The following is a 1,104,234-nucleotide window of genomic DNA, read 5'->3' as shown; positions in this document are numbered from 1 at the left end:
CCTCTACAATTGTACTAACCAACCAACCATTCCTAAGGAAGGATAGATAACTCTCAACATGTACATGTGGCAACTGGGCAAACCTCAAGCCCTACTGGTTTAGATTCAGTGTTGGTGACCAAGTGATTCAGCCGCTCCCAGAGTCTTTAGGGATGACTCATCAAAACATTCAAATAAGGTGCAATGTTTAACTTAAGTGCCAAGAGGTCTGCCACTCCTAATGCCAAGACTTAATCAACATGCGAGATAAATGATCTTGGTGCGCAGTCACTCTTTGGCTGGGAGACTTGATTGCTGTGAATGTGGAAAAAACTTAATGAAAACTTAGAAAGCTGCCTTATACTGAGTCAAACCATTGATCCATCTAGATCAGTATTATCTGAACTGACTGGTAGTGACTCTAAGGCTGTGAGCACACTAGCCGCCTACAGCAAAGCGTTTCCATTGGCCACACCTTGAGTGGGAACAGGTTGATCTGCCGATCAGTTGTGAAATCTCTTCGAAGCTGAATTTTTAAAAAATGCACTCAAGCTGATCCCACCAGGTTTTACTGTAAAAAGGGGTGGGGTTTGACTAGAGTCGTTTGCCCCTCTGTTCAGAAGAGAGGTGGAGATGCAGTGGAACCAGCAGAACAGTGAATGTGTCTCTACCCTAAGTTTCAGGCAGGATTTTCCAGCTGAAACTGGGACTTTTTGTGTGAAAAGCAGGTGCTCTGCCTCTCAGTGACAGCCCTTTCTCAGCTGACAAGTGCAGCCCTCTCAGTGGAACAAAGCTTTGGCATCTATCAGATATTCCTCGACAGATTCAACATTTTTGGTTAATTCAGCAAAAGACATTAATCATACTGATCTCGTGTCACGGTTTTTGGTGTTAGGAACAATCTGATGATTGATGTTAAGAGATGTGGTCCATTCAGAGAAACCCTGTTTTTGAATGCGGAGCTCTCCTGTAAATTCTTCTCTGCTATGTTGGAATTCTTGATGTGGCAGTTCTTTTGAAAGAGCATGTTTGTTTAAACTTTACAAGAAGAACTAAGCCCTGGATGTATGTACTTTTGTACTCTGATGAAAAAGGAACTTGTGGTGAAGTTTCTGAGAAACTCTGCAGTCTCATTTTATGTATTTTAGTTTTGCTTTCACTCAGCTCTCTGGAAGACATTTATCAAGGCCCAAATCACATGAAATATTGCATGGAAAGCTATATTTCCATACAGGTCAGACTAGCAGTCTATCTTGCCCAGCATTTTCTACTCCAGCTGACAGTTACACTCAAAGCTTCCAGGCAGAAGAAAAAGTGTTTCCCATAACCTGATTCTCTTAATTTGTGATGGCCCTTTGTTAAGTAATACATATTTTGTTTCCTTAACTGGAGATGCCAGGGATTGAATGTGGGACCTTTCATACGCAAAAAAGTATGTGGTCTGCCTCTCAGTTATACCTCCTCCCTGTGTACGTTTATATAACTTCATCATACTATTATATAGCTTAGTGTTTCTGTTGGCAGCATTGGAAGTGGAATGAGGAACCCAAGTAGAATTATAGCCCTTTACTGAGAAAAGAATAGCTGTGCATGAAGTGGTTGTTTCTTCCTACCAAAGTGACTTCCAGGTGGTCCATTGGAACTCATCAGGGTTTTGTGTGAGAGACTCCAAATGGAGATAAGGCAATGTTATCCATGGTTTTAGGACGTTTGTACTTGGGGGTCTGGGCTTGAAATCTGACCAGTTAGTCCTACCTAAAATTCTTTTGGTAAAGATAGCTACCCTTTCTTGAGGACAGAGTTTGCCTTCAACATCTCCATTGCTCAGTGTCATTGTGGACTGCACACATATTAGGTGGCCTGTATGGCAGTGATGGGGCTGTCTGAGCAGAATCAGGAATCTCTGGTACCTCTCTGATTTTCATAGGCATGCAGGTTGAGAGTTGCAACATAACAGGGACACACGTTGGTTGGATAATTACACACTTCATTTTTCTTTTTTCCCTTTTTTATATGTTATCAAGAAGGCATGTGAGCCATAGCATTTCTAAGTTTGCTCCCCATCTGAGCAAGCTTAATGTCCTGGGGTCTTTGCTTTGGCTTTTCCTGATGGCAGCAGCAATAAAAGGAGTAGGGAACAAGATGTTCACAGGACAGCACTACAATTAAAACATATTTGAAAGTGTGAAATATCCAAGGTCATGTTCTAGAATGCAGCCCTCCCATTCTAACCTGCCTTATATGGAGTCAGACCACTGCTTCATCTAGCTTTGAGCTGTTTTCACTGTTTGACAATGGGCACTCTCTGAACTCAAGCAGAGATCTTTGCCAGCCCTATTGCAGGAGGTCCTTTTCACTAGAACTGCAAGGGATTGAACGGGAGATCTTATACAGGCATAGCAAGTTCTCTACCAATGGCAGTATGTGTATACTTCATAGGTGTGTTAGGAGACATAGACCTTTTACTTTAGAGTTCCCCTCAGTACCATCCTTTAAGGCATATTTTGGGTTGAGACTGAAGATACCTAGTCAGCAACCTCCACATTTTTGGTTCATTTCTGCCCATTGAGTTTCCAGAAGTGAAGTGAAAGAGGAAAAGAAAAAAGCAACACACAAAATACCTCATACTCCTACATCAGCCTTTCCCAACTAGTGGGCCACCAGGTGTTGCTGGACCACAACTCCCATCAGCCTTAGCCAGGATTGCCAATGGTCAGGAAAGATGGGAATTGTGGTCCAACAACATCTGATGGCCCACTAGTTGGGAAAGGCTGTCCTATATATATTTATGTTGACTCCACCTTCAATCTACTGGAAAATTCCTTTGCTATACTTTTCTAGCTGAAGTTGTGCCTTCAGTTAGGTAACTGTTGGAATGACCATGGCCAAAGAATTTGCATCTGTAGAGATTTAATGTCTGTCTTCTGGGCTCAGATAAGAACACCAAAAGTACAATTTTGCAATATGTTTTCAGGTAAATTAGCTCCAGAATGTAGACAGAGTGCAAGTCTAAACTCTGTAAACAAAAACGGGGGGGGGGGGAATCTGCAGCTACATGTGGAGTGAGATACATTTTACTGCAGAAGTCAAGAATCATGTGCAGCTAAAACAATTTTCTTGAATGTGTTAAAAATTTCAAGACAAATGACTTACCTACATAAGAATCCATAGATATTACAGTACATGAATTCCTGCCAGACTTGGCTAATGAACGTTTTGGTCACCAGGGGAAAAATAAAGCAACTTTTAAATAAATACAGTGTATGCCTACATTTGGGCATGTGAATATTAAGATAAATTACAGACTATATCAAGACTTGTTTTCAGTTTCCAGTTACTGCATCCAGCTCGCTTACCATGCATAGAGGAAATCAAGGCAGCCTCTTCCAATGCAGAAGAGAGAGTTCTGCTGCTTCCTTGGATTCATCTTGCTTACCATCAGTTTAGGAGTCGTCTGCAAGACCTTTCTAGGATTCTTGCTGTGTACCCTGATGTGTTCATTGTTCTCAGAGAACATACAGAGAAAGCAGACTGCTCCTTGGGTCACCAAATGGTAGGAATAATATTGGATAGGCTGTAACATTTTAGTCTTACTAGAAAAAGCACAGCTTCTAAAAAATGCATGTTCTCTATGTGCCTTTTTAAAGTATTAGGAAAAATGCTAATTTCTTTAACAGCAGGTACTAAAAGCCACACAGGGTTTTAACATGTCTGTGTCTGCTGTGCTCCTTACAATATATCTGCCTTACTATGAGAACACAGAGAGAATTTCCCACGCCATTGTATATCATTGATACTACAAACATTAATCTCTTGTGTAAATACATACAGTGGCATAAACCAGTCTTCTAACAAGTGTGGGAATTAGATTGGCAAAGTTTACAAATAAAGTAGGATTACAATGAAAATTCCTTCCTGATTAGGCTGAAAAAATAAGGTGAAAAGTTGAAGTTAGTTTTTAATGTAAAGTTAGCAAGTGGAAGAAAATGCAGATCTTAAATAGAGGCTGAAGGAATGTGTCTATTTGTCAAGAGAACAGAAACAAGATGGGGTGTGAGAAAACCTTTTTCCCTCCCCCAAATTTGTTATTGGTATAATCGGAAAGGAAGTCAGCTTCGATCATTGAGGCTGATGCAGAAGAGTCATGATCTGCTTATTGAACTAGGAATGGGAATAGTCAGACTGCAGCTTAAGATCCCACATTTTCAAGAGTGACAATTCAAGATTTGTTCTGTTTAACAAAAGGAGGAAGAGTTTTGAATGAAGTGAATGTTATTTTTTTTTACTACCATGTCAGTAGTAAAGCCCTGGTAATGCCTGATTACTTAGGTACTGGGTGTGCTTGCTGCAGTGGCCTGCACTGAGATGTTGAAAGAAAAACTGATGAACTGCAGATCTCAGACATGGCTTCAGCAGGTGAAGAAGGTTCAAATGCCGATCGAACTTCTGTGTACAACAAACTAGATACAAAGCAGTGGAACCCAATGTGACCAATTGCTCCGGGAACTCAGGTAGGTCATATGGGCCAAGTAAGAAATTTTAAAGTATAGAAATGCTACCTTACACCCTTTGACATTAATAGTGCATGGAAGTGTTGTATTGTTAGGTAGATCAGTCATACCTCTGACCTACTACCACAATGTGTTAGTCATTTTTATCACAAACTGGCTGTTCCCAATGCCATTGGTACGCTCTACTCTGGTGTACATGTTTTCTATACTGTGCGTGTTATTTTTTATTCAGAACTGACATCATCATCTGAGGCCTTACCCGCTGAAGTCTGCCCTAAGTCCCCATTGTAAAAATTGTATAAAATGATTTCAGGGTTTTTTTTACCTTTCCCTCCCCCCACCCCCAGTGCTCTGATGCTAGTAACTTCTGGTTACGATCTTGGACTCTCTCCTCAATGCCCCATAAGCTGAGGCATTCTGAGGCAGTGTGGGAGGAAAACAAATGGGTGCCACTACACACAAAAATACCCAGTTCAACAAAGCATGATGACCCTTAGTAGCTTAACTTCAGCAAAATGGTGGCTGGAGATCCAGAAAAAAAGTTAAAAGTAATGTCTATATTAATGATAGTTAACTCCATACAAACGTAGCAGTGAATATATCCAGCAGTGCAGAGTAACTGCTGGAGATGCAATACATCTTGAGCAGACTTTATGCATATATTCTGGCACTGCCAAATAATATAGATTTATCAAAGCACAATCTGTAATCTTACTATAGAAATAATGGGATACTGATTACCGAACAATCTCAAAATATTATTATTAAATTATTTGAAAGACATGGTATTAAAGGAAGATGTTGAAATAACATTAAGCCTACTTTCTGCTGCAAAAATATGCATGACTAAAGCATGGGGTGCGTGTGTGGGGGGGAAGGACAGCATCTCTAATTTTAGAAAAATTGGGACATTGTGACACTGACTAAACTCACTTGCTATAGAAGAGCAACTAATATTCAAACAAAAAGATTCTTTCCCCGTTATTTATTATGTTCTGGAACAACAAATTCCAGAATATTATACATCCATATAACATTTTTCCTCTATTACATTATTGCAGTATATGTTGTGCTATAGCTATACATCTATGTAAATAAATGTTTTTTAATAAAAAACAATTCTTAGGGCAGTTCAAAACAACATTAAAAAATTCATAAATTAAAAACAGCAATTAGAGGCAGAGTTAAAAAAAAAACCCCAAAACAGTGGTGACAAAACAGCAGCTATTCCCAAACAGGTGCCACCAACCTCTACCAGTCCAGAAGGATACCATGGTGCATTAAATTCTGCTGTGAGATCCAGGAAAATCAAGTACTGTATGATGCATTCCCCTGCTGTTCACTTGGTATAGGTCATCAAGGTAAACAATGCTATTTTAGTCCCAAACTGGGTGTTGAGCCCCAGCTCCCCCAGATAGACCAGGGGGAGGTGTCGGAGGAGGACGAGGCTTTCGAGGGCGTAGAGGGAGGGGGAAATGCTGACAGCCTGCAAGTTCCCATGGACAGCCTTCCTGTCGATGTGGATCCCACTCTGTCTGCAAACGCTCCAGCAGAGCCTTTGGGAAGTGATCTTGTGCACATGCCAACTCCACCCCCCCGGGATTCCCCACCTGGCATGTTCCTTGCCCAATGTGAACTATACATACACGTACATCAAGCTGACTTGAAGGTGGCGTTCATCATCAGTCTTCTGGAAAGGTAGGCCACCAAATGGGCCACCCTGTATTTGATCAGAAATGACCCTGTCCTGGGTCAGTATGCCGCTTTTGTCGCCACCATGAACAAAATGTTCTGTGATCCTCAATGGAAGGAGACGATCACCCGCCATTAGTCAAAATTATCATTTTTCTCTTGCTCCACTTCACAAAGGCCTTCCATGTGGCCTTGTCAATTCATATGAGAAAGAGCTTTTAGAAATAGAAAGCATGGTGTCCGTGCGTCATCACATTTTCTAAACTCATAGTTTAGTTTAGATGTAATGGTGAACTGTATTTAAAAGTGGAAATGGATGTTCTGAACTTTTTGTGCCTGCGTTAGAGAAGGGAAGTGTGTGAGCTAGAGATTCACAGCATCTCAAGCACAGAACACTAAACTCTGGTTTAGTGTTATGTCCAAAAAGGACCAAAGAGAGCAGGACACAGCAACTTGCTACGTCTCTCTGTGAAAACCTGTGCAAATCCTGGCATTAACAAAGTGTCAGATAAAAAGACACTTCCTCAGATTCTTCACAAATGTTTTGAGGTAGTTTCCAGGAGTGGACATCAAAGCAACTGGTAGACAACAATTAATGTGCTTGATTTGCATAATTAGCAAATAATATGTATAGTGTACAAATTAGGTTGCTCTGATTTGAGGAACTGGAATATGACAAGGTTAGAGACACACTTTTTGCCATATGTAGTGTGTGCACCGTTTCAAGCTCTTTTTAATAGCAAAAGCCAAAAATGAAAATAATATGGTTCTTTCAATAGCAAATGCCAAAAGACAGTGCAAAAACTCTTCCCCTAATTAGCAAAACTAGTTAAAGATGGGTAAGAGAAGAGAAGCCATGTCTCAGAGAGAATCAAAAAGTCACAGCAGTTTCAAAAGCCTCTGGAAGTTCTGCCTCCTGAAGTGGTTGACAGAAGTCTCTGATATTATCCTTTCAAGACTGAGGAAACCCACCCACCCCAGCTATGCAGGTACACACAGTAATAAGAACATAAGAAGAGCCTGCTGGATCAGGCCAGTGGCCCATCTAGTCCAGCATCCTGATCTCACAGTGGCCAACTAGGTGCCTGGGGGAAGCCCACAAGCAGAACCCGAGTGCAAGAACACTCTCCCCTCCTGAGGCTTCTGGCAACTGGTTTTCAGAAGCATACTGCCTCTGACTAGGGTGGCAGAGCACAGCCCTCACGGCTAGTAGCCATTGATAGCCCTGTCCTCCATGAATTTGTCTAATCTTCTTTTAAAACCATTCAAGCTGGTGGCCATTACTGCATCTTGTGGGAGCAAATTCCATATTTTAACTATGCGCTGAGTAAAGAAGTACTTCCTTTTGTCTGTCCTGAATCTTCCAACATTCAGCTTCTTTGAATGTCCACGAGTTCTAGTATGAGAGAGAGAGAAGAACTTTTCTCTATCCACTTTCTCAATGCCATGCATAATTTTATACACTTCTATCATGTCTCCTCTGACCCGCCTTTTCTCTAAACTAAAAAGCCCCAAATGCTGCAACCTTTCCTCATAAGGGAGTCGCTCCATCCCCTTGATCATTCTGGTTGCCCTCTTCTGAACCTTTTCCAACTCTATAATATCCTTTTTGAGATGAGGCGACCAGAACTGTACACAGTATTCCAAATGCGGCCACACCATAGATTTATACAACGGCATTATGATATCGGCTGTTTTATTTTCAATACCTTTCCTAATTATCCCTAGCATGGAATTTGCCTTTTTCACAGCTGCCGCACACTGGGTCGACATTTTCATCGTGCTGTCCACTACTACCCCGAGGTCTCTCTCCTGGTCGGACACCGCCAGTTCAGACCCCATGAGCGTATATGTGAAATTAAGATTTTTTGCGCCAATATGCATAATTTTACACTTGTTTATATTGAATTGCATTTGCCATTTTTCCGCCCATTCATTCAGTTTGGAGAGGTCTTTTTGGAGCTCTTCGCAATCCCTTTTTGTTTTAACAACCCTGAACAATTTAGTGTTGTCGGCAAACTTGGCCACTTCACTGCTCAATCCTAATTCTAGGTCATTAATGAACAAGTTGAAAAGTACAGGTCCCAATACCGATCCTTGAGGGACTCCACTTCCTACAGCCCTCCATTGGGAGAACTGTCCGTTTATTCCTACTCTCTGCTTTCTGCTTCTTAAACAATTCCTTATCCACAAGAGGACCTCTCCTCTTATTCTATGACTGCTGAGCTTCCTCAGAAGTCTTTGGTGAGGTACCTTGTCATAAGCTTTTTGAAAGTCTAAGTACACTATGTCCACTGGATCACCTCTATCTATATGCTTGTTGACACTCTCAAAGAATTCTAATAGGTTACTGAGACAGGACTTTCCCTTGCAGAAGCCATGCTGGCTCTGCTTCAGCAAGGCTTGTTCTTTTATGTGCTTAGTTAATCTAGCTTTAATAATACTTTCTACCAGTTTTCCAGGGATAGAAGTTAAGCTAACTGGCCTGTAATTTCCAGGATCCCCTCTGGATCCCTTTTTGAATATTGGCGTTACATTTGCCACTTTCCAGTCCTCAGGCATGGAGGAGGACCTGAGGGACAAGTTACATATTTTAGTTAGCAGATCAGCAATTTCACATTTGAGTTCTTTGAGAACTCTCGGGTGGATGCCATCCAGGCCTGGTGATTTGTCAGTCTTTATATTGTCCATTAAGCCTAGAACTTCCTCTCTTGTTACCACTGTTTGTCTCAGTTCCTCAGAATCCCTTCCTGCAAATGTTAGTTCAGGTTCAGGGATCTGCCCTATATCTTCCACTGTGAAGACAGATGCAAAGAATTCATTTAGCTTCTCTGCATTCTCCTTATCGTTCTTTAGTACACCTTTGATTCCCTTATCATCCAAGGGTCCAATTACCTCCCTAGATGGTCTCCTGCTTTGAATGTATTTATATAATTTTTTGTTGTTGGTTTTTATATTCTTAGCAAAGTGCTCCTCAAATTCTTTTTTAGCATCCCTTATTGTCTTCTTGCATTTCTTTTGTCAGAGTTTGTGTTCTTTTTTATTTTCTTCATTCGGACAAGACTTCCATTTTCTGAAAGAAGACTTTTTGCCTCTAAGAGCTTCTTTGATTTTGCTCGTTAACCATGCTGGCATCTTCTTGGCCCTGGCGGTACCTTTTCTGATCTGCGGTATGCACTCCAGTTGAGCTTCTAATATAGTGTTTTTAAACAACTTCCAAGCATTTTTGAGTGATGTGACCCTCTGGACTTTGTTTTTCAGCTTTCTTTTTACCAATCCCTTCATTTTTGTGAAGTTTCCTCTTTTGAAGTCAAATGTGACTGTGTTGGATTTTCTTGGCAATTGGCCATTTACATGTATGTTTAATTTAATAGCACTATGGTCACTGCTCCCAATCGATTCAACAACACTTACATCCCGCACAAGGTCCCGGTCCCCACTGAGGATTAAGTCCAGGGTTGCCATCCCTCTGGTCGGTTCCATGACCAACTGGTCTAGGGAATAGTCATTTAGAATATCTAGAAATTTTGTTTCTTTGTCATGACTGGAACACATATGCGGCCAGTCTATGTCTGGGTAGTTGAAGTCACCCATTACTACCACATTTCCTAGTTTGGATGCTTCCTCAATTTCATATCTCATCTCAAGGTCTCCCTGAGCATTTTGATCAGGGGGACGATAGATCGTCCCCAGAATTAAATCCCTCCTGGGGCATGGTATCACCACCCACAACGATTCTGTGGAGGAGTCCACCTCTTTTGGGGTTTCGAGCTTGCTGGATTCAATGCCTTCTTTCAGGTATAGAGCAACTCCGCCACCAATACGTCCTTCCCTGTCCTATAGGTTATACCCAGGGATAACCGTATCCCACTGGTTTTCTCCATTCCACCAGGTCTCCGTTATGCTCACTATATCAATGCTCTCCTCTAAGACCAAGCACTCCAGTTCTCCCATCTTGGTTCGGAGGCTCCTAGCATTAGCGTACAGGCACTTGTAAGCAGTGTCTCTCTTCAAGTGTCTTTGGCACTTGTGGTTTGGCCTGTGGTAATTTTGCTCTTCTGAATTTATATCCTGTGCCCCTGCTCTCACAATGCCTACTTCTAGGCCTACCCCTTTTAAAATTTCATCATTTCTTTGGGCTTTATCACAGGGGGGAGGTTTATTCTCAACCGGACCTTCCTCAGCTCCTGTCGGGTTTCCCCCCTCAGTCAGTTTAAAAGCTGCTCTGCTACCTTTTTAATTTTAAGTGCCAGCAGTCTGGTTCCATTCTGGTTCAAGTGGAGCCCATCCCTTTTGTACAGGCCCGGCTCATCCCAATATGTTCCCCAGTGCCTAACAAATTCAAACCCTTCCATCCGACACCATCGTCTCATCGACGCATTGAGACTGCAAAGCTGTGCCTGTCTGGCTGGTCCTGCACATGGAACCGGTAGCATTTCAGAGAAAGTCACCTTGGAGGTCCTGGCTTTCAGCATCCTACCTAGCAACCTAAATTTTGCTTCCAGGACCTCACGGCTGCATTTCCCCATGTCGTTGGTGCCAACGTGCACCATGACCACTGACTCCTCCCCAGCACTGTCTACCAAACTATCTATACGACGGGTGATATCCGCAACCTTCGCACCAGGCAGGCAAAACACCTTGCGGTCTACATGCCCATCACACACCCCACTGTCTATGTTCCTAATGATCGAATCACCCACTACAAGGATCCCTCCACCCCCTGGAGATATATCCTCGGCACGAGAGGAATGGGTCCCTTCTAAGGGATCGTTTCCCTCTTCCTCGGCTGGATGCTCTCCTTCCCTGAGACCATCGTTCTCCATGATAGCAGAAGAGCTATCATCCTTGGAGTGGGACACAGCTATAACGTCCCTGAAGGCCTCCTCCACACACCTCTCTGCCTCTCTCAGCTTTTCCATGTCCGCCACCTTGGCCTCAAGGAAATGAAGTCGTTCCCGGAGAGCCAGGAGCTCATTGCACCGAAAGCACACCCACGACTTGTGTCCAACAGGCAGATAGTTGTACATGATGCAGGCGGTGCAAAACACTGGAAAGCCCCCACACACCTGCTGGCTTCTTACCTGCATAGTTTTGTTTAAGGTTTATTACGTCAATGGGTTAGAAACTGTGGTTTAGTTGAGGTCAGGGAATAGACGGGCAGAGTGGGGGCCCTGGCCTCCTCGCCCTGCTGCTGAACTCGCCTTGACGCTTTGTCAGCTGGGGCCTTGACGCAAAGACTGAGCTGATTCTCTCCCTGTATGTATTGGTGGAGTTTCCTTTTCCCCCTTCTCTCCGACTGGAATTTAGCTTTGTTTACAGTGTCCCCTGAAGCTTTCCTGTAGGGTGGTGTTGAAGACTAGCTTTCTATAGGCTTCCTTCTCCTAGGATCTGTCTCCTAAGATATAGGTTCTTTCAGGATTTGGCTCCTAGCTCAGGGTGACCTTAGGCTGCCCTTATTACTTATTGCCAGAGCTTGGAAAAGTTACTTTTTTGAACTACAACTCCCATCAGCCCAATCCAGTGTTCATGCTGGCTGGGGCTGATGGGAGTTGTAGTTCAAAAAAAGTAACTTTTCCAAGTTCTGCTTATTGCTCTGAGCTGTTTTAATTCAATTTAATAATGGAATAAAAGGGAGCTACTTACCCTCTCTTTGCTCTGCTGCTTAACTCGCCTTGATGCTTTGTCAGCTGGGGCCTTGATGCTTCATCAGCTGGGGCTCCCAACAAAAGTTGGTATGGGAAGAAACTGTGGTAGGAATTGGAAAACATGATTTTCTTTTTCAGGAATCTGTGTGAGAAATCTGGAGCCTTCTCTGAGGAAAGCAAGGCAAATCGTCTGAAAGAAGATGGGCGCTTCCTGGCACAGTGGAGCAGGAGCCACCATGAAGCCTTTCAAGAAGCCACCATTGAGTACTTGCAGGGAGTGGCCCATATCTGTCTGTGCATGGATAGGGCTGCAGAGCTGCTCTTTGAACTTCATGGAACTTCAGGTAAGTAGGATTATGCTAACCAAATGAGAATGCAAAGGTACCAAAGAAATGGTGTATGAAAGAGTTCCTGCTGATAAATGAATTACAGGATGGGTTTGTCCTGTCCATCTACATTTAACAGAAAAATGAAACTGCTTTGTACTTCTGTAGTCTTTTTTTCTTGCCAGTAGAGCGTTCTCTTTCACATGCAAACGTTTGCAAGACCTTTGCTCTTCTTAGTGCTTCTAAAAGTGTTAGATATAATTAGCTTAACATACTTAGGAAGCAATATCTCCTTTCCCTTCCCTCTCCAGATGGTAGTAAAGAAAGAAGGAACACTACCTGCAAATAGTGAAGCAGTTCTGTGATCAGAGTCAAAACGACTGGTACAGAGTTTACCTTGTCCGAACATTTACTAACCTATATGGGACGGAACTCACACAGAGGCTTTCCAATAAACCGACGTTTAACTGGATATTTCCAGCAGAAATAATTCAACAGGTAGTACAGTTCAGTCTCTAGCACTTATCAACTTGTTGATAATTGGGCAGTAGTTTGGAAAAAGTAGAGAAGGTCAAATAGCATGGATGTTAAGAGGGATTTCTTTTTTTAAAGGAATGTGTTTTGCTTAGGTTGAGATTCGATACCCTAAGTAGGATGTGATATCTTGCCCAGAGAACTGTGATAAAATGGAATCAAGAAATGACCAGGCAGGCAACTTTCAATGATGCTTTAAGTACAAAGAATCCTACCTTGAACCAGGGAATTTATATTGAATAACCCATGTATCTTATATAGCAATATGATATTCATATAATTTGCTTTCATATTTGCAAATAGTTTTTTAGAAAAATGGACTTTTCGGTGCTTTGTTCCTCAGAGATATCAGCACAGATTGATTAATTCCTGGTGCAAGGCAAAAACTACAGAGCAGTATGTGATGCTTTGGTAAAAGCAATGATAAAATGCCAGGCAGATGGCATTGCAGCAGCCTTGAAGGTACAGCCATTTATTCTAACCAGCACAGCTTTTCCATGTTGCCTAAAGAGTATCATCTATTGATTTTGTAGCATTTAGAACTTCATATATTCCTGGTGATTTCCCCTCCCTCCCTTCATTTGTATATCTGGGCTGGCTTGCTTACTGTTGATGCTTTTTAAGTTGTCCAAGGCCCAGACAAACATCTAGCTGTGTTCTCCTATTTTTCTCTTAGGGCTTATCAAATGACAAACCATTCTCTCATTGACTGGAATGTCAAGGATAGCAAAGTAGGATCTGACCTTAAATGCACTGCATGTCATATTAGAAACATTGGTTCTACATATCAGTGATTTATTTGTTTACTTCCCTGTACCATTCTGTAGTGTCCTTCACATGCTATCTAGATTGGGGTGGGACTGCTGCCTATTTGAGAAATTTGGCAAGTGGGGAAATGCCATTTTCCAAAATCTATTGGTGACAGCTCATGGATCTTACTGACTACCAAACTGAAACAGTGTCAAGGAACCTATTCATTTTAAGCCACAAATATATCTTATGTATGGATGTATGGATGGATGTTTGGACTGGTGCGCTAGTGTCCTGCCCAGAGTGCGAGTCATGAGATGAAGACAAGGATGAAATTAATTTTTGTTTTATTAGAGTAATTGAGACATCAAAGGCAGCACATTTCATAGACCTTGCTACGCTAACTCACTACTATCCCTAACTAAGCTACCTAAGCATACTCTGCAGAGTGTGAAGAAAGGTGACTCAGCACCCAGGTCGGGGGCACTGCCTTAAGTAGGAAAGGTCTTTACCCGTAGTCTCTGACTCCTTCGAAGACTCTCCCTCTGGCCAAGGCGCTTCTCATGATGTCTCGCATGGGGCAAAAGGGGGAGCATCTCCGCCGGCTCATCTGACAATACAGACTCGATAGGTGCTGGCTTGGCTTCAGGAGGCAGGACTACATTTGAAGTTTCAGGAGGGGAGCTCAGGAGAGTTGAAGTTGGCGAGCATGCACCAGGACATACTCCAAAGGTTCTGTTGAGGCGTCTAGAGGTGGCATGAAGTCTTCTTCAGCGGGAGAACTGTCCATTGGAACTGGCACAGAGTCAACCACACCCCCTCCCCCATGGACCTTGAAAGTGTCTACACCCCGATTCTTCCCCTTGCTGTAGCTGAGGGATCTGCATCTCATCCGGCCCCCCTCCTTGATTCCCCTGAGGGAGCTGGGGCTCGACAGTTAGTAAGAACCTTTGTGATCTAGTACCTAGTTTTTTTCTGTATTAATATTCATGACTGTTACTAGCCATAGATGGAAGTTTCACTATTGGTAATCTCTCTTTTGTCTTCTTCCCCTCTGCTGCCCCCTTCTTGGTAATCTGTAAGCCCTGCCTGATTGCCTTAAAACTGAATTGGAGGGAGAGAGAGAAATTAAAAACACAATCCTCTGTGTCTGCTCAAAAGTCCCACTGACTTATAGCACAATCCTAACCATATCTACCCAAAAGTAAGTCCTATTGAATTCAATGGGGTGATGAGACACTACAAATAAAAAAACAACAAAGCTGGGAAAGCAGACATTTCCACCCCACCTCACATGTTTGATTGCTACATTACACTCCTGATGTTTTACAACTAACAAGTCTCTTTGCAAAGTGTTAAGTTTGCATTTGCCTTTTCTTTTTGTGGGGGTGGGGGAATTCTTTAGAACCCACTCACATTTACTGTGTTGTCTAATCTTCAGAAAATATCTTTAGGGAATACCTGATGATCAAATGCCACTAGCCAGAGAGAAGAAAACAGCAGATTTTGATTCGCTGGTGCCCAATCATCAGTCACAGCTTTGACTTCACTTATTGGCTAAACGTGGTGTGCTGAAGCCGGCTCACATGGGCTCACGAGAGCCGATTGTTAAAGTTTCGAGAATTTTGCGAGCCGTTTGTTAACAGAGTGAGCAGGGGAAGTCTTCTGCTCCTCTGATTGGTGGATGAAAGGCATGAGCCAGAAGCATGGGCTTCTGGGCAGAACTTAGAAAAGTTACTTGTTTGAACTGCAACTCCCATCAGCCCAATCCAGTGGCCATGCTGGCTGGGGCTGATGGGAGTTGTAGTTAGGGTTGCCATATTGCCCGGTTAGCCAGGTTTTACCTGGATTCTTTGCATGCCACCGGTGCCCGTTTAGCCCCTTAGGTGGCCCGGATTCTCAGCTTTAATTAAAAAAAAAATTAAGTTTCTAGGTGGTCCGGTTCTTGACATATACATAAAAACGTCAGCCACCCCCCGACTGTTAAATCTTTTTTTTAAACAAATCTGTCCTGTATAGTACTTCGTAGCTCAGTCTAACCCTGCCCGTTCAGGACTGCAGCCAATCAGTGTGAAGCCAGTTTGGTTGACCTGGGCAGTGTCTAGAAAACCTCATTGCAATGCCAGAAAATGGTGATCCCCCCCCCCCGTTTATCTGAAAATCTCATAAATTGGGTAAGTATATACATTTCCGTTTTTTCCCCTCTTGTGTGCAGGAGTCAGATCCTGGGCAGTGTTTTCAAAACCTTCCCAATACTTGCTTTTCTGGGGGTAAAAGCATGCTAATCCCATATGCCCAGAGTAAATCCCATTGAATTCAATAGGACATACTTTTGAGTAGACATGGTTATGAATGTGCTGTAAATTAATGGGACTTTTGCGTGAATGTAAAAAAGAATTGTGTTTGTGTTCCAACTCTTTCTGTTCCTCTCCAGTCCTATTTTAAAGCAAGTAGGCAGGTATTACAGTTTTTATTCTGTTGGAAACTAATACTGATTTTTCTGCAATGACCAACTGGTTTGACAATAAACTATTATATGGGCTGTATGTATTTATACATCTGCAGTGTGTGTGTGTGTGTGTGTGTGTGTGTGTGTGTGTGTATGGAGTCTTTCCAACAACCCTGTGAGGTAGGGTTGGGAAACCAAGGCAACTCACAATAAGAAACAAATCCCTTTAAAATCCAATAACCATAAAGCAAGAATAAACAGTTGGAAAACAGCCTAAAGAGACATGATTCTGAATTTTGGGTTGGGTGAATGAAGTTTATTTATTATTTGATTTATATTCCGCCCTTCCTCCCAGTAGGAGCCCAGGGCGGCAAACAAAAGCACTAAAAGCACTTTAAAACATCATAAAAACAGACTTTAAAATATATTAAAACATCTTTGAAAATATTTTTTAAAAGCTTTTAAAAAATCTTTTTTCAAAAAAAGAAAAGGCTTAAAAACATATTAAAAAGCAATTCCAACACAGACTCAGACTGGGATAAGGTCTCAACTTAAAAGAACAAGTTGAAAGAACAAGTTCCTTATCACTTGAGGCTGTAGTTCTCTGCACGCTTCCCAGTTTGAGTAAGCCCCATTGAATGCATTGGGACTTGCTTCTGAGTAAACAAACATCGGATTGCACTATAAATATGTTTACAGATCGTGTAATTCATAAACATATTTGAGAGTCATGTTTATATAAATATTTCTTCATACTGTGTCCCAATAAGTATTTGATTTCACACTATGGTTGTAGATGATTTTTTCCTCTACATTTTAAGTGTGCCCTTCTTCCTGGGGGTGGTCATGGTTCTCCGTTGTTTTCATCCTGAGGGGAGGATGGGCTGAGAGATGGTGAGTAGCACATTTAAGGTCTTTTCACCCCCCCTTTTTTATTTGTATTTATTTTATATTTCTCCAATATCTTCCCCTGGCTGTTTTTATGTATTTTAAATATTTTTACATTAAATAAATAGGAAATCATAATTGTGAACCTCCCTAAAAGCAATTTACCTATCCTTATGTTTTGGCAAAGTGATGGTGTGAAGGCATGCTGGTAGAACAAGAGACCATGTTTGTGGCATGTTATAAGGTGTTTGAGGACTTTGTCACACATTACTTTTTGAGACCTGTAGATTCATGTTGGAAAGAACACATGCACGTATTGAATGGTGGCTTGGGTGCTGTTTTTTCAGTCTACGCTGCATGCGTAGGGAAGGTGATACATCATCTGGCAGCTAGCTTCATAACGTGAGAATGAAAAACATTTGGATCACCATTCACTTGTTTACTTTTCTCACTATTGAGACCACTTCCTATATTACTTTTTCATACACAGAAATTTAATCTTTGTATAGGAAAAAGTATTTTGTAAAATATGAAGGACAGTGGCTGCCCAGTCAGTATAACCACTGTACAAGGTCTGCTCAGCCACTGTAATTACCTTTTTGTTTTGAGTGCCCTGTTGTCTGGGTCTTGGTTCAGGTGTGTATCCAACTTTGATGTGCTTATGGAAGGGGTGTGCAAGTAGTGCCCCCCCCCCCAAGTGTGGAGGCTCGGACAAACATTGTGTTATGGAAAACCAAAGTCTGTGTGAAAGTACATATTTGGGAATGCCATCAGTGTAATCCTAAACACACTTAATAAATAATATCGAACTTGCACGTCACAAAATATTTTACGGTCATGTCCATAAGCACCAGCTGGGTAGTCGCCCAGGGGGTCTTAGTCCCTCTGCTTTTTTGGGAGCAGGGTCCCTATGTCTCCAAGCATCCTACAATGAGCATGAAAAGGGAGTGTGTTAGTCACTGAGAAGAGTCTTCTAATATGCTTCCTTGCCTTTCCTGCTGACTGGAGCCAATCAGAGTGAAAGGAGGTGAGTCAGCCACTGAGAAGACTCTTCTCAGTTGCTAACGCTCTCCACTTACATGCTGATTGGCTCCTAGAGATGTTTGTTGTTGTGAGAGAATGCATTAACAAAGATCTCATTTTTAATCCAGGAGCAAAAAAAGGTGTATGTGGCTGCAACTATCATGAAGGGACTCTGCACTTCTGAATTTTCTACTAAACAACTGATAAATACCTATGTAACTTTGTGTCTGGAGACTTATTATTAAGAATCACTTTCCATAATTGTAAGGAGGTATGTCCACACGCATGGCACCTAAATGAGGGGTGAGAGCAGCATAGGGACATAAGCAGATGTCTTATACTAGGGGTTCCCAAACCTTTCTTCTACATAGACCACTTGAAAATTGCTGAGGGTCTGAAAGTATCTGAAAATTTACCATGGGCATATGCAAGATAATTAACTCCCATTAGTGATAAGAGCAAGAATTTATAATTATTATTTTAATTAAAACAAGAAGCTTATCAGTACTTTGAAGAGGTTGTTCTTGTTGTTGTTATGTGCCTCCAAGTCGACTATGACTTATGTCGACCCTATGAATCAGCGACCTCCAAGAGCATCTGTCATGTACCACCCTGTTCAGATCTTGTAAGTTCAGGTCTGTGGCTTCCTTTATGGAATCAATCCATCTCTTGTTTGGCCTTCCTCTTTTTCTACTCCCTTCTGTTTTTCCCAGCATTATTGTCTTTTCTAGTGAATCATGTCTTCTCATGATGTGTCCAAAGCATGACAACCTCAGTTTCATCATTTTAGCTTCTAGTGACAGCTCTGGTTTAATTTGTTCTAACACCCAATTATTTTTTTGCCTATTAGTGAATTTCTCTACTTTTTAAACTGGGAGGTAAGAAATGGGATCCTGTGCAAGCTTGCTGAGAATAGATTGATCATTTGCATGTTTATTGAGTTCAGTGGGATTTACTCCCCTACAATCATGCTTAGGATAGGTGAAACTGACCACAGGGGATGGGGAGGAGGAGGGAGGGGAGGAAACACAGAGGGTAGGATTGGGATGGGAGCAGGAAGGAGGGGGAGGAGGAGAGGTTTGATCATTTGCATGTTTATTGAATTCAGTGCAATTTACTCCCATGCAATCATGCTTAGGATAGATAAAACTGACCGGGGGGGAGGGAGGGAGGGCTGGAGTGGGCAGGAGAGGAGGAAGAAGGAAGAGGGGAGGGAAGGAGGAAGGGAGAGGAGAGGGGAAGGAGGAGAAAAGCAGGTCTGATCATTTTCATGCTTATTGAGTTCAGTGGGATTTACTCCTATGCAATCATGTTTAGGATAGGAAAAACTGACCAGGGGGGAGGGGGAAGGGGAAGGGAGCGTATTGGGGGGAGGCAAAGGAAGGGGGAGCAGAGGGCAGGTTTGATCATTTGCATGCTTATAGAGTTCAATGGTATTTACTTCCGTGCAATCATGCTTAAGATAGGTAAAACTGAAGATGGGAAGGGGATGGGGATAGGGAGGGATGGGCAAAGGAAGGGGGAGGGAAGGGGCAAGAGGGAGGGGATAGGTGGGAGGAGAAGGGAGGGTGGGTTTGATCATTTGCATACTTTTTGAGTTCAGTGGGATTTATTTCAGTTCAATCATGTTTGAAAATGGAAATGGACTGCCTTCAAGTCGATCCTGACTTATGGCGACCCTATGAATAGGATTTTCATGGCAAATGATATTCAGAGCTTGTTTTCCATTGCCTTCCTCTGAGGCTGAGAGGCAGTGACTGGCCCAAAGTCACCAAGTGAGCTTCATGGCTTGTGTGGAGATTTGAACCCTAGTCTCCCAGGTCGTAGTCCAACACTGACCTGGGGGAGGGGGGGAAGGGGAGAAGATTGGGTGGGTGGGCACTGGGCGGAAGGGAAGCCCCTTTCCAAAAGGAAAACATTGTGAACAGTATCATTGCTTTTTAGCATTTCCCCCACCTTTTCATCTACAGCAGGCACATGTAGCCTCCCACTCAAATTTACACCGAAGCTGTCTCTGGCCACATCCACACCAGGCCTTTACTTCACTTTGGACAATCATGGCTTCTCTCAAAGAATCCTGGGAAGTGTAGTTAGTGAAGGGTGCTGAGAATTGCTGGGAGATGCTCTGTTCCCCTCACAGACCTTCAATCAGAGTGGCTGACTGTTAAACCAGTCTGGCCACTGGAGCTCTCTCAGTGGAACAGGAGTCTCCTCTCAGCACCCTTCACAAACTACCAGGATTCTCTGAGGGAAGCCATGACTGTCTCATGTGAAATCAAAGTCTGGTGTGGGTGTGGCCCCCTGATTAGGCAAGCCAAGCAGCTGTGAGTCTGGCTTTTAGAACTCTGACAGTTGGTTCTTACTGAGCATGCCCAACATTATCATTGGGTGCCAGCCAAAATTTCTTAAATTAATTAAAAATCAGCCAGATATTTTTTTAACTTTTAAACTGCAGAAGATGAAGGTCAGAGTATGGGGCAAGGTCAGTATTAGGATTACAGGTACTCTGTGAACATAGCTGATTTTTAATGAATTTCAACAGATCATGAGAACTCTGACAGAAAAAAGTCCAAAAGGGCTCTGCGTTTTTTCCCTCTCTTTTTACTCTTTGAACTCTCTATTCTCTCTGTTTTGTGTATCGCCATGAAAATTGAGAGTGTTGTTAAGCAAGCATTTTTGAGTTCAGGACTATAAGTTTTATAAGGTTTTGTGTTGAAATGAGCTTATGGGAAGCATCAGAATGGCATGGGGGCAGGGCTGGAGCTGGTGTGTTCGGTGCCCCCCTGCTAATTATAAATTGGCGCCCTTACCTTTTATAATTTTTTTGGTTCATTTTTCAATTCAAATGTTATAAAAAATGTAACAAGGCAAATAAGGACAAATGAGAAAATCATTATGGAGTAGGAAAATGTTTTGTGTGAATACTAAAATAAAGTAAAAAGAAAACAACCTTTTTGTATTGCCTTTATTTAGCAAAAAGATACATAGTTACACAAATTTAGCCATATGTGCTTTCATGTTTGTGAACTTATGAATTAGTTCACTAATGTTTAATTGGGAACACACATTATGCCTGGGCAGCCATTTGTGTCCCCTGCCCGGCCCTCAAGCAGCACTGACCAAGCCATCCCTCTGGCTTCTATTCTTAGTCACAGCTGGCCAGTCAGAGATCCCTCCCTTCAGTCCAAGCAGGAGGCAGCTTCCTTCCAGCTGCCACTGGAGGAACATGAGGGTGGATATGCCTCCCTCCCCCCAGCTTTGGACACTCAGAACAAAGGCATATGCGATAGACCTCTTGACTTGGAGAAGAGAACTGCTAGCAGTGGTTGTGTGTGGGTCGCTAAATGCTGTGTGTGTGTGTGTGTGTGTGTGTGTGTGTGTGTGTGTGTGTGTGTGTGTGTGTGTGAGAGAGAGAGAGAGAGAGAGAGAGAGAGGGAGGGAGAGGGAGGGAGGGAGGGAGGGAGGGGGGGTGGACGGGCAGTACATGCAAAACTTTAACATGTGCATGTAAAACATTAAGCTGCCAGGCAGAAAAAGTCAGCTGAGCCTTCATCCTGATAGGCTAGTTTTTAACATGCAGGATTCCTCTCGCCCCGTTGTTAATAATTCCATGCAGGGATGGCCTTCCAGATATGGTGTCAGACTCTAACCTCCATCATCCCTGACCATTGGCCATGGTGTCTGGAGCTGATGGCCGCTAGAGTCCAAGAACATTAGGAAGGCCACAGGTGTAACACACACACACACACACACACACACCGGTTGAACACATGCTGCCACCTGGAGAGTTGGAGTCCAGGAAAAAGATTTCCCCTATGGTTGGCTTAGTTACCAGAAGCCACAACAGAAGCATATTAACCTACCTTATAGGGTCATCAAGGCTAGTACTGCCAACACTGACTGGCAGTGGTTATCCAGAGCTTCAGGCAGAGAATCTTTTCCAGGCCTTGCTACCGATGCAGGGGATTCGCCCTGCAACCCTCTGCTGCTCTGCTGCTGGTAAAGAAGGCCCCAGCCTGTAGTGTCCCCCCAATAAAACTGGGAGTGGGGGAACCTATGGCCCTTCCTGGGCTCCAAAGCAGGTCCCTTGGTGGGGGAGGGTAACTGTCTTTCTCCCCCCTAATTCCCCATCCCCCCCCCAATAAATAATTAAATTTACTACAGAAAAAAAAGACCTGAACTTACAAGATCTGAACAGGGTGGTTTATAACAGATGCTCTTGGAGGTCACTGATTCATAGGGGCGCCATAAGTCGTAATCGACTTGAAAGCACATAACAACCAGGCCAAGTGGTGGTTTTACCATTGCCTTCCTCTGAGGCTGAGAGGCAGTGACTGGCCCAAGGTCACCCAGTAAGCTTCATGGCTGTGTGGGGATTCGAACTCTGGTCTCCCAGGTCTTAGTCCAACACCTTTAGGGAACATTTAATCTAGCTTACTTGCTTCTGGCAAGAAGGGTTTACGTGCCCTCAGGCCAGGCCAATTACCAGAAGGCCATTGTAGGAAGAAAGGAGTCTAGTGTTGCAGAGATGTTAGATGGAAGCACAGATGGATGCCCCTGAAGGCAGCAATTCTAAACATGCTTATTAAGGAACTAAGTCCCATAGAACTTTAGAACCTACTTCTGAGTAGATATGGCTGCAGCCGTGTTAAGGACAAGGGAGGGCATTCTAGGCATGCAGTTGGCAACTGCCTGTTAGCATTGTGCTGTTGCTGAGACTTGACTGGGGAACTTCCACAAAGTTATCCATAGGCCACTGCAACTATGTGTTGGCTACTGTTCTGTCAGTCTCTATTCAAAGAAATTGAACAATCACAATTACACAATTACCTCTAGGATTAAGGTAAAGGTAAAAAAGTGAGGAGAGAGAAATAAAACCAATAGCATCAGGTTAGAAACAAACTTAATGCCAGATCAGTCACAGTCTTCAGAAGGCTATTGCTGATGGCAACATTTACTATAGTATTATACCACTTTAAACAGTCATTGTTGTTGTTAAGTGCCTTCAAGTTGATTATGACTTATGGTGACCCTATGAATCAGCGACCTCCAAAAGCATCTGTTGTGAACCACCCTGTTCAGATCTTGTAAGTTCAGGTCTGTGGCTTCTTTATGGAATCAATCCATCTCTTGTTTGGCCTTCCTCTTTTTCTACTCCCTTCTGTTTTTCCCAGCATTATTGTCCTTTCTAGTGAATCATGAATCAATATATCTATATATCTATAATTAGTAAGAAAGCTGAATGATGTATGTAAAGCATTTTTTCTCTTTCCCTTTTCTTATTTATTATTATTTTAGTACTACTTTGTAATTTCCTTATCCTTAATAAACATTATTTTAAAAAATATTATTAATAATAATGATCATTAATTAACTCTGCACAAGTCTCTATGCACTTTCACAAAATTGCTTATGGGGGAGCATGGATGGTTTGAAATGTGTTTACTTTGGAAGGAACTATTTGGAACAAATGTCCCTGGCCAGCCAAGGGAGGAGGGGAGGAAGACAGAGGCCACCACTCAGCTGCTTTGCGTGCCATGGAGGGAAACAGGTTCTTCTCCCACTCAGTGCAAGCACGCACCCCCCTCTCAGCTAGCAACCATCGAGGAGAGTATCACCAAGCACAAACGGGGCAAGTAGCCACGAAGGGCGGGGGAAACAGGTTCTTCTCCCGCTCAGTGCAAGCACGTACCACCACCCCTCAGCTAGCAACCATCGAGGCTCACCAAGTACAGCAGATGGATCAAGTAGCCACGAAGGGCGGGGGAAGCAGCTTCTTCGCCCGCTCACTGCAAGCACGCACACACACCCTCTCAGAGCGAGCTGCCCAGAAACCCATGCTTCTAACACATGTCTTTCTCCCACCAATCAGAGCAGCAGAAGACTTCCCCTGCTCCTCTGTTAACAACCGACTTGCAAAATTCCCAAAAATGTAACAATCAGCTCTTGCGACCCGGCTCCAGCACACCACTGCCTCCCACCCCCCAGATCCCCTTGGACCCAGCCAGCATAGCCAAGTGGCCAGCCAGGGATGACGGGGTTGTCCTCCAACAACTCCTGGAGGGTACTGCACGTGCCCTGCTGGTGAACATCCTCCTCAACGGTAGCGTCCTCTTGCAGTGGGGCTGGCCTCCCTTGCTAGCCGAGGAGCACCTCCGGCGCCCCTCAATCATTGCGCCCTCCTGGACTTCCGGGAAGGGTGACTTCACTTGTGCCTGCTTTTGAGACGGGCTCCCGCCTCAGAAGAAGCTTTTTCAGATATAAATCAGTCAGAACATTTTTTTTTTGACTGATGAAATTTCTCCCAGGCAGGGAGAAACGTAGAGATCAACCTCAAAAGCCTGTTTTTGTTGGGAGGACTGGATTTCATTAATTTATGAGAAAAGGTCCAGCCAGCAATGCCGGACGGACTTCCGAACAAGCTCTATTTGATTAATGCGACACGTTTATCTTTTCTTCAAAGAGAAAACGGACTAACAGGCAAGCACCCTTCTTTCTATCTTTTTTTTTTACTTGGTTTAAATTGTTGCAGCAAAAAGAGATTGGTCAAATGAATCAGCTTTAAAGAACTTCTGGGTGAGCTATAACTCTTCTCTGTTATTCACGAAATTAACAGCTTATCTCTGCTTCTATTGCAAAAAGCTGTCCTGGAAGTGCATTCTAAAGATATAAACAGAAGAGGGATTTCTATTCCGAGGAGAAAAAAAATAAAAAATATGAACTTTGGAACATTATATTGTCTGGGACTATTCTCTTTCTGGTCTATTTTATTTTGACGAATCTGCTTCTTCACGACGCCACTAACTGTTTTGATGCTGGGAACTAAATTTGTTTTGTATTCTTGAACATAGAGAGATAAGGCAGGCTGCTCTGTTTATACTGTGATGTCATCAAGCCTGGAATATTAACCCAATTGTTGCTGAAATAAGAAGTGGTTCTTCTTTATTTTTGTTTTGTTTTGTTTTCGTGGTTTTAAAAATGGCAATCAAGAAAGTGGCTGAGAATCTGGAAGTAATTATGTTTCAGAAAATAATGGATGAGATTGAGATAACGAAACAAACCCTGCGACAGGGCAGTAAGGAGCTGAAAATTGAACTGAGCAAAATGACGCAGGAGCTTAAAGAAATAGGGGATCCTGTGAGAGAGGAGAATGAGATCAGAGATGAGAAAAGAAAAAATAAAGGGAAGATACAAGCCCTGGAGATTGGAACAAATGTGGAATTGGAAAAAGATCTGGAGTTTATGGATATTAGAAATAAAATCTACTGTTTGGAATTTAACGTTATCTCTGAAGAAATTAATGAAGATATTAGAGATAAAGTTATCAATGGCTTGGATAATTTTCTGGACTGGAATGACGTGATGGAGCTTGATATAGAGAAAATCTATGGAATTAACTGCAGCCATGTGACAATGGAAAAACTCTCAAGAGATGAGCCAGTGCATTTTGTAAAAAAGAAGAACAGAGATATGACTTTACAACAATATTTCAGCAACTTATTCAGAATTGATGGCAAGAAAATATTTGGGATAGAGGAAATTCCCATCAGACTCTTATATGACTATGGCTATGACAGCAAGATTATTATGGAATACTGATAATGGAAGATTGGACACTGAAATTACTGGACTTAACAGGACTATTGAAGATGGAAGATGGAATTAATATGGATAATGGAATAATGGCTATTGAAATTATTGGACCTAACAGATTTTGATGAGATGGATTAATCAATATGTTTATTTGGACTATGGTTATGACAATAAGATTATTATTATTAACGAGATGGGTTAATCGATATGTTTATTTGGAGAAAAATTGATAGATATATTTCTTAAAGAATTGAAACCTCTCTTTGACTTTTTGTGGAAAGAATAAAGTAATGTTTATGAGATTTGATGATTAATTAAGATAACTACTGGAGGAAAGTGATTTTATAATATAATTTAAGAGACAGGATTGTTATATATTGTAGACCTATAACTGATCTGCGACAAATGGGAAGTCAACATTTTATTTTTTTTGTTTAATCATTTTTGTTTTGTTTTGTTTTTTGTCTTTGAATGTTTTATGATTTTGTTTTGTTTGTTTTATGAAAATTTGAATAAAAATTATTGTAAAAAAAAAAATCATTGCGCCCTCCTGCTGTGCTTACCTTGCTTACCGTGTTACGCTGGCCTTGTTAGAAATGCACAACACTTTCTATTTGAAAGGTGCTATTCTGTTTCCTCCTGAAGGGCTAGACTGTCATAAACATTTCCTTTGTTTGAAAGGAGCGCCTATTCTTACTGGGTGACATTCCCCAAATTTCCATAGGAGTCAGGAAGTCTATACCTTCAGGTTTGCAAGATATGTACTCAGAGGTCACAGAGGGCTGTCTCCCAGGAATCCTTGCTGTTGCCAGATTTCCAAACTCTGGTTCACTGAGATGAATCAAAGATTAAAAATCCTCAATATTTGATTCCTCATTACACCATACTACTAGCAGAAACCACTAATGATTTAAAATGAATGCTGATGAAAGTTAAAGAGGAAAGCACAAAAGCAGGACTACAGCTGAACGTCAAAAAGACTAAAGTACTGACAACAGAAGATTTATTTAACTTTAAAGATGACAATGAGGACATTGAACTTGTCAAGGATTATCAATACCTTGGCACAGTCATTAATGAAAATGGAGACAATAGTCAAGAAATCAGAAGAAGGCTGGGACTGGGGAGGGCAGCTATGACAGAACTAGAAAAGGTCCTCAAATGCAAAGATGTTTCACTGAACACTAAAGTCAGGATCATTCAGACCATGGTATTCCCGATCTCTATGTATGGATATGAAAGTTGGACAGTGAAAAAAGTGGATAAGAGAAAAATCAACTCATTTGAAAAATGGTGTTGGAGGAGAGCTTTGCACATACCATGGACTGCGAAAAAGACAAATAATTGGGTGTTAGAACAAATTAAACCAGAACTATCCCTAGAAGCTAAAATGATGAAACTGAGGTTATCATACTTTGGACACATCATGAGAAGACATGATTCACTAGAAAAGACAATAATGCTGGGGAAAACAGAAGGGAGTAGAAAAAGAGGAAGGCCAAACAAGAGATGGATTGACTCCATAAAGGAAGCCACAGACCTGAACTTACAAGATCTGAACAGGGTGGTTCATGACAGATGCTGTTGGAGGTCACTGGTTCATAGGGTCGCCATAAGTCGTAATCGACTTGAAGGCACATAACAACCACAAAATCTCAATTTCTGTTAAAATCACCATGTCAAGCACAAGAACGGGCTGGATTAAATCCAGATTAATCCAGATTAAATACTAATTGTATCCTAGGAATTCATTCCTAGCCATCTCCATTCCTCTGTGTGTGTGTGTGTGTGTGTGTGTGCATGCGAATGCACAAGCACATAAAAGTACATTTAAAGAGTACCAAGGGATAATTAGAATTCTGAGTAATTTTAAATATATACTTACAGGTTTGGGGTTGAGATGGATGATTTCTGTGGTTACCCTTCCAGCCTCTGATTTGGAACCCTGCCCCTGGAGGTGGGCTCTGCAGCTGAGAGGCCTGCTCTGTTGGTCAGATGAGTCTCTGTTAGTCTAATAGAGTGGCCAGGTGGGCTAATGGGTCTATCAAGTGCCTATTAACTGGAAATGGGCCAGGGAGATCCTATTGTTATTGAAACTCTTAAGGAGAGCCCCCCCCCAGGGCTTAAGAGAGGCTTGTGCAAGATCTATTGAACTACTGATGTTTTGAACCCCTCCATCTTAAGCTCAGGTTGGAATGTGTGTAAATAAACAAACCATATTTCATAAAGACACCACAGCCTCCGTTGACCTGCTTTCCAAGGAAACCAAACCTTGGGCAAATGCAGGGAGCCCTGGAGATCTCTCACCACTTGGAGATTGGGGTGGCGTAAAACTATATAACCCTATCCATGAGAACATCTGCATGAAGATCCAACCTAAACTCCTAACATATTTGAACATTTGAAGATTTTTTAAAATTTGCTTCCTGTTCTAGTAGGCCTGTCTTTGAAAATCATGCCTCCCAGGCCACATGTAGACTTTTTCTTAAACCAAAACTTCCTCTGACAACTTGCACCTCTTTCTTAATCAGATTTATTATTCATTCTAGATCTGCAGTGTTACAATTCAAATCTGTCAGCTCTTTTATTTTCTCATTTGTTAACTGCATTTAAAAAACACATTTGCTAGGGCCATCCAGTGCATACAAGCAATAAATTAGGATGGCCAGATTGCAACCTGAAGTTTCCACATTATACAACAGGATTCAGATAATCCCTCCCCCTTTGCCATTTTTCTAAGGTCCCAAATTGTTTCACCTATAGTGTCTCAGTTTTCATGTGATTAGATGTAGAGGGTGATAATCAACCAAATAATTGTGTGAGCACATGGATTAGCTCTAGTGCGATAGGACTTCCACATACACCCCCGTACACACCCCACACCATTCCTAAATTTGCTATGGAACATTCATCTTAGCACTATGTTGAATACAACCCAAAGGAATTAAGAAGCCACAGCTATTAGAATAAGATGGAAAGTTGAAGATGTACAGTAGTGATATGCTGTGAGGAAAATGGATGCCATCTATGGGATTTCTAACAATGCTACAGGGAACACCAAACACACTGATGAATGTCCATTTAAACGAGCCATTCTAAATACACTTATTAGAATGCAAATGCCATTAGATGGAAAGGTGAGGGTGTCCTCAATGGGATGCCAGTGATTCCCATCTGTCCCAGAGCTTCTGCTGGGCAAAGGGCACAGATGAGGGCATCTACGCACAACCAAAATAGACAAAAACACACAGGAAAAAATAAGTAACTGGAGGTGCCCACCGCACATTCTGCTCTGGGCCAGGACAAATCATACACCCCAGGAAAGGGGAGCGTGTTTTCTATGAGGTGCCAGTGCGTCCTGCCTGGCCCAGATGTCTTGCTGCTCAGAGGCCATGGATGAGGGCATCTATGCACAACCAGAATGGATAAAAAGATGCAGAAAAAAATAACTGGGGGTGCCTACCCCACAATCTGCTTTGGGCTAGGACAAATCATACACCCCAGGAAAGGGGAGGGTGTCCTCTATGAGATGCCACTGTTTTCTGCCTGGCCCAGAGCATCTGCTGTGCACAGGGTATGGATGAGGGCATCTACACAAAACCAAAATAGAAAAAAAAACCCAGAAAAAAATAAGTAACTGGGGGTACCCACCCCATAATCTGCTCTGGGCCAGGACAAATCATACACCCCAAGAAAGGGGAGGGTATCCTCTATGAGATTCCACTGCTTTCCACCTGGTCCAGAGCTTTTGCTGGGTGCAGGGCATGGATAAGAGCATCTATGATCAATATAAATATGCAAAAATAAGTAGACAAAAGAAGTAACTGAAGGTCCCCACCCCAAAATGTGCTCTGGGCCAGGACAAATCATACACCCCAGGAAAGGGGAGGATGTCTTCTACAAGATGTCACTGCTTTCCACCTGGCCCAGAGGTTCTGTTGGGTGCAAGGCACATATAAAGGCATCTATGCACAACCAAAAGAGACAAAAAGCGAAGAAAAATGTATCTGTTGGTGTTCACCACAAAATCTTCTCTGGGCCAAGACAAAACACCCCAGAAAATGATAGGATGTCCTCTATGATACCCCAGTGGTTACAGCCAGTGCTTATGATCTATGTGGAATTTTTAATGTTTAATTTTTGTATTGGTCTTCCCTGTTACTTACCTTGTTGTAGCTCTATTATTATTTTAAAAAGCCATTGATGTTGGTAACAGAAGGACCGGTGGCAGGGTCAGCAGTGATTACTTGAAGAAGATGTAATTTCATAGATGACACTCTAAAGTATGCATGGATGGCATCTCATAGAGCACACTCTCCCAGATGCATGGAAGTATTATTTGTGTTGCCCCAAATTATCTTTTAGGATGGGCATCCCAGTTCCTTATTTTCTTTCCTCTTCATATTCACTATTTTTCAAATACATATATGCCCTTGTCTGTACAATACATACAAAAGAAGCTCTGAATTGGGTGGGAACTCCCTCCCACATGCATGGATGCATGACTTGTAGTTCCCAAAGCATGTTTTGGGGTGGGAACCCATGGTTCCTTATACATGTTCTACATTGCTTGTTGTGCATAGATGCACATATCCATTTATTGTTTCCACAAGAAAATCCATGCCAGGCAGCATGCGGTGGCATCTCGTTGAGGACACTCTCCCCTTTTCTCAGGTGAATGATGTTTAATGGCCCACAGCAGATTTTGGACTGGTCACTGTCATGCGACCACCCGCCTCTCAAGGCGCGAGGACCATCCTTCAGACCCAATTCCCTCCCTTAGGATAATTGTTCTGGAACCCAAATACCAAATTCCCCCTTGCCAAGGCTGTGCAAACTAACACCAACCTTGCAAGGTAGAAAGTAGGCTGCCACCACCCCTGTCACTGGTTCAGCTCAGAGCTAGGGGAACTCTGAGCCCAGAAAATAGGTAAACCAAGGTCCTATAAGACAAGAGCCAAATTTACACTCCTTGTCAAGAAACCTCTGGTAAAACCGCACAAATTAGAATTAAGCTTTTACTCCTTTTCTCTTTTGGTAGTTGTATAGCGGAATGGTCGAGGTGCTGGATTCAGAACCACCCTTACCCCAAATGAACACACCGGGTTAAATAGAAGGAGCTTTATTCAAAAAATATAAGTGCACATTAAAATGTAGCAGCAAACAGTTCTTTAAGACCATACACCCAAACAGGGGTTTAGGTATACATAAAAGAATTTCATTCACACAACAAGAAAATAACAACCTAGCTAACCTATCTACTTACATAAGAGGTAGTTGGTTGGAGTCTCGTCTCTTCTTAGAGAGAGTAGCATCAGTTGCAAAGCAATGGAACCCTGCCTAGGTAACCTCTCCTAGGCACCAGTCAGAAGGAACCTTTCGGGACCTTCCTCAGGGAACAAAAGCTATGGGTCTCAAGCCCTATACTTAAGGAAAAAGAAACCCAACGGTCCAAGATTAATTAACCAATCAGGAGTTTTCTGATGTAATCCTTTTCTAGATGTTTCTCCACTTTTGCGCGCCTTCCAGGCCCCCCTCCCAACGGTGTTTCAATCTTCACAGGCTAGGATGGCCTTGAGTGCCAGGCTCCTACTGATTAGCACAGATAACCAGGTGCTTCTGTTTAGGCCTCCCTTAACTGTCTTCAGCTGGAAACCGAAACTTAACATTTTTACCCTTTCAGAGGCCTGTTTTTCCAACAAGAAGGAACTCCCAGAGTTCTTTGCACTGAGCCATGATGTTACATATAATTTTAACATTTCATAAAAATATACAAGTTCATGACAGTCACCACAAATTACATATTTTTCTCTACTTACTCTGCATTATTTTAGTTCTGCATAGATGCCCGTATGAGTACCCTGCACCAAGCAGAAACAATTGGCCAGGTGGGAAGTACTGGCATCTTGTAGAGGACACCCTTCCCCTTCCTGGGATGTATGAATTGTCCTGGCCCAGTGCAGATTTTGGAGTGGGCACCCCCAGTTACTTTTTTTCTGCATGTTTTTGTCTATTTTGGTTGTTGCAATATGCCATTATTCATGCCCTGCGCCCAGAAGCTCTGGGCCAGACCAGAAGCAGTGGCATCTCATATACACCCTCTTTTTCCTGGGGTGTATGATTTCTTCTGGCCCAGAGAAGATTGTGGGGTGGGCACCCCCAGTTACTTATTTTTTTCTGTATGTATTCCTCTATTTTGGTTGTGCATAGATGCCTTCATCAGTGCCCTGAGACCAGCAAAAGCTCTGGCCCAGATGGGAAGCACTGGCATCTAGTAGAGGACACGCTCCCCTTTCCTGGGGTGTATGATTTGTCCTGGCCTGGAGCAGACTGTGGGGTGGGCACCCCATGTTACTTGTTTTGCTTGTTTGTGTCCATTTTGGCTGTGTGTAGATACCCTCATCTGTGCCCTGCGTCCAGCAGAAGCTCTGGGCCAGGCGGGAAGCACTGGCATCTTGTATAGGACACCCTTTCCTGGGGTGTATGATTTGTCCTGGCTGAGAGCAGATTGTGGGGTGGGCACCCCCAGTTCCTTATTTTTTTCTGCCTCTTTCTGTCCATTTTGGTTGTGTGTACATGATATTATTTGTGCCCTGTGCCCAGCAGAAGCTCTGGGCCAGGCGGGACACACTGGCATGTTATAGAGGACACCCTCCCCTTTCCTGGGGTGTATGATTTGTCCTGGCCCGGAGCAGATTGTGGGGTGGGCCCCCCAGTTACCTATTTTTTATTGCTTTTTTCTCTTTTGGTTTTGTGTAGATGCCCTTATCTGTGCCTGGCGCCCACAGCAGCTTTGGGCCAGACGGGAAGCAGTGGCATCTTGTCGAGGACACCCTCCCCTTTCCTGGGGTGTATGGTTTGTCCTGGCCCAGAGCAGATTTTGGTGTGGGCACCCTCAGTTACTTGCTTTTTATGATTTTATGACATCATTATGCATTTATGACCATTTCAGAAGCCTGATGATTTTGACTGAATAAATTTATTGTTATTCCTAATGGGGAGAGTCCCCCAATCATAGCAATATATCATACGGGTACCCCAACATCTATTTTGGGGATCAGAGACATGTTAACTTTGGCTTGAAGCTGTCAACTTTTCTTCTTTTTCAGTTTTGAACTTTCAAGCAAATAAGGAACTGAGAACCAGGAACCAACTTCAGCGTCGTGTCTTTTCTTATGTCCTCAGGCAGCCCTGAGCTGCGCCAAAATTAGTTTGCAAACGGAGATATGGGGAAATTTGTCAATAGATCATCTGACCCATCGTCTTTCCCGCCCGTTTGGAACCAAATCCGATCCTGCCCTTGAAAGTCTTGTGGCCGCTGGGAATTCCCCCCTTTCCAGCTACAGTCATGAGACCATAGCAGCCTTACAGGAAAGAGAAACGGGGGAAGGACAAACAGAGCAATAAGGGGGAGCGGGGAAGGGAGGGGTGGGTTGGCGCTGGGAAACGAAACCATGCACATCCTCCAATAAGAAGCCGAGAGAAAGCGAAACTTTGCCGGCTTCCCTAGCCTCTATTTGGAGTGTGTTTATGCGCCAGTGCCGAGCGGGCTTTGGAGAAGGGAGGCTTTAGTTAACGTGTGGGGGTAGTAGCCATTGCAGAGGTAAACTGAGGTGAGTAACGCACACCTTTTAGGGTGGCAGGCGCGTTTACGGAGGCAACCTGCCTGGCTTTATAGGATGACTTGTTAAAACCTTTTGCAGGAGAAAGCTGTAAGAAGATGTTGATCTGTGGGGGTGGGGTCTTGTTCGCGCCATCGCGGAAAAACGCGGCTAAATATTTTGTAAGGTCTATGGTGGCGGGACACTTTATTTGTTATCTTCTTCCTTTTGGGGGGATGGGGTAGGACAACATCATGGCTATTAAAAGGAGGGGGGCTGCAAGAGCAGGGAGCACGATTTATAATATAGCTTATGTATGAGATAGTTTCCAAAATTGGGGGAAGCTTTCCCGGCTCTCCAGCATTGCCCTCGCTATTGTGTGGTCTTGATCTGTAGTGATGGGAGGATAGTTCCCATCTTTCTCATGCTTTCGTGAACTAACCCAAAACGACATACCCGCCTAGATCCGCTTTGTTGATTTTAACTTGTGAAATCACGTGTCGCTCGTCACCTTCCTGGTTCACTGTTGTCATCAGACGTCGCTTCAAACGCTAGGCATCTTAAAAATTATTGTTTTAAAGGAAGTGACCTTTCTGCACAACCTTACTCAAGATAATCTGGTGAGGAGTAATGAATACGTGTGAAGAGTGAGTTCTGTGGTAGGAAGTTAATTTCTCATTGTATGAGAAGAAGATTTTTAAAATATAGCAGCAAACTATAATAGCAAACTAGGTTTCTGGACAGTAGCGTAACCAGTAGATTATTGCTAGAAACAAGCACAATGAATTCTGGGGTTTGTAGTGCAGGACCGCATGTTTTTGCATACAGCACATTCTCTGCTTTCTTACTGGTCAGACCAGCCGTATCTACCGGTTGTAGGTGGGATGGAGAGACAGACAAATATGATCACCCTTTATTTGCATAGCGGACGCTGATTGGACCATTGCCCCTGCCGGCCCTTAGCCTGAAGCTCCAGAGTCCACTCTATGGGCTGTGTGTGTGGCAGTGAAACTTTTTAAGCTACCCTAGTCAGTGGCTGTTGATTAGAGTTGTGGCATGCTGTATTCGATACATATGGGGAAGGGCTAAGGCACATCTTATATATATATTTTTATATGTATAAAAATTACACTGATTTACTTTTTAAAATGTTTATTGTATTGGATTGATGATTGTATTTTAGTATTATTTTGTTATTCATTGTATTTTTATGCTATTTTATGTTCACCGCCCAGAGAGCTATTGCTAGTCGGGCGGTATATAAATTTAATAAATAAATAAATAAATAATATATCTGTTTTTTTATTTCTGTTAGTGGTGTCCAAGCTCTTTTAAGTTCATGCTGACAAGAGATTTTTTTGCCTGAGTATTCTAGTTTAAAATGGCAGCTACTCCAGATGAGCATACCAAGTGTCCAGTGGGAGTGTAGACTTTATAACTTGTCACCCTTTGGTGTGTTTTCCAGACCGGTTATCCTTTTAATAGTTACATGTCAGAGGCAGAAATTCCATGGATGAAGTGCTGCTTTTTTTTTTTGCTAGGGAATCATAGTTTGTTAGCCACACAAACGGTCAAAACGCAGGAGACTTGAGGTGTGTGAGACTTATACGACATAGGTTGTGGGGCACCCATCCAAATATAATAAATAAAATATTTGAGGCACAACTGTGAGGACTTAGCAGATGAGATCTGAATTGATCCAGATCTTTTAGTAAGACTGAGTTAGTCCACAACTGACTTAGATGGGTATTTCCTAGAGATGTGTTGAGGTGGTGAGATCCTTCTCTCTTTAGCAAAAGGCATGTGGTCTCAAGTGGAGCTTTCTGAGGAAAATTCTCACTAGTTGGCTGTGGAACCAACTTTGTCTTGTCCCTTCACCTGAGTATGTAGAAACACCAGGCAGTAATTTGTGCTTGGTCTTTCTCATGCTCCCTTCCCAGAATATATATATATATTCACCTGTTATAGAATTGTAAGCCAAATAACTTTAATACATATAAGTTCTGCATATAAGCCACATGGTTTTTAGGAAAATATCAGGTGGTAAAAGATAAAACTGATGGCACAGCAGTTGCACTTAAATTAGGCCTAGATGTTGTTATTGAGGATCCTGCTGACTTTATGAGACCATGGTGGGGTGGTAGTTCTACACAAAAGGACCCTCCTGATCGGTGATGAATGTTGGAAGCATAAGTAGCCCTGTAACCCAGTTGGTTTAAGCAATAAGACACCAGATATACTGCCACAGCTTTGGTTAAGGAGAAGCTTTACTTGCGATGCACGAATAAAGTTCTCTGGATACACAGGATCATAAACAAACACAATAGCACCTTCCTCACACAACTCCTTCATCCCCCACACTTTGCTGCAGCCACCCTCTTTCTTTTATGGGCCTTTTCTTAATTGCTCTGAATTCCTGCAGCTGTTAAACTGATGCAACCGGAGCCTTGTTAACTATTGCTGTTAACTCTTTCCTTCCCTGTACAACCTGCCATCTATAGGGATCACAATAAAATGCAAGTCATGATGACTGTAACAATGAATGTCATGGGTATGGAGTTCTGACATAAAGTGAGTCACTAGTACAGTGTATAAGCTTGAAACTTTCCTAATACCCTTTGATTGTGTTCTCTCACAATGTTTGTGAGGTGGGTAGGAGAAATGGTGCTCAAACTTTTAAAGATAGATGGCAGGGTTCAGAATTGTATGGAAACCCTGCTCTGGAAGGCCATCCTGCTTTTTCTGCAAGTTAAGACAGGCTGCAGTTTCTCCTTGGTTAGTTAGTTATAGGTGAGGGGAAAGGACATTTTGTATATGGTCAGAGGTCCTTTTTTCTTAACCATATTTTGAATGTAAACAATTATGACCAGATACGGGAGGGGTGATGCTAAATGGGTACAGTGAAAAGAGTAGGGATGGGCCTACAAGAAGATAGTATCTGCAAGAGAAACTTTTAAACTTCTGCTCCTGATGCATCTGATTTGAGGATCAGGCAGCAAGCGTGAGAAGGCTGCTTACTAGCATTAGTTAGTTACCCGCTTTGTAGTATCAAAGTGCAGGTAAAAAGAAAAGAGATGTTGGGGGGGGGATGGTAGAAATCCCCCCCACACACACACACACTGGGACAGCATGCATATACTACACTAGTAACCTGAGTTAACAAAGAAAATCAGTGATTAATGTCATGAGTATGGAGCTCAAATACAGATGTGGTTGGACACCAAACAACCAACTTATTAGAAGGGCCTGTTTTGTGTGACAGGATGGAAACAGTGTGACTTAAGTGTATACCCTTTCTTGATTACTTTTAGATGGGTGCATTAGGCTAAGTTAACGATAGAAGTAGTATTGTAGCTATTATGTTTGCATGCTGTTTTTCAGCCAAGGTTTTCTTCCAAATCAGTTTACAATAATTACAATTCATTAGAAAAATACAAAGATATAACTTAAAGTTTTGGATTCTGATGTAAGGCTTTATTTATGACATTTTAAAAACAATTTGTATGCATTCTTTTCTGTGTGAATGTGAGGTGGGTTCCTGTGATTATAAAACATACTTTTAAAATACAGAACTAGTGTTTTTATCCAGAACTGATGAATCATTAACCAGAACTACATTTATTCATTCTCTTGTATGAATATATGAAATGTTAAAATGTTCTTCCTCCAGTTTCAGTTTCTTTTCACAGAAAGTGAAACAATAAGCATATAAGTTGTATGACTAATGTCCCCCACCCTGTTTGCTATGCCTTCTTGCTTTTCAACAGGCTGAAAAAAACCTTCACCCTGGGTCCGCGATTGCGCAAAAAGGGCTTTAAATGCCCTAAATGTGACCTTGCCCAAAATGCATCTCACAATTTCTGCAGTAACTGTGGGAAGAGGTTGCCTGAGGCTCCTACCAGCGCACAAAGTAAGTGATTTACGGCTTAACAATGAATCACTAAATAGGATACTGCTACTTTCCATTAAGAATTAGGGATACAATGAAAAATGTAAATTAGGGAAGTGGGTAGTTCTAGAATAATTGGTGTCTTATATCCCTTCATGAACGCAAGACTCTTATTTCATATTGTAGAGTTGTTGCTGGTTAGTCAGTGCTCTTGCCTCAACTATCATTTTTCTCTTTTTTGTGTTCCTGTACACTATATTGTAGAGTAAGAATGGATAAACTGATAATTCAAGTGATAGTCATTTAATCAATAATAGCTTGAGAGATATGTAAGTTCCTACTTGTGTATGTTGTCGTTCCATCTCTCTCTTCACTCTTTTTCTGTTCCCCCTTCCAATGTTTTCATTCTCTTTTAGAGAAAATATTTGTTTTTATGTTTTAATTGTTGTAAACTGCCCAGAGAGCTTCGGCTATGGGGCGGCATATAAATAAATAAATAAATAAATAAATAAATACTTTGTTTATAAAACCACTAAACTTTGCACACCCTCCCTCCCTTCTGAACCTTCACTGGGTAAACTTACCAGTACTTCCCCCCCCCCCAGCTGTTTGCTGTTCACCTGCCCAGTTTCTGCACACTCCTAACACTTTCCCCACCTTGTGATTCCTTTTGCACATCTGCTGCCCCTGTACCACTTTTGCAATGAAGTGAGGAACACCACAGCTGTTTGTGATCTACGCCGACAAAGCATGGCTACAAAAAATTGCGTTTCTGCCCCTTAACTGAGAGACGCTATCTTAAAGATATGATGATGTTAACAAGACTTGACGCTTTCTCCCTACCTTGCTATCTGCAGAGGATAAAAAATTGACAAGCAGAATTATTGCCTTCCAAAACATGCTAGAATAATACCACCAGAAAACCAACTGTTAAAAGCCTTGTTATGTAGCCTATTTATTTATTAAAACATTCTGCCTTTCCCAGATAAATGCCCAAGAAATGAAATAAAACAAAAAAACATTAAAAGGCATATAGCAGCAGATAAAAAAACCCACATACCAAAACAGCAATGGTGCAGTAGCCACAGAGAGAGAGTAGTTTATTTTGTGATTTGCACATTAATTAAATTACTTTTTGTAGTATGATGGCTGGGAAGTGCTGATAAAATGAAATGCGGATTATAGAGAGAGCATCTGAGAAAGATGTGCTGTTACAGCATCTGAGAGTATTGGAAGACTGTTGAGAGAGGCAAGCATATGCACTTCAGTTTCTGCATTGAATGATAGGTGTATCCTGGGGTGCAGGCCTGAGAATGTAATAATGAAATAATGCTTTTGGTGGCCTTGACAGAACATTTTACTGGCCTCAATATCTTAAAATGACAGTTCCTGGTCACCACTAAGACTGACAACCCTACCTTTGAACCAAAGTCAGATTTCTCTTTAGATGACTTTGTGGAATATGTCTGTTTCAGTTGCAGAATATAGAGATGCAGAAGTGATGTCAGTGCTGGAGATGGAGCCTGGGGGAGAACTGAGAATGGAAAGCACCCCTTCCTTGGGATCCTCTGTTGGTGGGCAGCCACCCTCTGGGGAAGCACTTGGGGAGCCAGAAGAATCTCTGTCAAAGAGCCTTGGGAGCCAGGTTTCTCTTACACAGAAAAAAGTGAGTACAGGTTGGGCATGGTGCAGAGATTTCAGAAGTACTTCTCATTCCCTGAAGCAAGAGAATAGCATTGACTGAGATCTCTCTTCCTGGTGACTGTTACCTTGGAGCTGTTAACTGTGTTTTTATTTATTTATTTTTATTTATTATTTGATTTATATCCTGCCCTTCCAGCAGGAGCCCAGGGTGGCAAACAAAAAACACTTTAAAACATCATGTTTTACTCCGTGTATTCACTGACTCTACTTGCACTAACAGATTGGGTTATAATTGCTGCATTAATAGCCAAGCAATTACATTTTGCTTCCAAATGCTAAGTTCTCTGAAAGCAAAGCTATTTTTCAACAGGCAGTAAAAGTTGGGAGTGATGTTGACTGGAATGAGTTGGATGAGGATCATAACCCAGAAAGAGGAAAAGGGAGAAACCAGACTTATATGAGGGCAGCAGACCATGCTCAAGCCCACAGCAGGTAGTTTTTCCCATATGTAGTATAGCCTAAGCAAGTGCATAGTACTGAAGCAACAGTTACCAATCAAAGTGTGCTGTGAACTGCTGATTGGGAAAAAGGCTTATATGTGCTGAGGATAAATCTATATGCTGCCATATATGCTGCCAGGCTTTGTGGGGTTGCAATATTAATAGAGTTGCTGAGTTGTCACAAATGTAGCTCAAGGCTTAAAAATGGAACTGCATACATGGATGCACAGAAAAGTTGTGAGTTCAGAATATTTACTTGAAACAAAGAAAGTGGCTTCTAGTCAGGATCTGTAGAAAAGAAAAAGCTGAACAATCCATGAGTGGGTGAGGAGGATTTCCAAGCAGATATCAGGTGAGCAGAACTCCATGAAGTCCTTTACTATAGATGCCTAGTCCTTATTCTTTCAAACTGTGTTTGTTGTGGAACTGAGGATACAGACAATCCAAGCCCAGCTGGTAAGCAGAAGGCTCAGGTGGCAGGCAAAACTCCTGGGTTTGGTATGCGAGTAGGAGAACATGTCTGCCCAACAGCCAGTCATCAAGACCTTCAGAATCTTTTACCAGTAGTCTTCCCAGCCGTCTTTGAGGACATCGGAAGAGATATCTTCAGGATTCTCCCTTAGCAATCTAGAAAGTTGACCTGCTCTGTGTTAAACTGGTCTGTGTTATATTTTCATATTGGATAGAATATTAAAAATTGAGATTCTGTTTCAACATATCTAAAATGTAAGCAACTAATCAGTGAAAATAGACAGTTGTATTGTCAGGATCTGTGTCTAGTTATTACAAATTATTTTGCAAAAATTCTCAGTAATTCTGGTCTCTGTTTAAGGTTTCCAGTGCATTTTGATTTTTCCCCCCTTGTGGTCTGTCTTTCTACTTAGCACTTCTCTGCCATTTCTGCATGTAAAGGTTGGCTCTCATGTGGCATTTTGTATTTGAATGTCAGTACTGAGGTACAAAATACATGCATATGCCATCAAATGTGACAGGCTGTGGGTGCATACATTGTCATGTTTCTTTAACAAATACATGTAATCAGCGGACCAGGAATTTCCCACTCTCTGTTCGTATGCTTTTTAAAAGGCAAATGCATGTGATTTATATATGTGTGGCTTTTAAGTGTGGGTTTCATATGTGTTGCCATTTTGCTAATTATATCTGTATTTCATTATTGGCCATTGGCAAGTATGTACAAAAGGTTGCATGAGAAGCCGCTCTCAAATTCCTAACAGCTACCTGAGTGGTCTCAGAATATCTGTACATTTGATTAAGTGGCATAGCACTTGATTCACTGTATTTAGTAAGCTCAGTGGTTGGAGTTGGAGTTCAAACAGCCAGTTTAAGAAGCTTAGAATTGTTTGGAATTCAGGAAAAGTTCATTTCTTCAAACAAAATTAATGACCTGAATTTGGTAAACCTGCTTTGCTTTGCTTTGCTTATGCTGCTTGTATAGCAACATGATCAGTGTGTGATTTAGCAATACGAACTTGCATGTTAACTTGCAGCTAGCGATAAAGGTACCTGAGTCTATATGCGCTTTCAGTTGCAGTTTTTACCTTATTTCGTTTTTTAGAAAACAGACACCAAATCATTGCAAACTATTACCAATTCACAGAATAGACTCCGGTAGCCCTTCGTTTAGTGTCTTTGTATCGTTTTTTTCCTGGTACCTACCAGGGCAGAGACATAAATTATGAGTATCCTGTCCACCAGTACCCATGGAAATTGCCAGCCCTGGCCACATTATTCACCAGCTGCAGCTTCTGGACCAGTCTCAAGGGAAGCCCCATAGTGGTATTGCAGTAGTGCAATAATGAGGTTATCAATGCATGAGTCACAGTGGCCAAGTTATCCCTGTCCAGGGAAGAAGTTGGTAGTAAGTGCTCCTTGCCATAGAGGTGCTTGGGTCTCTTCCAGCTCTGTTATAGTTCAGGGTGAGAGCATAACTAATCATATACTGGGATGGGTATGCACAGGTTTCAAACTAGGGAGGGCTTAGGGCAGATGACCTATTGTTGCTTTACTTGAAAAGCTGTAAACAGGGTTTCTCCATTTTTAACAGTTTTTTGTTGTCTGTCATACAGAAGAAGAAGAAGAAGAAGAAGAAGAAGAAGAAAAACAGGAATCTTTCAGACTCTGAACGACACGACTCCTCAACAACATCCTTTAATTCAGCACCATCCAGTCTTGCTTGTTTTAACCCTGAAGTGATGGATTCAAAAAACATACCTAAAGAGAGTCAAAACCCAAAAGCTATATTGACCAGGCCTGGCATGGAGTCCACTGGGGACAATGAAGGTCAAATTAAAAACAGCCCCTTGAACATAGATCAAAGTCTGCCAGTCACTGCAAAAAATCATGTTGGTGGTATTGATTCCAAGGCTCAGCCACAGCAGGATAGTCAGAGTGGTGCAGTAGGTCAACATGCTGGTGCTGCAGTCACCGAGGAGAAGATTGAGGAGGAAAGCTCCAAAAAAGATGACATAATTGATGAACTTATGGGTTCTGGTAAAGAACAAAGTCACACAACTGACCAGTCTCTGGGAAATCTATCAAATACTCAAACTTTGGTTGTCACACCACATGTTTCTGAGGAAGGTGCAGAGAACATATCTTCAGACCTTCACTTTACTGCTGAATCTTCTGAAGATAAAGGTGCAAAATCAAGTGAAGAAGATGAAAATCGAGAAATTAAGAGAACTTTGTCTGAATCTGAAGAGAGACAGGGACATAAGACAAAAATTGAAGACGAGGCTAAGCAACAGAGGAGTAATTCTGTTTCAGAGGTGAATTGCCCAAGAGTCCTATTGGCTGCTTTGCTGTGTAGCAGTATGACTACGTCCATGGCTTCCTTGGATTGAGATGGAGAGCTGGACATTCATGTTATCTGCCGATTGATGAAAGCAGACTTTCTAGAATGTCTAGAAGACCTCTCCTATGGTTTCATGTAGCTGTTGAGCAGCCTAGAGGGTAATATCATGCCCTGTAGGCAATAATGTGATGTGGCTGCATTGCCCATCTGACCTCCCAACAGCTGAGTCACTGCTGCTTACTGGGATGGAGGGGTGAGGCAGCAGGGGGGTTGGTGCAGTGTAAATGCACTGGCAGAGCCAATCCGGCGCTTCTACTGGTGCATTTACACTGCGCAGACCTCCCTGCCACCTTGCCCCACTCCTTCCCAGTATACAGCAGCGACACACCTGTTGGGAGGTAAAGTGAGTGGCATCACCCCACCACACTGTCCTCTACTGCCTATAGGACACCAAAATGAAAGATATATTGAGTATTAACCCCTTAGCACCCCTATGGTAGAACGTATGTCTGTCTATGTTTTTAAATGCAAGTTACTTGGAGACCATTTGTCTGTGTGTTATTACATTTATATCCTACCTTTCCTCCAAGGAGCTAAAGGGGATTAAAATGTGAATATATGGCAAGGTGGGCTAGCTCATTTTTAAAAACATTCCTTTATCACGTATGCCTGAGTTACAGAAAGCCAAGTTGGAAGAAGAGACTAAACCAACAAAAGTAACTGAAAAACCAGAAGAAACAACAACTCTAGTAGAAGAATCTGATGAGAAGGGAAAGGCTTCTGGTGCTACAAATCAGGAGAAGCAACAGACAAATCAAAAGTCTAAGAAGCAACAGTCAAACCAGGAAGTCAAGCAGAGGTATGTTTTTTTATTTTTGTTTATTTCTGAAGTGGTATGAAATACAAATTGCCCAGTAGCAGTTGTTGCACAACTCTGGTTTGAATTATGTTGTGAAAAGAAAGAATCTAGATCTGAAACTTATAAAAAATTGCTCATTTTAACATGGTTCACTTTGTAGTGTTCTGAGCTCCAGCGCCAACAAAATTTCAACAGAACAAATTCTGACATAAAATTATTTATGCAAAGAGTTGTTTTTTTTTTAAACTGCATTGGATAAGCGTCAGCATTCAGTTAATTTTTGTATCAATCAAGAGTTCGTTTGCCCTTTTTTGTGTTTTGGCCAGCAGTAAATTTTATTTTCAAAAAAGAAGTAAGAAGCTAATAAACATTTCACCTTTTAGCATACTTGCTTGTTTTCCCTTTTGACATAAGCCATTATTAAAATTGGTGGGAACAACAGCTTCTGTTGAGGTTGTACCATGGCAGCCCAGCTTAGCTTCAGCCTTGCTGATGTAATGTTTTTGCATCTTGTTTTGGCAGAAGTCTGCTTATGTACTGCTGCACGTTTGCTATATCTTTTCCCAAACTGAATGGATATAATATTGTCTTGGCATAGATTGTGCCAAAGCTTCGGAGACTGAGCTGCACTGGAAGATGTAACAGTTTCTGCTCTTGGCAGAAACAATATTCATTCAGCTCGGAACTGAAGTTGAGAGGTGGAGGCTTTTTAATGGCTCTGTGCTTATACCCAGAGCCAAAACACATCTCAAGGCTTCAAGGCTGGGCACAGCTTTGGAGGAAATGTGGAATTTATTTCACTTGCTAGATTCTGGTTCCCTCCTCACCTTGGCAAATGGGATGACTGAGATTATTGAACATGTTGCTTTTTGTTCCCAGCAGTTTTGCGTTTGGATTCTTAATTTGTCTGCATTTTCTGACTATATACGATCTTTTGTAAAATAAGCAGCATATTTTGTTTGAACTGAGTTGTGAACCTGGATCATACTGTTTGGTATAATACTAGTTTTAAAACTTTGGTTTTGATATCTGTGAAATTTCAACTAGTAATCTGTTTCTTGAAGCTTCTGAAACAGTTCTCTAATTTTCTTCATACAGTGATCATTTATACATTGTTGTGTCTCTTCTTGGAAGTGTTTTCTCCCTTACCCTCTTTCCCTTTTGTCTAATATGAAGAGTTCTTGGATGGACTCTTGAATATTAAGAAACTATTGTCTATTCCACTAAATTATAATACAGTCTGCGTCTGTGTTGGGATTGCTTTTTAATATGTTTTTTAAACAATGTTTTTTTTAACCCTTTTTAAAGATGTCTAAAGGTTTTTTAAAAAATGTTTTTAAAGTTGTTTTAATGCATTTTAAGGTCTGTTTTTATGATGTGTTAAAGTGTTTTTAGTGCTTTCGTTTGCCACCCTGGGCTCCTGCTGGGACAAAGGGTGGAATATAAATCAAATAATAAATAATTAATAAATATATAAATTATGGTGTCCTTCTCCATGAATTCAGCAAAACATGTTATGCTGATCTTTTTCTTCCTTGCTATTGCAGCTATGTGCACTCCGCTGATGGTGTCACAGTATATTTTCATGCTGTACTGTCCAAGGACTTCAAATTGGATCCTGGGAAGCATAGAGTTTTTATCAGGACCCAAGGCATTTCTGGTTATAAGAACTGGAAGGACAACATTTGTGATCTGACTTGCTCAAAGTAAGTGCAATTTTGTGCATTCATGCTTACTTTTGAATGAATTCATGGGCCAGAAAGTATATTGCTACATGTTGCTGCTGCTGTAGTAGTAGTGGTAGCAGCAGCAGCATTCTTACTTCATCTTCCTCTAACTATGGAGTTGCTAATTTTTTTCCTAGTTCAGATAGGACAGTGTTCATTAACCAAAATATGACTGGGCCAAGCTGATTCAGGATTTATACCTACTATTAAACATGCCTCCAATTAACATGCTGACCAGAGGAGAAAGATATTATAGAAAAAACAAAACTAAGTTTTATTTTTGGAGTCTAACCACATATTACAAATGTGTGTAATGAAAGCTTGATAGACCACTTTTCTGCTGTGAAGCAGTGTGGATAGGGGACAACTTGGAGTGAAAAAGTAGTGTGATGCTTCTGTAATCCATATGACTCACTTGCATACCTTTCTTCTGCTGCACAGATTTCCAGTCATAGGATGCCGCCCTCCCAACATTCCATCGCATTAATGTGACCAGTACACATAACCCAGAATGGGGCTATGCAGAAAGGAACCTGTTTGGTTCCTAATGGCTGGGAACAGGCTCCAAATGTTGACCCAGAGAGCACCTTTTTACTTTCCGCTTTAGAAGTGAACAAGTATATTTATTCTTGTGAGGAAAAATAAAGACCTGGAAAGACAATGTGCTCACCATCCCTGATGCTGGATGATCCAGCTACCATTGAGAGGAATATCAGAGGTGGGAAGCACAACTCCTTCCCCCCCCCCCCGAAACACAGCACCAGGGTCATGAAAAAAGGACCAATATGTATACGATGCTTCCTCCCTGGCAAGAAGCAACAGCCCAGAAGATGGGTTCAGCAGTGGGGAGGTGAAGTAAGAAGGCATTGCAGAACATTAGCTCTTCTGTCCACCCACAATTCTGAATGCAAATTCTAGGTGGGGGAAAGGGGGACCATTTCTTACCTGTTTCTCAGGGCCTGAAGATCATGGTGGTTTTCAGATAATAAGTAGTTGAGATAGGTTTGGAAAAGCAGGCCTGGGCAGATGGTGGAGGAATTCTACATCCTCACTATCCTGTATCATTGAGGCAGTTGTTGGTCTGATGCTCTTTGGTTGGAAGGTTAGGGGTGAGTTGTTTGGGGTAGAAAGGACTATTTTTTCCCCATCTCCAAGCTCTCAGGAGTCTGTCACTCACTTTCATAACTAGGAAGGGAATGTATTGATGGCTGTATGTAGTGCTCCAGCTGAGTTCTGTTGAGACTAAAGAAGCTTGTTATAATACAGGATACATTGACAGGAGGCAAAACCTGCCACTTGCTCTGGACACTAGGCTTCCTAAAGGCAGTGGGTTAAGGCTAAGCCCCACTTCAATGTTACTCCAGACTGCCCCATTTAACTTTCTCCCACATAACTGAAATGGCTGCTGTGTTCTCTCATGGGCAAAAAAAAAAAAAGTGTTTCATTTGGACACAGTGCTGTGAGGGAGGCAAACTCTGTAAGACAGGGTGACTTGGTCAACGCCTGACCATCTATAAGAGGGAATAATGTGTCTGTGTGCACACTGTCACACATGCCTCCTCTAGGAATCCCTGAATTCATATAGGTACACTTCCTTTCCTTCCCTCCTCCTCTGAGCTTTTCTACTTCCAAAGTCATCTGGAGTTGGTAGCTAAGCCAAAAACTGTCGTAGTTAAGCCCCTGCCCCTCCTTTTGCTGGTTTATCTGCTGCATGGCTAAGGAAGTCCTCCACTTCCCTTTCCTGCAAAAATAGGGGAGGGGGGTGTCAGTTTGGGGCTGAGTTGTTCTAGGTGCCTCAGCAATGCAATTCCTTTCAAGGTTTGTAGGAAGGTGGAGTTCACCACACTCATCAGATGCTGGTGGCACACTTGATATGGTGAGCAAATGTGAAAGCCTGTCTGTACTAGAGGGAGAACAGCAAGATATCCACATTTTCAGACCACTCTGAATTACTCCATATGGTAAAGTCTCTGGGCCACAGAATGGCAGATAACATTCAGTGCAAGGAAGAGCAGGGTGATGCAAATATATTTATTATTTATTTATTGGATTTATATCCCACCCTTCCTCCCAGTAGGATCCCAGTTACAGAGACATAACATAACATAGAAGTTCACAGGCATGCTGATGGTTTATGACAGAAATAAAGCAAAAATATATATTACTGACAAACAAGAAGAGAGTATCAGCATACAGGAAGGAACTTCCCTCAGATGAGGACTGAAAATGCTTCATTGCCATGGAATTTTGGGTGTTAGTTGGAAATGAAAAATGGCAGGTGGGATGGAGTGGAATGGAATGTCCTGGATTAGAGCCTGACTGGCTAGCTGAAACTCTGAGCAGGATCACTCCTATTGGGTGAGGATAAATTGCAACATTTTATTGCCGATTCCACTATGAGCCTTTTGAAAGTAGAAATAAAACTAATTTATTTTCAAGAGGCTTATAGTGGAATTAGCAACAAAATGTTGCAATTTATCCTCACCCAATAGGGAAAATTAATACTTAAAATAATATATTATCTGGGGAAAATATGACAAGCAGTGAGGTGTGTGTGCCTACTTAAGTTGGTATGCATTTAAATCTTCTCTAGAAACATTATTTACGCCAGTCCGTTATGCTTTAAGGCATTTAGTGAGATTTTAAATGGAGAATATTTGTAGACCTCTGCTTTTCATAAAAGTTTTTGTTGCAAAAAGTTTTGTTGGCAAGCAGCAGATGACCTATTCTCATTGTCCTTCTTTGCTACTAAGACATAGATACATTCTTTTGTTTTTTAAAATAACAGGGACCTTGGTGAGCATGGTCACCTAATTGAAGGCTGTGTAACAATTCCTAAGGACAACATGAACAAACCAATTGCCTATAAATATTATGTTACATGTGGGAAGGTTGGAGAGTGGGAATTCATTTACAAACCTACAGAAAGCGTCGTGAATCGTTTTTTGTATATACCATCAGATCAGCTATGCGGTACAGGTAAGGAATTATCCCTGGTGTAGGATTGTGTGCTTAATTTTGATAATACATTAGAAACTGAGAATGGGTAGACTCAAGAAAACAGTCCAGGATATAAGACCATTCGCGTTTGGAACAGCTTGGAGAGCCTGAACAGGTCCCAAACACTGCACAGTGAGGGCATGCGAGATAAATAGTTTATACTTTAAGGGTCAGTATTGGAAGGTCTTGTGAATGCTTTTTTATTTCCCTACATCAAGGGCGGGGAGCCTTTTTCAACTTGAGAACTGCATTCTCTCATGGGCACCCTTCCGGGGGCCGCATGTCAGTGGTAGGCAGGATTAGAGGCAAAAGTAGGTGGAACAATGAATGTTAATTTTACCTTTGTGCAATAGATTAGTTTCTGTATAGATTTTTTTTTATTGATACAGTTAAGAACAACTCAGATCATACATTCACTGAAAGTGAGAGGGGTACATCATATGTAAAACAGATTTTCCTGCATTTAAACATGCAAATAAATAATCTATTATTATTATTTGGTCAGTAGGTTATTTTCTACATACACTTACACACCCCTCTCTGTGCCATCCAGACAAACAAAAGGCATTATTAGAGTTCAAGGACACATTCCAGCCAATCAAAAACAGTAAATGATAGTGTGGAGCAGAGACTTTGAGAAGGGGATGTGTCCTGGGGAGAGTCCTGAGGGCTAAATAAGAGAGGATTGGAGTATCTATCCAGGACCTGGGTAGCATGCCATCACCAAGAAGGTTAATAGGAACCTTCCCCAACTGTGGCCTCCAGATACTGTTGGACTCCCAACTCCCATCAGCCCCAGCCAGCTTGGCCAATGGTTGAGGATGATGGGAGCTGTAATCCAAAACATCCAGAGAGCACCAAGTTAGGGAAGGATGCTGTATCAGGATCTTGCCCTCCAATTATTTATTTATTTATTTATTGTACTTGTATACCGCCCCATAGCTGAAGCTCTCTGGGCGGTTTACAGCAACTAAAAACATTAAAACAAATATACAATTTAAAACACATATTTTAAAAACAATTTAAAACATTTAAAACCATTTAAAACACATGCTAAAATGCCTGGGAGAAGAGGAAAGTCTTCACCTGGCGCCGAAAAGATAACAGTGTTGGTGCCAGGCGCACCTTGTCAGGGAGATCATTCCATAATTTGGGGGCCACCGCTGAGAAGGCCCTCTCCCTTGTTGCCACCCTCCGAGCTTCCCTCGCGGTAGGCACCCGGAGGAGGGCCTTGGATGTTGAGCGTAGTGTACGGGTGGGTTCGTATCGGGAGAGGCGTTCCATCAGGTATTGTGGTCCCAAGCCATGTAAGGCTTTATAGGTCAAAACCAGCACCTTGAATCGAGCTTGGAAACATACAGGCAGCCAATGCAATTTGGCAGTGTGCATCATCTCTCTGTATGTAGGTGGGGTTTCCTGCTAAACTGAGGTATAGAAATCCTAGTATGCTAGGAGCAGAACCTTCCAGTGAATATGACTGTATAATTTAAATGCACATGGGAGGGCTGGAGTCCAGAAAGCACATCTATAGAGGTAATTCACTAAGCATATACATACTTGGTTCACATTTTTGAGATCTGAAGGTATTGTAAGTTCAGCAGTTGAGTTGCTGAAAACATGATCTGAAGACAATAACCTTGGCATCGAATTTGAAGAACTTGACAGCAGAAAATAGCTTTTTAGGCTGCATCATGTGAGTCATGCAGAAAGATGGAAGGATTGTGTCTTGTGCATAATCTAGTGGTCCCCAAACTTTTTCCCCTCATGGACCACTTGAAAATTGCCGAAGGTCTTGGCAGATCACACAATAATTTTTCTGCCTGTTGCAGTAATTGTAATGTGCTGTGCTAGGTGTTGTGTGATTTTTAATTATATTATTACAGACAGCCCATGGACCACTTGAATGAAGGTCTGTGGACCATATTTTTGGGAACCCCTGGCATAGTCCACAAATACTGCTAGTTTGGATGTCTTGATAAGCCTGGGTTTATCATGATGGAAGTGAGTAGCAAGAAGCTTTAAGTTTATGTGCTGCCCCTCATCCTTATTCAGTGAAGTCACAATGAGGAGTTTGGGAGCCTTTACTTCCAGTTTTGATTAACCACTATTTACTGTTATGTACAAATCCTAAACTGGAGATCACCAACCATGGTTCCTTGGGGTTGGCAACCCATATATGACAAAACAGTGCAGAGCAGTTCCTGGAGTTGGAAATGCCCACACTCTTGCATCCTGGTTAATCTGGAAGGATGACTTCTGGAGGGCGGGAGGGAGAAGTGGCAGGGATGGCTTCCTTGCTCACCTAGTGGCCCATCTTGTTTGCTAGTGTGTTGCACACTGGCCATGTAGAGCTGGCGGCAGGCACTTGCTTCACTCTGTGAAGGGACTCTGTGTGTGTGATAGAGATACAGTTGGGTAGAGAGAAGGAGAGATGTATGTGGTGGTTATGGGAGGGATGAATGTGTGGCCTGTGTGTATGTGTGCTCTGAGAAAGGGAGAGATAAATATGTGGCGCGTGTGTGTGTGTGTGAAATTAGTGTTGATGAGAGAGATGCATGTGTGTCTGTGGTCAGTACGTGTGCTGTGTGTGTGGGGAGAGTGGTGTGACTAGCTTCTTGGTACTAGGGAATGCTCGATGTTAGACAAAAACAGCACCATGGCGTGGGTATGGTTGTGTTGGATCACTGTTGTGTGATCTCATAGCTGACCCACAGTATGCATGTGGCTGTCTGCAGATGGTACGTGGCAGCCATGACAGTATTCTAATATTGCATTATGCCATGCCCCCATTGAAGCCATTTTGTGACTGGCACCCACAGCATTTTCTCAAAATTTAAAATGTGCTCACTGGTCCAAAAATGTTGGCAACACCTGTTTTAGGCTCACTGAAATTTTTGTCCATCATGACATCCAAATCAGCTTTTTGCGGTTAGGTTTAGTAACCAGCTGTGAGGTGCAATCCTAGCATAATATATTCAAAATTGGGTGCAAAGACACATTCCTGTTAATGAGATATTTAACAGAGAGGAGAACGGAATGGGGGTTATATTCAGATCAGAAGCTGGCTGTTCTGATTATTCAGCAATGAGAAGGCACTCTGTACATACTCAGTATAAAGAAATAAATCTGCAAAAATCAATAGCTTCATCACAATTTGATCAATTCATAGTTTCACCATTTCTTCAATAATCCAGAAAGCTGTTATGCTTCCCCTTTCATCTTATCCCCCTTACTGTGTTTGGTATCTGAACAGTGTGATCTTACGCATGTTTACTCAGAAGTAAGTACTGTAGCAGCGGTGGGAAACAGCCTGTGGGACAAATTATGCTCAGCAGGGGTCCTAATTTGGCTTATGAGGCCGTTTTCTCCAAACCATGCCCCCCTCACTGTCAGGTAAAGCCATGGCTGCAAAGGAACAATTGAAAAGTGTGCTACCAGTTGTTCCTTGGCAAGAGGGGCTTACTATAAGCGCCAGGCAGCTGATTGATGCTTACAGCAAGTCCCACAGGGATTGACTTTGAAATTGGGTCATGGTAATGTTGGGTGATTTTGACAGGTGGGCAGACCAGTCAAGGAGAATCCTATGTCTTTATGTCCAAATATCACAGGGGATGATGGAGGACGACAGATGCATGGGTGCATAAATGAAGAGGAAGATGCACAGTCCTGTCGCTCCTTCCTTTGCTCCAACCTGAGAGGGAAAACTCAACTACTTTCCTTCAAAAGTTTGTCCATGGAGGAAAGATGCTGTGGTTTTTCTCTTTCAAACTGGGCTTTTGCAGGCAACACCAGCAGCAGTGAAGGAGATTTCTGTATGGGTTAGGGGAAAGGGTGGGGCATTTGCCTTGTGTTAATAATCTAAAGGGATTTCTAATACAAATTAACAGATTGGCATCAGTACGATGATATAGTATGTGTTAAACCACCTGACACTACGTGGAACAACATTAAGAACCATATTCCATGGTTGAAAAATCCAGAGAAAGATGTTGTGAAAGGAAAACGAATAGCAGCAAAAGTGATGCTGGAAAGTCTCTTCAGTATACTGAACACGTGGACTCCAATCAATATCAACAACTTCTTCCAGCAGTTCCAGCAGTTTTATTTGGTGAATAGGAAAGCAATGATACATGAGGTGTCCCCTGTGGAATGGACAGATTTACAGTTTGGAGAAAAACAGGTATTGTAATTCTCTTTATCAGTAGCTTTCTAAATACTTTCTCTAAATTTTGAAATGCATTTTTTCTCTCCCTTGCAACATGGGAGGGGACACACAAAGGGGACTAACAAGTAAATTAACAAGTGAACAGCCTCGCCCCTGTCGTATTTGGGCCATGATATTGATCCTGATAAGGATCTGGCCCATGAAGCAAAAAGATTCCTCACCCCTGCGTTAATTCATACACCTGCCTCAATTTGCTGCTTCTAGCTAGCTCAGATGGGGAATGTTTTTGGCTCCATAGGCCATCTTTGACAGTTGGGTGGAACAATCCACCTGTCAGTCACATGCTGTCACTACATCATATGACTGACAGCTGGGTTGGCCACCCAACTGTCAGAATCCCTTGCACTTGAAAAGCTCGCCCTGCAATGATCCTTTCCAAGCCTCTCTGTGCTCCTCCTTTCAAGCTCTGCAATCAGAGCTTGAAAGGACAGTGCACAGGGAAGCTTTTAAAGCCTGTCCCGCACTGATCTCTTCAACTTTTGAAAAGGATTAGCGTGGGACAAGCTTTCAAAAAACTCTGGATCTGCTTGTTTTCGCTGTGTGAGCAGTGAAACAAGCAGACCCTTTTTTTTCTTCATTGCTGCATGACACTGTTTTTCATGGGTTGAAGAGATCAGCGCAGGGTGGGCTTTACAAGAAGCCCCGCTTATCAGCTGGGTGTGGTTTGGGGAAAATACTCTGAGGGGCCAAATTGGACCCCCTAAAGGGCCATGATTGGCCCAGAAGTTAGAGGTTCCCCACCTCTGATTTTTAATACAAGTCTTCCAAAAACTGAAAATAATTTGATGAGAGTCTGTTTAAAGACAAGTTAAGTTAAAATACTCTTATGAGTTCACAATTATGAAAATAAATATATAATATTTCAAGAGATAAAATATTCACCACAGACAGATATTAAGAATGCACTCCAATGTTTTGTTTATATGTCAAATGCCAATTAAAAATGAATGCTCCTTAGATGAATTGGCCAGACGTGTTAGAATCATAAAATTGTAGAGTTGGAAAGGGCCTATAAGGCCATCAAGTCCAACCCTCTGCTCAGTGCAGGAACCCAAATTAAAGCGTTTCAACATACGGTCCTAATAAGTGGCCAAACATTTATAATCCATAAGTTTCAGTATAAAAACTTCATAACTGGAGCAGGTATAACACCTGTCCAAATGCATGCTATTTTAATCCTGTCCAGGAACCTGTTAGTTTCTAGTTCCAGCACAGACATCCGAATGAGGATGATAATTATTTTCAAAAATCATTAAGAAGCTGTAGGGTCCCTGTTGAGTATTGAGTATTTTACTTTAACTCTTGTCTGTTTGAAGTTGTATTCTATTAAGAAAAGTGAAACTTTGTTTCTGTTTTTGAAAGTTGGAGCCCAGAGAAATTTGCTGAAAGTTGTCTGTTTATTAGACATACTAGAGTGTATACTAACAATTGCATTGCAGTAACTTTCTCAGCATCCATCAGCATATCTTTCCGATTTTGGACATTCACAAAATTTATCCAAGATTATCCACCTTCACAGTAACTATCAGCGTGTGCCAACTATTGGACATTAGCTGTAATGTATACGTGCTACTTTTTCATAGCTGTCACTGCTTTGCTTTTTTCCTCAAAATAATTAATCTTATGGGTGCACAACATGTGGCCCAACAATAAATTCTGTGCAGCCTGCAGAGGGCTGGCAGTACAAGTTGGTACTCTTGGGTAGCTGGTGACCCTGCCCTGTACTGCTTGCTGCTGCTTCCCTTGGAGTGCGATTGCAGAGAAGGGATACTGCTAGCACCCCAGTAAGCCTCCCCATCGCACCTGGAGATTGCACACGTGTATAGAGGACAGTAATTCTAATCGATTGTTGTATTGGACATGCAGGGGTTGCACTGACACATCACATTGGCCATAGACCATAGTTAATCAGATCACTTACATGTTAGGACATACAGTATGAACCATCCTTGCTGCTCCCTTTCTAGTATGGCATTAACCCATGGTTTGTGGCCAGCATTTTGTATGAACTTGACCATTGAATGATGATCTGAATAAGCCCTTCAGATTCAGGAGCAGAATGCCTTCTAAAGAAAATAGGTGACCTGTGGAGTTGGTTTTTATTACTCTCCCCCCTCTTTTATCTAGATCAAAGAGCTTATTCTGGATTATATAAGAGAAGTAGCCAATTCTCTTCTTAACCAGAACAGTGCAAACTGTCCATCTTGGAATGTGGCAAAGAGAAATAAACTGAGCCTGGCACTGATCATTCTTCAACTTGAAGAACGCTATCTCCTTCCAATACGAAAAGATGAACTGATACAGTTATGCAGCCTTCTTTGTTCGGAGAAGCCACCAGCAGATGAAGTAAAGTCTCTCAAAGAGATGTTTGCGGGGAATCCATGGTATGTAGTTTGGGATTTGAAAATGAAGGGTTAGTGTTTTGAATACAGTAGGGCTCTGCTTTTCGATGTTCCTCTGATACGGCACCAGCCCCATCCTCCGCCCCCTTCTCCTCCTCTGGACCGATCAGGAAGCGCTCAGGGAGCTCCAGCTGCCGCACTCCAGGTGACAGCGCTTGGCCCCTGAAGCTCCTCGCGCTACAGCTGATCGCGCCGAAGGAGAAGATCAGCTGTAGCGCGGGGAGTTTCAGGGGCCAAGCGCTGTCAGCTTGAGTGCGGCGGCTGGAGCTCCCCGTGCTACAACTGATTTCCTCCGTGATCAGTGGGTTAGGTTCCAGACCCCCAAGCTACAGCTGACAGAGGAGGAGAAGATCAGCTGTAGCAGCAGGTTAGGTTCCAGACACCCGTGCTACAGCTGATTTGCTTTTCGGCGGGGGTCTGGAACCTCACCCGCCATATGAGTGGGTCCCTACTGTAGATGGGTTAAACAACTAATGTTTCAAGTTTGTGACTTTTTTTAGTAGCTCGATGATATGCAAACTTTCAACAGGTTCATACTTCTCACTTTAACTCCATATAGATGAACATGTTGAATTGTTGCCTACCATAATCTTCTAGAGGCATACATTTCTGTCAGAGAAAAAATAATTTGACTCTTTTGGTTCCATTTTAAATATTGGCTTGGATCCTCAGTTATCTTGCAGTGGTGGAAGCAGGGAAGGTGACTTTTGCTGGTTCCCCTTCCAAGACGCCTCCCTGTGAAAATCTGCTGTGGAGATTGGGGTGGTGATTTAGTTTGTCAAAAATGGCTCCCCCTTCTGCCAATGGGTACCTCCACTGCTTCCACTCCTGCCTCCACTCCTTTAAAATCAAGAACTCTAATATATAGCGTGGTCACTTTCCCCCAGAGTTTGCGTAACTGCCACTTCCTCTACCAAGTCATCTCTGTTGGTTAGAATCAAGTCAAGAATAGCTGATCCTCTAGTTGCTTCCTCCACTTTCTGTAGGAGAAAGTTATCTCCAACTCAAGACAGAAATTTCTTGGAGGGGCCGTGTTTGGCAGAATTTGTCTCCCAACAGATATTGGGGTAATTGAAGTCCCCTATTACTTCTACATCATGCCCCCTCAAAACATTGGCAGTTTGCTTTGCAAAAGTTTAATCCTCATCATCTCTTTGATTTTGATACAATATTTTATCTTTTGCAGTTTGGAGCAATGTTTAAAGGGTTTATGCAATAGCTGTATTGTACATGATATTCACCAGTGGCTGTGGACAATCCCAGTTCTTCATCTGTTTACTGCTTCTGTTGATCCTGAATACGTTCAAGTGAATACTCAGCTTGAATCTGAAGAGAGATGGGCAGGGCTGGAAGGACTTCAATTTATTGATTGCAGGGATAAACAGGAACATAAGAAGTAAGTTTTAATGTATTGGTTACTTTATTTAGTTCTGAAGTTATCACTGACCACATTCGCATATCACACTAAACAGTGGTTTAGCATAATGTGAATGAATCTAGTGTCTCACCTGGCTTGTGTTCTCCTTCATGCTCTCCCTAGGAGACTTTTAGAATCTTTTATTATGGCAAGAAGTAGAGTAGGAATGCTTCATACAATAAAGGAAGCCATCTAAGATTAGGATTTTCTTGTACTGGTAGATCTAAACGGTGGCCAACTTGGCAGCAGAGTGCACCTGTCAATACTGCCAATAGTACCTGTGAAAGGTCCCTCAAAAATCCACAATGCATGAAAGGCTGATTGCTCTTCTTACTCAGTTCCTGTTTATGCTAGCTCAGCCTCTCCTACATTGTGCAATAGGACTTCCTCTCCCTGTGCCCCCTCAATCTGTTCTGTAGTTTCCCCCAACCCCTGGAGCAGATTTGGGGGATCAGAGGAGAGGAGGTTCCATTGTGTAAAAAGAAGTCCTTGTGCTAATATAATGGCTTCGTTGGCTATAACCCAAAGATTCCAGCAGCCTACATTGCATTGCTAGTAGGAGAAGGTGAATCATGTTGCTTAACTGGGAAAAGAAAAGGCAAACTCTCTGCCTTTGTTCAAGTCAGATCTCTGCACCTTCTTGTGCTTAAGATTCTGTATTTGGTCTCTGTGTCTTGATTTCTGAATTTCTTTTTGTTACTTCTATCTCATCTGTGTCTTTCCCTTGCTTGTTTAAAGAACAAACCATTTTTTCTCAGCCTTTTTTCTGTTTTTGACAGTTTCCCTTGCTCCCATACACACTCTGTTTGCCTGCCTAAGCCTTCCCACTTGTTTCTGTTCAGCAGCTATCATTTCTCCAATCCTTGGCTTTTGTCCTTAGCACCTGCCCACCCACTGTTCGTCTGCCCATCACCTTTACCTCCTTGTTTTTGGTGTGTCTGTGGGGTTTTTTCTCCTCCTGGTCATGCTGCCTGGCACATGGGGCTTGTTTTTTCTTTCACTTAATCCCCAGACAGTGGCTTGCTATTGCTTTCACTGGCTGTCCATTTTCCCTATCTCCCACCATCTTCTCCTTCCCTTGTGCTTGGCTTTGAGCTGCTTACAGTTCTCTCTGCCAGCTGCTATTTTGGTTGCACATTTCCCATCTTTTCTTTCATGGCCTCCATTTTTTTTGTGACCTTCCCCCCTCCCCCACTTTGTTTTGCTTATTTCCAACTGCTTCTGTATCACTTTCAGTATCTCCTCTCCCTACCTCCATCTCAGATAGTGGGTGGAGGACAAATTTATTCAAACATATGATGCTTTATTGGCTGGCGTCTCTGCTTCCTTCTTGGCTGTCTCACTGAGTCTTTGCATTTCTTATGTGTGTGTGTGTGTGCCTATTTATCCACCACACCCCTCTTCTGTATCCATGTGTTGACTGTCCAGTTATGTCAGCTGATGAACATGTAGTTGTGGCTAGAGGGTAATATCTTTGCAGGCCAAAAAGAATCCCCTGGTGGGCCCAGAATGGCCTGCAGGTTGGAGTCCCCCTACCCCCCGTTTAAGCTGTGCTTTAAAAGCAGGACATGAAATGAGGATCACATCCTGATTTCAGTCATATTTTTCCTTTTGATCTTCCTAACTATGGAGACTTAAGAGTGTAGTTACTCTATAGCTGTGGTTTCCTAAACATTTTTTCCACTTGAAAATTGCTGAGGGGCTTGTTGGATCAGTTCATGATTTCTCTGCCTGTTGCAGCAATTGTAATATGCTGTGAGTTATGAATTCCATAGAATTCAAGTTTGCAATATAGTAAAATACAATATAATTTATTTATTTATTTAATTCAATTTTTATACCGCCCATAGCAAAGCTCTCTGGGCGGTGTACATCAAGTAAACACTTTACATTCAATTTAAAACCACCTGGTCATCAAATCAACAATTTAAACATACAACAAAAACTAAGATTAACATAATTAAACCCATTAAATACAAATCAAAAAGTAATTAGAAAAAGATGAACATATAACTATCTTTACAACATTAAATACAAAATACTAAAATATTAAAATACTAAAAATACTAAAACGCCTGGGTAAAGAGGAAGGTTTTCACCTGGCGCCGAAAAGATAGGAATGTAGGCGCCAGGCGTACCTCGTCAGGAAGGGTGTTCCATAGTTCGGGGGCCGCTACCGAGAAGGCCCTCTTTCTTGTAATCGCCTTCTTTTTTATATAAGAAATAAAAGAAGCAATAACGATACAGTTAAAAATCATCATGAGTATTTAATGTGATGGATGTGGTGTCTCCCATCTTCAACAACAAATCCACAGACATACAGCTGACCACCTGAATGAAGCTCGCAGACCACAATTTGAGAACCCCTGCTCTGTAGTATATTTTTGCTCAGTATTTCTGTGTACTTCCCATTCTTCTCTATTACAGTTCTTTTTTATCTGTTGTTTTTTTCAGAGTCTTACTTCCACTCATGAAAGAAAAAAAATACTTGATGAAAGGAGACAGAGCACTTTTCAGGTCGTGGTTCACCTTGCTGCCTTTGAGGGACTTGACAGAATTTATTTCTGATTCTTCTGCTAATCTGTTGGACTGTCTTCTAGGGACCTTTCATCGACTGAAGAGTATGACAATAGAGTATTGTAACTATGAGGTGCGTTTTCTTTTTTATGTATAAAACAGTGTCATCTTTAGCAGAAGTTAAAGTACCTTGGCTACTTGCAATGACCCATCTATCAATCATAAGATTTCATCATTTTTTAAATAAAGAGCCTCGTTGAAACTGCCTGAATGGGCGGTTCCCCATAGATGCATGAGGGTCGAGGGTTCCTATGAACTCCCCTTTGCCCATTAACTTTTTAGAGTCCTTGTATGTCAGACGTTGTGTTCACCTAAGCTTACAGAGTTTCTGACAGCAGTTGTTTGAAAAGGCAGGCTAATAGTCAGAGATCCAATCCAAGACTTTTTGGGGCAGAGGATATATCAGGAAAAATGAATGGGAGTTATAAATAGGAGTTCAACAGCGGAATATCTTAACAAGTATTATGCTGTTTTTTTCTTATTCATAGTTGAAATGTCTTCAAACTCTCTTTTTTGTGAATGCACTGAAGGTTCTTGCGTACTCCCCTTAGTCTATATCTACACAGACAACTTACATAGCAAATGTTGTGTTCACCTCAGCTACCATGGGCTTTGCCAGCAGTTAGGTCTGTCTAGGTAAACTTAACGGTCAGAGGTCCCACCAAAGAATATCTAAGGTTTAGAGATATATCAGGAATGATGGGAGTTCAACAGCGGATTGTCTTTATAAAACTTAAAATGGATTTGTCTCACCCTTGATGTGTGGATCTGTGGAAAACAGCAGTCCTTGCCCAGGCGTAAAGCACTGGTAAAATGCATTGGGCTTTTTGCCTCTTTTATAGCCCTTCCTTATCAAAAGATTCCAGCTGTAGATCTCAGGGGGATTGTGTGTATTTCTATGGGCTACTCTATGCAAACCTCAATGAGATATTTTTCTGGACTCCCTAAGGGATAGCAGGAATTAACTAGCTCAAGGTGACCAAGCTGTTGACATATGTGCACCTGTCCTGATACTCTTGTTGTCTGGAATAGGCTGCAAACCTTGGTGCTGCTGTAGACATGGCTGCAGGACAAGGGCAGGTCTCCTGAACAGCTACACTAATATTTGGCATGTTTCTCAGCTTCTTTGTCTTATGTTTACTTTGACAGCGGGCACGCTGGCTGACTTCCCAGAAATGGAGAAAGGGGTAGAAAGAAAAGTTTTTTCTTTATAAAGGAGCTTGTACTCTTCACCACAGATTATCATATATATTATGTTACACCAGAGAGCTTGCAAGGGCTAATAAAGTGAGGTCCCTAAAATGGGGGCAGCCCAGAACATCATGTTCTTTATCCTGATAATTTTACAAAAAGCTATAAAATTGTTACGCTTGAAGGGACTTGGAGATCTCTTGATTAGAATATTAAATCTAATGGAGACATGATATTTATGGCAGATGACGCTTTGTAATTCAGATCTATAGTGTGCCATTAAATACACAGAAATTTTATGGATATCCTAATAAGAAATTGTAGGTTTAGTAGAGTCCAATATCCTAATTGTGGTTAGAAGAGATCAGGAATGTGCCATGAATATGCACTACCACATCCTTTTTTTCTTTAGAGTTATTGCTGTTTGGTGCACCAGTTTTAAAACTAGCAGTGGTTAGCTCAAACCATATAATTTCCAAACCTAATTCTTACCATGGTGGTTGTTAATGTCAGTGCATCTGGAGAAAAATTGAAAACCCCATGGTCTTTTTATCACCTAACAACATTGGGAGATCAGAAATGTTGAGCTTTATACTGTTAAACTTTATACATCTGAATATAATGTATGTTTGTTGTTATATGCCTTCAAGTCGATTACGACTTATGGCGACCCTATGAACCAGTGACCTCCAAGAGCATCTGTCATAAACCACCCTGTTCAGATCTTGTAAGTGCAGGTCTGTGGCTTCCTTTATGGAATCAATCCATCTCTTATTTGGCCTTCCTCTTTTTCTACTCCCTTCTGTTTTTCCCAGCATTATTGTCTTTTCTAGTGAATCATGTCTTCTCATGATGTGTCCAAAGTATGATAACCTCAGTTTCATCATTTTAGCTTCTAGTGACAGTTTTGGTTTAATTTGTTCTAACACCCAATTATTTGCCTTTTTCGCAGAGCTCTCCTCCAGCACCACATTTCAAATGAGTTGATTTTTCTCTTATCCGCTTTTTTCACTGTCCAACTTTCACATCCATACATAGAGATCGGGAATACCATGGTCTGAATGATCCTGATTTTAGTGTTCAGTGAAACATCTTTGCATTTGAGGACCTTTCCTAGTTCTCTCACAGCTGCCCTCCCTAGACCTAGCCTTCTGATTTCTTGACTATGGTCTCCATTTTGGTTAATGACTGTGCCGAAGTATTGATAATCCTTGACAAGTTCAAATATGTTAATTTATTCAACTCTTACTTGAATACAGAGAGGTTGTTTGTGCTCTCTTGCAGGGAAACAATTCCCTGGTAATGACCCCATTCCTAGATGTTTTAAATGAAACAGAATACCTAGAATGTTTCTGGTTTCACAATTGGTTTTGGGACAGAGACTTTCTTGGTAGGCAACTCACACTGGTACCTAGATGGGGGAATGTATCCCTCTTTGTTTGCTGGTCCAATCAGCAGCTTTTGATGCCATTGAACCCGTTATCTTTCTGGTCTGTGTGTTTTGATGCCATTGAACCCGTTATCTTTCTGGTCTGTGTGTTTTGATGCCATTGAACCTGTTATTCTTCTGGCCTGTGTGTTTTGGTCTGTGTTTTTTTTCCTGTCTGGAGGAAGGTTGTAGAAGGTAGTGCTGTGATACTATTATTTGTCTCCTTGTTCTGCCCTGTGCTCCCTGCAATTTGAGGATTTTATTTATTGCTGAATCAAAGGGCATCATGTTGTGTTGGTAGTTTTGTTTGTTCTTGCTTAACTTGCAGTCCCAGTGATTGTGGCACTATCCTCAGTGCTAGTTCCTATTGTATATTGCTTTGCAGTTGTGGAGGACTCCCACAGCACTTGGCATGTGCATCTATAGTGCTCCTGTGAGATCAGATCGCTTTATTTGTTATTGTCCCTAGCTGTAAAGTTGGGGCAAAGGAGCAGCCAAGACATTTGGGTAAAGGCCATAAGTTTGTGCCACAATAATTTTGTTAGTGTTTTAAGGTGCCGTAAGACTCTGTTGTTTTTGATTGAATTAACAAATTTTGAAAAATGTCTACATCCTTTTGGGAACTTTTGAGGGTACAAATTCTTCTGTCTTTCTTATTGCTATATACAAGCTTATAAAAAACTCCTCACAAAAATAATCTAAAGAAAACATTATAATCTATGCCTTTCAAAAAGTCTGTGCACATTGTTTATAAACATTTACAATCCACTTAAATAGTAAAAAAAAAATCTAAGCAATATGCAAACATCAATCACTGCATCATTATAATAGATAAAATATAAGTCAAAGTGGCCAGTAGGGGGTCTAGTTTTATCAACCAAATCAGTAAATAAATAGGTCTAATCACTCTTACTTATTTTAATGCATTAATCAGTTCAGTTCAGTTCAGTAAATATTGTAAGGTGTTACAGCAGTACTTTTTTCTGTTGTTGTTAGCAGAATAACTGAGGTTGCAGTCCTGTACCTCAGGGATGGGGACTCTTTTCAGCCCGAGGGCCATATTCCCTCATAGGCCACCTTCCAGAAACCACATGCCAGTGGTGGGTGGTGCCAGAGAAAAAGTAGGTGGAGCAACAGAATATGTACCAACTCTGACTTTTGAACAGTAATTTGCATTCTAGCCATGTAGAAGTCAGAAGAGTTTTCTGCGCCCATCCACACATCTGTCCATCCTCCCAACTAGGCAAGCAAGAGGCATTATGGCAGTTCAAGGATACTTTCTTAAAACAATTAGTAAAAAAAAAGCCTACGTCAGAGATACCATCATGAATACTAATTATACAACTTCTAATCATATTCTGTGAATATGTTAACAGCAGTTTATGGAGATAACCTGATCAGTCCTATTCTGCAGATGATGTACATGAAATGTGCTCTCTCTCTCTCTCGTTCTCTCTGCCTTGCCTCTCTAAGTGCAAAGATAGAGGAATTCAGTGAGTAGAGAATTTGGGGAGATGGGAGTAGATATAAACAAGGAAGAGACCACTGAAGTGGAAATCCTGCTCTTAACAGCAGTAGCCTCTTCTGCAGGTGTAAAGAGATTTTTTCTTCCTTTGGACTAATTCATTCTAAATTGAGAAATAAACTGAAAAGGCAGGAAAGCTTGGATTTCTTTTCCAGACAATGAACAAGGAAGACAAAGGCAGAGAAGACTGAGTTAACTACACCACCCAATATTTTAAGTTTCTCATTTTACCTTGGTTGAAATTGCCTAAATTTTATTTTTTAAAGAACTTCATATTTCTCTAAAAACTGAAATAGTTAACCATTCAAAAATCCATGTGCATCTTTTGTTAATGTTGTTTGTTGAAGAAAATTAACAAGAAGAATAAACAATCCTATTAGTACAATTTAAGTACTAATTAGTATGCTGTTTAGTGGTGGTGATTCTGGCACATCATGACAAAAATATCATGATTAATTGAACAGTTGGAGCTGGTTCATCTCCTGAATAACTTCATTCTGCTTTAGTACTAAGATCACCAAATTATCATCTCATTTCTAATGAAAATTAATCTGAAAACAATTCAGAATAATTGCTTGGTGTGTACCTACCTTCTAATGAAACCTACATCTCTGAATATGTATTAAGATTATATTAAACAATAATGTACTTCTACTAAAAATGATGATTAAATCAGTGATTCACTAGTGATTTAAACTGTGATTTAAATAATTAAAACAGTCCTTCAGAGAAGTGATTTAAATCAGTTTTGATTTAAATCAGATGAACCAGGAAGAAAGTCTTATTTAAATCCATGGGACTCAGTTCTTAGTCATGTGTATAAGAATACACTGTTAATATAGCTGTTCCTTTCCAATTAAAAGTATTTGCAAGTCTTGTTCCCATGTGGTATTTTTGAGGATGCTGGATATACGTTTGGACTACAGCAGCTTGGTGTATGGAGAATGAGACCCCTCTGGAGTAGGCCAACTGGAGATAATTCCACTGTACCAGGCTACCACTGTCTTAACTACCTTTTGGATCTCTATACCTACCATAGCTCTGTTTTACCATTGTCTCTTGTTGGCTGCCCCTCTGCTGCCCCACCAGACCCAGTGGGCACTAGCCATCACCGAACGAAAGCAAACCTAAGTAAGAGCTTTCAAACAGGAGAGGTCATAAGTAAAGAACCTTGTCAAAATTAATTGGGTAGATCAAGCTCATTGTTGCATGATTGAAAGGAGCTTTGTACTACGTGATAGTAGGGATGATTCTGGTTCTCTAACTTAAGTTTTGTTGCTTTCCTAGGAGGTGGAAAAGCTTCTGGAGATGGTGTTGCATATTCTCTGTAATACACAAAATGAGTAAGTAAAAGTTGTACATACCTTCCTTAAAAATGCTTACTTAACTGGAAAAAGGTTCTCAATGTGAAAAACATACTTTTTGTGGATATAGTTTGCAGTACAGTTCTAGAAGGATTATAAAATATATAGTTGTATTTAAACAATCATTTTAGTATTTATATTTTTATACAATTATTACCAGAAGTGTTATCTAGAAAGTTGTTATAAGGCATATTTTTACTATAATCATACCAATAATTTATTCCAGTTTTCAAAAAAAGTGCTCATTATCTTTCTCTCTTCCTGGAATCTTAATTAGATGTGTTAACACACTGAAATACAAATTACAGTGTTTCTATGACCTTCATTTAAGAATAGAAGGGTTTAAAGGACCTCTGGTCTTGCCTTTGTAACAGGGCTGTGGAGTCGGTACGCCAAACCTTCAACTCCCGACTCCGACTCCTCTATTTTTCTACTGTCCGACTTCGACTCCACCCAAAATTGCTTCCGACTCCACAGCCCTGGAAAGCACTGTAAATGTCTTTTTAAATTGGAAGCTGTCATAGGAGCATTTTTATTGCTGCCTGAATATGTGCTGATCTTGGCATCACAGCATTTGTCTTCATCTGGGTCCTGTGGCATACACTGACACACAAAATGTTTTCCATCTTGAGTTATGGTGAAATGCTCAACTACAGCTGACTTCATGGGAAGCTTCTTTGACATTTTGAATTTATATTTTAAAAAAATTGTCAGTCAAAATTTATTTTGAAGTTGAAGTCGGTACATTTCTACCGACTCTGACTCCAACTCCACCCAAAATTGCTTCCAACTCCACAACTCCGACTCCACAGCCCTGCTTTGTAATCCAGTGTCAATCTACTGCAAAGAGATAGGAGGTACACTGCAGGGAATGTGCTCAGAGGGAGAACCCATTCACCAGAAGAAAATTATTTGGGGGTGGGATTTTTTTGAAGGCAAGATTTGTTGGCTCACTTCTAACCTGCCTGTGATGAGGAGGAAGATGGCTGTAAACTTAAGATGTGCTCCTGGACTTACCCTGGGAGAAACTGTCCAATGAACAGAGCTCTAATGTATATATTTCACTTGTGATACTATTTAGTAGGTTTTGTTATCCCTGTAACAGGGATAAGAATTATGTAAACAGCCTAGATTAAGGTTGTTTGGGGGAATGTCTTCCCTCTAAGGTAATCACTGGAGGCCGTGCTCTAAATTCTGTCTACAGTTAAAGATAGGAGAGATGGTCAAAGGCGTCCTGTTCTACAGGAGTTCAAAGCTCACAGGAGAAGCCAGGCAGTGTCTGTCAAGAGACAAAAATAGGAGTTCAAGGCATCCAGACAGTCTGCAGGACCCTGGAGCACCCCCAGAATCCTGCTAAGGTAGCTTTGCAAGCTGCTGGCTCTGCAAACACCTAGCTCTAACTGAAAGCTTATATGTGTGGGCTGTAGTGCTCAGTGCAGCAATCCCTACCTCCCAAGAGGAGTTGGCTGGCTAAGGGCCATCACCTTGTTGTGCAGCATCTGGCTTCTACTGGGTAGAAGAGACTACTTCTCTGAATCAGAGGGTGGCAGTAAGGCTGTGTCCTCTGATTAGGAGGGTGATGAAATTTATTTATTTATTATTTATTTATTTGTTGAATTTCTATACCGCCCGACTAGCATAGCTCTCTGGGCGGTGTACAACAGAAAAATATAAATAAATACAATAAAATCCTATAATTCAGTGCGAGGAACATGTAAGTAGAGATCCACAGATCTAAAATCAATTAAAACATACTTAAAAGACTAAAATGCCTGAGAAAAGAGGAAGGTTTGAACTTGGCGCCGAAAAGATAACAACGCCGGCGCCAAGCGCACCTCATCGGGAAGACTATTCCACAGTTCGGGGGCCACCACTGAGAAGGCCCTAGTTCTTGTTACCATCCTCCGAGCTTCTAGCCATTTTTTCCCAAAGAATGGAGTAGGAACCTCATCTTCTTCCAAGTCCATTACATGGTGCATGGTCTCTGAGTGATGACAAAAAGGTCAACAATGCTCCATTTGAGTTCTTTAAGAACTCATAGATGAATGCTACCTGGGTTTGGTGACGTGTTACTTCTATAAATTTAATAAGATTGTTCTAACACTTTTTTGTCATCTCTGTTTGACGAAGCTTTTTAGGTATATTCCACGAAAAAAGAAATGGGAGAGATAGCTCTGTGTTCTCCATAAGTTGGCAGTATTTTCATTCACACAGTACAATGGATACATTACATTTTGCTTCTTACAGATTTGGAATGGATGACATAATTACTGCATTTTAAAGAATCTCACAGATAAAGGCTGTATTGAAATCGCTGCTATGATCCTCTAGGCTTATCTGTTATGTTACGTGCACACATTTTTTTATCCACATAAACCAGTTTCCTTATATTGCAAAAGTAATTAAAGTCTTTCATAATTTAGCAAGCTACAGCAGGACACTTGGAACTCATATGTGACTATCTGTGTAAGACTTCATCAAATGATATGCAGCAAAGTTCAAATGGTAATGCGATACAAGATACCAGCTACATCTGCTGGTATTGTTTCAAGGCTTCTTGGACTTGCACCTATAGAGGTGAGAATCTCTCTTTATGATGTTACACATTTTTGAGTCTATCTGCACCTCTGTCTATGTTCTCCTGGACCACTTCAGCAGGTCATGTGGAAGAGGTTCTGTAAGGAAGCGCAGAGGGAGTGAAAAATAATAGAATTGATTATAGTTCCCTGTGACTAACCACATCAGTACTTTCTTGTGATTACTAGCCAATACAACAGTTCCATCCCTGTTGCACAGTAGGTTCAGGCAAAAAATGTAAAAGTTTCTCCATACAATGTTATTTGTTATTATTTATTAATGTATCCCCCACCTTTCTACAGAAGTACACAAGGTAGCTTGCACAAAATTGACAACTACAAAATAACATAAAAGTACAACCTAAAACCAACAGCAGTTTAAAACAAACAAGTACCAATTTAAAAGCAGATCACACAATAGAAGCTTGGGAGCCGTGGGGCTGCACTCACCTCCCTGGGTCAACCTTTCTTTTGCCAGACTTAAACCAGGTTCTCTCTTAAGCAATATTGACCATGAAATTTGCTACAAACTATGAAGATGTCCATGAGCTTAGATGACTTTTTAAAAAGATTGGTTAGAGATCTGTCAATGTCTGTTACAAGAATAGTTTAAATGGAGTTTTTCTGTTCAGAGAGATACCATGCCTCTGACGGCCAGATGCTGGGGACAGAGATGAAGATGGCCATTGCCTTCATGCCTTGTGAGTTCCAGAGGCATATGGTTAGCTGGTATTGGAAACAAAATGCAGGACTAGTTGGGCTTTGATCTGAAACGTCTAGGCGGTTATGTGTTAATGTTAATGTTGAAGCCCTATGAGGAAAGACTGAAAGAACTGGACATGATTAGCCTTGAGAAGAGAAGATTGAAGGAAGATACGATAGCACTGTTCAAGTACTTGAAAGGTTGTCATACAGAGGAGGGCCAGAATCTCTTCTCAATCATTCTAGAGAGCAAGACATGGAATAATGGGCTCATGTTACAGGCAACCAGATTTCGGCTGAACATCAGGAAAAATTTCCTAACTGTTAGAGCAGTATGACAGTGGAGCTAATTACCTAGGGAGGTGGTAGGCTCTCCAACACTGGACGCATTCAAGAGTTAGCTGGACAGAAACCTGTCAGGTATGAGTAGGGGGGTTAGGCTCACTGAGGCCCCTTCCAACTCTGCTTTTCTATGATCCTTTTGCATCCCCTGCCACAAACTGGCAAGCACCTTCCTTGGACTTCGTGCCCCTAAGTCGAAAGTTTGTCTAGCAACACACTGAAGCCAAAGCACAATTGCACAACAGTCCGGGAGTCACTTCCTTTAAAGTACTGACATTAACTTTTGTTAAGCTAGGAAGGACTGAGAAAGAAGTAATGATTGCTATGGATAGGAGGCGTGGAATGTTTTAGGAAAATAGTCATAGCAGTGGAAGAAATATGGTTAGAGTCCCATGTGGTTTCCTAATCTGACCCTGATTTGCCTTTGTTATGGCTTGGTTGCTTGTGCTGACTTGTGAGGAAGAAGGGAGAGTAGTGTGAGTGCAGCTGAGCCATTTGTGGATTGCATTCATAGAAGATGCTTACTTAAAATTAGTTGTTTCTGTTTCACTGTACTTTAATTAATTTAAGTTTCTCTGCTCCAGTCTTTTTAGTTTATGGTAAGGTTTTATTTGTATTTAATGTATTGTGATTTGGCTGTATGTTTAACAATTTATGCACAGCTTTGGGAACTGTCACTGAAAGGCAATATATAAGTACCATTGCTTGGCATATTTGGCTTTTTTATTATTATTGGGTAAAAATAGCTTGGTTTTCTTCTGTTTCATGGTTGGAGAAAATTACAGATTGCTATTCATAACGGTAGTAAGATCTTGTAACATTGGCTCCCTGAAAATTATTTCTTGTAAATCCCACATCAACCTCTGGGATACACCCTCCCTTCCCTTCTCTTTGGAGCAAATGTTGCCCCTACTTTCCTTTGGATTACCCATGGTTTAGAGCAGGGGTAGTCAATGTGATGTCTTCCACATGGTTTGGACTATTGACCATGCTGACAATGGCTGACGGGAGTTGAAGTCCAAAGAACCTGAGGGCATCATGTTGGCTTACTTGTTTTAGATTTATTTGCGAACCAACCATAGCCATAGTCTCTTCTGTCCACCCCCCACCCCAGCCAGAATTTGAATCTAAAGTTTGAAGTGGTTTTGCACATGAACTGTGGTTAACACCAACAAGGAAAGGGGAGATAGGCTGAGTACACACCATACATTTAAAGTCCACCCCCAAAGAATCCTAAGAATTGTAGTTTTACAGGGTGCTTGGAATTACAGCTCTTTTAAGGGGTAAACTACAATTTCCAGGGTTCTTCGGGGGGTGCTTTTAATTACGGCTTGTATGCTGTCGTAGTTGCTCAGGAGAACGGAACATGTATCCCTGAGACTGGCTCTCAATTTGCAAACCATGTTTTGTAGCAGTGATGATGGAAAAAAATCCATTTCTAAAAATGTATTTTGCATAAAATTAGTTAATAAACATAATGGATACAACAACAAATTGGCTAGTTTTGATATAATTTTTTCAGGTTACTGTCCCTAGGAAGTATGCATGCATGTGTAATACAGATGCATAGTTCTTGAAGCATGCTAAAATAAATGTTAACAGTCTCCAAAGCCTTAGTTTTCTTTTTTTAAAAAAAAACCTGTACAACATAAGGAAATGTGCCTTAAAATACTTATAAGTATTCCAATACAAGTAATTTCCAAATAAAACTTTGTATTTCGTTGAATTTTACATTTACTAGCACAATCCTATACTTACCTGCTAGGAAGTAAACCCCACTGAGTTCAGTGGGTCTCACTCCAGGTACGTGTGTATAGCAAGGGTGGGGAACCTTTTTTTCTGTGAAGAGCTACATGCTGGCAGTACTAAAGGTTAATGTGGCAGCTCTTTGCTATCTCTTGCTGCCACGCATTCCCCTCCTTGCCACCTTCATGAAATTAGACTGAGGGCCACATGAAATTTAGCTGAGGGTCACACATTGCCCACCCTGTTGCATAGACTTGCAGCCTAAGCCACGTTAAGGCTACAGTTCTGTACACTTGTGCTTATTTGATTAGGAAATACAGTACATACTTCTACATTTTATTTGCTAAATATAAGCCAAACATGCTAAATCAGGTCATTGTCAATTTATTTAGGGTACTGGAAAGCTTTCAGAAATGTTACCTGATTTGCTGGGAACCAAATATTATGATTAATTGCATGTTAAGCTAAACAACAGTTTGGGGCCTTAGGCTTGTGCGCTTCCCCCTCCTGTCTCCTCATCTGCCACATGGGCAAGGAGACATTCAGAAGCATTTTGTTTCCATTTTCAATTAACTGCAAACAGACAAACTGTGTGTATTGTTTACCATAGTATATTGAAACAAGCCAAATGCAAATTGCAATTAATTATCTTGGCTTGTGATAAACCAAACTTTTTGGACTAGGGGACATATTTTTAATTTTGAGAGAACGCTGTGGGCACCAGTCACAAAAGGGAGGTTGTAGGGGATGTGACATAACACAACATGGTTGTTACTGGGATTTCCATGGCATAATGCAAAATTAGAGTACAGTAATGGCTGCTTTTCTTCCCCACCCCTGGACAACCTCATGTTGTTGGTCCTAATTAAGGAGATACAACTGTTAAAGGCACAAGAACCTATTTTACCCAGTTCCAATCCTAAACCAAATCCTAGGTTGCCATCCTGTACCCACTTACCTGGTAGTAAGCCCCATTAAACACAAAGAGACTTAATTCTGAAATAGATATGCATACTATCGTATTGTCAATTAACTATGTGTTGTACAGTGAGTTCTTAATGTGTGCATGGACATCAGCTCCTGCACAGCAGGAGACATGCCTAAGCCTCTTTGCAAAATTTTCATATTTTGAATTTGCCATTTGGGGAGGAGATTCTTTAACATCTACCCACGCTTACTGTGTAGTAGTATTTGCAGAAAATAACTTCCAGGAAGTACCTGATCTCAGTCAAAACCAACAACAGGAAAGATCCATCCTGGTTGCTAGGGAAAAAAGGAAGAGCAAACTATGGAGATTCCAAGGACTACTAGAAAAAGAAAGAAGCAGGAAAAGTGTGCTAAAGGGGAGGAGAAAACAGAAGCTCTTTAGGACCCCAGGGATTCCTATTGCCTGGTGTCCAAATAACTCACTTATCAGTCACAGCTCTAACTTCACACATTGGCTAAGAACACTGACAAGTGACAGTCTGGCTCATTTCACAGAAATAGCTTAGAAGGATACTTGCACATTTTGCTCCATAACTTACTTTCTAGGAGGGCTAAAACCTATAAAAAGTAAGCTCAGAGTTTGGGCCCTTTGCCTAAAGTTGCCAATGAGGCCATTATGTAGTGCTGGGTTGGCATTCCCCCCAATAAACAGTAATTTACACTAATATGTTCCTGATTCAGTCATAACAACAGAGATTTGCTGAAAATGGGAATGGATGGAGGAGGGGAGCACAGAAGTCCAAGGGTTGTGCACAAACTATGGTTTAAACATGTGCTTAAACTGCACTGGCATGAGAAGAGAGATTCTTCTTACTTTTCCATCCTACAATTCCTAAATTAATAGTTTTTGAATTGATCTTTTAAAAATATTCTTATTAAACTTAATAGCAGGTAGGAGTGCTAAATCCTAACCAAAACGTGGGATGGATTCTTGGAACTGTGTTTGAAGTTACACCTGATGCCCAGTAACATGGAAGGTACATATGAGCAGAAAGGCGGACGTCTTTTTCCTTTCTTTTGTCAGTATTTCTCTTTCTCTTACAACTTAAGTTGACTCTTTTTGAATATATAGATTATTGTATTTTATTTTAATCTTTTTATCATACCAGAATGTGCCTACTTGGTTATACTTGAAGGAGGGAGGGGTAAATAATACTGAATTGTTTGGAGAACTGTGCTGTAAAACCAAAATGTAAAAATCTCAAACTATAGTGGTAGGTTGGTCTTCTGTTCAACAGTTTGTAACTCTTTCCCTTCTGCATAATAGGCTTTAAAAGTATTCCGAAGGCTTTGTGATGATACCAAGAACTGGTTTCAGACAGTCCTGCCAAAACCTTTGCTAAAAGATCATTCAGATTGGGTTATATTTACATTTTCAACAGAACTTACGGTTTGTATATTGCAGCTGCTACTGCTTTTAAGATACTGTCTAAACCTTTGTCTATAAACAGTGTTTTCTTTTAGCTTCATTGTTTTTAGCAGCTGTCCTTGCTTCCTTCATGTAAACATGTACCTGTTGTTGCTTCTGAGATGATGACCAATTTTGGCACATCTGTAGAATGATGCAGGGCTTACCTCTCCAAAGATTGCTCCAGAGAAGTCTCCCTAGAGTCACTGTTGCCCAGATCATCAAAGCCAGGCAGAGAGAGAGGGAGAAGCATCACTCCCAGTTTGTGTAAATTTTGAAGTGAGTGTGGTGGCTCCTCTACATCGACAAGAGGGACTATCGGGCTTCACTTCAGTCCAGCACTAGAACCCAGCAATTGTGTTGGATTATAAGAGACAGAGAGAGCCTTCATAATGATCAAGAACCCATGCTGCTGCCACAAACACCATGGGGAGAGGGTACGGTAGCTGCCAGCCCCACACCTCATGTGTACACACACGCTTGCCAACTTAGCTGAGAGCAGCCCATTATGGCACCATTGCTGCAAGGTAAGCCTGTTTGCAAGTCAGCAAGCATCATGGAGAGGTTTAGACCTCCATTTCATATATTACTGTAATGTGGCACTACCAGGAAAGCTAGTCAGAGGGTGAGGCTGGCAGCTGCAGGAATGCCATTGCCAGGACCCCAGGTGGTGGTGGGTGCTGTGGGTAAGGCCTGATAAGTTGTCAGCACTGGTGGACCCTGCTGGGTGGGCCCCAGGAAATGCTCCTCTCTTAGGGCTGATGCCATGTCTCCTAACATGACATAGGAAGATTTGTTGAAGCAACTGCAGATCCTTTACTGGCTAGCTGTGCTATTTTTTCCCCTTGCACACTGGCACTCTTTTCCTGTGCTAGTGTAGGCTCTTTTGAACTCTGTGGAAACTCATTCTAATAATTGCTTTGGACATAATAAGTAAAGTTATTGCCTTCCATGATTACAGAGAGAGGCTTGGAAACATGGGCAGAGACTAGAGAGCCTCTGGTATATTTTCACTAGCATTTCAGTTTGTTTCTCATTGTTTTGTATGCTTCTACTGCTCTTCATATGTTTCCTTCCCATATATGGTTCTTCACCTTGATGACATAATGGCCTCAGTGTGGGAGCTTGAAAGCAAAAGGTGATTTGGGGGCTATTTGTTTTTTGTTCTTGCTTTTTATCTTGTAGCCTTGTTTAATGATAGCTATATATCTAATTCCCACATGGAGGTGCTAGTTCATTCAATTGGTGCCTCTATGCAATCCCAGGCAGGCCATGAGTCTGCCAGTGGCCCTGCATGCTCCCAGAAATAGTGATGTAGGGACTGTAGGTTGCAAAAAAAATGATCTCATAGTAATTGATTAGGTAAAATCTTTTTAAGCAAAGGAGAACTGCACTGATAGCAGGAAACAAATCAGCAGGCAAAGTCAATGAGATGCAGCTGTAATTTTATTTATTTAAAATCTTTCTATCCCGACCTTCTACCCTATAATAGGGCACTCAGGGCGGCTTACAAAAATAAAATCAAACATGTACATAATAAAATTGTAAATGGTAAAATCACAAAAACATTAAAATACATAAAATACAATTAAAATACATAAAATACAATACACACACACACACACACACATATATAAAATCAGTGTCAGGCTCTACCTTAAGTCCCTCCCAAAGTCTCTCCGGAACAAGATTGTTTTCAGAAGTCTCCAGAAAACCAACAGGGAGGGAGCAGAGCGAACTTCTTGGGGTAGAGTATTCCAAAGCTTGTGGGCCACAGCTGAAAAAGCTCTCTCCTGTACTTCCTGTGTGTTTGCCAGGGTAAATGGTAACATATATAAACTTAATAGTCATCTTATACAGCCACGAGAGGGGCTGTATACTATAGCCAGCGTGGATTTTTCACATTCTTCAATGTTAAATTGAAAATACCCCCCATGCCATTCTGATGCTTCCCATAAGCTCATTTCAAAACAAAACCTTACAAACCTTGTAGTCCTGAACTCAGAAACACTTGCTTAACAACCCTGTCACTTTTCATGACTATACACAAAACAGAGAGAATAGAGAGTTCAACGTCTAAACGGAGAGAAATAAACCAAGAGTCCTTTTGGACTTTTTTCTGTCAGAGTTCTCATAATCTGTTGAAATTCATTAAAAATCAGCTATGTTCACAGAGTACCTGTAATCCTACTGTTGACCTTGCCCATACTCTGACCTTCATCTTCTGCAGTTTAAAAGTTAAAAAAATGCCTGGCTGATTTTTAATTAATTTAAGAAATTTTGGCTGGCACCCAATGATAATTCAGGGCATGCTCAGTAACAACCAACTCTCAGTGTTCTAAAAGCCAGACTCACAGCTGTGCTTGGCTTGCCTAATCAGGGGGCCACACCCACACCAGACTTTGATTTCACTTGAGACATTCATGGCTTCCCTCTGAGAATCTTGGGAAGTATAGTTTCTGAAGGGTGCTGAGAGGAGACTCCTGTTCCACTGAGAGAGCTTCAGTGGTTTAACTGGTTTAACAGTCAGCCACTCTGATTGAAGGTCTGTGAGGGGAACAGGGCGTCTCCTAGCAACTCTCAGCACCCTTCACTAACTACACTTCCCAGGATTCTTTGAGAGAAGCCATGACTGCCCAAAGTGAAGTTAAGGCCTGGTGTGGATGTGGCCAGAGACAGCTTCGGTGTAAATTTGTGTGGGAGGCTACATGTGCCTGCTGTAGAATGAAAAGGTGGGGGAAATGCTGAACAGCAATTATACTGCTCACAATGTTTTCCTTTTGGAAAGGAAAGGGGCTTCCCCTCTACCCAGTGCTCACCCACCCAATCTCCTCCCCTCCCCATCCTCCATCACTCCCTGCCCCTCCCCTGGGTCAGTGTTGGACTATGACCTGAAAGACCAGGATTTGAATCCCTACACAGCCATGAAGCTGACTGAGTGACCTTGGGCCAGTCACTGCCTCTCAGCCTCAGAGGAAGGCAATGGTAAAACCACCTCTGAATACCATTTACCATGAAAACCCTATTCAAAGGGTCACCATAAGTCCGGTCGACTTGAAGGCAGTCCATTTCCATTTTCAAACACGATTGCACAGAAATAAATCCCATTAAACTCAAAAAGTATGCAAATGATCAAACCCACCCTTTCTTCTCCTCCCTCTTATCCCTTCCCTCTTGCCCCTTCCCTCCCCCTTCCTTTGCTCCTCCCTCTCCATCCCCATCCCTTCCCTTCCTCCTCCCCGGTAAGTTTTACCTATCTTAAGTATGATTGCATGGAAGTAAATATCATGCATGCAAATGTTCAAACCTGCCCTCCCTCCTCCTTTTTTTGCTCCCCTCCAGTACGCTCCTTCCTCCTCCTCCTGGTCATTTTTTCCTATTCTAAGCATGATTACATAGGAGTAAATCCCATTGAACTCAATAAGCATGCAAATGATCAGATCCGCTTTCGTCCTCCTCCTCTCCTCTCCCTTCGTCCTCCATTCCCCTCTTCCTTCTTCCTCCTCCCCTGCCCACTCCAGTCCTCCCTCCCTCTCCCCCGGTCAGTTTTACCTATCCTAAGCATGATTGCACAGGAGTAAATTACACTGAACTCAATAAACATGCAAATGATCAAACCTGTCCTCCTCCCCTCCCCCTCCTGCCTGCTCCCATCCCAGTCCTCCCCTCTGTTTCCTCTCCTCCTCCCCATCTCCTGTGGTCAGTTTCACCTATCCTAAGCATGATTGCAGGGGAGTAAATCCCACTGAACTCAGTAAGCATGCAAATGATCAATCCATTCTCAGCAAACTTGCACAGGATCCCATTTCTTACCTCCCAGATTAAAAAACAGTTAAATTCACTAATAGGCAAAAAACCTTGTGGTTTTAGAACATACCTATAGCCAACAGATATTTCTATCAAACTATAAAAAGCAGGGAAATTGGGCAGCTATAGTGAATGCACCAGGGGAGCAGGAGACCTGACCTCCCCTCTGAGATACTGGACTGCCCTACAAATTTGTCAAAATGCAAACACAATTTGGGTTGGTCTTTCACAGTCCAATCCACTTGCTGTGTAGCTTGGAAGAATTTGGTAATGTGCCTCTGAGCATATGGTGAGTGGTGGCAAAACCTGCAATCAGCCCAAATAATAGAAAGAAGACATGTGCTATGCTGAGCTTGTTTTAGCAGGGAGGAAGCAACTATATTAAAGATAGAGTTCAGATGTCCACTTTAAGTATGTCTGATTTCATTTGCAATTTTAGTGAAGTTTCCTATAGTAAATCATTTTCTTTTGTTTCTATTTCTGTGAATGTGTAAAGTACAGCAACACTTGTCAAAATTTACACTAAAAAACTCCAAACATAATTGTGGAATAATGGCACTGACTATTCTACAGAATAATCTCTAGTGGACCTCAGGAGTGTCTCAATTTGCACAAGATAAAACAGTGGGAGGTGAAATATATTCTAGCAAAATTCTAGGTGTGCTCTTTGTTTTTAATTGACCATGGCCACCTTGCCTTAAATGAAGTGGTTTAAACATAGCAGGCTGAAAACATGCATCCTCTTTTTTCCAACAAATAGAGTCATTGCTGAAGTAGCAACATATTGTAATCAGTCTGATTTTACATCAAACTGCAGTTTCAGATTCAACTGTTAATGCACCCAAAATAGAAATAGAACATAACCTCCAATTTGAAACTCAAAAGGCTATCTTCACCATCACATGACATTGACCAATAAAAAGGCTTTGAAAGTAATAAAAATAAATTTGACACAGATTTCTAGGATGAGTAATGAGGGAAATAAATTTTTCTACAGGTAGCCTGCTATCAAGTGGGTTATTGTGCCACCTAGCGTCCGGAGGCAAGAATGTTCTGAAGTCAGGACCGGGGGCATCAGGCCCCTCCCACTCTCCAGTTTCATTCTTGCCTTCGTCCGAGGCTGTTGGATATTATTAGCGTAGCATAGAGTTTCTCGCTAAGTTACTGTGTCTGTGTTTTGTGTGTATTGTGTGTGAGGCTTGATTGGTGTTTTTTCCTCTCGTTTCCTTCCATCTTCTCCGTTGGATAGAGTGTGTGGGACTGATTGCGTTCCCCTTCCTTTGCATTGTTTTCCCTGACTGGAAGTTTTTTTGGGTTCTTTTGGCCTATTGGTATTCCTCTCCCCACCTTTTTACCTTTGCTGAGGGTTGTGGCGGCTGCCCTTCCCTTGGCTGTGAGCCCACGGCTGTGGCTCCCCCTTCCAATTAGAATGGGGATTTTCAGACGGCGGAGGCTTGTACGTTCGCACAAAGAGTCTCAGCTGTGGCTCCCACTGTGACGATCGTAACACCGCCTTGCTTGTTCTTGCTGCCTGCTTCTGCTGCGGTTTGGATATTTAGCGGCCAGGAACCTACGGCTGTGGTTTCCTCCTGTTTCAAATAGGCTGTGGCGACCTTGTTTTGAGCTGTTGGGCTGTTCCCTCCCATTCAGGCTTGCTACTGCCACCGTTTTTATAATCCTCTGCGGCTTTTCCTAGCTTTATAGCGGCCGTACCAAGTAAGTGGAGGACGTTTTTTGCTCCAGAAGGCAGCAGTTTCTCCTTGCTCGCCTCTGTAAGGTCGCACGTACTTCTCCCTGGCCGCCATTGCCTTTCTCCCTGACCAACCGTCATTTTGCTGTTTAGTTTTCCCCGCTCTTTTTAGTGGGGCCATTTTGTTTGTGTTTCCCCCTGCTCTTTCTGTCTAGCTCTGCTGGTTCCTCATAGCATAAGAGTTATTAAGACCTGAGTCTCTCACCTTAATTTTTATTTGAAAGCACAGATAATCCTGCACAAGACCATTCTACATAGCAACTGTACTGCACTTCACCTCCTGCAGTTTATTTGTGTACTAAGACATTTGGAACTGTACATTCTCCCCCATCCATGGGCATGTACTGAGGCTGTTTGGAACTGTGCATTATATTATATTATATTAAGGCTATTTGGGACTGTACATTCTCCCCCATCCGTGGGCGTGTACTAAAATTCCTCTCCACACGGTACATTCTCCCCCATCCATGGGCGTGTACTGACACCATATGATGGCGGATCAACAACCTGTAGCAGCTCAAGTGACAAAGGCAAAACAATCATGTAAAGCCTCTTCGCATCATAAGTCGGCTAAGCACAAGCAACCCACAATACATGCTCAGGCGGTTGCCTAAACTAAGCATCTGTCTAGCCATAGCGCTGCCAAGTGAGCATGTTACGTGTCTGTTACAGCTTAAGAACAAAAGAACATAAGAAGAGCCTGCTGGATCAGGCCAGTGGCCCATCTAGTCCAGCATCCTGTTCTCACAGTGGCCAACCAGGTGCCTGGGGGAAGCCCACAAGCAGGACCCGAGTGCAAGAACACTCTCCCCTCCTGAGGCTTCCGGCAACTGGTTTTCAGAAGCATGCTGCCTCTGACTAGGGTGGCAGAGCACAGCCATCACAGCTAGTAGCCATTGATAGCCCTGTCCTCCATGAATTTGTCTAATCTTCTTTTAAAGCCATCCAAGCTGGTGGCCATTACTGCATCTTGTAGGAGCAAATTCCATAGTTTAACTATGCGCTGAGTAAAGAAGTACTTCCTTTTGTCTGTCCTGAATCTTCCAACATTCAGCTTCTTTGAATGTCCACGAGTTCTAGTATTATGAGAGAGGGAGAAGAACTGTTCTCTATCCACTTTCTCAATGCCATGCATAATTTTATACACTTCTATCATGTCTCCTCTGACCCGCCTTTTCTCTAAACTAAAAAGCCCCAAATGCTGCAACCTTTCCTCGTAAGGGAGTCGCTCCATCCCCTTGATCATTCTGGTTGCCCTCTTCTGAACCTTTTCCAACTCTATAATATCCTTTTTGAGATGAGGCGACCAGAACTGTACACGGTATTCCAAATGTGGCCGCACCATAGATTTATACAACGGCATTATGATATCGGCTGTTTTATTTTCAATACCTTTCCTAATTATCGCTAGCATGGAATTTGCCTTTTTCACAGCTGCCGCACACTGGGTCGACATTTTCATCGTGCTGTCCACTACAACCCCGAGGTCTCTCTCCTGGTCGGACACCGCCAGTTCAGACCCCATGAGCGTATATGTGAAATTAAGATTTTTTGCTCCAATATGCATAATTTTACACTTGTTTATATTGAATTGCATTTGCCATTTTTCTGCCCATTCACTCAGTTTGGAGAGGTCTTTTTGGAGCTCTTCGCAATCCCTTTTTGTTTTAACAACCCTGAACAATTTAGCTTCTGAAGATGTAGGCCAGGAGAACTTAACAGCACTTTTTCATTCTCCTGCCAGGTTGTCTGGGGACGACTTTGAAGGGTTCCCTGCCCAGCCATCTGTGAGCTGTCCGCCTCCACCCATATTGCCCCCCAGGGTTCATTCATCTCTCCAGCCCGATGAGCCCTCTGTAACTGTGCCTCAACAAGTGCAACCTTTATTACACCAAGAGCAGCCAGGCCAGTCAGGTCATCCTCCCTCACTGGGATTGCAGGTGTCCCCTGAATTTATCTCACAGTTACAGGATATGCTTTTTCTTTTCTCAAGCACAGTCACGGCCACAGGTCGATGTCCTTCCTCAGTGGACTGTGTAAAGACAATCTGGCGCTATAGAACAGGGTGGATGCACTGATGCAAATCCACCATTCTCACCAAATCCATTTGAAGTTGCCAGGGGCAGGATTGGCAATGAGTTTAACGGCTTGGAGGATCCCTCGTATTCTCTTCAAGCCGAAGGGGATGAGTGGAGTGATCAGTCAGAAGAGGAGGAGGATGCGTCTTATCACCTGTTTGATGCAGCCGATTATCATCCACTTGCTCATAGAGTTTTGGACACCTTAGGCCTCTGACCTCTACAACCTGCACCTGCCACTCCCCCTGTTAAAGGGGCCAGAGTCTTGATATCTCCCAAATCCACAGAAAACTACCTCCTTGTGCCAGATCCTATCGACAAACTGGCCAAGGAAGAATGGTCTCGCCCACTGCAAACTCACCGGTTTATAGCCCTTGCTGACAGGTTCTACACTTTAGCCCCGGAGTTTTCAAATCGGCTAGCTGTCCCTGGTGTAGATGAGCCGATTTCTAGTTTAGTTTCTCAATCCCTCCTGCTGAGGGAAGGGGACTCACTGCTGAAGGATGCCTCTGAGCGGCGGCTAGACTTTGCCTTGCACAAAAACCACGAGGCTACCGCTGTTGCTATGCAGGCCTCCGCCTCCATTTTCTCAAGAGTGTCAATGATGTGGCTGGATGATCTTTTAGATGCCCCCAATACAGATCCGGTTTCTTTAAGAAGGGCCCTGGTGGAACTCTGCAAGACGGCAGCATTTGTAGCTGGCACCACCTTGGATGCAACCCAGATGGGAGCAAGAGCCATGGCTGCTCAGGTAGTGGCTCGGCGAACTCTCTGGCTCTGACACTGGGATGCGGATTCCACTGCCAGGGTCAACTTGTCAAGGGCACCTTTCATTGGCTCATTACTTTTCGGGGAGGAAGCGCTAAAAGCGGTATTAGTGGACCCCAAGGTCGCTCGGAAGCCGGTCTTGGTTACTGCCAGGAATGATCGCAGACCATTCAAACGTTTCACCCCATACAGCGCGTTCCAGCCCTTTCATGGCATGAGGCCAGGGAGACGAGGCTGTGATTTTCGAGCAACTGACTTCCATTCCTCTAGGGGATTTTGGCACGGACAACGTTACCCAGGCAGAGGTCAGTACCAAGGACGTCGAGGTGCCTCAACATCTTCATATCGTGGAGGGGCTCACCAGTGCAGACAGTACTGACGCGATCCCGGTCGGGGGCAGATTACTTCTGTTTGCAAACCACTGGCTGCGTCTGATTCAGGTTGCTTGGATCAGAGATCTTTTTTGTCATGGCTATGCACTAGAGTGTTGGGCAACCCCTCCGGACAGATTTCATCCCTCTCCTTTCCCCAGGGCTCCATGCAGACACTGCATCATGCAGGAAGCAATAGATCACCTCTTGGACATAGCTGCAATAGAGCCAGTCCCCACAGCAGAAAGGTTCGAGGTGGTTTACTCTCTCCTTTTTGCAGTTCCCAAACGAGATCTGTCATGGAGGGCGGTGTTGGACCTCAAGTTCATCAACCGTTTCGTAAAGTATCGCAGATTCAAAATGGAATTCCTCCACTGCATTATAGAAAGCTTTCACAAAGGAGACTTCCTGGTTTCTGTCGACCTAAAGGAAGCGTACCTCCACATGCCTATTTGCATAGCTCACAGAAAGTTTATCCGATTTGCCTTCGGCCCCCAGCATTTTCAATATCGAGCAATGCCTTTCAGTCTCTCATCCGCCCCAAAGGTCTTCCCAGGGTGTTACTCACCTTAGTGGCTCATCTCCACCTGCACGGGGTGCATATCTACCCCTACTTAGACTATCTGTTGATACGGGCGAGTTCCAGGGAGCAGGCTCATCTCCATCTGAACCTCACACTCCATGTCCTAGTCAACCTCAACAAAAGTCATCTCCAGCCAACCCGGCAACTACAACATTTAGGGGCAATGCTAGACACCTCACAGGCGACAGTCTTTTTGTCCCCAGACTGCATTGTAGCCATCAGAGACATGGCATTTCGTTTGATGCATCATTCAACCGCGGATGTGATGCTTCTAGCAAGGGCTCTGGGAATGTTGGTGTCCACCATCAACATTGTACCGTGGGCTCGATTTCACACTTGCCGACTTCAGTGGGCCTTATTACCATTCCAGCAGGACATTGCCAGATCCAACCACCGAACAATCCACTTGGATCCTGCACTGCGTTTTTCCTTCCGCTGGTGGGCGATAGTCCAAAATCTCAACAAACGCACTCCATTCAGAGAACCACACAGGACTGTCATAACCACAGACGCCAGCTTCTCTGGCTGGGCCCCCCACTACAACTCCCGGTTTGTTCAGGGGATTTGGTCCAACGTCGAGCAGAATCAGAACATCAATTGGCTGGAACTGAGAGCTGTACACTTAGCTCTTCTTCATTTTCAGCCTCTATTCCCCTTGGACCATGTCCTCATCCGAACTGACAATACATGCACGAAATCACATTTAAACAGACAAGGGGGAACCAGTTCTCGTTCCCTTCAGAATCTAGCCTACCAAATATTCGAGTGGGCAGAAAAACATCTGAAATCTTTGAAAGCAGAACATCTCAAAGGAGTCTTGAATATGAGAGCCGACTGGCTCAGCAGACAACAGGTCTTTCCAGGAGAATGGAAACTTCATCTGACGATATTCCATTTTCTCCAACATCGATTCGGCGTTCTCTTAGTGGACCTGTTTGCCTCCCATCTCAATTTCCAGTTGCCCAGGTACTTTGCATGGTACCTGGATGCAACAGCGGAAGCAGTGGATGCACTATTGATACCATTGTTGGACGGCCTGCTGTACGCATTTCCTCCAATACGACTTCTGGCCAGAACTCTAAGGAAAGTTTGATATGAAAGGGCCAGGCTGGTTCTAATTGCCCCGTATTGGCCTTGTCGACCGTGGTTTTCAGACCTCGCCATGTCAGTGATGGACCCTTGGACACTCCCAGTCAGGCCAGATATCTTATCGCAGGGTCCAATATGGCATCAGGACCCCAACTGGTTCAACCTAACAATTTGGCTTTTGAATGGGGACAATTGATACGTGCAGGCCTATCTAAGGAGGCCATCGACATTATACTGGTTGCTAGACGACCGTCAACCGCTCATATATATCAGAATACTTGGGTGTCATTCTCCAATTGGTGTGAATCCCAGAAATTCCATCCTTCTCAAGCCACAATACAACAGGTATTGCAATTCCTTCATAAAGGCCTAAGGATGGGGCTTAAACCCAATACCTTGCGTCGACACACCTCCACTTTATCATCCATTCTATCAGTTTCATCCACTGGTAGTCCTATGGCCTCTTACCCTTTTATTAAATGTTTTCTGAGGGGAGCTGCTCTGCTATCACCGACTGTATCCCATCGTTTTCCTTCGTGGAGTCTATCAAAGGTTCTGCAAGCTCTACAACATCCTCCGTTTGAGCCCCTTAGGACAGTGCCCTTACGTCTGTTGTCTTTCAAAGTCCTTTTCCTGGTAGCGATCACCTCCGCAAGAAGAGTCTCGGAGTCGGGTGCACTGTCTTCTGCTGCCATCTTTGTGTTTTTCATAAGGACTCAGTTGTACTGCGAACAGATCCTTCCTTTTGCCCCAAGGTCAATTCATCCTTTCATTGCAACCAGGACATTGTTCTTCCTTCCTTTTGCCCGAATCCTAACCATCCCCTGGAGAAGGGTTGGCATTTGTTAGATGTCCGAAGGGCTCTCAAGACCTACTTGTCTCGCACCCAGGATATAAGACTGAGTCCTTGTTTGTATCCTTTCATCCAGGGTCTATGGGGAAGAAAGTATCTAATTCCACATTGTCTTGCTGGTTCCGCACATGTATTGCCCTGGCTTATGAGTCTCTTAAGCTTCTGGTACCTTCTAAAATAACAGCACATTCACTAGATCAGCAGCCACTACAGCTGCTTTTGCAGCAAATGCACCTCTTACAGACATTTGCAGATCAGCTGTTTGGTCTACCCCAGATTCGTTTATAAGACATTACAAAATAGACTGTTATGCCTCTGCCGTTGCCTCTCTTGGTAGGCGGGTGTTGCAACAGGTTCTCAATGATGATTAGGATGTGGGTGGTCCCTCCCTGTTAAGGGCTGCTTTGGTACATCCCACTTGATGGCAGGCCACCTGTGGAAAATAGACCATTGGTCACACCTGAAGGGTGATTTTCACAGGTAGACTGCCATCACGACCCTCCCTTTTGGAGGACATTTAGGTATTTACATCTGTTTCAATTTATTACTATTCACACTGTAATGTTTATGTTCTGTGTAGTTAAGTCAAGACCTTTCTAAATCTGTTACATTATGAATTTACTATTGTGTTATTATGGTATGGCAGTGTCTATATTTTCCTTGCTGGCAGGCCCATTGGCCTATTTTATACATTTGTATAAAAATTCGTCACGAATGAAACTGGAGAATGGGAGGGGCCTGATGCCCCTGGTCTTGACTTCAGAACACTCTTGCCCTCGGACGCTAGGTGGCGCAATAACCCACTTGATGACAGTCTACCTGTGAAAATCCCCCTTCAGGTGAGACCACTGGTCCATTTTCTAGTTTAGATTCTCTGTAGAAACATTAGTAACACAGGAAAGAAGCAAAGTAAGAAGAACAACAAACATACAAAAATATAATTCTCTGTCTTTGGAGATGGCAGGTGTTGCCACCACTCACGATATGCTCAGAGGCACATGTTACTCTTCCAAGCTACACAGGAAGTGGATTGGACTGTGAAAGACCAACCCAAATTGTTTTTGCATTTTGACCAATTTGTAGGGCAGTCCAATATCTCAGAGAAGAGGTCAGGTCTCCTGCTCCCCTGGTGCATTCACTATAGCTGCCCAATTTCCCTGCTTTTTAAAGTTTGATAGAAATATCTGTTGGCTATAGGTATGTTCTTAAACCGCAAGGTTTTTTGCCTATTAGTTTAATTTATTAAAAGACGCTAACATCAAAGATAAAAGCTTAAAATACAGATTGTACACTATTAACTAATAGTTGCTATCTAATAACTATTATGGTGTGTTCCTATTAGTTTTTTAAGAAAACTTAAACCAATTTAGCAAGGATGTTTTTCTGAATTATAAAAATGAGAAAAACCTATAAGCAGCGATGGGGAACCTGGTGCCCTCTAAATGTTGTTTGACTCCAACACCCTCCAGTCAGCCCCAGCCAGCAGGAACAAAGCTCAGGGATGACGGGAGCTGTAGGCCAACATCATCTGGAAGCCCACTGGTTCCCCACTGCTGTTATAACGCTTAGACTCAGCAAATTTATTATTGTATTGTATTGTATTATTATTTTAACAAGAAATCCATTGTTGTTTTTACTTATGTACAAAAATCATAGGATTAATCAACTGTGATTTCTTGAATCCTGTGACAGCTTTTCTGCCAGAGATTATTATAAAGAAGATTGCATTACACACCTATGTTGTTTGATGGGGAGCTTATCCCTTACTCTTTGCATGCATGACATAAGCTGAGAAATGGGCAAACTGTTTTCTTAAACAACAGGCATTATCCCTACCTTTTTCTTTATTTTTTTTAAATTTCTCGCCTTTTGGCTATATTGGGAAAGGGCAGAAGGGTTGTCTCATGGTACTCCTTTTTTTTTTCCTTGCCAGAAAGAAAAGAGGGAGAACAAGGAGCTATAATGGTGATTCCTTATTTAGGGTTTTTTACTTGGAAAGGGGAGAATGGTACCCACAACAACCAGAGGGGAGAGGGAGAGAGAATGAGAGTGTGTGTGTAAAAGAGAGAGGGATGCATGACCTTACTTGCCAATGCAAGGAAACCTTTTAGGCACCTGAGGAAGACAGATATTCATCTGGCTCTTTTGAAAGCATAGGGCTTGCACATCTCTTGTTTCATAAGGGAGATGTATGGTAGTAATGGCAGAACATCTATTCCCTTAATAGCCATGTTATCCTTCCTAAGGATACTTGGGATGAAGGGAATGCAGAAAGAAATGCAGTGAGAGGAGACAGCATTTGTTTGCAATTCTACCCTCTCTTTATGTTTATCACTGTGTCCTTTCAGAAAGTGTGGGAAATGGGGAGAAAATAGAGAACAAAGGTGAATAAAAAATGAAGTACTTTGCTCAAGAATGCTGCCAAGTGATATAGACACGAATTCCCTTGCCCTTGAGGCAGAAGGAGTTGTAATCCAGGAGCCCTAAGAGGGCTGTAGTCAAACAGTGGCTTCCTTCTGTCTATTAGACTGTTCAACATTAGTCCCCAATTCTCTTTTCCGTCTAGTATGTTTGTTACTTGTTTCAGCAAGTAAACTTGTGTTTATATCCCGAAGACATGTCTTTTCTCTGAATAGATGATGATGTGTAGGGAAATATTGGTGTATCAAATAAGTGTCCCGTTCCCTCCCATCCACACACTTAATTTTAGTTGATTTTAATTTAATACTTTTTTATTCCTTAGGCATGGGATCATTTTTTGAAAATAAACTTTTCTAATATGAAATTCACAGAGGAGTGGAAGAAAACTCTAATTACAGATATGGAAGGCAGGATCAAGCAGGTACCAAGATGAATGGAAATATCTGATTTCAAATGCAAGATATCACATTTAATCTAACCCAAGGGTGAGGAACCTTCCCCCCGCCCCAGGCTGTTGGGGGCCGCATGCCAGTGATGTGCAGTGCCAAATGTGGCCATGACCATCACACACTCTGTTACATACACACAAACACCAGCTGTCAATTCACACATGCACACAAGCACATCCCATTCATGAAGCATTCATTTATTCATATATACATAGAGAGAGAGAGACTGCAGTATTTATTATCAAAAAAGGATTCTTTTGTTACATTAGATCTTTTTGGGGAAATGTAACTGCAGGCCAAAGCCGGATTGGGATCATTGCAGGGAGCAAAGGGGTAAAACCCCTCTGCTCTCAACACTAGGATCTTGATCTAGATGAGGCCCCTAGCACCTGCAGTTTGCTGCTTTTTGCTTCTCTCCTCTGCAACCAGCATTGACATTGAGGTGTTGAAGGAGGCAAGGCATGGGAGATGGATGGGAAGCATCTGAGGGATGTGTCTGGGTCAGAGGTTCCCTATCCTTGAATTAAATATTTAATATGAATCCATGTGAATGTGCACTGTTAAAAGTGTCTGTTGCTACTGCCCACATTTGCATGTTGTACTAAATCATAGATCAGAGGTCACCAATGCAGTACCCATGAGTGCCAGTATGTTAACCAGTACCTTCTATAGCACCTCTGATAGTTCTCAATAAGCATGCACTTAAAAATCCGCAATACATGAGAGAATATTTGCTCTTCCTGCTCAGTTCCTGTTGTAACTTGCTCAGCCTTTCCTACATTGAACACATTCCCTTAAACATGGTCACATTTCATTGGATGCCAGGACTGGGAACCCTCCCTCCCTTCCATTCTGTACAGAAACAAGGTGCAAAAAGCTTCTCTGTGTGGGAGCACAGTGGTGACTTGATATAGGTCACTGTCAGTGATTCAGTGTGGTTACGTAGCATTTTTTTGTGAATCTTTTCCTTGTGTGCTTTCATGCCATTTTTCACCAGACTTAGAATTAATCTAATGGTCTTTCTTTGTATAGAAACAATTAAATTTTTCCAGGTTTTATGCATATGGTCTTGGATATAGACTGAATATTTGGCTTGAAAATATTTAGTATCTTGTGTTGGTGCCTCTCATTAAAAAGAGAGAAAGACCTCAGTGGATGACTGAAGAAACTCTTAAAATGGTTAAAGAGAGAAGGAAAGCAAAAGCAAAACGAAATAGAAACACGGTCAGAACCCTAAATGCAACAATACAGCAACTAGGACGTAGAGACAAAGAAAACTATTACAATAGTTACTGCATAGAAATAGAAGAGGACAACAAAAAGAGTAGAACAAGAGCCCTGTTCCAAAAGATTAGAGAAATGAAAGGGAAATTTAAACCAAGAGTAGGGATGTTGAATAATCAACAGGGGAACACGCTGACTGACCGAGATGAAATAAAAGGAAGATGGAAGCAATACACTGAAGAACTCTATAAAAGAGATGCCAGGATGACAGATTCATTCGCGGAGGAACCGTATGATGAAGAACCAGAAATTTTAGAATGTGAGGTAAAAGCTGCTCTTAAAAGACTTGGAAGAAACAAATCACCAGGAATAGATGGCATACCAATAGAGTTGCTACAAGCTACTGAGACTGAATCTGTCCAAATTTTGACAAAAATTTGTCAAGAAATATGAAAAACTAAACAATGGCCCACAGACTGGAAGCATTCAATATCCCAATTCCAAAGAAAGGGGATCCCAGGGAATGCAGTAATTTTTGAACTATTGCCTTAATATCCCATGCAAGTAAAGTAATGCTCAAGATTCTACAACAAAAGCTCTTACTATATATGGAGCGAGAAGTGCCAGATGTCCAAGCTGCATTTAGAAAGGGAAGAGGCACCAGAGATCATATCGCAAACATACGTTGGATAATGGAATGGACCAAGGAATTTCAGAAGAAAATCACCCTGTGCTTTATAGATTAAAGCAAAGCCTTTGACTGTGTAGATCATGGAAAAGAAATGGGGGTGCCACAGAATCTGATTGTCCTGATGCGCAACCTATACTCTGCACAAGAGATTACTGTAAGGACAGAATATGGAGAAACCGATTGGTTCCCAATTGGAAAGGGTGTGAGACACCCTATTTGTTTACAGAACATATCATACAGAAAGCACGATTGGATCAAGATGAAGGAGGTATGAAAACTGGAGGAAGAAATATCAATAATTTAAGATATGCAGATGATACCATACTATTAGCAGAAGCCAGTAATGATTTGAAAAGAATGCTCATGAAAGTTAGAGGAAAGCACAAAAGCAGGACTACAGCTGAACATCAAAAAGACTAAAGTAATGACAACAGAAGACTAATGTGATTTTAAAGTTGACAATGAAGACATTGAACTTGTCAAGCATTATCAATACCTCGGCACAGTCATTAACCAAAATGGAGACCATAGTCAAGAAATCAGAAGAAGGCTAGGACTGGGGAGGGAAGCTATGAGAGAACTAGAAAAGGTCCTCAAATGCAAAGGTGTATCACTGAACACTAAAGTCAGGATCATTCAGACCATGGTATTCCCGATTTCTATGTATGGATGTGAAAGTTGGACCATGGAAAAGCGGATAAGAGAAAAATCAACTGATTTGAAATGTGGTGTTGGAGGAGAGCTTTGTGCATACCATGGACTGCAAAAAAGACCAATAATTGGGTGTTAGAACAAATTAAACCAGAATTGTCACTAGAAGCTAAAATGATGAAACTGAGATTATCATACTTTGGACACGTAATGAGAAGATCTGATTCACTGGAAAATACCATAATGCTTGGAAAAACAGAAGGGAGTAGAAAAAGAGGAAGGCCAAACAAGAGATGGATTGACTCCATAAAGGAAGCCACAGACCTGAACTTACAAGATCTGAGCAGTGTGGTTCATGACAGATGCTCTTGGAGTTCACTGATTCATAGGGTTGCTATAAGTCGTAATCAACTTGAAGGCACATAATAACAACATTGGTGCTTGAAGATAAGAGAGATCTGTTTCTTGGCCTCACTCAGCCAAGTTGAGAGAGAACACAAGCAACAATCTATATACTACACAGTTTACAATCTAAAGGGGCAGAAATGAAATTGCTTGCAATAATGTAACAAAAATTATCCTTGCTTTTAGTTTATTGCCCTAAATTACTTCCCTTTCATGTTTTCCTTATGTGATCATCATAAATGTCTGTAACCAGAGAAAGTGCTTTATTTTTCTTTTACTCTTCCCACAGGAAACTGCTGTTAAACAGATTAAAGCCTATTGCTGTTGCTGTGAGGAAATTGAACAACTTGACCCTATGATTAGCAAAGTTTTTGAAAACTGTGCCACTGAAGCTATCAAATTAGCATACCAGGTAGTGTATCTGAAATCCTCTGATTTTCCAAGCACTGTTGGTTTGTTGAGACTGTCCCACGTGTGCTTGCTTGGGAGTAAATGTAATGGGGGTGTGATTCAATAAGTCACAGGTAACAAACTTTACTCCCTGGATTGCCATCAGAGCGTAACCATTCTTTGTGAATATTCCCTACTCAGTGACAATACTAGGAAATATGGATTACAAAGTCATTATCAACTGTCTTCCTGTCCAGATCTCACTTGTTTGAGGTGTTTATCAAATGTAAATGAACTTCTTTTGCCAAATAATTTACCCTTTGGGAAAGGAGGACAAATTATTTGACAAATCTTACTGAGCAGTTCTGTGAAAGCAAGTCCCTTTTGAATCTGTTGGGCTGGGCTGCATGGTGAACTGAATAGTAAACCTTTAAGGATTTAAATGATTTAGCAAATTTGTGAAATTGATTTGTATGAACTCATTGCTGTTGAATGCTGCACATATTCTTGTGTCTAATGTAGGAACAGATTAATCTCCTTGACCTGATATCTTCTTACAACCTGAGCAAGCTGGGTAAACTTGTTTCTGCAGCTATCACAAAATCATGGCCGACTGATGAAGCAGGGAAGCCTATAACAGATCTGGGATGTGTGCTGAATCATCTGCTTGTTTGGCCAGACATAAAGCATCTTTTCATCTTCAATGGTAAGTATAGCTAGTGTTTTAACTGGTAAAGTTGTGAAGGCAGGGGGAAATACCTAATAGAGCACAGGAGATTATTTACTATTACAGGACTTATGCTGAAACATACGGCTTGCATGTATTGGAAAAGTATGTTGTTACAGACCATTAGAATTCTTTTATGTTGTATTTCTTTTTGGGGGTAGGGGAGGAGTGGGTCACGATTTTTGCAACTAGAGTGGCAAACTTCCAGACGGTGTAGGTGGGAGAGAGAAGTGGGGAAACCCAAAGTGATCACCTTACATGCAATTGCTTCTATTTTGCTTGGTGGATGAAGAACTTTTAAACCCTAAAAACAAAAGGCTGTTTTTTTTAATACTTGATTGATCTGACAGGTGTGGGTGGCAACATTCTGGACCAACTTACCAGTGAAGCCCAAGAGCTAATGGCCAGCGCTGATTCTGTATATACAAATGTTTCTGATGAGCTCATGACAGGCCATATCCTAGTCAAACATTTGGAGCTAATTTTAAAGCACAAGAAACAATTCCTATCCATTTGGGAATTAAGTAAGTGTTATTTATTCTATATATATAAACGGAGATTGGTAAAATGTAGGACTGAAATCCAATTAAAGAAATGTTAAGTGAATGTTAATCAGCTAAAACTTATATGATCAGCTTAACATAAATTTAAATTTTATTATGGTTTAAAACAGTATTTCTGAAGCAAACATACTTGCTTTGTTTTTGGTTGATATACACATGTAGCAGTCATTGATCTCATTTGCATGTCATGATAAGCCAAACTATGGCTGACTGGGACCATGTGGACCTGTGGGCTCCTGGAGAGAAGCTTGCAGCCCCTTTGCTTCTCCCTGATATTTTTTACTCCCATGTCATGCTAAGGTAAGCCAGGGTTTGGTTTAGTGATTTATCTGAACCTAGGGTCATGGTTAAGTTCTTTCCTCATTAACCATGAGCTATAGCTAATGTTTCCCCTCTCCAGGACCACAAATGTTTGCACAGTCCTGGTCAGCCATAGTTTGGCGTACCATGACATTCAAACTAGGCCGTTGTGTTAGGAGAAGCATTCCTTCTGTGTGTGAAAGATGGGAGAATGCATATTTTAAAATAGTGCTTGCTATATGTAGCGTTTTATAAGCATTGTATTCTTTAAAAGTTACAAAAAAATTAGGACATATTTTGCTCTTTCTTAAAAAAATAGTCTATCCAATTTATTGATTTTTGCAGCCTAGTGAGATAGAATAATGGACTGATTCCTGGTGTAGCTCATGCTCTTCAGTGGCTTGCACTGGGGGTTGCATGGGGACAGTAGCAGCACTACTCTAGAAGAGAGAGACTGACAACTTGCCTGGTTGTGAGCAGGGCATCAGGTTATGGTGCCAACTGAGATATGCTCAGTTGCAGCCATCAGCTATAACTGGAAGCAATACATTAATCTGGTTGAAACTGTACAGATGGAAGACAAGTATGTTTTATGGGATCTTGGGAAGAAGGAGCAGTATTTATAGGAGCAGGGGTGGCTGGCCAGAGAGGATTGTCTGCATGACTCCTAGGGATAGAGTCAAGCAGAACAAAGAGGAGGAGAGAGACGGTGTGTAGTGGCAGTCCCTTCCCTTACATCTGAGGCTTCAGCCAGAACACTGGGACAAACACAATATAGGGCTGGTTCACACTTAATCAGCTTCATGACCTGTGGTTTGAAGTTAGTGTGTTTTGCAGTTGACCAGAGTTTATTTTAAATGACAATTCATATATAAGGATAAGTTAGGAATTATGGAAAATGAAAGTGAATAATGGTTTATTTCTCCTGAGCATGGGAGGGGAGGAGTGGGAAGCACTCAAGCCTGAAGCTTCTCAGTCAGTGGAGGAGTGGAGCAGACAGGAATGGGTTAACTCCTCTTCTTGCAGGCAGAGACAGCACTATAAAAAAGTTGGTGGCTGGTTGGAAGGGGGAGGAAACCTTCTTCCATTGTCCAGTTTTGGTCTCTGCCTTCAGCGAGCGACAGAGTCAGCCTATTCCTCCTGGGTCCCCATAAGGAGCCAGTTTAGTTATTTTATCTACTCTTCTCAGAGAATTTATCATCAACAGCAGTTGCAGCACACGGACTTCTGCCTCTCTCTTCTTTCACTTCCCGCCCTAAGTGAATAGCCAGATTTGAGGGAGGAAGAGAGGGACTGCTTTTCTGAAGAGGTGCAGGAAGCGCCAGGGCACGGCGGAGGGCGGGATCTCGGTGGAGGGCGGGATCTGTCTCGTGCCTTCCCGTGCTGTCCATTATTGGAACGCTCTTCCGCAGTTCTAAGGAGATGGAAGCTTTCAGGAGTGTTGCCGCTTAAGAGCCTGGGAGTAGCAGGGATTGATCCCTCGCTATCCAAGGCTTTTTGTTGATTCAGAAACCCCCTGGGGCAACTGGCCTCCGTGACACGCAGTTTGCCTCCTTGCCGTCTTGTTTTCAGGTAAAGCCACTAAGCTTTTCTTACCGAGGAGGGCAGCTCCAGCCCCAGCCTCTTCCCTTTTCAGCTGGGATTTTAACTATGCCGGGGGGTAAGGAGACAGCCCATTTCATGCATCAGCTAAGGAAGATGGGTCCCTGAATAGGGGGAATCTGCTTCTCAGTTAAGCAATCCCCTAGTCATCCTCGCCTCAGCGGTGGGTAGCATGCCTGACTCCCTGCCTGAAATAGTTTCATTTTGTCAGCTCCCTTCTACTCAGCCGGGAGGAGGAGAAGATGCACACGTGACTCCTGCAGGAAAAAAGCGCACCAAATCTCACCATTTTGATAAGCCCTCTACCTCTTTGGCCATACTGGTCTGGCTTAACAAGGCCATGATGAGGGAGGCAGAGCTACCTTAGCCAAGTGTTGGGCCCGTGCATGTAGGAAAAAAGGCTCCAAGCACTCCATGATTACTTCTCATTTTCCTTCTCCTCTTTGGATGCCAGCCCAGATAGAGGAAGGGGGAAGAGCAAAAGAAGGGTCTCTTTACAGAAGCCTAAACCCCACAAAGATAAACTCAAGAGACGCTCCAGTTCTGGGTTCCCGCCTGACTGCCTTTCCCTTAGCCCACGCTTCTGGGGGGAGGGTGCCCCCATCATCTGCTGCATCAGACTCAGAAAAGAAAGAGGGGGAACTCTCGGGGAGGATTCCCTCATGCCATCCCTGGTGCATAAGAGACTGTATTCTCCTGACTCTGATCCTGTTTTTATTTCTAAGGTATGGCCTGCCTTCAGCTAGACCCTTCTAAGGAAACTCCTCAGGAGGGGAACTAGAGGAAGGGGAACAGGGAGCTTCAGATGTCTTCCCCAGATAAGGGGATCAGAAGGTGGTCATTCCCTTTCCCAAGTTCTTCAAGGACATAGTTAAGGAAGAATGGGATCATCCAGCCAAATCCAAAGCTCTTCATGCCCTGTCCAAAAAGCTATATACGTTACCTGCCATGGACAGTTTTGATAGTCGCCATGGACATGAGGTCCAACATCGCAAAGGGGAAGTGGTCAGTGCAGGAGCAATGCCAGTAAATCAACTGGTTGGCGCTCAGAGCAATCCGACTAACACTCCAGGAGTTCCTTCCTCTTATTTATCAGACTCATGTGCTAGTATGCACTGACAAAATCATGCCCAAATTACATGTCTGCAAACAAGGGGCACGAAATCAGGCCCTCTTCAGGAGGAGATTAACCTGCTCTTCCATTGGGTGGAAAGACAGCTGGCTTCCCTTTCAGCCATACATGTGCAGGGGATCCTGGACACACAAGCTGATTGGCTGAGCCAGGAACAAGTCCACCAGGGAGAGTGGGCCCTTCACCGAGACATGTACCTAGAGATCACTCGTAATTGGGGGCTTCTATGCAGGGACCTGTTTGTCTCATCGGTGAATGCTCCACTGAACCACTTCATGGCACAAGGCTAGGATCTAGATGCCCTGTCAGCCCCCTGGCCTCGGGTACTCCTCTATGCCTTCCCGTCTCTACCTATTCTGTCCAGACTGCTGTGCAAAATCAAGAGTTTTCCAGGCCCAGGTGATGGTGGCTTCAAACTGGCAGAGTCCAAAACTGGAGAACAGGAGGTTTCCTCCCCCTTCCAGCTGGCTACCAACTAAACTTTTTTTATAGTGCTGACTCTGCCTCCAGTAGCAGGGGTTAACACATTCCTGTCTGCTCCATTCTCCGCTGACCAGAAGGACACTTCACAATAAGTCCAACTTTCCATTCTCTTGAGTTCCAAGAGGTTTGTGCATGTAGTGCTAAATCATAGTTTAATGTTATTTGCAAAACTGGCCATTGACAAGCAGGAAAGCTCTGGAATTTTAAGAGCTTATTTTGGAAGATGGTGGGTCTAAGTTCCAGATATAAGTTTGAAAAAGACAAGAAAGGGATATTGTGCAGATGATTGTAATTAGCAATTTCCATTCCAGAGTGCAAGCGTCTTTCACTGTTGGAAGAAAAAGAACACCAATCAAAATTAGAAGGGGTGCTTGCGATGAGACTGCAAGAAGTACTGTCTGTCAAGAAGGAGCAAACATGGTTGGGATCCCTCTTGGACATGTGCAGGAAGGTGCAAGATTATATAAAAGGTATTTTTAATATATATATATAATTTAAAAACTACAGCATCGACAATTTCCACTTGTAATTCCTGTTAAATCTGTACCTAAAGCTTGGGAGTGGAAATAGAGCAAAAAGGGAAATGAGAAGGCAGCAGAAGTCTCCAATGTCAGAAAAGCAGGATGATCTGGGTAGAAAGATAGCGCAAATGCAAACTGTTATTTTCTTAACCAAACTTCACAGATTGGTGTTTGATGCTGTAATGTGAACTATTATACAGAAAGATAAAAGGCGAAACCAGTGGAAAAATAGTTTATATACCAAATTATGAGCTTCTCTTTGCTTTTCAGTGGATATTGCTGAAATGGAGCAGAAGCACAGTGAAAACCTGGCCTCAAAAGCATTGGATGATGTTGTGAATGTGAGACGTTCAGTTTCCCAGAGTGCTGATAAAATAGAAACATATTACCACCTGAGTCCAGCCCTAAAGAAGATATCTGAAATTGTGCATAATTCTAAAGATAGCCATGTCTTCCAATACTGCTGGGAGTGGGCAGCCAAAAAGCTAGTCAACAGTACTGAGGACTGTATCGATGAGGAGGACATTGTTGCTATGAATCTTGAGGAAGTGCCTTCCTCCTTATTTCAGCCTTGTCACAATGAATTCTGTAGGCTTTATAATAGTCTGAAATCTGGAGAGCTTACGTTTGCCGAGGTAGACACACTGTTCAGGGATTTTACTAACCATTATGAGGATCTGAAAAACGATTGTCAGATTATGTGCGATCTGCAGCATCAAGGTGGTAGAGAATGGATAGCTGAACGGATTCAACAAATCCAGCAATATCATGAGTTGCATTTGGCTATGGACTCTGCTAAGGTTATTGACAAGGTCAAGGAAGGTTTGAATCTCTCAGGTGACTTCAGAATCCTCCTGCATTTATTGAACTTTGTAAGTATATTGATTTAAAACTACCATTAAAGGGCATATCCAGTACACTAAGTTTTCGAAACTATATGACTCCATTCTGTTCAAAAGCTGTTAAGAGTGCAGTTTTCAATGGAAGCTATACATTATCACAGGCATAGTTAATGTGGAATACACATAAAGTTTAGTGCTTTGGGTTTGTCTGCATTGAAGACAAGGTCTTTTTAGTCGTTGCACCCCATTTGTGGAATGGTTTCTCCAGGGATGCCTAACTGTTAGTAACTATCTTTTCAGTAAATAGATTCATCACGGATACCGTCAGTTATTTAATTTAGGGAATAATTGTAGAGTAATATTGGAAAGGGCAACAGTATATTTCCATCCCATACTGCAGAACCATCTAAATACAGTTTGCCACAGACGGCAGTTATACTACGGAAATGCACTTACTGAATTAGATAAATCATGTACAGATAAATCATGGCTTGGTTCAGCTCACATATGGTGTTACTGGGGAAAGCATAATAAAAAACAACCGTCTAAGGACATTAGCTACTTTGACTGGCAGAAAAGGTATCTCCATGCTGCCCGACATTCTGTCTCTAGTTTTGGCAGTTCCTGATGCCCCAGAGTTAGGTAGGAGGAGGGCTAGTTCCGATACAGTGGGAACCCTAAGAACTAACTGAACTATAAGGGCAGTATTCAACTAAGTTTTGCGTTAGGACAAGGATTAGTACTAGCACAAGGGAATTTCACCTCTCCAGTGTGTGTCCTCTTGTGTCATCCCCAGATCTGTTTGGGAGGGTTGGGGGAACTCCCACTGGGGGTCACGGGGGGAATGCCCCATTGCAAGGAAAAATCCTTTTCCAGATGGAACATTTACCATTGCACTTGGTTGAATACAACCCTAAATCTTTCATGAAAGCTTAGTGAGTCTTCTTTCACCTTGTGTGTCTGCATTGCCTTGACCTCGTATGTCAGAGGTGTGCCAATGAATATCTGTCCCAGTGGTATCTACTGCTTAGTGGCACAGATGTGTAGCAACCTGTACAATCAGGATTTCGAAGGGCAGGTGCAACTAGCTGCTTTCCTCATGGTGATAGGTCATGAATTTAACTGCATGTGCATTCATTAGTTGTGTCTTGCCATGTGGTCAAGATTACCTCACTGTATTCCTACAGCAAGTCAGAAGTAGTAAGGATGTAATGATATTTACATCATTGCCACCCTGGGCTCCTTTGGGAGGAAGGGTGCGATATACATGACATGGTAGCTTCCTGTAATCTACTGTAGAATACATGCAAGCCATGTGGGCAGATGATAGTCTATAGCACCCAGGCACATGTGCACGGGTGCTATAGGCTATCATCTGCCCACATGGCTTGCATGTATTCTGCAATAGATTACAGGAAGCTACCATGTCATGTAGCCACCCAGTGCCTATATTGTGAGTAATGTCTCCAAAATGTTTCATCATGGGATAGTATTAGCACTACTGATTTGTAACCATAGATGCTTACCTTGTAGTGATAAGGGGATTCCACTTTCCTTAGTTCCGGGGTTTTTCCTTTCCCTACATGCAGTATCTACAGTAGGTGGAGCAAGCAACAAAATTTCCTCTATAATGTAGGATAATTCCTTGTTGAGAAAAGATCATTCCCAAAGGGAAAATATATATTAATAAATGTTACCCTGCTGCATGGATGCCATGGTAATCTCAGATTCAATTTCTGATGAGTATCACAGTTCCCCTTGTTTGAACAACTGAACTCTCCTTCTGTCTGATTTTATTCATTCTACTTTCTATCAAACAAACAAAAGTGACTCTTGTGTGCAGAGTCTTGAGACTTAAGAATGGGGATCTGCATTCTTCTGAAAGTAATGGATAGTTACCAGATTTGGGAAAGTAACTGGATGCCTGATTTATGTCTGCAGCTCCTAAAAGGAAGGATATCTGAAACATCCATGAATTTCCTGTAGATATCCTAGATTGCGGGGCTGAGAAATGGGACAATTCAGTGGAAACAAAGCCACATTGTTTGCACATCCCTAATGTGCAGTACTTCTTTTCAATCATATACTTTTCAGGTAGATAAATTCCAGTCCTTTCAACAAGAAAAGCTCTCCTCTATGAGTCCTGCATTGATGCGTGTAAAGAAACTGTTGCAAGGCATCACTGAACCACGTCGTAGGTGCCTTGAGGAGCTTGCACTCCAAAAGGACTTTGTCTGCTGGGTCAAAGAGGCTCTGGAAGGTAAAACAAATGGACATCTGCTGAAAAAGTAACTGGGAAATGATACGCTTTTGAAATGTTTAAAATGTCCTTTTGTACGTCCATGCATAATATATTTACTCATTTTGTTTTGCGTATAAGCTGGGACTTACAAGAAATCTTGGTGCAGGGAGGACCCAAAAAGTGAGATGTTTGTCTTGTTCATTTGTCAACCTTCTCCTTTCTTATTCCTCCATCTCATGCTTCCTGTTTTTTCTCAATCACTTTAATTTTTTCCATTTCCTCGCACAATGAGGCACAAATACCTCTACATGCATATATATTTCTCATGCTTTTCCTCATTTAGACATGCATGCATGTATGCAGGGCTTCCCTGAAGCCAGGGGAATGGGGAATGGGACCACCTCCCCAGAGCTGTGCCTCCCCTGGATTTTTTTGGAGGGGGAATTGTCTTTTTAACTTGTGACACGAGAAACAGTGGCTATCTCCATTTAAAGAATGACAACCCATTTTAAGATCAAGAGCAGTTTAAGAATAAGACCCTCTGAAAAATTCAGTGAATAAGGTAGGGCAAATTCACAGCAAAAGCCTCATCTGAAAGAGTCCCCAAAAGTCTGCTCACTCAAGATTTTCACTGACTGAGGGTAGATTTTTCATTATCACAATCGCCTATAATTACTTAAGTGATCCAGGAAAAAAACCCGCCTGTATAATAACATGACACTTGAAAAGTTAAATATTCGAGCTTTGTATTATAGGCTAAAGTTAGACTCTACCCCTCGGACTTTTCTTTGCTCTGCTTTTCAGTATCAGTTGTGTACTGCTGGCTGGGCAGAAATAAGAAGCATGTTGGTTTGCCTGCAGTAAGAAGTAAGAGTTAGTTGATTCTATCGTTATTATAATGTGTAGAGCAGGACTAGGTGCTTATTGCTAAAGGGTGAAATGAAGGTAACTATTAAGTTATCCTATACTCTTTAAAGCACTCATTAAAATTACAATCCTAGTGGCTTTTTTCCTTTTTCTTGAGTACTTGATGGCAAAGGATAAAAACAGCCCTAGAGGAATAGAAATATGGCTTTGTATGCTACAGTTGGCTGGCTGGCTGGCCACCTTAGCTGTATCTCCAGCTTAATTTCTGGTTTTCCCAATATGTGCAGTTCAGCATGAAGCCTTTTCTTGATTTCTGGACAGAAAAATCAACCCAACAAACTCATAACAGATAGCAAAGACCCAGCAACTAGTAAAAAATAAAAATTCCAGTTGCTTTTCACAATTAGTTTCCAAATACTTAGTTCTTTATACGGCAGCCAGTTAAAAAGTTTTCACTTGATTGTCTAACAGAAAGGAAAATCTAAAGGTCAGGAACAAGACTAGAAGGAGGAGTTAACAAACATACTCTAAAGTATTTATTTTCTCTCTGCCCTTCCCTTAACTTATGGTTCTGGTGAAATCTAAAACTGAGGTACCTAATGCAGCATCAAAGCCAAGTTCAGGAACTTGCTGTCATTACCAAAGTAATTTAGTTCATGAAGAAACAAAACACAGGGACAGACCACAGATGAAAGAGGACGGTAGCTATAGGCAAAGTCAAGCTTTTGAGTCTGGTATTACTGGGGATCTCTCAAGAGTGAGACAGTTCAACAGATTAAACTTCATTCATGCAAGTTAACACACTGTGGACAGAGGAGTGAGGAAGAATGTAACTAGCCTTTCCCTTCCACAGGCATGGCCCTCACATCCTCTCCACCAGTGGGAGGGGTGGGATTGGCTGGTGCTATATGCCTCCCCCCCCCCAAAATGCCCCATCTAGAAATATGGCTGTCCCGACTAGAAATGTGGCTGCCCCACCTAACAAGGAAGGCTGGCTACAGGGCTGATGCACAGTCTTGAAAAACTGCATATGTCTACACTGATCATGCATCATCAAACACCGTCATGTTTACATTCTCACAAACAATCCTATGTATGTAAATTTGTGGGCAGGGCAGAAGATAGGAAACAGGATCTATTTAGACTCCGACTCCATGTTTCCATCTTATTCATATGTGCACCGAGATCTGGCACAAAATGGGACTTGAGGTTTTTTTGGAGGGGAAGGGAGCAGAGGATGAAGGAGAATGACAGTCTTTGCATTTGTCCTTCCACTTACTTAGCCAGTGGTAATGATCTGTAAGCTTAATAGATCAGACTGGGAGTTCATGCACATACAGGCTAGGCAAAAAAGCAGGGGGTGGGGGACTCCTGGTGCTACAAAATGTGTTTGTAGTAAGACCAATGGATTTTGGAAAAATTCCTTTATCAAAGGCACTTTTTATATGTACAAAGAAATGATATAATTGGGACAAAATAAAAATGGAAATGGACTGCCTTCAAGTGAATTTTGAGTTACGGCAACTCTATGAATAGGGTTTTCATGGTAAGCGGTATTCAGAGGGGGTTTATCATTGCCTTCCTCTGAGGCTGAGAGGCAGTGACTGGCCCAAGGTCACCCAGTGAGCTTCATGGCTGTGTGGGGATTCGAACCCTGGTCTCCCATGTCGTAGTCCAACACCTTAAGCTCTACACCATACTGGCTCTCTAGGGACAAAATAAAATAAGAGTGAAATATCTAATATCTAATAATACGTCAGCAGGCAAGTGAGACAAGGGGGTGAGAGAAGCAAATTTGGCAAGTGGGTGGGCAGAGCATGGGGCAGGCAAGTGGCAGTAACAATGCAGGAAGCCGATGTCAAGGGCGGGTGGCAGTAGCAGCCTGGGCAAGCAGGAGGCCGGTAAGATGCCTAAATGGGGCAGTGGTAAATATCTGGGGACTGTTTTGGGAGTTGCCCAGGGGGGACATTTTGGTATTTATGTGTGTTTGAGAGTCTGTATGTGTACGCGTGTGTTGGTACAGAAAGCATGCAGAGGCAAAGCCTATAGTATTCTTATAATTTTAATGCTTTAACAAGAGTTTTTCAAGTTCGTTGTATAAAGTATACTATACAAGTTTAAAATGCATGTCTATCAAAATATGTCTATAAATTATACTACAAAATTGTGAAATATATTTTCCCCAGGTAGCATACCATCACGTGGGTTATGGCACCTCCTAGCGTCCAAAGGCAAGAATGCACAAGAGTCAAAACGGGCTGCTCCTTACGATCCCACTCCAGTTCATTCTTGCCTTTGTCTGAGGCTGTTCTCTTTATCCTTGCCTACTCTTTTCTGTAGTGAGCTTTGGTCTGTGAGACTAGGATTGTCTGTGGAGAGTGCGTGGTGTGTGGAGTTGTGAGAGAGTGTTTGCTTTTGTTTTCCGGGGGTGATTTCTCTTCCCATTGAGCCCTGCTGAAGCCCAGGCAGTTCCCCAGCCTCAGCAGTGAACCTCCAGCCCTTTCTACCCCCTTCGCAGGGCTCATGACTGTGGCCCTGCAGATCTCTCTGTTTGTCCCTAGCCGGCTCAATTATCTTGTGCGGCTTGCGGCTGCAGTCCCACACGTCTCCTGGCCTAACTCCCCCTAGCTTCATTACTTCATAGACTTGGCGGCTACAACCCTGGAGATCCTTTGTACCATCCCCTCTCCTTGAATTGTGGCTCCAGCCAGCCACTGGGGGCAGTGGCACTTACTTGCACCTCTTCTTTTTGCCGCAGTGGCAGCGGATGTCTCATGTTTTGTCCCCACCCCTTGGCTACGTTTTTGCCTGGGGCAGAGGCGATATTCTTGGACCTTGTGACTACAGCTCAGACCAGTTGGGTCTTTCCTGCCCTTTTCTCTCGGCCACCATTTTGCTGATCTTTGTCTCTTCTGTCCACCATTTTGTTTTCACTTTCCCGCCCTTTTTGTTATTCATTCAGTTTTGATAGCTCCTTTTCCTGTTAACTCCGTTATCCTGTCTGTCTCCTGCCCTCCCCCTTCTTCGGACCAAAGGTAGGGAGGGTATAGGTTTAAAATAAAAGAGAGAGAACCACAACAACTGTATTTGACCCACAGTTGGGCTGTAGTGCACCTCTCTACCATGTGTGATTGCCTGGGGCCTCAAATCGCCATACTTCTACCATGTGCGTGTGTCTCAGTGTTGGATTCACCTCACCCTTCTAGTGTGTGTGTTGGAATTTAGGTACTGTACCTCTCTACCGTGTGCATATATACCATGGCAGACCCAGCGCCAATTGCAGATTCTGTTGATCAGCTTCTGATGTGGAGCAGCATTGTGTTTTCACCACAACATCTCAATCTGCTATGAGGTCCAGGGCACCAAAGCGCAAGGCTTCCCAGCACCATTTCTCCAAGACCCGTTCTAAGGCTGTCGACAAGACCAAGCACTCCTCTGCTTAGCTGACTGGCAGGTGGTCACAATGTGTGTCTCTTCCAAGCTCTCTGGAAGCATCTTCTACTATGACTGCTATTGCTGTGGAGGAGGCTCATTTGGAGGCCCCTGTTGTAGGCCAACAGAGGTTGGCAGCCCTGTTTCACTCTCCTGTTGCATCATTGGGTGAGGACTTTGATGGGTTTCCAGTGAAGCCCTCCTTGGTTCACCACCTCCAGTGCCTGCACTTACGGTTCGACAGTTGCTGGTCTTTGCCCTCCACTGCCAGTAAGTCAATACCCACCTCATCTCCTACTCAGTTTAACCCTGCTGCCAGGTCACTACCTCAACAAGTACATCGCGTGACTACAAATCCAGAACATGGCCCTCTGCCAACCACACAAGTACCTTTGCTTGGGTTGCAATTGACTTCTGAATTTGTCTCTCAGTTGAAAGATGCGTTGCTGGGCTCCCTGTCGCAACCTCAATTGCCAGTATAGCCACAGGGTCTGGCCTTGACAAGTTCTTGACTCCTGCTTCGTGCATAACTTAACGCCAGGACCACTACCTCTCACTGCCATTCTGATGAAGGTCGAGCAGTGTCTCCATACCTCTTTCATGTTGCGAGAGGCAGAGCTACAGGTGATGTGGCAGACCCAATGGAGGATGAAGGGGATGATTGGAGTGGTGAATCAGAGGTGGAGGAGGATACCTCTCACCTTTTCTTTGACTCTGCTGATTTTTTACCACTTTTTCACAGGACACTGGAAGCCTTGGGCAATCTGCTTCGTCTGAACCTACACCTCCTCCAGTTAAGGGAGCCAAAATTCCGAGAACTCCAAAGTCTACAGTGCATTCTCTTCCTATTCCAGATCCTCTCGATAAATTGGCAAAGGAGGAATAGGCTCACCCTCTGCATGTCAGATGGGTTTCAGCTTAGCTAATAAACATTACTCCTTGGTGACAGACTTTATGCATCTTGTAAAGATTCTGGCAGTGGATGAGCCAGTTTCAAGTTTGGTTACCAAGTCTCTCCCTCCAAAAGAAGGGGACTCCCAATTCAAGGAGCTGTCTGAATGGCGACTGGATTTTGCACTTTGTAAGAACCGTGATGCAACAGCCTATTTGCTCCGTGCTTCCTGAGCAGCGTCCATTTTCACTAGAGCTTCCATGATGTGGTTGGATGAGCTCCTGGACAACCCTAATCCCAATCCTGCCAAGATCAGAAGGACTCTGGTGAAGCTCCACAAGTTGGAAGCTTTTGTGTCCGATGCCAGCTTGGATGTGTCAGCAGGTATGGTAGCACAGAAGACTCTGGCACTGGGATGCCAATGCTATGGCTCGAGTCAACTTCTCTACAACGTCTTACATGGGCACAGTGGTGTTTGGAGAAGAGGCACTCAAATCCATATTGGTGGATCCTAAGGATAGGTGGAAGTCAGTCATAGCCACAAATAAAAATGAGGACTGGAGACAGTTTAGAAGATTTGCCCCATAGTGTTTCTTTCAGCCATTTTGAGGAATGCAACCTGGTGGGAGGGGCCATGATTTTTCATCTTCCAAAGGCTCCTGGTCCAAGCAGTGATTCCAGGGTCATTTTCAGCTCCAGGGCAAGGCAGGTCCCTCTTCCTCCGCTTCTGGAAGGGGAGGTTGGCAACAGATGCAATACTGTAGGAGGCAGATTATTTCACTTTGCAGAATTTTGGCAACATGTTACTATGGAATCTTTGGTAAGAAACCCCATATCTTATGGCTATGAAATAGTTTTGGCTACTTCTAACAAACAGATTCCTCTCCTGCCTCCCGTCCCACTTTCTGGCGAGGCAAAGGGTAATGGAGGAAGCCATACAGCACCTTCAGGACATAGTAGCCATAGAACCAGTGCTGCCAGGCGAATGCTGTGCAGGTATCTACTCCATTCTGTTTGCAGTCCCCAAGAGAGATCTCTTGTGGAGGGCTATCCTAGATCTCAAGTTTGTGAACAGGTTTGTGAGATATCATCACTTCAAAATGGAATCCCTAGGCTCAATCATAGAGGCCATACAGGAGGGGGACTTCCTGGCATCCATCGATCTGAAGGAGGCGTATTTCCATGTTCCAATTTGCCCTGCCTACAGATGCTTCCTGAGGTTTGCTTTTGGCCAGCACCACTTCCAGTATCGGGCCCTACTGTTACGTCTCTTGTCAGTTCTGAGAGTGTTCACAAAGGTGATGGCCACTCTGGTTGCCCACCTTCGCCTCCAGGGTGTCCACATTTATCCTATCTGGATGACCTACTGGTCCAGGTAGAATCCTTGGATCAGGCCTTAATTCATATTCGTTGCACTCTGGACCCACAGGTTTTTAGTCACCCTCAAAAAAAGTCATTTGTCCTCTAACAAGTTCAGCACTTAGGAGCCATTCTAGATACAGCTCAAGCCATGGCCTTCCTATTGCTGGAGCAGATCTCAGTGATCCAGGACATGGCACGGCTCCTGATGCACTGCTTGGTGGCTGATGTTATGTTACTGGTGCAAGCAGTGGGCGTGTTCGTATCAACCATTCATATTATTCCTTGGGCTCGACATCATACTCTCTACTCCAATGGGTTTTATTGCTGTTTTAGTCAGACATTGCCAATTTCATGCACCTGGAGCTTTGTCTTTCCCCCTCACTGCGGTCTTCCTTCTGGTGGTGGTCTTCTATGTGGAATCTCCAGAAGGGGTCTCCAGTCTGAGAGCTGGTCAGGACTGTATGTATGTATGTATGTATGTATTTAATTAATTAATTATGCTTGTATACCGCCCCATAGCCAAAGCTCTCTGGGCGGTTTACAGTAACTGTAATTACAATGGGTACCAGTTTGATCAGATGGGGGCCCCACTGCAACTCCCATTTCACGCAAGGCACTCGGTCAGCGTTAGAGAGGGGTTGCAGCATAAACTAGCTGGAATTGAGGTGGTCCATCTGGCCCTTTTTCACTTCCGCCCAATGCTTCATCTGACATGTCCTGATCTGTACAGTCAACGCCTGCCTGAAATTGCACTTGAACCAGCAAGGGGGCACCAGGTCTCAGACTTGTAAGGTGGAGGCAACTCTTATATTCAATTGGGCCAAGACGCTTGCTGTCTCTGAGGGCAGAACATCTCAGCGGGGTTCTGAATGTGACTTCAGAGTGGCTCAGCAGGCAGCAAGTGATTCCGAGGCAGTGGAGGCTACATCTCGCAGTGTTTCTCCTTCTCCAATGATGCTTCAGTGCTCTGTCTGTGGCTCTGTTTGCCTTGAGCCACAACACTCAGCTTCCCTGGTTCTTCTCAAGATATCTAGATAGATCTAAAGGCCAAGTCCATAGACACTGTCCTGACCCCTTGGCTGGACAGCCACCTACATGCGTCTCTCTCTGTTCCCCTGCTGGGCAGAACACTGAGGAAGCTTCAGCATGAATGGGCTCAGTTGGTTCTGTCAGCTCCGTACTTTCCACACCACCCGTGGTTCTCAGATCTTCTCTCCGTATCAGTTGAAGATCCTTGGAGGTTGTCAATGAGGCCGAATCTTCTCTTGCACAGACCGATCTGGCATCCAGATCCTGACTGGCTGAGGCTGATGGCTTGGTGTTTGAGCAGACACAGTTGATTCTCACAGGTCTCTTGTGGGAGGTTCTTGATACCATTTTGGCCTCTAGACGTCTGTCAACTAATCAAATTTTCCAGAGCATGCGGTCTGCATTTTCCAGCTGGTTGTCCTCCTGTGGTCCCCAACCTTCTAAAGCCACTGTCCAACAGTTCTTATAGTTCCTTCACAAAGGTTTGAAGATGGATGAAGCCCAACACCTTGCATCGCCAAGCCTCTACTATTTCTTCAGTTTTATCTGTTAACTCATTGAGTATTCCGATGGGCTCTCATCCTCTGGTCAATTGCTTTCAAAAGGGAGCTGCTTGGCTCTCCCTGGCTGTGTGTCATCATTTTCCATCCTGGAGCTTTTAGAAGGTGCTGCAAGCACTGCAGCATCCCGCCATTTGAGCCTCTCAGAACTGTGTCAGAGAATTGTCCCCCTGGGGTCCCTTGCCCTCAGCACCCCAAGGGGGATTCCTTGCTTCTGAGAACAGTCCCAACTCCTTTGGGTCTCTGCTTCCCAGGCAAAAATCTCCCTCCTGCAGGAGTAATTTCACAGTAGTACTGCCACCACCCCTTCTGTTCCTGGTTTCTTTCTCTGAGGAAGGGCATCTCAGAGAGCTACATGAATTCTAACGGGATTAACCCTCATTAACCAACGGTAATCAGTAGCGTTCAGCAGTCAAAGACTAGATTTAGAATCACTAGTTTCTGTTGAAGTAAACAAATATTGCATGGTCACTTTAAGGGATATTTGGGAAATATCCCATGTACCTGTTTACCATTATGTAACTTCCTAATGGGTGGGGTTTAGTTACCTGACTTCCTCCTTCTTTGTCGTGGGGGATTTTTGAATATTCTCCATTGCTGATCTATCCACCATTGAGAGAGGCCGCATGGCACAGATGCTCTCTCTGAGAGCATCCATACCAAAGACTAAGATGGACTGAGACTGTTTTTCTTTCATCTAAGCTAGAACCTATGCTTCTGAACATATGAAGAATTTGTGAGTAATTGTTCTTTATCTTTTACCTAAGAAGATTGTGTCTGTTGTTATTTATATAGAGAAAGGTGGGCTAGTTTATATTCTCATTCTGCTGCTTGTATTTTTACAACTCTGCTAAGAAATAAGACCAACCAAATTAGTTCCTATTTCGGTGTGTATTTTTTATAACACTGAACAGTTTCAAGCCAATACCCACCATTTATAAAACGATAGTTTATTTAAAAGAATTAGAACAGTATATACAAAAGAGAGCAGCAGTTTTATTCCCTAAAGCTAATCACCCTCAGCCGGGCTACACGAGGTATATTGGCATAACAAAGGTGAAAGGTTCAGTACAGACAAAGAAAACAACCAAGAGCTTTCTAAGCTAAGATCCTATACTTACAGTAGAACAGCCTGGTTCCCAAACGGCTTTTCTCTGTCAAACTTTAGGCGAGTCGAGGTAGATGGAAATAGGGAACAAAGACTGAAGGAGCATCTTTCATTTTTATGGAGTTTATTGGTCAACAAGGAGGGGGGAGGCAAATAGCCATATTCCCTTCCTGCCGTGATCCACTCCTTTGAAGCCTTTGAAGATAAGGGGGCTAGACAGCCTCACCCAGGGGTCCTGATCTACAACACCCCCTCTTCCTGACTTTTGATCTCAGGAAGCCGATAAGGGATAACAGCTAAGGTTCAGTTGCATCTTCTTGCAAGGTTGCAAATTGTCTGGCACTGAGATGCGGATCTCCCCCAGTAGGGAGTCCTAGGGAACCACAGGCTCCCAGAATTCTCTCTGGTTGACCCATTTCAGCTTGACCAAAGTTAGCTATTCTTGCCGAGAGCTTTCTTTCAGGGTCCTTATTCTAGTGGCTGTCACTTCGGCTAGATGGGTGTCAGAGTTGGGAGCACTGTCATCGACGTGCCATCTCTGTATACTTCATAAGGACTCAGTTGTTTTATGTCCTGATCCATCCTTCTGACCCAAAGTAAGCTCTGTGTTTCACTGTAACCAGGATATTGTACTTCCATCCTTCTGTACTAATCCTGTTTATCCACTCAAAAAGGCCTGGTGTTCTCTGGATGTCCACAAGGTCTACCTTTACCATATGCAAAACATATGACTAACTGAATCCTTGTTTGTATTCTTTTACCCAAGAACCCTGGGGGGGAAGCGGCAAAATCCACTGTCTTCTTGGTTACATGCCTGCATTGCCCTGGCCTACAAGTCTCCCAAACTTCAGGTGCTTGCAGTATCACTGTGCATTCTACTAGGTCTACAGCCACCATGGCTGCATTAGCAACTAATCCACCTCTTATAGATATTTGCAGGGAGGCGGTATGGTCTATTCCACACTCATTCATCAGGCACTGTAAAATAAACCAGTATGCCTCTGCTGACGCTTATTTTGGGAGGTGTGTTCTGCCCCCAAGCTTTGGAACACCCTACCCCAAGAAGTTCGCTCTGCTCCCTCCCTGTTGGCTTTCCGGAGACTTCTGAAAACGATCTTGTTCCAGAGAGCCTTTGGGAGGGACTGAAGGTAGAGCCTGACACTGATTTTATGCCTTTTACGTTAAATTTTACCTTTGTAGTCCCTTTAGTACCAATTCCTATATATGTATATATATATGTGTGTGTGTGTGTGTGTGTGTGTGTGTATTGTATTTTATGTATTTTAATTGTATTTTATGTATTGTATTTTAATGTTTTTGTGATTTTACTGTTTACAATTTTATTATGTACATGGTTGATTTTATTTTTGTAAGCCACCCTGAGTGCCCTATTATAGGGTAGAAGAGTGGGATAGAAATATTTTAAATAAATAAAAAATAATAAATAAATCAACAGGTTGTTTCTCATGTTTAGGCAGCGAGTAGCCCATCTTTACTATGGCTACTTTGGTACATCCCATGTGATGGCATGCTGCCTGGAGAACACTGAAAGGTCTTTTTCCCAGGTATCATGCCATCATGGCCCTCCCTGATGGAGGCTGCCTGGGTGTATTATTTTGTATCATTTTTTCATAACTGTATTTAGGGGTAAGGCCTTTGTGTATGTGTTCTGGCTATTGCTGCTCCTTTGTTTGTGCAGTTGCCCTTTTCCTTGCTGTTCTGCCTGTTCTCTCATGGATGACAGAGGGTCTCCACGTGGGTACTATAGCTCCCCCTACAACTCGAAGACAAGAAATGCTTCAGGAAATGTTTTTTGCTCCTCCCTTCCTGCTGAGGCTCAGTTTTCTTTCCTGTCTCAGCTCGGAGCACACCCTTTCTGGCTGTCTTCCTTTCTGGCCTAGCTTTTCTCCTCCCTTTTTCCTATATTCCAGGTTTTTTCGGCCTATCTTCCAGCTATCTATTTTTCTACTTGTTTATATATATATATATATATTACTTACCTTTAGTTCTCTGTCCTTCTTGTTTCACTTTCATTTCTTCTGCCTTCCGCTCCCTGCAAGTGTGGATAAGACGGCATCTTACTCTTCGAAGAAGAAAAATATTCAAAAAAGGCAGGGCAGTGCTTAGCCTCAGCTGCAGTCTGCTCCCACCCGCCCCAGATTCCTGCCAATGTTCAGGGGCAGCTGCTTATTGGCGGAGACGACCCTCTTGAGGGAATCTCTTCTCAGATGGACTCCATCACTCCCCGCAAGCTTGCCAGAGTCAGTGAGTCCCCTCCACTTACCTCCTTACCACAGGGGCTTTTAGTGGAGCCGTTTTCGGCCGCTCGCGATGCGGTGCCTGCCATTTTGTCCGACAAACATGAGGCGGCCGCTATTTTGGATCGGCACTTGCCCGCCGCTTTTCAGGCCACTCCTGCTCTACAACAAAAAAGGGCACTTATTGAAGCAGATGCTTCTCATGGCTTGCCTTTACTCCTGCCTGAGAATAGTGCTGCGGTCCTCTCGGCGACATGGCCTCCATGCTCCCCAGAACCCCCCCGCCTCGTTCCTGTCGGGCCTAGGGAACTGGAGTGTCTTTCATCTGAAGATGAGGAGCAAAGGAGATAACGTTTCCCAGTGCATGCAGGTTACCCCCCCATCCCACCCTGGTTCTAATGCAATGCCTCAACAAATGCAGTTGTCCCTATCTGACCTGCTATCCCCTGCTGTATTGCAACAGCTTAAGGAAGCCATGATTGGGGAGCTTGTTACAGAATTAGCAAGTGGCAGGGCATCCAAAAGGCGTTCTCTGTCCATACGGGATAATGTAGACGTAACACCCCCAGCCTCCAAAAGATCCTCAACTGCACATCCACACCTTAATAGGGTACCTTCACCCTCCCCACATTCTGTTGCTAGAGGCCACAGCACTCAGCAAGGCCTCTCTTTAGATGAAGGCCAGTCTGATGACGACAGAGATCCTGATATTGAAGAAGGGGAATGGAGCGAAGGCTCAGATATGGATGACACTGAGTCTGCTAGATTATTTGTAGAGGCTCATTTGCCCCTCTTTTCCGTAAAGTAGTGGTAGCTCTGGACTTAAATGTGACCCAGAAACAACAGGAGCCCTTATCTAAGAGCTCTCTAGTGCTCCCCATCCCTAAGCCTTCCACTAGATGCATGCCTTTGTCCACCTCTTTTAAAAATATTATGAAGTTAGAATGGGACTTGCCTCTCCAATGCAGGAAAGGTACTAACTATGCCAATAAGTTCTATGTCCTAGATGCTGACGTTATGAACCAGCTTCGCATTCCAGCTGTGGACAGGCCCATTTCTGCTCTCCCATGCCCTCTTGCCGTGGGTTGGAGATGCTCAGTTAAAGGACCCCATTGAGCACAAATCTTACGCAGCTCTGAAGCGCTCTTACGAAGCTAATGCGCTCTCAATAAGAGCCTCTACTTCGGCTTCTGTATTTGCTAGAGCAGCGCTGTTATGGACTGAAGATCTGCTTGACAATGTTAACAGAGACCCAGCTAGACTCAGAAAGACTCTACTCAAGATATCTAGATCCCTGGCATTCATAGCAGACACCACTATGGACTCTGCCCAATTTTCCTGCACAGCAATGGCAGCAACAGTTGTAGCTAGAAGACATCTCTGGCTTAACCACTGGGATGTGGATGCAGCTTCATGTGCCAACCTAGCCTCTGTCCCCTTCTCAGGTACCAAGCTCTTCGGTGATGAGAAACTCAAAGAAGTCCTCGTAGAGACCAGAGATAAAAAGAAAGTGATGCCATCCCAAAAGTGAGAGGATAGGTGCACTTTTAAGCGTCCTGCCTCTTCCTCTTACCCTTTCCAGTCCTTTCATGGCTCCAGGCTCACCACCAGAGCACGTGACTTCAAAAGCGGGCGCTCCTACTGGACCAGGCAGAGATATCCACAGAAGTCTCAGACCCTTTCTTACAGGCCCTCCTCCAACCAAACTAGACAAGGACGTCAGAACCAACAATTGCTTCCGACTCACTGCCAACACCACAAGTAGGAGGTCGTCTAACTCACTTTGCTTCCCGTTGGCAACACATGACCCAGGACAAGTGGGTACTCACCATCGTCAAGGAGGGGTACCGGATAGAACTTACAGAGTACCTGCCCATCAGATTCCTTCCCTCACACTTAGCCACTTCCATCAAAAAGCACCAAGCAATATTAGGCGAGATTCATCACCTGTTGGATATCTCCGCCATAGAAGTACCATCAGGAGAGGTTTCCTCAGGTCTTTACTCCATCTTCTTCTTGGTCGGGAAAAAGGACAGATCCTGGCGCGGGGTACTTGACCTCAAATTCTTAAATCAATTTGTGACACAGAGAACCTTCAGGATGGAGACCCTTGCGTCCATCAGAGAAGCTCTTCTTCCACGGGACTTTCCGGCTTCAGTAGATTTAAAAGAGGCCTACCTGCACATCCCCATATTCCCATCTCACAGGCGATTACTCCACTTCTATTACAACAGCCGCCACTTTCAATACAGGGCCTTCCCTTTGGTCTGGCTTCGGCTCCACGACTATTCACCAAGGTCTTGGTGATGTTAGTAGCGGGTCTTCGGATGCAAGGATTGCACATATGCCCATATTTAGATGACCTCATCCGGTCCAATTCCTTCCATCAAGCCCAACAGGATGTCCACGTTTCACTAGACTTCTTGCAAGGTCACGGCTTTCTCATAAATTCCCCAAAGAGCCATCTATGCCCTTCTCAGCAGCTGCTCCACCTTGGGGCAACTATAGACATGGCTCAACAGCTCATTTCTCTGTTGCCACAGAGGGTCCAGAACATTGCCTCACTAGCAACTACTTTGTCCCAACTTCAATCCCCAGACGTGATGTTTCTTGTCAAACTACTGGGCGTGATGGCATCAGCAATAGGAATCACTCCCTGGGCGCGCCTGCACTTCCGCCCACTTCAAACTTTTTTACTTCAGTTCCAGTCAGACATTGCACTACGCAACCATCGTCATGTTCTCCTTCCATCGCCGGTCAAACACTCCCTCACCTGGTGGGCGGAAATACAGAACCTATTGAAAGGAGTCCCACTACAGGATCCTCCCCGAACAGTCATCACCACTGACGCCAGCCTCCACGGTTGGGTAGTGCACTGCCAGGGGCAATATGTTCAAGAACACTGGTCGACAGCAGAGGTGACCAAAAACATCAACTGGTTAGAGTTAAGGGCAGCACACCTAGCTCTTCGGCACTTCGCGCCAATCCTCATTCGCACTGACAACACGTTGACGCGTGCTTACCTGATCAAACAAAGAGGTACTCGCTCAAGGACTCTGAAGCTAGAGGCTACCTCAATGCTACTGTGGGCAGAAAGACACCTGTCCTCAATTTCAGCAGAGTACATCCAGGGTTGCCTGAACATAACGGCAGATTGGCTCAGCAGACAGCAGCTCTTCCCAGGCGAGTAGGCTCTGAATGTGGAAGTATTCCAGTCTCTCCAAGCGAAGTTTGGCAACTTCCAAGTAGACCTATTCGCTTCGGATGACAATCACCAGACAAAGAGATCCTTCTCCTGATTCAGGAGTCGCAGAGTAGAAGGACAAGATGCTCTGGCAGTAAGTTGGCCAAAAGGCCTCCTCTATGCCTTCCCACCGGCTCCGTTACTGTCCAGAGTACTGAAGAAAATCAGAACAGAAGCAGCTCATGTGGTCCTCGTGGCCCCCTATTGGCTGAAACACCCCTGGTTCTCGGACATAGTTCACCTGGCACAAGGCCCGCCGCTTATCTACCGGCACAACATGACGTGCTTCATCAGGGTCCTCTCCTACACCCGGACCCACAATGGCTCAAACTAACCACATGGAGATTGAGCACAATAGGCTGTTAGTGTTAGGATTCTCCTCTGAAGTGATGAATACCATCCTGTCAGCGAGACGCCCTTCCACCATTAAAAGCTATCAATCTACATGGAAAGCTTTCTCCTCCTGGTGCGCCACACAAGCAGTCTCTCCAGAGTCAGCAGTGGTTGCTCAAATTCTGCAATTCTTACAAGATGGTCTGAAAAAGGATATGCGGCCAAATACTTTAAAACGACAAACATCGGCTCTCTCGTCCATCCTGCTACCTACCAGCAATACTTCTCTGGCTGCACATCCTCTTCTCAAAAAGTTCCTGCGAGGAGCTGTTGCCTTAAGTCCTCCAGTACTGCATAGATTTCCATCATGGAGCCTGCATACCGTCCTCAGCGCTCTTCAGAAACCTCTCTTCGAGCCGCTTGCATCCGTTCCTCTCAGGGTCCTGTCCTTCAGATTGATATTCCTCGTAGCTGTCACCTCAGCTCACAGAGTATCTGAACTGCAAGCCCTCTCAATACAAAAACATCTGTGTACATTCCATAAAGATAAAGTGGTGCTACGAACTAACCCAGCCTTTGTTTCTAAAGTGAACTCACCATTCCATAGGCAGCAGGAAATAATCCTACCTTCCTTTTGTCCTAATCCCTCTCATCCCAGAGAAAAAGCGTGGCACTCCTTAGACGTTAGATGTGCTCTAAAAGTCTACCTTTCTAGAACTGAGTCCTTTTGTAAATGTGATTCCTTGTTTGTATCATTCCATCCGCCTACCTTAGGAAACAAGGTCTCACGAAATACCTTGGCGAGGTGGATTAGAGCGTGTATATCTCTATCATACGAAGCTCTGCACTGGCCTCCTCCATTGAACCTTACGGCTCATTCCACCAGATCAGCTGCTACTTTGGCGGCCTTCTCCACTAATGCCTCCATAGAAGAAATTTGTAGGGCAGCCACCTGGTCATCCCCGTCTACCTTTACTCAGCGTTACAAAATTGATCTTTATGCATCAGCGGAGGCTTCATTTGGTCACAGAGTTCTCCAACAGGTCCTGCCTCCATCTGACCCACCCTAGGTCATAGCTTTAGTACGTCCCACGTGGAGACCTCTGTCATCCATGAGAGAAAGTACAGTTTGTACTTACTGTAAATGTTGTTTCTTCATGGATGACAAGAGGTCTCCACGGCCCTCCCTAACCTGGCTGGCTATATGGAACAATATTATAAGGTGCCATGACTACGCACATGTCTGGGACTCTCCCAGACTGGTTAACTGTTTCCATGTTCTTACACCTATTGTGTTTTTTCAGTGTGTTATATATTCTATGATGAGCTGAGGCTGTTGGCAGAGCTTTACAGGAATGAAAACTGAGCCTCAGCGGGAGGAGCAAAAAACATTTCCTGAAGCATTTCCTGTCTTCGAGCTGTAGGGGGAGCTATAGTACCCACGTCATCCTTGAAGAAACACCGTTAATGGTAAGAACAAACTACCTTCTGTTTGTGACTGCTGTCTAGATGTCTCACTTCGGCCTTGCCTTGAATGAACTGGAGTGGGACTGGGGGAGGAGCAGCCCGGGTCTTGACTTGTGCATTCTTGCTTTCGGACACTAGGACGCACTATAACCCGCGTGATGTCATGATGCCTAGGAAAATCACCTTTCAGGTGAGACCAATGGTCCGATCTACATGTGTAATAAAATCAAGTTAAAAGCACATTTCTAAAAATGAAACAACCTGCAAAACAATTTTAAAAAGTATTTCTCTAAATGGAATCCAAAATAAGTAAGAAATTTTAATTAAAAAAATGACTACTTTTCTTTGGTTGCTACTTCTGGAGAAGACCTACTGTGTAGCTTAGGGGTGGTCAACATATTGCCCTCCAAATGTTATGGTATACAGCTCCTATCAACTTGAGCTATCCTGGCCAATGTTCAGGAATTATGGGAGTTGGGGTCCACAACTTCTGAAGGGCACCACATTGATTAACCTGGTGTAATTGACCTCTATAGTAGAAACCAACAGGTGAGTTAATGTGGCAGGATATTAGATAAATGTGAGACAGTGCTTCATAAAAATGCAGAGCAGCCACCCATGTGTTTTCATCACCCACTATTCTTTTGTACGATGAAAAAAATAGTTCTGACAACGCTGGTCTCCTGTTGCTTTATTTAGATCCCTTTATTTTGTTTTCTTCTTTGTGAATTACTCACTAGGGAATTGTCCACACAACATGAAGGAAGCAAGGGTGAGTAATAAAGGCATTGTGTCAATCACTCAGTCAAGATGGAACAAGCAGGTAGTTCTAGAAGAAAGATATGATGTACTCCAAGGAAGGAACATGTAGACTGTAAACTTCATGGTATCTTTCACTTTATTCATGTGCCTTAGATATAAATGAACTGAAGGTGTTTGTGGACTTGGCTTCTATCTCTGCGGGAGAGAATGACATGGATGTGGATCGTGTGGCTTGTTTCCATGATGCTGTGCTTGGCTTCTCGTCCCTGTTGTATGAGTTGAAGCGGGAAGCGGGGTTTGAGGAGTTCATGATGTGTTTGGAAAAACTGTGGAAAGCCCTGGAAAGTGACAACAACCTCCCTAAAAAACTGGTAATTCCTACAGTGGTACTTTAGTCCATCTGTATGTATCTGCTCTTATGAAGCTGTGTATTTGATAAAGATGCTGTGCTCAGTGTGAGTTTTACTATTGAGGTATCAAACATCAGGAAATTATTGGTGTCAATATTGAGATTTTGTAGGGATGGCATCTATCCTGTAGGTAGTTAAACCTAAAATCTAAAAACTTCAGAGTAGTGTGTGCTGTCTACATGAAGGGAATTGGGGTGGGTGTTCCATTCTACTCCCATAGAATAGGGGTAGAAACAACTGAGGCTTTTGCATCATATCAGTTCATGAGTTCATTTGTTTGTTACCTGAACTTCATGAAATAGCTCTGCTTGACCACACAGATTATAGTGGAATAGATTTTTTCAAATTAAAAAGAAGTGCTTGAGTGAGAATTATAATTTGTCAGAACATCACACCCCGTTGCCACCTGTAGATATGCTGTTGTTTAGCCTAGTGCAGCCTTTCTCAACTAGTGGGCCACAAGGTGTTGTTGGACCACAACTCCCATCAGCCTCAGCCAGCATTGCCAGTGGTCAGGAAAGATGGGAATTGTGGTCCAACAACATCTGGTGGCCCACTAGTTGGGAAAGGCTGGCCTAGTGTGTCAGTGTGGGATTTGATCTGGGAAAAAGGCATGGGACTAATCCAGATTACATTTCCCCCCTAAAACCTACAGTGTGATTCTGCAAGATACTTGGAATGGCTAAAAACGATAAAAGAGAGCCATGGTTCTGTGGAACTGTCATCTATATCACTGGCAACTACAATCAACAGCAAAGGGATCTACCGAATTAGGGCACCTGCAGAAGGCCAGAAGGTGAGACTGTGCTTGACATACGCTGTCCCAGTTTTTGTAACTTTTCTGCTCATCTTTAAGTAGCTGTTTTCTTTTCTGTATGCCACACTGAACATCCTGCTATAAAGTAAAGGCGTTATAAAGTACAGGACACATGGAAACCCTGCCCCCTTCAATATTCCAAACTATATTAATGATGTAAGCCTTTTTGCAGTACATCTCTTGCTAAAATTGTTTCTCTGTCAGTTCCTGGTATCCCTCTGTAGTAATACTAAAACAGTATTTCTAATATGGACAATTTTTATTTGTAAAGGTTAGCATTAAGCAGACCAGTGATTTTCTTCCATACTGTTCACATGACGGTGAACTTGAGAATTGAGTATCCCATGGCTGTCTTTTGTCGGTAGTGTTTGCCACAACATTTTGCTGGTACCTTTGCAAAGCAGTTGTTTCTCCCTCCTAATTTGGCACAATCCTCTCTCAGCACTTTGAACAGACCTGTTTGAGCTACTGACAATTGCTATCTCTAGGCATGGTAGAGGGGAAAACTTACACAGCTGCATAAGTAATTAAAACAAAAGTCAAATTTATTTGTAGGTTTCTCTGGACGCTGTCTTGTGTCTGACCATCCCAGAAAGCCATGGTGACCAAGAAGAGGTACGGAATTACTCGCTGGAAGAGCTCAGAGAACTGATGAACAAGCTGATGCTGATGTCAGGAAAGGTAGAACAAAGTGCAGAAGTGGAAAAGTTTTCTGAGGTCAGTTTTCAGTTGTACTTCTCTGCTTATATTTTAAAATTCTTACTGCCGTGTTGAGGGGTATATGATGGAGAGAAGAGAATGATGAGGTTCCTCTTCCGGCTGCGTTGCATTCTACACCATATATTGAGATTAAAAGGAGATAGTGATTTCAGAGATCTAAAATACAATTTGAAGCTGTTAAAAGATTTCTGTTTATTATTGATTTGACTGGGTAATACATGCTTGTCATTGCACTATTCAGATTCACTGTGCAATCACCTGCTGTGTTTCTTTTGCACCTAGGTATTTTCTAGTGTCCAGAGGCTTGCATTGGCCTTCATAGACCTTTATTCTGCTGGAAACATGCTCTTCCGATCTTGGCTCGCTGAAGTATATTGCTCACCCGAAAATGAGTTCTGTCTTAGCATGGACTTCAATTTGAATCTTGGCTGTGCCTTTTTTGGAAATGGAGACATCACAGAAGTTCTGCCAGCCATTTGCCGAAAGATGGAAAGTTTTCTGGAGAAGTGGAACCAGTTCATGTCTGAGAAGAGATCCCAGTACTTTTATTTGAATTATTACACGGCTGAGCAGCTTGTATACTTGTGCAGGGAGCTTGGCTCAAAGTGCCCCAGTGAGGCTGCCTTAATGATGCTGTCATTTATAAAGCACAATTGCAGCAACCAAGATGTTCAGGAGGTCTCCAACCGAGTGCTATCTAAAAAGCCAAAGAGGAATTTTGCTGATCCGTTTAGGCTGGTGGCAAGGGAGAGAGAGTTGACCACACAGCTGGAGCATATCTGGGAGTCGTACATGGGCAGCATGGGCTTATTCCTTCCAGGCTACTTGGACATTGAAACCCTTGGAATTTGCTTGGGCACCCTGGCAGAGCTGGAGAAGAGGAGTGTTATGCGAATACTGCCCCAAGGTCTTCATCCTGGCAGGCCCAACCTCATTCTCTGTCCTCGCTCTGAAGTGTTAGCTTCAGCACTGGCCATCTACATGAACAGTCCAGGGGAGATGCTACCTTCTTACGATGAGGTTCTGTTGTGTACACCACAAACTAGCTATGAGGAAGTGGCACTGTTTTTGAAGCGGTGCCTCACTCCAGGCTGTAAAGAGAAGAAGATTTACACTTTGCTGTTTGCAGATGAGTTGAGCTATGATGTTGGCTACAGGTCTGAGGCACTCTTCCAGAGCCTTCACTTAAAGCATCAGGATGATTATAGCCTAGTGATTCTCTGCAACTGTGAGAGAGAGCACTGTTACGTTCCCTCTGTCTTCAGTCAGTTCAAAGTTCACATGATCCCTCAACAGCCCCTGAAGGGCATTCAGTGCTACCTTGGGAATCATTACAAAGCTGCACAGCATACAAGTTCCTCAGCTTCTGTCTTCAAGGACCAAATGTGTGTTGGTATTGTATCTTCCAAAAGAGCCGGAGTAGGTGAGCAAACTAAGTTCAAAGAGTTTTCCATCTAAGTTTCAGAATACTTAGACTAAAATTTGCTGGTTGAGAGTTTAATACAGTGTACAGTGATCTGTAGGTCTCTGACTTACAGCTAGTTAGATGATACCCACTCAGAGATTACGCTTGTATTTTATTTCAAATGCTCTCCTTTCATCCCATGCAATATAAAAATTTACTTCAATTAGAGGGTTGTAGTAATGATATACTTATAATGCATGGAATAGTTGCCTAACAGCTGTGTGACTAATGTTTCCAACATATTTCTTCCAGAATACATGAACTGGATTAGGAGAGAGATGGATGGGTCTAGTTCAGTTGTCATATCTCTTTTTCTTTGTCCATTCCACCTGGGAAAGTTCAACACTTTCTTTATATTCCCTTGGTTGAATCTAATCCAAGTTCTAGAATGGTTGCTGGGATGCTTTGTTGCAGAAGACATTCTGGCTGTTTCCTGACTCTGAGCCCCATTTTCAGTGCATACTTAAGAAGCTTTAATATTTTGAGGAAAATCGAAGAGGTTTTTCTTTAGACCATAAGGAACCTGCAAGAGGGAGAAACCATAAGGCTATTCACTAGCATTGATTGCCTTCAGTGCAGTGCTACATAGCCCAGAAGAATCTCTAATCAGAGGTCTCATTACAACACTCCTGAAAAAAAGATAAGGGCATTGGGGCCCCTCTCTTTCCGTAGCTTTAATATATTACAAGAGCACCTTGGTTTCATTTCTGCTGGTTTTCAGTTGTCTAGTGTTTCTTTCCCTTTCTGTGCTGCTCTTTGAGTGCATGACTGCAAAGATTAGCACAGAAATAATGAGGGACTTCTGCTTGATTTCTATCTAAAAGAAGATTTACTTGAACAGTATTTCATCTTGCTGGTTTGTTTGTTTGTCCCAAGCTTGGACAAATAGTTAGTTCCTCTTTAACAGAAGTGCTTCCATGACAAAATCCAGAAATCCTATTGCAGATGGCATTAGCTGTGACTGGTAGATTCAGGAAAAAACAGCTGGTACAGACCTAGCTGAAGTCCGCATTCAAGTGTAAATTTGACATTTCTTTCCCCCACCTAAATTATTCCTACTTGTTGCTAATGAAGCCCAGACCTTAAAATGTGTTTTTTACTATTAACAGGAAAATCTCTCTACATAAAGAGACTGCAAGAGAAAATGGAAGCAAAACTGCATGGCTGTGAAGTGCCATTAAAAACCATTAGGTTGATAGACCCCCATGTGGATGAAGGCAAAGTGCTAAAGTCTCTCCTCCCATTCCTGGACCATCAGTACCAGACACAGCCTGTGATATTTCACTTTGATATCACTTCTTCAGTGAGTATACTGCAGTTTTGACAGAAGTTTTTCTCCTTACCCCACTCTTCACTCTCAGAAAATTATGTTCGTTGACATTTTCATAAATGGTAGACTAATGAGGAGGAGGGGTATTTTTCCTTTTTTTTAATCCATCAAAGTTCTGTATTTTCCTAGGTCCAGCTTGGAATTCCAGAATTTTTGTTCAAGCTGTTAGTTTTACAGTACTTGGCAGATAAAGATGGGAAACTCTGGCTGCGGAAACAGTGTCATTTGTATGTTGTAGAAATTCTTCAAGCATCTCCATCACCAAAAAAACAAACAAGATCTGTAAGTACTTATGGTTATCTAACTTGCACATTCATAATTGCTAGTACACCACTCTCAAACCCTATTGCAAAATCCCCATTTTTAAAATGAATTTAAATTGTAACATAATTGTTCCTAGAATATTTTGATATTAAAATTGTATAGTGTGCTAAAACACATGCTTTTCTCCCCAATCCAGGAAAATTCGAACATTTTTAAAATGTTTGCAATTTTCAGTGATAAAAACCATAATGATCTCAAACAGGAGGCTGTCTGATGCCTAGAAATAATGTTTTTTGCCGCTGATTACTAATTTGTTAATTGTATTTGTAAGAAAAGATACTAGGTAAATGTGTTTTTAATTTCTAAACTGTAAAAGCATGAGTCTTTGACTTCATCAAACTAAAATATATGCTGTATCAGAGGTTAATATAGGTGCTTTTTCAGACATTGAAGGGACTCAGAAAACTTAAATAGGCAAATTAACTTAATAAGCAAATGCTACCTTTCATTGTTGAAAAGTAAAGCCATTGTCTAACACGTTCCTTTTCACACTCTATTACGTTAAAATTCTAGAACCAAAAATAGCTTCAAGATGTAAATGTGTGCCCTTAACTTTCACTCCCACCAATTAACATTTAACCATCATGGTTAAGCAACTGATCCTTTAATTGACTGCAGTTCTGTGTAAGTTCGCCTCTGGAAAAGTTGGGAACAGTACCCAAGATTTTGTCAAGCTCCAATGTGACCACAAAACAATTTGGCAGTACCCCCTTCCCTCTCAGCCCCTCCCCCAAATCCTGAATATAGTTGTGGTTGGGGGCAGGGAGCATTCCTTAACTCCTTCTCAGAGCCTGGAGACCGTGGCTGGTTCAGATAACAAGGCAAGGGCAGGACTGGATAAGGATAAGCAATGGCCTCAGTGACAGATGGAGCCCTGATTGAGGCCATGGCAAATGCAGCAGTTGTAGCAAGAGATGGGGTCAGGCTAGCTTCCATCTTGGGGAAAAGAATGTGAGCAGGCTTGAGTTAAAGGTCTGGACGTTTGTATCTCTCCCCTTGTCTGATAAATGTGATTGGCTTTTAGTCAGTCATTTTGCAAATGTAACTTTACTTACGCCTTTCTATTCAGACATTAGAGCAGACATAGCACATGGTAAAGAGGTGTTTTTTTAACTGAATATCATTTTTTTCACGCAATTTTAACACCTTTTAGATGTTTGTAGCAAGGAATTGGGTAAGAATATTTACAGGAGTTGGATTTGAAAGTATGTCTGATATACCTGAAATGAATAGATGAGCAGCAAAGAGCTAATTCTGTTCATGCTAGTTATTTAAATCTGCAGTATTGAATTGTCAGTTTTGCCACCAATACAAAATTTAAGTCCTGTAGAGAAATGATCAAAGCCTGTGAGAAAGGGATAAATAAATTGCACGAGTGAGCAAGTTCTGTGATCTTTGGATAACTTCCTCCCTTCTCCCTCTTTTTTCCCCCAAGACCATTCCAGGATTGAAGTACAACTTCATTGATGTGTTCCCCAAAATAACCTGCAGAACTCCCAAGGAAGTATTGGAAATGGACACACAGAGGAATCTGTTTTATGGTTCTGCAGACCCAGGAATAGATCAGGAAGTGTTCTGTAGTGAAGCCTTTCAGAGACCATTCCAGTACTTGAGAAGATCCAGCAGAGGTGACAACCTTGACACATTCCAGTACGAAAAAGACTCAGTCGAAGGGACACCAGCAGAATGCCTCCAGCTGCTTCTGATACATTGTGGAGTGATAGATCCTTCTTGGTCAGAACTGAGGAACTTTGCTTGGTTTCTGAACCTTCAGCTAAGAAATTGTGAAACATCCGTGTTCTGTAACGCTGCTTTTATACATGACGCTTTGCAGGGCTTCAAAAATTTTGTGGTAACATTTATGATTTTAATGGCAAAGGATTTTGCAACACCTTCTCTTAACATTTCTGATGAGAGCCCCGGGATGCAATTTGTTGACATGGAAGGGGTCACAGAAGAAGATCTTGCTCCATTTCGTATTCGGAAGAAGTGGGAGTCCGAACCACACCCATATATATTCTTCAATGAGGACTCTGTATCAATGACCTTCATTGGCTTTCATCTTCAGCCCAATGCAAATGGTGGTATTGATGCCATCAATCCCTTAAATGGGACTGTCATCAAGAGAAGTGTTATGACAACTCAGTTGTACCAGGGATTATGCCTTCAGAGAGTTCCATTCAATATTAATTTTGATTCACTGCCGAGACATGAGAAAATTGAGAAACTTTGCATGGTTTTAGGAATACAGTGGGCAATTGATCCTGATGAAACATATGAGCTCACAACAGACAATATATTAAAGATCCTTGCCATTGAAATGCGATTCAGATGTGGGATCCCTGTTGTCCTCATGGGAGAAACTGGCTGTGGAAAAACTAGGCTTATAAAATTCCTGTGTGAACTGCGTAGGAGTGGTGCCAGTGCTGATAACATGAAGCTTGTCAAAGTCCATGGAGGCACCACAGCAGAAGCAATCCATGCCAAAGTCAGGGAAGCAGAAAACATTGCTGTTTACAATAAGCAACATTACCAATTTGACACCATTTTATTTTTTGATGAGGCCAACACCACTGAAGCTATCAGCAGCATCAAGGAAGTCCTGTGTGATCGCACAGTCGAAGGGCAGCCTTTGGTCCACAACTCAGGGTTGGAAATCATAGCTGCATGCAATCCTTATCGCAAGCATACAGAGAGAATGATTCAGCGCTTGGAATTGGCTGGCTTAGGCTATCGTGTCAAAGCAGAGGCGACGAAGGATAGGCTTGGCTCCGTTCCTCTTAGGCAGCTTGTATACCGTGTCCATGCACTCCCTCCTAGCATGATCCCTCTAGTGTGGGATTTTGGGCAGTTGAACAACATTACTGAAAAATTATATATACAGCAGATTGTACAAAGACTTACTAGGTCAATACAAATGTCTGTTGTTGAAATCCAGACAATAACAGATGTGCTTTTTGAGTCTCAGACGTATATGAGGCAAAGGAATGACGAGTGCAGCTTTATCAGCCTGAGAGATGTGGAACGCTGCGTGGAAATCTTCAAGTGGTTCCACAGCCACAGTGAACAACTAATGAGACATCTGGAGAAACATGTTGCAGAGAGGAAGGCCACTAAGGGTTTTGTCCAGAGAGACAAAGTCATTTGGTCTTTGGTTCTTTCAGTGGGCGTTTGCTATCATGCCTCCTTGGAACGGAAAGGGGCATACCGAAGAGTCATCAGCAAAATCCTTCCAAAGCCATATCATGATGAAAAGGGAATTCTTGAAGAGATTGGCTTAGTTCAGGATCTTTTCTTGAGTGGTGCTCCTTTGAGGGAAACGATAGCAAGGAACTTGGCACTGAAGGAAAATGTCTTTATGATGGTTATCTGCATTGAACTTAAAATCCCTTTGTTTCTTATTGGAAAGCCTGGCAGCTCCAAATCTCTTGCCAAAACTATTGTGGCTGATGCCATGCAAGGCCAAGCAGCCTATTCTGAGCTTTATAAGGAACTGAAGCAAATCCATTTGGTGTCCTTTCAGTGTAGCCCACACTCTACCCCTGAGGGAATCATAAACACTTTCAAGCATTGTGCTCGCTTCCAGGAAGGAAAGAACCTGAAAGAGTATGTCTCTGTAGTAGTGTTAGATGAAATTGGCTTGGCTGAAGACTCCTCCCAAATGCCTCTAAAGACCCTTCACCCACTCTTGGAAGATGGATGTGTTGATGATGATCCACTCCCTCATAAAAAAGTTGGCTTCATTGGGATATCTAACTGGGCTCTGGATCCAGCTAAGATGAATCGAGGCATCTTTGTGTCCCGCGGAGACCCAAACAAGAAGGAACTCATAGAAAGCGCAAAGGGCATTTGCTCCTCAGAACGTGTCATCCTGCAGAAAGTTGAGCGTTTCTTTCCCATATTTGCGGATGCGTACGAAGAGATTTGCAAGTCCCAAGGAAAGGAGTTCTTTGGGTTGCGTGACTATTACAGCCTCATAAAAATGGCATTTGCCTTGACAAAAAAATTGAAGAGAGAGCCAGCTCCCCGTGACATAGCAGAGGTGATTCTCCGCAATTTCAGTGGAAAAGAAAGTGTTGAAGCCTTGGACATTTTTATGTCTAAGGTACCAGAGAAAGGAGAAGTCGTCTGTGAGGATATTAGTACAATTGATCTAGTCAAGCAAAACATTTACAGTGACTATCAGGATGGTGAATGCCGCTACCTGCTGGTGTTAACAGAAAATTATGCAGCCCTTCAGATCCTCCAGCAAGCTTTTTTCAAAGGTACACAGCAGCCAGAAATTATTTTTGGTTCCAGCTTTCCCAAAGACCAGGAATACACCCAGATCTGCAGAAACATCAACCGAGTAAAGATCTGCATGGAGACTGGGCAGATGGTTATTCTTCTCAACCTGCAGAATCTGTATGAAAGCCTTTATGATGCCCTGAACCAGTATTACGTTCAACTTGCTGGCCAAAAATATGTTGACTTGGGCTTAGGGACCCATCGAGTGAAATGCAGAGTGCATCCCAAGTTCCGTTTGATTGTCATTGAGGAGAAGGAGGTGGTATACAAACACTTCCCCATCCCTTTGATCAACAGGCTTGAGAAACACTACCTGGATATCAATACTGTGCTGGAGAAGTGGCAAAGGGACATTGTAGAAGAATTGAAGAAATGGGTGAAAAACTTCACAGCAGTTGAAACGGAAAAACATTTTATGGGACAGCAGAAGTATACTCCTTCCGATGTTTTTGTTGGCTACCATTCTGACACCTGTGCCTCAGTTGTCCTGCAGGTGACAGAAAAGCTGAAAACTGATGTTTCTCCTCGGGAACTAATGCGAAAAGTACAAGAAGAGGCCAAGTTGATACTGTTAAACTGTGCAACGCCAGATTCTGTAGTCCGTCTTGCTGATTCACAGCTGGGTTCCTTTCTGGCAGGTGACTTGGCTAGGATATATTTTCAGCGACAACAGCACACGTCTCTTGCGGATTTCCTTCGTGCTTGCCTTTGCACAGAGTCGAGGGGTTGTACAATCTTTACTGAGGTTAGTATTTCTAATTTGTTCTTTTATACAAATTAAAATTCTATACTCCTTGAGGGCAGCATGGGAGCATATGCATGGAAAACATTTTTCTGTAATGGTGTTCTAAAATGAAGTAGTAATTTCAGTGATCCCTTTAGATCGGGGTGACTAATCTATTTGTCTCCAGATGATGCTGAACTATCATCATCCAGGACTATTGTCCATGCTTGCAGGAACTGATACGAATTTTGGCTCTCCAGATTTTGCTGAATTACAAGTTAGCCACTTCTACTTTACATCAGCAGTGAAAAATTATTCTCCTTGGTATTATTCTATTCACTATTGTTAGAAAGTGTTAACTTAAAATGTAATCTGAAGCATATGTTATACAAACAGTTAAGACCTTCAGTATGTGTAAGAGGGAGCTGTTGCAAGACCTAATTTCTGCTAAATTCATTGACTTGTTCATCAGGTGCTCTTAACTGGGCCACTGTCTACCTTGCTGTAAACATGCAATGGCAAAGTATGGTTTGTTATGAGAATGAACCATAGGAAGCTTTGGGCTTGTGTGTGAAGGAGGGGGAAGTAGAGAGAAATGCTTATTGTGGATATTTCTCATAACGGTAAACCATGGTTTGTCATTATATCTGATCTGAAACAGTGAGATTCTCTACATGAATACCATGTTATTCCTTGAGCAATGGGCATACCACGCCTGAGGAATATTTGAAATTAAATGTTCATGCAGCAAACCCATGTGGTAAGAAACATAATTAATTTGCTTTTTTTGTAGGCCATCCAAGTGTCAGCATTCTTGGTGTCTCTAATATGGGGTCAGGAATCTAGAAAATCTGTGTGTTCTGTGTTACTGAAATACAGTTCTAGAACTTCCTTTGGCAATGGAAAAACTGGCTAAGCAATCCGGCTATTTCCTCTTCAGCACAAGAAATTAGCAACGTCTAGATTGTTCAAGTCAGTGCAGTATCTTCTTTGAGGAAGAAGGAAAGTATCTAAATACTATCATTGAGTATTAGAACTAAGGGACTAGACATTTCCCTTCACATGAAGTTACATTTACTTTTTTTCCCTTCTCTCTTTCAATTCAGTTTCATTCCCTTCATAGGATGTTGGAATTTTTGTTGTCAAATAGGGGTTGTGGTCAGGTTTTTGGTATTTGTTCTGGCAGTTTGGGCTCTGATTGTTGAAAGCATCATTTGCAGCCAGAGTGCAACTTTAAACCTGTTCCAGGTACCTTACCACTAACCTTAATCTCCCTGAAATGATAGCCCATCAGATGGCTAGATACTGCTATCTACTATCCACAGATAGGAAATGCAACAGAGTTGAGGAAGTAGGTTGCCTTGCTCAGTATGAGGTCCCCAGTCCATTTTCTGTCTCCTCGTCCAGACAATTGGGTCTCATCTTTGTTTGTTCTTAGCCCTGCTGTTTCATCCTTTGTGTTCCTTGCTGACCCTTTGTATTCATATGTACTCTCTTTTGTCAGTTTTTGAGACTTTTTTGTCATTTGATGATGTTTATCTCTGTCCTGCTCCCCTTTCTAGTCTGGTGGGGAGGCATTTGCTAGCCTTCCACTTTTTCCTTTGTGTTTTTTCTGATTTTTTGGGTAAATTTCCCTCTTAGGCCCTAGCTTGGTGTTTGGCTTTTAGAGTTTTCCATTTGTTTCCCTTGGTGCTTTTTCCAACTGTCCAGCTGATGCTTAGCTATTCTTCCTCAGTGGTCCTTCCGTATAATCAGTGAGTCTTCAGCTATTCCTTGTATTGTGTGTGTGCTCTCAGTTTTATTCCCCTTGGTGCCTCTCTCCTTCTCTGCTTGTGTCAAAACAAAACAAGCCCCTTGTGTTTTTTCTGCTTTTCTACCTCCCCTCCTCCTCCTCTCTGAAGTCAGAGCAAGTGGACCATGTTTTTGTGGGCCAAATTAGAGTCTGGTTTTAACACTGCTTGGTGCTGTGCTTTGTTTTTGAGCTCTTGAGAGTGGCTTGTTCTGTCCTCTGCACCCAGTAGTGTGTTGCATGAATTGACTCAAAGTGCTGGCTGCATCTTTTTCTAACACTGACAGTCAGGACCAAATGGCATCAACCTCTTCCTCAATTGTTGCCTCAGCAGTAGCCTTAGGCTCCGAAAGTACAGCACACCTTCATGTGCAGCCATTGCCCCCAGCAAATGCTGGCAGCATCTATGAAGGAGCTTCAACAGAAAAAAACCACAAAAGTTGCCTCTCCCACCAAAGTCTGTGAGTGTGCCTAACTCTACTCAGAATGGCACCAGCACACACCTCCAGGCAAGCACATTATGGGAGCTGTCTCAGTGAAGCATTCCATGGTTTTACACAGGCTCTCTCATTCTGCAAGCGATAGGAGGCATTCTGATGAGCTTTTTTCTGAGGATGAAGCAGGGGTAAGATGTAATTTGACTACCTTGTTTGATTCTACTTACCTGTCCTCTAATAATAGTAAATAATAATAAATTTAATTTATGTGTCGCCTATCTGGCCAATGGCCACTCTAGGCGACGTACATACAATAAATATAGCAGAATACAGTACAAATTACAGTGAAATAATATAAATTATAAAAGCAAGCAGTACATAATAGGAGGCATTTAAAACAGAAGAATATTAAGCCTCCCCAAAAGTCCTGAAAGTCTGCTGAAAAAGCCAGGTCTTTAAGGCCTTGCGGAACATATTCAGGGAAGAGATGTGCCGAAGATCTTGTGGGAGGGAGTTCCAGAGGGTGGGGGCCGCCACTGAAAAGGCCCTTTCTCTAGTGCCCGTCAACCTAGCTGCTTTGGTTGGCGGGACTGAGAGAAGGCCTTGTGTGGCCGATCTTGTCAGGCGGCATGATTGGTGGCGTTGTAGGCGCTCCTTTAGATAAACTGGGCCGAGACCGTGTAGGGATTTAAAGGTTAATACCAACACCTTGAATTGGGCCCGGAAAACAACTGGAAGCCAGTGTAGATCGAACAACACTGGCGTGATGTGGTCCCGGCGACGACTGTTTGTGAGTAATCGAGCCGCCGCATTCTGAATAAGTTGTAGTTTCCGGACCGTTTTCAAGGGTAACCCCACGTAGAGCGCATTACAGTAATCTAATCGAGAGGTGACCCGGGCATGTACTACCAGTGGGAGCTGATGAACAGGAAGGTAGGGTTGCAGCCTACGTATAAGGTGTAGTTGGTACCAAGCTGCCCGGCTCACAGCCGAAATCTGAGCCTCCATGGACAGCTTGGAATCAAGTACAACCCCGAGGCTGCAGACCTGGTCCTTTAGGGGTAAACTCACCCCATTGAACTTCAGGTCAGCGGTTCCCAACCTTCTCTTGTCCCCCACAAGCAGTACCTCGGTCTTGTCAGGGTTCAGTTTCAGCCTATTCCTTCCCATCCATCCACTCACGGACTCCAGGCACTTGGACAAGGTCTCCACAGCCAACTCTGGTGAAGATTTAAATGAGAGATAGAGCTGAGTGTCATCCGCATATTGGTGACACTGCAGCCCAAATCTCCTGATGATTGCCCCCAGCGGCTTCATATAGATGTTAAATAGCATGGGAGAGAGGATAGAGCCCTGTGGCACACCACAATTGAGAGGCCAAGGGTCTGAAACCTCCTCCCCCAATGCCACCTGTTGGTACCTATCAGAGAGAAAGGAGCGGAACCACCGTAATACAGTGCCTCCTATTCCCAATCCCTCTAGGCGATATAAAAGGATACTGTGGTCGACAGTATCAAAAGCCGCTGAGAGATCGAGGAGGACAAGGAAGGTAAATTCTCCCCTATCTAATGCCCTCCTCATATCATCTACCAGAGCGACCAAGGCTGGTAATGAGTACCAGGGCTTTGGAGTTGGTACGCCAGACCTTCGACTTCGACTCCTCTATTTTTCTACTCTCCGACTCTGACTCCGACTCCTTCATAAATAGCAAATGTATATTAACTAGTAATAACAAATTTACTGTAGTAAAATGGTAGCACAAGGCATTTTATCACCACCACGTGAATCCAGAGCTTGGAAAAGTTATTTTTTAAAATTACAACTCCCATCAGCCCCAGGGATTGGGCTCGTGGGAGTTGTAGTTAAAAAAGTAACTTTTCCAAGCTCTGGATTCACGTGGTGGTGATGAAATGCTACGGTAAATTTGTTATTACTAGTTAATATACATTTGCCATTTATGAAGGAATCGGAGTCGGTACATTTCTACCGACTCCGACTCCACCCAAAATTGCTTCCGACTCCACAGGCCTGGTTGCCAGTGCACATTGTAGCGGATGGCGGATTATTTCAGTCAGTGCCCCGTAAGGCTGTCAAGAAATCAAAGCACTTAGCAGGGACACTAGCAAAGGGTCCAAATGTCACCACCGTCCTGTCAGTTCCCACCAAAAAGAGAGCTGCTGCGATTTTGGAAGCAGTTCCCTCAGCAGCCCCTCTAAAAAGAAAGCGAGGACTGCCACCGCCGCTCCCTCAGAGAAGGCTGTTTCCTCAAACAAGCCAGTGCCTTCTCTGCCCTCAGTGGGGCTAAGGACTATTACGAAGCCCAGTTCTAAGCCAGCGCTCAGCATTAGCAGCTGCAATCAGTGCACTGTAAACTCTCAGCTCCATTACAGAGCCTCTGTTTTTCCCACCAAGAGCCTCCACAACACTGTAGCTAGGCATGCTGAGGAGTCACTTTCGGAGGATGAATTTGCTGCTGACGCCAGCCTCATAGCATCTTAGCTTACAGACCTGACAGATCAAATTCTGCTAGGCAACAGTTTATGCACGATGATTCAGTTGTTGCTCTGGAGAAGGAACCAGATGAATGAAGTGATAGTTCACAACCTCATGAGCAGATCAAAATAACATTGCGCAAATGTGGTTAATGAGCAGCAAGGGCAACAGAGAACATGTGACAGCGCTTCACCAGACCCACATGAGGTGTTGAGAGGTAGAGCACTGAGCCTGATGGTACAGAGGTTTGGCACACAACCCAATGAGATGCAACAGAATGTATATGATGATTCAGTTGTCTCCTTGCAGAAGGATATAGATGGTTCACAGGTGGAAGAGCAGTCCACCTTGATACCTTTACAAAAAGAATGGCAGAGTCAATTCCTGATGTCTGGAATTGTAAATTAACTGTTTGGTCTGAATAATCTTGCTGTGTTCCCTCAATAGTCTTAGGTAGTCCTATGGCAATGATTGGGCAGCAACTAATGGCCATTACAAGGGCAACTGAATGGCTGGAGAGCAGGAAGACACGCTATATGAGGGAAGCGTGGCCTGGATTCCCTGGTCAGTTGAAGTGCATTAATTCAGCTTGGCAAACGGCAATCCAGCATGCAGATGAACTCCTGTCAAATGCACAGTGCCCACCTCAAAAGCAAGTACTAGGGGCTGCTTCATGTGTGTTATCTGCATCAAGTGATGAATTTGTGGGCACAAGTAACAGCGCCACAAAGAAAAAAGGCTATGTGTGCTTATTTGCCTACATTCAGATCATCTGAGCAGGACACTTAGTCCATGCGGTTATCTGATCTGCATCTGTTTTGGCAGCAAATGCAACAAGCTGGAAGATGTTAAATCTCTCATTTGCTGAGATACAGTGGCTCAAGTGCACTCAACAGGGCCATATCAACAGGGCACACTGTGTGTGCTGCAGTTGTCGAGTCGCAGTGTGTAGTGCCTCAGACAGCCACAGACAGGTTGATCAGCCTGATTATCCACAAATTGTTGCTGCCAAGTCATGCATAAACAATGATGAAGATTATTAAAAATGAATAAATAAAATAAATTAGTTGGATGCACAGTCAGATTACGAGAAAGCCATATAATGGGCGCACTTCCTCTTCAGACGAGGAGGGTGTTCCCAGACCTGCATGCAATTCCAGCAGGTCATGGGCCAAAGTTCAGAGTGACATCACAGATGGCTAGACAGCTAGATGCTGCTAGGAACACTGATTCCCTTGATCCTCAGGTGACACCAGATACTGAGAAGTGGAAGTAATTTCCTGGTACAGATTGAAGAGAAAGTATTTCACACTCTGTTAAGGATGAACATTTTATTCATTTTTTTTGGTAGAATGTTAGCAGCATTGGATCATCCTGACAAACCAACTGATCCAAAGCACAGAGGTTCCAAAAGAACCTGGTACTAACCACAAGGTGTTTCGGTTCAGCTCCTAAGTAAAAGACTTAGATTGAAGGGGTAACACTTCTTCAGACTAAAAGACTAATAGTTTTGGCAAATAGATACTATTCTACAGACCCAGACTTTATGTATAAACTCTATTAGCAATTAATCTGCCAGTACTTATTTTAGTGGCCAAAGCTAATCTACTAAAAGAGATAGCACTTCCATTAGACACGACTGTTAGAAGAATAGCTTGGATCCATGAAGTGCATCCTACTGCTCGGTAACAGTATTCAATTCTGTTTTGAGCCTCACGCTATTCCATAGCAACATCTTACTACTCACTATTCCACTGTATGGTCACAGTTGCCAAATACTGTATATGGGGCCAATCTGGGCACTTCCACATCAGGAGGTGAAGAGTTATTGGGTTTCAGCTTCCACATTCAGTAAACAGAGGCTTCAGTCAGCTTTTCAAAGGAAGAGAGCTGTCACTGCACACTATTGTAATGTGAGTAGTAGTTTTCCATAATGTCCCATACTGGATAGTCCATTTCTTTATTATCAGAGCAGCATTTGCTGGCTCAGTAAAACATTAGATCAGTTGGGGTTAGATATGGTATGTTCTGAATGTAGAAAGAATGCAGAAAAGTGGCAAAATGGTCTCTAATAAATCATGGCCCACACCATGGCCTCGAACACAGTGCACCAGGTGTGAAGTCTATCCCTTCTACTTCTCAGGGGTGTTTGCTGCTCCTGATGCAAGTCTTGAGGATGGCCTATTTTCCATAGGAGGACTGCCATCAAGTGGGTAACATAGCTCCACCTATCTTCCGAAGGCAAGAATGTTCTGAAGTCAAGACTAGGGGCGTCAGGCCCCTCCCACTCTCCAGTTCATTCTTGCCTTCGTACCGAACAAGTTTGATATTCTTGATAGTGTAGCTTCTAGCTAAGTCTTTTGTGTTTTTGTGTGACAGGGTGGGAGTTTTGTGTTTGTAGTACTGTACGTTTCCTTCCCTGTCTTGTCTTGTTTGATTATTCCTGGGGAATTTCTTTGGGGGGTTCCCCATTGCCTGTGTTTTCCCCAGCACCTAGCCTGACGGCGCCTTAGAGAGACCGCAGCGGCGGCTCCCTCTCCTTCTGGCGGCGGACGCAGCTTTTAACCAGGAGTTTGCGGCTGCAGCTCCCTGCTCTGCTCCGCCGCTTTTCTCGTGCCTTTACGGCCTCTCGCATACTCCAGGAGTCTGCGGCTGCGGCTCTATTTTCAGTACCCTTATTGCCGCCTTCCCGGTTACTACCTCAGAATTTTCTGAGGCAGTTCCTTCAAATCTCCCCCTCTACGAGCCTGCGGCTGCGGCTCTCCTTCCTACCTTTTCAGCGATTCTCATTTGCTGGGCTGCTCTGCCTTCCCCGACTCCCAGCTTTTAAAATCTCGCCGCAATGGTTTCAAGGGGTCCGCGGCTGCGGCTTATTTACAGTTTCCCTGTTACTGCCTCAACGGCTACGGGGATTTCGATGACCATCCTGTCCCTTGGGCAGCGTTTTCTCCTGCCTGAACTTACAGCCGCTATTGCGTCTATCGGCCCAGCGGCTGTAGAACGTATTTCAGGCCGTTTCTCCCAGCTCCTCAGTGTACGCCATTTTTGATTGCTTTTTTCTCCCGTCATTTTCATGGGTGCCATTTTGTTTGTCTCCTTTTCCCGCTCTTTTTGTTTAGCCCATTCAGTACTGTTAGGAGGATCTAGCGTACTAGGACTGTGGATAGCAGAGCCAAAGGCTTCAAGTCTGCTTCCACAGCGCAATCTCCTTTGGTGTGTGTGCTGCAGATAGGACCCTGTAGTCCCACACAAGTGAATCTACTAACTCTGCTGCTGCTGCTCATCTCTTATTGATGCTGCCTACTGCAACTGTACTCTCTCGGCTGTGACTGTCTCTGACTGTACATTCTGCCCCATCCGTGGCCGTGTACCAGGCTGTTTGAACTGTACATTCTGCCCCATCCGTCGCTGTGTACTAAGGCTGTGCCTACTGTATAAGAGCTGTCTGAACTGTAGTGGTCGAGTACCAAGGCTGTTAATTCTGTACGTTCTGCCCCATCCGTGGCCGTGTACCAATGCTGCTGACTCTGTACATTCTGCCCCATCCGTGACCGTGTACCAAGGTTGTTAATTCTGTACATTCTGCCCCATCCGTGGCCGTGTACCAATGCTGCTAAATCCGTACATTCTGCCCCATCCTTGGCCGTGTACGTCGACATCTGAGCCAGTGCATTCTGCCCCACCTGTGGCCGTGTACTGAACCCCTCTGGGTCTGTACATTCTGCCCCACCCGTGGCCGTGTACTGAACCCCTCTGGAATATATGATGGCGGAACAGCCAGTAACAGCTCAGGCAACCAAGCCTAAACAGTCTAAGGCAACCAAGCACAAGCACATCAAAGCAGTTGCCAAAACGAAGCATATTTCCAGCCACAGCTCAACCAAGCGGGCACGCTACATTTCTGTACCAGTTTCTGAGGAGGCTGGCCAGGAACCACTAACAACTCTATTTAATTCTCCGAATGCATCCTCCGAAGAGGACTTTCCAGGGTTTCCTGACCAGCCAGCAGCCAGCTATCCTCCTCCCATATTACCTCCAAGGGCTCATTCCTCTTCTCAGCCTGCTGAACCTTCCACTTCTTTGCCGTTGCAAGCACAACCAACCTCAGCACTGGGACTGCAGCTGTCTCATGAGTTCATATCGCAACTACAAGACATGCTGTCGTTCTTCTCCCAAACACAGACACAGGCACAAGTCACTGCCGTGCCTCAGCAAAGGGTTAGTAGACAACCCAATGATCTGGGTTACTATGGTCACAATGAGGCAGGACCATCATGTTCCCCAAATCCTTTTGACATTGGCAGAGGCAGATTTGTCGATGACGTCTCTTGTGGGGAGGACCCACCATATGCTATACAAGCCGAAGGTGACGACTGGAGTGACCAGTCGGAACTAGCGGAGGATAACTCATATCGTCTGTTTGATACCTCTGATTATCAGCCCCTTGCTCGCAGAGTACTGAGCACCTTTGGTCTACCATCTGCACAACCTGCAGCTGCCACACCCGCAATTAAAGGGGCCAGAGTCCTGAAATCTCCCACACCAGCGGAGCACTACCTTCCGGTGCCAGACCCTATTGCTAAGCTGACCTATGAAGAATGGTCTCACCCATTGCAAACATGCCATTTTAACGCCCTTGCGGACAAGCTTTACTCCTTGGCTCCGGAATTTACTAGCAAACTGGCCGTCCCTGGCATTGAGGGGCCCATCTCTAGTCTAGTTTCTAGATCCCTTTTGCTGAGGGAAGAAGAGTCACACTTAAAGGACGCCACGGAGCGGAGGCTGGACTTTGCTTTACGCAAAAACCATGAGGCCACCGCCTTCGCCATGCGAGCTTCTGCATCTGCTTCCATCTTTTCCAGGGCGGCGATGATGTGGTTGGATGACCTCTTAGACGATCCTAATCCCGATCCTGTCTCTCTAAGGAGGTCACTGGTGAAATTACGCAAGACGGCTGCGTTTGTGGCTGATGCCACCCTGGACGCTAATCAGTTGGGAGCAAGAGCCATGGCAGCTCAGGTAGTCGCTCGGCGGACCCTTTGGCTTTGTCACTGGCAAGCGGACTCTACAGCCAGAGTCAATTTATCAAGGGCACCTTATTCCAGCTCATTACTCTTTAGTGAGGAAGCCCTAAAAGCTGTGCTTGTTGATCCCAAGGATGTACGAAAGCCTGTCTTGGCCACGGTCAGGAACGTTGATCGCAGGCCTTTCAGATGTTTTACCTCATACGTCCCTCCAGGGGCACCTGGAACAGACGTTTCCCAGGCAGAGGTCAGTACCAAGGGCGCAGAGGTACCTCAACGTCCTCATATAGGGGAGGATCTTGCCAGCACAGACAGTACTGACACAATACCGGTTGGGGGTAGACTTCTTCTATTTGGAGACCTTTGGCTGCGTCTGACTCAGGTGGCCTGGATCAGAGATCTTTTTTGTTATGGCTATGCAATTGAGTTTTGGGCAACCCCACCAGACAATTTTTATCCCTCCCCTTGTCCCAGGGCACCAGACAAGCACGGCATCATGCAGACAGCTATACATCACCTCTTGGACATGGCGGCGATAGAGCCAGTCCCTTCCACAGAGAGGTCGGAAGGGGTGTACTCCCTCCTATTTGCTGTGCCCAAACGAGACCTGTCATGGAGGGCGGTGTTGAACCTCAAGTTCATCAACCGTTTCGTAAAGTATCGCAGGTTCAAAATGGAATTCCTCCACTCCATTACAGAAAGCCTTCATGAAGGAGACTTCCTGGCTTCTATCGACCTTAAGGAAGCGTATCTCCATGTGCCTATTTGCATAGCCCACAGAAAATTCCTTCGGTTTGCTTTCAGCTCCCAGCATTTTCAATATCGAGTGATGCTGTTCGGCCTCTCGTCTGCTCCGAGAGTATTTACCAAGGTGCTACTCATACTAGTGGCTTACCATAGGCTTCAAGGGGTCCATATCTACCCCTACTTGGACGATCTGTTAATACAGGCGAGTTCCAAGACCCTGGCTCATCGCCATCTAACGCTCACGCTCCATGTCTTGCAGGCCTTTGGCTGGCTAGTCAATTTTGACAAAAGCCATCTTCAACCAACCCAACGCCTACAACATCTGGGGGCGATGTTGGACACCCTACAGGCGATGGTCTTTCTGTCCCCAGACCGCATAACTGCTATCACAGACATTGCACGGTCTCTGATGCACCAAGCAACCGCAGATGTCATGCTTCTGGCCAGGGCTCTTGGAATGTTGGTGTCCACCTTTCATATTGTGCCATGGGCTCGAGCTCATACCTGCCCGCTCCAGTGGGCTTTGTTGCCATTTCAGCAGGACATTGCCAGCTCAAATCATCGCACAATTCTCCTGAGCCCCGCACTGCGTCTTTCATTTCGCTGGTGGACGAGAGTCCAACATCTCACCCAGGGCACTCCGTTCAGAGAACCCCGCAGGACTGTTATCACCACAGATGCCAGTCTCCTCGGCTGGGGAGCCCACTGCAACTCCTAGCTCGTTCAGGGGGTTTGGACCACAGCAGAGCAGACTCAGAGCATCAATTGGCTAGAACTGAAGGCTGTCCACTTAGCTCTGCTCCATTTTCAGTCTCTGTTCCACTTGGACCATGTTCTCATTCGAATGGACAACACGTGTGCCAAATCTCATTTAAACAGACAAGGGGGGACCAGGTCCCGTCCTCTACAGACCCTAGCTTACCTCATCTTCGACTGGGCAGAGTAGCATCTACAATCCTTAAAAGCAGAACATCTCAGAGGAATTTGGAATGTGACAGCAGACTGGCTCAGCAGACAACAGGTCTTTCCAGGAGAATGGAAACTTCATCCGACCATTTTCCATCTTCTCCAGTGTCGGTTCGCCGTCTTCTCAGTCAATCTATTTGCCTCCAGTCGCAATTGCCAGCTACCCAGGTACTTCGCTCGATACCTGGACACAACAGCGGAAGCAGTGGATGCCCTATCGCTACCGTGGCCGGAGGGCCTCTTGTACGCTTTTCCTCCAATTCCTCCGTTGGCCAGAACATTGCGGAAGGCGCGACGCGAGAGGGCCAAACTGGTTCTGATAGCTACATATTGCCCCCGTCGACCATGGTTCTCGGATCTCCTTGCGATGTCGGTTGGCCCCGTCGACCATGGTTCTCGGATCTCCTTGTGATGTCAGTGATGGACGCTTGGACACTCCCAGTCAGGCCAGATCTCCTATCCCAGGGTCCAGACTGGCATCAGGACCCCAATTGGCTCAACCTAACAGCGTGGCATTTGAACGGGGATATTTGAGGTCGGCTGGCCTGTCTGAAGCGGTTATTGACATTATCTTGGCATCGAGACAACCATCCACCAACCGTATATATCAACATACTTGGGTGGCATTCTCCAGGTGGTGTCAGTCCCAGCACCTAGATCCTTCCCAGGCCACAATACAACAGGTGCTACAATATCTTCATAGGGGCCTCATGATGGGGCTTAGACCCAACACCATACGTCGACATGCGTCCACTCTATCATCCATTCTCTCAGTGTCCTCCACTGGTGCTCCTATTGCCTCGCACCCGTTCATCAAACGTTTTCTGAGGGGAACCGCTCTACGCTCACTGGCTGTAGTTCACCGTTTTCCTTCATGGAGTTTGTCGAAGGTCCTGCAGGCTTTACAACGCCCTCCGTTCGAACCCCTTCGGATTGTGCCTTTACGTCTGTTGTCGTTCAAGGTCTTGTCCCTGATTGCGATCACCTCTGCAAGACGAGTTTCGGAACTGGGCGCATTGTCTTCTGCCCGCCATCTCTGTGTTTTCTATAAGGACTCTGTTGTACTGAGGACTGATCCTTCCTTTCGTCCCAAGGTCGATTCAGTTTTCCATTGCAACCAGGACATTGTTTTGCCATTTTGTCTGAATCCTAACCATCCCCTCGAGAAGGGTTGGCATTCGTTGGATGTTCGGAGGGCTCTCAAGACCTACCTGTCTAGGACCCAGGATATACGATTATCCGAGTCTCTATTTTTATCCTTTCATCCACGTTCTATGGGGCATAAAGTAGCTAATTCCACATTATACCGCTGGTTGCGCGCATGTGTTGCCTTAGCTTATGAGTCCCTTAAGCTTCCAGTTCCAGCTAGTATAACAGCTCATTCCACTAGGTCAGCGGCCACTACGGCTGCTTTTGCTACCAATGCTCTTGTTGCTGATATCTGCAGAGCGGCTGTTTGGTCTACCCCACACTCGTTTATAAGGCATTACAAAATAAATCGTTATGCCTCTGCCGATGCTTCTTTTGGCAGACGAGTGTTGCAACAGGTTCTTAATGATGATTAGGATGTGGGTGGTCCCTCCCTGTTATGGGCTGCTTTGGTACATCCCGCTTGATGGCAGTCCTCCTATGGAAAATGGACCATTGGTCTCACCTGAAGGGTGATTTTCATAGGAGGACTGCCATCACGACCCTCCCAGTTGGAGGATACCTAGATATTTTTGGGGTTTTTTCATATATTACTGTTACGCTATTATATTTTGATTTACTAGTGAAGTCAAGACTGCTATTACTGTTATCTCGCTATGTTAGAGTCATATTATTATGAATATTGCTATTGTGTTATGTTCTTGCTGGTAGGCCCGTTGGCCTTTTTCCCTGCATTTTTAGATATCTCTCCTTGGACTCGCTGCGAATGAACTGAAGAGTGGGAGGGGCCTGACGCCCCTAGTCTTGACTTCAGAACATTCTTGCTTTCGGACGATAGGTGGAGCTATGTTACCCGCTTGATGGCAGTCCTCCTATGAAAATCACCCTTCAGGTGAGACCAATGGTCCATTTCTGTTCCACCTCCATCTCAGAAACTGATCAGATCACAGTGGCAAGATGCTAATGCATTTTTTCTTGTGTGGCAGACTGCCTTGATGGCCATTATTAGCTCCAAGAAGATTGAGTCCCCCAACGAGAGGAAAATAAAACAAAAATGATAGCGATTATATTGAGGATTATAACAACATATAATAAGGGGATACTGCTCAGTAAGAGGTTGTCACATTGGTTATTCAAGAGTGTTGCATAAGATCCAACTACAAGGGTCAACATTTCTTTTAGTTCTGAAAGTCAATTCATGGTTATTTGGACCCAAGAATGCTCATACTGTGTTGAAGAGTTATAAGACATATCTGTAGAGACTGTTTGGTTTTTCACCTCACCACACCAGAACATTTGCTCCTTGGGAAGAGTCTGCTTTTTCCTCTAGAGCGCCAGAGGCATATACGTAAGTAAATATCAGTTACCTCATGAGCGTCATGAGTAGGTGAAGGTTATTTCTAGCAATAGCCCTGGAAAAATTTTGTTTGGGTGTTTTCCAAGAGTAGCAGCACATAGCACAAGTTTGCCCTTCTGGAGAGCTGCAGTCCTTAACATTTGAAGGAATGGATAATTATATGTATCTTACCGATTCTTGAGGAGTTCAAGGGTCCCCTATAGGATGACCTTAACAACGATTAAATAGCAACAAATAAATAGAATATAGATTGCTTTGTTTCACAAGTTTCCCAGGAGGCTTCAGCCATATCCTCTGCAACAACAATATTCAGTATTATCTTCTGAAACGACATACTATTATTTTACTAGGGGATTCAGTTCATTAGCTAAGGATCTGTTGGAATGGAACTGATGTTCAATTTATTGCCTGCCCTTCACCACCTGGTCCCAGGGCAGCATAAAACAGTTTATAGATTAATTTTATACAGTTTTTTGAGCATGTGGGCAACAGATTGAAGACAAACACATGCTTGTTATTCAATCCTTAATGCACTGGAAATTAAGGCTACCAAGTCTTCTGTTGAGGCCAACCTGTAGAGTGTGCTTGGCATTCATTAGATGTAGGGAGAGCCCTTAAAGTCTATATAAATAGGACAAGGCCAATAAGGCACACCGACTCGTTGTTTGTTTCTTACCACCCAACTACTTTGGGTAAGGTTTTCTCTTCTACTTTAGCAAGATGGATTAAGGTGTGCATTGCTTTAGCTTACAGTTCTTTAAATATACCATTGCCACCATGTATAGTTGCTAATTCAACAAGAGCAGCAGCTGCTATTGCAGCTTATTCGACATATTCACCTCTCCAAGAGATTTGTCGGGCAGTCACCTGGACAACCCCTAATACTTTTACTAAACATTGTAGGATAGACATTTATGCATCGGCTGAGACAGCCTTCAGGAGGCGGGTTGTTCAGCAGGTGCTAAAGGATAATTGAAAATTTATGTACCCATCCAAGCAATAGGTCAGCTCTGGAACATTCCGAAAACTATAACGGCACGCTCGACGCATTCAGCCTCAACTTCTGTGGCTTTTTCGGTCAATGCTCCTCTATTAGAGATTTGCTGGGCGGCCACTTGGTTCTCCTGCCAATACTTTTGCTTCCCATTATAAAATGGACTCTCATGCCTCGGCTGAGGCTATCTTTGGCAGATGTTGTCTACAGTATACTCATAAGGTCTGAGTCACGGTAGTTGCCAGCATGTTCATTATTATTATTATTATTTATTTATTATTATTTGATTTATATCCTGCCCTTCCTCCTAGCAGGAGTCCAGGGCGGCTTTATGTTCATAAAGGCTGAGCCACATTACCCTACTTATTCTTGGTAGGACTGCTTTAGTATATCCCACTTAATGGACTATCATCCAGGGAGAAGAGGACTTTGGTCCTTACCTGAAATAAAATTCTCCTGGATAATAGTCCATCAAGGCCCACCTGTATGTGGCTCTCTGAATGTTTTTCCTCAGGTCAGTTAGACAACGATAGCCTTCGCATCGCCTTGTACTTTCGTTTAAATAAATTAAATAAATAAATACAACAGAAAGGGAGATGGTTTGAAATAAGCTAACTAGCATTTTTTCGTTTGCTTCTCAATACTGCTGATTTGTGACAATACCTTGGCTATGTTACTGTACCACTTTCCCAGGCCTTTGGCACTGGATGTGGGGGTCATGGCTATGGATAACCTCTTCTAGTGGGCCAGGACCTGTATACTTGCCCTTTATTGGTATTGGTTGTTGTTTTTCAGCAATACAGTTTATTCTTGTTTCTCAGTTGTGTGGTGTTGTTTTCCATATGCCATTTTTTACATTCTGCAAGGGAGTAGGTTGTCAACTTTTGGAGCTGCCACGCAGCTAGGACCACAGTGTTAGTCTCATCATGAAAAGACTGGGGAGGTCACGTGTGTGAGCTGACCTACTCCCAGCAGTTCAGCTTTTTTTCCTGCCTATGGACACTAGGTGGAGCCCATAACCCACTTGATGGACTATTATCCAGGAGAAATTTATTTCAGGCAAGGACCAAAGTCTTCTTTCCACTGTTAGATCCAGGCTGGATGCCACCAAAGATACTTCCCAAACTGGCTCAAGCAAAATGAGGAAAGCCTCTGGGCCTTTCTCAGCCCTTCCATTAACAAACCCAAATGTTTCTAGAAGCACTTTCTCCCTGCCTTCTTTATTAATTTCCTCAATACTGACAGCCTTCTCCCCAAGACCTATACCCACTCTTCAGCTTCCAACTCTCACCAAAGGGTTTCCTTGGGGCCCATGACAGCAGCAGGACCACAACTATCATCCCAATTGGCAGTAAAGGTGTACATTTTGCTTGCATGGCAAACCAAGAAATCAGTACAGGCCTAAATTAGCTGCTTCTTTTTCTGGACGCACTTGGGACACACATCAGCAACAACAGCTGCAATATTGACACCAGTCTTCCTCTAGAGGGGGAAAGGCTCCAGCTCCTGATGTTCTTAGTGGCCCGACAGCTTCTTGCCTGTGGTTACTACATTCAAGAGTCTGTTGAATTTGGCTACAAGATAGAACTGTTGGCCCTTTCCCCATTGCCATATTTGTTCCCTCTCCAGTGTCCATTTGTCCCTTGAACCATCATGTTTTACAGTAGCTTATTCACCATCTATTACAGATTCTCTACTAAGGAAATCCTTCAGTCCTTGGATTTCTTCAGCTAAATAGATCTGAAGGAGGATTATCCCCAGCACAGAAAGTACATCTGTCTTGCCTATAGACCACATCATTTCCAGTACTGAGCCTTGTCTTTTGGCCTCTCGTCTGCTTGAGAGCGCTCATGAAGATTATGGTTACCCTGGTGGTTCATCTGCACCTCCAGGATATCTATATCTGTTTGTTTTTAGACAATCTGCTGGTGTGGTTGGAGAGTACAGGACATCCAAACAACTCTCTTATCTCAACAGGACCACAGCTTCCTCATCAACAAAGCAAAGAGTCACCTACCTTTAACCCAGCATCTCCAGCATTTAGGACAGTCCTGAACACTCGCTAGGCTTTGATTTCCTTGTCGCTTTAAAGGATAACATCTGCTGCTTCAACTCTTCTGTCCCTTATGTCAAAAGATGTGATGGTCCTGACCAAAGTTCTAGGCTATAGGTTATTCAGCTCTCCAGATCACCCCGTGGGCAAGTCATCACATGTAACCCTTGCAATGGAACCTGCTGCCTTACCAACTGGACATTGTCACCAGCAGGCACCCCCTGGTCCCTCTATCCCTGATATTAAGTGTTGTTCAGATGGTTGATCTCTGTGGCCAACCTCCAAAAAGAGATTCCTTTCTGGGATTCATGTTGAACATTAATTACTGTATATGCGAGCTTGTTGGGATGGGGAGCCCATTGCAATGGAATGTACATACAAGCCCAAGAGGCCCCAACAGCATCAACTTGCTGGAGTTGAGTGTGGCCAGACTGGCATCCAGTACTTCACGCTGGTGTTCGATCTCCACCAGGTTCTCATAAGAACATAAGAAGAGCCTGCTGGATCAGGCCAGTGGCCCATCTAGTCCAGCATCCTGTTCTCACAGTGGCCAACCAGGTGCCTGGGGGAAGCCCGCAAGCAGGACCCGAGTACAAGAACACTCTCCCCTCCTGAGGCTTCCGGCAACTGGTTTTCAGAAACATACTGCCTCTGACTAGGGTGGCAGAGCACAGCCATCATGGCTAGTAGCCATTGATAGCTCTGCCCTCCATGAATTTGTCTAATCTTCTTTTAAAGCCATCCAAGCTGGTGGCCATTACTGCATCTTGTAGGAGCAAATTCCATAGTTTAACTATGCGCTGAGTAAAGAAGTACTTCCTTTTGTGTTGTCCTGAATCTCCCAACATTCAGCTTCTTTGAATGTCCATGAGTTCTAGTATTATGGGAGAGGAAGAAAAACTTATCTCTATCCACTTTCTCACTGCCATGCATAATTATATACACTTCTATCATGTCTCCTCTGACCCTCCTTTTCTCTAAACTAAAAAGCCCCAAATGCTGCAACCTTTCCTCACTCCATCCTCTTGATCATTCAGGTCTCTTTTGAACAAACAATGCAACAGTTAAGGCCCACATCATATGGCAAGGGGGGATTCGTTCAAGGAGTCTGTGACGTCCTTCCCTGGTTCTCCCTGTCAGGTTCCCACCTGCTTGTGGCTACTGCCTTTCACTGGGCACCACCAGGGACAACACCAGTCAGGACCTTCCTTTATATGGTTTCTCCATTCTGCTCTAGCACAGATCTCACTAGATCCCACTGCTAGGCAACACCACCAGTCACATCCTGTAACCAGTACTCTCAGAGACTTTGCCTAAGTCCCTCTATAGCTTGTTACTTTGTGACTGTGTGCCTATGCTGTTCCCAACCCCCTTGTATCTTTATTATATATAAAGCATACAACTCTGGGTTGCTCTGGATACTTGACTTGTTACAGTATCTCCCTTCACCACTGTCACCATTAGATACAGTTTCTGTTCAGCCTTGGTAATTACCTTGCCCTCCCTTCTAGTCTGTATATTCCCTAGCCAAGGATCAGGCCTTTGGTAAACCAAATAAGTGTCTATTTACTAACAACCGGAAATAACAAGATTACTTTAGGAATGTTTCACAAGCGTATGGTTTCATATATGGTCACTCTTTATGTTTGTGTTCATATATATGCTCTTTAAATATCAGCCAAATACAATCCAAACTTCCCTCAGAACTCTGCCAACCAACCCTCACCAAACAACCTCACTCCAACCAACTCAACAACTTCTTGCCCCCCCACTCACAAACCTCCATTTATACCTTCAGCCAGCCAGCCACTCAGCCAATCATCATCCAGCATACTTCAGCTTCTCACCCATGTACTCCCCCGTTTTTTGTCTGTCATTTACCATACATCACCTAATAGACCCGCACTTACCATATTTACAGATGCTTAACCTACAGGAACATCACAGAGTCTCCCAACTTGAGGTGACTTTTTCTTCAATTGTGCCAAGATTCGTCTCCTTTCCATACAGAGAGAACATCTCAGTGGCGCACTGAATATGACAATAGACTGTCACAGCCATCAAAAAGTTTTTCTGGGAGAGTGGAGATTGCATTCCTCTGTCTTCACTGTGATCTAGAATACTGACCGTTTCACTCAAGAATCAGCAAGTTCCTTGCTTCTTTGCATGTTATCAGACTATGTAGGTGGAAGCAGTGGACATGTTGTCAGTGCCAAGGCCAGCAGAAGTTTTTTATGCCTTTCCTCTGAATTCTCTTCTTGAACAGACCCTGAGATAGCTTCAGGAAACGGGGTCAGAGCTGATCCTGTTGGCATTGCCTGCCATCCTTGGTTTTCCAAGATCTGATCTCTGTCAACATCTGCCCTGTGGAATCTGCCTCTTTGATTGGAATTTATTTTTGCCGGGTATGTCATGCAGATCCAGGCTGGCTTAAATTGATTGTTTGGCACTTGAGCTGCACTATCTGAGAAAGTCTGGCTTGTTGCAGCAATGACATATACCATCTTGTCTTCACACTGATCCTCCACATAAAAAATTTATCGGCATAGTTGGAAACACTTCGTAGGGTGGTGCTCTTGAAGTGCCTGTGCCTGTCCAAGGCCAAGATACACTAGGATTACTGCAAGATGGACTTCATATGGGCCTCAAAGTGAACACTTTGCACCAGCAGGTGTTACCTCTCTTTTCTGTATTGTCTGTTTGGTCTTCTGAACCTGTGGAATCACATCCCCTGCTGATCCAGTTCCTTAGGGGTGCTTCTGCATTCTGCCCACCAGTGGTCTGTCCCTACCCTTCATGGAACCTCCACAGAGTGTTGTTGGCTCTTCAGTGTCTGCCTTTTGGACCATTAAAATCCATGCCACTTCCCATGCTGTATTTAAGAGGAGTTTAAGGTAGCCATTACATATCTCATGAGTTGAATGGTTTGTCAGCGGTGAAACACCTGTGTATATTTCATAAGGACTGGCTAGATTTGTGCACAGGCCTTGCTTTTGTGCTTAAGGTCAACTCTGCCATCCACCATCAACAACAGCTGATTCTTCCTACTTTCTGCCCCAACTCGGCGCATCCTAAGGAGAAGGCGTAGTGTTCTCTCGACATCTTGCAGGCATTAAAGGTGTATATACACTGGACTAAAGACATTAAACAAACAATCCTTGTTTGTATCTTTCCATTCTAGGTCTTTGTTTAAAAAGATATTTTGTGCCACTTTGGTCTGTTGACTTACAGCCTGTATCAGTATAGTTTATGAATCCCTGAACTTACCTGTTCCCCAACATGTCATTGCTCATTCTACTAGGTTGGTGGTGATCACAGTGGCTTTCTTGGTGAATGCTCCCTTGTTGGAGATTTGCAGGGAAGCTGTGCAATCATCTCCCAACATGCTTACCCTTCATTACAAAATGAATGTTTACACCTTGGCTGAAATTGTGTTTGGCAGACCCATGCTTCAGCATGTTGCAGTACAGCCCTAGACAGCCGGACCCTTTTTCCCTTCTCTTGTTGTTGCTGCTTTGATACATCTTACCTGAGAGACTATCACTCAGAGAGAAGGGACTATTGGTCCTATTTGAGTGAAATTTCTCCTGGATGATAATCCATCAGGGCCCACACTGTTTTCTGTGTGGACAGGACAGCTGTCTCTGTGGTTATTATAATGTGATGACTCATGTTTTCACTGGGGATTGCATTTTGTTTTTGTTTCCTGTCATGCTATTTTCTCATATTTTAAGATGTATTTTGAAGAAGTAAAATTTTTGTTTGGTTTTTTTTGTTTGTTTTCTGTGTCTTTGTTGTCCACTTCACTGTGGTCTTGTAGTGAGCAACCTTCTGGACTCATTGTGAAATGGATTAGGGGCATGGCATAGAACAAGTCACCTACTTTCTCAACTCTGTTGTATTTCCTGTATGTTGATGATAGAAGGTAGTATCTACACCACCTCCTGGACTATTATTCAGGAGAAATTTCATTTAGATTGGACCAACCGTCCGTTTTTGATTGGACATTAGACTACATATCATATTACTACCTCTTGTTTCAAAAGGGGATTGCTATGTGGAGTTGTACAAAAGTCTTAAAAGGTTTTGTTCATTTTTGATAAGAGAAACCTGCATATTTTTTTTGCCATTTTAGATTACTACTTTCTCTAGACTCCTGACTGCAGCAGATACAGAGACTTTGAAGGCAGAAGTATGGGGCAATATAGACCCTCCAAAAGTTCTATTCTTGCAACAGTTTGACACAGAACACTCATTTTTGAAAGAAATTCGGTGAGTAGCTGCTTTTCTCAGTCCAAAGGGCTTATAGACCAAATTGAATATGACAGTTAGAGAATATTAAAGTGAAATGAATTAGTAGAGAGTAAACATGGGATTATGGTATTTAGGGTTTTGTTATGGTTTCAGACTGCTGGGATTTATGGAAGGTGATATTGTACTGTTCTCTGTTGTGTGTGTGTGTTCAAATATGTGGAGGGGTGATCCACTCTTGGTGCCAAATAAAAACTATCTAACCATTTTTGTGCCATCTGTTGGTGTTTTCTCCCAGGAATTCTCTTGATGTCACACCTGGAAATAAAATACTAATTATTCAGACTGACTTTGAAAATGGATCCCTCAGTGCCCAGCTTGTTGCATCAGCCAAGTAAGTTGCATGGACAGTAGTTATATATCAACGGTGTCTAACTTCATAGGTTGAGTAAGATTTATAGCGATGCTCAGGATAGGTGCTGAGATGTAATAGGCCCTAATGTTGATCTTTTGCATATACTCTGAAATTGTTCAAAGATTCAGGTATAGTGGAACTCGATTTGTGACATAATCTAGGATATGTTGGATTATTCAGTACCAGAGTATCCTAAAATACTGCTTTTAATTCATTTAAGAGCTATTATAGGATTTGGGATATTGTAACTTTAAGCTGTCCTATTATAAGAAAGAGAAGTACTAGCAAGCAAAACAGTTTTTGGAACACTGGACTATCTTTTTGATGGATTAACAGATTTCAAGATAACATGCATCCGTATAATTTTACTTTATTGTAAGGAGTATTTTATATATGTAATTATCTATTAAGTTTTCCTGAGTGGTAATTTTATTTACCATTTAAATAAAAAAGTAAAACGAAAAGAACTGTGTGTTAGGATGAGGTGAGGTTGAAAAATGGAAATGGACTGCCTTCAAGTCGATCCCTTCTTATGGCTACCGTATGAATAGGGTTTTCATGGTAAGCGGTATTCAGAGGGGGGTTACCATTGCCTCCCTCTGAGGCTAGTCCTCCCCAGCTGGCTAGGGCCTGCTCAGCTTGCCACAGCTGCACAAGCCAGCCTCTTCCTTGTCCGCAACTGCCAGCTGGGTGGCAACTGGGCTCCTTGGGATTGTGCAGCTTGCCCACGGCTGCACAAGTGGCAGGGCATGTAACCCCTGAGCCACTCACTGTGGGGGTGATCTTTAGCTGGCCCTTGACACCCAGGAGACACAAGCAGGGATTTGAACTCACAGACTCTGGAGTCCCAGCCAGGCTCTCCTCCCCACTGTGCTATACCAGCTGTCTGGGGTGAGGTTATTAGCCTTATAAAAGTTGAAATAATGAAATATGTATGGTCAGTAGGAGAGGCAGCAAGGGTCTTCCCCACTACTGCTTAAAATTGCTGGCAACTGTTTTCCTTGCCTTGCAGATACTCAGCTGTTAATGAAATCAACAAAACAAATCTGTGTGAAGCATCAGTGTTTGTGTTCTTCATCACTAAGTTGTCTCGAGTTGAAGGAGGAAGTTCCTATGTGGGATTTCATGGAGGTAAGGCTGCCTTTGTAAAAGGATGTAGAATGCAGAGAAATCCAGCAATAGTACAATAGAGGTTAATTGGAACTGTCTTTGCACATTGATCATTAACCATAGAATATAATGTGTTTCTTTCTAAAGCATTCCATAGTGACAACTCAGTATTGTCAGTAAATGATTTTTGTTTGCAGCTTCTTTTGGAGGATAAAAAAAATCAATTTTCTGTAATCCTTTAAAAAAAAAATAGAGCCACACTTTCTACTTCAATACAGAAAAAATCCATTTTTTTTAACGCAGGGCCCCATAAGATAAGATGAATTTCCTACATGGGTAGCATTTCTGGGGAGGAAAAGACTTGCAAATTTTGTATAGATTATCATATGCATCAATTACACATGTATCTGTTGCACTGTCCATATATGTGCTAGGAAGATGTAGCTGGCAGTAGCTTTCCAGCCTGTGTACACTATGTAAGCACTTGGAAGTATGGAGTTTTGTTCATTGGTTGCATTTGTATTTTTCCCTTACTCCAAGTAGCTCCAAATTCTATTTTAGACTTAAAATACTATGGTGTAGATTAAGTTGGGGGAAAAAGCCTTGTCCCTCAGGACATTCACTGATGCTAATAGCTGATCAGAATCTTTAACATGAGTTTTCCACATCCAAACCCAACATAGCTTTAAACGGTGGTACAATACTGTCACTTAGAGCCTGGAGCATATCAGCATGGCACATAATTAAGGAAGGGCTCACTAAATAATGGAAACACCATGGGTGTTGTCTGTGCAATAAATACTTGGTATATGTAGGAATTATATGTCTTACCAATTTATTAAAAAACAGTGTACCATCTTGTTCTGTGGTAGGTTGGTGGTCATGGAACTGAAATCATGGAAGATGAAAATGAAATCATAGTGAACAAAGTCAAAAGAAATTGCACAGTTTATCCCTAATACTTGAACTCTCAAATAGTAAGCAATATATGAAATGTATAAAACCCAGTAAGAAGCAATTTATATATAAAACTGAAATAAAATACTTCCTTCTGTACAAATATAATTGGACAGGTGTAAGAGAAAATGTATAAAGCATTTATTAATTTAATAAAAACCCTTCAAATTTAGAGACAGGTTCTTGCATTTAGTATCATTATAAATAGCAGAAGTATGTATCAGATTCAGATGAATCTTGAATTCCAAGGCACAAAGTGGGAGGCCTTGGCGGGATTTTTGATTTGTTGGGTGTAGTCAAATCTGTATGAGATAGCGTGACTCAAAGCAAGGACTCTGCACGGCTTGTAGTACCTTGGTGATCCAGATGTCAAAAAGTGCATTGCCTAAAAGTGATATTATATATCTCTGGTTACGAAAACATTAGGTTGATGGGGGAAGGGAGAGCAAACAGGGTAGCAAGAGAGCTTTGTTGTGACTTGACAGGTTAAGTTTGTAATCAGAGGGAATTATTTTACCCAGAAACTGGATTCATTTTAGCCTCCCCCCCCCCCAAAAAAAAATCAGATTTCAAGGCAGTTAGCATGAAATCCCCTGGACTGATTTGCCTATAATTTTGCAGGTTTCTTACCTAGGGCATCTCTTTCATATCTGAAATTTCCATATCAATTGTCCACAATATTGAGCACAAAAGCTGGACATACTTGCTTACAGTTTGGTGGGCTTTATTTTATTAGATTAGATTTCTTACCTGCCTTTACCTTATTGTCCCAGGGTGTGCTACAACAATAAAATCACAATTATAACAATTATAAAACAAAATACTTACAACCATAAAGCAGTTCCATATAAAAAACAGTTTAAAAGAATGCTATACAGTAGGACCCTGCTTTCCGGCACTTTGCTTCTTGGTGCTTCACTAATGCGGCTGTTTTGAATTGTATCCATGTTCCATATGTTCAGCTCTTGTTCCGTTATTGTGGCGATTTTGTAGCATGATGCAAAGAGCTTAGAAAAGAGAGGCGCTGAGTGCACAAATAGATGGCGCCCAACCCCCTGAGCACGTCGTCAGAGCTTGGAAACGTTCCTTTTTTAAACTACAGTTGGGCTGAAGGGAATTGTAGTTGAAACAAGGAATGTTTCCAGGCTCTGATGACGCAGAGGCGTCGGGTGCAATTTTGTTGTCAATGAGCTAGCGAGCGAGCAAATGGGGGGAGCGGGGGGGATGAGCGAGGGAGCCGGCAGGGGGAGGGCGAGCGGGCAAGGGTGAGGATGAGCCAGGGAGCTGGCGGGAGCAAGTGAGCGAACAAGCAGGGGGGCAAATGGGCAAGGGGGAGACGAGCCAGGGAGGTGATGGAGGGCGAGTGGGCAAGTGAACAGGCAGAGGGGACGGCGAGCGGGCAATGGGGGATGAACGAAGGTGACGGAGGGCGAGTGGGCAATGGGGGATGAGCGAGGGAGGCAGTGCAGGGCGAGCGAACAGGCAAGGGGAGGGTGAGCAGGCAAACGGGGGACAAGTGAGGGAGGCTGCGGAGGGCAAGTGAGCTGGTATGGGCAGGTGGGCAGCTCCTTCCCTGCGATCCGTGGCAGGAAGTCTGCCGCAGAAAGGGAGCACTACTCCCCCCCCATAACAAGGGCAAGTGAGTGAGCGAGCGGGGGGGGAGGGCAACGCACAGAAAAGCGGGACATGGATCAGCTGTTGTGCAAGGAGCTTCAGGGCCAAGCGCTGTCTGCTGGAGCTCCCCGCGCTACAGCTGATCGACGTTCCGCTTTTCAGCAGGGGTCTGGTCCCTAACCTGGCGTATAAGTGGGGCCCTATTGTATATAAAAGACAATACAAATATTTAAAACAATTCTGCATTTAAAAATAGTTCCAATATGCACACAGACTGGGATAAACCTACTCTGGAGGGACTAATATGGCTGCAAATTTCATAGCCGTTGGTCAAAAAGGAAAAAAAAGTTGTGGATATTTTTTTTAAAAACTCAGTAGGGAGGAAGGAAAATAGTCTTGGACCCTCAAGCCAAATTGGGCAACCTATTGCTTTGTCCGAGCTGAACTGGGCTGTTCTCCCTGGATGATAGTCCATCAAGTGGGCTGTGGTTCCACCTAATAACCATAGGCAGGAAAATACAGAGGAATTGCTGGGAGTAGGTCGGCTCACACACGTGACCTCCCCAGTCCTTTCCTGCCTCCTCGACCTAGGCGGTAGAACTTCTCTCCGTTGTTTCACTGTCTTTCTTACCTTTTGCTCTTCCCTTTTTCGTTTAGTTCCTTCCACTTCGCAGTGAGTGTTGTTCTTCTTCTTAGTCTGTTGTTTAAAAAAAGTCAGTGTCCAAATCCTCTTTATCTCATCCCTTGTTCTCCCGTTACCCCCCCCCCCCACTTCTCCTATTCTCCGCTTGGGCCCTTCGGGATAGGAAAGAGGGACCTGCCTCACCTGGGAGTCAGAGTCTAATCTGGCCGAATTAGAGCCACCGTGTTCACACCTCCCACACCCTAGAAAGGTGTGTGTGCATGAGAGGTGCCCCATAGAATATGCCTCCTCCACACCCCAGAAAGGCATGTATGCATGAGAGAGAGCAATGGCCACTATTGATGAATCCCCTCAGCGTAAGCTGTCTGAACCTTCTGCACGCATCCCGCCCACGTCCGCTCCTTCCGTGGATATCGTGCTGCTGGCGAATACGCCCCTCAGCGCCATAGTAGAGGCTAATCCAGCACCTTGCAAGGCACTCAAGAAATTGAAATATTGAGCAGGAATCAAGGCAGGGGCTTCAGCAGGTGGTGTGGTGGCGCTAGTTTCCCTTGCCTCAGCAGCACCATCTGTTCCCACCAAAAAGAGAACGGCTGCCGTTTTGGACCTTCCCTCATTAGTGGCTTCTGCTAAAAAGCGATCTATGGCAGCTGCTTCCTCAGGGACAACTGTTAGCTCAGGGTACATAGGCATTGCATCTGTGCCTTATCAGTCCTCGGGACTCAGGGAGAGCCTCAGTGGCCACTACCAAACTGGCATACAGTCCTAAAAGACCCCCCTAGCCAGTGGTGTGCTGGTAAATGTTTAAAAACGGGCTCTCCAGAAAAAAATGTATGCATATATATACGTACATAAGTTTATTATAAATTTTACTGATATAAAGGATGTGTAGCACACAATTTACAAATAGCACAACACAAAACCCTTTTATTTTATGGACTATTTAGCGTTCTCCCTGCAATGCTGGATTTTTATATGCAGGGGTGTCTTTCTGCTTTCCTGTCCCAGCTAGCATTCAGCTGCGCAACCAGACCCCCGCTCCAGCTGATCATGCAGGAGGAGGGGAAGATCAGCTGGAGCGCATTACAGCTGATATTCTCCTCCTGTGGCACGATCAGCGGGTTATGTTCCAGACCCCCGCGCTACAGCTGATCCGCTTTTCGGTGGGTTTTGCTGTTTGCCAGGGGTCTGGAACCTAACCTGCCGTATGAGTGGGGCCCTACTGTCATTCATTCATTCATTCACCTACACTTATATACTGCCTTTTTGCCATGGAACCCAAGGCAGTTTACAATTTTAAGATAATAAAACAAGTAAGTAGAATAAAATATAGAGCAACAGAGACTTCTCAGGCCAACTGATGGTCTCTTCAGCAGCTGATGGCATGCTGCCTGGACTGGGCTTCCTCGCTTCTGCCTTCCCTCAGCACACACAGCCCTGAAACAGCCACAGGGAGGATGAGGGAGGGGCTTGCCCAACAGTTCACTCAGGCCACTGATGGAGCTGGTGGCATGTGCTCCCTGGCCGGGGCTTCCTTGATTCATACAGAAGTGTGGTGTTTTGAAAAGAAGAGACTTAATGACCCCTAAAGCTGGAGTTCTCTTTCAGATAGGTAGCCACCTCCTGAAGAGAAAGACCTTTCTTGATAGAGTTGTTGCATTCATGATCACCTGCTATTTGTGCCAGTTTATCATGAACTTTATATAAGCTACTCATTAGAGTTGTTTCATTTGCGTTTATATTAAGCTTCCCAGTGAACAGATTTTTATTGTCAACTCCTACATCCTCAGTTATTCGTTTCTCCTGGCATTCTTCTTTGAAATTTTGATTCTTTTTTCTATGTAAATGTCCATTTCCTTACATTTTGTTGTTGCATAGTTAATGGCCTTCTCCACAAATAAATGAACGAATAAGAACTGCCTGGCACATCACTATTCCTACTGGCAGCAGCTTCAGGACAGAAAAAAGGAAGTAATTCATTTGTGGAACTCATTTGCCACAAGATGTAGTGATGGCCAGTAGCTTAGAAGGCTAATGCTCTAAAAGGGGAACAAGGCAAATTTGCTAATGGCTACTAGTTATGCTAACTATATGGAACCTCCAGCTCTTATCTGTTTTGCTTCTGAATACCCGTTGCTGTGGGAGCAATAACAAAAGAAGACTATGCCTGCATGCCTGGCCATAGGCTTCCCAAAAGCATCCAGCTGGCTGCTGCTGTGGGGAAACAAGATACTGGACTAGATGGAACTTGGGTTTGGTTGCTCTGGGTTCTTCTTATGCGCACACCATACATTTAAACCACATCTCCCCCAGGAATCCTGGGAACTGTAGTTCTGTGAGGGATAAACTACAGTTCCCAGGATTCTTGGAGGATGCTTTAAATGTATGGTGTGTAAGTAACCTAGGAAACACTCAGGTATGAACGGATGCCAGTCCAGGAACAGCTATTGCACTTGAGGAAAACACATCCTGACCAGATTTTGGGGATGGGGGTGGGAGGAGATATACAAGAGGCAGTCCTGTTTCTGCAAACTCAGTCTTTCACCACCCCACCACCCACCTTTTTAATTCATTCCCTCGGGCCGGCCATCTACCTAGCTTAGAGAGCAAGGGTGGACATGCACCAGACGAAGAGGATTGTGCAGATTAAGCCGAGCTGCTGCAAGAGCATCTCCCACCTCTTGCGAACTTTCCTCAGCTTGAAGAGAGGAGGCTTTGGGGGACGCTCGGCAGCACTTCCAGCCCCATCACGATCCGGGGCTTGCTGGGCAGGATCTAGAGGTCCTGCGGTGAAGAGTAGGCAGCCTCGTCCCCTCCGTGTCTTTGCCGGGAGGCTTACTTCGAAGGGAACCCTGTGGAGAGCTTCATTCTCATGGCCAAGGGCGAGACACGCATCAAAAGGGAACCAGCAGCCCTCGGAGTCGCAGGAGAGGAAAGAGGGAGAATACACACACACACATGGGTAGATGAGCAAAGGGGAGCCGGTGGGGCACCAATGAGCCGCCTTTGCAGAGGTGGCGATTCGCAGTGCCCCTAATCTCTGCTCAGGCGCCCATCGCACCCAATCAGCTCAAGGAAGATTCCCCTCTGCAGACCTGGCGCCGGAGGCAAAGGGGAGGGGGAAGCCAGGAAAGAAATCACCGCCAGTGATGGCGAAGCAGCTGCAATAGCAGCATCCAGAAGCTATCCTCCACACACACGAGGGGAGGGGAGGGGGGAGAGAAAGTGCCCTTGAAAATCCCAAGCAAAGCACCACTTCAGGACAGAGCATGAGGGAGTGAGAGCTGGAGGCAATCAGGACAAGAGCTGCAGCTGCTCAGCTTGGCACAGCATCCCACTTGAAAGTTTGAAATCACCCCCTTATTGCCTACACTGTCCTTGGTATGCCACTGCCTGTTACTACCCAAAGAATGGGTCATTTTGCTACTGTCCAAGTCAGTGAGCAGTGGGGGAAGAAACAGCTGGTGGGCTTTTTTAGCAGAGCTGCTGCGGTATCTGGGGATAAGTGGACTTGAGTCAACATATTCACCACTTTTTGTCACAGCTGCTTCCTCCTCCTCCCCCTGTCACTGTTCCCAGCAGCAGGGGCCGCCACCCTGACATTCACTGAAGGGCCACTAGCAGCAGCAACACTTTGCCCCTGGCAGGTCTCCATCAAGCCATCACCGGCTGCAGGGCATGCATAGGCCAAGAATGGGGTAACAGATTTGGCGCCTCTGTAGGAAACGAACCTATTCCCGTTCACTGCCCGGTTCTTACAGAGTTCCTGCTGCAGCTCTTCCTCCTCCTCCTCCTCCTCCTCTTCACCACCATCCCCAAACTCTCTTCCGCCCTCAGTCTGCTCCCCAGCTCCAGCTGCAACCATTGCCTGTCTAGCAGTTGCCCCCCACCAGGCATTAAGCTTCCTCCGAGCAGGCACCTCCGCCAAGGTGCTGTTATTGAGGCAGGCAGCATCCAAGATGGCTGCAGGCCTTGCGTCTCGGCATGTTGTTTCCTCTGGCTGCTAGCAGCCCCAGCATGGCCCCTGGGACTGGCCTCCACATCCGATTCGTCAGAGTTAAAGCCCAGTAGGACTTTGCCGCCACCGCCTCCACTGAGGGGAGCTCCGCAAACCGGCCGCTCCCGCCGCCAGCCGCCTCAGACAGGGAGAAAAGGTCGGCGTTGGCCAGCCTAGTCCCCAAACCACCACCTCCTTCTCCTCCACCTGCCCCCGGGTTGTTATTACTGTTCTGGGTCTTGTTGGCGGCACGGGCCCTGCCAACTCGTTCTTCCTCTCGGAGCTTCTTGAGCTTCTTCAGGTAGACTGGTTGAATGCTCTCCGTCACCGGCCCTGGGGAGAAGCTGAATTGCCTCAGCTTGGAGAAAAGCTCCTCATCAATGAGCTGCGCAGCAGCCACCACCATTTCCCTCCCTTTAATTTCTAATAATGGCTGTGTTTAACAACCGGCTCACAAAATCCCCCAAAATGTACCAATCGGCTCTTGCGAGCCGGTACGAGCCGGCTCCAGCACACCACTGCCCCTAGCGTTCTGAGAGCTCTCGGTGCTGTCACAAGGCTGCTCTTAAGAGCCACTGCAACTCAGCAGCTGGGCACACTCAGAACTCACTTTCAGAAGATGAGCCTGCTGCAGACACATCTTTCATATGCCTCTTCAGGCAGCGACGTGGAAAATTTCAGATAGCAGAAATTCTCAGCCATCTGCTCAGTCTTTCCATAATGCAGGACTGGAGGCTGTCCTACTGTTCCAGCTCACACCTGGGGCCCTGGCCCAAATCAGGGAAACCCTTATTGGAATCCTGTCAACAGAACTCTTGGCTCCCACTTCGACTCAATCCATGGCTGCCAGAGCTGCTCCCTCATGGCACGGCACCAATGAGGGGGAATATAATATAGACTTACTAAGCAAGTACTGCCCAGGGAGTTCATGGGACATTCCTTGGAGGAAGAGTAGGCTTCTTCTCCTGAACCTTTCACAGCATCCAGGGCCCGTGCCACTGTCAGGCCACCCAGAGAACCTTTGGAGCCATTCATGGAACCTGAGTGTGAGGATGAGGAGTGGAGTGAGGGTTCAGGGACGGAGGATACCCCATCTTCAGCAACATCCACATCTCACAGACTATTCCTGGCTGACCACTTATTGCTTCTTCTGTGCAAGTCTTTAGTGGACTTGGATATTAACTCTTCATTGCCAGACCTGCCTCCGGCTCTTTCCAGAACAGCTTCTGTTCTGAAAGCTCCCAAACCTAAGGTAGTGGCTGTTCCTGACACTTTTAAGGCAGTAGCCCAGGCTGAGTGGCAGGCTCCTCTTCAGACCTGGCATCCTCCTTCTCTGGCAGCACATTTTTACTCTTTGGAACCGGCCTTCATGGATTTGCTGAAAGTTCCTGGCATTGACGGTCCAATTTCTGCCCTCATTTCTCAGTCCCTGTTGCCTAAAGGAACCGAGGCTCAATTCAAGGACATGTCAGAGTGTCGTCTCAACTTTTCCCTCCATAAGACCCATTAGGCAGTGACTCTGGCGGACAGGGGTTTCTGTGCAGTTTGGATTTTCTCTCGCACCGCACTGGTCTGGCTGAATGATCTTCTGGATCCAGCTTCACCGGATGTTAACAATGACCCTAGCAGGCTCCGTAAGACCTTTCTAAAGCTTCACAGGGCTGTAGCTTTTGTTGCAGATGCCACGCTGGACACAGTTCAATTCTCCGTGACAGCCATAGCTACTCAGTTTTGTGGCACGGCTCACTTTATGGTTACCTCATTGCGACGCTGACCCAGGGGCTTGGGTTATCCTGTCAACAGTTCCATATGTGGGTCTAAAGTTATTCAGTGAACAGGCCCTCCAGGAGGTTCTAGTGGACCCTAAAGAAAAACAGAAACTGTTTTTGGCCACCTTGCGCCAGGACGAGCACAAACCTTTTAGCTATTGTTCCTCTTACCAGCCATCTCACCAATCATTCCAGCCATTCTTCCAGTCCTTTCAGCCCTTTTGGTCTAATCGCTCATCAGGAAGTGGTCGAGAGTACCGATCAGGTCAGCATAACTGGGCTAGAGGTTGCTTTTCCAGAAAAACCGATTCACAAGTTGGCAACAGATTTAACCCAGCATCCTCTAGACCCAAGAGCAGTAGGCCTCAACATTCCTCTTGGAAGTTCTCATGCAGAAGTGTCTCCAGTGGGGGCTGGGCTTCTTGAGTTTTCCTGAAACCGGGACCATTTAACTTTGGATCTATGGATTTGACAAGCTATTCAGGAGGGCTACGCTACAGAGCTAGAAAGCCTTTCTCCAAATCGTTTTCTGCCTTTGCCTGTCTGCAGTTGTCCCCAGAAGCGCCAGGCACTATTGGACACCGTTTTCCATCTTCAAATTCATGCAATAGAGGAGGTGCCCGTCACATAATGGTTCTCAGGAGTCTACTCTATTTTCTTCGTCTTGCCGAAAAGCGACAAGACAACCTGGAGAGCAATTCTGGACTTGTAGTTCCTGAACCAATTTGTCCGATACCGGAGGCTCAGGATGGAGTCTTTTTCATTCATCAGGGAGGCTCTTCATTGAAACGATTATCTGGCATCAATAGATCTCCAGGAGGCCTACCTACATGTCCCTATTCACCCCCAGCACAGACTCTTATGACTACAATTGCTACCAATACCGCACAATGCCATTTCGTCTCTCTTCTGCTCCCTGGGTTTTCATAAAGATTATGGTAGCCTACCTTCGTTGCCAGGGTGTTCATCTTTATTCTTACCTCCACAATCTGTTAATCTGGGCAGAGACTTTCCTTCAAGTGGAATGGGGTATTCGTCTCACTCTACAGGTCCTGATGTCCCGTGGGTTTCTTATTAATTACGTCAAGAGTCAACTGGTGCCCACATGCCACTTTCAGCACTTGGGGGCGATTCTAGATACCCAGGAGGCCACGATCCAACTGTCCCAAGAACAGGTGGACAACTTGCAGTAATCAGCAAGGATACTACTCGTTTCAACTTCCATAGATCTCATAATTCTTGCCAAGGCTCTCGTCTTTTGACATTCATGATTCAAATAGTGCTGTGGGCGCAGCATCACTCCTGCCCCCTGCAGTGGTTCCTGCTTCAGTATCAGCAGGACATCATGACATGCAAACATCACCAGCTGCACCTTCCAACTCATCTCCGTGATTTGTTCGTGTGGTGGATGGCCTCTTCAACCTCCAGAGAGGCATTCCCTTCCAGGATCAGTCACGGGTGGCAATTACGACAGATTCCATTTTCTCTGTGTGGGGTGCACATTGTCGCTCCCTCTGTATCCAGGGACAGCGGTCAACAGAGGAGACTCAACACAGCATCAATTGGCTGGAACTCAGGGAGGCTCGATTAGCCATCCAGCACGTCGCCCCAAGACTCAACCTCTGCCACATCCTGTTTCCACCGACAATGTCTATATGATGGCCCACATCAACGAGCAAGGAGGGATGCGGTCGCGGAGTCTCCAGCAACAAGCTGCCATGTCTCCTCTCGTGGGCGGATCTATATGTGGAGTCTGTCCAACCAGTGCTTTGGTCTGGGGTTTCTGCAGGAGGGTCTCAATAAGGGCCTGAAGGTCAACACCCTGAGGCGTCAGGTTTCTGCCCTATCATTGGTGGTGTTCCTCTGCCCTTCCAGAGTTACTGTTTCCCTTCCTCTAGTAAGATGCTTTCTCAGAGGAGCTACAGCCCTCTGCCCACCTATAGTCCATAGATACTTTTCTTGGAGTCTTCAAACGGTCCTCAAGGTGCTGCAGAAGCCACCCTTTGAACCGCTTAACACCGTTCTCACCTTGACCAGATGCATTTTAGAGCTCAATGTGATGTCCGTAGCTAAGCATATTTATATATTTTGCAAGGACTGCCTTGTTTTGAGACTAGATCCCTCCTTTGTGCCTAAGGTGAACTCGCTTTTCCATTGCCAACAAGAGATCGTCCTTCCTTCGTTTTATCCGAATCCAATTCTGCCACAGGAAAAGTCCTGGCATTCTCTAGATGTACGGAGGGCATTGAAGGTATATCTTAATCGGACTAAAGAATTTAGATTGTCTGATTCGCTGTTTGTGTCTTTTCACCCCACCTGCTTGGGAAAAAGAGTCTCTACTTCTACCTTGTCATGCTGGCTATGTGCCTGTATTAAGTTAGTGTATGAAGTGCAAAAAGTGCCAGTTCCTAACAATATAAAGGCACACTCTAGCCACTCGATCTCCACTTCAGCGGCCTTTTCCTTTAATGTTCCACTAGTGGAGATCTGTGCGGCCTCTTGGTCTTCCACTAATACGTTTGCATCTCATTATACAATAGATCTTCATGGTTCGGCCGAGGCTACGTGTGGCCGTCACGTCCTGCAACATGTTCTAAAGCTCTGAGCCACATTACCCTCTCTATACTAGGTGGCAACTGCTCTGGTATATCCCACTTGATGGACTATCATTCAGGAAGAAGACGACTTTGGTCCTTTCCTGAAATAAGTTTATCCTGGGTGATAGTCCATCAAGGCCCACCTCTGTGTGACTCTATAAATTGTTTTTTGGGTGTTGTTATTCTATGGGAGTTTTTTGTGCCTTGCTTTGGCATATTTACAGCTAGAACAAAACACAAACAAGGTTAAGAGGAATTAAATAATTGACAGCAGTACATGTTAGTTCAGTTTTTCTTTTTAAAGTGAGTAGGTAGTCATCGGTTACAGCTATCATTCAGCTGGGACCATGGTGTTCGACTTGTCATGAAAGGACTGGGGAGGTCACATGTGTGAGCCAACCTACTCCCAGCAATTCTTCTGTGTTTTCCTGCCTAGGTGGAGCCACAGCCCACTTGATGGACTATCATCAAGGAGAAACTTATTTCAAGTAAAGACCAAAGTCCTCTTTTATGAAGTACTAAATTGAGGTTCAAATTGAATCTTCTGGTCAGGATGTATCCCTTATAAATACTGTATTTATTACTTCCTGGTTTTTTTTTTTTTAAAAAGAGGACAGAAGGGATGGATTCCCACAAGTGGTGGAATATTAAGGAGCTGCTTGGCTAACCCATCCATCACACTTGGTCCGTGGGGGATGGGGGGATAATAATCCATCCCTCTTGCCAGATCCAGTTTCCCATCCATGTTATAAACAAAGCTCTTCTGTTGGAAGTGAAATGAGGAAAGAGGAATGAAATCAGTGATACTGAGTCTCTGTGTAGTTAGACTCAGCCCTATCTGTCTTGTGCTGGACTTAAAAAAACCCAGATAATTTAACGGGAATGCAAGTTGTAGTCCTGAAATATCTTGCTTTGTGTTGCTAGGAATGTGGCAGTCTGTGCACATTGATGATCTAAGGAGATCCAAGGATATTGTTTCTGATATAACTGCCCTGAGAAACATCACCATCAGCCAGCTGTTTTCTGATGACATGGGAAAGTCTGCAGAGAAATGTGAATGTAAGAATTCCAGTAAATCATGTAGCATCAAATTCCAACAGACTGTAGTAATTCCTAGTGTCCTTAAGAGTACCAGTAAGTGAACTGCTCTCCTATGTGAAACCTTCTCTATTATTGCAGCTGTGATGATGAAGAAGGGAGTAGAAGATCAGGAGGACGAGATGGAAACAGAAACATTGGCTGTAAGCTTCATTGTGTCTCTAATTATTGTTTGACTCTGTGAAAAGACAGACTGCTTTTGTTTCATATTAAGACAAATCATAAAAATCCCAAGGATATGATTTTTCTTGTTTTTCCTCTGTTGAAGCCATTAACTTGCCATTCGTCTGCCTAGCTTTTTTCTTCCCAACTCCCCCCGTTTACTAATTACTTTATCTTTCTCCCCCTGAATTTAGAAATGCTCTCTTCACCTTTTCTCTGCTCCTTTTTGTCTCTACTTCTACCTTTTTTCACCTGCATACTCTATGGCTCTTCTGAACGAACCGTTGATGTCTGTAATGAAAAAGACAGCCCATGTTATATCTGAATATAAATAAAAGTATTCTGAGCCCCCATCTACATCTCAGGCTCTCTGCAACCTCGGAGGTCACAATCTCTACTTTGCAATCTTGCAGTTTTCTGATAGATAGAAAAGCCATCTCAATTTAAATGCCACATTTATGGGTCATAAGCAAAGGGGCAGCATTTATAACTCTCTGTAAAGAGAATCCACAACATCACTTGACATGCAAAAGTGCCCTCTCCTATCTCACAGAGTAGGGGGTCCCTTGTCACTTGCATGTTTAGGCATGTTCTCATGTCTAGGGATCTTACCTTGAACTTACTTCCATACAAGGTGACTGCTTCTACCCCACCAAGCAGATGAGCCCTAGAAAGCCTCATGCTCCTACCCCAGCTCAAGCATTCCTTATAGTGTCAGCTGATCCTGGCCCACTTCTTCAGAGGCACTCCCATATACAAGCCTCCCAGAGTGGTTCTGACCATGGACGCAAGCTTAAGGGGTCTGGCCCCAGCAGGAAGCAACACAAAAGCATAAATTGGCTAGATCTGAGGACCATCCACACCTTCTATCACCAACTATCCCAACAGCACATCGTAGTCAGGACAGACAGTGTTTCACTCACCTGAACAGGCAGGAAGTCACCCTGTCCAAATCTCCACATCTAGAAGCAGAGTCTGTTCTTCTCTGGGCTAAGTCAACTTTCCTGTCAGTGTTGCCCATCAAATTCATGGAGTCCTCATCACGAGTGCAGTCTTCCTATGCCACCAGAATGTGGACTAGGTGGAATGGGAACTGGCCCCTGGAGTGTTCCAGGCCCTCCAACAGCAGTTTGCCAACTCCTGCTGGATTTCTTTGCATCTTCCCAAAATGCCAAGAACCCTTGATTTTTCTTGAGATGTCTACACCCTCCTACAGAGGGCCTGGATGCTTTCCATGCAACATAACCTCCACATCTCCTGTACTTGTTCTCTGCTTTCTCCTCCTAGTCCTCAAGATAGTGAGGGAGAAACAAACTATAGTCCTCCTAGTATCTCCCCATTGGCCCAGGAGTCTGTGTTTCTTGATGATTCTCCATCTGGCCATAGGGGGGCCATGGTTCCTCTCCTGCCACTGGGATCTCCTCTTCCAGAGGTCCATCCTTATCCCTAATTCAGAGTTGCTGTGCCTAGTCACTTGACTCCTGAAAGGCTAGCTGTCTGCTCAATTTGTATTTATTGGTTGTATTTTTAAAATTTATATACTGCTTGATTGTAAGCGGTTTAGAGATCTCTTAAGTGGTTGTACAAATGTCACTGCAGCCACCCTAATCTCCAGAAAACCTTCCACAGAAATGAGATCTGGAAGACCTTTATCATGTGAAATAAAACAACCAAACAACATCAGTGTAACATCTTATATTTTCTCCAAGTTGGATTGGACCCAGGCCTCAAGCTGAACACAATTCATCACTAGGCTTCAGTCCTCACTTCAATTTTACCACTAAAAAGCCTATAGCCACAGGATTTCATCCTCACCTATATTGTTTTCTCGGAGGAGCCACTCTCCTCGCGCTCCAGTAGTCTACAGAATTCCATCCTTCTTCTTGGTGATCACTCATGACTGAGTAAGATTGTCTTCCAAAATAAAGTCTTTAACAATGGATCCATCTGAATCTATCCACCACCAATGTGCCAGTCTATGACTAGGGTCTTCTGGATTTCACAGTCCTGCCCCCGTCACCGTTCACCCATCGCCACGGGACTTTTTTTATGGAAGGGCTCCATAGCAGCTTGATTGGAAGGGGTGTGGCCTGATAGCTATTGCCTGAAGGGTTTGCCTGAGAACTGCTGAGGGCAACAAATAGCAGCTGTTTGTGCTGGGACTCTCATTCTGCTTCCTGACTCCTAACAGAGCAGAGCAGAGGGAGCTGTCTCGGTCTACAGGTGAGGACATATAAGCAAGCCAGCTTTTAGAGAGTGAGCGAACAGGGAGAGCAAACAGGAGTTTGACAAAGGAGTTCAACGGGTGATCAAGGGGAGGTCCCTAAAAAATCCCCAACCCAAACAAATTACTAATCTCCTTGTACAGTGCACCGCATACCAGTGGGACTCTAAAGTTTATCCTGAAGTAGGACAGGACAAAGCACAGGTCACTCCAAAACAAGTAGTCAGAAATAAAAAGTAGAAGAGAGTATGAATGCGAAGGATACTCCAGTGGTTGTGACCTCCAAGGTGTGTGCCATGTTTGTTTTCTTGCCTGAGTACAACATGGCGTACACGTGCAACAAGTTCAAGCTCGTGGTACTGTTGGAAGAAAAAGTGAGAGGCTTGGAACGGCGGGTGGCCACACTGAGGACTATAACAGAAGATGAAGAGTTCTTAGACAGAATGCTGGAACAACACCAGCAAACAGAAGTGGAGGTGGACGAGCAACAGCATGTGGTAGCAGAAGAGGAGACTGCTTTGGAGAGGAACAATTAAGTGGAGGAAACTCCATGGGAAAGGGTGACAGGAGCAGAAGAGCTAGAAGACACCCTTCACCAGTGGAACTATGGAACCGCTTTCAGCCACTCATGGATGAGACCGGAGGACAACCTGTGGTGGAAGAATTAGAGGAGACCCCGTGTGACAACGAGCAAAAGACTGAAGCACAATCAGGCAGGGACAATGAAACCATGCCCCAGAACAAGAAGAGACTAATAGTGGGAGACTCACTACTGCGTGGATCGAAACCCAAGTATGCCGAGAAGATCTGTGGACTCGCCAGGTATACTGTCTTCCAGGAGGACGGATTAGAGATGTGATGGAAGGGTTGCCATGACTCATCAAGCCCACCGACAGGTATCCCTTTCTCCTCATCCATGTGGGAACAAATGATACTGCCAAATGAAGCTATGAAGAAATCCCATCAGACTTTGAAGCTCTGGGAAGGAAACTCCAGGACTTTGGGGCCCAGATAGTTTTTTCATCCATCCTTCCAGTACTTAGAAGAGGAGTAGAAAGGGAAAGAAAAATACTCTGTGTGAATGAATGGCTATGAAGGTGGTGCCAACATGAGAGATTTGGATTCTGGGACCATGGGCTATGGTTCCTGGAAGATGGACTGCTGGCAAGTGATGGGTTTCATCTCACAAGGACTGGGAAGAATGTGTTTGGCCACAGCATGGAGAAGTTCATCAGGAGGGCTTTAACCTGAATCCTAAGCGGAAGGGAGACGTAAACTTTGTAGTAACGACTGATGAAAGCTTCTGTACGGTAACAGGAACAGAGAGATGGGCTCTAATAGGGCCCAGTAACAGCCCTGAGAAAAATGTAGTAAGGAAGCCAAGTCATAATTCACATGGTCTTGGAACTAATGCACAGAGCTTGGGAAACAAGCAGGACGAACTTGAACTCTTAATACAGGAGGGCAATTACGACTTGATAGGTATAACTGAAACTTGGTGGGATGACTCCCATGACTGGAATACAGCAATTGAAGGATACAACTTGTTCAAAAAGAACAGAAGGAATAAAAAGGGAGGCGGAGTTGCGCTATATGTTAAAACTATATACCCCTGCACAGAAATACAGGAAGTTGAGCTTAGTATCTCCACCAAGAGTATCTGGATTAAAATTAATGGGGCAAGTAATAAAAGGAATGTAGTGCTTGGAGTTTACTACCGACCACCCAATCAAGGAGAAAATGAAAATGTAACTTTTGAAAAGCAAATTGCCAATGTTTCGAGGAGGCATGATGTAGTAGTAATGGGGAATTTCAATTATCCCTATATCTGTTGGGAGACAAATTCTGCCAAACACGGCCCCTCCAAGAAATTTCTGACTTGTGTTGGAGATAACTTTCCCCTACAGAAAGTGGAGGAAGCAACCAGAGGATCGCCTATCCTGGACTTGATTCTAACCAATAGAGATGATTTGGTGGATGAAGTGGCAGTTACGGGAACTCTGGGGGAAAGTGACCACACCCTACTTGAATTCTTGATTTTAACAAAAGCAAAAGCTGAGAGTAGCCATACACACACCCTGGATTTCAGGAAAGCTGATTTCAATAAACTCAAAACAATTATAAGTACGGTTCCATGGCAAGTGACCCTAATGAGAAAGGGAGTCCAAGATGGGTCGGAGTTTCTAAAAAAGGAAATTCTAAAAGCTCAATGGCAAGCAATTCCAACAAGGAAAAAAGGGGGGAAACAGCAGAAGAAGCCAATGTGGCTTCACAAAAAGCTTAGAGATGACCTGAAAACAAAAAAGGACACGTACAGGAAGTGGAAAGAGGCCACCCCACAAAGGAAGAGTACAGGGAGGTATCCCGGAATTGCAGGGATGGTGTCAGGAAGGCTAAAGCTGAGAATGAGCTGAGGCTAGCGAGGCATGCTAAAAGCAACAAAAAAACTTTGTTCAGGTACGTCCATAGTAACAGACAGAGAAAAGAAATGGTGGCACAGCTACTCAATGAGGATGGCAAAATGATAACAGATGACAAAGAAAAGGCAGAAGTCCTCAATTCCTACATTGACTCAGTCTTCTCCCAAAAAGGGTCTATGACCCTTCTGGGAAACATGAAGTAAAAGGGGCAAGATTGGAGCTTGAGCTTGACAGACAAACAGGCAAGGAATACCTAATCACTTTGAATGAGTTCAAATCTCCAGGGCCCGATAAACTGCATCCTAGAGCATTGAAGGAACTGGCTGAACAACTCTCAGAACCGCTGTCTATTACCTTTGCAAAATCATGGAGGACTGGTAAAGTGCCGGATGACTTGAGGAGAGCCCTATCTTCAAAAAGGGCAAGAAGGAGGAACTGGGGAACTACAGACCAGTCAGCCTAACATCAATCCCTGGAAAAACTCTGGAGCAGATTATAAAGCAGTCAGTCTGTAAGCACCTTGAAAGCAATGCAGTGATTACTAGGAGCCATCATGGATTTATGAAGAACAAATCCTGCCAAACTAATCTTATCTAATTTTTTAATCGGATAACCTCCCTTGTAGCCTGGGAATGCTGTGGACATTATATCTTGACTTCAGCAATGCTTTTGACAAAGTGCCCCATGATATTCTGATTAGCAAGCTAGCTAAATGTGGGCTGGATGGAACAACTATCAGGTGGATCCACAGTTGGCTCCAGAATCGTACTCAAAGAGTGCTTATCAATGGTTCCTTCTCAAACTGGACAGAAGTAACGAGGGGTACCACAGGGCTTGGTCCTGGGCCCAGTGCTCTTTCACATTTTTATTATTAACTTGAATGAGGAGGTACAGAGCATGCTTATCAAATTTGCAGATGATACAAAATTGGGGGGCATAGCTAATACCGTGGAGGACAGAAAGAAAATTCAAAGGGACTTTGATAGGCTGGAGCATTGAGCTGAAAACAACAGAATGAAATTCAACAGGGATAAATGCAAAGTTCTACACTTAGGAAAAAGAAACCAAATGAACAGTTATAAGATGGGGGATACTTGGCTCAGCAATATGACATGTGAGAAGGATCTTGGAATTGTCATTGATCACAAGCTGAATATGAGCCAACAGTGTGATGTGGCTGCAAAAAAGGCAAATGCTATATTAGGCTGCATTAACAGAAGTACAGTTTCCAAATTGCGTGAAGTGCTAGTTCCCCTCTATTCAGCACTGGTTAGGCCTCATCTTGAAAACTGTGTCTAGTTCTGGTCTCTGCACTTCAAGAAGGATGCAGACAAACTGGAACAGGTTCAGAGGAGGGCAACAAGGATGATCAGGGGACTGGAAACAAAGTCCTATGAGGAGAGACTGAAAGAACTGGGCATGTTCAGCTTGGAGAAGAGAAGACTGAGGGGAGATATAGCACTCTTCAAGTATATGAAAGGTTGCCACACAGGAGGGCTGGGATCTCTTCTCGATCATTCCAGAGTACAGGACATGGAATAATGGGCTCAAGCTGCAGGAAGCCAGATTTTGACTGGACATCAGGAAAAACTTCCTAATTGTTAGAGCCATACAACAATGGAACCAATTACCTAGAGAGGTAGTGGGCTCTCCGACACTGGAGACATTCAAGAGGCAGCTGGTCAACCATCTGTCGGGAATGCTTTAATTGGATTGCTGCATTGAGCAGGGGGTTGGACTTGATGGCCTTATAGGTCCCTTCCAACTCTACTATTCTATGATTCTATGAAGACGCCTGTGCGTGAATTTGTTTTATGTGGGGTGATTGGCGCACAACAATCAACACAATCTTGACAGAAAAAGGCTTTGATCCAATGGCATGGGTACCACAATGATTGGAAGTCCTTTATCTGCTGTAGCCTTCATCCACCTTCACAGTCATTGTAACATACACATGTTTATCCTTTGCCTGTTCTGCCGTTGAGGACATTCTTGGATCGTTCTTTGTCTCGTTCCTCTCCCTTGATCTTACCGCCATGGGTGACCCTGCTGGGAGTACATGACTCCTGATGGCATTGCTCATAGGGTTCATTGGAACACGCAAGCCCACTCACCACTACAAGGTGATGATCCAGCGAGAGACATCCATCCATCCTCTATCTGGTCCTCAGTGCCCTCACATTCCCTCTCTTCAAAACTCTGAAAGACATTTCCCTGAGACTCCCATTTTGGAAGATCATTTTCTTGGATGCCATCACCTTGGCATGGAGAATTTCACAAGTAAGAGCCCTTTCCATCTATGATAACCACTGTATCTTCAATAAAGACACAGTCAAACTCAGACAGATCTAGCTTTTATTCCAATAATCAATTATGCCATCCACCAAGAGCAAGAAATCATTATTCCCTGCTTTCCTCTCCACCCATGGGAGAGGATGTGGCACAAGCTGGATGTCTGTTGGTCACTGAAAGTCTATATTAAATGCACCCAGCTGTTTAGTAGGTTGTTTTTTCATCTCTTTAATTGCAAGAACTCTAGAGAAGAAAGCCTCTATCCTCAATGTTGCTAGGTGGCTCAGGGCCTGTATTTTATTTGCATATGAGTTCCCAACATGTTTCAAAACCCAGATATGTTGCCCTTTCAACCAGAGTAGCTTTCCCCTTAGAAGCTTCCTTTACAAATGCTCCACACAAAGAGGTCTGTAGGGCAGCCACCTGCAAGACCTCTCAACCGTCTGCTTTAAAAGGCTTTGGGAGGTATGATGGGTTACTCAAGGGTCTCCCACTGGATCTCTCCACTGCATGTTTCTGTGTCTTTGTGACTAGCTTATCTTCAGGTTTATGTTGCTGTTTACACAGGCTGCCGGTCTAGATCCACCCATATAATGAGCCCAGGTGGAATCTGTTTTAAGGTAGCTGGCTGCCTTTTCTCCAGTGCAGATACCAGTGGCTGCCATGCCCCAAGGTTCCCAGCTGCCTTAGATTCTGTGTATATTGGCTAAGGGAATTTCCTAGCCAAGTGGAACATCCTCAACAACAGCTTTAAAGTTTCCTTTTATTCCAAAGGATCCTGGCTCCAGAGCATGTCCTTAAATGGCAGCAGAGGAGTGAATGGGGCAGGAGGAGTCCAACTCTAAAAGCCATCAAGAACTACATAAAGGAGGGCTGGATTCTGCCTCTTTAGACTTGACATCATTTGGGAGTGGGGATAGAACTGCTGTGGAAAAAATGCTTAGTCCTTGCTAGCCTTTTGGCTTTGTGAAGGACCAGCATAGGGACATGAAAGCAGTGAACAAATTTGTGGCAGAAACATGGATGACTAATGGTTCCCTGTGACTGGAGTCTAGGCAGCAATAGCCAGAGATCCATGAGCTCGCCCATCTTGCTGCTTTTACTTTCCCTAACCTTGCCCTGTGCTTGCACAGCCATTGCCACTCACCTTCATGTTTCATTTTTTTAACAAAAAATTATACTGCTTGATTGTAACAAAACTTCTAAGTTGTTTACAGGAAATGTTAAAATTATCAAAAACAAGTAATTAAAACATTTGAAAGATAAATCAGTAGTAATTAAAAAGAGGTTACAATACATCAACATCTACATGCCTGGATAGGTTTGCCTAAATGAAAATGTTTTAAGCAGGCCCTGAAAAGAATACAGGGAAGGCTCCTTTTAATCGGCAAGGAGTTGCAAAGTGAAGGTGCTGCCACAATTTTTTTGCAATTGTGGAATAAGCATTGTGGCACCTGTAACAGTTTCAGTTCTGTAGATTGAAGCAGGACTGGGCACATACAGGGTAAAGTGATCACGCAACTAAATTGGTCCTTCACTAAACCTTCATTGTTTGTTAATCTGTTTGAACAAGTACCTACCTCTTTTGGCTAATAGAATAACACTGTGCTGTGTTTTTTTCTTGTTGTTGCTATAGCTGTAGCTGCTCTTCTCCAGATAGATAAATTAACTGATTCTTGCCTACAAGAGAGATTTTGCACTGTTACCTCATGTTGGCTGCCAAGCAAGTGAGCTTTTACAGACAGAAAGTCCTTGATTATATCATTTCCCTCTTTCAGAGAGAAATGTACACCAGCTTAGTTTATGTTACTTCAGGATACTAACAGGGTTTCCCCCTTCCCCCACTGTTTCTGAAAAGACCAAAATCTTGGACACCACTATCCTGCTGAGGAGCTGTGTGCAAAGTGCTGTGGGAATGCTAAGAGACGGAAATGAGGGTGCCAGCCGTAGCACTAAGAGGATTGAAATTCTCCTTAGCCTCCTATCAGAGGAAGATTATTTGAAAGGTATGAATTATAAAAAGCATTTAGTTTTGTAAAATGGAGAACATTTTAGCTCAAGCTCCTCCCAGAACATATTCATATGAGGTCACAAGATTATCATGTACTATCGAACACAGAAAGACTTCTCTCTATCCACATTTTCTACATTGTATATCATTTTATGTACCTCTACCATATCTAAATGGAAATGGACTGCCTTAAAGTCGATCCTAACTTATAATGACCCTATGAGTAGAGTTTTCATGGTAACCGGTATTCAGAGATGATTTACCATTGCCTTCTTCTGAGGCTGAGATGCAGTGACTGGCCCAAGGTCACCCAGTGAGCTTCATGGCTGTGTGGGGATTCGAACCCTGGTCTCCCAGGTCATAGTCCAACACTCTAACCACTACACCACACTGGCTCTCATCTTTTTTCTAAACTAAAAAGCCTCAGCATTGTAACCTATAGAGGAGTTGCCATATCTGTCTGATAATTTGGGTTGTCCTTTTCTGTACCTTTTTGAGCTCACAATGTTGTTTAGATTGGCAAGCAAAATTGTACACAGTATTCCAAGTACAGTTGAACTGTAGATTTGTATAATAGTATTATGATACTAGCACAATCCCTTTCTTAATGATCCTTAGCAAAGAAGTCACTTTTTTCACAGCTGATGCACTTTGGGTCAAAGTTTCATTGAGCTAACAACCACAATTCCAAGATTTAGTTTGTGGTCAATAACCATCAGTTTAGCCCCTATATGGTCAGGATTTTTCTCCCAAAGTGCATCACTTTGCACTTATATTGAACTGTGTTTGCCATTTTATAGCCCATTCACCATGTTTGGAGATTCTTTTGGAGCTCTTAGTAATCCCATTTTATTTTACTACCCTGAAAAATGTGTCATTTACAAACTTGACCTCCTCACTCGTAACTCCAGATTATTTATGAACACATTGTGAGAACTGTCTGTTCTCCAGTGGGCACCAGCACACCCCCAAGTGGGTGTTGTCTTCCTCTCCTGTTGTTTGAGGCAGGGAAGAGAACACTCCTAAGGACTCTCATCTCAGCCCCTCTCACGGAGGGTTAGTTCATTTTCCTGCCTCGCTTGAAGAATACTGATTTTCACCTTGCTTTAGCTAGCTTACATCTTTATTTAAATTCAAAAATCTTTCTTCACTGTTTTGAATCTTCTGTGTATGAATGTCTTTCTGAATGGTTTACACATGAATGTAGTTTACAGATTTTTTCTAATGAGTTTGTATGTGTCTGAATGACAGTTGAGTGTCCATTGCTCAATTAATTTTATTGTTAAATTAATTACCCTAAACATTTGATTTCCCAAATTAATTACCTTGTTAATTAGCTGAGGTGTTGAAATTAATTCTGTTACAGTTAATGAATATACTGGGTTGATTCCTCCGGTTACGGAAAAGTATGTTTAAAAAAACTTTTTTTAAAAAAAACAATCCCTCCCTCCCTTCCTCCTAACAGCGAAATGCCTAAGGATCACACTAAAGGTTCTTCTGAGCACTCTAAGAAATTAAAATCAGTTCACAAAGCAGCAGGAGTGATTGGCACAGTAGCACCTGCACCCTGCTCAGAGAATAAAATGTTGGTTAAAAAAACCAGCTATGGCAGCGCACACATAGGCAGCCACCATTTGGGGCAACAGAAAACAGCCTCAATGTGTGGCCTGATTACTCTCGCGGTAGCAGAGAGAGAGGCTAGTAACATGCAAAAAAGTACTACAAAATCCACAGGCGATGCAGTAGCAGAGCAATCGGGAGGGAAAATGTCACCAAAAATGAGAAAAGTAAGAATGCAGTTCTACCAACTACATTATTAGAGTGCAAACGTGCAGTTTACATGGGAGAGCAAAGCCAATAGTGTCTGGCAGCAAATGATGAAATGCTCTCTGAGGATGAAAGGGCTCCACTGGTTTTTTTTGTTCAGAATCAGATGAGGAAGAATTCACTGGGTTTAATACATAGCAGCTTGATCTTTCACAGACCAGTTTAGATACTGTGCTTTTGTGTAATGCTGACACCTCAGGTCAAAACGAACAGCAACAGCTTACAGATTCAGCATACACATATAAACAGCAGCAACAGCACAATGGTTCAGTAGACAGTTAATGTGGTCTCTGCTGCGACCTCCTGTTCCAATCAGGAATTTTAGCAAGTGAAACCTGTTGCATTCAATCATATTATAAGAGCTCTGATGGATGACATTTCTGCAGAACTAGCTGCATTTCGCCAGTCTTTTTAAGTACCTCCGGCACAAACACAATCACACCGTGCAACAATGAATAATCAATTACCTTCCAATACATTTCAGTGCAGTGATCATTTGAGTCAAGTAGATGCTGATAATGAACAATAGGACCTACAGAGAACATATGCAAATGACTTACCAGATCCACATGATGTGGGCCAGAGGTAGAACATGGAGGTTGATGTCACACAGGTCTGGCAGGAAAACCACTGATGTGCAACAGTTTGTGTATAATTCAGTTGTGTCTCTGGAGAAGGATACAGAGGAATGGAGTGATGATTCACAGGTGAGTGAGCAGCCATCCGCTAGACTTTTCCATAATGCTCACTACATGCCTGTACTCTGCAAGGCTATGGCAGCATTAGATTTAAAGGATTTAACTACTGAGCTGGCATCTTCTACATCCAGGGGAGCCGCTGTACTTTCAGAAACAAAGCCTAATGACAAGGTGGTCAAAGTACCATCACTTCTCAAGAAATTAGTGAAATCAGAATGGGATTCACCAATACAGTCCAAAAGATCAGTGTCATATGCTAATAAGTCGTACCTTCTAGAACCAGAGTTTATGGAGAAGCTGAAAACTCCAGCAATTGATGCTCCAATTTCTGACTTAGTTTCCAGAAGATTCCTGACAAGGGATGATGATGCTCTGTTGAACAATTTCACAGAAAGGAAGTTAGATATGGCACTAAAGAAAGTACATGAGGCTATAACATTGATTGTACGTGCTTCATGTGCAGCATCTGTGTTCTCATGGGCAGCACTATTGTGGTTAGATGTGTTTTGGACAATCCAAATCAGGATCCAGAGAGACTTGGGAAAACGATTCTGAAGCTTTCACGAGCAGACACATTTATTCTGGATGCAACAATGGATGTGACACAATTCGCAGCCAGAGCCATGGCAGTCGAAGTGATAGCTTGGTGCAGTGTGTGGCTTCGCCGTTGGGAGGCAGATGCTACTTCCCGTGCGGTGCTTGCAATAGAACCGTATACGGGCAAGAAATTGCTTGGTGAGAATGTTTTGAAGGATGTTTTAATGGAGACAGAGGAAAAGAAAAAGGCAATGCCAGTAACCAAAGAAGAGATAACCAGCGCACCTTTTGTCACTACCAGACGTATCATCCATTGGGATTTAGTTGAAGAGGGCGAGATTGCCGTTCCAATAGGTAGACCTGGGGTCAATTTAGATTCCAGTCATGCAACCAGCAGCAAACAAGAGCATGAGTTTCAAGTTCAGCCACCACCAATGGGTGGAAGGCACCAAAGACAGTTCTGACTTATACTCCATTGGGAGGTAGGCTGCTAAGATTTGCTCAGCAGTGGGAGGTAACAACATCTGACCGTTAGGTCTAGGATGCAGTGCATCATGGGTATCAAATAGTTTCAGGCCCCACCTCCAAGCAGATTTGTTCCATCACCAATTTCTTTGGATCCAGAGAAGTGCAGACTAGTTCAAGTGGCAATAGATCATCTGCTGCAGATAGTGGCTATAGAACCAGTTCAACAGGACCAGAAGTTCTGTGGTGTTTACTCTCTGCTCTTTATCGTGCCAAAGAAAGGGGGCACTTGGAGGGCAGTATTAGACCTAAAAATTCTGAACAGGTTCATGAAGTACTGAAAATTTCACATGGAAAGTTTGGTTTCCATAAGAGGAGCTCTTCAACTACAAGACTTCTTAGCCTCCATAAATCTGAGTAAAGGCTTACCTCCATGTGCCAATCCATCCACAGCACTGCAAGTACCTTTGCTTTGCTTATGGCAACCAATACTACCAGTACAGGGCAATGCCTTTTGGCTTGGCATCAGCCCCAAATGTCTTCACAAAGATAATGGTGACACTTGTCAAGGCTCATCTATGTCAAGAGAGTGTGCATCTGTACCTGTACTTGGATGACATTTAGATTCCGTCACAGCCAATGCAGTCAGTGTATCAGGACATTCATGTCACCTTAGCAGCTCTCAAGGATTGTGGATTCTTAGCAAAAAATTGTGAAGAGCCACTTGATCCCAGTGCAATATCTGCAGCATCTGGGGCAATGATAGATATGGAACGGGAGATATCTCTTTCAGAGGAAAGAGTTGGAAAGGTAAAGTTGGCTGTACAACCATTGCTGCAGAAGACCCCGAAGGACTTCATGGCTTTAACAGAGGTTTTAGGGATTCTAGTATCTGCCATCCAAGTTATACCATGGAACAGATTTCACGCTTGGCCTTTGCAGTGGGCATTGTTACCTTACCAATTGCAGATAGCAAATTCCAAACATTTCCAGGTTCCACTAACAGGCCGGTTGCAGGACTGCAGCTGGACAAAGGACTGCAACTTATACGGAGGTGTCCCTCTGAAGGACCCGCCATGAGAAGTGGTTATGTTGCGCTGCAGCCAACTCAGAAGGGACAGGAAGGGGGGAGGCATGAGTTTCAGGCGCCTCCGCAGCCAGAAGAAGCAGAGTTGGGGATTGTTGTGTCTGAGCAGGATCGTGAGGGAGGGGGGCAGCCTGCTCTCCAGCCAGTTCCCACGAGTAACGCCCTTTCCGAGGAGCCGAGCGTACCGCCCCCAGTTGATGCAGAGGACTTGTGGGGGGAAGCTTCAGAGACAGTGCCAGCTCCTCCTTTGCCAAGCAGTTCCCAGGAGGATTCCAGTGTGGCACCGCCCCCTGACCTCGAGCCCGTTGCTCGGGAGCAGATGTCTTCAGATGAGCCGTTGGATGCGCGTCCCCTGTCTCCTCGTTCCCGTCGCCGCGAGAAACGGACAGGGCAAAGACAGGAATTACAAAGGAGTCAGAGATTACGTTCGAAAACATTTCCTATATAAGCCTGCCGCTTCCAGTGGGGGGTCGTTGAGTCAACTTCCTTCACACGCTGCAGAGCATGTCTAGAATATAGTTAGGGACTCTAGTGAGTTAGCGTAGGGTTTCCTATGAAGCGCAATGCCTTTGATGTATCCATTACTCTAATAAAACGAGATTTACTTGCACACACACTCCAGCCTCATTCTTTCGGCTCTGGACGGGACAGGTTACAACAAATGCAAGTCTATGTGGTTGGAGCAGTCAGTGCAGGGGTGAGCTTGTACAAGAAGCATGGCCACCTCAGGAAGCAAAACAAAGCCATCACCTTACTGGAGTTAAGGGCTGCATGACTGGCACTGCAACATTTTGTGCTGCTATTTTGCCTCAAGGAAGTGATGTTGATTCTGGGAAGGCATTCATCAATCGTCAAGGAGGAACGAAATCACAGATACTCCATCTGGAGGCATCAAGACTACTACTACTCTGACAGCAGAGTACATCCAGGGAGTTGACAACGTGCAAGCAGATTGACTAAGCAGACAGGATGTGTTGCTGGGAGAGTGACAACTTCACAAAGAGGTATTCAAGCAGCTTCACAGCTGGTTTAGAAGAATGGATGTGGATCTTTTTTCATCTGATGTCAATCATCAGCTACGAAGGTACTACACTCGGTACCCATCGTTGGTAGCAGAAGGAGTAGACACATTGAATTCTCCATGGCCAACAGGAATACTTTACATCTTTCCACCATTCCTTTGCTGGCTGGAGTGCTGAAGAAAATGAAGCTAGAGAGGGCCAATGTCATTCTACTTGTAACAGATTGGCCGAGGAGGCCATGGTTCTCAGAACTGATCAACTTATCTGTGGAGCTCTCATGGCCTTTCCCTTTGTCCAGATTTACTGTTACAGGGGCCTCTGTGACATCCTGATCTACAGTGGTTGAGCTTAACTGTGTGGAAGTTGAGTGGAGAAAGCTGCTGATAGCAGGGTTGTCATCAGAGATAGTAACCACAATATTTGCATCTCTAAGACCTTCCACAATAAGAAACTACCAGTATACCCGGGCTGCATTTTTATGATGGCGCAGCAACCATGTGTGTACACAAAAGGTGGGAATTGTTGAGCTGTTTTACACAATGGTTTGAAGCAGGGTTTGAGGCCCAACATGTTGTGAAGACAAGCATCAGCACTGACAACAGTACTTTCCAAGTTTTCCTCTGAGTCATTGGATGCTCATCCATATCTGAAATAGTTCTTAAGGGGGGTGTCCCTGATTATCAACGCCTGTTCAGGATCATTTTCCAACCTGTTGTCAGCTCTCCAAAAACTAGCTTTTGAACCCCTGAAAACCTCAGCTCTACAAATAATGACTTTCAAGATGTTATTCCTGGTAGCTATAACATCAGCTCGATGAATTGAACTGCGAGTGCTGTCAGTAGCAAAACGTCTCTCTATTTTCCACAAGGACAGAGTCATACTTAGAACGGATTCTGCTTTTCTTCCAAAAGTAAATACAGCTTTTCGCTGTCAGCAGGAATTATTTTTGCCAACATTTTGCCCTTCACTAAAGCACACTCTAGAGCAAGCTTGGCGCTCCTTAGCTGTGTGGAGAGCACAAAAGGTCTACAGTAATAGGACAAGATTGATACAACAAACAGATTCATTGTTCCATACTGTCTAGCTACTTTGGGTAAGAAAATTTCAACTTTCACCCTGGCAGGATGGATTAAAAGGGTGTATTGCTTTAGCATACAGTACCTTACACCTGCCACTGCCACCAGGTGTCAGGGTGCATTCAACAAGAGTAGCAGTTGGTACTGCAACATTACAAGATAAACAATTGCACATCTGAAGAAGCAGCCTTTGGGAGGCGAGTTCTTCAGCAGGTGCTGCCAAATCATTAAAGGACCATGTACCCACCCACACAGAAGGTCAGTTTTGGAACATCCCACTTTGGGGGCATCCTGGTGCCCATTGGAGAAGGAACCATTTTACTCACCAGAAAGCTGTTTCTCTGGGTGCATTAGGACATCGCCAAGACAACCATGGGATGTAACATGGTAAAACATAACGGAAGAACAATGAATGGAGGCTAAAGGGTCAGGAAACCGAGCAATAGTTTGTATGCTTATGTTTTCTGTTAGTTATAGTGGATTCACTGTTATGTTCAGTCATTACATTATTCGTGTTTTTTCTCTGTTATAAGTGTTTTACTTTCAAGCTTGGCCAGATGGTGAACTGGCACTCCATAGGAGGGGCTGAGGTGAGAGTCCCTTTGGAGTGTTAACTCTTTCCTGCCTCAAGCAACAGGAGAGGAAGACAATACTAATTTTGCAGTGTCTTGGTGCCCCCAGAGAAGCAGCTTTCTGGTGAGTACAATGGTTGCTTCTCCCTCATAATACTAGGGCCTAGGGCCATCCAAACTATATTTGTAAGTCCATAGTTAACAGTAAAGTAGTGCAGAAGATCAGGAAATCTTAAATGGTATTGATGATAAAATCCGACTAAATTAGCTGTCAATCTTGTAGATATTTTTCGTTTTGTCTTCAGCACTCAAACTTTAGCCACAAGGTTTTCTGCTGTTTTCAGCCTCCTTCCTGAAGATAACAAAGAATCGCCTCTTAAACCTTTTGAGGGAACAAGAGGAGAATTCTTACACCATGAAAGAGTGGGTGCTCCGGGAGGCATCAGACCTCAGTGCCCTCCAAGAAGCAGGAACTTTCAGGTACGCACAGTTGGTTTAAACTAGTCAAATTGCAGCTATCTTTACGTCAAGAGTCCCTTCTACATCTCTGTGATAGTTCCATGCACTCAGAGGGATTGCCAGTTTCTTCCAGCTGTAGCCCCAGAAGCTACCCTGAATGCTGCTCCTTGAGCTTCAAAGGGGTTTAAGGACTGCAGTATCAAGGAGGAGAGCCTGAAAAGACTTCCAGTACTGCAGTTACTTAAATATTCCTGCCCTGTTGATTTCAGTGCATTTAAATGTTTTTAGATGGTGCAAGATGGGAACCCACACTCTTAATAAAACTATCTTTCTGTCATAATATGCCTGTGGGCTATCTTTCAAGGCATGTGTGTCTTTTTGAGCTGATAACATTTATTCTGGAAAAGGTATATGTTTACCTTGCTTCAAAGGCATAGTCCACAGTTTGAAAGGTGCTGTCAAGAGAAGAAAGATGCATACACACAAGTTCAGAATTAGTTGAGCCAAAAATGCAGAATTGGGTTGCTTTTTCTTCACACCATTCTCTCTTGAGAAGTTCAGTCAAATTGCTCCTGAGAGAGTGCTTGTGCAAAATTTCTTTCTAATATTGGTTATTTCCTTTTTGTGTGCTTTCCTTCTCTTGACACTTGCAGACACACCTTATGGAAACGAGTCCAGAATGTGGTGACTCCGTTTCTGGCATATATGGTGTCTGTCCTAGACAGAGATTGCAACCTGGACATCTTGGTCAGACCAACAACAGAAACATGTGTGGAAGCTCTGTGGATGTTCATTTTCAATGATCTGAAGCTTCTGAACATCCCTTATGTCATGGGTCAGAGCAGGTAAGTGGAAAAAACAAGACAAGGATGATTACAAATGAACTGATTTGTTGTTAAATGTGAATGGCAAATGTGATTTTGACTCCATGTGAAGGGCCATCTTGAAAGTTATTTGTTCAGTTGGCAAACATATAAGCTAGTAGTAAGCCATGATGGTTTTTCTGCCCATTTCTCAGCGGGTATAGTTTATGTGAGAGATCTAAAAGTTATTTACCTGTTGGCAGTGCAGAACATTCTTCATAAGGATGACGTCTCCTACTGGATTGCCAGGCAGGGTCCAGAATTCTTTGTCTCTTCTTCCAGGGAGAGGAGTCGTCCTGCCCCTCCAGTTCGACCCGCCTGCGGTCGTGAACAGTAGGGTCTTACAGTCGTCTAAACTTCATTAGACTTTCTTTGCCTGTTGTGAGTTTGTTTCCTTCTTCTCTTTTCCCCTTGCTTGTGTGTGTGTGTGTGTGTGTTTATGTGTTATGTTTGGTATTTTATTTTTGATCTACTGGTAGTGCCTGAGGCAGATATCTGCCTATCCGCCGCCTGCATTCAGGGGTGATTGGGCAAACTGCCTTGGTAACTGGAGCTCCTGGCTTCATAGAACACTTGCTCTGGCGGTTGTGGCTGCTTTTAGATAGTCTTTCCTCAGGCTTCGTATGCGGAACACAACACAAAGGCTTCCAGTAGAGCACTCGCTCTGGCAGTTGCGGCCGCTTTTAGATAGCTTTCCTCAGACTTTCTAATGTGAACGCTAAAAGAGGCTTCAGTTAGAGCACTTGCTCTGGCGGCTGCGGCCGCTTATAGTTAGCTTTCTGACTGGCAGCTTCATACCTCACTTCGTTTGAGCATTCTGAGGAAAAGGTGGGGACGCCATTTTGTTTTGGCGGGAACGCACGCTAGAGATGTTCTAGTGGTGGCGGCCGCCCTCTCTCAGTCTGGCTAACTCATAGAGGGCACAGATTTTTCCGCACCTGACGGGAACTCAGCAGATTCATCTCTTTGCCCCTCAGCCTAGTATATTCATAGCAGAGACAGATTTTTTGCACCCTTCGGAACCCAGCAAATTCTTCTGTTTGTTTAGTAATCAAAGTGCTAGGTCAGACTCCCTCATTTTTCCTGAGTAGAGCATGCTCATTTCCCCCCAATCCTACAATTATCAATCTGTGATTGGTCACTGGGAAAACTGGGACCTGTACCATGTGTTTTCCAGTCAGTTCTGCTATGTGCCAGCAATGTGGCCATAGGGAGGGGGAAATTTCTGGTTCTAGCATATCCCTCTCTAGTGTAGTGAATCAGCGCTCTGCGATTTTTCCCCATTCAGTGGACTTAGTGAGGCAGCCTGTGCTTCTCCCCCACACTCGCCACCACCTGCCCTTTCTGCTGAGAGGGATTTCCCTAGGTTTCTATCCTGGATGCGCTCCTGCATATCCTCTGAGATCCGGGGCTCCTTGAGGGCAGCTGGCATTTCTGAATACCAAAGACGTGCAGACAAAGAGAGGCACAGGTCCAAACACAGACATAAAACCTGCTCTAAGCATCACAAGAGAAGGAGATTCCACAGAGCTGCTTCTTCTACCAATTCTGTGAGATCTCCTTCCCCTTCACACAGTCCATCCTCTGGGGCCCCTTCACCCAAAAGGTATAGACAGGAAGGGGCAACACTGACCAGTTCACAGACAAATAACTATGTACCAGCTTCTACATCAGCTACTGAAGCAGCAGTGGTAGCTCATTCTCAGCGAGACAGAGTGGACACCCCTCCTGCACAACACACAGCTGCTGAGGAAGGGGTTTCCAATCCTGAGGGTGATAATCATACAACCATCCAGGAGGAGGGATAGCTATCAGAGGAAGAATTGGAGATAGCCTCCAATCAGCCTAGACTGTTTAATTCAGAAGTCTTCCAGACACTGTTGGTTAAGGCCTGTAGGGTCCTACAAGACAGGAGACAGTGGATACTAACTTGGTGGGAGCTAGGAAAGCTTTTCCTTCGACTCAGGCCAAACCGATTTTTGTTCCCTTTCCACGTTCCTTTGATGCATCGTGGAAAGCGGAATGGGTACACCCTAATAAGGGGGATATTACTTCTAAGATCATAAAGAAGCATTATACCTTTGGTGATAAGGTGATGCAATAGTTACGAGTCCCAACAGTGGACCCTCCTGTTGCTGCTCTGGCATCGTCCGGGGTCCTCTCTTCTGAAGGGGAAGGAGGACTCAAGGACACTTGTGATAAGAGAGTAGAGACCTCTTTGAGGGGGGTGTGGTGGCCTTTAGGGCCTCTGCCATGGCATCCTTGTTTTCTAGAGCTGTGTTTATGTGGACAGAGGAGTTGGGATCACGTGAGGATGTTCCTAAGCCAGTTAAGGATATACTTAAAAAGATATCTCACGCTTCTGCCCTGGCAGCAGATGCCGCACAGTATGCTCTCCAGTTTGATGCCCTCTCCATGGCGGCTACCATGGTGGCTAGGTGTAATATCTGGCTCCACCAGTGGGAGGTAGATCCTGCCTCACAACTGAAACTTGTGAGTATGCTTTTTTTGGGTGACCAACTGTTCGGTGAGCCCTTGCAAGCACATTTGGTTGAGACAAGGGACAAGAGAAAGGCCCTACCGTCTGTTAAGAAAGATGAGCGTAAGGGTCGCCAGACACAGTTTTTTCATCTCTATCGCCAATTTTCCCAACCTAGGGGATTTTCTTCACTCATGCCACGTTGGGGCCAACAAGGAAGGGGAGGCAACCGTCTTCCAGCCAGAGGAGGAGGATCCTCTTCCTTCTCTACAAATTTTCCCAAATCAGCCAAGAAGGCTCCTTCGGCATGACTCTCTGGGCTCCCCAGTGGGGGCTCGCCTGTTACAATTCTCCCATCTATGGAGGGAGGTGACCTTGGACAGGTGGGTTGTGGACGGGTACGCCATAGAGTTTACCAACAGGCCACACAACCTCTTTGTCCCCACTCCATGCTCTCAGGACCCTGGCAAGCACAACAATTACATTTAGGCCATAAAACATTTGATCGACATTCAAGCCATGGAGGAGGTCCCTCCTTTGGAGAGAAGATATGGAGTCTATTCCATTGTTTTCTTGAAGAAAAATTGCAGTATCAGGGCTATCGTAGACCTCAAATGGCTAAATTTCTGGGTGGCCAAAAAGCAATTCAGGATGAAGACTCTGAGGTCAATCGTGGCAGCACTAAACAGGGGAAACTGGATGTCCTCTATCGACCTGTCTGAGGCTTACCTTCACATACCCATACAAAGGTCCCATCGTCAGTTCCCCAGGTTCTGCTATGACGGGCAACATTTTCAATACTGGGCATTACCCTTTGGTCTATCCTCAGCACCGAGGGTTTTCACAGAAGTATTAGTGGCCCTGGTGGCCTTTCTCCCGCGAGGAGGAGTCCACCTTCACCCTTATCTAGATGGCATTCTGGTGCAAAGTCTGTCCCAGAATGCCTGCAAAAGGGATACCGGGACCACCCTGTCCTGCCTTCAAGAGTCTGGGTTCATTGTGAACAGGGAAAACACCTCTCTGAACCCGACCCAAAGTATTGTTCATCTGGGGGTCCAGATCGATACCAACGCATTCTGGATCTCTCTCTACAGAGAGGGTCAAGAAGATTATCACAGCAGTGATTCAGATAAGGTCTTTGGCATGGATGGATTTGATGTTCTTGGCAAGACTACAGGGTCTCCTTATCTCAGCCTTCAACCTTGTCCGCTAGGCTCAATTCCACTCCCACAGCCTTCTATATCTTCTGTTGCCCTTTCAGGACCAGATAATGGTCCATCGACATGTACTCTTGGAGGTTTCAGAACGCCTGAAACAAGAGTTGAAGTGGTGGTTAGCACCTCAGAGACTAACAGAACGGGTGAGGTTCGAGGAGCCTCAATGCCTGGTGCTCACCACGGACTCAAGTCTTTACAGCTGGGGAGGCCATCTGGGTTGAAGTGTGGTGCAGGGAACATGGTCAGAGGTGGAGTCTCAGCTCAGCATCAATGTTCTAGAGCTAAGGGCAATACGTCTAACGTTGAGGGCCTTGGCATCGGAGGTCAGGGGCACCCACCTTTTAGTCCGCACTGACAATGTGTGTGCCAAAGCATATGTGAACAAACAAGGAGGAACCAGGTCAGCAATCCTGATCTCCGAGGCCGACAGCGTCCTTTGCTATGTGGAGTAGAACTTAAAATTTTTGAGGGCTGAACATCTGTCGGGCCTGGAGAACAGGGCTGTGGAGTCGGTACATCAAATCTTCGACTCCGACTCCTCTATTTTTTGACTCTCTGACTCCCAACTCCGACTCCTTCATAAATGGCAAATGTATATTTATTTATTTATTTATTTTATTATTTGATTTATATCCTGCCCTTCCTCCCAACGGGAGCCCAGGGCGGCAAACAGAAACGCTAAAAACACATTAAGACATCATAAAAAGACCTTAAAATACATTAAAACAAAACATTTAAATTATTAATTTTATTTTGCAGTCTGAGTCAGTACATTTCTTCCGACTCCACCCAAAATTGCTTCCGACTCCATGACTCCGACTTCACAGCCCTGCTGGAGAACATTACAGCAGATTGGTTGAGTCAGACGGCCATAAGGGAGGCAGAGTGGCAGTTGAACCCGAGGGTGTTCAAGATGATTGGGGAACGTTTTGGCACACCGAAAGTGGACTTGTTCGCCTCATCTGCCAGTGCTCATTTACCAGTGTTTCTGTCTCACCTCCCCTGTCTGGCCGCCTGGGACACGAATGCACTCGAGTCTCCCTGGCCACCAGGCCTTCTTTATGCATTTCCTCCCTTCGGGTTTATACAACAAACTCTGCAGAGGGTCGTCCAGAACAGGGCAACTGTGGTCCTAATAGCTCCTTACTGGCCACAGAGACCATGGTTTCCCGACCTCCATCTGGTGGACAGGGAACCATGGTCCTGCCAACCTTTCCAGATCTGTTAGTTTAGGGACCCGTGGTACAACCCAACCCAGGGCTCTTCTGGCTGACAGCCTGGCTGCTGAAAGGCTCTGGTTAACCCAGCTAGGGTTCTCAGGCAAAGTCTCGGACACGTTACTCTCATCCAAACGGGCATCCACAAATAGGGTGTATTGTTCTATGCGGGGAGGCTTTTTGGCATGGTGCTCTAAGGAACAAGTTGATCCCTTGTCACAGGAGGTTTCCAACCTTCTAGCCTTCTTGCAAGTCGGGGTTGACAAGGGCCTCAGCGAGAGTACCATCAAGAGACAGGCGGCTGCACTGAGTAGTATCTTCTCGAGTCTGGGTGGGAATACTTTGTCTTCTCACCTGCTTTATAAAAGATTCATCAAAGGGGTGGTACTTATTTTCCCTCAGGTAGTACATTGTTTTCCAACGTGGAACCTAAACTGGGTCGACAGCTCTCACAGGGGCCCCCTTTGAATCTATGGCTCCTTGCTCCTTGAACACCCTTACTTACAAGACGGTCTTTCTGGTGGCTGTCACCTCTGCTAGGCAGGTTTCGGAACTGGGGGCTTCGTCAGCTGATCCACAATTGTGTATATTTCACCAAGATAAGGTGGTTCTACATCCGGATCCATCTTTCTTGCCCAAGGTTAATTCGGCTTTCCACAGATCACAGGAAGTAATCCTTCCCTTCTTTTGTCCAAATCCTTCCTGTTCTCAAGAGAGACAGTGGCATTCATTGGACGTAAAACGTGCCCTGAGATTCTATTTGTACTGCATCTTTGAATTTTGCCATTCTGAATCTCTGCTTGTGGCCTTTTCGGGACCCTCTAAGGGAAAGAAGGTGTCTTAATCTTCCATTTCTCGCTGGCTGCGTTCAGCAATTTCACCAAGCGTATTCTGCATTGGGCAAGGAATCCCTTGGTGGTCTCACAGCGCACTCAGGGGGGCGGCAGCTTCTGCTGCATGTAAGGGCAATTTCCCTATTTTAGACATTTCCAAACTGCCAACATCAAGCAGAAGTTTACGGTAAGAAAAAACTTCCATTTTTCTGTCTTAAATCATCCCTAGTATAATTATGACAAACTCCTTTGAGAGAAGCCTATGGATTAACTCTTTCCCTAAACACTAAATCTCCCTGAATTTGAGGGACTGCATTCTCTCACAACATTTGAACATCTTTGCTTCATAGAAGATTCTGATTTGAAGGGGGCAGTGTATATGTTATGCATATGGTTAATTAGAAAATCTATGGGTGACATCTTTGTACTAAAAGAGACTTGGGAGAGAGACTTGGGTGTTCCTATACAAGATACCAAATCGGAAAAGGTTTGGACTAGGCCTCTGCTTAAAATGATCTCAGCCAGGATTCAGGAGGTAACATTAAAACTCCTATTTAGATAGCATTGAATTCTTCTCTGCTTATATCATATAAATAAGTTGCATTCTCCTAAATGCTGGAGAGGCTGTGAATGAATGAATGAATGAATGAATCTTTATTTTTACCCCACCCTTTTTCCAAAACTGGAACTCAGGGCGGCTTACAAATAAAAACTACACATAGGTAAAAAACATACAAAAATATACAGTTAAAATAGAATTAAACTATTCATAACATTAAAACCATGAAACATACACTTAAGATACTAAGACAATTTAAAACATTAAGAATAGGACCATAGAACAATACAACAGACCTTATGAGGCCCTATCTTAACCATCTTCTAGTCCAAAAGCCTGTCGGAATAAAAAAGTCTTTGCCTGCCAACGGAAGGATAGCAAGGAAGGGGCCATTCGTGCTTTCCTAGGAAGAGAGTTCCAGAACCTGGGGCAGCCACCGAGAAGGCCCTATCTCGCATCCCCACCAATCGCGCTTGCGAAGGTGTTGGGACTGAGAGAAGGGCCTCTCCTGAGGATCTCAATGCCCAGGCAGGCTCATATGGGGAGATACAGTCTGACAAATAGCCTGGACCTAGGCCGTATAGAGCTTTATAGGTCAAAACCAGCACTTTGAATTGTGACCGGAAACAAACTGGCAGCCAGTGGAGCTGTCGTAACAAGTGGGTTGTATGGTCCCTGTAACCAGCCCCAGTTAGCACTCTGGCTGCAGCTCTTTGTACCAGTTTAAGTTTCCAAACAGTCTTCAAAGGCAGCCCCACATAGAGCACGTTAAACGGGATGTAACTAAGGCATGCATCACTGTAGTCAAATCAGGCATTTCCAGGAACGGGCGCAGCTGGCGCACCAGTCTTAACTGGGCAAAAGCACTCCTGGCCACTGCAGAGACCTGGGCCTCCAAGTTCAAAGCTGAGTCCAGGAGCACACCCAAACTGCGAACCTGTGTCTTCATGGGGAGTGTAACCCCATCCAGCACAGGCTGAATCCCTATTCCCTGATTTGCCTTTCGACTAACCAGGAGCACCTCTGTCTTGTCTGGATTTAATTTCAATTTGTTCGCCCTCATCCAGTCCATCACTGGTGCCAGGCACCGGTTCAGGACCAGGACAGCTTCCTTGGCTTTAGGTGGAAAGGAAAAATAGAGTTGGGTGTCATCCGCATACTGATGACACCGAACCCCAAACCCCCGGACAACCTCACCCAGCGGTTTCAAGTAGATGTTAAATAACATGGGGGACAAAACTGAGACCTGAGGGACCCCATATGTCAATGGCCAAGGAGTCGAACAGGAATCCCCCAGCACCACCTTCTGGGTTCGTCCCTCCAGCAAGGAGCCGAGCCACCGCAACACAGTGCCCCCAAGTCCCATCCCGGGAAAGCAGCCGCTGAGAGGTCCAGTAGAACCAACAGGGACACACTCCCCCTGTCCAGCTCTCTGCGTAGGTCATCCACCAAGGTGACCAAAGCCGTCTCTGTCCCGTAGCCGGGCCTGAAACCAGACTGAAATGGGTCAAGATAATCCATTTCATCCAAGAATCTCTGGAGCTGGGCAGCCACCTTACCCAGAAATGGAATGTTGGAGGCTGTGATGCTTTAGGGTCATATAAATATATGTGGTAGGATTGTGATGACATCCACATTTCTGGAAAACTGGATTTGAAGTAATTTCCAAGATTGTAAGTCAGTCAGTGGTACCTGACTCGGAGCTGTTTTTGTTATTGCTGGAAAATGATCACAATCCTAACATGGTCCTCAAAGAACTGGTTGGATTTTTATTATCAACAGCCTGACGGGAAATTTAAGACAAATGGAAGACAGGTGTAAATCTATCGGTAACTGGATGTCCAAGATTTGGGAGTTTGTGCTTCCGGGGCATCTTACACAACTTAGTAGGGTAGCACATGGACAATCCAAAACGGATAATTTTGATGCAGTCTGCTTCCCTTTTTTGAGCTACATTAATTGTTATATAAATGTTGTGCTACCTTTAGTAACACATATCTCCCTATGGGGAGGTTATGTTTGTTCTTAAGGGGATGTTTCTGTATGAAAAAAATTACTTGCATCTATATTTACTCCCCCCTTTCCCCCTTTTTTTTCTAGGCAAAGTATTGGCCGATGAAATAAGTATGCTGTCCGTAGTGTGATGTATGATGTGATATAATGTATTTCTGTAATGATAATGTTAGTTCATTGACCCTTTAGTCAAAGAGGTTTACAGGGTAATACTGTTATAGTGAAAGATAAAATCTTATTGGAAAAAAAACCTCTCCCTGAATCTAAATGCTGTAGTGGCTGTTCTGCCTGAAATGAAACGTAAGCTTCCTGCTTTCCAAAAAGGTTGTCATATTCTTGCTAGCAGTATCAACACTAGAAATAATGAAAGGTTGGAAAGACTCTGAGCAACTCCCCAAACTTTGGTATCCAACAATTTGTCTCATAGCCCTGTCAGAAAAGTTAACACATCAATCCAGAACCAGAAAAGAACAGACTGGAGCAGATTCATCTTATGCCATGTAGTAGGGGTAGGAAACCCTTTTCAGTCTGAAGGTCTCATTTCCCTTCTGGGCAACCTTCCAAAGGCCGCATGCCAGAGGTGATGTGAATTTTACCTTTGTACAGTAGGCTACACACAGACACACCTGTGTATCCTCCATCCTGGCAAGCAGGATGCATTATCAAGAGTTCAAAGTCACCTCCAGCCAGACAAAAACATTCCAGGAAGGTGTAAAACAGGGCTGGTGAGGGTGCAAAACAGGGTTGGTGAGGGTGCATGGTCTTGGGAGAGTCCTGAGGGCCAGATAGAGAGGTCTCTGGACCTGAGGTTCCCCATCCCTGTTATATGGTATCCTATTATTCAGTAAGTCAATTATGGTGTCGCTGAAGTGTACCCATCATGCATTTATCTGTTCTTCTGGAATTAGTTATTGAGAGTCTCTATTTGTCTCCTACATTCAGGTCATCCTAAGATCACTGCTTCTCTTTCTGAATAAACAGATTGTACTTTACCTGTACCTTGATTTAAGACTATAATTGTGGGTTGTTTTATTTTTCATTTGTATTTGTTATATTAATTTAAAAATATTATAACAGAAGGTTCCTGCTTGGTAACAGTATTCTACTATCTTTTTGATTTTTTAAATTTACTTTTCATATTTCTTACCCAGCTCCCAAACTGAGACAATTCTGGTGCAGAATAACTTTCAGATATTTACAAATTCTGGCAACCAAATGCCCTTCAGTTGGAGGATAAAGGATTACTTGGAAGATCTTTGGGTTCAAGCTCCATATGTCACTGGCAATGAAGGTGAGAATGTAGGGAATACAGTGTAACTGGTGTCGCTTATAGGAAAGCCTAGATAAATCAATGAGTACATCTTGAATTGATCTGATGGCAGTAATGAGACAGCATCCCTTTTGGGTGTTTGTTCTAGTGTTCAGCTGCCATCCTGTCTTGTGTTCATTCTCATGTCTTGTCTGGTACCACTTTACAAATATCTGGGGGGGGGAATTAACTGTTCCTATAAAACTACTTGCCTGTAATAAATATTCCACTTTACTCAGCTAAGCTGCAAGCTAGTTACTTCTAAAATAAGTTTTCCTCTATAGCTGAGCAACTGCACATGTGAACAGAGTTGATACTGTTTGTATGGAAGTGTTAGTCCCTGTGAATACAAGACACACTAGTTTTTGTCTTCTGTTTCTAAATGCTTATATATACACCTAGCTTGTTTATAGATAAAAGGACCTGCTCAAAATTTATTGCATGTGCAAGAATGTCCTGGATTGAAGTCAATGACAGTACTAGCTAGCTGCTAAAAACATTGCTTTGTAAGACCAAAACAAGAAAGACTTTTGCCCACAAAACAAAGGGTCATCATGCTTTACCTTTTAAAACAGTGTAGTGGCATTGCTTCACTGTACTTCTGGAAGAGCTGCTATGGCATTTTAAATTCCCATCTAACCTTGATTTTCCCACTATACTCTTATACTGCAGGCCATGCAGTAAAGTTTGTAGAACTCTTTCAGAAGACACCACTGGGGCAATATATCGCTGATCTCTCTGTTGAAGAGAGGGACAAACTTTTCCACTGTTATATTGGAGATTTCATCTGTCTGACAGTGGGTGTGGCCTCTCATGAGGAACTAAATGTGAGTATTGCAAAAAGAGATGTACAGGTGTTTGGAATAAAGCATGTATCAATTACTGCGTTCAAGATTTGTGTGCTGTAGTGTCTACCAGAACCAGGCTGTGGCTGGCAGCTGCTGTTCCTTAAGTTAGATAAAAATCTGCCTTGTCAAGGTACTTGAAATGTAAACAACCAGAATTAGCTATTGAAAAGGTTTTCCTGTGTGTACTAAGATGTTTAAGATAAAAGCCTAATCTATATAAGAGACTATAGCTATTATAGCACTGAGACTGCTGTCATGCTTATCTAATAAACATTTAATTATTAAGAAAAAAATGAAAGTAACTTTTAGATTTTTTAAAAATTTAAATTATTTCAATTGGGAGTGTGATTATTATTGGAATTACAGACCGTTTATAAAGACTTGTTTTCTAATTTCCAGTTGCTGCAAATGGCTCTCTTGTCATGCATAGAGGAAATGAAGGCAGCATCTTCCAGTGCAGAAGAGAGGGTGCTGCCCCTTCCCTGGATCCATCTTGGTTACTATCAGTTTAGAAGTCGTCTGCAAAACTTCGCCAGGATTCTTGCTGTGTACCCTGATGTGTTTAGTGTTCTCACTGAACATGCAAAGAAAGGATGCAACCCCTTGCATCACCAAATGGTAGGAATGATAGTGAGGTGGGCTGTAACATTTTCATCCTGCTAAAAGAAGTACAGCCTCTGGAAAAAATGTGTATACTCTGTATGGTCCTTCTAAAATATTAGGGAAAAATACTAATTTTTTAAGGGGAGATGCTAAAAGTTATACAGAGGTTTAACATGTTTGTATGTGCTGCACTCCTCACAACACAGCTAGCCAATGTACCTTCCAGATGTTGTTGGACTCCAACCCATCAGCCCCAACCAGTGTGATCAATGGTCAGGGATTATGGGAATTGTAGTTCAATAATTGGGTGCCATGTCCTTGTAAACCAAATTACTGAAGTGTCAAACAGCAGGGCAATATCTTGTGGCTGGGTATATGTATGCCACAATTCCTCCTGAGTTAGGTGAAAGTTAAGTTTAAATGAAGCATGGGGTGATAGATTACAAATATTCCAAGAGATAATTACAATGAAAATTGCTTTCTATGTGACCACACTGGCCTGAAAACAATAAGGTGAAATTTAGTAATGACAAGTGTAAATATCTATGCAAGGAAGAAAATTCAGGTTTTAAAGGGAAGCTGAAAGGATGTACCCTATTTACCCAAGGGAACAAAGCGAACGGAAAGGAAACAAACTATGAACATCGAGGCTGATATTGGAAGTGTCAAGACATGTTTATGAAAGATGAAACATCGTTGTAGTAGTAGTTCTGTTTCAAAAAATTAACAATACACAATAAAAAGTCAGGTTCATTAAAAAATACATGTTTACGAAACTCGAAAAGGATGGTCTGAGTTCTCCTCAAGATCCAATTCCAACTTGTTAAAGGGAGAGGAATTCCAGGTCCAATATATTTGTTTTCTATGGATTGTTTTTGCTTTGTTAAAGGGGACATAAACCAAACTCTTAAATTTTCAATCCTAATTATGGAATGAAATGAATGTATTTTTTGTACAATCCATGTCTATAGTAAAGCAAATTGAAGCCCTGTTAATGTGTGATTGCTTAGGTACTGGATCTGCTTGCTGCAGTGGCCTGCACGGAGATGTTGGAAGAAAAACTGTTGAAATGCAGATCTCAAACATGGCTCCGTCAGGTTAAGAAGCTTCAAATGCCAATTGAACTTGTGTGCACATCAAACTACATACAAAGCAATGGGAGCCTATGTGACCAGCTGCTCCAGGAAGTCAAGTAGGTCATACGGGCCAAGCATGAATTTAAAAGTGTAGTAATGCTACTTGTATCTTATTCCCCCTAAGATTAATGATATATGGCAGTACTCTTCAATTATATTGTTGTTTTACCAAACTCATTTCTAAGCTGCTGTGGCAGTCATCTGCCTGCAAAATTGTTGCTACTACTTCCCTCTAATACCCTCAAATCCCAGCTAACTTGTTTCCTATACACAAACGTAAAATGACAAGGTCCTGTAAAAGGCTATTATGAAAATTACAAAGGAATATGGAATGAGTAATCATTATAGTAGAGTAGTTCTGTGAATCTCTTGCTTTTCCCCAGGTAGCATGCCATTGCGTGGGTTATATCTAGCGTCCAAAGGCAAGAATGCACAGGAGTCAAGACCTGGGCTGCTACTTCCGGTCCCAAACTCGGTTCATTCTTGCCTTCGTCCAAGGCTGTACCTTTTTCTTATTCAGTGTCATGAGTTGTGTGCTCTGTGTGTTCGTTCTTTCTGTTTTTGGGGGATTGTGTGTGGCATGTCTAGTTTGTTTTCTTGTTTCAGGAGGTTTTTTCCACACACACACGAAATTATTTTTTCCCTCCTCATATAGGTTGTAGGCCTCCCCAATGCGGTCTGCTCACATTTTTGGCCCTCAGGTCTTACCTGGACCACCTCGTCTCCACCCACCCAGCGGGGCTCACGGCTGCAGCCCCGCAGCCCCCCCTTTTTGGCCAGGGGAGCTTGTGGCAACGGCTCCAACCGGCAGCTTGACCACAGCTTGCGGTCTGTCCCTTTTTACTTGTGGGCTTGCAGCTGCGGACTCGAAAGCTCTTCAGGCTTCGCCCCTTTCAGAGCAGCTTCAGTTTGGCTGTGGGGGTGGCAGCGCTTGCTAATGCGTTCCATCTCTTCCCACCCTCAGGAGCTCACATCTGCTGCTCTGTTTTGGCCCTGCAGTCCCCCCCCCTTTGGCCTTTGGAGCTTGCAGTGGTGGCTCTAGCTGGCGACTTTCACTGCAGCTCGCTGTCTGTTTATAGGCATTCCCCCTACAGAGCAGCTCTGGTTTGGCTTGGGGGACGGCAGCGCTTACCAGCACGTCCCATCTCTTATCCGCTTCAGGAGCTCACATCTATGGCTCCGTTTTGGCCACGGAGGCAATGGCGCTTAAGGCTGAGGTGAGGAGCTCACGCAGGCAGCGGCACTGGGCATTGGCGCTTCCCGGCCTTTTCTCTCGCCCACCATTTTGGCAGAGTTTTGCCTCCTTTAAGGCTGAGATGAGCCCTTGGAGTCCCTTGGAGCTCATGCAGGTGGCAGCGCTGGGCAGTTGGTGCTTCCCACCCTTTTCTGTTGCCCAACATTTTGGCAGTGTTTTGCCTCCTTTAGCCCTTCTGCCCGCTATTTTGTTTTCAAGTTTTCTCACTTTTTTTCTTGAAGGATTTTTTAGTCTTCCTCAGTTTCTTAGCCCTCCTTGATCCCTTCTCTCAATGTCTGCTAGGTTGAGGGCAGTTATCATTTATGGGGCATATATAGATTTATTATTTTTTAAGAAAAAGAAAAGCCTATCACCTGCTGTTGGGGCTGTGCTGCACCCCCATACCATGCATGTGGCCTGAGCCCTTAATTCTACGCATCCCTCTAAAAGGTTTTAAGTATGACATCTCCACAGCCTTTTACTGTATGTGGGCGTCTGGGTGTGAAGTCACATGTGTGTCCAAGTGCTAATTCACTGCACCCCTCTTCCATGTGTGTGTGTCTAAAGGTTATTTCACCACACCTCTCTTCCGTGTGCATCTGTGTTTAGACGTGTCTAAAGATTGTGTTCCGGCCACAACATCTCAATCTGTCATGATGTCCAAAGTATCAAATGCATGGCCTCTAAGCACCAGTCCTCCAGGAACCACTCTATGGCTGCTGCCAAGATGTAGCACCTTCTCAGCTGGCTGCCAAATGTGCACAGTTTGTGTCTCATCCAAGCTCACCGGAAGTGTCCTCATTCCCAGTCATTATTTCTGTGGAGCAGACTGCACTGCTGGTGTGCTACTCAAGGGTTTTGTCATACATTGCCAGTGAATCCATCATAGAGGCTGGGGCTCAGGCTCCTGTCACTGCTGCGTTGGGGCCCTTCTCAGCTCCTACACGCCAGTTTGATGCACTAAAGGCACATCTAGTGACTATGGATCCAAAACTTGACTCTCTGCAACCCAAGTACCTTTGCTTGGGCTCAGGTCGACTATGTTCAGATATTTTTGCCCTTGGCTGCATTTCTTTGCTGCAATTAGAGCTCAAATCGCTCCCTTCTGCTGTGTGCAGTTAATTTTGCCCTTGGCAACATTTGTTGGCTGCATTAGAGCTCAAACTGCTCCCCTCTACTGTGTGCTGTTATTTTTGCTATTGGCTGCATCTCCTGGCTGCATTTAGCACTCAAACCGCTCCCTTCTACTGTGTGCGATTATTTTTGCCCTTGATTGAATTCAGAGCTCTTTAGAGGTCAGACCACTCCCCTCTACTGTGTGTGGTTATTTTTGGCCTCGCTAATCACCACTACCCTCTGCTGTGTGCAGTTAACTTTTACCTGTGACTGCATTTAGAGCTCATTAGAGGTCAGACCACTCCCCTCCACTGTGTTTGGACATTTTTGGTCTCGCTAATCTACCATGCCCCTCTACCTATGCTTGTGTTGATTATATTGCCTGGTACCACTCCTCTCTACCATGTGCATGTTACCATGGCCAGATCACCCTGTGCTGTTCTTTACGGATATTGCTATTGATGCGCAGCGGAGTAACCATTTCGGCAGCCATCAGAGCAGTCCCATTTATATCTGTGTTGAGGCACAGCGCGGTGATATGCGGCAGCAGCCATTGCAGCAGCCATCAGTTCCATTTTTCTCATAGCCTGTGTCAGAAAGAATTCCACCGGGAGGTATGTTGAATACATTTTGGGCTTCACCATGTGTGCACTGTTTTTCCTGTGGCCGATACCACAGTCACTTCACACCATATGGTAAGCAAGGCTGCCCTAAGGTAACTAAAGCACCTAAATTTGGGCCTTCCAGGTATTCCCCTTCAGGAATTGCACCTCAGCAGCAATATTTGGTGTCAGTGCTGCTTGTGGATAGAAATGGGCAGCACTCTGTCTGTCCAGTGGCTGCAGAAAGGGCTTAGCTTTTCGGTCAGAACCGTGGGGAAAGGTCCTAGTTTACTACCCAGAAACCTGATGCAGAAAAACGGTGTAGTCCTCTACTGAGGAATATCCCACCATTTTTATGGTATCTCGCTTCCTACTTGGTCCTAGTTTGTCTAGGGACTGTGATAAGGGGCCTAGCCGTTTCATTCAGAACCTTTGGGTAGAGATATGGCATAGCCCTCGGCTGAGATGTACGTCCATCCCTTTTTATTAGAAGCACTAGCTCTGCAGCTTCAGTATTTCTAGAGGCCTGAGCAGCGCTAGAGACCTGATTCCCTTTTTCCCTAGGCCTGAGCCTCAGCAGGCCATTTCCAGTGGCAACAGCAGAATAATGTTGTGGCTCCTCTAGGGGGCCTCAGTGTACTGCACTGCCTCACGAGCTTCAGCTCAAAGCTTCAGTCTGTCCCTGGGAACAGTTGCAGTCCTTCATACCTGTTGGTGTAAAATTTGCAGCTTTTTATAACGGTCTGTGCGAGCTTTTGCAGTTTTTCATTGCCCAATGACTCTTCTAGGGGGGCCTAGCATAGTGAAGGTATACAAATTGCATCATGAGATTTAGCTCAAGGCTCCAGCCTGTTACTCAGAACAGTTGCAGCCCTTCATAACTGTCTGCGTAAGTCTTTGCAGCCCTTCATAACTGACTGTGTAGATTTTGGGGAGTCCTCATGGCTGTTGTGTAAACCTTTGAATTTATCCTGTGACTTCCATACAGAGGAGGACCTTGTATTCATCCCGGTGGGGAAAAGGTTAATAAGCAGTATAGTTTGTTTATTACATTTATTTATTTATATTTATTTATTTGTTTGATTTATATCCTTCCCTTCCTCCCTGCAGGAGCCCAGGGTGGCAAACAGAAGCGCTAAAAACACTTTAGAACATCATAAAAGCAGACCTTAAAATACATTAAAACAACGTTAAAAACATTTTTTTTAAAAAGCTTTAAAACATCTTTTAAAAAAGGGTTAGAAATATTATTTAAAAAAACATTTTAACAAGCAATTCTAACACAGATGCAGACTGGGATAGATCTCAACTTAAGACTTGTTGAAAGAGGAAAGTTCAAAAGGCGCCAAAAAGATAGCAGAGATGGCGCCTGCCTAATATTCAAGGGGATGGAATTCCATAGAGTAGGTGCCGCCACACTAAATGTCCGTTTCCTATATTGTGCAGAACGAACCTCCTGATAAGATGGTATCTACAGGAGGCCCTCACCTGCAGAGTCCAGTGATCTGGGTATATAAGGGGTAAGACGGTCTTTCAGGTATCCTGGTCCCGAGCTGTAAAGGGCTTTGTACACCAGAACTAGAACCTTGAACTTGGCCCTACGGTAGCAAATGGGCAGCCAGTGCAATTCTTTCAGCAGCGGGGTGACATGTTGGCAATACCCTGCCCCAGTGAGCAGTCTCACTGCCACATGTTGCACCAGCTGCAGCTTCTGGACCAACCTCAAGGGCAGCCCCACATAGAGCGCATTACCGTAATCCAGCCTGGAGGTTACCAGTGCATGGACAACAATGGTCAGGCTATCCCGTTCCAGAAACGGCTGCAGCTGTCTTACCAGCCGAAGCTGGTAAAAGGCACTCCTAGCCACGGAGGTCACCTGGGCCTCTAGCAACAAAGATTGATCCAGGAGCACCTCCAGACTATGGACCTGCTCTTTCAGAAGGAATACGACCCCATCCAAAGCAGGCAACTGGCTAATTTATCCGAACTCGGGAACCACCAATTCACAGTGCCTCCATCTTGCTAGGATTCAGACTCAGTTTATTGGCCCTCATCCAGCCCACCAACAAGTCCAGGCAGCGGTCCAGGGCTTGCATGGCCTCTCCTGATTCAGATGTTACGGAGAAATAGAGCTGGGTATCATCAGCATACTGCTGACACCTCGCCCCAAAGCTCCTTATGACTGCTCCCAAGGGCTTCATATAGATGTTAAACAGCATGGGGGATAAGATGGTACCCTGCGGCACCCCACAGCACAGCTGCCAGGGGGCCAAAAGACAGTCACCCAATGCTATTCTCTGAGAGCGACCCTGGAGATAGGAAACAGTGTCTCCAATACCTATCTCACCAAGTTGGCTTAGAAGGATACCATGGTCAGTGGTATCAAAATCCACTGAGAGATCAAGTAAGATTAACAGGGTCACACTCGCCCTGTCCTTCTCCCAATAAAGGTCATCCATTAGGATGACCAAGGCTGATTCATTCCCATAACCAGGCCTGAACCCAGACTGGGATGGGTCAAGATGATCCGTTTCATCCAAGAGGACTTGCAATTGCTGCTCCACAACCCTCTCAATCACCTTCCCTAAAAAGGGGATATTTGCAACCAGTCAGTAGTTGTCACCAATGGGTCCAGGGTGGGCTTTTTCAGGAATGGTTAGATCACCGTCTCTTTCAAGGCGGCTGGAACCACTCACTCCCACAATGATGCATTGCTACTCCCTAAATCCACTCAGTCACACCCCTCGGTAAGCTTTAATAAGCCAAGAAGGGCAAGGGTCGAGAGGACACGTTGCTGGCTGCATCATTGCAGGCACCTTGTCCACATCATCAACTGAAACTGTTCCTGAGAAATTGCAGCAGACATTGCACTGGACACCTCATTGGGGACTACAGTAGATGTGGATGGGGCATCAAACTGCTACGGAGGCAAGCAACTTCACCCTCAAAGTGCCTTGCAAACAATTCACAGTGGGCCTCCGAAGAATCTAAAACACCATTTCCTAGAGTTGATGTCAACAGACCCCTGACAATATGGAAAAGTTCCAATGAACAGTTACTTGAGAATGTGATGGAGGCAGAGAAGTGGGCCTTCTTCGCCGCCCTCACTGCCACACAGTAGGCACGGTTATGATGTTTTACTCGTGCCTGATCAGCCTCACAGCACTTCATTTGGTACTTGCGCCCTACCCGTCATCCAGCCTGTTTCATTGCTGTTAGCTCACTGGTGTACCAAGGTGCAAGCCGGGCTCCACAATGCCAGAGAGGGCGCTCAGACGCAACCATGCCAAGAGCCCGACACGCCTCACTATTCCACAGCGTGACAAGGGTTTCAACTGTGTCACCTGCTCTATCTACTGGGAACTCCCCTAGGGCATTCAGAAATCCTGTGGATTCCATTAGACTCCGGGGGCGGACCATCTTAATCTGTCCACCACCCCTGCATGGAAGGATTGGAGCCATAAATCTAAACTTCACCAGGAAGTGATCTGACCATGACAATGGGGTGACATCCGCCCCCTATCTCCAGACCACCCCTTCCTCTATCTGGAGCAAAAACCAAGTCGAGGGTGTGCCCTGCCCTATGTGTTGGGCCAGTAACAACTTGAGACAGCCCTATGGTCGTTATGGAGGCCATGAAGTCCTGAGCCGGGACACTTGAGGCAGCCTCAGCATGGACATTGAAAGCACCCAGCACTATTATTCTGGGCTCCTCCAACGCCACAGCTGAGATGGCCTCCTCCAGCTCAGTCAGAAAAGCTGCCGGGCAGCAGGGTGGACGATACACCAGCAGCAACCCTAGTTTACTGTCTCCTCGTCCCGACACCAGGTGCAGGCCCTCACATCCAGTTACAAGACAGAGTAGTTTCCTGGTGATGGAAGTTCTGTAGACCACAGCAACTCCTCTCCCCCCCCCCCCGTCCCTGCAGCCTGTGCTAGTGTTGCACCGAGTATCCAGGTGGGCAAAGTTGGGTCAGATCAACTCATCCAAGCTCACCCACCCAGATCTCGGTAATGCACACCAAATTGGCACCTTCATCCACAATCAAAACATGGATGAGAGTGGTCTTATTGTGTGCTGATCTGGTGTTAAACAGCAACACACTCAGGCCAGTGGGCACAGCAGATGAGCAATGAGAAGCCCATCCATGAGAGGAGTGGCAGCAAGGAACAAGGCACAGATAGCTTTGCCCTCGTCTTCTATGGTAATTCACCACATCCCCATGGCTATATTTCCCTGTGCCTGTAATCACTGAAATTGGGGTGGCATCACCCATGTTCCTCTGTACTAAGACTTCTCCTAAACACCTGATACGGACCCAACGCGAGCCTACCAACAAAACCTGCTGGAGCAAATTATCCCAGTAGGCCTCTGTGAGGATTGGGATACCTATTCAGACTTTTTCACACAGGGCCCATCTACTCCCCCTCCTGTCTCACACCCAGGGAGGGCCAGCCTTCTGCCAGGTACAGACTCTCACTCTGAAGGCATCTGGCAACTATCTCCTATCATTCAGTGCACTGCACAGGCTCCCACCCTGTGCAGGAACTACACATGCACCACACGCCCTCCCCACCACCAATCTCCTCTAGATTGGTTTAACAGAAAACAAATTAAAAAAAGAAAAGGTAATAGAAGGGGGCTAGCACCCTCACCCTCGAGACTCCCTAAGGGACTCTCCAAGGGGCAACCCCCTTCGGTGGCAACCCCGCTGGCGGCAGATCCACCACCCAAGGGCAGCTGGGCTTTTATGCCTCCTGACCCAACCAGCAGCTGATGCAAGAGGCTGCAAGATTAACTGCAGCCTTTCCCTGGAGCCAGGGTCAGGCAGGTGGTGCCAGTCCTTGCAGCACTTACCAGGGGCTTCAGCTGTCTTGAGAGACAGCAACCCAAAGGAGCAAGCAGCAAGCACCCAGATGCTCAGATACTCACTCCCAGGGCAGGTCTTCAGACCCCTAGTGCTGCAGCTTTTCCCCATGTAACATGAGGTTACACTTTGTCTGTTACATGAGGTTTCTGCCCTAACTATTCTAGGATGTCAATGCAAATCTCCAGTTGGCTACTTGGAGCAGTTGCAGCCCTTTTTAACTATCTGAGAAAATCTTTGGATTTATCCAGGGACTTCCTTAAAGGTTCTAATGATCCTGCAGCTATCCCATAGCTGGGTAAACATTGTTTAGCATAAATTAAGCTGATTGCTTGGTTATGCCTTCACCAGCAGATCCCTGGGTGACTTAAGACAATAAATCAAGCTGACTGCTTGGCTAAGTCTTCACCAGCGGTCCCTGGGTGATTTAAGACAATTCCAAGTTCCGAGTAGCCTTAGTAAGGCTCATTTCTCTGTTTCATTTTGTGTAACTAGACTTAGGGTTACAGTAGGGCTCTGCTTTATGGCGATTCGCAGTGGCGGCAGCTCGCTCTCCGGGGCTGGCAGCGGCGGTGGCTCCTTTTCTTTCACTCCTGGTGGCAGTGTCTGTGGGGGTGGTTGTCTGTTGCCACTGCCCCCCAGCTGGATTTGGTTTGGTGGCTGCTTTTTCCAGCTGCTTGGCACTACTCCCCCACCATAAGGAGGGCAACCCAGTGGGGGGGGGATGCACAGAAAAGCGGAACATCGATCAACTGTTGCATGCGGAGCTTCAGGGGCCAAGCGCTGTCAGCTGGAGCTCCCCTCACTACAGCTGATCAATGTTCTGCTTTTCGGCAGGGGTCTGGTCCCTAACCTGCCGTTTAAGCGGGGGGCCCTACTGTACTCATATAGCCATACATGTGCTGAGGTGCAGTCCTCCTGGAAGGTGGTGATTGTCCAGTCAAGTCCTGACCTTCATCAGGAGTTCCCTGGGCGACTTAACAGTTTAAAATTCCATGTTAAATTTATCAAAACATTAAGCCTTTGAGAAGGCTTACTTCACTGCTCAATTTATGAAACGAGTACAGAGCAGAATACCTGTGTGAAGTACTTCACTGCTCAATTTGTGAAACTGGTGTTGAGGCACATTTGTAAGGATATTCGGCTTCCCTTCCTTCAATTAAGCACTACAGTGGTTAAAGTGAGGAAATAAATCTTTTATGATTTTACTGTTTGTTTTGTCAGGTAATCCTCCGGACAGGTTACTGCACAAATATTTAGTCAGAGCATGTCCCTGGGCATTCTCTTCCTGTGGCTGATTCTCCAGCAGCCCCATATGTCCAGGGGAGGCTTGCAGGCAGGACATGAGTACAGCAGTGGGCGCCTGCAGTTTCGGGTGACTAGGGGTTCAAGCATTTGGCCCCTGTTTTTGCAGTTAGAGCATGTTCATCATGTCTGGTGATCACTGCTACCCTTGCCTTCCATATATTGGCCTATTTTCTTGGACCTAGCCAGCTGCTGGCTTCCTCCCTGCATAACTACAGGGTAGCCATAAGACAATAGTAAGACTACTCAACCTATAGTCTATCTCTGTGTAACTACCAGGTGGCCTTAAGACAATGGTAAAGGTAGGAAGCAACTCATGGATCCTATGAAGTGCAATGTTCTTGTTCTTTTTCCTTAGGAATTCTGTTCGGTTTGTGGGGGCAATAGTCTCTCAGATCTTTCATTTTGAAATTCAGCCAGTTGTTTAATCTTGCAACTGGTTTCTTCTTGAAATAATATGGATTCTACTAGGGGACTGTATGAGATAGTGCTAGGGGACTGTATGAGATAGTGCTAGTCGGACATCTTGGCCTGTCGGCCAGGTTTGCTGGATGTTTTCTCCATCATGGCATCTCCCATGCGGAAATAGCCCAACAGGAATTACTGTTCCTTTATAAAGGTTGAAGATGGGATTGAAGCTCAATACCTTGCATTGTCAGGCTTCTATTATCTCTCCAGTTGTGGCTGTTAATTCGGCAAGCTTCCCCATGGGCTCTCACCCTCTGGTTAAACATTTTTTGTAGGGACCCGCTCCACTCGCCCCAGCAGGATGTTACCACTTTCCACCCTGGAGGGGACAGACGATGTTGCAAACACGGCAGCACCCTCCACTTGAGCCCTTGCGGGTGCTGTCTTTCAAAGTGCTCTCTCTAGTAGCCGTCTCTTCGGCTAGACAGGTGTCAGAGTTGGGAGGTCTTTCATCAACCCGCCATCTCTGCACTTTTCATAAGATTTTAGTAGTTTTACATCTAGACCAATCTTTCCAACACAAAGTAAGCTCTGTGTGTCACAGTAACCAGGACATAGTATTCCCATCCTTTTGCCCTAATCCTGCTCACCTGCTCGAGAAAGCCGGGCAGAGCCCTCAAGGTTTACCTTTGCTGTAACCAAGTCATATGGCTAACTCTGGGACAGAAAGCGGTGAGATCTACCTTATTTTGCTGGTTGTGCACCTGCATTGCTCTGGTCCACGAGTCACTCGAGCTTCCAGTGCCTTGCAATATCATGGTGCATTCTACCAGGTTGGCAGCTACCACAGCTGTGTTCGCAACAATTGCACCTCTTTCAGATATTTACAGGCTGGTGATACGGTCTACTCCAGACTCATTCATCAGGCACTATAGTATGGACCACTATGCCTCTGCTGATGTTTCGTTCGGGAGGCGTGTTCTGCAACAGGTTATTTCTCATGTTTAGGCAGCAGGTAGTCCCTCCCTACTAGGGCTGCTTTGGTACATCCCATGTGATGGCATGCTAAATGGGGAAAACGGACCGTTGGTCTCACCTTAAAGGTGGTTTTCCCAGGTATCATGCCATCATGGCCCTCCCTGATGGAGGCTGCCTGGCTGGATTATACTGTATCATCTTTTCATGTACGTTTTTAGTGGTAATGTTACTTCAATTTCAATAAGTTTAAATGTGTTAATGAGTCAAGACCTTTGAGTATGTGTTCTGGCTGTTGCTACCCCTTCGTTGGACAGTTACTCTTTTATTTATTTATTTATTTATTTATTTATTTAAGCTTATATACCGCCCGACTAGCAACAGCTCTCTGGGCAGTGAACATTAAAAATACAATAAAAATAACACAAAACTGTACACAAAACTGTACAGTTTTTTCTTGGCTGTTTTGCCTGTTCCGTTTATGACTGTTCAGATGTCTCACTTTGGCCTCATCACAAATGAACTGGGGTGGGACCGGAAGTAGCAGCCCAGGTCTTGGCTCCAGTGCATTCTTACCTTTGGACAGTAGATGGCACTAAAACCCACGTGATGGCATGATACCTGGGAAAACCACCTTTGCGGTGAGACCAACGGTCTGTTCTCTCCCCATTAGAGAGGCTCATTGGGACAGATGTGGCTGTTGAGCTACCTCTTGAATAAAATAAGTGTGAATAGAGATGCTGTGCATCTGTGCTGCTGCATTCACTTAGCACTGGCCTCCTTGGCTGCAGTTTACTGGTGGGTTGGGTCAGTTGTGCTGGTTCTTCCCAAATAATATCTTCACTTCCATCTTGGATTGAATTTTGTAAAGAAAAAAAGGTTAGTTTGTTTCTGCCGAAGGCAGTGATGATCTTTTAATTTTATTATATAGCAAGAGTCCTCCCTCAATCTGGTACTTCCTTCCTACATATATGCCATAACTCGTGTGTGTGTGCGTGCGCACATGCCATAATTCAGATTTTTCTTTGAAACAGGAACCGATGGAATCGGATTTTCTCAGTGTCGCTCTTTATGGAACATGTCCTGCTTGGAGCAGAAACAAAGATCCCAGAGGTGCAGGAGGTGGTAAAGGGGTACACCTCAAGGCTTGGAAATGTAAGATCCCTTTTCTCATTTGGTTGGAAATGTCAATTTAAGCAGCATCCTTTCCTTACTTGGCTGGTCATTGACATAAACAAGTTAAAATATATATCTATCCCATTTCAGCACTCAGAACTTGCTTTTGTCAACAGGTAGAGCACTTAGAATTTATCTTTTCGCCTCTTCCTTGTATTAGTTTTTTAAAAAAACCTCTTCATACTTCGCTTAGAATTTTCCATTTTCTCAGCTTCACTTCCATAGAGTTCCCCACATATCCACAGAGAACTTACTAGATTGTATTTTATTTTACTTCTAAAATTTATAGGCCACCCTTCAGCACTTCAAAGTGATTCCAGGGTGGTTTCCAACATACATAAAATCCATCAAATACATAACGATGATTAAAACAATCAATTAATTAAACTTATCAATAAGAACAACAGCATGAGAATACTAAAACCAATGGGGGTGTTACTAATTTACTTCAAATGCCAGAGAGAATAAGACTATTTATATTTGTGGGTGGAATGACATCAGAGTTTCCACTATCTGTACTTCCAGGGGATGGGCATTCTACAGTTGGACTGCCACAGTAGAGAAGATTTTGTCTTGCAGTTTTACAGCCAATGGGATGACGAGAAGAGCCCCCTTGCCAACTGCAGGCCCTGGCACTGAGGAGATGGGAAATGTTGAGTTGTGTCCGTGAACCATTGAACTGGAACTGATCTGCTCGTTTGAGAAAGTGTCCACTCTTCTTAAGTTCTTTATAGCTATTGCAATCCTATCCACGAATTTCTGCTTTAGATGTTGGGAAGTGCATCCTGTTGTTCATTCTTGTACTGCATTCCTAAACACACCTACTGGGGTATAAATCCCATTGTACTTAGTGCACTTAAGTAAGTTTAAGGTTACAATGTTGGCCTTAAGATCAGAGTTATGTGTATACTAGACAAAGTAACTCATATTTTGCAACAAAAGATTTCACTTTTTTTTGTTCATTATAAGCTATATAAACATATTTGCTAATTACCAAAGGTATGGAGATTGAGAAAAGATAGTGGTGGAAGAGGGACAAGAACTATGTGGAGCCCTGGAGATCTGTTCAGTGGGCCCTGGCCCCAGTTTCTTAAGAGTATTGCATACATTTTCAAGTTCTTATCCCAATTATAAGAGCTAAAAATCTAATTTTAAAAGCAAATGGTTGCTGAGACTCCATGAAGCTGTCAAATGCAGACTTGGGAGTTGCACAGTAGTCCAGCAGTTGTTTAATTGAGGGGGAGAATGTCAAAGAAGCTGAGAGCAATGCCATCAGGAGTCTAGACCAAGAGGCTAGACCCCTAGCAGGGGCACCCAAGGTGGAATGGTGAAAGCTGAGACACCAGACTAAGATGCATCCAAACTCAGAGGAAGGCAGTGGTAAACAACCTCTGAATACCTCTTACCACGAAACTCCTATGAACAGAGTATCCAAAATGCAACATGAGATGAGAATGCAAAAATGAGAATGCAAAATGCTGGAAGATGAGACCCCCAGGTCAGAGCTACTGGGGAAGAACAAAGGACAAGTATGAGTAGCGCTGTGACTAATGACACAGCTGGGTCAAAGCCGAAAGGAAGCCCAGAGGCTGATGCGCACAGATGCTAAAGGAGAGTCCGGAGTTGTACAATGCACACAATAGGAACATGGAATGTGAGAAGCATGAACCAGGGAAAGCTAGAAATTGTCAATCTGAACAGGGTGGTTCACGACAGATGCTATTGGAGGTTGCTGATTCATAGGGTCTTCATAAGTCGTAATCGACTTGAAGGCACATAACAAATTGGAACTCGAAGGAAGTGGGGCAGAGCCATGCTGCAGGAAAATGTGGAGATGCCCAATCAGCAAGTAAATAGAATATAGCATGCAGAGCAGCAGCTAGAGAAGGTCCTTGGAAGATTAAGCAAGGAAAGGAAACAGAAGAACTTGAGATGAAGTCAGAAGGGAATGTAAGGGAAGCTGAGCATTTCCAGAGAGAAAGGCAGACAGCTGGGAAGGAAAGGGGGTTCAAGGCAACAGAGTAGATGTAAATCAGGGATGGAGAACCTCCAACCTACAGGCTAATCTTGGACAGCCGGAAGGGCCAATTTGACCCACAAATAATTCCCACATCTCAATTGCCCACAGGTGACGTCAGCTGGTTGCAGAAGGGCGGGGTTCATTCTGCATTTGCTGCAGGAGGGAATAGGTGCCTGTAGCCAACGCAGCAGAATTTAACCCCCACTCATCAGCTGATGAGGGGGAATTAAATTCTGCTCTAATCTCAAGATTCTTCATTTACTGGTGGGCATTGAGATAAGGATTGGGATGGCATTGGGCACTGCAGTGGATGGAACATCCAGCAGTCCACCTGCCTGAGTTAGTGGAGGTGTCTTGAGCGTGGGGGTGGTGTTTCCCAAATTGACTCTCTTGGAGGACTTCAACATCCACACTGAGACCCACTTGCCTGCTGTGGCTCAGGATTTCATGGCCTCCTTGACACTGTGGATCTGTCTCAGTTACTGTTTGCTTCCCCTGTCCCCATGTTGCAGAACACCATCTGGATTTAGCATTTGCTGCCCAGGAAATAGTGGAAATTTGAGGTAAAGGAGTTTGAAAATTATAACAGACAGATCATTTCCTGACTGGGCTTAAGCGTACTGGGATTCCTGTAGTGGTCATGAACCAAATGGTTTCCTGATGGCTCTAGGGCAGAGGTGGCTAACTCTTTTGCGGCCAAGGGGCTAATATTGACCCATATTTTGTGTAGCCACAAAAACTTCTTAGTAGTACAGAATTCTAGCAGAAGACCCGTGAGAGAGGTCAGTTTAAAAAACAACAACTAGGGTGTTTTTTTTAAAAAGCAAAATGGACAAATCTGTGGGGCTCTGAAGGGCCACAAAAAACCTTTTGATATTATACTGGGGTAGTTAGTACAGAAAGTTTAGACACTGTATCTAAAAAATTGAACATGAAAATTTGTTTGGAGGAGCCTTAGAGAGCACAAAAAAACCCACCTTTTGGGATCACGGGGGGGGGACCCATAGGAAAAAATCAATTTTTAAAAAACAATCCTGAAAATTTTTTCAGAAATGTTTTTAAATGACAAATGGGGGGATCACATAGAGGCATTGGGCTGCAGGTTACTCTAGTGTATTTTCCTATTTCCTTGTTTGACTTTGCTAAAACTCTGGTCAACCTCTACAACTGGAAAATGCCCCAGACAATTGATACAGTCACTTCTAAGCAGTACCTCTCTTCAGCCACGGCCCAAGCTCCTTGGTTTTCCAAGGAGCTGAGGCAGTGAAATAACCTGGGCAGCTGGTTAGGTCAATGGTGGAGGCAGACCTGGGATGAGATAAATTGAATACAAGTTAAGAGTGTTTTAGAGCCTACTCTGTGGATGTTACACCAGTAAAGAAAATCTCACTTTGCTGCTGATTACTTTGGCTCAGTTTTGACCAGCAGAGCTGTCTCAAGTTGTGAAGAGTCTGTTACATCTGAATCCCAAGGGTGAAGAGGAGGAGCCCTTGATGGTCCACTGTGACTGATTTGCTAAACAGTTAATGAAATGAAATGAATCTTTATTGCTCAGCCATAGGCTACCACAATTAAACACATGTGAAAGGAAAATACAAAATACATATTAAAATACAAGTCATATTACAACAAAACACAGTTCAACAACATACAGTAAAAGAACAACAATACATTTCAAATAAATTTTCCTCTCCTGAGCGAAAGATACCCTGATCCACCCCATGTCTTAGTGTATACTTCAGTAATAATAGCGCTGGGGCACATGTCTGGATAAGGATAGAGGCACACTTCCTGTTCTGCCGGTTCCAGTTCATCTCTACCTCTCTCTTCTGAAAACGGGCACAGGACACTTAGTTAATAAAACCATTCACATCTGCTCCGGCTGGATTCCGCATTTAGAGCATGATCCAGGAATGTGCTCATGGAATGTGCTTATCTTATTTTGATGGATATCCTTCAGCTTATTCAGTCAGATAATATGGGCTAGTTGCTTGGAGACTTGTGCTCGCCCACATATTTACTTGACAGTTGTCCATTCTCATTTTCCTAGGACTTCTACCTGTTTTTCTTCAACTTGAATTTCAGGAAAAAGTTCAGACACACTGGAGCCAATAAAAGACATTTGCCTGGTTTGCTAGTCATAGTAAGGCACAGTCTAAAGAAACTGTGTCTTAATATGAACAAGAAAGCATGCTTGTGTTCACTGCTCAAATCACACCAGCTCCACTCCTCCCTTTCCCAAGCCAGGAAGAATCAGATCATGAGCACTGGCTTAGTGTTATATGCAGACCAGCACTCATGGTTTGTTTCTCTCCAAATAAATCATCGGAACAGGGTGGTTCACGACAGATGCTGTTGGAGATTGCTGATTCATAGGGTCGCCATAAGTCGTAGTCAACTTGAAGGCACCTAACAACAACAAAAAAAACAAGGATCTATCTTGTCATGCATGCTGTTTAACATCTACATGAAACAACTGGATCTGGAGTTGGATGCCGCCACATGTGTAGATGATACCCAGCTCTCTTTCATCTCCTCTTAAAACACCAAGGAAGCCATTGAGGGATCATGAACAGTTGCCTAAGGGCAGCGATGGGCTGTGTATTGGCTAATAAGTTGAATTTTTATCCAGAACAAAATCAAAGTGCTTTTGGTCAGGAAGGTGATGTAGGCTTAGAAGTGCAACTTGTGCTTTATGGCATTGCATTCTGCTTGATGGATCAGATCCACAGTTGAGGGGTTGCTCCTGGGGGCCAAGTTGGCAGCTGTGGCCAGGAATGCTTTTGCACAGCTTCAGCTATGTGTCAGCTGCATCCTTTTCCTGGATTAATGCCAAATTGCCCACTGCCCCATATACCCTGGTTACATCTAGATTGGACTACTACAGCGTGCTCTATGTGGGGTTGCTGTTGAAGAAAGCTTGGAAAATGCAACAGCCAGAGTTCTGCTCCTTAGTTTAGGAACATGTTGTATCAGTTCTTTTTCATTGCACAGGATTCTAATTTGTTTCTGGACACAATTCAAAATGCTGATTATTACCTTTGTTATATGCAAGTCAATTATGACTTACAGCGACCCTATGAATCTTTTTTTATACATATATTCATAGGGTTTTCATGGTAAGAGGTATTGAGAGGTGATTTACTATAACACTCTAAATGGCGTGGGATCAGATTATCTGAAGGACCACCTCTTTCCCACCCCAGTGAATCTGCTCATGCATTGCATTTAACATCTGAACCCCTGCTTGGAGATAACCTTGATGGGGACGTGAAAGTGGGCCTTCCTGGTAATAACACTCAGACTGTGAAATTCCATCTGAAAAAGGTTCCCTCTCTTGAGGGTGGCACACTTTTTATACTGATTAAAATATATCTCCTGCTGAGGCAATGCATTTTTAAACAGACCCAATTATATGCTCCTCTTGTGGAGCTGTTTTTTAATGCTTTAATTGATATATTGTACTTGTCTTGATCTCAGTTTTTCATGGGTGTTCATTAATTGGGGGAGGGGGCTTCCAGATAAAATTAACAGCCATTAGCCTGCTCATGGAACCAACACAGCAGAGAACATAAGCCTGATGCAGTGAAGTACTCTAAGCCCAAACAGTTTAGATGCAGTTGCTGGTGCATCTGTTGAACAATGCCGGCAGCAGCAGCAGACTTCTCTTTGCAAGAAGTACACGTATAGGGCAAAATAACGGGGAGTGCAAGTGTTGCAGCAAGGAACTTCATGTGACACTCCTCACTAACCACTGGGGAATGGGGCTTACTGTTTTCTCCCAGAAGCCAGAACTGATAGAGGGAAACAATTACACGCATCCCCATTAAGAGGGGAAAACATCAATTTGTGCCACGGTCTGCCATCTAAGCAAATTTTTTAAGGCTTTAACTGGCAGTGGGTTTTTATTTTGCTCTATCTGAGGAGACCCACACTGGAAAATATGGAGAACTTTTTTTTGTATATTATTATTAATGTGCTACTAGCCTTTCCCAACAGTTAAAACAAGGCAAAACAATAATTAAAATAAAACATTACAGCTATAGTCCTAAATACAAAGGGGGTACATTTTAACCTGGCACTGAAAGGATGTTAATGTCAGTGCCAGGCAAGCCTTGCTGGGGAGAGCATTCTATAAATTGGGGGGGGGGAGGTCCTTCAGCCAGTGGTTGCCAAGCAGATCTAGGCATACCTGGGAGTCTTAGTGAACTTGGACCTACTGAGAAGACATGTGTAGGGTGGCTATGCATCGCTGCTATAATAAAAATACAAGAAAGCCAGTTGGAACAGCAGATTGGCTAGCTTGTGAAAGCCAATCTGAATAAATGCATGTTCTGCTATTGAACTGTTATGTGTTATCGTAGTGATGAATGTGCAGAACCTTATGATAACAACAGAACTGGATTGTTTTTCTACGTTTAAGGTTTTTTCCCCATTCACTTTTACTTCACACATGGAATATGACAGCATTGTTTTATTCTTTTCAGTGCTTTCAATGGAATTCTGACATCAAAACTCATAACACATTCACTGCAGTGATGAAAGTGCTGTGCCAGTGCAAGGAGGAAATCAGTTTATCATTTTGCAGGTAAACTTTTTGGAATGATTTGATACTCCCTTTGACCAGGGGTTCTTAACTTATGGGACCATGGGTGGGCTTTAGGGGCTCTGTGAATCAGGTGCAAAAATCAATTTCCAATGCAATAAGATAAAATGTGTGCAAAAAAAATTTGTTGTGTGTTTATGTGCATTTTTCTGGAGAGCGGTCCATAGCTTTCATCAAATTGTCAAAGGGGTCTTTGACCTAAAAAAGGTTAAGAACCACTGCCATAGACAGAATCCATCCCAAAATAAGAGCTTATTTCAGTGTTTCCTAATAGATCAGTACCACTTCCCCCATGATAAAATATATGACATAATTTATTTCACATTTTTATACTTTGGTGTTCAAAGCTGCTTACCGCTAAAACAGTAAAAATAAACATCATACGCCAATCCACTATCAAGAAATAAAACCAAGGCATGGTTTCAATACACCCTAACTTTTTCTTCACCTCTAAAGGCAGAGAGGCTTTGAAGAAGGGGTTCTGTTAATGAAGATGGGCTGGTTAAAATGGGAAAAGGCAGTCCTTCAGAAACAATAATAAAAATATTTGAACTGCTGTTTCTTTTGAAGGGAAATGGGAGACTACTATGCTAATGCGTATATTGTCCTATTTCCTGTGATAGTCACATGGGTCTAGGCTGACATTTCTCAAGATGTGGGAACCAAGGACCATCAAGTGGGACTCTGCCCACTTTCAGGTGGGCCTCAGCACTGCTGCTCACCCTGGCCTTTTGGTTGGACTGATGCCAGCAGCAGCAGCAGCTCCCTGCATGTGCAGTGAAAAGCCATGAGTTGGGTAGAGAGTGAGGCTGTGGCATTGAACAGCAGAGGGGAGGAAAAAGAAGTGAAGAAAGGGAAATGCAGGACAGAAGGACAGACAAAGTGTCTGAGTGTGAGAGAAGAAAGAGAAACAATGGGAAGGAGGAAGAAGAAAAGGAGAACTGCTCAAAACTGTTGCTGTGCATTCTGGTCCCTCTGCTGCACATCTCCACTCACCCACTCCCACTTCAGTCGTCCTCTGAGGTGAAAGGATCTTTGAAGAGAATGAGAAACAGTTGAAAGGTTAATACTTTAAAAATAACAAATTGGGACTAGAGAAACAGAGCAGATAAGAGATAGAAACTGTTAAAGGAGGAATAGGGATGGGAGAAGGGAGAAGGGATAGAAGAAATGAGTAGTTTGTGGGGAATGAATTGGGCACATGTTAAATGTGGAAGAAGGAGAGAAGAGATTGCAGGGGATGAGTTGAAGTCTTTTGCGAGGCCTGTGGGAAGGAAAATATAAAATAAAAAAGCCGTCTCCATTTAGAGCCTCTGGATCAGCACATTTTGCCTAAAATGGGGTGGCTGACTCATAATACCTCCAGAGCCAGTGTCTATACTTGGTTTGATGAAAGCTGAACAATAGAGCTCCCTGCCACAAGGAAAGTGCTATGTCGAAGAATCTAATGATTTCCAAAGAGGGATTAGATACTGGTAGAAAATTATGTCAGCAATTGTCAGCTGATTATACCAAACTCCAAGTCCGTTTTGTGATGGGCTCAGCCCCTGCACTACTATTTTGAACTGTGTGTGTGTGTGTGTGTGTGTGTGTGTGTGTGTGTGAGAGAGAGAGAGAGAGAGAGAGAGAGAGAGTAATTTTTAGTCCTCTCAAGTGGACCTTGAGGGATAGAAAGTTTGCGAACCCATGATATAGACAGTGCACTCACTAATTAAAAATATGTTCACATTTACTGTGGTTGTTGAATTCACAGGTATGGTTTGAGGCCGTGTCCAATTTGTTTGGGAGATCCAGGGGATCCAGTCAACCTTCCTTGTGATCATGTGTTTTGTCACAGTTGTATCAAACAATGGCTGGTGCCAGGACAGATGTCCTGTCCACTCTGTCACGTTGAACTACCAGATGGCTATTCTCCTGAAGTATCCAAAGAACTCAGGTAATGCCTTTGTTACCCTCATCAGCAATTGATAATTCTGGCAATGATTTTAAGCCTCTGGCCTTTAATTTCAGAGGACTTAATATCACCCTGTTGGCCAAGCATTTCTTAGGATTACTCATGCGTTTTGTGATGCAAGTTCTGCAGTTGACCAGAAAGGTAATTGCTCACGTTTTCCCCCCGCAGCATTGGCATAGAAAAAAACGCCCAGTTTCGTAAGTTTTGCAACAGTTTCTTCATAGACCTGGTTTCTACTATGTGTTTCAAAGACAATGAGCCCCCAGAAAAAGCTGTGATCCAGGATCTGCTGAACCTCCTCTTTCTTCATGAGGTGCCTTTGAGAGGTATGTGCATATGATCTTTATCATTTGCTGTACCTTGAACAATTTGACTTTTTCATGCCTTTATACCAAGTTTCATTATTTCTTTAGGTTCAGGAAACTGCAGGGTGCATACAAAATCTCTGTCTCCTTTTAATGATGTGGTGGATAAAAACCCCATAATCCGTTCTGTGGTGCTGAAGTTGCTTCTAAAATACAGGTAAGGACTTTCAGCTGGGATTTGTGAGCTGGGGCAATATGCCCTACTTCTCCTTCAGTGTTTACCCAACCAATGCAAGCTCTAATTTCATTGAAGTCCTTGTAGTTCTTTGCCGTGCTTGCTGGCCTGTGCATGCTGTTGTTTAATGCCAGATCGGTACACAATAAGACCACACTTATCCATGATTTGATCGTGGATGAGGGTGTAGATCTGGTGTGTATTACCAAAACCTGGGTGGATGAGCTGGGAGGAATTGATCTGACTCAGCTTTGCCCACTTGGATAGTCAGTGCAATACCAACACAGGCTACAGGGATGGGGGAAGGGGTGCTGTGGTCCACAGAGTTTCCATCTCTGTAGCCAGGAAACCAATCTATCATGGAGCTGGCTGTGAGGGCCTTCCCTGGTGTTGGGCCAAGAAAACAGTAAACTAGGGCTGCTGCTGGTGTACCATTACCCTGCTTCCCAGCAGCTTCTCTGACCCAGCTGGAAGAGGCCATCTTGGCTGTGGTGTTGGAGGAGCCCAGAATGATAGTTCTGGGTATTTTCAATATCTATGCTGAGGCTGCCTCTAGTGTTCTAGTTCAGGACTTTATGGTCTCGATGACAACCATGGGGCTGTCTCAAGTTGTCACTGGTGAATCCACTGCTCCAGATGGAGGAAGGGGTGGCCTAGAGATTTGGGGGGGTGGATGTCACCCTGTTGTCATGGTCAGATCACTTCCTGGTGTTTGGACTTAAGGCTCCAATCCTCCCTTGCAACTGTGGTGCACAGATTAAGATGGTCCCCAGAGACTAATGGAATTCACTGGATTACTGATTGCCCTTGGGGAGTTTCCAGTAGATAGAGCAGGTGATCCTGTTGAAGCTCTTGTCATGCTGTGAAACAAGACATGTTCATCTGTTGACATGGTTGCCCCTGGGCTCCCTCTCTGGCATTGTGGAGTCCGGTTTGCACCGTGGTACACTAATGAACTACGGGCAATGAAACATGCTAGACAATGGCTAGAGTGCAAATGGTGAAAGACATGCTGTGAGGCTGACCTGGCACGAGAAAAACAGTATAACTGTGCTTACTGTGTGGCAGTGAGGGCAGCAGAGAAGGCCCATTTCTCTGCCTCCATCGCATTCTCAAGTAGCTGTCCAGTGGAGATTTTTTATATTGTCCAGAGTCCATTAACATCAACTCCAGGAAATGGAGTTTTAGAGCCTTCGGAAGCCCACTGTGAATTGTTTGCAAGGCACTTCGAGGGTAAAGTTGCTCGCCTGTGTAGCAATCTTGATGCCTCATCCACATATACTGTAGTCCCCAGTGAGGTGTCTAGTGCAGCGTCTGCTGGAATCTCTTGGGATCAATTTCAGTTGATGCAGTCAGATGATGTTGACAAGGTGCTTGCAACAATGCAGCCAGTAACATGTCCTCTCAACCCTTGCCCTTCTTGGCTTATTAAAGCTTGCCAAGGGAGCATGATTGAGTGGATCCAGGGTGTGGTCAACATGTCTTTGTGAAAGGGAATGGTCCCAGCTCCCCTGAAAAAGGCGGTGATCCAACTGCTTCTGAAAAAGCTCATCCTAGACCCATTTGGTTTGTGACAACTACCGCCTGGTCGCAAATACCCCCTTTTTAGGAAAGGTGGTCAAGAGGATTCTGGCACAGCAGTCGCAGGTGCTGTTGGATGAAGCAGATTACCTTGACCCATTCCAGCCTGGGTTCAGGACTGGTTATGGGGCTGTCCTACCCAGACTGCGAATCACGAGACAGACGAGGATGAAATTAATTCTTGTTTTATTAGAGTAATGGAGACATCAAAGGCAGCGTGCTTCATAGACTTAACTATGCTAAGTCACTACTGTCCCTAACTAAGCTACTTAAGCATACTCTGCAGTGTATGAAGACAGTTGACACAGCACCCAGGTCAGGGGGGCACTGCCTTAAGTAGGAAAGGTCTTCGCCCGTAATTTCTGACTCCTTTGAAGACCCTCCCTCTGACCGAAGCGCTTCTCACAGCATCTCGCACGGAGCAAGAGGGGGCGCGCCTCCGCCGGCTCATCTGACAGTACGGGCTCAATAGGTGCCGGCTCGGCTTCAGGAGGCGGGGAGTGTCAGGAGGGGAGCTCAGGGGGTGGAGTTGGCGCACATGCCAGGACATTCCCCAACGGCTCTCTTGGGGTGTCTGGAGGTGGTGCAAAGTCTTCTTTGGCGGGAGAACTGTCCGTGGGAACTGGCACAGTGTCAACCACACCCCCTCCCTCATTGTCCTCGAAAGTCTCAACACTCTCTGATTCTCTCATGGATGACAGAGGTCTCCAAGTGGGTAATATAGCTCCTCCTACAGCCCAGAGACAGGAAACGCTTCAGCGAATTTTTGCTCCTCCCCTGTTGCTGAGGCTCAGTTTTAGTTTCCTGTCTCAGCCCGGAGCACATCCTCTTGGATTCTCTCCTTATTTAGAGATAGTCTATTCCTAGCTAAAACTTTCCAGCATTTTCTCCTTCCCTTACTGTGTATGTTTACTTTGACTAACCTGTTTGTCTTCCAATCTGCTTCTCACTTTCTGTCAGTTTCACCTCACGTCCTCTGTATCTCCCCAGCTTCTGTCAGAGTATTCTCTTGTCAGTTTCACTCCCCCCCCCTTTTTTTCCCTCTCGATCTGAGCTATGGAAAAAGGAAAAAGATCCAAGTCAGGGGAGGAAAAGAGCTATGTTTCCAGAAAGAAGCATCTTAAGAAAATCGGGCAATACCCAGCTGCGGCTTCGGTCAGTTCCCGATCACTGCGCTTTCCCGCCACTGTTCAGCAACGGCTGCTTACTGGCGAGGATGACCCAAAGGAAGGGTCTTCTTCAGGAATCTTTTTGCGCAGCTCACCAGCCTCGCACCCGGCTCTGCTAGGCAGCGGGGTAAGTCGATATGGGGATGGGCTCATTCCCCCGGCAGGGCTGCAGGAGGAGATAGCGCTGAAGCGTGATAAGGCGGTTGCGGCCACCATTTTGGATCCGAACACAGCAGTGTCCGCCATTTCGGAAGGCGCTTCTGCATTAGCACCGGTCATGACTGAACGGAGCACTTCTGTACTGCTTGATATCTCGACGGCTGCTGCTGCTGAGGGAGGCATCCAGGCCACGTTAAGGGCACGCAAACAGCGTTCTCATGCAGCCCCTCCCCATTCTCCCGATCCTCCCTGCCTCATTCCTAATATGTTGAGGCAACTGGACTCGCTGTCTTCTGAGGACGAAGGCATCACCAGGTCAGCCCAGCATGAAACACCTTCCCAAGCCCCGGCTAGGGAGCCCCTCCAGGAGCCTTACCCAATAATTCAGCAGCAATTACTGTCTGACCTCTTCTCTCCTGCTGTGCTGCGTCAACTTAGAGAGGCCATCCTAGGGGATTTACCCACGCAAGGGGGACAGGGAGCCCGAGGGTCCTTTTCCCAGCAAGGCAATACAATCAATCGCCCTTCCCTAAGGGGGCAGTTACAGCAACAGGAGCCAGACATAGCCCACTCTCCTGGTCCCCGTTCTGCTGCTAAAGGGCAAGACAGACGGAGGGAACTTATAGTTAATGAAAGTCACTCTGATGATGGGGGAGATGACGTTTTGGATGAAGGGGATGGGGAATGGAGTGATGGGTCCGAGCTGGAGGACTTTGGCTCTGCTAGACTTTTTCTGGAGGTCCATTTCCCTCCTCTGTTTCACAAAGTGTTGACTGCTTTAGACCTGAACTTAACACAGCAGCACCAGCAACAGGAGCCAGTATCTAAAAGCGCTTTGGTCCTGCCTGTCCCAAGACTGTCCACCAGGTGCATTCCTTTCCCTGCTCCTTTTAAGTCAGTAATGAAGTTGGAGTGGGACTCTCCACTTCTATGTAGGAAGGGTACTAACTATGCTAACAGATTTTATATTCTAGAACCTGAGATCATGGAACAGCTGCGAATCCCGGCAGTGGACGGTCCAGTCTCTGCTTTACTGTCTAGGGCTTTTCTCCCTCTGGATGGGGATGCTCAGATGAGAGATCCCAATGAGCAAAAGATGGAGGTAGCCCTAAAAAAGAATCATGAGGCGGCTGCCCTTTCAGTAAGGGCTTCAGTTTCGGCCTCAGTGTTTGCCAGAGCAGCACTCCTTTGGGTAGAGGATCTTTTGGACGATATGTCCCTAGATCCCGTGCGAATGAGAAAATCTTTATTGAAAGTTTCTAGATCACTTACCTTTATAGCGGATGCAACTATGGACGCTTCCCAATTTTCGTATAGAGCTATAGTGGATGCAGTGGTTGCTCGCAGACACCTTTGGCTTAATCATTGGGATGTAGATGCCCCCCTAGGGCTAATCTGGCATCTGTGCCCTTTTTGGGTTCCAAATTATTTGGGGACACGGCATTACAGGACATCTTAATAGAGTCTAGAGACAAAAAGAGAATTATGCCATCTCAGAAGAAAGATGATCGCCGTTCCTTCAGGCGTCCCTTTCAATCATCCCAGCCCTACCAGTCCTTTCGCAGGAATAGATTCGGAGGCAGGAGTCGTGATTTTAGATCAGGCCATCCCTCCTGGAACAGACAATGGTTCCAACAGAGAAGCCAGCAACCATTCTCCTACAAGGGTCCTTCAACTCAGTCACGCCAAGGGCGTCAGAACCAACAGCGCTTCTGACTCACCCACCGGGTTGCCAGTAGGGGGCAGGCTAGGCCAGTTCTCCCAACAGTGGCAGCAATCTACCCAGGACAAGTGGGTATTAAGAATAGTCATGCAAGGGTACAAAATAGAATGAGAGAGTATCCGCCAGCCAGGTTCCTTCCTTCTCCTGTCTCCAAGTCTGGGGTAAAACAACAGGCAGTTTCCAACGAAATTCACCGCCTAGCATTTCGGCCATAGAGGAGGTTCCTTTCAGAGAGTTCTTCTCAGGACTTTATCCTGTTTTTGGTCAAGAAGAAGGAGGGGTCCTGGCGCGCGGTACTCGACCTCAAATTTCTGAACCAATTTGTGATCACTCGAAAATTCCGGATGGAGACTCTATCCTCCATAAAAGAAGCACTTCAGCCCCACGACTTTCTAGCATCGGTAGACCTGAAAGATGCTTACCTGCATATACCTATCTGCCCTGCACACAGACGCCTGCTACGTTTTTACTACAACGGCAACCACTTTCAATTCAAAGCCCTGCCCTTTGGTCTAGCCTCTGCCCCACGAGTCTTCACCAAGGTAATGGTGACTCTGATAGCCGTCCTTCAACTGCAGGGACTACACATATATCCCTACTTGGACAATCTCTTAATCCGGGCTGGCTCTCTTCCCCGAGCTCAAGAAGTTGTCCAGATCACTTTGGCTCATCTGAAGGATCATGGGTTTTTAATCAATTCTCAGAAGAGTCATCTCATCCCATTGCAGACCCTAGTACATCTGGGAGCATTTTTGGACAACTCAATCCATGTCCCTCTCTTTGGAACGAATTCGAAAGATCACAGGGTTGGCCGGCATGGGGACTCGGTCCCGTTCAATCAATCTCATGACACTGGCGAAGCTGCTCGGCATGATGGCTTCGGCCATAGGCATTACTCCCTGGGCTCGACTACACTCACGACCACTTCAATGGATGCTTCTCCGTTTCCAGAAGGAAATTGCACTACATTCCCACCGCTATGTTCTTCTCTCACAGCAGACCAGACAATCTCTTCTATGGTGGGTGGATCTACACAAACTCACAAAGGGAGTTCCTCTCCAGGAACCTCCACGATCCGTCATCAACACTGACGCGAGTCTATCAGGATGGGGAGCTCATTACCAGGGGCAGTATATCCAGGGCCGTTGGTCCTTCCAAGAGTCTAGGAAAAGCATCAACTGGTTGGAGCTCAGGGCGGCACACCTAGCCCTGCGTCACTTTGTGAGCAAGATCGATTTACCAGACATCTTGATTCGCACGGACACTACCACGACTCGGGCTCATTTGAACAAGCAAGGAGGGACCCAGTCATGAAGCCTGCATCTGGAAGCAGTGACAATGCTATCGTGGGCGGAACACCATGTCACGTCAATCAAGTCAGAATACATCCAGGGCCATCTGAATGTGACAGCCGATTGGCTGAGCCGCCAGCAGTTGTTTCCCAGGGAATGGTCCCTCAACCGAGCAGTCTTTCTCTCTCTTCAATCCCAGTTCGGCGAATTAAAAGTAGACCTGTTTGCATCCGAGTTGAACCACCAGACTCGTTACTTCTTTTCCCGCTACCTCAGCCATGGGGCAGAGCAACAGGATGCTCTAGTGGCAACGTGGCCGACAGGGCTACTCTATGCATTCCCTCCAACTCCGCTGCTCTCCAGAGTATTAAAAAAGATAAGATCAGAAAGGGCTCGCGTCGTGTTGGTGGCACCATATTGGCTAAGACGTCCGTGGTTTTCAGACATCATTCAACTGTCTCAGACGCCACTCATTTGACTTGTTTCATATCCCAATCTGCTCCATCAAGGTCCTCTTCTCCATCCAGACCCACAATGGCTTCAATTGACCGCCTGGGAATTGAACGCAGCAGATTGTTAGCATCAGGCATATCCCCAGCAGTTGTGTGTACCATACTGGCATCTAGGAGGCCTTCCACCATTCGTAGCTACCAAGGTACCTGGAAGGCATTCTCAACTTGGTGCTCTAAGTCGAACATTAATCCAGAAAGAGCAGAGGTACCCGACATGCTACGCTTTCTGCAAGATGGACTTCAAATGGGCATACGTCCCAATACATTGAAAAGACAAGCATCAGCCTTATCTTCTGTTTTACAAGTCCAGGGAGCTCCCTCCTTAGCCTCTCACGAACTTGTGAAGAGGTTTCTCCGTGGAGCTACGACTCTTAGTCCACCAGTCAAACATCGTTTTCCGATGTGGAACTTGCACACAGTGCTCTCGGCATTACAAAAACCACCATTTGAGCCTCTAAGTTCTTCATCGTTAAGAATACTTTCATTCAAAATAATTTTTCTAATTGTTATAACAACAGCGCGCAGAATTTCAGAGTTGCAGGCACTCTGTCGACAAGCACTTGTGTTTTTTCCATAAAGATAGGGTTGTTCTACGTACTAACCCAACCTTTATACCCAAAGTTAACTCTCCTTTCCATTCTCAACAGGACATTATACTACCTTCTTTCTGTCCTCACCCTACTCATCCTCGAGAGAGGGCGTGGCACTCCCTTGATGTCAGAAGGGCACTAAAATATATATATAAATAGAACTAGGCCCTTCAGGAGGTCTGACTCTTTGTTCATTTCCTTCCATCCGGCCACATTGGGACAAAAGGTGTCTGTGGCGACTTTGGCACGATGGATTAAGGCTTGTATATCCTTGGCCTACGAAACACTTCATTTGACCTCTCCTTTACACATCACTGCACATTCCACCAGATCGGCGGCTACATCGGCGGCATTTTCCACAAATGCTCCAATAGCCGATATTTGTAGAGCGGCCACCTGGTCCTCTCCTACCACGTTCACAAGGCACTACAAGATAGACCTATATGCCTCAGCTGAGGCTTCATTTGGACGCAGGGTCCTGCAACAGGTCCTGCCTTCGTCTATCCCACCCTAGGTCTTAAGCTTTGTTACGTCCCACTTGGAGACCTCTGTCATCCATGAGAGAAGGAACAGTTTGTTCTTACCGTAAATGGTGTTTCTTCATGGATGACATGAGGTCTCCAAGGCCCACCCACTCTATAATTAAGGGTTGGGACTGCGTCAAGGAGTGCCATGAGTTCTGTATCCTTTAGTTCGCACCAGCTAACATTGTTTGGTTCGTTTAACTAATTCTGAGCACGTTGCTTACATTCTGTCTGTTATACTGTTCATTTTTATTTATTCGCTGAGGCTGATGTCAAAGCTAGCCAAGAAAAGAAAACTGAGCCTCAGCAACAGGGGAGGAGCAAAAATTCGCTGAAGCGTTTCCTGTCTCTGGGCTGTAGGAGGAGCTATATTACCCACTTGGAGACCTCATGTCATCCATGAAGAAACACCGTTTACGGTAAGAACAAACTGTTCCTTCTTCCCCTTGCCTTGGCTGAGAGAGCTGAAGCTCATCCAGCCCCCCTCCTTGATCCCCCTAAGGGAGCTGGGGCTTGACAGGGACGGAATCATCCTTGGTTGCTCTGATAGATTATCTTTATTGGGAGAAGGACAGGAGTGCAATCATGTTATTCTTACATGATCTCTCAGCAGGTTTTGATACCATTGACCATGGTATCCTTCTGAGCTGACTGAGATGAGTGTCAGAGGCACTGTTTTACGGTGGTTCCAATCCTATCTCTGGGTTGGGTTTCAGCGAACAGCATTAAATGATTGTCTTTTGGCCCCCTGGCAGTTGTGCTGTGTGGTGCCACAGGGTACCTCTTGTCCCCAATACTGTTTAACATCTATATGAAGCTGTTTGCAGTCGTCATCAGGAGATCTGGGGCAAGGTGTCAGCAGTTCGCTGATGATACCCAGCTCTATTTCTTGGTACTATCTGACTCTGGAGAGGCCATGCAAGGCCTGCTGGGCTGGATGAGGGCCAGTAAACTGACTCTAAATCCTAAAAGATGGAGATGCTGTGGGTAGGTGGTTCCCGAGTTCAGATAACTGGTCAGTTGCCTGCTTTGGATGGGGTTGTACTCCTTCTGAAATAGTAGGTTCATGGTCTGGGAGTGCTCCTGGATCTGTCTTTGTCACTAGAGGCCCAGGTGACCTCAGTGGCTAGGAGTGCTTTTTACCAGCTTTGGCTGGTAAGATAGCTTTAGCTGTTTCTGGACCAGGATAGCCTGACCACTGTTATTTATTGATAGAATTAGTGCAAAATTTGATATATATTTCATTAAGTAAGACAGCTGCTGCCGTTTCTGGACCGGGATAGCCTGACCACTGTTATCCACACACTGGTAACCTCCTTGAGGTTGGTCCAGAAGCTGCAGCTGGTGCAAAATGTGGCGGCATGACTGCTCACTGGGGCAGGATATCACAAACATGTTCCCCTACTCTGAAAGAATTTCACTGGCAGTGCATTAGTTCCCAGGCTAAGCTCAGGGTGCTGGTTTTGGTGTACAAAGCCCTATGCAGCTTGGGATGAGTATACCTGAAAAATCGTCTTACTCTTATATACCCAGTCAATAACTGCACTCTGCGCACAACATAGGAAATGGACCTTTAGTGTTGTGGCACCTATCCTTTGGAATTCCCTCCCCTTTAATATCAGACAGGCACTATCTCTATTATTTTTTTGCCCCAAGTTGAAAACCTCCTCCTTTCAACAAGCCTTTTAAATAGAGACCTTATCCCACTCTGCATCTGTGATGGAATTGCTTTTTAAGATGTTTTTAAAGTTTTTTTTAATGTTTTAAGTGTTTTATTTTGTCCCTTGTTTGTTGCCCTGGGTTCATTTGAGGTGGAAGGGATAGAAATTTCAATAATAATAATAAATGGGTTCAGCTATCATTTTGAAGAAACTCTGCCAGCTCTTCCCTCAACCCTGTTATACAGCTATCTAAAATGCATACTACTGACAATGAAGGTTGCCTTTCATGTGTAGAATATAGAAGAACATGTTTTTTCATTAATAAATAGAGGTTTCTCTGTTTCTGTAGCTTCAGTGATGTGAAAGTCTACGTACAAAAATACTTATCAGAAGCAGAATCAAGTTGCATCATAGACAAAGATGATAAAACAAAACTGTATGTGCTGTTTGTCAACTGCCTTGAAGTAAGTATACATTATTTTTCCATCTCCTTGTTTACTTTGGAGGGGGTGACCTGGCCCTGTGGTAAAATTCCAGAATTAACTTTTCAGAGACATGGGAAGAGGTATTCTAGAGCTCTAATTGCTTGCTGCACATGTGTATTGGAAGGAAATAGACCAGATCAGAAACTGCTTATAATTTGATTTAGTCATTTCCACTAATTAGTTGACTTCTGTGGAACAAGAACAAGTGAAGTAAGAAAAATAATAGATATCATCTAAGCTTACCCCACCCATTTTGTTTATAAATTTGCCAAGCTGTCAACTGCTGGATCAGGTAGACAGGAAGTAAGTTCCTTACTCTATAAAGCCTGTACACAGTCTTTGCATAAGCATCAGCTTAAATAGTTTTGTGTATTTTGCTAGTTCACTGCAAATACATATTTTAGTAATAATTTTCCACGGTTTTCATTGTTTTAAACAGCAGCAAGTTGCAAGCCATAATGGTGATCATGACTTCTTCTGGAAACATATGGAAATGTGTGGTTTGCATTTGTGTATTGAACATTCCGTCTGAGCAGTGTTTCACTTAGAAAAAAGCTGCAATCCTAATCCCCCTTATCTGCCTGGAGGACAAACTAAAACAGCCCCATTGAATTCAGTAGTACTTAATATCTGAGTAGACATGGTTAGGATTGCACTACAACTCAAGCTTTGCCCAAAAATTCCAGATTTTTTTCTGGGGGGAAAAAAACCATTAGGAAGCAAAAAAAAGTCAAAGTACGAACTATAGATGCAAACTAAAAGTATAAACATGTACGGTGTGAAATCCCTTAGATGTAATTGGAAAACAACACTTCCCTTTTTCTTTTCTTCCCCAGGATTCTATGTGTGAGAAATCTGGAGCCTCCTCTGAGGAGAGCAAGGCAAACTGTCTGAAAGAAGATGGGCGCTTCCTGGCAAACTACTTAGAGTGGTGCAGGAGCCGCCATGAGGCCTCTCAAAAAGCCACCATTGAGTACTTGCAGGGAGTGGCCCATATCCGTCTGTGCATGGATAGGGCTGCAGAGCTGCTCTTTGAACTTCATGGAACTTCAGGCAAGTGAGGTTATGTTAACCAAACAGGAATGCACAGGTACCACAGAACTGTTGTATGAAAGAGTTCCTGTTGATAAACGAATTACAGGATGGGTTTGTCCTTTCCATCCACATATTTGTACTTTTGTAGTCTTCTGGAACTGCCACTAGAGTGTGATGTTCTTTCATGTGCAAAGCTTTGCAGGATATTTGACTTCAATTTTTTCTAAAATTGCCACCTATGAATAGGTTAGCATCATTAGGAAATAACCTTATTTCCCTTCTCTCTGTAGACGGTAGTAAACAACCAGAAGAGAAGCAGCTCTACCTGCAAAGAGTGAGCCAGTTTTGCTGTCAGACTAAAAATGACTGGTATAGAGTTTACCTTGTCAGAAAGCTTACTAACCAGTATGGGATGGAGTTCACACAGAGGCTTTCCAATGAACATCAGTGTCACTGGATTTTTCCATCGGAAATAATTCAACAGCGACAGGTAGGAAGCATCTGTCTCTGTCATTAGCAAATTCTAGATGTTGATTTCTGGGCAGTAGCTTCGTTACATGAGGAGTGGGTGTTAGGAGGGAATTTGTAAAAATAAAATAAAATCTGTAAAAATAAATTTTTTTTTTACATTGAGACTCTAAGCAAAATATGTTTCCTCGCCTAGAGAACCTAGTGATGAAGTAGAATGATTGGGCAGACATCTGTTACCCTCCAGAAGGTTGAAGTTCAGTTGCAAGATATCCCTTGTATTGGGCAGATCGCATTCTTTAGAATTTGCTTTTGTATTTTTACTTTTTTAAAAATGGGAATTTGTATTTTGTGGGCCTCAGACAAATCAGCACAGTCAGATTGATCGGTTCCTGGTATGTGGCAAAAACTACAGAGTGGTGCGTGATGCTTTGGGGAAAGCAATGTTAGAATGCCAGGCAGATGGCATTGCAGCAGCCTTGAAGGTAAAGCCATTTAGTCTGACTTCATATACTTCTGTCGATTTTTCCTTCCTTCCGTAGTTTGTATATCTGGGGTATATTAAATAGGCTGTCTTGCTTACTGTTGATGCCTTTTAAGTTGTCCAACTTATTTTCTCTTGGGGCTTATCAAATGACAAGCTGTTCTACCATTGATTGGAATGTCAAGGGTAGTAAAATAGGATCTGACCTTCACTGCACTGCATCTGTCATATTAGAAACACTGGATCTTATTATCAGTGATTGATTTTCTTCAATCAATTGATTGGGGTGGGACTACTACCTACAGGAGAAACTTGGCAGATGGGGAAATCCCATTTGTTACAGTTCATGAGATCTTACTGACTAACAAACTGGGAACCTTTTGTTTCATTTTGAGCCACAAATATATCTAATATAGATGGTTTAGACTGGTGCGCTAGTAAAAATTTTTGTGACTTAGTATCTTTTCATTCTTCATTCTGCATTAACATCTATGACTGCAACTAGCCAAAGATGGAAGTTTCACTATTGGTAATCTTTCTTTCTCCCCACCTCCCAGTCTTGGTAACTTGTGTCTTTCATTTCAGGCATGCAACGGCTCCAAGTCTGCCCAGGCTGTTCATTTTCTCTTGGCTGTTTTCAGAGAGCTCACATCTCTCTATGGATGCAGGGACCAGATTTTTCACCCTAAGCAAGAGGTAAATGCCTTGCCCTAGTGCCAGATAGCATGCTGTCTTGTACACAAGTGCTGCTGTTTGAGGAGAGCAGGAGCTTTAGGCTATAAACTATAGGACTGAGCAAATATCGGTTGTAATTTTCCCCAGCAGCTCTCATTTGTAAATCCATTGAAAGGCTCTGACCTATATGTGTTTTAATCATCATCTTCCAGATATATGACGCCCATAGTTAACCATATGAAAAATGAAGGGGGCTGGCTGACAAATCTTAACTTTACTTTTTGTAAAAAATATTTTTTTTCTTATTTCAGCAATGTGATGTCCTTAAAGGGTTCTTCCAAAGCTCCAAAGTTCTTCCTTCTCCAGAACTGGAGACATTTGCAGAATCTCTGGTGGACAACAGGCTCTCCTCACTGACACTGAGCCCCCAGGATTCCAGTCACAAGAGGGTAGTGACTGAAATAGCAGTTCACACTGCTGCTGTCTTACTGTCTTGCCAGAGTCGAACCCTTGAACCTCTAAGGAATCTGGCATTCTTGCCTCATACCATGCAGGTAAAGAAGTATATATTCACCTTTCCTTTAGCATTACTATAAGTTCCCTCAGTCATTATTGCTTTGCATTTCCTTTTCTACTATTTCCCTTGCATTTTGGAGTAATTGATGGTATACCCTGGTCCAGAGGTAGCCAACATGGTGCCCTCCAGATGTTGTTGGACTACAACTCCCATCAGCCTCAGCCAGCATGGCCATTGGGCAGGGATAATTGGAGTTGCACTCCAACACCATCTGGAGAGCATCACATTGGCTACCCCTGCTGTAATCTCTCCGTTTCCTTCTCCTTGGTTAGCTGGGGGGGGGAAGAGTTTACTGTATCTGGGGTTTATCAAGTTCTTTGGGTCAATCAGATCAGAGCAGTGAGAGAAGATACTATTTTTTATTTTATTTATTTAAAATATGTCTAAACTGTAAAGGAACCGAGAGCAGCATACAATAATAATATATAAAAAAGCAAAATATTAAACCATCATTAAAACAAACCAGCTAAAAACCAAATGTGGCCCCTTTAAAATGCCCAGAAAAAGTCTTCACCTGGCACTGCAAAGGCTGTATTAATACCATTGTAATGTATTCCACAGTCAGGCTATCACCACAGAAAAGTCCTCTCCTGTGTGTAAGCATAACACGCATGTCCGCATGCCATTACTTGCTGAAGGCCCTCAGTTGAAAATCTTAATGCACAGGTGGGACATGGTGGTTATTCTAGTACCATTTCAATATTCTGTCTTTCCAGAATGCTTTTCTGCCAACAATGCCGGAAGACTTACTGGCTCAGGCTGTGAACTGGGAGGCAACAGCAGGACTTCACTGGTATAGTAAGTACCATATCCAACCTTGGGAGTAAACTAGAGAGAGTCATTTTTCCAGTGGTGTTTTTCAGAAAGTGGAAATGTTCCAAGGTACGGGGAAATTTTGATTTTGTTGCTTCCAGATACTATTCTTCAGTCAAATTACTTTGTAGTATCAATTTAGGCTAATAGGAATGTGGTAATGTTGGTGTGTCCTTTTAAAAAGAATCCAGTAGTAGTGCCACCAGAAGTATTTGTGAACATGTTTACAATACACTTTGTACAAGTGAAAGAGGGAAACTTCCACAGATACTTCGGTGTGTTGCATGGAATCAACTAGCAGATTGGTAATAATCTGTGGAAACATCCTATTTATCTCTGAAATCATCCAGAAATGTTTTGAAATCGAGTTCTGTAATGAAAATGTGTTAGTAGAGTTGGTTGTTAGAAGGGCAGAATTTTGTTCACTATGAACAGAATATTGTTCTGCTGAGACACTGAGCTCCCAGGAGCTTACCTTATCATGTCGGTGCGTGCGTATAGATACCGAACAAGTAAGCAATTCTGGTGCTGAATAGATCCAGTAAATAAGCCAGGCCAGGCAAGTATCTTGTAAGAGTCTTTACTGACAAAATACATTAAACACAGTTCTCTCTCTAAACGACTTTCCCCCACACACGAGCTTCTGTGAGTTCCCTTCTTATCTACCCGGTTGCCCTTGCCAACCAGCTGCTGACCTTGACAAACCTGGCACTCTGTTCTGCTCTGCTTAACTCTTTTGTTTCAGGTTTCCTTCTCTCTACTAAAAACCCTGTCTGTGAGTCTCATAACTTGCTTTACTGAACAACAGCCCCCACCTGAGACTCACAGATTACAAAACTATATGTTCCGTTTTCATTTATACAATATTAACTTTCCATTTCAATACACATGGGTACATGGTTTTTGTTTCATTACAGTATCTATTTACATTTCCATTTCTGTTCCTTTGTTTCTTTATTCACACAGTTTATTCATACAGCATGTCTGTTGACTTTATTTGATTTCGTTTACATTTTCATTCTTCGATACAGAATTTCCACATTAAACCCATAGTTTCTTTATCTATTGATCCTTCTTTTTCCCATTCTACAGGATATTCAAACGTCTCATCATTCTTTTGTGTAACGTTAAATGTGAATCTATGAGGTGGTTTTCCTTTCGTTTTTCTCTCTGACCGTCTAACACTATCTATTTCCATTTCTTCATCACTCTCAATTTTACTTGGTCCTGAACCTGAGTCTGCACTTGTTCCTGCACTAGTACCTGGCACTTCTTTATCTTGCATTGCTATGTCTTCACTCCTCAGTCTTTTCACAGTACGTTTGCCACTCTGAATTAAGTCAGTCAATGCGGCTCTTAATGGTATTTGATGCCCAAAAGGAGCATCTGCTGCTTCCTGCTTGCTTGCATCATCAAGTACTACTGTTTGACTATCTTTCCAAGGTTTGTCTACTACTTTTATGCTTCTACTTAACACTAATTGTTGTTTCTCAGGCAACCAAATTCTATAATATGAATTCTGAAATCCCAAAATACGACCTGCTTGAGCTCTTGGGGCCAATTTACCATGTCTTTTCTGCTTCGAAACATGCACCCAGCATTTTGCTCCAAAACGCTCTATGTGTTTTACCCTGGGTTTTCTTCCTGTCAATTTCTCATAGGGAGACATGCCTATTATTCTGTGCACAAGGCGGTTCTGTATGTAAGCAGTGTACAGAATGAATTTTCCCCAATAGGTGTTATTCATGTCTGCATCAGCCAGCATGGCTCTCATTGAATCTTGCAGCGACCGGTTCCTCCTCTCTGCAGTTCCGTTAGAAAATGGGCTGAAGGGAGCAGTGAGACTTTGGATTATTCCCTTCTTTTCTAAATATGTTTTAAATGAATTACTGGTAAATTCTCCTCCTTGATCTGATTTGATATTTGTGATAACAATCCCATATTGTGTCTCTGTCCTCTGTATAAATGCCTTTAATTTATCTTCTGCTTCACTTTTCTTTTTCAACAAGAATACATGTGTAAATCTGGAAAAATAATCTACAATCACTAAATAAAATCTTGCCCCACCTTTTGAACACTGGAAAGGTCCAGCCAAATCCACATGTATAAGCTGATAAGGTTTCGTGGTAGTACTTTCAACGCTCTGATTAATTGGAGCCACTGTCATTTTTGTTTTTATAGCATACTTCGCATTCATCCACATGCTCACAATGTGTTAGTTCCAAATCTTGACTATGCTTTGGGGTATTTTTCACTTTCTCAAAATGTGCGTGCCCTAATTTTCTGTGCCATTCATGTATACAGTTCTCATGTATGTTTTTATTTACTCCTATCCAGGCACACGTGGGTTCATCAAGCTTATTCTCTACTATATACATTAAGTTCTGCAATTTCCCTTGCATACAGATTTCACCATCTTTTCGCACAAAACATCTATTCCCTTCAAATGTAATTTTACAACCTATTTGAGTTAGTTTTCTCACTGATAGAATGTTATATTTTAAACCAGAAACCAATAACACATCTGTCAATATAGTTCCCAAATTACTTAACCTGATCGTGCCTCTTGCAATTGCATCCTGAGTCGAGCCATCAGCTAGGTAAATCTTCTCTTGCACTGGCTTTGATGTGTAAAACAAGCTTGAGTCATTAATCAAAGTGTTTGATGCTCCGCTGTCTAACAGCCATTTAGAGTTAATTAGTTTATTATCCTCCTCAGCAATAAAGTTCACACTTGGTTTCCGATGTCCAAAGTCCCTGTTACTTCTCTTCTTACTTAAACAATGTCTCTGTATATGTCCCCGGGACCCACAAAAATAACATATTTTATTCTCTTGCCTGTTTCTTTGATATTGTTGTTGTTGAACAGCCTCAGTCTCTTTTAACTCAGTCCTCTTACTTTCTTGTCTCCTGTTCCATTCTTGTTGAAGTTTCTGCTCTACAAAGTCCAGAGTTAAAGTTCCGTCTGGTAAAGTTTCCAAACTAGAGACCAGTACATCCCATTTTCGATCAAATGAAGATAACAGTATATAGACCATCTGAATGTCACTATGATTTACTCCTCTATCCTGAAGCTCAGCAAATAATCTACGAAATTCAGCCAGATGCTCTGTCATAGTCACTTCATCTGTAAAACGCATCTGATAAAGCTTCCGCGCTAAACACAGCCGGCTCCCTGCGGTTTGCTGCACATGAGCGGCTCTTAGCTTCTCCCACATTTGATTAGCTGTCGGCTCATTACTCACCAGCAACAGTTGAGAATCAGACAGCCCCAGAGTAATAAAAGCCTTTGCTTTCTCATCTTTCGTCGTCCACGCTGCTGAAGGAGCTGCCGGAGGGGGGTTTTCCACTACGTCATTCAAATCTTCTTTAATCAGAACTGCTCTCATTCTCCATTTCCAGCTGGAGTAGTTTACAGCATTCAGTCTCTCCATCGGCATCCCGGATGACAGGTTTACAGCCATGTTGTCCACTCTTTACTTGCCTCTTTCTTGCACTTTCTTTCCTCTGCGACAACGTCACGTAAACGACACCTGAACCCCTTACTGGGCCCATAACCTCTGTCGGTGCGTGCGTATAGATACCGAACAAGTAAGCAATTCTGGTGCTGAATAGATCCAGTAAATAAGCCAGGCCAGGCAAGTATCTTGTTAGAGTCTTTACTGACAAAATACATTAAACACAGTTCTCTCTCTAAACGACTTTCCCCCACACACGAGCTTCTGTGAGTTCCCTTCTTATCTACCCGGTTGCCCTTGCCAACCAGCTGCTGACCTTGACAAACCTGGCACTCTGTTCTGCTCTGCTTAACTCTTTTGTTTCAGGTTTCCTTCTCTCTACTAAAAACCCTGTCTGTGAGTCTCATAACTTGCTTTACTGAACAACATATCATGGGACACAAGTTTTGCTAGAAGTAGAAAGAAAACATGGGGAATGATTGGTGTTTTTAGTCATGCTGGTATGTTGTTCCACATGCTGTTATACCCATCTGATGCAGGAACGCAACAAATGGAGGGGTGTGCCCCTCTTTCTTTTGTAAGAAATGAGTGTTAAAAACTGAATAGCCCATGGATTTCTGTATAATCTATAGCTGGTGAACAGACAGATTACTTGTTTCCTTTTTGTACTGTATGGTGTAGCTATTTAGGAAGACTCGAAGGCCAAACAAACCATTACTGTAAATGTTTGGCTGCTACCAATGTACTTCTTCCCTGGAACTGCCTAGTTAAAGATGTGTGATGACATGGTCATTGCACATCATGTTTCTCTGCTCCCTGTTCCACTTCATGGCTGCTGCAAGTCCAGCCTACTATAGGACAAGGGATGCGTTCTTGAGAATAGGTTGGAATTCTTTTTTCCATTCATAGTACCGTTGTGCTGATTTCCTTTCCTTTCCTTTTTTTCAAATCAGCATGTCCAAATGGTCATCCCTGCACCATTGGAGAGGTAAGTGTTTTCACTAATGTTTGTATTCTAGCTTATTTTTTTAAAAGGACTCTGATATATTTTGAGTAGCAATTCATTCTTCTTCAGCAGTCTGACTTGTTTAGAACTTCCTGGAGGACAAAGTAAAACAGAACTTTGCCTTGTTTTTTTATAATTGCTTAGCAGTTTGAGAGAGACCTGAACTTTAGCATAAGCAGAACCAAGCAGGGCTACTGGTTGTAATCTTTTTTTCCCCTCTCCTTTCAGTGCGGTCAACCTATGCAACGTGGTCGTTGTGTTGATTGTAATGCTCTAATAGGAGGCGACAACCACAGGGCAGTGTCAAACTTTCAGAAAGCTCAGTATGTTTTTACTTCATGCTCTTCGAATGCTGAATGGCATCTTTTGTTTGTTTGTTTGTTTGTTTGTTTGTTTGTTTGTTTGTTTGTTTGTTTGTTTGTTTGTTTGAGTGAGTGAGTGAGTGAGTGAGTGAGTGAGTGAGTGAGTGAGTGAGTGAGTGAGTGAGTGAGTGAGTGATCCCAAAAGCTTGGGAGGTGGGACCCATGTTGGATGTCCCAAGTGAATCTGTTCTAGAGCAGGGCCCTGAATCATCAGTTATAAAACCTTTTAGAGGTAGAAAAAACTAACTTATCTTCCAAGGATACTGTCTTGATTTCCAGTTCACCTGTTCCAATGGCCATGCTCAGAACAACATGCAACTTTTCAAAAACTGTTATTTATAAAGCTGAGGCTCTCTCCTCTCCTCTCCCATCATGTACTATTTTTGTCACAAAGATCCTGGCTTGTGTTAAGCCTGAGTTCCCTGTTGTGTCCAAATCAGAGAATTCTGCCTTAGGCTGCAATTCTATACACAACTATCTAAGAGTTATTCCCATTGAACTCAATTGAGCTTATTTCTGAGTAGGCATGTATAGGATTGCACTGATATCAATAAACAAAGCAGAAAAAAGCCAGGATCACAGGAACTCAAAAAATGTTCCTTAATCAACAGTGAGTCACAGTTTCCCATTTTTATTCATTTATTTAAAATAATTCTATACTATCCTTTTTAAGGCATCTCAAAGTGGTTTACAGGATAAAAACTTCATTAAAAATACAACAGCAATAAAAATAAAGCCATGTATACAAGTCAAAGGGGGATTATAACGAAACAAATATAATAGCAAATGATATTTTAACATTTTACATAAAAACATTGTGTATGTAATTTCTGTTGTGGGTTTAGTGAGATGGCAATTATTGATTGATTGATTAGATTTATATCTTGTCCTTTCTCCCAGTATTTAAATCTTTTAAAAGTTATGTTTTGTAGCAAGTGTGTACATTCACTACGTATTATTCCATGCAGGACTAATCAAGACAGGACACAAACTGGCCATGTGCTTGGAGACCCTGGAAAAAGAGAAGCTGTGGTAGCATCTGAGAGGGAGATGACTCCAGGTGCCTTAATTCTGATTCGCTTGCTCACTCATTTGGCACTGCTTTTAGGAGCCACAAAAGATCACCAGGTATTTTCTTTTTAAATAAAACTAGAACCACATACTTCTCTCTGAAAAGCACTGCTGTGTGGAAACTAAAGAGTACTTATCTAAAACGGAGCTGTTTGAAAAATCAAGTCCCATATCAATACCATGTAAAGGAGATAATAGCATACACATCATTGTAGAAGTTGCATCTTGGCTAGTAATAATGGCACAATTTACTTTACTAGTGTTTTACAGTCACAGTCCTGTTCCCTGTGTGCACGGAGAATAGGTTGCAGAGAAGCTGCCATACTTTCCTCCTGTCTTAAGGTGGCACTGCTCACTACCTACTGTTTCAGGTGTGCTCCAAAATGGCCAGGTAGTCAAGTGAAGACCATCCTCTGGCTCATCTAATTGGGTCCAGCAGTTTACTGTTCCCCAGAGTGTTCCCAAGATGCATGGGTCGCACTCCTTCTGCTACTTCAAAGAGTATCCTGCATCCAGGAACCTAGGGTAGACGAAGCTGCATGATGGCTTTGCTTAGGGTGAATTGCTTTGTAAGACAGAAAGGTTATAACATTGCTCTCTTGAGCCGTTGTTTGACCTGCTCTCATTCATGGAGTGCAGTGTTGTGGCCTAAGTATTTTTTAAAATGTGGTTAACTATCCATGCAGAAATATTTGTTACATTTCAATAATACATTTATACTCCAGAACTGAAGGGGAAAGTAAGACTGTTAGCACGCTGCATAGATGTGTTGATGTTTGCTAGAAGCTGAAAAGGTCCTCAGTTTACTCTACAATAGTGGACACTTATGGTCGAGAATTTGCTTGGAGTTCTGGCTTCCCAAAGATAAGATCACTTAATGGACTTGTGTGAAGACCCAGCTTATGATTGACTATTATGTTGCATGCCTTGCAATAGAACTGCATGTTGGTCACTCTGAATCTCACATTCTGTTGTTGTTTAAGTCGCTACTGCAGATCATAAAGCCAGAGGTCCAGGATCCAGTGAGCTTTCTCCTGCAGCATATTTATAAGGACTTGGAGCAACTGATGAATACTTTTGGGAAGAGCGCTGACGAAACCACTAATGTCATCCATCTCATTTTGTGTAGCCTTCTCAAGGAGCCTCACCAGCAGACAGGTCAATGTAAGGAGTGTTTGTCAAATCTTGTTGTTCACATAAAGCAGTCATAAAACCCACCACATAGACTTTGGCATTATATTTCAAGGCTGGTGGAGGAAGCAGTAGCTAAGGAGTGATCAAGGATAGCTATATTGTATCTATGTCTAAAAATCAGCAACTTTGGTCTATGAGTGGCATGTCTGTGTCTTAGCCTGATTTGATATTGTTTTCGTTATTTAACTCTCCACTTTCTAAACTGGTCCTGCTTGCATTACTGGTGGTTCTGTGTAAGTCCCTGGCTGGGGTAGGTAATATTGGATTACTCATACAGCGAAGAACACACATACAGCATCTTGTTTTTAAATATCATAAAATGTTGCAATGCTCATTTACATGTAAGAGTGCTGCTCTCATTGAATAGGTTTGACTCCTTGTGTAACTTTGGGCAAGTCAGTCAATGTATTTTGCCCTTGTGGCTTGACTACAAACAATGGCTCAGTGCACCACCCTGGAACACAGGGGAATACACACAAAATTCTTTGACCTGTTCTAGCACTTTAGAGTTTATCCCCTTAATGGCCTGGTTTGCACAACGTGGTAACCTATGGCTTAGTATAGGGATGGAGAACCTTTTTTGCTCCACGGGCCAGATCCTTATCAGATCTAACCTTGCGGTCAAATTTAACAGGTGGACAGGCTGCCAATCTGTCAGTCATCTGTTGTCACAATAACATCAGATGATTGGACACTATGAAGCCCTGAAGTGTTTTGACTTGCTTGCAAAAAGCACTGCCCAGTGCTTTAAAGCACTCAAGGCTTTGTTCTCACACCCATCAGCTGACAGATTATAGAGGCAAAGCTTGCTTTCTGCAGGCATCAGCTCCACATGCAAATTCCCCATGAAGAACTTCAGCTCAGCTGATCCAGAAGGTTTCAGTTCTCCTGTCCATCAGCCAAAGCCTATTTCCCTTGCCAATACACTGTTAATAATGTACTTTAAGGCTTATTATTTATTTATTATTTGATTTATATCCTGCCCTTCCTCCCAGCAGGAATTATTGTGCATTGGCAGCCACGTCTCTACCGACCCCACACCTGGTGCCACATAAGATGTCAGATATGGGGCACATGGGCATGGTTTTGAGGAAAACTGCTTCATGGGCCAAATTTGAACCACTGGCAGGCCAAGTTTGGGCTGCAGGTTCTAAACCCCTGGCTAGGTGTTATTTATAATCCCTGCCCAATGCCTTAACTGTGGCTTGTTTTCTGCCAAACCATAATCTGAAGCCATGGTTTGTTGTTGTCTTACAACTGTGGCTTTGCATTATGTGAGAACCCAGCACCCTTCCTTAGCCATGGTTGGTTTGACCATCCCACCCCAGACACTCGGCAAGCTACAAAGGCACAAGGCAAGAGCACCTGCAAAAAAACAAACTTTTGAGAAATCAGCTGTGGTTTGTTTGATCATCTGTGGGGCAGCTCCTGGATAACTTGTGGTTTGTTAAATAAACCATGGCTTGATGTTGTGTGCAAACCAGGCCAATGAGCGGATGTGTAGAAGGATGTTTATTGTGACCTGTATCAGGAGTCAGAGGAAGGAACTGAATTTCCTTCTTTTGGAGGCTAATATAGGCAGAAGAGACTAGGAATTGATATCAGTGTTCTCCATCCCTTTAACAAAAACAAATGCTGTGAATTATCAATAGTTGCTGCTACTGCCACTTCTCTCATGGATGACAGAGGTCTCCACGTGGGTAGTGTAGCTCCCTCTACAGCTCAGAGACAGGAAACGCCTCAGGAAATGTTTTTTGCTCCTCCCTTGTTGTTGAGGCTCAGTTTTATTTCCTGTCTCAGCTCGGAGCACATCCTGTTTGGCTGTCTTCTATTCTAGACTAGCTTATTTCCTCTCCGTGGTGTCTTGTCACCCCTTCCACTCCTTTCGTGGCTCCAGAATCACTACTAGGGCCCATGACTTCAGGTATGGCCGCTCCTACTGGAATAGGCAGAGATTTCCACAGAAGTCCCAGGCCCCTTCCACCAGGTCCTCCTCCATTCAAGCAAGGCAAGGACGCCAGAACCAATAACATTTCTGACTCACTGCCAGGTCAGCAGGTGGGAGGCCGTCTGACCCAATTTGCTTCCAGATCGCAAGATACTACCCAAGACAAGTGGGTGCTAAGCATTGTCAGGGAAGGGTACAGGATAGAACTCTTCGAGTAACCACCCGCAAGGTTCCTTCCTTCCCCCATAGCCAAATACAAGGAAAAACACCAGACAATGCTGAACGAAAACCAGACAATGCTGAACGAAATTCACCACCTGTTAGATATCTCTGCCATACAGGAAGTGCCCTCAGGAGAGCTTTTCTCAGGTCTTTACTCCATCTTCTTGGTCGGGAAGAGAAACGGATCCTGGCGTGCTGTACTTGACCTCAAATTCTTAAATCAGTTTGTGATCCAGAGAAGGTTCAGGATGGAGACCCTTACGTGTATACGAGAGGTTCTGCTGCCACAGGACTTTCTGGCATCAATAGACTTAAAAGAAGCATACCTCCACATTCCTATATCCCCATCACACCAGCAGTTACTCCGTTTTTGCTACAACAGACTCCATTTCCAATACAAGGCTCTACCATTTGGCCTAGTGTCGGCTCCACGAGTCTTCACCAAGGTCATGGTGATGTTAGTGGTGGGTCTACGCATACAAGGGATATATATTTACCCATATTTAGACTTCCTCCTCATCTGCTCCACTTCTCTCCTTCAGGCTCCACAAGACGTGCAGGTCGCATTGAGCTATCTCAAGGATCATGGCTTCTTGGTAAATTCCCAAAAGAGTAATTTAAATCTCTCTCAGCAGCTTCTTCACCTGGGGGCGACGCTAGACACAGCATGTCAGTACATTTCCCTGTTGCCAGAGAGGATCCCAAAGACTGCCACTTTAGCATCTTCGATCAGCAGATGTAACGTTGCTTGCCAAGCTGCTAGGGATGATGGCATCAGCAATAGGGATTACTCCATGGGTGCGCTTGCATTCCCGCCCACTCCAAAGTTTCCTCCTTCGCTTTCAATCCAACATCGCATTGCGCTCCCACCGTCGTGTTCTCCTCCCAACAATAGTCAAGCGCTCGCTTACCTGTTGGACGGAGACAAAGAACCTAACAAAAGGAGTTCCACTGCAAGATCCTCCTTGATCAGTCATTACCACCGATGCAAGCCTCCAGGGTTGGGGAGTGCATTGCCAAGGCCGTTGGACGCCAACAGAGGCAACCAAGAGCATCAACTGGTTGGAGCTAAGGGCAACACATCTGCCCCTTTGTCACTTTGCTCCCATACTTACACTTCCAGACGTCCTTATACGCACCGACAACATGTCGACTCGTGCTCATCTGCTCAAGCAGGGAGGTACTCGCTCGAATACTCTGAACCTCAAGTCAACCTCAATGCTGCTATGGGCAGAGAGACACCTGTCATCAATTTCAGTGGAGTATATTCAAGGTCACCTGAACATTGCGGCAGATTGGTTGAGCCGACAACAGCTCTTTCCGGGCGAGTGGGCCCTGAACACGGAAGTGTTCCAGTTCCTCCAAGCGAAATTTGGCAGGTTCCACATAGACCTATTTGTGTCAGATGACAATCACCAGACAAAGAGATTCTTCTCCCGCTTTTGGAGTCGCAGAGCAGAGAAGCAAGATGCATTGGTGGTAAGTTGGCCATCAGGCCTACTTTACGCCTTTCCACCGACTCCTCTGTTGTCCAGAGTACTGAAGAAAATCAGAGCAGAAGCAGCTCAAGTGGTCCTGATAGCCCCCTATTGGCCAAGGCATCCCTGGTTCTTGGACATAGTCCAAATGGCACAGGGACCTCCGTTCCATCTTCCGGTGCGACAGGACTTACTTCATCAAGGCCCCCTGATACATCCAAACCCACAATGGCTCAAGTTAACCGCATGGAGATTGAGCGCAACAGACTATTAGCACTAGGTATTTCGCCTGCAGTAGTGAATACCATCTTGTCCGCAAGATGCCCTTCCTTTATTCGAAGCTATCAGTCAACATGGAAGGCTTTCTCCTCCTGGTGCGCTAAACACAACGCCCCTCCTGAGTCGGCGGTAGTTACACAAGTCCTACAGTTCTTGCAAGAAGGCCTACAAATGGGCATGCGACCAAACACCTTAAAACTGCAAGTGTCAGCTCTGTCATCTATCCTGCTTCCCAGCACTGACACATTTCTGGCTGCACATCCTCTTGTCAAAAGGTTCCTTTGAGGAGCCACTGCCTTAAGCCCTCCGGTAATACATAGATTTCCATCATGGAGCCTACATACTGTCCTTAGTGCTCTCCAAAAACCACCCTTCGAGCTGCTTGGGTCAGTTCCTCTCAGAGTCCTCTCATTTAAATTGATATTCCTGGTGGCTATCACCTTGGCACGCAGGGTGTCAGAGCTACAGGCCCTCTCAATACAGAAACATTTGTGTATGTTCCACAAGGACAAGGTAGTACTGCGAACTGACCCAGCCTTTGTTTCTAAAGTCAGCTCTGCCTTCCATAGGCAGCAGGAACTCATCTTACCTTCCTTTTGTCCGAATCCATCTCACCCTAGAGAGAGGACGTGGCACTCCTTAGACGTGAGACGTGCTCTAAACGTTTATATTGCTAGGACTAAATCCTTTAGTAAATGTAATTCCTTATTTGTCTCATTCCATCCCCCTACAATGGGCAAGAAGGTGTCACGAAATACTTTGGCAAGGTGGATCAGAGCCTGCATCTCTATGGCATATGAAGCCTTACACCAGCCTACTCCGTTGAATCTTACTGCTCATTCCACCAGGTCAGCTGCTACCTCGGCGGCTTTTTCCACTAATGCCTCCATAGAAGAAATATGTAAGGCAGCCGCATGGTCGTCTCCTTCTACCTTTACACGCCATTACAGAATGGACCTCTACGCATCAACAGAAGCTTCCTTTGGTCGCAGGGTCCTGCAACAGGCCCTGCCTCCATTTGACCCACCCTAGGTCGTAGCTTTGGTACGTCCCATGTGGAGACCTCTGTCATCCATGAGAGAAGGAACAGTCTGTTCTTACCATAAACGGTATTTCTTCATGGATGACAAGAGGTCTCCATGGCCCTCCCTACCTTGGATGGCTTATGGGACAGTATCACTGAGTGCCATGGCTGCTCAGCCACCTGGGCCTTTCTATACTTGTTTCCTGTTCATATCGTTCTCAACGGCTGTTCTGTTTCTTTATGTGTTCTGTTTCTCTGATAAGTTGAGGTTGTTATAGGAGCTTTACAAGAATGAAAACTGAGCCTCAACAACAAGGGAGGAGCAAAAAATATTTCCTGAGGCGTTTCCTGTCTCTGAGCTGTAGAGGGAGCTACACTACCCACGTGAAGACCTCTTGTCATCCATGAAGAAATACCGTTTATGGTAAGAACAAACTGTTCCTTCCCATAACTGCCCCTCCTATAATAACTGCATGCTGGGAAGTGGAGAGAATGAGATGGAATAACTTTTTTTTGCAGGGCCAGTGCGATTTGATGGTCAGCTCTCCACAAAACAGCAAAGAAACAGCTGGGAAGAAATTGTTGCACGCACTATTATTCTTCCTGAACTGGAGGTAACAAAAATACACCAAAAAACCCTATATTTCCCAAACAGTACACTGACCAGCCCATGGATCACATGGTGAAACGCTGTACATGCATCTTTACCTATTTATGCATTGTCTGTCCAAGAATGCAGGTAAAAAAAATGTATGAGTGCCTAGCGTGATACAGTCTCTTTTGAGATGCAGGTTCCCCAGTGGTTCCTGGAGAGCATTCAGATTCTTGGGATGGTGCCTCCACACACAAACCCAGCGCGACAGGCAGGGTCCTATCTTCTAATTACCTCACCCAGGGGGAGGAGCCATCCTATCCCCCAGACCGGCCCTGCCTTTTGCAGTGGACAGTCAGGGTCTGGCTGAGCTCCTTAAGAGCCAGCCTGTCTTTTTTTGTTACATTCCTCACCTTTCTTTCCTCTTCTTTGTCTTGGCTAATCCTCTTATCCTTTCTCTTAGATGTTTCCTCCTCCCTCCCCCTTCCCTCACCAAACTCTTTAGATAAGGAAGGGGAGTGTGAGAACAGAGGGCCTAGGAGCCCTAGCTGGCAGCACGGGTTGCACCTTCTCGCCTGATAGAAGAGGTATGGAGGCGGCAGCAGCAGCTGGTCTTTGGCGACTTGCAGCCTCTCATTAAATCTAAGGGAGGTGCGATTGCACGTGGGAGGGCAGTGGTGAGAGGATGCGCACTCTGGCTTTGCTGCGAAGAGTAGCAGGAAAGGCAGGAAAAGCCACACTAAGCCCCTAAACCAGTTCAGGTCTCTCCTATCCCCACCATAGGATAGGAGGGCCTGGTAAAGTTCACCCGTGATGGCTAGCAGCCCCCTGGAAGGGCGTGAACATGTGCAAAATAGTGAGATGGAGGAAGAGTGGTCACCATCTCTCTCCCACCACTCGGGGCAGGCCTTGTGAGCATGGGAGCACTGGAGGGAGGAGGCAAGTAGCGCTTTGCTCCCCCTCCATTCCAGGGCAGGAAGATTTCCCAAAGTTTCTCAGTTGGGTCAAAGGAGTGGTGGCAAAAAAAGTTAGGCGGACTGGGACTGCTCGGTCAGGAACCAGCCCCAGGCCCTGCACTTCCCAGTTGCCCACTCAAAAGAGAATGCATCACCCCCACAAGAGGCACAAAAAGAGGAGGCAGACAAAGTTGCCCTCCCCCACACTTTCCTCCTCATCTCTCTCCTCAATATCCATTTCATCTGCCTTTTCTTTCTCACCAGTTTATAGGAGGAACCAGCAGGGCAGGCATAGGTGTAAGAGGGCCCATTCTTCCCACAGTTAGAAAGGGAGACACAGGGCCAAAAGGAGATTCAGTAATAAGGCTGCCACTGCCTTGGGGCTTCTATCAGGTTTGGGGCACTCCTCATCCTCATCAGACAGGGAGGAAGGGGAACTATCTGAGGAGGAATTGGAAGCCCCTCCCCCAAGGGGGAGACTCTTCCCAGCAGAGGTTTTTCCTGCAATTCTTGCCAAAACTAGGCGGATCCTGGAATTACCTGAAGAGCAACCTAAGGAAGCTGATCCAGCTGCTTCTACTTCCTTCAAGGGGTCTAAAGCAGCCTTCCCAGAAGACCACCCCAGAATAGCTACTCTCCCTTTCCCAGTCTCTTTCCAGGAGCTGTGGTCAGCAGAGTGGGCGACTCCAGGTAAACATAAACCACTGCACAAGCTGGTTAGCAAGCATTACTCCTTTGCCCCCGTGGTGATGGAACAGCTTAGAACGCCAGCAGTGGACCAGCCAGTGGTTGCTCTCTCTTCCTCTGTGGTTCTTCCAACAGAGGAAGTAGGAGGGCCTAAGGATGCTTGTGAAAAGAGGGTCAAAGTGGCACTGCACAGAGGCTTCAAGGTGCAAGGAGCTGCTTTCAGAGCCTCAGCAGCTGTGTCAGTGTTCACCAGAGCAAACATGAGATGTGGGCAGATGAGCTGGCCAGCAGAGAGGATGTTCCCAAGAGTGTCATGGCCCCGTCAGAGGACTCCTCAGATGAGGACGACTCGGGAGTAACAGCAGCAGACCCAGGAGCAGCAGGAGACACGGAGGAGCCTCCTGAGAATCCAGCTCCTTCTGCCCCTCAGCTGCAGAGCACCCCAGGGACAGCAGAGTCCCTGCAGCCAGACACAGACAGTGAACAGGATACTCCCCCCTCACCTGCAGAACGTAGACAGCAGAAGGTCAGGCAGAAGAGAGGCAGGCCTGTCTCCTTAAGGCCCAAACGCTGAGGGCTCACACCTGCTGTCCATCCTGCTCTTTATAAGGCACACCTTGGCTGCAGCTTGTTGCTGACTGCAACGTCAGGCGTGGCTTTGTGTAGACCTAGTTTCCCTGCAGCATCTCTTTGACTGACCTCCTTGGCAATTGATCCCGGACCTCCACTGACCTCGCTTCTGGACTTCTCGCTCGGCAAGTACGCTTCGGATAGGCCTGGCAGATTTACAACCCGACTGCTGGCTAAGGACTTTCCTTCCCTGCCAAAGACCCAGGAATTTCCAGCCCCCCCTGACACTGCTGATGCAGTGTAGAGCTGACAAAGAGCATCAAAGATGGTCTGAAGAAGATTTCCCTGGCAGCAGCCTTCCAAGTGGATGCCACACGGGATGCTGTGATGTTTAATGCCAGGGCAATGGCCTCCAGCACAGTGGCAAGATGTAACCTGTGGCTCTGTCATTGGGACGTGGACCCAGGACCCCAGGGGCATCTGGCCAACTCTCCCTTTGGGGGGGGCAAGCTTTTTGGGGAACCACTGGAAAAGGTCCTTGTTGAAACTAGGGACAAGCAGAAGGCGCTGCCAGGGGCAAAGAAGGATGAACATAAGTCTAAACAGATTCAGTCCTTTCGGAGCTCAAAGCCTTTCCATCGCCAAAGCACATCATCAGGATACGAGGCCCAGTGGGGGAAACAAGATAGATACACAAGTTCCAACCAGTCAAGATCCCATCCACCTCCTCATCCCTCCCAATCTAAGTTCCAGAAGGGAGCAAAGAAGGGACAGTCATCCTGACGCCAAGTCGTTGGCTCCCCAGGGAGCCATAGGGGAACGCCTTCTCAACTTCAAGACAGTCTGGACCGCAACAACATCTGATCACTGGGTCTTGGCAACAGTTTCTTCTGGGTACTCCTTGGAATTTTCAAGGCGTCCCAGAGAGAAATTCATCAGAATCCCCAAGTCGACCAAGTCAGACAAACACAGGGCCTTCCTCATGACCATACAACATCTATTGAACGTCAACGCAGTGGAACCAGTACCAGCTCGGGAAAGGAACAGGGGAGTCTACTCAGTTTCTTTCTCGTCTTGAAAAAAGAATGGACAGACAAGGGCTTTTTAGATCTCAGATGGCTCAACCGGAGAATGGCCTACAAGAAATTCAAAATGGAAACCTTGAAATCCATCCCAGAGGCCATCAACCAAGGTGATTGGATGGCCTCCACAGACCTGTCAGAGGCATACCTCCATGTTCCAATACGACAGGAGCACAGAAAATTCCTTCGTTATGCCAACAAGCATTACTAATACAGGGCTCTTCCATTCGGGCTGACTTCCGCCCCAAGGGTTTTCACCATGGTCCTAGTGGCACTGATGGCTTATTTGAGGACCCTGGAGGTGCGAGTTCATGCATACCTTGATGATATTATTGTCTGGGCCCCTTTGAGGGACCAGTGCAAGAGGGACGTTCAGACCACTCTGTCCTGTCCTACCAGCCATGGCTTTGTGGTGAACTATGAAAAGAGCACCCTGGAGCCCACGCAGAACATTACCCATCTGGGGGTGCAAACAGACTCAGTCCAATACTGCATGAGGCTCATTCAGGAGCTGGTGGCCAAGATCCAGGAGCTCACATTAAAGGTGGCCTCGTCCAGGGCGGTAGAGCTGATAGAACTGGCAAAACTCCAGGGGATGCTGGTGTCCTGTCAGGACCTAGTGAGCTGGGCCCGTTTTCATTCTCAACCCCTGCTGCAAGCACTCATACCCTTCAAGGACCAAATTGCTCAATCCTGCAGGACCCAGGTTCCAATCAGTTCGTCTCTGCACCAAGAACTGAAGTGGTGGTGGTCTTCTCAGAGGCTGCTCAGGGCAGTGAGCCTGGAGACGCCAGCAAGGAAGATACTCACGACAGATGCCAGCTTTTATGGCTGGGGGGCGCACCTGGAGACACACATTTTTTTTTTTATTTAATTACATTTCTAGACCGCCCTATAGCAGAAAGCTCTCAGGGCGGTGTACAACAAATAAAATCACAATTAAAATATGAGCAAGTGTGGAAAATATATATATATATAGTACAATTATAAAACATTAATAAAATTGCCATTGAGATTTATAAATTAAGATCATATTAAGTTTAGAATGTTAAATTTAAAATATTTAAAAATTTACAAAATTTAAAAAGCCTGGGCGAAAAGGTAAGTTTTTACCTGGCGCCGAAAAGATAACAGAGAAGGCGCCAGGCGTATCTCGTCTGGGAGGGCATTCCATAGTTCGGGGGCCACCACCGAGAAGGCCCTAGATCTAGTTGTTGATCTCCGGGCCTCTTTATGGGTTGGGACCCGGAGAAGGGCCTTCGACGTCGAGCGTAGTGAACGGGTAGGTACATAGCGAGAGAGGCGCTCCATCAGGTATTGCGGTCCGATGCCGTTTAGGGCTTTATAGGTAAGAACCAACACTTTGAATCTGGCCCGGAAACATATCGGTAGCCAGTGCAGCTGCGCCAGGACAGGTGTTATATGGTCAAATTTCTTTGTCCCAGTGAGAACTCTGGCCGCAGCATTTTGCACATGGCACAGAGTGTGTGAAAGTCCAGGAGACTGGATCAGAGCATCAACTGGCTGGAGCTCCGAGTAGTGAGACTGGCACTGCTGAAATTTGCTCTACACGTCATAGGGGGCCATGTCCTGGTGCGGACCGACGACGTAGCAATGAAGGCATACATCAACCATCAAGGAAGAATGAAATCGAGGGCCCTGATGAAGGAAGCTCACTTTCAGTTCCAATGGGCAGAGTCTCACCTTGGGTCAACACATAGCTGGAATACAAAACATGACAAGAGACTGGCTGAGCAGGGCATCACTCCTGGAGGCGGAGTGGCAACTTCACCCCCAAGTATTCCCAGACCATCAGACGTTTTGGGGTCCCACAAGTGGATCTTTTTGCAACATACCAGAACTCCCAACTCATAAAGTTCTTCTCACGTTTTCAGCATTCAGAGGCACAGGGATGGGATGCTGTGACAACAGTTTGGCTGAGGGAGTTACTTTATGCCTTTCTTCCTTTTCCTCTACTGTTAGACTGTAAGACGCATCCAACAGTTGAAGGCTGAGGTGATCTTAGTAGCTCCGTACTGGCCAAGGAGACCCTGGTTTCTGAAGCTTCTCCACCTGTCTGTTCAGGAACTATGGCGTCTTCCTATCAGACCGGACCTGCTGAGGCAGGGACCATTTCTTCATCTGCGTCCAGAGCTCTTTTGCTTAACTGCGTGGAGGCTGAGCGGAGTTGGCTAGAGGAGTTGGGGCTTTCAGGGGCGGTTCTAGATACTATTCTGGCCTCGCCCAGGAGCGAAGAGGTTCTGCTGATCCACAGGAAGGGGCTATACCCCCAGATATGTTTCAAAAAATAATGGAAGGGATTAATGATATAAAACAGGAAATGAAAACTGAACTGACAGATATAAAAGACTATATTAAAACACAAGTGGATGAGATCAAAGGGACAATTGGGCAAATAAAGGAGGATGCAAAAAACACTAAAGAAAAGGTACAAATCTTGGAGAATAGAACAGATATATTAAATCTGGAATTAGAAAAAAACCTGGATTATATGGCTGTGACTGAAATGAGAAATAAAGAACATTGTTTGAGATTCCGTGCAATTCCTGAGGAAACAGGTGAAGACATCAGAGATAAAATTGTTAATGCTCTAGTAAAATTTCTGGATTTGAATGAAGATCGGATGGAATTTGAAATAGACAAAGTGTATAGAATTAATTCCAGATATGCAACAATGAATAAAATTCCAAGAGATGTGCTTGTTCATTTTATAAAGAAGACGACCAGAGATATGGTATTACAGCAACACTTTAAAAATACCTTTAAAATTGATGGTAAGGAAATACTGGTGATGAAAGAAATTCCTATTAGACTTTTACGTAAGAGAAAAGAATATGCTTTCCTTACAGATAAACTTAAGCAACGCAAAATTCAATTTAGATGGGATGTTCCAGAAGGAGTGATCTTTACATTCAGACAACAGAAATATAGATTGAATACTGTTCAAAAAGCAAGGGACTTCTTGAGAAAAGCTTCAAAAGACATGGATGAAGATAAACTCAAAGATATGGATATAATTCCTGGGAAACAAAGTCAACAAAGATATGCAGAGGAAGGGAAGGAAGATGATGGATTAAAAGGAGCATCAGGCACATTTTAAAATACACGCTTAAAGATGGATTACAAATATCTAACTTGGAATATAAATGGAGCCAATACGGCGCAGAAGAGAAAGAAAGTGTTTCATTATTTGAAAAAATTAAAATTGGATATAATTTGTTTACAAGAAACTCATATTAAGAAGAAAGATTCCAAATATTTGATTTGTAAAAATTTGGGTGAAGAATTTATTTCGGCTGGACCAAAAAAAAAAAATGGAGTTGTTCTCTACATTAACCCACAATTGCTTCCTAAATTGGTATTACTGGATGATAGTGGTAGATTTGTGGGGGTTGAAATTACTCTACAGGGTACAAACATTTTGATAGTGGGTATCTATGCCCCCAATGAAGATAAAACAAGGTTTTACACAGGACTTATGGAAAAATTGTCAGAGTTTTCATATGACCATTGGTGTGTTATGGGTGATTGGAATGGGGTAATCTCACCAAAAATTGATAGGCTTTCTGAAAAAAATATCAAAGAGACACAGGGTAAATTACCGAAGATTTGCTTTGAACTGATGGAAAATTTAGAATTGGTGGATACCTGGAGATATATAAATGATAATGCAAAGGAATTTACTTATTTCTCAGAAAGACACAAAACATTCTCGAGGATTGATATGATTTGGATGTCTAAAATTTTAGCGAAGGATACTTTTAAAATGGATATATTACCAAAAACTTTTTCGGATCATAACCCTGTGATATTAACTTTAAAAAAGAAAAATCTTGGATTTAGATGGAGACTAAATGAATCTTTATTACAGAATGACAAAGTAGTACAAGAATGTAAGAAGAAATTAAAAGAGTTTTTTGAACATAATTTACATAAAGGAACAAGTGAAAATATCGTTTGGGATACAAGTAAGGCATTTATGAGGGGATATTTTATTAAATGTAACTCTGAATTAAAAAAAAAGAAACAACAGAAAATGCAATTAATTTTGGAAGAAATAAAACAAAAAGAGGAAGAATTGAAAAAGAATCCAACTAAAGTTTCTATTGTAAATCAAATTAAAATGTTACAGAAGCAAGTATCAATGCTGACAGTTAGAGAAATTGAAAGAAAACTAAATTTTGCTAAACAAAGGACTTTTGAATTTGCAAATAAACCTGGGAAATGGTTAGCATATAAATTAAGAAAAGAACATCAAAAAATATTATTTTAAAGATACAAGAAGGAGATGAGACGTTGACAGATAATGTAAAAATTAAAAAGATTTTTCATCAATATTATTCAACATTGTACAAATGTCAGGAAATTCCATCTGAAAAAATAGAAGAGTATATATCTAAACAGAATTTGCCTAAAATTACAGACTTTCAGAGACAAGCTATTAATGGCCCTATTACGTCAAGAGAGATATCTGAAGCTATAAACAAAATTAAATTAGGAAAGGCACCAGGACCAGATGGGTTATCTGCAATGTATTATAAATGTTTGGAGGAAGAACTCTTACTACCTTTACAGTCTACAATGAATCTTATTCTGCAAGAGGGAAAGATACCGGATAGTTGGAAAAATGCTAATATAACATTAATACCTAAAGAGGAGCAAGATTTAACTAAAACAAAAAATTATCGACCAATATCTCTATTGAATAATGACTATAAAATTTTTACAATGATCTTGGCAGAAAGATTGAAAATAATATTGCAACAATTTATTCAGGAAGATCAATCAGGGTTTTTACCTAAAAGACAATTACGTGACAACGTCAGGAATGTCTTGAATGTTTTGGAATATTTAGAACAACGAAATGATAAACAAGCAGCTTTGATTTTTTTAGATGCTGAAAAAGCATTTGATAATTTGAATTGGAAATTTATGTTTCAGGTTTTGGAGCAAATGGATTTTGGAGACAATTTTATAAAATGGATTAGATCGATTTATACATCTCAGAAGGCTCAGATAATTGTTAACGGAGATTTAACGGATTCATGTGAAATACAAAAGGGTACAAGACAGGGATGTCCTTTATCTCCCCTTTTATTTATTCTGGTCTTAGAAGTGCTGCTTAGAGATATAAGGCAAGATAAAAGAATTTCGGGATTAAAGATAAAAAAAGAAGAATATAAATTGAGAGCATTTGCTGATGATTTGATAATTGTACTAGAAAATCCTTTGGAAGGAATTAATGTATTGATGGACAAATTAAAAGAATTTGGACCGTTAGCAGGATTTAAGATTAACAATCAAAAAACAAAGATGTTGGTGAAAAATTTAACTTTAAGGGAACAGAAAGTGTTAATGGACAAGACAGATTTTACAATAGAGAAAAAGTTGAAATATTTAGGTATCATTATGACAAATAAAAATTCAAAGTTGTTTCATAATAATTATGAAAAATTATGGACAGAGATTAAGAAAGACTTGCTAAAATGGGATAAACTACAACTGTCATTAATGGGTAGAATATCTGTGATAAAAATGAATGTATTACTGAGAATGATGTTTTTGTTTCAAACAATACCTGTAATATCCTCTGATTTACCTTTTAAACAATGGCAAAAAGATACCTCTAAATTTGTATGGCAAGGAAAAAAACCAAGAGTTAAATTTAAACTACTACAAGATGCCAAAGAAAGAGGAGGACTGGGATTACCAAATCTGAGACTTTATTTTGCTGCCTGCTGTCTAGTCTGGATAAAGGAATGGATCTTATTGAGGAATAAAAGACTATTGGATTTGGAGGGTCATAATTTGAAGTGGGGATGGCATGGATATCTATGGTATGACAAAGTAAAAGTAAATGTAGACTTTAACAATCATTTCATAAGACGTCCTCTGTTGAAAATATGGAATAGATATAAACCAAGGTTTTATTCGAAAATACCATTATGTGTCTCAAGCCAAGAAGCGTTTTATAGAAGAGAAATGGCTGGAAAAGAGAAATGGTTAACTTATCAAGAACTATTAGAAAATGTACATGGAGAATATATAATGAAAGAGAGAGAACAACTGACAAAGGAAGGATATAGTTTTCAATGGTTCGCCTATTTACAATTGTTAGAAAGATATAAAATGGACAAGAAAATGTATGGGTTTGAAATAAGTAAATCTGATTTTGAAATAGGATTGTGTACAAATGATGAAAATATAATTGCGAAAATGTATAAACTCTTATTGAAAATGGATATGGAGGAAGAACAAGTAAAAGAGTGTATGGTAAAGTGGGCAAAAAATTTTGGTTATAACATACAAATGGATCAATGGGAAAATATGTGGAAAAAAGGTTTGAAATTTACACTATGTTATAATCTTAAAGAAAATTTTTATAAAATGATGTACCGTTGGTACATGACTCCAGAAAAGTTGTCAAAAATGTATAGTAATGTTTCTAATGTTTGTTGGAAATGTAAACAACAAGAAGGATCATTTTATCATATGTGGTGGTTGTGTAAAAAGGCAAAATCATTTTGGGCACAGATAGGTAGGAAGATGCAAAAAATTCTAAAGATAAATATTCAGTCAAAACCAGAATTTTTTTTATTGGGTTTTATGGATAAACAAATAGAAAAGAAATATGGAAGAATAATATTGTATATGATTACGGCAGCAAGCTTATTATATGCACAAAAGTGGAAAATGGAATCAACACCAACAATGGAAGAATGGCTATTGAAATTAATGGACTTAGTAGAAATGGATAAATTGACATGTTTACTTAGAGAAAAATCGACAGATACATTTCTTAAGGAATGGAAGCCTCTCTTAGACTTTTTGTTGAAAGATCAAAATAAAATGATGATACTGGGATTTGACGATTAATTAAGACAGCTTATGGAGAAAAGGGATTCTGTATGTATACATTAAGGGACAGGTTTGATGTATATTATATACTTATAGCTGATCTGCGACAAATCGGAAGTCAACTATTTTATTTTTATTTTTTGTTGTTGTATTGTTATGTCTTTTTGACTTTGTTTTGTTTGTTTTTGGAAAAATTTGAATAAAAATTATTTAAAAAAAAATAGATACTATTCTGGCCTCTAGGAAGGCTTCCACCTATAAAACTTATGGCTCCACATGGAAAAAGTTTGTGGAGTGGTGTGGAGCCAATGCAAGGGACCTAGCCTCTAGGAAAGTGGTGGACGTCTTGGGTTTCTTATAGGCGGGGTTGGACAAAGAGCTCAGCTCCAATACTTTGAAACGGCAAGCGGTTGCCATTAACAGTATCTTGGGTTGCAAGGGGGATCGTCCCTTATCCACACATCCCTTGTGTCGACGTTTCCTCAGAGGTGCGGGGCAGAGGAATCCTCCAGTGATTCATAGACTTCCTACATGGAATCTGAACTGGGCACTCTCCGCCTTGATGAGACACCCTTTTGAGCCACTGACTACATGTGAGAAGTCCCTGACACTCAAGACAGTTTTTCTAATTGTTATCATTTCAGAGCGCAGGGTCTCAGAACTGGGAGCCTTGTCGTCCGATCCACAGCTATGTATTTTTCATCAGGACAAGGTTGTCCTGAGGCCAGATCCATCCTTTATTCCTAAAGTTAACTCTGTTTTTCATAGGGTTCAGGAGGTGGTTCTCCCATCATTGTGTCCTAATCCCACTTCTTCCAAGGAAAGGGCCTGGCATTTGCTGGATGTGTGCAGAGCCCTCCGTTTTTACTTGGATAGGACTTCTGGGTTCAGGAAAACAGAGGCTCTGTTAGTTTCCTTTGGCAGGTTACCAGGGGAAGGAAGGTTTCATCTTCTTCCATCTCCAGATGGCTTAAGGAGGCAATCGTTCAGGCCTACCAGACTCTGGGGAAGTCACCACCAGGAGGACTCACAGCCCATTCATTGAGGGGGGCATCCACTTCCACTGCCTTTAAGGGGAGTTTCCTAATTGAGGGCATATGTTGAGCAGCCAATGGGCCTCACTGCATACGTTCTCCAAACACTATACAATCGATTCCTGGGCTTCAGCAGACTGAGCCTTCAGGAGGAGGGTGTTGCAAAGGGTAGTTCATGCATGACTTCTTGGCACTCAGAATCCCGCCCAGGAGCTCATTGGGCTCTGGTACATCCCAAGAATCTGAATGCCCTCCAGGAACCACTGGGGAACAAATGGAAATTCTTACCATGAATTTCTCTTCCCAGGGGTTCCTGGAGGGCATTCCCCCACCTCTTCATTCCAGTACCATTAGTCTACTCATGCTAGTTCATAGTGGATTCTGCGAGCGCCCCACATGTGGGAGAGGTAGTTAGGACCTCCCTGGGGATTTCATGGCATTATCTAATCTATATTTTTACTAACGTTCTGTCATTTTTCTCTGCCTAGTTCCATGATGTTTTTTCTTTTAATGAGTTTGGATACACAGAGTTTTTCCACTGAGGGTCGAGGGGGCCGTCCTTGCTCTTCCAGTTGGTCTGGAGGACAGGATGGCTCCTCCTCCTGGGTGAGGTAATTAGAAGATAGGATCCTGCCTGTTGCGCCAGGGGAGAGGCGCCATCCAGGCACCCCTGGGAAGAGAAATTCACTGTAAGAATTTCCATTTATTCCAAACCATTACATTAAGCCAATGAAGAATAAATACATATTCTAACCTAGAAGTCCATAGCTACCTTTTACTTATATAAATGGAAAAGTAAAGATCTGCACATTGAGGCAAGGTTACCACAGAGGTTAAAACTAGCCTACCATCACTAACAGTGGGTGCTCTCAACTTTTGTTGACTGGGACTCCATAATAGGTTTAATACATTATTTCTTCAGACTCTTATCACACCCACTTCATTAAGCAGAACAAGTTTCTTGTTCACAAATGCTTTCAGTTACTTGGCTCCCATAGCGATTATGAAATCTGTAAGAGAGGCTTGTGAGCCTAGGACCATTGTGCCAGGGCATTTTAGATCTCCAGTCGTGTATAAAGGAAGCATTATATTCCCTACCTTTACCCATATCCATGCTTTTATTGGTGCACAAGAGAAAGTTGATCTAAAAATATGATTCTCATGCTGCAACATGCTGGTAAATTTGTTCCAAAGATGGTGGATAAAGTAAAGGCATGTACTTGGGAACAACACTGGATGGGCCTAAACCTGCCCTTGGCAATCCTAGTGTCTGGCGTGAGGGCCAGAACGTGTCCAGAGTTGTATTCCAGATAACTGCATAGACTTGAATGGGAGCTGCTGGAAACAGTTGTCCTCTGCAAAGCCTCACTTGGCATTCAGTTTCTTGGTGGGATGCTACAGTAGGACTGTGGAAACTGGCTTTTAGGTATATTTATGGTAACTGTTATTCCAAATTAACTCCTATCTGACAAACAAAATACCACTTCAGAAATAGCACTCCTTGATATCACACACATATGAAGACCTGCCCATATTTATTAAATTAAAATTTAATCAATAATATTCTAGCAATTTTCACCATAGCTCTAAGGAAGTGAGCATTTTACTTTTTCAAAGATATTCAAAACCTTCAAGGGAAATATCAGATTCAGTTATTCAAGAAAGTTTCAACCACACCAATTTCTTGATCAGCATTAATACCCCAGTATCCAGTTTGTCTTAAAGTGTGTGTGGTTTGAGAGAGACTGCATTTTTATGGTAATAATCCTGACCCACCCAACTTTCCCATGCAGCTTCTGGATAAAAAACTTCAGGATTTGAATCGACAAATCAGTGAGGATGAGAGAATCTCTTCCAACCCAATAGTGAAAATTATATATGGGGACCCTGCAATCTTCCTCTCTGAATTGCCCAACAGTGCTGTGCACAGTTCTAGGATGTGGAGCTGCAGGAAGAGGATGTCAGTTGAGTACCTGGGGCATGTTGTTAGGCAGAAAGGTGCCAAGGACATGGTGCCCATCTTGTGGAAATTTCTGCAAAAGGTAAGCATGCCCAGATCTTTGCCAGTGGCCCTGTTATGGGATATATGAGTCAGAAACTGCAGTGGAAGGACCCGTGTAAGCTGCTCTTTATAATTAATAAAGGGAATAATCCAACACATAGCCTCCCATCTTCCTTTCTCTTTTCCTTTGTTTTATGAATGTGATGACTTTGATCTCATGAGCAGAAACTCTCCTGTCAGCTACTCGTCAAAAGCTGAAATACATCAGTGAGCATCAGATGATGCAGGTGTTTTGAAATATTAAAATCATAGCTACAGCGCAAGGGAACTTTGTGTTTGTATCTGTGAGGTGTTGCCTTCCAGAGGCCCAAATCTACTCTGTCTCCCAAAGTACTATCAGAATTGGATTAAATGAGCTGTTGTTCATACTTACGTAGCTGAAATTGAGAGGAACTGAAGGAAAAGGGTCAAATTCTATTGTTAGCAGTGCTTGGGTGATCTACAATCTAGCTGCTTAACCCTTTCATGTACACGCACTAGCTGCCTTTCCACCGGGGGGGGGGATGTGGAGAAACTGAGTCACCATGGCTTTTTCTCCTGTGGGTAAGATGAGCAGTAGGGGGTGTTCACTTTTGATTGAGGGGGGAAATTGACACAAAACTGAATTATTTCCACTGTACCAGAGTTTGTATCTTCTTCAGCAAGCAGTTCTGGTATCTGCTTGCCTCTATCAAGGCAGAGGAAGTGCTTGAGAGGTTAGTCCTTGGCTTTAGGAAGCACCTGAAGTCCTATGACTATTTTTGGTTTATATTTATAGCAAAATGAAACAGGTTAGAATGGCATTCAGTTTATTTTGTCCTAAACAGTTACAAAAATACTATGTGAGGTCTTGTATAGCGAAGGGAGCTTTACATGAGTACATTTGCACCAAGCAAACCTGTGCTCAGAATAAATTATTAGCTTAAATAGTCTTCATATATAACTCTATTCTGATGGAAGTATTTCCAGAATTCATAATAGTTTTGCAACTACTGTGGGGTTAGAAATAGGTGCAGTAGAGGCAAAGGAATGTAGACTAAAAGCCAAGGGAGATGAATAAAATTGTGCAGAGCTGTGATTAGTAGAGAGACTGCCCAGGATTCCTGCTTATTTCCAAGCTTGCAGGACTTTTGGCCTTCCTGAATTTGCTTTGTAATGAAATCAGACCTATAGGAAGCCATTTGTGATATACCTATAAATACTGGATATGAAGAACTCTGCATATGTTAATTGCCTCTTATTGACAATCATTAGTGCTGACTCTTCTACACAGGGGTATCTTGCCCTGGTGGGGCAAAGCCTCAGCAATTGCCTCCTGGCAGTAGCATCACTGCCATTTTCCAGCAGGGACAAGTGAGGTGAAGGCACCACGAGAGCCAGTCGGATACTTCCACCAGTGCACAACTCTTCCTTCACTATTGCTTTGTTCTTCTCTCTCCTGCTAAGCAGCAGTGACGCCATAATCAGGAGACAATTGCTGCACCTCCACCCCAAAGGGCAAGCTGCTCCTGATTCTGCAGTCTCTCAGCTTCTCTGAACTGATTTGCCTTACTCTGCTTCATTTCTAGGAAGCTGAACTGAGGCTGGTGAAGTTTTTGCCACAAATTCTGGCCCTGCAGAAGGACTTGGTGAAAAGATTCCAGAACATATCAGAGCTGGAATACCAAACAATTGAAGATTTCCTCAACAACATTCCCTCAGGTAAGACTCTGTGATGCCATAGGTCCAGGTTAGCACACCATTCAGCAAGTGGTTAACACAAAGCTGCACACTTTTAAAAGTCAGCCCCAGCGACTGGACAGCTTGTGAACTTATGGAAAGTGCATGCTTTTATAGTCATTGCAAACTGAAAAGGATGAAGTCGAATGGATTCCTGGGAGAAATTGTTCCCTCTTAATTATCTTTTCATTGTGACACTGCAGCCTTAGGGCAAGTGCAACCATGATTTATGTAGACATAATGGACACAATCCAACTTAAATTAAGCATTTTGAAGTCCCTCTGTTTTCAGTGGAAGCATTAAATCTCTGCCATTGAAATCTGTGAGATCTAGAAGTGTTTAATGCAAGCTGGATCAAGTGATAAGCACACTCTTACATGATCTGTTTTAGCTGTGGAAACAGTCTGAATCCAGCATCCAGCATCTCACCAGCAGGTAGACTTGCTTATGTTTGTATAAGTTCTTCATCTCAATCAACTTATAAGATTCACTGCAACAACATGTGGTGGTGGCCACTGGCTTTAGATGGCTTTGAATGAGACATTCATAGTCATAGATAGATCTATCTTCTATTAGGCATGCTAGTGAAATGGGACCTTCTGACCCAGAAGCTAGAGATGTACAGCAGTAAAGGGCTGTTACCTTTGTGCCCTGCCTGAGGGCTTCTCAGAGACATCTGATTGGCCACTGTGTATGTTGAGTTATTTGGACCATCAGGGATTCTCTGGCATTCTAATTTCCTGAACCAGAACTTAGTGAGTTAAGGGTTCTCTTTGAAAGAAATGCCGAACTTTGCAATCTTGAATCTGTCACATACGTTTGTTTCTTGCATTCTCTAGGAGGCAAGAAGAACCTCATGAGAAAAACAGTAAAAACATTTCTGGCTGTGTGGAACAAGCTGAGATCATCCTTGGAAACCAGTGGTGAGTGACTCTTTGACACCATTACTCAGCCAGAATAGTAGGATTGAGAGGTCAGCTGAGGCCACCCAATGGAAGCTTAGGTGTTTGTATTTATTGTTGGTAGGCCAGACGTCTTCCCTCTTCCCTTTTCTTAAATGCTGGAAGAAACACTCTAGTCTTGTCTTTTGAGGTCTAAAAAAGTTGTTCCATCTCTCCCTTTGCAGCACTTGTTCCACGTTAATACTCATAAGACAACACAAGCCATTTGTGTTTAGATAGAAGGCTCTATCTTTAGATAGAAGTCTTGGCTAAACACAGTGACTGGGTGGGACTGGCGCTGGAGTTAAATCAAAGTGGTGAGATAGGAAGGACTTAATGTCTGTGAGAGAGAAAAAGAGGAACCAAACTGCAGATATTCCCTATTCTCTCATGGATGACAGAGGTCTCCAAGCGGGTAGTGTAGCTCCCCCTACAGCTCAGAGACAGGAAATGCTTCAGCAAATACTTTTGCTCCTCCCCACTTGTTGAGGCTCAGTTTGTTTCCTGTCTCAGCTCGGAGTACATCCTCTTTGATTTCTCTGTCCTCACTGAGACTATCTGTTTTTCTCCTCACTGAGGGTTATCTATTTTTCTATTTTATATGTTTCTCTTTCCTCCCTTCATACTTACCTCTATTTGTCGTTCTAAAAAAAAAAAGAAACCCTGTCAGATTCCCTTTGCTCACCTTATGTCAGCTCTCCTTTATTCCTGCTTTGACATGGATAAAACAAAGGGGCAATCAGTGAAGAAGAAACATTTTAAAGAGCCTTGGACAGCACTCGGCGATAGCCGTGATGAGCACCCAGCCGCAAGCAGCCTTCAGAGAATAGGCATTTTAAGAGTCTTGGGCAGTGCTCAGCGGGACCGTGCTCAGCACCTAGCTGCTATAGATTCACACCATTCTGCAGCAGGCACCAAAACTGGATGCTGATGATCCCACTGAGGGGACTTCATCAAGGGGCTCTGCGCTATCCCCGGTTGGTAAGTCCACAGAGGTGGCACTAAGATCTTTGTGGTTAAGGAAAGCACCAGTGCTCACCTCTACAGGAAGGAGCGGAGCGGCAGCACCCATCTGTTCGGAGCAGCCCGCCATTTCTGAGGCAGTGCCCACCATTTCTGAGCACAGCAGAGCGGCAGCACCCACCATTTTGGAGCACAGTGAAGCTGCTACACCTGACGAACTGCATTTTCCAGACACCCCCATATTTAATGCCAAGTGTGTATAGGGAGCAAGAACCCTCATCCTCTGGAGGTGGTAGTAATGGGGAATGGCCAATCCAGCCATGCTTCAGTTGTAGAACAGCAGCCACAGATCCGGCCAGTTGCAACAGGTTCCTAACCCCCCCCAGCAACAGCCCAACAGGTCTTGCTGCCCAACTTTTTTCGCATGAGGTGTGGTGATTTTTGCTCCTGGCTGCTTTTAGAGCTCAAACCTCTCTCCTCTACTGTGTGCGATGATTTTTGTTCTTGCTTTTTTTGCCCTTGGCTGCATTTAGAGGTCAAACTGCTCCCCTCTACTGTATGCAGTTGTTTTTGGCTTAGCTAATCCACCACACCCTTCTACCTGTATGTGTGTTGATTAATCAGGAATCTATCCATATAATGCCTGATGCCGCTCCCCTTCACTGTATGCCTGTAACCATGGCTGAGCCATCCTGGGCTGTTTTTATGGATATCATTGAGGCACAGCACAGTGATACACAGCTGCAGCTATCTCAGTGGCCATCTGTTCCATATATTTCACAGCCCGTGTCAAAGAATTCCACTAGGAGGAATGTTGACCTGCAGTTTGGGCTTCACCTTGTGTGCACAGTAGTTGGTCACCACAGGCCCTAAGGTAAGCAAGGCAGCCAAACTTGGGCCTTCCAAGTATTCCTTCTCAGAAATTGCACCAGAGCAGCAATGTCTGGTGTGGACACTGCTTGTGGTGAGAGAAACGGGCAGCTCTTTATCACTCTCCGCTGCATTTTTGGTCCTAGCCTGTCCCATGACTGTGGAAAGGGCTTTGCTTTTCCACTCAGAACCCTGAGGAAAGGGCCTAGCTTTGCTACTCAGAATCCTTGGGCAGAGATACGGTGTAGGCCTCTGCTGAGGTTTTCTGCCATTTTTATGGTCCTAGTCTGTCCAGTGATGGTGGAAAGGCCCTAGCTTTCCATTCAGAGCCCTTGGGCAAGGATATGGCATGGTCCTTTGCTAAGGAGTTTTTTTCCGCCTTTTTATGGTACCTCTGTTCCCACTTGATCCTAGTATGTCTAGCGACTGTGGGAAGGGCCTAGCTTTCCATTCAAAACCGTTGGGCAGAGATGTCATAGTCCTCAGCTGGAAAAGCTTTTCTACCTCTCTTTATGAGAGGCACTAGAACAGCAGGTTCAATATTTCTAAGAAGACCTGATTCCCTTTTTCCCTAGGCCTGAACAGCAGCAGGCCGTTTTCAGGGCAACAGTAGAATAATGTGGCAACTCCTCTAGGGGGCCTCAGTGTAGTGAAGGCATACGGATTGCCTCATGAGCATCAGCTCAAAGCTCCAGTTCTCCCTAGGCCTGAACAGCAGCAGGCCATTTCTAAAGGCAACAGAGCAACTTGGTGGCTCCTCTAGGGGACCTCACGGTAGTAAAGGCATATGGATTGCCTCATGACCCTCAGCTCAAAGCTCCAGTTCTCCCAAGGCCTGAACAGCAGCAGGCTATCTTCAGAGGCAATAGTAGAATAACCTGGTGGCTCCTCTAGGGGCCTGTGTAGTGAAGGTATATGAATTGCATCATGCGCTGCAGTTTGAAGCCCCAGTCTGTTCCTGTGAACAGTTGCAGCCCTTCATAAACGTATGTGTAAATTTTTGCAGCCCTTCATAACTGTCTGTGTGAATTTTGGATTTATTCAGTGACTTCCTTGGAAGTGCTAAGGGTTCCCTTATCATCCTAGGTAAACGTAAATTAAGCTGACTGCTCGGTTAAGTCTTCCCTTCACCAGCAGGCTCCTGGACGACTTAAGACAGTTTAAAATTCCATCTAGCATTTGGTGAGGCTTACTTGGTTTCATTTTGTGTAACTAGACTCAAGGTTACTCACATTGGCATATATGTGCTGAGGTGCAGTTCTCCTGAAAGGTGGTGGTCAGTCAACTCCTGACTTTCATTTGCAGGTCCCTGGGTGACTTATAACAGTTTAAATATTAAATTTATCAAAACAATTTAGCCTTTGGCAAGACCTACTTCACTGTTCAGTTTGTGTAATTTGACTCAAAGTTACACACGTTGGCATATTCGTATGGATATTCAGCTTTCTTACCTGCAATTAAGCATTTCGGTGGTTAAATAAATCTTTTTTGATTTTACTGTTTTTCTTTTGACAGGTAGTTCTCTGGACTGGTTACTGCACAGGTACTTAGTCAGAATAGGTCCCTGGGTATTTATTTCCTGTGGCTGACTCTCCAGTATTTACTTCCTGTGCCTGACTCTCCAGCAGCCCCATATGTCCAGGGGAGGCTCACAGACAGGACATAAGTACAGCAGCGGGCTCCTGCTGTTTCGTGTGGCTAGAGGTTCAAAGCATTTTGTCCCTGTTTAGGCAGTCAGAACATGTTCATTGTCTTCATCGTGACTGGTGACCATTGCTGGCCTTATCTTCTATGTATTTGCCTATTTTTTTCGACGCAGCCAAGCTGCTGGCTTCCTCCCTGCATAACTACAGGGTAGCCGTAAGACAATAGTAAGGCTACCCAAGCTGTTGGCTCTCTCTCTGTGTAACTACAGGGTGGCCCTAAGATAATGGTAAGGTTATGAAGCAACTTATGGATTCCATGAGGGTGCAAGATTCTTCTTTTTCTGCCAAACAACTCCTCCTGATTGGTTTCTGGGAGCAATAGTCTCTGAGATATTTCTTTCATTTTGCAATTAAGCAGGTTGTTTAATCTTGCAACTGGTTTCCTCTACAAATAGGAATTTCAATTCTACTAGGTGACTGTATGAGGTGGTGCTAGTCAGACATCTTGGCCTGTCAGCCATGTTTGCTGGAAACAATAAGCATCTCCAGTGCATCTAGCCATGCTGTTTTCATGGTCCTTTTGTCCCAATTCATTTCATTCCAATCTAGCTCATCCTGTGGAGAAGACTGGGCATTTATTAGTTGTGTGAGGGGCTCTCTATGTTTACCTCGGCCGTACTCGAGTCATTGGCTGGCCTGAGTCTCCATACGTCCCTCTGGCCTAAGAGTTACCAAGGCCTCATTACCTCATTGTTTCTTTCCATCACACAGGAAAGCAGGAGGCACAGGTCAGATCTGGCCCTCAAATGTTATCACAATGCTAACCTCCTTTGAATCTTTGGGGTCAGTCCCTATAAGAATTCTTTCCTTCAATACAGTTCTAGTGGCTATTATGACAGCACATAGGGTGTCTGAGCTTCAGGCCCTATCTGTTGAAAAGCACCTATGTATTTTCCACAAAGACAGGGTGGTGCTACGCACTAACCCAGCCTTTGTCACCACAGTAAACACAGCCTTCCACAGGCAACAGGAAATAATTATGCCTTCTTTCTGTCCTAACCCTTCCCACACCAAAGAGAAGGCGTGCCACTCATTAGACGTTAGATGTCACTGAAGGTGTATATTAATAGAACCAAACCATTTAGGTGATCCAAGTCCCTATTTGTGTCCTTCCATCCTGCCACTATGGGGAAAAAAATTATCAATTCAACCCTAGCTTGTTGGATCAAAGCTTGCATTTCCTTAGCATATGAATCCCTACACTTGCAATTACCACTGCACATTACAGCACACTCCACTAGGTCTGCCGTTACATCAGCAGTTCTTTCCACAAAAGCTCTGATACTAGGTATCTGTAAAGCAGTGACTTGGTCCACTCCCAGTACCTTCACCAGGCACTACAGAATTGATCTATACACCTTGGTAGAGGCATCATTTGGCCACAGAGTTCTGCAACAGGTCTTACCCTCCTCTGGGCCTACCATTGTCCCACCCTAGGTTTGCAGCTTCAGTACATCCCGCTTGGAAACCTCTCATCCATGAGAGAAGGAACAGTTCGTTCTTACTGTAAACGTGTTTCTTCATGGATGACAAGAGGTCTCCAAGGCCCACCCTTACAGTAATTTGTGAGTCTCTGTATTTTTTTTCTGGTGGCTGGGACTGAATTAGGGAGTGCCATGACTCCTTTCTCCTTTCTACTCTATCAATGGTCAGTTGACCTTATTCCTAACATGTTTGGCTCCATGGATGAGTGTTCTCTTTTTCACGAACTATGTTTGATCCTTGAGTTTTTCTGTTGAGGCTGCTCTCTAAAGCTTTTCCAAGAAACGAACTGAGCCTCAACCAGAGGGGAGGAACAAAAGTATTTGCTGAAGCATTTCCTGTCTCTGAGCTGCAGGGGGAGCTACACTACCCGCTTGGAGACCTCTTGTCATCCATGAAGAAGATAAGAACAAACTGTTCCTTCCAGGACAGGAGGAGGGAGAGAGACTCTCCAGAGGGATGTAATAATCAGGAGTTTTCTTTGACCTTCAGACACAGAGGTGGTAGCAGTTGTTGGTGCTATCCCTTATGATTTCTTGAAAGTCGGACATCCTGGCTTTTAACGTTAAAAGTTGCCTTATTGTCATCAAACCAGGAAGAAGGCAATCTATGGGAGACTGAAGGCAGGCTGAGGCCTTATAGATCATCTTGGGCCCCTTATGGCATGTGTTCCTCTCTTGGAGCCCTAAAAAACCACATTTATATAAAATTAATTAAAACTGCGATAAGGGAGAGAACACTGGAGGAAGGAGGTGAGGTCAAACTAACTAGAGGAATGACCTGGATTGATCACAACTAAAAGGCCAGGCTTGTGCAGATTAAGATTGTACACTGAAGGCTTAGTAGAAAGCTCTTATAGGTTTGCTCATCTAAGGGACAGATTTTCCTAAATCAAAGAGAAGCAGCTGCATCTACATTAAAGGTTTTCCCACCATACCTGGCAAGTTCCAAAAGAGAGAGAGACAGTGTGGATAGAGCTTGAGAGACTCTTGTGTAACTTTGGGTGGAGAATCCTATCCTTGATTAATGCTAGTTGATGTTGGTGGCTGACTCTAATGTGTTTACCAGATGTTTCATGCCTCAAGCACCAGTAAACCATCTTCCGTCAGGGCTCTAAAATGGCCAAATAGTGGACACGGCTTAGATGGCTTGCTTGACTTAGAGACAGGGCAGAGAGGAACGTTTTTCATTTTCAGTTCTCGTGCCTCTCTGCATCATTGTCAAGAGTCAGTCAGTGAACGGACTGAAGATTATCTTTGTCCACATTCCCAAAGCTTTGCTTGGCTTACCATTTTCCAGGACAAAATGGAGTTTTGAAGTCAATGTGCTGAGGCATACAATGTAGCAGCAAGGCTTACCTCCTTGGTGACAAACAAGTGATCATGAGAAATTGGGTCCTGCTGCTCACTAATGTTTCCTTTTCCCACTGCAGGTGAAATTAAACTCCCCAAAGGTTATTGTGATACAGACCTCACCTTGCAGAGTGACTTTGAGATCCTTCTGCCTCGCCGGCGGGGTCTAGGCCTATGTTCCACTGCCTTGGCCAGTTACCTCATTGGATTGCACAATGACTTTGTGTACAGCACAGAAAAATATACAACAGATGCCAACAGGTGTGTGTCTGACTAGTATCCCCACTACTTCCTGCAGTTGCCAAGTGACCTTATTTGTTGCCAGATCAGCAGTGGGGTAGGATTTCTCATTTTTGGTCTCTCCCTTTTCTTCTCAACAGATACTCTGTGAGCCCTGCAGAAGTGACAGATCTGCATGTGATCATTTACGAGGTGGAGAGGGATTTGATCCCACTAATTCTGTCAAACTGCCAATATAGCATGGAGAAAGGAGGGGAGACTCACCAGGAATTTGACCTGGAAAAAATCGAACAGCAGGTCACAAACAGATTCCTACAAGGGAAGCCTTTCATCACATTGACGGTGTGTATCATACAAGCACAATGCTCGATGCTGCTACTTAGTTTTCCTGGTGCCTGTGAGATCAATCTCTTAACCCAGAGAGGATTATTGCAAAGGTCCACTCACTGGCGCGTGTGTGCTCTCTTCCCTAACAGGGCATACCCACTCTGATGTACAGGCATGACCAAAATTATGAGCATATCTTCGGTGATATCAAGAGCAAGCTGAGCCAGGTAAGCGTCTAAGATGGGGAGAAAGAGAATACAAAGAAGTCACTGGATGCATCCCAGAAAAGTTCTGTTATAATTTTACATTCCAGTAAAATTTTACAGTAAAAAAAATTACATTCCAGTAAAACTTTGTTATAATTGAAAATGGAAATGGACTGCCTTCAAGTCGATTCCGACTTATGGCGACCCTACGAATAGGGTTTTCATGGTAAGCGGTATTCAGAGGGGGTTTACCATTGCCTTCCTCTGAGGCTCAGAGGCAGTGACTGGCCCAAGGTCACCAAGGGAGCTTCATGGCTGTGTGGGGATTTGAACCCTGGTCTCCCAGGTCGTAGTCCAGCACCTTAACCACTACACCACACTGGCTCTTTGTTATAATTAGTTAATCCTAATTTAAAATTAGGATTAGCTCCTTGCTGCACACTGCCTGATTTTGTGCTTGTTGGTAGCCCTTTGAAGTTCAGCAGGATTCTTCCTTGTATGTGTGTGCCTAGGTGGCTGTCTAAGTTACTGTACTTGCCCAGAGGAGTTTAGGCCTGGCAAACAGCTTCTATCATTCTTCGTTATTGTAAAGGAGTGGGATATAGACACCGGACACAATGTTTACCACAGTCTGCATTGAATGTGTATGGTTTTGTTTTGTTTTGTTTTGTTTTGCTATCCTGAAGGAATACCTGCCAGGCACGCTTGTCTTTTCTTTACAGCAAAGGGCAGCAACAGTGATGAATGCTGATTAGTTTTTATCTCCTTGAATTACAGAGCTCCCTTCCAAATGCCACAGTTAGCATGATCAGTGGGGAGTTGCTGTCTTACAGTGACATCTGTGAAGCTCTGTCTGTCACCGAAATAACCTTAGGATTCCTGGCCATGGCTGGAGGAAGCCCAGAGATGACTTTGACCAATTATGTTGAAAATATTCTGCAAATGGGTAGTCAGACAAGTGGTCATGTGCTGAAGGTGAGTGCAGGGGATTGGGACCCCACCTCATCTCTAGAGGGTGAAAGAGTAGAACAGGCTAGGCTAAAAGTGATGACTGCTTTGCGTTCCCCAGGCCAAATGAGGTATCATCCCCCCCCATTTTCTCCAGAGGTCCACAGTTCCACTCAGGACAGCAAATTTGGTCCAAGACATTCTATTGCTCCAAAAGATGCTGTGCCATCCTTGAAATGTCATAGATGGGAATGTTGGGTTTTTTACTTGGCATAGATAAAATCAGTTATGCTACACACAAAATTTAAATAAAAATACAAAACATTAAACTAATGGGCATTTTTGTTTTCAGTGAAAACGAACGTAAAGCTAAAGCTTTTTAAAGAAAATTGTACACATTGCCACTTATTGTCTCTAGAGAATATTCATGTAAATAAATGCTTATATTTACATTTCTTCTAAACAAATATTTAGCTATTTTGTCTGATTTTTACTGCTGTTGTAAACCTGGTTCTGAACTAAAATAATCTTTTTAAAATGGTTAAATGTTTGTATGTTTCTTACAGGCACTAAGCCGATGCAACCTAGAGCACATCATTGCACTGTGGCAACTCCTTTCAAGCCATAAATCTGAACAGCTGCTGCATCTGAAAAGGGTAGGAAGGATGAAGCGGGGAAGGGGTGGGATAACTTGATGTTTTGTGTCACTCTACTTCCTTCATCCTCTAATAATGCTACTGTGTCTCCCTTCCTTGCCATGTACCTTCCAGGATCCCTTTGCAGAGGTCAGCACATCCTATAAAGATGAGCTCACTGCAGGGAACACAAAACTCCTCAATGCTTTCCTCATGCAGGCTGGGCTGGAGTCCTTCCTCCAAGAGTTGCATGAAATGATCGTCCTGAAGCTGAAACATGCTAAAGCTGTGGAAGAGTTCAAACCTATATGGAGGTAAGAGCCTGTCAAATCCAGTCTAAGTCCTTTGTGCATTGGTGTATTTTGTTCATCACTTGAATTTAGCTCTCTTGTGCTGGTGAAAAATGCCATAGGCTGCAATCCAATGCACACTTAACTGGAAGTAAGTCCTATTGAACCCAATGGAGCTTACTTCTGAGTAAACATGGATTGCATCCATATACAGCAGAGTAGCTGATCATACTTGTTCTCACTGTTTCTCTTTTCCAGCCTTAAACATACATTTATTTCATACCTCGAAAGGAAAGGGAGCAACATGCCAGAGGAGCTAGAGGATGCATTTCCAGAAGAAATCCAGCTCTCCCAGTGTATTGCTGCCTGGAAAGTTGCTGCCATTCTTAAACGAGATCGAAGACTCGGTTAATGCAGCACCATCATTGTCAGACTCTGTGCTTCCTCACCTCTCCCCCATCCCATTAAAAACAAATAACTGAAGAGCAAAGCTCTGGATTTAGGTTTGCTTTTCTTGCACTGAGCAACATAAATTATGGGACCAAAAAGCTTTCATAGCTCAAGGAGATCCTAAATGAAAGTTTCCTTGCACTATATTAAGAATAAACTATACAGGAGGGCCCCACTTATATGGCAGGTTCTGTACCGGACCCCCACCGTAAAGCGGAAATCGCCGTAAAGCAGAACCCCATTGAGTATAATGGGGCGCATCGCGCCAAAATGCCACAAAAGCACAAAAGTCAGCTTTAAAATGGGGAATGAAAGCCGCCGCATTAGCAGAACACCGGGAAGCGAAGCGCCGGGAAGCGGGGACCTACTGTAATGCACAAATCGAAAGGAATTTCTGCCTTAGAAGCTAAAAAAATAATTAATGATATTCCCCACCACTTCCACCATGGTAAAACTCAAGTTAAAGATGCAAACCACATTGAGAGGAAGGTGTAGAAAAGGCAAAAAAGACCTTTTCAGCAGCCAATCTAAAGGCTTAGTGTCACACATCCTTGAAAGAACCAGGGCATAAACCATGGGTATGGTTAATAAAGCAGGAGGTTTGCGTCACCTTACTATGACGGGTCTCTTCCCTTTGAGTCATTTAGGTGGGCAAGAGATAAAGAACTAATCCTCTTTCCCTCAGTTTGCTAACAAAGCTGCCTTCCTCTAGTATCAGGGACATCATTTGTAACTTTATTTTGCCATGGGGTGTCTGTTTCTCTGTGGATCAGATCACCCAAACAAAGAATGTCAAAGCTCAGTCGAGGAACTTGTTCAGGTGGCTGCCGTGAAACAATGGGGTAGGCATGAGCTACCTCGATATCACCACCAACACAAGAAGCAAGTAATTAAGGTTCCTAGCCTTTTTGGCCCTTGTGAAATCAGTTGTTATATTCAAAATGCAAACATCGCTAATATCAGCTAGTATATCTAAGTTACGAAGGTCAAATAAAGACAAAGGAGTTCATGCATACAATGTTCCAGCTACACAATAGTTGATTTTGAGACTCGTGAATGAGAAGAAGGCTGCCTCAGTGGGTGAATATACTTTTCACTGATGTTGGTAAATTTGTAACTGTGATTATGATTCAGTATACCTAACTTCTCTTTGGGCTGAAAAACAGCTCAGACACATCTCTTTAAGAAGGAAACAGTAAAATGTGTTAGATCTATTGACCCAATTGCTGTCTCTTTGAATGCTTCCAAAAATAAAATGACCTTTTTTATTTCATTTATATTAATTATGTTAGACTTTCAGCTGAATACTGCACATTCAATAGCGTGAAATGATGCCCCTAGTTGAAACAAAAGGAGTGAATAAGATTGTTTCAAGAAGGAAGAAAATGCTACTTACACTTTTATGACTTGTGCACTATTAATAATTTGAAGGAACTTTTTATTTCTGTTGGTGAACTATGTAGATATTGATATTTTTAAACACCTTACCCATAATACTTTTTCCATAACTTCTCTCAGGGTGAAAGCAAAGTAGAATCTGCAAGTATAGGCATTGCTCTAAATGATACTTTCCATGTTTTGCTGGTGCTCTAAATTGTATATGCTTTAAAAGTAACAAGATTCTTAATAGGAAGTCATGCCTAATGCACATACACTTCCTTCAGTTCACTGAACTTTTTCTTAAAGGGCTAGCAAATTCACTTTTTTCACTGTTTAAATAACAAAATCTCACTTCACATTTCTGGGTACTGGTATTTCTGGCTATCTGCGTAACTTCTCTAAGCCTAACCTGTTCAGCATTGATAATCTACTGACAATCTATATTGGCTACCAAATAAAGTTTATGTGTCTTTGTTATAATAACTAATTTTTAGCTTCTTTCAGCAGTTACCTTATTTCTAGAATGTTGAAAGCTGATGCCGTGTTGCTTACACTTGCTCTGTCTCCGAACAAGAAGAATGCAAGGGACAGAATACAGTGAAGGAACTACATGATTCTCCTTGAATAATGTGTGGATTATGATTTAACTGCGACAGTATTAGCAGTATGTAGCTTACTGTGCTGGCAAAAACAGTAAGCTGTGGATCAGTCTACCCATATGCTGGACTAGGGAGAGAATGGCCAATTTTACAAATGTGTAAAAATTATTTTGTAGGTTTTTTCATTTTTAATAAAAATATTTGCTGCCAAAGACTTATCTTGTGGTTAACTGTCCTTAAATTAAGCTAGTATAATGAATTCAGTCTGGGAAGTTGTCCGTACTTCTCACTGTTATTTATAGCAAATTTGTACGTCTGCCAACCTTCCCTGGGCTGCAAGGGTGAAGTTTTGCCTAAAATGTAACTCAAAGCAAATCAGCAGGTGCCTTTCCCAATTATTAATTATACAGCCACAAGAGTTATATTATAGGCAGCGTGGGTTTTTTGCATTCCACAATGTTAAATTGAAAATATTCCCCATGCCACTCTGATGCTTCCCATAAGCTCATTTCAAAACAAAACCTTACAAAACTTATAGTCCTGAACTCAGAACCGCTTGCTTAACAACCCTCTAAATTTTCATGGCAATACACAAAACAGTCGAGAGAATTGAGAGTTCAAAGTGTAAAAAGGAAAAAAAAACCAGACCCGTTTTGGACTAAATCCCATTGAACTCAATTTGGTAACGTGCCTCTGAGCATATGGGGAGTGGTGGCAACACCTGCAGTCAGCCCAGATAATAGAAATAAGACATGTGCTATGCTGATCTTGTTTTAGCAGAAAGGAAGCAACAATATTAAGGTACAGTTGATAATAGTTCAGATAGTCACTTAAATATGCTTGATTTCTTTTGCAATTTTAGTTTCCTATAGTAAATCATTTTCTTTTCCTTCTGCTTTTGTGAATATGTGAAGCACAGCAACATTTTGCAAAATATACACCAAAAAACTCCAAAAAATGTGGAATATTAGCTCTGACTATTCTGCAGAATAGTCTCTAGCGGACATGAGGAGCTTCTCAGTTTGCTCAAGATAAAACAATGGGAGGTGAAATATATTCTAGCAAATTTCTAGGTGTGCACTATGTTTTTAATTGACCATGCCCACCTTTCCTTAAATGAAGTAGTTTAAATATAGCAGGCTGAAAACATGCATCTTGGGCAGGCGTTTGTTTTTTTCCAACTGCTGGAGTCATTGCTTAAGTAGCAACATATTGTAATCAGTCTGATTTTACATCAAACTGCAGTTTCAGATTCAACTGTTAATGCACCCAAAATAGATATAGAACATAACCTCCAATTTGAAAGACAAAAGGCTATCTTCACCATCATATGACATTGACTAATAAAAAGGCTTTAAAATTAATAAAAATAAATTTGACAACAGTTTTCTAGGATGAATAATGAGGGAAATAAAAAATTTCTAGATTAGATTCTCTGTAGAAAAAATAGTAACACAGGAAAGAAGCAAAGTAAGAACAAACAAAAAATGTAATTCTCCATCTTTGGAGATGACAGGTGTTGCCACCACTCTCCATATGCTCAGAGGCATATGTTACCGAATTCTTCCAAGCTCCAAAGGAAGTGGATTGGACTGAAAGACCAACCCAAATTGTGTTTGCATTTTGACAAATTTATAGGGCAGTACAATATGTCTGAGGAGGACAGGGCTCCTGCTCCCCTGGTGCATTCACTATAGCTGCCCAATTTCCCTGTTTTTTAAAGTTTGATAGAAATATCTGTTGGCTATAGGTATGTTCTTAAACCACAAGGGTTTTTGCCTATTAGTGAATCAGTACTATAGGTCTGAGATGCTTTTCTACAGAGAAGAGGGGTATTTCTTCACTACATTTTCAATGATGATCTGCCTCAATGTTAAAACTATGAATTCCATCCATGAGCTGTAGGTTCATTTATTTTGGAGCTGGGTTTGAAAGGAGAGATAAGAATATGCTTGCAGGACTAGTTCCAGGTTTCTGAGGGCCCTCGGGTATTGAGCCCCTCACCAACATTAGTGCCAGGCCTGCTCACCACCTCCCACTGCTCATCTTGGCGGCGGCAGCTGGTGCTGGTGGTGCTACTGCTGCTGCCGCCTGAGCACCTTGCTCATCCCTTCAGCAGCTGGAAGGGTGGTTTGCCATGAGCTTTCCCCAGCCGCTACCGCCAGAACCACATTGGGCCTCTATGACATGGGAAACTTCGCCCCATGGACACTGTAGCCGCAGACACTGCAAGGTGAAGTTTCCTGTGGCATGGAAGCTGCTTCTGAGGGCATGAGGCCCGATGTGCCGGCAGCAGTGGCTGTGGAAGGGCTAACAGTGGAGCACCTGGAGTCTCTAGCCAATGAAGGAGTGGCAAGACACTGAGGAAGTGGTGGTAGCAGTGGCAACGGGCCCCTGCAGGAATGAAGGTGGGAGGAGGTGACCAGTCCTGGTGGTGGGCTCCTGTGAGCTCCTAGATCCTTGGCCAGGGCCACACTTGGCTGCTCACTGGCACCAGGCCTAGGTGCTTGTCGCCTTTCCTTGAAAATGCAGTGCCAATGTTTGTCACTGTTGTCTTTTTCCGTGCAATTGGTTTTTACAAGGGTGCCCAACCATATTTTAGACCAGTTTCATACTACTATGTCTAGCATAGGAATGGGGAACCTGTGGCACTCATTCGACTCCCAGCTCCCATCAGCCCCAGTCAACATGGCTATTCAGGAACGATGGGAGTCGTAGTCCAGCAACTTCTGAAGGATCACGGGTTTCCCAAACTAGTTTTAAGCCTTCATGCGAAATACTTCCTAAAGCTGAAAAACTCAGGAAAATATTCTTGTACTCAATCAATACAGAGTAATTAAAATCTTTATTCTCGGGTGGGTGGGGGGAAATAGAATGAAACCTGAACACTACGCTCTTGCAGGTAATAAATATTTTAAAATGCAAACTAATATTAAATTAGAAGCCTTAATTGAGTAAGCCATTTCCCTTTGGAATGAGGAATACATTACGAGCCAAACCACTGCAGAGGGAGTCCAACCACAAACAAGAATAAAATAGGCTTAGGGAGGAAAGGAAGAAAACAGGATCAAACAGTGATTGAAAAAGCTTACAGAAGGGTCATATTAAATAATATCGAAGCTTAATGCAGCCGTCTATAATGCAAAAAAAGTGGAGGGGATGTTGCCAGTTCTACAAGATTTAGTTGCAAAATAATATCCCCTTCCTCATATGCAGAGCTTGGAAAAGGTACTTTTTTGAACTACAACTCCCATCAGCCCAATCCAGTGGCCATGCTGGCTGGGGCTGATGGGAGTTGTAGTTCAAAAAAGTACCTTTTCCAAGCTCTGCTCTTATGGCTGTAACATATGCCTTTCCCTATCCTATGCTGTGTATGTATCAACCGTCGCTTCCAAACGGCGAAAACGCTTCAATGATCGGGCACGAACAGAAAATGTCCACCTGTCTCGTCTTCCGGAACCGTCGTTCTTAGCCTGTGCTTCTTTGGGGGCGTGATGACAACGGGAGCAGCCCAGGAAGTAGTAAGGGAAAGGGTGGAATGGCGAACAGAACACAAACGCAGCCGCCAGTGGCGGCGGAGACATTACGTTGCTGGGAGCGGTAAGATATAGCGGGTGAGGAGGCGGGTGGGTGAGAGATAAAGAGAAACAGGGCTATTTTGCAGTCTCTTCCTGTCGCTGAGCACTCTGGGATTTGTATTTTGGGGGAGACCACTGAAGCTTGCAGTTCGCTTCTGCGCCACCTGCTGGGTTACAGCTTCATAAGCTTTCTCACTGCAAATACTTCCGCAATCCATTCCTCTTAGGACAGCGGTGCCCAACAGTTTTTTTAAACTTGCCAAAATTGTGGCGAATATGTCAACATTTTCGCCACGTGACAAAAAAAAATCAACTGTGTTGTTTTAGGATAGAAAAACACAATGCGTTGAATTATTTATTGATAGAATTAGTGCGAAATTTGATATATATTTGCGGCCTGTTGCTGAAATAAAACACAGACACCATTGCTTGGGTAAATAATGGGCCACTTTATTTAAACAGAATCAATTGAATAATGAACCTGCAGAAGGGAGATTAAGGGCGGGAGCATTCTGGTGATCCAGGCAAAGCCTGTTAGCAGCTATCGGGCGACCATGCCCTGCCTGAGCCTGGGGCTGCCCTGTGCCAGCCCCCCAGCTCCAGCCACACCCTGAAGATGTGTAGGGGGTCCAACCCGCATCACCGCCCCTCGGAGCCCTGAAACGCCGAGCGGATGAGGCACGTTGGCCCCAAAGGCGGCCCGTACCCTGTCCCCGGGCCGTGTAGCCCTGAGCTGCAGGCCTCCGGACCACCTGTCACCCCCAAAGGTGCCTAAAGGTGTCACCTAGCTGCCCTTTCCCTTTAACCTTTCCCCGCACTTCTTCGCTTGCACTCCAAAAGTGACCGTTAACAATTCAAACTAAACAGCCCAATCAGCCTATTGACCCCAGGGGCACCCGTGCTAACCCTTGACCCCTCCCCCCAACCACAGTGTGGAGTAGGCAAAAGAAACCTGCCAGCAAAGCGAGGCAGGCAGGCCAAAAATTCCTAGTCGGCCCCGTAGCGACCAAATGGATCACACTGCAGCAGAGGGAGGGTCGGGCGGGTGCCGCCGAAATTTGAACTGGATGGCGGGAAGCAGGCGGGGCGGCCTTAAATAGCCTTCAGCCGCCCCGCCTCCCTGCTGCGTCGCACGACGGCGCGCCAGCGCGCCGTGTGTGCACGCATCCCCCAAGATGGCGGCCTGGACATCGACAGCGGCCGCAAGCTCGTCCCTCTGCCCGGTAGGTCCCGGGCACGGAACGGGATTCATTAAGTAAGACAGCTGCTGCCGTTTCTGGACGGGGATAGCCTGACCACTGTTATCCACGCACTGGTAACCTCCAGACTGGATTACTGTAATGTGCTCTATGTGGGGCTGCTCTTGAGGTTGGTCTGGAAACTGCAGCTGGTGCAAAATGCAGTAGCAAGACTGCTCACTGTGGCAGGGTATCGCCATGTCACCCTGCTGCTGAAAGAATTGCACTGGCTGCCCATTTGCTACCGGGCCAAGTTCAAGGTTCTAGTTTTGGCTTACAGAGCCCTATACAGTTTGGGACCAAGATACCTGAAAGACTGTCTTACCCCTTATATACCCAGTCAATCACTGCACTCTGCAAGTGAGGGCCTCCTGCAGATACCATCTTATCAGGAGGTCCATTCTGCACAACATAGGAAACGGACCTTTAGTGTAGTGGCACCTACCCTGTGAAATTCCCTCCCCTTAAGTATTAGTCAGGTGCCATCTCTGTTATCTTTTTGGCGCCTATTGAAGACTTTCCTCTTTCAACAAGCTTTTTACTTTAAGACCTATCCCAGTCTGCATCTGTGTTGGAATTGCTTTTAATATGTTTTTTAAAAACCTTTTTTCCCCTAAACAATATCTTTTTTAACCTTTTTTATTAAATATGTTTTTAAAGCTTTTTTAAATAAAGTTTTTAAAGTTGTTTTGTTTTAATGTATTTTAAGGTCTGTTTTTATGATGTTTTAAAGTGTTTTTACTGCTTTTGTTTGCTGCCCTGGGCTGCTGCTGGGAGAAAGGGTGGGATATAAATTAAATAATAAATAAAATAATAATAAATAAGTAGTTCAGGAAAATTCATAAAATCAGTTAGACTACATCTCAACAGCACCTCCAAATTTTTGTCCAATATCTGTAACCTGTATTTTGATTCCACCATTTTTACTGCATTAAAAGTTGATTTACAGAACCATGTTGAACCAAAAAATTGAAAACCATTTTGAAATAACTATTTGGAACACATTTTGATTTAAAGTACAAGTCCACATCATAACAACTGAATCATTTTTCAAATGTTGAGTGTCTTGAAGTAAAATTAGATCTATCTTGAAAAGGTGCCTTGCCAAAGAAAAAAGCCTCCCAAGCTCTTGGGATAGTTGAGAACTATAGATGTTGAAGTGCATTTTGCAGCATATAGGACCCAAGGATGGATCTGTGATAGTTAAGGAGAAAAGGGTACACGCATTTTTGAACTGGTACATGTGTAAAAGAATTTTATTTAAAAATATATTTTTTAAATGGGTGGTAAAAGTAAAGCACCAGTTTACTATAGGTTAATAGCCATTTCATCATATGTGGCACTTGACTACTGAGTTGGATACCAGGGTATTAGGACAAACACAACATGTAGTCTGCTTAACCACACATTATTTAGCTCTCTTTTCCTGTATGCCCACCCTTTAGTATGGTAACATGCACACACTATTAACAGTATTGTTTTCTGCAGTACTTTTTCAGTGTTTTGAGGAACTGTTGGAATATTGGGAGTCAGGATTCAATCAAGTTTGTCACATAGTAAGAGCAAAGCCTAACAGTGTGATGTTCAACCCGTTTACTCAGCTGTCAATCCCACTGAGTCCTAGTAAGGGTGCTTGGGATTTGAGCCATAAACAGTGCAATCCTATACATGTCTCCTCAGAAGTAAGTTCCACACTTCCATGGCCTGCAGAAGTCTCATGTGTATTACAGTAGTCCGCAGACAGAAGAGAGGTTAATTTTTTTTTAAAGAGTTAAATTTTATGGTGGAAACATTGTTGCTTCTGGTGCGTATCTATCTTGTTCCACTGCCATCTCCAGTTAAACAGATTTTGCAGGGTTTAATAACCAGAGGCAATCAAGAGATAAGCATACACACTGTGGGCAGTGATGCATCTATCATATTACTGCTAACACACTGAAAATTGTCTGTCCCCAACCTGTTATGGCACTGGAAACAAACAGATTCTACCCAGTTCTTTTGTTTTCCTTAGTGATCAAGCCCAGTTGAAGGCAGATGTGATTGACCAAGACACCCAGGAGTGGCAGAGCAATCCCTCCTTTGCTGGGCTGGAGAGAGTTGGTGGAGTGGACCTGTCTTATGTCAAAGAAGATGACACAAGTGCCTGTGCTTCTCTGGTGGTGCTCAGCTACCCAGACCTTGAGGTAAAACAGTCATACAGCTAGAGCACATTCTCCGGGAAAATGATGAGAATGAAATGCGGAATCTTGAAGCTCTGGTGGGGTAATATACAAAGGAGAAAAAAAGCCAAATGTTCCTATATTCATACTTGCTGCCAGGATAACTTTTAATTTAGTAGCCATCTTCAGCTGCCAAGTTGTTTGTTCTGATAGAAAGGGTGAGGATAAGATTGTGGCAGCAATGTAGGAGTAAATCAGTAAGAACATGGTGAATTTGGGGACTTGTGCCGGATTATGTATGTTATGGCTATAGATTCTTATGATGAGCCCTATTAAGATGGTAATGTGTATTATGTCACTTGCTTCAAAATATGTTAAGCCACCTCTGCTACATTTGGGGTCCCTTCCTGCTCATTCTTCTAAGTGGGGCCCCGGGCTTCTACTTCAAAGTCCTGCCCCTGATGGCACCACTGGTTCTGCTTATCATTTTAGAAGCTGTACTTTCCTATCCCTTGAAATCCTTCACCACTAAGCCAACATTTCCCAAGTCAAAACCACATGCACTATTTTAAAATGGTTTATAAGGCTGCAATCCTAGCCCAGTTGACCTGAGAGTAAGCCCCATTGAATTCAATAGGACTTATTTTTGAGTAGACATGGTTAAGATTGTGCTGTAAAGTCTCTTTATCAGTTTCATCTGTCTCTCAGTTTATAAAAAACCAAGACAAAGAGTTATAATTTTGTTTCACCGTTTATAATGAATTCTGAATTCATTACACTTTTGGACTAGCAGCAATTTTATTTCTGAGTGTTTTTTCTTAAAAGATCATGTTAAAAAATTGGGTATGTATACACTTTGGAGAAAGTTTATGAGAAACTACAAGAACATAGTAATAATAATCTCCACTATTTCTAAAGCTAAACTTCTTGCATCACAGCCCCAAATACGTTTTGCCATTGAACTTCTGGTTCGTTTCCAAACATAATGACCTGACAAGTTTTATTATATATATATTTTTTCGATTTCACACATTTCTTTTTATTTAATATTTTGCAAGTGAATGGAGCTTCTGTTTGGCTTTTATTGTTTTCAGCAATCAAAGCTGAAACATTTTGGATTTTTGAAGAATGTGCACTTTTTGTATCACTTTTTGCAGTTGCAAGAAAACAAAAAAATGTGATCCATTTGTCTCTCTGCTAAATTAAGGCAGTCAGAACATGGCTGGCCTTGGGTATTTGCTGCCAAAAGACTGTTCACAGATTGATAGGGATGATGGGACAAGCCTGAGTCTTGAACTGGTGGGAGATACTTCTCAGCTTAGAGACTTTAGTGGGTGCTTGGCAGAGAAGTAAGTAAGTGCTGAAGCTTCCTCAGTCATAGCCATGAGGAAATAATTGACTCTGCATTCTCCCTCCATCTTCTCAGGTCCTGTACGAAGATTGCTGCATGGTGGCTGTGAGCGCTCCATATGTGGCAGGTTTCCTGGCCTTCCGAGAAGTCCCTTTTCTTGTGGAGGCAGTGCAGCGATTAGAGGAAAAAGAGCCTGGCCTCAGGCCTCAGGTGTGATAATTTCCCTTTACCTAAGAACAAAATAAGAGCCCTGTTGAATCAGACCAAGAGCTTGTCTAGTCCTGCATCCTTTTTCCCACAGTGACCAACCAGCTGCCTCCAATGAGCTCACAAGCAGGGTTTGAAGGCAACAACCCTCTCCTGCTGTTGCTTCCCAGCAAGTGGTGTGTGTGTGTGTGTGTGTGTGCGTGCGTGTGCGTGCGTGCGTGTGTGTGTGCGTGTGTGTGTGTTGGCCGTCCCTTCTCTTAATGGGAAATTACCACTAACAATGTCTGCCTGCCCTTTCTGGATAGTTTATGCCCATAACCGACATCTGCTCCACAATAGAGCTAGGCAAGCTACCAGCCCAACACAGCATCTGTGGGGAAAAAGAGGGATGCCACATATAACCACAGCCTGACAGCATGTATAAGGATTCGCTGCTGTTGTTTTAATCTGTTGCTTTTAGTTTGATTTCATGTGTGTATGTTTTATTCCAGTGATGCCCAAATTCTTTTTTCTCCACGGGCCACTTGAGAATTACTGATGGTCTTGGTGGACCACTGAATGATTTTTCTGCCTTTTATAGCAATTGTAATGTCCTGTGCCAGACACTGTATGATTTTTATTTGTATTTGTTTTGCTTCTTTCATTTCTTATATTGTATTTTATTGTATTGCAATTTGATTGCAAGCTTCAATACAATAAAGTACAGTATAACAAATAAAAAAAATACAATTAAAAATCAACATGAATGAATGAAGCTTCTGGACTACAATTTAGGAACCCCTGTTTTAATATTTAGTTATTATTCTTATATTGCTAAATTGTTATGTTCTTTAAAAAAACAATTGTTGCTGTAAGCCACATTAAGTACTTTTATAGAAAGGCAGGGTAGAAATTATTATTGTTGTTGTTGTTGTTATTATTATTATAGAATAGCAGAGTTGTGTAAGGCCATCGAGTCCAACCCCCTGCTCAGTGCAGGAATCCAAGTTAAAACATACCCAACAGGTGGCTGTCCAGCTGCTTCTTGAATGCCTCCAATTCTTTCTCTTAATATAAATATTAAAAACTAGGGGTTCCTTCCCTGCTCGCTTCACTCACAAACCCCACCTACTGTTGCCAGTGCACCCCCTCACCCCCACGGGTTGCCAGTGTTCCCCCTCCCCTCATGGGTCACCAGCGCTTCTCCTCCCTCCCCCCCACAGGTCACTAGTACTCTCACCTCCCTCCCTGCACACAGGTCACCAGCTCTCCCCCTTCCCCCCCCACAGGTCACCAGCCAGTCCTTCCTCCCTCCCATGGGTCACTGCCACCACGCAACTTGTGCCCCAAGCAAGCAGCAGCACCATCACCACCACCACCTCGCCTCACAGCATCACACTACACATGAATACTTCTGCACAGGCTTGCCCCTGCACAGAATTATGTAGTGTGACACTTATGAAAATATTATAAAGGAAGATAAATAGCTTGGTTCCAGACTTATCATGCTTAGAGTAGACCTAGTGAAACCAGTGGAATTTAAGTTAGCTTTGCTGGATCTGAATGATCCAGCAGTAGCCAACTAGGTGCCATGGTCACCCACATCAGCCTGTTCACTTACTCAGTGTATTTCTGTAGGTACAGTTTCCATTGATATGTGCAGCAAAACAAAGAGCTGCCTCATCTCTGAGCACATGCTGAAGGGTTCAAAGTGATCTCAAAGGCAGCACATCTGGAGTCATCCACAAGTGCTATGGAAATTCCCTCACAAAAGAAGAAAGATTGAAGAGGGATATTTCTAAACCAGAAGGATGGCTAGGTCTGAGGAACAGGAACTGTGACACATTCCCCTTTCTACAGCTCTGATCTTGAGAAGGGGAGTGTAAGCTGCTCACTTCCTGTTAGTAGAGCTCAATGCCAACAGTGAGTCATTTTTGGGTATGGTTCTGTGATTGTGTCACGATTCTTTCTGCAGCGGGGAAGATTGCTTTTCAACTCATGTATGCATTCTCTCTCACAACATGCACACACACATTCTATTATCATTAAAGTTTCCTACCATGTATTACCTCTCACTTATGTCCCTCTTTGTGGCTTTTTTAGGTTCTCCTTGTAGATGGAAACGGTATACTTCATCATAGAGGTAAGGCTACTGAACAATCATTTTAATCTAGCAACTATTCAGATTTTCTTTCCATATTTGATTGCTCTGTAATCATGCCTGGGAGCAATAGAGATGCCAGTATGGGGAGTTTCTCATCAGTGCTGGCTCCAGCGTTTACAGGGCTCTTGGGCATGATGCCCTCCATTTACACTCCTCCCACCAAAGTAGGTGCACCTCTTCCTTGCCACTGCTCATTAATTTGCTCTTTCCTTCAGGCCCAATCCCCACACTTGCAAGGCATCACCTCACTCTTATCGCTGCTTGCATGCAAGAAGATGGCAGGTGAAGTGGCAGCAGCAGAAAGGAGGAGGAACAACCAGGGTCATCAGCAGGCCCCTCAAAAGGATGTGGGGCCTTGACAAGTGCCCTATGATGCTGACCCCTTGCCTCTTCCACCATATGTCACCCTCCTTTTGGATCTCATAGCCTCACAAAGAGGCCCACAGGAAACTGGAAACCTCTCTCACTGGCTTTTTTTCTTCATTGTGTGCTCTTTCCACTTTTCCTCTGTCAGGGTTTGGCATTGCCTGCCATCTTGGTGTGCTCACAGGTCTTCCCTGTATTGGTGTAGCGAAAAATCTCCTGCAGGTTGATGGTCTGGCTAATGATGAGCTGCACAAGGAACAAGTAAGTCCCGCATAGTAATTCTGAGCTCGCTTTCTGAACAGCAGATAGGGAAAGGCTGTAGCTCAGTGGCAGAGCATCTGCTTTGCATGCTAAAGGACCCAGATTGAGTCCCCAACCCCTCCAGGTTGGGCTAGGAGAGAGTCCTGCCTGAACCCCTGGAGAGCTGCTACAATAGTGTTGAAGACAACAGTGAGCTAGATGGACTAAGGCTGTTGACTCAGGTTAAGGAAGCTGCCTACAAATCCTACATCCCAGGAACTGTTGCTTATTGTACTCTTGGCAGGGAATCCTGCAGGAATGGTAGACGTTTTTGCTGGTCTGCCTGCACTGCAGTTGCAATTCCAATATTCTTCCATTAATATGAATCTGTTTGAAATGCAATAATGGTGCTATGTCAGTGGCTGATTCACACATAATGCCGTGACTAACGTGCATTGCCCACCTTGTGTCAGGGAACCATAGCCGACCTTGGCTTCCGAGCATGTGTGTGTATACGCATGCATTTGTTGCATGCACATTAGTTTTTACATATGCATGTTAAAAACATGTGAAATGCCCCCAAATGGGAAGCCGCTCCCTCCTGCATGTAGTGATACCTGCAAGCCTGGAAGAGAGAATTTCATCGAAGCTACTCTTGTCCCAGACTCTTTTAAGGACTTGCTGTACAGAGCAACAGGACTGAACTGACACTCACAAAGAAAATGGCTGACTAGTGTGAACCCAACCTCTTCCAGCAGCAGAGGGAATTCTAGGAAGTCACCTCAGATCGATCCAGTTCATCCACCTTGACTCATCTTGGTTGCAACAAATCCCTTTCCTTGTATTCCAGATCCAAGATCTTCAGGCAGGAGGAGACACATTCCCCTTATTGAATACTTCAGGGAGAATCTTGGGTATGGTAAGTGCTGGCAGAGAGGGACTACTGGGAAGTGGGCAGAGTAGGAAGCACTGAGCTACTGCCAAGGTTGTCTTCACACTTGTCAGCACACTTGGATGAAACGGATTATCTGGATCCATACCAATCGGGTTTCAGGACTGGACATGGAACTGAAACAGCCTTGGTCGCTCTGGTGGATGATATGAGGAGGGCATTAGATAGGGGAGAATTCACCTTTCTTGTCCTCCTAGATCTTTCAGCGGCTTTTGATACCGTTGACCACGGTATCCTGATGGATCGCCTGGAAGGACTGGGAATTGGAGGCACTGTTTTACAGTGGTTCCGTTCCTTTCTCTCTGACAGGCACCAACAGGTAGCATTGGGAGATGAGGTTTCAGACCCTTGGCCCCTCACTTGTGGAGTGCCACAGGGTTCTATCCTCTCTCCCATGCTATTTAACATCTATATGAAGCCGCTGGGATCTACCATCAGGAGATTTGGGCTGCGGTGTCACCAATATGCGGATGACACACAGCTCTATCTCTCATTTAAGTCTTCACCAGAGTTGGCTGTGGAGACCGTGTCCAAGTGCCTGGAATCCGTGAGTGAATGGATGGGAAGGAACAGGCTGAAGCTAAATCCTGACAAGACCGAGGTACTGCTTGTGGGAGACAGGGGTAGGCTGGGTCCTGTTGACCTGAGGTTTAATGGGGTACAATTGCCCCTGAAGGACCAGGTCCGCAGCCTGGGGGTTGTTCTTGATTCCAGGCTGTCCATGGAGGCTCAGATTTCGGCAGTGAGCCGGGCAGCCTGGTACCAACTACACCTCATACGCAGGCTGCAACCGTACCTCCCTGTTCATCAGCTCCCACTGGTAGTGGGAGTGGTCACCTCTCAATTAGACTACTGCAATGCGTTCTACGTGGGGTTACCCTTGAAAACGGTCCGGAAACTTCAACTGGTACAGAATGCGGCGGCTCGTTTACTTACAAACAGCCGTCGCCGTGATCATATCAGAGCTTAGAAAAGTTACTTTTTTGAACTACAATTCCCATCAGCCCAATCCAGTGGCCATGCTGGCTGGGGCTGATGGGAGTTGTAGTTTAAAAAAGTAACTTTTCAAAGCTCTGGATCATATTACACCAGTATTATTTAATCTACACTGGCTTCCAGTAGTTTTCCGGGCCCAATTCAAGGTGTTGGTGTTAACCTTTAAATCCCTATATGGTTCCGGCCTGGTTTATCTGAAGGAGCACCTCCAGCGTCACCAACTATGCCGCCCGACAAGATCTGCCACGCAGGGCCTTCTCTCAATCCCACCAACAAAAGTAGCTAGGTTGGTGGGGACTAGAGAGAGGGCTTTTTCGGTGGCGGCCCCCACTCTCTGGAATTCCCTCCCGTTCGATCTTCGACATGCCCCTTCCCTGGATACCTTCCGCCGAGCATTAAAAACTTGGCTGTTTGGTCAGGCCTTTGGGACTATCGGGATGGGCTAATTATATACTCAATGCCCGTTGCTATGTATTACAATTGCTGCTATTCTGTCACTGTTGATTATTTGTATTTTATTGTATTTATTGTATTTATTGTATTTACTGTATTTTGTATTTTATTGAATTTAATATGTACGCCGCCTAGAGTGGCTTCGGCCAGATAGGCGGCCTAAAAATTAAATTATTATTATTATTATTATTCAGACCAACAGGGAGTAGACTGATTGATCCTCTGTTGTACTTTTTGCTCCATCTGGCAACAATGAGACCTGCATTGGGTCCAAGCTCTTTGGAGTTTCCACTATACTTGTGCCACTTATACTATCTGTATGTTTTGTTTTTAAATCTGCCCAGGCCTTGCGCAGCTATGCCAAGAGCACCAAACCTGTGTACATCTCTGTGGGACACAAGATGAGTCTCCAGTCAGCCGTGCACCTGGTCCATTCCTGCTGCAGGTATCGGGTTCCTGAGCCCATCCGGCAGGTGCGAGCAGGATCTGCAGTTAGAATGGTGACACTGTCAGCCTCAAGCTAGGGGACCAGGTGATCTGACAATAAGTTCTGACTTGCTTGGTCAGTTGTAGCCTCACCTAGGCCAGCATAATGTTTCCATTTGTGGTTTACCAGATGCCTCTGGAATGCTGCAAACAGGATGATGCCAGCATCCCGTTGTGTGTCTCCAGCATTTTATAGTCTGAGGTTATACATCCTCTATAGGTGGAGGTTTCAGTTTAGGTATCTTGCCCACCAGTCACTGAAGATCTGTTCTCCATGACAGAAATGGGCAACCTGCAGCTTTTGGCCTAAATTTCAAAAGCCCTTTGCAAGCAGTTAGTTTGGCAAGAGCAATTTGTCTCTTTTCCGGCAGTTTGCCTGGCGTAATTTTGAGATCAGCTGATGCACAGTTGGGCAGCTCCACCCACCTGTCAGATTTGACCTTCTGGTGTGGTGAGGTAGGGGAGATAAGGATTTGGCCCACTGGTGGGATCCAGTTCCCCACCCCCGCCCAAGGGAATACAACTCTTGACAAAAAAATGGTCCGTACCACAGCTCCATTAATTTGTCTAATCCCTTTTTATAAAAAAAGCTCTCTCTTAGCCCTCACCCCACCTAGTGGTGGTGAGTTACAGAAGGGAATGATGTGGTGGGTTGAAGAGGTACGTTGTTTTTTACTGACTTGAACCTATTATCTCAAGTCCAGCCTCTGATGCATTTCCCAGTATGCACCCTTGTAGTCTGAGAGACTGCATAGCTCTGGAAGGAGCGCTAGAAGGACAGGATGAAATTACAGGACACAAAGGCCTATTACAAAACAACTTCTAAGGGGCTCTTAGATTCCTCCTATGGGAGGAATATCCTGTGCATATGTGATATTTCGTTCCTTCTCCATCCAGTTTTTTTTCTTGGCACTGCCTATGCAGTTCTCTTTCCCTATCACACTGGCATTTCTTCCACAGAGTTTTTTGTGGGGAGACATGTTGGGCCTTCTCCATTTTATCCTCACAACATCTCTGTCATGCTGCTGCAACCCTCATGAGTTGAGTGGTGATTTGAAGCCAGGGCTTCCTGGTCCAAATCTAACACTCCGGACATTACATCACACCGGCGATCCCTCCTTTCCAAGCACTGCATGCATGGCTGTTCTTTCAGCAGAGTGTTTTTTTTCTTTCTGAACTTTCTTTGCTATGAATTGCTCTGGTTGCTTCCATCCAAGTTCTATTAGCCACTTTTTCATAACTGGTTGAGAAAACGTGAAACTAACTTCCCAGGAGATGTTCCCTTTTTCTGAGAGAACTGGATATTTAAGATTTTTGCAAGGATCCCAGCCAGTGACTTTTCCTTCTATCATCCCTTGATCCATCTCACTGCTGCATCAAGGGAAGCAATCATTTTTACTGAGCAAACTATATGTTGCCCATCCTCTATCAGTGTATGAAGACCTCCATCCAAATGTTGTGCCTGGGTGGTCCACCTCTGTGTTCCCAGAGTGCCTACGGGATATGACTGCACACAATGCAGGTGAAGTCTGCCCCCTGAATAACCGTGGAAAGCATGCACATCAGAAGCCTGAAATGGTAGGCATGTGGCTCAAAGGGGTACATTAAATTGCCCACCCCTGCCTGACTGAGCCCCCTCCTTTATTTGGCATAGAAATTACTTGCCAGTTAGAGTTCCATTGAGAGTCTGGTTGCTGGCTGGTTAAATGACTCCTTAGCGGAATGGCTGACTGCAGTGCTGACTCTTTCTCAGGGCTCTGCAAGACACTGCAGAAGCTGCCAGTCGAGAATGCAGCCAGTAAGTGGCAGCACTAGACCATCTGAATTTACCCGGAAGCAGGATTTGAGCAGTGGGAGATTCTGGCATGGTGTGGGTGCATCAGGCATGCCATTAGTCAGCCTGTGCCTTTGTTAACTGCATGCCGAGAAGAGGTTTAGAAGGAGGAGCTTCTCCCTTCCCTGCACCATGATAGGAGATGCTGCAGCTAGTGCCCAACTACCAAAGCTGCAGGAAACAGTTTTGAGTTGAGAGAAGGTCCACTGATACTCCCCAGTATTTTGCCTGCCAGCATCACCCTTCAGGATGGACTGAGGACAGGAGTCTGCTTTGACACCCCTGTAGGTTCACAGTGCCAAATAGCTGTAGGGAACAGGATGCAGCACTTTGGCACTCTCATATCCCTTTTGGGTCAGATCTTTGATATGTGAGGGAAGCTTCACTTGAGGTGGGACGCACTTTAAATGTAGAAGCATTGAGCCACCCAGTGTCAGAAGAAAGGCAGACCTCCTCTGACGTGTACTTAGAACTGGGTCTTTAGCAGCCAATTAGTTCACAACAATGCATACTTTGAGTGTTAACTACTGATTGCCTTATTACCAATTATTACCAACGCATTCTCACGCCTGATGGTGTGCCCCCCCCTCCTCTATGAGAATCACTGATCTAAATAACGCAACACCGAAATGATGGTTTGTGCTCTGTGCATGCGAGGGTTTGCACACATGTATAACTGGGAGTCCCTCATGATTTATGGCTGGTTCATCCACACGTGCACGTTCCTTATTCGCTACAGCATTGGCCAATAAGCCTTAACAATTCAAGCATCAGAAAGAGGGGAAATGTTAATTGCCCCACATTGCCACAAGTACAGTGTTTTCAGTGGAAACAGTTTGTGCATCCAGCTGCATGTCATCAGTTCAATAACCTGGGATTGTTTGTGCACTTGTAAACTAACCCTTGGTGAAGTTTAAGAGTTTAAGATGAGAAGAATTCCTCCAGTGAAACAAGCTAAGAACTCTGTGCTCCACTGTTGCTCTTTCTGGTTGATTATTGCAGTGTGCTCTGTATTTCATAACCTTTTAGTACTTTTAGTACTGTTTCCACTACCACCACTCTCACTGTTACCCAGGAGAAAATTCCCCTGTCCCCCAAAAAGTGAGAGGGAAGCTGGTTGTGTACTCTTGGGTCCCTGTATCTGTGCTTCCTAGCACTGGAATGAAAAAAGGCTGCAAGCTCTTCCCTGTGCTGTGGCAATGGAACCTCAGAGCCCCACAATCCCAGCCTACCTCCCCAACCATGCCCAGCCTGATGTGCCCAAATCTCATCCCAAAATACTCCCAGCATAACCTCCAGCCCCTAATGCTGCTGCTAGTCCACCCCAACAATAGGTGTGATCTGGTGGGCTTATTAAGGCAACATGATCCATATTATTGATTAGCTTCTTGGTTTAATAAGCTGGGTCAAGCTGTCTCTTAGCACAGTATTAGGAGTGAAGACTTGCAAGACTTTTTGCAGTCTAAGAGGACACTTAACGATGCATCAGAACAACTTGTTTCAGGGGTGTCTCCAAACCCCACACACCCCAAAATGAAATGAATGTATCTCATGATGCTGCAGATAGTGTAATCCTTGATAAACTAGATATGAAATGTCCCAGGTTTTAATTCATTTTATTTTTATTTGTTATTGTATTTATACCCATCTTTCCTCCAAGGAGTTCAGAGGGGTATACATGGTTCCTCCCTTCATCTCCCCTCTCCATTTTATCCTCTCAACAACCCCATGAGGTAGGTTAAGCCAAGAGGCAGCGACTGGGCCAAGGTCACCCAATGAGTTTCATGGCTGAGTGGGGATATGAACCCTGATCTCCCAGGTCCAGGTCCAACACTCTAGCTACTGTACCACAATGAAGTGTACAGGAATGTGTTCAAATTCCCTGGTTATGAATTCAGTTGAGCAACAAGAGACTGAAATTCCTGGGTCGTGAGATTCATTTCAGCAGAGTAGATGAGAAAAATGCCTCCAGTGAAACAATCCCACCTGAAGCCATTTCCCCCCCCCATTTTAACCCAGAATTGATGGGTTTATTTTGGGAAAAGGGGTGGCTTTTAGCTGCTGCAGTAGCATATAACACTGGTTCCCAAACCTTTTCCCCCATGGACCACTTGAAAATTGCTGAGGTTCCTGGCAGACCACTTAATATATATATTTTTTGCCTGTTATAGTAGTTGTAACACACTGTGCTAGATGCTGTATGATTTTTTAAAATTGTATTTTAATTGTTTCTTTTATTTATCATATTTTATTGTATTGCAATTTAGATTCCATAGAATTCAAATTGTAATGCAATTGAATACAATATGAGAAATAAAAGAAGCAATTAAAACAATTAAAATCAATATGAATATTTAATGTGGACATGCCACCGACCACCTGAGCAAAGCTCATGGACCACAGTTTGGGAACCCCTGGCATATTACACAGCTTACCTGCTTGAGCCGTCTAGACTCCATTAAACATAGCCCTTGCCCTGAAGGGTTTCCTGGTATGGAGCTGAATGATGGAAACTAATTTTTTTAGAAGAATGTAGGACAAGTAGGAATGTAACTCTCTGCTTATTGACATTAGGCAGGCAGCTGCTGAAATATTTTTCATTTTAGAAAGCCTACCTAGGCATGTAATTTAGTTGTGTATATTTATTTTAAAGTGTTGCTGATTTTATCTCTGTTTTATTGGTGATCATTTTATTATGTACATCACTTAAGAGATTTTTCTGGTTAAGCAGTCTATAATTTTTTCCTAACTAAATAAACAAACAAACCCAGCCAGAGTTTTGGCTTGTTCTAGAATTTGGAAGTAATTCTACTAGGATGCCTATTGAAAGATACTTCCCAAAAAAATATGACAACCCACGATGCTTAGTTTGACCCACTGGCCCTCTACTATTTCACTCAACTCAGCAATTTTGGTGGCACACACCTGCTCACATCACTTTGTTCTGCTCACCTGTAAATTGGCACGCTTGCTGTTTCAGTCAGCCAGTCAATCAAAATCTCTCTCACACACACAAACACAGAGCTAGGAGAGGTGAGGCAAAATCTCATTCTTCTCTTGCTTCTCCTTAGGGAAATCTCTCACACCCTTAAAAAGTCATAGGGATAGAAGATGGGATCGCAACGTTAATCAGGATGCACTTCCCCTTGAATCAAGAAATGAATTAAGAAGGGATCATAGCTCAGCAAGAGAGTGCATGCTTTGCATGCATATGGTCCAGTCCCCATCATGTTCACTTTAAAAAGGGTCAGGTCAGAGCAGCCCTGTAGCGAGACTTCCTTGTTAGGTTGTGCAGTCATATTTCTAGGTGGGGCACTGGGGGGAGAGAGGCACATAACACTAGCCAATCCCCTCCCCCACTAGTGGAGAGGATGTGAGGGCCAGGCCAGGGAAACGAAAGGCAGTGACCTTCCCCATCACCCCTCCGTCCAGACAGTGTGTTAACTTACATGAATGAAGTTTAATCTGTTGAATTGCCTCACTCTTTTTTGAGAGATTCCCAGGAATACCAGGCTCCAAAGCTTGATTTTGCCTATAGTGACAGTCCCCTTTCATGTGTGGTCTGCCCCTGTGTCCTGATTCTTCATGAACTGAACTATTTTGGTAAACACAGTGAGCCTCCTGAGCTTGGTTTTGATGCTGCATCAGGTATCCCAGTTTTAGATTCCACCTGGAAAAAAACTTGTCCATTCAATAAGTTTAGGGAAGGGCAGAGAAAAAATAAATACTATAGGGTGTGTTTGTTAACTGTCGGAAGTTATCTCTATTGAGATGCGTAGCAAAGTTGCGTAGCGCTGAGGAACAGAGAGTATTGAGCGAGCTTAGTGTGTGTGTGTGAATCTTTGCTAAGATTCTACCTTCCCTGCAAATTAGTCAGACAGAGACTAAGCTTTAAAATAAGAAACAACTACATTATTCTGGAAGTACATGCTTGATAGGAAAGAGTTCTATATCTAGCTAACTGGCTATGCTGGAGCAACGAGCACTGGTCCCAGTACTCGCCCTCATTCTGGTTGAGAGGGAGAGACAAAGAGAAGATGACTGCTCCCCTCTCGAGAGAAAGAGAACACTGAGAAAGATGGGAAGGAACTGGGATCAAACATCCTGTTGCTTATCAGTCTAGCAGGAAGGGAAGAGACGGCAGGATCAAAGGGATAGGTATAGCCTCAACCAGCAAGAGGTCTAGCTCTCTAGCTACTCTTATTAACCCCATGCAGTCTCAACCCACCAGGTTGGAGTTGAACCTCATACATTCCAACATTAACTGCTCCTTGAGAACCCCTCCTTCTTGTCTTGTTCCTGGCCTTTAGATTTTCCTTCCTGTTAGACAATCAAGGGAAAACTTTTTAACTGGCTGCTATATAAAGGACGAACAAAGCAATTGGAAGCTAATTGTGGAAAGCAATTAGATTTTTTTTTACTGGTTTCTGGGTTGATTTTTCTGTCCAGAAACCCTAGAAAGGCATACTGAGCTGCACAAATTGGGAAAATCAGAAATTAGGCCTGAGTTACAGTTTAGTTGTCCAGCCAGCCAGCCAGCTAGCTAACTGTAGTGTACACAGCAATATTTCTATTCCTGTAGGGTGTTTTTTATCCTTTGCCATAAAGTCATCAAGAAAAAGGAGAAAAAATAGCCACTATGATTGTGAGTATAGTCAGTGCTTTCAAATAGTAAAAAGTAGCCATATTTTCAGATCACTTTAAGTTATATCTGTATTTCACCCTTTAGCAATAAGCACCCAGTCCTATTCTACTAATTAGAAAAACTGCAGAATAAACAAACTCTGACTTCTTACTACAGGAAAACAAACATGCTTCTTTGTTGCTGGCTGGGTAGATAGCACAACTGAAACTGAAACTGAAAAGCAGAGCAAAGAAAAGTCCAAGTGGTGGAGTCTAACTCTACCCCATAATACAAAGTTCTAGTATGTAACTCTTCAGGGTATACAGGTTTTTTTTTTCTGGATCACTTAAGTAATTATAAGTGATTGCGATCATGAGAATCCACCCTCAGTCAGGGAAAATCTTGAGTGAACAGGCTTTTGGGAGCTCTTCCAGATGAGGCTTTTCTTGTGCACTTGCCTTGCCTTATTCACTGAATTTTTCAGAGGGTCCAGTTCTTAAATTGTGCTTGTTTTTCAAATAAGCTATTATTGAGGTTGCCATTGTCTGTCATGTCACAAATTAAAAAGACAATTTCCCCCAAAAATCCAAAGGGGGGAAGCACTGCTATGGGGGGGGAAGCACCCCCACCCCTACTACAGGCCTGGGTCAGAGGTGATGGATGAGAAAGATTTCCAACTGAGATCCTGGAGAACTGCTTGCATGTCAGAGTAGACATTCATTGTAGGCTAAGTGGGCATAGAGCCTGACCTTATACAAGCCAGCTTCCTGTGAATTTGTTCCTTGACTTGGTGTCAGCTCTCCATTCTGTAAAAATGCAGTCCATGGCAGTAGGTAGATGTCAAAGATGTGGTTTGCTGCCTAAATGCTTAGAGCCAGCTTGGAGCACAGTCCAGAGACATTGTATGAACTAGTGGGTGACAGCCACCCATTTCCTGGTTGATCCAGAAAATGGCAATGAGATGCTTGGTCTCAGTGTGGGCGGGGCTGGGATTTGGGCCTTGTTTCTTCCATTTCCGTTAGATGATGTCAGAGCACAGTGGTTTTATCCCCCATTCACTACCTGCCCAAGCTCCCGAGAAATAACCACAGGCATCAGCCAGCCCAAGCACCCTGTCTACCTGATTTTGTCTTCTGACCTAATTCCAGGCAGACATAAGATCCAGAGAATACATCCGGAAACATTTGGAGGCCATTTCTGCACTGCCTCAGCCTGAGAGGTAGGTGTGTGTGTGTGTGGGGGGGCTGAATGGCCACATGATCCCTTCAAGCAATCTGCTTTTTTAATGCTCTTTAGTAATGGCATTAAAGGGACAGCCCGGGTAACGTGGCAGGATGAAAAGACTGCAGAGCCCCAGAGAGCGGCTATTTCCAGTAGAGCACCTTATTGTGCCATGTGCTCTCTGGAAAATCATGTGGGTTTCCCCCCTGACATGGCAGAAACATTTGACTTGCATTTGCCTTGAGAAGGTCACAAAGGATTTGCTCTTTTTTATCAAATGCACCAGAAGCTGTTTTGGCAATGCAGAAATAACAAGCACTAAAATGTATGAGGTGTTCTAGATAGGGTTGCCAGGTCAGAAGCATCCCAAAACCTAGCCTAAAAAGGGAAACAGAGTCCTCTTCACCCTGATACAGGTGCTTACTCTGCCCCAGAGGTGCAAACTGTTTTGATGCCTTGTATTTCTGCTTGCCCTGATCATACGCTTTCAGCAAGACTCCTGGTGCAGTGGCATAGCTGAGGAGCTGCCATTTCCTCAAGACTGGGCAGCAGTATACTTTTGCCATGGAAATCCTCTTCCAACCATGGAATACCCCTTGTCATCTCTGGTTAGACCTTTATTGCTGTAATGTCAGGGAGTGAGCATGCTGTTTCAGGGTTTCTGTTCTGCACAGTTCTGGTGTGCAGGAGACATCCATCACCACCGCCACTAAAACATCCACATAATGGAGGAGAATGTGCATGCTCTAGTGCAGGAGTGGCTAACGTTTTTGGGGGCCGAGGTCAACATCAACTCATGGCCTAGCCTCCTGGGGCCACATGTCAAAGTGGGCATGGTTGAAATGTAAAAGAGCATGTTGAGAACTGTAGTTCTCAAGGCTGCTATCCAAAAGGCATGGCCATCAGCTATTCTACACTATTTTAAACCATACCTCATCATTCATTATTGATTATTCAGTTTAGTAAAAAATAAATTAATTTTAAGGGCAAATTGTGGAGGGATGTCTTTGGAGGTCACAAAATTCTTTTTGCATCACAGTGTCACAGTAGAGGACCAGTACGAAGAATGCTTTTATTTTTTTTTAAAAAAATAAAAAAATGAAAATCTTGGTGGGGGAGTTGTGCAGTCCACAAAAAAACCTTGGTATCACAGCAGGGGCCCCCACAAGAGCAATTAGAAAAAAAATGCTTCTTTTTTAAATTAAAACAGGGTGGGAAACCTTTTTCAGCCAGAGGAACACATTCCCTTCTGGGCAACCTTCCAAGAGCCACATGCCAATAGTGGGACATGAAAGTGGGCGGAGCAATAAATGTAAATATTACCGCCATATGGTAGGGGGGAGGGTTGCATACGCACTCACACGCACCTCGCTACCCTCCATTCCAGACAAGGTAGAGGCATTATCATAGTTTAGGGATGTATTCTAGCCAGGCAACAACAAGAGGGGTGGCCTGAGGGGTTCTGAGGGCTAGAGAGGCCTGGAGGGCCAAATTTGGGCCCAGCCCTGAGGTTCCCCACCCCTGTTTTAAAAGAGGGGACCTTTGGGGACTTTTGACATAATGGCATCACAGTGGAGAACCCATGGAAGCATTCAGATTGTTTTGAAGAGAACAACTATTTTTCCCATTTTTTGAAAAAAAAAATACAACTGGAGTGGAGTTGGGCCACAAAAAAACTTTTTTTGGGGGGGTGGGCATATGGTCTGCAGGGCATGGCTTAGCCACTTCTTATCCAGCATGAGCTATGCAAGTTATAAGGCCGGCTTCCCCTCTGTGCAAAGGGTGATGTATATGACACTTTTTCAATGCAAGCCTGTACATTTTACTGAGAAGTAAGTCCCATTGACTTAGCGGCACTTACTAGAAAGTACGTAAGTGTGCCAAGGACTGCAGTGTCTCTTTCTCTAGGTATTACAACATCCACTTACAAATGCAGAAACCTGCCATAGAAACTGTTACTGTCAATAAATAATCTCCAAAGAATGCCTGTTTTGAGATACTGAAAATGTTACTCAAATAGGCTAATTAATTGGCTAACAGCAAGACTGTTGATGAGCTTTTTTTTCACTCTAATTTGTTTGGCAGCCCTAGAAGTTTTCTTGCTCTTTTTTTCCTCCTCTTTCCTAGGATGAGTGAAGACAAACACTCTGAACATTAACTGCAATATCAAGGACGTTTTTCACAATCTCTTCATCCAAACAAGTGGCAGAACAACCTTCTGGCTGGCTTACTACTACAACTACTGAATTCTACTACTGCTGCTGATTTCTTTGTGCAGAACTACAACAGAGGACACAAGTTATGTGCAAATCTCCATCCCAGGGCTGCTCCCCACATTTTGCAGCAGGAAAATCTGTGTTTGTCTCCTAGAGGAAGTTTAACTCTTTTGGTCCCTGCCACAGGCCCATCTCTTTTCTGATATTACTGTTTACTACTGTTTACAGTTCAGAGGAAGCACCAATGGAAATGCAAATAGTAGTTTTGGAGAAGTAATTTTTCTTGGGAGCACCCCGGAGGGGGGAGTTAAATCCCCCAAAAAACATACAGGCTACTTGCATTTATGCAACTAAAGTCACCTCTAGTTTGGGCTTCAGTTGGGAAACTGCACCCTCTCCAAGTGTCTTAGAAAACATACACGTCTAACAACCGGTATATGGCAGGTTACTATATTATATTTTTATATTTACACATTTGGTGAGCCCATCTTAAATATATAATGTGTGAAGAAGCCACAAGTCCTACTGAAAGGACTACAAGTGAAGGAGTGGTAAGGGAGAGTAAGACCTGCGCATGTGAACTTCTGTTCCTAACTCTTTTGCTGACGCAGACACCTACAGCTTAAGAAGAACTAATTGCTTCTGTTTGCAAGATTTAATATTTTAGATCTTTGATTTATAAGTGAAGTGCTGAAAAGAAACCTTTGCTGGTCATCCTTATGAATGATTGTATTTATGCCCCTTTGTGCAGTTTGCCAACATCCTAGAACCTGTCCTTGATTCTACAATAACAAACCAGAGACTGTAAGATAATAGGGAAATAAGGCAAAAGATTGGGATTTCAAGGGAGGGATTTTTTTATTAAGAGTTGCAAGTTTAGCAAAGCAACATGGCTCTTGTCATTTGGCCAGTGTTACTGCCTGTTGAGCTTTTTTTAGAGATAAAGAAGGCTCAGCCTCCTGGCTTGCCTCCCCCCCCCACTCTGTCTGCATGATCGTTGATGCCACTTTCACACCTCCCTTGGTGACAGATTCTGAATCCCCAACTCCTGATGATCCCAGCAGATGGATGGTGAGAGGACTTTGTGTTATCGTGTGGGTGTGTAGCTTGCGGAAGCCAACAATCTGCTGCCTTGTTTTGTAGGAGACTGGGTCTACATTCAGGCTGCAGAGTAGCTTATATCTTGCCTGGCGCATCATTTAGGCCACCCTTAGCCTGCAGGATTAACAGTGTTTTGCCTCTGACCGTTGATGTTGCAATGGCCAGCATGGTCTTGTGGCAGTTGTGAGTAGCTCACAGGAACTGCAGAGAGGAGGGTGTAGGAGGTGTGTTGGGTGCATGCCTTGTCCTGGCATCCTACTGGCAGAAGTCTGTCCATGAATACCCATGGAACACACCACACCCCTCATCATGTGGGACTACAGAACCAGCCAATGCGTGGGCTCCTCGTCCTCTGCTCATTTCACCCCTGAGATCTATGCCAGAGCATTTCTGACAATAGCACTTAGTTGTGACCTATGACTGCATCTGTAGCAGTAATCTCTTTCTCCTCCCCTCCCCCACCCCGCCATCAGAATTGCTAATTCTCTTCACTCCCATCCCACAGTCCACCTGTTAGGCAAGGCCTGAGTGTCTTCCTTGCATGTTGCATTCAGCCTGTGACTCTTCGTTTTGATCTGCAGCCCCCACTTCATCTCCAGCTACGTAGCCCGGTCCTCAGCATCCTTTCCTTCAATCCCATTCCACAGTCCATCTGTTATCCTGAGCTTTGGGTCTCCCCCTCTTTTTCCATTTATCATGATCTTCCATTCCAGCTTCACTATCGCTGCCACCTTCTTAACTCCAGTCTGCAGCTCCCTCCTCTTCCAACATCTTGACTCCCCCCCCATCTCTATGCTGCTGCTGCTGACACTCAAATCCTGATGCTAGGCTGAGCTCCCTGTCCCAATGAATATCCTGGCTGGCCCGACAGTATCCAAGATGCCTGGGTACCCAATGGAGCATTGCCTTTGCCAGCCTTCCCCATAAGGTTGCCAGGTCAGAAGCCTCAGTGGCATCTCGTAGAGGACACCCTCCCCTTTCCTGGGGTATATGATTTGTGCTGTCCCAGAGCAGATTTCGGGGTGGGTACCCCCAGTTACTTATTTTTTTCTATGTGTTTTTGTCCATTTTGATTTTGCATTGATGCACCCGTGCGTGCCCAGTGCCCAGCAGAAGCTCTGGGCCGGACAGGATGCACTGGCATCTCGTAGAGGACACCCTCCCCTTTCCTGGGGTATATGATTTGTGCTGTCCCAGAGCAGATTTTGGGGTGGGCACCCCCAATTACTTATTTTTTCCTGTATGTTTTGGTCTGCTTTGATTTTGCATAGATGCCCTCCTCCGTGCCCTGGGCCCAGCAGAAGCTCTGGGCCAGGCGGTATGCAGTGGCTTCTCGTAGAGGACACCCTCCCCTTTCCTGGGGTATATGATTCATCCTGGCCCAGAGCAGATATTGGGGTGGGCACCCCCAGTTACTTATTTTTTATGATTTTATGACATCATTATGTATTTATGATAATATCAGAAGCCTGATGATTTTGATTGCATAAATGTATTGTTATTCTTGATGGGGAGAGTCCCCCGATCACAGTGATATATCATACAGGGTACCCCAACATATATTTTGGGGTTCAGAGACATGTTAAGTTTGGTTTGAAGTTGCTGTAGTTGTCAACTCTTCTTTTTTAGTGTTTTGAACTTTCAAGCAAATAAGGAACTGGGAACTAGGAACCAACTTCAGCGTTGTGTCAGTTAAATAGATTAAACAGTCGTGGGGGGTGGCGGCTGACATTTTGGTGTATATCTCGGGAACCAGACCACCTAGAAACTTAAATATTTTTTTAATTGAAGCTGAGAGTCTGGAGATTAAGGGGTGCTAGCCAGAGAGCCGGAGGGGCCCCCCTAAAACTGGAGACTCCGGCCGAAAACCGGAGACCTGGTAGCTCTACTTCCCCAGCAGCTCCCTCTTCACTCAGTGCGAGGCACAAAGGCCCAGCGCTGTCAAGGAGCCAGCAGGAGCAAAAAGTCCTTGCAGCTGACATTTTCTTTTGACTGCAGCCACAATCTCAGCTCTCAGGGGTGGGGAGCTCAGCTGTGTCTCAAAGCTGGGGTGGAAGGAAAAGGGCTAGAGAGGGGAGGGACTTTAACCACTTCTGCCACTTAACCGTTTTGTGATGGGGAAGGATCTGCAAAGTCTAATTAACGAGCTCTGCCTGCAAAAGCAAATTCCATCTGGCCAAATGAGATGGTGCCATCTGTGCACAGCTGTTGAGGTGGAAGTGCCTGAGCCCCCTCCCTCCCCGGCCATCCACCAGATGGGTCCATCCATCATTCCATGACTCCACCTGCTTGCTCACACTGGTGTTCGTTGCTTTGGAACTGGAAGGTCTCTTGCCATGGTATATAGCAAGGCCATTTGGAAGGAAGTCCACAAGCTATCAGGAAAGGGTGGGAAGGGAGAGAAAAGAGAAAGGGATCCCCTACTTAGCCTGCTTTCTTAGTGCAAAAGACCAACTTTAGCAAGGGGTTGAAGAGCAACAGGGCGTGGCAAGGGGCCTGTGGACTGAACTGATGCCACTTCCTCCATGGCTTCGAGACACCTTCCTCCACCACCCAACGTTCTTCATGGCTTCTGTGCCTTTGAGTGTTGTGGACTCAGGAAGGAGCCTCCTGGAGCTTTAGATGAGACAGGAAGGAACCACTTGCAGCTTGTGTCAGCTAGATGCTTTTTTTTTTGCCCCCTTCCCTTCCTCCACAGTCAGCAGGAGGATGGGAGGGAAATGCCTTCCTCCTTGGATCTCTTCTGCCTGCCACAAAAAGAAACAGAATGTTTATTTTTCAAAGCTCGTTTCTGACTCCAGAATTCTCCCTTCTGTCTCCCACTTTGGGTTGATCTTCCCTTTTTCACTTTAGTTATTTAGTATGTGAGGGATCAAAATCCTCATTTTCTTTTTATCGTGTTTCGTTTTCTTCTCTTCACCCATGGCTCAGTGGATCACCTTCAAGAAGTGTGAGGACAAAGTCCCTTCAATGGATGGCTGCTCTGCAATCTGATCCAGCCGGGGGGGTGGGGAGGTGCAGAATGTTGAGGACTGCACACACACAAAAAACAACTCTCCACCTTTGGCTGCTGTCCCAAAGTAGTAGCTATTGAGTTCCATCTAAGTCAAGGCATAGTAGGTGCAGTTTTCTTCCACAAGCCAAAATACAAGAAGGAGCAAACCTTCCATACCCTTGACATCTATAAAGCTTCTCCTTCATTTGGAGAGGATCTCTTTTGCTTATAATATCAGCGTGGGAGGTGCAGAGACATTACAAGTAGTTTGTGTGTATCATGTCCTTTTCAACATTTTTATTAATGACTTGGATGAGGAGATACCGAGAGTGCTTATCAAATTTGCAGATAATACAAAATTGGGAGGGATAGCTAATACCTTGGAAGACAGAAACAAAATTCAAAGGGATCTTGATAGGCTGGAGTATTGGGCTCAAAACAATAGAATGAAATTTGATAGGGACAAGTGGAAAGTTCTACATGTAGGAAAAAGAAACCAAATCCACAGTTATAAGATGGGGGATTCTTGGCTCAGCAATACTACATGCAAGAAGAAACTTGGGATTGTTGTTGATCACAAGCTGAATATGAACCAACAGTGTGATATGGCTGCAAATAAGGCAAGTTTTATTTTAGGCTGCATTAACAGAAGTACTGTATAGTTTCCAAATCACATGAAGTATTGCTTCTCCTCTATTTGGTACTGATTAGGCCTCATCTTGAGTACTGCGTCCAGTTCTGGACACCACAATTTAATAAGGATGCAGACAAACTGGGACAGGCTCAAAGGAGGGCAACAAGGATGGTCAAGGGACTGGAGACAAAGGCCTATGAGGAGAGATTGAAAAAAATGGACCTGTTTAGCCTTGAGAAGAGGAGACTGAGGGGAGATATGATTGCACTCTTCAGTACTGCAGTACTTGAAAGGTTGTCACACAGAGGTTCTACTCGATCTTCTCTTCTTGATCGTCCCAGGGTGCAGGACACGGAATAATGGGCTCATGTTACAAGCCAGATTTCAAGTGAATATCAGGGAAAACCTCCTGTTAGAACGGTACAACAATGGAACCAATGACCTTTTTTTCTTTTCTTTTGGGTGCCATTGGTTTTAGCTATGGGTGGGTTCGGTTTCGTTTTATATTATAGTTCTTGGGTTTTTATGTAGTTCGTATGTTGTATTTTACTTTATCTTGTACGCCGCCTAGAGTGGCCGCTTGTGCGGCCAGATAGGCGGCCTAGAAATAAAATTTATTATTTATTATTATTTATTATTATTTATTATTATTTATTATAGGGAGGTGGTGGGCTCTCCAACACCAAAGGCATTCAAGAGGCAGCTGGATAGCCATGTTTCGGGTATGCTTTAAGTTGGATCCCTGCATTGAGCAGGGGGTTGGACTCGGCAGCTTTATAGGCCCCTTCCAACTCTATCGTTCTATGATTCCAGCACCAGACCTCAGCAGGACCCTGCACACACACACCGTGTGCTTAAATACACCCAGGTGCACCAGTGCATCAGCATGCCTGCCTGCCATCACTCAAGATTCTTTTTTGAGTGATGGTCCTCTGTGCAGTAACATATTACACCTGTCTTCCTTGATGAATAACATAAGAAGAGTCTGCTGGATGAGGCCAGTGGCTCATCAAGTCCAGCATCCTGTTCTCACAGTGGCCCACCAGCTGCCCATGGATCTGAATGCAAAACCACTCTCCCCTCCTGCTGTTTCCAGCAAGTGGTATTCAGAAGCATACTACTTCCGACCATGGAGACAGAGTATAGCCATAGTAGCCACTGATAGCCTTATCCTGCATGAATTTGTCTAATTCTCTTAAAAGCCATCCAAGTTGGTGGCTTTACACAAGAGATTACATCACTGGACTCTTGGGCATTCATGAGGGAACTGTGGGAAGGTTACCTGATTTCTTGCATCTGGGTATGAGACAAAAAGCATCTGGTCAAGTGAATGGGGTGCGTCGCCACACCTGATCACACCATGCCACACCTGTCCTTTCCAGTTCATGTTCCATATTTTGGCCACTCTGTGGGTGAAGATTATGCCCATCTCATGACAAAACTATCAATGAGCCAATGTAGTGTAGTGGTTAGTTAAAAGGTCAGACCTGGACTAGGGAGACCCAGGTTCAAAGTGTAAATGCACCAGCAGGAGCACTGGCTTGACTTGGCTTGTGCTTTGCATCATGCTGAACTTGCCACTACCTCCCCCCTCCACCTCTCCTCCTGGTGAGCAGCAGTGACTTACCTGCCAGGAGATCTGGTAAGTGCCTCCACCTCAACACACCATCCACAACTGAGTACAACACCTCTCATCCTTGGCCATGCTGGCTGACAGCTGAAATCCAAAAACGTCTTCTAGACCACACGTTTCTTATCCCTGGCCTACGAAAGTCTTTACGGCTGCCAATTACCATGTATGTGGCACAATTATTATCTAGCTCCAAACACAAAGCTCTGTAGGTGTAGCAGAATCTAGGGGACTTCTCTTAACTCCTATTTTAAAATATAAGCTTTAAAGTCATCTAGTTGCGGAGAAAAAGTGAGGACAGCTTCTGCAAAGCTTAGGAGAACTGAGGATTGGGGGGGGGGGGCGGCTGAATTTTCAACAGCCAAGGCATCCATTGGATGTACTATTCCTTCCCCTTATCCCCGTCTCCTGCATACTTACAGACCTGTTGCCTCCCTTAACATGCTCCAGAATTACTTACTCAAAACTTCTCCCACTTCCTAATAGAACAGTTTCCAAATTGTGCATGAAAATACTTCCTTGGTCAGAAATAAATTAAAAATAAAGATCCATGCATTGGTAACCTAATAACTAGATTATTGCTATGCACTCTAGGTGGGTCTGCCTGTGGGGTTTGTTTGGAAGCTGCAGCTAGGCTGTTAAGTGGGACAGCCTGCCAAAAATATATCACACCAGTTCTGAATAAGCTGCACTGGTTGTCAGTTTGCTACCAAGCCAAGTTCAAGGTGTCTGTTCTGATACACATAGCCCTATAAAATTTAGGACCCAGATCAGGGATGGGAAAACCTGTGGCCCACCAAATGTTACTGGACTACAGTTCACATCACCCCCAGCATGGCCAGTGGTGAGAAGATGATGGGAGCTGTAGTCCAGCAACAGCTACAGGGCCACAGATTTCCCCTTCCCTAACCCAGTTTCTTCATGGATCCCTTATACCCATATACATCTGCCTACATGTTACGATTTTACAGGGACATTGTCTTGATTGTGCCACATCAGCCAAATATCCGCTATATGGCAACATGTGAGATGGCGTTCTTATATTGGCACCCCCATTATGGAATGCCCTCCCCTCTCAAGTTCAACTGGCACCAACCTTGATTAGCTTTCAGTGCCAATTTGAAAAGCATTTATTCATCCAGGGTTTTGGTTAAACTGGCAGAGATGGGCAAGTTTGTCCTTGCTGGACTTGTTGACTTGTTTCCATTTGCTATTTTAAGGTTATATTGATTTTAATTGTGGTTTTATCTGTATTATGTTTATTGTATTGTACCCCACTTCTGTGGTGATAACTAATGTAGAGTGGACTAGAAATGGGTTAAATAAATAAATGCCTTGCAACAAAACAAGTTGAAGCAGCTATGTGTAACCCAACTGAGTTAAACACACACGGCCTTCTCAGTACTGTACAGAAATCTAATTGTTCAGTGTCCATCCCTGGCTCTGTGGACACAATGGAGGATTAGCCAGGTCCTTATCTAACTGGTTTAGAAGCAAGGAACAGGAAAATCTCATTTGATATTGATATACATGAAATCCCAGCTTTAATGGAAACACACAGGTTTGGGTCTTTCCCCCTCCTCTGAGACCCTTTAAACTTCTATTACTGGATGCTTTCCCTAGCCAAGTTTTATTTTATTATGTCTGCTGATTGTTAGCAGTAAGCCTGTCTCTCTAACAGCGAGTGTGCACCTCTGAATACCTGTGTGGCAGGTTCTCTTTCATTACATTAAATAGATGAAATGGCATTTATAGCTGCAATCCTAACTCCACTTGCCTTGGACTAAGCCCCTTTGAATCCAGTGGGACTGACTTCTGAGCAGCCATGGTGAGGATTGCATGGGAAGGAGGTAGGGTTGCCAGGTTCAGGGCCTGAGACTGATCCTGTATCTTTAGGAGAAGAGAAAGTCAGCCAAGTGCAGGCGTTCTTGCAACACTATAATAGGAAAAACCACAAGGTGGAATTCTCCCTTCCCCAGCGGCATCACTAGGCACGTACGGGGGTGTGGAACACACCGGGTGACACCATGGGAGGGGGGTGACACCCAGAGCCGCCCTAGGCACCAGGAAGCGGGGCAGAAAGGATAAGCGATGCCTTGGGCAGAAGAGGCTCGGAGCCGAGTGCTGACAGGCAGCTTTTCGGAGCGGCGCACCCTACAGTGGCTTTCTTTGCCAGCTTGCCTTCCGCAGGGCCCGGACAGCCAAAGCAGCGCCTCCCCAGAAGGTTTGTTGTCTGATTTTATTGTTGATATTTTGTATTTTAACTTTTTTGTACACCGCCCAGAGAGCCACTCGCTATGGGCGGTCTATAAATGAAACAAACAAACAAACAAATAAATAAATAAATAAAAAGAAAGGCGGCAGTGGCTGGGGGTGGGAAGGCAATCCCAGCCCCGCCCCACCCTGCCACCCCGGACACGGTGGGAAGCGCCGGCCGGCTGCAGCCAGGATGTGGCCACAGCCAGTGGGCATTGGTGGGGTGGATTTGCCCACCCTGCCTTGCTTGTGAGGCGTGCGATACGGGCAAGGAGGACCAGCCTGTGGTGTTCCTGGGCAGGCGCTTACCTGTTCCCTCCTCTCGCCCCATGAGACCACCAGCCAGCTCGGCAACGTGCCAGAGGCCCGAGGCATTCCGCTTCCCGAGAGCGGGTAGAGAGCTGGTCCCAGGCACGGTGCCATGGGGCACCTCCTGCGGGCCTGACAGCCGCCTCCACGCCGGCCCTGTTTGGCCCAGGCCTGCTCCTTCTCAGAGAAGGGTCCAGGAGGCCCGGCAGAGAGGCGATCCCTCTGGCATCACCCCAGGGCCTCTCCACCTGCTTGCAGTGGGTGGGTGGATGCGTGCTCTTCCGCAGCGCTGATGCCCTCCCAGCCCCTTCGGGTCTCACCTCGCCATGTTTTTCTCTATGTAACCCTTTGTGTGTGTGTGACTGCAAGGCCTAAGTCTCTCATTGCAGTAAAGATCCACTGCTACAATATGGGAAGGGGGCCTGCAAGTGGGATTACAGGGGAATTAAAGGATCTACAAACAAGTAAGCAAAAGGCAGTGGCAGCTGAGAGGAAAGGACTGCTGAACCAGTATAATGGCTGGATCATCTTGCTTCCGAAGAGGAAAGAATATAACTGCTCAGTACATTCCAGGCACCCCCACCCAGCAACCAGCTGGCCCACCAGTAGTGTAGTTGCAAATTCAGAAGTGCAGGGTCTCTTCTTGATAGTTATGGTACAGCTCCTCATAGCCACACCCCCAGGATTCACATTCTCTGTAATTACAGAGTTATAGAACCAGAATAAAACTGCTGTGTGCATAGCCCCCCTCCAAATTCTCCCCTCTCTCTCTAGGGGCTAAATGCTGCCAGAAATCTTCTGATTTTAAGAATACTGACATGAAGTCGTGTGAGATTACAATTTGGGAGACCAAGGTACTTTGCCATGAAGTTCACTTCTCGCCCTAGGAGCCAATCAGCATGAAAGGGGAAGCATGTGTTAGCTACTTGGAAGAAACTTCTCAGTGACTGACTCGTCTCCTTTCATTCTGGTTGGCTCCAATAAGCATGAAAGGACTAGGAAACATGTTGTTACCCAAGTGAGAAGACTCTTTTCTGTGGCTAACAAGCTGCCCTTTCATGCTGATTGGCTTGTACAAAGAGACCGTGCTGGGACCCTACTCCCAAAGACATAAGGGGTCTACAACTCTAGATGACTACACCCTTGCAGCCCACCAAAACAAAATCCAGAGGGCAAGTATGAAGAATAAACCCAAGTTTTGGGAGGAGATGAGTTCAGGGAAGGGCACCAGAAGAGGAAGACTCAGCAAGGCCACATTCACACTGTACATTTATTCCACCATTATTCCACTTTAAACATTCATGGTTTCCTCCAAAGAATCCTGGGAAATGTAGTTTGTGAAGAGTGCTGGGAGTTGTTAGGAAAACCATATTCCCATTACCTGCAGTTCCCAGAGTTCTCTGGGAAAAGGGACAGACTGCTAAACCACTCAGGGAACTGCAGCTCTGTGAGAATAGGGGTCTCTATTGTTTTCTTACCGAATTTTCACTTTAACCACATGAAACTATGTATAAATGTAAATACATTTAGGCTGTGCGTATGATATTGTAATTTAAAGGTGTAATTTTAATTTTGCTAGTTATGTCACTACTATTGCCATTACATTCAGTGATATACGGGAATTACGATTTACGAGTAACATTAGTACAAAAAACATTACTAAGGATTCTGTATGGTCTGGTACGGGAGGAGGTCCATGGGGGTGACACCATGAGTTACCGCACTGGGTGACACCAACCCTAGTGACGCCACTGCCCTTCCCCCTGCACAACTTTTAAAGATACAGAAGACCTCTTGGTTGCCAGGTCCGACCTCCAAGAGGTCTTCTGTATCTTTAAAAGTTGTGCAGGGGGAAGGGGAATTCCACCTTGTGGTTTCAATGTTGCAAGCACACCTGCACTTGGCTGACTTTCTCTTCTCCTAAAGATACAGAATCAGTCTCAGGCCATCAACCTGGCAACCCTAGTCATGTCCCAACCCAGGAAATCATCCTGTCTCCCTAACATCCCCAGATCCCAACAGGAAAAATTAACTAGTTTATCTCAGAACACTAATGATCTTGCTTGGTTAGAGTCCATTGTCTTAAAAAAAAACAGTTTATTCTTAAGGAGAACAGACTCCCATTTTGCATTTTGCATTTGTCCTCCAGTCCAACCAAAAGGCTGCTGGCTGGAGACCCTACAACTGTGAAGATAAATCAATGTTCCCCCTGTAGCTGAAAGCATAGCTCCATTTGTCTGGATAAAGGCACTAGGAGAAGCAACTGGGACTCTCTTTGGAATCCTCATCATTTCCACTCAGCTGCCTGTTCCTGGAATGAATCAAACCAACCTGGCCTGTCCCCACTCTGCCTCGCATGCATATTGTGCACTTCTGAGCAGGCTTCATGCTGCTCTCTTCACCAGCATATTCATAAGATGCTCATGTGGCCTTCCTGAACCACAGCTGTGTGGAGTACAGCCTCCTTCTTCTGGAAAACTGGTAATTAAAGTGATCTGCTGGATGGGAGGAGAGAGAGCCCAGGCATCTGGGTAGCATCATGCTCTCAATTACAAGATTGGCTATACAAACAAGACCTTTTAAGCCTGGTTATCCAGCTTGAATCTTACAGAATGAAATCATGGGCATATTTCAGGCACTATAGATACAATCTGGTTCTTGGCAGTGCTCCTTTGGCTTTATTAGTGTTAATATTATTATAGCAGCAATAATATGGCATCATAAATTGTGCTTTATAAGCATATAAGGGCATGTGCCTGCGCTGAGGAGTTTGCAGTCTAAAATTTGACACAGAGGAGGCAATAAAAAGGAAAGGAAACTGGGCTGTGTGACAGGCAAAAACTCAATCAATTGCCATTTTCCCTATGTCTATATCTTCATGCCAGGAGAACAATTGATCCATGATAGAGCCCCTGCTTTGTGTCCCAAAGGTCCTAGGTTTAATCCCTGCCATTTCCAAGTAGGGCTAGGAGAGACTGCAGTTTGAAACCCTGGATAGCACTGCCAGTCAGTATGGGATAGCCAATGTGGCATCCTTTACATCTTGGTGGACTACAGCTCCCATCATGCTTGACCATTGGCCATGCTAGATAGGGCTGATGGGAGTTGGAGTCCAACAACTTCTGAAGGGCCCACAATAGCTACCCATGGAAGGCAATACCGTTTTGGGTGGTTCAATATTCTGGCTCAATATAAGGTAGTTTCATATGTTCAAGACAAGCTCCATCTGCTGACTTTCTGCCTGTTATGCAGCTCTTAAAGGCACAAGACTCTTCTAGAAGGGAAAAGGATACACTGTTAAGCAAAAGAAAATCCTGCTCTGTGTCCCCTTATCCCAGAAGATCATAGCACAGCCATGCTATTCTCCTAGAGCTCCTTTCATAGAATTGCCTTGATCCATCTAATCTAGTACTTTGTGTTCATCAATGGACAACAGGTGTTTTGGGGGGAAAACAAAACAAGAGCATTATGGGGATAGCTGAACATGAGATTCCATTTTGCTGTCATGCTCAATAGACTTCCCATAGACATGAATATCAGTTGTCAATTTTAAAGCCATCTGAGGCCTTGTCTACACATAACAACAGCAGCAGCTGATAGCAGACAGAGCAGACTGTACCTTTTCAGACTACAAGTGGGGAAAATGAGTTTTTTGGTGACCAGATTAAATAAAAAGAGACGACAGAGCTCCTGCACTTTTAAAAGTTGTGTAGAAGAGGGGATTTCAACAGGTGTAGCTTGCAGCTTGCCACCTACATTCTTCTTGTGTGAAAAGCTTCCTGCAAACAGAAAACACAGCAAGGGATGGGATTGGCTAGAATCTTTCTCTCTAATGTGCTTGGTAGGTCTTTATTTACACAAGATTTCAAGCAACACAAGCATGGGGGAGGTATTCAAAAATGGCAAGCCTACTTACAGTCTGAATGGGCACAGTGTCATTGCACATTATTCTGCACATGTACACCAGGCTTCAGCTAATGGCCACCACATCAAGGGCTGCAACATTTTCAGCTGGCAGCTGTTTCAGCTAGCACCTTGAACGGCTGCTGTGCAGACATTAACAGGTGATAATGTTTATTTCCATGCTGTAAAAAAACTCCACTTTCTGATTTCTACAAATCAAGCTACTGTTAAAAGACACAAGAGCAGGCTAGACAACTTTTTCCTGCTCAGCTCACAATCCTATAGTAATACTAAGGGCTCTGCTGCTGTTCATGTTGCTCGCCAACCCTGCTTGCAACCCCACCCTCCAACCTTCCCACTATTCACCAATCGTTCTACCCTTAACCTTGCCAATCCCCTCCCCCCAACTAACTCATTAAACTAGGAGCGAACAACCTTCTTTGCTCTCACTCTGTGGGCCAACTTTGACAGATGGGCAGGGCAACCCCCATGTCAATCACATGACATACCTGTGATGTCAGATGACTGACATGAGGGTTGCCCTACCCACCTGTCAAAGTTAGCCCAAAGGTTCCTCACCACTGGTCTAATGAGTTAGTGTGGGGTTTTTAGGCCTGGCTAAGCCTTTCCCTTCTCCCCTTTAGACCTGGCTGAGCTCCCCTCCCTTTCCTTCCCCCTTTAGACCAGCTGCTGCTTCCTCTCTCCTCCGCTGCTGTGATGAGCTGGGGAAACTTCTCTGGTGCTGGTGGGAGGCAGGTTACATGAGTGTTTCAGACAGGCACTCCAGCACCACATGGCCTGGAGGGAGGCCTCATGGCCGTGATGCCAAAGTAGGGTTGACATATTCCAGTTCCACAAATGCAGGCAGGCTAATTTGCATATTATGCAATTATGTAAATTAAGTATATTAACAGTTGCATTGTCCAGTTGTTTTTTTGTGTCTAGTAATTACCACCAAAAACTGGGGAAGGATATGTGGAATCTTTTTTTAAAAAAACAACTTACATTTTAGCCTTAAATGCCTAGACTTAAGTTTCCAATACTATGGAATATTTATTTATATCCTGCCCTTCCACTGTTAAGAACAAGTCAAAATTCAGATAATAATTTTAGAAATACTCTAAGTTCTAGATCTAAACCCATTGTCCTACTGGTCCAACTTTGTAAATATTATTTCCCTGCTGATTTTGCTCCTTATAGTGCTTTAACATCTGTTGTAGCTTACTAATTCTGTATTCCAATACTGTGATGTTGGTCTGTACAGAAGACTGTAAAATATATGAAATATCGCTCACAGACTTGTGAAACTTTACACTGAACATCTATGCTTAATGAGGCAGGCAGAATAGCCTTAACTGGGAACAATAACAATATATTCCAGGGCTCTGAGAAATTCTGATCATATCCTCAGTATGAGGTAGTGAAAGAAAATGAACAATATCTATTTTAATTACTCCACATATCTCTTTTAAAAAAAATACATAGAAAATCTAACAAACATAAAAAAAATTAAGGCTGCAGTCCAATACACACTTACCTGAGAGTAAATCTCACTGAACCTGATGGGCGAGATTTCAATGGCTATCTCGCTGTGCCACCTTCCCCAGGTAAGACACGAGCTGCAATTGGACCCTGAATCGAGTGAGCAAGGAAAACATGATCCAAACATAATAGAACTTTGATCAAAGGTTCTAACTGTCCCAAAGAAGCTTCTCAGTCCAACCGAGAGTACAACCTTGGTCAGAATAACGTTCCTGTAAGGGGCGTAATTTGCCTTCACCCTATTTAAGGAAGACGCGGGAAGGTTCTCGAAAGTAAGGCAGGGCACCACGTGAGATCGATCATCCAATGGTAAGGGCGCAGGAGCAGCAGTTATAAAGCTGCTCCTTCCCCCAAGCGCGTGCCTTTTTTGCCTTGCGGCATCTGCGACTTGTCCTCGCTTACCGTGGCTCCGTTGACGTGTTGAGTGACCGTTCTCAGTACTCTCCCTTCTAAGACCGGGTTCCCACTCCCACCCTACCCACCCTGTTTTCGTTTTATTACCTTTTGTTGCTTTTCCAGATTCCCTTTCATCAGTTGGGTGGTGGGCGTCCGCCCACGCGCACAGCGGATTTTTGCCGGCAGCGTTTTATTTTTTTTTACTGCGTCCCTGCAGTCTTCCAAGCCTTTGCTTCTCCCCGCCGCTCAGCTGGGCTTCGGGGGTCTGCTCAGGTGCTCAGCTGCGGCTTGCCGGCTCGTCTGCTGTTCATTTCCTTACTGTGCCCCGTTTGCGGTTTAAAGCCCTTGCCTTTTTGTTGTGCATTTGAAGATTTCTTTTGAGGGTTGGAGTTAGTGGGTTCCCTGTTCCTTTGTTAATTTTGGAAATTATTGTTGTTAATTGTTCTCTTTCATTTGGTATCGTTAATCAGCCGCTACTTAAACCACCCCCCCTATTTTTCCTTAGGCGTAATTTAAGTTGGTTATTTGATTCGGTTTTGTCTGTTTAAATCACCCCCCCCACTAATACTTTCAACCTTCCCACCCACCCCTCCTTTATTGCATAATTATAGTTTGCTAGTGTTTCAGTGTTAGCTGTTTGTTATTTATTTCATTCATACCTAGATTTTTACGTGGAATAAGTTTAGTTTTTGCTTACTGTGCTTTAATTGTTAAGGTGTTATATTGATTATATAAGTAAAATACGGTTGGTTACTTTTAAATTTAATTGATTAGATATAACATCAACCCCCCCAACCCTTCCCATTTTCTTACCCCCCCTTTTTATATATATAAAAAAATAAACAATAAAAATAAAAATAAATAAAATTAAAAATAACGATCTGAATATAGTTAGTACTGCTCATAGTTCATAGTTGTTATATTCTGGGTGATTATTATTACTGGAGAATTTATAGTAGTTGCTTATTCAAATTGAGATTGATTCTGACTTCATTTGCTAACTGTTTATTGGTGTTTATATTTATCTGAACATGCCGCCCAAGAAGGTCCAGCAGAAAAAAGGGGTTCGGGCGGTGAAGCAAGCTGCCAAGCGCCCTCCATTGCAGCACATTTCATCTTCTGATGAAGAGGAAGATATGGGGACTATCCGTGCTTTGGTGGCCAGAGTTGAGGCGTTGGAAAAAGAACGCAGGCAGCCATTGGATGTAGAGGCGGGCTCTAGTTCGGCCCCTGCAGGTAAGAAATCTGCTCGTTTGGCGGCCAGAGTCCCTAAATCTAGTATTCTTGCTGATTTGGTTTCCAGGATTGGAGTTTTAGAAGCTGCTGCACCCTTTGAGGAGCCGGTAGTTGCTGCGCCTCCAGCTGGTTTGCCTGTGGTTACAGCTTCCATTTCTTCTCCCGTGGGTCCAGTCTTACCTGCAGTTGGCTCCCTTCAAGCACAACTGCCGTCTCAGCCACCAGCGACCATGGCTATGCCTGCTGGAGCTTCGGGATTAGTGGCACCCCCAGTGGTTGCCTCTCCAGCTGCGTATGCGGGTGAGCAATTCGCACATTCACCAGCTCTGAACACACAGGTTCAAGATACCAGTGCTCCTCTTCGGGACACTACAATGGCGGGTTCTCAGTTGTCTGGTGATACTACCCACCCGGTGGTATTTATGGGTGGTGTGTTGGTTCCACAGCAACCCCAGTTACCTTGGCCGACGGCTGCCGTGACTCCTTGGCAGCCGCCTGCGGCTTCCCATGCTCACCCTCCTGCTTATTTGCCTCTCCCTCAAGGAGTTTATCCACATGGTGATATCTCCCTCCCGCTGGGTGACCATTTACTGTTAGCTACTAAAGAAAAAATTTGGCGTGGAGAGTATATTGACCTGTTCACTCTCCTGTTTCGTGAAAATGAGATAAAGCCCAAGGAAGGTCAGGATATAAGGGAGCGTGAGGCAGCCATGAAAAAGAAGGTGGATCGTGTTTGGCCTAATTGGTTGAGCGCCTATACTATATATATGGGCGTTATGACTCAAGCTTACCCGTCTAGGGCTTTGTCCATGATTAAATATCAGGACATTGTTCATCGTGCCTTCCGTGAATTTTCTGGGACTGCTTGGTTGCTTTACGATGAAAATTTTAGGCAGAGGGCGGCGTTGGACCCCACCCTTCGCTGGGATATTGAGTACCCGGGCCTATGGCTCCGCTCTATGACTCCCGCCAGGCCCACTTCAGGTGATAGAGCTGATAGTGGACACATATTAGCACGCGCGCAGACTTCTGGCTCTGGCCAAGGCGGGCGGTGGGTTCAATCCCAGCATGTCTGCTGGACATTTAATAGCACGGGCCGTTGCCTTAGAAGGCCATGTAAGTTCAGACACGTCTGTGGTTCATGTGGAGGCAACCACCCCAGCTCATCCTGCCAGCGAGCGCGTACAGCTCGACAGGGTACAGGTGAACATCAACAGCTCAAATGAGGCTCTGGCAATAGCGGTGGTACGTCGCAAGGCCAGTAGCCCAATCAAGTTACTTCCTTTGGCTGGGTGGCTGAGGTTTTACCCCAATAGGCAAGCTGCTAGTTTTTTGCTTCATGGTTTTACGGATGGATTCCGTATTCCATTTGAGGGTCCTAGGATTGCTACTTCCTCAGCAAATCCGCCCTCTCTTAGCAGCATGGATTCGGTAGTGTTAGCGAAACTCAATAAGGAGATAATTGCGGACTGGATATCTGGTCCATTTTCTGTTCCTCCCTTAAAAAATTTGAGGATCTCTCCTATTGGTATTATTCCCAAGAAACAGCCTGGGGAATATCGTTTAATCCATAATTTGTCATTCCCAACAGGCGCCTCTGTTAACGATGGGATTGCTCAGTTACATGCATCAGTCAGATATACGTCCTTTGATGAGGCAGTGAGAGTAGTTCGCAAGGCCGGTAGGGGCGCTTTAATGGCTAAGTGTGACATAAAATCCGCTTGTGGGTCATTTAGTATTTGCATCAAAGGTTATTTCCCCTGGGCGAGCATTCCTTAGGCGTCTTTGTGACGCCATGAAGGGAGTTCGCTCTCGCTTCCATCTTGTCAGAATTACTTCCGGTATGAGATCTGATTTATATTTGTGGCTTGCGTTTCTGACAGAATTTAACGGCCTCTCTTTTTGGCGTGAGGAATTATTATGGGAAGCTGTATTACAGGTGCATTCTGATGCTGCTGGAGGCCATGGATTCGGAGTAATTTTCAGATCCCAGTGGTGCACTGCAAGATGGCCATCCAAGTGGCAGGCCTCCGGGACTACTTCTGATTTGACATTTTTGGAATTTTTTCCAATAGTGGTGGCGGTTTATATCTGGCCGTTGGTATTTCAAAATCACACAGTGCGTTTCTGGTGTGACAATTTAGCCACTGTCAGCGTTATCAATGCTCAGACTTCCAAGTCTCCTCGCGTTATGCGCTTGGTGCGAGCCTTTGTCTTGCAATGCTTGCGTTTTAATATTTTATTCCTAGCCAGGCATGTTCCAGGTTTACAGAATTGCGTTGCTGATGCTCTTTCCCGCTTACAGATGGCGCACTTTCAGGAGCTTGCACCTGGAGCGGCACTGGATCCAATCCCAGTCCCACCGTTCCTGTGGAACCTTGGCAATTAGAAGTCGGGGCCGCTATTGCAGCCGCCCTTGCTCCCAGTACTCAAAAAGCGTATGAGCGTTCTTTTGCGAAGTTCCAGCATTTTCGCACCATTTCTGAATTGCCTATGGTGTGGCCTATTCCTGTTTCGCATTTATTGCAATTTATGATATTTTTAAAAGGGCATAATAATTCTGTTTCTACTATCGCTGGGCATCTTTCAGCGCTGGCCTTTATCTCTAAGGCGCGGGGACTGCCGGATCATTCTGTAGATTTTAGGGTCAGAAAGGTCCTTGAGGGTTGGTCACGTTCCGCTCCCAGGCCCGCTGACCGGAAGAGGCCAATCACGCCCGATGTCCTCCTCCAGATCCTGGCATTGTTTCATTGTTTATGCTCATCTCAGTAAGAGTCGCACCTGTTCGCCGCAGTAGCTCTGACGATGTTCTATGGTGCTTTTCGCCCTAGTGAAGTATTGGTCCCCTCTAAGCGCGATGTAGCCTATAGAGCCTTATGCTTTTGCGATTGCACGCTAGGTGCCGATATTGTGAGGTTTTCCCTACGAGTCTCTAAGACTGATCAAAAGGGCCGTGGCAGTACTGTGTCTTTGAGCACTTGCCAGGTCCCTGAATTATGCCCTGCCTCTGCAATGCGGCAATTCTTATCTATTCAGCCAGCGGGCCAGCGTTATCTGTTCATACATGCAGATGGTACAGCCCTGACTCAATTTCAATTTTGGGCCGTTGTTCGGCGGGCCTTGTTGGCCAGTGGTTGCGATGCGGGAGTCTATGGGCTGCATTCATTTCGGATTGGTGCGGCTACGGCCGCGGCCCTCGGGGGCTTGAGCGTTAGCGATATCCAAGCGATTGGCAGGTGGCGCTCCGATGCATTTAAGTCTTATGTCAGGTTTTAATTATAATGCATTGTGTTTTTGTTTCCGTTAGGTGTATTGAGCCTCCCAGTTCCAGTGCGGATCGTCTTGTGTGGCCACTCAATCTTGTTTTGGGCGCACCGGCGTGCCTCCTCATCGATACCTGGAACACAGCTGCAGCTTTCGGCCGTAGCTATAATTCGATGGGAAGCCTGTAGGGGCATGCTATGGGATGCGCTGTTGCTTTCAGTTTGCCGGATTATGTCTTCGGCGGATCGGCCTCATGTCTTGTTGATTCATTTGGGGGGAAATGACTTGGTGCAGCGTCCAGGGATGGACCTGCTTCTCAAGATCATTTGTGATCTCACGTGGCTTAGTCGTTCATTTCCCAACCTCTTACTGGTGTGGTCGGATATGCTAGTTAGGAGAGTGTGGAGGGGCGCGTTTCATCCTAACAGGATCGACAGATCCAGGAAATGGGTGAATAGGAAAGTCAGGGCGCTGGTCTTATCTCTTGGAGGGGCATATATTCCTCATGATAGGATCAGGTTCCATACCCCGCAATTGTTTCGGGATGATGGGGTTCATCTTTCAGAGCAGGGGTGTGGGGGTTTTTTTAGAGGATTTGATGTTGGGATTAAGGGGTTTGTTAATTTCTTTGGGTTGAGTGGACCAAGCTTTAGCTGATCCCCTCTTGTGGCATAGAATTCGGGCAGGTGAGGTATTTGGGGGTTAAATTGAGGTGATTACGGCAGTCTGGAAAAGGGACACACCCTAAGGAACCATCAGGGCTTCAGGTCTGGTGGGGATCTGGGTAGTGTCCTTGTGGGACCGGCTTGCGCATCATGGTGAACGCCTATACGGCGGGGCCATGGTGTGGAGGTTGGAACCACATAACTGGCTCTAAGAGCAAGGAGGGAGGAATTCACCCACGTCCTTGACTCTGGAGTTACAGATTGAGGAGAATTGTTGCCTTTAGATGGCGAGGGTGTAATCCCTCATAGTTAGGCTTAGCCTCACCTGCCCGAAGTATTTTGAGATGAATAATTGGCTGTATTCCATTTGATTTAGTATGTTATATTTAATAAATATAACATTATTCCAGTTTTGTGTCACAAGTCTTCCTTGGTGTGGGGGCAAAGACAACTTTATTCAGGAAACAGCAACAATTTATAGATCAATATGGCATGGCAAGCAGTAAATATTGTAAAAGACAGAGTCATCAAACGAGGATGTAAACAGACGTAATATAGAGAACATACGTATTCACAAGAAACAGAAGGTGAAGTCTCATCCTTTCTGTCTTCCTGTTCTTGTTAGATCTTACCCTTCTGTGATCAGTGGTTAAATGCATCATTGAAATCGTCTCTAAACGTAACATGACTCTGTCTTTGTTCTAGATAAAGTAAGGCAGTTACAACAGATTATAGATGTCATTGCTTTGCCAAGAATTAACACATACTTAGCACTAGCCTAAAAGGTTAAGGAGAGATACATTTTTTATAACAGACATAAACCTCAGAAGAGGGAGAATTTTCCACGCCAACAAACCCAATGGAGCTTACTTGAGTAGACATGTATTGGATTGCACTGTAAATTATACAAGTTTACTAGTCTCAAAAAGCACATCTAAAGTACATTTAAAAGTACATCTAAAGAGACAATCTGATCATATATTCTTCTACAGTAATCACCACATTCATTCTGTTTCTCTAAAAAGATATATTTTGTCCCACCACATTTAATATTTACTCCTCATCTTTTTAACTCCGTTTAAAAAAAACTATAGGATAACACAGGGGCAGAATGGCTATAATATGTGATTAATGCAGTTTGTAGCAGAGTACTACTACACAGGAGAATGTTATTATAAACAACAAATCAAAGTCTATGTAGAACATTGGTGTGATATTAGAGTTACCCATGATAAAAGGTTTTGAATCTTTTACAGAAATTATGAAAGGAATTTAGACTTGATTTGTAGACTAGACAAGAGATTAGCAGGACCTCCTCCACGACTAAAGTATGATCTTACATTGATCCCTTTGGGTTGAACATTGCCTGAGACTTAGGAGCCGCCAGTCTTCCTCCCCCCAAGGACCCACGGCACAACTTGGCTCATGCACAAGAAACACCATCCCCTGGACTCACCATAGCAACCTGACCAAGCAAAGGGCAGCTGTGGTAACAACAAAAAATTACTCGCGGTCAGCACATGCGCCCGCCAAAGCTCAAAAAGAAAAAGCAAGGAAGTGATGTAGGCTTATGGGCTTTATGGATGGAGACTATCGTCACTCTAAAGCCCTGGTCATCTCTATGGTGAACACTCTAAATACTTTGCATTGGAAGTCTGGGCAAAATAGGCAGAAAACTGCCTCCATATTTGGCCTTCTATTTCTGGATCCACAAGGGCTAGAGACTAGCTTAAAAAAAAATGAAACTGAGAATCCAGGCCACCTAATGGACTAAGAAGGCACCAGGTGGCATGGATAGAATCCTGGTAAAACCCAGCTAGCCGGGCAATATGGCAACCCTATGCCAAGGCCTCCCAGGAACCAGCTCCTCAGCTTGCCCAGGCTGCTGTTATCGCTGCCCACTTGCTCACCCTCTCGCCCACTCATTTGCTCGCCCTCTCGCCCACTCATTTGCTCATTCTCCTGCCTTCCTGCCCCCTACCACTACCACATGGCCAGGAGGAAAGGGAGGCCTTGCAGTAGTGACACCGAGGCCTCCCACCTGCCTGCTTTCCTACCCTCCACCCTGGCCTGGAGAAAAGGGAGGCCTCATGGAGCTGCCCAACTTGTTGTTCTGTGGGTCACCCAGGCCACTGACCACTTGCAATCTCATTCTCTGCCACAGGAGACCAGGTCAACATGCTGCAATTTGCCCACTACCAATAAATTGTGTTGTATTATAGAGAGGCTACAGCCATACTACCCTGAACATGCCCAATCGCGTCTGATCTTGGAAGCTAAGCAGAGTCAGGCCTGGTTAGTACTTGGATGGGAGACTGTGTGGGAATACCAGGTGCCATAGGCATAGAGGAAAGCAATAGTAAACCACCTCTGAATACCTCTTACCATGCAAACCCTATGAATATATCCAAAAAAGATTCATAGGGTTACCATAAGTTGTAATCAACTTGAAGGCATATAACAACAACAATTATAGAGAGGGAGATAGAACAGGAATGGGGAACCTTTCTCAATGTAAGGGCCACATTCCCTTCTGGACAATCTTCCAGGGGCCAATTTTACCTTTGTGGAGTAGACTATTACACGTACTCACACACCCCTCTCTATCCTCCATCCAGTCAAGCAAGAGGCATTAAAGGACACATTCCAGCCAGGCAAAAACACTCAAAGTGGTGTCGATTGAAAGGAGGTGTAGCCTAGGGAGAAACGCATGGGCCAGATAGGCCTGGGGGGCTACATTTGGCCCCCAGGCCTCAGGTTCCCTACCCCTGAGACAGAGAAATAACTCACTCTTTACCATTCATACCTCTATTAGGTCCTTTCCTCACCTGTCTAAACTACAAAAACAGCTAAAGTTTGAAGTCTTTCTTCAAAGGGAAGATGTTCCAATAAGTGAATTCTCATACTTTCTGCTCAGGTGCTCCAGCTTCTGGTAAACATCTGTACTATCTATGAATACATCCATTTCAGAGTAAAGGCAAACCTTCAATGAAGCTTGTTATGCAGCTTTATGAAATGTACTGACCCTCAACTCTGAACATTTGCTTGATAATAATGAATCACTATCAGATTATTATGAAGCAACAGAGAAGAATTAAATGGCAGAGAGTTGCAGCTTAGCTTCAGGGGTGACGTGAGATACCAAAGATCTGGCTTTGGTGCCATGGCTCAGTAACTTGCAACCATGTTGTTCCTTGTCAGAGCCATTTTATGTGAGCAAAGCTGTGGTATTTGGAGAGAGCAGAGGTGTGAGGTTTGAGCAATCAAATAAGAAATCTGCTTTTGGAGGGGGAAGTTTGTCCTGCCTTGCATGGGTGGGCATCAAGATTATCTATTCTTTCTAAACCATTCACTGAGTCAGTTCTCATCTAGCAATTGGCAACTCTGAATTTCTTATGGTACTTTGGGGGAACCCACAGGAAATGGAATTAAACATTGTTATACCCTTGCTTTCAACAGGGCTCATGTTCCATAGCATTGTATCTCCACAGAGCATAATGATGTCCTTAATTTTAAAGTGAAAGGTGACCTGTTGTTCAGATACACCTGCTCCAGCTTACCCTTGATTATTTGGATATCACGACTCTAGAGCTGGAGGATAGCGGACGATGATGACCCACAGATCAAAGCAAAGAACTGGCTCAAAAGCCTCCTTTGCTGCCCATATTTTTATGGGCAAGTAGACACCACTGGCGCAAAGGCTGGCACTTTCATCTCACTTAAGTTTCAGTTCAAATGCAAACAAGGCTCAGATGTTAGGGCTTTAATTGGATTCCTGCACAACTGGTTGGTGGCAGCAATGCTAGGGGAAAATCAGATTCTGGTTTCCTCTGGTCTTTATGAGCCAGTTGCTGCCTTGAGGCTGCTGCTGCTTCCCATCATCCCATTGAGATCTCTTTTAGGGATCCACTATTGAAGACATGAGTTTCAAACTGCAATTAGTGCAGGTGGAAGTATTCCCTCTCAAAAATTCTCACCTCATCTCCCATTAACAGGTCTTGGATGGCCCTGCCTACTGGTTGCAACTAGGGCATAACACAATTATAAAAAAAATTAAACTTCTTAGAATGTTATGTGGACCAATTATTGCAAGACGATAGTTAACTATGCACTACTATTGGGCTACATATGGAAGCAGAATGGCCTAATTTGCCTGGCTGATAGCTGCACTTCCAGATTTGGAGCTCTTGCAGGGCACTGTGCTGTTATATGTGCAAGGTATATTTATAGGAGGGTTGGGGGAAAGAGAGAAAGAATAAACTTGTAATGTGGTGGAAAACTCCACTCTGATTCCTCTGTCAGTGGCCCAGTCTTTTGAACTATCATGGGTTTTTGAGCTATGGAGATAAAGGAATGACTTTCTCAAATGCAATTGGTGTGCATTAATCCTAACTGGGATTGACTGTTCAATGAGCATTTATTTGTATATTGTTCTATCCCATGGGCTCAAAGCAGCTTGCAGCAGTGTTTCCTAAATGTCATTCGTCCTGTCACCTAGGATCTCACATTCTGAGGATGGGGCAGGCTAGTCAACTGGAGGCTTGCTTTTTAGACTATCCTCTAAAGCAGGGAAAGCCAATGTGGTATCTCCAGATGTTGTGGACAAAAACTCCCATCAGCCCCAGCCAGCATGGCTCATGGGGATGACGCAAGTTATTAGCTGTAGCCTCCAAATGTTTTGGACTAAAGCTGCTGCCTCCTGAAATTATTTCTTTGGTGCAACTATAGAAAGTGCAAGGAGCCTGCCACTTTTGCTTCCGGTCACTCTAAGACTGGGGCTGATTCCCATTAGATGCTCCACCTCATCCTTCAATGAACAGCTCATCTGGCTGCAAACCCCTATACTGGTGGTGGCAACCATCCAATTTCTGGAAAATCCAGTGCTTTTGGTTGCCTCGCGGGAAAAGCCTTGCCCTTGGATAGTAGCTATAAAATTCAGCTGCTGAAGTTATGGCATGCTCTCTCTCCCTCCCCCTCCCCCTCCCCCTCCCTCTCCCTCTCTCTCTCTCTCTCTCTCTCTCTCTCTCTCTCTCACACACACACACACACACACACACGCGATCTAGCTATCACATTGCCTGTCCATTTTCAACACAGCTCCAGCAAGTGGGTAAAATCTTCCAAACCAATTCCTAAAATCACTTCCCAAGGGCTTTGTGTGTTCCATTGCTAATGGCCTTGGCTCTGTTTGATGCCTGTTTGTAAAAAAATGTAATGGGCTGGAAGGGGCTGGAATGAGCACCTGGGGACTTGTGCCATTTCCTCATTGTTCTAACCTTTTCTCCTTTTTTATCATCACAGCCACTGGAATTAAAGCATGTGCTCACATCATTCTCTTGGCTGATACCAGCCAAGTTCTCTGTAGGGCTGTGTCTCTTTTCAAGTTTGCAGATGAAGCCCCGGAGTTTTATTTTAAGGGCATATTAATTAAAGACAAATGCGATGCATGTCTTTGACATCCAAATAAATAGTGAATGAGGTAATTATGAGAGGTGTCATTAGTGTGATGGAAGAGTCTGCACTGGCCTAGCCTAGTGGAGATTAGAAAAACTGACAAGATTGACTTCATATAAGGAGGGAGGAGGATGGTGCCACTGTTGAAGCAACATCAGTTCTTCCTTTAAATATTAAAGTCTGCTGCATGCTGAAGACTGTTTAATAAAAATATAAAAATGTATTAAATAGGCAATTAAATACAACTAAAAGAAATAATCCAATACGCTCAATTTTTACCAGCTTAACTCCCCTCCCCCATATATAACAGGTATGGAGAAGCTGTGGCTGTCTGGATGTTGTTGGACTCCCAGCTCCCATCAGCCCCAGACAGCACAGCCAATGGTCAGGGATGATGGGAGCTATAGTCCAGCAACATATGGAGGGCCACAGGTTTTCCCCACCCCTGATGTAGAAGATCTTGCAATACTTATTAGACTTTGGCATATTCTAGAGCAGTGGCTCCCAACCTTTATGAGCACAGGACCCCCTTTATAAGCTGAAATTCTTTTGTGACCCCCCTCCCCCCAGGGAGGCAGGCTGGCTGAAAGCAGCCATTCTTTGCAGACTTGCTTCTTTTTGCTTCACAAGAAGCCCTCTCCTCTCATTCTAAGTAAGGGCGTTGCCAGTAGCGGCAGTGCAAGGAGACAGGAATCAGTGATAGTAATCCCCTCTTCTTCCTGGTAGCTCCACCCTCAGCCTCCTTTGGCATCTGCCATGTATTTTATAGGCAGATGCCTGCCCTTAGTGCGCCTGAAAGACGCTCTGGTGCTTCAGCAAAAGGCCTCCCCTCTTGTTTTGAGCAAGGGGGAGGTGTCATCTGCAGTGGCAGTGGAAAGCAGACAGTGTAGAAGGAGTGAAGACTTCTTTAAAAAATTAATAAATAATTCATTTCTTTACTGTTCACGGCCCCCTCTGGATTACTTCGCGGCGCCCAGGTTGGGAACCACTGCTCTAGAGGGAAGGAGTTCCATAGTTGTGGGGGACCAAAATGCTTTTCTGTATGTCACCGCTCCCCTGACTTGGTAAACTGATACAGATAGTATAGTATTGCTAAAATGGCACCGTTAAGGAGTGTGATGGTAAATAAAGTGATATCTGAGGCATAATTGGCTAAGCTCCCTGGGGCTCTATGCACACTGGAACATCCTGATACTTCCCTATTCATATATAGGGTTGACAACTGACCAGGAAAAAACAACAACCCAGCCTGCTCTGCTTCTGTGCCTTTAACAGAGATTTGATATGCAGAATTTGAGAAGGTGAAGCTTTATCAGCAGGGAACTAAACATTATCACCTAGGGTTGTCAGGTCTCCAGTTTTCACCTGGAGACTCTGGATTTTGGGGGTCCTCTCTGGGTCTCTGAGTGAGTCAGATCAATCTCTAGACTTTCAGCTTTCATTTTTAAAAAATTAAGTTTCTACATGGTCTGGTTCATGAAATAAGCACCAAAACATCAGCCGTCTCCCCAGCAACGTCTGTTAAATGAGCTTGTGACTGGCTGCTTTAACCTCACCCTTTCAGATTTGTAGCCAATAAGTGAAGTCAGGTTTGTTGGTTTGTTTGTTTATTATTTGATTTATATCCCGCCCTTCCTCCCAGCAGGAGCCCAGGGCAGCAAACAGAAACACTAAAAACACTTTAAAACATCATGGAAAGACCTTAAAATACATGAAAACAAAACATCTTTAAAAATATTTTTAAAAAAACCTTTAAAAACATCTTTTAAAAAAAAAAAGGTTAAAAACATTATTAAAGAAAACATATTAAAAACAATTCTAACACAGATGGAGACTGGGATAGGTCTCAACTTAAAAGGCTTGTTGAAAGAGGAAAGTCTTCAAAAGGCACCGAAAAGATAACAGAGATGGCGTCTGCCTAATATTCAAAGGGAGGGAATTTCACAGGGTAGGTGCCGCCACACTAAAGGTCCGTTTCCTATAATGTGCAGAACGAACCTCCTGATAAGATGGTATCTGCAGGAGGCCCTCACCAGCAGAGTGCAGTGATCAACTGGGTATATAAGGGGTAAGACGGTCTTTCAGGTATCCTGGTCTCGAGCTGTATAGGGCTTTGTAAACGAAAATTAGAACCTTGAACGTGGCCCAGTAGCAAATGGACAGCCAGTGCAATTCTTTCAGCAGCGGGGTAACATGTTGGCGATACCCTGCCCCAGTGGGCAGTCTTGCCGCTGCATTTTGCACCAGTTGCAGCTTCCGGACTAACCTCAAGGGCAACCCCACATAGAACATATTACAGTAATCCAGTCTGGAGGTTACCAGTGCATGGACAACAGTGGTCAGGCTATCCTGGTCCAGAAACGTCCACAGCTGTCTTATCAGCCGCAGTTGGTAAAAGGCACTCCTAGCCATGGAGGTCACCTGAGCCTCTAGCGACAAAGATGGATCCAGGAGCACCTCCAGGCTACCAACCTGCTCTTTCAGAAGGTGTACGACCCCATCCAAAACAGGCAACTGACCAATTATCCAAACTCGGGAACCACCAACCCACAACGCCTCCGTCTTGCTAGGATTCAGACTCAGTTCATTGGCCCTCATCCAGCCCACCACCGAGGCCAGGCAGTGGTCCAGGGCTTGCACAGCCTCTCCCAATTCAGAAGTTACGGAGAAATAGAGCTGGATATCATCAGCATACTGCTGACACCTCACCCCAAAGCTCCTTATGACTGCTCCCAAGGGCTTCATATAGATGTTAAACAGCATGGGGGACAAGACGGTACCCTGTGGCACCCCACAGCAGAACTGCCAGGGGGCCGAAAGACAGTCACCCAATGCGACCTGAGAGCGACCTTGGAGATAGGATCGGAACCACTTTAAAACAGTTCCTCCAATACCCAATACCCATCTCACCAAGTTGGTCCAGAAGGATATCATGGTATCAAAAGCCACTGAGAGATCAAGTAAGAATAACAGGGTCTCAATCCTCCTGTCCTTCTCCCGATAAAGGTCATCCATCAGGGCAACCAAGGCCAATTCAGTCGCATAACCAGGCCTGAACCCAGACTGGGATGGGTCAAGATAATCTGTTTCATCCAAGAGTACTTGCAATTGCTGCACCACAACCCTCTCAATCACCTTCCCTAAAAAGGGGGTATTTGCAACCAGTCGGTTGTTGTCACAAACCAATGGGTCCAGGGTGGGCTTTTTCAGGAGTGGTCGGATCACTGCCTCTTTCAAGGCACCTGGAACCACTCCCTCCTGCAATGATGTGTTGACCACATTCTGGATCCACTCTGTCAAACTCCCTCAACAAACTTTAATAAGCCAAGAAGGGCAAGGGTCGAGAGGACACGTTGCTGGCCGCATCATCGCAAGCACCTTGTCTACGTCATCAAGCCGCATCAACTGAAACTGTTCCCAAGAAGTTACAGCAGACGTTGCACTGGACACCTCATTGGGGACTACAGTAGATGTGAAGGGGGCATCAAGACTGCTACGGAGGTGAGCAACTTTACCCTCAAAGTGCCTTGCAAACAATTCACAGTGGGTCTTCGAAGGGTCTAAAACTCCATTTCCTGGAGTTGATGTCAACAGACCCCAGACAATACGGAAAATCTCCACTGGATGGCTACTTGAGGATGCGATGGAGGCAGAGAAGTGGGCCTTCTTTACCACCCTCACCGCCACACAGTAGGCATGGTTATGATGTTTTACTTGTGCCCGATCAGCCTCACAGCACATCTTTCACTACTTGCGCTCTAGCCATCGTCCAGCCTGTTTGTGATTGACAAGAGGTTTGTTGACCTCCAGGCAATAGCTAAAACCCATTGCAGGTCCAGAAAATTGTTGTTTCCTGTTTGTCTGAAAATCTCATAAACTGAGTAAGTTTATCACTTTCAGCACTAGCAAAAGTCTCTTTCTCTCTCTTGTGCAAGAGATCTACATGCCATTACAATGTTATGCTTTTCTAATTATGAGGAGTCAAACAACTTTACATTCTCCTGGGCTGTTGAAGAGGGCACTGTTTTGAAAACCTTCCCAATATGAAGATTTAATCCTATACTCACGTTTCTGGGAGTAAAGCTGCAGTGCTAATCCCATATACCTGCAATAAACCCCACTGAATTCAATAAGACTTACTTTTGAGTAGACATGGTTAGGATTGTGCTGCAAATTAATGGGACTTTTCAGTGAACATAGCAAAGGATTGTGTTTGTGTTGTAAATCTTTCTCTCCTTGTCCAATCCTATTTTAAAGCAATTAGGCAGGGCTTACTTAGGTGTTATTGCTTTTATTATGTAGGAAACTATTTTTTAAAAAATGTTCTGCAGTGGCCAACTGGTTTTGACAGTAAACTATTATATAGGATGTGTGTATTTTATATCTCCAGTGTGTGTGAATATGGAGTCTTTCCAATATCCCTGTGAGGTAGGGTTACAGACTGGGAACCAAGACACCTCGCAACAAGAACATTACTTTAAAATCCAATTACTCTAAAAACAAGTAGAAACAGTTGCAAAACAGCTTAAAATGGCATGATTCTGAATTTTGGGTTGGGTGAGTGAAGTTCCCTATCACTGGAGATTGCAGTTTTGTGCACACTTCCCTGTTTGAGTAAGTCCCATTGAATACATTGGGATCTGCTTCTGAGTAAACATGCATAGGATTGCACTATAAATATCTTTTCAGGTTGTGTAAATAATAAACATCTTTGACAGTCATGCTTGTATAAATATTTCTTCAGACTATAATCTGGTTTCACTCTATGGTTGTACATTATTATTTCCTCTACATTTTAAGTGTGCTCTTGTTCCTTGGGATGGTCATGGTTCTCCTCTGTTTTTTTCACCCTGAGGAGCAGTTTAGGCTGAGAGATGGTGAGTAGCCCATGCTCACCCAATAAACTGCATAGCTCATTTCCATTTTTAAAAATGAATTAAAACAATTTACATGCAGGCAGTGTTTATGAAGTAGATCCACACAGTTCATTTAAAGCACATCTAACTCACATTTAAAGCACATTACTTCCCCCACAGAATCCTGGGAAGTTTAGTTTCCCCCTTACAGTTATAGTTCTCACCAACCTTAACAAACTACAGTTCCCATGATTCTGTGGTGGGATTCATGTGCTTCAGATGTGTGTCGAATGTGCTTTAAGTGAATGGTATGGATCTGCCTTACATATGCTGTGCATTCATTAATGAATTGAAAAGAACAATTTTAAAATATATTTTTTTAAACAGGGGAAGGGCGGAAACTCAGTATGCAAAGATCCAAAATTCAATCTCTGGAAAATTACCTTGAATCCTGGAAAGCCAATGCTAGTCCATGTCATCAGTACTGACCTAGATGGTACCAAATGGCCTGAGTCAGTACTAGACAGGTTCCTTTGTTCCTAAAAGTGGAAAGAGACCCAACGGCCAATTTATTTATGTATTTTATTTACAACATTTATATATCGCTTTATTGTAAAAAAAAAACACACCTCAAAGCAGTTTACAGAAGGAATTAGAACAATAAAAATATTGGCAAAAACAGTTAAAGACAGGTATTTAAAAATATTCAAAATAATAAAACCAACAGTGAGTTAAAAACCAATAAGAAACATAATAGCTTCTACATGCCTGGGTAGGCTTGCCTAAACAAAAATATTTTTAATATTTTAAAATATTAGGTGCCAAAAAGAGTATAATGAAGGTGTCTGCCTAATGTCAATAATCAGGGAGTTCCAAAGCGTAGATGCTGCCACACTAATGGACTGATTTCTTACAAGAGCAGAACAAGTACTATGTGGAACCCGTAACATGGAAAGCACACCTTGAACACCTGGTAGCAGATCAGCAGTCATTACAGATTTCAGAGCAGAGGTATTATGTGCTGATAGGGTCTCACTCATGCCAGCAATTGTGCCACAGCATTCTGCACTAACTGCAGCCTCTGGGTCAGGTTGTACTGCATGGAGATTTCTATGACCTTGGCTGACTGGCTGCTAGGATTTTTTTAGTTTTGGTTTTTGGTTAGGAATTTTAACTGGTTGTGGGATACTGAGTTTTCTGCTTTACTCATAGGAATCTTGTTGTGGTTGGTATGATATTGCATTTAGGAAATCATCACTATTTTTTGTCTTTTTCTATTTGCATTTAATGTACCTTTAAACTCACTTCCTTACATCCACAGAAGTAACAATCCTGGTTCTCTGTGCTCAGCTCAACCCCCTGAAGCCCACTGATGCACCTTGTTGGTTGCATGACGGTTTGTTTCTTGCCCAATAGTGGTAAAACAGAATTCATATACTGGGAAGTGCAGCTTCAATTGCTATTGTTCCCAAGCTGCTCCTGTGAAGGTAGACCAACCATGGGTGTTTTCTCTGTCAAATATTATTCCCTGGAATTGGGTTGGCTGTCAAAGTGAGTTTATAGCAGCCCCCAGGGTAGACAGAAAAGGGTAGAGAATCTTCTTACTCTTACCCATTTCTCAAACCTCTTTCTGAAGTGAAGGGTCAAGTCTATAAAGACGTTTAGAGCAGCGATATTAAAAGGTAGGTCAGGGCATTCCAGGCAGGGGGTTGCTAAACCTGCTTGTATATGGATATCTTTGCAGAGGATCCCTAGTCAAGCTTTATCAACAGCACAATCCAAACCAAAGAACGGCCTTCTCTTGACTGGCCTGAGGGCACTTATACCCTTCTTGCCAGAGGCAAGTAGCCTAGGTTAAATGTTCCCTACCCAGGCTTCCTAAGCAGGTGAGAAGGAATGATCCTGTCACTTCAGAAAAGATGGAACACCATCTTTTAGAGAAGATTTCTATCTTAATTTCCAATGAGAGAAATGTTTTTGTTTGAATTGTATGCTTCAAGCAACTGTGGTTGATGCTTCATGTATCATGCTTAATGACATCACTAGGACCTGCCCCTGAAATCTCAGGGTTTGGGATGCTTCTGATCTGGCAACCCTATTATCACCTGTTAACTGGTGCAGATTAGATGGGGGAGGCAACATAGCTGAGTGGCAGCGTATGTGCATTGCATGCAAAAGGCTGCAGCTTCTATCTCTAGCATGCTGGGAAAAAACCCTATCTGAAACCCTGTAGAGTTGTTGCCAGTCAGAGGAGACAGTAGCAAGGGAGATCCCTGAGTAGTGGTCATGCTGAATGGCGCTGCTGGGAGATGGAGCCCAACACCATCTGGAGAGCCATAGATTCCCATCCTCAATCTTGACCAACCCATATGAAACTACTTTTTGGATGGAACAAAATCAACACAGATTTATCTCTACAACTGAAGGGAAGACAAATACTTAGCAAGAGTTGCCAGGTTACAACCCAGAAATTTGCCTTGTACCTTTACCGAGCCCAAAAAAGCCCTACCTGTACATACAGGTAAGAGTGCAAATGAAGGGGGGACTGTACAGGTAGAAGCTGGACCACAAATGTATAGGGAAAGGGAAATCTCTGGGTTACAGCTTGTCAATCCTTATATTATGCAATCCCAAATCACTTTGCCTGTTGATAAATTTACTACAGCTGCTCAGTCAGCTCTGGGCAACCACTCTAAGAAAGACTGGAAGGATTGCCTAGGGTCAGTCAAGATGTTGCTGCATGTTTATAAAGGAGCAAATGTTTTAGGTGGTGAGCAAGAACATAACCCTGTCTGCAAATCAATATGTGGCTCATTTATAGCTATCTTGATAAACAGGCAACAGCTGCTTTTCTGGCTCTAGGCAATCATTCCACATTTTCCAGGAGAGCTGGAAATAGTAGCCTTAGCTCACCTTGCAGGAATAAAAGCTGAACTACATTAAATATTGTGCAGACTGGTGGGAACATGGGATATATGGGAAATGATTGGATAGAAAAAAGAGAGTTACCTAATAGATAGGGCAAGGTTTTTATAGCTTTCTCTTCTGAATCTCTAAGAGAGGGAGGCTTTCTGGTTCAGTATTTTAGCATTTGGTGTAAGCATCGGATGTCACCTCATTTTGTTTTGCAAAGGGTTTACAGTTGAGGGAAAGAAATGTGCTTAAAGTGGCCTTCACCAGCCTGGTTCCCCCCAGAAGTTTTGGACCGCAGTTCTCATCAGCCCCAGCTAGCATGGGGGTGATGGTAGTTGTAGTCCAAACATCTGGAGGACACCACCAGGTTGATGAAGGCTGGCTTAAAGAATGAGCGGTGCTGTTTTTTCACTGCCTTTCAACTGTTTATGGCAGCCTTTCCCAACCAGTGTACCTCCAGATGTTGTTGGACCACAACTCCCATCAGCCTCAGCCAGCATTGCCAATGGTCAGGAAGATGGGAGTTGTGGTCCAACAACATCTGGAGGCACACTGGTTGGGAAAGGCTGGTCTATGGGATAAAAAGCGAAGTGACGTCTTGCTTTCCCTTATTTTATTTGATTTTAGCAGGCAGTGACTTGAACAACTGATGTTAGGAAGCTTTTAGGGGAATCTGTTGTCCAGATTCTTAAGGGCCAACCTCTTCATCCTCAGAATCCTCTCTTAGAACAGAGGCTGAGCCTTTATATAAGATCTGCCCCCTAGTCAAGCCACCCATCTCAGAGGCAGGATGCATCTGAACACCAGTTGCTGGGAATCATAAGTGGGAAGAGTGCTCTCGCACTCAAGTCCTGCTTTTGGGTTTCTCATGGGCATCTGGATGGCCAGTGTGAGTACAAGATGGTGGACTAGATGGACCACTGGCCTGATCCAGCAGGCTCTTCTTATGTTCTTAGCATTTCTGTCCGAAAGAGCCTGGAAGAATCCAGCTTTTCTAGCGTTATTTCCAATTCAAGAGCAAAAATTCCTGTCTTAAAAGAAAAATGATTAGAAGATAATGGAGTTCTTGAAGTGTTCCACTAACCACATGGGATATACTTTTTCATGAGCACCGCTGGGCTGATATTGAAACACCCCAACTAAGTAAGTTAAGTGTGTCTGTCTCGCCTACTGTACTGGCATGCATGCACATAATGTCCAGGCAAGGTGCTAGTTCTATAGCTGGGCTCTGCATGATTGGCCTCTGCCAATGTGGTTGGGGCATTTTAAAAAAGTGGCTCACTAATAGCTAGAGCAACATGCAAAGCAGGAGTGCCTAACCCAGCCTTTCCCAACTAGTGGGCCACCAGATGTTGTTGGACCACAATTCCCATCTTTCCTGACCATTGGCAATGCTGGCTGAGGCTGATAGGAGTTGTGGTCCAACAACATCTGGTGGCCCACTTGGGAAAGGCTGGCCTAACCTGTGGCTATCCAGATGTTCTTGGACTACAACACCTGTCTATGCTGGCTGAGGCTGATGGGAGTTGGAGTCTGTGATGTTCCTATATTAATGTATATATGGTAAGTGTTGTTGTTTTAGAAGATACATGGTAAGTGGAGTGAAAGAGGAAGGGGAGTGAATGGGCAGTAGAATGCGAGATGATTGGCTGAGTGTTTAAAATGGCTGAATGTATAAAAGGAAGAGTGAGAGTGGAATCTGGGGGGGAGAAGAGAACTGAGTGGATTGCTTGGTGGGGTTTAGAAAGTTGTTTGACAGGAGAGAGTGGAGAAGGAGGGAGGTGGAGTTCAGATTAGTATTGAGTAAAACCATATGCTTATGTGCCTTAAGAAGAAATCTTGTTAATCTTGTTAGCTTTGTTATCTGTAATAAATACTTAATTTGGTTTACCAAAGGCCTGATCCTTGGCTGGGGTTTCATAGACCAGAAGGGAGGGTAAGGTAATGACCAAGGCTGAAGGGGAACTGTAACAAATGGTGGCAGCGGTGAAGAGAATAACAATACCAGTATTCAGAGTCTCTGGGAATACTAGTATTGGGACGTTACTGGTGGTTGCCTAGCAGGGGGATCTGTTGAGATCTGTGCTAGAGCGGATAGGTAAACCATAAGAGAGTGCGGTCCGGACTGGTGGAGTCCCTGGTGGTGCCTAGAGACAGGCAGTAACCACGAGCAGGTAGGAACCTGACAGGGAGAGCCAGGGAAGGAAGCATCACATGTGGTGTCAGTAGCGGTGGGATACGAACAACAGAGAATCCAGATACGAATACTAGAGAATCCAGAACAGTGGTGTGGCAAACAGAAATAACAAAACAAGATTTCTTGTGAGAGTGACTGGCAAAGAGTGTGTGGCAAAGAGTGAGTGAACTCAAACACCATGGCTGAATATATAAAAATGAAAAGAGAGGAGCTGGTGGAGAAGTGCGTAACATTCAATTTACCTCACGAGGGTAAAGGGGTAGATGAATTGAGGGTAGCACTAATAGGATTTGCAACTGCCCAGCAAAAACAACCTGTCAGAGAAGAGACCCCAGAAGGATACTCAACCAATCCCGCTTATATAGAGTATTTGAGAGAGAAGTTAAGATGGGAGCATGAGTTGGAAACTGAAAGATTGAGGAGGGAGGCTGATGAGAAAGAAAAGCAGCGGGTCTTTGAGGCTGAGGAAAAAGATAAACAGCGAGAGTTGGAAGCTGAGAGATTGAAGATGGAAACTGAGAGAATGAGAATGGGGTTTGAGGAGAGGGAGAAGCAACGAGCAGTGGATGCCGAATTACAAGTAGAAAAGTTAAAATTTGAAAGAGAGAAGTTTCATACTGATGAAACAAGAAAGGACAGAGATGGAGCAAAAATAAAAATTACTCCAAAGGACTTTGCTGTCTATGAGCCTGGTCAAGATCCTCAAATTTACCTCAGCACCTTTGAAAAAGCAGTATATATCAAACCTGATTAAAGGGGAATTGGCTGAGGTATACCAATATTTCCCCTCAGACAGGCCCGTCACCTATACTGAATTCAAAGAAGCAGTGTTTAAAAGATTCAGACTGGGGCCTGATTATTTTAGAAAGCTTTTCAGAAATTGCCAGATACAGACAGGGAGGTCTTTTGTGGAACTGGGAGCAAAGTTGATGGATATATTTGGAAAGTGGATGAGTAGTGCCAAAGCTCAGTCAGTGGAAGAGGTGAAAAGCCTCATGATACTGGATCAATTATACCATCAGTTACCACCAGAAATAAGGCTCCTGGTCAAAGACCGTTCCCCTACATCTGTGCAGGAGGCCGCAGAGTTGGCGGATCACTTCGCCTCCAATAGAACTGGGTGGGTGGGGAAAACATCAAGAGAGTTTAAACCCAGACCATATAGTGCTGGCAGAAGGGATGTGGTACCACAGCGAGTGAGTCCTCCAGTAAAATCTGAAGGGCACAGGACACCCCAGAGTGGATCTGTGTACCCCAAAAGTGAGGAGAAATTATGCTACAAATGTGGTAGACCAGGGCACCTACGTTTTCAATGTGAGGTTGCCAACCCCATTAGTAATCCTGCTCAGACAAGGGCAGTGAAAACAGAGCCCAAGGCTTTAGAAACAGCGAAAAAGGTTCAGTTTTGCCAGATAAACTGGACAGAAGTAACAGACCTTGATTCAAGTCTGAGAGAGGAAGTGAGTGTACAAGGGGCAAATTATTGGGCATTGCTTGATACTGGTGCCGCTCAGACATTACTGAGGCCAGATTTAATAAAATCTGAGGTAATATTACCTCAGGAAACTGTAACTATCCAAGGAGTGAGGGGTCAACCAGAAAGTTTGCCTGTGGCCCTGGTGGATATGACTTGGAGAGGCCGAGAGGGCCGATATAAAGTAGGCATTAATGCCCAGCAACAAGAACCAGTAATACTGGGAAGGGATGTAATGGGTGCCCAAGGAAAGATCTATGTAGTGACCAGACAGCAAATTGGCAGAGAAAAAGAAGCCATATTAAGGGGGGCTGAAACAAACAGGGTGGAATCTGTTAACCAGCCTCAGGTCACCATAGCAACCACTAGCAGGCCTGCTGAAGGAGACAAAATGTATCAAGTGGTCTCTGGGGAAGAAGCAGAGCAATTCAGGGAAGAGCTGCATAAAGATATAAGTTTGAAGCAGATAAAGGAACAAGCCCTGACCCAACAGATTCCTTTCACTGACAAACTGAGGAATCAAGTTGTGTGTGAGAATGGGATTTTATATAGACTGTGGATGCCTGCTGAGAGAAAGGATGAATGTGAACCAGAGAAGCAATTGATAGTACCTAGCAAATACAGAACCAGATTTAATGGAGTTTTGAAGGGCATGATGGGATGCTTCTTATTTGCATACAGAGAAGTCCCTCAGGAGTCAACAGGCTTCTCACCCTTTGAACTAATGTTTACTAGAAAAGTGAGGGGACCTTTGGAACTGCTAAACAATTCATGGGAAGGAACTCTGGGATAGTACAAAACTTCTGTAGTAGATTTTGTATTGGAATTCCGCAATAAATTAACATCAATGATGGAAGTAGTGAAAGAGAATTTGAGTCATGCACAGGAGAAGCAAAGTTACTGGTATGACAGAACAGCCAGAGAACGTGTGTATGATGTGGGAGATATGGTTATGGCATTCATACCCAGGAAACATGACAAATTACAGGCTAACTGGGAAGGACCATATACCATCAGAGAAAGGCTTGACACAGTGACGTATGTAATTACCACAGACCAATTAAACAAAAGCAAAGTGGTTCATGTAAATATGTTGAAGCCTTACCATACCAGGGATGCACAGGTGTTGCAAGTTACCTTATTCCCTGAGGGAAGTGGGCCTGAACTTCCAGATTTGGTACAGGAAAGCAAAGACAAAGGAGGGGTAGATCAATTGGAATGGTCAGAGGAGGTGAAGGAGGAAGTAAAAGAAGAGATTCTGAGAGTTTTGAAAACCTATAGGAATCTCTTTAGCAACAAACCTGGCCGAACCAGTATAGTTATACATTCCATTGATACTGGAGATCATGCCCCAATCAGATCTGTTCCGTACCGTGTGAATGGGAAAGTTTTGAATGAGATCAAAAAGGAGGTGGAAGATATGCTAGAATTAGGAGTGATCAGGGAATCCATCAGTCCCTGGGCCTCAAGTATTGTCCTGGTTCCGAAAAAAGATGGAACGACCAGGTTTTGCATTGATTATCGGATAATCAATAAAATTACTGTCCCAGATGCGTATCCTATGCCTAGGGTAGACGCAATGTTAGAGTTATTGGGGGTAGCAATCATTATCTCTACACTAGATCTCTGTAAAGGATTTTGGCAAATGGAACTAGACGAGCAATCCAGAGCCAAAACTGCCTTCAGTACACCAGATGGGTTATATGAGTTTGTGACCTTACCCATGGGACTAAGGAACTCACCAAGTTCATTTCAGAGGCTAATCAATACTGTGTTGCGAGGCATGTCAGATTTTGCAGTGGCCTATATCGATGACGTGGCCACTTTTAGCAAGTCGGTGCCTGAGCATGTCCAACACCTGACAACAGTATTGGAGGCCTTAAGAAAAGCAGGCCTCACAATAAAAGCTAAGAAATGCCAGTTTGGACTAAAGGAAGTAATCTATTTAGGACATAAGGTGGGGAGTGGGAAAATCACCCCCTTATGGAGCAAGGTGGAGGCAATACAAGCGTGGCCGATCCCCTTAACCAAAAAACAAGTAAGGGCATTTCTGGGTGTGGCTGGATTTTATAGGAAGTTTGTGAGAAATTTTGGGGAAATAGCAACCCCCTTGCATGAATTAACAAAGAAGAAGTGTTCTGAGCGTGTGGTATGGACGGATGAATGTCAGAAGGCTTTTGATCTACTGAAGCAAGCCTTGTGCCAAGGACCCTTATTAATAGCACCAGACTATGAGAAACCATTCATCGCGGCTACAGATGCGTCGGACCTGGCGCTGGGAGTCGTCTTGCTACAGGAGAGAGAAGGCACCAGACATCCAGTGGCGTACCTGAGTTGCAAGCTGACGCCAAGGGAGAAAAACTATTCGTCGGTCCAGAAGGAGTGCCTAGCGGTCGTGTGGGGACTGAACAAGTTGCGCCCATACGTGTGGGGACGAAGATTCACAGTGACTACGGATCATCGGGCCTTGTTATGGTTGCAGACTATGAAAAACCATAACACTATGCTGCAGAGGTGGTCCTGGGCCTTACAGGACTATCAAGTGGACTTCCAGTTCATAAAAGGCAAGGACAATGTACTGGCCGATGGACTTTCCAGGCAAGTGGCTGGGACTGCAGTGACGTGACCAGACAGAGGAACAAAGAAAGACATTTTCCCCATAGAGACTTTTATTTGTTAACGCGACGTATAAATCCTGGAACAGGAATAATACTCTGCTGTTGTTTAAGGGGGGGGGGAAATGTGATGTTCCTATATTAATGTATATATGGTAAGTGTTGTTGTTTTAGAAGATACATGGTAAGTGGAGTGAAAGAGGAAGGGGAGTGAATGGGCAGTAGAATGCGAGATGATTGGCTGAGTGTTTAAAATGGCTGAATGTATAAAAGGAAGAGTGAGAGTGGAATCTGGGGGGGAGAAGAGAACTGAGTGGATTGCTTGGTGGGGTTTAGAGAGTTGTTTGACAGGAGAGAGTGGAGAAGGAGGGAGGTGGAGTTCAGATTAGTATTGAGTAAAACCATATGCTTATGTGCCTTAAGAAGAAATTTTGTTAATCTTGTTAGCTTTGTTATCTGTAATAAATACTTAATTTGGTTTACCAAAGGCCTGATCCTTGGCTGGGGTTTCACAGACCAGAAGGGAGGGTAAGGTAATGACCAAGGCTGAAGGGGAACTGTAACAAATGGTGGCAGCGGTGAAGAGAATAACAATACCAGTATTCAGAGTCTCTGGGAATACTAGTATTGGGACGTTACTGGTGGTTGCCTAGCAGGGGGATCTGTTGAGATCTGTGCTAGAGCGGATAGGTAAACCATAAGAGAGTGCGGTCCGGACTGGTGGAGTCCCTGGTGGTGCCTAGAGACAGGCAGTAACCACGAGCAGGTAGGAACCTGACAGGGAGAGCCAGGGAAGGAAGCATCACAGAGTCTAACAACTTCAGGAGGGCCATAGGTTAGCTACCCCTGCTTCGAAGTGCCCCATAACTTCTTGCTTTTCATAGTTTTCAAGTAGTAGTTTTCATGAGAAATGTTGGGATGCTCAAAAGGACCACTTTATGCCTTACAGCTTTCATGTGAAGATTTTAGTCCTTTTTTAAAAAAAGAAAAAAGAAATTGTGCTACTTGGCAGCTGTTATTGATTGATGATGAGATGCTAATATACAAGGGCTCATTGGATGTTTTTTATTGTGTTACTGCAAGCATTTCCTTATGCTTGTAACAGCTTGGGGGGGATTTCCCAATTCATGTGGTAAACTACTGCACACAAACTTGAAAGTGTTTGCCACAGAGGAGCCATAATGTGTAAATCAGCTATCATTACCTTTTTACTGCATGGTTTGGGGAATCTTTGGCCCTCCAGATGTAGTTGGACCCCAACTCCCATCAGACCTAGCCAACGTGGCCAATGTTCAGGGATGACAGGAGCTGTATTCCAGCATCTGAAGGGCCATAGGTTCTACTGAAAGAAGAACAAACCAGTAGAGGCTAGGCAAGACCCATCTTGTTTTATTATATGAAGTTGTAATTTTGTCAATGAATTAAATTTAATATATTGTGTTTATTGCTAATCTTGGCATTTTGGAAATGCTATACTAAATACAGGTACTAGAAAACAAGTTCCATTGAACTCAGTGGAGTTTACTCCAGAGTAAAGATGCTATGGGCTTAAATACATTTTAAATTGAATGTTTGCATTGTCCCAAGGGAGACAGAAACTGCTCAAATGCCTGACTCCTTCGGTAGGCAGTTCCTTTAAAGATATCCTTATCTGACTTACAATGAAAGCAAGGGTTCCTTTTAATAAATCCCTCAAGAGAGAGAGTGAGGCTGAGAAAGCATCTAGTTTTATAACCAGCCTAGCTGCTGGTCATTGTTGTCCACCCAGGGCAATAGAAGTGTATCCACCTCATAGTGTTCAGAAACTCCCAGATTTATTTATTTTTTAATGACATTTGTGCCTTATCTTAGCCTGTGCTGCAGCAGCTGGGCTTCTGCGATAGAAGGGAAATGGGGGCAGGCTATGTCCCTCTCAGGCTGGTGCTGTGGCCAGTCTACATCTCTGCATTGTCCCTTATCTTTGTTCAGAGCCAACGTGGTAGACAAGACAAGAAGGTGCATTGGGATAGATATGGTATGTGACCTGTGGTCTCCCAGCACCATGAAGTTGGCTGATGTAAGAGATGGAAGGTAGATGGATTCTTTAATTTCTGACATCACCAACCCATTCAGTCCCAAAGTTTGGAATTGGAAAGCTGTGATAGGTCTCATGTGGAGTATGATGATGCATCTTCCTTCCTTCCCCAGGCTATGTATTAGGAGTATAATGAATGGTGAAAAACCAGGAAATCTGGGATGCAATCATGGGAGGAGACTTTCTAGGTTACACATTTCCCTCATTGTCCCTTTCCCGCCCCCTCTCTCCACATATGTAAGCATCAAACAGCACTTCACACAAGCTTACTCTGGATCCCTTTTAGGATTCGATGGATCACTAAAATGATGTACGTTACAGTGATTAACAAAACAGATTTTATTTATGAGGCAATGTTAATCACAGTAACTATATATATATATATATATATATATATATATATTCCCAATTTCTCCCCTACCTGCCCCCCAAGAAAATCTTCCAAATATTTCCAGAATTCAGGGAGCCAAGGGATGCCTAGGATAGAGAGCAGGAGTAGCAGCCCATCAATTGTTCAAAGTTTAATTGAGAGCTGTGGCCACATAGTGGTTCTTTCTTATTTATTTATTTATTTATTTATAGCATTTGTATACCTCCCCATAGCTGAAGCTCTCTGGGCGGTTTACAACAATTAAAAACAAATATACAAATTTAAAAGCACACTTTAAAAAAAACAAAACACAATATTCTTCTCAAAGTGCTTGTAAAGGAGCCTTTCCCACTCCATTCATAGCCCTTTTAGATGGATAATAGCAACTGGGTCTAGAAATAACTTGAAGGAAAGAAGGCTCTTGTTTTACAGTACATGTGGTCCCTTTATTTATATTTTATTTATTTATTTATTAAATTTATATACCGCCCGACTAGCGATAGCTCTCTGGGCGGTGAACATAAAATAGTATAAAAATACAATGAATAACAAAATAATATTAAAATACAATCAACAATACAATAAACATTATTAAAATTAGATCAATGTAACTTAAAATGCTTCAGAGAATAGGAAGGTTTTGACCTGGCGCCGGAAGGAGAGCAGAGTCGGCGCCAGGCGTACTTCCTCAGGGAGACTGTTCCATAGTTCGGGGGCCACCACTGAGAAGGCCCTAGATCTTGTCATCACCCTCCGGGCCTCCCTGTGAGTTGGAACCCGGAGGAGGGCCTTCGTAGCAGAACGTAGTGCACGGGCCGGTTCATATCGGAAGAGGCGTTCCGCAAGGTATCGTGGTCCCGCACCGTATAAGGCTTTATAGGTTAATACCAACACTTTGAATCTAGCCCGGAAACATATTGGCGACCAGTGCAAGCTGGCCAGAACAGGTGTTATATGCTCGGACCGCTTGGTCCTTGTCAGCAATCTGGCCGCCGCATTTTGCACTAGTTGTAGCTTCCGAACTGTCTTCAAAGGTAGCCCTACGTAAAGCGCATTACAGTAATCCAAACGTGAGGTTACCAGAGCATGTACCACTGATGTAAGGTCCTCTTTACTCAAATAGGGACGTAGCTGGGCTACCAACCGAAGTTGGTAAAACGCATTCCTAACCACCGAGGCTACTTGAGCCTCAAGTGAGAGGGAAGAGTCTAAAAAGACTCCCAGACTACGAACCTGGTCCTTTAGGGGGAGTGTAACCCCGTCCAGGACAGGGTATATATCCACCATCCGATCAGAGAACCCGTCCACCAACAGCATCTCAGTCTTGTCTGGATTGAGCTTCAGTTTGTTAACTCTCATCCAGTCCATTGTCGAGGCCAGGCAACGGTTCAGCAAATCGACAGCCTCACCTGAAGAAGATGAAAAGGAGAAGTAGAGCTGCGTGTCATCAGCATACTGATGACAACGCACTCCAAAACTCCTGATGACCTCTCCCAACGGCTTCATGTAGATATTAAAAAGCAGGGGGGACAAAACTGACCCCTGCGGGACCCCATATTGGAGAGCCCGCGGTGTCGAGCAATGTTCCCCAAGCACTACCTTCTGGAGACGACCCGCCAAGTAGGAGCGGAACCACTGCCAAGCAGTACCTCCAACTCCCAACTCCGCGAGCCTCTCCAGAAGGATACCATGGTCGATGGTATCAAAAGCCGCTGAGAGATCAAGGAGAATCAACAGAGTTACACTCCCTCTGTCTCTTTCCCGACATAGGTCATCGTACAGGGCGACCAAGGCTGTCTCAGTGCCAAAACCGGGCCTAAAACCCGATTGAAATGGATCTAGATAATCAGTTTCATCCAATAGCGCCTGGAGCTGGCCAGCAACCACCCGTTCCAAGACCTTGCCCAGGAATGGAACATTCGCCACTGGCCTGTAGCTGTTAAAATTGTCTGGGTCCAAGGAAGGCTTTTTCAGGAGTGGTCTCACCACTGCCTCTTTCAGACAGCCCGGGACCACTCCCTCTCGTAAAGAGGCATTTATCACTTCCTTGGCCCAGCTACCTGTTCCATTCCTGCTAGTTTTTATCAGCCAGGAGGGGCAAGGATCCAGTACCGAAGTGGTTGCACGTACCTGTCCAAGCACCTTGTCCACGTCCTCGAGTTGAACCAACTGAAGCTCATCCAACAAAACAGGACAAGACTGTGCTCCGGACACCTCACTAGGATCTACTGCTATAACTTGAGAGTCTAGGTCCCGGCGGATACATGAGATCTTATTCTGGAAGTGATCGGCAAACTGATTACAGCGGGCCTCTGATGATTCCACCCTGTCCGGAGGGTTTGAATGGAGAAGCCCCCGGACAACTCGAAAGAGCTCCGCTGGGCGGCAAAGAGATGATTTAATAGTGGCAGCAAAATGATGTTTTTTAGCTGCCTTCACTGCTCCTACATAGAGCTTAGTCGAAGCACTAACCAGCGCATAATTGTATCCGTCGGGAGTTCGTCTCCATTTCCGCTCAAGCCTCCTCCTATCTTGCTTCATCGCTCTCAGCTCCGGAGTATACCATGGAGCTGTATGAGCTCTACACAGGAGAGGGCGTGCAGGAGCGATCGTGTTTACAGCCCGGGTCATCTCCGTATTCCACAGAGCGACCAGGGCTTCAGCAGGAGCGCCAGTCCTATCAGCCGGAAAATCCCCCAGAGCCCTTTGAAAACCTTCAGGATCCATTAGTCTCCGGGGGCGGACCATTTTAATAAGTCCCCCACCCTTGCAGAGGGAAGAGGTTACTGAAAGTCTAAACTTCAGCAAGCAGTGGTCTGTCCATGACAAAGGGAGTGTTGTAAAACTCCCCACATCCAGATCACTTTCCCCATGCTCAGTAGCAAAAACAAGGTCTAGAGTGTGCCCCGATACATGTGTTGGACCACTAACATATTGAGACAGCCCCATGGCTGTCATGGAAGCCATGAAGTCCTGAGCCGCACCAGACAAAGTGGTCTCGGCATGAATGTTGAAATCCCCCAGTACTATTAGTCTGGGGGACCTCAACAATATATCCAAACTGCTAAACTTTCAGCTCCTTTTCCAGAACATGTTTCCACCAGCTAATGAAATATCAAAGCAATTCTTAAGGGAACAGTGGGAATTGGAAAGTCTTTGAGAAAATGCCTAGCTTTGTAATTCCCTCCAAACAGCAGTGCAAAGCAATGTGATTAAAGCTCACTGATTAACACAGTGAGTAGGAAGTGGGTGCACTGGGGGGGGGATCCACTTGGCAACTTGCAAGACTGCCGTGACAAATTGCCCATATATCAATTAGTATTAGGTAAATGTCACCTGATAGCTTGTTGTTTGCAAAAGTCTGAGATCCAATTAACTTGACATTGTCACCGGTGGCTGCTGGAAGCACCCCTGCCCAGAAATTTCCTGTGTGGAATGCATCAGCAAAGCTCCAGCTACCAAGGGACTCCAGGAGGTGTCATTTATGCCAGCCCTCATATGTGTCTATGTATATGTGTGTGCACGGGCATACCTGCACACGTGTGCACCAAAGTTCTCAAAAACATCCAATAGATCTACAAAAAATTTCCTATATCCTATTCAAATGACAGGAACCTCAGCACCTTGGTCAGATGAACCTACACACAGGTGAAAGATTTAAGCTAAAATTTCATAATGCCCAGCTGCCCTCAGCAGTCTGCCCAGCAGATGCAAGGTTCACTGATAACAGCTGTGAGGCTGATACTGGCATTGTGTCAGAAGTGATGCTTTTGCAGGCCTGCCCTGAAGCACTTTGGGTGCTTCCACACTGTCAGTATTTTGAGGGAAGGATTCAAGCAGATAAGAGAACTTTAGAGTTGCATTTAATTTCAATTAATTTAATACTTTTAAAATATTTAATATTTTAGTATTGAGTTTTACAGTTGTTTATGTGCTTAATTATGTTTAGGTCTTTTGGTGTAATTGTTTTTTAAATTGTTCACATATGTTTTAATTGTATATTGGATGTTTATCTGTTGTGAACCACCCAGAGAGCTTCTGCTATGGGGCGGTATAGAAATTTAATTAATAAATAAATAAAATAAATTTATGCAATGGATTAAAGGATGCACAAGAACATAAGAAGAGCCTGCTGGATCAGGCCAGTGGCCCATCTAGTCCAGTATTTCCTTCTCACAGTGGCCAACCACTTGCCCATGGGAAACCTGCAAGCAGGACCTGAGCACAAAGAGCATTCTCCTGCAGTTCCCAGCAACTGAAGAGACTCTGTCCCCACAAGAAATTCATTTAAAGTAACAACAAACACACAGTTAGGGCCAGCGCCAAAAGGCGGCCAGGTCAGGCCTTGGCTGAGGGCCCCTGAGGGGCCCCTCTTAAGGGTGGGAGAGTAGCGCTCCCCTTCCATGATCAGCGGCAGGGTCCCTGCCGCAGATCACAGGGAGGGACCTTCCAGGCCGCCCACCCTCTCAACCTACCCTCTCCTGTCTTCTGCTGCTGCATATGCTTCATGAGCAGGGCTGCCATCAACCAAAATGGCGGTGGAGGCTTCTTTAAGGGGCTAAAGTCCCTATCACCATCTTGGTTGATGGCAGGCATGTGCGAGCACGTAGCATACTGCACATGTGTGCCATCAACAAAGATGGTGACAGGGGCATCAGCCCCTTAGAGAAGCCTCCACTGCTATCTTGGTTGATGGCAGCCCTGCACACACAGTGTGCGCAGCAGCAGAAGACAGGAGAGAGGTAGGTGGAACAGGCAGGAGCTACTCTCCTGGTGCAGGCTGGTGTCCAAGGGCCCAGTCATGCCTGGCACCGGCCCTGCACAGTTTTTTTGCAGTTTGGAATGTGTTGGGGAAATGTGGGGTGAATGAATGATTAACAGGAAGACATGTCAACACTCTGCAGCAAATCAGGATGAATGCAGGACAAATGTGCATTGTTGTATAACCTCCCCATAAACAAAGAAGGATGAATGTTCAATAAAGATGGACATAGTCTAGTCTCCACATAAACTTTGTGCAATCAAATCAGGATGATGCTCAATAACCAGGTCATCTTGAGGAGCCCTTTGTTCCTTTTTAAGCGGGAGCAGAGGTGTCGTCGTCCAGGGTCTCAGGGGGTCTAAGACCCCCTCATCTTTTGGGGAGCAGGGTCCCAGCAGGATCCCTGTGCCTCCAGCACCCCATGAGCCAAGGAGCATGAAAGTGGAGTGTGTTCTCCACTGAGTCTTCTAACATGCTTCCTTGTCCTTTCCTGCTGATTGGAGCCAATTAGAGTGGAAGGATGTGAGTCAACCACTGAGAAGACTCTCTTCAGTAGCTAACACTGTCTGATTTTATGCTGATTGGCTCCTAGAGATATCTGTTGTTGTAGGAGAAGGCATGCACAAGGATTTCATTCTCAACCCAGCAACAAAAAAGAGTGGTGGTGGCTGTGACTAACATGAAGGGACCCTGCACTTCAGAATTTACCACTGCACTACTGAGCGAGAGCATCCTGAAGGCGAACAGTTAATCTTGCAACAGTACTGCTGGCATAATCATAAGTAGGAATCTGACTGGCAGGGAGGGCTTCTCTTTTCCTGATCAGGCTCAGCTTCTCCTTACCAGGACGTAGAAAGGAGCTTGTGTATCAATCTGTGTATGTTCCCACATTGATCTCTAGTACTTGCTGCATCCACAGTAGCTTTCCATTAATGCTACCCACAATTCCATCAGACATCACTGTGGTTTTCCTTGACTAGATAAAGCCCCGGGTTTAGTCCTACTATTTGCAGCACTAGCTGCAAGAAACCCTGTGTTGGGGGGGACTAGATGATTTATCTTCAAAAGGAGGTATATGCCCTTATTTGGGTGGCAAATATAATTACTCAATGAAGGGACTTCTGCCCCAAAAACTTAAAGGGTAGCTGTTTAGACTTCTTCAGGGAGCTGGTGTATTTCCCTGGAGGCTGACATTACTAAGCATTTCCAGCTCTGCTTATTTTGGAACCCTGGAGTAACGTTCTCCTTCAATGGGAGGCAACAGTGGGGGGGGTTGTGTGTGTGTGTGTTCCAGATCCCACATTCCAGAAGCAGCAAATATTAGTGCTCTCTCCAGAGCACATGGAAGTGGGGAATTTGTTCTCTGGAAACCACATTGCCAATGTGATATTAGTCAGTGGGTGCTGCCGAAGGGCACACACAATATACTTGCATATATATGCATACTTGCATTTATGCACAAATGTGCAGGCATGCACACAGGCACACAAATGCTCTCTGATGAATTGCTGCTAGCTCTTTCCCCAACAGATGTTTCCAGGACTTTGACAATCTTCCAACAGCGTGCCATAGAAGTAAATGAGGACTATGGTTGCATTTATATAAGTAAATAATGTGGACGGCCAGAAGTGAGAGAGAGATACCAATGGAATAGCTGTGTGCAGGACCATCTCTACCATTAGGCAGAGTGAAGAGGCAGCCACCTCAGGCAGCAAGTGTGTGTGTGGGGAGGGGAGGCACAGCTATATGTGGCACATGGCTGCCCTGTGACCTAACTGAGCCTCCTTGGTCGTCCAGTTCAGCTCTATATGTGAAGAGAGAGAGAGAGAGAGAGAGAGAGAGAGAGATTTTGTCCTTTGCCTCCAGATGCAAAATTTCTTGTACCAGCCGTGACAACATGCTTAAGAATGAATACAGGCCTCTGGGGAAAATCCTGCAGGTTGGATGATAATGATAATGTTTGGTGATAAAACAGGATTATGAAGTGAGGGGTTCTAAATACCAGAGCTTGGAAGTAACTAGTTACAAGTAACGAATTACTTGTAATTCATTACATTTTTGAGTAACGAGTGGGTAATTCCTTTACATTTTGATTGTAATAGAACTAGGAGTAATTTTACTACTTTTGTGAAGTAATTGTAATGTTTCCAATATTACTTTTGGGCATTACTGGGGGGGGGAACAGGGGAAGTCTTCTGCTCCTCTGATTTGTGGATGAAAATCATGTGCCTCAAACTGGGCTTCTGTGCAGCGTCGCTCTTCCCTCATGCTCTGTGGGTGGGTAGGAGGCGACAAGGGAGGAGGCGGAGAGTGAGACAGGGTGGAGTGGAGAAAACAATTATTTAAAAAAACGGATAGTGGTGGTGAAGAATGGAGTGGAGGGAAAAAGGAACCGGAGGTGAAGAACATGGATAAAGGAGGAGAAGGAGGCAGCAGCAGAATGGAGATAAAGAACTGTGGAGGTAAAACATGAAAAAGCATGTGTGTTTGTGAGAGAGTGAGTGAGTGAGTGAGAGAGAGAGAGAGTGTGTGAGAGAGAGTGTGAGAGAGAGTGTGTGTGTGTGAGAGAGAATATACTGTGTTTGCACTTGGCAAACTGGCCTCCACCACCCTCTCTGGCTACTGTGCTGCATTTGCAGTATTTTAACTTTTTTGCATCTCAGGGGAAAATGTTTGCTTGGGTGAGTGTCCCTTAGTTGGTGGCAGGGCAGGGCCTGGGAGGTGGTTAAGTGAGAGAGATTATGCTGACTGGCTGAGTGGGGGGTGTTGCACTTGGTTTGACGTGCAAAGATCTGAGTAGTGGCCTCAGCCTCTCTCCCCCCCCCACTCTTACCAGCAGGGAGACCACCATTGCTATCTTATGAATAAAAATAATTATTCTACTACCTCTCTATGTGTTTGTTTATTTTTAATGTTGTTTTAGGCTACTTAGATGTGCAGCAGCCAAGGCCACAACCTTGTAGGTGTTTTTTTCTAAGTAACTGAAATGTAATTGTAGTGATTACTTTGGAGGAAAAGTAAAGTAATCAGTTACTTTCAGAGCAATTGCAATTGTAACAGTAATTACTACTTTTTGGGCCATGTAGCTGTAACTGTAATTTATTACATTTTAAAAGTAATCTTCCAAGCTCTGCTAAATACACTCCCCCCACCCATCTATAAGGAATTCATTGGCAAACTGTAATCAAATTCTTCAGCTTATACCCCAGGGCTACAGGTGGGTTTGGTCAAGTTTCCACATGCTGTCTTGCTTGTAGGGGTAGTCCAGCCTGGAACCACAGGAGCCTCACATGTGAGACTGCTTTGCAGCTCTAAGGGAGTTACATAAGAGCCCCTGCAGCCCTGCATGAAACCAGGCTGATACATGCAAACACCTGCTGCAGACGATTGCTGATCTAATTTCAGAGCTCATTGTGGCTCTTACCTGTTTTGTGTTGTCTCCGCATAGATGGACCAACAGGGAGTTAAGTGCAGGCAAGAGATTGCTTGCCTCAGAATGAGCCACAGCAGGGAGAGAAACCAAGAAAGCTGGCCTGAGCCAATGATGGAAGAAGGTGAACGTTTGGTTTTCTGCTGTTGACAAGACCATAAAAGGAACGCTAAATAATAACATTACAGGAGAGGATACAGAACATCTCCTTCCCTGGGGTCATCTTGTGCTGAAATGTACAGAAACAATGTTTTGGGAATCTTCTGCATTTCAAAAGGGATCATCTCCTGGTCCTGGAACTATGATATGGGATAGCCCAAAGCTTATTTTGGGATACAGTAGCATCAGCCTCAGTTCCTTAAATAAGGCTGTTGCTGATGCAGCCCTGGGTCAAATCATTAGGAACCAACTTCACCTTCACACAGGGAACTTCCCATCACTAATGGAAGGATGGAAAGGCCTGCAGAGAGGTGAGAGCAGCAACTCACAGATGCGTTTCGGTGGTTCCCTGGGATAGAGGCAATCTAGAAATGGGAAGAAAACCCAGAGGGCTGCCAGGTGCTGCAAGGTCTGACATCGAAAGCTCTGAGTATGACCTGTTTGTTGTACAGCCATGGAAGTCCATGAGAAGGAAATATCTAGTTGGTCTGGACAACCTCTGTATTTGGTTACCTGGATTTGGTTAGTTGAAAAGTTAGCTGTTAAATTCAGGTAGCCACATATTTTTTTCCTACTGAAGGGGACACATTTAATTTCTTTTGGATCTACACAAAGCCCTGATGAGAAACCTTGTCAGTAGTTGGAAATAAGGCTTCCTTGAGGCTATGCAATGCACAAATGGCTCAAGGTTTGTAACTGGACTGATGGGAAAAATATCTCATATTGGGTCACTTGCCATGCATCACTAGGACTGACAGCTTTATATTTGAGGAGGTAGCTGCATTTATTTCTAAACAATCATCCGATCTAAATGTATTACTCACAGCAGCATGGCCACCACAGATGGGAAAGGTCTCCAACATTGCCCTCTCCCTTTGGCATACTGGAGTGTTTGCCAGATGAGACTGTCAGTGAAGCCAGCTATCTGCAGAAGCACCTCCTGCCCCCAGGTGTAGAAAGCAGGGAAATCTCTCTAGTTGTCACATCCCTTCCTCCACACTCTCCGCAGCTGCTCCTTCATACTCAATTTGGCAGCTGTCCTTTGGAAAAAGATAGGTATCAGTTGGCTTCCAGCTTTGAAGCTCAGTGGAAGGATTGAAGAGAAGCAACTCTGTATATCGGGGTGGGGAATATTTGACCCTCCAGATGTTGCTGAACTTCAACTCCCATCATAATAGCTATTGGCCATGCTTGCTGGGGCTGATGGGAGTTGTAGTTCAGCAACATCCGGAGGACCAAAGGTTCCCCACACCTGCTATATATGTTAACTCAAAAGTAAGTTCCATAGAATTCAATTATATTTACTTCCAGGAAGGTGAGGATAGGATTGTTGCTGCTTCTCAGCTATGGTCAGACCCTGAACTCCATTTGTGGTTTCCTTGATTGACAACTGAACCTGGCAAATTTGCCATTTTGGATTTTATTCAGGTACTGTCTAGATTCTACGACACATCTCTGCATGTACACACACATATTTTGATATTGGTTGTTTTTGTGGTTTTTATTTTATGGTTTTAGTTCTGCATTGTACTTATTTCAATTGTTATATTTATGTAACCCACCCTGGAACCATTTGTTGAAGGATGGACTATAAATACAAATAACACATAACTAAATATTCAACATCTACACAGAAAAGTGAGAGCAGCCTTGTTCTGTGTGCCATATTTGATGCAATGGTAACAAACCAGGCAGAGCTATTGCAAAATACGGGTAGCCCTTTGTGACAGGGATGCTACTGAACTGAAGCAGTTCATGCTGAATTTACCAGTAAAGCAGAGCCAAGTTACCGAGGTTCATATGACTCCAATAAAAGGACCAAGTATATTTTTCTGCTTCTGTTCTCGAAGAGAGAAGGGGGGACTTAAAAGTCTATGATTTGAGATAAGGTTGCCTTATTTGCAAGGTCATCATTCGTATGGTTTCTGACCCAGCTCTCTTCCTTAACCTATCTGTATAATAATACATAAGCTGTACTTATCAGTTTCTGACCTGGCTCCTCTAACGAGCAGATTTAAATCCACCTCAGCCACATGAAGGCTTAACAGAATACCGGACAGTCAGTAGCAGAACAGATTCTTTTTTAGAGATGAAAGTGAACACTAGAAGACAGAGCTGGAAATGTTCCAGAGTTCATGCATTTATAGTACTGCCTGGAAGACTGGCTGTGAATAACACAATTGTTAATCTGACTCTCCAGGCCTCACTTTTCTAAGTCATGGGAACTACAGGCTGCACTATGTCTCATTTCTGGAATGTTATGAGGCATGAATAGGCTGTTGTCACCAGGGCCGGTTCTAAAGGGGGGCCAGGTGGGGCACTGGCCCGAGGGCCCCTGGAGCTACAGGGGCCCCTCCACTCCTCTTCCGCAATCTGTGGCAACAGCTGTGGATTGCAGGGCAGGAGCTTCCACCTGCCCACCATTCCCTTGCCCTACGTACCTGTCTCCTGCCTTTTCGCATTGCCCTTAATGAAGATAGCGGCTGAGGTTTCCCTAAGGTGCTGAAGCCCCTGCCGCCATCTTGGTTGATGGCAGAGATGCGTGCATGTAGCACGCATGTGTGCCATCAACCAATACCATCTTGTTTAATGGCAATGCTAAAAGACAGGAGACAGGTAGGTGGGGCGAGGGAATGGTGGGCAGGCGGAAGCTCCTGCCCTGCAATCCACAGCTGTTGCTGCGGATCACAGAAGGGGAGTGAAGGGGCCCCTCAGGGGCCTCTGTAGCTGTAGCTCCAGGGGAAGGGGAAGCAGAGACAGGTAGGTGGGGGTGGGGGGAAGGGGAGCAGAGACAGGTAGGTGGGGGTGGGGGGAAGGGGAGCAGAGACAGGTAGGTGGGGGTGGGGGCCCGCACGCACACGGCATGCACACACACACACACATGTGCACACACCGGGCCCTGGGGCAAGTTGATGCCCAAGGGCCCCAGCATGCCTGGGGCTCGCCCTGGTTGTCACAAACATTTTAAGGAATACTTGAGAACCATTGTGAGGAGGAAGATTCATTCCTGCAACATTCCTCCCAAAATATTTGGCACAATGAGCAGTAAATGTTTAATTTCTAAAAAGAGATATCAGGGTTCAAAGAAGTCAGGAAGACATGACATCTGGCCTGATGGGCCTTCTTACTAATCATAGATGTGGACAACTGAGTGGTGGATGGTGAGATTGTGATGGCATGGCAAAAGAAATGCATTCTACACATGGGTCAGGTGCACATAATACTGTATGTTCCAAGTGTGACACCTGGCTTTGAAACTATTCTTAGTTTCAGACTTCAACCCTGATGAGTCCCTGGACTCAAAATAAATCCTGGTTCTGTAAGCACTTGCTCTGCATGGGCCAAAATCAGGTCTCAAGTAAGGACATTCCAATGGACCCACATATTGAGACAGGAATGGGGATATGTGAGATGTTTAGATTCTGACTGCCTACTTATGTTCCTCTGGTTTGACTTGGCTTCTCCTTTTCCATGGCTGAAACTCCCTCAGTCCAGCATATATTTTAACTGAATGTAACAGACTGTTAGAAACTCATTAAAATGGATTGTTTGAGTTGCTAAACGGAAGATCCTGGAAGTCATTCACCTACCAGCAAATCCCCAATGCCCCTTGATGTACTGGAACCTGCAGATCTGAGCAGAGGCTCCAGAATCTCCTATGAGGCCTCTATTCTCCTGCTGCTGCTAGCCTCCTTTGGTTGTTCCATGAATATTAATAAGAAGCTTGCCTCCTGGGTCAGGTACCTGCCACTTTGAGTCTGAGCGTTTTTGTTTTCCTCTCCTCCCTCAGTAGCTTTGGGAACTTGGCTCTCTTTTAACTTGCTGCTATGGAAGCAGCTTTGAACAATACAGTAAATGTGCTGGGCAGCCTTATAAATTCAGGTGTGTATGTCCTGCCCAGAGTGCGAGACACAAGACGGAGGCAAGACTGGAATTAATTCTTGTTTTATTAGAGTAATGGTTACACCAAAAGCAGTTGCGCTTCATAGACTTAACTGTGCTCACTCACTACTATCCCTAACTAAGCTATCTAGGCATACTCTGCAGCGTGCGAAGAAAGGTGACTCAGCACCCCAATCAGGGGGGCGCCACCTTAAGTAGGGAAGCTCTTCGCTCGTAATCTCTGACTCCTCCGAAGTTCCACCTTCTGGCCAAACTGCTTCTCGCGGCGTCTCGCACGGGGCGAAGGGGGGCAAGCCTCCACCGGCTCATCTGACAGTACAGGCTCAATAGGTGCCGGCTCGGCTTCAGGAGGCAGGGAAGTGTTTGAAGTGCTGGGTGGGGAGTCCTGGGAGGATGGAGTTGGCATGCGCACCAGATCATCCCCCAACGGCTTTGTTGGGGCATCTGTAGGTGGAGTGAGGTCTGGTTTGGCGGGAGGACTGTCCATGGGAACTGGCAAAGTGTCAACTGCACCCCCTCCCTCATTGTCCTCAAAAACCTCGTCTACCTCTGATTCTTCCCCCTGCTCTATCTGGGGAAGCTGGGGCTCGACCAACTCCCCTCCCTGATCCTCCTGGGAGAGCTGGGACTCAGCAGTGTAAGAAGGGAAAGTATGTTCCCAACTGGTGGCCATTTTGGGACATGAACATGGCCTAGAATAAGCTTCTTTGAGGGTCTGTTTGGACACAAACAGCAGCATATCTTTAAGAATATTAAATAGTCACGAGATACAGCCTGAGTGGGTTGTACTTCCTGGGAGATACCAGGAGTTAGTTAAAAGCCAACACCTACTTCCTCTGGCTGAAGGAGAGGGAGGCTACTGATTGAGACAGTCCTACAAAACCTTTATTTAAATAAAACAAGTTGGTTTATAAATAAGAGTTTGTCTGATGTTGTAAGCAATAATCCCATCTTGAAACTATAGTGTTATAGGATTGGGGGGTTGGTCTAGAGAATGTTTTTGGGTCCCCCTCCAGCCTATGATTTTTGAATCTGTATAGATGGAGCTGTATTTATTTATTTATTACATTTATATACCACCCCATAGCCGAAGCTCTCTGGGCAGTTTACAGCAGGTAGCAGTAGAAAGGATTGCTGAACTAGTTGAGCCAGTTTCTTTGTTAAGCTAACAGGTCTGGCCATGTCTGTCAAGTGCCCCTATTAACATGGCTAAGGATTTAGACAAAGACAGATATCTTGCCATAGAAATGTGGCTGAGGCAGGAGGTAGATTTGGTGTGAGTCTGGTGTGAAGCTGGAAGCTGGAATGACACAGAGAGGCTTGACTGCTCTGTGTGCTGAACTCCCAAGCCATGGCTTTGGGGAGACCCCTAGAAACCTAATTAAGAAGCAAGATCTGCTGGGGTGTTAATTCTGTGAGTCCTTCCATCTTATGCTCAGGTTGTATATATGTGTGACTAAACCATATATCATAAAGACACCACAGCCTCTGCTGACCTTCATTCCAAGGAGTCTGAACCCTGGGTAAGTGCTGGAACCCCTGAAAGTCTCTCACTGCTCAGAGATTGGGGTGCACACAATATCAACTTGAGAAATAGAGAGTAAACCACCTAACTCATATTCAGTGCTTGGAATGAACAAATTCAGATTAACTATTTCATTGAATTAATTCAATCACTTCAAAAATCTCTGAATTACAACTGAAAGTAGTTCCTATAATTTCTGGGTAAATTGAACGTTAGTTAAGTTCCTTTTGCAGAGGAACTTTGGGTGATTTTAATTCAATGCAGTTTTAATTATAATTCAATATTTATATATAGGGGTTTCCATTGCACTTAACTGTATGTTTTATTGTGGCCATTGCATTTACAATGTCTACCCATCTGAAAAGTGATGCTGCTGTTTAAGCTTAAATATCATAATTGCTGGGGAAAAGCAACAAAACAATTGTTCACTTTACACTGTGTGATTTTATGTCTTCTTCTTAAGTATATTCTATGCTTTAGCAGAGCAGCTCATAAAATTCTGAAGGCTGAAGAAACTGCAGAGGACCATGTGAATGAATTGTGAATGGAACTGTGAATTGGACTGGAACTGAATTAGTTCCTTTTTGGAGGGGGTGAGCTAGAACAGGAACTAATTTCTTTTTAAAATGAACTTTCCAAGCGCTGCCTGTGCTTCCCCCTGCTCCTCTCTTCTCTGTATTTTTTTATTTAAATAAGGATAAAAAAATTGAGGAAGATACAGGAAAGACCTGGGCTGATTCATACATGCATGTTTATTATTTGATTTCTCAGTACTTGATACAGCTGAATATGTCATTTCCTCCACCAAAAAACATTGGGTCTGATGTAATATGAAAGTCCCATCTGTGCTATTTGGTGAGGGCTTCACACATGGGAGTCATCCCTTAATGCTGCAATCATTATGTGAGGAACATGGGTGTGAGAGCCTCTCCTATGTGTGTGAGTATTGGGAAATAAGCTGAAAAACAAGATACTTAAGGAGCTCAATCTGCCAAAACTGAAGATTTTTTTTTAAAAAACAGACGATGCATTCAAAGCTCATGTTTTATGGATATCATCCATTTACTGGTGGCTGTTCAACATAATGCTATTTGATCACGGTGTTTCCATTGAAACACACATTATTGACTGATATCTGAGAACATATCCTTTCTGTATGTTTGCTGTAAAGACTAGCAATAGAACTTGTGGTTAGTATGGATGACAGCCAATGTTACTCATACTCAGAACAGATCCACTGAAATTGTCTTAAGTTACTTAAGTCCACTGATTTCAGTGTGTCTACTCTGAGTGTGACAGACTAACATTGGATATCACCCTATGTCACCAACTTATCATAGAGAAGGAATCAATATGCTGATGTGGGGAAAATATTGAGCAAGAAGAGGAAGAACAAGAGCCCAGCAACTGGCTAGAAATTGTTTTCATGTTCTAAATAGCAATTAATCTAGGGCATAATTGATGAGGTTGGCTGATTAATACGAGGACAATTGACTGGGGGGTAGGAGGGGAAAGAGTTTCTGTGACTCACCATCTGCTCTTCAGAGTCACCCTTCTAGAATATGCACATCAGCCAAGTAGACTGTTTTAAGAGCCTGGAAGGAAGAGGTTTCATGGCCTGTGCTTGATAGGATGTCATAGCTCAGTGGTACTGGCAGAGCATAAGGCTCCAGGTTCAATCTCTGGTATCTTCCATTAAAGGAAACTCAGGTAGCAAGGTGGGGAAAGACTTCTGCATGGAGACCATACAGCAGGGTTGGAGAATCTATGGCCTTCCAGATGTTTCTGGACTACAACTCCCATAATCCCTATTTGTCATGCTGGCTGGGGCCGATGGGAAATGGAGTCCAACAACATCTTGAGGAGCACAGGATCCTCTTCCCTCTCACAAAAAGCTGCTGCCAGCCAAAGCAGACAATACTAGGTGGACCAACAGTCTGGCTCACTAGAAGGCAGCTTTATATCTCCATATAAGATGCCAGATTATATTACTCAGATGAAGGTCCCTATCTAATCCATTCTTTCCTGTATTGCACCAGACTATAGAACCATCTGGCTTTGTTTAGGGGCAACCATAAGATGAAAAAGATTGTGTACAGTTTGTATTAATTATTCCCAAAGGCTCACAGACACCATTAATTTATACTTAAAGCTAGTTCACACATGCATATACATCACTGGCTCATTGTTTAGTGAGTTTATGTCCAAATGTGAACTGACTCCACTGGAAAAGCATTGTGGTGATGTTTTATCTGGCGTATATGATTTGTGATGGCATAGTCATGTGATGAAAATGCATGTGTGAACCAGCCTATAATCAACAAATCAAATAAAAATATAAAAATAAAAATAAACATAAATATAAAATATGTTATAATATTTTTTCAAATATTGTATATGAATATTTTTATATATAAAAATAAAAAGTTTCATGCTGCAGTGAGTTTCAAGTCTATCAGCACAGTGGAAACAGGAGGACAGCATAGTCACTAAGAAGCTTGGGATGGGAATAGCTTTTCTGAAACAATGACTTCTCTGTAATGTCATGACAGATGAGGAGGCAATGAAAAGAAGGAGAATCAGTTATTTAGCTCAGATTTAGGACTAGAAGAGGTTTTAGATCCCTTACAACACTTACAGTATTTCTGCATTTGGAGTTTAGGGTGGCATCTTCCTCCCTAGAACTTAATGAATTGTCCTCCTAGCATTGCCCTACTTTATGCATCTTCTGGCACTTCCTCTATCAAGCTTACTCACAGTCCATAGCTCAGTAATTAGTCCCTTGCCAGAGCCCTTAGTAAAGTGTCAGGCCCCGGTGATGAGGTCAGTCATGTCACAGGCAATGAGTTATGGCAGCAAGGCCCAGCACTTGGCAGACCGTGTAGCTTCTCATTAGTTTCTGAGCAAGAGAAACCGGCAAGAGGTACTCTCAGTGGTGCTTCCGGCTGAAACACGTTGGTTAGCTAACCCAGTTAAACAGACTGGCGCTTAACAAGCTAGTGCTTTTTGTCCACTGAAATTTCCAGAGTGAAAGGTAAACGGCACATGGTGGAAAAGACTATGGGCTCCCAGAGGGAATGATTTAGGAGTAGCAATGTACAACAAACGCTGCAGCAAGCACCGCCATCTTCTCAAGTGTGCTGATAATCTTAATTTCTAGGGAGAGAAGTCCCTACCATTCCCAGGATACCATTCAATGTGCTGCCCTAATACTGCTTATTATGTATCATGTATGTATTGCAAGGACTCCGAGCCTTAGGCAGATTTGTAGCACATAGATAGCACACATTATGATTCATCACTAATTACTACAGCTACATTTTATGAAACAACTTCAGGGAGACATTATCAGGGAAGAATGCAAAAAGACAATACCTCTAGTTAAAAAGAAAGACCTCAATAGGAGACAAAACATGGTCAGAACCCTAAATGCAATAATACAGCGACTAGTACAAAGAGAACTATTCCAATCGTTATTCTATAGAAATAGAAAAGGACAACAAAAAAGGTAGAACAAGTGCCCTATTCCAAAAGATTAGAGAAATTAAAGGAAATTCAAACCAAGAGTAGGGATGTTGAATAATCAACAGGGGAACACACTGACTGACTGCGATGAAATAAAAGGAAGATGGAAGCAATACACTGAAGAACTCTATAAAAGAGATACAAGGATGACAGATTCATTCATGGAGGAACCATATGATGAAGAACCAGAAATTTTAGAATGTGAGGTGAAAGCTGCTTTTAAAATACTTGAAAGAAACAAATCATCAGGAACAGATGGCATACCAATAGAGTTGCTACAATTTACTGAGGCTGAATCTGTCCACAATTTGACCAAAATTTGCCAACAAATATGGAAAACTAAACAATGGCCCACAGACTGGAAGCATTCAATATATATCCCAGTTGCAAAGAAAGGGGATCCCAGGGAATGCAGTAATTATCGAACTATTGCCTTAATATCCCATGCAAGTAAAACAATGCTAAAGATTCTACAACAAAGGCTCTTACCATATATGGAGTGAGAAATACCAGATGTCCAAGCTGGATTTAGAAAAGGAAGAGGTACCAGAGACCATATCGCAAATAATCTGGATAATGGAGCAGACCAAGGAATTTCAGAAGAAAATAACTCTGTGCTTTATAGATTACAGCAAGGCCTTTGATTGTGTAGATCATGAAAAACTATGGAATGCTTTAAAAGAAATGGGGGGTGCCACAGCACCTGATTGTCCTGATGCGCAACCTATACTCTGGACAAGAGGCTACAATAAGGACAGAATATGAAGAAACCAATTGATTTCCATTTGGAATGGGTGTGAGACAGAGGTGTATTTTTTAACCCTATTTGTTTAATCTATATGCAGAACATATCATATGGAAAGTGGGATTGGACCAAGATGGAGGTGTGAAAATTGGAGGGAGAAATATAAATAATTTAAGATATGCAGACGATACCATACTACTTGCAGAAACCAGTAATGAATACTGATGAAAGTTAAAAAGGAAAGCACAGAAGCAGGACTACAGCCGAACATCAAGAAAACTAAAGTAATGGCAATAGAAGATTTATGTAACTTTAAAGTTGACAATGAGGACATTGAAGTTTTCAAGGATTATCAATACCTCGGCACAGTCATTAACCCAAATGGAGACAATAGTCAAGAAATCAGAAGAAGGCTAGGATTGGGAAGGGGAGCTTTGAGAGAACTAGAAAAGTCCTCATATGCAAAGATGTATCACTGAACACTAAAGTCAGGATCATTCAGACCATGGTATTCCCACTCTCTATGTATGGATGTGAAAGTTGGACAGTGTTGGTAATCTTTATTGTTATTGTTTTTAGCCAATGGCCATTACAATATGAGAAACATACAATAGAACATATTTATAAAACATTAAATTTCAATCTGATAATACATGACTAAAACCCTGAACTTTCAAGGAAAATAATAAGAATTTACTACATTTGTTTAGATTAGGAGCACACTCAAATGGGCTCCCCTTTGCTTTTAAGGCTGGTATATTTCAGGAAGGCCATTCTGATCTTCGCTGCAGCTAGTGCAAACAGGGCTACCCTGTAAGTAACAAATTTATCTGTATCTGCCAGCAGCCATCTGATCTTGAACTCGTCTGACTGGCTTTCTAAAAAAGTCTGAAAGGGAAGAATGAACTTGGCCCTTGGTGAGTTATATAGAGGGCAATTTAGGATATAGGATAAGTTGGACAGTGAAAAAAGCGGATAAGAGAATAATTTGAAATGTGGTGTTGGAGGAGAGCTTTGCGGATACTATGGACCGCAAAAAAGACAAATAATTCTAACACCCAATTAAACCAGAACTATCACTAGAAGCTAAAATGATGAAACTGAGGTTATCATACTTTGGACACATCATGAGAAGACATGATTCGCTAGAAAAGACAATAATGCTGGGAAAAACAGAAGAGAATAGAAAAAGAGGAAGGCCAAACAAGAGATGGATTGATTCCATACAGGAAGCCACAGACCTGAACTTACAAGATCTGAACAGGGTGGTTCATGACAAATGCTCTTGGAGGTCACTGATTCCTAGGGTCGCCATAAGTTGTAGTGGACTTGAAGGCACATAACAAAACCAACAATAGAATTAGATTCCACAGGCACATGTGCCCAAGGTCCCTTTCACATGTAAACTTTGCAAATAATGTGAAACCTTTTGCTGGTCTTTAAGTCTTGACTGTTTGGGAAGGAATGTTTGGGAAGCTGCAGTTGCAGAGGAAATAACACACCAAATGAAGGTAATAAGACACTTGGACAAACCAGAAACATTTTTACACTGTATGGTACACAACTTTATTACTTTCTCATATCAATTGATATCTGACTATTCTCCATCACAAGCTATTCTTCACATCTGGAATGCATAAGAAATATTCTGAAGGCATTTCCTTAGTTATCAGCTGATCTCCTTGTAAAAAAAGGATGGAGTACTTACAGAATGAGAGCCACTGTGGCGTAGTGGTTAAAGTGTTGGACTACGACCTCGAATCCCCACATATCCATGAAACTCACTGGGTGGCCTTGGGCCAGTCACTGCCTCTCAGCCTCATGAAAACCCTATTCATAGGGTCGCCATAAGTCGGAATCGACTTGAAGGCAGTACATTTACATTTTACTTACAGAACATCTGAGTATTAATATGATAATATCCTGTAACACTGAAGTGATATGCTTGTGAACCATGTGTTATTTTGTTCATATGTTCTTTTATGACTTCACGATTATGTTACTTGTTCTTATAGAAAAAAATAACAAAAAAAAGTCATGTGAAACCTGTATGATCATTATGTAGGTGCATATTTCACTTGGTGAATATGGCTATTATCAGGGCATAAAGGGTCAGCATTGTTTGGCTCCTGCAAAGCCCACAAACCTGTAAGGGCCTCACTACCAAACCTGGAACCTCCCTGGCCTTGCATTTCCTCCTCCCCACTGCCACTGCCTGCTCCCCTCTCCCCTCTAAGCAAGTGAGCAAGGGGTGACAGGAGCAAGGAGAAGCAGTAGCAGCAGCAGTCTCTTGTCACTTTGTCATCTTCCTCTGGCTGGCCAGGCAGATTGGGCCCAAAGGGCAAACGAACAGGCAGCAGAAGTAGGCCCACTGCGGAAGGGGGCCTACTGAGGGCATTTTGCCTAAAACCAAACCAAACCCTGGGATACAGTATATTTGCTGTACAGGACACTGCTTCCCACTATGTACATTTGCCTGCTACAAATGCATGTGTGTTTGATTGTTGCACTTTATGACTTGCATGCAGATTTTGTACAGAAGTACTTCCTTTGCTAGAAATGTGTAATATAGGGATCTCCCCTGAGACACTGCCCCATTTGTTTTCTCAGAAGGGAGGAATTGACAGCCCATACCAGCAGTAGCCTAGAATCAGGGTCTGCTGGGCAAATTCATCAGGTCAGAATACATGCAGTGAGAATTACCATCACTTGTCCTCCTCAGAGGGTCTTTCTCTGCCCTTTAATAACTTGGTGATGGAGAAATTTTGGCAGGCTCTACGTCACCCATTAATGCAGAGTTTGGAAGATTACTTTTAAAAAGTAATAAATTACAGTTACAATTACATGGCCCCAAAAAGTAGTAATTACCATTACAATTGCTCTGAAAGTAACTGGTTACTTTTCTCAAAAGTAATCACTACAATTACATTTCAGTTACTTTTAAAAAAAAGCCTACAAGGTGCTGGCCTTGGCTGCTGCACATTTAAGTAGCCTAAAACAACATTAAAAATAAACACAGAGATACAGAGGTAGTAGAATAATTCTTTTTATCCATAAGATAGCAATGGTGGTCTCTCTGCTGGTAAGGGAGGTGGGGAGCAGAGCTTGGAAAAGTTACTTTTTTGAACTACAACTCCCATCAACCCAATCCAGTGGCCATGCTGGCTGGGGCTGATGGGAGTTGTAGTTCAAAAAAGTAACTTTTCCAAGCTCTGGTGGGTAGAGAGGCAGAGGCCACTACTCAGATCTTTGCACGTCAAACCAAGTGCAACCCCCCCCCACTCAGCCAGCAAGCAGAATCTCTCTCACTTAACCACCTCCCTGCCCTGCCACCAACTAAGGGACACTCACCTAAGCAAACATTTTCCCCTGAGATGCAAAAAAGTTAAAATACTGCAAATGCAGCACAGTAGCCAGAGGGGGGTGGTGGAGGCCACTTTGTGTGCCAAGTGTAAACACAGTATTCACACACACACACACACACATGTAATCTTTTACCTCCACAGTTCTTTATCTCCATTCTGCTGCTGCCTCCTTCTCCTCCTTTCTCCATGTTCTTGCCTTCTGGCTCCTTTTTTCCTCCACTCCATTCTTCACCACCACCATCCATTTTTTTAAACAATTGTTTTCTCCACTCCACCCCGTCTCACTCTCCACCTCCTCCCTCATCGCCTCCTACCCACCCACAGAGCATGCTGGAAGAGTGACGCTGCACAGAAGCCCAGTTTGAGGCACATGATTTTCATCCACAAATCAGAGGAGCAGAAGACTTCCCCTGTTCCCCCCACAAGTAATGCCCAAAAGTAATGCTGGAAACATTACAATTACTCCACAAAAGTAATAAAATTACTCCTAGTTCTATTACAGTCATGAATTACTTCTTTGTCCATCTGGTCATCTAGCACTCCTCTGGGAAGATTCCTATCTTTCCATATGGATGAAAACCTTTCTTGCCAAGCTCCCCAGGTTAGGTCTTTCCTTAGAATATCTATCTTCCCAAGACCCTGTAATGGTCAGACATACTATTCAAACTCGACTTAGGGACATAGATCTTCAAAGCTCAATCCTTGCAGCATCCAAAGTCTGCTCACCTTTGCATCATAATCTGAGCTTTGACCCCCTGAATCATGCCCTATACCTTGACTTTTTAACTGTACCTAAATATCGACAAGCATTCGTCAAGGCTAGATTCAACTGCTTAACATCAGCATTGTTGGAAGGGAGATATCAGGGAATAGGCTATGACCAAAGCATATGTCCCTGTAATGCGGATAGCATAGAAACGCTCTCACATGTTTTCTTTGCTTGCCCTTTATATTCGCTTGAACGTCACAAATACATATTTCCAATCACTAAAAAGCTTCTCAATAAATCTCCCGAGTGTTTGTTATCTTGTCTCTTGACTGGCTCAAATAGGTTTCATACTATCTCAGTTGCTAAATTTGTTTATGCAGCCCAACTCAAACATTCAAAATCTTTCCCCTGAAAGCCTATTATAGATTTTATTCTGTTGTCCTATTTTACTTAGATTTTAACATTTTATTCCATTCTATACTATTCTATTTCTGTATTTTATATTTTCTGTACGGGTCTCTGACTGCAATAAACATTCTGATTCTGACTCTGAATTACTTCTAAGCTCTGCATTAATGTAGTATTGTGATGGACAGGCAGCTTCTGCTGCAGGATGTCCGCCAAGCAGCTATTGAAGGGGATTTATTTATTTATTTATTCCATTCTTATCCCACCCTCCAGCCAAAAAATGGCTCCAAGAACAGCTTACAGATCACAAGATAGTCCCTGCCCTCAGCCTAAAAGCACAGCATAAAAGGAAAAGTAAAGGGGAAGGAGGAGGACATCAACAAGTCCTTGATTAGGAGCTCTCAAGACAAACTGGAATGGAAACAGTTCAAGGAAAAGAGGTTATAAGAGTTGCTGGCCTCACAGCTGTGCTAATGGAGGGGCCCTGCATCCCTTTTCTTGCATCTTCTGCTGCAGCCTAGTGTAATGGACTATAAGACAACTAGAATGTTACTAGAAATAGTAAATAAGAATGTTTATGAACATTCTGTGACACTACTGAAGCTCAGCCACTCACTGAAAGGACTAGTGTTTTATTCTGTTTATAACTTGTTTCAGATAAACTATTAGTAGCTTCTGTAGCATGAGCAGAATTGGAATCCATGAGAACTGGAAAGGACAGGCAAGGTGAATGTTTTACTTCAAACACATAGGAAATGTGGTGTCTCAGAACAGTCAGAAATCTGACAGTGTGATGAAAAAGAAGCTAAAAGAAGGATGAGTTGTGAAGCTGTCAGAATACCAGTAGTGGATCCTGTCAGTAAAAGTTTTGGGTGCTACTACTTCAGATCAATCATAGATATCAATGTGCCTTAATTGTATCTGCTCAATAAATAAGACTTTGAAAAGACTCTGAATTTTAAATAGTTTGATTGGGGCCGTGGAACTAGAATTAGAAAGGGTCGTTTTTTTATACATGATACTTATGGGATTCTCTCAAATACTTGAGAAGGTAGGTTTGCCTGTGCTTGATGCATAAGTTACATCATCCTTTGGAAAGGCAACTGTTGTTTTAAAGGCAGAACCTATATCATATATGCTGTAGGAAGAAGTCTGTTATATCTATGAGCATTAGACATTTTCAGCTAACTTCTCCTAAGTGATTAAGCAAACTTCAGCAAAACCTTTCCATGAGAATGGTACAATTTGTTTTAAAAAATTGACATGTGCCATCATAACAGATATGCTGTGTCAGAATTCTTCAAACTGTCAGGGGGGGAAATCCTCTTGAAATCCCTCAAGTTGCATAACAAATGTCATACAATTTATGACTGGTTGGTAACTTGTCATTAGTTGATATGAAGACTCTGGCATAAAATGAGACCGAAGAAGAAAGAAAGCAAAGAAGGTAAATGTGCTGATTCTGGTGTTTCACCACAAGTTTTACTTTTTAAACATTCCATATTCATAAGAAATGGATGGTATTTCAATACCAAAACCACTTCAGTTTCTAATATTTCAGGGAATGGAAAAAACAATTTCCTGTTCAATTCTGGTTAATTTTCCTCAGTCTAACAACAGAACCCAATGCACGCTGGGGAAATGTTATATTTTCCATATGGGCTGACAAGGAGGGGAGTCAGATCAAATTAAATCTCCAGCTCTTAAGAGGCTGTCTGTTTCTTTGACCCTTTCTCCTCCCCCCTTCCAAGTCTTGGGTCTTGTCCTCGCTCAGCCGCAGCCTTCCATCTGCTCTGCTGTCCCCAGATTTAATGGGCTTTAGCTCTGGAGGGTGAAATGCCCTCCCTCTCTTTTTGCCACTTTTTTGATAGACCTATAGCTTTGAAAAGGGCGTCTTCTGGTTTCCCTCTTGCTTGGTGCTGTGGGAGGAGGTGAGAGCGTCAGATAATCACCTGCCACCTAACTTGTTAAAGGCAGACCTTCTGCTGACTTGCACTCTGCCTCCTGGTCATATACTGTGCACAATGGTGGACTTAGGTAATTTTAGACTTTGAATGTAATGGTCTTATGGGGGCCTCTTCTTTAGATGGTAATGTGCATTACATCATTCACATGAGTGAGCCAGCTGTGCTGCATTTGGAGGGCCCTCCTGCTCATTCTGCTGCATGGGGCCCTGGGCTTCTGACCCAAAGTCCTGCCCTGACTGCACCACTGCATATATACGTTGGCCTTAATTAACACTGATTCTGATTCTCCAAGCCTCACCGAGTAATGACAAGATGCTTGCATGGTTGAAGTGAATCATACTCATGCTTTTAACTGTATAATATGATGGGTACTGGCTGGTGCTATTATATAAAGCACAATTACATCTTTGCTATAAGAAGTAGGGTTATAAAAGCATTATCTGAGCTGCTAGTTGAGTCATGCTGTTCTTGTAGATAGAGGAGATGGGGGAGGAACAAAGAGAGGGGAACAAAGTAAAAAGGCCAACACATAAAAAGATTCTCCCCTTCAAAACATTTCCCCACCTTCTCATCTCCCTTACCTTTCACTTCCATTAAAAGTCCTCTTGCTTGCTTGCCCCCTTTCTTCCTGATGGGAAAAGCCATACCATATCGCAAACATTTCTCATTCCCCATCCTCCAGGACAAGAAATGTCAGCTCTTTTTACAACTGGGGGAATGGATGGGAAATGGGGCATGGTTATTTTCCCTTCCAACCCCAACCCCCATGCAGATGGAAGGGATGAGCCAGATGGAAGCCTGTTTAGAACTAGTAGCAATCAGCTCATGATGGCTGACAGCAACAAAGGTGAGAATTGCCACTGCCTGCATCCCCAAAGAACAGCATTGGCTTCTTCCATCCCTAGTTCCCTTAGAGGCCCTGATGACCCCAGCCCAACCCCAATAACCTATGTACCTGATTATCCCTAACCCCCGCTGTCCACCTACATGGGCTATGCTAGCTTATTTTGTTGTATTATCCTTTCACCTGGAAGTGTATTGTTTGATTATATGTACAAGACACTGCACAAGTATAAGCAAAAGAGAGAGAGAGATGTCTGTGGCCCAAGGAGCTTACAGTCTAAAGAGTGATCACAGGGAGAGTACAGAGGGTAGGCAGGGATGGGAGAGGCAAGGGAAAACAAGGGATGAAGTGAGAAAATGCAATGAAAAGCACTTGTGGATGTGAGGCGGATGCCACCATCACCACCCCCTAAGAAACAATGCTTGTCCTATTCAAACTTTTCTGTGTTTTGTTTTCCTTGAAATCCCTCCTGTGTTTCTCCTGAAGAGGAACCTTCAAAGCCACCTTGAAATTTTGCTTGAGGCAAAATTCAGTAGCAAGTCAAGTCCCAGACCTGATCAAGTTTGCCCACTGTGTGGAAAATTTCCATCAGCAGGTCCAGACTCCCAGTGCTGGTGAGAGGCTGATGACAGTACCTGCAGGGAACACCTTGAGTGACTGACAGCCTTCATTAATATTTTGTGGTCATCCCAGATAGGGAGGTGTGTGGGTGCCTCCCTTGAGAGAAGCTCAGTCTTATCAACATTCTTTCTGCTTTCCCCAGAATTCCTTGGATGTGCTGCCTGAGCTGGAATCTCCCAAGTCACCTCAAACGTTCACTTTAGGCAAAATTGGGTAGTAACTCTAGGATTTTGTTGCAGTTGGGAATGAAGACTTGGAGAGAAGTAAGCAAGGGATTCCTGAAAAAGCTAGGTGTTGCATAGTTTATCAGCTGTTCTCCTTGTCTAAAATAGGCAAGATGAGAAATACTGGTATCAAAGTGCTAGAGATCACATTCAGTCTGGATGTTAAGAAATATGGACTCCCTCTAAGAGTGGTGGCACACTGGAATGGTTTGCTTAAGGGTGTGGTGGAATCATTACTGTAAAAGCAGATTAGATAAAAAATATGGCTAGATTAGTTTAGATAGCAGCAGAAGAGTTGACTGGATTGCACCATTTCCAGCCCTATGTCAATCTTTGAAGTTAAGGATGTGTAGACAAAGGTAGTGTTAAGTAGGTAAATATCTCCAGGGAGGGAATGGTCTTGATGATCCATTAAATCCCTTCCGCCTCTGATTCTATTATTCCTTCCTAGCAGACAGTGTCACACAGATGAGCTGAGCATGTCTGTGGATGCTCAGAGAGCTATGACAATGCACTGGGGAAATAAGTGTAATGATTGCTAGAGAGGGAGAGGGAGAAAATGTGAGGAAAAGGTCTTTAAGATCAAAAGTAAGAGTTACTGACAGGAGTCTTGAGCAAAAAAAAAAAATAGAATACAACATTCCAATTACTATGTTTCATGAATCAGTTGGCTAGATCTATGGCTCTGAACCATTTTGACTTTCAGGCTTATTTTGTAAGCCTTGATGGTCTGTCAAAATCCAGTAAATAACTTTATGGAGACACAGGATTGCATTTTGAGGTGGTAAAAAATACAAGCTAAATACAAACTAAATACTTGGTGATACCATCCAGCTATCATGACTGGGGTCTTGAAGTTAGCACATTCCATCTGACTCATAAAATGCCAATCATTAGATGTAATGTGGGCTGGAGACAGGATGATCAGCAAGCATTCTGTTTAGGTTGTCATGAAACCTACATATGCAGCTGATGATTACTAGGAAACAAGAGTTTACCTTTGATACAGCATAGATGTACACTCATTTAGAAGAATATACAGAGAACGTATCCAGTCTGTGACTTGATTAAGTCTCATGCATTTTGCAAACCATAAAGGTCCCAGTTTTGAATGCATCCCATTTTCATGGTGTGTGAAAGCACTCTCCGTTCCAAGTCTCACTATGGCAATGGTGTCATGCCATCTTTGTGGCATGGTGTCTGTTCTTCTGCACGGCAGCATGAAATCTATATTTTTACACTGCTGGTGATAATGTTATAATAATAATAATTGTAAATTCTTATTGTTCTGGCTGTGCTAATTTGAATGAGTGACATGGAAGCCAAGGTGTAATATGGATGTACACTGAGGTAATTGGGGAATAGCGTCCTTGGACTATAGGGAAGGAGAGTTTGGGGTCTGAGATGTCATGGGGCACTGATAATAGTGAAAAGAGTACATAAAAGCTTTGATCTGGGAGAAGTGGAATGAAAGGAACTTCATGAAGGAAATATGAGAAGATAGTACTAAGGTGACATCGGTAATACATAAGGAACAAAAGGTGTTTTTCCCTCTGTCTATATAGCTTCTAAAGATCCTCCGTGGTGCAGAGTGGTAAGCGGTGGTAACGCAGCCGAAGCTCGGCTCACAGCCGGAGTTTGATTCCAACGGAAGGAGGAAGTCGAATCTCCGGTAAAAGGGGTCGAGGTCCACTCAGCCTTCCATCCATCCATGGTTGGTAAAATGAGTACCCGACATATGCTGGGGGGTAAAGAAAGGCCGGGGACGGAACTGGCAATCCCACCCCATATATATGGTCTGCCTAGTAAACATTGCAAGATGTCATCCTAAGAGTCAGAAACAACTCACACTACAAGTGCGGGGACACCTTTACCTTTATATAGCTTCTAGACAATTAGAAGTGGGGCATTTTCTTTGATAAAAACTAATTGATGTTTGGGGGGGAAATTCCTTGCTGCATGGCTTTGGGAAAAGAATGCTCCCCACCCCTCAGTTGTGTGAGAACAAATTGGTATGCTTCTGCTGTGTGGGTGTTCATGCATGCGTGTGTGGATGCATGTGCATATGTGCAGCACACTAATGTCAGAGGAAATTGCTTTCACCTGCTTTCCAGAATAGTAGCTGTACTAGTCTGTTCCATACATGCACATGTGCACACGCACTCACACACACACACACACACACACACACACACACACACACACACAAATCCTCTGTAATTATTTGTAAGTGATCCCATCATGCCCAATTGTGCTTACTTGTGAGTAGACCTGCATAGGACTGGGAATTCTAATATAAGGTATCCATGATGAAACTGGAAGCAAGAGTGGTCTAGTCTGGATTACTTAACCCAGAACACTTTTGTTTCTGATTCCACCCGTCATTGGCTGAGGCTGTGACTCTGCCCACTGCCAGCTTTGGCCTCCAACAGATTGCCTTCAAGGGCATGTAGACCTCAAAAGAAAAAAAGTTTTCCCACCCCTACACTTACCCATGGGATGAAGATGACACATTTTTCATCATAGTAACACTTGCCAATGTCTAACTAAGGGTGCACTTTTAAAGCAGTCAGTACATTAAGCGTCATAGGATATTATCCTTTTGTTCCTCAGTAGTGAGGTGGTCATGACTGACATTCTTTCCCAGCAGGTGGAACACTGGATTACAAGAAAAAACAATTTTTTCCCCTGTGGAGAATCATCTGGTTGGAAGCCAGACACTGTTGTATGGAAAGAGCAAACAGGCATGATGGAGTGTGGTGGGACGGGGGTGGAAGAGAAGGAGGATGGGAGCTCAATCAGAAATACAAAGTAAGCAGTGCATTTTGCCACATAAAAATAGTGTTTTAGTTGCAAAGGTTACTGCTGTTTCTGGTAATAAAAAGGCTGTCCTTGGAGTGTTACTGTGTTCTTTTAAACAACAACATAACAATATTATTGAGGCCCTATTTGGCTATAAATGTGTGTGAGAGAGAAAGAATATCAGCATTGCTACTGCAACTCTATGCATCCTTACCTGGGAGTAAGCCCCACTGAAACACTGGAACTTCTCAATAAACATGTTTATTATTGGATTGCATATTTCCAAATAAATACAAGTGGGCCCTGCAACAAAATGTTGCAGGTTATTTTCACATTATAGCAGGGGTGCTCCTGCTCATAGTTCCAGTCAGCCGTGCCCTTCTTCAGGACAGTCCATTTCATTCCCCCCCTTCCCAATTTTCTGGTTCCAAATGACTCTACAATCCCATGGCTACTAAGCATGCTCAGTCCCCTTTGGACTGGGGGGGGCAGTTGCCCCCTTGTGTGTTTTTTGTTTGTTTGTTTGTTCTTCTGCAAACCTTGAGGTTTCCTGGAGTATATTAATACCACCCTCTTGTTACTCAGTGGCCCCATTGTGCCTCTAGTTCTTTCAGCACTCACCACTGAAGTTGCCTATTAGAGAGAGCAGCTGAGATGTGAGTATTAGATTTGTCCATATATTGTCTTGTGTTACCTTTAAGCATATCCATAAATATCTAGAAATGGCAGAAAGATTTGCTCAAATTAATTTTTCCTCCTCATGATCACCATCTGATTTTGTCTAATAGTCGTGGTATTCCATGTGTCCCTAGGACAACATGGTTGAGTCTTATATATCACTTGTATGGTACAGTACAGAATAGAGTAATTTGAACAATGGGACTGACATGCCCACCCTTTCATTCCATGCTATGACACCATCAAGAAATACAAAGCATCACTGACATTGGAAAACGTAGTACATTATGACACCATCAATGGAATCATGCTTCTTTGTCGTCCCCCCAAAACCCCTAAAATATTGTTACACCTTTATTATTACCACACATGAGCTCCTTTTGGAAGGAAGGGTAGGATATAAATTTTAACAACAACAACAACATGATGCAGTCAAGAGAAGGTTGTGTTCAAACTCTCAGATGCTCTGGCTGATTATGACTTATCCTTAATTACATGCGAGTCTCCTGTTATGGACCAGTGCTATCCACCTGGCTGCTTAGCTTCTCATATCAAACTACTCTCTGATTAATGGACTTAACAAACATACACAGCATCTGCTGAGTGCCACTTACATTTGGTAGCACAAGGCTCATGGTGGAAGACAAAACTGTACCCGCACACTAGAACCTAGAAATCACTGCAGCCTCCTCTGTTCCATTCTCTCTGGTCATCAATCCTTCTTTCCCCCATTCCTGAAGCAATAGTTCCTGAGCAACAGAAATATATGCTGCAATGGTGCCAAGGAAGGAAAGTTGCTCCTTTTAGCTAATAAAGCACAAGTTCTGCCCCTACAAAGAGCTGCTCTAAACAGCTGGGCAAGATTCCATGTTCCCAAGATTATTTTCTGGTGATATCCCCAGTCCCTTTGCTGAATTCTCAGTTCCCTTACGTTCATCCTTAGTTATTGGGTGAATGTCCTTGGTAGCTAACTTGCACAGCCTATGTAACTGCATGTAACTACTGGAGTTGAGCAGCATTCAGTACATTCCCTATTGTCCTTCCTCTTCGCCAGAAGAAACACCACATAGTTCCTTTAACCAGGGATAGTCAACATGGTGCCCTCCAGATGTTGGACTATAATTCCCATCATGTCTGACCGTTGACATGCTGGCTGGGGCACCACAGTGGCTCTTCCTGCTTTAAACCATTCCTTGTCTCATCTTTATGGGCACTACCCTCCACAGGCAAGTTTGCTGGAACCCATGTTATATTTTTTGGTGCCAGGTGAAGACCTTTTTATTATCCCTAGTGTCTTAAGCTTCTATTGTTTTTGTTGCTGTTGTTGCTCTGCTGTATTAATGTTTTACTGCTGCTGGTTCTATTTATTTTGCTTTTATATTGTGCTCGATGTTTTAGTTTTGTTGGTTTTAAACTTATTATTAACCATCAGGAGAACATTTGTTATTGGGCAGCATACAAATATTGTAAATAAATAAATCTGCATGTGTTGCTGAAATTCTAGCTGCACATGCTCTAAGCATTTGCAGCCTCACTTGGAGTTATCCCTCAGGAAAAAAAGATGCACTGCTTTCCCAGTTCTTCTGGAGCAAGATCAACTTACTAATAATAGGAGGCCGCCTCCCTTCCTTCACTCCACCCAATCTTTTCCTTTTTAGCTTGCAAACAACCTTTTAAAAAGAAATAGGGCAAACTCTGATATCAGTCTCTCTTAGAGAGAAAGGGGCTTTGTGGTGGGGTCACATGCACTTAATGAAGAAGAGCCAGGTTCCAAGATGCTGTTTCCCTGACAACCAGAAGGCAGAGATGAAAGTAAGAGATGGGAGGTGACTTTTGAGAGATGTCATTAACTGGATCTGCCAAAGTGGAAGTTGATGTGGCGTCTTTGGAGCTGCCAGGGGCAGAACAGGAATGAGACTTGTCTATGCAGCAGGACCATAGCGTGTGTGTGTGTGTGTGTGTGTGTGTGTGTGTGTGTGTGTGTGTGTGTGTGTGTGTGTGTGTGTGTGTGTGTGTGTGTATACACACATACACGCGCACACACACACAATCCTGGATCCCTGAAATAATATTTCATTGCTGCTGCTCCAGCCACCAGGTCACTTGAAGGAGAGGAAGGGCAGGTTATAAATTTATTATTATTATCATCATCAACAACAACATGTCAGTGCCACTCCCTGTTTGCTACAGATGGGCAGTTGACAGAGCTGCTTTTCTGCTTGGGGATGAAAGGAATCAGGACCTGACCAGGAGCAGGCTGCATGAGGCATTAGTGCCAAGAGATCAGTAAAATATTTTGCAGTCCTTTAAGGGGTTGAAAGCCATTGAGACAAGGGCCTCTTAGCCTAATATAAAATAATAGGGATGGGCAAAAAAAAGAACAGGTAAGAGGTCAGTTGGACAGAGGCAAATACAAAACTGGAAGACACACACACCCCCAAAAAATCTGCAAAACTGGTTCTAGAGCAAGAAGTCAAGGCAGCAAAAAGGTAGCAGAAGAGTTGGTGGGAGAAGGGAGGTTATCAGCAAGCAGTAGCCAACTGACATGCAGCTACTAGTCACCTGGTCCACTTGGCTAAAGAGCATACATTGTTGCTTTCAGGATGGGTTTTGCAAACTATGATGGCAGGGCACAATCTGTGCTGCATTCCTAGGGGATACAAGTGTGCGATCTCTGTTACTATTAGCTCAGCAACTCTAAGCATGCTCCTTCCCAAGTTGAGCTCAGTTAGGGAGTTCCTGGCTGACCAGAGAATAGTACCCCAGTGCTGGGGCCCTTTCTGGGAGAGAAAAGTTAAAAAAAAATGAATGCAAGTCTATTGTCTTTCATCACTCTTTATTGTGTAAAAATAAACTCAACAATTCATGTAGTTTCAGCAATAAAATGGGGGGGGGGAAACCTAGCATGAAGAACCAGTAGAAACAGTGCATTTTAAGAACTGCTGATGTGGACTGTGGATGTAAGATATATAACATCAACTCATTCAAAACCCAGTAAAGACTGATAGCAAGAAATAGGAAAAATATACAGCTTTGGTTAACAGAATGATTAACTCAAAAAACATCTATCCTCTTTCACACTGTACAGTATATACAATTGTATCACTATCACCCTTTTTATTTTTTGGCAAATCACACACAATTTGGACTGGATTTATATACCTTGACATGTTATTTCCCCCTTCATCAGATTACACTTAACATTCATTATTAGTTACAAGATTTCCAATAAGGGTCATTAGCAGATTGATCTTCCAAGGTACAATTTTGTTGGGGTTGTTTGGTTTTGCTTTTAAAGAGCACTGCTTAAAATATGCTGCCCTGAGCCAAGATTTAAAAGTAAAATGCCTAGGTTGGGTTTCTGTTGATTATGTTTAGATAGATTTTTTTCCTCCTAGCACTCTAGCATTACGATTTCATATGGGTGGTCACATGACATGCTTCAATATCTGACAAGCAGCAGCCTTCCAATAATGCAACATCAACCTTGAACTGCATATTACATGCCCATCCATGTTGCATATTCATTTGCCACGCTTTAGGGTTAGTCAAAATGGCTCAGTAAGCCTGATGAATTTTGTCAATCATTTCTCCCTTTTTCTTCCCAAAGCCAGGAAAAACTACTTGACTGGGATGAGAGAGAGTGAGATCATTTAAAGGGGTGATGGCTGTAGGCAGCTAGTACAAACCAGGATTTTTTTTTAAAAAAGAAACCATTATAAAATACTACATATTTCAAAATAAGCTTTATCATACTGTTATCCTTCATCTGTAGCTCAAAGCATTTTTTTTTTCAGGGAATACCTGTTCATTTTCTATATATTCTTTACTAATAAAAATACCTTTCTTGGTAGTAAACTCCTTTCACAACAAGAGAAATAATGTGTGTTTACAAAAGCAGAAAGGCTTGACATTCCAAATACTAGCTAAGCCTTCAAGGGACAGTAAATACTGATTCAAATAATAACACATTTAAGCTGTGATTCTAAACAATGGTTGAAAGGAAGTCCTATGGGACTTACTTCTAAGTGACCCATGTTTAGAACCGCATGCTAGAGAATGTTTCACTGACTACCTAAACCAATGTCACCTTATAATCTTCAGTAGAACTACACCTGTGAAAATGGCCAGTGAAATCACCTCCGTAGGAGGAGGCTTTTGGGAACTGTCAGACAGTATTTAGGCAAACACACACTGTTTATACAGTGTTTTTTCTTTTCTGATTTTTTATAAAAGGACATTACCTGAGAGAGGCATGTATTATTCAGTGCAAGAGGGAACATCAATCGTATTAAGCAGTAGGCTTGGTTTGGGTGGATCAGCTATTTATTCTGTGCTTGCTAGAGCAGCATTGGTGCTGAAAGTACAACTTCCAGAAAGCCTGGCATGGAAAAGACCGACTCACAGTGGTGCTGAAGGGACGTTTGGTAAGCATCAACAGAACTGATCCAGCAGCAGAGTGTACGCTGCACAGTAGAGGTGCTTAAACAACAGCTCCTACAGCTGCTTTTCAGGACAGCACAACTGCTGAATCGAGAGCTCTGGCTTCTCCGGGACTTATAGGAAAAGACAATGCTGAAGGGAATAGTTTCCATTGATTGATTATTTTTTTTAAAGACACCACTATTTTCAAAGGTGGCTGCTCTTCTTTTAATACAAAAAGTGTCATGCTGTTTATCATGGGGAAGAATGCTGTATCATTAGCCACCTTTTTCCAGCCACACCCAACCTTTCCTAATGCGCTTGGATGACTTTAGTTTTTGTTTTGTTTTTTAAAGCATGAACTATCGCTTGGCAAACCCCAACAGCTCTGCAGTAGCCCATGCAAGCAGGCAAGCATTAAACCAGGCAAAACACGATTGAGGCACCTACTGAAGACATGCAAGAAACAACAGTGGACCCTTTGTCTTCCCTACAAGCCTACAAGAAATCTAAGGGTACCATAAACGGGGACAGAATCTATACACAGCATTGTCCAACCCATTATCACTGAAGGTGGTAAAATAGGCACTCTTAATCTAACCAAAACACAATCCCCACAAGAAAGGCCAATCACTACACCTCTCCAGCCTCCTAAAATAGTTGGTCCCTTTCAAGATGCAGACAGTTCTGTCTATATTACGATAAGAAATGCACATTGTCCCCCTTCACAAAGGTTTATGAAAGCTCTACACATCCAGACAATTCATTAGGTATCCCTTGTGGTGTTCTTTTTTTAAACAAAATATATAGGGCAGGCTCTTCTCTGATTACTGGGCAAACAAATGCATGGAGAGGTAACAGCCTCTTCTTAATCCCCTGGGGCTTTGGAGCAAAACCAAGATTTGCCCTTTATTCACTTTCTTTACACATTTGCTTAAAACCTTTCTCAAATGGTTCCCTTATTCCTTTCAAAAGGGAAGAGCTCTTAACCTGTATGAAAGCAAAGTATACTTCAAATCTCATTGGGCCCAATAAGCGTGGGGCAAGTAGGGCTCATTGCCCTATACAACCTGCCACTGACCCATTTTGTATTTAAAAGGCAAAAATCTCAGCACAGAGTATGGCCATGGAAATCGGTCTGCAACCACATGCTTTGCATCCGACTGCCACTAAATCCCCCCCCAAGCCCTTCAGGTTTATGGCTCTTAGCGAGAGTAAAGGAGCAGCACAGGCAAGGGTTTGGGAATGCCTCATAAAGGGATAAGAAAAATAATCTCATCTCCCAGCCAAGTGCTCTGCAGAAAGGTCCTGGATGCATTACCTTTGGAGGGGAAAGCAAGTAGGCACCTGCTGTGGAACCAAGTAGGGAAAGGTAGGGGGATGAATCAAGGGATTTTCTGCTACCTCTAGTTCACAGAGTTTGGGGAGAAGCAGTAATTGATGCCTGTGGAAGGAAAGTCCTCTGGACTACGCATAGGCTTTATGATGGCTAACAGAGGCAGATTCCTTTAGACTGTACAGCAGAATGAAGGCAGAGGAGGGAAAGGAGCTGCTCTGCAGCTCCATTACTACAGACAGGAGACAGTTCCTCCTGCAAATAACCCAGGATCTGGACAAGTCGTCTAGAATCCTCAGCCAGGCAATGCTCCTGAGTCTCACATGTACCCTAGGGGGGCAAAGATGGCTCTGTTGTGCTCTGGCTATAGCCAGAGGTTTACACAGTTGGTGGGAGAACAAGGGGCCTGAAGAGTTTCAGAGAGCAGCCCAACTCCCACCCCTCAGACCTCCTAGCCGAGCCACCATCACGTGTCATGCAAAAGTATTTATCCTCCTGTCACTCAGAGAATAATTTGTAATAAAAAAATAAAAAATAAAAATCTGCCCACAGGTGACTGGCTGCTTACAAGACATTGAGTAGAGTAGGAATATAGAGATATCCTTTAAAAAGTATATGCAAATGAAGACAAATGTGCTGAAAGAGTCGCACCAGCCCAAAGGCACTCAGGCATCGAAATGAAGTTGGCAAGCCAGAGAAATCAGACCATTCATGACGAGATTTCATAAAGCAAAATGAAAAGAAAAGAGAGAGCAAAAACAAAGTCTCAGTCCAAAGAGGAAAGTGGCAAAAGAGAGGGCAACAGAGAGGGAAACAATGGACCCTCTCTTCAAACTTGTCAGGTTGCAAAGTTCCAGGTTGCCTTAGAGTTGTTTAAGAAACTCCAAGTCTCCTGGACAAAAAATTGTGCCTGATTCTTTAGAACAAACAAGGCGAATTTTTAAAAGACAGACAGAAGAGAATGGAATTAGATTTGTCCATAATTCATTCCTGGATGGGGAGAATGTCTGTTAACCAAAGGTTAAATGGATTTGGAATGAGAAAGGGGCCGAAGAACAGCAGTTTTAGTTGATCTGACGACAGGCTTCAAATGTCCACTTGGTGGCTCCTCCATAAATATCGATGTTGGTCTCAGACCAGGCTATGACACTACCAGACAGAGCTTTGGTGCTGCATGTGGCCAGGTTGTAGATCTCCCCTGGGGTGAGCTTTCGGTCCCAGATGTTGAAGTGGGCCAGTTCTCCCACAAATGCCTGGGTGGCATCAAATCCACCTCCAAGTGTGTCCTTGAATAGGAAATTGAAGACAAAAGGTTTGAAAACATCTCTCACTGGGAATATGCAGCATGAATTCTGATCCAAAAGAGTTCCTTTTCTTTTTCCCAAGAGGTAACTCAGCACTGGACATCCTACAGCCTGACACAGTAAGCACTCAAAATGAGCTAGAAAGCTTTTATGGTAGCATGCAAAGGTCAGCAGGAAAAAACTGCACCAGAGACGTTCAATAAGGAGGATGCAATGTGCAATCTTTTCAGTGCATTTTCTATGGATGGAACTTCCAAAAAATAGAATAGAACCTTGGGCCCCTGGTTCCAGCAGTGCCTGTGTCCCTGAAAGGGAGAAGGATGGATGTGGAAGTTGTTCCCCTAACAGACTGCCCCACAGCCTGCTCTGTTGTCTTTTAGGGGCTAGGCAAATATTTTTTTAATTTTCCCAAGGCTGTTTTATCTCTTCTGGATTTTTTTTTAAAAAAACTCTGCCTCTAATTTATGGTTTTTAATTTTGTGATGTTTCCATTTTTATTTAATTCTGTTGTAACTAAAGGGCAGTACAGAAATATTTTTTTAAAATTAAATGTGTATGCAATGTCAATTAAGTCCTCACATGTTGTTTGAGAGAGAAAATAGGCAAGGGGCAGTCATGAAAAAGGCCATGATTTGACATGATCCTCCATCTTGAGACTTTTGTACATGTGAAAATATAACAAATGGAAACACTGCACAAGATAACTGGGTACCATGACTTTCATTTTCTGACTGAAGCTATGTACAGTATATGGGTAAGCATGTTGTGTAAGTAGCAAACGGAGTTGATCTATGTCACTTATATGGCAAGTGATGGGGAAAACAGCTGCCTGCTTTTGTGAGAGATGGAGAGAGGAGGCTTGGATGCCCTGAGCTGTGTGATTCCATGTGAAACATTTAGCTAGCTTTAGGCATAGAGGGAACTAGGACAGGGACCTTTCCAGGACTTACACATTACCCTGTACATTTTAAATTGTAAGTAATTGAGTGTGTGTGAGCGTATGTGCGCTCATGTGTGGGTGTAGATGGTTAGGTAGCATTGTTGTCCCCACCACTGACAAAATGATGGCATGTCCTGAAAATCCCACTTCTTCAATGGAAATGCCAGTCCTCATTCCTTTCCCATTATGAGTGACTATGTGTGCATGTATGTGTGTAGTTCAGGGACAGCCAGTGTGGTGCCCTCCAGATGTTGCTGTACTTCAGTTCCCATCAGGCCTAGCCAGTATGAACAGTGGTCAGGAATTATGGGCACTGTAGTCCAGCAATATCTGGAGGGCACCCTGTTGGTTACTTCTGGTGTAATTGTTCTTTAATGTGTGTGACTGAAGGGAGCAGATTGGTGATTCTCTGTGTCTCCTACTCATTTTAGAACTCTCTCACCACCACCCACATACCATTTGGATTTTCCCCCCTATTCCACCCGCCCTCTTTAAGTCCCTTCTGTTCCTATTCTATGCAGAAGAAGCTCCATCAAATTTTGCCACAGTTGGTTTTTAGAAGCAAATGTGCTGTACTGGCCATAATAGAATGCTTTTGCACTCATCTAGGAAATGCACTGGGGTCCAGCTGGTTCCGTCATGGATCCCATGAAACTATTACTGCAGTAAACCTTATATGCACAGAGATATGGTGTACCAATGTGACAATTTGACACCATCATACCACATCGGCAATGGAGGCTTCTGCACATGCAAGATGAGACCTGCTGAGACAGTGAAGCATCCAAAACCACCAGTACCTTACAGGGTTACACTAAGTCCAGCACAAAAACCAAACATCTAGAATTCAAGATGGATTCTAGTATGTACTTTGGGAAGAAGGAAACACCTGGGTCAGCTAAACTTAACCCTGAGTAGAAACTGCAGGTTTTAACTATTTCTAGTGCTAAGCACTTTCTCTGCCTTTATATTAAATTACTGCAAATCTTCTATAGGACATATAAATTCTGGTGGTCACCTTTTCCTCCTCTGCCACCACGGTGTTCTCTTACCTGTTCCTGTCCCAGAACAAGGACCCCTTGTGGCTTGATAGGATGATAAGGGGCCAGGTTCTCCCCATTGCCTCGTTGTGTGCCATCTTGATAAGCCTCCCAGACACCATCCCTGGTTGTCCATGTGATGCAGATATGGTGCCATTTCCCATCATTAATGACAAAAGGAAGCTTTGCTACCTGAGGAGGGGAAGAGGAGAATTGCTGCTGGCATGCAACCCCTATACCAGTGAAAGTATGAACTGTATTGGGGACTTCACCTGGCTGCTGGTTCCCCTGAGTCTGTCCTATTTTCTAATGCAAGAGAAGCATCATTCAGTTTTCACATGAGCCACAAGAACTTCTGGTCTTTATTGTTTTAGAGATGGAAATTTGAAAGGTGGCAGATATTCTGGATTCTAAAATCTACATAAGTGAAGCTAATGAAAATGCTTCTTTTACCTTCAAGGACACAAGATCAGGTTTTCTGACTTACACATCCTAACTGGAATTAACAGGATTTCAAAATGGCATCTCTATGATTTTACATTTCGGAAAACCTAGAATATCTTTGTATTTTTTAAAATGTATTTTTTCTGAAAACCTCAAGAAGCTTGATTGCCTGTGTTGAAATATATCTTGATAAATTTGAGGTGGTGCACACATCTGGAAGCCTAAAGCAAAAGGAATCATCACACTTGTGAAAATGTGGAGGTAGTTTTGCTAGTTAGTGTGTTTAAGTCTTTCTCTAAAATTACTGTGTGCATAAAGGTCCTTCTTTACTGGCATTTACATTTGGTTTTGGGTCACAAGAATAAAAACCTAGGATGTCTGCTGGTAACATATATAGCACTATATGAAGACCTTATTGTAAGCATGAATAAATTTTGGAGAAGGGAGAGGAGGGCTAGGGCTTATGAAATCAATGACTTCTCTGGAAGGAAATATAGGTTCCTCAACTGATTTTTTTGAGAGGTGCCTGAATTTTATATCTAAGTTGCTCCAGAAAAGGGAATGGAGCCTGGAGGGGCTGTAACTTACTTCCTGCATTTTCACTTTGAAAGTAAAGCTGCTGAATTCTAATACTGCTGCTGCAGTATCAACCAGCATCAGTGGTTTGCAAATATACTTACTATGGACAAAAGATGCTACAAGGTGCTTGAGAAAAAGGGAGCAGAATTTTCATGGTTTATTTATATATTCTTATGTTTCTCTCCTCCTTATCAATAAAATAATGTCAAGTAAATTAAAGAAGTAGAACAATGATCACTTACCTTATCATTGATAAGGATCTCCATGGGATTATTGCCCCACTCAATAAGCACAAGTTCATTGGCTTGTCCAGGTACTGCATAAGAGAAGGGTGTGCCTACACCTGGGGAGGCATTTGATTTTATCCACATGCAGATAGTAAAGGCATACATCTCTGGCAGGCTTTTCTTCACCTTGGCATACATATAGTTGGTTCGCAAGGGGAAAGTCAGCTGAAACTTGTCTGTTGGCCTAATGTCTTTCTGACCTGAGAGAAGATAGAGAAGGCATCTGTCAGATGTCTTGAAGGGGACTAAAGCACACTTACCTGGAAGTAAGTTCCATTGAACTCAGTGGGACTTACTGCTGACTAGACATGCATACGATTGCACGGTAATACAGGGTGGTCCTATTGGGATAAAGGCATAGATACATTTACAAGATGTATGGGAACGTATTGAGTCTCTTTTCAGCACCAAGGCTAGTAGCTCAAGCCTCATGGAGTTGTCTTTTTCTTTCTCTCTTTCGGTTTATTATATAATGAGCCTTAAGATGGCACTGTTTAAATCCCGCCAGCACATTTCTGCACTCTAATCCTAATCACATGGACTGCGCTTGGGGAGTGGGGTCTTCTTCTTTGTCCTTTACATCCCCCCTTCTTATATTTTTGCCATAATTAATGCTAAAAAGCATTAATGAACACAGAAGAAGGAAAGGTGCAGAGGGCTTGAAAGGACACAACAACTGATCCTGCTGAAGTTTAAGATGCACAAACTGCTTAGAGGAAGAAATTTCTACAGCTTGCCCTCGGTCACTTAGAGGGTAGACCCCAACACATTTAGATAAAACGATGTTAGCCAAGTGAGGGTGCATTCTTCCCACGTTGGTGTGCTGAGTCTAAGATACTTCAACTAATAGAGGTTAGATATTTATTTCCTGCTTGGCAAAAATCATTTTGGAACAAACACATATATATTTACTGTCATTTCCCACCACACATAAACATGCAGCCATGCACACACTCACTTCTGTCCACTGATTCCAGGGAGGAACAGAGTTGAATTTTCTCATAATTTAAATGAAAAAGCATTACTTTGTCATCTGTTTTAGACTGAACAGAACTGCTCTTCAAGGTGGAGGGGGGGTAAGAGAAGACATATGGGAGCCCAATCTTTGGTTGCCTCTAAATAAGTAATTATTCAGAAGAAAATGCTGAACATTTCAGTCTAAGCTTTTTCAGGTTGTTGTTGTTTTTACCTTTCTCTAGGTCACTGATCCTTTGGTGAAGGGAAGTTAAAGTGCTTTCTATTTTCCCTCTTTCTTCAGACTCATTCTTGGGGTTGTACTTTCCTTCTTCCAGGCTGTTAATTCGGAACAGCACTTGCTTCTCTAAGTCATCAATGTTATTCTGGAGAATCTCCTTCAGGGAATTGGTCTGGCTGGAAGAATTCATCCTACTGAATTGCTACGTGGGGAGAGGGAGAAGCAAAGAGAATAAATGGGTTGCTGCAAACCAAATTTACACCACAACATTATTTACCAGATATTCTTTCTGATGCTGGCTACCCTGACAGCTAAACCACATTGAGAGTTTCCAAGCAAAGGAGCATCACTTTCTTAAAAGGAAGCGCCCGAAGTATCATAGAACCATACTGGATGAGGTGGGGGTGGGGAGTGGATGACGGAAAGTACTTCAAATTTAACTGCGGACATTTTACCTCTGGAACATGGCAAAGGTTGCACCATTAAAGCAACAGGGAAGATGGCAGGGGCTGGGCGGCCCAAAGCCATGTCTGACTTGTCACCTTCTCTAGTTCTAAGGACTAACAGAAAGGAGAAAGTTGTACCTCCAAGGTTTCTAGTCTTGTTTTAAGTGACTGCAAAGTTTGCCCAAGTTGGCTCAAGGTCTCGGCAGCTGGAGTCCGGGAAAGATCTCCCATGGTGTTTTTGGAAGAGCCGGTCTGCTTTCTGTTGGAGCCGGCGCCAGTTCTGGATTCACTGGGGATTGTCTCCAGCACGCTCTGGCTCTCACACCTGCCAAGCTTCGTGGTTAGTTCCCTGATGGTTTCCTTTTGGTTCATGATGGTCTCCTTTTGCTGAAGCACCGTTTCCCGGAGCTGTAGCACGGTGGTCTTCAGGTCTTCCGTGCTGCCGCCCTGCATAGAAGAAGTGCACATGTCCATATCCACCGGCACGGAGGTGCAAATGAACCGGGTTTGCCCAAAATTCTGGGCGCCTCCTCTCAAAAAGAAAAAAGAGACCAACACTAGGCTGCACCGGACCCCTGCAAACATGGCTGGGGCAAAGTTCCCAACAGACACGGAGCCCCGAAACCGTCGGCTTACTTTCTGCACCATGGAACTGTCCACCGAACTGCTGAGCCGACTGCGGTACGCGGCCTCCTTTTATAGCGTGCGGGAGGGGCTACAACGCTATTGACGTCATGATGGGGTGGAATCCTGGTTTAATTGCCTTGTGACCGTTAGGCTGCCTGTTTAAGGCGGCCTAAAGTAAAAGTCGAGGGTCCCGGTGGAACTGACCGGGGGTCCGATCATTGCGCGCCTCTGCCTGCTTTTCTTCCTGTCCTGCATGGAACGGTGGGCAGGGAGAGCCCGCGTCGGGTGGGGCACCAAGAGAACGCAGGAAAGAACCTTCGGTGTGACCGATGCGTTCGGCATGCACGTGTGCGGCAGAGAGGCGGCTATCCTCGGCAGGGCTGGAATTGCGCTAAGCGCCGCGTGTACCTTGGGGGTGTTTAAATGCAGGAAGAGGGGTGTGCACGGAAATCCTGTCTGCAGCAGCTTACCCTAGAATTCGGGCGGCGCCGAGTTGGAATTATTGGTGCAAAACTTAGGGCTGCATGCTTAGACAAACGAGTGTTTGTGGTGTAAGTGCGTGAGCCAGTAGCATATACCTCTCTGTGTGTGCCCATGTGCTTGCGCATAACTCCTATGTGTGGTGTGTACAATAGTCACTTTTAGGCATGCTTGTGTTTACGAAGTAATCATTGGTGTGTAAGTGTGCGTAAGAAGGAGCCGGCCCGGTTATAAGCAGGACCGGGTTGTTTGATGATAGAGGGTAACCTGTGGTGGAGTTGGACTCCAACTCCCATCGGCCCCAGCCAGCATGGTCAATGGTCAGGGAGGATGGGAGCTGTAGTCCAGCAACATCTGGAGGGCCAGAGATTCGCTATCCCTGATATAGAGGCTTGTGTGTTTGAATGCTGAAAGACCCCGCTTTAGGGTAAGGAGTTGACCAGAGGATTTTCAGGCGCAATCTAGCCCCGGGAGTCTGTATGTGCATCGCTGATGCACACACAAAACTCTTGAATGTCTTTCAGAAGTCTGTGGTGTGGAACCGCTCTGTGTATGCGTGTGTCACTATGGCAGGCGTGACAGTCATTCTTGGTATTGCGTCTGAAAAGAGGAGGCCCTGGTGACACGTCTGTATGAGCCCATCAACACCTGGAGGCATATAAAGGAGAGATGCATATATGTCATCGAAGAGACGACAGCACTTGCTAACTTTGGATCTCTCTGCTTTTCCACTAGTAGCAGGTAGTTAATTTCCCAAAAGAGAGGTGCCACTGCCCAAAGGTTTGCCCCTTGACCTAAAATCCTCTTTCTTCATGCACCCAAGGAGCGTCAAGACTCACTGTGATTACTCAATGGCGAGAGAATTTTGCCCGTGCTCAAAGACCCAGGATTGTGCCCTGGCCTAAGTGAAGCCCTGTTCCATCTAGCTCTGCTGCCCTTTGCTAATTCGTGCTGGTTTTGCTCCAGTTCCCCTCCCCCCTTTTGTCAGCAAAACCCGACAGCTGCCACCGGCTTTTGTTTTGTTCCAAAAGCTGCCCTTGCTCAGGGAAGCAGCGCCCGCCTTTCCCAGAGGCCTCTGCCGGGGGCTCACTCTCACGTTGACCTCGGTTCGCCTAGCTGTGCCATTTTCCGATCCGAGCGCTGTGTCACGGATTCCGGATCGCAGCCATCCAACCCAGCAGGACCTAAATGTGGCCTGCGAGAAATAAACGAAACGAAACACCCCGGATACTTTCCGCAGATCCTTCTGCCGCCGTCTTCCCCGCTTCCTTTTCCCAGCCAGGCGGAGAGTCGTTTCCAGTAATGGAGAGGAAGCTTTCCCGCAAGAAGCGTCAGCCTCTGGCGACGCGCCTCCGGAGCAGGCAGCTGAAGCGGCTCGTTTCCTCCTCTTTCTTCTGGCACCGACTGGGCGCTGGAATGAATGAAGCCTGCCTGCCTGCCTGCCTGCTTCCGCCTTGGCAGGGCACCTAATCCCTTCCCACACAGCGCACAGCCGCCTCGGGGGCTTTGGGAGCCGAGAATGGACCGAGCGAGCGAGTGCATCTCAGCCTCGCGCGTCCTTCCTTCCTTCTTGGCGCGCTGGCTGGAGTGGCTCCTGGCTAGAGGCCTGGGAAGGGCCTGCGTCTGTCAGTCTGTCAAAAGTGATTCTCCAGATTTCACTCCCTGTGACATTTTTACATCTCCCGCACCCTGAGTCCGATTAGGGCAGAGCAGAGCTGCGGTTGCAGGAGCAGGTGGTGGTGAAGAGGGCAAGTTTCACAATGAAGCTTCAAGGGCCTCCTTGTGGGTACACGAGTCCGGGGACAAGTGCAGCAAAGTGAGTGCGTTTTTAGAACATGTGTTGTGACTACTTTACATAAGATCCACACCAGAGGTGTAAGTGCTCCTGAGGAATCAGGATCAGAACAAGTGGAAACGGGAAGGGAGACTTTTGCCAGTCCTCGCTAAAGAGACGCCTGGAGTAGATCAGAAGGAGGCGTCGGGCGCTGGGTAATATAGACAATGGGCTGTAACCGACTGAGTTTTACTCGGAGTAGACCCACTGGAATTAATGGACCTAAGTTAGTCAAGTCCCTACATTTCCATTCTGAATAGGGCTAACCCTGATTACAACCCAATATCCTCAAATAGGGCCCGTGACAAATAGGTTTTTCGGTGTCCGTTCCAGGGGAGGTGCAGTAAATGATGAAGTACAGACTCTCGTCAAGACAATGCCCACAGCCACGCCCCGCACCAAAAGTGAACAAAAATGAACGTTTGACCAACAGAGAAGTTATGGCTTGAATACGAAGCCAGGATTTCCTCCGCCCCCTGTCCGCCTTTCCCCCCACTTTGCTTAACCTGTGCAGAGTTCTGGGAGACTCAAAAAAACCTTGCTTACTATTTTGTGACATGTTGGTTGGTCATCATGAATGGACTTTGGGAATTTTTCAAAAATAAAATTAGCAGCTTAACCCTTATATTGCATTAGCAGGTCAGCCATCTCTTCCTCTGCTTCGCTTATGTGGTGGGTTTCTCTCTAAGAAAAGCTTGTTTATTTGGAGGCGTGCCGAGAGCACTGGCAAGGAGCGATATCATCACCGTCCCTGCTGTGAAATAACTGGCGGGCGCTTCCTCCCTACCGCCCGGGCTCCACTACACGGGTCAGTTCTCTACCCCACTCCCCTAAAAAGGAACTTTCCTTCGGCGTGACTAGCCACTCTTCCTCGCGTTTCCCTTGTAGGTCTTCCGCCTGGAGAGAAAACTTCAGGGCTGGTTGATTGATTGAGTTTTGAAAACAGTGCTTGTCAGGAGAGGCCTCCTTGGAGGAGAGGGAGAGTCAGACGCGGAAGCAAAACTCGTCCTTGTACTGGGGGGAGGGAGAGAGAGAGAGAAGAAATGGCCTGGATTGGCTCAATAACGTGTTTCCTGGGGCATTAGCTCCGTGCCCTCTTTCTTTTTCCTTTCCAGGGTGGGCAGGAGAGGCCGAGTCACCGAGCGAGGAGGAGGAGGAGGCCGTGGCATGGGTCACGTTTCATAAGAACATAAGAAGAGCCTGCTGGATCAGGCCAGTGACCCATCTAGTCCTGCATCCTGTTCTCACGGTGGCCAACCAGGTGCCTGGGGTAGAGAGCAATCAGGGCAGGTTGGGCGGATGCTCGGCGAGAAAAGCGCCTTTTTGTCTCCCACAGGCCACCACCCATCAGACGCCTCAGCTTGTGTTGCTGTTGTTCGTTTTCACTCCTGAGTAATCCCACGGATATCAGCCCCCGAGGCCTTCGCCGTAAGCTGTGCAGCAGCGCAAGCCGGTCGCTGCCCACACAGACGGAGCTCGACGGTGCAAAGGACGGAATGGCTCTTTTGTCAAACCACCTTAAATGAGACCGGCCTGCCTGCCTGCCTGCTTGCCCCCCTCTCTCTGGGGAGGGAACTCCCGCCTACTCAAGTCTGATTTTCTCAAGATTTCCCCAAACTCTCCGTCCATCCACCCCCTACAACAGCTGAAGCCTGAGATGCTTGTTGATGAATTGCCTTCTGGGCAGGGCTATCTTGAAGAGGTTGAAGTGGAAGAGCTGGGGGAGGAGCGAGAGTAGTAAGGGGGGGGGAGGCTGCACTTTGTTATCCGGATCGCAGAGTCCTGGCAGCGTGTGTGTCTTCACCTAGGCGACCGTCCCATTAGGCAGAGTGAGGAGAGGAGGCTGGCGGCGGCGGCGGCGGCGGCGGCGGGAGCAGCAGCAGGGAGAGAGGAGTGGAAGGGCAGAGGTGCGAGTGACCCGCTACGTGCCCTGCCTCCCTTTAGCGAGACTGCCGCTCAGCGGCCAGGCCAATCGGCTTCTGTATATGGAACAGGGCGGAGGGCATCTTGACCTTCACCTCTGGCAGGAAAAAAAAGCCTTGGGCTGGCCCTGGCTAGGCACTCATAAGCCCACGTGAATAATAAAAAAGTGATCACCGCCCTCCAAGCATCCCTGCCAGGCCTCTGGATGGCACTATGAACTACAGAAGGGCCCTTTCAATTTTCAAGGCTACCCTGGTTGGCTCTCTAAATTCTCCCCACCTTGCTTCATCCTGGTGGCTTTCAGAACTGCCATGCTGGGTGTTCAGATCAATAATGCAACACTGACAGCTGTTCCAGTGCTCCCCATTTGCAACACCATAGTTTGAGTCCTGGGGAATATCTCTCTCAGAACACAGATCTTCCCCTCCTTTTCCCTCTCTCCACAACATTTCCCCTCTTAATGCTTTAAATCCAGCTGAAGCAAGAAATCACGCAAATCCCCCCCCCTTCTTTTTACATTTCATTGGTAAGAATTTAATTTGGTTCCTTAAGGGATTGGCAAAGGAGAACAACTTCTGGTTGTAGATTGTAGGGAGAAACAGCTTCTGGAGCAAATTCTGACTGTTTCTAAGCCAGAGGCAAGGAAAGTAGAGAGGGGAAGGTGCTTCTCACACATCCTTCAAGGGAAGAGAGGGAGAGGAGGCAGAATGGTGTGAGCCTCAGGCACCAACCAGGAGCATCTGCACTGAGCAGCCACCCCAGAAGGAGCAGAAACTTGCCTGCCTGCCTGCCAGGGGGGAAGCTACCAATAGCAGCCAACGTTTTCGTCAAGGGAGAGGCAAAGCTGGGAAGCAGAAAACTGAGCCTAGCCTCCCATCAAATGCTCATGTTCTGGGCAATGAGCCAACAGGCCCCAGTGCTCTACTGGAGCTCTGCCTGTGATTTATTGGCTGCAATAAGCTGGGAGAGGCCACAACACTTTGCAAAAATCACAAAGATGAATGAAAGAGGCTCTGATGGGTGCTCTGTTCCTTTGGGCTGATGCATCCAGAGGTCCACAGAGGAAAATGTGTTAAGGATCCACACAGGTTTATAGATACAGAAGGCATGTGTACATGATCTGTTGTCTTGGGAGGACAGGCCCTAAAGTTGCATCAACTTCTTGTTTGGTTACACATTCAAAGTGTGAAATATTCAAGTACTGAGAGTGCAGAATCCTTCACAGATTCAGGGGTTCCTGGCCCACTTCTGTGCTAAACATCATGCAAACAGTAGCCTAAATATCTCCTTTACTTAGAGGAGGATGAGCTGCGCAGTATGCAGTTCCTTGCTAGCACAATGACCCAAGATAGTGAGATTGTGAGGATGAAATTACTTGTCCATGTAGAAAAGGCTTATTATCTCAGGACAAAAATCTTGGCAAGATGGTACAGGTGCTAATTAATGTTTTCAGGCAGGCCACAGAACTGAGCTTGCATTTATGAAGTGATGTGTGACCCAGGCATACATCACTCAATTTCCATTTTCCTTTCATCCTTTTTGCAGGTGGAAAAATTATTAAAATATAGTGAATTTCATAGATATTTGTATAGTCCAATACCCAGGTAATATCTTTCCTCATGTGATCTTGAGGAACACCTCCACAGTAGGTTGTTAGCATGATGGCAAATGGCCAGTAGTGGCCAGTGTGGTGGAGCAGAGCTGCAAAGTCACCCTCCTGACATCAGCAACACTACAAAACCCAACTGGGCAGGGCTGTGTAGATGCATTGGTAGAGCCAATCCATGGCTCCCATTGGTGCATCAGTGCTGCTCTGCCCCATCCAGATAAGCTGTAGTGATGCCAATGTCAAGAGGGCAGCTCCACAGTCTGCCCCACCACACCAGTTACTACTGCCAATAGCTGAGCTGGACCTTAGATATGCCTTCTGAACAGGGCTGGCCCAGGATATTTTGCTGCCTGAGGAAAAGCACAAGATGGCACGCACACCCCCATTCCATGTATGAACACTGACTTGACTGGCAATTTAATCTTATTTCAACACTGGCAATAAGATAGTATTCCCCAGTGCACCTGAGGGCAGCAGACAATTTTAGGAGCTGTAGGACAGACCTGAGGCATACATAGTTCTGATCTGGGGAATGGCTGGAACAGCTTACTAGGATGGGGCATCTGCTGCCCCAGGCAATTGCCTTATTCTGCCTAGTGGTAGGGCCAGCCCTCCTTAATCCTTGACTGTGCAAACACTTCAGTGGAGCTGGAGAAGGAGGGTAGGCCATGCAGGCATAGTGTTGTGCCTTTCCCCCTTCTGAGGTGAGAAAATATGTCCCTAAGAAATAAATTAGAAGCTGCTATAGGGTAACAATTCTGGTTTATTTATTTATTTTATTCAATATTGTTCTATCTCATTTCTGAACCTGAGTGCATCCATACAGTAGGCTGCAAAATAACTGTATTTTTCTGAGACCAGCTTGATTCTGTTTCCTTTGGTCAGGTGATTGTGAAACGTAATTTTCCATGTGAACAAATGTAATTACAGTGGTAAACAGATCTGATGCTGGGAGTGGGGAAAACCAAACATGACGTATGTGACCAAAATTGTCCATAACTGGCAGACTAGGCAACTATTGATTTGACTGGATGCTGTATTCATTTGTGCTTTGCATGGTGCTGGAAACTGGAAGACAAGAATACCACAAAGGTGCACAAGAATCAGTTGATTGGGACCCAATGTGCTTCATGTTAAGACACTTCCTCAGGAGTAATTAATCTGTTTTCTTCAGAGGGATTGTTAAAACAATCACATACACTTGATAAAGTTTTGTGGATTTTTGAAAATGGTATTATGACACCTGTAGCTATCTCATTGCTTAATCTGTTAGTGACACTAAGAGAAGAGGGACACACAACTCCCTCCTCTACTTGTTTCTGTCCTCAGGACATATATACCCATACACTGAAATGATGATTTCATGCATCAGATAAAATGGGCTCCAACCCACAAAAGCAGGTCCCGCAATAAACTTGTCCCATCTGTAATGTGCCACAAGATACATTTTATTGCTGTAAGAAAGCAAGTCTAGTTTGCTTGCTAGACTTTTGTAGTCTAAGATCTTTGGACTCCCAGGAATGAAATGGACAGCTGTCTTTCAACTGAGCAATGATTTGCAATTTGCATGAGATAAGCCAGGAGAGATCAAAAGCAAGGTTTTACCAATTGATGGGATCCCCCTGGCTGATATTGGGCAATCTGAATACAGTACAAGAATATCTGTATAGAGCAGTTAACACAGGTACAAATATTAATATCTGCTTCCTATAGTCTCCCACTCATGGTAACATTCTTTATGAAATGTACACAGAAAGATGAAGATAGATGTGATTTGTGTTTATCTTTTCTTGGGGCTCTTTTTTATTGGGCTTCGCAAACCTGTGTATCTGTGGATTTGCTATGCAAACCCACCATATTGTATCAGGCACAGAATTTAACACTTTGAGACCCTCACTTCCCCTTCCCCACATTTTTGTCTAGGAAGTGTCTAGTCCTCATGGTTCTAATGAATGACTTGAGTCACACTGGCAGCATGGGCTTCCAATGACCATTAGACAGAGTGTCAGTACAGTTTAAAGCTTGCCCTTCTCTCTCTCTCTCTCAGGTGTCTATCTGTCCATGCATTCCTTCTTTTCCAGTCTTGGGCTGTTATTGTATTTGCAATATCAGTGTTTGCTATATGTATATTCTAGTTCTTTTAAAGTGGAATATTTCAAAGGAGAATAAATTATATGGAAGAAACTTGTATCCAAAATTACTTAATTTGCATAACTCTGGGCGCAGAACTTAGGCTTCCTTGTCACAGAATTGGATGTTTTAGGGTTGTTCTTTATTTTTGGTGCACCACTCTCATAATATGAACTCATTCATCCCAATCTGGCAGCGGTGATCCCCGTGCATAAGCACATTGCAGATGCTCATGTAGGCTCCATTGAACAGGCTGGAGGCAGTCACTGATGTGGATGGCTGAACACTCATCTCCATCTGCAGCCACTACTTGTGTGCATCAGTTTCCCACAGCTGCAGCTGAATTTGGTCCATTTTTTCTTAGCATAAGCTGCTTATGGCAAATGGTTACCAGTGCTTGTCCACAACAAGAACATTTTATAACAGGGCTCCACTGTGGATTATCAAAATGGGCCCAATATAATAGATGAAAAGATTCATATTGAGAACTTGAACTCTGCTCGATTAATGGACAAATTTCTCCCTGAAAGGAAGAGCATCACAGTTTTCTCGGAGTGATTGTTTTATGCACTAAGGTATGTTGCTGAGGATTTATTTATTTATTTTATTATACCTGTATACCGCCCCATAGCTGAAGCTCTCTGGGCGGTTTACAGTAACTAAAAACATTAAAACAAATACAATTTAAAACAGATCTTATAAAAACAATTTAAAACATAATTTAAAATTTTAAACAGTATAAAACACATGCTAAAATGCCTGGGAGAAGAGGAAAGTCTTGACCTGGCGCCGAAAATATAACAGTGTTGGGGCCAGGCGCACCTCGTCATGGAGATCATTCCATAATTTGGGGGCCACCACTGAGAAGGCCCTCTCCCTTGTTGCCATCCTCCAAGCTTCCCTTGGAGTAGGCACCCGGAGAAGGGCCTTTGATCTTGAATGTAGTGTATGGGTGGGTTTGTATTGGGAGAGGTGTTCCATCAGGTATTGTGGTCCCAAGCTGTGTAAGGCTTTATAGGTCAAAACCAGCACCTTGAATCGAGATCGGAAACATACAGGCAGCCAGTGCAAGCGGGCCAGAATTGGTTTTATATTTTCTGACCATCTGGTCCCTCTTACCAATCTGGCCGCTGCATTTTGCACAAGCTGCAGTTTCTGAACAGTCTTCAAAGGCATCCCCACGTACAGTGCATTGCAGTAATCTAATTTGGAGGTTACCAGAGCATGGACAACTGAAGCCAGGTTATCCCTGTCCAGATAGGGACGTAGTTGGGCCACCAACAGAAGTTGGTAGAATGCACTCTGTGCCACCGAGGCTACCTGAGCCTCAAGTGACAGATGATTCTAGGAGAACCCCCAAGCTACGAATCTGCTCTTTCAGAGGGAGTGCAACCCCATCCAGGACAGGTTGGACATCCACCATCTGGTCAGAAGAACCACCCACTAGCAGCATCTCAGTCTTGTCTGGATTGAGCCTCAGTTTATTAGCCCTCATCCAGTCCATTGTCGCAGCCAGGTACCGGTTCAGCACATTGACAGCCTCACCTGAAGAGGATGGAAAGGAGAAATAGAGCTGCGTGTCATCAGCATACTGATGGCAACGCACTCCAAAGCTCCGGATGACCAAACCCAATGGTTTTATGTAGATGTTGAACAGCATGGGGGACAGAACTGACCCCTGTGGAACCCCATACTGTAGAGTCCAGGATGCTGAGCAATGTTCCCCAAGCACCACCTTCTGGAGGCGACCTGCCAAGTAAGAGTGGAACCACTGCAATGCAGTCCCTCCCACTCCCAACTCAGCTAGTTTCCCCAGAAGGATACCATGGTCGACGGTATCGAAAGCCGCTGAGAGATCAAGGAGAATCCACAGAGTCACACTCCCCCTGTCTCTCTCCCGACAAAGGTCATCATACAGGGCGACCGAGGCTGTTTCTGTGCCAAAACCAGGCCTGAAACCCGACTGAAATGGATCCAGATAATCGGTCTCATCCAAGAGTGTCTGGAGCTGGCCTGCCACCACTTGTTCAAGGACCTTGCCCAGGAATGGAACATTTGCTAGTTAGTGGAAAAGAAACCATATCTTAGGCTTGCAACAATTCTCCCACATTTAAAACAAAAGGCTCATTTTCTGGCTGACTTTTCTTTGTAGGTAAAATGAGCAAAGCACAATTTATCAAGATTGGAGCCATCCACATCCCTTCATTGTGAAAGTCAGCTGAGAGAAATATGTGTGGATTGGAGGGAGGGAATACATGGGGATGGAGAAATAAGGATAGAACTTAAAGAGTTTGGTCATTAGACAAATGGTTTGTTTCCTAGACATGAAGAGACTATAGACAGGTATCTTGCCTCTTTGAAGGAATTTTGGTGTGAAGATTGTTGTGTGGGGACACAGAACTGGTAAAGGAATGGCTAAGAGCATGAGCTGTAAATCAGGAGCTGGAGCAACTCCCCTATGATAAAAGGTTACAGAGTTTGGGGCTTTTTAGTTTTGTGCCAGAGGGGCTAACCTGTGCCCCTCCAGGTGTTGATGTGCTCCAGATCCCATCAGTTCCAACCAGCATGCACATCCATGAGGGATGACATAATCCAGCAACATTTGGAGTGTCACAGGGCATAGGTTTGCCCGATTTGGAAAAAAATGAGTAAGGAAGGACATGATAATTTGGGGGGGGGGAAGGAGGAGGTAATTCTTCATCTGACACATAGTTAAACTGTGGAATTTACTGCCACAAGATGTGGTGATGCCTTTTTAGGCAGGGACTTGTTTGTATTGTTTTATTTTGTGTACAATGCCATGTCATTTGATGTGCATTTAATTATCATCATCATTCATTTATTCACTCATTCTTTCTGGTGGGGTTTCTATGCAGAAATCCACAGATTTCAGCTTTCTCTGGGATGGAGACACAGTAAAGGGTAACTGGTGAATTTCTGTTATCATGCAACTGTTTAAAGGCACAAAAGATCTGCATGGGAGGTGGGGGCAGCAGGGAGTGGCAACCCCAACCCTTTCTCCTTTCCATCAATCTCAAAGTAGCCTCATATAAGACTAAACATTTCTAGCAACCACAGCATGCTGGCATCAATTGCAATTAGAAGAGATAGAGGTTTGAAGGGCCACTTGGAGAAGGGCAACATATCAGAGACGCCCTCCCCCACTTAACCAGGTTTTGGTGCCCACTGATCATTAGCTACTTCTTTTTACTCATTATGTCTGGTCTTGGAGATTAGAAATGTAGTACCCACTCCATTCTAAATCTGATTCTAGCTACATGCTGAATAAGCACGTCTGATTCCCTTGCCATAAGCCCCAAGCATATTTCTTTTCCTTTCTTTTTATACAGCATTGATATCTATACTTCTTGCTACTGTATCTGATCTGCATTTGCATTTTTCTTGGTGTTCACACACCTCAGATATAGACCGGAGTAATTAGGGTGATTCAGGGAAGCAGGGGTAATGCTTACTTATCTGCCAATCAACTGCATCTTCTTTTAAAAAAAATTCAATTACAATAGATTAGTGCTGCAGATTAGGGAAATTGTACCAGGAACAACCAAGACACCCACTGGGTATTTTCCCATTGTCAATGGGCATAAGCAACCGAGGGTGTAGCAAGCAGATGTACAGGGACAGGCTACTATATACTGTATGTTAATTGTCCACTTATGGCAATCACGTCACATATGACAATGAAGGCCCTTAGGAGTTTATCTCCATACATACTTGAAGGGTGTTTCAAATGTGCTAAATGCATCAGTCTAGGAAATAGTTTTCAAGTACACATGCCCATTTTGCATTTGCCATTGGCTATAACTTCCCAATGCATGAACATTATATCTAGAGAAATGCATGAAATAGTCATGCATGACAACCAGATTGTGCTAATGTAGCTTCTTACTGTGCCTAATTTGATTCCCAGTGCACTTCACAATAATGGCGTGGGTCAGCTGCATGTCAAAGTATTTTTAAACTTTGCACTGGGCAGAAGATAAGGATTGATTTGTACACTGTTTTTACTTAGGTGAAATCTGTTGGGTAGCTTGATATGTTTTATCTTTTGCCTTTTTACTGTACCTTGTAAGCAGTTGTGGTGTATTTTACTGTTTCTTGTTTTTACTCATTGTAATGGCTTGTTTTATTGAAGATGTTTTCGCCTCAGATGCCACTATGCCAGAACTCTGCATTAAGATGGGCAACCCTGTAATACAAAGGTGCCCCTGTAGAATTTGCACTGGGATTTGGGACTGCAATCCAGTTTTCATATTTAAAGATAAATATTTCTTCACCTTTCAAATTGTGCAGTTAGCCTGATTCACAGTCCATTTGACATAATGAATTTGGATTAAAATTGGATTTTAGTTCCACTGAATAAGCAAAACTAAACAGATTTGAAACCTGAGTCTTTCAGCATAACTGCATTGGATGTTTGTCTGAGAGTCTAGTCTGCTTCAGCGGTGGTGCACCTTGCAAATGAATAGCTGCTTTAAAAGTCTTTCTGTGCCTTTAAGTTGGAAAGCTCCTTCACTCTAGGAGGCAGCAGGCAAAGATTTCAGTCTGAAGTTTGCTGCATTTTGCTGCAGTCCCCTTTTGCAGATCTCCATCTATGATGCTTCCCCCCCCCCACTGTCCCCTTTTCCAAAGTCAATATCTTTCCTGGTGCCTGACATTTGCAGCCAAGTAATAAAGCAGGGGGCTCTTTATACCTGCTGGGTCTCAGCAATGCTACAGGACATGGATCCTTTCATTACAAATAATTAATGTTGGGAGGATGAGCTGGGCTCCTGGGGGGTTGTCAGAAGAGGATTCAAATGGCTGGCAGAGGGAGGAGGGAGGAACTTACCCTCTGTGGAGCGAAGCCGAAACAGAGGACATGCCAGAGATAGGGTCGCCTAGCAACGGGGAGCCTGAGAGCCTTGAAGTTTTAGAATCCCCCCCCAGACATTCCCAGGCCCTCCCTTCTCCGCAGCTCAGAGCAAGAGGGAGGGCTGATCACAGCAGAAAGGCAGAGAGATGGTTTACCCTCAGCCCCTCCTTTATCACCCATAGGGGAATCGGACACTTCAGAAGAGGAGGAGGTGATGCCTCCCCCCTCACCACGCACACGCAGACGGTTGAAAAGACAGGAGAGAAGGGGGGGAAGGCGGGCAGTACCTGAGGGGGAGTTAAGGAGGAGCGAAAGGTTGCACGCCCGTTTAGCCCCTTCTTAAAGAACAGGCGGGAAGCAGCCCCTTGCTCTGTCAACTTTCTCCCAATGTCGCAGGACCTGTATCCCTGTATTGCTTCATGAGAAAGCGCAGTCTTTGTTGGACATTACTCTAATAAAACACGAATTAACTACAACCTCTGGTCTGGTTCCTGAGTCGCATCCTGGGCCTGACAGCTTGACAGAGCCACCTAAATCACCCTCAACGCTCTCTTCACTTGACTGGGACAAGATGTCAAAGGGAGCAGCGGGGGGGACGAACCCCACTTCTGAGACGGAAGAAGTGAAACTCTTGAGGACTAAGGTAGCTGAATTGCAGACGGATGTCCAAGCCCTGCTAGCAGCAGTCAAGGCGCTGAAGACGGATAATCAAACCTTGAAGGCCACGATAGACCAGATGCAAACAGCCCCTCCAGCTGCCGCAGTAAAGTTCCCATTGGATTGCCCCCAAAATACGCGGGACAAAGTGATCAGTTGGCAACTTTCGTGGCTCAATGTGAGTTATATCTGGATGTCAGGCACATGGAGTTTCCAGACGATGGGGCTAAAGTGGCCTTCGTGATTAGCCTCCTGGAGGGAGAAGCTGCAAAATGGGTGACTCCGTATCTCGTGAGAAAAGATACTGTCTTAAGAAGGTACAGAGGATTTATACAGGAGATGACCGAGATGTTCCAAGACCCGTAAAGAGCTGAAACAGTAGCGCGGCAACTAGGAGCCCTGAAGCAAGCTAAAGGCACTGTTTCCGAGTACACTAACGCTTTTAAAATTCTGTCCCAGGAAACTGGTTACAATGACGCCGCCCTGATGCTTATGTACCGGAGTGGATTAAATGCTGAAATCCTGGATGAGTTGGCCAGGACCTCCCCCCCCCGCTGACCTACCAGGGCTCATCCGGCTATGCCTACAGATAGATCACCGGATGGAAGGAAGGCACCTGGAAAGGAAGCAGGAGGTCCCGAGATACTCAGCCTTGGCATCTCGCAGCAAGACCCTTCCCTCTGCAGGAATGGCAGGTAATGCAGCTGAGGGACAGGGAGGGGCTAGGCCAAGACTGTCGGAAGAAGAAAAGGAAAGACGCCGCTGAGAACGTTTATGATTTATTGTTCAAAGCCGGGCCACGTGGCCAGAGACTGTGGACTAAAAGGGGGGAAAGCTGAGCCGTCGGGAAACTAGAACACCCAGTCCACGTGCAGGCCGGTGGACTGGGGGCAGCGTTGTATAAAGGCCCCCCAATGATCCAACCTCCCTCAAAGGGGGTGTTGGTCTTGCCTATTCGGATTACAATTATTCCAGAGGAGTGGTGTTTAATTCCACTGCCTTAATTAAAGGACAGTGGAGCCTCCACAAATTTTATTGATGTAAAGTTAGTCAAGCGTCATGGAATTTCCCGGTGGAAACTGAACTAGCTGTGGAGACTATCGATGGGAGACCCCTAAAGTCAGGAGGGGTGACACAAGCCACGGAGGAAGTGAAACTTCAAATCCCCGGGCACAAAGAGTTCATTTCGCTATATGTGTCAGATCTCTCGAACTTTGAGGTGATTCTGGGAATGCCCTGGCTAGCAAAGCATGAACCCACAATAAGTTGGAAGGAGGCGGTGGTGTGGTTCACCTCACAGTATTGCCAGGAGAACTGTCAACCTGAAGGAATCAAGAACACCTTAGCGGAGGCAGTGCAAGAGATCGAGCAAGTGACCCTGCCGCCAAAGTATGAAGAATTCAAAGATGTGTTTGATGAAAAAGAGGCAGAGACTTTACCCCCCCACCGCCCTTACGACTGTGCGATTGATCTAGTGCCAGGAGCCAGCATTCCATCAGGGAGAATCTACTCTCTCACAGAGATTGAGAGGGAGGCCCTGAAGGAATTCCTGGATAAAAACCTGAGACGAGGATTCATACGCCCCTCACAATCCCCTGCTGGAGCGCCACTATTGTTTGTGAAAAAGAAGGGGGGGAACTCAGACCCTGTAACGACTATCGCGCATTGAACCAGATCACCATCCCCAACAGCTACCCGCTGCCCCTGATCTCAGAGTTTTTGGACCGACTGCGCTCTGCAAAAATCTTCACGAAGTTGGATTTGAGAGGAGCGTACAATCTGATCAGGATGAAGCAGGGAGATGAATGGAAAACAGGGTTCTTGACCGCTTACGGACAGTATGAATACCTGGTCATGCCGTTCGGGCTTTGTGGAAGTCCAGCAATTTTTCAAAAATTCATGAACGACGTGTTTAGAGACTTGTTGGACACATATGTAATCTGTTACTTAGATGATATCCTGGTGTTCTCAAAGAACCAGGAAGACCACGACCAGCATGTGAAGACGGTGTTGCAGAGACTGAGAGAAAATCACCTGTATGCTAAATTAGAGAAATGTGGATTTGACCTCAAGTCTCTAGACTTCCTTGGATATCGAATCTCAGCGGAAGGCGTGGAGATGGACCCAGGGAAAGTAAGCTGTATATTGGACTGGGGCCAACCTGTCACCAAAAAGGATGTACAACGGTTTTTGGGGTTTGCCAATTATTACAGAAAGTTCATTCCAGGGTTTTCCAAATTGACAGCTCCTCTGACTGACTGTTTAAGGGAAAAGAAGAAGTTTCAATGGACAGAGAATGCCACCCAGGCCTTTGAGGAGCTGAAGAGAAGGTTCGCTTCCGAGCCCATTCTGCACTTTGCTGACCCGACCCGCCCTTTCATCGTGGAAGCAGATGCTTCAGATTTTGCTATCGGGGGGGTCCTTCTGCAATTAGACCAAGAAGGAAAGGAGCTGCACCCCTGTGCGTACTTCTCTCGGAAGTTAAAGCCTGCAGAGAAGAATTACACAGTTTGGGAGAAGGAGCTGCTGGCCATCAAGGACTCTTTTGAAAACTGGAGACAATACCTAGAGGGGGCCCCTCATCAGATCGAAGTGCGCTCCGACCACAAAAACCTGGAAAGCCTCCAAACTGCCAGAAAGCTGAACCAGAGACAAATAAGATGGTCCCAGTTCTTCACCAGGTTTAACTTCAAGATCACTTACCAAGCCCAAGCCAAAAACCAGAGAGCTGATGCCTTATCCAGACAGCCACAGTACAAAGAAAGTGAATCCGAGGACCAGCCTCAGTACGTGATCCCGCCAGAGAAATTAATGTTGGGATCATGCCAGTCTTCGTGGGAAGAGGAACTCAAAAAGGCACAACAAGAAGATGCAGACGTACTAAAATATGGGCAGGAGACGGGACAAAGTCAAGACTCAGAAGTAACCTTTCACTGGAGGAATGGACTATTATGGTTCAAAACAGCCAGATATGTGCCAGAAGGAGAATTAAGGCTCAGAATCCTACGCCAGTGCCATGATTCCATCACAGCGGGACACTTTGGGATTTACAAGACCATTCAGAACGTGGCCAAGGACTTCTGGTGGCCTAAAATGCGTAGGGATATTGAAAGCTATGTAAAGTCCTGCTCTGTCTGTCTGCGGACAAAAACACAAACAGGAAAACCAGCAGGACTGTTACAACCGCTACCTGTCCCACATGAACCCTGGAAGGATCTCTCCATGGATTTTATAACTGATCTACCCAAATCCCAAGGAATGACAGCCGTTTTAGTCGTGGTAGATCTACTCACCAAAATGGTGCATTTCCTCCCTTGTGCAGGGGCCTTAGAGGCTAAGGAAACGGCCAAGTTATTCATCAAAGAAGTCTACCGACTGCATGGGTTGCCAAACAGTGTAGTCTCAGACCGAGGAACTCAGTTCACAGCCAAATTTTGGAGAGCAATGTGGAAACAGTTGCAGACGGAATTAAAACTCTCCTCCGCCCATCACCCCCAGACAGATGGGCAAACGGAACGCTTGAACGCCGTTTTGGAAAGATATTTACGAAGTTATGTGTCCTATCAACAGACTGACTGGGTATCATATTTGCATTTTGCAGAGTTCGCCTACAACAATTCTCTACACTCCAGCACTCAACAAACCCCATTCTTCGCAAATTATGGATTCCATCCTAAAGTCTTTCCAAGCAGCTCAGAAGGAATGCTGGTACCAGCAGCTGAGGACTTCCTAAAAGAATTGCAAGCGGCGCAACAAACACTGAAACAGCAGTTAAACGAAGCCAAAACAGAGTACAAGCGAGTTGCTGACCTGCACAGGAAGGAGGGCCCCCCCCTTCAACCAGGAGACCAGGTATGGCTGTCCACCCGTTTCCTCCAGATGCCGGGCAAATGTAGAAAATTACAAGACAAAAGGGTGGGTCCTTTTGAAATAGAAACTCAAATTAATCCCGTGGCGTACCGGCTGAAGCTACCTGACACGTTTAAAATACATCCTGTGTTTCATCGATCCCTCTTGACGAAAGCTGCCCCTCCCAGTGAGCTGCGGCCAGAGGAGCCTCCTGTGTCCCCACTCCTGATAAATGAGCAGGAGTTTGAAGTTGAGGAAATCTTGGATTCCAGGATCAGACGCCACAAGCTGCAGTATTTGATTCACTGGAAGGGCTATGGAGTGGCTGACAGATCATGGGAAAATGCAGCTGATGTGCATGCTCCAGAGTTAGTAAAACTTTTCCATCAACGTTTTCCTCACCGCCCCAAGCCAGACAGGGGGAGGGGGGCACAGCTTGAGAAGGGGGATGGTGTCGGGAGGATGAGCTGGGCTCCTGGGGGGTTGTCAGAAGAGGATTCAAATGGCTGGCAGAGGGAGGAGGGAGGAACTTACCCTCTGTGGAGCGAAGCCGAAACAGAGGACATGCCAGAGATAGGGTCGCCTAGCAACGGGGAGCCTGAGAGCCTTGAAGTGTTAGAATCTCCCCCAGACATACCCAGGCCCTCCCTTCTCCGCAGCTCAGAGCAAGAGGGAGGGCTGATCACAGCAGAAAGGCGGAGAGATGGTTTACCCTCAGCCCCTTCTTTATCACCCATAGGGGAATCGGACACTTCAGAAGAGGAGGAGGTGATGCCTCCCCCCTCACCACGCACACGCAGACGGTTGAAAAGACAGGAGAGAAGGGGGGGAAGGCGGGCAGTACCTGAGGGGGAGTTAAGGAGGAGCGAAAGGTTGCGCACCCATTTAGCCCCCTCTTAAAGAACAGGCGGGAAGCAGCCCCTTGCTCTGTCAACTTTCTCCCAATGTCGCAGGACCTGTATTCCTGTATTGCTTCATGAGAAAGCGCAGTCTTTGTTGGACATTACTCTAATAAAACACGAATTAACTACAACCTCTGGTCTGGTTCCTGAGTCGCATCCTGGGCCTGACAATTAATTTTGTTACATATTGCATAAGATCCTAAGAAGCTTTCTGGGGCAATCTCTTGCTCACAGGATGCATAGCTCCTATCAATATTACATTGCATTTGGGTACCAGAGTTATGAAGTTTCATTAAAAATTTAATTTGTGGTTTAAAACTGCAGCATTTCCTTAAAAATCTAGCAAAGAAGCCACTGAAGATGTGGGATGGATGTGGGGTGAGTAAACTGCCAAAAACTAGAGGCAAAAAGATGCAAGAAGCTCAGATGCTTTAATGAGGGAAAGGGCAGGAGAAGAGAACAGAACAAGGAAGAGGAAGGGGGACAAAGGCAAAGGGGTCCTCCTGCTCCTGCATTTCCTCCATTGTGGCCATTACCTTAGCTGCACTTCCACTGGCACCGAGATCTCCCCTAACCCTTAACATGCCCCTCATTTATCGAACCCTACCTTCTACCCTCTGCCCTGCATAGATCATACGTTTATTTCTTTATTTTTATTATTTATTTTAAAATATTTCTATCCCACCCTTCTACCTATAATAGGGCACTCAGGGCGGTTTACAATAAACACATACATAATAAAATTGTACACAATAAAGATCACAAAAACATTAAAATACATAAAATACAATTAAAATACATACATACATACATACATACATACATACATATAGGGGAGTGGTAGTGAAGGGTCTACCCTCAGTCCCTCCCAAAGGCTCTCTAGAACAAGATGGTTTTCAGAAGTCTCCGAAAAACAATCAGGGAGGAAGCAGAGCAGGCTTCTTCGGGTAGGGTATTCCAAAGCCTGGGGGCTACAGCTGAAAAGGCTCTCTCCCACATGCCTGTCAGTCTAACATCTTTCACTCCAGACAAGCAGAGGAGACTAGAGGCAGATGGTCTTAAATCCTGGGCAGGTACATATGGGTGTAAACATTGGTCCAAGGCCATTTAGGGCTTTAAAGGTCAGAACCAGTACTTTGAAATGGGCCCGGAAATAAACTGGGAGCCAGTCGAGTCAATAAAGCATAGGGGTGATATGTTTCCTGTGCTGTGCTCCAGTTAACATTCTGGCTGCTGCATTTTGAACCAACTGTAACTTCCAAACCTTTTTCAAAGGCAGCCCCACATAGAGCGTGTTACAGTAATCAAGCCTCGATGTCACCAATGCATGTGTCACTGTAGCCAAGTCAACTGCTTCCAGAAACGGGCACAGCTGGTAGACCAGTTTGAGTTGGCTAAAAGCACTCCTGGCTACTGCAGCCTCCTGATATTCAAGCAGCAGGGCAGGATCCAGGAGGACTACCAAACTGTGGACCTGTTCCTTCAAGGCGCGTGCAACCCCATCCAGAATAGGTTGCAAGCCTATCCCTGGCGCAGTTTTCTCCTTGACCAGCAATCCTTCCACCTTATCTGGATTAAGTTTCAGTTTGTTAGCCCACATCCAGCCCTTCAGAGCCCCAGGCACCAGTTTAGGATGAGCCTCCCTGCAATCAGGTGGTAGGGAGAGATAGAGTTGAGTGTCATCAACATATTGATGACATTGTACTCCAAATCGCCTCTCCCAGTGGTTTCATATAAATGTTACAGAGCATGGGAGGCAGAATGGAACCCTGCGGTACCCTGTAGGCCAATGGCCAGGGGATTGAGCAGTAGTCTCCCAGCACCACTTTCTGGGTCCTGTCCATCAGGTAGGACTGGAGCCACCATAAAACAGTGCCTCCCAATCCCATCCAAGCTAGACTGCCCAGAAGGATACCATGGTGAATGGTATCGAAGGCTGCTGAGACGTCCAACAGCACCAACAGGGATGCACTCCCCATCTGATGCCTGGCATAGGTCATCAAGTAAGACAACCAAGGCAGTCTCTGTCCCATGACCAGGCCTGAAGTCTGATTGAAAAGGGTCTAGATAGTCCAATTCATTCAGGAAAACTTGGAGCTGAGCCTCCACTACCTTCTCAATCACCTTGCCCATAAAGGGGACATTAGAGACTGGGCGGAAGTTGTTAAGAGCTGCAGGATCTAATGAAGGTTTCTTTAACAAAGGTCTTATCCCAGCCTCCTTCAACAATGTTGGCATAGAACCTTCCCTTAGGGAGGTGTTAATTAAATATGCCACCCAGTCAGCCACTCCCAGTCTGGCAGATTTGATTAACCAGGATGGGCAAGGGTCAAGAGAACAAGTAGTGGCCCTTATTTCTCCCAGAGTCCTGTCCACATCCTCAGGCTTTACAAAGTGAAAAGTATCCATAGAAAAATGACCAGCAGAAGCCTCTGGGACATCTGGCCCAACTGTAGTTAATGAGGAGTCCAAGTCAATCCAAATGCAGGTAATTTTATCTGCAAAGGCCTCGTAAACATGTCACAATGAAACACGTTCTTTGGAAAGGGGCTGTGACAGTTTTATGATCTGCATAGCACCTCCTTTAATACTATATGTACATAAATCATAGCAGCAGCTGCTGCCACAAGTACAAACTATCTACCATAGGGGAGCAGGGCTGCCTGATGAGAACGTCTATGTGTCCTGTCCCCCTCTACATCTGGTGTAGGACAATGGCCAACCAGAGTTTAATCTGAGATAAAACTTACTCTGGCTTTGCTCTGCATTAATCTTTCACTGCCAGTCCCCACTCTTGGAATGTGTGAAGAGAGTACCTGTGAACACATACAAAGATCTTTCCCCTCACAATTGCAAACCCACAGCCACCGTCTACATATAAGGGATTAAGAATAAGGGCTTCACAGTCAGATGGTGTGGCTTTCATGCGGTTTTGAACCATGACACACTGTTGAGTTAGAAACTGAAATCTTTGAGAGGGCCTATCTCTTACATGCCTTAGGATTTATGGTTGGGATAACATGTTATTTGTGTCATCATGTATACTACTTATTCTCCATGTTGCCTGTAATATGTAGCTTTGCTCTCCAAGCAATTTCTGATGTATCACATTAACAGTTTCCACACCTGGGGCAGACCACCAGGAATGCATGACACTGCCATGAATCCTCTTCATGTCATGTTCCCAATCCTAGAGGAGGAACCAGCTGGATCAGAGAGGCCAGTGCTGAACCCAGCCCTTAGCTCCAATATCAAGCCTGAGCCAAAGACTGTCAGCCATGAGTCCCTTGAGGAGGGGAAAGGAAAGGAAATCAACTTATTTGAAATGTGGTGTTGGAGGAGAGCTTTGCAGATACCATGGACTGTGAAAAAGACAAATAATTGGGTGTTAGAACAAATTAAACCAGAATTATCACTAGAAGCTAAAATGATGAAACTGAGGTTATCACACTTTGGACACATCATGAGAAGACATGATTCACTAGAAAAGACAATAATGCTGGGGAAAACAGAAGGGAGTAGAAAAAGAGGAAGGCCAAGCAAGAGGTGGATTGATTCCATAAAGGAAGCCACAGACCTGGACTTACAAGATCTGAACAGGGTGGTTCACGACAGATGCTATTGGAAGTCACTGAATCATACGGTCACCATAAGTCGCAATCAACTTGAAGGCACATAACAACAACAAAGAAAGGCCAAGAGAGGGCAATTTTAAGTGTGTAGGTTCCCCACATAATTTAGAACTCTGAGTGCCACTCTAATCATATGAGGCATAATGCCTGAACAGGGCTCTGTCTGAGCAAGTTGTTTGCTTGGAGCTATACAAGGTCCTGTAGCATCAGCCTGACCTGATCCTCAGCTGTGCTTTGTGTACCATAGGCATGTAGTCAGGACAGGACATTTCACAGTGTGTCAGCAAAATGTAGAGAGTGCTCCTACATGTAATAGGGTAGCACAGAGAAGTGCCAAATGGCATGCAAAATGCAACACGAGATAGTGCTGGAATGGATAGTGCTGGAAGATGAGACCCCCAGGTCAGAAGGCACTCACTGAGCTACTGGGGAAGAACAAAGGACAAGGACAAGTAGCACTGTGACTAATGACACAGCTGGGTCAAAGCCAAAAGGAAGCCCAGAGGCTGATGCGCACAGATGTGAAAGGAGAGTCCGGAGTTGTACAACGCACACAATAGGAACATGGGAAGTGAGAAGTATGAACCAGGGAAAGTTAGATATTGTCAAGCAAGAAATGGAACATATCAACATTACAATACTTGGTGTGAGTGAATTAAAATGGATGGGAATGGGACATTTTCAATCAGGCAACTACACAATATTTTATGCAGAAAATGAGAAATTAAGAAGAAATGAGGTTGCTTTAATAGTGAGAAGTGATGTAGCAAAAACAAGAGCTATAATGCAAGGTCTGAGCAAGTTTTATCAATGAGATTTAATGGGAAACCTATTAACATAACCATCATCCAAGTCTATGCTCCAATGGCAAATGCAGAAGAGGAATTGGAGAGATTTTACGCAGAAGTACAGGAAGAAATTGATCACACACCAAAATAAGATGTGCTGATAATCATGGGGGACTGCAATGCAAAAGAAGGGAACAGAGAAGAACTAGGAATTGTGGGGAAATGAGGCTTTGGAGATAGGAATGAAGCAGGAGAAAGATTTGTCGAATTCTGTGAAGCCAATGATTTGTTTCTCGCGAACACGTTTTTTTAGCAACCAAAAAGATGACTGTACACATGGACATCATCAAATGGTCAATATAGGAATCAAATTGATCATATAATTGGTAGCAGAAGATGGAGAAGTTCCATACTTTCTGAAAAAACAAGACCAGGAGCAGATTGCGGTACAGATAATGAACTGGTCATATCGAAAATCAGAGTAAAGCTAAAGAAGAACAACAAAGCAATCATAATGCCAAAATATTTAAGTTGTATTTTGGCATTATGATTGTGCTGTTGTTCTTTTTTAGCTTATTTAACATCTCAAAAGAATATAAAGATCAAATAAGGAACAGATTTGGAGCTTTAAACTTAGTTGATAGAGAACCAGAAGAACTATGGAGTGAAGTCAGGGACATTATCAGGGAAGAATGCAAAAAGACAATACCTTTGGTTAAAAAGAGAGAAAGACCTCAATGGATGACTGAAGAAACTCCTAAAATGGTTAAAGAGAGAAGGAAAGCAAAAGCGAAAGAATATAGAAACACAGTTAGAACCCTAAATGCAACAATACAGAGACTAGTACATAGGGACAAAGAGAACTATTACAATAGTTATTGTATAGAAATGGAAGAGGACAACAAAAAGGGTAGAACAAACCCTATTCCAGAAGATTAGAGAAATGAAAGAGAAATTTAAACTAAGGGTAGGGATGTTGAATAACAACAGGGGAACACACTGACTGACTGAGATGAAATAAAAGGAAGATGGAAGCAATACACTGAAGAATTCTATAAAAGAGATGCAAAGATGACAGAATCATTCGTGGAAATTAGCATTGTTGGGATAATCTGAGACTTAGGCCCCAAACACAGAACAAGTTACACAAAGCACAGTAGTGAACCAAAGTTGCAAAGCATGATGGGCCTTGGAACACAGGGGCTAAGTCCTTAAGTTTCGTTTCTCCATTCATGGGAACTCGCGTGATGCGGTGCCTACAAGACTGTAACAATGTTCCAGAAAGATAATCACTCAGCTGTCCTTGACTGTTTTATTTTCCTTGTACTTTGTGTATTTCCAGCTCCCTTCACACTGTGGTATCTCTTCCTGTAAATAAAGCGAATGTATCCCCCCTGCATGATTCAATGCTCCCCTTAGAAGTCTGCAATAGAATATTCATTGTACCATTGATAGATAACTTTCCCAGGGCCATATGTATTTCTTTGTATATGTGTCTTTCCTTTATGATGCCCAAGAGTGTTACTTCATCCCTACATGCCAATTCTTATCTCAGGATAAGTGGGACATGGGTTCTGATTTTCAAAGGAGAACATCCTGACTTTGATATGTAACAAGTGATATGTAGCCTAGGCCTGTTACTTTTCTTTCTTGTTTAATTACATTGTGTTTATTGATACTTAGTTCAAGAAACCTATATATTGCAACTGTGAACAATAAACAGGCGCTCTCATTCTTGCCAGGCTGCTGTGCCCGAGTAAGATTGAAGCCCTTTTTGATCAAGAAGTAGTTTGTGTCTTTGCTTGGTATCTGGACAGGACAAAAGTCAAATGGGTATTGGGGACTCTCTCAGCTCGCACTCCTACTCGGGAGTATTGAGGTGAGCAGTGGGCAGCTTTTGCCGGTTTAAATTATCCACAACAGCATAAAGATTAGGCACAACTTCAGAGATCAGTACACAAAAAGTAGTGACTAATGTCACTGTCATGACTAATGTCATGACTAATGTCATGGAGGGACTGTATGATGAAGAACCAGAAATTTTAGAATGTAAGGTGAAAGCTGCTTTTAAAATACTTGGAAGAAACAAATCACCAGGAACAGATGGCATACCAATAGAGTTGCTACAAGCTACTGAGACTGAATCGGTCCAAATTTTGACAAAAAATTGTCAAGAAATATGGAAAATTAAACAACAGACTGGAAGAGTTCAATATACATCCCAAGAAAGGGGATCCCAGGGAATGCAGTTATTATCAAACTATTGCCTTAATATCCCATGCAAGTAAAGTAATGATCAAGCTTCTACAACAAAGGCTCTTACCATAAATGGAGCGAGAAATGCCAGATGTCCAAGCTGGATTTAGAAAGGGAAGAGGCACCAGAGATCATATCACAAACATACGTTGGATAATGGAACGGACCAAGGAATTTCAGAAGGAAATCACCCTGTGCTTTATAGATTACAGCAAAGCCTTTGTGTAGATCACAAAAAACTATGGAATGCTTTAAAAGAAATGGGGGTGCCACAGCATCTGATTGTCCTGATGCGCAACCTAAGTTGGAATGTATGAGGTTCAACTCCAACTTGGTGGGTAGAGACTGCATGGGGTTAATAAGGGTAGCTAGAGAGCTAGACCTCTTGCTGGTTGAGGCTATACCTATCCCTTTGATCCTGCCATCTCTTCCCTTTCTGCTAGACTGATAAGCAACAGGATGTTTGATCCCAGTTCCTTTCTGCCTTTCTCAGTGTTCTCTTTCTCTCAAGAGGGGAGCAGACATCTTCTCTTTCTCTCTCCTCTCAACCAGGATGAGGGCGAGTACTGGGATCAGTGCTCGTTGCTCCAGCATAGCTAGTTAGCTAGATATAGAACTCTTTCCTATCAAGCATGTACTTCCAGAATAAAGTAGTTGTTTCTTATTTTAAAGCTTAAAGTCTCTGTCTGACTAATTTGCAGGGAAGGTAGAATCTTAGCAAAGATTCACGCACACACACACACACTAAGCTCGCTCAATACTCTCCATTCCGCAGCGCGATGCCACTCTGCTATGCATCTCAATAGAGAAACTCCGACAACCTATACTCTGGACAAGAGGCTACTGTAAGGACAGAATATGAAGAAACCGATTGGTTCTCCAACGGAAATGGTGTGAGACAGGGGTGATTTTTATCACCCTATTTGTTTAATCTGTGTGCTGAACATATCATATGGAAAGCAGGATTGGACCAAGATGAAGGAGGTGTGAAATTTGGAGGGAGAAATATCAATAATTTAAGATATGCTGATGATACTATACTACTAGCAGAAACCAGTAATGATTTGAAACAAATGCTGATGAAAGTTAAAGAGGAAAGCATAAAAGCTGAACTTCAAGTAGAGTAAAGTAATGACAACAGAAGATTTATGTAACTTTAAAGTTGACAACAAGGACATTGAACTTGTCAAGGATTATCAATACCTTGGCACAGTCAACTAAAATGGACACAATAGTCAAGATATCAGAAGAAGGCTAGGATTAGGGACAGCAGCTGTGAGAGAACTAGAAGAGGTCCTCAAATGCAAAGATGTATCACTGACACTAAAGTCAGGATCATTCAGACCATGGTATTCCCAATCTGTATGGATGTGAAAGCTGGACAGTGAAAAAAGTAGATAAGAGAAAAATCAACTCATTTGAAATGTGGTGTTGGAGGAGAGCTTTGCAGATACCATGGACTGTGAAAAAGACAAATAATTGGGTGTAAGAACAAATTAAACCAGAACTATCACTAGAAGCTAAAATGATGAAACTGAGGTTATCATACTTTAGACACATCATGAGAAGACATGATTCACTAGAAAAGACAATAATGCTGGGGAAAACAGAAGGGAGAAGAAAAAGAGAAAGGCCAAACAAGAGATGGGTTGATTCCATAAAGAAAACCACAGGCGTGAACTTACAAGATCCGCGAGCTAGAGGGAGCCCCAGCTGACAAAGTGTCAAGGCGAGTTAAGCAGCAGAGCGAGTTCGGCAGCAGGGCGAGGAGGCCAGGGCCCCCCACTCTGCCCGTCTGTTCCCTGACCTCAACTAAACCGCAGTCTCCAACCCATTGACGTAATAAACCTTAAACAAAACTATGCAGGTAAGAAGCCAGCAGGGGTGTGGGGGCTTTCCAGTGTTTTGCACCGCCTGCAGCATGTACGACTATCTGCCTGTTGGACAGAAGTCGTGGGTATGCTCTCGGTGCAATGAGCTCCTGGCTCTCCGGGAACGACTTCATTTCCTTGAGGCCAAGGTGGCAGACCTGGAAAAGCTGAGAGAGGCAGAGAGGTGTGTGGAGGAGGCCTTCAGGGACGTTATAGCTGTGTCCCACTCCAACGATGATAGCTCTCCTGCTATCATGGACAACGATGGTCTCGGGGAAGGAGAGCATCTAGCTGAGGAAGAGGGAAACGATCCCTTAGAAGGGACCCATTCCTTGGGGGATGAGCAGCTATCCTCTCGTGCCGAGGATATATCTCCAGGGGGTGGAGGGATCCTTGTAGTGGTTGATTCGATCATTAGGAACATAGACAGTGGGGTGTGTGATGGGCGTGTAGACCGCAAGGTGTTTTGCCTGCCTGGTGCAAAGGTTGCAGATATCGCCCGTCGTTTAGATAGTTTGATAGACAGTGCTGGGAAGGAGTCAGTGGTCGTGGTGCACGTTGGCACCAACGACATGGGGAAATGCAGCCGTGAGGTCCTGGAAGCAAAATTTAGGTTGCTAGGTAGGATGCTGAAAGCCAGGACCTCCAAGGTGGCTTTCTCTGAAATGCTACCAGTTCCACGCGCAGGACCAGCCAGACAGGCCCAGCTTCGCAGTCTCAATGCGTGGATGAGACGATGGTGTCGGGTGGAAGGGTTTGGATTTGTTAGGCACTGGGGAACATTTTGGGACAAGCCGGGCCTGTACAAAAGGGACGGGTTCCACTTGAACCAGAATGGAACCAGACTGCTGGCACTTAAAATTAAAAAGGTGGCAGAGCAGCTTTTAAACTGACTGAGGGGGAAAACCCGACAGGAGCTGAGAAAGGTCCGGTTCGGAATAAACCTCCCCCCTGGGATAAAAACCAAAGAAATGATGAAATTTTAAAAGGGGTAGGCCTAGAAGTAGGCATTGTGAGAGCAGGGGCACAGGATATAAATTCAGAAGAGCAAAATTACCACAGGCCTAACCACAAGTGCCAAAGACACTTGAAGAGAGACACTGCTTACAAGTGCCTGTACGCTAATGCTAGGAGCCTCCGAACCAAGATGGGAGAACTGGAGTGCTTGGTCTTAGAGGAGAGCATTGATATAGTGAGCATAACGGAGACCTGGTGGAATGGAGAAAACCAGTGGGATACGGTTATCCCTGGATATAAACTATATCGGAAGGACAGGGAAGGACGTATTGGTGGCGGAGTCGCTCTATACGTGAAAGAAGGCATTGAATCCAGCAAGCTCGAAACCCCAAAAGAGGTAGACTCCTCCACAGAATCGTTGTGGGTGGTGATACCATGCCCCAGGAGGGACTTAATACTGGGAACGATCTATCGTCCCCCTGATCAACATGCTCAGGGAGACCTTGAGATGAGATATGAAATTGAGGAAGCATCCAAACTAGGAAATGTGGTAGTAATGGGTGACTTCAACTACCCTGACATAGACTGGCTGCATATGTGTTCCAGTCATGACAAAGAAGCAAAGTTTCTAGATATTCTAAATGACTATGCCCTAGACAAGTTGGTCATGCAACCAACCAGAGGGACGGCAACCCTGGACTTAATCCTCAGTGGGGACCGGGACCTGGTGCAAGATGTAAGTGTTGTTGAACCGATTGGGAGCAGTGACCACAGTGCTATTAAATTAAACATACATGTAACTGGCCAATTGCCAAGAAAATCCAACATGGTCACATTTGACTTCAAAAGAGGAAACTTCACAAAAATGAGGGGATTGGTAAAAAGAAAGCTGAAAAACAAAGTCCAGAGGGTCACATCACTCGAAAATGCTTGGAAGTTGTTTAAAAACACTATATTAGAAGCTCAACTGGAGTGCATACCGCAGATCAGAAAAGGTACCGCCAGGGCCAAGAAGATGCCAGCATGGTTAACGAGCAAAGTCAAGGAAGCTCTTAGAGGCAAAAAGTCTTCCTTCAAAAAATGGAAGTCTTGTCCAAATGAAGAAAATAAAAAAGAACACAAACTCTGGCAAAAGAAATGCAAGAAGACAATAAGGGATGCTAAAAAAGAATTTGAGGAGCACATTGCTAAGAACATAAAAACCAACAACAAAAAATTCTATAAATACATTCAAAGCAGGAGACCATCTAGGGAGACAATTGGACCCTTGGATGATAAGGGAGTCAAAGGTGTCCTAAAGAACGATAAGGAGATTGCAGAGAAGCTAAATGAATTCTTTGCATCTGTCTTCACAGTGGAAGATATAGGGCAGATCCCTGAACCTGAACTAACATTTGCAGGAAGGGATTCTGAGGAACTGAGACAAATAGTGGTAACGAGAGAGGAAGTTCTAAGCTTAATGGACAATATAAAAACTGACAAATCACCGGGCCCGGATGGCATCCACCCGAGAGTTCTCAAAGAACTCAAATGTGAAATTGCTGATCTGCTAACTAAAATATGTAACTTGTCCCTTGGGTCCTCCTCCGTGCCTGAGGACTGGAAAGTGGCAAATGTAACGCCAATCTTCAAAAAGGGATCCAGAGGGGATCCTGCAAATTACAGGCCAGTTAGCTTAACTTCTGTCCCTGGAAAACTGGTAGAAAGTATTATTAAAGCTAGATTAACTAAGCACATAGAAGAACAAGCCTTGCTGAAGCAGAGCCAGCATGGCTTCTGCAAGGGAAAGTCCTGTCTCAGTAACCTATTAGAATTCTTTGAGAGTGTCAACAAGCATATAGATAGAGGTGATCCAGTGGACATAGTGTACTTAGACTTTCAAAAAGCGTTTGACAAGGTACCTCACCAAAGGCTTCTGAGGAAGCTTAGCAGTCATGGAATAAGAGGAGAGGTCCTCTTGTGGATGAGAAATTGGTTAAGAAGCAGAAAGCAGAGAGTAGGAATCAACGGACAGTTCTCCCAATGGAGGGCTGTAGAAAGTGGAGTCCCTCAAGGATCGGTATTGGGACCTGTACTTTTCAACTTGTTCATTAATGACCTAGAATTAGGAGTGAGCAGTGAAGTGGCCAAGTTTGCTGATGACACTAAATTGTTCAGGGTTGTTAAAACAAAAAGGGATTGCGAAGAGCTCCAAAAAGACCTCTCCAAACTGAGTGAATGGGCGGAAAAATGGCAAATGCAATTCAATATAAACAAGTGTAAAATTATGCATATTGGAGCAAAAAATCTGAATTTCACATACACGCTCATGGGGTCTGAACTGGCGGTGACCGACCAGGAGAGAGACCTCGGGGTTGTAGTGGACAGCACGATGAAAATGTCGACCCAGTGTGCGGCAGCTGTGAAAAAGGCAAATTCCATGCTAGCGATAATTAGGAAAGGTATTGAAAATAAAACAGCCGATATCATAATGCCGTTGTATAAATCTATGGTGCGGCCGCATTTGGAATACTGTGTACAGTTCTGGTCGCCTCATCTCAAAAAGGATATTCTAGAGTTGGAAAAGGTTCAGAAGAGGGCAACCAGAATGATGAAGGGGATGGAGCGACTCCCTTACGAGGAAAGGTTGCAGCATTTGGGGCTTTTTAGTTTAGAGAAAAGGCGGGTCAGAGGAGACATGATAGAAGTGTATAAAATTATGCATGGCATTGAGAAAGTGGATAGAGAAAAGTTCTTCTCCCTCTCTCATAATACTAGAACTCGTGGACATTCAAAGAAGCTGAATGTTGGAAGATTCAGGACAGACAAAAGGAAGTACTTCTTTACTCAGCGCATAGTTAAACTATGGAATTTGCTCCCACAAGATGCAGTAATGGCCACCAGCTTGGACGGCTTTAAAAGAAGATTAGACAAATTCATGGAGGACAGGGCTATCAATGGCTACTAGCCATGATGGCTGTGCTCTGCCACCCTAGTCAGAGGCAGCATGCTTCTGAAAACCAGTTGCCGGAAGCCTCAGGAGGGGAGAGTGTTCTTGCACTCGGGTCCTGCTTGCGGGCTTCCCCCAGGCACCTGGTTGGCCACTGTGAGAACAGGATGCTGGACTAGATGGGCCACTGGCCTGATCCAGCAGGCTCTTCTTATGTTCTTATGTTCTTATGAACAGGGTGGTTCACGACAGATGCTATTGGAGGTCACTGATTCATACAGTCACCATAGTCTTGAAGGCACATAACAACAAAGAGAAGACAATTATAGGCTCAGTTCATTTAAGTCATCCTCAGTAATGTAATTAAGATAGTATAGACCTTAGTTTCTTGTACTGCTTCTCAGGCTGCTTCTCAAGTTGGATACAGTTGGAGTGTAAGTAACCAAGGATTTGCATAAGCTAGGAGATATGCTGGCATGATGTGATGAAAGTATATTTCTGACATTATGCTGGTATTGTGTTCCCAGATCTTCACAATCTGCCAGCTCAAGGGGCTTACAAAAAATCTAATTAGTCTATAGCATATGACTGTGCCCTTAGTATTTTCATGTCATTTCCCCCTAAAGCTGAAACCCTATGCATATTTTCATGGAAATGAGTTGCATTCTGACTCAGAGGGACTTCCTCAAGAACAAAAATGGCCTGTAAGTAGTCACAATAGTAGTATTGTAAAGCAAGAACAAAATTAAAATCCCCATGATGTTTATACTTTTACATATGGCAGTCTTTTGTTTTGCACACAAAATACAGACTCACACAGTTCATTTTTAGGCTCTGCAGAGCTTTTTATCCTTTTCACATACCCAGCTTTCCTCCAAAGCCAGTGTGGAATAAAAAATTCCAATAAAAAATTCAACAGAAGACAAAGGCTTTGCTATTTCTTCTTTCAGTTCCCCGAACAAATCAGTAATATTTAGCTTTTTACGTGCATTTTAAATGAGAAAATATTCTAGCTGCCATTTATGTTTCTAACAAATGTGTTTGGAATTCAGAGATATCTGTACTGGATGCCTTAGAAATAGCAGTTTCTGCATTTGCAATTTTTAATTTATTATTACTAGTACTCATAGTACTACTATTAATAACAACAACAGTACTGGTAGTAGTCAAATCAGTGGCATGGACGAGCAGCAATGGGGTTCAGTCATTTCATAGCATGGACATTCTGGGGATATTATCTGACAGTCTTTTGCATGCCAAATAAAGTTTTTCTCAGAGAGAAACCCACCAGATAAGCTAAGCAGAATAATAGGTTGGTTATATTTGCATGGATAGCTATGGGTTAAACTGGTACTTTTATTCTGAAAAATTCCAAAGTTTCTTTATTATAACCAAACAAAATATCACAAAATAACAAACAAGTCTTTGAGTCCATCAGAACTCTTCATCAGGCTGGGTGTTAAAAGGAGAGGGGAAAGTGTGGAAAAAAGCTGGCTTGGCATTGGTCAAAAATGCATTTTTGTTGTATTAGAAAGGATTTGGAGCATGATGATGGAGAATGTCATGAGAAGTACTTGCACTTCAGAATTTACCACTACTCCACTGAGTTAAACGTAGTGGTATATTTGCATCCTGCCCTTCCAAAGAACATAGAAGTGACCTCATTTTGTCTGTTAGAATATGCATGTACCCGGGCCCTTTAAGAGCTAACTCCATATTTCAGGGATGGGGAACTGGATCCGGCCAGTGGACCAGATCCTTCCTCCTCCCTACTAGTCAACTTTGACAGATGGGTGGGGCCACCCACCTGTCAATTACCTGATGTCATTATGACATCAGGTGACAACTTCAAAAGGGGTGGAGTTTCTACACTGGTTGAAGCAGAGAGCCATCCCCTCTGAAGTCCATTTGTAAGTGGTTTGAATACAAACCACCTGGAAATGTGGTTTACCTGGATAGTTCTCTGTGCCTATAAGCTGATAAGCAAGGAGAGTCATCCAGCTCCCGATTATTCCTTTGCAGCCACATTTACCTGCTCTACTACACCTGAAGTCACATATGACATCAGATGTGCAGCTGGTGGGTGTGATTTGGGGAGGAGAACTGCCTCACAGGCTAATTCTGACGTATCATTAGGCCCACAGGCTAGAGCAGTCTTTCCCAACCTTTGGGTTCCCAGATGTTGCTGGACTGCAACTCTCATCAGCCCCAGCCAGCATGGCCAATGATCAGGAATGGTGGTAACAGTAGTCCAGCCACATGTGGGGACCCAAGGGTTGGGAAAGGCTGGGCTAGAGGCTCCTCACCACTATCATATTAGGAGAGGCAGGTGAGGCCAGTGACTTGTTCTGCAGAGCAGCCCCTTTGCTTTTATTTTCTTGGAAAGTAACAAGTATAAAAGATTTCTGATAAAAAGCACAAACAAGTAAATAATGGGTGGTATTCAACTAATTTGTCCTATCAGCGCAAGGATTACCACTAGCGCCATGGGACTTGCCCCCTCCCCTCCTCCTGTGCACCCCACACCATCCCCAGATCTGTTCTAGAGGGTTGTGGGAACTTGTAGAACAGATTTAGGGGGCACATGAGGGGAGGAGAGGGGGACAACTTCTGTTGCACAAGCAGAAATAATTGAGCTGACGGAATTATTTCCTTAGCACTATGTAGAATACAACCCATTGAGCAGGAAGCAATTGAAAACAAAGAAAGCAAATCCCTGCTCCAGTTGTCTTAACTGGAGCAGGAAAAATATATTGTTGTGTGCTGCCCCAATCTCTGAGCTGTGCAATACTTCCAGGGGTTCCTGTGCTTACCCAGGTTTTGATTTCCTTGGACAGAAGTTCAGCGGAGACTGTGGTGTCTCATAGGATATATGATTTTTATCCACACATATTCACAACCTGAGCATAACATGGAAGAGTTGTCAGCATTAACAGTCCATCAGACCATAGCTTTGGGGATACAGACACAGCAAACAGACCTCTCTCTCTAGCTTTCCAGCTTTGCCCCCAAAATGAAACTAAAAAAAAACAAGCCTCTCCTTGGTTCCTGGATGGTGGGGAGGAGGATCTCTCCCTTGAAAAGAGTTCAAATAGCAACAGGATCTTCTCTTGGCCACATCCCTTTGGATATGCAGATTGACCACCCCAAAAAAAGGCAAAGGTGTCCCCGCACTTGTAGTGCAAGTCGTTTCTGACTTTTAGGGTGACGTCTTGAGACGTTTACTAGGCAGACCGTATATATGGGGTGGGATTGCCAGTTCCTTCCCTGGCCTTTCTTTATGCCGGGTACTCATTTTACTGACCACGGATGGATGGAAGGCTGAGTGGACCTCGACCTCTTTTACCAGAGATTCGACTTCCTCCTTCCGTTGGAATTGAACTCCGGCCATGAGCAGAGCTTTCGGCTGCAGTACCGCCGCTTACCACTCTGCGTCACGGAGGATCTTCTAAAAAAAAACCCCATTAATTCCCAGGCTGACTTGGCTAAACTATTAGATTAACAAAGGAAACTAGTCTGACCAGTGGAGCAGGTTTCTTCCTTTTCAGGTTGTATCTTTTACAGCCATACAGTTATAAGCTAGAAGGGGGTCTCACAGATATCATCCAAACCCACCTCCACAATATTATCAGAAGAATCAGACTTCAATTCCAGGTCCCAGAGCTTGGAAAAGTTACTTTTTTGAACTACAACTCCCATCAGCCCAATCCAGTGGCCATGCACGTTGGGGCTGATGGGAGTTGTAGTTCAAAAAAGTAACTTTTCCAAGCTCTGTCCTGACTGCAAAGGAAGTACAGCTGATGGTGACTCATTTTGCAGGACTGAGAACCCACCAGTGTTACCCAGCTCAAGGAAAAAATTAAGTAGCCACAAGAAGATTGGAGCTGCTCTCTTCTGAAAGGGCCCCTTCTAGCATACCAGCCACCACCTTATCTCTGTCCTCTTCCTGCATGAAAAACGTAGCCTTTCTGTAGCCCTTGGATTGCATTTTGATTTGATTGCCTCCACCCTCCTTATCAGTTTCCATCAGGGAAGCTGTTGTCTGTTAATTTAATTTGGGCAGCAGGGCAACATTCCAAAGTGGGAGTCACTTCTGTCTCCAGAACTGTGGTAAGTGGAGCTCCTACATTATCTTGACAACAATCCTGCAAAACAGTGTCTTTCTCAAGGCCAAATATGGCTTTGGTCTTCTAAATCTACACCTATTGCCATAGGCTATGAGTGGCCAACCTACAACGTAGGTACCATAGCAGTTTGTAGCAACCAGGATAGGAGCAGAAGAACCCATTGTCTTGCAATTGTGTAGTCTTGCCTGCTTTACTGCTTGCCTCTCTAGAGCTGTGCTGCTGACTCCTCCACAGCCAAATAGACTGTGCATAAAAATATTCCAAGGCATAGCAGGCTGCTTATATTCTTTATATCAGAGAGGCACTGCCTCATACTTTGAACTTGACTTATAGGAGACACTTGCTAAAATGGTTGGCTACCTGCTGCTGTAAGCACTGTGCGACACTGGCTTTTATGAGTTCGCACTTGCATGGATGTAGACTAGGTCTTTTTATTTGCTTTCTGGCTCTCCTTAGCCTTAAGTCAAGACTGGGGGAGGAGGTTTCAGACCCTTGGCCTCTCAATTGTGGTGTGCCACAGGGTTCTATCCTCTCTCCCATGCTATTTAACATTTATATGAAGCCGCTGGGGACAATCATTAGGAGATTTGGGCTGCAGTGTCACCAATATGCAGATGACACTCAGCTCTATCTCTAAATCTTCGCCAGAGTTGGCTGTGGAGACCTTGTCCAAGTGCTTGGAATCCGTGAGTGGATGGATGGGAAGGAACAAGCTGAAGCTGAACCCCGACAAGACCGAGGTGCTGCTCGTGGGGGACAAAGGAAGGTTGGGAGATGTTGACTTGAAGTTCAATGGGGTAACTCTACCCCTGAAGGACCAGGTCTGCAGCCTTGGGGTTGTACTTGATTCCAGGCTGTCCATGGAGGCTCAGATTTCGGCAGTGAGCCGGGCAGCCTGGTATCAACTACACCTCATACGAAGGCTGCAACCCTACCTTCCTGCTCATCAGCTCCCACTGGTAGTACACGCCCTGGTCACCTCTTGCTTGGATTACTGTAATGCGCTCTACGTGGGGTTACCCTTGAAAACGGTCCGGAAATTACAACTTATACAAAATGCGGCGGCTTGACTACTTACGAACAGTCGCTGCCGAGATCACATCACACCAGTGTTGTTCGATCTACACTGGCTTCCAGTTGTTTTCCGAGCCCAATTCAAGGTGTTGGTATTAACCTTTAAATCCCTATACGGTTTCGGCCCAGTTTATCTTACGGAGCGCCTTCAACGCCACCAATTATGCCGCCCGACAAGATCAGCCACACAGGGCCTTCTCTCAATCCCGCCAACAAAAACAGCCAGATTGGCGGGTACTAGAGAGAGGGCATTCTCAGGGGCGGCCCCCACCCTTTGGAACTCCCTCCCACAAGATCTCTGGCACGCCTCTTCCCTAAATGTATTTCGGAAAGCCTTAAAGACCTGGCTCTTTCAACAGGCCTTTGGGATCTCCGGGGAGGGCTAATTGTCTTGATTGAAATGCCTCCTGCCCTGTTTTAATATTGTTGTTGCAGCTGTATTGCTTTTATACTGTTTTTATATTGTATTATTGTATTTTATTATATTGTGTTTTAATGATTTTGTACGTCGCCTAGAGTGGCCAATGGCCAGATAGGCGACACAGAAATTAAATGTATTATTATTATTATTAAGACATCTACCTTTGTTAAAGAGCTGAGGTAGCTGTTCCATAGAATAAAACAAACAACATTGACAGCACTTCAATCATGGCAATATAGATTCTGGAAACCCTTCCAATAATTGTAATGCTCAAAACTTTCAGGCTGTTTGTGTACAGTTTGCTACAATCTAATTTATGAGCAATGGCTATTCATAGTCACGGGACAAGTTTGACATTGAGAAAAGGCATCTTGTTGCCTGACAAGTTTTACATTGAGAAAAGGCATTGAGATCAAAGACATCTTTATTTTCAAGAAAAAGAACAGATCAGTCATTTTTAATCCAGTTAGTGGGAAACTTATTTTTAGCTTCCTTCAAATTAAATGTCTATCTAATGCATCTCCTGTTCAATAAATTCTTCAACTAAGTGTGGTTCACTTGCTATTTCCTTTTATGAGAGCGCAGACAGACCAATCCCAAACCTGGCTGAACTGTAGCAGGGCATGATGGACCACCACATCCATGGTCCCTCCACTCACGCTGCCCACGGTGGAAGGCAGAGGGCCAGACAAAGCCCTGCTCTGTGCTCTGCCAGCCTGGAACTGGTGTAGCAGTTGGACAGATTGGATCCTAGGCCTGTTCAGCCCCTCCGTAACCTCAAAATCCCCCATTTGGGGCTTTTCATGGGCTACCACTGGTGGGAATCCCACCGGGAGTACTTTCACCCACCTGCACTTTTGGTGGATAAAATGGGGAGTGCTACATTGGAAAAGTGTCACTTCATGGGCAGTGGAAGCTGGGTGGAGGAAGACAACCTCGCCATTGAAACCGTCCCCAGCACAGTGGACTGGAGATTCGGATTGCAGCCTAAACCATCATACTTTTTCTCCCCTTTCATACCTTAGTCTCTAACTACAAAGAGATTAAGCTAGCCATTTCCCCTTCTGTTCTATGCACAGACAGCTGCCCATAAAGCTAAGCACAAGATGAGAGAATCTGTCCCCACTCACACCGTTCCAACCCAGCCCTGGCACAGCAGCAGCAGCCAGCAATGCTGCTGCAAAGTAACTCCCTCCCAGGCCTGTAATCCTCAACTATGCTTCACAATGCAGAATGGGAGCACTGCGAGCAGGGACCCACCCATGTTGAATTCAAAGAGTCATGAGATCAGCCTTGGGTATATTGCATCAGTGCAGAACTACTGCCCTTTTGTAGAGGGCTTTTTTTATCTATCGCATTTATATCCCACCCTTCCTCTAATTTGAACCAGAGTTCAAATCCCTGCTCAACTGGGTGACCTTGGACCAGTCACTGTCTCTTAGCCTAACCTACCTCATGGGGTTGTTGTGAGGATAATATGGAGTAGGGGGAAAAACATGTTTGTGTGCCATCTTGAGCTCCTTGGAGGAAAGGTGAGATATAAATGTAATAATAGATAAAATAAAATAACGAGGCCAGCGTTGTGTACACGGGGCTCACCCCAGTTAATCATCACAATAGGCCTATAAAGGAGATTTGGCTGAAAGGCAATGATCCAGTGGGCTTCATGACTGATCTGCGACTTGAAGAGAGGGTTCCGCAGTCCAAGTCAAACATTCAAGACTTTACCCACTGCACTATACTATATCAGTTCTCTTGGGACGTTGCAATGGTAAGTGACTTGCTTAGTGTAGAGATGCTGCTTACAGTGCCAAAACCTGTTAGCAAGTCTGGAGCTGAAGTGGATTGGGTTGGCAGACCTGAAGCACCTTTTGAACAGAAGTAAATGTGCATGAGAGAGGGTGCATCCAGGTGAGTATTTATTGTGGGATTGGAGCTGCTCATGCATGTAAGTTTTTTGCAATGTCCACATGACATCATTGGCATTAAAATGCCAACTCACATTTTCCCCACGTTTAATCCAGATTTATATTTCCTGGGGAAAATCTGATCATTTTTTAAAATGAAAAAGTTCCCAACAAAGCATTTGCAATATATCAATGACCCATTTGCAACGTTATGCCCCCATCTGGAAGCACCCATGATATCTCCCATTCCTTCAATGCCCAGTTACCATTCTGTCCAGCCCCTTTATGGATCGTCATTTATGTAGCTCATAATCCCAAAAGCATGAGTGGAGTTTTTTCTTGTTCTGAAATTGAAATTGCCACAAGTATGGGACCTGTTGTGAATAACCATGGAAAATGTTGACTTGTAACTTGCTCACACATCCAGGATCTAATAAATGACTGGAGAGGATTTTGACACAGTGAGCTGTCAGTCTTTGGGTGCCTTTCACTTTAATCTTTATCATGTCAGCTGATGGCTTGAGTCATAATGTATTTCCTCTAGGACATCTTGGGCATGAGTGCATTTTGTATTTATTTATTATTTGATTTATATCCCGCTCTTCCAGCAGGAGCCCAGGGCGGCAAACAACAGCACTAAAAACACATCAAAATATCATAAAAACAGACCTTAAAATACATTAAAACAAAACAACTTTAAAAACATTTTTTAAAAAAGCTTTAAAAACATTTTAAAAAGGGTTAAAAAACATATTGTTTTAAAAAAAACATATTAAAAGCAATTCCAACAAAGACGCAGACTGGGATAGGTCTCAACTTAAAAGGCTTGTTAAAAGAGGAAAGTCTTCAAAAGGTGCCGAAAAGATAACAGAGATGGCGCCTGCCTAATATTTAAGGGGAGCGAATTCCACAGGGTAGGTGCCACCACACTAAAGGTCCGTTTCCTTTGTTGTGCAGAATGGACCTCCTGATAAGATGGTATCTGCAGGAGGCCCTCACCTGCAGAGTGCAGTGATCGGCTGGGTATAGAAGGAATAAGACTGTCTTTCAGGTATCCTGGTCCCAAGCTGTATAGGGCTTTGTACACCAAAACTAGAACCTTGAACTTGATTTTGTACTGCCATGCATGCTCTTTTCTTGCCACATTTTAATCATTAATAAGCAATACTACTGTCACTTGAGGCACAGTGGTCTCAGTGGCACACAGTACCTTCCATCAGCTTGGCCCAGTTATAATCCTATCTGGACAAGGATAACCTGGCTACATTTGTCCTCATTTATTGGATGAGTTTCAGTTGGTACAGCTTGAGGAAGCTGACAAGGTACTCGGACTGGTGCGTGCAACCACTTCTGCACTAGATCCTTGCCCCTCTTGGCTAGTGAAAGCGGCCAGGGTCGAAACAGCCGGATGGGCCAGGGAAGTGATAAATGCCTCCTTGAGAGAGGGAGTGGTCCCTAGTCATTTGAAAGAGGCGGTAGTAAGACCACTCCTGAAGAAACCTTCCTTGGACCCAGATAACTTGAACAACTACAGACCAGTAGCGAACGTCCCTTTTTTGGGCAAGGTTCTGGAACGGGTGGTTGCCAGTCAGCTCCAGGTGCTTTTGGATGAAACCGATTATCTTGATCCATTTCAATCCGGTTTTAGGCCCGGTTTTGGCACTGAAACGGCCTTGGTCGCCCTGTATGATGACCTATGTCGGGAGAGAGACAGGGGGAGTGTAACTCTGTTGATTCTCCTTGATCTCTCAGCGGCTTTTGATACCATCGACCATGGTATCCTTCTGGGGAGACTCACGGAATTGGGAGTTGGAGGTACGGCTTGGCAGTGGCTCCGCTCCTACTTGGTGGACCGTCTCCAGAAAGTAGGGCTTGGGGAGCACTGCTCGATACCCTGGACTCTCCATTGTGGAGTCCCACAGGGATCGGTTCTGTCCCCCATGCTTTTTAACATCTACATGAAGCCGCTGGGTGCAGTCATCAGGAGTTTTGGAGTGCGTTGTCACCAGTATGCTGATGACACGCAACTCTATTTCTCCTTTTCATCTTCCTCAGGTGAGGCTGTTAATGTGCTGAACCGTTGCTTGGCCGCGATAATGGACTGGATGAGAGCTAATAAACTGAGACTCAATCCTGATAAGACTGAGACACTGTTGGTGAGTGCCTTCTCGGCCCTAGATGGTGGATGTTCAACCTGTTCTGGATGGGGTTACACTCCCCTTGAAGGAACAGGTTCGTAGCTTGGGGGTTCTTTTCGATCCATTCCTGTCTCTTGAGGCTCAGGTAGCCTCGGTGGCACGGAATGCGTTCTACCATCTTCGGTTGGTAGCCCAGCTACGTCCCTATCTGGACAGCGACGACCTCCCCTCAGTTGTGCATGCTCTGGTAACCTCTAGATTGGATTACTGCAATGTGCTCTATGTGGGGCTGCCTTTGAAAACAGTCCGGAAACTACAGCTAGTGCAAAACGCAGCAGCCAGACTGTTGACGAGGACCAGGCGGTCCGCACATATAACACCTGTTCTGGTGCATTTACACTGGCTACCTATCTGTTTCCGGGCCAAATTCAAAGTGCTAGTTTTGACTTATAAAGCCTTACACGGTGCGGGACCACAATACCTAGCGGAACGCCTCTCCCGATATGAACCTACCCGTTCACTACGTTCAACATCAAAGGCCCTCCTCCGAGTTCCGACTCACAGAGAGGCTCGGAGGGTTGTAATGAGATCTAGGGCCTTTTCAGTGGTGGCCCCCGAACTATGGAATAGTCTCCCCGACGAGGTGCGCCTGGCACCTACACTTCTATCCTTTCGGCGCCAGGTTAAAACCTTTTTATTTTCCCAGGCATTTTAATATATTTTATTGCTGTTAATATATACCAGGCTGTTAAATGCTTAAAATGTATGTTTTTAGTGTCCTATTGTTATTTTATTGTATTTATTGTATTGTATTTACTCTATGCTGTGCACCGCCCAGACAGCCTCTGGCTTTGGGCGGTATAAAAATCGAATAAAATAAAATAAATAAATAAAATAAATACAGTAATCTGTGTTCTGGTAACCTCAAACTTGGATTATTGCAATGCACTTTACTTGGAGCTGCCTTTGAAAATGGTTTGGAAACTTCAGTTGTGCAGAATGAGGCTGCCCAAATGTTGATGGGTTCAAGGTGAACAGATCATGTAACACCAGTTCTTTTCCAGTTACACTGGATGCCTGTACACTTCCAGACCAAAGTGCTGGTTTTGACCTATAAAGCTCTTTATGGCTCAGGACCCCAATATATCTTCTGGAATGCCTCTCCCTATATGAACCTACCTGGACCCGTAGATCTTCTTCTGAGGACCTTCTCCAGGTCCCCCCACCCCCGAGGGAGACTTGAAGGGTTGTGACAAGGGAGAGGGCCTTTTCAGTTGTGGCTCCCCATCTGTGGAATGCACTTCCCAGTTAGGTCTGCCTAGCACCTCCATTGACATCTTTTCAATGCCAGGTAAAGAATTATCTTTTCCCCCAAGCTTTTGATATAGGATGATACTGTTTGTTATTAATGTACTGCCAAAGCTTTCTGTGGCTGTATGGGGGTGGTGGTGGTGGTTGTTTTATTGGGTTTTTTAATGGAAAGATGTGTTTGGTTTTTTTTAACAGTGTTGTAAGTTGCTTGGAGATCTTTTGAGTAGCAAGCTAGTAAAAATCTAACTAATAACAAACCAACCATGGTGCAGAGGTGTGGGTTAAGTGATTCTGAGTTCCCTTCCACATCTATGATTCTTTGGCTTCTCTTGCTCTTACTGTGATGGGTGTTTGCCACAGCCAGTCATGATAGTCACAGCCATGCCAATCTCCGGGGCTGGCACCATAGGGTGGCCAGGTCAGGCCCTGGCTGAGGGCCCCTGGGTCCCAAGGGACCCCTGAATGGCCCCTCCTTAGGGTGGGTGGGTAGTGCTCCCTTCTGCAATCCACGGCAGCATCGGCTCCTGACCCTGCTGCAGATTGCAAGAGGGAGCTCCCAGGTACCCCCACACACACTGCCGTGCAGGCCCACGACACTCGCCTGCATCTCCCACCTACCTCTCCCTTGATGTAAATACTGGTTGCACTGCAGGTGCAAGCCTGCTACCAACTAAGTTGGCGACCAAGGTTTCCCTAATGGGTTGATGCCTCTGCCGCCATCTTGGCTGATGGCAGGCACGCTCATAGCGTGCATCCATTCAGCATGAAAGGACAAGGAGGTATGTTAGAAGACACTTTTCAGTGGCTAACACACTCCCCTTTCATGCTGATTGGTTTGTAGGATGATGGAGATATACGCTCCCCCAAAAGTAAGGGGTCCCCTGAGACCCTGGATGACTACACCTCTGGCCACAGCAGGGAGACTTAAACATGACTTCTGTCCTGGCTCTCCCTATGACCCTCCTGGATTCTCCTTCCCATGGCCTCAGTTCCTTCTCCTGGTGTTTAGCCTTGGCCCACAGGAACAGAGCAACAAAAATCTGAACAGTCTCCTCTTCCCACCCTCAACTGCCATATGCAGTTCTGCAACCAGCACAATCTCACCAGAGCTCCCTTGCTCCTTGTGAGACTTCCTGTAGGTGAGATTTGCATCCCCTGTGCCACGGCGACTGGGCCGCAGCTCACCCTGTTTGTTACTCATTTGTGGCTCTGAAGAAGTGCACAGCTCCTTAAAGTAAAGGGGCCATGTGTTCCTTCCCACCCTGCTGTAGGTTGTTTTGTTTCTCTTACCACTCAAGGTGGTGGATGGATTGGCTGGGATGGAGAAGCAGTGTCTGGATCAGCCCCTCATGGACAGTAAGGTCACAATCCAGAGGACGATGGAATGGTTGCCCAATTATTTTCATTCAGCAGCACTCAGGGAGACCTGATCTGAAGCAGGAGACCACCTAGTCCACCATTTCCTTCTTCAATACAGGATGTGCTTTCCTCATAAGTGCCTTTTGTGCTACTTGAGATGGCATATATGACACAACGACAGGCGTGCCAGCAAACTGGGCACTTGGTCCAAATGCTTCTGACAGACCCAGACATGGCAAACTGGGTTCCCTTGATTCTGCAGATGAAGGGCTATTTTGCTGCTGAGTCAGAGCTGATATTGCTCTATAGCACCTTCCAAATGTAAGGAAACATTCCTGCTCTGGAAAAGGAGAAAGTCTGTTCGGAGATTTGCATGATGCCACTCGCAGTACATCTATTTTTAAATATGCACATGGGTGGAGCTGAGGGAGGAAATGTTAACAAGTGTTGTGAACAAGCACAGAATTATAGTGATATAACAAATGAGCTAACATTTATTTATATAACATCTTATTCAGATGGCTATCAAGAGTGTGTGTAGAATCACGAGGCTGGACAGGGATCTAAGAATCCTGTTTCTTCCATTTGCTGCAGTGAGGCAGAATTAATCATACTAACTAGACCATATTTGGGCTATTTTTTCTTCAGCCTATCCCCCATCCTAAATACTTTATAAAATAATAGTGCAATCCTATATATATCTACTCAGAAGTCCCACTGAGTTCTATTGGACTTACTCCCAGGTAAGGGGGTGGAGGACGGAAGCTTAAACTACCTAAATGATTTGGAATGCAGTTCTACATACAGACTGAAATCCAGCATTCTCAATACACTCTCAGGACCTATTGAAATAGATGGAACATAAACACATTTAGCAAGTATAGGATTGTAGTGGCTCCCTTTGCTCTAGCAAATGCAGAGCTCCTTCTCCCTCTCTCTTTCTCTCTCTCACACACACAAAAGTGTCCATGTAGTTCTAGAGAGAAATCAGCTCCAGATGAGCAGAAAACAAACATGGTCCTGTTTAAAATGCCAGTAAAAAGCTGAGGCCCATTTTTCACCACAGAAGTGTTTCTAAAAACAATGCTTGTGTCCCATTTTACATGCTTGCCTCTGTCTCTGATAGGGAGCACTATCAAGAGGGGGAAAAATGAACCCCATTTGCAAAGCTGTCTTTATTTGGAATCTGTTAAGCAAAGAATAGAATATTCACTTATCAATAGCAATTTTTTAAATGAGTGCTCACAGCAGTCACATATAACAAACTATACTTGGTTTTCCATTATGTTATTCAAAATGTGCAATAATGTTGAAATGTGTAATGCAACTAATACAGCACTGGAACCAGGACATTAATCTGGAGGAAACTGATTGATTATTGATGTGAACTCTCTATCAGGAGAAGGCACATTTGTGTTTAACTGTTCAATGGAGAGAATTCTGGTGAGCCCTACTTCCTACTAGTGCTGCAGTGATCTGCCTGCCTAAACTACTGTGGCACAGAGCCAGCATCTTATATGCTACAGTAAATAAGATAGAGGATGGTTGGCTGGACCACTGCAATGGTACAAAGGAGTACGCTGGGTCAGGCAAAATTCACAGAGTCCTTAAAAGAGGAGTCAGTGCTTTGGTCCAAAGCTGCATGGTTCCAAAGGGATCATTTTTCCTTGCCCCCCCAAAGGCTCATGCCTACCATGAAGAAAATAAGAAGTGTCCTGCTCAGTTGGAAACATTCTGTTTCCAGTAGCTGCCAGCGAGATGCTTCTGGGAATCTTACAATCAGGGTGTGAAAACTATAGCTCTCTCTCTTCTTGTTTTTCCAAAACACCATGCCTGAATGAATTTGTCTAACTCCTTTCAGAAAACATACACTTTGACTGGCATTGCTACATCTTGTGGCAGTGGATTCCGTATATCAGCAAGGTATATGTATATAAATTATTTATTTTTGTCTGTCCTGAAACCTATTGCCAACTAATCCTGAATATTTTTTCCTGTGAAATATATACTTTTTAAAGTTTTATTTTTAATTTGTTAGAAAAGTAGCAAATATCCCTGTTCTTCTGATTTGGTGCTTTTTAGTTTGAGAGACTAGTAGGTTTATTTTGGCTGCTTATCCTTTGTGTTAAAATGCCACAGACAGCTCGGTATGTTCATAGCTATGTGCGTGTTAAAGGGGACTAGATACAACGTGAGTAACACTGTACAGGCTTGTGCTTTCTCTGCCTCTGAAGTAGGAGGGCATGTCACGTGGTCTTGTAAGGACTGAAAGCTGGTCACTGGGCTTCCCCAGAGGGTACCCGCCAACTCTGCAGTGGAACTAGGGCCGGTGCTCAATGCTTCTTTTCCTGCAAATCTTGCCCTGCTTCTAGCACCAGAGTGCTCTGATTCACTTTTACTACAAGGAGGCAAGTGCTGGAATTGGTGTGCTGTGGACGCATAAATAATGGAACTGAAATCATCCTTAGTTAAAAATAGATATTCTTTGTAATAAATATTTTATTTACTGTCTTTAGCATATAAAGTTCCTTTGACTGGAACTGCCCAAAGAGCTTAAAACAACCCCTGGTTCTGGGTTTGCAGACAACATGGGACTGATTTAAAGAGGTTCTCTTTGTTTTCTTTTTTAATGTATATTATTTTAAAAAATTATTGCTGCTCAAACATTTTAAGCTGTTGGAATAGAATGGTGAGTCTGACTAAAGGGCAGCTGGGCAGCTTTTCATTTGGTGGGTAATCTGGGTAACCTTTGTATTTAACTGATGCAAATTCATAATGAAACATCTCCTGAATGTTTATGAGTCCTTTTCTTTTCCTCAACTGCATTGTTTAAATGTGAGCAGGCAGAGCAGATTATTTCAATTATTCTCATAACTAGCAGAGACCCAGAGAGCACAGAAGACTGTGAGAGACTTGTCAGGGTGCTGGATTTCATCTTCTTGGCACCAGGTTAAACTATAAGATTAGAGGTTACAGTGGTGAGTTAGCTTACTTATTAAAAAAGACTGACAACATAAAATATTTTGCAACTGAACAAGTGTCTCCTGGTGATCATGTCACTTGCTCCAGAACCTGTTGCTGCAAACCAACATTGGAATTTTGGAATGAGCAATGCAGACAGGCACACCTAAAAAACTGCTCCAGAGAAAATGCCATGGTGATCATCATCATCATCATCATCCACCCTTCCACCCAGTAGGAGCCCAGGGTGGCAAACAAAAACACTATAAAATATCATAAAAACAGACATTAAAATATGGTAAAACAAAACATCTTTAAAAACATCTTTTTTAAAAAAGCTTTAAAAATATCTTAAAAAGTAATTCCAACACAGACACAGACTAGGTTAAGGTCTCTACTTAAAAAATCTGTTGAAAGTGGAAGGTCTTCAATAGACGCTGAAAAGATAACAGAGATGGCGCCTGTCAAATATTTAAGGGGAGGGAATTCCACAGGGTAGGTGCTGTTTCCTATGTTGTGTGGAACAGACCTCCTGATAGGATGGTATCTGCAGGAGGCCCTCACCTGCACAGCACAGTGATCAACTAGGGATATAAGGGGTAAGACAATCTGTCAGGTATCCTGGTCCCAAGCTGTACAGGGCTTTGTACACCAAAACCAGAATCTTGAACTTAACCTGGTAGCTAATAGGTGCCACTGCAATTCTTTTGGTGATACCCTGCCCCTGTGAGCAGTCGTGTCACCATATTTTGCACCAGCTGCAGCTTCTGGACCAACCTCAAGGGCAGCCCCACACAGAGTGCATTACAGTAATCCAACCTGAAGGTTACCAGTGTGTGGACAACAGTGGTCAGGCTATCCTGGTCCAGAAAAGGCCAAAGCTAGTAAAAAGTACTCCTAGCCACAGAGGTCACCTGGGCCTCTAGCAACAAAGACTGATCCAGGAGCACCTCCAGACTACAAACCTGCTTTTTCAGAGGAAGTACAACCTCATCCAAAGCAGGCAACTGACCAATTATCCAAACTCAGGAACCACCAGCCCACAGCGCCTCCATCTTGCTAGTATAGAGAGTCAGTTTATTGCCACCTCATCCAGCCCACCACTGAGTCCAGGCACCGGTCCAGGGCTTGCACTGCTTCTTCTGATGCATATGTTACAGAGAAATGGAGCTGGGTATCATCAGCTTACTGCTGACACCTTGCCCCAAATCTCCTGATGACCTCTCCCAAGGGCTTCATATAGATGTTAAACAGCATGGAGGACAAGATGGTACCCTGCGGCACCCCACAGCACAACTGCCAGGGGGCCAAAAGACAGTCACCCAATGCTATTATCTGAGAGCGACCCTGGAGATATGATTGGAACCACTGTAAAACAGTGCCTCCAATACCCATCTCACCAAGTCGGCACAGAAGGATACCGTGGTCAATGGTATCAAAAGCTGCTGAGAGATCAAGTAAGAGTAACAGGATCACACGCCCCCTGTCCTTCTCCCAATAAAGGTCATTCATCAGGGTGACCAAGGCTGAACCCAGTTTGGAATGGGTCAAGTTAATCTGTTTCATCCAACAGTACTTGCAATTGCTATGCCCCAGCCTTCTCAATCACCTTCCCTAAAAAAGGGGTCATTATGACCAAGCAGTAGTTGTCACAAACCAATGGGTCCACAGTGGGCTTTTTCAGGAGCGGTCAGATCACGGCATCTGTCAGGGCAGCTGGAACCACTCCCTCCTGCAGTGACATGTTGACCACACCCTAGATCCACTTGGTCAACCCCCCTCAGCAAGCTTTAATAAACCAAGAAGGGCAACGGTTCAGAGGACAAGTTGATGGCTGCATCATCACAAGCACCTTGTCGATGTCATCAGGCTGCATCAACTGAAACCAAGATTGCTATGGAGGTGAGCAACTTTACTCTCAAAGTGCCTTGCAGACAATTCACAGTGGGCCTCTGAAGAGTCTAAAACTCCATTTCCTGGAGTTGATGTCAACAGACCTCTGACAATAGAGAAAAGGTCCACTGGACGGCTACTTGAGGATGTGATGGTGGAAGAGAGGTGGGCCTTCTTCACTGCCCTCCCCAGCACACAGTAGGCATGGTTATGTTTTACTCATGCCCGATCAGCCTCACAGCATGTCTTTCACAGAGCTTGGAAAAGTTACTTTTTGAACTACAACTCCCATCAGCCCAATCCAGTGGCCACGCTGGCTGGGGCTGATGGGAGTTGTAGTTCAAAAAAAGTAACTTTTCCAAGCTCTGGTCTTTCACCATGTATTCTAACCATCATCCGGCCTATTTCATTGCCCTAAGCTCACTGGTGTACCAAGGTGCAAACCGGGCTCCACAATGCTGGAGAAGGTGTTCAGGGGCAACTGTGTCAAGAACCCAGTGTGCCTCATTGTTCCACAGCATGACAAGGGCTTCAACAGGGTCAGCTGCTCTATCTACTGGAAACTCCCGCACAGCATTCAGGAATCCAGTGGATTCCACTAGTCTCTAGGGCGGACAATCTTAATCTGTCTACCATCCCTGCAGGGGAGGATTGGAGCCATGAGTCTAAAGTTCACCAGGAAGTGATCTGACCATGACAATGTGGTGATATCCACCACCACCCATCTCTAGATCACCCCTTCCTCCATCTGGAGCAAAAACCAAATTGAGGGTGTGCCTTGCCCTATGCATTGGGCCGGTGACAACTTGCAACAACCCCATGGTTGTCATGGAGGCCATGAAGTCCCAAGTTGGAACACTGGAAGCAGTCTCAGCATGGACACTGAAATCATCCAGGACTATTGTTCTGGGCTCCTCCAGTACAACAGCTGAGATGGCTTCCGCCAGCTCGGTCAGAGAAGCTGCCAGGCAGCAGGGTGGATGGTACACCAGCAGCAATCCTAGTTTACTGTCTTCTTGGACCGACACCAGGTGCAGGTCCGTCCTCACAGCCAGCTCCAAGACAGAGTGGTTTCCTGGTGACAGAGGTGGAACTTCTGCAGACCATAGCAACCCTTCCCCTCCATCCCTGCAGCCTGTGCTGGTGTTGCACTGGGTATTGTTGACGAAATCTTTGGTTCAGGCTTCTGAGAGCTCCCAAAACTGACTAGGCCTCTAGTTTTAGCAAAATAGCAAGATTATTAATAGGACTGCTGAAACTGCTTCTGCGAGGCTTACAGAAGATATGGGAAAAACATGCTGAGCTTGCCAAGATGCAGTTAGGAAATAGGGTGCAGATATCTGGGGAAATGGTCACTGTGTGGGAAAGGAACAAGCAAGCTGTTTTGACATGAGGATGTCTAGATATAGAATTGCTGATGCTCATGTTATTCCTATATGTATGCTTTTCTTTGTTTGACCATGTAATCATTGTGTAATCGATTTAAGTCATTAAGGGTATATATACCCCCTGCATGGAGTCATTCGGGGGGCTTACACTGAGCCCTTATCTCTGTGTGGTTCCCCAAGCAATTGCTTGTGATTAATAAAAGAATCTAATTAAAGTGCCAATCCTTGGTCTTGAGAGTATTGATTAGGGCCTCCCAGGATCGGACCTAGCGGGTATGTGGCATATTTTGGCGCCTGCAACAGTATCCAGGTGGAAAAAGCTGGGTTAGATCAACACCTTCCAGTTTACCCACCCAGATCTTGGTAATGCACGCCAAAGACTTTCCTCTTTCAACAAGCCTTTTAAGTTGAGACCTATCCCAGTCTGCGTTTGTGTTAGAATTGCTTTTAATATGTTTTCTTTAATAATGTGTTTTAACCCTTTTTTAAAAAAGATGTTTTAAAATCTTATTTAAAAATGTTTTTAATGTTTTGTTTTAATGTATTTTAAAGTCTTCTTATGATGTTTTAAAGTGTTTTTAGCATTTCTGTTTGCCGCCCTGGACTCATGCTGGGAGGAAGGGCGGGATATAAATCAAATAATAAATAAATAAATAGGCACCCTGATCCATGATCAAATCATGGATGAATGTGGTCTTGTTGTTGTTGTGAGAAAATAATGTTCGTTTCTTGCTCTGGCCCAAAACAAGACGCTAACAGCAGTTCAGGATAAAAAAACTTTAGAAATAATTTATTAAAAAATAAGCAGCACTCACACCAGCAATTCAGAGTGAGTGTGGTGGACCTAGACTGTCTTGTTCCCCCGATATTTATACCCCTCAGTAAACAACTTACAGGAAGCTTACAGTAGGAACTCCATATATGGTAATATTACAGTGTGTTACATTGAACTAGTTCCACCAGTGTATTCCCTGAGTCATGCTTCCGGCCATAGTACATGAACAGCTTATATTACTAAGATGGTGGATATAGACTCCGTTGTAAGATGGCGGTGCTTAATCAAAACAGTAGATAACTCTCAAGGATGGCCCTCAAGGAGGTGCTTTAGTATGTCAGAGAAATTACCCTTAACATTGTGTACCATTTTTGTTTTATGTCTCTGTTGATCTCATGCAGAAAACAAATTGATTGGGACATAATCTGACCAATGTTTAAGCATTTGTAAGAACCGCTGATTTCAGTGGGAGAGTTCAGCACATGTTCAGTTTTTCTATTGAAATCAATAGGATTTAAGTTGTTTGGCTGGATTGTGCCCCTCTGGATACTTTGTCTTTCTGAACAACACATTAATATAGCTGCTCTTCTAGAATTCACGTGTTTTGAGTATCATATTCTTCCTATACAGATGATTATTAAAAGTGGGTCAAAATAAAGGACAGAAAATTAGCTCAGATTTATATGTGTGCATGCCTGTGCAAGCAAGCATAAAAGAACGAACGAACGAACGAATGAATACATAAATAAACATAAGGTTGAGGTCACAACAAAATGGAACAAAGCTACTCCCAAGTCTACAAATTCTTTTTAATATGTTTACTTTATTTGTTCGCTTATCGTAAAGAAACGAATCTTTTAATAGGAAAAGGCTGATAGGAGTTTTTAAGAGATATAATATCGGCCGTTTTCACTGCTGCAAATGCAAATGCTTAATAAAAACTAAAACTAAAACATCAAGAGTTCATGGTATTAACAAGGAGCCAAAGGAAAACACTGGGGGTTTCTCCACACCCTTGGCCTTCGATGAAAAAACAGAAGAAAAAGAAAACAAAAGCTAAAAACTTACCTCAAGGCAATCTCCCTGCAGCTCGCAGACACTCAGATTTCCACTGCTCAGACTTAAAGGGACAAACTCATATTACTCAATTTTATGCTTCACCTAGCAATGAAAACTTGTCGAAGAAAATCCCTGATAAGACCCATATTATTTATGATTGGTCAACTAAATACATTCCAACTATTGAATCCAACGTATTTTCCTTGGACACAGCACCTAATCTGGCAGAGGAATTAGCAGCAGCGAATCTGTTTGATAAAGAGTGTCTATTCCATCAAGATTCGACTCGGGCTTTATCCAGCAAAAACACATCTGCGGATATAACTAACCCCACTGCCAAACATGGGCTAGGCCAATCACCGAACATCGAACCTTTTATATCTATATCTAATGTAAACCTCCCTCCAAGACCTCTAAAAAAATCATACAATCAACAGGAAAGTGGCAAAGATAAAGAGAACTTGATCTTAGAACTGCAGCCTGAGTATACAAGTATGACAAGTAAGACAAAAGTGTCTCCTAAGCAACTAGAGACAATTAGACAGGGCATGGTTGTGATGCGTCCTTCCCTGGCTCTCCCTGTCAGGTTCCTACCTGCTCGTGGTTACTGCCTGTCTCTAGGCACCACCAGGGACTCCACCAGTCCGGACCGCACTCTCTTATGGTTTACCTCCCCGCTCTAGCACTGATCTCAACAGATCCCCCTGCTAGGCAACCACCAGTAACGTCCCAATACTAGTATTCCCAGAGACTCTGAATACTGGTATTGTTATTCTCTTCACCGCTGCCACCATTTGTTACAGTTCCCCTTCAGCCTTGGTCATTACCTTACCCTCCCTTCTGGTCTGTGAAACCCCAGCCAAGGATCACGCCTTTGGTAAACCAAATTAAGTATTTATTACAGATAACAAAGCTAACAAGATTAACAAGATTTCTTCTTAAGGCACATAAGCATATGGTTTTACTCAATACTAATCCGAACTCCACCTCCCTCCTGGTAAACAACTCTCTAAACCCCACCAAGCAATCCACTCTTTCTCTTCTCCCCCCAGATTCCACAATTCACCACCTCACATTCACCCAGATTTACCTGTCATCCTTTCATTTATACTGTCAGCCATTTTAAACATTCAGCCAATCATCAAGCATTCTATTGCCCATTCACTCCCCCTCCTCTTTCACTACTTACCATGTATACTCTAAACAACCAGCACTTACCATAATACACTAATATATAGGAACATCACAATGGTCAAGGGGGACCACCAGTCTGAAACTGATCATATATGTCCCAAGGTTACCACAGACACTGTCACAGACCGGAAACAAGAAGAAATTGGGCCAACTATTACTGGGTGGCTCCTAATGCTGGCTTTTGATATAGACTCTATGAAATCCTCATTAACAGAAACCAATCGTATTCTCACATCGATTCTGAATCTATTGGACAACAAGGTTTATAAGGATCAAGCTGTACCACTCATCCAACACTCTTCCCCTGATTCTCCGTCACGACATTCAAACGCAACTATAAAGACAAGTAACATGATCTCGACCAATCATTCTACGAAAAATCAAAAGTTTATAAGAAGAAAAGCGGTTCATAAAAAACCGCTACTTAAAAAATCTAGCAATATTAAAAATTATAAACATCAACAAAGAAAAATGAACTTTGGGAAACTATTCAAACTGCTAGATCAAAATGCTATTTCCAGCAATCACTTGGATCTACCAAAAAAGACAGGCCCACTCCCCCAAAAAACAGAAGAAAATCAATCTCTGGGTGTTAAGTCATCTAAAAGAAATCCCGAGATCTCACAATCGCTGACGAAGCTGACAAACCCCCAGGACGAAGAGCAATCACTGAGCATGGACTTCTTCAACATATCCCTGACTTTGCAGAATGCTACTCAAACAGATGCCGATAATTGCCAAGATCCCTGGTCTGAAATCCTGCTGAAACAGCCCATACAGATACCTTCTAACAAAAGTAACTGGTCTATTGTTTTGGAGCCGTTACATCTAGTATTCATAAATTTTCCAAAACCGGTGGGCTTCTTAAGCCAACATGATCGTATTCTTCATTTTTGTAATCTTATAAAACCAATGATAGTGTTGTCCTTAATGATGTGCAGCAGGTACAGTATTTGTACTTTAATGGTTATAACGCTCGTGCCATAGTTAAATTCTCTGCTCAATCTATTGTTCAAAAAATATTAATGTTTAGATCTTTTTTTTCCAATCTAAATATTAATATAACTAGATATTTTGTTAATAAAGCTCTACCTATACCACTAGATGCGAAGCTTTCCAATTTTGGAAAGCAGAAACGATCACAGAATGATTCGCTGTCAATTAGCCAACCATTAATAGATCTCAAATTAGAACCGCTGGAACGAATGCAAACCTTTGATTGTCCTGTCTCGATACAGGTTAATAACAACATTTTTAATTCTGAAGAACTAATGTTAATAAATACTTTTGGCACATTATCTGAAATAGCTCAAAATGAAATACTGAAAAGACTGGACTGCTTAAAAACGCATCTTGATAAAATTAGAGAACCAAAACCAAGTCTGAAACGACCCCAAGGGGTAAAACATATGTCAATTTTAGAACCACTGACTAAGATACTCCAGCCTATTGAACCAACGGTTAAGACACTTAAATCCACCGAATCCAATGAAATATGTAGCTTGCAAGGAACCCACAATGACCTAAACAGACAAAAAGGAGCTCCGGGTACTCATAGTCAGTTGAGAGTTGAGATTAATATGGCGAACACTTTCTCCTCTCTTATTGAAAAAAAACCCAATGGGAAATTTCCCCTCGTTATAAACTTGCCAAACAGGCAAAAATAGATTCTCCAGGGAGGTGGGAAAGAATGTGTGCACTGGAAGTGATGGAATTAGGGTCTCCTCCTAGCATCCTAGAGCCTAGGGAAATTGAAACACAGCATGCTAACCAAAGAAATACTGCCCAAACCATACAATCGGTTAAAAACAAAAATAACTCTATGCACCAAAATCGAATCTTACCAACTTCTAATGGATGTATAGTTAACGCACTCCCATTTGAAGAGATTTCTGTCGAATGATGGATATCTTTGTTATCATGGAATATCAATGGATGGGCTAATAAATGTGAGGATCCAGATTTCCTGACTTTCATAAATGAATTTAAAATTATTTGTCTACAGGAAACATGGATTACCTCATTAAATAATTTGAACTTTACTGATTATCATGTCTTTTTAAGCCCAGCAATTAAAACTTTGGGAAGAGGTCGCCCTAAAGGGGGACTCATAACCCTGATCTCAAAAGAATGCTTGCTAGTGGTTGATTCTTTACCATCTGCACACTCCCACTCATTCCTTGTACTTAGAATAAGAGGCATAGGAGAGAAGGCTTTAATATGCATAAACACTTACATCCCCCCGCTTAGAAAACCAGATGCGGACACTTTTAAAATATGGGATATGCTGGATGAGATGCTTAGGCAATATGAAAATCAATATCCAAATGATAGATTGATAATATGCGGAGATTTTAATGCCAGAATTGGAAACTCCTGGCAACAGAATATTGACTCCACTAACTGGGACCCTTCTCATCAATATGAGTATGAGAATCGAAACTCAAAAGATAAAATGACAAACAATGAGGGACTCTTACTGCTTGATCTTGTGTCATCATATGCACTGGAAATTATAAACGGCTCCGCAATTGATCTCTCCGCTGGTTCGTTTACTTACTGGTCCCCCCTCGGGGCAAGTGTAATTGATTACATAATTGCATCCCAATCACTGTTAATGGACATCACTAATTTTAAAGTACTTTACAGACCTGAGAGTGACCATTTTCCTCTACAATTAATCTTGTTGTATCCAGTCCCCACTGTATACTCAACTTTTGAACAGGTGAACTCTAGTCCCTTAAAAAGAGTCCGATGGTCCGAAAAAAAGAGGGAACAGCTAGCTAACACTCTGTGGAGCCCCGCCTTGGGATCCATTCGTCAGGGAATATTAGAAAATGTTCTAGATCCGATATTGGCTTTTCAAAACCTAGTTTTTTTACTCAAACCAGATTCAGAATGTAGATTAGCGGAAAAAAACCTCAGAGCCCAACTTCGCTTAATATTTAAACAGAATTCTGACAGAACCCATACTCTTTTATTTAGATCAATGAAGATTGCATATAAAAATCTGTTGAGTCAAAAGAAACTGGATTTTGCAGCCTCCTGTTGGCTGAAATTGGCTAATGCGATCTCCTTAAACCAAGACCGTCTATTTTGGGATATAGTTAAGCAAGGGATGGGCTCGTCAAAGCAAAAAAAAGTATTTCAAATTCCAAATTCGACCTGGTATACTCATTTTCATAGTTTATATTCCTCTTTATCATCCTCTCAAACCAACATCCTGGAACTAGATATTGGAAATCTCCACCAGTGGCCCCCAGTCTCTGTTGATGAGATCACACTATTAATTCAATTGCTGAAATTCGGGAAAGCTCCGGGGGAAGATTTCTTACCCCCTGAAATCTTTAAACACTTCCCCGACTGGTGGGCCCCTCTATTGGCACGTCTATTCACCAAAATCAATAATACCGGTGTCATTCCAGACGGATGGAGATCTAGTATCATCGTTCCAATATATATAAAAAATGATCCCTTTGACCCGACCAACTACCGTCCCATTAGTTTAATAGATGTGACAGCTAAGCTATATAGCAAATTTCTCTCCCAGAAGTTAGAACATTGGGCAGATGTAAATCAGCTTATATCCCCTGAACAAATTGGCTTTAAAAAAGGTTCCTCTGCAACAGATCATTGCCTTACTTTATATTTCTTGGCAAAAATGAATATAATGGGTCCTGTAAAACATCTTTATGCAGCCTTTGTTGATCTGGCCGCAGCATTCGATTCAGTGGACAGAAATATTCTATGGTCCAAGTTATACAACATGGGAATTGATCGACGATTATTACTTCTCATAAGAGCTCTATACACTGATACCAAGGCGCAGGTTAGGGTAAACATTCAGGGAAATATGACTCCCTCGATACTGATAGAGAGAGGAGTAAAGCAGGGCTGCCCACTAGCTCCCCTTCTATTTAACCTGTTTGTAAATAAAATAATTCTAGATCTCTCAGATAAGCAATACTTTCCCCCTTCTATCGGACTAAGGAAGGTATCAGCATTATTTTATGCTGACGATATGGTCTTACTTTCCTTAGCCCCTATTGGCCTAAGAAAGATGATGAAAAGACTATACGTACTCGGCAAAACAGACAGGCTAAATATAAACTATGAGAAAACAAAAATCATGACCTTTGGTAAAAGACCAGCGAACCATCAATGGTCATTTGAAAATCATAAATTAGAACAATGCCGAACATTTAAATATTTGGGTGTGACCTTTTCAGATACCCTTTCTTGGAAATCTCATATCCACCTTATAAAGCAATTAGCAATAAAAAATGTTGGGGCAATCCTAAAATTCTATCAATCCGTAGGGGGCAATTTGATCATGCCAGCCCTAAACATATTCGAGGCCAAAGTAATTTCGCATGTAATATACGGTGCACTGGTCTGGGGTTGGGAAGCTGCAACAATTCTAACCCTAGAGATTATTCAGACAAATTTTCTAAGGCGTGTACTTTTCCTGCCACCTGGAACGTTGGCAGCTATGCTCCAGACGGAGACTGGTATCCCTCCAATTAGCGCCCACATACATTTAGCTCTTCTAAGATTTGTGAGAACTTTTACCTCTATGCAAGGTAAAGATCTACTAAAATGTTGTATCTGTCACCCTTTTTCACACAAAATCTGGGGTTGTAAAATAGAAGAACTGCTGCACAGATATCATTTAACTACTCATCAATTCTATACTATAGATACAAATAAGAGGCTTCGTGAGGTGATTTTTAATCATTCTAAATACTTAGATAGATTACCCTACTCAACTCCCGTGTAGCTCCATGGTATTGGAGATTCAAAACTGATTCTATCTGTTCCCAATATCTTTTACAGCCACTTCGCATTAACCTAAGACACGCATTTACTGCAATTCATTTTTTTACGCTTCCAAATGCTGGCAGATTGGGCAGAATAACAAATATCCCCAAGAACCTGAGAAAATGTGTTTGTGATAATAATGAGGAGGAGGACCTCTTGCACATTTTGCTCTACTGCCCAATATATCAAGATCTAAGGCTTCACCTCCTGCAGGAATGGTTGGTTGCAGATAGGTTGATTACGGATGACGAAAAAATAGTTTTTTTAATGTCAGATCAAAATCTTCAAGTAACGTGTAAGGTACATAAGAACATAAGAAGAGCCTGCTGGATCAGGCCAGTGGCCCATCTAGTCCAGCATCCTGTTCTCACAGTGGCCAACCAGGTGCCTGGGGGAAGCCCGCAAGCAGGACCCGAGTGCAAGAACACTCTCCCCTCCTGAGGCTTCCGGCAACTGGTTTTCAGAAGCATGCTGCCTCTGACTAGGGTGGCACAGCACAGCCATCACGGCTAGTAGCCATTGATAGCCCTGTCCTCCATGAATTTGTAGCTCTATTTGCTCTAACAGCCCAGAAACTGAGAGCCAAATTTATTACAGAGCTATCTTCCAAATAATACACTAAGGCTAATTATAAATAAAGATAACAAAGGACTATTAGAGAACACGGGTTTTTTTTTTTAATCTATTGATTGCTCTGGTTGTTTGTGAATAATTTTAAAATTATTTTTTATCCCAACTCTCCTTTTTCTTTTTTCTATATTCATATTTGTATATTTAATGTATTGAATTTGTATATTTGTGTATACCTGCGCTGGCCTATGGCCTTGCAATAAAGTATTTGAATTTATTTATTTATTTGCATGCCACCCTACCTCCCAGTAGGAGTCCAGGGCGGCAAACAAAAAAGTATAAAACATCATAAAAACAGATATTAAAATATATTAAAACAAAACATCTTTAAAAACATCTTTTTTAAAAAAAGCTTTAAAAACATCTTAAAAAACAGTTCCAACACAGATGCAGACTGGGATAAGGTCTCTACTTAAAAGGCCTGTTGAAAGAGGAAGATCTTCAGTAGGCACCAAAAAGATAACAGAGATGGTGCCTGTCAAATATTTAAGAGGAAGGAATTCCAAAGCCTAGGTGCCACAACACTAAAGGTGTGCTTCCTATGTTGTGTGGAATAGACTTCCTGATAAGATGGTATCCGCAGGAGGCCCTCACCTGCACAGCTTAGTGATCGACTGGGTATACAAGGGGTAAGATGATCTGTCAGGTATCCTGGTCCCAGTATAGGGCTTTGTACACCAAAACCAGAACCTTGAATTTAGCCCAGTTGGTAATGGACTAAAATATTTGTTTGTATCAGGTTTTACAATTAAACCAACTATTATCAGTCTAAACAACATATCCAAATCAACATTAAATGATAGTCTGCACTTTAATTTCTCTTCATGGATACTTATCCATACCAAAGTAGATAAATGGAAAATCCCCACTCCTAGTCACTTAATCATCCTCTGGTGCCTTCTTCAATTTGCTTCTATGTTTCACTTCCTGGTATTGTTCACAACCAGGCTTCGTGACATCAATCCCAGTTTCCATGGTATTCAATGGTGATGCCCCAAACAATTGAAGAAGTCAAAACTCTTTCAGTTCCAGGACTTCTTTTCAAGAAACTTTAACATCATTGACACTTCAAAGTGAAGAGACATGCATTTCCTATTATTCAACTAATCTTTAGTTTCCTTGGCAATGGGGACTGGGCTGATTAGTTTTTGGTGACAGGAAACAGAGAACAAATGAGAGTGGCTAGATGGGCTAATGTGTGGGGGACTTCTTCATTTTGCACACTCATGCATGACGTAACAATTTCCTCAAATCTTTTTACACTGTCTTAATACTTCTTATCGTCACTGATTATGTAGGGTTCAATCCCGCTTCCTATTATATCAAAGATAAGCTTCTCAGTATCTTTGGTGGAAGCCAGAGCCTTCTAAAATTACTGGTGCATTTGAAAGAACCATATTTGTCACCACTTTGTTCATTTCTGAATAATCTAAGACAATGGTTTCCAAATGAAAGGCTGGAACCCACTTTAGCCAGTGGCAGGAGTCTTGCAAAGGGCTGCCAAGCACCAAAGGTATGATGGTTAGAATATCTCAGGAACATGGTCCTATGGTTGTCATCTCCATGTCAACATGTGGCAAATGGGCCTCCCAAGTGAATAAGGGCATGGGCATTTGACCCGAGTCAAACCATGGGCCCATCTAGCCCAGTACTATTTAGAATGATGAACAGTAATGTCTTTCCCAGCCTCTTACCTGAGATTCTTTAGCTCATGTAACTGATTCTGGGACCATGAACATAAGCTAGGAATCCTATCCCAGGAGAATCCACCATATCTTGGATGAACTAAGATCTGAGCATTTCACAAGTTATGTTACAGTCAAACCAGGGATGAACTCCTTTCTTGTTTTTTTTGGTGTAAACAGGGCCATGTCAGAGCTTGGAAAAGTTACTTTTTTGAACTACAACTCCCATCAGCCCAATCCAGTGGCCATGCTGGCTGGGGCTGATGGGAGTTGTAGTTCAAAAAAGTAACTTTTCCAAGCTCTGCATGTCCCATATGGCTTTAGCCCCAGTATAATGGTTGGTCTTGTTTTATAGTTACACAGCAGGGCAGCCTTTTTCACAATGAGGGCTGCATGCCCTCATGGGCGACCTTCTGGGAGCATGTATGTCAGTGGTGGTCAGAGTCAGAGGCAAAAGTGGGTGACAGATGTGACTCTTACCTTTATACAGTAGGCTACATTCTAGCTGCAGAAAAGGCAGAGGCTTCTACATACACCCACATTCCACCCACATCTCTCCATACTCTATCCAGGCAAGCAACAGCCATTAGCACAGCTCAAGGACACATTTCAAGTGGACAAAACCAGGTGAGGAGGATGGGGAGCAGGAGCCATTGAGGAGGCTAGGGGGTATAGACAAGGAAGAAGGGTGGCTTGGGAATAGTCCTGAGGGCCAGATATAGAGTCCTGGAGGGTCCCATTCAACCTCTGGCTCTGAGGACCTCTTTTCTTGCTATATAGCATACATGGCGATTTTATATGAAAACATTATTGTACATGAAAGAGGTGGGGCCAGACAATTTCTTCTTATTAGTGGGTCTGTGACCATATAGTACAATTAGCTTTTATTTGAATTCAATTCTCAGGACTTTCCCTGTAGTTCAGGAAGCCCTGGTAGCAGCACTGCATGCATATCATATCACCTTTGTGATCCTTCTGCCGATGGCATCATCAGCTGAAGAATCAAAGGTTGGATCCTTATTGAGTTTGGTGCAAGCTTCTACTCAGAAGCCAGAAGCCAGAGACCTAGATAATATTAGCTGGGAGCCTGGAATCCTGTTCTTCTTTACTTGCGTCGTACCAAGGCAAAGATTAGATAAAAAGAAAAAGATGTTCAAGATATTTATACACTGTGTAAAGCTCGGTATTTATATTGAAGTTTATGGCACAGTAGCAACTAAGGAATATTTCACCAGTAGCAGCTAAGCCATATTGCACCACATAGTAATCTTACTGGAACTGCAGGCATAACATTAGAGAAGAGAGCAATGGCAGTAGGGGAAAGAATCCAGGAAGACGATCCATTTACATACACACTGTAGAACTATACTGTAATAAATCCACATTCATTGTAGGCCTAGTCCCAAATACCTCCCATGCACCAAAGTCCCTGCTTCGTGTGAACAGTTAATAGTCAATGCTTTAAAAAGAAAGTCTGAGAAAAGACAACTTTGCTGGTTGTGCCTAGCAAATAGAAGTACCTTTGTGCAATTCCCCCTAATACTCCTTTTGGTGTTTTGTCATGCACTGAAATCAGCACATGGTAGGGCTGGGTTGCATGTTTGGCTAAACTCTGTATGAGTAAAATGAATTATTTTAATTGCAGCTTAAACTTGTTAAATGAAGATTTGTCTCTGACGAGACACTTTAACTCATGTCCTTTTAAAAAGGTGATGTGTTGGCCTCAGTAACAGAAACAGGCTGTAAAAAAACCCTCTTTTTAAATATTTTATCTCCTTCTTTAAAGGAACCTTGGTATTTGCTGGGTTTGGTTAATTCACAGGTCCCCAGATGGAGATTTGCAGAAGTAAATGTTATGCCCTTTTCATCACATATTAAAAAGTAAAGTGCATTTACAGTGATGATCTTGCCATCCTAGTCGGGGATCAGGTGTCAAGACATAACAATGGCAGCAGTCCTGCCATTGAGCAGTATGCATGCTGAGAAGCTGTCTTTTACTCTTGTAATAGTCATTATTATAGGCTAAACTTTGTTAAGGCAGTGTGGTTCCACTATCTTAGGCAATGCCCTCATTTGCAACACTGCAGTAACAGGCAGAATTTGCCCTTTATATTTAAGGGAGCAAAAATGGGATATTTTTCTTTTTTCCCCCCAATAAATGTGCTCATCTCACTGCTGCTGTCCCTCTCATCTTTATCTATATACATATACATTTTTCATGCCTCTTTACAGCACTTACAATTACAGGGGAGCCAGAGAGGGTCTGTTCCCTTATTTATTGTGATGGCCCCTTTAGCTACTATCTTTCAAAGGCTATGGAGAGGAAGGTGCTTTGGAGCTCGAGGTGAAGTTGTGTGGGGGAAATCAGAGTTGGGTCTTGTGGATTTCTATAGGGCCCCCTACCTTGGTCTCCATAATTCAAACACTTCATTTTCCACATTCTTTATCATGTTTCCTCAAGATCCTGGAAAATGAATACGTGTAAGCAGTCATCATGTTTGTCTGGAGAAGGACTAGATACATTCACAAGCTCTATAAAAAGTGAGACCAGGGATTGTCTAATCTCCTTGCAATCAAATCTGGATAAATATTTGATAAACAAGCCATCTGGAAGTGTTCACTCTTTCTCAGATAGAAGGCTATAGGGTCTACAAGAGGATCTAACCTGGCCCAGTGGAAACCTCAGATACCTGTGTATTGGTGACTGTCTGAGGAAAGACTAGCCAATGTGATGCCCTCCGGCAACCATTCCTCATCATTGGCCATGCTGGCTGGGGCTGATAGGAGTTGTATTCTGAAACATCTGAAGGGCACCATGTTGCCTACCATTGGTAGGATATCTGGTTTGCCTTATGACTAGGACATGAAACAGAGGAGAGTGGTGCTGCTAGGGCCCCCCAAAAGGCCACCTAGAATGCTGGAGATGAGGGGAATGACAGACAGGCCTGGTGTTATCACCTGGGCTAGCAGGAGTGTGCCAGGGCTCACTGGGGATGACACTGATCACTGCAGCATCCTTTAAAAAAAATTTCATAGTCAGGGGATGACCAGCTTGGCATGTACAAGATTTTAGATACTCATTTATGTTCTTGACTTTAAAAATATATTATCATTTACTGCTTTTGAGCAACCAAAAAGATGACTGTACACGTGGACATCACCAAATGGTCAATATAGGAATCAAATTGATTATATAATTGGTAGCAGAAGATGGAGACATTTCTGCAAAAACAAGACCAGGAGCAGACTGCGGTACAGATCATGAACTGGTCATACCAAAAACCAAAGTAAAGCTAAACAACAACAACAAAGCAATCATAATGCCAAAATACAATCTAAATAACATCCCAGAAGAATATAAAGATCAAATAAGGAACAGATTTGAGGGTTTAAACTTAGTTGATAGAGAACCAGAAGAACTATGGAATGACGTCAGAGACATTATCAAGAAAGAATGCAAAAAGATAATACCTCTAGTTAAAAAGAAAGACCTCAATGGATGACTGAAGAAACTCTTAAAATGATTAAAGAGAGAAGGAACACAAAAGCAAAAGGAGATAGAAACACAGTCAGAACCCTAAATGCAATAATACAGTGACTAGCACATAGGCACAAAGAGAACTATTATAATGGTTATTGTTTAGAAATAGAAGAGGACAACAAAAAAGGTAGAACAAGAGCCCTATTCCAAAAGATTAGAGAAATTAAAGGGATCCCAGGGAATGCAGTAATGATCAAACTATTGCCTTAATATCCCATGCAAGTAAAGTAATGCTCAAGATTCTACAACAAAGGCTCTTACCATATATGGAGCGAGAAATGCCAGATGTCCAAGATGGATTTTGAAAGGGAAGAGGCATCAGAGATCATATCACAAACATATGTTGGATAATAGAAAGGAGCAAGGAATTTCAGAAGAAAATCACCCTGTGCTTTATAGATTACAGCAAGGCCTTTGACTGTGTACATCATGAAAAACTATGGAATACTTTAAAAGAAACGGGGGGTGCCACAGCATCTGATTGTCCTGATGTGCAACCTGTACTTTCGACAAGAGGCTACTGTAAGGACAGAATATGGAAAAACCGATTGGTTCCCAATCGGAAAGGGTGTGAGACAGGGGTGTATTTTATCACCCTATTTGTTTAATCTATTATGCAGAACATATTATATGGAAAGCAGGATTGGACCAGGATGAAGGAGGTGTGAAAATTGGAGGGAGAAATATCAATAATTTAAGATATTTAGACGATACCATACTACTAGCAGAAACCAATAATGATTTGAAATGAATGCTGGTGAAAGTTAAAGAGCAAAGCACAAAAGCAGGACTACAACTGAACATCAAGAAGACTAAGGTAATGACAACAGAAGATTATGTAACTTTACAGTTGACAATGAGGACACTGAACTTGTCAAGGATTATCAATACCTTGGCACAGTCATTAACCAAAATGGAGACAATAGTCAAGAAATCAGAAGAAGGCTAGGACTGGGCAGGGAAGCTATGAGAGAACTAAAAAAGATCCTCAAGTGCAAAGATGTATCACTGAACACTAAAGTCAGGATCATCCAGACCATGGTATTCCTAATCTCTATGTATGGATGTGAAAGTTGGACAGTGAAAAAAGTGGATAAGAGAAAAATAAACTCATTTGAAATGTGGTGTTGGAGGAGAGCTTTGCGGATACCATGGACCATGAAAAAGACAAATAATTTGATGTTAGAAGAAATTAAATCAGAACTATCACTAGAAGCTAAAATGATGAAACTGAGGTTATCATACTTTGGACACATAATAAGAAGACATGATTCACTAGAAAAGACCATAATGCTGGGAAAAACAGAAGGGAGTAGAAAAAGATGGCCAAACAAGAGATGGATTGATTGTATAAAGGAAGCCACGGATGTGAACTTAAAAGATCTGAACAGGCTATTGGAGGTTGCTGATTCATAGGGTTGCCATAAGTCGAAGTTGACTTGAAGGCACATAATAACAATGATCATTTACTGCAACAAAATGATGCCAGTGTAGTGTAGAGGGTCAGACTAAAACCTGGGAGACCAGAGTTTGAATTCCTACTCCACCATGAAGCTGATTGGGTGACCTTGGGCCAGTTACTGCCCCTCAGACTAACCTACCTCATAGGGTTGTTGTGGGGATTAAATTAGGAGGGGGAGAGCCATCTACACTACCTTGAGCTCCTTGGAGGAAAGAAAGAAAGAAAGAAAGAAAGAAAGAAAGAAAGAAAGTTTAGCAGCAGAGGTAACCCCCATTTTATTCATTTACCCCATTGTAGTTACAACGTTGCTATGATTTCAGTAAGTTTGAAATGCAAAACTGTACATATTTCTTTCTTCTTTAGCACACCTGGCAAATTTTTTTTGTTTGTCTTTTACTTAAACATAACAGGAATATGGGATGGCAGGGAGGGGAGAAATACTAATTGCTTGCTTTGTAACTGAAATAATACACATGGTTGCTTAAAAAGGCTTCCCTGTAATAGTCCAAAATTTATTATTTATTACATTTGCATACCGCCCCATAGCTGAAGCCAAAATGACCCAGCTGCACCACTGAGAGGAGATCAGTCCTGGTCATTCATTTCATTCATTCATTGGCGATTATTCGTGGTCGAATAAGATTGTATTCCAAGATAAGGTCTTTAACAGTGGGTCCATAATTGACTGTGGAGGCCAGTTCTGGATCCACACAGCTTTCCACAGTGAGGACATAGGTTTCCAGATGGAAGATGGTAGCAATGAGGATTTGTTTGATGTGCCTTCCGTTCTCCCTGTATTCGTGCTTCTTCAAAGTCCACAGCACCTTTGATAATAGCCGACCTCCATTTGGGATGTTCATGGGCCAAGACTTCCCCGTTGTCGATGTTCATGTTACATTTTTTTAGATCCACTTTAAGAACATCTTTAAACCTCTTTTGCTGTCCACCGATATTCCATTTTCCATCCTTAAGTTGGGAGTAAAGTAGTTGCTTTGGAAGATGGTGATTAGGCATTTGAACAACATGGCAGGTCCAGCAAAGTTGATGTTGAAGGATCATTGTTTCAATACTGGTAGTCTTTGCTTCTTCCAAAACGCTAACATTAGTCTGTCGGTCTTCCCAAGTAGTTGCCTCCCAGTTGTGGAAATAGATGAGTGCAGAGACTGAGCAATGCTATTGCTTACCCTTGCCACTGAGAGATAGCAGCCTGTATCTCTCATGTTCAGCACAGGGCTGCAGTTGTTAGGGGCCAGGGCTGGTTTCTTTCAGTGGCCAAGGCAGACAGAGGCAACAGTGTTGGAACATCTCTTGTCTTTCACTCCCCCTCAACCAGCCCTAGTTTTACTCCCTCAACAGTAAGAGCGCTGCAGTAGCGTATTTTACTGAAGTACTGCTGCAGCAGTAGATCACAGCTCTTCTCTGACTGCCAGTCTAAACACACTCTGTTGAGTTTATCAGTTTACATAGGTCGCTTTTGCACCTAATACCAGAGCATCCTGTCCAATTGCCTATGTAATCTTTTCTAGTGTTTCTCCTCCCCCACCCCCGAATTTTGAAGGCTGTAATCTACTGAATGCTGCGACTCTTGACAAACATCCATTGAAACAAATAGGGTTTTTGTGGAATCAATACTGGGTAGATTGTGCTCGAAATTCTAAACAATTTGACATTTGAGAATGGCATTTTGTGTGATTGGCAATTAAAAATAAGCAGATATGTAATCTCAATACATGCTTTCTAGGCTGTGGGAAAGTTTGTGTTTTGAAGGAGATACTTCAAACGTTCTTTGTAGGAACAAACAATCTGACATTTTGGAAAGACACGAAAGTAGCCTATGCATTTTTCTTGCTCCCTTGTGCACTCTGAGCGACTAGCTTGCCTAATGTGAAACAAATGTACCTATATTCATCTGTCAAATGTTGGAAGGTATGCACCCATTACAAAAATGAATAAAAATACTGTCTGCGCCAAGCTAGTCCCATAATAGCCAATCTTCTTTCATTGCCTGGACTGTTAGACTGAATGGATAACTGAGTGAATTATATATAAATATGTTGTGAGAAAAGATTGCCTTGCTTTCCCTCCACCCCATTAATTCAGTGTTGTTTCTTTTTTGGACAGCAATATTTTCTGGCTAATTTTCAGATGGATGCCTGAAAATTTCCTGTTCTTATTCTTTTTTTGAAGGCAAAACACCACATTATTGGATTCTTGGGCCTGAAATCCTAAGGAGTTACCATGGTAACCAATTTATGGGCTGTGAGGCCTAACTGTTGGACAGTAATTCTAGGGCCACCTCTCCTTTTAAAGGGAGGGTAGTACTAATTTACACATGGAGATTAATTTCAACATATGCATTGTCAAATTTCCCCATTACTAGCTCTAAAAAAGAGCTAGTTATGTGAATTAAGACAGTGGAGCTCTTGCAAAGCCCTCTTTTTTGACCAACCAGATTAGCTTAGCCATAACATGTACTGTCCCTCATGGTCTGCCCTAAAACATCACTCAGTAATGCCAAATGGTTCCTTAGAATGCAAACCTATCAGCAGGACCTGCTTATAGATTTACTTGTATAGAGGTCAGGTCAGAGGTAACTTTAAAGTCGGCGATGAGGACATTGAACTTGTCAAGGATTATCAATACCTTGGCGCAGTCATAGGGTTGCCAGGTTCTTGGCCTGAGACTGATCCTGTATCTTTAGGAGAAGAGAAAGTCAGCCAAGTGCAGGTGTTCTTGCAACTCTGTAATGGGAAAAACCACAAGGTGGAATTCTCCCTTCCCCCTGCACAACTTTTAAAGATACAGAAGACCTCTTGGTTGCCAGGCCCAGCCTCCAAGAGGTCTTCTGTATCTTTAAAGGTTGTGGAGGGGGGAGGGAGAATTCCACCTTGTGGTTTTTCCCATTTCAGAGTTGCAAGAATACCTGCACTTGGCTGACCTTCTCTTCTCCTAAAGATACAGGATCAGTCTCAGGCCATGGACCTGGCAACTCTGGTCATTAACCAAAATGGAAACAACAATCAAGAAATCAGAAGGCGGCTAGGACGCTATAAGATTGCTACAAGTATTGCTATAAGAGAACTAAAAAAGATCCTCAAGTGCAAAGATGTATCATTGAACACTAAAGTCAGGATCATTCAGACCATGGTATTCCCAATATCTATGTATGGATGTGAAAGTTGGACAGTGAAAAAAGTGGATAAGAGAAAAATAAACTCATTTGAAATGTGGTGTTGGAGGAGAGCTTTGTGGATACAATGGACCGCGAAAATGACAAATAATTGGGTGTTGGAACAAATTAAACCAGAACTATCACTAGACGCTAAAATGATGAAACTGAGGTTATCATACTTTGGACGCATCATGAGAAAACATGATTCACTAGAAAAGACAATAATGCTGGGAAAAACAGAAGGGAGTGTAAAAAGAGGAAGGCCAAACAAGACAGATTGATTCCATAAAGGAAGCGACAGACGTGAACTTATAAGATCTGAACAGGGTGGTTTATAACAGATGCTATTGGAAGTTGCTGATTCATAGGGTCACCATAAGTCGAAATCGATATGAAGGGACATAACAACAACACAACAGGACAGAAGTAAGTGCTTAATAAAGAATAACATCAGAACTTCTGTGCACCAGCAGTTTAGTTGCAAAGTTCTTCTGTATCTTCTCATTGTGTATAGCCTGTATATACCTGAGGATACAATGTACAAAGACAGAGGAAGGCGTTTGATTTTTTCAGGATGGTTGTAGAGGAGCCTTTAACTGAGGCTTTTTTTTTTTGCAGGGAACTACTAATGCTTTTATCATTGAGCAGGAGACAAAAATTTGATGTTACAAGTTTTAGACATGTAATGATTGCAAGTGCTTAATTTGTCATTCTTTATAACCAGTTTTATTGAGGCTGTGATCTTGTGGTGTTGGTCACTTGACCATAATAAATGTACTACTGCAACTACAAATGGGTTTTCCACAGGACCATATTCCTGAAGAGAGAGAGAGATGCCATAAGCCCGGAAGTCATGCCTTCTTAATTCTGGATGCACTGCAGATTCTTATTTATTTAGAGATGAGAGCAAGCACTTTGCATATACTCAAAGCAATTCTCGCTTTTTATTACTTTGTATATTCCAGGGTCAAGTTCTACAATTTAAGTTATTTGGATGTGCCATGATTCAAATTAAACCTTGGTTTTATGCCTTGTTCCAGAAATCCATGGCCCATAGAATATGATTGATGTGTCTTACGTCAAAGAGCAATGTCACATATATTTGAAATTCTAATCTGGCCACTTTAACTGGTGGGGACCACAATATTCTTACAATTTTGTTCTAATGTGTGCACCATGCACACACAACCAGCCTCACTTCTGCTTAAAGCACAATGCCATTTTCAGCCTGAAGGTTGCAAAATAGACTATGGCTGCAATCCAGTACATGTCTACTCAGAAGTAAGCTCCATTGGGTTCAACGGGACTTATTCCCAGGTAAGTGTGTATTGGATTGCAGTTTAAAACCATTTATAGCCAATGTCAAAAGTACATTTTCATTAAGAAAGTAACAGTTGATACATAATCCCATAAGGTTATTCAGCTGGCATGTATATTTTTCTTTTATTAGTTAACTTGTGGCATAGTAGATGCTTAGAGGGGTGGGGAGGTGGGTCATCTGGCAAGGTAATTCCACCAATGGTTTTAGGAGCACAGCTGAACACTGTTTTCTCTGAGCTTCATAAACACCTAGGACTAGAACAGCAAGAGGGCAGAAGTATACATTGATAGAATTGTCTGCTGCTTCTGGCAAGGAGTAGCTGGGGAGATGTGCAATCCAAGGCAAGGACAGGAAGCAAGAGTGCAAATGAGGATTAAGCTGCATTGGCAGAATAGTGTGCCTCTCAGCCAAAACAGAGCTGCAGGTCAAGAGTGTGGAATATTGCCAAGCTGCATGGGGATCCCATATCTCAGCTAGAAAGGAGTGCTGCAGGTCACAATTGAGATGCATTAGCAAAGATGTGCAAAGAAAGGTTGTTGACAGTCTGTCTAGCGCTTACCCATGCTCCTAAGCCCTCACTGGCTTGATTTTGAAGGCAGACTTTCTTTTTCTTTCTTTCTTTCTTTCAACACTGCATCATAGTTTTGCAGTTCTTCATTCTTCTTAATTTCTTTCTCCTTGGCTTTTTTGCTGCTATTTTGGATTGCTGAAGAGATCCAAGCTAGCACATTCCATCCTGAGGACAGAATGAGCATGTCTAACTTTAGTTCTGTTTTTCTTTTGTAAAACCCATATATGTTCAGGTAATTACTCCTGAGAATTGTCTCTAACTAAGATTTATGTTTTTACAGATGTAGTATAAAAACAAATGGACAAGCATTAGTTTTGTGGAGGAAAGGATGCATGTGTTTACACCATACGGATTTAGGAGGCTGCAGATTTTTATGAAAATGAGATGTTGTAAAAATCTACTGCAGTCTCATGGACTATGTGGATAGGCAATAGCTCTATTGTTGAATAGGACACAGTCTGAGGTACGTGGCCAAGCAACTCAGGAGGAAATTTTGCTATGGGCACACTAGGCACCAATTCAGCAAGTCAACAACACTCATTATGTTATCAAGGGCTGACCTCTCTCACTGTGGACTCAGAAAATAGGCATTATAGAGGCAAGGAATTCTCTCAAAAAGATGTGAGAAATCTGAGCTAAAGGTCATATGGTTGTATTTATGGAAAATGGAAATGGCCTGCCTTCAAGTGGATTCCGACTTATGGTGACCCTATGAATAGGGTTTTCATGGTAAGCGGCATTCAAAGGGGGTTTACCATTGCCTTCCTCTGAGGCTGAAAGGCAGTGACTGGCCCAAGGTCACCCAGTGAGCTTCATGGCTGTGTGGGGAACCAAACCCTGGTCTCCCAGGTCGTAGTCCAACACTCTAACCACTACACCACACTGGCTCTCTGCTTGTGTCTATACCCTATTTTATATTATTTAGCATGCAACTCCTTTTGTATAAACTGCACTGATTTTGGTTCATTTCTGGGTGCCCTGGGCCTGTGGCACCATAGCCCAACACCCCGATACAGGCGGTGTGGGACTAATAAGCCCATCCGTGCTCCCTACCTACCTCTTGTGTTGTGTGAATGACATGTGTGCATAGCGTGCATGCCTGCCATCAGCGAAGATGGCGGTGGAGATGTCAGCCCCTTAGAGAAGCCCCCACCGCCATCCTGAGTAATGGCGGGCATGTGTGCACAGCATTCACACTGATGAGAGAGGTAGGTGGAATGTGTAGGCAAGCTTATTGAAGCCCGCATTGTCTGCATTGGATGTGTGTGCCTGGAAGCTCCCTCTTTGTGAACCACAGCAGGGTAGGGTTGCAGGACCCGATGCTGGTGTGAATAATGGAACAGGAGCACCACCCTCCCACTCTAAGGAGGGGTCCTTCAGGGGCCCCTTTGGGCCACAGGGGCTGGCTGTTCTCTGGCACTGGCCCTGAAAATGCTGGTCATTACCTTTAAAGCCTTAAAGTGAGTAGGATTTATATAGCTAAAGGTATTGGCTAGGGTTGCCATATTGCCTCGTTAGCTGGGTGTTACTCAGATTTTAGCCATGCTACCCAGTGCCTGCTTAGCCCATTAGGTGGTCTGGATTCCCAGCTTACATTTTTTTTAAAAAGAGCAAGTCTCTAGCCCTTGTGAATCCAGGGACACAAGGGGAAGTGTGGCAGCAGTTTTCTGCCCATTTTGTGAGAAATCTGCCTATTTCCCCCTTCCATTGTTCTTAGCCAATAAGGTACACCACAAGTGTCCTGTGAAAAATAAGAATTTTAGTCTGCGTGCCTGCAGCATATGCAGAAGCTAGCAGTTCAAAAACCTGCACATGCCTACTTGATCAACACATGCAGCTCCATCCCTTATACATAGATTTTCTGTCTGAGTCAGCAGGGAGAAGCAGCCTTCATCTCAATTGCCTCCACGTCTCAGGGTATGTGTCTTAAGCAGGTAATACAATGGGAGTGTCTGTCTTGGAGGATGGCATAAAGGGGTTTGAATCCACCAAATGCTCCCTCCCCTGAACAAATACAAAATATAAAAGCAAACCTCTCTATAGAAAAGGCTGCAGTATTAGCTTTTGAATTTTTTGGCCTTCCTCCCCCCCCCCGCAGTAAACGGTGCTAACTCCCAAGTATAGTTGCATTGGAATATAGCCTTGCTCACCTTGTTGCCTGGAAAAGCCTCTGTTCAGCAATTCAGAAAAGGGTAAAAAGTATTTTTTATACATATCCTCCTTCAAAATGACTGGGGGGACATCTCACCAAAGATCACCCTACTTCATTGTTGTTATATGCCTTCAAGTCGGCTTCGACTTATGGTGACCCTATGAATCTTTTGGATATATTCATAGGGTTTTCATGGTAAGAGGTATTCAGATGTGGTTTACCATTGCTGTCCTCTAAGCCTACCCCAGCGGCGTCATTAGCGGGAGTGCAGGGGGGTGCAGACCTCTGGTGCGCACCCTCCCAGGGGCATGAATGGGGTGGCTGGGCTTGCGTGTGCGCACGTGTGCGCGTGCACTCAAAGCCAGCCACCCCGTCCATGCCCTGGGAGGGCGTGCACCGGAGGAGCACCCAGTCGGAGAAGGCCTGGGAACGCTGGCGCGCCTCCCTCGCCCCGCCGACGCTGTTCCCGGTCTTGCCCTCCCGCCCGCCCGCCTCCAAGGAGGAGTTGGAGCAGCCTTGCCGGGCAACGGTGCGGGGCGGGGCAGCTCTGGGTGTCACCCCCCTCATGGTGACACCCGGGTGCGGGCCGCACCCTCCGCACCCCGGTAGTGACGCCCCTGGCCTACCCCACCCGGTATTCCCATGCTATCTCCCACACAAGTAAAAACCAGACCTGACCCTGCTTAGCTTCCAAGATCAAATGAGATTGGGTGTGTTCAGGGTAGTATGGCCATAAGCATATATATATAAACATCCCCCCTTAAGACCAATAAGAATATCTCCCCCCTGACCAATAAGAATGCAACAGCTTCCCTGTCTAATGCTAATACAGCTTGCTAGGTCTCTAGAATTCACTGCATTTAAAAAAAAAAAAAGAGATTCCAGCACTCAATTCTCCATCAAGTTTCAGCCTTTATCACAGAAAGCTCTGTTTCCCCTCTCCCTGATCTGGTATATGAGAATCAATGTACTGTAGACACTTCTCAGATGCTCAAATGCTAGATGATTGACTGAACTGATAATATTGAAATCTTTATTTCTATCTGTGTTACGAGTTGTAGTGGCGTGTTCATTTCACATTTCCTATGTTGGTACCTATAACCTCTCGGTCGCAATACTACTTTTAATTGATGCTTTGCAAGCTTTTTGTTTTATGCTGGATTTTTATAATGTTGCATTGACTTGTTTTATGTTTGTTGCTACTTTGTGTTTTATTATGTTTTTATATTGATTTAGTATTTTTATTGTTATGTTTGTAAGCTGCCCTGGGCTCTGTTTTTAACAGTGGAAGGGCAGAATATAAATAAATAAATATTCCATGGTGTTGGAAACTAGGCATTTAAGGCTGAAAATGTAAGGTTTTAAAAAAAAAGATTCTGCACATCCTCCCCCAGTTTTTGCTGGTAATTACTAGGCACAAAAACAAAACGACTCAACAATGCAACAATTAAAATGCTTAATGTGCATAATTAGCAAATATTTGCATACCATGCAAATTGGCCTTCCCAGATTTGTGGAACTGGAATATGGCAACCCTAATATTGGCTCCTTCTGTATGTTCTAGCCCATCCACTGAGGTCAGCAGAAGAGGCCTTACTTTGGGACTTGTAATAACCACCATCTGAAAGCACAGTTGGTGTGGATGAGATAAAGAGCCTTCTCTGTAACAACACCCAGAATGTTGTACTCCTTGCCCCAGGAGATATACCCAGGGTCCTCTTTAGGTTTTTTTGCTGTCAACTGAACACTTTTTTGTTTCAGTAGCCTTTGATCTGACCTCTGTTTGATTTTTATGTCTCCCTATAGGTGTGAAGTCTGTTCTGATGTGTTCACATTGATTATTGCTCTTTTTCTTAAATTGATGTGATACTTTGAAGTGGTTTTAACCCTATGTTTGCTGCCTTGAGTTCTTTGTTTCTATGTGGAAAGGCAAAGTAAAAAATGCTCAAAAATAAAATAATATTTTGCTTTAGTCAATATCTGTGTCTTGCTTACTGGGTTCCTATTAGTTACATACAGCAGAAATACAGAGCCTGGCACAATGAGAATTATCAGAGTGGGGACACAACCTAGCCATAGTTAAAGCAGTGGTTTCAAGGCAGATGGTTAACTCTCTTCAGCTGAAATCAACAGGACTTAAGCACTTTGTCTGGATTTTACAGCATGTATTTTACCTGAACCTCCTTCTCCTGAGCCACTTCATAATGCTCCAGACATACTCCAGACTTAATGCGGTGGTGAACCTGTGGCTAGGACATATGACTTCAGATGGAAACTCACATGACAGATGTGCTCCCTCCCTGGTAGTGTTTCAGAGACATCTGAAAACCATCTTGTTCAGGAGAGCCTTTGGGAGGGACTGAAGATATAGCCCAAATCTGATTTTGTTTTTTCCCCTTTTTCGTTTTACCTCTTTAGACCCCTTTTAATATCACTCCCCTTGAATTGAATATTTTATGTATTTTTATCTGTTTTAATGTTTGCTTTTTATTTTATTTGTTAAATTTTTGTCCTGCCCTTCCTCCCAGAAGGAGCCCAGGGTAGCAAACAAAAACACTAAAAGCACTCTAAAACATCTTAAAAACAAAAGACTTTAAAACATTAACATCTCACTGTGCATAATTTCATTGTGAGCTACATAGAGATATTTTAAATAAATAAATAAATTTTTAAAGGAAGACTCCCATTTTGTATGGCTGAATTTCAAATTTATCAAGAGATTTGACTGTATCCTTTTGGGAATGAATAACTACAACAGTGCCTGCTTCCCACTATGATATTAGGCTGCAATCCTATCCCTATTTACCTCAGAGTAAGCCTCATGGAACTCAGGGAGACTTACTTCCGAGTAGACATGTACAAGATTTCAGAGTTAATTAACTCAGCAACGCTGGGATTATTGTGTCACTATTCATTTTCGGCCTTTGTGAAGAGTCACTTAATTAAGTTGTCACAGAAGCAACTTTTTAATTTCATTATCATATGACCCTAATGCTTACATTTCCCCCCTCTGATGAAGTGAACTCTAGACTACAAAATTGTATAACTTTTTTTTAAAAAGTTGCTATAAGCCTATTTTTATATACTTCAATAGACTAATGCAGGTACCTCTTCTGGAAGTTATTTCCATATCCACCCACCCCAAAACAGAAAATTAGATGCTGGAGAGAAATGTTCCAGTTTAGGTTTATTACAACCAGGGCATAGTAGGCAATATGGAAGGATGATTGGCTGGATTATTGTTGCTGCTCTAATTTAGCCTCAACTCTGAAAACACAGGTCAAATTCCCAAGCTCTCTGTTGTGCAGAATTAAGAAAATAAGACGACATTTTCTGGATCAGATCAAAGGTTAATCTAGTCCAATAATGGCCTCTGGAAAGCTCACAAACAGGGGAAAGGCAGCTGCTCTCCCGTTTTTATCACCAGAATCTTAGTTATATTGGGTGGTATCCAGCTAACATGTTCCATCAATGCAAGGATTTCTGTTTGTACAATGGAATCCCCCCCCTTGTGCATGCATTCTAGATCTGTTCAGGATGGTTGCTCCCATCCTCTGGAGCAGGTTTGGGGTGGGTGCAGGTTGTGCTGGGGAGAAAAGGGGGAAAAGTTCTGTTACACAAGCAGAAATCCTTGTGCTGATGGAGTAAGTTACTTGGATACTGCAAAATATATCTTAGATGTTGGGGATAAAAAGGGGTGGGTGGGAGAGCAGGTTCCAGTGTAATGTCAGAACAAGTCAGCAGGATACTGCCCATGATCTCTGCCTATCTGTCCCGGCTATAAGCATTGCTAGATAAATCCTTCATGAATTTGTTTATTTATTATTTTATTTATACTCTGCCCTTCCTCCCAGCAGGAGCCCAGGGTGGCAAACAGAAACACTAAAAACACTTTAACTAACATAAAAAGACCTTAAAATACATTAAAACAAAACAATGTTAAAAACATTAAAAAAACTTTAAAAACATCTTTTTAAAAAAGGGTTAAAGACATATTAAAAGCAATTCTAACACAGGCACAGACTGGAATAGGTCTCAACTTAAAAGGCTTGTTGGAAGAGGAAAGTCTTCAAAAGGCGCCAAAAAGATAGCAGAGATGGCGCCTGCCTAATATTCAAAGGGAGGGAATTCCACAGGGTAGGTGCCGCCACACTAAAGGTCCGTTTCCTATATTGTGCAGAACGAACCTTCTGATAAGATGGTATCTGCAGGAGGCCTTCACCTAATCTAATCCCTTTAAAGCCTCTAACCTAGTGACCATTACTATTGAAACTAAAAGTGTAGGAAAGACCCCTGGGAGAGGCAGAGAAAAGGCAAATACATATTTTCATAGAGCATTGCCTCAGTGGCACTAGAAAACTAATCTTTCAGACTGCATACCTGACCCTGCAGGTGGCTGGTTTGTGCAGGAATTGACTAAAACAGCATCTCATGAGGCATTTCTCAACTGAACAGAGAAAGGAAAGACTGAGGCAGGAAGAAGTAAACTAGGCATGGATTAAATGAGTACTATTATCACGATTCAGTTTCAAAATCTCCTTATTTTCTAGGTACAAGAAGATATTATCACAAATATCTCAATATGTTATAATGGTAATACATGACTGTCAGTTCAATTTACCATATTATCTGCATCTTACAATTCCCTTTACACACACTACCTATGTTTTTAAAAAAGCCTTTTATCCCTTATTATATCATTAAACTACTAGAATATGCACATTAAATGGTAGCTATTTCAAAATCAGCTGCCTCCCATTTTGTTCCATATTTAAATTGTTATTTATACACACATCTGTATACAAGACATAATTATAAAAAACACAATCAATAGCCATGTATCCTGCTAATAACAGTCTTTTTTTTAAAAAAAAAAATTGCATACAAAAGTATGTTACTCTTAATGACTACACTCAATACTGATCCTCATTCATATCTTAATAGCAAACATGCATACTATTTATTCAAGATTTTATTTTTTTTCTCAAATAGCCTAAAAAGTTGTATCCAATGTTAGTCATACTCAGAGTAGACCCACTAAAAGACATGACAAACTTAGAGTCATTAATATTAATGGGTCTACTCTGAGTATAAAACTTAGCTGGATAAGGCCCATAGTCCACACTGCTTCCTGCTGTCATTAACTCCCTTTTAATATATGGAAATTACTGAACCCCCATCTACTTACTGCTTCAGTAAATCTTTTGTTGTTTGACATCATTGTTGATTTTATAATATTCATTTGTTCCTATATGTTTAAAATAATTTTAGCCATAGGCTAAGGGCGGTATAGAAATGGAATGAAATAAATAAATAAATAAAATTTGTTGCATTTATATCCCACCTTTTCTCTAAGAAGCTCAACATGGTGTACATGATACATCCCATGTAAGTACATCAAATGGTTTTTCCAAGTATGCAAAGTTACACCTTAACATGGCTGTGCAAGGTTCTTTGCGGATTTATATACAATAGCAACACAGATGAGGTGAAAAGTTACAGGTTTATTAATAGCAAAGTATAGAGACACATAAAGCAAAGCACTCAATCTTACGTTCTTTCTGTTGTTGAGGAACCCTTCAGAACAACAACAAATGGGCCCCTATAGCAGCATTAGTACACAGCACACCATCTCAGATCTACACTAAGTTCCAACATAGGATGGTTTTATAGGGGGTTTTATATTCTAAAATATTAATGAGCCACACCTGCTGTTTTTTGGGTTATTGTGGCAATGTTTATGTTTTCCATAAGGCTTAACCAGCACTTAGTGGACAGCTGGGACAGATAACTCATGAGAAGTACCTAAGATCTGCAGCTGACTAGTGAGTTTTCCCAATTCTAAGCAACAGGTGCAAAACACGAGATAATAAACTCATCTTATGTGAAAGAGTCTCATAGTTTACATCAAAGGAAGATGTTCCCTAGTTGTTTACCTTATTCTTTCCCAACCATCATTGCACTAGTAACCACATGCCTGATAAGACATCAGCTACCCAGTAAATGCTGAGCTTGAAGTTTACAGCCTAGCACTGTGAGAAATGCAGGAAAGCTAATTTAGCTCCTTGAGGAAGGCATTTTACTTGCTAGCTCTCGTTAACAATAAAACATGGGTTCAAGTCCCTAAATATACTAAACTAAGCATGCTATAGGGAACATTGCATACATATGGCAATACCACCAGTCAGAGAATATTAGGCATTACCCAGCTATAAGCATTCTGGCCTGAAAAGGATCTCTAGGCATGAAAGGAGCAAGTATGAAACCTCCTCAAAATACAACTGTCTTGTGGGTTTATGGCATTGCAACTATAGCAGAGGTTCTATACACTGCAATTTATACAGCCTTTAACCCTCTTATAATACATGGAGGTAGTGGAGAAGAAACAAGAAGAGAAGCTTATAGTATACCAGAAGAACTTAATTGTAGACACAACTCAAAAGGTGATATGCCAACATGATACAAGATAACTGGAAATTTTACAGATCTGCAGCCCTAACTTAATTTGTATGACCCAAGGGAAAATTAGATATTGAAGCCAGTTAAGAATGAGGAGGAAAAATACAAAAGAACTTTCTAACGTGGAGTTATTTCCAGCTATGACTTGTCATTTTGGTGTCAGATCATGTATGTAATAATGCAGTCAGCATACTGGATGAGTGATGATGGGATGAATTCCTATTCTACTAGAAGGCCTTTGACTCACAGCACCCCTCTAACCTACCTGTTCTGCTGTATACATGACATTGCCATCTCAGTATCCAAGGTTAGCTCCAGAAGGTAGCAAGGTTCAACACTGCTAGGACCCCAAGACCAGCAGAGAGACAGTCACCTTAAGAGTGCTACCATTTACACTTTGCCTATAGTATTCAAGATCACATTAACCTAGGGCTTTTTCAGTTTACATGTCCTGTTTCTTCCAGGTTAGAGGGAGCCACTGATGGTAATGTGCATGAGGGCCCCCACAAATTCTGGTGCCAGGAGTGTCAGGATCTGAGATAATAACTTGGTACAGGTAAACAAACTGAAGGAGAAATTGTTAATGCGAGATAACAATCCTACACTAACTTCTTTTATAAATACTCCACACTCCAAATCATGGAAGAAATTCTATAATTATTCAATTAATATATGACCAAGTCACATATTGGTGTTTGCAGCTCAACAGTTTGGGGGCCAGCTATCTGGTTCCTTGTTGATGAACTTTCCTGCTGAAGCCCTGCTCTGGGTGTCCCACCTTCAGACGTGAGGACACGTGTCTTCAACTGCTGGAAAGGAAAAATGGTTCCTACATTCAGTATTCCCCACCCCCAAACAGGTAATCAGCAACAGTGTCATCCATATTCCAGTGGTTTTCAAAAAGTGTTCTGGGTAACTCTGGGATTCTTTGGAAGGGTTCCCTCAATAATATCAGTAATAGCAGGCAAGGTTCCTGTAAGACAGCTTGCCTTGTGCTACCTAATATTCATTGCAATGCATAGCTACAGAAGAGCATGGGTGTATTTTAGGGTACATTTAGTTCATGTATGACAATGAAGTCTAATAATCCTGGCCAGCTCTTATATGCTGACTATGGATTGTATCCAATGCTGCTGGTCCACTCATGCAGCAGCTTGTTCCATGGACCTTTCACCTCCTTTCCCTTGCACATCCTCAAAACCTGTCCAGAGGGTTGGGGTACCCTTCAGAGCAGATTTTGCGGGTGCATGGATAGAGGAGAGGAAAGAGAAGTCCTGTTGTGAGTGGAACTCCGCTCATAGAGTGTTGAATACAACCCTGGATGTCCTAGAGCTAGGGATGTGGGTGACAAAAAATAGTCTGGCTATTTGTTTTGTTTGTTTTCAGTCTAAGTATCTGAAAAGCAAGGGACAGGAACAGTTTTCTCCCCCTAAGAAAGTTTCTGTCTTGTTGTACACCTAGGTGAACAAGAGATTTTTTTTTGCTAGGCACCACTGCTTGACCGACTAAAAAAATATGTTGGGCTCTGTCTCTTGGTTCTGCTTGACCCACACACACTAAAATGTTGGGCTCTGCCTTCTGGTTCTACTCCTTAATCTACATTTACTCTTTTTTCTGACCAAGGAGACTCTGCCCCAGGCCTCCCCAAATACCAGAATAGTTTATTTCCGGAGTTGGCAACCCTATCAAGAATATGCTCTTGAATGTTCTGCAAAGCCCCCATGCCATGCTGGATGTGGGCATTTTCCTTTGCAGCACCACTCCTGGAACACATGGCATCTGATCTAGAAGGGTGACCTGCATGTGAAAACCTGTTTTCATACAACAATTGCCTTGAGTGGATTGGGGTGATAGGTGTAGGCTCTTCAACAAGGACTGAACCTTCAGCATCACAAAATATTCACACTGAGTAGGATAGCAGTATGTGTTGGTTGGAGATATTCACTCTAATTCTCCCTCCCCCCAAATAAAAGATTTATAATTTACACATATATGATGCCACAAAGTGAAGGACTGAGTTATAGAACTAAATGATTAATAAATACATTTAAACAGCAGTTCTTTGAGTATCAGCTCCAGCCAAAACAAATATAGAAAAGGACTTGCACTTTGTCAAACAGAAAGAAAAAACACTAAGGAAAGGCAAAACTTTGAAGAGATGGCAAACACAGAGGAATAAAACCAATTAAAAGCTATTTGAAGACTGCAGTTGTGTCTGTTTTTTTTAAAAAAATTCACCTTTCCTTTGCCCCTCATCCCTCTTCCTACTTTCTGACTGATCAAGCAAAAGAGTAATCTGAGGGAAGACTCCTTCATTGTGAAATATAATCAGATATGATCTACCGGGGTTTTAATTTTAATCCATGCTAAACCCATGCCCTATTTATTTGCACGGAAATCTCCTTTCACTCGCTCAGATTTACAGCTTCTATTTCATACGCTTGTTCTTCCAATCTTTATGGTTGTACTTCTCTATAAAAGAACATGTGTGCCCTTTAATTCTTTATACAATAATACCTATTCATAATTTTCTAGCCTTGAGGAAATGTGTCAGACTGCAAGCCAAACCTTCAATCAGCTGTGCTGTTTTTTTTAAATATGAGGTGGAGGTCTTCCTCCACCAAGCCCAAAACACCTCTGCCGGCCTCCACCCATGGAGTGATGCCAGCATCACTCCTCTAATGCAGAATGACACTAGCACCACTCTTTTAGCATGGAGCTCCATGTTCCACTTGCCAAAAGCGCAGGCAAGTGGAAGCACTGCTGGCAGTATTCCCAATGATGGCAGTTCACATAAAGCCCCAAAACAGAGTGTTCCAGGGGTGGAGAGGATCTGAGCTAGCCCACTGGATCCTCAGCTGGCCTCACGGCTGTCTTTTGGCTGCCATCCATGCCCAATAACTCTGCCAATTCCATGGTTTTACCTGCTCCCACCTTCCTCCCTGGCTGGTATGAGTGGCAGGGCTGCATGCGCGGCAGTGGCTATGCTACTGCATCATGCCCCACTGTTGCCAGGTTGGGGTTAGGAATGCTCTGCTCCTTGCTCTGCTGACAGCAAAGATTATTTGCTCACAAGTAAATGTGCTTAGGATTCAGATGAGAGTCACAGGTTTAAGTGATAGGCCTTCACTAAATTTGACTGAGATTCCTATGATGCATAACAGACATTTTAAACTTCACATGTAAGATATATATTTCTTTATGTAAAAGAGGATTTATTGGACCTAGTTTCATCTGCTTTCTCCAGCAGAACTCAATTTAATATAACATTTTATTAACTTATATTGATTTTATGTTGTGTTTAGGGTTTTTTTTGTATTTTTTTACATAAGCCACTTTTGATATCTATGTGAATGGAAAGGTGGGATACAAACAGTTTAAATAAACAGGCAAGAGAAAACATAAAAGTTATATTCTCCTGCCCTATCCACTGCAAGTTTCTGTCAGTCAAAAATTAATGCCATCTCAAGTATTAATGTTAACTGTTGACTTAGTACCCATTGATTTATACCATCTGTAGGTGCATACTGGACTACACTTTTCTGTTTAGGCTCATGGCTGGGGATTCAGGTGTACTTTTAGAAAAGTAACTGTATGAATACTGTGTCACAAACACAAGCTGCTTTTCAGTGCCCTAAGGCTCAATCTACTTAAGGTTGTTTGTGGTGATGTGTTGAATTGGGATAGAACACTCATGTTTGCACAAACACAAGAGCTTGAGGCTTTTCAATTCATAAAAAAAGATAACGGGGGGAGAACATGGGAGACAGCAGCTAGACAGAACTGTTTTTCTCTCATAATACAACTAGTCAGGGTCATCCAATAAAAAATTGGCAATAGGTTCAAGACAGACGAAAGGAAGCACTTCATACAACTCATAGAATTAATTGCAATAAAGTGTGACAACTGATGCTAGCTTAGGTGGCTTTTAAAAAATACCTTGACAAATTCATGGAGGATACATCTATCAATAGCTGAAAGTCATGATAATTAATCTTTTAATGTATCAAAGCTGAAGTTCCAGTTGCTGTGGATAAACAATAGGTAAAGGTCTTTGCCTTCATGTCAGCTTCTAGAGGCGTGTGGCTGGCCATTGTTGGAATAAGAATGCTGGACTAGATAAGCCTTAGTGTTATCCACCAAGGTAGATAATTCTCATGCACAGACTGTATACAGGGATGTCCTGTGTGAGAAATGAGCCATAGGCAGCTGGAACTAGGACACTAAAGTTGTGGTAGAAGTCTGGCACAGAATCATAGTATAGTAGAGTTGGAAGAGGTCTATAAGGCCATCAAGTCCAATGCCCTGCTTAGTGCAGGAATCCAACTTAAAGCATACCCAACAGATGGCTGTCCAGCTGCCTCTTGAATGCTTCCAGTGTTGGAGAGCCCACCACCTCCCTAGTTAATTGGTTCCATTGTCCTACTGCTCTAACAGTCAGAACAAAGGAAATAATCAAGTGCCATATTCAAAGAACAAGAACATCCAGACGTTGGAGCCAAGAGCAAAGTAGGACTTAGAGCTAAGGAGCAGGCCAGAAGTCAAGACTGAAGAGCAAAGTCAAAGAACTCACAGAAACATGACAGACATGCTAGAACAACACCAGGGAGACAGTGTTGTTCAAGGTACGGGCTCAGCCCAAACATGAACTGTCTTATCGTATTTACTGTCTAGTACAGCCTTTCCCAACCAGTGTGCCTCCAGATGTTGTTGGACCACAATTCCCATCTTTCCTGACCATTGGCAAAGCTGGCTGAGGCTGATGGGAGTTGTGGTCCAACAACATCTGGAGGCACACTGGTTGGGAAAGGCTGGTCTAGTAGGTTCCAATTGACAGCTCGGATGGGAAGGGCAGTTCAGGGTCTGAGAGTACTTAACTGCCTAGGAATTCTCCACCCCACATTCATATGTGCCTCATCACACTTGGAGCAACTAAACACAGATCTGAAAGTGTCCAGGTTGTGTCCTAGCATCTCTGGTCAGATTTCAGTAGAGGGGAGGGGCAAGGAGATTTTCGTGATAGGAGTGAGATGATTAGATAGATAGATAGATAGATAGATAGATATCAGCTTATGTCCTAGATAGATGCCAATCCTTTTGAATAATAAATGACAGTTTGGCCTGGATAGATAACACTGCTGCAGTTACTCTGAGGTATAAAAATAAAATAGCTACAGAACCACTGAATTGGCTAGAGAGCTCCTTAGGAATCTTCATATCTGATTTGAAACTTAGGGGGACTACCCTCCCTAAATGCTAGTCATTATCTGAAAGCTAAAGCAATTGCTTCTTTCCTTTTGGCCCAGCATTTGTACTTTGTCTCATCTTTTATGCTAAAATTACCTAATTTGTCTTGTACCTCTGATACGTTTTGTTGCCTATCTCTATATCTTTTCCAGTTCTGTTATATCTTTTATACTGTGATACTGCAGAAAACTAGGTAAACCATATCTTTTATTGGTTTAGGCTTTTAGTAACTGAAGAACAGAGCAGATAATAAAAGATTCAAAGCTGATAAAATCCCATGTGTTTGGTTCTGAGTGAAAACATTTGTTCACTATCACTAACGCATGCAAGTAAAAAGGACAGGAGACCATACTATGCCATTAATTTAATAACTTTCACTGCTGTAGGTATGACAAAAGTTTTCATTGTTCACTGCTGTCAGTTGCAAATTTGCACTAGCTAATACAAATAATGGCTCAGGAGAACCATGAAAATTCTCCAGCCTTAGCAGTGTCAGATATGAAATTCATAACAACACCTAGTCAATCATTGGTTAGAGCTGATGTTTTTTGTGGTGAGAAAGTGAGCAATTTTTGAACTTATTCAGAGATATTAATGGATATTTGTTGGATATGATAAACTTGAGAGTTGTGAAAGAGTTGTGAATATATTTGCATAGTTCTTTAGGTTGCCATTTTTTCTAGAGTTGTTATTTGGTTATTTTTAACTGGACTTTTTGTTTCTTTCCCCCTTTTTGCCATATACTTGAGTTATATTTTAGGTTACCTTCAGTGGTAGATGATAGTTTTAACTTTTCATTCATTTAAATAAATTATTATAATTACTTCTGCAGTGCTTCAGTCTCTTAATGAAAAGAATTGCAAACACAATTTTTTATGCTGCAAAATGGCAAAATTTTGGAGGTACATCAAGCTTTTCAATATTTGGAGGTACAATATGGTTTTTCTTTTTCTTTTTCAGCACTGTTCTTATTTAAGTGGCATAAACATTTACAAAGAACATTAATTTATTTAGGTTTTTTTAGCCTGTTTTCTTAGAGTTCAAATTATACTTGAACAAGTAATTTAAGTTTAAAATATTTAAGCCTGAATCCATGCATTTGGCACAATATAGCTTCAGATTCCAATAGCCCCAAACATATCTACTCTTCTATGCTTTGAACTAAGGGCGCAATCACCTTTCCGCTGGGCTGGGGGTAGTTGGATGCAGCGGATCCCCGGCTGTGCTGGCAGGCTCCCGGCACTGCTGGCCTCTGCTGCTGCATTGCTGCCAGGAGCCTGCCGGCGCCACCGGGGATCTCCCAGGGACAGCCAGCCTGGTGGATGGAGGGCTGGCGGAAGCCGGTGGAAGCCCTGAAAATGAGGTGTTCTAGGGCAAAGCTGTGGGGGGGACTTAAGTGAGATCTTCCCTGTGTTCGGAGTCCTTCTCCGGTTCCTGATCCACCCGGAATCTCACCTGGCCAAAAGGCCAGGGCAGTAAAAACATTTCCATGGTGGCCTACAGACGTCACTTATTCCCTGGGAGGCCTGTTAGTGGGAGCTGGCACTTCCTGGCTGGCTTGTGTGTGGGGCTCCTGACAGAGCTGGCATTCAGCTGGGGCGGTGTCTCCTGAGTGAGAGGAAGGATCCTGCAGGGCTTTCCGCTGGTTTCTCCTCCACCAGCCCCTCTGCCGCCGGCTCTCCATCATTTGGATTGCTCTGCCCAAGTCCTGTTAGAGGAAGTCTTATATCTACACAAGGTATAGACAGAAATTTTCAAAATATCCTTTAAAGCAAAGTTGATGTTTCAATAGAAAGTCAATGAGGTGCACTTGTGATTTTTATGACAAAGTAAACTGGAGATAACCATACTCTTCATAGAAAGTGGTTACAGTGTTGGACTATAACATGGGAGAAGAGGGTTTAAGTCTTCACTCAGTCACGAAGGTCACTGGGTAACCTTGGCCAGTTACTGCTTCTCAGCCTAACCTAGTTCACAGGCTGTTGTTAGGAAAAAATGGAGAGGGAGAGAAACATGTATGCCACCTTGAGCTCCATGGAGGAAGGGGGGATATAAATGCAAACAAACAAACAAGCCTCTTAAACATACATATTCAAAGGAACTTCTACTATCATAATTATACAACCACGAGAGTGGCTGTATACTATAGCCTACTATAGCCTGCGTGGATTTTTCACATTCCACAATGTTAAATTGAAAATACCCCCCATGCCATTCTGATGCTTCCCATAAGCTCATTTCAAAACAAAACCTTACAAAACTTATAGTTCTGAACTCAGAAATGCTTGCTTAACAACCCTCTAAATTTTCATGGCCATAAACAAAACAGTCAGAGAGAAGAGAGAGTTCAAAGTCTAAAAAGAGAGAAAAATAATCCAGAGCCCTTTTGGACTTTTTTCTGTCAGAGTTCTCATAATCTGTTGAAATTCATTAAAAATCAGGCATGTTCACAGAGCACCTGTAATCCTATTACTGACCTTGCCCCATACTCTGACCTTCATCTTCTGCAGTTTAAAAATTAAAAATGCCTGGCTGATTTTTAATTAATTTAAGAAATTTGCACTGAACTCAATGATAATGTCGGGCATGCTCAGTAAGAACCAACTGTCAGTGTTCTAAAAGCCAGACTAACAGCTGCTGGGCTTGGGTAATCAGGGGGCCACACCCATACCAGACTTTCATTTCATGTGAGACAGTCATGGCTTCCCCCAAAGAATCCTGAGAAGTGTAGTTTGTGAAGGGTGCTGAGAGGAGACTCCTATTCCCCTGACAGAGCTCCAGTGGCCAGACTAGTTTAACAGTCAGCCACTCTGATTGAAGGTCTGTGAGGGGAACAGGGCTTCTCCTAGCAACTCTCAACACCCTTCACTAACTACACTTCCCAGGATTCTTTGAGAGAAGCCATGACTGTCCAAAGTGAAATAAAGGCCTGGGGTGTATGTGGCCGGGGACAGCTTTGGTTTAAATTTGGGTGGGAGACTACATGTGCCTGCTGTAGAATAAAAAGGTAGGGGAAACCCTGAAAAGTAATGATACTGTTCACAATGTTTTCCTTTTGGAAAGGAAAGGGGCTTCCCATCTGCCCAGTGCCCACCCACCCAATCTCCTCCCCTCCCCCAGGTCAGTGTTGGACTACGACCTGGGAGACCAGGGTTTGAATCCCCACACAGCCATGAAGCTCACTGGGTGACCTTGGGCCAGTCACTGCCTCTGAGCCTCAGAGGAAAGCAATGGTAAAACCACCTCTGAATACCGTTTACCATGAAAACTCTATTCATAGGGTCGCCATGAGTCGGGATTGACTTGAACGCAGTCCGTTTCCATTTTCAAACATGATTGCACAGAAATAAATCCCACTGAACTCAAGAAGTATGCAAATGATCAAACCCACCCTCCCTTCTCCTCCCTCCTATTCCCTCCCTCTTGCCCCTTCCCTCCCCCTTCCTTTGCCCCTCCCTACCTATCCCCATCCCTTTCCTATCCCCATCCCCTTCCAATCCCCTCCTTCCCCTTTCCCCTCCTTCCCCTTTCCCCTCCTTCCCCTTTCCCCTCCTCCCCTCCCCCTCCCCTTCCTCCTCCCCTTCCTCCTCCCCATGGTCAGTTTTAACTATCTTAAATACCATTGAACTCTATAAGCATAAGTTCAATGGAGTAAATACCATTGAACTCTATAAGCATGCAAATGACCAAACCTGCCATCCCCTCCCCCTTCCTTTGCCCCCTCCAATCTGCTCCTTCCCCTCCCCCTCCTCCTCCCCCATGGTCAGTTTTAACTATCCTAACCATGACTGCATAGGAGTAAACCCCATGAACTCAATAAGCATGCAAATGATCAGACCTGTCTTTCCCCTCTCCTCTCCTCTCCTCTCCTCTCCTCTCCACTCCCTCCCTCCTCCCCTCCCCTCTTCCTCCTCCCCTCTTCCTTCTCCCCTGCCCACTCCAGCCCTCCCTCCGTCCCGGTCAGTTTTACCTATCCTAAGCATTGTACAGGAATAAATCCCACTGAGCTCAATAAACATGCAAATGATCAAACCTGTCCTTCTCCCTTTCCCCTCCTGCCTGATCCCATCTGTCTCCTTCCCTCTCCATTCCGTGGTCAGTTTCACCTATCCTAAGCATGATTGCAGGGGAGTAAATCCCACTGAACTCAATAAGCATGCAAATGATCAATCCATTCTCAGCAAACTTGCACAGGATCCCATTTCTTACCTCCCAGTTTAAAAAGTAGAGAAATTCACTAATAGGCAAAAAACCTCACGGTTTATAGCCCACAGATATTTCTTTCAAACTTTAAAAAGCAGGGAAATTGGGCAGCTATAGTGAATGCACCAGAGGAGCAGGAGACCTGACCTCCTCTATGAGATATTGTACTGCCCTACAAAGTTGTCAAAATGCAAACACAATTTGGGTTGGTCTTTCACAGTCTGATTCATTCCTGTGTAGTTTGGAACAATTTGGTAACATGTGCCTCTGAGCATATGGTGAGTGGTGGCAACACCTACAATCAGCCCAAATAATAGAAAGAAGATATGTGCTGTGCTGATCTTGTTTTAGCAGGGAGGAAGCAACATTATTAAGACAGTTGATATAGTTCAGATGGTCATTTTAAATATGTCTGATTTACTTTGCAATTTTAGAGAAGTTTCCCATAGGAAATCATTTTCTTTTGTTTCTTTTTCTTTGAATATGTGAAGTACAGCAACACTTTGCAAAATTTACAGTAAAAAAACTCCAAAAATAATTGTGGAATAACGGCACTGTCTATTCTGCAGAATAGTTTCCAGTGGACATCAGGAGTGTCTAAGTTTGCACAAGATAAAACAATGGGAGGCGAAATACATTCTAGAAAAATTCTAGGTGTGCTCTATGTTTTTAATTGACCATGCCCACCTTGCCTTAAATGAAGTGGTTTAAACATAGCAGGCTGAAAGCATGCATCCTCTTTTTTCCAACAGCTAGAGTCATTGCTGAAGTAGCAACATATTGTAATCAGTCTGATTTTACATCAAACTGCAATTTCAGATTCAACTGTTAATGCACCCAAAATACAAATAGAACATAACCTCCAATTTGAAACACAAAAGGCTGTCTTCACCATCATATAACATTGACCAATAAAAAGGCATTGAAATTAATAAAAATAAATTTGACACAGATTTCTAGGATGAATAATGAGGGAAATAAAATTTTCTAGGTTAGATTCTCTGTAGAAACATTAGTAACACAGGAAAGAAGCAAAGTAAGAAGAACACCAACAAACATACAAAAATATAATTCTCTATCTTTGGAGATGGCAGGTGATGCCACCACTCACTATATGCTCAGAGGCATATGTTACCAAATTCTTCCAAGCTACACAGGAAGTGGATTAGACTGTGAAAGACCAATCCAAATTGTGTTTGCATTGTGACAAATTTGTAGGGCAGTACAGTATCTCATAGAGGAGGTCAGGTCTCCTGCTCCCCTGGTATATTCACTATAGGTGCCCAATTTCACTGCTTTTTAAAGTTTGATAGAAATATCTGTTGGCTATAGGTATGTTCTTAAACCACAAGGGTTTTTGCCTATTAGTGAATAAACAATCCAAACCTACTGAGAAACAGATACACTGTACTAATCTGCCCTACTGTAAATATATATTATGTCCCGGATTAAGAACTTGGAAAGCTGGTACTTTTACAGTTAAAGAGAATTTAAAAAAAATGGATTAATTTTAATGGAAGTTTCCCTCTATAATAAATTATGAAGATCACCTAATCTGTACTTCTTCATATGTTAATGTTACTCCCCTTTCCCAATCACTGCCTCTTTTTGTATTATTATTATTATTATTATTATTATTATTATTATTATTATTATTATTATTATTATTATTATTATTATCTTTATTTATACCCCGCCCTTTTTCCAAACTGGAACTCAAGGCGGCTTCCAGATAAAAATAAGTACATATCATTAAGAACCTATAAAAATATAAAACATATAAACATATAAAATCAGCATTAAAACAGGATTAAACTATTAAGATGTTAAAACCAATTACTCTTAAAATACTGCAACCCAGTTTAGGAGCATACAAGTAAAACAATAACATACAGCATCCTCTTCAGTCACTACCCTTAAAACCTTCAGTTCCAAAGGCCTGCCGGAAGAAAAAAGTCTTTAGCTGTCTGCGGAAGGACTGCACAGAGGAGGCCATTCTTGCCTCCCTAGGGAGGGAGTTCCAGAGCCTAGGGGCAGCCACCGAAAAGGCCCTATCTTGTGTCCCCACCAGTCGCACTTGTGAAGGTGTTGGGATCGTGAGAAGGGTCTCTCCTGATGATCTCAGGGCCCGGGCAGGTTCATATATGGAGATACGGTCTGACAAATAGCCTGGACCTAAGCCGTATATTTTTGTATTCTATTTAAACTACAGTAGGGCCCCACTCATAGAGCGGGTTACGTTCTGGACCCCCGTTGTAAAGCGAAAACTGCTGTAAAGCGGAACGCATTGACCAAAATGGTGCCCGACGGCCAAAAAATGCCATGCAAGTGGAACAAGCGCTGTAGGAGAGGGGCCTTTCTGCAATTGACAACTGCTGTATTAGCAGAATGCTGTAAAGTGAAGTGCTGTAAAGTGGGGCCCTACCGTATTGCTAGCTTTCAATGTCTTCACTTTCTTGCTTCTGCTTATCTTCCTTCTAACTCTGCCCCTGTTCCTCTTTTGGTATTCCTGTTCTTCACTGATAGACCCAAAATTACATTCATTCTCTTTGGGGGCAATTTTAGCCCAGGCTACTGCCTGTTGGACTGAGCAAAGTGGTGGGACCATCACTGCATCCATAGCCATGCTGAACATGGTGGCTAGGGCAGAAGGTGTGTGCGTGTGTGTACAGGCAGATCACTACGCTGGCTTGGAACGGTTGCAGTGACTGCATGTGGATTGGGTCCAAAGCTGTCACCTGAGAACAGTGAGGCAGGCTCAGCATCCATTGGATCCCAGGCTGGCCAGAGCTTGGAAGATTACTTTTAAAAAGTAATACATTACAATTATAATTACATGGCCCAAAAAAGTAGTAATTGCCATCATAATTACAATTGCTCTGAAAGTAACTGATTATTTTTTCTCAAAAGTAATCACTACAATTACATTTCAGTTACTTTAAAAAAATGCCTACAAGGTGCTGGCCTTGGCTGCTGCACAACTAAATAGCCTAAAACAACATTAAAAATAAACACACACATACAGAGGTAGTAGAATAATTATTTTTATCCATAAAATAGCAATGGTGGTCTCTCTGCTGGTAAGGGGGGTGGGGAGCGAGGCAGAGGCCACTACTCAGATCTTTGCATGTTGAACCAAGTGCAACACACACACACACACACACACGCTCAACCAGCAAGCGTAATCTCTCTCACTTAACCACCTCCTGGACCCTGCCTGCCACCAACTAAGGGACACTCACCCAAGCAAACATTTTCCTCTGAGATGCAAAAAAGTTAAAATAATGCAAATGCAGCACAGTAGCCAGAGAGGGTGGTGGAGGCCACTTTGTGTGCCAAGTGCAAACACAGTACAGTATTCACACACACAGTCATATTTCACCTCCACAGTTCTTTATCTCCATTCTGCTGCTGCCTCCTTCTCCTCCTTCATCCACATCCTTGTCCTCTGGCTCCTTTCTCCCTCTTCTCCACCATGTCCATTTTTAAACAATTGTTTTCTCCACTCCACCCCATCTCACTCTCCACCTCCTCCCTCCTTGCCTCCTACCCACCCATAGAGCATGAGGGAAGAGTGACGCTGCACAGAAGCCCAGTTTGAGGCACATGTTTTTCATCCACAAATCAGAGGAGCAGAAGACTTCCCCTGCTCCCCCCCCCAAGTAATGCCCCAAAGTAATGCTGGAAACATTACAATTACTCCACAAAAGTAATAAAATTACTCCTAGTTCTATTACAATCAAAATGTAAAGGAATTACTCACTCGTTCCTCAAAAAGTAATCAATTACAAGTAATTTGTTATTTGTAATGAATTATGTCCAAGCTTTGAGGCTGGCTCAGGTCCTCCCCCTCCCTGCTGACAGAACGTCCCCACACTGGCATAACTTCTGCAGGCTTCATTTCAGCAAGCATAAGTCATTTATGCTGTTTAAGGCCAGCTCAACCAGAGTAGGACTGGGAGATACACCACATCCTAACTTTCCCCACCTGGTGTATTTGGGGTTTAGGACTGCAGTTTGTAAACCTGAGTGCAGGACCTGAGTATTTCATAAGGACCCTGAGATAGGCTGAGAGAGATAGCGATTGGCTCAATATCATGCCGGGAACATTTTATAATGGCTGAGTGGGGATTTAAGTCCAGGTTTTCCTAGTTCTCTTCAAACACTCCAACCACTACACCACATTGGCTCTTCTCATTAGACATTCCAACTAGATATTCATGGTGATGGGCAAGGATCAGTTCGGGCTTGTCTGTTATGGGTTTGCTTATCACTGTTTGCATTAGCCACGTTGGGTCTCTTGCTTTTATGTGGATTTGCCCACTGGGACCCGCTACATGTTGGGTATGAGGTTGTGTAGGAGAAAGAGATAAAGGACATTTCAGGCCGGGGGGGGGGGACGCGAAGTGACTGTAGGGACGAAGACAAGGATGTTATAAATGGAGCAAGATGGATTGAGAGGTATGTGTATGCTAGAAATATAAACCAATTATTTCTTTACATTTTAAAAATAGTTTTATCTTAAAAAAAACACTAGGTAATTTTTCAGCAAAGCAGATGCCCTATTTTCTAAAGTTCTACATCATAACTGGGCTATAGCAATTTTCAGATGACCAGCATCGCAGATGTGCCTGGTGAGGGCGAAGTGCCAGGACGCATCTCCCTTCTGCATTTGATTCATGTAGTCTAAACTCCTCAGGAAACTGCTCAGATGGTTGCCGCTACAACCGCACCGCTCTTGGCTCCTCCCTTCTTCCTTGAACTCGCAGTACCAAAGGCATTTGACGCGGTATGAGCCGACCGACGACCCGTCGCCGTGATGCATTCTGGGCCTTGGCAATATGGCTGCCTCCTTGGTGTGCTGCTGAGGGAAGTTGGGCTGTCCGGCAACCCGGGACACTTTCCTTCTGTTTCCCGGACCCGCTATCTGGGGACTTTTTTACGCAAAGAGGAGCCACCAGCTGCCCGAAGCGGGGGACATGATGGGCCTAACTGGGCTGTCGTCGCAGCAGCCGGGCAGAGAGCAAGTACCCCCGCAGGGGTAGGGACTTTTCCCCTCCCTGGCCACCGGCGACCACAAGCTCTCGGATACAGGCCCAGGAAGGAGAGCCTATCCCAGCGCCTGAACCGGACTTGTCGTGGGTGAGCCGCTTTTCTGCTATACCCTCTCCAAGGATAGGCATAGCTACGCGTGGAACAGAAGTGCCTACGGCCAAACCTGCAAGCTCCATCCTTACTGCCTGTTATTTTGTCTGATATAGGATCCCGACCTACATTCTTATAGTTCAGCCTTGAACGGGGGACCATGTTGTAAAACTGCCCATCGTTGAAGTTCATATTGTGACAGTAATCCTGCGCTAAGAATCTTCATATTTAAATCCAGCCCAGAGATCAACCCATTGAGGCTCTGGTTCTGTATATTTCAACAAGATCCCCCCGGCAACCTTCCACCCCAAACTTTGTTTAACAAGGACATATGTTGAACAGCAGCTTCCACTAAATCTCAGTCTGGGCTCCTACTGTTGTTTGAAAAGAGATTCCTGATCTGATTCTCCACCCTTGATAGGAACTTTCTCACATCTCAACAGATCTTCCATTGCCTGTAGTCTCTCTCTGTGGTATAAGGCATCAACTTTACCCTGAAGAAGTCTGCCAAACTTGCCCTGCTAATACAGTAGCTTTTACATTTCACCCATTAATTGGCCATGATTAGACCACTCCGCTAGATTCCCAATTACAAGTCACATTCTTCTACCTAAAATAGTTCTAGGTTCATCTTCTCAAACTTTGTTGTGAACAAATACTCCCGAATGTCATTTCTGTTAGACTAAATCATAGTTTCTATTGTGAACAAGAACCTGTTTCAGTAAAGACAGTTATTTATAGCCACATTATATCTCTCATATAGTGAGAGAACAGTGACATGTGAACTGCATCCTATTTCTGAAGAAGGCAGAAAAAAGGATCTGCATACACATCTCTGACTCATTACTTAGATAGTGGTTATCTGTTTGTTTAAGGATTGCATCATTCCTTAAGTTTTCTCATTTTAAGTAGGAATCCCACAGTTGCTGAGTAGCAGACATTGCACTCTCTGGAACAATAGCACTCACAAATCCACTTTGAAGAGTGCCCCTTCCCAGAAAACTTCATCTAGAACAGGAATTGCCAGATTATCTTGTTCTCCGAGCTACTTTTCTCTGGACATTGTGTTGGAGTGGAGGTTTCTGATCACTGGTTACTTGGCTCCTTTTCCTGTAATGGAGTCTGATATGCTGCAGTCACCCCTCCTAGGGCTTGGAGAGGAAGATGAGTCGGACATGACTGACTGGAATCTGCCCTTGGCGTTCATGAAGAAGAGACACTGTGAGAAAATTGAGGGCTCCAAGTCACTGGCTCAGAGCTGGCGGATGAAAGACCGGGTAATGATATATGGTAGCAAATTTTATTTGGAAGGGGGATTCTAATGTTACTGTGTGCTCACTTGAGTTCTGCACATTGTCCTTTAATGCAGCACTGGAATTTTCTAATTTCCTTTAGTTTGAATATTTGTTGAATGGCGTACAGTGCATGTTCATTAAAAATTATACATGGGGTTAAAGAAGATCTTAAATTATTTGGCTTTTTTCTCTTTAAGAATGATTTATTTAAGTTAGTAAAAACACCAGCTAAGTTAAAAACTTACTTGGGAAATTATGTGGACATTCTTTTAAATGTATGTAAGAAACAAAGGTAGCTGTGTTAATCCATATGAAAAAAACTCCACAGTTAGGTAATATCAAGTTACATATAAGCGAGGTATTATTTTCTCAAATAATAAAAGCAGCAGCCATGGCTTTTTTATCTGAGAATCTAGGCATGTAACTTGACGTCTTGGCACCTGGGAAGGACTAAGCTTGACATCTTAAACTAACTTACCTGTGAAAGGTTGCACTGAATTCAGTATGACTTAATTCTGAGTTGATATGGTTAAGTTGCACCACTAGCCTGTAAATTTCATCTTGGAACTCAGTCTATAAGCAGACCTCATGACTATAACATCCAGCTTAATTTTTTTTAACTTTTTTGTTTATTTCCCCTTGTCCAGCCATCCTCTAACATCATGCATGATGACGAGTTCTGAAAAATTTAAAACTGCCATATTTTTGTGACTTCTTAGTTGGCCCTATACCAAACAGTGAACTAATAAATGCATATATGTCTTAGGGAGATTTACTGAGAAGGCTTAGTGCCTTGACCACAGATTTCATGGAATATACTTTAGTATTTATTTCCATACGGGTTAAGCTGATTGTATTGTAGAAATGAAAAGTTCTGTAGATCCTCAAGAACTGTAGAAATTTGTTCTAGACTAAATTATGTCAACTTGCAGAAAATAGATTGCTTTTTGAAAAGATGTAGCAATCAAACTGCAGATTTAGGATCTTCTGGAATCATGTGGAAAATAATTTGTTACATTTGAGCTCTTTCAGGAAGTTTAAGTAACCAACCAGCCAATTAAAACATCCGGCAGAAGTCTTCAAGACATAACCAATGGGATAAGTGAGCATAGATTGTTAGTAATGTTAACTACTTAAGTCCCTTTTTACATTCATTTTATAAAGTTGAATATATGTTAAAATACAGAAAGTTTCAATAGTACGTTCACACAGTTGAATTGTTCTAGCTAGCCAGCCCTGCCGTTTTCATACTCCATTCTCTTCCCCTCACTGATTTTTTTCATTCCCTCCTACTTGCAACAGTCAGTCAGCATTCTATGCCTGTTTAGCATGATTTTTTTTTTGCTTCCTTCCCCACCCCTAAATTTTTCTTGGACTTCTGTAAACCTTAGGGTTTCCCCAAGCCTGTTGATATTCCCTCTTGTGTACTATTTTAGCTTCATAACGATACATACCCAGAGAATGGGCTCACTATTAATATGTAAGATAGCATATACAATAATGTCTCTGTCTAGAAGCAAAGGCCATACAGAGCACAGATAAATGTCAGACCAAGTTATTAATTTACTGAGTCTTGATTAGCTTAAAAAGGATACAGACAGCAGAGCTCTTTGCAAACCAAAGCAGAGGGCTTCTGGTGCACAAGTATTGCTCAATAATCGACAAAATCATTCAGCACTAAACCATATCAGATGTTTTTTTGTGCTGCAACTGAGAGGCTCTGAGTCACCGCTTAGTTGCCTGAGGGCAATTCTTCTCACTAGTGGTCATCAGGTGACTTGTTAATGATAAATCTGTGTTTTCACTGTTTAATGTGAGGTGAGAATTAAGCACATTCTACTGTGAGCCCTACTAGAATCAGAAATCATTGTTATTTTCACACTTCCTATGCACTTGTTTCAGTTATTAAGTACAATTTTAGTCAGCAGATTATTCTAATATTTTTTCATTCTTGTGGTGAAGTGGAGGTTTTTAAATTTCAAGTTTTGCAGATGATGGAGCTGGTTGATGACTTGTTTAAGCTTATAAGTTGGATCTATAGTGTGGGAAATATTTTTGTCATTTAGGAAGATAAAAGCAAGCATCAAACAAGCTGACAGGTTGATTTTCAGAACTGTAAATGTTGTCGATATTGCATTGGAACTTTGCAGCTTGGATCATGTTATCTTTATTTTGAGATATGTGGTGGGATGCTTTGTTAGAATATTGGTGACATCAGTGTGAATTCAGTCCATGGATGTATATAGTTCACTGCTTATATTTTCTTCATACGTAGCTTCTAGCCTTTTTCTCAGTGGATTACAGGTAATTCATTTCTGGCTCTTTTGGTTGGTATACATAATCCCAGTATTTACTTGTTTTCTTTTATTACCATATTTCATATTTTTAGTTGCCTTATCCATAAGATATCACATGACTGGTATTTGCTATTAGTCCAGTGAATTATTAAAAAATCCTTTAGTGTTGTGACCCAGGTTGGGGGGGGGAAGGCATCGACGAGGGTGACACTGACGTCGAGGACTGGGGAGGCAAGCTGGGAGAAGGGACTAGCAGCGAGGAGAGTTCACAGCACACTCAGACCCTGTCATTGACAGCACAACTCCCTCTGATGCTGGCCCCCCTGTTGAAGCGCAGCCTGAACTGTCAGAGTCTGCTCTGTTAAAGACTGCTCCATTAGACACGCCCTCTTCTCCTGCGTTGGAGGTGCTGCCTGGTCCACCTGACGTTCCCCAGCCAGGCGCCCCACAGCTTCCCATGCTCGATTAGACAGTCGGCCCCCCCATTCAGAAGGAGAAGCGGAGCTCCAACACCCATAGCTCCATGCTTGTAGGCGTCAGAGGTGGGAGATTCAACAGAAGGGCTTGAGCCTTTGTTTATGCGCGAAAAGCCATCCTAAAGTGGACTCGGGAGGAAATATTTGCTGAGTCAGCATCTGAGAGCTGTGAAGATATGCTTAGTCAGTGGTAGTCAGGGCTAAAGTTCCTAGATAGGGTAGATAGATTAATGAGTCGCAAAGCTTTTGATGTATCTATTACTTTAATAAAAAGAGAAAAACTCACAGAACCAAGTGAGACTTGGTTCAGACAGGACACTTAGGGAGTCATGGTAGTCAGATCAAGTTATAGACGCAAATACTTAGAGCTGGGGTGGTGCATTAACATTCTTTTAAATTCTATGAACTGAGTCCTGAAAACTTTGTTTCTCTCTTTGTTTCTCTTATGTTTATACTGCCAATCAGGTAAATTGTCATGGACAAGTATCTCCAAGAATTCTTACATCCAATTCTTGTAGTATTGCAGGTTTTTTCATGTGTAGGGGTCACAACATAAAACTATTAGATGATAGGACACAGTGATTCGGGATTCCATCTGTTCTTTAGGTCATACTTGAACCACGTTTAGGTTCTAGTGAAAATTATGTGAGATCCTGGCGCTGGTGTACATCTTTCCCCTCCAACCTTCTCAGCTTGAGACTGGCAGGGCTCTGGATTGGGTGAGTCTGCTGCCACTGATATTCCCTCTGCATACATCATTAGATTACTTAGCCTAGTTGTATTTTTACATACACACTGGGATTTACTTCTGAGTAAACCTGTTTAGGATCTAGTGATAATTCTGTAGGATTGACTTTATGATAATAAGTTGTAATACTTTCTTGAAATGGGATAGTAAATTCAGCAGGGTTTTAGACCTGAGGGGCAAAGAATCTGAAATCTTATGATGAGCTAATTTTTCATTGTGCTGCTGGTTGGGGGCACTTCTCCATTTTAAGAAAAGTCATTGATAAAACTAAAACATTATTTAAATATTTACTAGAATTCTGTAACTTTGCAGAGGGTTTACTCCTTACAGCCTAGATCCATAGTTTCTGTATGCTATCAGAATGACACTCCTTTGATCTATTATTTAAAGAACCTTTTTTATCACACAGAGTAGGAATTACGCTTTGAATGTGGAATTAAATCTTATAGCTCTGGTAGCAAGGACTTCATTAAAATAAAAGGGTCATGAACATGTTGGATTTTTACTGACAAGTTGCTACCAGTCAGAACATTTAAATTGAACGATATTTACTTAATTTGATTTCTAAAACAGATAGGAGTCAAAAAAAATCTGGTTGCGTTGGTTTCATTTTAACAATTCCCCCCTCCCGCGTTGCCTCGTAACCTGCCAAGTGAGAATTAAAATATTTTGTTTATGGGAATAGGTAGACAATGGCAAAAGCAAAATAGAAAAGCAAAAGAATAGAAAGGGCTCTTTTGTTCTAATGGACTAATAGAGCTGATTGGATCTGAATGACACACCTGCTTCCTAAGAGCCAATGCTAATGGATAGGTTTACTGGCAGTGTCAGTATCAGAACTATGGATAAAAATCTTCACATTTTAAGAGATAATAGCTGGAGATTATGGTGATTACTGCTAATTTACAGTGTTGCTGCCCAGTAAAGGTGTTCCTATTTTACCTTTAGTTGGGATGGGCTTGTCCAGATCCTGTTGGTCAAGGGGAGAGCAGTGCTGTACAAGAACTTTGTGGAGGGGAAGGCAGGTGCTTCTTATAGCTCATTATTGCCTCCCCCCCCCATTGTGCTACACTTTTCTCCATTCAGTGATTGGAGGATTCATTGCAGTGCTAGCATTTACTCCTCCCTGGTCCTCTGTACCTTCTCCTTTGTCCCATTCAACTAGTGTAGAGGGTTATGTTGATATAGTAACAGGAGCTCAGATCTATATGGAAGTCATGTTAAAACATTTTCATAAGATGTTGGTCTATCCATTGTGTGTCTTCTTGTGAGAATTTGGAGATCAATTTGGTAATCTTAGTTCTGCCTCTTAAGCTAAAAGTAAACAAAATATTTGGAAAACAATAGACTTGGCTTAAGCTTTCAAGTAGGACTCATAAATGCAGATGTTACAACATACACTACTGAATGATTAAAGAGAATATAATCTAAAAACTCTGATGGAGGCTACTTATTTTAACTGTTCCTATAGCACAAGTGTGGGGAGCAGCAATAAATCCCATTGGACTTGCAGTAGTATGGTGTCTAGGTCAGCATGTACATGAGTTTTTATTCCCCAGTTGCCTTGCAAATCTGTCATAGCAGGTGTCCTGGACTCCAGCACCCCACTTACCAGAGTAGATGTTAGGAGACCATGAACCACAAGAAGTAATGGAGGCAGGAAAAAAGTCTTTACCTATCACTGCCATGCGGTTGGCATGGTCATGTATGTGTTTGTTCATCTTCATGATGAAATTTCTACCACCTCCAGCCATTGTCTGACCTGTCTCATTGTCCAGAGCTCCTATGAAAACCAAGGAACAGCACAGGCTCCACTCCAATCACACTTTGGAGTGATTGTGTTGATGGCCTGCTTCATCTTGCCATTCTGCTATGAGACTGGGATCTTGACAGGGTTGCCTCAAAAATTTCCCAGAGCATTCAGGAATCCTTTGGGTTCCATAAGTCTCTGGGGGTGGACCATTGGAATGGTTTCCCACCCCTGCAGGAGGACATAGGCTGGCAATCCAAACCTCACAAGGAAGTGGTCTGACTATGAAAATGGAGTGACAGTGAACCCTCCCCTTCATTTTTCTTGGATGTCAGTGACTCACTGTATATTTGCTGTGGCCCTAATTTTCTGCTTCTCTAAGTATGCCACTCTTCCACTGGAAGTGTGCCAAAACCTGGATAGTCTTTGGGTACCTGATTGCTTTAATTTAAGATATTTTATTAGATTTTATTTTTCGTATTTGATCATTATTTCAAAGTACTGTTATCTATTCTGAAGCTCTAGAACAAGTATAAACACAACATCCCATTCTCTGGTGTTTGCTCCTTTACCTCATTCATATCTATATATGTCACCTTCATAGTTCATGCTATCTTCCTCTTTGATTTTGTTGTCCTTGAGTAAATGTTGCTTTTTTTTTTAAAAGCATGACCCATGAAGGCATACTTTCCTAGCCTCACTCCCAGGGAACTGGAATCTATAGCCAAATAAGAAATATATATAGCATATAGTAGTTACTTCCTATCCTTGCCTTTTCATAGGTAGATTGTTCTCCAGTGGGCACCTGATCAATCAGAGATCTGGAGCAATAATGTGGGTTTGTGGGAAGCCTTATACATGATTTATGGTTGCTAGGCTACCAAGCAGGCCAAATGGACTTTCATATTATGAACTGGTTCACATGTTACACTAAGCCATAGTTCATTTTAAACCATGGGTTAATAGTGAATGTGCCTTCCACTTTCCATGCAGCTTTCCTCCCTGCTGGTATACCATGGAAACAAACCAAGCAATGGTTTGTTGTGTTGTGTGTACCCAGATTGTGGCTGGTTTGGTTCAAACAAACCAGTAGCTATAAGGGTTCACATAACATGGCAAGTCATACTGTGGCTTGTTTGTGTTGCGTGTGCCATGAACGAATGTGAGGGGAAGGAGCAAGTGGCATATTCATAACTAAACCGAGGTTTAAAACAGGGTATGGCTTAGAGTGATGTGTGAACAGGACCAGTAGAGATGAACAAGCACACTTTGTATTACTTTTGCTTAAAGAGCCTTTTTAGAAAAATGCCTTGAAAGTTGATGCTGAAAGGTACAGAAAAATATTTTTTAAAAGAAATAAAATTAAGTGAGAAAGGGAAAGATTTGCAAATGGCAGATTAGTAACTATCCTCTTACAAAATGTGTATCATCTTAGTTTTCTTGCTCCAATGGTTCTGCTAATATCATTGCAGCTTTCTTCACCCCCTGGTATTGTGAATTCCAGACTGTCATGGGTCGCATGGAGGACTCCTGGCGGAGCGATTAGGAAGAGGAAGATGAGGAATGGGACCCTGGAGAGGTGTGCAGTGGACTGCAGCGGGAGGGGGTGGAAATAGGAGAAGGCTTCAGCAATTTAGACAGTGACAGCCCCCCCCTTATTTACAGTTAACACTGAAGAAGTGCTGTCTGGCCATGAGCCAGTCCTTGTTCCACCTCTCAGCCTTGCCTTGATGCCTAAGCCTTGCCTTGTGCCTCCTCCTGAGGATGAGGAATTGGAGGCTCAACCAGAGGCAGTGGGAAAGGAGGATCTGAATGAAGTGCTGTCACCACCTCCAAGGACATGCAGGCAGATGCACAGGCACTCACAGATAGTTCTAGCTTGTCAACATCTTTGTAGGAGTGCTCGCTTGTTCACCAAGATCCATTCAGATAAACCTTTCCCACACAAATAGAAAGCGGGTCCCAAGCCTACTTAAAAGATCTCAAGAGGCATGTCTAATTGCTGCAACAAAGTCTTAGTTTGAGTAGTCATGCCTAGTTATGCTGTGTAGAGACACAGGTTCATATATAACCTGTAAACTGATCAATGAAATGCTCTAAGTTGAGATTTCACATTAATCATAATGGAGAAAAACACACCAGTGAGTCTGAATGCAACAGGGTTGGCCAGGAGACAGACTCGCCCCCCCCAAGATAAATAAAGTAGTGGTTAGAGTGTTGGACTATGACCTGGGAGACCAGGGTTCGAATCCCCACACAGCCATGAAGCTCACTGTGTGACCTTGGGCCAGTCACTGCCTCTCAGCCTCTGAGGAAGGCAATAGTAAACCACCTCTGAATACTGCTTACCATGAAAACCCTATTCATAGGGTCGCCATATGTCGGAAACGACTGGAAGGCAGTCCATTGCATTAAGATACTTGAAATAATATTGAGTTAACTGCAGAATATACTTCCTATTTCAGAGATGTCTATGAAAGTAGTTGTGTTGCTCTAAAATATTTTTAGTAGTTCTGTGATCTTTCAGGATTGCATGAACAAGTATTTAATCCCCCCCCCCCCGAAACTGTCTCTGCTAGGGCAGTGTTTGTTTAGAGTTTTTTTCTCTCTCTGCCTTATAATTGAAGGCTTCATTAAGGGTAGTGAGCAACGTGCAGTACTTATTGTGCTTTCCTAAGAAGTTGCAGTGTACCTCTCAGAGTCAAGTTAGAGCTATCCTTTTTGCCACTGGAGAATGAACAGCATGAGGTAGAACCGTTGAAGCACTGAGTGGGCTGCATGTCATTAAGCACTCTTCATCTCTTGGAAGCTTGCTTAGTCATTGCCAGTTCTTCTTCATCCTCTTCAACTTGTTTTTCTTCTGAATTATCTGTAGGCTAATGCAAACGTCTTTGTTATCTTTTCCTCACTTTGCCATCTCCAAGTGTTACCCTGCCTTCACTGAAGGAATGGGTTGTATTAAATGCTAGTCTTACTCAGAATAGACCAACTGAAATGAGTCATGTCTGTTAACTTCAGTGGGTCTACTCTGAGCAGGACTAGCATTGAATGCCACCCACTTTTTTATTTTTAGGCCTAAAGCAGATTAGCTATTCTGGAGGACTGGATAAACTTCATTGCTGCTCTAGAGATTTTTATTCTTTTTTAAAAATCACACTGAAGAGTAGCTTGTGATGCGTCCTTCCCTGGCTCTCCCTGTCAGGTTCCTACCTGCTCGTGGTTACTGCCTGTCTCTAGGCACCACCAGGGACTCCACCAGTCCGGACCGCTCTCTCTTATGATTTCTCTCCCCGCTCTAGCACAGATCTCAACAGATCCCCCTGCTAGGCAACCACCAGTAACGTCCCAATACTAGTATTCCCAGAGACTCTGAATACTGGTATTGTTATTCTCTTCATCGCTGCCACCATTTGTTACAGTTCCCCTTCAGCCTTGGTCATTACCTTACCCTCCCTTCTGGTCTGTGAAACCCCAGCCAAGGATCAGGCCTTTGGTAAACCAAATTAAGTATTTATTACAGATAACAAAGCTAACAAGATTAACAAGATTTCTTCTTAAGGCACATAAGCATATGGTTTTACTCAATACTAATCCGAACTCCACCTCCCTCCTGGTAAACAACTCTCTAAACCCCACCAAGCAATCCACTCTTTCTCTTCTCCCCCCCGATTCCACAATTCACCACCTCACATTCATCCAGATTTACCTGTCATCCTTTCATTTATACTGTCAGCCATTTTAAACATTCAGCCAATCATCAAGCATTCTATTGCCCATTCACTCCCCCTCCTCTTTCACTACTTACCATGTATACTCTAAACAACCAGCACTTACCATATATACACTAATATATAGGAACATCACATTTCCCCACCCTTAAACAACTGCAGAGTATTATTCCTGTTCCAAGATTTATACGTTGCGTTAACAAATAAAAGTCTCTATGGGGAAAATGTCTTTCTTTGTTCCTCTGTCTGGTCACGTCACTGCAGTCCCAGCCACTTGCCTGGAAAGTCCATCGGCCAGTACATTGTCCTTGCCTTTGATGAACTGGAAGTCCACTTGATAGTCCTGTAAGGCCCAGGACCACCTCTGCAGCATAGTGTTATGGTTTTTCATAGTCTGCAACCATAACAAGGCCCGATGATCCGTAGTCACTGTGAATCTTCGTCCCCACACGTATGGGCGCAACTTGTTCAGTCCCCACACGACCGCTAGGCACTCCTTCTGGACCGACGAATAGTTTTTCTCCCTCGGCGTCAGCTTGCGACTCAGGTACGCCACTGGATGTCTGGTGCCTTCTCTCTCCTGCAGCAAGACGACTCCCAGCGCGAGGTCTGACGCATCTGTAGCCACGATGAATAGTTGCTCATAGTCTGGTGCTATTAATATGGGTCCTTGGCACAAGGCTTGCTTCAGCAGATCAAAAGCCTTCTGACATTCATCCGTCCATACCACACGCTCAGAACACTTCTTCTTGGTCAATTCATGCAAGGGGGTTGCTATTTCCCCAAAATTTCTCACAAACTTCCTATAAAATCCAGCCACACCCAGAAATGCCCTTACTTGTTTTTTGGTTAAGGGGATCGGCCACGCTTGTATTGCCTCCACCTTGCTCCATAAGGGGGTGATTTTCCCATTCCCCACCTTATGTCCTAAATAGATTACTGCCTTTAGTCCAAACTGGCATTTCTTATTTATTGTGAGGCCTGCTTTTCTTAAGGCCTCCAATACTGTTGTCAGGTGTTGGACATGCTCAGGCACCGACTTGCTAAAAATGGCCACGTCATCGATATAGGCCACTGCAAAATCTGACATGCCTCGCAACACAGTATTGATTAGCCTCTGAAATGAACTTGGTGAGTTCCTTAGTCCCATGGGTAAGGTCACAAACTCATATAACCCATCTGGTGTACTGAAGGCAGTTTTGGCTCTGGATTGCTCGTCTAGTTCCATTTGCCAAAATCCTTTACAGAGATCTAGTGTAGAGATAATGGTTGCTGCCCCCAATAACTCTAACATAGCGTCTACCCTAGGCATAGGATACGCATCTGGGACAGTAATTTTATTGATTAGCCGATAATCAATGCAAAACCTTGTCGTTCCATCTTTTTTCGGAACCAGGACAATACTTGAGGCCCAGGGACTGATGGATTCCCTGATCACTCCTAATTCCAGCATATCTTCCACCTCCTTTTTGATCTCATTCAAAACTTTCCCATTCGCACTGTACGGAACAGATCTGATTGGGGCTTGATCTCCAGTATCAATGGAATGTATAACTATACTGGTTCGGCCAGGTTTGTTGCTAAAGAGATTCCTATAGGTTTTCAAAACTCTCAGAATCTCCTCTTTTACTTCCTCCTTCACCTCCTCTGACCATTCCACTTGATCTACCCCTCCTTTGTCTTTGCTTTCCTGTACCAAATCTGGAAGTTCAGGCCCACTTCCCTCAGGGAATAAGGTAACTTGCAACACCTTTGCATCCCTGGTATGGTAAGGCTTCAACATATTTACATGAACCACTTTGCTTTTGTTTAATTGGTCTGTGGTAATTACATACGTCACTGTGTCAAGCCTTTCTCTGATGGTATATGGTCCTTCCCAGTTAGCCTGTAATTTGTCATGTTTCCTGGGTATGAACGCCATAACCATATCTCCCACATCATACACACGTTCTCTGGCTGTTCTGTCATACCAGTAACTTTGCTTCTCCTGTGCATGACTCAAATTCTCTTTCACTACTTCCATCATTGATGTTAATTTATTGCGGAATTCCAATACAAAATCTACTATAGAAGTTTTGTACTCTCCCAGAGTTCCTTCCCATGAATTTTTTAGCAGTTCCAAAGGTCCCCTCACTTTTCTAGTAAACATTAGTTCAAAGAGTGAGAAGCCTGTTGACTCCTGAGGGACTTCTCTGTATGCAAATAAGAAGCATCCCAAACGTTCATCCCAGTCTTGTGGGTGATCTTGAACATAGCTTCTTATCATGCTCTTCAAAACTCCATTGAATCTCTCAGTTAGCCCATTAGTGGCGGGATGGTAAGTAGTGGTCTTTAGATGTTTTAGACCACAACATTTCCACATACATTGCATCACTTCTCCCATGAATACACTGCCTTGATCTGTCAGCACTTCATGAGGGAAACCCAGCCTCATAAAGATTTTTAATAAAGCCTCTGCCTCTTCCCCAGAGACCACTTGATACAGTTTGTCTTCTTCAGCAGGCCTGCTAGTGGTTGCTTTGGTGACCTGAGGCTGGTTAACAGATTCCACCCTGTTTGTTCCAGCCCCCCTTAATATGGCTTCTTTTTCTCTGCCAATTTGCTGTCTGGTCACTACATAGATCTTTCCTTGGGCGCCCATTACATCCCTTCCCAGTATTACTGGTTCTTGTTGCTGGGCATTAATGCCTACTTTATATCGGCCCTCTCGGCCTCTCCAAGTCATTTCCACCAGGGCCACAGGCAAACTTTCTGGTTGACCCCTCACTCCTTGGATAGTCACAGTTTCCTGAGGTAACTGAGCCTCATTAGTGGTTTAACCAGCAAGGGCTAATCCTGTTCCTTCGTTAAAGAACAGCTACAGAGTTGGAACAAAGTCAGCACTGCAAAATTGATTGTGAAATGGATTACGACTATCCATCTGTTTTATCACTGAAAATAGGTAATGAATTGAGTAATATATTAACTGGCTGATAAGGTGACTAGATCATATATCTGTTAATATATAAAAACCAGTTTGCATTTCACCCTAGCGCTGACTTCTGGGGATGGTGGTGGAAGGACAGTAATGTGTGGGAGAGGTATAGCCTCCCTCCCTCTCCTTTCAGAAGCAGCTCCAGAGTTTCAACTGTGGGGACTATGCTTCCTTGGCTGCTGTGCAGCAGTCAGGCATAGCGGTATAATGGAGTGCTTTTAGGGCACAAAACTGGTTTTGCTTTCTTTCTTTTTTTGAGTTTTCAGTCTGAACACAGACTGCTTCAAGGCATAGTGAATAATGATAAACACTGATCAATTAAAACACCATGTGATAGCAAACTCTTATAGAAACAATTTTAATAAGAGAAGAAATTGTTTAATTCCAGGGAGTTACAGGTATGCCACCTTGCGTTCCATGGTGGAAGAAAGGTGGGATATTAAAAAAGAAAGAAAGAAAAAAGAATTGATCCAGCAGGCAGCAAGTGATATACAGTAAGAAGGAGCCTTTGGGAGGGGTAGCCACTAGCTGTTCCTCTCAGAGCTGTGCTGCATTTAATTTACTGGGTTTGTTAGGCAAACACCACCATCCCCTTTCCTCCCCTGGAAAGTTTTTTTCCTTTAAGATTTCTTTTCTGTGCTCTTGTATATCTGGGCTAATTAGGCAATGATTGCAATCAATTTTTAAACACCTTATTAAATCATTAATATGCAAAAGTAAAAACATGTCTTTCAAGAAAGGAAAGGAACACAAACTGCAGCTAGCAATATGTGAGAAGAAAACCAGAAAAAAACAAGATGGTATTTGAGGAGCAGATGGTTAAAGAGAAATTCAAAACAAATTTTGGAAGTAGCCAGGAAGTCTAGATTGGCTTGATCGCCAGGGTCTAAAGGGAACGATTAGAGAAGAAAAGAATGCAATTGAGAGAATGTAAGAACTGCAGAGGAGTATTTTTCTTCTTTTTCACCACAGAGGTTTAGGGGAGTTATTTTGTCTTGTCTGCTGACACGATTAACATAACTCTGATATCTTAGGAACCTTCAGCATCATAAGCTGTGGGTTTCTGTGTGATTGGACCTTCAAATTAAAAAATGCTCATGAGGCAAATGAAAATCAGTAATAAAATGTAATTCTTATTTAGTAGCTAATGCTCAACTACCTTGTATTAAAACCAGTTTCTTACAATTTTGGAGTTTTAGTCTGTGAGCATAATTGTGTTTAAAAATTCTACTGAATGCATAAGTGAATTTTGACTAAGAGACTAAAAGATCACCTAGATCTTCTGAAGTACTGTAAGACAGACACAACCTTCCAGCCACCCAAGATATTGTCCAACTTAATCCAGGAAAAACACCAAGATCAGGAAACAAAAAGGAGACATGATCCGATGTTACTGGTGATGGGCTGTTTATTCAATTAAATGCATTTCAGAGAACTGTCCTTTGTCAGGAGCTACAGAAACCATTCAGTTTCTTCATTTCAACAAATTCTGGATCAAAGACATCTAAGTAATAACAAATTGTTCTTATTCTTATAATGTGCCTGTAAAAAATTCTCAGGACAATACTCCCATTCAGAAAGCAAGGTGTTCCCAGTAGCACCAGAGTGTGTCTCCTTTTTGTTCCCTCCCATGTAATCTGGACCATTATCTGCCACGTGACCCAGGCACATGAATTAATTTAGTGATGGCCAAGTGTGCTGCAAAGGAAAACTAAAATATAAGATCTTATACTTTGGTACACACTGTGGTACATATGCTATACCTAGTATCCTGTAGTAGTTTTGCCTCTGGCTTTCTGAAACTTGGAGCTGGTGACAGCATACTGCTGGTGAGAGAAGCAGGGCTATAGCCCTGACTGTATGCCCCAAATTAGGATTCACCCATCCTCAACCCCCAATACAGTGACAACGTATGTTTTTTAAAAATTACTATTTTTGAAAAGCATTCTGCTGAGGTGTTCCTTTAATAAGATGCTGTTGGTGTGCCCAGAGCCCTCAAAAAATAGGGTGCTTCTGCTATGACTTACCTGGCAAAGATATCTGATGTAGCAGTACTTAGGAAACAGGAATAAATGCTTCAAGCTTCTTTCAGTAGTGCTGCATCAGAGGGTGAAGAGGACATTTCCCCCCCTCCATGCTACGGGGGTTAGGGGAAGAAACTTGTACCACAGTAATGGGGAGAAAAAAAGGCTGGAACTCGCACTCCTGTGCTGGTTTATGTGTCAGTCCCCTCCCCACTGCTATGTATGTGTCTGCCTGCCTGTGTGTCACCTCTTTGCTGTGTGTGTAATATTATATATAGACAGAGGAGTGTGTGTGTGGTCTGTACATGTGGTCATGCCACTTTGGCCACGGCTAACATGTAGTTCTTGGAGAGAGAGCCAACTTTTAAGGTGGCCCTTGGGCTGAAAAGGGTTAGCCACACCGGCCTTAAGCCAAGCCATTGATTCTCCAGCCCCTGTCCAGGTGTTGCACAGGTAGCAGCTACCTCTGCCACTTGAGGCACCTATGCTGGAGGTTGATCATTGATTTTGTTTAAAAATGTTCCTGGTACCAGCTTGGCCATTCTCATCACTCTGCCTACCAATAATACTTGCTATAGATCACTGATCCCCAACTTGGGGGCCATGACCTCCAGGGGGTCCATGAAGTAATCCAGGGCCCCCCGCAAACAGTAAATAAATGATTTTTTTTTAAAAAAAGTCTTCATTCCTGGGATGCTGTCTGCTTCCCACTGCCGCTGCAGACTACACCTACCCTTTGCTCCAGATAAGAGGGGAGGATTTTTGTGGCAGAGCGTCTTTCAGGCGTGCCTACTCCCATCTCCTCCTACTCCCGTTCCCTCACTGCTTCTGATGCCTTTGCTCAGAATGAGAGGAGAGGGCTTTTTGTGAAGCAAAAGAACCAAGGCTGCAAGGAAAGACTGCTTCCTCCCTTACTGGCAGCCAGCCTGCCTGCCTTTCTTAGCTCCTGATTCGCTGCCACCTCCTTAAAAAAAATTATTATTTGTGAAGCTGCCCAGATCTTACTTTTGGCTCAGATGGAGCCAAAGAGCAGTGAGGAAGCTCAGGACTTGCTCACCCCCATCTCTAAGGCTAAATGTGTATGTCAGCACCCCTGTTTTCTTCCACCTACATTCCATCCTCCCAGTCTCTCCAATACACTGCAGCAGTTGAGAGCTTTCATATGCCTGCCTGCCTGCATGCTTGCAGATGTTTGCAGGAGAGGCAGCTGTGTTTGTGCGCTGATCTGTCTTCTGCTCCGCTCTCATTCCCAAGTGCACACTAACCAATTCATCAGTTCTGATGATCAACCCAAGGCCTAAAAGCACCAACCCCCCTCCTCAATCTATCCACCCATTTGTCTTCACAATCTGGCATCCCCACCACAACCACATTGCTGCTTCTTGATTATTATTATTTTTAAAAAGCTCAGCAGGTTGGCTGAGGCTGGGATCCACATACTGCAGCTGAAATGTATTTATTTGTTTAATTATTACTGCATTTATATCCAACATTTCCTCCAAGTTGCTCAAGGCAGTGTACATGGTTACCCCTCACTTTCCATTTTATCTTACACCAACTCTGTGAGATAGGTCAGGCTGAGAGGCTGTGTCTGGTCAAAGGTCACCCAGTGGGCTTCATGACCGGGTGGGGATTTGAACCTGGATCTTAGTCCAACACTGTAACCCACTGGTGTTGGGAGACAGGACAGTACATCTTCAGATAGGGGGGTAGGGTTATACTAATTTGATTGGATCTTTGCATTAAGAAAAGAAAGCAACACCTCCTTGCCTGCAGGGAGCCTTTAATGGAAAGAGATATTTGGAGATGTGATTTTGCCATGCACCATTTTTTTAATTAACAGAGACTAAAATTACAATTAGCATGGGGCGGGTCATGAACTTTTTAGAGATTATAAAGGGGGTCCTGTACTCATAAAGGTTGGCAAGCACTGCTATAGATGGAACTGCGATGCGAAAGAGAGCTTGCAATTTTTAGTTCTGGAAGGCTGTCCTTGATGCTCCTCTTAGCAAAAATGGAGGCCCTTTTCTTTGCCTTGTGTTTCTGCCAAGTTTTGTACATTTTGTACAAGAATCTCCCATAGAACATATCCATCTGAATATGCTTCTAAAAAAGAAATTTGCTCCAAAAATTATCAGTATTTGTGTCATAAAGTATAAATGTATATTCTTATTCATCAGGGATATTATTTCTGAAAAATTACTTTGAAAACTGTAAATAGCAGCTTTCTTGTTGCCTCAGCTTGTTTCTGTGAAATTATTACCTTTCAGCACCTTGGAAAAAGGAATCAGAGGAAAGGATGTATGAAGTGAGTAATTTATATTGAAGCAGAACAATTTATTTTGAAGGGGAATCAAACAGCTGTAGTGTGGAGTACCTTACGCTCTTTGTGTGTGTGTACAGCACAGAAGAGAAACAACCCTATTAGTTTTCAGGAACAGCCAGATAGATTATTGCTTATCCATGCCAGTTTGGTGTCATTTTCAAGGAAAAATGCTCTTTTAAAACACACGGAACTCAATAATAGAAAATAAATATTGGCATGCACAGTGCTGGTCAGAGATCAGTCACTTGAAGTAAAATATTGAAAAATAAGGCAGTGTTAGGCCACAAAGGGGAAGTAGTAAATAAATGGGGGAGAAAGAAAATATTATTTGACAACATATTTTCTTGTAGAAGAATTCTTTGTATTTGACTTCTATTTTAATAGGGACTTTGAATCTTTTTACTTTTGACTGTGTTTTTCAATAATGTAATTAGGAATGCAATATAATCCTACTATAGGAAGGATGGATTTACTCTCTCTGAATGGGGTTTGTCATGAAGCAGAGATTATTGGTAATAGTGGCCCTTGTGTGTGTCTGGCCAGGTCTGTGGAGAGGGTTGGGTAGGGTCAGACTCCCCCCGCCTTCCCCGGTGATTTCTTTTTAAGCCCTCAGACTTTTTAAAGACAGCTTGCCTTTTTTGTAGTTTGTAGTATTGGTGGTGGTTATAAATATAGATGATTGTGTGATAATTTATTTAATTATTTGTATTTTTGTTTAACTTAGTAATTGTATAGTATTTTTCTTTGGTAATGAGTTTAAGCTTTTAAGCGAATTTGTGGGCAAAGTATAGGATCTGAGTACATTGTAGCAAGCTGCCTTGGTTTCAGTAAAATAAGACTAGCATGGAAACTGCTAAAAGAGTGAGGATTTCCCCCACTGTTGATCTGCCATCTTGACAGTACTAAAAAGTGGGGTGCTAATTGAGTCAGTATTATTTGGAGAATGCCTTGGAGGTCAACAAGCATCTAGCGTGGTCTAAATTTCAGATATGATTAAACAAGAGGAACAAGTGGAGGCTCCAAACTTTGTGTTTCTTATGATTTGGAAAAGTGAGCAGACACGTATAGAGGATATCTTGACAAAGGCTAGAGTTGCTTGCTTTAAGTTTTAGGTGAGGGATGAGGTGGGGGATTCATGATCAAGAGATGTTCTATATAGCTTTTAAACTCCAGGGAAGCAGTTGTAATGGTTTAAAAAAAACACTACCTGGTGAGTTTAACGATGAGCAAGGATTTGAGTCCAGATCTCTCAAGTCCAAGTCCAGCACCGTGTTCACTATACCACACTAATTTTTGGTTTTGTTTTGACTACTTTCCCTTATATGGGCTCTCCAAACTGGTTCTGAGGGCCCTATGCTGCCAGAAGTCATGTGAATAATTCTGTTTTCTTCAAAACTTGAATATTGTCCTGCCCAGAGTGAGAATCATGAAACGGAGGTGAGACTGGAATTAATTCCTGTTTTATTAGAGTAACATTGAAGGCAAGACTTCTCATAGTTTTCGCTAACTAGCTCACTGTAATCCCTAACTAAACTACTCAGGCTTACTCTGCAGCATGTAAGGGGATCTGACTCAGCACTCTTATCAGGGAGGCACGGGCTTAAGTAGGAAAGGTTTTTGCCCATAATCTCTGACTCCTGCGTGGGACCTCCCTCTGGCCAAGGCTCTTTTCTTGGTGGTGCGCGTGAGGTGACAGAGGGCACGCACACATCTGCTCATCGGACAGTCTAGACTCCTCAGGTGCCAGCTCCATTGAAGGGGGAGGAGACATTTCTGGCAGGGAAGCATTTGAAGGGCCAGACAAGGAATCCTGGGGGGGTGGAGTTGGCGCACGCGCGTGTGAGGTCTTGCTCCAATGGCTCTCCTGGAGCGCTTTGCAAGGGAGGGGTCTCCACATGAGCGGATGAATTTCCCATGGGAATCAGAGAGTGGTTCGTTGTGTCTCCTCCCCCCAGATCTTCAGGAGCATCCTCCACATCTGACATCTCTCTCATCTGCAGAGCTGGGGGTGCGCCCTCAAACAGCTCCCCCCCACTCTCTGCCGGGAAGGGGCCCTGGGGCTCCCCCACCTCCTGATCCAGGCCCCCCTGGGTCAACTGGGGCTCAACAAATATGGTGTCAGAAGAAAGACATTCCATGTCCCGTCACCAGTGTCTCATAGATTTACAGTGGCAATAGCCATACAAACTGATCACCTTGTATTGAATTCCAAAGTTGGGATTTTATGTAACTGAAGGAGGTATTATAGACAGTCTGCATTTTGAAATTGGCTGTGGGATTGCCGTGTTCATACTTAGCCTCAGAGTGATGAGGATTTAGGAAGAAATACCAGCTAGCTAGTTCTGATTCAGTTTATGATTAAGCTCTAAGTGTGACATCTTTTATTCATGGAATAGCTCCTTGAATGATGCCTGTAGGGTAGACTCATGGAAGAAGTTCATCAGAATGGGTCATCCTTGCACGTTTCCTGTTTATAGCTTTAAGCTGGGTAATTTAGTGTAATTAGAAGAGAATCTGTTTTGATGTCCAGGAATGTTGAGATTTTATTTGTGGAATTTATATCCTACCTGTTACCACGAATGGCCTCAAGGCTAATAATATAATAAAATAAAAATTGTTGGAATCCAACATTGTGCAAGCGCACTTCTCCTGGCCTTCTGGAGCAGGCACACGGGGGGTGGGGGACTGCGGGTGGAGGAGAGAAAGATGAAGTCCCTTTACGTGAGCTTGCACCTGGACAGCTATGGCTATGATAAGAATACAACACTGGGACACTAATAAAGCATAATCATACAGAGAAAAACATACAGAGAAAAGCAGCACACAAACAGACAAAAATTACTATATTGCTTAAATAACCTCAGATACAAAGTGTGAGGAGACAGGATGGACTTTGGTGCCTAAAAGCTTGCCTGAGGTAAGACAAGCACCAACTTTGGTTGTGTTCCAGTTTTGTTAAAAGACTTATTTATTTTTCCAAGCATTTGCTGATTCTTAATACCAAGTTTTGTGTGATTTGGGTTTTTTTCTACTATGGATTGCTATATTTATGATCTTAATGTATTTTTTGTTGATTTATTATATTATGTATACCCCTGCCTTGATTTTTTTTAAAATGAAGGGCAGTATATAAATATTTTAAATTAATAAATGAAAGTTAAGAGTCAGGAGGAGAGCCAGTGTGGTGTAGTGGTTAGAGGGTTGGACTACGATCTGGGAGACCAGGGTTCGAATCCCCACACAGCCATGAAGCTGACTGGGTGACCTTGGGCCAGTCACTGCCTCTCAGCCTCAGAGGAAGGCAATGGTAAACCTGAATACCTCTTACCATGAAAACCCTATTGATAGGGTCGCCATAAGTCAGGATCGACTTGAAGGCAGTCCATTTCCAGTTTAAAAGTCAGGTTTGGGTGCCACTACAGAAAATAGCTTCATTTGCCACCTGCCTGAACTCAGAAGCTCAGAGCACCTGAAGAAGGGCTCTGAGGACTGGTAGGCAGGTCCATGTGGGAGAAAGTGATCCTTTAAGTATCCTGGCCTCAGGTGCTTAGAGCTTTAAACTCAAAACCAGCGCTTTGAGTTGAGCCCAGAAACAAACTAGAAGCCAGTGCAGATTTTTTAAAAAACTGGATTAATATGGTGGGCAGTGCATGCTAGCAAACTAGCCACTTTTCAAAGCCAGGCACACACATAGTGCATTTCAGTAACCTCAATGAATGTTAGTAGAGCAGAACTTCCTCAAAGAAGGAACACAACTGACACCTCAGTCAAAATTGGTAGAAGGCACTACATACTACAGATGCCACCTGCCGCCTGCGCATCCATCAATAGTGCTAGATCTAAGAGTGTCTCCTAGTAGCAAAGCTGGTTCTAAAGGGGCAAAGTGGAACCCCATCTTATCTAGATTTCCCAATGATCTGTTGGCAAATTTCTCTATTTAAAACTCTTGAGAGGTCATAATTCTATAATTCATAGTTTTATTTCATCACACACAGCGTTTAAATACTGCCTAATGAGAGTTATGTCTGTGCAATTTCTAGAGAGCTTTCTTGGTTCATGGTTGTTTCTGCTGCCTAAACTACAGTGGATAATTTTATGCCACAGTGGCTATGATCTGCCTCCATAGTTGGAGGCAGTATGCTTCTGAATGCCAGTTGCTGGAAACTACAGGAGGGGAGAGTGCTCTTGCACTCAGGTCCTACTTGCAGGTTTCCCTTGGGCATCTAGGTGGCCACTGTGCAAACAGGATGCTAGACTAGATGGGCCACTGACCTGATCCAGCAGGCTTATGTTCATTCTTAACCATTGGTTAGCAAGCTTTGTGCTGACATTTGCAAGATTTTAATTAGTGATATTCTGCATATCAACATGATCCTTGCATTTGGGATACTTAAGCTTTGGATATAGTTGCATACCTGCAGTCGCAGTGCCCCTTCATATCCTAAAGAAAATAAATCCCTGCATAACCACTGCATGTTAAAAAATATTTTCTGTAACATTTAAAGTACAGTTTAAATATGCAATAAACACATTCATGACAGTCAACCACAATTGAGAGGGGAAGTTTATAGGTTTTCAAATATACAATTTCAAAGACATAGTCAACTATACAAGGATATCTTTCCTGCAACATGAAGCAACCCTAAGGTCTTGAGCACACTTACTAACTTGGAAGTTCCATGAAATCAGTGAAACTCTGAGCTTACTTGCATATACACATACATCCTTTGTTATCCCCTCACTGTGGTGTACAGCTTAATGACTTGCAGTGGACCATGTGTGAACTTTTTTCATTAAAGTATTGCATGCAAAGTGATATCTGCTGACATTAAAGCTCTGTCTGTGGTGTCTCATCTGTGTTGATTCTCTTTGTACATATATTGCATTCATCACATCAACGATGAACTTACCCTTAACCCCATAGTAAATTATACAGCCACAAGAGTGGCTGTATACTATAACCAGCATGGATTTTTCACATTCCGCAATGTTAAATTGAAAATACCCCCATGCCATTCTGATGCATCCCATAAGCTCATTTCAAAACAAAACCTTACAAAATGTATAGTCCTGAACTCAGAAATGCTTGCTTAACAACCCTCTCAATTTTCATGGCAATACACAAAACAGTCAGAGAGAAGAGAGAGTTCAAAGTCTAAAAAAAGAGAAAAAAAACCCAGAGCCCTTTTGGACTTTTTCCTCTGAGAGTTCTCATAATCTGTTGAAATTCATTAAAAATCAGACATGTTCACAGAGTACCTGTAATCCCAATACTGACCTTGCCCCATACTCTGACCTTCATCTTCTACAGTTTAAAAGTTAAAAAAAGGTCTGGCTGATTTTTAATTAATTTAAGAAATTTTGGCTGGAAGCCTATGATAACGCAGGGCATGCTCAGTAAGAACCAACTGTCAGTGTTCTAAAAGCCTCACAGTTGCTGGGCTTGGCTACTCAGGGGGCCACACCCACACCAGACCTTTATTTCACTTGAGACAGTCATGGCCTCCCTCAGAGACTCCTGGGAAGTGTAGTTTGTGAAGGGTGCTGAGAGAAGACTCCTATTCCCCTGACAGCTCCAGCAGCCAGAGTGTTTAACAGTCAGCCACTCTGATTGAAGGTCTGTGAGGGGAACAGGGCATCTCCTAGCAACTCTCAATACCCTTCACTAACTACACTTCCCAGGATTCTTTGAGAGAAGCCATGACTGTCCAAAGTGAAATAAAGGCCTGGTGTGGATGTGGCCAGGGACAGCTTTGGTTTAAATTTGGGTGGGAGGCTACACGTGCCTGCTGTAGAATAAAAAGGTGGGGGAAACACTGAAAAGCAATGATACTGTTCTCAATGTTTTCCTTTTGCTCTTTGCTATCTTTTTGGCGCCTTTTGAAGATTTTTCCTCTTTTAACAAGCCTTTTAAGTTGAGACCTATCCCAGTCTGTGTTACAATTACTTTTAATATGTTTTCTTTAATAATGTTTTTAACCCTTTTTTTAAAAGAAGATGTTTTAAAAGCTTTTTTAAAAATGTTTTTAACGTTGTTTTGGTTTAATGTTTTTTTAAGGTCTTTTTATGATGTATTAAAGTGTTTTTATCGTTTCTGTTTGCCGCTCTGGGCTACTGCTGGGAGGAAGGGCGGGATATAAATAAATAAATAAAGAAAGAAAGAAAGAAAGAAAGAAAGGAAGGAAGGAAGGAAGGATAGGGGCTTCCCTTCTGCCAGTACCCACCCACCCAAACTCCTCTCCTCCCTGCCCCTCCCCCAGGTCAGTGTTGGACTATGACCTGGGAGACCAGGGTTCGAATCCCCACACAGCCATGAAGCTCACTGGGCGACCTTGGGCCAATCACTGCTTCTGAGCCTCAGAGGAAGGCAATCGTAAAACCACCTCTGAATACCGTTTACCATGAAAACCCTATTCAACGTAACTCAGGATTGACTTGAAGGCAGTCCATTTCCATTTTCAAACATGATTGCACAGAAATAAATCCCATTGAACTCAAAAAATATGCAGACAATCAAACCCTCCCTCCCTTCTCCTCCCTCCTATTCCCTCCCTCTTCCCTCCCCTTCCCTTTGCCCCTCCCTCCCCATCCCCTTCCAATCCCCCTCCCCCCCTGCCCTTCCACTTCTCCATGGTCAGTTTTACCTATCTTAAGCATGATTGCACAGAAGTAAATAGCATGTTACCAAGTTCTTCCAAGCTACACAGGAAGCAGATTGGACTGTGAAAGACCAACCCAAATGGTGTTTGCATTTTGACAAATTTGTAGGGCAGTCCAATATCTCAGAGAGGAGGTCATGTCTCCTGCTTCCCTGGTGCATTCACTATAGCTGCCCAATTTCCCTGCTTTTTAAAGTTTGATAGAAATATCTGTGGGCTATAGGTATGTTCTTAAACCGCAAGGTTTTTTTGTTGACCATTGAACCGCACTGTCACTGAGTCTGTTTTCCATCAAGTCTGAAAAACTGTAACTAGGGGGAGTTATGTCTTTGCCCAGTCTGGGAACGGACTACCAAGGCCGTTGCTATGGTAACCATCGTGATAGACTGGGAAAAGTTCTAGCAGCTATCTGTGTTAAGCTGTGTCTTCTGTGTATTGCCTCAGAACTGAGAGGTTGTCTTCTGTGTTTACCTTTGGAGAGAGATGTACCAGAAGGGGGGTGACTGAAGAAACTCTACATGTATTTACTCTTAAGCCTTTGGCCATAATGTCTTAATAAAGACTCTTAACATGATCTAATGCTCTGAAGAAGTTTCTTGCTCAACTTAACTTCAACGTAATGTATGCTGTTTCACGCAACAACGCACACACGTCAACAAGGGTTATGGGCCCAGATCCACAGTGCATTACACGGGAGTAAGTTGCTGGTCTGAACGGCAGACGGAGTTCCAGAGGGCAGCTTGATTGATTGTACCAGATGGAGGTGAGCAACATAGCTGTAAACCTGTCTGGGAGAGGCTTGCCAATGGAAAGATTGACGGAAAAGAATTATGGCAGCTGGAAGCCGAGGATGCGGGCTTTGCCGATAACAGAGGATTTATGGGACATTATAGATGGACCACCCTCGGTGGTATTGACCGCGGCCTGGAAGCGCAAAGATCAGAGGGCGCAGGCGTTTATAATCTTGGCTCTATCGGATTCTCAACTGATGTGTGTGAGAGATGAGCCGTCGGCCAAACAGATGTGGGACGCGTTGCAGGATTTGTCACACGTCAACATTTTTGCCTATTGGTGAATATGTTTAGGACCAGGATGCTGGAGTCAGGATAACTGAAGTATTCTATCCTTGGAGTGACAGCTGGAAGTGCAAATTATTTTCAAGGGAAACTTGAAGTGCTATGTTTCGAAAAGCTTCTTTTCAGAACAAAGCTACTAATATTGCATATACTGCAAAGTATAAATTTTCTTGGCTAACATTAAATAGGCAGCATGTTTTTCAACAAGTACATTTTCTTATCACATTACATTCCTTGTTTCATACAAAACCTTCAGTATTAATCAGATTTCCATTTTGATTTGTTTTGCTTGTTCCAGAGAAGAACCTATTACCCAGTCTTTTATCCTTAACACAGTACACATCTACAGTACTCCCATTTGATTCCTCTCTTCCTCTCTTGCTTTAGCCTAATTGCAAGTTTCCTATATTTTCTGTTATGGCACATCTAGTTTCTTACTATGAAATAACATATCCCCTTTCTACCTTTATGTGCCTTAGCTACAGCTGAGACTGATTATGTGCCTATATGTTCAGGGTCATGCTGTTGATATGGATTTATTGATATAGGTTTCCCCTTCCTCTCAACTTGATACATTCAGGTTTTTTTTTATCATGCTCACAATGTTCCATGATTTAGCTAAACATAATTTCAGTGGTGGTACCTTGTTAGTAGTTATGATGAACTTTCCAGCAGTTTATGGATTCAAAGCCAATTCATGATTTTGTCCTTTTCTAACATTATGAGTCAGCTTATAATTGTATAACTAGTCCTCTTCCACAATAGCCTAATTTCAGGTCAGGTCCACCAAATAAGATAAAAGTTGCATTTCTTTGTGCACACTGTCCAACATTGATGTGTTCCTTGTTTATCAATCTTATATAACCTAACTGGTTGTAGACATCACTGATAAAAAACATTTTACAGTAGTTTTCTTTTATGTGACGAGTTTGCTAAACACTTTGCGGATAAAATCGATCGTATTAAAAGCGATATTCCGTACACTGTGGATACAGGGAGTGAGCCAGAGGTGATCAGTGTTGCGTCGGTGGCATGGGATCGGTTCCAGCTTCTTCCTTCTGATGAAGTGGACAAGGTGCTTTCAACTTTAAAGCCAACCACCTGCCTACTTGATCCTTGCCCTTCGTGGCTCATTATGAGCTGCAAAGATAGACTGGGAGAGAGGATCAAGCTGATGGTAAATGCATTGCTTGAAGAGGGAGTAATGCCATCAGCGCTCAAGGAGGCGACAATAAAACCAATCTTAAAAAAGCCCTCATTGAACCCTCAAGATTTGAACAACTTTCGCTGAGTCTCAAATATGCCATTCTTAGGCAAGGCAGTTGAGTGGGTGGTGGCTAAACAGCTGCAAGCACACTTGGAAGAAGCGGATTATCTGGATCCATTTCAGTCGGGCTTCAGACCGGGACATGGGACTGAAACAGCCTTGGTCGCCTTGGTAGATGATATGAGAAGGGCATGGGATAGAGGCGAATGCACCTTCCTTGTCCTCCTCAATCTCTCAGCGGCTTTTGATACCGTTGACCACGCTATCCTCTTGGACCGCCTGCAGAGGTTAGGTATTGGGGGCACTGTATTGCAGTGGTTCCATTCCTTCCTCTCTGGGAGATACCAAAGAGTAGCACTGGAGGAGGAGGTTTCAGATCCCTGGCCCCTCACTTGTGGGGTACCACAGGGGTCTATCCTTTCTCCAATGCTTTTTAACATCTATATAAAGCCGCTGGGAGCAATCATCAGGAGATTTGGGCTGCAGTGTCATCAGTATGCGGATGACACGCGGCTCTGTCTCTCATTTAAATCTTCACCAAGGTTGGCTGTGGAAACCATGTCCAAGTGTCTGGAGTCGGTGAGTGGCTGGATGGGAAGGAATAAGCTGAAACTGAATCCTGACAAAACCGAAGTGCTGTTTGTGGGAGACAAGGGAAGGCTGGGAGATATAGACCTGGTGCTTAACGGGGTATGGCTGCCCCTGAAAGACCAGGTCTGCAGCCTGGGGGTCATTCTTGACTCCCAGCTGTCCATGGAGGCTCAAGTGTCGGCTGTGAGCCGGGCAGCTCTGTATCAACTTCATCTGATACGGAGGCTACGCCCCTACCTTCCCAATCATCTGCTCCTACCGGTGGTGCATGCCCTGATCACCACTTGCCTAGACTACTGTAATGCGCTCTATGTGGGGTTACCCTTGAAAACGGTTCGGAAGTTACAGCTGGTACAGAATGCAGCGGCGCGTCTGATTGCAGGCAGCCGCCGGCAAGATCACATCACTCCTGTGCTGAAGGAGTTGCATTGGTTACCGGTTGTGTACTGAGCCCAATTCAAGATGTTGGTCTTAACCTTTAAAACCCTATACGGTTGTGGCCCAGCTTGTCTGAAGGAGTGTCTCCAGCATCGACAGGAATGCCGCTCAACAAGATCAGCCTCAGAAGACCTTCTCTGGATCCCACCAGTCAAAACAGCTAGACTGGTGAGGACTCGAGAGAGGGCCTTCTCAATAATAGCCCCCACCCTATGGAATTTTCTCCCAAATGATCTATGCCATGCCCCGTCTATAATGAGCTTCCCCTGGACCCTGAAGACCTGGTTTTTTAGGCAGGGTTTTGGGACGGATTAGTTTTACTGTTTTTTAAATTTTTAACTGTTTATGTACTGTTTTATCTTGTACGTCGCCCAGAGTGGCTGGACAACCAGCCAGATGGGCGACTAACAAATTTAATAATAAATAAATAAATAAATAAATAATGTTTAAGCATGTTGACAAAGCTGGGTCTTTGATAAAAAATGAAATGCCATATTTCTTCTGAAATTGACGCTCCAATTATTTTTTCACGTGTATTTTAAGATTTATTTCTTGGTCAGTGGAGGAATGGAGCAGACAGTAATGGGTTAACTCTTCCTGGAGGCAGAGTCAGCACTATAAAAAAAGTTTAGTTGGTGGCCGGCAGGAAGGAGGAGGAAACTTTCTCTCGTTCTCCAGTTCTGATGCGAGTAACCTATTCCTCCGCGCTCCCCATAAGGGATTTGGGAACAGTTATTTTTCTCTGCTGTTTTCAGAGAGTTTATCTTAATCAACTGCAGTTGCAGTGCATGGACTTCTGCCTGTCTCTTCTTTCACTTCTCTCCCTAAGTGAATAGGCAGATTTGAGGGAGGAAGAGAGGGATTTTTTTCTGAAGAGGCTCAGAAAGCAGCAGGGTGTGGCGGAGGCTGGGATCTGTCTCTTGGCTCCCCCTGCTGTCCTTTATTGGAACGTTCTTCTGCGGTCCTAAGGAGAGGGAAGCTTTCAGGATAGTTGCTGCTAAAGAGCCAGGGAGGAGTAGGGATTGGTCCCTCACTATCCAAGGCTTGCTTTTGATTTGGAAAACCCCTGGGGCAATAGGCCTCCCTGATGCGCAGTTTGCCTCCTGGTTTTCAGGTAAAGCCGCTAAGTTTTCTTATGGGGGGGCAACTCTAGCCCTAGCCTCTTCCCTTTTCAGCTGGGATTTTAAATATGCCTGGGGGGAGAGACAGCCTGTCTTGCGCCTCGGCGGAGGAAGACGGTCCCTGAGCGGAGGGGGGAGATCTGCTTCCCAGTTAAGCCATCCCCTAGCCACTCTCGCCTCAGTGGCAGGCAGCTTGCTGGACTCCCCACCTGAAATAGTTTCATTTTCTCAGCTCTCTTCTACTCAGCCGGGGGGAGGGGAAGATGCACATGTGACTCCTGCAGGAAAAAAGTGTGCCAAATCTCACCATTTAGATAAGCCTTCTACCTCTTTGGCCATGCTGGCCTGGCTTAACAAGGCCATGATGAGGGAGGCAGGGGCTTCCTTAGCCAAGTGTTGGGCCCATGCATGTAGGAAAAAAGGCTCCAAGCGTTCCAGGGCACACTGGCATGATTACTTCTCATTTTCCTTTTCCTGCTTTTCCCCCTCTTCCTCCTCCTTGGATGCCAAGCCAGGTCGAGGAAGGGGGAAGCGCAAAAGAAGGGGCTGCTTACAGAAGTCTAAACTCTACAAGGTTAAACACCTGACGTTCCAGTTCTGGGTTCCCGCCTGACTGCCTTTTCGTTAGCCCAGACTCCTAGGGGGAGGGTGCCCCCCGTCATCTGTTGCATCAGACACAGACAAGGAAGATGGGGAACTCTCAGGCGAGGATTTCCTCACGCCATTCCCGATGTATAAGAGACTGTATTCTCCTGACTCCCATCCTATTTTGATTTCTAAGGCTATGGCCTGCATTTAGCTAGACCCTCCTAAGGAAACCTCTCAGGAGGGGGAACTAGGGGAAGTGGAACAGGGATCTTCAGACGTCTTCCCCAGATCAGGGGATCAGATCAGGGGGTCATTCCCTTTCCAAAGTTCTTCAAGGATATTGTTAAGGAAAAATGAGATCATCCAACCAATTCCATGCACCTCATGCTCTGTCCAAAAAGCTATATGGACTTCCTGCCAAGACCATGGCAACCTTTCAAGTCCCAGCCATTGATGAGCCTGTATCTGTTCTCGGGGCCAAGACAGCTATCCCCAAAGAAGGAGCGGATACTCTTTCAAACCAAAGTGACAGGCGCAGTGAGGCTTTCTTAAAATGTGCTCATGAAGCATCTGCATTGGCCATGAGAGCTTCGGCAGCCAATTCTTTGCTGGCATGGGCTGTGGTAAAGTGGGCTAAACTGCTGCTAACAGAAGTGCCTCCAAATGCCAGGCACATTAGGGAGGGGCTGCACAAATTGGCAAAAACAGCTGAATTCCTAGCAGATTCCTCCTTGGACAGCCTGCAGTACTCAGCACGAGCCCTTGGATATGGAGTGGTAGTAACACACAATATCTGGCTGAAGCAGTGGGAAGTGGAACATCACTCCAAAGCCAGCCTTGCAGCTCTGCCTTACTTTTTGGCAAGTCTCTAGAGTGCCACCTGGTGGAGACCAAGGATAAAAAGAAAGCTCTTATTCCGCTCCCAGGAAGGATGACAAGTCCCACAAGAAGACTTCACATTCCTTTCACCCCAAGGGCTATCCAACTACCTACAGAACTATTTGATAGTTCCTTGAGTCCTGGAACTCTTCCTGGAATTCTTCCCATCAGCGCACCCATTCCACACCCTCCTCCAGTGGAGGGGGGAAGGCAGCAAATCTTGTCAAAATCCCAAGCCCAGTGTCAAGCAAAGCCAAGCATGACATCAGGATGGCCCAGGTGAGGGGCAGACTTCAATTTTTTGCACATGCCTGGGTGGCCTCCACCTTAGACAGATTGATACTGAGCACCATCCAGTACGGCTACTCTCTAGAGTTTGCCACCATCCCACAGAACAGATGGAGGGCAGCTCCTCCATTGTGTCCCCCGGAGAAGCTGCAGAGAACCCTGGATGCCATTTCTCACCTCCTCGAGATAGGCGCCATAGAACCCGTGCCAGAACATCAACAGTCCTCAGGAATCTTCTCTGTGTTCTTTACAGCCCCCAGACGCAATGGCGATTACCGTGCCATCTTTGATTTAAAGTTCCTGAACCGCTTCCTGCGGACACAGAAGTTGAAGATGGAGATGATCAGGTTTATTGCCATTCAACTGGGGGACTTCCTGGGATCTATAGATCTCACAGAGGCATACCTGCATGTCCCCATTCTCCAGCAGCACAGATGCTTCCTCCACTTTGCACACAGCCACCACCAGTACCAATACAGGGCCATGCCTTTCGGCCTCGCCTTGGCCCCGCGGGTGTTCACCAAATGGTAGCAGTAGTGGCACACCTTCGCACTCAGGGAGTCCATGTATACCCTTACCTGGATTACCTTCTGGTGAGGGCCTCCTCAGTGACAATGGTGCAACGGGATCTCGAAATGACCATCCAGTGTCTGAAGGACCACAGCTTCATCATCAACAGGGACAAGAGCCATCTGATCCCCACCCAGCGCCTTCAACATCTGGGAGTGGTCATCCACATAGCTCAGAGCAAGCTCTTCCTGTCCACTGAATGCACAGATAAACTTGTGTGCCAGCTGCACATGTGCCTACAAGGCAGATAGGCTCCTCTGATGGAACTCCATGATAGCATTCATAGACTCGGTGTCATGGGCATGCTTCCACTGAGAGCCCTGCAGTGGCTGCTACTTCTGTTTCAGGACCAGATCACCTCACGTCAGAACTGGCATATCATCCTCCCGAGGCATGTGTGGGAGTTTCTCCAGTGATGGGGACATCTGTGTCGTATGGAGAAAGGCCTTTCCCTCAGAGCCCCAACAGTTTTGATAGTCACCCAAGACACAAGTCTATATGGCTGGGGAAATGGTCAGCACAGAAGCGGTGCCAGTCAATCAAGTGGTTGGCTCTCAAAGTGATCTGACAAGCACTCCGCGAGTTCCTACCTCTTATTTATCAGACGCATGTGCTAGTATGCACTGACAGCGTCACAGCCAAATTGCATGTCTGCAAACAATTGGACCCTTGGATGATAAGGGAGTCAAAGGTGTACTAAAGAACGATAAGGAGATTGCAGAGAAGCTAAATGAATTCTTTGCATCTGTCTTCACAGTGGAAGATATAGGGCAGATCCCTGAACCTGAACTAACATTTGCAGGAAGGGATTCTGAGGAACTGAGACAAATAGTGGTAACGAGAGAGGAAGTTCTAAGCTTAATGGACAATATAAAAACTGACAAATCACCGGGCCCGGATGGCATCCACCCAAGAGTTCTCAAAGACCTCAAATGTGAAATTGCTGATCTGCTAACTAAAATATGTAACTTGTCCCTTGGGTCCTCCTCCGTGCCTGAGGACTGGAAAGTGGCAAATGTAACGCCAATCTTCAAAAAGGGACCCAGAGGGGATCCTGCAAATTACAGGCCAGTTAGCTTAAGTTCTGTCCCTGGAAAACTGGTAGAAAGTATGATTAAAGCTAGATTAACTAAGCACATAGAAGAACAAGCCTTGCTGAAGCAGAGCCAGCATGGCTTCTGCAAGGGAAAGTCCTGTCTCAGTAACCTATTAGAATTCTTTGAGAGTGTCAACAAGCATATAGATAGAGGTGATCCAGTGGACATAGTGTACTTAGACTTTCAAAAAGCGTTTGACAAGGTACCTCACCAAAGGCTTCTGAGGAAGCTTAGCAGTCATGGCATAAGAGGAGAGGTCCTCTTGTGGATAAGAAATTGGTTAAGAAGCAGAAAGCAGAGAGTAGGAATCAACGGACAGTTCTCCCAATGGAGGGCTGTAGAAAGTGGAGTCCCTCAAGGATCGGTATTGGGACCTGTACTTTTCAACTTGTTCATTAATGACCTAGAATTAGGAGTGAGCAGTGAAGTGGCCAAGTTTGCTGATGACACTAAATTGTTCAGGGTTGTTAAAACAAAAAGGGATTGCGAAGAGCTCCAAAAAGACCTCTCCAAACTGAGTGAATGGGCAGAAAAATGGCAAATGCAATTCAATATAAACAAGTGTAAAATTATGCATATTGGAGCAAAAAATCTGAATTTCACATATACGCTCATGGGGTCTGAACTGGCGGTGACCGACCAGGAGAGAGACCTCGGGGTTGTAGTGGACAGCACGATGAAAATGTCGACCCAGTGTGCGGCAGCTGTGAAAAAGGCAAATTCCATGCTAGCGATAATTAGGAAAGGTATTGAAAATAAAACAGCCGATATCATAATGCCGTTGTATAAATCTATGGTGCGGCCGCATTTGGAATACTGTGTACAGTTCTGGTCGCCTCATCTCAAAAAGGATATTCTAGAGTTAGAAAAGGTTCAGAAGAGGGCAACCAGAATGATCAAGGGGATGGAGCGACTCCCTTACGAGGAAAGGTTGCAGCATTTGGGGCTTTTTAGTTTAGAGAAAAGGCGGGTCAGAGGAGACATGATAGAAGTGTATAAAATTATGCATGGCATTGAGAAAGTGGATAGAGAAAAGTTCTTCTCCCTCTCTCATAATACTAGAACTCGTGGACATTCAAAGAAGCTGAATGTTGGAAGATTCAGGACAGACAAAAGGAAGTACTTCTTTACTCAGCGCATAGTTAAACTATGGAATTTGCTCCCACAAGATGCAGTAATGGCCACCAGCTTGGACGGCTTTAAAAGAAGATTAGACAAATTCATGGAGGACAGGGCTATCAATGGCTACTAGCCATGATGGCTGTGCTCTGCCACCCTAGTCAGAGGCAGCATGCTTCTGAAAACCAGTTGCCGGAAGCCTCAGGAGGGGAGAGTGTTCTTGCACTCGGGTCCTGCTTGCGGGCTTCCCCCAGGCACCTGGTTGGCCACTGTGAGAACAGGATGCTGGACTAGATGGGCCACTGGCCTGATCCAGCAGGCTCTTCTTATGTTCTTATGTTCTTAAGGGGCATGAAATCAGGCTCTTTTCAGGAGGAGACCAACCTTCTGTTCCAGTGGGTAGAAAGGCACCTGGCTTTCATTTCGGCCATATATGCACAGGGGATCCTGAACACACATGCCGATTGGCTGAGCCGGGAACAAGTCCAGCAGGGTGAGTGGGCCCTTCACTGGGATGTGTTCCCAGAGATCATTCAGAAGTGGAGGCTTCCATGCATGGACCTGTTTGCCTCATCGGTGAATGCCCAATTGGACCAGTTCATGGCACGTGCCCGGGACATAGATGCCCTGTCAGTCCCCTGTCCTCTGGGACTTCTTTATGCCTTCCTGCCTCTACCTCTACTGTCCAGACTGCTCTGCAGAATCAGAGTTCTTCAGGTCCAGGAGATAGTGGTGGCTCCACACTGGCCATGGAGACCATGGTTCTCTGACCTAGTGGACCTCAGCTCCAGCCCACCATGCCTTCCCACCAGACCGGATCTCCTCTCACAAGACCCCATCCTTCACTGCAGAGTGGCTCCAGATTCACGCCTGAAGGCTGAGCGGCAGTGGCTAACTGAAGAGGGGCTGACTGAGAGGGTTGTTTCCACCATTCTAGCATCTAGCAAACAGTCCACCCAGATAATTTATGATCTCACCTGGAAGGCGTTCAACAGGTGGTGTAGATGCAAACAGTTACCTGTCACAGAATGCCACACCCACACCATTCTCGACTTCCTGTAAGATGGTCTGGACCAGGGGCTGGCCCCCAACATGTTCAAGAGACAGGCGGAGGCCCTAGGCAGTGTGTTTCCAACAGTGGGGGGGGGGCATTCCATTTCCTTTTACCCTCGAGTCAAACACTTTCTCTGAGGGGCGACCCTGCTGTCATCTCCAGTGCAACACAGGCTTCTCTCCTGGGATCTCTTGTTAATCCTCAGAGGTCTCTCACAACATCCATTCGAACCAGCATGTTCCATACCAATCAAGGACCTCATCCTCAAGACAGTTTTTCTTGTGGCAATCATTTCAGCTAGGAGGGTGGGGGAACTGTGAAGACAAGGTGGTTCTTCACCCTGACCCCAGTTTTCTCCCCAATGTCAATTCCTCCTTCCACAGGGGATAGGACATCTCTCTACCCAAGTTCTGCCCCAACCCAGTCCATCGCTGGGAGAAGAAGTGGCACAAAGTTGATTGCAGGTGGGCACCTTTGATCTACCTGGACAGTACAGAACTGTTCAGGAGATCCAAGGCCATGTTTGTGTCCTTTAAAAAGGGCGTGCCGGGGTTAAAGGTGTCCAGGTCCACCATCAGCTGCTGGGTGAAAGATTGCGTGGTTAACGCCTATCAGGCCAAAGGGAGAGCTCCCCCCAGGGATCACTGCACACTCAGAGGGGCTGCCACCATGGCGGCACTCCACAAGGATGTCCCGCTGGAGGAAATCTGCAAAGCCGCCACCTGGGTTCATCCATCCACCTTCATCAAGCACTACAAGGTGGATAAGTTTGCTTCTGCCAAAGCTGCTTTTAGCAGAAGGGTTCTTCAGAGGGTGGTGACCTAGGCTTTCTCCCACATGAGGATGTAGTGGGAGTCTCTGCTCAGGTAAATCCCATTTCTGTCTGCTCCACTGCTCCGCTGACTGAGAATGGAAAGTTGGACATCGTGAAATGTCCTTCTGGTCAGTGGAGAGTGGATCAGACAGCCCAACCCTACAGCAAAACCTAGGCTGTGGGGTGGGGAGGGCATCTCTCTGGAAACCCTCTGGCGACCACCGGTCGCTCACCCTCTGGATAGAGAGGTAAGGGCCTCCTACATCCTTTCCTGGCATGGTCTACAGATTTGTTAATGTTTGTTCTTATTGCAACTACTGTTCAAGGTTCAAGTTCATGTGGGTGGAGTGGCCGGCTGCTCAGTCCTCGGTTTTTTACAGCTGTGTCACAAACTGGAGAACAGGGGAAGATTTCATCCCTGTTCTGGCTGGTGACCAACTAAACTTGTTTTATAGTGGTGACTCTGCCTCCAGGAGGAGTTAACCCATTCCTGTCTGGTCCGCTCTCCACTGACTGGAAGGACCCTTTATGGTAAGTCCAACTTTCTGTTCCTCTAAATTTGTTGATGGTTAGCAATAATTCACATATATTAGTCAACAAGCCTTTTCTTACAGTAGCTTCTTGTACAACGTGGAGCTTTATGCTAATTACATGCAAGTAACCAGGGCTGTGGAGTTGGAGTTGTGTAGTCGGAGTTGGAAGCAATTTTGGGTGGAGTCGGAGTCGGTAGAAATGTTCCAACTCCGGCTTCAAAATAAAAACTTTCATAGGAATTTAGGAAAGTTTTCTTGTTCAGAAATTTTAATCAAATAAATATATTTTATGTTCTATCAATCTAGCCTGATGATTCACATGGTGGTGATGAAATGCCTTGTGCTACCATTTTACTACAGTAAATTTGTTATGACTAGTTAATGTACATTTGCCATTTATGAAGGAGTTGGAGTCAGACAGTAGAAAAAAGTCGGAGTCGAAGGTTTGGCGTACCGACTCCACAGCCCTGCAAGTAACACATGTAATGTTGAAAGTCCTTTGGTGTATGATAATTTTCCAGAATTGGCCTGTGGTGGTCAAAAGTCTGCCTTCCCTTACTTTATAGAATTTTGATTGAAAAGGAGGCAAAGGCAGTTTAACATTCATCACAATAGAATTTAAACATTATGTCAACAAATATAGCACTTGAATTTGATTAACAGTTGTTTCCCTTTTGTTCTGAGAATATGAGATAAAAAATACTGAACCATCTTCTATGGTGGAAGCATGGCAGCATTTAATTTGCATGGTACCCTTAGATATATACACACACACACATATACACCCACACACAGATTTTTGTGGCTTGAAAGTTTGCATCAGCAGGTCAAATGGAAGATACTAGTTTAATAACAGTAGCATTCTATTCTCTCTCTTTCACAAGTGTATTGAATCTACACCTAAGTGGTAGTCTTGTATTCTTAACATCAAACCTATTTATAGTAACATTGGGTGGCTTATATTAACTTTTGGACCATTGTTAGTCTTATGATTAATGTTTTACAGCTTATATCTTTCTTAATGAGAGGTTATTTCTGAGAAGACATTAATTGAGATTCTATGGCCCAGTGGGGATAGGATTTGTAGATATCTATGAAACTGTGTAATTGTAATGAATGTGGCCTGGACTCAAAGAACTTCTTAGGCACTTATAAAGGAAAGGGGTTGGCTATTGCAAGGTTGTTGTGCTAGCCCAGAGAGATGTACTTTTTAAATCCAAACAAGTGACCATTGTTCCATATCATAGACTGCTTTTGAAGCTCAGTTTGTATGGCACTGGAGGGAGGAGTGATTGTTTTTGAGAAACATGTCTACAGGCACTTTGCATACACAGAATTAGTATTTTTGAATCCTCGCCTTGTTTTTAATTAATTCTAGAGTCTTTATTGAGTTATCACAAAATACCCATGATATCGTTCATAGTTAGGCAGGAATGGGAAAGTGTTCTTAAAAAAAAAAAAAAGAACAAAAAACCTCAGTATGAACAGAGCTGTTTAACTGTTTCAGTACTGGTACTGCATCAGCACTGAAAGAACTATATTTATTTATTATTATTTATTATTTGATTTATATCCTGCCCTTCCTCCCAGCAGGAGCCCAGGGCGGCAAACAAAAGCACTAAAAACACTTTAAAACATCATAAAAACAGACTTAAAATACAGTAAAACAAAATATCTTTAAAAACATATTAAACAATTATTATTATTATTATTATTATTATTATAGTTTATTTATATACCACTTTTTGGCCCAAAGGCCCCCAAAGCGGTGAATAGAATATTATAAAACATATTACCAAAAAATTACATAAGAAATAACCAGTAAAAAATATACAATAAAAATACAATACAACAAAAGCAATGCAAAAACAATACAACAAGAAAAAAGCAACAAGAACAGAGGAAAAACTTTTCTCCTTCTCCCTCTTCCACGGCGGCGGCTCTGTATTACTCGAGGGTGAGATACTCGGCGAAGAGCTTGGTGTTGCTCAGATAGTAAGTCATGGGGTGGTGGATGGCCAGTGCTGGATTTATGCACAAGCTAAGTAAGCTGTGTCTTAGGGTATCAGATTATGAGGAGCCCTGGCGGCTCAGGAAGAGTAGGGGTCCTCGAAGAGCGCCCATATTTGCGGCTGGAGCCTCTTTCAGCTGCTGCCCTTGCCGTCGAGGGGGGAGCCATTGGCGGAGAAGGAGGCGCAGACAGCGCTCACATTCTCGATGCCCAGGCGCTTGCACCTAGAAGATGTCCAGTGACAATTCCAACGCAGACTGGGACAAGGTCTCAACTTAAAATGCTTGTTGAAAGAGGAAGGTCTTCAATAGGTGCCGAAAAAATAAAAGAGATGGCGCCTGTCTAATATTTAAGGGGAGGGAATTCCACAGGGTAGGTGCTTCCACACTAAAGGTCCATTTCCTATGTTGTGCAGAACAGACCTCCTGATAAGATGGTATCTGCAGGAGGCCCTCACTTGCAGAGCGCAGTGATCGACTGGGTATATAAAGGATAAGATGGTCTTTCAGGTATCCTGATCCTAAGCTGTACAGGGCTTTGTACACCAAAACTCCGAACAATTGAATATGCTGACATCTCTTTCTTTCTCTTTCTAATAATCATATATGATTTCTGGCGCATTGCTTAATTGATGTGCATTGTATTGTATGTATTATTCTAGGCACAGTGGCTGTTATGGACATATTCAAGTGCCTAAGCTAAAGGAATCATCTTAAATTGGTCCCTCAAATCCTGTTTGTATACATAAGGTTAAACTAGAACCTTGAACTGGGCCCAGTAGCCAATGGGCAGCCAGTGCAATTCTTTCAGCAGCAGAGTGACATGTTGGTGATACCCTGCTCCAGTGAGCAGTCTCACCAGCACATGTTGCACCAGCTGCAGCTTCTGGACCAACCTCAAGGGCAGCACCACATAGAGTGCATTACTGTAATCCAACCATAGGAATACTTCTTTTGTTACCCTATACTACTTTTTTAAAAAATGAGCAACATAGTATTTTTGTCCACTAATTTAAAGTAAGATTCTGATTTGCACAAAAAGCAAAACTTTTTAGAAGATTTAATTTTTATGTATTAAAATGTCTTTGGATATTTATGCTAGTGAATACAAGTCAGCCCTGGATGTGAGATGTTGGATTTTGCTGTTGTAATTGCATTATGTTCCTGCTGCACTAAATCACTGCAGCTCATTAGTAAAAGCAAGGCTACATTAGTCATACACCATCACACTTTCTTTAGTAATAATAAACCGCCAAGTTGTAATGTACTTGAGTGTTAATTAAGAAGTGATTAAGCTATAATGTTGCATGCCTTCTTGCTGGCTTGGGTGGGCATTGACTCTTGGGAAACTTTCTGTAGCAGGAGAGAGCATAATAGCTGTGGTGATAAACACTTCAATTTCTAGAACCAAGAAGTCCAAGGAATGTTTTTAGAACTAATTTCCCAACTGCTTCCAGTGTCTTAAGCATAGAATTTGAGGTATGCTCTCTAGTGAATTGTCTTTCACTGTTGAATGGCAAGCCAAGCCAAGCCAGGCCACACCAGCAGTATTTACAATACAATTTATATACCGTATATTCCGGCGTATAAGATGACTTTTTAACCCTGGAAAATCTTCTCCAAAGTCGGGGGTCGTCTTATACGCCGGGTGTCGTCTTATTAGGGTTGCCATATTGCCCGGATAGCCGGGTTTTACCCGGATTCTAAGCATGCCACCCGGCGCCCGGCTAGCCCCTTAGGTGGCCCAGATTCTCAGCTTTCATTAAAAAAAAAAAAAAGTTTCTAGGTGGTGCGGTTCTCGAGATATATATAAAAACGTCAGGCACCCCCCCCGGTTAAATCTTTTTTTAAACTACTGTATAGCACTTCGTAGCTTTAACCCCGCCCGTTCAGGATTGCAGCCAATCAGTGAAGTGTTTGTTTGGTGGCAGTGTCTGCAAAACCTCATTGCGAGGCCAGAAAATGGTGGTTTCCCCTTCTGTTTATATGAAAATCTCATAAATTGGGTAGGTATATACATTTCAGTTTTTCCCCCTGTTGTGTGTAGGAGTCAGATCCTGGGCAGTGTTTTGAAAACCTTCCCAATAGTTGCTTTTGGGGGTAAAAACAGTGCTAATCCCATATGTCCAGAGTAAATCCTATTGAATTCAGTAGGAATTACTTTTGAGTAGACATGATTATGAATGTGCTGAAAATCAATGGGACTTTGGAGTGAATGTAAAAAAGAATTGTGTTTGTGTTCTCTTTCTGCCCCCCCCAGTCCTATTTTAAAGCAAGTAGGCAGGGCTTACTTAGGTATTGCAGTTTTTATTCTGTAGGAAAGTAATACTGATTTTTAAAAAACTAATACTGATTTTTCTGCAATGACCAATTGGTTTGACAATAAACTATTATATGGGCTGTATGTATTTATACATCTGCAGTGTGTGTGTGTGTATGGAGTCTTTCCAACACCCCTGTGAGGTAGGGTTGGAAACCAAGGCAGCTCACAACAAGAAATAAAGCCATTTAAAATCCAATAACCATAAAAATAAGTATAAACAGTTGCAAAACAGTGTAAAGTGGCATGATTCGGAATTTTGGGTTGTGTGAATGAAGTTGCTTATCACTTGAGGTTGCATTTCTGTCCCTGTTTGAGTAAGCCCCATTGAATACGCTGGGACTTGCTTCTGAATAAATAAATTTAGGATTGCACTATAAATATCTTTACAGTTTGTGTAAATAATAAATATATTTGATAGTTATGCTTATATAAATATTTCTTCATTTATCATATTTTTGGTTTTTGGTTAGGAATCCTGACTGGTTGTGAGATGCTTAGTTTTTTGCCTTATAGGAATCTTGTTGTGGTTGGTATGGTATTACATTTAGGAAAGTGTTACTGCCTTCTGTATTTTTTTTTCCTATTTGAATTTCACTTATCTTTAACCTCACTCCGTTACAGCCATAGAAGCAACAGCAGCATATGCAAGATAATTAACTCCCATTAGTGATAAGAGCAAGAATTTATAATTATTATTTCAATTAAAACAAGAGGCTTATCAATACTTTGAAGAGGACCAGATCTTTATTTTCTTTCTGAGCCCAGGACTGGGTCTTTCATGATGCCCGGTGTGTGTGTGTGTGTGTGTGTGTGTGTGTGTGTGGGAGCAGGAGAGTAGTCGATAAGACAGACATCCTGGCATTGATAATCGAATTAGCAAGGTATGTGTGGGGTTGTTGTACACTTCCAGGCTCAGTTTCATTTTGAGTATGGAGGTGGAACCTGTGTAGATGTGGTTATTAAAGGGAGAAGAAATTTTGAGTTAAGCAAAGCTCTGCTTTTATAAAACCTAAGAAACATACAGTACTTTGAATGTCTGAGTGCCTGCCCCAGTGGAATACTGGAGGAACTTGTAAAACTTGTTGCAACAGTATTTAGAACTGAGCATGTGGTGTGAAAGACTCCTTTTCCTAACATTTTGGCTTGTTTTTCTCTGATTGTGTATTTTTATTGTTTTTACTATATTTGTAAGCTGTGCTGAGCTCTGTTTTTAACAGCAAAAGGGGCAGGATATAAATTCTCTTAATCAATCAATAAATACTCCATAGTGTTGGAAACTAGAGTCTAGGCATTTAATGTTGCTTTTAAAAAAAAGGATTTCTCACATCTTTCCCCAGTTTTTGGTGGTAATTCCTAGGCACAAAAACAAAACAACTGGACAATCCAAATATTAATATTTATAAGTTTATAAGTGACAGTTTTCCTGCTAAGTACCTGCATGCCATAAGCAGGGGTAGTCTTATACGCCGGAATATACGGTATATATAATTTGTATATTTGTTTTTAATGTTTTTAGTTATTGTAAAACTACTGCCCCATAGCCGAAGCTCTCTGGGCGGTTTACAGTAACTAAAAACATTGAAAACAAATATACAAATTTAAAAACACATCTTTTAAAAACAATTTAAAACACAATTTAAAACAATTTAAAACACATGCTAAAATGCCTGGGAGAAGAGGAAAGTCTTGACCTGATGCTGAAAAGATAACAGTGCGGGCGCCAGGCACACCTCATCAAGAAAATCATTCCATAATTTGGGGGCCACCACTGAGAAGGCCCTCTCCCTTGTTGCCAGCCTCCTAGCTTCCCTCGGAGTAGGCACCCGGAGGAGGGCCTTGGATGTTGAACGTAGTGTGTGGGTGGGTTCGTGTCGGGAGAGACATTCCATCAGATATTGCGGTCCTAAGCCGTGTAAGGCTTTATAGGTTAAAACCAGCACCTTGAATTAGCTCGAAAACATACATAAAAGCACTAAAAAAATACTTTAAAACATCAGAAAAACAGACATTAAAATACATTAAAACAAAACAACGTTTTGTTTGTTCACCGCCCTGAGAGCTATTCTGCTAAGGGCGGTATATAAATTGAAATAATAAATAAATAATAAAAACGTTAAAAAAACTTTTTTTAAAAGCTAAAAAGCTTTGAAGACACTTTTTTAAAAAGGTTAAAAACATTGTTTTTTTTTAAAAAAGGTTAAAAACATTGTTTTTTTAAAAAAAGGTTTAAAAGCATATTAAAAAGCAGTTGCAACACAGAAGCAGACTGGGATAAGGTCTCAACTTAAAAGGCTTGTTGAAAGAAGTCGAAAAGATAAGAGAGATGGTGCCTGTCTAATATTTAAGGGGAGGGAGTTCCACAGGGTAGGTGCCGCCACACTAAAGGTCGATTTCCTATGTTGTGCAGAATGGACCTGATAAGATGGTATCTGCAGGAGGCCCTCACCTGCAGAGTGCAGTGATCGACTGGGTATATAAGGGATAAGACGGTCTTTCAGGTATCCTGGTCCACAGCTGTATAGGGCTTTGTACACAAAAACTAGTACCTTGAACTTGGCCCGGGAGCAAATGGGCAGCCAGTGCAATTCTTTCAGCAGCAGGGTAATGTGTTGGCGATACCCTGCCCCAGTGAGCAGTCTCACATTTTGCACCAGCTGCAGCTTCCAGACCAACCTCAAGGGCAGCCCACATAGAGCGCATCATAGTAATCCAGCCTGGAGGTTACCAATGCGTGGACCACAGTGGTCAGGCTATCCTGGTCCAGAAACAGCCGCAGCTGTCTTACCAAAGCTGGTAAAAGGCACTCCTAGCTACTGAGGTCACCTGGGCCTCTAGAGACAAAGATGGATCTAGGAGCACCCTCAGACTATGGGCCGGCTCTTTCAGAGGGAGTATGACCCCATCCAAAGCAGGCAACTGACCAATTATCTGAACTTGGGGACCACCAACCCACAGCGCCTCCATCTTGCTAGGATTCAGACTCAGCTTATTGGCCTTTATCCAGCCCACCACTGAGTCCAGGCACCGGTCAAGGGCTTGCACGGCCTCTCCCGATTCAGATGTTACGGAGAAATAGAACTGGGTATCATCAGTGTACTGCTGACACCTCACCCCAAATCTCCTGATGACCACTCCCAAGGGCTTCATATAAATGTTAAACAGCATGGGGGACAAGATAATACCCTGTGGCACCCCACAGCACAACTGTCAGGAGGCTGAAAGACAGTCACCCAAAGCTATTCTTTGAAGATGACCCTGTAAAACAGTGCCTCCGAAACCCAGCTCACCATGCCGGCCCAGAAGGATACAATGGTCAATGGTAACAAAAGCCTCTGAGAGATAAATTAAGAATAACAGGGTCGCACTCCCCTTGTCCTTCTCCCGATAAAGGTCATCCGTCAGGGCAACCAAGGCCGATTCAGTCCCATAACCAGGCCTGAACCCAGACTGGGATGGGTCAAGATAATCTGTTTCATCCAAGAGTACTTGCAATTGCTGCACCACAACCCTCTCAATCACCTTCCCTAAAAAGGGGGTATTTGCAACCGGTCGGTAATTGTCGCAGACCAATGGGTCCAGGGTGGGCTTTTTCAGGAGTGGTCGGATCACCGCCTCTTTCAGGGCAGCTGGAACCACTCCCTCCCGCAATGATGCATTGACCATACCCTGGATCCACTCAGTCAAACCCCCTCGGCAAGCTTTAATAAGCCAAGAAGGGCAAGGGTCTAGAGGACACGTTATTGGCTGCATCATCATAACCACCTTGTCTACGTCATCAGGACACATCAATGAAACCTTCCCAAGAAGTTGCAGCAGACATTGCACTGGACACCTCATTGGGGACTACAGTAGATGTGGATGGGGCATCAAGACTGCTACGGAGGTGAGCAACTTTACCCTCAAAGTGCCTTGCAAACGGTTCACAGTGGGCCTCCAAAGGGTCTGAGACTCCCATTTCCTGGAGTTGATGTCAACAGACCCCAGACAATATGGAAAAGCTCCACCGGATGGCTATTTGAGGATGCGATGGAGGCAGAGAAGTGGGTCTTCTTCGCCACCCTCCCCAGCACACAGTGGGCATAGTTATGATGTTTTACTCGTGCCCGATCAGCCTAACACCACGTCTTTCACCACTTGCTCTCTAGCCATTGTTGCTCTCTAGCCATTGTCCAGCTTGTTTCATTTCCCTTAGTTCACTGGTGTACCAAGGTGCAAACCGGGCTCAACTGTGCTGGAGAGGGGACTCGGGGGCAACCGTGTCAAGAGCCTGACAGTCATCGCTGTTCCACAGCATGACAAGGGCTTCAACAGAGTCACCTGCTCTATCTACTGGGAACTCCCCCAGGGCATTTAGGAATCCAGTGGATTTCATTAGTCTCTAGGGCAGACCATCTTAATCTGTTCACCACCCCTGCAGGGAAGGATTGGAGCTACAAGTCTAAACTTCACCAGGATTCTAGCAAATATTCACTTCATTTACTGTTTTGGAAAACTATAAATGTTTGCAAGAAGACAATGAAAGTATTCAAAATGGATCTTTTTTTCTGGCAGAGTGTAGCATTTGTCTGTTATCATGACAATAGTTTAAAGGAAATGAAATTCATATTTAATAACCCTGTAGTAATATTTTCTTGATTTGAAAAGATCTTTCAGTGTCAGCTGAGTCACTCTTTTTGATGCATCCTGCCGTGTGAGTGCATAAATGAATCAATTACATTGACATTATTAAAATAACTTTGTCACAAAGTAGTGCTAGTTACAAATAAATCATAATACGTATTTTGCCATTATTTTCAACTTGACAGTCCAGTATTAAAGCAATATATTTTGAAAATGCTATATGGCATGGAACACCTTGACAGAGGTGTGAAATCACAAATGGAGATCTGCAGGTTATTCACGCTTTTGCATGAACGTGGAATTGTTTCGATGGCATTTGCCATTTGTGTCTAATTTGTAATGTTTTCCTTGCTGTTATGGTGCTCTGTTGAATTGAGTGTACTATTAAATTGCAAAAAAAGAAGAGTCTTCCTATCCTGACTGCTCCCCTCTCCACTAATACATAACTTATTTTCACACATTTTTTGTTTCAAGATAGAGAGGACAATTAATAGAATTGAAAGAGTAGAAAGGACATTTGGTGCTACAGCTTAAAGAAGTTAGAAGTGACTATACATCTATATCGGTCAGCTAAGCACCTCAGGTGCTTGTCTTAAATTCATCAATAGAGATTATGACTGCATTCACACCTAGCCTATGAAACAGCAGTAGTATATTCTGGCAATCATGTAGTTTTGTCTGTACTACCACATTAATGGCGAGTAAACACTTCAGTTAGTAATACAGATGTATGCTATGTGAGATGTTAGATGTTGTTAACAGACCTGTGCTCTGTGAGGAAGGGCAGGATATAAGAAATGAAATCATAAATCTTACGGCTGAAATAAAGTACAACAGTTTGAGAGCATATGCATACAATACAACTTGATTTAAATATGTCTTCATACTTCTTTTTGAATCCTTACTATGTGGTTTCTCACTGATACTTGGATAATGTAATCCCTTACAAGGAATGCCAATATGAATTAGCCCTTTCTCATCCTAGGGCATGTATGCAGAGTTGGTAAATAACAATGGACTTGCATTTTCTGCGTCATACCCTTTGATGATCAAATCCTGTACAGACCTTGAAGCTTATGTCACCTCAGAATCCTTAAAAGGATATTTTTCCTTAAGGGAAGAAGAAGGCTGTGGGGTATGTTCAGTTTTTCTGGTAGTTATATCTAAAAAACAATATCTTTGTGGTGGTGGTGGGGAGAGGTATCATACTCTCTGGGTTCCACACACATTGGGCTATAATACCTGGAGATAATTCCTATGGGGTGAGGGGCTTCTTTGTGCACGAGGTAAAGGGAATTGTAATCCTGTTGCACTTAACTGGATTAAGATCTGTACAGACTGATTTTAGGATCTTCCAGGCTCAATATACTTTGTTATGATGCATAGGTTCTTGTTTGCCTTGCTGGAGGACATCTCTGCCAGGAGCTCCTCACTCTGACTTTATCTCAAGCTTGAATTATAAGCTAGGTAATCTTCTTTCTCAGAAGAAATTGCTACTCACTTTTGGGCAAGCGGCTGACTACACAGCTGATGTACTTTATTTGCAATATCTTTTTGCTGCTACTTCCTTCATTGGACAATACTGTTACACAATACATAGTGGAATACTGTTACCCTTTGATCTGTATTGTTTCCCTCATTATTAACTATGCTACTGTTTGATACTTTGATTCTGAGGATTGTTCCCAAAGTCCCCAAATTTGTGAATTAGTTACACTGATGAGCAAATGCCATTCTCCTCTTCTTTCATAGTAAAAAAAATAGTTATTTGCCTAAGGAATTAAAATACTCCTTGGTTTCTTAATTACATCAAATATAAACTAGGCAGATCTCTTAGTTCTAGTTGAATGAGTCGCATATTAGAATACTATCATTGGAAACATCTTTTATAATGCTCAAGTTGTCTAATTAATAATTATTCTTATAACTGAGCTTCTGGTTTGCTTTTAGAGTTGTGTTTAGAACTAGAAATGCCTCTTGTCCTGAAGGGTTTGGCCATATCCAGCACTAAATGAGAATGAAAAGGGATTCATAAGGTGGTTATCCATGTTACCAGGGCTGTGGAGTCAGTACGCCAAACCTTCGACTCCGACTCCTCTATTTTTCTACTGTCCGACTCCGACTCCACCCAAAATTGCTTCCAACTCCACAGCCCTGGAAAGGGCTGTAAATGTCTTTTTAAATTGGAAGCTCTCATAGGAGCATTTTTATCGCTGCCTGAATATGTGCTGATCTTGGCATCACAGCATTTGTCTTCATCTGGGTCCTGTGTCATACACTGACACACAAAATGTTTTCCATCTTGAGTTATGGTGAAATGCTCAACTACAGCTGACTTCATGGGAAGCTTCTTTGACATTTTGAATTTATATTTTAAAAAAATTGTCAATCAAAATTTATTTTGAAGCTGGAGTCAGAGTCGGTACATTTCTACCGACTCTGACTCCGCCCAAAACTGCTTCCGACTCCACGACTCCGACTCCACAGCCCTGCATGTTACTTTTAATACATGGACATTTAATACACACGTAGCTCAAAAACTTCTTGATGTGCCCACCCAGGTTGAAAAATATATGTTTACTCTTAACTGGAACATTAAGAAGATTGTGAAGAACTTGTAAACTCTGAGAACGACCGCTCTAGACCCAATCCCCTCCCCCTCCCCCATTAGTATTCCTTCCTATTCATAATGCTTTTGCTGGTAGTCTCATGGTATGGATCACTTAGTTTAAGGATCGTCAACCTGTTTAGACCAGTAGGCACATTTTGAATTTTGAAAAAATTGCTGCGAGTGGCAGTCACAGATTGGCTGCAATGGGGATGTGGCATAACACAAAATTAAAGAGATTACAATGCATCCCTAGATGACAACACACTTACTATGGGAGTTCAGCTATGTCCTGCTTCTCCTGATTGTGGAGACCACATGATATTGATTCTTCCCAAGACACACACTCACACTGTGTTGGCTGCCTAAAAACAACAGGGAGTATTCCAAGAAAAATATATAAGGTGGCTATGCCATGCTCTCTCTCGTACATGCAATACACTCGCATAAAGGCCACAGATGTGCATCTCTCTCTCATATACACTCATACTTCAAATAGCCACGCATATATTTCTTCTTCTTTGCACAGTTTGCCAACAGACCAAACCTAGATACAGATCACATATTCATACACAACTCCTCACTCACACACACCTCCCTCTCTCTCTCTGCTCTAGTGCTTCTCTCTCAGTTGCATGCACACACACTCCCTTAATGGAGTGAAGCAAGTGCCTGCCACCAGTTCCACATGGCCAGTGGACAACAAGCAAGCCAGCCGAATAAGCCACTAGGTGAGTGGGGAAGATCTCCCCTCTGTGCCCCTCCAACACCCTTCCAAACCAACCAGAATGCAGTGGGGTGGGCCTTTCCAGCTCCAGTAATTGTCCTGGCTCAGACTCCAAATCACTGATGTGCTTTTCTCCATTTTTTAATGTGAAACTTAACTCTAGAATGGGTACATAGATCAGGTTACAGATGACACAGGTCTCTAGGACTCTACATGGAATGGCTTCTCAAGCAAAAACATTGTTGCAACAATTTGACACACCCCCTGAGACCCCTTTAGGAATCATGGGGCAGACACATTACTTGTGTGGGAACTGTTTCCCAGATCGAGACTGAGCTAGCAAATGGACACTCCTATGGATGGGCTGAAGAGCGGGCTCAGTCTGTCTGTGCCTGCACAGATGGCGACATATTCTTGGTGATGAGGATGAAGACATCTTTGCTGGTTTTTCCACAGGCTCCACCTCTGCCTACTTCTTCCACTCTTTGGCACTGGGGGTGGGGCAGGAGGTGGCTCTGGGTGCAACAGAGTCTGCAGGCAGGGAGATGGGAGAATCTCCCTCGACATAGTCCCATCTGCCACAGTCTGTGCCTTGAGGGTGGGGCTGTCACTGGGCAAACTGCTGAAGTCTTCCTCGGTTGCAGACCACTGGTTCCCTCCCCTAGATCCCAGTCTGCTTCCACTCTGCCAAGAGTTCTCCACAGGGCTCAGGACAGTAACTGCTCGTCACTGCTGTGGCATTCCATCTCCCATCCAAAAATGCAATGAGGGTCATCAACCCAGTAATATGTGGGCAACATGGTGCCCTAGAGTGTCTGTGAAAGCCTTCATGGGTGCCATGGCACCTGCAGCCCCTAGATTGGCGATCCCTAAGTTATTTCAGTGAATAAGAACAAAAATGTTATCCCCTTTATCTTTTATGTTGTAGCACTTTTACCCCATCTTTCCACTCTGAACATAGAGTGCTCAATGCATCTGATTAAAAGCAATATATAATAGTTAAACAGTACTAAACTTATAACATAGCACTTAAGACAAAAACAGTGACAACCAACAAAACTGCAGGGGGAGCAAAAAAGTAAAACTGAAATCAGGCTAAAGACTTGTCTGTGCAAAAGGGTTTTCCAGCAACAGCACAATCCTACCAAAGAGAAGGCAATATAGATCTTCTGGGGTAAGAATTTCCACATGCTCGTAGTCACAAGACCCTTCCTGTGTTCCCATTAGCCATACTTGAGATACGCACAAGGGTCTCTTCTGCTGATCCCAGTGGACAGGCATGATTGTGCAGGAGGAGGTGATGGCCCTTTTAAATATTAGCTATTGTGGTAATTTACAAACCTATTTAAAAGTATCAACCAATAAGTTTAACAATAAAGAATTTAAACAATAAAAAACAATTATACAAGCAGCAATTACCATCTAAAAATGGCATAGCAGCTAAACACAATTTGAAACCAGCATAAAACCAGTTGGGGAACAGTTCAGTACAAGAATCTAAAAACACCAGATGACCATATTCAACTAAAAGATCTGGGAGGACAAAAGGGTATTCACTTGGTGCCTAAACTACTATAGCATGGACATCAGGTGAGCCTGTCTGGGATAAGGGACACCACCATTGGCTACAACTGCTCCCCAAGAACTACCTACCTCACTTCCTTAGCGAAGAGCTTTACAAGTAATAACCAATGCTTTGAATTGTGTTCAGAAATGGACCAGCAGCCGGTATCTGCCTCTTGCTTTTCCTGGTACCATGGGTAGCTTCCTGTCTTCTTGTGTGTGCAATCAATACAAGAGTTTCTGCAGAATTTAGTTCAGGACCGCATCTGTTAGTTCTGCTTTACATTTCCAAGTGAATTATATGTGTGTTCCCATAGGGCTAAATTCCTGTACATACCATATTCACATTTGTGCGTGTTAATATAGAATCAGACTTGGCCCAGTTTTTCTTTGTTGCACAATAAAGCATACAAACCTAAATATCTGAACTGTGAAACTGCTTTTTCCCATTTCCTAAGGGCTTTTCTACCCTGTGGGAATTCATGTGAAGTGCTGATGGAAGGAATTGCTTCAGAAATCATGTGGCTTCCTCCTACATCCTAGGAAGCATCGCTTAATCTCTTGATAACATAAACGGGGAATGTGAAACTTGCCTAACATCTGTGATAGCAGTGCATTTTGATCAACAATTTGCCTTAGGATGCAGCCCATGCTCTGGCTTGTGTTTTGCACAAAGATCTTTGAATGGAAGAAGAGGAGACAGTAAAGAGACTTGGAGGATTTTTACCCTAAAAAGACCCGGGATTCTCCCTGCTTGGCCGCTCTCTCCCATTCTTTTTTCACACAGTTGGTTTGCTTTGTGCTCCAGTTTCTAGCTTTCTTTATAAATTATACATTTGTATGCCTTCAGCTTGGCTTTAAGATTTTTGCCTGCTCTGAATCTTAATGAACACCCCAAGGATGTGGAGATCCAGGTAGCTTTCCTCTAGAAAGACATGGGAATGCTACACACAACTTATGTAAATATATGTGATTTTGAAAGAAGGAATTGTGGTAAACAACACCCAAGGAATGGTGGCATTTCAAAAACCAATTCTGTGTGACTTTGGAGGGGTGTTAACGATATTGGATCAGAATGCATGTTTTTGACCAACCTTTCTTCTGTTACCATTGAATTAGCAGCCCTAGTCAAGACAAGGATGTGAAGCCAATTGGCAGTTCTTGACTAGATACTACAAATCTTCCTTATTGTGTAAAAAAGCCCATTGTAAAAGCTTTTCATCTTCATAATTAAAACATTTAATGCCTGTAGTACATCTATACAGAGGCAAAAGGCAAAGCATAGCATCCAATGAGTGTGTCCTTGGTATCATATCCCAGTGCAAATGAAGGAAACTTTATATTTTTGTACATTTCTTTCAAAGACAAAGGAACTACTATAGTATCTGCACAACCTGTTATACTTCCATATATGTTTTATGGAATTTCACTCAAATGTAGGGGCGGGAAGGAATTAAAATGCTCATATCCGATTCAGCTTTAGATTCACATTTTTGAACAGAGATTGACTTGTCACTGGTGAAGTATAAAGATAAGCACATGGTAGCTGGATCTGTGCCTTTCCTGGAAATGGATAGCGTAGTTTATTAATGCTAATACTAGATATTTCATTTGAAATGTGGTGCTGGAGAAGAGCTTTGCGGATACCATGGACTGCGAAAAAGACAAATAATTGGGTGTTAAAACAAATTAAACCAGAACTATCACTAGAAGATAAAATGATGAAATTGAGGTTATCATACTTTGGACACATCATGAGAAGACATGATTCACTAGAAAAGATAATAATGCTTGGAAAAACAGAAGGAAGTAGAAAAGAGGAAGGCCAAACAAGAGATGGATTGATTCCATAAAGGAAGCCACAGACCTGAACTTACAAGATCTGAACAGGGTGGTTCATGACAGATGCTCTTGGAGGTCACTGATTCATAGGGTCGCCATAAGTCGTGGTCAACTTGGAGGCACATAACAACAACAATACTAGAGAAGAAGTGATAGGTAGACTTAAATCTGTGATTGTTTAGCCCTCCCTTTTTAAAGTGTCCTGATATAGAATCCTTGGCCAGCTACCACCTCTTCTCCAGCAATCTCTTCAGCTGTCCCCTAGCTCTTTATGTACCTAAATACCACCAGCGTTACACTTTTGCTCATATAGTTTTTGGCTTGAGACTGTGCTTGTCGCTTTGTGTTGGTAATGTTTACCCTAGTGATAGGGGAAATGTATTGTATCTATGTTGTCTGAACTTTCTACAGCATTGACACAATTTATCATGAAACTAATAACATGATTGTGGGACCTTGTGAATATCTGGGGAGCTGTTTTCAAGTAGTTGCATTTGTTCCTTACAGGAAGGTCCAGGGAACTGCTGATGCCATGATCTTCTACTCATAATATCCCTGGGACATTTTCTTTAGACTTTCCGCATTTGCAGTTTGATAATCAGTATGCTGATTTCATACAACTTTGGTTTAGTTCTAGCACAGTATTTTTATTGAGGATGGGTGCACACAAGTTGATTGAAGCTGATCTGAACAGGATGTAAATAAAATTCAGCAATCCTTGTGACTATTGTGTTAGTACTCCTATGATTAATCCAGTTACTCAGCCTCTGAATGGGTCCTTAAGATATAGTATTCTTTCCCTAGCAAAATATTTGGGGTACTGACTGCTGTTGATTTTAACTATTTGAGGACAAGAAGCTAATTCAAAATCTTCCTGAATTTCCATGGCTAGCTTTGATGTAAAAATGAAATGAATTTCAACAGTTCTCTATATGAAAATAATATGCAAGCACTTGGGCCAGCAATTTCCACATGACATGTCAAAACTGCCAATGTGTTGTTAAATTCTTTAGAGAAGTTCCAAGGCTGTTCAATGATACAGTGTAACACATGCAATATGACAGCATGTGTTACGTTGTATCATTGAACATCCTGTCAACAGGCTAGCTATCTCTACAGACGAGGGGATAGCTAACCTTGGGTTACATCACTCCTGTGGGCCATCTTCACTTAATGGTACTTGACATTAAATGGATAGCTCTCCCAGTGGAGGGATGTAGAAGGTGGAGTCCCTCAAAGATATTGGGATTTGTGCTTTTTAATTTGTTCATAAATTATGTAGCGGTAGGGATGAGCAGTGAGGTAGCCATGTTTGGTGATGATACCAAATTGTTTGGAAATGGACTGCCTTCGAGTCCATCCCGACTTATGGCGACCCTATGAATAGGGTTTTCATGGTAAGCAGCATTCAGAGGGGGGTTACCTTTGCCTTCCTCTGAGGCTGAGAGGCAGTGACTGGCCCAAGGTCACCCAGTGAGCTTCATGGTTGTGTGAGGATTCAAACCTTGGTCTCCCAGGTCATAGTCCAACACTCCAACCACTACATCACACTGGCTCTCTGCCAAATTGTTTAGGGAGTTTGAAATAAAAAGAGATTGTGAAGAGCTCTAAAACAATCTCTTTAAACTGGTTGAATGGGCAGTAAAATGTTAAACACAATTCAGTGTAAGCAAGTGTAAAGTGATGCATGTTGGGGCCAAAAAACCTAAATTTCACATATATGCTCATGGGGTCTGAATCAACTGGCAGTGACTGAATCGGAATGAGACCTTGAGGTTGTAGCGGCTAGCCAGGGCTCATGAGAGGGGGGTGCAGGGGGTACATCGTACCTGGGCCCGGGGTCAAAAAGGGGGCCCAGGAGCCAAAGGAGGGGAGCTCCCTTGTCCTCCCTTTGTTATGTCATTTCCTGCTGGCTCCCATTCTGCAAGCCTGCTACAAATGGTGCTTTTTTTCTTTCCCCCCTAACTTGTGCAAAAAAGCATAACATTGTTCAAACTAATATTTGTATTTCTGTTGGATTCTGAAAATACAAATAATCAAACTTGAGGATTTTTTTCATTTTTTATGAAACTTACTCTGGAAGAAACTGAGCATGCTCGGTGGCCAAGGTAACAAGAGGAAGAGATACTTTGACCTTAAGAGGGCGTGGTCATTAGGAAGCTAGATTAACCCTTCCCCTTTAGTATGAAAGGAAAAATGCGGTTTGGGGGCTCATATAAGGTAAGCATTGTGAACCTTTAAACCCTATCACGATGAGAAAATCATCTCTCCAAAATGTATTCTCACAAATCAGGAGCCCAGAAAAGAAAAGACAAGAAAGAACGAGAGGAAAATGAAAAAAGGGGTCACAAACGCTCTTTCAATTTGGATTAAGTGCGGCTTCAAAAGATTTTTCATTGAACTCACCTACAGAATTGGAGCAAGAAGAAACTGTTGGAAACCTCATCCCCAAACAAAGAGCAGTTGATTTGGGTAATCATGCACAGTATTTTGATGAAGGGGCAGATGCAGAAAATGAAAATGGAAAACAGAAAGAAACAGACATACAGACGCATGTGGACGTGAATTTGGAAGATGAGAGGAGTAATCATAATGTAGGCCTTGACATTGGATGTATCACAACAGAGTTTCCAGAACAATTAATTTTCATGCTGTGATTCGAAATTTTTCACAAAAAAGGGCCAGGAAAGCTCTTTTTTTAAAGTAAATAGTAAGTTTATCTACCTTGTTTCAATGTGAATTCTTTCTCCTTATCTGTATTGTAGCATAAACAAAGATGTTCAAATCAAATGTGCTTTCGTACCTCTGATCCTCTTTTATTTTATTTATATTTATTTATATTTATCGTGGAGGGAGTATAAGAGCATAAGGCCTTAAATGCAGAAAATTAACAGAGCGCTCCACTTCACCCCTCTCTCGTCTTCCATACCCTTTTTGACCTTACAGGCTACAGCTCATGGCATAAAACTGTAGTGAATAAAAACAGAATGACTAATGGAGAAGGGAAGGGGCCCAAAAGAAACTTTGTACCCCCTGATAAAATTCCTCTCAGAGGCCCTGCGGCTAGCTCTATGAAGACGTCAACCCAATGTGTGGCAGCTGTGAAAAAGGCAAAGTCCACACTAACGATCATTAGGAAAGGATTGGAAACAAAACAACCAATATCATTATGTTGTTATAGAAATCTATGATGAGATGACACTTGAAATACTGTGTACAGTTCTGGTCACCTTGCCTCAAAAAGGATAGTGTAGAGCTAGAAAAGGTTAAGAGAAGGGCAACTAAAATGATCATGGGGCTAGAACAATTCCCCTATGAGGAAAGGCTACAACATTTGGAGCTTTTAAGTTTAGAGAAAAGGCAAGTAAGAGTAGACATGATAGAGGTGCATAGGATTATGCATTGTGTGGAGAAAGTAGATACAGTAGTTTTTCTCCCTCATCACACTAGAATTCGGGGTTATCCAATGAAGCTGAGCATTGGAAGATTCAGGCTAGACAAAAGAAAATACTTCAAAGCAGATTCAAGCAGCTGTACCCCCTGGTTCTTAACCAACACAGTGACTTCTCAAGTTAGGTCATCAGTCAGGGCCACCAAGGCTGTTTCTGTGCTGAAAAAGGACTCGAAGCCAGACTGGAATGGATCTACTGCTTCCTCCAGGAGCCCAGGGCAGCAATTTACAGCAAGCAATGATATAACTCTGGTGAACAAAGACCATAGAAGATCAGCTCAACTGGGAGAGAATGGACTTTTGCCAGGCACACCTTTGCTGTCAGTTGCTTGCTTATGGAAAGATGGCGGACTGACTAAGACTCCGAACTGAGAGCTCCTGCCAGCTGATAAATAACATCGGATTATTGCTCGCTAAATACCGGTAAAATGGATAAATACTGGATGAAGAACATACCTTGCTGTTGGTGGCGGTTTCCAGTTGCAGAGGAGGCAGCCCCTATGTTATCCTGGGCCGGTTTGAACTGTGCAGCGTGTGGGCCTCGCTGCCTGGGTTGCAACGTGATTTTCTCATCCGGAGGTTTTCCGCTTGCTGATTCATCTGCCTGGCTCTGGTCGTCGGTGGATGACGCGGTTTTGGGAGCTTCTTTGGGGCCAGTTGAGGGGCGCCTCCTGCATGATTTTGGGACCGTGCGGCTGTTTATCTCCTCCTCTCTTTTTGTGGTGCTGCGTGGAGTTGAGGAATACCATCTGGGTGACGTTTTCGCACTTTCGGGGGGACCATCGGACGGAAAGGGGGCCTTTTGCTTCTGCTTCCTGTTCCTGTCTCCTGTCCTTCATTGTGTTTATCCCCTGCGGTTATCGATGGAGCGCAGTTGAAACGAGTGCCTTTTCCTCTTCAGACTGGATTTACCAACACTACCTCCAACTGGCGTGGACTTAAGTTTGTGAGCTGCTTACTGTTGCGATCTATTGGCAGAGACTTTGGCTTGGCTTTTGTGTGGTGATGGACATTGGCTGGGCTATTCTTGATGGAGCAAGAAACAGCTGAGATGATGCTGTTTGTCTTGAGTAAATTGGCTTGATACATTCTTTCATCACCAAGGTGCTGTTAGTTACGGATTGGTTTTAAATTGTTTTGTTTGTTGTCTGTTCGATGTGGGTGTGTATGTAGTGCGTATGTAGTGATTGTGTATCTGATGTACGATATATGTTAATACCTATCACTTTGTTGGGCGAAGAGAGGCGCTGACGTTGATGCCTGCCTGTACAGAGTGTGGGGATTGCGTTGGTGTATTTGCTTTTTGAATGAGTGCTGGTGTGTATATGTGATTGTGTCTGATGTGAATGAGTGCGTGTGTTTGTATATAAGTTTCATTATGTGCCTGGGATCATCAATCAAGGGGACTTGAGAGGGCCCCAATTAGTGTAGTGACGGGCAGAGGGAGGTTTGGCGTTTTGTGAAGGACGTGCCAGGTAAGGGGACCGCGGCCCAGACATGTACTGACTGTGCCTTGTTCCGGTCCTTCGCACATCCGCAGGGTTGTTGGTTGTCCTTTCAGCCTGCCCTCGGATCTCCAGTTGCTGCTTTTAAATGCCAGATCGGTGCATAATAAAACCTCCCTCGTCCATGATCTGATTGTGGATGAGGCAGCTGATCTGGCATGTATTACCGAGACCTGGGTGGGTGAACAGGGAGGAGTTAGTCTTTCCCAGCTCTGCCCACCAGGGTACTTGGTTCAGCATCATGGTAGATCCGAGGGTCGGGGAGGGGGGGTCGCTGTGGTCTATAGGAATTCCATCTCACTCATCAAGCACCATGTCCATGTAGTTACCGGTTTGGAGTGTTTGCACCTTGTCTTGGGTCAGAGGGACAGACTGGGAATCCTGTTGGTGTACCGCGCACCTTGCTGCCCAACAGCCTGCCTAACTGAGCTGACGGAAGTGGTCTTGGAGGTATTGCTGAGATCCCCCAGACTATTGGTACTGGGGGATCTCAACATCCATGCCGAGGCTACTTTATCTGGAGCGGCTCAGGACTTCATGGCTTCCATGACAACCATGGGGCTGTCCCAATATGTTAGTGGCCCAACACATATGTCGGGGCACACTCTAGATCTTATTTTTGCTACTGGACATGGGGATGGTGATCTGGATGTGGGGAGTTTTACATCTCTCCTTTTGTCATGGACAGATCACCGCTTGCTGAAGTTTAGACTTCCAGTGGCTTTTCCCCTCTGCAAGGGTGGGGGACCTACTAAATTGGTCTGCCCCCGGAGACTAATGGATCCTGAAGGTTTTCAAAGGGCTCTGGGGGATTTTCCGGCTGATAAGACTGGCGCTCCTGTTGAAGCCCTGGTCGAACTGTGGAATGCGGAGATGACCCGGGCTGTTGACACGATTGCTCCTGCGCGCCCTCTCCTGTGTAGAGCTCATACAGCTCCATGGTATACTCCGGAGCTGAGAGCGATGAAACAAGATAGGAGGCGGCTTGAGCGGAAGTGGAGGTGAACTCCCGATGGATGCAATTATGAGCTGGCAAGTGCTTCCACTAAGCTGTACTCAAGAGCGGTGAGGGTAGCAAAAAAACATTTTGCTGCCACCATCAAGTCATCTCTTTGCCGCCCAGCGGAGCTTTTTAGAGTTGTCCGAGGGCTACTGCATTCTGGCACTCAGGACATAGTAGAGTCATCGGTGACCCGCTGTGATGAGTTTGCTGGACACTTCCAGAATAAGATCTTATGCATCCGCCGGGACTTAGACTCCCAGTTTATAGCAGCTGATCCTAGTGAGGTGTCCAGAGCACAGTCTTGTCATGTTTTATTGGATGAGTTTCAGTTGGTTCAGCTCGAGGACGTGGACAAGGTGCTTGGACAGGTGCGTGCAACCACTTCGGTACTAGATCCTTTCCCCTCTTGGCTTATAAAAACTAGCAGAGATGGAACAGCTGGTTGGGGCAGGGAAGTGATAAATGCCTCTTTATGAGAGGGAGTGGTCCCTGGCTGTCTGAAAGAGGCGGCAGTGAGACCACTTCTGAAAAAACCTTCCTTGGACCCAGAAAATTTCAACAGCTACAGACCAGTAGCGAACGTTCCATTCCTGGGCAAGATCTTGGAACGAGTGGTTGCTGGCCAGCTCCAGGCGCTGTTGGATGAAACTGATTATCTAGACCCATTTCAATCGGGTTTTAGGCCTGGTTTTGGCACCAGCCTTGGTCGCCCTGTATGATGACCTATGTCGGGAGAGGGACGGAGGGAGTGTAACTCTGTTGATTCTCCTTGATCTCTCAGCGGCTTTTGATACCATCAACCATGGTATCCTTCTGGAGAGGCTCGCGGAGTTGGGAGTTGGTGGTACTGCTTGGCAGTGGTTCCGCTCCTACTTGGCGGGTCGTCTCCAGAAGGTAGTGCTTGGGGAACACTGCTCGACACCGTGGGTTCTCCAATGTGGAGTCCCACAGGGGTCAGTTCTGTCTCCCATACTTTTCAACATCTACATGAAGCCGTTGGGTGCGGTCATCAGGAGTTTTGGAGTGCGTTGTCATCAGTACGCTGATGACACACAACTCTACTTCTCCTTTTCATCTTCTTCAGGTGAGGCTGTCAGTGTGCTGAACCGTTGCCTAGCCGCGATAATGGACTGGATGAGAGCTAACAAACTGAGGCTCAATCCAGACAAGACTGAGATGCTGTTGGTGCGTGGTTTCTCTGATCAGGTGGTGGATATACACCCTGTCGTGGACGGGGTTACACTCCCCCTAAAGGAGCGGGTTCGTAGTCTGGGAGTCTTTTTAGATCCTTCCCTGTCACTTGAGGCTCAAGTAGCCTTGGTGGCACGGAATGCGTTCTACCAACTTCGGTTGGTAGCCCAGCTACGTCCCTACCTGAGCAGGGAGGACCTCACATCAGTGGTACATGCTCTGGTAACCTCGCGATTGGATTACTGCAATGCGCTCTACGTAGGGCTGCCTCTGAAGACAGTCCGGAAGCTACAGCTTGTGCAAAATGCGGCGGCCAGACTGATAACGTGGACCAAGCGGTCCGAACACATAACACCTGTTCTGGCCCTCTTGCACTGGCTTCCAGTATGCTTCTGGGCCAGATTCAAAGTGCTGGTTTTAACCTATAAAACCTTATGCAGCGTGGGACCACAATACCTGCTGGAACGCCTCTACCGATATGAACCTGCCCGTACACTACGTTCTACATCGAAGGCCCTCCTCTGAGTTCCGACTCATAGAGAAGCTCAGAGGGTGATAACTAGAACTAGGGCCTTCTCAGTGGTGGCCTCCGAACTCTGGAACAGTCTCCCTGATGAGGTGCGCTTGGCACCGACATTACTGTCTTTCCAGCCCCAAGTCAAAACCTTCCTCTTTTCGAAGGCATTTTAATCTAACTTAATTTAGTTTTAATATGTGTTGTAATTGCTTTTAGTTTTCTTATTCTTTTACATTGTTGTTGTATTTTACTATGGAATTTTTGTATATTTTTGCACTTTGTTGTACACCGCCCAGAGAGCTATGCTAGTCGGGCGGTATAAAAATCTAATAAATAAATAATAATAAATAAAAGAGGTAATGATGACTTTAAGAAGATTAGACCAATTAATGGAGGATAAGTCTATCCATGGCGACTAGCCACGATGGCTATGTTCAACCTTTGCTCTTGGAGGCAGTATGCCTCTGAATATCAGTTGCTGGGAATCGCAGGTGAGGAGAGTGTTGCTGCACTCATGCCCTTCTTGTGGGCTCCCATGTGCATTGGGTTGACCACAGTTTTAGTGTTGGACTAAAAGGGCCTTTTGCCTGATCCAGCAGAGCTCTTCTTACGACAGTAATTTATTCAGTGAATTTTTATCACACTGGAAAAAGTACATGTAGAAAGATAAGCAGATAGGAGTGTGTGGCTTCCATTGAATTCCTTGAGACAGAGTAGTATGAGATGATATGTGCAAAGAGAGATACATTGTACTCCTCACTACCATTCTCTCATTACACCAATCTCTGCCATAATGACAGACATTTCTGTAGTTTCGTATGAAGTGATGTTGGAAATTCATTAACAATTGCATTTCCTTGGTGTTCTAAAATTGATAAAATATCCAAATATTTTACTAAGGATTCTGTATTTTATTATGGTCCTGTCTTGTCCCCTTGCCTTCAGGTTACCCTGTGTTTTATTGCATGTGCTACAGTATATCTAGACTGATGGCACTGGAACTTCACCACAGAAAAAGTTTAAGGTACCTGCCTTTGGTCCCTGGCTACATCATTTAATCACACCTTTCTAGTTTGTTTTTTATTATGAAATTATAAAATGCTTAATTTCTTTTAAACTTTTTTGTTACACTTTATTACTTTGGAGTTCTGTAATTCAACTCTGAGGCTGTGACTGAGTCAGGTAGTTTATCTTCAGTCGCTTGAGGTAGATGGACTTCAGGCTGTATCAGCAGTGCTAGGTTTTTCTAAACTTGAATTGTATATCTTGGTTTATGCTTCTTACTGTAGATTTGTCATGTAACTTACTTATCTAATGCCCATTTTCTTCTGCTTTCTGCATAAAATGGATTAGGCCAAAATCACTGTGCAGTTCTTTGGCTATAGTTTGTCAGTGCCCCAAATTCAATTAAAACACCTAAACTCAGGTAGGGCATAGATTATTGCATACTCTTGAGACTGGAATAGCCAGGGTACACAACAAACAGTAAAGAGTGGGTAGAAGAGGCTTTTGTAATGGAGAACTGAGGCAACATGAGCCCAAGGGCATCATCAGCTCTATCACACATGACTGCAATAGCAGAGTCCCATGGTTATTAGATAGCTACAAACTGAAGTGGTGTAGTTTGGCTCCTGTTCATTGTGTGAGTTCTGAAAGTACAGTATCTTGGGTCGTACACAATTTCCCAGCATTGCCTTTTACAGATAAAGGTTGAATATATGTTGCACTGATATTAAATCAATATGTAGTAAAAATATTGTGCAGATTGTCTTTACTCTGTACCTTGCTCTGAGAAGATGTAGCATGCTTAAAATTGGATTCCTTTGTTTTGTGATAAACATGTATGTTGAAACTGTGGCTCCTGATCTATCTGCGATGTATGCACTTTATTTTAAGAGATCACTGTTAAACGATTTGCATTAAGAAACACCTTTCAGGCTCTTTTTGTTGGCTTCCTGAGTGGTCACTTAAGGCAAGGCTTGCTATGTTGCATTATTGATTTAGGAATCTTGAATAATGTGTTCCCATTACTTTTTAATAAAGCATTTCAGTTGGACTCTGCCAAATCCATGAAGTTTGACACAGATCCACTGGCAATCAGTCTTCTATGGAGTTGCACTAAGGGCTTTATAAACAAGAGCTTTAGGAATTTAAGACATATGCAGCCCTGGGATGTGTTTTCTGAACAAAAGATGGCTGACCTGAAGCAGTTTTCCTTGATAACAAAACAGATTTGGAGATCATCACATGAATGTTTAGAGTGCTGCCTTATTTAATAATTTCCTTGTATATTCAGAAATAGGATCAACCAGCAATTTGTCTCATTTATTCCCATGTACAAATAGAACCAAGTAAAATAAGTCCTGGCTGGTAGGAACCCCATTTGACTTCTCTCCAACAACATGTACAATCAGTGAAAATGTTGCAATTTTATTTTTTAAATTTTAAACATTTTTATCCCATTCTCTTCTAATTTTTTAAGCTTCAGAAGGATCAGCCTTGTTAGCAAGTCCACAAAACTGTCAGGGTGCAAACATTTTTGCTGGTGCACCTACCTATGTTAGTTGTTTGTGGTGCATCAGTGGCCTGAAAGAACCAACTTTCTTCTTATTATTACTATTACTATTTATAGATTGCTTAGTGTCTGAAAGATCTCAAAGTGGATTACAGAAGAATAAGCAAGGTACAATGAAAACCACATCAAATTATTACATAACAAAATACATGAACAATATCCATAGACATAAACACAATATACAAGTCAAAAAGGCATCATTCACTACCTGACACATATCAACCAACCACTCATACAACAATAATCCATACACAACAGTGTTAGAACTACCCACAAACAAAGACTTGCTATCTAACTTACCCAGGTAAAAAGCTCTTCCCATCTCTGAAACACTAAAGGGCTCATGACCCACACCTATGAAATATTACTGTCCCATCTCTCACCTGAGAGGGGCCCAGTTCTGTACCAGAACAGGCTCTCACCTAGGAATGGGGGGTGGGGATAAAACTACTTCCATCCACTCACTCCCAACATGGAACTACACGACCTCAACCCTTGATAAATAACCATTCAACACTAGTAACAAACACAACATCAACCTCACACTTAAGGTGGCCACAAAGATCACAATAAACTCAAGCTGTTACTGGTGAATGTTCTTGGTTTGAGGTATGGGGTGTGGGGTCCTCCTATGTCTCTGTGGAGTCCTCTGATGGGCTTAAGTTGTTTCTCTTGCTTGGCACCTCCCAATCCATTCCTCTTCCCCCTCCTCATTTCCATGGATGTTTTTCAGCGGAGCGGTTATGAAACTAATACAGTAGTTACAGTGCAGGGCTTGGGGGACAAAGGATGCACCTGTGATGCAGAGGTTCTGCATTATAACAAAAACAGCTGTACTGTATACAATATTGTACTCTGGGACATCGTCATACCCTCAGCATATCTAAATTCATGGCACAGTGAGCTGCGTTATAGTGAGGTTCTGCTGTATTACAGAGTCATAATAATCTAGAGCTTAAATGCTAGAGGGATCGTGCCGTTTGTCCCCAGTTGGCAAAGTGTGTACACTCTGTGACACACTCTGATTACTGAGGCTGCTGTTACTTTTGTGGGGAGCGCCTGAAAGCCTGACCACTGTTGTCCATGCGCTGGTAACCTCCAGGCTGGATTGCTATAATGTGCTCTATGTGGGGCTTCCTTGAGGTTGGTCCAGAAGTTGCAGCTGGTGCAAAATGTGGCGGTGAGACTGCTCACTGGGGCAGGGTATTGCCAACATGTCACCCCGCTGCTGAAAGAATTGCACTGGCTACCTATTAGCTACCGAGCTAAGTTCAAGGTTCTAGTTTTGGTGTACAAAGCCCTATACAGCTTAGGATCAGGATACCTGAAAGACCGGCTTATCCCTTATATACCCAGCCAATCACTGCGCTCTGCAGGTGAGGGCCTCCTGCAGATACCATCTTATCAGGAGGTCCGTTCTGCACAACATAGGAAATAGACCTTTAGTGTGGAAGCACCTACCCTGTGGAATTCCCTCCCCTTAAATATTAGTCAGGCGCTATCTCTGTTACCTTTTTGGTGCGTACTGAAGACCTTCCTCTTTCAAGAAGCCTTTTAAGTTGAGACCGTATCCCAGTCTGCGTCTGTGTTGGAATTGCTTCTTAAGATGTTTTTAAACCCTTTTTTAAAAAGATGGTTTTAAAACTGTTTTAAAATGTTTTTAAAGATGTTTGGTTTTAATATATTTTAAAGTATGATTTTATGATGTTGTAAAGTGGTTTTTTTAGTGCTTTTGTTTGCTGCCCTGGGCTCCTATGGGGAGGAAAGGCAGGCTATAAATTAAATAATAAATAAATAAATAAATCCCATCAGCGGTGCTTCCCACTGCCATCACTATCTCTTAGGTTGTTGTTGGCCCTTTTCTGCTCCCAAAGGAGATATGGGGCTGCCGAAGCTATGGTTGGTGATGGTTGCAGGGTGAGGTGGTCTCTTTTGTTCTCTCGTTCTCCCTCCTTGGAACACTTTCCCCTCCTTGGCCTAAGACTAAGAACAAAGGGTGCTTGGCTGCCAATATAAATGGTTTTAGGAACGCAGGAAGCTGCCTTATAGCACTTTAGAATATTTATCCATCTCACCTAGTAATCTATATTGGTTTCCTCCCTGTACAGCTGGATATGATTCCTCCTTGCCAAAGGTTACCAGGCAAGTGCCTGTTCTTATATGCTTTGTACAGATGCAAGTACAGGTGCCATGAGAATGCACTTGGTGGTTTTGGGCTGGGATGCAAAAGTACTTTCAGCTACCCTGTCTTTATAAATTAAATCGACTGCTATAGATGTTAGAGCAGAATTGAGTTCAGCTTTTGACTGCATATTCTTAATTGCAGCAGTCATTGCACAGATGAAATTTCCTATTGGAGAATGGGAACACACTTTTTCATGCTGAATGGAAGGACTGCATCTCACAATGTATTTCCTACAGTGACTGCGATGGAAATATCTGTTTATTGTTGGACAAGCAGGTGGTGTCTATCCAGGCACAGTCCCTGTTAGGCTTGCTTAAATTCAGAGATAGATTCTTCTTGCTTAGAAAAGAGATTATTGGCCAAAACCTTTCATTTTAGAAGCTTAACCAATATACATAACCTGCTAATAACATTATTTTAGGGGACTACCCAACATCATCAGGTTAAAACAAAACTACAATAAAGATTCCTGTATAATCTTTCTTTGTATTTGTAGACCTATACATGAATTTTTAGGTCATTTGTGGTGTGGGATTATCTTAATACAAAGTGCTAATTATAACACTTTCTTTTTTCTAGATGAAGACTGTTAGTGTCGCCTTAGTGTTGTGTCTAAATGTTGGTGTAGACCCTCCTGATGTGGTGAAGACAACTCCATGTGCCCGTCTTGAGTGCTGGATAGGTGAGTCCATTTGGATAATATTTGTTTAATCTTTTAACCAGCACTGTCTTGAGAATGAGGGCAGGTAACAATACCCTATACACAAATTCTGTATTAAAATATAGATTAATGCATGTTGAAGTATCAACTATACTAGACAGTATGATTGGCAGGCAAGACCTTGTTGTTGGTGTCGCCACTGAGTGCTCCTTGGTTGACAATGACTCATAACAGGGCCTTTTCAGTGGTGGCTCCCCATTTGTAGAATGCCCTCCTTAGTGAGGTGCGTCTACGTCACTATTAACTTTCAGGAGGAATTTGAAAGCATTCCTTTTTCCTCAAGACATTTGATGGCTGAAGAGGACTGTTCCTGGCAACCTGGAGATCACTGATGAAAGTATATTTGTAGCTATGTTTCAAAATATTTTAACTGTGTTTTATAATATTTTTATTTATATATATATAAAATTTATATCCTGCCATTCCTCCTAGAAGGACAGCAAACAAAAACATTAAAAGCACTCTAAAACATCCTAAAAACAAAAGACTTTAAAGCATATTAAAACAAAACATCTTAAGAACATCTTCGAAAAAACAGCTTTAAAAACATAAAAAACAATTCCAGCACAGATGCAGACTGGGATAAAGCCTGTCTAATGCTTAAGGGGAGGGAATTCCAAAGTGTAGGTGTCACAGCATAAAAGGTCTGCTTCCTATGTTGTGTAGAAGGGACTCCTGATAAGATGGTATCTGCAGGAGGCCCCCACCTGCAGAGCGCAGTGATCGACTGGGTATATAAGGGATAAGACGGTCTTTCAGGTATCCTGGTCCCAAGCTGTATAGGGCTTTGTACACCAAAACTAGAACCTTGAACTTGGTCTGGTAGTAAATGGACAGCCAGTGCAATTCTTTCAGCAGTGGGGTGACATGTTGGCGACACCCTGCCACAGTGAGCAGTCTCGCCTCTGCATTTTGCACCAGCTACAGCTTCTGGACGAACTTCAAGGGCACATTACAGTAATCCAGCCTGGAGGTTACCAGTGCATGGACAACAGTGGTCAGGCTATCCCGGTCCAGAAACGGCTACAGCTGTCTTACCAGCCAAAGTTGGTAAAAGGCACTCCTAGCCACTGAGGTCACCTGGGCCTCTAGTGACAAAGATGGATCCAGGAGCACCTCCAGACTATGAACCTGTTCCTTCAGAAGAAGTACTACCCCATCCAAAGCAGGCAACTGACCAATAATACCAATATTGTATTATTTGTACAACTAGAGGAAGGCAAACTCTTTTCAGTCAGCTGACAGATAGCAAATAGATGTTCATGGGCTGAAACAAAGCTACAGAGGAAAGAGTCAAATTGCAAATGCCACGTGTGTGGAAAAGCATCTGAGCGAGCATATTCAGAGGAAGTGATGAAACACCACAAAGATTCCTGGGCTCGCTCGCTGGCCCAGTCAGACAGTTATTTATTTATTTATATGTTTGTTTGTTTGTATCTCGCCCTTCCTCCCAGTAGGAGCCCAGGGTGGCAAACAAAAATACTAAAATAATAATAATAATAATAAAATAATAAAATTTTATTTCTAGGCCGCTTATCTGGCCGAATTAACGGCCACTCTAGGCGGCGTACATAGACTAAAATATAACATAGAGTAAAATATAACATATAATACAAAACAACAATAAGTATACTCAATCCAAACCTACCCCCATCATACAAAAATTTAAACTAAATTAGACAGAGGTCTCGAATACCTGCCTAAAAAACCATGTTTTCAGTTCTCGGTGGAAGCCTGTCAGGGAGGGGGCATGGCGGAGATCATAAGGCAGAGAGTTCCAGAGGGCGGGGGCCACAATTGAAAATGCCCTCTCTCTGGTCCGCACCAGCTTAGCTGTTTTGACTGGTGGGACCGAGAGAAGGTCTTGGGAGGCTGATCTCGTTTGGCGGCCTATCTGGTGATGCTGAAGGCGTTCCTTTAGATAAACTGGACCAAAACTGTGTAGGGCTTTAAAGGTTAAAACCAACACCTTGAATTGGGCTCGGTAAACAACTGGTAGCCAGTGTAGATCTTTAAGTACTGGAGTGATATGGTCTCGGCGGCGGCTGTTCTTGATCAGACGTGCCGCCGTGTTCTGTACCAGCTGTAATTTCCGGACCGTCTTCAAGGGTAGCCCCACGTAGAGCGCATTACAATAGTCTAAGCGAGAGGAGACCAGGGCATGTACCACCCGTGGGAGCAGATGGACAGGGAGGTAGGGTCACAGCCTTTGTATCAAATGTAATTGATACCAAGCTGCCCGGCTCACCGCCACGACCTGAGCCTCCATGGACAGCTGGGAATCAAGAACAACACCGAGGCTGCGAACCTGGTCCTTCAGGGGCAATCTTTGTTGGCGTGTGTGCGTTGTTGCGTGAAACAGCATACATTACGTTGGAGTTAAGTTGAGCAAGAAACTTCTTCAGAGCATTAGAGCATATTAAGAGTCTTTATTAAGACATTATGGCCAGAGGCTTAAGAGTAAATACATGTAGAGTTTCTTCAGTCACCCCCCCCTCTGGGGGTAAACACAGAAGAGAACCTCTCAGTTCAGAGGCATAATTCAGAAGACCAGCCTCACAGTTCAGAGGCATAATACAGAAGACACAACTTACAGACTCTGTTAGAACTTTCCCAGTCTATCAGATGGTTACCATAACGACGACCTTGGCAGTCCGTTCCCAGACTGGGCTAAGACATAACTCCCCCTTGTTACAGCTTTGCAGACTTGATGGAAAACAGACTCAGTGACAGTGCGGTTCAATGGTCAACAAATCCCCCCATTTTCCCATCATGTCTGTAACTCATTACAACAATAACAACAATACATTTCTCCAATACATCTTGCAATACATTTCAGTACAGTTCAGAATTACATCTCAGTACATTACAGCACATTTCAGAACATCTCTGTACATTTAGCTAGAACTTTATTCAATCAAACTTTGGCTGTACACATGTCAAATACAAAGTGTCAGGATCCATGTCCACCAGTTTATGCATTCCAGGACTGGATACTAACCCCACTGTGAATTTTTCAGGTGGTTTCCCTATGTTTACTCTTGTAGAACGTCTTAAAGGTACCAGAGCTTCTGCTCTCTCTGCCCCCCCATCTGTGCTTGTGCTCGGCACAGCCTGTGCAGGAGCTTCCATTTCTTCAGCCTTGCGTTTCTTTGATCTGCGTTTTGCACAAATGAGCTCATTCAAAGCATCTCTGAGAGGTATTTGTGTGCCTTCCACTTTAATGTCAAGATCTGGCTTAAATGATTGTTTTTCTTGTGTGTCATCTGACCCTGTAAGAACAACTTTGATCCCAAGGTTTTTCTGAGACTTTAATGCTTCTGCTCAGAAGTAACTGCTGTGTTTCTGGACACCAAACTCTGAAATATGCATTCTGAAATCCCAAAACAAAACCTTGCTGTGCTCTGGGCGCAAGCTTGCCCCTCCTTTTTCCCTGTGGAATGTGGATCCAGCACCTTGCCCCGAATTTTTTAATGTGTTGTACTTGCGGTTTTCTGCCAGTGATTTTCTCATAAGGAGACATTCCAAGTGCACTGTGTAACACCCTATTGTGAATGTAATTCGCATAAAGAATTGCTTCTGCCCAGAAGGAATTCCCTAAACTGCAATCCATCAGCATGGCTCTCATTGCTTCCTGAAGCACCCTATTTTTTCTCTCAGCAGATCCATTGGAAAACGGGCTAAAAGGAGCTGTGAAAGTCTGGCGTATTCCCTTACTCTCAAGGAAGTCACTTAACGCTTTGCTCGTAAATTCCCCCCCTTGATCTGAATGAATCGCTTTCACAGTGACATCATGTTGAGTTTCGATTCTCTTAATGAACAGTTTCAGCTTCTGCTCAGCTTCACTTTTATGCTTTAACAGAAAAACATGACAAAATCTTGAAAAATCATCCACCAGTACCATGAAGAATTTTGCACCTCCTCGTGAAGCATTTATTGGCCCTGATAAATCAACATGAACTAGCTGGTAGGGAGCTGTTGTGGTTCTTTCAGCCTCCCGGTTAATTGGTGCAATAGTCATTTTAGCTTTATGACAAGAATCACAATCCATTAACTGTCCACAATCTCTTAAACGCATGTCTTCAGTATGCATTGGGGTTTTCTTAATCGTGTCAAGGTTTGCATGCCCCAGCCTTTGATGCCATTCATGAACGCAGCCCTGATGTACCTGTGCCTCAGCGTTTAACACAGCACACCCTGCTTGACTGCTCTTTATTACAAACTGTGAATTATTAAGGCTTCCCTGCAAACACACTTGACCTCCCCTCATTATATAACATTGGTCTTTGTGGAAAAATATAGAAAAATCACAACTCACCAGTTTTCTGACTGATAAAATATTATGAGCCAATTCCGGAACAAACAAACAATCTGACATTATCCCAAGTTTATCAAATTTCACCAGTCCATGGGCTTCCACCCTCTTACGCGATCCATCAGCAAGTTGCACAAAATCCTGCACTTTTTCTGAAGTGTAAAACAAACTTCTGTCTTTGATTAATATATGGCTTGCCCCACTGTCAAGAAGCCAATTAACAGGTGCTAAATCTTGAGACTGTTTACAAACAAAGTTCACACTTCCCTGCTTCAAGCCTCCGTCCCTGGAGTTTCGCTTGATTGCACAGTCTTTCTGGAGATGCCCACGAGCCTCACAGGCAAAACAAGACTTCAGCCGCTGCTGCTCCCGCTTGTTTTCCTGTCTGCAGCTGCTTTCTTCTTTCAGCTTGGTTCTTTGCTTTTCCTCAGCACTTTTCGCCTCTTGTCTCCGCTGCCATTCCTGGGTCAGCTTTTCCTCAATAAAGGCAACGTTCAGACCTCCGTCAGGCATGTTCGAAAGCCATGACCATATTATTCCAAGTCCCATCGAGCGAAGCCAGGATCAGATAGGTCTTCTGAAGTTCAGAGTGTTTGACGCCTCGGTCCGTCAGCTCAGCAAACAGGCGTCTGAATTCCGTGAGATGCTCACTCATTTCGCAGTCACCCGTGAAGCGCATCTGGTAAAGCTTCCGTGCCAAACACAATCTAGATCCCGCAGTCTGTTGCACATGAAGAGCCTCCAACACGTCCCACATCTGTTTAGCGTTTATAACATCTCTCACATGTAGCAGTTGAGAGTCAGATAGAGCCAGAAGTATAAAAGCCTGCGCCTTCTGATCTCTACGCGTCCAGGCCGCAGTCAGTACCGCCGGAGTGGGTCCATCTATTGTGTCCCATAAATCCTCTTTTATCAGCAAAGCCCGCATCCTCGGCTTCCAGCTGCCATAATTCTTTTCCGTCAATCTTTCCATTGGCAAGCCTCCCCCAGACAGGTTTACAGCCATGTTGCTCACCTCCGTCTGGTACAATCAATCAAGCTGCCCTCTGGAACTCCGTCTGCCGTTCAGACCAGCAACTTACTCCCGTGTAATGCGCTGTGGATCTGGGCCCATAACCCTGTTGGCGTGTGTGCGTTGTTGCGTGAAACAGCATACATTACATTGGAGTTAAGTTGAGCAAGAATCTTCTTCAGAGCATTAGAGCATATTAAGAGTCTTTATTAAGACATTATGGCCAGAGGCTTAAGAGTAAATACATGTAGAGTTTCTTCAGTCACCCCCCCCCCTCTGTGGGTAAACACAGAAGAGAACCTCTCAGTTCAGAGGCATAATTCAGAAGACCAGCCTCACAGTTCAGAGGCATAATACAAAAGACACAACTTACAGACTCTGTTAGAACTTTCCCAGTCTATCAGATGGTTACCATAGCAACGACCTTGGCAGTCCGTTCCCAGACTGGGCTAAGACATAACTCCCCCTTGTTACAGCTTTGCAGACTTGATGGAAAACAGACTCAGTGATAGTGCGGTTCAATGGTCAACAATCTTACCCCATTCAACACCAGGTCAAAATCACCCAACTTCCTTCTATCTCCCACAAGCAGTACCTCGGTCTTGTCGGGGTTCAGCTTCAGCCTGTTTCCTCCCATCCATTCACTTACGGCCTCCAGGCACTTGGAAATGGTAACCACAGCCATCTCTGATGAGGACTTAAATGAGAGATAGAGCTGAGTGTCATCCGCATATTGGTGGCACTGCAGCCCAAATCTCCTGATGATGCCCCCCAGCGGCTTTATATAGATGTTGAATAGCATGGGAGAGAGGATAGAACCCTGTGGCACACTACAATTGAGAGCCCAAGGGTCTGAAGCCTCATCTCCCAATGCCACCTGCTGGTGCCTATCAGAGAGATAGGAATGGAACCACTGTAAAACAGTGCCTCCTATTCCCATTCCCCTCAGGCGACCCAGGAGGATACCGTGGTCAACGGTATCAAAAGCCGCTGAGAGGTCCAGGAGGACGAGGAATGTGTGTTCACCTCTGTCCAACGCCCTCCTCAAATCATCCACCAGAGCGACCAAGGCTGTTTCAGTTCCATGTCCAGTCCTGAAGCCCGACTGGAATGGATCCAAATAATCCGCTTCATCCAAGTGTGTCTGTAACTGAGTAGCCACCACTCGCTCGATCACCTTGCCCAAGAATGGTAAATTGGAAATTGGGCGAAAGTTGTTCAACTCTTGGGGATCCAAGGAGGACTTTTTCAGAATGGGCTTTATTATTGCCTCCTTGAGGGCTAATGGCATTGCACCCTCTTCCAAGGAAGCATTCACCACTGCCTTGATCCCTTCACTCAATTTCTCTTTACAGCTCACAATGAGCCATGTAGGGCAAGGGTCAAGCAAGCACGTGGTTGGCCTCACATTAGAGAGCACCTTGTCCACTCTAAAACACTCTAAACCATCATAAAAGCAGACTTTAAATTAAATTAAATTAAATTAAAATTTAATTTAATTAAATAATAAAATTAAAATTAAAACAAAACATCTTTAAAAACATATTTTTTAAAAACCTTTAAAAAATCTTAAAAAGCAATTCCAACACAGACGGATAAGGTCTCTACTTAGAAGGCTTGTTGAAAGAGGAAGGTAAGCACCGAAAAGATAAAAGATGGTGCCTGTCTAATATTTAAGGGGAGGGAATTCCAAAGGGTAGGTACCACAACACTAAAGGTCCATTTCCTATGTTGTGCAGAACGAACCTCCTGATAAGATGGTATCTGCAGGAGGCCCTCACCTGCAGAGTGCAGTGATCGACTGGGTATATAAGGGATAAGACGATATTTCAGGTATTCTGATCCCAAGCTGTATAGGGCTTTGTACACCAAAACCCCCAGGCTACAAACCTGCTCTTTTACAGAGAGTATGACCCCATACAAGGCAGGCAATTGACCAATTATCCAAACTCGGAACCACCAACCCACAGCACCTCCGTCTTGCTAAGAGTCAGACTCAGTTTATTGGCCCTCATCCAGCCCACCACCGAGTCCAGGCAGCAGTCCAGGGCTTGCATAGCCTCTCTCAATCAGATGATACCCAGCTCTGTTTCTCTGTAACATTAGCGTACTGCTGAGACCTCGCCCCAATCTCTTATGACCGATTATTTGTGTTTTAGAATGTTTTTAATTGTAATTGTGCTTTGGAATTTTTAAACTCTTTCTAATGTTTTTCTTCTGTTTGTTAAATGGTTTGGTACCCTGGGTTCCTTCGGGAGGAAGGGCAGGATATACATTCAACTACTACTACTACTACTACTACTACTACTACTACTACTACTACTACTACTACTACTACTACTAATAATAATAATAATAATAATAATAATCAGACTACCCACTTTTTATTGCAGGCTTTATTTTAAGCCACTGAAATGCAGCTCTAGCGTAAAAGATCTTGCAGTCCTTTTGAAAGAGATTTAAGCTTAGGTGAGCACTACAGGGAAAGTATTTCCATAATTGTGAAACAAATACCAAGAACACTTCTCTACATACCTGTTATGATTTGTGTGTGGCCTACAACATGCTGCTCTTAGTTGATCTTGGGGATTGCAGAGTCAGAGGTCTTCTAGGCATGTAGGCCATAACCCAGTTTTGGGGCCACTGTGAAAATTCTTATCTTGTTTCCTGTTCAGAGTAGTGTGTTATTAGTTGTACTTTGCAGTATCTCCTTCATTGTGCATTTCCCTAGATACAGCCAGGATGAATATAAGGAAGTATCTGATACCTGCAGTGATTTGGGTATAAAATTATTCATTTTGCATGTAATAGTCTACTGAGAAGAATTTGACTTTAGTAATGTGGTACCAGGAAACCCCAAAACAAAATTAATTTATCATAATTTTACTTTCTGATTTTTTATACTGTTGTGAAGACATGCAGATGTGGTTGAGAGACTGTTTTTTGGGAACAGTGATTTCAAAACTGGAGGGGTTGTTCAAGAAATTGTAGGGATAGAAGTCTTCTGTTTTCTTTTGGTTGTGTTAGTCCATGTGGTTTTCCTGGTGTTTTAATTGAGACTGGGCGTTATTTCTTGTTTGTTGACAAATCGGCCATAATGAACATTGAACTGGGGTGTTTTGTGTACATAAATGTTTCATTTAAGCCAACAGCAACTTCTTACCAAAGCTTTAGCATAGTTTGGGCATCACAAAAGCGTGGATTCTAGCAACAAAATTTAAAGCTGAGAAAAGAATGGATCCCAGTAATTTTGTTAAATTGAGTTTGGTAAGAGGAGGGGCAAATACCACATTCTGAGTACTGCTGTTGTCTAAATGACAAATGCATGTTCATTTGTGATACACATTCAGTGTGAATGCAACCTCTCTCCGCCCTGCCAACTGATCAGGTGTTTTCCAGTGTGTGCTGTTTCTATGCATAATAAAGTTGTTCTGTGTGGGTCTAGCTTTCATAAGAGCAAGTATTCTAATAGGCTAACAATATCTAGGAAATGCTGCATTGCTTCAAGATTTTAGAATATTGCAATAAATGGAAAGGCCTTTACTTAAACAAACAAAAGCCCAGAGGCATTCCTTTTAGTATTGTCAGGGTATTTTCACTTAGCTGCTGCTTGATTTTTCTTATCCTATAAAACTGATGCAACATCAGGTTTAATACAATTGTTAAGAAGCCAGAAGGTTTGAAAAAGTGACTTCAGTATTTACTGCAGACCTGTTAACAGAGGCATACAGTTTTATGCCTGTATGTTCAATTGTGTGACGATAACTATGGATTTCTCCTTGTATTATAACAGTAATAGTATAATGCTAGTTTGGGGTGCTACAACAACCATTCATTTTAATTTTTTTGAAATCAGTGCACTGAGTATAGGATATAATTTTGATGATCCTTTCCATCTGATTTGGCATGCTTGTGTGGCATGCTTGTGTTCTCAACAGAAAAGGCATCATACCTTTACAATCATTTCTCACCATCTTTTTGTACTGGGGTACTCCCTAGATTCCACTTGCTTGCTCAGTATGCTGTGTAACTAGCAGAGGACCAGGTTGATGAAAATGGAAGTGCTGAAAGAAGCAGCACTTGGCATCTTCTTCCCCACGTATGCAGCACAGCAAGCCAGTGAAAGAAGAGTGGAATGACATGATACTGTCTTGTTTCCCTGCACTCTGTGTTCTAAATCCTCAGCATATTAAGTAAGGGGGAGGTGAAAGGAAGGCAAGGGTTTAACATCTCTTTAATAAAACTATATAGGAATTAAGCATTCTATGTTTTTTCACTATGTTATATAAATGAGCCCCACACATTCAATTTTTTAAAAATAAAATATTTTAATAGCTGCTAAGAAGTGTTTCTGCACTCAGCTCCTTTTGTTTTGTCTTAAATCTGTCCTCTGTCTCTCTGGGATTAAAGCTGGAGTGAACAAAATAGGTGTACATATATTTAGTAATTACCCTGAATGAGTTGCAAAGCACTAGTATGTTCATTTTTGGGGAAGCTACAGTTGTTACATGTAGTTTTTTCACTGCAGATAATGGACAGTGTTCCCATAATATTTTCTATCTACTTCTGGAGAAATGACACCTGTCTCTGATTTTGCTTTTGCTTTTATGGCCTGGTATTAAATGTCACAATAGGAGTGTGGAAAACTCCATTAAGAAAGATGTATGCCCTGTAGCATTCTAAGGAAAAAAACTGTTTATAACAGTAGTATAAATGAGTTGAATACTGAACAGAAGGGAGGTAATTCAACTGAAATCTTTCTGTTTATACACTGCCTAATGGAGGCTGTGCATCAAAGCAAGGCAGGCAACGTAGAATAGTTTGTTAATGTCTCTAGAAACGGACTAACTCTAAAGCAGTGCTGTTCTTTTTTCTTAAATGTGATCCAAATGCCACAATGCTTCATTAAGAGTTAATTTTAGCAAAAGGGAAACCAGAAAAACCAACAAACCCAGCTCAGTTACTTCTTCATTCTGTTTGTGAACCATGCTAAAAGTCCTATAATCATTGGGGTAGCAATATGAACTATCCACTTGGAGCTGTTACACACCTGGCCTATAGTAATGTGTAACCATATATTTAATGGAGATACTATTCTTTTGCTTTTTTCATGTCTAGGTAAGAATAGATACAATGCATTTATTATTTCAATACTATTAAATTGTGGGGAAAGAATCCCATATAACCAGAATGTCTGTTCTGAGGCTAACTAGAACAGGCCATTCCATTGGACCAGGTGGACACTTCTATTGTGCTCTGGCCTTGAAGGTAGCTCTAGAGCAGGTGGTTTTTGGAGCACACGTGGCAAGGATTATACAGGAGTTGGACTTTTTTTATCATTCCCTTTTTGTTTTTGCCAGTATCTATCTCCTTTCTCTTTCCTCAGTCTCTTCTGTCATTTGTCTGATGTCAACTCTTCCTGCTACTTTTCTTTGCCATTGCTGCTTGTGTTGGATCCTTCCTGGGCATTTTGGTGGCTAAAAGGGATGCAAGAGAAAACATAATAATAATAAATAATAAATTTTCTTTTTCAGCCGCGTATCTGTCCGTGTTAGGGACACTCTAGGCGACGAACAACAAGAATAAAAACAATACATATAGATCAACATAATCAAATTTTAAGCTAAAAAACCATTCATTAATTCAATTGTAACATAAGTTAATCTGTCCCAATCTTGTAGGCCTGCCTGAACAGCCAGGTCTTCAAGGCTCGGCGATAGCTGGACAGGGAGGGAGCATGTCTGAGATCGAAAGGGAGAGAGTTCCAGAGGGTGGGGGCCACAACAGAGAATGCCCTCTCTCTGGTCCGTACCAGCCTAGCTGTTCTCACCAGTGGGACCGAGAGAAGGTCTTGCGAGGCTGATCTCGTCAGGCGGCACAATCGGTGATTCTGGAGGCGTTCCTTCAGATATACTGGGCCGAAACCGTATAGGGTTTTAAAGGTCAACACCAACACCTTGAATTGGGCCCGGTAGACAACTGGTAGCCAGTGAAGATCTAATAACACTGGGGTGATATGATCCCAGCGACGGCTATGCATAATCAAGCGTGCTGCCGCATTCTGTACCAGCTGTAATTTCCGGACCGTTTTCAAGGGTAACCCCACGTAGAGCGCATTGCAGTAGTCTAAGCGAGAGGAGACCAGGGCATGTATCACCTGAGGGAGCAGGTGAACAGGAAGATAGGGAAGATAGGAAAACATCAAAGTTCAGCAACTGGAAGATATGCTCACTAATCATTTCTGGGTCTCTTTAGATGTCTCCTACAGGCGCATTGAGCAGGGTATCCCATACTTAAAGATAATTCTGAATGGATGACCTAAGAAACAGTGGGTGTGAAATCATTTGGCCCCATAGTGCAGCTGCTTGTCTAGAACAGCTTCAGTTGTCTGAAAGTATTCACCTCTTGATGAACTGTTGCTTCCTTGCCTTCTTTTGACTGCCTCTATCTCATTAGTATTCCCCCTTTTTTCTGAGGAGCTCAGAGCAATGTGTGTGCCTTCCTGCCCGATCCTCAAAACTGTCCTGTGAGGTAAGTTAGGCTGAGAGACAGTGAGTGGTCCAAGTTCACTCCATCACAGAGCCTGATTTTAGAAACTGATCTTCCTGGGCCAGATCAACATGCTGTCTACTATGTACCATGCTGGTGAAGAGGAGAGATTATACAGCTGCTGCATTTATGGAGGAAAAATGTTTTTTGGTAGAATGAAATTGGCTCAACTGAGCATTGTGTTGATTGTGTAAGTGTCTGATCTGGATAAGTATCACTTCTTTTGAAGGTACCTTCAAAGGTAGAGATAGATATGAATAGAGGTTATTTAGCAGTATCATTCATATTTGTGTCCAGTCCAAAGTCAGTTTTAAAAGCACTGCCTAACAGCAAACTTTATAAAGTGAGTGTTCTTTATAGTATTGAAAAATAATTTGAATAGGGAAAATGTCTAATCCATTCTTGGTTCTTTTCATCTAGAGCTATTGCTTTACCAGGCGATACTAAATTCTTAATTTTTGTCCAGAGCATCAGGCAGGTTCTATTAAACATACAAATATTCCCTGTGGCATTTCAGAGTCCACAAGGACAGGATTCTTCCCTGAGTGGACTTTCACTTTAACTCATTCGCTTCTCTTTGCATGCATTTTTATGAATTCATCTTGGTGCTTCAGGGAGTAATTTGGAAACAACCCAGTTTTTCAGCCTTAGCTTTGCCAAAAGCCTGTTACTGTACCAGAAGGATGCTTTTAGCTCTGTTGTTCACAAAGAATGGGAAGGGCCTGCTGAGGAAAGTATGGGCAGTTGTAAGATGCTTCCTGACCCCCTCATATTCCGAGTGTCAGAAGGCAAAAGTGCTAGCCATCTTCTCTTCTCACTTATTCTAATGCAGAACTTCTGTGTTGGTTTTGAGTGTTGTGGGGCAGCCTTCTTCCACCTTACTTTACAGGCCTTTTATTTCTTTAGAGAATCTTGTCCTTTAATATAGTTACAGCTAGGGCTCAACACGAGTGGATGTAAGCAGCTGAGTTCCTTTTGGTTTGCATTAGCAACGTTTGGAAAGGACTGTCTGTCTTCACCTATCAGCAATTGGCAAGGCTGGCTGGGGCTGATGGGAGGTGGAGTTCAGTAACATCTGGAGGGCACCAGGTTGGGGAAGACTGCAGTGGCCTAAGGGTTGCTATCACTGAAATTATGTGCAGTGCATCCCCCCCTCCTGGTGCCATCCAAGCTTCTGCCATGTCAACCTTTTATTCACAGTGGTATTGAGAAATTTTTGTGATAGTGATATTTTTCTTTTAACGAGGAAGCCATAATGTTGAGTATATTAAATTAGTGCAATTCCAAATTCTGTGTTTACACTGCAGTAGCCTTGATTACACCGAAAGTATAGTTTTCCAGAAATCTCTGTTTTGGTGAAAGATGAGCAGAGAAGCACAATGGATTACTTTTTCCATGAGTGTTTTTTGAAATATTTTGATTTGGTCTTGGAAAAACATCAGCTATTTACCTATACTATCCCTTCCATCCTTTGTTTGAAAATAAATCAACCTCTAGAATAAAAATGCTAATGTTTTTTATTGGTAATCCTCATGCCTGTCGAAATTCTAATGTTCTGAAATGATGGTATTGAAATATAGTTTCCCATATCTTGATTCACTAAATCCTGATTGTTAGAGAACCTCAAATGTAGCTTTTATAAGAGGTCAGGTGGAGAGCATTGCTATGTGATGCTGGGCACTAGACTTGCATCTATGAGAAATCAGCAGTCTCCTATTTAAGCAGTGATGGAGAACCTGTGATCCTCCAGTTGTTGTTGGAGTTAGTTTCTTATCATCTCTAGCCAGCATGGCTAATGAGTGAGGATGATGGATTATTAACGACTAAATAACAGCTGTGGTGTCCTCTGATCAGGACCGTGGTGTGTGAGAAGATGGGATTTAACCCTTTGCCCCTGATGTGGTCTTGATTCTCCCCACCCCGTGGCTGTTCTTTGAACCTCGGAAGAAAGCTCAGAACTTCTGCAACATCTTAAAAATGACATTGTGTTCCTGCACAACAAAACAATAGTCTAGATGTCCCCATAATAATTTTATATGATACTGTTGTCCTATTCATTTCATTCGTTTATTTCTTTTACAACATTTGCCCAAAGCAAATCATATGAACAGCTGTCATATGAACAGCAATTAATATAATTTAAAAAAATTACAACTAGCCATGTCAGTTGGTAAATACAGAATAAGATAATCAATCCATACAATTTTGTATAAAACAATAACATAATAGACCTAATCAAACAACTTAAAGCTAAAGAAGAGAGATGAAATGCTAACAGAGAAATAAAAAAATCACTACATGGAAGCCAAATAGAGCTCCATTTCACCAGGGCAGCAGCATGTAGTTCTTCCAAATTAATGTGAACATGTTGATTGGCAGCCACATTTCTCGCTTGTGGCAGCCTTCCTCCATCTCTTTCTGTCCCTTTTCCATCTCTCACCTGGAAAGATAAAGACTGCCTCTCCTTCACATCCCACATACAGTGCCTTGCAAAAGTAATCAGACCCCTGACCAATACTCTCATATTACTGAATTATAAATGGTACATTGTAATTTCATTCTGTATTATATTTTATTTTTGTACGCTGAAACTCAAAATCAGTTATTATAAGGTGACGGTTTTATGATGGGAGATGTTTGTAAGAAACAAAAAAACTGAAACATGTTGCTTGCATAAGTATTCAACCCCACACATTAATATTTGGTAGAGCCACCTTTCGCTGCAATAACAGCTTTAAGTCTTTTGGGGTAGGGGTGTCCCAGCTTTGCACACAATGTCGGAGAGATTTTGGCACATTCTTCTTGGCAAATTCACTCCAGGTCATTCAGGTTGGTTGGATGTCGCAGGTGGACTGCAATTTTCAAAGAGTGCCACAGATTCTCAACGGAATTGAGATCAGGACTTTGACTGGGCCACTGTAGGACATTAACCTTTTTTGTCTTGAGTCATTCCAATGTTGCTTTGTGCTTGGGATCATTATTCTGATGAAAAGTGAATTTCCTCCCAAGGTTCAGTTTTTTAGTGCACTGAAGCAGGTTCTCTTGTAGTTTCCCTGTATTTTGCTCCATCCATTCTTCCTTCAATTTTAACAAGATGCCCAGTCCCTGCTGATGAGAAGCATCCCCACAGCATGATGCTGCCACCACCATACTTCACTGTAGGGATGGTGTGTCTTGAGGCATGGGCAGTGTTAAGTTTGCGCCATACATAGCGCTTCGGGTTTTGGCCAAAAAGCTCTATCTTGGTCTCATCTGACCACAAAACCTTTCCCCACATCGCAGCTGGGGCACTCTCATGCTTTCTGGCAAACTCCAGATGTGCTTTCAGATGGTACTTTTTGAGTAAAGGCTTTTTTCTTGCCACCCTCCCACACAGGCCAGTGTTATGCAGAACCCTTGAGAGGGTTGACTGGTGCACCATAACTCCACTCCCAGCCACTGAACTCTGTAGCTCCTTCAGAGTGATTGTTGGCATCTCTGTGGTTTCTCTCACAAGTCTCCTTTTTCAAGCACTGAGGTTTGAGGGATGGCCTTTTCTTGGCAGTGGTTCAAGTGGTGGTGTGATACAGCTTCCACCTCCTGATTATTAATCGAACTGTGCTCACTGGGGTATCCAAGCACTTGGATATTACTGTATGTTGTACCCTTTTCCTAATCTATGTGTTTGTATCACATTATCTCTCATTTTTGTAGAATGCTCTTTGGTCTTAATTTTCCTTCATATCCACAGCCTGACCAATGATCCTTCAACAGTGGGGTTTTTATCCTGACAATGTGACAGCAACTTTAATGGTTCACAGGTGGAGGCCACTGGTAAGGTCACTGTGTCCTTGATAAGGCACTTTCTTTCATCTGTGTACACTGGGAGCTTTCACAGCACAGGGGTTAACTACTTATGCAAGCAACATGTTTCAATTTTTTATGTTTCTTACAAACATTTCCCAACATAAAACCAAAATATGAGAGCATTGGTCAGGGGTCTGACTACTTTTGCACGGCATTGTATACTCATAGTTTTTATGCTATCTTAGTCCCTGTCGCTGAAGCATCTCTTCCTGCATAGTCTTTAAGATAGCGTGCTCAAGACAGGTAGAAATGCTCAACACTTTGATGATAGTGTCTCTGCACCAAACACCTCTTCTAGTACTGTCTTCAAGAAAGCAGTTTTATCAAGCTCCAGGGCCTTTTGTACAAAATTCATCAAACTGCCTAGTTTGATCATTTTAATCCTTTGAGATTGCATGAAGTTCTCATGTTTTATAGAGTCTGTATTCAAATACACCATGCAATGCACACCACCTGAAGCAGAAAGGACATTTGAGATGCTGGTAAAAAAACCAAACAAACTCATGACTTTTTAATGTTTTAGATCCTCTGTCAATGGGGCCGCAGAAAGCTCTGGAAACCATTGGTGCAAATTTGCAGAAACAGTACGAAAACTGGCAACCAAGGGTAAGTACGTTTTGTTTCTGTGAGTTCAAAGCCCCCGTTGTTCTAATTACCTGTATGTACTACTTGTACTGCATGAAAAATCTCTGGTTTCAGCTTGCAGTATGGAAAATACCTTATGTAACTTAATGACTTGGCAATATTCATAGCTTGTCTATCCATTCATGTGGATAGAATCTTGCAAGTTCTCAAAAGCTATTAGACTTTGGTTGGATGAATATACTTTAAAGACAGGAGTAGTTTTCAAAGTAGTTGGAATAGCTGTTTGTTTCTGTAGATTGGGGTCTTTTCTGTATCATCCGTTATTGGTGCATTTTTGCAGTCTTGGCTAGTTAAATATATTGCTTCCAACTGTTTTTTAGACTTGTTTTAGACTTTAGATTTATGGTGTAATAGTCACCAAAAATGGGGATCACACTGGATTTCTTCCACATAAATAGCTATTTGTGTGAAGAAACTCCCAACATGGCTGTGGCAGTTTCAGTTATGTTAGCAAAATTACACCCAATAAGCTTAAAACTGCTGTACCCATAGAATTATGTCACTTTCCATTTTTATAAGCAGAAACAATTATTTTATTTTATTTAAGTCATTTAGTTCATAGGTATTCTGGTGCACAGCCACTCTGTAAGTACTGTGACAACATTCTGGGGATGGAAGATGTGATCAGACAAAACTTTTTGTGTGGCTTTGATACATTTTGGTGATTCTTGGGACACTGGTGACTTAAATTCTGTGAGTTGTATCTGGTACTACAGTAGGGCCCCACTCATATGGCAAGTTAGGTTCCAGACCCCCGCTGAAAAGCGAAAACCGCTGAAAAGTGGATCAGCTGTAGTGCGGGGGTCTGCAACCTAACCCGCTGATCGCGCCGGTGTAGAAGATCAGCTGTAGTGCACTACAGCTGATCTTCCCCTCCTTGGGCGCGATCAGCTCGAGTGCGGGAGTCTGATCGTGCCAGAAGAGGAGATCAGCTGTAGAGCTCTTCAGCTGTAGCGCTCTACAGCTGATCGCCCCTCCTCTGGTGGGGAGCTCCACCCCCTCCAGCTGATAGCCCCTCTGGCGCCGTATTAACGGAATGCTGAAAAGTGGGGCACCAAGAAGCAGGGCCCTACTGTAGTACTATACAGGGTTGACCCACTGAAATTAATGAACTTACATTGGTCAGGTCTATTAACTGCAATAGGCCTGCTCTGAGTCGAACTAGCACTGGATGTAACCTTCAGTCTTCTGAGTCCTACAGGCTGAGCTTATAGCTTATATGTTGTAAATGTACACACATATGTTACTCTCACTGTTCTGGTGTGCATATTGTGGGTGAGTGAGCTTGTTGGTGAAAACATCTACATGCTTGGAGCAAAAACTCCTTTGCATACTTATTGACAACACAATGTTTTCTGTATATGCAATGTGTGCTGTGCTTTACCAGACATAATGGGGGTTCAGGTGCAAGGCTGGCTACAAGAATTGATGTACACAGTAGTTACAATGATAATGTTCTTTGAACTCACTTGCAGCCTGGGTTCCTTCTGGGGCTGCACCTGCTGAACATGAGACTGGAGTATGCCTTTGGCTTACTCATCCCTTCCTCCTCTTGTGTGTGGCAGTTCACTGCTTCTTTCCTGGTTTGAGGAAAACTCTAATCGTTAGCTGTTTCGTCTGAGCCACAAAAGTATGGTTTGAAGCCAGATGGATTAAATAGCTAACTATGGTTTTCTCAGACCAGGAAAACAAGTAGGGGGCCTCCATGTATGACGGTGTGGAGAGGGGGTGAAGGGATTTTTTGAGACCTAGACTCAATCCAAGCTTATGCACATAATGCCAAACTATGATTTGATGTTGCTTCTGAACGCTGTTGTTAAGTCATTTTACTGTTTTTGTGTGTGTGAATAATTTTTATTGGTTTTCATAATAGCATACATACAGACATCCAAACAAGCAGCATGCTATCCAGCTCAAGCTGATGTCAGCAGTTGAGAAAAATGACAAATGAATCAACCATAATATAAAATAAGCCATTTTACTGTTGAACTTAACTGCAAGTGTGCGTGTGTGTAGTAATATGAGAGCTTTGGTCAGGGGTCTGAGTATTTTTGCAAGGCATTGTAAATTCAATGCAACAAAGGAAATAAACTTGATTTAAATATGTAAGTACAAAGCAAAATAAGGAAAGAAAGTTAATAGGTAATAGAGCTCCAGATGTTTGTCTTGCTGGACTCCAAGGAGCCTCTGCAGAGCTTGGCTTAGATACAGTTTTCTTCTACTTTTCATCTTCAGTATTCTGATCAGTAAGTATGTTTGGGATTTCACAGGCATTGCTCATCAGCAAGAGAACTTGTGTGCTCTTGTTCTGTTGAACTGACTATATTGTTACATGTGCAAATATTGATAGCAATCTTTACTGCCTGGACAGTTCTATTGCTCTGGAAGTTTTGAAAATCTTCTTAGTATTTTCCTTTCCCAAGAGGAGCTCGATGGTGATCGAGAGCTTCTCCTGGCTATTGCAATACCCTTAGGTAAATTTATTCCTAGGGATTCTACTTTAAAGCGAAATTGGTTACATAAAGACAGCTGGAAGTTTCATCATTCATTTGTTTGTTCCTGTATAATTTATAAAATCAATAAGGATAATAAATTGCCACAGCAAACATTTTCTTTGGTTGCTTGGGCTGAGAGCAGAGAGAGAAGACATCTCTTACGGAACAATTTACAATAAAGTCTTAATTCAAGCTTATTAGGAATCAGAACAGAATTAAATCTGGATTTAATGTCATTGTGGTGATGGGGATATTAAAGCAAAGTGTTGGGGGGAAATTGCTTCAGAAGCATGTTAAAATTAGGGGAAAGGACTCAGGGAGGTGGGGGGAGGGGAACTCAGTGAAGCATTAGCTTTGCATGTAACTTCACTTCTCTACTCAGGGCCGGTTCTAAAGGATGGCCAGGTGGGGCACTGGCCTGAGGGGCCCCTCCGCTCCCCTTCCGCGATCCGTGGCAGGAGCCGTGTATTGCAGGACAGGAGGAGCTTCCAAGCCGCCCACCATCCCCCTGCTTCACCTACCTTTCTCTCTGCTGTTTTTTTGCAGTGCACGCAGGGTTGCCATCAGTCAAGATGGCGACTGAGGTTTCTGTAAGGGGCTGAAGCCTCTGCCGCCATCTTGGTTGATGGCAGCAATGTGTGCACGCGCATTGCTGCCATCAACCAAGATGGCGGCAGAGGCTTCAGCCCCTTATGAAAACCTTGCCCGCCATCTTGATTGATGGCAACCCAGTGCGCGCAGCCGCAAAAAAACAGCAGAGAAAGGTAGGTGAAGCGGGGGGAGGGCAGGCGGCTGCGGAAGCTCCTGTCCTGTGATCCACACTCCAGCCACGGATCGCAGAAGGGGAACAGAGGGGCCCGGGGCAGGCTGGTGCCCAAGGGCCCCGGCATGCCTGGAACCGGCCCTGTCTCTACTCAAAAAGGATCTTGGGTATCAGGGGTGATGAGCACAGTTTTAAAATGTTTTGACCAAAGTGCACTCCCTTTTCTAAAGCCTGTGGAGCTGTCTGTGCACTGACTTCAGAGATATTCAGTACAAAAGAGAGGAGTACCCCATCTTCACCACACCCTGCCTAGCCTAGATTTGAGAAGGAAGGTGGGAGCTTGCTTCCACAGTTGTCCCAGGCTTAGAGGTGCTTGGAGTGCTTCTGAAGCTCAGTGTGATGTTGCTCATAATACTTCATCCTTGAGGAAGGGAAATAGTTGCTGGTGAGCACAAATTTTGGTTAGCTGCCAAGGGCAACCAAAGTTTGTAGACCCCTGTGTATGTGAAGTGCTCTGAGCATTCTCAAGTGCTATAGCAATGCTGTTGCTGTTCTTGTTGCTATATTTAAAACTTCATATTAAGGAGAACCTGAGCCAAGAACCATTCTGGATCAGAACTGAGGAGAAAAAACTAGCAAGATGATTAAGGCATCAGCAAGTTAAAATTGCATTATATTGGCATGGTTGTACATTTGTTGCTTCTTTTCTGCTGCTGCATTAGAATTAAAACCTGTGTTTACAGAGTAGCGGGTCATATTTCAGTGGCACCTGCATCAGTTTCTAGTGGCTTTACGTTTAGATAATTGAAGAGTTGGCATCAGCAATTGGCAGGGTTGAGCATCTTCTGAAGACCATATAATGGCACTTCTGCTTTACCCAAACTTTTCTCATTGTTTAAAATCAGGTGTAAGTGCAAAGGGGGCTGCAAAATAGAAGGGAGAGGAGGCATGGAAATGAGGGTGATCTGTGTACAAAGGGAGCTGAGAAAATGAGGGAGGAAGAGGGAAGAACAAGAGGCGAAGGTGAACATAGGGGCAAAGGGGGTTGCAAAAAAAGGAAAATAGGAGGCATGGGAATGGGGGTGAAGATGAAAACGGATACAAAATGGGCTGAAGAATAGTGGTAGCATCATAATTGGGCAGAAGGTGAAAAGGGTGCTTAGTAGTTGCAATATGTGAGAGTAGGCAGAGGTTACCGTGTGGGTGGTCTGTGTGCAAGGGGGGTTGCAAAAAAAGAGGGGGGGAGGCATGGACATGGGGGTGAGGGTGAAAATGGGTGCAAAGAGGGGATGCAGAATAGAAGGGAGAAGCGGCTTTAGATATGTGGTTGGGAGGGTGAAAAGAGCTTCGTTGCACGTGGTGGGAAGGGGAAGCAGGTGTAGCGAGGGTAAGTGAGTGGAGCAGGCAAGGGCACAGCCCCTAGTATATATATAAATGAGAAGTGGGGACAGGGAAGCAATGAGCCTTAACAAGCCCAACTCTGTAGCTCCACCACCACATAAATGCATGAGGAGAGAAGTACCGCTCACCTGAGTCTCTTGCTTTGGGCCCACAAAATCCTGGATCTGCCCCGGGGACATTGCAGCTCAGCTGCTGGCTCAGTAACCTTCACCTTTGTACTGATGTGTAGTGAACTAATAGTGTAGGCACAACTGAGTTTGTGTGAGGAGCAGAACTTGGTTTAAGGTTCACATAAGGATGGAATAGAACAGGTAAGAATACAGTACAGATGAGCACATGCTCGCTGTGAGCTGTGCTGCTTTCTGATAGTTTAAACACTGAAGTTGGCATTGCTAGCTAATAGGGAATGTGGAACAAGATCCAGCAATTATAGGCCTTTGCCTCTACTTCATGGATGTCGAACCTATGGTCCTGCACATGTTGTTGAATTCTACATTGCATCATCCCCAACCACTGGCCATAGTAGCTGGTGCTGATGGGAGTTGAAATCCAACAACTATAAGACTTGGCTTTTGTGATCATGAAGCAGCTAGGGTTTCAATCTGTTTGCAACAATTCCAAGTTGTACCTCAGCAAAATGCTATGACTACTTATGGCCTGCTGTCTAAAATCTTTACTGTCTTTTTTTTCTTCTCCCACTGGCCGATGTAAATACCGTAGTGACACTAGATGAATTTTCATTATATTTATCAGTTGTCCTGCCAACAGAAAGCAAATGGAAAAAGGAGATTAATCTATCCAAGGCAATAAATGTTAACATGAAAAAGTCAGCATAAAGGCCTAGCAGCATTTTTCTGGTATTCTACTGACTGTGTATGCATTTGGTTAGAATAAAGCCCCAAATCTAAAGAAGATACAGGAAATTTAGTGTATTTATTGAAAAAACTTTTTGATATAAAATCTATAAGCTATGTTTACAGAAGTTTTGTCTTTCAAGAAGTTCAAAATGGAGAGTCTTTTAAGTGTAATCTTGGGCTGTATCAAACCACTTGCCTGTTTTGATTTCAGGAGGAAAAGTAGTGCCTTCAGGGAGGGCAAAATGTTCCCCAAAACTTTACTTTGTTTGCTGTCTATATTCCTTGATTAGTTGCTATTTTGGCACCATTTTATTTTAAACCAAGTCAGCCTCCTCCTGCACACAATAATCTGAAGGATCATGTAGTGAGTATTTTTGGTTACGTGGTTTTATACAGTCAAGTTGCCTCAGGTTGTTTTTAAACTGTTTTCAAATTGTTTTAATGTTGTATTTTCAAATTTTAGTTACCTGCCCTGGGACCTTTGCATGAAGGGTGGTGGTGATGATGATGATGGTGATAATTATGTTGCAAAGCCAATTGAGAGTAAGATCAATGCTTCGTGGATCAGTATTGCTCTCTCTCTCTTAATGGACAAACACTTCTCTCCCCTTTTGCAGCAGCTGCCCCCCCCCATCATAGGTGGGATGCCTTTTGCCACTACTGAAAGGTTTTGCAAAAGGCACCCTGTTTTAGCTGAGCTTTGTTTACTATTCATACTGGCATTTTGTTATTTCAACCAGATACTTGTTTACTGTAATTGTTTTTAAATTTATTGTTCAATTGTGGCTCAGTTTAGGATTTTTTAATTTTCTGAGTGTTTTTGTTCATCTGTTTTTCAAACATCTAAGAACTAAACACTTGTCATACTCCCCGTTTTCTGCCATCCTTCCCCCCTCAAGAAATAAAGCAGGAAATTAAAAAGCAAAAATACAAAAGCAAGAAGAGCCACTATATTATTATTTTCTGTTTTGAGTTTGGAGAGTTATTGCAATCTCATACACATTCACCTGGAAGTATGTCCCACTGAACTCAGTGGGACTTACTTTTGAGTAGACATGTATAGGATTGTGTACAATGATAGAAGTGAATAAACTGATACTCTTAAAAACATCAGTGTTTATTGCAAAATAGTAACGTGAATGCAAGGGGAGGTGCTATTTAAAAACAAGCTTGATTGTATGACCATGTATCAGTGACATACGTTTTGCATAAAAAGATAAATTTTAATAAAATTTTGTTGGTTTCTTCAGTTTTGAAATGCTCTTGTTAGGTACAATGGAAGTATTGAGGAAAAAAAAGAACAGGGGTGGGTTGTTACCTTCTCGCTTCCACTCAAAGTTACTTCTGTCCAGATTCAGCAGACCTGGCAATGTCTGCTGGCATATTTTGTGGATACACAGCTAGAAAATGTGATATCTGCAAACATCTTTGGTGTAAGATAGATGTTACCACTAAGGAAATCAAGAAACTGAGCGTGAAAGGCCACAATGGTTTTTATGAGTAAAATTGCAATGATAGCACATTATTACAGTTACTGATGAGTCATGCATTTTCTAGTATCCATGCTACGTGCCATTCCAGAGCTCTTCTCTTTTCAGCAGTAACAAGAATAATGAATCCTGTGGAACACAGCCTATTGGCTGGCTGTCATGAGGCTTTAACACAGCATGTGGAACCTGACATATAGTAAAACCTCAGGGCACAATAAAAACAAACGAGTCTTTCTGCTGTTTAATAACAGAGCCCATGGAATTGGGGGTGAGGTAGGGACTAGTCTTCTGGTAGCAGCAGGTACTCAGTATGTGGGTAGACCTCATGCTGTCTTGTATAGTTTGCACAAAACATGAGGCAATTACTGAGCTCAGAAGTTTTGTGTGCAAGGTACTTGGTTTGTAGCGGTAAATCACTGCCTTTGGAAACATTGCAAAGCTGAACACGTACCACTTGATTGCACTCAGCCAGCTTTTGAGTTTTTTTGCAGTAATAAAGAGAAGTTGCTGGGCTATCTGCAATAAAACAATAGGAGAATGACTGAATTTCCTAGACCTTTGCTGTAAATGCTAATGGACCTACTATTGTCATGGTCCCCCACCCCCCAGACAGCTGCTTAGATGATCAGCTGAAGAGAACCACAATGTCAGGTCACTGAAATACCCAGCCTAGAAAAGAAAGCTTGGAAATACTTTATAATGAAGACAGACAAGTATTGCTTATTGGAAGATGGCTACTGACTGTGGGAGCCGTGCTGGAAGAATTGTCCAATAAGAAGTGGAGTAATGGGGCTTCAGTGTTTAATGCAGTCTTGCTTACAGGATTTGTTCAGTAAGTGCATTTGTTGAAATAACTGCTTAGGTAGTATAAAGAATTTAGGAAGTAACCTTGGAGGGAACCTATGAAACAATGTTGACTGTTGCCTTAGTGTCCAGAAACAATTCTGCTCCATGTTTGACTGGTATATTTCTCTAGTTTTCCACTTCTTACAATTTTAAAAAAAATTAAATACGGTTGTGTAGCTATATATATTCCTGTATTGCAGGAGCGGAAAATGTTTTGGCCTGTTTTATCTGCAGAATTGTGTAGTTAAGTGACTTTTATTTCATTGCAAGGCTCAAATAATTTTTTTATTGTGAAGAAGGAATAGAGGATTACAAAGTTCCTAGTATACAAAGATGAATTCATATCAGGACCTTCCCCAACAAATTGTGTTCTACACTTAGGTCTGGGGACTACTTCAATACTATATATTTTTAAAAGACTATTTAGGAATACTAGTTGCCAGAGAGGGACACTAATATGTAGTGTTACTCTGGGTTAAGACTGTCTTGTACAAATCAAACTAACCCCGTGATGAGGATCTAAGAGGTCATGTTGCTATTTCCTTGCTCCTAATTGCTGTTGTGTGACTCTGGCATTTGAATGGGTAAATCAACTAGCTTCCTATCATTGTATCTCTAGACTCATATGAAATGAAACCCCAACTGTGTTCCTTCTTATTATAACAAACTTGGACGTATGTGTGTGTCTGTATTCTGTATTTAATACTGGTGGTATTTATACTCAAAGAATGTTTGGGTTGGCTGTTACTACTTGTCTTTTATAATGTTAAACTATAGTGGCGGCCTCAACATGACTTGGTTGGCAAGCCACCCTGAGCCAAACTTAACTTAACACAAATGTATGAGCATACAAGGCTCCCAGAGAAGTGCTTGCAACTGCTTTGCTCCTCCTTGGTGTTTTTTTGTTGTGCTGCACTCAGTCAAGACATGGTTTGGCTTGGTGTGTCATTTGAACCTGAGCTCATGGTTTAGTTCTCCCAGACAAACCTTGGTAACAGCTCTTGGTTAAGTCTGGGGAGAGCTAAATCAGGTTAAACCTTGGCCGCTGTGAGAACAGGATGCTGGACTAAATGGGCCACTGGCCTGATCCAGCAGGCTCTTCTTATGTTTTTACCTTGACTTAGCTCAGTGCAGCACAGCAGCAAAAAGACAGAGGAGGAGCACAGCAGTTGCGAGCTTACTGTGTTTGGCTTAGCCATTGTTTGGCTTAGTGTGACATGCGATCCTGGCTATAAACTACATGTGGCAAAATGTACCTCTTTATATCAGTCTTCTCTGACAGCCAGTTTTAATTTGGCTATCTTTATTTAAGGAGGCCCAGTTTACCCCAGAGGTTTGCAGCCAGTATGTTAATGTGTGAACTATGTCTGAACTCAGGATAGACAGCAATAGCAGGTGTCCTGTCTGGTACAGGTACCTGGAGTCACTTCCCTAAATACCAGAGAAGCCTTGTCACTGCTTTTCCATTTTTGTTCTATTAACTATTATTATTATTTATTACATTTGTATACCGCCCCATAGCCGAAGCTCTCTGGGTGGTTTACAATTAAAAACTTTTAAAAAAAATATACAAATTTAAAAACACTTTTTAAAAAACAATTTAAAAACACATGCTAAAATTCCTGGGAGAAAGGAAACTACTCTCTAGCTGTAAGCCATGTGTCTATATGCACAGGATTACCTGAAATTTGTTGCTTGTTTGTTGCCCTGGGCTCCTCCTAGGAAGAAGGGAGGAATATAAAATAAATAAATAAATACTAGTAATCTTCTTCCATTGGGTCATTCTAACATTGGGCATGAAATCAGTATCTGCCTCCCAGAAGCTGATGGGATAAACTTTTCTCCCAAGCCCTCCTTTCCCTGATCCAGTGACTGTTCACGCCCCCCATCAAGTCTCCAGGTACCAAATGTAAGCATTATCAGCAAGCTGGGAACCTGCCTACAGTACAAGTAAGATGAAATGAACTTTTTTATTTTGATTGCCATTGTACCTGTTACATTTCTCTCTCCAAGTGCTAGGATAGACTACTTAATTGGACATAGTGCTTTAGCTCTGGGTCAAGGTGAACCCATGGCACTGCCTCATTCTGAACTGCAAGCCTAGCTTCCAGTAAACATCCTCCCACCCTTTCTCTCAAATAAAAAACAGCATGGCCTATTTCAAGCTGTCTTCCTTTGCGATGAGTTCTGCTGGCTGAATGGCCACATTGTGTTATACTTCACTAACCCCAATGATGCAGTCTTGTAGTACTAGAAGCGAGAGACGGGGTTTTGCTTCTACTAACAAAGCCTCAACCTGCAGTAACCACAAAAAAGAGAGAGAAGAGAGAACCTTTATTATTTATCCCACCTCAGTCTGTTTGCTCAACGAGGTTCATAATCAACATGAGACATCAATAAAACAATAAAATATACAATAAACACTAATGAGGAGAACCAGGGAGTAAAAATTCCAATAAGATCTACGGGAGTCATAAAACTTAGATCTAAAACAGCAGAATAATTTTACCATGCCTTTTAAAATGTTTGATGGTACAGGCAAGCTTTACATCCCTCCTCCCCATTAAAAACAAGGAGTTACTGAAACATAAATGGGTTGAGAGCTCAATTTAAAGTCTTGGGGCAGAATCAGAAAAGGCCATGTTTCTTTCCAAACTGCTATGAGGGGGAATCATGAGCAGAATGTCAGCCCTAGATCTTAAAGATGTCATTTGTAGGGCAAATGTATTTGGGTACAAGTAATTTTCTTTTAAAATTAATCAGGCATGTGGGATCCTGAGAACCCCCTAGATATTCTTGGGCTACAACTTCCTATCATTCCTGACCATGCTGCATGCTGCCTGGGGCTGACTGAAGCTGGAGTCCAGCAACATCTCGAGAGCTAATTATTCCTTACCCCTGGAATAAACAGAACATGAATTATAAGTAGACCCTTACTCAGGAATTTCTGATCACTGCTCAGGAATGACCTAAGTAGAAACGCTTGGTTTACCTCAGTTTATTGCCTAGCCTAGTGGTTAAGTACACTGTACATTTTGATTAGGTCATGGAGATGGGAAATTTGAGAGACTTAGGACCCAGCAGACATGATGCTGATTCTGAAGTAATTTAATACTGATTTTTATTGCCAGAGTTCTGCTATTTTGAGTTTGTCAAAGCTTAGCAGGTGGTGGCAGCTTACAGCTCACCATGGTCTGGTTCGGGCATGGTGCTATACTGTGTCCCAGCATTATGTGCATGTGCTTATCTGCCCCTCCTCCTTTCCTCTGGAATGGTTAGAAGAATCGGATGCTTTCACTTCCAACTGGCTGCACTCCTCAGTATCTCTAAATTTGGACAAATAGTCTTAACTTATGGCTTCAGGAAACAAGCCCGCCTCAAACCATGGTTTATAAACCTGACTTAACACAGTTCTCAGTTTGGACAAAAGAAACTAGTTAGCTGAAAATGCTAGCAAAGCTTTCAATCTTCTTGCAGCTGTGCCAGAGGAGGGGGCGTAGAGTGTGTGACCTTGAGGCTTATTTCTTTAGTTCTAAATGTGGTTTAATGTTATGTCCAAGTGCAGCCAATGGTTCACACATCGTGCTAACCATGGTTTAGTGCACCGTGAATGAACATAGCCTCCTCCTTGGGCTCACATGCTCCTCCCTTCCCTCTTCTTTAAGGCCATGATGAAATTTTTAGAGTCTTTTACTTTTGATTTCCTATAAGCTCTTTGTGTTGTTACATCTGAACTACCTGGAGGAAGGGTGGGATATAAATCTAATAAATACACGTAATAATAATAACTGAAGGTTGTGATTTAACACTTGGGCAATTCCATGAAAATTTCAATTTAGAAACCTATTTTTCATTTTTATATGTTGTTAGATGTTCTATATCATCTAAAAGATAATTTCCCAAAGTGTTATTATCTATCAACAGTTTTAAAATGTCATTTTACATGTGAGTAAAACAACCAGAAGCGTGGCATGCAAGGTGACTTCTTTTTTCCCCTTTCCTAATCTTCAGTTGAAGATACCTCTAGGAAAATAGTCAATAGGTTAATGACCCTTTATTGTACTGATAGTTTTGCTTTCTTGTTTGGTAAACTGAGAAGAAATTTTGTGTTAGGATCATAATCAGATGAGCTTAGGACAATAAAACTTAACATTGGTTCTGCTGAATTTGTAAGCATTAAGAAAATATGTTTTACATGTAACAGTTTTTGCAACAAACATAACACCACAATGTGCAACTTACATAGCATGAATGTATTGTCATGTTTGTCATTTAAATTTGTCATTTAAATTCCTTCCCTGAGAATTTAATAATTATTAGGTCTATTATTTGTACCACACCATCGATGTAGAGCATCTTACGGAGTTTTACATAAATAGACAGGCCTCTGCCCTCAAGAAGCTTACATTCTGAAAGACAAAACAGACGAGAGGATGTACATACATTATTGCTTTTAGAAGAAATATAATTATAAAAATAAAAATAAATTAAATAAATTTAATTTATGTGTCGCCTATCTGGCCAGTGGCCACTCTAGGCGACGTACATACAATAAATATGGCAGAATACAATACAAAAATACAGTGAAATAATATAAATTATAAGAACAAACAATACATAATAGGAGGCATTTAAAACAGAAGAATATTAAGCCTCCCCAGAAGTCCTGAAAGCCTGCTGAAAAAGCCAGGTCTTTAAGGCCTTGCGGAACATATTCAGGGAAGAGATGTGCCGAAGATCTTGTGGGAGGGAGTTCCAGAGGGTGGGGGCCGCCACTGAAAAGGCCCTCTCTCTAGTGCCCACCAACCTAGCTGCTTTGGTTGGCGGGACTGAGAGAAGGCCTTGTGTGGCCGATCTTGTCAGGCGGCATGATTGGTGGCGTTGTAGGCGCTCCTTTAGATAAACTGGGCCGAGACCGCGTAGGGATTTAAAGGTTAAAACCAGCACCTTGAATTGGGCCCGGAAAACAACTGGAAGCCAGTGTAGATCGAACAACACTGGCGTGATGTGGTCCCGGCGACGACTGTTTGTGAGTAATCGAGCCGCCGCATTTTGAATAAGTTGTAGTTTCCGGACCGTTTTCAAGGGTAACCCCACATAGAGCGCATTACAGTAATCTAATCGAGAGGTGACCAGGGCATGTACTACCAGTGGGAGCTGATGAACAGGAAGGTAGGGTTGCAGCCTACGTATAAGGTGTAGTTGGTACCAAGCTGCCCGGCTCGCAGCCGAAATCTGAGCCTCCATGGACAGCTTGGAATCAAGTACAACCCCGAGGCTGTGGACCTGGTCCTTTAGGGGTAAACTCACCCCATTGAACTTCAGGTCAACGGTTCCCAACCTTCTCTTGTCCCCCACGAGCAGTACCTCGGTCTTGTCGGGGTTCAGTTTCAGCCTATTCCTTCCCATCCATCCACTCACGGACTCCAGGCACTTGGAGAAGGTCTCCACAGCCAACTCCGGTGAAGATTTAAATGAGAGATAGAGCTGAGTGTCATCCTCATATTGGTGACACTGCAGCCCAAATCTCCTGATGATTGCCCCCAGCGGCTTCATATAGATGTTAAATAGCATGGGAGAGAGGATAGAGCCCTGTGGCACACCACAATTGAGAGGCCAAGGGTCTGAAACCTCCTCCCCCAATGCCACCTGTTGGTACCTATCAGAGAGAAAGGAGCGGAACCACCGTAATACAGTGCCTCCTATTCCCAATCCCTCTAGGCGATATAAAAGGATACTGTGGTCGACAGTATCAAAAGCCGCTGAGAGATCGAGGAGGACAAGGAAGGTAAATTCTCCCCTATCTAATGCCCTCCTCATATCATCTACCAGAGCGACCAAGGCTGTTTCAGTTCCGTGACCAGTCCTGAAGCCCGATTGGTATGGATCTAAGTAATCCGTTTCATCCAAGTGTGTCGACAACTGATTGGCCACCACTCGCTCAATGACCTTGCCCAAGAATGGTAAATTTGAAATTGGGCGAAAGTTATTAAAAACTTGGGGATTATATGTTAATATAGTCAGTAACTAATTTTTTAGTTTAATTATCAGAAACTTCAGTCTGGCACGGTTTAGAAAAGTGTAGAACTGATATTTCTCTACTATAAATACCCCCTTGCTGGAAGCATGTAGCAGTTTCTAACAGCTTCCCCTCAGATGTATCAAGGAGGCAGGCCCATCCTGATTGGGTCTCCCTACCTAGGCTGAATAGGTGGGCTCATCTAGAGATACAAAAATTCACCTCAGGAGCTGAAGATCTCTTATCTTTCCTCTGGGAGTATTACAACCCTGTAAAAGATTGAAGGCAGTCTTGAACACAAATGATTTTTTCACATCATTTGAAGTGTACACCACAAACCCAGGGAACAATGTCCCTATGGCAAATGTGATTACAGTGTATTTTACATTTTCTGCCTCCACCTCCTTTGAAATTGAGTGTTGATGTTGCCCAAGTGATCACGCTTCAAAACTTTTTGTTGTAAATGTACATAATTGTGTTTCACTCTGATCTTTCAATGTTTAAATTAGATACCTGATTTTATGTTATGTTATATCTTTTCTTCATTGAAAGTGGTTAGAGGGATTGAACTATGGCACATCCTTGAAATGTAGAATATTGAATATGCACACCAATTTTCACTTCAGCACTTCAATGTTCCTTGAGATATCACATAGCATTACATATTACATGTTCCTTTCCTCTTTGAAAATGGGTGCACATTCAAGTGTAAAACATAGAACTGTGTCCTGAACCAAATTTCAATCAATCAGTCAATCAAATTTATTACGGTCATAGACCAGCAAGGAACCAAATTTCAGAACAACAAGACAATCAAAGTTATTAAATTGATTGCCAAACAATCAAGTCGAATCGAAGACCATTTGACCAATAAAGAGTATTTCTAATTCACCTACTACACAATAAACTATAGCCACACCTCATGTAGTTTATTTAGTTCATTTAGTTCACACCATTGTGTGGCTTCCAGGTAGTCCCATGTTCTCTTCATAGAAATAAACCACTAGCTAACAGAGGCTGTTGCTAAAGCTTTGTTTTTTGGCCATTGTGAGTTTTGGAGAAGTCCACTCCAAGCGACGTGTCTGCCTTGTTTCTATAATAAATATTTTTGGATGGAGTCATGATCCATTAGCATCTGTTGTATATTTTATGCTGCTCATTTCATTGTGCTTTGGCTTTTATTAATTGGCTAGAAGACAATGAACATGGAGGCTCACTGTTGGCAGTGGAAGGATAAAGATCCACATGCACCCTAAACAAGCATCTCTATGTGCATGGAGTATTCTGGATGCCATCTTTTATATATAACTCTCAGTGCAATCCTGTGCATGTATACTCAGAAGTAAGTTCCATGGAGTTTAATGCAACTTACTCTTAAGTAAGTGTATTTACCTCTTTTTTGTATCTACATATTTTCATCTGTGCTGTTGTAAATTGGAGGCAATGGCTTGATTACCTTTGCTGAAAACTGTGTTGTGTCTGAGGAACTGGGAGTATATCAACTTGGTGATTCAGTTCCAGTATTGCAACAGTGTAATTGCTTACAAATACAGTTCTTGCTTCCACATGCCCTCCATCTGTAAAAAGTCTTGTGCAATATGAGAGAATGGTTTACAAAGTATCCATAGGTCAGCTGAGTCTCTTGTTCATGAAAGGTACCTCTGGAGCAACGGAGTTGCATAGGAGTTGAGATAGTTTGGCACAGTTGTACTTTGCATGCCAGTGTTTCCTTTTCAGTATCCTGGCTTAAGGGAACACCAGTGTTTTCTCTGCAGCCAGTTGGAATGGGGTTAGAGTGCCTTCTTCCAAAAACATTAATTCCTCCTTTTGTATTTTGGCAGTTTAAACATGGAACTTTAAACAAAAGCTGCCCTGTAATAGATCTTCTGTGGGTCATTGACAGCTTTTATGCAGGGAACCAAATATTGCCCTTGTCTCTACCTGTCACAGTCACTTCTTGGCTGTCTTTTCCCCTGGACTCTGAGCTTTTGCTTAGTTCACATTGTTTATGTATTTGTGACAAACTGCAAATGAGGTCATGTAGCCAAAGGCAAAATTGTTGGCTGTATGGCACACAGTTTACATAATTCAGAATCTGGTGTGAAGTACTTTGCAGCATATGCTCATTACATTTGCATGCATTTAGGTTTTTTCCTCTTTGTTTGGTTATTTTCACCCCAATTTCATTTTAACCCCTCATTGTCCAGAATATTTTAGCTGAATGCTTCTATAAAAATGCATTATTAGTTAAAACTAAGGAGATATTTAATTTATTTATTTATTATTTAATTTGTATCCCGCCCTTCCTCCCAGCAGGAGTCCAGGGTGGAACACAAAGCGCTAAAAACACATTAAAACATAATAAAAACAGATCTTAAAATACATTAAATCAAAACAGCATTAAAATGTTTTAAAAAAACAACTTTAAAAAAGGGCTAAAAACATTATTAAAAAACATATTAAGCAATTCTAACACAGATGCAGACTGGGATAGGTCTCAGCCTAAAAGGCTTGTTGAAAGAGAAAAATCTTCAAAAGGCACCAAAAAGATAGCAGAGATGGTGCCTGCCTAATATTTAAGGGGAGGGAGTTCACAGGGTAGGTGCCGCCACGCCAAAGGTCCATTTCCTATGTTGTGCAGAACGGACCTCCTGATAAGATGGTATCTGCAGGAGGCTCTCACCTGCAGAGCGCAGTGATCGACTGGGTATATAAGGGGTAAGACGTTCTTTCAGGTATCCTGGTCCCAAGCTGTATAGGGCTTTGTACACCAAAACCAGAACCTTGAACTTGGTTCGGTAGCAAATAGGTAGCCAGTGCAATTCTTTCAGCAGTGGAGTGACATGTTGGTGATACCCTGCCCCAGTGTGCAGTCTTGCCACCGCACTTTGCACCAGCTGCAGCTTCTGGACCAACCTCAAGGGCAACCCCACATAGAGTGCATTACAGTACTCCAGCCTGGAGGTTACCAGTGTGTGTATCACAGTGGTCAGGCTATCCTGGTCCAGTAACAGCCATAGCTGTCTCACCAGCCAAAGCTGGTAAAAGGCACTCCTAGCCATGGAGGTCACCTGGGCCTCTAGCAACAAAGATGGATCCAGAAGTACCCCCAGGCTACGGAACTGCTCTTTCATTTTTTTTTTTCAATAATTTTTATTCAAATTTTCATAAAACATACAAGACGAAATCATAAAACATTCAAAGACAAAAAACAAAATCAAAAATAGTTAAACAAAAAAAAAATAAAAATAAAAATAAAAATAAAAATAAAAAATAAAGAGTAAAATATTGACTTCCCATTTGTCAAAGATCAGATCAGTTATAAGTCTATAATATATAACAATCCTGTCTCTTAAGTCATATTATAAAATCACTTTCCTCCAATAGTTATCTTACTTAATCATCAAATCTCATAAACATTACTTTATTCTTTCCACAAAAAGTCAAAGAGAGGTTTCAATTCTTTAAGAAATATATCTATCAATTTTTTTTTCCAGATAAGCATATCAATTAATCCATCTCATTACTAATTATGATAATCTTATTGTCATAACCATAGTCAAAATAAACATTTCAATTAATCCATCACATCAGAATCTGTTAGGTTCAGTAATTTCAGTAGCCATTGTTCTATTATCCCTATTAATTCCATTTTCCATCTTCCATCTTCAGTAGTCTTGTTAAGTCCAGTAATTTCAGTATCCAATCTTCCATTATCAGTATTCCATAATAATCTTGCTGTCAAAGCCATAGTCATATAGTAAGAGTCTGATGGGAATTACCTCTATCCCAAATATTTTCTTGCCATCCATTCTGAATAGGTTGCTGAAATACTGCTGTAAAATCATATCTCTGTTCTTTTTTTCAAAATACACTGGGTCATCTCTTGAAAGTTTTTCCATTGTTACATGGCTGCAGTTAATTCCATAAATTTTCTCTATATTGGGCTCCATCACATCATTCCAGTCCAGAAGATTATCCATGCCATTGATAACTTTATCTCTAGAATCTTCATTAATTTCTTCAGAGATAACATTGAGTTCCAAACAATAGATTTTATTTCTAAAGTCCATAGACTCCAAATCTTTTTCCTGTTCCACGTTTGTTCCAATCTCCGGGGTCTCCTCTCTCACAGGGACCCCTGTTCCAGTCTCCAGGGTCTCCTCTCTCACAGGGACCCCTGTTCCAGTCTCCAGGGTCTCCTCTCTCACAAGGACCCCTATGTCTTTAATCTCCTGTGTCTCCAAACAATAGATTTTATTTCTAAAGTCCATAGACTCCAAATCTTTTTCCTGTTCCACGTTTGTTCCAATCTCCGGGGTCTCCTCTCTCACAGGGACCCCTTCCAGGGTCACCTCTCTCACAGGGACCCCTATATCTTTAATCTCCTGCGTCATTTTACTCAATTCAATTTTCAGCTCCTTACAACCCTGTCGCAGGTTTTGTTTCGTTATCTCAATCTCATCCATTATTTTCTGAAACATAGTTATTTCCAGATTCTCAGCCACTTTCTTAATTGCCATTTTAAAAGAAAAATATAGGAAAACCACTTCTTATTTCAGCAACAATTGGGTTAATACTCCAAACTTGGTGACATCACAGTATAAACAGAGCAGACAGCCTTATCTCTCCATAGTTAAGTAAACAAAATGCAGTTCCCAGGATCGAAACAATTAATGGCAGTCGTCAAGAAACAGATTCGTCAAAATAAAATAGACCAAAAAGAGAGTAGTCTCAGACAGTATAATATTCTTCAAAATAAAAATCTGGAATAGAAATCCCTCTTCTGTGTATATCTTTAGAATGCAAATCCAGGACAGCTTTTTGCAACAAAAACAGAGATAAGCTATTAATTAGTGCGTAGCAGAGAGAAGTTATGGCTCCCCAGTGAGATGTCAAAAACCGATCAATCTGGCAAATCTCTTTTAAACAGCAACAATTTAAGTCAAGTAAAAGAAAAATATAGAAAGAAGGGTGCTTGCCTGTTAGTGCGTTCTCTCTTAGAAGATAAGATGAACGTTCGCTTTAACAGATAGAGCTTGCTGTTGAAAATCCGTCCCACCTTCGTCGGCTGGACCTCGTCCCATAAATTAATGAGATCTGGTCGTCCCAACAAAAATAGGCTTTGAGGTTAATCTCTTCGTTTCTCCCTACCCGGGAGAAGTTTAATCAGTCAAAAAAAAAGAAAAAACTGACTGATATATCTGAATAAGCTTCTTTTGAGGCAGGAGCCCGTCTCAAAAGCAGGCACAGGCTAAGTCACCCTTCCCGGAAGTCCGGAACTGCTCTTTCAGAGGGAGTACGACCCCGTCCAAAGCAGGCAACTGATCAATTATCCGAACTCGTGAACCACCAACCCGCAGCGCCTCTGTCTTGCTAGGATTCAGACTCAATTTATTGGCCCTCATCCAGCCCACCACCGAGTCCAAGCAGCGGTCCAGGGCTTGCACAGCCTCTCCCGATTCAGATGTTATGGAGAAATAGAGCTGAGTATCACCAGCATACTGCTGACACCTCACCCCAAATTTTTATTTATTTATTTAATTAAGCTTATATACCGCCCGACTAGCAACAGCTCTCTGGGCGGTGAACATTAAAAATACAATAAAAATAACACAAAACTGTACACAAAACTGTACAGTCTAAAATCAAAATATAATAATTTACAATTAACAGGAATTAAAATGCCTCAGAGAAGAGAAAGGTTTTAACCTGGTGCCGAAAAGATGATAGTGTCGGCGCCAGGCGCACCTCCTTGGGAAAACCATTCCATAGTTCGGGGGCCACCACTGAGAAGGCCCTAGATCTTGTCACCACTCTCCGGGCTTCCCTATGAGTCGGAACCCGGAGGAGGGCCTTCGTAGTAGACCGTAGTGTACGGGCCGGTTCATATCGGGAGAGGCGTTCCGACAGATATCATGGTCCTGCGCTGTATAAGGCTTTATAGGTAAGTACCAACACTTTGAATCTGGCCCGGAAGCATATTGGAAGCCAGTGCAAACGGGCTAGCACAGGTGTTATATGCTCAGACCGCTTAGTTCTTGTTAGCAGTCTGGCTGCCGCATTTTGCACTAGCTGTAGCTTCCGAATCGTCTTCAAAGGTAGCCCTACGTAAAGCGCATTGCAGTAGTCCAGACGCGAGGTTACCATAGCATGTACCACTGATGAGAGGTCCTCCTTACTCAGATAGGGACGTAGCTGGGCTACCAACCGAAGTTGGTAGAACGCATTCCGGGCCACCGAGGCTACATGAGCCTCAAGTGTGAGGGAAGAGTCTAAGATGACTCCCAGACTACGCACCTGTTCCTTTAGGGGGAGTGTAACCCCATCCAGGACAGGGTATATATCCACCATCCGATCAGAGAAACCATCCACCAACAGCATCTCAGTCTTGTCAGGATTGAGTCTCAGTTTGTTAGTTCTCATCCAGTCCATTGTCGCAGCCAGGCAACGGTTCAGCACGTCGACTGCCTCACCTGAAGAAGATGTAAAGGAGAAGTAGAGCTGCGTGTCATCAGCATACTGATGACAACGCACTCCAAAACTCCTGATGACCGCCCCCAGCGGCTTCATATAAATGTTAAAAAGCATGGGAGACAGAACCGAACCCTGCGGGACCCCACATTGGAGAACCCACGGTGTCGAGCAATGTTCCCCAAGCACTATCTTCTGGAGACGACCCGCTAAGTAGGAGCGGAACCACTGCCAAGCAGTGCCTCCAACTCCCAATTCCTCAAGCCTCTCCAGAAGGATACCATGGTCAATGGTATCAAAAGCTGCTGAGAGGTCAAGGAGAATCAACAGAGTTACACTCCCTCTGTCTCTCTCCCGACATAGGTCATCAAACAGGGCGACCAAGGCAGTCTCAGTGCCAAAACCAGGCCTGAACCCCGATTGAAATGGATCTAGATAATCAGTTTCATCCAATAGCGCCTGGAGCTGGTCAGCAACCACACGTTCCAGGATCTTGCCCAGGAACAGAACATTGGCTACTGGTCTGTAGCTGCTGACATCCTCTGGGTCCAAGGAAGGTTTTTTCAGGAGTGGTCTCACTGCCGCCTCTTTCAGACAGCCAGGGACCACTCCCTCTCGTAAAGAGGCATTAATCACTTCCTTGGCCCAGCCAACTGTTCCTTCCTTGCTAGTTTTAATTAGCCAAGAGGGGCAAGGATCCAGTACCGAAGTGGTCGCACGAACCTGTCCAAGCACCTTGTCCACGTCCTCGAGCTGAACCAACTGATCAACCAAATCTCCTGATGACTGCTCCCAAGGGCTTCATATAGATATTAGCATGGGGGACAAGATGGTACCCTGTGGCACCCCACAGCACAGCTGCCAGGGGGCCGAAAGAGAGTCACCCAATGCTATTCTCTGAGAGCGACCTTGGAGATAGGATCAGAACTACTGTAAAACAGTTCCAGCTCACCAAGTTGGCCCAGAAGTATACCATGGTCAATGGTATCAAAAGCCTCTGAGAGATCCAGTAAGAATAACAGGGTCGCACTCCCCCTGTCCTTCTCCCAATCAAGGTCATTCATCAGGACGACCAAGGCCGATTCAGTCCCATAACCAGGCCTGAACCCAGACTGGGATGGGTCAAGATAATCTGTTTCACCCAAGAGTACTTGCAGTTGCTGAGCCACAACCCTCTCAATTACCTTCCCTAAGAAGGGGGTATTTGCAACCGGTCGGTAATTGTCACAAACCAATGGGTCCAGGGTGGGTTTTTTCAGGAGTGGTCGGATCACCGCTTCTTTCAAGGCGGCTGGAGCACAATGATGTGTTGACCACACCCTGGATCCACTTGGTCAGACCCCTTGGCAAGCTTTAATAAGCCAAGAAGGGCAAGGGTCGAGAGGACACATTATTGGCTGCATCATCGCAAGCAGCTTGTCTACATCATCAGGCCGCATCAACTGAAACCGTTCCCAAGAAGTTGCAGCAGACATTGCACTGGACACCTCATTGGGACTACAGTAGATGCGGATGGTATGATAAAGTAAAAGTTAATGTGGATTTTAATAATCATTTGATAAGACGTCCTTTGTTGAAAATATGGAATAAATACAAAACAAGGTTTTTTTCGAAAATACCATTATGTGTTTCAAGTCAAGAAGCATTTTATAGAAGAGAAATGGCTGGAAATGATGAATGTATAATTGCAAAAATGTATAAATTTTTATTGAAAATGGACATGGAAGAAGAACAAGTAAAAGAATGTATGGTCAAGTGGGCAAAAATTTTTGGTTATAATATACAAATGGATCAATGGGAAAATATGTGGAAAAAAGGTTTGAAATTTACATTATGCTATAATCTTAAAGAAAATTTTTATAAGATGATGTATCGTTGGTATATGACTCCAGAAAAGTTGTCAAAAATGTATAGTAATGTTTCTAATGTATGTTGGAAATGTAAACAACAAGAAGGATCTTTTTATCATATGTGGTGGTCGTGTAAACAGGCAAAATTATTTTGGGCACAGATAGGTAGGATGATGCAAAAAATCTTAAAGATAAATATTCAGTCAAAGCCAGAATTTTTTTTATTGGGTTTTATGGATAAACAAAAGGAAAAGAAATATGGAAGAATAGTATTATATATGATTACGGCAGCAAGATTATTATATGCACAAAAGTGGAAAATGGAATCAATACCAACAATGGAAGAATGGCTATTGAAATTAATGGATTTAGTTGAGATGGACAAATTGACATGCCTTCTCAGAGAAAAAATGACAGATACATTTCTTAAGGAATGGAAGCCTCTTTTGGACTTTTTGTTGAAAGAAAAAAATGAAATGATGATAATGGGATTTGACGATTAATTAAGATAGACTATGGAAAAAAGTGAATTTCGTATGTTCTAGGAGACAGGTTTGATATATATTATATACTTATAGCTGATCTGTAACAAATCGGAAGTCAAGTTTTTTTATTTTTTAATTTTTGTTGTATTGTTTTTGTTGTTTGATTTTGTTTGTGTTTGTTTTATGAAAATTTGAATAATAAAAATTATTACAAAAAAAAAAGACTGCTACGGAGGCGAGCAACTTTACCCTCAAAGTGCCTTGCAAACAATTCACAGTGGGCCTCCGAAGAGTCTGAGACTCCATTTCCTGGAGTTGATGTCAACGGACCCCTGACAGTATGAAAAAGCTCCACTGGATGACTACTTGAGGATGCGATGGAGGCAGAGAAGTGGGCCTTCTTCGCCACCCTCACCGCCACACAGTAGGCACGGTTAAGATGTTTTACTCATGCCCGATCAGCCTCACAGCACGTCTTTCGCCACTTGCGCTCTAGCCATCGTCCAGCCTGTTTCATTGCCCTTAGCTTACTGGTGTACCAAGGTGCAAGCCAGGCTCCACAGTGTCGGAGAGGGCGCTCGGGGACAACCGTGTCGAGAGCCCAACACGCCTTGCTGTTCCACAGCATGACAAGGACTTCAACAGGATCACCTGCTGTATCTACTGGGAACTCCCCCAGGGCATTCAGGAATCCAGTGGATTTCATTAGGCTCCGGGGGCAGACCATCTTAATCTGTCCACACACACCCCTGCAAGGAAGGATCGGAGCCATAAGTCTAAACTTCACCAGGAAGTGATCTGACTACAACAATGGGGTGACATCCACCCCCCTATCTCCAGACCACCCGTTCCTCCATCTGGAGCAAAAACCAAATCGAGGGTTTGCCCTGCCCTATGTGCTGGGCCAATAACAACTTGAGACAGCCCCATGGTCGTCATGGAGTCCATGAAGTCCCGAGCTGGAACATTGGGGCAGCCTCAGCATGGACATTGAAATCACCCAGCATTATCATTTTAGGCTCCTCCAACGCCACAGCTGAGATGACCTCCACCAGCTCGGTCACAGAAGCTGCCGGGCAGCAGGGTGGACGGTACACCAGCAGCAACCCTAGTTTACTATCTCCTCGGCCCAACACCAGTTGCAGTCCCTCACAGCCAGCTCCAAGACAGAGTGGCTGCCTGGTGACAGAGATGGAAGTTCTGTAGACCACAGCAACTCCTCCCCCCCCCCCGGTCCCTGCAGCCTGTGCTGGTGCTGCACTGAGTATCCAGGTGGGCAAAGTTGGGTCAGATCAACTCCTCCAAGCTCACCCACCCAGGTCTCAGGAATGCACACCAAATCAGCACCTTCATCCACAATCAAGTCATGGATGAGAGTGGTCTTATTATGTACCGATCTGGCGTTAAACAACAACACACACAGGCCAGTGGGCACAGCAGATGAGCAAAGAGGAACCCATCCATGAGAGGAGAGGCAGCAAGGAACAAGGCACAGATAGCCTTGCCTTCACCTTCTGTGGTAATTCACCACATCCCCATGGCTATACTTCCCTCTGCCTGTAATCACTGAAATTGGGGTGGCATCACCCATGTTCCTCCGCACTAAGACTCCTCCTAAACACCTAATATGGGCCCAACACGAGCCCACCAACAAAGCCTGCCGGAGCAAATTATCCCAGTAGGCCTCTGCAAGGATTGGGAACAGTCACACCCATTCAAACCTTTTCACACAGGGCCTATCTACTCCCCCTCCTGTCTCACACCCAGGGAGGGCCAGCCTTCTGCTAGTTACAGACTCTCACTCTGAAGGCATCTGGCAACTGTCTCCTCTCATTCAGTTCACTGCACAGCCTCCCACCCTGTGTAGGAACTACACATGCACCACACGCCCTCCCCACCACCAGTCTCCTCTAGACTGGTTTAACAGAGAACACATTAAAAAACAAGAAAAAGTAATAGAAGGGGGGTAGTGCCCTCACCCTTGGGACTCCCCAAGGGGATCTCCAAGGGCAGCTGGGCCTTTATGCCTCCTGGCACAGCCAGCAGCTGTTGCAAGAGGCTGCGAGATTAACTGCACCCTCTCTCTGGAGCAAGGGCCAGGCAGGGGGTCCCAGTCCTTGCAGCACTTACCAGGGACTTCAGCTGTCTAGACAGACAGCAGCCCAAAGGAGCTAGTAGCAAGCACCCAGATGCCAGATACTCACTCCCAGGGCAGGGCAGGTCTTCTTCAGTCCCCTAGTGCTGCAGCTGTTTAAACCTATCTTCCTTCATCTTTCCTTCTTGTCTTGAACACCACACTGGAAGCTCTCCTATGCTGACTCTGATCTTGTGTAACATTTTTCCATTCCCCTCAGTTTGATCGTTTTTGTTTTTTATACGTATTTTTGGGGCCTACCCCTCACAAAGACCATAGTGCTGACAATATGTTTCCCTCAATAAAGATCAGGTTAAGAAAGCTAGTGTCAGTTAATTTTCCACATGCTGGTATCTGCTATTATTAGACAATTCAGTCCCCTCACTACCCACCCCACCTCAGGATCTGTAGCAGGATCCTGAGAACTACTTCATGCATGAGGTTGCTCTGATGGCTTGAAGCATGTGGTGCAAGGGGGAGGGATAAAGGCTGTTGTGACCCTCCTTCAAAGCCACTCTGCCCTGAAGAAATACTTGCACTGAAAAGCTGCACCACTCCAGAATTTTCCCAGAGAACTTGTGAAGTTGGTTCCAGTGGTTGTTAACCCATGCACTGGGTGGGAAGCTAATTCTCAGTTCTGTGGTTGGGGACAAGGTATTACCTTGTACTGGTGCTGTTAACCTAGACCCTGATGTTCTACAGGTATGCAGCAGACCATAGGATTGTGCTCAAGACACGTTAATGTAAATGGTGAATGGCTGGACAACTTTTCTTTTTATTTCTTTTGGAGACACCATGGGGATTTTGTTTTTCTTTTAATAAACTGAAACTATATTCAGTAGTTGAAACACCTGCTGACAATGGAAAAAGTTTGGGACCTCTTCATTACACAGATTATCTAGCAGCTCCAAGAGCAAAGATTTAAAAATATCTTTGGTTTGTGGTTTTATAACTAGGCTTGGAATGTATGCGCCAGCTTCTTCTTTGTCAGTGCTGACAGTGTGTGTGTGTATGAGTGGGTGTGTGACTAAATTAAGTGAAAAGAACTTTTTTTATTTTAAAAAACCACTCCTTGACTTTGGTTCAGCATCTTCCAGAGTTCTTAATTTGTCCTTTAGAGCCTGCAAGCAGGGCTGGCGCCAGGCATTTCTGAGCTCTTGGGCACTATCGTGTCCAGGTTGAGGCTCAGGAACCAGACCAGTTGGTGAAAGCAAATCAGTTTTTATTAAAGTGATATCCAGACAAAGACTACGTCGTCTCATGAACTTTAACTACTGAACATAACCTTCGACAGAGAAGAGAGTTGACAGAACAAGGAACCACTACTCCCCCTGTCCCTTAAGAAGGGGGCAAACGAGCACGAATTCTCTCACTCCGCCTCAAAGTGCCCTCATCCACACCCTGTTTTGCCGCCTCTTTTGCTGTCTCCTTGTACGTGGTGAAGGGGGTGCCACCGCCCCCTCCCCTCCTGAGAAATCTGACTCAGGTATGGGGGAAAGCGGGGGGGCAATGCTTAAACCATCTGGCTGTTTCTCCTTGCTTTTTCCTGGATCAGGAGGGGGTTGGATTCCTCCTTGCCCTCCCTCCTTCTCCAACTCCTCCAAGCTCGGAGGGGGAGGAGGCGTGGGAAGCTCACGGTAAGAATCTATGTCTGTTGGACATTCAAGGTCGTCGCTCCCAGACAGTTCTATCTCTGAGATTCCCTCCCCCTCTTCTGCTTCTCCTTCACACGACTCTGTCCAAATGACCCCCTCCCTCTCCTCATCGTCTGAAACTTCAGGGCCCCAATCCTGCATCCTGACAGGCACCAGCCTGCCTGGGCGTGCAGCTCCTGCCTGTTCCACCTACCTCTCTCTGGTCTCCTACTGCTGTGTGTGCTGCGCGTGCAGGGCTACCATCAACCAAGATGGCAGCAAAGGCTTCTCTAAGGGGCTGATGCTCCCACCGCCATCTTGGTTGATGGCACACATGCGCAGTACTCTTCGCGCACATGCCTACCAAGTTGGCGGTAGGGCATTAACCTGTTAAAGAAGCCTCCACCATCATCTTGGTTGATGGTAGCCCTGCGCGTGCAGCAGCAGAAGACAGGAGAGAGTGGTAGGTTTAGCGAGCAAATGGGTGGATGTCCTAGAAGCTCCCTGCGATCTGTGGCAGGGATTCTGCCATGGATCGTGGCAGGGGAGCGCTACTCTCCCACCTGTACTAGGGGCCCTTCAGGGGCCCCTCTGGGCAGCAGGGGCCCTCAGTCAGGGCCCGACCTGGCTAACCTTTGGTGCCAGCCCTGCCTGCAAGTATTATTAGGCATTTCCTTTTTTTAAATTGCTAATTGTTAAAATGCTGTTCAACATCTAAATTCCCTTTTTATTAAGTTGGCCTGAACAATTTTTAAAATCAAGCAGCCCCAGTAAAATTTCTTGTGGATCATGATAATCCTGGTCACTTACTTGGCTTTTATTTGTTAGACTGAAACATTAAAATAGTTCCTGTTGGTGATTATGGGCGTTTAGAATGGCAAAGGACTCTTTACCATGGTTCTTTTTAATAAGAAAGGAGGCCAGGCTTATAAAATATACCTTGGCACAATTAAAGTGAGCTTTAGGATTGATGTTACATTATTAGAGACAATTTGAACATGAATCTGTGCTAATAAGTATAGCTTCCATTTTGCAAGAATACTAACATCATCAGTTTGTATGCCATCTTTCTGTAGTAAACCATGCTCAAGGTGGCTTAAAATATCAAAACTTTTACATAATTCACTAACAGTTGTAAGACATAATGAAATGTAAGTAGTCAAACAATAGGCTAATAGGAACATCTCATATTAATAAATATACTATCAATCGTTTACTCATAATAAGGTCTGACAAAAATACAAGAATATAATCCAGATAATATCAAAAACAATAAGTCTCCAAAACTCAATCTTGACCCCAGCAACAACTCCTAAATAATATCCCACTATCACTTCAAACCTCCCTTAACTCTTGAAGATTGTTAAATAATGTGAAATCCTATTATTTATTTATCTAATCACCTTCCACATGCTTGTTTCAAGGTGACATACAAATACAATAAAACAGTTAAACAACACAGATGATAAGAGCAGATAATCTTAAAGACAATACAAAGTAGGTACCCATGGCAGAGGCTTATTCATGCAGCTTGGGAAAGCTATGTATATGTGGCTTAACCTTTTTTCAGACATAGGTTCCTTGCTGCCACTGCAAAGTATGTGGATGGGCAATTGGACGCCCACAGCCTAATGGCTGGTCCCATCTGTCCCTTGGCTTGTTCTGTGTAGTGGCGCGGGCTACTATTTAGAGACAGACTTCATGTCCCAGGTTTTGGAGTAAAAATAAAGTGCTTCAGAATAAATAAATATGATTAGAATTTTTAAAAAGTGTTATATCCAGTGTGGTTCCTCAGTTGACAGAAGGCTTTCTGTTCCAGAGGAGGCTTCTCTAAGAGGAGCAGGGCTGCCTAATAGAAGCACCCATCTATTTTCCCCCCATAAAATGTCCTTGGAAGGGATATCATGCTATCATGTCTTATCATTCCTAGAGGCATTTGTGGTCCTGTTCTGAATGCTTGCATGGAAACTGTGGTGGTGCCTGCAGTAGCAGCTGGCCTTTTTAACCACTTAGAGTGGCTATTACCTGTAAAACAAAAGTGGAAAAAATATTAAAAGGCAGTGCTTGGACCACTGCATAACATTGTACGTTTGTATTTGTAGACCATTTTTTGTGAAGATTGTTTTTAAATTGCACAATAATAATTTCAAAATAAATCACATGCAAAACTGACATGGACCAGATTTAGTGATGGACTTGTCAACTAGTGATTATTCGCCCCCGAACTATGGAATGGCTTCCCCGAGGAGGTGCGCCTGGCGCCGACACTATCATCTTTTCGGTGCCAGGTTAAAACCTTTCTCTTCTCTGAGGCATTTTAATTCCTGTTAATTCTAAATTATTATATTTTGATTTTAGACTGTACAGTTTTTTGTACAGTTTTATATTGTGATATACTGTATTGTGTTATTTTTATTGTATTTTTAATGTTCACCACCCAGAGAGCTGTTGCTAGTCAGGCGGTATATAAGCTTAATAAAATAAAATAAATAAATAAATAATTGCTAAACGAGGCTTCTGTGCTCAGAGGTAGTCTGTCACTGAACATCACTTGTTGGAGAGCAACAATGTAAGAAGGCTGCTTATTGCCATTATGCCCTGTGTGTGGGCTGGGGTTTCTTAAATTCTTTATTTTCTTTATTTTTACATTCAAATTGTACCAAGTAGCTGGATGAAAATGTATATGTTTTCAACACCAATAGCAGGAAAGTGCCAGATGGTTTTCTTTGGCAAGATGCTCCCTAACTGCAGTACATTAACACAAAATTACTTGTTCAGCACATATGTTTTAATGTTTTATTTATTTATTAAATTTATATCCCGCCCTTTCTCCCAGTAGGAGCACAGGGCAGCAAACACTCTAAAGAATCTTAAAAACAAAATACTTTAAAACATATTAAAACAAAACAACTTTAAAAACATATTACAGCAAAACATCTTAAAAACATTTTTTAAAAGAGTTTTAAAAAACATCTTAAAACACAATTTCAACACAGACGCAGACTGGGATAAGGACTCTGCGTATCCTTGTTGAAAGAGGAAGTCTTGAATAGGCACTGAAAAGATAAGAGATGGTGCCTATCTAATATTTAAGTGGAGAGAATTCCAAAGTGTTGGTGCCACAACACTAAAAGATCTGCTTCCTATGTTTTTTATGTTTTAACATTAACAAAAATGACATTTATCAGTCGCTTTATTCAAAAGAAAATGTCTCAAAGTGACTTGACAAGATAAAATATAACACATAAAAACAATTTAAAAGTAGAAAAATGTGAAACAATGAACAATACAAAATATATAGAACACTTAACCAGTATCATATTAATGGCAAGTTCTACTCACCTCACTAAAAGCAGAGCACCACTGTACACTGACCTGATATTTTATGATGTGGTGGTACAGAAATGCTTTTATAAATAGTTAACAAGGTGGACTGACAAAAATTGGTTTGCAAAGAAATGGAGCATTTATGCAGTCTATGAATATAATTGAAAACATTTGGCCATGCAGCCTACAGGCACTATAGAACTATATCTGCTTAGGGAAAAAAGAGGTTGTTTCTGCTTTGCTGCCTTTGCATGCATGCAAAGATACTAACTCAATCCTATGCACACTGATTTGGAAGTAAGGCCCATTGAAGAAAATGAGACTTAATTTTTATTAAACATTCATAGGATTGGACTACAAATGTCCAGAACTTTCCAAAGAAAGAGCCCAGAGACTATCAGATCATTGCATGGGTCAAAATCCAAGAGACACCATGCTGTACATCACCAATATCATCTAGGCTGGGTGCCCATATGGTTGATCGGACACTTCAGTTGTATGCCCTCAAAGTACCTTGGATCTGCAATCTATTCAGTTCTGAAATTATAACTATTTATCACTCTGCCAACCAAAAACTGTGACCATTTACTTTCCATCTCATTGAGAAACACTTCATTAACCATCAGTCCAGTTACTATTAGTTGTGAAAAGCTCAACATTATAAATGAAATAGGTGATTTACGATGTAATTCGTAATGCTTTACCCCAGAAGGCAGATCTTTTCTCCATCATTTTTTTTATAGAAGAATAGTCCTTTACGTAATGTGATGGTAATGATTCAGTAGTAAGAGATATGTAGGCTTGAACATGAATTATATTAAATTCAATTTCCATTTTCATTTTAAATCAGCTTATTTTTTAAAAGGAAATATAATAGTTGATTGTATGACCTAGCTGAATATCACCCTTTTAATTTTAGCCCATCTAAGTTATACTTACAGTAAACCAATTTTATTTATTTATTTAAAATATTTCTATGCCGCCCTTCTACCCTATAATAGGGCACTCAGGGCGGCTTACAATAAAATTGAACATGTACATAATAAAATTGTACACAATAAAGATCACAAAAACATTAAAATAAATTTTGTTGTTATGTGCCTTCAAGTCGACTACGACTTACGGCGATCCTATGAATCAGTGACCTCCAAGAGCATCTGACATGAACCACCCTGTTCAGAACTTGTAAGTTCGGGTCTGTGGCTTCCTTTATAGAATCAATCCATCTCTTGTTTGGCCTTCCTCTTTTTCTACTCCCTTCTGTTTTCCCAGCATTAATGTCTTTTTTTCTAGTGAATCATGTCTTCTCATGATGTGTCCAAAGTATGATAACTTCAGTTTCAGCATTTTAGCTTCTAGTGACAGTTCTGGTTTAATTTGTTCTAACACCCAATTATTTGTCTTTTTTGCAGTCCATGGTATGCGCAAAGTTCTCCTCCAACACCACATTTCAAATGAGTTGATTTTTCTCTTATCTGCTTTTTTCACTGTCCAACTTTCACATCCGTACACAGAGATCGGGAATACCATAGTCTGAATGATCCTGACTTTACTGTTCAGTGATACATCTTTGCATTTGAGGACCTTTCCTAGTTCTCTCATAGCTGCCCTCGCCAGTCCTAGCCTTCTTCTGATTTCTTGACTATTGTCTCCATTTTGGTTAATGACTGTGCCCTTGACAAGTTCAATGTCTTCATTGTCAACTTTAACATTACATACATGTTCTGTTGTCATTACTTTAGTCTTTTTAACGTTCAGCTGTAGTCCTGCTTTTGTGCTTTCCTCTTTAACTTTCATCAGCATTCGTGTCAAATCATTCCTGCATGTCTTAAATTATTGATATTTCTTCCTCCAATTTCACACCTCCTTCTTCTTGGTCCAATCCCACTTTCCGTATGATCTGTTCTACGTATAGATTAAACAAATAGGGTGATAAAATATACCCCTGTCTCGTACCCTTTCCAATTGGGAGCCAATCGGTTTCTCCATATTCTGTCCTTACAGTAGCCTCTTGTCCAGGGTATAGGTTGCACATCAGGACAATCAGTTGCTGTGGCACCCCCATTTCTTTTAAAGCATTCCATAGTTTTTCATGATCTACACAGTCAAAGGCTTTGCTGTAATCTATAAAGCACAGGGTGATTTTCTTCTGAAATTCCTTGTTCTAATCCAGTATCCAATGTATGTTTGTGATATGATCTCTGGTGTCTCTTCCCTTTCTAAATCCAACTTGGACATCTGGCATTTCTTGCTCCATATATGGTAAGAGCCTTTGTTGTAGAAGCTTGAGCATTAGGATATTAAGGCAATAGTTCGATAATTACTTCATTCCCTGGGATTCCCTTTCTTTGGAATTGGGATATATATTGAACACTTCCAGTCTGTGGGCCATTGTTTAGGTTTCCATATTTCTTGACAAATCTTTGTCAAAATTTGGACAGATTCAGTCTCAGTAGCTGGTAGCGACTCTGTTGGTATGCCATCTGTTCCTGGTGATTTGTTTCTTCCAAGTATTTTAAGTGCAGCTTTCACCTCACATTCTAAAATTTCTGGTTCTTCATCGTACAGTTCCTCCATGAATGAATCTGTCATCCTGGCATCTCTTTTATAGAGTTCTTCAGTGTACTGCTTCCATCTTCCTCTTATTTCATCTTGATCAGTCAGTGTGTTCCCCTGTTGATAATTCAACATCCCTACTCTTGGTTTAAATTTCCCTTTCATTTCTCTAATCTTTTGGAGTAGGGCTTTTGTTCTTCCCTTTTTGTTGTCCTCTTCTATTTCTATACAGTAACTGTTGTAATAGTTCTCTTTGTCCCTATGTACTAGTCGCTGTATTGTTATATTTAGGGTTGTGACCGTATTTCTATCTCCTTTTGCTTTTGCTTTCCTTCTCTCTTTAACCATTTTCTTCAGTCATCCATTGAGGTCTTTCTCTCTTTTTAACTAGAGGGATTGTCTTTTTGCATTCTTTCCTGATAATGTCTCTGACTTCCCTCCATAGTTCTTCTGGTTCTCTGTCAACTAAGTTTTAAGTCTCAAATCTGTTCTTTATTTGATGTTCATATTCTTCTAGGATGTTATTTAAATTGTATTTTGGCATTATGATTGCTTTGTTGTTCTTCTTTAGCTTTACTCTGATTTTCGATACAACCAGTTCATGATCTGTACCGCAGTCTGCTCCTGGTCTTGTTTTTGCAGAAAGTATGGAACTTTTCCATCTTCTGCTACCAGTTATATAATCAGTTTGATTCTGATATTGACCATTTGGTGATGTCCACGTGTACAGTCGTCTTTTTGGTTGCTCAAAAAATGTGTTCGCAAGAAACAAATTATTGGCTTCACAGAATTCAGTAAGTCTTTACCCTGCTTCATTTCTATCTCCTAAGCCCCATTTCCCCACAATTCCTAGTTTTTATCTGTTCCCTACTTTTTGCACTCCAGTCCCCCATGATTATATCACATCTTGTTTTGGTTTGTGATCAATTTCCCCTTTACTTCTGCATAAAATCTCTCCAATTCCTCTTCTTCTGTGTTTACCGGTGTATAGACTTGGATAATGGTTATGTTAATAGGTTTCCCGTTTAATCTCATTGATATCACTCACTCAGATCTTGCGTTGTAGCTCCTAATTGCTTTTGCTACATCACTTCTCACTATTAAAGGAACCCCATATCTTCTTAATTTCTCATTTCCTGCATAAAATATTTTGTAGTTGCCTGATTGAAAATGTCCCATTCCCATCCATTTTAATTCACTCATGCCAAGTATTGTAATGTTGATACATTCCATTTCTTGCTTGACAATTACTAACTTTCCCTGGTTCATGCTTCTTACATTGCATGTTCCTATTGTGTGCGTCGTACAACTCCGGACTCTCCTTTTGCATCTGTGCTCATCAGCCTCTGGGCTTCCTTTTGGCTTTGACCCAGCTGCATCATTAGTCACAGCACTACTCGTACTTGTCCTTTGTTCTTCCCCAGTAGCTCAGTGAGTGCCTTCTGACCTGGGGTTCTCATCTTGCAGCACTATGTTGTGTTGTGTTGCTCTTTCCCATGTGCCTGTCAGTGTAACGTCTTTTATTCCAGGCACGTAGAGGAGACCAGAGGCAGATGATCTTAAATTCCAGGCAGGTACATATGGGCATAAGCGGTCCCTCAGGTACATTGGTCCGAGGCCGTGTAGGGCTTTAAAGGTCAGAACCAGCACTTTGAATTGGGCCTGAAAACAAAGTGGGAGCCAGTGGAGTCGATAAAGCACAGGGGCGATATGCTCCCTACGCTGTGCTCCAGTTAACATTCTGGCTGCTGCATTTTGAACCAACTGTAATTTCCAAACCCGTTTTCAAAGGCAGCCCCACATAGAGTGTGTTACAGTAATGAAGCCTTAATGTCACCAGTGCATGTGTCACTGAGGCCAAGTCAACTGCTTCCAGGAACAGATGCAGCTGGTAGACCAGTTTGAGCTGGCCAAAAGCACTCCTGGCTACCGCAGCCACGTGCCATTCACACAGCAGAGATCAGGAGGACTCCCAAACTGCGGACCTGCTCTTTCAAGGGGAGTGCAACCCCATCCAGAACAGGTTGCAACCCTATCCCTGGAGGAGTTTTCCCCTTGACCAGCAACACTTCCATCTTGTCTGGATTAAGTTTGTTTGTTAGCCCACATCCAGCCCTTCACAGCCACCAGGCACCAGTTTAGGATGAGCACTCCTTCCCTGCAATCAGGTGGTAAGGAGAGATAGTGTCATCAGCATATTAAAGTTAATGGACTCAAGTTATTTCAGTCAGAGTTTGACTAAAGATATTTATCCACTGTGGTCATCACCTAACCATCTACAAGCAATGCCAGATTTTGACAACTGCAAATATTCAGGAAGAGTGTGTCTAAATGCAAGTAATGCTTAGGTACTTTAGAATGAAATGAAAGACCGTCAAATTAAGAAGTGTTATCATAAATGTAGCTTTAATGATATAGGATGAATGTTAAGCCTGCAAGTCTATCTTTGATCATATATAATATTAGGTCTGCTCTTTAACCAAGAAGGTTTCATCAATTTAGGAGAGAAAATAAATTTACAGGATTGATGTAGAGGGTGTTAGTGGTATGAATGATTATATGCATCTACTGATACTTGCAGATAAGATCTTAATGCTTAGTTAAGTGATAATGGAACATCAAGTACATTTGAAAAACCATCAAGCTGAGCATTAAAAATGAAAAGCGCCTTCTTTCATTGTGCCGTACATTATTTAGAAAAGGCAAAAAGAAAGGCATCTTTTTGTGAATTGGCTGCTAGAACAAAGGGGGGGAAGGGAGGGAAACAGGAGTGGATTATTTTATGAGAGCAATGGTTTGGGGGCTTAGTGAAGAAATCGTGCCTAAACCATGTGTCCAGTGGTGATCTGTTCCTAAAGCCTGTGAGGAGGCAAGAGGCTGCAGTGATTCACTAGTGAGGGAAAGGTGCACTGCACATTCTCAGAAGTACTTTTCCCCGTATTTCAAGGCTCAGCTCTGGTATTGGAAATAGATACCTGGCCTGAGGCACAAATTAAATCAGGGAGGTGGGAGGAAGAAGTGAGGAAAGCTTGCCTATAACAAGAATGGAGGGATTTATTTATTTTATTTTTATTTATTTTATTACATTTTTAAACTGCCCTATAGCGATAAGCTCCCAGGGCGGTGTACAGCATAATAAAACAGGTTAAAATACAAGTGGATGTAAATACAATACACAATGAAACATAATTAAAAAATTTTGAAATTTAAATTCAAGTTTTAAAATTTTTAAAATTTTTAAAATGAGAGTGGTAAAGAAAGAGCCTGAGCCTATGATACTAGAGGAGGGGAAAAGAGGAGCAAGCTGATTGGTGGGAGCCAAAGATAATGTTCTCTGGATGCAGCTTGTGGTCAATGGAGGTGGAGTCAGTACTTCATTTCTAAAGAGAGAGAGACTAGGGCTTTTATCTGTGTAAGCCTGCTTCTTAATTCCGGTTTTGGGGTATGTGTGTAGAGGCTGGAATTGCTTAGTGGAAAATACTCTGTAAATATTCAGAGGCTGCTGTTAAGCTAATGTATCTGTTATTCCTGCTTGGGAATTCCGTACCATGGAGTCACTGACCATGTTTTGTATTAGTTACTTATTGTTGTGCCTTTTGTGTTACACAGTTGTAAAATTGGACCAGTGTTTTCTAATGGCATGAATTCAGTACTGTGCATATTTGTATGCATGTTATATGTACCTGACTTGCCAAGTACTTGTTACCTCACTGCTGCTGCTATTATTATTATTATTATTATTATTATTATTATTATTATTATTATTATTATTATTATTAGACTGCTTACTATCTAAAAGATCTCAAAGCGGTTTACAATAGAATACACAAGGTACAATAAAAATATCCAATTAATTTATAAATCAAAACAATATCCATATACATAAACCAGAGCTTGGAAAAGTTACTTTTTGAACTACAACTCCCATCAGCCCAATCCAGTGGCCATGCTGGCTGGGGCTGATGGGAGTTGTAGTTCAAAAAAGTAACTTTTCCAAACTCTGACATAAACATATACATAAATACAATATAAAAGTCAGAGTTCACCAAGGGAAGCCCATAAGCCTCCCTCCCTGCTCTGTGAAAGTTTTCACTGAATAGTTAACTTACAGTACAACGGTATATATGCTTTTTAGTGTTTCCAGTTTCCATTTTATTTATACATAGTGTAAATCCTGAGCATGTCTAGTCTGAAAGAAGTCCTACTGAATTCAGTGGGACTTGCTCCCCAGGTATGTGTGTGCAGCATTGCAGTCTGAGAAAAAACTGTTTTCTGGCTACCTGACATTGATTTATCCTTATACAATTCACTTTATTCAGTTAATCAATAGATATATTCTTATGTAGATCAATTAAACAAAACCCAAATTCAAATGCATCTACAGATGACATCATTTTAAAGCCCCCTCTCAAATATATAATAAGTTTAAGTCCTAATCTCAGCCTTTCCTCTAAGTTTTCCTCTCAAAACCCCAATTTTTTATGTTTCATTCACATGCTCAATTTCAGCAATCTACTTGCAAAATCTTAGTTTCTTTTTCAAATCCTTGGCATGGTCTTTATTCAATCCTTCCAGGTCAACAGCAGCAGAAGACAGGAGCAACACAAGTTGACTCCACATTCATCTCCTTGCCTTCTGTGCTACGTGCTGATGCTAGGTGGCTGACTAGAACTCCCCCCTCCCTCTCTCTCTCTCTCTCACACACACACAGAGCAACCAGTCAACACAGTTAAAGGAGCAAGGCTGCTCTCTGCTAAAGTCAATGTGCTGCAGGCTCAGCCAAGGGAAAAGACAGCTGCACAGACTCAGAAGAAGTGCATGATTTTGACTGGCTTACTAGGGCTTCATAGCTCATCTGGAGCCATCTTCTTGCTTGCAATTCTAGTTGACATTTTCTGCCTATCACACAGTTCAGTCTGTGTTGAGTAAGAATGTCTCGAGCATTGGATCCAGCATGCTTGTGGTGTTGATTAGGGCTGTGCTCTGCCATATCCTGTGAGCTACTGCTGTCCCCTCTTCCCCTTCCCCAACACTCCCTAGGAATTTTCCTTGGGGCACGAGGAAGACAAAGGCACTGCTGCTCCCAGAGGGGCATATTTTCCCATGTGGTGGTGGTGGTGGTTGGGGAATGGACTTACAGTTATATGTCCCTGCTTCCTCTGGTTCTTATTCCTTCTGCAGATAGAGAGTCATATTCCCACTGGGGAAACTGGAAAAGGGCACTGCATGCATAGCAACTAAAGGCATGTAATGCATCCTTAGTATTGGGCCCTGTCATTGGCCTCCTAGACCCTGTCTGTAGTCTTACCCATTCATGCATAGGAGGATCTTATTATCTGTGAAATGTTGATGGGTATGAGAGTTCCTCATACCCTACTACAGTAGGGCCCTGCTTCCTGGCGCTTCGCTTCCTGGCGTTCCACTAATGTGGTGGCTTTCATTCCCCGTTTTAAAGCCGATTTTGTGGCATTTTCGCACGATGCGCCCCATTGTACTCAATGGGGTTCCGCTTTACAGCAATTTCCACTTCACGGCGGGGGTCCAGAACGGAACCTGCTGTATAAGCGGGGCCCGCCTGTATTAGACCCTACTATTATAACATTATTATTCTTTAAATATAACAATTATATTAAATTTATTAATGGTAACTAGTATGTTCATTGCTAAATATTGGAAAATCAACAGAGTTCCCAGTTCAACTGAATGGCTGCAAAATATCTGGAATACAGCTGTTACAGTTACAATTGCACATTTATTCAGCTGCATGAGGGGATCATCAAATTAAGTATGCTGATATTTAATTGATCCTTGCTTATTAATCTCTTGAATAGGAATTACTCCATGTATTACTCAAACAACACTTTTTAATATATCAGTACTTGATGGTTATATAATTCTGATAATAATGAATGGATTGTTTGAAGCTAGATCAGATGGTTGCAGTTTTGTGAAGGTACTTGCAATGTGTGTTATGGCAATGACTTGCACAACAGCATTCCAGTTCTTCATGCTGTTTCAAAAAAAGGAAACAGTAGACTTGGTACCTGTTGTTGAAGTTGCCAAAGAAAATTTCAATTAAGCAGCTGAACAGTAGTGCAAATAGACCACTGACTAACACATTAAAAAAATCCATCTCTTCTAGTCACAGTTCTCTGTGAACTTGGCTTCTCTATTCTTGATCATTAGGCCCATTTTACTCGGTGTAATTTTTGGTAGATAAATAGATAAAATCCCATTTAGGGTTGCCCTAGTCCCATTCCTCAATTCCATTCTCCATAACTACTTGCCATGTCTGTGTCCTTACTTCTGCACTCCTGTGCACCACCTTGTCATTTAACTCCCATGCACCATCTTGCCATTTATCACAGAAGCAGTTTCCACAGACTCTGCCAGGGAGACCAGGCCTGCTTTTCCAAACTGAATATGAGGCCTTGAAAAGGTAGTAAGAAATTGTCTGCCACGCTGTCCCTCCTTCCAAACTGAGAAGTTCTGTTTGATATGGGACAGAATGAAGCCTCCTGAGCTGGGATTCTGGGTTTTTTATTTGGGGGGGGGCAGCAGGTAGGGAGAAGGCTCAAGTATTGTTCTATCCCTTGCAATCCTGACACATGTGGTATCTGAGCGCAGAAAGTAACTATGTTGCAAAAGAAAAAGAAGAAAGAATTATATTGCTTTAAAGAGTGGTATAAACTAGCATTTTCATGTCCTCAGGCCCATATCAGCTTTTTCTGGAAACCTGCAAACCCAACTGGCACTTTCCACCATGACTATTCATGCTGGTGGGGGGAATGTTATATACCATGTAAATCTTTTCAACAGTACAGAGTTTTCTTTGTGTTGGGAAGCTACCTTCAGTGGTATTCAAGTCTGAAATCATTAGTAGATTAATTGATGCATCTAATCAGTTCATTCATCATAGCCTTTGAATGTGGATTTTTAATTGGATTTTAAATGATGAAGTTCTGTGCTGATAGCAGTTTTATAAACAATGTATGTACATCCCAAAAGTCAGGCAGTGTGTTTGAGATGGTTTTCCAAAGCATAAATTATTTGTCTATGTTGTTTAATCATGAGAAACTGCTAGATTAATTAAATATCCCCAAAATATAGCCTGAATTGAGATGAGATAAGTCATTTTAATTGGTTAATTGATTGGTTGGTTAAAATCATAGCAAGAAATTTTATTAAACTTTTAAAAAAAATGTTGAAAGTACTACCACAATTTTAAAGAGGATCCATAGGAATAATATACCCATTTCCACTGCACTTTTAATGTGCAGCGTGGATAGTCTCTATCTCTTTTTTCTCAATCTTGTGAAAAATATTCTATTGATTTATTAATGGAAACCTGAGGCTAAGAAATGCTGACCAACTTCCAGAAGCACATGCCACAGAGCTTCCCATGTGAATGGGTATTGGCATTATTTTCTCCTATGAGCATGAGATGCTCTTTGTGACAATTGACAAGTCCCTGTGTTCACCCTGAGCACCTCCTTTAATAGAGTAGTTGTTGCACATATGTAGTTAGGATTGTACCATGTGGTCATTTGGCCAAGGATATCCAGATATTAGGTCATAGATTTCTTAGGTAGAACTCAAACACTCTCTAAGTACTGCTTCAGATATTTATAATTTTCATACATAGAAACTATTTAGCTATAGGAAGATGCATGAAAACCACAGGTCTGATCTTTATGTGATGCTCACAGACATGGTTTCTATACCATTTTCCTACGCAGAAGCATATGTAGGAAAATGCAGTGTCCAAAGCAGAAATCAGTTAGTAAGAGTTTTCTGAACTAGGGACCTTATGAGCTGCTGAAGGTTGGAAGGGTTTGAAGTGTTCAGCAAGCAAGTGCTGGAAACGGTGCAGGCTAGCTTCATTCATTCATTCATTGTAGTGTCCTACTTCACAGTTCATTCTAGTGTTACTCATCTAGGAAAATGCTGGTTGAGTGGAAATGTACAAACAAAACAGCAGGATGACTGCAGCAAATTATGGTCCAAAGATGACCCTAGCAAAGAAATAGCTTTGAATCTGAGGAACACAAGAGTTCTTTTATGGAAAAGTTGACATAGAATAGAAATAGTAGGACTGCTACTTATGAGAGTCTAGATTGTGCTGTTAATGAAACTTCTTCTGCATATGAGAAAAGGCAAAAAATGTCAGACGTATTTTTATTTGTGTAGCAAGATTTTACTCAGTGAAGCGGGAGAGGATTCTGTGTTAGTTAAAATAAACTTTTGCAACTGTATGCTGGAGTCCTGCAAAGCTAATATTTTGGTGTTCCTTATCTCTTTTTACATATCAGAGACTGGCCAAAAACAAATGTAACATGTGTCCTTTTAATTTTAAATGATGCTTTTTGTATCATGCATCTGCACTGCATAAACATTTAATGTGGAATGAGGGAGAGATTAGATTTTAGTCTTTGGGATCCATACACATTAAAACCTGTGGCATGCCATCTGTGTATTCTCAGTCTCTGGTAGTGCAAAGCCAGGAGATCTGAATGACTTTTCTGTTCTTATAATAACTATAGCAGCAGTAACCTCCCTAATTAGTGTAAACTCATTATATTAAAAAAGCTTCATGCCGCTCTCTTAAATATATCAAATGCTTACAAGATTTACTACTACTACTACTACTACTACTTCACTTTTTTTTTTACCAGATGACCAAAGAGACTTACTTAGCCAATTAAAATAACAGAATCCATAAAACCTAAAACACACCTGACAATTAAAACCAAAGTAAAAGAAATACAATCAATACAAATGAAGGGCAGGTGTACCAATCCTGCCCCACTGAAAGAGATAATCAAGGGCCAAATGCCTGGATGTAGAGGAAGGTCTTTACCGGGCACCTAAAGATGGTGTGAGGCATGCCTCCCTGGAAGAGAATTCCACAGCTAGGTAGCCACCACTGACAAGGCTTTTCCTCATGTTGCCATCCTCCAAAAGTCCCGTGGAGGGGGCACACAAAGAAAGGCTTCTGAGGATGATTGCAGGGTCTGGATTGGTTCGTATGGGGAGAAGCGGTCCTTGAGATGTTGGGATCCTGAGCTGCATAAGGCTTTGTAGATCAAAACCAGTACTTTGAATTGAGCCTGGAAACTAATCGGTAGCCAGTGCAATCGTGTCAGAATTGGTGCTATATGCTGAGACTGACTTACCCCAGTCAACAATCTGGCTGCTAAATTCTGCACCAGCTCAGTTTTTGAACCATCTTCAAAGGCAGACCCACGCATAATGCATTGCAGTAGTATAACCTAGAGGTTATCAGAGCATAGACAACAGAAGTTAGGTTATCCCTTTCCAGATAGGGGCGCAGCTGGGCCATCAGCTGAAGCTGTTGGAAGGCACTCCGCGCCACCAAGGCCACTTCAGTCTGAAGCAACAGTAATGGATCCAGGAGTACCCCTCAGCTACATACCTGCTTCAGAGGGAGCGTGACCCCATCCAGAACAGGCCACTTCCCATCCATCCAGTCTAGGGAACCACCCACTAACAGTGCCTTGGTCAGTCTTATCTAAATTAAGTTTCAGTTTGTTGGCTTTCATTCGGTCCATTACTGAGGCAAGACACCGATCTAGCACATCCACTGCCACACCTGCAGATGTAAAGAAGCAGAGCTGTGTGTCATATTACTGACAATGTACTCCAAAACTCCAGATGATCCTGCTCAGTGGTTTCATGTAGATGTTAAATCGCATGGGAGATGAGCTCAGACCACACACTGAAGGTTCCACTGGACTTGAACAATCTTCTCCAAGCATCACCCTCTGAAGACAATGATCCAAGTAGGACTGGAACCACTTCAAAGCAGTATTCCCCCCCCAACTCAGATAGCCACTCCAGGCAAATACCGTGATCTATGGTATCAAATGCTGCTGAGAGATTGAGGAGAATTAACAGGGAAACAGGCAACCAAAGCCGTTTCCGTGCCAAAACTAAAATTGTTGCACTTAACATATAATTCAAATGATTTAATTTGTCCTCTTTTGTGTGCCCATTGTTAAAGAATTTGCAGTCTAGATATTCCCTACTACTGACTGAAGAACTGCAGCTAATATTTTAGCGCACCCAGATCAGTTCCTCTTGGAGCAGATACCACACATGGCAACCTGGTTTCTAAAAGGAAGACTGGAAGGATGCAGAGTTAAGAACTAGGGGGACAGAGGATGGAAATGTACTGCTTGAGAATAAATTTACAATTTGAGAATAAAGTTGTTTGAAGCCAGATCAGATTGCTGAAGCAAGACTTCATACTGCTCCTTAACAGTACAATCCTATACATGTCTCCTCAGAAATAAGTCCCATTGTGCTTACTGCCAGGGAACTGTGTATAACATTGCAATCTTAATAAGCTTGCACTTTGGAACAGTTCTAGAAAGGGTTAAATGAACAGAAAACCCCTGTCTATGTGGGGTTGTTCTCTGCATTTTGTTCGTACATAGATTTGAATAATTAAGAATGCCCCCTTGCTTTTGCTGCTTGTTATTGAAAAACAGACGCAGGGAATAAAAGAACAGAGCTGATTCATCCAGAAAGAGTGGAAGGAGCAATTATTTGGTCTGTTAGCTATCTCCCCTTACACATCTCAAATGCATTAGTAACTTGCATTGACTAGAGAGATTGAATTCCTAGGAATGAAGAAAGGAATAGAGATGATTAGGAGCTGCTTCAAACAATGCTAGATTTCTACATGGAAATACACATGTACAAATCCACATTATAATAATTAAGTGGGTGAAGAGAATGACTTATGGCAACCCTATGAATCTTTTTTGGATATATTCATAGAGTTTTCATGGTAAGAGGTCAATGTGGTTTACCATTGCCTTCCTCTAAGCCTACGGCACCCAGTATTTCCAGGCGGTCTCCCATCCAAGTATTAACCAGGCCTGACCCTGCTTAGCTTCCGAGATCAGACAAGATTGGGCATGTTCAGGGTAGTATGGCCGTAGGGAGTTCAGATAAGTGTTGCTTATTCTCAGTGATGTAGCCCCAGTGTATTTCAGCGAGGGACAATGCTAAACTAAGAATGGTAGAAGTCCTTGCCACCTCCATAATAGCCTCTGTCTTAATGCCTATTATGTAGTGACTTGGTTTATATATTTCTAACTTCCCCTTTTAGTGTAGAATTTGGGCAGGTGAGGTCTCTATGCGGTAGAATAAAGTGGGTGCAATTGGTCCCTCATGCTATTACAAGCACTTCCAAACCTTAATTTATGAACCTGGTCATAGAATTGAAATGGGAGAGTTTATTCTTAGTATAGGAGTGAGGGTGTTCAGTAGTATGTGTTACACTTTGTTTTTTGATCTGTAAAGGAATCAAGGCTGAGAGTATTCAGGCTTTTATTTTTGCCAACAAGCACTGTGAAACTTGATGCAATTAACTTATTATGGACAAACTTTCAGGCACTCATATTATCTGTTTGATCTTGTTTTGTGGATCCAACAAGACAAAATTGTTCCATATCATATGACTATACATATAAATTTTAAAATGAAGTGTTTCTCAGCCACTTCATTTAAAGTGATCTGCTGTTTAGAAATGGAATCTACCACAAAATTTCAAATGTTCTCAGGTTCAATCTTTGGCATCTCCCAAGTAAGGCTGGGAAAGACTCCTGTCTGAGGGCCTGATCTCCTAGTCAGTGTAGACAGCACTGAGCTAAATCAATTAATGGTCTGATTTTGTAGAAGACAGCATACTGTGCTTTTCACCAACTGAGAGATGGTGTGGCAAAGTGCTGAATTGTTAAGAGTTGTTAGCTGGAAGGTCCCTGGTTCAAATCTTGCCTCTGTCCTGAATTCACTAGGTGATTTAGGCAAGCCACTGTTCTCTAAGCCTTAGTCACCCCAGCTGTAAAAGGCAGATAGTTGTTACAGAGATAATGTATGTGAAGCACTTTAAACAGGTGAAATGTGCTATCCAAATGCAAAGTAGTATTGTAACTCATTGTTCCTGTGAAACTTCACTGTCTCATGTAATGTGTACAGGCGGGCCCCGCTTTACGGCGTTTCGCCTTTCAGCGTTGCTCTAATGCGGCGGCTTTCAGTTCCAGAAAGTCCCCGCTTTAAGGCGCTTGTTCCGCTTTTACGGTGGTTTTTTTCATCGTGTGCCATTTTTGCACGATGCGCACCATTATTTTCAATGGGTTCCACTTTTCGGCGGCAGTCCAGAACGGAACCTGCCATATAAGCAAGGCCCGCCTGTATTCACTGCATTGTTGCTTGCATCATGGCTCAGTGGCAATAGTGATGCATTTATCCAGTACAATATCTTCTTTGTTCCCTTCTCAGCAGTGTTTTTTTTAAATATCTGAAGTGATGGAATGATTTTTTTTCTCTTGAAGCATCTACATTGAAAAGTCATTACTCTCCCCTTTTCTGCATGTTGTCTTCTCTTGATGCTGTTGTATCCCTTATTAGATATTGGTGTGGACTTTGATATGGTGTCTGAAGTTTTGCTCTCTTGCATTTCTCCTCTCTTCCTAATTAAATGGTGTGCTGCCTACTATACATCAAAGGCTGAGCATTTCCTAAAGAGTAACTAGTTAAGCATGAAAGCTAATTGAGCACATGACCTAATTATTGGATACTCTCCAAGCCATTGCTTTTCCTTTATTTCTGCACGGTTTTTGCTTTTAAAGCTATAGTAAATGCTAATTACTGTTGTAAAAGAAAGGGGAAAATATGCTGGGGAGACTCTTTCCACCACCCCAATATTCATGCTTTGGAAAAATTGGCTTTCGTTTCCAAGATATTCAGCATATACCCCCACTGTAATAACTGTCCCAAGGTTGTTTGAATTTAGAACATGTGAGATTTAAAAAGTGCAATGCTAGGGTAAATCTTGGCTTTTCCCCATATTAGATCACAAGTTTCCTAATCTTCTACATAATCATGTGTTTGGAAGTCTTGAGCTAGCTTTCTAAAACACAAGAACTAGCTTTTGGAAATGCACCAACTTCTCTACAGCCCATTTAAACCTATTATCTCTTTTCCCACTACTAAATATTTAACAGCAAATGAACAATTCAGAGTCTGATTCTGGCTTCATGAGGGTGCAGCAGCATATGAATGGAATACTTGCCATGGAGGCCAATGGAGCTCTCCTCCCTTGGCATGGATGCATGGGATGTATACACATGCCAGTCATTTCCCAGAATGGAAGGTCTGCACATTTCCTGTGGCCTCATTGTGCCCCTCTAGCTCCATCCCAGGGCTCCAACTAGAAATTCACTTAAACCTGAAGCTGTAAGTAAACTCTCTGCTGGGCTGTGGATTGGAAAGGGAAGGCTGGATGGAGGAAGAAGGCCAATATCCCATTCTCGGTAATGGCTGGTATGATGTGCATATGTGCCAACAGGAGAAGGGCCCCATTGGGCCCTTTGGCAGTCTGTCTGGCTGTGTGCAGCTGAACCTGAGTCTCTGAACCTGGAGGGGCTTAAGTGTGGACATGACGAGATTGGAAGCTTTCATTTCTAATTTCAAACAACCATAATTTAACATAGTTATACCTGTTCTGGGAGTCGGTTCCAAGCATCTGGGGGCAGAAAGGAGGAAAGGACACATTCTTTTAATGGAATAAAAGAACTGTGGAAGGTGGTGCAGCTGGAGGAGTGAACATCATGGGCAGGGATATATTCAGATATAAGAGTGGAGAGATAAGGGGTGCAAGGCCACAGAGGGCTTTGAAAATAATTGCTGGATCTGAGAGCAGACAGGAAACTGGTGTAGAGATTTGTCACAAAAAGGTATGATGGCTGCAAGCCTAGCCTTTAAAAATGGATTAAACAAATTCATGGAGAACAGATTTTTCAATGGTTGTTAGCCAGGATAGCTAAATGGATCTTCCTGTTCAATGGCACAGTACTTTTTAATATATTGATATTCTTACTGTTATTTCTCTATTGCTGCTTGTAATTTTTAATAAAGCTAGCTGGAGCAGTTATTTCTTTCTGCATGATAATATAGTGATAAATTTGCAGTAACCTTGGAATTGTTCTATAATAAAACATTTTGATTGTGCTGCTGTTTTTACATATATCTTGTGTCAGTGTGAAAAAGGAAGTGAATGCTACACAGGGGAGTACGTGAAAGTCAAATGCACACTTAGAAACACTGACCAAAATATATAACTGAAAATCCTGCAGTATGGGAGTGGTTTCAAATAAACATGGGAAGCATTTCTGAAGGGTATATTGGAAAGAGCTGGACAAGAGTGAAATGCAACCTTATTGGGCTGTTGTGTACTATCGTTCATTTATTCTACAGCAATGATATGCCATCCTAGAACTAAACCAACAAACCTGCAAAATCATTTTAGTGGGAGAATCGTCTGGGTCTTGCCATCCTGCTGACAGATGCAAGCACTGCCGGCAAAGTGACCTTGGAATGGAAGAATCTCGGGCAAAGGGGAAGTTGGTGTCAAAGTCTAAAAGGGCAGAGCAACCAGTAACCATCAGTCATTGCTGTTCAAGCGGGGGAGGACTCTTATTTTGGATTATCTTTTTTGGATCAAAGATTTCAGCAGTCTTGTTTTAATTTGAATGTAAATGTAAAGGAACTTGGTGGAAAGCATAGTAGCATTTAAAAGGCACTTAATATAAACCACTAAAGCAGCTACTGGATACTCTGTACTGATCCGTCTATACCTTGCAAGTACATTCTCTTTGGATAAAATAGCTGAGTCACTGCAGTGCTGAGGTTTTGAAATACTCTACAGTTATTTCTTAATAAATGGTAATGTGGCGATTGTGTATACAGTACAGATAACAGTTTAATACCTGTTGCCCTGCTTGTCTTCAGCCATTTCAGCTGTGCTCAATTTCCTTTGCTCTCTCTGGGCCAGTCTGTGGAAGTCTTCAAGCCTCTGACAGCTTAGCTAGCATGCAGATATGTGGGATCTGAGAACAACTTCCAGAGACACATTAGTCTGCTGCAGCAAAAACAACAAAAAGTGTTGAAATACCTTGAGGACTAGCAAATTTATTATGGTATAAACTTTCATGGAGCAGAGTTCACTTCATCAGATACATTGGATGAAGTGAACTCTAGTCCACAAATGCTTATACTATAATAATTGTGTGTCATCTTTAAGTAGTCATTCTGACAGTTATTTTTGAATTCTTTATCCAACTTAAGCAACAGGTGTATGCCTTTTCCCATTCTATAGGAATCAAGCTTTTTTCCCTATAAAGATTGGATTGTGTTCACAGATGACATAATCAGGCTAGATTAACCATTATTTCTAATACTGCCTCCTATCATCAAAGTTGGGAATCAGAATTTCCACTCTGTACATGAAGTGTTGAAAAAGTAAGACGCATCTTTTTATTGGCCTTTAAGTTGTATTAACCAAAGGATGGTTCTAATGGATATATGGGAGACTATACTGAGATAATGATGTAAGATTTCATTCTAATAAATTGTCTCATTATGAAGCTGTGTTGTTTTTAGTGGTCAGGAACAGTGATGGATTCATATCCAATAAGGTTTTTCAGCTGAGAGGGCATACTTGTGTGGTCCTATACTCTGCACTGTGTCTGCCCCCTGGTAATGAAGATGTGTAGAAAGATCTAAAATCAGAAGAACACATTGAAAGAGTTAAGCAGCTCTGCTGTTTAAATTTGATTAACATTTTTCTGTAATTACTATCCAATCTCTGGGCGACCTATTTTAAAAGACCTTTCCTTTGAGGTAAAGTAAAAGAAGGTCTCAAAGCAAACAGAGGGTAAAGAATGTATTTTGCTGTGGAGATACTCCAGTGGTGACTTTTGCAAATGATAGCCAGCTAGTATAACTGAAGCTAGATATTACTCAAATAGGAGTGGGGTTAGACACTAGATGCTGTTTGTCCCTTCAGTGCTGTGGTGTGCAGCTGATTCTTGCATGTGTTTATTCAGCCCCACTGAAAGTAAGGGATTCACTCCCAAGAAAGTGTGCAGGTTTTCCCTTTCCATTATGCTTTAGCACTGGAATGTTCATTTAACCCAACCCCTTTCCTAGAACTTGCTAAGCTGCTGTAATTGAGCCATTTATGACCAATGCCCGTTCAGCTTCCCCTAACATCTTTCATGGCAAATGTTCTATAACCTCTCAGGTTAATATATTTTTGAGAGGATTTTTATGAAAAGCCATCCTAAAATTCTGCTATGTTACTTGTACCTTATGATTATTTGGTGGCCCAAATATTAGTCACTCAAAACTTCTAAAAATTGATTACATTTATTGCTGTTGCTATGTTTTTATCCACTGAATTCTTTTAGCACTTAAAAGTATAGGTTATCTGATTTTGCTGACTTGAATTACTTTCAAAGGTCCAGTGACATTGTTGTTGTTATGTGCCTTCAAGTCGATTACGACTTACGTCGACCCTATGAATCAGTGACCTCCAAGAGCATCTGTCATGAACCACTCTGTTCAGATCTTGTAAGTTCAGGTCTGTGGCTTCCTTTATATAATCAATCCATCTCTTGCTTGGTCTTCCTCTTTTTCTACTCCCTTCTGTTTTTCCCAGCATTATTGTCTTTTCTAGTGAATCATGTCTTCTCATGATGTGTCCAAAGTATGATAACCTCAGTTTCATCATTTTAGCTTCTAGTGACAGTTCTGGTTTAATCTGTTCTAACACCCAATTATTCGTCTTTTTTGCAGTCCATAGTATGCACAAAGCTCTCCTCCAACACCACATTTCAAATGAGTTGATTTTCTCTTATCCACTTTTTTTACTGTCCAACTTTCACATCCATGTATAAAGATCGGGAATACCATAGTTTGACTTTACTGTTCAGTGATACTTCTTTGCATTTGAGGACCTTTTCTAGTTCTCTCATAGCTGCCCTCGCCAGTCCTAGCCTTCTTCTGATTTCTTGACTATTGTCTCCATTTTGGTTAATGCCTGTGCCGAGGTATTGATAATACTTGACAAGTTCAATGTCCTCATTGTCAGCTTTAAAGTTACACAAATCTTCTGTTGTCATTACTTTAGTCTTTTTGACGTTCAGCTGTAATCCCACTTTTGTGCTTTCCTCTTTAACTTTCATCAGCATTCATTTCAAACCATTACTGGTTTCTGCTAGCAGTATGGTATCATCTGCATATCTTAAATTATTGATATTTCTCCCTCCCATTTTCACACCTCCTTCATCTTGGTCCAGTCCCACTTTCTATATGACATGTTCTGCATATAGATTAAACAGGGTGATAAAATGCACCCCTGTCTCACACCGTTTCCAATTGGGAAGCAATCGGTTTCTCTATATTCTGTCCTTACAGTAGCCTCTTGTCCAGAGTATAGGTTGAGCATCAGGACAGTCAGATGCTGTGACACCCCCATTTATTTTAAAGCATTCCACAGTTTTTCATGATCTACACATTCAAAGGCTTTGCTATAATTTATAAAGCACAGGGTGATTTTCTTTTGAAATTCCTTGCTCCGTTCCATTATCCAATGTTTGTTTGTGATATGATCTGTGGTGCCTCTTCCCTTTTTAAATCCAACTGGGATGTCTGGCATTTCTCACTCCATATATGGTAAGAGCCTTTGTTATAGAATCTTGAGCATTACTTTACTTGCATGAGATATTAAGGCAATAGGTCCATAATTACTGCATTCCCTGGGATCCCCTTTCTTTGGAATTAGGATGTATATTGAACACTTCCAGTCTGTGGGCCATTGTTTAGTTTTCCATATTTGTTGACAAATGTTTGTCAAAATATGGACTGATTCAGTCTCAGTAACTTGTAGCAACTCTATGGGTATGCCATCTATTCCTGGTGTTTGTTTCTTCCAAGTATTTTAAGAGCAGCTTTCACCTCACATTCTAAAATTTCTGGTTCTTCATCATACAGTCCCTCCATGACATTAGTCATGAAAGTGACATTAGTCACTACTTTTTCTGTACTGATCTCTGAAGTCGTGCCTAATCTTTATGCTAATTTCCACTAATCTAACTGAGAAAATGGAAGCAAAGTTGGTATTGTTCAGCTTTCTTTATTGTTGCTTTTAGCGACTCACTTTCCTGTTAGCTTATGGGACCCGCAGTTTTCTCTGTTGCTCTTATTTCTAGTATATTGGAAGAATATCATCTTATTCTGCCCCCCCCATTTTCTATCTTTAAATTTGTTTTGTTCCTATATCAAAATATGTGCTTCTGTCATTAAACCTCATTCAGCTTTTTCCCATTCTTTCTTTTTTGTATTACCATTTCCCCCCTTTACCACTAATGCATTTGACAGATTGCAAATACAGATAATATGGAACCTCCAGCAATGATGATAAGGTGCATTTTTGGATTCAGAAGCAAATTCTAATTAGAAGTATTACTTGGTGGGGCTGGTCCATCTTGCAGTCTAAGGAGGTAAAAATAACTCCCCAGTGAGCTATGTTTCTGCATCAAGCTGTAGTCTTGCAGCCTGAACTGAACCTCCAGTACTGATGAGTTTACTTTTAGGAAATGAAGAGCCACATGTAGTCTGAAACTTTAAGAGCTCTTAAAATAGAAAATAAAGGAGGAAGGGTAAAATGTCACAGCTGTATGGCAATTATGCAGTCTACTGACTAAGAAGGTTTTAAAGCTGTATCCTTTTGTGTACTTAAAATCCTATTACAGTGTTTCAAGAGATATCCCTTCAAGGCTCCCAAATGTCTTGAGAATAATGAGACAGAAGAAGTGGATTCTGTGGTTTGGTTCAACCCCCCCCATCCCCCTGACTCAAAAAAAAGAGGACATATATTAACTGTGTCAGGCTCTGAAAAATTACTTTGCTGATCACAAGTAGAAAGGTGGAATTTGAGGACAGCTAAAGAGAAGGCTTCAGAACTTGTTGAAGCCGTACCATAGCAAACCTGAAGATAGATCCTGACAATTCTGCATGCGATAAGGATTTTGCAAACATGAATGAAATTACAGTAGGGCCCCACTCATACGGCAGATTACGCTCCAGACCCCCGCCTACAAGTGAAACCCACCGAAAAGCAGAACTCCGTCAATAAAATGGTGCCCGACGCCTGAAAAATGCCGCTAAAGCGGAACAAGTGCCCTATGAGTTGGGCCTTACTCTAATTGAAAACTGCTGTATTAGCGGAACGCCGAAAAGTGGGCCACCGAAAAGCGGAGCCCTACTGTATATAACATTTATATTGCTTTGCTCTATGTTCATCCATATCATTAAAAAGCAGAAAAATATTATATAGTTACAAAGAAACAAGAGATTTATCTTCTTTGGGGTGAGGATTATTGGATGTACCTTCTTATATGTACCATCCAGGTACCATCAGTTTGTACTCTCCAGTCTGAACAAGAGAAAGCTATTTATTATTCTGCAGTCACATCTGTTTTGTGTACTTTTCCAGCCTGTAAATGGCAATTAATAGGAGCTCTGTTTGTAATTGTTTGCATTTTTAATAGGAATTGGTTAATGCAGGTGTTGCCTAGGTTCACACGTCACTTATTGCTGATGTACACAGACATAACAGAGACGTTTGGCTGGTTAAATTTTAAGTCTGTGTGAGTGCTAAGTCATATCATACATAAACTGCCTGTTGACTTACTATCTCTTTTGCTCAATTAATATTTTGGTCTTCATGTAACATTAGCATAGTTTTGCCTAGAAATTAGTTTAAATTCACGTCTTCTAATTTCAGGCCATGTACTACAGCAAAATCTGGTTCAATAATGTGCTGTTAAGCAGGAAGAAATGAGCAGTAGGTAGCACCAATAAAACATTTTTGTGAGAGCTATAAACTTTCTCCCTATTGTTGCAGATCCTGAGGAGTAATTTTGTGCCTGAAGGAAAACCTTTCAGTCATAGAGGGAGACTCTATCATACCAAATGATTCCTTCAGGCACTCATAGCTGCTGGTTCAGAAGTCTTTCACGTGGGCAACAAGCCAGGTCTTAATGAACTTTCCTTCACCTTTTCCATATTGTAGAGGTGGTTTGTGAACTGAATAAATGGTTCTTAGGCATGCTATCAAAACTAGTCCTTGAAGCCTTGAGATACAGGAATTGCTATTTCTTTCCAGATAAATATTTGTTAGAGCAGATGAATTCTTAATGCAGTGACTAGTATCTGAAGCCTTTTCATGGGGTTAAAGTATTACATAAGATATTGTCAGATGATATAGCCAAAAAGCTACATACTCTGTCCTCCATATAGATTATTTGTAATTTTCCACTGAATTTTGATACAATAAACAATTGTTTGTTCAGTTCTACACATGCCTTTTGGATTTCTTCAAAGTTGATGTAAGTTCAAGGCCCATTTAGTTCTTTACTGGAGAGAAAAAGAGGCTCTTCACAATATTTCTTGAAATTAAATATCAAGAAATCACTTTTAGAATCTTGAGTTCTGAAAGAGCAGAACAAAGCTTGACCTATTAGTGCAGCCCTGTATAGTAGCACTAGCCTGGTAGCCATAGGCAGTCAGGAATTGCAAGCAATTCCATGCAGGTGAATGTGTGGGCTGGCAAAGGAGGGATGGAATATTCTGCCCTTCCATTGTATCCAGCACAGAAGTCGCTTCTGCCCCTCCTCTGCCATCCCTCAGCTGGTGAGTTTTTTTAAAAAGTTGCAGGCTAGAAACTTCTGTGGGCTTATTTACAAGTCTGTATTAGTGAAGCATGTAGCTTATCTTTAAAGCAACTTTTTTTCTTAATGTTATTTGTTATTTAGTTTAATTTTTGTAAATTGTATTGCTTTCATTTTATACTTGTGTTCAAATCCTTGCAGGGTGGCCAACATTTTATTCATTGTTGTGGTGGTAGTGGTCATGGGGAAGTACAGTTGTATTGGTCTTCAGGTATTTCTAAAATGGGCAACCAAATTTGATTGGTACAGACCTTTAATTTGACCATATAGTGATGCGGAAGCAAATTTCTTTTAATGTTCTTTGGAAGAGTAACTTAAAAGTAGTGAGTTAATGAGAACTGGTTCTTATGGTTCATCACAAGAGGCTATTAAATATGATTGGTCCAATTGACGAGTGTTCCCTATACTTTAAAATAGTGCATGAATGGCTTGGACATTTTTTATAAAAGCTCCAGTAGCCAAACTCAGTCGTTTCTGAATTGGCTGAAATGGTAGCATCTGCTGTGATTTGATTACAATTTGGACTGTGAATGTTTAAAACGCCATAGGTTTTGTAATGTTTAATATGCCCAAGGGTCAAAGGAAATGTCTGTTTGAAACCAAGAATGAGTAGGGGTAGGGGAAAAGCATGAAAAAGCAGGAGGAGGGGTGGAGAACAATGGGAAAGGAGGAACCCTTAGTAGATGGTTGAAAAATTGACTGTTGTGAAGAGTAGTTTTTCAAGGGTTTGAAACCCTTCTTCAGGGACAACTGTAAAAACAAGCATTAAGCAGTACTTTAAAACAAAGATGTTAAAGTGTCCACCATTATAACAGATAATTATCATTTATTCTAATTTTTGTACATTATAATATTATGTATTAAAGCTGCAATCCAACACGTCTATTCAGAAGAAAGCTCCTTTGGGTTCAATGGGAGTTACTCCCAGGTAAGTGTGTTGGATTGCAGCCTGAATTAAGTTACATTTGTCCAAAGTAAAGGCTATAGATCTTAAAGATTATTAAGACCATAGAAAAAAACCCAGTACTTACTGCAGTATCCATTGTTCTCGTTCTGGTAGCGGAAGGATTTTTGCTTGCACAGTGGAATTTCCCTTCCCCTGCATGCCCCTGCATCCTCCCCAAATCTGCTCCAGAGGGTTGGGAGAACTACCAAAACAAATTTGGAGGGGAAGAAATTTCTTTATACAAGCATAAATCATTGGAACAAGAGACTTAAGACTACTTTGGATACAAGCTGAATTCTTACATTGTTTGCTCCCTCATTTAACTTATACTTTGAATTGTACAGAGCATTGTTTTTCTATTTCTTGGGACACCAGACACCATGCCATATAACAAGTTGCATTTGAAAGCTACACCTTCCTGAGCTTCAAAAGTAATTTGTGATGTGGCATGGGAGGCTCTTTCTTGAGAAACATGAACAAACTGACTCTGAATCCTGGCAAGATGGAGGTGCTGTGGGTGAGCTGCTTCCAAGTCCATTGGTCAATTGCCTGCTTTGGATTGGGCTGTACTTCCCCGAAGGAGGAGGTTCGTAGGCTGAGGGTACTCCTACATCCATCTTTGTCAAAGGAAACCTCAGTGACTAGGAGTGACTTTTACCAGCTTAAGCTCATAAGACAGCTACAACCATTTCTGGACTGGCATATCCTGAACTACTATCATCCATATGCTGGTAACCGCCAGACTGGATTGCTGCAGTATGCTGTATGTGGGATTGCCCTTGAGGTTGAACTGGACACTGCAGCTACTGCAGATTGTGGTGGCTTGACTGCTCACTGGGGCAAACTATCACCATTATATTACTCCCCTACTGAAAGAATTGCACGGGCTGCCAATTAGCTAATATGCTAAGTTCAAGGTACTGGTACTGGTGTACAAAGCCTTATACAGCTTGGGACCAGGATACCTATATGATTGTCTCATCCATGGTATACCCAACCAATCACTGTACTCTGCAAAAGGGCTTGTCCTGCCATTACCATCTTATCAGGAAGGCCGTTCTGCATGATGTCTAAATTGCGCCGCTAGTGTGGCAGCACTTGTCCTTTGGAACTCCCTGTTGTTACATATCAGACAGGCACCATCTCTATTGTCTTTTTTGATGCCTGTGAAGACTTTCCTCTTTCAACAAGCTTTCTAAGTGGAGACTTCCCCACATTTGGTATCTGTATTGGATTTAAAACTGTTTCTATATATGCAATTGTTATATGTATGTTTTTATTCTATTGTGAAATCGCTTCGAAATTCTTCATAGAAAGTGATTACTAAATACATTTAAAAAACAAGAATGAAATCATTCCTCCATGCATGTGTGAAAGAGCTTTCTATTTACACACAGGGGTTTGGGGATACTGGCTCATGTCTTGAATGTGCTAGGGCAGCCAGGGTACTATATAACTGCATGCACAGTGGAATCCCATTCATGTCTAAGCAGAAGTCATCTGAGTTCTTGTGAAGTCTGAAAGTTGCTTTTGTTATGATTGTTTGTATAGACTAGGTGCAGAAACTTCAATTGAGGAGGTGCCAGTGGCATCTTACATATGTTAGTTTTGTACGGAAAATTATTCCAATAAACTTGTTCCCACTGTGTTGTAAGCTAGGCAAGGAATGTGAATCTAGGAGTGCTTTTATTATTTTATAGTAAAGAATCTTTAACAGTTGGTTGGTTATCTTACGTTCTTTTACTTTCTCTCAAGCCAGTGTTGATTAAACATATACACTTAGTGAATAAGCTGTGAGGGGAAAGTCATGGAATTAAATTGGATTCTGCTGTGCAAACATCTTTTCCCTACATCTTGTGGTATAATCAGTATTTTGCGGTTAGAGAATATACAGTGCCTTGCAAAAGTAAGCAGATCCCTGACCAATGCTCTCATATTACTGAATTACAAATGTTACATTGTAATTGCGTTCTGTATGATATTTTATTTTAAAACATTGAAACTCAAAATCAATTTTTGTAAGGTGACATTGGTTTTATGTTTATTTTTTTATTTTTTTATTTATTACATTTATATACCGCCCCATAGCTGAAGCTCTCTGGGCGGTTTACAGCAATTAAAAACATTAAAAACAAATATACAAATTTTAATACACAAAAAACAATTTAAAAACATAATTTAAATTTTTTAAAAAGCAATTTAAAAACACATGCTAAAATGCCTGAGAGAAGAGGAAAGTTTTGATCTGGCTCTGAAAAGATAACAGTGTTGGCACCAGGCGCACCTTGTAAAAAAATCATTTCACAATTTGGGGGCCACCACTGAGAAGGCCCTCCACCTTGTTGCCAGCCTCCAAGCTTCCTTCGGAGTAGGCACCCGGAAGAGGGCCTTGGATGTTGAGCATAGTGTACGGGTGGGTTTGTGTCAGAGGAGGCGTTCCATCAGGTATTGTGGTCCTAAGCCATGTAAGGCTTTATAGGTTAAAACCAGCACCTTGAATCGAGATCGGAAAGTTACAGGCAGCCAATGCAAGCGGGCCAGAATCAGTTTTATATGTTTGAACCATCTGGTCCCTTTTACCAATCTGGCCATTGCATTTTGCACAAGCTGCAGCTTCCGAACCGTCTTCAAAGGCAGCCCCACATAGAGCGCATTGCAGTAATCTAACTTGGAGGTTACCAGAGCATGGACAACTGAAGCCAGGTTATCTCTGTCCAGATAGAGGCATAGCTGGGCCACCAACCGAAGTTGGTAGAATGCACTCCATGCCACCGAGGCCACCTTAGCCTCAAGTGACAGAGATGGTTCTAGGAGAACCCCCAAGCTACGAACCTGCTCCTTCAGGGGGAGTGCAACCCCATCCAGGACAGGCTGGACATCCACCACCCGGTCAGAAGAACCACCCACTAACAGCATCTCAGTCTTGTCTGGATTGAGCCTCAGTTTATTAGCCCTCACCCAGTCCATTGTGGCAGCCAGACACTGGTTCAGCACATTGACAGCCTCACCTGAATTAGATGAAAAGGAGAAATAGAGCTGCGTGTCATAAGCATACTGATGGCAACGCACTCCAAAGCTCCAGATGACCACACCCAACGGTTTCATGTAGATGTTGAACAGCATGGGGGACAGAACTGACCCCTGCGGAACCCCATACTGGAGAGTCCAGGGTGCCGAGCAATGCTCTCCAAGCACCACCTTCTGGAGCTGACCCATCAAGTAGGAGCGGAACCACCGGCATGCAGTCCCGCCCACTCCCAACTCAGCCAGTCGTCTCAGAAGGATACCAGCGAAAGCCGCTGAGAGATCAAGGAGAATCAGCAGAGTCAAAACCAGGCCTGAAACCTGACTGAAATGGATCCAGATAATTGGTCTCATCCAAGAGTGTCTGGAGCTGGCCATGTTGGGAAATGTTTGAAAGAAACATAAAACACTGAAACATGTTGCTTGTTGCTTCAACCCACTCACATTAATATTTGTTAGAGCCACCTTTTGCTGCAAAAATAGCTTTAAGTCTTTTGGGGTAGGTATGTGCCAGCTTTGCACACAGTGTTGGAGGGAATTTGGCCCATTTTTCTTGGCAGATTCGGTCCAGATCGTTCAGCTTGGTTGGACGTTGCTTGTGGACCGCAATTTTCAAATAGTGCCACAGATTCTCAATGGGATTGAGATCAGGACTTTGACTGGGCTGCTGTAGGACATTTACCTTTTTGTTCTTGAGCCCCTCCAATGTTGCTTTTGCCTTGTGCTTGGGTTCATGGTCCTACTGAAAAGTGAATTTCCCCCCAAGCTTCAGTTTTTTAGTGGACTGAAGCAGGTTCTGTTGCAGTATTTCCCTGTATTTTGCTCCATCCATTCTTCCTTCAATTTGAACAAGATGCCCAGTCCCTGCTGATGAAAAGCATCCCCACAGCATGATGCTGCCACCACGACACTTCACTGTAGGGATGGCGTGTCTCGAGGCATGGGCAGTGTTAGGTTTGCGCCACACATAGTGCTTTGAGGTTTGGCCAAAAAGTTCTATCTTGGTCTCATCTGACCACAAAATCTGTTTCCACATCACAGCCGGGGCACTCTCATGCTTTCTGGCAAACTCCAGATGTGCTTTCAGATGGTACTTTTAGAGTAATGGCTTCTTTCTTGCCACCCTCCCATACAGGCCAGTGTTATGCAGAGTTCTTGATATGGTTGACTGTTGCACCATTACTCCACTCCCATCCACTGAACTCTGTAGCTCCTTCAAAGTGATATTGGCCTCTCTGTGGCTTCTCTCAAAAGTGTTGTCCTTGTTTGAGCACTGAGTTTTGAGGGATGGATTTTTCTTGGCAGTGCCTGGGTGGTGTGATTCAGCTTCCACTTCCTGGTTATTGATCTAGCTGTGCTCACTGGGATATCCAAGCACTTGGATATTACTGTATGTTGTACCGTTTTCCTAATCTATGTGTTTGTATCACATTATCTCTCATTTTTGTAGAATGCTCTTTGGTCTTCATTTTCCTTCAAATCTACAGCTTGACCAATGATCCTTCAACAGTGGGGTTTTTATCCTGACACTGTGACGGCAATGTTAATGGTTCACAGGTGGAGGCCACTGGTAAGGTAAATCGTGTCCTCAACAGGGCAATTTCTTTCATCTGTGTACACTGGGACCTTCCACAGCACAGGGGTTGACTACTTATGCAAGGAACATGTTTCAGTTTTTTTTGTTTCTTACAAACGTTTCCCAACATGAAACCAATGTCACCTTACAATAATTGATTTTGAGTTTCAGTGTTTCAGAATAAAATATCATACAGAACAAAATTACAACGTACCATTTGTAATTCAGTAATATGAAAGCATTGGTCAGGGGTCTTACTTTTGCAAGGCACTGTATCCTTACAACGAAAGTGCTTCCTTGCCTGCTTCTGTTCTATAATCATCATGTTCTGTGTGCTACTGAAGGGGAGAAAATCCAAAGCATTTACTTCTATTGTTCCTCCTAATTCTCACTCTCTTGGATAATTAGTCTGAACTCATTTAAGCAAGATTTCCCTCTGGCTTTGGAGTCTTGGAGTAGGTAATCTAAAGAGAATTCATAGCCATACAGAAAAAGAAACTTGGTTTATACTGTACAAATGTATATTAATTTAAACTGCAATATGAGATGATTGGAAGATATAACAAGTAGTAATTCTGCCTGCCTCATCCTCTAGGCATTTACATTTTTCTTTAGTCTGGTTAGCTACATATCTCACTTAAGCATACAAGAAAGCACAATACAAATGATGGTTATTACCTGTACTGTATTGGTAGCACTGGAGGGCAACTGCCCTCCTTTAATTAATCAGAACCTTTCTCATATGTAACGTACAGTGCTTTTTTGAAGTTCCATTTGCTTGAATTGTGTTAAAACATCTGGACTTTTGTGTTCAACTCTTTCCCCCTCCCCCAATTACTAAATTCAAAGCTTAGTTCTGTGTTTAGTCTCTCCCTGGAATGCTTTGGTATTGCACATGATTATTAATAGTATAATATTTATCTGTGCATGTTGTTCCTAAACTGGCCATTATAGCTCTTCTAATGCTGAGCTATAATTGCTGTTTCTGCATCAGAATTCATAATAGGCTGTCTAGTCAAATGGCAACATACCAGGCACAGTATTAAATTGGCTAATTCAGAGCATTTTCTGTAAAGATTTATTCCTATTTTTGTGCCCCATTAGCTATTTATTTCAATTCTGTGAAATTATATAGTGAGAATAATGTGACTTACAAGTACTGTTAGAAACCACTAGTAGTATAAACACACGAAAATGTGAATGAAATATTGCTTAAATGTTGATGTTCCTTACTACGGCTTAAAGCAAAGGAAATTTTTCTGCTCTTCAGGAGAAGGGCACTGAGTGACTCAAGTTCCGTAAATTTGTTTTATTATGGAACAACCTGATTACCTGGTTTCACTAAAAGTTTTGCATTATGATGTATTGCAGTGTTTAATGATGCTGATGTGACAGTGGCAAATAGAATTTTTGATGCATAAATTTAAAGTTTTTTTCTGGATTGCAATAACTTTTACTCAAGAAGAAATATAAGAGAATAGTGTAAAATTCTATATATTATGATTTCATGACAAATAATAAAATTGCTGAATTTGTATTACATATTTATGTTAGTAATCTGAATTATCATTATTATTTTTTGGCTATCCTATATATGGATAGGATTATCATTATTATTTTTTGGCTGTCCTATATGATAATATTTCTTTTGGATACCCCATCAGCACAAGGGTTCCTACTAGCACAGTGGGACTTTTCCCTTCTCCTCTGCCCCTCCCCCACACACGTGACCTGTGCTGTCCACAAAGGAGTGCATGGGGGGGGGAGGAAGGAAGTTCCACTGCGTTAATGATAATTTTTTAATTATTATTAAATTTATATCCTACCATTCCTTCAAAGAGGAGTCCAGGGTGGTACTATTTGTACTGACATCACTGTGACTGAATGGGTCTATTCAAAATTTTTACAACAGAACTTATTCACATACTGCACAAGACATTAGTCTTGGCAAACAGGCATGTTATGGCCTTGCTGATACTCTCTGATAAGCAGTGGTGGTCCAGTATTTCCCTTACAAAGCAAAATAAAGTAGAAGGTAGGAATTTCTTGGGTTTTAAACCAAGGGCTTACAGTGCAATCCTAAGCATGTTCACTCTGAAGTAAGTTCCACTGCATCCACCAGGGCTTACTCCCTAGTATGTGTCCTTTTAAATAGTCAAGAAAATATTTAATAATGTAGTCATTTCAGTACATTATTTTTATTGAAATGCTGCTGTTGAAAACTGCATTTTGTCTCCAGCAAAGGACTCAGTCCAGCAAAGCTAAGCACTTGCAATGACTTTAATGGGAGCGTTTATTTCATTTATATTTTATTTCTTTAAATGTATATCCCACGCTTCCTCTCAAAGAAGCCCAGAAGGGCATGCTCAAGCACATGCTTAAAACTTTTTTGTTGAAATAGTTGGAACTTAGTGTAGAATATGAATATTTGCTGCTTGGTTAGTATTTTAATACTACTTTAGTGATCTAAACTAGCATTTATTTTTTCTAATACTCATTGTGATGGCCACCCCCAGCACCCTGGGCCCATGCCATCTGAAGGAAGGGAATTCCTGGCTAGCACAGAATGTACCTGTCTGCTCAGTTCACATTCCCCTCTTAAAGTGCCACCAAATAAGGGGGGATAAGTAAAGTGCAATTCCTTCACACTCATTATTGAATGTATCCATTCAGTTTTCCTGCTTGTAAATGATTTTGATTCATATCAGAATAACACTAGTTATTTCCACCTCTAAACCTACACATGTATTAGGAGAATAGCAATGAAAAAATCTGTTGTCTGGCAAGTTTAAGTTATGAATATGTTTGTGGAAGCTTGCAAGGAAACTGCCTTATATTGAATGAGACCATTTATCTGCTTAGATAGCATTTTTTCTTTCAACTAACAGCTGCTTTCCAAGGTTTCAGGCAGAGGTCTTGACTCTGAATTTCCTGTAGATGTTGGAGATGGAATGTTGTTCATGCAAAACGTGTATTCTGTCAGAGGGAGCTTTGACTTTTGCTTGATTGGGAGTTACCACAGTCACAATAGTGACTTTCTTCAAACTTTTCATGGAACCTTTTTGAAGTGAAAGTTCCATCTGCTTTTCTGCATTATTCCCAAACAATGAGTTAGAAATAATTTTTGCCACAAGAAATTTATCATTTAGTTATTTTCCTCTTGTTTTAGCTGTTGCTTGGTGCAGTTCTTCTGATTTTGGCCAGAACTTTAGACAGGGACAGGAGGTTCCCCTCTTTTGGGCTAGAATTTTCTTGCATAGAATGTAGGCACCAGTGATGGGACAAGTGCCTTCCTCCTTTTTCTCTTCTGAAAACTGTGAAGAAGAGCGTCCATCACCTCTCTTTTCCTTTAGCTGCCTGTATCTGACAGGAAAAGCTTCCCCCTTTTTATTTTTTATTTCAATGGTCCATTCATCCAGTACTGGTTTTAACCCCCACAATTCTTCTGGTAGCTTCTTCTGGTCAGGAAAGAGCCCTGATCACTGACAAGAACATCTTATTGGTATCTATGATGTCTTCATAAATTGGAAATAATAATGTGTTCAGAGATGGCACCACCGGTTTCTTTAAACTAGTCTTGGAATGACATGGTACATGAAAAAGCAGGGTTCAGGCACCCAAATGAGCAAATCTTGTATGACCAAGAAAAATAGTCTTCCAATAAACCCCAGGGCTTGTAGGAACCAACAAACGTTTCCCAAAAAGCCTCATGTCCAGGGTTGGTATCAGGTTGGTATTGCTGAACACTTCCTGTGGACCACACCCCAATTGTGTGAATGCTGAAAAGAGCAAGGGAAAGGAGTAACTTCATCAGCGCTCCTTGTCTGCCCTTTTGGTCAGTGGTGCGTGCAGACTGGAGCCAGAGAGAGGGGCCAATTGAGCAGGAAGTGGAATGACAGGTTTTAGGGGGCTCACTGGGGACAAGGGGGGATATTGACATGGTTCATATTCTATGGGTGTTAACCAACATAGCCAAGACATATTCATAAAGCTAAATATTGGCTGGTCCACGACCGAAATAAATATTTTTTTTTAAAAAAAGCTAAATATTCATAAAGCTAAACCCAAGAATACAGGTAACTTGGGTCTCTTTTTCTCTCTCATGTAAGAATCCCCCCTCTCTGATAAGAATCCCTCTGAGGATGTCAGCAAGACATCCTTGGCACCAATAAATCCTACATTTTTGATCTACATCCAGTAGATTAGAGAAGAACCTGGATATTCCTCCGATACCCATCACCAGTTCTAAACTGTTTATCATGACCCCAAGATCTCTTTCCTGATTAGTTACCTCCAGCTCAAACTAGCTGAGTTGGAAATGCCTCTCCATTTTTGCAAGTGAAAGTGGGGAAGCTTTTTAGGCCATTTTTCAGGGGTGGAAGAAATTCTAAACATTTTCAGGGGGGCTTACTAGGAGGCAATGGATGGTGGCTGTTCTACCCCTTTTCTATTTGTAAACTTTATTATGCTGCTGCCAGAAATGGTAGCCATGTAGGCCACCATGTTCCTCAACATTATGCTATGGCACAGCATCATTTCAGCTGTAATGCTTTCCAGAAACGTGTGTGTGTGTGTGTGTGTGTGTGTGTGTGTGTGAGAGAGAGAGAGAGAGAGAGAGAGAGAGAGAGAGAGAGAGAGAATGAATGAATGAATGAATGGTGGCCATTGACCATCACAAGGGGCAATGGAGCAATTAATTTTAAAAACAGAGGGTAGAGGAGAAGAAAAAAACAGTCACCACTCCTTGTTTCCCTGTAAGCTCTGAATAATTTTCAGTTTCTTGCTGTCACATCACGAGAGCAATCCTTTTCTGCTTACCATTTTATTCCATTGCCTCTAAAAAAAGGGGGGGTAGCTCAGATTTAATTCATATCACATTAGCATATATTTGAAATTACAGCTTTTTTGCTCCAGTGTGCATCACTTAGTTTGAAGAGATCTTTTGGAGCTCTTTTGAGACCACTTTTCACCAACCTGAATAATTTGTTGCTTTTGTTGCCTCCATCTCAGAGGTCCAGAAAGCAGAGAGCATTACAAAGAGGTTTTCTAAAGTCAGTGTTTCATTCAGATCTCAACAATCCTAGTCCATTGTTTATGAACTTTACATGTTGTTGTCATAGCAGCTCAGTCAATGCCTAGTAGCTCAACTATATTTTATGCAGTATGCAGTTAACAATATATTACCCCTCTGCCAATGTACTCAAGGTAATGCTGGGTTCTGATGCAGCAGCTCACAGATATTTTTAACCTAACTTGAATATGTAAGGCTATAGTATTTATGATTTTGAACAGTTTGGGATTGTGAGGGAAGGTGTGGGCAGAGTCATATAGAGGAGCATCAGATTCTGCAAGCCCAACAGTGAGACAGTTTTTTTCTTTTGTATTCATAGGGAAGTGTTTCCCCTTTTATATCTGATCCTCTCAGTAGATACCTATCCTATATCTTCAAGGCCTCCCCCTAACAACCTTGAGGTCTAGAAGCCTCATTTGATTCAAACGAAAGCTGAGGGTAGGTATGAGCAATCCAGATACAGCACTGGATCCATATTTTATGCAGGTTTGTAGATAGGGGAGGGAAAGGGGAAATCATAATATTTAGTACTGCAAACCTGAAAGGGACTGCTCTGCTACCCTTATCTGTATTATGAGAACCAAAATGGCTACACAAGAGAATAGTGACTTCTTTCCTTGGAAAGTAAAATGTATAATAAATTTGGAGCAGCTCACAATAAAATGCACCAAGGAAAATCTACAAACTGTCATTGGCCTATTTCCTTCCCCTTTCATTTCAGACTGTGATGTGAACATTGAAACCCTTATGTAGAGCTGCTGGTCTTGATGTGCTTCACTGATTCCTTTGTCAGCTACAGTCCTCTGGTCTGCCACTACAGTATTTCACCTAAAGGAAATAAATGAAAGGAAGCATCAATGAGGAATTTAATTTCATGAAACACTGCATAAATTGACATTTGTCATCTCAGAAGAGAACACGTTTATTAGCCTTTTTGTAACATCAGAAGTAAGCAGTGATTTTGTATGTAAAGCACAGTTTGTTCTCAAATGTTCTGACGTTCATTTTGATTTTCTGATCAAATTATTTTTTAAAGTCTTATCTGGGATCTCTTCTTTTCTTCTCCATGCTATTTCATCATAAAGGGATGCTTTTACACTTTCATTCTTAAACTAATTTTAATTAATTTTTCTGAAAGCTTTAGTTTGCGTGAATGGGAGTTAAGCTGTGAGAACCTCTTGCTTCTTGGTTGAAGGGTGGTATGAGTATGGAGAAACCTCTGACTTTTGTGTGACTAGAATGTAGCCTACTCCATGTTTGCCTCTGGTCCTGCCCACCACTTGCATATAACCCCCAGAAGGTTCCACACAAGAGAATGTGGCCATCTGGTTAAAAATGTTCCCTGTCCCATCATATAGTGTGTCCTGTTGCCCTCTCATCTTCTCCCTGTTCCTGTTGTCTTTGTCTCTAATCATTCATTGTGTGCACCCTTTGTTCCCATTTTCTGCCTTTCCTAGCACGTCCTTTTCCTTCTATTGCCTCATCTCTCATTCGCACCGTTCGGTTCCAGCAGTTATTGCCTGCTTTACCTCTCAATTTCAAGTGGGAGAAAATAGGGCCAGGTGGTGCATTCTGGGTTTCTTCCATGGCCGTTTGAGATTATCCTGATTGCAGAGTGTGGCTCCTATTTATTAAAACAAACAAACAACCTGCACTCCAGTTAGTAGCAATCCATTATTGACAGTGTGAGTGTCTATTAGGAAGATGAGAGAACCCAGCAGTGCTGCTATTTGTCAAGATATGTACACCATCTAAATGAAAGAAAATAATATAAGAATCATTATGGAGCTGTCCTTGAGATTGAGCTTCTAAGATATTATCACTGATGTACCTATTTTATTTCTTGGGTCAAGAAAGTCTTAGGCCTAAGTATTTCAGCACAGTGAGAGTACGAGAGGAATCCCCAATATGACAGTGAACTTACCTTAGCTGATATAATCTTTAAATCCATTATACAGGTGCTGCACAGTCTGCAGTTGGATTCCTGTTCCTTCCCAGGCTGAATTTAGGATGCTCGTTTTGCCCCACCCATCTTGAGTTCTACATGCCTTAGAGACCATCTCCTTTATATGAAGTACTGTGACCAATTACATTGAAAATGCCCTTTTAAAAATTATCATCTATACATTGTGTTTACTTGCAGGAGCATAGAGGGAGGGAAAAAGAGAGGGTTATTGCTCACAGTTATGGGACTTTTTCCTTGTTGTCATTATTTCAATTGACTTTTTATATTTCTTTCTCGTATGTGCTCTGCCTGTTCCTAAGCAAATTTCCTCCCCTGACCCATTGGGATAGGGCAGGATGCAAATGTTAACAGATATTTCAAATAATCTGACAGTAAAATATAATCCATTTATGTTTACACTAGACAAATATGAAATTACAGGTGGTTTTACAAACTGAGAGAGACAGAGATTGCCTCCCTGTTGACCTGGTTACCACCACATCAGTAATAAATAGTAAGAGGAGCAGTAGCGATAGGTTGAGATACATTTTCATTAGATGTGTGTGTGTGTGTGTGTGTGTTTATATACATTATAAATATCAAAGAGCATTTTCAGCCTTCCTTGCGTAGTTCTGTCAGCTCAGCCCTGGGTTCAGTACATCCACCCTAATAGCAGCATGCCACCCAGCCAGCAGCAAGAGGAGGGAATGTATGGCATGCTCAAGAAGTTAGCTGCCCTTGTTTGCCACATGAGGAGAAGAGGAGGAAGAGGAAGCTAGAGAAAGGAGACAGCAGTTCAGGTCGGTGGCCTCTGAGGAAAATCCAGCAGGATGGGTGTGATTGCCCAGGAATGTGAGGATATGTGGTTCACAAGGCTGTTCGATACGTGGAAAGCTCCTTCTGTCAGTTTAGTGTGGAATATTTTGATTTTGGTTTGCCACTATTATGAAAATTTGGTAGGCCTGATTCTTTCTTCTTCACCAGAATTGCTTTCAAATAAAATGAAATAAAATATCTTAAAAACATACAGTAAGAATGGTCATCTAGTGCTTCAGTGGCCAAATCTGACCCCAAGCATAACAGTGGTCGTACAGGTTTGTATTATAGGAGCTTTCTTCCACCCGCAAACACAGGGAAAGGTTCCTTTACTCCCTGTTCCTCAGTTGTGAAAAGCAATAGAGACTCTGTTAAGAGTTCTCCCTTTACCATGCTCTTCAAGGTCTGGCTCTGAGGTATGAGCCAAGACATAGTCAAAATAGCTGAGTAACTGAAGTGAAGGGAGAATGTTGCCAAAGCCCTCTAATAGCACTATCCTGTAATGTTGTGGGTATCAAAATTAGATCTCATTGAGTTCAGTGCTGTTCCAGCTTAGTAGGTATAGGATTGCAGTCTAATATTGTTAACCCCATCCTCCCCAGCGTTGAAGAGCCCTTTGCCTGTTTCATGCTTCATATTCAAGGGTCCCGTCTTGCTAGCACTTCAGCCCATCCACAGTTCAAAATATGACCCCTGTAAAAATTAGTTTCTGACCAAGTATCTACTGATTGAGAGTTTCTTTCCTCTGAAATGTTGGTATACTTCCATTTGTTATGATTATATTTCAAAAAAGACTTTGTGGTTCTTATTATAAAATGAATGACAGTTGATATTATTAGCTTAACTTCCAAATTCTTTTAAATTTAATGTTGTGACATTAGCTATTGCTTTCTTGAATAAAAATGAAGAGTGGTAACTGAAGCTTTGATAAATGTAGCTATTAAAACATTTTCTTCTGTAGATGTCTTTCTTTTGTAAAAGTGTTTTGTTAACTAGTCCGGAATAGATACATGAGGCACATTCTCTACCTTCCCTCCTCCTGCTCTCTAGACAGGTTCCTCCTCCCTTCTCTTTTCATTGTTAAGTCATGGTTTAGAATTACAAATGCACCAAGGCCACACATATTTAACATTAGGTCCACAGTCCCGGGTCTCACATGAGACCGAGTTTTTGGCTTGGCAGGCTCCTGGTGGAGGGGCAGAGACTCAGTGCACCAAGAAGTGCCTCAGCACCAGCACAGGCCAGAGGATGGGGTGGAACTCCGGCAAGAGCCAATCAGGAGGCTCTTTGGCAATTGTGGGAGTAGGGTGTGTGGGCATACCAGAGAGAGAGAACTAACCTCTGTCAGGTCTGCCTGTGACCTGCTTAAAGGAGGATGCCCCATCCACCCCAGCCAGCGCGGGCAAAGACTTGTTTCCCCTAGTCAGTAGGGGAAATCATGAATTGAAGTAGGTTTGCAAATTACATTTTTGAGGGGAAATGATAGGTAGTATGTATCTCAAATGCTGAGCAGAAGAGAGCTTATGGATATATTTACTCCAGTAACTTTCATTTTACTCTGAGATTCTTTTAGCCTATGGAATTTGACTTTGGATCTCATATTAAAAAAAAACCTACTTCAAGATCTATATGCATTGTTACATGTATTATGTGGGAGATATTACCCATGACTACTAGTTATTTATATTGTACTTTCAAATTGCTAAGTACTTTTAATTTTGAGATATGGCACTATTGTTCCCTTTTTACAGATGGGCAAATGAGATTGGGAGTAAGCGGTCTGCTTAAATGGCCTGATTTATTCATCACAGCTGCATTACTAGCAGCCCTGATGAAGCAATCTTGTGATCTAGGCATCCACCCATGTTTGGTGCTTTCATATGTTTCTATTATGACACAGAGCCCAATCATACATGTTGTTTGTTTTGGAAGCAGCTATTGAAGACATAATGTATAAGCCTGGCCAGTTAGTGCATGCCAAAGATGGGACTTGCACTCAGAACTGGGTCCAACTTTTCATTTGGTTTTCATATATACATAGAACTGTGTGGTGGAGTCCTGTTCCACAGAAGATTGAAAATTGACAGTTTTGTTTCTACATAAATTCTGTTTCTAAATTGCACTGTGCTTTAATAGAATTTGTATGACAAAATGCAGACATGTTCTGTAGTTCTTTGTTCAAATGATTAGTTTAGTTTAATATACAAACTGCTTTGTAATAATGAGATTGACTTGATGCTTTTAAACTTTTTTCTGAGTTGCTTTTTTTGAGGCTAGGAAATAAAAAAAAAGTAAACAGGCAGATAATGTATCATGACACTTCAGCCCTAATTTGAATGGTGGCTTTGATGCATACATTGTAGGAGTTAAGATTAAGACAACTTCATAAACATGGACTACCAATTTTCCAAAGACTACAGTAACTTTTCCAAGGCAAAGGTACTATCCAAAAGCAATTTGTAATTATTATTTATTATTTATTTGTTACATTTATACCCTACCTTTCTCTCGCCATGGAACCCAAGACGGCATACATGTGGTTCCCAGGCAGTCTCCCATCCAGGCACTGACCAGACCCACACCTGCTTAGCTTCAGCAAGGTGGTGGCCTCATGTGCCTTTAGACCATAGCCTGGGATGTTATAATTTCAGATGTTATATTCCCCACCATGGTACATAAAAGGTATACCAGAATTCAGCCTTCAAAGTGTGAAAGTGACTTATAGTCAACATTTACTCATGGTCCTATTTTAAAAATTATTTTGGGATAATTAATTCATTTATATTTGTAGCTTATTCTGTTTCCTGTTGAAAAGCTCAGAATGTATAACAGCAGTAATACAAGGATAAAATATAATTACATGTTTTGAGTTGTAGTATTATAATAAAATAATGGAAAGCTAGATTTAGTCTAGCCTTCACCAACCTAGTGCCCTACAAATGTTTTGAAGTACAGTTCCTGACCTCTGTGACTATTGACCATGCTGTGTAGGGCTGATGGGAGTTCAAAACATTTGGAGGGCACCATGTTGGTGAACTCCCTCCCTCAATTGCTGGCAGTTAATGGCCTCTCAATAGCAACAGTGATAAAATGGGGGAATGACTCTTCCTTCTTCCTCTTCTCTAGGTGATGTTGCTGTATTGTGGTGCCAACAATGATAAATTGGCTATTTGGCTTTGTCATACCCTCAGCTGTTAAATGTGTTGTGGCCCACAAAGAATATGTATGTGTGTGTTTCTATTTTTATACTTCTGGGAAGTATAAATAAGTTGGCTGAGCAGGCCCTTAACAGATGAGAGTAAATGCTTGATCATGTGGCATTTGCAATTTGACTCTTTCCTCTGTAGCTTTGTTTCAGCCCATGATCACCTATTTGCTATCTGTCAGCTGACTGAAAAGAGTTTGCCTTCCTCTAGTTGTACAAATAATACAATATTGGTATTATTGGTCAGTTGCCTGCTTTGGATGGGGTCATACTTCTTCTGAAGGAACAGGTTCATAGTCTGGAGGTGCTCCTGAATCCATCTGTTGGACAGAAGTCGTAGGTATGCTCTCGGTGCAATGAGCTCCTGGCTCTCTGGGAACGACTTCATTTCCTTGAGGCCAAGGTGGCAGACCTGGAAAAGCTGAGAGAGGCAGAGAGGTGTGTGGAGGAGGCCTTCAGGGACGTTATAGCTGTGTCCCACTCCAGCGATGATAGCTCTCCTGCTATCATGGACAACGATGGTCTCGGGGAAGGAGAGCATCCAGCTGAGGAAGAGGGAAATGATCCCTTAGAAGGGACCCATTCCTTGGGGGATGAGCAGCTATCCTCTCGTGCCGAGGATATATTTCCAGGGGGTGGAGGGATCCTTGTAGTGGGTGATTCGATCATTAGGAACATAGACAGTGGGGTGTGTGATGGGCGTGTAGACCGCAAGGTGTTTTGCCTGCCTGGTGCGAAGGTTGCAGATATCGCCCGTCGTTTAGATAGTTAGATAGTTTGGTAGACAGTGCTGGGAAGGAGTCAGTGGTCGTGGTGCACGTTGGCACCAACGACATGGGGAAATGCAGCCGTGAGGTCCTGGAAGCAAAATTTAGGTTGCTAGGTAGGATGCTGAAAGCCAGGACCTCCAAGGTGGCTTTCTCTGAAATGCTACCGGTTCCACGCGCAGGACCAGCCAGACAGGCCCAGCTTCGCAGTCTCAATGCGTGGATGAGACGATGGTGTTGGGTGGAAGGGTTTGGATTTGTTAGGCACTGGGGAACATTTTGGGACAAGCCGGGCCTGTACAAAAGGGACAGGCTCCACTTGAACCAGAATGGAACCAGACTGCTGGCAGTTAAAATTAAAAAGGTGGCAGAGCAGCTTTTAAACTGACTGAGGGGGGAAACCCGACAGGAGCTGAGAAAGGTCCGGTTCGGAATAAACCTCCCCCCTGGGATAAAAACCAAAGAAATGATGAAATTTTAAAAGGGGTAGGCCTAGAAGTAGGCATTGTGAGAGCAGGGGCACAGGATATAAATTCAGAAGAGCAAAATTACCACAGGTGCCAAAGACACTTGAAGAGAGACACTGCTTACAAGTGCCTGTACGCTAATGCTAGGAGCCTGCGAACCAAGATGGGAGAACTGGAATGCTTGGTCTTAGAGGAGAGCATTGATATAGTGAGCATAACGGAGACCTGGTGGAATGGAGAAAACCAGTGGGATACGGTTATCCCTGGATATAAACTATATTGGAAGGACAGGGAAGGACGTATTGGTGGCGGAGTTGCTCTATACGTGAAAGAAGGCATTGAATCCAGCAAGCTCGAAACCCCAAAAGAGGCGGACTCCTCCACAGAATCGTTGTGGGTGGTGATACCGTGCCCCAGGAGGGACTTAATACTGGGAACGATCTATCGTCCCCCTGATCAAAATGCTCAGGGAGACCTTGAGATGAGATATGAAATTGAGGAAGCATCCAAACTAGGAAATGTGGTAGTAATGGGTGACTTCAACTACCCAGACATAGACTGGCTACATATGTGTTCCAGTCATGACAAAGAAGCAAAGTTTCTAGATATTCTAAATGACTATTCCCTAGACCAGTTGGTCATGGAACCGACCAGAGGGACGGCAACCCTGGACTTAATCCTCAGTGGGGACCGGGACCTGGTGCAAGATGTAAGTGTTGTTGAACCGATTGGGAGCAGTGACCACAGTGCTATTAAATTAAACATACATGTAACTGGCCAATTGCCAAGAAAACCCAACACGGTCACATTTGACTTCAAAAGAGGAAACTTCACAAAAATGAGGGGATTGGTAAAAAGAAAGCTGAAAAACAAAGTCCAGAGGGTCACATCACTCGAAAATGCTTGGAAGTTGTTAAAAACACTATATTAGAAGCTCAACTGGAGTGCATACCGCAGATCAGAAAAGGTACCGCCAGGGCCAAGAAGATGCCAGCATGGTTAACGAGCAAAGTCAAGGAAGCTCTTAGAGGCAAAAAGTCTTCCTTCAGAAAATGGAAGTCTTGTCCGAATGAAGAAAATAAAAAAGAACACAAACTCTGGCAAAAGAAATGCAAGAAGACAATAAGGGATGCTAAAAAAGAATTTGAGGAGCACATTGCTAAGAACATAAAAACCAACGACAAAAAAATCTATAAATACATTCAAAGCAGGAGACCATCTAGGGAGACAATTGGACCCTTGGATGATAAGGGAGTCAAAGGTGTCCTAAAGAACGATAAGGAGATTGCTGAGAAGCTAAATGAATTCTTTGCATCTGTCTTCACAGTGGAAGATATAGGGCAGATCCCTGAACCTGAACTAACATTTGCAGGAAGGGATTCTGAGGAACTGAGACAAATAGTGGTAACGAGAGAGGAAGTTCTAAGCTTAATGGACAATATAAAAACTGACAAATCACCGGGCCCGGATGGCATCCACCCGAGAGTTCTCAAAGAACTCAAATGTGAAATTGCTGATCTGCTAACTAAAATATGTAACTTGTCCCTTGGGTCCTCCTCCGTGCCTGAGGACTGGAAAGTGGCAAATGTAACGCCAATCTCCAGAAAGGGATCCAGAGGGGATCCTGCAAATTACAGGCCAGTTAGCTTAAGTTCTGTCCCTGGAAAACTGGTAGAAAGTATGATTAAAGCTAGATTAACTAAGCACATAGAAGAACAAGCCTTGCTGAAGCAGAGCCAGCATGGCTTCCGCAAGGGAGAGTCCTGTCTCAGTAACCTATTAGAATTCTTTGAGAGTGTCAACAAGCATATAGATAGAGGTGATCCAGTGGACATAGTGTACTTAGACTTTCAAAAAGCGTTTGACAAGGTACCTCACCAAAGGCTTCTGAGGAAGCTTAGCAGTCATGGCATAAGAGGAGACGTCCTCTTGTGGATAAGGAATTGGTTAAGAAGCAGAAAGCAGAGAGTAGGAATCAACGGACAGTTCTCCCAATGGAGGGCTGTAGAAAGTGGAGTCCCTCAAGGATCGGTATTGGGACCTGTACTTTTCAACTTGTTCATTAATGACCTAGAATTAGGAGTGAGCAGTGAAGTGGCCAAGTTTGCTGATGACACTAAATTGTTCAGGGTTGTTAAAACAAAAAGGGATTGTGAAGAGCTCCAAAAAGACCTCTCCAAACTGAGTGAATGGGCAGAAAAATGGCAAATGCAATTCAATATAAACAAGTGTAAAATTATGCATATTGGAGCAAAAAATCTTAATTTCACATATACGCTTATGGGGTCTGAACTGGCGGTGACCGACCAGGAGAGAGACCTCGGGGTTGTAGTGGACAGCACGATGAAAATGTCGACCCAGTGTGTGGCAGCTGTGAAAAAGGCAAATTCCATGCTAGGGATAATTAGGAAAGGTATTGAAAATAAAACAGCCGATATCATAATGCCGTTGTATAAATCTATGGTGCGGCCGCATTTGGAATACTGTGTACAGTTCTGGTCGCCTCATCTCAAAAAGGATATTCTAGAGTTGGAAAAGGTTCAGAAGAGGGCAACCAGAATGATGAAGGGGATGGAGCGACTCCCTTACGAGGAAAGGTTGCAGCATTTGGGGCTTTTTAGTTTAGAGAAAAGGCGGGTCAGAGGAGACATGATAGAAGTGTATAAAATTATGCATGGCATTGAGAAAGTGGATAGAGAAAAGTTCTTCTCCCTCTCTCATAATACTAGAACTCGTGGACATTCAAAGAAGCTGAATGTTGGAAGATTCAGGACAGACAAAAGGAAGTACTTCTTTACTCAGCGCATAATTAAACTATGGAATTTGCTCCCACAAGATGCAGTAATGGCCACCAGCTTGGACGGCTTTAAAAGAAGATTAGACAAATTCATGGAGGACAGGGCTATCAATGGCTACTAGGCATGATGGCTGTGCTCTGCCACCCTAGTCAGAGGCAGCATGCTTCTGAAAACCAGTTGCCGGAAGCCTCAGGAGGGGAGAGTGTTCTTGCACTCGGGTCCTGCTTGCGGGTTTCCCCCAGGCACCTGGTTGGCCACTGTGAGAACAGGATGCTGGACTAGATGGGCCACTGTCCTGATCCAGCAGGCTCTTCTTATGTTCTTATCTTTGTCACTAGAGGCCCAGGTGACCTCAGTGGCTAGGAGTGCCTTTTACCAGCTTTGGCTGGTAAGACAGCTGTAGCCGTTTCTGGACCGGGATAGCCTGACCACTGTTGTCCATGCACTGGTAACCTCCAGGCTACTGTAATGTGCTCTATGTGGGGCTGCCCTTGAAGTTCATCCACAAGCTGTAGCTGGTGCAAAATGCAGCGGCGCGACTGCTCACTTTGGCAGGGTGTTGCCAACATGTCACCCCACTGCTGAAAGAATTGCATTGGCTACCTATTAGCTAATGGGCTAAGTTCAAGGTTCTGGTTTTGGTGTACAAAGCCCTATACAGCTTCGGACCAGGATACCTGAAAGACCGTCTTACCCCTTATATACCCAGTTGATCACTGCGCTCTGCAGGTGAGGGCCTCCTGCAGATACCATCTTGTCAGGAGTCCATTCTACATGGCATAGGAAGCAGACCTTTAGTGTTGTGGTATCTACCCTTTGGAATTCCCTCCCCTTAAACATTAGACAGGCGCCATCTCTGTTATCTTTTTGGCGCATACTGAAGACCTTCTTCTTTCAATAAGCCTTCTAAGTAGAGACCTTATCCCAGTCTGCGTCTGTGTTGGAATTGCTTTTTAAGATGTTTTTAAAGCTTTTTAAAAAAGATGTTTTTAAAGATGTCCTGTTTTAATTTTAATTTAATTGGCTTATTTTAAAATCTGTTTTTATGAGTGTTTTAGTGTTTTTGTTTGCCACCCTGGGCTCCTACTAGGAGGAAGGGTGAGATATAAACAAACAAACAAACTGGCTGACTGAGCAAGCAAGCAAGCAAGCCCAGGATTCTTTGTGGTGTTTCATCACTTTCTCTGAATATTTTAAAATATTTATTTCTTCTGGTGTTGGATGTTTTGGTTTAAGGCAACAGCCCATAAGTGGTGCCCCAGGGAAGGGGATAGGGTTGAACAGTCTTCCCAAACAAGTAGCCTCAGTTTCTCTTTGCTATGGTTACTTGGAGGTCTCCTCTGATTGCTTGAAGAAAAGACACTTTTCACATTCTTGTTTCCCCCCAAATGCACTTTGCCTCTTCTCTGTCCTTCCCAATAGTTGTTTAAAGGTGCTGCCACTATAGCTGCCTTGGTACTTCTGTGGTCTAAAATCACTTTAAGTCTTCACATTGCCCTTCCTATCAGCCAGGGACAGAAATAATCACAAGCTGCTAGTGGGCATCTTGGGTGGTTCTTTACACCCCACCCATAGTCCTATATCTTTGTCACCTATGTTAGGTGTGAACATAAGAACATAAGAAGAGCCTGCTGGATCAGGCCAGTGGCCCATCTAGTCCAGCATCCTGTTCTCACAGTGGCCAACCAGGTGCCTGGGGGAAGCCCGCAAGCAGGACCCGAGTGCAAGAACACTCTCCCCTCCTGAGACTTCCGGCAACTGGTTTTCAGAAGCATGCTGCCTCTGACTAGGGTGGCAGAGCACAGCCATCATGGCTAGTAGCCATTGATAGCCCTGTCCTCTATGAATTTGTCTAATCTTCTTTTAAAGCCGTCCAAGCTGGTGGCCATTACTGCATCTTGTGGGAGCAAATTCCATAGTTTAACTATGCGCTGAGTAAAGAAGTATTTCCTTTTGTCTGTCCTGAATCTTCCAACATTCAGCTTCTTTGAATGTCCACGAGTTCTAGTATTATGAGAGAGGGAGAAGAACTTTTCTCTATCCACTTTCTCAATGCCATGCATAATTTTATACACTTCTATCATGTCTCCTCTGACCCGCCTTTTCTCTAAACTAAAAAGCCCCAAATGCTGCAACCTTTCCTCGTAAGGGAGTCGCTCCATCCCCTTGATCATTCTGGTTGCCCTCTTCTGAACCTTTTCCAACTCTATAATATCCTTTTTGAGATGAGGCGACCAGAACTGTACACAGTATTCCAAATGCGGCCACACCATAGATTTATACAACGGCATTATGATATCGGCTGTTTTATTTTCAATACCTTTCCTAATTATCGCTAGCATGGAATTTGCCTTTTTCACAGCTGCCGCACACTGGGTTGACATTTTCATCGTGCTGTCCACTACAACCCCGAGGTCTCTCAGGGAAACCTTTAACCTTCTAGATGTTGCCATCAGTCCCAGCCAGCATGAACTGTAGTTCAGCAACATCTGGAGGACCAAAGGTTCCCCACATCTGGTTTATATATTCTTTGTGAGCTCAGTTTAGTCCAAGATTGTCCTTAGATTAAGTCCTGCAGTTGTGGCCTATCATCCTAGTAAAATGTTCCTCCTTCTCCGGTTCATAACTGGGTTTAAAATTAAGTTTATTGACACATCATGCCATGACACAGAGACAATGTTTACTTGTTTCTATGATGTAACACAGAAACGACGGGGGTCTGATTATGATCCCACTGAAATCAGTGTAAGTGGAGTGTGTTTTGAGAGTTGTTCTGTCTGTCTATGGATCCTAAGCTGTGACTGGCTCGTAGGTGTTCATATGTTCAAATCAAAGACATTTTGGTAGACCTCCTAGGCAAATTACAGGTTGCTCTTCCAAAAGTTGAAAGAGCAAGTCTATAACCCAGATTGCCCTGATGCAGAGCCTGTTGGCAAATCAGCATAGCTGAAGTGTAATCTGTTCCCACTGTATTTTAAAGCAATTGGAAGCACAAAGCATAGTATATGATGCACTGCAGCTCCTAATGGGGAGCAGGACTGCATTATTTCAGCTAGCACAATAATTTATAACAAGTGGTTTGAAGGCTCCTAGAGGAACTTATAATTAAACTACTGTGCCCTTTGTGAATGTTCTTGCCTGTAGGTATTCATGTCCCCTTTGTGGCCTGAAGAGAACAAGGCATTGTTTCATTAGAAAATACATCTAGAAATCTTTATAATTGCATTTAAAAGGAGAGAGGGGTATGGTGCATATCTAATATTGTTGCTTGAAGAACAAGTATAGTTTTAATAGTGTTAATCCTGTTAACCTCCTTTTCCTTGTATTACTTAAATATTTCTGAGATGAAGAAAATCTGGATTAGATGGTATATTTCAGTTATTGTTAATGCAGCAACCAAGGATTGGGTGCTCGAGGGCAGTGACTTGCAAGGGTATATTGGTCTGTAGCTTATACAAAATGGAATATGCGTCCTTAATATTGGATGCCTAGGATTGACTGGGGATCCTCTTATATACTGGTCACCTTACTCCAAACAAATGCTTGTAACTAGGGTAGATGTGTTGATTTTAGAGATGGAGTTGAACAGTAATGTGGGTTTCCTGAAGTTATTTCAAAATACATGCCGAAGTCAATTCGGGACTTCACAACTACTGTGGCAAGTATGCGCCAAGTTGTTAGTCTCAAAACATTATTTCTGTCTCAGAAGCAATCTGTATGATTGCCTCTAAATGAAACTCACACTCATTCTTGCTGGTGTGGGAAAAGCTTGTGGAGAACTAATATGTTCTCAAATTAAGGTACAGTGCTTGACAGTGCTTGGGAAGGCCCATAGCTCAATGGAAGAACACATGCATGCTTTACATGCATAAGATCCTAGCTTCAATCTCGGCATCGTCATGAAGCTCACTGGGTAACCTTGGACCAGTAACTTCCTCTCAGGCTAACCTACCTCACAGGTTTGTTCTGAGGATAAAATTGGAAAGGGGAGAACCATGTTTGTATGCCACCTTGAGTTCCTTGGAGGTAAGGCAGGTTTTGGAAAGACCTCTTCCTGAGACCTTAGAGATCTGCTGCCTGAGTTAAAGGAGACATTGCAAGGACAGCCTAAAACATTTTATGCCTGACCAACAAAATCTGTCTACCCTCAGTTACAATGAATTTATTAATACATAATTGAGATACTTCAAAATCCTGTTCCCTGAGGCAGGTCACCATTACCTTGTCTCATGGTGGGACCAGCATTGTTCTGTATGGTTCATAAGACAGTCACATTCAACTCCTGCTCAAAAGCAAAATCGTCACAGTCAGTTTCTACTGTTTTCTGCATTCTCTTAATGGGATAGACTGCTAGCACCTGCATATTTTTTTCATTTTTGCTTTGACTCCTGCTTTTCTGGCATTCTCCATGGAGTTTGGCTTTGGCTGACTTTCAGGTGGATTCCTGCGTCGAACAGGGAGTTAAACTCAATGGTCTTATAGGCCCTTTCTAACTCTACTATTCTGTGATTCTCTGACATTTTTTGCCTCATGAATAACGAGAGGAACTGGATCCTATTGATATTTCAATAGCCTTTGGTAATGTTGTGCCTTTTGTTTATCAAACATATGAAGACTCCTGATAGGTGTTAGTGGCATTTGGTTCTTGAGTGGCTCTGTTTATTCCTGGCAAGAAGGTTCTAGAAATTGATTGAGCAATTTATAAAATTATTAATTTATTTTTAAACATATCTGTATACTGCTATTTCATTTAAAAACCATCAAAGCGGTTTGCAACAAATAAAAACCATATAATAAAAGCCATTAAAAATACAATAAAAACATTGATTGCTTATAATCACAGCACAAGATTTACTGTGAGATTCCACAGGGTTCAATTTTATCTGCTCAGTGTATACATGGGTCATTGTGTGAATGTGCAGAAGTACGATGTTAGGTTTCATCAGCATGGTGATAAGAGAGAGCTGTTTTTTCATACAGCTCCTGCCAGTGATGTGAGTATCTGAAAATGATGAATTAGTAAATTTCCCCAAAACCTTCTTGGAAATATTTCTGCTGTTCTAAATAGATGGGGATCTGATTTAGCAGGTTTCCTTGACTTAATCTTTCGGTTTTGTTAACAAAATATATGCCGTGTTAACTTTACTTGCTGTATAAATATCTGAAAAGTTTTTCCAGTATCCAAAAAATAGTCAAAATATAACATTTTGTTAGGAGAAAAAGTGTGGTTTATATGTTAGCATTGTTTAAATGCTATATTCAGACACATTCAAAACTTTACCTTGCAAGTTATTTTTATTGGAATTCTTGGAAAGATTTTAAATCATGGGCTACTAAGTAGTATACAGTACCTTACATTACTTGTTAACAGTGTGTGGGTGTGTGTGGGTGGAAGAGTGTGGAATGAAGGCTCTGAAAAATTAACTTCAGCATACTTATAGATATATGTTTTTCCTATGGATAGTCACCTAAAGTTATTTCCAACTCAGATTTTAGATTTGACTGGAATTGTATACACTCCAGTTGCCCAATTTGACTTTTATTTTATTCATTATATTACTAATTAATTTTATGAAATAATGCATTTCTGAAGGTGAAAAATGTCCACTCTACTTCACAAGGTCTTGTTGTCCAGCTTATCCAGTGGAGACTGTGTGGATCTGCGCAAGTTAACTGGAAGTGACTTAGGCCTCTTTCAGATATTTAAGTATGTAGATTGAGGTATTTTCCATTTTAATATCTAGTATGAGGACTAGAATCTGCATCAGCCTTTTATTTATTTATAAAAATATTTGTATACCAGTATTTCGTTAAAAACATCAAATCAGTTTACAACATATTAAACAACCAACCATAGAATAAAAACATTGAAAATACAATAACAACAAAGGTCAACTGTTGCGAAAATGTATCCTCTTAATTGCCTGCATAAGCCAGGTGGAGCAGAAAGGTTTTCAGCAGGCACTTAAAAGTTAAAGCAGAAGGACCAGAAAAGGGAGGAAATCTAACATTTCTCCCTATTTCTCCTGACCTATCTACTCCAACCTTCTGTGTTGATACCTCCATCTGACCGTGATCATTGCATCCTCCTAAACACATTATGACAAGAAAAAGAATAACCTAGCCAAGCACTTCCTAAACCCACAAGGGAGTAATATGGATGTTAAAGTGCAGTAATAAACACACATCTCTCAGCTACAGTAATTCAGTATAACCCTCCTCCAGTGGGCTCTCCTCACCATCTGTGATGAAGTTCTCTTGATAAACTCCCAGCCCTGGTAGTCACAATGAGGGTGAGGCAGGTGCAAGACTTTTTAAGTGGAAAGAAAATATCAATCTTTAGATAAATAAAAATAAAAAAGCAACAGCTGGATCCACTCAGTTAAAACAATCTGGATATGCTGCACATTAACCTCTTCTCTTACTGCATCCAAATATCAACAGAGAGCTGGGGGCTAGATTTCAAACATCTAGTTCTCAGATGTTTTGTCCACTAGTGATTAGACCTTTCCTCTGTGAAGATCTAAGTGCAATGGGTTCTCTTGATAAGCTCTCAGCCCCAGAAGTGTCAACAAGGCTAAAGCAGGCACAAGGCAATTAATAACAATCATAGCTGGCTTAATTTACTTAACCTTGTTGTGCTGCACTTTAATTTCTCATCTCTTTCCTACATCACACAGGCATCTACACAGCGGCAAAGAGATGGAAACTAGGTGCCAACTGTGTCTCAGCTGTCAGATATTTCATTCTCTGGGCCTTTCTTTCCTCTCCTGTTGCAAGTGTTTCAGGATTGTATCCAACACTGAGTTTAGGAAGGCAAGCTCACACAACTGATCTTTGCTCTTCTTGTCACTGTAGCCTCCTGTGCCCAACCCTTCTCTGTACAGAACAGACTTATTGGACTTTCTGCGTCTTATGAAGCAGCAGCGGGAGGAGTAAATTGTGAAGACAGGGAACTTTGCACAAGCTGTGCAAGATTCCTCTGTTGGATTTTGGATGATTCCCTCCTCCCGCTGCAGCCCCATGAGACACAGAATATTCAGTAGGCTGCCTTGATGCTCTGGGGGAGAGGGGTGAAGTATAAGGCCTGGAAGGGGGTGAAAGAGAAGGGAAAGATCCATTTCATGAACTGCCTTTCATAATGCAATATTATATTGCAATATGCAATATAATGCAATATTGGCTACAACCCAAATATGTAATACCACATGTACCTTGCAGTACAGCTTGCTTAGTAAGATTCAATTACTAGCTCCTTTTCCTGTCCTGTTTGGAAAAAACATCTGCTGATAACAATAATATGATGGAGAAAAGAATTACAGTTAACTAAGATGAATTCTTTGCAGCATTTTTTAAGGTTCAGATCTACTGGACAAGCAAGAGTTAGAAATTGAAAATACGTTTGTCATCTTCAGTGGTGGGTACATGCTCTGTCCTTTTATAATGAAATGGAAATGGACTGCCTTCCAGTTGATCCCGACTTATGGGACCCTATGAATAGGGTTTTCATGGTAAGTGGTATTCAGAGGTGGTTTATCATTGTCTTCCTCTGAGGCTGAGAGGCAGTAACTGGCCCAAGGTCATCCTGTGAGCTTCATGGCTGTGCGGGGATTCGAACCCTGGTCTCCCAGGTTGTAGTCCAACACTCTAATCATTTCATCCTCTTGTGGTTTCCTTGCATGTTAGCAAGTGTCTCTGTAGACTCATTTCACATTCACACATTCTAGAAGTCTTGTGAATTAGGATCTTTAGACATTGGCAATAGTGCGTCTTGCCAGATGTACCAAGTAACTTACACTCATACAGGTCTTAAACATGGGGATATTTATTGGGCATACACACAAAGAATTAAAACATATACATTTAACACTTCAATGGAGAATAGCTCAGTACCTATGCATATGTATCAGCACCAGTGGGGATAGCTCAGTAACAATATGTGTGAGGGAATTAGCAAAATAAACCTCTGCTAAAAGAAGGGGTAGCAGAACTGGGGCACATTGAAACTCCAGGGTCCGGCAAATGCAGCAGGCAGGCCCTGAAATAGCTTCTTGGATCTTTGCTTTGGCTAGCAAAGGTCCAAGGAAAGGAAGGAAAATTAGTGGAGCCCTAAAAAGAGCTTCTGAAGCAGCTTCAGCAAGTGGGAACCTCTGTTTCAGCAGGCAGGGGTCCAGAGATAGTGAAGGAAAAGCAGGGGAGTCAGACCCTGACCCTGCGTTCTGGCTGGCTAAATGATTCAGCTGGCAATTTCAGGTATATTCAGTAGAGTGGAAGTGGGTAACCAGAGCACAGAACAGAGATGTAGCTGAACGGCTCTAGGAGTCCAGTTTTTTACCTTTCTGGACAAAAACCTCAAAGGAGTATGCAGAATTGACTGGATCAGGCAGATGTCCTGATCAATTGCTTTTGAGATTGCATTGATGCAAAGGCCATGCATGTCCTCTGCATATGATTGGTAACATCCTTTCAGTTGAGATGAAAACTGTAACTCCTTCAGCTACTTTTTCCATTGGGTCTCATGCAGCCTGTTTGCAAAATAACCAAACTGAAGCCATTTAAAAAATCATATAGGCCATGGTGGGGTGGCTCTCAGGTTTATGGGCTCGTAGCCAGCCTGCCAATATGCATTGCTTGTCAAAGCAGAATGATGGCTTTCTGTAAAAGGGTCTACTTAAACTTGTCTTTGTCGTTTGTCCTCATAAGGCTGAGAAACAGGCATCCTTCTTAGAGTGTTAGTTATGGCAGCATGCTGTAATAGGTACATTACCTCAGGATCACTTCAAACACTAAAGCTCCTATGTGAATGCAGCAGAAAAAAGCCATAATGTGGCTGGCACTGATCACATGAAGTGTTTCCACATTAGGCCCACACTTAACCAGGCCTACAGCTGATTCATATGGCTAGCCAACCATGTAGTCACTTTCTTGCAGGCATTTCAGCTGCAACCATTTAGAAGCTCCACATGGAAGGGTAGTAGCTCAGTGGCAGAGCATATGCTTTAAATGCAAAAGGTCCCAGTTTCAATCCCAGGCATCTCCAGGTAGGACTGGGAAAGATCCTTATCTGTAACACTGGAGAGCATCTGCCAGTCAGTACAGAGTGGCAGTGCTGAGCTAGATGGACCAGTGGTCTGATTTGGTATGAGGCAAATTCCTCTGAGGGCATCCCTAGATTCAATAATTTAAACCCAAAAGGGTTTTACATTATGTGGCCAGTGAAAGCTGGCACATTAGAAGCTGAAATTGTTTCCTCCTCCTTGCAAGGTACTCCTTGGTGATCTTAATGTTTCATCTGCTAATTAGTGAAGATGTGGATATTTCCATTATCTTTTGAAAGAATGAAATCCCTCCCGAAGTGCATAGGGTAATCCAAAGGAAAGATGGAGATGCTAATACTGTGTTGTTATGGGACATAGAGGAGCACTGCTACAATTGCTGTGATTTTAGCTAAACCTAATCTGCTAGCAGGCTGCTTTATTGCCCATTCAAGACTTTCAGCAGGTGTTTTCTCTGACCTGTTAATTGGTTTAGAAGTGATGTGTGTGTGGCTTGCCCAGCGCAATCAACATGATGAAACGGAAGTCTGCACAAACGTAAAAAAGTGTCTCTCTTGAGTGAATGAGTTGATGAAGGTTGACAGGAAAAGACGTTCTGTAGATAAAACATGCAGTGCCCAAACCCACAGTGTGTAATGGCATGGTGGCCGCATTGTCTACTCTAGGGGAGAAAAGGTATCTATATTCATAGCTTTGAGATATAAAAGTTACAGAGAGGCAGGTGTGACCTCCTGTGTAGATTACTTTATTTTGTTTTTCATTTTTTTGCCATGAGAAGAATATAGTTGCTATGAGTTTAGCTTTTGTTTCTTTTGTTCCTTTTTTCTTATGAAAGTTGTTTAAAGTAAAAGGGAAAGCAGAATTGAAATAGAAAATTAAGCTACCTTGCACTTGCGATTAAAGCTTGTTGTTCCTAACATCAGGGTTCCTATTCTTAAAGTCCTTCAGAAATGAATATACATACATTACTTCGCTTGGGTGAGGCTTGGCAAATGTAGAATCATGGAACTGTCACAGAGTTTCCTGAAGGTAAGAGGCCAACTCTTATTAAAACAGAATTTTCTATAATCAGTGCCTTTAATTAGCCCAAATAATGCAGATTATTTAAGCTAATTAAAGGCACTAGTTGTAGAACAGTGCGCTGTCAGTGAAATCAGTACAATAAAGGAGTTGATTATTTATATACTGAGATATCTAAATTACTTCACTCCAGGCTTTGGATTAGTACCAGTACATTGAAAACATTAAACAATACTCAGTTAAAATGAGTGAAACAGAATGCAGCAAATGTTAAAATGTATCTCCATTTATTGTGCTAAGCGAAACCAAATAAAAAAAGAGACAACAGCGCTTTGAAAAGATGCACAAGCCTTAGTGATTGTACAAGAAAAGGAATTTCACAGTTATGGGGCAATAATGAGATCCTATTGATGCATGCTTGGAAACAAACTATTAGTCTTAGAAATTGCAATAGGAAAATGTGGAGAATGTGGCCTCTTAGGAAAGCTGGGCCTAAATCATTATCATTTAGTAATGCAGAATGCAGTTCTTGATTGGGAACGAGTATGAAGTGCTTGCCCAGATCATACTTCTTCCAGTCATAACAATGCACATTGCTGTGCCTCTCTTTATTTGTTGTGGCAATTGATGGTCCTGAATACTGTGAAGGAAACTTTCCTGTTTTAGTTCTGTCAGGGGTTCTCTTTCGTGGAGTTCCATGAGATACTCATTTTTCCCTTTTCCCTTCAAATGAGAGAGCTGCCAACCATTAAATACATTGCTTGCCTTGAAATGCAATTTGATCATTTCTCTTTTATTCCATTTGTGTTTTAGGGTCATAAATGCATAGACCAATGCCTGGTATCTATGCAGATATGAAACAGAAATGTGAAGTTGCACTTTTCTCCAAATGCAAACCTATGAATCTTAGGTCTGACCTACTTTGTCCAAGATGTCTGACATGAGAAAAAGATTTTACTTCCAACATTACATTTCATCTAATCATAAGACCCATCTATGCACCCATGTTATCTAAAAGTAATGTAAGAAGTAACTGTTAAGTAGTCTCAGGCTTCTTTTTGTAAGTTCCTTTGGTTCTGATGGGGTACCTGGCTACAAAAAACATGTTGGCAAAATAAATAATGTAACAGACTCTCTCTCTCTCAAGAAAAGTTATTCTCTGCTAAATATGCAGATCTGATGAGATGGTAAAGTTGGGCTCCTGTCCATTTTAAAAGGAAAAATTGCTTTTGAAAGGCACACATGCCCATCATAATGGTATGTATGTGTCTTGTATTTGGGTATCTATACTGGAATACAAACTATGTTATGAGAAGCAGTCCTCCCTAGCTTTAAGTTTGGGAGTCTTTGTTCTTGTCTTATGGACCTGTCCCTTTAGGGTTTGGATCCTATAGTGTTCATGCTCTCTTCATAGCCCTTCAGTTTTACAATTACATCATAATTTGTTTCTTTCTTTCTAAAGACCTGTAATTGAATTTTGTTCTCATTAAAATAATTGAGGTAACTGAATCATGACTTAACTAAGTGCAGTTAACTTGCAGAGCAATCTAAGTCGTGGGAGGCTGGTGGGAGGGAGGGCCAGCAGAGGAGAAGCTGGCAGGAAGCTCCGTGACATCCACTTGCCTTTTGGAAGTTGCTGGGCCAGCTGAATGCCAGCTCAGTTGGGAGCTGTGCATGGGGACTGGGAGGTAAAAGTCGACTCCGACAAATACTCCTACTGGGGAGTAAGCATTCCCCATTGACTGTAATTAGTTACCTGTGCCAACCTTTTGCCGGCGGAAATTTTGGCTGGATTGGGATCCATGGGAGCACTCCAAGGGGGAGTTGGATATAGTGGAAGTCCATTCCCCTCAGCTCCACCTCTGCCACGCCCCCAAGAACAGCCCATTTTTGGGCCTTCCACCAACTTCTGTTGGCTCTTCATCCGCTGGACTGTGCTTTCATGGTGGACCCCTGGCTGAGCCAGTAGGGTCCCAGTAGCGCCATGGCTCAGCCGTGGGTGCACCACATCCAACTCCTCCCCCAGCCCGGTGCACATACAAGTTAGATTGCACCCTTAGCCTGGGCCTAACTCTATGGGCAGAATCCAGTTGATGCTCTTGTTCCCATGGAAGTGCTTTTTATTCAATGAGCACCTCTGCTAAAAGAAGAGGAAGAGAGATAATTTTTGCCCATTTGCCCCTTCCTCCTGCAATCCCTCCACACCACCTTTCACCCTAGAGGATCTCACTAATTTTTCAGGGGCTGCAGAGAATCAGCAAATTTCTCTCCCCTCTTCTATGAGCGCAAATACACCAGTTGGATTCTGTTCTATATGTGTATATGTATTTTTCCTGTTTAGATTTTGTATCCTGCCTAGCTCTTAACAGTGGCTAATATTTGTGTATTTGTCAGTTATTTATGCTGTAAACAGGCACCTCTGAATTATAAAGCAGGATGGAGGATTCCTATTTTGGAGGCTGAGGACAGATGAGATGTTGTCTTTATGGCTTGTCATCAGAATAGGCACCCTGTTATAGTGCTTGAAAAGAAAGGACAATTGACATGAATGCTTGACGAGCTGGGAATAAGATAAAGCATCACTGCTTGACAATTTATTGTAGATGTGATGCAAAATATTTCTAACCATTCAGTGAGATAGAATTTCGCAACTACATCAATAATTTACACTGAATGTCTGCACTATATACATAACATCTTGATTTAGTGATACTGTGTAAATGTTTGAAATCCTGAATTAAAATATGTTACATACTTTTTTTGGCTGATTGTAGAATGTGGGTCCTTCTCTGGAAAGAAAATAGTGATACAGCTGGTGAAAATAAGATTTTACATTTTGTTAATCTCTGTTCAGAGGAGAATTGTGTTAGTCTGGCAAAGCAAATTCCCAATTAGTATTATGTGAATAGTCACATTTCTTTTCTTAACATAAATCAGAATTTTGTCAGACTACTTTTTGTATTCTGTTGCCATTTGACCCTATTTTTTCTCAAGAACCATGTGCATATTCACTAATAGGCAAAAAACCTTGCGGTTTAAGAATGATGGCAGGTGTTGCCACCACTCACCATATGCTCAGAGGCACATTTTACCAAATTCTTGCAAGCTACACAGCAAGTGGATTGGACTGTGAAAGACCAACCCAAACGGTGTTTGCATTCTGACGAATTTGTAGGGCAATCCAATATCTCAAGAGAGGAGTTCAGGTCTCCTGCTCCCCTAGTGCATTCACTATAGCTGCCCAATTTCCCTGCTTTTTAAAGTTTGGTAGAAATATCTGTGGGCTATAGGTACATTCTTAAACCACACGGTTTTTTGCCTATTAGTGAATTTCCCTGCTTTTTAATCCGGGAGGTAAGAAATGGGATCCTGACCAAGTTTGCTGAGAATGGATTGATCATTTGCATGCTTATTGAATTCAGTGGGATTTACTCCCCTGCAGTCGTGCTTAGGATAGGTGAAACTGACCACAGGGGATGAGGGGAGGAAACACAGAGGGGAGGACTGGGATGGGAGCAGGCAGGATGGGGAGGGGAGAAGGACAGGCTTGATCATTTGCATGTTTATTGAATTCAGTGTGATTTATTCCCGTGCAATCATGCTTAGGATAGGTAAAACTGACCGGGGGGGAGGGAGGGAGGGAGAGAGGGAGGGAGAGAGGGCTGGAGTGGGCAGGGGAGGAGGAACAAGGAAGAGGGGAGGGGAGGAGGAAGGTAGAGGAGAGGGGACGGAGGGGAAAAAAGCAGGTCTGATCATTTGCATGCTTACTGAGTTCAATGGGATTTACTCCTATGCAATCATGGTTAGGATAGGAAAAACTGACCATGGGGCGAGGGGGAAGGGGCGTATTGGAGGGGGCAAAGGAAGGGGGAGGGGAGGGCAGGTTTAATCATTTGCATGCTTATAGAGTTCAATGGTATTTACTTCTGTGCAATCATGCTTGAGATAGGTAAAACTGACCATGGGGAGGAGGAAGGGGAGGGGGAGGAGGGGAAAGGGGAAGGAGGGGATTGGAAGGGGTTGGGGATGGGGAGGGAGGGGCAAAGGAAGGGGGAGGGAAGAGGCAAGAGGGGGAATAGGTGGGAGGAGAAGGGAGGGTGGGTTTGATTGTTTGCATACTTTTCGAGTTCAGTGGGATTTATTTCTGTGCAATCATGTTTGAAAATGGAAATGGACTGCCTTCAAGTCAATCCCCACCTATGGCGACCCTATGAATAGGGTTTTCATGGTAAACGGTATTCAGAGGTGGTTTTACTATTCCCTTCCTCTGAGGCTCAGAGGCAGTGACTGGCCCAAGGTCACCCAGTGAGCTTCATGGCTGTGTGGGGATTCGAACCCTGGTCTCCCAGGTCGTAGTCCAACACTGACCTGGGGGAGGAGGAGGAGATTGCATGGGTGGGTACTGGACAGAAGGGAAGCCCCTTTTATTTATTTATTTATTTGTTTATTTATTTATTTATTATTTGATTTATATCCCTCCCTTCCTCCCAGCAGTAGTCCAGGGCGGCAAACAGAAACAATAACAACACTTTAAAGACCTTTTAAAGACCTTAAAATATATTAAAACAAAACAACATTAAAAACATTTTTTAAAGCTTTAAAAACATCTTTTTTTAAAAAAAGGGTTAAAACATTATTAAAGAAAACATATTAAAAACAATTCTAACACAGACACAGACTGGGATAGGTCTCAACTTAAAAGGCTTGTTAAAAGAGGAAAAGTCTTCAAAAGGCACCAAAAAGATAGCAGAGAGCAAAAGGAAAACATTGTGAACAGTATCATTGTTTTTCAGTGTTTCCCCCACCTTTTTATTCTACAGCAGGCACATGTAGCCTCCCACCCAAATTTAAACCAAAGCTGTCCCTGTTCACATCCACACCAGGCCTTTATTTCACTTTGGACAGTCATGGCTTCTCTCAAAGAATCCTGGGAAGTGTAGTTAGTGAAGGGTGCTGAGAGTTGCTAGGAGATGCCCTCTTCCCCTCAAAGATCTTCAATCAGAACCAGTCTGGCTGCTGGAGCTCTCTCAGTGGAATAGGAGTCTCCTCTCAGCAACCTTCACAAGCTACACTTCCCAGGATGCTTTGGGGGAAGCCATGACTGTCTCAAGTAAAATCAAAGTCTGGTGTGGGTGTGGTCCCCTGATTAGCCAAGCCCAGCAGCTGTGAGGCTTTTAGAACTCTGACAGTTGGTTCTTACTGAGCATGCCCCGCGTTATAATAGGCTTCCAACCAAAATTTCTTAAATTAATTAAAAATCAGCCAGGCATTTTTTAAACTTTTAAACTGCAGAAGATGAAGGTCAGAGTATGGGGCAAGGTCAGTAATAGGATTACAGGTACTCTGTGAATATGGCTGATTTTTAATGAATTTCAACAGATTATGAGAACTCTCAGAGAAAAAAGTCCAAAAGGGCTCTGAGTTTTTTTCTCTCTTTTTAGACTTTAAACTCTTGATTCTCTCTGACTGTTTTGTGTATTGCCATGAAAATTGAGAGGGTTGTTAAGCAAGCGTTTCTGAGTTTAGTACTATACGTTTTGTAAGGTTTTGTTTTGAAATGAGCTTATGGGAAGCATCAGAATGGCATGGGGGATATTTTCAATTTAACATTGTGGAATGTGAAAAACCCACGCTGACTATAGTATACAGCCACTCTCGTGGCTGTATAATACATACATCTGATGAAGTGGACTCTAGTTCATAAAGCACTGGCTACAGTAAATCCATTAATGGTTAAGGTACCACAAGACTTTGTTGTTTAATCACCATGTGTCTTGTATGTCAGATGTGGGCAACCTTTTTGTCCCAGAGAGTGACTTGTGGGCAATCAGGGGCCACAAGTCAATGGGCTAGAGCCAGCTAGATTGGGGAAAGAGAGCTGTTCCTGTGCTGCTAAGCAGTGCAAGGACAGCAATTTTGGCTGCATTTCTGGGTTCACCAGGGGCAGGTTAAAGTCTCTGCTCCCCTGTGATCCCAGGGCAGTGTAATAGTGTTGGACACCCATCTCTTCCTCTGTTCAGGTGAAGTCCCTTGCTTTTCTGTCCTGTCACTACTCACTCTTCTACCTTCTCCACACTGTTTTTTGGGGCACAAATTATGACTCGGCACCTGGTATTAGCCTCCGTCTCTATCCCTGTCAGAGGGACAGAGGAGGAGAAGGCACAAATGAGTGCCAGCACGCTGCTATGTATTTCTGGCTGGGAAAAATAGCTAGCAGCTCTGGCTCAAACAGGTTACATGCTAGTTCCTGCAGCCCTTAAGACAGAAGAATTGCACATACAGCTTGACAAGGCAGAGTCCAGTTTGGGCTTTTTCTGCCTGTCTCTGTCTAGCACACATTATGCTTGATTGGCTGTGTGTACAAAGCTTGGGCAGTTTGCCACTTGGGGACTCATCTAGGGTACCTACTACTCTGTTCAAGAAAGGACAAACAGCACACCTGGTCTGAACCAAATTTTTGTTACTTTTTTTAGCTTTGGAGAAGACCTGAAAGATAGGTTGAAATTAGACTGATGAAATATTTTCTTAGCCTGCAATTCAAAGGGGTTAACTGCGTATGTAGCCATCTTCAATTTAAACAGTAGCTTGTCTCTTGTCCATGGAAACAGCTGCAGCAGGAACAGTAAGTGCGGCTCCACCTGTATGCTTAGTTATTTCCTAAGTATTCACATCACTAGTTTGAACTGTAGCTTTTCTTTTTCCAAAGGCTGAAAAAATCATGAGCTGCTTTTCATATCTACTCTTGTGCCTGGGTCCCCTCTGGTCCCCTCTCCATAGCCCTGGAGAATCCCAGTGTCACAGTTTTTCCCTTCAACTGTTTGTGTTATAATAATTTTTTGGCATATTTAAACCTGCACACAGAACTTGGAGAGGAAATGTAACACAAAACGTCAAATTATTCTGGAAAAATAACAGGATATTGTGTTTGTTATCTTTCTCGTACTTTTGTCCCATTTTTAATTAAATTAAAATAAAATTGCCACAGAAATCCCTGACAGCTGTACTGGAACACCAGAGAAACAAAAGAATTGGTTATGCATTTTAAGATAACGATTTTGCGGGAATGGCTTCATAGTCTTGATTAAAACTCTGTTGCTTTAGGCTTCTTTCCTAAATCATGGCAGGTGAAATGCAAAGGACTGGACCTATATTTTAAGTTCCTGCTACTTTATGATTGTTTTAGATTTGGATGTCAAGTGCACATATTTCCATTTACTTAATCCTTGGTAGTTCCCTCCCCCTTAAACAGCCACAGTTGAATTTATCCCACATTGTTTGAAGTACTGTCTCCAACTAATCAATGGCAGGAAATAAATTAATTGGTGTTGCCATAATCTTCACTCAGATTTGAAATGTGCCAAGTATTGAATGAAATAACAAGTGTTCTGTCTTTATGTAAATGAAATTGAGACTGTTCTCAATTTGGACTTCCCCAAGGCTTTTCCTATTGACATAATGTCTCAAGTCACTCACTAAAGTGATCAGAAAAATCAGATCGTCACCAGCAAAGCAGCTGACTTACATCACCATCAGTAATTTCATGCTTGTCCTGCAGTGAACATCAACAAGACATTTTGACAACTCTGAGGTTGATGTCAGTTTAGGAATGACAGATATAGCTGAGTACCATCAACAAAGGAACTGCATCTGAGACTGTCCTTTCTGATAGCCCTAATCAGAAGCAAAACGTTCTTGCCAATGACCAGACAGAACTATATCTATATCTATCTATTTACTTGAAGGCACATAACAACATCTATCTATCTGTCTGTCTGTCTATCTGTCTGTCTGTCTCTGTCTGTCTGTCTGTCTGTCATCAGCAAGAATTTGCAAGGTCAAGTAGAGACTTTTCTGTAATAACTTGTGTTTCTAGTCTGTAGCTAGTAGGTGGTGAGAGAGGCTAGCACAGTCTTTATCCACTAAAGCTTTAATTACCTTTTCATTATACTGAAATGTTGCTGAATGATTAAAAGCCAATCTATACATTTGCATAGAAACCATTAATTTTCCATTCATCCTAAGCTAAAAGTGGTATTTTGCCTTGAAAGCATAGATAAGAAACATCTAACAATGGAAAATACTGACACAGACAGCAAACAGAAGATAGAATAAAATCAAAAATACTTGTGAAAGGAGCAAACTGGCACTAAATATCTTTAAAGTGAAAGAAGCAATGGGAAGGTCACTAATTTTAAAAGCATGTGGTTGTATCTTACAAAGTCATAGAGTAGATCCATTGAAATAAATGGAGTTAAGTTAGTCATTACTAACTTGGCCATTAATTTCAAAAGATCTATTCTGAGTGTGATTTGGATACAACCCGTAATTTTGACAACAAGATGAATTCCTTCTATTGTCAAAAAGTTGTATTTAATACCCATAAAGAAAACTCATCTAAGTGTCAATTGTTTGTGATTTAAAATAACATTTTAAAGCTAATCATCTTCAAAGTACTTTCCCAGTACCTAGAAGGAATGGCTGTTCATAGACTAGTACACAGTGATGCAGTTCAGTCTACTTAATCTTAACAAAAATAATGTGATCTTGTACATTCGTGCCCTTGGTAAATCTTCATATAAGGAGGGTAAAGTTGTAAACCTGTCAGTTGCAAACTTGAAAGAGTGGCAAGGCAAATATGCTAGGCAGATTGGAGGAACAAGATGTGCTGCTTTGGGCTCCCAAAGCTATGTGGACTGAAAATTAGAATGGCTTCACAATGAAGTGCATCTGATTTCTTACTGTAGAGTCTGAAATTGCAGCTTATGTGAGAGATTGGGTGTGGAGACAGAGGAGAAAAGGAATGAATCCTGTGAAATGATCTGTAACTTTCCTCTCTGCTGCTATTATCTGAATCTACTACTAAGACATTGGTGAGAAATCACAAGCCCATGTTAGGCCTTTCAATTTAAAGTCACTTTAAGTTTCTTTTGAAAGTTTTGGTGTTAGCTTATTTTTTCCAAGTATAATGTTGATAGGGGAAAAACATGTATATTTTCAGAGCAGCCATGGACCATTTTTGACTCTCAATATGTTTTAAGTGAGAACTTCAGAGATTGTAAAGCAAGGTGGGGAAACCTATGTACTTTCTTACTCCCAGTCAACCACATCCAGCATGCTGGTCAGAGTTTATGGGAGTTGTAGCCCAACAACATCTGTAAGGCCCCAAGTGCTATAAGGAATCCTAGCTTTCATTTTTGCCTCATAGTTGTGTGCTGGGTCTCTGCACACCATTCATGTAGAAATTAGAAGTTAGTCTGGAATGTGCACTCTTTCCTTTTCCTCTCATGTGTATTTTCTACTTTCTTCTGTTGTGCTTAAGTGTGGTTTAGCATTATATTTGCACTAACACAAACCATGGCTAACATCTTAACCAGAGTTTGCAAGCTCATTTGAAATCCTGGTTTCAAATTCTGATTAAGAAGGAAATGCTGGTTAGCATTCTTCATGTTTAGCAATGGTTCAAATGTTATGTTGAACTATGGTTAAGACTGACAAGAGAAGGAAGAGTGAATTTATGCAATATTATGTGAGAGACAACATCTGTTCCTGAAGCTGACTCCTAATTTACGAACAGTGGCTTATAGGGAGCCACAGTTGCAATTGTACTGGATCGTAATGGCAGAAACTGCTCATTTCAGGTTCAGAGTATGCAATCTGGTGCTTTTCAATTATATTGCCAGCTAGATATCATTCTGTCTAGCGCAGATAATGGTGTTGCAGCTGATAGCAGAGGATACCTTCTTTACTAGAATCTCTTTCTAAGCATGTTTCAGTTTTCTGTCAATTGCAGGATCTATTCTGATGTACATTTTCCAGAAACAATTTAGTTGGCAACTCCTGTAATAACTACTGATTTTGTGTTTAAGGCAGGTGCATACTCTGTTTTCACGGTAATTCCTCCCAAACTGTATTGGACTCTTTCTCCTTCTTGCATGGCTGGAAAAAGAGCTTAATATTTATCCCATAATTGCTCTGGAATACCAAAGAAATTACTGTATATGACTATTTTTTGGAAGGAGTGTATCTAAACAAATGCTTCATTTTCCACAATTGTAAACATGCTAAAAATGATTGTAAATCTGAAGTTCTTTGGAAGATTTTGGAAATACCTTTTCCCCAACAACTAACTTGTTGTTATGTGCCTTCAAGTCAATTTTGACTTACGGTGACCCTATGAATCAGCGACCCCCAGTAGCATCTGTTATAAACTACAATCTACAAACTACTACAATCTTGTAAATTCAGGTCTGTGGATTTGTTTATGAAATCAATCCATCTCTTATTTGGTCTTCCTCTTCTTCTACTCCCTTTTGTTTTTCCAGCATTATTGTCTTTTCTAGTGAATCATGTCTTTTCATGATGTGTCCAAAGTATGATAACCTCAGTTTCATCATTTTAGCTTCTAGTGACAGTTCTGGTTTAATTTTTTCTAACACCCAATTGTCTCTATTGCAGCCCATGGTATGCGCAAAGCTCTCCTCCAACACCACATTTCAAATGAGTTGATTTTGCTCTTATCCACTTTTTTCACTGTCCGACTTTCACATCCATATATAAAGATCGGGAATACCATAGTCTGACTTTAGTGTTCAGTGATACATCTTTGCATTTGAGGATCTTTTCTAGTTCTCTCATAGCTGCCCTCCCAGTCCTAGCCTTCTTCTGATTTCTTGACGATTGTCTCCATTTTGGTTAATGACTGCGCCAAGATATTGATAATCCTTGACAAGTTGTCCTCATTATCAACTTTTATAGAGTTCAGTGTATTGCTTCCATCTTCCTTTTATTTTATCTCAGTCAGTCAGTGTGTTCTGTTGATTATTCAACATTCCTACTCTTGGTTTAAATTTCCCTTTAATTTCTCTAATCTTTTGGAATAGGGCTCTTGTTCTTTTTGTTGTCCTCTTCTATTTCTATTTTGTTGTTGTTATGTGCCTTCAAGTCGATTACAACTTATGGCAACCGTATGAATCAGCGACCTCCAGTAGCATCTGTCATGGACCACCCTGTTCAGATCTTGTAAGTTCAGGTCTGTGGCTTCCTTGATGGAATCAATCCATTTCTCGTTTGGCCTTCCTCTTTTTCTAATACCTTCTGTTTTTCCCAGCATTATGGTCTTTTCTAGTGAATCTAGTCTTCTCATCATGTGTCCAAAGTATGATAACCTCAGTTCCCTCACTTTAGCTTCTAGTGACAGTTCTGGTTTAATTTGTTCTAACACCCAAATATTTGTCTTTTTCACAGTTCATGGTATGCACAAAGCTCTCCTCCAACACCACATTTCAAATGAGTTGATTTTTCTCTTATCAGCTTTTTTCACTGTCCAACTTTCACATCCATCCATAGAAATTGGAAATACCGTGGTCTGACTGATCCTGACTTTAGTGTTCAGTGACACATCTTTGCATTTAAGACTTTTTCTAGTTCTTGCACAGCTGCCCTCGCCAGTCCTAGTCTTCTTCTGATTTCTTGACTATTGTCTCCATTTTGGTTAATGACTGTGCCGAGGTATTGATAATCCTTGACAAGTTCAATGTCCTCATTGTCAACTGTAAAATTACATAAATCTTCTGTTGTTTACTTTAGTCTTTTTGACGTTCAGCTGTAGTCCTGCTTTTGTGCTTTCCTCTTTAACTTTCATCAGCATTCATTTCAAATCATTACTGGTTTCTGCTAGCAGTATGGTATCGTCTGCATATCTTAAATTATTGATATTTCTCCCTCCCATTTTCACACCTCCTTCATCTTGGTCCAATCCCGCTTTCTGTATGATATGTTCTGCGTATAGATTAAAAAACAGGGTGATAAAATACACCCCTGTCTCACACTGTTTCCAATTGGGAAGCAATCGGTTTCTCCATATTCTGTCCTTACAGTAGTCTCTTGTCCAGAGTATAGGTTGCGCATCAGGACAGTCAGATGCTGTGACACCCCCATTTATTTTAAAGCATTCCATAGTTTTTCATGATCTACACAGTCAAAGGCATTTCTGTAATCTATAAAGCACAGGGTGATTTTCTTCTGAAATTCCTTGCTCCTTTCCATTATCCAATGTATGTTTGTGATATGATCTCTGGTACCTCTTCCCTTTCTAAATCCAGCTTGGACGTCTGGCATTTCTCACTCCATATATGGTAAGAGCCTTTGTTGTAGAATCTTGATCATTACTTTACTTGCAAGGGATATTAAGGCAAGAGTTCGATAGCTACTGCATTCCCTGGGATCCCATTTCTGTGGAATTGGGATATATATTGAATGCTTCCAGTCTGTGGGCCATTGTTTAGTTTTCCATATTTCTTGACAGATTTTTGTCAAAATGTGGACAGATTCAGTCTCAGTAGCTTGTAGCAACTCTATCGGTATGCCATCTATTCCTGGTGATTTGTTTCTTCCAAGTATTTTAAGAGCAGCTTTCACCTCACATTCTAAAATTGCAGGTTCTTCCTCATACAGTTCCCCAGTGAATGAATCCATCATCCTGGCTTCTCTTTTATAGAATTCTTCAGTGTATTGCTTCAATCTTCCTTCTATTTCATCTCGATCAGTCAGTGTGTTCCCCTGTTGATTATTCAACATCCCTACTCTTGGTTTAAATTTCCCTTTCATTTCTCTCATCTTTTGGAACAGGGCTCTTGTTCTTCCCTTTTTGTTGTCCTCTTCTATTTCTATACAAAAACTATTGTAATAGTTCTCTTTGTCCCTATGCACTAGTCACTGTATTACTGCATATAGGGTTCTGACCATGTTTCTGCCTCTGTTTGTTTTTGCTTTCCTTCCCTCTTTAACCATTTTAAGAGTTTCTTCAGTCATCCATTGAGGTTTTTCTCTCTTTTTAACTAGAGGTATTGTTTTTTTTGCATTCTTCCCTGATAATGTCTCTGACTTCATTCCATAGTTCTTCTCGTTCTCTGTCAACTAAGTTTAAAGCCTCAAACCTGTTCCTTATTTGATCTTTATATTCTTCTGGGATGTTATTTAAATTGTGTTTGCAAGAGAAAAACGTATTGAATTCTGTGAAGCCAATTTCTCTTCCTTCATTTCTATATCCTAAGCCCCATTTCCCCACAATTTCTAGTTCTTCTCTGTTCCCTACTTTTGCATTCCAGTCCCCCATGATTATCATCACATCTTGTTTTCGTGTGTGATAAATTTCTTCCTGTATTTCTGCGTAAAATCTCTCCAATTCCTCTTCTTCTGTGTTTGCCGTTGGAGCGTAGACTTGGATAATGGTTATGTTAATAGGTTTCCCGTTAAATCTCATTGATATTATTCGGTCAGACCTTGCGTTGTAGCCAGGGCTATGGAGTCGGAGTCGGAAGCAATTTTGGGTGGAGTCGGAGTCGGTAGAAATGTACCGACTCCAGCTTTAAAATAAAAACATATAATATTATAACGATATATGGTAACAGATCTGTGGAGTCCGAGTCGGAGTTGTGGAGTCGGAGTCAGAAGCAATTTTGGGTGGAGTCGGAGTCGGACAGTAGAAAAATAGAGGAGTCGAAGGTTTGGCGTTCCAACTCCACAGCCCTGGTTGTAGCTCCTAATTGCTTTTGCTACATCACTTCTCACTATTAAAGGAACCCCATATCTCCTTAATTTCCAAACACTGCAACATGAAGTTTTTCCAAGCAGTTTTTATTGAGTACTAGACATAAACTTGCTTTGATGGACATTTTGCCCCTGAAATACATGAAGACCTACCAATCTGTGCAGCCATCTTTTTGCTTCTTGCTGTTTTGCTTATAGCTTCATTTGATTCCCTGTTTTTGTGATAATCTTTAGAGTCCTCCCAAATGTGTGCAGAATGTTTCATTTTATTTAAATGGGCCATGGAATATCTGAAACATCTGGAGAATCAGTTTTGTGTAAATGGGAGTACTGTTTACGTAAGACACTGATATCAAGCTGCACATGAGGTGATATGCATGATGCATTCAGATAACTGTTTGCCGTTAGGGGCCATGGTTTTAGTTTAGTGGCTAAAGTGTTGGACTTGGAGTGGGAAATTCTGGTTTCATACCTAAGTGAGCCAGGCAGTCCATCTTGGGCAAACTTCTATTTCTGCATGCAACTTCTCCTGAAGTTGTTGTGAGGATAAAATAATTTCCATGTATAATTTAAGGAGGGGTGGGATTAACATTTGATAAATAGCGGGAGATTCTAAGTGTGGAATCCTTACTTGGGTCACTGGAGCTTACACTGTCAGTGCACCACTATATCCACATCTGTGCTGTACATGCCAGACAGAGCAGAGACAGGTAAACCACTGGAGCTGGAACAGAGATCAGGCCCAATGCCATTGTGGTATCCAATGGATCCCAGGCAGGGTTGCCAGGTTCATGGCCAGACTGATCCTGTATCTTTAGGAGAAGAGAAAGTCAGTCAAGTGCAGGTGTTCTTGCAACACTGTAATGAGAAAAACCACAAGGTGGAATTCTCCCTTTCTCCTGCACAACTTTTAAAGATACAGAAGACCTCTTGGAGGCTGGGCCTGGCAACCAAGAGGTCTTCTGTATCTTTAAAAGGTGTGCAGGGGGAAGGGAGAATTCCACCTTGTGGTTTTCTCATTACAGTGTTGCAAGAATACCTGCACTTGGCTGACTTTCTCTTCTCCTAAAGATACAGGATCAGTCTCAGGTTATGAACCTGGCAACCCTAATCCCAGGCCATTTCAGCTACTCCCTACCCCTAGGAATGCTCTGGTTTGGGGTTTTGTGGTGGTGAAGAATGTGCCAGCAACACTTCTACTGCTTGCCCATTCAGCAGAGGCTGACAGGGCTGGGTGGAGGGACACCCAGTATGGTGTAAAGAGCCAATGTGGTGTAGTGGTTAGAGCATTGAACTAGGACCTGGGAGACCAGGGTTCAAATCCCCACTCAGCCATGAAGCTCACTGGGTGACCTTGGGGCAGCCACTATCTATAAGCCTAACCCTACCTCACAAGGTTTTTGTGAGGATAAAATTGGGAGGGGGAGAACCTTGGAGGGAAAGGTGGAATATAAATGTAAAAATAAAAATAAACTAAAAAATCCAACCCCGCCTATCTCATAGGAGGATTGGATTGCACTCTTAATTTGTAGAAACCTTGTAAGTATTGTGTGTTGCATAATTTTTCTTGTATGCACTGAGGCAAATTTAATTCCCACTGTCATTTCTTCAGGGTATATTGCCCATTCTTCATAGCTGATTTGAAGGAAGTAGAAAGTGCGGTGAGTGGGAGAAGAATAAGATTATAGGCAATAGTTGTAGGAAATACGTCTGATTGTTTGTTAAGACACAAAGTAACCAAAATGGCTTATGATGCAGAAGAGCATTCATATGAAAGGAAATGAGACTTTGAGCTGCAGTTTCATGGGATGAAAATGGGACAGATAGGGGGGGGTTGGTAGGGTTTTCTTGCTTGTAAGGAATCTTGCATCATGATTTACTGTTTGCACAATGTTTGTGCTGTCATTAAAATGGTATAGCAGCTGTGAATGCTATGTTAGAGAACTCATTTTGACAGAATAACATCTGGGAGGAAATAACCATGAATCAAAAGAATGAAGCTGGGCTCTTCATGTTGCTTTCCTGTTTGGTGTTCTGTTATAATCACAGGGGGCATGTAAATAGTCAAAATGCAATGTTTTGTTTTGTTTTGTTTTGTTTTTATTAGGAGACAATGACAACACCCAGAGAATCTTCAAATGATATGCCTGAGTTAAGTGCTAGGGGCAGTATTCAACAAATAACTAGTGCTGTGGGACTTTCCGTGCCTCTGCATGCCCCACGCTGTCACCAAATTTGCTCTGGAAGATTGGGGGAACCCTCCCTAGAGCATATTTGTGGGTAGGGGTGCAGATGGAGAAGAGGGGGGAAGAACTTTCCCTTTTGCAAGGAGAAAGCCTTGTACTGACTGAATGTTCACCTTAGTGCCATGTTGAATACAACCCTGGTTAGTTTGAAGCTTATGTGATTAAATCTTTTTAGAGTCAATATAGAGTTGAATCTGTGACTGAATGAAGCACAGAATTCTGCAGCTGAGTTGTAGCTTTTCCTGGGGGGGAGGGAGGGGAAGGAATTGCTCCTGTCTCTGATTCCAGTAACATCACTGGTCCTGAAGTCATGTTTCACCCAATATATATATATATATAGGACATACTGGACCCCAGTTAGATGGGTGAAGTGACAGCATCATCAAACTGCTGTTGGATTTGTAATCAGAACTTTTGAACTTTTATGATCCAGCAGTATTTAGCTGCCATCATCTCACGACAGAATATGGCCAGGCACACAGATGTCATGGTTAGCACAATATGTGGTGTTAACCTTTGCCTGTTTGATGCTAACCCCAATCTAACCCGTATCCAGGATGGTGCCAGCTCACACTCTATAGGCCTTGATAGCAATCTTATCCCCCAGTAAGTCCATGCCACCATGAAGAACTCTGCTTTCTCCCTCACACTTTGCTTCCTTTATGTGTCTGCAAACCTTTTTAATGACTATGAACTGATTTGGGACTGGGACTGCCTTCAAGTCGATTCCGACTTATGGCGACCCTATGAATAGGATTTTTCATGCTAAGTGGTATTCAGAGGGGGTTTACCATTGCCTTCCTGTGAGGTTGAGAGGCAGTGACTGGCCCAAGGTCACCCAGTCAGCTTCATGGCTGTGTGGGGATTCGAACCCTGGTCTCCCAGGTCGTAGTCCAACACTCTAACCACTACACCGGCTCTCTGTGAACTGATGTGGGAGCCAATAATTGTCAAAAAAGTGGGATAAAAATACAGTATATAACCAAATAAATAAGAATTATTAATTTGGGCAAACTTTTCTTGACATTTCTCCTAATCGCTATCCAGCTTTTCCTGTTTCTCTTTAAAGGCAGCATTACAGTGTTGTCAAAACAAATTGCTAGGTACACCCACATCATGGGTAAAATGAATAGAGATTTCGTTTGTCTGTGCATCAGAATGTTATTTTAAAAAGCGAAGGCTGAAAATTCTTGGCTGGTTAACTGCTTTTTTTAGAGGTTCTCTGTTTTCTCCTCCTGCAACTCTGTTTTGTAAATGTGAATATTTGTTCTGTGTTGAGTTATGCTCTTCTTTTTAAAGTATCCATTCACCTTCTTTAATTGTGAGCTCAATTTAATAGTTATGTGTAATGGAGATTGTGGAGATTGTCTTTAGCTCCCGCCTTCCCATCAAGATGCGGGAACTGAAAAATTGCCTACCACTCGAGGGCTCGATTATAGTGCCTTGTAAAGGCGTCAACAGGCAGAATGTGATTTAGGGCATATGTTCAGCACCTTCATAACGGTGCTGTAAGATACGAGAGTGAGATAGAAGACGATGCTTGCATTAATGCAGTCTACTGTGAGCAGCATTCCTAGTGACAGACCTTAGCATTTTTCTTGCAACTGCTTGTCTCTTGCTCATAAACACAGATGAATGGAATGAAATATTACACTGCATGGCACAGCTTTAACTGAACAGCCTGAAATGCTAAGAATCACCGTTGAGTTAACTTGCTTCATTATTCCTATAAATAGTGCAAAAACCTGAAATAAAACATGGAAGCAGTGAAAGGTTACTGAGACCATTTCTGATGGCATAATGCCGTAGGTCATTTTGGTAGTTTGAAAAAACATATTGTGAAAGGACATTGTGCAACATGGGAAAATTGGATTATATGTCTTTGTTGAGAAGCAGCTCTTTGCCCTTTCAACTTGAAGCTATTACTTGGTGGTTCTGTGTCCCTCCCTCACCCCCAATATGTCAGCGTAAAGCAGACTTCCTAATGCAGATATTTAATGGCCATTTGTTACCTGTCTTGGTTCTGCTTGAACTAATGGCATGATACAAGAGCCCTACTATGAACCAGTGTAGATGAACCACTGTAGATGAACCATTTTTCCTCAGTAAGGAATATCAGTGAGGACTAAACATGACAAAAATTATATTAGAATGCACATTTAACTTTTCAGAAAAGATTGGTCAGCAGGAGCAGGCAAGGAGCTCCTTGTTTTCTACTTGTAGTATTCCTCTTGGGAAGAGAAATGCTACGTTGGAATTGGCACTGTGCTGTGTTGTAGTTTCCCGTAGTTTACAGTGGCACTTGTACAGGAGTATATCATTCCAGTTGATGCCATGTTATGCCTGTCTTCTACATTTTGTTTGTCCTCATTTTACTAACAAGGCCTTAATAAACAAGTTATTATTATTAAGCTGTTTTCAAACATGGCACAATTCAGGGAAGTTTCATATTAATGAAGCGGCAGAATAATGCTGGAGCTGTCTGTGGAGAGATGTGAACCTCCGGTACTGTGTCAATGGTGGTATTTTCTGGTTTCATGCAAAAGTGACACACAGTAATTCTTTGTACCCTGGCCATTGTCTGCTAGAAAGTTTCAAAAATGAATTAGGGGCTTAACTTAATAATAAACTTTCATTTGAACAAGGCTTTCATCTGGGATTTCTGCCTTCTTGAATGTTTAATGACCTATTGTCTAGGTCTAAATCATTGCAGCTTCTCTAGCTTATACCATGCAATCATTTCAGGACTGTGGATAGTTCCTTTGGCAATATAATTTGAAGGAGGGTTTATGCATTATGAAGAGAGAGATGCTTTTACAGCAGGTGGACATTTTAAAGTTATATCAGTTTATTTAGTTGTTTAATAATGAATAAGAGATAAAAGTTCATGGGGAAATTGTCAAGGGCGCATACAAAAGTTTATTTAAAAGGACACATCTATGCTACTTACTGATTTACATTATCTAGCCAAATGATTGTGTGCTTTGTTCCTGTATATATGTAGGAATATTTCAGCTTATTGTTAATTCTTATGCATATGCAAAGGTCAAATTGGGTAATTCAATCTCTTTCTCTTTTACAACCAGGCTCGGTACAAGCAGAGTCTTGATCCTACAGTGGATGAAGTAAAAAAGCTATGTACCTCATTGCGTCGAAATGCCAAGGAAGAGAGAGTTCTCTTTCACTACAATGGACATGGTGTCCCCAGACCAACAGTAAATGGAGAAATTTGGGTCTTCAACAAGGTACATTATTTGCAAATGAAGTTAAATCACAGCTCATCTCATGTCAAGTTTGCTCTATATTTGTGGAGAAACCTAAAACAGCATAATTGTTAATGTTTGATCTTGGAGCTTCTGTTTCTTCACTCTCTTATGCCCCCAGGTTAGTTGCTACGAAGTTCTTGAGACTCTTTTTCCTAAAAGGAATACCTGTATTCCTTCTGGAGAAGCTCTCTCTATACAAGTATGTGCACATGAAGAGGATTAGAATAGAGAAACAATAAACATGTTAACTGAAACATGTAATTAATGTGTATGTCCAAATTTCCTTCTTAGAAGGTAACCCTGCTGACCTCACAAATTGCTCTTCAAACACCACAAGCTAATAAAACACCGTTATACAGCACCAGCCATGTACCTGATGCACAGATTTGTAAGGAAAAATACCTCCGCTCAACACCAAGCAAGGCTTCAGTGGTATACCTTTTGATGTGCATGGCCTTGGCCATTGTTATCTTGCAGTGCATGCTATGAATGTATGAAACATGAAATGCATCCACCAAGATTTTCAGCTTGCAATTGTGGTGCTGGAAACCATAATCCACTTTGCATTCAGAATTCTTATTAGCTGTACTCCAGACAACAAATCTGTCACAAGAGCTTATACTAGACACCAAGATGTCTTCTCCCTTGCATAGGGATGAGAAGTGGGTGATGGGTTAGTTTTAAGGAACACATTTAATACCTCCAATAGGTGACTGATAGTGAAACAGAGACTTTTATTCAGCTGTTTATTTACTGGTTTGGGGTTGCTCCTAACTGTGTTTTATTGCTCGCGGTTGAAGGTTGCGTATAGCCGAGGGAGAGTTGCTCTTGGATGCCAGTTCAACTTCAATTTTTTTGTTTTATTGTTTCGAGAACAAAAAATAGTTGTTCAGTTTGCAGTGCATTTTACAAAAAAAAAATACTATTTCAGCCCTGAGTTTAGGTGTGTGGAGGAGAATGCTTATGTTCTTTTCTTTCCTTTCCTCTCCTCTGTGGAGATGGTTCACTGAAACTGAGTAGTTCCACTGACATATACTGAACTTTACTAACGTTGCTGGTTAGTGATTTGGCTATGATTGGACAGGGGCCATAGCTCAGTGGCAGAGCGTGTGGTTTTTCATGCAAAAGGTCTCATGTTCAACCCTAGGCATCTCCAGCTAAAAAGGGCCAGGTAATAGGTAATGGCAAAAACCACCACCTGGACCGTCGAAGAGCCATTTCCTGTTGAATAAGACTATACTGGGGTAGATGACCTGGTATAAAGCAACTTACTATGCTATGGTTCAGGACTCTATTATCATTCATCCCATCACTTTAAAACACCAAATATTTAATCTAAATCTGGTGTTTAAAAACAATCAACAGTGGTCTTAATGAGTTGTGGACAGTAAATAAGACACAAATAATGTTATTCTGAATGTGCTATAAGAATGAGGAAAACAAATTATGTTTAATGAAATTTGGATGTTGTGCCAAGCATGTGCTGCATTATTAAAAAATTATTTATTGTGCATTTGCCAGCTAGCTTTCCTTATCAGCTGAGGTAATCTGATGAAGACACCACTGGCTATTATTAGCAGAGGTCTTAAAGATTTGTAGCCCAGGTTATAAACGAGTACTGGATTTGTACAGGTGGGGATGTGAAATTAGATATGTTTGCCTATCAGAAGGGGAAGTATGCTTTCTTCCTGCCAAAAAAGGCAAAATGTGCTAGGTTGGGGAAAAATGCTCTTGCCCTCTGCTCCCAAACAGCTCGAAATTTCAAATTCAGAGTAAATGCTATTGTTTTGTTTAAGGTAACCAGTCATTCCAGAAAAGATAAATTTCTCCCAATAGTCCTATTAGGAAGTAGATTGAAATCCAGTAGCTGCACATTCACCAGCAATTGGATCAACCTACTACTGAGTGTCCCTGAGATGCCGTTGGTGGTTGTGTTGCAGTTGTGACCTTTTCTTCAGCTGTAGAATTGTTGCTTCTGATGAGAGACTCCACAAATTATCTCTTTGCCCTTCAGTGGAAGATCTGTGAGTTTTCAGTGAGTCTGTGCAAGTCCAAGCACCCATTATTTTCTAGTAGTGCTAAATTTATAAGACATTAAGCATAATATATTCTGAAATGTAGATTAAAAGGATAAATCCTTCAGGAAGTATTAGTCCAGTCTGATTTGTTTCAGCCAAAAAGCCAGATCTCAGTTGTTTTGTTCAACTAAGCATACTTGATTTTCCACTGGGATCCAAGAGAAAAAGAACTATGTAGCACAGTTTGAATAAGAGAAAAAGCTAATCATTAAATTGGGTTGATCTTTTTTTAAATGTGTGTGTTTGGTGCGTGTGCACACACATCCCTTGCCTTGATTCTCTTCCCCACTCTTTTTCTTCATGCATTTTCCCCTTAGCTTGAATTTTTTATTCCTCTTGTCATGTTGTGCATATGTGGTGGTGATCTTAATCTTCTTGGGCTGCCTTATGAAACAAGCCAAGTTTTTTTTTATGTTTAATCTAGCCTGACAAATAAAGAGGATCTTAATAAATAAATAATCTGGAATGCATCTATGTTCATTTATTTGGAATGAAACCTTTATTTTCTCTGTGTGTTAGCATGAGAAAGAGAGACAGTTGTTTCTTCTCCTCCTATACCCAGACTGTATTGCCTTGAGATAAGGTGTGAAGGGTGAAGGGAGGGTATCAGTTCTCTTGGAGGACCTCCTTTTGGCCCAGTACTTTCAGCACTTGTAGGAGAGAGAACACCTCAAAGGCGGTTGGGAAATATTTACAGGTACGATCTTCTCCTTCCATTCACCTCTTACTGCAAAGCCTAATGTGCTACTGCAGCATGATAAAATGATTTCCCACTCTGTTGAAGACTTATGGTGCTCTAAATTTGCTTTCCAATTTGACAGACAAATGAAGACAGCTAGTGAGATGCTAAGGGATTACATAGAAATAAAAAATGGGCATTCTCCAATTAAAATCACATTTTATTACAATAAGGCAAATGCAAGAACCTTCAAAGTTAGTTAGTTAGTTTAGTTAGTTAGTTAGTTAAAGTATTTATAAGCCTCACTTTTCATGTTGCATTTTTGATAGTCTATTCATAAGGTTTTCATGGTAAGAGGTATTCAGAGGTGGTTTACCATTGCCTTCCTCTGAGTCTGGATGCATCTTAGTCTCAGCTTTGACCAGCCTTGGGTGCCCCTGCTAGGAGTCTAGCCTCTTGGTCTAGACTCCTGATGCATTGCTCTCAGCATCTTTGACACTCTTAAACCCCCTCACCATATTAAGATGTGCGTCCTAATGCTAGGAAAAACAGAACAGAGTAGAACAAGAGGAAGACCAAACAAGAGATGGATTGATTCCATAAAGGAAGCCACAGACCTGAACTTACAAGATCTGAACAGGGTGGTTCATGACAGATGCTCTTGGAGGTCACTGATTCATAGGGTTGCCATAATGCATGGATGAGACTATGGTGTCGGGTGGAAGGGTTTGGATTTGTTAGGCACTGGGGAACATTTTGGGACAAGCTGGGCCTGTACAAAAGGGACGGGCTCCACTTGAACCAGAATGGAACCAGACTGCTGGCACTTAAAATTAAAAAAGTGGAAGAGCAGCTTTTAAACTGACTGAGCGGGTAAACCCGACAGGAGCTGAGGAAGGTCTGGTTCGGAGTAAACCTTCCCCCCGGGATAAAGACCAAAGAAATGATGAAATTTTAAAAGGGGTAGGCCTAGAAGTAGGCATTGTGAGAGCAGGGGCACAGGATATAAATTCAGAAGGGCAAAATTGCCACAGGCCAAACCAGAAGTGCCAAAGACACTTGAAGAGAGACACTGCTTACAAGTGCCAGTACGCTAATGCTAGGAGCCTCCGAACCAAGATGGGAGAACTGGAGTGCTTGGTCTTAGAGAAGAACATAGATATAGTGAGCATAACGGAGACCTAGTGGAATGGAGAAAACCAGTGGGATACGGTTATCCCTGGATATAAACTATATCGGAAGGACAGGGAAGGGCATATTGGTGGCGGAGTCACTCTATACGTGAAAGAAGGCATTGAATCCAGCAAGCTGGATACCCCAAAAGAGGCGGACTCCTTCACAGAATCATTGTGGGTGGTGATACCATGCCCCAGGAGGAATTTAATACTGGGAACGATCTATCGTCCCCCTGATCAAAATGCTCAGGGAGACCTTGAGATGAGATATGAAATTGAGGAAGCATCCAAACTAGGAAATGTGGTAGTAATGGGTGACTTCAACTACCCGGACATAGACTGGCTGCATATGTGTTCCAGTCATGACAAAGAAGCAAAATTTCTAGATATTCTAAATGACTATTCCCTAAACCAGTTGGTCATGGAACCGACTAGAGGGACGACAACCCTGGACTTAATCCTCAGTGGAGACCGGGACCTGGTGCAAGCTGTAAGTGTTGTTGAACCGATTGGGAGCAGTGACCACAGTGCTATTAAATTAAACATACATGTAACTGGCCAATTGCCAAGAAAACCCAACACGGTCACATTTGACTTCAAAAGAGGAAACTTCACAAAAATGAGGGGATTGGTAAAAAGAAAGCTGAAAAACAAAGTCCAGAGGGTCACATCACTCGAAAATGCTTGGAAGTTGTTAAAAACACTATATTAGGAGCTCAACTGGAGTGCATACCGCAGATCAGAAAAGGTACCGCCAGGGCCAAGAAGATGCCAGCATGGTTAACGAGTAAAGTCAAGGAAGCTCTTAGAGGCAAAAAGTCTTCCTTCAGAAAATGGAAGTCTTGTCCGAATGAAGAAAATAAAAAAGAACACAAACTCTGGCAAAAGAAATGCAAGAAGACTATAAGGCAGTGGTTCTCAACCTTTTTTGCTCCATTCCCCCCTTTCACCATTGTTCAGAATATAATTCCCCCCTTCCCAAGATAGTCTCTCATAGCGTGTTGACGTTTCGCGAGTGACGGTGGTGTTTGTCGTGAGAGAAAAATTTCTTAGTTTATATTATAACAGAATTTTTTGGAGCACTTTCTGGTCTTTAAATAATTTAATTTTGCAAATGAAAATAATGCTGCATGTTCAAGAATCGATTTTAATCTGTGACATTCAATAAACTTTATTGAATGTCCAGAAATTAAAAACAAACTACAGTTTTACAAATTGTACATAATCTACAGGACATCACACTTTGCTGAATAGTGGTCCCAATTCCCCCCCTGGAACCCGAAAAGTCCCCCCCGGGGGGGAATTCCCCCCTTGTTGAGAACCCATGCAATAAGGGATGCTAAAAAAGAATTTGAGGACCACATTGCTAAGAACATAAAAACCAACAACAAAAAATTCTATAAATACATTCAAAGCAGGAGACCATCTAGGACCCTTGGATGATAAGGGAGTACTAAAGAACGATAAGGAGATCGCAGAGAAGCTAAATGAATTCTTTGCATCTGTCTTCACAGTGAAAGATATAGGGCAGATCCCTGAACCTGAACTAACATTTGCAGGAAGGGATTCTGAGGAACTGAGACAAATAGTGGTAATGAGAATGGAAGTTCTAAGCTTAATGGACAATATAAAAACTGACAAATCACCAGGCCCGGATGGCATCTACCCGAGAGTTCTCAAAGAACTCAAATGTGAAATTGCTGATCTGCTAACTAAAATATGTAACTTGTCCCTCGGGTCCTCCTCCATGCCTGAGGACTGGAAAGTGGCAAATGTAACGCCAATCTTCAAAAAGGGATCCAGAGGGGATCCCGGAAATTACAGGCCAGTTAGCTTAACTTCTGTCCCTGGAAAACTGGTAGAAAGTATGATTAAAGCTAGATTAACTAAGCACATAGAAGAACAAGCTTTGCTGAAGCAGAGCCAGCATGGCTTCTGCAAGGGAAAGTCCTGTCTCAGTAACCTATTAGAATTCTTTGAGTGTGTCAACAAGCATATAGATAGAGGTGATCCAGTGGACATAGTGTACTTAGACTTTCAAAAAGCGTTTGACAAGGTACCTCACCAAAGGCTTCTGAGGGAGCTTAGCAGTCATGGAATAAGAGGAGAGGTCCTCTTGTGGATAAGGAATTGGTTAAGAAGCAGAAAGCAGAGAGTAGGAATCAACGGACAGTTCTCCCAATGGAGGGCTGTAGAAAGTGGAGTCCCTCAAGGATCGGTATTGGGACCTGTACTTTTCAACTTGTTCATTAATGACCTAGAATTAGGAGTGAGCAGTGAAGTGGCCAAGTTTGCTGACGACACTGAATTGTTCAGGGTTGTTAAAACAAAAAGGGATTGCGAAGAGCTCCAAAAAGACCTCTCCAAACTGAGTGAATGGGTGGAAAAATGGCAAATGCAATTCAATATAAGCAACTGTAAAATTATGCATATTGGCGCAAAAAATCTTAATTTCACATATACGCTCATGGGGTCTGAACTGGCAGTGACCGACCAGGAGAGAGACCTCGGGGTTGTAGTGGACAGCACGATGAAAATGTCGACCCAGTGTGTGGCAGCTGTGAAAAAGGCAAATTCCATGCTAGGGATAATTAGGAAAGGTATTGAAAATAAAACAGCCGATATCATCATGCCGTTGTATAAATCTATGGTGCGGCCGCATTTGGAATACTGTGTACAGTTCTGGTCGCTTCATCTCAAAAAGGATATTCTAGAGTTGGAAAAGGTTCAGAAGAGGGCAACCAGAATGATGAAGGGGATGGAGCGACTCCCTTACGAGGAAAGGTTGCAGCATTTGGGGCTTTTTAGTTTAGAGAAAAGGCGGGTCAGAGGAGACATGATAGAAGTGTATAAAATTATGCATGGCATTGAGAAAATGGCTAGAGAAAAGTTCTTCTCCCTCTCTCATAATACTAGAACTCGTGGACATTCCAAGAAGCTGAATGTTGGAAGATTCAGGACAGACAAAAGGAAGTACTTCTTTACTCAGCGCATAGTTAAACTATGGAATTTGGTCCCACAAGATGCCGTAATGGCCACCAGCTTGGATGGCTTTAAAAGAAGATTAGACAAATTCATGGAGGACAGGGCTATCAATGGCTACTAGCCATGATGGCTGTGCTCTGCCACCCTAGTCAGAGGCAGCATGCTTCTGAAAACCAGTTGCCAGAAGCCTCAGGAGGGGAGCGTGTTCTTGCACTCGGGACCTGCTTGCGGGCTTCCCCCAGGCACCTGGTTGGCCACTGTGAGAACAGGATGCTGGACTAGATGGGCCACTGGCCTGATCCAGCAGGCTCTTCTTATGTTCTTATGTTCTTAAGTCGTAGTCGACTTGGAGGCACATAATACACACACACACTTTTCACATAGTACATGAAGGCAGCTTACACGTAGAAAGGCATAATGAAATGTAAAAACAACAAAAACATAATTAAAAACAATAATTCTGGGTTTACAGTACTTGAGGAGTATGTTAATGGTGTTAATCACTCAGAAAGTAGCTAAACAGTTCTGCAGTGTCACAACTGCCCAGAATTTGCCGAAATATGTTTTACAGCCATTTAAGTAAGCGAAAGCTGGTCTATATGATGTTGAAGAGATCAGTTTTCTGATAGTCTAAGCAATGTCAGAAGAGATGCAATAATTGGATTAAAAGTTGTTTCAGTGTTGTTTCGTTTACTTGCCAAAGGTCTCAGTCTTTCCTTATGCTTAATCTTCAAGGTAAACCTAGGTTTGTAAAAGCTATATCCAGATGATAGTTCAGTGAGTCTTCTGATAAACTGTCATCCTGAGATATAATGTCTCTAGTCAGTGGGTTCAGGGAACAATGCATTTCCCTTTTGAGGGATGCTTGGATACTTTGCATACTACAAATCTGTATACATACATGTCCAGTATAAGCAGCTAGTAATCAATAACATGTATAATTTGCACACACTGTGGCTACTGTGTGTGCTCCCAAGTCTTTCATACAATCTTACTTATAACATGTTCAGTTTATTTTTCAAGTTGGTCCTCATTGTTTTTATTATCATAAGCTTCAAGCATGCACATTACATGTGTAATAATAAAACATATTATTAAAAGACAAGTGAGCAGAGTTCAAAGTAAATTTAAGAACATGGTGAATCCTTAGATTTTTTTCTGGGAAGGTAAATGATGACGGCATAGCACCATTTATTTCCATGATATTTGGAATTGTTTATGAGAAATCTGTAGACCCTGAATATGGAAGTAGCTTGTTCAATACCTCTGTATGTTGGAGGCAAAGGCCTACCACAGGCTGTTGTTCACTGTGTGGTATAATGTATGCCCTTTTTTGTTTGTTTTGCAGAACTATACTCAGTACATCCCGTTATCCATATATGACCTACAGACATGGATGGGCAGTCCCTCTATTTTCGTATATGATTGCTCTAACGCTGGCCTTATTGTCAAATCTTTCAAACAGTTTGCCCTGCAGAGGGAGCAGGAGCTTGAGGTGAGATCTCTAACAACTGAGGGGATTGATGGGGAATGGGAAAAGGGGGGCATTTATTTTTTAGATTTCCATAGGATCAAGTTGGGGAAGGACCATAGCTCAGTGGAAGAGGATCTACTTTGCATGTAGAAGCACTAGGTTCAGTCCTTGGTGCCTCCCTGTGAGGCTGGGAAAAGCTCCTGTCTGAAACCCTGGAGATCCACTGCCTGTCAGAATAGACAGAGCTGAGCTAAATGGTCTGACTTGGAATAAGGCACTTTCCTAAGTAAATTGGGAAGGATATGACTGGCAACAAATTGTTTTATTGTTCTAAATGTTTTTATGTTGCTGTACGCTGCCCTGATGTTTTGTGAGAGGTTGTCCGGGGGTTTGGGGTTCGGTGCCATCAGTATGCGGATGACACCCAACTCTATTTCTCCTTTCCACCTAAAGCCAAGGAAGCTGTCCTGGTCCTGAACCAGTGCCTGGCATCAGTGATGGACTGGATGAGGGCGAACAAATTGAAACTAAATCCAGACAAGACAGAGGTGCTCCTGGTCAGTCGAAGGGCAGATCAGGGAATAGGGATTCAACCTGTGCTGGATGGGGTTACACTCCCCCTGAAGACACAGGTTCGCAGTTTGGGTGTGCTCCTGGACTCAGCTCTGAACTTGGAGGCCCAGGTCTCGGCCATGGCCAGGAGTGCCTTTGCCCATTTAAGACTGGTGTGCCAGCTGCGCCCGTTCCTGGAAATGCCTGATTTGACTATGGTGATGCATGCCTTAGTTACATCCCGTTTAGACTACTGTAACACGCTCTATGTGGGGCTGCCTTTGAAAACTGTTCGGAAACTTAAACTGGTACAAAGAGCTGCAGCCAGAGTGTTAACAGGGGCTGGTTACAGGGACCATACAACTCCCTTGTTACAACAGCTCCACTGGCTGCCAGTTTGTTTCTGGTCACAATTCAAAGTGCTGGTTTTGACCTTTAAAGCCCTATACGGCCCAGGTCCAGGCTATTTGTCAGACCGTATCTCTCTGTATGAGCCTGCCCGGGCCCTGAGATCTTCAGGAGAGGCCCTTCTCTCAGTCCCAACACCCTCGCAAGTGCAATTGGTGGGGACGCGAGATAGGGCCTTCTCAGTGGCTGCTCCTAGGTTCTGGAACTCCCTTCCTAGGGAGGCACGAATGGCCCCCTCCTTGCCATCCTTCTGTCGGCAAGTAAAGACTTTTTTATTCCGATAGGTTTTTGGGATAGAAGGTGTTTAGGACTCTTTACAAGGCTTGTTTTATATTATTATTTGTATTATTTTAAATTGTTTTTAGATTTTTAAGTGCCTTTTAAGGTTTTAAGGTTGTGCATTGTTTAATCGTATTTTAATTGTATGTTTTTAACTACATGTAGTTTTATTTGTAAGCCGCCCTGAGTTCCAGTTTGGAAAAAGGGCAGGGTAAAAATAAAGTTTCATTCATTCATTCATTCATTCATTCATTCATTCATTCATTCAGTATATAAATACTTTTCTAAACAAGAAAAGAATCTTGCATTTCTAATTTAGGCTCTATTTGCCTTCTAACAGTATAGCCCTGGCCATTAATAGAACTGTTAATTAATGATAACATATGATTGTGCCCTAATGGTTTTTACAGAGAAGATGAATGCAAGATTGAAGGACGTCTGTATATGTCTTATACATTGTATACTTAGGTCTGCATAGATATCTGTTACTGTATCTTGCTCTTGCAACCAAATGTACAGTCACTAAACCAAATCCTTTGAAAGAGTTACAAAGAAGGAACTTGCTATTGGTACCATTAATTTTGCAGCAAGACGTGCTCTGCTGTTAATAAAAGGGGACATTTTAGTATTAAATTTATTGTTGCAAATGTGCATGGTGGAAGATGAAGCCATTAAATTTAGGAAGCTTTCACGTATGCATTGACACTGTGTTTGGCTGGATATTTTCTCTCTACTTTATAACTGCCAGAGATGCCTTATTAGAAACCATTTTCTTATTTTATGTTGCTAAGTCCTTTCCATCTTTTAACTCCAACACTGAATGCAAGAAGTGGAGCCAAATAGATCTGAACAGGATTCTGACTATCAAGGCAGTCTATAATTCTAATGTTTATTGAAACAAAATTACATGATTTGAAATGCAATGTGTTTTTTCAGTCATAACAATCATATAAATAAGTGCAAAACATTTTCCAAGCCTTACATATTTTTACTAATCCATGCATGCATGTACTTATGTGTTACAGGGCAGCTATGACATAGATATGGAAAATACTACTTGCAAGGCTATAATAACAGCATAGTGCAGTTCAACATTTGTTCTGTCACATCTTTTTAAAAGTAGAGATAATCCTGCCACAGATTGTCAGTTTCCCAGTTTTGAAACTGGAATGTGCATGGTTGCATTGCATTGCAAGTCACTACTGTAGTTTCAAAAGTAAAAGCTTCCTAAGTGTACTTTCACTTTTCAGAAACTGCTCCCTACTTCTTCTAACCTCCAGGCTGGTTTACTGTAATGTGCTCTATGTGGGGCGGCCCTTGGGGTTGGTCTGGAAACTGCAGCTGGTGCAAAATGCGGCAGCACAACTGCTCACTGGGGCAGGGATCACCAACAGGTTGCCCCGCTGCTGAAAGAATTGCACTCGCTCCCCTTTACCCACTGGGCCAAGTTCAAGGTTCTAATTTTGGTGTACAAAGCCCTGTACAGCTTGGGACCAGAATAGCTGAAAGATCGTCTTACCCCTTATATTCCCAATCGATCACTGAGCTCTGCAGGCCTCCTGCAGATACCATATTATCAGGTGGTCCATTCTGCACAACATAGGAAGTGGACCTTTAGTATTGGACACCAACACTTTGGAATTCCCTCCCCTTGGATATTAGACAGGCACCATCTTTGCTTTCTTTTCAGTGCCTACTGAAGACCTTCCTCTTTCAACAAGACTTTTAAGTAGAGCCCATATCCCATTCTTGTTTTGGGATTGCTTTCTAAAGATGTTTTGTTTTAATAGGTTTTTAAGTCTTTTGTTTTTAAGGTGTTTTAGTGCTTTTAGTGTTTTTGTTTGCTGCCCTAGACTCCTCCTGGGAGTAAGGGCAGAATATAAATTTAATAAATAAAATAATAAAAATAAATAATAATTGTAGCCTTCACCCCCTTTTTTCTCATGATTATCTTGCATCCAATGCTTTTGGATGATTTTTATACATCAGAAAAGCAGCCTTAAGCCCCCTGTCCTGTGCTGTTTATGTAACTTAGTCTGTGACACTTGAGAGCACTTTCCTTCAATTAACACAAACATTAACTTAATATACCCTCTTAAATAATATCACAGTTTTCTAGGGCAATAGCTTAGAGGCTGGGTGAGGAACCTGGTGCCCTCCAGATGTTGCTGGACTTCCAACTTCCATATGCCCCAGCAAACATGGCCAATGGTGATAGGAGTTGTGGTCCAGCAACATCTGGAGGGCCACAGGTTCCCCATCCAGGGCTTAGGGTCTGTCAAATAGCTTCACTGTGAATGATTATCAAGGGGAAAAGCATTGACTTAAAAATTAAGCAACCTTATTTAAATGAGCTGGTTTTATTATATATATAATTATATTGTGCCTAATTCTGTACAGACTTTTTGCAACTTTTTTGGGTGAGAGTGTTGACTTTGTTTCTGCAATTGCAAGGTTGAGAAAGTGAATTAGTCAGAGACAACACTTAGATATGAAAACATTCAACATCTGGTACAGCAGGCAACAAACCAGCCTTTCCCAACCAGTGTGCCTCCAGATGTTGTTGAACCACAACTCCCATCAGCCTCAGCCAGCATTGCCAATGGTCAGGAAAGATGGGAGTTGTGGTCCAACAACATCTGGAGGCACACTGGTTGGGAAAGGCTGCAATAAACCATTTGATAGGCACAGCATCTGTGTCCACCTTATTGATCTAAGCTTCTGTTGTACTACTCCCAGGGAGTAACCATTTTCATCTGTTAGAGCACTTTTGAAGCCAAGGGAAAGCAACAGGGCAGATGGTACGTTTGCAGCCAGGGAACCAAGTCACATAGCTTGTCTAAGAACCAGTTATGGTTCTAGAGTAACAAAGGGAGCCTAACTTATTTCCCCATATTTCAAAGTCAAAACATCTTTCTTCCTTAAAGATCATATAAGTAATTAGGTCAACTATCATGCAAGTAACTAGGTCAGCTATGCCATTTTCTATTACCCTTTTTAATGTAAAGATGTATTTAAAATACATGCAGTGAACATGAATCACTTTGAGATCAAAGTAATGAACAGTACCCCATCTTACACAAACTGGAATTTGCTGGAATTTGGTTGGGATTTCAGTACTGGAAGTTCAGGAAAGATGAGAAAGCAAGTGTGTGCAACATGTGGCACGCTATGCTGAAAGGCCAGGTTCAATTATTAATGCTAATTGAAGAAACCAAAGTTATGCTACCTAGACTTTAGAGCACTGACCTGAAAATTTCAGGGTAGAATTATCCAAGGTGTCCCATCATATAATGTCATATTATTTGACAGATCAATGGTCCTGCTCACTTATCAGAGTTGACCTACGGGGGTGAGGGAATATAAAGATCTGGCTCACCGGACCAAAAGGGTCCCCCACCCCTGCTGTAGATTGTATTTGATAATACAGTCATTATAACTGGAAAAATATGTTGAATGGCCATAGATGCTGAGGTACTGCAAAGTTGGGAGCAGGTTCTGTCTGGGGTGGGATATGAATGATTTCTATACATTCCTTGATGAAATACATGTTAATATTAATCCAGTGCTGGTTGTAAATTGCTGTTAGATTTATTTATGTAAAACCTTTGCTCTCAGACTATTAATCCAACATTTCCCTCTTGTATCTTTTGAGATTGCAATAACCTTCTGCTCTAGCATGGCAAATGGTGCAGTGGATTAACTGGCAAAGAAATGTGGTTTCAGAGTGTTCTCTTCATAGGAAATATGCATCCTCTTAAAAAATACACAATGCGATTTTTAAAAGTGTGTCAAGGATTAAAATGCCTGTGATACTAGTAGGGATTAAGGGAAAGCCAGATGGTATGTTGAACTAGCAGATCAGAAATAGTTGCATACATGGTGTTTTAAAAAAAATGAAATAGTAGCAATGTGAAGTTTGCAATTAAGATTGTACTTTCAACAGTCATTAACCAATGAGCTAAGTTGCCTGGGTACCATCTTCAATTCAGTTTTTTTTCTATTCATTTTAGATGCCTTCATTAATATAGCCCAGTGTTTTCCAAACTTGTGGAAATGGGAGATGCATTTCATTCTTACAGTATTGGCTGTTGGCTACACCTGTGAAGACCTTTCTCTGTTTAGATCTAAAATGAATGCTGTGGTTCATAGGAAACATCTTTTGTATTATGGGTTTGAATTTATAGCAGAAGCCATTACTCTTATTAGCATTATGAAAAGAACCTTTCTTCTGTGGGTACAGGTTGGGAATGTTTGTTCTTGCCTTTAAATCTCAATGGAAAGACTGCAATTAGGAATAATTTTTCCTCAGCATGCATAGTGTTCCTTAGAGACAAGAAGATGAAAAACAGAAATGCCAATTCAGTGTTCAGAAAATGGTAAATGCCAATTCAGCTATTTTTGTGGTCTGTTTTTTAAAACAAAAAGTGAGAACATCTTCCTTGTTATTCCACTGTAGTTTCCTCTTCTAATCACCGAAAAGGGAAGTGTTCAATTTTATAAACTGCCTTCTTGATTTAACAGAATCCCAGTGGACATTCCGAAGTTCTGTGTAAGATTGTGGTGTGCAAAAAGTACCACTTGTTCTTTTAAAAAAATTATTAATAGCATAGTCGCATTGTAGCATCATTATAAGAAACCCAATATCTCAGATATATTCCTTCTATCTGGTGTGAAAACAGCCATTGAAACAGCCAGTCTGCACCACTTCTTGAGTGGGAAATGGGTCTGAGTACTTCTGACACCATAAAATATGATATCCCAGCTTGCTTGCAGACTTACAGTATGTTGTTCACCCTATAGTATAGGACTTACCTTACAAGTATCTCTTCCCCTTTCCTTGGGGTGGGAGAATGGACAACAACACTAGCTTACATCCTTTGGTGGCCTTTCTGATCTCCCCATAGGTGCACAGCAGGTATTACATTTTGAGAAGGTGAGCAGAATCCCAAGACTATGGCTATCGTTTTGAGAGCTGATAGATGACAGGAGAAGAGTGTAGTTTCAGCCCCCAGGCCATGTTGGACAAGATTACAGTAAATAGCTTTGCTGGGGGAATTGGTATTCTGCTCCAGGATTGCCTGAGTTCCAGGGTTAGGAGACTAAACTACTTGGATATGGAAAATAAGTCCAAGGGTTCCTCTGAATCACTCTCTTAAATTCAAAGGAAGTATCTCCAGGGATAGGCATCCTAGCACCATCAAGGCATAAGAAGGTTCATATGCACAAGCAAGTACAAGTAGGTTCATACGCATAAGAATCAGAACTGCCATACTAACCACCAACATTAAAAGGATGTTACCCCACAGAATGATGGCTAAGGTTGCTGACAAAATAGACCCAGGTCTTTGTGTGCAGTGTGGGGCAAACCATCTATTGAAGGAAGGTTGGGGGACCTAAGGATGGCATGTGGCCGTTGGCCTTATTTCTTGTTTGTGAGGGGAGCAGGGAGGGAAGGGGGGGACAGAACAAATGGATGGACTAATGGGAGCAAAGCCCTCTGCAAGTGATCAATTCAGACATCAGGCAAAAGCAATCTGTTCTTCCCTTAGTAGCCTGTTGAGAAGGGAGAGATAAGGGGATGTCCGAAAGAGAGAGAGCGAGGGAGCAATGGTACTGCCCTCCACCAGAGCATGTGGCACGTGACAGATGACCCTGAGGGAATGCATCACTCAGCATAAAAAATGGTTCCCTGTCCCTTCGTTAAGACTTTGCTAGTCTGTTATACATCTTGAGCAGTGTGGATTTACTCTGTCAAAAGGAAGAGCAACATACTTCTAGGACAGGGATAGCCAATGTGGCGCCCTCCAGCTATTGTTGGGCTGTAACTGCTATCATGCCTGATCATTGGCCATGCTGGCTGGGGCTGCTGAGAGTTGTAGTCCAAGTACATCTGAGGGGCACCTCATTGGCCACCTCTCTTCTAGGAGGATCACCTGTCAGATTGCCTCTTGTGCTATCCTCAGTCAGACCCAAAATCAAACCGAAAATCTTATTAGGGCAGAATTTGGTGGCATCCCTGCTTACAAGCAGTATATTCTACCTTCAGAAGCAAGATCAGAAACTACTTAATTAATTTGAACCTCCATAGATAGTTTATGTATCAGGCTATATAAGGTGCTAAATTTGACTTGGGTGCTCGTAAGAACATAAGAACAAGAAGAGCCTGCTGGATCAGGCCAGTGGCCCATCTAGTCCAGCATCCTGTTCTCACAGTGGCCAACCAGGTGCCTGGGGGAAGCCCGCAAGCAGGACCCGAGTGCAAGAACACTCTCCCCTCCTGAGGCTTCCGGCAACTGGTTTTCAGAAGCATGCTGCCTCTGACTAGGGTGGCAGAGCACAGCCATCATGGCTAGTAGCCATTGATAGCCCTGTCCTCCATGAATTTGTCTAATCTTCTTTTAAAGCCATCCAAGCTGGTGGCCATTACTCCATCTTGTGGGAGCAAATTCCATAGTTTAACTATGCGCTGAGGAAACAAGTACTTCCTTTTGTCTGTCCTGAATCTTCCAACATTCAGCTTCTTGGAATGTCCACGAGTTCTAGTATTATGAGAGAGGGAGAAGAACTTTTCTCTAGCCATTTTCTCAATGCCATGCATAATTTTATACACTTCTATCATGTCTCCTCTGACCCGCCTTTTCTCTAAACTAAAAAGCCCCAAATGCTGCAACCTTTCCTCGTAAGGGAGTCGCTCCATCCCCTTCATCATTCTGGTTGCCCTCTTCTGAACCTTTTCCAACTCTAGAATATCCTTTTTGAGATGAGGCGACCAGAACTGTACACAGTATTCCAAATGCGGCCGCACCATAGATTTATACAACGGCATTATGATATCGGCTGTTTTATTTTCAATACCTTTCCTAATTATCCCTAGCATGGAATTTGCCTTTTTCACAGCTGCCGCACACTGGGTCGACATTTTCATCGTGCTGTCCACTACAACCCCGAGGTCTCTCTCCTGGTCGGTCACTGCCAGTTCAGACCCCATGAGCGTATATGTGAAATTAAGATTGTTTGCTCCAATATGCATAATTTTACACTTGTTTATATTGAATTGCATTTGCCATTTTTCAGCCCATTCACTCAGTTTGGAGAGGTCTTTTTGGAGCTCTTCGCAATCCCTTTTTGTTTTAACAACCCTGAACAATTTAGTGTCGTCAGCAAACTTGGCCACTTCACTGCTCACTCCTAATTCTAGGTCATTAATGAACAAGTTGAAAAGTACAGGTCCCAATACCGATCCTTGAGGGACTCCACTTTCTACAGCCCTCCATTGGGAGAACTGTCCGTTTATTCCTACTCTCTGCTTTCTGCTTCTTAACCAATTCCTTATCCACAAGAGGACCTCTCCTCTTATTCCATGACTGCTAAGCTTCCTCAGAAGCCTTTGGTGAGGTACCTTGTCAAACGCTTTTTGAAAGTCTAAGTACACTATGTCCACTGGATCACCTCTATCTATATGCTTGTTGACACTCTCAAAGAATTCTAATAGGTTACTGAGATAGGACTTTCCCTTGCAGAAGCCATGCTGGCTCTGCTTCACCAAGGCTTGTTCTTCTATGTGCTTAGTTAATCTAGCTTTAATAATACTTTCTACCAGTTTTCCAGGGACAGAAGTTAAGCTAACTGGCCTGTAATTTCCGGGATCCCCTCTGGATCCCTTTTTGAAGATTGGCGTTACATTTGCCACTTTCCAGTCCTCAGGCACGGAGGAGGACCCAAGGGACAAGTTAGATATTTTAGTTAGCAGATCAGCAATTTCACATTTGAGTTCTTTGAGAACTCTCGGGTGGATGCCATCCAGGCCCGGTGATTTGTCAGTTTTTATATTGTCCATTAAGCTTAGAACTTCCTCTCTCGTTACCACTATTTGTCTTAGTTGCTCAGAATCCCTTCCTGCAAATGTTAGTTCAGGTTCAGGGATCTGCCCTATATCTTTCACTGTGAAGACAGATGCAAAGAATTTATTTAGCTTCTCTGCAATCTCCTTATCGTTCTTTAGTACACCTTTGACTCCCTTATCATCCAAGGGTCCAATTGTCTCCCTAGATGGTCTCCTGCTTTGAATGTATTTATAGATTTTTTTGTTGTTGGTTTTTATGTTCTTAGCAATGTGCTCCTCAAATTCTTTTTTAGCATCCCTTATTGTCTTCTTGCATTTCTTTTGCCAGAGTTTGTGTTCTTTTTTATTTTCTTCATTCGGACAAGACTTCCATTTTCTGAAGGAAGACTTTTTGCCTCTAAGAGCTTCCTTGACTTTGCTCGTTAACCATGCTGGCATCTTCTTGGCCCTGGCGGTACCTTTTCTGATCTGCGGTATGCACTCCAGTTGAGCTTCTAATATAGTGTTTTTAAACAACTTCCAAGCATTTTTGAGTGATGTGACCCTCTGGACTTTGTTTTTCAGCTTTCTTTTTACCAATCCCCTCATTTTTGTGAAGTTTCCTCTTTTGAAGTCAAATGTGACCGTGTTGGACTTTCTTGGCAATTGGCCAGTTACATGTATGTTTAATTTAATAGCACTGTGGTCACTGCTCCCAATCGGTTCAACAACACTTACATCTCGCACCAGGTCCCGGTCCCCACTGAGGATTAAGTCCAGGGTTGCCGTCCCTCTGGTCGGTTCCATGACCAACTGGTCTAGGGAATAGTCATTTAGAATATCTAGAAACTTTGCTTCTTTGTCATGACTGGAACACATATGCAGCCAGTCTATGTCCGGGTAGTTGAAGTCACCCATTACTACCACATTTCCTAGTTTGGATGCTTCCTCAATTTCATATCTCATCTCAAGGTCTCCCTGAGCATTTTGATCAGGGGGACGATAGATCGTTCCCAGTATTAAGTCCCTCCTGGGGCAAGGTATCACCACCCACAACGATTCTGTGGAGGAGTCTACCTCTTTTGGGGTTTCGAGCTTGCTGGATTCAATGCCTTCTTTCACGTATAGAGCGACTCCGCCACCAATATGTCCTTCCCTGTCCTTCCGATATAGTTTATATCCAGGGATAACCGTATCCCACTGGTTTTCTCCATTCCACCAGGTCTCCGTTATGCTCACTATATCAATGCTCTTCTCTAAGACCAAGCACTCCAGTTCTCCCATCTTGGTTCGGAGGCTCCTAGCATTAGCGTACAGGCACTTGTAAGCAGTGTCTCTCTTCAAGTGTCTTTGGCACTTGTGGTTAGGCCTGTGGTAATTTTGCTCTTCTGAATTTATATCCTGTGCCCCTGCTCTCACAATGCCTACTTCTAGGCCTACCCCTTTTAAAATTTCATCATTTCTTTGGTTTTTATCCCAGGGGGGAGGTTTATTCCGAACCGGACCTTTCTCAGCTCCTGTCGGGTTTCCCCCCTCAGTCAGTTTAAAAGCTGCTCTGCTACCTTTTTAATTTTAAGTGCCAGCAGTCTGGTTCCATTCTGGTTCAAGTGGAGCCCGTCTCTTTTGTACAGGCCCGGCTTGTCCCAAAATGTTCCCCAGTGCCTAACAAATCCAAACCCTTCCACCTGACACTATCGTCTCATCCACGCATTGAGACTGCGAAGCTGGGCCTGTCTGGCTGGTCCTGCGCGTGGAACTGGTAGCATTTCAGAGAAAGCCACCTTGGAGGTCCTGGCATCCTACCTAGCAACCTAAATTTTGCTTCCAGGACCTCACGGCTGCATTTCCCCATGTCGTTGGTGCCAACGTGCACCACGACCACTGACTCCTTCCCAGCACTGTCTACCAAACTATCTAAACGACGGGCGATATCCGCAACCTTCGCACCAGGCAGGCAAAACACCTTGCGGTCTACACGCCCATCACACACCCCACTGTCTATGTTCCTAATGATCGAATCACCCACTACAAGGATCCCTCCACCCCCTGGAGATATATCCTCGGCACGAGAGGATAGCTGCTCATCCCCCAAGGAATGGGTCCCTTCTAAGGGATCGTTTCCCTCTTCCTCAGCTGGATGCTCTCCTTCCCCGAGACCATCGTTCTCCATGATAGCAGGAGAGCTATCATCGTTGGAGTGGAACACAGCTATAACGTCCCTGAAGGCCTCCTCCACATACCTCTCTGCCTCTCTCAGCTTTTCCAGGTCCGCCACCTTGGCCTCAAGGAAATGAAGTCGTTCCTGGAGAGCCAGGAGCTCATTGCACTGAGAGCATACCCACGACTTCTGTCCAACAGGCAGATAGTCGTACATGCTGCAGGCGGTGCAAAACACTGGAAAGCCCCCACACCCCTGCTGGCTTCTTACCTGCATAGTTTTGTTTAAGGTTTATTACGTCAATGGGTTGGAGACTGCGGTTTAGTTGAGGTCAGGGAACAGATGGGCAGAGTGGGGGGCCCTGGCCTCCTCGCCCTGCTGCCGAACTCGCTCTGCTGCTTAACTCGCCTTGACGCTTTGTCAGCTGGGGCTCCCTCTAGCTCGTGGAGCAGGCTCCCTCGCTAGGGTGCTGTGACTTTATATGTGTAGCTGGTTCCTCCCAGCTACTGCTGCCAGCCAATGATGTGTTACTTGAGGCTGATGGCTATCAGCTGGGGCTTAACTCTTTAGTATTCTCTCAGGCTTCCTTCCTTCCTGAGCGAGGGGCGGGGCTGTTTAAGCTTTTGGCTGCTTTTAATCTAATCAAGGGGCTGCGCCTTCCAGGCAAGTCTTTTGTGTTTGTTGTTTTCCCACCTAGAACAGCCTGACCTTTCTTTTACCTAGGGAAACAGAGCTTGTGGTTGTGTTTCAGGAAGGCTGAAGCTGCCCTTTTTAGCAAGGACTGAGCTGACTCTCTCCCTGTATGTGTCAGTGGAGTTTCCTTTTCCCCCTTCTCTCCGACTGGAATTTAGCCTTGTTTACAGTGTCCCCTGAAGCTTTCCTGCTAGGGTGGTGTTGAAAACTAGCTTTCTATGGGCTTCCTTCTCCTAGGATCTGTCTCCTAAGATATAGGTTCTTTCAGGATTTGGCTCCTAGCTCAGGGTGACCTTGGGCTGCCCTTATTACTTATTGCTCTGAGCTGTTTTACTTCAATTTAATAATGGAATAAATGGGAGCTACTTACCCGCTTTTCGCTCTGCTGCTTAACTCGCCTTGATGCTTTGTCAGCTGGGGCCTTGACGCTTTGTCAGCTGGGGCCTTGATGCTTCGTCAGCTGGGGCTCCCTCTAGCTCGTGGAGCAGGCTCCATGAAGCCTTGGAATTCAGGTTCTAAAAACCTCCAATAATCCCTTTGTCCAAGCACTCTTGAGGTTTGAGCAACGTCAGCTAAAAGTGCCATGACACCCGGTTGGGTGGCAATTGGAGATTGGAATGCGCACTCTAGAGAAGCCTGCCTGTCACTGACATTGACATCTTTTAGGTTTAAAATGTTATTTTTTGAACTTACTATAGTTCTTACTAATTACTGTTGTTGTAGGTTTGTGGTGTTTTAATTTTGTATGTTTTAAAATTTTGTATTTATCTGAATTTAACTGCTCTAGTAATACAAAATGGCAGTTGAATCTGAGATACAACAACAACAACAACAACAACAATAATAATAAACTAGTGGCCATTTTTGCTTGTTAAACCTCTTTTTCAGATGTATTTTGCACATTTGGAAACCAGATTAAACTTTAGCTATAAGGTCCCTGGGTTTTAGCAGCGTTCATGTGAACATTGGCAGTTGCAGGGAATATAACTGTTGTCTTTGAAGGTTTGACAACATGCCAGAAAAAGTGCAGACTGTGGGAAAGACTGTGAATCCAAGGCAGGTTCAGAAAATAAACTCTGCATGTGTTCTAGTAATTTGGCTGCTCTTGTTTAGGACTAAAGACACTCTGTTATAGCTCTCAATTATCTAATTAACTAACTTCATTGAGTTCAGTGTGTGTCTGTAAACACAGCATAATTCTGGATAGCTAAATGAGCTGCTCAAGTGCACTGTGTTGAATAAAAGGCTGCTTAATCTCTCTCTATCATCCCACATAATTGCATGTATCTGAAATGCCTTATTACATGTCAAGAGAAACTGAAAAAGGGGATGGGATAGAGAATCTGTGCATGTTGAGGAAGGGCCGTGGCTCAGCAATAGAGCATCTGTCTTGCATGCAGAAGGTCTCAGGCTCAATCCCTGACATCTCTGGATTGGGCTGGGAGAGACTCCTGTCTGAAACCCTGGAGAGCCACTGCTAGTCAGTGTAGACAATACTGAGCTGGATGGACTAGTGGGTCTGGTTCAGTATAAGGCAGCTTCCTATGTTCTAGGACTTTGTTCAGGCTATGTGAAAATTAATAGTGACATATGAGCTTTAAGTGCTTAGTCTCCCCACCACCACCATGGCTTTATTTTCAGGCCCTTTTTTCAGTTTCCAGGATATTTTGTGCCAGCACAGTAGAATTTCTTGTGTTTATTCCTTCTGTGTGTGGGAATTAAATGCTACTGTGGGAGTGCTTCTTTCTTTAGTCTCAAGTACGGTACATGACTAACTGCTTCTGATAAGAACTGATGAGATCAAATTTGTAGTTTTGATTTGTTTTCCATCTTCAACACTGGTGAATCTTTGAAGTTATAATCCAGAGGAGTGTTACAGTATATGTCAGTGGTGTGCGGAATTTTCCTAATCTATAATCTGCTGGAAAGAATGAATTGTTCTCCTCTAGCTTTGTTAGTACATTGATGTAGAAGATAGGGATGCTGGCAGTTCTGAGAAATCACCAGGCCTTGCCAGCATTCAGAATTGTAGGAATTGTAGCATCAAGCTTCCATGTTCAATCCTCTTGACAGTAAAACCAGTTTCTAAACAGCAGAAAGTGAGATTTGGGACCTCTGTTTGCTTGATGTTTCTTCTAAATGAGAATACATGTGTAGGAAAAAACATTTCTTGGTATACACTAGTGAAAAACATTTATTGCTGTATACGTGGGGTGGGGAACCCTAAGTGTATACTTTATTTTTCCTGGTATAAAAAAGCAAAGAAACATCATTTGAGTCGATTCTTTTCACTAGGCAAATAGATTTTTCTCATCTTGAGCCTCTGTGCCTGTTGAATAGTTGGGGCTCCAACCTCCTGGCAGACAGAAAAGAAGCTTCTGCCATCCCTCTTCAGTTCAGAACCGCCAATTGGCTTTTCCCATGGGCCAGTGGCCCTCCAAACAATAAAATTCTCACGCCTGACATACACCTATGTAAAGATTTCACATTAATTGCTAAATATACACTCAGAAAGATGCAATTGATAGGAAGTTCCCGAGCATAGTACACTTTCCCCATCAGACTACACATAAGTAATATTCACACAACATGTTGTACATCAACATATATAGGTTTTGCAGTACCAGTGTTCGCCCCCATGGAAAACATTATGTGTGAATTATGCCTTGGGACCCAGCATGAAACTGAACAGATAGCTGTATTTAGCCAGCATACTAGAAAAATGTTTTGTGGTTAAATATACTAAGCTGAGGTATGTGTGGAGTTATGATCTATGAATTTGGAGCTGAATCGGGAGTGGAGTCCTGAAACACAATCCACCTCCCCTTCCAAATAAGCCAGCTTTGCAGAGTCAGGAAGTGCTTGCAGAATGCAGAAACTCCCTCCCTCCCTCCCTCATATATCTAAATATGGTTTCAGGTGTTGCCCATTCAGCCAAAATTAGCAAGCTTTTTGGGCCTGCAGAAAAATTGCAACCATTATTTTACCTTGCTTTTCAGGAGAATCTCCTCACCAGGTAGAAAACAGCATACAATAGCAATGTATAGATACAATTTTAAACTCTAAATTTTGAAAAACCGCATATCTTGAAAAACATCCAGCATGAATGTCTCCATACAAGAGTGCACTGCAAATAATTTCTGAACACTGTCCAGAGAGTGTAGCCATATACACTACATCACTGACCCGCTCATATCTCTGCTACCTGTCACTTGTAATGAATGTGAATCTTAGATATATGCTGTGTCACCAGTCTACTGATTAGTTGTCAGGTGGTCAGCTGATTAGCAAGGGGAATTGCTGCAGTCTGCGGGTTAAAAGGGATACAGCAGCAGCAAAATTGAGGCAAGGGAGCCAGGAATATTTTCAGAACTTCTAATTCCAATGTTATGCATAGCCTTAAAAAATCTCCAAGTCAGTCCTGCTAACTTCTGTGCAGTTTAAGCATTCAAATCCCTGTAGATCGGGGTTCCCAAGCTGTGGTCCATGGACCACCAGTGGTCCACTAGTTTCATTCAAATGGTCCGCATTGTGTCTCTGGATTTGTGGCTGAAGATGAGAGACAACACATCCATTGCATTGACTTGCTTTCAACTTCATATCAAGGTTGTATTTCTCTTAAAAAAAAAAAGTGTGCTGTGAGAGACCTGATCAAGTCCTATGATCAATTTTCTTCAGGAATAGCAACAGAGATGCCTTGAGCCCCCAGTGTTCAGGGCACCTATATGTCCATGCAAAGTGAAAAAATGCTCAGACAATATCTTTATGTAATGCAAGAAGGAGATGTACTCTGACTATTTTAGTTAAAGGTGGAAAAGGATTTTGACTTTTACTCTCTTTGGGTAGGTGGGTTGGTGTATATGTGTGTGGTGAGGATGGTGGGCTTGAGGAACACTACCATGACTGCTCGTGAAAAGAAATTTTCTCTACTATTCATTTCCTAATCTCATTTACCACCCATTTTGCCTGTTTTATTTCACCTATCCTATCCCTTTTTTAAAAATAAAGTTAAGAATCTGACAGAAAGCTATTGCTTTCTTAAAAATATATAGTTTGCCAAGCTTCAACATAGAACCTCCACTCTAGATGAGAATATGGTTACTTTATTTAAGAGCCTGGAATGGAAACTGATGGGCCTTGCTGGATCAGGCCATCTTGTCTAGTATTATGTTCTCACAATGGCCACCAGATGCCTATAGGAAGCCCACAAACAGGAGTTGAGTGTAACAGTGCTCTCCTCACTTTAATTCGCAGCAACTGGTATTCAGAGGCATACTGCCTCTGAAAGCAGAGGGAGAGCATAGTAGCCATAGCCAGGAGCTATTGAGGTATCCTCCATGAAATTTGTCTAATCTGTTTTTAAAGTCATACAGTTGACTGTCGTCACTGCCTCTTGTGGAAACTAATTCCATAGTTTAACTATAATGTGTGAACAATTTAAAAAACACAAGGCCCAATAAGAGTCCTTGGGAGACTTCACTTTCTACATCCCTCCACTGGGAGAACTAACCACTTATTCCTACTCTTTGCTTCCTGTTTCTTAACCAGTTACTGATCCATAAGAGGACCTCTCGTCTTACTCCATTACTGCTAAACTTAGTCTGGAGTCTTGTTGCCAAAAGCTTTGTGAAAGTCTAAATACACAATGTCAACTGGATCACTTCTAACCTTATGCTTGTTGACACTCTCAAATAACTTTAATATGAGATGGGACTTATTCTTGCAGAAGTCATGCTGGTTCTGCTTTAGCAAGATTTGTTGTTCTGTATGTGTTGTATCTTTACCAGCTTTCTTGGAACAGAGCGTAAGCAAGGTGGTGGCCTCGTGTGCCTTTAGACCCTAGCCTGGAACATGAATACACAAAACACCCCAGAATGACCAAACTGGACCCCCCTGCTGATTATTGGCAGCAGTATATTTAAATGAATGAATGTTCAATAGCAGTTTCTGTTACAGGTATTTTCAGTCTATCAGAATCCACTCTTCTTCCAGCTGTCTTACCTGTCTTTCTTCTTCCTCAGATGTTTCTTCAGCTTCTTCTCCACCTGCTGCTTCACTGTATCTTCATTGCTTTCCTTCTTCTTTTTAAACAGACAGCCTAGATTTCCTCAGCCCTTGCCTCTTCCATTGATACAGCTTATGCTTTAAAGCTAGGGTCACGAATGTGATGCCCATGGTTGTAATGGTGGCCTTGAAAATTTCTGTGAAATTTCTGAGACTCCCCCTGCTCACTGCCCACTCTGCTATGAGACAGAGAAGGGTAGATATTTCCCACCCACCCTGAAAAATAGAGCTGAAGGAGAAAATGAGAAAAGTGATGCTCTTTCCCACTTGCTTTTTCTATATGCTTTTCAAGGCTTGGATCAACTGCTGGGCAGCTGAACAGAAAATGGAAGAACCAAGAGAGTAGAAGGAAAGGAGAGCAACCTGAAACTGTGGGAGGAAAATGATAGTGGCTGTGCGGAATTGGGAGAAAGAGAAAATGGAGCACCAGAGAGAGACAGAGAACATGCATGCACACACACAAGTTGGATCCGTTAAAACACATCATCTTGAATTTTTTCATATTTCTTCTCCCTTCCAACCATACTCGAATCACAGATCATTGACTAAACTGTAAATATCACAGATCCATTGCTTTTCAGTGCTGCCATAGCACAAAAATGTGGATCCAAGGTATAGATCCATTTGAATCTTAATAATTTTTACAAGGGATGTCCTCAAAACCATAATCAAATCATAGGTCCCCTTTGTGTCCCCAGATGTGTTCTGTCATTTGTTGCTAGTTTTGTTGTCATACTATGTAAAGTTTAAACCATGAAAATCCATGAGAATCCCTGCTTGTATGCTTTTGTAGTGTTGGCAAAAGCTAAGTATGTGGCTTTTTTTGGTGCAGTCTACCACTGTCTATATATGTATGTACATATGTATTCATTCATTTATTCATTAAGTTTATATCCCATCCTTCCTCCCAGTAAGAGACCAGGGCAGCAAACAAATACACTAAAAACACTCTAAAACATCATAAAAACAGACCTTAAAATATATTAAAACAAAACACCTTTAAAAGCATCTTTTTAAAAAAGCTTTAAAAACATCTAAAAAAGCAATTCCAAGTAAGCTTTGATTTAACTGTGTGTATGTGGGAGGGTTGGACCTCATGTAAAATCATACAAATTCAAGAGGATCTGTTTTAATTTTATTGGATTTGACTTTTATCTGGACCCCATGGAAAAGCAAAGGATGTGCATACACATGCCCATGTGTGCATGTGTTTTCACTGTCTGAATGGGAACACTGATCTAGGGGAAAGAAGCAACCAGAGGGGATGGTTCCCATGGCTCACTCTCAAAACTACTGGTGCTCCCATGGGCACCAAATGGTTTAAGAGTAGGCATTATATTACCTAGCTTCCTTTGTCCTCAGTAATGTTGCCATGTAGCAAAATCTGATTGGTTGGATGATGACAGCACTGTTATTAGGAAGAAGGTCTATTTTGTTTTTTTTTTCCAATAATTTTTATTCAGATTTTCATAAAACATACAAGACAAAATCATAAAACATTCAAAGACAAAAAACAAAATCAAAAATAGTTAAACAAAAAGAAAAAAAGAAAAGAAGAAAAAAAAAAATAAATAAAAAATAAAGAGTAAAATATTGACTTCCCATTTGTCAAAGATCAAATCAGTTATAAGTCTATAATATATAGCAATCCTGTCTCTTAAGTCATATTATAAAATCACTTTCCTCCAGTAGTTATCTTACTTAATCATCAAATCTCATAAACATTACTTTATTCTTTCCACAAAAAGTCAAAGAGAGGTTTCAATTCTTTAAGAAATATATCTATCAATTTTTTTTTCCAGATAAGCATATCGATTAATCCATCTCATTACTAATTATGATAATCTTATTGTCATAACCATAGTCAAAATAAACATTTCAATTAATCCATCACATCAGAATCTGTTAGGTTCAGTAATTTCAGTAGCCATTGTTCTATTATCTCTATTAGTTCCATTTTCCATCTTCCATCTTCAGTAGTCTTGTTAAGTCCAGTAATTTCAATATCCAATCTTCCATTATCAGTATTCCATAATAATCTTGCTGTCAAAGCCATAGTCATATAATAAGAGTCTGATGGGAATTACCTCTATCCCAAATATTTTCTTGCCATCCATTCTGAATAAGTTGCTGAAATACTGCTGTAAAATCATATCTCTGTTCTTTTTTTCAAAATACACTGGGTCATCTCTTAAAAGTTTTTCCATTGTCACATGGCTGCAGTTAATTCCATAGATTTTCTCTATATTGGGCTCCATCACATCATTCCAGTCCAGAAGATAATCCATGCCATTGATAACTTTATCTCTAGAATCTTCATTAATTTCTTCAGAGATAACATTAAGTTCCAAACAATAGATTTTATTTCTAAAGTCCATAGACTCCAAATCTTGTTCCTGTTCCACGTTTGTTCCAATCTCCGGGATCTCCTCTCTCACAGGGACCCCTATTCCAGTCTCCAGGGTCTCCTCTCTCACAGGGACCCCTATTCCAATCTCCGGGGTCTCCTCTCTCACAGGGACCCCTTCCAGGGTCACCTCTCTCACAGGGACCCTTATATCTTTAATCTCCTGCTTCATTTTACTCAATTCAATTTTCGTTATCTCAATCTCATTCATTATTCTCTGAAACATAGTTATTTCCAGATTCTCAGCCACTTTCTTAATTGCCATTTTAAAAGAAAAATATAGGAAAACCACTTCTTATTTCAGCAACAATTGGGTTAATACTCCAAACTTGGTGACATCACAGTATAAACAGAGCAGACAGCCTTATCTCTCCAATAGTTAAGTAAACAAAATGCAGTTCCCAGGATCGAAGCAATTAATGGCAATCGTCAAGAAACAGATTCGTCAAAATAAAATAGACCAAAAAGAGAGTAGTCTCAAAACAGTATAATATTTTTCAAAATAAAAATCTGGAATAGAAATCCCTCTTCTGTGTGTATCTTTAGAATGCAAATCCAGGACAGCTTTTTGCAACAAAAACAGAGATAAGCTATTAATTAGTGCGTAGCAGAGAGAAGTTACGGCTCCCCAGTGAGATGTCAAAAACCGATCAATCTGGCAAATCTCTTTTAAACAGCAACAATTTAAGTCAAGTAAAAGAAAAATATAGAAAGAAGGGTGCTTGCCTGTTAGTGCGTTCTCTCTTAGAAGATAAGATGAACTTTCGCTTTAACAGATAGAGCTTGCTGTTGAAAATCCGTCCCACCTTCGTCGGCTGGACCTCGTCCCATAAATTAATGAGATCTGGTCGTCCCAACAAAAATAGGCTTTGAGGTTAATCTCTTCGTTTCTCCCTACCCGGGAGAAGTTTAATCAGTCAAAAAAAAAAGAAAAAACTGACTGATATATCTGAATAAGCTTCTTTTGAGGCAGGAGCCCGTCTCAAAAGCAGGCACAGGCTAAGTCACCCTTCCCGGAAGTCGGAAGAAGGTCTATTTTGAACGTCAGTATGAGCAAGCTGTTTGACATTTCTGTTATCCTTGACTGGTCTCTCATTGTGGTTCACAGACAGGGAATGAACAAATAATAACTTGTAGCAAAGATGTCATCCTTGCGAAGCAATTTCCTTTTTGGAGTAGGTTCGCTATGTTGACTCTACTTTGGTTAATATTACTGATGTGTTAGGGGCTTGCTTTGAAATTTCTCCTGTGACCAGCTGCTCTGGAGCGTCCAGAAAAGCTGTATTCTTTGTGCAGGCTGATTACCTACCATCATTGGCCCATTTTAAAACTGAGCTTTCATTGGCCCATTTTAAAACTACCTACATGTAATCTTAGCAGTTAAAGAAGGCATTTAATTTCCTTTTTCTCTCTTGCGCATACATTTTCCCATAAAGATTCTTTTCCTTTTGCCCGGTTCCCTCAGGCATAGTGTATCTTCATGCAATTCTCCTTTTTCGTTCTAATTTGCATATGAATTTAGGTAAGAGCAAGTTTATCCAGACCTTTTATATCTATAGTGGAAGCTCGTTATAATGTGGTTTGCTGAACCATGGATTCAGATATACTGTGGGTATGATTATGTCCCCAAGTACAATACTGTATACAGTACCATTGTTTTCATTATAGCATGGAACCTCATAACATGGTGCATCCTTTCTTCCCCCAACCCCCACATTATAACAAGCTTCCACTGTAATTAATATTTCTGATCTCCACTGTGGAGGTTTGGAACACTATTTCAGTGTGAATTTGTGAGTAGTAACAAATGTTTCCTTGCAGCCAGAGTTTCAACACTAGCAATCCCATGAGATACCATCTTTTTGTGTGTGTCTCTGAGAGATGCTGCGCATCAGATATAGACGGTTTCATGAAAGGCTGCTAAAAAGGTTTTTAGTATTCTTGCTTTCTAAGCATTTCCAAATGATGACAGAGGAGTTCCTCTTTCATAATAATTTTCAAACAGTTACTTTTACGCTGTTGAGCTACTTCATTGCATGCTCAGTTTGTTGGTCCTGTCTGTTGTTAAACAAAACAGAAAATAAAAGAACAAGAACCAGTTAGGCAGGAATAAAGTGCTGTTACTGGGAACTTACATGGGCAACTAAAACAAACTGACAAGCTACCAATAAATATCCATAAAGTGTTCAAGTAAGACCAACTGAGAAGCAATTAAACATCCATAAATAAGGAACTTCAATCATTCCAGTTATTAATGGCTTCCAATTACACATGAATTAAGTGCTCCAAATATTCCAGTTGTTGCCATCTCATTCACATGATCTCATTGGACATCACAAATGTGGCCAATGTGCTTGTTGTAGTCAGTCCTTGGCAATTAAAGAATTCATTCATCCAGCTGACAATCGGAAATACATATTGTAATCATTTACTAACAGTAATTCATCCTATGTCATTTATGTAATCAGGTGCCCATGTCTCAAATTATATATTGGTCAGACCACATAGAGTGAGAATCACAGAGTCTAAGATTTGTAGCGGTAATTTAGAAGCTCATTTAACTATATATTTTCTGAAGGATAATCACAAACCTACTGATTTAAAGTTTTTTTGTAATTGAAAAGATTCAACCAGTTCCATATAAGAGATTCTCATTAGATCTGTTACTTTCATGTACAGAGATTTTTTGGACACACATCTTAAATACAATGTCTCCAGCTGGCTTGAATGATAAAATGGATCTCTGTGTATTTTTGTAAGTGTTTTGTAAATATTTTTGTAAGTATTTTGTAAATAATTCATAAAACAAACTATACATGCGTTATATATATTCTTGTATTTGTGCACTAATTGACCTTGTTAGTTCACTAGATGTGTTTCCCTTTAATTGGTGCTGGACTTTAGAGCTAGTAATTTGATTGTTAAGATACACAGCTATCCTCAGTATTGGGAGTGGCTTCTTACCTCCTATATATGGCCTCAGTCAAATTACTCCTTCAGGCAGCATTGAAATTCATATGAAATAACAGCACTTAAGGCTCATCTGGACAGTCTGCATTCCAGGTATCATGCCCAGACCCTGTCTTGGTTTCCAGTTGTCCACATAGCTGATAGGGGCAGAAGAAGAACTAGGGTAGCCTGTGCAGCTCACGCATCCATATTTCTACACTCACTAAGGTAGTGTCTCTGAGAAAAATGTTCTACTTCTCAAGGGATGCTCTCTGTGCTCCAGATTGTGCACTATGACTAAAGAGCACGGGAAGCCATCCTTTGAATAAGCAGTTACCCTTTGAATGGGCTAGAACTGTTCATTCCTGAATTACGGTTGTATGCCACTTACTTCATTTGGCCTATCCTAATGAGTTATGTTTTCATATTATTTTCTAGATACTGATAGTTAATCAGTATGAAGACTTAACTGTTCTTGTTTTTTGTTTTTATTTCCTATGAAGGTGGCTGCAATAAACCCAAACCATCCTCTGGCTCAGATGCCCTTGCCCCCTTCCATGAAAAATTGCATTCAGCTGGCAGCATGTGAAGCCAGTGAGTTGTTACCGATGATCCCTGACCTGCCAGCTGACCTGTTCACATCTTGTCTTACTACACCAATCAAGATTGCGCTGAGATGGTGAGTGACTTGCCTGTTATGTGGAGGAATATTGCATGTTTTGTGAGTCTTGCCTGCTGGACTGATAGACTTGTTGACCCAGATACTTCAGCTGCTCTAAAACCTTTCTGTAGTACTAAATTACAAGGATTTGAGGTGTTCATCTGGGACAGCATCTTATTAAACATACTTTCACCTTCCTGACTTTGATTATCCGTCTGTTTATTACATTTTGGATTCTAGCTGGATATTTGGGTTTGCTCAGATTAAGGGACTTACTGTGCTGGAAATTAAAATAGTCTGCCTTTTCACAAATAAGAAATAACCATATGGTACAACACAATGTTATATCAGTAGAACATTTTCCAGACAAGCTATTGTGCTGATCCTCAGGTTCCTCTACTTGTGTACATTCTGTTTTATTTCACATGAGATTTTATTGATATCATACTTTGAGAGTTGGGGTGTAAATCCCATATGTTGCGGATGTGCTTCAAATAAGCTAGTTAAGTAATAGCATAGTGTACAAAATGAAGAGGCATAAACAAAAGAGAAGATAATTTGAAGTGATATGGCCTTCTGCAGAGAGAGATGAAAGTGTATTCTGCGAAGTTTAGTCTACCAAAACAAATGGAGCATACACGTGTCTGATAACTATAATGCACAAACAAGTTCAAAGCTTTAGTGAATTTAAGCAGTGTTTGGTGCTTTCCTTTCCTCTCTCTGTTTCTTGTGTCGCAGTGCAGAATTAAGATTCATTTGTTAGCCCTTCTGCAATGTTTGTTGAATTACTGCAGTTGAATTTCAGTGTCAATTTGGTATGCCTATCTTGGCTTTCCACTCTGAGCAGCTTTGGACTTTATATGGCAAACCCAATTGCTTCCTGCAGAAAACGTTTAAAAGTGTGAATGAGATCCATGTATTTTTAAACATCTGTGTGCACATGTTGAAAGGTCTGGCCTAGTCAGGGTTCCCAGATGGCAATATATGGATAATGGAAGATGCAGGTATGCCATCCACACTAAATGTATTTTCTCAGGAAATTGTGAAGTAGCACTAGTGAATACAGAGCAATCAGGTGTGCTGTGTGGAGCAGCCCTTTGGTGAAATCTACAAAGTGTATTTTCCTTAGATGTGAAAGCCCCACATAGTACATTGCCAGTCTGCTAGAAAAATATGTTAATAAAGACAGATCACCATAAGGCTTTTATGTTCATTGAACTCAAAACAATTACTATGGAGTAGTCTTACTAACTTCAGCCAGAATTTCTGGGGACAAGTAGCTTAAGGATTGTGATGTCAAGAGTGTTGTGGTCTTAAAGAAGAACAGTGCTTAGTTGACAAGTCCCAGGAAGAAATGTTGGGGTCTACCTCATTCATATGAATTTGTGTATAAAATAGCTGATGTCAAACATGTGCTGTTTTCACCATTGGTATTAGCTATCTTATCATTTTACATTTCTACTCTGCCTTCTCCAAAAGCAGTTTTTGAGGCTATGGACATTCAGAACATAGAGAACTATTTATAATATTTAAATGGGTTCGTTGTACATCCTATGGTATGTAAAATCTAGGCCAGGGATTGATCTGATTAACTTGTCCTGTGTCCTGTCTTAGGTTCCTTTGTTCAAATATTATCTGCCAACCTCAGTTACTCACAGGAATGATGATGATGGACCCTGATAATTGTCATTACTTGTTATGAAGCCAATAAAAATTATAACACAATTTGTATAAAAGAAATGTGTTAGCCATTGATCATTATATTAACAATTTATATCAGAAGCTATTAGTCACAGTGACTATATGACTTACAGTAACAGAGGGGCAAGGTGTGCCTTTTGAGTACCAGTTGCTGGGGTTCATGAGTTGAAAAAGTCATATTGTGCTCATGTCCTGTTTTGGGACATCTAATTGGCCATTGTGAGAACAGAATGCTCGACCAGAAAAGCCTTTTAGTCTGATTCAGCAGGGCTCTTAATATATTTTCATATCAGAACAGTGAATCAATTGCTTGCTTTTGCATAGTTTATTCAACAGTGGCGATTGTAGAGGGGATTGATAGACTACAACCAGCAAACCTCTGTACCATTTTTACCATATTAATATTCTCTTGAGATTGCCGCTCAAACTCAATCACTTTTTGTAATTCAAAGGTTGTTTGTACTTACCATCCTGGATGCAGAAAAAATGGGGAACAATAAAAATAAGTCTGTGCTTATAAGGAAATCATATGTACTGTAAAGAGAAAAGATACAATTCTAGAGAGACCTTTTAAGTTACATTATTGATGTATAGGAAAATTTCCCTTTATATGAGCAAGTTCTTTGTGTAAGGAAGCGGGGTAGTGCTGAAAATTATTCTGAGAAGCTTGAATAAAGTGGATAAGTACATCTGAATTTTATTTCATCCAAAAACTATACAATCACCTCAAGACTTGCAATGTAACAAATTGAGGTGATTAACAAATTAATCAGGAGCACTTCTCGTTCTCAAGAAATGGCAGAAAAAAACTTTAAGTAGGGACTTGGCCTTTCCTCTCCATGAAAATTGGTCTGCTGGTAACAAGAAGGCCTTGGTTAAACAAGAGGAATGCCAAGAACTGTGGTAGCTTGTTGAGGAGATATGGAGAGCAGTAATAGTGGGAAGGGGCTTGATTACGGTTGCAGGGTCAGAAGCATTCCAAACCTTAAGATTTCAGGGGTGGGACTTAGTGATGTCATGGGGTGGGCCCTAACCCTATTGATGTCATAGGGGTGGTCCCTCGTGATGTCATTAAGCATGATACAGTAAGCAGCAACCACAGTTGCTTGGAGCATACCACTCAAACAAACAAAAATTCTCTGATCGGAAATTAAGATAGAAATCTTAGCTAAATGAGGGTGTTCCCAGATCCAACTGAAGTGACAGAATCGTTCCTTTTTAGCTGCTTAGGGAGCCTGGGTAGGAAACATTTAATCTAGCCTACTTGCTTCTGGCAAGAAGGGTTTAAGTGCCCTTAGGCCAGGCCAATCACCAGAAGGCCACTATAGGAAAAAGGGAGCCTAGTATTGTGGAGATGTTAGATGGGAGCACCCAGGAGTAAAGATGGATGCCCCTGAAGCCTGCAATTGTAAATACCCTTACTGAGCCCCATAGAACGCAACAGGACTTACTTCTGAATAGATATGGTTAGGATTATGCTGTTGCAAAGGCTTGACTAGGGATCTTTTGCAAAGATATACATATCAAAGCAGTGTTAGTAACTCCCTCCCTCAAATGCCCTGTCCCTGCCTTTTAACATGGCTGCTCCACACTTCTTTACAGTCTTGACCCTTCACTTCAGAAATAGGTTTGAGAAATGAGTAAGAGTTAAAAAGATTCTCTACCCTTTTCTGTCTACCCTGTGGGCTGCTATAAACTCACTGACAGTCAACCCAATTCCAATGAGTAATAACTGACGGAGAGAAAACACTCACACTTTGGTCTACCTTCACAGATGGTTGCTTGGAAACAGCAGCAATTGCAGCCACATTTCCCAATATGTGAATTCTCTTTTACTGCTATTGGGCAAGAAACAAACTGTCATGCAACCAACAAGTTGCATCATCAGTGGGTTTTAGGGGGTTGAGCTGAGTTTATGGAACCACTGTTGTTGCTTCTGTGGATGTAAGGGAGTAAGGTTACAGGTAAATTAAATGAAAAAGAAAAAAAGACAGTGATGATTTCCTAAATGCAATACCATACCAACCACAACAAGATTGCTATGAGTAAGGCAGAAAACTCAGCATTCCATAACCAGTTAGGATTCCTAACCAAAAACCAAAACTAAAAATATCCTAGCAGCCAGTCAGCCAAGGTCACAGAAATCCATATGCAGCACAACCTGAGCCAGGGGCTGCAGTAAGTGCAGAATGCTATGGCCCAATTACTGATACGAGTGAAACCATCTCAGCACATAATACCTCTGCTCTGAAATTTGCACTGGTTGTTGATTTGCTACCAGGCCAAGTTCAAAGTGTGTTTTCATGTTTTGGGTGCCACACAGTACTTGTTCTGCTCTAGTAAGAAATCTAGGCAGCACCTACACTTTGAACCTCCCTGCCTATTGGTATTAGGCAGTACCTTCATTGTACTCTTTTTAGCATCTGCTAAAAACATTTTTGTTTAGGCAAGCCTACCCAGGCATGTAGAAGCTATTATGTTTTTTATCTGTTTTTAACTCATTGTTGGTTTTATTAGTTTGAATGTTTTTAAATACCTGTTTTTAATTGTTTTGGCCAATAATTTTATTGTTTTAATTCTTGCTGTAAATCACTTTGAGTTTTTTTTATAATAAAGTGATATATAAATGGTGTAAGTTAAATACATAAATAAATTTCAGAGTGACTGTGCCCCTTGAGCCTCTTTCCTCTTTAAGGAACAAAGGAATCTGCCTTATACTGACTCAGGCCATTTGGTACTATCTAGCTCAATACTAATAACATGGACTAGCATTGGCTCTCCAGGATTCCAGGCAATAGTCTTTTCCAGGAATTGGATTTAGGACCTTTGCATGCAAAGCATATGCCCTGCCACTGAGCTACAGCTCTTCCCCTATTTAAAAAAGTATCTTTTAAAATTTTTCTTTCTGTTTACTAATGCATGCACAGCATACTAGGGCAGATTCATACCATGCATTTAAAGCACATTCAACATACATTTGAAGCACATGAATCCCACCACAGAATCATGGGAACTGTAGTTTGTTAAGGCTTCCCTTGTGTAGTTTTTCCGAAGAGGCAAAACAAACATTCCCATGAATATATCTGTTGCTGGATTGTACCAGTTCAGATAGAAAGTGGAGGGGTTGAATGATTGAATAGCCACTCATATAAAACAAAGAACAAATGAATCCTGGGTTTAAAAATTGCAGTTTACTTTTGGTCAGTCGAATGAGCAAATGAATGCAGGTGCAGGTGGAGGCCAGTGCCACAGAAACAATGTTTCATGGTCTTTGATTCATTTGCAACAGGTAAAACAACGTCACTTGTCAGGAGTAGGGATGGACATAACTGTCAGCTTTGGTGTCTCACGGTTTCTCATTTCTGCATGCATTCGCAATTTTTTTAAATATCCACATTCGTACATATTTTCATGCACATTTCTCCCAATATACACATTTTGTATGCAATTTTGCCTGTTTATGCATTTTTCAAATTACTTTTGCCCAACAGAATGCAATTTTATGGATCTCCCAGGAATTTTAGCATGTGTTTTTAAATTGTGTTTTTAAAGCTGTATATTTGTTTTTATTGTTTTTAATTGTTGTAAACCGCCCAGAGAGCTTCGGCTATGGAGCGGTATATAAATGTAATAAACAAACAAACAAACAAACAAGGGTGGTGGGAACTATAACTGTAAGGGGGAAACTACGCTTCCCAGGATTCTTTGAGGGAAGTCATGAGCTTTAAATGTGAGTTGGATGTGCTTTAAATGTATTATGTGGATCTGCATTACTTCATAACGTGGCCTGCATACAAATCATTTTAATTAAATTTTAAAATGGAAATAAGCTACAGTGTTTAGTGGGTGAGCATGGGCTACTCACCATCTCTCAGCCTAATCTGCCCCTCAGGGTGAAAAAACAGAGGGGACTGTGACCACTCCTAGGAAGAAGCGCACACTTAACATGTAGAAGAAATAATGTACAACCATAGTGTGAAATGAGATACATAGTGAGACATAGTATGAAGAAATATTTATATAAGCATGGATGTCAAAGATGTTTATTATTTACACAACCTATAAAGATATTTATAGTGCAATCCTTTGCATGCTTACTCAGAAACAACCCAATGTTGTTAGGCTTACTCAAACAGGAAAGCTTGTACAGGACTGCAGTTCAGTGATAAGGAACTTCACTTATCCAACCCAAAATTCAGAATCATCCACTTTAAGCTGTTTTGCAATTGTTTTATACTTGTTTTATGGTTATTGGATTTTAAATGGCTTTGTTTCTTGTTGTCAGCTGCCTTGCTTTCCAATTCTACCTCACAGGGGTGTTGGAAAGATTCCGCATATACACACACTGGAGATTTAAAAATACATACACCCCATATAATAGTTTATCAGTCATCAAAACCAGTTGATCATTGCAGAACTTTTTTTTTTTAAATTAGTATTAGGTTCCTACCAAATAAAAGCAGCGACACCTAAATAAACCCTGCCTAATTACTTTTTTTAAAAAAAAATCGGAGGGGGAAAGATTTTCAACACAATCCTTTGGTATGTTAACTCAACAGTCCCATTGATTTACAGCACAATCCTAACCATGTCTACTCAAAAGTAAGCTGAATTCAAAAGTACTGAATTCAATGGGGTTTGCTCCCAGGTATGTGGAACTAGCATTGCAGCTTTACTCCCAGAAAAATGAGTATTAAAGCTTCGTATTGGGAAGGTTTTCAAAACCAGTTATGAATAAAACAAACTGCCCACTTCACCAGCCAGGAAAATTTAAACTTGTTTGACTCCTTATAATTAGAAAAGTATAACACATTGTAATAGCATCATAAGCTGCAGCATATACACTTTTTAAAATTTCTGCTGAAAAATTATTTGAAAGATAAAATGAATAATATGCCATTTTTGCAAGTAATTAAGAAAACTTGCATAGACACTTTTATTATAATCATAACTGAAATTGTTTACTGTGCAAGCCTACCAAGTTCTTCCTGTGATCTTCTGTTCTAGTGCAATCCTATGCGTGTTTACTCAGAAGCAAGTCCCAGTGTATTCAGATCCCCTGCACAGAGAAAGTACTCTTTATGCTGCTGAAAGCTATAAGTTTACTGAATTCCTGATGTGCAGATAATCAGGAAAAAGGAACTGTTTTCAGGACTTGTAGTGGGGTTTAACTATTGCCTGGAGGTCCACAAATCCCTTGTCAATCACAACCCTGACTTCACTTATTGGCTAAAAACCTGAAAGGGAGGGATTAGAGCAGCTGGTACTAACAAGTTGTGGTGTGGGACAGCTTACATTTTGGTGTATATCTCTTGAATCAGACTACCTAGAAATGTAACTTTTTTTTAATGAAAGCTAAGAGTCCAGAGATTGGGTTGACTCACCCAGAGAGGACCCCAAAAACTGGAGTCTCTAGGAGAAAACTGGAGGCCTGGCAACCCTAGGCTTAATGTTGATAATGTTGAGCTTAGAGTCTCTTCTCTTCACTAGTAATGAAGAGTGCATGATGTTACCATACTTTGAATTTCTTTGCCTCTTTAAGTGGCAACCAATGAGCAGAGTGGGAAATTCATACCATAGTAGAATTGTCACTTTTCATATTCCTAGGTATTTTTCAGTGGCCTTTGTCTTTTTGCTGAGACTGCCTGGCACGCATATATTACACTCCGCTGATGGAACTGCACTGGCCACCAATCAGCTACCGGGCCATGTTGTTAACCTGGTCCAAAGTTGTTTGGGGCTTTATACGTTATCTGAAAGACCACCTGCCACTGTACAGACCTTTAAAATCACTTAAATTTTAGGATTCTACTTGTGGCACTGCACTCTAAAGAATATTATAGCGAGGTGACAAAAAATGGGTATTTTCTACTATTGCCCCTGTACTGTGAAATGCCGTGACCCAGAAGATCAAATTCTGTTTCATGTGTTTGAATTTCCTGAATTCCTGTTTTATTTTGATATGCTTTTATGTTACTATTTTATGTTGTATTTTTGTTTTAATGATATTGTTTGTTTGAGATTATCAACATAGCAAGTGATTTATAAATGCTTTAAAAAATTGCTGACATGGTGCTGTTTGGATTCCCTTTTTGCAGGTGGAGCAGAAGCTGTGGGTTCTTTTCAGAGGGAGTTGTAGTTATGCTTCCTGTGAAAAGCTTCCGCTCAGTTGCAGTGTATGTATGGGTTATACACACACAAACAAGAGCTGAACCTATTTGCAGTTAAGGGCCACTTGGGAGCTTTTAAGATGTTTGAGTTATTAATGTAATTCAGAAAAATAAATCTCAGGTAAAACTAAATTACAGCTTCCCCTTTCTCTATCGGCTAGTGTAAAAAGAAAAATTTCTGCTTACAGTACCTTTAATGTCATTATACACCAGGGCTCCAAATTATTTCCATGTCTTGTTGAGAAATATAACCTACAAATCAACTGAAATGTAGCTTTCTCTCTGTTTCTGGCATCTATAGTTCTTTTGGGCCTTCAAATAATAATTGTTCTATGCAGCTTTTGGTATATCTTGTCTGCATAGGAAACCTGCAAGTGAGAGGAATTTGTTATAGAAAGAGGTGATGGTGAGATCCAATTGAGCGTATAGCCCCGCAAAACCCAATAGGGTAGCAAAAATATAGTGGTGAGGAAGAGGCATAGATGTGAAGGTTTATTCTTTAAAGACATTTCAGCCCTATGGTACCAGTATCCCTCTAACTGCTCTCTTTGAACATTTCAGAGTGTCTGAAATATGTTCAGAGATGGGTCTCTTGTTGGGTTTTTTTCCCCATGAAGAATTAAGATATATAAATCCCAGTCTCTGCAAAGTGTGGGAGATAAGGGAGAGCATTGGTAAGCTATACTTGTCTAATTACAGTGATTGTTGTTATTAAATTTCTATCCCTTATTTTTATTTTTATTATTATTATTCAACTTCTATCCTGCCTTTCCTCCCAGAGGAGCTCAGGGCAACAAACATAAAAAGTTAAGACAATACAATAAAATAAAACCTGCTTAAAACATTTCAACACAATTTGAAAACAATATAAAACATTTTAAACCATTTAGAGCATTTAAAAATACTTAAAACATTTAGTTTGGACACATTTCATCCTAAAAGAAAGCTATAGACAACATTTTACCATTCAATGAAATGCAACGATATTTTGGGAACATCTGATACTTGCTACATGATTATCGTGTGGTTTAGGAAAGGAGGTGAACTGAGTGATCAAAAACACTGATAATTTGAGGACGATACTGCTTGCCTGCCAATCTGGCAAGGGCATCCTAACATTGCAGAATGCTACAGAATTGATGATGGGATGATAAGAAGTCTGGGACTGTACCATCTGAAACATAACACCTCTGCCATCTCAGTGCCTTCAGTGACATTCTAATAAGACATGAGGAAGTTTTATGGAATATTCTGTTTCTTTTCTGTGTCTTGTTTTGTGGCACAACCTTAATGATATTTATATAACTTCAATTTGCTTTGACATCATTCAGTGAATGAAGAGTGAGCAAATAATACAGTGTTGTACATGAGAGCCTGAGTCAATAAGTACGACAAATAAACCATGACAATCGTTAAACCTAGTTACCATATTCATTGTCTCTAAGTCTGCATGTTGTTTGAGCATATTTCTGCAGCAGCATCAGGGAGTTAGGTTGTATCAGGATTTTGCAATTTGCAACCCCCACCCATGTCTCAGCTTATTTGTCCAGATTTATTATAGATATTGGAGCATTTTGCTTTGTGTTTAGCATATGTGCAAAATCAGTGGTTGTTAGACGTTATTGAGGAAGTCAAAGGGGAAATATTTCATAAATCAATTTCTTTTTGTACTTAACCGTTCCTTTTCCACTATTGCAAGGAACTTCACGTGTGGAATGGAACTTCCCCTTCTCTCCTCTGCAGCCCCCCCTCCGTGCCCTCAAATCAGCTGTGGAAGATTGGAGGACCCTCTGGAGAGATTTGGGGATGTGCAGGGGGAGGAGAGGAAAGTGGAGTTCCTGTTGCAGAGCACAGGATACAACCCACAATGTTCAAGTGAAGAGAGTAAGCAATGGAGTCTGTTTTTTTAAAGCAACAAATATTACCTTTCTTTCTTTTTTACATTTGTCTCCGGCAGTTCCTTCAAGGCAGTGTACATGTTCTTCCCCTCCCTCTTTTAACTTGAGAATAGGTTAGGCTGAGAGATGGTGCCTGGCCTAGCGAATATCATGGCTGGGTTTTAAGGTCCACCTCCTGATTTCTTTCCTATTCTCTCTCTACACATCCCTAAAACTGAGAACCTTTAGTGCCAATCTGTCCCCAGCATTGACTGCAGGAAACATCAAGGGATAGATCAGTGTTAAACAAACAAATATAACTTTTTCTGAATGGTCTATGTGCAGTAGCATATATGGGACTGTGCACAGGATAGTTGGAGTCTTCTGGAAAGCTCAAAACCCCCGAAGAACAGAATACTTTCCACTGGTGTTCATGTGGTTTTAACAACATCACTAGCTCTTCTGCATTTTTGGAAATGAAAAAGGTAGCATCCTCACAGTCCAGAGCCCTTCAGGCTGTCTGCCATAGGATTAGCACTTTATGAAAAATAGATATGGAGGCAGGCATACAAAGACTTCAGATGGCACAAATAAACTTGGTTAGCTCATACAAAAGGTTACATTGCAGAGTGTGGGTTTCCATGTTTTTGGCATTAGCTTATATATCCTGGTTGCGTATTAAAATCACATGTGAGTTTGCAGCAAATAGTTGGCTAACTTGAAGAACAATTATTAGCAACTCTTCTTGATTGATTAGTACACCATTGAGCAAGAAACATACATATCCCACGTTGACCAGATCGTCTTTAAACTAAATCATAATTCAAAAGTTGAACAGCATCTTTCTTAACAGCCCTAATTAGCTGTATCAGTATCAGCTTCTTAGTTTAGTTAAATGTAAATATACTGCCTTCAGGTTGATTCCGACTTATAGCCATAGCTTGGAAGATTTTAAAAAGTTTTATTACTTTTAAAAAGTAATAAATTACAGTTACAGTTACATGGCCCAAAAAAGTAGTAATTACCGTTACAATTACAATTGCTCTGAAAGTAACTGATTATTTTACTTTTTGTCAAAAGTAATCACTACGGTTACATTTCAGTTACTTTTTTTTAAAAAACACACAACATGCTGGCCTTGGCTGCTGCACATCTAAGTAGCCGAAAACAATATTAAAAATAAACATACACATACAAAGGTAGTAGAAAAATTCTTTTTATCCATGATAGCAATGGTGGTCTCTCCGCTGGTAAGGGATGTGGGGAGGGAGGCAGAGGCCACTACTCAGATTTTTGCAGATCAAACCAAGTGCACCCCCCCCCCAGCCAGCCAGCAAGCGTAATCTCTCTCATTTAACCATCTCCCAGACCCTTCCCTGCCACCAGCTATGGGACACTCACCCAAGCAAACATTTCCCCCTGAGATGCAAAGAAGTTAAAATACTGCAAATGCAGCACTGTAGCCAGAGAGGGTGGTGGAGGCCACTTTATGTGCCAAGTGGAAACACACACACAGACATGTTGTCATCTTTCACCTCCACAGTTCTTTATCTCCATTCTGCTTCTGCCTCCTTCTCCTCCTTTATCCATGTTCTTGCCCTCTGGCTCCTTTTCCCCTCCACTCCATTTTTTAAAACAATTGTTTTCTCCACTCCACCCTGTCTCACTCTCCACCTCCTCCCTTGTTGCCTCCTACTCACCCACAGATCATGACGATAATGAATGTTAAAGAGGAAAGCACAAAAGCAGGGCTACAGCTGAATGTCAAGAAGACTAAAATGACAACAAAAGATTTATGTAACTTTGCAGTTGACAATGAGGACTTTGAACTTGTCAAGGAGTAGATAATCTGAAAACTTGTGTTTGTTTCAGTACTCTTACCAGTACCGAAGACCAAAGAAGTAAACCTGCTGTAAACTGCTGTCAGGCCCAGGATGTGACTCAGGAACCAGACCAACGATTGTAGTTAATTCGTGTTTTATTAGGGTAATGTCCAAACAAAGACTGCGTTTTCTCATGAATCAATACAGGGATACAGGTCCTGCGGCATTGGGAGAAAGTTGACAGAGCAAGGGACTTCTTCCCGCCTGTTCTTTAAGAAGGGGCCAAACGGGCGCGCAATCTTTCGCTCCTCCTTAACTGCCCCTCAGGTACTGCCCGCCTTCCCCCCTTCTCTCCTGTCTTTTCAGCTGTCTGCGTGTGCGCGGTGAGGGGGGAAGCATCACCCCCTCATCTTCTGAAGTTTCCAATTCCAGGATGGGGGATAGGGGAGGGGCTGATGGTAAACTGCCTCCCCGCTTTTCGGCTGTGAGCAGCCCTCCCTCTTTCCCCTCTTGCTCTGAGCCTGAAAGAGGGGGAGGCGTGAGAATGTCCAGGGAGGGCTCAGGCTCCCCGTCGCTAAGCGACCTTATCACTGGCAGTTCCTCTGTTTCGTCTTCGCTCCAAAGGGGGGAAGTTCCTCCCCCTTCCCTCTGCCATCCATCCGAATACTCTTCTCCCAACTCTCCGGGATCCAGCTCCCCGGGATTGGGACCCCAGCTCTGCCTTCCGACACCATCCCCCCTCCTAGGCTGTGCCCCCCTCCCCTTGTCTGGCTTGGGACGGTGGGGAAAACGTTGATGGAAAAGTTTTACCAATTCTGGAGCATGCACATCAGCTGCATCTTCCCATGATCTGTCAGCCACCCCATAGCCTTTCCAGTGAATCAAGTACTGCAGCTTGTGGTGTCTGATCCTGGAATCTAAGACCTCCTCAACTTCAAACTCAAGCTGCTCATTTACCAGGAGTGGAGCTCCGGGAGGTTCCTCTGGGCGTAACTCACTGGGAGGGGCGGCTTTCGTTAAGAGGGATCGATGGAACACAGGATGTATTTTAAACGTGTCAGGCAGCTTCAGTCGGTACGCCACGGGATTGATTTGAGTTTCTATTTCGAAAGGACCCACCCTCTTGTCTTGTAATTTTCTACATTTGCCCGGCATCTGGAGGAAGCGGGTGGACAGCCATACCTGGTCTCCCGGTTGAAGGGGGGGGCCCTCCTTCCTGTGCAGGTCAGCAACTCGCTTGTACTCCGTTTTGGCTTCGTTTAACTGCTGTTTCAGTGTCTGTTGCACCGCTTGCAATTCCTTAAGGAAGTTCTCAGCTGCCGGTACCAGCATTCCTTCTGAGCTGCTTGGAAAGACTTTAGGATGGAATCCATAATTAGCGAAGAACAGGGTTTGTTGAGTGCTGGAGTGCAGAGAATTGTTGTAGGCGAACTCTGCAAAATGCAAATATGATACCCAGTCAGTCTGTTGATAGGACACATAACTTCGTAAATATCTTTCCAAAACAGCGTTCAAGCGTTCCGTCTGCCCATCTGTCTGGGGGTGATGGGCGGAGGAGAGTTTTAATTCCGTCTGCAACTGTTTCCACATTGCTCTCCAAAATTTGGCTGTGAACTGAGTTCCTCGGTCTGAGACTACGCTGTTTGGCAATCCATGCAGCCGGTAGACTTCTTTTATGAATAACTTGGCCGTTTCTTTAGCCTCTAAGGCCCCTGCACAAGGAAGAAAGTGTGCCATTTTGGTAAGTAGATCCACCACTACTAAGATGGCTGTCATTCCTTGGGACTTGGGTAGATCAGTTATAAAATCCATGGAGAGGTCCTTCCAGGGTTCGTGTGGGACAGGCAACGGTTGTAACAGTCCTGCTGGTGTCCCTGTTTGTGTTTTTGTCCGCAGACAGACAGAGCAGGACTTTACATAACTCTCAATATCCCGACGCATTTTAGGCCACCAGAAGTCCTTGGCCACGTTCTGAATGGTCTTGTAAATCCCAAAGTGTCCTGCTGTGATGGAATCATGACACTGGCGTAGGATTCTGAGCCTTAATTCCCCTTCTGGCACATATCTGGTGGTTTTGAACCATAACAGTCCATTTCTCCAGTGAAAGGTTACTTCTGAGTCTTGACCTTGTCCCGTCTCTTGCTGATATTTTAGCATGTCTGCATCTTCTTGTTGTGCCTTTTTGAGTTCCTCTTCCCATGAAGGCTGGCATACTCCCAACGTTAATTTCTCTGGCGGGATTACGTACTGAGGCTGGTCCTCGGATTCACTTTCTTTGTATTGTGGCTGTCTGGATAAGGCATCCGCTCTCTGGTTTTTGGCTTGGGCATGGTAAGTAATCTGGAAGTTAAACCTAGTGAAGAACTGGGACCATCTTATCTGTCTCTGGTTCAGCTTTCTGGCTGTTTGGAGGCTTTCAAGATTCTTGTGGTCGGAGCGCACTTCAATTCAATGAGAGGTCCCCTCTAGGTATTGTCTCCAGTTTTCAAAAGAGTCCTTGATGGCCAGCAGCTCCTTCTCCCAAACTGTGTAGTTCTTCTCTGCAGGCTTTAACTTCCGAGAGAAGTACGCACAGGGGTGCAGCTCCTTCCCTTCTTGGTCTAATTGTAGCAGGACCCCCCCCGATGGCAAAATCTGAAGCATCTGCTTCCACTACGAAAGGGCGGTTCGGATCAGCAAAGCGCAGAATGGGCTCAGTAGCAAACCTTCTCTTCAGCTCCTCAAAGGCCTGGGTGGCGTTCTCTGTCCATTGAAACTTCTTCTTCCCCCTTAAACAGTCAGTCGGAGGAGCTGTTAATTTGGAAAACCCTGGAATGAACTTTCTGTAATAATTGGCAAACCCCAAAAACCGCTGTACATCCTTTTTGGTGGCAGGTTGGCCCCAGTCCAATATGCAGCTTACTTTCCCTGGGTCCATCTCCACGCCTTCCACTGAGATTCGATATCCAAGGAAGTCTAGAGACTTGAGGTCAAATCCACATTTCTCTAATTTAGCATACAGGTGATTTTCTCTCAGTCTCTTCAACACCGTCTTCACATGCTGGTCGTGGTCTTCCTGGTTCTTTGAGAACACCAGGATATCATCTAAGTAACAGATTACATACGTGTCCAACAAGTCTCTAAACACATCGTTCATGAATTTTTGAAAAATTCCTGAACTTCCACAAAGCCCGAACGGCATGACCAGGTATTCATACTGTCCGTAAGCGGTCAAGAATCCTGTTTTCCATTCATCTCCCTCCTTCGTTCTGATCAGATTGTACGCTCCTCTCAAATCCAACTTTGTGAAGATTTTTGCAGAGCGCAGTCGGTCCAGCAACTCTGAGATCAGGAGCAGCAGGTAGCTGTTGGGGATGGTGATCTGGTTCAATGCGCGATAGTCGTTACAGGGTCTGAGTTCCCCCCCTTCTTTTTCACAAACAATAGTGGCGCTCCAGCAGGGGATTGTGAGGGGCGTATGAATCCTCGCCTCAGGTTTTTATCCAGGAATTCCTTCAGGGCCTCCCTCTCATTCTCTGTGAGAGAGTAGATTCTCCCTGATGGGATGCTGGCTCCTGGCACTAGATCAATCGCACAGTCGTAAGGGCGGTGGGGGGGTAAAGTCTCTGCCTCTTTTTCATCAAACACATCTTTGAATTCTTCATACTTTGGCGGCAGGGTCACTTGCTTGATCTCTTGCACTGCCCCCGCTAAGGTGTTCTTGATTCCTTCAGGTTGACAGTTCTCCTGGCAATACTGTGAGGTGAACCACACCACCGCCTCCTTCCAACTTATTTTGGGTTCATGCTTTGCTAGCCAGGGCATTCCCAGAATCACCTCAAAGTTCGAGAGATCTGACACGTATAGCGAAATGAACTCTTCGTGCCCAGGGATTTGAAGTTTCACTTCCTCCGTGGCTTGTGTCACCCCTCCTGACTTCAGGGGTCTCCCATCGATAGTCTCCACAGCTAGGGGAGCGTCCAGTTTCCACCGGGAAATTCCATGACGCTTGACTAACTTTGCATCAATAAAATTTGTGGAGGCTCCACTGTCAATTAAGGCAGTGGAATTAAACACCACTCCTCTGGAAGTTGTAATCCGAATAGGCAAGACCAACACCCCCTTTGAGGGAGGTTGGATCGTTGGGGGGGCTTTACACAATGCTGCCCCCAGTCCACCGGCCTGCACGTGGACTGGGTGTTCTAGTTTCCCGACGGCTCGGCTTTCCCCCCTTTCAGTCCACAGTCTCTGGCCACATGGCCCGGCTTTGAACAATAAAAGCATAAACGTTCTCAGCGTCATCTTTCCTTTTCTTCTTCCGACAGTCTTGGCCTAGCCCCTCCCTGTCCCTCAGTTGCATTACCTGCCATCCCTGGAGTGGGAAGGGTCTTGTTGCGGGATGCCGAGGCTGAGTATCTCGGGACCTCCTGCTTCCTTTCCAGGCGCCTTCCTTCCATCCGGTGATCTATCTGTAGGCATAGCCGGATGAGCCCTGGTAGGTCAGCGGGGGGGGGGAGGTCCTGGCCAACTCATCCAGGATTTCAGCATTTAATCCACTCCGGTACATAAACATCAGGGCGGCGTCATTGTAACCAGTTTCCTGGGACAGAATTTTAAAAGCGTTAGTGTACTCGGAAACAGTCCCTTTAGCTTGCTTCAGAGCGCCTAGTTGCCGCGCTACTGTTTCAGCCCTTTGCGGGTCTTGAAACATCTCGGTCATCTCCTGTATAAATCCTCTGTACCTTCCTAAGACAGTATCCTTTCTCATGAGATACGGAGTCACCCATTTTGCAGCTTCTCCCTCCAGGAGGCTAATCACGAAAGCTACTTTAGCCCCATCGTCTGGAAACTCCATGTGCCTGACATCCAGATATAACTCACATTGAGCCACGAAGGTTGCCAACTGATCACTTTGTCCCGCGTATTTTGGGGGCAATCCAATGGGAACCTTTACTACGGCAGCTGGAGGGGCTGTTCGCATCTGGTCTATCGTGGCCTTCAAGGTTTGATTATCCGTCTTCAGCGCCTTGACTGCTGCTAGCAGGGCTTGAACATCCGTCTGCAAATCAGCTATCTTAGTCCTCAGGAGTTCCACTTCTTCCGTCTCAGAAGTGGGGTTCGTCCCCCCCGCTGCTCCCTTTGACATCTTGTCCCAGTCAAGTGAAGAGAGCGTTGAGGGTGATTTAGGTGGCTCTGTCAAGCTGTCAGGCCCAGGACGTGACTCAGGAACCAGACCAACGATTGTAGTTAATTCGTGTTTTATTAGGGTAATGTCCAAACAAAGACTGTGTTTTCTCATGAATCAATACAGGGATACAGGTCCTGCGGCATTGGGAGAAAGTTGACAGAGCAAGGGACTTCTTCCCGCCTGTTCTTTAAGAAGGGGCCAAACGGGCACACAATCTTTCGCTCCTCCTTAACTGCCCCTCAGGTACTGCCTGCCTTCCCCCCCTTCTCTCCTGTCTTTTCAGCTGTCTGCGTGTGCGCGGTGAGGGGGGAAGCATCACCCCCTCCTCTTCTGAAGTTTCCAATTCCAGGATGGGGGATAGGGGAGGGGCTGATGGTAAACTGCCTCCCCGCTTTTCGGCTGTGAGCAGCCCTCCCTCTTCCCCCTCTTGCTCTGAGCCTGAAAGAGGGGGAGGCGTGAGAATGTCCAGGGAGGGCTCAGGCTCCCCGTTGCTAAGCGACCTTATCACTGGCAGTTCCTCTGTTTCGTCTTCGCTCCAAAGGGGGGAAGTTCCTCCCCCTTCCCTCTGCCATCCATCCAAATACTCTTCTCCCAACTCTCCGGGATCCAGCTCCCCGGGATTGGGGCCCCAGCTCTGCCTTCCGACAACTGCCCAGAGAGATTCAGCTATGGGGCAGTATATAAATGTAATAAATAAATAAATAAGTACCAATGAGTTTCTTTGGCAAAATAAATAATATGCTTCCTTTTGAAAAGCCTGGGATAGATTCAGCAGCTCTCAGTCCCACAGCCTGTTTTTTTGTGCCAAAGATCAGACCTTGAGCATCTGAAGCAATAAAAAAGAGTCTCTTTTCACGTGCAGAGAGCATTTCCATGCTGACCTCCAAACCACTGGTCTTGGCTTAGACACATTGTTTGCTGCAGGCTCAGGCAGAGACAGTTATTGTGCCAATGCTTTGCTCTTTGCAGTCCTAATAGATCTGAAATCAGCAGTAGGGAAGGGAGGTGTGGCCAACAGATTGCAGAGTAGCTTCAAAATACAACCAGAAAAACCATTCTGGCTGCTTTTGAAGCAACTAGTGTGCTCACAGCCAGAGAAGATCCAGAGGATGAGCTACAGAACTTTGAAAAAGATATCAACCACCATTTTATTTACTTTATTATTACATTTATTTCCCACTTTGCCACCAAGAAGCTCAAGGTAGTGGACATGGTTCTCCCCCTCCCATTTTATTCTCACAGCAACCCTTAGAGGTAGGTTAGTCTGAATGACAGTGACTGCACCAGGATCAACCCAGTGAACTCCCATGGCTGAGTGCGGAATTGAACTCTGGTCTCCCAAGCTCCTAGTCCAACTAACAACTACTACACCACACATCCTTCAATTTTCCAGTTGCTGCAATCACTACAATACCTATACAGTTTTAATTTCTTCTGGAACTCCTCTCTCTCCATGCGCTGTGGTTAGGATAGACAAACCGGATTAACATATAGATAAATGCGACATATTCAGGGCAGCCTATGAAGGATAATCCCATTTTAACCTCACAACAATTCTGTGAAGGAGTGTCTAGTGAGTGTCATCACTGGCAATGGATTTCAACACAGGTCTCTGTCCTCTGGGAATTCTGTCCACACAGTACACAAAATACATACCAATATTTTCCCTCAGCATGTTTATGGTCAGCTTCATTCCAGATGAAATTTCTGCTTTCATCTATTTTTTAAGCTGTCCTGGAAACAATGACTGCCTCAGAGTCAGTCTTCTTTATACATTTCTTATTTTTATTATATGTATCTGCCTAAGTAAAGGCATTCCTGCTAAGATGTTTATTAGCTGCAGTGGGGGGCAGGGCTAGCCAGGGGAGAAAAGAGAGGCAAAAATAAAGCTTGATGATTTCTCTGCCTAGCCATTACTCGGTCCCGGCAGGACGGCAGCCCCACACGAGAATTAGAAATCTGCAATGGAAATGACACATACGTTGCACATATATGAGCCACACAAACACACACAGGCTGGCAGATCGACAGCATTGTGCTGTTCTCAAGCAACCCTGGAGTGAGGCAAGTACAGGGGGGGAAAGGGGGCGGGGAGGCACTAGAGAAAAGGGGAAAGGGGGATTAACTAGTACCTTTGCCTTCCCCCATCTTGCCGCCACATCCCCCCATCTTGCCGCCACATCCCCCCTTCCATCGGTTAGATGGTGTGCCTCAGCCGGCAAGCCCCAAGGAGCTAAATCAACAAAGCCATGCTTCTTAGTCACATGCCCAATGTTTTCATCCTATCGACTTTTCAAAGGGCTTCCTCCCCCCTTGCCATGTAAAGCAACAACCCGATTGCAATGCCTCTTCCCCCTTTCCAGTCACTGCCATCACACAGCTATCTCCACATTTTCCTCCCAGCAAACTGGGGTGGGGGAGAAAGTGAAGAAGAGAAAAAGCAGGAGGAGTGGGAGGTGGAAGTACTACAGATGGGGAGGGGAAAAACTGCTCTAGCAGCCAGCTACCTATGATGGAGACAGGCGTAGATCAGGTACTCTGGTTATCTGTCAGAATAAAACTCCTGAAGTGATACCTAGTCGTCACTCATGTATCTGCAGAACTCCTTGCCTGAGGCACTAATTATTGCAGTTTTTACACCTGATTTTATATTTGGTTTCTCCTTCCAGTTACTAAAAAGCTCTCTCCTGAACTCACCACTGTCACCGGCGACACCATATTTGCTGAGCAGGGTTCTCTCGACTGGGAGTGTGCAAGAGGGGGTGGCTGAGAGAGTGCAGGCAAGAGTGTGGGGGTGGGGTGTTAGGAGGAGTGAGAGAGTGTGCGAGAGGGGGTGGCTGAGTGAGCGCGGGCAAGAGAGTGGAGAGGCAGTGACAGGTGCGAGGGGAGAGGAGGCGGCAGGCGGGGAGGAGGTGGCAGGACAAGTGGGGAGGGGCACACACACACCATTGTCACTCACCTCAGCTCTTCACCTCCATTCTGCTTCTGTGGTCTGGCTCTCCACTTCCTCCCTCGTGCCTCCTAATACAGAGCATGAGGGAAGAGCAGCACTGCGCAAAGCCCAGTATAAGGCACATGTCTTTCATCCACCAATCACAGCAGCAGACTTCCTCTGCTTCCCCCCCCATAACGTCCAAATGTAACGGAGGAAAAGTTACAATTACAGCTGAAAAGTAATGAAATTACCGCTCGTTCTGTTACAAGCAAAATGTAACGAAGTTACCCCCTCGTTATGCAAAAAAGTAACAAATTACAAGTAACTCATTAATTTCTAACAAGTTACTTCCAAGCTCTGCTTATAGCGACCCTATGAATAGGGTTTTCATGGTAAGCGGTATTCAGAGGGGGTTTACCATTGCCTTCCTCTGAGGCTGAGAGGCAGTGCCTGCCCCAAGGTCACCCAGGGAGCTTCATGGCTGTGTGGGATTCGAACCCTGGTCTCCCAGGTTGTAGTCCAACACCGTAAACACTACACCACACTGGCTGTCTCTCTTAGTTTAGTTATTTCCCAGGAAATGTCTGTTTCTCAACCTGTAATTTTGTTGCTTATAACAAGGACAAAATTGTTCCTGGAAGCTGTCATAGGGCAAACTCTTTTAACAAAGTGTGTTTCCAACTGAAATATAATGGATTTTAATGGACAATGGAGTTTGAGTGCTTAACAGAAACTTTCAGCATCATGTGAGCCTTTCAACAAGCAAGACAATAAATGTTGAACTTGAGGTCAAGCTGGTCAGGTGGCCACTGGCAATTGGATATAAACCCAGATCCACACTTCTACTGGACACAAAGTTGAAAGAATTTGCCTGCTTGGGTAAACAGAATTTAAAGGAGAGGGCAATACTGGCTGGGCAGAGCCCTATAAAGTCATGAAGGCCACTATGGTTCCTCCCCCAGCACTGCCTTCAGCCTTCTTAGGCTGTCCTTCCTTATCTTCTGGCACTTTTCAGTGTAAACAAATTGTGGCTCTTACCCAGACATGAAAAGAGTGTTTTGGACTGTCAGTAAGTTCCTATTTGCCACTGCATTGTTTTATCATTCCCAGCTTCTGGGCCATAGCCATAGGTCTTTTGAGGTTGTTGGGTTGCTGTTGTTTTTTGCCTTTTTATTGTATTTAAACAAAGCAACAACAATTAAAACAGGAAAAAGATATTTATAAGTTATGAAACAGCTATGCATAACTAATGAGGAGTCTGAGATCCCTGTTGCTGTTCTGCATAGTAGTTAGGGTGGAAAGGGTTGGGAAATACATAGCCCATGTGTGAAATGTGATTGCCTGGGGACAAGGATCAGCACATTCTTCAGGATCTTTAACTTTTATTGTCCAGTATGAGAAGACATGATTCACTAGAAAAGACAATAATGCTGGGAAAAACAGAAGGGAGTAGAAAAAGAAAAAGACCAAACAAGAGATGGATTGATTCCATAAAGAAAGCCACAGACCTTTACTTACAAGATCTGAACAGGGTGGTTTATAACAGATGCTATTGGAGGTCGCTGATTCATAGGGTCGCCATAAGTCATAATTGACTTGAAGGCATATAATAACAAATGCTCATTCACAATCTTGCATGTATGACCAATTTCATACATTTTCAGAATTGCTCAGAAAAGTGCAACTCTGTGTTTGTTTGGCCATAGAGAATAAATATTCTGTGATACATTACATTTGGTTGAGCATGCAGTACCATTATGACAGCTTTAATCTAACTGTTGACTAACATTTAACCCATTCCTTCCAAAGCACTCTGTAAATGTGTTACAGTAATTGTGAGTAGGTAAACCTGTGCTCACATGGGGCTCACGGTCTTGATATACTAATGCCCTTACCCCACCTCTCTTCTTCAGTTCTACATTATCATCAGGATCTGGGAATACTGTTTTCTGGGGGCACGAATCCTGTATTTCCATCCCATCCATAGACTTTCATACTTGTATGCCTTGCACTCATATGCGTGGTTTGGAGAAATTGGATAGGGAACGTATTTCCTCCCCTCTCTCATTATAACTCAGAGCTATCCAGTGAAGCTGAATGTTGGAAGATTCAGGAGAAGCAAAAGAAAGTACTTTTTTTGCACAGAACATAATTAAACTATGAAATGCAGTGGGACCAAGCTGGTGGTAGAAAAGTGACATGTGGCAGATTGAACAATTATTTTTGTATTATTTATTAAGAAGTAATTAATAAACATAGTACATCTCAAACTATTGGGAAGGTGAGGGTAAAGCAGTTTACTTGCCAGTTCTTTCCCTTCCAAACTTGAATATGCTAAAAAGATGATTATTTGTTTAAGGGAGCTTGACAACTATTGACACAATTTTCCAGAGCATGTATCCACATAGAAGCTTCCCACACTCCAAGCTTGGCTCTGTAGCTCACACCCAGCAGCATGGAAAGTGTCTTTAGAAAAGTACTTTTCTAACCTTGGTATCATTGAAACTGGAAAACAATTCTCAGGTGTTCAGAGAACAGTAGAAATACATATGTGCACACACACATTGGACTTCATAGTGCTTTGCGCAGGTTACTGTGTTCACCTTTGTAGGGAAGCCCAGTTTTGACCTATTGTTTCCTGGTATTGAATGGCATATGGAGGCTGATTCATCTGAGTAATACAGAGACGAACTGCTTCTGTGTTAAGCTACAGACTCTTAATATGCAGTGCTTTGCAGGGAAGTCATTCTCTACAGGTACTGCATGCTGAAAGGCTGGTCCATTTAAATTTTGCATCACTCTGAGATTAGTGTATAAAAATCATTGCTTCTCACATGGCTGGATGGCATAGGCATCAAGAATGTGAGCAACAGACCTTTCAAGAGACCTTTCAGTGCATTTGGAGATAAATTCTTATAGCATAAGCTTCATGTTTGCTAAAAGTAGGTCACTAAGATACTGCAGTTGTAACAGATAATGAAGAATACTTTGCATACCAAGCAGTGAATGTTAAGTTTTTAAAATCCCCTCTTAATTAAGTGGAAGAAATCAGTCAAAACATTGCTCCAACCAAGGTGTGTGTGTATGTGTGTCCATTTTCCCCATACTCTTAACATGCTGTGTTCAAAGAGCTTAAAATCCAAGTGATCTATATAATATGATCCACGAACCAGTGTGATTCATTGGTTAGAAGACTAGGCTTGGATCCTGAGAGATTTGGGTTCTGCTACTGAGAAAAGGCTTTTCTGCTGTTTGTGTAATTTCTCATGAAGCTGTGTTTGGTAATGAGTGACATACCACCTCAGGATTCCTTGAATTGGTGGGTATTCCTCTGATACACCAGGAAATAGCTTGGCTTATTTTGGGTTAATCAAAGTCAAATAGGACCCTTTTGTTGAAGGATCAGCAGAATCCCATCCCTCACCCAAGCCGTAGCTGCTAGTAGACATGATTGGGAAGAGGGCTGGAAACATATAAGTGGGAGGGAAATTGAGTTCTTCTCTGGCTTCTAAGAGAAGGATTAAAATCCAAGGTAGGGAAGAACTCAACAGTCAATACTCATATTGTATTTGTGACAAACACTATGAGTAACTGAGGTTTGTATTCTGAGCTTACCAATTATAACATTCACAGATATCTTTAGTTGCGGTAGCAAGATGCTGCTGCTATGTTAATGCCCAGAGCTCCTTTTTCACACAACCCAGACATCTGATCTAGCTTCATTTCTAGGAGAAGCCATTAATTTATGTGTCACCTTTACATTTAAACTGGTTAGCTGCCCTCATTGTGAAGAACTTGGGAACTAATGGGGCCAAATTGAGACTTAAGGGGCGGATGTGTAGAACATATTTTAGTGCATGATGCAATATGGCTTCGAGACTGTTGGACCATAAATTCTTTACTCTACTCACTTTGTTTATCCCCTTCATTGGCTCTGTGATGCTATACTTTATTGAATCACAGGGTGTTGGGGGTAAGAATTTCATTGTAACCAGTGCCAGAACCCATTGATCCCTTGCTCCCCAAAGAATAGCAAGGCAAATCCAACTGGTTAACTGGCCTCTGAAATGTCTTCCAGTATGGGCATTTTGACAGATTTTCAGGTATAAGATCTCTCACAGTGCTCCTGGACTGAGCTTTGAACTTGGAGGCCCAGGTCTCTGCAGTGGCCAGAAGTGCTTTTGCCCAGCTAAGACTGGTGCGCCAGCTGTGCCCGTTCCTGGAGATGCCTGATTTGACTACAGTGATGCATGCCTTAGTTACATCCGATTACTGTAACGTGCTCTATGTGGGGCTGCCTTTGAAGACTGTTCGGAAACTTAAACTGGTACAAAGAGCTGCAGCCAGAGTGCTAACTGGGGCTGGTTACAGGGACCATACAACCCCCTTGTTACGACAGCTCCACTGGCTGCCAGTTTGTTTCCGGTCACAATTCAAAGTGGTGGTTTTGACCTATAAAGCTCTATACGGCTTAGGTCCAGGCTATTTGTCAGACCGTATCTCCCCATATGAGCCTGTCTGGGCATTGAGATCCTCAGGAGAGGCCCTTCTCTCAGTCCCAACACCTTTGCAAGCGTGATTGGTGGGGACGCGAGATAGGGCCTTCTCGGTGGCTGCCCCCAGGTTCTGGAACTCTCTTCCTAGGGAAGCACGAATGGCCCCTTCCTTGCTATCCTTCCGTCGGCAGGCAAAGACTTTTTTATTCTGACAGGCTTTTGGACTAGAAGATGTTTAAGATAGGGCCTCATAAGGTCTGTTGTATTGTTCTATGGTCCTATTCTTAATGTTTTAAATTGTCTTAATATCTTAAGTGTATGTTTCATGGTTTTAATGTCGCGAATAGTTTAATTCTATTTTAATTGTATATTTTTATATTTTTTTTACCTATGTGTAGTTTTTATTTGTAAGCCGCCCTGAGTTCCAGTTTTGGAAAAAGGGCGGGGTAAAAATAAATATTCATTCATTCATTCATTCTCTAGTCCTGAGTTGTAAAATCAAACCCCATCAATTGCTGCTGCTTAGTTATTTAGGATGTCATCTTTGCATATCTTCTACTGAGAGGGAAATTAATGCATCTATTTTATTCCCAACCTGACTGAACAGGAGAGAGAAGATTTGCTTGTGATTGTCTCTTACATGTGCAGTGTTTAGTTTTAGTGTATGATGATATTGCAGAACATACATACATGCTTGTGTACAAAGTTGCGGTCAAACCAGTGAACCATCTAGCTGACTTGACAGCAGCTCTCCGGGGTTTCTGACAAGGGAGTCTTTCCCAATCCTAATTGGAGAAGTTGGGCATTGAACCTTGGGACTGTCTGCATGCAAAGCAGGAGCTCTGCCACTGAGCTATGTTCCTTCCCTCTTTTGGCAAATATTGTTGACAAGATGTTGCTGTTAACACTCATGATGGAATATAATGAAGGAAGCTTTCTAGATATCTTAAAAATATCTCATTTGTTACTTGCACAGACCAATATCTCTATTAGTTACTTGTGGCCTAAAAGAAAACAATCTCTCTCTAGATATAGATATATACACACACTCTTTTTAGGCTTCTCTGCCGAATCACCTAGAATCAAGTCTTTCTCATCACAGGTGAGTGGCTGTTTACAGGGTAAAAATCAAGAGGTTTGACTTGTCCATGGAAGGCAATAACAGATGCTTCTGGCTGTCCACCAGCTTTAGGAGGTGGACTACTGTGTTTTAGACCAGTGGGAAATGCTGTATACTAGTGTGTATTCAAGAGAAGATCCATGTATGACTAAAACTGCTTTTCAGCATAACTTAATAATAAGAGTGTGACTAAAGAGCCTACTAATATCATTAAGAATTAATATAATAATAATCATTTGAATCATGAATGACAAATTTTGCATTGCTTCCATTTGCCATGATTTGGGGCATTGTTAATAGAGTGCAATTGATTGTTTGATTCAGTTGTACCCTTAAAAACATTGGAGAAAGACAGTGAAAGGAACTGGGAATTAATCAGTCTTCCAATAAGCTGCAGTGCAGGCTACACCCTTGGTATCCAACTTCAGCAAGCTGTTGGAGCTCTACCGTGTAGAGTCAGCACTGCAGCAGAATTGTTTTTTCTTTATACTTACAAGTCCACCCCCTGATTGGTTTATGGGAACTTTGAAATGACAGGCTGAGAGGCACCTGTAGGATGTCATCCCTTTTCAGGATTGTGTAAAATTGCAAGCATCTAACTTGAAAATGTCAAAAATAACTCCCGCCTCACACCTAATTGCTAAGTGCCAGTAAATGCCTCTCTCTGATTTGTTCACCTCCTGGGTTTTTTAGTTTATATTTCATAGCATGAGAGTTGGAACGTTTTTAACATTATTAGAAACTGTAATCACTCCTATAAATTGTTATAAACATTTTGTTAAGAAAGAGTAATTGCATGCATATAATAAGAAAAAAAGCAAAGTCCTGTTTACTTTAGAGGATATTTCAAAATGAGATGTATATATTAACTTTTGAAGCCTTTTGATCTGCCCAGGGAGAAAGTGTGAAAACTGGACGCCTCCCTACCTAAACTGGACATGGTAAATTTTTAAAGGCAGCTTTTATCTAAACAATTGCATTGAAAAGAACAGTGTGGATATTCATGGGCAATGCTTAATGAGGGGGGGAAGGTTGGAGGAAATGAGAGAATATTAATTTGGTGTTTTTCTCTTTTTTTGGAAGAATGGAGCCAAATTTCCTTGAATATTGATTTTTGTGACAAAATGTGCGTGTTTGATGAGATCTTTCATGAAACAATAAAGCAAACTAAACAAAAGTGTTTCTCTGCTTTTCATCCAAGTTCTGGATATGCATCACAATTCAAGACAGAGCTCTCAAATCTTAGAAGGAGCTGTGCAATCCCTGAACTTGTTTAATCAAGCCCGGGGAAGCTCCCCAACTCAAGTTAATTAAGCCTTAAAATCAGTTCCAGTCTGGCTTGGTAGCAGTCTCCATGCCTACAGTAACATGAGCTGAGGGAAAGGCTTATAGACGCACAGGTCAGACGATGACATCTCAGCTTAAAAAGCTCGGTATGATGAGAGCCTTGTTTGCGTGCATGTGTGCACATAAACACACACTTCCTTTCTTCCTTTGTAGCGTGAAGCAATAGCAATTAAATCAGGAAGTCTTTAGCTAACCATAGTTTCCTGGTTTGGACAAAAGAGGAAATTATGGTCAACTGGGAACTTTCTGGTTTGAATGCTATTGTTGCAAAGGGTGAAAGGAAATACATAGGCATTTTTCAGCTGAATGTAGCTATAGAATATATGAAAGGACTGTGTCTGTTAGCTCAATTGGGTAGCTTCCCTGGCTTGGTAAAGCAGGCCTAGCTGTCTTGCTCACAACGGAGCCTCCTTGAGCTATACCTTGTAGTTTGGCTCAGGGACTGAACAGTTCCCTTGAGTTTATTTGCCAAGGGGGGCGGGGATTGCACATTTCCTTGTAATGTTTAGGATGTTTTTGAAATTTTGAGTGGGCGTGATTTCCAACAATAGCAAACATGGAATAAAAATTAAAAAGAATGTTTTCTGCTCAGTTCAACTTTTTAGAATTTTTGTCTGGTAATGTAGAGCATAATTCAGCCAAATTTAAGTACATGCATGGGGTTTGGTATGTGTATGTAGAGCTGTATGTTTAGAACTTTTCCTGTTTGGGCTGAATTTGATAATCGGGAACATGGAGATTAGAGTCAAGAAGATTAGAATAAGCACACTGTTCCATATAATTTTCGGGCAAGTCTTACTCTGTGTTAGCTTAGTTTGAAGTTGCCATTTTGTTATTGAGATTCAGACTATAGACAAATAAGAGCTATGTATGTACATGCAAGATAAGGGATTCTTCTTCCCTGCCTGTCTCGTTTATGCCTTTGATTGTGAAAGGACTAATAGCAGTGATAGGTTCATGTTGGGCTTTCTATCCCTGTTTAAAATTCTTTGCAGCTTTGCAAGAACCCAGGATTAGCTGATTTCTTCTTTTACTGGCACTATGGAAAGAGAGTCAGGGCTTGGCTCTGTGCCACCAGGCAAGTTGAGCTTTGAAGCTCTGCAATAACATCAGTTTCAGATCACATTTAATGACTGGTTTGGAAATGATACATGTGAGGATATTTTGCATGTTATAGTAGTATAAAATGTACTTGAGTGGGCTATTTAGCTCCTAAGCAGTGCTCCTCTCAGCATGATTCTGTAGCCCTGTATTTTTAAAGGGGGCAACTCTGCATAAGTTGTCACTTCTGATTAAAAGGGGAATGAAGCTTACGCTACCGTTACATTTTGTCTTTCTTAATTTAGGGGTGTGGTCAAAAAAGGCTTTTTTGATGGCCTTTTGAGAATGTATGGTGCAAAATATTTCTTTAAATAACAGGTAGGAAGTATAGGTTTTTGATCTTCAAGAAAAACTGGTTGAGACTAATTCAGAGACTTGTAGGAACTTTGGCCCTTTTACTTAATTAGTTCAGCATCTGGGCATATAAAAACTGCATAATTTTGTAGTATAACGCTCAAAGTACTTGTAAATATACAATAAAAGTTAAAGTAAAAATTACACTAGCTCAAATATAACATATACCATTATTCATATTACCAACTGGAATGATTAGCTGTAAAACAATGACTGGCTATTGGTCACTGAAACTATGTGGTGGAAAACAGCACTAGTTATGGGTTCAAAAACCCATATTTCCTTATTTTTATACAATGTGTAATGGGCCCATCCCTATATAGGCTTAAAATGTGCTTATTATTGCTGTAATAGTCATATTGCTGTAATAGTCATATTGCTGACATAGTCTGCTTATTTTATAGTATGCATATTCTAGATTGCAAAAAGTTCTTGTAAAAGAGCTTCTCTGTCCTGCCCTTCCTGTGTAAAGCAATGAGTCTCTGAGAGTTTAGTGACAGAGTGCAGGGAAATGGCATGTCTGGGAAGATAGTCCCCCAAATCCTGTTGCTGGGTTTAACTTTTAAACCAGGGATGGGAAACCTGTGACAATCCAGCTGTCATCAGCTCTAGTCAACATGGCAGATGTTGGGGTTCCATCCGTTCTCTGGAATACCCTGCCATGTGCTGTTTGTGAGGCAGAAACAGTGGCATGTTTGACACACCTTCTGAAGACCCATTTATTTAAGCAGGCTTTCCCTGGCTCCTAAGATTAATCACACTGCTGTAGTGGTTAAGGTGTTGGACTGTGATCTGGGAGACCAGGGTTTGAATCCCCACATAGCCATGAAGCTCACTGGATGACCTTGGGCCAGTCACTGCGTCTCAGCCTCATGAAAACCCTATTCATAGGGTCGCCATAAGTCAGAATCGACCTGAAGGCATTTACATTTTAACAATGTTTTACTGATGGATTCTCTGTTTTTACCGACATATTTCTTTGTATAATGTTGTATGTATATTCTTTTTTTATGATATTATGGTATTTTATGTAAACCGCTTAGGGATTTTGCATATTAAGTGGTATATAAATATTATTAATGAATAATGATGAATAACCAGATGTTCAGAGAGAATCGTTAACACTGATAACATTTTAAGCACTGCCAACACCATTTAAGTTATTCTGTTTATTGGTAGGTCTGAGAGAGACATTGCCACCAGGGTGTACATCTGGTAAAGTTGACTAGTTAAGCCAACTAGTTGCTGATAAAAGGATTAGCTGGTCACACTTGTTGTCTCTAGCAGATGGCACAGAGAGATGGCATGGAGAGATGCAGCTGATAAGGCCATGGGGAAATGCCCCTCTCTGATAAGAAAGTGTATGAAAAGCCAAGCCACTTTAGGCTCAGGAGGTGGGTCAAAAAATATCTGCAGTAATTATTTCATCTATGTTATCTGATGGGTGTGATGTGTTCCATATACTTTGTAACTTCGGCTCTGTAACAAGACCTAGAGTTCTAACTCAGTCCTTTCATCTATTGTAACCTAATTAAGTAAGTTGTACTTTCAAGGTCTTATAGTTTGATATTGAATGAGTATATACAGCAACTTCTTCCTTTCTGATTTGTATTCTTATTTTCTGTTTCTGCTGTGATGGCTAAGGCCATGTAGAATGGATTTTAATAGTTGTAGTGTGCAAGTTATGAATAAATAGCACATATTAGAAGAATATTCTGCTGTCTGAAGCTTGACTCCCGGTTAGAAAATTTCTGGTGCCTACCAAGACCCAAGAATCCATGGATGGGGTCTGCTGTCTATAATCTGCCTACTTTTGATTATTGCTTTTGGAAACCTGTGAACTTAACAGGTGGGATCCCCTTCGCTGGATGTCTTCAAGCAGAGGCTGGACAGCTATCTGCGGGAGATGCTCTAGCTGTGGATTTCCTGCTGTGAGCAAGGGGTTGGACTCGATGGCCTACAAGGCCCCTTCCAACTCTATGATTCTATGATTCTATGAACATATGACTCTGAGTAGATACAGGTAAAGGGAGAAGGCAAGAACCCTCGACCCTGTGCGTTCACAGGGAAAAGGGCTGGCCGTACTGGTATCACTGTCTCATGGCATTTGTTGTGTTTATCATCACAACAACCCTGATGTTAAGCTGATGGACAGTAACTACATTCACCCACAATACAAAGCCTAAAATCCTGGTTTAATAAGCAAGGATATGCATGAACTGCATGTGGGAGCACAGAGCTCCTTTGCAGCCTCTTTGCTCCTCCCTTTGTGCAAACAGCTAAACAAGCCAAGATTCAGCACTTAATCATAGGTTTCTTTTACATGTGAAAGTCACTCACCAGAGCTTTGGTCAATGACTTCAAAACAAGCCAGAATGTTAAATCATGGTTTGAAACTGACTTACTGTTCTGTCCAATCTGGAAGCTGTTGACCATAGTTTTCGGCCTCACAAATAACAGGAAGCTAATTAGTAAATCCTGGCTTGTTCAGCCACACATGTGAATGGAGGAGCAAAGAGGCTGCATTCTGGGGCATGCCACTCATGCATATCCTAGCTAGCATTGTGTGCATGTATGTGTAAGTAGTATACAAACCCTATCCTTCAGTAGTTTTCTGTTGACTATTTTTTCTTCTCATAACCAGCCCCACCTGTCTCAAGGATTTTCTCAGACTGCTGCAATAGGCCCTTGCTGATGACTAGTAAAAGAAGCATTTGGAATTTAACTTTTGCTGAGTATCTACATTTTAAAACACTTTAAATTTCGTTTGGCATATTGTTTAAGAGCTTTGACACAAAAACATTTCCAATACAGGTTTTTTAGCATGGGGTCCTTTGGGGGCTATCTGTGTGTGGCCTTCCAAATCAGTCAACTTTACCAAGATATCTAGGATGATGCTGATGATGTTGTTGTCACTTTTCCTCATATAAGTGACCCAGAGCGACTTATATTAAAACGTTTACATTAAAACATTTTTACAACATGTTGACCTTTTTCATTTCCTCCTGCCGTGACAGCATGGCAAAATAATGTTTTATTTCACAGTTTGTTATTTCAGAATCAACTATGGATGAGGAGGAAACACAACCTAAGCAAAACAGTTTGCTTTGTCTTTATTAATCATGAGAGAAAATGCAGAGGGTTCCCAACAGAATGGCTGGTATAAACTTCTTTGCCATGTAGAGAATTAGCCTGGAGACAACAGAACCTGGTTAAAGGAGAGGTCTAGGAGCCTTGCCTTCACTAATCTCTTTTGTGGTATGATAACATACTTGTGTCAGTTGCAGCCCTCTGTACATGAAAGCTCCAAGTGCTTGCTGAGCTTGTGCCATTATGCCAAATACTTTGGTAAACTGGCTGTGCCCTTGAAAGTGTGTTTTCCTTACTAATCTAAACAGGCTGATCTGATTTATTATTCTGTTTCCTTTGAGAAACTGAAGGCCCCTTGAAATTTCTGATGTCTCAGCTTTATTTACATCCTGCTCATACGTTTTTTGTTTGGTGTCCCTGAGGCAGGAGAGCAATATGACAGCTTTGTAATGTGTGGACTTTGTGTGGAAATACCTTATCATTGACCCCAAATGTGCACTTTATTTTCCTGTTGTTGTTTTTTAAGTAAGATACTGAATGAAGCACGACACAGTGACATTCCCTACTTGATTTGGTATGTGGGAGGCCTGCCATAGCTGAACTAGCAAGACCTAATCAAAAGCCTACTACTCATAAAGCACATGCCAGATGTATCTTTCTGTAAACAAGGTATAGGTTCTGTTAGCTCTTGACAAGGGCTGTCTGCATTGAGGCAGATGGCTGCAGCTCTAACCTTAGGCTTTTGATCGTGTAAACTGGAGGAGCCTGCAAGGGTCCTAATGAAAGAGAATGAAACTACTGTGGCCAAAACTGTAATACCTTTTCTATGTCATTCCATCAAATTTGAAAATATAAGCTGGGTTTTGTGGAAGATTTCCAAGGAAATACTGTGCTCTATGTGACTCAAAAGTTACTCCTTGGTTTGCTCATGCCTATAATGGCTTATCAATTAGTACATCCTACTCAACATTAATCCTGAATTTCAGGATGCTGAACACATACCTCTGTTGAAAGGGATAGGTTATCAGTTGTCATTGTTTTATTAGTTTTTGTGATCCTGACCAAAAAAGTTCAATAATTGGGCTTCAGATACAAACTTTGCCTACTTTTTCTTTGTTCACTAAACTTCACTGTAGAATGGCAGTTTGAAGGCAGAAATTCTATTGATGTTTTAGATGAATTAGATGGGTGCTGGGTATGGATTAGATGGGTGCTGTTACTGTGGAATCAGAAGCCAGTAAGGGAAAAGCACAGACATGAGTGGCTGTGGCTTGTACTACCAGCCAGCCATGGTTCTCCCCCCCCCGGCCTCAACCATTAATTTGTTTAGATCTTATCTCTGGTTAAGGTGCTGGACTACAACCTGGGAGACCAGGGTTTGAATCCCCACATAGCCATGAAGCTCACTGGGTGACCTTGGGCCAGTCACTGCCTCTCAGCCTCATGAAAACCCTATTCATAGGGTCGCCATAAGTCGGAATCGACTTGAAGGCAGTACATTTACTTACTTTTATTTTTATTTTATTTATTTATTTTATTCAGCTTATATCCCGCCCGACTAGCAAACAGCTCTCTGGGCGGTGAACATAGAAACATGTACAATAATAAAATTACAGGATCAATATAACCAATATATAAAAATACACCATCTAAAATAAAATTACAACATTTACTTAAATTAACTAAGATTAAAATGCCTCAGAGAAGAGAAAGGTTTTAACCTGGCGCCGAAAAGATAATAGTGTTGGCGCCAGGCATACCTCCTCGGGGAGACTATTCCACAATTCGGGGGCCGCCACTGAGAAGGCCCTAGATCTTGTTACTACCCTCCGGGCCTCCCTATGGGTTGGGACCCGGAGGAGGGCCTTCGTAGAAGACTGTAGTGTACGAGCCGGTTCGTATCGGGAGAGGCGTTCCTGCAGGTATCGTGGTCCCGCGCCGTGTAAGGCTTTATAGGTTAGTACCAACACTTTGAATCTGGCCCGGTAGCATATTGGAAGCCAGTGCAGGCGAGCCAGAACAGGTGTTATATGCTCAGACCACTTAGTTCTTGTTAGCAGTCTGGCCACCGTATTTTGCACTAGCTGTAGCTTCCGAACCGTCTTCAGAGGTAGCCCTACGTAGAGCGCGTTGCAGTAGTCCAAACGTGAGGTTACCAGAGCATGAACCACTGATGTAAGGTCCTCCTTACTCAGATAGGGACGTAGCTGGGCTACCAACCGAAGTTGGTAGAACGCATTCCGGGCCACCGAGGCTACATGGGCCTCGAGCGATAGGGAAGAGTCTAAAACGACTCCCAGACTACGAACCTGCTCCTTTAGGGGGAGTGTAACCCCGTCCAGGACAGGGTATGTATCCACCATCTGACCAGAGAAACCATCCGCCAGCAGCATCTCAGTCTTATCAGGATTGAGTCTCAGTTTGTTAGTTCTCATCCAGTCCATTGTCGCGGCCAGGCAACGGTTCAGCACATCGACAGCCTCACCTGAAGAAGATGAGAAGGAGAAGTAGAGCTGCATGTCATCAGCATACTGATGACAACGCACTCCAAAACTCCGGATGACCGCACCCAACGGCTTCATATAGATGTTAAAAAGCATGGGAGACAAGACCAAACCCTGCGGGACCCCACATTGGAGAACCCACGGGGTCGAGCAATGTTCCCCAAGTATTATCTTCTGGAGACGGCCCGCCAAGTAGGAGCGGAACCACTGCCAAGCAGTGCCTCCAACACCCAACTCCGCAAGCCTCTCCAGAAGGATACCATGGTCGATGGTATCAAAAGCCGCTGAGAGATCAAGGAGAATCAACAGAGTTACACTCCCTCTGTCTCTCTCCCGACATAGGTCATCAAACAGGGCGACCAAGGCCATCTCAGTGCCAAAACCGGGTCTGAAACCCGACTGAAATGGGTCTAGATAATCGGTTTCATCCAATAGCGCCTGGAGCTGGTCAGCAACCACTCGTTCCAAGATCTTGCCCAAGAATGGAACATTCGCCACTGGTCTATACCTGTTAAAGTCCTCTGGGTCCAAGGAAGGTTTTTTCAGGAGTGGTCTCACCGCCGCTTCTTTCAGACAGCCAGGGACCACTCCCTCTCGCAAAGAGGCATTTATCACTTCCTTGGCCCAACCAGCTGTTCCATCCTTGCTAGTTTTTATAAGCCAAGAGGGGCAAGGATCAAGTACCGAAGTGGTTGCACGTACCTGTCCAAGCACCTTGTCCACGTCCTCGAACTGAACCGAACCGAACTTATCTCTTCTTCCTCTCTGAATCTGGCCATCACTTTTTAAAAAACATATTTTCCCCTCAAGAAATGTTTATAAATATAGTAAAAAACGTAAGACACAAAATGATATGATGAAATATACACGCACATTTAAAAATTAAAATGCACTATTTATACTGGTCATCACTGTACACACAAAAGTACTTTATAGCATTTCAAGGTCAACTAGATAGGAAGGAAAGTTAAGTAGAGAGATCAGAGACTATTACGCATTAATGCAGAGTAGATACATACTATAATGTACAGGAACGCTTTCCTGTGGTAAAAGGGACAGGCTATCAGTTGTCATTTTTTATGTCCCCTGCGCAGGAATGGCGTCAAATTTATGTTTTGTAAAGCAGTTAGTGCACAACTGGTATAAGGTACACATTAAAAAGCAGAAGTAATGCTGTGATTGTTATATTTAGTGTATAGTGAGAAATCAATATCTATATTGTAATGCAATTAGTTATGTGGCAAAGATGGTGAAGCACCTGGCTGCAATCTGTAAAGCTGCCCTAATATCTTTTTTTTTTAAAGAAAGGTCTGGGCAGGTAGAAGGGCCTCTAACAAAGCTGTTTTGATTCTACAAAGAGGGAAGGCTTCTACAAAGAGCAGGCAGAAGGACCTTGAAGGAAGCAGGGGTCTTTCAAAGGTGGAAGAAGAAGCCTGAGAAGGCAGCAGGCAAAAGGAAGCTGTTGGGGGGGCAGCAAGGGGGAGCTAGAAATAGGGCTTGCTTTGTCTGTGTTAAGCCCCATAATCTGTTTTCAGGCTTTAGTCCTGGAGAATATGAAATGAGACTAGATGAAAGTGACCCTGAGAAAGTTTAGAATGCTTCTTTTTCACTTCTGAGTGAGGGAAGACCAGAGAGAAAGGGGGGGGGGGAGAGAGAGAGAGAGATGAAATTCACATTGATTTGAAACAACTTGCCAAATCTTTGGCTGAAGGCCATACCTTAATTTGGAAGCATATGTTCACTGGTTGGGGTACACTGGTGTCTGGACTGAATAGGTTAAACTGTTGGGATTGGAGGGAAGAGTTGCGATAAGTAATCTATTGCTCCCTTCCCAACAAACTCTGAATGGAGCTGTTTTATCTAGACATTGCTTTCTTGACTCATTCCCCAGAGCTTCTTCCTTTCTCTGGGGAACCCCAGCTACCATACATCATCATTCTATGAGTTCAGTTTTATTTAGTGCTTTGTCCATGCTCCCTCAGTGTTGTGGTGTCACCCTAGATGTCTCCTCCTCTCGCTTCCCCCCTTCCCATTCTGTAGGAAAACTTGTCATTGTGGCAGTTAAAATGCATAAACTCGACACTGTGACAGTCCAAACTACTGCATAATCACTAGTGCTGCAAATGCTCCTTCCTGCTATGCTGTAGCGTATTTTAACAACGAGGATCACATCCCTGCCATAGAGGCTTTGGGTAACCTGTCATTATATATTTAATTGATGTGATTTACTTTTTAATCTCTTCTTTTATCTGCAGGTTTTGCATGCAGAAGAGTGTGAGACTGGTACCAGGAGTCACACTGGATTTAATAGAGAAGTAAGCATGATTTTTGAGACCTTAACAACATTCTTACTTGCCTGACTTTACTTTTTCTTAGCTATAACTTTAGTAGCCCAATTTATTTAGCTACAAATTCTCAGTTTTCTTGGAGTGCACGCATCCCCTGTGGCTAGTGCGTCAGAGCAACATCACAAGAACAAAGGCTGTTTTTGTAGTCAGAGGGCAGTCCAGAGGTCAGACATATGCTCAGTTCTTTTCTGAAAGGAGCAGGGACAGAAGCCAAAGCAGAGTTGGGTATCCTGAGACAAAGTAAAATATAGAGGAAGAGATAAACCTGATACACACGGTTGTGTTTTTCTGCTGCAAGGCGACATTTGTGGTCATCATGTGGTGGCCTGTGTGCAGCCTGGTCTTGACCTTATGAGGCAGGAATCACAGCACAGCTATTGGGACGATCCCTACCCCACTCGGCAGCCATTCCCATTATTCCTTTTAGAGGTCTTTTTGTCTCATGTCAAACTTGTTTAACCTTCCTGGATCAGGAGAATATGACTGAGGAGGATGCCCTTCTTTTATTGGTATTTGCCCTCAGGAAGGGCACACTCTGTTAAACATGCCAGTGGGTTTTATCCAGTTCATGTTGGGAGGCTCTTCGATCTGTTAGCAGATCAGGCACCAAGGCAATTTTTAGTGATTTCCTTTCCCCCCTGCAGCCCTCTACCACCACCTCCCATGCTGTTCTGAAGGGTCCCACAACCAGATTGAGGAGTGCAGGGGGAGGGGGAGGAATTGGTACAACACGTTAATCATATTTGCAGGAGTGTTTCTTAGTGTTATGGTAGCAGAAGGCTAAATTATTTATTTATTTAGCAGCAGTACTGTGCTGAGTAATCAGGCTTTAATGTTTAAGCTATTACCAAGTGACCACATCATTTATGAATGTGGTACCTTCCTTTGGTGAGTGACTAGGTGTCCTTCCAACTTTGCATCTGCTGGATCCAAAGCCAAATGAATCCCCCAAGGAACCTAGTCCTTGGAGCCCCCCCCAGTTGCATAAGCCTAGAGTTAATAGCAAGCAACAACAGTAAAACCCACCCCAACCTTCTGCCCTGGCCAGTGTGAGTGGCAAGACTTAAGATACATTGGTTAGTCCTCCTTTCCACTCCACTGCTCCTTGATCAGGATTAGGATTGCCCTGTTGACTGCCTCTGCCTTGTCAAATATACACAGATTGAAAAATGTTTACTCCAGCTTGCAACTTATAATTGCTTGTCTTTTCATGTCATTACTGCATAATGTAACTCAATATAACATTAAAAACTGTATCTTGCAAAGCTGCTATTTGTTGGAGGCTTAAACATTTTTATTAAAAGTTCATAGAGGGGTAAGAAAACTGAATATTACCATTTTTGTGTTCATATTATTCACAAATATAGAACTTTAAGGGGTGCGTGCTAACATCAGGGAATCTATACAAGGGGATATGTAATATCATGAAAAGTAAATGTTTCTGCTTGCCAAGCTAGAAGGAAGTTTGCACCATATGTTCTTAGGCAATAGTTTGAAATAAATTGATTTTGGTGGGGGAAGTGATGTTGCATTGTCCCCCTCCCTATCTTTTTTAGCATATGTAAAACAGCCATCCGTAAAAGTAGGGATCTGAAAAGTTTTAAGTAGTGAGATGGTGCAATGTTAGTGCTTTATGAACGCTTGGATTGGGAAGAGCTGATATTGCTGACACTCAAGCATGCCTGCAGCTGAATATGCATTGATAGAACTCTGCCCTTTATCCAGCACTGGAGTAGCATGGCATTCCTGGTTGCCTAATGAAGTGCATTGGCACAGATCGTGATGTAGGTTGCATAGCTGCAGCATGGCAGAAAGAAAGTTTTCACTGTGCTTGCTTAAGTGATTACTTTTTTTAGCCGCTGCAATCATTCTCTTATCATTAACATTCCTTCTGCATCTTGGGTATCTGCCAAAGATTTATGAAAATACAAAAACCTATTATTTTGTATTGTTATTAGCACTCTTTTGACCTGTGTAAACTTTTCATCCAAGTCACACATTATAATAAGGACAAATACTTTCCCAGTTCAGGGCAAGCTTAAAAAACAAAATATAGTTCAGTTTATGCAACTTCATCTTAGATATCGAAAGGTTAAACTGAAACCATCCACAGTGTGCATTTTGCCATGTTCCTATAGAAGGGAAACATGGATGCGTCATTGCTCCGACCTTATTTGCTATTTTTATTGCCATAATTCTACACCTTGTTGAGGGGAAACTTCCCACTGGTGTGGAAATCACATATCGAACAGATGGAAAGTTTTTTAATCTCAGTAGGCTGAAAGCAAAAAGTAAGATAATTACAACCTCTGTCATAGAACTTCAATATGCCAATGATAACGTAGTCTCCTCGCATTCAGAGGACGATCTTCAAACTATCCTAAATGTCTTTGCAGAAGCATATGAAAAGCTTGGCCTCTCACTTAACATCAAAAAAAACCAAAGTGCTTCATCAGCAAGTGCAAACCAATCCCTCTGTAGCACCATCAATCCAGCTTAATGGTGCGACACTGGAGAATGTCGATCACTTTTCTTATCTTGGCAGCCATCTCTCTGTAAAAGCTGACATTGACGCTAGAATTCAGCATCGTCTGAGCTCTGTGAGTGCCGCATTCCCCCGAATAAAGCGTAGAGTGTTCGAGGGTTGGGATATTCGCAGGGAGACCAAAATGCTTATTTACAAAGCCATTGTACTACCGACCTTACTGTACGCCTGTGAAACATGGACCATCTATAAACACCACTCCCAACTTCTTGAAAGATTCCACCAACGCTGCCTCCGGAAAATTCTGCAAATTACTTGGGAAGATAGGCAGACTAATGTTAGCGTATTGGAAGAAGCAAAGACCACCAGTGTTGAAACAATGATCCTCCAACATCAACTTTGCTGGACCAGCCATGTTGTTCGAATGCCTGATCACCGTCTTCCAAAGCAGCTACTTTACTCCCAACTTAAGGATGGAAAACGGAATATCGGTGGACAGCAAAAGAGGTTTAAAGATGTTCTCAGAGCTAATCTAAAAAAAATGTAACATTAGCATCGAGAACTGGGAAGCCTTGGCCCATGAGTGTCCCAATTAGAGGTTGGCCATTATCAAAGGCGCTATGGACTTTGAAGAAGCACGAGTACAGGGTGAAAGGGACAAACGAGCTAAGCGGAAGGGACGTCAAGCAAATCCTCATCATGACCATCTTCCATCTGGAAACCTATGTCCTTACTGTGGGAGGCTGTGTGGATCCAGAATTGGCCTCCACAGTCACTTACGGACCCTCTGTTAAAGACCTTGCCTTGGAAGACAATCTTACTCGGCTACGAGTGATTGCCAATGAAATGAAGAAGGTTTTAGTGCAGACAGATGTTGGCACCTTTGATGCATGTAAACCTAGTTAGTGATTTCACACCTTTTCTCCTTACAGTGTTGTTTTGTATCAAAATACAATTGAGTGGGAGCAGTTAATAAGAGATCATTTGATTTCCAAGGTATCTCCCTCAGAAGCATTCCTTGTCAAGCAAGATCACTTGGAACAGCCATCTGTGGACTCATTTATGTTTCTGATGTGCCTGTTCACAAGCAATTAGTATCTCTCTCCCCCCCATCACCACCATCAAGACAAAAACTGTGGAGCAAAGAAACCCTAAATGCATTATAATTGTAATGGATTGGAGTGCAGGTGCATGGGCATAAGTGAAATACTTTGCCAAGAAATCCTGAGATACCACGTTGTTCTATTCCTCTTTTAGTTCTTTTTAAACTTTTTTTATTGCAAAAAGAAAAAATTGCAGAATTTGGCAACTAGTGCAGAATACTGCAGTTATTACAGAATTTCTGCAAAAAATAGCTGTGACTGCAAAGCATTTATTTATTTATTTATTTATTTATTTATTTATTTATTTATTTATTTATTTATTTATTTATTTATGATATTTCTATACCGCCCAATAGCCGTAGCTCTCTGGGCGGTGCACAACATAAAAACATCCAATATACAAGTAAAAACATATATCAACAACTTAAAAATAATATACCAAAAAGACCAAGTCGTAGCAGTTTTCCAAGACTCAGTAGCTTCATGGCAGATAGCTTGCTAGAAATAGCAGGTATTTCTAAAGAGCTATCCAAACTTTCCTAGAAATTTTCTGCTACAGAGATTGTTTTTTTTTCTGGTTTTCTGTTGTTTTCTCTCACAGCACCCAGCTCTGTCCTGTCATTATGTCCACTCAATTAAAATTCTGCAACAAAGTAATATAATTAAACAAGCATGTTCTAGTTGTAGAATTTAGTTTCTTGCATCATGTGATCTTGTGTTCTTTTTAAAATTGTGACATTAAAATGTTTGGTTAAAGATTTATACTTTATATTATTGTTATATTATTTTATTTATATTATATAATATATTATGTACATATATAAAGTTTATATAGAGTATATAATATATTATATTATTATATATTATGTTATTATTTGAGCAGCTGAAAAGATTACTGTACATGTGGACATCACCAAATGGTCAATACAGAAATCAAATCGATTATATAATTGGAAGCAGAAGATGGAGAAGTTCCATACTTTCTGCAAAAACAAGACCAGGAGCAGACTGTGGTACATACAGATCATGAACTGGTCATATCGAAAATCAGAGTAAAGCTAAAGAAGAACAACAAAGCAATCATAATGCCAAAATACAATTTAAATAACATCCCAGAAGAATTTAAAGATCAAATAAGGAACAGGTTTGAGGCTTTAAACCTAGCTGATAGAGAACCAGAAGAACTATGGATTGAAGTCAGAGACATTATCAGGGAAGAATGCAAAAAGACAATACCTCTTGTTAAAAAGAGAGAAAAACCTCAATGGATGACTGAAGAAACTCTTAAAATGGTTGAAGAGAGAAGGAAAGCAAAAACAAAAGGAGACAGAAACACGGTCAGAACCCTAAATGCAGTAATACAGCAACTAGTACGTAGGGACAAAGAGAACTATTACAATAGTTTTTGTATAAAAATAGAAGAGGACAACAAAAAGGGAAGAACAAGAGCCCTGTTCCAAAAGATGAGAGAAATGAAAGGGAAATTTAAACCAAGAGTAGGGATGTTGAATAATCAACAGGAGAACACACTGACTGATCGAGATGATTTAAAAGGAAGATTGAAGCAATACACTGAAGAATTCTATAAAAGAGATGCCAGGATGACAGATTAATTCACTGGGGAACCGTATGAGGAAGAACCCGCAATTTTAGAATGCGAGGTGAAAGCTGCTCTTAAAATACTTGGAAGAAACAAATCACCAGGAACAGATAGCATACCGATAGAGTTGCTACAAGCTACTGAGACTGAATCTGTCCACATTTTGACAAAAATCTGTCAAGAAATATGGAAAACTAAACAATGGCCCACAGACTGGAAGCATTCAATATATATCCCAATTCCAAAGAAATGGGATCCCAGGGAATGCAGTAGCTATCGAACTCTTGCCTTAATATCCCTTGCAAGTAAAGTAATGATCAAGATTCTACAACAAAGGCTCTTACCATATATGGAGCGAGAAATGCCAGACGTCCAAGCTGGATTTAGAAAAGGAAGAGGTACCAGAGATCATATCACAAACATACATTGGATAATGGAAAGGAGCAAGGAATTTCAGAAGAAAATCACCCTGTGCTTTATAGATTACAGCAAAGCCTTTGACTGTGTAGATCATGAAAAACTATGGAATGCTTTAAAATAAATGGGGGTGTCACAGCATCTGACTGTCCTGATGCGCAACCTATACTCTGGACAAGAGACTACTGTAAGGACAGAATATGGAGAAACCGATTGCTTCCCCGTCGGAAAGGGTGTGAGACAGGGGTGTATTTTATCACCCTATTTGTTTAATCTATACGCAGAACATATCATATGGAAAGCGGGATTGGACCAAGATGAAGGAGGTGTGAAAATGGGAGGGAGAAATATCAATAATTTAAGATATGCAGACGATACCATACTGCTAGCAGAAACCAGTAATGATTTGAAATGAATGCTGATGAAAGTTAAAGAGGAAAGCACAAAAGCAGGACTACAGCTGAATGTCAAAAAGACTAAAGTAAACAACAGAAAATTTATGTAATTTTACAGTTGACAATGAGGACATTGAACTTGTCAAGGATTATCAATATCTTGCTGCAGTCACTAAGCAAAATGGAGACAATAGTCAAGAAATCAGAAGAAGGCTAGGACTAGGGAGAGCTACTGCGAGAGAACTAGAAAAGGTCCTCAAATGCAAAGATGTATCACTGAACACTAAAGTCAGGATCATTCAGACCATGGTATTCCCAATCTCTATGTATGGATGTGAAAGTTGGACAGTGAAAAAAGCTGATAAGAGAAAAATCAACTCATTTGAACTGTGGTATTAGAGGAGAGCTTTGCAGATATCATGGACTGCAAAAAAGACAGATAATTGGGTGTTAGAACAAATTAAACCAGAACTATCACTAGAAGTTAAAATGATGAAACTGATGTTATCCTTCTTTGGACACATAATGAGAAGATACGATTCACTAGAAAAGATCATAATGCTGGAAAAACAGAAAGGAGTAGAAAAAGGGGAAGACCAAATGAGTTGGATTGGTTCCATAAAGGAAGCCACAGACCTGAACTTACAAGATCTGAACAGGGTGGTTTACAACAATGCTATTGGAGGCTGCTGATTCATAGGATCGCTATAAGTCGTAATCAACTTGAAGGTACATAAAACTCTCTCTCTCTCTCTCTCTCTCTCTCTCTTATTCCTGGTTTTGTAGTTAAGAGGATTTTATAGAGCCTCAGCAGTTGGCAGGCCCTTTTTTTTTTGTTTTCTCATTGTTATTAGCAATAGACCCAGTGTGGAGTAGTGGTTAGAGTGTTGGACTAGGACATAAGAAATCATTGATCAGATCCCCACTCATTTAAGAGGTTTACTGGGTGATCTTGGGCCAATTACTATATTTCAGCCTAGCCTTCCTCACAGGGTTCTTGTGACTGTAAAATTGGAAGGATTATGCCTCTTTGAGCTTCTTCAAGGAAAAGTGGGATATAAATGTAATAATATTTTTTAACAACAAATGTGAACAAACTTCACTCTCCTGTGCACTCTCCTGTGTTTCACTTCAGCCCTATAATCCACCAATTGAGTTAGTCACAAATTAGCTGATTAGTGGGGTGACATTTGTGTTCATAATTACATGCTGTGTCTTAGACCCATACATAGTGATGCTTGTAATTCCAGGGCATGGAATACAAACTGCAATAAGTTACAGGCTTTGATTTCATGGCTTGGGACTGAAAGTACTACTTGCTTCCACATGTGACTGCCAATATACTAAGAACTTCAGTGGAGGCACTTCTTTCAGTGCCCCACCATCTAAGCTGTGTTGGGTGGCTACAAGGTGATGGGCCTGCTCAGTGGTGATATCCTAACTGTGCAATGCTCTTCCCAGAGAGGCTTGACTGGCACCTACTTTGATGTCAATTCAGTACCAAAGACTTTATTTTCCTATGTGTTTTAATCCTCTGTACATTGCTTTCATGAGTTTCTGTGTGTGTTTTTATTTCTGCTTAATTTTTAAACTGCTATTATTGTAGTGTGTAAATTATTTTGTTTTAATTTGTTTATTGTAATTTTAACTCTTTGTAAGCCACCCTGGCAACTTGTTGAAAAGTGGGGTATAAGTCACTTAAATCAGCCTTTGTTAACCACTGGGCCCCTGATGTTGCTGCACTAGTTCCCATAATTCCTAACCATTGGCCATGCTGGTTGGGGCCAATGAGGCAAGAAAAAAGAAGGAAGCCACTGGGACCCAGCACATGCCCTAGCATTGCTGTTCTGAATTCTAGGATGTTTGCTGCCATCAAGAAACAGCCCAAGACTTGGAGCAGAAGAGCAGTGTCATGCCTCCCCTCAACCACCACCTTCTCTATAGTAGATGTAGTAGTTTATTTTTCCCAAACACACTTTTATATGGCAATGCTGCTTTATTTCCTCAATCCTTGCTATTTCCCCCAGGTTTACAGGCAAGCCTCAACCCCTGGTGCCTCTTTATATCCTTTCCTAAGATTACAGCTATGGGTTTGCTTCCCTAACCTGTTACTGTAACTTGAGGTAATTTCACTGCCACTGTTTGATATTATTTCACAACGCTTGCTTATATTTTTACCAGCCACTATATGTATCATAGCATCTGGCCAATAACCAAGCGTGTTTTGAACCAAAGTGATTTATTAAATAACAGATTTGGATATGAACAAGAATACTTTGTGTTCAGGTTCTTAAGTGTGTGGTTACAAATAAACATTCTTTACTTCTTAATGAAGTACACTAATTAAATTATTCAGTTAACGCCAATAACAACTTGCCTCTCTGCTCATACTACAACCACTCTTCCCACCCTCTCTGTCCAAAAGTCAAGCCCTATCTGCTGTTCAACTGCCAAACACTCAAATACAAACTCTCAGCCGGTGTGTCCCTGTTGGTTCTGCTGGACCTCTCAGCAGCTTTCGATACCATCGACCATGGTATCCTTCTGGGCCGCCTTGCTGGGATGGGACTTGGGGGCACTGTTTTACAGTGGGTCCGTTCCTTCCTGGAGGGAATGCTGGGGGATTCCTGTTCGACTCCTTGGCCATTGACATATGGGGTCCCTCAGGGTTCAGTTTTGTCCCCCATGTTATTTAACATTTACATGAAACCGCTGGGAGAGGTTGTCTGGGGGTTTGGGGTTCGGTGCCATCAGTATGCTGATGACACCCAACTCTACTTCTCCTTTCCACCTAACTCCAAGGAGCTGTCTTGGTTTTAAACTGGTGTCTGTCATCAGTGGTGGACCGGATGAGGGCGAACAAATTGAAGCTTAATCCAGACAAGACAGAGGTGCTCCTGGTCAGTCGAAAGGCAAATCAGGGAATAGGGATTCAGCCTGTGCTGGATGGGGTTACACTCCCCCTGAAGACGCAGGTTCGGAATTTGGGTGTGCTCCTGGACTCAGCTTTAAATTTGGAGTCCCAGGTTTCTGCAGTGGCCAGGAGTGCTTTTGCACAATTAAGATTAGTGCGCCAACTGCGCCCGTTCCTTGAGCCGTCTGATCTGGCCACGGTGATACATGCCTTAGTTACATCCCGCTTAGATTACTGTAACGCGCTCTACGTGTGGCTGCCTCTGAAGACTGTTCGGAAACTTCAGTTGGTGCAACGTGCTGCAGCCAGAATGCTAACTGGGGCTGGTTACAGGGACCATACGACTCCCCTGTTACAAAAGCTCCACTGGTTGCCACTCTGTTTCCGGACACAATTCAAAGTGCTGGTGATGACCTATAAAGCCCTATATGGCTTAGGTCCAGGCTATCTGTCAGATCGTATCTCCCTATATGAGCCTGCCTGGGCCCTGAGATCCTCAGGAGAGGCTCTTCTCTCAATACCTACGTCCTCACAAGCACGACTAGTGGGGATGCGAGATAGGGCCTTTTCGGTGGCTGCCCCAAGGCTTTGGAACTCCCTTCCTAGGGAAGCAAGAATGGCCCCCTCCTTGCAGTCCTTCCGTCGGCAAGCAAAGACTTTTTTATTTCAACAAGCCTTTGGAACTGAAAGCTGTTAAGGACAGGTCTTGAAGGGTGCTGCATTGCTGTTGCCTAACTGTATTATTTTAAACTGAGTTTGAATTATTTTAACTGTATGTATGAATGGTTTTAATACTGTAAATTGTTTAATTTGATTTTAATCTAGACTTTTGTATGTTTTTAATTATACGTGTGCTTTTATCTGGAAGCTGCCGTGAGTTCCAGTTTTGGAAAAAGGGCGGGGTAAAAATAATGATAATAAATAAATAAATAAATTGTGTGTGTCAATATCTTCTTTCTTTCTTTCTTTCTTTCTTTCTTTCTTTCTTTCTTTCTTTCTTTCTTTCTTTCTTTCTTTCTTTCTTTCTTTCTTTCTTTCTTTCTTTCTTTCTTTCTTTCTTTCTTTGACTTATTAGTCGCTTATCTGGCTGAATTGTCAGCCACTCTAAGTGACGTACAAAGCAGAACATGCAAACATCAAAACATTAAGAGACTAACAATAAAAACTAACAATAACGGAAAAGCTAAAAAACAGGAACAGCAAACCAAAAACATTCATCTTCCTGGTAAAGGACAGTCCCCAAACAAATGTCACTAAGAGCAGGGGTGGGGCAAGACAGGTGGAAATGCTTGCCCCTTGATGGTCCCAGCACAGTCTCATCCCTGCAGCAGCACCTCTCAGCCTGCAGCTCCTCCTGATAAGGCCCAGGCCGAGGGGTGGGGCAAGGCAGGTGGAAATGCTTGCCCCTTGATGGTCCCAGCACAGTCTCATCCCTGCAGCAGCACGACTCAGCCTGCAGCTCCTCCTGATAAGGCCCAGGCCGAGGGGTGGGGCAAGGCAGGTGGAAATGCTTGCCCCTTGATGGTCCCAGCACAGTCTCATCCCTGCAGCAGCACATCTCAGTCTGCAGCTCTTCCTGATAAGGCCCACGCAGAGGGGTGGGGCAAGGCAGGTGGAAATGCTTGCCCCTTGATGGTCCCAGCACAGTCTCATCCCTGCAGCAGCACATCTCAGTCTGCAGCTCTTCCTGATAAGGCCCACGCAGAGGGGTGGGGCAAGGCAGGTGGAAATGCTTGCCCCTTGATGGTCCCAGCACAGTCTCATCCCTGCAGCCTTTGTGAGTTCATAGTACAGCCACTGGGCATTAATTTGCCTTAGCAGTTCTGAGGCTGGAAGGAAAAAAGGAACTGGCAGCAGTCAGCCCTGTGGACCACAGTTAATGCTGTGCACACCCCTAACAATGGCTATCAGGATAGGAGTACACTAGCTAAAATATGAAGTTCTCTCTTGCTGATTTGCTCAAGTACATCGCTGTTGAACAATTTGTCCATTTTGTCTTAGAACAAGTCCTAAAATGGAAAGCTATCATCTTGATGGCTTTATCCTATTTCATACCAGTCAATCTTCTGAGAATTGTGCTTGACAAAAATGAGGATATGTCAGATTAGTGCAGATTTTCAGGTGTTTAACTAATAAACCATACTGCCATCTCAGATTGCAGGGGTACATTAAGAATAGGGCCCAGGCCACTTCACCCAATTTGAGCCCTAGACAGACCTCTTCCTTTGCCCTGCCTTTGGATTATTTCTTTTTATTTGATGGTATCTAGGAAGTAGTGGCAAATACATTTTTAATGGAGTAGAAAATTGTTAATTTTATTTACAAGTAAATTAAAAGAGCCCTCTGTCAGTGATGCATTCATACTTAGTTGCACAATTAATGGATTATATGCAAGCAGCATGCGTATGTGAGTGCATCTCTATCCCCTATATATCCATTAAGCGCAGAAAATGTTAGATTATCCTTCTGGTTTAGATGATTGTGAAAACATGATCATTTTTCCCAAATGCAGCTTTTGAAGCTCAGTCATAACTGTTCTTTTTTTTTTTTTAATATGAAAGGCCTTTCAAATTAAGTATGACTTAAATTCACTAATAGGCAAAAAACCCTTGTGGTTTAAGAATGCACCTATAGCCAACAAATATTTTTTATCAAACTTTAAAAAGCAGGGAAATGCACCAGGCTATAGTGAATGCACCAGGGGAGCAGGAGACCTGACCTCCTGTCTGAGATACTGTAGTGCCCTACAAATTTGTCAAAAAGCAAACACAGTTTGGGTTGCTCTTTCACAGTCCGATCCACTTCCCATGTAGTTTGGAAGAATTTGGTAACATGTGCCTCTGAACATATGGTGAGTGGTGGCAACAGTTACAATCAGCCCAAATAACAGAAACAAGACATGTGCTGTGCTGATCTTATCTTAGCAAGGAGAAAGCAACAATATTAAGACAGTTGATATATTCACTTTAAATATGTTTGACATACTTTGTTATTTTAGTGAAGTTTCCCATGGTAAATTATTTTCTTTTGCTTCTGTTTCTGTGAATATGTGAAGTACAGCAACACTTCGATTTACACTAAAAATCCTCCAAAAACAATTGTGGAATAATGGCACTGACTGTTCTTCAGAATAGTCTCCAGTGGACATGAGAAATGTCTCAGTTTGCACAATATAAAACTGTGAAATATGTTATAGCAAATTTCTAGGTATGCTCTATTTTTTTAATTGACCATGACCACCCTTCCTTATGTAGAGTAGTTTAAGCATAGCAGGCTGAACACATACATCTTGGGCAGGCCAAGTTTGTTTTTCCCCCCAACAGTTAGCTTCATTACTTAAGTACCAGCATATTGTAATCAGTCTATTTTTACACCAGAGCTGCAGTTTTAGATTCAACTGTTAATGCACCCAAAATAGAAATAAAATATAACCTCCAGTTTGAAACACAAAAGGCTGTCTTCACCATCATATGACATTGCTCTTTAAATTGCTTTTTTAAAATGTGTTTTTAAATTTGTATATTTGTTTTTAATATTTGTAATTGTTGTAAATCACCCAGAGAGCTTCGGCTACGGGGAGAATGCGATAGATAGATAGATAGATAGATAGATAGATAGATAGATAGATAGATAGATAGATAGATAGATAGATAGATAGATAGATAGATAGATTAGATAGATAGGCTTTGAAATTAATAAAAATCAATTTGATACAGATTTCTAGGGTGAATGAGAGAAATATAATTTTCTAGGTTAGATTCTCTGTGGAAACAGTAGTAACACAGGAAAGAAGCAAGGTAAAAAGAACACCAACAAACATACAAAAAATTTTCCATCTTTGGATATTTCTTTCTTTATTTAATTAATTTATTACATTTATACTCTGCCTTTCTTTTCATGATAGAAATACAAGGCGGCTTATATATGGTTCGAAGGAGGTCTCCCATCCAGGCACTGACCAGACCTGATCGTGCTTAACTTCAGCAGAGTGCTGGCCTTATGTGCCTTCAGACCATAGCTTGGGACCAGTCCAGATGCAGTCCTGATTGCCGGTGTTGCCACCACTCACCAGATGGTCAGAGGCACATGTTACCAAATTCTTCCAAGCTACATAGCAAGTGGATTGGACTGTGAAAGACCAACCCAAATTGTGTTTGCATTTTGCCAAATTTGTAGGGCAGTACCATATTTCAGATAGGAGGTCAGGTCTCCTGCTCCCCTGGTGCATTCACTATAGCTGCCCAATTTCCCTGCTTTTAAAACTTTGATAGAAATATCTGTTGGCTATAGGTATGTTCTTAAACCGCAAGGTTTTTTTTTTTTTTTTTTGCCTATTAGCAAATTTCTCTGCTTTTTAATCTGGGAGGTAAGAAATGGGATCCTGTGCAAGTTTGCTGAGAATAGATTGATCATTTGCATGCTTACTGAGTTCAGTGGGATTTCCTCTCTTGCAATCATGTTTAGGATAGGTGAAACTGACCATGGTGGGTGAGAAGGGAGGGAAGGGGAGAAGGGGGAGGGAGGGGAGGAGTGAAGGTTTGATAATTTGCTTGATTATTGAATTCAGTAGGATTTACTCCTGTGCAGTCATGCTTAGGATTGATGAAACTGACTTGGGAAGGGGCGGGGGGGGGAGAAGAGAGGGAAAGAGTAGGGGAGAGAAGGAAGGGGAGGGGAGGAGTTTGGATGGGTGGGCACTGGGCAGAGGGGAAGCCCCTTTCCTTTCCAAAAGGAAAACATTGTGAACAGTATCATTCCTTTTCATGGTTTCCCCCACCATTTTATTCTACAGCAGGCACATGTAGCCTCCCACCCAAATTTCAACCAATGCTGTCCCTGGCCACATCCACATCAGACCTTTATTCCACTTTAATAGTCATGGCTTTCCCCAAAGAATCCTGGGAAGTGTAGTTTGTGAAGGGTGCTGAGAGGAGAAGCCCTATTTCCCTTATAGAACTGTAATCACTGGAATTCTCTGGGAAGAGGGGCTGACTGTTAAACCACTCTGGCCACTGGAGCTCTGTCGGGAGGAACAGGAGTCTCCTAACAACTCTCAGCGCCCTTCACCCCCAGGATTCTTTGGGGAAAGCCAAGACTGTTTAAAGTGGAATAAATGTCTGGTGTGGGTGTGGCCCTCTGATTAGCCAAGGCAGACAGCTGTTAGTCTGGCTTTTAGAACCCTGACAATTGGTTCTTACTGGGCATGCCTGTGCTTATCATAGACTCCAATGTTAATTTTCTTAAATTAATTAAAAATCAGCCATGGTTTTTTAACTTTTAAACTGTAGAAGATGAAGGTCAGAGTATGGGGCAAGGTCAGTAATAGGAGTACATGTATTCTGTGAACATGGCTGATTTTTAATTCATTCCAACAAATTAAGAAACCACTAACAGAAAAAAGTTTGACGGGTCTGGATTTTTTTTTACTCTTGTTTTGACTTTGAACTCTGGATTCTTTCTGAGTGTCTTGTGTTAAGCAAGCATTTCTATATTCAGAACTATAAGTTTTGTAAGATTTTGTTTTGAAATGAGCTTATGGAAAGCAGCAGAATGGCATGGGGGTATTTTCAATTTAACATGGCATATGAAAAATTCATGCTGGCTGTAGTATACAGCCACTCCCGTGGCAGTATAATAAAACTCTTGTCTGTTGCTCCACTCATCATTTTGACAGTCAATGTACAATCTGTACTCATTGGGTAACATTTGCATGAAACACCAGAAATGGGAAGGAGGATTAGTTGGAAGTGGAGAATATTCATTCCTGTTTGCCCTCCTCCACTCTAAAGCAGTGTGCTGAGAATGTGGCGAGTGGTTGGCAGGGCTGGTGCCAGGCATGATTGGGCCCTTGGACACCAGCCAGCCCCAGGCACGCGGCTCCTGCCTGTTCTGCCTACCTCTCTTCTGTCCTTGCTGCTGCGTGCATTGTGTGTGCAGGGCTACCATCAACCAAGACGGAGGCAGAGGCTTCTCTAAGGGGCGGATGCCCCCGCCACCATCGTGGTTGATGGCATGCATGCGCGGTATGCTACGTGTGTGCACATGCCTGTCACCAACTGTCAGGATGCAGGATTGGGGCCCTGATGTTTCAGAAGACGAGGAGAGGGAGGGGGTCATTTGGCCAGAGCCGTGTGAAGAAGAAGCAGAGGAGGGGGAGGGAATTTCAGAGATAGAACTGTCTGGCAGCAAAGACCTTGAATGTCCAACAGACACAGATCCTTCCCGTGAGCTTCCCACGCTTCCCCCCCCCTTCGAGCTTCGAGCAGTTGGAGAAGGAGGGAGGGCAAGGGGGATTCCAACCTCCTCCTGATCCAGGGAAAAGCAAGGAGAAGCAGCCAGATGGTTTAGGCCTTGCCCCCTCGCTTTCCCCCATACCTGAATCAGAGTCCTCGGAAGGGGAGGGGGCAGTGGCTCCCCCTTCACCACGTACAAGGAGACCGCAAAAGAGGCAGCAAAGAAAGGGGAGAGGAGGGGTGTGGGTGAGAGCACTTTGAGGCGGAGTGAGAGAATTCACGCTCGATTGCCCCCTTCTTAAGGGACAGGGGGCATAGTGATTCCTTGTTCTGTCAACTCTCTTCCTAGTCGCAGGTTATGTTTTGTAGTGAAACTTCATGAGACAGCATAGTCTTTTTCTGGATATTACTTTAATAAAAACTGATTTGCTTTCACCACTTGGTCTGGTTTCTGAATCCCAACCTGGACACGACACCAACCAAGATAGTGGTAGCGGCGTCAGCCTCTTAAAGAAGCCTCCGCCACCTTCTTGGTTGATGGCAGCCCTGTGCGCACCCAGCAGCAAAGACAGGAGAGAGTTAGGTGGAGCGAGCGAATGCACGGGTAGCATGGAAGCTCCCTCCCTGCGATCCGTGGCAGAGACCCTGCCATGGATCACAGAAGTGGAGCACTATTCTCCTACTCTAACGACAGGCCCTGCAGGGGTCCTCAGCCAGGGCCTGACCTGGCTGCCCTTTGGCGCCGGCCCTGGTGGCTGGGCAAGTGAGCAGGGAACAAAGCAACCCCTTGCACCCCTCTTTTCCCCTATCCACTGCCCATATGTGCAACACCTGAGAAATTAGCCATGAAGTTTTTCCCTGGGTAGATCAATGTTCAAAGCAGATGGGGGATTTACAAGTCAAAACATCCTTACATGAAATGTTTTGTCTGTCCTCAGCTGTGCTGTGCAAGAAAAGAGCTATCTACAGTGGCTAGATTGAGTTGCTGTTAGATACCCAGACCTGGATTTGATACTGCATGACCTGCTCATAATAGGCTAAGCTATATAACAGAGAGCGCTTGTTGCTCGGTACAGATCGTATCCAGACTGACTGAAGCTGGCTGAGTACATAAGGTTCTTCAGTAATGACAGATTAGGTGGGGAAAATGAAAGAGAAATCATTTGAAAAAGAATCTTGCTACTGAGGCAAGCTTGGAAATCTGTTTGGTAAAGTAAATAAGGAAACAGCAGAGTGACTGCAGCTCTTTCATTTGTCTTGGGGACTGCTTTACATATGAACTGTAGCCATTAACTTAAAAACTGTGTAGATTTTTCAGCTTTTGCTTCTGTGCCACCACCAAACACATCAGAATTCCTTTTTGCAGCATACTTCATGTATTTTTCATCACAGTGATCTAGGTCGCATACTGCATTGGTGTTTATTCTGACTGTTCCAGCAATTTCTCTATGCAGTCTGTATTTTAGACTATAGAATTAAAAATCTGTGCTGTTAAATAAATCATAAAGTTATGAGGCTTGAGGAGAAATGCCTTGCAAGCCTGAAATATCCATTTGTGTAGACAACTGATTAGTACCTCCCTCTTGTTCTCCCTAGTCTTGTGATTGAGGAGTTTAGCCAACTCAGGAAAACTTTTCAAATAAATGTTCCAGTTGATTTCAATCATGATATATTTCAGTGGGACAGTGGCTTTGCTTCCCTATTGGTATTGTATCTTGGGGAGAATGTGACACTGTGCAATCTTATACACTTCTAGTCAGAAGTGTGGCCCATTGGGAAGGGCTGTAGTTCAATGGGAGAGCATCCATTTAACATACATGCACGTCCCAAGTTCAACCCCTGGCATCTGCATGTAGGGCTGGGAAGGCCTGTCTGTCTGAAACCCTGGAGTGTTGCTGCTAGTTGGTGTGTAGACAGTACTGGATGGACTGTTGGACTGACTGTCCATAAGACAGCTTGCTATGTTGCTAAGAGTTCAATGGGGCTTGCTGCTGGGTAAATGTTTACAGGATTGCAGCCTTAGTCTTATGTAAACTATACAGAGCTAAATTCACTTGACACATTTAAGCAATACTATTTTGTGGCTTGCAGGGAATGATTGATAAGGGACCTTCCCAAGTGCATTTCTATATAAAGGTTTACTGTGTGGTGAGGACTCCACACTTTGTCATGAGATGGAAACCTCCCCCCCCCGCAAGTATTCTAGACTAATCAGTCTTGATGCTGTAATCAAACACACTAGAGTAGGTGTGCTTGATTCATAGTATGAATAAGTAATCAGTTCAGGCAACAGCCTCTTAAGACATCAATGCACATATTAATAGCCTCTGAAATAAAATGAAACAATTATGTATAGTGGGTTTTAATATGACACCTTAGGAAGTGTTGGAAAGTTAAAGAGGAAAGCACAAAAGTGGGACTACAGCTGAACGTCAAAAAGACTAAAGTAATGACAACAGAAGATTTGTGTAACTTTACAGTTAACAATGAGGACATTGACTTGTCAAGGATTATGAATACCTCGGCACAGTCATTAACCAAAATGGAGACAATAGTGAAGAAATCAGAAGGCTAGGACTGGTGAGGGCAGCTGTGAGAGAACTAGAAAAGGTCCTCATATGCAAAGATGTATCTGAACACTAAAGTCAGGATCATTCAGACCATGGTATTCCTGATCTCTATGTATGGATGTGAAAGTTGGACAGTGAAAAAAGTGGGTAAGAGAAAAATCAACTCATTTGAAATGTGGTGTTGGAGGAGAGCTTTGCGCATACCATGGACTGCAAAAAAGACCCATAATTGGGTGTTAGAACAAATTAAACCAGAACTATCACTAGAAGCTAAAATGATGAAACTGTGGTTATCATACTTTGGACACATAATGAGAAGACATGATTCACTAGAAAAGACAATAATGCTGGGGAAAACAGAAGGGATTAGAAAAAGAGGAAGGCCAAACGAGAGATGGATTGATTCCATAAAGGAAGCTACAGACCTGAACTTACAAGATCTGAACAGGGCGGTTCACAATAGATGCTCTTGGAGGTCACTGATTCATAGGGTCGCCATAAGTCGTAGTCGACTTGAAGGCACATAACAACAGCATAGCTGGAGCATGGAATTAGCAACACCCCCTCGTGTGTGTGGGGGGGTAGTGCTTCTGCGGTAGTGCTTCTGCTAATGTATAAAGTAACGTGTATTGCTTGATCACCTTGCTATAAAATGACAGAGTGGCTCTCTCTTTAGAGTAGATTAGTATTGGGTGCAACTGTATCCGTCTTCTCTTTTTCTTATTTATGTTAGTCACAAAGGGAACAGCAGAAGAGTTAAAATGGAGGATTTCAAGAACAACTTCTTCATTTTATTGCATCCCATTTATAACTGAGATTTTTATCCTGCTAGGAAAGAGACATTTGTGTCTTTGTAGTGGTCTTCTGCAAATAAAGGAGTTGGAAGTTGTCTCTCTTTCTGAACCACTTCTAAGGTTCTGCCATATGGGGAAAAAACAGGAGAATCCACCAAATCAACAGAAAATGTCTTTGTGCAGTGAGTCTGTGCTGTATAAACTGGGCAGCTTTATTTTGCATTTTTGTGTTATAAATAGCCATGATGGTTGAAAATATTCTCAAGCCTGCCAAATGGTACATTGGAGGCAAAGAAAAGGGTTTCATCATTAAACCACCGAGTATTGATTAAGCTGTCAGGGCATTTGCCAAACTGGATTTATTGCGTAATTGGGAGACTTGCTGTGTGTCCTTATTGCCATCACTTTTTCCCCCTCCTCCCCCCCCCAAAAAATAAGTCCTTGTAAAACTCTTTTTTATTAAAACAGACAAGACTGATTTCTTTCTCCTACCATCAATTTTAGTCCACCTGGGACACTTTCAACTTCTGCTTCATCCCAATTGTTCTCATGGATGCAGCAATAGAAGCTTGTTAAACAATGAAATAAGCAGTGTCAAAGAATGTTAGCCTGCGTAAATGTTGAACTGGGGAAGCTATACTTGGGAGAAGGAGTGATCTTGCTTGTTATTTTTGTTTTAACCCTCTCCAAAATTCAGGGCACTGAAATAATCAGTGACACTAAAGCATTCCTTGTGCCTTCTCTAATGATTAATGGAGTTAAATGGACACTATGACAGGTTGTGATGTTAACATGTAATATTAAAAGAGTTAATATGTTAGCACTAAACAATTTTAGTATTTACCTACATGGCTCAGCAGATTTCAAATGTAAGCTCCCAGGGTAACTACATGGATATTTGTAGCTGACCATGGTAGAAGGGTTTTGATTCTTTCCTTTGGTTCAATTGTAGGAAAGGCTTATTCCTCTTGTTTTGCAACATTAGTATCAGACAGCTAGCTTACCTTATGTACATGTACAGTCAAAGCTGCACCTTATTTTGTAGTAAGCAGGGCACTGGCTTGGTAATTGGAAACAGCCATATTAGCACAAAAGTATGTTAACATAGTCAAAATTATATTCATTAAAAGTTGTTTGAAGTAAGTTTCCCCAGAATTTCATATGTAAAGAACTATCTCACCTTAATCTGTTACATGGACTAATTATAAAGGACACATGCTTTCCCCCCCTTTTCAGTAGTCTGAAGTCAACATTGGCAGTAAAGGCAACACATGTCTATTGTAATTTATAATTTAGCTGTCTAAATCTTGAGAAGGAGTTTGTTTTCCAATTAAGCTGCAGATTTCTTGAACAAATTACCTTGCACCTCCTTTAAAGAGATGAAATTTCTCATTATCGAAGCTAACCAACAGCCTGGTGAACGAGCATTTTGCTAATGCTGCCTCCGCTGCTGCTGCAGCTGCCATGTGGATTTATTTTAAGCTTTTTGCTGGAGTGACCAAAATATTCTTGTTTTTGATATGTTGGACGTTTTGAATATTAGCAATAAAGCTTCAAATATATTCTGCTAACCACTCATGCACTTTTCTTTGTGAAAGTAATTTGTGCTCACAGCAATTTACAGCGTGAGTAGCATGATATTATAAATATCATATTCCAAATATGAGTAGTATGAAAATGTGCCTCCATATTTGGCATGACTTTTCTGCATGTCCAACTGCTAGCTAAATGTTAAGACCAGCATTGTCAAAAGGAAAAAGAATATGTGCATTCCACTTCCAGGTTCTAGAGGTAATTGCAGTAGGTCCAAGGTTGTCTATGTATGCAGAAGTAGCCAAAGGAAAGCTAGCTTTGCTGCTGCTTGTGCTGTAGTCATTTAGTGGGATCTTTGATCTCTAATGCTGCCAGTACAAAATTCATGTTCCAGAAATTATTCAAAATAACAAGTTGATACTAAAATTACCTTTGTTTCCATTATAACTATCATGGAGAGTGTCAAGCTGGAAATCAGTAATTCATTAATATTTGCCAGTCACTGATAAGATGAATAACAATTCAACAGGAGCTAATTTAAAGATGAAATAGGGAAAAACAAAATCCCCAGAGAGTGCACAGTAGGAACAATGTGAATAATTAGGAGAAAATGTGGAAATCATACTGTAATGCAACAAAATAACCAATTTCTCAAGTGCACCATCAGAGATAATTAAGCAGTGTTGCTTTTTATCATAGCAAACATGGAAGGTAGGCTGAGGGATGCAGTTGACTAAGACCTCAATGCTTCACCTTTGCAGAACTGAATAAAAATGTATGTGAGGCTCAGTTGCTCATGCAGTTCCTTTAATGCCTTTTTTGTACAGTATATCCAGAGCTTGGAAGTAACTAGTCACAAGTAACGAATTACTTGTAATTCATTACTTTTTTGAGTAACGGGTGGGTAACTTCATTACATTTTGCTGGTAATAGAACGAGTAGTAACTTCATTACTTTTGAGGAGTAATTGTAATGTTTCCAGCATTACTTTTGTGCATTACTTGGAGGGAGGAGCAGGGGAAGTCTTCTGCTCCTCTGATTTGTGAATAAAAATCATGTGCTTCAAATTGGGCTTCTGTGCAATATGTGTGTTGAGGTCCCATCATTGCTGGGGGTGGGGTGGGGGATGTGAGATTCTGTTATGCCATTCTGTTAATCTTATGGTTAAGAACTTTATTCTACTACCCTCTGTGTGCATGCTTATTTTTAATGTTGTTTTAGGCTACTTAGATGTGCAGCAGCCAAGGCCAGCACCTTGTAGGCTTTTTTTTTAAAGTAACTGAAATGTAACTGTAGTGATTACTTTTGAGGAAAAGTAAAGTAATCAGTTACTTCAGAGCAATTGTAATTGTAACAGTAATTACTTTTTTGGGCCATGCAACTGCAACTGTAATTTATTACTTTTTAAAAGTAATCTTACAAGCTCTGAGTATATCTGCCTTGCAATTTGTCATGATTAGAAGTATCTTTCAGAGGAGAAGGCCAGGCACAAATCAGTATTTAAAATACCAGAACTTTTCTTGGGGTTAGCTTTTGTTACGGACTGGTTAGCTATAATGGTAGTATGTATTGCATATCCAGCAGGAAATGCCATAAATGAAGCAAAACTAGGAATGTGTTACTGATGTGCCACTACTGTTCTAAATACTTAGACTAGCCATTGCAGAAAAAACGTTTTAGAGAAACTTGGAAAGGACGATGGTCCTGACCTCTTCCCTCTGCAGTGCTTGCTGAGAAATAAAGTCTTCATGCTTGATGCTCAGTTGCTTCATTCCACTGCAGAATCAGCAGTACTAGTTACTGGTATCTAGGGCAATATATACATGATAGGTGATTGCACAGAGGAACCACTTGATGAAAAACAGGTTTTTTATTTAGGCAAGCTTCAAAGGAGATCAGAAAAATAAAAGCAATTAACATAAACCTACATAAAAGTTAAAATAGATTAAAGCCCACAAATAATGAGAAATCCAAACAGACACAAAGCAGAAATTTTCCTAAAGGAGGAGGATTTTGCTTGACTTCTGATGGACAGCAATGTCAAGCTCCTATGAGATTGCTTTGGGAAGGCATTTCATGCAGTTGTAATGGGCGTAGCTCTGTCCCTTGCCATCACAAATGACATCTCCTGTGGAATGGGGAGCAATTGCTTCCTTGCTGATTTCAAAAGGAGAATGGTAAGCTGTGTTATACTGTAGGAAGGCATAGGAGAAATCATGGGAACAGATTCTGGAGGAGTGCCATTCCTGTTGGTGCATCTTCTGTAGTCTGCCCTGACACTAATTTAGTGTACAATGTGCAGTAAAGATTTACTTCTTTAGACTTCTGTAATCCAGATATTTCTTTATTATTATATTTTCTCTCTGGCTACTAGATAATTACATGCCTTATGCAGACACCCCTCTTTTACAGATAAATGTAACATTCCCCAGGGTGTCTAGCTATGGGAGTATAGCACTCTATATTTTAATTATGCCAAAGGGATAAGGTTTGTAGGTAGACAAAAACCTTGCAGCACCAAGGAGCTTATTACCCTAATTAGTCATTCATACTTAAGATAAATTCAAAGGCAAGTGAATTGAAATACTATTATCCTTGGGAGGTCACCTCCCTTAAGTCTCGTGACTGATAAAAAGCAGTTTAAATAACCTGATGGATTTTTTAAAAATAAAATGCAGTAGAATTTTGCTTAAACCTATTTTAGGGATTTTTAGTTTGTCAGCTCGGGGGGTCGTGATGGCGAATGGCCAGTGTACTTATCTGAAAAACATATCTCACTACTGCTTGGGGTTCAAGGGGGAGGCAACTTTGTGACTACATTTGTGGATGATGTCCTCAAAGGTTTATTCTGGTAATAAATCAGTGTTTTTACTGAAATGGTGCACTTAGTTTTATTGCCGTTGCAGAGGGAGCCAGCCTCTGGGAAGAGCCTATTGTATATGCAAAATAAAGATCACATTCAACAAGACAGTTTTCATGGCAACACTGTTCCACTTCCTAATATAAATAAATGACATGGTTGGAAACAAGCTCTCAAGTTTGGAGCTGTTCTACATAAACACTTCAAGGACTTTGGCTATTGTGGAAACACAAGGTTGGTTTTGGTCATGTTTTTGAAATGTAGCCAAAATCTATTAATTATTTTCTACAGCACCCACTTTTGCGAGAAAAGAACAAAACAAATTTCATCTCTACGTTGGGGGTTGCTTTTATTATTAATTCATTACTATCAGTCTACATGAGACTTTGCGGAGCTACATGAACAGAAAGGAAGGCCCCTGTCCCCAGGAGATTACTATCTATATGTTAGCAGTAGAAAGAGAAGAAAAGCAGGGATAAGATAGAAGACAACTACATCTGCTCCCTCATCTTCCTGCTAGCTTTGTACCTGCTTGCAGTTGCCATTCATCATCAGACAAGCCTCTAATCATCAGGCTACACAGCCCAGCAGCTGAGAACAGCAGGCTTTGAGGACTCTGCAGCTACTGCCAGTTAACAACTATCAGCAGCATAGCAGAACTTCGTCTCACATGGTAGGCTGGCCCAGATGGTGGGCCAAGCCCAAAGGGGTGACACCAAAGAGAGTCATACCTTTGGGGTTGGAATGAGGGCAAGGGCACCACCCCAGGTGAGAGATGGGGTGGAATGCCTGCTTATTTGTTTTGTTCCTTTGCTGGAGGATGGGTATATCTAGGTTGAACTATATTGTGGTTTACCTGTTGTGTATTGAAGTCTGCATAGCCTATATTGATTTTTTTTCTAGCAGAGTGTTTCTATATATACAATGCATCTTGGAGGGAAAATACTAGAGGAGGGGGTTGTTGAGCAGTCTGTCTTAGTGATCGAAGAGAAGGATAGGCATGGTAGAAGGAGACATTGGAGGGGTGATAATAGATACTTGCACCTGATATCCCTCTCTGGGGTCTCCCCTACCCTTGATACTAATGGATGGTCTACCACTGTCTCCAACAGTATGGTTCTGCTGCTGAATGCCAGGTCAGTCCATAATAAAACCATGCTGATCCATGATTTGATCATGGATGAACAGGCCGACCTGGCATGTATCCCTGAGACCTGGGTGGGGAAGCTGGGCGGCCCAAATCTTACTCAGTTCTGCCCACCTGGGTACTCGGTATGACATCAGCCCACACTGGAGGGGGAGGTATTGCTGTAGTCCATAGGAGTTCACTCCCTGTCACTGGGCAACCTCTCTCTCTTGGGGTGGGACTAGAGGGCCTGTATCTGGTGCTGGGCGAAAGAGACAGATTAGGGATGCTGTTGGTGTAACGCCCACCTTGCTGCTCTATGGCCTCCCTGACCAATCTGACAGAGGTTGTCTCGGGTGTGGTGTTGGAGGAACACAAAATGGTGGTTTGGGGTGACTTCAGCATCCATGCTGAGGCTGCCTCAGATCCGACTCGGGAGTTCATGGCCTCCATGGCAACCATGGGCCTATCTCAAATGGCAGTTGATCCAGCACACAGAGCAGGGCATACCCTCAATCTAGTTTTCACTCCATGTGGGGAGGCTGGTGGTCTGGAAATTGGTGGGATGGATACCACCCCATTGTCATGGTCAGACCACTTCCTGGTGAGGTTTAGTCTTGCAGCAACAATTCTACCCTGCAAGGGTGGGGTACCAGTTAGGATGATCTGCTCCCAGAGACTGATGGAATCTGATAGATTCCTGAATGCTCTGAGGGTTTTTTCCAGGGGATAGAGCAGGTGATCCTGTCGAGGCGCTAGTCTCTTTATGGAGTGGTGATACTTGTAGGGCCATTGACATGATTGCTCCTGATAGCCCTCTCCGGTGCCATGGTGCCCACTTTGCTCCTTGGTATACTGAGGAACTGCAGTCAATGAAATGAACCAGGTGAGGGCTAGAGCATAAGTAGCGTAGATCTCGCTCTGGAGCCAGCTCAGCACGTGTTCAGGCTCACAGTCGGGCCTACCACATGGTTGTGGGGGCAGCAAAGAGATCATACTTTGCTGCCTTCATTGTGTTCTCGAGTAGCTGTCCAGCTGAGTTGTTCCATGTGGTCCAGACATTGGCTACACCTGACCAGGGGGGCAGACCTCTGGAGCACACAGTGTCCAGCTGTAACCGGCTGGCTGAATACTTTGAGGAAAAAGTTGCTTGGCTCTGCAGTGATTTAAATGCTGCTATTGTGGCAGCCAAGGTGTCCAATGCAACATCAAACCCAGTGTTGTGGGATCAATTCCAGTTAATGTGGCCTGATGATATGGACAAGATGCTTGCAGTGATGTGCCCAACCTCCTGCTCATTAGATCCTTGTCCATCTGGCTTATTAAAGTTAGCTGGAGTTACATCTGCACTGGCTGCCCATCTACTACTGAGCCAAGTTCAAGGTCCTTGTATTAATTTATAAAGCCCTGAACAACTTAAGTCCAGGGTATGTGGTGTCACATGTTGTCAGCTACGTGCTCCCATCAGCAGTCTGGCCACCGCATTTTGCACCAGCTGTCCAAGGTATCTTAGGGACCTCCTGAATCCTTAATATCCTAGCTCGATCACTGAGATCATCTGCAGAAACAGTTCTGATTTTCCCCCACATTGGTGAGGCTGATTTAACATTGACACAAAATTGAGCCTTCAGTGTCATCAGCCCAGTACTCTGGAATGTTCTGACAACAGAGATACAGCAGGCACCCTCTGTTTTAACTTTTAAGCACCTGCTGAAAACCATTCTGTTCCACCAGGCTTATGCAGGAAATTAAGAAGATGCTTTTTCCCCCGAGTTGACCTTTGTTTTTATTGTATTTTTAATATTTTTATTTTCTGGTTGTTAGTGGGGTTTTTTTTAACATGTTGTAAACTGCTTTGATGTTTTTAATGAAGTAGCAGTATACAAGTATTTTTATAAATAAACAAGAAAGAGAAGAAAAGGACGACGAATGTCAGCACATGTAGTTATGTGTTGGTAGGCTGTTTCAGGAAGGGATGATGATTATGGGATCAAACTAAAGGCTTTAAACAAAAACAGGGTTTGAGCTGGGTTTTTAAGCAAGGTGGCACCCTGTTAGGTATTCTAGGGTGTTCATAGCATCAGGAGAAGGAAGGGAGAATGGACAAAATAATTTATGAGTATACAACACCTTCAGGTGTCTGTGGATGGTGGAGTTTTAGGAGAGAAGATCACAAATAGGGTTGTGTCATGAGAACACTTAAAAATATAGAGAGTTTTTAAGGGAAAGACAGAATATGTGCTGGCTGCAGAAGAAGGGAAAGCTAGTAAAGTGATTTGAGTAGGAAATTCATTTTATCTGAACAACAAGAGAAGAGAATAAGCAGAGTTATATAGGGAGGTAAGACAGCTCTGGTGTGACAAGGGAAGGCTACAGTGGTTATAGATGTCAAAGTGGAGTGTGATAGCTGAATGGGCTAACAGTATGTCATGCCAACAAAGGGAATATGGTGGGCAGAAGCAAAGAGGAAATATAAATCCAAGGCTTCTTGGATAAATCCAAGGTCGACAGAGCAGATGGTGGTGATGTCAAAGGATAACTGTAATTGAGATGGGGAACAGTTGAAAGGAAATATGAACAGTCCAGTCATACTGAATTAGGGACAGCAAGGAGATATCCACACAGAAATATTAGGTGGATAGCTGAAAGATTAGACGGAAGAAAAGATAGACAGGTATAGCTTTATGTCAGTGTGTAAGTGGTACTGAAAGCACAGGGGTTTATTGAGAGACATCAGCAGAACTAGAGAGAGTTGCAGGGGCTGACAGCATGACCTGAGGACACCCAGCAAAGAGGGGAAGGCCTGGGGAAGAGCAGCTCCCTATGAAAGCACTGCATGATTTGACAGGTAGGAATAGAGACAGCCGAGAACACAGTTGTGGAGACCTAAAGCACAGAATGAATCCAGGAATATGGGCTTTTTCGTCTGTTAGCTATGAAATTATAGTTGATAAATTTCTGACCTACTGTATAATAGATCCACTTAGTGTGTTTAATATATCCACATCCATCCACCAATATACTGTTTAACGTTTGAACAGTCTTGACCTTCCCCAGCCAAGTACTCACATGTACAAATGAAATGTGTGAACGTAACAGTCATGATCATGAATATAGCTGATAACGAATTCCCAAAAGGCACAGTGGCATTTTTTCCAGCTGCTGCCATCATAATTCCTGCTGGCAGCCAGTTCCATGATTGTCGTAGATCTAGTGTGTCTGATTTAAGGTTTTGTTTAGGCTTTAATTTAGCTGTCATGTAGATCAGAATTACAAGATAATTCGGAAGTGCCTGCTTTTTGTACTTTATAATGTTTCCTAAAAGCCTGTGGGTGTTAGTAAATAAATTGGTAATGATTTAACTCTGGAGACAGAAATCACAAATATCTTCTTCATCACAACTTGCAGACCATTAGGGCTGCATCTAGACCACAGTGGCTGTAGTCCTAAACAGGAAGTGGACAAAAAGGTGTTGGCTATTAAACCGAGAAAGCAGAGGTTAAATTTCCACAAGTGAGCTACGTGACTTAGCAGCGAAAGTTGGCAGAGCTCGAGCCATCTTCAAGGACACGTTGCTAAGCAACCTAGGCTCGGGCAGCTGGCCTTATCTATATAGAGGGCCAGCAGACACTTGTGAGTGTGGGGGTCGAGGAGTTTGTACAGAGAGAGCTTGTGATATATTGTCAGTAAAGTGACTCTTAAAACTTATTGCTTGTCCGGCTCATTGCTTCAACTGGCATCTAGCCTGTCACTATACTGTTCTGCATCCTGGGCATCTGCTTGCGCCAGATACAACATCCAACAAAAGGTATGTGTTGTAGAAGGGAATGTGTTATGTCAGCTGAGTGCTCTGGACATTAATTTGGACTGTGCCACTTGTACTGATCTTGCTTGTCCACTATGGCTTGTTTGCATCTGGCACAATGCTTGCAGAATCATAAGAACACAGAAAGCTGCTTTATACTATTGGTCCACCTAGCTGAGCTTTGTCTACACCAGGCTATCATTTTTGGCCCAAGGGCCACATTAATCATTGACTAGCCCTCTGGGCACCGCATGCCATTAGTGGGTATGCCTACCCCACACTCTTGTGTGTTCACACAGGACAGACTAACAGCACTTCCCTCCCTCCCTCAGCGAATCCATGCAGATTAGTTGAGAGGAGTAATCACCCCCCTCTTCATTTGTCATACTTTCTTTTTGCTGCTGTCACCAAAATTGGTAGGGTCTATTGTCAGCCAGAAAAATTTGCTATGAGAGCGGGATTAATCTCAAACTTTACCTGTTGGAGACTTTTGCATGCAAAGTGTGTGCTTCACCAGTGACCTTGCAACCTTTTCCCTTGAGCTTCTCTCTAAATGTAGGTAGGTATCGGAGCTGGTACTGTGAATTTATTGATTTATTTTTTACATTTATATACCACCTTTCCTGCAAAGAGCTCAAAGTAGTGTACATGGCTGTCCCCCTCTCTCTGTCATCCTCATAACAACCCTGTGAAGTAGGTTAGGCTGAGAGACTGTGACTGGCCCAAGGTCACCCAGTGAGCTTTGTGGCTGAATTTGGGATTCAAACAATGGTTTCCCAGGTCATAGTCTGACATTCTAACCATTATACCACACAGGCTCTTTGGATGGCCATACCTGAATCCTAAACCAGTGCAAGTGTCTTTGCCCCAGAGACTCTGAAATTAGTTGCTGAGGCTGAAGCCTGAGGTGCCTCAGGAAGAATATATTACTCTGAAGGAATTTATGTCAGACCTGGCCAATCCAAGTGTTTAATGCCGCTTGTCAGTTGCTGCAGCTGATGTTTTACACCTGTATTCCCTTCTGTGTCCAAAGAGGATTCTAGGGCCTGAGTGTACACAGTTCCTGTTCGCTTACTAGCTTCAGTCCCAGAGGCTCTCAGTCCCTTGCTGTCAGATTTCTAGTCCAAGTCCCTGACCATAAACTGTAATGGGAATGGCATTAGGACCTGTGCAAGTAACTAAAAAGAATTAAAGTTCTAGTTGAAGGTTATTAAATCCTGCACACCATGACGTTTTCACTTGTTAGGTATGGATGTATCTGATAATGTTAATTGGAATAATTTGCTGTTTTTGTGAGCACTTCTAACTTTATGCAACTTGTATAGTTTTGCACATCCAATAGTAATGAATTTTAGGACAATTTAAAGTCCAGTTGAAGGGAAGAAACATAACTTTTTGTTGATGTCAGATGTAGCCACAATAATTAACATTAGTTAGTTAGTTAGTTAGTTAGTTAGTTAGTTAGTTAGTTAGTTAGTTAGTTAGTTAGTTAGTTAGTTAGTTAGTTAGTTAGTTGCCTCATACCCAGTGGTCTCCAAGTGACTTACAACACATTTTAAAAATGTACAGTGAATTTTAAAATATACAATATATAAAATTTAAAATCCAAACAAAGAGGACTAAGGCAGCATACCACAGGCCTGAGTGCAAAGGAAGGTCTTTGCCTCGGGCCTAAAGATGGATAAAGAAGGTGCCAGGCATGCCTACCTGGGGAGAGCATTCCACTGCCAGAGGACCACCATTGAAAAGGCCCGTTCTTGTGTTGCCTCTCTCCAAGGTTTCCATGGAGAGGGCACACAAAGAAGGGCCTCAGATGATAAATGCAGGGTCTCAGAAGGCGAATGCAGGGTTCAGGTCAGTTCATACTGGGAGAGGCATTCCTTGAGATATTGAGGTCCTGAGCTGCATAAGGTTTTATAAGTAAAAATTAGCACTTTGAATTGAGCCCGGAAACTAATTGGTAGCCAGTGCAGCTGTGCCAGAACCAGTGCTATATGTATGGCCAGACCTACCCTGGTCAGCAATCTGGCTGCTGAGTTCTGCACTAGCTGGAGTTTCAGAACTGTTTTCAAAGGCTAGTGAAATATAACACATTGCAGTATTTTAACTTAGAGGTTACCAGAGCGTAGACAGCAGAAGTTAGGCTATTCCTCTCCAGATATAGGCACAGCTGGGCCACTAGTCAAAGCTGGTGGAAGGCACTCCATGCCACCAAGGCTACTTGAGCCTCAAGTGACAGGAAATGGATCCAGGAGTATCCCAGGCTCTATATCTGCTCCTTCAGAGGGAGTGTAACTCCATCCAGAGCAGGGCACAACCCATTCATCTGGTCTAGAGAACCAACCACTAACATTGCCTCAGTCTTGTCTGGATTAAACTTCAGTTTATTGGCTCTCATCCAGTCTGTTACTGAGGCCCTGATTTAGCACTGTCACACCTGCAGATGTAAAGGAGAAGTAGAGCTTTGTGTCATTAGCATTAAAAAAAAAAAGCCTAGGTTTTCAATAAGGAACTTCTGTCTGTGATGCCTGGCACAAGCTGTTCAGTGACCCTGACATTTCCATAGATGTTACCTTACAAAGATCTGCAGTGATCTTGAGCTCTGTAGAGAGGGCTGCCAGGAATACTTGACAAAAGGCAGAAGTGAAACAGTACAATTAAAGTGTGCCATATGACTTAAGCCAATCTGCCCTTTTTCTTCTTTCATTGTGAATGTATTTTACCTATTCTTCTGTGTCAAAAGCTTTCCTGTGAATGACAAAGTAATATCAAGGGAAACAAAAGCAATTCTCTTCCCCCAAGTATTTTGTAATATTTGGTTAACCTTTTGTTTGTCATATACTTTACAGGGATGTTCTCTTTGGCTTTTCTTTTCTCAGTGGCCAAATTTCAAAAACATAAGGGATATAATCTGATATTGCCTCACAAAAGTGTCTACAGTAAATATTTTTTTTAAAAAATACATGCTCATATGAGACTGAGTTAAGGCTAATTCCTGTTTTTAATAGGAGCAGAAATAAGAATTTTTCATAGACATTCTTATAGCGTGAAAGCAAATTAGGTAACTTTTACTTTTCCCTTGGGAAGATTGAAGTATCACAAAATATAGCATAGTAAAGGTAAAGGTGTCCCCGCACTTGTAGTGCAAGTCATTTCTGACTCTTAGGGTGACGTCTTGCGACTTTTACTAGGCAGACCGTATATATGGGGTGGGATTGCCAGTTCCATCCCTGGCCTTTCTTTACCCCCCAGCATATGCCGGGTACTCATTTTACCGACCACGGATGGACGGAAGGCTGAGTGGACCTCGATCCCTTTTACCGGAGATTCGACTTCCTCCTTCCATTGGAATCGAACTCTGGCCGTGAGCAGAGCTTTGGCTGCGTTACCACCGCTTACCACTCTGCGCCATGGAGGATCTAAATATAGCATACATTCCAGTAATAATTTTCTATCAGCCTTAGACATGTTGAACATGCTGTGCTTTAGGGAAGCCATATTGTTTTGCAGAAGATATGGTGATATTTCATCCCACAGATGCTTATAGACCTATATATGTTCAGCAGTTGTTCCTATGTCCATAGAACTGGGAAACCCAGTCAACAGCAGAGAACATGCTCAATTTTTAAAACTTTTTTAAAATTTGCACATGCTCAGTTCTCTAAAAAATTTGAAAAATCTCGTATGTTGCTCAAAAACATCTATATTGTATTGCTCTGGTAGCGGTGAAGCCTCTAATACAGATTAGCTGAGATGGTGTAATGGGTGTTTTTTTACATTTTCATTGTCATTTTTCACATTTGGGTCTGAGTAAATACACGTATCTATTGGTACTGTTTTTCTGTTGCAGCTAGGAATAGGACACCTATAAGAGGTGGGGGAAGAAGACGAAGGAGGAGACAAACAATAACAAAGGCATGGAAAGTAGAACAAAATACCCTAGACCCAGAGATAATTATTTGTTATTATATAAACGATGACTGGGATTATGAAGATTATGAAAATACAACTAGTTTTTGTGACCTCATTCAATATCACAATAATAAAAAAGTCTGTGATATCACTTGTTTTGCTCTTCCCCACTAGTGTGCAAGGCAAACAAAACAATCCACGGTTTAGCATTAGGTCCAGATTTAGGGATTGTGGTTTGTTTCATTCCATGCAAACCACAATCTGTAGCCAGGGTTTGTTCCTGAGTTATTGATTGTGGATGTGAAGAATTTACAAAATTTGATAGATTAAGACAATGTTGCTTTTCTTCTAGATTGTTTAGAGTGTATTCTGTGACATACACATTGGAATCAACTTAAATAACTATTGAAATTTTGGTGGACTTGTTAACTTTATTGACATTTTTGTGGATGGTTGACTTTATTGGATGTTGCAGTTCTAAAGTATTTATGTTTTTCTGTTTTTTATTTCCACTCATTTGGAATGTTTGGTTTCATGATCTTGTGTTCTGCCTCCAAATATTTCATGACCCTGAATTGGAAGAACTACATTGCTTGCCAGACTGAAAGGGAAGGGCTACAATTGTTAGACAGGAACATTGTTCTCTAGCTTTTAAGAGAGTTTTGCAAACAAATGAGATTTTACTGAAATTAAGCTCTAAGAGCATCTTTGTGTGATGTTTAATTGGTCCATTTGGAGGATGGTTGCACTGATTACATGCTGTAATAGTGCAAGACCAACCTATAAAGAGATTTATGTCTGACAGCAAAGTGCTTGGCTGTGCCACTTTAAGCTACAGTGTTCCAGGATAGCCTCACATCTGCCTTTTTATTGCATTCCAAAAAGAACCATTGTAGCACATATTATTGTAATGAGGTAAATTTGCATTGTTACCTCTGCATTTACACATTAACCAAACCTAATGCATATTTCACAGACTTTTATTACAGCTGATCTCTGGAACTTTCTCAACAGAGAGAGCTACAGTATCTGGAAAGATGCCATGTTGTGTTAGCTCTGAGCCAGGTCATGAGCATTAATATGAAAGCATGGAGAAAGTTCTGAATGAGTTTTGATTTTTGCTTCCCCCACCCCAAACAAGAAGCAGGTTAGTGGCAGAAATGAAATTACGTGGTGGAATGCTGGAGGGAGTGAATGGCATCATTAAGGCAGTGAAAACATCAGCCACTCTCTGTAACAGAGGTGAACTTTCTGAAGTGATATTTCAGCTCCAAGTGCCCATGATCATGGGCTTGAATCATCTGGGGGCATCTCTTCTTTTTTTTTTTACAATAATTTTTATTCAAATTTTCATAAAACATACAAAACAAAATCATAAAACATTCAAAGACAAAAAACAAAACAAAAATGATTAAACAAAAAAATAAAATGTTGACTTCCCATTTGTCGCAGATCAAATCAGTTGTAGGTCTACAATATATAACAATCCTGTCTCTTAAATTATATTATAAAATCACTTTCCTCCAGTAGTTATCTTAATTAATCATCAAATCTCATAAACATTACTTTATTCTTTCCACAAAAAGTCAAAGAGAGGTTTCAATTCTTTAAGAAATATATCTATCAATTTTTCTCCAAATAAACATGTCGATTAATCCATCTCGTTAATAATAATAATAATCTTATTGTCATAACCATAGTCCAAATAAACATATCGATTAATCCATCTCATCAAAATCTGTTAGGTCCAATAATTCCAATAGCCATTATTCCATTATCCATATTAATTCCATCTTCCATCTTCAATAGTCCTGTTAAGTCCAGTAATGTCAGTGTCCAATCTTCCATTATCAGTATTCCATAATAATCTTGCTGTCATAGCCATAGTCATATAATAAGAGTCTGATGGGAATTTCCTCTATCCCAAATATTTTCTTGCCATCAATTCTGAATAAGTTGCTGAAATATTGTTGTAAAGTCATATCTGTGTTCTTCTTTTTTACAAAATGCACTGGCTCATCTCTTGAGAGTTTTTCCATTGTCACATGGCTGCAGTTAATTCCATAGATTTTCTCTATATCAAGCTCCATCACGTCATTCCAGTCCAGAAGATTATCCAAGCCATTGATAACTTTATCTCTAATATCTTCATTAATTTCTTCAGAGATAACGTTAAATTCCAAACAGTAGATTTTATTTCTAATATCCATAAACTCCAGATCTTTTTCCAATTCCACATTTGTTCCAATCTCCAGGGCTTGTATCTTCCCTTTATTTTTTCTTTTCTCATCTCTGATCTCATTCTCCTCTCTCACAGGATCCCCTATTTCTTTAAGCTCCTGCGTCATTTTGCTCAGTTCAATTTTCAGCTCCTTACTGCCCTGTCGCAGGGTTTGTTTCGTTATCTCAATCTCATCCATTATTTTCTGAAACATAATTACTTCCAGATTCTCAGCCACTTTCTTGATTGCCATTTTTAAAACCACGAAAACAAAACAAAACAAAAATAAAGAAGAACCACTTCTTATTTCAGCAACAATTGGCTTAATATTCCAGGCTTGATGACATCACAGTATAAACAGAGCAGCCTGCCTTATCTCTCTATGTTCAAGAACACAAAACAAATTTAGTTGCCAGCATCAAAACAGTTAGTGGCGTCGTAAAGAAGCAGATTCGTCAAAATAAAATAGACCAAAAAGAGAATAATCCCAGACAATATAATGTTCCTCGGAATAGAAATCCCTCTTCTATCTTTAGAATGCACTTCCAGGACAGCTTTTTGCAAAAGAAACAGAGATAAGCTGTTAATTTTGTGAATAACAGAGAAGAGTTATAGCTCACCCAGAAGTTCTTTAAAGCTGATTCATTTGACCAATCTCTTTTTGCTGCAACAATTTAAACCAAGTAAAAAAAATAATAGAAAGAAGGGTGCTTGCCTGTTAGTCCATTTTCTCTTTGAAGAAAAGATAAACGTATCGCATTAATCAGATAGAGCTTGTTTGGAAGTCCGTCCGGCATTGCTGGCTGGACCTTTTCTCATAAATTAATGAAATCCAGTCCTCCCAACAAAAACAGGCTTTTGAGGTTGATCTCTACGTTTCTCCCTGCCCGGGAGAAATTTCATCAGTCAAAAAAAAATGTTCTGACTGATTTATATCTGAATAAGCTTCTTTTGAGGCGGGAGCCCGTCTCAAAAGCAGGCACAAGCGAAGTCACCCTTCCCGGAAGTGGGGGGGGGATCTCTTTAAGGAATGATCCCACAGCAAAATCTGTTGGTTATTGTAATATTATGCCATTTGATAGTCAGAAGCTATTGGTTGTTATGGAACAAAGCTTTCACAAACAACAGTTTCTGTACCAATGGAGCTCCACATTAAAAGTGGTCTGCAACTAATCTATGCAGACTGCAGGCTGGCTCATTACAATTATGGTTTGCTGGCAATGGATTCAGCAGCTCTCTTCATACATCAAAAACAAATGGTGAGAGCATGTTAAGAAATGCATTCAGCAGCTGCTCCTCTACCTTTAGAATTCCTTCCGTTAGGATATTCAACATTTTAAACCTGAGTTGCTTCTGCATGCCATGTAAAAGCTTTTTATTTGAGCAGGAGTGCAGTGCCTGGGCAGAAGCTTATGTTAGCTCTTATGCCTGTACTGTAATATATTTTAAAAATCTTTTTATTAATGCAGTTTAATAAAAGTTTCAGTTCATCCTGCACCTTACTGGAGACATTATAAAAACAGTCAATGGTTCTGTTCAGCAAAGCGCAACCCTGCTCTGGGCCAGGATGACAAATATGGAATGAACAGGGTTTGGGCAATACATAGATTAATTTTAAAGATTGACAATTGTCCATTAGTCTAAAAATATGTGGAGGGTTTTAAAGCACAGATTATTTCTTCCTTTTGAATTGATGGAATAATGCTAATTACAACTTGTTCTTCCAATAAAGGGTTTGTTCATTCTGTTGCATGGGTGCTTTTTGATATACAGAAGTCATTTGCAGAGAATGCATTAAATCTATTTATTAAATTATATAAATCTATTAAATCTATGAAAGCATTTAATGAATACTATCACATAATGCAGCCTTTCCAATCTCCAGCAAATTAATTGCAGAATCATTGGCTGCTTTATCAACTACTAAACTTACCTTGAGCTACTGTCATTCTGCTTCACTGAAGAGAGGGTCACTGTGTTAACATTTCACTGTTTGCAGAGATTTGAATTGATTTCTAACCCTAAACACTCAAGCTTGTGATTCTGTGCTAGTGCAGTTTCTGCCCAAGGCTCCAGGGATGTGAACAGTGTGGGCTACAGATTGTAACTTGGGAAGCTGCCAAGTTAGGAACTGATTAGTGTCACTTTTCTCTCTCTTTAAGAAGTTGAAATGAAAACCTGTGGAAATTTTGCAGAAGGACAGCAAGTCACATTGGTGGTTCACTGGGAAGAGAATAAAGTCTGTAGATTACATTTCTTCTTGCTTCTCTCTGACTTTCAGAAGAGTCGTGTGTTACAACCAAACAGGGCAGCCCAAGACATTTTGCTGCCCAAGGGGGAGCAGCAAATGACATCTACCCCCAAGTACCCAAAAGTACATATTACTTAAAGCCACCCAGGTATTTTGGCACCTGAGGCAGAAAACACCACAAGCGCTTCTCCCTTTTCCTTCAAGTAAAACTATAATGGTGATAAATTAAGCAACTATCCGTTTACTACTGTTTAATAACACCCCAAATCAGCTGTTTGAGGCAACAGACTAACTCTGCAACCAAAAGTAATTCCATCAACAGAAGTTTTCAGCTGATTGATTTTCCCCCTCTCCTTCATGACCATCTTTTTAATTGAGTAGTATAAAAACTGTTTTTAAGTTTAAATACCCCACCTTTCAGAAAAAGAGCACAAGGTGACTTGCAGTCATTCCTGCAATAAAACATCATAAAAAAACACAAAACAGCACAAAATCAGTGGTGTTATTAATTCATATGGGCTGTATCCAATTGTCCCTCTACACAAGGAAGGCTCTTTGCTCCAGCAGAGGCTTCCAGGGAGGAGGTGATTTCTACACACACAAAAATCCCTTTCTCCTGCCACCTCCTGTGTCACCCCTCATGCTGTTTCTAAGAGTTCCCAACCCTCTGGAGCAGATGTGGTCCCAGGAGCACAGGGATCTGCAGAGGGAAAGGGATATCAGCAAAAATCACTCCCACTGCACCTTTTGTCCATGGAAGCTTCCACTAGATTTGAAGAGCCTTTAGTAAGTGGAGGGAGAAAATTTGATAGAACCCTATTGGTTGTATCCAACAAAATCATCCCATTAGCACAAGGGCTTCCACTTGTCCGATAGAACTTCCACTCCCTCCTCTCCACTCCTTTCTCCACTTACCCCAATCTGCTCCCGAGAGTTGGGGAACCCCCAGAACAGATTTGGGCATATGGGAATGGAGAGGATGAAGTGAAGATCCAGTCATTCAAGCAGAGGTCCTTGTACTAATGGGATGACTTTGTTGGATACATCCCTATGTCACTAACGTACAGCACCACACAATACCAGCTGTCAGAAATGGCTAAATGCCTGAACAGATAGATATACCTTACCCCTATCCTAAAACATTCTGCTCCAGAAAGCTAATCCTAATACAGTGCTCATCATGTTTGCTGTGTTTTGGCTTGTGTTTTGGCTTGTGTTTGGGCATAAATTCTACAACTTTAGTGTTCCAGAACCCCTTTAGTGTTTGAGGGTTCTTGGCAAGAAGGAGCAACTGACAGTGACCTTTGAAAGGAAAATGAATATCTTCTGCAGGAGTAACTTTGCATATGAAGATTACAGAAAAAAATGCCTGCCTTAATGAATCTAATATTCTTAATAAATACAGTATCTCCTTCACAAAATGTCCCTGAGGGTTATATGTATTAAAAAACTTTACATATTAGTGAACAACTCAATGTTTCAGCTTCATTAATACTTTCTAAGAGAGCTGATAGATTCCAAATGGAAATTCCTTGATGGTACAGATACCACCTTTTGAGAATATAAGAGATTAAGTATATTTAAACATTATTCATTTGGTAAGGTACCTATCCATCAAACTGTTGTTATAGAATCTGAATAACAGAGAGATGGATAGTTTAGGAATGTGCTACAAATTCATATCAGATTCCACCTGGCACTATTTTTAAATGCATAATAGGAAAAGAATTCTGTGTCCATTGTGTCCAGTCATGATTTCACTACAACCTCTAAAATGCATGTGAGAATAACTTGGATAACTTCACTAGATTATAGTGTTTTATAGAATATGTTTATCCAAAAAGAGAAGGTAGTAAACTATGTCAGTTACTATTCTAATCCTCACTAAACCGTGATGTTCACTATGTGACTGAGCCAATCTCTATCTGCAATCTAACCTATCTCACATAATATAATGTGAAGATAAAATTGAAGAAGGGCAATGGTATGGAAGCCACTCTGAGCTTTCTGAAGGAAGGATAGGATGGAATTAAAATGGAATTAAAATGGAATAAATGAAATGTTAAATAAATAATAAACATTAAATGGCTAGGTGCAATTTCTAACTTCCTGTGGCTAATTCATTATTTAAAATAATAAACAATGAAAGTCCCAGCTACATGCATGGGACTTGTCTACTGGATCATGGCCACTGAATTGTTTTTGAGATCAGGGAAATCATCACTGTTTAATGGGTTACTGCAATAAGGGCACAGAGTACCAGATAATGTGAAGTTAAACAGAAGATTTGATCTTCAAAAGAAACTCTGTTTTGCTTTCCTGACAACCCAGTACTGTGAAAAATCATTTGCCCAACTGTTCTGTATTGTCTTTATGTCTGAAATGTAATTTCACGGAAAGATACTATGATTCTTCATCCAATAACATTATCGTTGGATTATTGGAAGTGATGGTTTGTGCTATAATGTGTAATCTTTATATTCCATTATGCCATTGCCCCTTAGATATTTAGTTATATAGTTTTTTCTTTGTTCTATTCTTTCAGTAAGGATAAAATCAGACTCTTAGAATATTAGCTCTTGTGATCACCCTTTACCTGCCATAGAGCAAACACCATATTGCATTGTGGTTTTTTTCAATATTCCCTTATTGTCTGAGTTGCTTGTTTTCAAAAAGATTCCCTAGTTTAATAGTCAATCCATTCAATGATTTAATGTTTAGCTCATCAGAATAATTGGGAGGGGGGAAGAGAGTAAAAGTATTCTTCCGCTTGTATTAGCATTTATTCTGAACTGTGCAAGAACCTTTGTTGTCTAGTATTTTTATGTTCTTAATTCTTAATGTTCTTAATTTGCCGCCCTGGGCTCCTGCTGGGAGGAAGGGCAGGATATAAATCAAATAATAAATAAAATAAATAAAATTCAAAATTCTGAGTCCAGTGTTTGAGTTGTGAGGTGGCAGGATGCCACAGGAGATTGGAACTGTATGTGAAATAAGCTACCACATGAAAGAAAAATTTCAGAGATCAATTAAGGCTGCATTCCTAACCCCACTTACCTGGGAGTGAGCCTGATTGAATTCAGTATGACTTACTTCTGAGTGTACGTACTTATGACTGCAGCCCAAGTCTTGAAAATGTGCATTTTACATTTAGAACATAAGGATAAAGCACAGCTTTTGTGCAGCAATTTTGTGGGCATTGGTATAGATTAGCATGTTTATGTTTTAACAATAAAATTTCATTATTTCTGGCAGAATTCCTGGGAGGCTAAATGACAGAAGAACACCTCTAGGAGAATTGAATTGGATCTTTACAGCCATCACAGATACAATTGCATGGAACGTCCTACCCCGAGGTAAGACTATGGCAAATAAGCTACAGATTTACTGGCAATATATATAGCTTGATCATAATAGAAGAAGGCAGGAGTATGAACAAAGCACTAATGAGGGGATATAGGAAGCAATGAGAACCTATAATTAAACAAAGAGGTGGGGACAAAACTTTGAACAGAGAAAATAGGATCTTACCCAAATTTACTCCCTTAAAATCTCAAGGGCCTTTGAATTACCATGCTTTTGTCTCAGTTTTTCCTTCCTCAGAGTAGACCCACTAAAATGGATAACCTAAGTTAGTCATGTCTACTCATTTCAAAGGTTCTACTTTGAGAAGGACTAGCACTGAATACCACCCTATAGTTCTGCCCTCTGACAGCTATTCCCATTCTAGGGACTTTAGGATATTGCATGGACGGTAATAGAATGGCATTCAGTGGATGGGATTCCACTATCAAAACTATGTAAACATAAAATGAATGGTGACATCTAGATGTAAAGTCCCAGTTGAAGACTTGGCTAGTTACCATTAGTGTGTTTTAAACCTAACTATATAATGGCAGGCCTAACTATTGCTACAGTGATGCTTTCCAAAGGATATGTAATTATACAGGTGTCTCATTTTCATGGTTTTTATTACTTTCCAGCTCTTAATTTTATTTATTGAATTTAATTTTTATGGGTGTCATCCGTCGTTCTGTCTTTTTTGCAGACCTTTTCCAAAAGCTCTTCAGGCAGGATCTACTAGTGGCAAGCCTCTTTCGAAACTTCTTATTGGCAGAAAGGATAATGAGATCTTACAACTGCACACCAGTTAGCAGTCCTCGTCTACCTCCGACTTACATGCATGCCATGTGGTAAGTTGCTACCAGAAAATTGCCTCATGCTGTCATGGCTTTACCCAGATGCCTCAGAGAAATTTTAGATGCTGCTGTCATAATCTGTTGTTACTGCCTGAATCTTTCCAGTGCTTTTAGTGATTAACTTGTGAGTCAGGCATGAAATATTATATCTCTAAATGTCTTATTTCCTAAGTATGTTAGAACCACAGCTTTACTACATCCAGAACAATCCCGCCCTGGGCTCCTACTGGAAGGAAGGATGGATATAAATCAAATAATAAATAAATAAAACAAAACAAATGACAACAGCAGCTGACACAACAGAAAAACAGCATCTCAGTCCCAGTAAAATGGGGCTTCTGTATGAGGAAAATAAGACACACAAATCTAATAATATGATGTAACACAGCTATGGGGAACCTTCGGTCTTCCAGGTGTTGCTAAACTACCATTGGCCATTCTTGCTGGAGCTGATGGGTACTGTAGTTTAGCAACACCTGGAGAACCAAAGGTTCCCCATAGCTGTGTTACATCATATTATTAGATTTGTGTGTCTTATTTTCCTCATACAGAAGCCCCATTTTATTGAGACTGAGATGCTGTTTTTCTGTTGTGTCAGCTGCTGTTGTCATTTGTTTTGTTTTATTTATTTATTATTTGATTAATATCCATCCTTCCAGTAGGAGCCCAAGGTGGGATTGTTCTGCATGTAGTAAAGCTGTGGTTCTAAAGAAGGCCCTACACAAAATTCCTCTGGCGTTAGTACTTCCATTTACCATTAAATAACTCCCTCACCTTCCAATTAACTTTTCAAGAGCAATTGTAAATGTCCAATTGATAGACCTTATTTTGTGAAAAGGCTTACCAACGCTTAAGCCAGTGATGAGAAATCTGTGACCTGTTGTTGGACTCTCAGCACCGATCAGCCTTCAGGCAGCATGGCTGATGGCCAAGAATGATTAAAGTTATAGGACAACAACATCTGAAGGGCACTAAGTTACCCATCCCTGGCTTAAGCCTTTAACTTGTTTTTGGTACTGTCCCTGTGAGATGGGAATGGACGTGTGCTTTTAGACATGTGCAAGAGGCTTTTTCTCTACTCCACTCAGATGACCTTATAGGTAAGCAGAGGACATGAACTCCAGGAACTCTTGAGCCTTGGCATACTTCATTTTAAAAATAAATTCACTAATAGGCAGAAAACCTTGCGGTTTAAAAAAGTACCTATAGCCAACAGATATTTCTATCAAACTTTTAAAACAGGGAAATTGGGCAGCTATACTGAATGTACCAGGGGAGCAAGAGACATGACCTCCTCTCTAAGATATTGTACTGCCCTACAAATTTGTAAAATTTGGGTTGGCCTTTCACAGTCCAATCCACTTCCTGTGTAGCTTGGAAGAATTTGGTAACATTCTTAAACCACAAGATTTTTTGCCTATTAGTGAATTTCTCTGCTTTTTAATCCTGGAGGTAAGAAATGGGATCCTGTGCAAGTTTGCTTAGAATGGATTGATCATTTGCACACTTACTGAGTTCAATGGGATTTACTCCCCTGCAATCATGCTTAGGATAGGTGAAACTAACCACGGGGATGGGGAAGGGAGTGAGCAGGAGGGGGAGGTTTGATCATTTGCATGTTTATTGAGTTCAGTGGGATTTACTCCCGTGCAATCACGCTTAGGATAGGTAAAACTGAGCATGAGGGGGAGGACGGGGAGGGAGGGAGGGCTGGAGTGGGGGGGGAGGAGGAAGGGAGAGGAGAGGGGAAGGAGGGGAAAGGCAGGTCTGATCATTTGCATGCTTATTGAGTCCATTGGGATTTACTCCCATGCAATCATGGTTCAGATAGGGAAAACTGACCATGGGGGAGGAGGAGGGGAAGGGAAAAGTAGAGGGAAGGAGGAAGGGAGGAGAGGGAGGGGGAACGAGGGGATTGGAAGCAGGGCTGTGGAGTCAGAGTCGTGGAGCCCAATCCCTGGGGCTGATGGGAGTTGTAGTTTAAAAAAGTAACTTTTCCAAGCTCTGGATTCACGTGGTGGTGATGAAATGCCTTGTGCTACCATTTTACTACTGTAAATTTGTTATTACTAGTTAATATACATTTGCCATTTATGAAGGAGTCGGAGTCAGACGGTAGAAAAATAGAGGAGTCTGAGTCGAAGGTCTGGCGTACCGACTCCACAGCCGTGATTGGAAGGAGAGGGGCGAAGGAAAGGGGAGAGAAGGGGCAAGAAGGAGGAGGGGGTGGGCAGATTTGATCATTTTGAGTTCAGTGGGATTTACTCTTGGGCAATCATGCTTAGGATAAGTGAAACTGACCTGGGAGAGGGGCAGGGAGGGAAGGAGGAGGGCTGGAAGGGGAGGGGGAGGGAGGAAGGGGGAAGAGAGGAGATTGGATGGGTGGGCACTGGGCAGAGGGGAAGCCCCTTTCCTTTCCAAAAGGAAAACATTGTGAACAGTATCATTCTTTTTCAGGGTTTCCCCCACCTTTTTATTCTACAGCAGGCACATGTAGCCTCCCACCCAAATTTAAACCAATGCTGTCCCTGGCCTCATCCACACCAGACCTTTATTTCACTTTAGACAGTCATGGCTTCTCCCAAAGAATCCTGGGAAGTGTAGTTAGTGAAGGGTGCTGAGAGTTGCTAGGAGATGCCCTATCCCCCTCACAGAGCTTCAGTCAGAGAGGCTGACTGTTAAACCACTCTGGCCACTGGAGCTCTGTCAGGGGAATAGAAGTCTTCTGTCAGGGGAATAGCACCCTTCACAAACTACACTTCCCAGGATTCTTTGGGGGAAGCCATAACTATCTCAAGTAAAATAAAGGTCTGTGTGGGTGTGACCCCTGATTAGCCAAGCCCAGCAGCTGTGAGCCTGGCGTTTAAAACACTGAAAGTTAGTTCTTACTGAGCATGCCCGACATTATAATTGAGTTCAATGCAAAATACCTTAAAAATCAGCCAGGCATTTTTTTAACTTTTAAACTGCAGAAGATGAAGGTCAGAGTATGGGGCAAGGGCAGTAATAGGATTACAGGTACTCTGTGAACATGGCTGATTTTTAATTAATTTCAAGAGATTATGAGAACTCTGACAGAAAAAAGTCCAAAAGGGGTCTGTTTTTCCCCCTCTCTTTTTACACTTTGAACTCTCGATTCTCTCCAAGTGTTTTGTGTATCACCATGAAAATTTAGATGGTGGTTAAGCAAGCGTTTTTGAGTTCAGGACTATAAGGTTTGTAAGGTTTTGTTTTGAAATGAGCTTATGGGAAGCATCAAAATAGTATGGGGGATATTTTCAATTTAACATGGAATGCAAAAAATCCATGCTGACTATAGTATACAACCACTCTCGTGGCTATATAATTAAATCAGACAATTTAAAGTAGATAACTTCTAACAGCTCTCTTTAAAAATTAAACATTTTAATGTAATCTGTTATATCACTGTGAGAGTCTGCAGAGGATCACCTCAAGCCAAAGGGCTCTTACCAGCATGATTCCTTTGAGAAGGTCCTAATCCACTTCTGTAGGAGTCAGAGCAGCCTGTATCGCCATGAACATTTAGAGGTTTATTAAGCAAGCATTTCTGAGTTCAGGACTATAAGTTTTGTAAGGTTTTGTTTTGAAATGAGCTTATGGGAAGCATCAGAATGGCATGGGGGGTATTTTCAATTTAACATTGCAGAAAGTGAAAAATCCACGCTGGTTTTTCTCTCTCGTGGCTGTATAATCAAGTAGTGAATGAATCACACTGTGATAGCAAAGCTATAACACCCTCTTTATTCCTAATTCTACAACTCCAGCCAAAGCAAATTATTATAAGAAATGGAGAAATTATTATTGATGGAAACAGCAGCTCAGAGTCTCCTCTTCTCTTCACTAGTAATGAAGAGTGCATGATGTTACCATACTTTGAATTTCTTTGCCTCTTTAAGTGGCAGCCAATGAGCAGAGTGGGAAATTCATACCATGGTAGAATTGTCACTTTTCATATTCCTAGATATTTTTCAGTGGCCTTTGTCTTTTTGCTGAGACTGCCTGGCACGCATATATTACACTCCGCTGATGGAACTGCACTGGCCACCAATCAGCTACCGGGCCATGTTGTTAACCTGGTTCAAAGTTGTTTGGGGCTTTATACGTTATCTATTTTAACATTGCGGAATGCAAAAAATCCATGCTGTACATGGCTGTATAAAATACTAGTAGCAAATGTGCAGAAGTAAAGGATAAATGCTTTTAGATAGTTCAAAAATGGCCGAGAGCAGCACATTTATAGTTTTCCATTGACTAGCTTTCTAATGCACCTAAAATAGCCTTACGTGTGGGGATAAAGAAATGCAGAATTGTCCACAGCATTTGCTTCCTGTCATCCTGCTTCTTTTTAATCTGATAAATGTGAATGTAAATTGTGTAATTATTATCAAGAGTCTCTTAAATTAATTTCTATTAGCAAACACTCTATTAGCAATGAAAGTGTGTGCATATGTGCGGGTAGTTATAGCAATTCTCTTTCTGATTCTGGGGCCTCTCTAATTAAAGCCATAGAAACACAATGTTTAGAAAAGCCTTATTAACTAGCAGGGTCCAGATAACATGGTTTCAGTAAAAGAAACTTCACAGCGTTGTAACACATTAAAAGGTTTCTAAGGCAATAAATACAAGGATTCAAGGACACATAGTTTTACTTGGCTTTCCAAAAATGCTTTTGATAGGATCTCTCCAACTGAGTTGTTGAGAAGAGTGACAAAATTAATGCAATGTATGTCCTGTGATGAAAAGTAGTAGCTGAAGCAATTAGCAGGAGGCATACCATATGAGGCTTGATTTAGTAGTGGGGAAAATATAATGAGGAATTGGTCTAGGAAAGGGTGCTGTGCGTATTCGTAATTAATAATTTGTGGAAGGCAGTTGACCATGAGAAATGAAAGTAAACATTAACAGAAAGCAGAGTTCCTTTGATAATAAGAATGAAGGCTTAAAAAAATTAAATCATATAGCAGATGAGAAGGTGATAGTTATTATGTGTTGCTTGGTCCATTCCCTTAGGAACAGGATTGGGGAACCTGTGGACCTCCAGATGTTGTTGGACTACAGTTCCCATCATCTCAGACCCTTGGCCATGCTGGCTCTGGCTGATGAGAATTTGAGTCCAATAACATCTGGATGGCCACAGATTCCTCATTCCTGCTATAAGGTAACAAGGTTTTTTTTGCCTGACATACGAGAGATACAGTGACATGGAACCATGTCTGCGGTGCCTGTCATCCTTTTCACTGGAGCAGCAGCTGAGCTAGAAGCTAGACTTGGGATATAAGTGTCATTGCACAGGAAATGGTGACAGTGTGAGGATCCAAGTAAAAGCTTGTGTCCAGTGTATCTCACTATTGCAGATGAAGGGAGGTGGAAAAGAGGAAGATTAGAATAGGACCATCTGAAATACTGAGAATGAAAGAATCTGAGGAGCAAACATCAGAACCCTGTCTCAGGGTAGGTTATAGTATACCCAATTTAATATGTTATACAGTGTACAATATGTGGAACATTGTTGGTTGAGAGCAGTGAAGGACTGCTAACTGCTGTGTTCTAAAACACTTGTTTTCCCCAACGTGGTATGCTCCAGATATTGCTGGACTAGAATCCACATCATCCCATGCTAGCGGGGGCTGATGGGAGTTGCAGTCCACAACATCTGGAGGCACCATGTTGGGGAAGACTGTGCTAGACATTGCCTTAACTGTCTGGGCCACCTTTTCTAGCAGAGAGAGGGAGGAATTAACTTCCCTCATTTCTACAACTGATTTTTCTTCTCCTAAGCAATAAGGACAGTGAAAAGCAAATCGTGCTTGTTGAGCCCACTGATTTTGAATGCTTAGGAGCAACGCAAGAATCCTGGTTGCTCTCCCACGAGAAATGCTTATTCTCTGCTACAATATAAATGTGTAATTTGGTCAGATGCTTAGGTTTGCAACACATTAATCTATTTTCCTTGGGGATCTGTTGTGAAGATATTCTATTCCTCCTGTTTCCCCCTTGCTCTTTCATGTTTGTTTGTTATTGTTATGTGCCTTCAAGTCGATTATGACTTATGGCGACCCTATGAATCAGCGACCTCCAAGAGCATCAGTCATGAATCACCCTGTTCAGATCTTGTAAGTTCAGATCTGTGGCTTCCTTTATGGAATCAATCCATCTCTTCTTTGGCCTTCCTCTTTTTCTACTCCCTTCTGTTTTTCTCCAGCATTATTGTCTTTTTTAGTAAATCATGTCTTCTCATTATGTGTTCAAAGTATGATAACCTCATTTTTGTTATATATACATGTTAGTTTATATATACAATATTTCATAAAATTAAATCTATATTTGTGTATTTGGAGGTGGTTATCCCAGCATACCTTCTTGATGGAACTATTGTTTTCTCCCTTTGCTCTAGATCAAGATAGGCAGTATATGGCCTCAGAGTCATATCTGTCATGCCAAAACATTTTCCCTTGCCCGTGTTGCCATTATATGACAATTCAGTTGCAGACAAGGCATCATTCTTAGCAGGCCAGTGCTGTCTGCAGATTCCCTGTGTCACTCCCTAGATTATAATGTTTTTACCTATTTTCTTCTTTCTGGTTTCAGTGTTGTTTAGGTCATATGGCTCTCTCTTGTAGATGCCAAAGTTTACTGCAGATTGCCAAATCCCTAGGCAGTGTATGCAAAACCACTGATTCTGCTTGCCAGCAGGCTAAGTTGAAGAACATTCCTCTATTTTGACTGCAATGTCTATTATGAGTATACATTTCCACGTTGTTGCAAGTATATGTTTGTGTGACGCTTGTAAGCTATATTGTATTTCAGATGAAACAAAACAAAATGCAACATTATACCTTTCACTAATGCTAAGGAAATGTGACATTGCAGTTCATCTTTTGTTTGTTTTTGGTCTTGAGGGACCAGCAGGGCAGTACAGCATGTTATTTTTTAAAAAAATCCCACCCTTCCTCCCAAAGGCGTCCAGGGCAGCAAACACAAAAGTGAGAAAACAATGCAATTAAAAAGTAAAAACAGATTTGAAACATTAATGAATGAAAAAAATCTAAAAATGTGTAAAACAGCTAGTAATCTTTAAGGTTGCCAGAAACAGTGTCTTTTAGCTATCAAATGCCTGGGTAAACAGGAATAGAAAATGGAAATGAACTGCCTTCAAGTTGATCCCAACTTATGGCAACCCTATGAATAGGGTGTTCATGGTAAGTGGTATTCAGAGGGGGTTTGCCATTTCCTCCCTCTGAGGCTAGGCCTCCCCAACTGGCTAGGGCCTGCTCAGCTTGCCACAGCTGCACAAGCCAGCCCCTTGCAGCTGATGCAACTGCCAGCTGGGGGGCAACTGGGCTCCTTGGGACTATGCAGCTTGGCCACAGCTGCACAGGTGGCAGGGCATGTAACCCCTCACTGAGCCACTCACTGTGGGTGTGATCTTTAGCTGGCTCTTGACACCCAGGAGACACAAGCGGGGATTTGACCTCACAGACTCTGGATTCCCAGCCAGGTTCTCCTAGGAGCAGTTTATAAGAACACGCTGTCATATAACTCAGGAATTCTAATGGAAAACTGGGTTTATGTTCCCCGTGGAGAAGAGCCTCAGGAAGACACAGCCACCATACTGTGCCACTTCTCCATTCCTGCTTGGACAGTGCCACTTGGTCCTGTTATAATTTTCACACCAACCCATAAGCCAGAGCTCTCTTGACTTGCAAAAGTAAGAAAAAGCCTCAGAAAGAAAAGCCCATGTGCTTTTCATGTTGTGAAAGTAGACCCTCTCTTTGAAGTGTGTGACTAATACTCAGTCACCAATACTTGCTTTGCTTTCCTCTTCTAATTTTGTTCTTCGTTCAGATGATTGGGACATCTCTTCATTTACACTATAGAGGTTCATTCATTACAAATTTAAATAATTCTTTTTACACATACTCATCATCTGACTTATTTTGGGGTAGTACTGTAAAATGGGCTTTTTATAGAACAAATGGTACATGTTCATTTCTCATTGGTAGCATATACTCCACCTGTTTTCTCTCAAGCTTCACAGTTCTTCCAGAGACACTGTATTTGCCTGCTATCCAGATTGCAGCTTTCTGTTGCTAAGAGAGTAAGGCTCTTCCTGCAGATAGTTTTACTTGCTATATAAAATGAAATCGCTGTTCTGGCAAGGTCCTTTGAACATTGGATGTTTTTGAGCAACCTAGCTCCACTGTATTCCCACAACCTGGTGTTTGCAAAAGTCACTGTATATTGGGAAGCTGTCTGAAATCTACTACAGGACTGATACATGTGAAGCTTAGATAATGTCATTTTTACTGCTCTGGTGCCTTGATTTCAACACTCACAGAATTTAGTGTTCCATTCTCACTACCACCACCACCACCTCTCTATCTAGCTCCTGCATCCTCCACCCCCCACCAAGCTGGGAGCCAGAATCTTCGATATTTTTCAGTACCTTTTGTGAAAAGAAAGCATGGCACAGTTGACAGCCTATCGTGGCAGTGTGCTGTTCAGCTGTGAGTGCACCAGAGGGATGTACATATGCTGTGAATGTTTTTCCACTTGAGTTGAGCATCAGTTTATCTCATGAATAATTATGTCAGCCCCCTTTTAGAAGTCTGATGGAAGTAATTCTATCCTATTGTTTCAATGTATCAGCATGTGTCTAAATGGGACTTTCTCCATTGAATAGGCTCATAATACAGAAGGGATTTCTCTCTCCACTTTCAGTACAAACCACTTGAGATTACCTCTGATGGCTTTACTTCACCTTCCTTCTCAATTTGTATTTAATAATATGTACCCTGCTGGGACCTTAGCTGTGATTCCTTCACCGTTAATAATCTTAAGGTTTCGTGTTCCCTAAATGGTTAGTTTGTGTCTGAATAGAGTTGATGGTTTTCTTTCCCACTACAAACTCAGGATTGCCAAATTGATTGTTTTGTCACTACTTTTGTAAAGGGTCACTGTGCTTATGCTATGTGTACTCTAGTTATAATTCAGTTGTCACTATCTGTACTTTCTGCATTTCATTTCCCTCAGACCTCACTGCTTACAGCTCCTCCACCTCCACTATGTGTGTTTATATCTGCAAATCAGGGCTACACTTTAAATATGAAAGCTTATGCCATCATGAAATTTATTGGTCTTTAAGGTGCCACAAAACTCTTTTTTATCTTTGCTGCAATAAACTAACATAGCTACCCCTCTGGAAATGCCTAAATTATTATGCCTGCCTCATTCTGTTCCATAGATTCTGTTGTTTGCCAAAATCAGAGTCTGTCACTTTTGTGTTTGCCCAAGATAATCCAGAGTTTTCCTGTAGGGAATGTAGCAACATAGTCACAGGTCCAGCCACTCACTTAGCTGGTTGCATTTGTATTGGATTCCTTCATTTGGGGGGGGTGTTCTGTTTTCTTACTGTCCCTTTGTGAGATGCAGAACTTCTGTGTTGGAGCAGTTTCCAGAGGGGTAACTATGTTAGTCTGTTGTAGCCAAAGCAGCAGTGTCTTTTTGCAGTATTAAAGACCAACAAATTTATTGTGGCATTAGCTACAATCTACTTCATCATAGGCATGAAGTATTGTTCTGATTTGCAGAGGTGTGTGTGTGTGTGTGTGTGTGTGTGTGTGTGTGTGTGCGGGAGGGAGGGAGAGAGAGAGAGAGAGAGATTCACAAGGCTGGAGCAGATTGTAAACAGTGAGATTAGAGGGAGATGAAATGCAGATGTGATAATTACCTTATTAATAGTGGCCATTCACAATACAATGGAGGAGCAGTCTTCCTGAGTTGCTTAGGGAGGCATGACTGTAGAGTCACAAAGCTGTTCAGTTATTGATTTAGGATTGGCATATTCCAACTGTTTAGCTGCCAGGATATTTGGTGCACCATTGCTTGTAGCTGAAAACAGAGACTGCATGATAAAAAAGAAAGGTGGGTGACTGGCCTAGTGCAAACCCTCTTGTAGAGACCTGCTGCCTGCTCTCAGCACCTTGTGAAAGCTCCCCTACCTCACACACTTTTTACAGAAAAAGAGATGGTAAAAAATGGTGCTCGAATAGCTCCTATAATTGTGGCCTGAACTTCCCATGAAGTGGGCGGACACAGGAGAGACAAAAGGAAACTACCTCTGTGGATAGTTTAGTTATTGTTTTTCAAAATAGAAATCATGTTCTGTAGGTGATTGCCCCCTTATTAATGGCCTGTGGTTCTCACCTGCCCATCAGACTGCTGGCACCCAAGCGTGTCACTACTGAGCCAGAGATCTGCCTTGTGAATAAAAGTGAGCATAAGTGCATGATTAAGATAGTGCTGCACCTACTACGCAACTTTTTTATTTTTTATTATTGCATTTATATCCCACGTTTCCTCCAAGGAGCTCAAGGTGGTATACAAACAGGGTTTTCCCCCTCCCAATTTTATCCCCACAACAACCCTGTGAGGTAGGTTAGGCTGAGAGACAGTGAAACCCTGGAAGTTCCATGGCTCAGCAGGAATTTGAACCCAGGCCTCCCACGTCCCAGTCTGATCCTCTCATTACTACCCCATGCTGGCTCCAATATGCCTCCCACATGCCCACCCCAGCCACCAAAAGGCAAGATCCAGTGCAGCAGCAAGAAGGAATGCATGAGCAATGGATGCAACTGAATTCATATTTATTTATTTAGCTCTTTTCTTAATTGCAAGAGCTAGATGGTTTGGGAAGGGCCATAGCTCAGTTATAGAGCACTTGCTTTGCATGCGGAGGGTCCCAGGTTCAACACCAGTATCTCCAAGTAGGACTGTGAATATTCCTTGCATGTAATGTTCCTTGCCTAAAATCCTGGTGAGCTGCTGCCAATCAGTTTTGACAAAATAGAACTGGATGAACCAGTGGTCTAACTCAATATAAGGCAGCTTCCTGTTTCCTATGGTTTCTAATAAATCAGTACTTAAAGTTATAACACACAGGCAGTGAAGACATCAGTTAATTAGACTTGTGAAACACCTAAAAAATAGCAGATGGTTTCACTGTGAGAATTCCAAATTCACTGCCTGAACCCCATTTCATGATGCTCATTATAACCAGTCATAATTCCACCTTCAAAAATATAAACTGATATTCTACTATGCGCACGTGTGTGTGTGTATGCATACCTGTCACACATACACACTCACACCAGGATTGGGGCTTATTATATCCATGTGTAATTGTCAGGTTCAAGAAAAAAATCTGAAAAGCCAAATAGGACAGAACACGGATTGATGGCTCCAGAAAGAACAAGCATGGTAATAACTTGCTCAGTGTACTCAGTACAGACTGAAATGCATAATGCTGTTTCAAAAATCTATAGTAAGACAGACTGATGTCAATGCTCACAGAATATAGGAGCCATATACTCAAATGCTTGCAGCAAAAAAATCCATTCCAATATTCACAAGGAAACTAGCAGAAAACATCAGGGTAAGACATAAGTAATTCTTTACTAAAGCACTGAGTTGGTCGAAAAGCATTTGCAGTACTGACTCAGAAAATTAAAGCAAAGCCACATTTCATCTGCCAAAATTCAGTGCGAAATAGGAGGACCAAAGTGAGCCTATGTAATTGTTTCATTTCTGATTACAGGCATACCCCACTTAACGTCGCTTCACTTAACATCGCCTCGCTATAACGTACATGCTCCATACGCCACCATTCCCCGCTTAACGTACGTGCGCTTCACAATTACAGACACTTAATTGCATGATGCCACTGCCATCTAGTGGCGATTGCAGTGCAGTACATGCATAGATAATTGCTTCACTTTAAGTACATTTTCACTTTACATACACGCTCCGCTTATGTTAAAGTGGGGTATGCCTGTATACAGCCATGAGAGTGGTTGTATACTATAGCCAGCACAGATTTTTCGCATTCTGCAGTGTTAAATTGAAAATAGCCCCGTGCCATTCTGATGCTTTGCATAAGCTCATTTTAAAACAAAACCTTACAAAACTTATAGTCCTGAACTCAGAAAAGCTGGCTTAACAACCCTCTAAATTTTCATGGCAATACACAAAACAGAGAGAAAGACAGTTGATAGAGTTCAGATAGTCACTTTAAATATGTTTGATTTACTTTGCAATTTTAGTGAAGTTTCCTATAGTAAATCATTTACTTTTGCTTCTGTTTCTGTGAATATGTGAAGTACAGCAACACTTTGCAACACTAAAAAAACTCCAAAAACAATCATGGAATAATAGCACTGACTATTCTGCAAAATAGTTTCCAATGGACATGAGGAGTGTCTCAGCACAAGATAAAACAGTGGGAGGTGAAATATATTCTAGCAAAATTCTAGGTGTGCTCTATGTTTTTATTTGACCATGGCCATCTTTCTTTAAGTGGAGTGGTTTAAGCATAGCAGACTGAAAACATGCATCTTGGGCAGGCCAAGTTTGTTTTTTCCAACAGCTAGAATCATTGCTGAAGGAGCAACATAATGTAATCAGTCTGATTTTACATCAAACTGCAGTTTCAGACTCAACTGTTAATGCACCCAAAATAGAAATATTTATTTATTTATTTATTTTATTTATATCCCGCCATTCCTCCCAGCAGCAGCTCTGTAGGGGCTATTGATCTACAGAAAAAAATTAATCAGATTTTATGCACAGTAAGATGTTTAAGAGACAGAATGTCAACAGGTAATGTCCCTATAATTGTATTTCTACACTAGAAAGGCTCTTAAATTTCTACCTGGCACACAGCTATTAAAGGCAAAAGAGCCCTGCTCTTCCCCAGTGCAAGCCTAATGCTTGCAAATAACAACTTTCATAGGTTATAAACCAGCTATTTATTTATTTATTTATTTATTTAATGCAGATGTATTGTTTTTATATTGTATTATTATATTTTATCAATTGTATTCTAACAAATTTGTAAGTCGCCTAGAGTGGCCATCAGCCAGATAGGCGACGAAGAAATTAAATTTATTATTATTATTATTATTATTATTTATTGCACTTGTATACCGCCCCGTAGCCGAAGCTCTCTGGGCGGTTTACAGCAATCAGAAACATGAAAACAAATATACAATTTAAAACACATATTTTAAAAACAATTTAAAACACATATTTTAAAAACAATTTAAAACACAATTTTAAAATTTAAAGCAATATAAAACAATATAAAAACAATTGCTAAAGAGCTGCAAATTTCCAGGACAGTGCCCTTACATGCTCCACTGGGTTGTGAATGATTTTGTTGCCTCGATGCAGTTGTTCCTGTACATCTTTCATCAATTGATCTTAAGATGGCAATCCTACACTGAGTGCAAGACCAAGCATGGTATTTAAGATGGGGGGATTAGGGGGGATGTAGAGCGATTTAAGATTTCTATCTTACCATGGTTCAAATGCCCTTACTTATATAAATTTGAAATTAAAGTATTAAAAAGCAAGCAGTATATTCTAAGAGCATTTGTTGTGGGTTATTTATTTATACCTCATCATAACTGAAGAAGTATTATTGGCACAGGTTAAATAGACACCCTTTTCTTTGTCGAACAAAAAGTATTTGAGCCTTTGACATGAATAAGTCCATTGAAGTGCTTATACCAAAGGCAAGAACTGCCCATAAAAGTCCCTCTATTTATCTCCCATGAGTGGAAAAGCAATTAGTCACCTCTTTATCAGCGCAGTGTTGCTGCTACAGATAATTTAACAGCCCCCAAACTGTATTTTTAAAAAAATACACTCCCAGAGTCTTGATAACAACAAGGGACTGCCCTGCAGGGTTGTCATAAACTACTATCTTTTGCCCCCCATCCCAACAGTATGTAGCACAAAGTAATACTGAGCTTCTTTGCAGGGTTGATATAATTTACCTTTTTTTCAACCACAATGCCCCCGCAGATATTGATTTACTAATTATGGGCTTTATTTAAAATTCAAAAACAATTGTTTTTTTTTACCTGAAATTATACCTGAGTTAGAAAGAGCATGAACTCCTGTTTTTGTTACTGCCTTTGTGTGTGTGTGTATGTGTGTGTGCTGTTTTTGAAGAGACACAGTTAGACAAATAAACTGCTGTTTTCAGCAGCCCAGGAAAATTTAAATTTTTACTTCTTATACTTAGAAAACTAAGTACAATTACACATTGTAATGGCATCATAAGCTGCATGTACACTTTTTATTTCAAGATTTATTTGATAGAAAAAATATATAACATGCTATTTTTTGCAAATGGTTTTTTTAAAAAAGCCCTGCATGAACACTTTTATTGTCATCACTGAAATTGTTTACTGTGCATGCCTACCAAGATCCTGCTAGCCTATATGTGTTTCTTTGATCTTCTGGACCTCATGCCGAATGTGCACAGAGAGAGAAAAGTGGGCAGGCAGGCATACATGCTGCTGCTGCAAAGCTATGCACTTATTCAACTTGCATGTTGTGCACACCTACACCATTAACAAATATGCAGAGACAAGCAGGAAAAAGCAGCTTTTTCCAAAATTTACAAGGGTTTCTAGCTATTACCTGGTGTTCAACAAATCTCTTGTCAATCACAGCTCTGACTTCACTCATTGGCTAAAAACCTGAAAGAGTGGGGATTGGAGCAACCAGCTAGCTCATTCCACAGAAATTGTGTGTGTGGTGTCATATTTTGGTATATAACTTTTGTTCTAGAGCACTTAAAAACATACTTTTTAAAAAAAATGAAAGCCAAGAGTCTGGATCCCCTACTGGGGATGGGCACAGTAGAAATGGGCGCTTTCTACCCACCTGTCGGCAGCTCTGTTCCTACTGCCCAGTATAGAGATCCAGTGGAATTCAGATCAGGTCTTGACATCTCTCTAGGAGACTTGTCTATTAATAAATGGTGGTGGTAGTTAAACTTACCTTGTTTACAGAACATTTTGAAGATAGGAGGTTGAATACAAAGTGCAATATTTTTGACCTTGCTTTATAAGCACATGGCATTTATGAGGGCTAAAATTGAGCCATACAGATGCAAAGTGTAGCAGAAAACTGTTTGAAGTTGCTGTGCTGCATCACGTGTCCTTCACAACAAAACCTAAGAGGCATCAGTAAAGAGTAAAACATGAAACCCACTGTAGGAACCCAGACCTTGGTGAGAGATTATCCAATACTTTTATGCTTTTCATTTGTTGGCAAGGTATTTTAAAACGAGTAACTATGATTAGAAACTTCAGTTATTTATTTAGGAACTTTATATTAAAAATATGAAATATTTTATCTGATGTTCTTTATTTCTCATGCAATAACAGTTAATTTGCAAAATAATTTTCCAGATTCAAACATCTACTAGCATGAGTGGAAGCTGCATTCATGCACATATGACCTGCAATCTTCCTCCTCCTCTGACTGCACCCCTTGTGTCTTATAGCACTTAGCTCTGGAGGGTTCAATAATCCAGGATGAATATTGGTATTTGTGAAGTGTAAGGACAGAATATGGAGAAACTGATTGGCTCCCAACAGAAAAGGGTGTGAGACAGGGGTGTATTTTATCACCCTATTTTTTAATCTATATGCAGAACATATCATACAGAAAGCGGGATTGGACCAAGATGTAGGAGGTGTGAAAACTGGAGGGAGAAACATCAATTATTTAAGATATGCAGACGATACCATACTATTAGCAGAAACCAGTAATGATTTGAAACAAATGCTGATGAAAGTTAAAGAGGAAAGCACAAAGGCAGGACTACAGCTGAACGTCAAAAAGACTAAAGTAATGACAACAGAAAATTTATGTAACTTTAAAGTTGACAATGAGGACATTGAACTTGTGAAGGATTATCAATAACTTGGCACAGTCATTAACCAAAATGGAGACAATAGTGAAGAAATCAGAAGGCTAGGACTGGCGAGGGCAGCTATGAGAGAACTAGAAAAGGTCCTCAAATGTAAAGATGTATCACTGAACACTAAAGTCAGAATCACTCAGACCATGGTATTCCCTATCTCTATGTATGGACATGAAAGTTGGACAGTGAAAAAAGCGGATAAGAGAAAAATCATCTCATTGGAAATGTGGTGGTGGTGGAGAGTTTTGCGCGTACCATGGATGCGAAAAAGACCAATAATTGGGTGTTAGAACAAATTAAACCGGAACTATCACTAGAAGCTAAAATGATGAAACTGAGGCTATCATACTTTGGACACACAATGAGAAGACATGATTCACTAGAAAAGACAATAATGCTGGGAAAAACAGAAGGGAGTAGAAAAAGAGGAAGGCCAAACAAGAGATGGATTGATTCCATAAAGGAAGCCACAGACCTGAACTTACAAGATCTGAACAGGGCGGTTCACAATAGATGCTCTTGGAGGTCACTGATTCATAGGGTCGCCATAAGTCGTAATCGACTTGAGGCACATAACAACAACATAGATAGAGCAGGGAATTAGCAACACCCCCTCCTCTGTGTGAGTGTGTGTGTATGGTAGTGCTTCTGCTAATGTATAAAGTACCGTGTATTGTCATGATGACTTTCCTATAAAATGCTTCCAAGGTGGGAACCCTGCCTTTATCTTCTTCTCCATGTGAATTAAGAAAATCAACTGATCATTTTTCTTTTTGGTTCTTGCTTGTCATCGCTTAATTTACTGTTGCTTTTTGCATCTGGATGGCATTTGAGTAGCTCTGCCTCCCCCTTTTCTTGTTATGAATGTTTACAGAGCATTTTCTTGGGCAGTGGCCTATTTTACTTCTCCATTGGTATATGTATTTAACATTTGTTCTCCAAACACTAACACAGATGAAAGATTCGCAAGTCTTACCCTACCTGCAATGCTCATCTCCTCCTTCCAATACCACAGGAAAAAAATGTTCTTGAGGGTAGGTAGCATAGTAAGAAAATGGATTGAATACCGCCTGTGAAGCAATTCAAGTTAATCACTGACTTGTTACACTGCTAAAGGCAGTCAAATCAAATTCTGATACTGGTGATTATGCTTTGCAGAAAGATTGGATAATATTGACTGATATGACTGCATTGAATTTTAATGATGTGTTTGCAGAAGAAGGGAAAGAGATTGCCCTTAATTTTCTGAAATTGCTCAAATACCATTGAGTTTCTCTCTGATAAAATGTTTTTAAAGCATTCCAGATTTGACCTTGTGGGAATGGCTTTTTCCTCTCCCCCCCCCCTTGTTAGAAGTACCATGAAAGCAGTATATATATTTTTTGTCATTTTACCTGAAATGCCTTTGAGGAGTTCAGCATCTTAGCAACATCTGTCTCTTATTGGCTAATGACCTACACTGGTGTCTCCTGCAATTTGCAAGCAGCACAAATCAAGACTGTAAATGTGTCTCTCTTCCCATGACCCTTCTTCACCCCTAAGCAATAAAGTATAGATAAATAGCATTCATCTCAAAGCCCTCAGTGTTATTGGCTCTCATTAACTATTGAGAGATTATTCTCTGTCCCTCCTTGCTTTCTGCCCCTAAAGTTGGATAATGTTATTAGTCCTTCAACTATAATGTAAAAATATTAATGTAGCAGCATAACCTCACAAAATTTGCAGGGAAGTTTTATTCACAGCCCCATTCGGGATTTAGGTTTGGCAGAGCTGGAAGACAAATGGAAACCTGGTCTCTGAAACTGAATTTTGATTTTATAATCCAGACTTCCTCCACTAGTTTCCAACCAGAGAATCAAAAGGCTACTGGAACTATCAGGCTATGACTATCGGAGCAGCTTCGAATATAGCACCCATCTTCTTCCAAGATTGCATGAGGCAGAGTGCCTGGTTCTTTAGGTTAAGAATGTGCCCAAGTAGTGGTTAAATGTTGGAGGCAGGAGCCAGGCAAAGCCTAGCCAAAATTGAACTTCAGAGCAGATTCATTTTGGCTTCAAAAGCCAGATCTCTCCCATTGTTCTACCTCTTGAGCAGTAAACTAGCACCCACAGAGCAACAGATGTTGATGGGTGTTCCTGTTTTGCTCTGACCCTCTAGGCAAAGAGCCAAATCAGATTTAGGCTCTCCAGTCAGCTCAGAGGTGGTAGCAGCTGCTTCAGTTTCACCTATAGAGTCTCTCGGTGGAAACTTTGGGGGAGCCACTTGTCTCCACACATTATTTTTCCATATTTTTAAAAACGTTTTTAAAGCTGGTTCATTTTAATACATTTTTAATGGTGGTTGTGTTTTAATATATTTTGAAGTCTTTTTATGATGGTTTAAAGTGTTTTTAATGCTTTTGTTTGCTGCCCTGGGCTCCTAGCGGGAGAAAGGGTGGGATATAAATCAAATAAATAAATAATAATAATAAATATGTCTATAGTATAGGAACTATTCACAAAAGCATGAGCCAAGTCTCTGCAATGTGGTAAATGTTTTAACATCAAGTCTGTATTGTAGGCTGGAGTTCAGAAATAGGATATAGATTTAATTGTAATAATTGACTTTATATCTTGTCACAATCTGGAATAAATATCTCCCACATCTATTCTCTATAACCATTTCCCTCATCCTGGGCATTTCTTGAGCATGTGGGAGCCATTTATTGCTTTTGCTTTGAAGCTGTTTTGATTACCCCCTGATTACCTCATAATTATATAGGCAACATGTTGTGAAGGTCATTACTGAGGAAGCCATGGGGATGAGGGGGTGAGGGAGCAAATGAAACAAACTATGTGTTGTGTATCAATAGAGAAGAAATTGAGTGTTTTGAAAGTCTTTCCTTTATTTCATGTGTAGATTTTTTTTTCTATCGGCTGGCTGGGTCCTGTTAGTTAGCTGCCTTTGCAGTAGCTAGTCTGTTGGGTAGAACACAGTTGATTAAGATTTAAGGAAAGTACTTAAACAAGCAGCTAAAATCCTGTGTTGATTATTTCCTATATCTGTATGTAAAGGTTCTTGGAAATTGCTTGGGTTGTTAAAGATAACATTTTTATTTCCATGAGGCCAAGCCATATCATTTAACTACTGCTCCCTCCCCCTTTCTTTAAAGGAAAAAAACCCTAAAAAGTGATGTATAGTTTACAATCCTGTTATCTTAGCATACCTGAATTTAAAGTAACAGAGGTTGGCGCAGGGAGAAAAAGATGGGTCATTTTCCCTCTAGAGTTGCCCATGTATTCAGCAAAGTTCATGATCATTGAATTGATCTTTTATCAGAGATAAAAGGTAGTTAAGAAATGAAAGGTAGTTAAGTTAATAGAAATACTTGTCCAGCATACTGGCAAAACTGTTTAAAAGTATGGGAATGGTGCCTGTATTGTAGTCAGTTTTTTGCTTCCTCTTAAACATTTAATTAAAACTAAGATTCACATGTAATCTATGTGCACAGCCAAACATTTCTGAGCTTTTTTCTAAGAATAGGCATTCATAAAACTGCTCTTTAAATCAACACAAGGAGCTTTGGTCCATGTTGGCACCTTTATTTACAGATATGGAGCTGTGGCAATTACTCAGATCAGTTGTCATAGTACTGGCATTGTTGCACAGCAGCTAGAGCATGTGCTGTCCCATCCTCATGTCACCTTAAAGTTTGCCTAGGCTCAGTGTTGTGTTAACACATCAGGAACTCTTGCGAATTTCACCTTTGATCTGTAACCTGTGAAGCAGCCCTGAGGTCACATTAGAAGCTTCAAAGAAATATATCCTGGTATATCAGCTTTCATTGCAGTTTTTATGGGTTTCACTTTAAATTGAAGCATATAGACTTAAACTTGTCCAGAAGCCTTATATAAAACAAAAATAATTTTGCTGTTTTGTTTATTGGGTCAGTAGTGCTAAGCACTTAACCTTACCTCGGCTGTATAGAGAAGGAACATCCAGAGTGTTTAGATAATCTCACAAAATCCATACTTTTAATTTTCTTCTACATTGCAGCAAAGAGAATTTGCATGACAAGGTGTTTTCAGATCAATGAAATTTAGAAAATAGCTATTATTACTATAATAATATATTTAGATTGCTTTTCTCATCCCCCACCCAGTTCAGGTACTTCATAGTCATAACACAAATTTAAATCAATAATTAAACCAATATATAATGTTGTACAAATGGTTCAAGCTAATAGGCTTTTAACTAGTGTGGGATAAACCTTTTCCCTTCAAGAGATTAAATATGCAGCCTTTGCATCAAACTATTTAGGCAAAACTTCTTAAACTATTGTAGTTTGCTTGATTGTTGAAGATAGCCAGTTGTTATCAGTTTATGGCCCACTCTTGAGAAGGTATTTGAAAGGCTTCTGAATTAAAACTCAGCTGGTTCAGATGGCCCTTTTGCTGAATGCACAGATTGAAGAGAGAGGTGAAGCACTGTTAAACAGAGATTTCTGTGTGCTCCATGTCACAGAGACAATGTCAAGACACTCTAAGACAGTCTCCCCAATGACATGGAGCATGTTCAGGCCTGTTAATGCTGACCCATTACTTAGCACCATTTCCCCCTTTCCTTCATCCTGTGCATTCATTGCAACTACATCAGCGTAGGGAACTGCAATTTACTGAGTCAGACCATTGATTCACCCGCTCAGTATTGTCTACACTTACTGGCAGCAGTTCTCCAGGATTTCAGACTTGTGGCTTTCCCAGTCCCACCTGGAGATTCTAGAGAGTAAACCTTGGACCTTCTACATGCAAAGCATGTGCTCTGCCACTTAGTTATTTATGGCCCTTTCCTCCAAGTGCGGAAGGAGTAAAATCCAACTCTTCTCTAGAAACAATGTTCAGATTTTCCTCCTGTTTTCATAATAATATTGTGAATTACTGGGAGGTACACTGCATGTCAGTGTAGGAATCATTGTGTTGAGGAGGTGGAAAGTAGTCCTAACATGTCTATTCAAGTAAGTTCTATTTAATTAATTGGGGCTTAATCCCAGATAAGTAAAGTTAGGACTGCAGCTTTGGACTATGTTTGAATAATGTGTCTTTAGAGAGGTTGCCTTGCACACAGGGGTGTTAGTCATCCAGGGTCTCGAGGGGTCTTAGTCCACCTACTTTTTTGGGAGCAGGGTCCCAGCAAGTTCCCTATGACTCCAGCATCCTACAAACCAATGAGCAAGAAAAGGGTGTGTGTTAGTCACTGAGAAGAGTCTTCTAACATGCTTCCTTGTCTTCTCCTGCTGATTGGAGCCGATAAGAGTGAAAGGAGGTGAGTCAGACACTGAGGAGACTCTTTTCAGTAGCAAACACTCCCCCCTCTCATGCTGATTGGCTCCTAGAAATGTCTGTTTTTGTGGAAGAAGGCATTAGCAAGGATCTCATTCTCAACCCAGCAGCAAAAAAGAGTGTGTGTGGCTGTGACTATCATGAAGGGACCCTGCACTTCTTTATTTGCCACTACACTGCTGCTTACGCAAGAAATACTGTAGGACTTTGATGCAGCATATATGCATCTGAGTCTAGAACTTTCAAAGGGGCTTACGAAGAGCACTAATCCTTAATAAAGGATTTTGTCAAGCCAATCAGAATAAAAACAGGTCTTCTCCAGGATGAGCTCAGTATCATGGACTTATATACAATGTAATTTTGGGTGATGTAGGACTTGGAGTATAGTATATAGTATAGTAAGACTTGAAGTATAGTAGATATTAAGATATTAAGATAGCACTGAGAACTTACTGAGAACACCATGGTTCACTTCAGAGGTAACCATTAACTTTTAATTTTTTAGTACTTTGGTAATTTGAGACTTTATTTTGCTGCTTGTTGCTTAGTCTGGATAAAGGAATGGATTCTATTGAGGAATAAAAGATTATTGGATTTGGAGGGTCACAACCTGAAGTGGGGATGGCATGGATATCTATGGTATGATAAAGTAAAAGTTAATGTGGATTTTAATAATCATTTTATAAGACGTCCTTTGTTGAATATATGGAATAAATACAAAACAAGGTTTTTTTTGAAAATACCACTATGTGTTTCAAGTCAAGAAGCATTTTATAGAAGAGAAATGGCTGGAAAAGAGAAATGGTTAACTTACCAAGAACTATTAGAAAATGTGCATGGTGAATATATAATGAAAGAGAGAGAACAACTAATAAAGGAAGGATATAGTTCACAATGGTTTGCCTATTTACAATTGTTAGAAAGATTTAAAATGGACAAGAAAATGTATGGTTTTGAAATAAATAAATCTGATTTTGAAATAGGTTTGTGTACAAATGATGAATGCATAATTGCAAAAATGTATAATTTTTTATTAAAAATGGACATGGAAGAAGAACAAGTAAAAGAGTGTATGGTTAAGTGGGCAAAAAAAAATGGTTATAATATACAAATGGATCAATGGGAAAATATGTGGAAAAAAGGTTTGAAATTTACATTATGCTATAATCTTAAAGAAATTTTTTATAAAATGATGTATCGTTGGTATATGACTCCAGAAAAGTTGTCAAAAATGTATAGTAATGTTTCTAATGTATGTTGGAAATGTAAACAACAAGAAGGATCTTTTTATCATATGTGGTGGTTGTGTAAACAGGCAAAATTATTTTGGGCACAGATAGGTAGGATGATGCAAAAAATCTTAAAGATAAATATTCAGTCAAAACCAGAATTTTTTTTATTGGGTTTTATGGATAAACAAAAGGAAAAGAAATATGGAAGAATAATATTATATATGATCACGGCAGCAAGATTACTATATGCACAAAAGTGGAAAATGGAATCGATACCAACCATGGAAAAATGGCTATTGAAATTAATGGACTTAGTAGAGATGGACAAATTGACATGTCTTATTAGAGAAAAAACGACAGATACATTTCTTAAGGAATGGAAGCCTCTTTTGGACTTTTTGTTGAAAGAAAAAAATGAAATGATGATAATGGGATTTAACGATTAATTAAGATAGACTTTGGAAAAAAGTGAATTTCGTATGTTCTAGGAGACAGGTTTGATATATATTATATACTTATAGCTGATCTGTAACAAATCGGAAGTCAAGTTTTTCTTTTTATTTTATTTTTTTCTGTTGTATTGTTTTTGTTGTGTTTGTATTTGTTTTTATAAAAATTTGAATAATAAAAAAATATTATAAAAAAAACTTTTAATTTTTTAAAAAATGCTAGAGCAAGAACAAAATTGCCTCCTAACAAGCAGATAAACATTTTTTCTAAAGCTTTTGTGTTGACTAAACCTTACACAAAGACTGAGCATGAATCTTGTGTTTATTATACAATTTAAAATACAAAGAACCATCCTCCATCCATTCTGCAGGAACTTCCTGTTGTGTACCTCAAAGACCATTTGTCCTACCCAAACCTGCTCAGCCCCTGAGATAAGCTTTGTAGGTTCTTCTTTGAGTCCCACTATCTTTTGTGGTAAGACAGATGGTGACACGAGACAGGATATTTTCAATAGTTCCTTCCCCAGAGAAAATTATGTGGCTCCAGCTTTGTTACCTTTTTGCTGCCTAGGCCTCTTAGTTGGACTAATATATGATTTATCTTACCTGCATGCAGTTTTCAGTAATGTTAGTATCTGTAGCTATTGATAATGTTCTGTTCCTGTTCTAATTATTTTTACATTATTTGTTTTTAAATTCTTACAGAATCATAAAAAATAGAATAGTAGAGTTGGAAAGGGCCTAAAAGGCCACTGCGTCCAACCCCCTGCTCAATACAGTAAGCCAACTTGAAGTGGCTGTTCAGCTGCCTCTTGAATGCCTGCAGTGTTGGAGAGCCCACCACCTCCCTAAGTAATTGGTTCCATTATCATACCACTCTAACAGTTAGGAAGTTTTCCCTGATGTTCAGCCGAAATCTGGCTTCCTGTAACTTGAGTCCATTATTGTGTATCCTTTACTCTGGGATGATCGAGAAGAGATCCTGGCCCTCCTCTGTGTGACAATCTTTCAAGTATTTGAAGAGTACAGGCATACCCCTCTTTAACATACGCAATGGGACTGGAGCATGTATGTAAAGTGAAAATGTACTTAAAGTGAAGCAATTATCTATGCATGTACTGCACTGCAATCGCCGCTAGATGGCAGCGGCTTCATGCCATTAAGTGTCCGTTACTGCGAAGCGCATACATTGAAGTGGGGTATGGTGAAGTATGGAGCATGTACGTTATAGTGAGGTGACTTTTAGTGAAGCAACTTTAAGTGGGGTATGCCTGTACTATCTTTCAAGTATTTGAAGAGTGCTATCATATCTCCCCTCAGTCTTCTCTTCTCAAGGCCAAACATGCCCAGTTCTCTCAGTCTCTCCTCATGGGGCTTTGTTTCCAGGCCCTGACCACCCTCATTGCCTTCCTCTGAACTTGTTCCAGTTTGTCTGCATCCTTTTCAAAGTGCGGTGTCCAGAACTGGATGCAGTACTCAAGATGAAGCCTAACCAGTGCTGAATAGAGGGGAACTATACTTCATGTGATTTACAAACTATACTTCTGCAAAGAGCATTTGCCTTTTTGCAGCCGCATCGCACTGTTGGCTCACATTCAGTTTGTGATTAACAACAATACCCAGATCCATCTCTGATCTGTTCACTGATCTAGGAAGCCTTTTAGAGAAGAACAGTAGGATGTAAATAAGTGGAAGTAAACTAAGGTTTGTTGTAGGACCCCTGATTTATCTGGTTAAGGAAATTAGCTACAGCAAATAAAGGGATAACCTAGCTTCGGTTGTCTATTCTATGATAACCTCTAGGTTAGAGTGCTGCAATATGTGGGGCTGCCTTTAAAGATAGTTCAGAAACTACAGCTAGTGTAGAATTCAGAGGATAGGTTATTGACTGGGAGCATATTATACTGATTCTGGTCCGACTGCACTGGCTACCGATTAGTTTCCAGGTTCAATTCAAAGTGCTGGTTTTTCCTTACATGCTTTATATGGCTCAGGACCACAATACCTCAAGGACAGCTTCTTATCATATAAACTGTGGCATACCAAGGGAGGTGCAGAGGGTGGCCACATGAGAATGGGCCTGTTCAGTGGTGGTTCCCCTGGCTGTGGAATGCTCTCCCCAGGGAGACACGCTGGCACCACCCTTGGCAATCTTTGGGTGTGAGGCTAAGACCTTTGACCTAAGACCTAAGGCTAAAATAAGATATTTTAGTGGGGTGGTTTAGACTTGGTCTTTATTATGTTGCTGGATGAGCATTTTATGGATTTTGTTGGTATGTATTTATTTATAACAGTATGTATATACTGCTGTCTTGAAAACATCAGGTAGTGTTCAGCAACATAAAAACATTTAAAATCAATACATTTAAAAGTAGAGTTTTTTTTTAAAGAAATCTGTTTTTGTACAAAAGTAAGCATGGTCAGACATTGAACATTACCGTGTTATCTTTCCTCAGGCAAGCTTGGGACCTGGCTGTGGATATATGCCTTTCTCAGTTGCCCACCATTATAGAGGAAGGAACTGCCTTCAGGGTAAGTCACCAAGTTGTTGCTTGAAACATATATGGGCCAATCTGTAGGTATCAGCTAGTACTCCAGATCCCATATTCATTCTTGTCTTCTTAGACTTCAAGATATTTCCCAGCAAATGCAAACTGTTCTAATCACTTGTAAGCTATTGATGTATCCCAGAGTCTTGAGTTTTCATTTTAAAAAAAGAGTAAGTCTCTAGCCCTTATAGAAAATAGGTTGTGAAGCAAATGTGCAAGTACCCTTCTAAGTAATTTCTGTGAAATGAGCCAGCCTGGTTACTCCTGCCTGTCAGTGTTATTAGCCAATGAGTGTAGTAATAGCTGTGATTAATAAGTGAGTTGTTTGAATACCTGGCAATAGGCATCCCTAGGGTCCTGAAGAGCTGCTGTTTTGCCCTTCCTTTTAGTGCACCTTTCCTGCTTTTGTCTTATTTTCCCTAGTCCTTGGAATCTCCATAGTTTGCCCTTCCTTTTTCTCTAGCAACTAAATACATCTTTCCTGTGCTGCCTTCACCAGAGTTCAGGTAGTGCGTAAAAATTATTTTCTGCAACTACTACTACACAATAAGCTTGTGTGAATGTTAAAGAATCCTCCTCCCCCCAAAAAAGGTAAATGTGAAAATTTTACAAAGAGGCTTAGGCATGTCTTCTGCTTTGCAGGAGCTAAAGACTAGAGACTCATTAAGAATTCATGGTATAGTGAACTTAGAGTATGATGGTAAATATGTCTATTCAGAAGTAAATCACTTTGTGTTTAATGGGACTTACTTCCAGTTAAGTGGATACAGGAGGGCAGCCTCGGCTTTGGTTTAGCGCTGGCATTGGGGTGAAAAGCAGGTTTTTGTGCCTTTCACAGCTGTATGGCAAGCAGAAATTCAACAAGTCAAGCCTTTTCTAGTATGGAAATACAATTATGGGAAAAGCTTCACCATGACTACTTTCTAATTTTGTATTATGCCTTGTGTCCCATGGCAGGCATTTTGTGATGCTCTCAAAATTTGAAATGAGCGCTCTAGTCCAAAAAGGTTGGCAACCCCTGATATAGCTAATACAGAGTTTAGTCTAATTTAAATCATCTTTGTGTATTGTTTGTTATAATGAGAAAGCTGGCTCTACTTTCATAGGAGGGAGAATTCCTATTGGTGTATGTATGTATATACACTCATGCACAAGCACTATATATATGCTGACAGTGTGCATAGTGCTTTCCAGAGTATAAGAGGCCAGGTCCCTACTCTGAGTACCTTACAATTTCAGATTTTACACCCAGAAAACAACAAAGAAGGGTAGGGAAGGCAGGGGTAAAAAACAAGAAGAGTGTGCAATTATATCAGTTGCACTTGTCAAGGTGTTGGACTCTGATCTGGGAGACCAGGGTTCGAATGCCCACACAACCATGAAGCTCACTGGGTGACCTTGGGCCAGTCACTGCCTCTCAGCCTCAGAGGAATGCAATGGTAAACCACCTCTGAATACTGCTTACCATGAAAACCCTACTCATAGGGTCGCCATAAGTCAGAATCGACTTGAAGGCAGTCCATTTCAATTTCCATTGTGAATGCACCAGGGGAGCAGGAGACCTGACCTCCTCTCTGAGATATTGTACCACCCTACAAATTTGTCAAAATGTAAACACTATTTGGGTTGGTCTTTCACAGTCTAATCCACTTCCTGTGTAGCTTGGAAGAATTTGGTAACATGTGCCTCAAAGCATATGGTCAGTGGTCACCCATAGTCTCCCACCCAAATGTAAATCAAAGCTGACCCTGATTAACCAAGCCAAAAAGCTGTTAGTCTGGTATTTAGTTGATTGGTTCCTACTGAGCATGCCTGCAGTATCATAGACTCCAATGTTAATTTTCTTAAATTTATTAAAAATCAGCCATGCATTTTTTTTAACTTTTTAACTGCAGAAGATGAAGGTCCAAGAATGGGGCTAGGTCGGTAATACGAATTATGAGACCACTGACAGAAAAAGTCTTGTTTCCCAACTTTAAACTCTGGATTCTCTCTGAGTGTTTTGTGTATTGCCATGAAAACCTAGATGGTTTTAAGCAAGCATTTCTGAGTTTAGGACTATATGTTTTGTAAGATTTTGTTTTGAAATGAGTTTATGGGAAGCAGCAGAATGGCACGGGTGGTATTTTCAATGTACAGTAGGGCCCCCACTCATATGGCAGGTTAGGTTCCAGACCCCCACCGAAAAGCAAAAACTGCCAAAAAGGGGTCAGCTGTAGCGCAGGGGTCTGGAACTTAACCCGCTGATCGCGCCAGAAGAGAAGATCAGCTGTAGCATGCTACAGCTGATCTTCCCCTCCTCTAGGGTGATCAGCTGGAGTGCGGGAGTCTGACCGCTCCAGAGGAGGAACAGCTGATCTTCCCCTCCTCCGGTGCGATCAGCTCGAGCGCGGGAGTCTAACTGCCCCAGAAGAGAAGAAGATCTACAGCTGATCTTCCCCTCCTCCGACGCAATCAGCTGGAGTGCAGGAGTCTTATCGCCCCTGAGGAGGAAAAGATCAGCTGGAGTGCAGGGAGCTCCAGCCCCCCTCCAGCTGATTGCCCCGCTAGTGCCATATTAGCGGAATGCCGAAAAGCGGGGCGCCAAGAAGCAGGGCCCTACTGTAACATGGTGGAATGCGAAAAATCCATGCTGGCTACATTATACAGCTACTCTTGTGGCTGTTTAATTCAGGAGCTTTGGAGTGCAGGTGACTCAGTTGTAGCAGCAGGCCAGGAATACTGTCAGAGCTGTGAACACATCTTATAGTATAAAGGTAGGTGTGAAGAAAGCCAGGTAGAAATCAATTACTATAGAACAAAGGACCCTCTGAATGCTGAAGGGGTGAAAATGATTGTGTAGTCTGTGTTATAGTTTCTAGAACTCTGAGCTGGGCATACACCTACCTGGCAGGTAGTGATGTATGTGTGATAAACCCCATCTTGGAAGCTATCGCAACACTCTGTACTTTTTGGAGAAATGCATCTAGATATATTACACTGACTGGATGAGAGCCCAATATAAATTTATTGGACTAAAAAAGTATATAGCCAGTTCACTAGCAATGACAGCAACAACCTATGGCCATAGAAATGAATTATTCCTATACAAATGATTAAAGCCTTGAAGCTAATGACTAGAGGGAAAAACTAATGTGTAACCTACTGCAGTGTGTTTTGACATTTCTTAAGAAAGACTCCTCAACACAACCTGTACTTGGCTCATAATATTCCTGCCTTTTGTGGTTGCAAGTGAATAGCAATCTAGTCATACGAATATTAACAAATTCTATCTTCACCACCTCTGAAAAACAGCTGTGGATCTTTGTTCAAATGTGTTTGTCAAACATTATTTATTTAACATGGCTTAAAAAAATCTGTTTCAGGATTTGTCATTAGCAAGCGTTTCAGTGTAATTCAGCTTACCTAATTGTGTGACAAACAAGTATGTCAGAATACTAAGCTTTTTAGAGTAAAGGTGCTCACCTTTAGTTTACTTCTGTATGTCTGAATATTGGACATTTTAAATGCAGATGAAATGAAACTGATTTATAATTAAAATGTTAATTTTCTAAGTAATGTAGCCAGAAGCTCGCTTCAGCCACTGCTGCACTGAATGGGCAATGAGTATAAGGGCTCCCATCCCTGTTCCTCATCTCTCCTTCTCCTGCATAACTGGCTTGAGAGGAAACTACCCCGTTTGTTAAATCAGTTTGCTATGACATCCATACCAGGAAATGTTGGTAAGCACTCCCTATAAACCAGCCTTGCAAATCACAGTTTCATCTTGGCTTGCAAGCCACCTTCATAGATATTGCTTAAACCACCGTTTCCTTGTTCAGACATCATGGGAAACTGATTTAATAAATCAGGAAGTTTGCTCTCAAGCCAGAGCTGCAAGGGAAGGAGGAGGAGGGAATGAGAAAAGAGGGAATGCTTAAGTCACACTGCAACAAACTATGATTTGTTGGAGCAGTAGCTTTATGTCTGAAGCAGAGTCCTGTTCTTCCAGAGGTTTTGTAGTTCAGTACCAGCTTTGCTCTCATATCTCTCATATGCTCATCTCTGACTGCAAAACCCACTCATTAAATGTGTTCACAAGATAACTCTGTTAGCTAATTTAGAATAAGTACTGCCCTTTGTTCTTCCAGTTTTTATCATTTGTTCTTGAACATTTCTCCCAATGTGGCTACGTTGTTTCCAGTGTTTGGCCAGCATAGAATCTTGCGCCTAAGAAAGAAGCTACCAGATTTGAACTGTATATAGACTGAGAAAAGAATTGATGATTATGTGCTTGGTTTATGCATTTTGGTTTTCTAAACCCTTGTTTGGTTGACTTTGCCTAAGGATTTTCTTTCTCTTCTCTTTTGAAGGATTGGTGAACATTTATAAGCAAATAAACAGCTCAACATTTGATTGAATTTTAATCCAGTTTTGCCAACTTCTGTTTGTTTCCTGTTCTTCTGCATAGGCTAGGAAAGAGTTCATCTTTCCATTAAATCCTTGCTTTTGCTGGCCTCTAGCTGTTAGTCAGCTTTTGTGTTACAGCTGCATTTTAAACTCTATGCATTGTAAAACTGAAGGGCTTAGTTTGCTATTACATTGCTTTTACACACAGTGAATTGAACATTACTGAACATCCTTGATCCTAACTCCCATTTCCTAATCAACGTTTTGCTCTCCAATCTATCAGGAATTACTGTGCAGCAGACTAAGTTAGCTTCTGCCAGCCAGCAGTAATCCTATAAGAAATTGTGGTTTAATGGAGGCTTGAGTGTTAGCCACAAGGGAGAAAAGAATTTAAGTATTATTAAGGTTAGTCATTCAGTTTTTTAACTGGGCTGGCAGACGATGGAGTCAGAATTTCAGATGTCAAATGGTCTCACACAGGATTTCTTAAGCATCATTATAGCAAGTCTCCCAAGGTGAAAGAACAAACAGTTTCAACCTACATGAATGTACCTAGGGCAAATTAATAGGCAGAGCTCATTCACATTCTAGGTGAAGAGTGAGGCATAATTTAGGGGAGGAGGGAGCATGGAATGCTTTAAGATACTCAACAGAGAGAAGCAAAGAAACAGGAAGCAACTCGTTCAAGTGATGATGGATTGTTCCACACTCAATCATAAAATCAGACCATACAGTTTCTTATGAAGTGTGATAAGTGTAGAAGGTTACTTCTCTGCTGTTCACATTCTAGCCTTCAAAACAGACAACTGCTTGTGGGACTGTAGACAAGCCCAAAGTGTAATTTTTTTAAAAAAAAAAATCCCCAAAAATATTATCAACAGAAAATTAACGGGACGGAAGCTGGTAAGAATAGAGCTCTGGCCCTGGGAAGCAGTGTTGTAAACATAACTCTGAAAACTGGGCTCCCGCCATTTAAAATATAACACTGCATTGCTAATACATTTCAGTGATGTGATAACACTGGTAATCATGCCAACATAACAATACAAATTTGTGTAATTTGTAATCCATAAACTTTCTGTGGGTGGTATTCTACTAGATTTTTGTGCTAGCACAAGGTTTAGCACTAGCACAATGAGATTTTTCTTTTTTCCTCCCGCTCCCCATGTACTCTGGAGGGGTGGGGGGAAACCCAGAACCCAGAATTTGGGGGGCACAGGGGAGGAGACGGAGGATAGCTGACAGAACAATCTGCTTAGCACCATGTTGAATACAACCCTTTGTTGTTGTTTTTCAAAAAAGCAGGCTATCAAAAGGAAACAAAGTGGATTATGTAAAAGATTAAAATATGCTAATAATAACATACTTTTAAAAAACAGATAAAATGTGATAGCTTTAAAGCCAGCAGAAAATGTGCATATCTAATTAAAACAGCAATAAATCAGTCATAAAATGCCTTCTAGACTAATCAACTCATTTGCAATGTGGTGTTGGAGGAGAGTTTTGTGGATACCATGGACCGTGAAAAAGACAAATAATTGGGTGTTAGAACAAACTAAACCAGAACTCTCACTAGAAGCTAAAATGATGAAACTGAGGTTATCATTCTTTGGACACATAATGAGAAGACGTGATTCACTAGAAAAGACCATAATGCTGGGAAAAACAGAAGGGAGTAGATGATTCCATAAAGGAAGTCACAGATGGAACTTACAACATTTGAACAGGGTGGTTTATAACAGATGCTATTGGAGGTCGCTGATTCATAGGGTTGCCATAAGTTGTAATCGACTTGAAGGACATAATACACACACATACTAAAAGCGGTTTCAGTGCCCATCTGAAGATGAACTCATTCTGGAAGGAAGGGTGGGATGTAAATTTAATAAATAAATAAATAATAAAGATGGGAAGAGTGGGAGCTTGTCAGAGAGTTCCAACACTGTGCTGCCACCATAAATAAGGCCCTCTGCTAGGTCCCCCAGTTAGATGTCTTCTAAAGATAAGCCATAACTCCCGGTGCTCATCTCAAAGCGCAGGCAGGTTCCTTTTTAGGCTGTTTACAAGCTCTATACTATTTTCCTGCCATCTCCAAAAACTCGCAATAGGCACAAAGCTGTAATGGGTGCTTCCCTGCTTGTCCTGGATTGTCCTCCATTGTTCTTAGGAAGCATTGGAAATACATGTTGATGATGATGAATGCTATAGGTATAGGGTTTATTTGTTTATTTATTTGATTTATATCCCGCCCTTCCTCCCAGCAGGAGCCCAGGGTGGCACCAAAAGCACTAAAAACACTTTAAAACATCATAAAAAACATTAAAATTCATTAAAACAAAACAACTTTAAAAACATTTTTTTAAAAAAAGGTTAAAAACATATTGTTTAAAAAAAGGTTTAAAAGTATCTTAAAAAGCAATTCCAACACTGAAGCTGACTGGGATAAATAAGGTCTCAACTTAAAAGGCTTGTTGAAAGAGCAAGGTCTTCAATAGGTGCAGAAAAGATAACAGAGATAGGGTTGGAGGCAGGAAGACACTGGGAGTATGATAGGGGTCTTACTTTAGAAGAGGCTAACCTGAAATGACTTATATCAGTCATGCCCAAATTAACTCATCTGAGGTTGCCCCATCTGAATAAGTGTCTGTCACTGTAGAATATTTTCTCATCAAGTGGAGCTTGCAGTCCTGAGCTGCTTGTTCAGTGATCTGGTTAATGTGCATGTTCTTTATGTTGTGCTTTTCACACTCTGAGGCTCAGTTTCAGAAAGTGATGTACCTGGTAGCTTCTTTCTTTTACACTCAGTTTGCATTGAAATAGTTGAAGAGAACTTGTCTTTGGGATTTATTTCCCAGAGAACCTGTGGCAAAGTATCTTAACAGTCTGACAATCTTTCATGAATGTTTCAGTTGTAAGCTGGACTTTAGCATTCAAATTTACTGATATTAGCATGGACTAGCAGGAAATAAAAAATGGAAAATAGAATTTGGATTCTATCTTTATTATTGAATCAAGTAGTGACCTGTGAAGGAGCTCTCGTGACCCATGTGCAGGGGGAGGGAGGGGGAGCAGGGAAGTGTTGGCTACCCATGTGGGGGGCGTGCTGGCAACAGTAGGGGTTGGCGAGCAATACCCCTCGTAATACATATTTATTGTATTGAGTTATTTGTACACTGTTTAGAGACTATTATAATTAAGCAGTATATACATTGTTGAAATACAAAATAAATAAATAGAATTAAAATAAAATAAGATTTCAATTCAATTCTAGTTCCATATTAAACATAATGCTAGTTCCATATTAAACCATACCATATTAAACATAATTTAAACCATATTAAACATAATTCTAGTTCCATATTAAACTACAACGGAAATAAATCACAATATACACAAGGGGAAGGAGGACCCAGAAAGGACTTCAGATCTCCTTAAGTTCTCACATAGTTCTAAGAGAGTATGTCTTACACAATGCTTCAAACCAGTTTTGCACTTGTATACGTATATAAGATAATCAGAAGCTTTCTTAGATGTTTATGTCCTTGAAAATATGGAATGTAGGTATATTGTGCATACCATTTAAAAAAACATGGAGAGATGAGTTTTACTTGTGTGGTTTTTTTTTAAAGCAGACACCATCTTATAAGACTTAAAACTGTATGTCTGAATGTGAATGTCTTTGTCAAGACGGAAGAACATTTTTCATTGTTGCTGAATCATTTTCACCTTGGACTCAGTAAAGGCAGATCCATTGCACTAAATATATGAAAGCATATCCATGAAAAGGAAATGAATTTATGCCCTGTCAAGTTTATAAGTGGGAAATGTGCTCAGCAGATTAACCATTCAAAATTTATATATAAGAGATTTCTCCCATTTTCCTTCCTGTTTTAGTAGACAGATTATTTTGAGTAGTTGGTTCTCATCAGGCTTTAAAATCATTGTTGAACAAACTTTTGCTAATGTTACACTGAGGTAATAAAAAATATTTCTGCTACTTTGTACTTCTTTGTACTTAGTAAACAAATCAACCTGGAGTTCCTGCTTAGCTTGTTGACATAAAGTCGTTACCATTTATAATGACCCAATGCTCATTGTTTCTCCAACAGCACAGCCCGTTCTTTGCTGAACAGTTAACGGCATTTCAGGTATGGCTAACAATGGGAGTAGAAAACCGCAATCCACCTGAACAGCTTCCCATTGTACTGCAGGTGAGTTGTCTTGGCAAGCAATAAGACTGCTAGCTGAGGCCGCTGAAACATGTGGACAGCCAGCCAGCTGCAAATTTACTCTGTATGTGTGTATTTACGTGCATGCCTTTCCCTGACTGCTTTGATCTCTGCCAGATGGTGCGTGGGTAAATAAATTATGTGGATTGCATCTGAGACTAATTGGAGCTGATTGTTTGCTAGGCCTTTGCTGAAAAAGACACATTGCACACAAGCACAGTCCCATTGCCCTACCCCTAAATGATCCCCAGGTGAGCATAAATTGAGGTTGTAGGCTTTGAGTCAGTGCTACAGAATTTAATTCCTTCACCTGTCTGTTTTGTCTGTGTATCAGGAAAACACTGAATTGGTCGCCCTGATGGATAACCTTTATCAGGAGAAGGACAGGGGAAGTGCGACCCTGTCATTCTCACTTGATCTCTAAGCAGCTTGTGATACTATTGACCATGGTATCCTTCTGAGCTGACTTGGTGAGATGGATATCAGAGGCATTGTTTTACAGTGGTTCCGATCCTACTTCCAGAATAGTTTTCAGAGAATAGAATTGGGTGATTATCAGTTGTGCTGTGAGGTGCCTCAGGGTTACCATCTCGTCCCCAGTGCTGTTTAACATGTATATGAAGCCCTTGGGAGCAGCCATCAGGAGATTTGGGGTGATGCGTCAGCAGTACACTGACGATACCCAGCTCTATTTTTCTGTAACATCTGAATTGGGAGAGGCTGTCCTTGACCGTTGTCTGGACTCAGTGGTGGACTGGATGAGAACCAATAATCTGAGTCTGAATTCTAGCAAGAAGAATGCGCTGTCAGTTGGTGGTTTCGAGTTTGGATAATTGGTCAATTGCCTGCTTTGGATGGGATCATACTCGCTCTGAAAAAGCAGGTTCCTAGTCTGGGGATACTCCTGGATCCATCCTTGTCACTAGAGGCCCAGGTGACCTCAGAGGTTAGGAGTGCCTTTTACCAGCTTTGGCTGGTAAGACAGCTGCGGCTGTTTCTGGACCAGGATAGCCTGACCACTGTTTTCCACACACTGCTAATCTCCAGGCTGGATTACTGTAATGCACTGTATGTGGGACTGCCTTTGAGGTTGGTCTGGAAGCTGTAGCTGGTGAGAAATGTGGCAGCACGGCTGCTCACTAGGGCAGGGTATCGCTAGCATATCACCCCACTGGTGAAAGAATTGCACTGGCTACCTATTAGCTACTGGGCCACGTTCAAGGTCCTGGTTTTGGTGTACAAAGCCCTATACAGCTTGGGACCAGGATACCTGAAAGATCTTCTTACCCTTATATACCCAGTTGATCACTGTGCTTTGCAGGTGAAGGCCTCCTGCAGATACCATCTTCTCATGAGGTTCGTTCTGCACCACATAGGAAGCGGACTTTTAGTGTTGTGGCACCTACCCTGTGGAATTCCCTCCCCATCTTTATCTTTTCAGCGCCTACTGAAGACCTTCCTCTTTCAACAAGCCTTTTAAGTAGAGACCTTATCCCAGTCTGCATCTGTGTTGGAATTGCTTTTTAATATGTTTTTAAAGCCTTTTTTAACTGTGTTTTTAAAGATGTTTTGTTTTAATATATTTTAAAGTCTACTTTTAAGATGTTTTAGGGTGTTTGTAGTGTTTTTGTTTGCAGCCCTGGGCTCCTTCTGGGACTAAAGGCTGGATATCAATTTAATAATATAAATGAAATAAAAATAAATAAAACAGTGTCCTCTCTCTACCATCCACAATTTAATGGCTTCTAGTGACAATAGGGGCTTGTCTGTCTGTTGTAAGAAAGGCACAGGCATTAAATGAACGTTGTTAGCATTAAATGGATGGATCTCTTTAGTTATACAATTTTAGCAGTAGAGTCAGGAGAGAGACTGGCTGAAAAAATGTCCTAGATGCCATATCCAATGCATAAATGGCTGTCTAGTTCAGAGCCGGGCCAAATGTCAATTGGCAGGTGTGTGAAAGAGTAGCTGCTTTCTGTTTAGCTTGGCTTGTATTGTGGTGCTGGTCATACTTTGTGTATGTGTCTCTCTCAGTTATGTCATTGCTGTTTACAGTCAAGAAGCAGAGTTGTACAAAATAAATAAATATTATAGATAATTTTCATGCAAAAGAAACAATTGTACAACAAAATCTAGACGTTGCTGAACCTCTACAAGGATACATCAGCATTATCCTTCACATTTAACATCTGCAAAATACCCTAGCCAGAAATTAATTCACATTTGCTCATTTTTCTAAGCCGAAAAAATAGCACCTTCCATCATTTTTATAAAAAATAAAAAATCCACTGTATGGCAGTACATTTTTTTGGATCAACTAAAATGCCGCATAACAATGAGCAAGCTTTCAAGCTCTCCAGATTCCTCCGTCACACAGTATGTTGAACAAAACAGGGGAGGGAGAGGAGGAGGAGGAGGAGGAGGAGGAGGGAAGAAAAAATTGGGGAGTGGTGTTGCTGCTCCTAAACCCTGAAGTTTAGTAACAGTTTTGAGCTGGAATGCAGGAGCTTTAATAAAGATAGAAGTGCCTTAGTTCTCAAGGTGCAAAACAGACTGTAAGATGCATCCAGGCCTATTGGAACAATAAAGCAAAAACTGATGTCCCCCCATTTTTGAGAATAAAGAATCTAGTAGTTACTCGTTTTTGCCTTGAGCACTAACTGGAACACACAGGTTCCTTGAGAGGCAGAGAATAAAAAAAGCAAGGGCTCCTGCTGGGAGGAAGGGCGGGATATAAATAAAATAATAAATAAATAAATAAATCATTATTGTAGTATCCCATACCTTTGAGAATTATACATTGATACTTGGGAACGTTTCAGTTTTCTGATAACCTGCAAGTGTAATTCTGACTGCAACCAAAAAGTGTATTGCTATTTCCTGCAATCCTTTGAAGGCACTTGATCACATTTTGTTTTCATTTACAGTATTTGAAGTTAGCAATCATAGGCACTTCCTGCTACCTATCCAAGGGCGTCCATTTTCCTCTTTTATAATGGGAAAGAACTCTCGTTCCCACTTAGATCCACAATCTTGCATCATAGCTGACAGTATCATCAATCTTTGTGAGTCTGACTCTTCATTTTGTAGAGCCTCTGAAGCCCGGGAGATCATTCTACAGGAGGGGGTGATAGATGGGCAGTTTACCTCTGACAAAGCCATGGAGATAGGGAGATTTCTTATCCAGCATCAGATCTGCTGAGTGACTTGACACCAGAGGGCTGCTCTGATAATTAATTTTGCCACAATATTAAGATACACACCTGCTTCCCATTGCTTCTTAGGGAGAAGTGACTAAGCCAGTGTAAAAGCGAGCACAGAGGTGAGGATTCATTAGGGCAACCAAGTTCAGATTGTTTCATCAGATTTGAATCATGATGTGATTTAATTATGTTTGGCAAAGTATGTAAATGTTTCAGTCCTCTGAAGTGCCTACTTGCATATTGCATCTAAATTTAAATAAGTGGCCTAGAAGAGAGACCTCACTTCCCCGCTCCCATTTTTCTCCCCCACCCAGCCACCCAACTGTGTCTTTTCCTTGAAAAGAGGGGCAGGTGTGTGGGCACAACACCAGGCATTTATGCCAGGTTGTAATAATTACAGGAAAACTGTCTTTTTGTAAAAGGCCTTTTATTGAGTTTTTAAAAAATGCAGTCCCTTTAGAATCTTGTTCTCTTGAGAAAGTCCTGACAGAAACAGATTACCCATGCAGAGAGGGTAGAGGCAGAAAGGGGAGTGGCGGGGGGAGTGGGAATAACAACTTCATAGGGGAGGAAAGTTGCCCAGTATAGTTGGTATATGCCTCAGCAGTTGATTGTAAATCCTTGGGGAAGCATTTACCTTCCAGGCTATATGCAGTGCAGCTCAATAGGATTAGCAGTTGCTTTGTTGGAGGTGAAACCTAATTGCAGATGCAAAGGAAGATTTTGTTTTATCAACTGCTGCTTTTTAATAATGGTGTTGGCTACTGTTTGACTTGTGCTGTCTTATCATTTTCATACAAAACCTCCTTGAATGTATCTATTCCAGCTTTGGGTAGGAGGTTTGGGATTTTCACAGAGCTTGGAAAAGTTACTTTTTTGAACTACATCTCCCATCAGCCCCAGCCAGTACCATGGAGTTGTAGTTCAAAAAAGTAACTTTTCCAAGCTCTGGATTTTCATATACACATCTTCCTGTTTTCAGAAACAAAATATTGAGAAATAAAATATTTTTAAAGAAATCATTCTGTATCCATTTCTAGCTTGTGAAAAACTATTTTTATTATTATTGTTATTTACCTGTGTTGTCTGCTATATCGTAGCCAGCCATGTCTTGACAAGGGCTGAGTGTATTTTGGTGGTGAAAAGCTTTGCATCCCCCCCATCAACTATTGGTGAGGAGGCTGTGAAAAGGATGAATATGTTTGCCCATTCTGAATGAGGACATGAAGCATTGTCCTCATTTGACTTTGTGAATGTCATCATCTGATTGGCTACATGGCATCAGGAAGCCTATTCAGAGTGAGACAATTCTTTCTCCCCTTATTCTGATTTCAGCTTGGCTGTGTGATTTGACATTATCACATTGTCGGTGAGATCCCTGACAGGCTGGGATTGCCTTAGGAGGACCCATTAAAAAAAAAAAAAGCATCTGTAAATGGGAGGTGAATAGTGCACCTTTCCTTACACTTCCAAGTTTTTCATGAGTGACAATAATTCACTATAGCTGTAGTCTTGAGGCACTGTTCAAATGTATCAGAACTAGTTAAGTGACACCAATACATTTTATGGGATTGCATAAAGGTAAAGGTGGGGGTTATGCTAAGAGTGAATACATCTGTGATAGTATTTTATGTAGCCCCCCCTTGGTGCAAATGATGATTCAGATAATGTTAGGAGCATCTTAATAATTAAGACACCAATTGCCTTTAATCTTGCTACTCTTGTTGCTTTTACAATTTTTTTTTTTAAGATTTTCCAAAATGCAAGCATAAATTGCATACTTGGATTCCAAAGTACTTATACATTGCTTGACTCATTTTCTCTAAAGTGTTTAGTCTCCAGGTGAGCCTACCCATCTTGGCCTAGAAGGCTATGTGTATAAGAGATGGAGCCTGGGTAGGGAACATTTAATCTAGCCTACTTTCTTTCAGCAATAAGGGTTTGTGCCTTCAAGCCAGGCCAGTCACCAGAAGCCACTGTAGGGACAAAGGAGCCTAGTGCTGTGGAGATGTTAGATGGAAGTGTTGGGGAGCAAAGATGGATGCTCCTGAAGGCTACAATTCTAAACACACTTACTAAGGGATTGAGCCCCATAGAACTCAACAGGACTGACTTCTGAGTAGATATAGTTTGGATTGTGCTGTTGGTAAACCTTGACTAGGGATCCTCTGAAAAGACATCCATCTCCAAGCAGAGTTGGCAACCCCCTGCCTGGAATGCCCTACCCTTATCTTTTAACGTGGCTGCTCCAAACATCTTTACAGATTTGACTCTTCACTTCAGAAAGAAGTCTGAGAAATGAGTAAGAGTAAGAAATATCTTTTAAAATTGTTTTCAATTCACTCTTGAATGCATATCATACCTAGGGCAGATCCACACAAGTCATTTAAAGCACATTCAACACCCACTTGAAGTACATGAATCCCACCACAGAATCATGGGAACTGCAGTTTGTTAAGAGTAGTGAGAACTATAACTGTGAGGGGGAAATGACACTTCCCAGGATTCTTTAGGGGAAGTTGTGCGCTTTAAATGCGAGTTCGATGTACTTTAAACGTATTGTGTGAATCCACTTAATAAATTTTGCCTGCATGTAAATTTTTTTAATTAATTTTTCAAAATGGAAATGAGCTATAAACTGTAGTGGGTGACCATGGGCTACTCACCATCTCTCAGCCTATCTGCCCCTCAGGATGAAAACAATGGAGAACCATGACCACAAAGGCATACTTAAAATGTAGAGGAAGTATTGTACAACCATAGTGTGAAATCGGATACTTATTGGCACACCGTATGACATAATATTTATATAAGCATGACTATCAAATAAGTTCATTATTTACACAACCTGTAAAGATATTTATAGTACAATCCTATGTTTACTCAGAAGCAAGTCCCAATGTATTCAATGGGGCTTACTCAACCAGGGAAAACTGTACCCTCAAGTGATAAGGAACTTGTTCTTTTAACAAGCCTTTTAAGTTGAGACCTTATCCTAGTCTGTGTCTGTGTTGCTTTTTAATATGTTTTTAAACCTTTTCTTTTAAAAAAATGTTTTTAAAGCTTTTAAAAATGTTTTTAAAGATGTTTTGTTTTAATATATTTTAAAGTCTGTTTTTATGATTTTTAAAGTGTTTTTAGTGCTTTTGTTTGCTGCCCTGGGCTCCTACTGGAAGGAAGGGCAGGATATAAATCAAATAAAAATAAATAAACTTCATTCACCCAACCCAAAATTTGGAATCATGCCACTTTAAGCTGTTTTGCAACTGTTTATACTTGTTTTATGGTTATTGGTTTTTAAAGCGATTTATTTCTTATTGTGAACTGCTTTGGTTTCCAATCACCAACCCTACCTCACAGGGATGTTGGAAAGGCTCCACACACTCTCTCTCTCTCTCTCTCTCTCTCTCTCTCTCTCTTTCTCTCTCTCTCTCTCTCTTACGTGTAGGTGTAAAAATACACTCCATATAATAGTTTATTGTCAAACCAGTTGGTCATTGAGGAACATATTTTTTAAAAAAATCAGTATTAGTTTCCTACATAATAAAACCTGTGATACCTAGGTAAACCCTGTCTAATTGCTTTAAAAATAAGATTGGAGGGGGAGAGAAAGATTTACAACACAAACACAAGTCAATCAATCTTTATTGATACGGTCATAGACCAAAAGACATTTATAAATAAAACTACATACGTTTATAATAAAAGGTTACAAAGTTGCAGTCATGTTAAAACAGTAAAACAATAAAACAACAAGGAAAACAGTTACAGTTGGGTGGCGGAAGCTTCTGAAAGGATAGATGCCTTCCGAATTGATTGAGCCGCAAAAATAAATTTAGCAACTGACAGGATAGTATCCTTATTAGCTGCTGACAAAAGATGTAAAAGTAAACAGTTAAGCGGTTTGTAGGCGTATTTATTTATGATGGGGGTTATGAATTTGGAGCGAATATCGTCATATAGGGTGCACTCAAAGATGACATGAGAGAGAGTTTCTATGGCGCTGACACCACAAAGGCATAATCGGTTTGCATACGGGATACGTTTAAATCTCCCTTCAAGTAAGGCAGAGATAAGACAGTTAAATCTAGCCTTTGTAAAGGCTAGACGATATTTGGGGATCGTAAGAGTTTCCAGATAAGGGGCACTGAGCATAGGCACAAAGCTCAGACCAAAGTGAATAGGAGAGCAGGTCGAGGTGGCTGCAGTTATGGAGCGTTGGAAGTCCATATCGTTGATACGAGTCCGGATAGAATGTTTAACTGTCTCTGGAGCGAGGGACATCAGATGTTCAATTGAGAGGCCAATACTTGCAAGGTAATTTGTAAACGTACGGGCCCATTTCGAGGTAAAAGAGTCTTCCCAGAGTAAAGGGAGATAGCCAGTAGATTTTTCATAAGACATTTTAAACCAGAAATTTAGGGCGGCCAACCACGCTTGAGACTCAAGTGAGACTAGGCCAGATTCTAACCTAAGGACCGCCGCAGGAACGCACCTGGGAACGCCAAAAATTTGTCTGAGAAACAAGGAGAGAACTGCCTCCGCAGAAGAGTTGAAGGCGCCAATCCATAAAGGTACCCCGTAGAGAAGTTGAGAAATAGTTTTGGATCTAAAAACCTTTAGGGCTGCCGGAATGTATTGTCCTCCTTTAGTGAAGAAGAACCTTCGAATACCACTGGCTGAGTTGCGAGCAGTAGAAATAGCCCCTCGGATATGGGGATTCCAGGACAGAGAGGAATGAAAAAGTATACCAAGGTATTTGAAATGAGAAACCTGTTCTATTTTATGGGTATTAATTGTCCATGCGTGAGCAGGAGAGTGCTTGGCAAAAGCTAAGATCTTAGTTTTGGAAAAGTTTATAGATAGTTTGTTATCATGACAGAAACTCATAAAAGCTTTAGTTAGGCGTTTGAGTCCTACTTTAGAAACAGAAAGGAGAACAGCGTCATCTGCATACAATAACAAGGGACAATGCAGGTTTGCTAACTTAGGGGGGTGGAAGTCCGGGGATTGACAATAAAGGGACAGATCATTCATGAAAAAATTAAATAAAAGTGGGGCTAGTATGCAGCCTTGTCTAACTCCTTTTGTTGTAGTAATGGGGTTTGTGAGATGACCTTCACGACTACATCTAACACGAAAGGATGTGTGGTGGTGCAGACGGCTAATTAAGAAGAGGAGTCTCTTGTCGATCGTAGATTTTGCGAGTTTCGCCCATAGTATCTCCCTAGGGATGGAATCAAAAGCCGATTTCAAGTCGACAAAGGCAACAAACAGGCCGTTACCCCAGCGGTTCTTGTATTTTTCAGCTAAGTGATTTAAAATCACACAGTGTTCTATCCCAGACCTACCTTTCCGGAAAGCTGCCTGCTCCCTCCCAAGGATATTATCCTCCTCCAACCAAGATGAGAGTCTCTCTTTTAAGTAGCAGGCATATAGTTTGCCAATAATGGAAAGGAGGCTAATTGGGCGGTAATTTGCTGGGTCCTCTTTGTTCCCTTTTTTAAATATAGGGATAACTATGGATTCAAGCCAAGACTCAGGGAAGCATCCGGAATTATTGATCAGAGTAAAGAAATTTGCTAGAAGAGGGGCCCACCAAGCTTGGTGCGCCTTCAACATTTCAGAAAGTATGTTATCAGGTCCAGGAGCTTTGCCGGATTTCAAGCTAGCAATCAAATCAATAATTTCTTTTTGGGTTACAGGTGGCCAAGTGGGAAGATTTGTTAAATTATCAATAAAGGAAACAGCATTTACAGTCTCGTTGTTTGCAGAAAAATATTTCTCCCAGAGGTATGGGGAAATGTGGCAAGGGGCCGGATTTAGTGGGCTCATAGAACCAGAAATCAGCTCCCAAAAACACTTCGAATTATTTGATCTGGAGGCTTGAATTAAGGCTTCCCAATCTTCGTGCATCACCTGCCTTTTTTTGATGACTATCATATGCTTGTAGTATTTTTTGATAATAAAATACTCAGGGGGGAGGGTGGTTAAATTTTGGTGTCGATATTGAAGGTATAGCCGTCTCAGCTGTATCTTAGCATCAAGACAGTCCTTATCAAACCATCTGGGAAAACCAGTGGTAGGAGGAGCCCTGAAGGAAGAAGATGGTGGGATAATAGAGGCTTTAAGTTTGGTAATTAAGGAGTTATACGCTATTGACGCTAAATATGAATCAGAAGCATGCATGATCTCCCTCTGTAAGGACAGGGCAGAGGGGGAAGTGAGAAATAAGGCCACATTAGAGGCTACTGTGGGAGTCCAAAATGTCCTTTTATGGGTAGGGTGGATTAGATTTGCCATTGGTTTATGGGTAAGGAGCAAGTGACCGCGTTCTGGTAGATAAAAGGAAAAGGTAAGGGGAAGGTGATCACTATCCTGTCTGGAGCCGACAGAAAAGTCCAAAATAAACCTGAACAGGGAATGCGAGATCAAGGCGTAATCGATGACACTGCACCTGAGGCCAGAGATGTAGGTAAATTCCGCACATGAATCTATCTGCTTATGACCGTTCAACATTATTAGGCTGTGTCTAGCAAGGAATCGGTATAAACATATTCCACCATAATTTATCTTGGGGTCCTTGGAAGTCCTAGCATAGCCTGGGAGGTATGGGGCGGTGTCCTCGCCCCCCCAGAGGTTTGAAGCAAATAGCGCATCATTGTGGGGGCCAGACCTGGCGTTGAAATCACCCATAACAATGAGAGGCGCTTTGGGGAATTTAGCCTCGAGTGATGTTAGATAATTGGTAAGAACGTCCCAGTCACAGTCAATTTGTGCCCGAGAGGCATGAGGGGGAATATAAACATTTACTAACAGAAGAGAAAATGTGCTAAAAGATAATAAAACAGCCTGTGCAATGTTTTTACAAGGGGTTAAACTTATAGAGCGAGCTGTTACAGAAGTAGAGATGAGTATGGCTAGGCCTCCTTTGGGTCTGCCTTTGGAACTGGGTTGGGAATAGGTCGCTGGTAAACATGAACAAGAGAAACCATCCACTATTAATTTAAGGGTACACCACGTCTCCTGTAAGAAAATTAAGTCAAATTTGTTCAGAAAAGTAATAAAGTCAGGAATTTTTTGTTTGGCATTCCACCCTGCAATGTTCCAGGAGAGAAGGTGGAATGTAAAATTAGGTGAGAGAACAGAAACCTGGCATGCATTAATAATTGGATTCGTAGGATGAGAAATTTCCTTTGCTGTATAAGATTTGCATAGTGAGTGCTGTGATGTCCTGAAATGAGGGTTTACCATTTTTTCAGGAGATTCACAGGATAGAATCGGGTTTTTAGAATTTAATAAGGGTTGTCAAGTCAGTTCAGGAACCTCATGTACAATCACATCACATATTGTGCTAGGTCTACAAACATTTGAGTAACAATGTGGCAGTACCTTTAAGGGAACTTTCAGAGGAGAAACTTGAATGCTGGATGGTGAGTTCAGTTCATAGTCCTCCAAGTATCTGGAACATGTCCTTTTTGCCCTTAGATTGTTTAACAGATTCTGCATTTTGTTTATGACCTCACTTTGTTCATTCTCAGTGAATGTATGGAAACTATTTAATAGTTCCTCCTCTCCCTCACAAGCAAAGTCAAATGCAAGATCTTGATTTTCCTTACTGTTTACCCGAGAAGGAGGTGACTGTAACGGAACGAAAATGGGAGCTGGTGGTGGGGAGGAGCTTACTTCATCCAAAATAATAAGATCAGAGTTTATGGAGTTAAGTGTTTCAAGGTTTAATGTTTCTTGTGCTGGGGGAGTCAAAGGGGATAAATTCTTTTCCAGCATAGTTGGTCCTAATGATAGAGAAGAGCAGTTCATGTTTAATGTGCTTTTAAGAGGAAGCTGTTCCAGGAATGGATCCAAGTTTCCAGAGTTTGATATATTTTTGCTGCTGTTTGAGGAAAACTTCCTCCTCTCATGTGAAGAGATAAGGTTTGTTGTTGGAGTTCTCTTTGTGAACAAGGAAATTGGACTGGCCAGGTTTGTGAAATGTCTCTGAACGGATATTCCATGGTAGCTGAGAAGGGATTTATTTGCAATTATCCATGCTGTTGTCTCAGCCGATTTAAAGGTAAGTAAAGCAGACGTTTTTGTTGAGGGATTGTAAAGGAATTCCACATACGAGATATCGTCAGGCCGTAAATCCATTACACCTAACGACTGGAGGGCGTAACACACTCTTTGCTTCCTGATGTTTACTTTTTCTTTGATGTTAAGAAGAGGAAGATTCAGCAGTGCAAGTTTGTTTGAATTATATTTGAGAAGCCAATTCCCATTTGTATTATCTCGTCGTGAAATCTTGTTATTGGTAGAGCATATTCCGCTATAGGACCTCGGGTTGGGGTGAGTAAGTAGCTCTGGGAGATTTGGACTTTTTTTGCTTTCTGGTAAGGCTTTGCAATAAGATCTAGGGGGTGTTCTCGCTGTAGATGAAGCAGATAAATTCTTTGTTTGCGAAGCTGTTTGCTGTTGAGCTTTAAGTACTTTAAAAAGTTTCTGAAAGTTCATCTTCTTACTCCTTGGCGGTTTGTAATTTTTTATGTTTTTGGATTTTTTCTCCTTAGGTGCAATACGAGGTTTCTTTATGTTTGCACACTTCAGTGTTGTTGTTGTTTTGTGGGGGGGAAGAGTGTAGTTTAGGCTCAAATATAGTTTGGATAGTTCTTCCATAAATGATTTTAGAAGGTTGTTTGTTTCTTCCAAAAAAGCTTTGATGTTTTCAGTCTCTTTTGCCACAATGGCTAATTGTAACTGCAGACATTTTTGGCCAGTTAGAAGTAGTTTTTGGCCAATTTGTGCCAGTTCCGTGGTTTCAGTAACTTCTGTAGAGCAGGCAGAAGAAGGCTGTGATTGAGTAAAAACGGGAGTCTGGCTGTCGATGTCTGTAGCATGCACAGTAGACAGAATGTCTAAGGGGGAATGTAAGTCAGTGTCCTTGTACAGAGAGGAAGATGGCGTCTCCTTGCTTTCAGGTACCTGCGGCAGAGAGTTGATCAGACTAGGTGTATGCGTCTGCCCAAAAAGGGGATCTGTGGATGTTCCATACTCCAGGCTTTGTATAATTTCTGGGTCATCCCTTGCCTGGAATTCCTCACTCAAGCAGGTACAGAATTGTTCTGTTTCGATTTGGGAAGGGGTTTTCTCAATAGATCGTGACGCATTTCTCTTTGTCTTATCCGCTTTGGTTGGTAAAAAGAAGTTTGTAATTTTAAGCTGTTGATCCCCATTCCCAGATTCTTCCAAAACCTGGTCTGATTTATGGTCATGTTCATAACATCTTTTCCTTGTTTGAACCATTTTAAAAACTATAAGGTTTGCCTTTTAAACTCTAAGATGAACGGAGGTATAATTATAAATTGTCGACTCCAAGGCTAAGTAGTTTTATCTTAGGAATCCTTAGATTTTGTTATGGTAAATTATATTCCTTGAGTTAGTAATGCAAAGCAGAGTTGTGACTCACCGGCTGATAAAGAGTCTGTTTTCTTGCTGATAAAATGGTTCCATAGCCTTCAAAAAATAGGTGTTGTTGATGCTGTTAGGTTCCAGAATAAAAATTTCCAAAGAATATCTCTAAAGATAGCAAAAAAAGAGGCGAGGTGGGTATGAGCTCCAGAGCTCGCTAGTGGACCAGCCTGCCAGCAGCCATCTTCCCCCCATGCTCCCACAAACACAAGTCTGTGCTATGTTTACTCAAAAGTCCCATTAATTTACAGCACAATCCTAACCATGTCTACTCAAAAGTAAGTCCTAATGGAGTTCAATGGGGTTTACTCCAGGTACATGGAAAGCAAGTATTGGATTAAATAATTACATATTTCATAGCCCAGAGTCTGACTCTTGCACACAATTATTTATTTATTTATTTATTAAATTTCTATACCGCCCCATAGCCGAAGCTCTCTGGGCGGTTCACAACAGATAAACATCCAATATACAATTAAAACATATGTGAACAATTTAAAAATAAAACAATTACACCAAAAACCTAAACATAATTTAAGTCATATTACTTACGCAAACTGCAAAATCTTAAAGCCACCATTTTCTGACATTGAAATTAAGCTTAGGCATGCCTGGATCAACAAGTCACAACCCTGGCTTCATTTATTGGCTACAATCCTGAAAGGGCAGGGTTAGAGCCAGAGCTTGGAAAAGTTACTTTTTTAAATTACAACTCCCATCAGCCCCAGCCAGCATGGCCACTGGATTGGGCTGATGAAAGTGGTAGTTAGAGCTAGGAGCTGTTATAAAGATCTGTAAAACAGATTTATCAGTCGCGTGGGGGGCGGTTGACGTTTTGGTGTATATCTCTGGAAGCAGACCACCTAGAAACTTAATTTTTTTTAAAATTGAAGCTGAGAGTCTGGAGATTAAGGGGTACTAGCCAGAGAACTGGAGGGAACCCCCAAAAACCAGAGACTCCAGCCAAAAACCAGAGACCTGGTAACCCTATCTGGCATGGGTGTGGTCCTCTGTTTAGCCAAGCCAAGCAGCTGTTAACCTGGCTTTTGGAACACTGACAGTTAGTTCTTAGTGAGCTTTACTGCACTATCATAGACTCCAATGTTAAAATTTTTAATTAATTAAAAATCAGCCAAGCTTTTTTTTTTTACTTTTAAACTGCAGAAGATAAAGGTCAGAGTATGGAGCAGTAATAGGATTACAGGTACTCTGAACATGGCTGATTTTAAATTAATTTCAACAAATTATAAGACCCCTGATAGAAAAAAGGCCAACAGGGTCTCAATTTTTTCTCTCTTTTTACACTTTGAACTTTCGATTCTCTCTGACTGTTTTGTGTATCATCATGAAAACTTAGAGGGTGTTAAGCAAGTGTTTCTGAGTTTAGGACTATAAGTTTTGTAAGGTTTTATTTTGAAATGAGCTTATGGGAAGCATCAGAATGGCATGGTGGATATTTTCAATTTAACACGTCGGAATGTGAAAAATCCATGCTGGCTATAGTATAAAGCCACTCTCATGGCTGTATAATTTTTTTAAGTGTCAGATTAGGTCCGTAAACCTAACTTCTGTCTCAGGCAAATTGGTAGAAAGCTTTATAAAAGCTAGAATTCTTAAACCTATGGAATAAGCCTTACTGAGAAATAAGTATTGCTTTGCAAAGGAAAGACTTGTTTGCCTGTTGGCAGTGGAGGGCATTCTCTTTTAGGAATGACGCCTCCCACTGGATTGACAGGCAGGGTCCAGAGTCCTTTGCCTCCTCTCCAGGGGGAGGAAAAGTCCTGTCCTCCAGTTCAACTCTGCCTGTGGTCGTTGGCAGTTGGGATCCTTTAGTTTGCTGAATAACTCTGTTGTGTTATGCTTTTTGTGGCTTATTTCCTCCTTTGTCTTTGCCTTTGTGTGTGTGTGAATTCTCCCTCCCAGGGTTAACTTTCCCTAATTTTTTGGCTTGTGTGTAATATTTTGCTTTGATTTACAAAGGGAAGGCTTGTTTATCAACATGCATGATCCAAAGAAGATTGTATGCTTAATTTAATTTAATTTAATTTAATTTATTGGATTTCTTAGTCGCCCATCTGGCTGGCCATCCAGCCACTCTGGGCGATGTACAAAATGAACAAAATAACACACCAATACAATAACATTAAAATCTAAAAGCGTTAATGATAAAATCTAACCCACCCCAAATTCTTGGATTTTCAAGAAGCTTGACAAAGTCCCTCACCAAAAACTTCTGAAGGTTATGGGATAAGAGGCTGAAATCTCTTATGGACTGATAACTTGTTAAGTAATAGGCAGAGAGCAATAATAGGTAGATTTTTTTTTCACAATGGAAGAAATTAAACGGTACAGTTCCCTAAGGACAGTGCCATACCTAAATGAATGAATGCGGGGGTGGTGGTGAAGTGAATACTGTGGTAGCTAGTTTGCAGTTAATGCCAAGCAGATTGAAAATTGCCCTAACAGGACCTCTCCAAATTGTAGGACTGAAATGAGCAGATAAGCTTTAGCATTTCGTTGAGATTTGGTCCCATTTTTCCATAGTAGCCTTGTGAAAAGAGATCTTGAGGTTGTAGAGAAAATCTTATTGCAAACAGTAATCACATATTCTGTGGCAGCAGTAGAAGAAAGCAAATTCAGTGTTAGAAATTATTAGGAAAGGGATTGAAAATAAGTGGTGAACATAGAATCATACAGGTATTGTGTAAATCTGTAGTTGTCATAGAAACAGCTAATCTGAGGGGTTTAGAAATCTCTTCTTCCCCAATGTGTAACATATTCTGACAACACTTAAAGCCTTCAGCGTGGCCTTAAGGGATTTGATAGCTGCCATCAGCTCTTTTATACTACAGTAATAGTCTCTATGAAAAGATCCTCCGTGGCGCAGAGTGGTAAGCGGCGGTAACACAGCCGAAAGCTCTGCTCACGGCCGGAGTTTGATTCCAACGGAAGGAGGAAGTCGAATCTCCGGTAAAAGGGGCCGAGGTCCATTCAGCCTTCCATCCATCCATGGTCGGTAAAATGAGTACCCGGCATATGCTGGGGGGTAAAGAAAGGCCAGGGAAGGAACTGGCAATCCCACCCCATATATATGGTCTGCCTAGTAAACATCGCAAGACGTCACCCTAAGAGTCGGAAACGACTCACACTACAAGTGCGGGGACACCTTTACCTTTTTAATAGTCTCTATGTGAGCTAGGCATATGAGTAGGGTTTGGGACTGCCACCCACATCAGCTGTGGTTTTCATAAGATTTGAGTTTAGACTTGCAGATTTTATCATTTCAAAAGTATTAGATAAGGAAGAGTAAATGACTTGGTGACTTACTGTAAGTAATTGACTTGTTTGCATTTGGCAAGAACTTGAAACAGGTGATTCCCCACCCCCAAGTTATTAGACAATTATTGTGAAATAAACATTTCCTAGAATATTGTGTGTGATTATTTAGCTATCATATGGGTGCTAAATAAATGCTATATAGTAGCAGCAGCTTTCATCTCGGTTCCCTGTGTTTGTTTTCTAAAATGCCAATTTACTAGCTCATGTCAAATTATTCATTAAATTTCATTTTTGAATCACTTTCGATAAAACATCTCAAGGAATTTAAAGATAAAACATCAACAACAAAACATATATAAAAGCAATTAAAACAATTTCAAATTTATTACAGACTGGGGTAAAATCTCCGCTTAAAAGACTTGTTGAAATTCCATTGTAGTGTATTGTCCTAAAACATAGACAACCAGCAAGGATTGTTGACTAAATCCATTCTTTTTGCCTATAACCACATAGCAGCCTATTGAAATATATTAATAGTTGATTACTCTTTAATGCCATTTTAATTTGTTTTTTTTATTATTATTTTGGGGCCTGCATACCTTAGAGGTAGGACTCAGAATTTCAGGTGGCAAGGATGAGAGACAGAAAAATGTCAATATTAAACAATGTTATAAAAAGAAGGGTGGAAACCAGAGATCTATGATCCAAATGTGGAATGCTATTGATTTACAACTACAGATTAAACAATGCAGTCCAAAATCTTAATTCTGTTAAGGCTATTACAAGAGAGACAATGCACACCCAGCTAAATGTGAATCTGGAGAACTACCAGCATATTAACATGGTTGGACATTGCTTTAATGAGTTTGTATTAAATTATTTATGTGTGGCTTCTTCTTGTACTCCTTTCGCTCTGACCTCTTAGCATCTATTTGATTACTGCTTCCAAGTTCTTTTGAGTAGCTTCTTGCTGTTCATTATATCTTGGACTGGAGATTTAATTCTCATTTTAATTTCTCCTCTCCCATCTTTTCTCTCTCTCTCTCTCTCTCTCTCTCTCTCTCTCTCTCACACACACACACACACACACACACACACAAACACCTTTTTCCTTAGCTTCATGTAAACAGGCATCCATTATAGTGCCATGTTCTTGTAGTTGAGAAGCATGTGCCATTGGAGTCTACTCCTTTTCTCCTCAAGTGCAGGAGGCCAGCTAGTGTTGGAAAGGTCCCATCCTCTGGAACCAGAAGTCAGTCTCCTAGGTATGGTTTGAAAGAGGCAGGGCCTCCCCTTCCTGTTCACCTTCCTACTTTGTGGTGAGAGGCAGACTCTTGGAATGGCTCTCACATTGGGAACCCCCCCCCAGGAGGTAAATGCTCCTCAGGTAGGAGCAAATTACTGGAGAAGCACTCAGCAGCCATTTATCCCACCTGGCACACATAGTAATGTCAATGCAAAATAAATGTTCTGCATTTTTGTCCTCAGGATGGTAGCTGTGACCTAAGACTTTGAGGCTCCAGCACCAATGCACTAGAAAAAGAACACAAACATAGTATGCAGGGTTCACTCCCTATCTGTCCTTATGAGTTCTTCCGGAATATCCATTGGGCACCTGCTCCACTAAATCATGACTGAAGGGTGGGTAGAGGAAGCTGGCCAACAGATGGTGTGGCAGTGCTGAGTGGCTGCCTGCTGATTAGTCAATTGCCCATTTACAAACTACAGCACCCTTGCTTTCCCACTTTTGGGAGCCAGCCTCCTATACTCTGGACAGGAGACTGAAGTTGAGAGACAGCAGTCTAGCTGCTTGGTTTTGGTTTTGACTTGTGGGTTAAAAACAAATTGCGACCACCAGTTTCCTTTCTGTGAGGGGTTATGTTGCAACAGCAAATGTGGGGTCAAAAGAATTGTTTGAGGGCTCATACCCCACCTCTGCTTTGTATTCAGTTTGTGAATAAGCAAGATACTTCTCTTCTTCTAGTCCAGTCCTTGTTTACTGGCCAAACAAAAACCCATGAAATGCTTATAGCAAGGCATGATAAAACAGCATAGCCTTTTGGGGAGGTTCTCAGCATGTGGTATTGTGAAACAGAAAGAAGGCTGTGCATGTGATCTTCTCTTAGACTTTGTCATGTTCCCATATTTGCTATGAGTAAATGTTTTTCTGGAATGTTTTCTACATGCTTAATTCCTTGATCTTATGATGCAAATCATGTGTGACTTTTCATGTAGAGTCTGTGGTATCTCTGGTATCTTTTCTTTGGTATCTGCTTTGTAAGTCAGTTATTTTGTTTCTTACTGTGGCACAGTTGTAGTCTAGATTGTGTACAGAAAATACAATTTTCTGAAATTGAAATGTTGGTGATTGAATATAACCTTTCCCTGGTCTGTGGTCTTACATATGCTCCAGAATTTCAAAATTTGACATTTATTTATTTTAAAATATTTCAATCCCGCCCTTCTACCCTATAATAGGGCACTCAGGGAGGCTTACAAAAATAAAATCAAACACATACATAATACAATTGTAAACAGTAAAATCACAAAAACATTAAAATAAATTAAAATAAATTAAAATACATAAAATACAATTAAAATTCATAAAATACAATACACACACACACACACACGTATGTATACATATATATAGGGAGTGGTACTAAAGAGACTACAAAGGTAAAATTTAACGTAGAAGGCATAAAATCAGTGTCAGGCTCTACCTTCAGTCCGTCCCAAAGTCTCTCCGGACTCCGGAAAACCAACAGGGAGGGAGCAGAGCGGACTTCTTGGGGTAGGGTATTCCAAAGCTTGGGGGCCACAGCTGAAAAAGCTCTCTCCCTTGTGCTTTACCTCTCTCTTTTTTTTCTTCTTTTTTTTGCAGGTGCTGTTAAGTCAAGTTCATCGGCTGCGAGCTCTTGATTTACTGGGACGATTTTTGGACCTGGGTCCTTGGGCTGTTAGCCTGGTTGGTACATATTATAGCTATCTCTTTGGAAGAGGAAATATGCTTTGTATACACTCAGCATGTATGAGTGAAGTGCTTATCCTTGCAAGTTATGGAAAATAATGTCCCACATATTTGCATAACTGGCCACTATCATTCAGGAGTCCTGTGACTCCAAGGTCAACATAAATCAGGCTGCCAGAGCTTCAGGGGGCTCTAGAAGTTGATGAGAATCCTTTTATATGCAGCACACATTAGCTGAAGATAGCAATCCTCATCCTTGTTTGGCCTCTCCAATTCCATTTGAGGCTGGGAACAGTGACAATAAGAGAGGTGCTGTCAGTGCCCAGATAACTTCTTCTCGACATGTTGGATTTATTGAACAAGCTACCTGAGTGAAATGAGAATAAAAAACTAGATAATCATCCAGCTGTTGTAAATTTTACCAAACACGGGCTACCTGGACCTTAAAGAAGAAGAAAATTGGGTCAAAATCATTTGAGGATTTGAACTATACATATAACTGGTGCACAAGCCATTGGATAACTATTTATAGGTACAAATGAAAGCTTGAAAAAAAGGAAAAGAAGTTAAGAAATCCATTAAAATAGTGTTGTTTCTAGTAAAAAGATTGGTGATTGGATTTTTGCAAGCTGTCTCCTTATAAAAGCAAGAAATCCAAATCAGAGTAATATGGAGAGCAGTGCATCATGTATACTGACCAAAAATGGTCCTAAATTAAGCCTTGATTTGGCAAGCAAGATGAGTTTGAAAATACCAGGTGATATCCATCAATAAAATTCACCTGAGACAAATATACAGATATTGTGTCTTTAGAATCATCACTATGATTCGTTATCAGACTTTTGTCATACTATTAAAATTTGTAGTTCACCTATTCAGCTCTACAAAGTTGAATAACTTTCGCCCAGTCTCTAATTTACCATTCTTGGGCAAGGTGATTGAGCGAGTGGTGGCCAAACAGTTACAGACACACTTGGATGAAGCAGATTATTTAGATCCATTCCAATCAGGCTTCAGGACTGGACATGGAACTGAAACAGCCTTGGTCGCTCTAGTGGATGATATGAGGAGGGCGTTGGATAGGGGAGAATACACCCTCCTCGTCCTCCTGGATCTCTCAGCGGCTTTCGATACCGTTGACCACGGTATCCTTTTAAATCGCCTGGAGGGATTAGGAATAGGGGGCACTGTTTTACGGTGGTTCCGCTCCTATCTCTCAAACAGGCATCAACGGGTGGCATTGGGGGATGAGGTTTCAGACCCTTGGCTTCTCAATTGTGGAGTACCACAGGGTTCTATCCTCTCCCCCATGCTATTCAACATCTATGTGAAACCGCTGGGAGCCATCATCAGGAGTTTTGGGCTGCAGTGCCACCAATATGCGGATGACACTCAGCTCTATCTCTTATTTAAGTCCTCACCAGAGTTGGCTGTGAATACCTTGTCCAAGTGCCTGGAGTCCGTAAGTGGATGGATGGGAGAGAACAGGCTGAAACTAAATCCCGACAAGACCGAGGTGTTGCTTGTGGGTGACAAGAGAAGGCTGGGAGATATAGACTTGGTGCTTAATGGAGTGAGATTACCCCTGAAGGACCAGGTCCGCAGCCTCGGGGTCATTCTCGACTCCCAGCTGTCCATGGAGGCTCAGATTTCGGCACTAAGCCAGGCAGCTTGGTATCAATTACATCTGATACAAAAACTGCGACCCTACCTTCCTGTGCATCTGTTCCCACAAGTGATACATGCCCTGGTCTCCTCTTGCTTAGACTACTGTAATGCGCTCTACGTGGGGTTACCCTTGAAAACAGTCCGGAAATTGCAGCTGGTACAGAATGCGGCGGCACGCTTGATTAAGCAGACCCGTTGCCGGGATCATATCACTCCAGTGTTGGTAGACCTACACTGGCTACCAGTTGTTTACCGGGCCCAATTCAAGGTGTTGGTGTTGACCTTTAAAACCCTATACGGTTTCGGCCCAGTTTATCTGAAGGAACGCCTCCAGTATCACCAATTATGCCGCCAGACAAGATCAGCCTCACAAGACCTTCTCTCGGTCCCACCAGTCAAAACAGCTAGGCTGGTGCGGACCAGAGAGAGGGCATTTTCGATTGTGGCCCCCACCCTCTGGAACTCACTTCCTTTTGATCTTCGACATGCCTCCTCCCTGATGGGTTTTCGCCGAGCCTTAAAGACCTGGCTATTCAGGCAGGCCTATAGGATTTTTGGGGTGGATTAGTTTTTATGATGTATTAATTGAAGGATGGTTTTAGATGTATTGATGATTATGGTTTCTTGATTGTATATTGTATTTTATATTGTTGTACGTCGCCTAGAGTGTCTGTTCGTTCGGACAGATAGGCGACTCACAAATAAAATTTTATTTTATTATTATTATGTTCTGTTCTCAAATTTTTCTTTCCCCAGGCTTTGTCTGTTGGCATTTTCCCTTATGTGTTAAAGCTTTTACAGAGTTCTGCTCGAGAACTAAGACCTCTTCTGGTCTTCATCTGGGCCAAAATTCTTGCAGTGGACAGTGTGAGTAACCATGAAATGTTAATTTAGTGATAATTCAGAATACTTAAGTGCTGTCGTTCATTGCTGCACCAATATATAAGATGGTTTGTTCATACTTTGGAATGAGATTAGTATGAGAGATTTGCCCAAAGAAAAGTCATTGAGCAAGTTGGGATTTGCTAGTAAATCATGCTGGGAAAAGCTCAGCTCTCTCTCTCTCTCTCTCTCTCTCTCTCTCTCAGAACCTTCCCTTAGGGAGGTGTTAATTAAATATGCCAACCAGTCAGCCATTCCCACTCTGGCAGATTTGATTAACCAGGATGGACAAGGGTCAAGAAAACAAGTAGTGGCATCTAGTTAGCCATTGTGGGAAACAGAAGGCTGGGCTTTGTGAGCCTTTGGCGTGATCCATGCAAGGTCATAGTTCACTGTGAAGTGCAGATTCTTAGCAGTTTATTTTCCCCTGAATACCTAAATGCTTTTATGGACTAGTATTTGTTACATTCTGTTTGATCCAGTGTATATCGGACAGCCCTTATATGTTAGCAAATTTTCATGTGCTCTTCATGTAGCTCTGCCAGTCTGTCTGTCTACCTAAAGGTATAACAGCTTGCATTGTACATAAAGGTAAATGCAGACAGAAATTATTAGCCAATGAAGTATCACAACATCAAAACCAGATATTTTTAAAAGCCTGACATTATGAATATTTGTGTTGACTGAGTATTTTTATTATCTTTTCTGTTTAATGGTTTAAGCACAGGCAGGAGGAAAGAGCCATGATCACACACTGGCATCCTTTCCTGCTGATTGAGAGTTATGTTTAGTGTTATTAAATATATTTTGGATAATGTTTTAAGAGCATTTGGACTGCAAAGAAAATAAAAACTAATCTTCAAGCTGTTCTGGAAAAGAAAAAGCTCATGTTTGGCTGGAGATACGTGCCTCCATGTATAATTCAGAGTAAGAATATATTCATTGAATCTGACACACAACACTGTGGAGCCCTGCATGCCAATGAAATTGTCAGGGAGTATAGAACACATTATCTTCTTTAAACATCAGACCGGTTGTAGTCTTCCAGCTTAGATTGACGTACGTGTTTCAGTGTGCCAGAGATGTAAATCCTTTAGAGTTTAGACCTCATTTATACATTATGCTTTCTGTGATCCCAGCATTCAGCAGCAGTTCTGGGATTTTGAGACAGGAAGCCCTTTCCACCTGCCATATGCTATTTCCACTTGATATATATTTAAACCAGAGAAACACTTGTACCTTTTTCTCCTTTATCATTTGTGAAATATATTCCCATGTCCACACATCATTTTCCACCATTAATCATAAGTATAATGACAAGGAAATGTCCATCACAAAACCCTGCAGCAGAAAAGGATTCCCTATCTACCTCTGATCCTTAAAGGCGATCATGCCAGACCATTTCTTTCTCCATTCAGTTGCTACCAAATAAAGTGGGGAATATAACATAACAATGAAGGCATAGCACTTGTGCTTGCAGTGTATATCCATAATTCCAATATTTCCTCAACTGTTGTCACAAAGTGTCAAAAAGTATGAGATGCATTATGCGGAGAGGAGAGGAGAGGAGAGGAGAGGAGAGGAGAGGGAAGGTTAAAGGACATTGGTTCATTGCCTGACAACTCAGCTGCAATTATCCCGTAAGGTTTAGATTCTCGTGAGTATGTTTCTTGCATTGCCATGGCATTCCAAAGCTGGTTGTTTTGTAAGATTTATGTTAGGGAATGATGGCTGCAGGGGAATGTAAGTGAAATTATTATCCCAGTTGCTGTAGGCGATCACAAGAAGCTGTTGTTCATTGTGTTGACTGAAAGGTAGATGTAGTGATTAATTGTTAAACTGCAGTGAATCACATCTGTTGAAATGTGCAGCAGCAGAAGAAGGTAGAAGGGGAGGAGAGCTAAAAGTATATTTCCCCAATGAATATCCTTCTGTGTAACATAGCGGCTAAGAAACATGAAGGCCTAGTATGAATCATGCCAGCCCCAGTTTGAATCATGCCTCTGTCATGAGCTCACTAGGTAACCTTAGGCAAATCACTATCTCTCAGTCTCAGTCCTACAAGTTGCAATATGGGGGGATAATAATACAGACTTGCCCTATAGGCTTCTTGTAAGGAATACAACTAAATTACGTGTGGAAGTACTTCAGATACTTGAAAGAATTTGTTATTATTGGTGGGATATTATTATTATTATTATTTGATTTATATCCCACCCTTCTTCCCGGCAGGAGCCCAGGGTGGCAAATTTTAGTAGTAGTAGATTGCTAAATAGAACTGCCAGGCCAAAACAATCCTTTCCAAAATGTACCGCATGTTTTTAATTCTTAATACTTGCAGTTCATGGCCCAGTTAATGTTTTGGGAACACCTGATACTGCAGAGTTGCAAAAGCTAAGTAATCTAGATTGGAGACCCATAGTAGACATATTTAAACCAGGCTTCCAGTTCAAACGTTTACCTGGTTCCAATTCAATTAGAGCTCTCTTTGTGTCATGTTCTCTCCAATGCATATTGGAGTAACATAGTGTACATGCATAGTGTAACTTTATTGTCAGGAGTGCTGATCATGGCTTGGTTACACAATGTATGCATTTGGTTGGACCAATGAAGACTCAATGTAATCTACTTATTTATTCTTCCAAGAACTTATATTCATCTGTACAGAAGAATCTCCTGCATGTTATGATTTTGTCTGCAGGATGAACAAAAAAACTGAAAGATCAGAAAAAGAGGAGTGGGAAGATGCCACAAGTATGCACTTATATGCATGAATGTGTATTATATTGGAAAGCTTGGTTTTGGAGTATATCTAGTTATACTTTCAGTTTTAAAAAATGATTATTTTTTGGCCATGCAGATTGAACAAACTGGCAAAGCTGGCAGAAGTGGTGTCTTTTTAAAAACTGTCTATGAATACTTTCTGTGGACATATTTTGTTCCTGTAAACATTTCAGCATTTGAATACATTTAGCCTAACCCTGTGATTTACTGCTGCATTGTAACTGAATTTTTAACTAAGTTTGTTGGATAATGCTCATCTTGACACACACAAAGCAGGCAATGGAGGCAGAGAACCTAACCACCCTCTTGAACAAAGAAAGAAGTTATGGGTACAACTATTATTGACATTTTGGAGAGATTGTGGTAGTGTGTTGCATAGGGTCATAATAGGGCTGTTCGACCATATGTGAAGGAAGCCTATTATGTTGAGCTTCATCTCCACGTACTATTCAGCCAGTGTCAACTGACCCTTGGAGCAGTGGACTAGGAGTGCACTTAATGATTTCTCTTGTAGTGGCTTTTGCTATGTTTGTTTTTACAGAGAATATTAATAAGCTCTGACAAAAATCTTATGAGAGATTTCCCTTAACCATCTTATGGTAGTAAACATGTGATGAGCTATCATAGTTCTCATCTGCACTATACATTTAAAGCCGTTTTATTCCACTTTAAACAGCCATGGCTCCCTCAAATAATCCTGGGAACAATAGTTTGTTAAGTATTCCCTGGAAAGGCAGATTGATTGTTAAACTGCTCTGAGAACTGTAGCTCTGTGAGAGGAATTGGGGTCTCCTAGCAACTCTGAGCACCCTTAAACAGACTACAGTTCTCAAGTTCCCAGGATTCTTGGGGGGAAGCTATGATTGTTTAAAGTGATATAATACTGCTCAAAATATATAGTGCTGATGCGGCCATTAAGTCATTGTAAAGGTAAGTTTTTAAAAAATAATCAACATATATTAACATCAGGTATAGATATGGATTTCATAGACAATGCTTCTTAACATTTCCAATAGGATTCATTCAAAAATTTCCTATGACTAAGTTTTAGATTAATTGAACAGTTGTTGGTTTTGGTTTTTGGTTTTGCTATTAGTACAGCATAGCTTCTGTGGAGGAATAAAATTTGGGGCAGCAGGAGAAGATTTCAGATTTTCAGCATACAACCAGAATGTTTGGACTGCTTGAATAAGACCAATGAGGCTTACAATTTTTCTGTTTTGTTTTGGGCTTAAATAAATGAGGTTCTTTGTTAGCTAGCAGGTATCAGAATTAATAAATCAATTGTAACTTAGAACTGTGATGACCTCATTAATTATAGTGTAACTAACCACCATTACCATTCACCTCATGACAGCACATAAGTTAACTAGTGTTAATTTAAACTCCACATAACAGTTATGCCAGTGGGATGCATATTGTAAATAAAGTGAGAAATAATAATAATAATAATTAATAATAATAATAATAATAATAATAATAATTTATAAGTCGCCTATCTGGCCAATGGCCACTCTAGGCGACGTACAACTCAATTAAAATACATCATAATAAATACAGTACAACAATAAAACAGTAAAACAGTGACAGTTCAGAGTAGCAGGCAATTAGTCAAAAAGATTAACCCTCCCCGGAAGTCCCGAAGTCACATCAGTAAAAGAGCAACTGCCCAGTATTTTAGTGCATTAATGGCAAAGCTCATTTATATGGCAAAGCTCATTCAGTATACTGAGATTTTCAAAAGGGAAGACTCTTTAAACTGTGTATTTAAGTGCCAGAGTTTGTAGGGAACAGTGAAGTCTTGTGGCTAATAAACATGTTCCAATCATTTGTTTCTTAAACTTCAACTATGAATTCAGCATTATGCCTGGGCTGGAGAAGAGATTCTCCTCCTCAGATTTGTATTTCAACATCAGGATATATATACACATATATATCCTGATTGAGGGGATATGAAGCTGATAATGCAAGCCCATTGTCATCTACCATCTTCTGCATGCAGAGTGGACTTCCACCTTTGCCACAAGCTTGCCACCATTCTGTTGTTACTGGCATGTGGCAATTCCTTGTAGGAGGGAGATGCTGTTGATGCTGTACATTCAGTCTTTTTCACAGGTATCATATTGAGAGTACAGATTAACTCCCTGGTATCTACAGAATCTTCCACTGCAGGGGTCTGCTTTTCTCAGACAGACAGAATACTGTTTGAATCTGGCAGCAGTATAGCCCCAAATAGCCACTCATTGAAAGCAGCAAGCCCTCCAAAAGCAGCTGTTAAGCCTGCTTAAGCTTGACTTCAGTAATTTTCACTTCCTTTGCAAGTGCCTATAAAAAGCAGCTTTAGTTCCCTGAGCAATGTACTTATTCTCCTGAATCTTTCTCTTTCCCACCCCCTTTGTTTGACAGTTAGAGCCCACCCTTCTTGCATTTTCAATCAGGAATAAAGAATGATTACTATTTCCCCACCTGTGTTTAGCACCCTGCAGAATTCACTGCCACTGAGGAGGGTTCAAAGGAAAGTCAACTTCCTTCCCTTCTCTCCTCTCTACCAATTGTCACTTTAGTTTTTCATATAAATATATGTATGTACATGCTTGTTCATCCTCTATTTCTGGCCTTAATATGTCATCCCCAAATTCAAGAAGCAGTTGCTGATGAGTAATATTAGCAGTAAAAGCCATGCTGCTTGATTCTCATTTAATTGGCATCCCTTGTGAGGAAAGCTCACTTTCAGGGGGAAAGCTCTTCAGAAGAGCTTGACTATGTCCTTTCCTTATTATTAGACACAGCAAAATGTCCAACATTATGATGGGTGGAATGTATGTGGAGGGAGGGCTTGTACATTTCAAGGACTTTTGAGCATGCAGTACATCTTTATGCACTCTGGTTGCACAGACACATTGCATCTTTCTTCAAGATCCCTGGGAGTGAAGGCTGGGCTACCCAGTGTCAGGAATGTGAAGCAGTTCCCCTAAGTGCAAAGCTTTACTATTCCCATAGGAGTGAATGGCAAGCATTTATTTATGTTGGAAAACGTAAAGGGATTCACTCAGGAACACCATCTGAGAGGAAATATAACCTGTTCCCTACCCTGCTAACCCCAGTTTTTAAGAATCAAACCTAGTCCTAGCAGCGTAGGGTTATCCAACTTTATTTCTTGATTGCAATATAAAAGATTTTGAATTCATCCCCGTGTATGAGGCCAAACATATATTGTCAGGTTTTGCCCAGTCTCTAGCTTGTATGTTTCTTCTTTGTCCTTGATCCTTAAGTTCCTTTCCATGTGTGCCACTTCCTGCCTGTCTCATACTGCAGCAGTTTATCCAAACCACAATTCTGCAATGGATGGACATTTGTGTTTTTGCAGCTGTTGCTTCTGCTTCTCAAATTAGAAATCTGCTGATGTTGACTCTGGCCTGCTTTTTGGATGATTTGTGTCTGGTGTCCAGTCCCAGCTTAACATAGAACATAGGAAGCTGCCTTATACTGAGTCAGACAATCGGTCTGCTTAGCTCAATGTTGCCTACACTGACTGGCAGTGGCTCTCCAGTATTACAGATGATATTTCCAGGTGTACCCGGAGATGCCAGGGATGGAACCTAGGACCTTCTTCATGCAAAGCAGATTCTCTGCCACTGTGACCTGTAGCCCTTCCAAATATTTTCACATCTGTGAGCCATGCCCCATAGTTGCAGCCAGCATGCCTCAAGATCCATTGTCCTTTAAGGGAGCAAACGAGAACCTGAAGTCTTTTTATTAGTGACTTGTACCCTTTTCTTTTTTCCTCCACGTGTTCCTGCATGGTAGAACATTTGGAATGATTAGTGTTAAGAACCATAGGTAAAAAGGTTAGGTTGGAATTGATCATGCTGGCTGATCTTTCTCACAAGGACTGTGAACAGGATCTGATAGAAATTTAACACCCTGCAGTTTGGGAAGAATGCTCTCTACTTAGACCTTTGGGGGTTTGATATGATGTAAACAACATTCACAGTCTGAACAGCCAAATCATACTGCCTCGTTGTGAACAGAATAAATTAAGTACTTTATAACTGTTCAGATATTTACATGTTTTGATCTAATAAAAAAATGAAATAATGAATCATTAGGCACAAACTCTGTTCAGTTTTGACCATAATGGTCAGTGACACCCACACTGTGTCTTACAGGAAGTCCATTAGGAGGAGGAATGGAACTCTTTAAATATTAAAGGCCAGTAAGCCAGAGCAGAGTAAATGCCCTCTGCTCAACATGCTGTCAAGATGTTGTTGGGCTACAACTCCCAACAGCCCCAGTCAGCATGACCAACAGTCAGGAATGATGGAAGCTGTAACCCAGCAATATCTGGGTTAATGGGCTTAATATTGGCTCTCTTTTGTTGGAGCTTTGACCACCACTGATGTCACATTTGATGCTTATTTCTACAACATTAATAGCTAAAACCTGCTGGAGGCAAATTTTACCATTCATGGCATAATTGCTACCATGCAATAAATTGTATCCCTGTGCCTGTTCTTGGGACTTAGATCAGAAAATCTGAAAGATTTGTGTTATGGTGAGAGATGTATTCAAAGGGCAGCAGCAGCAGCATATCACTAAAGCACATGCATTATTTGGACAACTTGTTTGTGAGTTTTCAGAACAGACTATGTATTTTTAAGCAGAGCCTTGTGACTTACCAAATCAAATTGCCCCATCATAGACAAAGAATAGGAAATAACACCTATGCCAAATGAGGCACCTGTTTCCCAAGGTAGCTTCTGAAAGGGAAAAGCATGTCTGCAGTTGAGTCATCCTCTCTTTCTCCCCATGGCCATCTTTAAGAGCATAAAAGCCACAGGAGTAGACATAGGAAGACCCTCAAGTTTTGTCAGCTACATGATAAATATTGTTATGTAGCATGGGAGATGGTTCTTTTTTCTACACCTGGCTTGCAGATGGCTGGATTCCCAGTACATTGCCTAGGCTGAATGAGCAAGGGCTGAGCTGTTCTCTGCAGATGTGACGTGTTGATTATTACTTCCAAGGGCTCTCCAAAGACACAGGTGATGAACTGAATGTATAGCCTTGGGTCTCCCAGACAATGCAGCAATTGTCCTGTGCTTCCATAATACAAATCTTAACTATGATTTCTTGGCCAATATCCTGGGAAGAAGAAACCTGCTTCAACTTCTCAGATCAATTGAAAATTGGGTTCAGAGGGAGAAAACTTACTATGTTATGAAATATTCATAAATCTTCCAAAGACTAAAAAGAGATTCTCTTCAGCTTATTATTTTCCCCCCACCTCTGTGTCTTGTTTTTTCAGTCATGCCAAGCTGACCTTGTGAAGGACAACGGTCACAAATATTTCCTTTCTGTTTTGGCAGATCCCTACATGCCGGTAAGGTCAAATAATCAGCTCTCACCAGTTAGAACCTATTAGTTTTATCTTGACTTGTGTGCTGGTTCATGTGCAGCTCTTACCAAGCAGCTGTCCTGTTGCTTTGTAGATGGTGAGAGGAAGTTCCTGCCATGTAGTTGTAGCATGCCACTGCTATGTTGAAGGATAGCATGGAGGAAGTGATTAGAGAGCACTTTCTCCTTATCTCTTAATGGAATGAAATGGATTCCCAGTATATTCAGGACACACAAAAGAAAGTTATTTCTTCACACAATCCATTTATGGACTTCAATCATTGTCAAAAGATATGATAGCCATAGCTTAGATTACTTTAAAAGGGGATTAGATACATTTATGGTCTGTCTGTGGCTATTAACCCAGATGACTAAATGAAACCTCCATGTTCCGAGGAAGTATGCCACTAAATACCAGTTGGAGTGAGGGGGAGGGGTGCCTTCATGCCCTGCTTTTTGGCTTCCCAGAGGGCTTTGGTTGACTACTGCTGGGAAATGAGATACTGGACTAAATAGACTTTTGGTATGATCCAAAGGGCTGCTCTTATGTTTTTATGTTGCTGATTAGGTGGAGTAAAGTATACCAGATAAATCAAAGAGTAGGCTTAAATAATCTTAAATTAAGTGTGTTGCACACATTTTGCTGTTGCTCAGTATATACAGTAGGGCCCCACTCATACGGCAGGTTACGTTCCAGACCCCCGCCGAAAAGCAAAAACCGCCGGAAAGTGGGGCCCAACTGTATTCCAGCTGCCGAGCTCAAGCTGACAGCGATCAGCTGAAACGCGCAAACTCCCTGCGCTCCAGCTGATCGCCCCACTGGCGCTGCCTTATTAGCGGAACACCGAAAAGTGGGGCCCTGCTCTGTTTCTCCTTGTGAAAGATACCACAATAAATAAACTAAAGGGTTATTTATTGTTAATAAATGTCTTTTAAGTCTGTTCCAGGGAGAATGTTGCAGTAAGGACACTGCTCTTTCTTTTTGCTACTCTTGTTTACATGTGTCAGTGGGGCACTGGCTTCTTCTGTATCATTATTTTTTTAAACTTTCACTTAGGAGAAAATGTAACAAAGCACAAAATAATTTCCAGTCTCCCCCCACTGCAGGTGAAACATAGTGTCTTTGGAAAATGTTTATATAGTTCTTTAAATGTATTTAAAGTACATACTGATGTAGAGACGACAGAAAATTTCCCCAGAGTTCTTCTAGCAAAGGATGCAAACACTATGCAGCCTTTTTATTTTGTCTGAAACATTTCTCTCTATATGTGTTGGCAGAGGTTGTGCTTTGTGATTGTTGATATTTAATTTTAAGAGCACTTTCCACCTTCACACACTTAGAAAGCTTGGGCCCACAGCAAAATGAATTAACTCACTTCCAATCAAAAGGGAAGCTATACCACCAACTAACAAGGACTGACATTTTCATGGCCATTTTCTTATTTTTGTTAATAAATATAATTTGGATTGTCAAGTTTCAGGATTCTGAACAGCCTCCCAATATCTAGAGAAGCAAAAATTTCTGCAAAGAGGATATTTGTTTTTTAAAGCTTTATCTTGAAGTATTCATTTATTGTTTTTCTCCAAGCTTCAAATAAAAATTTCTTGTGTTACGTCTCTTAAGGCTGAACACAGAACAATGACAGCTTTCATCCTGGCAGTGATTGTCAACAACTACAATACCGGGCAGGTGAGTACAAGTTGAGGAAATGGGTGGATGGCTCCACATCTAACCTCATGAATCATCTTGAGTAAAAATGTTAGCTATTACTGCCCTAAACCATTTCTGCTCCCTTGAAAGGATAATTTTCCTTAGATTCATATATTGGCGAATAGTTTGTTAAATTACCATGCACTGCCCTGTGTTATAGGAAGCTTGTCTTCAAGGGAACTTGATTGCCATTTGTCTGGAGCAGCTGAATGATCCACACCCTCTTCTGCGCCAGTGGGTGGCTATTTGCTTGGGGCGTATTTGGCAGAATTTTGACTCAGCAAGGTGGTGTGGTGTGAGGGACAGTGCCCATGAAAAGCTCTACAGCCTTCTCTCTGATCCAATCCCAGAGGTAATATACTAGATTTGTAAATAAGTCTCCAGTGGAAAGAATGGACGTGTGTTTGGCTTGGCTGCCCAAAGCAGCTTCACCATGTTTACATGACCTGATCAGTGTCTGCCTAAAAAATGTGTTATTTCAGTATTTTTGCAGGACCAATACTAAATCTTTGAAAGCACTCATTATTTTGCTTATTTATAAAAGTATTTCTATACCACCATCTATATCAGGGCACAACAATAAAATATAAAACCAATAATCATTAAAGTGACTGCAAAGACTGTTTTAACTTATGAAGATCTTAACTAGCAGGGCGGCAACCTGATTAAAGAAATTTTAAGTTGATTAATTGCATGAGTTTTAATTGATTAATCTAGCAGTTAACATTTGTATGGATAAAAATAATTCTGAAGCAAGCTTTCTTCCCTGTAGCAGGTATCATCTTAGAAGATGCATTTCCTTCTGTTTAAGAGAAAAGATGGAATGCCTCTTTTAATACAGGTGTGCTTATAAATACTTGTATTGGGCAACATCCAATGATGTTTGTCCACTTATGCAATGGAGGTCTGCCTGCACAATGGGACTTCCAGTTTCTCTTCTCTCTCCAGTCCCTGTGCATGCCCACAATCTGCTCCAGGAGGGTTCCCTAACTGTCTGGAGAAGATAGTGGGTATGTGCAGGGGCTGCAAGGTGGAGGAGAGGAAGGAGAATTTCCACTTCATCAGTGGATACTAATTCACATTAAGTTGGAGCTCACCCATTACTCTTAAAAAAAAAAAGTCGGCCACCTCTTTGTTTGATTAAAACTTAGTATACCCAACTGATTGCTCTATTAACCACTGCAGCCTTATTAGCTAGCTTTCAACTTGATTGTTGAGGGGCTATGGCTGTGTGAAATAAGCATGGCTCTCATATATCTGCATTTACTCACTAAAAGTAATGTTAATTTGAGAGTCCTTTCCAATAGGATGGGAATGTTTTCTTATGACATCTTTGCACTGAAATATGCAAGTGACAAAGAGTACACTAAGAGTTGAAGTTGGGCAGTGGTGAATTGTTTCTCTTGCAGGTTCGCTGTGCAGCAGTCTTTGCTCTTGGCACCTTCGTAGGCAATTCGGCTGAGCGGACTGATCATTCTACTACCATTGATCACAATGTTGCAATGATGTTGGCCCAGCTCATCAACGATGGAAGTCCCATGGTCCGAAAGGTATAGCATAGGGTTGGGAGGGATAGGTGCTAGAGATCCTATGTTACTGCTAACAAGACCAGGGCTCAAATTGTTGGTCCTGTTTGCACTCACTTTTTATAGTTCATTACCACTGTTCATAACTTTGATTTATTGAAAATGGAGAAAGCCCATAGCTTGGTGACAGTGCATATGCTTTGTGTGCAGAATGTCTCAGATTTAATCTCCTGCATTTCCAAGTAGCAGAGCTGGGTAAGACTGCTGCCTGAGACCTTGGAGAGCCTCTGACAGTTAGAGTAAACAATACCGGGCTAAATGGACCAATGATCAGATTCCTTGGAAGGCAGTTTTATCATATGTTCAGATTATGCCTTGGCAATTTGTGCTTAGGTTTCATTTTCCCCCCTAGAGCAGTACATGAACACGTGAGACCCTGAACAAACAGTATAAAAACATTTCAAGGTGAATCCAGTACACACTACTATTGCCAAACATTAAATGGCAAAAGGTTCGCATAGACAAGTAGCTTTGAGAAATACTCTGATGATTAATTAGACCTAGGTTACAATATAAGCTCAGCTGTGGACTCATTGCAAACCTCAGTTTGATAATATGGAAAGAATAGCAATTATTTTACCTCCAAAGTGCTATATAAATGGCCAACAATAGTATAGTTTTCCCTTTCCGCATTAGAAATTCCATAGGGATCCTTCCATAGGGATCCTTCCATAGGGATCCTTCAGGTCAGGGGGAACTATTTAATGTCCTTTTTATTGAAACATAATTCTAAAACTGGGTATTTGAGTTGCTTCTGTAATGTAATCACAGGATAATTTAGGATTCCCTGATGTCTCTTACTTTTGAAGGCTAGCCCTCTTGTTCCACAGCATGATGGTTATCCATGAGGTATTGACACTAGAGAAAGAGTACAATTATAAAATGTTCATTCTGAAATTCTGATCTGGCAGCATTAATCAATAAAGAAAGCATGACATGTTGACAAATTGGCAGTCACTGGGCCATACTTTGGGAGATGCATGAGGAGGAATATGCATGCGTTGTGTACAAGTGGTGATGGCAATGGCTATCTGGCCTAAGATTTGTTTTGTTTTCTGGACTTGGCTTTTGTTTGTAATATACAGTTCTCACACAGTGCTGTCTCAGGAGGCAAATTTTCTTCAATATGTTTGCTAGTAGAATCCTTACAGTAAGTTGATAACGCAGTAAGCTTCCTCTTCTCTCGTATCCACTTCTCATTGGTTTCCCTTTGTTTTATTCTTTTATCTTCAGCAGAACTGCCAAGGCAATTCGGTGGGAGGGGGTTGTTTGGCAGCTTCATCTGTAAGCAGGTGCCATTACCCCAATTCAAGAAGCAGTGATTCTTCTAAATAAAAATATTTTAATAATAATAATAATAATAATAATAATAATAATAATAATAATAATAAAATTTTTTATTTCTGGGTCACCTATCTGGCCGGGTCAGCGGCCACTCTAGGCGACGTACAAATTAGAATAAAATACAACATATAAAATACAACATGGTAACCAAGCTTCCATCTAAAATTAATCTAAAACCATCCACAGCTGTAACAAGATAAAATTAATCTACTCCCGGGATCTTGTAGGCCTGCCTGAATAGCCAGGTTTTCAAGGCTTGACGGAAACTTGGCAGGGAGGGGGCATGGCGAAGATCATAGGGCAAAGAATTCCAGAGGGTGGGAGAACTTGCACTGGCTTTTATTCCTCTCCTTTTAATTCCTTTCTTTTGCCCAAAGGTTACTGCCTAAAGATCCTTTCAGGGATCTCAGCTGTCTGGTGTGTATGTGTGTAATCACTAGTTTTGCACTCCTGCAAGTCAGACTGGCCCTCTGTTTGTCAGTGATTTCTTTGAATGGCAAGTCTGGTCATGTCAATCGTTTGTCTCTCCATTTCCTGGGAGGCTTACATAAATGTCAGTTTGCACTTGCCTTTGTGTTTTCAGCCTGAAGAATAACATTATACTGCTTTCTGCCTGTTCTGAGGGAAATAAAATTAACTTTATCACATAGAGTGGGATAGCAAATCCTTGCTGCAAGAGGTGGAGTAGCCCTTGAATTGAGGACATACCAGACTATGGATCCCTTTGGCGTCACAACTCCCAGGGGCTATTGCTCTAAAACACAATATGCTTTTTCTTGTCTGACCTGGACATCAGGATGCTTCATATTGCCCAGTGGGGCTAGATATGAGGCCTTTATCAATATGGCATTTCATTTGCTGTACAGCAGGAGAAATCCCTTTGAAACAGAAAAGGGCATTGTATAACAAAATAATGAAAGACCAGGCATTTAAAAAAGGATTATTTTAGACCTGGCACCATATCCATCACTGAAAAGTATGCTACTGAATGCCAAAGGAAAGTGATGTGTGTCAGCAGTAAGCTATCAGGCTTATGTGTTGTTACTTTCATTTTGTAGCCACACTATATAAAAAAGAGGACAAGGAAATGAGATTAGCTGTCTTGGCCTCTGTCTCCAGAACCTAGACACACTGCAGAATTTCGTGTTGCTTTTTTTACTTCCACTTGAAACAAAAACCACATTTTGTCTCTGAAGTGCTCTCCTATTTATCACTGTTTTGATAGCAGAGTCTTATATTACAATCTACCAAATTAAATATGAAATATTAATTTGTTACTGGAAACAAGAAGTATGTGGCAGCCCTCTGGGAAGAAGAAGGATGAGTTTGCAAGTGCAAGAGTGAAACAGGACAGTTCTGTTTAGCAAAGAGCTTTCTATAAGAGTTTCTGGGGAAGGGATGGGGTTTGAATGAAACAATAGTTTGATCCTAGTACCTTGAAGGTCATATAGTATAACCTCCCATTATAGAACAGTAGCCCATCAATCACTTGATAGCATTGGGAAGCATTCTGGCATGAGCTCCCTCCTTGGTATTGCCAAATTTATTGTAGGCAAAATGCATTTAATCTTTTCCAACTTCTGTTTGTGTAATTAGGACGTTAGTTGTACTAACTTCAATAGAATAAATAAGCAATGAGGTTCTAAGGATAATTTCAAGTTGCCAGATTCTGTGCTAGTTATGCATTTTCCCAGATTCTCCATCTGGGACCTCCAGAAATCTTTGTCTTTTTCACAGAAAATAAGAAGCAGGTTGTGTTTTTCCCCTAAACTAGCAATGGTCCTATTTGCCAAATATCAGATTTGATTCCTTTCTTGAGCTGACTGCCACCCGCTATGAGCGGTTCTTCAATTCTTCATGCTATTTCTGTAAGGCACACTTAGAGGAATCACTATAGAATAGATAGGCAAGGCTTCAAGGTCTGGACTGTGGCCTAGTTTGTCATGCAAGAGTCTTGCCTTTTTTATTATTCAGTAAGAAAAATGGCTATGTCCAACATTCCAGTCCAGTTCTTCTAGTAACAGTAGATCAGTTTGACAATTCTGAGCTAAATCAAAAAGTTAGGGGAGAAAAACCAAGAATAAAAGATATTTTGTTGCAAAGAATTTATTTTGGAGTCAAACATCACAGCTTTCTTCAGATCTTCACACCAAAGTGAAGGAAAAATCAATGCTTCACCAAGCCAAGTATAAAAAAGTGCCTTCATCCCCACTTGAGGTGACAGATGGGTATTAATTTTGCAGGAGACTGGTTTCACAGGGACTTGATCCTCTTGCGTTATTTTTTTAAAGATGCTGACAAAATGGAAGCTTTCTGCTGCATTTTCACAAAAAAGTAGACACTTGTTAATCACTGCTGTCTGGTATGTTCATTGTGCAAGGGAAAGATTGAGGCAGATACATACCGTTGGTGTTTGGAAGTAAAAATGCAAAACCCAATGCATTTTTGCAGTAGGGACAGGGAACCTGTGGCAGCCCAGATGTTGCTGAACTCCACTTCCCATCAGCCCTGCCAGCATGACCAGTGATCAGAAATGGTGAGAGTTATAGTCACAGGTTCCCCATCCCTGCTTTGAAAACAGTTGAAAACAGTTGAGTTGAAAACAGAAGTATATTCATAGCATATATTATACTCATAGCACTCTTGCTCTTGGACTTACCAGGTTGAATTCAAAAATATATTGACTTGACCTTAGAATTTGGAGTGATGACTGTTGCATACATCTGTTCCTCATTTGCCTTCAACACCTGAAACTTAGCTCTTACAAGAACTCAAGGATCCTATAGGGTCCCATCAAAATCTGAATATTAACCTAGATTAAATGTAGAAGCTGATCCTCTTATATTAGGGGTAGTCCTCCAGATGTTATTGGAGTGCCATTTCCCATCAGCCCCAGGTAATATGACCAGTGGTCAGGGATAATGGAAGTTGGCATCCAGCAACATCTGGATGGCTACATGTTTTCCATCCCTACCCTATATAATGTTGACCTCCATGGCAGTGCTTTTGGAACAATTTTCACTGAAGTGTCCATGTGGAAAACTATGACATCTACACAACTGTCCACATGTCTTTCTGAGGCAAGATCCTTCAAATGGATTCTAAATTCCTGCCTTTTCTGTTTGTGGATCATTCTAGAGTAAGAGGGATAGAGGTAGAGAATATGTGACTGGCCAGTTGCAATATAATATTTTCCATGTGTATGTGTCCACAGGAATCATTCTAAAAAACTTCTGTGGAGTCAAAACATTATGTAGCAACAAGCTGGAAGGGTATTAACTTCCAGGTCAAGGGAATAGGACTGCCAGGTGGGTCCCAAACAATGACATGGTTCATAAATGGTCCTGAAGTTGCAAGTCTAGAATCTTTTTTTAGTTTGGGACTACCCATGATGGTTGCTATGAGTTTCACAAACTTGAAGAGAAGGTATATTTGCTGGAGGACAGGGAGCTCTCTCCCTTTCCCCACACCACCAGTTACAAACGCATGCGCACATATGGTCTTTGATATTGTACTCCAAACCAGCTAAGGACCACTGAATATGTGTGTCTACCTTTCTCAGCTTAGCTGGATGGAACTGGTATGTTTTATTTTCTAAACTTAAACTCACTGTCCTACAGCAATTCCTGCACACTGCAGGTTGCTTTAGGTAACTAGTGAGAATTGTAGCATTTCAGCAAATATTCCTGGAACTTTGACTTTGCAGATTGGTGTTCTATTTTCTGTTCTGTTACTGACAGGTGAATGAGATCTTCTCTACTTTTTGCAGTGATGGGAGTTCCTTGCAGTCAATTATTTGACACACACAAACACAGTGTTCAGAAGTCTGTTCTTCCTTCTTTGTCCTCTCCATAGGAGTTGGTGGTGGCATTGAGTCACCTCGTGGTCCAGTATGAAAGCAATTTCTGCACTGTTGCCTTGCAGTTTATGGAAGAAGAAAAGAACTATGCACTACCATCACCAGCTGCTCCAGGTAATACATAATTTTCTTTATGGACAAATAACATTTTAGAAGCTAGGGAGGGGAATTTATTGGCTAAATCACATGTGGATAACATATAGCTCATTGCCTACATGTGGCCTCGGGGGGCTTCTCTGCAGCACTCCCCCCTGTCCCCAGCTATACCAATTTTTCGCTGCTGCTGCAAAACAATTCAGCAACCTATCTCTGCTGCTGAAATCTGTTTTTTTCTTCCCATTTCTTGCTTTCTCTTCCCAGCCCATTTCCTGCCTGGCCGGTCCTATCAGAGCAGATGCCAAATTGTCTTCTAGTAGACCAGGGATAACCAATGTAGTGTCCTGATGTTGGATTAAAATCCCATCATCCCTTATCACTGGCCACAGTGGTAGGGATTTGGAATCCAAGAACATCTGGATGGCACCATGTTGGTTACCTCTCTACTAGATGCTTTGGCACTCAAAAGTATTGACCACAGAACAAACCAGGCACCACATCTACTCAGCACTCTACCTCACTCATGTTCTCAGAGAGATGACAGGGTAGAAAATGAGCTGAGAGAGAAGTACAGTAACTGTGTGTGAGATTGAGAGAGAGAATGAATGGATTATGAATGAATAAAGGGAAGAGAGATTAAGGACAAATGGAGGCTGTGGGTCCTATAGGATGGCTGTGGGGAGGGGCTGTCTGTGTGTATATGAAAGTCACTGAAATGAATGATTTTAAAAGAATTAATGGAGAAGAGAGAGAGGTGGTGGCCACACTCACTTTCAGACTTTGGCTTTGACCGCCATCGGTATGTGGCCATTATCACTTTCCTCTGAAGTTACTCACACGCTGAATATGAGCAAACAGTGTGATGTGGCTGCAAAAAGGGCTAATGCTATTTTAGGCTGCATTAACAGAAGTATAGTTTCCAAATCACATGAAGTATTGGTTCCCCTCCGTTTGGCAGTGGTTAGGCCTCATCTTGAGTACTGCGTCCAGTTCTAGACACCGCACTTTAAGAAGGATGCCGAGAAACTGGAACAGGTTCAGAGGAGGGCAACAAGGATGATCAGGGGATTGGAAACAAAGCCCTGTGAAGAGAGACTGAAAGAACTGGGCATGTTTAGCCTGGAGAAGAGAAGACTGAGGGGAGATATGAAAGTACTCTTCAAGTTCTTGAAAAATTGCCACACAGAGGAGGACCAGGATCTCTTCTCGATCGTCCCAGTGTGCAGGACACGGAATAATGAGCTCAAGTTACAGGAAGCCAGATATCAGCTAAACATTAAGAAAAACTTTCTGACGGTTAGAGCGGTACGATAATGAAACCAGTGACCTAGAGAGGTGGTGGGCCTCCAACACTGGAGGCATTCAAGAGGCAGCTGGACGGGGCACCTGTTGGGTATGCTTTAATTTTTTATTCCTGCATTGAGCAGGGGGTTGGACTTGATGCCTTATAGGCACCTTCCAACTCTATGATTCTAATGCTTGCTGACACTATTTAGGTGTTTAGCACTGTTCAGCCCTGTTCAGATATTATGCCTCAACAAGGAATAGGAATGGATGAATCTACCAGCTTTGATTTCTCCCAGTTTCTTACTTTTCTGGTCTTAAGTTCAGTTCTCTACATATCTGCATCTGTTGGCAACTTCATTGGGCGGGAAACTCCTCATGAAGATTCATCAGCATTTTAGGGCACATCTAATACAAGCATTTTTGTATGCAATGTTGCCTGATATGCACATAAGCAAGATACAATTTTTCACGATACTTGATGATAACAAATTTAGAAGCCTCCTCATGATCAGAGATCTTGATAATGCAGAGGGGAGGCTTCTAAGTGCATTCTGTCAAATGTGTTGAGAAGCCTCCTTAGATGACAACCACCACCTAATTCTGTTTTCCAATTCTGGTTTTGAAAGTAAGCAGGGAAACAGGGAGAGAATTGAAACAGTCAAGTTGAGGAGGGCAGGGAAGCATAAGCTCACTTATGTAACACCAAACCACAGTTTAGTGTTAATATGTGAACTGAATGAAGCATTGTGATGTTCTGCTCCTTATGCTGAATTCCTTATTTATTTAAGAAATTTCTATCCCACTTTTTGAGAAAATTCTCTGCAAAAGCAGTTTACAAGAAGTTTAAAAGCAAATCCAAAAATAAAATTTTAAATATACAATTAATCACAGTTGTTCTTGTTATGTCCCTTCAAATCATTTACGACTTGTGGCAACCGTATGAATCAGCGACCTCCAATAGCATCTGTCATGGACCACCCTGTTCAGATCTTGTAAATTCAGGTTTGTGGCTTCCTTTATGGAATCAATCCATCCCTTGTTTGGCCTACCTCTTTTTCTACTCCTTTCTGTTTTTCCCAGCATTATTGTCTTTTCTAGTGAATCAGGTCTTATCATTTTGTGTCCAAAGTATGATAACCTCAGTTTTGTCATTTTAGCTTCTAGTGATAGTTCTGGTTTAATTTGTTCTAACACCCAATTATTTGTCTTTTTCGCAGTCGAAGGTATGCGCAAAGTTCTCCTCTGACACCACATTTCAAATAAGTTGATTTTTCTCTTATCTGCTTTTTTCACTGTCCAGCTTTCACATCCATACATAGAGATCGGAAATACCATGGTCTGAATGATCCTGACTTTAGTGTTCAGTGATACATCTTTGCATTTGAGGACCTTTTCTAGTTCCCTCACAGCTGCCCTCCTCAGTCCTAGCCTTCTTCTGATTTCTTGACTATTGTCTCCATTTTGGTTAATGACTGTGCCAAGGTATTGATAATCCTTGACAAGTTCAATGTCCTCATTGTCAACTTTAAAGTTACATAGGTCTTCTGTTGTCATTACTTTAGTCTTTTTGACGTTCTGCTGTAGTCCTGCCTTTGTGCTTTCCTCTTTAACTTTCATCAGCATTTGTTTCAAATCATTACTGGTTTCTGCTAGTAGTATGGTACCGTCTGCATATCTTAATTATTGATATTTCTCCCTCCCATTTTCACACCTTCATCTTGGTCCAATCCCGCTTTCCGTATGATATGTTATGCGTATAAATTAAACAAATAGGGTGATAAAATACACCCCTGTCTCACACCCTTTCCAATTGGGAACCAATCGGTTTCTCCATATTCTGTCCTTACAGTAGCCTCTTGTGCAGAGTATAGGTTGCGCATCAGGACAGTCAGATGCTGTGGTACCCCCATTTCATTTAAAGCATTCCATAGTTTTTCATGATCTACAGAGTCAAAGGCTTTGCTGTAATCTATAAAGCACAGGGTGATTTTCTTCTGAAATTCCTTGGTCCATTCCATTATCCAACGTATGTTTGCGATATGATCTCTGGTGCCTCTTCCCTTTCTAAATCCAGCTTGGACATCTGGCATTTCTCACTCCAGGTATGGTAAGAGCCTTTGTTGTAGAGTCTTGAGCATTGCTTTACTTGCATGGGATATTAAGGCAATAGTTCAATAATTACTGCATTCCCTGGGATCCCCTTTCTTTGGAATTGGGATATATATTGATCGTTTCCAGTCTGTGGGCCATTGTTTAGTTTTCCATATTTGTTGACAAATTTTTGTCAAAATTTGGACAGATTCAGTCTCAGTAACTTGTAGCAACTCTATTGGTATGCCATCTGTTCCTGGTAATCAGTAATGAAATCTAAAAACCAGTATAACAATAACTTAAATATGTCCAATAAACAGCTGACCTCTATTAAACGCTATGGAAAAGAAATAGGTCTTCAAATCCTTCTTAAAAGACACAAGATATGGGGCCTGTTTCATCTGTATAGGAATTTAATTCTGTCATAGTGGGGCCACTGCCAAGAAGACTGTTACAAGTGTCCTTCAGCCTGATTATCTTCACTGATTGGCACCTCTGACGTAGCAGACCCTCTGATGTAGATGTCAAGTTATGGACAGGACAAGATAATTGCAGATAGTCCTTTATGTAACCTGGTCCCAAATGATTCAGGGCTTTTAAAGGTAATAACCAGCACTTTGAATTGAGTCCAGAAATACATGCAACCAGTGCAGCTCGTACAAACTTCATGTAATGTGTTCTGACCCAAGGCTTATTAATAACTGGAAGGCAAATGCTGTTCCCTTTGCTGAATTCCAGGGTGTTCAAGGGATATTGATGTTGCTGCTATCAAGAATGGTTACTCTGCTCTTTCAAACCTATTTTTAGGAAACATTTAACAAAAGAATACTGTGCATTGGGTTGCCAGTATGGTCTCCATGGGTGTCTGTGTAACCATCAGTACTTCCTGTGGTATGTGCAAAAGGTCTTTGCAAATATCCCCTCAAAATTTCACAAGGGAGATTGTTTGCCTTTCTTGCTTTATTCCTGTTTCCACTGGCTCAGCCTCTCCTACACTGAAAATGACCTGTAGCCTTGCCTACATTTCACTGGATGTCAGAACTGGATACCCACCATTTTCCATAGGAGGACTGCCATCAAGCGGGTTATAGCTCCACCTATCGTCCGAAGGCAAGAATGTTTTTGAAGTCAAGACTAGGGGCGTCAGGCCCCTCCCACTCTCCAGTTCATTCTTGCCTTCGTCCGTGCAAGTTGGATATATAGCTTAGCGTCTAGATAAGTTTTTTGTGTATTTGTGTGACAGGGTGTGGAGGTTTTGTGTGTGTATTCCACGTTATTTCCTTCCCTCTGTCTTTTACTTTAGAGTCTGTGGGACTGACTGTACTTTGTTTGTCTTTGTACTTAAGGGTGATCCCCTTTTTGTCTATTTTTTTCCCTCAGTCCCTAGCTATTTACTGGGAGACCGCGGCTGCGGTTCTCCCTTCCTAAGGCAGTGGACGCAGCCTTATTACGGGAGCTTGCGGCTGCAGCTCCCTGCCTAGCCGAACAGCGATTCTGGGAGACCGCGGCTGCGGTTCTCCCTTCCTCAGCTGGCAGACACAGACTTAATCCAGGAGCTTGCGGCTGCAGCTCTCTGCCTTGCGCCGCCGCTCTTTTTTCAACTCGCCGCCTATTTTTGCGGCAGCTCCCATAGTTTTTTCTCCAGAGCCTGCAGCTGCGGCTCTTTCTACTTTCAATGTCCCTTTCTGGTTGGGACTGCCCCGCCTCCCCCGGCTCGTTCTGCGGCATTTTAAATCTCGCCACGACTGCCTTCGGAGCCTGCGGCTGCGGCTCCTTATCCTTCCCTCTCCCCTCGCTTGCTGAGTCTGTCCCGTGGCTGTAGAGATCCGGCTCGCTCTCTAAGCCGTGATTGTGCTTCTCAGCCCTGCGGCTCCAGAGCGTTTTTTTTTTAAGGCCGTTTTTTGAGCTCGCTGGTGCTCCCCAGCATGAGGAGGATACATCTTATCGCCTGTTTGATGCCTTAGATTATCAGCCCCTTGCTCGCAGAGTATTGAACACCCTTGGTCTCCAATCTACACAACCTGCAGCTGCCACTCCCACTATTAAAGGGGCCAGGGTCTTGAAATCCCCCACACCAGCAGAGCACTACCTTCCTGTGCCAGATCCTATTGCTAAGCTGGCCAAGGACGAATAGTCTCATCCATTACAAACACGCCGTTTTAACACCCTTGCGGACAGACTTTACTCTTTGGCTCCGGACTTTACAAGCAGACTGGCCGTCCCTAGCATAGACGAGCCGATCTCCAGTCTAGTCTCTAGATCCCTTTTGCCGAGGGAAGGAGATTCACATTTAAAGGACGCCACTGAGCGGAGGCTGGACTTTGCCTTACGCAAGGATCATGAGGCCACCGCTTTCTCCATGCGAGCCTCTGCATCAGCTTCCATCTTTTCCAGGGCAGCGATGATGTGGTTGGATGACCTCTTAGATGATCCTAATCCCGATCCTGTCTCTCTGAGGAGGTCACTGATGAAATTGCGCAAGACAGCGGCGTTTGTGGCTGATGCCACCTTGGATGCAAATCAGCTGGGAGCACGAGCTATGGCAGCTCAGGTAGTCGCTCGACGGACCCTCTGGCTTCATCACTGACAAGGGGACTCTACAGCCACAGTTAATTTATCAAGGGCACTTTATTACGGCTCATTACTCTTTGGCGAGGAAGCCCTAAAGGCAGTGCTTGTTGACCCCAAGGATGCTCAAAAGCCTGTCTTGGCCACTGTCAGGAACGTTGATCGCAGGCCTTTCAGACGTTTCACCTCATACCGCACGACCCAGCCCTTTCGAGGAACACGGCCCGGGGGACAAGGCCGCGATTTCCGAACCTATGATTTCCGTCCCTCCAGGGGAGTCTGGAACAGACGTTTCCCAGGCAGAGGTCAGTACCAGAGGCGCAGAGGTACTTCAACATCCTCATATAGGGGAGGGTCTCGCCAGCACAGACAGTACTGATGCGATACCGGTTGGGGGCAGACTGCTTCTGTTTGGAGACCATTGGCTGCGTCTGACTCAGGTCACCTGGATCAGAGATCTTGTTTGTTATGGCTATGCACTAGAGTTTTCGGCAATCCCTCCAGACAGATTTCATCCCTCCCCTTGTCCCAGGGCACCAGCCAGGCACTGCATCATGCAGACAGCCATACATCACCTCTTGGACACAGCGGCGATAGAGCCAGTCCTTACAACAGAGAGGTCGGAAGGGGTGTACTCCCTCCTATTTGCTGTGCCCAAACGAGATCTGTCATGGAGGGTGGTGTTGGACCTCAAGTTCATCAACGGTTTCGTAAAGTATTGCAGGTTCAAAATGGAATCCCTCCACTCCATTACAGAAAGCCTTCAAGAAGGAGACTTCCTGGCTTCTATCGACCTAAAGGAAGTGTATCTCCATGTGCCTATTTGCATAGCCCACAGAAAATTCCTTCGGTTTGCTTTCGGCCCCCAGCAATTTCAATATCGTTCGGCCTCTCATCTGCCCCAAGAGTATTTACCAAGGTGCTACTCATACTAGTGGCTTACCTCCGGCTTCAAGGGGTCCATATCTACCCTTACTTGGACGATCTTTTAATACGGGCGAGTTCCAGGGAGCTGGCTCATTGCCATCTAAAGCTCACGCTCCATGTCTTGCAGGCCTACGGCTGGCTAGTCAATTTCGACAAAAGCCATCTCCAACCAACCCAACGCCTACAACATCTAGGGGCAATGTTGGACACCCTGCAGGCGACGGTGTTCCTGTCTCCAGACCGCATAACTGCTATCACAGACATCGCACGGTCTCTGTTGCACCACGCAACCGCAGACGTCATGCTTCTAGCCAGGACTCTCGGAATGTTGGTGTCCACCATCCATATTGTGCCATGGGCTCGAGCTCATACTCGCCAACTCCAGTGGGCTTTGTTGCCATTTCAGCAGGACATTGCCAAGTCAAATCATCGCACAATTCCCTTGAGCCCCGCACTGCGTCATTCATTCCGCTGGTGGACGAGGGTCCAACATCTCACCCAGGGCACTTCGTTCAGAGAATCCCGCAGGACTGTTATCACCACAGATGCCAGTGTCCTCGGCTGGGGAGACCACTGCAACTCCCAGTTCGTTCAGGGGGTTTGGACCACAGCAGAGCAGACTCAGAGCATCAATTGGCTGGAACTGAAGGCTGTCCACTTAGCTCTGCTCCATTTTCAGTCTCTGTTCCACTTGGACCATGTTCTCATTCGAACGGACAACACGTGTGCCAAATCTCATTTAAACAGACAAGGGGGGACCAGGTCCCGTCCTCTGCAGAACCTAGCTTCCCTCATATTCGACTGGGCAGAGCAACATCTGCAATCCTTAAAAGCAGAACATCTCAGAGGAATTTGGAATGTGACAGCAGACTGGCTCAGCAGACAACAGGTCTTTCCGGGAGAATGGAAACTTCATCCGACCATTTTCCATCTTCTCCAGTGTCGGTTCGGCGTCTTCTCAGTCGATCTATTTGCCTCCAGTCGCAATTGCCAGCTACCCAGGTACTTCGCTCGATACCTGGACACGACAGTGGAAGCGGTGGATGCCCTGTCGCTACCATAGCCGGATGGCCTATTGTACGCCTTCCCTCCAATACCACTATTAGCCAGAACCTTGAGAAAGACGCAACGCGAGAGGGCCAAACTGGTTCTGATAGCTCCATATTGGCCCCGTCGACCGTGGTTCTCGGATCTCCTTGCCATGTCAGTGACGGACCCTTGGATGCTCCCAGTCAGGCCAGACCTCTTATCCCAGGGCCCAATACTGCATCAGGATCCCAATTGGCTCACGCTAACAGCGTGGCTTTTGAATGGGGACATTTAAGGTCCGCTGGCCTGTCTGACGCTGTTATTGACATTATCTTGGCCTCGAGACGACCATCCACCACCCATATATATCAACATACTTGGGTGGCATTCTCCAGGTGGTGTCAGTCCCAGCACCTCGATCCTTCCCAGGTCACAATACAACAGGTGCTGCAATTCCTTCATAGGGGCCTCCTGATGGGACTTAGACCCAACACCTTACGTAGACATGCGTCCACTCTGTCGTCCATTCTCTCAGTGTCCTCCGCTGGTGCTCCTATTGCCTCGCACCAGTTCATCAAGCGTTTTCTGATGGGAACCGCGTTACGCTCACCGGCTGTATTCCACCGTTTTCCCTCATGGAGTTTGTCGAAGGTCCTACAGGCTTTACAATGCCCTCCGTTCGAGCCCCTTAGGACTGTGCCTTTACGTCTGTTGTCATTCAAGGTCCTGTTCCTGATCGCGATCACCTCTGCGAGACGAGTTTCGGAACTGGGCGCATTGTCTTCTGCCCGCCATCTCTGCGTCTTTCACAAGGACTCTGTTGTGCTAAAGACTGATCCTTCCTTCCGTCCCAAGGTCAATTCAGTTTTCCATTGCAACCAGGACATTGTCCTTCCTTCATTTTGTCCGAATCCTACCCATCCTCTAGAGAAGGCTTGGCATTCATTGGATGTTCGGAGGGCTCTCAAGACCTACCTGTCTAGGACCCAGGATATACGATGAACTGAGTCTTTGTTTGTATCCTTTCATCCACGTTCTATGGGGCATAAAGTAGCTAATTCCACCTTATCCCGCTGGTTGCGTGCATGTATTACCTTAGCCTATGAGTCCCTTAAGCTTCCAGTTCCAGCTAGTATAACAGCTCATTCCACTAGGTCAGCGGCCACTACGGCTGCTTTTGCTACCAGCGCTCCTGTTGCTGATATTTGCAGAGCTGCTGTTTGGTCTACCCCACACTCGTTTATAAGGCATTACAAAATAGATCATTATGTCTCTGCCGATGCCTCTTTTGGCAGACGAGTGTTGCAACAGGTTCTTAATGATGATTAGGATGTGGGTGGTCCCTCCCTGTTATGGGCTGCTTTGGTACATCCCGCTTGATGGCAGTCCTCCTATGGAAAATGGACCATTGGTGATTTTCATAGGAGAACTGCCATCACGACCCTCCCAGTTGGAGGATACCTAGATATTTTTTGGGTTTTTTTCATATATTCTTGTTACGCTATTATATTAGATTTACTAGTGAAGTCAAGACTGCTATTAATGTTATATCGCTACGTTAGAGTCATATTATTATGATTATTGCTATTGTGTTATGTCTTTGCTGGTAGGCCCGTTGGCCTTTTCTCCTGCATTTTTAGATATCTCTCTTCGGACTCGCTGTGAATGAACTGGAGAGTGGGAGGGGCCTGACGCCCCTAGTCTTGACTTCAAAAACATTCTTGCCTTCGGACGATAGTTGGAGCTATAACCCGCTTGATGGCAGTCCTCCTATGAAAATCACCCTTCAGGTGAGAACAAGGGTCCATTCAAAACAGAGGAGAGGTGTAAAGAACTTCTCTTTGTAAGCAGTCACGGCAGTGGCTGATGCAGGTGCCTTTTTCTCCACTGATGAGGGGGCCATGCCAGCACCATTTTGTCCTGTCACCTTTTCTGCTCTTCTGGATGTGGCTGCCATGTTGTGTGATGCCACACCCCCACAACAGCTTTCTTGTGTTATGCCACACAACACACAGCAGCCATTTTGTGATATCCCACTACCCCCTGCTGGCACGTGTGGCACATTCTCAAAATTCCAATTTGCCCACTAGCCCTAAAATGTTGGCAACCTCTGGCCCCAAACACCTAATTTTGTGTGTGAAGTTCACTTGAGGCCTTCATATTGACTTCATTCACTCATTATGGGAGACCATAATTAATGATTCACTAATAGGCAAAAAACTTTGCGGTTTAAGAACATACCTATAGCCAGCAGATATTTCTATCACACTTTAAAAAGCAGGGAAATTGGGCAGTTATAGTGAATGCACCAGAGGAGCAGGAGACCTGACCTCCTCTCTGAGATATTGGACTGCCCTACAAATTTGTCAAAATGCAAACACAATTTGGGTTGGTCTTTCACAGTCCAATCCACTTGCTGTGTAGCTTGGAAGAATTTGGTAACATGTGAAGGAGGGGATTGGAAGGGGATGGGGAAGGAGGGGCAAAGGAAGGGGAAGGGAAGGAGGAAAAGGAAGGTGATGGGAAGGAGGAGGAGGAGAGGGCGGGTTTGACCATTTGCATGCTTATTGAGTTCAATGGGATTTACTCCCGTGCAATCATGCTTAAAATAGGTAAAACTGACCATGGGGGAGGAAGGGGAGAGAGGGGGGTAAGGAGGAGATTTGAAAGGGATGTGGGAAGGGGAAGGAGGGGCAAGAGGAAGGGGATAGGAGGGAGGAGGAGGGGAGGGCAGGTTTGATCATTTGCATACTTTTTGAGTTCAATGGGATTTACTCCTGTACAATCATGCTTAGGATAGGTGAAACTGACCTGGGGGAGAAGAGGGGAGGGGAGGGAGGAAGGGGAGGGGATTTGGTGGGTGGGCACTGAGCAGAGGGGAAGCCCCTTTCCTTTCCAAACGATACTGTTCACAATATTTCTTTTTCAGGGTTTCCCCCACTTTTTTATTCTACAGCAGGCATATGTAGTCTCCCACCCAAATTTAAATCAAAGCTGTCACTGGCCACACCAGACATTTATTTCACTTTAGACAGTCATGGCTTCCCCCAAAGAATCCTAGGAAGTGTAGTTTGTGAAGGGTGCTGAGAGTTGCTACAAGAGGCCCTGTTCCCTTCACAGAGTTTGGTTTTTCTCTCTCTCTTTTTACACTTTGAACTCTCTATTCTCTCTGACTGTTTTATGTATTGCCATGAAAATTTAGAGGGTTGTTAAGCAAGCATTTCTGGGTTCAGGACTATAAGTTTTGTAATGTTTTGTCTTAAAATGAGCTTATGGGAAGCATCAGAATGGCTTGGGGGGTATTTTCAGTTTAACACTGTGGAATGCAAAAAATCCATGCTGGCTATAGTATACATCCACTCTCGTGGCTGTATAATTTATTGTAGAAATGGTAATATCTCCTACTTCACTTCTCCCCTTGTACATGCAGGAGCAACAAACTGTAGTCCCTGCCTTAGCATTGCATCCAAACCAGAAATTGTGGTTTGTTAAACAAACCTTGATATGAAACCAAAGCTTATTCTTACCAGGACATGTGAACTAGGTCTGTGTTTTTTATGCCTTCTCTTCTTTGTTTTCTCCTCTTTGTGCATTTTACCTAAGTTGAGAAATAAAGAAATCTAGACAAATTATTGCTTGGCTTTTATTTCATGAAATGTCATCTTAAATATTAAGTATCCTGGATAAACTCTGGGGACCTCTACTGTCAGATAATTTAGATGAAAATACAATTGTCTGTGTGCAGTGAGTAATTTAATAGCCGCTTTGTCTGAAATAGCGAGTTGCATTAAAAATATGAAAACCTACTCCCCATTCATTTGTCTGTTAATTAAAATAATAATCACCTTTATTCACTCAGGATAAACCCAAGATAAATAAAATGCCTAAGAAGCATCCTATCCCCACCATTGAAACCAGCTATCTTTGGTGCAGAATGTGAAAGCTTTTATACAGCACAAACATTTCTTGGGTCTATCTTTAGGAGGAAAATAGGTTGGATGGTTGAAATAGCGGGCATTCATAGCATAATATAACTCCTGGAGCTAAACATTTGGCCTGGGAAAAGACCCTTAAGCTTTTGTTGACCTTTTATTATGGAAAAGGTACTTAGCATCACACCTTGCCATCACACACTGCCACATTCAGTTAAATAGGGTTGTCATGTTAGTTCCATTAGAGTCAATGGAGGCTGTGCAGCTGTGTTCAGCAAACTCCCTTTCTGTCTAAAATGAGCAGATGGAAACAGTATCTCAGATTTAGATCTTGCTTGTAGGAGGACGTCTTCTTCATGGAAGTCCCCTTAATCCCAAATTAGGGCACTTGTTCAAAGGAGAATTAAAAGCAGGAATCATCTTGCTTTTCCATTTATGGACTGATAAGGCCTAATGCAACTTTGTATAAAGCTAGGTCACAATCATGCTAGAAACACAGAAAACGGTGACTATTCTCTTGGGTGCCAGGGGGATGAGGTAAGAAATGAGCCCATCAACTCCTGCTCAGTGTCTTCAGGGAGGAGTGGTGGCTGTTGCTTTGTTATAATGTCTTGTTTGATAAAGTTGCACTGCCACACTATAGGGAAGGGGCTGCTTTTTAATTTCTCTGTTGTTCTGGTTAAATAATAACATTGCCTCCATAGAGGGTGGAAGCCTGACTCCAGTACGAGACAGTCCATGCACACCAAAACTCCGTTCTGTCAGTTCCTATGGGAACATAAGAGCAGTCACCACAGCTAGGAATCTGAATAAGTCTCTGCAGAATCTCAGCCTAAATGAAGAAAGTAAGTTGGATTTTCAGGATTATCTTTTAATTTCCTCACAATTTTATATTTTTGGCAAAGCTTAATAATATTATAGCTACCAACCACAGCAGTAGTGAAACAATTCACTTTGGACATTTCCTAAATCGTGTGACATAGAAGTGGATCCTGAGAACCACGAGCAGAAAAGAATTCACAGAAGGAAACTTCCCCACCCCTTTTCCTCCCTGTAGCCCCATTTGTCCCCCTAAAAGTCAATTAAGAGGGTATGTGGATCCTCCAAAACAGAGAAGGGGCATGAAAGGGGGAGAGTGAAATCATCCAAAATTGGGCAGAGGTACCTTGTGTAAACAGAGCTGCCCTGACACAAGGTGCTTCCATGTGATTTGGGGGGATATTCCCCCCGCATCTAGCAGCCCACCCATCCATTTCATCACATTCTGGAGGGTCACCTGACCCTCAGGATTAGCTTTTGGGGAGTTCAGGATGCCACAGTGGTGGAGGAAGAGTAGAGGAAGCACCTTTCTGTGAGCTTCCTTCTGCTTGCAGTTCTCATCATCCAACTCAGTGGGTGCTATCCAGTGCTCCCATTCCACAAGAGCAAGATATTTACGTTAGCAGAATCAAACTCCTCTGCTCTTCCCACAAGGGTGCACAGGAAGAGAGCAAATGGAAGTGCCATTGTGCCAGTGGAACTCCACTGATGCCACTTTGGATATAACACAGTGTGTTCCTTGCCCAGTGTGAAAAAAGGCATTAAGCCAGCATGTCTGTATACCTAGCCCCACAATCATTATTTCCTAAATTCTTTCCTCAGTCTTTTTTTCTCAAGACCTTTATTCTGCTTTTAAGACTTTTCTTGCGTGTGGGAATGACCAGAAGAGAGTCTGAGCCATCCATCTGGCAAATCTTCCAGACCCCTATTAACAATGCATGCATTTCAAACTCAAATCTGAACATTCCCACAATACAAAAAAGCATGTTAGCAGCTTAGTTCTGCTTTCCTACACGTTTGCATGACATAAGCAAAGCAACATTGGATGCAGCCTTCATTTTCCCTATTACTCAGCACTCCATGCCATGATACATCTAGGAAAGTGGCTGTTAACGTGTCAAGAGCTGGAGCCCACCTGGAATCCCAGTCTACAACATGAGATTTACTTCCAAGAGTTCATGCATTCAGGGGGAGGGGGTGGAGCCCAGAAATAAAGTGGTGGAGCCACTGTACCTGTGGCCTCTGATATGTATAGACTGCTGCACACTGGCCTGCAGCCAAGGTTTGCACTGGGAGAAAGAAGTGAAGCTGGTCAGCCACAATTTAGCCATCTAGCATGTGTGCAGATGTCTATTTTAGTTAAAAGTGAAGTGATCGCTGCATTTTCACTCTTCTGAGTGTTCGTTGCTCTGTCCCAGTTCCTCCTCCTCTTCCTCTATACCAGTATGAAGAGGCAAAAGAATGCACCAGCAGCATATGGTCAATTTTCAATTAGAGAAAGAGGAGGAGGTCCATTCTTCTCAGAAAACAAAATGGTGATGGCGGGAATACCTGCAGTGACCCACCTGAGATTTGACCCCAACTCAGTTGTGTGTCCTGTTGAGAATTGTGAAGACCAATGTTCTCAAGGGCTAACTTGATATTATCCCATGATGCCTGCCAACTGAAAAATTCCTTTGCCTAGGGAAATAAACCAAGTCTTTTTCTACAAAGGCATGCTTTTCACCAGGCTTTGTGAACTACTACAGCATAATACTTGTCCCTGAAAAACTTGGAAGCTTTGTGTTGGTCTTTCCAGGGCAGAATGCTTAGATGAGCATATGCATTGATGCTTCAAGCTTGCTTCTTTCAGTGTCTCCATACTTGTTCTTCTTCCACAGCTGGGAGCTCTGTTGCATTTTCCCCTGGGAACTTGAGCACCAGCAGTAGTGCAAGCAGCACCTTGGGCAGCCCTGAAAATGAAGAGTATATCCTGTCTTTTGAGACCATTGACAAGATGAGAAGAGTCAGCTCCTACTCATCACTGAATTCACTGATAGGTGAGCCTGTACATTTCCAAGCTGCCTCATCTCTAGTCTGCATATAACAGGAAATCTTTGAGGAGTAGCTCTTTGAAATGGCATGGGTTCTTTGTGTGAGCAAATAACAATCTGACAAATGGAAATAAGGAGTTATGCTTGAAGTTTTCAGGACTGAATGGGTGGATAGAAATGCATTTATGTGTGAAGGTGTGTCAGTTTTTTGACAGGAAATCATGTATTTACCTTGCCTAACTACCGGCAAAGAAGCAAATGTTGATTCAACCACTTTCAGTACTCTAAGCTTGAAAACTGGTGGGGTGGCTATGTGGCCATAGTCTTGTCAAGCACTGCCTTGTTGATAGTAGTATCCATGCTGTCAAAAACATACTATAGAGTTCGTCTGTCTGACTGTTACTTCAGGTTCTATTTCACTCTTTCCTAGGGCTCTTAGAAAATTCTATGAAGCCAATTTTATCCATGTTTTGTCTGCAGATATGCATCAACTAATTAAGTTAGCCATAGACCCTGTACAAAGATGGCAGAGAATTCCTGCACATCCCTTCCTCCTATCTCTCCTGCTACTATTACAACCTCCTCTCTTGTGATCCACCCCATTTCAAGTCCCTGTCTGGGCAGGACAGGCAACTGCCACATTAGAGTAGCTGCTTCCTTTACATCATGATACAGGGTTCCCTCATGTGCCCTCCCCACTTAGCTCCTGAGATTGTTTGACACTGAAAGGGGGAGGGATGGGCTGAGCACCCTGCATTAGTTTTTTAAAAATCTGAATAATCTTGCTCCTTGGACTAGGATTCCAAATAATCATGAATCACATTCTGATTGTGAGAAATTGTCACACAGCTACACAGATTTGGCTACATGATGACATTAAAAAGCCAAATTAGGAGAGGAAAAAAATTTCTTGCTCTCAACTGGTAGATACATTTATGCTTGTTTGGAACCCTGCCCTCTCCAAACAAATGATGAAAAGAGGTGCATATCTAGTTATTTACATGTGTCTTAAAAGAGTTTTAGAGCACAGTTGAAAAACAGAACCTAGGAATGAGTTAAAGATGAGTGAGAGCATCTTAAAACACAAAAGCACCTCTCTAGTGCCTTCCTCATTCATATTCATTCAGGAACAGCTCATATCCAGCTGTAAACGACATAGCTTTTGAAAGTGTTTAAAATTCATAACTTGCGCAGAATCCCATTACTTTCAGCAGTTACCTCTTTAAGACCAGGGGTGTTCTTCCTCCTCCATGATTTATTTTTTTCTTCTTCTTCCACCTTCCTTTTTCAAGTGCATCTTCCAGACTTGTCTCTGCTGCATCCTAAAGGAAATAGTTTCTAAAAACTTGAACTTGGTCCATATGCTTGAGCTTGAGCTGACCTGAACAACCAATTATGTAAACTATCAAAATCTGTCAACTCCAACCCATTCTCTCCCTTTAAAATTTATCCCCAATTACTCTGGGCAGGAAGGGAATAACTTATTCAGGACCAAAGGCCACAGTAAGAATTTCATGAGCTAAGGGGACCCAAGCCACTTACGCATAATTGACACTAAAGTTGTAAGACTATGATGGATTGCTAGGCAATGGGTATGCTGCACTTTCTGTGGAACACCATTTATGTAGTTGGTAGTGCACTCTTCAGACCAGGCTATGAGTTCACTGGGTGTTGTGCAAGGTCTAAAGGAGACTGACTTAGGATATTGAAATAGCAGTTAGAAGCAGGGTATATGATAGCTCCCACTACAATCCCAGGTAAGATGGATGCTTTAACAAGAGTCTGAGGCCACCCAAATAGGCCCAAGCCCTCACCTCGTAGCTGAGAGCTACCAAGAATTTAAGGACTGGATCCCTGACTTGGAGGGATCCCAGTATTGTTGAGTAGCCTCCCAGGTATGTTGTTTCTGTTGAGAGTTTTAATAGAAGTGAAGATTCTGGGTGGTTGGTGAGCCGATAAGGAGTTGTGGATACTTGCATGAGATGGGACAACGTTTGACTCTATATAAGGCACCTACATAGATTCATTTGGCTTTTTTAGTTCATGGCAAGTAGTTGAGTAGACTAATTCTTAATTCAGCCCCACAGTCCGTGACCATGTGAAATGGGGGTGGACAGCAATATTGAACAAGTATCCATTTTGGAATAGAGAGGAAGAGGATAGAGATAAAATGTGGGGGGTGGCCCCATAGCTCCACGGTTAAGTGTATGGTTTGCATGCATGTGTTCTCAGGTTTGTTCCTTGGCAACTCCACTTAAAAGGATCTTGGGTGACAAGGCTGGGCAAGACCTCTGCTGAGACCCTAGAGATCCCCTTCCACACACATTAGACAGTACTGGGCTAGATGGAATAATAGTATTCTGACTCCATGCAAGGTGGCTTCATCTATTCAAACCTTTGTGATGCTTCAGTGCATGGGACCTTTTCTCTCAGTGGCAATCTGTTGTGTTATCATTTCTTGTTATACATCTTCGTCTTGTCACTAAATGTGAAATTTCTTATTATTGAGTAGCAGCCAGTGTGATGGGGGAGATCTACCCTCCTGGCACTGACATTGCAGCATTGAATTATAATTTCACTGCAGAGTCTGCTGCAAAACAAGTATTCTCAGAATTAAAGAATTCTGAGCCAATGAATTTATTTAGAGCACCAGAACTAAACTGAGTTCACAGTCGTCCTACACAAAAATCCATTTTGGGGCCACCACCACCCCCTTTCCAGGCTTCTTCATTCCACATGTATAGTTTAGGTGGGGAGGAGTCATTCTTTTGTTGTATTTGGAAAACAACAGGGAGACAGAAATCCTTGATGATCTACTTCAAATCACCTAAAGATCTACCTGATCTATGTTCTGCCTGCCTTAACATAATGTGTATAAATCCACTTCTCCTCTACAAACACATGGATTTTACCAGTCATCTCCCTCCCCCACTTCCAGTCTAGGCGAGGCCATGCCACTGTCATAAATGGATCAGGATCAGGCATTTTGCTTGGCCCCAGAACATTGCAGCTTCGCTATATTTTGTGCTTGAGGCTACCTTTTGTTACATATGCAAATGTTGGTTGAATCCCAGTTTTAGTCCTCCCTCATCTTGAACTCACTGTATATATGCTTTTATGCTAATGCAATTATCCAAGTGAAATGTGTTTTAGCTTGGAAATTAGTTTTCTGAAACCTCCAGGATCCATCAAACCTGCAGTTTGAATTATTTGAAGGAAAAACCAGAGTTAGAACCAGTTTACTTAATAATTCACCGGAAGGATTGGTACATAATGATATTTACAAAATAACGTCACTGTTTGAAGATTAAAGTTACGGTCTTTGGTTGGGATAACAGAAAGTAAAACATGAGGAAAAAGGAGAGTAAAAATAACACTTACTATGTTTTATTATTACATTTGTATCTCGTTCTTCCTCCCAGAAGCTCAGGACACATTTTCCATTTCCCCTCCCCTGCATTTTAACTTCACACAACAGCCCAGCAAGGTATGTTAGAGTAAAAGAGAGTGACTTGCCCAGCATAAACCAGTATAGGGGGCTTTACGGCTAAGCAGGAATTTAACTCTGGTCTCTCCAGTCCTAGTGTGACACTTTCACTACTACACCACACTGGTTAGCGTTAGGAAGAAGCTGGGAATGTTTCTTCCAGAATTCCTATTGCAATGTGCATGCGTATTTAGAACTAATTTTCTCTTAGGCAAATTTAATTAATTGATTAACCAGTCATTAGTAAATTAATTGTATGCATTGAACTGGCATACATGGGAATCCTTTGAGGTAACAGTTGCAATCTGTAGTTTTTATAAGTATTTGTTTTTTAAATAAATAAATGTGCTAGGAGATTGATCAGGGCGCCATTTTAATCAATCAAAATGTTTTGATTAACAATTTAACTTGTTACAGCCTTACTTTAATTGTCTGCCATGTTGGTAAAATATACATCACATAAAAGCACAAACTGATTAATACAACCAAATAGCATAGGCCAGAAGTTCCCTAACTGGTCTGTGAGCTTCACTCAGGTGTTCCATCACATGTTTGTGGATTTGTGGTTGAAGACTGGAGATGGCACATCCATTGCATTAAATATTCATATTGATGTTTAATTGTACTTTTATTGCTTCTTTTGTATTTTATTTATTCAACTTGTAATACAATAAAGTACATATGAAACAATAACAATGCAATTAAAAATCATATGGCATCTAGCACAGCACATTACAACTGCTATAACTGGCAGAATCTTTCAGTAGTCTGCCAAGACCCTGAGCAATTTTCAAGTGGTTTGTGAGGGAAAAGTTTGGGAACCACTGGCATAGGCAGTGATAGCTGAAGGATTTGTGTAAAGTTTATTTTACATAGGTCACATGGATGCGTAAAGTCTTCCTTCAAACTGATTCCTGTGTACCACAACTATCAGTATACTTAGACTTTTTCTAAGAATTCTCAAACCTAGAAAAGACTAGGCCCACCTGGGATCTGCCAGCCCAGCATCATCTGTAGTTTTCACTGCTGCCTTCCCCAAATTTACCAGGGGTATGTGGCAGGGAAATTTCTCACTGTGCTCCTGGTGACAGAATTGTGTTACCAGAAATGTTTGGATCCCTAATTCTTAATTCCTGCCAGCTCACTTCGTCCAGACAATAAATTAAAATAGAATTAATTTCCACTGGGTTGACAGAATCACAGCGAGAATTTAGAGATGGGATTTCCACTGTTCCCAGCTTTCCTTGGCAGCAGTTTACCTCCTCCCCCCCCCTCCCCAGTAAATTTGGGAAGGTAGACAATCATTTGGGGATGTGAGGATGACTGATGCATAGGCATGGTGTTTGTTCAGTCATTCATTCATTAAATGTATATCCCACCCTTCCTCCCAAAGGAGACCTGGGCAACAAACAATGATGGGCTAAGGCAAATTTGCCTTCCTTTGCAATCAGCATGGAGGAGTTCATTTCTGAGCCCTCCAGTTCTGAAGTCTGGCACCATCTATAGTTGAGAGCATTGCAGCTGGAGATTGTGATGCTGAATTCTTGCAACTTCCAGTCTGTGACTGAGCCAGGCGCTGAAGAAAAATTGAACGTCATCACAACTGTCTTAACTTTTGTGTGCCATTCAGCCATGCCCTTTTTAGTACTCAGGGTGGTGAGGCAGAAAGATGTAAACCATTTGTACTGCCCTAATCGTGGCTGTTAAATTGAATGAAGAGCCATACATATCTGAATAAAAACTAAAAACCATCAGTGAAGAAAGCAATTTACTTCACATATTCATTGCTTTAAAGGAATTGTTTCACAACTCTCTGTACTGCAAGGTCCATTTAACTAGTTTTGAATGGGTCCAGCTAATTACAGAGCTGTCATTTTAGATGAACTTGCAGCAAATAATGTTCCTTCCTTGTGCTTTGTTTCTGTATCCCTTTTTTATTTATTATTATAGCCCCTTATGCAAAAGTAGAGCAGCTTTTCTCTCCTGCTGCTGGTATTTCCTTTCATCAGCACACTGACTCAGTTGGTTCAAGCTTGACAAGAAGCAATTTTGGATGTGTCACTCGTATGAATCAGTGCTATGACCAATCCTTTCATTAAAGAGGAAAAAAGGGAGAAATAATATATAAGGAGGTAGGGGAGTGCACTTTCCAGTAGTCATTCTGTGTACTGCCTTCAAGTCAATTCTGACTTATGGCGACCCTATGAATAGGGTTTTCATGAGGCTGAGAGGCAGTGACTGGCCCAAGGTCACCCAGTGAGCTTCATGGCTATGTGGGGATTTGAACCCTGGTCTCCCAGGTCGTAGTCCAACACCTTAACCACTAATGAGTCTAAAAATTCTTCACAGAAATCCGCTCTGTTCTCCTAAATGAGGGAGGAATTACAGTGGTGAATTCCATTTTTTTAAAGTTCAGATATATTAAAACAAAGCCTTTTGTGTGTGTTTCTATCTTTCTTCCTCTGTCATGACAGAGTGTTGGTGTGTGTTAGCACAGGGTGTTGGAATACTGAAAGATAGATGCCTTCTCCACCCTACTCCTGGTCTTTCATGAACTTTAAAAGGAATCTCAAACAGTTGAGATTTCCCGGCAGTCCTTGTGTAACCTTCTGCATAGAACTAAGAGCACAGGATGCAGAATGCTGATCAGGGAGAAGAGGGCTATGGAGACCTCTCCTGATGGTAGAAACTGCCTGACTCACTGACAGCTGGCATTTTCTTGACTTTCATCATTTGTTCCTGCTTTTTTCTTGCATGTTCCAGAGTACATGCGCCCAAAGTCAAGTTTCTTCAATGAACCCAAAGTCTGACACAACAAAAGACATTAATTGCCTCTGGTGAGTCCTAGACTAAGCAGAGTGAGAGGATATTAGCCAAAGCTGAGATCAGCCATCTGGGGTCCTCAGGGGATGAGGCCAGGGATTCACAGTAGGAGAGGGAATTGCCCGCAAGGCGAGCCCCAAATATACACACTGTAAACTAGAAGCATTCGTGCAAGAGGAGCCCATTGTGCCAGTACCTCTTCAGCTTAAGGAGGCCATGTTGGTTATCCTCTTAACACTGAGGACCAGCTCAGAAGCCCTAGTGGAGCCACTGTCTCACCTGCTCCATCAGAGTCCATGACTGCTAAAAGTAGGCTGGACCCCTTGGGCAGTATTCAACCATCCCATCAGCACAAAGATTACTGCTAGGTGGTATGGAGGTGTCCAGAATGCCACTGAAGCCTCACCTCACTTCCATACTGCTGACTCTATTGTTCAAAACAGAATTAAGTTCTCATTAACAAGCTAGGCCCATATCAGGTACCCATCCATTAATCTGTTGTTGGCCATCATTTTAATTCAAGAGTGAGGGAGCACCAATTGCATGGAGGAATGGCCATACAGTGGCCAACCTGGAAATTTTTAGTCTGTTCAGACATCTTCCCGTACCTTTTCATATCATTTTAGGCTCATGACTGATCATAGGAAGCTGCTATATACTGAGCCATACCATTGGTCCATCTAACTCAATGTTGTCTACACTGACTGGCAGCAGCTTTTCCAGGATTTTAGACAGGAAGCTTTCCTAGCTGTGCCTGGAGAAGCTGGGGATGGAACATGGGACCTTCTGCATGCAAAGCAGATGTTTTACAACTGACCCATATCAATGGTGAGAAGATGTTTTGCCAGTGTGAGGGTGGCAGGTAACTTTGTAGTAATCCAAAATATAATTTTAACACTGGCTCTCCCTGGGGTAGCCAATGGAGTTTGATGCTGTTGAGGCCAGAGATAAAACAATTTCATTTGTTATTATCATTATGATTATTATTAATTTGATTTACTACCCACCGTTCACCATAAGGTCCCAGGGTTGGATTATAACCATTTTCAATACACCATTTTAACAGTTTAAAACAAATTACGATCACAAAAATAGGGTGGGTCCTAAAAAGTATCTTTCAACTGCCAAAGACCATATTGATGGTGCAGCCACACTTGAAATACTGTGTCCAGTTCTGTTATCATAAATTTATTGTCGTGTCATCGTATACCTGAAAGTCTCAAGGAGAATTATATAGTAAATAAATATTAAAAGCATACAGCAGTAAAAAGTACACATTTCCCACCATAAAATTATCACAAGCAAGCACCATAAAACAGCACGCGGCTAAAAACAATCCACTGAACAAGCAAGAGACAGCTACAGTAGGGCCCCACTCATACGGCAGGTTCCGTTCCGGACTGCCGCTGTAAAGCGGAATCCACTGTAAAGTGGAACGCATTGACCAACATTGTCTAAAATGGTGCTCGATGCCTGAAAAACGCTGTAAAAGTGGAACAAGCGCCGTAGGAGCGGGGCCTTTCTGCAATTGACAACCGCTGTATTGGTGGAACGCTGCAAAGTGGAGCACCGCAAAGCGGGCCCTACTGTACCAGCATCCAAATGTTCAGGTGTGTTAAGAAGTCTTAGCCTGGTGCAAGAAAGATGTTAGAGTTGAAGCCAGGCACACCTCTATGGGGAGAGCATTTTGGTCACCACATCTTTAAAAAGAGCTGGAAAAAGTTTCAGAATAAGGTAAGCAAATAATCAGGAGACCAGAGCAAGTTCCATGTGTGGAAAAGTTAAAACAATTGGCCTTTTTAGTATAAAGGTGAATAAAGAGGGACATGATAGAAACATAAAATTACAAATGGTGTGGAGAACATGGATAGCAAAGTCCAACCCCCTGTCATAACACTAGAACCTGGGGTCATCCAATGAAACTGAATAGTGGGAGATTCAAAGCAGACAAAAGGAAGTAGATGACATAGTTAAACTATAGCATCCCTGCCACAAGATGTGTTGACAGTCATCAGCCTGGGTGGCTTTCAAAGGGAATTAGACAAATTCATGTAGGATAGATGATACTAGTCATGATGGCTGTATGCTCCTTCCAGGATTTGAGGGGGCATACCTCTGAATAACAGTCCCTGAGGAGCAATAGTGAGAGAGTGCTATCAAGACTGAGAGGAGATATGATAGCACTCTTCAAGTACTTGAAAGGTTGTCACACAGAGGGCCAGTATCTCTTCTCGATCATCCCAGAGTGCAGGACATGGAATAATGGGCTCAAGTTACAGGAAGCCAGATTTCGACTGAACATCAGGAAAACTTCCTAACTGTTAGAGCAGTACGACAATGGAACCAATGACCTATGGAGGTGGTTGGCTCTCCAACACTGGAAGCATTGAAGAGGCACCTGGACAGGCATCTGGCAGGTATGTTTTAAGTTGGATTCCTGCATTGAGCAGGGGGTTGGACTCGATGGCCTTATAGGCCCCTTCCAACTCTACTAGTCCTTGATTCTGATAACCTCATGCTCTGCCTGCAGGTTTCGCATGGACATCCAGATAGACACCATGGGAAACAGGATATTGGATTAGATAGACCTTTGGTCTGATCTAGCAGAGCTTCTCTTGTATCAAAAACCAATACCCTGTATCTGAATGAAGAGCAGTTTATAAATTTTGAAATAAAGAAATCCATATCAGGTAGCAGTCATAGTGCTTCCTCACACACACACATACCCCTCCATCCAAGGATTGGTCTTATCAGGAAAATCAAGTGCCCAGATCCATTCTGCTGAGCTTTCCTAAAAATTCCCTATTTTCTTTTGAGATTCTTAGACCATGTTGGGCATAGCAAATCTCTAGAGCTCTGAAGTAAGTGGGAATAAGCGAAGCAGCTATTTTGATTGTGCTGCAGTTAGAGAAGGCTATGTTCTTGTGCTCCCAAAAGTTGTAATCTCTAGATCCAAAACACCGATCATACTAAAGCTAGAATCCAAGCTGATCACTTTGAAAACTTCAAACATAAAATAGTTTCCTTCATCAAGTTCTGTTCTTTCCTCAATTACCTGCACTGCATACTAATGTGTTACTTTATGTGTGGCCAGTTAGTGGATATAACCATATTTAGGGCATTTTTTCACATTATTGTGCGTTAACAAAACATGGGCAGGGCAATCCAAATCCCAGCAGTAGAGAATCTGCCACATCCACAACCCTCATGCCAAAGTGGGGGTGTGGGGATAGACAGATTTCTGCACCAGCCTGGAGCTGGCTCAGTAATTGGCCCTGATGCTGTCAAGTGACAGCAGTGGGGCCAGTTTGAGATCCTGCAGATCCTGGGCTGGCTCAGCTGCTCCGTGTCCCAGATTTGGAGCTTTCTATGAGCTAGCAGTGGTTGGGATCCTGCTGCTGGTGCTTCCACCCACTGGTGAGATCCCTGCCACTGTTCTCAGTAGGCAGAATGAGAAGCTCCACACCAGCAGAGTAATGCTGGTGTGACTTCACAGGCAGAGGCTAGCAGAGCTGAGAAGAGGATCATCTACACCCAATCCAACACATATCCCAAGCATGGTGTAAAGGGGGGTTGGATTTCAGTGTGACTCGAGCTTCTGATTTTATTTATATGATCAAAGGCACCTTAATCTGACACTTCATCCAACTCTGAGATAAATCTCAGTATGAATTTCAAAAATAATATATTAAGAGGTCTTCCCAGATTGAGATTAGTTGCAAACCATCAGGCACTATAAAATTGGGATTTTGTAACTTCATTTTTCAATAAGTAGTTCATGTGATCAATATCAAGGTTTTCTCTGGTTGGGTGGGTGTTCATGGTTTCTTATAAAAGCGGAGTGACACATTAATGATCCGAGATATTCAACCATACTCCCTTACAGGCTCTCTTAGAAATTGGCCAGAGATACTATGTTATACCTGCTCTTAAAGGAGTACACCGAGTATTGTACTCAAAGGTTTTATAGGCCCCTTCCAACTCTACTATTCTATGATTCAAACACAACTGAGAATGCAGGTCTTTAAAGCCCTAAATGGACTTTAAGGAACACCTTCTCCATTATGTTTCTTCCCATATACTAATTCAGATAATCCAATAAGGGTTTATTGAGAATGCCCATCAGAGGTTCCCTGGATGATAAGTAAGGCTTGAACCTTCTCAGTAGTGGCAGCACACATGTAGAATTCTCTACCCAAAGAAATTGCCTAGCCAGTTCTTTTTCCTCCATAAGGATGGACAGCCCAATTTTGGAGGGCTTTTTGCATACCTGAGATGAAATGACTTAATTTGAAATACTGAAAATCTTGAGTTTGTAGATGAGATATTGTTATTCTATTTATTCTCCTATTTGTTGTGCATTTATAATTTAAATTGGTGTGCATAAAATCTGTTGTGCATTTGTATTATGTTTTAATTGAAATGTAGTAACCCAGGAAGCAGGCTTTAAACTTGAGGCAGGGAGGGGGTTTATCACGTTGCAAGGGAGGATTCAGGCAGGTGTAACCATGCCCTCCCAGATGTTATAGACTACCTTCTCCTGACCATTGGCCATGCTGGCTGGGACTGATGGGAGTTGTAGTCCAAAACATCTGGAGGCCACCACATTGGTTACCCCTGGCTTAAGGCTTGTATGCTGCCATAAGAATAGCACAATAGGTTTGGCACCTTGGACAGGTCCTTGAAGGTTCAGACTAAAATCTAGAGTGGATTCCTCTGCCCCACTGACATGGAGCCACCAGCCACCACTGGAAGCATGAGCAAAGATAATCCCATCATGCCTAGATATTGCTGTACTTGGTTGCAGCAATGGCCAGGCCAGTTTCTTGTGCTTCACTGATATCCTGTAAGTCCATTTATTTCATTGGGTCTACTCTGACTATGACTAAGGTTAGATATCACCCTTTGTATACTTATTTGTACTCTACCTACAAAATGAAGTTCTTGAAGTGGCTTCCTCCTCAAAACTGCACATCTCACCTGGGTAAGTGCAGAAAAAGTGGGTAGTGGAGATGGCTTGTAGTGATCATTGGTGTCAGGAAGGATTCTGGGTGCCCAGAGATATGTAATAAGGCTGTACAAAAACAATTTTCCCCCCAATGTCCATTGGAGGGTCTCTCAAATGATTGTTTTTAACTGGCCCTTTTCCAGATCAGGCTGGGGGAAATTGAGCCATCACTACCTATATCTCTAGCCCAAGTGGAGTACTAACAGTATATATGTGTGGGCCAGTACCTGTATTAAGCACATATAAACAGGACAGCAGCCACTTTGCCAGAGGCCTGTGTCATGTTTCAACTGGACCAATGCTGTCCTCCAATGAGCGTTTGTGTTTTTCTTATTCTAGACTGGATAGATGAATACCAGTCTTCCCATTACCAAGACACTATTCTGTGTACATATATAAATGAAAGGTTTGGGAAGGGCTGCAGTAGTCTTGTTTTGTTACATTGGTATCCCATTCTTCCTCCAAGGAGCTCAGTTTTTGCCTCACAACTGCCCTATAAGGTAGGTTTCATGGCTGAGCAGGAATTTGAACTCTGGGTTTAGTTGTGCGAATCCTGTGCCTAACCCATTATTGTTCTCACACAACCTAAAGAAATGGTACCACAAAGTTTGAAAAGTGTCTTCTTTACTGTGATGGTAAGAAGAGTTAGTATTAAGTTTAACTCTGCTAAATCCATTGTGTATCAGGCAATCAAGCAGTCATTTGATCTGCAAGTTGCATGAGCAAATGAAAAGTCAAGAAGTGAGCTGCCTTACAAGCTTTTTTTCTGTTAGAATGGAAATTGGCCTATGTAACCAGGACAAGAACATGGATGAGGGCATACATTCACAACTAAACTATCAAAAGTCATCATTGTGTCCCAAATGTTGAATAAAAATGATTTGAGGTGTGATCACAGTACCGATAAGAGGAATTTTCTTTCCAGTGTGAATTATTTTTCATATTTTCCTGGAAAAATAGCAGTACCAATTTCATTTGCAATTAGTTGTGGCTGATTTTTTTAATCACTGTTATTTTATCACAACATCTATCTTATATGGATGAGATGACTCAGCTTTCAAAGATCCTGTCACAACTATGATATATAGTGAAGGCTGGGATGAAGATTATTTGAGACTGCTAATGTGTTCAAATTCAAGTAAAATAACATGGCCATGGAATCATTGCCAGTCATATAACCAGACTTTATTAGCATTTCTAATTTGACCTCTCAATCTCTATGTCTGGTAGTAAGTCAAAAACATACCCATTAATTCATGAGATTGTAATCTCCTTCTGGCATGGATTTATCTTTTGCTTCCAATGCTCTGCCAACCAGCATATATCCTGATGGCACTATATAAATAATAATAGTGAATCTGGTACATTGTCACAGTAATAAGTATATATATCAATATCAATATATAATATGATAACTTGGGCGCAGGATTTGATTCAGAAATATACCCCTTTTTCTCCTTTTGCTTCTAGGGGTTTCTTTCAACAGTGTTTACACACAGATTTGGAGAGTCCTGTTACACTTGGCTGCTGACCCATACCCAGATGTTTCAGACTTGGCTATGAAAGTGCTGAACAGCATTGCTTACAAGGTAAACTACTGAGTTCTCAGGCTTGTGCAAACTATGAGTAGATAATTGTTGAACCTCCCATTTTGGAAGGCTTCTTATAATAATGTTACCCTTCAGTGAGACCTTGTCGAATGACCTTGTAGAGATTCTCACATGAATTTGTTTATTTAGTTATTTCTTTTTATTTATATTCCAACTTAATCCAAGAGCTATAATCTGACTCTTAAACTGAAAAGAAGTAGTTATCTTCCCCACCTCAAGACTTTGCAATCCAAATCAGGCACAAGACACATAGGAAAAAAAGAGACAGGCAGAATTTTATAATTATGCATTTTTATTAGAATGAAAGTGCCCTGAACCCATTTTTATCCCACTAATAACCTTGTTCTGATTTCCCATGGCAGTCCCCTTCCCACAAACATAATATGCAACTATTCATCCTTGTTCGCTCCTGATTTTGTGGAAGGGTTGAAACTTAACTCTTAACATTGCTCTTCTTCACCATGTGCAACTCTGTCCTCTGAGAGGGAGAAAGAAAATGAAAATAGACTCACAAACAGCTCCAGAAGAGGAGCTACCTACTAGGTAACTGCTAGATATAAGATACTAGAGGCAGCTGATGAAGGAAATAGTTATTTGAGGGAATTGAATTATGTAACATGAATAACCCGGTAAATGGAGCTTTCCTTGAATGTTTAACTAGTAAATTTGACCTTGGACTTTGGTTATTGTCTTTGCAAACTCATTTAGATAATGCAAGGGAGAGTAAGACTGGATTGCAGATTGAGGCCACAACGGCTGCCCAGTGCAGGTGATCTAGTACATGTGAGTCAGCATGCAGACATCCCATCCCACTCTTCACTTCTCTTGTATGGATTGAAAGCACCACCATTATTGCTATTCTTCATTTTGCAAAGGTGATGTGTGTTTCACTCCAGAGTCTGCCATCACTGCTGTTTTAGAATTGTTAGCTCTACAGTTCTTCCTTTAAGTTAATGTAATATCAGAATTCTTCAATGGAGCCTCTTAACTATTTGCACATATTGTAATTAAAGTAGGTGTGCTTTCACGTGTAGCATAACGAAGTTGTACAGTGGGCAGGCTCTATGATGTAGCATGCAGATCCTGTCCTCTAGGAGAATATACAGAGGGTATATAATAGGAGGCATCACTCAATCACCTGATTCACTTTTTCTTCATCATTCACTCTGGTTATAAAGCTGCTGCTGCCAAATCATTTACTGAGTTTGGTATGATAGTACTTTAAATCATTATTTAACTAGTGGCATTAAGTTGGCTAAGAAGCAAGGCCTTCTAATAAGTAGCCATAGATGCCACCCTGGGCTCCTTCTAGAAGGAAGGGCGGGATAATAAATAAATAAATAAAGTAAGTATCTTTTAAGTGATGTCCTTCAAGAGAAGTTCAGTTCAGCAAAAAGTGGATTATTCTCTGAGTCATTACGGAGCTAGTGCTATCTATCATCTCTGTCAAAGTTGCCCTTTCTCTCCACCTTGGAACCCAATGCCAAATTTGCATTTCTGTTCCTGCTGGGAAGAAGGGCGGGATATAAATAAAATAATAAAGAATAATAATAAATAATACGCATCATCATATTGGGGGGCATTTTCTTAGCTAATGAATAAATGCCCCTAAGGGGATTGTGCAGGTGCTCAGACTGGCAGGGGAGAGGTCATATTTATTTATTTATTTATAAACGTATTTTTATACTTCCCCTTGCAAAACATCAGGGCAGTGTACAGCAACATAAAAACATTTAAAAACAATACTCCATGATAGTCAAAGAAGCTAGGGACAACTCACATCCAGATGGCCTTAAAATTTGCAAATCTGATAAAGGAAATGTGTTGCTGCTGAAGCCAGGGATTGGCAAATAGTAAAGGGATAGAAAATCTACTTTGTGGCCAAGGATTTCAGCTGCCGCCAATTATTCACCTACCATTCATCCTTTGTGTCTCTTATTCTTTCAGCTTTTACAACATCATGTTGAATAAATAAATTGAGGCATTTCACATTTGGCATTCTTGTTCAGATAGTCTTTTAACTTGGTGGTAATAGATGTTTTCTGCACACACAAGAATTTCTGGACCACATCCCAGATTGTACTATGCATTTTCTTGGCTCCATAAAGAAGTTAACAGAAAATGGCTACACTTTTTGGCAGGATATTGTTCCGTATTCTTTAGTAGAAAGGGAAATGCAGTAGAAACCAAAGCATTTGATCCATAACTGAATGTTGCAATGACCTATTGTATGTCCCACGAAACAGTGTTGAGATAACAGTGAATGCAAATCACATTTACCTTGTGATGATTACTTGCACCATTGAGCAGGCAAGATATCTGCACCTATGTTGGTTAGCTTAGGTTCATAATAAAGAGTTAATTCAAATGCATGTAAGTAGACTTCAGAAGCATCAGTGGCTTGTGCTTAAGTCCACACTTCTGAAATTATGTTGGATCTCATGGATCTCAACATGAATGAGAGCCAGCAGTTTTCTCTTTGAAGTTTACATTAGAAGTTGAATGTCTGTATTCCCCACTTCTGTTGAATGTGTGAACCAGCTCCATTTTTTTCTGTTGAATCCTCAAGAGTTAACAGAGTTTTTCTTTGAACTACCATTGTTATGTGTTTAGATGAACTTCAGTGTTGTCTAGATAGTGAGTTTAAAATCTAAGGGCAGATCTTGCGTGGTGGTCATCTCTTCTTTCACAGATTCCAAAGCATGTGTTTCTCAATGATAGTACTTAAAAGGAACAAGTTTAAACCCATGAAAATGGGAAATTAAGACCACTAAATCCTAGTCTAAACCTGGTTTTACAGCTTTTCATTACAGCAACTGACTTTACAACCTTAACCTTTCATCTCTGCTTCTTGAAATTTAGGTCACTTTGACAACCCTAATAGAGTTTGAATTAAACTTTTGCTATTGAGTAAACTTCATTCATCATGGAGGGCTTCCAGTGGGGCAACTGTTTTCATGTGGTGATAAAAATAGTGTGATACCATATTTTAGCATCTGGAATGATGGTATGAATACTCAGAGCATTTCTAACAGAGATTTCTAACTTATCATGTTATTGAAAAGGTGTGAAGTATTATTATACAAGTGTGGATGTAGTAAGCCATGAGCTTGAAACGTGAGATCAGATATATTTATATCTTATCTTTATATATTAAATTTTATATAATAAAATACAGCTGGTGTAACAGACACCAAACAATATAAAACGTTACATATCACGTGAAGTATAATACAAACTAAACATCCATCAATCCAAAACTCACTCCAAGATCATCTGAGCTTGTATCTTGATTTTGAAACACTGGTGAAACCAATTATTACCATGGTAAGAATGGAAACTTTTCATCATCACACAAAAATGATCATTTGAGTTTGCTGTGCCTATCTTTTTTGAAAGCCAAAGTGGCAAAATGTGGACTTGCATTGAAAGTTAGAATCTAGCTGTTTGACTGTCCACATGCACCAACCCAGCATGGTTCAGCTCAGTCCAATGCATCATCCTTCATTCTGAGCAAAACTGACGAATGCACGTTGCCAATGTACATGCTGGCACACTAAATAGATCATGTTCATTGGCCCCATCTACTTAGGCTGGCAGCCTTCTTTATTTTAAGTTGTTTAATGTAGCTATAAGAGGCTAGCTACAAACTGTAATTAGAGATAGCTTTGCCTATCCTCCATATATAGCAGCTCCAAACCAGTGAGTCAAGAGATTTTTCTGCCAGATTAGCAAGACTGCAAACCTTTGACATCCAAGTGCATAACAAAAGTGTAAACAAGACCCTGAGCTACTGGAAGGGATATATATTCCTTCAGAAGTTGGTGCATGGCTTTACTATGACATTAGGTCAAAGAGTTTACAGGCCTGAACATCCTTATTTTACAGATTCAAATACTGTTCTTGAGTCTTAGCTATATTGTTTTTAACACCACAAAGAATTCAGTTTAGATCCAAAGATCCCAATGCACATGCAGAAAGCTGTTTTATCTTTCTTTGCAGGTCTCTGAAATCTTCTCTAAAAGATCTCCCCGCCACCTGAAGTCAGTCTTGTGGGGGAAGGGAGACTGGTTTCCCCAACATTAACAGAAGTGCCTTCCATCTATGCAATGGGATTTTTTATCCAAGCCATTAATTAGAGTGAACAATTATGCTTTTTACATCTTTTTTCAGACCTGTTGCTTACAATTTATGAAGTTGTTCTCAGATTGTTTGAACTAGACATCTTATATGGACAGCTTAAGGCTCACATAGCCTTGACAGTTATCAACTGTCCAGTATACTCACTGTGATATGCAGTCATGTGCATGAAGAGACACCAAAACCTAGTTACTCTTTAGACTTCATTATTCATGATGTTCTGGCCTAGGTAGGATTAATTTGTTATCAGTACAATAAGGATAAACCTTCACTTTATTCTTCGGCCAAAGTGATTTAGGATATATTCCACAAATGGATTGTTGGCTTCTAGGGCAGAGTTTGCCTATATAGTAGGGCAGGGGCAGTGAACCTCTGGCATATGGGCCAAATTTGGGGCATCAGACCTCCCCCTTTGGCCCACCAGGACATTTCTCCCAAACCATGCCCACCTGTACCACATTTGAGGCCATATGGACTGTAGATAGAGATGCAAGGAAGGTGCAGCTGCATCAGCTGCAAAAGTGAGTTTTCCGTGGGGAACCTGATCACACAACCAAACCCTGCAGAAAATAGGCTTTAAATCCCTACCCATCAGCTGCGCTGGGCTCTGTGAAAGCCTTGTGTGGTGCTTTAAGTCACTGTTCCCCACCCCCACCCTTCATGGGCCACCTTTGACAAGTTTGACCCACCTGTTAATCACCTGATGTCATTGTGAATGGCGGATGGTCCTGCCCACATCTCAGAGTTGGACTGCGGGGATGGGGAGATATACGAAATGTGGCCCACTAGGCCAAAAAGGTTCCCCATCCTTGAATCGACTTCAGTTATGGGGCCACAAAGTAATTTTTCACCCCTGAACACACAAGGAATTTTCTTTGCTCTAAGTTTTAGGTGAGTTAGACGTAAGTTAGACACATTTGTTTGTTTGCAGATTTAAATATTCTTCTTTCTGGAAATCTGTTGACGCATTATATGGAATGGAACTTGTGCTCAGGCATCAAGGTCAAATTTTGACATTTTTGTCAGATTGGTAATTTAATGAATTTTTCATTTCATGAAAGTAGCCACGTTTGTTATTCTCCTTTTTTCATTGTTAACATAGAATCATAGAACAGTAGAGTTGGAAGGGGCCTATAAGGCCATCAAGTCCAACCCCCTGCTCAATGCAGGAATCCAAATCAAAGCATTCCCGACAGATGGCTGTCCAGCTGCCTCTTGAATGCCTCCAGTGTCGGAGAGCCCACTACCTCTCTAAGTAATTGATTCCATTGTTGTATGGCTCTAACAGTTAGGAAGTTTGTCTTGATGTCCAGTTGAAATCTGGCTTCTTGCAACTTAAGCCCATTATTCTGTGTCCTGCACTCTGGGACAACCGAGAAGAGATCCAGGCCCTCCTCTATGTGACAACCCTTCATGTACTTGAGGAGTGCTATCATATCTCCCCTCAGTCTTCTCTTCTCCAGCCTAAACTTGCCCAGTTCTTTCAGTCTCTTCTCATAGGGCTTTGTTTCCAGTCCCCTGATCATCCTCTGAACCTGTTCCAGTTTGTCTGCATCCTTCTTGAAGTGCGGAAACCAGAACTGGATGCAGTATTCAAGATGAGGCCTAACCAGTGGTGAATAGAGGGGAACTAATACTTCACGTGATTTGGAAACTATACTTCTGTTAATGCAGCCTAATATAGCATTTGCCTTTTTTGCTGCCACATCATACTGTTGGCTCATATTCAGCTTGTGATCAACAACAACTCCGAGATCCTTCTCACGTGTCATATTGCTGAGTCAAGTATCCCCCATCTTATAACTGTGCGTTTGGTTTCTTTTTCCTAACTGTAGAACTTTGCATTTATCCCTGTTGAATTTCATTCTGTTGTTTTCAGCCCAATGCTCCAGCCTATCAAGATCCCTTTGAATTTTGTTCCTATCTTCCACGGTATTAGCTATGCCCCCCAATTTTGTATCATCTGCAAATTTGATAAGCATGCTCTGTACCTCCTCATCCAAGTCGTTAATAAGAATGTTGAAGAGCACTGGGCCCAGGACCGAACCCTGTGGTACCCCACTCGTTACTTCTGCCCAGTTTGAGAAGGAACCGTTGATAAGCACTCTTTGAGTACTATTCTGGAGCCAACCCACATTTAGCTGGCTTGCTAATTGCACATTCTGGATTCCAGCCCACATTTAGCTAGTTTGCTAATCAGAATATCATGGGGCACTTTGTGAAAAGCTTTGCTGAAGTCGAGGTATATTATGTCCACAGCATTCCCACAGTCCACAAGGGAGGTTACCTGGTCAAAAAATGAGATAAGATTGGTTTGGCAGGATTTGTTCTTCATAAATCCGTGTTGGCTCCTAAGTAATTACTGCATTGTTTTCAAGGTGCTTACAGATTGACTGCTTTATAATCTGCTCCAGAGTTTTTCCAGGGATTGATATTAGGCTGACTGGTCTGTAGTTCCCCAGTTCTTCCTTCTTGCCCTTTTTGAAGATAGGGACAACATTAGCTCTCCTCCAGTCATCCGGCACTTCACCAATCCTCCATGATTTCGCCAAGATAATAGACAGCGGTTCTGAGAGTTCTTCAGCCAGTTCCTTCAACACTCTAGGATGCAGTTTATCGGGCCCTGCCGATTTGAACTCTTTCAAAGTGATTAGGTGTTCCTTGACCATTTGTCTATCAATCTCAAGGTCCAATCCTGCCCCTTCTACTTCATGTTTTCCAGGAGGGTCACAGATCCTTTTTGGGAGAAGACTGAGCCAAAGTAGGAATTGAGCACTTCTGCCTTTTCTTTGTCATCTGTTATCATTTTGCCATCCTCATTGAGTAGCTGTGCCACCATTTCTTTTCTCTGTCTTTTACTATGGACATACCTGAAGAAAGATTTTTTGTTGCTTTTAGCATCCGTTGCTAACCTCAGCTCATTCTCAGCTTTAGCCTTCCTGACACCATCCCTGCAATTCCGTGATACCTGCCTGTACTCTTCCTTTGTGGCCTGGCCTTCTTTCCACTTCCTGTATGTGTCCTTTTTTGTTTTCAGGTCATCCCTAAGCTTTTTGTGAAGCCACATTGGCTTCTTCTGTTCCCCTCCCCCCTTTTTTTCCTTGTTGGAATTGCTTGCCATTGCGCTTTTAGAATTTCCTTTTTTAGAAACTCCCACCCATCTTGGACTGCTTTTCTCATTAGGGTGGCTTGCTATGGAACCGTACTTACAATTGTTCTGAGTATATTAAAATCAGCTTTCCTGCAGTCCAGGGTGCGCGTATGGCTACTCTCAGCTTTTGCTTCTGTTAAAATCAAGAATTCAAAGTACGGTGTGGTCACTTTCCCCCAGAGTTCCTGTAACTGCCACTTCATCCACCAAATCATCTCTATTGGTTAGAATCAAGTCCAGGATAGCTGATCCTCTGGTTGCTTCCTCCACTTTCTGTAGGAGAAAGTTATCTCCAAAGTCAGAAATTTCTTGGAGGGGCCGTGTTTGGCAGAATTTGTCTCCCAACAGATGTCAGGATAATTGAAATCCCCCATTACTACTACATCATGCCTCCTCGAAACATTGGCAATTTGCTTTTCAAAAGTTACATTCTCGTCTTCTCCTTGATTGGGTGGTCGGTAATAGACTCCAAGCACCACATTCCTTTTATTACTTGCCCCGTTAATTTTAATCCAGATACTACTCTCGGTGGAACTACCAAGCTCATCTTCCTGTATTTCTGTGCAGGAATATGCTGCATATTAATTGGGAACATTTTATAAATGGGCCTATCAGGTGAATCCTTCTGTGGCAGGCACACATCTAAGTTGTATAATAATACCGCAGCAATGTTGAAAACTGGTTCCACTTTTCACCAGTTACAGTGAGGTTATTCACACTTGTGAAAATAAATATATTGCCAAGGTTGGTGTTTGTTCTTTCTAAGTTCTTTCAATTCTTTGTTTCCTAGGCGACTGTAAATGCCCGCCCTCAGCGCATCCTTGATACTTCTTCTCTCACTCAGTCTGCCCCAGCCAGTCCTACCAACAAGGGCATGCACATACACCAAGTGGGGTAAGTTGCTATACCTTACATCCCATGACATGTATAACTGACTTTGTACCTAAGGAGCAACGTCTGTGCGTGGTGTGTGCGTATAGTCAGCTCTCTCAAGTAGTAAGCTATGGGATATTTCATGTGGGGCAGTATAGGACAAATGTCTCCCTTTATAAAACTGATCTAGGACAATCCTCGCCATGAAGACTGCAACACCTTAAAAGTACTCCTTTAAACTGACCCTGACTCATTCCACATTAGTGATATTTTCCAATCCCTTTGCCAAAATTTAGTCAAAAGAGACGTATACAATATCCTCCACAACTCACTGTTGACGCCATCACAGAGGAAGATTAATCTCTCTCCTGTAAATGTGTTGCTCTTATCTTATAATGTCTGAGTTGTGGCGCAAATGTTTTGTTTTGCTGGGAAACTAGTTGCATTGTCGGTTGCACTTACATTTAGTTATTTGAAAAGCTACCCTTCAGACATTACAGGATACATACTTTTTCCCAGTGGCAGAGCACATGTTTTGCATGCAGAAGGTTGCAGGTCCAATCCCTGGCATCTCCCAAGTAGGCTAGGAAGAGACCCCTATCTGAAATCCTCTAGAGCCACTGCTAGTCAGCCTAGACAATACTGCACTAGATGCAGCAATGATCTGACTCAGCATAAGGCGGCTTCCTATGTAAATTAACCTGTGTGTTGGAAAATATATAGTGCAGCAAATATAACACATGGCTTTTAAGGACTCATTAGAAGTGAAAAAAGGTTCTCAGAACAGACCTCCTTCATTTGCCATGAGTAACCCTTCAGTCAGGGATAACCCTGCCACTGGTTGCAGATAAGGAAGCATGTTAATATACTGCTGCACCTGCACTTCCGCAGAGAATTCCTTCATTTATGTAGGAATAATGTCACTTCCCCCCTACATTCTTACAGGAGCAAAGTTCAACTGCTACTGCCTCGGAAAACAATTAGTGCCTAAACACCCAACAGCTTTACCCAAAAGAGTAAATAAAGTGGTAAACAACAGAGAAGACTTTCATTTGTAGTTGCTAAAGGCATCCAGAGCAGTCTCCTGCAGCAGCCTGATTTCATATCTTCCTGGTAAAAGAAGATCCATTTCAGCCATGTTTTCACTTGTATTGTTTTTCCCTTTACTAGAGGGTCACCACCAACCACCAGCACCAGTAGCTCCAGCTTGACCAACGATGTGACAAAGCCACCTGTCAACCGGGACATGTCATCTGTAAGATCTGGAAATGTGGGCAACATGGGGGTGCAATACACTCCCCACTCCCACCAGTTTCCTAGGACAAGGAAAATGTTTGACAAGGGCCCAGATCAGGTAAGATGATCTCCTTCCCTGTCTTATATTCCAATCCCTGAAATGCTCTCATTTGCTTTGCTTCTGTACCTCCAGTTCTTGCTACATCACGTTTAGTTTTCCTCTAATCCTTGTAATGGAAATCAACAGTAGCGTAGTGGCAAATTCAGAAGTGCTGGGTCCCTGTATGTGAATCACAGCCATGCCCCTTACCTGCTTTTTTTTTTTTTTTTTTTTTGCTGTGGGGTTGAGAATGAGATCCTTGTTAATGTCTAGGGGCCAATCGGCATAAAAGAGAGGAATGTTAGCACTGAGAAGAGTCTCCTCAGTGTTTGACTTACCTCTTTTCATTCTGATTGGCTCCAATCATCAGGAAAGGACAAGGAAGCATGTTAGAAAATTCTTCTCAGTGGCTAACACACTCTCCTTTCATGCTGATTGGCTTGTAGGATGCTAGAGACAAAGGAACCCTACTCCCCAAAAAGTAAAGGATCTAAGACCCCCTGAGACCTCACACAACTACACCCCGGAAGTAAAATGTTTATATATTTATTTATTAGGTTTATAGCCTGCTTTTTTAAAAAAATCATGTGGCTAACAACAAAACAAAAGACAAGAAATACACCTCAAAGAAACCAAAAAGCCCATACAACAATTTTTTAAATTATTTTTTATTCCACTTTTCCCAATTTTATACTTGCAACAACCCTGTGAGGTAGGTTAGCCTGAGGGACAGTGACTGGCCCAAAGTCATCTGTTGAACTCATGGGCAGTGGTGATTTGAACCTAGATCTTCCAGTTCTACACCAACACTCGGACTATTACACCATACAGTGGGAGGTACAATACAGCAGCAAGGAAATAAAATAACAAATAGCAATGAGCTAATCCTAATACCAAAACTCATTTTCCAAGTGCCAGAATGGCACCATCCACACACAAGAAGGGAGGTATCAGTAGGCCTGGGAAGACGTCAAGGTTGTAAGAAGTACTAAACCAAAAGAACAGCCCTGTGGGAACTGAGCATGCTCTTACACTCAGCTTTCTGTGGCTACTATTGTGGTTGGTTAGGTTCCTACTGGGAGAAAGGGCAAGATATAAATCTAATATATGTATGTATGTACCATGTATGCAGAGCTTGGAAAAGTTACTTTTTTGAACTACAACTCCCATCAGCCCAATCCAGTGGCCATGCTGGCTGGGGCTGATGGGAGTTGTAGTTCAGAAAAGTAACTTTTTCAAGCTCTGCATGTATGTATGTCAAATAGAATAGAGTGAACTATCCTGAAAGAAGCCATTGCTGCCTGGCCGGAACACTGAACAAGAGCATTCCACACTACAACATTCTGCAGGTCTCACTTGTACAGAGCTATTAATAGAAAGACTCAGCAAGACAGTAAAGGAAGAACCTGAAAGCCTGTTTTAAACCCAGTGTCTTAACCTGATGATGGAACAAGCTTAGAGATGGGGCCAGGCAGGCTTTCCTGGGGAGGAATTCCACATAGTTGGTGCTATACCTGATAAGATCCTGCCCCCTTGTACTTCCTTACTACACCTGTGGGAATGCAGGCAGGAGCTCTGGTGCTGATCAGTGTGAGCAGAAAGGAAATTACAGGCAAAGATATTCCTTCAGGTACCATGGTCCCAGCCTATTATTATAGTGTAATACAGGCTACAGAAATCTCTGGCACCTAGAAATGTGATTCTGCCTAGAAGATGCATATTTTTTTCAAGTCATGGTGTTATTAGGATTTGATTCTCTCCCCATCTCTGCACATTTTGCAATTCTTGATGGCATGTAATTTCCCCCCTAAAAACATTGTTTCATTTTGTAACCTAATTCGGTTAATATGTCTTGATCAAGGGCTTCTTCATATGTTATGCATTTGTGCAAACTTATAGTTTACACAGTAAACAATGTGGTTCAGTGTTTTAATACGTATGCTTGAGACGGGTACATATATCAGGGATCTTTCAGCTGGATGTGTCTTCCTGCAGGGTCTACCGAAAAGGGAAACACTTGCAGTGCTAAGTCTCAGGAGCTGCTACTATGACCAGATTCATTTTAGAAGAGGGGTTCTTTTTGCTGTAGTATTTTCATAGAAGGGATGAGAGAATGTGAAAGTGAAGTTTCCCTCGTCATGTTAGTGGGAGAAACTGCACCTTCTGAAATTCTCCCTTTTATACAACTATTGAAGACACAGGAGCCCTGTCCAATATTATAACTAGCAACCTAGAGACCATAGATCTCTTCTGTCTCTCATACATCATGAACAGAATTTCACTAGGCCAGAAGCTGTTCACAGAAGTGTTCATATTTTTCTTGATTTCTTTGCAGTGGCTTCAGTTCATATGCTTCTGCCAAGTAAATCTGAACATCATTTTGAGACAGCAGAGTAATGGAAACCTTAAGTGTGTTTCTTCCTTATTAAGTTAAAATATTAAGTGGGATAGTACTGTAGCAATTTTTTGACCTTGTTTAGCATCCAGTTGTAGTTATTTTAGTCGCTTGTTACTGGAAAGTCTCCATGCGACTTACAACATTGTTAAAAACAAAAGAAAATAACTATACCATAAAAACAAAATAATAAAACAACCACCCCCATACAGCCATAGAAATGTTTGGAAGAACACTAATACAAACAACATTATCTCAGTCTGTCTAATGCCTGGGGAAAAAGATAAGTCTTTACCTAGCATCATAAAAGATGTCAATGAAGGTACCAGGTGGATCTCACTGGGGAGTGTATTACATGGATGGGGAGCCACAACTGAAAATGCCCCTAGGTAGGTTCATATTGGCAGAAGTGTTCCAGAAGATATTGGGATTCCAGAAGATATGTGATCCCCGTGTAACTCCCATTTGCACAGTTGGAAGATGTAAATGTTGTCTTTCCTTATAGTCAGTGGTAGCCTCCTGATTCTTAGGTAGCTGCTCCCATAGATAATACTGTAAGATTTGAGAAACCAAGCTGGTAAAAGCCAAAGTTGTGTAGTGGTTGGACTAGGACTGGGGAGATCCAACTTCAGATCCCCACTAAGCCATGAATTTCACTGGTTAACTTCAGGCAAGTCAGCCTAACCTGCCTCACAGGGTTGCTGAGAGAATGAAATGTACAGCCTTGAAATCATTGGGAGAAAGAAGAACGTATATAAATATAATAAACATTTTTGTCTTACCATTTTGAATAGTATGCATATATGAATGCATATATGACTGGAGACCTAGGGCTCCCTCACCTTCTTCACCCAGTCCTGACTCTGTAATTCTTAACAGCATTCCATACTTGCATTTGTGAAAAGAATTTGACTGTATTTAATTGTGCTTAGCAGTATACAGAGTTCCTGAAAAGGATAATAATTTTGGTGTTTATCATATAGAGAGACACAAAGTTTACCCCCCCCCCCAGATGTATAGCCACTGGTAGTGTTATAGAAATGGTCAAGATTCATCTCCTGCCTTACAGGGCCATAGTGACGTCTGTGCTATGTAATATTTGAGGGTAAAATGGGCCATTACCACACGCAGTGTCCCCTTGACTTCAAAAATAATATACTAGACTATCTTCTCAGTTGGCATCTTTTTGTTCCAATAAACTATTATTGGGTGGTCATGTCATACTGTGGTTGATGCATTACATGCCCCCAGAGAAATAATGTGTGCAGGTACTGTAACTGAATCTTGTTTCCTCACTTTTCTCCTGGACAGACAGGTGATGATGCTGATGATACTGTGGGGCATAAAAACTTCATGTCAGCAGCAATGCAGACGGGTTTTTGTGACTGGAGTGCCAAGTATTTTGCCCAGCCAGTGATGAAGGTACAGTCTGCCATTCTTCCATAAACTTTTCTGAATTGCAGAATCATGCAAATGTACCACTCCTAGAAAGCAAATGACTCTTGCCATTGTACACACATATACATGTGTAGACATACATACATTAGATAGGTAGATAGATGGACAGACGGATGGACATGCTATCAAGTTCTTATTCATGGTCCTCTATCTGTGCAGAATTTATTTACTTTCAGTTCCAGAGTTGAGCATTTATGTATGAAAACAGCTATTGTTTCCTTCAGTACTAGCCTGGCATGCGGATGAATACATGATGCCAGTCTCATTCACAGAATGCTTTGTAACTGCACATCTGTTCTGTGTGTTTTAAACTTCTGGAGGCTTCCCAGCTAATATTGAATCCATCCTGCATAGGTTGGGTAGATCTGCCTTGGCCCAGCTAGATGCCCACTCAATCTCAGCAGCAGGAAAGTAATATAAGTGTGTCGTTTTGTTGTTTTTAGACCTATTGCATTTGTACTTATTGCTTTCATAAGCATGTCCCTGCCTCTGTGGTACTCAGAGTCCTGCCACTGGAATCCTGTGATTGTGCAGCTACTGCTGCAAACTGGAGAAAGGAATGGGGTATTTCAAGTTTTCACAATTGGTTAAAAAATTATAGAAACCAGACTCTAAAACAAACATTATCATTTTGATATGACAAAAATATATTTAATGGCTACATGATTATTTGTCATTTTATGTTGATAACTTCGTAGCTTATCATTTGACGACACTCATCGGTGACTTTCAAAAAAATTATGAAATAAAGTTTTAAATCTTAGGTTATGTGTAGAACACACACGCACACTGAATGTTGTATTGCCTCTTCCATTTAGTAAGTGCTAAACTGTGTGCTCTACAATAAAAAAAATTCATGTCTACTAAGAAAGAAGGTATTTCACATGCCAGTTGGCTTATTGCAAGATATATGTTTTGGTTAGACTGTTAGTTTTAGTTGCATCCTTGCCTATGTACAAGTATATGCAAATATAAAAGGTTATTATTTCTGTCTTCATTGTTCTTTCTGTTAGAATAATACCTAATTTTGGTAATGCTATGGGGCCTCTTAACCTTGACATAGGGTCTCAACATATCTTAATCCAGCCCTGTTTATAGCTGCCTCTTGCTGCAAAATGCTGTAGCGGGCCATATACTGTGGGCGGTATTCAACTAAATAATTGCACCAGCAGAAGGATTTGCACTAATGCAATAGGGCTTTCCCCCATCTCCTTCCTCCGCATGTGCCCCGTGCTGTGCTGATATCTGCTCTGGAGGGTTGGGGAAAACCACAGAACAGATTTAGGGAGTGTGCAGGGGGAGGAGATGGGAAGAACATTCCATTGTGCAAGGAGAAATCCTTGCACTGACGGAACCAGCAACATAGTGCTACATTGAATACATTGAATAGTGCTGTATGCTGATCAACAAGAGTGCAGTCTCCCTTTCCACATATGTACCACAATGTCAAGGGCGCCAGATCTCTTTGCACAGCCATGGGATCCCATTCTACCATACAAGTTTCCCACATACTTTGTGTGGCAATCTCTTTTAGTTCAGGTATGGTGTAGATTCTGTCTTCTTAACTCTGTGTGTCAGGGCAGCTTTGCAACTTACAAGAAAACAGTCACAGTAGACATTCAAATGACTTACACATCCTCTGTACCTATATAATGACCTGGTTTGCATGTCATGCTAAGCCAAACCAAGACCTAGTGCAAATGCGCAGGCTTCTGGAGAGGATATCACGGCAACTTTGCTCCTCCCTGGTTGTTCCACTACTTCACTGCACTGAGCTAAGGGTGCTTAGCATGTTCTCCAAACCTGGGTTTGTGGTTTAACTCTCTTGGATAAACCATTAGCCTTAAACTATATAGGACAAAGCATTACAGCTCATGGTTAGTCTGGAGAGAGGTAAACCTTGAGTCCAGGTTCAAACAATATGCTAAGCCATGGCTTAGTGCAGTACAGCAGGGAGGAGCAAACTGGCTACAAACTCCTCTTCTGGAGCTCAGCCATTCATGCTAGACCATGGTTCCTAATTCTGGTGATTCAGAGCTCACAAAGCCCAAAGCTGATGGTTTGAAGGCCACAGAATCCGGGGCTGGTGGTCCAGAGCCTGCACAGTCTAAGCCAGGATCCTCATAGATGCTTTTCCCTAACCTGACTTGCCAAAGGAATCAAGTGCATCCCGCACTGTCACACCTGTCCCAGGAAGCACGCAAGGCAGGAGGCCACAGAATTCACAGAAAGGCAAAACCAAACTTGCCATCAGGTATACATTCACTAGAGAGCTGAAGCCAGTCCTGGTGCTGTGAATCCAGGAAAGGCAGCAAGGCAGTTTGGCTCCTTGCCTATGCCAGCTGGCTGGAATTAAGCCCAGGTAGACTTGATGAGGGAGGGGGCTGGAAAGCAGATGAGCAGCAGGGGCTATTTCCTCTTTATAATCAACAGAAAATGCCAAGGAGGAAAACGAGGAGGAGGACAACAGGACAGAAAAAGATTGTAAGAGATGAAATGTAGCAGCAGCAACAATGGAGAAGATAAGAAGACTCTAAGAACAGTTGATGGTCTGCAGGAGGGAGGGCTAGGCAAGTCTTTGTGATGAGGTGGCCTATAGCCAGAACATTTGTTCATACTGCATAACTTTGGGGGCAATTTTTAACAATGATGGCCCATCATTGGTGGGAACAAATTCTAACATGTAGAAAACCTCATGATAAAGAGCCCAACTATTACACAGTGCAAATCATTCAATCTGCTGTCTGGATTTTTAAAAATGTGGGTTCCAGTCCCATTCAGACACGGACTCCTTGGATGACAACTTTCCAGCGCCTATTTAAATCAGTAATAACCAGAATAATAGCAACCTGCCTCACAGGAATATGAATGAGAGATGGGTTATATGCTAAACAATGCTATATAAATTATGTATAATAATGACACCAAATTTTCACAATGGTGTGGGAAAGAAGTTTCTAAGCAGCTGTCTGCATACTTGGTGTAAGCAGCTGTGTTCTCTGTGTTTTTCCTTGCTAATTACTACAGAGTTTTGCGTTCAAATAATGTCTTGCTCCCTTCCCTCTCATCATGCTTCTGTTCATCTCCACAGTAAAGAGACTGTGCTGAATTCATGATTCTGGAATTATGTCTGACACCATGAGCAGGCTAATGCTGTCTCTAGCTGTTACTGAGCATGCCAATCTTCATTGAGCGTTTTGCACGTTGTCTCCAACCCGATACAAGCAAAGTGAAGTAGGATGGCCAAAGAAGGAGGTTAGGGTGAGATGGGTCCAAGATTTGAGCATGAGTACAACACAATCTTTCAGTTCATGTGCTATGAAGAGCCAGCTTCATGTATTATTTGTGTGCCACAACGGTTAGCAAGCAATATTTCTCTGAGCCAGACAGCACTTGAGCTTCCTGGGAGAGTTGTATTGATTAAGTATTCTGCCTGTCTGTTGTCCCAGAGGGACTTCACAGACTTTTTTTTTTTAAAAATGCCAATTTTTGCTTGTTGTGTAATTAAGCCTCTGCCTTCCAACAGCAAGGGCAGAACTGTTGGTGTCTCACTCTCTTTTTATAGTTTCTAGCTATATTAATGCTGAAACAATATTGGAACATTCTGCTTTAAATGAGAGCTCTTTAATCCAGAAGGAAGGTCAGCAAGTCGCATCCTCTGTTAGGACTAAGATTGGACCCTGTTTGATTTAGGGAATCTTTGGCATTTTCATTTGTCTGCATTTGTCTGCAATCTGAATTGGAACTCAAGGGCTGGTAATCTTTGGCCTCATTTTAAAATCTCAAAAACATGAAAAGCACCCTCCTTCCCCATAACATATCCTCATGCACCTTAGAAGCCTCTATAAAACAAAACTAAAGTGAGATGTTGAATGTTTCCATGAATGAATCTAGGTAATCAAAATTTGAATTGGGAGGAACCATCAAAATGTCTCTTGAGTAAAGTTCAGCAACTTTTTGGATGTAAGGCTCTCTGTTACAGGTTGTGTTCATAGTGATGAGTTACCAGAAGTGCATGCCAAGTCATACTGGCACAACAACCAGCTATGTTGTGTTTCTGTGTATATCTTCCAAAATCACCCTGCTATTTCATTTTATGCGCAGTCTATTGGCTGAAGAAGGAGCAGAAATAAATATCCCCCTATAGGCAGTACAATGGGTTTCTTGCATGCTGGGTAATGTGAAGAGGCTGAAATATGTCCTGCAATGAATTCATAGAACTTTGCTCACAAAAAAGGCACATCCATTGCAGTAGAAAAGCAAGACCACTGCTATTAAAATTAGAATTATCTATGTGCTTTGATTTGTTGGGGGGGATTATTAATTGGTCCACTGAAACCCCTACCAGTTTGAAAACGGCTTCTTAGACAAATTCATGGAGAGTCTATCAAAGGCAACTAGTCAGGGTGATTATATAGAACCTTCAGGTTCAAAATAAGCATACCATTAAATACCAGTACACTAGGAAAGGGCTGTTGGTTCATGCTCTCCTTGAACCCTTCTCAGAAACAGGATGTTAAACTAGTTGGACCTCTTGGGGTCTAATCCAGGAGGGCTCCTCTTACATTCTTAGAAGGGTGCACTTGATGGCAGACCTGGGTTTGCTGCCAGATATGTGAAGCAGCCCTCCAGGAACTGCACATGCAAACTATGGTATCCACTCGATTGTTGCCATTATAGTTTCTTTTAGAGCTCCAGACAGAAGTAGCCACAGGGCCATTTTTTCCTTTGGATGTGTTTAGTTTGGAAGTGTGTTAGTAAGAACAGACCTGATTGTGTTGCTTCACACACCTTGGTGAGCAGCACCAGACAAAAACAACCCTTGAAGCTCACATTGAAAGCATCTGCAATTTGAGCATGTGCTTAGTGTACTTTGTAACATGCTGACAAATGCATGCCTTGATGTCAGCACTGCTCCTTGAGTCACCCAAGGTGAGACCGAGGACCAAGCCTGTATTAGTTATCATCTGATAATGGTATGATAAGGAATGAATTAAGCAGTTATTGCTGGAATCAGTGATTGAGGTCTTGACTTCAAAAGTGTTTGATGTGCAGCAGTATAAGACACTGAACATCCACTACTGCTGTTCTATGAAGTACATTTTAATTTTTTTTTAAAGGATAAGGAAGAAAGGAAATACTAAGATTATAATTGGGGACCTATGAACAAAACAAAATATTGCAGTGTGTTTTGAACAGTGCTACACTTTTCAGGTTCAATGTTGAGTGAGCAACTTGTATAGCCAGCCCAGAACCTTCTTACTCAGTTTTTTTTCCCTTTTAAATATTTATTTATTTATTTAAGCTTATATACCGCCCGACTAGCAACAGCTCTCTGGGCGGTGAACATTAAAAATACAATAAAAATAACACAAAACTGTACAGTCTAAAATCAAAATATAATAATTTACAATTAACAGGAATTAAAATGCCTCAGAGAAGAGAAAGGTTTTAACCTGGCGCCAAAAAGATGATAGTGTCGGCGCCAGGCGCACCTCCTCGGGGAGACCATTCCATAGTTCGGGGGCCACCACTGAGAAGGCCCTAGATCTTGTCACCACTCTCCGGGCTTCCCTATGAGTCGGAACCCGGAGGAGGGCCTTCGTAGTAGACCGTAGTGTACGGGCCGGTTCATATCGGGAGAGGCGTTCCGACAGATATCGTGGTCCCGCGCCGTATAAGGCTTTATAGGTAAGTACCAACACTTTGAATCTGGCCCGGAAGCATATTGGAAGCCAGTGCAAACGGGCTAGCACAGGTGTTATATGCTCAGACCGCTTAGTTCTTGTTAGCAGTCTGGCTGCCGCATTTTGCACTAGCTGTAGCTTCCGAATCATCTTCAAAGGTAGCCCTACGTAAAGCGCATTGCAGTAGTCCAGACGCGAGGTTACCATAGCATGTACCACTGATGAGAGGTCCTCCTTACTCAGATAGGGACGTAGCTGGGCTACCAACCGAAGTTGGTAGAACGCATTCCGGGCCACCGAGGCTACATGAGCCTCAAGTGTGAGGGAAGAGTCTAAGATGACTCCCAGACTACGCACCTGTTCCTTTAGGGGGAGTGTAACCCCATCCAGGACAGGGTATATATCCACCATCCGATCAGAGAAACCATCCACCAACAGCATCTCAGTCTTGTCAGGATTGAGTCTCAGTTTGTTAGTTCTCATCCAGTCCATTGTCGCAGCCAGGCAACGGTTCAGCACGTCGACTGCCTCACCTGAAGAAGATGTAAAGGAGAAGTAGAGCTGCGTGTCATCAGCATACTGATGACAACGCACTCCAAAACTCCTGATGACCGCCCCCAGCGGCTTCATATAAATGTTAAAAAGCATGGGAGACAGAACCGAACCCTGCGGGACCCCACATTGGAGAACCCACGGTGTCGAGCAATGTTCCCCAAGCACTATCTTCTGGAGACGACCCGCTAAGTAGGAGCGGAACCACTGCCAAGCAGTGCCTCCAACTCCCAATTCCGCAAGCCTCTCCAGAAGGATACCATGGTCAATGGTATCAAAAGCCGCTGAGAGGTCAAGGAGAATCAACAGAGTTACACTCCCTCTGTCTCTCTCCCGACATAGGTCATCAAACAGGGCGACCAAGGCAGTCTCAGTGCCAAAACCAGGCCTGAACCCCAATTGAAATGGATCTAGATAATCGGTTTCATCCAATAGCGCCTGGAGCTGGTCAGCAACCACACGTTCCAGGATCTTGCCCAGGAACGGAACATTGGCTACTGGTCTGTAGCTGCTGACATCCTCTGGGTCCAAGGAAGGTTTTTTCAGGAGTGGTCTCACTGCCGCCTCTTTCAGACAGCCAGGGACCACTCCCTCTCGTAAAGAGGCATTAATCACTTCCATGGCCCAGCCAGCTGTTCCTTCCTTGCTAGTTTTAATTAGCCAAGAGGGGCAAGGATCCAGTACCGAAGTGGTCGCACGAACCTGTCCAAGCACCTTGTCCACGTCCTCGAGCTGAACCAACTGAAACTGAAACTGAAAATATGGATCACTAAGGGATTTCACTAGGTAATGGAACACTTGGTACTTCATCAACCACAGCACAAATGTAATACCTGTAGCTGCACAGGCAGTGAAACATTTGGAAATGTTGATAATTTGATTACTAATTTGCTTCAAGCTGTTGGTCTCACTATTTTGGCCGAGCTGACTTTTATATTCTTATTTCAAAGTCCAGAGGACAGTATGTAAATGTTTTAAAAAGAAAAGAATTAGGATAATGCTATCTTTATTTTACCATTTAGAGTAGGTAATATATTAACTCTAGGGTTGTTATTAAAAACATTTATCTACTTTCTGAGAATAGCTCTTCACCAGAGTGGTGCCTTATTAATCTAATAAATCACTCCAGACAGCCATCAAAATGCATCTTTTTGTGCACTGAGGGTGTGTGTTTTTAATGTGAATACTTCAGTATTTTTTTTTAAATCAGAGGTTTAAGAATATCTGCAGTGCTTTGAATAATCATTTGTTGGATGGAGAACTACAATACAATTATGAAGAGAGATTTGTTTAGCAATGTCACTAAGGGGTGGGCTTTATACTACTTACCATATTGGTCATCTCACACCATGAATATGGGACACATTCAACCAAGAATTTTCCTCCATAAGCCCGAATGGAAATGAATAGGATTTCCCATTTGTTTTATCAAGGCTTACAGAAAAATCTGTTCCTAATAAATTGTGCTGATTATCTACAAAAGTATTTTGGGTAGTAAGAGAATTTTCTCCTCTGTCCTTCTCACTGCCATATTTTAAGATTACTGTGATCATATAATAGGTTCATTTTACCTCCTGTTCCCTTTCCATGTTTGTACTGAACTGATATAGCCTTTCCCCAGAACTGAATTTTGCAGGGATGTTTGAATAGAACAAGTGAACTGACACCTCATAGAACACACTCACAGAGATGTCCCATGTGTTGCCTTGGTTTACTGGAAATTGACTTTGGTTTGTAGCCCACTCCTGTGCATGTTTAAGAACATAAGAGCCTGCTGAATCAGGCCAGTGCCCCATCTAGTCCAGCATTCTTTTCTCACAGTACCCAACCAGATGCCCACGAGAAGCTGGCAAGTAGGACCTGAGTACAACAGCACTCTCCCCTCCTGCATTTTCCAGCAACTGGGATTCAGAAGCATGCTTCCTCTGACCGTGGAGGAAGAGCATGGACATCAGAGCCTGAAAGAGTAGGTTTGTAGTCTGGGGGTGCTCCTGGATAGAGGCCCAGGTGACTTCAGTGTCTTGGAGTGCCTTTTACATTTAAAATGACATATGGACTATTACAGTTTCAACATACTTTCAAAAGAACTATCAGCTTGACCAGGAAACAGTTCCAAAATGGGATGAAGCAGCCTGTCCCCCGCACACTTATAAAAATTACAATACAAAAGCATGTGTACTGTAGACTCCACATCACCAGAACCACATGGACACAGTCTCTGATTGTGAGGTGTGCCTTGGAAGCGTCCTTCCATCATCATAGAGGGCATAGCATTAACCCTAGCCAGAAAAAATGCTCTCCTGTACTTTGGCACAGATAGTTTCCTGAAATAACGGGCACATTTTTTGCTAGAGAGAACATTTAGTCCTAGGGCTATAGGGGAGCAGGAGCGGTTTGATAGGGCTATCATACTCTTCTCTGTCAATACTCAGAATTCTCCGCTTGACCCAAAAATTAGGCTGTTAAGCCTACACAGCTCTGTAATAGAGAGACCAAGTGAGGAGACCTTTTTTGACAGCTTTTTTCCATAGAGAGATGTATGAGTCCTTCAGTGTCAGATGAACATATGAATCTGCAGCTTCTCTGTATAGCAATCAGATCCAATAACATAAAGCATGGCTCCAAGCTAGGCTTGTTAGTGTGCATAGGCTCACCTCCACATTGAGAACCAAGCCAGCTACACATTTTGGGGCACCTAGAATAGATCACAGAAATGAAGACTGGACCCTTTCGACAGAGGGATGCAGGTCTGTGACCCACACTGCAACTCCATAGAGGAGTTGAGAAATTAGTTTAGCTTTTAAAATCTCCACTGTGGCAGGAACAAACCTACCACCCTTAGTGAAAAAGAAGCGTAAAATTGATTTTGAGCAATATTTGGCTCTTGCAATTGCAATCTTTCTGTGTGCTACCCATTTATGTGATCTGTGAAAATGGATACTCAGGTACTTGTAAGAACCTGTTCAATCAGAGGCCCATCTATTTTCCAACTAAATCTGGTTTGTTTCTTAGAAAAACCCAAGACTTTAGTCTTGGCATAATTAATAGTTAGTTGGTTAACTCTACAGTAGTCTCCAAAACCAGCTAATGCTCTCTTTAGGTCCAATCTGGTTTGGGACAATAATGTCCTATCATCTGCATACAGGAGACTAGGAATCTTTACTGTGGCCAGCTAAGGGGGGTGGGAGTCTATTTGGTGCAGTGCCTGTGGTAAGTCAGCAAGATAAATATTGAATAACAAGGGGGCTAACACACAACCTCGTCTAACCCCCTTGAAGGAATGAATAGCATTAGTGAGGTAGCCATCAGAGCTACATCTCACTTGAGCTATGGTATTATGGTATAGTGATATTAAATACAGCAGTCAAGGTTCCATAGATAGAACTTCTAATTTCCTCCATAGAATTTCCCGGGAAATAGAGTCAAATGCTGACTTGAGATCAATAAAAGCCACAAATAATTTTCTGCTGACAAGTTGGTATATTTTTCGGCAATGTGGGAGTGGATCAAACAATTATCAACTGTGGAAGAACCTTTCTTGAAGCCAATCTGTTTAATGCTTGTTTCTAAATTAAAATTAATTTTTTTTAACCAGTTTTAGCTGGTAAGACAGTTGCAGCCATTTCTGGACTAAGATGGCCTAACCACTGTTGTCCATCCTCCAGTAACCTCCAGGCTGGATTACTGTAATGCACTTTATATTTAGGTGCCCTTGAGTTTGGTTTAGAAACTGCAGCTTGTGCAAAATGTGGCAGTGTGACTGCTCACTGGAGCAGGGTATCACCACTGCTGAAAGAATTGCACTGGCTGCCCATTAGTTGCTAGGCCACGTTCAAGGTTCTGGTTTTGGTGTACAAAGCCCTATGCAGTTTGGAACCAGGATACCTAAAAGAGCATCTTACCCCTTATATACCCAGTTGATCACTGTGCTGTGCAGGTGAGGGCCTCCTACAGATACCTTCTTATCAGGAGGTCCATTGTGTAGACATAGGAAGTGGACCTGTAGTGTCTTGGCACCAACCCTTTGGAATGCCCTCCTTAAATATTAGATAGGCGCCACCTCTGTTATCTTTTTGGCACTTACCAAAGACCTTCCTCATTCCACAAGCCTTCTAAGTAGAGCCCTTATCCCAGTCTGCATCTGGAATTGCTTTTTAAGATGTTTTTAAAGTTGTTTTTTAAATATGTTTTAAAAATGTTTTGTTGTAATATGTTTGTAAAGATGTTTTGTTTTAAAGTTTTTCTTTTTAAGATGTTTTAAAGTGTTTTTAGTGTTTTTGTTTGCCGCCTTGGGCTCCTTGTCTAATCCTTTTAAAGCTACCCAACTTGATAGCCATCATTGCCTCTTCTGGGAGTGAATTCCATAGTTTAACTATGTGCTATGTAAAGAAGTACTTTCTTTTGTCTGTCCTGAATCTTCCAACATTCAGCTTCATTGTTCTTGTGTTATGCAAAAGGGAGAAAAACTTTTCTCTATCCACTTTTATACACTTCTATCATGTCACCTCTTATTCACCTTTTGTCTAAATTAAAGAGCCCTTTTGGTTTACTCCGAAGTATGTTCAGTAGGGTTTACTCCCAGGTAAGTGTGCATTGGGTTGCAACCTTAGAAGCCTGCAGCCTACATTGTGGCTGATTTTAAATACCTAAGTACATAAACACCCTAAATCAAGAGAGAAACTCCTCCTTGTGCTGCCTCTGTCCATCTTTCTTTCTCCTGCATAATCCTGTCAGCCCCCTCCTTCCTTGCCCTTCCACGGCTGCCCCCCAGATCTCTCTGGGGGTTTCTCTCTCCCACTCACTCTTGCCCATCTCTCTCCTTCCCCCTCTCTCCTCCCATACAAATGTACATTCCACTTTTTTTTCTCCCCAAGGCATGTGCCGTTTGTGACAAGACTTCACAGCAATACAAGCAGAAAGTTTGGCCAGTTCTGGAAACACTTGAAAATAGTGATCTAATTTTGAAAGATGTACTGGCGATTTTTACACAGTGCTGGTGAACTCCATGAATCCAAATGCCTGGGCACTACTCTGCTGCAAGTGAACCTCTGTGGAGAACAGTAGTGCTTAGCCTTTTCCCCACCCATTGCTTTCCCCCTGCAGCTCCTCCTCCACCAGCTGCTTTTCTCCTGGATTGTTCCGTCCAGAGCCGAAAGAATGAGGCTGGAGTGTGTGTGCAAGTAAACCTCGTTTTATTAGAGTAATGGATACATCAAAGGCATTGCGCTTCATAGGAAACCCTACGCTAACTCACTAGAGTCCCTGACTATACTCTAGACATGCTCTGCAGCGTGTGAAGGAAGTTGACTCAACGACCCCCCACTGGGAGCGGCAGGCTTATATAGGAAACGTTTTCAAATGTAATCTCTGACTCCTTCATAATTCCTGTCTTTGCCCTGTCCGTTTCTCGCGGCGACGGGAACGAGGAGACGGGACGCGCATCCAACGGCTCATCTGAAGACACCTGCTCCCGAGCAACGGGCTCGAGATCAGGGGGCGGTGCCACACTGGAATCCTCCTGGGAACTGCTTGGCAAAGGAGGAGCTGGCACTGTCTCTGAAGCTTCCCCCCACAAGTCCTCTGCATCAACTGAGGGCGGTGCGCTCGGCTCCTCAGAAAGGGCGTTACTCGTGGGAACTGGCTGGAGAGCAGGCTGCCCCCCTCCCGCACGATCCTGCTCAGTCACAACAATCACCAACTTTGCTTCTTCTGGCTGCGGAGGAGCCTGAAACTCATGCCTCCCCCCTTCCTGTCCCTTCTGAGTTGGCTGCAGCACAACATCATCCCCCCCTCCATGCTTTAACCCTTCCCACCCCTGAGGTCTAGGTTTCTCTGGATAAGCCTCATGGAATTCTCTCACCAAAGTCAGAGCGTGCACATTCTCCTCTGTTTCCCAGGAACGTTCAGTTGGATCGTACCCCTTCCAATTAATCAGGTACTGAAGACGCCCTCAGCGTTTTCGCGAGTCCAAAATCTGTTCTACTTCGTATTCCTCCTCCCCCTCTGCCAACAACGGTGGCGCGGGCTCCACTCACGGACAGTGAGGGTCGGGGGCAGCATCCTTGGTCAACAATGCCCTGTGGAAGACTGGGTGCATCTTGAAGGTGGGCGGCAATTTTAGTCTGTAAGGCACGGGGTTAATCTGTGCCTCCACCTCAAAGGGCCCTACACGCCGATTCTGCAGTTTACGACACCGGCCAGGCATAGCTAGGAAACATGTAGAGATCCAGACCTGGTCTCCCACTCATATGAGGTCCCCCTCTCTCCGATGCTGGTCAGCTGCGCGTTTGTAATCGGCTTTGGCCTGTTCTAGTTGCTCTTGGAGTAGCTGTTGCATAGCGTGAAGTTCCTGCAAGTAATCCTCAGCGGCTGGGACTGAGAGACTGTCTTTTGGGGCAGGGAAGGCTCGGGGGTGGTAGCCAAAATTGGCAAAGACAGGAGTCTGTTGCGTGTGCGAATGCACAGCATTATTATAGGCAAATTCTGCTAAATGCAGGTAGGACATTCAGTTGTCCTGCTGATACCCCACAAAACAACGTAAATATTGTTGCAACACTGCGTTGACCCTCTCGGACTGCCCATCCGTTTGGGGATGATGGGCAGACGACAGTCTCAGCTCACTTTGTAGCAACTTCCACAACGCTTGACAAAAACGCAAGGTGAATTGTGTGCCCCAATCGGAAACCAGGGTGTCTGGCAGACCGTGCAGCCGATACACATTTTGCACGTACAACTTGGCAGGGAGCCCTGCGCACAGAATGAAGTGAGCCATTTTCGAGAAGGCATCAACGACCACCAAAACTGTAGTTTTCCCCTGCGAAGGTGGAAAGTCTGTTATAAAATCCATAGTAATCATTCGCCAAGGTCCTCCTGGAGTAGGAAGGGGTTCCAGTAGCCCCGGTGGCTTCCCAGTGGCATGTTTAGCCCTCATGCAAGTGGGGCAAGAGAGAACGTAATGCTCTACATCCTTCTTCACCTTGGGCCACCAGAACTCCCGAGTGACAGCTTGAATGGTCTTAAAAACCCCAAAGTGGCGTGCCGTGGGGGCGTCATGGCACTGACGTAGTACCCTCACACGCAGTTCTCCAGGGGGCACATAAACAGCTTCCTGATGGTGCAGTATGCCATCCTTCCATATAAGGTCCTTCTGTTCTGCCTGGGGTGACGCGCCCTCTTCGACCCGCTGCTCCTGCACGAAAGGGTCCTGTTGTTGCACTTCATGCACTTCAGCTTCCCAAGAATCTTGGCAGGCCCCTACTACTCCCCGCTTGGGAGGGATTATGTACTGTAACGGTCTTGGGGTGGGATCCCTTAGAAATTCTGGCTTCCTTGAGAGGGCATCAGCCTGCTTATTCTGTGCTTGGGAGATATAATGAATTTTGAAATGGAACCGTGCGAAGAACTGAGCCCAGCGCACTTGCCTCTGATTGAGTTTACGGGTGGTATGAAGACTCTCTAGATTACGATGGTTCGTGTGCACCTCAATTTCATGCTGCGCCCCTTCCAGATGGTGTCTCCAGGCTTCAAAGGCATCTCTAATGGCTAATAGCTCCTTTTCCCACACAGTGTAGTTTTGTTCAGAGTCGGTTAACTTTCTGGAAAAGTAGGCAGAAGGCATCAGTTCTCCCCCTTTCTGGGCCGGTTGCAAAAGAACCCCTCCGATCGCGACGTCCGACGCATCTGTCTCTACCACAAAAGGGAGCGCCGGGTCGGCATGCTGTAGTATGGGTTCGGTAGCAAACCGCTTCAGGCTCTCGAAAGCCTCTTGTGCAGCTTCTGTCCATTGGAAAACTCCTGAGCCCTTCAGGCAATCCGTGAGCGGTGCGGTTTGATGGGAGTAGTTGGCTATGAAATGATGGTAGTAATTCGCAAAGCCCAAGAAGCATTGCAAATCCTTCTTGGTCTTGGGGGGTTGCCACGTGAGTACACAACGAACTTTTTCTGGGTCCATTTCTACTCCTGCTGGAGAGATCCGATACCCCAGAAAGTCCAACGTGGTTAGGTCAAACCCACACTTTTCCAGCTTCACGTGAAGACGGTGTTCCCGTAACTTCTGCAGCACTGCACGCACATGCAAGTCTTGTTCCTCGGGAGCATTCGAATAAATCAGGATATCATCCAAATACACTATCATAAAGCGGTCCACAAAGTCCCGAAAGATGTCATTCATAAAATTTTGGAAGACTCCAGGTGCTCCCGACAACCCGTATGGCATCACCAAATACTCAAACTGACCGTAACGGGTCTTAAACGCAGTCTTCCATTCATGACCTGCCTTAATCCTCACCAAGTTATAAGCTCCTCTCAAGTCCAGTTTTGTGAAAATTTTGGTGGAACGCAACCTCTCCAACATTTCCCTAATGAGCAGCAGCGGGTAACTATTGGGGATAGTGAGCTGGTTTAGGGCTCGATAATCATTACAGGGATGGAGCTCCCCCCCTTTTTTCTTCACAAACAGCAGGGGTGCACCAGCTGGGGACTGTGAAGGGCGAATGAAGCCTTTCTTCAAATTGGCGTCCAGAAACTCCCTTAACGCTGCCAACTCTGGTTCAGATAGAGAGTAGATCCGCCCGGCGGGGATGCGTGCCCCAGGCACCAAATCAATGGCACAATCATAGGGCCGGTGAGGAGGGAGTTGCTCCGCTTCCTTTTTATCGAAGACGTCCCGAAAACTCCCATACTTGGTGGGCAAAGTTATCTCCCTTGGGGGAGACGCCCCTGCCAACACCTGTGGCTCCTCTTCAGGCTGGCAATGTTGATGGCAGTACTTGGAGGTAAAAACCACCACAGCTTCATCCCAAAAGATTGTGGGGTTGTGCCTAACCAGCCAAGGCATACCCAACAACACCGGGAACGCGACAAGGACGCCACATAGAACGACAGGTCTTCCTGATGCCCAGGGACCTTCACTTCCACGGACTCAGTCACCCAAGTCACCCCCCCAGACTTCAGAGGCCGGCCATCTATAGTTTCCACTGCCAATGGCTGACTCAGTTCTCTTGTGGGAATAGCGTGGTGTAGCGCCAACTCTCAGTCTATGAAACAAGAGGATGCTCCGCTGTCGATCATAGCCTTGGCTGAGAAGCTCTTGCCTGAGGATAGGGTGATGCGAATGGGCAATAGAAGGGCCCCTTGGGAGGGAAGGGGTCATAACGGAGGCTCAGTGTCTGTAGCACCCCCCAACTCTCTAGCCTCTACGAGAGCTGGGATGTGAAGTTTTCTGGCGGCTGGGATCTTCCGGTTTTGGCTGCACAATTTCTGGTGAGGTGTCCAGACTTTCCGCAATAGAGACACAGTCCTTTCCTCCGGCGTCTTTCCCTCTCCTCCTCTGTCAATCGCGGTCTAGCCCCCCCCCAATCTGCATGGGCTCCTCTCCCGAGACAGTAGGGATGCCAGGATTGGGCACGGGGCACGCACGGGGCAGCAGAGCAGCAACCTGACTCCGTGAAGGCTCCATTCTTCGCTCCAACTTTCTTCCTTCTAAGCGGCTGTCTATCTGCAAACTCAGTTGAATCAACCCCCTCAGTGAGTCGGGGTGTGTGGAGCGCGCCAGTTCATCCAACACTTCTGGACTCAATCCATTTCTGTAGAAGTACATCAAGGCTGGGTCATTGTACTCCGTCTCCTGAGACAAAACACGAAAAGCATTCGTGTGTTGCCCTACAAGACCCCCTTCCCTGTCTCAGGGTCCCTAACTGGTGGGCAACCATCTCCTTCCTCTGGGGGTCTCGGAACATGTCCCCCATCACATTCTTGAAGGTGTCAAACTGGCGCAATATCTGGTCGTTGCGAATCAAATACGGGGTGGCCCATTTTGCCGCTTCCCCTTCCAATAAACTGATGATGAACGCCACCTTCGCGTCATCAGTTGGGAACTCAGCTCTGCGCACTTGAATGTACAACTCACATTGGGCTAGAAACGTGGCAAACTGTTCGCTCTGGCCCCCATATCGCACGGAGAGCCCCACTGGAGACTTCACAGGGGCTGCCGCCCCGGGGGGCGCAGCCTGAACTTGGGTGACCAAGGCATGGAGATTCTGGTTATCCACTTGCAAGGCTTGCGTTGCAGCTCTGAGGTTTTGGTTCTCAGCTTGTAGGGCTTGCGTAGTCACTCGGAGGTTATGGATCTCGGCATACAAAGCTTCCATGGTGATAGGTACTCTCCCTCTTGCTCCGTTCTGGTCCATGTAATCTGCCTTGGGAACAGGTTTGAGTAGGGATGGTGGTTGAGTCAATCTTTCCCTTCCAGAGCCGAAAGAATGAGGCTGGAGTGTGTGTGCAAGTAAATCTCATTTTATTAGAGTAATGGATACATCAAAGGCATTGCGCTTCATAGGAAACCCTACACTAACTCACTAGAGTCCCTGACTATACTCTAGACATGCTCTGCAGCATGTGAAGGAAGTTGACTCAACGACCCCCCACTGGGAGCGGCAGGCTTATATAGGAAATGTTTTCGAATGTAATCTCTGACTCCTTCGTAATTCCTGTCTTTGCCCTGTCCGTTTCTCGTGGTGACGGGAACGAGGAGACAGGGGACGCGCATCCAATGGCTCATCTGAAGACACCTGCTCCCGAGCAACGGGCTCGAGGTCAGGGGGCGGTGCCACACTGGAATCCTCCTGGGAACTGCTTGGCAAAGGAGGAGCTGCTTCTTCTGGCTGCGGAGGCGCCTGAAACTCATGCCTCCCCCCTTCCTGTCCCTTCTGAGTTGGCGGTAGCGCAACATGGATAGAGTCCTAGACTTGTGTTTCCACTGGAAAACCCACGATTCCTTTCAAGACAGTGTAGACATTCTGATTATTGCAGGCTTTCCATCTCCTCCAATTTTTCTCTTTTTCCATTCAAGTGCCATTCTTTGTTGAGTCCTAGGACGGTCCTGCAGTGCATACAACCTAACTGTTGGGCCCTATATAGGTTGTTGCCTAAATCAAAGGAAAATATAATATTGTTTAAACAAAATATGTACATCTAGAATTGGCCATTGTCTAGCATTGAAACTAAATACCCAGCTAGGTGGCAAAATTCCTGTAATTCTAAATTAATTCAGAACTGGATTTGTGGGTTTTTTTATGGCTGATTAAACATAAATGCACAATGGAAAATTTAGCTAACCAGACACTGTGATGTCAGGTCCTTGCTTTTTTGTTTCCCTTACCAAGATCTCAAACAAATACAAGTAAAAACATGAACACAGTGTATTTTGTAAGTTAAAAGCTGCCTAAGAGCCATTTTCAGGGATTATGGGGCCTTCCCCCTCTTTTTTTGAATTCTTTAGAAAGTAGTCATTCCAGAAGTGTTCAGTAAATATCACAAGACCTAATGCTTTTTATTCCCAAGTTGTAATTATTCAACAGTTATAAACAACAGCTCAAAGACCAAAAAATAATCAATAAATTTGGATATTTAACCTTTGCATTATTGGTTGCTAGTACAAGCTCTCCTATATGTTGGCTATAAACATAAAATTACATACATGCACTATTTGGGTGTCATCATTTCATTTTCCCTGCTTTTCCTACTTTAAAAGGGCAAACATGCTAGCTAAGATTTGGCCAGGTTGACATTCTGACTTCCATTTTTTCAAAAATCCAAATCCCATTTTAGGAGTATGAAAAGTTAGTCTGTTTCATATGTATTCAATTTCTGCCATATATGGCAAGGGACCTGTCAAACTTCAGCATTTAGAGGGGTGAGCAGAGGCAGCAAGTTCTTCAGTTCTCTTGCTGGTTCTGGAAGAACACTGCCAGGCTCCCTCAGTAGCTAAAGCTTTATCTAAAGAGTGTTGCCATGATTGAGGGAAGCAAGTTAAGAGAGGCCTTGCCCTAGACTGGGCTTGAATCTCCCCATTTTGCCTCTCCAACCCTCAACAGCAGCAGCAGTGGTTCTGTTTTGGTGGAAAGCTTGCACTATGTTGAAAGGCATCACTTTGGAGAAGAGCAAGGGAGGAAGACATAGAGCCACTCTCAGACAGACAATGCCTCGGGGACACACAGACAGGATGGTGGCAAAATCTGCAGCCTAATGAGCAACTTAGAAGCAATTGATAAAGATCCCACCCAGGATATGTGCAATATATCTTTGTGCTTGCTCCTTCACCCATCAGCACCACCTTTTGCATTTTGGTACTGTTGTGTAACAATTATATTTGGGTGCCTGTTGAATAGAAGGTTTGTAGACTCTGTTGCCACATGCAGAATTAGCAAACTATATATTCTACAGGGTGTTCCTCAAAAAGATATTCTCAGACTTCACTGATCAATAATTAGTACCTATGAAACAAAAATTAGTATTGCATATAACCAAGGAGTAAAATTGGTATATACCATGCCATCATTTCCAGCTGTATTGTTTTCCTGATAGTTGCATAGCTCGTCTAGTCAAGCTTGACATTCTTACAATCTATATAGTTCTCTAGAGTTATGCGGAATAGATTCTCTTTCCTGCAAATGTCACACTTGGTGCATTCAAGATTAAAGAATCCTGTTTTGTTCCTGCTGAATTTAAACCCCACACACATGCATGTTGAAATGTGAACTAAATGTTCATAGGAAATAGAGATTTTCTAGATCCTTAGCCTTTCTGCTAAGAAATACAATACAATACAATACAAGCAGCAAGCAAAGTGGCAAAGTAGATGTTCTGCATTGAATAAATGTGAAGAGAGCCAGAAGTGCATCTAATTTTTGTAAAATGTGGTCTGGAAGGGACATTCTCTAAGAGAAGGCATTCAGCTCCCATGCATGGACTGGTAGGATTATAAATAATTTGCATCAACCCGTCTGTGATTCTTTGAATAGCAGAACAAAGTGTATTTCAGAGTGTGGTGCTTTTATAGTACTTGCAGGAGTGCTCACTTAATCAAAAATCTTGCCCTCCTCCCACCTCAGAGTTCAAAGTCAAACTTTGAATTGCATCAGGGAAATGCAGGCTTGGTGCTGCCCCATGTCTGAGAGCAACCTCTAGGATCTTTTATGTGTAATCTAGGCAAAATGTGAACAAAAAGATACACTCACGCCCCAGCCTCAATAGCCACAAGTTAACACCTCAGATCTGCAGTGGTCTGGCTCTGCTGAACTGATGGAGGACTTAGACCCTTAGCAAACTGCTTCAGCACTGTGAACCAGCAGAGATCTCCCTGTAACATTATTTGTTGCTGCAAGGAGCAAATCCATTGTCTGTCCTTATTTCCACAAGCCCTTGCCGACTGGGTAAAGAGGAGAACAACTTCATTGGCTTTCACATGGTACTGCTCTGTGGGATACTTCTGAACTGTAATTGGTTTCTGTCTGAGTAGAAGCCAAGAGGTGTTAGAAATCTGTAGTATGTCATGATCCCAATCATATAACACTATTCCAAACACCCACACACCTCTGGGAGATCCTCATAGAAGAGAAGAGAACCAAAGCTTGGCTTCTGTTTACTATAGCAAGACTTTTTTATATAAAGTTATAAAGGAAAATTGACTGCAAGATAGGATCAAGCCTAAAGTGAGAATAGTCTTGCTGGATGGAAGCAATGCTTCTGGAAAGTGCAGCACCCTGCTTCTGGAAAGTGCAGCACCCTGCTTCTGGAAAGCCCAGAAGCAGGGCATGAAGGCAACAGCTGTCCTCCACTGATTGCCCCACAGCAGCCGGTATTCACTCCCATTGCTGCCTCTGCAGGTGGAGGTCCCATGTAGTTTTCATCACTAATGGCTGTTAATAGTCCTAACCTCAATAAATTTGTCTTGTCTTTTTAAAGCCATCTAACCCTGTGGCCATCACCACATCTCAGCATATGTTATTTATGCATTGCATGAATTGCTTCCTTTTGTCCATCTTGAATCCTCTGCCCCTTAATTTCATTGGATATCTTGGAATTCTAACACTATGAGAGAGGGAGAAGCATTTCTCTCTTTCTAGTTTCTTTCCACCATGCATAATTTTATAATCCTCAATTCTGCCCTCACCTTAGCCACCGGTTTTCCTAAACTAAACAGTGCAATGCTCTGGTGAGTCTTTCTTCATGGGGAAGGAAGGAATGATCTGGCTAAATCACTGATTCAGGTTCACACTCAATTAATTTGTGCTCATTTTTGCACTTTGTTCCAGCCAACGGAGCAAGTGCCATGGCCACTCATAGAGACATTTGCACATGTACTGATCTCAGATTGTCCCCAATGCCTTATTCCCCCCCCCAGCTAGAACCAATTACTGCATTGGTTTTGGCAAGATCATTCATCAGTGCCTTCCATTACAGCTCATCAGAGCTTAAGGAAAAAAGAGCTTGAACTTCCCCTCACTCTCTTCTTCCCACACCCCACAGCTCTCTTAAATCGACTCCAGAGGGCTTGGGGAGCGTTTAGAACAGACTTTGGGTGAAGGGAGAGGAAAAAGGGGAAGATTTGTTGCACAAGCAGAAATCTTTGCCCTAAAGGGACAGTTTCATTGGATACAACCTTCCATTTGTTTATATTTGTGCAATTTGTTCATATAATGACTACACAGAGCAAGTTATACATCCCTTTCTGGCCATAATTTGGCATGGTAGAACAAATCAAGTGAAACAAAGGCCAACACCACAAGCTTCCTAGCTGGCATCACAGGCCAACACAACTCTTTTGCTGAAGGCTTCTGACTGTATGAAAGCTTCTCTTATGCGTAGACTGGCTCAATGGAAGATAATGTTACATGCGGAAGAAGCAGGGTGCTCATTTCCTAATCCAGACTTATAAAAGGCATGCTAGATGCCAACTGAAAATGTTTAGATTCTGTACATGCCCCTTACCTTCTGTTCTTGATACAGGCTTTTAAGATCTTGTTCTAATTTATTCCTTTAAAATCTCTCCACTTGAATATGCTTAAATGCATTTTGTCTTTGGCTTGCTTATTGCTGTACATTACTGGTCGTTTGTCATTCTCCATATAATAAACCTTGGATTGTTGCAAAAGAAAACTACTGGGGGCAGGACAGGTAGAGAGGAAGATTTTTTAAAAAAAACCAATCTAGCTCTGTAACTTGCATGACAATATTAGACATATACATATATACAAACACACACTGGACAGGTTGGAACCTTCTGCCCATGACTCTAACAATCATCTCTAAGTGCTTCCCATCAGTTTATTTTTATTGATAAGTCTTTCTGTCTGTTTTGAACAGGGTATGTTCTGTTAACCAATCAAAAAAAAATATCCCTTGGAGTCCTATATTAGGTACTACTTTTCTAGAACAGATCTGTAACAGCTACTACTACTGCTTTCTAGGTGGTAACCAACACCAGGCATCTCATGGTGGCACAGTGCCAAGCAGCACTGTTTTTTATCAACAGAATCTTCATTATGGCATGAATAATAATTTCAAAGGCGGTGGTCATGAAAGCAAAACTCCTTAGCTGAGTATGTGCTTGTGTTTGAAAATTGCAGGCCTAATTATGAACATCAAAAGTACACCAACCATGTACATCTCTATACAAAAAGTGCTTTCATTTTATAATATAATACAGCCCTTCCCAACCAGTGTGCCTCCAGATGTTGTTGGACCACAATTCCCATCTTTCCTGACCATTGGCAATGCTGGCTGAGGCTGATGAGAGTTGTGGTCCAACAACATCTGGAGGCACACTGGTTGGGAAAGGCTGATATATATGTTTTCATGCAATTTCACAACTGCATAATCGTTTTCAGCAGCAGTTTCCAGAAACGCAATTGCTAATCACTTCTTGTGGTTGAGCCTATTTGCTTCCTAAAATAAATGGGTCAGGATCTCTATGATCTCCTAGTTGTTTAAAAAAAGAAGAGGGTGGGGGAGTACACTTGTCCAGTGGGTACACACATTGAGGCAGTTTTTCCAGTCATCCCTCCTGCAGATGGCGATACTGATGATTGAAGCATGACACTTTTCTTATAAAAAGAGCCAAGTCTTAGTGTGGTGGCACCTGCACTGTGGAATTCCCTACCCTTAAATATTAGACAGGCACCATCCCTGTTATCTTTTCAGTGCCTATTGAAGACCTTCCTCTTTTAACAAGCCTTTTAAGTTGAGACCTTATCCCAGTCTGCATCTGTGTTGGAATTGCTTTTTAATATGTTTGTAAACTTTTCTTATATAAAAACAATGTTTTTAAACGTTTTTCTTTTTTAAGATGTCTTCAAAGCTTTTTTAAAAAAATGTTTGTAAAGATGTTTTATTTTAATGTATTTTAAAGTTTGTTTTTATGATGTTTTAAAGTGTTTTTAGTGCTTTTGTTTGCCGCTCTGGGCTCCTGCTGGGAGGAAGGGTGGGATATAAATTAAATAATAAATAAATAAATAAGTCTATCTTACTATACATTACACTACTCTTGGAAATTGAACCTGATATAGTCTTCATTCCGTAGTGCCATCTGGTCTAAATTCATTCATTCTCCCATCCTTCGCCCGTGTGTGTAATACACACACAGGTTTTAGAGTGTATATAGATGGCAGTAAGTTTACTGCAAGTTCAAAGATAATATACAGCTTAGCAGGGGAAGCTTTCCTTTCAAGGGATAGGCAAGACTTCTGTTTGATTAAAAGGCTGTCCATCTCATGTTGAAAATTTCAAATGGTCAGATATTACATGAAGCTGCCTTATCCTGAGCCAGACTGTTTGATTCGTATGTCAGACTAGAACCAAGGAGACAAATGTTCAAATCCCTGCTTTACCATGAAGCTCACCTAGTAAAATTAGCTAGTCCCTATCTCTCAGCCTAACTTTACTTCTTAAGCTTGTTGTGGGAATAAAATGGAGGGGGGGGAAAGGTTTATACATCATCTTGAGCTCCTTGGAGTGAAAGAAAGATGGGATATACAGTGCCTTGCAAAAGTATTCAGACCCCTGACCAATCCTCTCATATTACTGAATTACAAATGGTACATTGTAATTTCATTCTGTATGATATTTTATTTTGAAACAGTGAAACTCAAAATCAATTATTGTAAGGTGACACTGGTTTTATGCTGGGAAATGTTTGTAAGAAACAAAAAACTGAAACATACATAAGTATTCAACCCACATGAATATTTGGTAGAGCCACCTTTCGCTGCAATAACAGCTTTAAGTCTTTTGGAGTAGGTATCTACCAGCTTTGCACAGTGTTGAAGAGATTTTGGCCCATTCTTCTTGGCAGATTTGCTCCAGGTTGTTCAGGTTGGTTGGATGTTGCTTGTGGAATGCAATTTTCAAAGAGTGCCACAGATTCTCAACGGGATTGAGATCAGGACTTGGGCCACTGCAGGACTGTCACCTTTTTGTTCTTGAGCCCCTCCAATGTTGCTTTGGCCTTGCGCTTGGGATCATTGTACTGCTGAAACGGGAATTTGCTCCCAAGCTTCAGTTTTTTAGTGGACTGAAGCAGGTTCTCTTGCAGTATTTCCCTGTATTTTGCTCCATCCATTCTTCCTTCAACAAGATGCCCAGTCCCTGCTGATAAACATCCCCATAGCATGATGCTACCACCACCATACTTCACTGTAGGGATGGTGTGTCTTGAGGCATGGGCAATGTTAGGTTTGCGCCACACATAGCGCTTTGAGTTTTAGCCAAAAAGCTCTATCTTGCTCTCATCTGACCACAAAACCTTTTCCCACATTGCAGCTGGGGCAGTTTCATGCTTTTTGGCAAACTCCAGACGTGCTTTCAGATAGTACTTTTTGAGTAACGGCTTCTTTCTTGCCACCCTCCCATACAGGCCAGTGTTATGCAGAGCTCTTGATAGGGTTGACTGGTGCACCATTACTCCACTCCCAGCCACTGAACTCTGTATCTCCTTCAAAGTGATTGTTGGCCTCTCTGTGGCTTCTCTCACAAGTCTCCTCCTGGTTCAAGCACTGAGTTTTGAGGGACGCCCTTTTCTTGGCAGTGCCTGGGTGGCGTGATGCAGCTTCCACTTCCTGATTATTGATCCAACTGTGTTCACTCAGGGATATCCAAACACTTGGATATTATTTTGTACCCTTTTCCTAATCTATGCATTTGTATTACATTATCTCTCACTTCTGTAGAATGCTCTTTGGTCTTCATTTTCCTTCAGATCCACAGCCTGACCAATGATCCTTCAACAGTGGGATTTTTATCCTGACAGTGTGACAGCAACTTTAATGGTTCACGGGTGGAGGGCAATGGTAAGGTAACTGTGTGCTCGATAGGGCAGTTTCTTTCATCTGTGTAAACTGGGAGCTTCCACACCACAGGGGTTGAATCCTTATGCAAGCAACATGTTTCAGCTTTTTATGTTTCTTACAAACATTTCCCAACATGAAGCCAGTGTCACCTTACAATAATTGATTTTGAGTTTCAGTGTTTCAAAATAAAATATCATACAGAGCGAAATTACAATATACCATTTGTAATTCAGTAATATGAGAGCATTGGTCAGGGGTCTGAATAGTTTTGGAAGGCACTGTAAATATAATAAATAAATAATATATTTACACTTTCAGACTTCAGACAGAAGTATTTTCCAGCACTGGTACCTGAGATTTTTTAACTGGAGATGCTGAGTTAAACCTGGGACATTATGCAAATAAAAAATATCTATACTACCACTAAATTATGACCGTTCCCCAAATATTTATTTAAAATTTCATTACTAAAATAATCCCAGAGGGGGCTACAATCACGATACACAGAAACCTTATATATATAAAATATGAAAACCAAATACTACTTTAGTTGCAAGCACCAAAAGAAAAATAAGATTTTGTGAATGTATGGCATTGGATTCTTGTAAGGGGACTCCAAAACAGCATTTCCATTTTTCTGGCCATGCTGCTACATGATGATGAGCTGCTTGACAGTTGTGCAGAAAGAAACACGAGATTCCCACATGTTGTCTGCAGTCGTGAATTATACCTTCTGTATTTACACTTGCCATGTGCTTTATGGTGCCATTTATTAGAAAGGAATTATGCAGAAATCACTCTCCTTACATCTAAACAGAGGAAGGCCTTGGAGGTGAGTGTAAAACTGGTTCAGTACTTTGCATGTATTTGTGCATTCATAACAGCAAGATGCAAATATATTTGCTATGACAACTCATTTACATAAGTTTCATAAATTTACATTGCTCTTTAAGACAATGGGACATTCATTTGCTTCCTATGAGAGTTTGTAGCCTGAATGAGACAAGACAAAAAAGCATGAACCTTGTTAAGGAGTGCGTAAAGAATAAGTTCTAAAATATTTGTCGAGCAATGGATATGGTTTATTACTCATAGTCTTAAAATGTGCATTTTTTTAAATTATCCCCAGTGAGAAGATTTCAGTGCTGATATCATTTTTGTAACTAATCTGTATGCACATCTGCATTCAAGCAATGCATTGCAGGCCAATCACTCTTCCATGCAGTTTGTCAAGGAAAAAAAATCTTCTGAAAACATTGCTTCTATGGAAATTTTATCGTATTTATTTTAGTTGGTTAACCCAGACTTTGATCAGTTGACAGCTCTTGGGCCGAATAGTAGATGATCTTTAGCTCAAAAGGTAATGAAGTATATCAGAACAGAAAAAAGTCATGTGCCATTTGTTACTTTTGGTCAGACTGCATAGGCTAAAGACTCTCCAGTTCTGGTTGAAATAAAAAGGCAGGTGAAATTGCAAGAAGCCCTTCTCTGCCATTCTCCTGTTGTATTCATTTATTTTCAATTTACTGGCAGATTCCAGAAGAACATGATTTGGAGAGCCAGGTCCGCAAAGAAAGGGAGTGGCGGTTTCTGCGCAATGCCAGAGTCCGAAAGCAAGCACAGAAAACCATCCAAAAAGGTGATCATCTCTCTCCCCTTCCCCACCCTAACCTCCTTTGTACATCTCCTAGCACCAAGGAGAATGCTTATCTGATCTCTTTAATGCCTTTTGCTCAGAATGTCAAATTGTTCTGTTGTGATGAGGTTAGTTGTTTGAGGCTTAGGCCACTTTTTTCTTCTTGCGTAAAACATGGAAATATGCTGATGGTACAGTAGGTTTGCTTCTAGTCGTGGGGGTAGAAAAACTAATCTTCATTTCTCTGTCTTGCCAGACATCTAAGGTGCCATTTTCAATAGAAACAATGAGAGTTGTGTTTTTGGCATTTATACCTAGCACACAGGCCCACAACCTTGAATCTGATGTTGGTAGGCTGCTTGCTACAAGAGCCTGGGAGACACTGGACAACACTCCAATATTGCCTATATGATTTGTGGTTTCTTTTGAAAACGGTGTCAAGATAGTTGCATGGATCACCTCAGTGGAGGTGGCATCACATAGAACATAACATTGGGTAAAGCAATCCAATCAAGCCATCATTACAATAGGGTGCCCTAAGGCAGTGCTCTTCAGCTTTGGGTCCCCAGATGTTGTTGGACTACAACTCCCATGTTTCCTTTACCAGTGGCTAAACTGGCTGGGGATGATGGGAGTTGTAGTCCAACAACATCTGGGGACCCAAGGTTGAACAATATCCTGAGGAGATGGGCCCATTACTCATGGGACTAAAATCTAATCATGTTAACTAAAGAGTGCATAATACTACTGACCTCCACAAAAGAAAAGCCTGTCCACATGGGGACCTGCCCTATCCTGCCAGTAAGTGCACAGCTGTACTTGGTATAGGAAAGGAAAGGCTGCCTGGGGATTATGCCTTCCTTTATCTAGTCAGTTTTGGAATTTACTTTGAAGCTCTTGTCCAGAAAGGTATAAAAACTGGGCTTCTGAGCCCGATTCTTGTTCCGTTTCCTTGGTCCCACTCGTGCTTTGCTGCTGAAAATCGCTTGTGCTGCCAGCCAGAACCTTGGGTCTGACTCCATCATCTTCCCCTGCTTTTCCTTCACTACCTCTTGTTTCTGCTTCTCTGGGTCCCTACTTGCTGCAGCAGTATCGTCGTGGGTGGTAATACTGGACCTCAAGAGTAATTTAGTACTGGACACATTCTATTGTCCACCTGATCAAAATACTGAGGGAGATCTTGAGATGAAAAATGAAATTGAGGAAGCACCCAAACAAGGAAATGTTGTAGTAATGGGTGACTTCAACTACCCTGACATAGACTGGCTACATATGTGTTCCAGTCGTGACAAGATATCCTAAATGGCTGTGCCCTTGAACAGTTGGTCATGGAACTGAACAGAGGGTGGTGACCCTGGACTTAATCTTAAGTGGCACCCAGGACCTGGTGAAAGATGTAAGCATTGTCAAACCAACTGGGAGCAGTGACCAAAGTGCTATTAAATTAAACATACATGTAAATGGCCAACACTCAAGAAAATCCAACATGGTCACATTTGATTTCAAAAGAGGAAACTTCCCTATAATGAGGGGTTGGTAAAAAGAAAGTTAAAAGGCAAAATCCAGAGGGTCCAATCACTCCAAAATGCTTGGGAGTTGTTTAAAAACACAATATTAAGAGCTCAACTGGAGTGTATACCACAGATTAGGAAAGGTACCACTAGGGCCAAGAGAATGCCAGCATGGTTAACAAGCAGAGTCAAAGATGCTATTAGAGGCAAGAAGACTTCTTTCCAAAAATGGAAATCTTGTCCGAATGAGGAGAATAAAAAGGAACACAAACTTGGCAAAAGAAATGCAAGCAGACAATAAAAAATAATTGAGGAGCACATTGGTAAAAACATAAAGACCAGCAACAAAAAAATTATTTAAATACATTAAAAGCAGAAAATTGTCTAGGGATGACAAGGAAGTCAGGATAAGGAGATTGCAGATAAGTTAAATTAATTATATTTGCATCTGTCTTCACAGTGAAGAATAAAGGGTAGATCCCTGTGCCTGAAACTAACTTTTGCAGGAAGGAAGTCTGAGGAACTGAGACAAATAGTGGTAACAAGAAATTAAGTTCTAGGCTTAATGGACAAAAGAAAAACTGAGACCACTCAGTCACAGAACTCAAAACTGAAATTGCCCATCTTCTAACAAAAGCATATCACTTGTGCCTCAGATCCGCCTCCATACCTGAGGACTGGAAAGTGGTCAATGTAACATCGGTCTTTAAAAGGGGATCCAGGTAGGATCCTGGAAATTACAGGCTGGTTAGCTTAACGTCTGTCATAAGAAAACTGGTGAAAAGTATTGTTAAAGATAAAATAACCAAGCATATAGAAGTACAAGCATTACGGAAGCAGAACCAGCATGGCTTCTGCTAGGGTAAATCCAATCTCACTAGATAGAGGTAATCCGGGTGACATAGTGTCCTTAGTCCAAGCTTTTGACAAGTTACCTCACCAAAGACTCCTGAGAGAGCTTAACAGTCATGGAATAAGAGGAGAGGTCCTCTTGTGTATCAGGAATGGGCTAGGAAACAGCAGAGAGCAGGAATAAATGGACAGCTCTCTCAGTGGAGGGATGTAGAAAGAGGAGTCCCCCAAGGATTGGTATTGGGAGCTGTGCTTTTTAACTTGTTCATAAATGATCTAGGGTTATGGATGAGCAGTGAGGTGACCAGGTTTACTGATGATTTTAAATTGTTCAGGGCTGTTAAAACAAAAAGGGATTGCAAAGAGCTCTGAAAGGACGTCTCCAAACTGAGTGAATAGGCAGTTAAATGGCAAATGCAATTCAATGTAGACAATTGGAAAGTTATGCATATTGGAGCAAAAGTTCTTAATTTTACTTATACGCTCACGGGGTCTGAACTGGTGGTAACTGACAAGGAATGAGACCTTAGGATCATAGTGGATAGCTTGATGAAGATGTCAACTCAGTGTGCAGCAGCTGTGAAAAGGGCAAATTCCATGCTAGGGATCATTAGGACAAGTATGGTGGGGCCACATTTGGAATCCTGTTCTGGTCGCCTTGCCTCAAAAAGAATATTGGAAAAGGTTCAGAAAAGAGTGACCAAAATGATCAATAGAGGGACTCCCTATGAAGAAAGGTTGCTGCATTTGGGGCTTTTTAATTTTAGAGAAAAGGTGAATAAGAGGTGACATGATAAAAGTGTATACAATTATGCATGGCATGGAGAAAATGGATAGAAACAGTGTTTCTCCCCCTCTCGTTACATTAGAACTCATGGGCATACAATTAAGTAGAATGTTGGAAGATTTAGGACAGACAAAAGAAAGTACTTCTTCACATAGAACATAGTTAATCTATGTAATTCTCTCCCATAAGAGCAGTGATGGCCACCAACTTGCACAGGTTTAAAGGGGGATTAAATAAATTCATGGAGGATAAGGCTGTCAGTGGCCAGTAGCCACAATGGCTATGCTCTGTCTCCATAGTCGGAGGCGGTATACTTCCAAATGCCAGCTTCTGGAAACTGCAGGAGGGGAGAGAGCTCTTGCGCTCAGGTCCTGCTTGTGGGCTTCCCATGGGCATCTGGTTGGCTACTGTGAGAACAGGATGCTGGACTACATGGACCACTGGCCTGATCCAGCAGGCTGTTCTTATGTTCTTACTCAAGAGTTCTTTTCAGGACTCTCCTTCATTTCCTGCTTCTCTGGATCTATTTGCTGAAGCAGAGATCCTTGCTCCAGCCATTAAAAAAGTCCTTTTCAGGGCTGCTTCTTGCTTGCTTGTTCTCTCCTGTTTCCTACCTAACCCAGGAGTTTCAGCACACCCCAGTTTTATGGCCCATCAGGGTGTGAAAAGTAACTTTTGCTACTTATCAAGAACTATTAGAAAATGTACATGGAGAATATATAATGAAAGAGAGAGAACAACTGATAAAGGAAGGATATAGTTCTCAATGGTTTGCCTATTTACAATTGTTCGAAAGATATAAAATGGATAAGAAAATGTATGGGTTTGAAATAAGTAAATCTGATTTTGAAATAGGTTTGTGTACAAATGATGAAAATATAATTGCAAAAATGTATAAACTCTTGCTGAAAATGGATATGGAAGAAGAACAAGTAAAAGAGTGTATGGTAAAGTGGGCAAAAAATTTTGGTTATAACATACAAATGGATCAATGGGAAAATATGTGGAAAAAAGGCTTGAGATTTACATTATGCTATAATCTTAAAGAAAATTTCTATAAAATTTCTATAAAATATTCAGCATAGATCGTTGGTACATGACTCCAGAAAAGTTGTCAGAAATGTATAGTAATGTTTCTAATGTTTGTTGGAAATGTAAACAACAAGAAGGATAATTTTATCATATGTGGTGGTTGTGTAAAAAGGCAAAATCATTTTGGGCACAAATAGGTAGGATGATGCAAAAAATTCTAAAGATAAATATTCAGTCAAAACCAGATTTTTTTTTATTGGGTTTTATGGATAAACAAATAGAAAAGAAATATGGAAGAATAATATTATATATGATTACGGCAGCAAGATTATTATATGCACAAAAGTGGAAAATGGAATCAACACCAACAACGGAAGAATGGCTATTGAAATTAATGGACTTAGTAGAGATGGATAAATTGACATGCTTACTTAGAGAAAAATCGACAGACACATTTCTTAAGGAATGGAAGCCTCTCTTAGACTTTTTGTTGAAAGATCAAAATAAAACGATGATATTGGGATTTGACGATTAACTAAGATAACCTATGGAGAAAAGTGATCCTGTATGTATATATTAAGGGACAGGTTTGATATATATTATATACTTATAGCTGATCTGCGACAAATCGGAAGTCAACTATTTTTTTTCTTTTGTTGTATTGTTATGTTTTTGTTGTTTGACTTTGTTTTGTTTGTCTTTTGAAAACTTTGAATAATAAAAAAAATTATTAAAAAAAAAAGAAAAGAAAAGTAACTTTTGCTCTCTGTCCTGTCTCTTAAAGGTCCTTTCCCTACAAATTGTAGACTCCACATCTGTCCCCTCTTTCTATCTGTGTATGTCTGTGTTTTAAACACGTATTTTAGTCCTTCCCCAAGTCAGCTTTCCACTGTTCATTCCAGCTGTGCATAACTGAGGCCTAGAGAGAGAGAAAGAGCAGACAAGTGTGCTTCTCCCGGCAGCAGTACACCTTTTTTCCAAAATCCCACACTGTCTTACACCTACCCTCCTCCTCTTACGCCTTGTGTGCTTGGCTCCTTGCATATATGTTGTGTGTGTGCGCGCATGTGTGTGCTAGTTTAGCAGTGATTAGAATTAACTAATTCTCCCAAACCAAAGAAATGTGTCTATTGTAACTGAACTATTCCCCACTGAAGTATTAAATATATCTGTTTTGATTGTGTGTGCATGTGTGTGTTCAATAAACATTGTCCTCATATTAAGACCTATGTGTGTAAGTTACTGGATAAATCTGCCAAAACGTACTACTACCACTGTCTAAATGTCCTAATAAATGAGAATCTTAGAATATGTGTATGTGAAACACGTATCTGCCAAAGGGGCTTGCTAACACTGACTACTAGTAGCTAAGCTTTTGGGCAGCCATGCTAATTAGAGATGGTATGCCCACCAAAAAGTAAAATATCCAGGATAAAATTAATTGCTCAAAGGCATTTTACATATCTCTCAAGCAACTATCCTGGCTTTTCTTCCACCCTGTAGAGTTTGGATGGATGCTGCAGGAATATTGCAGGCAAAATGCCAGCATTTCTACCTTTTCCAAAGGGCAGAGTCAGAGTTTGATAGGAAATAAATACTGTTGGGATTGTCAGCCTTGGCAAATTGGCTTGTGTTCTACAAGAGTCTGCTATATCCCCTTTATATTCAGAAGGCGCCGAAAGGGTTTCGGAATCCTTTGGTTTTATTGAGCCCCATAAATGATTGTTTATTCATATCCTATCATGTTTCTGCAATGCTTTTTATGTGTGACCTCTTTTACACTTGTAGCTTTTCTCCCTTCATATGCATTGGATTCACGTTTCATCAGCAAATATATTCAGTGCTCTACTGAAAGCTCATCTTGCTTATTTATAACTCTTTATTCATTTACAAGGCAGCAGTCAGGCTGTGGGCTTTATTGTTTAATGACAGAGGATATTTGAATTCCCTCTATCTTGCTGAAGTGGCCCCTTAATTTTGCATAGCTGTGGCTAGAATTGACATTACTACTCCTTCTGCAGCTTGGCAGGCTAGTGAATAAGTGACAGTGAATTTGTGCTGCTCACCTATACTGTCATATTCAGCATGATTCAAGATTGTTCTCACCAGGGATGAGAAAATTTGGGGTGCTTTCCCATCTTGAGATGACAGCTGGAGAAAGATTAGTGTGAAATATTAATCTGTTGAAAGAGATTGTCTGTCTCTCACATACAGCTTAGTCCTTTGAAACCTGGTAGGCTTGAGTCAGCAGAGGAAAGAGAGTGCCTCAAAGATTTTTTTTTTTTAATGGAATAGTGCATACAACTGTGCAAACAATTGAGATGGCCAGTTTTGAATTGCATTCCCTTTGTCATGACAGAAGCAAAATTCTTTACTTCAGCAAGCCTCCCATGACCACTGCTACCCTGAAGCGTTGAACATTTTGACAGCTAATGAAGTTGACAACGTAATACCAATAAAATACGTGTGATTTTTTATGGAATTTGATTTTGCATATGCTTAGAAGTGGTGGAAACACTGGGAACCTTTTGACACTATCCATTTTGGAGATCTGCTTCCACTCACCTGTAATAAACAGCCTGTAAAAATAATAGTCAGATCTGCTTTACACAGGAACCCCAGAAAATTATGCTCTTGTGTGAATTTGCCATTAACATTTGGGGTCTTTGAGCCATATTCAAGTTTGAAACCTTATTACAGTTGCACATTACTTTGTAGTAAAATGAACTCTTGGCTTTTTGAGGACTTCACTGTGCCTTGGAATAAGTATTTCACCAAGCACAAATATATTGCCAATTTAACTAATCTGTTTTCATCTTAATAATGTTTACATTCTGTGTGGTGGACTGAGGAATTAGCGGAACAGGGTGGACTTTTTCCCTGTAATTTGAGGAGACCCACCATAACATATTTCAGTAGAACACTAAATTATCTACATTCAAGGCAGTTTGAGTCTCAGATTTTATTTTTTATTTTTATGATTTATTAAATTTCTATCCCACCTTCTTCCCAAAGACTCCCAGGGTGGCAGATACCAAAGTGGTAAAATTAAAAATAAAATAAAAGCACATTTAAAACATTTATAAACAATTAAAAACATTTGAAAGCATACCCTCACCAATAGTTTCAAGTTAATGCTTTCAAGGTTGCGAGAAACAGTATCGTTCAGCAATTAAATGCCTCAGTAAACAGGGGGGGGTTCAGTTCCTCCTTAAAGTTAATTATGAGGGAGACAGATGCATCTCACCAGGGAAGGTTCTGAAAGGTTCCTTCTGACTGGTGCCTATGGGAGGTTACCTAAGCAGGGTTCCATTGCTTGGTAACTGATGCTATTCTCTCTGAGGAGAGACGAGACTACAACCAACTACCTCCTATGTAAGTAAAAGGCCTCCTATGTCCAACAACAATGGAGAGAATTAGGCTTAGCTTCTCTCGAGATAAATGCCTCTAGATTTTGGGATCTTGTTTCTAGGGGGCTGAAGGAGGCTCAAATGGGTTTAGATAACCTGATAACATCGGACCAATGGAGTTTGCACTTCTCTGCTCTTTATAAGAGCACCTCGCCCTTCCCTCAACCTTCCTCATCTTCTCTCGCCAGCTCCTTAAATTGCTGCCCAGAGTGGGACCCGGTCTCGCCTGGGGAGGTCACCTCGCTGATTAATTTGATGTCAAATAGTAAGGCCCCCGGTGAAGATATGCTCCCCGCAGAGCTTTTTAAGTCCAACCCCGACTAGTGGGCACCTATTTTTGCAAAGCTCTTTACCTTTATTAACTCGAGGGGAGTGATCCCTAAGGGTTGGAAAAGTAGCATAGTTATACCTCTCCACAAAAACGGAGCCAAAACGGATCCTAAAAATTTTAGGCCGATCAGTCTATTAGACATAGCACCCAAACTCTACACCAGGTATCTCCTTGTGAAATTGGATAAATGGACCCAAGAGTATAATGTTATTGCTCCAGAACAAGCCGGGTTTGCAAAGGGTAAATCCACGGTTGACCATTGTTTTGTATTGTCCCACCTCATTCAAAAATATGCATTCCATAATAGGAAGGAATTTTTTGTGGCCTTTGTGGATTTCTCCTCTGCATTTGATCTCATTGAAAGAGGCCGCCTGTGGCAAAAGTTGGGTGATACTAATATTGACAAACGATTACTCTTGCTCCTGCGGTCCCTGCATTGTGACATTTCTCTTAGAGTGAGACTCGGTGCAAATGATGTCCTTTCTGAGTCGATTTCCACCCATCGAGGGGTGCGCCAGGGATGTATTTTAGCCCCCTTTCTTTTTAACTTTTATATAAATAACATTGTCCAGGAGCTATCTGGCCCTCTGTATTTTCCCCCTTCCATTTTATCCTCTAAAATCTCTGTTCTGCTTTATGCGGATGACCTTGCCCTCATGTCAACCACGGTTTGAGGAGGCTGTTAAAAAGCCTGGGCTGTTTTTGTTCTAAGGAAAGCCTTCTCATTAATTATGCAAAGACGAAAGTGGTTGTGTTTGGGAATAAGGGCACCAAACATGTTTGGAGATTAAACAACCAAATTATCCAACAGCAACGGAGTTACTGTTACTTGGGTGTTAATTTTACTGCAAATTTGTCTTGGAAATTTCATTGTGACTCCGTTAGACTGAAGGCAGCTCATTCTGTCCATCAGTTATGCCATTTTTTTTCCTATAAAGGTGGCAAATTGGTCCCCCCAGCTCTGGAAATCTTCCATAGGAAGATAATCCCCCAATTACTATATGGGGCAGAGATCTGGGGCCACAGTGACACTTCATCATTAGAGAAAGTACAGAATACCTTTCTCAGGTTTATCCTGGCCACTCCCCGTGGTTCTCCCGCCAACCTACTGAGACTAGAAACCGGTCTCCACCCGTTAGAATCTTTGGCCCATGTGGCATTGGCTTCGTATTGGCTGCGGCTCGTTGGCATGGATGACACATGCCTGCCTAAAATGTGTTTATGCGAACAACTTCAGTCATCCTACCATTCTTCATGGTTACGTCGAGCCAAAGCCAAACTGTCTGCCTATGGGATTTCCATAACCATTCCTCCATCACACTACTCCTTAAGGGCGAAAAGATTGTTTAAGGAAAGAATTTTATTCTATGCCCAACGCTGGATGCTTTATTTGGCCTCCCAAACCTCCTTTTCGGTATGGTACCCCTGTTTCAAAACAACATTTGGTGCTGAACCATATCTCTCCTTTCTATCGGCCCCTCTGCAGAGATGGTCTTTTACCGCCCTGCGTCTGCAAACCATGCCCTCTGCAATGCTGGCGGGCCGTTACGCTAACACCCCCTATGATCTCAGAGTTTGCATTTGCTGTGCGGGTGAGATTGAGGACGTGGCCCATTACCTCCTGAGATGTCCCCTTTATCAGGCGCCCAGAGCTAAAATTTTAGACCCTGTAATTCTTCTCATGCAGGACAGACCCGCTTTTGAACAAATAGCCATCCTTCTGGCAGGTTCAGATATTTACATAACATCTAAGGTCGCCACTTTTGCCCTCGCAGCCAAGAAGATTAGGGCTAGCTTTGTAAAACACTCGGAACTGTTTTGACGTTGTCTCACTGTTCAGTTTTTAACATAGAACTTTAAGGCTGTTTTAAGAAGAAAGATCCTATGGTATATAAATTTCCTGGTTGTTTGGCTGTTTTTATTGTACCTTTGTATTTTATGCTAGTGCACTTTATGCCCTTCTGTACTTTTTTTAACCTTTTCCGGTGGCTAATAGCTTTTAGCAATAAAGAATTGTTGTCTAAAAAAAAAAAAAAGTGGTAAAATTAAAAATAAAATAAAAGCACATTTAAAACATTTATAAACAATTAAAAACATTTGAAAGCATACCCTCACCAATAGTTTCAAGTTAATGCTTTCAAGGTTGTGAGAAACAGTATCGTTCAGCAATTAAATGCCTCAGTAAACGGGTTTTTTTCAGTTCCTCCTTAAAGTTAATTATGAGGGAGACAGATGCATCTCACCAGGGAGGGCATTCCGCAAAAGGGGAATTCCCACCGAGAAGGCCCTGTCATGGTCATCACCAACTGGGCAGCACCCAACGGTGGTGGCACCACCAGTACTGGCATCAGTAAGACATGTCATGTCATGGGGTTTGGTGTTGATACCAATATTCTTTTTTTTTTTCCTTTATTTTTTTCTAGGTATTTCACGACTAGATGATCAAATCTTTCTGAACAGGAACCCTGGTATGCCTTCAGTGGTTAAATTTCACCCGTTCACCCCATGTATAGCAGTGGCTGACAAAGACAGCATCTGGTAAGATACTGACATTTTAACGTGACATAAGTGTATTTGAGCTGCTGGGGCCATGTTCTTCCAGCTGAGGACAGGCTTATAAATTCAGTAGTCATTATGCCTGGATTTGTTACAGACTTGTATGATATAATTTCAGCTTTATTATTTCTCTACAGAAGCCAGAGGTGTAATGAAGAGACATTAAATACTCTAAAGGGTGTGGTGGTAGGGAAGATACATTTGGTTTGGAACCAGATTATAGAATAACATGTTTTATTCTGGGGACTTCAATCCAGGCTGGTATATGAATCCAACTATTATTATTTATTATTATTAATCTATTATTTGATTTATATCCCGCCCTTCCTCCCAGCAGGAGCCCAGGGCGGCAAACAAAAGCACTGAAAACACTTTAAAACATCATAAAACAGACTTTAAAATACATTAAAACAAAACATCTTTAAAACATTTTTCTTTAAAAAAACCTAACCAAACCAAAAATAATATTGCATATTTCAAAGACATTACTGAAAAACAGCCTGGCTTAACAGCTTCAAAAGCAAACCAAAACCCTGTCCTGAGTTCTGGAGTCAGAGAAAATAGTAAAACTATCTAACTTTTTGATTTCTTTCTTCCCTTTCCCAGTTTTTGGGATTGGGAAAAAGGAGAAAAGCTGGACTATTTTCACAATGGAAACCCACGCTACACAAGGATCACTGCCATGGAATATTTGAATGGACAAGACTGCTCTCTGCTCCTGACTGCTACAGGTGGGCATGACTTCATTTTTGAAAGGAAGAAATACCTGAAGCATTTTCTGCCCTATCATCCTATTAATGGACTATGTCCTGCATTTTATTCACACTGAGGCATAGACGCTTGCTTTGTTTTATTTTAATGTTTGTTTGTTTTAATAAAGGGACCCACCTTTTAATAAAGGGTTATTTTTCTGAACCAGAAGTTAAAACTTCCTTAGCACCTTTTCTGTATTATCTTCCATGCATCCTGCCAGCAGGCTCTTGAGTCACCACAAGACTCCTAAAGCATATAGACAACTACTTGAGAATCGCCCTGTGATTGCCTTATTGCATCCACTATGCTCACCTTCATTTCATCCTAAGTTTGAAAAATGCTTTGGGAATCATAGGAGACCCCAGCATTAGCCAGTCCCCCATACCCATTTTTCTGACTACAAGAACCTAACCATCAGGTTAACTCCTTGCACTTTCTGTGGCTGTCACAACTCCAGAGTAATCCTCTATTCATTAGGACCTCAGGCCAGGTTAACAGGTAAAGTAAGCTTCTCCAGAGACTGTTATTCTTACAGAACATCTTCAGCAATATTGTGCTGTGTGACAATCTCTTCTACTTTAAAGTCCGCAAGCAGCATTATTGTGTGTAGTCTTATTACATGGCAGACCTATGCATATCATTGTTGTCAAGCAAAGCACTAGTGAACAATAGCATTATTCAATGCATAAGCAAGCCTTCAGGCTCCCATTAACTGCAGTGGGAAGTGTACAAAGTGGACTTTGATATTTTTTCCAAAAAAAACCCCATACATTTAAGGATATGTGAATTTTCTTTTGCACTCAAGTCTTGCTTGTGGACTTCCCATTGGGGCTGGGAAGGAAAGGATGCTGGACTAGATGGGCCTTTGGCGTGATCCAGCAGGGTTTTTCTTATGTTTTTATGGAATTATTAAACACACTGTAATTGTTTTCAATTTAAGCCTTCTTGCTTTGAGTCTATGACCTTACCACAAAATCTTTTTATACAATAATTATTTTTATTCCAGCCCCACCTGACAATACAGTTAACAAACAAAAGCCTTGTCCATAACAAGCAGAGGAAAAGCTAAATTATTGAGGCTGTTCTCATTAACCATTTGCACTGCTGCTATCACCACCTGAGAGACACACAGACAGACAGACAACAATCAAACAGTACTTCAGTCAAATTTGTTCTGGATCCCAGAAGGATGCAGTTAATCTCTAAAACCAATTATTACAGTGACTACCAAAACAGGCTTACTAAGGCAAAACATTTCAGCTTCTACCTTCTGCAGCTCTTCTGATGTGAGTCAAAGGGTGCTGTAGCCACCCTACCACTGTGGCTGTAGCGCCCCTTGATTTACATGAGAGCAGCTGGAGAAGGTAGAAACTGAAACATTTTGCTTTAATATCTGTTTTATTAGTCACTGTGATAGAGAGGGGAAGAAAGAGCACTCTACTATTTTTAGATTAGAGCATCCTGAATGTGTCCGTCTAGTCCCAAACAGATAAACTAAGAAAACATGTGCTGCTATATACTGTAGTAGTTGTAGTAGCAGCAGCAACATAAAGTGCTGTTTTCCCCATTTTCCGAAACAGCTAGATTTTCTTATGTCCAAATCTACTTTAAACCTGTCCAACTAAGGATTTCCTATTGCCGAAGGAAATTGGGGCCAAGGGACTGCAATGCATCTAAAGCACTATCCCCTTAAACACTGAAAAAATGTTTGCTGAATGACAACAGGGAGCAGCAAGAAAATGAAGGGTTGGTGAAATAAAGGGCTGCAAGCAGGCTGAGCTTAGAAATTGCCATACTAAGCTAGGGCCGTTTATAAGATCCTTGCTCATTTTCAAGAAAGAACACTAAAAGCCAAAAGAGCTAGTTTGAGGAAAAGAAGAAAAACTTGTAATTCCAGGGAAACCTTTATATTACATGTTCTCCAGTTTTATCATAAGGTATGTCCCTAATTTAAAATTTAAAAAGAGCTTCCTGTTTTGCCTAATAGGGCAAATAGTGATTTGGGAGGGTTTTCATTAGGAAAGTGGTACATGGATAAAGGCTAAACCTCCCCTACTGCTGCAGCCTAGATCAGATCTTTCCCCCAACCCCCAGTTGTTGCTATTAAACTTCTAATAAAGAAACAGTGGGAGATCCAATCTGGATCTCTTATTGTCATTTAACCCTCAGTAGGTGTTTCTGCATGGCAGTTTATTGTGAACTCTGTGTTGATAGTGCATATAATTTTTGTGCAGCATCCACACAATGTTGTCCTCATCAAAATGTAGCCTGATATTATCTCTCCCCATTTAATCCAGATTGACTGTTTTTTGCTGCATTTTTACTTATCAGATTTTCTATAGGAAAGGTATCTCCAGATTAAATAGAGATATAATATAGGACAGCATTTTGATTAAAGATGGTGTTGGGTGGCCAGTGCACAACACTTGCATGCATGAGCAGCATCAAGTCCACAATAAGCTGCTGTGTGGAAGCACCCTAGTAATACTTCGATGGAGAGTTAAGATAATGCTGTGCTCAGAAAACGACTCCAGGAAGCAAAATTCCTGTTGAAATATTTGACTTAATTACTAGTCAAGGCTACCAAACATGGAAGGGAAAATACATAGTCCACATTACCAGACAAGTTTGTTTGTTTGTCTGCTTAATATATTTATATCCCACTTTTCCTCCAAGGAGCTCAAGGTGTGGTATACATGGTTCTTCCCTCTACATTTTGCCCTCATAACAACCCTGTGACTTAGGGTAGGCTGAGAGACAGTGACTGGCCCAAGGTCACACAGTGAGCTTCATGGCTGAGTGGGGATTCAGGCCTTGGTGTCCCAGGTCATAGTCCCAACATTGGGCCACACTTGCTCTGTCTGTGTCTCTGAATAGGGCAGAGGGATGGAGATGATGGAGCCTGGCATTTCACTTCCTTACTTAAGAGACAAACTGTCTCAACAATCTGATTAGAAAGTGTCAGGAGGTTCCACAGCAACTACTGACCACTCCTTAGGGATTCCTGCTTCCTATTTGGTTTAGTGAAATCAGTCTGAAGCTGCATGGATTTTCTGCTGGGGCAAAACGAGTAATGGCAGTGATCTAATGGCACTGAATTATATGACAGTCATCCAACTTTCCTTTCTCCTGATACATACATGTCAGGGCTGACGTTGACTTACATTTTCCTTTCTGCCCTTCCTTCAAGATGATGGTGCTATTAGGGTGTGGAAAAACTTTGCTGACCTAGAGAAGAATCCAGAGATGGTAACAGCTTGGCAGGGTTTGTCAGACATGCTGCCAACGACACGTGGTAGGTATGGCTTAACATCCTGTCTGGATTTGAAGGGGCAAAAATAACTTGCCATGATCTGGAGTAGGGTTGGGTAACACAGAGTAGTCTTCACTGCCTTCAGTAATATCTGGTTAACAAACCTTTGGCCTTTATGGACCTGATGATAAATTTCTTCCTCAACATATTTAAAAAACGAATGATAAATGCAAGTCTAAACAGAGACACCAGATGGGGAATAGATACAGTCGTTTTCATTGTGCTGAATAGAGGAGCACAGGTGAGTTCTCCTTCCTGGACTGCGCTGGAGTTGCATCACTGGAGGTCAGATCTAACTTTTTTTGCTTCTAGGTAGAGAATTGTTGTGTAAACACTTCCCTTCCGTGAACTCATTATAGCAGCCGGTTTTCTCTCCTCACTTTGGGGTTTTACCCAAAGGCTCACCTCTTGCTGCTATCCTTTTTTTGTTTGTTTGCTTGCTTGCTTGCTTGCTTGTTCACAGCTCTGCATGCTTCCCGTATACCCTTGATCAGCCTCGTTGACTTGAACACATCCAGCTCTGCTTGCAGTATTTCCTGTGATTTATTGTGGAGGGTGGGGGTGGAAGTGGAAGGTCAAGAGGAGAATATGAAATAATGCATGTACAGGATGATAGTACAAGTGGATGTAAATGGCCCAAACATGTTGAGAATCCAGGAATGGTTAGATGTCAACAAGAAACCCATCACTTAACAAGCCTGGCTGAGAGGCTGAGGTGCAGGGTTAGGTGACAAAAAAACCCTCTGTCAAATGGTGTAATGAAGGGTACTTGCTCTGCTTCCAAGACATGAGGAGTCATTAATGGTCTGACAGTTCTCATTTCTGAGCCTATGGATCTCAGCAGTGGAGCCTGACAACCTCTTATTTGAAAACTTCCTGTTGTTAAACCAGTACTTGCATTCCCTTTAAAATATTTGTGCTGGCACCACCAGTAAGAGATAGTGGCTTGACATGTCAAAATAAAAATCTCTGCCCTTTGAACATTAAGGGTTTTACATTTCAGTAGCTCTGCCTACATATTTTTCTTTAATGTCATCTTCCTCCCTCAGATTGCCCTGCTTTTCCCTTCTAGCTGTTCATCGGAATTCACACATGATGCTTCACTCAGATCTAAAAACTTTGACAATTCTGCCTCTAGTTCTTTCCATGAAAAGAATCCCATGGTGATTCTGTTTCTCTGTCCTTTGGGCCTGGCAGCCTGAAATCTGAGGTTCAGGAAATCTGAGGTAAACCCAAGCTTCTGTAGCACACTATTACATGGGCACATAATTGATCATAAAGTGTGGGAAGCTAGACATCTGTTATAAACATTGCTGTGGCTGAAATCCTACTGTATATAGGAATATCATCAATAAGATCAAGTAGAAGCCAGCTGAAAGATGCTCACCTTGCAGTTCTTGAATTCCCCCTGCTGCTTTGGTTGAAGACCAGAGTACCAAACTCAACTCTTGTTGATCTCTTTGGGTTTTGTCTTTAGTGGTCCCTTACCAAGCTTTAATACTTCATGCTCATTTAGCATATATCTTACCAAAGGTATCTACAAAGCACCCATCTGAAAATCAACATAGCCATTCAGATATTGCACAGTTCAGTTCAAGTTATTAATTGTGTTTGCCATTGGCCATATTACCAAATACTTCAAATACAAATGGAGAAGATTATTCCAATATGGGTATAAAAACAAAAAAAGACAGGCTCACAAAAGCCACCAAATTATGAAAAGATTTCACATTTAAAATCTAGTACTGGGAGGACAGCAGTGTTGCATTTTTCCCCCTGTCACTGTCATAAGAGGCTATAGCGTTAGTGAGCTTTTGGAAACTTACCTATAAGCAAAAAGGCTAGTTTTAAATTGAATAGGTATAGATCAGTCATCCCCAACCTATTGCCCTCCAGATGTTACTGGACCACAACTCCCATCAGCCCCAGCCAGCATGGCCAATGGTCAGGGATCATCTGGAGGGTGCCAGGTTGGGGAAAGCTGATATTGATCAGTGGTTCCCAAACTTTTTCCCCCACAGACCACTTGAAAATTGCTGATGGTCTTCGTGGACCACTTAATGATTTTTCTTTCTGTTGTAGCAATTGTAATACACTGTGCTAGATTCTGTATGATTTTTATTTTTATTTTATTGCTTCTTTTATTTTGTATGTTGTATCTTATTGTATTACAGTTTGCATTCCATAAAATAGGAAATAAAAAAAGCAATAAACATACAATTACAAATCAATGTGAATATTTAATATGGATATGCCACGGACCACCTGAATGAAGCTCGTGAACCATTGGTGGTCCATTGACCACAGTTTGGGAACCCCTGATACGTGACATCCAATCCAAAGCTGGCAATGAAATTTGAGATCTGACCTTGAAGTATAAAAGACAGGATAGCAGAGGTGAGATAAATCCTGTGTTACATTAACTCCACAAAAATACAGAAGAAAAGTTCATAACTAAATGTAGAAAATACCCATCTAAAGCACTCATAGTCTGATATCTTAGTCAGTGGATTGCTTCTTTCAAAAATCAGTGTGTTAAACTGAAAAGATAGCTTTCTAACCTGAGTGATTCATTTAAAATGGGTAAGGAACCTGTCACCCTCCATATGATGTTGAACTCCAACTGCCATCAATCCCAGCCAGCATGACCAATTATCAGGAATAATGGGAGTTATCTGGAGGGTAACAGGTTTCTCATTCCTGCTTTAAAAATTTTAAGATTGCGGTAATATGGGCAACTGCTACTGACATACTATCCTGAACACGCCCAATCTCGTCTAATCTGGGAAGCTAATCAGGGTCAGGCCTGGTTAGTACTTGGATGGGAGACCGCCTGGGAATACCGGTGCCATAGGCTTAGAGGAAGGCAGTGGTAAACCACCTCTGAATACCTCTTACCATGCAAACCCTATAAATATATATATATATATATATAAATTCATGGGGTCACCATAAATCGTAATCAACTTGAAGGCATATAACAACAATATGGGCAACTTGATGTTTATTGCTATACCTCAGTTCTGATCTTAATTAGCATCAGCTAGTAAGCCCTTTGTTATCAATTCTTACTGACAGTGACCATTTGGGACTAAAATATACTTTATTTAGGTACAATCCATCAGTGAATTCCTTGTTCTTGTTTTGAGTTACTACAGAAAAAATAGTCTGAGGCTGAAGAGAAATGACATTTAACTGATTCATTTCAATAACATGTGTACAAGCAAATGTTGTTTTAACCCTCGGACTCCAGCCTATATGCTGCTGTGTCTGTCTGCAGTTCAAGTGATGGGAAGACAAGAAAATCCTGCCCATGTGACAACCCCATTTAACCAACATATTGCAACATGTTCAGACATCATAAAAAATAAAATATGCAGGAGTTACAAGAGCAAAGCAGACCAACACAGTGAAACAAAATATACACATGAAGTACAGGTTTGCAGATATAGTATCATTTGAGTAAGGAACAATTGTTCGTTTCTTGGGAGTCAAGATCAGTTGTTTCTGCTCATCCTCTTTTCACACCTCTCTATAGCATGAGCAAATTATTTCTGTACAGATGAGTCACAGAAGTCCCTTGTGACCATTGTTTTCCACTATGGCTTGGATTTTCACCCAGCAACATCTTCCCTGTCCGGGTGAACAAGAGCTCCAAGCAGGATGGGGGGGGAGGGGGGAGTGTTGGGTGATTGTGCTTCATTAAAATTCTATTTCAGTCCTTGATATTGTTACTATCTTAGGGTTAGTTAGATTCACCCCGAAAAGATGCAGGGTGAATTAAATGAGTCCTCTGTAGAAATGAGATTCTTGATGGAAGTGCTAGCCTTTGCTGTGGAAACTGCAGGTACAGTTCAGCACAGGGCTATAATATGACTCCTGTTTCTCTGAGACCATTATTCTCATGGCCTCAATTTTCTGTACTGTGCTTCTTTATCCTGCCTCCTTTATATGGCCAGTGGAACTGTATCTGCATTTCAGCATCCTCTGTTGTTGTTTTTCCTCCATCTTCCACCTCCACCTCCTAATCCTCAGTTGGTGATGTAATCATCTTGATGAAAAATGGGTCACTGACCTCACAAGGAGACTGAATGAACAGCAGGAGCAGAGGACACTCTTAAAGAAGTGGACCTGACCTCTTTGTGCAAGCGTCCTCATTTGTGAAGAACAGGCTGGAATAGATTAAGAGGGATGGAAGGAAAGGAATCTTATAATAGGGTGTGTAATTATTTTACTCCAGCAAAACATTCACTTGTGCCTATATGAAAGAAGCCCAAAGGCTTCAGCTCCGTACTGACCATGTACTACAATAAGCAAACAGACTTTTTTTCTCAGTATTGGTTATGTCCTTGCTTGGCTTATATCTACTAAATAAAATCACTGCCCATCTGAAGGTTAATGGGTGAGGTCTTAGAAAACCAGGAGTAAATTTCATGTTGTGCCTACTCATAATATTTTGGATTGTGTAAAACTCAGAACTGCTGTGTTTGAGCACTAGAGAATTGGGGGGAACCACAGAGTTACGTGCGTCAACTCCAGGTCAGTGCTGAATTGGTGTTGATTTTAATGACCATCTAACTTGTGCTTATAATGAAAGCATCCAAGAATCAATATAGGCCCCACCAGAAAATGTGTGTCCACAGTTAATATTGTACCACACTGAAGGTTGTTAGGGAGGGAGGCTGCTGAAATTAATATCTGAATAAATCCAGCGCTTGGCTATTATGGCTCCTGTGTCTGCCATTCTGACTTGGTCTGTTTCTCATCACAAAAGATGGCCAGGCAAAGTCCCTTTGTTCTCCATTTTTTTCCTCCCCCCCCCTTTTTTTTTCTTTTCTTTTTTAGGTTGTTTTGTTTGCAGTTGAACCAATGAAAAAGGTGACATGGGGAAAATGTAAAACTATCAGAGCAGGGCAAGCCTTGTGCGAATTTGTGCTTCAGTAGGTCACAGTCTCATCTAAGCAATTCCAGGAGTAGGTTTTGTTATTTGTCATTATTTCAAAAGGCCCTAAAGCTGGTTTCTGTGGCTGACACATGAGAGTTCACATGGATTACACAGAGTCATTATTTTAGAAAAAGGATGTTTAAGATGAGTGGTTTAGAACAGACTTCTAGCTAAGTCTCTAAACTGATAGGAGAGCATAGCAGTTCCTGTCAGCATAATCAGGTCTTGTGTGATACCACTTAGACATGGGAGGTTGAGAGGAGCCAGACCCTAAGGAGCGTCATTCCCTAGGCAGATTGGCAATCCATCTAGCCAGATGCACTGGTTGCCTGTGATACGTCCTGGCTACTGTCATACTTCAGTACAGAGCAATGTAATTCTCTTGTAATGGAGAGAATGGGTCATCACTTACTACGGGGGCACCTCTCCCATCCATCACTACTCCTTTTACTGTCTCCCAGATTTAAAAAAGGTGAAGCAGAACATTTGAAAGTGTCTTTGCAAGTCCTGCCCTGGAAAGGGGCGAGTAGGTTCTTTTCCTGGAGTTCTGTGGGCAAGCCAAGGGCAGCCAGTCTCAGCATGTTCCTAAAATGCCATATCGTTAGGACTGTGCTGCAGCCACCATCCTGCAGTTTCTCTCATTATCCAGCTTTCTTTCTGATGACTTCAAATGAATCCCCTTGTACAACTAATTTCCCTCACTTAAGCAGTTGTTTGAGTAGAACCCTCTGTAAATTGTCCTTCTTCTCTGAATGAGTTCTCATTAGCAAATCATTGAACTGTGCTGTGCTGCAGCCATTATATTGCTTCACAGCTGAGCTGCTGGCTCAGAGTGAGGTCTAAAACAGCACATACTTGATGTTTTATATTTGGCTTTCCCCTTGCAGGTGTGTTATGCTAAGGGTCATTTGGAGTAATTTTCATTTCTCCCTTGATGATGAGATGCCTTTTGTTCTAAGTCCAGTAGCGGGGCCATTCTTAGAGGGAAATTTACCAGCCGGATTTGGGGGCATATGAGAGCGAGAGAGAGAGCGAGAGCAACCTTGGTTTTCTCCCCATGGCTAATGGCTTCCTAGGATGGCTGCTGTGATCAAGCTACTTGTCTTCCTTCCTTTCCTGAATGGAGGTCACTCTGCTACTGCTTCTCTCTAACAGTGTTCTTTTCTGTTCCTTTTGGGTTGCTTTTCCTAATCCTTTTTTAAGATTTGTTTTGCTTTGGCTGACCAACTTACCCTTAGCATCAACCCCTTAATCCCTGTCTTCTCACAGGTCTGGCCCGAAGGGTTTCAATCTATCTTGACAGAAGTAAACAGGGAGGTGAGTGCTCTCTTTCCTCTTACCTATGATCAATGTGGGAGGGATGGTCCTTTTAATCACTTCTTTATTTTTAAAACATTTTTGGCATTCCTTCTAACATCTCCTGGATCCTGTTAATTCTTGGAAGGCAGCTAAACTCCTCCTGCCCTTCCAGTTCCTTGCTTTGTATTGCCTGTCTCTACTGAACAGTGTGGGCTTCTATATCATGGGTGTCTGATATCCAGTCAAGATGGGGTTCAGTGTTCACATGGGGAAAAATGAAGGGAGGAGATTCTGCGCTTTCATTTGCTTTGGGTGCTTGGTCACAAAATAGGGAAATCAGAATGTGTTTTTCCAGATATTCATAGATGTTATTGTGTGATCACTTCAAACAAGGATTGTAGCAGGCCACCAAGGCCAGGGTCCATATCCACCACCTTCGCCAGTGGTTCCTGGAGGGCATTCTGTAGTTTGGGAAGGCACCTCCCCCTAGCGCGCAGTAGGCAGAGTCCAGTCTTCAGATTATCTCACCCAGGGAGAGGGGCCATCCCGCTCTCTCCCAGACCTGTCCTACCTCTGTCATGGACAGTCAGGGTCTGGCTGGGCTCCCTAAGAGCCAGCCAGCTTCTAGTTTTTTTATTCACCCAAAAATCTCACCTTTCTCTCCACTTTTCTAGTCTCACTTGTCTCTCTCTTGCTGATACTTTATTCCAGTTTCTTCCCCTCCCTCCCCATTCCTCCCCTGCTACCTTGCTCAGGGCAGGGCAGGGCAACACTTAGAGGGCCATCAAGCCCACGATGAGGGAGTGGAGCTTCGGATAGTGTTTTGTGCCTTCTCGATTGAAGGAGAGGCATGACCACATGTAGAACATACAGCCGCAGTTCCTTTCCTTGCCACTTCAGTGCCCATCTGACCGGCGGAGGAGAAACGAGGCAGCGGCAACGAGTTGCAGCCTCCATTCGCCCGCGCGTAGAGAAAAAGGCGTGAAAAGGTGCTCTTGGCCTTCGGTGGCTATCAGGCCCTCCCCACCTCCACCTTAGGGTTGGCTGGGCTCTGAATTTCCTCCCGCCTGCAATCACAAGCGGAGACATGACCACATTGTTGGAAGGGGAGCAGAGCGATCTAATGCAGTGGCAAATTTTGCCACACTCCCAGCAGTCAGGAGAGACACCTGAGTGCCATGTGGAGGGGGTGAGTAGAGGCCATTAGGCAGATTCCCCTTCCCCCCTCTCCCAGGACAGGAGGATTTCCCCAAATTCCTATCATGGGTAGGGACATCGTGGCCAAGGAAGTCAGGAGCTCGGGGGTACAGGCGGGGCAGAGCCCAGTTTAAGCTCCAAGTGCGATAAGTGGAAGTGCGGGTCCATATCGGGACACAAGAAAAGAAGGTGTGTTTCATCTCCCCTAAGCAGCACCTCCTCTCCTCCCCATCCCCAGGCTCCTCCTCCTCCCTTCTCCCGTTTGCCAAAGCAATCGTGGAAAGGGGCTCAAGGAGAAACAGAAGTGCAACACTAAAAGTACACACTCCTCTCACCACCCTAGAAGTGAGCAAGGGAATAAGAGGGTAATGAGTAAACAGGCAGCTACAGCCTTGGGACTCCTGTCAGACTCGAATTGTTCTTCCTCTTCAGAAGGCAGAGAGGAGGGAGAGCTCTCAGGGGAAGAAGTGGAAGCACCTCCTCCTAAGGGAAGACTTTTTCAGGCAGAGTTTTTTCCTGTTCTGCTAGCAAAGGCTAGGCGGGTTTTGGAACTTACTGAGGAACAGCCCAAAGAGGAGGAACTGGGCACTTCCACTGCATCAAAAGCCTCCAGGACAGCATTCCCAGAGGGCCAGTTGAAGATGGATATTCTGGCTTTCCCAAACTCATTCCAGTCTCTGTGGAACGCAGAATGGGCCTGGGCCAAACCCAAACCAGTGCATAAGCTGGTCAGTAAAGACTATTCCTTTGCACCCCTGGTAATGGGACAGCTAAAAATCCCAGCAGTGGTTGCTCTCTCTTCTTCGGCCACTGAAGGGGAAGGGGGACCAAAGGACACCTGTGATAAAAGGGTGGAGGCTGCACTGCGTAGGGATTTCAAGGCACAAGGTGCAGCTTTCAGAGCTTCAGCTGCAGCATCAGTGTTTGCACGAGCAAACATGATGTGGGCAAATGAACTGGCAGGCAGGGATGACATCCCTAAGCAAGTGAAGGATGGGCTGAGGACAATATCTCTGGCAATGGCCTTCCAGGCAGATACTACAAGGTGTTCAACGCCAGGGCAATGACTTCTGGCATGGTGGCTAGACGGAATCTATGGCTCAGACACTGGGAAGTGGATCCTGGCTCACAAAGCTGCTTGGCAAACTCTTCCTTTGGGGGGAGGCAAACTATTTGGAGACCCTCTGGAGAAAATTTTAGTGGAGACAAAGAACAAGCTGAAGGCTCTTCCCATAGTAAAAAAGGATGAACACAAGACCAAACAACAGCAGTCCTTTCGGAGTTCCAGACACTTTCAGCATCAGTATACCTCGGGGTATAAATCTTGATGGAGAAAGTCAGAGAGGACTCCCAACACCAACAGGTCTAGACAACAGTCCACCTCTCCTTTCCCTTCCACCTCGAAGTTCCAGAAAGGGTCAAAGAAGGGGCAAGCTTCCTGATGCCAGGCCAGGAGCTCTACATGGAGCCATAGGGGGTCGTTTGCTACACTTCGCACAGGCATGGGTAACGACCACACCAGACCGCTGGGTTCTTTCCACAGTTTCATCCAGTTACTTCTTGGAATTGTCCAGGCTTCCAAGAGAAAAGTTTGTCACAACCCCAAAGTCCAGGAGACCAGAAAAACATCAGGCCTTTCACAAGGCCATAGGCCACCTGCTGAACATACATGCAGTGGAACCAGTACCTTTCTTCCTGGTTTTGAAGAAAAATGGGAGTGTCCGGGCCATACTAGACCTCCAGTGGCTGAATCGGAGGTTGTCTTACAAGAAGTTTAGAGTGGAGACTTTGAAGTCTATATCAGAGGCCATAGATCGAGACTACTGGATGGCATCAACAGACTTTTCCGTGGCCTATTTCCATATCCCAATTCTCCGACAACACAGGAAAGATCTTCACTTTTGTTACGCTAATCAGCATTATCAGTACAAGGCACTGCCCTTCGTTCTGACCTCAGCTCCAAGAATGTTCACCATAGTACTAGTAGCTCTGGTGGCTCATCTGAGGACCTTGGGGGTGAGGCTTCACCCCTACCTCAACAATATTTGAGTCAGGGCTCCCTCCAGGGGTCAGTGCGCCAGGGACATACAGACCATATTGGATTGTCTCACTGACCATGGTTTTGTGGTCAACTATGAGAAGGGTATCTTGGAACCCACTCAGACAATCACTCATCTAGAGGTTCAGATAAACTCAGCCCTTTTCAACATGAAGCTCACTCAGGAACAGGTAGACGAGATCCGGGACCTCACGACAAAAGTGAGTCAGAGTCAGTAGACCTGATGGATCTAGCCATATTGCAAGGAATGCTAGTTTCATGCCAGGACTTGGTGAACTGGGCTCAATTTCATTCTCGTCCCCTGATGCAGGTGCTATTGCCTTTCCAGCACCAGATAGCAGAGTCATGCAGGTTGAGGATTCCTATCAGTCCAGGCCTGCATGTGGAGTTGGGATGGTGGTCTTCCAACAAATCATCAAGATCTTTGGAATTCCACAGGTGGATCTTTTTTTCATCTTATCAGAATGCTCAGCTCCACAGGTTTTTCTCCTGTTTCCGCCACTCAGAAGCCCAGGGGCTGGATGCAGGCTGGTGACAGACTGGCCAGTGGGTTTCCTTTACACCTTTCCTTCCATCCCTCTCATTCTACAGATGGTCAGATGCATCAAGCACCTGAAAGCCAAGGTGATTCTGATAGCTCCATGCTGGCTGAGGAGGGCATGGTTTCCAGAGTTGCTACACCTCTCAGTACAGGACCCGCGGCACATTCCATTCCAACCAGACCTCTTGAGCCAGGGTCCAGTCTTCCACCCTTGCCCAGAGATCTTCCAACTAACAGCGTGGAGGCTGACCGGCAATGGTTAGCAGAATTGGGGTTTTCCGGGTCAGTTCTGGATACCCTACTGGTATCACAAAAGGCGTCAATCCATAAAACTTATGGCTCTACCTGGAAGGTATACATAGACTAGTACCGAGCCCAGGGATGAGATCCAGCTTCTAGACAGATTGCAGATGTCCTGGACTTTCCACAGGCTGGGATGGATAAGAGGCTTAGTACAAATACCCTTAAGCGTCAGGCATCGTCTATTAGTAACATTCTGAGCTGTAGGGTGATGCTTCTTTGTGATCACATCCTCTGTGTTGGAATTCCTTATGGAATCCCCAAGACTTGCATCAGTTCCCCACATGGAACCTAAATTGGGTACTATCAGCCCTTATGGGTCCACCTTTTGAACCCCTGGCCACATGCGAGATAAAGCTCTTGATCCTTAAAACAACTTTTCTGGTGGCTATTACATCAGCACGAAGGGTATCAGAGTTGGGGCCCTGTCCTCAGACCCTCAACTTTGCATATTTCATCAGGACAAGGTGGTCGTGAGACCAGGCCCATGATTTATTCCAAAAATAAAGTCAGTTTTCACAGATCTCAGGAGGTGATCCTTCCCTCATTTTGCCCCAATCCGTCCTCCTTTAAGGAACGGGCTTGGCACACTCTGGATGTGCGTAGGGCGCTCAAGTTTTACCTGGAAAGGACCGCTAGCTTTAGGAAGTCAGAGACGCTATTCATTTCCTTTGGGTGGGTAACAATGGGCAGGAAAGTGTCCCCCTCATCCATCTCACAGTGGCTTAAGGAGGCCATTATCCAGGCCTAGCACACTTTGGGCAGACCTCCACCATGAGGGCTCACGGCCCACTCCTTGCAGAGCGCATCTACCTTGGCAGCTGCTAAGGGAGGATTCCCAGTCATAGAAATCTGTAGGGCAGCCACGTGGGCATCCCTGCATACCTTTGCCAAGCATTACAAAATTGACTCCTGGGCCTCGGTGGATGCCACATTTGGAAAGAGGGTTTTGCAAGGGGTGGTTCAGGCATGACCTTCTCTCAACCGGAATCCCACCCAGGAGGTAATTATTGCTCATCCCAAGCTGCAAAATGCCCTCCAGGAACCACTGGGGAATAAACGGAAATTCTTACCATGAATTTCTGTTCCCAGGGGTTCCTGGAGGGCATTCCCCACCTCTTCATTCCGGTGCTGAGTGTTTGAGTCATGCTGGTTTTCAGTGGCTTCTGCAAGCCCCGTACATGAGGGGGAGGTAGTCAAGGACTCCCAGGGATTTCATGGATTGCCTTTTTATTCTGTCAGTTGCCCTGATAGTTCACTACATTTTATCTACCAGGTTCTTTCCTTTCAGAAGACAGTTTTCCTAGCATGCTAGTCTCCACAAATTGCAGTGGATTCCCATGGAGATGACAGGCCAGGAGTACAGCTCCATTGAGGGAATGCTTCAAGGGGGTCGAGGGGTCATCCGTGCTCTGCCAGTGGGTCTGGGAGAGAGCGGGATAGCCCCTCCCTGGGTGAGATAATCTCAAGATTGGACCCTGCCTATTGCGTGGTGGGGGAGGCACCTTCCCAAGCTGCAGAATGCCCTCCAGGAACCCCTGGGAAGAGAAATTCACAGTAAGAATTTCTGTTTATTCACTTTTACCATCACTGTTACTCTTACACCATTCAAGATATATTATGGAATGTCTGAGCATCTCTTTCTAAAATGTCTCTGTCTCTGATGATTACTACATTTATTTGATTTGTGATTATGGTATACTGAGTGAAAATAAATGGTAGGTGTGACCTGGTTTTAATCTGGCAAGTGGCTTTCCTTTAGGTATTAAATGTCTAGAAAACATTTTGAATCTTGTTTCTAAGCTATAGTGAAACATATTCAGCTCTTCACACTCTGACAAAAACAGTGTTGGGATGGGACTTGAAATCCTTCTCTGTTGCTTCAGCTTTTGAGACAGGGACAGATGGCTGACACAACGGGACATGATATGTGTGGTATGTGTCAGAAAGCTGATGTAATCTTCTTAGGCCTTCTATGAATTATTAATATTCAGTAGTTGATAAGGGCTGGAATGTGTCTGCAGTGATTCGCCAAACAAAGATAGCTGTGCTGTTCTTAAGTAGGAGCCTTTATACTTTCTCTGATTATTGGGAAGCAATAGGAAGGGACATGCAAAATTAATGGATAACTATCAGCACCCTGTCTCTTCATTTTGTAGGGCAAGTTGACAAGGCTAAAATTCGGAAGGTGGAGCTTGAAGGGGTTTCCTGTTTGGTTTGTTGAGCATCAGACCAGCTTAATGCAACCACCATGGAAAATCAATACTCCTTGTATGCTTAGGAAGCAACAGTCTGTCGAGAGCACACAGATAGATAGCTCCACTTCAGCACCATCCTGACACGCCTGTTGAGCTCTTTGAAAATCTCCGAATCTCTGTCATTGCAGAAAGAAAAGTGTCCTCAGAGTAGCAACATTACAGCAAAAGTAGATGAATAAGTGCACAAGTACATCTTCTTTTTGTTCCACATTATAACTTGCAACGCCCTTTCCATCCTCTCAGATAAAAGTGACAAAACTTGTACCTAATTTATTCAGTAAAGGCCCATTCTCTTCTAGTCTGGAATGTGGGAATGTCAACTAAGTGCACCTACCGCTGACCACAAGCACTTGGTCCAGCCTTATTTGTGCTCAATTGGTGAATGATGACTGAGTCAGTTCAGGACTGACTGAGAATGTGTTTTTTTGTTGTGCACTGACATTTTAAGGAGTTTCGCAAATCTGGTACAGTCCCTTGTCTTCTCTGCAAACCCATCTGTATTCCAAAAACAACAGAAGTGCACCCTACCTAAACTTCCATTAACTGCCTGAAATGCTAGCCCTATCCCCTCTGAGCTGTGTTAGGAGCCTCTTGGGCTATCCTCCACATTGCCTCAATATCATGACTTGCAGAGAGTACCCTCCAAGCCTTCCCATCCTTGCTTCCCATAGCCGTAGAGCTGATTGTCTCTAGGAAATTAATGCACTCTAAGGGCAAAACCAGACTTTACCTGGGAGATCTGTGATTAGGATCTTTTGTAGCTTATGCTTGCTAAGTACTAGTCCCATGGGACTGCTTTGAAGAATGGTGAAGCAGTGTTTTTTATCCCATGCCTTTCCTCCACTGCAATTTTTCTCCTGCCAACCCTCCCCCAGCTAATATTAGCTCAGCAGGGAGGGGAAGCTGCTGTTCCTACTTCCCTTTCCCCTGCCCCAGGAGTTAATAGCAGACTTGGGGGGGGGAGTTTACATCAGAGAAAGGGCATGGAAGGAAAGAATTAAACAGCCTCTCCCGGAGCAGCATTTCTCCACCCTTCAGAGCAATCCCATGGGGCTGCTAATTAGCAAAACAAAAGGAAGAGAAGATCCTAATCACAGCTCTCCCTGGTCATGTCTGATGGTCTGGTACCCTTCAATCTAACACTCAAAGTAAATCAGTACTTAAAAATCCAATTTGCAGTTAAACAAATGTGTGAATTAAAGAAGGCCTTGGGTTGGATTAGGAGCCTCCCCTAGCCCAGATGCCCTTAAAAGTTGTCAGATATTGTACTGGGTTATTTAGAGCAAGGAGTGAGAGCTTGAGGGATGAAGCGAGGGGAGGGGAAGCAGGGCAGAGAACAGGAATGCTACAAAGTGAAGCACTAGGTAAGGGGTTATTGTTTTATTGTCAGGGAGACATTTTAAACCTAAATTTTTAAAGGTGAACTTTAAAGCTCCATCTAGGAGAGACCTTGGTAACTCTGCTTGTGGGGCAGGGGAATTTCTAGGGGGACCTTCCATTGTGCCACATTTGCCCACCAGCATCAAACACAATCATTACCTGCCATGATCTGGAAGAGACTGAAGGAGTCCAACAGGGAGGGGATGTGTTGTTGTTTTATTAAAGGCAGTAGATGAATCCCAGCATTAATTTGCCTGTAAGATTGACTTCTGTTGTGTCTCTGTAGGCAGAGACAGAGCACGATGCCTCGAGAGAGGTCAAGTCTTTTATGAAAATAATTAGGGGAACTGCAACTCTATTTTGAGGCCCTTTTCATTCAGTAAATTAAGCTTTCTGGTGTCCTAGATATTCTTATTTTGTCAGTTGGGTCATGCTTGGCACAGGAGGAGTGTCACTTGAAGGGGCATTTTCAGGAATTAATGAAGAATGAGGTAATACAGCCTTCCCACAGCTGTCTGGGAATTAGAACAGGGACATGGCTCATTCATCAGCCAGGAGGATATGTGTATTAAAAATCAGCTGCACATCTCTGGGATGCTTTTGTGTTGTGGCCTGTGTACACATTTCTGAACTAATCAAAATGCCAGTTAGACAATGACTGCAATACAGCAATGATTTTGAGAGGTGGGGTGGAAACACTATTTAAATGGTATGTATTTGGAATGCAGCTGTTTGTGAGGCCAGAGTTCTTTACTGAAATGTATGCAAGGAACTATTCCACTGAGATGCATCTCTGATTTCATGGGAATCCTGCAGGAAGCGGCCATGGAAAGTTTCAGTGGTTGATACATATTGCCTGTATACCCCTGTACTTCATTCTGAAGTGCTAGTTCTAAGCAGCACCTTTGTAATCTGAAACCTCCACAAACAAGCTGTCCTTTTTTTCTTTCTGTACATTGCAAAATGCTAAACTTGGATCTTTTGAGCAGCAAGCCCAACTCATGGGGACCTCCCCCCACCCGGCATTTTGAAGCACCAATCCTGCCACAGTTTCCCCTGCACGTTCCTTGTGCCAGCGGTATTAGTGACAGTAGTGCCAAAGCATTAAAGGCTGATTTCCTTTTCTATCTCGCATTTCCAAAAGCTGGCAGACTGCATATTAAGAAAATTAGTATGCATTTCATAATTCAGATTGTAGGGTGTCATGAGCAGCAAGCAAGGCACGTAATGAAGTTGGTAACTGCAGTTGAGGAATACTTTTAATTGAGCCTGTCCTCATCCACTAAAAGCAGAGGAAAATGAAAGCCAGAAGCCGGAATTGCTGACCCGGTTGGTCCTGAGTGAAATACTTCACCATTTTAAAATAAAATGATTAGATCTTAACCACAAGGAAAATTCATTAACTGATCTTACCTAGTCTTCATTCTTGGTATCATTGTACTATTCAGTCTTTATTTTGTTCGTTATTTATTTAAATATTTATATCTCATCTTTGTGCCACTAATGGGACCCTCGGCTAACTACCTTCATGAAAACATAACATGCTGGGAACACCACTTGAGCTTAGGAGGACTTCTGTGTGATGTATGCATGTATGTAAAAAATTATTACCCTGCCTCCTCATTCTTTGCTTTCCAAGGAGGTTCACAACATCATAATACCAATATGGAGTCCCACAGGGTTCAGTTCTGTCCCCCATGCTTTTCAATATCTATATGAAGCCGCTGGGTGAGGTCATCAGGAGTTTTGGAGTGTGTTTCCAGCAATATGCTGATGATACGCAGCTCTACTACTCCTTTTCATCTTCGTCAGGTGAGGCTGTTGATGTACTAGACCGCTGCCTGGCCGCGATAATGGGCTGGATGAGAGCTAACAAACTGAAACTCAATCCTGACAAGACTGAGATGTCGTTGGTTGGGGGGCCCTCTGCCCAGATGGATGATGTCAGACCTGCCCTAGATGGGGTTACACTCCCCCTAAAGGAGCAGGTACGTAGTTTGGGGGTCTTATTAGACCCGCTCCTGTCACTTGAGGCTCAGGTAGCCTCGGTGGCACGGAATGCATTCTACCAGCTTCGGCTGGTAGCCCAACTACGACCCTATCTGGACAGGGAGAATCTCGCCTCAGTTATCCATGCTATGGTCACCTCTAGATTGGAATACTGTAATGCACTCTACGTGGGGCTACCTGTGAAGACGGTTCGGAAACTTCAGCTAGTGCAAAATGCTGCGGCCAGAGTTCTCACTGGGACAAAGAAATTTGACCATATAACACCTGTCCTGGCGCAGCTGCACTGGCTACCGATATGTTTCCGGGCCAGATTCAAAGTGTTGGTTCTTACCTATAAAGCCCTAAACGGCATCGGACCGCAATACCTGGTGGAACGCCTCTCTCGCTATGTACCTACCCGTTCACTACGCTCGACGTCGAAGGCCCTTCTCCGGGTCCCAACTCATAAAGAGGCCCGGAGATCAACAACTAGATCTAGGGCCTTCTCGGTGGTGGCCCCCGAACTATGGAATGCCCTCCCAGACGAGATACGCCTGGCGCCTTCTTTGTTATCTTTTCGGCGCCAGGTAAAAACCTACCTTTTCGCCCAGGCTTTTTAAACATTTTAAATTTAATTTTAAACCTAATATGGATTTTAATTTATAAACTCAATGGCAATTCTATTTCGGATTTTTATCATGTTATATTTTTCACACTTGCTCATATTTTAATTGTGATTTTATTTGTTGTACACCGCCCTGAGAGCTTTCTGCTATAGGGCGGTCTAGAAATGTAATTAAATAAAATAAAAATAAATAAATAATACATGAGAAACCATAAAATATTAAAATGTTAACAAATGCAATTAAACATCAGCAGATAAAAGTTAAACCAGTAGTAAAACCAAACATGCTGGAAAACCAAAAGGAAAACAAAAACTGTTTTCAGCTGCCTCCATCCCCAGTAAAAACTATCAAGTCTGCCATCACATGAATGGATAAGGGGAGGGAATTCTATAACTGACACATCACTACTGAGAAAGCCCTGTCGCTGTTAGGCACCCTCCTCACCTTCAAAGTTAGGTAGGGGTACCTAGAGCCAGGCTTCTGACAAGGTTCTTAAACAGCAAGGAAAAGAAAGATCTCTACATATATTTTAAAATTAAAAATAAATCCTTTTCTTCCAACGATACACTTTCATTAGTGCAATACAGTGCCAGTGGTGTGACATTCTGTTCTTTCTGATCATGCAGATGCTCCACAACATGGGAGGGCATTGCTGAGAAGAGGAAGTGATGGTCTTGTTGATGTTTGCGTATTTGAGTTGTACAGCAGGGAAATGTTTAGCATATAAGGAAGTGTAAAGGCAACAATTTAAATGAAGAAATGAAAATGTTTCTGAAATAACCTCCCCTGCCTCCATCGCCATGTGTCTCTTTTCTCTACTGATGTCACTAGTTGGGTTCAAGAGGTGGCTATGATGCTGATGCAGCTGCACTCCATACTGTGCTCACAACTGTTTGCTATATAACTATTTGCTATATATTGCTATTTGAGTGCTGGGGGAAATGCAGTATCCCAGCAACAGAGAACACTATTTTGAAAATGGGCATTTGGACCCCTGAAACAAATAAGAAACAACAAATAGCATGCAGAATTTATTGTATGCAAGAACAAAGTTTGGAAAGATATCACAGAAAGAGCCTCACCTATCCCACGGGAAGATTACTCTTCCTTTCTTCCCTTCTTCCCTTCTTCCTTCCTTTCTTTCTTTCTAATTAAAAAGAAATCGGGAATCAGCAACAAGCCTCTGTTCCTCAAGACACAAGGAATTTGAGATGTAAACTTGAGTCAATAATGTCATGATATTTCCCTCTTTGAAAACCACTAGAAACCTCAGGCCTACTTTAATAAACATTAGCTTGCCCTGGAGTGGGTAATGTGCACAAGCTTGTTTGCTCCTCATCATATAGTGTTTTCTGTTAGCATTTCAGAGCCTTCTATATATTTATGCAATTATGAATTACTTCAATTTATATGCTGACCGTTGCTTCTTAGGTCTTGTGTTTTTTTTCATGTCTCATGAATGGGTTTAAAAACACATCATTTAAACATCCCTCAGATCCGTGTTGTCATCTGCAATCCTTTGAGAGTGGAAGGATGCTGTGCCATCCTGGTTCTCAGCACATGGGCGCCCTCTGGTGGCAAGAGGTACACAAGCCTCCATTTTGGGTGGTGGAGGAGCATCCTCTGTTTTCCCTTTTATTAGAAGATTGTTATTACTCATGGCATGGTTTGCCTGGAACTATGGGAGACTAGGTTAGGTTGATTCTCTCAAAAAAAGTTTTCAAGAAAGGCCAAGATTTAGTGAACAGAAAGCAATTGAGAATCCAGAACGCGCTGTTGATAGAGGAAGGCAGTTCCCATAAAACACAATGATTGGAGAAGAAGGCAAAAGGCAATAGCAAATACAGAGAGAGAGAGAGAGAGAGAGAGAGAGAGAGAGAATATTTGTCATTGACTACCATCAAATCAAATTTTATTACAGCTGAATCATCAGATAAAAATTTTATACTAAAGATTCATGGAACCCACAGAGCTCAGACCATTCCTCCAAATGGGCTCCTGTTGGGAGGAAGGGCAGGATACAAATAAAATAAATAAATAAATGCTGAAAATGTTTTCATTCTTATAGGGCAGAATAAAGAGGGGATGCTTCTCTAAAGTTCCTAGAACTATGTCATGTTTGTGGAGGTTTTGCATTTGTCTTCCCAAAGAAATCTTTATATAGTCTACAAAAGGAATAGGGTCCTGCTGTTTCCACACTGTTAAATCTCATGAGAACAATGCCCTTTCAGTGACGAATGATGAACATTCTTTTTTACTTCCCTTCCCACAGAGGAGAGAGAATTACTTTATCAACTCCATTTTGCAGATGGAAGAAGTGAGCCTTGGGCAAGGGTAGATTCAGACCACAGCAGAGCCAGGAATATAAATCCTCCGGCCTTTATTCAGCATTTTGTTCACAAGGCAATTAAATGTTGAGGACTTTGTTCTCATATCCACTGATGAATTTGGCAGCAGTAGGCTTCCCATGATCACCACTGGATGAATATCAATTTGGAAGATTAATTATTTAAAATAATATTTATTAAGAACATTGTATGCCACTTTTCCAGTGCTGGCAACGCAAATCACAAAGAAAAACATTTGAAAAACAATAAATTCCATTGACCGCATCTAAAACAGCATAACTCAGAACAGACTAAGCAAGCGGAAAACAATCATTCTCAACAGCCAAGGGTCTCTCCTGAATTAAAACATCTTACCTTGTTTCTGGGAAGAAATGAGAGCAGAACAACTCCACAACTCCATGGAGCCCCACACAGAGACATTGCAATAGTCAGTCCTAGAAGCTATAAAAGCATCAATCATAACCAGCCTAATTCCCTCCAGGAGATTGGGATTACTCACTAGCATCACCTTTATCTTGTCTAAATTAAAACTTATCTACCTGACAACAACTTTCTCCAGATGCTGAGTAGACAAAAGGTCCTGCATGTACTTAGGCAAGGAGAAAAATCCATATTCTGTGTGTGGTCTGCAGATTATGTTGCCGCTGCGACAGTGTTAAAATCCTTGTTTTAAAAAGTGATTATGAATGACGGAGAAACTGGCAGCTTTAGCATCACTTCCTAGAGTGCTGCCTGCTTAAGATGAAAAGGCATAATCTATCTCAAGCCTGCTGGGTTTATCTTGTCATACGGACCATAAACGAGATGACAAACGTAAAAGTGCTTTAGAGGTGCTTATAATGTATACTACTCCCTTTTTGCTTGCTCTGAATCTCTAGCACCCCTCAAATTTACTAGGAAAACTAAAGAAACTATTAGTTTTGGATGTCCAGATAAAGATGTGAGCTGTCAGTTTCACTGCAGTTCTCTCCGTTCCCCACCCCACCCCCCCATTTCCTGTAGTAGAATTAAAAGCTGTCAGGAGCAAATGAAGGGTCAAAGAGCAGCCCCCATGTTCCATACTTGCTCAGGTGTCCTGGCAGCCTAAAGTTCCAGCAGGACACGAGCAACATTTAAAGTGGTCCTGGCCACTGGATGAAAGGAACAGAGAATTAATTAAGAGGGTGTTTTCAGTGCATATACCTTAATCATCCCGTTTATCATAAAGTTAGAAATGATGCAAAGGTCATCTAGTCCAACCTTCTGCTCAAATCAGGACCTGCAACATATGATGCAACTACAACATCCCTGGCAGATGATCATCCCAGGTAGGCATGCAGCTCCAAGGGAAGTAGTTCTGACTTTTGTGTGTCCTACAGAACCCTCAATACATTTTCATCCTTATAGCAGCAGATAGGATGTTTGGCCGTATCTGTACTATTCATTTAAAGCAGTATCATACCGCTTTAAACAGTCATGGCTTCCTCCAAAGAATCCTGGGAACTGTGGTTTGTTGAGGGTGCTGAAAGTTGTTAGGAGACCCCTATTCCCCTTCACAGAGCTACAATTCCCAGTGGTGTAATAATCAATCCATCTTCCCAGGGAACCCTTCTGAAGAATCCTGGGAACTGTAGATTGTTAACGGTTCCCTGGGAAGATGGATTGATTATTACACCACTCTAGAAATTGTGGCTCTGTGAAGGGGAATAGGGGTCTCCTAACAACTTTCAGCACCCTTAACAAACCACAGTTTCCAGGATTCTTTGGGAGAAACCATGACTGTTTAAAGTGGTATGATACTGCTTTAAATGTATAGTGCAGATGAGGCCTTTGATACTGATTATCTAGACCCATTTCAATCTGGGTTTAAGCCTAATTTCAGAACTGAATCAGCCTCAGTTGCCCTGATGGATTATCTTCATTGGGAGAAGACTTTTGGGATTCTTTACTAGTTTTTACTGACCTGTATCCAATTAAGGTCTACTCTTGAGTGGAAATTAGTTGGATACAGCTCACTGTTTTTATTGTATGATTGTATTATTTCTGTACACAGCTCCAAATATTTTATTGATTGTTAAATAAATAAATGTCACTCTGCTGTTTGGTGCTACTATTAGAGTGGCAATTAGCATTTAGGAGAGCATTGCACATTTTTGCAAATAATAGTGCTTGATTTTTATCTTTTGACCAGAAATCTGGCCTTTTGCAGGGGTGGCTTTCTCTTTCAGAAGTCTGGTGTACTAGTTATATTTAGGATTCTGTTTTGTTATTCTGTAAAGGCCCTGGTGGAAATAATAGGGAGCTTGGCAGTAAGAATTAACTTGTGACTGCTGTCTTGTTGGGTTAAGGAAGAGACTCATGAATTCTAAGCAGTTTCAGAGCCATTTGTCATCACAATTCTAAGCAGTTTCAGAGCCATTTGTCATCACAACCCAACCCCCTTATAAAGGAGCCCAAGTGCAGAAACAGGAGAAGAACACAGGAGAAGAACACATCTTCCATTGGATTTCGTTGATTAGAAACAAGAAATTCATGTGAGCATTTCCATGCTTAGAACAATTTATTGTTCATCCCTATGTTAAAAACAAAACAAAACTCTTCACACACATGCCTTTATATTGAAGATGCATGATCTGTTTTCTTCCTGGGGAACAAAGGGGGGGATAATTGCCAAAGCATTTTCCCTCTTGCCAATACATTTGTGCACCATACATGCAGTTTATAACTTCTGTGAATAAAACCATTCAAATTAAACAAGCCAGAAACCATTGCTGGAAACCACCTCCACCAGCTCTAAAGTTTTGCAAAGCTTGCCATTTCCCAAAGTCCACAGTATCTATCACATTCTAACATTGGATGCACTGTGCACTCATGGTAGTGTTGGCTTGCTCTGCTTCACTCCAAACATTTAATCCCTACAATATTGGAAAGATTAAATCTGCGACAAAGGAGAAAACTCACCAGTTCATCTTGTCTGCCATTGTGCCTGTGACCAGAGTCCATACCATATTTGAAGGGGAAAGAAAGTCCTTGTGATGCTCTTGTGACATGGTGGAGAATTTCCTCCAAACTCTTGCTAGTAATCAGTTTATGCTGTGCCCCATGTGGATAGAGAACCTTTGCTAATTTTTTTCCAGTCGGTATAACTTTGGTGTGTTGCTTTAATATTTTGTAGCTAGATTTGTTTGTCTGAGTTTTATTTGTATTTGGGATTTTGAATCAGGTAATGCAATAATTGTCCATTTTATCAAATATATGCAGTATTTTTATTTAGCGCTTCCACACATGCAGATACACAAGGAAATTGTCGGAAATTGTTGGTTTCATGACTCCTTGAAAGCAGGCCCAATGGTCAGGGATGATGGAAGTTGTAGTCCAGCAACATCTGGAGGGCCACACATTTCTCAGCACTGCTCTAAGTGTCATCCTGTTCCAGACTTGAGTAACACATTTAGCCCAGTGTTTTTGTAATACAGGATGAAGGATCCTCCAGCTGTATTCCACATTAAAGAAAATTCTGAATAAAGAGAACTTGCTGTCTCTTATGAGCCCAAATCTCCTCTATGAGCTTTTTTAGTTCGGTGCTTTGTTTTCACAGTGCTTTGTGCTCCTGGGGCAAATCTCTCTCTTTAGTAAAAGAAGCGGCCTCATTTAGATGATTGGTAGGGTTTGCCTGGTTTATAATTTACCATCCCTAGTATGTACAATTCAAGTAGAGTGACCTATATCTGCAAGAAGCAGACTTGGTTTATTGTTGCATTCTTTTTTTCCTCTTATGTCCAAGGATCATGCATGCTCTTTCACTGAATTTTCAGGGGTGGCATTAAAATGTTGTAGCTGTTCAGAATGTGTCTCCAAGGCTTGGGAGTTGAGTATTGTGGAGAGTCTGGCTCTCTTCATCTCTCCATGTTTACAGAGAATAATTTTGTATGGCACACCTTTTTCTTTCCCTAGGAGCAGGGATGGTGGTGGACTGGGAACAAGAAACTGGCCTTCTCATGACTTCTGGAGATGTACGAATTATACGAATCTGGGATACAGACCGAGAAATGAAAGTTCAGGTAACCATTATATGTCTTCCTTATGGATCTGTGGCTGGTATTTAAACACCAAGGAGAACAGATGAAATGTCTTGTGCTGCTGCAAAGTTTCTGATTTACCCATGCAGAAGGCTGCTTGTTCATGAGATCAGTTCACTAATAGGCAACAAACCTTGTGGTTTAAGAACATACCTATAGCCAACAGATATTTCTATCAAACTTTAAAAAGCAGGGAAATTGGGCAGCTATAGTGAATGCACCAGGGGAGCAGGAGACCTGACCTCCTCTCTGAGATATTGGACTGCCCTACAAATTTGTCAAAATGCAAACACAATTTGGGTTGGTCTTTCACAGTCTGATCCACTTCCTGTGTAGCTTGGAAGAATTTGGTAACGTGCCTCTGAGCATATGGTGGGTGGTGGCAACACCTGCAATCAGCCCAAATAACAGAAACAAGACATGTGCTGTGCTAATCTTGTTTTAGCAGGGAGGAAGCAACAATATTAAAACAGTTGATATAGTTCAGATAGTCACTTTGAACTCTTGATTCTCTCTGACTGTTTTGTGTATCTCCATGAAAATTTAGAGGGTTGTTCAGCAAGCATTTCTGAGTTCAGGACAGAGCTTAGAAAAATTACTTTTTTGAACTACAACTCCCATCAGCCCCAGCCAGCATGGCCACTGGATTGGGCTGATGGGAGTTGTAGTTCAAAAAAGTAACTTTTCCAAGCTCTGGTTCAGGACTATAAGTTTTGTAAGGTTTTGCTTTGAAATGAGCTTATGGGAAGCATCAGAATGGTGTGGGGGATATTTTCAATTTAACATTACTGAATGTGAAAAATCCATGCTGACTGTAATATACAGCCACTCTCATAGCTGTATAATCCTGAACTCAATACTACAGATGCACCAAAAAAAGTGTCTGTGGAAATGCTTCCCTGTGGATGTCATACACTTTATGTAGTGTGGAATTGGGACCTGGGTAGTTTATGAATGGGATGAATCATGCCTGTGTACCTGTTATACATTTTCTTTAAAAGGTGTGCTGAATTACCAGACACCTTGCAAAGGTAATATGCTTGGTTCATCTGAGGTACTTTAAGCCTGTCCCTTGAAACATTTATCATTTTCTGCACACATCTGGACAATGGGGATTAGAAGTGCCAAATCTGTGTATTTAGTACCATCTGATTTTCACATATGAGGAACACTGAAACTAGGTTATCCTTGGGAGTAATCTCAAACTGAATCCCTTTTAAAGTAATGATTGAAGCACATGCAGAATGGATAACTGAAGAAAGTTAAGCAATCCATAAACTACAGGTCATGCATTAGGTGATCAAGGGATTAATGTAGGAAACATTCTAAAGAACACATGGCAAACTGACATCCTTTCTTGCATGTGAGCATGACAAACACAAGAAGCAGATATGCACAAATACCATCTCATGCACATACAAACAAGAAGTGTACAGACACACACACACACTCATGTATGCACATGCACATACATACACATGCACACACACACAAAGAGAGGGGAAGCTGGCTCTGACTGGCTGCTGCTGGCTGTAGCTTCTCTTTGTGCCGTGCAAAAAGTTCCTTCTCTCATTTCACAGTGGTGAGCACCAATCATTTTCTTCACACCCATCTTTGAGTGTGACCCAGGGGGGCCTTAGGAGTGCAGGTGACTGATAGGGAGGGCAGCAGACTCTGGTGGGATAGGTGGGTATCAGCTCATAGCTGGCCAGAGAAGCTGTTCCACATGCCAAGCTAGCCATTCTGTAGCTATGCTGTTTCTGCCATCATAAGTCCCACCAGCCAAGGTGAGCCAGTCCAGGACCAAGAGAAGGTTGTCCTCTCTTTTCCTCCCAGCCGCCTTCTCCCCATCGCTGCTACCACAACCCACTGAGGAACAAAAAGCCCCACAGGCTTCTTGCTGGTGCTGCCATTCACCACCACCATTGCTGGGGACTATGGAGGCCCACCAGATAATGGCAGAGGCTGAGTGACCACAAATTTAAATGGTGTGTGCACTGCACAGGATATACAGAGCAGCTTCAGGGCCAACCCTGTCTAGTATGTGTACCAGAAACTGACTAGTTGGCAAGCCTAAAAGCCTCTTATAGCAATTTACCCAGTGCACCTATCTACCTTTTCTAGCCCCCAGATCTGCCATTCCTTCACATCTGCCACCTGAAGCAACCCTCTTCACTTCACATTGTGAGAGAGCCAGCCCTGCTCCTTTTTTATAGGCATGAAGAATGACAAAGAAACACAGCGATTTTAGCCTGTTCTTGTTTGAGCTATCCTGCCACTCACCTTAGCAAAAACTATGTGCATGCATTCATGTCTGTTGCCATTACATCAAGCCTATTCTTCAGCCACATAATGAGCAGTAACATCTCTGTCTAAGCCACTATGGGAAATAAAGTCTAGTCTCCAAAGCTTTTAGAAATTAATTACCTCTGGATGAACATTAATTATGACACTTTGACCCAGCAATGCAGCACAACTAAGCCTATGCTAATCTTAATTATTTTCAAATATGATTTTATCTGTGCAAATTAGAGAACATCAGAAATCAGCAGGGTGAAAATATTTTAAATTAGAATGATTAATGATTGTTCTGAGAGTGTCTTAAAGGCATTTTATTTCTTGAATAGTGTAAATTAGTTTTTGCAGTGATTCAGGGGATCAAAACTTAATCATACTGCAAAGCCTGGAATAGCAGAATCATAGAAGTCATATTCAGAAAAGTCTGTTGCACAAAATTTAAGCTATTGAGAATATGTTGGGGACTTGGTTGATAGTAGATGGTGAGAACCATCATAAGATTGTGATGATTGGGTGTGCTTCTATACCAAAAACAGATGTAGGGGACAATTTTAGAATAGTTTATTTACCAGGTTAAGTGCTATAATGGTTGCCTTGGAGAAAGAGTATTCAAAATGATACTGATAACATATTTCAGTGTAGGTATGGGGCACCTTTGGCCCTCCAGATATTATTGAACTACAGCGCCCGTTGGCCCCAGAAAGCATGGCCAAAAAGGCCAGGTGTAGTCCTGCAATATCTAGAAGGCCAAAAGTTTCCCACACCTATTTTATTGGTTCAACAGCTGTGTTGATCTAGCACAGCTGCTATAATAAAATTTCAGCTGAAGTATGAGAAACACCTTCACCCTTGGCCCAATCCTCCAGGGCCACATGCTAGCAGGGAGTATGATCAGCCCACACTCTCTTATGTGCATGTGCTCTCCACTGCAGATTAGCTGAGACGGGGTTATTGCTCCCTCCTTGCTCATTAAATGACAGGCCTGATTCCCAGGGAGGGGGCATGTTGCATCTGGGGTCAGAGTTTTAAACCTCTCTGTTCACCCTAGTGCTGTGTCTACTTTAATTTTTTCTTCTTTTTGCTGCCAAGATCAGCAAGGTCTTGGGATACTGAATCAGGCTCCTGAGTTGGGGGCTAGCCACTTCTACCGTACCCTATCTGGGTTGTTAGATGACTGCCAGGGAAGGTGGTTTGCAGGCAAACAGGGACCAACTAAGCAGACAGTTGAGCCTAGGAATCACACAGGAAATCAAGTTGGCACACGAATAGGCAAGAATGAGCAATGTGAGAGCAACTGAATCTGTACCTGAATGATGAGTTTCTCAGGCTTAGGAACTAAGTTAGACTTGGAAGCATTATAGGACCAGATGGAATCCTCTTGGCCTGTTGTGACATCCAATCCCTGCTGAGCTGGTAGTGCAAATAACTGGTTAAATCTGAACACCCCCTCATTTGGCAGGTTATCACAATGACAGAGAGAGCAAGAGAGTGAGAAAATAAGGTGTCTGGGTCCATGACCTTACAATATCTTCTTGGATGGTGCACTAATTTCCGTATGAGCTTTGTGGTGGAAAATTCACTTGCTTCCCCTAATTCCATCACACTCCAGATTGACCTGAATAGCTACCAATATAATGCTGACATATAACTAAACTGAGTTATAGTATGGAGCTTGAATTCTGCATGCCACATTAAGTGAAGAAGAGACCTTGTAGTTCAGGTGTAGGGAACCTTTGGCCCTCCAGATGTTGCTGAACTACAACTCCCATAATCCCTGGCCATTGGCCATACTTGCTGTGGCATACTGTGGACAGACCTCTAATCTGTACTGAAAGAATGTAATAGAAAGCATTGTGGCCCTTCCCCAACCCTCTCAGGGTCTATAAGACAATTGATTTGGGTTCTCCTCACTTGGAGAGCTTCTATGCATCTACAACCCCATCAGAATAAAAATCTGGCAATTCTGGATAATTGTCTTCACTGAACAGTTAATCTAATTTTTTTATGAAGCAAAATAACATCCAGAGAAGGTGGATAGGCTCACAGGAGCAAAAATAGAAAGGAGGTGTGAAATTAGCTAACACAATGTTGCAGAACTGGTCCTGATTATTATGCTAGTTTGAAAACGTTGCTCAGTTTTTTTGATTGCTTAATTGAAACTGTTTTTCTTTTTCACAGCTGTGCCCTTATTATTCCAAGCAGTTTTTATATGTAGCAGATAGAAAGGAAGAGCTATAGCCTTAGAATAATAGTGTTGGGTGTCTTTCCAACAATATACCAGCCTTGTTCTTTGCATTTGTTACTTTTCAGAGTTCTTCTTCCAGAAACTATACTGCCCTTGGCCCCTGTTCTAACCATTTTTCTGCATATAATCTTGTTGCAGCCTCTCAGGACTCCAGGATTCTGTTGCAGCCTTGATCATGGCCCTGCACTGTTTCATTTTACACAAATTACTTAATTACCTTTTGCTTTAATTTACCATCCACAAAAATATGAGGGAGCATGACTTGTTTCAAAGAGGCTATAAAGGCTCCTCACTTTGGAGATATGCAGTATGTCAAAATGAAACAGCTTCCATCATTTAAAAGGAAACACTTCCTGGTAATGTCCTTTTCTCCAGAGGAAATGTAGGGCTTTGGAGTTCACTGCAGGTTATGTACTCCTATAATCATCTGTAATTATGTCGTGCAAAAATTGTGAAGTACAAAGGCTAGTTGCATTTGCAGTTCTCTTTGGAGTGCTACCACTTTTAGCAATTCACCTTTGCTATGGCACATAAGCAGTGTTACCAGGTCTTCCTGCTGACAGTTCCCTTCCCAGTGCTTTCCTCTCTTCAAGATACATTTAATCTACTTTTCTGGTATTTCTGGCTTGATTTAATACCCAACCAAAAGCTATTGCCCGACATGTTTCTTCCTTTAATAGGAACTTGTTTAAAGAGCAGTGGCTGCTGTAACATGTTCTGTTTTTCCTCTTTCATGTCTGTTTGGATTTTGTGCATGTGACAGTTAGCTGCCAGATGTATTTTCAGCAAGTGCAGCCTTATTTCTCTCCCGGGAAATGGTGTGTTATTTGAACAGCATGTAACTATCCATAATGCCCTTCCATGCAGTATTTATGGCTGGTTAGGGGAAAAGATGTTCTGTGGAAAAGGGAACTCCTCTGGGACATTTATCTTAACTAATTGGGTATTTTTAATGTGGATAAGCAGGACCTTCTCCTTTCAAACTGAAGAGCTACTACACATGCTCCTCCTTCTGATGCAGAGGTTTGTTTTAGATTTCTGAGTTGCCGCCTGATGAACCCGTGTGGCACATCCTGGATATGTCAATCAAAAAGAGACTTGTGACAAGATTTTCATATATTTCAGTGTGCATATATGCAGGGCTGACATCAGAGGGCAGCCAGGTCAGGCCCTGGCTGAGGGCCCCTGAGTACCAAGGGCCCCCTGAAGGGCCCCTCCTTAGGGTGGGTGGGTAGCACTCCCTTCCACGATCCACGGCAGCATTGGCTCCCACCCCTGCCACAGATCGTTGAGAGGGAGCTCCCAGACACCCCCCTACTGCTGCATAGGCCCCACCTACCTCTCCCTTGAAGTAAATGTTGGTTGCGCTGCGGGCGCAAGCCTGCCATCAACCAGATGGTGGCCAAGGCTTCCCTAAGGGACTGATTCCTCTTCCATCATCTTGGTTGATGGAAGATATGTGTGCGCATAGCATGCATGCCATCAACCAAGATGGCGGCGGAGGCATCAGTCCCTTAGGGAAGCCTTGGCTCCCATCTTAGTTGATGGCAGGCTTGCGCCTGCAGCATAACCGACATTTACACCAAGAGAGAGGTAGGCGGGGCCTGTGCAGCAGTAGGGGGGTGTCTGGGAGCTCCTTCTCCACGGCAGCCAACACTGCTGCAGATCACAAAAGGTAGGTAGGTGTGGCCTGCCTGGTGCCCAAGGGCCCTGGCCTGCTTGGTGCCAGCCCTACATATATGTGTAAAGTAGCCTAGATTACTTCATTCCAAAACAAAGATTTAAACCATGTGAAACAGACCTAAGACACATTTTCTCTTTGTTTTCCTATATGTTAAAGTTCTCCAATATAAAAATTATAATATATAAGAAAACATAGAACCATACACCAAGACACTAAAATGATAACTATACTGGCTACATTCAGGCAGCATAGTAAGCCATAAACCATGGTTTACTGTGAATGAGCAACAAACCATGAGTGCAGGTTCAGACATCATGATATGCTAAGGCTTGTGGTTTGTTGCTTCTATTTATGATAGGGGAGGAGCACAGCAGCAGCAACAATATGGCAGCATGTAGCAGCACATTGCTTATTCACAGTGAACCATGGTTTATGGCTACTATGTCATATCAAATGTTAATGAGTCTCCTTGGTAGACATGTTTTTCCACATACACACATTCTCAGAGTCTCGTGAATTATGATTTTTAGACACTGGCACACCTTAGCAGATTTATCCAGTAACTTATATTCATACAGGAGTTAAAATGAGGATAATGTTTATTAAGTAGGTATACAATCATAATATACACTTTTAATACTACAATGGGGAATAAGTCATATACATCTATATATATATCCTTTGGTTAGTGGAATTAGCTAAATAATTCTAACCATGACTAAACTAACCCATGCACAACGTATGTATAAGAAGCAAACAAGCACACAAGACATAAGAGGAGGAGGGCGAGGGGTGAGTAACTGGTGGGGTTGGTGTAAGGCAGTGTGGGGGTTTTGGAGGAAAGACATGCTCACCACCATTTGCAGAGGCACACTAGTCTTCTCTTTCTCTCTGGGTTCATGTTGCAGACTAGGCCCCAAGTATGTACAGGTGGCATGAACTTAAATTGAAGGCATGAGTTAGGGAAGAACCAAAAATACTTGTCTAAAATGCTCTAACACAGAAAAAGAGAAGAAAAAGCAGCAGCAGCGGGTGCAGATGTGGAGTCTACAATTCATTAGGGAAAGGACCTCCAGAAAAAAATTACCTTTCCCAACTGCAACAGACAGTAAAACTGGGATGCATTGAAACTCCTGGGTCAGGCAGGTACAGCAAGGAAAGTAGACAAGAAGCACCCCGGAAAGGATGTTTGAACAGCTGGGACAAGGATCTCTCCTTCAGCAAGCAGGGATCCAGGAAGGCAGGAGACTGGAGGCAGACTTGAGGACAGAAAGAGACAACAGAGTCAGACCATGGGTTCTGTGGTGGAGCAAAGTGATTTCAGCAAGAGGGATTCAGCAGCAAATGGAACAGTTTGACTCTGAAGCCTGCAGTTTATATACCTTTCTGGACAAAAGGGTCAAAGCAAATTCCAAAATTGATTGAATATAGAAAGTTATCATTGCTGGGCAGCCTTTCCTTTCCTACCATAGCATATGTATAGTTTTTGGCAAATGCTAAAGATGCACCTCTTTACCTTGGCCTTTGGCACTTGAGATGTATGTTTTTCAGGACCCACCCTATTCTTGTGAACGTAATGTGTTTTAAATGTTTTTAACACTATGTTTTAAATTTCTGGGACCTATTGGTGAAGGGCAGTGATAAATATAATCATAATAGCAGCAGCAGCTCTGTACTTCATGGAAGACTGGGGAGGGTCCCCACCTTGAGAAGATACTCATGGTCGTCCTTTAGGTATCATGATCAATTTTTAGACTCTTGATCTCCAGAGGGGCATCCTACTGTAACATTGGCTTTATTGGATTGCATTTCCCAAGCTATGTCCTGTGTCCATGACTTGTGACATTACCTCTGTTGAAGTGACTAACTTAATCCTTTTAGCTACTTTCCCATCAGGCAACTTCCAGCGGCCATCTTGCTTTTTCTGTGCAGGAAACCATACTGAAGCCATTTTAGAATCATTTGGGCACATACTGGAGTGGGGTATCTTTCAGGCTCTTGTCGCTAGCAGCCTGCCACCTAACACAGCAACAGTCTATCAGCATAAAGGAACTGTAAAAGCAACCATCAGGGTAAATTTGAAAAGCTGAAAATAAACTTTGGGGGAAAGTTTTTACCAATCAGCAGGAGGAAAGTAACTGGGGAGCTTGGCCAGTCTCCCTGGAGAGGCTATTCTATAATCAGCGGCGTCAATAGCAGGAGTGCAGGGGGGTGCGGACCTCCGGTGTGCGGCCTCCCAGGGGCATGGACGAGGTGGCTGGGCGTGTGTGTGCACTTGAGGCCAGCCACCCCGTCCATGCCCCTGGGAGGGCGCATGCCGGAGGGGCACCCAGCCAGAGAAGGCCTGGGAACGCCGATGCGCCTCCCTTGCCCCGCCGACGCTGCTCCCAGTCTCGCCCGCCCACCTCCGAGGAGTTGGAGCAGCCTTGCCGGGCGATGGTGTGGGGCAGCTCTGGGTGTCACCCCCCTCATGGTGACACCCGGGTGCGGGCCGCACCCTCTGCACCCCGGTAGTGATGCCCCTGTCTATAATACTGCAGCTGAAAAGGTCCCACCTAGTGTGATAACATTTTGAACTTTTACAGGTGGTCAGAACATGGTATGATCTTCACAAGATGATCCATAGCCAATATGGTAGCCTCCAGATGTTGCTGGGTTACAACTCGCATCATCCCTGATTATTGGCCATGCTGACTGAGTCCAATATCATCTGGAGGCCACCACTGACTCCCCTTAAATTATGGGGATGAGATTTCTGTGGGAAAAGGCCCTGCTAGGTGTAGGCCGTTCAGGGGTCCAAAGTGTTAGGCGGCACTTTCTTCTTGACCTGGCACAAATGAGTTCCCAGCAAATCGTCTGAGAACACATGATGCTGATCCAAAGCAGGTTTGTTCCTGGATAGGAGCCCCATATACACTGCCTTGAGGTCAATGATGAAAGAAAGGTAGTAAACAAATGTTATAAATAATAACGTAAACACAGCCATTTTACTGTTATGGCCACCTTATAGAGGTTCCTTTAATGTATCTCATTTGCTATATATTATCATGTACTGAGCTGTGTTTTTGCACTCACTCATCACATGAATAGGGCAATTTTCACCATGCCCTGGAAAAACTTCTCCAGAAAGGTTTGTGGTGACATGGTGACAATTGTCTCTACCTTATGGTGATCTGCAATATCCTAATGGCTCTCCACATTGTAGGAGCTGCAATGTGAAATCACTAAAAGTGGCCTCCTTATGGCAGTCACAACATATAAATAAACTTGGGACAAGATATTCTTATGCACCCCAAGAGAGGCAAAGCAAAAGAAATGAACATAGATTACTTCCACACCCAGCTATCTCTGTAAGTTCGTGAATCTCACTGTGGAGACCATGCAGTTCTGATAATCATGTTTGTACCTTCATCTTTGAAGAACCAGTTAACCTACTGCAGAGCTCTTACTTGGTGTTGTCCTTGTCTTGGCCCTGCACAATCAAGTTCTGTGGAATATTCCACTTCCTTATTTAAAAAAAAAAATCAGCTCTTTTCATTCCAAGAAGTTCATTTGTTTCCATAGACAATTGGTTCCCCTCATTCTTAAGCCAAAATTTGTTCCTGCATGGTGCAGCTGCCACAGTCACCTTTTTACATTGTTCGCTGTCGGTGCTCAAGTAGCAGAGGCACAGGTTGTTCTAGCCCAACTGAAGGGGCAGTGCTGGGTTATGTGGCCAATGCAGTTAAAACCTCCTCACCTTTTCAGCTTAGGCTTGTGTGCTTTTGTCTTCTAGGATATTCCCACGGGGGCTGACAGCTGTGTCACCAGCCTGTCTTGTGACTCTCATCGCTCACTCATTGTAGCAGGACTCGGTGATGGCTCTGTTCGTGTTTATGACAGGCGGATGGCTCTCAGTGAATGGTAAGAGACTCTTCACATTTTACAACCAGCAGGTAATGCTGATCTTTGTACTCATTACTGTTGTTGTTTCAGCACCACCAAACACACTAGAAAACTGGCTGTTCTAGGGATCCTATTCTACATCATTTTTAATTGATTACAGCATGCATGCAAATGTATTATGGAAAAAATACTGGGTGGAATCCAAACAGTTATTGTGCATGCACAAGTGCAGTGGAACTTCCACAAAAGGTTTGTAATGGCATGGTGAAAATTGTGCTATATGAATCTTCTCTAGTAAGAGACTCTTCCCTCATTACATTAACTATAGATGCACATCCCATCTTACTGTTTTACACATCTTAAGATGGGATGCCTTCCCATATTCTAGAGATGTTGAATAAGGGACACAATCCTGAGGAGCTTAATTTCTAGAATCTTTAAATAACGATGTGAAGTGCATCTATCACTTGATGGCACTGTCATTAAGCTCTCATGATAATTGGCCTCAATTCAAGCTCTGCACACCCTTTTGCCCTAATGTTATTCAAACCCTACCTTAACCTTATAGCAACATTGTGCAAATTGCAGTTGCTCAGGGATTTACCTGCCAAACTTTGTATTTCTTACCTACTCATACTGAAAAGATGTGACCTCTAAACAAATGCAATAAAATGGTGCAGCTTTTATCAAGTAGTGCTATAAAAGCAGCCACTTCTTTCAGTTTTTTTTAAATTGCATGGATTTTTCTTCTCTCTCAGATACAAAGGTTATGAAATTTACTGATGACATTATTAAGTTAGAGCTAAATTTCTACAAAGACACATTAGTTCCTTGGGCAAAAATAAGGGATTGTTAACTCCTACCTCCCTTTCCCCTCTTGTTTTCTCTTATGCTGTATCTGGCCACACACCAGGGTATGTGCTGAAAGATGCAGCTGCAAAATGTAATGCCCATACTCAACATCTCCAATTCAAATTCTTGCAACTTTACTCAACTGGAAAGCTGGACTCAACAAGCAGATGGTTTCCCTCTCAAGTTGATGGCTTCTCTCCCCAGCTTTGTCTTACAAACCTTTCTCTGTCTTCTAGCCGTGTGATGACCTATCGAGAGCACACAGCCTGGGTGGTGAAAGCATATTTGCAGAAACATCCTGAAGGCAACATCATGAGTGTCAGGTAGAAAAAAATGAAATGAAAGTGAACAAGGGCCTTTGAATATTTATGCGACATTTTCCTGTCAAAACAGTATTTTGCACTCTCTTATTTAAAAATCTGTCTCTGCTATTTAAACAGAATTAGGTTTGAGCTCTTCACTTTGGTATTTTTACTCTGCAATTTTCAAACTTAGTCACAGCAAACTTCAGTCAGGAAAAACAATCTGATCCTCCTCAAATTGCAAGGAGACTCCAGAAAGCAAGGTCAGGCATGAGAGATCCAATCTGTAATCCAGAGGCAGTGTTGATAAGCAGAGTCCTTGGATTGGCAACTGAGGAGATCCAGAAGAAGGCAAGGCAAAGGAGTCAGGTTCAAGGGTAGGAAGCTGACTAATGTTTCCAGCAACTGGCATTCTCCAGCTGAAACCTGATATAAGCCTGACCTTCAAGTCCACACTCAACACCAGTTGCAGGTGTTTCAGTCTGCCCTGAGAGTCTTTACTCTTGAAGAGTGCTCTTACTTGCAAGGAACTCTTTTCTCAGGAGTTGTGTTTCAGTATAGGGCTCTCAGGCATGCACTCCATTGTTGACCATTTGCCTGAGCTTGAACCTTCTGGTGCTGATGCTCTGAAAGGCTAAGAAGTGATTCAACCTCCTTATCTGACTCTGTCAGGGTTCCTTTACCAGAGATGGGTCAGGAACCTACCCCAAGGGTGCTTCCAGGGCATCCTGGCAAGGTCCCTTCAGGGCTGGTATTGGGGGGTTCTGTCTGCTCATCTTGGTCATTGATCATTAGAAGGTCCAGATCCTCATCAGCTGAGGCTGGATCAGGGCCTGGCATGACAGGTAAGAACCTTGAAGGCAAGGATCCTAAACATAAATGGAAATATGTATCTGATGACTGTGAAGTAAAAAGGAGGAAGTGAGTAGCTGGCTGGAGCAAGATTTGCTAGTGAGACAAAAAAGCTTTTAAAAAATAGCAAGGGAGAGATTGCATCACATGTTCTGGGCTTATTGCTATGCAGGATCATTTCCCCATCTAGCAATTTTCTGTGCATAAATCCATTTCTCATGCTTCATAAATATGGTGTGGAAGCACTGTGTTTATTTATTGTTCCATTCAAAGGACAGCAGAATAAAATTTACTGCCACTAAGTTGCAGTTTGTTTTGAGAAAGGCTCTTCCTTGTATACAGAATTGGGGGAGAGAAATAAAGCTCTAAGAGGTAACACTTTTTCACCACTTAGGATGGGCAACAATTGTTATAACTTCTATTTTTCCTAGAAGGAGGATGAAGTGGTTCATTTGTATAGAAGGGAGAAATTATATGGTGTTTTTTGTATTTGTTGTTTGCTTCAGATATGTTAACCTATGCTGTAAACCACTTATAGTTTTGTTTCAGTATAAGTGGTATATACATTGCCCAAATAAATATCTTGCCAGATGAGAAGGTATTTGGCCCTGAATTAACCTTGGTAGGCCCCACCAGCCATTAGATAATATATTTCCACCTAATGGTACTTTTTGCAAGTTTCAGAAAGAGACTGGAATTTTTTCCTGGAGCTGGGCATGTGTTGAATTCCCATCCCACATCAATTAGATCAGCTTAGCAAGCCATGTTACTCTCAGCAGTCTGCAACTCAATGTTTCACGAAACAAGGATGCATTTCAATTTTAGATTAACTAAACTTGTATGGCCTGAAGGAACATGATGCAGTAACTTGGCCTGAAGCAAAGCAGATCTGGATCTAGTTTGTGCCCAGATGGAAGAGCATCTAGGAATCCTATGTATATAGCCTTAACCCTTGATTAATAGAAATGTAATTAATAAACATACACTGAAGGTAGTTGCCTGTTGTAAAATATCTGTCCAGCATACAAAGCATTGCCTAGTTGGAATAACAGGCCTTCACAGCTTTCACTTAGTTGAGTCATGCATTCTTGCAATGATACCATTTGCATATGTGAAACATGGGATTATTTCTAAACATGTATCAAGCACACACAGTGGTTCTGGTCAAGAGCAAGTGACACATTTAGGGTAAATATTTAGGCTTATACTTCACAATATACTTCACAATGGATGATAAACATTTATGCTGAAAATCAGTAGAGATTGATTAAGGCAACCAGAGCTTAGCCCTACCAAGTGAAAGTGCCCAGTAATTTAATTTTAAGTTTTCCCCAAAATCTCAAAGCCACACTCTTTCCTGTCCTACACAACTTTCCACAGTCTATTTCAATATAGAGAAAGTCCTGGATACTTTTCTGTCAATCTTCCATTCTCTGGCCAATAAGCTTTCTGCACCACTGAGCCTATCTCAATCCAAAAGGATTGCTATGGCCAGGAGGTCTTACCCATCTGTCTCCAAGCAGAAAAACACATTTTTTATCGTACCTGATGTTTTCCCCTCCCTCCTGTTGTTATCTGAATCCATTAAGGTATCTGAGATTAACTGGTCTACTTGTTTATTTGATGCAGAGTTGTTCTGAGCATGCTCAGAGTGGTTTCCTTGAAGGCCCCACCCAGACAGTCTTAACTAGCCCCAGGACTGTGTTAGTCTTCCATGATCAGCTGTATGGTTATGATTATTTTTATATTTTTATTTTACTGAACTGCCTATTTGTGTGAGTGAGCACCACTGGACCCTGCTGAATCTCTTTATACAATTTTATTTATTTATACCATTTTTGTTTATTGGACAGGAACATGGGGCTTATTACCTTTTTAAAATGTGTTTTCTAATCTGCAGCAGTTCACCATCATTAAAAGCTGCTGGAAAAACAGGGTAATTAATCATGATGAGAGGGAAAGGGGAGTGGTTACATTCAAAGGTATGCTGGATCATATATTTATTTTTGGATCCTGTGAGTCTGGCAGCTTATAGATACAGATAATAATAGATTTAACCTGGGATTTTTTTATTGGGTAAGTGTCCTGATTGCTGTTGTCAGTTTGGTGTGGGGAGACTGAGTGCGGAACAGTAATATTGTGATAGCAGGGCAGGTTTTATTTATTTGTTTGTTCGTTTATTATCCCACCCTTCCTCCCAGAAGGAGCCTAGGGTGGCAAACAAAAACACTAAAACATCTTAAAAACAAACTTTAAAATATATTTCATCCAGCATCGAAGCCTCTAACACTGCTGTGGTCAGAACTCCTTGAAGAAGCTGAGGGATGAATTCCAGTGCTATCTCATCCCGTTAAATCCTTTTGAGAAGTTTGTTGTGTTTTCTTGATTACTTCAGCACACAGGCAGCTTTTGTTAAATGCAATTATTGGGATTCTAAATTATTGATAGTAGCCAGGGCCTCTGTGCCTACTGATTGTACTGGTGGATGTTTAATGACACTACAAACAGTAACTGGTAGCATTCTCATAAGATACTCAAAATCTGCTATTAGATTTTTCTCCTTCAGCTGGCTGGCCTGGTTTACTTTTTAGTCATTCCCTAGTCCCAATGCACTAATCAGTTTTTGTGCTCAGGTTCTTATAGGGGAGATGTGAAGGAACAGAGCTAATTTGATAAATGTTATATAGTTTGGTCTGGGTAATATGGGGTTAATTTCTTTTTTAGAGAGGCCTTTAGAATCTTGTCTGGAGGGAGAATGCTCTCCTTTTTGGAGAAGGAGGGCTTAGAGGGAAAAGGGGGAAATGGTGAGCTTTCTTGTTTAGTTTGGCAAAACCATTTTTGCGTGACCAGCTGAATGCTGGAGATCCTCTGGCTGTAAGACATTGCTTTAAAGAACATAAGGGACATTCTAGGTAGGAATAAGTGGGTGTTTATCCTAGTTATTTTGTTACCCCTTTGCTCTTATGGGGTGTGTGTGTACGATCTCTCTATTACATATATATTCAGATGTTAAAACCTTTTTCCTTACCATTTATTTTTCAGTAAACTTTTAAAAATCTAGGTCTTGTGGTCTCTTTCCTTGAGGTTTTCCCACCCCAAGCCTACAAGCCATACCCGACACTACCTGAACATACTTTTAAGAAATCCAGGGGAATTGAGGCTGTTTGATGCAGCAACTGAAAATAAAACTTCCACCTGGTGACAATGGAAACAAGTCATAGGAAGAAAAGAGCAAATGAGAGGAGGACACTCATTTGGGTCTAGGCTCCCTCCCTGTCATAGACCAGGCCATAGATGGTCTTGTGACTGACCTACAGGCATAAAGAACACATCTGAGAGTTCACATAGGCCAATGCTAAAGCATATGTCAATGGTGTGTCAGGTTTAGCCTTCAAAGAATCCCAGGTACCAATATGTGTTAAGGCTGCTGCCTAAAGCCTTGGACAACTGCTGCAGAAGCAATACTGTTAGGACAGACAATATTGGGGTAGCTGGACCAATTGAGGGAGGAGGAGGAGACAATGGCCTGGTAAGCCAAACCATAGCTTAGTGCCAAAGAGCAAACAGGTGGACTCCCAGAGAGCAGATTGTAGCCACTTTGCTCCTCCCTATTACTTTTGCTACTGTGCTATGCTGAGCTATAGTGTGGCTTGGAATGCCATCCATACCCTGGCTCATGGTTTAGCTCCCCCAGACAAGCTGAAACCGTGGTTTATCCTATGTTTTACCGTTTGTGGTGTGTCTGGGAGACCTTGACCAGGGAGGAGCAAAGTGACCATAATCTCCTCTTAGGCGCCCGCATGTTTGCCTGTCCACACTGAGCCATGGTTTGGCTTAGCATTACATGTGAATGAGGCTAATATTAAGAGAAGCTGGACCAATTAAGCAGCAGCAGTAGCAATCTAGTTCCCCCCCAAAAAGGTTTTGTTGATATATAATTGTCTAGTATCCATTGATGAATAAGGGGTAGTTCATTTGGGATCTGTGAAGATCTAAAACATCCAGATCCCTGAGACTCGGGACACCATGTAGCCTTTCAAAGGCTCCCTGTAGTAAAAAGGGCTTGGTGAAGAAAACAAATACAGTTAATATCTCCAAATGCTCTGTCTCTGTACCCATGCCAAGTTTCACATCTTATTGTTTGCATATTTTATATCCTCCAACGCACCTTTCATGTTGTTTATTGTTCCATTTATTATTTTTGTATTGTTTGGTTTGCTTGTAATAGACACTGATGGATACTATAACATACAGTGTACAATTAAAACCATTTTTAAAAAGATAAATAAGGGGCACCACAAATTAGCAACATTCATTACATCATTTTGTATTTGTGTTTATGTTTATATTTCACATATGTTAATTTACAGTGAAGACATTTTTATCAAAACATTTAATTATGCTGGGTAATACGATGAAGCTTTGCCTCTCATGTTTTTTCCCCTTTGATGTTGCCCTCTCTAAGTGGGACTGTAACACCCTCAGCCTACTGAGGATGTTACTACATCTCAAACAGCTTAACACTTGGAGTGACAGCTGGAGTGCTTTTCTCTGTAGTTCTTCATTTTTATCTTTGGGTATTGACCTTTCACTTTCCATATCTGGCTGTCTGTGAGGTATTACTTTCTCTTCCGCACCAGCAGCACCTTTTGGAATCAGATCTTAGCACATGGTCTGTGACTGGTGTGCATTGCAGGTGGACTGTAAACTCTCAGCCTTCAAGTAGATTGCCATCAGCCTCTAATTAGCTTTCACTTGGTTGCACAAATATTGGTGCTTTCATCTTTCTTTTTTAATTATGGCTCTATTGTCATTACTTACAGCTCTCGTGTCTTCTCCTTGCACAAATATAAAGAGAAGGGAGATGTTGCTTCTGTTCATTCTGCCTTTGGAATTCTCCTCTTTCGATTTACTGCCACTTCGTCTTTTGTTCTCTGTGTAGCCCTAGTTGGATATGGAGCTCTCCACAAACTCTTGTTTGAGTGAAGCTTATTTTAATAAATAATAATAATTTTATTTCAGACACTAGAAAAAGTACAATACAGTTAAAAAGAACCAAACCATGCACACTATAAGGAACACCCAATGTTAGTTGTAGTCATAGTAGACCAATTGAAATTAATTGACTTAAGTTGCTTAAATTCATTCATTTAAATGGGTCTATGTGTATTCCTTAGTTGGATATTATCCAGGTTTATAGTCTGAAGAAAGGCAAGACCAAAAGAAAAGGAAAAAAGCAGCCAATATTAGACATTAAAGGCTCTGGAGAACTTATACATTTTGAGGCACTGTTTAAACCTTTTCAGGGAGAGGTATGGAAGTTGTGGTGAGCTAGGGGGAGAGTGTAGAGAGTTCCAGAAAAATGGGGCAGCAAGAGTGAAAGAATATAAGAGTGGATAGAAGAGTCCCTGTTGATAGTGCTGCCACCCTCTGTGGTTCAAGGGGTAGTGGCATGTAAGAAGGCCTTCTCTGTGGTGGCTCCCACGTTTTGGAATAACCTCCCCTCTGATGGTGTATCTTGTGCCATTCACTGTATAGTTTTCAACAACTGGTCAAGATTCACCTCTTTACTCATGCCTTTGGTTGAGTGGATATCTCCCTCCTGCATTGCTGTGTGTTGCTGTTCTGTTATTTTGTCATTGCTGTTTTGTAGTATTAATTTATGATTTTAATGTAATTTGTAAAAGTCATTAATTGTGGTGTTTTTTGTAACCCACCATGGGATCATTTGGTGAAGGATAGGCTTCAAGTACAAATAATAAATTAAAATAAATAAAAGAACTAACTCATGATTTAGACAAGGAAGCCAAAGAGTGGTGAGATCTTAAAACAAATAGCAGAGGCTTTAAACTGGGTCTGATAAGGAAGTAGCAAAGGGAGTGTAACAAAGAAGAATCATGAGCAAAATAATATATGGGGGGGCAGGGGGGAGGGGAGAAGAACTAGAGCCAATATAGTGAAGGAAAGGGGTTAACGAAAGCGCAGGACATGGAGGCCAAGAAGAACACAGAATAAGCGAAGGGCAAAAATTCAGTGTTAAGAACAACATGGAAGAAAGCAGAGAAAAGTAGAACTAGACAGATTAGGAGCTATGAGATAAGTATCAAGAAGAAAAGCAATCCAAATTGATTAACCAGTAATTCTGAAAACAAAGTGTCTTGACAACAGGAGGGAAAGGATGGGGAGTAATGTGGAGTGAAACTGAGGACAAAAGGATCAGACACGAAAATGAGAGAGCCAGAGGAGAAGATGGTGTAATATATAACATATCCAGCAAGGTGGGTAGGAGGAATTCTAGAAACTGGGTGAGAGAGAGAAGGACAGAAGACAAACCCTGGGAAAGATGGATCAGCAAGTAGATCATAATGAATACTAAAAACCATCCAAGAAAATAATACAGCCAGGTTTCAGAGTCAGAAAAGAGAAGGAGACCCAGGAGGATTATATACAAGGCATACATGGGGAAAGGATAAAAAGGTGAACTAAATGAAACTCTGATTATGTGAGAGAAATGGGTGAGACAAAGGCTGAAGTGGCATGCAGAAGGAAAAAGCAAAACAAAAAACATGCAAATGGGTAGTTATAAAAGAGCCATAAGACAAAACTGGGGAGTTACAGGATCAAAAGGAGTGATCTGAGTTTCTGTAAGAGCAAAGAATGAGAGACTGCAAGAAATAGCAAAAATTTGAAGGGTAGGAGCATTATTTATACGGGTCCACAGTTTAAGGGAGGACCAGCGGGGGGGGCAGGGGAGGACAGCAGAACATGGCACAGAAGTATGGTTAAAATGAGCACAAATGCTTTGATGCATACCAAGAGTTGGCATGGAACCACTGGCACAAGTTGAAAGAGAGGACCCTAGAATATGAGGATATAAAGTAAATGACATGGAACATAAAATCAGTTTAAATTAAGAATAAAAGTGGGATCCACAGGGCTACATTGGTTGCAGGAACACCAGCTTAAAGGTATATTCATTAACAGGCAAAAAACCCTTGCGGTTTAAAAATGTACCTATAGCCAACAGATATTTCTATCAAACTTTAAAAAGTGGGAAATTGGGCAGCTATAGTGAATGCACCAGGGGAGCAGGAGACCTGACCTCCTCTATGAAATATTGTACTGCCCTACAAATTTGTCAAAATGCAAACACAATTTGGGTTGGTCTTTCACAGTCCAGTTCACTTCCTGTGTAGCTTGGAAGAATTTGGTAATATGTGCCTCTGAGCATATCGTGAGGGAGGGTGAGGGGAGGAGATTGGGTGGGTGGACACTGGGCAGAAGGGAAGCCCCTTTCCTTTCCAAAAGGAAAACATTGTGAACAGTATCATTGTTTTTCAGTGTTTCCCCCATGTTTTTATTCTACAGCAGGCACATGTAGTCTCCCACCCAAATTTAGACCAAAGCTGTCCCTGGCCAAATCCACACCAGACCTTTATTTCACTTTAGACAGTCATGGTTTCCTCCAAAGACTCCTGGGAAGTATAGTTTGTGAAGGGTGCTGAGAGTTGCTAGAACAGGCCCTATTCCCCTCACAGAGCTACAATCCCCAGAAGAGGGGCTGACTGTTAAACCATTGTGGCCACTGGAGCTCTGTCAGGGAAATAACTAACAACACTCAGTACCCTTCACAAACTACACTTCCCAGGATTCTTTGGGAGAAGCCATGACTGTCTAAAGTGAAATAAAGGTCTGGTGTGGGTGTGGCCACCGGATTAGCCAAGCTAAACAGCTGTGAATCTGGCTTTGAGAACACTGACAGTTGGTTCTTACTGAGCATGCCCGACGTTATAATAGACTTCAATGTTAAATTTCGTAAATTAAAAATCAGCCAAGCATTTTTTTAACATTTAACCTGTAGAAGATGAAGGTCAAGAGTATAGGGCAAGGTCAGTAATAGTATTACAGGTACTCTGTGAACATGGCTGATTTTTAATTAATTTCAACTAATTATGAAGCCACTGACAGAAAGAAGTCCAACAGGGGTGTGGATTTTTTTCTCTTATTTTACACTTTGAACTCTTGATTCTCTCTGACTGTTGTGATATGTGTATTACCATGAAACCTTAGAGCAGCCTTTCCCAACCGGTGTGCCTGCAGATGTTGTTGGACCACAACTCCCATCAACCTCAGCCATTGGCAATGCTGGCTGAGGCTGATGGGAGTTGTGGTCCAACAACATCTGCAGGCACACTGGTTGGGAAAGGCTGCCTTAGAGGGTTGTTAAGGAAGCAATTCTGAGTTCAGGACTATAAGTTTTGTAAGATTTTGTTTTGAAATGTGCTTATGGGAAGCAGCAGAATGTCATGGGGAGTATTTTCAATTTAACACTGCAGAATGTGAAAAATCCATGCTGGCTATAGTATACAGCCACTCTCATGGCTGTACAATTAGCAAATCTTGAAATACAAGCTTGTAGAGATCTTACTGTAGTTGAACATATGATGCTGCAGTTTGGGGTATGGTAGCTGTATATGCCACATTATTAGAGATATCTACTGACTCTCCTTTGGGTCTTAAGGTTATTTGAGAGAATGAGTTACACATGAATATTAGTGAAAATGGAAATGGACTCCCTTCAAGTCAATTCCGACTTATGGCGACCCTATGAATAGGGTTTTCATGGTAAGCGGTATTCAGAGGGGGTTTACCATTGCCTTCCTCTGAGGCTGAGAGGCAGTGACTGGCCCAAGGTCACCCAGTGAGCTTCATGGCTGTGTGGGGATTCGAACCCTGGTCTCCCAGGTCATAGTCCAACACCTTAACCACTACACCACACTGGCTCTCTTTAGTAACATCTAGACATCCAAACCATATAGGTTTCAGCCTATATCTGAGAGTGTTTGTGAAAGCTTACTCAAAGATGGCATCACACACCTATACAAAGCTGTTGTATAACTTATTGTCTGTCTTCTGACTGCTGGCGTGCATGAGGGATAAAAGGAAATTTTTCCACTTAGGGTGGGGATGCCCACCAGTACAGGGCTTTTGGAATGTGGTTTATTTGGAAATTTCTCTAATTCTTAGTTATAGTATTATTATGACCCTTCATCTTTCATTGCTAAACTTTTGGGCTGGACAAAGGAAAACCTTGGTCCAAAATAACTTTTGGTATGGATGTGTTGATTGATAGCTGCTAGACTCTTCATAGCACCAAAATGGGAGACTGTGCTTAATCTGGATATACACCTTGGGTACAAGAATTTATGGAACCTAGCTATTTCAAAGAAAATTACTCATGACCTGAGGGTCTCCACAGGGAGAGAAAACTGAAAGCTTTTGTGCAACATAGCGGGACTTTTTCCCCCTATGTTGCAGTTAGCAATATTTTGAACTCTCTCCTGGCACCAATGCATGAAATATGGATGTCTTAATTTTATTTTATACATGGATTCTCCCTGTTTTACATAAATATTTCTCTCTCTTCCAATGGTGAACCCTGAAATTCTTTTTGTTTATGCCATTTTGGTATATTTAGAAATTTTGAATATTGGACTTTAAATTATTGTTGTATCGACATTCAAGGCTTTGAACAAAGTTACTGCATCATTTAGTAGATTTTTTCAAACTCTGTTCATAACCCTAGTATGCGAGGCAACCAGTAGTTATAATTGCCCTGAATGTAATATCCTTACAGTCTAATTTGGAGCTCTATATAATTATGGTATCAGTTGATTAGATGACTTCTCCCTTTGAACATATTATACAAACACCGTTGCAAACGCGCCTTATTGATACAAATAACTTGTAGTGTACTGTACTTAAGCTGTACAAAGAGATTGTGGGAGGAGGGGCTCAAGTCTGCCTGAAAAGTAAGTATTGTGAACCACAGTGTAGCCCTGCTCCTGTGCAGGAACAGGCTATGGTCTCTTAATGGATGAGGACAAGATCCAACTCAGAAGCTGACCTAGGCCACTCTTCTTTTTTCTACTGTGCCTTCTTTGCCCCTTTTTGGTTACTGTTAGGTTCCATTGAGGCCAGCTTTTCACATACTGAGGGCCTCTTTAGATCTTTTCAAGCTATAATTACTCATGGGTCACTTTTTAAAGGCTATTAGACCTCTAATGAAATGACAAGGTCAGGTCAAGTATTTGAGGCATCACAAAAGATAGCAGAAGGATCTGAATTGCAACATGGAAGCTGCAGGTTCAAGTCCTCACAATGAAATGCTAAAACTAGAGACTGGGGCTGCAATCCAGTACACACTTACTTGGGAATAAGTCCCATTGTACCCAATGGAGCTTACTTCTGAGTAGACATATATTGGATTGCACCCTAAGGAATTTTTAAAGGGAAGAGTAGCATGAGATAGACTGTGGGATTACCTAACTTCCTGCTTCAAGAGATCCAACTTCCCGTTTCCTAGATGCAGCTTCTTGGTGGCTTCTGTTACATCCTCAGACCAGCTGTATTGGTGACTCAGGGAGCAAAGAATTGGTATTCTGAGGCTCATGATTCCTAACAGCACTTTATAAAGAGGTTGAGCCAGAGCAGACTAGGCTTTTACACTTCCAGTGACTCTGCAATCAAAATTATTTATTGAAGAATTTTTATTTAAAAATCTATCAGTATTGTACATAAAACAGTAAAATAATTCTCAGTAACACAGATAAAATCAACAAAACTTAAAAACTGATTGAATTATGTGTTCAGACAGGCTTGCTGAGGAAAAAAAGATTTTGGCAGTCACCTAAAACTCTATAAAGTTCCTGCCTAATAGGCGAGGTTTTTCTAAAGCACAGGTGCTGCCACCCCATTGTCATGGTCAGATCACTTCCTGGTAAAATTTAGACTTATGGCTCCGATCCTTCCCTGAAGTGGGGGGGTGGACAGATTAAGATGGTCCACCCCCTGGAGCCTAATGGAATCCACAGGATTCCTGAATACCCTGGGGGCGTTCCCAGTAGACAGAGCAGGTGCCCCTGTTGAAGTCCTTCTCACACTGTGGAACAGTGAAGCGCATCAGGCTGTCAACACGGTTGCCCCTGAGTGCCCTCTCTGGCATTGTGGAGCCCGGCTTGCACCTTGGTACACCAGTAAGCTAAGGGCAATGAAACAGGCTGGACGACAGCTAGAGCGCAAGTGGCGAAAGACGTGCTGTGAGGCTGATCTGGCATGAGTAAAACATCATAACTGTGCCTACTGTGTGGTGGTGAGGGTGGCAAAGAAGGCCCACTTCTCTGCCTCCATCGGATCCTCAAGTAGCTGTCCAGTGGAGCTTTTCCATATTGTCAAGGGTCTGTTGACATCAACTCCAAAAAATGGTGTTTTAGACCCTTCGGAGGCCCACTGTGAATTGTTTGCAAGGCACTTTGAGGGTAAAGTTGCTCGCCTCCATAGCAGTCTTGATGCCCCCTCCACATCTACTGTAGTCCCAATGAGGTGTCCAGTGCAATGTTTGCTGCAACTTCTTGGGAACAGTTTCAGTTGATGCGGCCTGATGACATAGACAAGGTGCTTGCAACAATGCAGCCAGCAACATGTCCTCTCGACCCTTGCCCTTCTTGGCTTATTAAAACTTGGTAAGGGGGTTTAATTGAGTGGATCCAGGGTGTGGTCAATGCATCATTGCAGGAGTGAGTGGTTCCAGCCACCTTGAAAGAAGCAGTGATCTGACCACTCCTGAAAAAGCCCACCCTGGACCCATTGGTATGTGACAACTACCAACCAGTTGCAAATACCCCCTTTTTAGAGAAGGTGATTGAGAGGGTTGTGGCACAGCAGTTGAGTTGCAAGCTGTGCTGTGGGGTGCCGCAGGGTACCATCTTGTCCCCCATGCTGTTGAACATCTATATGAAGCCCTAGGGAGCAGTCATCAGGAGTTTTGAGGTGAGGTGTCAGCAGTATGGTGACGATACCAAGCTCTATTTCTCCATAACATCTGAATCAGGAGAGGCCGTGCAAACCCTTGACCGCTTCCTGGCCTCGGTGGTGGGCTGGATGAGGGCCAATACGAAGGTACTGTGGGTTGGTGGTTCCCGAGTTCGGATAATTGGTCAGTTGCCTGCTTTGGATGGGGTTGTACTCCCTCTGAAAGAGCAGGTCCATAGTCTGGGGGTGCTCCTGGATCCATCTTTGTTGCTAGAAGCCCAGGTGACCTCCGTGGCTAGGAGTGCCTTTTCAGAGCTTGGAAAAGTTACTTTTTTGAACTACAACTCCCATCAGCCCAATCCAGTGGCCATGCTGGCTGGGGCTGATGGGAGTTGTAGTTCAAAAAAGTAACTTTTCAAAGCTCTGTGCCTTTTACCAGTAATGCCCTCTATATGGGGCTACCCTTGAAGTTGGTCCAGAGGTTGTAGCTGGTGCAAAATGCGGTGGCGAGACTGCTCACTGGGGCAGGGTATCGCCAGCATGTCACCCCAATGCTGAAAGAATTGCACTGGCTGCCCATTTGCTACCAGACCAAGTTCAAGGTTCTAGTTTTGGTGTACAAAGCCCTATAAAGCTTGGGACCAGGATACCCGAAAGACCGTCTTACCCCTTATATACCCAGTCGATCACTGCGCTCTGCAGGTGAGGGCCTCCTGCAGATACCATCTTATCAGGAGGTCCATTCTGCACAACATAGGAAACACCTTTAGTGTGGCGATACCCACCCTGTGGAATTCCCTCCCCTTAAATATTAGAGAGGTGCCATCTCTGTTATCTTTTCGGCGCCTTTTGAAGACTTTGCTCTTTCAGCAAGCCTTTTAAGTTGAGACCTATCCCAGTCTGCATCTGTGTCAGAATTGTTTAATATGTTTTTTAATAATGTTTTTAACCCTTTTTAAAAGATGTTTTTAAAGCTTTTTTAAAAATTGTTTTTAAAGTTGTTTTGTTTTAATGTATTTTAAGGTTTGTTTTTATGATGTTTTGGTGTGTTTTTAGCACTTTTGTTTGCCACCCTGGGCTCTTGCTGGGAGGAAGGGCGGGATATAAATCAAATAATAAATAAAATAAATAAAAGATCGATTTCTCACAGACACAGGACAAGCATTATGATGCCACTTGTAAAAGTGCAAGTTCCACAGTCTGAAGTGTTGAACAGGCAAACATGGTGCAAGGTGATCCCTCAAGTTATGTGGCATGCATATGTTTTCATGCATTTCTTTCTTATTGTTCCTAATTTATTTCACTCACAAGACTTTGGATTTTGTAGAATGTATGTGTAGAGATTGGAGTGGAATAGGGGCAAGCAGATGAAGTACCTTTGGAAGCAACAAATGGACAAGTCTGGGTCAAGAACCTATAATAATAATAGCCACACATTTTCACGTTTTTATCCACAACCATAAGGACTATAAACTTGTTTTCACATTCCATTATACAAAAGAGTAATTGTGTGATTAGTTTTCCAGATCAGTGATAGCTATGCAGATTATTGTAAAGTGGCTTGTCTTTTTACCGGAAACTTCAGTCGATTAGACTTTGGGTACAGTATCCTCAACATTTTCTTATATGCCTTTCTTATTCTACTAGATTTTAATTAATGTCTCCACTCTAAAAACTACAGCCAAGGATTGTACATCACAAGATAAGTTCTTCAGTTCCTTAGTAGGCTTGATTCTATCCATCTTACTTCAACTCTCTGCCCAGAGCCGCTGCTTAAAATATAAACTGTCCAATGAATGAACCCCATGTTTCAACCTTCCTTTCCTCATAAAATCATTACTTGGACAAAACACACTTTAAAACATGTAAAAGATTAGGACTGGGGACCAGGTTCATGAGATATGACTCAGTTACATTCATGGCAAGATGGCAATCAATCTGAAGGTTAGAAATTTTACTTTGCCAATTTATTATAATCTCATCCACCCACTCTTGCCACTATAAAGTATCTTGTCCAGTGTTAGAAGTCACCTGCCAAAAATGTGTCATAGGCCCATCAGTCCAAAGTCAGTTCTGTGGCACAAGATGTTTGCATATTGTTCAAGTGACTCCATTCTCATTTACCTTGTTCCAGGTAATACAAAGGGATTTATTGTCCAGAATCCAGACAAATAGCTAAACCAGGCAGAGTTGTTCTTTTTTTTTTTTTCATTAATTTTTATTCAAATTTTCAAAGACAAAAAACAAAACAAAACAAAAACAATCAAACAACAAAATAAAATGTTGACTTCCGATTTGTCGCAGATCAATTATAAGTCTACAATATATAACAATCCTATCTCTAAAATTATATTATAGAATCACTTTCCTCCAGTAGTTATCTTAATTAATCATCAAATCTCATAAACATTATTTTATTCTTTCTACAAAAAGTCAAAGAGAGGTTTCAATTCCTTGAGAGATATATCTTTCAATTTTTCTCCAAATAAACATGTCGCTTAATCCATCTGATTCAAATCTGTTAGGCCCAATAATTTCAATAGCCATTCTTCCATTATCTATATTAATTCCATCTTCCATCTTCAATAATCCTGTTAAGTCCAGTAATTTCAGTAGCCATTCTTCCATTATCAGTATCCCATAATAATCTTGTTGTCATAACCATAGTCCAAATAAACATATCGATTAATCCATCTCGTCAAATCTGTTAAGTCCAATAATTTCCATAACCATTCTTCCATTTTCAATATTAATTCCATCTTCCATCTTCAATAGTCCTGTTAAATTCAGTGGTTTCAGTATCCATTCATCCATTATGTTAAGTCCAGTGGTTTCAGTATCCATTCATCCATTATCAGTATCTTATGATGATCTTGCTGTCATAGCCATAGTCATATAACAAGAGTCTGATGGGAATTTCCCCCATCACAAATATGTCCTTGCCATCAATTCTGAATATATTACTGAAATATTGTTGTAAAGCCACATCTCTGTTCTGGGTACATCTCTGCTCTGTCACATATTTGTAGTTAATTCCATAGATTTTTTCTATGACAAGCCCCATCACATCATTCCAGTCAAGAATTCTGAATATGTTACTGAAATATTGCTGCAAAGTCATATCTCTGTTCTTTTTTACAAAATGCACTGGTTCATCTCTTAAGAGTTTCTCCACTGTCACATATCTGTAGCCAACTCCATAGATTTTTTCAATGTCAAACTCCATCACATCATTCCAGTCCAGAAAATTATCCAAGGCATTGGTAACTTTACCACCAAAATCTTCATTAATTTTTTCAGAGACAACTTTGAATTCCAAACAGTAAACTTTATTTCTAAGATCCATAAACTCCAAATCTTTTTCCAATTTCACACTTGTTCCAATCTCCAGGTCTTGTGGCTTCCCTTTAATTATTCTTTTTTCATCTCTAATCCCATCAAACACCTCTTTTACAGAATCCCCTATTTCTTTAAGCTCCTGTGTCATTTTGTTAAATTCAATTTTCATCTCCTGTCTGCCCTGTCTCAGGGTTTGTTTTGTTATCTCAATCTCATCCATTATTTTCTGAAACATAATTTCTTCCATGGTCTCAATCACTTTCCTGGCTGCCATTCTTAAAACCACAGAAACAAAAATTATTTCAGCCACAATTGGGTTAATATTCCAGGCTGCTGATATCAGTGTAGACAGTACAGCCTGCCTTATCTCTATGTGTTCAGGAATACAAAACAAACTTAGTTCCCAACATCAAGACAATTAGTGGCGGCGTGAACAAGCAGATTCGTCAAAATGAAATAGACCAAAAAAAGTTTTTTCCCCCTCCTCGAAATAGAAATCCCTCTTCCGTTGGTATCTTTAGAATGCACCTCCAGGACAGCTTTTTGCGATAAAAGCAAAGATAAGCTTTTTCGATTTCTTTCCTCCTTAATTTCGTAAGTGAATGAGAAAAGCCATAACTCACCTAGGAATTCTTCACAGCTGATTCATTGACAAATCTCTTTTTTAACTGCACCAATTTAAACCAAGTGAAAAAAGAAAATAGAAAGAAGGATGCTTGTTTGCCTGTTATAATCCATTTTTTCTTTGAAGAAAAGATAAACGTATTGCTATAATCAGCTAGAGCTTGATGAAAGTCCGTCCGACATTGCAGTTTGAACCTTTTCTCATAAATAAATGAAATCCAGTCCTCCCCACAAAAACAGGCTTTGTGGTTAATCTCACGTTTCTCCCTGACCAGGAGAAAATCTTTACCAGTCAAAAAAGACGTTCTGACTGATTTTGAAGCTGAAAAAGCTTCCTCTGAGACAAGAGCTCGGCTCAGAGGCAGCACAGGCAGAGCAACCCTTCCCGGAAGTCCACCAGGCAGAGTTGTTCTGATGATATTTAATGGCAGTGAGTTAGACAGAAGGAAAAATGAATTCATTCAATCAAATGTATTCCTTGTGCATGAGTAAGTGGCCCAGTACCAAGACCAACCTCATGCTTGCTTCTGCAGCACCTGGGGCTGTGCAGGTGCTACCTGACATAGACTCCAGTGGTTAGCAAAGGTTAAAGCGTTGGTTGTTGCAAAATGGTATTGCTGGCACATTGAACATTAGTACTGCATTCTCCTAGTTATAACTAGGTTCTGGGATAAGTAGAGCCTGCTCTCCATATTAGAGTGAACCTCTAATAGCCCTATGTTTTATCTCTTTGTAGTGTTAATGGAGATGTTCGTTTCTTTGACCCAAGAATGCCAGAGTCGGTGAAGGCCCTGCAGATAGTAAAAGGACTGACAGCTCTCGACATTCACCCACAAGCCAACCTGTTTGCATGGTAGGTTCTAAAAGGCTTCTACATAGAACCATCCTGTTCATCTATAAAGGAGGATCTTGCTATGGTCAAGGATCAGCCTGTTGTTACAAACACTTTCATTTATTTTCCTTGGCATAAGCAGCATAACTTATTTCCTGTGTTTGCAGCTGAGGTATTATAACCCTTGTATGCTTCATTGAACCTATAGCACCTGGATTTCAATTATTTATTTATTTATTATTTGATTTATATCCCGCCCTTCCTCCCAGCAGGAATTTTGCGGCTCACCATATCAAGAACCATGTGAATTTTCCTTCCTGAGAGCAAAAATGTATGATTTGGTGGGGGGCTTGCTGTCCAGTTTCACCAGTTTGGTGCCTGGGGTTCTCATTCAAGACCATCCCTGTCCTGCCTGAACTCGAGGAACTCAGACTCAGACACGGCTGTGGTTTTTTCTTTTATTGTAGTAAGAGACAGTTTCAATTCAGTGCGCTTTATAAATCTACCTATGGCTTACTCAGAACTCAGCATCTCTCTAGGACTAACTAGGCAATACTTTGCAGCATTAAGATGTTGACTCAGCAACTACTTCCCCCCCCCTCAGCTTAAGTAAGGCTGGGGGGGCACCCTGCTTGCGTGTGTCAACTGTCACTGTTGGGAGTGCACTCGCAGGTGAAAGCTCCACCTCAACTGTGTCTGTTGAATCTCCCGCCGCATTTGCCTCCTGGCACAAGGCGAAGGCGGAGCCTCCGTCACCGTCCCCGTCCCATCTTCCTCCTCCGAGAGGGGCTGCCTGCTGGCAACGCAGGCACAGGGAGAGGGGAAGCATCAGACTGGGGAAAAAACAGCTGGACAGGTTGACTCTCCACAGGGGTATCTGGAGCTGCTGGGATTGAACTGTCCAAGGCCAGAGCTGGGGTGCCTTCTGGGTCCCGCTCCCCACTCGGCCCTTCACTGGCTCAAACATCTCACTCTAAGTCCTCCTCCTCTGCTTCGTTCTTGTCTGTTCACCCCCTCCCAGCAGGGCTCACAACAATCCCAGAGTTAGATTCTCCCAGCCTGCTGTTCTGTCTCCCATTCTCTCCTCCCTGAATCTCCTACTGAGCATGTAAATCTTTTATTGTGATAACTGAGACTGAGCTGAAGATTCCAAGGTTTAAAAGAAAATCTCTTTGCTGATATAAGCTCCTTTGGATTCTTTGCTTCTTGCCCTATAAATGGCACTTACCTACATGGTTGATCAGCAAAGAGTAGAAAACCTCTATCTCTAAGCCTCAACCAGTAGGTAATTTAATGATTAATATCATCAATGTGCTGTGTTCTGTTTCCCCTTGCAGTGGCTCTATGAATCAATTCACTGCAATCTACAATGGGAATGGTGAACTGATCAACAATATCAAGTACTATGATGGATTCATGGGCCAGAGAGTGGGCGCCATCAGCTGCCTAGCCTTCCATCCACACTGGGTCAGTCTTCTTTCTCAACTGTAGAACATCTCCACTGTTGGCTGTATTTAGGGTAACTTTAGGTTATTGAAAAGAGGACTTAGTGAAGCTGTCCAGATGCCTACATACGCTCATTCGTTCCACATTCAGAAGCCAGAAAACCAAAATGCAGTGAACAAATTTATATGTTGAATTAGCTCATTTTGCAAATGTTTGGTTCTTTTTTTTATTTGAGATCATTTGCATATTCTAGTGGGATTCTTTTGTTTACTTTGACAAGGTTCGCACAATTTAGAATTTTCTAGTTGTTGTCAGGTTAACTGCTACTTTGATCACACCAAGGATCCATCTAGTCCAGGATCCTGGGCCATATTCAGCTAACTTGTTACACTAGCAATGGCTTCCTCCCTCCTCTCCCTGCACCCTCCTCAGATCTGCTCCAGAAGGTTAGGAGAATCCTGAGAACGGGGGGAGGAACGCTCCTTAGCGCTATGTTGAATACAACCTCTTTTCTGACCATGGTCTGCTGAATACTTCTTCTCCAGTAGGTCAACAGAAAGAGATGCCTGATAGATAAGGCAAAGTAGATATGAGTTTGCAGTTGGGTATTCATGGATTGCTGGTCCATTGGAAATAAACAAAGGAAATTAGTCAAAGTCCTAAGGACAAAGGATTTCCAATATGACGGAAAATACTGGGAGCTGACTGTCACTGTAGAAGGTGGAGCAGAGTAGATAAGAGTTTATGGTTATGGGAGGAATGCAGAACTTCCACCCCAGTCATTGGAAACCACTCATAGACTCTTCAAAGACCCAACTCCATGTATTACTATACCAGTGTGGCAGCTGCTTCCCAGGGTATGATGTCACTGCTCTGAATAATGGAACCATGTGGGTAAGGCAAATGATATGTTTCCTTTGCACACTATTATTTTTCCCCTCAGTGGGCTATAGTAATTATAAAAATCAGGTATTCACTTTTTTAAAAAAGTTGTTTCAGAATTCTATATGTACTGTGCACTGCTTTGGGGGCTAGACACTATATTTCTATGCACTTGTAGTCATGTTAATCACCAGATTCCTAGTGTGCACAAGTGGAACAGTTTGTCTATCTTTGTCCTGTGGGCTGTTACTTTCTCTTGAGTGCAATAATTTAGCACAAATGGAGACTTTATCCTTTAAACGGAGATGCTAATGTCTATTGTTCTGCATGCTGATAATTCTTTTTTTAAATGAAAGCAAAAGGCAAAATCCCTAATCATAAGGTTACCTGTTTAGCACTTTTAGGGCTCTCACAACAGTCTTATGCACATTTTCTCCAGGGGGTGGGGGCTGTGGACACATGCCCAGGGTTTCCTATATGAAGGAATAGACAAATAAGGGGGAAATTGTTCTGATATGATTCCCCCCCCACCCTTCCCTCAGTCCTGGAGAAGTGAAGGGAGAGAATCTCCCTGACTTCTCTTCAGGAAGTAGCTTGGTGGTAGTGGTGGTAGTAGTAGTCGTTTTTTCAAGTATATGGCCACCACTCAACAAAATAATCAAAAATCGTGATATAAAATGCAATAATTAAAATCAGAAACAGCACAAAACATTCCTTAAGAGAAACAGAATAAAATTAATTTATGGCTTAGCTGTAGAGGTTTTGCTGCTTTCTGAACCTCTTGGGCTCAGAGCAAAAGGACAAGCCTCAGCCCACTGTATCCAGCTTGAAGATGGAAGAGAGGCTGAAGGGCTTGCCTCTTACATGGGCTTCAGAGTCAGAGAATTTGCAAAACTTAGTGTGACATCACCGTCAAGACCCCAACCCCTTCCCTCTTGTGGGAGGGAGGAGCAGGGTTGGTAGTAAGTACAAATTCTAAGTAGCTACGAAGGCCAATTGGCCTTAGTAGGACCCTGCTTTGTATGCATTCATTCCATATTTTGTTTCCTCTTTTCCATAGCCTCACCTAGCAGTTGGAAGCAATGACTACTACATCTCTGTGTACTCAGTGGAGAAACGGATCAGATAACAGTATGTGTGGCTGCTTTGTCAGAGCAGGACATCTTCTGGCAAGCGGGACCATTTTTCATTCATGATGTACATAGTGAAACTATCGACTTGAATGTTAAGTGTTGGCTGCTGCTGCTGTGCAACCCCCATAACTTGAACACTTTTTTTCCTCCTGATTTAGCTACTGATTATTTTGAGTCAGAAGGGAGGAAGAGAAGCAGCCTCTTGCTTTTCTTCGCAGCCAGAACCCCCAGGAGCTACAGAAAAGGAGCATTTATATTTTCACCGGTTCCACCACTACTGCCTGTGACTGCTGCTCTAATGGCTTGGCAATATGGCTCCTATGAACTAATAAGACAATTTCTTCCTGGAAGAAGGGTGGAGTTTCCTTTAAATCAGGAATTAATTCAGAACTTACCTACTGTTCTACATATTCTACCTAGAACACCTGTGGTTGCTGCCTATTTTGTGCCAAGTGCTAGCCCCAGCAGTCGCATGGTTGCAGGTTGCCTGGTCTTGGATAGTTCTGTGTGTATCTTTCTACTCTAAATGCCACCGTTCAACTTCTCTAGCATTTACTGTTCCTCTGCAAGTAGACAAAAGGAATTAGTGGAAACCCTAAGGAAGAGAAAGTCTCAATGCTGCAGAAAATACTAGAGATGATTACCACTGTGAAGGCGAAAGCAGGAAACTACACCCACTCCCTGGGTGCCCATTGGGAAACAGGAATGACACATTTGAGTAGCTGCATTGGTGCATGTGACAGGACAGGAGGCCTTCCCCTCTTATGTCCTCTCAATCCATAAGTTGCTCCAGCCATCCTCTGCTCCTTTTGCTCACAACAACCCCATAAGCACAAGAAAAGCCCTGCTACCTCTGCAATGACAGCAAGGAGTTCCCTTATCATTATACCACTGCCTTAAATCCTGCCCCCTCCTCCTGCTCTCCTTTTGCAGAAGTGCTATTATTCCGCTTGGTAATGGATGCAGATATTTGCAGCACACATACAGATCAGGCCTGTGCAGGAATCCCTCTTCCCATCCGCCCCCACTTCAGGCACTTGCACCTAGGCTGAACGTGGGGGAAGCTATTTGTATACCTGACCCCCTGTGTATGTGACTGCATGCATTTGTGCTGAAGCAAGAGAACTCTTGGTGTTTCTGCTTTCTAGAGAATGCTGGTTCCATCTCACATGCCACCCATCTCCCGGACAAAGAAGATCCCAATCCCTTTAGTGCCCAGGGGAAGATAATCCCAATTAAATAACTGCCTGAGTAGTTTAGGGTACAAAGACAAGAAGACCTTTGCACTACATTGTGCAGCTATTTAGGCATCAGCTCCAAAAGGAATTACCTACAAAGATGCAGAGAGGCATGGCAATGTAGTTTTGCAAATAATGTTGTCACTTGTGATAGCATTAAGAGTAGATCTAGTATCCAGTTCATCTTGCATTATGGATGTCAGCTTTGCCTTGCTTGCAAAATCCATTTCCTGAAGCCTGCTCTATGAATTTTCTTTTCAGGCTGAGAGCTACCATGTGAGACTCTAGGCAGAAGCCAAGGAGGATTGCTCATAGGGCTAGAAACATATACTGAAGGCCCACCAAAATTAAGTGGTGAGAATAAAACCAAGAAGTAACTTGACACATTGGTTTGCTGACCCATTGGGATCAGTTGTGCTCAGATGTACAGTCTTGGCTCCCATTGCCATGCCTGTCCCTCTGGAAGTGGCAGTGAACTCAGGGAAGGACAGATAATTGAAGGATTTTGCTAACAAGCATTAAGCCAGAATCTGAAATCCATGTATAACTGACTTAACGTACATAATTAAAAACAAATGAGAATATGATGATGATTATTTTTTGTAACATAAATAGAATGTTTTTGTTTCAAGAACAAGATACCTTGTACTTCCCCTCAGCTTGCACTGCCAGGACTAGGGGCATGGTGTTCTTTTCCTGTTTTTTTTTTCCTGTTTTTTTAAATCTGTCAGCTTTCATCCAAGTATGCATGTGGGGGCTGTGCTTTTTCACAGGTCTGAAGTGGAGATCCAATCATGAAGTTTAACAAAGACTCCAGAAAGTACCCTACCTACATGGTTCCTACATGGTTCGCTTATCTCCCTATTTATTTTCCAAAAGAAAAATTAAAAGGAAATATATATACATTTAATAATAAACTACCACAAGATTGTAATGTGAGAGTAAAACAATGAAATAAATGGTTAATAAAATGTAAATGCCGGAACAACCTCTGGTCAGTGGGATTTACTGTTATTGGGGAGGGGAGAACTAAATCTTTGGAGAACAGCTGTAAAAAAACCCCACAAAACATCAAGCCCTGGGGTGGGGTCTTAGAGAGAGAGTGAGTTGCCTCCCTGCCTGCCTCAAGTGGGCTCTCTTCCACAACCGCAAAACAGCTTCCTGCGTGGGGGGGCTGGGGGGCTGGGAGGGAGTATCTGGCTGTTTCTCTTGGCAGAGGAGAAGGGAAAGTAATAACTGCTGCTCTGACATGCAATGAGAATGCGCTCTTATGAGCCATCTACCCCAGGGTAAAAGGAAACTATGACAAAGAATGCTGGATATTTTCAGCAGAAGGAAAACTCTGTGAATGTTGAGTCATGTCACATTAAAACAGTAGAAGTACCTGAAAACAACTCCTCTGAAATAATTTTTACTTGGCATGCTGGACAGCAGCCATTTAGTAGCAGATGGTACTGAGGCATACCATGATTCAAAAGGCTAGCTTCCAACCTGTAGTTATTCAAGCCTGAAGAGTGCTATGCTGAAAGGTCCGGGGGGGGCTGTACTGAAAGCTGAGCATTACATTATATTGCTTCTTACTACAGAGATCCACAGCCATGGAAAGAGAAACTTTATCCTTTTATAACGTGCGAAGTGCAGCAGAAAATATTTTGCCATTGTTTATATGGAAATCGTGGGAACTGGTTTAGTGCTGTGGCTAAGAGTATGACCTATGAGCCAGAAAGTCTCTGGTTCAAAGCTCATATCAGCCATGAACTTTCAAAGTGGACTGAAACAAGCCATTGTTTCTTAGCCTTGCGAGGATAATAAGAATGGCCAACCTCACAGTGTTATTGTTGTTGAAAGGACTGCTGGAATTAAATACGTGAAGTGTTTTTAAACCTTTAAAAACATCATATAAATGTAATTATAGCACGCTTTCTTATATAGAGCTTGACCTCCCCCTAACATGAAGAGCGTCCATACTTTGGGTGCCCATGAGCTTTTTGTCTGTCTGCAGGAAGGATGCACACAACAGAGAAAATAAAATTTGTGCTTTGTTTCTTACATTTATATTCTGCTTTTCTCAAAGAAACAGAAGACCTTGTACCTGATTCTTTCCCCACCTCCCCAGTTCTAATCCAACACTAAACACTGCATCACACTGGAAAAAAATGGTAGAAACAGGAATACTACTAGGACACTAATCAAATGGTATTGAGGAGGAGGTAACATGCAGGCTAAGCGCTGATGAAATAGTGTATCACTGCATGGGTAATTTTTGCATTTAGTAACACACTGTTGTATTCATCTCTCAACAATTGGACCCAATTCCAAGGGTGTGGGTGACAAACAGACAGCAAAGGAAGACTGTTTCCATCATGGGCTGAGAGATCCAGCTGCTCAGCCCCACTTCCTCGTTTCAGAGCTGGTGGGAGCTGCTACCAGATACGACACCAGGGAAGATCGAGGGCATGAAATGGACACTATGCAATTTCTATTCCTGTAGTAGATTTATGTGTGATTTTATTCTGATACTGTTTTGTAAGCCATTTTAAGAGCCTCTTGCATTATAAAGTATAATTATATAAGTATGCTAAGTGTTAAGGGCTCTGGTTCTATGGGTTCTACAATATTGCAGAATAATTCCATGACAAGCAGAGATCACCCACCACATTGACTATCAGGCTGCCTTGGTTTATATGTTCTAATTCTCAAAAGGGGATTTTCACAGTGCATACAAGATTAATGGGCTACCTAAATAGTTTCTAGACTTGTCATTGGTCTTGCAATACACTGTACACATTTCTTGCCAATAGCGTTAAATGTGATCGTAGCAGGATGCAAAGTCTTGTGCACAAATACTTGGCCTCCATGAAATACAGTCACACTAAAGGACAAAGAGTAATGTGTCTGTCTAATTTGTATGAAGCTGTTTAAGATTAATTGACATGGTGCTTAGTTATGTCTTAGTAGAAGTGGTTACCATGGAAACTCTAAATGTTCTCTGTGTGTAGTGTGTGTTCTAATCAACAGTGATGACTATACTAAATTAGTGTTTGTTTTTAACAAGAAGCCTACCGAACAATTACATCTGTTGGGTCCAGTGCTTGCTGTTCCAAAGGGTCATAGCCCTGTGCTGTCCAGTAACTTGTGGCTATTATCCTAGATTTGTAGCATTTCACTACAAATTCAGTTGGGCAGTATGCACAGGGACCACATGCTCTCAAGTTTCAATAATGTTCCATCTGTTACTGATCCTTCATAACTCTGCATCCCTCAGTGTCTAGTCTCTATGATTTTGCTGGCATTCCCCAATCCTGGCCCCAGCTTCATTATTATTTTCACAATTCTTCTGATGTATATTGGTCTTTCATTCACAGATCCCTTTACTTAGAAATATCACAGTCCCCTTTATGTAGAAATATGCCCATATCTGCCTTTCTTTATAAATACATAAGGTGTTGTAGCAATACTACACCATACTAGTAGAGGTGAGGAGGAAGTGAAAACGCCTTTGATCATGTTTTTTTCAACATGACAAGCGTAAAATGACAGATTTTGCGTATTTCGCTTCTTGGCACCCACGCTAAGGACCGGAGACCTACCGTGTTTTTCTTTAAAAAAAATGTGATCAGCAAATTAATGTTTTGAAGTCAGCAGAGCATTTCTGTTCTGCAGTTAAGAGCGCTGCTCAGCCATGAAGCTGACTGAATGACCTTGGGCCAATCACACTCCCTCAACCTAACCTACCTCACAGCATTGTTGTGAGTATAAAATGGGGGGAGGAGAACCACGTATGCCATCTTGAACTCCTTGGAAAAAAGCATAAATTAAATAACTCATTTGCAGGTAGCATCTAATACCTAGAATAAATTTTGGGGAGGGTTGTTGGCTTGGAGCTATCCAATGCCCTGAAGTAACCCACAACAACTTTATTTACATCCTGGAAATTTACTTCAGCTTTCTGTCTTCTGTCAGATCAATATATTTTATTTATTTTTTATTTAAAATATTTCTATCCCACCCTTCTACCCTACAATAGGGCACTCAGGCAGCTCACAATAAAATCATACACAATAAAATCACAAAAACATTAAAACAGATAAAAATATATAAAATACAATTAAGAAATATAGGGGGGTGATATTAAAAGGGACTAAAGAGGTAAAAAACTAAAAAGGGAAAATAAAATCATAGGTACTTACGATGAGCAAGAGACATGTTGCTTTTCATTATTAGCATAGATAAAGCAAATGGTGGTACTCCTTTGTGAACACATTCTCTTGACTGCTAAAGTCAGCCACACTTACCACGTGATGGGCCATGGTTTATTGTACAGTTGGGCACTTTAGAGAACCAACGCAGGTATTCCACCATCACAGTGGTCCTCAATCAAGTCACTCTGATACCTGTTTCCAGTTATAAAAAAGGGAGCAATAGTCCTGTCACACTTTAAAATACCTGATTTTCAGAGGGCTTGATTAATGTTAATGTTTTCAAGTGTTTTAGTAACTTAGCTAGATTAGTAGGGCTAATGAGCAACAGAGGCTGGTTCTGTGTTTCCAGTGGGGTTTAGTCAAAGGTTTCAAACATACAATGGCATCTGGCTAAGAGACTGCCTAGATACTACTTTTCACATTTCTCTGTGTCACCACAGAATTCTACTCCATGACCCATCTTATGGGAATATTCTCATAGGAACAGCCCTCTTGTACCTAATCAAAGGTCCATCTTAGTTCAGCATTCCTTCCCCTACTTGCAAGTTAGATGCTTCTAGGAGTCCGACAGGAAGGACATTACCACAAGCAACCCTTCACTCCTCTTGCCTTCCTCTGCCACTATGGTTTGGTTTAGCGTCATGTGCAAACTAGGCATATATGTTACTTGGAAAATAATTTTCAGCATATCACCTGAACTGAGAGATGCACCAGATTACGCTACCTGAATATCTGACAGCATGATCTTATGCCTGTCTACTCATTGACTTCAAAGGGGTTTACTTTCAGGTAAATGTGTGTAGGAATGTAGCTTCCATACAGGTATTCAGCACTGTCTTAAAATTTTCACTTTGAGTAATCTAACTATGATTGATTATACTAATTAATATTTCCTCTCCCCAATATTGCCATTTCCTTATATTCCATCCCCTAATCACATTATTATGTTTTTATTCATGTTTAAATTAAATTAATGGTTAAAGTACTATAAATAGCCTCATGGCTGTTCTGAGAGAGTAACTGCATTACAAAAAAAAAAGTCAATCCTAACTGTAATAGCTTCCCCCAAAGGAGCCTGGGAATTTTTGTTTGGAAAGGCTGTTGAGAATCCTGTTTCATACCCCAGGCTCCTCTCACAGTAAAAGAGATCACAGGATTCCCTGAGGAGAGGGAATGGCTATGAATCCACTGTAAGTGTACGGTGTTAGATATACTCTGAATTAATTAAAAGTTATATCCTGGTTTATGCAGCCCCAAGGGCCTCTCAAAACAGCTTACAATAATAGAACACAGAAAACCCACAATAAAATCAATTTTAAAAATCATTACTGGAAGAGGGGGGGGAAGATAAAAATTTATTCAGAAAAAACCTGGCTGAAGAGCCATGTTTTGGACATTTCCCCCATCCCAAAGCTCCCTAAAGAACAAGTCTGGTGAGCATTTGTCAAGAGCATCTTATTTATTTATTGAACTTGTATACCCCTTTTTATTTCAATAAATCTCTTAAGTGGTTTACATCTCAACAAAAATCAATATATACTACATAAAGACACAAATTCACATTCAATACAATTGCAACTGCTAATAATAATGAAATTCCACATTTTAAGTAAGATCATAAATCTCTACACTACGTACAAAAGTAAAAAAGTTTTTAAAAACCCACCAAACCATATAAAAAACAAAACATCAAGAAGCATAATCAGAGTACACATAATTAGAATATGTATTCACTAATAGCAAAAAAACCTTGCGGTTTAAAAACGTACCTATACCCAGCAGATATATCTATCACACTTTAAAAAGCAGGGAAATTGGGCAGCTATAGTGAATGCACCAGGGGAGCAAGAGACCTGACCTCCTCTTGGAGATATTGGACTGCCCTACAAATTTGTCAAAATGCAAACACAATTCGGGTTGGTCTTTCACAGTCCAGTTCACTTCCTGTGTAGCTTGGAAGAATTTGGTAACATGTGCCTCTGAGCATATGGTGAGGAGGGGGAAGGGAGAGGAAAGGGATGGAGAAAGGGAGGGGAGAGGGGAGCGGAAGAAGGGAGGGGGAAGGAGGCGATTGGAAGGGGAGGGGCAAAGGAAGGGGGGAGGGACAAAACGGAGGGGATGGGAGGAAGGAGGAGGGAAGGTTTGATCATTTGCATGCTTATTGAGTTCAATAGGATTTACTCCCGTGCAATCATGCTTAGGATAGGTACAACTGGCCATGGGGGGGAGGGAAAGAAGGAGTAGGGGAAGGTGGGGATTGGAAGGGAAGGGGGAGGAAAGGGGAAGAATGAGGGGATAGGAGGTAGGAGAAGAGAGGGTGGGTTTGATAATTTGCATACTTTTTGAGTTCAGTGGGATTTATTTCTGTGCAATCATGTTTAGGATAGGTGGAACTGACCTAGGGGAGGGGAGGGGAGGGGAGGAGATTTGGTGGGTTGACAGACATTGGGCAGAGGGGAGCCCCTTTCATTTCCAAAAGGAAAACATTGTGAACAGTATCATTGCTTTTCACCTTTCCCCCCACCTTTTTATTCTACAGCAGGCACATGTAGCCTCCCACCCAAATTTAAACCAAAGCTGTCCCTGGCCACATCCACACCAGGCCTTTATTTCACTTTATGACTTCTTCCAAAGAATCCTGGGAAGTGTAGTTAGTGAAGGGTGCTGAGAGTTGCTGGGAGAAGCCCTGTTCCCCTCACAGAGCTTCAATCAGAGCAGCTGACTGTTCAACCGCTCTGGTCACTGGAGCTCTGTCAGGGAAATAGGAACCTCCTCTCAGCACCCTTCAGAAACTACATTTCCCAGGATTCTTTGGGGGAAGCCATGACTGTCTCAAGTAAAATAAAGTTCTGGTGTGGGTGTGGCCCCCTGATCAGCCAAGCCAAGCAGATGTGAGTCTGGCTTTTAGAACACTGACAGTTGGTTCTTATTGAGCATGCCAGACATAATTGAGTTCAATGTAAAATTTCTTAAATTAATTAGAAATCAGCCCGGCATTTTTTAAACTTTTAAATTACATAAGATGAAGGTCAGAGTATGGGGCAAGGTCAGTAATAGGATTACAGGCACTCAGTAAAAATGGCTGATTTTTAATTAATTTCAACAAACTATGAGAACTCTCACAGAAAAAAGTCCAAAAGGGATCTGGGTTTTTTTCTCCCTTTTTACACTTTGAACACTCAATTCTCTATGACTGTTTTGTGTATCGCCATGAAATTTTAGAGGGTTGTTAAGCAAGAGTTTCTGAGTTCAGGACTATAAGTTTTGTAAGGTTTTGTTTTGAAATGAGCTTATGGGAAGCCTCAGAATGGCATGGGGGTGTTTTCAATTTAACACTGCTGAATGCGAACAATCTATGCGGGCTATAGTATACAGCCACTCTTGTGGCTGTATAATAATGCATGTGAGCATTGGCCCCAATAATAAAACTCAAAAATAAACTCAAAAGTATTGTAATACCAAAAAAAGTGTTCTGGCATGTAATAATATAAATCAGGAATTCAGAAACCATGTTATATTCAGTCCCTCAAGAATCATACCCTCTGTGCACATTCCTTCACCCTCTCACTTCAATAAAATGCTCAAACATTCAAAAACCAATACTTATGTACAAGTCCAACAGCAAGTGTTGTTGTTGTTATGTGCCTCCAAGTCGACTACGACTTATGGCGACCCTATGAATCAGTGACCTCCAAGAGCACCTGTCATGAACCACCCTGTTCAGATCTTGTAAGTTCAGGTCTGTGGCTTCCTCTATGGAATCAATCCATCTCTTGGTTGGCCTTCCGCTTTTTCTACTTCCTTCTGTTTTTCCAAGCATAATTATCTTTTCTAATGAATCATGTCTTCTCATTATGTGTCCAAAGTATGATAACCTCAGTTTCATCATTTTAGCTTCTAGTGATAGTTCTGGTTTAATTTGTTCTAACACCCAATTATTTGTCTTTTTTTGCAGACCATGATATGCGCAAAGCTCTTCTCCAACACCACATATCAAATGAGTTGATTTTTCTCTTATCAGCTTTTTTCACTGTCCAACTTTCACATCCATACATAGAGATCGGAAATACCATGGTCTGAGTGATTCTGACTTTAGTGTTCAGTGATACATCTTTACATTTGAGGACCTTTTCTAGTTCTCTCATAGCTGCCCTCGCCAGTCCTAGCCTTCTGATTTCTTCACTATTGTCTCCATTTTGGTTAATGACTGTGCCAAGGTATTGATAATCCTTGACAAGTTCAATGTCCTCATTGTCAACTGTAAAGTTACACAAATCTTCTGTTGTCGTTACTTTAGTCTTTTTGACATTCAGCTGTAGTCCCGCTTTTGTGCTTTCCTCTTTAACTTTCATCAGCATTCGTTTCAAATCATTACTGGTTCCTGCTAGTAGTATGGTATCGTCTGCATATCTTAAATTATTGATATTTCTCCCTCCAATTTTCACACCTCCTTCTTCTTGGTCCAATCCTGCTTTCTGTATGATATGTTCTGCGTATAGATTAAATAAATAGGGTGATAAAATACACCCCTGTCTCACACCCTTTCCGATGGGGAACCAATCGGTTTCTCCATATTCTGTCCTTACAGTAGCCTCTTGTGCAGAGTATAGGTTGCGCATCAGGACAATCAGATGCTGTGGCACCTCCATTTCTTTTAAAGCATTCCATAGTTTTTCATGATCTACACAGTCAAAGCCTTTGCTGTAATCTATAAAGCACAGGGTGATTTTCTTCTGAAATTCCTTGGTCCATTCCATTATCCAACGTATGTTTGCGATATGATCTCTGGTACCTCTTCCCTTTCTAAATCCAGCTTGGACGTCTGGCATTTCTCACTCCATATATGGTAAGAGCCTTTGTTGTAGAATCTTGAGCATTACTTGACTTGCATGGGATATTAAGGCAATAGTTTGATAATTACTGCATTCCCTGGGATCCCCTTTCTTTGGAATTGGGATGTATATGGAACGCTTCCAGTCTGTGGGCCATTGTTTAGTTTTCCATATTTCTTGACAGATTTTTGTCAAAATTTGGACTGATTCAGTCTCAGTAGCTTGTAGCAACTCTATGGGTATGCCATCTATTCCTGGTGATTTGTTTCTTCCAAGTATTTTAAGAGCAGCTTTCACCTCGCATCCTAAAATTTCTGGTTCTTCATCATATGGTTCCTCCGTGAATGAATCTGTCATCCTTGCATCTCTTTTATAGAGTTCTTCAGTGTATTGCTTCCATCTTCCTTTTATTTCATCTCGGTCAGTCAGTGTGTTCCCCTGTTGATTATTCAACATCCCTACTCTTGGTTTAAATTTCCCTTTCATTTCTGTAATCTTTTGGAACAGGGCTCTTGTTCTACCCTTTTTGTTGTCCTCTTCTATTTCTATACAATAACTATTGTAATCGTTCTCTTTGTCCCTACGTACTAGTCGCTGTATTGTTGCATTTAGGGTTCTGACTGTGTTTCTACCCCCCCCAAAAAAAACCCTCAATAATTTCCATCACCATCTCTCACCTAGGGCAACCCATAACTGGAAGAAATGGGAGGCAGAATGTAATGTAGGGATGGACACTTCTCCAACCCAGCAGCTGTTCATCTGGGACTCCAGCAGAACAGTTACATATACCTTAACGCTTATCTGAGCATATGAACCTGAACACTACATAACAAAGCAAACAACTGAACATCAGAAAAAGGGGGGCATGAGGGCAGAGGGAGGTAGGGGAGCTGGAAGGGGGGATGGAATAAGGGATTGTACAGTTTTATTGTCATCGTGTGAAAACCCTAATAAACTATACATAAAAACCCTCTCCCTATCTCTCACTTAGGGAGATGAAACCCTTTTCCACCAACAGACTCTCACCCCGTGTGAAGTCAGGCACAGCCACCAACCCACTTGACACTCACCTCCTCACAGGGAGCATCTTCCAAAGTGAGGGGGCAATCTCTTAAGAGTGTCCTATTCCATGTGGCTAAATCACCTTTTCTCTAAAGGTGGGGAGCACCTATGACTGGTCTCCTCAAAAGCGTATGGGGGAATACAAGGAAGAAGGTAGTCCTTAGGGCATCCTGGTCCTCAAGCTGTGTTGGGTTTTAAAGCTATTACCAGCACTTGATATGGGGTCAGGAAACTAAAAAGTAATCAATACAGTTCTTTGAACATTTACTATTGTTGTTGTTTAGTTTTCTTACCTGCCCTTAATATCAGAATAATGTTTATTCATTATGCATTGTGCTTTATTATTTTCCTCTTTGGTTATTAGCACTTCCCTAACTGCTGCCAAAATGTTCATTTCCTCAAACCAGGCTATGCATTTCAGATTTATCTACCACTCATTTCCCAACAGCTTGGTACCATGAAAAATTCTCTTGGTTATTGCATCAAACATTCTTGTGAGTTAAGACTGGTAGATGGCATGTTTTGCATGAAGAAAGCCCCAGGTTAAATCCCCAATAACTGATCCAGCAGTAGACCTACTAAGACCAATAATTGATATCGAGCAGTAGAGGTGGGAAAGATCCGTGCCTGATGTTCTGGAGAGTTGTCATCAGAGTAGACAATAGTGCTAGATGGACTTCAGAACAGGCAACTTCATAGGTGCATAAAGCTAGCTGCAGATACCACTGCAAGCAGCATACCTGTGGAAGAAACTTCAAGTAAAATGAACTGAAACATAAGAGCCAATGTGGTGTAGTGGTTTGTGTGTCAGACTAGCACCTGGGAGACCAGGGTTCAAATCCCCACTTAACCATGAAGATTGCTGACTGCCATCTGTCAGGAATGCTTTGATTTGGATTCCTGCATTGCGCTGGGGGTTGGACTTGATGGCCTTGTAGGCCCCTTCCGACTCTATGATTCTATGACTGACCTTGGGCCAGTCACAGTCTCTTAGCTTAATTGAGAACTTATTTGTCGTGAGGATAAAATGGACAGGGAAGAGAACCATGTATGCCACTTTTTGCTCCTTGGAGGAAAGGTTGTGTGTGTGTGTGTGTAATAATTTAAATAAATAAATCTGCTCATGTAAGCGGACTTGTGTGAGCTCATAATTCTATAAAGAATACTTGCAAAAGATTGCATCTCCTCTTCTGATATTCTCTCATACACACTGCTATTTTTCTAATCCTCCAACATGACACTCCTTGCATGGGTAGGTCATCCACAGGTAAACAAGTAATGTCTACACCAGATGTAAGTAACTGCATTATATATGACATATGATGGAGACAAATGATTGGCAGCCCCAAAGTAGCTACTTAAAAGCTTACTACATAGTTGAAAATCATATTAACTCCCTCATGATTTCCAAGCAACTAAAGGGAAGGGGGGCGACGATCTAGTGAAGGCTACAGATGATTCCTTCCACGTGACATTAGCAACATGAAGTTGCTACTGTGTTGTTTATAGTCATCGTGTTGCAAGCTTAGCCTGGAAGAAAAAATATGGTAAGGACACCTCTTACTTCACCATCACATTAGAAGATTCAGGACTGTGACGCGTCCTTCCCTGGCTCTCCCTGTCAGGTTCCTACCTGCTCGTGGTTACTGCCTGTCTCTAGGCACCACCAGGGACTCCACCAGTCCGGACCGCACTCTCTTATGGTTTACCTATCCGCTCTAGCACAGATCTCAACAGATCCCCCTGCTAGGCAACCACCAGTAACGTCCCAATACTAGTATTCCCAGAGACTCTGAATACTGGTATTGTTATTCTCTTCACCGCTGCCACCATTTGTTACAGTTCCCCTTCAGCCTTGGTCATTACCTTACCCTCCCTTCTGGTCTGTGAAACCCCAGCCAAGGATCAGGCCTTTGGTAAACCAAATTAAGTATTTATTACAGATAATCTTCTTAAGGCACATAAGCATATGGTTTTACTCAATACTAATCCGAACTCCACCTCCCTCCTTCTCCACTCTCTCCTGACAAACAACTCTCTCAAACCCCACCAAGCAATCCACTCTTTCTCTTCTCTCCCCCAGATTCCACTCTCACTCTTCCTTTTATACATTCAGCCATTTTAAACACTCAGCCAATCATCTCACATTCTACTGCCCATTCACTCCCCCACTTTCACTCCACTTACCATGTATCTTCTAAAACAACAACACTTACCATATATACATTAATATAGGAACATCACATTTCCCCCCCCCCTTAAACAACAGCAGAGTATTATTCCTGTTCCAGGATTTATATGTCGCGTTAACAAATAAAAGTCTCTATGGGGAAAATGTCTTTCTTTGTTCCTCTGTCTGGTCACGTCACTGCAGTCCCAGCCACTTGCCTGGAAAGTCCATCAGCCAGTACATTGTCCTTGCCTTTTATGAACTGGAAGTCCACTTGATAGTCCTGTAGGGCCCAGGACCACCTCTGCAGCATAGCGTTATGGTTTTTCATAGTCTGCAACCATAACAAGGCCCGATGATCCGTAGTCACTGTGAATCTTCGTCCCCACACGTATGGGCGCAACTTGTTCAGTCCCCACACGACCGCTAGGCACTCCTTCTGGACCGACGAATAGTTTTTCTCCCTCGGCGTCAGCTTGCGACTCAGGTACGCCACTGGATGTCTGGTGCCTTCTCTCTCCTGTAGCAAGACGACTCCCAGCGCCAGGTCCGACGCATCTGTAGCCGCGATGAATGGTTTCTCATAGTCTGGTGCTATTAATAAGGGTCCTTGGCACAAGGCTTGCTTCAGTAGATCAAAAGCCTTCTGACATTCATCCGTCCATACCACACGCTCAGAACACTTCTTCTTTGTTAATTCATGCAAGGGGGTTGCTATTTCCCCAAAATTTCTCACAAACTTCCTATAAAATCCAGCCACACCCAGAAATGCCCTTACTTGTTTTTTGGTTAAGGGGATCGGCCACGCTTGTATTGCCTCCACCTTGCTCCATAAGGGGGTGATTTTCCCACTCCCCACCTTATGTCCTAAATAGATTACTTCCTTTAGTCCAAACTGACATTTCTTAGCTTTTATTGTGAGGCCTGCTTTTCTTAAGGCCTCCAATACTGTTGTCAGGTGTTGGACATGCTCAGGCACCGACTTGCTAAAAATGGCCACGTCATCGATATAGGCCACTGCAAAATCTGACATGCCTCGCAACACAGTATTGATTAGCCTCTGAAATGAACTTGGTGAGTTCCTTAGTCCCATGGGTAAGGTCACAAACTCATATAACCCATCTGGTGAACTGAAGGCAGTTTTGGCTCTGGATTGCTCGTCTAGTTCCATTTGCCAAAATCCTTTACAGAGATCTAGTGTAGAGATAATGGTTGCTGCCCCCAATAACTCTAACATTGCGTCTACCCTAGGCATAGGATACGCATCTGGGACAGTAATTTTATTGATTATCCGATAATCAATGCAAAACCTTGTCGTTCCATCTTTTTTCGGAACAAGGACAATACTTGAGGCCCAGGGACTGATGGATTCCCTGATCACTCCTAATTCCAGCATATCTTCCACCTCCTTTTTGATCTCATTCAAAACTTTCCCATTCGCACGGTACGGAACAGATCTGATTGGGGCATGATCTCCAGTATCAATGGAATGTATAACTATACTGGTTCGGCCAGGTTTGTTGCTAAAGAGATTCCTATAGGTTTTCACAACTCTCAGAATCTCTTCTTTTACTTCCTCCTTCACCTCCTCTGACCATTCCACTTGATCTACCCCTCCTTTGTCTTTGCTTTCCTGTACCAAATCTGGAAGTTCAGGCCCACTTCCCTCAGGGAATAAGGTAACTTGCATCACCTTTGCATCCCTGGTATGGTAAGGCTTCAACATATTTACATGAACCACTTTGCTTTTGTTTAATTGGTCTGTGGTGATTACATACGTCACTGTGTCAAGCCTTTCTCTGATGGTATATGGTCCTTCCCAGTTAGCCTGTAATTTGTCATGTTTCCTGGGTATGAACGCCATAACCATATCTCCCACATCATACACACGTTCCCTGGCTGTTCTGTCATACCAGTAACGTTGCTTCTCCTGTGCTTGACTGAGATTCTCTTTCACCACTTCCATCATTTGTTTCACTGGTTCACATTCATCCTTTCTCTCAGTAGGCATCCACAGTCTATATAAAATCCCATTCTCACACACAACTTGATTCCTCAGTTTGTCAGTGAAAGGAATCTGTTGGGTCAGAGCTTGTTCCTTTATCTGCTTCAAACTTATATCTTTATGCAGCTCTTCCCTGAATTGCTCTGCTTCTTTCCCAGAGACCACTTGATACATTTTGTCTCCTTCAGCAGGCCTGCTAGTGGTTGCTATGGTGACCTGAGGCTGGTTAACAGATTCCACCCTGTTTGTTTCAGCCCCCCTTAATATGGCTTCTTTTTCTCTGCCAATTTGCTGTCTGGTCACTACATAGATCTTTCCTTGGGCGCCCATTACATCCCTTCCCAGTATTACTGGTTCTTGTTGCTGGGCATTAATGCCTACCTTATATCGGCCCTCTCGGCCTCTCCAAGTCATATCCACCAGGGCCACAGGCAAACTTTCTGGTTGACCCCTCACTCCTTGGATAGTCACAGTTTCCTGAGGTAATATTTCTTCAGATTTTATTAAATCTGGCCTCAGTAACGTCTGAGCGGCACCAGTATCAAGCAATGCCCAATAATTTGCCCCTTGTACACTCACTTCCTCTCTCAGACTTGAATCAAGGTCTGTTACTTCTGTCCAGTTTATCTGGCAGAACTGAACCTTTTTCGCTGTTTCTAAAGCCTTGGGCTCTGTTTTCACTGCCCTTGTCTGAGCAGGATTACTAATGGGGTTGGCAACCTCACATTGAAAACATAGGTGCCCCGGTCTACCACATTTGTAGCATAATTTCTCCTCACTTTTAGGGTACACAGATCCACTCTGGGGTGTCCTGTGCCCTTCAGATTTTACTGGAGGACTCACTCTCTGTGGTACCACATCCCTTCTGCAAGCATTATATGGTCTGGGTTTAAAATCTCTTGATGTTTTCCCCACCCAGCCAGTTCTTTTGGAGGCGAAGTGATCCGCCATCTCTGCGGCCTCCTGCACAGATGTAGGGGAACGGTCTTTGACCAGGAGCCTTATTTCTGGTGGTAACTGATGGAATAATTGATCCAGTATCATGAGGCTTTTCACCTCTTCTACTGACTGAGCTTTGGCACTACTCATCCACTTTCCAAATATATCCATCAATTTTGCTCCCAGTTCCACAAAAGACCTCCCTGCTTGGATCTGACAGTTTCTGAATAATTTTCTAAAGTAGTCAGGTCCCAGTCTGAACCTTTTGTATACTGCCTCTTTGAATTCAGCATAGGTGATGGGCCTGTCTGAGGGGAAATATTGGTATACCTCAGCCAATTCCCCTTTAATCAGGTTTGATAAATACTGCATGTATTTATCTTCAGGTAGCCCCCACAACTGAGCTGCTTTTTCAAAGGTGCTGAGGTAAATTTGAGGATCTTGACCAGGCTCATAGACAGCAAAGTCCTTTGGAGTAATTTTTATTTTTGCTCCATCTCTGTCTTTCCTTGTCTCCTCAGAGTGAAATTTCTGTCTATCAAATTTTAACTTTTCTACTTGTAATTCAGCATCCACTGCTCGTTGCTTCTCCCTCTCCTCAAACCCCAATCTCATTTTCTCAGCTTCCATCCTCAATCTCTCAGCTTCCATCTTCAACTTCTCAATTTCTAACTCTCGCTGTTTATCTTTCCCATCAGCTTCCATCCTCAATCTCTCAGCTTCCAACTCCCTCTGCTTATCTTTTTCCTCAGTCTCCCTCCTCAACTTCTCTCTCAAATACTCTATATAAGCGGGATTGCTTAAATATCCTTCTGGGGTCTCTTCTCTGACAGGTTGTTTTTGCTGGGCAGTAGCAAATCCTATAAGTGCTACCCTCAATTCATCTACCCCTTTACCCTCGTGAGGTAAATTGAATGTTATGCACTTCTCCACCAGCTCCTCTCTTTTCATTTTTATGTATTCAGCCATGGTGTTTGAGTTCACTCACTCTTTGCCACACACTCTTTGCCAGTCACTCTCACAAATAATCTTGTTTTGTTATTTCTGTTTGCCACACAACTATTAGGGATTGTCTAGTATTCGTATCTCACTGCTACAGCCAACACCTGTGACGTAGTCTCCTTTGTCACCACGTGTCTTTGGGACTCTCTTTGGTTTGTATCTGGATTCTCTGTTGTTCGTATCCCACCGCTACTGACACCACATGTGATGCCTCCTTTGTCACCACGTATCTTTGGGACTCTCTTTGGTTCGTATCCCACCGCTACTGCCACCACGTGTGACGCGTCCTTCCCTGGCTCTCCCTGTCAGGTTCCTACCTGCTCGTGGTTACTGCCTGTCTCTAGGCACCACCAGGGACTCCACCAGTCCGGACCGCACTCTCTTATGGTTTACCTATCCGCTCTAGCACAGATCTCAACAGATCCCCCTGCTAGGCAACCACCAGTAACGTCCCAATACTAGTATTCCCAGAGACTCTGAATACTGGTATTGTTATTCTCTTCACCGCTGCCACCATTTGTTACAGTTCCCCTTCAGCCTTGGTCATTACCTTACCCTCCCTTCTGGTCTGTGAAACCCCAGCCAAGGATCAGGCCTTTGGTAAACCAAATTAAGTATTTATTACAGATAACAAAGCTAACAAGATTAACAAGATTTCTTCTTAAGGCACATAAGCATATGGTTTTACTCAATACTAATCCGAACTCCACCTCCCTCCTTCTCCACTCTCTCCTGACAAACAACTCTCTCAAACCTCACCAAGCAATCCACTCTTTCTCTTCTCTCCCCCAGATTCCACTCTCACTCTTCCTTTTATACATTCAGCCATTTTAAACACTCAGCCAATCATCTCGCATTCTACTGCCCATTCACTCCCCCTCTTTCACTCCACTTACCATGTATCTTCTAAAACAACAACACTTACCATATATACATTAATATAGGAACATCACAAGGACAAACAAAAGAAAGTACTTCGCACAGCGCATAGTGAAACTATGGAATTCGCTCCCACAAGAGGCAGTGATGGCCACCAACTTGGATGTAAAGCCATCCAAAGAGGATTAGACACCTTCATGGAGGATAAGGCTATCAATGGCTACTAGCCTTGATGGCTATGCTCTGCCTCCATAGTCTAAGGTGGTATGCTTCCAAATACCAGTTGCTGGGAATCACAGATGGGGAGAGTGCTATTGCAGTCAGGTCCTGCTTGCGGGCTTCCCCCAGGCATCTGGTTGGCAACTGTGAGAACAGGATGCTGGACTAGATGAGTCATTGGCCGGAACCAGCAGGCTCTTCTTATCTTGACAGTAAGGGCAACTTCTTGACAGTAAGGGCAGTTCGGCAATGGAACCGACTGCCTAGGGAGGTGGTGGGATCCCCTTCGCTGGATGTCTTCAAGCAGAGGCTGGACAGCTATCTGCGGGAGATGCTCTAGCTGTGGATTTCCTGCTGTGAGCAGGGGGTTGGACTCGATGGCCTACAAGGCCCCTTCCAACTCTATGATTCTATGATTCTATGTTCTTATGTTTATCTCTGCAGTGCTCTGGCACTTCCACAATTTCATTTTACTTTGAAGGAAATGCATGAAGAATTCTCCTTCAGCCGGTAGTTTGGAATGTGGAGATTTAAGGTGTAAGTTCATGGGTTACAATGACATGCACAGTAGTGTTGTTCCCCCTTTGCTGAAGATTACCCACTGCACTGCATACTGCACCATTAGCTGCTTTTGATATTCAGGAGTTTCAAAAATGATTTATGAACAGACTATTGTTCAGAAAAAATAACCCCACTGCATGTGTGTGCATAAGGGAGCTCATTGGACTGTGATTTAAGTTTTAGAATATGGAATCTGCATGAATACATTTCACTGCATGTTCTAGTATTTGCTTTTATTTCCTCAGCCCTACTATCATTATTGCCAGCCAGCACTTGTTATTTTTATCCCAACTTCACAGTTTTTCTCAGTTTCTGAAGCCTTATATCAAGACTTCATTATGAAATCATAAGCTGAATTTATTTCCTCCCCACCCAATTTTCTAAACTCAGTAACACCTATTTACAGAAAAGCTCAAAATCACAATTGCATCATTATCTTTGTGCCTGGTCTCTTTCTAAGCCTATGGTATTTGTCGGGGTAGGATTGCCATATATGTGCCAGTACAACGTCTGAAGAGCAGACAAAATGATTGTTAAGATTCCTCCACATACACACCATAATGTTACAACTATACAAGATGTCAAAATATATCCTGGGAAGCAGGACTGGAAACCAAATCAGGTCTTTAAATGGCAAACACTGTAGATCAGTGGTTCCTAACCTGGGGTTCATGATTCCCAGAGGGGCAAGGAAGTCATCCTGGAGGGGCCGTGAAGAGCCAAGAGAGGAATTATTTATTATTATTATTTTTTAAAGTCTTCAGGATGGCTGAAACAAATCGAGTAAGTGCAAGCAACTTTCATTCCTGGCTCCTCACTTCATCCCTCAAGGAGACCAGCTGCTGATTGCTCTTCCTGAACTCCCACCTCCTTAAGCCCTTATGGAGAAGGGTAGCCCCAGCCTTTGCATGCTGCATAGACCAGTGGCAACAGCAGCAATAGCAGAAGGAGAGCACAGACATGGCAACAAACATGTACTAAGTGGGAGGGGTGTGTGGAGAGGAGGGGAGTCCTCTGGCCTTCTAGGAACCCCTTCCCACAACCCACCAGACTCCTGCAATGCAAAAGACACAGAAAGAGGCAGGCAGCAGTGACAGCACACTTTCCTCTCCCCATGCATTTTCCTATAGTCCCACACAGGCCATTACCAGGCTAAGGGGAAGGTGGTGGTGATGGAGGGGGTGTGAGGGAGAGAAAAGAAGAGGCGGTCACTCCTCATCTCTTTGCCTCAGAAAGAGAGGAAGAGAAAGAGGTGGTGGTTGAGGAGGATTCCCCCTTCGCATTCATTGTCTGCTTCCCTCTCCTCCCTCCTGTGGGACACCCTCCCTTTGGTGTAAGGGGACAGGAGGGGGGAGTCAGGGAAAGAAGAGGAGTGGGACCATGTGCATTTGTTTTGAGGTCTCGCTGCCACCACAGGTCACTCTGAGAAAGGAAGCACCTAGCCCACTTTACTCCAGCCCTCCCTCCCCCCCCGTCCTCATGTCCCAAGTGCCCGCCCTCCCATGTGGCTGCTCCTCTGCACTTCCAGCCACCACCACGACCTCTTACTTGCTGCCTTCTTTTGACCCACCAAACCTCTACCCACCCACAACTTGATATGTCTTTCCTCCCTCTAACAGTGTCCCCTTCCTCCACATTACATCTATTTATTTTTCTTTTCTCTCTCTGCCAGCTCACACATGCTGCCCCCACCCCCAGTGTGCAAGTCTGCTCCTGTTTTGATTTTGCATATAGCCTTGCATGAACTATGTGTTCAAATTTATTATATATTTATTGGGCTTTAATTTCCTGCCAGGCAGATTTCTCTCTCGTCTGCCTGTTTCTCCACCTGCATGCAGATTGTGGTGATGGCCAGAGTAGCAGCAGGAGGAGGAGCAACAATTAACACGTGGGATTCATGAAATTTTCTGAAGTTCCAGAGGGGGGTCCCACACTCATAAAGGGTGGGAACCACTACAGTAGACCATCATACTCTACATACATTACTGGAGCACAATGAGTTGGAGAACCTGGTCACCTTACTATAATGGCTGAAAAAGAATGAGCAAAATGAAGTCAGCTGTGCCAAATACATGCTTTGGGTTGAGATGTTCAAGTTTGGCCCTTTCTATATTTATTTATTTTATTTATATCCCATCCTTCCTCTCAAAGGCACCCAGGGCAGTATATTACAAGCTGGTTTTATACACTTTATGTGTTACAGCTGCAGTCACTACCACCACCATCACCACCAAAACATTTTAATAAATAAATTCTGTGAATTGTAGTTTGGAGAGGTGCTGTTACAGATCCTTAGTCCTTATACCCTCCCTGAGGAACAACCCTCATAGTTTCCTAATAAGTAATTTGCATATTTCTTGTAACTTGGTCTTTTGAAAGCATTTGGAAACTGCAGCTGGTATATATTGCTGCAACCAGATTGTTGTCAGGAGCTAATGGAACAGATCAATCAACCCCATTAATCTGCATTGGCTCCGGGTTTGTTCCTGAGCACAATTCAATGTGCTGACCATTATCCTTTAAAGCCCTGAGTAGTTTGGGACTGGGGTATTTAAAGGACAGCCTTCTGTCACATGAATCTGCCCATCTGTTGAGCTCTTCAGGAGAGGCCAAGCTCTGTGTCCCACCACCACTGGCAGTGACATGGGACAAGATCTTCCTCAGGATGCCCATCAGGCCCTCACAGGTGTTCAGACACTCAGTTAAAACTGTTTTGTTTCATTAAACCTTTGGCTTGGAGCAGTTTTTATTTTCTCCTGGTTTGCTGTTCCACTATTGCTGGAGATTTATGTTCATTCTGTTTATGTATATTGATTAGTGCTGTTGCATTTTTATTACTTTAGTATAGTGGTCTTTTATGCTATACACTGCTTTGAAGGCCTTTGGTGGAAAAGCAGATGAAATACTGTAATATATACATGTCCTTGGTGTTTTTAACACAGCTGGGTGCACAGTGCATGCTGTCATGCTTGACTTGTGCAGAGGGAGGATGCACCTTTAATTGGTGGAGCTGGCTACCTCTTTGTGTCTGTAGTTTGAAGAGCAGAAATGCTGAAATTGAAGCAAGGCTGAGAGTCAAAATGCTATCACAACAGTAACATTTTCTCCAGCATCCTTTATCTTCTGCACAGTAATTGTTTGACAGGGCTTTGATCACTTGACAGAATGTCACCTAACAATGGTATGTAGCTAAATATAACCTGATTTGAAATTCAGCAGCTCCAGTGGGAATTCTAGAATGAAACTAGTCACTTTTTACCAGTGCATGATGCAGTTAATGTGGTATATTTACTACTACTTTAAAAAAAAAAGTATAGAAATAACAACCAAATAATACAATACAAGTACAGGAATATGGTATATTTACTTCTGACTAGAAATAAACAGTCCTTAAGATGAGGTGATTAATAATTTTCTTCATGTTTATTTTCTGGATATGAGACTTCTTCCTATATTTATTTTCTTCTGTAGAGTGGAGTAGGGAGAGGTTTTCTTTCCAAGTGAGAATTGGAAAGGGTTGCATTTCATAGGAGAAGGTATGTATTTCTAGAAGAGATAAATACAATTCCTTCCAAATTGTAACTGGTCCAGAAATTAAGGTTTCTGGAAAAGAAATGTTTAGTCATGAAATTCTGACATTGTATCACCTGTTTACATTCGAAACTGAGTTGAAAAGGATGCATTGTTGATACTCTGTGAAACACATTGTTGAGAACTTTTTGTTTAATTTCATTTCATTAATTTTCAAAAATTGGTATTTGGGGATATGTTGAATTCTGATACTTCGTATATCCTTGGACATGTGGCTACAGTGATGGTTCTTGGTTCCTTGGCACCTACATGAAACATCTGTTCGTCTATTCAGTAGACCAGACAGCATTACATCTAGAGGCCTCCTCGTGGCTGCCCCCAGGCTCTGGAACTGCCTTCCTAGGGAGGTTAGACTGGCTCCCTTCTGGTTGCCCTTCCATCGGCAGATGAAAACTTTTCTATTCTGACAGGCTTTTGGGAAATGACTGGAAGGGCTATTAACAGGGTGCTGTTTTACTGATTTTTATTTTGTGTTTTTAGTCACTATGTTTTAAATGGTTTTAATTCTATAAATAGTTTAGTTACATTTTAATTATAACTTTGTTTTACTTGCAGGTCTTTAACTGTATTTGTTTTAACTCCCAGTTCTGGGGAAAAGGGGGGATACAAATGAATTGAATTAAATAAATAAATAGAATATTTTCTTGATGGCAAATTACCACTAAAAATGAAATAACTGTTATGGTGTGTATATCTCAGTGACAGGGATGGTGTAATGCTAATCAGTCTCCAAACACTTTTAAAAACAGAAAAGCTTTGCAATTCTTCCTAAAAGCAGGTATGGTAGATTCCTGCAAACAGTACACTCTAAAAAGTAAGGCTTGCCTCATACTGAAGGATGTATAGGCACATTTGAAGCTTTGTTGTTGTTGTTGTTAAATTGTTTTGTTTATATTTGCCATCCTGGGCTCCTTCAGGAGGAAGGCAGGATATTATATTATAATTATTATGTTGGCTGTTACTGCAGCCCATATACATTGGCCTAAAGCAGGGATGGGGAATCTGTGGGCCTCCAGATCTTGTTGGACTAGAACCCCCATCATTCCTGAGCATTAGCCATGCTGGCTAGGGCTGATGAAAGTTTGGTGTTCCAACCACATCTGGGAGAGCAACAGGTTCTTCATTCCTGGCTAAAGAAAGGGCCCATGCTACCAGAATGCAGCCAAAGAATGAACCTAGAATTAATGTATATGTAGTACAGCTGCAGCACGAGGGGACTGAGGAAGACCTGCCCTGGGAGAGAGTATCTGGCATCTGGGTGCTTGCTACTAGTTCCTTTGGGCTGCTGTCTGTCCAGACAGCTGAGGTCCCTGGTAAGTGCTGCACGGACTGGGACCCCCTGCCTGGCCCTTGCTCCAGAGAGAGGCTGCAGTTAATCTCGAAGCCTCTTGCAACAGCTGCTGGCTGGGCCAGGAGGCATAAAAGCCCAGCTTCCCTTGAGTGGCGGGTCTGCCGCCGGCGGGGTTGCCACTGAAGGGGCAGGAGCCCCTTAGGGAGTCCCGAGGGCGAGGGCGCTACCCCCCTTCTATTACTTTTTCTTTCTTTTTCTGTTAAACCAGTCTAAAGATTGGTGGTGGGGAGGGCGTGTGGTGCATGTGTAGTTCCTGCACAGGGTGGGAGGCTGTGCAGTGAACTGAATGAGAGGAGAAAGTCGCCAGATGCCTTCAAAGTGAGAGTCTGTAACTGGCAGAAGGCTGGACCTCCCTGGGTATGAGACAGGAGAGAGAGTAGATGGGCCCTGTGTGAAAAAGTCTGAATGGGTATGACTGTTCCCAATCCTTGCAGAGGCCTCCTAAGATAATTTGCTCCGGCAGGCTTTGTTGGTGGGCTTGTGTTGGGCCCATATTAGGTGTTTAGAAGGAGTCTTAGCATGGAGGAACATGGGTAATGCCACCCTAATTTCAGTGATTACGGGCAGAGGGAAATATAGCCATGGGGAGGTGGTGAATTACCCAAGAAGGCGAAGGCAAGGCTATCTGTGCCTTGTTCCTTGCTGCCACTCCTCTCATGGTTTGGTTCTTCATTGTTCATCTACTGTGCCCACTGGCCTGTGTGTGTTGTTGTTTAATGCCAGATTGGTACATAATAAGACCACTCTCATCCATGACTTGATTGTGGATGAAGGTGCCAATTTGGTGTGTATTACCGAGACCTTGGTGGGTGAGCTTGGAGGGGTTGATCTGACCCAGCTTTGCCCACCTGAATACTCACTGCAGCACCAGCACAGGCTGCAGGGACGAGGGAAAGGAGTTGCTGTGGTCTACAGAACTTCCATCTCTGTCACCAGGAAACCACTCTGTCTTGGAGCTGGCTGTGAGGGCCTGCACCTGGTGTTGGGCCGAGGAGACAGTAAACTAGGGTTGCTGCTGGTGTACCGTCCACCCTGCTGCCCGGCAGCTTCTCTGACCGAGCTGGTGGAGGTTGTATCGAAAATCAGAGTAAAGCTAAAGAAGAAGAACAAAGCAATCATAATGCCAAAATACAATTTAAAAAACATCCCAGAAGCATATAAAGATCAAATAAGGAACAGGTTTGAGGCTTTAAACTTAGTTGACAGAGAACCAGAAGAACTATGGAGCAAAGTCAGAGATGTTATCAGGGAAGAATGCAAAAAGACAATGCCTCTAGTTAAAAAGAGAGAAAGACCTCAATGGATGACAGAGGAAACTCTTCAAATGGTTAAAGAGAAGGAAAGCAAAAGCAAAAAGAGATAGAAACACAGTCAGAACCCTAAATGCAACAATACAATGACTAGTACGTAGGGACAAAGTGAACTATCACAATAGTTACTGTATAGAAATAGAAGGGGACAACAAAAAGGGTAGAACAAGAGCCCTGTTCCAAAAGATTACAGAAATGAAAGGGAAATTTAAACCAAGAGTAGGGATGTTGAATAATCAACAGGGGAACACACTGACTGACCGAGATGAAATAAAAGGAAGATGGAAGCAATACACTGAAGAATTCTATAAAAGAGATGCAAGGATGACAGATTCATTCACAGAGGAACCATATGATGAAGAACCAGACATTTTAGAATGCGAGGTGAAAGCTGCTCTTAAAATACTTGGAAGAAACAAATCACCAGGAATAGATGGCATACCAACAGAGTTGCTACAAGCTACTGAGACTGAATCAGTCCAAATTTTGACTAAAATCTGTCAAGAAATATGGAAAACTAAATAATGGCCCACAGACTGGAAGCATTCCATATACATCCCAGTTTCAAAGAAAGGGGATCCCAGTATGCAGTAATTATGGACCTATTGCCTTAATATCCCATGCAAGTAAAGCAATGCTCAAGATTCTACAACAAAGGCTCTTACCATATATGGAGTGAGAAATGCCAGACGTCCAAGCTGGATTTAGAAAGGGAAGAGGCACCAGAGATCATATCACAAACATACGTTGGATAATGGAACGGACCAAGGGATATCAGAAGAAAATCACCCTGTGCTTTATAAATTACAGCAAAACCTTTGACTGTGTAGATCATGAAAAACTATGGAATGCTTTAAAAGAAGTAGGAGTGGCACAGCATCTAATGGTCATGATGCGCAACCTATACTCTGTACAAGAGGCTACTGTAAGGACAGAATATGGAGAAACCGATTGGTTCCCCATTGGAAAGGATGTGAGACAGGGGTGTATTTTATCACCCTATTTATTTAATCTATACGCAGAACATACCATACGGAAAGCAGGATAAGACCAAGATGAAGGAGGTGTGAACATCGGAGGGAGAAATATCAATAATTTAAGATATGCAGAAGATATCATACTACTAGCAGAAACCAGTAATGATTTGAAATGAATACTGATGAAAGTTCAAGAGGAAAGCACAAAAACAGGACTACAGCTGAACGTCAAAAAGACTAAAGTAATGACAACAGAAGATTTATGCAACTTTACAGTTGACAATGAGGACACTGAACTTGTCAAGGATTATCAATATCTTGGCACAATCATTAACCAAAATGGAGACAATAGTCAAGAAATCAGAAGAAGGCTACGACTGGGGAGGGCAGCTGTGAGAGAACTAGAAAAGATCCTCAAATGCAAAGGTGTATCACTGAACACTAAAGTCAGGATCATTCAGACCATGGTATTCCCGATTTCTGTGTATGGAAGTGAAAGTTGGACAGTTAAAAAAGCTGATAAGAGAAAAATCAACTCATTTGATATGTGGTGTTGGAGGAGAGCTTTGTGGATACCATGGACTGCTAAAAAGACCAATAATTGGGTGTTAGAACAAATTAAACCAGAACTATCACTAGAAGCTAAAATGATGAAACTGAGGTTGTCATACTTTGGACACATAATGAGAAGACATGATTCATTAGAAAAGATAATAATGCTTGGAAAAAAAGAAGGAAGTAGAAAAAGATGAAGGCCAAACAAGAGATGGATTGATTCCATAAAGGAAGTCACAGACTTGAACTTACAGGATCTGAACAGGGTGGTTCATGACAGTTGCTCTTGGAGGTCACTGATTCATAGGGTCGCCATAAGTCATAGTTGACTTGGAGGCACATAACAACAACAACAAAGGACATCATCTATGCAGAGCTATGCATTTCTCATCTGAGGAATTCCTCCTAAAGATTTTGTTCCTCTGTTGGAGTGGGGGAGATAGCAGATCTAATCTTGCAAATTTACTAAAAGGCATATTTGAATAAAGTAACAAAAATTTAAGTCTTATACCATCCAGTCAGTTCTGCAGCAGAGAGCCTGTTAAGGGGAGGGGGCCAGACTAGAACAATACATTCCCAAACTGTGCACTGAGACACGCTGGTATGCTATAAGAGAGTCTGAAGTCTACCTTGAAAAAAGTAAGTATATACTACTGTGTGATTCTCAGGGCAGAAAGGCCCCATATTGCTCTGCTGATTTCCCCTTCCCTTCTGCCAATATCCTATCACTTTGAGGGAGGATGTAATGATACACTAGGGTTCCCTGACACAGGTTATACTAGATCTGGTGGGCACAGGGGGAATTCAGGGCATCATCATTGTCCAGAAAGAGTATTTCAGCCAGTAAGGCCCCCTTGGAGCTCTCCAATGTCCTGTTATTGACAACCCTTTACTTTGAACTGACTTCAGCTTGCCTTCTCCAGTCATTGCCTCCTTCCCCTGTGTGCCTCAAGTTCCATGGAACTGGACAAGTGGAGAACTAGCATAAAACTATGAAGATCAGGGCTGAGTAGCATTAGCAAGGGTTAAAGCCTATGTAATGAACAGAGTGATTCTCTATATTAACTGTGATTATTAATCATACTTTACAGATTGTGATCTGTAAAAATCTCACAGACCCCAAAAACGTGCAATGATGGATTAGGAGATATAGGTGGGAATCCATCTAGAACAGATTGGCATCCTGAGAAAATTCCCACCTTTGATGTGGTGCTTTATAGCCACCAGATAGAGTGGTTTAAGGCTTTCTCATTTAAACTGAGAAAAAAGTCTTATGTTAATCACTAAGTCCCTTCCCTGGGCTTGCTAATGGTCCTCAGCCCCAACTGGTAGTGCTAACCTAACCCATTTAAAACGGTGAGTATTTCTGATCACTCAGCAACAGAAGTGCTGTGACATCTAGTTGAATAAAAACCCCAGGTTGCCAGTTAGTACAGATCTTTTCCTTAGGTTAGTGACAGTCCCAGTGAAATCACTTTGGCATTCTTTTAATTTATATTTCTCACAGACAGTCAGAAATTGATTAATTTTTTCTTAATCAATTTCTCTGACTAAGGAGCTTATCTGGGTCCCTGTAAGTTTCTGTTTTAATTAATTCACTTCATTTTCTCAGTTAGCTGGCATTCAAAGTCAGGAGGAATCCAGACATTGATTACTATGATCTGTTTTCTTCAGGAAGATCATTAGGCTCCACAAACCTGGATACATAGTATACATGGATATTTCCATTGTAACTCCTATTTTCTGCCAAATGAGTACCTGAGGGTTGGGTATTGTTGAGCACTGCCCTTGATGAATAATACATTCTAATAAGGTGTCAAAATACACAATACCTTTAGATAAGCTTTTCCCAACTGTTGAGTCCCCAGATGTTGTTGGACTACAACTCCCATCAGCCCCAGCCAGCATGGTCAATAGTCAGGAATGATGGGAATTGTAGTTCAGCAACATCTGGGGACTCAATAGTTAGGAAAGGCTGCATCTAAATGGAAACAACTTCCTCTTTTGGTATCTATCAGTTATGCTTCACTTTTAAAACAAAGAAAGCAGCTTTAAAAAAAATAAAATTGACTTATTTTTGTTCAGTTTCCCACAGTACGAACATATTCTGCAAGTAAATAGGAGCTGTAAACATAGCCACTGGAAGATAAATTTCAGCATTCTGCATTTTGTTGTTATTAAGCCATTTACTTAAAATCCTTTACTCTTATAGAATGAATCAATACTGGAAGAAATTAAAGCATGTACTTCTAACCATGACAGTATTGTAAGTGCTGTGAAAGCAACAAGTTCCAATTGTGCTGTAAGAGATTACCAAGTCTGACAAGCGTTGTCTTAACAGGAAAAGTAAATGAAAGGGAGAAGCAAGTTCACACCTTAACAAATATGAATAAAAGGATAGGCAGCCTATGCTGTAGTTTACAAGTGCTGTACCCGTAAGATACTCCTTCTCTGTTGCGAAGCATAGAGATGAAGATAGTTAATTATTTTGTTTTTCATTCTTAACAGGGTTCCTGTATTCCTGGTTTGCTCAACCAAGAACATGCCCACTCAATGGAGGCTACTACATCTGTTAAGAGGCCTATCTAACATAGCCACTATAGCACATTAGTGGGGAATCTAGACTGCTTCAAGAGCAGCCTACTTGGTCATTCATCGGCGATCACTCATGGCCGAGTAAGATTGTCTTCCAGGGTAAGGTCTTTAACAGAGGGTCTGTAAGTGACTGTGGAGGCCAATTCTGGAACCACACAGCCTCCCACAGTGAGGACATAAGTTTCCAGATGGAAGATGGTCACAATGAGGATTTGCTTGACGTACTTTCCGCTTAGCTCGCTTGTCCCTTTCGCCCTGTACTCTTGCTTCTTCAAAGTCCATAGCACCTTTGATAATGGCCGACCTCCAATTGGGACGCTCATGGGCCAAGGCTTCCCAGTTCTCGATGCTCATTTTACTTTTTTTTAGATTAGCTTTGAGAACATCTTTAAACCTCTTTTGCTGTCCACCGATATTCCGTTTTCCATCCTTAAGTTGGGAGTAAAGTAGCTGCTTTGGAAGACAGTGATCAGGCATTCGAACAACATGGCCAGTCCAGCAAAGTTGATGTTGGAGGATCATTGTTTCAACACTGGTAGTCTTTGCTTCTTCCAATATGCTAACATTAGTCTGTCTATCTTCCCAAGTAATTTGCAGACTTTTCTGGAGGCAGTGTTGGTGGAATCTTTCAAGAAGTTGGGAGTGGTGTTTATAGATGGTCCATGTTTCACAGGCGTACAGTAAGGTCAGTAGTACAATGGCTTTGTAAATAAGCATTTTGGTCACCCTGTGAATATCCCAATCCTCAAACACTCTACGCTTCATTTGGGAGAATGCAGCACTTGCAGAGCTCAGACGATGCTGAATTCTAGCGTCAATGTCAGCTTTTACAGAGATGGCTGCCAAGATAAGAAAAGTGATCGACATTCTCCAGCGTTGCACCATTAAGCTGGATTGATGGTGCTAGAGAGGGATTGGTTCGCACTTGCTGATGAAGCACTTTGGTTTTTTTGATGTTAAGCGAGAGGCCAAGCTTTTCATATGCTTCTGCAAAGACATTTAGGATAGTTTGAAGATCTTCCTCTGAATGTGCGGAGACTACATAATCATTGAAGTTCTATGACAGAGGTTGTAATTACCTTCTTGCTTTCAGCCTACTGAGATTAAAAAACTTTCCATCTGTTCGATATGTGATTTCCACGCCAGTGGGAAGTTTCCCCTCAACAAGGTGTAGAATCATGGTGATGAAAGTAGCAAATAAGGTTGGAGCAATGACGCATCCCTGTTTGACGCCTGATCCCACTTTGAATGGGTCACTTTGAGAGCTATTGTTATCCAAAATTGTTGCCGTCATGTTGTCATGGAGGAGTCGCAAAATATTCACAAATTTATCAGGGCATCCAATTTTCAGAAGGATGGTCCAGAGAACAGTTCTATTTACAGTATCAAAGGTCTTAGTCAGATCAATAAATGCCATATACAGAGGTCAGTTTTGCTCCCTGCTTTTTTCTTGAAGCTGTCATGCAGTGAAGATCATGTCCACTGTGCCCCTGGAAGGGCGGAAACCATTTTGGGATTCAGGGAGGATGTCTTCTGAGATAGGTAGGAGACAATTTGCGAGGATCCTTGCAAGGATTTTACCTGCGGTAGCTAGAAGAGAGATACCTCGGCAGTTCCCACAATCTGTTCTATCACCCTTCTTGAAAAGAGTGATAATTATGGCATCCCTAAAGTCTTCCGGGATCTCCTCCCTCATCCAGATTTTTTTGATGAGCTTATGAAGTTGTTGTGTAAGTTCAGGCCCACCTTCTTTAAAGACTTCAGCAGGAATCCCATCAGGTCCACTAGCTTTGTTATTCTTCATTTGATTAATGGCTTTACTGACTTCATCCAAATTAGGGGATACTGCAAGCTCATCTCTAATTTGTTGTTGTGGGATTTGCGAGAAGACCTCATCAGCCACAATAGAGTTACAATTAAGGAGGTCATGGTAATGCTCTTTCCAATGCAGTGCAATAGACTCTTTAGCCTATATCAGAATCACACTTTAGTTCTGAGCATGCTCAGATATATAGAGATATATCAGTGACAGAAGAGCTGGTAAAGCAGGTTTGCTTTCTTCACAGACCAGACTGGGCCCTATTTATTGTAGGGAGTTAGAAAGAGAGAGGAAATTCTTCTTGGTGGAAAACTGCCCCTCAGGGAAATCTGGTTTCTTCATGAGCCAGACTAGGCCTTTTTTATTGTTGGGTTTGGAGGAAGAGGAGATTATTGGTGACAAACTGCCCCAAAAATGTTTGGCTAGCATCATAAGGTGGTTTGAGGAGAGAATCTGGTTTCTTCATGGGTTGGACTGGGCCTTTTTATTATCAGGGTGAGGGAGGAGGAGATTCTTGGTGGCAAACTGCCCCAAACATGTTTGGCTGGCATCATAAGGAGGGGGGAATCTGGTTTCTTCATGGCTAAACTGGGCATGGTTATTGTCAGGGAAAGGAGATTCTTGGTGGCAAACTGCCCCCCCCAATGTTTGACTGGCATCATAGGTGTGTGTGTGGGGGGGAGAGAATATGGTTTCTTGATGGGCTGGACCTGGACTTGACCTTTTTTACTGTCAGGAGAGAAGGGAGAGGAGATTCTTGGTGGCAAACTGCCCCAAAAGTGGGCTGGACCTTTTAAATTTCTTTTTATTTATGTAAAAGTATCTGAACATTTGATATGGGCTTGTACAAGATAATTAACCCCCATAGGGATAAAAGCAAGAATTTATTATAATTCACTAATAGGCAAAAAAAAAACATGCAGTTTAAGAATGTACCTATGGCCCACAGATATTTCTATCAAACTTTAAAAAGCAGGGAAATTGGACAGCTATAGTGAATGCACCAGGGGAGCAGGAGACCTGGCCTCCTCTCTGAGATATTGGACTGCCCTACAAATTTGTCAAAATGCAAACACAATTTGGGTTGGTCTTTCACAGTCCAATCCACTTCCTGTGTAGCTTGGAAGAAATGTGCCTCTGAGCATATGGTGAGCGGTGGCAACACTTGCAATTCAGTTCAATGCAAAATTTATTAAATTAATTAAAAATCAGCCAGGCATTTTTTTAAACATTTAAACTACAGAAGATGAAGGTCAGAGTATGGGGCAAGGTCAGTAACAGGATTACAGGTACTCTGTGAACATGACTGATTTTTAATTAATTTCAACAGATTATGAGAACTCAGAAAAAAGTCCAAAAAGGCTCTGGGTTTTTTTCTCTCTCTTTAGACCTTGAACTCTCGATTCTCTCTGACTGTTTTGTTTATCACCATGAAAATTGAGAGGGTTATTAAGCAAGCATTTCTGAGTTCAGGACTATACAATTTGTAAGGTTTTGTTTTGAAATGAGCTTATGAGAAGCATCAGAATGGTATGGGGGTATTTTCCATTTAACATTGCGGAATGTGAAAAATCCACACTGGCTATAGTACAGCCACTCTTAATTATTTTAATTAAAACAAAAAGTTTAGGAGTACTTTGAAGAAGACCAGATGTTTATGTTCTTTCTGAAAACCAGGACGATGTCTTTCACAATAGGAGCGAAGGGAAAAGAGAGCAGGAGAGTAGTTGATAACACAGGGATCCTGGCATTGGTAACCCAATTAGCAGGGCATGTGTGTGGTTGTTGCACACTTCCAGCCCCAATTTTACATTGAGTGAGGAGGTGGGACCTATGTAAATATGGTTGATCAAAAGGAAAAGTAATTTTGAGTTAAGCAAATCCCTGCTTTTATAAAAACCAAGAGATTTAAATATACTTTGTGAATGTCTGAGTCCCCACACCAGAGGAATACTGGAGGAATTTGTGGAACATCCTGCTACAGTATTCAGAACTGACCATATGCTTTTCTAACACTTTGGCTTCTTGTTTCCCCGCCCCCCCGCCGCCATATTTTTTCTCTGAGCAATAGGAACTTATAGGTTACAGGATTGGTTTTCTTTTTAAAAAAAGAAACTCTGGAGATCTTTAGGCAATAACTATTATTTATGATACTTAAATACACTGCTCCAGGTTCAGGGAGGTTCTTTCTGTGTACCAGGAAATAAGCCTGGCCTTAAATAAAACATACTCCTGAACATAATATTTTCTGTTTTTCTCCATAGAAATGATACATAGTCTCGCATATGTAATGGTTAACTATACCAAGAAGTATGATTTAATTGTAGTAACTCAATAATCCTATTATTTTTACTTAGAAGTAAGCCCCACAGTGTTTATTTAAGGGGTTGTAGAACTGAACCCTAGTCTTCCAGGTCCTAGTCCAGCCTTTCCCAACCAGTGTGCCTCCAGATGTTGTTGGACCACAACTCTCATCAGCCTCAGCCAGCATTGCCAATGGTCAGGAAAGATGGGAATTGTGGTCCAACATCTGGAGGCACACTAGTTGGGAAAGGCTGTCCTAGTCCAACAACCTAACCATTACATTTATACAATTACAGATGCTCATTTTAAATAAGCTTTAATTTAAAAATATATTATCAAGTTGCCCAAATGTGTGTTTTTTTCTTTTTTTATCTTCACTAGAGTTCTTCGTATGGTTGAGGGTTGGCACTGGGGGACAGCAGCACTCTTGTGCCTTTCACAACTGTGTGGCAGACAGAAATTGTTACAAATGAAAAGTGCATTTGGATGAACTTGAAGTATTGTGTTCCTTTTTAAAATGAATTTTCCAACCACTGCTGGTTATTAACACAATCCTCTTCATCTTATTCAGAAGTAACTAAACTCCACTGTATTCAATGGAGCTAGTGCCTACTAAATGTGAGTTTCCAGCAATTCTCCCTCCCTCTCTCTCTCTCTCTCTCTCTCTGTGTGTGTGTGTGTGTATGTGTGTGTGTGTTTGTGTTAAAAAAGAATCGAGAGAACATTACTTTAATGAGCAGAGATCTAGTTTTCTGTTCACTGCTGAAGAGGTATGACTTAACTGTGTATACATTCATGACAGCAAGCATAAGACTACACCTCTGTTAGGTGCTAAGTATTACTAAAACTGCAATATTTAAGTGTCCACTATTTCTTCGCAAATGAGGAGTATAGGGAAAGATCCAGAACAGGTGGAGGTCACACAACTTTCCCCCCATTAGAGAAGCAACTTGACAGCAGCCAGAATCTTTTCTGAACCAAAGTAAAACACTTCAGTTCAGTTAGGTGCTGTATGCAAAACTGGAATGCTTAAGTATCCACAGTATGTTTGCTAGGGAGGAGGATGGGGAGAAAACCAAAACTTGGCCACTCCCCCATGACCCCATTGGCCACACACCCCATAGTAGCCATACCAAGTCTAGTGGGCACCAGCCACCACTGTGTCAACTACGGTAAGTAATTTAATTACTACTGTAATTAAAGGAGGGCCCAAAATGTTGAATGCTGATATTTAAAGAAGTAGTTATTGGGAATGCTCAACATGGGCTAGGGCAGAAGCTATTTCATATTTTATTTGCATTTATTCTTTATTAAATTTTTCAAAACTTAACATAGCAAAAAACCAAAAATATAGCCACAATAAAGAACTGCCAGGTATTACTGATCTTGTTGACATATTGTACATATTTTCTAAAAAATCTTCTAGGTCAGTATAGCAAAGATGGGATATTGTCATTGTAAGAACTGAACAGTTCAAATAAAATTCCTTTGCTGCACATTCCTGTTTGTATCATTTGTTACACCTACTTCTCTTCCACGTGTTAAAGTGAATTTGAGGCAACAATTCCATACACATTTACCTGGGAGTATGCCCCGCTGAATTCAGAAGGTCCTATTTCTGAGTAATATGCATTGGATGGCACTGCCAGCACACACAGTGTAAGACTGAGTATATTTCTCAAAGGAAAGTTCCATTGTGATTGATGGAGCTTACTCCCCAGTAAGTGTGTAAAGGATTTTAGCCGCAGTCTCCAAGGTACTAGAAAACGTTGCAATAACGAAATTCTGAGTTGGCCAGTACTTAGATAATCTACTTTGTATCAGTCCAGCTGCAGTGTCACATGGATAGAAAGACAAACCTCAACATTAGCACAGCTTCATGAGATCATTAAAAGGAGAGAGACTAGATTTGACATGGTCTCTCTGAGCCTTTAGCAGGGATAAATACATAAATACACTGTGTCATACTTATTGACTTTCTGCCAGTTATGCAGCTATAAAAAAGCACTGAAGCTCTGTTGGGTGGGGTGTGTATGGAGTTGCAATCCTTAGCAGAGGTTCAGGGGACAAGCTTTGATGATAGTGAAAGTTATGAGGATGCAATATATATTAACCCACAAACTATTTTTTAATGGCCATAATAACCTAGACCCCAATTCTTGAGTTATTACAATACTGAATCTTTTGCTTTATAACTTTTATTTAACCCTTGCATTGCTTCTTATTTACTCTGGCCATGATGCTGTCACGTATTTTGTAATACCAGGAAACCACAAAAGGTCATTACAACCACAAAGGAATTATTCACATCTTGAGAAATCTCAGATGGAAATATATTCCATACAGTGGCATAAGAACATATGGAATCTTAGGACCATGCACTGCTCCAGTCAGTCTCCATAATGCATAGAAGCTGCAAATTCTTCTGCACAAGGTTTGCACTTTACAAAAGTGCTCAAAGCCATTCTTATCCATTCCCATCAGTTTGTGTGGCCACACCCAAAGGTACACCAGTTTGGGTGACCTGGATCAAACAAAGGCCAACACAATGATGCCAGTCAGGTGGAACAAATATGTAATTATAGCCAGGTGGACAACATACAGCTATTCTATACAAGGCAAGACAATCAATCTCTCATACTTAATGCCAATGAACTACTGGATGATGGTTAGTTTTGAGTTCTCTCTCCTTTGCTTCAGTTCAGTCCATGCAACAATGTTCTCTGTATTCTCTCTCTGCTTTTTCTCCAGCACCAGTCTCTCTCTATGTTATAGTAGTGCCCTGAAGTTCCAAATACCTGCTTTGCTTATCCAGTTCAGGTCATTATAAAATGCACACTGGAGCCCAGCACACGCTACCTTGTGTACCAGGTGCTGTTGTAATTCAAGCGGTATGCAAGGTATGCTTGACTTGATGCTGATCTGACAAGAGTTTCTTATTGACCTGTATTCTGGCTCTGATGTGTCAACTCTTCTTGGATGGCTTTCCCAGGGTAAATGGACAAATAGAATTAAGGGACTTTGCCCTTGCCCAGATTTGATTCTGGCTCCATTTAGAGGTCTCTTTGTGGGAAATCAAGGTATGTTAGCACTTCACATTCGCTCTTGGCTTTCAGGCGAGATCTGAAGGAATGGCCAATTATACCCTTTCTTTAAAAGGCTGCAATCTAATATGTTTGATGCTTTGTCTTCTTATTAACTTCACCAATAATTTTCTTGAACCTGCTAATGGGCACGAATATACATTGTTTCTCTCTATGGCACTAGCCATTTCCTGTTGGCAGCAATTGCCTTCGGTATCTGTTACAAGTAAGGCATAAACCATAACTTTGTTTGTAGCTAACTATAGAGCATTGGACTGAACCTGCTGTTGGAAATGTGATAGTGCAACAGCTTGAAGCCTGAGAAGGGACTGCATGCTACATGGGGAGTGGAGAGATAGAGAGAAGTCCTCCTAGATTCCTAGACTGTTCTGTCCACTCTCACCTAAACTGACCTTCCCTTCCAGGTGTAAACTGATACTCTTAGGGGAAAATGATATCATTTCTACTCCTCTGATCTCAATCTTCCTTTGTTCTTCTTGCCAGCATGGCTCCCTGAGGAGGAGCACAGATGCAGCAGACATCTCTTCTGCAGCATCTCCTATCTAGTTTGTCAGATGTAGGTCCTTTCTATCTAAATGAATTTCCTACAACTAATTTAGTTTGTTATTTTTCCCATACCAGATTCTCAGTGTAATTTCTACCAAGCTAAACTGTAGCTACTGCTTAGTGTTTACTGCATGCTCTTAATCCCCCAAAATACCATTATAGTCCATAGATCCTAACAATTGCAATGTCTTCTGGCTTGCTTCTGGCCATGCAGAGCTCTTGAGCAGGCACAAAAGAAAAGAGGAAAAAAGCAAGACAGAGGCTAGCACCAAATATAAGACAGGGGAAAAAAGGGGGAGAGAGCAAGTCTCAAAATGGGGCTGAACAATATATTAGTATGAAACTTTAATGAACTGCCTAATACATTTTGATGGAAACCTTCATCAAGGGCACAGGAATTCAACTGACTATTTCTAGTAAAGCCACATCTCTTAAGAGTTGGAAGGACATAGGAAACTGGAGCCTAAAAAAAGGAGATAAGAGGCAGGCAGAGGATTGAGTAAAGTGGCCACTGGAAGCATAGTCAGCAAGCGCAAGCTAAAGAAAGAAAGGAAGAAGAGGTACGGATCACTAAGAGGAGTAGGAAATATGGAGGGAAGTGGTATAGAGGAATAAATAGAAGATGTGGGCAGAGATGCATGCTGGATGTCTGATGGGAGTTGGGAAACGAAGAATAGAACCAGTCAGTGGATACAGGTGGTGGCAGCATACTCATGTGCTAACATAATAAATATTTTAATACAACTTACTTCCATGTTAATTCTGAATGCCACGTGAGACTGACGTTTGCTACATCAATTTGTTAATCTTTGGATTCCGTACCTGAGTTGGTGAGGGTCATTTGATGTCAACATGAAACCAAGTCTTCTGTGTCATTGGCAGAGTCCTGTGGAATACTCTTCCAATAAAGAGTCATCAGGCATCTTCTGTATCAACTTCTAAACATTTGCTGAATTTTTTTTATGCCGCTAGGCTTATCGAGACAATGAAGAAAATGTTTTCTGTAATAGCCGGTGACTGTGATTTTAACATTTATGTGTTTTTTATTGTGTGTATATATAACTGTTATAAATGAGTATATAAGCATTTAAATAAATAAATACTTGGTCAGTTCTGATATTTGAAATTTCAGCAGAAACATTTAAGTACCCAAAGCACTATACTGACATAAGACTTTGATGTAATTCAAAATCCATTTGTGTTGAAATGATCTTCTGAAGCATTTTGGAGGCAATAAGAGGGAACAGAGATAGCAGAGAGTCCTGTTAGTGGCAAAATCAAGGGGTATCAAATGCTCTCTGCCTCTCCTACACATATACACAGTACACACACACACACACCTCTATCTGATAGCCAGCATATGTACATGTAAGACTTGCTGAGGCTTATCAACTTAACTTGCAGACAGTGATAGATAGTGATAGACAGTGATTTCCATTTTGGTTTGCTCAGGCATTTTATATGATCTGCAGAATCAATTATCCCTTGAACATGTGAGATATGTATTGGCAGGCAGGCAGGCAGTAATCAGCAACTAGTGACAGCTTTAATTAGCTCTGGTAATAGCATGTGGGGTAGCTGTGATAAAGTGTCAGATTTCTCATTTTAGCTTTGTATAAGTAAGAGACCAAAACTGGCTTGTTTCCCCTTTCTGCTTTTGTGTACATTTACTTCACTTGAACGCCATACCAAATACCAGTCTGAGATTAGAGAGCCAAATCTCACAAATCCCAAAATCCAACAGTTGTGAAATATGTCTCTAGCTCCTGTTAAATTATGCCTGAGCCCTAATGATGCTTGCCCTATAGAGAATGGACATTAGACATGAAACCTATGTGTATGCATAGGTGGCATCCTTCCAAGCCTCCCTTGCTCATGCTCTTCCTTGCCAGTAGTTCACAGCGTCTTTAGTTCCAGTGTGAAATTTTGCCTCTTCCTGTTTTCTCCTTGATCTCTCCTTCCTTTAACTCCATTTCTCCACTACCACCAGCCCAAGACATTTTTCTGGCCTTGGCTGAACAGCAAATAGCACCCCATCCCAGTTAAGATGCATAGTTTAGTACCAGGGTCAGAAAACCTCACACATGCCTTTCTCTGGGACAAAAAAAAAGAAAGAATAATAAATTAAATAGCTAACCATTTACTGTTCTTTCATGACATCTACAGTTACCTGAGGAGGCTTCCTCACTCTACCTAGTAGTAGGACCAGCTGTCTAATTGTTTCTTCAGATCCCAGTTTTCTCAGTTCACTGCCTATTTTGTCCCACTTTCTTCACCACGCTGACTCTTGGACTGTCTCTGTTCACTGCCATACATACAACTCCCTCCAGACCTCAAGTGTTGCAAGTTTCCCCCCCAAAAAAATCTTCTCTCTCTTTTGCCTTTTCTCACACCAGTTTCCTGTCATCTCTGTTCTTTTCAACCCTCATCCTTCACCTGCCATTCCTGTTTCTAAAATCCATCGCCTAATCTCCCTCATTCCTTCGCCCACCTTAGCTCTGACCCTTAACCTCTCTACCTTCCAGAGTAGTCTCAGAGTAATAAGTAGGATTTATCCCAGTCCTCAGCCTCTTCCACAAGAAAGCTATTCTTGTGTCTAAGGATGTTTTGAAGTCTTAATCCCAACCAAACTGGGAACTTTCACTTCTCTCATGGAAGCTGGACTGCAAGCATTCTGAAAACTTTTTCTGAGAGGAAAATCAGTGTGAGAGGCTGCATTGCCACAAGCACAATACAATATAAATGGTATGCACAGGGGTGCACATTGTGGACTATAGAGTAACTAAATCTGCATTCAAACACAGATAATCAAAAGTCACAATTCTTAATAAATGAAAAGCATTTGAAATTGTTGTTTCCAAACTTTACATTTCCAAAAATAAATTGAAAATTTGTTTGCCCACACCTTGAACAATTTCCTGTCAGATACACCGGGTGGCATTATTGCTGATGACTGAGAGAAACTGACATGGGCCGTCAGCCTTGGAACAGTGTGTGCTGAGAGAGAATGCACATGAAAATTACACGTCCATGTCTTTGGAGCAAAGCTCCTGCCCTGAGTGGAGATCTGTGACTCAAGAAATAAAGGGTTTGCTGAGCCACAACTGCACAGTGGTGTCAGCTGCAATCTCAGGCTAATTTCCCAGTTGTGCAATCATATCTTGCAGCCTGGAAATCTCTCCAGTGGTTGTTTATATGTATGAGATCTTTCACCTCAGCTTGCTCTAGAATATACTATGTACATAATACCTTCCATGCACCATTTTATGGTAACGCTGCTTCACTTACTGTTTAGTAACTCAGAGTCAGACTACAGCACAGCTATTGGTTGGGGAAAATTATTAGCTATTATTTGGTACTTACTAACTACTGATTTACACCAGTGAGAAGAATTAAGTCTAATAAAAATGCATAATAAGCCACCCATGGTCTCTTCACTTGACAGTAGCAGCATCTCCATACTTCAGCATAGCTAAGTGATACCCTTCACATGAATGCAAATATGGCTGGAACCTCAGTTTCCCTATCCATAGTAAGGGTCATACTTCTTCTAGCTCACTTCCTACAGCCCATGGGTTAGAACTTGTGAGGGACCCTGGGTCTTTGGTAACATGAAAGAAAACTTTTCCTAGGTCCTTTATGCATAAATTGACCGCAAGGCAGATAGGCATTTTCAGGGCTGTGTCAAGCAAAAAGTCAAAACTCTGCACCAAACTAATTGAGATTCTGTGCAGCCTTCATAAATTAAGGTATTGGCATATATCAATGTGTTTTGCATAATTTGTTTTGCTTCATTGGGAAAAGCAAAGAGCTATACACATTTTTGGAGCTCTTTCTTCCCAACTGCAGCTCTGGCTTGGAGATTCCAGCAGTTGTTGCCTACATACATACAATCCTATCATCACTATCAATAAGGACTAGAAACTTGCTTGTTTAAAAAAAATAAAACTGAGATTTGCAGGTTGTTGAATTCTGCAGTCAATACCAAACGCCATGCTTTTTTCCCTGCACTCAGAGCTTTGGCATATGAACAGCACCTGATAAGTTTAGTCCCAAATGGCTGCAGAGGCCAATGTTGACTGCTTGAATTCAATCATTACCTCAACCTCATAATGATATTTAGTGGGAAAAGCTTTAAATCAATATGAACGAACTTGTATTCTAGAGCTGCCTGTGTAACAAATATTCACAGATAGATACATTGTCCTGGGAATACCTTATTGATATACTTCATTGCATTCCTTTATGCAAACTTACAACTGGTTGGTTTTATTTGTATGCTGGCAGAGATGCTGTTTCTTGTCCACCTGAGCCACAGACCTATCCTCTGCCATGAATAGCACTGCAGTAAACTCCAGCTTCTGAGATGCTGTAGCTAGTCAAAGGTTCAGATGATGGATCCATTCTGCCACCTAATGGAGGAAAGAGTCTATGACCTCTGCATAGCGGCAGGAACGGGAACAAATATGTACTGTACAGTACTTTATTATAATGCACAAAATGGGGGCACATGTGATATTTATGAAAAAGAGGCCATTGTAAAAAAAAACAGACAGAAAAAGAAAAAGGATTTTTGTTTCTTTTCAAATGGGATTATTATGAACCTGATATTTTCAATGGCATCTAAACCATACTGCATAGGCACTATATCTGAAAGCACAAAGGCTAGACATAATAGAACAGAAAGAAGAAGAAAAATCTCTGAGTGACTGTCAGGGACTGAACTTTGCATCAAATTACCGAGATGCTAGGAAATGGTTATCACTCTTTTTGCTGCTATTTAAATATATTCAAATAGGTTAGACATAAAAATACATTCGGTGGGTGGCCAACTCACCTCACTTGAATGTACGGTTTACAACCAAACATGTGACATCTGCAGGCTTAGCCATGCCTGATAAAATGAGGCCCCAGAGCTCAAGTGACACTGGATGAACCTGGGTGGCTTCATTTATTTATTTAAAAGCATGTGCTGAGAATGGCTTCCTTTCCCACTACAAGTGTTAATCAACATAGCAAGGCTAGGATTATTTTATTTATTTATTTATGAAAGTATTTATATACTGCTCTCTCATAAAACATAAGGGCAGTGTACATCAACATAAAAAATTCTTTCAAAAGCAATACAAAACAATCATTAAAAAGTCTGTCTGCTCAATCAAATGTTAAACGCATAGGCTTGTTGACATAAAAAAATTATTTAAGAGACTTAAAGTTGGCATTAAAAAGTCTTTAAGAGACTTTTTAAAATTCTTTAAGTCAAAAGTGAGGATGCCTGCCAAATCTGAATGAGTGATGACAGGCCAGCTCCAGACACTCTTCGATGAGACCGATTATCTGGATCCATTTCAGTCGGGTTTCAGGCCTGGTTTTGGCATGGAAACAGCCTTGGTCGCCCTGTATGATGACCTTTGTAGGGAGAGAGACAGGGAGAGTGTGACTCTGTTGATTCTTTTTGATCTCTCAGTGGCTTTCGATACCATCAACCATGGTATCCTTCTGGGAAGACTGGCTGAGTTGGGAGTGGGAGGGACTGCATGGCGGTGGTTCCGCTCCTACTTGGTGGGTCGGCTCCAGAAGGTGGTGCCTGGGGAACATTGCTAAGCACCATGGACTCTCCAGTATGGGGTTCCACAGGGGTCAGTTCTGTCCCCCATGCTGTTCAACATCTACATGAAACCGTTGGGTGCAGTCATCTGGAGCTTTGGAGTGTGTTGCCATCCGTATGCTGATGTCACGCAGCTCTATTTCTCCTTTTCATCTTCTTCAGGTGAGGCTGTCAATGTGCTGAACCAGTGCCTGGCTGCAGCAATGGACTGAATGAGGGCTAATAAACAGGCTCAATCCAGACAAGACTGAGATGCTGCTAGTGGGTGGTTCTTCTGACCGGATGGTGGATGTCCAATCTGTCCTGGATGGGGTTGCACTCCCCCTGAAGGAGCAGGTTCATAGCTTGGGGGGTTCTCCTAGAACCATCTCTGTCACTTGAGGCTCAGGTAGCCTCAGTGGCATGGAGTGCCTTCTACCAACTTCGGTTGGTGGCCCAGCTACGCCCTTATCTGGACAGGGATAACCTGGCTTGAGTTGTTCATGCTCTGGTAACCTCCAAGTTATATTACTGCAATGTGCTTTACATGGGGCTGCCTTTGAAGACAGTTCAGAAGCTGCAGCTTGTGCAAAATGCAGCGGCTAGATTGGTAACAGGGACCAGAAGGTTTGAACATATAAAACCAATTCTGGCCTGCTTGCATTGGCTGCCTGTATGTTTCCGAGCTCGATTCAAGGTGCTGGTTTTAATCTATAAAGCCTTACATAGCTTAGGACCACAATACCTGATGGAACACCTCTCCCGACATGAACCCAACTGTACACTATGCTCAACATCCAAGGCCCTCCTCCGGGCGCCTACTCGGAGGAAAGCTGGGAGCCTTGCACATGGCCTGGCAGGATATGGGCAACCAGTGTAGATGTTATTGTGTTATCACCAGTCACTACTGTTCTGTAATGGTCATTGGGTTATTGTGTATACATTTAAGCTTTACACATAAACTTCTTGCATTTCATGGCCATTTGGCCACGTTGTTTACATTATAGAGAAAAGAAAAAGAGTGTATATACACATATACCCTGCCAATACCTTTTCAGGAAAAGGCTGTAGCCTAGTGGCAGACCACATGCTGTGCATTCCAAAGGCCACTACAATGGCAGATAATATTCTGGAGCAAGATGATGGACTTCAGAGAATCCTGGGGAGTGTAGTTTGTGAAGGGTGTTGAGAGGAGACACCTGCTTCACTGAGAGTGCTTCAGTGGCCAGAGTGGTTTAACAGTCAGCCACTCAGATTGAAGGTCTGTGAGGGGAACAGCGCATCTGCTAGCAACTCTCAGCACCCTTCACTAACTACACTTCCCAGGATTCTTTGAGAGAAGCCATGACTGTCCAAAGTGAAATAAAGGCCTGGTGTGGATGTGACCAAGGACAGCTTTGGTTTAAATTTGGGTGGGAGGCTACATGTGCCTGCTGTAGAATAAAAAGGTGGGGGAAATGCTGAAAAACAATGATACTGTTCACAATGTTTTCCTTTTGGAAAGGGGCTTCCCTTCTGCCCAGTACCCACCTACCCAATCTCCTCCCCCTCCCCTCCCTCCCCTCCCTGCCCCTCTCCCAGGTCAGTGTTGGACTATGAGCTGGGAGACCAGAGTTCGAATCCCCACACAGCCATGAAGCTCCCTGGGTGACCTTGGGCCAGTCACTGCCTCTGAGCCTCAGAGGAAGGCAATGGTAAAACCACCTCTGAATAGTGTTTACCATGGAAACCTTATTCATAGGGTTGCTGTAGGTGGGGATCAACTTGAAGGCAGTCCATTTCCATTTTCAAATATGATTGCACAGAAATAAATCCCATTGAACTCAAAAAGTATGCAAACGATCAAACCCACCCTCCTTTCTCCTCCCTCCTATCCCCTCCCTCTTGCCCCTTCCATCCCTCTTCCTTTGCCCCTCCCTCCCCATCACCATTCCCTTCCAATCCCCTCCTTCCCCATAAAACATACGTTAAAAACAGCTGACAATTTAAAATAATATCATATAATGTAGTCACCAGTCCTATGACACTTAATCCTGGTCGTTCTCTATCCCAAATGCCCGTTGAAATAAAACTGATCGCACCTCACTCGGAAGGGAGTTCCACAGCCTAGGGGCAGCCACCGAAAAGGCCCTATCTCGTGTCTGCATCATATGTGCTTGCAAAGGTGTGGGGAACACAAGAAGGGCCTCACCTGAAGATCTCAAATCCCAGACAGGTTCATGTAGGGAGATATGATCTGTCAAATAGCCTGGACCTGAGCCATATAGGGCTTTGTAGGTCAAAACCAGCACTTTGAATTGTGACCAGAAACAAACTGGCAGCCAGTGGAGCTGTTGTAACAGGGGAGTTGTATGGTCCCTGTAACCAGCCCCGGTTAGCACTCTGACTGCAGCTCTTTGTACCAATTTAAGTTTCCAAACAGTCTTCAAAGGCAGCCTCACGTAGAGTGTGTTACAGTAGTCTAAGCGGGATGTAACCAAGGCATGCATCACCCTAGTCAGATCAGGCAGCTCCAGGAACGGACGCAGCTGGCGCACCAGTTTTAATTGGGCAAATGCGCTCCTGGATAAAGCAGCAATCTGGGCCTCCAAATTCAAAGCTGAGTCCAGGAGTACACCCAAACTGCGAACCTGAGACTTCAGGGGGAGTGCGACCCCATCTAGCACCGGTTGAATCCCTATTCCCTGATCTGATATCCGACTGACCAGGAGTACCTCTGTTTTGTCTGGATTTAATCTCAACTTGTTTGCCCTCATCCAGTCCATCACTGATGCCAGACACTGGTTTAGGACCTGTACGGCTTCCTTGGCTTCAGGTGGAAAAGAGAAATAAAATTGAGTGTCATCAGCATACTGATGGCACCGAACCCCAAAACCCTGGACAACCTCTCCCAGCGGTTTCATGTAGATGTTAAATAACATGGGGGACAGAACAGAACCCTGAGGGACCCCATAGGTCAATGGCCAAGGGGTCGAGCAGGAGTCCCCCAGTACCACCTTCTGGGTTCTGTCCTCCAGGAAGGACTGAAGCTACTGTAACACAGTGCCCCCAAGTCCCATCTCAGCAAGGCGGCCCAGAAGGATACCATGATCGATGGTATCAAAAGCAGCTGAGAGGTCCAGTAGAACCAACAGATACACACTCCCCCTGTCCAGTTCTCTGTGTAGGTCATCCACCAAGGCGACCAAAGCCGTCTCTGTCCCATAGCCAGGCCTGAAACCAGATTGAAATGGATCGAGATAATCCGTATCATCCAGGAATCTCTGGAGTTGGGTGACCACCACACGCTCTATCTATTATCTTGCTTAAAAATGGAATATTGGCGACTGGCCGGTAGTTACCTAGTAAAGAGGGATCCAGGGAGGGCTTTTTCAGCAGTGGTCTTATAACTGCCTCCTTTAAGCATGATGGAATTCTCCCTTGTTGTAGAGAGGCATTAACTACTCCCCTGACCCAATCGACCAGTCCCCCTCTGGTACTTCTAATGAGCCAGGAAGGGCAAGGATCCAGTACACACGTGGTGGCACGCGCCGCTCCAAGGATCTTTTCCACATCTTCAGGCAAAACAAGTTGAAAAGAATCCATTTTAATTGGACAAACAGGTGCCGAAGTTACATCCTCAGAGACTGTATCAATTTCAGCGTCCAAGTCAGAGCGAATCTGAGCAACTTTGTCCGCAAAGTGCCGTGCAAATTCTTGACAGCGGTCTGCTGAGTGGTCAGAATTACCCTCACGGGGGCTAGAACTTAAAAGCCCCCTAACCACTTGAAACAGTTCCGCTGGACAGCTCCCGGCAGAGACAATGGAGGCTGAGAAGAAAGATTTCTTCCTAGCCCGTACTGCCTCGGAGTAGGCCTTCAAATAGGCCGGTTTGGCTCCACTCCGAAAGAGGGGACGCTCGGGGAGTGATCATGTCCACCGCCCTGGCCATTTCTCTATTCCAGAGGTCAACCAGGGCTTCGACAGGATCATTTGCATGCTTATTGATTTCAGTGGCGTTTATTCCTGTACAATCATGGTTAGCTTAGGTAAAAGTGACCATGGGGGAGGGGGAGGAGAGGGACGTAGGAAGGAAGGGGAGAGGGGAGTGGGAGAGGAGGGGGAGGGGCAAAGGAAGGAGGAGGGAAAGGGAAAAAGGGAGGGGAGGAGAGGAAGGGAGGGCAGGTCTGATCATTTGCATAGGTACGACTGACCATGGGGGAGGGGGAGGAGAAAGGGGAGGGGGGAGTAGGGGATTGGAAGGGATGGGCAAAGGATGAGGGGGAAGGGGCAAGAGGCAGGTGATAGGAGGGAGGGGGAGGGGAGGGCAGGCTTGATCATTTGCATGATTTTTGAGTTCAGTGGGATTTACTCCTGTGCAATTATGCTTAGGATAGGTGAAACTGACTGGGGGAGGGGCAGGGAGGGGGGAGGGGGAGGGGATGAGATTTGGTGGGTGGACACTGGGCAGAAGGCAAGCCCCTTTCCTTTCCAAAAGGAAAAGACTGTGAACAGTATCATTGCTTTTCAGGGTTTCTCCCACCTTTTTATTCTACAGCAGGCACATGTAGCCTCCCACCCAAATTTAAACCAAAGCTGTCCCTGGCCACATCCACACCAGGCCTTTATTTCACTTTACACAGTCATGGCTTCTCCCAAAGTATCCTGGGAAGCCTAGTTAGTGAAGGGTGCTTAGAGTTGCTAGGAGATGCCCTCTTCCCCTCACAAAGCTGCAATCAGGGTGGCTGACTGTTAAACCAGTCTGGCCACTGGAGCATTGTCAGGAGAATAGGAATCTCCTCTCAGCACCCTTCACAAATTACACTTCCCATGATTCTTTGGGGGAAGCCATGACAGTCTAAAGTAAAATAAAGGTATGGCATGGGTGTGGCCCCAATTAGCCAAGCCAAGCAGCTGTGAGTCTGGCTTTTGGAACACTGACAGATGGTTTTTACTGAGCATGCCCAGCCTTAGCATTGAGTTCAATGCTAAAAATTTTAAATTAATTAAAATCAGCTAGGCATTTTTTTAACTTTTAAACTGCAGAAGATGAAGTTCAGAGTATGGGACAAGGGCAGTAATAGGATTACAGATACTCTGTGAACATGTCTGATTTTTAATGAATTTCAACAGATTACGAGAACTCTGACAGAAAAAAGTCCAAAAGGGGTCCGGATTTTCTCTCTTTTTACACTTTGAACTCTCAATTCTCTCTGTTTTGTTTATTGCCATGAAAACTTAGGTTGTTAAGCACGCGTTTCTGAGTTCAGGACTATACGTTTTGTAAGGTTTTGTTTTGAAATGAGCTTATGGGAAGCATCAGAATGGCGGGGGTATTTTCAATTTAACACTGCGGAATGTGAAAAATCCATGCTGGCTATAGTATACAGCCACTCTGGTGGCTGTATAATAATTAAATTTCTTGATTGCTTCTAACTAATCAAGAATTGAATCTCTGAAAAAGGTATCCCACTGGTTCTAGACAAAACAGTTTTTGCTGAAAGGGAGTAACTGAAGTTTGTTGTGTCAGGGTGCTGCTGCTTGGAAACGCACAAGAATAAGGCCGGATGAGAAAAAATAATAAGAAAAGGCATTTTAAAAAAATTAGAAGGGTTTTTTAAAAAACGTTGTACTTTGCAAACCCTTCCGACGACGGAACGTGAACAGTGGCGTCTGGACGGCGTGGGAAGTACCAGCCGTTCATCGAAAAGCTTGAGGCAAAACTCGCCACATTCCTATTGGCCCTCTTTCCTATCTGTTCAGCGACAAATCCCACCTCTTTCCCCTCCCCATGTGGCTCGCTGGCAAACTCTTAACCAGTACAGTATTGACAAACCCAGGGCTCAAGTTCCGTTTTCGAAATACCTTTTCCTCCCACTCCCACTCCGCCCATGAAGACGTTCCAGGATTTTAATGTAGCTGTGATTGGTATGCGCGGGTTCACTCGGAAACAAAACACACACACAAAAAATGCTCTGATAATGTCGATGTCACTTCACTGTCCCCATACTGCAAGGGAGGTGAGCAGCTTATGACAACCCTGTAGTGTAGTCCATTGATGCAGCTCAGTTCTTGCAGAAGAAAGTACCACTGAGTTAAAAGAGGCTTATTACGAAGTAATGGATTGACTCCATAAAGGAAGCCACAGACCTGAACTTACAAGATCTGAACAGGGTGGTTCATGACAGATGCTCTTGGAGGTCACTATTGCATAGGGTAGCCATAAGTCGTAGTCGACTTGGAGGCACATAACAACAACAAATTACGAAGTAAGCATGTATAGGATTTCAGCTTTGATATTGCTAATTAGAGGTGGGTCTGAGGATAGTTTGGATGCCAAAAAACCTAACCCACAAAGCACCCTTCACATTGTAGTAACGGTCTGTCTCGTTAAATTATCCCGTCGTCGGGCTCCCTCCAAGCCCAAATTCAGAGTTCAGTTGCACGCAGAAGCCTTGTGCTCCATCTAGTTGCATTGAGAAGGTTGTGGGTTTTATTATTCAAATGTTTAAATGTCAAAAAAATCAAAATGTTCATACGTAATAAAACAGAAAGGGCACTAAATTCACCCTCTACTGCTATTTTTTTGTTTTCTGAGTAGACATGCTGCTGCCCAATCAGAGCTACGCTAAAGCAGATTTTTCCATGGATTTCTACGGACGCTCCTCACTTCCGGCCCATTGGTAATGATGCTCCGCGTTTATTAATGTGACCATTAAACCTATATGTCACCTCGGAAGTTTCGTATAGATTAAATGTGATGGGCTCCTCTACATTTTCTTATCTCTGTGAGCAGGCTGTTGTGCTAGGCTAGTGTGTCAAACATTCCTCTTTCTGCGTTCGCGTTCTGGACAAGATAGAGCCTTCGTGGCCGCCGTACCGAAGTAAGGGGGAGTCGGGTGGGGCCAATGTAGGCCGGGGCCGCGCGGGCGGGGCCGGGGCGATGGGGAATCTGTTCGGGCGCAAGCGGCGGAGCCGGGTCACCGAGCAAGATAAGGCCGTGCTGGTGAGAGCAAAGGGGGTTGGGAGATAGGGAAGACGGCTGCTACAGAAGCAGCAGCAGGAGGTTACTGTGACTGTGTGCAAAATGTTGCAGGCAGCTAGTGTCAGTAACATACCACAGGAGTCCCCTACCTTACCAGAGCTTGGAGCCTCATTTCTCCCATACATTTATCTACTTGTATTTTCACCATATGTAACATGCCCATTTTTCTTATCCCAAAGGAGGGGGCGGGATTTCTGTATTTTTAAGAGTTTGTACGAAAAGGGTTTTAGCAGGTGAAGTTTCTCTTGCAGGGGTGGGTGAAAAAGCCGCAGCTGCCAAATAGCTTTTTCTACACAGCTGTTAAAAGATAAAGAAACTTTGGCCTTTTCATTTTGTTACTTTTTTGTTTTTCTCTCTCTCCTTTAGTTCTCTTTAAAAAGAAACTCTAAGGAAAAGGCAAATCGTGGTGGTCGACATGCCCGTGATTGCTTTGGTGTTCAGATAGAACAGGCACACGAGAGGACTTAAAAGTAGTTAAACACTTGTTAAATACACCGCCGATTTTATAAACTTGCTTGGTAGCCGTAGGTGACCTGGAATTCCATGCAGGTGATTTCATGTAGTCAGGTGAGCGAAGTGGTAGAGACAGGACAACTGGCTCCATCTGCCAGCTTGCTTAGTTTCTGTATTAGCTGTGGAGGAAGGAAAGCCTCTTTATCTGTGATCATTATGGAAGAAATGCAGCAAACTGGTAGAAGAGGGATAGATTGCTCTGTCTCTCTTTCACTATCTATTTGGTAGAAGGGAGTGTTTTTAGTGGCTTGCTGAGTGTCTACTTTCCTGCATTACTATAGTCTGTGGAGAAGTCTTCTCCTTGGCCAGCACAGAAACACAGCCTCTTAGCAGGTAGTATGTACTGTGGGCTTACTTGGAAGGCTGATACAAAATGATAAAATCCTACCAAGAATGAGAAGTTACATGGTTGAAATGGGACACCATAAGTCTGGAGGATAAGAATACTATGTTTTGGAAATTCTGGGACCCTGTCTAGTGAACTCTTGAGGGTCCCTATGGACCAATGGATATTGTTTTATACGGAGCTGGAATACCTGGGTCAAAATTTTAGCTTGGCCACAAATGTGTTTCCTGACTTGGACCATAGTTTGTAAAATGGAAAGACAGTTACATAGACGGCATCCTAAACACAATTGCTAAAGAGCAGTAGAGCAAGCAGAATGACTCCTGGGGGAGGAGTGGAGCAGCTCCTCAACTGCCACATCCAAAGCCTTGCTGGCTGTAGCCAACCAGTGCAGAATTTGTTCATTTCCCCCCCACTATGCCAGCTCCAGGTTGTGGAGATGACGACCCCAAAGACTGGGCTGCTCATGTGAGCCAAGGGGCTATGGATTCACTGGATCCAAAGGTACCAGCAGGGCCTCATCCCAAGATGTCCCATTTCAGGGCTTTTCACCAGCAGAAGAACCATCTGCAGGAATTTATCACCAGCCTGGGCAAAGGTGAGGCCTCGCTTACAGCAGAGCACTCCAGTCCTCAGCAGTGCTTCTTCCCGCTGGCTGAAAGGACACTTATGTGCCATGCTAGCCCCCGCCCCTCCTCCTCCTCCATCAACAATGGATTGGAGGGAGGTTTGCTTTAAGTCCCATTGAACTTAGTGACTTCCTTCTGAATAAATTTGCTTAGGATTGTGCTGACATGGTACTTGTAAATGTTTTCCATGTTAAAAAACAATTGATACTTGAATACTATGTGTATAGCGTGGGAGGATTTGGAGTGCTGGACCACTGTTGGAAGGACTAGGGTATAATGCAGTGGGTTTCCAACACAAAGGGACAATTTGCCATTGTTCAGTCTATCGTGTTCCAACTCCTTTATACCAGTGATGGGGAAACCTATGGCCCTCTGGCTGTTGTTGGATTCCAGCTCCCATCATCCCTGGCCATTGGCCATGCTGCTGGCTGATGAAGTCCAATAACATTTGGCCATAGGTTTCCTATCCCTGGTCTGCACAGACTTAAAGGGCTCTCCAGGTTTTCAGACAGAAGTGTTTCCCAGCCCTTACCTGGAGATGCCAGGAATTGGGTGCTTTCTTTGCCATCGTGCCACTTTCTTTCCCTGCCATAGATGGTACATCCCAGCTTTGGCTTTGTTTTCTGCATTTTCCTCAAAGCACTTTTGAAAATGTTGCCTATTTCAGCATCCATTGCTGATCCCTGCCACTATGCAAGACTCGCTTTCAGCAGGGATCTCTGCTCAGGAGTGCTAATCAAGACTTGCATTTGGTAAATTTGAATACTTCACATCATCCATTCTAATACTTAGGATGTCCCTAAGTGTCAAAAGCTAGGTGAAGACATTTTTTGGGGGGGTTGGAACTATACCCTGAAAAGCTTTGCAAAGTATCTAGCCTCTCAACTACAGGAGGCAGGATTGTTAGCTTAATATGATTTTCCCTACATAAAATCTGTTGTTTGTTGACTTTTTCATTTAGTTTTTATGTTCTCATTTAGTTATTATATTAAAAAGAGGTATAAATGCCTGTTCTCTAGGTCAGTGCTGGGGAGCCTGTAGCCGTCCAGATGTTAGCATGACCAGTGATGATGGGGGCTGGAGCCTAGCAAAACCTGGAGGGCCACAGGTTCCCCCATCTAGCTGAACATTCTGCACCAAATCCTGCTGAATTCCACATACTAGATAACAGTTTTGTAAATCTGGAATATCATCAGATAGATGCTGTCAGTTCTGTTCTGCTGCAACCCGAGAGCAAAAGCAATCAAGCCCACAAAGCCAGGAGCTCCACTCAAAGAGGAAACTGAGATTAAAATATCTTCAAACTTCTATTGTCTCTTTCCCACCATCATGTTTATAGCGGTTTTAAAGTAAGATGTGTTGTACAGAGAGCCAACAGCAATGAGTTGGTGCTTCACTTTGCACAATGTAACTTTCATCATCTTCTGCTGCTCTTGCAGCAAGCCTCGAAAATGAAAATAATGAAGTCGATTTGAGGGATCAGTCTGCTGGGTTTATAGGTAGGTCTGCTTAAAAGGAAGATGTTGGTGCTACTTTTCCAGTGGTCATGCTAGTAAGGCTTGGTGATGCTTCTTCTAATGGCCAGTTTCTTTTCTCCTCTTAGCAACTGAAACAGCAACGGGACAAACTAAAGCAATATCAGAAAAGGATATCACTGCAGCTGGAGCGGGAGAGGACTTTTGCTCGGCAACTTCTAAAAGATGGCAAGAAAGAGTAAGTCAATTCCAGTCAACCTTGGTCACTTTTCTTCACAAATGCATCCCTGGTAACAATCAGGTGCATCACGTGGACATCTTAAATCTCTAAACTACTCATATTTAGGCTGAACACTGTTGTTGCTAGTAAAGCATACTAACTACCCTGCCTCAGCCTGCATAATAAGTCAGTGCTAAAATGAGTATTTTCATGTATTTTTAGGTTCAGTTCTTTGTATCTCTAGTTAAATGTTGCATGCCCAGGAACTAACTTGGCACTAAAGGTAGTAATTAATTAAGAATCATATCTCATAAGGGAAAGGGAGTAGCTCAGTGGTAGAGCACATGGCTTGCATGTAGAAGGTCCCAGGTTCAATTCCTGGCATGTCCAGATAGGGCCAGGAAAGTTTCCTATCTGAAATCCTGACAGGCCACTGCCAGCCAGAGTATACCAGGGCTGGGCAACCTTATGTCATCCAGGTGTTATTGGACTCTGTCTCTCATCAGTTTCAGCCAGTATGGCCTGTGGTCCAAGGATGATGGAAATAACTCCCAACAACATCTGGAGGGCCACAGGTTCCTTACCTTGATGGGCCAGTGTTCTGACTTGGTATAATACAGCTTCCTGTGTTCCTAATTCCAGTGAGGAAAGCTGCATAAACCTTTGAAAATTTTAATTAGTAACACTGTTAGTACTAGTGAGTGTTCTTGAGATATTTTTTATTGCATCCTGCTAGAGACCATTTGTCCTTTTGATCACATAATGGGCCGTCTTATATAACACAACTAGCCAAGAAATAGATCTTTCTCCAAATACCATGGGTCTCAGAAGGGCTGTAACTCAGTGGTAGAGCATCTGCAGAAGGTCCCAGGATCAGTCCCCTGGCATCTCAAGGTAGGACTGAGGATGTTCCCTGCCTGAAACCTAGAGAGCTGCTGTGAGTCAGTGCAGACAATACTGAACAATTCTCATTATAAGGCAGCTTCCTATTTTCCTGCCAGATCTTAGCTATCCAATGAAACTCTCTAGACCTGCAATCAGATTAAAGGAAGTACTTCATGCATTGCATAATTAATCATTGCCACGTGATGTTGTGATGGGCCGTGAGCTTTAATATATTTTTAAAGATCAGACTAATAGAGAATATGTAGATTCATTTTGGTTGGCCATAATAGCTAAACATGGGGTTTCTTGTTCAGAGGCAATTTACCTGACTCTGTCCATCTGGGCATCTTCTTGGCAGCAGTATGAGATCACTGGAATCAGCTGGGGTTTTTTGTTCGTTTTTTTGAGACATCAAAGCAGCGCAGAAGTGACTTTGCTTAAAGCACATGTGGGGAGCCTTTGGCCTTCCAGATGTTGCTGATCTTCAACTTTACTCATCCCTGGCCATTGTCCATGCTTGCTGGGGTTGATGGGAGTTGAAGTTCAGCAACATCAGAGGGCAAAAGGTTCCTCATTATTGGCTTAAAGGCTTGTTTCCTACAGTCAGTACTTTTCTGTTGTTCTAGGAAAGCCAAGTTATTACTGAAGAAAAAACGGTATCAAGAACAACTGCTGGACAAGACAGAAAACCAAATTAGCAACCTGGAACGCATGGTACATGGGAATTGGAGACATCGTCAAGTTGCAATTGGCCTTATTGTTTCAGGGAGTTTAAAGCTGCAGTATCTGTATGCTACTGAATTTTGTTGAATCACATTTAACTTCTCATTCAAATTGTCTTCATGTGATAATTGAACATCTTGGATTACACAATGACCATCTAAGCATTTTTTTCCTTTGCTTAGCTCCAAATGCTACAGCATGCTTTAAGCTGCCCTTGTGAGTTGGACAGTTCTGCTGTGGAACATGGCCAAAAATTGAGCCTTTCCGTTGTACCCACTTGTCAGGGGACAGTGGTGTTGGGGTTTTGTAGTCTCTTGAAACTATGGCCTGATGCTCAGTGGACTGGCACCTATTCCAGCCATCTGATTTCCTCACTTATCCCTTGAGCAATGTCTTATTACAGTTGCAATACTGCCATATATTAGGAAGATGGCAAGTGTATGTGTGTGTGTGTCATCTGTGTATGCAGCAGGCACAGGGTTTATGTAATGAAGAGAACTGTGGAAATAAGAGTTCAAACAGATAGCTTTCTGCTGCTTTTATCACTACTGCTGATGCCGGAAGATCCTCAGCCAGTGATGCTGGACTAGTTACTTTGCTTTTGTCCTGTGCAGAGATGCATGCTGCATCCTTTGCTCTGCCTTTGCTAAGTAACAGCAAAGCAAATATATGGGGCATGTACATTTCATGTCTACCAGTGCTAAGCAGTGACCATTACACAGTAGTGTTGTGCGTAGACTAACAGAATGTCATCAGCCTGTGTAGGTGCAGCACTTACATTATCCAAAATAGTTTTTCTGTTCCTCCTTTAGTTGCCTCTATGATGGCATATGGGATGTAAAGTATCCACACTGCTCTGGCTGCAGTTGGCTACTTTCCTTACTGTGTATTGACAGAGTACAACACTCCTTGATCCCTCTGTTGACTTCTGTTTTCTTCAGGTCCAGGATATTGAATTCACGCAAATTGAGATGAAAGTGATTGAGGGTCTGAAAATCGGTAATGAGTGTTTAAATAAGATGCACCAGGTAAGCATAAGTTACGGTCCTTGAACTATTTCATATTGGACACTGATTGTTGTGGGTCTCTTCTGATCAGTCTTCCTTACATGTAGATTACTTTTTCTGTAGGTTATGTCAATAGAAGAAGTGGAAAGGATCATGGATGAAACCCAGGAAGCTGTGGAGTATCAGAGGGTATGTATTGCCTCTGTGTGGCATCCTGGAGTTCTCCAAAGCAATGCACAGTGCTTATTTTTATATTTGTTTGGCGGCAATTCCACCCACCTGAATGCTTAAAGTGTTTCAGTTGTGCCACCTAATTTGCTTTTGAAGAGGAAAGGGAAGCCATTTCGCTTTAGTATATTGCATGCAAACCATTCCTTAGTATTGAAGGTGAGCATCTTAAACAAGACAGAGACGGCCTTTGCTTGTGTCAGAAGACTATCATAGAATAAGGGAGGGTGCTGGACATAGCGTGAAGTGTCTGGGTCTCGGCAGCCAACTTCAAACCTTTGAAACCTTTTCCTGTGTTGCACAAACCCGTAAGTGTTCCCACCTTGATACTCTTGGAGATTTAGTGCTGTTGTGGTGTTTACCAGGCAATCTGCCCTTTTCCTTTGTAGCAAATAGATGAAATACTGGCTGGCAGCTTCACTACAGAGGATGAAGATGCCATCTTAGCAGAATTAGATGCCATCACTCAGGTGAGTGTTTATCAGCAACACTGGTGATTAGTTTTTAGGCTACATTTTGAAGTGGACATTTTTCATCATTTGGGGAGATTATCCATCTCATACACCTGGCAGGTGATATGAATCTAATCAAGAGGTCCTTATTATAGTTGTCTGCATGAGGTTTCTGAGCACATGGAGTAGTCAGCCCAGTCCTTCAGGAGAGATTTAAAAAACAGAGGGTGATAGCCAGCCACACCATACTCAGAGTAGACCCACTGAAAGCAATGAACTTCATTGAGTATGACTAACACTGGATATTGCCAATATTGAATATCATTAACAGCATGTTCTCTTGGGTTACACTTTGCTTTCTTAGCCTTCAAATGAAAACTATTATTCCACAGTAGCATCTGGTGATGATTGATCCATGTGCCCTCAACTACTAAGGATGCAATCTGTGATGGCAATCCTGCCTGTTGCTCCTACCATGTAACTTTGGCTCTCTTCTTAGAAGGGATGGCACTTCATACTGGAGCAAATAGGCTGCATTCACACAGTAAGTGCTGGTTTATATGAGTGGTAGTGTAATCTGATCTATGTAACAGTGTCCGCAAGAGGGTAAGGGGGGGCACTGCCCACACCCCTGAATGAACAATAATCTCCAGATCCCCAGCTTTCATTAAAAAAGAGAAGGTTTCTAGCATTTGTAGAACATGAGATGTAAGGCAAAAATGTACAGGTGCCATTCTTCTAAAAAAATATTGTGAGAAACTATCCTGTTTTCCCCTTTCAGTGTTTTACCTTGCCCCTTCCCTTGAAAAAATCCTGCATGTGTCTATGGTAACAGCTACTGCACAAAGCTATGTGCTCTGGTCTCAGTCAAGGCCAATATGGCCTGCATGTTCATGTTCAGTCTAGCAAATACAACCAGAGTGCCTCAGAAACCCAGCATCAGACCAATCCCCTGACCCCCTCCACAGCTCCAAGTTTAGAAGTAGAGGGGAAGGATTGTCCCTGACCTTGTGTGGAGGCAACCAGAGTGCTGATTATTAGATTTAAAGCTCTGAAGTGTCTGGAACCGGGTTAGTTAAAGGATGGCCTACACTCATATGAGATCTTTGTCGGATGGCCTGCTTCAGTCCCTGCTAGTGAAAGTAATCACGTTGTTGGGCACTTGGAATAGGGCCTTCCCAGTGGTGGCTCCACAATCATGGAATTTGATTCCTTAGAGATCAGACAGGCCCCTTCCTTTGTATTCTTTAAGCTTGCCTTAAAGACCTTTTTCTTCTCCAGAGCTTTTAATATGGGATCATAGAGAACAGCTGTTTAATGGAATGTAGATAGTATATGAGAGCCAGTGTGGTGTAGGGGTACTATGACCTGGGAGACCAAGGTTCGAATCCCCACACAGCTGTGAAACTCACTGGGTGACCTTGGGCCAGTCACTGCCTCTCAGCCTCAGAGGAAGGCAATGGTAAACCACCTCTGAATACTGCTTACCATGAAAACCCTATTCATAGGGTCGGCAAAAGTCAGAATTGACTTGAAGGCAATCCATTTTTTCCCCAGATAGTATTATAGTGGTCATGTTGCTGGCATTGATTCTGTTGTTAATGTTGATTCTGTAAAAGCCGCTTTGTGGAGCACTTCCTCAACATGGGCTGTAAATCCAAATAAATGAATAAATAGACTGACACTATGTTCCCAGGTCAATAGCTGTTGCCCAACATGATTAATCAGAGTAGCTTGCTGAGGAAGCAAAACTAGAACCAAACCACATCTCAGCTTTAAGGAGGTAGAGGAAGAATGGATATCAGCACTCCTTCCTGTGCACTTAAAAGTTCTGGTTTAGATGTCGTCCATAGAATATTTGTTTTATAGTCTACCTTCTCTTCTTTCAGGAACAGATTGATCTTCCAGAGGTTCCGTCAGAGCCCCTCCCAGAAAAGATTCCAGGTAGCATTGTCTATTTGTTTCCTCTCCCTTTGATATTTCCATTATACAGGGTTGTGCTTTTGGTTGTGTTTTGCATTGTGTATGGCACGTGGGAGACTTAAGAGGAAGATGGGCAGATCATTTGCAAGTGTCAAGTCTATAGAGCACTCATAAAGCCTCTCTAGAGTCATAATGGCCTCTCTCAAAGCTTACTGTGTGTAATGTTACAATCCAATTAATGATTAAATATACTTGGCATTTATAGATTGCTCTAGAATGTCAAAAGCCCTTCACGTGTAATAACTTGTTGGTTTAATCTTCACAACAACCTTGAAGTTAGATCACTTGTATTATCCCCATACAGGGAAGGGGACTGAGGCGGAGAGAGAGAGAGACCTTGGTAGAGGTGAGATTTGAACAAGACACAAAAGAGACCAGGCTGTGGTGCTCACGGTGCAAATCTCTTTATTGTAGCTCAACATGTTTCAGAAAATAAATACGCCTCCTTCAGGAGCAATAAACAAAAACAACATTAATACACTGATTCTTAAGAATATAACATAAATTACAAACAAGAAATTCAATCATACTATAAAGATGGAAGTTCAAGACATGGTTAAAACAGAAACACAAGTTTTCAAAGACGCTATTTATCTCACTGCATCAAACTTTTTTAAAGAGTATTCAAAAAAAGAGAAAGAGACAAAACTTGCTAGAAACTCATGCATTAGCCATGAAATTTTTAAAACCTCAGTTGTTGTAAACCGTGCACACGTTATCTTAAATGTGAGTGTATGCACAGAGGTGAGGTTTGAATTGGGAACTTCACATTTTACACTGCACTACACTAGGTTTTATTTATTGGGTTGGGTTGTAGTGGATAACTGCTTTTAGATTTAATACATTAGTTTTATAACCTTGTACAAATCACTCACTTGCTTCTCCCATTTCAAGCATAGGGCATAGCATGATGAAGAGCCAATAGATATCTTGCGTTATGGTGCCATATTCACATAGAAACCTTAACCTCTTTCCAACCTTAACCTCTTTCCAACCAACCACCAAACTCTGTATTTTCGTGTATTGCCTTGAGGCTTTTAGCTGAATCTTTCAACCAGAAAATAAATTCACATCTAATGTGTTTCAAAGCCATGCAATAAAGTCACATCTAATATGTCTCTTAGCCATGCAAACTCTGAAGTGTAAGGTGGGTGATGGAAGGGACTTGTGGAGAGTGGAGGTGGGCAGCATTAGGTGTACAAAAGCGACTAGCTAGTGGACTAGAAGTTATATGGAGCATAGTCATCTCCTGACTACCCGGAAACCTAACATTCTGGCATCTGAGCTTTTTACATTTCTCTGTAATAAGAAATTTGTGCCTTCAAAAAATATTGGAAGCACAACTGCTTACGACTGCCAGTTATACAAGTTACACTCAGTGATCAATGTGTAAGGACCCATCTGCACTGTACATTTAAAGCAGTATTATACCACTTTAAACAGTCACAGCTCCTGCCAAAGAATCCTTGGAAATGTAGTTGGTTGAGGTTGCTGAGTTGTTAGAAAACCCCTACTCTCCTCACAGAGCTACAGTTCCAGGGTGGTTTAACAATCAATCTCCCTTCCCAGTGAACCTTAACAAACAACAGTTCCCAGGATTCTTTGGGGAAAGCCATGACTGTTTAAAGTGGAATAATAGTGTGCTTTAAATGTATAGCACAGATGGGACCTAAGTCATACAGATTCCTGGACCTCTAAAGAAACAAATAACAAAAGCTGCCTTTAATTTACAAAGCCAGTAGTAAATTCTTCACAACTGGAAGGAGATATAGTATCAGAGCAGTAACAGGGGATTGTTTCTGCTCTTACACAAGTATGCAGTCATTCAGGAGCATTTCAACAGGAAAATAATTATCTCTCTATGGGGACCAAACATGAAGATCTATTTGAGCTGTTGTGGGGGAGAGTTTGCATGTATGAGGTCCCCATCATTTCCTCTGAAGGAAGCAGGCAGCAAGACAGACCTCTGTTTGAAACCTAGAGACACTACCAGTTGTGGGACCAGATAAATAATTGGTGTGAATTTGATTAGTTCTAACACCACCTGAGAGAGTTAACTTCTTTCTCTTTATTGTTTTTTCACCCTTCTGTTGGCAGAAACATCGCCGATCAGAGTCAAACCAAAGCCAGAATTGGTGGCCGCATCTTAACTCCAATTTCTGGGGGATCCCTGCAAGAAATTCTGAAATCACAGCATGCCCAGGATGCAAGAGGCTTCCATGGTGTCCTGTTGGCCTAAACAGCCATGCTGAAGCAGATTTCCTGCACAGAATGGAAGCTGTAACTGGTTTAATATCCCATATCAACATTATTTTGTAGTATGCACTCCTCCTTTTTGTAACTTAAACTGGATTAAATGGTGACTCTCAAACCCTTCAAGCCAAATGCTTTCTACAGACCCAATGTCAGCTGCAGACCTGCCTCAGATGCCAGCACAGCCTCTTGCTAACTCTGCCTAAGCCCCATGGTGCCCTCTTGAGCTTGTGGGCATTGTGAAAAGTTACAAGCTTTCTGCTATACTGCTGGAAGGACCTGCTGGAAACTCTCTTGACTTTCCTCTTGACTTGCCTCTCTCCAGTTCTCTGGCTTTTTCAAATGAGTTCTTTTTGAAATAATGGGATTCCTGAACATTGGCCTGTACTTGAATTAGGTCTGCTAGCTTGATGTTGAAACGGGAGCGTCACTTTCATTGGTAGCAACAGCTTCTTGTGCTAACATGCTAGTGAAAATAAGACAAGATTCTCCCGTGTTCATTGTGTTCTTGAGACAAATACAGTTATAGTTCTATGCACTAGGGAGCAATGCAAGGCTGCTGGCCTCGATTTCTAGAAAACTGAAGGCCTGTTTCCTACTGGGGTAGGACTCTAAAGTGCTTGCTAAGGATTCACACCTAAAATCCTATACAGACGTCCTGCTTTTTCCTTTTCTTCCTTCAGAAATCCATGGTGTGAAGATGCTGAACATCGTTCAGCTTCTGGAAACTTCTCAACAGGAAAGGAATTTGGTAGTTGTAAAGCAGCTTCTTGACTACTCTTGCCCTTCCCAGCCTATTATATCTGTGAAATGGGCTGAGGCAGAAGACCCATCTTTTTCAGGGGTGAAAGCTGCCTATTATATCTGCTTTTCCTCTTCTCTTGTGTTACTAGGTGGAGTGGTCAGGAACATGAGGGGACAATGGGGCTAAATATTGTTTTCCTTATCATTATAAAAGACCTGAATGTGTTTTTCCCTTCCTGAATGTTGAAAAGGGCTGGATCCCAGTTCACTCGGATGGCATCATTGTCTACTCTTGCTTCACCCAGGGAAAATGGCTTTGGGAGCCTTTAACCATGGTTCTGATCTGCCTTTGCAGTTCCAATCCACATTGGCTGTATTCCAAATTTATTGCCTTTGAGAGCCAGCTGGTCTGCGCTGAGCATGGCCTTGGAACCCACAGGACCTGCTGAGATGGTGGGCTTCCTCTGTGGCTGGGCAGTTGAATGGGTTGATGCTGGGGGAGGGCAGGGAGATACTGAAGACTCGTTCTTGACCTACAGCGTTAGTAGAGGTTGTTGCTGTCTGGAATCTACAGCTCAGAGCTGATAAATGCTTCCTCTGTTTAAGTTGGCTTTCTCTTTGAACCCTTCCCACTGCCACCACCACCTGGTTAGAGAGTGGAATTGCAACCTCATGCTCCTGCAAAATAGGAAAAATTAGCACTGTGGGAGCCGAGCAACTTGGAATGTAGTGTTTTCCCAGTGGGTTTTCCGCTGAAGCCATGCCTGTTTTGTTGATGTGAAGAACCTGGATGTCGCATCTTCAAAGGCGCTCTGCTAGCACTTGTCTGTTACCATCCATGGGGAGGCCCCTTAGGTAGTGATCCTTAATGCTGCAACTAGAGCTTTCCCCACAAGGGTACTTCTTGTTAGCCTTGGGAAGGCTGAGCAGTGGACTGGATTGGACAAAGTTGATGGTTTGCAGTTAAGTCATCCTTTCTATATAATGTGCTCACACAAAGTTGGTTTGTCTGTTGCCAATTCTGGCTCGATACAGCTGTATTCACTTTGTTCACCAGGTGGCAGTCTTGTCCTTGTTCACCGCTGTGGCTGAGAACAAACATTCTCTCTCTGGCTTTAATCTCTTAGTTGGTCTGGGTTGGTGTTACTGATTTCTTCTTTTTTGAGCAAATACAAGGGTGCGTCTGGAGGAGCAACAGGACTTCCCCATTGGTATCATGGGTGCTATACAGGCATCCAGCTCCCCTTCAGGGATTCTGAGTGAGCTTCATTGGGTCCAGTTAATAGTGCAGCTCAGTGCCCAGGGAAAAATAATGGAAGTATGTGTGTTCTTCACTGTCAATAAGAACAAGAAAGAAAGCTAGTGAAAGTCTGCCAGCCCCATGGGAAAGTTAGCATTTCAGGTATGCAAAGTGGCCTTAGAGAGCAGCCACAGAGCTAACCAGATAGCTTTCTTCTGTGATTCCTCAATCAGTACCCTCTTTTCACTGAAGCCGGGTCAAATTAGAGCTGTTGCCCAGCCTTCACAAAGTCTCCAAAACCCACCACTTGCTGTACATGAGACTATTTCTATCCCTTGGCTGAATCCTGTGTGGTTCCTGAAACAGTAATGACAGGAGCAGCTCAGGGTAGCAACAATAAAGTGTTTCTAATGCCTTCACCCTCTAGCGTCCAGTCACATACCTTGGTCAGTGGGCAAAGCACTCCTCCCTCCCTTCCTCCCTTCCCCCCCCCTCCGGTTGGTACTTGAAGCATTTAGGGAATGATGGCTGCCTCAAATTCTTCCAGTGGGAAAAGGGTCTTTCTAAAAGAACAATTCTTGGTTATAGCAGTTGAGGACATGATTGTGAATGGCACCCTGCAGTCCTAGAATATATGCAAGGGATGGTGATGACTTGCTGGTTTGTAAAGCAGCACCTGTATCACATCTTGGTATTGTTAGAACCCCTGTTAACGTAGTATCCAGGCTCTAGCTTTTAGGGAGATTGAACTTGGTGGTAGAGAAAGCAGGGCCACGGAAGAGGTGTTAATGCCGGCTTATCTTTCTCTGCTGTACGTTTGCCTCTTGTGAGGTGGAGGTGGAGAACGAGGAAAAGCCTCAAGGAGTTTCTCTCCCATCCACTTGTGCTTTTGTCCTCTTGGATTTGGAACTTCCTCTATATTGTGCTCCACATGAGGCATCCCTCAGTGACTGGCAATCTCAAAAAAGTGAAGAAAAGGGGATTCTTGGTTATCTTGTCTTTTTTCTTCTATGTATTTCTAGGATTAAATCTCTTCAAATGGAAGAGACCAAAGTTTATCAGCCGTTATGCAAGTGGCAAGTGTCTAGAGCATTCCTAAAAAATTGTCAGCGAGGCAGCAGTGCCTCTGCTTGTTATCGGCTTGGTATGCATGTTCTTCCTGCTGCCTTGTCTTCAGGGAATTGCTGCCTTTTAAACTCTGTGTGAGTGGGCTCCATTCCTCCCAAGCTAGTCATCTCTTGTGGCTTACGTGCATCTTTTCCCTTCCTTCCTTCCTTCCTTCCTTCCTTCCTTCCTTCCTTCCTTCCTTCTTTCCTTCCACCATGTGATGTGCCTGGCCCTGATGAGGTTTCTATGCCAGTCCACAGCAATACTGGGCTACTGGAAGAAGGAAAGCAGAGACAGGATTTTGCTCAGATCATGGCCAAATCTCCTGTTTCAGGGCAAAAACCATGACCATGACCATAGACCATGAGTAGCTACCCTGGGTACTCCAGATGTTGTTGGACTCCAGCTCCCATCAGCCCCAGCCATCATGGGCTGCTATTGGAGGTGATGCGAGTAGTAGTTCAACAACATCTGGAGGGCCACTTGTTCCCTACCCTTGCTATAGACAAATGGTCCCTGCATTATTGTGCCTTGAAGCATTCAGCCATCCTTAATTAAAGGATTTAAATTCAGGGTGTACACAAAGGGTGAAGAACCTGTGCTCCAGATGTTACTGGAGTACCACTCCCCATCAGTTTTGGCCAGCATTGCCAATATGGCTAGTGTCAATAGGTATTGACCTCCAACAATATTTGGAGGGCTACAGTTTACTATCGCCACCCTGGTGTGGATGCTGCCTGTTCCATTGTCTCTTGAACTTTTCAAGAGAAGCTACAACTTTCTTTGGAGGATGGCTGAGATAGTCTTTCCCTCAGATCAATACAGCAGACTTGGGGAACCTTCAACCCTCCGGATGTTGCTGAACTACAACTCCCTATCATCTCTGACCATTGGCCATGCTTGCTGGGGCTGATGGGAATTGTAGTTCAGCAACATCAGGAAGGCCAGGTTCCCCATATCTTCAATAGAGATTCCCTCTACCTTTCATCCCTACCTTCCCAGGTAAATATGTTAAACCAAGGTTTACAAGTGCTGCAGAGTAGAACAAGCACAAACTCTGGTGTACTCCAAGGCAGCTGGTAAGGGAAGGTTCTTATCAAAGATAATGCATCTACTCCAGCATCTACCATCGCATGCAAATTCCTTCTTACAGAAACTGTGAGGAATCTGGCCGGAGGGTTGACAGATCCCATATTTTACTTAGACCATGTTGCATTATACAGCCACAAGAGTGGCTATATATACTATAGCCAGCGTGGATTTTTCACATTCCGCAATGTTAAATTGAAAATACCCCCCATGCCATTCTGATGCTTCCCATAAACTCATTTCAAAACAAAACCTTACATAACTTATAGTCCTGAACTCAGAAACGCTTGCTTAACAACCCTGTCAATTTTCATGGCGATACACAAAACAGTCAGAGAGAATCCAGAGTCTAAAAAGAGAGAGAAAAACCTCAGAGCCCTTTTGGACTTTTTTCTCTGAGAATTATAATCTGTTGAAATTCATTAAAAATCAGCCATGTTCACAGAGTACCTGTAATCCTAATACTGACGTTGCCCCGTACTCTGACCATCTGCTGCAGTTTAAAAGTTTAAAAAATGCCTGGCTGATTTTTAATTAATTTAATAAATTTTGGCTGGGACCCAATGATAGCGCGGAGCATGCTCAGTAAGAACCAACTGTCAGAGTTCTAAAAGCCTCACAGCTGCTGGGCTTGGCTAATTGGGGCCACACCCACACCAGACTTTGATTTCATGTGAGACAGTCATGGCTTCCCTCAAAGAATCCTGGGAAGTGTAGTTTGTGAAGGGTGCTAAGAGACTCCTATTCCCCTGACAGAATGTCAGCCTCTCTGGTTGAAGGTCTGTGAGGGGAACGGCGTCTCCTAGCAACTCTCAGCACCCTTCACTAACTACACTTCCCAGGATTCTTTGAGAGAAGCCATGACCGTCCAAAGTGAAATAAAGGCCTGGTGTGGATGTGGCCAGGGACAGCTTTGGTTTAAATTTGGGTGGGAGGGAGGCTGCATGTGTCTGCTGTAGAATAAAAAGGTGGGGGAAAGGCTGAAAAAGAATGATTCTGTTCACAATGTTTTCCTTTTGGAAAGGAAAGGGGCTTCCCTTCTGCCCAGTACCCACCCACACAATCTCCTCCCCTCCCACTCCCTTCCCTGGGTCAGTGTTGGACTATGACCTGGGAGACCAGAGTTCGAATCCCCACACACCCATGAAGCTCACTGGGTGACCTTGGGCCAGTCACTGCCTCTTAGCCTCAGAGGTAGACAATGGTGAAATCACCTCTGAATACCGTTTACCATGAAAACCCTATTCAAAGGGTCGCAATAGGTGGGGATTGACTTGAAGGCAGTCCATTTTCATTTTCAAACATGATTGCATAAAAATAGATCCCACTGAACTAAAAAAATATGCAAATGATCAAACCCACCCTCCCTTCTCCTTCCTCCTATCCCCTCCTCTTGCCCCTTCCCTCCCCCTTCCTTTGCCCCTCACTCCCCATCCCCTTCCAATCCCCTCTTTCTCCTTCCCCTTCCCCCTCCTCCCCTTTCTCCTTCCCCCTCCTCCCCTTTCTCCTTCCCATGGTCAGTTTTACCTATCTTAAACATGATTGCACGGAAGTAGATATCACTGAACTCTATAAGCATGCAAATGATCAAACCTGCCCTCCCCTCCACCTTCCTTTGCCCCCCCTCCAATACGCTCCTTCCCACTCCCACTCCTCCTCCCCCATGGTCAGTGTTTCCTATCCTAACCAAGATTGCATAGGAGTAAATCCCATTGAAAATAAGCATGCAAATGATCAGACCTGCTTTTTCCCTCTCCTCTCCTCTCCCTCCCTCCTCCCCTGCCCACTCAAGCCCTCCCTCCCTCTTGTATTGCCTCCACCTTGCTCCATAAGGGGGTGATTTTCCCACTCCCCACCTTATGTCCTACATAGATTACTTCACTCACAACTTTCCCATTCACACAGTACGGCATAGATCTGATTGGGGCATGATCTCCAGTATCAATGGAATGTCTGGCTATACTGGTTCGGCCAGGTTTATCGCTAAAGAGATTCCCATAGTTTTTCAAAACTCTCAGAATCTCCTCTTTTACTTCCTCCTTCACCTCCTCTGACCATTCCAATTGATCTACCCCTCCTTTGTCTTTGCTTTCCTGTACCAAATCTGGAAGTTCAGGCCCACTTCCCTCAGGGAATAAGGTAACTTGCAACACCTTTGCATCCCTGGTATGGTAAGGCTTTAACATATTTACATGAACCACTTTGTTTTTGTTTAATTGGTCTGTGGTGATTACATACGTCACTGTGTCAAGCCTTTCTCTGATGGTATATGGTCCTTCCCAGTTAGCCTGTAATTTGTCATGTTTCCTGGGTATGAACGCCATAACCCTATCTCCCACATCATACACACATTCCCTGGCTGTTCTGTCATACCAGTAACGTTGCTTCTCCTGTGCTTGACTCAAATTCTTTTTCACCACCTCCATCATTGATGTTAATTTATTGCGGAATTCCAATACAAAATCTACTACAGATGTTTTGTACTCTCCCAGGGTTCCTTCTCATTAATTTTTTAATAGTTCCAAAGGTCCCCTCACTTTTCTAGTGAACATGAGTTCAAAAGGTGAGAAGCCTGTTGACTCTTGAGGGACTTCTCTGTATGCAAATAAGAAGCATCCCAAACGTTCATCCCAGTCTTGTGGGTGATCTTGAACATAGCTTCTTATCATGCCCTTCAAAACGCCATTGAATCTCTCTGTTAACCCATTAGTGGCGGGATGGTAAGTAGTGGTCTTTAGATGTTTTAGACCACAACATTTCCACATACATTGCATCACTTCTCCCATGAATACACTGCCTTGATCTGTCAGCACTTCATGAGGGAAACCCAGCCTCATAAAGATTTTTAATAAAGCCTCTGCCACTACAGGGGCTTCTACAGTGCTTCTGCGTCTGGGTACCTGGTGGCAAAATCCACCACCACCAATAGATATTTCTTGCCATGCCTTGTGGGTTTGGAAAAAGGGCCCACCAAATCCATTCCCACTCTATAAAAGGGTTGTCCAATTATAGGAAGGGGCTTTAAGGGTGCCTTAGTCTGTACTCCACTTTTCCCCACCTTTTGGCATATTCCACAAGATAGACAATGTTGTTTTACATCTTTGGAGATGTTTGGCCAATAATAGTGTGCTGCCAATCTCCTCTTGGTCTTTTTTATTCCCAGATGTCCTGCACATGGGACATCGTGGGCTACCTCTAGCAATCTGGTTCTGTATTTGCTAGGTACTATCAATTGCTTCACTGGTTCACATTCATCCTTTCTCTCAGCAGGCATCCACAGTCTATATAAAATCCCATTCTCACACACAACTTGATTCCTCAGTTTGTCAGTGAAAGGAATCTGTTGGGTCAGAGCTTGTTCCTTTATCTGCTTCAAACTTATATCTTTATGCAGCTCTTCCCTGAATTGCTCTGCTTCTTTCTTATCAGAGACCACTTGATACAGTTTGTCTCCTTCAGCAGGCCTGCTAGTGGTTGCTATGGTGACCTGAGGCTGGTTAACAGATTCCACCCTGTTTGTTTCAGCCCCCCTTAATATGGCTTCTTTTTCTCTGCCAATTTGCTGTCTGGTCACTACATAGATCTTTCCTTGGGCTCCCATTACATCTCTTCCCAGTATTACTGGTTCTTGTTGCTGGGCATTAATGCCTACTTTATACCGGCCCTCTCGGCCTCTCCAAGTCATTTCCACCAGGGCCACAGGCAAACTTTCTGGTTGACCCCTCACTCCTTGGATAGTCACAGTTTCCTGAGGTAATATTACCTCAGATTTTATTAAATCTGGCCTCAGTAATGTCTGAGCGGCACCAGTATCAAGCAATGCCCAATAATTTGCCCCTTGTACACTCACTTCCTCTCTCAGACTTGAATCAAGGTCTGTTACTTCTGTCCAGTTTATCTGGCAGAACTGAACCTTTTTCGCTGTTTCTAAAGCCTTGGGCTCTGTTTTCACTGCCCTTGTCTGAGCAGGATTGCTAATGGGGTTGGCAACCTCACATTGAAAACGTAGGTGCCCCGGTCTACCACATTTGTAGCATAATTTCTCCTCACTTTTAGGGTACACAGATCCACTCTGGGGTGTCCTGTGCCCTTCAGATTTTACTGGAGGACTCACTCGCTGTGGTATCACATCCCTTCTGCCAGCATTATATGGTCTGGGTTTAAAATCTCTTGATGTTTTCCCCACCCAGCCAGTTCTGTTGGAGGTGAAGTGATCCGCCATCTCTGCGGCCTCCTGCACCGATGTAGGGGAACGGTCTTTGACCAGGAGCCTTATTTCTGGTGGTAACTGATGGTATAATTGATCCAATATCATGAGGTTTTTCACCTCCACAGACTGAGCTTTTGCACTTGTCAGCCATTTCCCAAATATGTCCATCAGTTTTGCCCCCAGCTCCACGAAAGACCTCCCTGTCTGTATCTGGCAGTTTCTGAAAAGCTTTCTAAAATAATCAGGCCCCAGTCTGAATCTTTTAAACACTGCCTCTTTAAACTCAGCATAGGTGACGGGCCTGTCTGAGGGGAAATATTGGTATACCTCAGCCAATTCCCCTTTAATCAGGTTTGATAAATACTGCATGTATTTATCTTCAGGTAGCCCCCACAACTGAGCTGCTTTTTCAAAGGTGCTGAGGTAAATTTGAGGATCTTGACCAGGCTCATAGACAGCAAAGTCCTTTGGAGTAATTTTTATTTTTGCTCCATCTCTGTCCTTTCTTGTTTCATCAGAATGAAACTTCTCTTTCAAATTTTAACTTTTCTACTTGTAATTCAGCATCCACTGCTCGTTGCTTCTCCCTCTCATCAAACCCCATTCTCATTCTCTCAAATTCCAACTCCCTCTGTTTTTCCTTCTCTGCACCTTCCATCCTCAATCTCTCAGTTTCCATCTTCAACTTCTCAATTTCTAACTCTCGCTGTTTATCTTTCCCATCAGCTTCCATCCTCAATCTCTCAGCTTCCAACTCCCTCTGCTTATCTTTTTCCTCAGTCTCCCTCCTCAACTTCTCTCTCAAATACTCTATATAAGCAGGATTGCTTAAATATCCTTCTGGGGTCTCTTCCCTGACAGGTTGTTTTTGCTGGGCAGTTGCAAATCCTATAAGTGCTACCCTCAATTCATCTACCCCTTTACCCTCGTGAGGTAAATTGAATGTTATGCACTTCTCCACCAGCTCCTCTCTTTTCATTTTTATGTATTCAGCCATGGTGTTTGAGTTCTCTCACTCTTTGCCACACACTCTTTGCCAGTCACTCTCACAAGTAATCTTGTTTTGTTATTTCTGTTTGCCACACCACTGTTAAGGATTCTCTAGTATTCGTACCACTGCTACAGCCAACACCTGTGACGTAGTCTCCTTTGTTCGTATCTGGATTCTCTGTTGTTCGTATCCCACCGCTACTGCCACCACGTGTGACGCCCTTCCCTGGCTCTCCCTGTCAGGTTCCTACCTGCGCGTAGCTACTGCCTGTCACTAGGCACCACCAGGGACTCCACCAGTCCGGACTGTCCTTTTTTATTGTTTCTCTCCCCGCTCTAGCACAGATCTCAACAGATCCCCCTGCTAGGCAACCACCAGTCACGTCCTAATACTAGTATTCCCAGAGACTCTGAATACTGGTATTGTTATTCTCTTCACCGCTGCCACCATTTGTTACAGTTTCCCTTCAGCCTTGGTCATTACCTTACCCTCCCTTCTGGTCTGTGAAACCCCAGCCAAGGATCAGACCTTTGGTAAACCAAATTAAGTATTTATTAAAGATAACAAAGCTAACAAGATTAACAAGATTTCTTCTTAAGGCACATAAGCATATGGTTTTACTCAATACTAATCCAAACTCCACCCCCCTCCTTCTCCACTCTCTCCTGGCAAACCACTCTCTCAAACCCACCAAACAACCCACTCTTTCTCTTCTCCCCCCAGATTCCACTCTCACTCTTCCTTTTATACGTTCAGCCATTTTAAACACTCAGCCAATCATCTAGCGTTCTACTGCCCATTCACTCCCCCTCCTCTTTCACTCCACTTACCATGTATCTTCTAAACAACAACACTTACCATATATACATTAATATAGGAACATCACAGACTGCCCTACAAATTGGTCAAAATGCAAACACCATTTGCGTTGGTCTTTCAGAGTCCAATCCACTTCCTGTGTAGCTTGGAAGAATTTGGTAACGTGCCTCTGAACATATGGTGAGTGGTGGCAACACCTGCAATCAGCCCAAATAATAGACAGAAGACATGTGCTGTGCTGATCTTGTTTTAGCAGGGAGGAAGCAACATTATTAAGACAGTTGATATAGTTCAGATGGTCACTTTGAATATGTCTGATTTCCTTTGCAATTTTAGTGAAGTTTCCTATAGGAAATCATTTTCTTTTGTTTCTATTTCTGTGAATATGTGAAGTACAGCAACTCTTTGCAAAATTTATACTAAAAAAACTCCAAACATAATTGTGGAATAATGGCACTGACTTCTGCTGAATAGTCTCCAGTGGACCTCAAGAGCGTCTCAATTTGCACAAGATAAAACAGTGGGAGGTGAAATATATTCTAGCAAAATGCTAGGTGTGCTCTATGTTTTTAATTGACAGTGCCCACCTTGCCTTAAATGAAGTGGTTTAAACATAGCAAGCTGAAAATATGCATGCTCTTTTTTCTAACAGCTAGAGTCATTGCTGAAGTAGCAACATATTGGAATCAGTCTGATTTTTCATCAGACTGCAGGTCCAAATTCCACTGTTAATGCACCCAAAATAGAAATAGAACATAACCTCCAATTTGAAACACAAAAGGCTGTCTTCACCATCATATGACGCTGACCAATAAAAAGGCTTTGAAATTAATAAAAATAAATTTGACACAGATTTCTGGGATGAATAATGAGAGAAATAAAATTTTCTAGTTTAGATTCTCTGTAGAAACATTAGTAACACAGGAAAGAAGCAAAGTAAGAAGAACACCAGCAAACATACAAAAATATAATTCTCTATCTTTGGAGATGGCAAGTGTTGCCACCACTCACCATGTGGTCAGAGGCACATTTTACCAAATTCTTCCAAGCTACACAGGAAGTGGATTGGACTGTGAAAGACCAACCCAAATTGTGTTTGCATTTTGATCAATTTGTAGGGCAGTACAATATCTCAGAGAGGAGTTCAGGTCTCCTGCTCCCCTGGTGCATTCACTATAGCTGCCCAATTTCACTGCTTTTTAAAGTTTGATAGAATAGCTGTGGGCTATAGGTATGTTCTTAAACCACAAGGTTTTTTGCCTATTAGTGAATATAGACTATATTCCTATTGCTAGGAAAAAGAGTTACTTGCAAATGCTAGGAAAGGGAGTTGCTTGCAGGAGGATTCCCATGTCAAGGCACTATAAAGTACGCCACATTCTTAGTTAACGAATTGCCAGCTGCCGAAAGTGTTGACAGGTAGATGGATTTTTATAAATTGCCCTTCTGTGTATAAGCAGAGCAGCTTCCCCTCAAAATATAGCAAATCTTGAACCCAATTAACAAGAGTAATCTAACAATTAAAATAGAATTCAACTGAAGAACTCAAAGCCTATAGAAAATGGAAAGTTTATTTCAGCGAAGATGTTTTTACTTGCCTCCTGAATGCAGATAGGGGTGTGAATGAGTAAGCTCTTCTACGGAGAAAGTACTGTATAGGCATTGCTCAGTTCTGATGCCATTTTGCTAGTTAATGCTTGTGATGTCCTTCCCTGGCACCACCTGTGTTGCTCTCACTCATGGCTACCAGCAGTCAGGATCGTCGTGTTTATTTTTACCTCTCCCCGCTCTAGCACAGATCTCAAAAGATCCCCTTGCTAGGCCACACTACCCAACAATCTGTGTATCCAATATAACCTCTAGACTGTGCCTTAGTCTGTTCCTGGTTATTTTGATACCTTCTGTCTGTGTGTATAGGTAATTCCCAACCTCCCTGAAGCCTCTTGCCTATGAAGCTCACAGCTCTGGGTTGCTCTGTGGTACTGGATATTGATACAATATCTCTTCCTTCACCGCTGCCACCATTCGATACTATTTCTTCTTCAGCCTTGGTTACTCTGACTCCCCCCTGGTCTGTGCACCCCAGCTGAGGAATCAGGCTTTAAGTAAACAAAGAAAATATTTATTGATAACACTAAGAATAACAAGATTACTTATAGATTTCATTGACAAGCATATGGTTTCATATGTTTCTCTTACGTTCCTAATTCCTAATATTTGCCTCAGAACTCCCAATCCAATCTCTCAACAGCCACCTCTTACTCTCCACATCAACCTCCCTGTCCACAACCACCCTGTCCAACCCCCACCGTCCAACCCCTCCCCGACTCAACTGTCATCCTCTCATTTATACCTTCAGCCATTCAAACACACAGCCAATCATCATCCAGCATTCTACAGCCCATGTACTCCCCCTTCTCACTCACTCCACTTACCATATTTCCTATAATAAACCTGCACTTACCATATTTAAATTACATTCACATACAGGAACATCACAGTCACACCCACACCAGACTTGATTTCACTTGAGACAGTCATGGCTTCCCTCAAAGAATCTGTACTGTATAGGCATTGCTCAGTTCTGATGCCATTTTGCTAGTTAATGCTCCCTAAAGCAGGGGTGAAGAATCGTTTTCAAGTCAAGGTCCACATTGCCTCAGTTGAAACCTGTTAGGGCCACATTCCATTAATGGGTGCAGCCAGATCCAAAAGTAGGTGGGGCCAGAGGAAAAGGGGGTGAGGATTACAGATGTCACTCAAGCTTTATTCAGTCTGCTAGATCGTACATACATATGTACATACACACTAGGCTGAAGCTGTTTGCTTCTGGCTACCATTTTGAAAGTTACAAATTATAAGCACAAATCCTTCAAATGGATGTGGTATTCTTATAGCTTCCCATCTCAGTTTAAAGATGGACTACTGCATTTTGTATCAGCAATGGTTTGTTTCAAGGACATTCTCACAAAGCACTTTTACAGTTTTCAAGCCTGGATGTTAACAAATGCATGGACCATGAGGGCTAAAACCCTGTTCTCCAGCCATAGTTATTTTCTTATATTTATTATTTTTTTAAATAAAAGTATTAAATGTGCCACTAATACATACAAAATAACATGGTGGTGTACAACAATATATGCAATAAGGTACAAAACAACCATATAAACCAGGGGTCTATATGGATAGACTCCTGTGGATTCCATGGAACCCTCAATGGCCTTCAATAGTACCCCCAGATAGCTCAGAATCTGAGCTTTCATTATTTTTAAAAAGTATCTAGCCCTCCTAGGAAGTTATGGAAGAAAATGTGTAGGTACCCTTCTAAGTGATCTATGTGAAATGAGCCATCCTGGCTGCTCCTGCCTGTCAGTGTTGTTAGGAGCTGTGATTTGATGTTAGTTGTTTGGACACCAGGCAATTGGGGGTCCTAAAGAGCTTCTGCTTTGTCCTTTTTAGTGTACTTTTCCTGCTTCTATGAAAACTGCAAAGAGACTTAGGCAGGAGCTAGACCAAGGACTTGTGAAGAATTCACTGTATAGTTAACTTACAGCGCAATGGTATCCATCCTACTCAGAAGTAAGTCTCTTTGTATTTAATGGGGCTTGCATCCAGGTATGTGGGTACAGGATAGCAGCCTAGGCTTGGTTTAGGGTTTGCATTGTGGAAAACAGGGCTCTTGTGGCTTTAAAACTATGTGGCAGGCAGAAATTGAATAGGTCAAGTCTTCTAGTATAGAAATACAATTATGGGAAAAGCTTCACCTTGAGTACTCTCTAATTGTGTGTTATACCACACCCCATGGCAGCCTAATTATGACATGTCCCCAGTACTCTCTTAAAATTTGAATTGTGCCCTCTGGTCCAAAAGGTTTGGTGACCCCTGATTGATATGAACAGTAAAAATCATTGCAATGATTGGCTGACTGGAAAATTTAAACAGTTACATAGGCCTGTCACCATAAAAAGGTTTCGAGAGGCAGCTAAAGATCAAAAGTGAAGTTGTCTGCTGGAAGAGTGTTCGTCAGCATGGGACCAGTGACACTAAATATCTGATTATAGTGGAGGCCAGTCAAACCTCTGTAACATGGTGGACAAGTAACAGATCATCTCAGTGATCAAGCTGGGAAATAAGGGTTCAGGTGGCCCCAAATTGATACAAGAACTTTGAACCTGGCCCAATAGCATATGAGCAGCAGAGGTGTTAACATGCTGTTGGCTTTCTGCCTCATCAGCAATCTTGTTGCTGCATTCAACACCAGCTGAGCTTCTGGACCAGACCCAGTGGAAACCCTACATAGAGTGCATTGCTGTAATCCAGTCTCAAGGTTACTGATGCATGGACTACAGAGGCCAAATTATCCCAATTCAGATGAGGCTGTGGCTTATCTGGTGTACCAGACAAAGCTGGTAAATGGCACTCCTAGACACAAAAGTCATTTGAACATCTAATGACAATGTTGTGTCCAGAGGTACACCTAAGAAATGTACATGCTCCTCTAGAGGGAGTGCAATTCCATCAGAACAGCTAGCTAACATTTTCTGAACATGGAAACTACCTTCCCACAGAGCCCCTATTTCCCTGGATTGGTCCTCATCCAGTCCATCACTGCATCCACACAGTGGTTGAGGGGTTGCACAGCCTCTCCTGATTCAGATGTTATGGAAAAATAGAGCAGTGTATCATCAACATATTGATGACATCATGCTTCAAAACACCTCCTGGCGACTCACAATGGCTTTATATTGATGTTAAATAGCAGTGGGACAAAATGATGCCCTGTGGAACCGCATAACATAAGTGCCATGGGAACTAAAGAGCGCTCCCCCAATGCTACTCTGGACAAGATTATGCAAATAGGAATGGAAACATTGCAATACAGTTCCTCCAATACCAGTCCAACACAGATGGAAAGATGCAGTTCTGGCCACAGTTTCTATATGGGAATTGAAGATCAGTCCAGGATGTGATAAAACACCCTGCACAAATGGATCTCCTTCTCTAGCTAATGTGGCTTCCCAACCAACGTTACCTCTGTGTTGTCTGGGTTCCACTTCAGGTTGTTCCACTTTATCCCATCTAGCCACAGTCACCAACCAAGAACCAACAACTTTGCTTCTGAATCTGATACGTGTTTGGTGTTGTAAGCACATTTATGATTCCTCTTCTCTGGGCACTCTTGGGAGGTTCACAAAGATATTAGGGAGAAGGAGACATGACACACTCCATAGGAGAACTGCCAAAGATTCGAGGAACAATTTTCCCCAACACAACCTTCTCAGCTGAAGCTCTGCTCACAGCCAGAGTTCGATTCCAACGAAAGGAGGAAGTCGAATCTCCGGTAAAAAGGGTCGAGGTCCACTCAGCCTTCCATCCATCTGTGGTCGGTAAAATTAGTACCCGGCCTATGCTGGGGGGTAAAGAAAGGCCGGGGAAGGAACTGGCAATCCCACCCCATATAAAAAAAAAAACAGTCTGCCTAGTAAACGTCACAAGATGTCACCCTAAGAGTCGGAAACGACTCACACTATAAGTGCGGGGACACCTTTACCTTTTTAATTTTCTCTAACATTGTTAAGCATGGGATGCATAATTTCAGACTGTAACTCTATACTTAATTTTCCCTGGTAAAAGCCACATTGAATTCAATGGAACTTAGTTATCAGTAGAGTCTATAGGATTACACTGAGAGTTAGATCAGCTGGTGTGTTTTCTGCTTTGCAAGTATTCGCCCCAACAGTAAAGGGAAAGCCAATATGCTGCACTGGCTAGGTTCCAAAAGCCTATCTCTTTAGGCACAGTTCTGGTTACCAAACTACAAAAGGAAATGAGTGTTAGCAGGAAAGTGGCTTCATGCTTGAGCACTTACACTTGTGTAACTTAACCCAGCATCCTTTGCACTTAATTCACTTACTGCCAAAGTATCCCAGATTGGTTTTCCTTATTTTAAAGAGCATGAATGTGAAAAACAAAACAAATCCCTTCTCCAACCAACCAATTATGCAAATTGTTTAAGCTATTCCCATCTTCCTAAGGCATCTCTGGAGAGATATTTAGCAATGTGTGGTTTTGCATTTACTGGCCTGTAAATCAATTTAATATACAAGGTGTGAGTGTAGGCTTGGAAGTCTCTAAGGAACTGATACTTGCATTTTGTAATTGTGTTTCCTTCTTTTGCTGTAACTCAATGAAGCCATCAGGAAACCTCCCTAAGCATTCCATTCTGATGCCCCTCAAGCCATGCCTAATGGAAAGCTAGGATGAAGAAAGAGTGTGCAACTTGTATTAGAAACCCTGTTGACTGGCTCATTCTATTTTATTTTATTTTATATGACTGAAATTTACAGCTCATCCTAAAGGCTTCAGGCAGAAAATTTCCCCCTCATTCAAAAACATAAATGATTAAAATGCGATAATCCTTAATAAAATTACAACATTAAAATAAGTTCAACTTTCTGTCAGCTTAACCCAGATCTCCAAAAAGCAGTCTAAACAGAGAAGTCTTACAGTGCTCACAAAAGATGCTCAGGCTTGGACACAGGCAAGCTTTCAAAAGGAGGAAGTTTCATCATTGGATAGTGGCAACCAGTATGGGTGCCTCTCTGCCTTGCTTACTGAACCTGAAACCTGGATGGAATTGTTAAAAGTATACTCGATAGATCAGAGGGTGACATGTTTTCCTTCCAACTTCCATTTCTGTAGGTTTTTAAATTGAAGAGGGAAAGGATGCTTTTTCATATCCTCCAACATGTCACAGACAAAAATAGGGACACAGGGCACCCAAATTCTCCTACCAAGTTTCACTGCCCTTGTCTCCCTCACCCTTGACAAGTACACATAACTGAAGATTCTAGTCTATTATCTCAATTCTGAATTAACCCTGCAGTTGCCTGTCTGTCACTGATTTTAAAAGCCAAGAGGATATTTGTTTGGTTAATAATATATTGACCTGCATTAAGATTGTCAACAGTTCCAAAATATAACTCAGTAGCTGCAGTGTGCAAATTAGCAGGCCTTACACGCATGGTGCCTTAGTGTCCATGTGTATGCACTGACACTAGATATATTTGTTTCTCTATACCAAGATTTACATTCTAAGGAAAGTCCACTCTAGAAACACTATTTTTTAGTAAGGCATCTCCAAAAAAAAGGCCAAAATAAAGAGAGTGGTTTATCAAGAGCAGGTATTTGAAGACAAGGACTGCCCTTGTAAACAGAGATGTTTGGTATTGCTTTGGGTATGAAGTTGTCTAACACTAGCACTGCTTTAAGAAGTTGCATCCTGATGATTATGGGGGCCTCAAAGAAACATAAGAGAGGAGGCAGTCTCTGCCTTAACTTTTTAAGCCCCCCACCAATCTCCAATAGTTAAAAGACCATCAGTACATGTCCTATGTCTGGCTTCTAAATAACAAATGTTTACTTTGCTGCCAGTAAAACTACATCATCAGAAGATTATGTTGGAGGTTAACAGTAACAACTGCAGGAAGAAGAAACTTTTGCAAAGGGCATTCTGGATATTATCAGCATCAGCAGTAGATCTTCATACAGTATTTATTTATTATTTATTTGTTTATTGCATTTGTATACCGCCCCATAACTGAAGCTCTCTGGGCGGTTTACAGCAATTAAAAACATTAAAAACAAATATACAAATTTAAAAACACATTTTTAAAAAGCAGTTTAAAAACATGCTAAAATGCCTGGGAAAAGAGGAAAGTCTTGACCTGGTGCAGAAAAGATAACAGTGTTGGTGCCAGGCACACCTCATCAGGATGATCATTCCATAATTTGGGGGCCACCACTGAGAAGGCCCTCTCCCTTGTTGCCATCCTCCCAGCTTCCCTCGGAGTAGGCACCCGAAGTCATGTGCTAGTGTTGTGGTCAATTGTAGGATTTAGTTAATGTCATGTTCATTGACTCAGCAGGTTACTCCAGAGATTGCCATGAGTTGACGGAGTAGGATATCTCTGTGCGCTCTTGCTCACATTTGTGAGAGATAAATTCACCAATGATACATAAGCTTCATGTGGCCACCGTAATCTCCACTCCAGGTATATTTTTGTCGACCTGCAAAAAGACAGTACCTCTAGTTAAAAAGAGAGAAAGACCTCAACAGATGACTGAAGAAACTCTTCAAATGGTCAGAGAGAAGGAAAGCAAAAGGAGATAGAAACACAGTCAGAACCCTAAATGCAACAATACAGCTAGTACATAGGGACAAAGAGAACTATTACAATAGTTACTGTATAGAAATAGAAGAGGACAACAAAAAGGGTAGAACAAGAGCCCTCTTTCAAAAGATTAGAGAAATGAAAGGGAAATTTAAACCAAGAGTAGGGATGTTGAATAATCAACAGGGGAACACACTGATTGACCTCGATGAAATAAAAGGAAGATGGAAGCAATACACTGAAGATATCTATAAAAGAGATGCCAGGATGACAGATTCATTTACGGAGGAACCATATGATGAAGAACCAGAAATTTTAGAATGCGAGGTGAAAGCTGCTCTTAAAATACTTGGAAGAAACAAATCACCAGGAATAGATGGCATACCCATAGAGTTGCTACAAGCTACTGAGACTGAATCAGTCCAAATTTTGACTAAAATCGGTCAAGAAATATGGAAAACTAAACAATGGCCCACAGACTGGAAGCGTTCCATATACATCCCAATTCCAAAGAAAGGGGATCCCAGGGAATGCAATAATTATCGAACTACTACCTTAATATCCCATGCAAGTCAAGTAATGCTCAAGATTCTACAACAAAGGCTCTTACCATATATGGAGTGAGAAATGCCAGACGTCCAAGCTGGATTTAGAAAGGAAAGAGGTACCAGAGATCATATTGCAAACATACGTTGGATAATGGAATGGACCAAGGAATTTCAGAAGAAAATCACCCTGTGCTTTATAGATTACAGCAAAGCCTTTGACTGTGTAGATCATGAAAAACTATAGAATGCTTTAAAAGAAATGGGGGTGCCACAGCCTCTGATTGTCCTGATGCGCTACCTATACTCTCCACAAGAGGCTACTGTAAGGACAGAATATGTTGAAACCGATTGGTTCCCCATCAGAAAGGGTGTGAGACAGGGGTGTATTTTATCACCGTATTTATTTAATCTGTACACAGAACATATCATAAGGAAAGCAGGATTGGACCAAGATGAAAATCCAGTTCCTTCCCTACAGACTTTCTCTAGTCCTCTCCCTGTGTTGAAATTCTGCAAAAAACAACAACTCTTCTGAATTGTCTAGCCAACAAAACCACCTAGTATATTTACAAGAGAACCAGAAAAGCTTGGATAGACATCACCATAGTCTGGAACAGATTTTTATTTAATAAATAACATGAAATCTGCTTATCGTAAGATCTAACTTACCATTAGCATATAGCTGAATTCCTTGACCCCAAAAACATATATTTAGATGTTGGTAGACAGGGCTGTGTGTGCACCACACATCTTGTCCTACACTCCCTTAAGAACACCATGTGCTATTAAGATTTGCAAAATGCCCTGGAAACATTTTAAATGAAGGATAGCATAAAAAAATAAAATGCAATTGGACATTTTGACCACTGTCTGGGGTACCAGGCTTTAAAGGGCATCAGCAGGACCAGCTGCAGAACAGGGATCTCACAGTCATCATGACCTTCAGTTCAAGAAGCAGCAGCAGCCCATCTTTTTGACCCTCTTCTGAATTTGTGTGTGTGTGGAGTTCTACTCAGAGTAGATTATGCAAATTAAGATGGCTATATAATTAGTCATAAAGTGTAATGAAGGCACAGCCATGGTAGATAAACTGGCACTATGCTATGATTGATTCATTTTGTTTCCCATGGTTATGCCAACCAGCACAGTTTAAAATGGTGTTTCGGCTGATGCTGGTGTTATCTTGTGCCTGAGTCAGTATTGGGAGTTCCTTTATGTGATGAATGAACGCACCATTCTTGGCTTTTGCCCTTGTTTGCTGAACTCAGCCTTAAGGTTATGGACCTTCTTTGCTGGGCCCTGTTCCTGGGCCCTGGCTTGTGCAGCTGTTTTTATGTGTGCCTTGGGGTGTTGATCTAAAGTAGGGTTGCCATATTCCAGTTCCACAAATCTGGGCAGGCTAATTTGCTAATTATGCAAATTATTTGCTAATTATGCAAATTAAGATTATTAATAGTTGAATTGTCCAGTTGTTTTGTTTTTGTGCCTAGTAATTACCACCAAAACCCGGAGGAGGATGTGAGGAATCTTTTTATTTTTAACTTACAGTTTTAGCCTTAAATGCCTAGACTAGTTTCTAACACTTTGGAATATTTATTTATTTATTTAGAGGATTTATATCCTGCTGTCAGGGCACCTTACAAAAACAATAAAAATACACAATCAGTCAATTAAAAGCAATATTGTGACCAAGAGGTTGTCTTAGCAACAATTAGGAAATGTGAAATAAGCTCTCCAACCTGTAACTCAGATAGAAATCAAGATTTTAATATCAGTTCCATCAATAATCTTAGCTAATCAGCTTCAAAGCAAGCAGTGCTGTCATAGAATCCTTTCCAGCACTAGACTATACTCCTGCATAAGTTTGAAGTACCTGAAGACACCCAGGCTTATGCTTACGCTCAGCAGTAAACTGAAGATCAGCAAGTAAACAGGAATGCTGTATTCTATCTTTAGAGTATTTAATATGCCACCAGAAAGAACAGAACCTTGGTGTGCAGCAAAGTTTGCCTGAACTTCACAGTATTTTGAGTATACAATATATATGAAGTCCTGCCAAAAATAGTAGTAGTAAAAATATTTATTTGCTGCTATTAACAAATAGTTCCCCATCCCAGCAAGGCGGCCCAGAAGGATACCATGGTCGATTGTATCGAAAGCCACTGAGAGGTCCAGTAGAACCAACAGGGACACACTCCCCCTGTCCAGTTCTCTGCATAGGTCATCCACCAAGGCGACCAAAGCTGTCTCTGTCCCATAACCAGGCCTGAAACCAGACTGAAATGGATCCAGATAATCTGTTTCATCAGGAACCTCTGGAGCTGGGAGGCCACCACACGCTCTAATATCTTGCCCAGAAATGGAATGTTGGACACTGGCCGATAATTATCCATTATAGAGGGATCCAGGGAGGGCCTTTTCAGCAACGGCCTTACAACAGCCTCCTTTAGGCACATTGGAACTCTGCCTTGTTGTAGGGAGGCATTGACCACTCCCCTCACCCACTCAGCCAGTCCCCCTCTGGCACTTTTAATAAGCCAGGAAGGGCAAGGGTCTAGCAGACATGTGGTGGCTCTCACTTCTCCAAGGGTCCTGTCCACATCCTCGGGCTGAACAAATTGAAAAGAATTCATTATTATTGGGCAAGCAGGAGCCAGAGTTACATCCCCTGAGACTGTATCAACTACACTTGATGATGTTACACTATCTCTTCACCGCTGCCACCATTGATACTGTTTCCCCACCTTGGTATATGCCCTACCCACCCTTCTGGTCTGTGTAACCCAGCCAAGGATCAGGCATTCTGATAAACCAAGAAATATTTATTTATATATACAGGGAATAACAAGATTACTTAAAGGTATTGCCAACAAGCGTGTGGTTTCATAAGTTGCATTACTCTTTATGTTTCTAGCCATCAATAACCTGCCTCACTACCCGCCTAATCCAATCCAACTCACAAAACCAACTCCAACCTCCCTCAGAACTCCCACCAACAGAACTCTCTCCACAGCTCTGTCATCCTCTCATTTATACCTTCAGACACTCAAATGCTCAGCCAATCATATTACAACATTCTCCAGCCTTCCAGTCCATGTACTCCCCCCTCTCACTCAGTCTACTTACCACATATACTCTAATAAACCCGCACTTACCATATTTACAGTAATATATATACAGGGACATCACATTCTGCAATGACCAACTGGTTTTGACAATAAACTATTATATAGGGTTTATGTATTTTTACATCTCCAGTGTGTGTATATATGGAATATTTCCAACATCCCTGTGAGGTAGGGTTGGAAATCAAAGCAGCTCACAAGAAATAAATCCATTTAAAATCCAATAACCATAAAACAAATATAAAACAGTTAAAAAAAAAAGCTTAAAGTGGCATGATCCTGAATTTTGAGCTGAGTGAGTGAAGTTCCTTATCATTTGAGGTTGTAATGGGGAATTTTTATATACAAAAAGTAGGCAAAATATATTCTTTTACAAATCTATAGGATTTATAATAATTTAATAATTTAATAGTGTAGTAGGCCGGCTAAAAATCCTTTCCTTGGTCTGCTGTCTTCCCTCTGCCTGTTACGCACATGTAGCCATGGTACAGCAAGGAATGAATGGTACAGCCTGGCCCAGGAGACAGGGCTGGTTCTAAAGGGCAGCCAGGTGGGGCATTGGCCAAGGGTCCCTGAGGCTACAGGGCCCCTATGCTCCCCTTCTGCGATCCGCGGCAGGATTGCTGCCACAGATAGCAGGACAGGAGCTTCAGAGCCGTCCGCCATTCCCCCACTTTGCCTACCTTTCTCTCTGCTGCTTTTTGAGGCTGCACACACTGTGCATGCAGGTTTGCCATCAATTAATATGGCGGCCGATGTTTCCTTAAGGGGTTGAAGCCTCTGCCACCATCTTGGTTGATGGCAGCAATGCGTGCATGTAGTAAGGGGAGTACCGCCTGGTGCAGCTGACCATACCAACTTCTTGTGGTTCAATTCAATTAGGTGCTTTAGAGAAATTCGGTTTCTAAACCTCGCTCCAATGTGTGTGACCTAGGAAGGCTGAAATTAATTCAGCCTTCTTCAACTATGCTGTTAGGTGATGGTTAAAAAAACACCAGTAGATTCATTGCCAAGCACATAAACTATTTTTATTAAAATAGAGGTAGCATTTACATATAGGAAGTTTGTCAAAGGCTTGACAAACCCATCTTTCATTCATCCTCACAACAGTGATGTAGATCTGGACAAGTATTATTCCCATCGTACCGATGGGGAGAAATTGTGATTGAATGATGATGGATTATGCAAAGCCATAACTAAATCTGAGTCTTGATCTCAGAAGTATAACATTCTGGGCACCAGATTAGATTAGAAGAGCAAATCTCAACAGCAAAACTCAGTTGGTAGATGCATGATCAGATTGGATTGCCACTGGTAGACTAGTATAATCCCATTTCTTCCTCTTAGTGCAAGATGATTTCCCCACTAAGCCATGTTCAGCCCAGGTTTTGAATATGTCAGCTGATGAATCAGTCTATGCTTAGCATAGAAACAGCATTAAAGCCACATCTATACCACACTTTTATTCCACTTTAAACAGTCATGGCTTACCCCAAAGAATCTTGGGAAGTGTAGTTTGTGAAGGGTGCTTCATAATAGGAGACTCCTATTCACCTGACAAGAGCTCCAATGCCAGAGTGGCTTAACAGTCAGCCCCTCTGTGCGGGCAATCACAGTCTCCTAGCAACTCTCAGCACCCTTCACAAACTACACTTCCCATGATTCTTTGGGGTAACCATGACGCTTTAGAGTGGAATAAATGTCTGGTGCAGATGTGGCTGTAACTTCTCTTGATGGTTGTGGGTGAGGGATAAAGGAATAAAGGCAGCACATTCTATATTTATGCTCTTTTGTGCCCAGGGGGCTTTCAGGGGCAACTTGCCCGGTGTAGCTATATGAATCCCTGGAATGAGTAACACATACACAGGAAAGCAGCCTGAATATGTTCTGGGAGGTGTTAATTAAGATAGATATTGCACAGGCTTTCTTTGACAGATACCACAAAGAATTTCTCAGTTTGTGGATTCAAAAGTGGTGGGGAATGTGACGCCCTTCCCTGGCTCTCCCTGTCAGGTTCCCACCTGCTTGTGGCTACTGCCTTTCACTAGGCACCACCAGGAACACCACCAGTCCGGGCCATCCTTTATATGGTTTCTCACTCCGCTCTAGCACAGATCTCACTAGATCCCACTGCTAGGCAGCACCACCAGTCACGTCCTATAACCAATACTCCCAGAGACTTTGCCTGAGTCTCTCTCTAGCTGGTTACTTTTGTGACTGCGTGCTTATGCTGTTCCCAACCCCCTTGTATCTTTATATACAAAGCATACAACTCTGGGTTGCTCTGGATACTTGACTTGTTACTATTTCTCCCTTCACCGCTGCCACCATTAGATACTGCTTCTGTTCAGCCTTGGTAATTACCTTGCCCTCCCTTCTGGTCTGTATATTCCCCAGCCAAGGATCAGGCCTTTGGTTAACCAAAGAAGTATTTATTTACTAATAACAGGAAATAACAAGATTACTTTTAGAATGTTTCACAAGCGTATGGTTTCATATATATATCCTCTTTAAATATCAGCCAAATCCAATCCAAACTTCCCTCAGAACTCTGCCAACCCACTCAACAACCTCTCTCTCTCAACTCTCTAACTCTCTCCTTCCAACCGACCCCCCCTTCATCACTCACAAACCTCCATTTATACCTTCAGCTAGCCAGCCACTCAGCCAATCATCATCCAGCACACTTCAGCTTCTCACCCATGTACTCCCCCTTTCTCTCTCAGTCAATTACCATACATCACCCAATAGACCCGCACTTACCATATTTACAGATGATAACTTACAGTAACATCACAGGGAAGACTTGACATTTCCACTTAGAACTCTAGATCTGCATCTGTGTGTGTGTGTGTGTAAGTGAGTGTGTATGTGTGTGAGACAGAGAGAGAGAGAGAGAGCGAGAGAGAGAGAGCGCTGCATGTGTCAAATAATTCGCAAACCTTCTGCACCTATAGATACCAACTACGAGGATTTGTTCTGAAGGTCTAAAATCATTTAGTCCCACATTAGGGTGGTCATCGGTAATTTTTTTTTTAAAAAAACTAGACATTTAAATGTTAACATTGTAATTATACAGTCAGAGTCATAGACCCAGTTCCAACCACTTGGTTACTTCCTGTGTGACACTTTGCTTTTGGGTGAAAACAACTCTCCAAAATAACTTAGCGTTCACATGGACTCTTATTGCCAAATCCAGTTCGATTTTCTTCAATAATAAGACATTTCCCTGGTTGCCTTGGGGCCAATGCTCACATGCATTATTATACAGCCACGAGAGTGGTTGTATACTATAGCCAGCGTGGATTTTTCGCCTTCTGCAATGTTAAATTGAAAATATCCCCCATGCTCAGGGCCAGCCCCAGGCATGCCGGGCCCTTGGGTACCAGCCTGCCCTGGGCCCCTCCGCGATCCGCGGAACTTAGGCATCCACGGACCGTAAGACAGGAGCTTCCGTGCCACCCGCCATCCCCCCGCTAGCCCCACGCTTCACTTACCTTTCTGTTGTTTTTTGCGGTGTGAGCAGGTTTGCCATCAATCAAGATGGCGGCCAAGGTTTCCCTAAGGGGCTGAAGCCTCTGCCACCATCTTTGTTGATGGCAGCAACGTGTGTGTGTGTGTGTTTGTGTGTAGCACACATGCGTGCCATCAGCAAAGATGGCGGCAGAGGCTTCAGCCCCTTAGGGAAACCTCGGCTGCCATCTTAATTGATGGCAAATCTGCACGGCGCAAAAATCAACGGAAAGGTAGGTAAAATGGGGGGATAGTGGGGGGATGGCGGTCCGCAGATGCTTCCGCAAATCACGGAAGGAGATTGGAGTGCCTCCTGTAGCTCCAGGGGCCCTTGGGCCAGTGCCCCACCTGACTGCCCTTTAGAACCGGCCCTGCCCATGCCATTCTGATGCTTCCCATATGTTCATTTCAAAACAGCACCTTACAAAACTTATAGTCCTGAACTCAGAAATGCTTGCTTAACAATCCTCTACATTTTTGTGGCGATACACAAAACAGTCAGAGAGAATCAAGAGTTCAAAGTGTAAAACATGAGGAAAAAATCCAGACCCTTGTTGGACTTTTTTCTGTCAGTGGTCTCATAATTTGTTGAAATTAATTAAAAATCAGCAACATTCACAGAGTACCTGTAATCCTATTACTGACCTTGCCCCATATGCTGACCTTCATCTTCTGCAGTTTAAAAGTTAAAAAAAAAATGCATGGTTGATTTTTAATTAATTGAAGAAATTTAACATTGAAGTCAGTGATAAACTCAGGCATGCTCAGTAAGAACCAACTGTCAGTGTTCTAAAAGCCAGCTTTGCAGCTGTTTGGCTTAGCTAATCAGGGGACCACACCCACACCAGACATTGATTCCACTTTAAACAGTCCTGGCTTCCCCCAAAGAATACTGGGAAGCGTGGTTTGTGAAGGGTGCTGAGAGGAGACGTTTATTCCCCTGACACAGCTCCAGTGGCCAGAGTGGTTTAACAGTTAGCCCTCTTCTGTGGATTGTAGCTCTGTGAAGGGAATAGGGCATCTCCTAGCAACTCTCAGCACCCTTCACAAACCACACTTCCCATGATTCATCACTGTCTAAAGTGGAATAAAGGTTTGGTGTGGATGTGGCCAGAGACAGCTTCGGTTTAAATTTGGGTGGGAGACTGCATGTGCCTGCTGTAGAATAAAAAGATGGGGGAAACCTTGAAAAACAATGATACTGTTCTCAATATTTTCCTTTTGAAAAGTAAAGGGCTTTCTCTTAACTCAGTGCCGACCCACCCAAACTTTCCCCTCCCTTCCACCTTCCTCCCTACTCCTATCCTTCCTCCCCTTCTCTCCACCTTCCCCCTCCCGGTGAGTGGAGAAACAGTAGTAACACAGAAGAAGCAAACTAAGAACACCAACAAACATACAAAAATAAAATTCTCCATCCCCATATGCTCAGAGGCACGTTACCAAATTCTTCCAAGCCACATAGGAAGTGGATTGGACTGTGAAAGACCAACCCAAATTGTGCTTGCACATTGACCAATTTGTAGGGCAGTACAATATCTCAGAGAGGAGTTCAGGTCTCCTGCTCCCCTGGTGCATTCAGTATAGCTGCCCAATTCCCCTGCTTTTTAAAGTTTGATAGAAATATCTGTTGGCTATAGGTACATTCTTAAACCGCAAGGGGTTTTTTTTGCCTATTAGTGAATTTATTATATTGTTTTTCTTTTAATTATTTTTAAATGACTCTGGAAGCATTGCTGAAGGCTGGTATATAAATATTTTCTTTTCAGTGATGATAAAAACTCCAAACAAATAAAACTCTGCTACATGTCCCACCTGTCTTGACTTGTTGCACTGATGCAAAGGCAGAGAAGTGAAGGAGAGGGCGATTGAGTCCAGCTGGACAAAGAGAAGGAAATAGTCCCTCATGCATGTCAATCAAGGGTGTTCGTACACACAAACTGTTGTGCTGCCTTAACAGCTGCATAACACTCATAGTCCAAGATGTGCACTCCAGGAATCCCAACAGCTGGATCTTTTCTTAACAGAAAAGGTAGCTGATGGGAACTGTTTGACCACCTAAATTCTTGCTTCTCATGCAGCTGTTAAAAGCACAAGTGCTCTTTTTGGGGGAGGGGGGTAACCAAGCAGAGCATTTGTGGGGAAGGGCTTAATGCCTTATCTATATTCAGTTTTGCACCATTCAGAATCATAAAATTAGATGCATAAAATTTATATGTTTTGTGTGGGGGGGTTACAAATAAATACATTATTGCAGTGGGTGAAATTGAGAATTGGTAGAATATTGAGTGAACAAGGAGACTCCCTCGACTGCACAGCGCAGCCTGGCTGAATGTTCCTTTCTCTACAGTGCTCTTTTGGATTAGAATTGCCCCAGTGATAATTATGAAATATTACAACTACAAGGAAGACAGGTGGCTGCAGGGAATGGATGCTGTGTCTTAGACTTTTAAGAGCTAGTTTTGATCTTACAAATGAACAGTATTTTTAAAAAAGTTAATACCTATGTAAAAAAAAGCCAGCACCAGAGATTTCTGGCAATGTGCCAGTTCAATTTATTATGATAAAATGCAGAGCTTGGAAAAGTTACTTTTTTGAACTACAACTCCCATCAGCCCTAGGCAACATGGCCACTGGATTAGGCTGATGGGAGCTGTAGTTCAAAAAAGTAACTTTTCCAAGCTCTGAATGCCTGCAAAGGTCACTAAAGTTCTTTTTTAAAAAAACTTAAAACAGCCCCAGTTCCCCCTGCTAGTTAACAGGGCCTTGTGCTATTAGGAGCTATTAAATTAATGCAGGTGCCTCTATTGCAGTACCAGGTTTGTTCACTAGATGGCAGTAGCAATCTCCTAGACTAGAGCTTTTCTCTGTGTCTTAATACATCTTTATTTTTGGCCGGGGTGGGGGGGGGAGGTGTAAAGTTGTTTCTGTGAAAAGGACTTTTCAGGCAGGTGTGGAAAGTACACTGGTTCTCCTTGAAGGTGTGAGAATGCAACTTTTTTCAACACTTCTTTCATGTTAACTCAAGGAAGGCTTCTTTATATACGCAGTTCTCGCAATAGGCATTAAACTGAGGGCCAATCCACACAACCAAACTGGTGGGTGAAAAGTGCAGGCTGAGTGAAAGTGTGTCAGGTAACAAAAACTAGTGATGTGATTGTTTCATCTCAGGTCCAGAGCTCAACTGAATCCACATTGACTGTACCACTGCTCAACACATTTTTAATCGCTTTGTGACAATATTAAAACAATGTCACGAGTTGTGAACAGTGTATGAGGTGGAGCAATAGACACATACGCAGCTGCTTTGCCACATATTGAATTCCTCTTGGATCCATTCAAGCCATGATCTCTTGGCATGCCAGCTTGGTCATATGACCAGAGAAAGTGACCAGAGAAACAGTTTTCTCTCTCTCTCATAATACTACAACCCTTGGGCCATCCAATGAAGTTGAATGTTGAAAATAAAATACTTCTTCACACAGTGCATAATTAAACTATGGAACTGGCTTCCACAAGAGGCAGTGATGGGCACCAACTTGGATGGCATTAAAAGATTAGACAAATTCGTAGAGGATAAAGCTATCAATGGCTACTACTCATGATGGCTATATATTGCCTCCAGTATCAGAGACACTTTGAGTAGGGTTGCCAGGTTAGAAGCATCTCAAACCCTGAGATTTCAGGGGAGGGCCCGAGTGATGTCACGGGGGCAGGCTCTAGTGATGTCATGGGCTGGGCCAGAGTGATGTCATTAAGCATGACACATTAAGCATCAACCACAGTTTCTTGGCACATACAATTTAAACAAAAACACTATGGTCTGAAGGCACATGAAGCCAGCACCCTGCTGAAGCTAAGCAGGGTCAGGTCTGGTCAGTGCCTGGATGGGAGACCTCCTGGGAACCTTATGTAAGTCGCCTTCAGCTTCTATGATGAAAAGAAAGGCAGGGTATAAAGGTAATAAATAAATAAAGTAAATAAATAAATAATTTATCTGATTGGGAATTAAGATAGAAATCTTAGCTAAAATATGGAACCTGGATAAGAAACATTTAATCTACCCTACTTGCTTCTGGCAAGAAGAGTTTAAGTGCCCTCAGGTCAGGCTAGTCACCAGAAGGCCACTGTAGGAAGGAAGGAGCCTAGTGTTGTGGAGATGTTACATGGATGCAAACAGGAGTAAAGATGGATGCCCCTGAAGGGTGCCATTCTAAACACGCTTACTAAGGGACTAAGCCCCATAGAACTCAACAGGACTTACTGTTGGAATTGCGGCTTGCCTGTCAGGGCAATGCCACTGCGTATAACAGGAGTGAATAGAGACAGAACGCTAGAAGTGGTGAAGATGAATCTTTTACTGATTCAATAGCTTACAGATACACAGATACACGAGCTCTCTCCTTCACATACATCAAATGCACCCCCCACACCCTGAGCTGTTTCTATGGAGGTTTTATAGCCTTGGCAGCTTTCCTGCCCAGCCACCTGCAGCCTTCGGTCTGCTCTCTGTCCTTGAGCCCCAGAGTGTGCTTATTTTAACCCTGTCTTGACTCTGTCCATGGCTTTTGGAATACATCATGTCTCAGCATTCTAACAAGCCCCCACCTTCCAAACAGACATGGCTTTCATACATTTTACAGATTTTTCATCTTACACATACTACTATTACAATTACAGTTCAGTTATTTACAGTTGTACAGTTCCTTTTTTTCTGTTGCTTGATATTGTTTTATTATTACATTGCATTCTTTATTACTCTTTTACTATACACATGCCCATTTTGTTTATTAACCTGTCATGCATTTCTTCAGTCAATGGTTTTGTTAATACATCAGCAAGCATTTCTTTAGTGTTCACATAGCTCAATTCAATCAATTTGCTTTGTACACAGTCTCCAACGTGGTGAAACCGCACACTCACGTGTTTAGTGCGCCTATTGTTGGCTTCTGATTCAGCCAAACGTATGCACGACTGATTATCCTCATATACTCTTACTGGCTTTTGGATTTTTATCTGTGCTTCCTCCATTAAGAGTTCATACCAATTCAATTCGTGACATGCCATGGACAGGCTGATGTATTCTGCTTCAGTACTAGATGTTGCCACAAGCGTTTGCTTTCTGCTGAACCAGTCTATTGTAGACCCATGAAACATAATCAACACACCCGCTGTTGATTTACGGTTATTTTTGTCTCCAGCATGGTCTGCATCTACATAACATGCTAGATTTCCTGTTGCTACAGCAGATAGAGCGAGTCCATAATTCACTGTACCCTTGAGATATCTAACTACACGTTTAACCCCAAGCCAATCTTTCCCAGTGGGCTTGTCTACTTTTCGACACAGTATGCTAACAGCATTAGCTATATCCGGGCGTGTCACTTTGGCTAAATACTGTAGTTTACCTATGATTTGTCTATACAAGTCTGGGTCAGTAAAGTAGTCACCTTCTGTTTCGTTTTGAAATGACACCGACATGGGTGTTTTCGTTTCATTGCAATCTGCCATCTTACTGTCAGCTAACAGCTGCTCTATTTTGCTTCCTTGATGTAGGATGAAACCACCATTATTATCATGTATTACATGCATACCCAGATACTCTTGTACGGGCCCTAAGCATTTTGTTTGCATGTATCGTTTCAAACCAGAGGCAAATTCCTGTTCCTCCCTCTCATTGTTATGCATATATAGGATATCGTCTACATAAACTAGACAGTAAGAGATTTCTTTTCCTTGTTTAGTATAGACACATGGATCTGCTACGCAACGTTGAAACCCCATGGCCTTCAAAACCTCATCCAACTTGATGTTCCAACATCGTGCACTTTGTTTCAGGCCATATATAGATTTGTGTAACCTGCATGCCATTCCTGGTGGTGTTACACACCATGGTGGAGGCTGCATATAGATCTCTTCTGTTAAATCTCCATAGAGAAACGCAGTCTTGATATCATAATGATATACCTTTAAGCCTCTTACAGCTGCCACCTTCAATAGGAGTCAAACAGACTCATGTCTGATTACCGGTGCAAAGACGACATCATAATCTGTGCCCTGTTTCTGTAGGAACCCTTTGGCAACCAGACGTGCTCTATGTATTTCACCTGTGTTTGTTGTTTTATGTTTAAATACCCACTTGCACCCTATCATTGACTTGCCAGGAGGCAATGGCTCCAATGTCCACGTTTTATTGCTATCCATTGCCTCTAATTCATCCTGCATGGCCTTTTGCCATTTGGCTTGCTCATCCGGAGACATTTGTTTAATCTCATTTATATCCCCTGGATCTCTATTTGTGCCTCCCTCAATCCACGAGGGACGTTCCTCGCACAACGCTAACGAGGCTTTTATTAGTGGCAGTGCTTGCACTTTTTCCTCCACTAATTGAGTACCTGTAACTGCAGTGAGTGTCACATGAAACAAAGACTGCTTAATGAAACCTTTCAAACATGTCTTGTTTCCCTTCACTATCTCACATGTTCTGTTTCTAAATGTAACTGTAAATCCCATCGCACATAGTTTAGATACAGATAAAATGTTACATTGAATGTCTGGCACGTACAAAACGTCAGTAATAATTGTATTTAAAGCACTTAAAGTCACAGTACCCATAGCTTGTACCTGTTTTTGTGTCCCATCAGCCAGTACCACGTGTGAAGTCGCTGGAACCATAGTTCTGAACATAGATTTGTCATTTATTAAATTGTGCGTAGCCCCAGAATCAATAGTCCAGGTTCCTTTAATTTTATAGTTTCTTTCTCTGTCTTTGTCTTCAGCTTTCACTAGCTGTACTTGCGACGAATTCCTTCTCTGTTTTCTCTGCCGCAACTCACAGTCTCTTTGAAGATGAGTTAATGACCCACAACGATAGCATGCCTTTGTTCCAAACGACCGGCCAAACGACCTGCCATTAATCTCAGTCTTTTCACTTTTCCCTTCCGACTTTCTTTCCTTCTCCTGTTCAGAAGCCTCCTGACGTCTCTCCCACTGCTGTATCAACTTGCCTGTCACGTAAGGGAGCGATAAATCCTCTTCAGGGAGCGCTTCGAGTGAACTAATAAGATTGTCCCATGATGAATTTAATGTTGCCAGGATTATATATATTTTTTGTGTGTCCGGATATATTACATTTCTTTGTTGTAACTCAGCAAACAGCTTTGAAATGTTAAACAAATGTTCAGCCATTGTGACGTTATCTGTGTACTTGAGCTGGTACAATTTTCTTGTTAAACTTATTTTATTGCTTGTTGCTTTTCGAACATGGATCTCATTCAGAGCTTGCCAAGCTAATTTCGCTGTTTCTTTATCCTGCATGTATAGCAATTGAGAGTCACTTACTGCCAGGATAATATACGATCTCGCACATTCATCCAGCCGTCTCCACGGTGCCGGTGGGGGATCAGACGGGGGATCCTCTGTTACAACAGTCCATAAGTCTTCCTTTGTTAGAAACGCCTGCATTCTCAGTCTCCAATTCAAGTAATTAGTTTCGTTCAGACGCTCCAACGGCATTCCTTGCGAAAGTGAAACTGCCATTTTTCACAGTTTCCTTGCGTCACTTTGGAGAAACGAAACTTCTCTTTTTACAGCTTCACCATATCTGATTTCTTTACACTCCAGGCCTCTTTTACGATCTGCACAGGCTTCCACTGGCTCCTGTCACCGTTCGTGCTGCCTTCGACAGTCGGTTCAGCTCTGCTGCCTTTCTTTCTTCACAGCACTCTGCTTATGCTCTATTCCTTTCCTGTCTCTGGGCCCATAACCCTTTGTTGGAATTGCGGCTTGCCTGTCAGGGCAATGCCACTGCGTATAACAGGAGTGAATAGAGACAGAACGCTAGAAGTGGTGAAGATGAATCTTTTACTGATTCAATAGCTTACAGATACACAGATACACATATACATGAGCTCTCTCCTTCACATACATCAAATGCACCCCCCACACCCTGAGCTGTTTCTATGGAGGTTTTATAGCCTTGGCAGCTTTCCTGCCCAGCCACCTGCAGCCTTCGGTCTGCTCTCTGTCCTTGAGCCCCAGAGTGTGCTTATTTTAACACTGTCTTGACTCTGTCCATGTCTTTTGGAATACATCATGTCTCAGCATTCTAACACTTACTTCTGAGTAGATATAGTTGGATTACGCTGTTGCTAAAGCTTGATTAGGAATCCTCTGCAAAGATATCCATATCCAAGCAGGGTTGGCAACCCCCTGCCTGCCCTACCTTTTAACATGGCTGCTCCAAATTTCTTTATAGATTTGACCCTTCACTTCAGAAAGAGGTCTGATAAATAAGTAAGAGTAAAAAGATTCTCTACCCTTTTCTGTCTACCCTGTGGGCTGCTATAAACTCACTTTGACAGCCAACCCAATTCCAATGAATAATAATTGACAGAGAGAAAATACAAATGGTTTGGTCTACCTTCACAGGCAGCAGCTTGGGAACAATAACAATTGCAGCTACACTTCCTAGTATGTGAATTCTCTGTTATCGCTATTAGGCAAAAAACAAACCATCATGCAACCAACAAGGTGCATCATCAGTGGGTTTAAGGGGGTTGAGCTGAGCGCATGGAACCACTGTTGCTGCTTCTGTGATGAGGTAAGAGTAAGGTCAGAGGTAAATGAAATGCAAACAGAAAAAGAAAAACAAAAGACAGTGATTCTTTCCTAAATGCAATACCATACCAATCTCAAGAAGATTTGAGTAAGGCAGAAAACTCAGCATGCCACAACCAATCAGGATTCCTAACCAAAAAACAAAACTAAAAAAAAATCCTGGCAGCCAGTCAGCCAAGGTCACAGAAATCCTCATGCAGCACAACCTGAGCCAGGGGCTGCAGTTAATGCAGAATGCTGTGGCACAACTGCTGACATGAGTGAAACCCCATCAGCACATAATACCTCCGCTCTGAAATCTGCACTGGTTGCTGATTTGCTACCAGGCCAAGTTCAAGGTGTGGTTTCCATATTACAGGTACCACATAGTACTTATTCTGCTCTTGTAAGGTATCAGGACTTTAGGGTGGCAGCACCTACTCCTTGGAACTCCCTGACTATTGACATTAGGCATACACCTTCATTGTACTCTTTTCAGCACCTGCTAAAAACATTTTTGTTTAGACAAGCCTACCTGGCATAGAAGCTATTGTGTTTTTTTATCTGTTTTAACTCATTGTTGGTTTTATTATTTTGAATGTTTTTAAATATCTGTCTTTAACTGTTTTTGCCAATAATTTTATTGTTTTAACTCCTTCTGTAAACTGCTTTGAGGTTTTTTTACAACAAAGTGGTAAATAAATGTGGTAAATATAATATTAATACATAAATAAATTTTAGAGTCACTGTGGCCCTTGGGTCTCTTTCCACTTTTAGGAACAAAGGAATCTGCCTTATACTGACTCTGGGCATTTGGTACCATCTAGCTTAGTACTGATGACATGGACTAGCATTGGCTCTCCAGGATTCCAGGCAATAGTCTTTTTCAGAGACTGAATTTTGGACCTTTGCATGCAAAGCATATGCCCTACCACTGAGCTACAGCCCTTCCCCTATTTAAAGAAGTATATTTTAAAATTGTTCTTCTCAATTCAATGAATGCACATCATACCTAGGGCAGATCCACACCATTGATTTAAAACACATTCAACACACATTTGAAGTACATGAATCACACCACATGGGAACTGTAGTCTGTAAAGGGTGGTAGGAACTATAACTGTGAGGGTGAAACTACACCTCCCAGGATTCTTTAGAGGAAGTCATGTGCTTTAAATGCGAATTGGATGTACTTTAAATGTATTGTGTGGATCTATTTAATAAACTTTGCCTGCATATAAATCATTATAATTAATTTTTAAAAATGGAAATGAGCTATACCCAACCCAACATTCAGAATCATGTCACTTTAAGCTGTTTTACAACTATTTATACTTGTTTTTATAGTTACTGGATTTTAAAGGGATTTATTTCTTGTTCTGAGCTGCCTTGGTTTCCAATCGCCAACCCTACCTTACAGGATTGTTGGGAAGACTCCATATATACACACACATTGGAAATATAAAAATACATACACCTCCTATCCTATTGTCGAAACCAGTTGGTCATTGCAGAACATTTAAAAAAAACATATAAAATCAGTATTAGTTTTCTACATTATAAAACCAGTGATACCTAGGTAAGCCCTGCCTATTTGCTTTAAAAATAGGATTGAACGGGGAAAGATATACAACACAAACACAATCCTTTGCTATGTTTACTCAAAAGTCCCATTAATTTACAGCACAATCCTAACCATGTCTACACAACAGTAAGTCTTATTGAATTCAATGGGGTTTACTCTGGGTATGTCAGATTAGCATTGCAGCTTTTCTGGAAACGAGTATTGGATTAAAGCTTCATATTGGGAAGGTTTTCAAAACACTGCTCTCTTAAACAGCCCAGGAAAATTTAAACTTGTTTGATTCCTGCACACAAGAGAAAAAAAGTCTGAAAGCTATATACTTACTCAATTTATGAGATGTTCAGATAAGCAGGAAAAAACAACAGTTTTCTGGCCTTGCAATGGGGTCTAACTACTGCCTTGTCAATCATAACCCTGAGTGAACTTATTGGCAACAAACCTGAAAAGGTGGGGTCAGAGCAACCATCTATGAGCTCATTTAATAGAAGTTGCGGGGTTGTTTTTTTTCCACATTTTAGTGTATATCTCTTGTAGGATTGCCAGGTTCCTGGCCTGAGACTGATCCTGTATCTTTAGGAGAAGAGAAAGTCAGCCAAGTGCAGGTGTTCTTGCAACGCTGTAATGGGAAAAACCACAAGGTGGAATTCTCCCTTCCCCCTGCACAACTTTTAAAGATACAGAAGACCTCTTGGATCATGTAGAAACCAAGTGCAGCCTCCAATTATGCGGCATAATTGGTGGTGTTGAAGGCGCTCCGTGAGATAAACTGGGCCGAAACCGTATAGGGATTTAAAGGTCAATACCAACACCTTGAATTGGGCTCGGAAAACAACTGGAAGCCAGTGTAGGTCGAACAACACTGGTGTGATGTGATCTCGGCGGCGACTATTCGTAAGTAGTCGAGCCGCCGCATTTTGTATCAGTTGTAATTTCCGGACCATTTTCAAGGGTAACCCCACATAGAGCGCATTACAGTAGTCCAAACGAGAGGTGATCAGGGCGTGTACCACCAGTGGGAGCTGATGAACAGGAAGGTAGGGTTGCAGCCTTCGTATGAGGTGTAGTTGGTACCAGGCTGCCCGGCTCACTGCCGAAATCTGAGCCTCCATGGACAGCCTGGAATCAAGCACAACCCCAAGGCTGCGGACCTGGTCCTTTAGGGGTAAACTCACCCCATTGAACTTCAGGTCGATGTCACCCAACCTTCTCTTGTCCCCCACAAGTAGTACCTCAGTCTTATCAGGGTTCAACTTCAGCTTGTTCCTTCCCATCCATCCACTCACGGATTCCAGGCAGTTGGACAAGGTCTCCACAGCCAACTCTGGTGAAGATTTAAACGAGAGATAGAGCTGAGTGTCATCCGCATATTGATGACACTGCAGCCCAAATCTCCTGATGATTGCTCCCGGCGGCTTCATATAGATGTTAAATAGCATGGGAGAGAGGATAGAGCCCTGTGGCACACCACAATTGAGAGGCCAAGGGTCTGATACCTCCTCCCCCACTGCCACCTGTTGGCACCTGTCGGAGAGAAAGGAATGGAACCACTGTAATACAGTGCCTCCAATTCCCAATCCCTCTAGGCGAAGCAGAAGGATACTGTGGTCGACAGTATCAAAAGCCGCTGAGAGATCGAGGAGGACAAGAAAGGTGGATTCTCCCCTATCTAATGCCCTCCTCAAATCATCAACCAGAGCGACCAAGGCTGTTTCAGTTCCGTGACCAGTCCTGAAACCCGACTGGTATGGATCCAAATAATCCATTTCATCCAAGTGTGCTGACAACTGGTTGGCCACCACTCGCTCAATGACCTTGCCCAGAAATGGTAGATTCGAAATTGGGCGGAAGTTATCAAACACTTGGGGATCCAAGGAGGGCTTCTTTAAGATGGGCTTTACAATTGCCTCCTTGAAGGCTGATGGCATCACACCCTCTTTCAAGGATACGTTTACCACCGCTTTGATCCCCTCGCCCAATTTCTCTCTGCAGCTCACAAGGAGCCACGAAGGGCAAGGATCAGTAAGACAAGTGGTTGGCTTCACAGATGAAAGCACCTTGTCCACTTCCTCAGAAGGGAGAAGCCGAAACCGATCCCAATTTACCGGCTTGCAACTGGCCAACTCTGGTTCATCGACTGTGTCCACGGCGCGTGGGATCGAGCTCCATAAGTGTTCGATTTTATCAGCGAAGTGTTTTGCTAATAGGTCACAGGAGGCGTTTGACTGTTCCAAGGGTTCCTGAGCAACTGGACCGACCAGGCTTCGGACCACCTGGAACAGCCTCCTGGGACATCACTCCGCAGACGCAATAGAGGCAGCAAAGAAAGCCTTCTTTCCTACCTTTATTGCCACTTGGTAGGCAGCTACTGCTGCTCTAACCTGTGTCCCGGGTTGAGGGAGTTACACCAGTGTAACTGGGCCAGGATGAAGGAGTTATGTTGGCATAGCTCTGGCTCAGCTGGGATAGCCCAAGATCTGCCTATTCCAAACTCACTCATCCTGGTGGATCTTGGGTTTGGATTGCACTGTTAAGCACCAATTTAAGACTTGGTTATTTCAGCAAGCCTTCTTATGAAAATGATTTGCTATTTTTATAATCTTATCAGGTGTCCCATTCTGTACTTCTGTTTCTTTAATGTATTTTGCTTTTATTTTATATGTTATGTTGTTTTGGTTAATTGAGATCTTGTGTACAACATAAATATATTTTACTAGGATCTTTGCCCCAGCTTGCGTTGCTCGCCAACCCCACCTACCATTGCCAACCCCACCTTTCCCCCAGGGTCAGCAAAGCCCCCCTTCCCCCATGGTTCACTGTAGCTATCCCCTCATTCCCCTCAGCTGTTTGCTTGTTTATTTATTTATTTGATTGATTGATGGATTGATATCCCGCCCTTACTCCCAGCAAGAGCCCAGGGCGGCAAACAAAAGCACTAAAAACACATTAAACATCATAAAAACAAACTTTAAAATACATTAAAACAACACATCTTTAAAAACATTTTTTTAAAAAAAGCTTTCAAGACTTTTGTCACAGCTCCCCTCCCCCTCTCCACCTGACCCCAAGGATTGTCAGAACTCCCTTTCCCTCCCATCACCACCCCAGTGGGTGCCAGAACTCCCCTCCACTTCTCCCCCCATCCCAGGGGTAATCAGAGCTCCCCTCCCCTTCCCCCCCAGGGGGTGCCAGAACTCACCTCTACTGGCTGGCCTCCCACCTACCTGGTGAGGCTAAGCTCTAGGTCTGGTTGTGCGGGTCCACCATCACTCCTTTCACTCCCAGGCAGCCCTGTAAACTACCTGCCTCCACCTCTTACTTTCTTGCTGCTGTCCCTCTTGCTGCAGTGGTTTTCTTCACCTTGCCTGCCTCACCTGTAAGCGTCATACTACCTGTTAACGTTTCTGTGCAGAAGCATTCACAGGTAGTGTGATGCTTACAAAAATATAATATAGGAAGATATGAGTTTGCAGTATAGAAATGAATGCATAAATGAACGCATGAACAATCAACTTCCAATAAAAATAATCACCAGTAAAATAATCACAATGGCCAGTATTAATAATAATAAAGGTCAAGGAATGCCTGAGTTGAACAGGGGTGGGGTGCAACGGCTGGCAACACAGTCATTTGCAAATGGTTCAGCAACTAATATATATAATATAATCTTATACTATGTGACTACTTTTCAGTTCTGTCTCTGCCCACAGGGTCTCTCTGATGGGGTCTGCTAATATCAGACTGAAAGTATGACATGCACAAACATGCTTATACCAGCTTAATTTCTCCATAATTCCCCGCTGTCTTCAGGGACATTCTCTTCATTCTAAGAGAGAAACAAGCTAGTATATATTTGTACATGCTAAATTACCTTCAAGCTTGTTACACCTGGGCAGGGTAAGCTGGAAAAAAAATTATTATACAATATCTGTTCCTAATTGTTTTTTCCCATTGTCAAGTAAAATCTTCACAATCAGAAAGATCAAAATTAATTTAGAAACAAGTCTTCGAAAGCAAGACAACAAACAAGTCTATTCTTCTGGGATTGGAAAATAAATATTCACTATAGAATCAGAGAAAATCAGACATCAGAACAGATGACAAAGATAATAACCAGGCGTCGGGTGGGTGGGTGGGAGTTCTTGAATCCAAAAAATAGCAGCAAGATAAAGCATCCCTCTCTTTACACAGAATCTGCACAGAAAGTCAACTAAGGGAGGGGATGCTGATTGTTTTCTACTCTAGCACATTTGGACGATCCCCAAAGGGCAACATTAGATTCCAGAAAAATCATTACCATCTTATTTGAAGGCAAGCACCGCTTGTCTCTCTTCTGTTGATAATCCCATAGATATCCAGGTTGTGTGCACAGTCATGTTTTTGGATTCTGTTGGGAAGCCATCTGCATGAGGGAGACATAATGCAAATGTCTTGTTAATCTTATTAAACAGCTGACACTTACAGGTACAGTTTCTGCTTCCTGAAGCACTATTTTGCTTTGTTTTTCCAGAGCATCCTCATGTTTCATAGGAAGAAATATTGGAAAAGCACTTTGGATTTTTAACAGTATGCACCCTTATATCCTCTAGTACAAATTTTATATAGAAAGACTCTCTCTCTCTCTCTCTCTCTCTCTCTCTCTCTCTCTCTCTCTCTCTCTCTCTCTCACACACACACACACACACACACACACACACACACACACACACACACACACACACTCACCCCTTCTCTGTTCCAAACTTAATTTTACACAATCTATTAACATGTGAAGCCTATAAATTCCATTCAATTGGATGTGAATGCAACCAGTGTATAGGAATGCAGCTCTACTGGACTAGGTGATGTTAGGATCTAATGGCACAGTGCTGCAGCAGTGAACACCAGCATCTGATACGCCAAAAGCTCTTGGGTCTCAGCTTAAATGTAGCTGTGCTGTGTGGCATTGCAATGGAACTGAAGGCAAAGAATGGCAATATCTTTGGAAAACATATTTACTTCTAATTATTTACATAAAGTTCAGACAATATTATGCCATCCAGAAAAGATAGTGTTAATGGTTGGGGAGGTGGCTAGGGTTGTGCCTGTTCCAGATGGGGTACTCTACACTGTAGAAATTGGGCTCATAGTCTTGGAGGTACTGTTATTCATGCATTGCTCCTGGGTTCCAGCATAGTAGCGGTGGCTTGATGTGCCTTTTATCAGCTTTGTCTATGTTGGAAGTTTGAGATCTGGCCACTCTCATAGGGTGCTTCCAAACAATGCTGATAGCAAAAATTTTAACATTGTTGGCATCAAAATCCCAGCCTGTATCCCCACCACCACCACCACCACCAATTTGATTTGGATTTACTCTTTTCAGGAAAAATCCAGTATATTTTTATTTAACAAATGCCAGCCACCCATTTGTGATATCTGAATCACCCATTTACAATATTAAACCCTCATCTGGAAGCACCCATAAATGTTTTGGTGTCTTCCAGACTGGACTACTGTAAGGTGCTCCATATGGAGCTGCCTCTGAAAATGGTTCAGAAACTTCAGCTAGTCCAGAATGCTGTTGTCCTGTTTTCTCATATTTCACCTATCTTGAAGCAGTTGCACTGGGCCCAATTCAAAGTGCAGATTTTGACCTCTAAATCCCTACATAGTTGGGACCTTGATGATCTCAAGGAACTCTCTTCCTGAATGAGCCTCACCTTCCTGGCATTTCAGATCTTTTGTAGAGTTCTTGCTCCATGTTCCACATCAGTATGTGCTAGATTAGCCTCCAAAAGAAGAACATTCTCTATAGCAGCCCCGTCCTATGGAACTCCTCCCAAAATAGCTTTGTTTAGCCTTTCTCCTGCTGTCTTCAAAAAACAACTGTAAGACCATTCTTTTTCAGAGGGCTTCTGGTTTTTGACACTGTTTTGCTCTGTTTGTTGTACTGATTCTGCTGCTATTTATTGGTTTTATTCACTTGATTTTTCTGCTTTATTGGATGCTGTTTTATTGTTCAATGTTGTAAACGACTATGACATTTTATTAACAGTGGTAAAAAGTGTTCTAAAAAAATAGCAACTAGACTACTGCAGAGACATGTTGTCTTATCTAATGGAAGATATGGTTTCAGTATGCATCTGGCCTTTTAATATATTTCTATTGCTTTTAAATATGTAAAATCAGAATATAACCAACACAGCTTGGAGGTCAGATGCATAGTTAATAATCCTTACGTGGAGTATATCACATAGGCTGCATTTCAGATGTAAGATTTATTGTTATTTTTCCTGATTATAATCCTAACACTTTTGTCCCAATTTCTAATGTTCCCTTCACATTGCAGTACCTGTTGCGTTATGAACTGTGCTTTTTAAATCACTATACTGCCTTGCTGAGCTAAATTTCATTCACACCAGTGGGTGTGGTGTGATACAACAGCGGATGTCATCAGACATGTCATCCCACACACACACACCCTTTATGCCGGAATACAGCTCCAAATTTCATTATATGAGCCATGGTGGTGTGATCCCAAGAAAACCATAGGAAAAATAAAATGCCAAACTCACATAACTTTCCAGGTTAATGGGGTTGCAAATGGATTTTTTCTGGAAACGATTAACGCAGAAATGAGCATTAAACTTCCACTTGATTCTGCTAGATTTTCAGAAGTGGCTTTTATGTCATGTGAAAGATCACATAAAATACGAAAATTAACAGCTAAGGAATTTTTGGGAAAATGGAATAAAGTGTTATCTGAATGCAGCCATAGTCTATCAAGGCATATTGTAAAATGCTGCAATATTTAAGAATCCTTAAAACTTCTTTGCTATCTTATACAGAAATACTTGTGTACAAAAGAGAAATACTGATGAAGCAACTGGCCTAGTTTTTGACGGGGCAATAGATATTAATGGGCAATTTGGCTGGTCTTGTCTATAGCCACATTGGAATGTACATTGAGCCACAATCACCTACTGAATGAACAGGGGTTGAAACTGCCTTGCTACTTCCACAGCTAAGTGACCTGCTGAAAGCCCCTTGGGCTGCCCAACCCTTTATTTATTTATTTATTTGATTTATATCCCACCCTTTCTCTCAGTAGGAGCCCTCTCAAAAGCTCCTTGTATAGTGCTCTTGCACCTTGTGGAAGCATTTCTTGATTCACAGGCCAGCCACAGCTAGTTGTGCTTCTGCTATCCTTGATTAGTGGATAAAACTAATCTGCTAGTGCTATCAAAGGATCCTCTTGCACAGCACCATCAGGATGTGGTTGCTGTATATACAAGAAAGAATTAGCCCTGTAGCTGGTAATATTCATGTGAAGGTTTTATTCATGTACGTAATTTGGATGTATGCATGCATGCACAATTACACACTCGAGGGATGTGGTTAAGGATTGGACTCTTACCCTCTTCAAAATTGGCTTAAATCCACATATTCCAGCTAAACTAGTTTGTGAGCTGGGCTGTGCCTCCTTGACTTCCTGTTGATTTAATAAGTTATTTTCGTAGTCACTTTTTAAAATGTGTTACCATTGTCTCTTTGGGCTTCCCTTCCCTCTCTATAGATTATTTTACCATCACATGGACATGTTTGGTAGTAAATGAAGCAAGGCCTGAAGCACAGCAATTGATTTTGAGGAGGGTTTAAGGGATGTCCTAGAGAAAGCAAATGTTGTGTTTTATTCGTTCCAACTCCTTTGGACCTCACAAAAAGTGGTGTATAAATTGGGGAGTTCAGGGGAGAAAAAAATCATGGAAAGAGTTTAAAAACAAGATCCATGAGAGTCAAAAGCAGGGCTGGCTTCAGGTTTGTGGAAACGCTCTGGAAAGTGTCTTTGGTGGCCCTCCTCCTATATGGGTGGGATCCACAAATGTTAATGGGTGGGTGGGGGTTACTACTGTGTGGTAGATTAGCAGATTAGCAGATTTTCACATTTTCTTTTTATAAATTGCAAGTTCCTGCAAAGCATCTGCCATTCCTGGCATGTGCCATTTTGTTTTTCCCATAATGCTCTGGACTGACACAACATACAAAGCATTGTGGGGAAAACAAAATGGTAGATAGCAACCAAATTGCTCTGGGGAGAGGGCAGGCAGGCATCAGTAAGGGAGACCCTGCCATGGCACAGGAGCCCTAACAGCTACCCAAGGATGCTGTGTACTGATGCCATGCCTGGGCAGGAGGAACAAAGACTTCTGAGGTGAGGAATAGGATATAAAAATCAAAATAAAATATAAACAATTGGTTCTTTAAAAGGATAGCTAAGCCTTGAGCAAATGACTTGAAATGCGGAAAGGGGAGTTGAATCATGCCAGCTGACCTGACTCCAAACCTTCACACATTGATTGGGTCTTCTGCATTGTATGTACCTGCAAAGAAGCTGTCTGTAGATCACACAGAGAGCTTATGCAGATATAGTATGCACTAAAATGCTCTGTGCAAAAGACATGAGTAAGAGTGAGGCCAGTGGGTGCAATCCCACTTCCTAGTGGGTTGATTATCTAAACATTTAATGTCATCCACACAACTAATAATAGTTGGGGTTTTGTGTTCCCACCAGGGAAAGGGGCAAGAGATAAGAGGTTTACGATGAAGGAAGTTAAACAGAAATTAAATATTAGGAGAAACAATTTGTTTTAGACTCACAATCATTTTTTAATCTCACAAATGATTAATCGGGGCAAAATCATTTTTTACTCTCGCAAAGGGTGTGTCCAGACTGTCACTATTTTGGATGAAATTTAACCACATATCAGTACAATAAAAGCAGATATGGAGCTCTTGCGCAATAAATCTGCTTCCCCAAAAGACTGTACTTTTCGAGATAAGGAAAGTGAAGGGGAAATGCTGTGGAAAGTGTTGGGATAACACTTACTTTGATGCAATATTCTCTAACCTCATAGCAAAAACCAGGGGTGAATACATTAAATAGACAATTCAACTAATCTCTTTACAAACAAATCAGGATGAAACCCAATAAAGTTTGTCTGAAAGTGCCCAGAGTTATCTGCCACAGTATTGCACCCTTAGCCACAATATCTCTGTGACCAGAAACTTTTACAAATAGGTTGATTTTTTTTAAAGATGGGGTAGGTTGTATGGCATCCTAGAATTTTCTAGAAATCAAGCCTTACAATTCATTTCTCCAGTTCCATTTTTGTATCTTAAATAGCTAACAAAATGGCTTAAGCACCATAATGAGCAAATGCATGAGATTCAGCATGACACCAGTGTTATAAATTGCAAGGACAAGAGACTAATTAAACTGTTAAAGTGCCACATGCAATAGACATACCTCTCCCTCTCACACACACATTCACACACCCCTGCAGTTAAATTGGGTGGATTATATAATGTGGTGTTGCTACAGTAACTCCACCCCACCCCAGTAGCAGCTGGGGCCGGATGCTACCATACTGTGAGCCAATGCATTATAATTTCTTCCTCTCCTGATAGAAAACACCCTAGACTAAAAGGGATTTGTGGAGAGGAGGGGAAGCTAAAACCTGTGGAAGGAATTATACAGGAAGTACACCATGTAGCTAATGCATCTCCCTAGATGTTTTTAGCTACCACTGTTTTGAAAATGCTTGCATAACTTGACATAACATCTCTCTCCATCCAGCATGTACCAAGGTCCATTTCCATCCTGTACGTTATACCTGTCTAGACAATAACATAGCTACAAGATGAGCTATTTTTAAAAGCAAAATAGCTACAAGGTGTGCAGGACCTCAGGTAGTTAATTATGGGTATGAAAAAGACACCATATTGTTAGTTATTTAATTTTTAAAATTATTATACAGTATACAATGAACTTGTTCTGAGACCATGGTTCTGAAACCCACTTTGGCAGACAGTCAACTCAATCTCTCTCTCTCTTTTAATCAGAACTATTTTATTAAACTAGAAAACACAAAGGTATACAGAAACTTCAAAGAAAACATACAGTCACTGAGGATGGTGATGATGATGGAGAAGGTTGATAGCAGGTAATTGTATTGTAGGATTGTTGAAGAGAGAGACTTCAATGGAGGAGAGGTAACTTCTGAGAGAGACAGCTTCTGGAAAAGGCAATTCTGGCAGAGAAATACTTCTGAGAGAGACCAATAAGTAAAAAAAGGAGTGTTGTCCTCTTGGACTACTAGGCCGGCTGCTAGCTTCACTGATGACAGAAACAAACTGAGGCAGGTTTTGGAGGGAAAACTAACTAACCATTTAAAGAGAGGGGTGCTGTCACCTGACAGGAAGTTACTGTAAGGCTAAGGAAGCATAGAGACAAACCTTTAGAGTTCCATAACTCTAACCTAATAAATGCCTTGTTTACCACAACAGCAGGAGTCCCTATATGCAATTCTCAACACTGTGGAGGCAGCACAGCACTTGTGGGATTTTTTCTCTCAGGTGCCAAAATAACTTGGCCAGGCTTGGTTACTTGATACATCCTGATGATGGGACGGTGAGTACCATTTGCTGTTCCATCTCAGGCAGCAAAATGTCTTGGGTCAGCTGTGATGAGTCTACAGGAAGTTTGGAATGGCAGAGAGGTTCTTCTGATACACCTATCCAACAAATCCCTAAAAGCCACAAGGCAGCTGTGCACGAGATGGTCTTCTAGTAGTCCACCCAACAGAGAGGAGGCAGAGTGTATAAGGGAAGGATGTGGAATACCCTATAGAGTAACATGGGTATAGGAAGCTGCCTTATATCTTCAAGATCAGACTATTTATCCATCTAGCCCAGTATAGCCTACTTTGACTGACAGAGTAACATGGGTATAGGAAGCTGCCTTATATCTTCAAGATCAGACTATTTATCCATCTAGCCCAGTATAGCCTACTTTGACTGACAGCAGCGTTCCCGGTTCTCAGGCAGACACCTTTCCCAGGTTTGTTATGTAACCTCTTAACTGGAAATAGCATGGATTAAATCACAGAGCCAGAGCAACACTGTAGCAGATGCAACTTCTGGTTAGGTTTTCTTGCTCCTTACCCGGAGATGGTACATGTAGTATTATTTGTATAGGGGGGCACTCTGCTTCCTGTGTAGGGTGGCTAGGTTTAAAGAAGGGGGCTCCTGCACCTTTAATAGCTGTGTAGAAGAGGGAATTTCAGCAGGTGGAACAATATGGTCCTCTTCTACACAATTATTAAAGGTGCAGAAGTCCAGACCTCTTTGGATGTGGCCACCCTATTCCTGTGCCATTCCTCCACCAGTTCCTTTGCACACCCACTGTAGTTCAAAATTAAGATTCATGTTACAAACAGCAAACAAAAGAGGGAGATAGGGAGGGGAAAAGGAACAGCACAGGAGGCGCATATCAGCTGTAGCTCTTCTTTGCACCTCAATAGATTTTAAAAGTATAGATACAATCTATTATCACTTACAGTGGATTCTACATACACAAGATGTGACAGCTGCACACACCTGACAAAAATTATTCACCATTTCTCATTAAGGTTCCAATCCTATATAAATTTACGGGGTAGTAAATTCTATTGAAATCGATGGGACTTCTAAGTAGACATGCATAGGATTGCACTGTAAGGGACTCTTAGTTATTATTCAGCACTCAAAGGTTCACTATCAGGACCAATCTCATGAGAACATATGGCCTGGAAAAGTTACATGGCTAACCACTTTTGATGTAACTTGGCTCATGACATTATTGCAAAAGTTGATCTTGTGTGTACCAAATATTACATCACAACTAAGCTTAACCTTTCTGTTTATGATGCCTAACTCTTATATTGGACAAGTTTTGTTTTTGTTTGCATTAAATGAAAGTAGTATCTTAGTATTACTACCACAAATTTCAAAGTGGAGGAGGGAACTTTTCCACCTAACTCTTAACCATATGATATATGAATTATGATGCAAAAGCTGTACAGGCAAGAAAAGGTTGATATCTCATAAGTATTAACATATATTAGGTCCCACACTGGCAAATGTGTTAGCTAACTTTATAGTATCACTACCACTTCACTTAACTGGGATGCTTCATAAGAGCTTATTGAAAACTGAAATAATAAATCTCCTTGCTCGTGCTCCCAAAATGTCTGTCTGTTGATCTCGGAATTGATTGTGAATGGCTCCTTCATTTAATACAGGTTGCATTTCTCTGCAGTCCATAATCTTTGGCTGGATAAATAAAAGCATGTTTTAAAAAATCCAATTGATATGAACTCATTAAGTTGGTTTATATCAAATCTGACCATTGGCCACTGCCAGTTTTGTTTACAGCTCTCTGATTAATAGCACCTCTCCAAGATCTCAGGCAAGAGCACTACCTAGCCCTGCATCTTGTGCTTCTTTCATTGGAGGTGCCAGGGACTGAACATAGAACCTTTGGTGTGCAAAATATATGCTAATGAAAAAAACTCCAGTTTAAGAACATACCTATAGCTGCATATCTTTCTATCAAACTGTAAAAAGCAGGGGAATTGGTCAGCTATAGTGAATGTGCAAGGGGAATGGGAGACCAGACCTCCTCTCTGAGATATTGTACTGCCCTACAAATGTGTAAAAATGCAAACACAATTTGGGATCGTCTTTCACAGTTCAATCCACTTCCTCTGTAGCTTGGAAGAATTTAGTAACGTGCCTCTGAGCATTTGCCACCCTGGGCTCCTGCTGGGAGGAAGGGTGGGATATAAATCAAATAATAAATAAATAAATAAATAAATATGGTGAGTGGTGGCAACACCTGCAATCAGCCCAAACAACAGAAACAAGACATGTGACAGAAAGATGTAGTACTTCCAGGCATAAGGGTCACCAAGCGAGAAATGGCACAGATGAGAGAATAGGAGACCTACAGGAAGCCAAATCTGGTGGAGGAAAGGTTATGGGTAGGGAAGTATCAGGATATAGGAGCAGAAATATAAGGGAGTGAGCAAGGCAATGGAGGCCTGTTAAGCTGTGAAGGAAAGGGTGAGGAGTTTCTGCTGGATCTGGGAGCAGGCAGAAACCAGTGGAAAGCCTTCTGGACCTTTCCTTTGGACCAGTGTAAGATCTCTCTATCCAATACAATTGCTATATTGCTGCATTCACTCCAGTTTAAATACATTCTTTTTATTTATATTCCTCCCCAACTACACATTTGTGCCTGAAGCTTCCTCCTCCTCTGTTTACTTGCTTATCTCCTGGAAACCAAGGTTACCTCTTTTCAGTGACCCTTTCAAAATCTTGTTTGCAAATAACCAATTTTAAAGTGGCTGAAGAAAGTCAAAAAAGTGAAGTGCAGCAATGAAGGCTGTATTGCAGTGACCCTAATTATGGTACATAAGTATAATGTTTGTAGAATAATTCAGAGAGGAAGAAAAGGACAATCCAAGGAAACAAAAGAAAATGTTATAGCATGAGACAAAGGCGTATTTACCATAAGTGCAATGCCACACCCCAAAAGCACTTAGCCAGCTTGCACAATAGATCCTATTTCTGGATCAGCCATGGCACTTTAGGGCAGAAGAAAGCTTATGAAGCAAGAGAATAGTTGGAATCTTCCCAAACACGTTACAAGTGATGATTCCTGCTGGTTCTCAATCTTGGAAAAGCTACAGGGGAGAAAAATATAAGTGAAAATAAAATTGATGGAATCCCGTCTGTCTTTTACTTTTTGGACAGGAAGGATAAACTGGAGTACCATTGGGAAAGAGAAAGAAAAAAATATTTTGGGTAGTGATGGGGAAATAAGAAAGTTGAGGCAGAACTCCTGATGCTGGAGATTCTGTGAGAAGTATCCCAAAAGACCAGCTTTATGAAGGGAAATTATTGCAAATCCTTTTATCTCTCTTGCTAGAGGAACAGCTTGTTTGAATGGGTAGGCTGTCACTCAGAACTTAAATGCAAGCATTCCCCTTCTCTTTTCCTTCTCCATCCGCCACCATCATCCTCTCCTGGTCACGCACACCCATGACGTAGTGAAGAAAATGTTACATAACATCCCTAAAAATAATATAACAGAGGTACACACAGAGCCTCCCTCTGATCCAGAAACTTTGTCTTGGCTTTCCCAATGGATATTAATTAAAGCTGGAACTTAAAGCCATCAAATAGAGAGGGCCATACTCCTGCATTCCTCCCTCCCCATCAGAATATTCAGTTAAAAATAATTCTCTGTCTCTTTCTTCGGTTATTTTTGAAAACAGCAAACATAGCATTTTTGTCCTTTTTGTTAAAGAATTGAAGACCATGTTTTAAAACCTTCTACAATGCCCTGAAACTACTACTTAAATTTTAATGTAAGTAGTCTGACAGACCCTCATGAGAGACCAGAGCCAAGCCAAGGCATTTTGCTGCCTGAGGAGGAGCAACAAATGGCATCCCATTTTCCCAGGTCAAGATGTATAGTATCCAGGGTCAGCCCAGCTATTTTGGAAGAAAATCCCACAAGTGCCTTCCCCACTCCCTGATATTAAAAGGTACAATAATTATTGTTAAATTGCCTACCATTTGTGGCAACCAAAATCCGCTGCTTGAGGTGGCTTCCTCATTCTTCCTAATGGAAGGGGAAGCCCTATGAGAGAAGGCATTTTTGTTTAACATGAACCAAACAAAGACTCGGGGCCATACTTCTGAAAGAGATTAGTCATGTTCTTTTTTCTTTTTCTTTTACAAGGATGCCAAAATAAGGATAATCTCTATAAATACTGCTATGTATCAGCAGCACATCCCTTTGCACTGCCCATAACCAGATCTCCCAGAGCTTCTGGATAAATATGAGCTGAGTTCAGGTCTTCAAGAGGAGATAAATATGTTCCCATCCCACATCACAAAGTAAATTTTTTGCTGTCACTGTATAATAAATAATATTAGCCATTTTCATTTAATAATATATTTTATTTATTTATTTCCCGCCTTTCTTTTCATCATAAAAACCCAAGACAGCTTACATATGGTTCCCAGGTGGTGTCCCATCCAGGTACTGATCAGACCTGGGTGCTGGCCTCATGTGCCTTAACTTCAGTTACCTCTCATCTCCCACAGCCCCAGTTTTACTTCTGGCTTTCTCTGCTTGCTTATGAAGCAGAAACGGGCCTAGGACTTCTAGCTGTCACCTCCTAAACCTATACCTCCAACCTCCTAGGAAGCTGCTTTATGACAGCTCAGATTATGTGTCCATTTAGCCCAGTATTCCATACTCTAGGGGTAGAGAAACTGTGGTCCTCCAGATTTGTTGGACTCCGACTCCCTGCAGGCCCAGCCAGTATGGGCTCTTCTAAGGGATTAGAGGAGTTGTGGTTCAGCAATATCTGGCAGGCCACAAGTTGTCCGCTCCTGGCCTACTCTGACTGGCACTGTCCCTACAGTGTCACAGGCAGATTAATTTAAGGTTCCTCCCATGGTTTTCCCTCTAAAAGCGTAATTTACTATAATTTTATAAATTAGAGTACCTTCAGCCCCGCAAGTTCCTATGGCACTACTCTCAATAACTAACATCTTTTTAATATATTCTCCCTGCATTGTGTACTACTCATTTATTTATTTAAGATTTCCTACTGACCCTTCACCATAAGGTCTCAGGGCAAGTTACAGAAAATACAATTACAAAAATGGATACAATAATTATAAATTATAAGACACACAAAACCATTCCAAATGGAACAGAACAATATTAATTCAGCAAAAGAGGTAGGTCCCACAAAATAAAAGACCTTAACTGTCAAAGTCAAAGGTAAAGAGGTGTGTCTTCAGCAGAGAGCAGAAGCTGTACAATGAAGATGCTAGATTCACCTCTTTGGGGACGAAGTTCTGCAATGTAGAGAGCCCTCCCCTGGCACACCATTCCCTGTACTTCTCAGGGTGGCGGACTTACCAGCTGGGCCCCCTCTACAGATCTTAATGTCCAAAACAATTGGTAGAGGTGGAAACGATCTTTCAAATATTTGGGCCCTAAGTCATTTAGGGCTTTACACATAAATGTGAGCACCTTGAATTGGCCCTGGAAACAAACTGGCAGCCAGTACAGCTGTTTTAAAACAGGGGTTATATGAGTTCTAAATGGAACCCCAACCAGTAATCTGGCTGCTGCATTTTGGACCAGCTGAAGTTTCCTAATAGTTTTCAAGTGCAGCCCCATGTACAGTGTATTGCAATAGTACAACCTGGAGGTTACCAGAGTGTGTACAGTGGCCAAGTCATTGTCCAAGAGGGGCCATAGCTGATGAACCATCTGTAGCTGGAAATAGGTATTCCTAGCTACCAATGCTATCTAAGTCTCCAGTGATATGTTGGATACAGGAGTAACCCCATTCTGTAGACCTGCTCCTTCCAGGGGAATGCAGTCCCACCCAGAAGCGGCCATCTCCCAGACATTAGAACTCAGAACACATAACACATCTATCTTTTTAGGATTCAGCTTCAGTATATTGGCTCACATCCAGCCCATCAATGCCTCCAAGCACCAGTCTAGCATTTCTACCTGCTCTCCTGATTCAAATGGAACAGAGTCAGAGTTGGTGTTATTCACATATTGGTGGCACGTCATTCCAAATCTCCTGACATCTCCCAGGGGTTTCAAATAGATCCTAAATAGCATGGAGGACAAGATGGAACCCTGTGGGATACCACAGGACAACTCCCATTATACTGAATAATGGTTCCTTCTAACTGCTTTCTGGAAATGCCTAGATGCAATACAGTGCCCACATCTCGCACCTCTCTGAGCTGCTCCAGAAGGATATCATGGTAAATAGTAACAAAAGCTACCACGAGGTCAAAAAGAACAAGCAAGGTCACAAGAACAAGATTCTGACAAATCTCAGCAGTCAGGGAAACCAAGCTGTTCTCAGTGCCATGACCAGGCCTGAAGCTGCTTGAAATGGATTCAGATAATCCTTTACCTCCAAACATGCCTAAAGCTGAATCACCAACACTTTGGTGTTCAAGCACCTTGTCCCAAAAGGTAATATTGGTCACTGGGTGATAGTTCAACCCTTCTTGGGTCCAAGGAAGTCCTCTTATGGAGGAAGGCATCACTGCATTCAGGGCCGGCTCCAGGAATGCCGGGGCCCTTGGGCATCAGCTTGCCCTGGCCCCTGGCGTGTGTGTGCATGCATGCACATGCACACACCCCCACGCCCCCCACCTACCTGTCTGCTGTCTTTTACCATTGCCCTTAACGAAGATGGCGGCTGCAGTTTCCTTAAGGGAATGACGCCTCCGCCACCATCTTTGTTGATGGCACGCGTGCGTGCTACGAGCGCACATCTCTGCCATCAACTAAGATGGCAACAGGGGTTTCAGTACCTTAGGGAAACCGTGGCCGCCATCTTCGTTAAGGGCAATGGTAAAAGACAGCAGACAGGTAGGTGGGGGGATGTGGGGGGGACATGGATCGCAGAAGGGGAGCGGAGGGGCCCCCATTGAGCCAGAGCCCCACCTGGCCGCCCTTTGGAACCAGCCCTGACTGCATTGTTCAATTTTAGTTTGCCTCATCTGATTAAAACAACTTCTAGACTGAGGATATATTTTAAATCACTAGATTATAAAAATTGACATAATCTCAGCCCCCTAATTTATCTTATCCTACTATCTTCTTCCACAAATCTTTAGGCTTCAGGATAGCACATGCTGTTTATTTTTAGGACCCACCTTCTTTTGGGATCTTAGGTCGTTTTTAATTGTTTGTAATGCTGTATTTTAAAATTGTTGTAACCCACCCTTGGACCTTTGGGTGAAGGGCAGGTAACAACAACAACAACAAAATAATAATAATAATAGAAGAAGAAGAAAGTATTGATTTTTGAAGATTCCTATTAAACCAAACCATGTTACCAAATTCTTCCAAGCTACACAGGAAGCGGATTGGACTGTGAAAGACCAACCCAAATTGTGGTTGTATTTTAACAATTTTGTAGGGTAGTACAATATCGCAGAGAGGAGGTAAGCTCTTCTGCTCCCCTGGTGCATTCACTATAGCTGCCCAATTTCCCTGCTTTTTAAAGTTTGATAGAAATATCTGTGGGCTATAGGTACTTTCTTAAACCACAAGGTTTTTTGTCTATTAGTGAATTTCTCTACTTTTTAATCTGGGAGGTAAGAAATGGGACCCTGCTCAAGGTTGCTGAGAAAGGATTGATCATTTTCATGCTCATTGAGTTCAGTGGGGTTTACTCCCATGCAATCATACTTAGGATAGGTGAAACTGACCACAGGGGATGGGGAGGGGAGGAGGAAGAGGAGGGAGGGGAGGAACGGCAGAGGGGAGGAAGGGGAGAGGAGCAGGCAGGAGGGGGAGGGGAGGAAAAGGGCAGGTTTTTTAAAATAATTTTTATTCAAAGTTTCAGAAAACAAAACAAAGTCAAAAACAAAAACAAAAACATAATAGTACAATAAAAATCTTGACTTCAGATTTGTCGCAGATCAGCTATAAGTATATAATATATATCAAAGCTGTCCCTTAATACATACATGATCACTTTTCTCCATAGGCTATCTTAATTAATCGTCAAATCCCATTATCATCATTTCATTTTGATCTTTCAGCAAAAAGTCTAAGAGAGGCTTCCATTCCTTAAGAAATGTATCTGTCGATTTTTCTCTAAGTAAGCATGTCAATTTATCCATCTCTACTAAGTCCATTAATTTCAATAACCATTCTTCCGTTGTTGGTGTTGATTCCATTTTCCACTTTTGTGCATATAATAATCTTGCTGCCGTAATCATATATAATATTATTCTTCCATATTTCTTTTCTATTTGTTTATCCATAAAACCCAATAAAAAAATTCTGGCTTTAATTGAATATTTATCTTTAGAATTTTTTGCATCATCCTACCTATCTGTGCCCAAAATGATTTTGCCTGTTTACACAACCACCACATATGATAAAATGATCCTTCTTGGTGTTTACATTTCCAACAAACATTAGGAACATTGCTATACATTTTTGACAACTTTTCTGGAGTCATGTACCAACGATACATCATTTTATAAAAAATTTCTTTAAGATTGTAACATAGTGTAAATTTCAATCCTTTTTTCCACATATTTTCCCATTGATCCATTTGTATGTTATAACCAAATTTTTTTGCCCATTTTACCATACACTCTTTTACTTGTTCTTCTTCCATTTCCATTTTTAACAAAAGTTTATACATTTTTGCAATTATACATTCATCATTTGTACACAGACATATTTCAAAATCAGATTTACTTATTTCAAAACCATACATTTTCTTATCCATTTTATATCTTTCCAACAATTGTAAATAGGCAAACCATTGAGAACTATATCCTTCCTTTATTAGTTGTTCTCTCTGTTTCATTATATATTCTCCACGCACATTTTCTAATAGTTCTTGATAAGTTAACCATTTCTCTTTTCCGGCCATTTCTCTTCTATAGAACGCTTCTTGACTTGAGACACATAATGGTATTTTGGAACAAAACCTTGGTTTATATCTATTCCATATTTTCAACAAAGGACGTCTTATAAAATGATTATTAAAGTCCACATTAACTTTTACTTTGTCATACCATAGATATCCATGCCATCCCCACTTCAGGTTGTGGCCTTCCAAATCCAATAGTCTTTTATTCCTCAGTAAAATCCATTCTTTTATCCAGACCAAACAACAAGCAGCAAAATAAAGTCTCAGATTTGGTAGTCCCAATCCTCCTCTTTCTTTGGAATCTTGTAATAGTTTAAATTTAACTCTTGGTTTTTTTCCCTGCCATACAAATTTAGAAATATCTTTTTGCCATTGTTTAAAAGGTAAATCAGAGGATATTATAGGTATTGTTTGAAACAAAAACATCATTCTCGGTAATACATTCATTTTTATCACAGATATTCTACCCATTAATGACAACTGTAGTTTATCCCATCTTGACATATCTTTCTTAATCTCTGTCCATAATTTTTCATAATTATTATGAAACAACTTTGAATTTTTATTTGTCATAATAATACCTAGATATTTCAACTTTTTCTCTATTGTGAAATCTGTCTTGTCCATTAACTCTTTTTGTTCCCTTAGAGATAAATTTTTCACCAACATCTTTGTTTTTTGATTATTAATCTTCAATCCTGCTAACGGTCCAAATTCTTTTAATTTATCCATCAATACATTAATTCCTTCCAAAGGATTTTCTAATACAATCATCAAGTCATCAGCAAATGCTCTCAGTTTATATACTTCTTTTTTTATCTTTAATCCCAAAATCCTTTTATCTTGCCTTATATCTCTAAGCAACACTTCTAAGACCAAGATAAATAAAAGGGGAGATAACGGACATCCTTGTCTTGTACCCTTTTGTATTTCACATGAATCCGTTAAAGGGCAGTTTTGATTGTTTGCATGTTTATTGAGTTCAGTGGGATTTACTCCTATGCAATAATGCTTAGGATAGGTAAACCTGACCAGGGGGGGAAGGAGGGAGGGCAGGTCTGATCATTTGCATGCTTATTGAGTTCAATGGGATTTACTCCCATGCAATCATGGTTAGGATAGGTAAAAGTGACCATGAGGGAGGGGAGAGGAGAGGGAAAGAGACAGGGAGGGGAGAGGGGAGCAGAAGGAGGGGGAGGAGGAAGGAGGGGATTGGAAGGGGAGGGGCAAAGGAGGTGATGGGAGGGGCAGGTTTGATCATTTGCATGCTTATTGTGTTCAATGGGATTTACTCCTGTGCAATCATGCTTAAGATAGGTAAAACTGTCCATGGAGAGGAGGGAGAAGGAGGGGATTAGAAGGGGATGAGAAGGGAGGGGCAAAGGAAGGGTGAGGAAAGGGGCAAGAAGGGGATAGGAGGGAGGAGAAGGGAGGGTGAGTCTGATCATTTGCATGCTTTTTGACTTCAGTAGGATTTTTTTCTGTGCAATCATGTTTAGGTAGGTGAAACTGGCCTGGGGGAAGAGGGCGGGGAGGGGAGGAGGACGGGGAGGGGAGGAGATTGGGTGAGTGGGCACTGGGCAAAGGGGAGGCCCCTTTCCTTTCCAAAAGGAAAACACTGTGAACAGTATCATTGCTTTTCAGCTTTCCCCTCACCATTTTATTCTACAGCAGGCTCATGTAGCCTCCCACCCAAATTTAAACCAAAGCTGTCCCTGGCCACATCCACACCAGACCTTTATTTCACTTTACACAGTCATGGCTTCTCCCAAAGAATCCTGGGAGGTGTAGTTTGTGAAGGGAGCTGAGAGTTGCTAGGAGATGTCCTGTTCCTCTCACAGAACTTCACTCTGGCCACTAGAGCTCTGTCAGGGGAATAGGAGTCTCCTCTCAGCATCCTTCACAAACTACACTTCCCATGATTCTTTGAGGGAAGCCATGACTGTCTCAAGTGAAATAAAGGACTGGCATGGGTGTGGCCCTCTGATTAGCCAAGCCTGGCTTTGAGAACACTGATGGCTGGTTCTTACTGAGCATGCCTGATGTTATCATTGAGTTCAAGGTAAAATTTCTTAAATTAACTGAAAATCAGCAACGCATTTTTTGAACTTTTAAACTGCAGAAGATGAAGGTCAGAGTATGGGGCAAGATCAGTAATAAGATTACAGGTACACAGTGCACACAACTGCTTTTTAATTAATTTCAACAAATTATGAGAACTCAGACACAAAAAAGTTCCAAAGGGGTCTAGTTTCTTTTTCTCTCTTTTTACACTTTGAACTCAATTCTCTCTGACTGTTTTGTGTATCACCATGAAAATTTAGAGGGTTGTTAAGCAAGCGTTTCTGAGTTCAGGACTATAAATTTTGTAAGGTGTTGTTTTGGATTGAGCTTATGGGAAGCATCAGAATGGCATGGGGGTATTTTCAATTTAACATTGCAGAAGGCAAAAAATCCACACTGGCTATAGTATACAACCACTCTCGTGGCTGTATAATAATGCATGTGAGCATTGGCCCCAAGGCAACTGGGGAAAATGTCTTATTATTGAAGAAAACTGAATTGGATTTGGCAATGAGAATCCATGTGAATGCTAAGTTGTTTTGGAGAGTTGTTGTTTTCACCCAAAAGCAAAGTGTCACACAGGAAGTAACTAAGAGGTTGGAACTGGGTCTATGACTCTTGGTGCCAATATTATTGACTGCTAATTCATACGTTATTAATCAGCTTTGATAACCATGAATATCAGCTCACATAAGCCATCTTCTTGAATGAGCAGTGTAACAGCAGTAGAGAAGTTTAGTCAAGGAAACACTGGCAATATCTGTGGGCAAAGGGCCTTTACATCCCCTGGGAGCCCTGCTGAAGGAAGCTGCTGCTGCATCTTCTGCGAGTAAACACCTAACAGCATAAGAGATGCAAATTGAGAAGATGACAAGAGGTAATAATACCCTTCAGTTGCGGAGAACTGCCTCCAAGGCTCCATCCAGATCACAGCATCACTTACAGCTTAATTGCTGCCTTATGTAGTAAGATTAAAGGTACCTCAAGGAAACTAAACAGCTTGAAGGCTTTCTGTAATAGTGTTCTGTTGGACAGTGCTATCTGCACTGATCTTTCCAGAATCTATAGTTTTGCAAACAAGCATGAAAATCATCATAGCCTCCATGTGACTTATGTGGATGACAAGCCCTGTGTAAAGAAACATCCTAGGAGATCCCATTACATGTTATTTATTTATTATTTAGATTTATTATACACCTCATAATATAAATTCTCCAGGCAACATACAATAACATTACGTAAGTGCCTTCACTGTATTGTTTTTGGTGCCTGCTGAAAATATTTTTGTTTAGGTAAGCCTACCTGGTCAGGTAATGTTATTTTATTATGTATATTTGTTTTTAAAGCTGCTGGTTTTATTTATATTTTGATCAATTTTAGGACAATTGCTTTTAAATGTTTGAATTTATTGGTACATTTTAATTAATATTTTATGTTGTTTTATGTAAATTGCTTCCTCCTCTTCGGATGCACACCTTAACGTGGTGAGGGGGTTTGAGTGTGTTGAAGAAGCTGAGAGCAATGCCGTCAGGAGTCTAGACCAAGAGGCTGGACTCCTAGCAAGGGCATCCAAGGCGGAATGGTCAAAGCTGAAACCAGACTAAGATGCATCCAAACTCAGAGGAAGGCAATGGTAAACCACCTCTGAATATCTCTTACCACGAAAACCCTATGAACAGAGTATCCAAAATGCAACACGAGATAGTGCTGGAAGATGAGACCCCCAGGTCAGAAGGCACTCACTGAGCTACTGGGGAAGAACAAAGGACAAGGACAAGTAGCGCTGTGACTAATGACGCAGCTGGGTCAAAGCCGAAAGGAAGCCCAGAGGCTGATGCGCACAGACGCGAAAGGAGAGTCCGGAGTTGTACGACGCACACAATAGGAACATGGAATGTGAGAAGCATGAACCAGGGAAAGTTAGAAATTGTCAAGCAAGAAATGGAATGCATTGACATTACAGTACTTGGTGTGAGCGAACTAAAATGGACGGGAATGGGACATTTCCAATCAGGCAACTACAAAATATTTTATGCAGGAAATGAGAAATTAAGAAAAAATGGTGTTGCTTTAATAGTGAGGTGATGTAGCAAGAGCAATTAGGAGCTACAATGCAAGGTCTGAGCGAGTGATATCAATGAGATTAAATGGGAAACCTATCAACATAACCATCATCTAAATCTATGCTCCAATGGCAAGCACAGAAGAAGAGGAATTGGAGAGATTTTATGCAGAAGTACAGGAAGAAATTGATCACACACCAAAACAAGATGTGCTGATAATCATGGGGGATTGGAATGCAAAAGTAGGGAACAGAGAAGAATTAGGAATTGTGGGAAAATGGGGCCTAGGAGACAGAAACGAAGCAGGAGAAAGACTTATTGAATTCTGTGAAGCCAGTAATTTGTTTCTTGCGAACATATTTACTGAACAACTGAAAAGACGACTATACACATGGACATCACCAAATGATCAATACAGGAATCAAATTGATTATATAATTGGTAGCAGAAGATGGAGAAGTTCCAGACTTTCTGCAAAAACAAGACCAGGAGCAGACTGCGGTACATACAGATCATGAACTGGTCGTATCGAAAATCAGAGTAAAGCTAAAGAAGACCAACAAAGCAATCATTACGCCAAAATACAATTTAAATAACATCCCAGAAGCATATATTATTATATATAATAATAGGATTATCTGGATCCATTTCAATCGGGCTTCAGGCCTGGACATGGGACTGAAACAACCTTGGTCGCCTTGGTAGATGATATGAGGAGGGCGTGGGATAGGGGCGAATGCACCTTCCTTGTCCTCCTTGATCTCTCAGCGGCTTTTGATACCGTGGACCACGTTATCCTCCTGGACCGCCTGAAGAGGTTGGGCATGGGGGGCACTGTATTGCAGTGGTTCCATTCCTTCCTCTCTGGTAGGTACCAAAGAGTGGCATTGGAGGATGAGGTTTCGGATCCTTGGCCTCTCACTTGTGGGGTGCCACAGGGCTCCATCCTCTCCCCGATGCTGTTCAACATCTACATAAAGCCGCTGGGGGCAATCATCAGGAGATTTGGGCTGCAATGTCATCAGTATGCGGATGACATGCAGCTCTATCTCTCATTTAAATCTTCACCGAGGTTGGCTGTAGAAACCCTGTCCAAGTGCCTGGAGTCGGTGAGTGTCTGCATGGGAAGGAATAAGCTGAAGCTGAACCCTGACAAAACCGAGGTACTGTTTGTGGGAGACAAGGGAAGGCTGGGGGATGTGGACCTGGTGCTCAATGGGGTACGATTGCCCCTGAAAGACCAGGTCCGCAGCCTGGGGGTCATTCTTGACTCCCAGCTGTCCATGGAGGCTCAAGTCTCGGCTGTGAGCCGGGCGGCGCTGTATCAACTCCATCTGATATGGAGGCTGCGCCCTACCTTCCCAACCATCTGCTCCTGGTCACCTCTTGCTAGACTACTGTAATGCGGTCTACGTGGGGTTACCCTTGAAAACGGTCCGGAAGCTGCAACTGGTACAGAATGCGGCGGCTCGTCTCATTAAAGGCAGCCGCCGGCAAGATCACATCACTCCAGTGCTGAAGGAGTTGCACTGGCTACTGGTTGCTTACCAGGCCCAATTCAAGGTGTTGACTTTGACCTTTAAAACCCTACACGGTTTTAGCCCAGTCTATCTGAAGGAGTGTCTCCAGCATCGTCAGGGATGCCGCTCAACAAGATCAGCCTCAGAAGACCTTCTCTCGATCCCACCGGTTAAAACAGCTAGACTGGTGAGGACTAGAGAGGGGGCTTTTTCAATAGTGGCCCCCACCCTGTGGAACTCTCTCCCAAATGATCTCCGCCATGCCCCTTCTATGATGAGCTTCCGCCGGGCCTTGAAGACCTGGCTCTTCAGGCAGGCTTTTGGGGTAGGTTAGGTTTTTACTGTTATGGTTTTAAATTTTAACGTTTTAATGTATTTTTTTTTATCTTGTACGTCGCCCAGAGTGGCTGGACAACCAGCCAGATGGGCGACTAATAAATTTAATAAATAAATATATAAATAAATATAAAGATCAAATAAGGAACAGGTTTGAGGCTTTAAACTTAGTTGACAGAGAACCAGAAGAACTATGGAATGAAGACAGATGTTATCAGGGAAGAATGCAAAAAGACAATGCCTCTAGTTAAAAAGAGAGAAAGACCCCAGTGGATGACTGAAGAAACTCTTCAAATGGTTAAAGAGAAGGAAAGCAAAAGCAAAAGGAGATAGAAACACAGTCAGAACCCTAAATGCAACAATACAACTAGACTAGTACGTAGGGACAAAGAGAACTATTACAATAGTTACTGCATAGAAATAGAAGAGGACAACAAAAAGAGTAGAACAAGAGCCCTATTCCAAAAGATTAGAGAAATGAAAGGGAAATTTAAACCAAGAGTAGGGATGTTGAATAATCAACAGGGGAACACACTGAATGACCGAGATGAAATAAAAGGAAGATGGAAGCAATACACTGAAGAACTCTATAAAAGAGATGCAAGGATGACAGATTCATTCACAGAGGAACCATATGATGAAGAACCAGACATTTTAGAATGCGAGGTGAAAGCTGCTCTTAAAATACTTGGAAGAAACAAATCACCAGGCATAGATGGCATACCAATAGAGTTGCTACAAGCTACTGAGACTGAATCAGTCCAAATTTTGACTAAAATCTGTCAAGAAATATGGAGAACTAAACAATGGCCCACAGACTGGAAGCGTTCCATATACATCCCAATTCCAAAGAAAGGGGATCCCAGGGAATGCAGTAATTATTGAACTATTGCCTTAATATCCCATGCAAGTAAAGTAATGCTCAAGATTCTACAACAAAGGCTCTTACCATATATGGAGCGAGAAATGCCAGATGTCCAAGCTGGATTTAGAAAGGAAAGAGGTACCAGAGATCATATCACAAACATACGTTGGATAATGGAACGGACCAACGAATTTCAGAAGAAAATCACCCTGTGCTTTATAGATTACAGCAAAGGCTTTGACTATGTAGATCATGAAAAACAATGGAATGCTTTAAAAGAAATGGGGGTGCCACAGCCTCTGATTGTTCTGATGCACAATCTATACTCTGCATAGTTTCCCCATCGGAAAGGGTGTGAGACAGGGGTGTATTTTATCAACCTATTTATTTAATCTATACGCAGAACATATCATACGGAAAGCAGGATTGGACCAAGAAGAAGGAGGTGTGAAAATTGGAGGGAGAAATATCAATATATGCAGACGATACCATACTACTAGCAGAAATGAGTAATGATTTGAAACGAATGCTGATGAAAGTTCAAGAGGAAAGCACAAAAGCAGGCCTACAGCTGAACGTCAAAAAGACTAAAGTAATGACAACAGAAGATTTATGCAACTTTACAGTTGACAATGAGGACATTGAACTTGTCAAGGATTATCAATATCTTGGCACAATCATTAACCAAAATAGAGACAATAGTCAAGAAATCAGAAGAAGGCTACGACTGGGAAGGGCAGCTGTGAGAGAACTAGAAAAGGTCCTCAAATGTAAAGATGTATCACTGAACACTAAAGTCAGGATCATTCAGACCATGGTATTTCCGATCTCTATGTATGGATGTGAAAGTTGGACAGTGAAAAAAGCTGATAAGAGAAAAATCAACGCATTTGAAATGTGGTGTTGGAGAAGAGCTTTGCAGATACCATGGACTGCAAAAAAGACTAATAATTGGGTGTTAGAACAAATTAAACCAGAACTATCACTAGAAGCTAAAATGATGAAACTGAGGTTATCATACCTTGGACACATAATGAGAAGACATGATTCATTAGAAAAGATAATAATGCTTGGAAAAACAGAAGGAAGTAGAAAAAGCGGAAGGCCAAACAAGAGATGGATTGATTCCATAAAGGAAGCCACAGACCTGAACTTACAAGATCTGAACAGGGTGGTTCATGACAGATGCTCTTGGAGGTCACTGATTCATAGGGTCCCCATAAGTCGTAATCGACTTGGAGGCACATAACAACAACATGTAAATTGCTTAGAGGGGTTTGATTATTAAATTATATATAATTCCTATTAAACAAATTAAAACAAAATAATTAATTTAACCAGATGGATGTAGAATGTTCTTTTATCCCTTTTCATATCCATAGTTACTTCCAGACAACCTGTTTAATAAGCTTTCATCCTGATTTGTTTGTGTGAAGATGAGATGATGTTGTGTCAAAGCGTTATTCTACACTTTTCAGTGCATTTTCCCATAACTTTCCTTATCCCAAAAAATCCAGTCTTTTGGGGAAGCAGGATTGTTGCACAAGAGCTCCAAATCAGCTTTAATTGTGCAGCCTGAATTTGCTAGGATGTGATTGAATCCCACCCAAAAATTGATATAGTGTGGAAGTGCCCTTTGTCTCTCTGACCTCCTGTTCCAGCCATCCCAATCTCTTCCCCCCTCCTATACAGGAGCCAGTGCTTACTCCCTGTCTCTCAACATTCTGTGCCACTGAGTTACCGAGGAGCTAAGAGTGATGAAGCAAGAAAGGAGACGGTTGGAGGGCAAATGGAGACGAACTCCCGACGGCTGTAATTATGCACTTGTGAAGGCCTCCACTAAACGTTATGTGAGGGCGGTGAGGACGGCGAAGAAGCAATACTTTGCTACCTCTATTCAGTCATCTTGTAACCGCCCAGCGGAACTTTACAAAGTTGTCCGGAGACTTTTACACTCTGGTCCTCCGGACGCAATATTACCATCAATGGCCCGCTGTAATGAGTTTGCGAGGCACTTCCGAGACAAGATCATAAACATCCGTCGGGACCTCGACTCCAATATTGTAACAGTTGAATCTAATGAGGTGTCCAGAACACAGTCTTGTCCTGTTTTATTGGATGAGTTTCAGTTGGTACAGCTCGAGGATGTGGACAAGGTGCTTGGACAGGTACGGGCGACCACTTCCGCTCTGGACCCTTGCCCCTTGTGGCTAATAAAAGCTAGCAGAAATGGAACGGCCGGCTGGGCCAAGGAGGTGATTAATGCCTCCTTACGAGAGGGAGTGGTCCCACTTTGCCTGAAACAGGCGATAGTGAGACCGCTCCTAAAAAAGCCCTCCTTGGACCCTGACAATTTTAACAACTATAGGCCGGTAGCAAATGTTCCATTTCTGGGCAAGGTTCTAGAGCGCGTGGTCGCTCGCCAACTCCAGGCCCTTTTGGATGAAACTGATTATCTGGATCCATTTCAATCCGGCTTTCGGCCGGGGTTTGGTACAGAAACAGCCTTGGTCGCCCTGTATGATGACCTCTGTCAGGAGAAAGACAGAGGGAGTGTAACTCTGTTGGTTCTCCTTGATCTCTCGGTGGCTTTTGATACCATCGACCATGGTATCCTTCTGGGGCGACTCGCGGATTTAGGAGTTGGAGGCACTGCTTGGCGGTGGCTGTGCTCCTATCTTGTGAATCGTCTCCAGAGGGTGATGCTTGGGGAACATTACTCGAGTCCCTGGGTGCTAAAATATGGGGTTCCGCAGGGCTCAGTTCTGTCCCCCATGCTTTTTAATATCTATATGAAGCCGCCGGGCGAGGTCATCAGGAGTTTTGGAGTGCGCTTCCAGCAATATGCTGATGATACGCAGCTCTATTTCTCCTTCTCATCTTCTTCAGGTGAGGCTGTTGCTGTACTGAACCGCTGCCTGGCCGCGATAATGGACTGGATGAGAGCTAACAAACTGAAACTCAATCCTGACAAGACTGAGATGCTGTTGGTCGGGGGGCCCTCTGCTCAGATGGTTGATGTCCGAACTGCCCTAGATGGGGTTACACTCCCCCTAAAGGAACAGGTCCGTAGTTTGGGGATCTTATTAGATCTGCTTCTGTCACTCGAGGCCCAAGTAGCCTCGGTGGCACAAAATGCGTTCTACCAGCTTCGGCTGGTAGCCCAACTACGACCCTATCTGGACAGGGAGAACCTAGCCTCAGTTATTCACACTCTGGTAACCTCTAGATTGGATTACTGTAATGCTCTCTACGTAGGGTTACCTTTGAAAACGATTCGGAAACTTCAGCTAGTGCAGAATGCCGCGGCCAGAGTTCTTACTGGAACGAAGAAATTCGACCACATAACACCTATTCTGGCCCAACTGCACTGGCTTCCAATACGTTTCCGGGCCAGATTCAAAGTGTTGGTCCTTACCTATAAAGCCCTTAATGGCACTGGACCGCAATATCTGATGGAACGCCTCTCTCGCTATGTTCCTACCCGTTCACTCCGCTTGACGTCTAAGGCCCTTCTCCGGGTCCCAACTCATACAGAGGCCCGGAGAACAGTAACTAGATCTAGGGCCTTTTCGGTGGTGGCCCCTGAATTATGGAAAGCCCTCCCAGATGAGATACGCCTGGCGCCTTCTCTGTCATCTTTTCGGCGCCAGGTGAAAACCCACCTCTTCACCCAGGCATTTTAAGCTTTTTATTTTAATTTAATCTTATGTTTATTTTTCTTTTACTCTGTTTTTAAATATGTTTTATAATTGTATGCGCAATATACACTTGCTTGTATTTTAAATATTGTGGTTTTATTGTGTTGTACACCGCCCTGGGAGCTGTTAGCTATAGGGCGGTTTAGAAATGCAATTAAATAAATAAAATAAATAAATATGAGGCTGTTCATTTTCTTCAGATTTTTTTTATAAGTATGCAAACCTCAGGGTTATCCTGAATCTGCTGGGACTTTCCTCTTATGTGTTTGGTGGTTCAGTTCTGGCTACATAAACACAAGCTTTTTTGCAATGTAATATTTTAAATATATATATATTTATTTTTATTAGAAATTGTAGAAAATGTAGTCTTGAATATATCCAAGAGCTGACCTTTAAAACTTTTATTAATGTGGTTCCTCTCACTGAAATCCCTCCTTCCACCAGTATTGAAACCTGAAATTGTGCCCTTGAAGATAATCTGCAGGTGGAGGGGACCTTCCAGACTCAGCCTGGGTGCACTCTCAGGAGTTTATTAGAAACATAGGAAGCTGCCTTACACCATCAGACCAATGCTCCATCTAGCTAAGTATTGCCTATACTGAGTGGAACATTCCCAGCCCTATATAGAGATGCCAGGGACCTGGCACCTTTTACATGCAAAGCAGATGCTCTACCATTGAACTATGGCCCTTCCCCAGAGGGATGGTGATGATGATGATGGTTTAATAGCACCATGGCAATGCTATTGCGGGTAGTGTTACCATAAGTGACAGCATCTGGTGCTGGGCTGACCCAGATTTACTCAGGTTTTGTTGCCTGGTTCAGTAACTACCCTAAACACTGAGAAAACCAAGCAGGGCTGTAAAATATTGGCCAGATGGCAATCTTAATCTAGATGGACCTTCGGTCTGATTCACCTAGGCCATACTTATGTTCTTGGGAATGTGCTAATCAGCCCTCAACCTCTCAAATAGCCATCTTTTGGTGCTAGCTGGTCTGGACTCTCAGAAGCCTGTTTAAAGAATATTTTCCAAATGTACATTCTTTCTGATGTTCAAACATTTGCTTGGTCGTTGTTAGCTTCCCGAGAATCACAGCTTTCAATAGAAACACCACAGGTTCTGGCCTTCGTGACTGTCCTACAGCAAGTGTGGGCAGATAGGCAGAAAGTAGATTGAGATTTACTGGTAGGTCTCTGGGTGGTTTAAAGTAGACCAGCAAAGATTTTTGTCTCCCAATTGTTAACAATTTTGTTGTTGTTACATGCCTTAAAGTCAATTACGATTTATGGCGACCCTATGAATCAGCGACCTCCAATAGCATCTGTCATGAACCACCCTGTTCAGATCTTGTAAGTTCAGGTCTGTGGCTTCCTTTGTGGAATCAATCCATCTCTTGTTTGGCCTTCCCTTTTCTCTCCTCCCTTCTGTTTTTCCCAGCATTAATGTCTTTTCTAGTAAATCATGTCTTCTCATTATGTGTCCAAAGTATGATAACCTCAATTTCATCATTTTAGCTTCTAGTTCTGGTTTAAAGTGTTCTAACACTAGGGTTGCCATATTCCAGTTCCACAAATCCGGGCAGGCTAATTTGCATATTATGCAAATTATTTGCATATTATTTGCATATTATGCAAATATTTGCAAGTTAATATTTGGATTGTCCAGTTGTATTGTTTTTGTGCCTAGGAATTACCACCAAAAACTGGGGAAAGATGTGAGAAATCTTTTTTAAAAAATACTTAACATTTTCAGCCTTAAATGCCTAGACTCTAGTTTCCAACACTATGGAATGTTGATTGATTGATTAAGAGGATTTATATCCTACCCTTCTGCTGTTAAAAACAGAGCTCAGGACAGCTTACAAATATAATAAAAACAATAAAAATGCACAATCAATATAAAAACATAATAAAAACACAAAATAGCAACAAACATAAAGTAAGTCAGGGCAGCAGTACGGTTAACCATTACATATACGATATATTTCAGAGATGTGGTGGGTGGAGAAAAACAAGAAGCCAAAATGTTAGGAAAAGGAGTCTTTCACGCCACATGCTCAGTTGTAAATACTGTTGCAACAAGTTTTACAAGTTCCTCCAGTATTCCACTGGGGCAGGCACTCAGACATCCAAAGTATCTGTATGTTTCTTAGGTTTTATAAAAGCAGAGCTTTGCTTAACTCAAAATTTCTTCTCCCTTTGATCAACCACATCTACACAGTTTCCACTTCCATACTCAAAATGAAACTGGGCCTGGAAGTGTGCAACAACCCCACACATACCTTGCTAATTAGATTACCAATGCCAGGATGTCTGTCTTATTGACTACTCTCCTGTCCCCCCTGGGCAACATGAAAGACCCAGTCCTGGGCTCAGAAAGAAAATAAATATCTGGTCCTCTTCAAAGTACTGATAAGCCTCTTGTTTTAATTAAAATAATAATTATAAGTTCTTGCTCTTATCACTAATGGGAGTTAATTATCTTGCATATGCTGCTGTTGCTTCTATGGCTGTAACGGAGTGAGGTTAAAGATAAGTGAAATGCAAATAGGAAAAAAAAACACAAAAGGCAGTAACACTTTCCTAAATGTAATACCATACCAACCACAATAAGATTCCTATGAGTAAGGCAGAAAACTCAGCATCCCACAACCAGTCAGGATTCATAACCAAAAACCCAAACTAAAAAAATCATACCAGCCAGTCAGAAATCCCCATGCAGCACAACCTGACCTGGGGACTGCAGTTAATGCAGAATGCTGCAGCACAATTGCTGACATGAGTGAGATCCTATCAGCACATAATACCTCTGCTCTGAAATCTGCATTGGTTGCTGATTTGCTACCAGGCCAAGTTCAACCTGTGCTTTCCATGTTATGGGTGCCACATAGTACTTGTTCTGCTCTTGTAAGAAATCAGTCCTGTAAAGTGGCAGCACCTATGCTTTGGAACTCCTTGCGTATTGACATTAGGCAGATGCCTCTTTTCAGCACCTGCTAAAATCAGTTTTCTTGAGGCAAGCCTCTCCAGGCATGTAGAAGCTATTGTGTTTTTAAATCTGTTTTTAACTCATTGTTGGTTTTATTATTTTGAATGTTTTTAAGTATCTGTCCTTAACGCTTTTGCCAATAATTTTATTGTTTTAATTCTTTCTGTAAACCGCTTTGAGATTTTTTACAATAAAGCGGTATATAAATGTTGTAAATAAAAATACATAAATAAATGTTGGAGTCACTGTGGCCCTTGAGTCTCTTCCCACTTTTAGGAACCAAGGAATCTGCCTTATACTGATTCAGGCCATTTTGTACCATGATTTCTTAAATGCAATACCATACCAGCCACAACAAGATTCCTATGAGTAAGGCAGAAAACTAAGCATCACACAGCCAGTCAGGATTCCTAACCAAAAACCAAAAATATGATAAATGAAGAAATATTTATATAAGCATGACTATCAAATATATTTATTATTTACACAAACTGTAAAGATATTTATAGTGCAATCCTAGGTTTATTTATTCAGAAGCAAGTCCCAGTGTATTCAGTGGGACTTACTCAAACAGGGACAGAACTGCAACCTCAAGTGATAAGCAACTTCATTCACACAACCCAAAATTCTGAATCATGCCACTTTATGCTGTTTTGCAACTGTTTATACTTGTTTTTATGGTTATTGGATTTTAAATGGCTTTATTTCTTGTTGTGAGCTGCCTTGGTTTCCAACCCTACCTCACAGGGTTGTTGGAAAGACTACACACACACACACACACACACTGCAGATGTATAAATACATACAGCCCATATAATAGTTTATTGTCAAACCAGTTGGTCATTGCAGAAAAATCAGTATTAGTTTAAAAAAAATCAGTATTAGTTTCCTACAGAATAAAAACTCTAATACCTAAGTAAGCCCTGCCTACTTGCTTTAAAATAGGACTGGAGGGGGGACAGAAAGAGAACACAAACACAATTCTTTTTTACATTCACTCCAAAGTCCCATTGATTTTCAGCACATTCATAATCATGTCTACTCAAAAGTAAGTCCTATTGAATTCAGTGGGATTACTCTGGATATATGGGATTAGCAATGCTTTTACCCCCACAAAAGCAAGTATTGGGAAGGTTTTCAAAACACTGCCCAGGATCTGACTCCTGCACACAAGAGGGAAAAAAACTGAAATGTATATACTTACCCAATTTATGAGATTTTCAGATAAACAGGGGGGGAAACCACCATTTTCTGGCATTGCAATGAGGTTTTCTAGACACTGCCACAGGTCAACCAAACACTTCACTGATTGGCTGCAATCCTGAACGGGCGGGGTTAAAGCTACGAAGTGCTATACAGTAGTTTAAAAAAAGATTTAACAGTCGGGGGCGGCTGACGTTTCTATGTATATCTCGAGAACCAGACCACCTAGAAACTTTTTTTTTTTTTAAATTAAAGCTGAGAATCCGGGCCACCTAAGAGGCTAAACGGGTGCTGGGTGGCATGCAAAGAATCCGGGTAAAACCCGGCTAACCAAGCAATATGGCAACCCTATCTAACACCCAATTATTTGTCTTTTTCGCAGTCCATGGTATCTGCAAAGCTCTCCTCCAAAACCACATTTCAAATGAGTTGATTTTTCTCTTATCCGCTTTTTTCACTGTCCAACTTTCACATCCATACATAGAGATCGGAAATACCATGGTCTGAATGATCCTGACTTTAGTGTTCAGTGATACACCTTTGCATTTGAGGACCTTTTCTAGTTCTCTCACAGCTGCCCTCGCCAGTCCTAGCCTTCTTCTGATTTCTTGACTATTGTCTCCATTTTGGTTAATGTCTGTGCCGAGGTATTGATAATCCTTGACAAGTTCAATGTCCTCATTGTCAACTGTAAAGTTACATAAATCTTATGTTGTCATTACTTTAGTCTTTTTGACGTTCAGCTGTAGGCCTGCTTTTGTGCTTTCCTCTTTAGAAGGCATAGGTCACAGGATTCAATCTCCTGTTTTGGTGTCAGGAAATCTGAATGAGAATCTAGGAGGTCTTTGGTGTAGACACAGGTGGTGAGTAAGATCAAACTGGAAAGTTTTCAGTGAACTAGTTTGATTGCCAAGGAATGCTTGTCTTGGAATTAAGCCATGGGTACATTATACACAGTTTTCTTATGGCCATTTGTCCACCAGCACCAAAGTCTACCAGCTGCCACTGCTAGAGGTAGCATCAGTCTATTTTGTCAAACTACTGAAAGTCAGTGTGGTACTGTCAACAGAGTGCAGGACTTGGACTGGGGAGGCTGCAGCAGGTTAGCATTCTAAGTTTGTAAAATGGGGATTACTAACCTGCACCCTTCCAGCTATTGTTGAACTCCAAATCCCATAAACCCCAGATAGCATGTCCAACAGTCAGAGAAGATGAGAGTTGTAGTGTAATCCAGCAAAATTTGGAAGGCCAAAAGTAACCATTCCTGCTGTAAAAAGGCCTCTATGTCACTAACGGGACTCTAGTGAGAAAAGTGGATCTATGAACATACCCAGATTGCATGTGATGAAGTTACATGTTGCTATTCCTTATCAATGGGAACAATTTCTGATAAGGAAAGCCATGTGTAAACTAGTTGGGGTTTCAACAGAACTCTACAGATTAATTGTGAGGAAGCCCAGACCCATAATCTCACCAGGCCTTCTCTCTCTCTCTCTGTCTGATAAGACACACATAAGCCATGATTGGTTATTTTATGTTTCCTTTGTGTGTTTCAAAAGTGAATTTGTCACAAGTGATGTTATTTATTATACAGTAGGGCCCCACTTTACGGCGTTCCTCTTTAAGGCGTTGCGCTGATGCAGTGGCTTTTGTTTTTAATTTAAAAGCTATTTTTTATCTTTTGCGACGTTTTTGCCGTTTTCGCGGCATTTTCACGCGATGCAGCCCATTCAAGTCAATGGGGTTCCGCCTTACAGCGTTTTCCGCTTTAAAGTGGGGGTCCGGAAAGGAACCCGCCATATAAGCGGGGCCCTACTGTATTCATATTACATCTTTTCCTCCAAAGAGCTCAACATGGTATACATGGTTCTCCCCTCCTCATTTTATCCTCACAGCAACTCTGTGAGGTAGTTTAGGGTGAGGGGCAATGACGGACCCAAGGTCACCCAGTGAGCTTCATGGCTTAGTGGTGATTTGAACCCTAGTCTCTCAGGTCATAGTCCAACACTCTAACCACAGTTCAACACTCTAGCCACACTCTGGCTCTGGGGCAGATATATTTGTACTTGTACAAAGTCTTATCCACCCATGCTCCTAGTGTGCGGCCTGTGCTGCAGGAGCTCCCACTCTGATTATTTTGCTTTAAATGTCAAAAATTTCACAATTATTAAGGAAGCAGAGGAAATAACATCTACAGCAGTGTCTTCCCAATGAGCGGGGGTGGTGTTAGTGAGGTGTATGTATGTGAAAAACTAACTTGCAGTTTGGAGAAGATTCTGGTATTATGGTACACAGATTTTTAACCCATGATGAAGCCAGATCAGATTTATATTCCACTTCCTGAATTCAGTTATCAACATCTGAAAGCTTGGCAAAGGGAGAAGTAAGATTTATAAGCACATCCCAAATGAGTTATTACAACTATCAAGTATTCAATATCATAAGAAACTGGTGTATTTGAGAATACTAGTGGATCATACACCTTTACAGAACAGAAACCTTTTTCTGGTTACCACAAAAGTTATTTCCCAAAACTTCACATGATTCCTCAGAACAAAGTAGCTCATGGAATATGTTTGTGATACCACCAGATGTGATAATGGCCAGTGGCTTAGATGGGTTTAAGAGGATTTGAGAAATCAAATGAGGTTCTATCAGTGGTTATCAATCTCAGTTGCTAGGGGTTGGACAACAGTGGAAGATTAATGACTTGTGGTCATAGACTTCCCTGGAAGTATCTAACTGGCCAGTGCTGGAAAACTTCAACAACTGTAAATAACCCCACCAGAGAAAATTTAGTATTGCAGCCTCACTGTCATGCATTGTTACAGGGCAAGTAAATCTTTCAATGAAAGCTGAAAGAGGAAGACGGGAAGCTGCTTTGAACCACATATCTGGCATCCCAAAGTTGTCCATGCTATTGTTTATGTCCCCTTGGTCTCTTTTTCTAAAACGAGTGAGAAACCACAGACCTGGATGCCAGGTGCAGCCCTCTATAACTTTATATCTGGTCCCCAGGACCCAGGCAGTGCCCATCCCCAAGCCACACCCCTTCTTGCCAGGCCATACCCTTTAACAGCCCTGTTCTGTGTCCTTAAGTGCTTTTGCATGGCTGGAATGTATACATGAATGTGTCCTTTTGCTTGTCTGGACTGCAAGAGGTGACGTGTGTGGAAACCTCTGACTTTTCAATGGCTGGAATGTACAAAGATAGCCCATGAGGCTATGTGGCCACCAGGCTGAAAAGGTCCTCCCATTCCTCTCCTAATGCAAGAGTTGGAGACCTATGGCTCTCCAGATATTGTTGAACTCCAACTCTCATCACTCCAAGCTAGCATGTAAATTGTAAGAGATGATAAGAGTTGTGGTCCAACAACATCTGGAGGATCATTGACTCCCCACTTTATCCTAAAGGATTCTCTTTAGCAAGACTGCATGAGAAAATAAGAAATACAGGGTTTCAAACTTCTAGATAGCTCCAACTTCTAGCTAACCTTGCCCTAGTTATGTCCTCCCTCCCTGGCATTACATTTGGAGACGTCTTTTCCCTGTCCCCTTGTAGCACTGCCCTCTTGTTACAAACATTAACATCTCTGTCTCTGCTTGGAGACTCAGGACTGCCCTGGTCTATAGAGAAACCATACTCCATTGCTCTCATCCCAATTTTATCCCATCTCATATGTTGCCATTTCTGACTTTGAGGGGCTCCCTGCCCCTTTACAGGGCTTTCATTACTTGTGCATTTGGGGTGGGGATGGAGGAGTGGACTCAGAAATGGTTTTCCAAGTGAGGGGTTAATTCATAGGGCTGCCCTGTCAGGCTATTTATTATTATTATTATTATTATTATTATTATTATTATTATTATTATTATTATTATTATTATTATTTATTAAACTTTTATACCGCCCGACTAGCAATAGCTCTCTGGGCGGTGAACACAAAAAATACAATAAAATTACACAGTAATACAACAAAGCATATAAAAACTACAAAGTCTAAAATCAGATTACAATACATTTAAAATTAAGTTAACTTAAATGAAAATGCCTTGGAGAAGAGGAAGGTTTTAACTTGGCACCGAAAAGATAATAATGTTGGTGCCAATCGCACCTCCTCGGGGAGACTATTCCACAGTTCAGGGGCCACCACTGAGAAGGCCCTAGATCTTGTCACCACCCTCTGGGCCTCCCTGTGAGTCGGAACCCGGAGGAGGGCCTTCGTAGTAGACCGTAGTGTACGGGCCGGTTCATATCGGGAGAGGCGATCCGACAGGTATCATGGTCCCGCGCCGTATAAGGCTTTATAGGTTAATACCAACACTTTGAATCTGGCCCGGAAGCATATTGGAAGCCAGTGCAGGCGAGCCAGAACAGGTGTTATATGCTCGGACCGCTTGGTCCTTGTTAGCAATCTGGCTGCCGCATTTTGCACTAGCTGTAGCTTCCGAACTGTCTTGAAAGGTAGCCCTACGTAGAGCGCGTTGCAGTAGTCCAGACGCGAGGTTACCAGAGCATGTACCACTGATGTGAGGTCCTCCTTACTCAAATAGGGACGTAGCTGGGCTACCAACTGAAGTTGGTAGAACGCATTCCGTGCCACCGAGGCTACATGAGCCTCAAGTGATAGGGAAGAGTCTAAAACGACTCCCAGACTACGAACCTGCTCCTTTAGGGGGAGTGTAACCCCATCCAGGACAGGATGTATATCCACCATCCGATCAGAGAAACCATCCACCAACAGCATCTCGGTCTTGTCAGGATTGAGCCTCAGTTTGTTAGTTCTCATCCAGTCCATTGTCGCGGCCAGGCAACGGTTCAGCACATTTTTACTTCTTTTCTCTAAATATTTCCATCTTGCTTTTATATATGTGTGTGTTTGTGTGTGTGTGTGTGTATGACTTCAGTAGCACAAAATGGTTTCTATTAGTACAGTACCAATATTCCATCGCCATAAACTGGCGGTCTTTGAGCCAAATCTGCTCCCCTGAGTCAGGGCTGCAAGTTAAAAGGTCAGAAGTTAAAAAGGGGCAAAGATGAAATGAAGGCTATGAAAACAGGGCTATGTGGCCATTTTGGATTAGAACCTTGGCGGGCCAGCCCCTTGCCGTAAAATTAGTTGCTGAGACCAAAGTTATTGGAAGGAATAGCAAAATTTATTTTGAATGCTCCGATGATAAGACTTCACAGTTTAAACTCTGTGTTTGTGAAACAGACTTATGGTGTGTGGATTTATGTTCAGGTGTGTGTGTGTTGGTGAGGGTAACATAGTGTTTTGCTTTGTTTTTCCTGCCTTTATATATAGATATATGAGAGATGAATGCATTTGCATTATTAGTGGCAAATCCAAGTGCAGCGCAATAACTGTGGTGTTTCTGGTGTCTGCAACTGTGACTAGGAACAGCAGAAGCTGCTTTATACTGAGGGAGTCTCTTGGTCCATCTTGGTCAGTATTGTCTACACTGACTGGCAGTGGCTCTCCAGAATTTCAGACAGGGTGCATTCCTAGCCCTAACAGGAGCTGCTGAGGGCTGAACCCGGGACTTAGAATCATAGAATAGTAGAGCTGGAATGGGCCTATAAGGCCATCAAGTCTAACCCCCTGCTCAATGCAGGAATCCAAATCAAAGCATTCCCGACAGATGGCTGTCCAGCTGCCTCTTGAATGCCTCCAGCTAGGGCTGGTTCTAAAGGGCGGCCAGGTGGGGCACTGGCCCGACAGCCCCTGGAGCTACAGGGGGCCCCTCAGCCACCCCTCCACTCCCCTTCCGTGATCCACGCCCCCCCATGTCCCTCCACCTACCTGTCTGCTGTCTTTTACCACTGCCCTTAACGAAGATGGCGGCTACGGTTTCCCTAAGGTACTGAAGCCCCTGCTGCCACCTTAGTTGATGGCAGAGATGTGCGCACGTAGCACGCACGTGTGCCATCAACAAAGATGGTGGCGGAGGCATCATCCGCTTAGGGAAACCGCGGCCGCCATCTTCATTAAGGGCAATGGTAAAAGACAGCAGACAGGTAGGTAGGGGGCGTGGGGGGCAGTGTGCGTGCACGCACGCGCGCACACACACACACGCCGGGACCCCGGGCAAGCTGAGGGCCCCAGTATTCCTGGAGCCGGCCCTGCCTCCAGCGTCGGAAGTAATTGGTTCCATTGTCATATGGCTCTAACAGTTAGGAAGTTTTTCCTGATGTCCAGTTGAAATCTGTCTTCCTGCAACTTGAGCCCATTATTCCATGTCCTGCACTCTGGGACGATTGAGAAGACATCCCAGCCCTCCTCTGTGTGACAACCATTCATGTACTTGAAGAGTGCTATCATATCTCCCCTCATTCTTCTCTTCTCAAGGCTAAACATGCCCAGTTCTTTCAGTCTCTCCTCGTGGGACATTGTTTCCAGTCCCCTGATCATCCTTGTTGCCCTCCTCTGAACCTGTTCCAGTTTGTCTGCATCCTTCTTGAAGTGCGGAGACCAGAACTGGATGCAGTATTCAAGATGAGGCCTAACCAGTGGTGAATAGAGGGGAACTAATACTTCATGCGATTTAGAAACTATACTTCTGTTAATCCAGCTTAATATAGCATTTGCCTTTTTTGCATCCACATCACTCTGTTGGCTCATATTCAGCTTGTGATCAATGACAATTCCAAGATCCTTCTCACATGTCATATTGCTGAGCCAAGTCTTATAAGTGTGCATTTGGTTTCTTTTTCTTAAGTATAGAACTTTGCATTTATCCCTGTTGAATTTCATTCTGTTGTTTTCAGCCCAATGCTCCAGCCTATCAAGGTCCCTTTGAATTTTGTTTCTGTCTTCCATTGTATTAGCTGTGCCCCCCAATTTTGTATCATCTGCAAATTTGATAAGCATGCTCTGTACCTCCCCATCCAAGTTGTTAATAAAAATGCTGACGAGCACTGGGCCCAGGACTAAGCCCTGTGGTACCCCACTCATTACTTCTGCCCAGTTTGAGAAGGAACCATGTATAAGCACTCTTTGAGTATGATTCAACTGTGGATCCACTTGATAGTTATTCCATCCAGCCCAAACTTAGCTAGCTTACTAATCAGAGGGGCACTTTGTCAAAAGCTTTGCTGAAGTCAAGATATATTATGTCCGCATCATTCCCACAGTCTAAAAGGAAGGTTGCCCAATCAAAAAATGATATAAGATTAGTTTGGCAGGATTTGTTCTTCATAAATCCATGTTGGCGCCTAGTAATCACTGCATTGTTTTCAAGGTGTTTACAGCTTGACTGCTTTATAATCTGCTCCAGAGTTTTTCCGGGGATTGATGCTAGGCTGACTGGTCTGTAGTTCCCCAGTTCCTCCTTTTTGCCCTTTTTGAAGATAGGGACAACATTAGCTCTCCTCCAGTCATCCGGCACTTCACCAGTCCTCCATGATTTCGCAAAGATAATAGACAGCGGTTCTGAGAGTTCTTTAGCCAGTTGCTTCAACACTCTAGGATGCAGTTTATCAGGCATTGCTGATTTGAACTCTTTCAAAGTGATTAGGTATTCCTTGACTGTTTTTCTATCAGTCTCAAGCTCCAATCTTGCCCCTTTTACTTCATGTTTCCCGGGAGGGTCATAGACCCTTTTTTGGGAGAAGACCAAGCCAAAGTAGGAATTACTTCTGCCTTTTCTTTGCCATCTGTTATCATTTTGCCATCCTCAGCTGTGCCATCATTTATTTTCTCTGTCTTTTACTATGGACGTACCTGAAGAAAGCTTTTTTGTTGCTTTTAGCATCTCTCGCTAACCTCAGCTCATTCTCAGCTTTAGCCTTCCTGATGCCATCTCTGCAATTCTGTGATACCTGCCTGTACTCTTCCTTTGTGGCCTGGCCTTCTTTCCACTTCCTGTATGTGTCCTTTTACCAAAAAAGCACTGACTAGTAGTACAAAGTTATGAAGATTTGAAAGGAACCAGTATTTATCTTAATTTTCTATTT

General features: G+C 42.6%; 6 protein-coding genes, 1 long non-coding RNA gene and 5 pseudogenes across 22 annotated transcripts; 7 read left to right on the top strand and 5 right to left on the bottom strand.

Annotated features, from left to right (window-relative positions):
- Positions 1-11,834: 11,834 nt before the first annotated feature.
- On the bottom strand, positions 11,835-30,807 carry LOC133382124 (uncharacterized). Its single transcript, XR_009761802.1, has 3 exons — positions 30,660-30,807; positions 27,279-27,377; positions 11,835-11,930 (listed from the first exon to the last, which is right to left on the bottom strand). It is a non-coding gene; the product is annotated as an uncharacterized LOC133382124 (long non-coding RNA).
- A 2,054-nt stretch (positions 30,808-32,861) lies between these two features.
- On the top strand, positions 32,862-264,796 carry RNF213 (ring finger protein 213). 6 transcript variants are annotated; one of them, XM_061615791.1, is made up of 67 exons: positions 32,862-33,006; positions 36,762-36,904; positions 38,359-38,549; positions 41,115-41,816; positions 42,523-42,701; positions 44,249-44,407; positions 47,217-47,407; positions 51,316-51,608; positions 53,781-54,037; positions 55,242-55,451; positions 57,927-58,122; positions 63,482-63,537; positions 65,982-66,135; positions 71,179-71,301; positions 85,362-85,460; positions 88,749-88,871; positions 89,372-89,555; positions 89,927-90,100; positions 93,968-94,126; positions 94,448-95,049; positions 97,114-97,279; positions 114,729-114,946; positions 115,641-115,781; positions 116,358-116,519; positions 116,805-117,945; positions 119,097-119,290; positions 119,447-119,599; positions 121,077-124,673; positions 145,797-145,933; positions 146,211-146,306; positions 147,340-147,458; positions 159,939-160,073; positions 160,194-160,255; positions 169,069-169,216; positions 176,850-176,985; positions 177,618-177,809; positions 187,297-187,436; positions 188,127-188,281; positions 188,702-188,920; positions 189,916-190,097; positions 201,584-201,704; positions 208,233-208,333; positions 210,105-210,287; positions 210,474-210,631; positions 210,719-210,827; positions 220,406-220,520; positions 221,378-221,594; positions 221,867-222,066; positions 222,407-222,529; positions 223,114-223,224; positions 223,515-223,757; positions 224,497-224,578; positions 229,005-229,039; positions 229,286-229,380; positions 230,388-230,547; positions 231,474-231,654; positions 237,155-237,249; positions 250,229-250,477; positions 252,045-252,177; positions 253,035-253,118; positions 259,590-259,770; positions 259,890-260,091; positions 260,226-260,303; positions 261,060-261,257; positions 261,797-261,886; positions 262,001-262,179; positions 262,414-264,796. In XM_061615791.1, exons 3-67 carry the CDS (start codon positions 38,385-38,387, stop codon positions 262,565-262,567), a joined length of 15,396 nt encoding a protein of 5,131 aa, XP_061471775.1. In that variant the 5' UTR covers positions 32,862-33,006; positions 36,762-36,904; positions 38,359-38,384; the 3' UTR covers positions 262,568-264,796. The 6 variants fall into 6 exon arrangements, 5 of the variants coding, with proteins under 5 accessions (XP_061471775.1, XP_061471773.1, XP_061471777.1 ...); XM_061615789.1 differs by lacking the exon at positions 32,862-33,006 and adding an exon at positions 35,496-35,565; XM_061615790.1 differs by lacking the exon at positions 32,862-33,006 and adding an exon at positions 35,610-35,642.
- LOC133381970 (inner nuclear membrane protein Man1-like) lies at positions 153,251-155,054 on the bottom strand (annotated as a pseudogene).
- Positions 264,797-267,932: 3,136 nt separating the features above from the next.
- ENDOV (endonuclease V) lies at positions 267,933-293,982 on the top strand. 3 transcript variants are annotated; one of them, XR_009761275.1, is made up of 9 exons: positions 267,934-268,184; positions 271,412-271,583; positions 272,986-273,120; positions 275,200-275,239; positions 275,775-275,887; positions 276,717-276,785; positions 278,612-278,712; positions 286,360-286,430; positions 288,560-288,587. XR_009761275.1 is itself a non-coding variant. In XM_061615787.1 (9 exons), exons 1-9 carry the CDS (start codon positions 268,123-268,125, stop codon positions 288,588-288,590), a joined length of 822 nt encoding a protein of 273 aa, XP_061471771.1. In that variant the 5' UTR covers positions 267,935-268,122; the 3' UTR covers positions 288,591-293,982. The 3 variants fall into 3 exon arrangements, 2 of the variants coding, with proteins under 2 accessions (XP_061471772.1, XP_061471771.1); XM_061615787.1 differs by having other exon boundaries at positions 267,935-268,184; positions 278,612-278,740; positions 288,560-293,982; XM_061615788.1 differs by lacking the exon at positions 288,560-288,587 and having other exon boundaries at positions 267,933-268,184; positions 278,612-278,799.
- A 9,415-nt stretch (positions 293,983-303,397) lies between these two features.
- Positions 303,398-308,932, top strand: LOC133382123 (uncharacterized). Of its 4 annotated transcripts, none has more exons than XM_061621787.1 (3): positions 303,398-303,687; positions 304,461-304,950; positions 307,958-308,932. In XM_061621787.1, the coding sequence occupies exons 2-3, from the start codon at positions 304,551-304,553 to the stop codon at positions 308,569-308,571; spliced, it is 1,014 nt and encodes a 337-aa protein (XP_061477771.1). In that variant the 5' UTR covers positions 303,398-303,687; positions 304,461-304,550; the 3' UTR covers positions 308,572-308,932. The 4 variants fall into 4 exon arrangements, with proteins under 4 accessions (XP_061477771.1, XP_061477772.1, XP_061477773.1 ...); XM_061621788.1 differs by having other exon boundaries at positions 303,398-304,650; positions 304,825-304,950; XM_061621789.1 differs by having other exon boundaries at positions 303,398-304,650.
- A 1,872-nt stretch (positions 308,933-310,804) lies between these two features.
- LOC133382494 (5S ribosomal RNA) lies at positions 310,805-310,923 on the top strand (annotated as a pseudogene).
- A 52,103-nt stretch (positions 310,924-363,026) lies between these two features.
- On the bottom strand, positions 363,027-372,846 carry NPTX1 (neuronal pentraxin 1). The gene is made up of 5 exons (XM_061615785.1): positions 372,331-372,846; positions 371,741-371,948; positions 370,507-370,751; positions 369,254-369,433; positions 363,027-367,243 (listed from the first exon to the last, which is right to left on the bottom strand). The coding sequence occupies exons 1-5, from the start codon at positions 372,838-372,840 to the stop codon at positions 367,022-367,024; spliced, it is 1,365 nt and encodes a 454-aa protein (XP_061471769.1). The 5' UTR covers positions 372,841-372,846; the 3' UTR covers positions 363,027-367,021.
- Positions 372,847-445,090: 72,244 nt separating this feature from the next.
- LOC133382564 (5S ribosomal RNA) lies at positions 445,091-445,209 on the bottom strand (annotated as a pseudogene).
- Positions 445,210-465,179: 19,970 nt separating this feature from the next.
- RPTOR (regulatory associated protein of MTOR complex 1) lies at positions 465,180-967,712 on the top strand. 5 transcript variants are annotated; one of them, XM_061615782.1, is made up of 36 exons: positions 466,785-466,802; positions 501,160-501,235; positions 529,937-530,039; positions 546,324-546,406; positions 648,957-649,115; positions 657,402-657,548; positions 680,366-680,541; positions 716,464-716,523; positions 756,031-756,131; positions 756,824-756,968; positions 782,235-782,310; positions 790,826-790,927; positions 809,777-809,860; positions 812,288-812,398; positions 820,506-820,580; positions 822,219-822,284; positions 822,466-822,657; positions 823,715-823,855; positions 829,091-829,208; positions 841,729-841,869; positions 843,724-843,882; positions 856,665-856,783; positions 864,886-864,989; positions 866,139-866,322; positions 870,011-870,121; positions 896,055-896,160; positions 906,504-906,618; positions 907,243-907,367; positions 910,580-910,684; positions 916,917-916,964; positions 933,578-933,684; positions 943,705-943,832; positions 944,903-944,989; positions 962,331-962,447; positions 963,764-963,893; positions 965,815-967,712. In XM_061615782.1, the coding sequence occupies exons 2-36, from the start codon at positions 501,233-501,235 to the stop codon at positions 965,881-965,883; spliced, it is 3,897 nt and encodes a 1,298-aa protein (XP_061471766.1). In that variant the 5' UTR covers positions 466,785-466,802; positions 501,160-501,232; the 3' UTR covers positions 965,884-967,712. The 5 variants fall into 5 exon arrangements, with proteins under 5 accessions (XP_061471764.1, XP_061471765.1, XP_061471766.1 ...); XM_061615780.1 differs by lacking the exon at positions 501,160-501,235 and having other exon boundaries at positions 465,180-466,802; XM_061615781.1 differs by lacking the exons at positions 501,160-501,235; positions 916,917-916,964 and having other exon boundaries at positions 465,180-466,802.
- LOC133382490 (5S ribosomal RNA) lies at positions 589,630-589,748 on the bottom strand (annotated as a pseudogene).
- On the top strand, positions 913,442-913,559 carry LOC133382591 (5S ribosomal RNA; annotated as a pseudogene).
- Positions 967,713-1,015,612: 47,900 nt separating the features above from the next.
- On the top strand, positions 1,015,613-1,026,591 carry CHMP6 (charged multivesicular body protein 6). Of its 2 annotated transcripts, XM_061615778.1 has the most exons (9): positions 1,015,613-1,015,720; positions 1,018,851-1,018,960; positions 1,020,454-1,020,541; positions 1,021,492-1,021,578; positions 1,021,681-1,021,746; positions 1,022,175-1,022,255; positions 1,024,127-1,024,181; positions 1,024,525-1,024,566; positions 1,026,318-1,026,591. In XM_061615778.1, exons 1-9 carry the CDS (start codon positions 1,015,658-1,015,660, stop codon positions 1,026,368-1,026,370), a joined length of 645 nt encoding a protein of 214 aa, XP_061471762.1. In that variant the 5' UTR covers positions 1,015,613-1,015,657; the 3' UTR covers positions 1,026,371-1,026,591. The 2 variants fall into 2 exon arrangements, with proteins under 2 accessions (XP_061471762.1, XP_061471763.1); XM_061615779.1 differs by lacking the exon at positions 1,024,525-1,024,566.
- The last annotated feature ends 77,643 nt before the right edge of the window (positions 1,026,592-1,104,234 follow it).

Source organism: Rhineura floridana, chromosome 3 (genome assembly GCF_030035675.1).
Source record: "Rhineura floridana isolate rRhiFlo1 chromosome 3, rRhiFlo1.hap2, whole genome shotgun sequence".
NCBI classification, from domain to species: domain Eukaryota; kingdom Metazoa; phylum Chordata; class Lepidosauria; order Squamata; family Rhineuridae; genus Rhineura; species Rhineura floridana.
The sequence above is the reverse complement of the archived record's forward strand: the minus strand, read 5'-3'. Positions and strand labels throughout refer to the sequence as shown.

Coding starts and splice junctions, on each gene's coding strand:
- RNF213 (XM_061615789.1), top strand. CDS start 35,537: ATGTCATGGGTATGGAGTTCTGACATAAA. Junction 42,702..44,248: donor AACCAGGAAGTCAAGCAGAG/GTATGTTTTTTT, acceptor TTGCTATTGCAG/CTATGTGCACTCCGCTGATG. Junction 261,887..262,000: donor AGCTGCTGCATCTGAAAAGG/GTAGGAAGGATG, acceptor TGTACCTTCCAG/GATCCCTTTGCAGAGGTCAG.
- RPTOR (XM_061615780.1), top strand. CDS start 466,641: ATGGAGTCTGATATGCTGCAGTCACCCCTCCTAGGGCTTGGAGAGGAA. Junction 716,524..756,030: donor ACACTGGATTTAATAGAGAA/GTAAGCATGATT, acceptor TATTTCTGGCAG/AATTCCTGGGAGGCTAAATG. Junction 823,856..829,090: donor GAAGTCCCATGGTCCGAAAG/GTATAGCATAGG, acceptor TCCTCTCCATAG/GAGTTGGTGGTGGCATTGAG.
- CHMP6 (XM_061615778.1), top strand. CDS start 1,015,658: ATGGGGAATCTGTTCGGGCGCAAGCGGCGGAGCCGGGTCACCGAGCAA. Junction 1,021,747..1,022,174: donor AAGCTGTGGAGTATCAGAGG/GTATGTATTGCC, acceptor TTTCCTTTGTAG/CAAATAGATGAAATACTGGC. Junction 1,024,182..1,024,524: donor CCTCCCAGAAAAGATTCCAG/GTAGCATTGTCT, acceptor ATCCCCATACAG/GGAAGGGGACTGAGGCGGAG.
- LOC133382123 (XM_061621786.1), top strand. CDS start 304,446: ATGCCGCCCAAGAAGGTCCAGCAGAAAAAAGGGGTTCGGGCGGTGAAG. Junction 304,951..307,957: donor CTCTCCAGCTGCGTATGCGG/GTGAGCAATTCG, acceptor TGTTTCCGTTAG/GTGTATTGAGCCTCCCAGTT.
- ENDOV (XM_061615787.1), top strand. CDS start 268,123: ATGGCGAACAGAACACAAACGCAGCCGCCAGTGGCGGCGGAGACATTA. Junction 275,240..275,774: donor CGGTATACTTCATCATAGAG/GTAAGGCTACTG, acceptor TTCCTCTGTCAG/GGTTTGGCATTGCCTGCCAT. Junction 278,741..286,359: donor TTCCTGAGCCCATCCGGCAG/GTGCGAGCAGGA, acceptor ACCTAATTCCAG/GCAGACATAAGATCCAGAGA.
- NPTX1 (XM_061615785.1), bottom strand. CDS start 372,840: ATGGTGCAGAAAGTAAGCCGACGGTTTCGGGGCTCCGTGTCTGTTGGG. Junction 371,949..372,330: donor CAAGACTAGAAACCTTGGAG/GTACAACTTTCT, acceptor CTCCCCACGTAG/CAATTCAGTAGGATGAATTC. Junction 367,244..369,253: donor TTGTTCTGGGACAGGAACAG/GTAAGAGAACAC, acceptor TTCCTATTCAAG/GACACACTTGGAGGTGGATT.